Below are 1,153,433 nucleotides of genomic sequence, written 5' to 3'. Positions count from 1 at the left end.
CTGCAACCACACACATGCATCAGCAAAATCCCTTTCCAGCCCTGCTATATGCTCACCGGATAGCCCAGGATTTTGCGCCTTGCTCCTCCTTCTCTTGGAGAACCAGGAAGTTCTGTCAAATATCCCACCACTGCCACCAAATGTCAGCAAGCACCCTCCGTGCTGTCTGCTCTTGCTGCGACACCTCTCTGTGTGGTCTGCGCACCTCTGAGCACCTCTCCGAGCTGTCCTTCTTCGCCCACACAATTGGGGCTAATCCATCTCCTCAACCGAACTGTTCCGGCTCACTTGCAAAAAGCAATTCACAGTACTGTTTATTCTGCAGAGCACTTTATTTCAGAGCCCCACCAGCGGGCACATAGAGTGTGCGCTGTATTCCAGCTGCTGGTCTCTGTACGACTTACTTCCCTTCTTCTTCCCCTCTCCCAACAAGTCTCAACAGTTCCCACAAGTTCAGTCTTGCAACTCCAAACCCACTTGAAATAGACCTTTGAGTCAGTCAATTCCTCTATTCACTTTCTCCTACTGCCTAGGAGATAGAGGCATTTTCTCCTCCCTCGCTTGTCAGACACCAACACTCTGACAACCTCCCACAGAAAATGTCCAGACTGACCTTCTTCATGTAATTACCCTCTGTCCTGAGCAGAAGAACTCCATTTGCTCTTGTTCAGCTTCTTTCATGGCATTTTCACAGTCCTCCTCTAGCTCAACCTCCTCCCACTCCATGGAGTCTTCCCCCACCCTCTCTCCCAGGTGCTGCTCCTCCACTTGATTGTCCTCCATCTCCCAATCACCTGCTGACCTTTCTGCCTGCTGGGAGTGGGAGTGCTGTCCCTCATGTTCCCTCCTCCCTTGCAAGTGCTGCTGGGTTCTGTAGTTCACTTCCTTTCTTGCAAGTCTCCTACCCCCTTTCCCCGGCAGAGAGTGATCTTCCTTTCTAGACCTACTGCCCCTGTCAGCTCTTCTCTGCCTTCCCTCTACCTCCTCCTTACAATATATATATATATATATATATATATATATATATATATATATATATATATATATATATTTACACACACACATGGTTCTTTAACAATTAAAATATAAATACATATACATACACATTTCAATTTCATTTCAGTATTTATATACCACTTAGACCTACGCAGTTTACAGTCACATTTTACAGGTACTGGGTCTGTCCCTAGTGGGCTTATAATCTAAGTAGTACATTGTACTACTACTACTGTTGTACCTGGGGCAACAGAGGGTTAAGGGGCCCTTTTATAAAGCAGTGGTAAGCCCCAATGTGGGCTTACAACTCACTAAAAAGGAGTTACTACCAGGCTACCGCAGTAACCCGGCAGTAGTTCACACCCCCAGCGTGCCATCATATCAGGCGCTACACAAATTACATTATTTTTGTAGCACTGGTATATACTCGGTGGTAATCGGGCAGTGCCAAGCGCTGCCTGGTTGCTGCTCGGTTAGCACAGGAGCCCTTATTGCCACCTCAATAGGTGACAGTAAGGGCTCCCCCTGAAATGGCAGCACACCAAATGCTTCACTTGCCGCATGGCCATTTCCTGAAAAAAAAAAAGACCTACCTTTTACCCACTGTGGTAAAAGGGGGCTTGGTGCGCATCAAACACATGCTCAGATGCCAGCGCAGGCCCCCTTTAGCTGCAGATCGGTAAAAGGGGCCCTAAGTAACTTTCCGTGGTCACATGGAGCTGCAGAAGGAATTGAACCTGGTTCCCCGGGATCTCAACCCACTGCTGACCATCAGGCAGCTCAGGGAATCGAACCCAGTTATCCAGGTATGTTTTTTTATTGAGTCATTACTCATACATCTGTTTGGTGTATTGTCATGTCACTGAAAATACTGCTTGAATTCTAAGGCAGGCGCATGTGGTGCCGAAATGCATTGTCATTCTTACAGTTGATTTTTATTAATGAAAGACAGGAGTTGGAACCACAGTGGTCTACCCCCTTCTTTTTGTTTGTGTGACTTTGATTTGTTGCTAGGAGAGACGCATTTGCTTTTTTTTTTTTTGGACTGGTTTCAATGTGCCAGAAATTCAAAAGCACTAATTCAAATGTTAGACCCTGCTATATGAATAAGTCCTTATCCATGAATTGTCAGTTGCACTATTTATGGAAAGTGCTTCTGAAATTTCTTGCAGATCACTCTGGCACTATTTGGATTGTATCAATTATAATATAAAGGAAAAACTCAATTAGTAGTAAGCAAAACCCCAAAAAAGGGGGGTAGTAGATTCTAGAAAGGAGGAAAAAGCCTCAAGAAGTTCCACTGTGTATACAACATATGCTTTAGGAGCTGGACTTCATCACATGTAATGTAGTATTTAGTTCAATCCTATACTATTTGGATTGTGCCAGAGCTGAGTGAGGGCAAAGCAAGTGCATTATACCTAACTCTACAGGCAGTTGGCAATATTCAGCTGCTCTCCATATAGCTATGAGGTTAAGTTAAATCATCCAAGTGGTTCACCTAAATTAACCACATAGCTTTATGGAGAGTGGCTAAGATCTTGGTTTTTATTTAGACACCACTAATTCTTTTGATGTTCAAGTTAATCATTTGGTACGTTCTACTTTCTTTAAGCTTCATCAGCTTTAATATTTTAGATCTCTGTTTTTGGAAAACATTTTTTCATATTAGTTCAGGCTTTTTTAAAATCTTCATTGCCGGGGGAAACTAAGATGGCTGCCGCACCAGTCGGTGTTTGAGATGCTCAGCGGATATGAGCCAAAAACTTTTCTTCTAATTTACAATGCCTCATACAAAACGAAAGGCAGTGCTGAGAGTAGTGCCTCCACCTACCTCAACCTCCTCTCCGGTTCAAATGCCGATTGAGCGCTTCTTCCCGGGTGTCTCCAGATCTATTCGGGGAGTGGATCCCGCTGCAGGAGTCTCCGGGGAAGCGGAAACCCTGCTGGGAGAGGAAATCTCCCTGTCTCCACCATCGATATCGCTGATTCCTCCTAGCCCGGCATCGCGAGTGACCCTGGAGAGAAACCCCGTCGATCAGGAAGTGACTTCGACGAGGGCGTCTGGTGAGGACCCAGGCAAACAACCGATAATCCGGGGCGTTGCGGGAAGCGTTCCCATTGCAGTGCAGACCTCGGAGGTGTCCCTGGAAACCCTAAAGGCGATGTTAGACCAGATCACAGACACACTTCAGAAGACGTCAGGTGATGTAAAAAACCTTAACACCAAATTTGAAGAAATGAAAAATACTGTAGACTCAGTTAAAAATGATCTAACAATACAAGTTCACTCTATAAAAAAAGAAGTAGATACCTTGAAAGAATTTAAATGTGTGGTTTCTAAAGACTCCTTAGACATCCGACGAAAGATTGAACAAATTGAAAACTTTAACCGGCGTCTCAACCTCCGTCTTTTGAATTTTCCTATAATAGCAGGGGAAACGCTAACGGATACCTTTCATAAATATTTAATGGAAATTCTCCATATTCCTCAGGCGGCAATACCCCCTATAAATAAAATATATTTTATTCCTCAATCTAAAGATGGACAGCAAGACCTCGGAAAAGATACCGCAAATTTACAAAATATTTCAGAAATATTGGAACAATCCTCTGATATAATTATACACAGAGCCACAGTGATTGTTGCAATGGTATTTGAACAAGATTACAATAATATTTTAAGATTATACTTCAAAAATATCAAAGCTCAATTCCATGGTATTAAGGTTTGGATCTATCCTGACGTGACAAAAATGACTCAACAAAAAAGAAAACAATTTCTTGCTTTGAAACAAAAAACTATAGAGATTGGAGCTACTTTTTTTCTAGCATACCCATGCAAGTGTGTAGTGAAATTGGGTCAAACAAAATATAATTTCTTTTCGCCGGAACAACTTAAAGTGTTTCTAGAAGTTAAAACAGTGAAATAAGTTAATTCTGGAATTTACAGCCTGTATTTCATTTAAACATGAGTGCCTATTTAGGTCTAGTTTAATTTGCTCAATGCCTATATAACTTCTCTTACTCTTTTTCCCCCCAAGTAATGATTGGGGTCTAAGAAAGGTTAAATTTACTTGTATCTGTGTTTGTAATTATACTCATTATAATTTTCTTATCTTTTTTTTTTTATTAATGACAGAAATGTAAATTTCTACTTTGAATGAGAATGTTACAAATTCTTAAAATTATATATTTCTTTACCTGTATTGCTTTAACAAGGTTATCCTTGTGAATTATAATTAAAATCATAAATAAAAAAAAAAAAAAATCTTCATTGCCTGTACAGCTCTCTCATGATGAAATCAGTATCCAAACATCATACTCTTCAGAATACAGCTGTAAGGTTGATTTATTGTGCAAACATATTTGATAGAGTGATCACCTCATTGACTGAACTTCATTGGATGCCTTTATATGCCTGTATTATTTATAGTCTTTCAGGCTTGTTATTTAAAATATTTGATGGTTTCACGTCAGAGTATCTATCTAATCTACTGTCATTCCCTCTTTGTCACAGAAGTTCTAGAGCAAATGTTTCTCGTTTGCTCTATATTCTCTCCCCTTTGGGAATTATATATAGGAGGGTACCAGAGGGTTCCTTTCCTTATAACACAGGATATGGCAGTCTCTCCCTACTGATCTGAAACTTTCATCTTCCTACTATTCCTTTAGAAGAAATTTAAAGACGTATCTCTTTATAAAGTTTTTATTGTGATTTTCTGTGAGTCATTCACATTATTTTGTGATCCGCTTTGAACCTTTATTTGGGAGTCAGCGAAATACAAGTACTATATCTATCTATCTATCTATCTATCTATCTATCTATCTATCTATCTATCTATCTATCTATCTATTGCTGACTATCCTTAGAGATGTAGTTGGTCCGTAGTCAATACATACATTCAACACTACTGACTACCTGGATAGGGACATGGAATCTATTTGTTTTTTCCAAGTGCCACAGGAAGAGTTTTACAAACGGTTTGCCATACAAGCTGAATATTGATCCAAATCTGACTGTTTACAAAAGATCAGAGTGGCAGAGAAGACCTCAGACTGGGCTGCTGTTTCATCTGGGGTCTCCAAGGGTTCAATGGTTTCGCTGACTCATTTTATGTCTAACCATTGAAGGAGGTCTTGATGTCTCTTGGTGTGATTGATGACGATGCTGACGAGATTCCGTTCATTTTTACAGTAGATTGCAATCAGGAACATACAGCCACACTGTTAAAATGTTTGATATCTGTAATGGGGTAATACATAATACTTAGCTCTCACTAAATGTTAAAGAAGATATAGCTTTTGAGCATTTGTCAGTAATGAATCCTTACATCCCTTTATGACTGGGCAGATTTCAGGATAAGGTAAAATCTAATGTTTATAACTTGCTGAGTGTTAGTTTCATCTTACATTTCTTTAAAAACACATATAGGACAAGATCCTATAAATGGCCACATCCTTTATAGACAATCAGTTGGACTCAGCCACAATATTTGATATGAATGTTACTTAAATTCTAAAGAATGGCTGTGAATGGTGTGGCTACAACTATCATATATTAGTGGAGGAAAAAGCCTCTGAATTCCCAATCCAGAAAACGTTATATTCTGATTTTACGGGATGGAATCTTCATCGGCTGAAAAATCTCATTGTTATGCAAACTGAGATATAACTTTTAATTTGCTGTATGTATGTCCATATCAGAAAGTGTCTGGCACTTATCTTAGTGTTGTAGTATTGCAGTATGGTTCCACTCCGTTCTACTCTAACGGGTCCCATTTCGCCGTCTTTGGCTTTTTCAAGGAAAAATGACCTCGTACTGCATCTGTTGTTGTCTGTAAGTCAAAACGTAAATCAGCAACTAAAAAATAATAAAATGCCAACCTATGATTTTCACTTATTGAAACTCTATTGTTGCCTAGTACTGCAATTTAGATCTGCATAAACTTACTCTTCATTCAGCATGGTTTCACTTTGTTACGCGGGTTATTACAAAATGGTGCCCACTATATAATGACACTCATTCCTTCCCCTGTCTTGCTATTGGTTAAAGATTTAAAGGGATCTTACTGAAGACGTTCTTTAAAAAGACCTCGTTACAAAAAAGTTGCCCATTGAATCGTAGTATTCAAACCATTAGGTTCTAGTGATTTTAGTCTAAAAATCCATCACTGTTCTGCTTGGAGGAGGTATCTTGCTCTGTTGCCTCCTGTAATGTGAATGTAAATAATGAAACTCATAAATAAATAAAATAAATTTAAAAAAAGGGCATCATTGCGCAGCAAAACAGGCTCCACTAGCTCAATGATAGTATGAGGCATATGAGTGCATCTGTGTGTGGGAAGGTATGGGTCTGTGGGTATGTGTGCGTATCCATCTAAGTGTGTGTATATGTGTGTGTCTTTCCTTATATGGATAAGTGTGTGTATATGTATCCTTATGCCTATGTGTACAGACAGAAAGACAGACAGACAAGTCAATTATCATACGCACTTCAAAACCCTCCTGCTTCATTTCATTCAGGTGTTCAATTATATTTATTATACTTACTCTGACTTCTTCACATGTAACAGCTCACAATAAAGGGGCCGACTAGCTTTAGTTTCATCCTTTTCACACTGTCTGGAGGGTGCAATACGATCTTGTTTTTCATACTTAGGACCCCATTACTGAAACCTTCTCCTAACCCAGGTTAAGGAGAGAATTAAATCATGATAATTTTAAAGCTACACTAAATACTTTATTTAATATGGCATTTGGATCATCAACTTTGCATTGATATTTCAGCTGGGCATGGTTTGCCAGAGGAGCATGTTTTTTTTTTCTTTTTCTGTCATATATTTTTTAATTTGGTTGATACATTTCTTTCCTTACTTTTATATTGTAGTTGTTAATTGTGAACCATGTTGTTGAGCCAAATGGTCTGAAGGGTGGTATATCGAGAAATAAACTTCAGTTAAACTAACTTGAATAGGTAGATGTATGGTACCTCATCAATAGGTGCTATGGGCCAGATTCTATTTATGGCACCTAGAAAATCCATGCGTAAAACATTTCCACCTAAGAGTATTCTATAAGCAGCGCCTATATTTAGGTGCAGTAAATAGAAGACACTTAGTTGATATCTAGCACCTAAAGTTATGTGCCTCCATTTACACCAATGAAAACATGGCATAAATCCCAGCTCATAGATTTAGGCGCAAAGGGTCATATTCTATAACAGCGTGTATAAATTTTGAAATGCCCATGAAACACCCATTTCCCTGCTCATAAAAACACCCCTTTTTGCACATTAAACCTTACTGCATTACAGAATACACTTAGGGAGTTGTGAGTGTAAATTTCTAATTATTGCCAATTAGTGCTCATTATTGCTTGTTACTACTACTACTACTACTTAACATTTACAAAGTGCTACCAGGGTTACGCAGCGCTGTACAATTTAACACAGAGGACAGTCCCTGCTCGAAGGAGCTTACAATCTAAAGGACAAAAAAAGTGCAGTCAATCAAATTGGGGCAGTCTAGATTTCCTGAATAGATGAATAATGGTTAGGTGCAGAAAGCGACGTTGAAGAGGTGGGCTTGAGCAAGGATTTGAAGATGGGCAGGGAGGGGGCTTGCCATATGGGCTCAGGGAATTTATTCCAAGCATAGGGTGAGGCGAGACAGAAAGGGCGAAACCTGGAGTTGGCGATGGTGGAGAAGGGTACTGAGAGGAGGGATTTGTCCTGTGAGCGGAGGTTACGGGTAGGAGCGTAAGGGGAGATGAGGGTAGAGAGGTAATGAGGGGCTGCAGATTGAGTGCATTTGTAGGTTAATAAGAGAAGCTTGAATTGTATGCGGTACCTGATCGGAAGCCAGTGAAAGTGACTTGAGGAGAGGGGTGATATGAGCATATCGGTCTAGGCGGAAGATAAGACGCGCAACAGAGTTCTGAACGGATTGAAGGGGGGATAGATGGTTAAGTGGGAGGCCAGTGAGGAGTAGGTTGCAGTAGTCAAGGCGAGAGGTAATGAGAGAGTGGATGAGAGTACAGGTGGTGTGCTCAGAGAGGAAAGGGCAAATTTTGCTGATGTTATAGAGTAGTAGTAAATTTCTAATTATTGCCAATTAGTGCTAATTATTGCTTGTTAAGTCTGATTGCCTTGTTAAGCAAATTAAGTTACACGCATTGTTACAGAATACGCTTGGATTTCAGCACAGAATGTTAGGCGGGCTATATAGAATCCAAGGATATATCTTGAGCAAAGTACTTCTTGTATGAATGTTTTTTTTATAAGTAGAAATTACAGCCTTGAACATTCAGAGACAATGTTAAAGCTTTTATGGAAATTTTGAAAATATGTTTAATGTTCTTTAACAGTGCTTTATATTTTAAACCACCATGGTGTAGATGTGAAGTGCTTCTGCTAGCCTACCAACTTTCCTAGTTTAAAACAGTTCTTGTAAGAGAATAGACAATTATCTCACTGTAATAATACATTAGCATGTCCCAGAGATTTGAATTTTTCCAGTTCTCTGTTGTACTTTTGATTATTGGCAAAAGAGGGAGAAAATGAGAAAAAATATTCTGGAAATTTGCCAGTCTCATGCCTATTTAATCAAAAGTGTATCTTGGTATATAGCCTATTACTAAGTCATATTTTCATAGCATAATAATTAACTTGCAGTTAAGGAGATCTTTACTGTTGCAATGTCCTTGAACTTTTATTAGATTTTAATAAGGGCTGTTATCCACTAGTAAGGCATTTCTGTAACTTAGAACTCAGAAAGGATAAACTTGAATTAACTAATGAACTTGAAGATTAATTTTAAGCCTTATGTGAAAACAGTACCTATTCATTAATGTTTCTAGGTGTGCTCTCTTCTTATTTTTTTTGGGTTGGTTGGTTTTTAAGCTATAATGGCATTGATCTGGAAACATGTTTTTAATTTGTTCTGATTTAATTGGTTGAAAATACTGAAATAAAACTCTATCCAAGAATGTCAGAATAAAGAGCAGGTCAGAAGAAAAAAAAGGTTTAGTTTATAATAAAACAGAGACAAATGTGATTGGTAATGAGTGTGATCTGAAATATTATATAGCAAGGTTACATCTAGGCTTATGCATATGCCTAAAATTGTACCAGATCAGATTATTTCATTCATCTCACACCATAAATTAAATGCAAAATTGAAATGTGTCCAAGTACAAAAAACTTGCATAATTAAGATTTCTCTTTTTTTCATGTTTCTTCCAATTGAATAATAATGATACAGACAAGATCACACTGGAAAACGATCATTCTGAAGTCAGTTACCACAATCATGACTCCACTTCCAACATTGACCATGTTACTTGTTGTGGTGTCAGGAAAACCAGGAAGACTTTGAAACATAAGAAATGTAAACTTCAAAAAAGATCATCCATTAACTAATCACATCAGGTTTTCTTTTTTTTTTTTAATTTTTTTATTTTAGCATTTTCTTTTACAAGTTGCACTTATAAACCAGAAACATAGCAGGTAATACATTGCATATTAATTAAACAAAAGAAAAAACAGTAATAACTTTCATATGCCTTCTTAGACCACAATCAAATAGTGGGGGACAAGAGATTCATACGAGGAGTATCTTGAGGAAACATAAAGAGAAAAAATAAACAGCAAATTGCCTGGCCTTAACCTGACATTTTAATTCACCGTCATTAATATACAGTCTATTTGGTAATCTTCTTAGCTTCTATAAATGTCCGTAAGTGACTTGGATCATAAAACACATATTTATTACCCTGATATTTCACACAACATTTGCATGGGTAAGCTAGTAGAAATGAGGCCTAACTTCCTCCCTGAAAACCAAAAACTCTGCGTTGTTCTTGAGTAGTCTTTGTAACGTCTGGAAATATCCAAATCTTTTGACCGCAAAAAGTTTTTAAGGAATTCTTAAAATATAATTTCATCAAGGAATTTAGATCTTGTTCAAAGACAAAAGAAACATGTAGAGTTTGACGTTCCTTAACCTCTGATAAAGAATCTTCAAGCAATTCTGAAATATTCAATGTGTCCATATCTTGGTTCTGGTTTTGAGGAATTCTGTCTTCAGTGGTGTTTGGTAAAGGAAGATAATATATTTTATTGACCAGAGGGATTGCAGCTTGCGGGTATTGAAGAATTTCAAGTAGGTATTTTTTAAATAAATCAAGTGCTGATATCCCTCTGGCCAGCGGAAAATTCAACAATCTCACATTCAGACGCCTATTGAAATTTTCAATCTGTTCTATTTTACGAGAAATCGTGATTTTATCCTTGATCAATGTCTCCGTAGTAATTTTCAATGCTTGATGGTCAGCCTGAATTTGAGTTACTCGGGTCAACATATCTTGCTTAACTTCTTCGAGGGCTAGGGTCAGACAGTCTACTTTGTTAACCAGTATTATTGTTTCTTGTGCAGCTTTATGTAGTAGTAAATGTTAAATTTTGTAATACTACCCAAATAGACTGCAAAGTTACCTCCCTGGGAGCTTCTGCTTCCATGTTCATCACTTCTGCATCCTGAGGTGAGGAGCTGCTGCTCAAGGCTAAACAGCTACCGACTTCCGGCGCTAATAGCCATTGTAACTCATCTCTAACAGCCGCAGGACAGGGTGGTAAGACGGAATCCGGTGGAGATAATGATGTTTTTTTCCTAGGTGAGGCTGTCGCTCCTCCGACAGCCGACACAGTGGGACTCAACAGTCTGGTATTTGTCTGAGAGTTAGAGACATAGCGAAGGAGCGTCTGTTGGGCTGGAGAAGAGGTTCTCGCCGGCGGCAGCACGGCTTTCACCACTCCCTTCCTCTTGGTATGTGGCATTAAGCTTTCTTGAAGAAAAACTCAATTTTGCAAAACAAAGGCTCCAGTCCTCACTACCCACTCGCACGCACTCCTACTCAGGTCGCCATCTTAACTCCGCCCCCCCCCCATCACATCAGGTTTTCATTGGGTATTCCCAGTTTTACCTACTGTCATTATCACCTTCATATCTAAGCATCTACAACTTCAGTAAAGAGCTACTTTCTCTGAATCTCCCTCTGTCCAAATCATATCTTAACTCATTGTCCTTGAACAACGTATTTAATTTAAAATCCTAACCTTTTATACGTTGTTGAAGTCTTCTACCTTTTGGATAATTTCTACCCCATCTTCCTTTCCCTTTCTAGATTCCTAGGAATGCAATTTGAATTCATCAACAAATCTTTGTGTAGCATGTATTTCATGCACTACAGTGGTTATTTTAGAAGTTCTATTCTTGATTAGAACGTCTGAAAACTGGAAATTAGACATTCATATTGCATGGATGTCCAAATCCCAATTTTACAAAGGCAGGATATGGACATCTAACACTGCAGCAAAACCATATGTCAAGGGGGCATGGTGTGAGGGAGGGCCAAAAATATGGACATCAAACAATCGAAAAAGAGGAAGGGACATCCAAGTCTAAAAGATGTTGTTATTTAGACTTGGTACTTGTCAAGTCCAGGTTACAGAAGGTGCTCTGATTGAGTAGCTTTCTATTTGAGGGATTATATATGTATTTATTTATTTCTGCATTTGTACCCCACATTTTCTAATCAGGTTGTCAATTCAATGTGGCTTACAATTTCCTTTAATTATGCATGTTACATAGCTATTTAGAAGTTAGCGCTTGCCTTGATCATTTTCCATTAGTGGTCAATATTGTAGTGTGTTGGTTGGTGGTCAGTTTTGCTATGTGGGATCATCGAAGAATTATTTTCTGAAGAAGAGGCTTTCAGGTGTTTTCAGAATGTTACATAGTTGTTTATGCATTTGAGGGCTTTAGGTATTGTGCTCCATATCTTGGGGCAGATGTACGTGAAGTTAGTTGAGCTTGAAGATTTGTAGATCAAGACTTGACATTTGGGAAAGCGTATGGTGAGAAAGGTTCTGGCACCCCTGACTGCGTTGCTTATCAGTAGTTCTATTAGGTTTGTCATGTATTTCGGTGCCAGTTCAAAGATTATTCTGTAGGCAAGAGAGCATATCTTGAAGAATATACGTGCTTTAATGGGTAGCCAGTGTAGGTTTTAGAGTAGTGGTCTTGTGCTTTCAAATCGTTTTTTTTTCTGAAGATAAGTCTTACTGTTGTGTTTTGTACTGTTTGCACGCTCTTTAGTGATTGTTCCCTGCACCGGCATAAATTCCGTTGCAGCAGTCAGCGTGGATGAGGACTATGGATTGGAGTAGTGAGCGGAATACATCTCTTGGGAAGCTGTTGTTTATGCATTTCAGTTTCCACATTTTCTTTGTGGTATTTGAGATTTGTTTGTTGAAATTCAGATTAAGGTCCATGGTGACTCCTAGGATTTTTAGATTGTCACCTATTAGGAGGGATATGACCATGGTGGTGATATCTGGGAAGTGATCAGTATTGTGTGGTGATGTAATTATCAGTAATTGTGTTTTGTCTTTGTTTAGTTTAAATTTGAAAGTTGATATCCAGGATTCCATTATGTTTATACCATCTGTAATCCTGGTCATGATTTTGTGCAGATTCTTTTTAAAAGGGATATAGATTGACACGTTGCCAGTGTATATATGGGGGTTGAATCTTTGTTTGGATAGTGTTAGGGGAAGGGGGGCCATCATTAAGTTGAATAGTATTGGTGAGAGTGGCAAACCCTGTGGGACCCCACATTCAGCTTTCCATGGAGGAGAGAAAGTGGAATTCATCTTCACTTGGTAGGATCTGGTAATTAGGAAAATTCTTTTGAGAATTTGATGGTCGACAATGTCAAATGTGCTTGACATGCCAAATTGAAGTAGAAGAATGTTTTTTTCCAGATGTGATTTCCTTTTTTGAGTTAGCCAGTAGTGTAATCAGCACTGTTTCAGTGCTGTAATGAGGTCTGAAGCCTGATTGAGATTTGTGTAATATGGAGAATGTGTTGATGTAGTCTTTTAGCTCATTGGCCACCATGCCTTCCATTATTTTGGTCATTGGAGGTAAGGATGTCACTGGCCTGTAATTCAAGGTACCCTTTATATTTTTCTTGGCACCTTTTGAGATTGAAGGGAGCAGAATGTTGCCTTTTTTCAGTGGGAATTGGTCTTTCTGGAACATGTAGTTCAGATGGGAGGTGAGGTGGTCTATGATTTAGTCAGGGTCAACATTTAGTATGTGATTGGGGCATGTATCTAATGTAATCAGCCTTGCTCACACTCAGTTAACAGTGTTAGGCTGGAAGTCTGATGGTATTAGTCGTGGCCAACTCCCAGCTTTCACCACACTGAGCGTCAGAAAGTTGCACAGGTCACTAACCCCGCCCTTTACTTCCTAGAATTAAAGGGGGGAAAAAACTAAAAATTGGATTACTCCTGATTCTGAGGAAAACCAGACTAGTTTGTAAGATGTAATAATTTGATATTTATTCAATAACATCAACAGTTTCAGTGCATGAAAATGGTAAACAGTTTTGTAATAATTGAACTATAATTTCTATTATTAGTTTCCTTAGTTGAATCAATACATTTACACAACATTAACCTTTTAACTTTTCCTTTCTTTACAGGTTTCTCAACTTTACCATTGCAGACAAGAACAAATCAGATAAGTACTATAACATTCACCCTACCCCTTTTTAGACAAGAAAATGTATATGTTTAAGAAAAACCCCTATAATCAGTGACCCACCCCTTTTTAGAATTTGATTCTTTGTTATTCTTTTCTTTACAGGTGTCAAGGATCTTCACTCCCGGGAGACTTAAGGTAAGTAATAACTTTTGTCTATTTCTGTTATCTGTATTCTTTAACTCTCTGTGTTATTCAATTGTACTTAGCTGTCGCCAAACTTGTACACAGGATCTTTCTTGCGGTGGGGCCCAACTTCGGATATCCACTCTTTCCATATCATCAAGCTGATCAATCCATAGACTGGTGGGTTGTGTCCATCTACCAGCAGGTGGAGATAGAGAGCAAACTTTTGCCTCCCTATATGTGGTCATGTGCTGCCGGAAACTCCTCAGTATGTTCTCTATCTCAGCAGGTGGTGGTCACACACAGCAGCAGCTCTGGCTAGGCCTCCAAGCCTAATCCTTAGGTTTTGTTGAGGCCTGGGGTTGAGGGCTCTTTTGAGCAAGTGCAAACCTGGTGGTGCCAGGTCCCTCCTTTTCTCCCCCCTCCCGCTGGCTCCGTTTAAAAAAAAAAAAAAAAAAAAATTTTTAAACGTCTTTAAAGGCGTTTAATTCGACGTTTCTTTAAACGTTCATTGCAGCTACTCACTGGGACACCAGTTCGTTACAGCTCGGAGCGGCAAGCAGGTAATTTTACCTTTTTATAGCGGGCAGGGGGTTCCCCGATTCTTCTCCTCGTGGCAATGGCGTCGGAGGGCGAGGGCGCAAAGGGTCGCTCCCCGGATCGCTGGAGCGCTTCTAGAGGGGATGCGGGGGTTTTGCAACCTGATTCGCCCTTGATGGGTGATAGTTTAGTGACCGATGAACGTCCCGGTCGTTCCTCCGGCGTGGCGGTTTTTTCCCGCCATAAACGCCCATCCCCCGCTCCTCGCCTCCGCCATCTTGGCCGGCCACGCGGCTCGGACGGCTTCTTCGGGGCCGCCCTTGAGGTTGGAGACATTAATGCCATGAACGCCCTTAATTTGGGCGACGGCACAAAAGCGGCTAAAGTTAAGCGCCATTCTTCCCGCGCGGCTCCTTCACGGAGTTTCGCGCCGGACGCCATTTTGGATGCGCAGCATGTCTCTCCCCCGCTATTGCGAGCGCCGGTTGAGAGTGCGTCTAGGGCTGTTGCCCAGGCTGCGGAAGTGCACAGTCTGGGGGGTTTCTCCCCCGAGTTTGTTTTGCTGCTGCATCAGGCTTTCCTCATGCAAAACGCTGCCCCTGCTCCCTCTTCTGATAAAGAGGTTGAGGTTCCCAGAGGTAAACGCCCTCGGGTTGATTTCCAGGCCTTGGAGGACTTTTGTCTCCTCCGATGTAGATGAGGGCAGCGTGTCTGAGGTCTCCCAACGATCCTTTGCGGATTCCTTGGAGGAGATAGATCCCCGCTCGGATGGAGCGGATGACCCCTCTGCAGCGCGGCTTTTTAGCCCAGAGGATTTGCCCAACCTGTTGTTACAGGCCATGGACACTTTGAAGATTTCCTCTCCGGAGGACGTCTCTCCCTCAGCCCCTATTGGCTCTGCCATTATGCTGGGGACGAAGCGCCCGCCTAGAACCTTCCACGTGCATGATGCCATGCACACCTTAATTGCGGCTCAATGGGATGTCCCGGAAACGAGCCTTAAAGTGGCTGGGCCATGTCCCGCCTCTATCCTTTGGCTGTGAGTGAACGTGAGGCCTATCTGTGGCCTACCGTGGATTCTTTAATCACTGCGGTGACTAAGAAAACGGCGTTGCCGGTGGAAGGTGGCACGGCCCTAAAGGACGCCCAAGACAGAAGATTGGAGGCGGCCTTAAGGTCGTCCTTTGAGGCAGCTGCTTTAAGTTTGCAGGCCTCAGTTTGCGGCTCCTATGTGGCCAGGGCGTGCCGGACTATGGTGCAGCGGGCTTCCCCCTCGGATCATTCCTTGAGGGCTGATTGGCCGGCCCTGGAATCGGGCTTAGCTTATTTGGCAGACTTGCTGTATGATGTCTGGAGAGCCTCAGCTAAAGGCATGGCTCAGACAGTCTCTGCGCGGCGGTGGCTTTGGCTGAAACATTGGTCTGCTGACCACGCCTCTAAATCCCGCCTGGCTAGATTGCCTTTTAAAGGCAAGCTGCTCTTTGGGGTCGAGCTGGACAAAATCGTGACCGATCTCGGCACGTCTAAGGGCAAGAAATTACCAGAGGTCAGGGCTCGGGTTAGTACTCGTCCCGATACCTCCAGAGGACGGTTGCAGGAAGCCCATCGGTACCGCCCGGGCAAGTCGGGTTCCTCTGCCCCCTCTTCCTTCAAGAGGAATTTCTCCCCCAAGCAGCATTCCTTTCGCAGAGACCGCCGTCCCGGAGGTGCTCCCTCCGGTCCTCCCCCAGGGTCTCGTACCCAATGACGGGGCCTTGGTCCACGCCCCAGTGCAGATTGGAGGACGGCTGTCCTCGTTTCTGGGCGAGTGGACCACTATAACTTCAGACGCGTGGGTGCTGGAAGTCATCAGAGACGGCTACAAGCTAGAGTTCTGCCAACCCTTAAGAGACGGGTTTGTACTCTCTCCCTGCAAGTCTCCGGTCAAGCTGTGGTAGTGCAGCAGACCTTGGACAACCTGATCCGCCTGGGTGCGGTCGTTCCGGTGCCAAAAAATCAGATTGGCAAGGGACGTTACTCCATTTACTTTGTGGTACCAAAGAAAGGAGGTTCTGTCCGGCCTATCCTCGACCTCAAAGGGGTCAATCGGGCCTGGAAAGTGAGGCACTTTCGCATGGAGACTCTCCGCTCTGTTATAGCGGCAGTGAAGGCAGGAGAGTTCTTGGCTTCCTTGGACATCAAGGAAGCGTACCTGCATATTCCCATCTGGCCTCCTCTCCAACGCTTTCTGCGTTTTACAGTCCTGAGACGACACTTCCAGTTCAGAGCCCTCCCTTTCGGGTTGGCTACTGCTCCGCGGACCTTTTCCAAAGTAATGGGGGTCATAGCGGCCTTCCTGCTAAAGGAAGGAGTACAAGTCCATCCTTATCTGGACGACTGGTTGATCCGAGCCCCCTCTTATGCAGAGTGCGGCAAAGCTATGGACCGGGTAGTTGCTCTTTTGAGCTCCCTGGGATGGATCATCAACTGGAAGAAGAGCCAGCTGCGCCCGACTCAGTCCCTGGTGTATCTGGGAGTTCGATTCGACACCCAAGTGGGCAGAGTGTTCCTGCCAGACAATCGGATTGTCAAGCTTCAGGCTCAGGTGGACTAGTTCCTAGTAGCCTCTCCTATTCGGGCTTGGGACTACGTGCAGCTGTTGGGCTCTATGACGGCCACGATGGAAGTAGTGCCCTGGGCCAGGGCTCATATGAGACCACTACAGCTATCTCTGCTGCTGCGCTGGACTCCGATGTCGGAGGATTATGCTGTGCGCCTTCCCGTGGACCCAGCAGTGCGCAAGGCGCTGAGCTGGTGGACGCAGACAGACAAGTTGTCTGCAGGATTGCCTCTGGTGACCCCGGAGTGGATTGTCGTCACGACAGACGCCTCTTTGATGGGCTGGGGAGCCCACTGCTTGGGAAGGACAGCGCAGGGGCTCTAGTCTCCTGCAGAGGCAAGTGGTCTATCAACCTCCTGGAACTCAGAGCCATTCGGTTGGTGTTATTGGAGTTCATCCCGGTACTGGTGTTGAAGCCTGTACGGGTCCTGTCGGACAATGCCACGGCTGTGGCCTATATCAACCGCCAGGGAGGTACCAAGAGCGCCCCTCTAGCCAGGAGGCTATGAGTCTTTGCCAGTGGGCGGAAGCGAACCTGGAGCAGCTTGCAGCGGCCCACATTGCCGGAGTCATGAATGTCAAGGCGGACTTTCTCAGTCGCCATACCTTGGAGCCCGGAGAGTGGCAACTATCTGCTCAGGCGTTCTTGGACATCACGAAGCGCTGGGGCCAGCCGAGCCTAGATCTGATGGCGTCTTCGGCCAATGGCCAAGTGCCGCGCTTTTTCAGCAGAGGACGGGACCCTCGATCCCTGGGAGTAGATGCTCTTCTCCAACAGTGGCCGACACAAGAGCTCCTCTATGTGTTCCCGCCCTGGCCCATGTTGGGCAGGGTGCTAGACCGGGTGGCAAAGCATCCCGGCAGGGTAATCCTGGTGGGTCCGGATTGGCCCAGACGTCCCTGGTATGCGGACTTGTTCAGGCTCTCAGTCGACGATCCTCTGCGGCTGTCAGTGGAGCAGGGCCTGTTGCATCAGGGTCCCGTGGTGATGGAGGATCCCTCTCCCTTTGGTCTTACGGCCTGGCTATTGAGCGGCAGCGTCTGAGGAAGAAGGGCTTCTCAGACAAGGTCATCGCCACTGTGCTGAGAGCGAGGAAGCGCTCTACTTCTACTGCTTACGCCAGGGTTTGGCGTATCTTTGCAGCATGGTGTGAAGCAGGCTCACTTTCTCCCTTCACTGCTCCAATTTCTTCAGTGTTGGCGTTCCTGCAAGAAGGTCTGGAGAAAGGCCTGTCGCTCAGTTCCCTTAAAGTCCAGGTAGCGGCTCTGGCTTGCTTCAGGGACCGCCTGAAGGGTGCTTCCCTGGCTTCGCAGCCAGATGTGGTGCGCTTTCTCAAGGGAGTTAATCACCTGCGCCCTCCTCTGCACTCAGTGGTGCCTGCGTGGAATCTCAACCTGGTGCTAAGAGCATTGCAGAAGCCGCCTTTGGAACCCTTGTCGAGGGCATCTCTGAAAGACCTGACGTTGAAAGCAGTCTTTTTGGTGGCTATCACTTCAGCCAGAAGAGTTTCCGAGCTCCAGGCGCTCTCATGTCGAGAGCCTTTTCTGCAGTTCACTGAGGCAGGAGTGACTATTCGCACAGTGCCTGCCTTCCTGCCCAAGATTGGTTCTCGCTTCCATGTGAATCAGCAGCTCTGTCTCCCTTCCTTTCGTAGGGAGGACTACCCAGAGGAGTACTCCGCTCTTGAATATCTGGATGTGAGACGAGTCATCATCAGATACTTGGAAGTGACCAATGATTTCCGGAAATCGGATCATCTGTTTGTCCTGTTTGCAGGTCCTCGTAAGGGTCTGCAGGCTGCTAAGCCTACAGTGGCAAGATGGGTCAAGGAAGCCATTGCAGCGGCTTATGTGGCCGCGGGGAAGGTGCCGCCTATCCAGCTGAAGGCTCACTCCACGAGAGCTCAGGCGGCCTCGATGGCAGAGGCCGGATCCGTCTCCTTGGAAGAGATATGCAAGGCGGCAACGTGGGCTTCGGCTCATACATTCTCCAAGCATTACCGTTTGACTGTGGCTGCACGGGCGGAGGCCCGGTTTGGAGCTTCAGTGTTGAGGTCAGGGATTTCTATGTCCCGCCCTGGGTGAGTACTGCTTCGGTACATCCCACCAGTCTATGGATTGATCAGCTTGATGATATGGAAGGTAAAATTATGTATAATCATACCTGATAATTTTCTTTCCATTAATCATAGCTGATCAATCCATAGCCCCTCCCAGATATCTGTACTGTTTATATTCTGGTTGAATTTTAGGTTCAAGTTTAGCCTTCAGTTACTTCAGGAGGACTTCGTGTTCAAGTTCTTCTTTCACTTGGATTCTTCAAGAGTTGAGACGAGTTTGTGTTACAGTGAGCTGCTGCATTCCTCTCCCCTCCGTTTTACGGGGCTGGATTGAGACATAAATTCTGCCGGCACTCCCTCCCGCTTTGTACCCCTCCCGCTTCGGCGGTGTTAGGGTCAGTCAGCTCCTCCCGCGGTTGCGGTTGCAGGATAAGCCAGATCCCCCCGCATCGGCGGGTGTGGTGTCCCTCCCCCGCTCCGCGGGGATGAGCTGGACGGATTCCCCTCCCCCACTTGTGTGGGGATGAGCTGGGTTAATTCCCCTCCCCCGTTTCGGCGGTGGTGAGCTGGGCAGAGTGTCCCTTCGTGGGTGTAATTCTCTAAGTGCTGACTCCTGCGGATGGAGCTTTGATATCGACATACTGAGGAGTTTCCGGCAGCACATGACCACATATAGGGAGGCAAAAGTTTGCTCTCTATCTCCACCTGCTGGTAGATGGACACAACCCACCAGTCTATGGATTGATCAGCTATGATTAATGGAAAGAAAATTATCAGGTATGATTATACATAATTTTACCTTCCTTTGTGACGTCTGTGTGCTACACCTCTCTCTTAATAAATAAAATGGGAGCAAAACCCTACCTTCTTATTTTAAATCTTTTAGAATATTCTATTTCTGGGAATTTATAATAGTAAACTGGGCACACTAGCTAAAATTAAACAAAAATTAACTTAAACACCCTTCTATGTCAATTCTAGGCTTTCTTTTATATATGCCCTAGGCTACACAGAGTGTCTGATCACTTGCAGCAGAGCAGTGCAGCTCAACATTCCATGCCAGCCTTACTTCCCAACATTCCGCTCCTTCACCTTCCCTGCACTCATACAGCCTTTCAAGATTCTTTCCTTTACCCTCTCCTAAAACCCCAAAACCCAACCTAACAAATACTTAACTCAACCACTTAACCTCTCCCCCTCACCTTATCTAACCTAACTTTCACTCTCAATCACCTTTTACTCACCCAGGACATTCAAACTCAAAATAACCTTAATAGAACACTTAACACTCTAAATTTTAATCACACATACATACTTCCTAACTACCCTTAATAATTCTGTTACCCTAAAATTATTTGTTCTCCTCTTTTCACTCAAAATCACTTTTCCACACTCACAACACCACAGCGCTTCTTCACTCTCTGAAGGTCAAAACCACTCTGACCAACTGTCCACCAAGCCGTTTCCTAGGAAACGGACACTTCAGCTTGGGGTTCCAAACCCTAGTAGCCAATCCTACGTCCTGCTCAACATTCCGCAGCTGCCTGCTGACAAACGGAATGCTGAGCAGCACAACTAAATCTCCATTTAAAATAAGAAATCCCCATAGAAATCTATGGGAAATTCCTAAATTATTTAAAAATGACAATAAATTGATGTTAAATCACCCCAAATTTACTATGCCCACTAAACTTCCCTTTCCCTACTAAACTGTATTTTTAGAATTTAAATATACCACAATTTAACGTCCGCCCGTCATTATTTCACCTAAACCCCTTCCAAAAATTCCAAACTCAATAAAAACCATTCCAAAAATTCAATAAATACTTCCTTAACCTGCCCTATCGAATTTATCAATTTAACCCTTTCCTAACCCTGTTAAACCCACGCTCGCCCAAAACCCCTATTTAAAAATTAAAAACTGAAAAACTAAATCACCACAAAAATCCTAAAAAATTCCCAGAACCCAAATCTGAAAACTAAATTTAAATAACTTGAAACCCCGAATTTTTAAAAATAAAAAACGCTATTTATGCAAATTTAAAATCAACCGATTAACATTTTTGGTCAAGTGACCCCTTACCTGATCCGGGATTTTCTCCTCACTCGATGGCTTCCCTTGGTTCTGGTCCCGGACGTCCCTACGCGAAAACGGAGCCAAAACAAAAAAAACTCCGAAGCCGACCCAAAATTTAGGCCCCGGCTTCAGCCTAATCGCTAAAACGCGCGCCGCCGATTCGTGCATGAGGCGCGCTGCCTCATGCACATCAGCACAGCTCCTCCCCGACGTCCTCCTTCCCCCGGCAGCCCTCTTCTCTATGCTTCCTCGCACTGCACGGGCCCGCAAAAGACCTTCACTCCCGGGGACGCTCTCCCCTGGACCCCGGAAGTCAAAAAAAATTTCAACCCTGCTTTCCTGGCCACACCGGAGCGCTCGTCCAGCGCTCCGACTCCATTCTGCAGGCCCGGGGACGCTCCCGACCATCCCCGGACCCCGAAACGTGCTGAGCCTCATCCCCAAAACTGGGCCTGCATTCACAGGCCCCAAAATCTCTCGGGAGCGCTACGTGTTTTGGCGTAGTCGGGCAGGATTCGGTCTGATTTGGGAGTACCAAATTTTGGAAACGTGAAAGTTAAGGGAGTAATTGTTGGGGAAAAAAAAAAAAAATTTTGTTAGTGCTGCTAACATTTTCCTTTACAGAATCTCTTCACTGGTGGTGGAGCAGTGTTAATAAAATACTGAAAAGAGTGTGTCTTGAGTCTTTTGGGTTTTCCGGGGGTCTCGGTCTCTTGAGCAGAACCCACTCCTGAAGGAAGAGTTGCAAAGATGGAAGTGGAAGGAAGTCGCACAGTTCCCCCTATCGTGGCACATACTGTGGTCATTCCCCAGGATTGGTCAATCCCTGATTTTCATGGATTTCCCAGGGGACCAGAAGACTTAAACATCGAGGATTGGATTGACAAGGTTAAATCCAGATTGAGAGTACTCCGGGTACCGGCTGAGGACCAGGTGGAGGTGGTTAGAGACCACTTGAAGAGCATTGCATTGGACACAGTAAAGTACTCTCTGCCCAGAGCCTGCACAGTAGAGGCCATATATGACCTTTTGCGTCAGGTTTATGGAGACAAGGTGTCGCTCGGATTGAGAATCCAGGAATTTTATAACCAAAGACAGAGTGAAAGAGAGACCATTCGAACATTCGCCTATAGATTACAAGAGAAACTGGAAACGATCATGAAGAGGGACAGAAGAAGAGTAGGGAACCCTGAAGAAACGCTGAAGGAGCAATTCATCATAGGCTTGAGGGATGAAAGCCTTAAAAGGGAGAAATCCAAAAGGAATGAGGACGCCCCGATGATGCCTTTCTCCGAACTGATGCAATCAGCTATAAAATGGGCTGGAGAAGAGAAAGGTCTGGCCTCTTGGGAGCATCAGCCGAGAAGGATCTTACAACGGGGTAGGGAAGAGTCAGGAGATCATGGTCCTGTTGGTGAATCCGCCACTGTTGCAATGATGCAACAGCTCACGCACATGTTTTCCCGAATGTGTGAGCGACAAGAGCGAGAGTGGGATCGCCAGAGGAGAGAGAGAGATGAGCTGAGATACTCCAACCTGAGAGGAGAACAACCTGGTCCAAGTCGAAGTTGGAGGCCGGCAAGAACCAGCTCTGGCGAAATCATTTGCTATCGCTGCCAGGAGCCGGGGCATATTGCACGGAATTGCCAGAGCGAAAGGGTAGCCCGCTCTGGTCCTGGGCTGAGGAGAGAGGAGGAGGCGGTTCCGAGCTGTAGTGGGACCTGCAAGAAGGGTGGCAGCGTTGGGGTTGAAGGCCCCGAAGTGAAGAAAGGGAGTGATCCCAGACCTCCTGTCCGGATGCAGAAGAGTATTCGGGAGGGAGAAGAGCAGGAGGATAAATTGTTTGGAGAGCGGGCAATTGGTGCAAGTCCTACTTTAAAAGTGAAGATAAATGGGATTGAAATGCTGTGTACAGTAGACACGGGCTCTAGTGTCTCCACTCTTCTTGCCAGCTTTTTCTATCGAAACTTTGATCATACAGAACATCTGCAAGATGCTAGCCAGTTAACCCTAGTGGCGGTCAATGGAACTGATCTCCCGGTGTTAGGATACATCGACGCTGATGTTCAGTGTCTCGGGCAGTTAATTCCAGAGAGATGTATTTTCATTGTTAAGGACAACTTCCAGGGAGGTAAAGTGGAAAGTAATCCAGTACCGGGTATAATAGGGATGAACGTCCTACAACATCTGGAAGGATTGTTCAGGGACTTGTCTTGCTTTACCCTGGAGCCAGTGAAGATGGCTAGGATCCTTTCTAAAGTCTCCCAGAAGCAGTCCAAGCTGCGAGAAAACGACGGCTGGGTGAAGCTGAGGGGAAACGTGGGGCAAGTGGTTCCCGCTATGTCAGAGAAGATCCTGATAGGCAAGTGCCAGTGTGTGCGAAAAGTTTCAGCGGAATTGTTGGTGTCAGCATCCCGGAGAATCAATTTACCCGATAAAATCCTGGTTGCGAATACTCTAGTGAAGCAACATCGGGGAAATGTAGTTGTGAGGATGATCAATGTTGGAGTCCGGGACGTTACTATCAGGGGAAGAACGCAAATTGCAGAAATACATGAAGCCAAAGTGTTGCCTCCTGATGAAGACTTGGAAGTGTCAGAGCCTTTGGTGGATGGCTGGGAGGAAATGCTGCCAAATTTAAAGGTTGAGTGGGACAAGTTGACAAGTGAACAGACACTAAGTTTGAAGAGACTGCTGTGGAGGCACCGTAGAGTCTTTTCAGTGAACGATACGGATATTGGTTACTCTGACATCATCACCCATCGAATAGATACAGGAAGTGCCTGTCCGATAAAACAACCATTCAGACGGGTGTCGCCGCACCTCTTTGATCAGTTCAAGACTCATGTCCATGATCTAGTGCATCAGGGGATTTTACAAAAGAGCCACAGTCCCTGGGCTTCCCCAGCAGTGATCATCAAGAAGAAAGACGGCTCTTTAAGATTTTGTGTGGATTATAGAAAGTTGAATGCAGTGACGGTCCGGGGCGCATTCCCTTTACCCCGCATAGACGAATCCCTGGATGCGTTAGGAACATCTAGGTGGTTTTCGTCCCTGGACATGACCTCGGGGTATTTTCAGCTTGGGATGGATTCACAGGATATGCAGAAAACCGCGGTTACCACTCCCTTTGGCTTGTTTGAATGGACGCGTATGCCATTCGGGCTATGTAACGCGCCGGCTAGTTTCCAACGGCTTATGGAGACAGTCTTGTCAGAGTATGTGTTCCAAATTCTATTGCTATACCTTGATGATATTTTAGTATACGCACCGACTTTTGAGGAACATCTGCGACGTTTGGAGCTGATTTTCCAAAGACTGAAGAGTGTGGGTCTGAAGCTGAAGCCTATAAAATGTAAGCTAATGTATGAAGAGGTGAGGTTTTTGGGTTACATTGTCTCTAATCAGGGAGTTTCAACAGATTCGGAGAAAATCCGAGCGCTGCAGGACTGGAGAACCCCTAGATCCAAAACTGAAGTCAGAAGTTTTCTGGGGTTTGCGAGTTTCTATAGAAGGTTCGTAGAGAACTTTGCACAGATCACGGCACCCTTACACGCTGTCACAGGGAAAATGGTCCCGGAAGAGTCAAAATTCATCTGGAGTGAGGAGTGTCAAACAGCTTTTGAAGTTTTAAAGAGAAAATTGATAGCAGCTTCAGTCCTAGCGTACCCTATATTTTCAGAGCCATTCATTTTAACCACCGACGCTAGTAACAAAGGGCTCGGAGCGATATTGAGTCAAATGCAAGACGGTGAAGAACGAGTGATCGCTTTTGCGAGTAGAGGGCTTCGGAAATCGGAGAGAAATTCGAGCAACTACTCGGCCTTCAAACTAGAGCTGTTAGCCCTTAAGTGGGCAGCAACTGATAAATTTCGGGAGTACTTATTGTACAGAAGATTTCTCGTCCGTACTGATCATAATCCTCTGAAGTATCTTGAGACTGCCAAAGTACAAGCCGTAGAGCAAAGATGGCTTGCTCAGCTAGCGGAGCTTGATTTCGTGGTTGAATACAAGCCAGGCAGGAGCAATGGAGCTGCGGATGTACTTTCCCGATTACCAGAATCAGAAGAACCGGAACCACAGAAAGGATTTCTTGACATTGACTTGTGGTTTAATCACAGTTCAACCAAAGTCAGGAAGAAAGAGAGTCAAGAAAAGTTGTGGAAACTTGGGACCACATGAATCTGAGATTTGGAAGCTACAACACGAGGATGAGACGTTGAAGAAAGTCATCGGTTGGTTGGAAAATAATTATTTACCGGAGTCAGAGGAATTGGATTCTGCTGAGAAGCGGGCATTGTGGAAGCACCGAGCAAGATTACGTGTGCATAAAGGGATTCTTTATCGTGCGTTTGAGGATGGACGTCGGGGAGAGGATGTCCTACAAATAGTGGTTCCTGATGTCCTAAGGGAGGAATTGTTGAAAATGTACCACGATCAACGAGGACATTTTGCGTTGGACACAACATTTAAGAATTTGAGGAAGATGTATTTTTGGTCCCAGATGAGAAAGGACATAGAGAATTGGATACAAAACTGTGAGAGATGTTGCTACTCCAGAGACTTGTTTCCTAAAGAAAGAGCAAAGCTAACCTGTTTCAATGTCATTAGACCACACGAGGTCTTGGCAATAGACTATATGATGCTGGAGAGGGATAGCAGGGGTTTTGAACAGATACTAGTGCTGACAGACTTATTCTCCAGGTTCACCATCGCCGTGCCCACTAGGAACCAGTCCGCAAAAACAACAGCCAGGGAGTTGGTAACCCGGTGGTTTTCTGTGTATGGCCTGCCAGAAAAGTTGCATTCGGATCAGGGAGCAAATTTTGAGTCAAGACTGATCAAGGAGGTGTGCGAATTATATGGGATAAAGAAAACTAGGACCACCCCGTACCATCCACAGGGGAATGGTCGTTGCGAGAGATTCAATCGCACATTCTTGCAGATAGTCAGAGCCTTCCCGGAAGAGAAGAAAAGGTGTTGGTCAAAATATGTCCCGGAAATCAACCAGATTTACAACAGCTCAATACATCAAGCTACTGGATACACGCCAGCCTATTTATTCCTGGGAAGGGAGGATTTGTTGCCTCAGCACATGCTAGTTAGGAGAGAAGAATGGCCGAATGATATGAAGTTTGGAGGAAGTTTAGAAGATTGGTTACGGCAACATCAAGAAAAATTGCAGTTTGCACGAGAGATTGCTAGCAGAACCGCCGAGCGACAGAATAAAAAAATGAGAGAACAATATAATAAACATGCTAGAGCAGAGCCTCTCAATGAAGGGGATTGGGTTCTGCTCAGGAGACGGGGATTTCAGGGACGACATAAGATTCAGGATGTGTGGGAAGCTCAGCCATACCAGATTGTAGAGATTTTTGGGGAAAACTCCAATGTATTAAAGCTTTATAATGAGACAAAAGGTGAACAAATAGTTCATAGGAATCTAGTAAAGAGTTGTCTGTTAAAAAATGTGGGGAATGTGATACCTGAATCCTCATTTGAGGAGAAGGAGGTGAGGTCTGTAACCCCTAAAACAAAGAAGAAATGTGGTTATGTCATTTACACTGAATATAGTGTGGAGCATACTATGGTGCGAGGTGAACCTGAACAGGGAAGTGAGGAAGGTACAAGAAAGTCACACAGGCAGAACAAGGGAACATGTCCCTCTTTTCTAAGAGAAAATTTTATTTTAAATTAAAGATAGATGAAAAGAACTCTATACAAATCATTTTTGAAAGGCTGTGTTCAGAACTAGATTTTTAGTTTTGAGTTAGGATTGGGAGGGACATGGATAAAAATTAGGGTTAGTGATGGAAGAAGGAATGAATGGGAATGTGGTTTGAAATTTGGAAATGGATAGGATAGGTTGTTTGAAGTGTGTGATGGTGAAAGGGGTGGTTTTTGGAAGTGGTCTGAGTTAGAATGTTGGTAGGTGTGAATGGAATATTGAGGACAATATTCGATTTCAAAGCCTGGGTGAATGTAATAGGGGGTTAAAAAATAGGAAAAAAAAAAAATATATATATATCTATTTTTTTTTTATTTCACTCACCTCGGGCTCCGGGATTTGCGGGGGCTGCTCGGGGGCCGATAGTGAGGAGGTGCGCTGCAGGGAGCAGTGTTGAGGTTTTTTTTTAAAAAACCCGGGGACAATTCAGAACGTCCCCGGGTGGAGGAGCGCTGCTGGGGCTGGTTGGGGCCGAAGGAAGAAGTGCAGCGCTTTAGGAGCGCTGCAGGGATGGCGCCGTCAATTTTTTTAGCTCCCGGGGACGTTTGGGCTCGTCCCCGGGTCAGATGGGGTCAGCGGGCTTTTCTTTTCCCGGGGGCGCCGCTGTTCTTCATGGCCGGGAGCGCCGAAGGACGAGGGAGGCCTGTTCCAAGGCCGAAGATGAAAAGAAGATGGCGCGCGTGTGCATGAGGCGGCGAGCCTCATGCACAGATCGGGAACGCACGCCACACCGGAGCTCCGTTTAGGCCCAAGCCGGGGCCTAAATTTTCAGATGGAGCTCCGAGGGTTTTTTCGTTTTTTCATTTTTTGGCTCCGTTTTTGGACTGGGACCAGCGGGACCGGAACCGATGGCAGGCGTTTGGTGAGGGAAAAATCCTGAAAAAGGTAAGGGGTCTTTTGACCCGAAATTTTAATTTATTTAATTTTAAAATGTGTAAATTGCGTTTTTTATTTTTAAAAATTCGGGGTTTTGAGTTTTTTTTATTTGGTTTTCAGTTTTGGGGTCGGGGAATTTTTGGGGATTTTTGTGGCGGGTTAGATTTTGAATTTGAATATTTTTAGTGGGGGTTTTTGGTAGGGTGCTGTTTAAAGGGGTTCTGAAAGAGTTAATTTTTTTTATTCGACGGGGTAGGTTTATAGGGGGGAGTTTGAATTTTGGGGATATTTTTTGAATTTTTTTAGGATTTTTAAAAGGGGTTTTGGGGGAAAATAGTGAGGTATGGGTTAAAAAGGGTTAAATTTAAATTTTGAAATTACAGCTAGATAGGGAATGAAAGGGTTAGTGAATATGGGAATTTTGGGGTAGATTGGAAAATGTTTAATTGGGTTTTTATTTTAATTATTGATTTCCCATTATTTTCTATGGGAAATCAGTAATTAAAATGGAGATTTAGCACTGCTGGCCAAGATTCCGCCGGTCAGCAGTGAAGCTCGGAATGTTGAGGGAGATGGCTGATTGGTTGGGAAAGGCTTGGAATGTCACTGAAAGCTCCGTATCCCTGGTGACGGAGTCATTGGCGGTTGGCAGAAGGAGTTGGGACAGCGAAGAGAGCAGATGTGTGTTGGTGGAGTGGATTTTGTGTGAGGTAGAGGAAAGATAGTTAGAGTAAATTGGATTTGGGAAGGGTGGTGATTAGTAAAAAGGGAGTTCAGTGGAATATTATATTAAGTAAAGGAGTGATTGTGTTATCATTTAATAGTTTAGGGGAATTTTTAGGAAAGTTAGGATTTAAGTTAGAATTGGAAATATAATTGTTGGGGTGGGGATTATTGGGAATTAATTGAATGTGTGATTTAAAGTGTTGGAATTTATATTTTGAATGTTTTGAATGATATGATATAGGTTATGTGTTATCTGATAAGTTTATTAATTAAGAAGTGATTGACTGCATTGAGGTGTGATTGGAAAAAGAATCTATGTTCCTGAAATCTTGCGTCACTCCTTCAGTAGTATAGGACATAAAGAAAAACATAGCATAGGGGATCTAGCATAGGAAAATTTAATTATTTTGATTTTAAAGCTAGTTGGCCCAGTCTTTCTAAATAAAGAGATCCTTTTAGTAAGGAAAAGAAATCCTAAAATATATGTAAGGAGGTAGGGTTTTTCCCCTTTTTAAGTTATTTAAGATAGGTTTAGGAGGAAGATACAGAGGACGCTGCATCATCTAAAGAAAAAAACAACGGGCCCCCACGCAAGAAAGACCTTTGGTGTGAAGCAAGAAGTGAGACTGAGCGACGCACTGAAAGGAAAGTGACTTTCAAAAAGGAAAGAAAGAGGGTAGAGAAAAAAAAGGGATACTTACCTGGATCTGACGGGAGGGTGAAGGGTGATTCTGAAAAACAAAAGGAAGTCAACACAAAGTATCAATTCTTTAAAGCTTAGGGAATTTGAGAAAACATTATTTCACATTTTTTTAGAAAGTAATAGTTGTTCTGAAAATACTTATCTGATATCTTGTAGCTGGGAGGTGAAAGGTTAACCTGTTGACAACAAAAGCACAAGTTAAAATAAACCTGACATTGATGTAGCATAATAGTTGAATATTGTAGCATAAATAAGAGGTCTTAATTTAGGGTTTGAAAGAGTTATATTTCATTGTTTTATTTAACTTTTAACTTGAATAAAACCAATTTATTGTAAACACCGAGGCTTGCTTCTTTCAAATCTGACCGAGCCTAACAAATTAGTTTTTTTCCTCCCATCTCTAGCATAGACTTGGGACGAGGATAGTGAACTGTGTCCTGTCCCTTTGCTCCAGGGTGGGTGACATTCTCCTGGCTCGACTACAGGAACAAGGGGAACTCTGTCACCTGAAAGCTAAAGATCAAGCTTCCCGGAGCCGGGGGTCCGGATTACACTAACATGCAGTAGGCGGAGGATACTTTTCTTGTGTTACTGTCTCATTTGTGTGTAGTGTGAAGGCAGTCCATGTCCTGTCCACTAGGGCTTCTTCTGGAGGGTGGTTGAGATCATCTTTGAGGATTTCAAAGTTTGTGTCATCTTGTGTTAAACTGTTTCTTAGGTTGAGGATCTTTTCTGTGAAGAATCTGGCAAGTTTGTTAGCTGATAGGGATCCTCCTTCATTGTTATCAAAGGCTTCGTGTTTATTAGATTTTTCATAGTTTTGTATAATTTTTTCATGTCTTTATAGTCTGAACCTATACGTTCTTTGTAGTATTTCTGTTTAGCCTGTCTCATTTTGATCTTGTACCTGTTTTTCACTTCCCTCCACACTGTTTTAGTTGTTTCATTTTTGTTTTTCATCCATTCTCATCTGCAGCGGGATTTTAGCTCTTTCAATTCTTTGTCGTACCATGGGGCCGCTTTGTGCCTCCGTCCATGTTTTGTTTTCGCTGTTATGGTCCAATATGTTAATGTTTCTTTTCTCCCTTTCCAGTAGGAATTCTTCCATGTTGGTCATTGGTGACCATTGATCTTCATATATGGTTGTCCAAAATCTGGTTGCATCGTTCTTTCCTTGTGTTTTGTATGGTGTCAGTGTTTGTGTTGATGGGGTCTTGTATTCCCTCCAATAGAGGGTCAGGTTTAGTTTGAAGTGGTCAGACCATGGAGTTTCTGTCCTTCTCAGATTCTGTATTTTGAAGTTGTTTTCCTGTGAGAATCTATAAGCAAGTAGGTCTATGGCATGGCCTTTGACGTGGGTAGTTGTCATTGATGGTGCTGGAAGTCCCACAGTTTGAGGAATTCATCACAATCTTTAGAGCTTTCTGTTTTCTGGTCACTTAAGTGAAGGTTAATATCTTCTATTAACATGGTAATGGGGTGAGCTACACATATGTTTGATATGAACTCCATGAAGTCTGTTTGCATCACTATCCAGTATCCTGAGGGTCTGTAGAGTAAGATGCAACACAATTGATTGAGTAGAGTTTAATTATTGATTTTAATTGCAGTGAATTCCATGTCCGGTGTTATAAATTCCTCTATGGCTTCCACCATTAGAAAGGATCTGTAAATCAGTGCAGTTTCCCCACTATTTTTCCCATTTCTGGTCTAGTGTAAGATTTTATAGCATGGCGGGCATAGATCCAGAATAATATGGTCTTCTTTGTCATGGATCCATGTTTTGTTTATGAAGGCCAGGCTGAGGTCTTCATCGATTACCCAGTCTTTTATTTTGTTTTGTTTACTACTGATCTGGCATTGATGTAACTTACTGGTATTGGTAGGTAATCATCTTCTGGTAGTGTGACTGTGATTATTTTTGATAGTTGATGTTTATTTGGGTTTCTGTGTTTCTTGGTATCCTTTCTGGCCCTCTGTTGTGTTTGGGTATTGGTTGAATGGTTGTAATTTTTTGGAGTACCCCATCCCACTGTTTGGGTTCCGCTTGGGAAGAGGGCAGCTCTTATGCTGGGTGGCGCAGGTTGCATAGTATTTGTATCTTAGGGCATTCATAAGTGTCATTAGCTTTAGGGTTGTTAACCCTATTAGGATTCTTGTGATGTACATTTTGTGAGGGAGGTTGGTGTGCTCCTTGGTCTCATTTTTTTTTTTCTGTATGAGTTTTAGGTAGACTTTAGTGTGTGTGTGTGTGGGGTGGGGGGAGGTTTGGGGTTAGACCCTTGCTTTCTTTTTTCATTATCTGGGATGGTGGTTCCTGAACCAAGGTTTTTTTCCCAGATGCAGGATTCGTTCCAGCCAGCTCTAGTGTTCTTTCATGTTATCGGTGGAAAAGTATCCCTGGTACGGTTTGTCTTGGCTCAGGGTCACGGTGAACAGCACAAAGGGTAGAACATGCAGGCTTTTGAAGAGCTTTGGTCATGTCGGTAGCGATTGTGGAGTCAGATTGCTGTTCCTCAGGAGTTCAGGCCAATGGTTTGCTCAGGTGCCATTTCTCGTTGGTGCCACATGATAGGTGCTGCAGTGGCAGTGTTGGAGGGCTCTTTGGGGTTGTTAATTTGCTCCTTGCCATTCCAAAGAATAGGAGGCTCTGGAGCTGCTTTCAGATCTGGTGCTCATCCTCTGTGTTACCTGCTGGAGGCACAGAGTTTGCTCTGCCTTAGTACCAGTCATGGAGAGGGAAATTTTTGCTGGAGGCAGAGGCAGTTTGTGTGTGTGTGTATGTGTGTGTGTGTGTGTGAGTGAGTTTTAGGTAGGCTTTAATGCATGTGTGTGGGGGAGGTGCTAGAGGCAATGGTGGTCAGGTAGAGGAGGTTGGCACCACAATTGCCACAATAGTTTATACCAGCTATTCTCAACCCAGTCCTTGGGCTACACATAGTCCCATCAAGTTTTCAGGATATCTGCAATGAATATGCATGAGATAAGTTTGCATGCACTGCCTCAATTGCATGCAAATCTAACTCTTTACTATTCATTGTGGATATCCTGAAAAACCCCAATTGGACTAGATGTGCCCTAAGGACTGGGTTGGGAATGGCTGGCTTATATGGAACACTTTTGAGGACCATCCACCACACTTCCGTTGGCGGTATCAGGCTTGTTCCGCCACATGGTTCCAATCGTGAATGGGAATTCTAGCTGAAAGTGGTGGTGGTGAGGCTAAAGAGGTTGGCGCCTCAGTTGCATGAGTGGGAGCACTTCTTGGAGCTGTAGGCCGATTCATTTCCAACCCTGGTGATAGGAGGTGGCAAAGTTACCTGTTGATCCAGTTTTTGTCCTCCATGCTCCTTCTGATGGCACCGGGCACATTCTGCCATGCAGTGCCAGTCACAAGGTGGTAATCCTACAAGAAGTGGTAGGGGGGAGAGAGGTCAATGTCTCCATTGCTGGTGCGATTCAGCATGGCTCTTACTCTACAGGACTCCGAGCGCTTGGCAGCTATCCATAGTTTTGTCCCTTCTGGTTCTCAGAGGTCAATAGGGCAGCGATTAGTGATGCTCCAAGGCAGGGCTGTTTCTACCTCCCTGTGGATCCAGAAAGGCATGACACCTCCTTATTCCCCCAGGGGTTGTTGTCCCTCTCCCTCTCTTCTGAATGTGAAAATAGCAAGGGACACCAGACAATGACAGCTTCAAGTATTAAGGACATTCTTAACAGAGTAGCATGTAGATCTGAGGAGCAGCCTAACAGATTACAATGGACTGAAAACTAAGGGACCCAGGTTCAAATCCTATTATGCCTGAATATAACCCGCAAGCCTGAAGCATATTGAAGTGGTGTACATTCAAGTACAGTAGGTATTTTTCTGTTCCTATTTTATTTGATATTTATTTTAAATTTGTAAATGAATAAAATTAAACAGACAACTAATAATACATAAAGTTGTAACAAAGGATCAAAAAAATGGACTGAAACAGAAATATTTCTATCTCGTAAAGTGAACATGGTACCCATTAGGGATATGCATTCATTAGCACACATTCAGTTTGTTTCTATGCGTCAATACATTTTAGTCATACAAAAATCAATTAACATACATCAAAATACAAATTAATATATGTAAAAATGATTTACATGTGTTAACAATTGTAAACTACATAAAATATTTTTTATTAACAAAACTGTTTGAAATAAGCTGAAAAAACATCTGAAAGTCAGCAAAAAGGTTCAAACATACTCCACCTCAGTGGCTTAGCCACAGGTGGGCCTGGGTGGGCCAGGGCCCACCCACTTAGGGCTCAGGCCCACCCAACAGTAGCACACGTTTGGTGGTAGCTGTTGGGGGTCCCAAGCTCAGCCAGCTGAAGACTTCCCCTTGATGGTAACGAAAACAGTACTCTCCACAATACCGGCACCTGCTCATGTTCAGTTTTCTGCAGATGCCTGCTGCAGACTGAAAAGGTAGAAATTAGCGTTTTCTCACCTGCTGAGATATTTTTTTCGTGGTGGGGGTGGGTGGGGGGGGGGGGGGAGAGAGCACTTGGTGCCCACCCACTTCTTGCCTAGGCCCACCCAAAATCTGTAGTCTGGCTACGCCCCTGCTCCACCTGACATTCAACGTGATTTAACCAGCCAGGAATGGCTCCTTTCTTGTTAAATAGCCTTAAGCTGGCTAAGTACTAATATTCAGCGCAAGATAGCTAGCTATCTCTCGGCTGAATATTAGTACTTACCCCAGATTCTATGTAGCACGCCTAAAGATACACGCTGAAATTTTCTGAAACTTTTGAAGACTCTTTTGTTTCAACAGTACTAAGGTTGATTGCATGATGATGTAGCCACTATATCATTACAATCTTATATAGTGCACTTTCAATTTTATACAGTTTTAGTATGATTATGATGTATGCTGTATATTCACTTTTTTGTTGTAAACTGCTCTGATACTTTAGTATGGAGCAGTATATTAAATCAATAAATTCAATCCAATCAATTCCTTAGCTAAGGTTCACATAGAATTTTTCATACATTGCCACAGCCTCATGAGCTTCATGTGTTTAGGGCTTTAACAACACATGAAAACATAATCAAAAAGGCCCCTTTGCACAGCAGGGTCATTAGGTTAAAGGCTCTCTGGCTCAAATTAAAGGCCTCTTAGACCCCATCCTCTGGGGAGACCTTCAATTCCCAGTGTCCCATTGTGCCTGTTGCCCCTCTTCCGAAGTCCCAGCCCTGACATGGAATGTTTGGAAAGTTCTCCCCCTTTATACCCTGCCCATGCCATAAATGATAGCAGCCCCCCATTCCCTTTCTTCAAACCATTGACCTGAATTAACCCCAAGGGGTCTGTGAGTGATGGGAACAGAACAATCCTTACTCATTTCTGTCCTGGCAGATGTATATTTTTGGGTCAGTAAAAAGGCTCTGGGCAGGGGAAGCAATAGAATTTCTACCACCCTGAAAAGAATTGCATGTTCCGTGTAACTGACTTAATTACTGTGGCCCCATATCTGCTCCGACTGTCTTACACAGGCTGAGAACTAACAAGCTCCATAATCAGTAAGATGCCCAGAATTCAGTGGATATAAGAAAATAGTTTATTAGCATCAGTATCTTACCCAAAGGCAGTACAGTCAATTAGCCATTCATATCTGGAACACAGTAGAGCAGCGCTTCGTGACATACAACAGGTGCAGTCTGTCCTCACTCTTCAGCCTTCTGCCGTCTCTCTGCCCATAACTCAGAATAGTGCCCTTTTTATACACTTATGGCACAATTCATTCCTATGGAACCTCACTTTCTCACCACTTGTCTCTGCATATTATCAGTTGATAATTATATTTCCACTTTCTAAATATCAACATCCCCACTAACAATGCGTTCACATGTCTATAACTTCAACATCTGTGACAATAATGAGCTCACACGTTAATAGCTTCTGGGCATCAACATCCTTTGATTGCACTGAGTTCCCATGTCTCCAAGTCTCCCTTCAGCCCCCACCCCCCCCCCCCCCCCCTGGATGTTCCAGTTTTATGTCAGTCTGACCCATTATGGTCTGCCTAAGCCAAAACATCTTTGGTCCCAACTTTTTATTACCATCCTGTTAATTTCCTTGTGCACCTGCAGTTTTGAGAACAGATTCAGCTTAATTCAGCTGCAGTGACCTAATTCATGTCAGAGATGTTTTTTTTTTTTTTTTTTTTAGAGGTCTAGCTCTTAGCTGTAAGCCTGAGCCCTTGGCCTGTACTTCACTGAAAGCAAGTGACAGCATATTTCTACACAGATCAAAATGGTGCACTTCTAAATAAAGTGTTTTAAAAAATGGTGCAGCTTGACTCCTAGCAGTAGTCTCATTGGAATAATGTTAGTGCTAAGACTGCCAAATCATGGATTGAAGGTCCCCTCAGGGAGAAGATCAGGATTACTTCCAATTTGAGTCAGGGGCCCTTTTACTAAGCCGCGTAAGCGCCTATGCGTGCCCAACGCATGACAATTTGGAACTACTGCCCGGCTACCGCGTGGCCCGGGTGGTAACTTAATTTTTTATGAGTGATGGAAAATATATTTTATTTTCCGGCAAGCGGCACTAACTGGGCGGTAATCGGCATTGTCTGCACACTGACAATTACCACCAGGCTGACGCATGACACCTTACCGCTAAGTGAATGGGCCCAAAATGGACACGTACCAATTTTCATTTTGCCACATGCCCATTTTCAGCCAAAAAAAAAAGGCCTTTTTTTGCAGGCACACTGAAAAATGGACCTGCATGCATCCAATATACGCATCTACAACAGCACAGACCATTTTTCGGTGCACCTTAGTAAAAGGACCCCTCAGTGCTTTCTTTAATTTTTCTGTATCACAGCATGAAAGCACTTCTTTTTGGCAATTTCTAGAAAACTGCTACATCTCTTGAACTATAGTTACTTTTTTGCAGCAAACATGGCCTATGAAGGCTTTTGCAGGCAGTTGTTTACACATTGCTATGTAATAATTAGCTGATTTGCATGATTTTGTATTGTAGGAGCTCATTAATGCCAAATTTATATATATTTTAATGCAAAATGGATATCACATAAAAGTTTATTCTGGCTACAGTACTTTTACAAAATGACTTTGGAAAAGTTCACTATTCAAACATTTTGTGATACTTTTCATGCAAAGTGTACTTTCTATCTTAATCCTCACTAGTTAGTTTTCTCACTTTTGTTCATACATATAATAATGAAGAAAACATGTTGCTTAAATGCTGCTCAAGGCACTAGTCTTCTATCTGTAAATTATAAGAAAAAAATTACCTGTGGGGATTTTGATTGCTCAGAGGGGGTGTGCAGTGGCCAGGATGAGCATCAAGACAGAAAGGAAGGCAGAGGTGTTAGAGGCAGCAGGGCTAGTGGCAGGAAAGATCATGTGATACAGCCTGTTGAGTTCTGATATAAATGCATTACCATGAGGTAGCAAAGCTATGAGTGAGATTGCTATTGCCAAAAAGAGCATCACTGAAACTGCAGGTGAAGGCAATGTCCAGGAGCTGAGCCATGATTTCTTTGGGGGTGGTAGCATTTGAAATCCTAGGAAAAATGGCACCATGCAGACTGCATCCGGAGTAGAACTGCATGGTAGCAGCAGTTTGTGGCCTGCAAAGAAGAGGGTTGGAACATGATAAAGAGCTGTATCAGGCAGGGGCATAGCTATGGGCGGGCCCAGGCCCATCCAATCTCGGCTCAGGCCTGCCCACCCAGTTTTAAGCGCAGTTCACTTAAAGTGCACAGAGTAAAGCTAAAATCCGAAATACATGAAACCAATAATTCATACTATGCAATTCTGGGTGATGAATGCAAAGATCTTTCTAAACGTGAGTTTGTTGCAGTATGTCAGGTACCTACTACCTGTTCCTCTGATCCTATTCCCACCCATCTACTTAACACTATCTCTCCTACTGTCATCCCTTTTATATGTCATATCCTCAATCTTTCACTGTCCACTGCGACTGTTCCTGATGCCTTCAAACATGCCGTAGTCACACCACTCCTTAAAAAACCTTCATTGGACCCTACCTGCCCTTCCAACTATCGCCCCATCTCCCTCCTCCATTTCCTATCCAAGATACTTGTACATGCTGTTCACCGCCGTTGCCTTGATTTTCTTTCATCTGAAGCTATTCTTGATCCACTTCAATCTGGCTTTCGCCCCCTTCATTCAACTGAAACTGCGCTTGCTAAAGTCTCCAATGATCTGTTGCTGGCCAGATCCAAAGGTCTCGATTCTATCCTCATCCTCCTTGATCTATCTGCTGCTTTTGACACTGTTGATCACAGCCTAATCCTTGATACGCTGTCCTCACTTGGATTTCAGGGCTCTGTTCTTTCCTGGTTTTCTTCTTATCTCTGCCAGCATACCTTTAGTGTATACTCTAGTGGATCCTCCTCCACTTCTATCTCACTGTCAGTTGATGTACTTCAGGGATCTGTCCTGGGACCTCTTCTTTTCTCCATCTATACTTCTTCCCTTGGTACTCTGATCTCATCCCATGGTTTTCAGTATCATCTTTACGCTGATGACTCCCAGATCTACTTCTCCACACCAGAAATCTCAGCCAAAATCCAGGCTAAAGTATCAGCCTGCCTGTCTGACATTGCTGCCTGGATGCCTCAGCGCCATCTGAAACTAAACATGACCAAGACTGAGCTTTTCATCTTTCCCCCTAAACCAACCTCTCCTCCTCCCCCATTCTCTATTTCTGTGGATAACACTCTCGTCTTTCCTGTCTCATCAGCTCGTAACCTTGGGGTCATCTTCGACTCCTCTGTCTCCTTCTCTGCACATATTCAGCAGACTGCTAAAGCCTGTCATTTCTTTCTCCATGATATCACCAAAATTCGCCCTTTCCTTTCTGAGCACACTACCAGAACCCTCATCCACACTCTTATCACCTCTCGCTTAGACTATTGCAACTTGCTTCTCACAGGTCTCCCACTTAGCCATCTCTCTCCTCTTCAATCTGTTAAAACTTCTGCTGCACAACTAATATTCCGCCAGCGTCGTTATGCTCATAATTGCCCTCTCCTCTAGTCACTTCACTGGCTTCCTATCTGTGTCCGCATACAGTTCAAACTCCTTCTATTGACCTATAAGTGCATTAACCCTGCAGCTCCTCAGTACCTCTCCACTCTCATCTCTCCCTACATTCCTCCCCGGGAACTCCATTCACTGGGTAAATCTCTTTTATCTGCACCCTTCTCCTCCACTGCTAACTCCAGACTCCGTTCCTTTTATCTTGCTGCACCATATGCCTGGAATAGACTTCCTGAGCCGGTACGTCAAGCTCCATCTCTGGCTGTCTTCAAATCTAAGCTAAAAGCCCACCTTTTTGATGGTGCTTTTAACGCCTAACCCTTATTCACTTGTTCAGAACCCTTATTTTATCATCCTCACTTTAATATTTCCTTATCTCTTGTTTGTCCTGTTTGTCTGTCCTAATTAGATTGTAAGCTCTGTTGAACAGGGACTGTCTCTTCATGTTCAAGTGTACAGCGCTGCATACATCTAGTAGTGCTTTAGAAATGATAAGTAGTAGTACAAAGGGGTAATAAAGGAAAGGGCATTTGGATTTGTTGATACTGCAGACATGACAGCAAATGGGATTTCTGATAAAATCATAAAAGTGCTTGAATTAGATCCAGAGTTTTTATGTGTTGGCTTCAGCTTTGATGGAACATCTGTGATTTCTGGAAACAAAGGAGGTGTTCATGTCATTTTGAAACGCATGTTTCGGCGGGCTGTTTATGTACACTGTAATTCTCATCGCCTCAATCTGGTTCTCTGCACAGCATCTAAAGCATGTCCCTCTGTTAGCACATTTTTTGAAATTCTGAACTCCTTGCAAGGTTTTATGACAGGTACATATAGGCATGCTTATTTTTTGGAAGTACAGAAACAACTCCATCCTGATAGACAATGCCTTGAACTTGAACGATCAACAGACACAAGCAGCAGGGAGGGAACGAGTGGACTCGGCCAACAGGCGCGCGGTACCCCCCCCCCCCAGCAGGTAAAAATGCACCCGGGGGGGGGTGTAATTTCGCCAGGGGGGGCCCATCGGCGATCCGCCCCGGGTGTCAGGCAGCCTAGGAACGCCACTGAATCAAAGTACTAGACAACTGCAATGTGGACATTTTCCCAAATGTCAGTGCCCTTTTAAGAGTACTTATCACTCTGCCGATGTCAACTTGCACTGTGGAATGATTGTTTTCAACTGTAAACAGGATCAAAATGGCATCAAAAGCCTCAGTGCTCACCAGTTGCCTCCATAATCTGTCACTGCTATCATTTGAAAGAGAACTGTATGATTCATTGGACTATGACAGAATTATTGATATATTCAACACCAAAAGACGGCACCTCATTCTTTAGTGAGAATAGTTTTTCAACTTTATTTGCTAGATACTATTACACAGCTTTGGAATTGTACATTAGCACCAAATTCCAATTTATCTAAAGCATCACTAGTGGCTGCCCACGAGGTACTTTTATAAGCCTATATACAGAGAGGCTCTTAGCCTTTGAGAAGGCCGAGCTGACTATAGATGATATACCTTTTGTCAATTCCTATTAGACATGTGCTCCTTATTTAAACTGTATTTGATTTTTTTTCTTTGTCTCACTACACCAAACACATATGTAAAAAATGTGTTTTATCCCACAACACAATATGCATTCCATATTATGCACTTACTATTTTTGTATTAAAGCACACTGCACTGTTCTTTTTAAGTAATGGTTTGGTGATATTTTGGCGGGTGGAGAGTGGAGTGATGGCATTTGTATTGTTTAAAGGCAATACACTATTCCACAAATTCTATAAATGGCACTAAAATTGTGCATGCAAATTCAGGCATGCACACAATTTGAGTGCACAATTTAATTGAATAATGAGCCAATTAGCACCCATAAGTGGGCCCTAACAATCAATTATTGGTGCTAATTGACATAAAACTTTACACATGTAAATTTAGGTAGCCAGATCCATGCATAAAATTTACACACAGATCCAAAAAGACAGCGTAGCCTCATGGGTGGATCAGGAGCGTTCATACAATTTGTGCACACTTTTACAGAATAAAGGGGAGCCACACCTAATTTAGTCATGGAAATTTATACCAGGGTTTTGTTGGTGTAAATGGTGACATCTAAAAGTTGTTGTTGTTCACAGCGCTAAGCGCTATTTTATAAATGGCACATAGCTTTGAGCTCTGTTTATAGAATAGCTCTAAGTGCTATATTTTAGCGCCAATTTTTAGGCACCATTTATTGAATTTGGTCCTATGTGCCTATATGATGTTTTGAGAAAAAACATTGTATTTTAGCCATTTTGCTTGTAGTGAAATTAAAGTACTGTGCAGTATGTGAGGAAACTTGGGAAATGTGTTTCTGAAGTGAATTTAAATAGAAAACATTATAGCTAAGCAAATTTTTTAAGAAAATTTGAACTGGTATTTCTTAAAGCTTGGCAGTTCTGAAACTGTTCTGGCGCACAGCAGAGTATATTGGCTTGGCATGCTATCGCTACAGGAAAAGAAAATTGATTAATAACTACTATCTGCCCAAGAAGGAAAGATTGTGTGATAATCAAATATTCATTACCTAAGCTTACTCAAACAGGGCAGGCGGCACTTGGCACTTTTAATTCATCCCAATGAACTATCGAGGTAGCAACACTTGACAAATTATTTGAGAAAGTGTGGAATTTATTATGGCCACAGCGTTCCAATACTTGCATATGCATATAGCCTTTAGTCACACAGCTCCCACTGTGATTACCTTACTCACCTGTGGCATATACCATAGAAATGCTGAAGCACTATCATCAGGCCCTTGAGGAGGGGTTGCATTAAAAGCCTTCTCCTTCTTAACCATTGACTCTCTCTTTTTTTTTTTTTTTGTTACATTTTGTACCCCGCGCTTTCCCACTCATGGCAGGCTCAATGCGGCTTACATGGGGCAATGGAGGGTTAAGTGACTTGCCCAGAGTCACAAGGAGCTGCCTGTGCCTGAAGTGTGAATCGAACTCAGTTCCTCAGGACCAAAGTCCATCACCCTAACCACTAGGCCACTCCTCCCCATACCATCAATCTATGAGGTAGGCACCACTGACCTTCTGTTGCTCTGGCACTGGGCCCCCTCTGTACAAGAGGGGGACTGCTCCTGTTTCTGACTTCATCCATGCTACTGCTAGCATGTGAAAACACTTCACATGTGACCACTATTGAAGTTTGCTTTGGTCTGAAATATACTACTGTGTGCCCTGTCAGGCTAGTACCCACCGCCAAATGCTATGACATGATGCTTACCTCCCTACAGTTGCGGCGGGTGGGGCAGTTGAACTCCTGGAGCAGTCTGCAAAAGAGGTAAAAATAGAGATTGCAACTGTGCCACCCCTCTCTTCCTGACTCCAGTGGCCAGCCCTTTTTCCGCCTCTCAGCCCTCCCTCTCACTACCTACCTCTACCCCTCCCCTTAACCTTACTACTTCCCCTTTGCTACCCAGATCCCTCCTGCCTACCTCTACCTGCAAGTCCATCCAAGCCTCCCAGCCTCCCTTTCCTCCCCCCCCCTTTCAGAACCCGACCCACATGTTAACTCCTGATTGGATTAACCCTGATAGCTCTGTGGTAATAACCTGATGGAAGGAGGAAGAATTGCTCATAACCATGGTATATTTATTGTTGATGCTAGGAGGTTAATAGTGATAATTGGGCTGTGCTGGAGATTTTTTTTTTTTTTTTTTAGGGGATTGGGGCAGGTGTTGCTTTCAAAAATAATGGTTTGGTAATATTTTGGCTGGTGGAGAATGGAGTGATGGGAATTGTATTGTTTAAAGGCAATGCACCAGCCCCCAAATTCTATAAATGGTACTAAAAATTGCGTATGCAAATTTGGGCATGCACCCAATTTGCGTGCACAATTTAATTTAAGAATGAGCCAATTAGCACCGATAATTTGGTCCTAACAATCAATTATTGGTGCTAATTGACATTAATAAAAATTTACACATGTAAATTTAAGCAGCTGGATCTGTGAATAAAATTTACACAAAGATCCAAAAAGAGAGCACAGTCATAGGAGGTTCATGGGAGGATCAGGAGCGTTTGTACAATTTGTGCATACTGTTACAGAATAAAGGGGAGCCGCACCTAATTTAGGCACGAGAATTTATACCAGGGATTTGTTGGTGTAAATGATCACATCTAAAAGTAGTCCCGGCACTAAGTGCTATTTGATAAATGACACCTAACTTTGAGCTCTATTTATAGAATAGCGCTAAATGCTATTTTTTTGGCAATGATTTTTAGGTGCCCTTTATTGAATTAAGGGGTCCTTTTACAAAGTCGCACTGAAAACTGATTTGCAGTAGTGTAGGCATGGGTTTTGGGCACGCGCCGATCCATTTTTTAGCGTGCCTGTAAAAAAAGCCTCTTTTTTTTGCTGAAAATGGACATATGGCAAAATCAAAATTGCCACGCGTCCATTTTAGGTCTGAGACCTTACCGCCAGCCATTGATCTAACGGTAAAGAATCCAGGCAGTAATGATCTACGCGCGTCAAATGCCACTTGGCGTGCATCCATTATGCGTGCCCAAAAATTAAACAGATTTTTCAGACATGCATATCGGACATGGGCCAAAAATGAAATTACTACAAGAGCCACGCAGTAGTCGGGCGGTAACTCCATTTTGGTGCGTGTAGATGCTTACAAGGCTTAGTAAAAGGGCCTCTTAGTCCTTTCTGTTTACCGTATTTTTCGGACTATAAGACGCACCGGACCATAAGACGCACCTTTCCTTTTTCCCTCCTCTAAAACCTAGGTGCTCCGGTGCGTCTTGTCCGAGTTTTGGACCTCCGTCCCGTACTTACACGATTCCATGTTCCCTGGTGGTCTAGTGACGTCGGGGCAGGAAAGAGCCCCCTCTTTCCTGCCCATCGCGCTGCTCTCCGTGCTCCTCAATGCTTTCTGACGGTCTCGGCGAGATTCAAAATGGCCGAGACCGTCAGAAAGCATTGAGGAGCACGGAGAGCAGCGCGATGGGCAGGAAAGAGGGGGCTCTTTCCTGCCCCAACATCACTAGACCACCAGGGAACATGGAATCGTGTAAGTACGGGACGGAGGTCCAAAAACGCTACCTTCGGACTATAAGACGCACCCCCCATTTTCCTCCCAAATTTTGGGGGAAAAAAGTGCGTCTTATAGTCCGAAAAATACGGTATATTATATTTTGAAAAAAGAATATTTTATTTTAGCTGTTTTGCTTGTGGTAAAATGAAAGTACTGTGTAGTATGTGAGGAAACTTGGGAAGTGTGTTTTTGATGTGAATTTAAATAGAAAACATAGCTAAGCAAACTTTTTAAGAACATTTGAGCTGAAGTATATCTTAAAGTTTGGCAGTTCTGAAACTGTTCTGGAGCACAGCAGAGTATATTGGCTTGGCATGCTATCGCTTCAGTGGAAAAACTACTGGGAAAGGAAAATTGATTAATAACTGCAATCTGCCCAAGAAGGAAAGATTGTGTGATAATCAAATTTTCCTTACCCAAGCTAACATTTTTAAGTGAATTCCAGCAAGAGAAATTTACGTTTTACAGTGATAGTAAATGAATGAAAGGGAGAATGCTTTCTGAAAGTAAGTCTAGAAGGAAGTTGATGGAAAAAAATAGAATAAAATTAAATGCACATATGCTAAAATGAGGACCTACACTGAAAATTGAACTCAGGGCCCTGCTACAAAGGTACAGTGAAATCTGGGCTTAGCATGTTCTAATGTAGGACTTTCCAGTACACTAAGCCCTGATTTACAGTGGCATTAAAGTCAGGTATTTTCTTTCTTTTTTAATTTTTGGAAGTCATGCACTAATGTTCTCATTAAGGTACAGCACCTGCATAAATAAATAAATAACACAGGAGCACGTACCACCATCAATTTAGGAGGAGGAAATTCCTGATTCTTTATGTCGCCAAAGTTGGGCACCCAAATTTGCGCATGGATCCCAGATATATGCATAAAATAATTAGTCAATTAAGTGATAACCATTTATTGGCATTAATTGGGGTTAATTGGCACTAGGCAGTAATTAGATGTTATGCGCATATCTGCCCTATGCCCTATTCTATAACATGCACACCTAAATTTCATACTGCCCAACTGAAAAAAGGGGCATGGTTGTAGGCAGGTATGGGTCATTCCCAGAAATTAAGCACAATGTTATAGAAGACTTGGATTTATGTACCCAACTGCCACCGGTTGGGTGCGGAGATTTACACAATTTTCAGTAGGCGTAAGTCCTCATGCCCAAAGTTTGGTGTGGGGATCTGTGCTAAGTGCTATTCTGTAAAAGGTTGATTAGCACTATGTGACCTTTATAGAGTAGGTGCTTAGCACAGATCTTAACGGCACCTAATTTTGGACACCATTTACCAAATCTGGTCCTAAATGCTCTTGTGTTAATTCCAAATGCCCACTCTCTGCTCATGATACATCCCCTCTGTAAAATATTATTAAACAGTAGTTGAGTGGGAGGAGGAGTGGCCAAGATGGCAACCTGAAGGTTGGGTGATCTGAGTGGTCTTTGCTTTTGCTGCCATAGTATTTGATTTCCTTGGTGCATAATGCCTCATACTAAAAGGAGAGGGATTGTTAAGATCTTGCTGTCACCAGCCAGAATTTCATCCCTGGTTCAGCAAACGCTTGATCACTATTACACTCGGACACAGGGAAAGCTTGGAAAAAAACCTTCTGTGAAGTCAACATGCCAGATGTCGATTGGGATGTCAGAAAAAAGAGATATTGGATTCTCTACAGGAAGAATTGTTTCAGCAAAGGAACCAGCGTGGGTTGGAGCCATCCAGTAAAGGAAGTGGCGCGGGACAGAGCTATCCTAGACCTGGTGCTTACAAATGGGGAAAATGTTTCTGATGTTATGGTGGGAGATCATCTGGCATCTATCTAGTGACCACAGAATGGTGTGGTTCAATATTAAGACAGAGGAGGAGAGGGCTTATTTAAGATTGAAGGGTCTAGATTTCAAAAGAACTAATTTTGATGAGATGGGGGAATTTCTCAGGAAAGAGTTAGTTGGATGGGAACAGCTGTAGAACAGCATTGGGCAAAACTGAAAGGAGCTATTTTAAATGCAACAAACCTTTATGTTAGAAAACTACATAAAAGTAAGAGGAAACGAAGGCCACTCTGGATCTCGAACATAGTAGCTAAAAAGTTAAGGGAAAGAAGGTTAGCCTTCATACATTACAAAATGACTCCGAAAAGAGGAGGGCAGGCAAAAATACCTCAAAAAGCTCAGAGAAGCTGGAAAAGCAGTCAGGAATGCGAGTAAGCAAATGGAAGAAAGGATAGCCAATATAGTAAAATTGAGGGACAAGACATTTTTCAGGTATATAAATGACAGTACAAAGTGCCATAATAGCATTGTGAGACTCAAAGCTGAGGGGGAGCAATATGTAGAAGCTGATAAGGATAAAGCTGAACTGCTTAACAATTATTTCTGTTCTGTGTTCACAGACAAAAGGCCGGGGGTAGGACCGCAGAAAACAAATGCTAAATGGGATAGATGTATGATAGACCAGAAACAAGTTCCAGAAGACTCTGTTCAGGAGGAGCTGGCTAAACTAAAAGTAGACAAAGTGTTGAGGCCTGATGGGATACATCCAAGGGTACTCAGGGAACTCAGAGATGTTCTGGCAGAACCGCTGTCTGACCTCTTCAATGCTTCCTTAGAGTTTGGAATGGTCCCGGAGGACTGGAGAAGGGCAGATGTGATCCCTCTGCACAAAAGCAGAAGTAAGGAGGAGGTTGGGAATTACAGACCTGTCAGTCTGACCACTGTTTTGAGTAAACTAATGGAAATGCTACTAAAATGGAGGATCGTGAGGTTTCTCAAATCAAATGGTCCACAGGACCCAAGGCAGCATGGCTTCACAAGAGGAAGGTTGTATCAGATGAATCTGACTAATTTCATTGACTGGGTAACCAAACGGTTGGACGTGGGAGGGGTTCTAGATGTGGTGTACTTGGATTTTAGCAAAGTCTTTGACATGGTCCTGCACATGCGACTGATAAATATACAGAGTGCCCTCGGTATGGGACCTAAAGTGACTGACTGGGTTAAAAACTGGTTAAGTGGAAGGAGACAGAGGATAATGGTAAATGGAACTTGCTTTGAGCAAAGGGCCTCTTGTGGTGTACTGCAGGGTTCAGTCCTCGGGCCGGCTCTTTTTAACATCTTCGTCAGTGACATTGCAGAAGGACTGTCTGGTAAGGTTTGTTTCTTTGTGGATGATACCAAACTTTGTAATAGGGTAGACACCCCGGATGGTGTGGATGGTATAAAAAAAGATTCTAGTGAAGCTTGAAGAATGGTCCGAAAATTGGCAACTAAGATTTAATGCTAAGAAATCCAGGGTCATGCACTTGGGGTTCAAGAATCCAAGGGAACGGTACATTATAGGGGGTGAAGTGTTTTTTTTTTTTTTTACAGAGATGATTGCACATTAATACAATATAAGAAGAAAACAATCCCAACTAGATATATGGATTATATATAATCTTTCTCTTTCTTAGACCACAAAGTGAAGAAAAATAGGGAGAGTGAAATAAGATAAGGAGATCAATTAAACAGTAAACAGAAAAAAGAAAACATGGTATTAACCTGATTATCCCCAGATATTACTCATCTATTACATTATTCCACATTGATCATCTGGTTGGCTTCCTCAAGACCAAATACGGCATATAGTCAATTCATTTCATTGAGAACATACTTATTGTCCAGTTTTAGTTAGAAATAATACATCTGATTACATTCTCTCTCTTTTAAAAAACAGAAATTATTTAACAATACATATACTCAAGTCTCTAATTCAAATCTCACTGATTAAAGCAATCCCAGTTTTCACAGGCTTCACTCCTTTCGAAGTAATAATTAAGGAAATATTTCTGAGGAAAACTTTAGGAGTCATACCTGGAACTCTGGGAAAAACAATAATCTCGACATTAATCATCCTCAAAAACATCCACCTTATTATTCAAAGTTTCTGGTCCATTATCATTTTCAAGGCATAACCACTTCTTGCTTGTACAGGACTTCATCTGTCATATCAATTTTTTCACTCTCAGAGGGTTCAGTCAAATTGTCCATGCAACTCTTCAATAAGATCATATCTGAAACAAAGCTATTTACTACCCGCCGTTAGGTCCCGAAGCGCCTTCCAGATGATATTTAATATAACCTCCACGGAAACCAAAAACTCCAAGATGATTTCTCTTGAGGTGTTTAGGAGTGGTTCCACCGATTCAGGTTCTGCTGTAAACATCCTCCGTTTCAGCATATGCCTCTAACTCACTCCTCCACTCCTTTGGACATGGTGGTTAAATAATTCGGGAGCGATGGAGTTGTTTTTCCAGGTCCAAAAGCGTCAACGCTCCTTCGCCAGCGCTAATCAAAGGACTCGCTAACCCTTTCATCAGTTCGATGCACAGCGGTCCTTCACTTGCTTAGTTCCCTTCCTCTCAGTGTTACGAAACTCCTAGCCACCCACCTGGGGTTATTCCATGGTCACTTAGAGGGTCTATCCCCAGCACAGCTCAGGTCTTCCTGCACCTGCTGCTTGTGCTCTATACTAGCACCATCCTCCTACGGAATGGGTCACAAGCACCTCTTGGTGAGTCTCCCACTCTCCAATTATCTCCAGTGATTTCTAGGTTACTTGAGCCACAATCCCAGTGGTCCCACAGTTCCCAGAAAGCACTCACAGACCCAACACACAAACCACCAGGATTCCTTATCAGTCCAAGCAGGCAGAACAAACAAATGTGTTTATTCTCAGAACTTGGAACAGTGGACAAAAACAAATGTGCAAATAGCAAACAGTAACAAGTAACTGAAAAATGGTTCAATTAGAAAACTAACTAAATATTTGCATACTTCCTATAAAGTACCTGGGGAAATCAGGACATATATAGCTGTTCACCAGTTATAAAATATAACTGTTTTTTTTACAGGGCTTCAGTAAAGAGCGCTCTCTCTCTCTCTCTCTCTCTCTCTTCTCCCAGGCTGAAACTGAAGCAACAACCAGCATCTGCTGGATAATTTCAAACTCCAGGCCAATCATAGCCCAGAATAGTCAAGTTTCAGATAAAAGCTGGTTACATCACTACAGGCACTTACTATTATCTCTGTGCCAACTAAAAGAAAGAGAAGTCAGTCCTCTATAACATTTTTAAGCATAAACATGTACTATCTGCTAGCCAAAATACAGAAATACTCTTCAGAATTAATTTAGACAGGAAAATAGCCAATACATTTTACAGGCTTAAAACACACTGGGGCCCTTTTACTAAGCCGCATAAGCATCTATGCATGCCCAACATGTGCCAAAATAGAGTTACCCCATGGCTACCATGTGGCCCTTGCAATAATTTCATTTTTGGCGCGCATCTGAAGTGCACCAAGTGGCATTTGGCGTGCGTAGGTCATTACTGCCTGGTTACTGCATGAGTCTTTACCGCTAGGTCAATGGCTGGCAGTAAGGTCTAAGACCCAAAATGGACATGCGGCAATTTTGATTTTGCCACACGTCTATGAAGGCATTTGTTTTACAGATGTGCTGAAAAATAATTCTGCATGCACCCAAAACCCACGTCTACACTACCGCAGGCCATTTTTCAGTGCACCTTTGTAAAAGCACCCCACTGTTTCTTCACAGATGTATGGAATGGACTCCCAGTGGAGGTTGTGGAGATGAGTACTGTGTCAGAATTTAAGAAATGTGGGACAGGCATCTGGGATCCCTTAGGAAAGGAAGAGTTAGTGGTTAGTGAGGATGGCCAGACTGGATGGGCCACTTGGCTCTTATCTGTCATCTTGTTTCTATGTTTCTTTATCAATGCTTTGCTTCTAGCTTGCCAGTGCTTATGTTGCTTCTTATTTCCTTCATTCGCATCCTTTTTCCATTCTTTGAGGGATGTTGCTTGGCTCTAAAAGTCTCTTTCACTTCACTTTCTAACCATGCATATTTCTAAATGATCCTGGTTTTCAGGAAACTATTTAAAAAGCTATTAATGAATACTGCCATTTTAATAACTTAGAAGAAACCTCTATTATAACATGGTGGGATGCCTTTAAAAGCTTACCTTAGATGCACCATTATTAGTTTTAGTGTAACTTGGCAAAAACAACAAAAGGCCTTACTATAAAAACTGGAGAATGGTATTAGAAATCTAGAATTAGTATATGCTAAATCTTCCAGCCATCACATATTCATGGAGACATTGAGGGGCATAATTGAACGTCGCCGGCGAAATAGTTCACCAGCGATCTATTTTGACGGCAGAGCAACAGCTGGCCGGAACTGTATTATCGAAAAAGATGGCCGGCCATCTTTTTTTTCCCGATAATACGGTTTAGCCATGCCAAATGCCAGAGTTCGCTGGGTTTGAGATGGCCGGTTTTGTTTTTCAGCGATAATGGAAAGAAATGCCGGCCATCTCAAACCCGGTGAAATCTGAGGCATTTGGTCATGTGAGGAGCCAGCATTTGTAGTGCACTGGTCCCCCTGACATGCCAGGACACCAACCGGGCACCCTAGGGGCACTTCTAAAAATGTTTAAAAAATACAAAAAAAGCTCCCAGGTGCATAGCTCCCTTACCTTGGGTGCTGAGCCCCCCAAATCCCCCCCAAACCCACTCCCCACAACTCTACACCATTACCATAGCCCTTAAGGGTGAAGGGGGGCACCTACATGTGGGTACAGTGGGTTTGGGGGGGTTTAGAGGGCTTAACATTTACCACCACAAGTGTAACAGGTAGGGGGGGATGGACGTGGGTCTGCCTGCGTGAAGTGCACTGCACCCATTAAAAACTGCTCCAGGGACTTGCATACTGCTGTCAGGGAGCTGGGTATGACATTTGGGGCTGGCATACAGGCTGGTAAAAAATGGTTTTGATTTGTATTTTTTTTAGTGTGGTAGGGGGTTGGTGACCACTGGGGGACTACGGGGAGGTCATCCCCCATTCCCTTCGGTGGTCATCTGGTCAGTTGGGGCACCTTTTTGAGGCTTGGTCGTGACAATAAAAGGACCAAGTAAACCTGGCAAAATACTGATTAACGCCGTTTCCATTATCCGCAAAAGCCGGCCTTCTAGTAGCCACGCCCATGCCCGTCCGTGTCCCGCCTTCGCTACGCCGCCGACACACCCCCTTGAACTTTCGCCGGCAAGGCGACGGGAAAGCGGTGATGCTGTCAAAAAAGCCACTTTCGATTATACCGATTTCGCCGCTTTTGAGAGATCGCCGGCCATTTTCCGATTTATGTCGGGAAATGGCTGGTGATCACTTTCGAAAATAAGCCTGATTGTGAGGGGGCAGGTGAACTCTTAACCTATTGCCATCAGAAAAGATAATAGCTACCTTAGGGGGTCTTTTACTAAAGCTTAGCTCAAGTTATCTGCAGTAGGGCCTACAGGAATAAAATGGGCCCTGCTGCAGATAACTCAAGCTAAACTTTAGTAAAAGACCCCCTTAGCTTCCGGAAGAGACTAAAAACCTTTCTCTTCCCAAATACTGTTTCATAAAAATCCATTATGATTTCTGTCCCCTATTATCATCCATTAGATTTTTCTATAATGTTCTTTTGTCTCATACATATACTTTAACAGTTTCTGCTTCTGTTACACCTCGAATGTAAACTGCACTGAACCCTGGAAAGGGGATATTAGCGGCATATGATTTAAATTGAATTGAATTGAATATTCCAAAATCTGTATAAACTTAGACATGAATATAATTCTATATTTAGTAAACAAACTAAGGGCCCTTTTTACTAAGGCAAGCTATCGGATTTAGGGGCCTTTTTATTAAGCCACAGCAAAGCTACAGTGTGGGCAGTTCGTGCAAAATCAGCAATACCACCGAGGTAGCGCAGGTGCCCGGTGGTAATTCCAAATTTCGGCGTACTATTTCCCGCTATAAAATATAACTTTCTGTTTTCTGCTTCAGGGGGCGTTCCCAGTGGTAATCAGCAGTGCTGCCTGATTACCACACAAGTAGCGAGTGAGCCCTTACCACCAAGAAAATAGGTGGTGGTAAGGGCTCAGGAAATAGCCATGTGCTCTTTTTAATATTAGTGCACAGTCATTTACTGCCCTAATTTTAAAAAGGCCTTATTACCCACTGTGGTAAAAAAAAAAATGGCCTAGCATGCGCTAATTTCATGCACCCACACTAGTGCAGGTCACTAGTGTGGGAGGAGTGGCCTAGTGGTTAGAGCACCTGTCTTGCAATCCAGAGGTAGCTGCTTCAAATCCCACTGCTGCACCTTGTGATCTTGGGCAAATCACTTAACCCTCCATTGCCTCAGGTACAAACTTAGATTGTGAGCCCTCCTGGGACAGAGAAATATCCAGTGTACCTGAATGTAACTCACCTTGAACTACTACTGAAAAAGGTGTGAGCAAAAATCTAAATAAATAAATATATATAATGGGCATCCTAGGGCCCTGTTTATAAGGTGCAGTAGTGTTTTTAGCAAGTGCTAAGAATTAGCACACACTAACGCTAGAGACACCCGGAGGAATATATGAGTATCTCTAACGTTATTGCCTAATTTTTAGCGTGCCTACAGTGTGGCTTAGTAAACAGGGCCCTTAGTGTTTAGGTGTCCTTTTGCTAAGGTGCACTGAAAAATGACATGCACTAGTGTAGGCGCGTGTTCTGGATGTGCATGGGTCCATTTTTCAGTGCGCCTGTAATAAAGGATTTTTTTGGCCGAAAATGGATGTGTGGCAAAATGAAAATTGGTGCACGTCCATTTGGGGCTGAGACCTTACCGCCACCCATTCACTTAACGGTAAGGTCTCACGTGTTAACCGGGCTGTTAATTGTCAGCGAGTGTACAATGCCGATTACTGTCTGGTGAACGCCGCTGGTGAACGTTGTGGATGTGCGTAAAAAATGAAATTACCACCCGGGCCAAGCAGTAGTCGGGCGGTAGTTTCAAATTGGCGCACATTGGGTGTGAATAGGCGTCTACACGGCTTAGTAAAAAGACCCCTTAGTGAATGCTAATTTTTAGCACATGCCAAATCCACTAGTGTGCCATAGTAAAAGGGGCCAAAAAGCACAATTGGCAACCATAGGTGGTAGCTATTACTCTGAACAAAACAAGGCTGGCCAGTTACTAGCTAACTATTTAAAAGGTAAAAGAAACACATTAAAAGCCCTTGTGTTAACAATTTGTAATAATGGTAAATTAGTTACAAAGGATGAAGACATTTTTAGTTCTTACAAAAAATTATATATATCTGAATCCTCTGCCACGCCCTGTGATATAGATAGCTTTCTGAGGGGTATTTTTACTAAGGTGCACTAATGGATTTAGTACGTGTTAATTATTAGCGTGTGCTAAATGATGTCTATTATATTCCTACGGGCGTCTTATCATTTAGCGTGTGCTAATTGTTAGAGCATGATAAATCTGTTAGCATTTCTTAGTTAAAGGACCCCTGAATAAATTATCCCAACTAAAAGTTTTGAAAGCTCAACCTAAAAAAAAATACGAGCTGCCCATCACCACTACAGAAACACTTTCTGCTATTAAATCTTTCCTTTTAAACAAAGCACCTAGTCCAATTAGCTTATGGTTAGCTCAGGAGCCCTTACCACCTAGAAAATAGGTGTTGATAAGGGTTCAAGTGCTAATGGCCACGTGCTATTGGGGGAAATTAGTTTTTAGCCATTAATAGATAAAATGGAAAATGGAGGCATTTTACGGCCATGCTAAAAGTGGCCTCAGTGCGCAGGAAAGCCCCACGCTGGGGGTCCTGTAGGCCATTTTTTAGTGCAGATTAGTAAAATGGCACCTTAATTTCTTATATATAGCCTTCAATCCAGAAAACTATTAAAGTAATATATATTTAGTACACTAGCCTGCTTATTTTCGAAAGAGAAAAACGCCTATAGTGCGACCTAAATCGGGAGACGTTTATCTCGCAAAGGCGCCCAAATCGGTATAATCGAAAGCCGATTTTGGGCGTTTCCAACTGCACTCCATCGCGGAAACGAATAAAGTTGATGGGGGCGTGTCGGAGGCGTGGTGGAGGCGGAACTGGGGCGTGGTTATCAGCCAAGGAGAGATGGGCATCTTTAGCTGATAATCGAAAAAAAAAGGCATTTTGACTGCGATTTTGGGTCACTTTTTTTGGACCCTTTTTTTCACGAACAAGTCCCAAAAAAGTGCCCCAACTGCCCAGATGACCACTGGAGGGAATCGGGGATGACCTCCCCGGACTCCCCCAGTGGTCACTAACCCCTCCCACCAAAAAAAACCCACTTTACAAACTTTTTTTCCAGCCTGTATGCCAGCCTCAAATGCCGTACCCACCGCCATGACAGCAGAATGTGTTCGATCCTGTCACAGCCTTTCCCTGGGTCAGATGTGGCTCTCGGGTGCAGTACAGGATTACATTCTAGGGAAGAACTAAGTTCTCTAACGTGGCTAACACAAGAAAGGGAACTAAAACTGGCTTACAAAAATGGCCACTACCGCATGGACTACAACAGGAAACACAACAGGGCACACTCTTGTTTAGCGAGCGGTAAGCCTGTGATGTGCCCTTAATCCTCTATTGTTTCATGTAGAAAAGTTAGATTGTGAGCCCTCCAGGGACAGAAAATACATGGAGGGGCATAATCGAACAGAAACACCTATCTCCATGGGCGATTATCTCCGAGAACAGGTCCGTGAAGGGGCGGGCCGAACCGTATTTTCGAAAAAATGGACGTTTTTGAGCTGGGCATTTGTTTTTTTAGCGATAATGGAAACTAAAAATGCCTAGCTCAAAAACGTCCTAATCCGAGCCATTTGGTCGTGGGAGGGGCCAGGATTGGTAGTACACTGGCCCCTCTGATATGCCAGGACACCAACTGGGCACCCTAGGTCAGTGCGGTAGACTTCAGAAAAAGCTCCCACATGCATTTATTTATTTATTTATTGCATTTGTATCCCACATTTCCCACCTTTTTGCGGGCTCAGTGTGGCTTACAATACGATATGAATGATGGAAATACAATTTGTTACAACTTGTTATGGTCACATTCAGCTTTCGATTATACCGATTTGGCCAGCCTTAAGAGAAGGCCGGCCATCTCCCGATTTGTGTCGGAAGATGGCCGCCCTTCTCCTTCAAAAATAAGCAGAATAGGTGCTTATAGCCCTTATTTTACAATTCCTTTTCAAATCTGATAAGTGCTTAAACCAGCATTTGAATGTTTACTAATCTGGGATATGCAAATATCAAATTCAAGTTGTGCAAATGGCAAAGGGCCGTGGTCTGATCATTTTCAGGTGGGGAAAGTGTGTGACAAGTTCATAGATGTTTATTTCCCATTTCAGAATGGGACAAACCACTGATATTCAACTGGCCAGACACGGCTGCTGACAGGTCAAATAGCATATTGGCGCCTAACCGCTAATATTCAGTGGGAGATAACCAGTTATTTCTGCAGAATATTACCGCTTATCTCCTAGTGCATTACTGGCTATGTCGCACGATTTATGTTAGGCGCTGATATTCAGCGCTGAACCAGATAGGTTTAGTGATCAAATAGGACCACATAAATATTTCTCTTATCTTTAACCACTGAAAAGGTTTTATGAAATTATATATTTCCCATAATACATCAAAGGAAAATAATAGGAATGACTTATCAAAAAAAATAATAATAATTATATAGCAATCCTCATTATACCCAATGTAGTCCACTTCAAGGGAGAAGAGAAAGATCTCAATTTAACCACTAAAAAGTTAACTGGGTAGCACTGAATATTGACATAACCAGTTAACTGTTTAGAGGCTAAAAAATCCCCTGATATTCAATGTTGGCCACTGGAAATAGCCCAACACTGAATACCTGGGTTTAACGCAGGAGGCAAACAGAAAAAGTGCTGTCCGCCGCTGGCTGAATATCGTGCCCTAAATGTTTAAGTCCTAAAATATTGATGGCAGGAGTTACATCTGCTACCAAGCACAGTTAGGATTTGGTCAACAGCTGGTATTGAAAAGCACTACACTGGAGGGATTAGTGGAGGCATGGGAAATGGGTCTCTCACAACCTCAGGATAATACCCGGTTATGGGGCCCTTTTACTAAGCTGCGGTAGGTTCTACGTGCGTGCAGTGTGCACCCAAATGAGACTACCACCAGTCTAGTGTGCCTTCCTGGTGGTAATTTCAGATTTGGTGCACGCCCATAATGTGTGGATGAATTATTCATTTATTTCCTCCTACGCACGCCAGTTCTGGCAGTAATTGGCATTTGGCACGTGCTGACCGGTCACCGCATGTATAGCGCATGAGCCTTTATAGTTAGATCAATGGGTGACGTTAAAGGCTCAAGCCAGTTTTGGGTGTGTGTTGGTTTCATTCTTACCGCAGGCCTTTTTCCCGTCCCATTAAAAAAAGCCCTGTTTTGTAGATGCAATAAAAACTGGCCTGGCACACACCCAATACACATGCCCATGCTACCACAGGCCACGTTTACCGCAGGCTACTTTTTAACAGATTATTATTATTATTATTACATTTGTATCCCACATTATCCCACCTTTTTGCAGGCTCAATGTGGCTTACAATTCATCGTGGATACTGGAAATAGAAAAGAATGTACATTTGGTTTAACAGCGAGTTTTGGGTACATGATGGTAAAATACATGATAGTGTTAAAGCCATAGACAGTTAGGTGCATGATAGTGTGAAAGCAGAAGACATTAAAGAACATTCCTGGGTAACTTAAAGAAAGTAGAGTTACGCGTGTTGTTCATTATGATATATTTTGTCGAAGAGATAAGTTTTCAGGAGTTTGCTCATTTCTCCTGTATTTTAGAACAGGGTCTATATCAGCAGATTCTGTTCTAAAATACAGAATCTGCCAAAGTAGATTCTGTTCTAAAACACTGATGAAATCTGAGATGCAGTGATCTGCTCATTTCAATTCCTACTTCACAACCTGTCTAAAAAGGAGTTGTATATGTGTTTATAAAATAGGCTAAAAATAAATGCTTAATTTCCCTATAAGTAGTCTGTTATAAAATTAATGTGTGCAAGCATTGGCACTTATATTTGTAGGTTGCCATTTTTGCTACCTATAGATGTAAGTACCAGTGTTAACACATCCATATTCTACAAAATTCTATGCAGAAGAGCAACCAATTTAAAAATGAAGCTCCTTAATGGGTTTTTAAAAAAACATTTACATGTGCCTTGGAGGAGGTGCAAAAACTGATAGAAAAACAAAATTAGGAATAGATGCATATGTTTAATTGGCCAAACCATGCTCTTTATAATCTATTCATCCAATAAGTACATGAATAATAGCAGCATTTATAAGTGAAGATGCAGGAAAACTCCTAAAGCACAGCTCCTCCTCCTGTCGATAACTAAGAGATGCAGGATACAGTACATAGAAATTTCCAGCCTTTGCATAATTTTCCTCTCTCTAGCACTGATCCTTCTCCTCCCCACTTTTGCTGTTCAAATTTGCTTTTCAGTAGGACAACAGACAGTGTTGCCATGGATGACTGCTTTAATGTACTGTGGTTCTCATTCTGCATGCAGTCCCATGGCACTTGGAGCAGCTACTTCTGTGTCTGTGCTGTTGAGCCTGATGCAGATGTATGTCACTTGGAGAGAGATGTGCAGAGCCCTCTGAGGCGTTGTCATTACTGGAGGTCACATACAATAACAAAGAATACCACTATGGTAGAGGGATGGGGAGAAGGAACAGGCAGGCATAGTGTTACCTTTAATGTTTCCAAGCAGTAAATTGAAGATGCCTGGAACCTAGTGACTATGGGCTCCTTTGTTACAAAGCTATGCTACCATTAGCGGTGTGCTAATGCGAAGAAGCATATAGGATTAGAAGGGGCTTCATCGCATTAGAACGCAGCTAGTCAGTAGTGCAGGTTTGTAAAAGGAGCCCTGGATTTCTTGATTGTTGGTGCATATGTATCACTGTGCACCACCCATGCAATGCCCACTGTTTCATGAGCTTCAAATAGCCATAGCCCAAAATTAAGGATAGGGATATGGTTGTTGCACAAAGATAACAAATGTAAGTACTGTCAGGAGTGTTGAACATGCAATCCTAACCTTGATAACTTATTTATTTAAAATTAGGACTTCTATTTAAATGGTCCCATTAAGGGGGTAATTATATAAGTGGGTACCTGCTTTAAGGTGTCCCAATGCCATGCGGTGAAATCCTTTTCTATAATGGCACCTGGATGTCTAGATTTTGCTTACATGCCTGCAGTTACACTAGTCATTGACCTGTTGTAACTACGGATGCTCAAATGCAGTCAAGGCACACATAATTTATGTATGTGGTAGCCTCTCCCTTGTCCTTTCCATGCTCTACCCATGGGGCCCTTTTACTAAAGGGTTGCCGTGCGGCAACCCAGAACTACTGCTGGTCTGACGCGGCTGCCGGCAGTAGTTCTGCCTTGAGTGCACACCATTTCCGGCGCTACAGAAAATTATTCTGTAATTTCTAGACTAGTGCTAACATGGTGGTAAGTGCTGCCTGGTTACTGCTGGGTTACCACGGGAGCCTTTACCACCACTTCAATGGGTGGTGATAATTGCTCCCCCTGCATGACCATGTGGTAAAAATAATCTTACCACATGGCCATGTCTTTTTTAGGGGCTTTTTACCCGCTGTGGTAAAAAGCAGGAATGGCCTAGTGGTTAGGGTGGTGGACTTTGGTCCTGGGGAACTGGGGAACTGAGTTCGATTCCCACTTCAGGCACAGGCAGCTCCTTGTGACTCTGGGCAAGTCATTTAACCCTCCATTGCCCCAGGTACAAATAAGTACCTGTATACAATATGTAAGCCGCATTGAGCCTGCCATGAGTGGAAAAGCGTGGGGTACAAATGTAACAAAAAAACAGCCCCCGTTACCCCGCTACCGTAGGGTCCTTTTTACCACAGCTTGGCCTTAAAGGTTACGGGCCTTATTCTATAAAGCTTATGCTCCTAAATTTACGCTCCTAAAATTTAATTTATGCTCCTAAATTATGAGCATATCTATGCTCCAAAATAGATTAAGCACATAAATTAGGAGTATAAATTTAGGATCATACATTTAGGATCGTAAATTATAGGAGCATAAATTCAGGAGCATAACCTTTATAGAATAAGGCATAAAATCTATGCTCCAAAATAGATTTGGCTCATAATTCATAGCATTAGGTAACTCTGGTTTGGATTACTCTTCCCAAAGTGCATCACTTTGCATTTGTCCACATTAAATTTCATCTGCCCTTTGTTTGCCCACTTTTCCAATTTCCTAAGGTCTTCCTGCAATATTTCACAGTCCACGCCAGGGGCGTATCTGCGTGGGGCCATAGGGGCCTGGGCCCCCGCAGATTTCACCCTGGACCCCCCTACCACAGACCCTCTCCACCTCCCCCTCCCTCCCGCCCGCCACCAACTCGTCGCCGATCTTTGCTGGCGGGGGACCCCAAGCCCCCGCCAGCCGAAGTCCTCTCTTCCATGCAGGATGCAAGTTTCAACGCTTCCTGTTCTTCTGAGTCTGACATCCTGCACGTACAACGTGCAGAACGTCAGACTCAGAATTTGGAATTCAGTCTGACGTCCTGCGCGTTGTACGTGCAGGACATCAGACTCAGAAGAACAGGAAGCGTTGCAACTTGCAGCGGCGCAGCCTGCATGGAAGAGAGGACCTCGGCTGGTGGGGGGTTGGGGTCCCCCACCAGCAAAGGTAAGTGACAGCAGCGGGGGAGGGTGTCATTGGTGGCAAGGGGGGGGTCCGGAAATGGCGGGGGGGGGATCGGTGGCGCCGGGGGGGGGGCTAAAATGTGCCCCCTTCCTCTGGCTCTGGCCCCCCCTACCGCTCGAGTCCAGATACGCCCCTGGTCCACGCATGTTTTTAACAACCTTGAATAGTTTTGTGTCATCTGCAAAATGTAATTACCTAACTCGTCGTTCCGATTTCCATATCATTTATAAATATGTTATATAGCATCAGTCCCAGTACTGATCCCTGTGGCACTCCACTGTTCACCCTCCTCTATTGAGAGAAATGACCACTTAACCCTACCCTCTTTTTTCTGTCCAATAACCAATTCCTAATCCACACCAGAACCTTGCATCCCATCCAATGACTCTTTAATTTTCTCAGGAGTCTCTCATGAGGAACTTTATCAAAAGCTTTCTGAAAATCTACATCAACTGGCTCACCTTTATCCATGTTTATTCACCTCTTCAAAGAAATGAAGCAACCACATCATCACCCTTGATAACCATTTCCAGTACAGGCAGATCTCTTACATCTTCTTCCACAAAGATCGAAGCAAAGAATGCCTATGTATGGTTCATCTATAAAACATTTAAAGCTGTTCCAGTTGGATAAGCAGTGCCTAAAAAGGTGAAGAATAAATATTTTTTAAAAATATATTTGACAGCTTTTTTATTTATTTGAAAGCTTCCTATATGCAGATATATATCATGAAAACAAAATTGAAAATCACAAGAAGAAGAAGAGGGATTAGGAAGAGTTGTTGGCTCGCACACGAATGGTAAAAGAAAAAAGCATTGGGCGAAGCAGAAGTCACAGCTTGCAGGGACCGAGATGGAAGTGAGGATCTGCTGGTGGCCATTATCCCCACTCTTCCTCTGGTGAGTGGTCACACATTCAAGAGTGACATGGCACACAGTGACCCAAGATTCCCCACTCCTCAACGATGTGGTATCAGTGGCATACGGATGGATCAGGAGTGGGCGGCAGGTGCCAGGAGCTGGTGCATGCCCAGTGACTGACTCTCCTTCCCTTGGCCGCTGAAGATGGGACCATCAGAGAGCTTCAGCTGAGAGTGACCACGACTGTTGCTATTGCTGCCACTGCTGCCATCAAGCACTCGTTGATGCCTCTCCATCCTCCTTCATCCAGCGCTGCCATCCCTGCAGCAGCATGACCGGCTTCAAGCACAGCTATGACCTGAACAAGACCCTGGGTAAAGACCACTTCATTTATTCTATTTTGATTCACAGTTCTTTGCTCTTTGATTTATGACATAGTATTTTTGCCCTTTGGATGCAACAGCTGATAGTTTGTTTTGGAAGTACCAAGATTGCAGCTGCCAGGGAAAACTGTCTTCAACCTTGCGATGTCATGCCGTTCCCTGTCATTAAATTTCCTTGAGGTTAATAGTGTCTGTTCAGAACTGATTGGAGTTTAGATTTAGGTTCAGCCAATCAGTTCTGAACAGACAGGGACTGCAGTGAGCGGGAATCTTTCTTTGAACATTCTTTTGCTGAGACCTGATGGGAGAAATGTGTTGCCCTCCCTCCATCCTTATTTTGATTTAACTTTATAGCATTTTGGGTTGGGTTGGGGTGGTTTTATCTTAGCTGGGCAGGGACAGTGCTAGGGGGTGTCAAACAAAGCAATTGCCCTGGGCCCGCATGCCATAGGGGGCCCGAATCCTGCCTCTAGCTAAAGGAGGCATAGGCTTAAGGCCAACGTTTGGGCCCCCTCCATGGTATCTGCCCTGGGCCCCTAAGGGGGAGGTTCTATATATGGCACCTAAAAAATCAGCACTGAAATTAGTGCCATCTAAGTGTATTCTATAATCGGTGCCTAGATTTAGATGTCAATTATAGAATATGCTTAGTTGATATTTCAGCGCCTAAATCTACACGCACCCATTTACACCAACAAAAATATGGCGCATATTCCAGCACATAGATTTAGGCGCACTTGGCCATATTCTATAACTAGGTGCGTAAATTTCAGAATGCCCAATAAATGCCCATTTCCCCTCCTATCGCCATGCCCCTTTTTGCCTGCATGCATTAAAATTTTGCCACACATCATTATAGAATACGTTTAGTGAGTTGGACTCCTAATTCAGTGCCAGTTAGTGCTCATTACTGCTTGTTGTAGGAGTAGTCTAGTGGTTAGTGCAGTGGACTTTGATCCTGGGGAAATGGGTTTGATTCCCACTGCAGATCCTTGTGATTCTGGACGTCACTTAACCCTCCATTGCCCCGGGTACAAATAAGTACCTGTATATACTATGCAAGCCGCTTTGAATGTAGTTGCAAAAACTACAGAAAGACTATATATCAAGTCCCATTCCCCTTCCCCTTATCTGTGCTCATTAGCTTGTTAAATTACTTGCTTTGTTATAGAATCTGCAAGGATCTCGAGGTGTGCTATATAAAATCCTGGGGTAAATACCCCTTTGTTGATTCTGTTACTATTGATTATATTCTTTTGTTACTATGTAAGCCGCATTGAGCCTGCGATGAGCGGGAAAACGTGGGGTACAAATGTAATAAATAAATAAATAAATAAATGTCTAACACCAACCCTGTAGCTGTGGATATTTTAAGAAGTCATTCCATATTTTTTGACCTCAATATGAGAAGATTGGAGCCCATGTGCAACACTATCATGAGTATAAGGGTGGACATCAAATGTCAGGTCTGGTGGGTACCACATTCCTGATAGGTGTGACGATATCCTCAAAGAGGATCTCGGTTTCCTTCGTCACCGACTATCCAGATAATCTATTGTGGATGAGTTTATGGGCCTAAATATGTACAAGCTTGTTAAGCTGGCATTTGCTAAGGTATTTGTACAGGCCAATTTTGGGATGGAAGAATTTTGATAGAATTATTCATGATTTGTTAAAGCTGCGGCTGGTTTATGCAATGATTGTGGAGAGTGAGATGTGTGAATACCAATGTTATAGTTTACTTCCTAAACACAACACTGTTTTTGACAATTTTTAAGATCATGATTGTACTTTTGAAGAATGTAAATTGTAATCATTCGATAATAAACTGTCATGAAACCCTTTCAATCCTGGCTAAATTAGATAATTAAAAAAAATCGCTTGCATAGATTAGCTGTGTTCAAGGAGACAAGACGTTCTCCCGTCTTTGTTCAACCTTCGGTCAATTTTGGTAGGATAAGAGGGAGAGAGGGTTAAGTTCCATATCAATGTAGAAAAATGCATCTCCCCTGCCAAATTGAATTCATAAAATGGCAATCCTTTAAGATCAATCTATAATGAGAAAGTCCTATTGTAACCTAACCAGGTGCCGGGCTCATAATTTCAGTTTCTTAAACTGTCACTTTTACTGAATAAAAAGCAAATGTTGGCACAAGGAACCTGAGACAGATGGATTTTAATTGTTTATAGCAGTTCATTTGGGTTCTGAATGCATACCATTACTGGGATCCTCTTCAATAGCTTTGTCTGTGACGGTTTCACAACTGTTCTCTCATCAGTTTTTATGGAGAAATGGCGTGGAACTGCCCCTGAAATCACTATGGAATAGGGACAATATTGATAAATAATAAATCCTGAAACAGTCACTCAATTTACAGTCTCTATAAATTGCTTCATTAAAGTCACACTTGATAATAATAAAACACAATTCTTAAACATCTAGAGCAGTGAGTCATAGTAGCAAGAAGAAGAAAATTAAATTTTCATTATTGCCAATTTTAATAATTTAGAGTTCCTTTTTTTTTTTTTTTAAAGAAAATGTGAAGTGAAACCAATGATCAAATTCATGACAGTGAATGGACTGCATACTTTAGAAGAGAGAAAAAACCATGGGAAGTACTTTGGGCTAGATTCTATGCATCACGCCTAAAAATCGGTGTTGAAAGAAAATACGCCTAGGTGTATTCTATAAACCGCACCTGAAGTTTATAGAATACTGGGAAAAAAGCCCGTTTCTGTGAGAAATGAAACGGGCACTAGCAAGGTTTCCTCAGAGTGTATGTGTGTGTGAGAGATGGAGTGTGTTTGTCAGAGAGAGAGAGACAGAGTGTTTGTGTGTGTTTGTGTGTGAGAGAGAGAGAGAGTGTGTGTGTGTGTGTCTGTGAGACTGAGCCATGGGGGAGGGGGAAGAGGAAGTCTGCACTTATACCTGAAGCGGGGCAGAAGCAGCTCATCTGAATATGGAAGTAATTGTAAGAAAAGCGTGTGTGGCCATGTGTGTGAGCAAAATGCATTTTTTTATGACTGAGAGAGAATAATTGTATGAATCTGTAAATGTATGGATGGGTGACCGAGCGTATGACTGAATTATTTCAGCAGCTCGACAGGGTGAGGCGCATCCCAATTTCCAGACCGGGCTGACTGCGCATGCACAGCGTCCTGACAGGAAGACGTGAGGCTGAAGCCGGCCACTGGACACTCACTCACCGACACGCAGGGGCTGGAGCTGGTGGTAGGGGTGGGAGATCGCTGCACTGTTACCAGAGCCATCTAGCTGCTTGGCGTCTCGGGACTCGCATTCTCTATTTCCGCTGCCAGTCACGACTCGGAAGCTCCGCGTTCCACCGTTGTTGGCCCCGGTGGCAATGAGGACACTTTCCTCCCTATCCCGCCACCAGCGAGAGATGACATGGGGGAGGGGCGTCAGGGCTTGGGTGATGCGCCATGGGGGAGGGGGGAGGGGTTTGGTTGATGCAGCGAGGGGGGTGGCAGTGAGAGCTGCTTCGTAGGCAGGGGGAGGAGTAGGGAAACACGCTCCCCCTGTAGTGACGTCAGCTGAGGCTTTACTCCTCCCCCTGCAGTGACGTCAGCTGAGGCTTCGGAGACCCAGCAAGTTACGGACACAGGCAGCCAAGTTTTAGAATGTAGAAGGTAAGAATTATTATATAGGATGTCTAAATCTTGTGTAGTTTATAGAATATACTCAACAGTCATTTTCTGTGACTATATTTAGTCACGGCCATTTATGCCAATGAAAACGTAGTTTAAATGCCGACACCTAAATTTAACTCAGAATGAGCATATTCTATAACAGTGCGTGTAAAATCTAGGAATGCCTATGACCTACCCATGCCCCTCCCATGGCCATACATCTTAGAATTTACGTGCATCACTTTATAGAATATGCATAGACAGTTCTGCGCGTAAATTCTAACTAATGCCAGTTAGTGTAAGCCTGTTGGTTGTTAAGTTCAGTTACTGGTGCTGATTGGCTTGTTAAACTAACTAAGTTGTGAATGCAAATCTGGAATACGACCAGATTTCTGTATGCAATCCAAGTCACACTATATAGAATCCAGGGGTTTAAGGGGCAGAAAAAAATTAACCCATCCAAACAAAAAGAAAAAAAAATTCCTGGCTTAGGCTTCTGATAAAAGTAAACAAGAATGAATAAGCTAAAGTTAACAGAATTATACATTCTGGTCCAGATTCCATAAAAGGCATCGACAATTCACGGGTCCTTTTATAAAGGCATTTTTAGTACACAATAATTATTAGCACATGCTAAATGCTAGAGACGCCTATAGAAATGTATAGGTGTCTCTAATTGTTAGCGCATCCTTATTTTTAGCATGCACTAAAATGCTAATACGCCTCTCAGTGCTAATGAAATTTGACACAACACTATTCTACAAAGGGTACTTTGGGATGAGCCGTGGTACTTAACTCTGGCCGCCAAATATGGCACTCAACTTTAGGTGTGAAGAGTTACGCCAGCTGAAACCTTGTACAAATCCTGGTGAACAAAATTGAGTGCAGATCCTCACTATTCTGTAACACTGCATGTATCTTTTGTGAATGACCTCACCCACCCATGCATGCGATCTAGTTTAGGAGCCCATTCTTGCAGAATGGCAAATAAACTAATGCCCAAATCATAATTAGCACCAGTTAGGTGCTTGTTAGCTCCTATAATTAAATCATCTGGGATCCATACCCAATCTTGGGCACCTGAATTTGGGCGATCCTTATAGAATCTAGGGTCTGCCTTTTTGTTCAGCTGATGGTGAATTTTAGCAAGAAATAAGGGGCAATTTGAAAACTGAGCAACATGTTTGCAAGTATATTTTCAAAGGGAAATTCCATCTGGACTTTTCTTTGACAGTGCAGGTGCTGGTTATGCTACAGGTATATTAGTACCCATATTCCCATGGATTCTACATAGCACGCCTAGAGATCCATGTCAAAATCTAAACATATTTCATAACAATGCACATAACATATTTTTCTTAACAAGCCAATCAGCATTATTAACTGCACTTTATAAGCAGTAATGAGCATTAATTGGCAATAATTAGAATTTACACACATAACTTGCTAAACATATTCTGTAATGAACAGTTCCTAAATTGTAAAGCACGCAGTTTAAAAGGGATGTGGCTATGGGCAGGGAAATGGGCGTTTCCCGGGCATTTCCAAATTTACGTGTGCTGTTATAGAATATGGCCCAGTCTGTGTAAATTTACATGCAGGGATTTATGTCAATTTTCATTGGTGTAAATGGAGACTCGCCGTTTTAAGTGCTGGGATATCAACTAAGCGTAGGCGAAAATGATTTCCATGCAGATTTTTAAGGCACTATATATAGAATCTCCCTCATTATCTGCAAGGACAAAGTCCACTGCTTAAAGTGCGTGAAATTCAAGATGAAATGGCAATATGTTGTAGAGATGTTCATAGGCTAGCACACATGGTTTGTTAGTACGCCTTAAAAAATATAGGTGTCATTTTACTAAAAGTTGCACTAAAAAGTGGCCAGTGGTAGTTTTAGCATGTGGGTTTCCCGTGCCTTCCGGCCACTTTTTAGCATGGCCTTAAAATGGCCAAATTTAAATTATTCACATTAATGGCCATGAACTAAATAGGCAGTAGGGGCTCACTTGCTACTCGTACGGTAATTGGGCAGTGCAGAACAATGTACCAGTGCAGCCCAATTACCACCGGGAACACATACTTCCCGCCCCAAGCACTGGAAAATAAAAATTATTTTCTAGCACAGGAGATGAAAATGGTAATGGAATTCAAACATGTATGGGATAAACACAAATGAATCCTGTTTAGAAGGATTGGATTTAAGGAATCTTAGCAGAGATTGAGTGGCAACACCGGTAATTGGGAAGCAAAACCAATACAGGGCAGACTTCTGCGGTCTGTGCCCTGATCGTTACTGAATAGATATGGATGGGCTGGAGTGTAAATTTTAAGGGGTTTCAATGTTGGCTTCAGAACTTTTAGTACAAGAACAGTGGTGGGCAGACTTCTATGGTCTGTGCCCTGAGAATGGCAAGGCCAAATTAAACTCGGGTATACATATAAAATATCACATACCATGTAAAACGAGTTTATCTTGTTGGGCAGACTGGATGGACCGTTCAGGTCTTTATCTGCCGTCATTTACTGTTACCAATGTCACTATGAAATGGTGCATGGCAAATCCAGAACTAGCACAGTGTCCTTTGGTTGCACCAGGTGGTACGCTGTTATGCCACACGCTACCTGTGTGGTAGCCCTGTCTCAGCTTTGTAAAAGGGCCCCTTACTGTGCACAAAATATTTTTAATGCATATTAGCCTACAAATTAATTTGAATAAAATTGATTTATTTATTAAAAATTTGTATTCTTGTAAATAATATTATTAAAATGAATATGTTAAATACACTGAAAACAGTACAATTGTAGGAAATACAGACCAAACAAATAAAAAATGAACCAAAATTTCTTGCTGCTTACCCATTCCAAATATGCTGTCACCTGGTTCCACTCTCCTTACAATTCCAGATCCACCCCTTTTCAGAATGGGTAAAAGTACCAATGAGATGAAATAGCCCAGGTAAAGTTACCTGTTCTGTGAAACTGCATGATTACTTTTCACTGTGAGATGTCTATTTCAGTGTCTGAAAAATATATTTACTTGCTTACAATTTGTCAAAAATATTTTTTTTAAGATTACATGAAAACAATTTCTACAGCAGGCACTAAAACTGCTCAAAATCTATTTTGTAATATAGATTTTCAACATAGTTTTAAAAATATTTACAAAAAAAAAGAGCTAGGGAAATTAAACTGGTAATGCACTGTTAAAAAGAAAAGACAACTTCAAGATGTTACTTTTCAGAAGTATATTTATACAGCTATCCCTTTCCTGTATTACAGTTCTTTTAAATTTTCATTATATTGTGAATTGCTATTGTACACTGTTTAGCAAGTCTTCTTGCAGGCAGTATTAATAACTTGAAACGTATACATAGACAGACAAGCTTAAACCTAAATGGTGTACCACATAATCCCAGCTGTTTACTAAGCCATACTAATTGCTGCCACATGGTAATGCCGAAACAGCCCATTCAAAGTGAATGGACTGTGTCAGCATTAGCACACAGCAGCCACTAGTTTGGCTTAATAAACAGGGAGGAATGCTTGTCAAATGACATCAAAAACCTCATTGCCGCCCTTCTCTTGAAATAGACGACAGTATGCCTTAGTGTAATCAGTCCATTTTCCACATGCATGTGTGTCCAAATGCCCAGAAATATCCAAAGACTCATCACTCCCCAAATATAGAGAGCCCTTTTACTAAGCTGCGGTAAAAGGGGCCTGCGCTAGCAGTGGTGGCCATTCTTGTCACACACCAAGGACCCTTTTACCACAGTGGGCAAAAATAGCCAAAAATGACATGGTCATACGGTAAGTTCACACTTGCCAATTGACTATTTCAGTTGGGAGTACTTACCATCCCTCACTGAGGTGGCGGTAAGGGCTCCCACGCTAACCTGACGGTAACTGGGCAGCGCACAACGCTGCCCTATTACCACTGGGTAACACCCTGCGGAAATATTTTTTCATTATTTCTGCTCACTCCGGAAGTGGCACATGCTGAGGGCGGAACTACCGCCGGCACCCGCGTTTGGCTGGTGGTAGTTCCAGGTTACCATGTGGTAACCCTTTAGTAAAAGGGCACTTTAATATCATTGGTTGAAATTATAACAAGAACTTGTTTAAATAATTATTTTTGTCTGTGGATCTGGTTTACTCCCAGTTGAAGGCAAAGATGTTCAAACTTCTGCTCCATTGTAAGAGGAATACTTCACTGATCCTTAGTATAAGCAAACAATACCTTCACCCCACTTTACACAGATAATCACTTTGTTACCTTGGTAAAACTGTTTGATAAACATTCTACTTGTACTTTAATGGTAAAAGCAAATCTATATTTACTCATATATTGTATTAATTTACTGCAAAATCAAAAGCCAGTTCATGACAATATTTATCCAGTAGAGTTTATTTTTATAAAAAACAGGGAGCAGGGAAGAAGAAGAGTGGCAAAAGTGTAATGTGAGACTAGCTGGTACAAAAAAATCATTAAAAACATATATAAAGAAAAGTCTAGGGTGTTGTTTACTAAAGCTTAGCTCGAGTTATCTGCATCATGGCCCATAGGAATAAAATGAGCTCTGCTGCAGATAACATGAGCTAAGCTTAAGTAAAAAGCCCCATAAACTATAAAAGTTAAAGGTGTTGAAAGGTCCAGTTAAAAATTACCTGACATGGCCAGGTTTTGGCAAATAGTTGCCTGCATAGGGGTATTTTTTTAATATATAAAACAGGTCCATATAAATGCTATCTAAGAACTTGAAATAGCACCACTGCACCCTTGTCAAAATAACAAGCAGCCTCCCTTTAATTCTGAAAAACCAGCACCTTAAATCAATTGAGGGTTACAAGTTCAAAGAGCTGCTAAAACACCACAGATTGATTAACAGGAAGCTGTAAAGCAATACTTGTTTGCTAATTGTTTGTACCAGCTGCTCTCATAGTTGCAATTGCTGTCATTCACATTCTTCTCTTTTGCCCTCTTGCTTGCTGCACTGCAGTTGACCTCTTGCTATGCCTGATTTACATTTATGGACAGTTGGTGAAATTGTTCTGCTGGTAGGCACAAAAAAAAAAAAAAAAACATTCAGTACTTCCATTGTGAATGGGTTGTTTACAATAAGAATTCAGTTTTTAGCCTTTAATGCTAATCAACTTTTCTCTTCAAAAGGACACTGTGTTTTCTCCATCCATGTTTGGATCCTTAACATGGCCATTCACAGAAATTTCATCCCCACCCAAATAGACAACACACACAATATAATGGCAAAACAGTCACAACATTGTTCACCCTAACAATTCTTTACAACTTTACTACTAGTACTACTACTACTTATAATTTCTATAGTGCTACTAGACGTACGCACTGTACACTTGAACATGAAGAGACAGTCCCTGCTCGACAGAGCTTATAATCTTAATTAGGACAAACAGGACAAATAAGGGATACGGAATTTACTAAGGTTGAAATGATGGTTAGGGTGGTGGACTTTGGTCCTGGGGAACTGAGGAACTGAGTTTGATTCCCACTTCAGGCACAGGCAGCTCCTTGCGACCTGTGGGCAAGTCACTGAGCCCTCCATTGCCCCAGGTACAAATAGGTATCTGTATACAATATGTAAGCCGCATTGAGCCTGCCATGAGTGGGAAAGCACGGGGTACAAATGTAACAAAAAATAAAACATGGATGTTGAACAAGTGAGTAAGGGTTAGGAGTTAAAAGCAGCATTAAAAAAGGTGGGCTTTTAGTCTAGGGAGAGATAAGAGTGGAGAGGTACTGAGAAGCTGCAGAGTGAATGCACTTGTAAGTCAAAAAGAAGTGTTTGTACTGTATGTGAAATGGATAGGGAGCGAATGAAGTGACTTGAAGAGAGGGCTAATATAGTGACACTGGCGGAATATTAGTCATGCAGCAGAATTTTGAACAGATTGACGGGAAGAGAGTTGGCTTAGTGGGAGACCTGTGAGAAGCAAGTTGCAATAGTTCAAGTGAGAGGTGACAAGAGTATGAATAAGGGTTCTGGTAGTGTGCTCAGAAAGGAAAGGATGAATTTTGGTGATATTATAGAGAAGAAAATGACATGATTTAGCAGTCTGTTGATTATGTGCAGAGAAGGAGATAGAGGGGTCAAAGATGACCCCAAGGTTACAAGCTGATGAGACAAGGAGAATGAGAATGTTACCCACAGAGACAGAGAATGGGGGAAGAGAAGAGGTTGGTTTAGAGGGAAAGATAAGAAACTCAGTCTTGCTCATGGTTAGTTTCAGATGACGGTGAGACATCCAGGCGGCAATGTCAGACAGGCAGGCTGATACTTTGGCCCAGATTCCTGCTGAAATTTCTGGTGTGGAGAGGTAGATCTGGAGTCATCAGCATAAAGATGATACTGAAAACAATGGGATGATATCAGAGTACCAAAGGAAGAAGTATAGATGGAGAAAAGAAGAGGTTCCAGGACAGATTCCTGAGGTACACCAACTGATAGTGGGATAGAAGTGGAGGAGGAATTAGGGATCCACCAGAGTATACACTAAAAGTACGATGGAAGAGATAAGAAAACCAGGAAAGAACAGAACCTTGAAATCCAAGTGAGGACAGTGTATCAAGGAGTGGGCAGTGATCAACAGTGTCAAAGCAGCAGATAGATCAAGAAGGATGAGGATAGAATAGAGACCTTTGGATCTCACCAGGAACAGGTCATTAGAGACTTTAATAAGTGCTATTTCAGTTGAATGAAGAGGGCGAAAGCCAGATTAAAGTGAATCAAGAATAAGCTTGAGATGAAAGAAAGTCAAGACAATGGCAGTGAACAGGACTTTCAAGTATCTTGGATAGGAAAGGGAAGAGGGAGATGGGGTGATAACTGGAAGGACAGATAAGGTCAAATGAAAGTTTTTTTTGAGGAGTGGTGTGACCGGCATGTTTGAAGGCATTAGGAACAGTCACAGTGGAAAGTGAAAGGTTGAGGATATGACAGATAAAAGGGATGACAGTAAGAAGAGATTGTGCTAAGTAGATGGGTGGGGATAGGATCATAGGAACAGGTAGTTAGTTTCAAGGAGGAAATAAAATGTGCAGTTTCCAGTGATTTCAGAAAAGGAAGAAAAGGAGACAGGGGTTGATGGAGGGTTGAGAGAATGGACTAAGCAAAGGAAAGGTGGAGGTGACTTGGTTGAGAATTCAAGTTTAATCTTGTGAACCTTATTATTAAAATACTAAGCCAGAGTCTGGGGAGAAAGTGAAGGGGGAGTTGGAGGTGAAGGCACCTTGAGGAGAGATTTCAGTGTGCCAAGAGACGTTGAGGGTTTGAGCCAAGTGAAATTGTCAACTGGATGTACGAAGTCAGCATGGACACAAGATTTCAGCAAAAGGCATGCAGCAGAGAAGGCACAAGAACATAGGTAGCGGATTCTAGAGATCAGTCAAGGCTGGGGTTTGGTATACATTACAGAATGGGGAATGGGAGGAGCAAGAATATCCAGAGCAGAGGAAAGAGTAGTATTATAGGAAGAGACACCCTCAATGACAGACTTGGATAACATAGTGGTTGAGAAGAGATGTGAAACACTGGAGGACAAAGTAGAAGGGTCAATAGCCTGAAGATTCCTAAATGTGTTGGTTGAGATTAGACGGGACTGAGGGGGAGGGTGTTTAAGTGTGAAAGTTATCAGATTATGGTCAGAGAGGGGAAGAGCTGAGGCGCAGAAACTGGAGAGTGAGCAGCTGGAGAAGATCAAAGCAGTGGCCATTCTGGTGAGTGGGGGTAGTGGAGCACAGTTGGAGATTGAAAGAGGATGTTAAAGTGAGAAACTGAGAAGCAAAAGAGTCAAAGGAATCATTAGCATGAATGCTAAAATCCCCAAGAATGAGGGAAGGAGATGAAGGTTCAAGAAAGAAGGAAAAGCCAGGAGTCAAAGTCAGTGAGAAAGGAAGAAAAGGTCTTATCAGGGGATCAATAAATTACTGCTACTTGGAGAGGCAGAGGAGTGAATAGACGGATGGAGTGGACTTCAAAGGAAGAAAAGCAGTGAAACTGATGTGGTTGAAATCTACAGGAGGGTGAAAATAGTAGCCCGACACCACCTCCATGGCCAACCGGGCGAGGAGTATGAGAGAAAAGGTAATCTCAATGACACAGATCCGCTGGCTGAAGCAGAGGTCTTCAGGGCAAAGCCAAGTCTCAGTTAGAACAAGCAGATGGAGAGTACAAGAGATAAAGAGGTCATGGATGTATGAAAGTTTGTTGCAGATACAGCTGTCATTCCACAGAGCACATGAGAAAGGCAAGAGAAGAAGTGTGTGGGGGGGGGGGGGGGGGGGGGGGGGGGTGAGTGGAACAAAAATTAGATTGGAGACATCAGTGTGACCTGCATGAATAGGATGAGAGCTGATGTGGAGGACCAGGATTGGGATTGATATCCCCAGCAAAGAGCAGGAGAAGGAGGAGGAAGAGAGTACAGAGAAGAATAAGAGAGGTATGACTACAGTGAAAATGGCAATATTTACTCAGATAGAATGTAGATGGTTGAATGAAAAATAGGAAATGTTAAAGGTTGAGAGCTGTGAAAAAGGGAGAAAATAAAAGGGTGAGATGATGGAAACAGAAGGTGGGCAATGTGTTCATGCAGTATACAGTGGTTTCAGATGGAAAAAGAGATTGGGAAGTGACAGTACCAAGAAGAGAAAGTGTACTGGAGCCATAAGAAGTAACCAGGAGAAAATACAAAGTGTATAGAGAAAATGCTTTGGCGCTTGGCACTTGGAGTGAAGGCCCTGGGAGGATTGGGGTGGATCTGGGAGTCAACCCTGAGAAGGCTGTGAGAATATGCAGATGGGCTGCAAGTCCTCCACAGCACCTGGAAGGCAGCTGATAGGAGCACTGGGCACCTCCACCACTCACCTCCCAGCCAAGAAAAGGCTTACCAAGGATTAGGATGAAATCAGCATTCCTTCCCCCGAGGGTCACCCAATCTTAGCCACAAGACACCAGGAAGCCATGGACACCTGGAGCAAAGGGCCCTGAGAGGATCATGGTGTGAAACTGGGAGTCACCTCGGAGAAGGCTGCAAGGATATGCTGATGTGGTTGCAAGTCCTCCACAGCCCATTAAGGCTCCATTTACAAAGCCGTGGTATGATTTCTGTGTGGCAAACGCGATGAAGCCCATAACCACTGAATGGTCTTGTCACATTTGCTGCACAAGAATTGCTAGTGCAGCTTTGTAAAAGAACCATAAGTATAACAGTAACATAATTGAACAATGAGAATTGGATTGCCCTTCCAGCCTAACCAAAGTTCCAGCACATCCCATTATAACACATATGCGGTTACAATAATTGTCATCTGTAGCATTCAGCCACCAGGCAAGACAGAGACATTCTAGCCAAAATGAATGCATGAATTAACATACCTAAGACTCCAAATCTCCTGTTAAGACAACAGGTTATTTGGGTCAAGGCCCCTCTTATTTGTTACATGGAAGCCCATACAACCCCCAGAAAGGTCTATGGGAGGAGCAGGGGACAGCCCGCTTAGCTATGCAGGCACTGGCCATATTCATCTGTCAGTGATCGCATAGCTGCGTTGGCAGATAGGGCTTCTTTTGTGCAATCCTATCTTTCCTTACTTAGCTGTTTGGTGCCAGTACTGAATGTTGGCCGGCACCAACATAATTTCTTTATTTTATTTATAACAACTTAATTTTACAAGCACTAAAATAACTTGTCAGAAATACAGAGAAAATAACACACAAAAATTATTTCAATCAGGTAATTCTATACTCTTCCTTAGACCACAAAATAGGAAGAGTGAAACAAGAGAAGAAGATCAATTAAACAACAGTAAACAAAGAAAACGTGGTATTAACCTGATTATCCCCAGTTATTATTTATCTGAATCTTTATTCCACATTGATCGTCTGGTTGGCTTCTTCAAACCCAAAACGGTGTATAGTCAATTTATTTCATTGGAAACATACTTATTGTCCAATATTAGTGGAAATAATACACCTGATTTCATTTTTTTTTCTTTTAAAACCAGAAATTATTTAGCAATACAAACACTTGAGTAATCCAATTCCCACTGATTAAGGTAATCCCAGTTTCACAGGCTTCACTCCTTTTGAATTAATATACTAAGAGGAATCATTTCAGAGGAAAAAACTTTAGGAGTCATACCCGGAACTCTGGGAAAACAACAATCTCGATATTAATCATCTGTAATAATATTCATTTTGTTCAAATTTTTCTGGTCTATTATCATTTTCAAAATCTTAACCGTTTCCTACTCCTGTAGAACTTCATTTGCTGTATCAATTTTTCATTCTCAACAGATTCGATTAGATTATCCATGTAGCTCACTAATAAGATTATATCTGAAGCAAAATTATTTACTACCACCGTTAGGTCCTGGAGCGCCTTCCAGATGATATTCAATGTAACCTCCACAGGAGCCAAAAACTCCAAGCTGATAGCTCTTACGGGTTTAGGAGTGGCACCGCCGACACGGGTTCAGCTGTAAACGACTTCCGTTTCAGCATACACTCCTAACTCACTCCTCCACTTCTTTGGACATGGTGGTTAAATGATTCAGGAGCGATTAAGTTATTTCCAGGTCCAAGAGCATCGACGCTCCTTCGCCGGTGCTAATCAAAGGACTCACCAACTCACTTGCTGCACAGGAGACAAAACGCTGGCCATCGGCAGTTGACCTCCCATTGTCCCCTTCCTCTCAGTTAAGGTAACTGCAAATGCAGAGAGGAAATTTCAAGTAAACAAAGACAGAACTTCAGAGGACAGCTGGGCCGTTGAGCGTACGAGCTTCAGGTCGCCATCTTTCCACTCTCCCTAGTTTGGGACACTCTTTGTCTGGTTTCTTCTCAGAGGCCTGTCTGATATGGGTAACCCTTCAGCATAGCCCTCTGAGTCACTGAAACACAGAAGCCCCTCCACCACTACAAGGTGGTGTCCCTTCGGAGGGGACCAGCATAATTTTTGGGTCACCTACTGACCCAAATGTGTATGCTCCTAAAATGTATGCTCATAAATTTGCAATCCTAAATTTATGTTCCTAAATTATGAGTGCAATCTATTGTGGAGCATAGATTATTCTCATAATTTAGAAGCATAAATTTTAGGAGCATAAATTTAGGAGCATAACCTCTATAGAATAAGGTCCTTAATGCCTGTGCTCAGACATGGCCCAGTAGTGAATATCTTGCTTAAATCTGCCTGCAGTTATTGCAGTATTAAATCACTGACTGCACTGGGCTATATCAGCCTGCAAATATTTACCAATAGTATAGAGACATCCTCAAGCTTTTACAAATCTCTAACAGGTTTTCACTCATTTCTGCAGAGATATAAAGCACAATTTTACTGATTCATGTGCTTACTTGAATCTGTGAAAGTTATTGAAAGACTTCAGTTCAACCATCTTCTTCTGATAATAAAGTTGTGGTAGACATTTAAAAAATGACCAGTAAAATATGATGAGGAGGACTACAAGGGCTGCCTTTTTGCTCACATATGACAAGAAAAATCATTACTTATCATATCATTTGTGTTGTTTCCATTAATAATGACACGAGTCTTGTAGCATTTACATTTGAGATGTGCTTAAATCATTTTGGGTCTGAATTCACACCCTTTCCTAATATATGTCAAAGTGATCTAGTTATTTGATGAACCTTCCTTTACAGCAGATTACAACTCTCCTTACATTGTCTCTTTTCCTCTTACTTACATCAGGCTTGCCATCCAGAGCAGGTGGGGGAAGAGGGGTTGGTGGTTGGGAGGTGAGGATAGTGGAGGGGGGACTTATACGGTCTGTGCCAGAGCCAGTGATGGGAGGCGGGACTGGTGGTTGGGAGGCGGGAAATACTGCTGGGCAGACTTGTACGGTCTGTGCCCTGAAAAGGCAGGTACAAATCAAGGTAAGGTATACACATATGAGTTTATCTTGTTGGGCAGACTGGATGGGCCATGCAGGTCTTTTTCTGAAGTCATCTACTATGTTACTATGATCTGACAATGTTATGACAAATATGCTGACTAGAAATACCAGGTATGAAAACTTAGTCTGTGAACCCATTAAGGACAGAAACAGTACCTGCATTATAATAAATATAAGCTGTTTTGGTTGTACTACAGAATGACAGTAAATCAATTCCATGACCTTTTATTCTTAATATCCATAAAGAACTTCCTCCTATTATTGAGTCCCCCATACCATTAAAGACTCTTCACCAAACCCACCCCCCACCCCCAACAATTGCCTCCAAGAGCCCCAGTCTAGACATCCACACCCCTCTCAGTTCAACCATAGTGGTAGTTTCAAGGTAGTGCCACTATGGTTCAAGCTAAAATATAGAGTTCAAACTCACTGCTTCACTACATTTTCACTTACCTGCTTTCACCACTGGACCTTCAGGGTATATGCACTGCCACTACCTCCATTCAGGAGAAGTATTGAAATACGAGGGTCGATATTAAGTCCATAGCAATCTGTTTCTTTCTTTCTTTTCTTTTCTTTTTTTTTTATGCTGACCACTATGGGTTAAAAAATACCACATATTCAGCGGATATTCAAAGGCACTTATCTGGTTAGTAGGTGCTGCAAACTGGAGGGCCTATGTTCAGAGGTTTGCGGTAGAGTCTTCACTCTATGAAGAGTCTTCTCTATGAAGAAAGATTAAGAAGGCTAGGGCTTTTCAGTTTGGAGAAGAGATGGCTGAGGGGAGACATAATAGAGGTATATAAAATAATGAGTGGAGTGGAACAGGTGGATGTGTAGCGTCTGTTCACCGCTTTCCAAAAATACTAGGACTAGGGGGCATGCGATGAAACTACAATGTAGTAAATTTAAAACAAATCAGAGAAAATTTTTCTTCACCCAACGTATTAATTAAACTCTGGTGAAGGCGGTTAGCTTAGCAGAGTTTAAAAAGGGGTTGGACGGTTTCCTAAAGGACAAGTCCATAAACCGCTACTAATGTACTTGGGAAAAATCCACATTCCAGGAATAACATGTATAGAATGTTTGTACGTTGGGAAGCTTGCCAGGTGCCCTTGCCTGGATTGGCCGCTGTCATGGACAGGATGCTGGGCTCGATGGACCCTTGGTCTTTTCCCAGTGTGGCATTACTTATGTACTTATGTACTCCATCACAAAACTAGCACATAAAAATTGCCCTGACATCATCAAAATACAAATTAGTTTTACATTACAATTGTGGCAGTAATCTGCTGCTCAGCAATAACTTCTATCAGTGATTGGCTCAGGCACAGAGAGGAAAGTTGACATGACCCCCCCCCCCCCCAAACATGCATCAGCCCCTTACCCCCTCCACAGCACAACACCTCTTCCTGCTCCCCCCAAACATATCCTTGATGTCTAGTGGCATCTATGCCCTAGTGGTCCAGTGGCCCTCCTCCCCCGCCCTGGTGGTTGGATGGCTGCCCAGCCCCCTCCCCCAAGTTGCAAATGCCCTTGTGGTCCAATGCCCCCTAGCCCCATCCCTCTCCTGCCCAGGTGCAAAAAATGTGCTGGTGATTGGGTGGCCACCAGCTCACCTTCCCCAGTCACAAATGCCTTGGTGGTCTAACGAAAGCCCAAAACCTGAACCCCCCATACCTCGTATGAGGCAGGAGCGATGCCTACTTGCTTCTGGCTCTGGGAACTGCCATCTGCCCTGTGTGGTGCATCCTGTGAATTAACTGGGTGGGGCATCTATCATATAAGGGAGAAATAGAAATGCAGTGTACTGGAATGAATGGGGATTGAAGGACATTGAATTTTATCTGTGGCATAGGTGAGACCAGGCAGGGGAGTACGAGACGGTAGCTATTTTACACTTCCTTGTTGGATGTTTTTGCAGTGCTGATCTTGATTTGCCTGGCTGTGCGGTGCCTTTTCTATTAATTGTGGCACTCTTTTATTGTATGTGTTTGGTAACCCCTTGTTGTAATATAAATGGGTGTGTAGGCAAGAATGAATAAATCAACACATAATGGTAATTGATTGCATCTCAAATGTTGAATGGTGTTATGCTGAATCACATATTAAACTGTGAATAAATAAATAATAAATCACATGCTCTAAAGCATAGATTCTGGAACCTTCCAAAGCAGCAGCAAAAGCCAGTGGCTACCATTCCTGTTGCCATGACACCAGACCTGCTGCAGTGAACCTATATTGCCAGGGTTCACTGTGCAGTGTCACTCTGCTCCTGGACTGCTGTTTTATGTCTCATCCTCATTCATTGAGCCCTAACCATCAAGTTGAGAGTGTTTTTCTTGACCTAATATAGCTACAGGTATATTAGTTGCAAGTGTAGGATCATGAGTGCTGTGGAGCATGAATGTGCTTTGAGATGTATCTTTGCACATCCCTTCATGTGTGGCTGTATATATAGTAAATAAGTAATGCCACACTGGGAAAAGACCAAGGGTCCATCGAGCCCAGCATCCTGCCCACGACATCGGCCAATCCAGGCCAAGGGCACCTGGTGAGCTTCCCAAACGTACAAACATTCTATACATGTTATTCCTCGAATTGTGGATATATTAGGGATGTACATTCATTTCAAACATGGAAAATTGCATTTCATACTGTATTCAACCAAAACAACAGAGAGAAAAAAAAAAAACACCAAAAACCCTGGGGATCAATATGGAAATTGATTTAAACCAATCAGAAACAGCAACCTGGCTGGTTAAAATCATTTGTTGCGTGGCAATCCACAGTTATTAAGCGACACTTAACTGCTTAGTGACACGAATAGCACCACAGACCACTAAAGTTGGCTATTTGGGGATGGTCTGGAGCAGAGTTGGTGCACATGCAGTTAAGTGCTGATATTCAGCACTTAACTGGCCTAAGGGGTCCTTTTACAAGCTATGGTAAAGGATGCCTGTACTGGCATCAGCGCATGTTTCTGATGCATGCTGAGGCCCCTTTTACTGCAGCGGGTAAAAGGCTGTCCTTTGTTGTTAAAGAAGTAGCCGTGTGGCAAAATGAACCACTGGCCACTCAGCCATTTTGGGGAGAGCACTTACTGCCAACCATTGAGGTAGTGGTAAGGGCTCCCACACTACCTGGCGGTAACCAAGCACCACGTGGCAATGCCCGAATATTACCGGGTAAACACCGGAGCTACAAAAATACAAATATTTTTGTAGCGCCAGAAGTAGCACATGCTGGGGGTGGGAACTACCTGCCAGCCTACTGTGGTAGCCTGGCAGTAGTTATAGATTAGCAAGCAGTAAAGCCTGCATTAGGTTTACTGCCACTTCATAAAAGAACCCCTAAGTTAAGAGGCCATATTAGGCCACATAAAATACAGTCCTCTCTTTATGCATTGTCACTGAGAGGGTCTTTTACTTACCGCTCGCTAAACTAGAAGTACCGCCAGGCTACTGCAGCTGCTCGGCAGTAATTACCATCCCCCAGCATGCGCCATTTCTGGTGCTACAAAAATATTTTTATTTTTGTAGTGCTGGTGTTTACCCAACGGTAATCAGGCAGTGCCGTGTGCTGCCCGGTTAAAGCTGGTATAGCACGTGAGCCCTTACCACCACCTTAATGGGTAGTAGTAAGTGTTCCCCCACAAAATGGCTGTGCTTCACTTAACACATGGTCATTTCCTTTTGAAAAAACACAGCTTTTTACACACTGCACTAAAAGGGGGCCTCAGTGTCCGACTTCTTCCCTGTCTCCACTTTTGTGAAAAGGGACTACATCCACTCTTCTCCAATCTCGCAGAACCTCTCCCACCTAGGCGTATTCTCTAAAATACACCTAAATTTTATAGAATAGACTTTAGGCCATGTTTTACTTGATATAAATCCTGATGCCTAAATTAGACACAAAGCAGGTGTATTCTATAATGATGCACATAGATTTTAGAAATGCCCACGCTTCACTCATGGCTATGCCTCCTTTTCAGCTACATGACTTAGAATACATTTAGTGAGTTGTGCACTTAAATCTCAGTGCTAATTAGTGCTACTTGTTTGTTAACATCCAATTAACAGCGCTGATTAGCTAGTTAAAAAATCAAGTTTTGTGCATTGTTATGGAATATGCTTCGGTTTCTCTATGGATTTTCAGGTGCCATATATAGAATCCCTGGGGGTTAGTGTGCAGTATAGATCAATAGCATTTTAAGGGCCTCTTTTACTAAACCACTCTGTGTCGCATTTGCCACATGGGAATCGCTAGAACGGTTTAGTAAAAGAGTTGCAAAATATGCTCAGTAGTGCCCAGTGTTTATTAATAGACACATTATCGAGTAACAGTGACCACTGTCTGAGCAATACGTCATAGCATTAAGCAACTGGATGCACTATTTGAACAATAGGGCACACTGTTACCGACATCGCCCTTAAAATGGAAAAAAAAAAACCCCAAATAAAATCAAAATATCCCATAAATGACATAGGAAACTAACAAAAACATTTTGTGCTATGTACCCCAATAAATTTTATTTATTTATTTTTAATTTTGTTACATTTGTACCCTGCACTTTCCCACTCATGGCAGGCTCAATGCGGCTTACATGGGGCAATGGAGGGTTCAGTGACTTGCCCAGAGTCACAAGGAGCTGCCTGTGCCTGAAGTGGGAATCAAACTCAGTTTCTCAGTCCCCCAGGACCAATGTCAACCACCCTACTACTACTACTACTACTTAACATTTCTAGAGCGCTACTGGGGTTACGCAGCGCTATACAGATTAACAAAAAAGGACAGTCCCTGTTCCAAGGAGCTTACAATCTATGGGTGAAATGTCAAGTAGGGGCACTAGGCCACTAGGCCACTCCTCCACACCCTTGGGGGAGTCCAAGAAAGCAAAAGGTAGACGGTCTGCAAACTCCAAGATGGAAAATGAACAGAGCAGATCGTTAAAAGACAAGCATAATTTATTGTTAAGAACCAATTAAAAAAATAATAATAATAAAAAAATATATATAAACAGCCCGACACAGTTTGACTTCATGTCAGTATTCTGTTTCTGGCATCTCTGACTGCGCTGTTTTTTCAAGTCAAGGTGATCTTTTTTACATTTTACTTCAGCACACTCAATATATATTCATTACACTTGACAGTAAAAGGATTGTTGTGTAGACCCTGAAGCAGCCCTGTTAGGCGAAACATGGCCTGTGTCGGGCTGTTTATGTGCATATATATATTTTTTTTAATTGGTTCTTAACAATAAATTATGTTTGTCTTTTAACAATCTGCTCTGTTCATACCCCAATAAATGGACATGGTTTCTTCAGCAGTTTCCATATACTCTCCCCCCACCCCCCCACCAAATGAATAAATATGCTGCGGTATCAAATAGAATGGATTGGTAAGCATAACACCATTAACCTTTCAAACCAGAATGAAGCAAGAATGGGACTTAACAGAGTTTCAGGAATTAGTAAGAACTAGTGGCATACTGAGGGCAGGGCGGTGGGGGCGGTCTGTCCTGGGTACATGCTGCAGGGGGGTACAGGGAGCAACCATGCAGCTGTCGGCTCTGTCAGTTCCCTCCTCCCTCTGATGATACTTCCTCTACAGGGGTGTGGAGGTGATGCACACAGGGGAGGTGCATAAGCGGCGAACTGCCCTGAGTGGCAGTTAACCTAGGAGTGCCACTAGTAAGAACATAACTTTATACTATTAGCTTTCAGGTCCAAATCTCCTTATTTGATAACATGGGCCATAGAAGACCAATAGATAATACTGGCTTATCAAAATGAGCAGTAAGCAACGTAAGGTTTAACAAAATGACAGAACCTAAGCTGTTAAGAGCTTTACAGGTTAACAGTAAAAGTCTTAAGTCATTGGAGAAAATCAAGAATAGATGTAAGATGTTATCAGGATTATTTTCGAAAGAGAAGGGCGCCCATCTTTCGACACTAATCGGAGATGGGAGTCCTCTCCCAGGGTCGCCCAAATTGGCATAATCGAAGCCGATTTTGGGCGCCCTCACTGCTTTCCATCGCGGTGGGAGCCAAAGTTCCCGGAGGCGTGTCGAAGCATAGCGAAGAGGCGGGACTGGGGCATGCTTAACACATGGGTTAAAGGGTTAATCGTTAAAAAAAGGTTGCAGTTACATTTATGAGATATCCCCAAAAAAGTATGACAGACTGGCTTCTTTTAGCTAAATATAATAAAGATTGACACTGAATAATCATACACAATTTTAGAAAGCATGTTTCCATTACCAAAAGATACAAATGGGATTTTTTTTGTTTACTTATACATGCTATTAACTATATTTTGACTGATAATCCTGTTACTGTTGTAAAATTTATTTTAAAAATGTTTGAAATAAATATTGTAGGCAGATCATTAGTGACAATTGTTGTAGCCAAAGCATCAAATCTATATGCTCTATCTTTTACTTGGAGAACAAGTATTCTGCTGCCTGCCTAACTCATGCTACTATGACTGGGGAGGTACTTTACATAAAATTTCTGCTGCACCCTTTTCTGCTTTTTTGTTGTTAATTACGTAAGTAATCTTCCATTTTAATCCTATAGCTTACATAGGGGTCCTTTTATTAAGGTGCACTAATTTAGTGTGTACTAATAAATTAGTGTGAATTAATGTAACCAAGGGGTAAAGAAAAAGAAGAAAAGGAAAAAATATTTAAATTGGTTTTTTTTTTATTATTTACCTGGGCTCAGGAGGAAGGAGCGCGGCAGCAGCCAGTAGCGCTGTTTCGGGAGGTCCGGGGACGGTCGGACAGCGGTCCGGGAAGGACTGGGGTTTTTGCGGCATTTTTGGGTGTGGCGAGGTGGATCGGGCGCGAGTCCTGCTGGCCGCCAGGTCCGGGGTATTTTTGGGCCTGTTTTGGGCTTGGGGGAGGCAGCGCCAAGATTTTTGATGGTCCAGGAACGAGTGGGCACGTTCCGGGCGTTGTGAGGTGCACCGTATCCTGGGGGGGGGGAGAAGCGCAGCGAAGAAGACGCTGCCGGAGGCCAGCATCGGGGTTTTGTTGGCCCAGGTGAAAGAGCGACGATACTGAGGCGGTGGCCCGGAACACATCCGGGCGTTGGAGAGAAGCCGGAGCTGATGCTGGTGCTGGGGGCCTGCTCTGGCCAGCTGGTTGAGGGGGATACGGCGGCGGAGGTGACCGTGGCTGGTCAGTTCACTTTCGGGCGTCCACCACGATTGTGCGGGGACGCTGAAGATGCAGAACACATGACTGGCAGAAGAAAATTTGGTTTTCAGATTTGGGGTCGAGGAATTTTTCTTGATTTTTCTGGCGGATTGTATTTTGAATTTAAATATTTTTAGGGGGTTTTTGAGGGGGGTTGATTTCAAGGGTTAGTTAAGAGTTAAATTTTTTAGGGTAGGTTCAGAGGGGGGCATTTAATTTTTGAGAAGGGTTTTAATTAAGTTTGGGATTTGTGAAGGGTTTTTTGGGGAAGTATTGGTTGGGGCAGATAGTAAATTAGGTAGTTTTAAAATTTGAAAGCATAACGCAGTAGGGAACTGGGAGATTAATTTTATTGAAATTTTGGGGTAATTTGGCTAAAGTTTAGTTGGGTTTTTATTTAATTATATAATTTTTCCATTGATTTCTATGGAAAAAGGATAATTAAAATGGAGATGGAGCAGTGCTGGCCAACATTCCGTTGGTCAGCAGAAAAAAATTGGAATTTTAAAGGGACATGTAATTGGCTAAGGGAAATTAGAATGGCTAGCCGAAGTTCTGTAACCTGGTCAACGGGGTAGCTGGCAGTTGGCAGAGTGGGGCTGACATCCGAAGAGGGAGGATGTGCTGTGCTGTGTGAGAGTGGTAGTGGTGTGATTTGGTAGTAAAATAAGGGAATTTAGAGGGATTTTAGGCTCAGTCAGTGTACTAAGGTAAGTGTGAGTGAGGAGGTGTAATTGGGAAGGGTTTTCTTTAAATTTATACGGAGTTTGAGAGTTTGGGTATTTTGGTGAGTGGATTTTAGGGAAAGCGGGTTTGAATGAAAGAAAGTAAGTCAGATGTGAGAATGTGAATGTGTTAGGGAGGAAGTTTAGGAAATAAAATACCAGAAAAGGGAAAAAATCCTAGTCAGCTGTGTGAGTGTATGGGGAGTAATGTGGTAGAATGTTGGTGATTGGGTGCTGCTGATGGAATGTTTGAATGATGTGCGTGATGAGTGAGAGGTGGTCAGATACTCTGAACAGCTGAGGGACAGTTAAAATCAAGCTTAGGCGTGGAAAGTAAGGAAAAATTATTTAATTTATTTTGCTAAAGCTATTGGGCCACAGTCTTTGATAAAACTTCCCACTATAAGAGTACCCTAAATGAACAAAGGGAGGCAGGGTTTTGCCTACATTTTATTTCTTTAAGTGGAAGGTTTAGGTGAGAAGCCTGCATCAGATGAAATAACAATTTCCAGCGGACAATCACGGGCCCCAACGCAAGAAAGACTACACGACACACCAGAGAGAAGGAAAATCTTCTGCAGCTAAGTGACTTTGTGTGAAAAAGGGGGAGTCTTGGAAGGGAAGACTATAATGGGACAGGGAATCTTGAGAAAAAGAGGGTACTTACCTCATTCCTCCGGGGTACGTTGGTAAACAGGAGAAGTTATCTGAAAGATAAAAAATCACAAAGACTCAAATTCTTGGGGTTACTGATAAAGAAAAGAAAAGAAATAATTTACATTGGGTTGAGAAATTGGGAAATGAATGTTTAATACTTATCTGATAGTTATTCTGTTAGTTGAAACCGGTACCTGAGGGATAAAAAGGTTAGTTAAATTTACACAAAAAGCATTGCCTTAAGTGAACATAGTTACTAGTTGAGCTTGTGCTTAAAAACTAAAAATACATTAGTTACTTATATAACAACTGAAGTATGTTTCCAAATAAATTTTTTTTCAATTGTCCCAGAAATTCTAATTTGTGAGTTTGTGTTTGTAGTCCTCAAGAGGGGGAAAAACCCAGAAATTAGTTTAAATTTCCTCTCCTATCCTTTGAGGGTAGGAGACGAGGTAGTTTTTGTTGCTTTCTCTCCATTCCTGGGTGTTGGGTTTCCGGAAGCTGTCACGACTACTAACCTCAGGCTAAACCGGAACCCTGCTCCTACCTTACATCACACCCAGGTGTGAGGGTAAAGTCTACATTAAGTACCATGTAACCCATAGGTATACAGTTGCTAGCATGAGCTAAAACTGTTAGCATACCCATTGTCTGCATTTACCCCCCTGTTTACTAAGCCGTGAGCTTATGCCACCACAGCCCATTCATTTTGAATGGGCTATGTTGGCATTGCCAACGGCAGCTGCTAGCACGGCTTAGTCAACAGGGGGTTAGTCTTTGGGGCCCATTTACTGCTCTGAGGAATACATAAGTGTCAGCTACCTGCTTGTTTTGATCTAATCACAAAGGCACACTTTTAATAAAGTTTAGCGCTTACTACCATTAGCTGTGCTAAATGCTAAGAAGTCCTTATAAAATGGGTTTCTTAGCATTTAGCAGGTGCTAATAGAATTAGCACATGATAAACTTTAGTAAAACTGTGCCTTTGTGATTAGGTCCAAATAAGCAGGTGGCTGACACTTATATATTCCTCAGAGCAGGTATCATTTTCAGATAGCGAACTTTTTTAAATGTTATGTGTATTCCCATGGAGATCCCCCTTTTGAATCTGCATACTTCATGGCATGCACATTTCACACATTCCAATGCTGGTATCTATACACAATTGACAGTGCATTTGCTTCTAAAATGACCTCTCTAATATGGTAATGATGGGAGTCATTTTACAAAAAATTATATGTGAAATATATTTTACATGTAGAAAATGGCGTTAAAAGTCCATGGGGATAACATGTACAAGTATGAATGCCAGCAAGAGTACACATGCTTTCATGTGATCTATGTGTAGTTTGGGTGATCTGAGAGTGGAGTTGCTAAAAATACACATTTTTAAAAAGCATAGAATTCAATCACAATTTTATACTTCCTTTGGAGAGCAAGTATGTTTGTGTAAGAATATAAACTTCTTGGGATAATTGTAGGTGCCTATTTTCTAAAAGTTCCCTGTTATAAAATTACCCCTGTTTGCATAGTGCTAAATAAGATCTATTTTGCTTTTCCATTTCTTTACACAAATGAAAGAGTAACTGTCAGGATGCAGTCAGTGTTTTTGTAACACTAGCCACCAGCAGCTGAATTTCTTGAGTACTCACTGACAGTCCCTATCTGGGTACTTGCTAGCCTGCCAAGAGTTAACCAGGTATTGCCAATATTCAGAGATAATACCTGGATAGCTATCCAGCCCCCCCCCCCCCCCCCCCCCACACACACCTTCCCGGTCTGCCCTAGAACTCACCAGATAGTGCCACAATGGTCTGTCTGGATATTTGGTGACTTTTTATCATTTTGAGATTACAACTCGGGCATTCGGCACACCTCAGACGTATCAATCCCCGCCCCCTTCAATACCACACTACAAGCCGTATCTTCGATAGAATTGGATTTATTTGGCTGCAGCCAGGAACATCAAATTGTTACAACTTAAACAAATTACATTACATCGTCTAATAATCATTATGCCAGCATTTGCATTTCTACTCGGGTACACAGCTTCTACACATAGTTGCATATTCTGAGCCATAGGCCAAGCCGTACCAAGCCCCTGTGGCACCCTGTGCTGTTTTCCAAGCACCCGTCACTTGGTATCTCCCGTTGAAGGAGGCACCTACCACATTTACAAAATGACGTTCTAGGCCTCCTGGCCATCGAAGGCAGGAGACAAGCTGTATACATGTTGTTTCCTTATAACAAGGGCTGCTCACTTGCAAGCCTACCATTTGGATCACCTTGATAACTTTCCACACAACTCTTTCTGCAGCAGTAGTTACCCCAACTTGTAACTGTTATGTGTCAAGCTGCTGTGTACCCATTGCTGGCTGTGCGTAGAACATTGTAGTCTAACGCCTCGCTGCGACAAACCTTGCCTCTCAAGTGGGTGGGTTGGGTGGGCGTTGCTCTTCTCCTGCCTCCAAATTCAAAAGGACTTCCTGTGCAGTTTGAATCCTCTCGCCTCCTCCCTTGCTCCTCACCTTCTTTCCTGCCCCCTTCCCTTGCTACCCCTTTTTTTCCCTCCACTATCTACCTCTGCTCTCTAGCTGGCCCTCCCTGACCCTCCCCTGTACCCTCCTGTACCCTCCCACACACGTCTGTCTTCGCTGGCCTTCAGCCCAAGTTGTGGTCGGCCTCCTTTAACAGGTGTGCCTGGTTTCTTTTCAAGGAAAATCGCTTCTTTTCCCAACTAATTTAAGAAGATAATTGTTTTATATGTTGTACATAGTCGAGGATAAGAATTCTAAACCTCTTGATAGTCTTTGGATCATGAGAAGTGACCACAGTAAAGATAACCAAGATTTGAGGTCAATAAAGCTATTTGCATGCTTGAAAATAATGTATTCTGATGCCACAAGAACTAATTAATCACATCTGGAAACAAACAATTACACAAATTTAATTCAGTTCATGAACTTGTGTAATGCATGAAAAAGACACATGACTGAGCTGCAGATTTTGACCTAAGAAAGAGTAACAGCTTTCCCATCCTTGCCTATTCTGTTTTCATCCTGTATACGTCAATGGATACTGTGTAATGTCAAAGCCATGTTTTGTAAATCTGTAGTGCTTTACTTAAAATGACATTGCATCTAGGATTAAGGGGATTATGCCACATAAAAGGTATATGTTTGCATCCTGACAGTTACTCTTTCATTTGTGTAAAAGAAATGGAAAAGCAAAATCTAAATTCAAGGCCATCAATCACATCCCTTGCATCACTGCTGACTCCTCTAGCAAGAAAAAAGAAAATTGTTTTTTTTTTCTTTTCCTGCAGAGGACATACAAGGAATGTTTGTTTAGCTGTATGCAATCTGAATAAAAGATCAAGTTCCAGAGAAATAGCAAGTGGGAATGTTTGTTTTCAATGCAGAATAAATGGTTGCCTGAATTGACCGTGTGTTTTAAACATGCTGTATGTCATCATTTCAAAGCAGAGATATCCAGAGAATGTATGAATGTAAGATAATCTATAGATGTTCTTTCTGCCCTATTGAAAACATATCACTCTTGTCATTAGAGGCTTCCTCACAGCAGTGTCCTCTGGGAATTATACAATTTTCTAGATCTTTAACTATCGATCTTCATAATTTATCTGTGTTTATGAATGCAAGTTACACTGATATTTCAGGTACAGATCAATTGTGCTTATGACAGTACTTAACCAAGACTATGGGGTCCTTTTACTAAGCTGCAGTAAAACGGGGCCTGTGATTGTTTTTGTTGCTCGCTGAGGCCCCCTTTTACCACAGGGGGTAAAAGGCTGTCCATTTTTGGGAAAAAGAAATGGCCGTCCGGGAAGTGAACCACTTACTGCATGACCATTTCGGAGATGGTGGTAAGGGATCCCACGCTAACCTGGCGGTAACTGGGTAGTGTGCGGCGCTGCCCGATTACCGCCAGTTAAGTTCCAGCACTACAAAAATAGGACATATTGTTGTAGCACCAGAAATTGCATATGCTAGGGGTGGGAACTACCATTGGGCTCCAGTGGTAGCCCGGCAGTAGTTCCGGATTGGCATGCGGTAAGCCCACGGTGGTATTACCGCTGCTTAGTAAAAGGGCCCCATATGTGAACAAGAGGCAGTTGGGACCCAGTCTGTGGGAGGAGGGTACTAGCATACAGCATATGCCTAGGTGCAGGCGGACCTGAGCTGTACTGGGGATAGACCCTCTAAGTGGCTGCATATAGTAATTACTTGCATTTACTTAGATACTATACAACACTGCAGGGGAGGGACATGGATAGGACATGGGGGGGGGGGGCTTCCACTTTCACACATAAGGCCAGTTCCATAAATGGCATTCAAAAATGGGAGCCAGAAAATATCGGCACCAAGACCAATTCTATACAGGCCGTATGCCCTTTATAGAATTGCAAGACGCACTGATTCCTGTGCCCTATCTTTGAGCACCAGACTTATACTTGCTAAAACCTGCTGTAAATGCTGGCATCCAAGATGTGTGTGCTGATCCATTATTCTGTAATAGTGCATACAACTTTTTAGAATGCCATTTACATGCCCATGCCCCCTTATGAGTTGCACGCTATAAAAATTAGGTGCTAAGCGTTATAGAAAAACATGAAGCCAAATGCAGGTGAAAATCCTAAATTGTGCCAATTAACATCAATAACTGGTTGTTAGCTGCCAATTATTGCTTATTAACCAATCGTTAACCAATTAAGTTGCACGCGCATCTCAGGATCTCACCCAAATTTAGGCACCCAGATCATAGAATCCAGGGGATAACTTACAGAATAAGTTATGCATATCCCTGCTGCACTTAGGTGCTTGTATTTATGCCATTGCTAGCTTCCTAGAATAGGCTCCTTCCGCTATATGGCCGCTGTGTAATGGTCGCAGGAGCAACTGGCTCCGCTGACCCCCAACAGCCCAGCCCGAAGCAGGCGACGAACTGGTCCATTTCTCGTAGGAGATTGCAGCAGGAGCAACCGCACAGCCGATCCTGATTCCCAACTGCCTGATACCTGATCGGCAACACCAGAGAGAAGCTGGAGGATTGCAAGACCACGTGGCAACCTGCCCTGATCTGAGCAACGGCCTGGTCGCACTTGCCTCCAGCATCACCGATCACCCGTCTGAAGCAGGTCAACCCCATACACTACTGAACCCGATTCCCGATCACCTGATGCCCTGGTGTGGATGAGCAATTCCTGCCCCAACGGTTGCCGCCCCGACGATACCCTCCTCCTGACCAGCTGATGTTCGCTAGCCCGGCTCAGATTCCACCAACCAGGCTGACCAGAATGATTGCTGAGAAAGGACCCAGCTGAAGTGAAAGAGTGGTTCGAGGGAAGGAGCAGGGCGAGACTAGAGTTCGGGAAGGAGTGAGATGGATGGGGAATTTTTGTTCTGTTTGACACTCCTGCATTGGGGAGATGGAGAAAGAGCTGCTGCGATACAGAGATGGCCTACCCTGACCATGCGGCCAACGGAAGGCCCAACAAAGTAACAGCAGAAACCCAAAGGTCACGGAACAACAAAACCGTGAACCAAAGATTGGCCTAGCACAGAAAGGATTGAGACCTACCTTACAACCAGATTGCTCTATCCATCGGGCACCAGTTGAAAGGGACTGGGTGGCTCCGGGGAGCGGCAGAGTAGAGACGGCCTACCCTCCCGACTCGCTCGCCAATCCTGCGAGTAATGCACCGGAATCCTGCAAAAGGAAGGGCATTGAGAAGCGGCGGAGAGCCGACATGGGGCAGACACCCCGCTGCTGAGATCGTGGAGCTGATCTGATCCTCGGAGACCCGCGCGGCGAAATGAGGTAGGCGCTGAGGTCCATCTGGCACCGGTCGATCCGGGGAGCAGCAGAGTTAGAGGCGACATACCCTCCCGATCTGACTCTCGGAGACCCACGCATCGAACAAGTTCGGCGCTGAGGTCCAACAGGCACCGGCTGAGAGTGGAGGGGTAACTCAGAGGAGCAGCAGAGCAGAGACGGCACACCCTCCCAACTCGCTCGCCAGACCTGCAAGAATAGCGCCGGAATCCTGCGTATGGAAGGGAAACGAGGAGCGGTGGAGAACTTGTGTAGAAAGGTAGTTTAATCTCCTCCTTTCAAGATAGTTACACTGCCATAAATGCAAATCAACCTTTCCACTATTTAAAACACCAGAAATAGCAAGGCTAAAGTACATCTGCCTCTAAGCAAAACAGGCAGGCAGGTATAAGGAAGATGCCTTCTCTATTTGTTTGACGGTGAATTAACCCTATAGAGTTAAGGAATCAAGGCTACTGAACCAGACAAGATACATGAGCTGAAGACAACATTAAGCTCACCCGTCACAGACCCCAGAAAACCCCTAAAAAAAAAACTCCCAAAAAGACACAACAAAATGATCTTCACCAATCTAATTCTAATATCCTTCACATTATCCCTAATCCACCAAACATTATCCATCCCCCTCACAAACAACAACATACCCACAATACTCAACATCTTCAGATTACCCAGGCACACCACACCTCACCAGAACAACAATAATCAAAACAATGGATAAACCACCCCACGGGGACAAACATATCACAAAGGAAAGAAAGGACATAACAAACCTACACAACAAGAGAACAGACAACATAAGAAAATTATCACAACCACGAACGTAAAAGACCCCTACCAAACAATTCATGCGGGATACATAAATGCTAGATCAGTAGTAAATAAAACAACAACAATAACTGATTGGATTACGGCAGACAATCTTGACCTATTTCTCATCAGCGAAACATGGATCCACAACCACAAGGACCCCATAATCCTAGAACTTTGCCCCCCATGCTACAAAATCACACACTGGACAAGGAAAGAAAAAGAGGAGGAGGTATAGCACTAATCTATAGATCCCACTTCACCGTAACAACAACAGCTGAGTCTATAACACCAAAACTCGAAATTGCCTCAGTTAGAATCCACCATGCTACCCTGCTCGACCCTCTAAATGTAGTCCTGTTTTATAGACCACCAGGAAACTGGCAAGAATGCCAGTCAGAATTTATGGACTTCATATTGAATACATGTATATCCAGCTCCAATCTACTCCTAATAGGCGACTTAAACCTACACCTGGAAGACCCTAATGCACCTAATACAAGGGATTGCAAAGACTTCCTACAATTATGGGACCTTAACTTGCCTAATATGCAAGCTACACATGTCAAAGGACACACAATTGACCTCATTACCTACAAATTACCCTTAGATACAAACCTTTTAATAACAGATACAAAATGGACGGCCATACCATGGTCAGACCACCACAAATTAAACATAGCCCTTCAATGGCAGAAAAAAAGACACACAACCCAAGCAAGAATGCACAACCTACACCACTAGAGGACAGATTGATCCTGTTACATTCTGGCAACAGATCTACAAAAATGATTGGATAGCACAGACAGACTCCAAACACTATCTTCAAAACTGGGACAACAGATGCAGGAACATACTAGACGAAATTGCCCCAAAACAAACAAGAACCACACGAAGACACAGCTCAATACCTTGGTTCAACGAAGAACTGAAAAAACTAAAAACACAAGTTAGGAGACTCGAGCCAGCATGGCAAAAAATAAAGAATGAACACGCACTCAAAGCCTGGAAACAAATGCAAAGACAATACAAATATACAATAAGAAAAACCAAAAGAGCTTTTTACAAAACTAAAATAGGCCCAGATTATAAAGATGCACATAAACTCTACCAACTCGTGAATAAACGTATAGACACCACACCTGTTACCACAGCCAGCACAGATACCCCATCGGCAGACCAACTTGCCAAGTACTTCAATGAAAAAATTATAAAACTCCGATCCACACTACCACTCAATACCACTGATCACGAAAAATTTATGGATTGCCTGGACCCTATTCCCGAGGAACACCCAGCAGACCGAACCTGGAATGACTTCGATTTGCTAACTGAAGAAACCATCACTCAAGCACTCAACAAATTCTCCAAAACCCACTCCAAACTGGATACCTACCCCAGCAACCTAATAAGGTCTGCCCCCAGATGATTCATAACAGACCTTACGTCACATTTGAATTACATGTTACAACACGGACTTTTCCCCAAGGACAAAGGAAATATTTTACTTACACCCATACCAAAAGACTTAAAGAAAAAATTAAACGATACAACCAACTGTCGACCAGTTGCATCCATCCCTCTGATAGTAAAACTAATGGAAAGTATGGTAACCAAACTACTCACCGATTACCTAAACAAATTCACAATATTACATGAATCGCAATCAGGATTTAGATCCAACCATAGTACCGAAACAGTGATGACCACTCTCATAACCAAATTTAAACACCTTATTGCAACTGGAAATAATGTGCTTCTCCTTCAATTTGATATGTCCAGCGTGTTTGACATGGTCAGCCACCAAATACTCCCGAACATCCTAGACTACTTCGGGATTGGAGGAAATGTACTAGGATTGTTTAAAGGCTTCTTAACAGCTAGATCTTACCAAGTGATCTCAAATTTAAAAACATCAACACCATGGAAACCTGAATGTGGTGTACCACAAGGATCACCGCTCTCACCAACCCTCTTCAACCTAATGATGACACCTTTAGCCAAATCATTGTCCAACCAAGGTCTTAACCCGTACATCTATGCCGATGATGTTACGATATACATCCCATTCAAACAAGACATAACTGAAATCACAAATGAAATCACACAGCCTCCAATTAATGAACTCATGTGTGGACGCATTCCATCTTAAGCTAAACGCAGAAAAAACACAGTATATCATCCTGTCCTCACAATACAACACAAACAAACCCAAGACCATAAACACTCCAGACTACATTCTCTCAGTCTCAGACAGCTTGAAAATTCTGGGAGTCACTACTGACCGAAATCTAACACTTGAAGATCATGCGAAAAACACAGCAAAGAAGATGTTCTACTTAATGTGGAAACTTAAAAGAATCAAACCTTCCTTCCCAAGGGAAGTATTCCGCAGCCTAGTACGATCAATGGTGCTAAGTCATCTAGATTACTGCAATGCCATTTATGCCGGATGCAAAGAACAAATCATCAAGAAGCTGCAAACTGCCCAAAACACAGCAGCCAGACTCATATTCGGGAAAATGAAATATGAAAGCGCCAAACCTCTAAGTGAAAAACTACACTGGCTCCCACTAAAAAAACAAATTGCATTCAAAGTCTGTACCCTGGTCCACAAAATCATCTACAGAGAAGCCCCAACCTACATGTCAGACCTTATAGACTTGCCTATTAGGAACGCAAAAAGATCATCACGCACATTCCTCAATCTCCACTACCCTAACTGTAAAGGGATGAAATACAAATCCATATTCGTCCAACTTCTCATACATCTGCACGTAGCTATGGAACGCACTACCGAAGGTCGTAAACATAACGCAAGACCTAACCATCTTCCGAAGACTTCTGAAAACAGACCTTTTCAAGAAGGCCTACCACAAACATCCAACTTAAATACTAACATTATACACGATCTATACAAATGCAAACTTCTATCACTTGACTGTTCAACCTCTTTGCTATTAATGATCAAACACTACCTCTCTATCCTTATGCTGAACAGAACTTCTCAATAGACGATGAACTAATGTCTGTTACAATCTAACCTATTACTGAGGAACCTTCTTGCACTACCACAATGTATTTTTTACCATGTATGTATTACTCAGGAATCTTCTTGCACTACCACAATTTATTCTCTACCATATAGGTATCACATGGTATATACATATAACCATGCATGTATACACCATGAATGTTACCATGTATGTATGCTCCTTAATACAATACCAATTGTAATTCTGTTAACCGGAAATGACAACCGCCATTACGGCAAATGTAAGCCACATTGAACCTGCAAATAGGTGGGGAAATGTGGGATACAAATGCTACAAATAAATAAATAAATCTTCCAGATCCCTAAATCCAAGGAGGTGTGGTTGGGTCCTAGAGAGTCAACGAATAGACTTGGATGACATGGGGAGCTCTGCAATAGTTGGAGGGATTGAACTTCAGCCAGATGTATATCTTCAGCACTTGTGCTGCAGATTCATGACAGAAAAGAGCATGGTTCAACTGCTGTGATGCTCCCTTCATGATTAGTTTTGGATAAGTCTGTGGTAGATCTAGTAGGCACCCCACAGAATTTGTCATTAGGGCCTTCAGGCTTTGTGACCAGACAAAAATTCCTTATGTATTTGGTAAGGTGGGACCTCCTCCTAAGCCCCCCCCCCCCCCCCATGATCACTAGAGTCAAACTGGACTGTCCTTGTGTAGCTGGATTTAAATGTTACTAGTGTACTTGGAGATATTGCAGTTATGTTTATGTATTTGCAGAGGATTTCTTCATTTCAGGAATCACACTTTACTTCCCAAGAGGAAAGAATTGATAATTTAGAAAAGAATATGGATAAATCAAGTTCTCATTTCTCAAATTGTTAAAGATAAGCCTTACATTGTGGGAGATGGAAAACCTAGATAATCAGACAAAATATCTTAATTTGAGATTATTGAACTCTAAGTTCTCCGCCATGACTCTTGTAAGAAATGACTGAGGAAAATGTGTATAAGGTCAGCAGAGTGAACAGAGCCTAGAAGAATGTCAAAAATCAATCTGGATATTTTGGCACTTCTAGAATCTCTGAGGGGAGAAAAGGAACACAGGACCAGCCTCCTAGTTAGTTGTGTATTTGAGCAGAATTAGAATATTTGAATGTAAATTACATATTTTTGGCTCCTTCAACTTAACTCTTTTTATGGGAGGGGGGGGATATTAGTTATGTAATGATGCATTATTACAAGCTTGACTTCAGACCTTGTTTTTCCCCCTTATTTTTGACTATGGAATGCTATTGAATGTTCTACACTAATTGTGTTTACTAATGTTCAGATGGATCATGTAAGAGCTATTGTTGTTGTTGTTGTTGTTGTTATAGTAATTCCTTAGTTATTATCCATTTGTACTTTATTATTTCTTTGAGTATGGTTACAATAAAAAATAAAAATAAAAATATAATCATACCTGAAGTAGTATAAGTAAATGCCATTTGTTTTTTATTCTTTCAGAGACTACAATGATTAAGGGAACATAATGAAATCAGTATCACATTTCAAACAAATTGGAGAAAATATTTTTCAAGCAATGCATATTTAAGATTTGGATTTTGTTGTCGGTGGCTGTGGTAAAAACAGTTAGCATTGTATTGTACAATGTGATAAACCCAGGCCTGCCCTACCCGGAGGAGGCCGCTAGGGGGCGCTCTCCTACAAGAGATAAGGAAATGCCATTATATGGTCCCTAGAGGGAGCTCCAATTGGGACATCCGGGTAATGACCTGAAGGAGCCAGCAGAGGGAGCTCCAGCTAAGGCCTGAACATGGGGACCAGAGAGTATCTGTAGTAGATGTTCCCTGTTAAGTGAAAGGCGCCCAGAAGGATCTGGACTCTTCCGGAACTGGGAGGAGGGGCCCAAAAGGGGTGTGGTGGGCTATTAGAAGCTCTATATAAACAGTACCTCCCAAGGAGGAAGAGAGGGAAATCTGGTGAGCCTGAGAAGCCTGCTCGAGGAGGAGGAGTACATAGAAGAGGGAAGAGAGAGCGAGAAGGAGACCCTAAAAGTGAAGGTACTTACCAGGCCATGTGGGGGATGGACTTGAGACTTATTTAAAATGAACTAACAGCCGTAGGGTGGAGGATAGGACTGTAAGGTCAATGAGAGTGAAGAAAGTCCTATTCAAGGGTGGTGGCTGTTTTACACTGAGACCCTTGTCTCTCAAACTAAAGGGGCTCAGTGAGTGTATGTGCAATTGAATAACTGGAAAGAAGTTGTTCCCCACAAGACTGAATCCAGGTACCAATAAATTGAATTTGCATTTGAGGACTGCCTAATTTGCATATCGATGAAGGCTGGAGAATCCGAGTTATAGTTCCAGGGAAAGTGCGGTGGGTCACTGTCCGTGAACCAGAGGAGTGACCGGGGCACGGTGGACATAACAGGGAAGAATGTCCAGCAGGAGGAAGGCATGTCAGAGCGGTCACCCTGAGTAAGGAAAGAGCCCAGGATATAGAGGTGGGTGCTTGCCAGTGACTGGGAGAAGGCCAGCTGGAGTCCTGCTCTGGAGTATAGGGCCAGTGAGGCTGGATGGAGAGCAGGAAGTGCACATGTCCTTACAGGCAGTTCCAAAGCCAAGGGCTCAAGAGTCTCAGGAGGGCTGAGCATAAGAGTACCCTGAGGGAGTTATAAAGGAAACCACTTTGACTTCAACTGTTGGCTTCTGTGCTGTTTTTGCTGGAGGTACCAGCAAGGTTGCCAGGTAGGCAGTTTTACCGTCCAGTTGGGCAGGTTTTCACCAGCAGCTACAGCAAAATTTTGGCAGCTGTGGGATGCGGTTTTTTGGGCAGTTTTCCCATCGCCGCTGTGCGAGTTCAGTGTTTTTTTCCAGGGCTTCTATTGGTCCAATTCAGTCCAATAGAAGCTTTTCCAGGGCTTCTATTGGTCCAATTCAGTCCAATAGAAGCTTTTCCAGGGCTTCTATTGGTCCAATTTGGTCCAATAGAAGCCTTTCAGGGGCAGGGTTGACATCAGGGATGACATAGGGGGTGGGGCAAGTGACATGGGAGGCGGGCTTAGTGATGCAGGGCGGGGTTTGGTGACACGTAAGATGGGGATTGGCTACAGGCAGTTTTTGGGCAGGTTTACGGCTGTTTCGGGCTGGGAAAATGTTTCCCAGCTGGCAACCCTGGGTACCAGGGATTTATCACTGGTTGTTTTGAACTACTTTGGTTGGAACTGCCTGTGGCTGAGCAGTTTGCCTGGCCAATTACAATATGTAGCTTGGCTTGGGAGCCAAGGGAACTCCGAGGAGACTGGCAAGTGAGACTCTAGCCAGCAGAGGGCTGCATTGTTGAATCACCTATTGGCCGGGAGCTTTACAACAAACACCATTAGCATCATGTCTATGTTATTTCAATGTTCTAATGTGTGCCTATTAGTTGTTTTTTGATATTATGCTGATATGCTCTTCCATACTGTCTATTATGGTATCCTCTGGCTCCCTAGATGCTATGGAGTTCATGGGGCTTATACCATTTAAGGATAGTATGCCATTCCACAGCCTGATCTGACCAAGCCGTAGTCTCATTTCTCCATGTCACACAGTGACAACTTTGGATTCAATGATCCCCATGGTGGTATGGATACATCTAACCAGACTACTTCTCATGAGCTTACCATGACATGTATAATTTCTGTTATATAATTGTTCTACAGAGTTTTTAAAAGCGTATATTTCTGATGTGGAATCATTTTTCCATTTACAAGTTTACCTCATGGGCTATATTTATGCTTAAATTTAGTCATTTCACTATTGTTATACTGTTATCAAAATAGTACATTTTATGTTAAACTGTACCTGCTGTACACTGCCTTGGGTGAATCTCTTCATAATGGTGTTAAATAAATAGCTGGTGTTAAAAAAAACATTTGGACAATTTTCTGGAGGAAAAGTCCAAAAACAATTGTGTAAACCCCCTGGTGGCAGAGCAAGGTATTAAATGATGGTACCAAATATGTCACAGTGTTTCCCCAAAATGACTCAACACCAACCAGGGAGTTTAACAATAAAAAGAAAATATTTTTTTATTATTTGAATTATATTAAATGTTAATGAAATTTTACCAACTTGCAAATTTAACATATGTATTTCAATTACAGGTTTGCAACACAAATCAGTTTAGAAACATTGGGAGCATTTATAAGTATAAATATTAGGTACATAAATCATTTAAGCCCATTCAATTTTACAAAACACTAGATTCTTTAAACTTTCTTTTCTCCTGTCTTTCAGATTTCCAGAGACCTTCAAGGATCTCAACATGTAAGTTTTCCTCTTATTTTAGTTATCTGTCACTTATTGTTCAGGTTTCCTTTATTATTTTCTCTTATGTGCACTTTTTTAAATAGTTTCAGTCACTTAGCTGCTCTCTTTGCTTTCTCTCTCTGGCTCTCTTGAACGGTGGGCGCCTTTTCTTTCAGGTGATGATCTCCAGCATCAACTTTCTTCCAGTCTTATCCTAGTAACATGTTCTCACCAATACAGCTCCTTCCGAACTGCCAGCCTGAGCTGTTTGTCACTCTCCTGAGAGTTCCATCAGCATGCGGAATACTCAGCTCATGCACACAGACTACTCAGTTTCACTGCACTGCTCACTGTCTCTACACCAGATCTAGAAGGAGCCAGGTAAGCTTTTAAAATTTAACCCATAGGGTTACAATTGTTAAGGTAAATTTGAGGAAACTCATTGCTTATCCCTGTAGTGGGGTGCTGCCAGGTACTTGTGACTTGATTGGCCACTGCTGAAAAAAGAATACTGGACTTCACGGACCTTTGGTCTGACCCAGTGTGAGTTCTTGCGTTCTTATGAATGGCAAAGACATTCTCAGTAACATCCCACAATGTTGTTCATTTTTATTTTGAATGATATTCTTAAATCTTTTTACCTCTACAAATATACTTCCAACTGCAAATAGGATTTTGGACACCAGTTATAATATTGTTTTGATGTTCAAATAGATCACGTACCCCATAATTCCTATTGTAGATGAATGAGATTGAGCTTAAGTATGATCTTAGTGGAAATGATGGCTTTCATTTAGATGGCACCCTTAATATATTTCTGTTAATGATAAGCAGTAAACAGAACTGAGCCATAGAAAATTCATAAGGGCCTATCCAACATATAAAACCTTTTCTCTTCTAGACCCCAACTAAATTATATAGCTGTTTATTTTAAACTAATGACTCTAACAAATAGGCAATCAAGCTGATTCACTCCATTTAACTTGTCATAATGTCTACAACCTTTGGAATGCTTTCTTCATAGAACAATGAGTGATCTTTAACATTTTCTACTGAAGCCACTCCTGTCAGGAAGTGTTATAGAAATGGTTGTGTCAGCTTCTGCTCTATCAGCAATCACTGTGGAGTGTACCTGAAATTTGACCTTCCAATCACCAACCTTTCTGTCTCAGTACACAAGCATAATTATAATAAGGAAGTCCTTTTCAAATAAGACACATTGAAAGCCATTTAATAGTTCTTTATTTCATACACTAATTATTTTATATCCTTCACAGATAAACCCAGATGCAAAAAAGACTGAAAAATAGGTACAAGCTTTGCCTGTGGTAGCTGAGGGAAGCCTCCAAACCATGCTAGCAACTCAGAGTCTTTGAATCTTTCTTCAACTATTTCTGAGGCATCTGACTTTCCCTTACTTGTAAGTTTTATCCTTCCTGATCTGGGCCATGCCTTCTTGCCTAGGCTTCCTAGTCCTTCAAGTACAATAGCAACTCCTTTTCCTCTTACTTGTACTTTCCTAATAAAAACATTTGTTGCCCTTGAAATATGTCCTTTCTATTTTGTCACTGCTTTAATACTTCTTCCATATTTTCCCATCCAGGTAACAACTTACTTAGATAGTCCCCATCTTGACAAAATTAGCCTTCCTGAAATCTTAGACCTGCACTTTTGAATGAACACTCTCAACATGTGTCCTAATTTTGAACCACAACCGCAGCACAACCAAAAATCAGGAAAAGGAACCCCTACGAATGCAACAGACAAGGAGTAGGGGCAGTGGTGTGCTGCTAAATTTTTTAACACAACAGAAAGGGGGGTGGAAAAGAACAAAGTCCAAGAGATCAGTCCAAACACCAGGATAAGATGCTCCAAGTACAATTTTATTTGGAACCTACACGGTCCGTGTTTCGGCTACAAGAGTCTTCTTCAGGGGTCTACAAAATAACATATATAAGAATGACATATATATCAAAATATATCTTAAAATTATATGTAATAAAAACAAACGTAAAATCATTTAAAACTCTCAAGTAATCATAAAAAACTATATGAAAAATGTAAAATCTATACATCATAGTTTATACATCATAGGTTAGACAATCACATTTCATTAATTTAAGTATATTGACAAGAAAAATGAAACATACCTCCAAAAAGATACTGACAATCTTCATTCACATAATGTATAACATTATAGTATTTATATACCTATAAAACGGTTATAAAAACTCATTTTTATAAAAACATTAATATATTTATAAAAATAACCCATATTAAATAAAAATTATAAATGAAACACCCAAGTATACATGAAGAGAAAAACGCCAATAAAAATAATGGTAATGATATATACAACCTTAAATAAAATAGTCTATACATCCAGAGACTTCCTATATAAAAATGAGTACTATTTAAGGCTACCTACATGCTAGTCAAAGTAATTTATGACCTTACTTTGGAGTTGCTAACTGATATGTTCAAAGACTTTCTATTTGGTCACTCTAAATGGCTACAACGATCTTTGGTACTTTGCTCCTCAAGTTCGAGAAGTGTACATTTTAAAAAATATTTTAATTCATTATATTCTTTTGTTATTCCTTTTTGGAATATTTTACCTGCTAGAGTGTGTCTTGACTCTTCTTACATTGTATTCAGAAAGAACTTGAAAACTTTTTAAATTTGATGATTGAGACTCCATTGGTATCATTTTTTAGTTCTATATTTTATATTGTGTTGAATTGATTTATTGTAAACTGTAGTGAACTCTTATTAGGGGATACGGTGGTATAAAAACAATAAATTGATACTGATATTGACTCCAAGTCCTCCCTGCATATGGAAAGTAGAAGAAAAATGTCTGTTGCACTAGCTAACCTGTCAGTCTGTTGCAGTCTTCCTGAACATACCCCTACAGGTGCTCCCATATAACACAGGTGATGAGGACTGCCATTGTCATGCCACTACTACTACTACTATTTAGCATTTCTATAGCGCTACAAGATATACGCAGCGCTGCACAAACATAGAAGAAAGACAGTCCCTGCTCAAAGAGCTTACAATCTAATAGACAAAAAATAAATAAAGTAATCAAATCAATTAATGTGAACGGGAAGGAAGAGAGGAGGGTAGGTGGAGGCGAGTGGTTACAAGTGGTTACGAGTCAAAAGCAATGTTAAAGAGGTGGGCTTTCAGTCTAGATTTAAAGGTGGCCAAGGATGGGGCAAGACGTACATAAGTACATAAGTACATAAGTACATAAGTAGTGCCATACTGGGAAAGACCAAAGGTCCATCTAGCCCAGCATCCTGTCACCGACAGTGGCCAATCCAGGTCAAGGGCACCTGGCACGCTCCCCAAACGTAAAAACATTCCAGACAAGTTATACCTAAAAATGCGGAATTTTTCCAAGTCCATTTAATAGCGGTCTATGGACTTGTCCTTTAGGAATCTATCTAACCCCTTTTTAAACTCCGTCAAGCTAACCGCCCGTACTACGTTCTCCGGCAACGAATTCCAGAGTCTAATTACACGTTGGGTGAAGAAAAATTTTCTCCGATTCGTTTTAAATTTACCACACTGTAGCTTCAACTCATGCCCTCTAGTCCTAGTATTTTTGGATAGCGTGAACAGTCGCTTCACATCCACCCGATCCATTCCACTCATTATTTTATACACTTCTATCATATCTCCCCTCAGCCGTCTCTTCTCCAAGCTGAAAAGCCCTAGCCTTCTCAGCCTCTCTTCATAGGAAAGTCGTCCCATCCCCACTATCATTTTCGTCGCCCTTCGCTGTACCTTTTCCAATTCTACTATATCTTTTTTGAGATACGGAGACCAGTACTGAACACAATACTCCAGGTGCGGTCGCACCATGGAGCGATACAACGGCATTATAACATCCGCACACCTGGACTCCATACCCTTCCTAATAACACCCAACATTCTATTCGCTTTCCTAGCCGCAGCAGCACACTGAGCAGAAGGTTTCAGCGTATCATCGACGACGACACCCAGATCCCTTTCTTGATCCGTAACTCCTAACGCGGAACCTTGCAAGACATAGCTATAATTCGGGTTCCTCTTACCCACATGCATCACTTTGCACTTGTCAACATTGAACTTCATCTGCCACTTGCACGCCCATTCTCCCAGTCTCGCAAGGTCCTCCTGTAATCGTTCACATTCCTCCTGCGACTTGACGACCCTGAATAATTTTGTGTCATCGGTGAATTTAATTACCTCACTAGTTATTCCCATCTCTAGGTCATTTATAAATACATTAAAAAGCAACGGACCCAGCACAGACCCCTGCGGGACCCCACTAACTACCCTCCTCCACTGAGAATACTGGCCACGCAATCCTACTCTCTGCTTCCTATCTTTCAACGTAGGGGCTCAGGAAGTTTATTCCAGGCGTAGGGTGCAGCGAGACAGAAGGCGCGAAGTCTGGAGTTGGCAGTAGTGGAGAAGGGAACAGATAAGAAGGATTTATCCATGGAGCGGAGTGCACGGGAAGGGGTGTAGGGAAGGACGAGTGTGGAGAGATACTGGGGAGCAGCAGAGTGAGTACATTTATAGGTTAGTAGAAGAAGTTTGAACAGGATGCGAAAACGGATAGGGAGCCAGTGAAGGGTCTTGAGGAGAGGGGTAGTATGAGTAAAGCGACCCTGGCGAAAGATGAGACGGGCAGCAGAGTTTTGAATGGACTGGAGAGGGGAGAGGTGACTAAGTGGGAGGCCAGCAAGAAACAGATTGCAGTAGTCTAAACAAGAGGTGACAAGGGTGTGGATGAGGGTTTTGGTAGAGTGCTCGGAAAGAAAGGGGCGGATTTTACGGATGTTGTAAAGAAAGAAACGACAGGTCTTGGCAATGTGCTGGATATGAGCAGAGAAGGAGAGAGAAGAGTCAAAGATGACCCCAAGGTTTCGAGCTGAGGAGACAGGGAGAATGAGAGAGCCATCAACAGAAATAGAAAACGGGGGGAGCGGGGAGGTGGGTTTGGGGGGGAAAATGAGAAGCTCGGTTTTGGTCATATTTAATTTCAGGTGGCGTTGAGACATCCAGACAGCAATGTCAGACAAGCACGCTGAAACTTTGGTTTGGATGCAAGGTGAGATATCAGGGGTAGAAAGGTAGATTTGGGAGTTATCAGCATAGAGATGGTAGGAAAAGCCATGGGCTGAGATTAATGAACCAAGGGAAGAAATGTAGATAGAAAAGAGGAGGGGACCAAGAACAGAACCCTGAGGTACGCTGACAGGCAGAGGGATAGAAGTAGAAGAGGATATGCCTCCACATCCCACACTGCAGGAGCCGAGGGATATGGTGCACTGTGTACCTCAGAAGCCAGGATGCCAGATAACCACATAGTCAGGTGGGTAAAGGAGGAAGAATAGTGGAAGTGGTCTTGAGGGCACAGTGAGAGAGCCACAGATGTCCTAAATGCACAAATACAGAATACCATGAGGCATGCAAAGGAAAGAGAGAAAAGCTGGGCAACATAATGGGGAGCAAATCCAAGAAGACAGGAGGAGCCTCCACGGAAAGTCAAAGCAAAACAGCAAAAGTAGAGGCTGACAAATGCACAAACCAATAGGGAGATAATCTCAAAAAACAGTTTATTCAGAATATTCATATCAATATCAAGGACCCGACACGGTCCGTGTTTCGGCGCCAAAGTGACAAGGTCACATGGTGTTTGCTGATCGGTTGGCTGTTCTTTTGTTCTCTCTGTGGATTAACTTGCATACATAAAGGAATTCAAGCCTATCAGCTTCTTCTCAGAGAAAGTTGATTGTGACCCCTGACACGGACCGTGTCGGGTCCTCAACATAATGGGGAGAAATGCTGCCAATGAGAGAGATGAGAGAAATGCTGGACAATATGAAGAGAGGAGAGGACAGAAATGCTGGACATTATTGGGGAGGGGAAGGAGAGGGAAAGAAAGAAATGCTGGGCACCCTGATCAAGAGTACTGGGCACACTGGGGAGGGAAGAAAATGCTGGATATAATAGTGGGGGAGAACGAAATGTTGGACATCATTGGGGAACAGAGAAATGATGGATGCCAGGGAGGAATGGAGGAAAGAAATTCTGGACACTATGGTGGGGGGGGGGGTGGATTTGAGAGGAAGAGAAGATGGCACTCCTGGACCATCTCCAACATGTTTCTGTTTTGTTGTATGTATAATTATATATTCAGAATTATATGTGTAATGCTGGTTAATTATTTAAAAAAATACTTATGTGTCACTATTCAGATTGTGGTGGTGAACAATTTTTAATGTTTTCTGCTACTTACTAAGTTAGACCCAGATATTCATTGCTAGGCCATGTCCAGGTATGGCACTGAATATTCAGGTAAGTGATGGTACCCAGAAGTTATTTGAGTATGGCTAATATTCACTGTTATATCCACATATTAAACCAAGCAAAGTTAGGACTACTAAGCAGTCCTAGTGGCCCAGTGAGTTACGCAGGTGAATATTGCTAGTGCCTGCATAACTTCTAGGATGGCTTTGACTCTGTTCCTGGAGCACCCCAGTTATGCCCAGACAGTGCTACAGTGGTCAGAGGGGATATTCAGTGGCACTATTCAGTTAAATGCAGCTCAATATACCCTCCTGAGGCTCTCAGCATGATTTAACTGGGCAGAAACATCTCCTACTTGGTTCTGTCCTTTTGAATATTGGGCTATTATATGTTTGGCATCACTGAATTCATAAGTGTTTTTGAATATTGGCTGTCAGTATTTAACTATCACACTAGCATACCAGAGGTTAAATAATTCTATTTGATTCTTACTGCCATTAAAAAGGAAAGAGAGAAAAATTGTCAACATTGGACTTTATCCAGCATTCAGAACTGTCAGCATTGGACTTTATCCAGCAACATGTTTCCATAGGCACAGAATGGAGAGCAGTCTCTTTTGAATAAGGTCCACTGAGTGCTAAATTACTGTTGGCTTTGATTTAATTCAAGATGCAGATTTTGCTCCTTGGCAAATACTGCTGTTATTTGTCAAGGCCAATATCCCCTAAACATCTTTTAGACACAGTAAATACCAGAAATTGATATTTACTGCTGGTTTAGAGCTGTTCTCAGTATGTAGATAACAGCTGTGAGGTTGAAATGCTGACAAAATAGCATGAACCAACTTTATTCTCTCAACCCATAGTGACAAAGAATATACTTTAAAAAACATACTGGTCAGTATTCAAAGCAATGTTATTGCCCACAGACCAATTAAATTGCTTGTTCAGGGCTATCCGCTAATTTTCAGTGGCAGTTAAGCGGTTAGTGCTGATGAAAATTAGCAGTTGGTGCCTAAGTGAAAACTGGCTATTTTGGGGGCATTCTGGGGGCAGAGTCAGCAGTTGGCTAATTAAGTGGCATTATGTAGGGGTAAATCTATAGGAGAATTTTGCAAAAGTACAAAAAACTCCATTGATATAAATAGATCATTTCGACCTCAAAAATGTGGTCATTGTCATTGGTGTGATAAATCCATAGAAGGATCTGATTGGATTCATCTTGGACATACTCAACTTACGAAAGCAAAGAACATTACAACATGTAAATCAGTAAATATAGTGCATAGCATTATTTGTCTGTGTGAAAAAATATATATTGGATGCACATCTAGACCAGTGAAAGTGTGATTAACTGAACACAAATCTCGTATCAATACTAGACAAATATCCACTCCAATTGTGTCCCATTGGCTTCAAATGAATTATTCAATTCAAGGTACTTGTTGGACTATTATTGATTCTATTCAACAAGGGAGGGTGGGTGGTAATTTGAAAAGACTGTGTAATTAAAAGGAGTGACGCTGGATATATGACATTAATACCATAGCCCCCGTAGGCTTAAATGAAGAATTGGATTGGTTCTCTTTGATATGATGTCACTGATAAATGTTGTTATATTAATAGCTATAGATGCCACCATCTTAGATTAAACCTCTGAAGACAGTAGTGATGAATTTGATAAAATCCTTTTAAAAATTTGTGGACTTGACTTTAGTACTATATGGTAATAGATTGTTTGTTTATTCTGGATCTTTTTACTCCTTTCAGAAAGAATTCCCTGAAGCAGCTATTCTAGCATAGCGAAACATAGTGCTTTGTTCGACCTATGATATGAGAGCAAACTATTTGAATTTCATTCGGCAGAAGTAAAGGCAGAATAAGGATTCTGAAGTATATACTCTAGCCCAATGTATTTAAGATAAGTTTTTATCTACTTCAATATTATATATAAGAACAAATGAATTGAAGATTTGCAAAATTAAGGATATATGTGAAACTTTTGCTGAGAATTAATGGAACATTTCAACAGAAATATTTGAAAATGAACCATTGAAGAGTTCAATCTTTTATGAGTTTGGAAAAATAGGACCAATGAGGATTTCAAGTCTGAGGATTAGACTAGTGATTAGTGCAGCGGACTTGAAACCAAGGAATCCAAATTCCAGTTCAACTTTTTTTTTAAATTGTGAGCCCTCCAGGAACAAGAAAATACCTGCTGTATCTAAATAAATAAGATGCCTGCAAGCTACTGAAGTAGTGGTGTACATTCAGGTACAGTGTGCATTTCTCTGTTCCTGGAGGGCTCATGATTACAAAAAGAAACTGTTAAAGTGGGTTTGCAATCTGAGTCCTTTCGTTTTCTGTCCACTGCTCTAAGCACTAGGCTGACCCTCTACTCTGCATGGGATGATCTGTGTGGCCATTTTCCATGAGTGCTGCTATACAGACATCCATGTCTCTTGTTTTTCCTGAATAAATTTCCACCTAAGCGTATTCTGTAAGCAGTGCTTATATTTAGGCACGGTATATAGAATACGCTTAGTTAATATCACAGTACTTAAAGCTATGTGTATCCATTTACACCAAGGGAAATGTGACGTAAATGCCAGCACGTAGATTTAGGCGCGCAGGGTCCTATTCTATAACAGTGCAAGTACATTTTGGAATGCCCATTTTTGGCTGCATGCATTAGAATTTAGGCACAGTGGATTACAGAATACACTGAGGGGCCCTTTTACTAAGCTGCGTAGTCACCTACGTGCGCCCAACTTGCCAATTCGGAACTACTGTCCGGCTACCACGTGGCCTGTTTTCTACATGCGTCTAGTAGGCGTGCTGGAAATTTTCAGGTGCATGGTGCTAACCGGGCAGTAATTGGCACTGACGATTACCGCCCGGTTAATGCGTGAGACCTTACTGCTAAGTGAATGGGTGGTGGTAAGGTCTCGGGCCCAAAATAGACGCATGCCAATTTTCATTTTGCCGCACATTCATTTTCAGCCCCCCCCCCTCCCCAAAAGGCCTTTTTTGCAGGTGTGCTGAAAAATGGACCTGCGCACATCCAATACACGCATCTACAACAGGTCAGGCCATTTTTCAGCCCAGTTTAGCGAGTTGTGCATGTAAATTTTAATTAATGCCAATTAGTGCTCATTATTGCTCATTAAGATATATTATCAATGTTGATTGGCTTGTTAAGCCAACTAAGTTATATGTGCTATTATTGAATACACTTGGATTTCAGCATGGAACACTAGACGTGATTTATATAGAATCCAGTGGCATGTATAAAGTTAGGTGTCCAGCTTTATAGAATTCAGAGGAAATGTTTTTATTTACCTTGGTGGATGCGTTTCCTCAACATAGATACTATTGCAACTGAAACTTGACTAAGTCAGGTGTTCTTAGCATTCACTATAGTTTTTATTGCCAGCTGAAAATGCTATTCAACAATGTTAAGTATTTGACTCTAAAGTGAATGATATAGCGTATGCCATGTCATGTTTTTACAGCACTGAGTGTAAATTTATGGAATGAAGGAGTGAGGAAATGTTTATGCAGTATATTTTTCAAAACAATTCTGAATAATTCATGGTGCACCAGTGGGAACATATATAACAAAGGGGAATATTCCACATTTTGGATTTGTGATTGTAGAACATTGAATTGTCACAAGATGAAAAATAAAAAATATAATAAGGAACTGGGGAGCTGTGATTATATCTTATGCTGTGGTGGTCAAAAAGTGGTTTGAGATTTACAGCATCTTAAATGAGTGATCATTTTAATTTTAAGAAAACATTTTACTATACTGCATTTTACTTAGTGTTACCTATACATTTGTATTTTGCTGATTTTTTTTTCCCTGTATACGTTTGATGTTAAACTTCAAGCACAAGATATGGGAACTGATTTTTTCAGCAGAAGTTACCCTACACTTGTGTTACAAAGAAAATTTTAAAATGTGTTTTTATGTTAATCAAAACTTGGTATTTATTCCTAAATCGTCAGAACCCATGGAATACATAACATGGGTTTTTGCTTTTTTCTATATCCATTAACCAAAAGACACTATTTTACAACACTCATATATTTAAGGGGATTTTCAGGTTTTTCCATCATAGTAGTAAATGACGACAGATAAAGCCTGTACGGTCCATCCAATCTGCCCAACAAGATAAACTCATTTTACATGACATGTGTTACTTTATATGTATACCCAAGTTTGATTTGTCCTTGCCATTCTCAGGGCATAGACTGGAGAAGTCTGCCCAGCACTGTTCTTGTACTAAGTTCTGAAGCTAACGTCAAAGCCCTCTTAAAATTTACACTCCAGCCCATCCCTATCTATTCAGTCACGATCAGGGCGTAGACCGTAGAAATCTGCCCAGCTTCCATTTTGTTTCCCAATTACCAGCGTCGCCACCTAATCTCCACTAAGTTTCCTTAGATCCATTCCTTCTAAACAGGATTCCTTTGTGTTTATCCCACACATGCTTGAATTCCATTACCATTTTCATCTCCACCACCTCCCGCGGGAGGGCTTTCCGCATATCCACCACCCTCTCTGTGAAAAAATACTTCCTGACATTACTCCTGAGTCTGCCTACCTTCAACCTCAATTCATGTCCTCTAGTTCTACCGCCTTCCTGTCTCCGGAAGAGGTTAGTTTGCGGAATAATACCTTTTAAATATTTGAACGTCTGTATCACATCACCCCTGTTTCTCCTTTCCTCCAAGGTATACATGTTCAGGTCAGCAAGTCTCTCCTCATATGGTTTGCAAAGCAAATCTCATACCATTTTCGTAGCTTTTCTTTGCACCGCTTCCAGTCTTTGTACATCTTTTGCAAGATACAGCCTCCAAAACTGAACACAATACTCCAAGTGGGGCCTCACCAACGACTTGTAGAGGGGCATCAACACCTCCTGCTGGTTATGACCTTCTCTATACACTTGTAGAGTGATGCACTTGGGGTGCAGGAACTCAAAAGAGAGATACCGAATAGGAGGGGAGAGATTATAAAGCTCGACTCAGGAGAGAGACCTTGGGGTGTTGGTGTTGGAGGATCTAAAGGTGAAGAAACAATGCAACAAGGTGACAGCCATGGCCAGAAGGATGCTAGGCTGCATAGAGAGGGGCATAACCAGTCAGCTTCCTCTTTTGCCTTAACTCTTTACTGTCCAATGTTCTCGTAATAAGCCATATGGAAACAGATTGATGGAGACATTGGACACTAATTAAAGGAGGTGCCATCTGATGATGTGTTTAAAATCCATTTACTCAAAAAAGGGGGGAGGTATGTGAATTAAATCCTCAAATCACCACAAAATACCTTCATTATATACTATTGTCACTTAAATATCACAGCATATATTAATTGAGGAATGAAAAAAGCCCATGAGTAGCATAGAGCTTTTACTTCTTTAAGGGTGCCTTTTACTAAGCTGTGGTAGCATTTTTAGTTCTTGGTAGAAATTAGCTGGCAGTAAACTGAGACACCCATTATAGTCCTATGGGTGTCTCAGCATTTACCACCAGCTGATTTCTACCGTGAGCTAAAAATGCTACCATGGCTTAGTAAAAAGACCCCCTACGCTCTTCACTTACTCAATATTCTAATCATAAGCAAAAAAAAAAAAACCCCCACAAAAACACCAAACTCCTTAAACAGAGCAAATATACTTTGGTCAGTCCAACTTTTACTTTCTTAAATAAAGCACTTACATTTTGTAGCAATTAAAGTGGTTGGGTAATGTCCAGTAAATTTGTTTCCAATGTTTTGCAGTACAGAATCACTGCTTCAGGAAATTAGAAACCCAGTGCTTCTAATTCTGTGAAATAGCAGAAACTCTATTAGATAACAACAACAAAAAAAAATCTTACTGCTCAAAAACCATATTATATATCTCCATCCTTTAAGACATACCTTGAAACTCTCAGGGCCCATTGCTCAAAGCTTACTGTGCTAGCAACCTCTGATTTAGACTGGTTCTAGTCAGTCTAGCGATCACTTTATTCAGCATGTAATGCACAAAGAAGTTCTGCTTGGTTTTTACCATTTGGGACAGCAGCTAAAGATAATCTTATGCAAATGTATTACAAACAGCTCATTAGTATTAAAATGAGCATTCTGAGCAATGCACAGACATTTCCAAGCAATGTACAGAAAGAAGCACCTACTTCAACGTGCAAAATTTGCAGCGGGTCTGGAACTGCCATTACATGAGGGCAACTTCTCGGTGGAGAGTCTGCTTGTATCTTTTAATAGTACCTGCACGTGTGTGTGAAATGTGAAGAAGCTCTTGCCGGCATTTTTACTTTGCTAGGAGGAGCAAAACAGCTGATCAGTCAGTTCGAGAGCAAAGAACAGCTCAGATCGAAGCAGCCCCATGATGACAGTGAAGTACCTCCCACAAGGGGCGGAGAAACAAATTCAGACAGCCAATCAGCTAGACAAAGCCCCTATGATGTCAGTTGTGTTGAGTGACATTAGTGAGGAGGTGGAATTTAGCCCTGAATTTGCAGAAAAAAACAAGAGGAGAGTTTCAGGAGCTGCAGGAGGAATGTGGAGCCAGCATCAGAGCACTGCAGGGAAAAGGAGAGAGAATGCAGCAGCGGGACAGTGGAGCCTGCAACATAATTAAAATGATGCCCCTTTTTTTCTGGGCATGCACAGAACATTGGAGCTTTCCAAGAGTTTCCTTTGCATATGTGCTAGGCGCTTTCCCTACCGAGCCACTTGCAGAATTTCCATGCATCTAATTAGCATGTGATTTCCTTTGAACATGGGTCGCTATTTAGAAATTGGTAAGTTCAATTGCAGCTATAAATGCACACGGTATTTACCAGCGACTTCTGATCATCTCCCCCTCAGTGCTGTCGTCTGCTTGACAAAAACTAAAATGGCCTCATGGCTCTAAATAAATACCATCAATGCACATACAGCGAATTAGAATCTTTATGCTATTCTGCACCTTTCATTGGTTCAATACCATGTCATTCAAAAACAGCCAATTTTATTGGTTTCTGGTGTTCTATAAGCATACAACCAATTAAAATCTTATGCTATTCTGCACCTTTCATTGGTTCAATACCATGTCATTGAAAACCAGCCAATTTTATTGGTTTCTGGTGTTCTATAAGCATACAACCAATTAAAATCTGATGCTATTCTGCACCTTTCATTGGTTCAACAACATTTCAGTCAAAACAACCAGATTTATTTACAGCTGTGTTGATTTTCTCATTGGTTTAATTGCACATTAATAACCAGATTTTGTTGGTTATCAGTGTCCTGAAATCATACCTACATTAAAAAATGCTGATTTTCAATACTCCAAAAAATATAAATAGTGGATGAATCACATTACAAAAATACTCCAGAATGTAAAACATGTGATATAAACACACAATTCATAGTATTTCTTGAAGATCCTTGTGCTTGATATCGAAAGGCATATATATTGTGTGTATAAGAAATCACTTAGAGGTCCTTTTACAAAGGCGCGCTAAAACATGGCTTGCGGTAGTGTAGGCACGGGTTTTGGGTGCACGCCAATCCACTTTTTAGCGCGCCTATAAAAAAGGCCTTATTAAAATTTTTGTCAAAAATGGATGTGTGGCAAAATGAAAATTGCCACGTGTTCATTTTGGGTCTGAGACCTTACCACCAGCCATTGACCTAGCTGTAAAGACTCACACAGTAACCGGGTGGTAATGACCTATGCGCACCAAATGCCACTTGGTGTACGTCCGTTACATGTGCCAGAAAATAAAAAATATTTTTCAGACGCGCGTAGCGGATGCATGCCAAAATGAAATTACCACAAGAGCCACGTGGTAGTCTGGCGGTAATTTTATTTTGGCGCACGTTGGGTGTACATAGATGCTTACGCAGCTTAGTACAAGGACCCCATATTAATTTGTAGCAGGAGCAGTCCCAACAGGGACCCATTTCACCAAATAGGCTTCCTCAGGGGAATAAGCTCACTGCCAACTTTTCATGCTCTGAAAAAACAAAATAAAATCAAAAAGACTGGAGATACAGCAAACACAGGGGTCCTTTTACTAAGCCGCGTAAGCATCTACGCACACCCAATACACGCTAAAATGGAGTTACTGCCTAACTACCACATGGCTCTTGCAGTCATTTCATTGTTGGCGCACATCCGCTATATGTGTCTGAAAAATATTTTTTATTTAATTTTTACTGCTAGGTCAATAGCTGGCGGTAAGATCTCAGACCCAAAATGGACGCGCGACAATTTTAATTTTGCCGCACCTCCATTTTTGACAAAACTTTAATGGATTGTCACATGCCCCAAACCCATGCCTACACTACCACAAGCCATTTTAGCACACCTTTGTAAAAGGATCCCTCAGGATGTTGTTCTTAAACCATAATAAACAATTTGGAAACAAAAAGAACTTACTTGGTTTCAGCCTGCGTTCCTTAATCCGTGAGCTGCAGCATAATGAAATTAAAAAGGCACCACAGACTGTCAGATTTAAAAGAACGCTCACACATGCGCAAATAGGATATTATGACATCATAGAGTAGGAAAACACATGGTTCAAAAAAATACCACCCATTCAATCATGGCATTCAAGCGGTTAGGTTCTACAGAATGTAGACGGTAGATCCATCGTTGTTCAAGCTGAGAGAGTTTTTTATTAATATTGGCACCTCTGATGTTATGAGAAATTTATCAATTACCCAACACCTGAAATCTTAGAAGGAATGTGATTTAGCTGCAGAGTGAGTCGCAAGTGGTGTTCCTATTTTGTTCTGAGTAACATTATGTCTGTGTTCATTCATATGTATATTTAATTTTCTAATGGTTTTTCCAATGTAAATCATGTTGCATGGACACTGTAAAATATACACCACACATTCGGACTTACAATCAGTACATGTCTTTGAATAAGAAACTTTTTTGTCAACAGGATTGATGCAGGTGTAGATATCTGATCATGATTACCCATAGGTAACATAGGTGGACTCAAGATTTCTTTTATGTTACAACTTCTAGAAAAAGCAACTAAAATTCACCTTTTGGAACTAAAGAATCTAGAGTATAAATGCAATGCTTCTCGTTCTGTACTAGTACTCTATTTTGGTCACCTCTTCTTATAGAAGGAGGAACATAATCAATTATTAAGCATCTTAAATCTTCAAAAGCATGACATGTTACAAAGTTGAAATTTCATTTTTGAATGTATTAGTTAAAAGGACTTTGTTTTTGAGACTACAATGTACAAAAAAACATACCGACATGAATATTTTTTTACATTTTACAAGTGGTCATCTGCTACTTTTAAAAACAAGTCTTCCCTATTCTCAGTTTTTAAGGTATATCAAATTTGTTCTAGAAAAGATGAGTTTAAATGTGAGGCTCAACAACTGGAAACAAGAATACTCAATTGGTGACGAAAGCTTATAAATATGCTTTAAACAATGGTAGATCATTATTGCAGCAAAATAAATACAAGAATGTTGGAAATGATGTTTTTTTGGTGTGTATGATGCAATACTGTAAAGCTTCTGTTCAGATATCATGAAGTATAAACCGTAATTGGATCATGTTAACAGCAGTATCTTGTTTTCAGGCAAAGAAGATTTGAATAGTCTACCACAAAGGGAGAAATCTTAATAATTTCTTAATTTCTTAAAAATAATTTCTTAATAATAAGAAATCTTTTATGTCCAGCAGATTTACCATTAGAAACACTACAACATAAAGCACAGCAGGGACACTTTGTGGCAATTGTCTGGATTGTGAGATCACTTTGGAAAGAGATAAGTTTAATACCATGAATTACAAAAATTATCAATTAAAACATCATACTACATACAATTCTGATCATGCCATCTACTGTTTCATTTGCTCATGTGATATTTTTTATGTAGGTAAAACCACTAAAAAAATTTAAAGTGCGGATGAATGAACACTAAACTCTTTTATAAATCATAGAATGGAGGCTTCTTTAGTACAGCACTGTATTGAGTTTAAACATGCTTTTGAAAATTTAAGATGCTCAATAATTTATTATGTTCCTCTTTCTTTAAAAAGAGATGACCAAAATATTGAACTACTACAGAAGGAGCAGCATTGAATTTATACTCTAGACTCTAGCTCCAAAGGGTTTAAGCAGCAATATTGAATGGCAGCATTTCTTTTTGAATGTGGTATGATTTCAGGACACTGGCAACTAACAAATCTGGTTACTGACATGCTGTGAAACCAATGAGAAAATCAGCAAAGTCAGAGGCGCCCGGTATAAGAGGCTTGGAGAGGCTAAGCCTCCCCCCTGCTGCAGCAGAATGGATCATCTGTGGAGTCCAGCTGCTCTGAGGGGATTAAATTGTTGATTTACCTCCATCCTCACAGCAGGAGCTGCAGTGAAAGCCCTCTAGCAGTTGTAGAAATTGGTTTATGGTTTGTTTACCTTACTGCTGGGAAAGCAGGGGGGGTTGGCTGGAGGTGTCCTGGGTTGCCAGGGAGATATTTAACGAGGATGGCTTCCTGACCTGCACTGAGGACAGATAGCAGCAGAACGGATACTGGGCCATCATGATCAGAAAAAGTCACCAGACAACAAAGGTAGATAATTTTATTTTCATTATAGTGTTTGGAATATGTCCACTTTGAGAATCAGGTGCTCAGCATTAAAAGTTTATATTTATTTACTTATTTATGGCATTTTATCCCACATTAAACATGAATTAGGGTGTTTTGTGGCTCTACATGAGAATTGTGATGATATGATCCCTTGTTTCATATTGTTGACGGTCTGCATTTTCCGTATGGGTGGTATATTGGTGTATTAGGTCTGCCCAGTGTAATATTTATGGTACAGTAAGGTTCTGAGTATGTTTTTGGACAAAGTTGTGCATAGTGTTTTGCAGTTGAACGATTGTGGTTAGAATATGCTTTGAGCACCACTTTATTCTTTGACATATGATACATATCTAATATCTAAATTTAATAAAAGGTATTAATTGTGACTTTTATTTTTATTTTTTTTCTGCATGTTATCAGACAGTTATGGATTTAAGCTCCACCCCTGGCTCCACCCCTAACCCTGTCTCCTTTAGCCTCCCCAAACAGTTGGGCCACCGACCGCCTATGAGCATAGTATAAAGCTTTTGATTGGCTGCATAACTTTAGGTGCTGTCAATAAAACTGTTTGTTTTTTATTGATATGTGATTGAACCAATGAAAGCTGCAGAACAGCATAAGATTTTAACTAGCTGTATGCTTCTAGAATATCAGTAACCAATAAAATTGGCTGTTTTAATGGACATGGTGTTGAACCAATTAAAGGTGTAGAACAGCATACAGATGTGGATTGGCTGTGTGCCTCTGGGACACTGGTAACCAATAAAACCGGCTATTTTTGATTAACATGGTGTTGAACCAATGAAAGATACAGAAAAGCATGAAGATTCTAATTGGCTGTATGTGCATTGATGGCAATTTTTTAGATCCATTGCAGCATTTTAATTTTTGTCACATAGAAGATAGCATTGTGAGTTTAAAGGTGTGCTTTCAAGGCTAGAGTGGTTTTTTTTTTTATGTTTTTTGAACACTAAGAGTTGTTTATCTAGCAGAGGTTTCGCTATTTCACAGAATTAGAAGCACTAGGTTTCTAACATCCTGAAGTAACGGTACCATACTGTGAATTGCATTGGAAATGAATTTATAGAGCATGACCCCACAGCTTTAACTGCTACAAAAGTTAAGAACTTTATTTAAGAAATTAAAAGTTGGACTGACAAGAGTATATTTGCTCTGTTTAAGGAAGGTTTTTTTTTTTTTTTTTTTTTGCCTATGATTAGAATATTGAGTAAATGAAGAACTTAAATAAGTAAAAGCTCTATCCTGCTCACCAAGGCTTTTTTCCCTCCTCAATTAATATATGCTATGATATTTAAGTGACAAAGAATATAGGGAACGTATTTTGTAGTAATTTGAGGTAAATTGTATTTACCAGCCAGGTATTTCAATTTTCATGGCAATGTTCTTGACAGAAATAATAAAGGTTTTTCCTTCTTGCACACTGTGGTAGTGTGACTCATGGCTGGAAGTAAAAAGTACTTTTACGTACAAAAAAGGAAAGTACTTTACATACAAAAAGGCTGTGTAAACACCACAGGTTTAGTCCTTTTAAACACACACACACATACACACACATACACACACACTCTTCATAGGGGCTGCCTCCTAGCCAGGCCCGAACACTTGCAGTCTCAGTTTGGGGCAAACACCAAATGTATACACTTTAGGAACATACTGCAAGGTTCTCTCCTATCCTGGCAATCTTCTGTCCATGTGCAGCAAGTGTTTAACTCACCGCATGGCCATTTCCTTTTTTAAAAGAAATAAAGCCTTTTATCGGCAGCAGTAAAAGAGTGCATTAGTGTGTGGCAAAACCACACACCGATGCCACCGCAGGGTCCATTTTACCACCTTTTGGTAAAAGGGCCCATGAATCTCTACAGTAATTTTTAATACAGAGAATTCTGATATGAACTGCATGTTAGACATGGACTATGTGCAAAAAATGAGAAGTGTAAGAGTGAATAAGAAAATTCAAATGAAAATTACTTAAAGGGAACAAGAATAATCTGTGAGTAGGATAATTAGGGATCCATAATTATTTGTTTATTTTAAGTGGTAAACAGAAATATAAATAGAAGCATTCAGAAGCAGAACACATAAAATGTTTACACTCACTACAAAGTCAGTCTTGCTTTACTACTACTACTTAACATTTCTAAAGCGCTACTAGGGTTACGCAGTGCTGTACAGTTTAGCAACAAAGGACAGTCCATGCTCAAAGGAGCTTACAATCTAATAATAGTCAGGTTAGTAGAGTAAAAAAGAAGAGAAGGTGTTCTTACCTGAGCAGTGTTCTCTAGAAGACCTTCAACAGCAAGAGAATTTTCTTTGAAAAGAAAGACAAAGTGAAGTGTTCAACTTACCGCACAGCCATTTCCTTCCTTAAAAAAAAAAAACTTTTACCGAGCGGCATTAAAAGACAGCCTCAAAGCAAGGCAAACTCACATGCTGATGCCATTGCAGGGCACCTTTTACCACCACTTGGTAAAAAGGACCTTATATTTAGCCCGGCCTGATAAACCTACAAAAGCCATCTAATTCAATAGAGTCAACTAGGTGTCATCCCTTTGGAATATTTTTTTTAATTTATTCAACATTAATGACAATTTCCTAATACTAGTCTTTGAAGAAATGGAGGGGTGGCCCAGTGATTACAGCAGTAGGCTGTGACCCAAGAAAATCAATATGCAAATATTTCTTCTTCCATTAATATTTATAGATTGAATTGTAATCTATACTAGGGATTTATCTTATTTTCTAGTTTTCTACAGCTATTTAAGAATTGTAAATTGTAAATGTCAAAGGTATCCTTAACAAGATAAGTTTTCAAAGCACATAAACAGGATAAATGAAAATACCTGCCGGAGATGTAATGGAAGGTTATTCCACATGGAGAGCCCAATTATGCTAAAAATAGCGTACATGATGGTGTTCAGACAGACTGCTCTAAAGGAGGGTACTACAAGAAGATTCTGGTTAAGGGAACGGAGAGACCTCATAGGTCTGTTGGAATAATGTAATGTGATTAGAAATCTGGAAACCCTGTAATATGTACTTTATCAAGAATAAAGAGGAGAAAACCTTCACAAAAAACAGCCAATGGTCCAGAAAAACAGTGGTAGTGGTCTAGGAAAGGAGGAGAAAACCAAGGGTTCATAAAGGTTTTATTGAGGAATAACCCTGCTCAGCTGAGTTTCGGCAACAGCCTTCCAAGGGGGTCAAAACAGTCTTCAATGTGAACTCAAAAAGACATAAGTCCATGCATAATCTCCATTAAAAACTGCAACAATCCATCTAATAGCTGTGGTATGAAGCCCTGAGCAAGGCTGTTGACGAAACTCAGCCAAGTAGGGTCATTCTTCTATAAAAACGTTTGTGGAGCATTGGCTTTCTCCTCCTTTCTTGGGCCACAACTGCTGTTTTTCTGGACATATGTACTTTATGAACTAAACAAATTTTGAATCTAATCCTTACCAAAATAGGAAGCCAGTGCTCTTTACGAAGCAATGCAGATTTTAAGCTCACTTGAGCATGGGTATAACTTCAGGCTTATTTTCGAAATAGAAGGACGCCCATCTTTCGACACAAATCGGAAGATGGGCATCTTTCTCCCAGGGTTGCCCAAATCGGCATAATCAAAAGCCAATTTTGGGCATCCACAACTGCTTTCCGTCATGGAGATGATCAAAGCTCCCGGGGGCGTGTCAGAAGAGTAGTGAAGGCAGGACTTGGGCATGCCTAACACATGGGCGTCCTTGACCCATAATCGAAAAAAGAAGGGTTTCCCTGACGAGCACTTGGACGACTTTATTTGGTCCTTTTTTTGTTACGACCAAGCCTCAAAAAAGGTGCTCGAACTGACCAGATGACCACTGGAGGGAATCGGGGATGACCTCCCCTTACTCCCCCAGTGGTCACCAACCCCCTCCCACCCTCCAAAAAATTATTTAAAAATATATTGACAGCCTCTATGCCAACCTCAAATGTCATACTCAGGTCCATCACAGCAGTATGCAGGTCCCTGGAGCAGTTTTAGTGAGTGCAGTGCACATCAGACAGGTGGACCCAGGCCCATCCCCCCCTACCTGTTACACTTGTGGTGGTAAATGTGAGCCCTCCAAAACCCACCCACATCTAGGTGCCCCCCTTCACCCATAAGGGCTATGGTAGTGGTGTTGTCACGATGGTGACTGTTTCCTTGTCTGTGCTCACCTCGCCCTCTGGTGGCCAGTACCGATGGCTGCTATGGACTGTCATTCATTCTAGACTTCAGTCCAGTCCGGATCTTCCAGGCTGCCAGACTTGCTTTTCTTGTTTGTGCCTGAACAGCACCCGTAGCTGCCTTGTGATTCCTGCAGCTAAACTTCAGTTGCTGAAAGGCTTTATTAACCACCTGGAGACTTCTGTGTTTGCCTTTGCATCGTCTAAGGTCCCTGGTATGTTGGTGTGCTCTGTTGCACTTCTGGTTATTCTGTTTCTTGTCTGAAATCCTTGCTTGGTTCTAGTCTAGTCTTTGTGTAGTTAGCTTGTACTTTGTTGCTTGTTTTCTAGTCTTGTTTCTTGTTTGTATTTCCTTGTCTGGTCCCTGGTTAGTCTGTGTGTAGATTAGCTGTTCGCTTTTTCTGCTAGTTCCCTCCTTAGTGGCTACCTTGGCAGCTTTCTGTTCTTGTCCTCTTGTCTGTCAGTGTTTTTCCCTAGTGGCTGCTTGGCAGCTTTCAGTCCTTGCTGTTACCTGTCTTTGTACCCGTTTCATTGGCTGCCTGGCAGCTTTCAGTTCTTGTCCTTTAGCCTCTCCACTTCCTACCTAGTGTTGTATTGTCTGTCTGTCTGTAAGTCCTAGACCTGTAATCTGTCTTGCTTCCAATGTATATTCCTTTTCCCTCTGACCCTCAGTCTCTGTTCAGCCTAGTTGGTATTCAGTTCCTGCCCTGTCCTGTAAATCCTGCCGGCCGCCTGCACCCAGCGGCTCAACTCCTGGGGAATGGCGGTCAAGTGCAGGTGAAGTCTAGCTGTTCTTGTCAGAGTTCTGCCTTGTCTCTGGTGTGGGGTGGTTTTGCCTGCCACTGCCACTCCTCGGCAGTGGTCCAAGGGCTCACAAATCCAGTTTCTGCCTGGAAAGCCTAACAGGTGTACAGTAGTGGGTTTTGGGGGGCTCAGCACACACGGTAAGGGAGCTATGCACCACCTAGGAGCAATTTCTGAAGTACACTGCAGTGCCCCCTTGGGTGCCCGGTTGGTGTCCTGGCATGTGAGGGGGACCAGTGCACTACGAATGCTGGCTCCTCCCACAACCAAAGGGCTTGGATTTGGCCATTTCTGAGATGGGCATCCTCAGTTTCCATTATCGCCGAAAATTAGAAACAACCAAGTCTAAGGACGACCATCTCTAAGGTCGACCTAAATTTCCAGATTTGGGCATCCCCGATCTATTATCGAAACGAAATAGGACGTCCTCAGAAAAACTTGGGCATCCCTTTCGATTATGCCCCTCCATGTGTACCTGATTGCAGCTCACTTTGAGCTTCGATTTGGAAAAAGATGAGTAATCAACTCTGAAATATTTTCTTTTGGTTTTGGCAATGGTCAACTGATATAGCTTCTCCTGGGCGTGTTCAGGAATAGGAATGATTGGTTGAGGCAGGAGAGAGATGTGGGTGTCTGCTTAAAGTATTTGGAAACTGAGGCGGCTGCAGAGAAGATAGTCGAGTACGCCATGGACCCTGAAGCAGGACCTGAAACCTTGGCCAAAGATGGCCGTGGACAGCTGAACAGACTGTGTAACTGCAAAGATAAGTTCTGATTAATTGAAAAATAAAAACAGTTTGAGTAGTTCTGATAAGAAAAAAGTAATCAGAAGAATAGTTGGAGGTTTTTATGCCAGTGATGAGTGAGGGGGCTCCTTAAGGTTGAAAAGCTTGTGAGCTGTTGAAAACGGAGTTATCCCATTATCTTTTGAGGCTTTTCCTCCATAGCACCATCATGCTGAGAAGAAATTAAAGGATTTGACATTGTTTATTTAGTAAAAGTAGCCACAGAAAAAAGAAGATGGCTCAAAATTGTGCTCAAAGAGGGATAAGGGCTACATGGAGATCTGAAAGCATTTTGCTGACGTTTAGCGAAATCCACTGTCTTCCAGTAAAATGTTGATTACAATTTAACATGGTAACTCTTTTCCTTCCTGTTGTTTTATAGGCCCAGCCCACCATATTTTAGTTGTCATGTGAAAATCAGGCTACTTATTTCTGCCTGTGAAGGTTTCCTAAGGTTACCTACATGCACAGAGTTTAGATTGTCAAAATATAGGAGGCATGCATTTTAATAGATGGGGGCCTTCTTTGCAGAATACTTTTCAAATGAACTTCATCTTGAGACAGATGACCTAGCCTTTGATGTTATTTTGAAAGTCTGGTTTTTAATCTGGATTTTAAGGCTATATTCTATATATGGCACCAAAAATATCAGTGCTGAAAAAGCAATATTCTATAAAGATAGGCACAGTTTATAGAATACCGTTTATATCTAGAAATCATGCCTAACTTTAGGCATGGCCATTTGTACTAATTGCAATGCATCCCGTTATTCTATAGCACTGTGCATTAATTTTAGAAATGCCCTATTATGACCATGACCCTGCCATTTCCTCACACCCTTTTTCATATCACATGTAAATTTTAGGTGTAGATCCCATGCCAAAATGTATGAGTATAAATGCCAATTAAATTTAATTAGTGCCAATAATTGCTTGTAAAAAAAATTATTGTCGCAAATTAGCTTGTTATTCAACTAAATTATATGCACAAATTCAGCACATGCCCAAATTTGCATGTGCAATTTTTAGAGAATTTTAGATAATTAGGAGGTTAATGTATAAACCCCCTGCTGGTTGGCCAAGATATTATACTTAAGAAAAGTTGGTGTTAAATATATCATGGCTGATGATAATGGGTTTCCCAGTTAAACTCAACAACAGCCAGGGTATTTTACATTTAAAATATAAATGTTATAATAACATTCTTAAGCATTATTAACAGTTTATTTCCTAAATAACAAATGTCAATAACACAGTTAAGCATACAACTTTTTTTCACCAAATTTGCTCTGTTAACAGGTCAATTAATGACTTGACACTTTGTTTCACTTTTTTGTCTTTCAGGTACTATTGAGATTCTGTCCCTATCCACAGAGTTCAAAACAGGTATTTTTTCTTTCTCTCCCCCCCCCCCCCCCCCAACCCTTCTATGTCTATAATATTTTTATCTCTTTTCAGATCCTATATTATCTCAGTGTGCACACGTCAATATTTTAAAATATCTCAGTCACTTAACTTTTTCTTTGTCTTTCTCTTCCAAGAAAAGTCTTTTGGTGTTGAATACCAGCTGAAGATCATCTAGAGAACATTGCTTAGGTAAGAACACCTTCTCTTCTTTCTTCTTTTCTTTTTCTTTTGTGCCCTACTAACCAGACTACACATAAAGAAGTCAAGCCTGACTTTTTAGCAAGTGTAAACATTTTAATGTGTCCTGCTTCTGCATTCTTCTATTTGTATTTCTGTCTACCACTTAAAATAAAGAAATAATTATGGGTCCCTTATTATCCTACTCTCATCTTATTCTTGCTTCCTTTCAGTAACTTTCATTTGAACTTTCTTATTCACTCTGTTACATCTCATTTTCTTGCACACAGTCCATATCTATCATGTAGTTCATGTCAGAATGTTCTGTATCAAAACTTTGCTGTAAAGATTTATTGGCCCTTTTACCAAAAGGTGTTAAAAGGGGCCCTGTGATGGCACTGGTACGTGGGTTTGCTGCACAATAATGCCCCCTTTTACTACCACCGGTAAAAGGCTTTTTCTCTTTTAAAAAAGGCAATGCAGTGAGTTAAACACTTGTTGCGTAGCCATTCCCTGGGGAAGTCCATACCGAGTGCATGCAGTGCTGCCCAATTACCGCCAGGCATGCCCCTGCACTAGAAAATACAAAAGTATTTTCTAGTGCCTTAATCACAGCATGCAAGAGCTAGGAGCCCAGCAGTAGGGACAATTTGGTGTGCAGTGACACGGCGGTATGACTTCTGCTGCTTCATAAAAGAGCCCCTTAGCTTACAGAAATTAATTTCATATACCCATCCATACTTCTTATATTCTTCCTTTGGAATTCAGTCTACAAAAATAATTTGTTATATGCAAGCATCCTTCTAATATATAACTTCCACGTTAACCTTTACCAGCTTTCCTCTTCATACTCAATCATTCATGTAACCTGATCAAAAATTGTCACTGACTGTCAGCATTACCAATAACTTGATGCTCTGTAACAATCACATCCATGAAATATACACCAGTCACGGAACCCACTCTCTTACAGTTTCCCTCCCAGCTTTTATTAATTGATTCATTAATATTCTTCTTTTCTGTGATTGACGCAGGCACACAAGAGCTTTCTAGAGCCCACAAAGCTCTTTTTAGTCACTTTCACTCTCACTTCAACTGTCAACATTTATCATTTCCACAGCAATAAAGGAAACAAACTCTGAATCTCTCACAATATTCTTCCTTGTTATCACCCAGCTAAGAATTATTTTAACCCAAAAGGCTTACAAATTAAACTGATTATTTGAAATTCTGTTTATCGTATATCATTTAACTTTTATTTCTGATTTACTATACCGCCAAAGCTAGGCAGGTTATGACAATTTAATTTCCATTGCTTTGTTTGTGGCTGTTGATGCCCACTATTTTAAACATAATTACTACTAGCTTTATTTATTGTTGTAATTTAATCTAATAGCCATTTTTGCATGACCTCTAGGAAACAAAACAGCAAGCCATATCAAGAAATCATGGCAGGACAATATCTTATCAAAACAAACATTCTTATTCCATGCTTTTCATTTTTTAATGTATTATGGTTACGACTTATTGCTGTCTATATTCTTGTGTTATTTTTTTACTTTGGTGTATACCCCAGAAGCAGTCACACAGTGAAATTTGGCACCATGTCAGGTTATTTTTGCTTTTAACAATAAGGGGCATCAGGTTTGTTAGTGCAGCTTGCTGTTTTGTTTCCTGGATGACTATCACACCTCTGTTTTTGAAATGTTTGACTAGATTCACAGTGTCTGTGTTATAAACAACACTAATAGAGTAATACATTCTTGATGACTTCACCTGTAGGCAGGCAAACTAATGTTTGACAGGTGAACTTTCTGACATTTTCCAGAGAGAGAGTTAGAAACTTAAGGAAACTGGTAGAATAACAGGATTAGGAAGTTCTGGTGGGCAATTGAGTCATCCTCTGGCTATAAAATAGAAACTCTACCTAGAAACTGTCTTACTCTAGGTTTCAGAACCTCTTCAGCCTCTAACATTTACACCCGAAGGCGAGAACTTTAATGAACCCTGATTAATATTACTTAAGGGAAAAGAGTGGGATAGAAGTGTATAGAAACCAGAATCTGCAAAGTTGCTCATCTGTGCTGGATGCATGAGAGTGGATGCACTTTTCTCTTCACAAGAAAGGAGAAGGTTAACATGTTCTATATTTGTGAATAACAGCAAGGCACCCTGGTTACCTCCTTTGTGGTCCAGGTCTCCAGGAACAGCTTAAGGCAGGAGGACTACAGTAATTTAAAGAGAATCCACATACGTGGAGAACTCAGTAGATCCCACGGAGCATAACATGAAAATAAAAAGAGGTGGGAATATGAACCAGGCTATCCAAAAGACTGGAACCAAATCAAATTATACAATAATGTTTAATATTTTTCAAAAGATAAAAACAATGAAACAATTTCACATTAAAAGTGACTCGACACAACGTTGTGTTTCGGCCTGATGGCCTACATCAGGAGCCTATAAACAAAAAATATTAAATAAATAATAAATACATAAATAAAATATCCATAGGAAAGAGAAACATATATTAAAACAATTTCCATGCTATATTACAATAGCGCGCTGTGTAGGCACCCATAGGAATATAGTGGGCACCTACACAGTTAGCGTTTGCTAATTGTTAGCATGTGCTAAAAGCATTAACAAGCCTCTAACGTGGCTTAGTAAACAGGGCCCTTAATATTATTTTACAATCATTGCATCCAGAATGTGGTGATTGGAAGGCATATTAAAACTATAGGATACTTTGCTCTCCATAGGTACCCCACATGTTCCAGGGATGATAAATTAACCCTAGCTTTTTTCTACTTCTTCAGCTATAAGGTGACTTGCATTATTGACCACAAGCTGAGCTGTGAATTTTACATAGTAATGAGGTGTTTTGCATTACTCATTACTATATATCACATAGCATTACTCATTACTATATATCACATAGCCACATAATTATTTCTGCTTATGTCATCGAAACTTGTGTTCTAGCCCTTTAACACACATTAAGGGGCAAATGGGTTATCACTGTATTGCAGCTTGATTAATTACCTTCTGAAAGTTTTTTTTTATTTTGTATGACGCTAATCTTATATATGGTAGATTCTGGTTATAGTCTCCCTTGCCTTTTATTTTGTATATTAACTTGTTTCATTTGTTGAAACATCAATAAAATATTTGAATTAAAAATATACTAAAATGTTTGACAAGCAAGTCACAGTTTCTGAAAATAAGCAAAAAAAAAGTGTTATTTCACCACTGTTTATTTTACAGTCGGTGTAATCCTTCAGCTAGTCCAAATTATATAAGAAAATGATTATGTAATCTCGCCATTGGTATTGGGTGGCAGGTTCTACTGCTTTTCAATCATTGCCAAAAGGATCAGGGTATCACCCTTTGCTCAGATTTTAGATGCTACACTTTAATTTTAGTAACCTACAAACAAAAAATGGAAAAATATTTTGTCTAAGCTTCCATTACTGTTTCCTGGCTCAGTTTTCTAAGGCAAAGTTAACAGCAGTGGTTAGCTTTCCAGATCTCCTTTGTTCTTTTTAGAGAGGAGGAGGTTTAAGTAAAGATTTAAAGCCTATTAGTAATAATTGGTTCCCTACCAAGGCTCAAGACCTGAGATTGTAATTGCTTTGCACGGTGAAATAAAAACTCCTCTTCCATTCCTAATGGGACATTGAAAATTCTAACACTGCTTTTCATATTTCAGTTCTATTTTAGTTCTTTTATGATAACAGATGTTTGTGTTGCTACAGCTGTAAAGTCAAGAAGTTTGGATTTAGAAGGACGCACAGGGGTTTCTCTCTGTTCTGGTTCAATTGTCTGGATAGTTGAATGGGATTACTGTATTCTAGGTTTAAAATAGGTTTAACTGGATTGGTTTCAAAACTGTTTTTCTGCTGGCCATGAAATATAGTACTTCAAACTAGGGATGGGTATCTTGGTTTGATGACAATTGAGATCAGCTTTGAATCAGTTTTTCATTTAATCATCTGGTTATGATTCTGGTGAAGAGATATATACATAGATATAGATAGACCGAAGGTTTGTGTACACATTATGGTGTTTTTGAAATAAGCAAATAACTTCCCACCCATACTTTTCAAGTATTACCAACATGAGCTATCATTAAGACATGGATTACTGTTAAGAAGTGCTATTTTACTACTAACCCATGCTATTTTAGCCCAGGTCCCATTTTGTACAATGAGGCCTAGTTACTAATAATTGGGGCTATCAGGAAAATAGCCAGTTTGGCGGCACTTGTAGCACACAGCAAGCATGAAGCCACTGTTCCAAACTCCAACAAGGTCCAATCCCCTAAAGCGACGGTGAAATGGATGTCATTCAGGTTTCAGAGAGCTGCAGATAAGTGCTAACTCTGCTTTATCTTTGAATTTACTGCTAGTCACTCAGCATAATGTGTATCAAATAATTAAGAACTATTTTTTAAATGTTACATGTCATTTGAATGAAGGTTTTTTTTTTTTGTCAATGATTACATTGAGCACCAAAGGGTTTTCAAATAAAGGCTCCTGAAAGTGATCAGCTGAGTGTGGACCCAGCGATTTACAAGACCTTTTCCCCCATTTTTTCCTTCCACATGTACATTTATTGATTTACTTATTTGCACGATGAACCACTAGTCCACCATTAGTTGATTTTGTTCTGACACAATTTATATCTTTCCATTCATGGCCATGTGGTAATTTTCCAATTAACACGTGGCCATTAGCGTGTCAGCCCCTTACTGCCACCTATTTACTAGGTGGTAAGAGCTCCTGTGGTAATCAAGTAGCATGCAGCAATATTTCATGACTCCAATTAGCCAGGACACTCCTACTCTCCACCTCCAACCCCCCCCCCCCCCCCATGCCAATTCCAGAACTATTACAGGGTGCGTGAGCACATCCAGCAGTAATGCCTTTATTAGTGTGCAGTAAGCACGCCTTAGTTCTTACCGCAACTTAGTAAAAGGGCCCCTAAATAATGGCATTTGGGGGGGGGGGGCTTGACAAGGGAGCATAAATGGAGTCATGAAATATGTACATATTTTATAAAATACACTCAGGGATGAATCCTATAAATAGCACTAAAAAACCCCGCTTAAGCAGTATTCTATAAACTGTGCCTAAAAGTTTATAGAATAACGCTTAAGCGGAGAGGTCACACATAAATTTAGGCACTGTTATTTGCACCAATGAAAACATGCAAATGCCCATGTCTAAATTTATATGCAGAGCACCTGTATTCTATAATTACAAGTGTAACTCAAAACCATGTACCTGATCCACCACAAAACATCCATGACCCTCCCTTTTTCATGCCCACGTTTTTGGGTTGTGCGTAAAATTTAAGAATGGTTCCTTGCCTAAATTTACACGCATAGGTTCCATTTAAATCTAATTAGTGTTAATAGCTGTTTGTTAAAAAAAAAACAATTGACACTAATTAGCTCATTATTTTATTAAATTGTGCTCGTAAATCTTGGACGTGCCTAAATTTGCATGCACAAGTTTTGGTGACTTTTATAGAATCATGGGGTCAGGGTGTTCCTCATGTGCTTACATTTATACCACCTACACACAAGCAGGTGCAAATGTAGACGAGTGCATTTTATCTGTGATTGCTACAAATTTAGTGATTCTATTTCATAAAGACTCAGAGATTTCTATATTACCTTGTAAAAATAACCTCAAATCATTTATTATATGCAACTGCTATATGGAACGTTCTTCCTTCTGAGTTGTATTTACTATGAGATGTGGCAAATGACTTTAGGATGTGTTGTTTCATTTTGGCTTGTAGTTATCTATATGGGCTGCTGTTAAGACATGTTAATATTAACCGGGTCCCATCACATAAAATAGGACCTATGCTAAAATAGCCAAGTTACTGGTAAAATAACATGTTTAATCAGTAGCCCACATTGATAATGTCCTCCCTCTACTTCAACCATTTGCTAACTTCCACCCAGAGTTTTAAAAAGGAAATAAAACTAAATTTGTAATAAAGATTATCCCCAGGATTCTATATATCGCGTCAAGACTTCCATGTGGAAACCAAAGGGTATTCAATGACAATGTGCATAACTTAATTAGTTAACAAGTTAATCAGCACTGATAATCGGATGTTAACAAGTTTCAAGTTTATTGAGCTCATCAAGGAGATATCTGAGCAGCTTACATACTAAAAATACATAAATTATAGAGGGTTACATTTATTCAAAGACAGACGTTGACAGGACAGGACTAAGAAGGAGGGGGAGCAGAACTAGAATTTAGACAGAAAAGTGGGGAGGGAAAAAGGGATGGTAGATATGTCAATACTGTGCTGTCGAGTCAGTACCACTATCAGAAGTCATAAAGGGAGGGATTAGGAATCAGCATATGTGAAAAGAAAAGTCTCAAGGTTTACCTTAAATGTAGAAAGTTGAGTGTGGTTATGAAGGGCTTGTGGTATTTTATTCCATAATTCAGGACTTTGGACAGAGAAGATTGCTTTTCTAGTATGTTCATGCCTTATATCTAGAAGATGTTGGGTAGAGGATCGGAGGGTACGATGATTGGAATATGGGATCATAAATCGTAACAGATATGGTGGCTCACCAGATGAATGAATTTTGTATACTAAGTGAAGTATCTTGTAGATGATACGGTGTGATATTGGGAGCCAGTGAGCATCTTTTAAGAGCAGGGTGACATGGTCAATATTCCTTTTATTAGTAATTAGTTTAATAGCAGTGTTTTGGACTACAATTATCAGCACTAATTGGTATTCATTAGAATTTATATGCACTACTGTCTAAGCGTATTCTGTAACGTGGTGCACGTAAATTCTAAGTCACATAGTTGAAAAGTGGGCGTGGTTTTGTGAGTGGAATGGGCATGTTATAGGCGTTTCTAAAATCTATGCACATTATTAAAGAATACATCCGCTTCACACCTAATTTAGGTGTTGGATTTATACCAGGTTTTAGTTGGAGTAATTGACCGCACCTAAATTTAGTTGCATGGACTGGCACTCAGTGTATACTATATACCGCATGGAATTTTAAGCCTATTCTGTAAAATTTAGGCATAGTTTAGAGAATATGCCTAGGTGCATTTTCTTTCCACCTGGAATTTTCAGGCACCATATATAGAATCTAGCCCTATATGGAAGAGCTGCCCCTTCAAGATGGTACTTAATATGTGTTACAAGAAATTTTATTGCCTGCATTTCAAACTATTTCTTAAGTACAATAGCATCTTTCAGTGCTCCTCGCTGCATGTGAGAAATAAGACATATCTGGTGCTGAGGGCATTTATGGGAATCAAATAGCCAAGTACCCATTTGACAATGCTTGAAAATAATATTTACCCCACAGCAAGCTCTCTGCCAGTACTTGACCTAGGAAGGGTCTTTGCTCTCTCACTTTTCATTTCACTCTACCTTAGAAGATGAATGGGGAAAATATATTTTGAAAATAAGAAATCTCAACATTTTAGTTTAAAAGTAAAATCACCTTTAGAGCTTGGAAATGCTTGTCACCTTTATTTTTTTTAAGTTGACAGGTGCCTTATAGTTTAAAGCTCTCCAGAAACAAATATAATCAGGACTTTCACCCATGACAGAACAGCAAAGCTTACCAGATTCTTCAGAGTTATATTATTTGGCTAAACCCATCCCCGGCCAGCAGTAGTAGTTTGAGAAGGTGGAGGAAGGGGTTTGAGGCACAAGGAAAAAAAAGGAAGAGAATGCTGAGGCAATTTTTATTTTGGAAGACAGATAATGGTGACACATCAGGCAGTAGTAAGGTGAAAGGTTAGACTCAGAGTGGTTTTGAGCCTGCTACTGCCAATTTAAAAAAATTAAGGTTTTCCTTTGTTGTCAGCCACCCAGCTTTTAATTAGGCAGTGTAGTGAATGGTTTTAAAACACATTGGAGAGTTTCTTTCCAGCTTCAGCAGGTTGGGCTCCAGGTGAGAGACCCATTCTGGGCTGAAGGCAGAGCCACTCTGAAGTTTGAGTGGCCTCTACTACTTCTTCTTTTTCTTCTTTTATTCACATTTTTAAGATTTACATAAAAAAAACCCAAATACAGGAAATAGTCGACAATACAAGAGTAAGAGAGAATATAGCAAGGTAATAATAATAATAAATCAAAGGATATTACAATAGCCACAGGATACTTGCCAAACCTTCTAAGATTCCAAAACATTCTAATTTCCCCACCTACAGTATCTTTTGTATCCATAAGAAATCACTCTAATTGAGCAGGATCAAACAATACATAGTTATCACAGGGACAATGTGGCCCTTACTGCATGTGTCCGCACCTTCAGGTTTTTTTAACAATAATTCTATCATTAAATTTAGCATATACAAGCACAATAAAATAAATATTGCCATATCACACTGTTAGTCTATAAAACTAAAACAGGAACAAGCCAAAAAACAGCAATAACAATAACAAAATCCTCTCAGCATAATGGCCATAGTTCCCTAAATGTAGGAGAACAAATTTAGTGGCATAATAGGACCCTCAAAAAAAAAAGGGGGGGGGAGGGACAGGAGGAAGAGGATCTGTCTAATAGAGGCATACAGGCGACCATACAACCATAAAAGAACATCAGCAAATCCAGTTCATGTTAAGTCAATAAGAGTCCCCAAGTAGTACAATCTGAGGCAAGAAATGTAAGCAATGGCGGCCATTGCCTCTCCCATCATTTCAAATGACCCTGTAATAATGATTGAACCTCTCTCCCTCTATAATGTAATGTAGTTTTGCAATCTAATCGAGTACTGTGAGGGGATGTGGTTGCTTCCAGTGCATTTCTATAACCAATCTGGCTGCCAAAAGTAGGAATACGAAAAGATAGTTCTGTCCAGAACCAGAGCTGCGTCAGCAGCTTGTACATGTATCATGGCTAACATACCTCTGGGCATAAGTGTTGGAAGATACACTGTTGCCAGCTGCCCAAACTGCGTCTCATATATGTTGAATCTTATCACAGTCCCGCCACACATGCTTGAACATGCCCAGCACTCTGCACTGCCTCCAGCACAAAGAGTAAGCTCCGGGATTAAACCTCTGCAGCTTGAATGGAGTAAGGTACACTCTGAGGGGCATAATCGAAAGGGGCCACCCATCTCTAAGGGCGGCCATCTCTGTGGATGGATCTGAGAAGGGGCGTTTCCGACCGTATTATCGAAAAAGATGGGTGGCCATCTTTTGTTTCGATAATATGGTTGGGCCCGGACAAATGTCAGAGATGGGCGGGTTTGAGATGGTCGGCATCGGTTTTCAGCAATAATGGAAACCGAAGGTGGCCATCTCAAAAATGAACAACTCCAAGGCATTTGGTCATGGGAGGGGCCAGGATTCATAGTGCACTGGTCCCCCTCACATGCCAGGACACCAACCGGGCACCCTAGGGGGCACTTTTAAAAATTAAAAAAAACAAACATTAAAATACCTCCCAGGTGCATAGCTCCCTTACCTTGGGTGCTGAGCTCCCCAAATCCCCCCCCCCAAAACCCACTCCCCACAACTCTACACCATTACAATAGCCCTTATGGGTGAAGGGGGGCACCTACATATGGGTATAGTGGGTTTTAAGGGGGTTTGGAGGGCTCACATTTACCACCACAAGTGTAACAGGTAGGGGGGCAGGGGCCTGGGTCCACCTGCCTAAAGTGCACTGCACCCACTAAAAACTGCTCCAGGGACGTGCATACTGCTGTCATGGAGCTGGGTATGACATTTGAGGCTGGCTTAAAGGCTGGAAAAAAAGTTTTTAAAGTACTTTTTTTGGTGGGAGGGGGTTAGTGACCACTGGAGGAGTCAGGGGAGGTCATCCCTGATTCCCTCCGGTGGTCATCTGGGCAGTCCGGTCACCTTTTTGGGACTTGGACTTTAAAAAAAAGGGTCCAAAAAAAGCGACCTAAATTCTCGCTACGGCCGCCCTTCTTTTTTCCATTTTGGCCTGAAGCCGGCCATTTGTTAACCACTCCCATGCCCGCCCCTGTCCCGCCTTCGCTACTGTGCCAGCACGCCCCCGTGAACTTTGTTCGTCTCTGTGACGGAGTGCAGTTGAAAGCGCCCAAAATCAGCTTTCGATTATACCGATTTGGGCGCCCTTGGGAGATGGGCACCCTTCTCCTTTCGAAAATAAGTCTGTCTATGTAGCAACTTGTATTGTGAATCTTGATGTGAAACTGCAGTAGCTGTCTTCCTGAAAGCCAACGCAATCTTTTCCCATTGTTCTTCTGAAAAAGAGCGAGCCACCTCAGTCTCCCATTGCTGGTAGAAAGAATCAGGAGGTGTAATTCATCCAATGAGTAACGCTTGGTAAAAATGGGGAATAATACCCTTCGAGTCAGGTGATTTCCATAGGGTAAATTGTATAGGATGCAGTTTCCACGTGGAGGCAGCCCAGTTTGAGTGTAATAAATGAAGAAGCTGGTTAAGGGCAAAGGGGTGCGGAGGCACTGAGCAATAGTCCAGAATTTGAGTCCTTGTGAGTAAAGACCCATCTCGTAGAAAGTGAATCACTCGGGTAAGCCCATTAGCCTGCAGCCAGTCAAACTGGGCACCACAGCTCTGGTTCGGATAAAACATGGAGGAGGTTCGACTATCCATCAAAGGAGAAAGTTCTGGTCGAAATCTGCAATACTTAGTAATCCAATACCAGACCTGCATGGTGGACCCAGGGATAGGATGACTTGAAAGAAGTGGAAGCTTATGGATTGGATCCATGAAAGGGGCAGCACCAATATGTAGTGGTGCCACTGTTAATTGCTCCATGGCTATCCACTGCTGATCTGGTGAAGCAATCTGCCAAAAATAAACAGTACATAAATTTGCTGCCCAGTAATATAATTTCAAGTTTGGTAGGACTAAACCTCCTCTAGCAACAGGCAGCATTAATACTTTGAATGAGATTCGAGGAGCCCTGCCCGCCCATATAAAGTTGGAGATTCCACGGTGCAACTCTTCAAAAAATTGATCAGCTACAGTACATGGAACCGCCATGAACAGATAGAGAAAACGAGATGCCACATTCATCTTAATCATATTTATCTGTGCATTTAGGGATTTAGAGAGATGGCGCCAATGATTAAGGTCTCCTTTAATACAAGCCAGCGCCTTAGGATAGTGTACCTTATAGAGGTGGGAGACATGAGGAGGCAGAGTGACTCCCAGGTAACGCAATCCCTGGAATTGCCAAGCAAAAGGTACCAGGGTTTGTAAATGATGAATGTCTCCATCTTAGAGATTAATTGGCATCAACACAGATTTAGATACATTTAGTTTATACCCAGAGATAGCACTATACTGATAACTTGAAGACATAAAAGAAGGAAGAGAGTTCTGCAAATTAGTCAACATCATCAAGGCATCATCCTCATATAGAGCTATTTTATGACTCTCTGTACCAATAGTGATCCCCTCAATCCCCTCATCGCCCTCCGCAACGTCTGAGCAAATGGCTCAAGGGCCATCGCGAAAAACAGAGATGAAAGAGGGCATCCCTGCCTGGTGTTCCTATGTAGACTGAAACTAGGAGTCAAATTACCATTAATGTGGATGTGGATCTGGATCACTGGGGCAGTGTAAAGACCCTGAATAACTCTAAGAAAGGGCCACATCATAGCTGCTGCAAAACTTGGTGTAAATACCTCCATTCAACCCTATCGAATGCCTTTTCAGCATCTAGTGCTAAAAAGGCCACTGGAATGTGTGTATGAGCATTCATGTAATGTAAGACATTTAACACTCTGCGTATACTATCGATCACAGTGCATCCCCCTATGAACCCCGTTGATGATGTCAGGTTGTCTAACGTCAAGGTGGTCCTCCTGCCACCAAACACTACCTTTCTGATCCAACCTATGGATCAGGGCATAATAACCAATTTCAAACAACATCAGACTCTTGTGCATTATGGATGACCAGCCTGGCAAGGGTAAACGTGCTGTTGAACTGGCTCGTAATTTATCACTGTTGGATTCCCTACATATGCAGAAAGAAGCCTGGAATCATGTTACACAGGCAACCATTGTGAACTGCTACAAGCGGGCAAGCTTTGTTAAGGATGTAGAGAGGGACGAAACAGATGCCACTGTTGCAAATGCGTCAGCTTAGTTAAAGGTCCTCTAAGAGATTTACCAGTGCATCTTTATAGACTAGCGCTTAGCAAGATGAGCGTGTAAATCCAAATTGTTGCAAATTACTGCCAATAATTGATTGCACCCAATTATTGGCTCTAATTGGCTCGTTATTCAATTAAATAGCGTGTGTAAATTGGCCATGTCCTCAAATGCGCACAAGAAATTTTGAGTACCATATGTGTGTGTAGAAAGTCCCACGATAAAATATTGAACTGTTTGTATTGGATTTTCTGATTTCTTTTTTTCTGGTTCACTTTTTATTGTTAAGTTAATGGAAATTACACTTCCATGCTGAGCAACAGCTAAACCAAAATACCTATATAAGATCTAGTTCCTCCCCAGAAATAGAAAGAAATATAAAAACACTAAATAAAAGAAGAAGAAATAAGATAATGACAGGGTTTTTTGAAGTCCAATTAACTCATCTACTTATCAAGCAAAAAGCTTTACAAATGAACGATTTCTGTATCTATATATACTTAACACCTACATGGGAAATGCAGGAAAGAAAACCACCAATAGCAAGAACATGGGCTTTAAGCTGCAAGAACTATTTCCTCCATAACTGAATTACTTAAGATACATTTGAAAAAATGGTTACTTTTTGTCCACAATAAAAAATGTATTTTTTTATTTTAGCAAAATATGATTGACTGCTCCCTATCATCCAAAAGAAGTGAAGTTATTCATATAGGTTACCATTAGGGGAGGAGGAGTTATTAACCTGGACTACAGTTAATTGGGTTATTTTACCACAAATTGTGATATTTTAGCACAGGGGTTCATTGCATAAAATGGGACCCTGTGCTAAAACAGCATGACGTGTGGTAAAATAATCTGTGTTAACAGTAGCCCACATTGATAACTACCGCTCCCCCCCCCACCCCCCACCGGTTGCTTTAGTCAGATCTTGAGAAGTCGTAATGAAATCTGCTAAACTAGAAATAAAAATATCTTCCTCTATGTATCATTTTGGTCACTTACAGGTACAGATATATAGTATAACTTTGAAATAGTTATATTCTCAAAATTAGTAACTTGCAAGACATTTTTAATTGCAAGACCTCTTTAACATATTTTGGGCTTTGTTTACTAAGCCATGCTGTAGAAAGGCTAACTTTTTAGCATGTGCTAAAAATTAGTGCGCCCTAACGATAGAGACACTTTTGTTTTAATATCAAAGGAGCAAGAAGGTGAGTCTTAGGGGAAATTCAACAATCACAGTTCTAGCCTTAAATTCATTTTCCAAGGATTCTAATTGATGGTGCATTCACAATGTATTTTTAATCTTTGCAGCTCCTACCACTTGAACTGCACTGATCTGTGACTTCAATTCTTCCAAACTACCTATTACTTTCTGTAACTATCATGATTCTAAAGTTTTCCAACAGTTTCTTAAACTTGACAGTCTGCTCAATGAATCCCCACAGCAGTGAACTGGTCTTCAATAAGAAACTCCAGATATCTTTCAGGGAAATTTCACCAGGGAAACCCACTAAACAATGGGTTTTGAGAAGGGAATTTCTGGGGTACCATTGTGATATGATACCAGTGCTGAGGGGAATGTCTCAGCAGAAGCGTAACCAGGTTGACGGCGCAGGGGGAGCAAGAGCGGACTTCCACTAGCGCCAGCGCACATTTTCAGTGCTACACAACAAACAAAATAGGCGCCAGCACCAGCAGAACTCCATTTGGGGGAGCAGCCACTCCCCTGGAGCCCCACCTAGCTATGCCACTGTGTCTCAGATGCCACACGTTCCACTGGTTCAAGATTTGAGGGGACTCCTCATGACGAGGTTCAAGGAAGCTCAGAAAAAGAAGATATAGGAAGGGAGGTATTAATCTGAGACTGCCCATTTACTGAAGATTTCACTGTTATGTGATTGTCCATGGGCCTAGAACCTGGAGTCACTAAAGATGAATCAGACTTAATTTTAGCCATCTTCTTAACCATATTGATTGATCAAAGGACCTACAGACCTCCAAAGTTTCCCTGAAGAGGTACCAAAGGAGCATCAAAGGAGTTTATTCCCTTTTGGTCAAGTCCATGAGAAGCTACCCTGGCTGTCCCTTGGGGAGGCTTGTTTTGGTTTTGTTGGTGAGTCATTGATGTCACAGTCAGGGGAGGCGTTTCAACTGGCTCTTTCCTCAGTCAATTGCTCTACTAAATGTCCTTACTGGCTCCCATCTGGCCATGGCTGCACATATAGGACAAAATTCTATATATGGCACTGAAAAATCAGTGCCATTAAAAATAAGCATTATGCGTTATTCTATAATGGTGCTCCAAGTTGGGTGCCATTTATAGAATTGGGCCTAGTGCAAGGATCCACACCTAACTTTTAGGAATGAAGATTTACACCAACTAAAGCCTGGTGCAAATTCCCATACCTAAATTAGGTGGGGATCAGGTGTATTCTGTAACAGTGCATGCAAATTCTTGGAACGCCCATGACCCACCCATACCCCTCCCATGGCCATGTCCCCTTTTCAGAACCACACATTGGAAGTTATGTGCACATCTTTATAGAATACACCTACCAAGATGCATGTGTAAATTCTAATTGTTGCCAATTAGTGCCCAATTATTTGCAACTAATTGGTTTGTTATTCTGTTAAATTGTTTGCAGAAATTGAGCGTGTGCCCAAATTTCCATGCACAATTTTGAGTGCCATATATAGAATCCAGGAGATACTGGGCTCACAGGTCTGTAACTGCCATCTGAAAAGTTGTGGGTTTTTAATGAGTTTTGCCTTTATCATTGCTTTCATTATCAATGTTTTGCATCTGAATTGCCAGTGCTTATGCTGTTTCCTGTTTTGATCAATCAGATCTTTTCTCTATTTTTTGAAGTTATTATTTTGACTATAATAGCCTTTTTTAGCTTACCTTTCGACCATGCCAGTTGTCATTTGGGTTTCCTTCTGCCTTTTTTTTTAATGTATAGGATATATCTGGCTTGGGCTTTCAAGATGGTATTTGTAAACAATACAGAAATATATCAACAGGGCAGTAAACACTGACAAAGCCAATCAAAATATCTATATAATATTTACTTAGAGCTAACTACTAGTGACCCCTACACTAGTATATTATAACAGCATTTAAAAAAGGAAACCTCTAAGCTCCAGGATGTAAATATATAGTGGCTGTCGTGCGGCAATGATGACACAGCCTATTCAAAGTGAATTGTCTTTGCAGGCATTAGCACACCAGTGGCTGTCAGGGGCATAATCGAAAGAGAAGGGTGGCCCTCTTTCGACACAAATCGGGAGATGGGCGTCCTTCTCTCAGGGTTGCCCAAATCGGCATAATCGAAAGCCGATTTTTGGCATCCCCAACTGCTTTCAGTCGCGAGGATGACCAAAGTTCATGGGGGTGTGTCGCGAAGGTGGGACTGGGGCGTGATTAAGAGATGGGCATCCTCGGCCGATAATGGAAAAAAGAAGGGTGTTCCTGACGAGCACTTGGGCGACTACTTGGTCCATTTTTTGTCATGACCAAGTCTCAAGTGCACGAACTGACCAGATGACCACTGGAGGGAATCGGGGATGACCTCTCCTGACTCCCCCCAGTGGTCACTAACCCCCTGCCACCCTCAAAAAACTTTAAAAACTTTTTTGCCAGCCTCTATGCCAGCCTCAAATATCATACTCAGGTCCATCACAGCAGTATGCAAGTCCCTAGAGCAGTTTTAGTGGGTGCAGTGCACCTCAGGCAGGCAGACCCAGGGCCATTCCCCCCCCCACCTGTTACACTTGTGGTGGTAAATGTTGAGCTCTCCAAAACCCACCACAAACCCACCGAACCCACATCTAGGTGCTCCCCTTCACCCATAAGGACTATGGTAGTGGTGTACAGTTGTGGGGAGTAGGGGGCTCAGCACCAAAGGTAAGGGAGCTATGCACTTGGGACCAATTTGTGAAGTCCACTGCAGTGCCCCTAGGGTGCCCGGTTGCTGTCATGGCATGTGAGGGGGACCAGTGCACTATGAATGCTGGCTCCTCCCACGACCAAATGACTTGGATTTGGTCATTTTTGAGATAGGCGTCCTCAGTTTCTATTATGGGTGAAAACCAGGGATGACCATCTCTAAGTTCGCCCATCTCGACATTTAGGTCGACCATCTCTAAAGTCGACCTAAATGTTGAGATTTGGGCATCCCCGACCATATTATCGAAACGAAAGATGGATGCCCATCTTGTTTCGATAATACGAGTTTCCCCACCCCTTCACCAGGACGTCCTTAGAGATGGGCGTCCCCATTCGATTATGCAAGACAATGGTCCCAAAGGTAAATTAAAATCACCCAATACACACAATTTGTTTAAATCAGCTGTATCTTAAGGGCTCACCATTAGAAAATAAAGGAGTTCAAGTGGAATTTGAACATGAGTCCCTTGACTCACATTCCACTGCACTAACCACTGGGCTGCCCTTCTGCTCTGCACAGAAGTCTATGTGGTCATTTTTAAATAATGCTGCCATACATACATCCATATCCCTTGTTACCCCCCTTCCTATTCATTATTTTTTAATACTTTATTTTTATTGAAATGTGAAAATGCAGTCTCAAGCACACAATTGACTTGAACAGAAAGCAGGAAAATGAAAATGAATCTAATACCAGAAATATATATCTACAACACATAATTTAGGAAAATTCCCATAGTCCCCCAAAAAGGGGGAGAAAAGAGAGACTAATCAAGGAAGGATTATTAATATAAGGGCCCTTTTACTAAAGGGTTGCTGTGTGGCAACTTGTAGCAACCTGGAACTACTGCTGGCCCAACACGGCCACCGACAGTAGTTTCACCTCCAGTGTGCATCATTTCAGGCACTGGTGGTTTTAAAACAAAAATACACTGCAATGGATTACCACTGGGGTAGTGTGGGAGCCCTTACCGCCACCTCAGTGGGTGGCGGTAAGTGCTCCTCTCCACGTGGCCATATGGTATGTGCAAGCTTATCACATGGCTATCTGTTTTTTCCGTCTTTTTACCTGCTGTGGTGAAAAGGGCCCTGGCACGTGGCAAAAACGGCCACCGCTGCTACCCAAGGGCCCTTTTTACCGCAACTTGGTAAAAGGGCTCCTCAGTAAACATAATTTCAAGCAAAGATAATCAGTCACGTTCCATCAAACCAGATCAATTAGTGAGCCACCTCAACTTGGCCAGCGGTCTCTGGCTGGAGCAGAAACGTTTAATCTAGAAAGGACTGAAATGTTTAGGGTCATAGAAAATAAATCTTGTACTTTCAAATTGCACTAAACATTTCACAGGAAACTGACCAAAAGTGTTCCTAAGCCCGGCACCAACCAAAGAGCTCCTAAGCCCTCCACTAACAGCAGTGCTCTTAACAGAAACTAACAGGGGTGCCCCTGTTAGTTTCTGTTAAGAGCACTGCTGTTAGTGGAGGGCTTAGGAGCTCTTTGGTTGATGCCGGGCTTAGGAACACTTTTGGTCAGTTTAGGAGTTAGGCGCACTTCAGCTACAGCCTGTTCTAGTCCTGGTCCCTGTGTCGTCCAGTAAGTCCTGCCGGCTACTGAAACCCAGGAGCTCAACTCCTGGGGGGCTTAGTAGCTAAGTGCAGGTGAAGCTGTGTGGACCAGTCCGGTGTGCTCCAGTCCAGTGTCCTCCTGTCCGGGGGATTCCAGTCCAGTGTTCCAGTCCGGGGTTCCAGTCCTGTGTCCTCCAGTCCAGGGAATTCCAGTCCCATGTTCCAGTCCGTGTGTTCCGGCTCGCTGGGTGGTGCCTGCAGTCCCTGCCGGTGTTGGTGTGCTTGCCCAGCGTTGGTTGGTGGGTTTTGCCTGTTGCTGTCACTCCTCGTCAGCAGCCCAAGGGCTCACGTTTGCTCCAGAGCCCGGCCCCGCGGGCTCTGAACCTGAGAACCTGACAGAAAGCAGAAGAAGGGTCAGATTTCTAAGACTATTTTTAATTGGCTCTTAGGTTTCCATGTCTATGCCAGTGTTTTGGGGTCAGAAAAGCGGGCATTGTATCTGGGACTGCTTCATTACTCCAGTCTTACGGTGGCTGGTCATGGTTGAATTACAACGAACAGTTTCGGAAGAGCCTGGCTCGCGATAAGTCCGAGTTATGGGGTGTCTGGGATGTTGACGTGGTTAGCAGAGATGACACCTGGGAGGTCATTGTCCTTTCAGGTCGGGGCTCCCACTTTGGCCTTTCTGGCAGTGGGTAGTGATGGTGGGTTTGCCGCTGGAGTTGGGGGTGGAAGATCAGGGTTGGCAGGGTGCTCTCTTGCAGGAGGGGGTGGGGGTATACCTTTGTCCCAATATGGATCCCCAGCTACTGCCTGTTTTCAATACAATGCAGGCTGGTGTGCTCGGGTCTCTTGCAGATTCGATCATTGCTGCAGTCAATGTGAGGCCAACACCACCTTTCATCACCAGGGCTTTGGGTCGAGCAGTCAGGGGAACTTCCAGCATGACGTGTTGGTGTCCAGAGGAAGGGTTCCTTCACAAGACTCCATCACCCATTAATTTGCTAGCTTTGTATCATTGATTGTCTTCTTACCCAGATAGGGTGGATGCTTACTTGCTTGGGTTTGGTTTTTCTGAATGGTTTCCCATTCCTTTTGAGGGTCCTCCATTGAGGCATCGATAGGGGAATGTGTCCTCAATGGCTGCCTATCCCGATGTCGTGACAAGTTGTGGAGGGAAGGTTGGTTGGGACACATTGCTGGACTGTTCCCTGTTCCCCCTTTAGAGGACTTTGTTGCGTCCCCTTGGGTGTCATTCCAAAGAAGGAACCAAGCTCTTTTTGTTTGATTCACAATTTATCTTACCCAGTTGGGTGTAGTATGAATTCCTTCATTGACCCACAATTTACAGTGCAGTATGCCTCTTTCAATGCACCAGTGGCGGTGGTGTGGCAGATGAGTCCTGGAGTTTTAATGGGGAAAGCAGATGTGGAGGCAGCGTTCCATTTGTTGCCTATCCATTCCACTTCCTTTCATTTGCTCGGTTTTCAGTTTGAGGGGGATTATTATTTTGATAAGTGTTTGCCCATGGGCTGTACAATAACCTGTGCTTACTTTGAGTCTTTTGCGACCTTTGTGTATTGGGTCGTGCAGCAAATGAGTGGCAGGGATTGCATATTCCATTATTTGGATGATTTTTTTCTTTTGTGGCATAGCAGATTCCCCGCGGTATGTGGAGTTGATGGAGGCTTTCCGCTGTGTAGCAGACCAGTTGGAAATACCATTAGCTGCGGAGAAAGCAGCTGGGCCTGCTTCTACATTGACATTTTTAAGCTTCGAATTGGATTCGGTGCGTAGGTATTCCTGGTTGATTTTGGATAAGGTGCAGTTTTTTGGCAGGCAATTTGGCTGGTCATTGCCAATCAAAAGATTAGCTTGCGAGAGATTCAGTCTTTATTGGGTTATTTTAATTTTGTGGCACACATTATTCCAATGTTTTCACGCGGTTGGCCTTATAGACTGTGGGACTGTAGAGGTCCCATCATCTGGTGCACTTGACATGTGCGGTGTGGGAAGACCTACACCTGTGGTATTCCTTTCTGGAACCTTTCAATGGGGTTTGCATTTGGCAGAAGTGCATGATTTTGAATGTTGATTTACAATTGTTCACAGACGCATCTGGGGAGGTCAGATTTGGGGCGTACTATGGTGGTGCATGTGTGCTCAGGTTTGGCCGGATTGGTGGAGAAGTCGCAGCTGGTGCAGGAACATAGCGCTGTTGGAATTATTCCCTGTGTGGGTGACTTTATGGATATGGGGTACTCACCTGCAGAATAGATGGGTGGTGGTGTTTTCAGACAATGAAGCTGTCGTATGGGTGATTAATCATCACTCATCTATATGCCCTGACACGGTGGAGCTCTTGAGATTGATAATACTGCACTGTTTACAATTAAATGTTTGTGTGTCTGCGCGTCATGTGCCTGGAGTGAGTAATGAGTTAGCTGATTTTATTTCTCATTTTCAGTGGGTGATGTTCTGGGCCCTGGCGCAAGCTGCCGACCAGTGTTCAGCGGACATACCGGTGAGTTTATGGACCTGTTTTTGGGACATTGTGGATTCCTGTTGCAGAAGGCTTTAGCGTTGAACACTTGGAAATCATATTGTGCAGGATGGGAGCATTTTCTACAGTATCTTCATGCTAATCAATTGGATTGTGCCTTTCCTATTGTGGAAAAAAGGGTGGCGGGTTTTCTTTTGTTTGCATTGTCTCAGGGTTGGTCCTTGGGGATGGTGAGACAGACTTTGGCATGTGTGAGTTTTGTGGCCAAATGTCAGGGTGAGAGGGATCCTGCGGAGAGTTTTCTCATCCACAAACTCTTATGTGGGTATGCATGGGTGGGGTGTTGCTTTAGGCCCCATTTGGTGCATTTACCCATTCTCTTGGATACCTTGCTGGCTCTTCCTTTTTTGCTTAGCTTTTCCAGTGGCTTATTTTGCTGCCTGTAGGATTGGGGAGCTAGTGGCTTCTTCTAGGCAGGTGATAGGGACCTCAGGAGTGTTGGGGATGGATGTGTTGTTAGAAAGTAGCTCTCTCTTGTTGAGGATTTGTCATTCAAAAATGGATCAGATGGGGAAAGGGTGGTGGGTGAAATTGCGAGGCTGACCTCAAGGGCTTGTGTGTCCGGTGCATTGTGCACATGAGTACCATATGGTTCGGCCTCCTGGTGGCCTTTACTGGTTGCTGCATGCACACGGTGAACCATTGACACATTATCAATTTGTGGTGGTGATGAAGCGGGGTTTGCAGACTGTAGGTTATACTCGTAGCTATTGAAATTTTTGCAAAAATGGTTGTCTTTTTCCTTAACTTTTCTAGTTAATTAAAAAAAAAAATCTTATATGGGGTGATGAGAACTTTAGACTGTATACATGATGTAGTCACAACATGAATCAATAGAGAAACATTACAACATTCTCCATTTTCCTAGCATTCTTACTGCAATTGCGGAATTATTTTTCCCCGTATTATTGCTAAAGGCAGCCTGTTCCATTTTTTTCATTTCTATAGTAATTTCAGTAACCTTTTTTATGCATTTTCTTATAGATGGTGACAAACTCTGGTAATATCCTGCTACTCAATTACATTTCTCAGTACATCAAGTCTGACAAATCTGAAATTAGTCTACACTTGAAAAATTAATGTTAGCTTTAACATGAGAGACCAAATCAAAACATGGACTGCATCCAGGAAAGCTATTCACTGTTTCTATGAACTGAAGATTATTTACTGCTATAACATGAAATATATTAGTGAGCGCAGTAAATCTGCTTATTCAGAAAGAGAGTAATGGATGCTTTGAAACAGAAGTGTTTATGAGACAGTATAATTTGAGTATTGCTTCTGTTTGGAGTTCCCAGGTGAAAAATTACAAAATGAGTATGGCTTACTGAGAAATCAGACTGCTGAAATTGCTTTTATTGAAGCAACGAGAATGAAACACTAGATCCATTGAAACTGTTATAGAATTTTTGCACTGTAGGGTTAATTTTATAAAGCATTTTATGACAGTAGAACTTGTTTAACATTCAGAAAATGGCTGTTATAACTTATGCAGTGATGTGACATAGGCACACTGAAAGCTCCTACTTTTAGTGATCTGTGTGTAGGCATTTCTGGGGACTAGTTTAAGTAAAACTGGGTTGGAGTTGCAATGTACATACACATGTTATACAATATGTTTGCATAGGTGTTGAGTAAATGCACAGATTTACACCTTTGGAGCAAGTATAAATGTTTATAAGAGAATTTGATTATGATTGGGGATAATTCTGGGTGTCTATTTAATAAATATACCAGTTGATATTCAGCCGGCAGCAGTGAGCTCTTTTTAAAATGTTCACCTCTACTGGCCAAATTAGACCTGAATATTTAATGCTAGGCCGTGTTAGGGCACCAGCATTGAGTGAGTGATGATACCAGGAAATTATGCAGCTATAGCTGATATTTAGTTGCAGTGCATGCATAGCTAACCAGGTAAAATAGCTAACCAGGTAAAATAACAATGGCTATTCATGTAGCTATCATTTGTTCAGATAGCTATGCGAGCACCAGCACTAAATATTGCTGGTGTATGCATAGCTTCTGAGACTGCTTTGACTCCACCCCTGGGTTGCCCAAGCTTTGCCTGGTGGCTAGCTTGCTTAGCACAATTTAACCAGACAGGAGCCTGTTCTGTCCAATTAAATTATTTTGATTACCGGGCCCAGGATTTTGTTTTTGGACATTTCTATGTAGGGCTCCTATTATGAAATTATTGCCCTGTGTGTATGAGATTATAGGCTATGCTATTTTTGTCCTTTCCAGCATTAATGGGCCTTTGTTGTATTAAAAGAAAACACCACAAAAATATGGCTACCAAACCCACTCAAGTTCAAAAAGTAAAGAAAAGTATGTGAGTTAACCTCTTTGAGATATATTTTAAAAATATTTACTTGAAGTTCTTCATTGTTCCTCTGAAGCTGTTCTCCCAGTGAATCGAATACAATTGTTGGCTACAAAATATTTCGATGGAGTTTCTATAAGACCCCAGGAAATTTTAGATTTACTGTAAGGTTATCAATAGAAATCAAACAAAATAAAATATGGAAAAGAAAATAAGATGATACCTTTTTTATTGGACATAACTTAATACATTTCTTGATTAGCTTTCGAAGGTTGCCCTTCTTCGTCAGATCGGATAAAATACGCTACCACACTCCTCTACTTAAGATTTACTGTAAGAAATCTAACAGACATATTAGAGAGTACAGCAGTGGAAGAAATTACTAGAGTGACACTTTTGGTTTCGTTTACTCTTCAACAAGACTTAAATGGTGGTTTGAGTCTATATTTTAGGAACTTTCATACACTGTTTATGGGGCAAAAAATATGGGTTTACTCTGATGTCACTAAAGCTACTCAGGAGAGACACAAAGCTTTCCTGTTGATGAGACAAGAGATGAAGGATTTGGGTCCTAGTTTTAAATTAAGATATCCCTTGTAAATTTTGTGTTTGGTATTCTGGTGTTATGTTTTTCTACTTCCAAAACAATTGAGGGTTTTCTGGACTTTAAAAAATGTGTGTGGTCAGTGAGGCTAATCTGGAAAAAGATATAGGCAGGCATTTTCAATATGACGTCTACATCTGATTTTGGACATTTTACTGAAAACATCCAAAAGTCAACTGGCAAATATAGGAGCCCTTTTACAAAGTGGTGGTAAGCCCAATGTGGGTTTACCGCTCGCTAAAAAGGAAGTACCGCTGGGCTACTGCAGCAGCCCGGTAGTATTTCCCACCCCAAGTGCGCCATCAAATCCAGCACTAAAAAGCTTTTTGTAGTACTGGTGTGTACCCAACGGTAATCGGGCAGTGCTGTGTGCTGCCCAGTTACCACTGGGTTAGCGTGGAAGCCCTTACTGCCACCTCAATGGGTAGTGGTAAGAGCTCCCCCCCCGAAATGACCACGCATCAAGTGCTTCACTTGCCACATGGTCATTTCCTCAAGAAAAGAAAGACCTACCTTTTACCCCGCTGCGATAAAAGGGGGCATTGGCACGTATCAAAAACATGTGCTGTTGCCAGCACAGGGCCCCCCTTTTGCTGCAGCTTGGTAAAACAGGCCCTTAGTGATTTTAGAACTAGAAAACATCAATCTTTTTGTTTCAATAGTGGCCATTTTCTAGATGCCTTGTGCTCAGTGCAGCTTTCTTTTGTGACCATTATGAAAAAAAAAATTGTCCAAGAGAAAAACTACAAAAACAAGCCATTGGGATATATGGGGAGGAGGAGGGAGGAGTAGCATTCTTGGCCACATAGTCATCCTGGAAGAGCAGTGGGGCACCCTAGGGAGAACTGCAGTGGAATTCACATAAAAGGTCCCTGGTATCCATCTCACTGTTACCTCTGTATTTTATGGGGAACCCTCCAAAACCCACCAAACATCTACTGTACACCACTACAGTATCACTTATGGCTGCAGGTGTCATCTATCTGTGGGTACAGTAGGAGTTTGGTAAATTTTGGAGGGCTCACATTTTCCACCACAAGTGTACCAGTTAGAGTGGGCTATGGGCCTGGGCCCCCTTCTCTACAGTCTACTGCACTGACTACTAGGCTAGTCCAGAGACCTGCTTGCTGCTCTAATAGGACTGACCATAACGTATGTACTTCTTCTTTCACATCTTTAGGGGCTGGGAGGGGGTCAGTGACCACTGGAGTAGTAAGGGGGGGGGGGGGGTCATGCTTTAATCCCTCCAGTAGTCATCTCATCATTCAGGGCACCATTTTGTGACTTAGACATGCTTGAAAAAGGTCTAGACCAAAATGTCTAATGTTTAAGCCCTGGACATTTTTGCTTTGTTCCTTTATGGCAGAAAAACTTCCAAGTTTTAGGAATACCTCTTTGTGATTTGGACACACTGCAGACAAAATGCATAGAAAAACATCTTAAAAATGCATTTCAAAAATAGGGCTTTTGATGTTTTAGAAAAAAAAAAGTCCATCTGCTGCTTTATGCTGCTTTTTGAACTTATTTCTGTTTCTAAAATGAGCCCCATAGTTAATATGAGTGGTCACACTATTGATCTTTTCTTAAGTATATTTTTTCCTTTTTAGTTTGTTATCTCTTTTTCTGTCTCCTTCCTCCAGTAGCGTACCAAGGATAGGGTGGGGGGGGGGGCAGTCCACCCCGGGTGCACGCAGCAAGGGGATGCACTGAGCAGTTGCACAGCTGTCTGCTCTCCCAGTTCCCTGTCCCCTCTGATGTTACTTCCTATTCCAGGGCAGGGGACTGGCAGAGTCGGCTGCCGTGTGACTGCTTCGTGCACCCCCCCATGTGGTGAGGATGATACACTTTGGGGGGAGATGGGTGATGCGGAGGGGGTGATGTGCCGGGGGCGGCATAGTGATGACCCGCACTGGGTGGCAGCCAACCTAGGTACGCCACTGCCTTCCTCTCTAATTATCTGGTGTTCTAATGTTTAAACACTGAGGGGCCCTTTTACAAAACTGTGGTAAGCACTAATGTGTGTTAATGCAGCTTAAAATGGTGTACCGCAGGGCACACTGCGACATCCCATGGTAATTTTTGAATGTGCGTGCACAAACTATGCACTAAAATATTTAAAACATTTTTTTCACGGAGAGGGTTTTGGGGGTGGAGAGTGGGCACTTCTATACAAATTAGCACATCAGCATTGCCGCATGCTAACCAATTAGCACGGGTTTGGCATGTGAGTCCCTACTGTCTACAACATAGCTGGCATAAGGGGCTCACACACTAATGACTATGCACTAATGTGAAAAATAGCCCATGGCCATTAGAGGGAAAATAGGAAATTTGGCCATTTTACCCCTGTGGTAAAAATGGCCTTAGCACACAGAAAAGACCCATGCGCTAAGGGCCCCTGAGAATTGGTAATATTTCTTCTTTTTTAAGTACTTTTATATTATTCCTTAGTTCTCAGTGTTGTTTATTTTGTGCAATGTTGAATTGTATAAATGCAAAAATGACAATACAAAGAGAACACATAAAATTATGTGGCAGTTCACTAGAAAAAAACTCTTACAGATAAAACATTGTATCTTAAACTTAACTCTCCAGGCGCTGGAAACCAATGGAGAGAGAAAAAAGAACTGGTATAATGTCATCAAATCTGTAAATATCACTTAACAGATGTGCAGCTGAGCTCTGTATATCTTGACAAGCTTGAAGCGCAGCAGCTGGCATCCCTAATAGTAAAGAATTACAATAATCTAATTGAACTAAACTATAGCTTGCAAAACTGTTCTAAAATCAGATTGAGTGAAAAGAGTTTAAACTTCCTGTATAACCACAATCTAAAATAAGAGACTGAAATCATGTTCTTTAAAGGAATGGATTCATTAAAAGAGAAGAGTCTAAAATAACACCAAGACTATCTCATCATGAACTGGAATGCATGTGCATATTTACAGAATAGTGCTCAGGCTGATGTTTGACATTTATGCACACATGTGCACACTCAAATCCAGATTCAGTAAATGATGTTGAAAATGTAGGCATGTCAGAATAACGCATGTAGTGCTATTCTATAATGCGTGTTTACATTAAGGCGTGGTCTATAGAATAGGTCATAGGACTGGGGAATAAATAAATGAATGAATAAATCTACATTTAGGCACAGCCATTTATGCCACTGAAAACTTGGTTTAAATACCTGCGTCTAAATGCAGATGCATTCCCACGAATTCTAGAACAATGCGTGTAAATTTGAGGAATGCCCCCAATGCACCCATAATCCTCCCATGGCCATGCCCCCTTTTCAAATGTGCATGGTAGGATTTATGCACGCCTCTTTTTGAATACAACAAAAAAGTGTGCATAATTTCCAAATATTGCCAATTAGTGATAATTGGTTGTTATCAGCCAATTACCATCACTGATTTGCTCAATTGAGGAACAAGCCAAACATGTAAATTGGCCACGCTCACAATTTAACATGTGCTACTTGCCGTGCCTTATATAAAATCTGCTAAAATATAATAAAAAGCAGTTTTTTGAGCAGGCTATCTCCCATATAAAGTACTGAGCAAGATCATAACTTCATTACTGGCAATCACAGTACATACAAAAAAAAAAAGAGTACCCCATCCACAGGACTACTTTACAATCCCTTGTGTTCTAGTGGTGTAGTCAGGGCAGGAGTGATGCCCCAGTCATGGAAGACATTTTGAGAGTTGATCCTGCCTTAACTACACCTCTAGGCCACCAGGAATTGTAAGATAGGCCCAGGGGGAACTATGGGTGAGGAGGAGATACTCTCAGGGTCCAGAAGGAAGACAAATGGAACAAAGCACACATGTTTAGCTTCCACCCCCCTCCCCCCCCCCCCCCCCCCCCCCATAAAAAGATCACTTTTGGTCAAAACTGAAAATGTGGCCGAAAATTAAAATAACCTTTTGACTGAAATTGAAACCAGACAGAAAAAGGAGTGTGGACCTGTTTTAGCATTGTAACTAAAATGGAGATTCAGTTGGCCTCTAATCCCTCCCCTCTCAGTCTCAAAATCGAATATGTCACAGTCCACTTATAATCCTCAGAGAGCAAGCCCCCTCCTGATCCCTAATCAGAGAGCAAGCCCTGCCCCGTGATATCTAAACCTTGCCCTTCTAGACCTCATCCAACTGTGTCCCTTCTCCAGAACTTACTTGGGGTTCTCATCAGTAGTTTAGGGGGGCCCTTATGGCTGTAGTCACTGCCACTGCTGCCTAGATCGGTGCCTTCATCCAAAATAGCACTGATGACCCCTAATAATAATCTTGCAGTACTACCACTAGGGATCAGTCTTCTCCCTTATGTGTCTACCATGCAGAACCCTCCCCCCCAAAATTGGATACTTAACATAGGGGTCCTTTTACTAAGGCATGCGCTAAATGCTAAGACATCCATTATATTCCTGTGGGTGTCTTAGCATTAAGTGCATGCTAAATCCATTAGTACGTCTTAGTAAAAGGGCTCTATAGCTTCTTAGTAGAAGGGTGTCACGTCGCTGTAAGTGTTCTGGAGTAGTGGGCCCTTGGGCTGCTGCCAGAGACCGGCAACAGCAGGAAGACCACCCAACAGGAAGAGGGGACAAACACCAACAGGCTGGACTGGAACCACAAGCTGGAACGGACTTGGCTTGGCTGGACTGGAACCACAAGCTGGAGCGGAGTTTTCTTGACTAGACTGGAACTACAAGCTGGAGCAGACTTGGCTTGGCTGGACCAGTGGCGTAGCCAAGGATGGGCCCGGGTGCGCCCAGGCCCACCCACTTTGAGCTCAGGCCCACCCAGTAGCAGCACACCTGTGATGTGGCTGGTAGGGATCCCTAAGCCCTACCAGCTGAAAACTCTCAACAACTGTACCTCCTGCATACCTTGTAAATAGCAGATCTTCACCTACAGCGAGCAGCAACTGATGCATACTGTTCGCACCGGCCCCACAGTCTTTCCTCTGATGTATTTCCGCCTATGCGGAAACAAGAAGTTGCATCAGAAGGAAGGCTATGGGGCCAACATGAGCAGTCTGTATTAGTTGCTGCATGCTGCCAGTGAAAATCGGCTATTTAAAAGGTATGTGGGGGAGGGGGTTGTTAGAGAGTCCTTATGGCATGCAGGCGAGAAAGGGAGAGATCAAATCACTTGTGGGACAGGGTAGAATTCTTCTGCCCACCCATCTTGGGCCCAGGCCCACCCAAAATTGGGTGTCTGGCTATGCCCCTGGGCTGGACTGGAACCAGATTGAAGTACTCAGGCAAGGCAGACAAAGCTAAGGACAACCAGGGTGAAAAAAGCAGGCAGGGAACTATAGCAGAAGACAGACAGATCAGGGAAACAATAAGGAACTGGAGCTAGGCAGAGCAGATACAGCAGCAGGGAACTAAAGTTAAAGACACACAGGGCTGAAACAGCAGGAGGGAAACTAGAACTGATAATGAGCAAATCAGCAACAAACAGTAAGGAACTGAAGCTAGGCAGAACAGATACAGCAGCAAGGAACTAAAGTTAAAGACAACCAAGGCAAGAACAAACAGAAGAAACTAAAGCTAAGGACACACAAAGCAGATACTAGCAGAGCTAGAGCAGCAACAAACACTCTCAGACAAAAGCACATCTGAAGACCTCTGTTGCAAAGGCAAAGCCTGAAAGTTCCCAGGTGCTTAATAAGGCAATTACAGATGATGTCACTGGTGAGGCTTGACAGCAGAACCACCTGGGCAAGTCTGGAAAGCTGGAACATCAGGACCGGAATTGAACCTGGAAGACATCTGGGAAACAGGAAAAACAGTCCACAGAAACGACAGGACCCGGTCACCCGGAGGCAAGGTGAATGTAGGCATGGAATAAAGTCACAGTTGTGACAAAGGGTCCCAAAGATGTTACTGGTCTCAACAGACAGATAATCCATTTTTTTAACTAACTGTGAGGGAAAAGTGTATTGATGTTAAGAGATTCCATCGGATTTAGTGGCTATTTTTATTTTTTAACACATTTTTCATTTTTTAAATTTTGACTTAAATAGGCTTTATATGGACAGCTGTTTTTGTCAATTTTGACATACACTCAGAAATGATAGTTAAATGGATAAAACTAAAGTTAAACTTAATGCCAGCACTTAAATTTAAATATTGGTTTGCTCCAGCTGAATACCAGGCCCATTATCGTTATTTTTGTTATTTATATTAATGCGCTTAAGTATTCTGTTAACACTAATGAATGCTTATTATTATTGTTTTGTTTTAGCTAAGAAATGCCAGATTTGAAGTTTGATTTGTTATTGCTTGTATGCACTTTTTATTCTTCTGTGTAACTCTGTTGCTCCTCAGTAAGAAAGGCAACTTTTTAAGGGTGAATAAAAAATAAGTAGGTCCTTATCAAGCAAAACGCGTGGGTCTGTGAAGTCTACAAACAATAAGAAAATCTGAAAAAAAAATTCACAATAAACAGAGAACAAAACTTAAGGGCCATTTTACCAGGCTGTTGTAAAAAGTAGCCTTAGTGCACCCTTATGTGAGATTTTTCTGCACGCTAAGGCCATTTTTACTACAGCAATAAAATGGCCAATTTTCTATTTTTTGAATTAATGGCCATGTGCTAATCTTAATCATTTGAAGAGACATTTGACAAGTATAAGTTAAGTCACATCACTTTTGTTATGCCTATAAGGTTACCATAATCGGAGTACAACAGGAGGTTTTTTAGGTCTATGATGAGCTCAGCCTACAGTGTGCCCTATGACTTATCAATGTGTCTTGGCATCTGGGTTTTTTGAGACCTTTTCCTCCTTAAACAAAAAAAAAAAACTAGAGAATCGAGTAAGGTATTCTTTCAACACATGTGAAAGGTTACTTGCAGTTCTATATTTTGATTTACATCCAGCATTCTGCAAGGGGTTTTTGATACCGTTTCATGTGCTAATCTTGCCACTTCAAAAAAAAAAAAAAAAATTAGTGCTCAACACATACCAACACCTATTTCGTAGGTGAACATGGCTTATATGCTAATTCTGTGCTTATCAATTAGTACACAGTAATGTATATGTGCTAACCGATTAGCATAAGAATGCCCACTCTCAGAGCCTCTTTTTTTTTATCACTCTCCATCCCAGACACACCCCCTTCTGTGAAAAAAATTTAAATATTTTTAGCATGTGGTTTGCATGCACGGATTGGGATTTTACTTCACGACCCTGAGCACATCCCACTGTAAACCCTTTTAAGCTATGGTAAACATGCACTAGCACTTTCTGCAGCTTAGTAAAAGGGCCCCTTAATTTGTAAGCAAAAAACACAAAGGCAAAAAAGCCTCAGAGCGCTTAGGTCTGACCCAGTATGGCTATTCTTATGCTCTTTTGTAGGTGCTACGGAACACGGTTAAAGCCACACAAAACCCCTTTGTGAATTAGACACTACATAACGTTTGCTACAACCGGTCTAAAGCAAACGTTGCAACCATGGTAAGCTTTGAGCATCAGGCCCTAAGCACTTGGATTTACTTCCTTTGGATTATGTATTGAAGTTTTTGGACAAGATAAAACAATGCATCTCAACACTTTCCTAAAGTCATTCCCAGCCAGTCAATGTTCAGGATTACCACAATGAATATGCAAGAGATATAATTACATATAATTGTGACTCACTGCATGCAAATCTATCTCATCTTTACTTATTGTGGTAATTCTGAAAACCCAACTGACTAGATGTGCCTCTACGAGAAAGTTAAGAAGCACTGGGATAAATGATTTTTTTTTAACTATATGGCAGTAAATGATGGGTTAGCTTTTGATTTTGACCTAAGGTGACTAGAGTAGATTGTTTTCCTACTGTGAAATGGACTTTTTAGAAACTAGAAATTTCATGCTTTCTGAAATATTGAAACTCCTGAGGCTGAAATCATCCCTAGCCACTACATTTACTATAAGAAGGGCAGCGAAATGGGCACTGGGGCCCTACCAATATTTTGCCCAACAAAGAATCAGCAATTAGAAATCTTGTGGTGGGGCCAGTTATTGTTTGTCTGGCTGCTCAAACAAAAAGATGTTCCGCTACCCTATATGTTAGTAACAAACAAACAAAAATAAAGGCTTGATTCACTAAGGTTCACTACCATGTTATGGTGAGCTAACACACATGATCACGTTATTTACCAAAGAGCTTTTTTTTTATAACAGAGGTTCTCAACCTAGTCCTCAGAAAACACCCAGCCAGTCAGGTTTTCAAGATACCCACAATGAATATGCGTGAGATAGATCTGTATACAGTGGAGCTTATGGATGCAGATTTATCTCATGCATAATTGTGCATATCCTGAAAACCTGTCTGTCTGGGACTGTGAAAGTGTTTTACATAATGGGGTCTAGTTACTAGTGATGGATTTTAGTGGTATATACACATAGGGGCCCTTTTACTAAGATGCAGTGAAAAATGGCCTGCGCTGGTGTAGACGCATGTATCGGACGCACACAGGTCCGTTTTTCAGCACACCTGCAAAAAAGGCCTTTTTTGACAACAATGGACGTGCGGCAAAATAAAAATCAGTGCGTGTCCATTTTGGGCCTGAGACCTTTGCTGCCACCCATTGACTTACCGGTAAGGTCTCACGCATTAACTGGGTGGTAATCATCAGCACGCATACACTGCCGATTACTGCCCTGTTAGCTCCATGCGGTAAAAAATAGAAATTATTTTCTGCTGCACGTTTTGGACACATGTAGAAATTAGAACTACCGCCAGGGGCACGTGGTAGCCAGGTGGTAGTTCTAATTTCACGCACATTGTATGCGCCTAAGGGCCCCGTAGTAAGGCAGTAGAGTACTTTAGTAAATCCAGTTGAAAAAGGACTAAAGAATAGGGATGGACACCCATGACATGTTTATATTCATGTTTGTTTGTTTTTTTTCATTGTCAAACGAATGCCATTACAAGTGTGCACATATCCCTGGATTCTGTATATGTCACCCAAATTTGGGAGCAAATCCCATGCATAAGCTAATTAGACAATTAGGTGCTAACAATTATTGGAGCTAACAGGCACTTAATTGGCAGTAATTAGGAGTTATACATGGGTCTGCCCTATGCCCTATTCTATAATATGCACCTACATTTCATAATGTGCAACTCAAAAGGGGGTGTGGCCATGGGAGGGGCATAGGTGGGTCAGAACTGTTCCCAGAAATAAGGTGCAATGTTATTGAATACATTAATTTGCCCACCTAACTGCCATCAGATGGGCACGAGCAGTTACACCAGCTTTTGGCAGGCTTAAGTATTCACATCCACCTAGCTACTATTTTTTACAGAATACTATAGTAGCATGGATCTATATTAGCATGGATCATAACAACGCTTAACTTTGGGCAATAATAGTGCAGAAGGTCACAGGATACAGAGGGAGCAACTTTATACAAGGACCTGGCATGGCCCATGTTTCGGTAAATACCTGCATCAAGGGCATAGCTTCATATCATTTATCTGGCTCTACAGGCAGGGAATATTTTGGGAACCATTTACTGAACCTGTACATTTTTCTTAAATAAGGTGCACTATTAGTGTGAAATCTATACAGTGGCGTTCCTAGGGGGGCTGGCACCCGGGGCGGATCGCCGATGGGCCCGGCCCCCCGGGTGCAGTGCCCCCCCCCAATGCAGCACGGCACCCCCCCGGCAAAAGGACACTCCCGCGAAGGAACACCCCCCCCCCCGGCCGGGTGCACGCCATCTGGGGGGGTGCCGCGTGCGCCTGTCCTCCATTGTTCCATGCTTCTTCTCTGCCCCAGAACAGGAAGTAACTTGTTCCAGGGCAGAGAAGAAGCATGGAACAACGGAGGACAGGTGGGCGTGGCACACCCCCGGCAGCGTGCACCTGGGGCGGACCGCACCCACCACCCCCCCTAGGAACGCCACTGAATCTATATATGGGGCCGAAAAAATCAATGCAGAAAAAGTGCTATTCTATAAGCCATGCTTAACGTTAGGCATGGTTTACAGAATAGCGCTTATGCCCAGGACTCATGCCTAACTTTAAGCGCAGTCATTTCCACCAATCAAACATGCTGCAAATGTCCGTGCCTAAATTGGGCATATATCCCCAGAATTCCATAACAACACATGTACATGTTAGGAATGCCCCCATTCCACCCAAGAACCTCCCATTTCCATGCCCCTTTTTTTTTTACTTACGCATAAAATGTAGGTGTGGATCTAATGCCTATATTTGCATGTGTAAATTAACTCTAGTTACTGCTAATAATTTCTTGTTAAAAAGCCAATTAATTGGTGCTAATTAGCTCATTTGTCATTTAAATTGTGCATGCAAATTGAATGCACACCCAAATTTGCACACATAATTTTTAGTGACTTTTATAGAATTAGGAGGATAGTATGCACTTTTTCCCTAGACAGCTCACATGCATGATTGTGAATATGTATTAGTTTGTGCATGCACACACCTTGGGAAACAGTGTACACTATTTCCAGGATTCTATATATAGTAGTCAAAATTGCACCCAGGTTTCAGTTGGTGTAAATCTTCACACCTAAAAGTTAGGTGCAGATCCCAGTGCAAAGTACTGTTCTATAGACAGCGCCCAACTCGGAGCATAGAATAGCGCTTAGTGCTCATTTTTTCAGCGCCTTTTATAGAATTTGGTTCTATTTGCAAATAGTATGCTTTCTTTAAGAAAAGTGCACTTCCCCCTGGAATCTATATATTGTGCCTAGTGTTCCATGCCAAAATCCAAGCATATTCTATAACAATTTGTGTAATTAAATTGGCTAAACAAGCTAATCAGCATTGATTGCAAGTCTTAGGGCCCTGTTTACTAAGGCTCGTTAGCATTTGTAACGCATCTACAACTAGAGCGCGTGCTAACTGTGAAGGTGCCTATAGGGACATTGTAGGCACGTACATGGTTAATGCATGTACATGGTTAACACGAGTTAAAGATGCTAACGCGCCTGTAATGCGGCTTCGTAAATGGGGCCCTTAATGAGCAATAATGAGCACTAATTGGCAATAATTATAATTTACACGCACAACTCGCTAAGCATATTCTGTGAGACACTGCACCTAAGTTGTAATGCCTGCAACCAAAAAGGGATGTGGTTATGAGCATTCCAAAATTTACATGCACTGTTATAGAATATGCCCCTGTATGCCTACATCTACATGTTAGCATTAATGCCACATTTCCCTTGGTGTAAATGGGGGGGTGTAGTTTTAAGTGCTATTATATATATTTTTTATTTTTGTTACATTTGTACCCCGTGCTTTCCCACTCATGGCAGGCTCAATGCGGCTTACATGGGGCAATGGAGGGCTAAGTGCCTTGCCCAGAGTCACAAGGAGCTGCCTGTGGCTGAAGTGGGAATTGAACTCAGTTCCTCAGTTCCCCAGGACCAAAGTCCACCACCTTAACCACTAGGCCACTCCTCTACTCCACAACTAAGCATATTCTATATACTGCAACTAAATATAGGTGCCATTTACAGAATACACTTAGGCAAAAATCTATTCCGCATGGAGTTTTCAGGCACCATTTATAGAATCTGGCTCCTTATGTGCACATACTATGAACTCTTAAATGCCAACAATATTCCCTGCTAAAATCCATGCATGTGGTACATGAACCATTAAGTATTTTACATCTTTTAATAATTTTACCATTACCCAGGAATCATTTTTAGGAGCCTGATTTGTAAACATCTAGTAGGTTTACATTGCAGTAAATGTTATTCATTGGCAATTAAAAGAATAGAAAACAGAACAGTGTGTGTGTGTGGGGGGGGGGGGGGGGGGGGGGGGAAATAAAACGGTGAAAAAAAGGACACCTTCAAGTCAAAGAATGACAAGTGCCAAGTTTACTGTAAAAAAATAACAAAACGCAGAGTCTGCATAAAACAAATCCCCAAAGACAGTGAGAGTTTTTGTATATTGAACATATATTGAACACCCAGTTTTACAAAGCAGGGGTTTATACATGTACATCTGCAATACATGCATATGGCAAGGTGGCAGGGTTTGGGTGGGACTAGGGCAGGAAGAAAAAATACATTTGTACTCCCCATTTCAGAAGGGAGATCAATATTGGAATTTACAGCTGCTCCCAGTCACTTATAGGTTTTGTAAACATGCTCATTCTGGGCAGCACTCTACATTAGTTAATTATATCTTAATTTTTTTTCCAACAGCCCATTATGTTTTATAGCAGACAACTATGGCGACAATAAATAGTGGCATTTAATAAAGCATAACCGACTACACAGTATATTGACTATTCACTATAACATGTTTTTCATATAATAAAAAATAGAGCATTAAGAAATTACATTCTAATTACATGTTATTCAGCAAGCATAATTAATGAATCTAATATTTTATTTATCCATTGATAAAAGTCCTGGGAATCTATTAAGCTACTAATACAAAAGCCAATAGGACTTTGAAGCATATGTCTTAATACATTGTATAACAGAGACCCACGACCTTAAAGCTATGGGCCAATAATCTTGGCTGAGCATCAGCCATAAGCGCGGGGAGTGAATGGGGGGGGGGGGGGGGGTTGGGAATAGGGTGTTTTGAATGAGGAGAAGGACGTAGCTTGGTGGCAACAGACAGTGAAAGGACATGAAAGGGGAGAAGGAGGTAGGTGGGAGAGAGTTATTGGCAGGCAGGGAAAAGGAGAACAGATTGGATGGGAAAAGGGGATTGGCTGTGGAAGAAAAGAGGAGGAGTTGGGGAGGTCGAGAAAAGAAGGTTTTGGTGGGCAGGGACGTTGTTGGGGAGGTGGAAATAGGAGGGGAAGGGTATGGAAGTAGTAAGTGAAGCAATTCTTTTTCTTGAAGTATTTACCATGGGATCCCGTGGTGTTCTGCAGGGAAGTAGAGGCAATAGTGTGCCACACCCCCTCAGCCTTGGGTATGCTGTAATAAGTAAAGGGGTCTCAACAACCGGATGATTGTAGTCGTGACAGCTAAATTGAGATCCCAATCACCAAGGTCAGAGGGTGGGTACAATCACTAACCTCGTCTCCTAATCTCTAAGATCAGGAGAGGAAAATAAACTAAAATTTTAGGATCTTTCCTGCCCAAACTCCCAAAATCAGATAGCAATCAGATGTTTTTTTCATGTAATTAAATAACATTTATTTAAGACTTTTCAATATAATAGTAATCGCAATTCAATAAAAACAATAAATATTTCTTAAACCCCCAAATTTACCTTACATTCTTTTTCTTTTTCTTACAGATCGAATTTCAGTACTGCACCAGCTTATATATCAGATAAGTTCTTTATTTTCTTTTCCTCTTTATTTCCTTAACCTTTCCTAATATTGTTAAGTATTCCCTTAAAAAGTATTTTTCTAGAATGTGATTCTTTGTGTTCACTTTTCTGTTTTACAGAGGACCTCTACACCCAACTTTTCCAGGTACAGGTAAGTATTTTGTTTGATTTGTTTTCTCTTCTTTCTCAGGGTACCTAACCCCACTGTTTTCCCTTTACCCCCAGTCACAGAATTCCCTGTACAGTCACTTAGCTGTAGGCTGTTCCTCTTTCTCCAGTGCGCCGGTGAACCTTTCTTGCGTTGGGGCCCTTGTAATTGTAGTGTCAGCTGTTCCAGAATTCTTTGCAGGTGACGGCTCTTCCTCCTAAACCTCACTCTATAATAAAATAAATGGAAGCAATACCCTCCCTTCGCTGACCAGGTACCAGGATACCTAGTGTCCGTAACAATTTTATACTGGGGCCGTCTAGCTAATAAAATCAAAATAATTAACCAATTCCCTATCCTACAAACTTACACTCTCTAATTAAACTTTTATTTTATCTAACTTTCCTATTAAATATGTTTGGCAGTCTTCATTCAAACATACCTCTCATTCCACTTCTATACTCTTAATTATAATCTTAACATTCCATACTATACCCCTATACCTATCCCCTCTCTATTAACTTAACCTTTAAACTCAGTTAACTCTCCTAGATTCTAATATTAATTCAGACTATTCACTATACCCCAACTTCCCATATACTTTATTCATTATTCCAAACCCCACAACTTTCTAAAAATACCCCAAATTCCCAAATCCCAATAAAAATGAATATTAACTCTAACCTATACTCTACACAACCTATACTCTAACCAATATCCTATTTTTCAATACTTTCCCAATATTTTCTCAAACCTCTACCTCTTCCTTCCCTGAAACCACTCTCACACACTCCCAACACACATCACACCTCCTCTCACCTTGACTCCCAAACACATTCTGACCAACTGCCCAACCACCGTTGCCAAGGAGACCAGCACTGGCTTGCCATTCCGCAGTCAGCTCAGCCAATCACCATCCCTTTTTAAAATTCTAAACTGGCCAAGCTGACCTGCGGAATGTTGACCAGCACTGCTCCAGCCCCATTTTGAATAGAAAAATCCCATAGACTTCAATGGAAAAATATTTCCAAAAATCCTAGCCCCCCTACCGTTTACCCAAATCCCTTAAAATTTGGCCCAAAAATTAAATCCCCCATTCTCTATCCATCCCTGTTTTTCAATTTTAAAAATCCCAAATTCCAATGTCCGCCCTCAAATAAACTGTTCTAAATCCCTCCAAAATCCCTAACTCCGACCAAAAACCATCCCAAAAATTTCCAACTCCCCTCCCGGATCTACCCTATCGAATTAAAAAAATTAACCCTTAATTAACCCCTTAAAACCAGACCCCTCCCAAAAGACCCCTTTAAAATATTAAAATTCAAAATGTAACCCACTGGAAAAATCAGGAAAAATCCCCTAAACTGAAAACCAAATTTAAATTAAACAAATCCCTGATTTTTTAAAAATCAAAAACCCTATTTGTACAATTTAAAAATAAATAAATTAAAATTTCGGGTTAAAAACCCCCTTACCTGATTGTAGATTTTCCCCACATGTGTAGACTTCCCCTTGTTCCGGTCCCGGACGTCCTGGGGCCGAAACAGAATTAAAAATAAAAAAGCTCCGAAACCAGGCCCAAAATTTAGGCCCTAGCTTTGGCCTAAACGCGAAAAACGCGCGCCGCCGATATGTGCATGAGGCGCGCCGCCTCATGCACACTCGCGCAGGACTCCCGATACACCGGCCATCTTTAAAAAAAAAAAAAACAACTCTGGCGCTTCCCCCCAGCCGGAAAACTTCCGCGCTGCCTCCGGCCTCCGGTTCCCCTCTTCAGGTCCGGGAACATGCTCCATTGCTCTCGGACCCCGAAACTCACCGTGTGGCCTCCGAACCCGGCCCAAAATGCCCCGGACCTCCTCTTCACTCCCGGGGATGTGCCCAATCGTCCCCGGGAGCCAAAACATCAGCGCTGCCTCCCTGCAGCGCTTCCAGCCCCACACCGGCCCAAACCAGGGCCCCAAATCCCCGCGAACCACCGGAACCGCCGACGGAGGGGAAAAAAAAACCCCAGCCGAACTCCTCACACCCGGGGACGTCCCCAACTGTCCCCGGGCTTAAAAAAACTTCTCCGCTTCCTGCAGCGCCCCCCCCCCCCCGAAAATCGCTGCTGCCTCTTGCAGCACCTCTCTTCTCTGCCTCTCCTCCTCTGCCTTCCCAACTGACTCCTCGGACCCAGGTAAGTATTTAAAATTTATTTTTTTTCCTTAACCCGACCCTTAACCCCTTGTTACAATAGTTGGTGTTTTCAGAGCTGCGAGGTTGTGCCAGTGTAAGCTGTTGGCAGTGGCCGCATGGTGTGGGGCGGCTGGTGCCTGGATTCCCCTCCAGAGTGGTTTTGTTTTTGCTGTGCTGAACATCCTGGGCACAAGGGGCCAAATTAAACTACAGTCACGGTCGGCGTCATTGGAGGTGAAGCCTGCTTTGTAGGCTTTGAGGTGCAGTGTACTGTGCTAGGTGTTCATCCTGGTTCTGCTGTGCTGTGCAGGGCTCAGCCTGCTCAGTGGAGGTGAGATCTCATGCGGCTCATGCTGCTGCTGTTGCTTCTCAGTCTGTGCGGGGCCTTGCGGTGAGTGGGCCAGGTCTGTTCAGCGAGGGACAGGGAGGAGAGCACAAGGGCAGCAGGGTGGTTTGGGGGTATCGTGGACGAGGGAGGGCACTTTCTGTTCAATAGGGGCAGGTTGTGCAGGGTGGCGCTGTGGCTGGTTTTACTGCCCACAACTCTTACTTTGCCTCAGTTGACTAGGGAGAAGCGCAGTGCGGAGGGCCTTTCTCTTGACAGACCTGCTGGATCTGCTAGTGAGAAAACTGCTGCCAGTGACCAAAGAAGTCTTGCTAGTGAGTTACAGTCTGGGGTGTGGGAGTTATTTGATGCTATGAGATTTCAGGTTGTTGGAGAGGAAGGTAGAGCATGATGGGGGCAGTAGGGGGTGGGGGCATTCTTTGCAGTACAAAAAAGTTTTATATCGGTTACAGCATGTGATGAAGTGGTTGGAGGTTGAAAAGTGTAAACGGCATGTTGTGGACGGGACTCCAGTGCGTGTTTGGGACTCTTCAGACTCTTGGGACTCTCCCGATTCTCTGTCGACTTCCTCCTCTTCTGTAGTGGATGGTGTGGGTGGAGTGCTATCCTCCTTGACTGAGGTGGGTGGAGTTGAGGAGGGTTCCGTGTGGGTGTTTCAAATGGGGCATACTCTGTATGAAATAGTGCTTTTAGACTGTCTGTTGTCTTCCAAATTGTGGCAGCACATTTTGTGGAGTAGATATGTGGATATTTTTACTTTAATAAAGAGGGAAACTGAAGAGAGTGAGTGTAGACGTGCTGCGGATCAGAAGGACGAGGGTAAGAAAAAAGGGGTGTGTCTCTCAGACCATATTTGATTGCATATTGGTGTTTAATGTGTATGCCCATGTTTTAGGTTTGGCTAAACTGGCACTTTATCCTGGGTTGTAGCAGTACATGGATTTAATGGTGCATGCCTATCGCATGTACAAGGGCTGGACTTGGCTATGATGAGTAGTTTCAGAGAAGTCTAGCTAAGGATAGAGTAGAAGCTTGGGGGTATCGAAATGTGGATCTGTGGTTGGCTGAAATGACTGTGGTACAGTTGCCGTTATTTCCAGGGGTCTTCCTCCAGGTTGCCCGGGTCCTTGGGAGGGTGGGATTTCAGGGAGTTGGGTGAGCTTGCTTGCCAGGATCTGGTGGGGCTGGGTCCATTGGATCGCTTGCCTGTTTCTAATTTAATTCCTGCAGGTGTGAGCGTGCCAGTTGTAGATTTCAGCACTGCTGCAGCCAGTGTGGAAGACCTCATGTACTGTTGTGTTGCTCCGTGGAATGGGGGACAGGGCATGAAGTTCCTGCTAGACCAGCCTGGGCTGGAGGGGCTGGGTTGGCTAGGCAGGGCTCCTTTGCCCATTAAGGTTGGGAGATGTTGCCATGGTTGTGTGCTTATCCGCGGTTGCAGGCTGCATTCGCAATTTTCGAGGGATTTTGCTATGGTTTTCTGATTCCCTTTGAGGGCCCCTCTTTGATGCATCTATGTCGGAATACAGTGTCAGTGTTGAAGCAACCAGAGGTGGTGAGTGATAAACTGCATAAAGAGTTACATCTGGGATGTGTTGCCAGGCCGTTTGCGGCTCCACCTTTGCCGGATTTTGTCATTTCTCCATTGGGTTTTATACCCAAGAAAGAACATGGTAAATTTGATTGATTCATAAACTATCCTTTCCAAAGGGTTGTAGCATCAATTTCTTTTATTGATCCAGCATTATGTACAGTCCAATATGCTTCTTTTGATACAGAGTTTGGGGTCTGGGGCAATCTTGGCTAAAAGCAGACATTGAGTCTGCTTTCCATTTACTGCCGGTGAGTCTGCAGGATTTTCACTTGCTAGAGTTCCAATTTGAGAGTGGGTTTTATTTTGATTGGTGCTTGCCCATGGGCTGCTCCATATTCTGTTATTTTTGAGCAGTTTTCTACCTTTATGCATTGGGTTATGGAACAATATGCAGGTTTATCAATTATTGTGCATTATTTAGACAATTTCTTGTTTGGAGGGGCAGGCAGGGACTAGTGAGTGTGAGCAATTAGTTGCAGCCTTTCAGAGTGTGGTTCATGCTTTTGGGATACCTTTAGCTGCAGAAAAGTCGGAGAGGCTGACTACGTTGCTGGTTTTTTGGGGCATCCAGCTGGACTTGTTGGCTACGGAGTCCCGGTTACCTTTGGATAAGATGGGTGCGTTGCGGGATGAGATTGCAGCGGTGTTAATGAAGATGAAGTTGTTGGTGTAGGAGATACAATCTTTGGTGGGTTGTTTTACATTGGCCACTCAAGAAATTTCTATGGGCTACATATTTTGTTGGCGCTCGGCCTTGTTAGAGAAAGGGGTTCGCAAACAGAACTATTGGGTATGGATACCCATTGCAGTGCAGGCAAACTTGGAGTTGTGGAACTCTTTCTTGCGTGACTTTAATGGGGTTCGGGTGTGGCAGTCTTCCCCTGTGTCTTCAGATTTGCAGCTTTTTACTGATGTAGCTGGGAGTTCTGGTTTCGGGGTGTACTTTCACTTGCAGTGGTGTGCGGCACCTTGGCTGGTGTGGTGGCTGGCATTGAGTTGGTGTAACAATGTGGCATTTTTGGAACCATTCCTGTTGTGGATGGCATTGGAGTTATGGGGTTCCTGTTTGGCGAATTGCAGGGTAGTGCTTCAATCTGCTCATTGACCACTTTAGGTGGAAGTGCTTTGGTGGGTGGTTTTGGGTTGTTTTACAGCATAATATCTTCTTTCGGACTAAGTATGTGCCAGGACTGGATAATGTGATTGCTGATTCTCTTTCTCGGTTTCAGTGGACTAGTTTCTGGTCTTTGGCTCCTACATAAGTACATAAGTATTGCCATACTGGGAAAAAACAAAGGTCCATTGAGCCCAGCATTATGTTTCCAACAGTGGCCAATCCAGGTCACAAATATCCGGCAAGATCCCAAAAATGTACAAAACATTTTATACTGCTTATCCCAGAAATAGTGGATTTTCCCCAAGTCCATTTAATAACGGTCTATGGACTTTTCCTTTAGGAAGCCGTCCAAACCTTTTTAAAACTCCGCTAAGCTAACCGCCTTTATCGTATTCTCTGGCAACGAATTCCAGAGTTTAATTACACGTTGAGTGAAGAAAACGTTTCTCCGATTTGTTTTAAATTTACTACATTGTAGCTTCATCGCATACCCCCTAGTCCTAGTATTTTTGCAGAAGATGTGCTTAGTGATGCCTGTAGAGTTGTGGCTCTTGTTCCAGAAGAATTTGAAGACTTGTTGAGGAATTTCTTGGCTGCCAACACATGGTGGTCCTATCTTACGAGTTGGCAGCATTTTGAAGCAGTCCGCGCTAGCTATGGCTGGGGGCCGCTTTTGCCAATTCAGGAGCATTGGGTTCTTCGATTTTTGCTGGCTGCTCAGAAGGAGGGTTTCTCTTTGAGTTCTGTGTCGCAGTCCCTGATGGCCATAGCTTTTGTCTCCAAGATCTGTGGGCTTCCGGATCCTACTAAGTCATTCTTACTTAAGAAGCTGCTGGCGGGTTATGCATGCTGTGGTTGCCTTATTGGTAAGTCAGTACAGTTGCCAATATCTCATGAGCTTTTGGTGTCCTTATTAGGTGCTTTGGAGAGGATGTGTAGCTCTTCATTTAGGTGGTGCTTTTTTCAGTAGCATTCTCGGTGATATTTTGTGGGGCTTTTTAGATTGGAGAACCTGTGCCTCCCTCTAAAGTCAATTTGGGTTCATTGGGTATTTTACTGCAGCATATCACTTTGGGATCACAGGCTTTGGTGATTTATCTACCTCAGTCCAAGTGTGACCAGTTCAGCAAAGATGCCTGGGTAAGGCTGAGGCTTGTTTCTTCCTGGAGACCTGTCGTGTTTATTGGGCTCAAAGATATATGCTCCTCAGACCTTAGGATGGGCTGTTTTGGTTGATTCATACAGATGGCACACCATTAACCCGTTAACAATTTGTGGAACTGCTGAAGCTTTGCTTGCGGTCTTTGGGTTGTGACCCGCAACGGTTTTGCTCTCATTTATTTTGGATTGGGGCAGCCTCTGTGGCAGCTACCTTCCACTAGGTTAATTCAGAGGGTGGGGCATTGGTCTTCACAGACCAATGTTCCTGATCTTCTGCATTAACTCTAGTTTTCTATTTTAGTATCCTCTATTTGAGCCCTTCCTGTGGATATCTGTGTGTGACTCTGCAGGTACTCTTTTATCTTTTGGGCTGGCAAGAGAGCTGCTTGGTCCTGTTGGGAGACAAATTTGGGCCTTGCTTCTCTGGGAGTGTCCACTCACTGGTTGGGTCAGCAGGGAATGCAGTGGAGTCAACTGCTCTTTGACCTTGGATGTTTTTGTTATTCATAACAGGACATCATTCCTATACATTTGGGAGGGAACAATGTGTGCACTGTGAAAGAGATTGATTTAATTTGTCAAATGAAGTGGGATTTATTATCTCTAGTGTGTACCTTGCCCAGTATTAGAGTGGTGTGGTCTATTATTCCTTGGCGTATTTGGCGGGGGGTGGGGGCTGTAAAGGAGATGCCATTGATCTCCTACAGAAGTGGGTGAATGTGTGTGAATGCGGAGGTGTCCAAATTTTTGGCTTCTCTTGGAGGGCCAGTGCTCACAGTTGATTACCCTGGTTTATATTGGGTTGGATATACTGTTAAGCATTATTCAAGACTTGTTGCAGTCAGTTGTAGGTACTTAGTGGCTGCAGCTTTGGGGTGGGGGGAGCGAGGATAAGCAAAGGCTATCCCCACTTTGGTGGGGTAGTTAAACAGTGGACCAGGTGGCCAAAGAGCAGGGTGGGCTGTTGAAAGGCAGGGCTACAGGAATTTACATGTAAGCTTGAACAAGGCAAAGGCTCGAGGGCGATACTGTCTTGAGCCAAGGTGGGCCTTGACAACACCGCAAGTCTTGCTTTCACTGAGCTTTATATTAGTGGGGGTAAAAGATGCATTGTTATTGTTATTTAAGATTATTGAAATAATTGGCTTGTTATAGAAAGATCAATGAAACTGGGTTATTTTGCTCCATATTTTGTGTTTGTGGTTAATGGAGGTTATTGCTGTGTTTTCAGTTGAATGTAATGGATGCAGTGCGAGTGCCAAGGTTATTAAATTTGATAAACCTGTCATTGATTGGTTATCTGAGTAAACTACAATTTGATAGTAAGCAATATTGGTTCTCATTATGTTGAAGTTTTAAGACAAAATAAAAATGAAATTTGCAAATAAGACAAATTAGCCAGGTCTGGTTGGATGCATTTATGCTGCACCTGTGAACTTACTAATTGGAATAATGTCCTTCATGAGTCATTTTGGTCAAAACAAAAGTGCAGTGGCCAGATAACAAGCTGTTCCATCCCATATGCTCACTGAAAACTTGGTAATTCAGTGATCTTGGAAGAAGAAGAACCCCCCCCCCCCCCACACACACACACACACACTAAGATCAATGTAATGTATTTGGAGATTAATTTGAATTCTTAAAGCGTGTTCCCTACCCCTACAGAGTTGCAATGGATGATTACAATATTTTGAGGGTTATGTGCTTTCAACTTCCATTTCAAATTAGGGGACATGAAATGTTAAGTCAACAGAATGACTTAATTGACCCAATGTACTGAAGTGTTTTATAACTGCTGTCATGCACATCTGTTGTACTTACTACCGTCAATATAGTGGGGAAAATCCCTTATGTCTCAATCAAAAGGTTAACAAAAAGTTATTGAAAGTTCAATGCAATAAAAAAGGGCCACATAAATTGATTAAACTGTTCACTTGAAGAATTAAATATTCATAGCAATATGAGCGAAGACCAGCATTATTTCCATTATAGTAATGATATGACATTTTTTACAATGCTTAAATGCCATTCCAAATCACTCTCACCTATATTGCATTAGAGACCAACCTTTCTTTTTTTTTTTCCATGAAACTGGTTTAATGAGGATGTTACTGTATAGTGTAAATATCTCAAAACATGAAAGAAATATAAGTACTATATTGAAATAATTATAGTTAACATAATTAGGACAAAATTATGATTGTGAGTGGCAACAATACAGTTAAAATAGCAATATGAGGTGGATGAGGAATATTGTATTATGACATTTACATTTCTTATTGTATTCAATTACATATGTAAACCCCTTTTTAATAATCTAAAGCAATGAATAGAATGATGCAAATATTGAAACAACAAAGCATATAATACATAAATCAAAATACAACACGTAAGTATATAAAATATATGAAACTAAATCAGAAAACATCATGGGGTCCTTACCACACGCTTACCACAGCTTAAAAGGGTTTATCACGGGGCATGCTGAGGCGTCCCATGGTAAGATTCAAATGTGTGAGTACTACACTTGGGCTGAAAAATATTTTTTATTTTTTTTTGCTAAGGAGGCTTGTCTGGGATGTACAGATTGGACACATCCAAGCAAATCAGTTACCCCTGGATTCTAAATAGTGTGCCTATAGATCTGTGCCAAAATTTTGGGATATTCTGTAACAACACGTGCAATTTAATTGGCTTAACAAGCATTGATAACAGCATTTAACAAGCAATAATGAGCACTAATTGGAAATAATTAGAAATTTAAGTGCACAGATCGCTAAGCGTATTCTGTAATGAATTACACCTAAATTCAAATGCACAAAGTTCAAAAGGGGCATGGCTATGTTTGGGGAAATGGGCATTGTGTGGGTATTCCAAAGTTTATGTGTGCAGTTATAGAATATGGCCCAGTGCTTGTAAATCTATGTGCAGGGATTTAGGCTACATTTCTATTGGCCTAAATGGACGCACGTAATTTTAAGTGCTAGGATTTCCACCTAAGCATATTCTATATACTGCGCCTAAATCTAGGCACCCTTTATGGAATACACTTAGGTGGAAATCTTTACCATGCAGATTTTTTAGGCACCATATATAGAATCTGGCTCTTAGTGCATCGGCATTGCTGCAGGCTAACTGATTAGTGCGGGATTAGCACATGACACTTACTACCTAAAAATGGGTAGTATTAAAGAACCATGTGCTAATGTCCATACGCTAATAGCAAACAAAAAAACAACAAAAGTGGAGAAACTAGATCCGCTACATTTTATTGCTTAGCACCACTACGGTTGATTTCTGTTCCAGTTTTGATTGTTTTTTAAGCTTATGCTTGGCGCATTCATCTATCATTAGCCTTTCTAAAGGCTTGATTTGGCTGCCTTACTCATGGCGTTCCATTCATTGGCTTACACAAAAAAACAGACTCCTTAAGCAGGCGTTTTTTTCACCGAAACAAGGCTCCGTGTCAAGTATTTTTAACTTTCATTAAATAAAGCATTTTTATTACTCGCCTCCACGGTGTCTTGGAAGTGTCGTGTTGATCTTGCTACTTTTTTGCTGTTCATGCGCTAATAGCAACATTATGTATGCCAATTAATTCTGAAAATAGAAAATCAGCATTTTACTGCAGCGCTAAAGATGGCCTTACCATGTGGGAAAGACCTGCCTAGGCTGTGCTAAGGCCACTTTTTAGCACTGTTATGTAAAAAGGCCCCCTTGTGATCATTCTCAATAAAGTTCATTCACATGCAAAATATTGGCAAAACTGTAGAAATGCGCACTGACAGATTTTCTGTTCACTTACAGATTTTTTTTCAATTTTTTTAAATTTATTTATTTTTTTGATTGTTGTTGCTGTTTTTGGTTATTTTTTCCAGTTCGTTTCATATATTCATTTTAATAAAAAAAAAATGGGTAACACATTATAAATGAATTAAACCATGCTAATTTGTAGGTTAATACATTTTAAATGGATGTAGTGCTAGATTCAGTAAAGAGCACAAAATCAATGCAGAATACAATCGGCAGTCAATGCTGTTCTATAATGGGCACTCAAAGATGAGCACCCATTCTAGAATAGCATTGAGTGTGGATTTTAGCACCCAAATTTGGATGCCAGGTGTAAATCCCAGCACCCAATTTGGGTGGACATCACAGGTATTCTGTAACATTGCACACAAATTTTAGGAACGCTGCTGATCTGCCCATGCACTTCTAATGGGGTAGAGTCTCCATGGAGTGGATGAACGCTAAATACCACAGAGTGAAGATCAAAACAAACACAGTGGGAAGTGGACCAATGACTTCAGGACACAGAGACTAAGATGATATTCAGGGAGTAAACTTTATTGTAGACTCAACACAGTACTGTGTTTCGGCCACAGGCCTGCCTCAGGAGTCTTTGATAGTGTGTGTAGGTACTTGAAGAAAGAGGCAACTTGCCGTTACACTAGACTTGGGCTTCACGTTCTGTAAGGTCCGTTTTGAGACCAAAAAGCATTGGAAATTTCTGACTTCTTTGTGCATTATGCAAGATGGACAACCTTTTAAACAACATTCTCACACTGTCAAAGACTCCTGAGGCAGGCCTGTGGCCGAAACACAGTACTGTGTAGTGTCTAAAATAAAGTTTACTCCCTGAATATCATCTTAGTCTCTATGTCCTGAAGTCATTGGTCCACTTCCCATGCACTTCTCATGGCCACACCCCCTTTGGGGTTGCACACTATGAGGCCCTTTTATTAAAATGCAGTAAAAAGTGGCCTGCATTAGTTTGGGTATGTGAAATTGGTGCATGTTAGGCCATTTTATCATCGCGGTGAGTAAAAAGGCCTTTTTTTAAAATGAGCCATCCAGAACCAGATATATATCTACTGTACCTGAATATTAAAGACAACTGCAAGCCTTAGGGCTATTAAGTTGGTGCACATTCAGGTACAGTAGGTATCTCCCTGTCTCTGGAGGAGTCACTGTTTAAAATAACTGAATTGCAGTGGAATATGAAACTGCATGTTCTGGCTTAAAGTCTGCTGCACTGACCACTAGGCTGCCTCTCTGCTTTGCAGGGATGTCTGTGTGGCCATTTTTGTACAAATGCTGCCAGACAGGCATCCTTGCCCCTGTTTTGGGGGGGGCTTCATAATTTGGACATTTTATTTTGGAAAATGGCTGTTCAGTTTGGACATTCTCATGTATTTTCAAACAGGAAACCTTGACATTTGCTCGAAAATAGCTGTAAGATAGCCGTGTTGCCTACACTCCTCACCGGGAATTCCATTCATTGGGTAAATCTCTCTTATCTGTATCCTTTTCCTCCACCGCCAACTCCAAACTCCATTCCTTTTATCTTGCTGTACCATATACCTGGTATAGACTTCCTGAGCTAGCACATCAAGATCCATCTCTGGCCATCTTCAAATGTTGGCTAAAAGCCCACCTTTTTGATGCTGCTTTTAACTCCTAACTCCTATTCATTTGTACAGTACCCATGTCTGTTTTATCATTCCCACCTCAGTAATTTCCTTATCTCTTATTTGTCCTGTTTGTTCTGATTAGATTGTAAGTTCTTTCGAGCAGGGACTGTCTCTTCGTGTTCAAGTGTACAGCACTGTATACATCTAGTAGCACTATAGAAATGATAAGTAGTAGTAGTACTTTATTTTTGAATGTTATGAACAGGACATCCCAATTTTCTGACTTGGACGTTCTTTTGAAAATGCCTCTCCACATGTCACATTGCTTTTATTGTATTTTCATTCTATAGTAATTTGTCAAGCAATGCTTACATGATTTATTTGAAAATGTCATAAATAAAATATTTATTTATGAAATATGGTAAAAGGGGTCCTGTGGTGTCCTCGGCATGTGGATTTGCCGCACGCTGAGGTTCCTTTTAACACAGTGGGGTTTTTGTGAAGAAAAGGAAATGGCTGTGTGGTACGTATATGACTTCAGAGAGTTTAAATGTGTGGTACTACAAGCTGTTGTTTGTTCCCTTAGAGGAGGTGATCATCGTCGCACTTTAATTCAGAGGGAGCAGAAATGGATCCCCATCCTCCATTCCCTTGAACCTTCGGGTCTTAATGCACGCATAGAATGGAGTCAGTTTTTTTTAATCTGAATTGGAACTAAACAGGGATAGGTTAGGGATTTCATGGCGTCTGACATCAGAGGAAGTATTTAGGAGACTGTATGGCAAAGTAATGGTTGTCGTAAATGACGCCGTACAGCAGACATTCAGGTATCATCAAGGGGATTGTGAAGCAGTTAAGAGAGGGTGAGCGTTATAACTTGAGAGCACCGTGTGAAACTCAAAAATTGTACCGTGTATTCTATTTGCAGCATAACCCAAACTCCAAGACCCTGGAGCAGCAGCATGAAACGCTGGCCACCGTTGGCTTGGGGCAGAAGGGGAAAGACTGCGGAAAGTGTTAGCAGTGGAGCTGCTGTGCATAGACTCCATATACGGACACGAGTACAGAAAGAACCGACTGACTCGAATGAAGATGTGTCCTTTAACTGTTTGAGCTCACCTGATGATACCAGTATCTGTATTTAGTCTGTCAAATAATCTAACATGGAGGACTGCAGAAGTAATGAAATGATTAAACGTATATTTTAGAGTGAGCAGTACTCCATTCTTGAAGGTTTTTCATGGCCAATGATGAAGAGAGGATCAATTGGATCTGATTCAGCTCTGTAGCTATTAAATATATCCTTGAGCTCTTTGAGGCCATTTTCCTTCTTTAAAACTAGGAAATTTTTGCAGATAAATTAACAAAGGTTATCATTGATTAATAGGATTTAGTTGATTCTATATGTAATCTAGCGATTTGGTAATCCTACCCTTATATTTATATTTGAGTAAGTATATACTTACCATGCAGCCATTTCCTGGGGGAACCCTTACCACCTCCTACTTAGGAGACGGTAATGGCTCCTGCGTTAACCCTGTAGTATCTAGACACTGCATGGTGATGGCTGATTACCAACAGGTAAGCCCCCAGCAGAAATGGCACAGGGTGGGGTAGCACTACCGACTGCTCCCGCTATGAACCAGCAGTAGTGCCAGATTAGCATGTGACAGAGCGTTGGTAGCTCTACCGCCACTTTGTAAAAGATCCCCTTAGTCTCTGAAAGTTCAAAAATGTGGCATTAGTAACTGTATGCACTGAAGAATTTAAAACATCATTTTATTAATGTTATAAAGGTAGGATTCCAAACCATAACCAGGAGAATGTACCCGATTAAAACATAGAGGACGAGCGCCCTCAGAAACATAAACTTCCATGTGGTAGTCTTTCAAGGCCATTAACGGGTGAAATATTGCACTTCATTCATTGGGTCACTCTGTCCTTATTTCCTCCTCTATGTTTTAATCAGGTGCCTTCTCCTCGTTATGGTTTGGTGTTATCTATTAGTTTACCAGTGAGGAAGGGGATTTTTTTGTTTATATAATAAAAGGTAGAATTGACATCCATTTGCCTTTATAAATAGATCCCCCCCCCCCCCAAAAAAAAAAAATATATATATATATATATATATATATATCCTTAGTAGCACAGAAATGCTCTTACACAAATGTACACCTTCTCCAAGGCAGGTGCAACTATATGTATGTACACTAAGCAAGTACATGTGTATTTCATAAAATGTGAATGTATATCACAACTCCACCCCAGTTCCACCAAATGTGCACTAAGTATGCATTCTGCTGCTCACACTCATTCTTGCAGGTACAAACAGTTTTATAGATCCTATTTGTGAAATGTATAAAAAACAGATGAAAGATGCTTTATGAAATAATCTGTATGAATAAAATCCCTTAAATATAATCCACCCCATTTTGGAGACAAAAGCCTTCAGTTTTCTCAGAGAACATCAGAATCTCAAAGGCACTCTTTGGAATAAGCAAAATAATGTAGTGACCTACTGCAATTAAAATAATGATCACCTAAGTATAGATCTTCTTAACAATATAGAATCATTATGAAGAAATACACTAATTACCAGTTCCAATTATTCATTCTAGCATAATATCACCACGGAGAATAACATTAGCATAAATGATGACTTTTTAATGCTGGAGGCCAAGATATTAATGGGCTTTCAAAACCTCAGTACATACGTCCATATTAGCATTATTTTGCCGTAGAGACACATGTAAAATATGTTTATGTCCCTGCAATTTGAAGTATGAAATTGCAGGATCCAGTTGGACACTTGCTCGTAATCACAGCTCATACTAGTACGTTCCACACAATAAAATAATACAAATACTTGTGAGTTAAGAAATGGACTCAAGTCTTGCTGTCAAGGAGAAACATCTAGCATTGAGAACATTTTCCTAACCAGGCCTCTGTCAAAGTTTTTAACTGTTGAGAAAAAAGACACAGTTGTATCAAAGAGTCTTTCCCTGCAGGGTTTCCAGAAAATGATGGAAAGTAATCATTCAATGCACCTTGATGAATTTGCAAACTGCATAGACATTATAGGGAGAGACTGAAATGAGAGCATATTTTGATTTGAACGGCATCAGAGCACAAATCAGATGTGCAGCATATGGTTGTAAGGTGGAAGTCAAAGCTGTGTTTGCTACCTCTGAAGGGAGAATAGCAGAAGGAAACTCATGCCCTGGATAATTAAAGGAGGAAAAATATTCCTAAATATCTAGAATACAACTGTGAACAAACATATGCCAAAGCCGTTCTGTAATAAATCAACAGTGAAAATGCACACCACACACTGGTGTTTGCTCTGCAGTAGTCAGAAGAGCTCTGGAAGCCTGGCTTTTGATACAGCATCAGCAGAACTTGACGCCAAATTAGGCATATTTGGCATGAGTTCTTTATTTTAACAAACAAAATATGAGGTAAGTACAACTTAGATGTATTTCTGAAGAGGAATACTGCTTTTATAGTATTTGCTGTGCTATTTCTATTTCATTTTTCCATTGAGTGTCACAGTTGTAAATTTTATATATACAGAAAAGAAAGAATAGACTTATTATACTCACTTGACTTTAGTGGATTCAAATGAGGACTGATGAATGATATGGAAGGGAATTTTCGATATGATGACTAAGTCGGACTTTGGATGTTTTGCGCTAAATGTTCCAAATCCATATAGGAAATATAGCCATTTTTGAAAGAGCAAAATGTCTATTAAAAAAAAAAAAAAACATATGTAATATGTTTTGGTGCTCTGTGCATTTATCTTTTTGTTCATTTTTGAACAAAAAATGAAGAAAATCAAGCCATTGCAATGTAGGAGGAGCCAGCTTTTCTTGTAGACTAGCCACACATGCCAGAAGAGCAATGGAGAACCCTAGGGGGCACTGTCATGGGCATAGACTGGGGGGGGGGGCGGAAACAATGACGACGTGAGACTGGCGCCGCTCGTCTCCGTCCGCTTCGCTTCCCTGCTCTCTCTGTCTGCGTCCCGCCTTCCTCTGATGTCATTTCCTTTCAGGCGGGACGCAGACAGAGAGGGCAGGGAAGCGAAGCGGACGGAGACGAGCGTGTCCGTCTACCCCCTCTCTTCCTCCCTCCCTCCGGCGCAGGCAGCAAGCCTGCTTCTTCAGTTTTTCTGTGTTCCTGGCAGCGGTAGCGACCTACACGCTGCCTTCAGCTCTGCCCCGAAGCCTTCTCTTCAAGTTCCTGTTCCCGTATATATGCAAATGAATATGCTAATATGCTCCGCCCATCCTTTGCCCCCCCAAATGAAACAGTCAAACTACGCCTATGTGCACTGTTGTAGACTTCATATAAAAGCTCCCAGATAAAATCTTAGTGTTACTCCCTTATATTGTCTGCTGAGCCCTCCAAAACTCACTACCTCCAACTGTATACCACTACAATAGCCCTTAAGGGTGAAGAGGTTGCATATATGTGGGTACAGTAGGGATTTAGTGAGTTATGGAGGGCTCAAACTTACATAGAGGGGCATAATCGAAAGGGATGCCCAAGTTTTGCTGAGGACATCCTCGCAAAATGTCCCGGTGGAGGGGCATGGAAACCCGTATTATCAAAACAAGATGGATGTCCATCTTTCGTTTCGATAATATGGTAGGGGATGCCCAAATCTTGAAATTTAGGTCATCCTTAGAGACTAGACTTAGTTGTTTCTGATTTTCGGCGATAATGGAAACCAAGGACGCCCATCTCAGAAACGACCAAATGCAAGCCCTTTGGTCATGGGAGGAGCCAGCATTCGCAGTACACTGGTCTCCCCGACATGCCAGGACACCAACTGGGCACCTTAGATGGCACTGCAGTGGACTTCAGAAATTGCTCCCAGGTACACAGCTCCCTTACCTTGTGTTCTGAGCCCCCCCCCCCCCCAAACCCACTACCCACAACTGTATACCACTACCATAGCCCTTAGGGGTGAAGTGGGGCACCTAGATGTGGGTACAGTGGGTTTCTGGTGGGTTTTGGAGGGCAAGTTTCTCTTCGTCTGGTTTGCAACGCAACTCCCATACCATTTAGGAAGGTGGGCATGGCTCAATTATGATGAGAAATTTTGGAAGGGCCTGACAAAAAATAAATATGATTCATGGGGTTTCTGAAATGTGGACATTTGATTGTCAGACATTGGGTGCCTAGGGTGGGGTTTCCTAGTGCTGCATCAGGGCAGCAGGGGACCGTGGTAGGTTCTGTAGCTGGACTGTTGGGTGTGGGGTGTTTTCATCAGCCATTTGGGTCACGTTTAGGACTCACTGGTATTGCTGTGGGAGTGGGGTATGTTGGCCTACTCCCTTATATATGTTTTAATTTCAATGCTGGGCAGTAGTAGTGTGACCACCCAGCCTACCACTTTCGTCACCACTGTTCTGTCTGGGGGGGGGGGGCATCTCACCCAGCATTTCGATGCACAGTGTCAGTGGCAGGGGTTGGCAGAGTCCAGAATATGTGCCCCAGTCCCAGAAATGCAGTTGGAGACCTTTCCCTAATAACTTTGAAGCATTGGATAGATGGGTGCAGTTTTATCCTGACCTGGAGGTGGCATGTTTTCTTAGGGAAGGGTTTCATTTTGTTTTTTCTATTCCTTATTTGGGTCCACCTTTGGTTCATCAGTGTCACAGTGCCCCTTCAGTTTCTAATCATAGGGCAATTGTGTGGGAGAAAATACAAAATAGAATTGTGGTTGGGGAGGTTTGCTTGTCCTTTCGTCATTCATCTGTGGTTACATTTGCTGATTTCACTCCTTGATCTGGTTCCTAAGAAGGAGCTGGGGACTTATTATTTAATTCATAAGTTGTCTTTTCCCTCAGGTTGTGTTAATGATTTCATTCCAGCAGAGGTTCTCTCAGTCCAATATGCAGTGGTGTGCTGGAGCAGGCTCTCACAGGCTCGCAAGAGCTGGTTGTTAAGTTTTTAAGAATTTTGGGAGCCGGTTGTTAAAATAGGGCCCTCCATGGCTACTTTAACAATTGGCTCCCAAAATGTGGGCTTGGGCCCCCTGCTGAATTCTCTTTTACTTTGCTGGTGGAGATGCTGAGCCTTGCCAGCCAAGTAAATAGACTACTGCTGCTCCCCACTCCTTGTTTCCAGCTCTGAGCAGCAGGCTGGGACTTCTCGAGCATGTGAGAGAAGTTCCAGCATGCTGCTCAGAGCAAGACGTTGGGAGTGGTGGCAGTCCATTTATTGGCTGCCAGCAAAGGTATGCCTAGCGTGCCCACACGAAGGAAGGGAGGAGAGAGAGGCAAGTGTTGCTCCCCCCCCCCCCTGCCACCCGTGGCCCTTCCAAATGCAGAGCTGGCTACATCCAGAGAAAGAGCCTGTTAAAAATTTACCAGCACACCCCTGCCACTATGCCTCTTTTGACCAGGCTGTTCACTTGATCCAGTATCTTGGAAAAGAGACTTTGATGGTAAAATCAGACATTGAAACTAATTTTTGCTTGTTACCTATATATCCCAACTCATTTTATCTGATGGGCTTTACATTTCAAGGGTACTGTTATTTTGACCGTTGTATGCCCATGGGCTTTTCCATTGCCTGTGCTTGTTTTGAAGCATTTGCCACCTTCTTGCAATAGATGTTTCAGCATGTTGCAAGTGATGCACATGTGGTTCATTACTTGGATGACTTTCTGTTTGTGGGTCCAGCAAGGTTGGTGAGGTGTGATGAGTTCTGTTGTGTAGCTGGTGATTTGGGGGCTTCTTTGTGTGAGGACAAATTAGAGGGTCCCACTACCAGGTTGACCTTTTAGGATATTGAATTGGACTCCAATGATTTGGAATTGTGCTTACCAAGAGTGAAAGTGGATAAGTTGGTGTAGGCCATTAAGGTAGTGTGTGCAGCAAAAAAACTGACCCTTGAACAAGTCCAGTCTTTAATTGGGCTATTTAACTTTGCATGCTGGATTATTCCCATCGGGACGGTGTTCACTCAGCATTTGGTTTAGCTGACAGCGGGTATGTAAAAGAGACATTATTTTATTTGGGTACTGGTGAAGGTTAAAGAGGATTTGTGGATTTGGCTATCCTTCTTGAGATTTTAATAGGGTTCATATGTGGTCCTTTTCTGCCTTATCATCCTGGGATCCCATCTCATAAGATGTCCATGTGTTGACAGTCAATGATGAATGCAACAAGCTCCTCAGGACTGATGTATGACTGCTCATCCACATAAAGACACCGAAGCTCAAATCTGAGGCCACTGAAAATCGAAAGAGCATCAACAATTCTATTAGTGGAATTGCTGATGCTCTCTCAATTTCAGTGGCCTCAGTTCGAGCTTTGGTGCCTTGTAGATGAGCAGCCATCCAAGATGCCATAGGCGTTTGGAGCATCATTCATCAGTCCTGAGGAGCTTTTTGCATTCATCGTTGACTGTCAACACCTGGACATCTTATGAGATGGGGTGGAGGCGATTTTCTCACTTTTTGGCCATGGCTGGGAATTCATTGCTTTTGCAAGTCATATTGGAATTCTTGACCTTTACACATCAGGTTGGGTGGTCTAGGACAGTAATTTCAACTACACTGTCTAGTGCAGTGGTTCCCAAAGCTGGTTGTGGAGGCACCCCAGCCAGTCAGTTTTTGAGGATATCCACAATGAATATTCAAGAGAGAGATCTACATGCACTACCTCCTTGGTATGGAAATCAATCTCATGAATATTCATTATAGACATCCTGAAAACCTGACTGGCTGGGGTGCCTCCAGGACCAGCTTTGGGAACCACTGGTCTAGTGTGGTTTTTTTCTTCGTAAGCTTCAAGACCAGGCTGATACCACGTCTTTCTTTGTAGTCTAGAAGTTGCTGCAGAGTCTGGTGTGTGCATGGACATATCAAGTACCTCATAAAATATAGTTGCCCATTGTACATGCTAATCTGTCCTGCCTTTTTTTAGCACTGGGGACAGTGTGTTCGTCTGAATATTAAGCAAGTTCGTTCCGAGTGACTTTTTCCTTTTCTTTGGGCTTTGAAAATTGGTGAATTAGTTGTAGTTAACATGGGATAGTGGATCCATGGGTTTGTTGGAGAATAATGTGCACCTTACAGCGGTTCACATGTGTTTGTGGATCCAGCATTTGAAAACAGATCAATCCAAGAGAGAAGTTCAAATGTGTTACCGCACCAGACGCCGAAATTGGCGACTTACCCTTGGCAGTGTGCTAGACTGTTTCTCACCAACTGACAATCTTCTGCTCTGTTTTGGTTGGTTCATAGTGATGGGTTGCCTTTAACTTGGTTCCAATTTGCTGCAGTGTTTGTATTTTGGTGGGGCGGACCCTTGCTCTTACGGAACTCATTCCTTCCGTATTGGGGCAGCAAACTGTGCAACAGCATGGGGCGCATCCGATGCTTTGATTAAGAAAATGGATTGTTGGTGATCTCATAAATCCCAGGGTTATATGTGTGATGTTTCTGTACATGCTATTTGCTAATTTCTCGTTTCTTAATTTCTGTTGCAGACCCTGTTCTTGAGATCTGCATTTGGCTCTATGGCCATTTATTTGTATTCTAGGTGCAGAAGTGAGCTGCTGAAACTCATTGGGGTCCTCATCTGTCTCTGGGTGCATGGGAGTGTGGATTTGCTGGCTTTGTCTGCAGGGAATTCTGTGGGACAAATTGCTTCCATTACTACTGCAGACTTGATGATTTTCTTTCCCAGCTGTGCTGTTGATTCATCTGGGAGGAACTGACTTGTGTTTCATCAATGGATGGTGCTCATCAGACAAATGAAGAGAGCTTTTCTGCTGCCCATAAGACATGCCTAGGCTTGTTTGGAGGGGGACTAACAAGGTACATGTGATTGAGAGGCTTTAGAAGGGAGTAAATGCTGAGGTTTCTCAATTTGTTAGGAAGTTGGGTGGGTTGGTTCTGGTACATGATTTCATTACTGCTGATTGTCCCGGGTTATATTGGATGGATGGTGTCCATCTGTCTGAGATTGGATTGGATATTTTTCTATCAGGTATTCAGGATTTATTTGAAACTTGTGTTCAATTCAACCAGTCTGCAGCCATTTAGGTGGGGCAGTGGTGACAAGCTGAGCTGTCACCGCTAGTGGCAGTTTTTGGTTGGAATTTCCTTGCCACATGTTGAGGTAATTCTGAGGTTCAGTTTGAGAGATGAAGGTGGGAAGGGAGCATTGGAATGGTTCATGTGTGATACTCTGCCATTGACCTGAGGGGTTGGGCATGGTTCTGTAGTACTGTGGACCATGCCAGAGGAACCAGTAATGGTAAATTGTTTATATCTATGGTCAGCACATTACCATCTGACCATGAAGGGTTGGAAGTGGAGATTAATATATTTTTATTTAGTGCTCATTACACGTTGTTGGGGACGGGGTGGGTAATATTTGTTATTAATAAAGCAGCGACCAGTTGAGCCACAGATTGTGTCTGGATATTTATTTATTTAGGTGGGTATGTATGGAAAGGGAATGCAAAAGTCTATCTAAGGGAGCACCCTTGGAATTTACTAGGGGTAACTTGACTTAGCTAGCCAAGGGACTCTTAGTTGATTGAGGGGAAGTTAGGGGTAGTAGCAACAGATAGGATAGCAACCGGAGGGGGGGGGGATTATGGTTGATTGGTTGTCTCAGTGAGGAAAGGTGCCAGTCAGAGTAGGGAGCTGGGAAGTATGAGGTGGTGGATTTTTGGTGGGCTCAGTTATCTTTGAACCCAGGCAGGGAGAGAATGTTTTTACTACTACTACTACTACTTAACATTTCTAGAGCGCTACTAGGGTTACGCAGCGCTGTACAATTTAACAAAGAGAGACAGTCCCTGCTCAAAGAGCTTACAATCTAATAGACAAGTGAACGGTCGGTCCGATAGGGGCAGTCAAATTGGGGCAGTCTGGATTCACTGAACGGTAAGGGTTAGGTGCCGAACGCAGCATTGAAGAGGTGGGCTTTAAGCAAAGACTTGAAGACAGGCAGGGAGGGGGCTTGGCGTAAGGGTTCAGGAAGGTTGTTCCAAGCATAGGGTGAGGCGAGGCAGAATGAGCGGAGCCTGGAGTTGGCGGTGGTGGAGAAGGGTACTGAGAGGAGGGATTTATCCTGTGAACGGAGGTTACGGGCAGGAACGTAAGGGGAGATGAGGGTAGAGAGGTAGTGAGGGGCAGCAGACTGAGTGCATTTGTAGGTAAGAAGGAGAAGCTTGAATTGAATGCGGTATCTGATCGGAAGCCAGTGAAGTGACCTGAGGAGAGGGGTGATATGAGTATATCGGTTCTGGCGGAATATGAGACGTGCAGCAGAGTTCTGAACAGACTGAAGGGGGGATAGATGGCTAAGTGGGAGGCCGGTGAGGAGTAAGTTGCAGTAGTCCAGGCGAGAGGTAATGAGAGCGTGGACGAGAGTTCGGGTGGTGTGTTCAGAGAGGAAAGGGCGAATTTTGCTGATGTTAAAGAGGAAGAAGCGACAGGTCTTGGCTATCTGCTGGATATGCGCAGAGAAGGAGAGAGAGGAGTCAAAGATGACTCCGAGGTTGCGGGCAGATGAGACGGGGAGGATGAGGGTGTTATCAACTGAGATAGAAAGTGGAGGAAGAGGAGAAGTGGGTTTTGGTGGAAAGACGATAAGCTCGGTCTTGGACATGTTCAGTTTCAGGTGGCGGTTGGACATCCAGGCAGCAATGTCGGATAAGCAGGCCGATACCTTTGCCTGGGTCTCCGCGGTGATGTCTGGTGTGGAGAGATACAGTTGGGTGTCATCAGCATAGAGATGATACTGGAAACCATGAGATGAGATCAGGGAACCCAGGGAAGAGGTGTAGATTGAGAAGAGAAGGGGTCCAAGGACCGATCCCTGGGGAACACCAACAGATAAGGGGATGGGGGTGGAGGAAGATCCATGAGAGTGAACTTTGAAGGTGCGGTGGGAGAGATAGGAGGAGAACCAGGAGAGGACAGAGCCCTGGAACCCAAATGAGGACAGTGTGGCAAGAAGTAAGTCATGATTGACAGTGTCAAAAGCGGCGGATAGATCCAGGAGGATGAGGATGGAGTAGTGGCCTCTGGATTTGGCAAGGAACAGGTCATTACAGACTTTAGAAAGTGCTGTTTCTGTCGAGTGAAGAGGGCGAAAACCGGATTGAAGCGGATCAAGGATGGCATGAGAGGAGAGAAAATCAAGGCAGCGGCTGTGGACTGCGCGCTCAAGTGTCTTGGAGAGGAAGGGTAGGAGGGAGATGGGGCGGTAGTTGGAGGGACAGGTAGGGTCTAGTGATGGTTTTTTGAGGAGTGGCGTGACTACAGCATGCTTGAAGGTGTCGGGGACAGTTGCAGTGGAGAGAGAGAGGTTGAGGATATGACAGATGGAGGGGGTGATAGTAGGAGAGATGGTGTTAAGTAAGTTGGTGGGGATGGGATCAGAGGAACAAGTGGTGCATTTTGAGGAGGAAAGAAGGCGGGCGGTTTCCTCCTCAGAGATATCAGGAAAGGAGGAGAAGGAGGTCTGGGTTGGTTGGTTGAGGGAGAGGGTTGAAGGGTGAAGAGGAGGAGGTGGCTTGGTAGTGAACTCAAGGTTGATCTTTTGCACCTTGTCGCGGAAGTAGTCAGCCAGTGATTGAGGAGAGAGTGACGGGGGGGTGGGAGCGGAGGGCACTTTGAGGAGGGAGTTAAGGGTGGCGAAGAGACGACGAGGGTTAGAGCTGAGAGAATTAGTCAATTGGGTGTAATAGTCCTGTTTGGCAAGGAATAGTGAGGACTGGAAGGAGGATAGCATGAATTTGTAGTGAAGGAAATCTGAATGGGTGCGAGATTTCCTCCAGAGGCGTTCAGCAGATCGGGCGCAGGAGCGAAGGTAACGGATGCAAGGGGTCAGCCAGGGCTGGGGATTAGTACGCCTTGTGGGACGGGAGGTGGATGGTGCAAGGGTGTCCAGAGCAGAGGAGAGAGTGGCATTGTAAGCGGAGACAGCCTCGTCAACAGACTCGGAGGACATGATGGAGGGAAGGAGATTAGAAATACTAGATGATAAGGTGGGAGGGTCAATAATCTGGAGATTCCTGGAAGTAGTGGTTAATGTTGGGCGGGGCTGAGAGGGAGGGTGAAGAAGTGTGAAGGTGATCAGGTGATGATCAGAGACAGGAAGAGCTGAGGTGTGGAAATTGGAGGGTGAGCCGGAAGAGGAGAGGACGAGGTCAAGGCAATGGCCATCACGGTGAGTAGGGGTGGTGGAACATAGCTGGAGGTTGAAGGAGGATGTTAGAGTGAGGAACTGAGAAGCGTGAGTTGGACAGGTCATCAACGTGTATGTTGAAGTCTCCGAGAATGAGGGATGGAGATGAGGGTTCAAGAAAAACAGAAAGCCAGGCATCGAAGTCGGTGAGGAAGGAAGGGAGGGATTTATCAGGGGGGCGGTAAATGACTGCCACTCTGAGTGGCAACGGGTAGAATAGACGGATGGAGTGGACTTCAAAGGATGAGAAGCAGTGAGACTGTGGTAGGAGGAGGGGTTGGAAGCTACAGGAGGGCGAGAGTAGTAACCCGACGCCTCCTCCACGGCCAACTAGGCGGGGAGTATGGGAGAAGAGATAGCCTCCATGGCATAGAGCCGCAACTGAGGCAGAGTCGTCAAGGGAGAGCCAGGTTTCAGTTAGGGCAAGCAGGTGAAGGGAATGAGAGATGAAGAGATCGTGGGTGAAGGGAAGTTTGTTGCAGACCGAGTGGGCATTCCACAGTGCACATGAGAAGGGGAGGGAAGAGGGGGGGGAGGAGGGGAATAGATATGAGATTGGAGACATCCCGGAAACGTTTGCATGGATAGGACGAGAACAGGTGTGGGGGACCTGGATTGGGATTGATGTCTCCTGCGGATAGCAGGAGGAGGAGCAAGAGAGTGCGGAGGAGGGTGGGGGAGGTAGGGCGACGAAGGCGACGAAGACGGGATGCGCTTAGGAGGAATGGGGATGGGTTAATGGCAGGAAGGAAGTGTTGAAGGTTGAGAGCTAGGAAGGAGGAGGGGGACAGGAGAGATGGTGAGGGACGGGGGTGAGTAGGGTATTGCAGTAGTGAGCAAGATGGGAGAGGACATGGGTGGGCAGTGAGTTCCAGTGGTAGACAGCGGTAGGGGGAGGGGAAAAAGATTAGGAAGGGACAGGGCAAGGAAGAGAATGTGTAAAAGGGCCATAAGTAGTAACTGAGGTGTTAAGCGATAGATAGAACGGCAGAGCTGGATTAGAGGCTTAAAACTGGAATGGTAGGCAGCAGGCAGGTAGGCACTGCCCAGTAAGAACAAGTCACACCCACTATGTTTGAAAAATGTGGGAGGAAAGGAGATGAAGAGCCTGAACACAGAGACAGAGCAGTTATCTGCAGGCAGATTAGGTTGCTTGGGAGGGTATATAAGAACTATCACCCTAGGGGTGGGTGGGAGGGATCTAAGTCTAAAATGTACAGACAGAGCTGCAGCACAGCCAGTTAATCTGTAAAAAAGGTGGATTTCTCAAGAAAAACTGGTATAGAAGGCTGCCCCTCTAACAGAGAATCAGGTCACACCCACTAAGTTTGAATTTGTGGGGGAGATTCAGAGACAGAGCTGCTAAGTCTAAAATGTACAGACAGAGCTGCAGCACAGCCAGTTAATCTGTAAAAAAGGTGGATTTCTCAAGAAAAACTGGTATAGAAGGCTGCCCCTCTAACAGAGAATCAGGTCACACCCACTAAGTTTGAATTTGTGGGGGAGATTCAGAGACAGAGCTGCTAAGTCTAACCCACCCACCCAACCCACCCATTCACACAGTGTGTGTTTTTGCCTATTGTTGGGGGTTAAAGTGGAGAGTTAATGGAATGCACTTGGGGGGGGGGGGGGGGGTGATGTCACAGCAGTTTGTTGTTGGAATTTCCTTGCTACATGTTGGGGCAATCCTGAGGTTCAGTACGAGAGATGTAGATGGGGAGGGAGCATTGGAATGGTTCATGTGCTATACCGCCATGGACCTGGAGGGTAGGGCATGGTTCTGCTGTACCATGGACCATGCAGGGGGGACCAGTAATGGTTAACTGTTAAGATATATGGTCAGTACATTACTGTCTGACCATGAAAGGGTTGAAAGTGGAATTAATATGTTTTAATTTAGTGTTCATTGCAAGTTGTTGGGGTGGGTAATATTATCAAACATATAAACGGCGAGTGACCGTACTCACTCGCAAATGTGCAGTAGAGACTTCCCTCTCTGCCCCGCCCCCGCTTCAATACGGGGGCGGGACAGAGAGGGAAGTCTCTACTGGCATGCTGCAGACATCAGAACCGCTACCCCTCCCCCGGAGTCACCACCGCCCCTCCATCGGGCCCGAGCACTGTAAACTTAAATCACCATGCAGCAGCAGGCACATCAGCAAAGCTGCCGTCGGGCTTCCTTCTCTGCCTTTGTCCCGCTCTCACCGACATTACGTCACACGAGGGCGGGACACAGGCAGAGAAGGAAGCCCGCCCCGATGGCAGCTTTGCTGATGTGCCTGCTGCTGCACGGTGATGTAAGTTTACAGTGCTGCTCGGGCCGGGTGGAGGGGCGGCGGCGCCTCCGGGGGGGGGGGGCTCGGAACCCCCCCCCCATTCCAAAAGTAGCCCCTTTTTTATGGGCTCAACGGCTAGTTAATAAAGCAGCAACCAGTTGAGCTACAAGTTGTGTCTGGATATTTATTTATTCGGGTGGGTATGTATGTGGAGGAGGTAGAAGGACATGTGAATGCTTATGTTAATTTACTGAGAAACATAAAAAAATGAAATGTACTACTTTAAGCTCCCCTTTAAAAGTTATGCTAATTGCATTAATGTTCAGTGTTTATATACAATTTTACTTCTTGAACATTATTCCTGATACCATCTGTTTGGTAAAGAGCTAACAATATGATATTGTGATGTCAATCCAGTTGTCTATAAAGGGATGGATATCTATCTGTATCAATATGGCTGGTTAATGTGAACCAGCTTGCATATCTGACAGATTAGTTTGCTTTACAAATGTAAATTAGCTGGAAGCTCTATCATTAAAATAAATAAATAAATAAAATAAATAAATATAATAAATTAAAGTTCAAGTAAAAAGAGAAGTTGCTAACCTGCCAAACTGTTTGATGTAGATCATGTTCCATTGAAGAGTTTGAGTTGGTTGCTGTAACTCAAGATTTAAATACATCTGGTTGTTTCCTTTGCAGCTCAGTCTTGTCATTTTGACACATGGTTTCTTGTTTGGAACTGTAAGAAAATGATTACAGCTACTTGACTCCAGCTTAGGAAGCTTGACATTGCTGGGATAGAACTGTAACTCAGTCTGTGAAAAAAAAAAAAAACATGAAAAACAAGTGATGCTGTTCTGTTAGAGGAAGCAAATTCTAATCAGTGGGGGACACTGGGTCTGATATTGAAGTTAAAGTAAAAGAAAATGTCAGACTTCAAGAGCAAGTCAAGTTTATTGCTAATTATTGTTCAAATGTTGGAGGTCCTTCTTGTACTTTGACCTTATGGTCTCTTAGTTTTCGAACAGTAAAAGATATTTGTTAAAAGTGCATTTTTGATGGTTTCTTTTTGTTTCAAACAAGTAGAGTTTGCATTAAAGGGACAAAATCATACCAAACACACATTGTATCTATCAAAATGTGCATCCTATAAGTTTATCTAAAAGGAATGGATCCATTCAACTCTTGTGTTTAATCATTGAGGTGTTGCTGTATGCAAACGGAATATTGCTACTAATTAGGAAATTGTGAAATGGATTATCCACTGTTGGAAGCAGAAAAATGGACTAGATGGACCCAGTATAGCTATTCTTATGTTCTTATCCACTGTTCATTCTGCATCAAGAACTGTTTATGGTTACCTCCTCTATTAAGAAGGGGGCCACCATGTTTGCATAGCAGATCAGGTAGTTTCGAGGTAGCACCGTTAAAATATGTAAAGGTATCTGTTAGCCCTTTGGACTTTCAACTTAATATAATATACATTGAATTTTGAAGAAGGAAATTGGATGCAATGACATTTGAAGACAGAAAAAGATATATGTGTGTTGATTGATTCATTTATAACTTTGATGCTGGAAAGTTTTTGGTTCCAGTAGGAGGTTTTTGAGCCTATGATTTAATAGTGCCAATACAGGCATGAGCCTGAGTGTTCTGAGGCTTTTCCTCTTAAGCATTTGACATTTAGTGAATTTTCTTAGATAGTATTTGTGCTACCCATTATATCTCTCAATATTGTTAATTCCATACGCCCTTTCATGAATCTCCTGTTGATACCTTAGAATATAAGAATATAAGCGTTGCCATACTGGGACAGGCCAAAGGTTCATCAAGCCCGGTGTCCTGTTTCTAACAGTGGCCAATCCAGGTAACAAGTCCCTAGTAAGACCTTAAAAGAATAAAATGGTTTTTATGCTGCATATACTAGAAATAAGCAGTGAATTTTCCCAAGTTCATCTTAATAATGACTTATGGACTTTTCTTTTACGAAATTATCCAAACTTTTTTAAAACCCTGATAACCTAACTGCTTTTAACACATTCTCTGACAATGAATTTCAGAGTTTAATCACACATTATGTGAATATTTTTTTTTCTCCAGTTTGTTTTAAATTTACTACTTAGTGTCCCCTAGTCCTAGTATTTTGGAAAGAGTAAACAAGTGATTCAGTATTTTATAGACCTGTATAATATCTTCCTTCAGCCATCTGTTCTCCAAGCTGAAAAGCCCTAGCCACTTTAGCTTTTTCTTATAGGGAAGTTGTCCCATCCCCTTTATCATTTTTGTCACCCTTCTCTATACCTTTTCCAAATGTGCTATATCTTTTTTGAGATTCAGTGACCAGAACTGAACACAGTATTTGAGGTGCAGTTGCATCATGGAGCAATAGAACAGTATTATAACATTTTTGTTTTCCATTCCTTTCCAAATAATTCCTTGCATTGAATTTGTTTCTGAGTTGCCGCTGTATACTGAGCAGAAGGTTTCAACATATCATCAATGACGACACCTAGATCCTTTTTCTATGCGGTGACTCCTAATGTGGAACCCTGCGTCATGTAGCTATAGTTTGGGTTCCTCTTTCCTACATGCATTACTATGCACTCTCTCAAATTAAACGTTATCTGCCATTTGGATGCCCAGTCTCGTAAGGTCCTCTTGCAGTTTTTACATAAGAACATAAGAGTTGCCATACTGGGACAGACCGAAGATCCAGCAAGTGCAGTATCCTGTTTCCAACAGTGGCCAATCCTACTACTACTACTACTACTACTGGAGAAGGACCGCGATGGACTGGAAATAGTACAAATGAGAATGAAGTGGATAGAGCACCGTTCATGGAAGAAAGTGTGTATCAACAACTTGAAAAGCTAAAGGTGGACAAAGCCATGGGACCGGACAGGATCCACCCCAGGATATTGAGGGAGCTCAGAGGAGGTTTTGGCGGGTCCTCTTAAAGATTTGTTTAATATATCCTTGCAGACGGGAGAGGTTCCGAGGGATTGGAGAATGGCGGAGATGGTCCCTCTTCACAAAAGTGGTGATAGGGAAGCTGGAAACTACAGGCCGGTAAGCCTCACTTCGGTTATTGGAAAAGTAATGGAAGCGATGCTGAAGGAAAGGATAGTGAATTTCCTGGAAGCCAATAACTTGCAAGATCCGAGACAACATGGTTTTACCAAAGGGAAATCGTGCCAAACGAATCTCATTGAGTTCTTTGATTGGGTGACAGGATAATTGAATCAGGGACGAGCTATGGACGTAATCTACTTAGATTTCAGCAAAGCTTTTGACACAGTTCCCCACAGGAGGCTCTTAAATAAACTGGATGGGCTGAAGATAGGACCCGAAGTGGTGAACTGGATTAGGAACTGGTTGACGGACAGAGGCCAGAGGGTGGTGGTGAATGGAATTCGCTCGGAGGAGGGAAAGGTGAGTAGTGGAGTGCCTCAGGGATCGGCGCTGGGGCCGATTCTGTTCAATATATTTGTGAGTGACATTGCCAAAGAGTTAAAAGGTAAAGTTTGCCTATTTGCGGATGATACTAAGATCTGTAACAGAGTGGACACCCGGGAGGGAGTGGAAAACATGAAAAAGGATCTGAGGAAACTAGAAGAATGGTCTAAGGTTTGGCAATTAAAATTCAATGCGAAGAAATGCAAAGTGATGCACTTAGGGAATAGAAATCTACGGGAGACGTACGTGTTAGGCGGGGAGAGTCTGATAGGTACGGACGGAGAGAGGGATCTTGGGATGATAGTATCTGAGGATTTGAAGGCGACGAAACAGTGTGACAAGGCGGTGGCCGTAGCTAGAAGGTTGTTAGACTGTATAGAGAGAGGTGTGACCAGCAGAAGAAAGGGGGTGTTGATGCCCCTGTATAAGTCGTTGATGAGGCCCCACCTGGAGTATTGTGTTCAGTTTTGGAGGCCGTATCTTGTTAAGGATGTAAAAAGAATTGAAGCGGTGCAAGGAAAAGCTATTAGAATGGTATGGGATTTGTGTTACAAGACATATGAGGAGAGACTTTCTGAACTAAACATGTATACTCTGGAGGAAAGGAGAAGCAGGGGTGATATGATACAGACGTTCAAATATTTGAACGGTATTAATCCGCAAACGAACCTTTTCCGGAGATGGGAAGGTGGTAGAACGAGAGGACATGAAATGAGATTGAAGGGGGGCAGACAAGAAAAATGTTAGGAAGTATTTTTTCACGGAGAGAGTAGTGGATGCTTGGAATGCTTTCCCGCGGGAGATGGTGGAAATGAAAATGGTAACGGAATTAAAACATGCGTGGGATAAACATAAAGGAATCCTGTGCAGAAGGAATGGATCCTCAGGAGCTTAGTCAAGATCGGGAGGCGGGGCTGGTGGTTGGGGGGGGGGGGGATAGTGCTGGGCAGACTTGTATGGTCTATGCCAGAGCCGGTGGTGGGAGGCGAGGCTGGTGGTTGGGAGGCGGGGATAGTGCTGGGCAGACTTATACGGTCTGTGCCAGAGCCCGTGGTTGGGAGGCGGGGATAGTGCTGGGCAGACTTATATGGTCTGTGCCCTGAAGAACACAGGTACAAATCAAAGTAGGGTATACACAAAAATTAGCACATATGAGTTATCTTGTTGGGCAGACTGGATGGACCGTGCAGGTCTTTTTCTGCCGTCTACTATGTTACTATGTACTACTACTACTACTACTATTTAGCATTTCTATAGCGCTACAAAGCGTACGCAGCGCTGCACAAACATAGAAGAAAGACAGTCCCTGCTCAAAGAGCTTACAATCTAATAGACAAAAATATCCAGGTCACAAGTACCTGGCAAGATCCCAAAACAGTACAATACACTTTATGCTGCTTATCCTAGAAATACTGTCAAAATTGGTGCAGCAAAAATCTACCAGTACACCTTTAATGCATACAAAACCCACTACTGGTAGAGCATAAGACTCACAGTGCCAGTGATTTTTAGTTAGTATTGGAGAAGTCTCATACGGTCACTTAGGCAAACTTCTTTAGATCACCAATGAGGTGAGCCTATATAGCGTGACAATTTATAATCATCGACCACCTCCAACCTTCCGTGGTATGATGTGATGTGCAACAGTGTCTCATGCTTTTTTTTTTATTATTTTCTTTGATTCTTTTTTCTTCTTTCAGTATTTTTTAATTTTTTTCAATATCTTGCATGTCCTCTATGACTGCTCTAATGTTGTCTTTTTTACTTTTTTTATAATGCCGGAGGCAATTTAGTATAGCTACGGTCCCCACAATAATTTGCACGTCTATATCTCTCTCTCATACATTCAGATGATATGACTGCAATAATGTTTTCATTGGAGACATGGAGATGAGTTCATATTACTTTCATGTATGCGCTCTCAGGTATAGCTGTAGTCCCGACAGACAGATGCCTGTTTCGCATTTGTTGGCACCGACTACAGCACACAGACAAAGGTAACAGGTACTCAACAAACTCTCAGCTTTCTCTCCCAACAACGCTTTTGCCACCCTTCAACTGCACAAAATCACTAATGGGTCTAAAGACGACTTATCCCTTAGCCGGGTCACTTTTATTTCAGGTCTAAGGACGCCCATGTTCCAGCCCATGCAAAACCATTTCGCAAGCCGTTATATGCTGGGGGCGCCCATCTCGTAATGCCGCCCATAACATACCCCTAACATGCCCCCTGTGGGGACGACCATAGATGGGCGTCCTCGCGCTGAGGACGCCCTTACGGCCCAGTTTTGATTATTGGATTTGGGCGACCTTCTTTCACGGGAACGCCCATGTGCCTCTTGTGTCGCTTTTTTGATGCCCTTTTCTTTCAAAAATGCCCCCGTTAGTGTGAGACATCCAAAGTACAACTTAGACATCATATCGAAAATGCCCCTCATTGTTTTTTCTTCCAACACAATCTTTTCAAAGTATCTCTTTGATTTTCTTATCAGCGCTTTGCATTTGACTTGCCATTTCTTATGCTGTTTCTTATTATTTTCATTCAGGTACATTTTTCCATTTTCTGATGAATTTTCTTTTAGCACTTCACTTTTTAACTATGCTGAATTTACCTGGTGTGGATTTCAGCCCAAAGTGGGTGGGCCCACCTTTGGCTACACTTTTGATGCTTTCTGATCCATTCAGCTTTTGTGCGGCACTCTGTGACTGGCCCATTGGGTTTGATGTGGCTGTGGAGACCATCTGTCACACATCCTGCAGAGTGAAGATTCTGGGGTCACATCATAGTGGATTCATGGGGGAGGGGAGGGGAAATGACATGTTGACCTCAGTGGCGTAGCCACAGGTGGGCCTAGGTGGGCTGGGGCCCATCCACTTACGGCTCAGGCCCACCCAACAGTAGCACACGTTTAGCAGTAGCTGGTGGGGATCCCAAGCTCTGCCAGCTAAAGTCTTCCCCCCGATGGTAATGAAAACGCTACTCTCCACCATACTGACATCTGCACATGCTCAGTTTTCATTGCATGCCTGCTGCAGACTGCCAAAGTAGAAAGAAGTTTTTCCCGTCAGCTGAGATATAGTTTTTTTCTTTTGGGGGGGGGGGGGGGGAGGGACACTTGGTGCCCACCCACTTCTTGCCTAGGCCCACCCAAAATCTGTTCTCTGGCTACGCCGCTGGTTGACCTGTTTATTATTGTCATTTCTGGCACAGCAGAGTGGTGCAAGTTCAAGCATTTTACAGGTGTGCTAGGCATGTGGGAGGGGGCAGGGTTGTCTTCTTGCACATGGTAGCTATAGTAGGGAACAGCCAGTCACTTTTATGTGTAATCTTCCACTGTGCTTTTTCCAAAGTTCTGGTCAGCAGGGTACATGTATATTCTCTAGTGGCATTTATGTAGCTTGTGCAATTTTGAGATGGATGTAAGGACTTCTGTCAAGTTCTACTGCTCGCTTTGCCAATGTCACCTGAATCTTCTCCAAAACCCTTCTTGCTGTGGTCAGGGGTACCCTGAACCTGCCTTTATGGAAGAGCCAGTTCTCATTCTGGACCAGAAGGGCAAGGCAGTTGCTTTCCCTATTAGAAAAGTTTCTCTCCCTTCCTGACCTCCATCTTTCATGTTCATGTGAGAGCTTTGTTACATTACATTTTCTGGCAACACAAAGTTATTCAAACAACTTTGAATAACTTTGTGTTGTCAGAAAATTTAATTACCTCACTAGTTACTCCCATCTCTAGATCATTTATAAATATGTTAAAAAGCAGCGGTCCCAGCACAGACTCCTAGGGAACCCCACTATCTACCCTTCTCCATTGAGAATACTGACTATTTAACCCTACTCTCTGTTTTCTATCTTTTAACCAGTTTTTAATCCACAGTAGGACACTACCTCCTATCCCATGACTCTCCATTTGCTTCTGGGTTCTTTCATGAGGTACTTTGTCAAATGACTTTTGAAAATCCAGATACACAATATCAACTGACTCACCTTTATTCACGTTTGTTCATCCCTTTAAAGAAATGTAATAAGATTGGTGAGGCAAGATTTCCCTTCACTAAATCCATGTTGGCTTTGTCTCATTAATCCATGCTTTTGAATATGCTCTGCAATTTTGTTCTTTATAAATAGTCTCTACCATTTTGCCCAGCACCGACGTCAGGCAAACTGGTCTATAATTTCCAGGATCTCCTTTGAAACCTTTTTTAAATATCGGCGTTACATTGACCACTCTCCAATCGTCTGGTGCCATGCTTGATTTTAAAGATGAAAAATGAACTAGTAATATGTAATTTATTTCTATCAGTACTCTGGGATGAATACCATCTAATCCAGGAGATCTGCTACTCTTCAGTTTGTCAAATTGCCCCATTACATCCTCCAGGTTTATAGGGATTTCATTCAGTTTCTCCGACTCGTCAGCTTTCAATACCATTTCAGGCACCGGTATCTCTCCTAAATCTTCCTCGGTGAAGACCGAAGCAAAGAATTCATTTAATCTTTCCGGTATGGCTTTGTCTTCCCTGATTGCCCATTTTATCCCTTGGTCATCTAGCGGTCCAACCAATTCTTTTGCCAGCTTCTTGCTTTTAATATACCTAAAAAAATGTTTACTATGTGTTTTTGCCTCCAACGCAATCTTTCTGTTCAAAGTCCCTTTGCCTTCCTTATCAGCACTTGCATTTGGCTTGACATTCCATATGCTGTTTCTTATTATTTTCAGTCGGTTCCTTCCTCCATTTTCTGAAGGATTTTTTTCAGCTCTAATAGCTTTCTTCACCTCAAATTCTATCCATGCTAGCTGTCGTTTGCTCTTCATCCCTCCTTTTGTAATACATTTAATACATTTTAATCATTCAGAAAAAGATCCAGACCCACATCCAATAAATGAACCCTGTCCCAAGCAAAAAGGCCCAGACACTGGATGTCTACCCAATTGTGATTAATTTTATAGCCCCCCTCGCCATTGCCCACACAGCGACCTGGTGATTGACTTTGTGTAGACCATGTCCCCACATGTGCGCTGGTAAACGAGCCAGCCAGGGGATAATATCTGACCAAGCAAGCTTAGTAACTGGAAACCAAGAGTGTATGACCTGCAGGTCATCCTTGATATTATTAACCAACCTCTTGTTCATCCAGCTGTCCATATCATTCCCGCCCAAATGGATAATTAATGTCTGCTGGTGCGAAGGCTTGCTGTGGAGACAATACAGAATAAGGAGTAGCTACCTCCAGTGCATTCCATGCTCTTCCAGCCAAGAGATGTGAATCCCTCGCTGGGCCAGTCCCAGATGAATTCCTCTAGAATGCCGCTCTGCTCTGCATCCAGCCCAGTGGACAAAAGAGTGTCCAAGAATCCAGATTAACCGCATCGAGCAAACAGCATTAAAAGGCAACCAACAAGTGGGAGAGCGAGGAGGCACAAGACACCCCCCCCTAAGAGAGTAGACAGCCCAGAGGACAGAGGGAAAGGCAATAGTACAGGATCATGAGCCTGGACACCAACTGCACCTAAAGCCAGGACTGCAAGTCATCACCACAGTCTCCCTTTTTAGGAGAGCCTAAAATAACCCTGGAAGGCCTGGGATGACCACCGGCCAATACTCTGGATGGCTGTCACCCCAAGGCCAGCCTGGCATGCACTGGTCCCTGACCCAGTGTGTAAGGAATGAGTGCCAAACATGTCCGGATTTTCCCCTGCACTGAAGAGACATTTTCACAGAACCGCTTCAAATTTGTATTTCATTAAAACCAAGCCATCGGCTTGCACTAACAAGGAGCGAGGACCCAAAGGGTGTAACTCCAAATACACTCCCAACCAGGACACTGGACAAGAGATAATGCCCGGGACCTGCTTTAACACTATGATGAACCCCGTACCCCTCTGGTCGATTATAGAACGCAACAGCTGAATGCGCATGGCGTCACCTGTAGACACACATTCTCCCTCAAGAGTCCTGTAGATAAAGCCACAGTTATGGAGCTATCCATGAGCTCACCCACCCAGAAAGCCCCATAAAAGGCCAACGAGAAGACCGCCTGGAATAGACTTGCCTCATAGGCGGAAAAGTAACCCCTCCCCCATTACTGCCTACAAAAGGCGCACAAGCAAGTCATGAGTAATTGGCTGATGGGCATCAGGCACCAGTGGGGATGATCTGCACCAACCCCTGAAGGAGCTGCACGCTAGGAAACTGGAGCACAGGTGACCCCAGCCAAGAACCTTTCTGAAAAAGGCAAAACTAGCCAAATGCCGCGACATAGCACTCCTAGAACTTCCCCCACCTTGTCGTGTGCAACGTACGCAGGTACCTGCTCATCAGACACCCGCCCTGATGTCCAACCTTCACTCCTGAGAAAGCTGACCACTCTGTCGTAACTAAACATATAAGCTGATCAAGTGAAAGGTGAAACCGAGGCTCTCAACATCTCCCACGCCTCCAGTCTCCTGCCAAAGATGAACCGGCATCGGCTGGCCATCCACATCCGCTACTGGGGCAGGAGCCCGAAAGGTCTGAAATTAGAAATGAGAAAGGGAATCAGCAATCCGATTAGTAACCCCCGGTACGTGCCTAGCACTGAGGTGCACATTCAGCCTGAGGCAACACAGAACCAGCTCCATGATCAAGGAGTTCACCGGCAGGCAGCGCACAACCTGTTTGTTCACCACCTCCACCAACCCCCGATTGTCACACCACAACAAAATATGTTTATTCTGCAGTATCTCTGGCCAAAGCTCACAAGCAACCACAAATAGAAAGAGCTCCAAGAAATGTAATATTCTTCTTAACCCCTGGTGCATTCCAGCTGTCTGGCCATGGGGCAGCACACCAAAAGCCTGCACAGTAAACTCCGAAACTCGAACTCCCCGCCACATCTGTAAACAAGTAAAGGTCCACATTGGTGACTTCCACACTCTGGAGCGCCAACATATCGTTAAAAGATGAGATAAACTCCAGCCACATCTGTAAGTCGAGCCGAACTCCTGCAGACAAACACACATAATGATGCATTTTTTTCACCCCTGATGTTGCGAAAGCCAGGTGCCTAGCAAAAGCACGGTCCATCGTTATGACCCAACACCCAAAATTAGGGCTTTCAACCAGTGACTGCACCAAACGCAAAGAAACCTTGCAGGCCTGTAACATTGCCAGAATCTGAGCCTCCAACTGCACAACCTTCTCCCTAGGCAGGCGAGTAACCATCTGCTGAGTATCAGTTTCAATGCCCAGGAAGGTTAAAACAGAGACTGGCCCCTCCGTTTTATTGCAGTCCAAAGGGATGCCAAAATCACCTGCACATCCATGAAAACCTGCAAAAGCTGGCCACAATCCACACCATCTGACACCCTAATAAAAAGAAAATCGTCCAGATAATGCACTAGACTATCAAGACCAGTGGCGTAGCCAGACAGCCAGTTTTGGGTGGGCCTGAGGCCAAAGTGGGTGGGCACAAAATTTTCTCTGCTCCGCCCTCCCTCCACCACTATACCCACCATTTCTCCCTCCTCTCCATCCCTATGCCTACCATTTCTCCCCCTCCCCACCTATCCCCTCTGTATGCAGCATGTGTCCCTCCCCTCCACCTCATACACAGCCAAGACTTCTCCCTTCCTCAGTCCTCCACCCCTTTGCTGCATCTCTCCCTTTTTCCCCGTGCATCTCCCTCACCCACCAACCAAGACTCATCTTTCCATCTTCCCTCCCCCCTGTGCAGCATCTTTCTTTCCATCTTCCCTTCCCCCTGTGCAGCTGCTGTGTCCCCCGTCTTCCCTCCCCCATGCGACATCTTTCCCCCATCATCCCTTCCCCCCTCCCCATGCAGCTGCAGCATCTCACCCTCCTTGCAGGCCCGCCCAGCAGCAGTGTTCCTGACGGCGATTCTACTCGCAGGCTCCGCTCGCAGTCGCAGCGATTCCCCACATGCTGCCTGCCACTCAACAATCTCCTTGCGCTATTAAGCGCTAACCCGGAAGTCTCTCCTGCAGAGGAGAGACTTCCGGGTTAGCGCTTAGTAGCGCAAGGAGATTGAGCGGCAGCCGGCACTGGCAGGCAGCGTGTGGGAATCACTGCGACTGCGAGCGGAGCCTGCGACTGGAATCGCCATCAAGAACTTTGCTGCTGGGCGGCCAGACCTGAAATTGGGTGGGCCCAGGCCCACCCGGGCCCGCCCGTGGCTACGCCCCCTGATCAAGACCAGACTTCTGGGCCGTCAATGTACAAAAGAGCTGAAGCGCTCAAAATAAGCGCAGGAGATTGAACAGCCCAACAGCATACACCTATCAAAGTAGAAAGATCCTTCAAAATTAAACCTTAACAACGGAAATGAAGAAGAGTGGACCGGCAGGAGCCTAAATGCAGCCTCAATATCCACCTTCGCTAGTTGCGCCCCTACCCCACATTAGCGTATCATACACACCACACTGTCGAAGGAGGCATATTGTATGGAACAAAATTCCTTGGGGATGCCTGCGTTCACTGAGTGACCCTCCGGGTATGAGAGGTTGTGAATGAGGCAGAATTTCCTTGGCACTTTTTTTAGGTATGACTGCCAACGGAGAGAGCATAAGGACTGAAAAAGATAGAGACCTGAAGGGACCTGTAATACAGCCCATCCCAATCTTCTCCTCCAGCTTCTGCTGAGCCATCTCCCGCAGCCGAGTGGTAGACACTGAGTTGCACAACCACCCCTGGAATGGTATAACAAAACCTTGAGTGAATCCCCTCCCCAACATCTCAGCTACATCCCTAACCAAATAACGATCCAGCCAGGGCCGCATAGCTTGTGCCCTCACCGATGTTGGGGTCCAGAGAAACCAATTATGGTTTTCCAATGGATGGCTCCCAGCCCCTTTCTTTGGACATTTAACAGGTGACACAGACGTATTTAAACTTGCAGTCAGTGAAAGGAAAAGATGACTGGTTAAATCTCCATCAGACCTCAGAGGGAGTAGCCGTTCCCGACCCAGGGGCACTTCTTCCCATACCCAAGGAACAAAAGGACTGCATCACCGCCGGGGAAGGTCCCACCTTGCCCACTCCCGCCACTCTGGACTAGGTTGGCCGAGGAGCCATGTGGATTAACCACAAGTTAATATCCTGCGTTCCCCAGGACATATGGAGATTCTTCTCCATCTTGTCCCGAAATACCTCATTGCAAATTAACCAGGACCACCCCCGTACAGCTGAAAGGCATCCAATACCGTGTCCGCATATTTTAACAGAAGGCCATACTGTCCTGGGACCCTGCATCCCCAGATTATAGCCAAGTGCAGAAATGCTCACGTCCAGTTAACTACAATTTTTGCCACCTCTCTCCTTCCCACCCTCAGCAAGCTTCTTATCCTTATTTTTATCTTTCCTACATCTCCTCCCCTCCAGCAAGTGAAATAAAGCAATACATTTCCACCTCCTAATCTTTCTATGCAACGTGCACGGTATCTGCTCCCATAACTCAAAAAGGGCCACCAAGGCAGATGGGCCCCAAACTGCCTCCCCATCGGCTGCTGATGGCTCCAAGGGCATGGAGTCATCCACCAGAGGAGAATCAGAGGAAGATGATATAGAAGAGGAGAAGGAAGAAGCCCTTTGCCTCTTTCCCATCCCCCTTTTTATGCCACACGCCCCGTTCCCACACCCGATGCAGAGAAGATACTTTCCCATGCCTGAAGCTCCAGCACCTGCCATGGAAGTCCCCAGGACGCAGCAGGGCCATCTCCTGATGACTTTTCCGGATGCGCTGTCACCACTGTTCCCAAAGGGGCCAATAGTAAGACTGCCATGGACCCTTAGAACATAGACCCCAACTGGCACGGGACCCACTCGCACTAGTGGGGCAAATACCCCACTGCACCCTCCGGCCTGCCACCAACAGGCACAGTATTGATACCAGGGGGCACCGCAGGACTCCCACCCCCTTGTCCCCAAAGTGTATAAGAAGGCCTGGAAGGCAAACCTGCCTGCACTACATATGCTTCCGCTAAACTGCCAGCAGCCTGCTGCCCTGAGAGAGACTGTAGGAGGAGGGATAGAGCTCTAGAATAGACCCCCCTAACCCCCCTCTCCTGGCCCCCTCCCCATGCCCGCCTCAGCCATGTCAGAAGGCACAGGGAACCCAGTGGGAGACTCCATCAATCCCATTAACCCGCCCCCACCCTCTGTTTACCGTGCCTGGAAGGAGAAGCCTTCACTCTTTGCTTCGTCCCCGAGCCCTGTGCAGCATCAGCTGCAATGAAGGATCTAGCAAACTTAGACCAACAGGCAGCAGGAGGAACCAACTCCAGCACACCCACCTGCTTTGAGCACTCCTCATTATCCAAAGAGTCGCTGGCACAGAGAGAAACATCCACCTGTATTTCCTCCCCTGCAGCTTCTGTGCCTGAATACATGACGACAAAAAAACGCCTGCGAGGATCAGGAATGCCTTGAGGCTCGGAGGGGGCCATCCTTATAAGGGGCCCTAATGTCCCGCCACCAATCATTCTTCCCACCAATCTCCAGCTAGTAGAGTTCCCAGACCGACAGGCATTATTTAAATCTCTTCAGTGCACTGCACTGCCCTGACCTGCCTGACACACACATCTCCTGCCCCCCCCCCCCCCCCCCAGGCTGACTGTCTTCTGCTGGAGCCCACTTTCACAGGCCCAGCCCTTGTTTAACTGGGCCCAGAGACAGCCTCTCAGGCTTGTTCTTTACTTCAGTGTGGTCATGCACTAATTGCTTAACTCACTTTAGTAAATTGGCTCCTTATTGTGTAATTAAATCCATTTAATGCAAAATAACTTACAAATTAATGAACATGTAGAAAATTTGCATGAATTGAACAGAATGTGCCAAACCTGAGAACTGAGGAAGTTTCAACAAATTCCAAAAACTAAAAGGTTTTGGCTGGAAATACCCTTAATAACCTAGTGGACAAGATAGACTTTGAGAACAAGTGAACATTGTAAAATGAGAGTGTAGGGTGACTATGCCCTGTATGATGTAAGCAGGGCCGGTCTTAAGCAGGGGCGAAAGGAGTGGTTGCACAGGGCCTCACGCCTTCAGGGGCCCCACGGATCTTCCTGTCGTTCCTTGCCATTGATCCTCAGCTGCTTTCCTTTCAGCCGCCCTGCATTTAAAAAGTTGGAGCAGCGGCAGCGAAAAAGCAGGCTCTCCTCTAACCTTTAAGCCTTCCCTTCTCTCTCAGCGTGCACTGTGCCACCTTTCTATGATGCAATTTCCTGTTTCTGGTTTCCGCAAAGGCTGCACAGTGCACGCTGAGAGAGAAAAGACTTAAAGGCTAGAGGTGAGCCTGCTTTTTCGCTGCCGCTGCTGCGACTTTTTAAACAGGGTGGCTGGAAGGAAAGCAGCTGAGGAAAACTGAAGGCTGGGGCTGAAAAGGGGTGTAAGTTAAGTTGGGAGCTGGGGTGGGCGAGTCACTGGACATGGAGGGGAGGGCAGAGGAGAATCACTGGACATAGATGGGATGGGAGGGCAGGGGACAGAGGAGAATCACTGGATGTGGATGAGAGGGGAGGGCAGGGGGTAAAGGAGAATCACTGGATATAGATGGGAAGGGAGGGCAGGGGAGAGAGGAAAGCTGTTATGGATGGATGGAGGGGAGGGCAGGAGAAATGCTGGACATGGATGGAAATGAGGAAAGACAGGAATGAGATGCACATGGATAGAGGGGGACACAGATGGAGGAGAGGGGAGAGTTGAAATGCTTGATATGGATGGAGAGGAGGGAAGAGAGAGGATGTGAGATAAAGTGAGATGAACATGGATGGAGAGGAGGAGAGGAGAAATGCTGGACATGGATTGAGGAGAGGGAAGAGAGAGGAAGGAGATGTATATTGATGGAGATGAAAGAAAGGGAAAAGAGGAGAAAAACTGCACATGGCTGGAGAAAATAGGCAAAAGCTGGATCCACTCTATACCTCCTCCAGTCAAGTCCGCGGAGGACCCAGCTTTTACCTATGATGTAGGGCTGAAGAAGAAAGGAGGAAAGTAAAGAAATGGAAAGGAAGCCCTGGAAGTGGAGTTAAGGGAGCAGATAGAGAGCAGCAGAATCAGAGACTGGGACCAACATGATCAGAAAAACAAAGTCACAAGACAACAAAGGTAGAAAAAAAATCATTTTATTTTCATTTTAATGTTTGGAATATGGCCTATTTGAGAATTTACATCTGCTGTCTTATTTTTGCAATGTATAGCAATGTTCTGTTTTTCTGGTATTGTGCTGCATGCAGAGTCTGTATGCTAATTTGGTTTGTGTCATTTTGGGTATTCTGGAGCTGTAACAGCTTACAGAAATTATTTATAATGAAAAAAAAAAAAACAAGTTATTTTTCTTATCCTGTACTGGTGTAATGCTTTCAATGTTTACTGTTTATATGTGCCATGGCTGGTAAAAGGGTGTGGCTAAATGTGCCAGTATTGTCCAGTTCAGCACACTATTAACAGCCAAGCTCATACAAAGTTAATTATGTTCAGTGGAAAATAAATCGGTTGGCTCAGGCTGCTTGCTATCTGAATATTCAATCACTGTTTCAATATTGCTATCAAGTATTACATATTAAGCGGACTCATTTTAATTCATTTATCTAGTGCTTAGGTGCACATGGTTTTACTTTTTAAACCCAAAGGTTTCCTAGTATAGCATTGTTCATGTTTGAATTAGTTTTTGTATACAGGTTTTGCTTGATTTGTCTTTATGTGAAATAAAAGAAAATGTTTAAAACATATCTTGTCATCAAGGGGCGGGGCTGAGCGGGGGGGGGGGGGCAGCGAACTGGTCTGCACAGGGCCCCGCATTAGCTAAGACCTGCCCTGGATGCAAGTATATTTTCAGGACCAATCTTTGAATAACTCTTGGCCCCTTCTGTAAGGTTACAGACTCTCTTGTGTGAATATGTTTGTCTAGGATACACTTAGTGAATGCTCAGACCTCAGGTATTTTGCTCAGTTTGAGGACTGCAAAATGTATCCAAGATCTGAAACCCCCCTAAGGGGGCACTTCAGGTCCTGCCTCTGCTTGTCTGGTCTGGTTCTCACAGGCACAGCTGATTTTGTTCACAAGCTTTTCTTTGTGGTGATGCTTGTAAAATCCATCTAAGGTCTAAAAGCTCCCTAAATCAGCTCCTTAAAAAAATGCCTCAACCCGATTCTTTTTTTTTTTTAATTAGAAGAAGAATTTTATTGAGAGATCAGGCACAGATATCCAATTCTTTTTTAAAATACAACCCAAAATGTCAGATGTTTACTCTTCATAGGCTCAGTGATCACCAGGCTGTTTCCAAACTTGAATTCTCAGGGCTACTTATTTATGGCTGGGTCTGATCCCAGAATAATCCATACCATTTCAAAACAATTCGTTGCTTGCTGAATGTTAAGCTTGGTCTCTCTAAATCTGCAGAAGCACTCCGATACATTATTACCCAAAGCTGTAAATGCCCTCTGTCCATCACCTACACGTTCCTGGCTATTCCCCTTGCCCCACTGGAGTAGAAGGTTCAACACTGTCACCACATTTTGATAAAAAGGGCTACATTTTAAAAGCTCACGGGGGAAAAGAGCTAACCTGGGGAATGGATGCAGGAGTCACACAGCACCTGAAAGCATCCCTAGGAGCCCCCTTTAGGGGGTTTGCGAACTTGGATATATTTTTCAAGCACCATACTAAGGGAAGCTCTGTCGCCAGAGCTGTTCAATCTGTGCTAAGACATGCTGAAGACTTGGAGAAACAGGATACATAAAACATCAGAAAGAATTACATTTTGCAACTGTGGGGTTTGTTTTGATCATAGTTTTGTCGTTTATGTATATCATTTTTTTTAAAATTTGGTCATCTACACATATCCCTATTTATTTTGTAATAGGTTTTAATAGCATTCTCTAATTTAGTGAACATTGCTGTCGTACTTTATGGATAGGATCCAAGCTATAGTTTTAGATTCATGACATTATCATTAGTACCTAACAATAAGCTTTGAATGCCAGTGATCAGGTGTGTGACTGTAAACTGTGTTTTTCTGTGAGGCAGTGTGCTTTCAGATCTTCAGCACAGGAAAATCTCACAAGTATAGGAAACATTTTATTCAAAAATCCAGAGCCCAGCGCTTCGCCTCCTTCCTTGCCTAAGTATTTCTTCAGCGAGAACTGAAGCCTGGACCTGTAGAGCAAAGCAGAACGTACTGCCTTGCGTATCAGAGAATCCTGTCTGCCTGCAAAGACGCAACCTCCCATTCCATATCATTTGCACAAGTGCTGGAGCCCTTTCATTTCTTCCTGCCCGTTTCTGCAGTCCATCTCACGGATCGGCGCCTGCAAATAACTGAAAGAGGAGAATGCATACAACCGGGGGAGGATCTGGCTCCTTTCCCCAGTGAAGTTCTGAAGGCTTCTGGGTGGGGGGAACATCGGATTTGTTGACAGCGATCCAGACATCTGTAGAGGAAGTAGGGGCCCTTGAGCTCCGTGGGGGTCTTCGTAGTTGTCCCCTGCCTCTCCTGTGTCTCCACAGCCTCTTGAACGCTCATTGGATTTTCTCCAGCTCCCCGAATCATTACAGCTGATGTACGTATCTAGTTCTCACTTATCTCCCTGAGCTTAGAAGTATCGTCTCACTTCTCCGTGCAGATTTCTCTGTCATCCCTTCCTGCTCGTCTTTGAATACGGGGGTTGCCCCCCGCCCCGCGCAGTCTTTCTTAGCACTACCCTTCTTTCCTCACTGATTTACCGTCTCCTAATTATTTTGTCATTTTGCCTGAGGATCTTCACCAACCTACCTGTCCTTCATTGTTTTCGTACTTTGTCTCTTTTTTTTTTTTGTGTGACTTTTTTTTTGTTTTTATTTTTTAATATATATATATTTTGTTTGTCATAGTGGTTTTTCTCCTTGCAACCGGGGTGTTGTACTTTGGTGCTGTGCGACAAGGAGTTGCTGATGAATTCTGAAGTCCAGCCATGCCGTTTGCTACTCAGACTTGAAATGTGATGGTCATGAAATTTATAGCGGAATTCTGGATATGTCTTGCAGAGCAGTGACATGACCTCGCTTTCTGAAATTCTAACCGGTAAGTGCTAATTAAAATAATAATAATGATGATAATATTTATAAGGAGGAGACCCTACAGTAAACAACAGTTTCTTTATACTATCTTCAGTAAAGGGGGCTTTTAGATTAGTATAGGAATATACTATATATGTGAGTTTGATCTTATATATGTTTAATTTTTAAATTACTACTGGACCAAGGAGAAGCTGTCCACTTGGCTAAGCCTATTAATATGCCAGTCACAGCTATGGAATCAAGGCTTATCAAGCACTACCATTCTCCCACCACATCCCTGCATATATACACCCATTAATTTATCCATTGGATTTTCTAACCTTTACTATTACATCTTGCCACTAAGGAGATTTTTATTGTATGTGGGGGGAACAGGTGCCACCCACGGGGATCAATAGTCAGACTGCTACAGGCCCAAAGAACATGGACCCCAATCGGCAGGGGACCCACTCCTAGTATTTATTTATTTGGGATTTTGCTCACACCTTTCTCAGTAGTAGCTCAAGGTGAGTTACATTCAGGTACATTGGATATTTTTCTGTCCCAGGAAGGCTCACAATCTATGTTTGTATCTAAGCAATGGAGGGTTGTGACTTGCCCAAGATCACAAGGAGCAGCAGTGGGATTTGAACCGGCCACCTCTGGATTTCAAGACCAGTGCTCTAACCACTAGGCCACTCCTCCTCTTAGGGGACCAACTCGTACTAGTGGGGCAGGGGACTCACTATTGTTATCAGGAGTCACCCCAAAACTCCCCCCCCCCATGCCCAAGCAGTAGCGGAGAGCCTGGAAGGCAAACCTTCCTGTACTACAAGGTGCCAGCAGCCTGCTTCCCCAGGAGAAACTCAGCAGAAGCAGTAGGAGAAGGAATAGAGGTCACCAAAATAGAAGCCCCCTGTACCTGGCCCCTGCTCTGTGCCCACCCCAGCCACATCAGAAGGGACAGTGAACCCAGTGGGAGACCCTCCAGGCTCCATTAACCCTGCCCCCACCCTGTGTTTAGCAAGCCTGGAAGAAGAAACCTTCCCTCTACACTTCCTCCCTGAGCCCAGTTCAGCATCAGCTGCAATGGCAGATATAGCAAACTCCTTAGACCAAGGAGCAACAGAGGAACCTACTCCAGCACACCCACCTGCTCTGAGCAGTCACCATCATTCAAGGAGTCACTGACATAGAGGGAAACATCCACCTGGCATTTCCGCCCCTTCAGCTTCTATTACTGACTCCAGGCCAACAAAAGGCAGCCTCTGAGGATCATGAGCATGGAGGGGGCCATCCATTTAAGGGGGCCCTAATGTCCCGCCTCCAGCCACTCTTCCCACCAATCTCCTGCTAGCTGAGTTCCTGGGCCAGCAGGCATTATTTAATTCATTAACACACTTTAGTAAATAGGCTCCTTATTGTGTATTAAATCCATTAATTAATGAACATGTGGACAATTTGCATGAATTGAACAGAATGTGCCAAACCTGAGAACTGTGGAAATTTCAACAAGTTCCAAAAACCAACAGAAAAGTTTTGGCTGGAAATATCCTTAATGATCTAGTGGATAAGACAGACTTCCAGAACCAGTGAACATTGTAAAATGAGAGTGTAGGGTGACTATGCCCTGTATGATTTAAGCACATTTTTCAGGACCAATCTTTGAATAACTCTTGGCCCCTTCTGTAAGGTTATGGATTCTCTTGTGTGAAAGTAAATATGTTTGTCCAGGATTCACTTAGTGAAAGCTCAGACCTCAGGTGTTTTGCTCAGTGTGCGGACTGCAAAATGTATCCAAGATCTGAAACCCCCCTAAGCGGGCACTTCAGGTCCTGTCTCTGCTTGGTTGGTCTAGTTCTCACAGGCACAGCTGATCTCCTTCACAAGCTTTTGTTTGTGGTGATGCTTGTAAAATCCATCTAAGGTCGAAAAGCTCCCTAAATCAGCTCCTTAAAAAATGCCTCAACCCGATTCTTTTTTTAAATACAACCCAAAATGCCAGATGTTTACCCTTCATAGGCTCAGTGATCACCAGGCTGTTTCCAACCTTGAATTTTCAGGGCTGCTTATTTATGGCTAGGTCCTGATCCCAGAATAATCCATACCATTTCAAAACAATTTGTTGCTTGCTGGACATTAAACTTGGTCTCTCTAACTCTGCAGAAATGCTCAGATACATTATTACCCAAAGCTGTAAATGCCCTCTGCCCATCACCACTACCTTCCTGGCTATTCCCCTTGCCCCACTGGAGCAGAAGGTTCAACACTCTTCTTGAAAAAAAGGGGCTAAGTTTTAAAAGCTCACAGGGAAAAGAGGAAGGCTTGTGAGCCAGGGAATGCAGAAGTCACACAGCACCTGAAAGCATCCATAGGAGCCCCTTTTAGGGGGTTTGCGAACTTGGATATATTTTCCAACCTCCATTCTAAGGGACGCTCCGTCTCCAGAGCTGTTCAATCTGTGCTAAGACTTGCTGAGGACTAAGAGAAACAGGATTCTTAAAACATCAGAAAGAATTACATTTTGCAGCTGTGGGTTTTGTGTTGATTATAATTTCATCGTTTATGCATATGATTTTTTAAATTTGGTCATCCTCACATATCCCTGTTTATTTTGCAATAGGTTTTAATAGCATTCTCTAATTTAGTGACCTCTGTGGGGGGTCTTCGTAGCTGCCCACTGCCTCTCCTGTGTCCCCACAGCCTCTTGAACTCTCATTGGATTTTCTCCAGCTCCCCGAATCATTACAGCTGATGTAGGTAACTACTTCTCACTTTTCTCCCCCAGCTTAGAAGCATTATCTCACTTCTCCCTGCAGATTTCTCTGTCACCCCTTCCTGCTCTTCATTGGAGTCGGGGGTTGGCCCCCGCAGTCTTTCTCAGCACTACCCTTCTTTCCTCACTGCTTTACTGTCTCCTAATTATTTTGTCATTTTGCCTGAGGATCTTCACCAAGCTACTTGTCCTTCATTGTATTCGTACTTTGCCTCTTTTTGTTTTGTTGTATTTTTAAATATATATATATATATAGTTTGTCATAGTGGTTTTTCTCCTTGCAACCGGGGTGTTGTACTTTGGTGCTGTGCGACAAGGAGTTGCTGATGAATTCTGAAGTCCAGCCATGCCGTTTGCAACTCAGGCTTGAAATGTGATGGTCATGAAATTTATAGCGGAATTCTGGATATGTCTTGCAGAGCAGTGACATGACTTCGCTTTCTGAAATTCTAACCGGTAAGTGCTTATTCTGTAGGTGCTAATTATAATAATAATAATATTTATAAGGAGGAGATCCTACAGTAACCAACAGTTTCTTTATACTATCTTCAGTAAAGGGGGCTTTTAGATTAGTATAGGAATATACTATATATGTGAATTTTGATCTTATAGATGTTTAATTTTTAAATTACTACTGAACCAAGGAGAAGCTGTCCACTTAGCTAAACCCATTAATATGCCGGTCACAGCTGTGGAATCAAGGTTTATCAAGCACTACCATTCTCCCACATCCCTGCATATACACTGATTAATTTATCCATTGGATTTTCTAACCTTTACTATTACATCTTGCCACTAAGGAGGTTTCTTTTGTATGGGGGGGGGGGGGGGGGACAAATGGGTTAAGTTTTCCCAATTAAAAAACTGTATTCTTATAACACATGGTCAAATGATTTATGGTCAGTGAATTAAAACGCCTACTGTGGTTTGCTCCCTTGAGATTATTCCAGGTTTAGAAAAGTTCATTAGTGTTTCTTATTCTCTTATTGCTGTTCAGGTCAGGCGTTCTCATATTGTGAACCAATTAATTTTACACTATGTAGGAGAGAAGGGTTGGTATTTGCAAGCTAATTAACGTAGATGTGGGTTAGTCAATCAGCAATTCATAGGGAGCACTAGAATTCTGCAGAAGAATAGGTTTAAATGTGTGTAATTATTTTAAGTTTTCTATGACTTAGTGAGTACATAAACATAGGAAAAGTGGAATAGAATAATCGTGTGTGGTAGACCAGCAGTTTTTCTGCTGGCATTCACTGATAGCAGGGCATGTTCAGATTGAAGACTGGGGTGGGTGAGGGTGTGTCAGAGACAGTACTTTATACTAGCTGTAAGGCAAGGAGGGTGTAGTCAAAATTCTGTTTTCTTAGGTTTCTAATTAAAGTTAAACATATGTCCATTCTTTGGGCAATATAATTCATGCCTATTTTTTCGTTTAGCATGCCAGTCCAGAAGGTTATGTAGGTTCTTCAAGCGCAAAATAATTTTAAAGTGGAAGAGACATTTTTTGCTGGGAAGGGAGGGAGACGGGAGTACAGCTTATTTTAGCTTTTCATATTCTGGAATACCGGATATGTCTGTGTACCTAGGTGTATACCCGTTGCTGAAGAGAGTAGTTGTGTAACTCGTTGCTTTAACTTCACATTCTCATAGCGGTGCGTATGGAATTTAGCAAGAATCAGATTCTAGACAGGATTTCTTCGTCGTACTGGGAGTCCATCCTCTTATTAAGTACTGAGTGATGTGTTATAATTAAAAATTCCCTCCGGCCTGAGTAGCAGGTGCCAAAAAAGTTAGCAGTCTGTCTTCTGCAGCTGGACCTTCTCCAGCTTTACTATCCTTTCAGTCCAAATTCCTGCCTCTTTTTCCTCTGGAGCATTAATTGTGCTTAATCATTAAACTGTTAACCAGCAGGAGCTTTACTCCTTTACATAGCCTACAGGAGCAATGACATCCATACATTACACTCTTGGTGAACAGGTAATTTAACATTCTTTCCAAAACTTCCTGCTCAATAGCACTACACTGAATTAATTTTTGCAATAGTAAGTTACATCAAGCAAATACCTATTCCCTCCATCTAGCAAAAGTAAGTTGTATTGCTTAATGTTCTTGTCTCTTGCTCTTATAGCTCATAGTCTGTCTGCTAGGGAAATCTGTGTTTTGCAGATAAAAGGTTTTCAGAGTGTACTGTATGGTATCTGAGGGCTGCAGCTGTTTTGTAACTTTGTGTTGCTTTGTTTTCTTTGCCAAGTGGAAAAAAAATGTTGCTATTATGTTGGGATTTAACTAACACCCCGACACCAAACAGGGAAATAATCTGTTGCTGTTCTGTGTTTTGAATATTAAAACAATTGTGGATGGTTAATTTATGTTTGGTCCCCTGGCTTTTACAACTTGGCATTGGTGGAGCAAATGTCAGACTGTCTTAGGAATAAAATCAACATTGTTCATAAAGTAGCCTGGTGATCTGAGGATGGAACAACTTAGGTTTCAGTTACTTTGCTGAATTAACATATTGAAGGTAGCTAGATATAGCAGCATGCCAAATAATTTACTGCAGTTAATACTAGCTTAATGGCATGGGAACCCTGCAGTACAGTAGACTCCTGTTATATCTGAAGTTAATTGAGGTATTCACCAGTTAGCAAGCATAGCAAATCCATTCTCAGTGAATGATGTGACTGTTCACAGAGCAGGGAAATAACATCACTGGATTTTGGGGTGACTCCATTTCTAAGTAGACTGAGAACCAGGGAATCCGGAGTTCAAATCTTGCTTCTCGTACTGACACTTCTTGTGACCAAGTCATGTCATCTTTCATTACCTCACACATAACTTGGATTGTAAGTCTACATGGAAAGATACATAACCTGTGTACCTGATTGTAACGGGCCTTGAGCATGAATTTTGAAATGCAACCTAATCAAATCCAAGTATAACTCTTAGATCTTAAGTTCATCTAGATAGAATTCATTTCTTTTTACTGGTTGTTAGTACCATAAATTAAACTCTGGAATTCATTGCCAGAGAATGTGGTAAAGACAGTTAGCTTAGCGGAGTTTAAAAAAGGTTTGGACGGCTTCCTAAAGGAAAAGCCCATAGACTGTTATTAAAATGGACTTGGGGAAAATCCACTGCTTATTTCTGGGATCAGCAGCATAAAATGTTTTGTACTTTTTGGGGATCTTGCCAGGTATTTCTGACCTGGATTGGCCACTGTTGGAAACAGGATGTTGGGCTTGATGGACCTTTGGTCTGTCCCAGTATGGCAATACTTATGTACTTATATGTACTTAGAGATACTGGTGTTAAACTGGGCCATTGTTTCAATATCCGTGAATTTGTACAGTAAGGCTGAAACAGCTTACTAGAAGCTTCCACATGTGAATTGTCATCACCTGATCACTTAAGCCTTTATCATCTTCACATGTTCAAATATAACAGATTAGTTGTGCTCCAAGATGTTTTCTTCTTTTGTTTCAAATTTGACAGTCAGACACCAGTAGGAGGTGCCCCTAAGCACACTCCCATAGGTACTGGACACTGCTGCTGTTACATCCTCTGCTGAGTCTGAGATCCCAATCCCATGCCCTCATTTTCTTGTAATGGACTGTTCTGTAGCTTGCAGTGAGAACACAGGTTGAGACTGGTGCTACATGCATTTACTATGAGAGAGAGAGAGAGAGATATGATCAGAAGGGGTTAACGAATTTGTAACAGGCTGCTTCAGACTCTAGCTTAGACCTCACAAACATAGAAGCCAATCATAACCAACAGAGGTATGAACTATATTCTATGTAGGATAATGTAACACAGCAAAGTGTAGAAAAGGGGGTCTAAACTATTCTTGGAAGTCAGGAATCTCTCTCTCTCTTGAGCTGTTGAAGCCTTAGATATGCTGCATATAAAGAGGTAAGAGCTGACACATGGCTTGCATGTTATTACTTAACTCATTGTCTCTTGCCCCATCCCACTCTTATGATTTCTGTTGCTTTCTCCACTTCGGATACAGAGGCACAGTTCCGTGCCCAGTTTGGTTCATGGACTGGCTGCAAATGTGATTATTAGTTTAGCCAAACAGCAGTGCATGAGATGGATCAGATGCAGTTTTCTTCAGAAGTCTTTTCCTGTTTCAAAAGGGAACTGCAGCACCCTTAAACATACCTGATAGTCCATCAAAATCTACTATGTCATCAGTATTGCAAGCAAATGTTAATACAGGCAGGTCAAAAGAGAATGGCTCCAAAAAAGTGAGACTGTACATGATGATAAATGAGCAAAATTCATTTTTTAACAGTATCTACTGAAATAACTATGTCATTTTGGAAATTACATTGAAAAACATGTTAATCCTTCTAATTGGAGAGCTAACAGTTCTGGACTGAATATATAATCTTTGTCAGATTCCTGGTTCTTGTCCTCAGTATGTGCTCCATAAACACAAAATGCAGGTTTTATATTTAAACATTAGGAAACACATTCTGTGTGAAGAAAAACAAATATAAATACATTATGATCTCTGCCAGTGATGGAATACATCCTTGCAAAACTTTTTACACTGAGGAACTACACCTTTAGGTAAATTTTTGGGAAGGTGATCTGCCTTCGCTATTGATGAGACTCAACACATTGTATATATTACTTTAGTATGCTCCAGAGAGAATCAGTGACTTGAATTACTGCTAATTAAAGGACAAAGGAGGGAGATGAAAAGACTGGAGTTACTTTCCATTGTTGTCACTTCTGATGGCTACTTAAACACTAACCCCCCTATAAAGCACACCTAGACATCTGCGCCAAAATCGGGGTGGATTCTATATCAATGCATGTCACTTAACAAGCTAATGAGCACTAATTGGCACTGATAAGAATTTAGGCGCGCACAACACACTAAGCATATTCTGTAATGCTGTGTACCAAACTTCTAATACGTGTAGGGAAATGGGCGTGATTATGGGCAGGGAAATGGGCATGTCATGGGCATTCCAAAATTTCCGTGCCTAGTTATAGAATATGATCCAGTGTGCGTAATGCTGGGATTTATGCCACATTTTCATTAGTATAAATGGATGCGCATAGTTTTAGGCGCTGAAATATCAACTAAACCTATTCTATATACTGCACCTAAATCTAGGTGCCAATTATAAAACATGTTTAGTCGACACTGATTTTGATACTGATTGTTTAGGTGCCATATATAGAATCTCCCCCTGAAGGTCTTTTTAGAACTGACATTTTTTTGTTCTGTATTTCATTGGGGAGGGGGGGAAGTTCTGTTGGACTTCCTCAAATATTGCCAGCACTTGCTGATGGAGAACCAAGAACAACATTTCCTTCTAAATAAAACTTTTTCAACTAACTCATTCAATGCTTGCTCTGTTTATTGTTACACTGACAAGGACTGATCTAAGTTTTAGATTGTAAGTACCAATTATTTAGTTGAATGATATAGAGGCTTACACAGAAGTCATTGCAAGTGTTAAGGAAATCCAAACTCTGTGGTGCTCTCAGAGCAGTTACCTTCTATCCTAGTTGGGTACTATCCTTCCTCATAATTATTTACGTTTTACCTCACAGATAAATGATGTCCGACTACTTGTTTTTTTAACATAGTTATTTTTTTATTTCTTTTTGAAGCTGGCATATAAATTCAAAAATGGATAAACGATATATTTGCATTAAAGGGGAAAAAAATCAGGAACATACTTCTTGTGTCTAATATCATGTGGTCTGGAATGTCTTAAATGCCTGTACATGGTTTCAAGGCACTCTTCAGGCCAAATGGTATGGTTTTGCTAAAATATAGATTTTTTTAAAAAATGTGAATGAATGAAATCAGAAAGAAAAAGGACTCAGGAAGAGAGAGAAATACAAAGAATGGGGATTCCTACTCTGTGAAAAAAGGGACTCAGTGCAGGTTAGAGGATCTTTCCCCTTAACCTTGAGAAGAGAGAGAATCAGAGGGTGCAGGAGAGAACTAGTTGTTAGCGCAGGACACCGAGAACCACAAAATCCAGATATTGAATTTACTTCTTCCACTGATGCTTCTTGGACAAGTAACTTTGCCCTCTATTGGTATAAGTGCAAATTACATTGACATGTGTAAATGCAAGTTAACACACTTTAATTAATGTGATCACCATTAATCTCAGTGACGCCTATTTACTAAGTCACAGGTGTGTTTACTAAAATGCAGTACATTTTGCAGTTACCATGAAGTGCCAAAATTAGTGTGTGGGAACTTCAAAACCTCTGTGTTAAATGTCAGGTGCAGTCCCAACAATTTCTCAATCAGCACAGAGGAAAGTTCTTTACCATGTATTAAATGCATTGCACATAACATGATGCAGTTAACTACACCTATTAAGGAAGCATTAACTGTACTGTAATGTGTAGTACCTACCTGTGTATTTACTGTAAGGCACAGTCAGTCCCTGCCCATTCTCTTCCTACACCCCATTAGCTGTAATGCAAGAATTATCATATATTAAGTACTAATGTGCATCAGATTAGAACTACCATCCAGCTACCTCGTGCCCAAAGCGGTAATTCTATTTTTGATGCACGTCCAAAACGTGCAGCAGGATATAGGCGCTAACTGGGTGGTAATCAGCAGTGTATGCTTACTGACAATACCACCTGGTTAACGCGTGAAAAATGTCAGGAAGTATTTTATCACGGAGAGAGTGGTAGATACTTGGAATGCCCTCCCGCGGGAGGTGGTGGAGATGAAAACGGTAGCGGAATTCAAGCATGCGTGGGATAAACATAAAGGAATCCTGTGCAGAAGGGATGGATCCTAAGAAGCTTAGCCGAGATTGGGAGGTGGGGCTGGTGTTTGGGTGGTGGGGCTAGATCTGGGCAAGACTTCTACGATCTGTGTCCTGAAAATGGCAGATAAAAATCAAGCTAAGGTATACACAAGAAGTAGCACATATGAGTTTATCTTGTTGGGCAGACTAGATGGACCGTGCAGGTCTTTTTCTGCCATCATCTACTATGTTACTGCTAAGTCAATAGGTGGTGGCAAGGTCTCAGGACCAAAATGGATGTGCGCTCATTTAAATTTTGCCGCAAAATTTTCGGCCACAAAAGAAAGGCTGTTTTGCAGGTGTGCTGAAAAATGGACCTGCTTGTATCCAATACATGTGCCTACACCAGCATAGGCCATATTACGGCGCGCTCTACTAAAAATACCCCTAAATGTTGTGTTATCTATTACTGTGGTACTTTAAGCCCCTAATTCTTTAAAAGGTACAAAAATTGTGCATGCAGTTTAATTGAATAATGGGCCAAATAGCGCCAACAATTAGATTTAATTGGCATTTACGCATGTAAAGTTAGGTGCTGGATCCACGCCTACATGCAATTGGACAAAGGGGTGCAGAAATGGGAGGGGCATGGGCATTACATGGGGAGGGTGTTCTTCAAATTAATGTACATTGTTAGAGAATAATGGGGATATGCACCCGATGTAGGCGCGTTGGTGCAAATGGCTGCACCTAAAGTTAGACACGATTCCTGGGCATAAGCGCTATTCTATAAACCATGCTTAACTTTAAGCATGGATTATAGAATAGTGCTTTTTCAGTGCTGATTTTTTTTGGCACCATTAATAGCTAATGTTGCTTAGTAAATAGTGCTCTGAGCACATAGGAGGCAATTTCATAATAAGGAGGTGGCCTATTAACATGGGTAGTGAGCCTATTCCATAAGGACACTTGGGGGCTCATTTTCGAAAGAGAAAAACATGTAAAAAGTGGCATAAAGCAGCATTTGGATGTTTTCTCACAAAAACGTTCAAATCAGTATTTTCGAAACCTGTTTTTCAGACGTTTTTCTATGCTGTTTGTCTGAAGTGTGTCCAAATCTTAAGGGGTGTGTCAGGGGCACATTAAGGGTGGGATTTGGGCATTCTTAAAACTTGGACATTTTTCAGCCATAATGGAACAAAACTAAACTAAAAACAATGACGTTTTGAGCTAGACCTGTTTTTATAACGAATAACACACAAAAAGGCGCCCTAAATGACCAGATGACCACTAGAGGGAATCGGGGATGAGCCCCCAATACCCCTCCAATGGTCACTGACCCCCTCCCACCCCCTCCAAAATGTAAATAAAAATATGACTTACCAACATCTATGACAGCCTCAGATGCTATAGCCAGGTCTATTAGAGCAGCATGCAGGTCCCTGGAGTAGTGTAGTGGTCAGTGAAGTGCACTATGGAGTGGGGGACTCGGGTCACTACCTCTACATTTGTGGTAGAAACTGTGACCCCTCTCAAAGTCACCAAAATTCTGCTGTACCTACATATAGGTTCCCCCCTCACCCATAAGGGCTATTGTAGTGGTGTACAGTGGGGGACAGTGGGTTTTGGAGGACTCAGGGGTCAAGATAAGGGAGCAAAGGTGAGATGTTTATCTGGGAGCATTTTTATGAAGTGCCCTCTAGAGTGCCCCATTGCTCTCCTGTGATGTCTGGGGGACCAGTCTGCTAAAAGTGCTGGCTCGTCCTACATCCCAATTTTGCATTTATTCCTTTTTTTTTTTTTTTTTCAAAAATGGACCAAAAACCAAAACATCCAAAGCACAAAACCTTGTTCAAAATAGTATTTTGGAAAAAAAAAAAAAACGTTTTTCTTTTTTGAAAATGACCTTCTTTCCTATTCGGGTTTTGTACATTTTATGCAAAACGTCCAAAGTCAGACTTAGATGTCATATTGAAAATGCCCCTTTTGGACACTCGAGTGTCTTTACAGAATATGAGTGTAAACCCAGCATCACATGCTTAAATATAGGTCCAAACATTTATGACATCTATGGTTTGTATAAATGTAAAGGGGAGATTCTATATATAGTGGCTAACAAAATCCATATGGAAAACATTTCCAACTAAGAGTATTATATAAGTGGTGCCTAGATTTTTTTTTTGAATTGTGCTCAAAGAGTCACTAGTGAATTGAGGAGCACACAGCAAAAAGGTTTGTTTCCCCCTGAGGCAGCAGTACGATACTGCGAAACGCCGGCTGACGGTGGAGACATCCAATCTGCTCATAAGCTTAGTACAAATTATTAATGTTAATTGACTCATTAATCAATTAGGTTGTGCATGCATCTCTGCATCGCGGCCTTTATATAATCCGGGCGTTAATGTCTCTCAGATCTACACATACTGTTAAAAAATTTCTCTTGTATGAGTATTAAATGAAGAGCAGAGTTTTGTTCTTGAGAATCTTGTCTCTAAACCTCTTGTTCCAATCGCCAAAAAAAACTCTTCATCACTTAGGAAAGAGCATTGTAATTTATAAGGCAAATGAAATGATTTAAATGTGTTAATCCCTCAGTTGAATTCAAATCTCACCTAATCAGCACTGAAGACGGTCTGATTTATGATTTGCAAGCAAAAAGTATAATGTTTTGCTTAAACAGTTATACAGTACATGACTTATGGAAAGGCTGTGATTTATGTGCCATTTTCATATTGCAAAATTGAAAAAAGTTACAGTATGCTCCATAGACTATATTTTGTGAAAGAGAAAGGTTTCCTTTGCTTCCCTTTGCTAGAGAGGGTTTTATTTCATAATTTGTGAACATAAGAAATGCTAAGCGGGTTAACAGAATCCTAATTCTGGTTCATTCAGACAAATAAAGACAAGAGTTTAATTTTACAGAAGTATAGTCCCTTAACTGAGAAAGGTGGAAGGAGTGAACACAGCATATATAGAAACATGGATGGATAGAGGCATTCCCAATATCTGGAGATACTTGCAAAAGAACCTAAGAAATCTTTCTAGTGAGCAAATTCCTTTAAACCATTCAGCATTTTGAGGGTAATTCTATATGCTATACTATGCTATGGTATTCTGTTTGAATACTGCACAAATTATCCAAGAAAGGGACTTCTAGGCAGTTCACAATAAGAAAAGCTCTTCTCATCAAGAGAGAACAAAACAATTTTATATCATGACAACAATAAAATAGCATTAAAAAATCTTTAAAACTCAAAAACCTAAGAAGACTCAAAGAGGAAAGTTTTCAAAAGTTTCCAAAATTGTACAGGTGACAATTTTTTTTTCAGACTTATTGGTAATAAGTTCCAGAATCTAGTTCCTTGGGCTGAAAATAGCTTATCATGTATAGTTTTATAACGTATTTTCTTAGTGTGTGAAAATCCCAAATATAATGTCCTTGAAAAACATAGATGTCGGCCTTGCAATGAGTCAGCTAATAGATCAGCTACCCCCTCAAAATTTAATCCATATATAGCTATGTAAATCATGTTAATAATTTTAAACTGTATATGCTGTTTAACCATCAACCGATGCAGATCGTGTAAGACTGGAGAGGTTCTATCAAATGTATTCAATCCATAGATAAGTCTAGCTATCGTATTTTGCTATAATAAGTGCTAACGTTTACACACTGATGATATGCGCAAATGAGGAAAATAATGGCATATACGCACATCTGTGTACACTCCTGAAATCTCAACCTCGATCCAGGACAAAATCTCAGCTTGCTTGTCCGACATTGCTGCTTGGATGTCTCAACGCCATCTAAAGCTCAACATGACCAAAACTGAACTTCTCATTTCCCCCCTAAACCCACCTCCCCTCTTCCCCCTTTTTCTATCTCTGTTAATGGCTCTCACATCCTCCCTGTCTCCTGGGCTCATAACCTTGGAGTCATCTTTGATTCCTTTCTCTCCTTCTCTGCGCATATTCAACAGATTGCCAAAACCTGTCGTTTATCTACAATATTAGCAAAATTTGCCCCTTCCTTTCTGAATACGCTACCAGAACCCATATCCACACCCTTGTCACCTCTCGCTTGGACTATTGCAATTTGCTTCTAACCGGTCTTCCGCTCAGCCATCTCTCTCCTCTCCAATCTGTGCAAAATTCTGCGGCACGACTTATTTTCCACCAGAATCATTATACCCACACTAGCCCACTCCTCAAGTCACTTCACTGGCTCCTTTTCCACTTCCACATTCAGTTTAAACTTCTCGTACTGACCTTTAAATGCATCCACTCTGCAGCCCCCCATTACCTCTCCACTCTCATCTCTTCCTACATTCCTCCCCGTGAACTCCGCTCACTGGACAAATCTCTCTTGCCGTCCCCCTTCTCCTCCACTGCTAACTTCAGGCTTCGCGCGACACCTTATGCCTGGAATAGACTTCCTGGACCTATACGTCTAGCTCCATCTCTACATGTTTTCAAATCCATGCTGAAAACCCACCTTTTCACTGCTGTTTTTTAGCTCCTAGCCACTACTCAATTGCCCTTCCCTTGTCCCTTCCTTCCTTCTCACTCATTACTTCCCTCACCCGTAACTGTCTTGTCTGTTTGTATTATTTAGATTGTAAGCTCTTTTGAGCAGGGTCTGTCTCTTTGTATCAGGTGTTCAGTGCTGCGTGCATTTGGTAGCGCTATACAAATGTTAATAATAATAATAATGCTGCCTACGCGCTATTCTTTAAATATACACAAATCGCAAAGAGTGCTGGATTCAGTAAACGGTGTTCAAAATTCATTGCTGAAAAATCAGAGCTGAGTGGTATTCGATAATGGGCACTCCAGGATGGGTTCCCCTTATAGAATATCATGTAGCTCTGTGATCTGCACTCAAATGTGGGCGCCAAACGTTACACCAACTTAAACCATGTGCACATTTAGCACACGAGTTGGAGGCAGACCTGCAGTATTTTATAACACTGCATGCATCTTAAGAGAATGTCCCTGACCTACCCAAGGCCCTCTCATCATTATGCCCCTTTGCAGATCCACACAGAAACAATTAGGTGCCATTCTATAAATGGGCGCAGAAGTGTGATTTTGCACGGATTTGCTGTTTCTGCCCCATTTTGGCACCTTGCATTTGTTAGAACTAGGGCTATACATCAACTAAAACCTTTAATCACATGATTAATCTAGATCAACATTTTTTAATCATGATTAATTACATAAAGCACTCCCTCACATTTCCTCCTGTATAGTGCAATGTATAGACAACAGATGTAAATTCTCAAAACTGAGCTAGCGGAGCTACTGTTAGAGATATGTAATTTATATTTAAAATCAAGCATGGTAAGGAAGATTGGAGGGTGGCCAATGTAATGCCGATATTTTAAAAAGGTTCCAGAGGAGATCCGGGAAATTATAGACTGGTGAGTCTGACGTCGGTGCCAGGCAAAATGGTAGAGACTATTATAAAGAACAAAATTACAGAGCACATTCAAAAGCATGGACTAATGGGACAAAGTCAACATGGATTTAGTGAAGGGAAGTCTTGCCTCACCAATCTGCTACATTTCTTTGACGGGGTGAACAAACATGTGGATAAAGGTGAGCCGGTTGATATTGTGTATCTGGATTTTCAGAAGGCGTTTGACAAAGTACCTCATGAAAGACTCCAGAGGAAATTGGAGAGTCATGGGATAGGAGGTAGGGTTCTATTGTGGATTAAAAATTGGTTAACAGATAGAAAACAGAGAGTAGGGTTAAATGGTCAGTATTCTCAATGGAGAAGGGTAGTTAGTGGAGTTCCCCAGGGGTTTGTGCTGGGACCGCTGCTTTTTAACATATTTACAAATGACCTAGAGATGGGAGTAACTAGTGAGGTAATTAAATTAGATGATGACACAAAGTTATTCAAAGTCGTTAAATTGCGGGAGGATTGTAAAAAATTACAAGAGGACCTTACGAGACTGGGAGACTGGGCGCCTAGATGGCAGATGACATTTAATGTGAGCAAGTGCAAAGTGATGCAAGTGGGAAAGAGGAACCCAAATTATAGCTACGTCATGCAAGGTTCAACATTAAGAGTCACAGACCAAGAAAGGGATCTAGGTGTCGTCGTTGATGATATGTTGAAACCTTCTGCTCAGTGTGCTGCTGCGGCTAAGAAAGCAAATAGAATGTTAAGTATTATTAGGAAAGGAATGGAAAACAAAAATGAGGATGTTATAATGCCTTTGTATCCGCACCTCGAATATTGTGTTCAATTCTGGTCGCCACATCTCAAAAAAGATATAGTGCAATTAGAAAAGGTACAGAGAAGGGCGACGAAAATTATAAAGGGATTGGGACGACTTCCCCATGAGGAAAGGCTAAAGTGGCTAGGGCTCTTCAGCTTGAAGAAAAGGTGGCTGAGGGGAGATATGATAGAAGTCTATAAAATGATGACTGGAGTTGAACGGGTAAATGTGAAGCGTCTGTTTACACTTTCCAAAAATACTAGGACTAGGGAGCATGCAATAAAGCTAAAATGTAGTAAATTTAAAGCGGATCAGAGAAAATGTTTCTTCACTCAACGTGTAATTAAACTCTGGAATTCGTTGCCAGAGAATGTAGTACAGGCGGTTATCTTAGCAGAGTTTAAAAAAGGTTTGGACGACTTCCTAAGGAAAAGTCCATAGACCATTATTAAATGGACTTGGGGAAAAGCCACTATTTCTGGGATAAGCAGTATAAAATGTTTTGTACTATTTTTGGATCTTGCCAGGTATTTGTGACTGTTGGAAACAGGATGCTGGGCTTGATGGACCTTTGGTCTTTCCCAGTATGGCAATACTTATGTACGCCTAGGCGTAGTCTTTTTTTTTTTTTTTTTTTACTTTATTTTTATTGAGTTTCCAACATCAAGAAGTACATTGCAGAACTGCACTGAATTATATAACATATTAATGCATAACTTGCATCATTAACTATCCTCTTAAGCCAAGGTCTGCATGTGAACATGGCAAATGAAAGAAGAAGAAAAGAAAAGTAAAGAAAAAAACCCTGACCCCTCTCCCTCCCATTTCAATCTGTGCATTATAGGAATTACCTAAATATACTTTGTAGTTTAAAATTTAAATTGTAATGTAATATGAGGGTGACTAAGGTACAGATACAAAAAAACAATATACAACCAGTATATCCAAAATATCCCTTTATAACACAACAGCTGAGAGAGTCAAATCAATAAATCTTGTTGATGAGGTTTCATACCAAGTGGGAAAAGGTGTCCAGATCTTCTGAAATGTAGCCAGACGCCTTCATCTCTGTGTAGTTGACTTACTAAGAAAATAAGCAGCCCATAGGGCACTTTTGTAATTGCTTCTGGGTCAGAAGACCTGGTGACTTCCAGCACTTGGTCACCTTCCTTCTGAGAACCACTATACAGGAGAGAAGTACCTTTCTCTCATTTGGGGAAATGGAGGCAAGTGCCACTTGCAGTAAAAAAAGGGCAGGATACGCCACCACTGAGACAGAAAACATTATAGAGAAAACCTGTACCCAATCAGCCCAAAAAGATTTAATATAAGGGCACTCCCACCAAACATGGAAATAAGTTCCCACTTCCCCACACCCCCCCCCCCCCCCAACAATCCCTCAAGCTAGTGGGAACAAATTTAGCTACCCTCACAGGTGCTCTATACCATCTGTACAACAGCTTAACACCATTCTCATGCAAATTTGCTGAGACAGAAACAGGAGACAGGTTGAAGCATACAGTTTCCCACTCCTGTGATGTCAGAGTATGCCCCAGATCAGACTTCCACTGCTTACATATGAAGGTATCCGCTTGGTATCTGGGTGGGACAGGAAATCATAAAGGATGGAGATCATCTTAGGTTGGCGGAGGCCCTTCCCAAGGGACTCCTCAAATGGGGTGGGAGGATTACAAAGTTCTCCACTGTATGGTGTAATATAGAGCAAATGCCTAAGCTGTAAATACATAAAGAAATCTTTAGTATCTATATTAAACATGTGCTGCAGTTCCGAAAAACACAGATGACAACCATCCTTTTGCAAAATCTGACCTATCACCAAACCTTTCTGCTCCCAAAAGTGAAATGCATGTGGAGGCCAGCTCTCTATTAATGGGACTAAAACTGAGATGGGTGCATATCGTGTGATACAATGACCTTTAACTAGCATATGTGTTCCCCGTATCCACAGTGACAGACAGCCCTGAATTATAGGGTTTAAAATGTCCCAGCTGCCATCTGAGACATCCAAAAAAAGCTGTAGAAGACTCCATCCGGACCCCAACAACTCTTGCACAGTGAGCACCCAGGGCATCTCTGGCACCTGTTCCCAGGCCATCACGGTGCGTAACTGCGCCGCCCAATAATATCGTCTCAGATCAGGGATCCTCCAATCCCCCCATATGTCTGTGTCTCATTAGGACCCATTTAGACACCCTTGGAGGCCTTTTCTTCCAGATATATTGGAACAGCTTACGTTGCAGATTCCCCAATACTTGCAAAGGGACAGGGACAAGAAGAGTCTGACACAGGTACAAGAATTGTGGTAATAATATCATCTTACACACAGCCATCCCGCCTAGACATATTCTAAATACAGTGCATAGATTTAAGAGCAGTATTTAGAATACGCTTAGGTGTAATTGCCTAACACACATTCATTTTAGGCGCCATATATAGAATCGGGCCCTATATGGATGCATAGGAAGAGAAATAACCAGTAGGAAAAGGAAGTGAGACCTCAGCTAGAATACTGTGCTCAGTTCTGAATGCCATATTTCAGAAAGTTTAATACACAGGCTAGAGATGGTCCATAGTAAAATTCATATTATACCCGCTATAGTAAAAGGGTGCCTCGGCACATGGTAGATCCATGTGCCGACACCACTAAAGGGCCCGTTTTATCGCAGCTCGGTAAAAGGGGCCCTTATATTTTGACAGTGATATGATGACTGGGAATTTTGGTGACTATTTCTCTGAAAAAGTACAAGGTGTATTAAATCAATTGCCTGTCTTTCCAGTAGTGAGATTAGGACAAGAAATGGATGTTGATGCACCCCTTTGGGAAGTTTTTAAGATGGTTGATACCTCAGAATTCCTCTGTATGATAAAATCTTTGAGACCTGCTTGGGTTTTGATCCATGCTCACCTGTAGTGTTGAAGGATTTGTGTGATAAGATTGTTCCAGTTTTAGATCATATTGTGAACAGATCTTTGATTGAGGGTTGTTTTCCTGAATGTTTGAAAAAGGCTACTGTTAAGTCCATTTTGAAGAAGGATGGTTTGGATCCAACTATACTTGTGAATTATCAGCCACTGTCAGCGTTACCTGTATTGGGAAAAATTGTGGAAAAGGTTGTTTTGAACCAGTTTCTAGATTGTTAGATGTGGAGCAGTATGATTTTAGCAAGGGGCATAATAGTGAAACTTTGCCATTATCAATTTTTGATGTTTTAAGACAGAGCTTAGATTCTGGTTTGACATATTGTTTGGTGTTGTTAGATATTTCATCCGCTTTTGACACTGTTAATCATAATGTCTTCCTTGAGAGGTTATATGCTCTTGGGGTGAGAGGCAGTGCATGATTGGTTTGTGTCCTACCTTTCTGGATGGACTATGCAACTGAGTTGGGAGGATAGAGCATCAGAGGTTTTAGCAGTGGGTATAGGGGTTCCGTAAAGATGTGCTTTATCGGTGTTATTATTTAACTTGCATTTGACGCCACTTTGTGCTCTACTGCATGAGACTCAGGTTGAATTTAAACTGTATGCAGATAATATTCAGTGAGTGTTTCTCTGTTGAGGGCCCTTTTACTAAGTTGTGCAAGTATCTACGCGCCCCAAATGGAGTTACTGCACGTGGTAATTTCATTTTGGCGCGCGTCCGCTACACGTGCCTGGAAAATATTTTTTATTGATGCACACCAAGTGGCATTTGGCATGAGTAGGTCATTACTGTCTGGTTACTGCGTGATATTTTACCGCTACGTCAATGGCTTGTGGTAAGGTCTCAGACCCAAAATGGATGTGCGGCAATTTTGATTTTGCCACATTTTTTATTTTGCCACATGTCCATTTTTTGGCAAAAAATAAAAAAAGAGCTTTTTTACAGGCACGCTGAAAAATGGATTGGCGCGCGCCCAAAACCCACACCTACACTACCGCAAACCATTTTTCAGTGCACCTTAGTAAAAGGACCCCTTGGTCAGGTGGAGCTGGATGAGTATTTAAGAAAGATCAAGCAATGGATGCAAGCAAATTATTTAGATCTGAATTTATTAAATACTGAAGTGATGCTTTTAACTAGGACCTGCTAGTGATATGGATCATAGCCTTGTTGTTTTTGAGGGGATACAGATCCCCATTAAGAATCAGATCATGAGCTTGAGTGTTATTATTGATTCACTGTTGACAATGCAAGCATAAGTTTCTAGACTGGTACAGTCATGCTTTTTTTCAGTTCAAATTTCTGAGCAAGCTGAAATCGTTATTGCCAAAGTATGACTTTCAGATTGTGGTTCGAAGTCTAGTGCTTACAAAAATAGACTATTGTAATAGTCTTTTATTGGGGATTTCAGAAGTTAGAATTTATGTGCTGCAGGCAGTACAGCATGCTACAGTATGCATGATTTGTGGTTTGGACTGTTTTGAGTCTGTTATGGGCATGATGAAAGCTCTCCATTGCTTGACAATCGCTTATAGAGTTCATTTTAAATTGCTATTATTGATTTATAAACCTTTACATGATTCAGTTCCTGCTTATTTTAAGAGGGTGCTTCAGTACTATAAGTCTACATGAGCATTACGTTCTGAGAATATATAGCGATCGATTGTTTATTCGTTGAGGCGCTTGTATTTTTCTGTTACAGTGAAGGCAGCGTTATTTTATGTGGGCCCTGTTGTGTGGAATGAATTACCTTTGAGGCTTTGTTTGTTGCAGAGACATATTTTTTAAGAAACAGTTAAGGAGATTTTTATTTACACAGGCATATTTTGGGATTTAATTAAGTATATACTTTGTATGAGGATGAAGAAACAATACTTATATATGCTGTTTTTTGTGTCTGTATATGATTTGTTTAAGTGTTTGTGTTTGTTTATTTTGTAACCCAGCTAGTTAATATTCGGGCAATAAGAGTTTTAAATAAATAAATGACTCAAGGCCCAACATTCAGAAAATGCTTAGGGCTAGATTCTAAATATGGTACCTGAAAATTCCACATGGAAAAAAATACGCCTAGGTGTATTCAGTAAAGTACGCCATAGGGCCCTGTTTACAAAGGTGCGCTAGCACGCTTTAGCATGCACAAAAAATTAGCACGCGCTAACTGTGTAGGCACCTATAGGAATATTGTGGACATCTGCACAGTTAGCACGCACTAATTTTCAGTGTGCACTAAAGAATGCTAGCACACCTTTATAAATAGAGCCGTAAATTTTATAGAATAGGCTTAAATTTCCGTGCAGTATACAGAATAATGACGAGTGCCTCTCCACATGACAAAATGTAGTCGCAGCCATTTACGCCATATTTTACTTGGTGTAAATCCTGATGACTAAATTAGGTGCAGAGGGGGAGATTCTATATATTGCGCCTAAGAAATTGGTGCTGAAATCGGTGCCGATTACGCGTATTTTCTATAATCAGTGCTTAGATTTAGGTGCCGATTATAGAATATGCTTAGTTGATATTTCAATGCCTAAATCTGCGTACATCCATTAACACCAATGAAAATGTGGCGTAAATCCCAGCACATAGATTTAAGCGCCATATTCTGTAACTAGGCATGTAAATTTTGGAACTCCCACAAAACACCCATTTCCCCACCCATAACCATGCCCCTTTTTATCTGTGCATGTTAGAAGTTTGGCGCACATCATTAACAGAATGTGCTATCCCCTGGATTCTATATAGCGCACCTAGAGATCCACAAAATCTATAACAATGCATGCAACTCCATTGGCTTAATAAGCTAATGCGTGCTGATAACAGCACTTAACAAGCAATAATGAGCACTAATTGGCACTGATTAGAATTTAGGCACACAACTCGTTAAGCATATTCTGTAATGATGTGCACCGAACATCTTAACTCTCGCAAGCAAAAAGGGGTGTGGTTATGGGCAGTTCGTGGGCATTCCAAACTTTATGCGCTTAGTTATAGAATATGGCCCAGTGAGCCTAAATCTACGCACTGGGATTTACGCCACATTTTCATTGGTGTAAATTAATGCATGTAGATTTCGGTACTCAAATATCCACAAAGTTTTGTGCATTGTTATAGAATCCGCACTGATTTCAGCACAGATCTCTAAGTGCGCTATATAGAATCCGGGGAAGAGTGGGTGTATTCTATAACAACACACATAGATTTTCAAAATGCCCATTCGCTGCCCATGGCCACACCTCCTTTTCTACTATGCGTCTTAGAATTTAAACACACCACATTACAGAATATGCTTTGCGAGTTGTGCTCATAAATCTTAATGCCAATTAGTGCTTATAATTGCTTGCTAGCATCCAATTAACATAACTGATTAGCTAGTTAACCAATTAAGTTACATGCATTGTTATAGAATACGCTTCGATTTCTGCATGGAAATTAAGGTGCCATATATAGAATCTCGGGGTTAGCTCCTAAATTTATGCTCCTCCGTTACTCCTAAATTTGTGCTTTTTTTCAACCAAATTTAGGTGTGTAACTTTTCAGCTGAAAATTCATCTTAGTTTAGGAGCTTAAATGTTATATGCTCATAAATTTAGGCCTGCCATTCATTTGCCTAGATTTATGTGCCTAAGTTATGAGTCTAGTGCTGAACATCAGTGCTAAGCTCTTAACTCTTTTCGCTGCCCTAAATCTGCCCCTTTTGCCACTCACTTTTTAGATTCCTAAATTTAAGAGTTTAGTGAAATTTTAAATAAACATTTATGCACTCAGCCCTAGTAAATTTTTAAAGAGACAAATTTATGAGCATAACTCTCAGAGGACCCTGTTTACTATGCCACATTATGGGCGTGCTAACACTAGAGATACCAATAGGAATACATGGGTGTCTCTAGCATTAGCTCGCGCTAAAAAGTTAGTGTGCCTACAGCGCGGCTTAGTAAACAGGGCCCAAAGTTAGTAGTGTAAGTCCTTTGAGTATTGGTCCCCATACCCTAGAACAGAAGCGAGACAGAGGATATGATCTAAATATTTAAATACCTGGAAAGTGAATGACTGTGGTTTTGACTGCTGCAGTTGCATGGACATGTAGGAAAGAAGCCCCAAAGGTACATTAAAATTTCTAACATTTTAACACCCCGTGCAGTTCTGAGTAGCAACCTGCAAATTTGATATTTTTAACCTTTCCAAGGTCACCTATACTCTCACCTTTGAGATGTTAAAGAAATATTCGACTGAAGTCCTAAAAATATCTGTGGACTCTATGCCACCTATTACTAGAGTGTACTATGTTAGAGATTCTGTTCAGGCCCTGAGAGTGGAAGATGGCAACAAAGTTGTGACTCGTCAGAGATATAATTTAACAGAATTCTTGGAGAGTTCCACAGATGTTGTCACCAAAGCCACCTTAATTGTCACTTTTGCCTTGGAACCAGATTGTTTCTGGATACTTCATTTGTATTTCTGCTTTAAGGATCAAAAGTTTCTTGGTCAAAAAATTCATGTATTTCCTAATTTATCCAGGGCCACACAAATGAGGAGAAAGGCCTTTATGGCTCTTAAACCTCAAGTTTTGACCTTGGGAACTATTTATTTCCTACAATTTCTTTGTAAATGTGTTGTAAAATTGGGGGGGGGGGGGGGGGGCTAAGGTTTACCTTTACTGACCCAGGACATTTTTGTGGAGGCTAGAAAACTACTAGCTCCGATTGTAGCATCCTCTCCCATTGTGAATGTGGTGGACACAGAATAGTTAGTCTTCCAACTTACTTTTCAATATCAGAATCTCAACCAGCCAGAAGCAAATGCTTCTCTCTGTATGCTTGTGCTTCTCTCTGTATGCTTGTACTTGCTCACTGAAGAATGTCATTTTAAACTCAAGGTCTGCAGTGTTCTGCATAGTTCCCTTAATCAGCTCTTTGACTTAGCTGAACTCTGCCATAATCAGTTCCAGCAGCTCCTCAGTTATCACAGGGTATCCATCTTTAATGGAGTCAGTAGATTCTGTTTCAGTCATTTTGTTCCAGCAGCTGGAGAAAAATAACTGCATCTATTTTATGTTGCTTCACTATGGACATGTCTCTAGGTCCAGCCACACTGAAGCACACTGAGTCAGAGAGATATGAATTACAAGCAAGATTATAGGAGCCTCAGTTCCAGGCAGCCATGCAGGCAGTGGCATAACCATATAACCACTGGGGGAGGGTCCTCCACTTTGGGTTCAGCCCTCCCCTCCAAAAAAACAAAAACAAAAACAATTTGCAGCACTTTCTGCTGTTATAGCTGGTGCAGATCCCCAAACTCTGGTGAAGAGGTCTTCTATCAGTGGCCTGGCTGTTGTGCCACCCCCATTCCCCTGAGCACAAGGCAAGGATAGTGGTGCCCACTCAACTCATGACTGGCCCAGTGCATAAGGCAGGACATACAATAGATGTGGTTTTCTCAGCTTTCTTCTCTTCTGTACTTCTAAGTAATTTGCATATTCGCCCATTGCCATGGATGGATCACTACTTGATAGAATTATTTTGCACATGTACTCCCACCTCAAAGAAATCTACAGACTTGGAGGCTTACATGAGGGATCATAGGTAAAGTGGTAGGGTAACCATGTTAGTCCACAAGAGATCATAGAAACCTAATCTATGCATCTTTGTACCACATATCTTTCTATCATATGATTCATTCTCAGCATTATCCCTTAAGAACAAGTTGCTAAATTAGACTGCTTTCTTATTATCATCTATAATAAGCTTAATCCAACTAAAACTGTACCTCATTCTCACACAAAGATCACTCCCAGGTTTGATGGAAAACTGTTATTACTGAAAAAATAAAATCCCAACTTTGCCATTGGGAGCATCTCTGCTGTAAGACTATTGATACACAATGATATCTTAAATACATATATTAGGTATAAACTTAAAGGAATGCTATTGCTGGCGACTAAAAAGTCTAAGTACGACCATCTCTAGGGATGACCTAAATGTTAAGATTTGGGCATCCCTGACCGTATTATCGAAATGAAAGATGGACACCCATCTTGTTTCGATAATACGGGTTTCCCCGCCCCTTCGCCGGGACGTCCTGCGAAGATGTCCTTAGGAAAATTTGGGTGCCCCTTTCAATTATGCCCCTCCACGTGTACCCCAGTGTTCTTCGTAACATCATTAAAGTTATTAGGTGTATTTATTGATTCAGATATCTCATTAAAAGGACATATCTCCCTCCTGTCTAGTAAATGCTTTTTCAGATTGAAAACTATTCACTTAATCACCTCACTATTGACTCAAAAGGCACTGTGAAATAATTACAAATAATTAGTAAATACTCAAATACAACAAAAATTTCTAGTCTACTTCAAGGAGAAAGGATTAATAAAGAAGTATATAAACAACAGACTTATCAGCAATGCAAAGTGCAATTCAACTTTATTAGAACCACATACCTGCTAATAAAGAAAGTTTAAAAAACCCATAAGAACCCTCACTTCAGAACATTGAAGTGAGGATTTCTCTGAGGGAAATTTCTCTAAGTGCAAAGGATCCAAAAAGACATAAGAATTCCCATCCTGCATTGCCAAACACTTACAGGGAAACTAAGAAAAAAGTAGTTCCTAGAGATAAAACACGAGGTTTCATCTGGAGGAATATCTTATACTTCAATTGTGTATGTTTGGAAACATCAGAAAACGTCATAATTGGTTGTCCACAGAACAGAACAGACTTCTTAGAAAATTAAGTTTTCAATACCAACATCTTTTGATCTTCACTATGAAAGACCACTAACAAAGTGGCTCTTTTAGAGAAGTGAATTGGGAATCCAAGATGGCTGCTGCCAGTGTGGATGCGTAGGCTTTTGGTTGCTGTGAAGAGGGAAATTTTACCTGGTTGAATTTTTCAGCATTGTTTTTCCTGATGGTTCCAAAGAGGAAAGGGAAGGTTAGGAGCTACCCCTCCGAGCCTCCTCAGCCTTCCGCCTTGAAGCAGTCTTTAATAACCACTTTTGTTCCTTTGGCCCCAAACATGTCTCCAGCAAAAGGGTCACTAGTAGAGGAGATGTTGACCCAACATCAGCTGGAGTGCTCTTTGAGCCCTGACATGTAAAGTCCTCCTTCTCCACCCAACTACAGTCCGGAGGAACCTTAGGATGAGGAAATTGAGTGACGACTTGCAGAATCAGACCTCATTACTATGAGCAGTGGGTGGTGGTAATTCTATTTCGCTGGATTTGAAGGAACTTCCGAAAGAACCAGCAACTGTAGTTTGGGATCATGTTGGAGAGAGATCTTCTGTGCAGATTGAGCAGCAAGGGATTCTGAATTTACCATCTGTGCATCCACGCTCTTTGACCCAAGGGCCTAACCTTCTGGGTTACAGCGGTATACCCGCGCTCTCCCGGTAAAACATTCGGTGTTAACACTTGACTCCATTTGGTCAGCCCTGATGACATTAGAAACTTTAGTTACTAAGAATTCTGAAGAACTTGCTGGAATAGCTAATAGGCTGCAGCTGGATAAGGAGAACAGGAGGAAAAACTGGAACAAGGTACTGTAATCCATAATTTAGTACAAGATAAGATGATGGTACACTGAAAATTAGAGGTGATTGAAAATAAGTTAACATTTTTGAATCTGAGGTTTGTCAACTTCCCTAAGGTCCCTTTTGATCTACCTCAGGACATATTGAAAAACTATTTCACAGAAACGTGATCTTCACTCACTTTTTGCCTTTAAAATCTGGGCAAAGTAGCAATATGAAAACTGATGTATCCAACGACAGTTTGGATGTTTCAGTCATCCTAGAAAGATCAGTGGATGAGCAAATGAATAGGGCCACCTTATTAGTGGTCTTTGTATTTGAGCAAGATAAAGAACATATTTTTTCTCTGTACTGCCATAGCCATTCAGCTTTGTTTCTGGGACAGAAATTGTGGATTTTTCTGGATTTATGTAAAGCAACACAAGATAGAAGGAAGAAATTCCTTCATGCATCCCAGGAGGCTCATACTCTTGGGATGCAAGTGTTTGTTAAATTTCCTTGCAAATGTATTGTAACATGTGATGCACATAGATATGTCATTTTTGAATTTTCACAACTTTTGATTGTTTTGGAGAATAAGAAGAGGTCTGTCTCAACAGTGGAGGCATAAATAGGATTTCTAGTGGACTGCTAATATATCCCACAGAGGTACTTTATAGATGAGTTTGGACTTTTATTTAGAAATGGGGCAGGACCGGCTTTTTCCTTTAGTTTTCTCATGTGAGTTTCCTGGTTAATTGTTCACCTTTCCCATCTTGAATCTTTTTTGAATAAGGATTTGTTTCAGTTCTATTTAGTGTCCTAAGTATTAAATATGTGATATAATTGTGAAATTGTCTTGAAAAATTTCTTTTGATATACTTATTACTGTTCAAGTTTTCATTTCATGTAATGTTTATAAATGTATAAATAAATAAAGGAAAAAAGTAGCTCTTTTAGTTATAGTATACAGAGATGATTAAATAAAATGTGAGATATCCAAACTATCTGGAGTAGTAACACAATCAAAATCACCTTCCTTACCAGTCTTACAAACCCTTTTAGGCAAATAATACAAATTACTAACCATTAATGACTCATAAGACAATTACAAAACCTCTTTAACATACATTTTAAATAATTCAGCTGGAGCTAAATAATGAGTAATAGGAACATTCAAAAGCCACAAATTGTGGACTTTTGAAACATTCTCTATAGACTCCAAGTGCAAATGAATCATTAAATTATCTTTGTTCACTGCTACAATTGCAGACTGAAAGTTGGGAACTTGTTGGTCAAATTTCTCCAAATGTTGTTCCACTTTAAAAAGTCTGTCCTCATGTTCGGCAATTTTTGCTGAAGACTCTTCAGTAAATAGTCTTTGTAAAGAGTTATCAATTCTGGTAACAACCAACCATAAATCCTTAAGTGTAACTTCACCCACATTTGGAGCAACAGTAAAGGGTGGACTCACAGTCTCCCGTAAAAGAGCAGGTTGAATAGGTGGGGTTTGTTTGCCTGATGAAAATGAAATTTCTAGGGAAGGAGCAATCTTTCTCCTTCCCACCTTATACTTCCCCATGAGCAAGAAGCAAGGGTCTGTGCTCCATGCTCCTCAGTTGCTCTGAAGGGACCCCAAAGGGGTGGGTCCTGTCCTTTTGGTCACACCCCTTTGGGCACACATGGCCAGAAGCCCACAGCCATGTAATGCGGTGGTAGTGGCAAGATGTAGGGGTGAGGAAATGTCCTGCCGTTGATGTCACACCAGGGAAAGCGTCCACTGAGTTACCTGCATGAGCTCCTCGGCCTTTGATGTTATCCCAGCACTTCTCAGCTGTGGCGGCAAGATGTAGGGGTGAGGAAAGGTTTCCTGCTGATGTCACACCAGGAAAAGCTGGCCACTGAGGAGCCTGCATGAGCTCATCAGCTGTCAATGTTATTCCAGCACTTCTTGGCTTAGGCAACAAGATGTAGGGGTAGGAAAGGTCCTTTTGCTGATTTCACACCAGGGAAAGCTGGCCATATTTTGTCTAAAAAAATCATTTGATTGACCTGCAATGGATGTATCAATTGGTATAGTGGGAAGGGAGGTAAAAAGTTCACCTGAATTGCTGCAAATACATTTTCTACTTCCATTATCAGAAGATTTTTCACACATAACCTGTCTGGTATAAAGAGGAGCATTATCTATAACTCGAGCCCTAGATCTCGAGTATGATTGTCTAACCAAGGGTAAATAGAAAATTTTCTATAATCATTCATGTCCCTTTGCATCTTATTCAACTTAACTTTCTTGATATGATGCTTAAAAATATCCAAGTGCTTATTAACATTTATTATTACAGTGCCAAACTTTTCATTTTCCTTTCTCAAATTTTCTAACTTTTCTTCAACAATAGGTCTCAATTTTTCATTCCTTTTCTTGGATTTCTGTACAATTAAAATCATTAAAATCCAAATAACATTTATTTAAAATTCAACACCATTGACTGAAAAAGTTGGCATCATCCGTACACAAGTGAGGCTCCTTCAAAATTCTCAAACCCCTAGGAATTTTCTTAGTCCTGCAGTATTGCGAAATTGAAAGATAATGCAATTCATTTTGAATAAAAGGTGTGAATTCTTGTAGAAGTCTCTGTAACTTCTCTTCACTGAACAAAGAATATTGTCCCACTCTCAATAGTCATTCCATGGGTCCCACAGAGAACGAAAAAAAACAGTGGAGGAGACCAAAAGCAGAAGTCTCATGCCAAAGGTGTCAAAATGAAACTTTATTGGACCTTTGCCAAGACTCAAAGCAAATCATGTTTTGGCCTAGTTAGCCTGGAACAGGAGTCTAAAGCAATACAATAAAATACTGAATAAGCACATCAGTGCCAGGTACATATGGCTATTTACTCATTAAAGCACAACCTCTTATATGGAAAAATGTTCAAAAAATCATTTACTGTTTTTTCAAGAGAACAAATAAACTTTGCCGCATTCAAAAAACTAAAATGAAAAAACTAGCTTCAAGAGAGGAACATATACACACTACATTAACTGTGTGAGGTACGTGGGCCAAATCTGTTCTTGTTCCCTGCTGGACTAAATTAGTTTCCAGCAGCTGGCACATTTAGGGTCACATTCAGCAGTTTATTTTATTAATGTAAATGCACTGCCATGAATAAGCTCCAAGGGAATATCCACACAATTAAATCACTTTGTAATTACCCAGGAAAACGTAGTCATTTTTAAAGATCATTTGCTTTCAGAAAGTATAATTTTTCTTATGGTATAAATTGGTTCTATTTTAATAAGGATTTTACTCTGCATGACTCAGGACACTTCTAAAATCAAGACTGTGCCAGTCCTACAATCAGGCAGACTAGGCATCTGCCTAGAGCAGCAGCATTTAGGGATCAGTACTGTGGCAAGAGAGCATCTTCAAATCTCCCCTGCCTTACCCCAATCCCATGTTCAGTATACTCCACCTACTACTACTGCTACTGCACCTCTTCCTAATCACTTTGAAAGTAAGGCATGCCAGCAAGGGTCCTTGCAGTAGAGGGCCACTCTCAAGTCCTGCTGCATCCTGCCCTTCCCCAACAGGAAGTCCTGCAAGCTGCCAGGAAGAGGTAGAACAGCAGGAGCAGCAGCAGCAGCAGCAAAGGGAGCATGCTAGATATGGGACTAGGGTAAAAAAAGGGGAGATGAGATGCTGGGAGGGAGAAGCGAGAGAAAATGCTGGAGAAATGGAGGAGAAGAGAAGCTGAGATGATGAATCCAGAGGAGAGAGAAGGGAGAATGCTGGCCCCAAGGAAGGATAGAGAGAGCAGATGCTTGCTATCTGGTGGGGGGGGGGGGGGGAGGAGGTGTAAGGAGGGGAAGAGGAGATACTAACTGAACTACAGGATAGGGATCTGAGCTGATGGTTGAGGTGGGGGAGGTGCATGTCTGAAGGTTCACCCAGAGCATCAGATACCCTTGGGCCAGCCTAGGTCTCATATATAAAGCGGTGACATCTGCTTGTTTCGTACAAGGTGGAACAAAAAAGTTTTTATCACTGAATCTTTATTTAAGATATTGAAATAAAGTTATTTTCAGTTGAATATTATCATATAGGGTACTGTTTCTTAAAGTGCAGTAGTAAGGTGTTGAAGTTACTGTGTGCTAATTGCCAAAATTAATGCATATTAACTACAAAACCTTTGCATTAAATATTGGGGGCATTTCTAGCATCTTCATATATAGGTAACTTCAAGAAATACACTTATCATGCACTTAAGGCTAGAATCTATATATCACACTTAAAAAATTGGTGCAGAAAAAATACACCTAGGCATAGTCTATAAAGTACAGCAAAATTTAGGTGCAATTTATAGAGTATGCCTAGTGCCAGTCTGTGTGACTAAATTTAGTTGTGGGAAGTTGCTGGTGTAAATGATGACACCTAAATTAGGTGAGGACTGGGTATATTCTATAACAATGTGCATAGTATTTTAGAATCACCCACGATCTGCCTATTCCACACCAATGGCCATGCCCCCTTTTCAGCTATGTACCTTAGAATTTATATACATTACTTTGCAGAATACATTTGGACAGCTGTGCGCGTAAATTCCAGTTAATGTAAATTAGTGTCTATAATTTCTTGTTACTTGTCAATTATCGACATTGGTTTGGTTACCTAATTAAGTTGTGCACACAAATCCAGAATAAAACCCGATTTGCACGCGCAATGTAAGTCACACTATATGGAATCCAGGGGTAAATGGGTCCTTGAGGACTTGTTAGCTGAAGGAGATATTGATTATTATAGGAAGTTTTCCTTCTGTTTTGTGAAGACTTCTTTGCTGACTGTACACCTTGGGTGCCACTTCAGTTGTGCGTATATTGTGAGACTGTTGAGGCAGGCTTTTTAGACAAAACACAGCCTGTGTCAAGACGCCGGATTGTTGTGAAGAAATTTACTAAAGGACATTTATACACCAGTTTTTGTCATCTCTACTGTTTTTTGTACTATATGTATGAGTGTGACATTCCTGCCATATTTAGGTGCTTGCACATATGCCAGCTCTATGGCTGGTATAACTGCATGTACATAATTGTTAGGTGTGCAGATACCGGGTTACACTAGTAATCTATAACAGGACCTGGGCACCCAGTGCCATTATAGAATAAGCTCCTACTGCGCATCCTAGGGGCACCCTAAATGGAGACACCCAGTTGTAGAATCACCCCCTATTTGTATAACAGATATGCATTTAATGCCAGTTCAACAAGTAGTATTTATGCATGGAAACTTACTACACGATAAATGGGGCTGAAAATTTAGCACAAAAAAATCGAGTGCTAAGCCTTGTTCTACAAAGGGAACACATCCATTGTAACGGTATCAGTCTATTACTGAAATATGTAGCATATTTGCTGGATATATATACAGCAATATATTTGTGTATCTTTTAAAAACACTGCAGCAGAGAAAATAGTCTCATTCCAAAAGCCCCCTTCCCTCTCCCTTTGGGGCCTCACCTTGCCTTTTCTCATTTCTCAAAACAAAAGACTTAAGACTGCTTTAAAGTTTTAAATTGACTCTATTCCTCTGTCCTCCCACCTAACAAAAGATGGACTAAGGTGGGCACCTGAATAAAACAAAAGAACTCAGAGGAAGCGTAAACAGGACATTTGCTTGTCAAAGGTATACCTGCCCCTCCCATCAGCTTCCAGACATGTGCAGAAAGGAAGGACTTGTAATGTGTATCTGCCACAGAGACTGAACAGGACATCAAAAGACATTTGCCAGCAAAATCCAGACTAAGTCTTGTGATGTCATAAGACATGAGACCAACTCAGGGGTCGTGTGCAGACATGAGACTACATTAACCATAATGCCTTGCAAAATATCCAAGACATGCACACACCATGCTTCTCTGCTAACATTATAAAAGGCCTGGAAACAGCCCAGCTCGCTCTCTTGGAACCTCCTCCTCTTGGGACCTGCTCCTCTGGAAACCTGCCTCTCTTGGAAACTGCTGCTCTCTTGGGATCTGCTGATGCCTCCTGTCCTCAACATGTGCTCATCAGTCCTGCTGGACCACAGCATGCTTGTAACAAGGACTTGTAAGTTGATCTAGACCTGCTACTTTGTTCTATTTTAAGCACAGATTACCTGTAAAGATTCCTCTTAAAAACCTACCTCTCGTGTGAAATTGTATATTAAATCAATCTTTTTTGAATCTAAAAATACGGTCTCTTTGTGTTCTGAATATATATATACTTAATATATTTAATTTATTGCAATTATCACCTTTGGTGATTGGTGGAGAAATTAATATCCTAAAACTTATAAATACAGCGCTTGCTCTTAAATTATAAACAGTAGCGAGTTGCTCTCGAGCTATTTTCCCCAAAATAACTCATTTCTTCCAACATATTAATTGCTGGAGAAGTGGGTAGAATTTCTTGTAACATATTAATTCGTGGCGAATGTGGGCAGCAAGTCTAACACCATGACAGAATAGCGTTTGGTGGAGATCTGGCACCTAATTTTTGAGTGCCGGAGTTCCGTCTGCTTAAAAGCAGTGTAAATGCTGGCTTATAACTTAAGCGTGATTCAGGTGAATTCTGTAAATCCACACACAACGTTTGATGCCCTTGGCCACGCCCCCTTTTCAGATTCACACGCAATGTCCTTCTGTGGATTCAGAATTGGTTATCGGACAGAGGGTAGAGTTAAATGGCCATTTTTCTTAATGGAGGAGGGTGAATAGTGGAGTGCTGCAGGGATCTGTACTTGGACTGGTGCTATTTTTTAACACATTTTTAAGTGAACTGGAAATGGGAGTGAGGAGTGAGGTGATTAAACCTGCAGGTGACACAAAACTATTCAAAGTTGTCAAAATGCATGCAAACTGTGAAAATTTTGCAGGAAGACCTTAGGAAACAAATGGCAGATGAAATTTAATGTAGACAAACCCAAAGAGATGCACATGGGGAACGAGTCATAGTTGTATGATGTTAGAGTCCACTTTAGGAGTTAGCACTTGAGAAAAAAGACCTAGGTGTCATTGTAGACAATATGCTGGCGGCAGCCAAAAAAGCAAACAGGATGCTAGGAATAATTAGGAGAGGGATGCAACATAAGACCAAAAATATTCTAATTCCTCTGTATCGCTCCATGGTGCAACCTCACCTTGAGTACTGCGTTCAATTCTGGTCGCTGTATCTCAAAAAAGATATAATGGAATTAGAAAAGGTTCAAAGAAGAGCAACCAAAATGATAGAGGAGATAGAATTGCACCCATATGAGGAAAGGCTAAAAAGGCTACGGCTCTTCGGCTTGGAAAAGAGACGGCTGAGAGGGGATATGATTGAGGTCAACAAAATCTTGAGTTGTCTGGAGTGGGTGGAGGTGAATCAATTTTTTACTCATTCAAAAAGTACAAAGACCAGGGAACGCTCAATACAATTGCATGGAAATACTTTTAAAACAATGAGGAGGAAATATTTTTTCACTCAAAGAATGATTAAGCTCTGGAACTCTTTGCTGCAAGATGTGGTAACAGCGGTTATCGAATCTGGGTTTAAAAAAGGTTTGGACAAGTTTCTGGAGGAAAACTCCATAGTCTGTTGTTGAGATGGACATGGGGAAAGCCACTGCTTGTCCTGGGACTGCTAGCATGGAATGTTGCTACTAATTGAGTTTCTGCCTTGGATTGGCCACTGCTGGAAGCATGATATTGGGCTACATGGACCATTGGTCCACCCAGTATAGTTGTTTTTATGTGCCGGTGGTGGGAGGCGGGGATGGTGGTTGGGAGGCGGGGATAGTGCTGGGCAGACTTATATGGAATTCATTGCCAGAGAATATAGTTAACAGGTTTTAAAAAAGGTTTGGATAGCTTTCTAAAAGAAAAGTCCATAAGCCATTATTAAAATGGACTTGTGGAAAAGCCACTGCTTATTTCTAAGGCTAAGCAGCATAAAATGTATTGTACTGTTTTAAGATCTTGCCAGGTACCTGTAACTTGGATTAGCCACAGTTGGAAACAGGATGCTGGGCTTGATGGACCTTCGGTCTGTCCAAGTATGGCAATACTTATGTTCTTATGTAGGTTGCTCTGTCGAATACCACTCTTAACCATTATGGGTCCTTTTTCTTAAACGTGTTAAACTGTTAATGCATGAATAAGGGTGCTTTAACTGCTACTGCAGAAAAACGCTAACAGCTACTGCAGTGGCATGATGATCTGGGTGTTTTAATTCTTATATTAACTGCATATTGTTTTGGGAGCAGGAAGTGAGGGCTCATTGGCAGAGAATGGATTGGACTGCATAATGTGCTGAGCGCATGGTTATTAAAGTGTGCTAACTTTCGTTTGCACAATTAGCGTGGCTTCACATAGCGCTTCCTTAATAGGGGATGCTAAGTGCAGCCACACTAATTGTGACCAGGTTCTATGTGCGCCAATAAATATGGTTCATACATTAATTCCAGAGTACCTGCTGGACAAGCACCTCAAAATTAGCATGCAACATTTGCACTAAATGCAAGCTAATTTCTGCTGTTATGGTGTATTAGGAGCAAAAATGTAATGCACTTTAGTAAAAGACTCTTTTAATGTGCTAATTGCTGCTTTATTCAGTTAGCACACTTCAGTAAGTAGGCTGCATGGTGTTCTATAAAGCTCCAGTTCACTGTACTAGAGCACAACTATCCAGCTATCTTTGCCTTTTTAACTGTGACAGCTTTTCAATTTCAAGTAATAAGCATGAGTAAACCAACACACTTTCACTTATTTTTTTTTCCAGAAGTAAATGGACAGCCATAAAAGAAGAAAAAACATTTTTGGATTATTTATCAATATATATATACCACAAAGTTGTTGTTGTTTTTTAACTAGAGGCATTCAGTGGTCAACTTTCAAAAGCAATTAAACAAGTAAATACTAATTTACTAATTCAATGGGTGATTAAAATTATCCATGCCAAACCCATCTGAAAGTATGTATGTACATATATACTTTAGTATGGGTTAATGAAGGTGTTCCTAGAGGGAGAGGGTGGACATGTGATTTATCTGGTATTAGAAAATTATGCATGCACTATTCTACAGCCAACTTTAGCTTATAGAGAAATCAGATGCAAAGCATACCAGCCAGTATCACCTATGGGCAATAATTGAAAGAGAAAGATTTCCTTTTGCAAACTTGCCTGAAGCTGCAAAATACCTGCAGTTTTTCCAACTTTTTCAATGGGCAATTCTGTATATCTTGCAGTTTTCCAAGTTTACATGCTCACTTTATAAAAACATATTTTGCAGCTGATATTCCAAAGAAAAATGCACCAGTTTTTGAGTTAAAGATGCATACAAGCTGCATGCACTTCAAGTACCCATATAAAATTTCACCTGTTATTTCTCTTGGACGGATGCACAGGGGCAGAACAACATATGCATCTTTGAGAATGTCAATGTACATAACAACTGTTGGCGAAACCTGTTCTTTGACAGCAGTTTGCATGTTTTTTTGGCTATCTGTTAATAGTTAATGAGCTGCTTAGCATGATTTTGCATCATGACAGCTGGTTTGCTTTTAATTGAATAAAATCTAGTATGCCTACATAATAACTTATGAATAGCCATACTGGGTCAGAACAGTAGTCCATCTAGCTCAGTATCCTGCTTTCAATAGTTGCCAATTCAGGTCACAAGTATCTGACATAATCCCAAATAGTCACAAAAATAAAGGGAAAAACTGTCACTCCTCAATCAGAAATTTGAGCAAAAGTGGTGAGAAACATAAAGCCACATAAGCACAAAGCTGTTTAAGCAATATAAGCATAAACTATGTAAGCAAAAAGCCCAACAACACTCAGGGGTCCTTTTACTAAGGTGTGCTGAAAAGTGGCCTGCGTTGGTGTAGGCACATGTATTGGACACGCGCAAGTCCATTTTTCAGCTCACCTGCAAAAAAGGCCTTTCTTAAGCTGAAAATGGACTCATAGCAAAATAAAAATTGGTGTGCATCCATTTTGAGCCTGATACCTTGCCGCCACCCATTGACCTAGTGGTAAAGTCTCATACATTAACCGGGCGGTAATCATTGGTGTGCGTACAATGCTGATTACTGCCCGGTTAGCGCCACGCGCCAGAAATTTTCCAGGGCACATAGTGGGCACACATTGAAAATAAAATTACTGCCCGGGCCACGCGATAGCTGGACATTAGTTCAAAATTGGCATGTGTAGGATGCGTGTACACGCCTACGGGGCTTGGTAAAAAGGCCCCTCAATAAGGAACCAGAAAGGAGGCATCATAAAGCAAATCAAATCGGCTATGTGATCTCCTATAGCACAAAGCTATTCCAGATCTGCAGCACTTCATACATGTTAATCACTTGCCTCCTATACTAGACAAAACCTTTTAATTCTACTTTTATTTAATTTCTAATTTTTAAGTACTTTAAATGTTTTAATAAGAATTTTCAGTAAAACCAAAAAAGACAAAGCTCCTGACGCCCATTATGAGGAGATAGCATGGCTTCTTTTTGCCAGTTGCCGCTTAAGTGTTGCGAATTGCAGTTTGTTCAGTGACTGGTTCAAAATCACCCTGGAAGCAGGTTCTGTAGAACCGAAATGCCATGCTTTCCTCATAGTGGTCCTTGGGAGCTTTGATTTTTTCTCAGAGCTGTTCCTTTGTGTTGACAGTTAAGTACTGGGGTTGCTGTTTTTTTGATTTGCATAATTCTCGTAAGTTCTCTAAGTAGTAGACAAGTATGTCCCTCAGATGGAGATATAAAATGGGGTTTACCTGCTTTTAACCCTATGAAGCAGTTAATTACAAATTTTAGGAATACAATGTATCTACCCTTTGATTGAAGTGTGAGGGATGTGCCTGGGAGACAGAACCAAGGGTTTTTCTGAGAAAATTGAAAACATAATACAAAATGTGACAACTTTTACCTAGCTCTGTTCACTATCTACTAACCCCCAGTCCACAGGTCATTCTCTACTTCCCACTTCTTCCTTTTCTTGTTTTAACCTTCCTTCTCTACCATATCTAATCAAGATAATTAACAACTTGAAACCTTCTCCTATCACAGACCCAATACTTGTCTATTTGTTCAAACACTTTCTGACCCCTCTTTCATCTTTTATTCACTTGGTGCTGATAACTACAGTAGCTTGAACTCTGGCATCTGGAAACAAGCAATAATAAGACCTCACTTCAAGGACCCTAATGCCCCCAACATTTTTATGTTAGCACTAAAATATAGGGGGCTCTTTTACTAAGCTGCCGTTAGCACTATGCTTAACACAGAAAAAAATGGTGTACCATGGGGCGTGCTGGGGTGTCCCACAGTAATTTTGCCATTTGAACACACTACCCACATGATAAAACATAAAATTTCTTTTTTGGCATGGGGGCATCTGGGGGCGGAGAGTGTATATGTCTATGCAAATTGGTTATCACGTTGGAATTGCCATGTACTAACTGTTTAGGTTTAGGGTGTCAATCCCTACCGCCTACAAAACAGGTGGTGGTAGGGTCTCATATGCTAATAGTCAATCACGAAAGGGAAAATTAGCTTCCTTACCTTTCGCAGCAGATGAATTCAGGAACTGGTGGGTTGTGTCCATCTACCAGCAGGTGGAGAAAGATATTACAAAGCTGAAGGCAGTGACATCAGACAGCCATCTCCTCCTTCAGTCATTATATCTCTATCCAGTGGCATACCAAGGGGGGGGCAGAGGGGGCGGTCCACCCCAGGTGCAAGCTGCTGGGGGGGGGGTGCAGATAGCAGCCGCGCGCCTGTCGGCTCTGCTGGTTCCCTGCTCCCTCTGCCCCGGAACAGGTTACTTCCTGTTCCAGGGCAGAGGGAGCAGGGAGCCAGCAGAGCTGAGAGCCGCGCAGCTGCTCCCAGCAGCTAAAAATGCACCCAGGGGGTCATTGCGTCGAGGGTGTGTGTGTCGTGCTGCACCCAAGGGGGGGGGTGCGCACCAGCGATCCGCCCCGGGTGGCAGCCGACCTAGGATCGTCACTGCCAGCAGGTGGTAGACGGCATCTCAACAGCTCCCGGATTTTTCTCCTGGGTCTGCTCCTGGGCCTTTGTGGCCAGTTGAGCCTAGGGGGTGTTTGGTCTTGGAACAATCTTTAGGGGCATACCTGGTGGCCTGGGTCCCTGTCTCACCCTGTGGATTCTGTCCTCCTGCTCTACAGGCTGTTCCTGTGGCCTTCATCATCAAAAAACAAAATATTTTGTGTTCAGCTTTTTTTCCTAGCAAACAAACAAATAAATTAAAAATAAAATATAAGAGGGAAACCAGCACTGTTCGGGAGATAGACACTGAGGTGGCAGGCAGGATAGCGATTGATTTCTTCAGACCCCACTGTCAGCTCTCTGAGAGGGTCGGTTTGTTGGCAGGTTTGACTGGCAGCTCCCGCTGTTCGTGGGTCTTGTGCAGCGTTGCTTTTGATGCATCTTTCTTTTGCTTCTTGACAGTCGTGAGTATGGTGGCTGAGTCCGTCAAACATTCGTGCTGTGGGGCACGCTGGTCCATGGTGGGCTTGTGCCTGGCCAAGTGCACAGAGGTTCTTTCTGTCTCAGGTGACGGTCTTTCCCCAGAGTGGTTGAATTCCTGCGCTGACACATCTGGCACGCGTGCCATTTTTTTGGCACTGGGTGACGCGGTTTTCACTTCACAGCTGTTGGCTACAGTGAAGGTTTTGCGGCCTGCTTTGGGTTCCCCTGTGGTATCTCCAGGGGCTCTTTCTGTCCTTGCTGCAGGTACTCTGATTCGAGAGATTTTTTTCTCACCGGAATTTGTTCTCCTGCTTCATCAAGCATATCTATTGAAGAGGACTTTGCAGGTCCTGAAGTTGCCTGTAGTCCCGTCTTTGGGGGTTCCCTCTCCAGATTCGGAGGTCACCTTAAAGTCTTCCGCTGAGGTCCTAGTCTTCAAGAGGCCTCAGCTCGGGGCTCCTTCGGAGGTGGCATCTTCTAGATTCGACAGAGTGGGAATTGTCTAATGCAGTGTTCTGCCACATTTGCCGCCGGTGGGGAACACCAGAGATGGATTTGATGGTGTCCTGTCTAAACTCCAAAGTGCCCAGGTTCTTCAGCAATCACAGAGAGGTCGGCTCTGTAGGACTGGATACTCTTATTCAGCCTTGGCCGGAGGAGGGCCTTTTTTACGTCTTTCCTCCTTGGCCTCTAATCAGCCGGTTCATGTTCAAGATAGCATGCCACAAGGGCTGTCATTTTGATTGCTCCGGATTGGCTGAGATGCCCCTGGTATACAGACCTCATTTGGCTGCTGGTGGCTCCTCCATTTCTTCTTCCAGTCAAGTCCAACCTTCTCCACCAGGGTTCTGTCCAGATGGACAATCCATCCCGCTTTGGTCTTACGGCCTTGCTCTTGAGTGGTCATGCTTGAGGAAGAAGAGCTATTCAGATGAGGTGATAGCTACTTTGCTGTGGACTCGTAAGTGTTCCATTTCTTCCACGTATGCTTGGGTGTTGAGGATTTTTGAGGTGTGGTGTTCGGCCCATGCCTGGTTGCCCTTGCAAGTGTCTGTTCCTCAAATGTCAAATGGACGGATTGCAGAAGGGTTTGGCCTATAATTCACTTTGAGTGCAGGTGGCCGCTTTGACCTTTTTCCAGGGGCAGATGTCAAGCTCTGCTGTGGCTTCACACCCTGATGTTGTGCGCTTCTTGATGGGAATGTTACACATTTGTCCACCCTGGAATCAAATCCATCCTCCATGCCTTGCAGGGGGATCCTTTTGAGCCGCTGTGGAAGGCTTCAGATATGGATTTGACCCATAAAGCAGTGTTTTTGCTTGCCATTTCTTTGTCGCGCAGGGGTGTTGGAGATTCAGGCTTTGTCTTGCTGAGACACTTTCCTGGAGTTTTTCGAATCTGACATGACTATGCATATGGTTCCTTCGTTCCTCCCTAAAGTGGTTTTGGCTTTTCATCATAACCAACCTCTGTTCCTTCTTTCCATTCGGAAGGAGGATTATTCTGCTGAGTTTGTGGTCCTGTGATTTTTGGATGTTCAGGGGGTTCTTCTCCGTTATTTGCAGATGTCGAATGATTTCAGGTATCCGGATCATCTCTTTGTCCTTCTATCTTGGCCCTGTCGGGATGAGCTGGAGTCTAAAGCAATGATCTCCCAATGGATCAAGGAGGCAATTGTTTCCGCTTACATTTTGAAGGGTCACACCCCTCCAAAGGTGCTGTGGGCACATTCCACAAGGCTGCAGTCGGCTTCGAGGGCGGAAACTGGTGTGTTTTCCCTGGATGAGATTTGTAGGTTGGATGCTTCTTTTGGTGTGGTGGTTCTATCCCAGAGGATGGCGGCTTCTCACCCTCTTTAGGGCTTTTTTTGGTACATCTCACCAGTTCCTGGATTCATCTGCTGCGAAGGCTAAGGAAGGTAAAATTGTGCCTTACATGTTGATAATTTTCTTTCCTTTACTAGCAGCAGATGAATCCAGGATCTCTCCAGTTGTCAGCTGCGGTGGTTGTTTTCTTGGGATATTTTCTCCTGGTATTAAGAAAAGTAAAAGAGGGATCAATGGTTTGATGAACAACTGCTTCTTTCTGATTTAGTAGGGAAAACAGAAGAGAAGGTCCTTTTGGGCCTAGTTGTTCTACGTCATGGAGATGTGTTCTGGTTTTGGTTTGTTGCTCAGGAAGTTTTACAGTTTTTTTGTTACTTGTTGATGCTGCTTTGTGATGAGACATATACTGACTGAAGGAGGAGCTGGCCATCTGATATCACTGCCTTCGGCTTTGTAATCTCTATCTCCACCTGCTGGTAGATGGACACAATTCACCACTTCCTGGATTCATCTGCTGCTAGTAAAGGAAAGAAAATTATCAGCAGGTAAGGCATAATTTTACCATGTGACCATTAATAGAAAATTCTGAAAATCAGCCTTTTTTACTACCGTGGTAAAAATGGCCTTAGTGTATGGGAAATACCCGCATAAGGGTGTGCTACTGCTACTTTTTACCACAGCTTAATAAAAGGGCCCTATACTATTATGTAACTGTAATGCAAAATTAGGGGCTTTTTTCTAATCTATGCTAAAAAGTGGTCAGTGCTATCCCCAGAGCAGGTCTTTCCCACACACTGAGGCCACTTTTAGTGTGGCAGTAAAACAGTCAATTTTCCATAATTCCCATTAATGTCCTGTAACAAAACGCCTGGCAGAACAAACAAACAATTATGTTTATTTTCATAAAAATATTGAACAGTGGACAAAAATGGTGCAAATAGCAAACAGTAACAAGTAACTGAAAAATGGATCAATTAAACAACTAACTAAACATCCATATACTGTCTAAACAGTACCTGGGAAGATCAGGACATATAATTGTTCACAGAGCCTTAGCAAAGAGATCTGTCTCCTTTTTCTTCCAGGCTAAGACTGAAGCAAAAGCCAGCCTAGAACAGTCAAGTTTCAAATAAAAACTGGCTACATTACTACAGGCATTTCCTATTATCTGTGTGCCAAATAAAAGAAAGAGAAGTCAGTCCTCTGGCCAGCAGATGGTGCATGTTTATGCTTAAAGCTGTTACAAACAGGAGAAATACACTTCTGACATATTTAAGACAGGAAAATATCCAATACATTTTACACACTGTTGCTTCACATGGCCATGTGCTAATTTTCCCATTAGTGAATGACCATTAGCATGTTAGCCCCTACCACCACCTATTTTGGGTCCTTACAGACATCTATTTTCTATGCAGAAAGGGCTCACGCACTAACCTGTATGGTGATGTAACTGCGCTAGCCGATTAGCGCAGTATATGCCTACTCTCTATCCCCAGACACACCACTACAACGTTGGTAACATGTGCCAATTCCAAAACTACTGCGGGATGCCTGAGCACGCCCCATGGTACTGGTTTTTATTCTATGGTAAACACACATTAGTGCTTACTACAGCTTCGTAAAAGGGCCCCTTAGATTCTTAGGGGATTACTTACTAACAGCACATGCTTAATGCCCTTAGAGCTCCTTATGTTTCACTGGCCCATTGGAAAAATGGGCAGTGAAGCACAGGTGATGCCAGTAGTGAATGTTAACAAAGCAAACAAATCCCCTCAACAATAATTTTAAAATAAAAAACTACACATAAATTATGTATTATAAACTTTAGTGTTAGTACACATAAAACTGTGATATAAACAGCACTAAATGTGTCAAACATCACATCTCATAAATTTTTTAAAATTATTTTGCTATTTTATATACATTTTGCAATAACAACTGCAAACCTGCACTGAATTCATTAACATTTTATATGTAGAAAGTGACATTAATTTCAAACATTTTTGTTTGGTTTTGTAGACATCCACCTTAATGTTACTGAGATGTCAAATTTTAAATAACACTACACAAAAGTTAGAGTTTCTAACAGTTATCCCCAAATTCTATATAGTGCGCCTAGAGAGCCACGCTGAAATCGGCACAAATTCTATAACAATGCGTGAAGTTTAACAAGCTTAATAAGCTAATGAGCACTGATGATAGCACTTAACAAGCAAGAATGAGCACTAATTGGCACCAATTAGAATTTAGATGCACAACTTGCTAAGTGTATTCTATAACGATGTGCGCCAAAATTCTAATGGGCACAGGCAAAAATGGGTGTAGTTATGGGTGGGGAAATGGGCATTTTATGAGTGTTCTGTAATTTACACGCCTATAGAATATGGGCTAGTGTGCCTAAATCTACGCGCTGGGATTTACATCACATTTTCATTGGTGTAAATGGATACGTGTAGATTTAGGCGCTGAAATATCAACTAAGCATATTCTATAATTGGCACCTAAATCTAGGCACCAATTATAGAATACTCTTAGTCTGTTTACGAAGCTGCGCTAGCGGCTGTCCATGTGCAAGTGCCGACAAAGTGAATGGGCTGTGTCGGCACTAGCACTGCTTAGTAAACTGGAGTGTGAGTGTGTGCAAATTTGATTTAACACATTTTGATCTATTAATTTTCCCCTGTAAATTTTACTTACACCCATTAAAATATTCTAATGCATGTAGAAAAATGATTACAAAAATGTAAGAAATGAACAAGAAAATCTGAAAATTGGAAAACAAGACCAAAATCTTAAAATGAGCCAAAGAGAAAACCTTTCCCTGCCATATCCCTAATAATAGACGACTGGCACATCTGTAGGACTGGTTTTCGGTGTAAGTAAAACAGAAAAATTAATCTGATTATTAGAAGGAACATACAGAAATGATCATTGGAGAAATCCTAAAGATGAACTTGTTCTGAGAGTCAAGGAGTAGAATTCAGAAGCCCAGCATTAACCCCCAGATTCTATATAGCACGTCTAGAGTTACGCGTGATTCCGTGCGTAAATCTAGGTGTATTTTATAACTATGCACGTAGATTAATTGTTTTAACAAGGTGTTAAGAGTTGTTAACAGCTCTTAGCAAGCAATAACAAGCACTAATTGGCAAAAATTAGAATTTACGTGCCTACATTGCTAAGCATATTCCATAATTTACTGCGCCTAAATTCTAATGCACATAGGCAAAACGTTGCATCCATAGGAGTGTAGAATTGGGTGTTTTGTGGGCATTCCAAAATCTATGCGTGTTGTTATAAAATACGGGCCAGTGCATGTAAATCTACGAGCATGGATTTACACCAGCTTTTCATTGGTATAAATGGACACACATAGATTCAGTCGCATGACCTATGTCTTATGCGTTTTCTTTACATGCGATATTTAGAATACACTTATGCGTAATTGCCTAGTACACATTAATTTTAGGTGACATATATAGAATTGGGTCCTAAATTGGCACTCCTTGTTGTGCAATCTAATGTAACTATTCCCGCTTACTCATTGTAGAATTGGGTTATAGCTGGAGCATCTTGGGTATAACAGTGTTCATACACTAGGACACTGACTTTTGTCCTCTGCAGAAGAAGCTCTCGTATTTCAAAACTTGATCAGTTCCATTAGTCTATTACCTAAGGGGTCCCTTTACTAAGCTGCGGCAAAAAGTGGCCTTTGGTAGTATGGGTGCATGTTTTTGGCATGTGCCAGGCCAGTTTTTACCGCGTCTGGGAAAAAGGATTTTTTTTCAATGGCCTAGGACAGGGATAGGCAACTCCGGTCCTCGAGAGCCGCAGGCAGGTCAGGTTTTCAGGATATCCACAATGAATATGAAGGAGATAGATCTGCAAGCACTGCCTCCACGGTATGCAAATCTATCTCCTGCATATTCATTGTGGATATCCTGAAAACCTGACCTGCCTGCGGCTCTCGAGGACCGGAGTTGCCTACCCCTGGCCTAGGAAAAGGGCCTGTGATAAAATTGAAACCAGCACGTACCTATTTACGACCTGAGCCCTTAACACAACCAATTGATCTAGCGGTAAGGGCTCACGCTCTACACACATGGTGACTGGTCGGCGCACACCAACTGCCGATTAATACCGGAAACGCGGTGTTAATTGGCACACGGTAGGCAATAAAAAATAATTTGTCCCGGCGGTATGGATGTGCCTTAAATCCAAAATTACCACCAGGGGGTGCGCTAGCCTGGTGGTAGTTTCATTTTGGTATGTGCTACATGCGTGTAAAGCCTACCACGCCTTTTTAAAAGGGCCCCTAAATGTAAAAGTTTATGTCTTTAAATTGGTAGTTCTGTTGCTACAAGGTTCTATTGACAGAGCATTTTCCCTGCCAGTTTGTTAGGTGACCTTACCCTTGATGCAGGATATCCATTCCAAAACAAAATTTTAAAAGATAAAGCAGTTACCCCTGAGAAGCAGTTAGAAATAGCCCTGTGCTAGCACTGTCTTCAGTTCGTTGTGAAAAAATAATGCCAGGCACTGTCTTTTTTTTATTGGAAAAGGTCTTTCTGTCAGACCTCTAGAATAAAACTGGTGTGTGTGCTTACTGAATCGCTTTGCATTTTGTCTAGGTGCTGAGGGAAAGCTGAGAGAATGAAGGTGCTAAATCCCCACTGGAAGCATGATATGGCGATGCAGTGCGGTTGCTGAACTGCTCTCTCTGATGGCTCTATGGGAGTGGATAGCACTGAGTCTTCATTGCTGGGTTTTAGTGACCGCTGCTGTTTCGGATCAGCATGCCACCAGCCCCTTCGACTGGCTCTTGTCTGATAAAGGACCTTTCCATCGCTCACAGGAATACACGGATTTTGTGGATCGAAGCCGGCAGGGATTTAGTACGAGATACAAGATTTACAGGTAGGAAGTCAAAGGAAAAGCTATCCCAGAGATAAAATCCAATATAACATAGCTTGCTTTGCTGTTTTATTTTTAAAGGATAAGAGGTTATGGGGTTATGAAGGGCATGCAGACAATGTCATTGGTAATTATTCTTAATGTAGTTTTAAGTAAATTTGTATTAGGAATGGGCTTTATTAATGTTTTTTTTTAAACTAGATTTTATTTCTTTTTCTTCTGTTTAGAAGCACAAGGAATACAACTAAGAAAGTTACAAAGAAAGCTAAAAATAAATCCAAAATGACTCAGATCTGAATGTTGTAACTTTTAATCACAAAAAAAAAATAAAAACATCTGAGTCAGGGAGTCGATTGGGCTTCATTCCCTCTCCCCCACACACGCAGGAGCAATATATCTATTGCACATCAATATAGACGACAGCTCAAAATCCAGATCTCTCTTAAAAGAAGTTCTTGATAAAGATATGCAAACTTTAAAAAAAATAGCATTGCAAATTAATTTTAAAAAATCTGCAAAAAGACATGAATTTGTTTTAATATCTTTACAGAGTCTGTTTTAAATAAATGGATCCAAATCTACAGCATATATGTGCAAACATGTCCTAGATACATTAAATTCCACCATAAGTATCTGAAGTCTGACACATTTCGCCGAGAGACACATGAGAGTGTTAGTTGTATTTGTCTATGGATATATGTGAAATCCAATGATTATTTTTTTCTTTTGGAATCTGAAACAGGTTGCAAACTAATTGATATAACCCTAAGGCCCTGTTTACTAAGCCACGCTGTAGATGCGCTAATTGTTTAGCGTTCACTGACACTAGAGACACACATAGGGATCTTGCCAGGTATTTGTGACCTGGATTGGCCACTGTTGGAAACAGGATGCTGGGCTTGATTAACCTTTGGTCTTTCCCAGTATGGCAATACTTATGTAATGAATATAATGAGTGTCTCTATGATTAGCGCACGCTAAAACGTTTGTGCGCCTACAGTGCAACTTAGTAAAGAAGGCACGTGGGGCTCTTTTACAAAGGTGAATAGGTGCCTATGTGCATACAATGTATGTCAAATTGGAACTACCACCCGGCTACTGTGTGTCCCGGGCAATAATTCTATTTTTGATGCATGTCCAAAACAGTGGTGCTTACCTGGCGGTAATCAGCAGTGTATGCGTGCTGACAATTACCGCCCGGTTAAATGTGAGACCTTGCCGCTAAGTCAATGGGTGGCGGTAAGGTCTCATGACAAAAATGGACTCGCGCTGGTTTTAATTTTGTCGCAAGTTCATTTTCAGCCACAAAAAAGGGCCTTTTCTGCAGGCGTGCTGCAAAATGGGCCTGCATTCGTCCAAAACATGCGTCTACACCAGCTCAGGCCATTTTTCGGCGCACCTTAGTAAAAGGGCCCCATGGAGGGGCATTTTCGAATGGGATGTCCAAGTTTTGATTTGGACATCCTCGCAAAATGTCCTGATCCAGGGGCGGGGAAACCCGTATTTTCGAAACAAGATGGACGTCCATCTTTCATTTCGAAAATACCACCAGGGACATCCAAATCCTTAAATTTGGTCATCCCTAGACATGGATTTTTCTGATTTTCAGTGATAATCGAAACCAAGGACGTCCATCTCAGAAACGACCAAATGCAAGCCATTTGGTTGTGTGAGGAGCCAGCATTTGTAGTGCACTGGTCCCTATGACATGCCAGGACACCAACTGAGCACCCTAGGGGCACTGCAGTGGACTTCCTAAATTGCTCCTAGATACATAGCTCCCTTACCTTGTGTGCTGAGCCCCCCAAAACCCACTACCCACAACTGTACACCACTACCATAGCCCTTACGAGTGAGGGGGGCACCTAGATGTAGGTACAGTGGGTTTGTGGTGGGTTTTGGAGGGCTTGCTGTTTCCTCCACAAACGTAACAGGTAGGGGGGATGGGGCTGGGTCCGCCTGTCTGAAGTGCATTGCACCCACTAAAACTGCTACAGGGACCTGCATACTATTGTCACGGATCTGAGTATGACATCTGAGACTGTCATACAGGCTGGCACAAAATATTTTTAATGATGTTTTTTGAGGGTGGCAGGGGCTTAGTGATCACTTGGGGAGTAACGGGAGGTCATCCCCAATTCTCTCCAGTGGTCATCTGGTCATTTCGGGCACCTTTTTGTGCCTTAGTCGTAAGAAAAACAGGTCCTGGTAAAAACATCCAAGTGCTCATCAGGGATGTCCTTGTTTTTTTTTGACTATGGGTCAAGGACATCCAAGTGTTAGGCATGCCCAAGTCCCGCCTTCGCTACGCCTCTGACACGCCCCCTTGAGCTTCGGCCATCCCTGCGACGGAGTGCAGTTGGGGACGTCCAAAATCGGCTTTCGATTATACCGATTTGGACATTTCTGTGAGAAGGACGTCCATCTTCCAATTTGTGTCGAAAGATGGGCGTCCTTCTCTTTCGAAAATGGGCCTGTTAGTCTTTCCAAATGACCAGAGTCACCAGAGCAAACCTGTTATTTCCTTACAGTTCATATATTGAACAGTTTTTAAAAAAAGAAAGTTGTATTTGATTACAAACTACTTATATGGGCACTAGGGCAGTACTCAATCCAGTCCTGAAGGCACACCCAGCCAGTTGGGTTTTCAGAATAACCACACTGAATATGCATGAGATATATTTCTGTGAGGCAATTTATGCAAATTTGTGGCATGCATATTTATTGTGGATATCCTGAAAATCTGACTGGCTGGGTGTGCCCTGAGGACAAGGTTGACATGTACTGAACTAGGGGATACTGTGGGCAGTGCGCTTTTTCTAGCAAAAAAGGTGCCGGTACTCAAATGCTAGGCCACTCTTCATGGGTGGGGTGATCATTGAGGTACCCACTCCACAATAGCCAGGCCCCCTGCAACCAGTCACAGAATCTATGACCAGGCAGAATTGGTGTGTAGAGCCTGAACTCTTTCATTAAAACTTGGGGTCCATGGGTCAATTTTAGCAGATAATGGAAAAGGTGCGATACTGAGTACCCCCTCAAAAAAAGCCCTGACTTTGGGACAGGTCAATGTTCCTCTTTGGATCTCTTAAAGCACAGAACTAAGCCTTCTAACAAGTGAAGAGTCAATCGGGAGAGTCCACTGATGTGTGAGTAGGTAATTGAATAAGATGTCATCTGTCATCTGTCAATGTGAGCTTAGTAACAGGAATCAGCATTAGGTTTAGATAGTCTTCTAACATGGATTGCATATATATATATGGAATGTAAGAAACATTGTTTGAAAGCCTATAGCATGTGACTTCTATCCATAGGTCAGAAAGTGATACAATTCAACTTCTATTTCAAGATTAATGATGGAATAGTAACACTATCACCTAATGGTTTTGCATTCACTAATGACATTCATGCAGGCCAGCTCCATGAGATTGCATATATCTCCCTGAGATTTTATTTAGATTTTAATTTTTAGCAGAAATTCTAGCTCCTGACACCCAGCTTAGTTATTCTTCATCTTCTAGTGAAGTAATCATCTGACTTTTCCTTTCTACTGCAAGGTATTCATTGCTAACCCTGTTATAGTTTTAATTTGGATCCAGCACAGTATTATGGAATCAGTAGACATTTGTAAAGGTGTAAGCAGTTTCACTCCATTGCCTCACCAATTTGCTTCATTTCTTTGAAGGCATGAATAAATATGTAGATTAAGGTGAGCCAGTTGATGTAGTGTATATAGATTTTCAGAAAGCTGTTGACAAAGTTCCTCATGACAGAATTCTGAGAAAATGAAAGAATCATGGGATAGGAGGCAATGCTCTGTTGTGAATTTACATAGTAACATAGTAGATGATGGCAGAGAAAGACCTGTATGGTCAATCCAGTCTGCCCAACAAGATAAACTCATATGTGCTACTTTATGTGTATACCTGAGTTTGATTTGTATCTGCCATTTTCAGGGCACAGACCGTAGAAGTCTACCCCGCCTCCACCCACCGACTCTGCTACCCAATCCCAATTTGGGATTGGTTAATGGACAGAAACAGAGGGTGGGATTAAATGGTCATTTTTCCAAGTGGAGGAGGGTGATTAGTTCGAGTTATCTGCAGCAGGACCCATAGGAGTACAATGGGCTATGCAGCAGATAACACTGTTCTTGTGAATAAAATGTAGATGCACCCATTTAGGCCACCTAAAACCAGGCCTAAATACCTGCGCCTAAGTTAGGTGCAGATCAGGTATATTCCATAATAGTGTGCATAGTTTTTTGAAACACCCACAACCCATCCATTCCACATCCATGGCCATGCCCTCTTTTTGACTACACACCAAGTTGTAGAATAAGCATAGAAAGTTGTGTGCGTAATTCTAATTAAAACTAATTAGTTCTGCTACTTTTTTGTTAAGTACCAATTATCAGCGCAGATTGGCTTGTTAATCAATTAAGTTGTGCTTGCAATTTGACCATGCAGCCAAATTAGCGCATACAAATTAAGAACTTGGGGAGGGGTCAATGTATAGGTAAATGTTAGTGCCCAGTTTATAGAATTACTCTTCAAACGTGGAAGTATTTGAATGGAAAACAATAAATACTGTGCATGTTTTACTAACCCTTCACCTGATGTTGATGGCTCTAGCTCCTTTTTCATAATAAAATTGCCTTTAAAATGCATTCAACCTACATTCAAAAGGGACGCCATTCTGTTCTGAGGCTTGCTAAATTACATAGCTTTGGATCCCAACCTTATGCATAAGTGCTGGGATAAAAGTTGCTTTATTATTCCCAGTCATTTCCACTGCTGTTGTTTTGTTAAATGGAAAGCCTCATGCTGTAACATGGTTCATTGATGCTGCAATTAACCTATACGGCATCTTACAATAACATAAGGTCTCTGCTTAGGGGGTTCTAGCCCACAAATGACCCTATTCTTAGGATTTATGTTGAATCATAGAGGACAACAGACATTATTCTCTCTTACACTGATGTTGTAAAAGTTTGAACAAGGGCAATGATTTGAGAATATTGCTGCCTTCAGGGAAAAGGCAATAATGGGAATCTAAAACCACCAGCAGTGGTAAGAGACATCAAGTTTTGTTGAATTCTGACTGATGGTATTTTTCCATTGTTGGCCCATCCTGTCTTCAATGGTTATCTCCACACACAGAAGAGGCCAGATCTCTGTTTTCATTTAAATCTTTTCATGCTTGGTTTGCATGTGGAAAATTGCTTTCACTTCCAGCCAACAGGCTTCCCAGGTGTACAACTGGGACATATCATGCACAAAAATGTTTGAGCTGTGATGCGCACCAGCCAGCTGCAGTCTAGTAGCAGGCAATACAAATTGAAAACCCACTGGGACAACAGTTGGAAGTGGCTGCTTAGCTGTATCGGAGCAATAAGTGTTATATCTATTTGAACATCTCCAATTCACTGGATGAAGTTTATTACCCTGGACTTTTGCCAAGTTGCTGTGTACTACATCTGCATAACCTTGAAGGGATATTTTTTTTTAAAGTACCTGACATTGCTGCTAGCGATGGTTTTACTGCCCACCAGCTTTGGCTATTTGTAATGGTGGCTTTGTATATTGTGCAGGTTGTGATACAGAATTAGAAAGTGTGCTATAAAGCAGTGGCATAGCAAAGAGGGCTGCCACCTGGGGCGGTTCGCCGTTGCACCCCCCCCCCCCCCCGGGTGCAGCACGATGACACCCCTCCTCAGCACATCAACACCCCCCCGACCCAGTGCCTACCCTCCTCAGCTCCCTCCAACCAGCTGAGCACCCTACCTTTTAAAGAAATTTCGGAAGCCGTGGAAAGGCGAGGTGCAGCGCCTGCAAGTAAAAGAAGCGAGGATCATCATCGGGCCTTCCCTCACGCTGTCTGTCCTGCCCTTGTGAAAATAGGAAGTTGCGTCAGTGGAGAGCGGGACAGACAGCGTGAGGGAAGGCCCGATGACGATCCACACTTCTTTTACTTGCAGGCGTGAGGCGCTGGCGCTGCACCTCGCCTCTCCACGGCTTCCGAAATTTCTTTAAAGGTAGGGTGCTCAGCTGGTTGGAAGGATCTGAGGAGGGTAGGCACTGGGTCGGGGGGGGGGGGGGTCATCGTGCTGCACCCGGGGGGGGGAGCTGGCAGGGAGCACCCCCCCCCCGAGCTGACACCCGGGGCGGACCGCCCCTCCCGCCCCCCTTGCTATGCCACTGCTAGAAAGTACAACTTAACAGCCTTAGAATGTGAAGGGTCATTTGTTACAGAAAAATCCTTCATATGATAGAAAGGAATAGAATTATGCTGAATTCCTGATGAATAGGGTACTAATGAGTCAATGCTGTGACTGGCAAAGGTGAAATTTGGGGGCATATCCAAATAATTTTATCCCTTACAAGATCTTATTATTGGTCAGAAGAAACCATAAAGACAGAAGAATTATTTCCTATTAATGTGTACAATGGGTTTTGAATGTTTGCTGGCTAAATTAGACATGGATATTCAATGTTGGGTCATGTCCAGGTATCAGCATTGAATATCTGGGTCTGACTAGACATGTGCTGTCTCTCAGGACTTATGCAATTCTGATGGGGAGAGTATTTATGCAATGTTTGATATGGATGATCTGTGTGGATTTGCATGCAGTGGAGGCAGTGCATGCAAATCTCTGTCATGAATATTCATTGTGGGTATCTTGAGAACCTGACTGGCTGAGGTGCCTCCAGGGCCAGGTTTACAAATCATTGCATTAATGCTTGGTAGGTTCTCCCACTTTCTAATTGGAGTCTGCACCTGTTTTCTGATTCCCATGATAGCCACAATTTTGGAGTCTTTTTGAAGAGGGAATGGTATGTGCAAGCATGGCCTTAGACTTTGTATGACCAGGGGAGGTATAGGAACATTACTTTTCTGGAATTATTCACAGTCCTAGTAGTTTTTGTAATTTGGGGTGATCAGTTGGCCAATAAGAGAGTGATAATAAGTTCTAACAATATGGCACTAGTGCAAGCAATCAATAGACAATTTATTCATGGCCCAATGACAGCAGAGCATCTTCTTCAAATGGTTGTTTGTGGTGCTGGTATCTGAATATGACCCTTGCAGCAATGCATGTTCCAAGCATTTATAATGAGATTGCTAGTGATCTTTTTCATTTCCAGTGGTCATGTTTTTGAGCCTTGGTCCCCAAACAGATGCCAACCTAACTATAACAACAAAGGAGCTGAAATCTTCAGAAACCTGTTGAGAGGTGTCTTGGGAAAGAGTCCTTGGACTTAGAGCCTAGGTGGAGGAGATTTCAGTCTTACTACAGAAGGATAGGTTCTCGCAAAGTCCTTTTCAAAGGGCCTTGGTGATGAACTTCATTATTTATGTGAAGGCAAGTATGTTAGGTCATGCTATATTCACTTCTTTGGCAATTGTGACATTCTTAATAAGCTTTAGGGTGATCCTGACCCTACAGCTTTGGTTCTAGTATAAACATCTGTTGCACAGATTTGCATGTCTGGATGGGTGCACTGGTCAGAGAATTTCCCAGTTGCCTATTATGCACAATGATTTGTTGGCACTATATGATATGTTGCAGTAGATTTGCTTCTCTGTTTATGAGGTAGCATTATTTCAAGTAACATTTTCCTTTTTTTTTTCACTGCATTGAGCTTCATTGAGCTGATTGTCTTGGCCAAGTCCGTGTTCAGCTTCCAGAGTATGCTAAGTGAGGATGTGTGGGTGGATCAACAGAAGGTGCACTTGTCAATCCATCATTTGAATATAGATCAGATGTTGAAAGAGTTGTGGGTGACATTTTTAATGGTCTCTAGTATGATGACCTGTTCAATGTGCTGTTCTAGGCTGTTTTGGGGATTTTCCCCTTGTGTTGAGTTATACTGGCCCGTACATGTTGATGCCACCCTGTTGACTACATTTCAGTTTTTGCAGTACTGAAAAAGAGTTTGCTGCAGGCTGGGGTTGATTTGGTTCTTACGGGACTCATTCCCATAAGTGTCTTCTTTTGCTAAGCTCGGGGGGGGGGGGGGGGGGGGTTACCAATGTTTATTCAATGTTTGGGGTGCTGGTGTTCTAACAGACACAATGGTTATACTGTTTATGTTAAAGAACATAGAGATCTACTTGGATGTTTATTCTATGATGTGTCAGCTTTTATTCCAGGCTCTGTGTCTCCAGAAATATGTGTATGAATGTGTGAACACTTGCTCATCTTCTGAGTTTAGAAACAGCTTACAGTCTCATCTTGGCATCCATCTTGGCTTATCCTCCTGGGTGTCCAAATACACTCTTCACTGTTGCAAGAAAGCATTTTTTCCCACTCCCATATATACTGCTCATTGGAGGCATTGATTTTTGATTATTAAAAGGGCAGGCATTATTAGGCAAATGAAGAGGGATTTTCTGTTAGTTCATTACTATTTTTCTAATGCAAGGTTAGCATGGTCTTGAATTATCCCTAGATGAATGTGAAGGGATACTAGACTAACAATGTCAAATCAGAAGATAAGTTTCAATGATGGGTGATTGTATAAGTGTCCAAGTTGTAGTTTGTTAAGGAGTTTGATTTTTGTCTGACGAGCTGTTGATTGTGGACTGTCCAGGCTTATATCAGCTTAATGGGATACATCTTTCTGAAATTGGCTTGGCTATCATTTTCAGTATAGTATAGGATTTGTTGGTGGCCTGTCATAATGGCAGAGAGACTGCAGCTGGAGGTGTGCCAATAGCCATGTCAAGCAATTTGGGTCTGCACCACTTGTGGCAGGGAATCTGGACCATTCTCCCCTAAATTTGCCAAAAGGGAAGGATATAGGGCCGAGTACAAAGCTCTGTGAGGTAGTTTAAAGTCCTGTAAGCAACACCACTACAGGCTGAAGAGAGAGGGAACTTACGGCGCTTTTTACAAAGGTGCCCTAGCATTTTTAGCGTGAGCTAAATGCTAGATATGTCATATTCCTATGGGCGTCTCTAGCATTTAGCACATTCTAGTCCTTAGCATGTGCTAAAAACACTAGTGTGCCTTTGTAAAAGACCCCCTTAGTAATTATGATCCAGGCTGACTGAACATAAGGTATGTCTTGGCCTTACTGTATGTTGTGTATGAGCACACCAAATAGATCATTCACAGAATAGACAGTACTCCAATGTAGCTAGATCATCACCAACTAGTTGAATAGCCATGTGTGGTTATGGATTAAGAATGAAAAGAGGTTGGGGGAGTAGACAGGATTATTTAGAGTGAAGATCAATGGAGAAGGTGACAGGATTTTGTGGATCTGATACAGAAGCTGGCTGGGGTTAGTTGTGATAGCAAGTTTTGATATTTAAGTGACTTTTAAACTGAAATTTGAATAAAGCTGACACCAATGTTTTGCCATCACTTGGGCGCTGTTTCTTTTATGTTCTCATTGTTATTGTTGTTGGACTGGTGGAGAACAGGAAGAAGGGGTAGATGAGTATGAAGTCCTATGTTAAAAGCTCACTAAAGATTTTAAGGTATGCCTATGAAACAAATGTGCATTAATGAATGCACATCTATAACTATGTTCTTCTCTGGTACCCAATCACTTTGGGTAGATAAATATATATTTTTCCATAATAAAAGCCAACACCAGTGCTTTCTTGCCCTCTTTCCCCAATATCTTTTACATAACATTTGAAAATGTCACTCTCTGTGCTTGACTTCTTTATTGAAATCCTCTTTTCAGGTAATATTTTAGCTGTGAATTTTTAATTCATATTTTAAATGCATCCTGTTGGTCCAAACAAAAGTTTCATATAGCACCCATAGATGAAATAGCATGTATTTGTATTCAAAATGGTGGGTTTGGCTAGTTCAAAAAATCTTAGGTCTATCCATTGTTATATTTTTGTTAATGTATAGATATCATGATGGGTCACATCAAGGACTATCAAGCCTAGTATACTATTTCCACTAGTGCTGGTCAGTAAAGTATCTGGCACCCAAAATGTAGATCAATTTATTATAGTTCATTTTAAGTGATGGCTTTCCTTGAGTCTGCCTGGTTGGTAATAGCTATGGACTTTTCCTCCAGAAACTTGTAAAAATCTCTTTCATAAGCTGCTAAATTAATTGTTTTGACTGTTTTCCAGCAACTGATTTAAGAGCTTAACTATGTGCTGCTAGTGAACAGATCAGAAATCTGGTACTGAACAAAAAAAAAAGTTGAAATACAAATTAGCTAACTTATAAATTCGTTTTAGAAATGGTTCATTAGAAGTGTTTACCCTGGCAAATTAGTGCCTTTTAATTGAATACTGTGTAACTCAAATTTCTGGTAATAAAATGTCTCTACCATATGCTTCTCTTTCTTAAAAGCATCAGTACTATTTCTGTACTGCACAATATTTGAAAAGTACATATGATTTTGCAATATGCTGCAACAATTTTCCTGAACCTTTGGCTCTGTGTTAAGAAGAATCATGCATTACTTCAAATTATTTTGGAATGGATTGGTCCATATTGGCTGTAACAAATAACATTGCATACGCTTTCTGAGCCAATCTGTTTTCATTCCATGTGAGGTGGAGATGTGCTTTTTTGTTTTGTTATATTTCTGGCTGATATTGAAAAGAAGATATATGTTCATCTTAACTAATGAATGTGACTTGATATAATCCATAGAAGGCTTGCTTTGTGATGGAGAGAAGGTGGCAAAATACCAATTTAGGGGCACTGTGAGACCCCGGGCAAGGGTTATGGGGTGGCCCTCAAAATAACTCAGCCAAAGTACATAAAGGTGAAAGTAATTGGTTTTATTCACTTGAGCCCTGGAACCTGTTACCTCACAGGCCAGGAACATCAGATGCAAAAGTTTATCTTATGTAGTAACAGTCTCGAGTAGACCGCTGGCTACCAGGCCAAGCAATCTGTGGCTGGTGGGGCTACCCACCCCGAATACAGCCTATAGGTTCTCAGGTTTTCTGAAAACCTAGGTCTGGCTCCAGGTAGACCTCAGCAAGGCTTACAAGTCTTAAGAAAAAGCAGAGTTGGTTTACCTTAAGCAGGTAATAGCAGCTAAACACATTCAGTAAAGGCATAGAAATGTGTTTCAGTTCTTCCTTCCCTGGGCCTTCTTAACCTCAGCCTGGCCCTGGCCCTGTCTTTTAAATTCCCAGGTATTGACTCTGCCCCTCCAGGCTCACTTCCTCCAGTGGAGTAAGATGGCCCAGGGTAGTTAGAGATGGACTTTTTTAAAGAATGAAGGGCAATGTTCTATCAACCCCTTCACAGGCATATTCAAGAAAGTATACCAAAAAGTAGGTGTGCAAAATTGGAGCACTAAGCACCAATTCTATAACAGCAATTGCATGTAAAATTTTCATTATAGAATACAGGTTTAGTTGGCATATATGCACCTAACTTTAGGTGCGAGCTCTTACTCCATGTAGATGGTCACACCTAAAGTCGGCAGTTGGGCATGTAAGTGATAGTATTCTATAACTTATGTGTGTAACTGCAAGACACACCCCTGATCTACCTGTGTCCACACCCCCTTTGTAGTTGTGTGCTATAGCATTTAGGTAATGTCCGGCTGATATTCAGCCGACGGTGGTCAGTGCTTTTATGTCCGCTGCTGGCTGTATTCCAAGATATTCAATGCCTGACTACATCTGGGCACTGGAATTGAATATCCGGTTCTAGGTTGGCCGCTAAAGCTTTTAAGTGCAATATTCAGACCTTGACTTTGCAATCTGCACCACTTAAAGGTAGGACTGCAATTTATGTGGTCCAATTTAAGCAATTATCTTATGCAGTCAAGGGCTGAATATCAGCACTTAAATCATTTTGAAAATTGGCTGGCATGCTTAAAGAATAGTTGTCTAAGGGCCCCTTTTACCAAGTTGCGGCAAAAGGGGACCTGCACTGGTGTTGGCATGTGTTTTTGATGCATGCTGAGCCCTCTTTTAACGCAGCTGGTAAAAGGTAGGTCTTTCTTTTTTTTAAGAAGCACTTGCCGCGTGGCCATTTCAGGGGGGAGCCCTTACCACCACCCACTGAGGTGGCGGTAAGGGCTTCTGCGCTAACCCGCTGATAACTCAGCAGCTTGTGACACTTCCCGGTTACCACCAGGTACACACTGGCAGTACACTGGACATGACGGTACGCTGGAGGTGGGAGGTACTGCTGGGCTGCTTGCAGTAGCCTGGTGGTATTTCCTTTTAATGAGCGGTAAGCCCGTGTTGGGTGTACTGCCACTTTGTAAAAGGTGGCCCTAAATGCAGTTACATGCATAACTACAAATTAGTGTGATTTGTAGCAATTAACACCACCTAAGGGCTATTATTGGTACTTAAGACCAACTGGCACCTGATTTAACAATTAATGGGTCCTTTTACTAAAATGTGCTAAATTTAATGTACGCTAAATGAAAAGATGCCCAATCAACTCTTATGTGTATGTGTGTGTATCATCATTCAGAACATGCTAATAGTTAGGGTGTGCTAAATCTGTCAGTGCACCTTAGTAATAGGACTTCTAAGTTAGGTGCACAACTGGCACTATTCTATAACTTGGGCATGCAACTTTATAGAATCCGGGGGTTGGGAGTAATTCTATAAAGGTTGCCTAATGTTAGATGTTAAATGCTGGGCCCTAAGCATGAATTCATGTTGGCAATTATACATGTAATTTTCATTTATAGGATACTAGTATAAGTCTGAATTTTAGTGCCTAACTTTAGCTGCAAGCACTTAAGCCATGTCAAAGGCTGGTGTAAATGCTTGTACATAACCTTAGTGCATAAGTGCTGGGCATGTCCTGCCCCTCCCATGCCCACAACCCCTAGCAGTTGCACTGTAAAGGACTTATGCACTGAGGATATAGAATTATGACTACAAATTAGTGTCATTTAGCACCAATTATCTCCAATTATAAGTTATCATTGATAGTTAATGACAGTTAGCACCTAATTTAACAATCACAGTATGCATGTAACTGCCATTATTCTATAACCTCCATGCATTAAGGGACCAATTCTATATATATGGCGCCTAAAATTAACACGTGGGAGGCAATTATGCCTGTGTATTCTAAATACCGCACGTAAATTAGGTATAGTTTATGCGACTGAATCTATGCGCATCCATTTATGCCAACAAAAAGCTGTTTTAAATCCCTGCACTTAGATATATATGCACCCTAGCCCATATTTTATAACAACATGCATAGATTTTGGAATGCCCATGAACTGCGCATTTCCAGGCCCTTAACCAAGCCCCATTTTTGTCTGTGTGTGTTAGAATTTAGGTGTAGTACATTACAGAATACACTTAGCAATGTACGTGTGTAAATTCTAATTTTTGCCAATTGGTGCTTGTTATTGCTTGTTAAGAGCAGTTAACAATCCTTACCAGCTTGTTAAAACAATCTACGTACGTAGTTATAAAATACACCTAGATTTACACACAGAATCTTGCATAAATCTAGGCACACTATATGGAATCCAGGAGTAAGGGTCTTATTCTGTAATTTAGGAGTGTGAATTTAAGAGCGTAGAATGTTGCCACAATTTGGGTTTCTGTCAGGTACTTGTGACCTGGCTTGGCCGCTTTTGGAAACAGGATACTGGGCTAAATGGACCATTGGTCAGACCCAGTATTGCTACTCTTATGTTCTTAAATTTAGGAACATAATCTTTATAGGATAAGGCCATAACCCCTGAATTTTTTGTATGGTGCTCAAAATTGTGTGCTAAAAGATTTGCGAGTGCATCGATGTAAATATCCGGGGCTATGCACTATTGTATAAATGGTGCCCAACTCGGAGCTCCGTTTATAGAATAGCACTCAATGTACATTTTTCAGTGCTCAAATTTGGGTGCCACTTACTGAATCTAATCCTCAGTGCAAAAATGTGCACGTAAGTTTATAGAATTATGGGGTTAGCTGCTATTTATTCACTAACCCCCGGATTCTATAAATCATGTACAAAATTTCCATTGAGCATATTATACAATAATGTGCATACCTAATTGATTAACTAGTTAATCAGCTCTGATAATTGGATGTTAGCAATTATCAGCATTAAGTGGCATTAATTAGAATTTACACGCACTACTTACTAAGCGTATTCTGTAAAGCAATGCGAACAATTCTAATGCACACTGCCCAAAAGGAGGTATGGCCATGGGTGATTCATAGGTGTACCAAAAATTTACACACAGGATTATAGAATACACCTGCTCCACACCTAACGTAGGCACCAGTATTTACACCAAGTTTTGCCTGGTGTAAATTGACACGCCTGGAGTTAGGTGCAGGCATGGCCACTAGATGCCAGATTCTATATAAGGCGCCTAAAAAAATCTGCGCAGAACTAAGCGTATTCTATCAGATTTAGGTGCTGTGTATAGAATATGCATAGTCGATACCATAGCTCCTAAATCTACGTTCGTCCATTTACACCAATAAAAACCTGATGTAAATCCATATGCGTAGATTTAGGCACACTGATCCATATTCTGTAATTACGCACAGAAACTTTGGAACGCTCAAGAAAAGCCCATATACATGCTCATATACATGCCCCTTTTAAGCTATGCATGTTTATTTTGAACTGTCCGCTTTGCAATTTATGCGCAGTTCTTTAAAGACTATGCTTAGTGACTTCCATGCATAAATTGTAATTATTGCCAATTAGTGGCTGATATTGTTTAAGTGCTGTTAAAAATACTGATTACCTTGTTTTACCAATTAAGTTACGTGCGTATCTTCACGCAGAATCTATGTGCTATATGTAGAATCCGTGGGAAAGGCATATTCTTTTAACCCACCGTGATGCATTCTGTAAACAGCACCTAAATCTAGTTACTGTATGAGCCAGATACGTATGTGCATATTTCTGATTTTATACACACACTCAAAACATCTGGACATCTGCTTATATATCCACTCTGAGGCAGCATAAGTGTCAGCTAATAGTTGTTTGCCCCAGTGCTTGAGTGGGCAGTTCTGTTTACCTCTCTATAGTTATTACATTGGTTCCTTAACTGATTCTACCTGAATGCCTAGTTTTGTTACTTAAATCTGCAACTACTGACACCTAGATTATAAAATTGGCATCTAGATATGCATGATGCTGTTCTTTTTTGAATGTAGGCTACTGCATTATTATTATTTGTTGCATTTGTACCCCACATTTTCCCACCTATTTGCAGGCTGAATATGGCTTACAATGTTCTGTCATGGCATTCGCCATTTCAGAGTAAAAGATACAATTGGTGTTAGAACATGGATGACATAATAGAATTAAGCAAACAGATATATATAGTAATAAAACACAGAATTTAAGGTAAACTTTTCATTTTTTTTTTTGAAGGGGCGTGGTATGATTGGAGAGTGGGCATGGAAGTGATAGCCAGCTAATGCATTACACTGAGGGGCATAATCGAACGTGAACGCCCATTTCCATGGGCGTCTATGTCCGAGAACGGGTACATGAAGGGGCGGGACAGACCATATTTTAAAAACAAAATTGGCGCCCATCTTTTTTTTTCAATAATACGGTTTGTGCCCAGCAAATGCATCGTATTTGTGCGGATTTGAGCTGGGCGGTTTTGTTTTTCAGCGATAATGGAAACCGAAGGCGCCCAGCTCAAAAATGAACAAATCCAAGGCATTGGGTCATGGGATGGGCCAGGATTCGTAGTGCACTGGTCCCCCTCACATGCCAGGACACCAACCGGGCACCCCAGGGGGCACTTCTAAAAAAAAAAAAAAAATTAAAATACCTCCCAAGTCCTTAGCTCCCATCCCTTGGGTGCTGAGCCCCTCAAATCCCCCCCCCCCAAAACCCACTGCCCATAACTCTTCACCATTACCATAGCCCTTATGGGTGAAGGGGGGCACCTACATGTGGGTACAGTGGGTTTTGGGGGCGGTTTGAAGGGCTCCCATTTACCACCACAAGTGTAACAGGTGGGGGGATGGGCCTGGGTCCACCTGCCTGAAGTCCACCTCACCCACTAACAACTGCTCCAGGGACCTGCATACTGCTGTGATGGAGCTGGGTATGACATTTGAGGCTGGCCTACAGGCTGGGAATTTTTTTTTTTTTTTTGGTGGGAGGGGGTTAGTGACCACTGGGGGAGTCAGGGGTGGTCATCCCCGATTCCCTCCGGTGGTCATCTGGTCAATTGGGGCACTTTTTGGGACTTGTTCGTGAAAAAAGGGTCCAAAAATGACCCATATTTGCGCTAATAATGCCTTTCTTTTTTTGATTATCGGCCGAAGGCGCCCATCTCTCCTCGGCCCATAAATACGCCCCAGTCCTGCCTTCATCACACCTCTGACACCCCCCGTCAACTCTGCCCATTTCTGCGACAGATTGCAGTTGAAGACACCCAAAATCGGCTTTCGATTATACCGATTTGGGTGCCTTTGCGAGATGGGTGCCCATCTCCCGATTTGGGTCAAAATATTGGCGCCCAACACTTTCGAAAATAAGGCTGACTATGTGCTAACTGGCTAATGCAGAGTTAAGGCAGGATCAGCTAAGGACCAGATTCTATATATGCCTAAAAATATCTATGCAGAACTAAGTATTCTATAAGATTTCGGTGCGGTTTATAGAATACGCTTAGTCAATACCATAGCACCTAAATCTAAACGTGCCCATTTTCGCCAATAAAAACCTGGTGTAAATCCACACATTGTTGATTTACACCTTATATGTGTGTAAACAAAGAAACTGACACCTATTATAAAGAAGAATAATCAAAATATTTTTATTTTTTCAACTGTCCTCCGGCGGACAGAGGCAGCGTGAGAACGTCACACTGGAAGCAAAGTCTGCTTACAGAATATATTTTTAGCAATAATACAGAGATATATATTTGCTCAGCAGTAATACAGAGATATATGCTTGCTCAGCTTTGCTTTGCTTTGCTTTGCTTAAGATACCTATCTTCTCCTCAGTTTAAATACACTTACATTCATACTGCACCCAGTGCGTGCACGTCAGCAACCCCTTTCTTTGAAGCTTGTTCTCACATTCCTTATCTACAAATGTCTGCAAGCAACATTCCTTCTGCCCCAGCACAGACTGTCTCTGTTTCACACCAGGCTGCCCAGCTCAAGGTTGATTCTATGACTCCCTCATTGTTTTCACAGGTTTGTGACTCATAGGTCTTTTGCCTTAATACTTGCACTTCACTGACCATAGGAACTTTATACTGTTCAACGGTTTCTCATTATATTTATGTAGCATGTTCATTATTATTAACAACATGTAGATTTAGGTGCACTGACCCGTATTCTGTAATTACACGTGGACATTTTGGGACGCCCATAAAATGCCTATAAACATTCCCTGTTTAAACTATGTGAATTTATTTTGAACTGTGCGCTTTACAATTAGGCACAGTTGTTTATAGAATATGCTTAGCAATGTCTATGCTTAAATTGTGACAACTGCCAATTAGTGCTCATTATTGCTTGCTAAGTGCTTTTAAAAACACTGATTTGCTTGTTATGCCAATTAAGTTACGTGCGTATTCCTCTTGGAAATCTAGGCGCCATATATAGAATCTGCTCCTAAGTACTTCTGTGTTAATCTGGAGCATGTACTACATGTTAATCTGAATAATAACACATGACCTGAAATAAAAAATAGTTGGGAACAACCTTTCTTGATGCAGCACTAGATTTGGGCTTGCCGCATGTTAAATTCTGTTATAGTTTGCATTAAACCCAGAACTTAGCACATTTTAGTGGAAGGGCCCTTAGTTTATTATATTAAATATTTAGGGATTTTTTTATTGTATAAGGCAAGGTTCTTCACTACTTTCAAGTGGCAGCCACATTATCAAACAAAAAGACAAAAAATCAATGTTTGAGCCAAGACTATCAGTGGACAAAGTAGTTAGCACTCTTTCAGCCTCTACCATCCTTTTCCCACCTCCATTTCTTCCCCCTGTACTTTTCTCTGGAGGCTTGTTTATGATCCTACCTTTTAAACAGTGATTCTACTTTCTTCAAGCACCACAACCACATAGCTTAGTCTAGTGAGTTTGAACTGCATGCTGCTCTCTCTGTCTTGCAGCTTATAGTTCGAACTCACATGGTACAGATAATGAACAGAATAACTGTTATGGGAGAATACCAGTAGCAATTCTGAAAGAAAAAATGAGGGCAGATTGTATTCTGGGGTCAGAGCCAGGGGGCCTTACCTAGCAGGGTAGTTATTAAGGTGCAGTAAAAGTCGAGTTTATACTTCACTCTAATTTAACATGGGCATAACTAACCTATAGTAGCTCGGTATCTTAGGTTACTTGCTCCTGCCGTTAAAGCAGCCTTGCAACCACAGCTTGTTGCTCCCAGGCACATGTAAAGAGGTCAGCATGTGAAATATGGAGCTGCCTCCCCTCCACTGTTGGCACTGTGAGGGCTAATCACCCCCTCCGATGGTAACCACTTTAAGAGCCCCCCCCCCAATCAAAGAAACTCCTGTCGGTCCACAGTCAAGACCCCTATGCTCCCCTACTCCAGTTGCCCCCCCCCCCAGACCTCACTCTCTCTTTGCCAGAGGGATCTCCTGGGTCTAGTGGGATTAGGGAAGAAGTGACCCCCACACACTTTTTCCCCTTGCTGATGCCATGTTTAAAATAGTACCACCTCTTGCAGTAGTCTTATAGTACAGCTGCTAGGGGATCAAGCTACATATACATTTTTTTTTTTTTTACCACTGGAAGTTATCTGAGTTTGGCTTATATTCAGTGTCAGTACCCAGATAACTAACAGTTAGGATTGCATTTTGTGCAGTTCTTCTTCCCTGATTAGATATCTAATCATTGAGTATCAGTAGTGTTTGGATAGCTTCTGGGTCCATCTGAACTTCACCCCAGGACTGCACCAGCAGAGATCAGAGCAAATATTTGGTGACACTTCTTGTTTGGGTCAGGCAGAGCAATTTAAACTAGCAGGAGTCTCTCCTGTCTGGTTAATTGCTCTGAATATTGATCAGTGTGTATTGTTTTATTTAAGTCCCTAGGTGTCCAGTTTTATTTTTTAGACTTTGTTCATTTGCATACAGACATCTTCTTAGTCCTAATTGCAGCATGTTTATTTTTAGCTGTTGATTCATTGAATTATAATTAGATTCCGATTTGTCTGTGCTGCATTAATATCCACCTGAGCTCCCTTGACTTCTTTCACATTCTATCCATCTGAAAGTTCTACTGTCTTCCTTTTTGATATCTGTTTCAGATACTGTATTCCAAATTATGCAATTTTCAAATGGATATTAGCATTCACCAGTTCCTTTATTAAAAACGGTTCTACCTTCTTTCAAATTTTTGGCATCAGCAGTCAAATTCTGTAGCCCATCCCATCTTTTCAAGGAAGGTTCCCTAATTTCCTAATGAATCTAAACTCCCTTCCTTTCACCATTTATTGAGACTTTGGATCTCAGTCTAACCTCTGGGGCCCTGAGTGTTGTGGAACTGGGAACATTTCTGAGAATACTATCCTGGAGGTTATGGGTATTAATCTATCAAGAAACATTTAACCTCAAGAAGTTCCATTTTATAATTCCTACGACAGTGTTACCCATATACTATATGATAGCAACTTACACTCTAAAATCTTATATATAGATTGTGTGAAGACCGCTACCTTTGCACCAAGAAACAAGTTGTTATGCTATCCTTTCAGTCATCAGCAATCCAGCTGTCTATATTCTTGATCATCAAATTGTCAAAAGCAATGGTCATTTTGTACCCTCCCTCCCCACCACAACCTCTTTAGTCACATTCATGATAGGCCATCATATTACGTGGAAGGCAAATTTTTGTTTTGGGATCACTTTCTAACTTGCTTGTCCAAACTACTAATCATTTCTACTACTAATCATTTCTATAGTGCTACTAGACATACACAGTGCTGAACACATTATATGCAAGTACTTTCTCTGTCCATAGAGGGCTCACAATCTAAGTTTTGTACCTGGGGCAATGGAGGGTAGTGACTTACTCAAGACCACAAGGAGCTGCAGTAGGAATTGAACTCAGGTTGCCAGGATCAAGGCCCGCAGCACTAACCATTAGGCCACTCCTCCCTGAAGAGCACAAGCCCTGACAGGGCGGAGGTAGAATTGCTCAGGATCTATGACCATTGATTTCACGATTCTTCTCTCCAACTGAAAGTGCAACAGTCAGTGCAAAACACTGGATAATCTCTGTTCAGTCGCTGAGCTTTAACTCTACCCTAACCTGCTTGTAAACTAGCCGGTTAGGGGGTGGCCAGTTATTGGTAATATTTAGCAAGTACTTTCTGTTAAGTGCCACTGAATATCTGGTAGCAGACAAAGCAACACAGAAGGAACAATTTCCACAATTGGAACAATAGCAGTCAGACAATGGAGATGACCAAGGACCAGGGCGTGATATCTGGTGCCATTTCACTCAGCGGGGTTTAACTGGACAGGAGTCGCATCCTATTCATTTAAACTCTTTTGAATGTCAGCCCTAAGATAAATACCAATTTAGCTTTAAGTCTAGTAACCTCATTCACCTTTGTAGTGTTGTGGTTGTGAATAATTCTTTGGCTGGGGTTCTTTCCTAGCTGAAATAAATAGTCTAATGTTCCTTTCAATCTTAGATTTTATGCTAAATTGGCAAGCTAGTAAAACATAGAGAGACAGATATCAGCATGTGTTATGGGAATAATGCATGATACTAGCATCTTAAGACATGGTAAATAGCAGTGTCGTATATTACCCTAACGCATGTTAAAGTTATTGTGGAATACATAATAATAAGATGCAAAGTAAGGATGAACAGCCAGAAAATGTTCAGTCTGTGTCATTTTTTTTAGTCATTTTCTTTTGGCTATTTTGTATTTTTATCAGCTGCCAATAATAGTGCATATTATCCCCTGAATTCTAGAAAAAGTGCTAAAACTTGCGGGTGAAAATTTGGGTGTGTCCCTGATTCGCACAAGCAATTTAATTGAATAATGAGTTAATTAACACCGATAACTGGCTTTGTTAACAAGCAATTATTGTCACTAATTAGAATTAATTAAAATGTACATGTATAAATTTAGGGACAGGGTACGCGCCTAAATTTTATGTGTAAGTCAAAAAGAGGGCGTGGAAATGAAAGGGTCATAGGCAGATTGGGGGCATTCCTTTCAGTTACATGAGGAATTATAGAAAAAGATTGTGTGTATGCCATTTTGGTGCGATCATTTGCACCACGTTTCCATTGGTGTAAATGGACATACCTAAATGTAGAACAAGGAACGACCACAGAAGGTGGAGGAACTCGCAATTACTACGTCAAAGTAGTATAGCGAAAAGGAGTAGAATGGTCTGGCCTTTACAATTAACAAGGGAGATGTCTAAAAATTCAGTCTTTATTAGGAAACATCAAATGACTTGACACAGCAGCTGTGTTTCAGTGCCTATGCAACTGTCTTAGGAGTCTTAGGATGTCCCAAAGATGTAAAAAAATGAGCACAAAACTTTTCTATGTGATCAGGCTATTAGATGTCAAATTCAAAATGATGCTAATCTAACAATTTCTTATTCTTCTCCCGCTGACACTGCTGCTGAAGAATGTGAGGCAGGCACATAGGCGCCGAAACACAGCTGCTGTGTCGAGTCATTTGATGTTTCCTAATAAAGACTGAATTTTTAGACGTCTCCCTTGTTTATTGTGAAGGCCAGACCATCCTACTCCTTTTCCCCATACCTAAATATAGTCATGTTTCCTGGACATAAGAACTATTCAATAAACCATGCCTAACTTTAAGAGCGATTTATAGAATAGCACTGAGTGAAGTTTTTTTCGGTGGCAATTTTTTAGGCGCCATATGTAGAATTTAATCCTATTTGGAAAGAGGATGCACTGTTTCAGAAAATGGGCACACTCTTTTCCCAATAAGCCATGCATGTGTACACAGCACGTAGCTTCCTTCCTTCCTGCCATTAACTCATCCCCATTCCTCCTAAGCGCATCCCGTCTTCGTCGCCCTACCTCCCCCACCCTCCTCCGCACTCTCTTGCTCCTTCTCCTGCTATCTGCGGGAGACATCAATCCCAATCCAGGTCCCCCACACCTGTCCTCGTCCTATCCATGTCTCCAATCATCTCTATTCCCCTCCTCCCCCCTCTTCCCTCCCCTTCTCGTATTCCCTGTGGAATGCCTGCTCGGTTTGCAACAAACTTTCCTTCACCCACGATCTCTTCATCTCCTGTTCCCTCCAACTGCTCACCTTAACTGAAACCTGGCTCACCCCCGACGACTCTGCCTCAGTCATGACCCTGTGCCGTGGAGGTTATCTTTTCTCCCACACTCTTCGCCCAGTTGGCCGCGGAGGAGGAGTCTGGTTTCTACTTTCACCCTCCTGTAGTTTTCAACCCCTCCTCCTACCGCAGTCTCACTGCTTCTCATCCTTTGAAGTTCACTCCATCCGTCTATTCTACCCGCTGCCACTCAAAGTTGCAGTCATTTACCGCCCCCCCCCCCCCCCGATAAGTCCCTCCCTTCCTTCCTTACCAACTTCGATGCCTGGCTCTCTGTTTTTCTTGAACCCTCATCTCCATCCCTCATTCTTGGAGACTTTAACATACATGCTGATGACCCATCCGACTCCTACGCTTCTCAGTTCCTCACTCTGACATCCTCCTCCAACCTCCAGCTGAGCTCCACCACCCCTACTCACCAAACTGGCCATTGTCTTGACCTCGTCCTCTCCTCTACCTGCTCACCCTCCAATTTCTGCACCTCTGCTCTTCCTCTCTCAGATCATCACCTGATCACCTTCACACTTCATCACCCTCCCCCTCAGTCCCGCCCAACACTAACCACTACTTTCAGGAATCTCCAGGCTGTCGACCCTCCCACCTTATCCTCTTGTATCTCTAATCTCCTCCCTTCCATCATGTCCTCCGAGTCTGTCGACAAGGCTGTCTCTGCTTACAATGCCACTCTCTCCACTGCTCTGGACACACTTGCACCATCCATCTCCTGTCCCACAAGGCGTACTAATCCCCAGCCCTGGCTGATCCCTTGTATCTGATACCTTCGCTCCTGCGCCCGATCTGTCGAATGCCTCTGGAGGAAATCTCGCACCCATACTGACTTCATTCATTACAAATTCATGCTATCCTCCTTCCAGTCCTCCCTATTCCTTGCCAAACAGGACTATTACACCCAATTGACTAATTCTCTCGGCTCAAACCCTCGTCGTCTCTTTGCCACCCGTAACTCCCTCCACAAAGTGCCCTCTGCTCCCCCCCTCACTCTCTCCTCAATCACTAGCTGACTACTTCCGTGACAAGGTGCAGAAGATCAACCTCGAATTCACTACCAAGCCACCTCCTCCTCTTCACCCTTTAACCCACTCCCTCAACCAACCAACCCAGGCCTCCTTCTCCTCTTTTCCTGATATCACCGAGGAGGAAACCACCCACCTTCTTTCCTCCTCGAAATGCACCACCTGTTCCTCTGATCCCATCCCTAACAATTTACTAAACACCATCTCTCCTACTGTCACCCCCCCCATCTGTCATATTCTCAACCTCTCTCTCTCCATTGCAACTGTCCCTGACACCTTCAAGCATGCTGTAGTCACACCACTTCTCAAAAAAACATCACTAGACCCTACCTGTCCTTCCAACTACCGCTCCATCTCCCTCCTACCCTTTCTCTACAAGATACTTGAACGCGCCATTCACAGCCGCTGCCTTGATTTTCTCTCCTCTCATGCCATCCTCGATCCGCTTCAATCCGATTTTTGCCCTCTACACTCGACAGCAATGGCACTCACTAAAGTCTGTAATGACCTGTTCCTTGCCAGATCCAAAGGTCACTACTCCATCCTCATCCTCCTCGACCTATCCGCCGCTTTTGACACTGTCAATCATAATTTGCTTCTTGCTGCACTATCCTCATTTGGGTTCCAGGGCTCTGTCCTCTCCTGGTTCTCCTCTTATCTCTCCCACCGTACCTTCAGAGTACATTCTCATGGATCTTCCTCCACCCCCATCCCGCTCTCTGTTGAAGTTCCTCAGGGATCTTTCCTTGGACCCATTCTTTTTTCAATCTACACCTCTTCCCTGGGCTCGCTGATCTCATCTCATGGTTTCCAATACCATCTTTATGCTGACGACACCCAGCTTTACCTCTCCAAACCAGAAATCACTGCGGAAACCCAGGCCAAAGTATTAGCCTGCTTATCTGACATTGCTGCCTGGATGTCCAACCGCCACCTGAAACTGAACATGGCCAAGATCGAGCTCATTGTCTTTCCACCCAAACCCACTTCTCTTCTCCCTCCACTCTCTATTTCAGTCGACAACACCCTCATCCTCCCCGTCTCATCTGCCCGCAACCTAGGGGGCATCTTCAACTCCTCCCTCTCCTTCTCTGCCCATATCCAGCAGACAGCCAAGACCTGTCGCTTCTTTCTCTATAACATCAGCAAAATTTGCCACTTCCATTCCGAGCACACCACCCGAACTCTCATCCACTCTCTCATCACCTCTCGCTTTGACTACTGTAACCTACTCCTCACTGGCCTCCCACTTAACCATCTATCCAGGGGTGTGCTGGTAAATTTTTAACAACAGGCTCTTTCTCCGGACGTAGCCAGCTCTGCAGTTGGAAGGGCCAGGGATGGCCGGGGGGGGGGGGGCAACACTTGCCTCTTTCTGCTCCCTCCCTTCGTGCGGGCATGCTAGGCATACCTTTGCTGGCAACCAATAAATGGACTGTCACCACTCCCAATGTCTTGCTCTGAGCAGCATGCTGAAACTTCTCACACATGCTGGAGAATTCCCAGCCTGCAGCTCAGAGCTGGAAACAAGGAGCTGGGAGCAGCAGCAATCTATTTACTTGGCTGGCAGGGCTCAGCATCCCCACCAGCAAAGTAAAAGAGAATTCAGCAGGGGGCCCAAGCCCACATTTTGGGAGCCAGTTGTTAAAGTAGCCATGGAGGGCCCTACTTTAACAACCGGCTCCCAAAATTCTTAAAATTTAACAACCGGCTCATGCGAGCCTGTGAGAGCCTGCTCCAGCACACCACTGCATCTATCCCCCCTTCAATCCTTTCAGAACTCTGCTGCGTGTCTTATCTTCCGCCTGGACCAATATGCTCATATCACCCCTCTCCTCAAATCACTTCACTGGCTTCCGATCAGGCACCTTATACAGTTCAAGCTTCTCCTACAAAAGCACTGAATCTGCAGCCCCTCGTTACCTCTCTACCCTCATCTCCCCTTACGCTTCTACCCGTAACCTTCGCTCACAGGACAAATACCTCCTCTCAGTACCCTTCTCCACTACCGCCAACTCCAGGCTCCACCCTTTCTGCCTCGCCTCACCCTATGCTTGGAATAAACTCCCTGAGCCTATACGCCAAGCCCCCTCCCTGCCCATCTTCAAATCCTTGTTCAAAGCCCACCTCTTCAATGCCACTTTCGGCACCTAACCACTGTACCTCTATCCAGGAAATCTAGACTGCCCCCAATTTGATTGACTGCACTTTTTTGTCCTTTAGATTGTAAGCTCCTTTGAGCAGGGACTGTCCTTCTTTGTTAGATTGTACAGCGCTGCGTAACCCTGGTAGCGCTTTAGAAATGTTAAATAGTAGTAGTAGTAGCTTAAAAAGGGGTATGTTTATGAATGTATTTATGGGAATTTTGTGGGTGTTCCAAAATTTCCACATATAATTACAAAATATGGGTCAGTGCACTTAAATTTACGTGCACGGATGTACACCAGGTTTTTCTTGGCGTAACTGGATGCACGTAGATTTAGGCACTACGGTATCACTAGACGTATTCTATACACTGTGCCTAACTTTTATAGAATATGCTTAGTTCCTTGTGGATTTTTTAGTATCCTTATATAGCATCTGGCCTAATACACACTATTTCCAAAAAGTGTGCACTATTATCATCAAATAGCAAATTGTAAAATGTCATGTTTGTTCTTCTTGTTTTGTTTGTTTTGGTAAGGAGGACATGCAGTGACATAGGATATGTTGATGATATTTCCTAGGCTGTTGTGAAGCATTCAAATAAATGCAGAACACTTCATTGTTATGTAAATAGAATAGCATAGCTTGTGTTCAACTTCAAGAGCTGGGCTATTTCAGTAAAAGTAATGCCGGCTCAAAGTTGGAATTATTTTTCTGTCTGGAAGTATTGGGCCCTAAGTTGTGGTCTGATTCTCTTGGGTACCATTTTTAAGGGGCCATTGCAGTAGAAACATTCAGTCTGTGGATCCCACCCCCAGCAAATACTCCACCAAAGATACTCCCACTATCTTGAAAACACGTTATAGCCTTATTCTAGGCCCCACTCCCACCCTCATTGCCCCCCAGACCCTCAATCATGACCCCATAAAATACTTCCCACTGGACAGCAGCGATCCACAGCTACTCCTGCCCCTGTCAGTGCTAGGTTCAAAATGATGCCCTGTGACCTCTATAATAGTTTTGTAGTAATACCACCAGGGACCAAGATAGGTTTTTACTGTACCTTAATTTGCCCTGAGAATCACTAACCTTTGGTAGCTCAGTACTTCAGGCTAGTGTCGCCTGCGGTTCATGAATAACAATGCTTGAAATCAACATCATAAGCAGTGCTATTTTCTGGGAGCACTGTGCTGCTTACCCTCAAAATGGTCCCAGTGACCCCTAGCAGTAGTATCTCAAAACTATAGCAAGAGTTCAGCGATGCCATTTTGAACACAACACTACAACATATAGGATCAACTGAGGATTGCTCCTACCTGATCCCATTAAATGCCAGGGATTTGTAAAGGTAGGCCTGTGGGAAGGAGCCTAAGGAGCAGGGGTGGGGGGCTTTGGAAGAGAAGGAGTCCTGCATAGGTGTAAAAGAGCCCTGTGGTGGCATCGGCGGGAGGGTCTGATAAAGGGCAGATAAAGACCTGAATGGTCTATCTAGTCTTCCCAACTGTCACACTCATTATCATTGATAATGGTCTTTCTTTAGCTTTTCTGGGACATAAACCATGGAAGTCCATCCTGGCCCTGTTCTTACATTCCAACTACTGGAGTTCCTGTTGAAAACTACTCCAGTCTATCTGTTTTGTCATTTGCAGGTCACAGATTGTAAGTCTGCCCAGCACTGTCCTCAGGTTCCAGCCACTGAAGTTGGTGTCAAAGCCTTTTCCAGCCCATCCTAAACAGAGAGCTACCATTAAGATTTAGTTTAATTTATTTGGTGTTAGATATACCGCCTTTCAGAACAATAAAAGTGGTTTACAACAAAATACTGGGAAGGAGAAATGAACTCTAAAAATTGAGAGGATAGGGGAAAATAAGGGCCTATTTTACTAAGTGGCGGTAAGCCCAATGCGGGTTTAGCACTTGCTATACAGGAAGTACTGCCGGGCTACCACAGCAACCCAGCGGTACTTCCCACCCCATAGCAAACCATAATTTCCGTCGCTACACAAATGTATTTATTTTTGCAGTGCCGGAGTGTACCTGGTGGTAATCAGGCATGTCCACATGCTGCCCAGTTACCGCCAGGCAGCAAATGGCTGAGCAGCAAGTGCTTTACTTGTCGCCTGGCCACTTGCTGTAGAAAAGTGACTTCCCTTTTACCAGGGCCTCGGCACACATGTAGAACACATTCCAATGCCAGCACCAGCCCCCTTTTGCTGCAGCTTGGTAAAAAGAGCCCTAAGGTTGAAGAACCCAGAGAAAGGAAAGGAAACCAAAAGTAGCTAAAATCGTACATAAAAATAGCAGTTTAATAGGCCACCCACCACTGTTGGATCTATGCAAATTCTATCCATTAGGAAAATCCAGAGAAAAAAATGGGTTTTCAGTAAGGTGAGCTATTTTACTACTAACTCATGCTATTTAAAACAGGTTCAGTTTTATGCAATGAGATCTACATGCTTTAAAAAATTCACGTTTGTTAACTCAGAGGTCAGAAGGGGTGGAGGGAGGGTAATAACTGATTAGTCTTGCAAAGTATTTTCTTTTTTGGAGTTCTATTAATGTTTAAAGTTGAATCTCTGTGTGAAAATATTTTGGTTTTGTGTTGTAGAAATTATAATTTAAAAGATTTGTATATTTTTTTTTTTGTGAAATGAACCAGAAAAAGTCTGAAAAACGAAGTCTAAAGATGACCTGAGCACAAATCATAATGTTTTTTTTCCTGCGTACATCTCTATGACTATTGGTTTGGAATAGCAGCTTTTAACACCGCCACAACTGTTGTTGTTTCCTCATCCTAAAATATATTAACACATATTGCAACATGTTTACTAAAGTGTGGTAAGTATTTACCACAGTTTTAACATGTAGCAACTGATGGAACGGGTCTACACTAACAAATACAGCTTAGTAAAAAATTCTCTCGTATGAATAAAGGCTAGAGAGGTTAGGGCTCTTCAGCTTGGAAAAGAGACGGATGACGGGAGATATGATTGTGGTCTACAAAATCCTGAGTATTGTAGAAAGAGCAGAAGTAAATCGATTTTTTTACTCATTCCAAAAGTACAAAGACTAGGGGACACTCGAGGAAGTTACATAGAAATACTTTTAAAACAAATAGGAGGAAATATTTTTTTCAGTCAATGAATAGTTAAGTTCTGGAACTCTTTGCTAGAGGATGTGGTAACAGCGGTTAGTGTATCTAGGTTTAAAAAAGGTTTGGTTCTTGGAGGAAAAGTTAATTGTCTGATATTGAGACAGACATGGGAAGCAACTGCTTGCCCTGGGATTTGTAGTAAGGAGTGTTGCCACGATTTGGATTTCTGCCAGGTACTTGTGACCTGGCTTGGCGACTATTTGGAAAACAGGATACTGGGCTAGATGGACCATTGGTCTGACCCTGTATGGCTACTCTTATGTTCTTATGTATGTCTGCTCTGCGAAGAGCGGCACATTTAAGCCTGATTTACATAGCATTTAGATGTACTTTCATGTGCTTCATATGGAGGTACGGCAGGTACAGCAAACCTTGCTTAAGTGTATGCAGCTGTTCATTTTACCCCATTTCTGAAACTATTGCATATTACTAGGCAAGTTACATGTTTTCTGTATGTGTTTTTGTGCCGCTTATATAAGAACATAAGCTTTGCCATATTAGGTCAGACCGAAGTTCCATCAAGCCCAGCATCCTGTTTCCAACAGTGGTTAGTCCAGGATACAAGTACCTGGCAAGATCCCAAAACATGCTGCTTATCCATGAAATAAGTTTATTTATTTATTTATGGCATTTATACCCCACTCTTTCCCACTCAATAGCAGGTTCAGTGCGGCTTACAAGCATGGATAAAAGGTATTACAAAGATGACACAGTGTATGGTTACAAAGTGTATAGAAAAGTATATAACACAATGTATAGCTACAGGGTATATAACGCAATGTATGGTTACAAAGTGTTACAGAGATAGCAAGTTTTGTGGAGAATGATAAGATGAAGAAATGGGGGAAGGATTGAGGTATACTTAGTATTAGTGGTGTGGATTAGTGATGTGGGTTAGGTTCGTAATTTAAGTTGGGTCGGTCGGATATGCTCGTTTGAAGAGATACGTTTTCAGCAGCTTTTGGAAGGGTAGGAGTTCGTTGGTTGTTCGGATGTATTTTGGTATGGCGTTCCAGAGTTGACTGCCTATAACGGAGAAGTTGGAAGCGTAGTAGTTTTTATATTTGAGGCCTTTGCAATTGGGAAGGTGAAGATTGAGATATGTTCGAGAGGATTTGGATCCATTCCTGTCTGGGAGATCGATTAGTTTGGTCATGCAGCTTGGGGATTCTCCATGAAGGATCTTGTGGATTAGTTTGTGTACTTTGAATTGTATTCGCTCTTTAATAGGGAGCCAGTGTAATTTTTCTCGAAGTGGTGTTGCACTTTCAAATCGTGATTTGCCAAAGATGAGTCTAGCTGCAGTGTTTTGGGGCGGTTTGGAGTTTTTTCAGGATTTGGGCTGTGCAGCCAATGAAGATGCTGTTGCAGTAATCGGCATGGGTGAGTACTGTGGATTGTACCAGATTGCGGTGGATTTTCTCCAAGTCCATCTTAATAATGGTTTATGGACTTTTCTTTCAGGAAATTATCCAAACCTTTTTTTAAATCCCGCTAATCTCATTGCTTTTACCACATTCTCCAGCAATGAATTCCAGAGTTTAATTACACGTTGTGTGAAGAAATATTTTCTCCAATTTGTTTTAAATTTACTGCTTTGTAGCTTTATTGCATTCACCATAGTCCTATTATTTTGGAAAGAGTAAACAATCTCTATTATATCTCCCTTCAGCCGTCTTTTCTCCAAGCAGAAGAGCACTAGCCACTTCAGCCTTTCCTTATAGTGAAGTCGTCCCATCCCCTTAATCATTTTCATTGTCATTCTCTGTACCTTTTCTAAATTCCACTATATCTCTTTTGAGTTGCAGTGACCAGAATTGCACACAGTATTTGAGGAGCGGTCACCCCATGGAGCGATACAAGGGCATTATAACATCCTCATTTTTGTTTTCCATTCCTTTCCTAATAATACTTAACATTCTATTTGCTTTCTTAGCAGCCACTGCACAATGAGCAGAGGGTTTCAATGTATCATCAACGATAACACCTAGATTCCTTTCCTGGTTGGAGACTCCTAATATGGAACCTTGCATCATGTAGCTATAGTTCGGGTTCCTCTTTCCCACATGCATCACTTTGCACTTGCTCACATTCAATGCCTTATGCCATTTGGATGCCCAGTCTCCCAGTCTCGTAAGATCCTCTTTTAATTTTTCACAATCCTCTTGCAATTTAATAACTTTGAATAACTTTGTGTCATCAGCAAATTTAATTACCTCACTAATTACTCCCATCTCAAGATCATTTATAAATGTGTTAAAAAGCAGTGGTCCCAGCACAGACCCCTGCAGAACCCCACTATCTATTCTTTTCCATTGAGAATACTGACCATTTAAGCCTACTCTCTGTTTTCAATCTTTTAATCAGTTTTTTTTATCCACAATAGAATACTACCTCCTATCCCATGACTCGCTATGAGTCTCCAATTTCCTCTGGACTCTTTCTTGAAGTACTTTGTCAAATACCTTTTGGAAATGCAGATACACCATATCAACTGGATCACCTTTATCCACATGTTTGTTCACACCTTCAAGGAAATGTGGTGAGGCAAGATTTCCCTTCTCGAAATCCAGAAAGTGGCCTGCAGTAGTGTGGATGCGTGCATTGGACGTGTGCTGGACCATTTCTCCACCGCATCTGGACATGCAGCAAAATTAAAACCAGTACGTGTCTATGTACAGCCTGAGCCCTTAATGCCACCTATTGACTTAGCGGTAAGGACTCACACATTACCCACGCTGTAACCATCCAGCACATGCCAGCTGGCGATTACCGCTGGGAATGCCACCACGGTAGAAAATATAAAATTATTTTCTACTGTGGGGTTCAGCGCATGCCAAGCTCAGAATTACCTCCAGGTGCAAGTGCTAGCCAGGTGATAGTGCTGATTTGATGTGTACTGCGCATGTATAGGTCCTTACGCGTCTTTGTAAAAGGGCCTCAAAGAGCCTAAATTTGGCTTCCAGAGCCTATAACCTGTGATTTGCTGCAGCTATGTCAACTTTTCATACCATACTAATACATTTTGTAAGGTACCAAGGAGATTAGAATTTGATCTAGAATGAATCTGGATAATTATACATTCTATTGTAGGGTGCATTTATCCCATTATGATGAAGAAAAGGCTTTTGACTACCTAACGCAAGGTTGACATGGGTAACACTTTATCACTGTCTTCTAAAGAGTCCTTTATGCTAAAGGCCAGTATTTGCAGTCATTTGTATTTTCTAGGACATAAGAAGAAATGGGTAGTTGTTCTTGAATGGTTACAATGGTTGAATGGTTGAAAGATGTTAGTTAAGTGCTTTATCCCTTTACCTTTTATCTTACATAGCCCAAAGCTGGTTTCCTTGTATAAATCAGGGGAACTGATAATCTGAAGCTAAAAATCTGTTTGTGAGCAGGACAAACAAGGGGTCCTAGAGGCAAACAACGTATACATTTCAGGCTGTTATCATTCAGTTCCACCTTACTGCTGATTTCATTACAGCAGGTTGCAGGCAGTAACATCAGGTCTTCAGTTCTCTTTGCACATACTAGATTACATTTTTCAACAAACTGCTTTATGCCTATTCATTATCTTTGAGCATCAACACTGGAACCAAAGGATATGGGGGATCATAATTGATAGGCAGAATTTGTTGCATATATAACAACTGAGTTATCCACCGAGGTACTTGTTCATGAGATCAGGTTTCAGGTGTGATTCTTTATTGAAGGACTACACATAGGGTATGAACTACAGGGTGATAAGAACCTAATGGTAGGCAGAAGTTGATGTTATTAGACTAGGACAGAATTCCCCACTGGGTTATGGGCATAAACTGGTTGTCAGTTTGGGGTCTGCATCCAAGGAAAACACCAAGTGTTATTGGATGTACTAATAACTACATCAAGTGTTTACACAGCAGCCAGACTCATATTTGGGAAAACAAAATACGAAAACGCCAAACCCCTAAGATAAAAACTACACTGTCTCCCTTTAAAAGAACAAATTGCGTACAAAGTTTGCACCCTGGTCCACAAAATTGTTCACGGGGAAGCTCCGACCTATATGTCAGACCTCATAGACTTGCCTACTAGGAATGCAAAAAGATAATCACAAACATTCCTTAATCTCCACTACCCCAGTTGTAAAGGACTAAAATATAAATCCACATACGCATCCAGCTTCTCCTACGTATGCACATAACTATGGAATGCATTACCGAAAGCCATAAAATCAACACAAGACCTAACAATCTTCCGTAGACTACTGAAAATGGACCTGTTCAAGAAGGCTTACCATAATGTTCCATCCTATATACAAAATAATTAGACTCTTGCCGCTTGACTGTTTAACCTCAATGCTATTAAAGAAAGCTATACAATACGCACTACCAATCTATTCCCTAAGCTGAAAATGACATCTCTATAGTCGATAACCTAACTTATGTTAAAATTCACTTGATCACTTAGAAACCTCTATGCAATGCCATAATGCATTCCTCTGTACCATGTATATATGCACCTTAATGCAAAACAATTTGAAATCCTGTACCCGGAAGTGGCGCTCGCCATCATGGCATAATGTAAGCCACATTGAGCCTGCAAATAGGTGGGAAAATGTGGGATACAAATGCTACAAATAAATAAATAAAATAAATACCTTCATCTGTACATGGAAGGATTCCAAATTGAAGTGGTTTACTACCTGCAATGGCCTGATCCAAAGGGCTTAAGGAACCACATTGCTATCATAAGTTAATGCATTTATATCGGGATGGAATTCCCCACCGGGTTACTGGAATAGACCAGTTGTCATTGTGATGGATTCCTTTAGAAAATACACATTGAATCAGGGTAGTAGTACTTACATCAGAACAACACTTTTCATTAGCAACACAGCTTTCAATGTTCAGTTTTATCTGTATATTGATGGATTACACCTCAGTTTCTTCATGACATCAGGTTCTAAATCGAGTTTGTATTAGCATATTTGTCCATCAAATTTTCAGTCTGTTATAAACGGTTGTAATCTTTTATCAGGCCCTAATATTCTACAGCATTATTTCCTTGAACATACTTCCTGTCTTGCGATGTTTTTCTTGGCATTTGCTTAGAAACAGTGAATGACCGCCTAGATCCAGTCTAAGGTTTAGGATTTGTGGAGTTTTGTCAGTCTGTCATAATCCAGACAGTTGGTTGTCAGTTGCATTTTTCCACCTCTGCTTTTGGAGTAGGGCAGGATGGGTTTCGGTCTAGTATAAAGCGTGGAAGTTTACTCACACTAGGTTTCTACCTAGATACAGTGTCACTTGATTGATGCCACAAGTCACATATAACTGCTAGGATTCATAAACTATGGTACTTGTGTGGGTTATCATTGATTATATTCCCACTGCATTCATGTGTATCACTCGGCTTGGAGTATTACATGGAAGAAATGCATGATCTGGTAGCTATACCGACTACCTCCAGACTTCAGGTCCTTGGTTATGCATGTAATGTGAGTATCTCTCAGGATATACTTGTCAACTGTACTTTCTGTGTGTCAAAGTCCCATCTGTTACAGTGAGCAGGCCACTAGTGGTTGTATACATAACATAAGTGGCAATTGACGGAGCATACCCAGCTAGTATTGTATGTAATCAGATTATCCCCACTTTGCAGATGTATAATCTTGTTGTCAAGCTGCTCTCAGCATCCAGTGGTTGTCCAAGGGTTCTGGCATTACTACTGAACTATAGAGCACTTACCTGGCTGTATGCCCACTAGATGCACATACCTTGCAACCCCCCCTGCTCCTTCTATTTCAATTTGTCTTATTTGATAATCCATGGAGATGGCTTCTGTCATGCATGGACTGCTGGATCTATCTGTTCTTCACCCTGCTAAGCCAGAACAATGAAGATGGCTTTGGTCACGCATGGTCTGCCAGATCAATGTATTCTTTGCAATTTATCCACTGTCTACAAATCTGCCATTTGAAGAAAAGCTGAGACACAAACTCTGCCAGATAAATCTATTCTTTGCCCTACCAGGCCAGGATAATGAAGATGGCTTCAGACACACATGGTCTGCAAGATCAATCTATTCTTCACATGGCATCTTTTATCCACCGTGATGTTTGAGGTAACAGTTTTAGGTGGTCAGCTCCAACAGCCTTGACTGTGGAAACCACCAACAGCCTCAGACGGAGAAACTGCTGTTTGCATACAAATATGGCCCTTGAAGAAAAGCAGGGTAGCAGTCTTTGTTAATTCGTACTTGTGGCTTTCCAGCCCGGTGTTCCACAATTTTAACAGCCATGTTCCATGTGATCTCCACTGTATGATCATCATTGCTGATTAGTACCTGGAATGGTTATAAGTAATGGCTATGTTCAAGGTTAGGGAGATGGGACCTCTCCTTTAGGCAGAGGACTAATAGGCATAACACCATCATGAATGAATTTGACATAATGGAGTGGACGAGTGGCCTAGTGGTTAGAACACTGGTCTTGCAATCCAGAGGTTGCCGGTTCAAATCTCACTGCTGCTCCTTGTGATCTTGGGCAAGTCACTTAACTCTCCATTGCCTCAGGTACAAACTTAGATTGTGAGTCCTCCTGGGACAGAGAAATATACAGAGTACCTGAATGTAACTCACCTTGAGCTACTACTGAAAAAGGTGTGAGCAAAATCTAAATAAATAAAATAATCAGTTCTACAAGGTGGACTTCCTTATATGTAGATTATATGTGGGCAGAGCATGTAAATGTATACCTGTGGAGTCATGGGCAGAGTATATATATATATATGGGTGAAGTATGTATATGCATACCTACAAATTTAGGATGGTGGGGAGACCACAACAAGCGAGGTGTTGCTGTCTTAGTCTGTTGTGGTGGGTCCTTGCCTGATAGAGTACACAGCAGTAGACCAAATTAAGGTCAAATGTGGTTTGGTCACGCAGTGGCATGGAAGATTTCTAAGACTAGGGGCAGTCCCCCTCTTGTACGGAGGAGGGCTGGTGCAGTAGTACCAGATGATCAGCGGTGCCTACCTCAGACTTGGACGGAATGAGGAGGCTGAAGGTATCAAGAAAGAGTGTCAACAGTTGTGAAGGGGAAGATGCTTTTACCACAACCCCTGATCATAAGCAGTGATGGTTGCATCTAGGCATATCTACAGTATATGCCACAGGCAGAGCAGGAAATCTACCTGATGAGTAAGGCAGAAGTAGAGGGTGCTGTGTGATTCAAAAAGGCAGGACATCCCACCTAAAGGATTGTAGATAGAAGACTGAGACTGAGTCATGTATTTGATTGAAAATTATTATAAACTGCATGAATGATTGTAACTGTACAATATTGAAAATGTATTTGCATATGTAAGATGATTAATGCTGCAGCCACAATAAATTCCAGTCTCCTCAGATGTGTCAAGTGTTGATATGTATAATGTATGGTGTGGGAGCAAAGGAGAGTGCCAAGGTGCCACCTGCCCAGTTTGTGTGATATAATCCATGCATCTCTAATGTACTTTGAGCTGCCGGTATCTTTATATGCTTGGCTATATTTTCTATGGAAGGGACTTTGACTACTATGACCCAATACTTTACACTTTTAGTAGTGAACATCATTATTAAAACTTTAGAGACAACCTATGCCTACTTTCCTTTCTATGTACCAGATTCATTTTTCTCTTATATTTGTAGGTTTTTGTCTATTATTAGCAACACTTACATTACACAGTTTTTCCTTAACATAGTTGTTTTTTTTTTCTTTACAAAGAAGAAAGGAATAGAGAAGCCCTTGTTTCTTGTGCCTGATAATAACCTAACTGTTGTGAGTTTAAATAAACTGCTAATCTGAAAAGATGAACATTTTGATGTGACTAGATTCACTAGATAAAAGAAAATCTATAAAATAAATTTTAAAAAATTCCTGCTGTGAATCTTGTTAAACTGATTCCCCCATCCCCCTTATTTCCTTTAAGATATAATGATCGACTTAGACAAGCTGAAAGAACCCCTAGCAACAACCCAGCTGGATTTTTTTTTTCTGGTGAAAATTTAGCTTCCTGGACTGTGTGCCCCGCTGAAAGGAAAGATCAACTGATTTATCTTTAGAGGCTTGTCAAGGAGTATTATGTTCAGTACTCCAGAGATAAATAACAGTAAACAGGAAATGAATACAGGACACAACAGTCCTTGGAAAAATGCAGTAGCACCAACTTAAAATCCATGGTTAGTACTGCCGTTTATCTATTCATTTGATTGGATTTATTATTCACCATTATGAAGAGATTCATCTAATGTGGTGTATAGCAGGCATAGCTTGGCATACACAACTTACATTGTTTTAGCAGCATAGCAATAGTAAAATGACCAAATATCAACCTAATACATGGTTAGAACAATAAGGTAAACATAGTAAAAGCAGTGATGTGATACTGTCAGAAATATACACATTAAAACAGCACAGTAGAACATTTGTATAACAGAAATATGACAAATGTCAAAAGAATCTCAGACACAAAACCAACAAACAAAATATCAAAATGATAATTCTATGTCAAAAATACCCCTTGTGAATATCAAAAAATATCAAAATATTATAAATAATTGAAGGACCTTCAAAGAAACTTTGCAAATCCCTTTGCAACCATATAAGTTGTTGATTTATTGGGCTACTATTTTCCTACATTTGGACTCTCTAAAGTACACTAAACATTATTAAAAAAAAAAATATATATATATATATATATTTATATAGTGCACTAATACATATAAACCACTAATTACAAATTGTGATATAAAGCCAAACACAAAAGTGAAGTCAACTCAAAATGTATCTACTTGACTGGAAATAAACAAAAATAGAAATGGAGAGGCCCTTTTACTAAGCCACGTAGGCGCCTACATGCACCCAACGTGCGTGAATTTGGAATTATCGCCGGACTACTGCGTGGCCTGGGTGGTAATTTCATTTTTTATGTGCGTCCACTAAATGCACCAGAAAATAATTTTTATTTTCTGGCTTGTCGATGGTAATCGCCATTTGAACACATGTTGACCATTACTGCTCAGTTAATGCGTGAGACCTTACAGCTAAGTGAATGGGTGGCAGTATGGTCTCAGACCCAAAATGGACACACGCCAATCTTCATTTTGCTGCATGTCCATTTTCAGCCCCCCCAAAAGGCATTTTTTACAGGTGCACTAAAAAATTGATCTGCATGCGTTTAAAACACGCACCTATACTAGCGCAGGCCACTTTTCAGTGCACCTTAGTAAAAGGCCCTTCTGAGGAGTGGAGGAGTGGCCTAGTGGTTAGAGCACTAGTCTTGCAATCCAGAGGTGGCCGGTTCAAATCCCACTGCTGCTCCTTGTGATCTTTGTCAAGTCACTTAACCCTCCATTGTCTCAGGTACAAACTTAGACTGTGAGCCCTCCTGGGACAGAGAAATATCCAGTGTACCTGAATGTAACTCACCTTGAACTACCACTGAAAAAGGTGTGAGCAAAATGCAAATAAATAAAAAATCTTTCTGTGCCATTCTATTTTGGGTTATAAAATATAGCATGGAAGTTTGTCTATAGAGCTGAAACTGATTGGATTCATTGCAAAATCCAGTTGCATCACAATCTGATCAGCTTCAGCTATACAACCAATATTTTATGTTGCAACCTGAGTTCTTGAGGCAGGACTTCTAAAAACCTACGTATTGCAGGGTACACAGCTTTGCACAGAAAGAGAAGTACCAGTTTAAGCCACTGCCATTATTTTTAGGATTATCATTTATATACCACTGCCAGATATGCAGCACTTTACAGATATACAATTGACAATCCCTCATCCCTATATAGTAACATAGTAAATGATGGCAGATAAAGACCAGCATAACCCATCCACTTTGTCCAGAAAGGCAGCCAGGGTTGTACCTGCAATTCCATATGGGTTACCTTCCCATTGTCCTTAGGGTTATAACTTATGCCTGGTGCCCTCTATGCTTCTTTTTTTTTAATTGTTTAAAGCAGTAATTTAAGATTTACTGTGAGTGGAAATCCTCTCTACTTTTATTACATCTTCTTGCCATATAGGGAACCTCTGTATATCCTATACCTTTTTGAATTCTGTTACTATTTTTGACCCCACCATTTCCTGAGGAAGAGAATTCCAGGCATCCACCCACCGTCTGCATTAAAAAAATATCTTGATGTTGCTTTTTAAGTTTCTCTTTTCTACATTAATCTTTTTTCAAGTATTTAAATGTAAGAACAGAGATCTGATCATTTGGGGGGGGGGGGGGGGTACAGAATAGAGGGGAGCAATACCAGGTACTGCAGGAGGCAGGATTGTGGATAGAAATGGTGGTAATCAGGGGAGGACAAGGTGAAGGAGAGAAATTGTCATTTTTGAGAGGAGGGCTTGAGGAGAGAATTGGTCAGCACACGGTGGAGGGATGGAGGAGAGAAATGGTCATCACAGGGAGGAGAGCTGGAGGAGAGAAATGGTCATTACGGGGAGGAGGACTGGAGGAGAGAAGTGATCCATTAATAGTCCACCCTAGACTTCAGAAAACACAGAATATTCAGTGGGGGATATCTGGATATCTCTCACTGAATGTTTGTGGCCAGCATATAGTGGCTAACTGGCTAAATCGTACAATATAGCTGGCTAACTGTGAATATTCAATGAATTGCAGGCAAAGTTTGGCAGCCACATCAGGCCACACAAATAGCAGGCCTATCTTTAGCCGCTATAAACTTAACCAGCAAGTGCTGAATATTGGCTTGGTCAGTTAAGTTTAAACCAGCCAAAAATAAACTGGATATTCAATGCCGATCACTGGAAACAGTCCAGCATTAAATATCCAGCCATACCGCTGACCGTAGGAGTTAGCTAGGTTGCCTCCTGTGGTCTGAATATGAGCCCCAAGTGTTTCTAATAATATCTTGGGTGAGTATTAGAGAGAATGTGGTATTTTTTGAAACTCTTTCATTGTACAGTTTAGGAGAAATGTGACAGAATATTTTCAAACCTGAGCTGCCTCTGAACACTCTCTAGGATTTGATTATCAGTCTTGTATAGCAAATGTATCTAGTTACTGTAGTAAAAGTTTTTTCACTTTTACTTGTAAGGACGCACAGGATAATATTTATTACTTTTACATTTACTGAAATAATAATTCCGCCAATTTTTACTACTTTTATTAATTGCAATATAAATGATGATCCTCACTAACCCAAATGAATGCAAAAATAGGAAGAGGATTTGCTATTGCAAACCTCATCCCATAAACAGTGGATCATCTCATCTTAAATTTTGTTGTTCAGTGAATATAGCCTATAAGAACAGCAAAGTTGACTGAGTTTGTTGATCTGGTTTACTGGTCTCCACCCAAACAGAACACTGATGAGTTTGGTCACAGCTGAAGCTGGTAACAATTCTTGGTGAAGATATACATGTCTATCACAATAGACTGCTGGTCATCCCATGGAAGATTTTAAATTTGGGTGACTGTCCACCAGATTGATAGTCTTTAGAGAAGAAGTCAGCTTGTCTGGCCTTAAGACTGAAGGATTCCTATACATTTGATGTTCTTGCATCAGTTCTTGAAGATATTCTAACTCAGTTTGTCATCAGATGAAAAATTGTTAGAACAACAACAGACAATGATTCCAACTTTGCGAAAACCTTATTTGTAATTGGACAGCATGACAATGATAACAAAGATAACGATGAAGATGTAAGTGATGAATTAGACAGCACTACTTCTAATGCAGATGATAATGACAATAATTATGATAAAGTATTCTTTGCTATATGGAAGTCAAATATTTCAGAGATTCCCTTGATCAAAATCTGCAGACCCAGTCAGAAGACGTCAGTAATACTGCAGCCTGGCCTGATTTGAAGGAACTTCTAATCAGACTGAAAAATCCACTTTCTGATAGTGCAGTTTTTGAACACATTTTACCTGTGCTGGATTAACAACTCACAAGCACACTCACATGAGTGACAGTCATTAGTTTTACTAAAAGCAAAGTAGATTGAATTGTAGAGCAATAAAGTTGGGATAAAAACATTAACCATAGTTGCATTCATTGTAGTTGCAGTACTTTTACTCAAAAAGTATTATATTAGGAAATGCATTTTTATTTTCACATAAGTAAATGTTGTAATGTGTTCTTCACTGTACTTTTACTTTTCCTAAAATATTAAAATATACATTTATTTTTACTTAACTACTTTGACCTTTGGAGGAGTAACCTAATAGTGCAATGGGTTGAAAACCCGGTGAACTGGGCTCAAATCCTAATGCTACATAATGATTAGTACAATGGGTTAGGGAACTGGGTTCAATTCTTACAGTAGCCCCTTGTGACCCTGGGCAAGTCACTTAGGGCCTATTTTACTAAATCGCAGTAGCGATTCCCAGTGCATCAATACTGACAAAGCCCATTCACTTTGAATGGGTTTTGTCACCACTGTCGCCTAGGAATCACTAACGCAGTTTAGTAAAAGAGGCATTAACCCTCCATCGCTCCAAGCACAAATAACCTGTGGGTCCCTTTTACTAAGGTGCGCTAAAAAATGGCCTGCTGTAGTGTAGACGCGTATTTTGGGCACGCACAGAATAATTTTTCAGCGCATCTGTAAAAAATGCCTTTTTTAAATTTTTGCTGAAAATAGACGTGCGGCAAAATGAAAATTTCCATGCGTCCATTTTGGGTCTGAGACCTTACCACTATCCATTGATCTAGCAGTAAGGTCTCACACGGTAACCGGGCGGTAATGGTCTACATGTGTAAAATGCCGATTACCGCCCGTGCGCCAGAAAATAAAAATATTTTTCTGCACGCTTATCGGACACGTGTCAAAAATGGAATTACCGCAAGAGCCATGTGGTAACCAGGGGTGTAGCCAGACCTCAGCGGGAGGGGGGGCCAGAGCCTGAGGTGGGGGGCACTGTTGAGCCTCCGCCCCCACCACTTTGGACCCCCCATCGCAACTGCAACCCCGCTTGCCCCGCCGACGCCACATCAGGTACCTTGTTTGCTGGTGGGGGCCCCCAATCCCTGCCAGCCGAAGAATCTTCTTCAGTGCCGGTCGACTCCGGCACCTTTGTTGTGTGATGTTCTGTTTCTGATGCCTTACGTCCTGCATGGTACTACATGCACGGTGCAGGATGTAAGACGTCAGAAACAGATGATCATACAACGAAGGCGCCGGAGTCAACTGGCGCTGAAGAAGACTCTTCTGCTGGCGGGGTTTGGGGATCCCTGCCAGCAAAGAAGGTAACTCATGCGGCAGCGGCGGGGTGTGGGGGTCAAATGTAGAGGGGGCCAGGGCATAATCTGCGGGGGCCCATGCCCCCGTGGCCCCACGTAGCTACGCCCCTGGCGATAACCGAATGGTAACTCAAAATTGATGCACGTTGGGTGCACGTAGGCACCTACGTGGCTTAGTAAAAGGGCCCCTTAGTTTGTAAGCCCATTAGGGACGGAAAAGTGTCTGTAAAAATAGTATATGTAAACTGCTTTTTCGGTATTTACAGAAAGGTGGTATATCATGTGTGGAACAAAGAAAAACATACTTTGAACAACATTGTTGATTATAAAGTATTTGTACCCTCTCTCTTGGAGAATCTTGGCAGTAAACCAGGATGGGTGAAATCTTTCTCTTAGGAGACGGAAGACAGCAGAGACAACAGACTCATTGTTAGTATTTATTAATTTATTCACAGAAAGGATTTACAGCAAGGGCTATAGGAAATCTTAATTTATGTGGGTGCAAAGAGGACTTAAGGAAAACAATGCTGACCAATTACCAGTTTTAGTTGTAGGATTAATGTTTTCATATAAGAATATCTGTCTGGAAATTGGTTTTCATTTTTTCTAATTGGATTACTTCTCAGTTTATACAACATTGGTTTGTAATTTGTTCAGAGCTATTTTCTGGTGTAGATGCTGTTAGGGGAAACAAGGCAAGAAACAGAATTTTAAAAAAAAATAGATATATTTAGCTTCTGACAGATTTGACTTTCTGAAATCTGAGTGTAACCATAAATATTAATGGATGTTTTGCTGTCTGAGAATTGAAAACAGTGAGTGAAAGGACAGCACTCTGAGAATGACATGTGTCAGGCCAAGTTAATGTCAACCTCTCAAATTCTCTTCAGAGTCCGTAAAAAAAAAATAAACCTCTTCAAAACTGAATTGTCAAAAAATATTAGAATGGTGATTTTGTGTACTGCTGTAACCATAATCAGTGCTTACAACAAAAGTGATTGACTGCTTTTGGCAGCTCCAAATTACTTCATGTTCCACTTTCACCAACACTTGGAGGCCCTTTCTTCAATAAACCTATTTCTTATTGTTACTACTCTTGTTCTTTCTCATTTTTGTTGTGAATATAGACTGATTTATACAAGATATATAAAGAAATAAACAAACAACAATATTCCACAACTAATGCCCTTATCTTATAAAATATTTTCTTATTTTACATTTAGTAATAATTTTGCTTGATAATATTTAGAGCTTCTAATTTTTTTGTAGAATTTTTATACCATTATTATAGAAACAAATCCATTGAAAATTGTTTTAAAAAAACATAGAACTATAAAAGTAAGAAACAAGTAAAAGAACAGAAAGATAAAAATACCAATATAAATTAAAAAAACAAGACTGGGCCCTATAGGACTAGTGAAGTAGCAAGGTCTTCAAATTCTTCCTAAAGGACAACAGAGGCTGTTGATCTTTCAGCTCCTGAGGAAGGTAATTCCAGCCCTCCAGACCAATGACTCTAAAAGATCATTTTCTTCATTGAGCATACCTCATTATATTCTGACCAGGGACGTCTAGTAGCAGATCACACATTTCAGCAAGGAAAGTAAGGTACCAAAATGTTATGCTGTTAAAGCATGGTAGATGCACTTTACTAAAAAAGCCCCTTCGAGGGGCATAATCAAAAGGGACGCCCAAGTTTTGCTGAGGACGTCCTCACAAAACGTTCCGGTGGAGGGGCGAAGAAACCCATATTATCAAAACAAGATGGACAACCATCTTTCGTTTCAATAATTTATTTATTTATGAACATATATACCTCACTTTTTTCCACATTAAGCAGACTCAAAGTGGCTTACAATGTACAGGAATCAAATACAATTACGTTAGATAGAGTAAAAGGAACAGGGTAGGGTAGTCATTACTGATTTTCTTTCTCCACAATTTCTGCTTTATAGTTGTTTCTTTCTCCACTAATAGATATTTATATGTGCCTTCCTGTGCGGATTCTTCGGTGCTTTCTGAGGTTTGCCTTCTAACTGAAGCGTTTATTGTACTCATTACATGTAAATGGATTCACGCCTATGTGGCTTCTCTGGCATTTTTTGAGATGTACCTTCTGATTGGAGCTTTTACTACACTCGGAGGAGGTAAATGGTTTCATACCAGTGTGGATTCTCCAGTGTCTTGTGAGAATACGGCCGTGGATGCCCAAATCCTGAAATTTAGGTCGTCCTTAGAGATGGTTGCCCCTAGACTTGGTCATTTCTGATTTTCAGCGATAATGGAAACCAAGGACACCCATCTCAGAAACGACCAAATGCAAGCCCTTTGGTCGTGGGAGGAGCCAGCATTTGTAGTGCACTGGCCCCCTTGACATGCCAGGACACCAACCGGGCACCCTAGGGGGCACTGCAGTGGACTTCATAAATTGTTCCCAGGTACATAGCTCCCTTACCTTGTTTGCTGAGCCCCCCAAATCCCACTACCCAAAACTACACCACTACCATAGCCCTTACAGGTAAAGGGGGCACCTAGATGTGGGTGTAGTGGGTTTGTGGTGGGTTTTGGAGGGTTCACATTTACCTCCACAAGTGTAACAGGTAGGGGGGGAGGGCCTGAGTCCGCCTGCCTGAAGTGCACTGCACCCACTAAAACTGCTCCAGGGACCTGCATACTGCTGTGATGGACCTGAGTATGACATTTGAGGCTGGCAAAAAATATTTTTTAATATGGTTTTTTTTTAGGGTGGGAGGGGGTTAGTGACCACTGGGGGAGTAAGGGGAGATCATCTCTGCAGTGGTCATCTGGTCAGTTCAGGCACCTTTTTGTGCCTTGTTTGTAAAAAAAAAACAAGACCAGGTAAAGTCGTCCAAGTGCTCGTCAGGTATGCCCTTTTTTTCCATTATGGGTTGAAGACGTCCATGTGTTAGACACGCCCAAGTCCCACCTTCTCTATGCCTCCAACACTCCCCCATGAACTTTGGTCGTCCCCGCAACGGACAGCAGTTGGGGACGCCCAAAATCGGCTTTCGATAATATCGATTTGGGCGATCCTGTGAGAAGGACGCCCGTCTTCCAATTTGTGTCGAAAGATGGGTGTCCTTCTCTTTTAAAAATGAGCCTGTTGGTGTCATAAATGACATCACAGTATGAAGAAACTAATCAAATAGCAAAACTGGCAATGACTTTTTTTTAACATTTGTATTAGCTTGCAGGAGTTAAGGAGAATTAGTGATAACTACCCCATAGATTTTAATTTTAATAATTTCCAGGATTAATGAAATGTAGGGTCCCTTTTACTAAAGGGCAGTAGGGCTACCTCCAGCTTGATGCATGATAAATTGGCCCTATTGCCAGTTTCACCTAGGAGCCCATCGGTAGTTCCGAACACGCACCATTTCTGGTGCTAGAAAATACCAGTCACTGATGGAATCCTCACTGCTTCCTAAATAGGGGTGGTAAGGGCTCTGGCAGTAGATGGCCATGCAGAACATTTTAAATTACCGCATGTCCATTTACTGGCCCTTTAAAAAAAGGCCTTTTTACCAGCAGTGATAACAGATGGCCTTGATGCACAGCAATCCCATGAGCCAACATCACTGCAGGCCATCTTTTATTGCCGTTTGGTATAAGGGCCCCTTAAAGGGATGACCGTAGAACATAGAGGCTGATAAGTTACTAAAGAGCCACAGAATCTAAGCCACTGAGAAATGTATTTTCAAAATTCTTGGTAGTTTGACACAGTTTGAAAAGACTCTAGTCCGTCATAGTACATCAGAAGAGCAACAGAGACCCACACTAGCTGGCAGAAAAAAATTTCTGGGATATGTCCACTGGAACATCTGTTTGTTTAGCTTTATTTCTGCTCTACACTTTGAGACTAGCTTTCCTCCATTACTGCCCAAACCTTCATACATGTATAGTTTTCATTTCATCCTCAGACCTGTCAACTCCTGGCACTGGACTCTTTGATTATAAGGATAGATTATTTCCCATCCAGCTTTCCTGACTCCAGTCATCTAACCCTTTGATGTATACCACTTCATTGTATAGTGGTTGTCTTTGCCCTAATGAATCCTGGATATGGATATAAGTGAGAAGCCATGATTGATAGTCTATATTCAAAAATATGATTTGTCTATCACATGGATTTTTTTGATCAGTGTTACAAGCAAGACAAGAATAGCTCACAACATTAAAAACTATGGGGCACTTTTACCAAGCTGTGGGGAAAAGGGCCCTGCGCTAGCAGTGGAGACTGATTTTCCTGTGCACCAGGGCTCTTTTTATCGCAGCAGGTAAAAAAGCCCCCAGCACACATGGCCATGCAGTAAGAGAACTCGTACCACATGGCCATGAGAGGGGAGCCCTTTGTGACACCCAATGAGGTGGGTCCCGGCAATAAGTGGGCAGCATGCGGTGATGCCCAATTACCACCGGGTTACTGCCATGCAAGCCATTTCCAGGGGTTTTCTTTTTCCCCTGGAAATGGCACGCACTCAGGATGGGACTACTGCCGGTGGCTGCGTTGGGCTGGCAGTAGTCCTGAAAGAGTGAGCGGTAAGCCCGCATTGAGCTTATCGCTGCTTTGTAAAAGGGCACCTATGTAATTGAATGAGAAAGACAGAAAATGATTTGCAGTCCATTTTGTAATCCATTCTGAAAATCCATAGGCATTGTAACATGAATGCAGATATTGTATTTTGTAGATATCCACAATGCTTAGGGATCTCCTTACTGTAAAGGGCTACTTGATTATATTGTTGTAGTTCTAGGATTATGACCTATTTCTTTTCTTGAATGTGAGCCGTATTGATGTATGAATGGTTATGTGGCATACAAGTATTAAATGTAATGTAATCTATCAATGAATATTTTGATCATCCTTGATAGAAAATCTATAATAGTTGTAAATTAGATTTTTGGTTGCACCTTTTGTCACGTTCACATAAATTTATCCGTGCTATTTGTTTGAAAGTAATTGTTGAACTTCTAGTTTGCTCTGGGCAATGCAGTCAGGAGACAAACTCTTTTCTTTTTCAAGAAACAGTTTTGTAGCATTCATTTAAGCTAAATTTGGCTGAGTACTCTTTTTTGGTGGGTATGATCTGGATCAATTTGGTTACATATTGCTAGTGGGTTAGATATTCATTCCACAGTGATCATTGTTTTTTAAGCCAATTACAGCTGCGGGCTGAATCAGGGTACGTACGGTCATCCAGAACTTAATCAGGTACCGCAAGATATTCAGACCAATACCTGGTTAGACTGGCAAATAAAGTTAGGACAGCCTTTTTGCTATCCTCTTTATTTGTTTACTCAGCCGGTTATCAGACTGAACATTGCTGCTAACCAATTATGTTCTTGCTCCAGTGGCGTTCCTAGGGGGGCTGACACCCGGGGCGGATCACCGATGTGCCCCACCCCCCGAGTGCAGCACCCCCCCCCCAGAACAGCGCGACGCCCCCCTGGCGAAAGAACCCCCCCGGGTGCACGCCGCTGGGGGGGGGGGTGCCGCGCGCCTGCCGGCTCTTCATTTTCATGCTCCCTCTGCCCCGGAACAGGAAGTAACCTGTTCAGGGCAAAGGGAGCATGAAAACGAAGAGCCGACAGGCACGCAGCACCCCCCCAGCGGCGTGCACCCGGGGCGGACCGCCCCCACCGCCCCCCCCCCTTGATACGCCACTGTCTTGCTCCACACAGGATCTGTTTCTGGACTGCCCTGGCACTAACCAGACAATGCCTGGGTGAACACAGGCAATACTCAGCAGCACTAATTGCTTAAGTGCCTCTGAATATTGCCAGATGACCATGGTAATGGGATTCAACCAGGCAGAAGCCTGTAAATGACTTTGCTCACATCAAACAATCCAGGCTGAGAAGTATAGCAAAACACAAACAAACAGTCCTAAACAACAACACTATTCAGTGGTTAATCCAAGTTGGATGGGTTTTTCCATAATCTGGTGTGTAGCATCGCTTTCCTTTGTTGCTGTTCGTTTTTCCTAGAACCAGTAACAATCTTGGTGCACAACAGTGATTGTGACCCCTGCGGCAGGCAGTTCCATCAGCTGAGACACGGTCCTTTGTCGGGTTCTTTTTGATGGTGTTTGCTCAATAAAACTATAGGGCCATTTTACTAAGGCGTATCAAAAAGTGCCCTGCGCTGGTGTAGGCGTGTGCTTTGGATGCATGCTGGTCCATTTCCTGAGTGCGCCTGGAAAAAGGGATTTTTTTAATGTGCCGGAAAATGGACATGCGGCAAAATGAAAACCAGCATGCATCCATTTTCGGCCTGAGACCTTAACGCCACCCATTGACTTAGCGGTAAGGTCTTACATGCTAACCGGGTGATAACCATGCAGCATGTGCCAATTGCTGATTACCGCCAAGTAACATCCCCACGCTAGAAAATAAAAAGTATTTTCTACTGCTATTTTTAACACTCGCCAAAAATGGAATTACCACCCGGGGCACGTGATAGCCAGGCGGCAGTGCCAATTTCACCCATGTTGGATGCGCATAGGCACCTACGCACCTTTGTAAAAGGGTCCCTATGTTTGTTATCCATCTGTTGGCTGGAAGTCATTTGGAGGCATATTTTCAAAGCACTTAGACTTACAAAGTTGGAACTTTGTAAGTCTAAGTGCTTTGAAAATTAGCTCCTTAGTCATCCCCTGCTTCTTCCCTGTGTGATTTGGTTTGCCTTAGGGGTTTCCTCCTTCTTTTGGCCTGTGTGATGGTCTTTTCTAATTCCATACATCCCCATACATCCCAGCCATTATTTAAGATCAGCACAACTGAAGCATTTGGTTATTCCCTCTCAGTATAAGGTTAGACATGATTCCACACAAGCCTTGACCTTTTGATATTTGGCCCTGTCTCTTTGTAACTCATTGCCTATTCCTTTGTGAATGGAGAGTTTTGGGGGAGAGACCAGTGATGAATAGGAGAGTGGTGGCTTGAACCACAGAATGCCCTGCATCTTCGATTGACTGAGGTCTCCTAAACTCAGTAAAAACAATTGTTGGCATAAGTGTTGTTCTGAAAGGTTTACCTAAGGCATCAGAAACCATTGGTCCAACCCTGAGGCCATGACAGTTGCATGAAGGATGATGCTTTCAACTCATAAACACATGCATACAATATAAAGGTAGCACTGCTCAATATTCTTAGAAAAGAGTTTTTCAACTAAAATTCAAAAATCATAATGCTATAGATATGCAAGTTGGAAAAATACATGTGCAATTTATAGAAAAATGTGTAATTAACTGATAATTTAGAAAAATACTAGCCAAAAATATATATAATTTAGGAAATCAACAGCAAAAGGATTCTGTATATTCTTATATTTTTTAAGTGAATACTTGAATATCTCTATCAAACTCAGACCTGCTTGTCAGAGGGAATGGTATAGTAAATTTCTAAATAAACAAACATATTTTCCCGAATCATGAGTTCTAAACTTTCAATGTAAACGTGCTCGTTATAGAGGTTTGATCATCACTTGGAATTACAAGACCGACAAAGCATTAAATCGTGCTCCTTGAATAAACAATGTCAATTTCTTGATAGAACAAAAAACTAGCATATAAAATCATCATGCTGTGTAATGCCATCATCATGTTCTGGTAATGAGCTACATTACATCTGCCTTGGAAACCTAATAAAAGTAGCACCATCAGAATAATATTTGCATATCTCAGTGCAGTGACACTGGAACCAAAACTTTTGATGACAGCGCTGCAGAATTGAATGAGGAAGAAATCAAACAGCAGTGCCTACAGTATATATTCTATGAACTGTGAAAAGTGGTAATTAATAAGAACATTAATTGTATAATATTTTCATATTGCCTCTTAAATTCATCACTGATTAAGTCTGGCGCTATGGAATTTTCCTATCCTAGGCTTCTTCAAAATTTATTCTTTCTAGAAGAGAAGAGAGTAGCTGTCGACTGCAGGCATCTCACAATTGATAAAGCTGCACAGTATTCAGGCAGCAAAGAGCAGTAGAAGCAGCAGCAATAGAGACAGGGACAGCAGATGTGGGAAGGGAGGAAGGGGCTGAGGAAAGAGAAAAATACCAATGATCCAACAAGAGAGAAAAGACAGGAGGAAGCCAAAACATTTTGGAGAGAGAGAGAGAGAATATAAGAAAAAGGCAGAGTGGGGAGAGATAGAGAGAGGGAAGAGGGATATGACTCATTTGCATTTTTTTCCATGTGTCAGAAGAGGAAGAGTGCAGAGTTCGAGCTTGGGTTTGCTATTATTTTTTTTCTCTTCTGTCTGTGAAACAGAGGGCTGAATAAAGGCATAGGCAAACTAAGCATATGACTAGGGCTCAAAAGATTATAGGAGTCATGTTAGATGTGCTCAGGACTCAAGAGACTAGACTTACCAACTGTCTGAATTTTTTTCATAGTTTGACGATAGACTGCAAAACAGAAGAAACAGTCTCCAGGTAGCAAACAAAGTACAGCGGAGATGACAATGAAAGTGTACAGTTAGTAGTGGTGCTGCAAAAACTTTTATTCAAACAAGGAACAACTCGACACGGGCCTGTGTTTTGACCACCCGGCCTGCATCAGGAGTCTGATGCCGCTAATAATACTGAACTCAAGTTACTACACTGTAAAGCTTTTGCTGGTCAGTATACATTGATAGGAGAGCTAGACTCACTCCCGACTGGGATCAGAACGTTCTGTTGGAGCTCGATGAGCAACTGTGATAGCATGAGTGAGTTTACTGACCAGCAAAGCTTTACAGTATAGTAACCTAAGTTCAGCATTATTCGGACTCCTGATGCAGGCCAGGTGGTCAAAACACAGGCCCGTGTCAAGTCGTGCCTTGTTTTGAATAAAAGTTTGTACAACACCACTACTAATTGTACAGTTTCATTGTCATCTTTGATCCTATTTCCGCAATGAGGGCAGGACCAGAGCTAACAGAGAGAGAAGGGCCGAGGGTGCACACCTTTTAACACTGCTTGGTAAGTGTGAAGATGATTTCACAAATTTGCAGGAAGTGTGGTTGGAACTGGAAGGGAGGGAGGGAGGAAGGGAGGGACAACGACCCAATAACTGGGAGGGAGGGAGGAGGACCCTGAAACTGGGTGGGAGGGAGGGAAACCCCAAAACTAGGAGAGAGAGAGGGAGGGAGACCCCAAAACTAGGAGAGAGAGAGAGAGAGAGGGAGGGAGGAACCTGAAACTTGGGAGGGAGCTGAAACTCGGGAGGGAGGGGAGGACGATCCTGGAACTCGGAGGGAGGGAGGGAGGGAGGGAGGGAGGAAGGACCCTGGAACTCGGAGAGAAACAGGGAGGTAGGGGACGACCCTGGAACTCGGAGGGAAGGGAGGAATGACACAGGAACTCGGAGGGAGGGAGAGGGCCACTCTGGTACTTGGAGGGAGGGAGGGAGGGGCCACCCTGGAACACGGAGGGAGGGAGGGGGGCCCATCGCACACACTCTCATTCTCACACACACACACACACACTCTCTCTCTCACAAACACACTCGCACCCAGTCTCACTCTCTCTCTGTAACACACACACAGTCGCACATTCACTCTCTCTCTCACACACAGTCAGTCTCACAAACACTCTCACAAACATACACACTCCGAGGAAAACCTTGCTAGCGCCCGTTTCATTGTGTTCAGAAACGGGCCTTTTTTCTAGTTGCAAAATAAAATAACAATACTCCATGTCAGAAAACTATAAATAATAACAACAAAAGATTAAACATAATTACATTATTATTATTATTATTTGTTACATTTGTATCCCACATTTTCCCACCTTTTTGCAGGCTCAATGTGGCTTACATATAACCGTTAACGGTGTTAGCCGATTCCTGTCTGAACAAATACATAATATGAATGAATACAAAGTGATATTGTGGTAGAATGAGGTACATGTATGGTAGGTACAATTGAAGGGAACATAGGGAGGGAAAGGGGGAAGAAGAGTCCGGTAATGTCCATTACGGTCTTCGGTTACATTGTGTCGCAAGTGTCCAGGTATTTTTATGTTGGGTCGGTGGGGTATGCTCTTCTGAACAGGTCTGTCTTTAGTTAGATCTTCAAAGCCCTAATCCCAAGCTCCCAATAACCACCCCTACTCACTCTGTAGTAAGTAACATAGAGAAACCCACAACAGCAGCAAATAAAAGGTAAACCATTCTGTTACAGTTTCAGGAACATTCCCACTGGGGCTGTACCACTTTCAGTTACACTTCATGGTCAGCAACATTATAAAGGAGCTGTGTCTGCTTTGTCTGTTTTTTTTTTTTTTTTTTTTTTTGGGGGGGGGGGGGGGGTATCTTACCTCCTCCAACTTCTTGCATATGGCTATGGCACAGACTCTCATGGGGTCTTTTACTAAAGCTTAGCTCGAGTTATCTGCAGCAGGGAAAAATATTTTGTTTTTATGAATATAACAAAATTATCTTGGCTCTTAGCAGTTTGGGAACCAGGGTTGCCGAGAGAGGGGGCAAGGTTCCCCTGGGCTCAGCCTCCAAGGGGGGCCCGGTGCCGGGGTCTGTCCCTCTCCTGCTCCTGATGGGAACCAGGTGATTGTGTTAACGCAATCACTCAGGTCCCAACAGAAGCAGGAGAAAGACAGGCGCTGATCCCCCTTTAGAGGCTGGGGAGGAGCAGAAAGGATTCCAAATTGGATTCAGGGTGCATGACATGAGGGGGAAGCACTGAGCAGGGAAGGCAATGCAGTGGAGAACAGCGCTGGAGGAAAGCTTCTGCTAGTGGGGCTTGGAGACCACTGCCAGACAAGGTATGTGGAGTTGTGACAGGGGGCAGGGAGGTGGGGCAAAATGTGCCCTCCCCCCACTTTTGGCTCCAGCCCACCAATCTTTCAAGTCTGGCTACGCACATGCAGAGGTGGCCAGAACGAGCGAGCAAGGGAAGGACGGCAAGTGAGTCTGCGTCCTGAGTGGAGCGGGGGCGGTTGTGGTGGCGGACCTGCCCCGAGCCTGGCTGTGTCTCGCGACAGCCATGTTGGGAACTATTCCTGTACTCATCTGTACTTGAAAAGAGCTGGGTTTTTCATTTGGGTTTCTATGTTTTGTTCATTCATTCATTTGTTTACTGTACTGTATGGCATTTATTTTATTTATTTATTTATTAGGATTTATTTACCACCCTTTTGAAGAAATCCACCCAAAGTGGTGTAAAGTAAGATCAATCTGGACATAGGTAGTAGTCATTATCATTAGAAAAAATATTCAAATAACTACATATTATGGCATAGTTTGCTACTTAATTCATCCTAAATTGTGAGATGTATCTTAAAGGTTTCTACTAAATATTTACATTTGTATTTAAATAATTATTTGGACACAATAATGAAAAATGTGGAGGAAAAGATTTCAGTTTATCTTCAGTGCCTTCTCTATCAAAAAGACAATACTTTAGGCTCCTGATTTGAATCAGCAGGTGGCATATACAAAAAACAAAAACAAAACCATGATCTGATGAATTGGATCATGTAGCAGTGGCATTTATGCGTAAAGTAAGCCTGATTTATGCTTTTCAGCATACGAAGAATAACGTTTTGCCTGAGGACCATATTTATTGATTTGGATTTTGCTCACACCTTTTTCAGTAGTAGTTCAAGGTGAGTTACATTCAGGTACACTGGATATTTCTCTGTCCCTGGTGGGCTCACAATCTCAAGGCTCCTTTTACTAATCAGCAGTAAGTCCAACGCAGGCTTACCGCTTGCTATAACGGAAGTACCACCAGGCTACCGCAGCAGCCTGGTGGTACTTTCCACCTCCACTGCGCTGTAATTTCCAGCAGAAATCAGGCAGTGCTGCATACTGCCCGATTACCGCTGGGTTAGCGCGGGAGCCCTTACCACTACCTTAATTGGTGGCAGTAAGGGCTCCCCCCCCCCCCGATATGGCTGTGCGGCAAGTGCTTTACTTGCTGCCTTACCATTTCCTTCAGGAAAGCAAGACCTTCCCCTTTACCAGCTGCAGTAAAAGGGGGTCCTTGGCGCGTGTGTAAAACATGCACCGATGCCAGCGCCAGACCCCTTTTGCCATGGCTTGGTAAAAGGGGCTCTATGTTTCTTACCTGAGGTAACGGAGGGTTAAGTGGCTTGCCCAAGATCACGAAGAGTAGCAGTGGGGTTTGAATTGGGCACCTCTGGATATTAAGACTGGTGCTCCAACCACTAGGCCGCTTCTCCACTGCACATATGAAACGATTACTGAATATACTTGTTTGATTATTCAGATGGTGACAACTTAGCACTGTTAAGGATCTTGGCAGCTCCTGAAGAAGCATTACAGTGCAATGGAAAGGCTCTGTAGAACCCTGCTGGTCAAGCTAAGTAACTACTGTGGTTGAGCTATAAGCCAGTCTGAGCTATAAAGTTAGTGCTTGAATGGTTATTGGACAAAAATTGTAATTTCATTATTTTATAAAAAAGGAAATGATAAAAGGCTCCTGAGGAAATTAAAAAGTCATGGGGAAGGAGGTATGTCCTATTGTGGATTAAAAACTGGATAAAAAAATAGAAAGCAGAGAGTAGGGTTAAATGGTCAGTATTCTCAATGGAGAGGAGAAGATAGTGGAGATCCCCAGGTGTGTTTGCTGAGACCACTGTTTTTTAACATATTTATAAATGATCTAGAGATGGGAATAACTAGTGAGGTAATTAAATTTCCTGATGACACGTGGAGGGGCATAATCGAACGGGGCGCCCAAGTTTTCCTGAAGGCGTTCTCGCAGGATGTCCCCTTGAAGGGGTGGGGAAACCCATATTATCGAAACAAGATGGGTTTCCATCTTTTGTTTCAATGATACGGTCGGGGATGCCCAAATCTCAACATTTAGATCGACCTTAGAGATGGTTGTCACCGGTTTTCGGCGGTAATGGAAACCGAGGACGCCCATCTCAGAAATGAACAAATCCAAGCCTTTTGGTCATGGGAGGAGCCAGCATTCCTAGTGCACTGGTCCCCCTCACATTACAGGACACCAACCGGGCACTGCAATGGACTTCAGAAATTGCTCTCAGGTGCATAGCTCCCTTATCTTGTGTGCAGAGCCCTCCAAAACCCACTCTCCACAACTGTACAACACTACCATAGCCCTAAAGGGTGAAGGGGGGCACCTACATGTGGGTACAGTGGGTTTGTGGTGGGTTTTGAAGGGCTCACATTTACCACCACAAGTGTAACAGGTTAGGGGGGATGGGCCTGGGTCCGCCTGCCTGAAGTGCACTGCAGTACCCACTAAAACTGCTCCAGGGATCTGCATACTGCTGTCAGGGAGCTGGGTATGACATTTGAGGCTGGCATAGAGGCTGGCAAAAAATATTTTTTTTAAGTTTTTTTGAGGGTGGGAGGGGGTTAGTCACCACTGGGGAGTAAGGGAAGGTGATCTCCGATTCCCTCCTGTGGTCATCTGGTCAGTTTGGGCACCTTTTTGAGGCTTGGTCGCAAGAAAAATTGGACCAAGTAAAGTCGTTCAAGTGTTCATCAGGGACACCCTTCTTTTTTCCATTATCGGCCAAAGATGCCCATGTATTAGGCACGCCCCAGTTCTGCCTTCGCTACGCTTCTGACACGCCCCCGGGAACTTTGGTCATCCCCGCGATGGAAAGCAGTTGGGGATGCCCAAAATTGGCTTTCGATTATGCCGATTTGGGCGACCCTGGGAGAAGGATGCCCATCTTCCGATTTGTGTCGAAAGATGGGTGTCCTCCTCTTTCGAAAATAAGCCTGAAAGTTATTCAAAGTTGTAAAGTCGCAAGAGGATTGTAAGAAATTGCAAGAGGACATTCTGAAACTGGGCATCCAAATGGCAGATGACGTTTAATGTGAGCAAGTGCAAAGTGATGCATGTGGGAAGGAAGAACCAAAACTATAGCTAAGAAATGCAAGCTTCCATATTAGGAATCACCACCCAGGAAAAGGATCTAGGTGTCATTGTTGATCATAGATTCAAACCCTCTGCTCATTGTGCAGTGGCGGCTAAGAAAACACATAGATTGAATGGAAAAGAAAAATGAGAATGTTATAATGTCTTTGTATCACTCCATGGTGCGACCACATCTTGGGCCCCTTTTACCAAGCTGAGGCAAAAAGGGGCCTGCACTGGTGGCACGTGTTTTTCACGTGAGGCGAGGCCCTCTTTTACCACAGTGGGTATAAGGGAAGTCTCTCTTTCCCACAGGAAATGGCCACCCATTGAGGTGGCGGTAAGGGCTCCCATGCTAACCGGGAAGCACGCGACACTGCCAGATTACTGCTGGGTACACTCGGGCGCTACAAAATAAATATATTTTTGTAGCGCTGGGTATGACGGCATGCTAAGGATGTGAAGTACCACCGGGCTTCTGCAGTAGCCTGGCAGTACTTCCTGTTTAGCGAGCGGTAAGCCCGCGTTGGGCTTACCACTGCTTTGTAAAAGGGGCCACTTGAATATAGTTTATAGGTCTGCTCACTGCAACTCAAAAAAAGACATAGCAGAGTTAGAAAAGGGACAGAGAAGGGTGATGAAAATGATAAAGGGGGATGGAACGATTTCCCTATGAGGAAAGGCTAAAGCGGGTAGGGGGGGTCTTCTGCTTGGAAAAGAGATGGCTGAGGGGAGATATGATAGAAGTCTACAAAATATTGAGTTGAGTGGAATGGGTAGATGTGAATCATTTGTTTATTCTGTCAATAATTACTACTACTAGGGGGTACACAATGAAACTACCAAATAGTAAATTTAAAACAAACTGGAGAAAATATTTCTTCACTCGACGTGTAATTAAACCATAGAATTTTCAGTTAACTTAGCAGGGTGTTTGGTTTTGATAATTTCCTAAAAAAAAAAAAAAGCCCATAAGCCATTATTAAGATGGATTTGGGGAAAATCTACTACTAGCATCATAAAATTTGTTTTACTGTTTTGGGGTCTTGCCAGGTACTTGTAACCTGGATTGGCCACTGCTGGAAACAGGATACTGGGCTTGATGGACCTTCAGTCTGCCCCAGTATGGCAACTCTTATGTTCTTATGAGTTGCACTTGGGGAGCAGGATTAGTCAACATTATCCTTCATTTTAATTTAAGTAACTGTAACATTCTAGCAACATCAATTTCTAGTGTTACAGTGTAAGTTGTTGAAAATATGTAGCTTCTTGTTCCTCTGTCAGTGGTAGAGCTTGGTCCATTGAAAGAAAGTTGAGATGACAATCACATTTTAGAAGTGCTACTGCCACCTTGTAGACCACTCTATTCACATTCTACTAATGGGGCAACTCCATATACTAGAGAGCAACTATCCTTAAGAACAAGCTGCACAAGATTGGAGGAAAATAACAACAGAAAACAAAAGTTCTTTCCCAGAGTGCATAATGTACTTCTCAAACCATCACTAGATTTCTAATCTAATATAGAATAAAATGGCAATGTCCCATCAGTTTGCTTTTCAATAAGACTGACTTTTGATTTACTCCTGTTGAAGCACCGCTGCTTACTTCAGTGAATTTCCTGAGAACACATTTGTATAAAGTGCATTATTTCAGTGACTTTGTTATATCATATGGATCTTAAAGCATTCCTTTTACAGAGGCAATGTTCTGCCTGAAATGAATTTTTATGCATCTAAGCGCTGGAAGTCATTGTTTCATAAAAATTCACTGCACACTGACTCCCCACAGGAGGGATTTGAGTGAACAAAAAAGAAAGACGACTCATCTCCCAGAATACTGAGGACCTTGTTTGATTCTGGAATAATGTGATTTAACATGCAACAATGGCCTACTCAGGTCAGTTTTCTTGTGAAAGATCTAGTTTGTGAGCATACTTACACTTTCGCAAATCAAAATTTAAAAAAAAAATGCCATTTAACAAATTAGCTTTCACATGTTACCCAAATATCACCAACTGTTTATAGAATGTTAAACAATATTTAAGCCAATTTATATTTAATTGCCTTGTAGCAGCTAAATTATACTATCTTGAGGAAGCAAATCTCTGTGGTACCTGGGAATGTTGTTACAAAGTAATGAACAACATAAGACTTTTAAATAAAGTTTGCCATTCTGCTAACACTCTATTGCTGTTTAACCCTAGAACGCATATTGGGGGCCTTTTAGGCCCCCATGCTTACATTTTTGCTATTATCTGCAAAATTACTTTAGTTAGAATTTTCAAACTCAAGGTATTCCTCAAGTATGTCATTGTTGATAATATCCAGTTGTTCATATAATTTTTTTTCATAGGCATTATGGTGTAACAATGCTTGTTTGGTGAAAACTACATCTGTACGAATTGGGGGCCTTTTAGGCCCCCGCTGTTTTTATCATGTTCTCAGAAGTGTTTGTGTCTCAAGTTACTTTATTTGTACTCAGTAATGCTGGTGGAGGGGCCAGGGTGTGGATAATAACATGTGAGGATGTCATGTGATTTTTGGAGGGAGTGATAAGGCCATGACATCACCTCAGGTCCTCTGAACACTGAGGACAGTATACACTGTGAGCTAATTGCTGAAGGACCTGTGATAAGATAAGCTGTTGAGACGAAATCTGTTTCATTTTCTAACATCTAGTCAGCAATGGCACAGTCTTCCTCCAAGTGTCTGACTGACCAAGAGATTGAAGCGATTATGTTTCAAAGCGATGATGAAAGTGAACTATCTTTGTCTGATGAAGAATATCTGCCACCAGCTAATCAAACATCCTCATCCAGTGATTCTTCTGATGATGAAGAAGTGAATCTAGTGGATCCTCAAGAAGTGATAAGTAGAACATCCAAAACGAATGTTTTTTGGGACAGTAATCCTACATTAGTCGGACGTACTCCAATACACAATATTGTGAGACAGGCTCAAGGAGCTGTGGGAAGTCCCAGTTACTTTACCCCTAAAGATGTATTCTGTACTTATTTTTCTGACAATATTGCAGAAGAGGTCCTATTATGTTCAAACCTAGAAGGAAGATGTATCGCTTCAGCAAAAAATAAGTCCTGGAAAAATATCTCAAAAGAGGAACTTTATGCATATATTGGACTTTTCCTGCTGGCAGGGAGTCAAAAATCGTATGATGTCCCAATACGAGAATTATTTCTGGACCCACTTTCTGATCCACACTATAAGGCGACAATGTCAGTGGGCAGATATGAGGAAATTAGAAGGATCATTCGCTTTGATGATAAGCGAACTCGTGCAGCGAGGTTTGAAACAGACAAATTAGCCCCTATCAGTTATATCTGGAACATATTTATCAAAAATTGCACAAAACTTTACAATCCTAGTACTAATGTTACTGTAGATGAGCAACTTGTACCGTTCAGAGGACGCTGCAAATTCATACAATACATGCCCAGCAAGCCAGCCAAGTACGGTATAAAAATCTTCTGGATGTGTGATTCTGCAAATTATTATGGCATAAATGGCGTAATCTACTGTGGCAAAGAGGTTGGTGCACCAGTACAGAAGGATCTGGGGTCTGAAATAGTCAAAACTCTTGCTGTTCCAATATTCAGTTCAGGTAGAAACATCACCATGGACAATTATTTCACCAATGTTGAACTAGGCAATTTTCTGCTTGCAAAAGCTATTACACTTGTTGGTACTATAAAGCAAAACAGATGAGAAATTCCAGCAGCACTCAAACACAATCGTCAGCGAGCACTTTATGAGAGTGTCTTTGGATTCAATAACAAAGCGACTTTGGTATCTTACAAGGCAAAGAAGGAGAAATCTGTAATTTTACTCAGTACCATGCATCACGATTGCAGTGTTGACAGCAATAACCAAAAATTGAAACCAGAAATCATCCTGCATTACAATGCAACAAAAGGAGGTGTAGATAAAATGGATGAGATGGTGGGAGAATATTCGTGTAAGAGGCAAACAAAACGATGGCCTGTAGTACTATTTTCAAATATGCTTGATGCAGCAGCCCTAAATTCATTCATTATTTATACAGAAACTCATCCTGAATTTCATGCACAGAGGAAGGACAGGAGACGCTTATTCTTGAAGGACCTTTGTCATGAACTTGTAATACCTCACATGACAGAGCGAAGCGACTTGAAATGCTTGCCAAAGAAAACTAAAGAAGCAATGAAACGGTGTGGCGTACAGTTTCAGATTACTCCAGAGCCAGGAGAAAGAAAACGAAAGCGTTGTTTCATGTGTCCAAGAAACATAGAGAGGAAAACTGAGCGATATTGTTCCACTTGTAAGGAAACTGTTTGCAAAGAACACTCTTCTGAAAAAATAACATGTCAGAATTGTTTGGAAGACTAATATAATAGAAAAGAAAGTTAGAATAAAAATGTAGCTGCAGCTAGTTTGCTATAGATTTCTATGCATTTTTGTGTGTTTTCATGTCTTTGCGTGAAATTTGGGAAAAAAAGATTTTTTGGTGTTTTCTGTGAAAAATTATAATTAAAATGTTGTCCACTATTCATATTTTATTGAGCAATTTTGAAATAAACTTGTGAAAGTTATTTAAATGTGTTTTTCTACATTATGTGCATGGGGGCCTAAAAGGCCCCCATGACGTTAATATGTATATTTTTAACGTCATGCGTTCTAGGGTTAAGTAACTCTGAATGAGTCATTTTCAAATTAACAATTAGATGTTTGTCTAGAAAACTTTATTTAAACTCCAGCTATAATTCACAAGTTATGAAATAGCATGACTGATGTAGTAAGAATTTGATCAGCAGTGATCATATTTTTTGATGCGCACACATTAGAATATATTTATTTTATTTTTTAAATTTATTGATGCATATAATCTCATAATATCCAAATGATGTTCGGTATTATTTGGCTTACAGTGAAACGATGATTGATTTATGGTAAAATATTATCAATTAGAAACAGACAATCCAGCTTATTTTCGAAACAGAAAAACGCCTATAGTGCAACCTAAATCAGGAGATAGACGTTTATTTCGCAAAGGCGCCCAAATCGGTATAATCAAAAGCCAATTTTGGGCATTTCCAACTGCACTCCGTCGCGGAAACGAATAAAGTTGATGGGGGTGTGTCGGAGGCGTGGTGGAGGCGGAACTGGGTCGTGGTTATCGACCGAGGAGAGATGGGCATCTTTAGCTGATAATCGGGGAAAAAAGGCATTTTTACCACGATTTTGGGTCACTTTTTTTGGACCCTTTTTTTTCACGGACAAGTCCCAAAAAAGTGCCCCAACTGACCAGATGACCACTGGAGGGAATCGGGGATGACCTCCCCAGACTCCCCCAGTGGTCACTAACCCCCTCCCACCAAAAAAAGCCCACTTTACAAACTTTTTTTCCAGCCTCTATGCCAGCCTCAAATGCAGTACCCACCTCCATGACAGCAGAATGTGTTTGATCCTCTCACAGCCTTTCCCTGGGTCAGATGTGGCTCTCGGGTGCACTACAGGGTCACATCAGCATTGCATTGTGGTGGGTGTAGGGTATTGGGCTCCGTGATTTCATTAGCTTGTGTTACAGTCTCACAATGTTGGTAGTTGGTAGGCTCTTCTCCCATGGTGCTTTTCCCCCTGCCTACTGGGTCAGAGTGTGCCCTGTTGTGTTTCCTGTTATAGTCCATGTGGTAGTGGCCATTTTTGTAAGCCAGTTTTTATTCCCTTTCCTGTGTTAGCCACGTTAGAGAACTTAGTTCTTACCTTGAATGTGGCTGAAAGAGGGCATTGTACAGCATTCTGCCAGCTCTGACCTACTGCTAATCTCAGTACCAGGGAGACTCGTTGCCAGTGGGGCACAACCTCTGATCTGCAGTTAATTGTGAGTAAACGCAGTTATTCCAATAAAGGATGTTTTTGGAGAGATTAGTCTTCAGGTGTCAACTGGTGTGCCAATGTTATACAGCAGCAACCAGTCCTAGAGGCCTGCGTGTATGCAGGTCCCTGGAACACTTTTAGTGGGTACCGCAGTGCACTTCAGCCAGGTGGCCCCAGGCCCATCCCCCACACCTGTAACACTTGTGGTGGTAAATGGGAGGCCTCCAAAACCCACTGTACCCACATGTAGGTGCCCCCTTCACCCCTAAGAGCTATGGTAGTGTTGTACATTTGTGGGTAGTGGGTTTTGGGGGAGGGGGGTTGGGAGCTCAGCACCCATGGTAAGGGAGCTATGCATGTGGGAGCTTTCTCTGAAGTCCACTGCACTGACCTAGGGTGCCCAGTTGGTGTCCTGGCATATCAGGGGGGCCAGTGTACTACGAATCCTGGCCCCTCACACGACCAAATGGCTCAGATTAGGACGTTTTTGAGCTGGGCATTTTTTGTTTCCATTATCGCTAAAAAAAACAAACGCCCAGCTCAAAAACGTCCATTTTTTCAAAAATACGGTTCGGCCCGCCCCTTCACGGACTCGTTCTTGGAGATAAACGTTCATGGAGATAGGCGTTTCCGTTCGATTATGCCCCTCCACGGGTGTCTTGATCTTTTAAGAGTGGATAAACATTAGGCTTTACAAGCAGTCATCTGAACAAGTATTTTAAACTATTAAGGATGTATAGATATTAGGAATATACATTTAAATCATGTGAAATGAGTTCTATATTTTTGTGGCCAGATAGGAGAATCCTGTTGAGTAGATGGATTTGAATCAGATTCCGTTGTTGCTGGGGAGATGTAATAGTAAAAATTGTCTTGATGCTATCATAGCATTCTTCAGGAGAAGAATTACAAGGGAGCTCAAGAAGTTTAGGGCTATTCTGTACAGTATTATTACTGAGATTTTAAAATGGACTCTTGCTTTTATAGGGAGCCAGTACAGAATTATCAGTAGAGGGGTTGCTCTTTGGTGCTGGGGCCTCTTGAAAATCAGATGTACAGCTGTATTATGAGCAGTATGTAGTTTCTTTATGCTGGATTCTTTTCACCTGGCATAGATTCCGTTACAGTAGTCAATCTGTGATAAAATAAGGGATAAATTGAGGGATTGAACTAGTATTCAGGATGTTTGTGGCAAAGAAGTTTCTGATTTTTCTTAGTTTCCAAAGAGTTCTAAATACCTTTGAGGTGATTGCTGAAAGTGATTTCAGCTTCCACCAAAGCTTAGTCTAAAATGGAAGCATGGGAGATTCTATTCTAGTGCAAGTTTTATATGGAAAGCCATGTCTCATTTGCAATACAAGTACCAACCTAATACAAAGAGTCATGTATGCTTGAGGATCTAGGGCAAGGATGGTCAACCACAGTCCTCAAGGGCAACAACCCAGTTGAGAATTCAAGATTTTCACAATGACTATGTATAAGACTGTGTATACTGCTTTCCTTATTTTTAATTTTAGTTCAAATAGATCTCATGCATATTCATTGAAGAAATCTTGACAACCCGACTGGGTTGTGACCTTCGAGGATTGTGGTTGCCTACCCCTGCTCTAGGGTATAGGCCAGACCCCAGAATGTAAAACACATATCACTTTTTTTCTTAGGCTTATGAAGCCAATGTTCCTACTTAGAGACTTTACAAGATGTCTTCTACATGCTGCAACTACATACTCTTGTCAGAAGCCTTTTCTCATTAACATAGGGGTTTGGGGGGGAAGTGAGGGGGTTAGGGAAGCTATTAACAGCTGAAATACATGTTATTGAGAATAATGCCATTTTAATTGCCATGCTTCTCATTGTCTTTTCTTATTAACATAGATGGGGGGTTAGGGAGGGGGACCTGTTCTCGCAGGAGGTCACAAAGGGGGATTGGAATTGGCAGGGGGAGTATGAAAATGACAGATCCACTTATGTGGGTCCCAGCCATTATTTAGCCAGGACCCACATAAATGTCTTATGTGAGTCCTGGCTGAATATTTGCTGGGACGTGCATACGTTTGGGTGGCCAGTAGCAGTATAGTCAACCTGGATATTCAATGTCAGTGCCTGGATGTGGCCTGGCATTAAATATCTGGGTCTAACTTACCAGCGATAGCGTTTGAAAAAAACACTGACTGTCACTGACTAAATATTGACTGGTTAGATTTTAACTAGGCACTTCATAGAAATAACACTTGCAATACCTGACTTTATCAGGAAGTTAATAATCTTTTTATTGAAGTCAAAATAGTGCATGTTTGAGGAAAGCATCACAAGTTGGCTGAATGTAGGACAATAAGGACTTTCAGAATATCAAGTGTGCAAACCTTGTACTGCATGGGTGGAGGGCAGCAAGTGCTTCTGTTGTATATATGAGGTGTGGGGGAGAGGATGAGACCAAACATACAACAGTGCAGAGCCACTGCAAGGATATTAGATGCCCTAGGCAAACCTATAATCTTGCTCGCAGCCCTTGCCTTTTCATTTAGCAACAGCTCTGGCCCTAGCTCCAGTCCCCTTTGTAATGTACCTACCTATTGGCTCCCCAAGAGATCCTAACCCAGCACTTCCTCTGACTGCCAAGCCCCTGTAACTGGCAAAAGGAAGGAACTTAATAGTGTACCAGCTTCCTTTGCCATGTGGGGGTCAGTCTTACGGTATGAGCCACAAGGTTATGGGATCCTATGCATATACCACAAGACTGATTTTCACGGAAGAGGAAATCAATATTAAGTGCTGTCCTTCCTGCCAGCAATGGGGCTGAGCCACTACAGTAAGTAAGCTCAGGAGAAGGGCCTCTAGGAGTGTAGGAACAGGAAAAGAGGGAATTTAGAATACCTGCTGTCTGCCTTTTGCACCTCCCTTGAATCCCAGTGCTCTAGGTAACCACCTGGATTTCTTAATGGCAGTGCCAGCCCTGCAGCAATGGTTCACTCCTTCACTAGGGCTGAGTAGGATCCGCAGGCTCAGCAAGGCACTTATCTCCTGTCCATGCTTACTAGAACTGATGGGTTGAAGACAAGGAGTATTACTGACATCAGCCTGTTTGAGAGGTGAGGAAAGTGAGACAAAGGTTGGATTTAAACCTTTGTACTCACAGTCTGAGGGCATTTTATTGATGATCCAACATTTTACTGTCAATAAAAATGTCTAATATCTTCTTTCAGGGGATTAATGATTGAGTAGAGTGGGAAGGATGTTCCAGAGTGTTCTTGGTCTGGCATGCTATATTTAATCTTCCACTGACATGTTGCTCTTACCTCTCTTTTTTCCCCTGACTCTTGCCTGATTTTCCCCAGCATATTCTCCTTCACCTTGCCTTTCTCAGCATATTCTCTTCCCTTGGTGGAAACAGTGTCTAAGCTCCTGATATCATCAGCAGCTTCTTTTCCTGGTTGCCAATAGTAGTGGCAACTGCAGCAGCATCTGGAACCAGGCTCCTGACATCCATGACACTTCGACAGCTTCTTGGCTCAGCTGCATTCAAACTGGAGCTGGTGTTTTCTAGCCCTGTATGTATCATTTTGGCTCCTAGTAATGTTAGAGAGAGCCAAAGGGGATGTTGCCAAACTTATAAACTACCATAAGAAATTTGTGGACATTATGAGTAGATCAATTTTCTTGTACTCTTTATGGGTAGCCCATAAATTTATAGACGATTGATAACACTGAAACAGAAAAAAATATGATGCAGAACATTGGCTTCACATATTTTACCATTTCTCATTTAAAATTCTAGTTCATAAACATCACATTTTCTATTCAGGTATATTCTGTATACAGATATCCTCTGTATACTCCATTAACTCCCCAGATTACTAAGCCACGCTAACAGCTGCCACGCTGCAATGCAAACACAGCCCATTCAAAGTGTTGGCTTTAGTGCATGACAGCTGCTAGCGCGGTTTAGAAAACAGGAAGGTAAGTGCTCTCAGCTCTTCTGAAGAGCATCTACTGTTGATTTCTACTCATTTGCAAGTTTATCTGATGTCTATTAGGAATTTATATTTTAGCTTTTATTAAGCTGCGGTAGTGATTCCCACGTGGCAAAGGTGATGAAGCCCATAGAAATTGAATGAGCTTTGTTGCATTTGCTGCACTGGGAATCACTACCATGGCTTTGTAAAAGGAGCCCTTAGTATTGTAGCCCCTGTTTTTGGAATGCATTTCTTATAAAAATTAATCAGAAAGCCTCCTTCCTAAAATTAAATCCCTACTTAAAACTTGTTACTTCATGCAGGCTTTTCCCACTTAACTTCAAGTTAGTCACAGCCTTTCGTACAGGCCCATATATTGAAATTACCTTACGCAGCATGACTTTCACTGTATAATCTTGTTCTCTTTTCACTTCTTACCTTCCTTTTGTATGACAGAGTAACATCTCCATTCCTTAATTTAATTTTTCACACTTTATAATTGATCTGACTGTAATATAGACTTCCTAGTGTGCTATTCCTTTTCTACCCATTTTCCTTATGATTGTTTTTATTGCAATCCACTTTGATGTTACAAATTATTTGCAGTATATCAAATAATGGTGAAATTTGAAATGTGAAAATGAGTGTGGTAAACAAGAGGAAGGAGTGAAGCAAGGAAGAAAGTATAAAGTGGGGGAAGAGAGCAAAGAATGGGAGGCAGGATGCATGATTTAGGAGTCAAGGAAGAGGTGAATTCCCTCTCCAAGGTGCTGATTCTTGCATTAGATCCATGTGCTATTTCTTAGCTCACAGTTTCCTAAGGCAAATAAAATGCCAAAACTTTGCTCCCCAATGAAGTAACCAAATAGAATGTGACTAGGCTGAGTGAAAAAAAAAAGTAGTAACATAGGAGAGTAACTAGATGCATGTGCACAGTTGTCTGCACTAGCTGAAACTATGTCCTGCATACAAAACATGTTTCGGCACCAGGAGTTGCATGCACATACATCTGTGCATGAGCTGTAATACTGTACTGTGTACAGACATATTGTAATACTAATAGTTACCTACAGAATACCAGGCTGGGATGTAGAATGCTAATGGCCTTTTTATTTATTTATTTATTCTTGTATCCCACAGTTATCCAAAGACATGTTCCAGTTCAATGTGGCTTACATTTTGAAATTAGAAGAGATTACATATAACTATTACTACTACTTTTTATCATTTCTATAGTGCTACAAGGCATACGCAGCGCTGTACACCAGACACAAAAAGACAGTCCCTGTTCAAAGAGCTTACAATCTAGATAAGACAGGCAAACAGACAGAACAGTTAAGGGTAAGGGAAAAATAGGTGAGGATAAAGGACAGGGCAATTGAGTATTGTTTAGGAGGCTAAAGCATTGGTAAAGTGGTTGATGACTGTAATTCATATGATTAATCATAACATTTCTTGAACAGGTATGTTTTTAGTTCTTTTCTGAACTGGACATAGCTTGTGATGCTTCTTATGACTTTGGGAATTCAGTTCCACCATTTGGAACCCAGATAGCTAAAATTGTCATTGTTTCATGTAGTTTTTAGTCCGATAACCCAAAATACCAGGGTCCCCCCCCATTAACAAGAAGAGTATTCACTCTTTGCGATGAGCATACCCTATTAACATATTTGCCCTCCTCCCAAAATGAAAAGCAAAAATTCCAAAAATTAAACTTTAGTTTGCCTCGCATACTCCTAAAAAAAAAAAAGTCAGACTATAAAGTTTTGGCTTATGCAGATCCCTAAGCTTTAGCCATGCCTTAATTCATTTCTAGTAAAGCCAATTTTGGGAGTCTTTATATTTGATCACTGCCCCTGATGTCGTTGTGCTCATCACTGAAATTCTTCCCAGTATATATATTTTTAATTCTTAATCAATTTGTATCACCATTTTCTATTGAATGTTACTAGTCAGAGAAGTCCTGTAACATTTTAAATGATGGCAGATAAAGTCCTGTATGGTGCATCCAGTCTGCCCAACAAGGAGGCCAGAATTGTAACTGTCACTCCATGTAGGTTACACTCCTTCCTGATTAAAAACTAGCATCCAACCTGGGTAATCAGCAAAGTGGTTTTATTATTGTGGCTGCAACTTAGTCACACACATTATCCAACAATCCAACAAAATTGCTAACAATATTTTACTTAATAATTCCAACCACAAGATGTCTTTCCCTTCTCCATTGCTAACATCAAACTACTCTCTAATTTCAATCTTCCCACTAAGACACACAACACCGGTGATCATAGCATACGATATGAATGTGATATAGAATATGCATACTTGATCCTGATTTGTTTTCACCATTTTTGGGACACAGACTGTAGAAGTTCACCTGGTACTGGCCTTACTTTCCAAGTACAGGGTTGCACTGAAGCCCACTCTAGCGCATTATAATATGCCAACAACCATTTAAGTTTTACTTTGAATTGATTCCATCCTCTTTCAATATAGGTTTCCTCTGTGTATATCCTGCACATTTTTGAATTATGTCACTTTTTGTTTCCACTAACTCTCCAGGGAGGGTATTTCAGGCATCCACCCTTTCTTAATGTTATTCCTCGGTCTACCACCCTTCGATCTCAATTCATGCCCTCCAGCTCTACTGTTTCCCTGTCTTTGAAAAAGATTTGTTTGCATATTCCTTTCAAGTATTTAAACCTCTGTATCATATCTCTCTAAGTACATAGCTTTTGATGTCATTAGATATCATGGACATTTAACTAATTAAAAGGAAAAACAATCAAGCAGGACTATATACACAGTAGGAAAAACATATTTCTTATTTTTCAGCATTTATTCAGACCAGTTAAATTCATTTCATTTTGAAATGTATGAAGCTTTTCAGTTCACCTTTACAGCAAGGCAGAAATGGAATTCTGATACATTTTGAAGTTCACCCTCAAATGCATTTGCAAGAAAAAAGGGCTAACAAACAAATTGTAGGTGAAGCCTATTTATTGGACTAGTTTTACAGAGGCATGCACCCTGAATCGGGTCAACACAAAAGTATAATGTTGCCTGAATGTACAAGTAGATTATAGACTGAAAACAAACTATAGTATGGCAGTGGTGGCATTCAAGATTGTAATGAGTTGCAAAATAAATAGGAGATGGGAAAAGAATGTTTTTCCAGAGTGCTAAAAGCAGCGGAAAACAAAAGCAAACAAAAAATAAAGATTACAGACATCAGTTTTCAGTTGAAGGCCTTTGTATTGAATAAAGAAAGCAATATCTATATTAAGTCCTCTTTGAAAATTGCTCCCCCCTCCCTTCATGGGGAAAGGTACGCGTGGTGTCCATAGCATGTGCTATTTTCTCCATTGGAAATGGATGGAACTGAGGCAAGGTTAGTGCTGGTCCTCTCGAAAGTGCATGAAGAGATTTTGTTTTTAAAATGATCTCAGATTCCTTACCTCATGTACTTTGCATCTATAAAGTCTGTGAGGTAAAATCTTGCTGTGGAACTGGTCTTCTGCATTATTTTCAAAGGGAAACTCCTTAATGTGATTCACTTTGAAATTTAGCTTTCAGACCCATGAGTGCAAAATGTAAAGTACATGTGCCAGGAAACACCATGGGGGGGGGGGGGGGGGGGGAGTTAAAAATTGATGTACTCTTCTGCTGTCTGCAGGGGAATGACTTAGTCAATCAAGTCTGTTGTATCTAGATATAGATATGTATAGACACTGTATAGATGGCAAAGTTAACATTAACAAAGAAAACCTAGAATATAGCAATACAAATACAGTGCAATCCGCTTAAGTGCAAGGGTCTGGGACAAAAAAAATACATGCAGTTAACCGGAGCATGCACTTAACCATTGTGACCCAAAGAAGCTTGACATCTAATAAACATATGTACAGTACTGTTTATTATATGTACAGTATACAGTCTCCGTTAACTGACGTTATGCAGTCTTCGTTAACTGACGTTAGGCTTACTTGAAGTAATCAGTCATAGTCCTCTGTACACTCTTGTGTCTGTGAGTTCCATAGACTACGTCTGCCAGACGGTAAAAAACTTCATAGCACGGACATCCAGTGGTCTCCAGATAGGCCCGCACGGTGTTGAGACTCTCCAGCGCTCTTGCAAAAGTGACAGGAGGTTGTTCAATTTTGTCAGCATGTGCCTCGCTGCTCATTTCATCATCTGTTTCGTCATCAGCCGTTGCCTGCGTGTAGGCGAATATCTGGACATCAGTGCTGTCCTCAGCTGTTTGTAGATCGTAATCAACAGCTAAGTAGTGATGAAACTCCTCTTCAGTAACACCGGCTGGGATGTCAATAGCCTGTTCATCTGACGCGTTTGCAACAGCTGCATCTGTTTCGTCCCTCTCCACATCTTTAACAAAGCTTGCCCGCTTGTAGCAGTTCACAATGGTTGCCTGTGTAACATGATTCCAGGCTTCTTTCTGCATATGCAGGGAATCCAACAGTGATAGATTACGAGCCAGTTCAACAGTCTGGTCATCCATAATGCTCATCAGACAACGTAGCACAAGAGCCCAATAATGTTGTTTGAAATTGGCTATTATGCCCTGATCCATAGGTTGGATCAGAGAGGTAGTGTTTGGTGGCAGGAAGACCACCTTGACGTTAGATAGCCTGACATTATCACTGTGTGCAGCACAATTATCACAAAGCAACAAAATCTGACACTTTTGTGCCTGCATTCTAGTGCCTAACTTCTTTAGTCAATGCTTCCAAATTTCCCCAGTCACCCATGAATTTGCATTAGCCTTGTATGACACAGGAAGTCACTTAACTTTCTTGAAGCAACGGGGCTGTTTGCTCTTTCCAATGACGAGTGTTTTCAACTTTTCACTCCCATCCATATTACAGCAAAGGAGGATCGTCAGTCGGTCCTTCGACGTTTTACTTCCTGTAGTTTCAGCTTGTTTTAATGCAAGTGTTCCATCAGGAATCGCTCACCAGTAGAGAATGTTTTTGTCAGCATTGAAAATGTCACGAGGTGCAAACTCATTCAAGATGGTAGGAAGAACTGAAACAACCCAATTTTCAGCACCAAAATCATCAGTGTCTTGTTTTTCACCATGCTGTTTCTTGAATTTTATGTTGTTCCTCTCCTTCCATCTTTCTAACCATCCAACAGTGGCTTTGAATTCAGTTAGTCCAAGACTTTCAGCTAGCTGATTAGCTTTCTCCATAAGCAGTAGACCACAGACAGGAAACTGTCTGCTCCTGACTTGAGAAAACCACCGAAGAAGAGCATCTTCTACATCCTCAGCTTTTCCCACCCGTTTTCGTTTCCTGTGTGGATTTGTATTGTTTCGCCAGTCTTCCAGAAGCTGATCTTTCTGCTTCAAGATACGTGAAAATTGACTGGGATTGACACCATATTCTTTAGCAATAGATGCTTGACTTTGTTTTCTAATTTTTTAAGAACTTCTATTCGTTCAGCCAGTGTTAAAGTCTTACAGTTGCGCGATGACAACGATGACTCCAGTGTACACTCTAACAACTTTCTTTCACTTATTCTGCCTGTAGCAGTTAACCAATGAGATTTCAAATTTATCGCCCCTTTGTCACATGCCAATTGGCTTCCATATTCCATGCGTGCACTTATGCGGAGTCTTTCCTGCAGAGGAGCGGTCTTAAACCATGCATATAAGTGAAGTGGTGCGCTAAACCGAAGTTTATCCCCATAGAAATTGATGGCGCCAAAAACTGGACCGAAGTACAGCATGCAGTTAAACAGAACATGTGCTTATCTGACGTGCACTTAAGTGGAGTGCACTGTACTATCTCAAACCCAAAGCCCCCTATTCCCCAACCCAATAACAAATATAATGATACCAGTGAAATAGAGAAGAACTGTACTCTTATGGATGGGGCATTTTCGATATGATATCTAAGACGGACTTTGAACGTTTTGCGCAAACATTCCAAATCTGAATAACAAATGTAACCAGGTACACAACTCACCATTGCTCCCTTATCTTGTCTGTAAGCCCTCCAAAACTCATCAGAAACCCACTGTACCCACATATATGCGTTCCCTTCACTCATAAGGGCTTTTGTAGTGCTCTTCAGTTGGGGTAGTGAGTTTTGGAGGGTTCACAGTTTCCACCACAAGTGTAACAGGTAAGGAGCGGTATGGGCCTAGGTCCACTTTTCTACAATACACAGCACACACCACTATACTACTCTGGGGACCTGCATACTGCTCTAATGGACCTGGCTATAACATCTGAGGCTGTAATAGAGGCTTGTGAGTACTATTTTTATTCATATATATATTTTTGGCGGGGGTTCTTTGACCACTAGAGGAGTAAGGGAGGGTCATCTCTGAATCCCTCCAGTGGTCATCTAGTCATTTAGGGCACCTTTTTGAAGTTTGTGCCCTAGACATTTTGGTTTTGTTCCATTATGGCTGTAAAAGCCCACCCTAATCCCGCCTTTGAAATGCCCCAACATGCCCCCTTGTGATTTGGACGAACTGCAGATGAAATGCATAGATAGATGTCTGCAAAACAGGTTGAAAAAATACTGGACATTTTGAGAAGAAACCCATCCAAATGGTGCTTTTTGACACTTTTTGGATGTTTTTCTCTTTCGAAAATGAGCCCCATAGTCAACTACCAATCAATGTAAACTATTCAGATTTACAATGATCAAGCACTTAGAAACATAGGCCAATAAAAAGGTGCTACTTAAAACTTATTTTTCAATCTTTGTTTACTCATATCCTAAAGGACTAAGAGGAGAAGTTCTATTTCTTCTGATTTTAATCTCTTCCTAGCCAATCACAACCTTCTCCAACATGTTACAGAAAGTACTCGCTCTGCTGGTTAAACTCGGGATCTTTTAATTACTTGGTCAGATGATTGCTTTCTTAGATTTCACTATTCTCCTCTAATTCAAAGCATTTTAGCTTTACCCAAAACTAAAGCATTTGGGAATGTTCATGATCCTACTTGACTTATTGCTCTCTTGTTATGATTCTTTTCCATCTGATTTTCACTTGCTTCTTGTAGATGATCAGATTGGTATCTGAAATTCCACTATTGCCACTGCTTTTAATAAAGCTGCCCCCAAGAGGAAAACTAACATCACCCATATGTCTTCGCACCCTCTAGTTTCATCAGGGTCTTTAGCAACAAATCCGCCACTGCAAACAGCAGTGGAGAAAACATAAACTTCCACATTATTTGGTACTGTTCAAAAAGAATGTACAATATTCAAAGAGTTCTGTTACATTAGCTAAAAGAAATCTTATTTTTCTTCATTACTTCAAAGGGATTCTAATTTGTCTCAACTTTACAAAATACTCCATGAAGTCACAAATTCTTCTACGTGCTAGCTTGCTCAGGCTTTTCAGATAAAAGTTCTGAATGTCTAATTGAATCCACCACCATTGGCTTTTTATCTCCTATTACCTTCGCACCACATATACCTGATTTGACAAACTTTACTATTCTTTCTCATACAGAATAGTGGAACATTGTAGTTCATTTCAACTCCTCCACTGTCCCTTCTGATCCACCACCCACTTCTTTCTTAAAACAGATTTGTGCCTCTGTTCTTTCACAACTTCACTCTATTATATCATCAAGCCTTAATACTGATACTTTTCCTTCAGTATGGAAAAATGCCATCAATTCCCCACAACAAAAGAATGTTCATGCTGATAGTTCAGACCCTTCCAACTGTTGTCTAGTATCTCAACTTTCTATTTTATCAAAATTAACTGAAAAGGTGGTCTCTTTACAACTTCAGTCTTTCCTAGTCAAAACTGATGCTTTACATTCTTATCAGACCAGATTTAGACAACTTTACAGTACTGATCACTTGATGTTAGCATTAATTAATTCAGTATGTACCTCCTTAGATCAAGGGAATGAAGTTTTTGTGTATCCTTAGACCTGAGTTCCACATTAGATTTGGTTTACCATTCAATCCTTCTTCACCTACTTATGCAACTAGGCATATCTGGGAACATTTTGTCATGGTTGTGCTCATATTTACAAGGCACGACAGTTCAGGTCCAGTGGCTTAATTACCTGTAACATTTGAGTGGACGAGTGGCCTAGTGGTTAGGGTGGTGGACTTTGGTCCTGAGGAACTGAGTTCAATTCCCACCTCAGGCACAGGCAGCTCCTTGTGACTCTGGGCAAGTCACTTAACCCTCCATTGCCCCATGTAAGCCGCATTGAGCCTGCCATGAGTGGAAAAGCACGGGGTACAAATGTAACAAAACAAAAAAAAACTACTGGGGTTCTTCATGACTCATTCTTGGGTCTACTTTTTAGAAACTTCGTTTCACCCTTAGCTCTTTTCATTCAATCACTTGGAATTTCCTTTTTTATGTGTGCTGATGACATTCAGCTAATTATTTCTCTTCAATCCCATTCTCCTCAAATAATTTCTGGTATTTCACAGAAACTTGACCTTATTGCTGAGTCACTTTCATCTAACCAAATGAAACTAAATATTTCTAAAACAGTAGCAGTTTCCTTTCCTTCTGTGCCCTACCACACTACCTTTTCTTCCAATGATTCATAACATCCAGATCCCACTTTAAAGATAAAGTTAAAATCTTTGAAGTTACCTTAGTCATCCTGCATTTATTTCTCATATCTAGTCACTGATACTGAAATCATTTTATACACTCAGACAAATATGTGCAACTTGCTCTTTTTTTGACTTAGTCTCTATTCAATTGCTGATTCATTCTTTAATTTGTCTTGGCTTGACTACTGAAATTCTCTTTTTTTACAGTCTACCCCAGTATCAGCTTTGTGGGTTACAAGTGGTCCAAAATATAGCCGTTAAATTGATTTATGATTCTAAAAACTATGGTAGTGCCTCTGCTCTTCTGATAAAATAACACTGTCTTCCTATCTTTTATAGAATCCAGTTTAAACTCATTACTCTTGCTCATCAAATTCTGTATTCTGAAATCCTTTCTTTGTAGTTTTCTTATACTGCATATCAGCATCTACTGGTGGTTCCTTCTTTTCTGCAACTACACTCACATTCTGCCCGTTCTTCCTGGACCAACTTTATGGAACTTTCTACCTTTAGATCTTTGTTCTGAATTATAATTTTAAAAAATTTAAGGGGCCCTTTTACTAAGGTACATAGGTGTCTATGTGCGTCCAACATGCGTCAAATTAGCACTACTGCCCGGCTACTGTGTGCCCCGGGCAGTAATTCCATTTTTGTTGCACGCTCAAAACACGCGGTAGAAAATATTTTCTATTTTCTACCACGTGGCACTTACCTGGTGGTAATCAGCAGTTTACATGCATTGAACCTTTAGTGCCTGGTTAGCGCATGAAACTGTACTGCTAAGTCAATGGGTGGTGGTAAGGTCTCAGGCCGAACATGGATACGCACTGATTTTAATTTTGCAGCACGTCCATTTTCTGGCACAAAAATATGCCATTTTTCCAGGCATGCTGAGGAACTGAACCAGTGCACATCCAAAATACACGTCTACACCAGCATAGGCCACTTTTAGGTGTGCCTTAGTAAAATGGCCCCTAAGGCTTTATTAAAGATAACCTATTTCACTGTAGCCTATCAATTACCATTATTAGATGTCCCTATTTAATTATAAATGACTTTTTCCTGCTATGGCATCACTTCCTTTCTCCTGTCACCTTTCACTCCCTCCCTTCCTTAGTATGATTACCTAATTTTGACTCCTCATAAAGTTTTTCCCTTCCGGTTTTATTAATAGTTTAATGTAACCTAGGCCTCCCTTTGTTTTGTTTTCCCTCTACTTTCTTTTACCAATTTTAATGTAAACTGCTTAGATATTTACAGGGGTGTGCTGGTAAATATTTAACAACAGGCTCTCTCTCTGGGCATAGCCGGCCCTGAAATTTGGGGGGGGGGGGGGGGGGATACATGCCTCTCTCCCTTGTGCAGGCATGTTAGGCATGATGGGGAGAAATGAAAAAATAGACTTTTACTTCAGCAGATTTAGCCCATACGCAGCAGAGCTTTAGAAGTGTTAACTCCCATTTTTTTATTTATTTGTTCTCTCTCTCTCTCTCTCTCTCTCTCTCTCACAGACTCTTGAATAAAAGATTAAATTACTCTCTCTTCTTTAACTTCCAAACAAAAAATGATGTTTACTTACAGTTTCTTCAGATAACTATTTACATCATACTTGCAGTAGACATGGTAAAACTACTGAATACAAAATTCTGTCAGTTGGTTATCATACAGCTTGAAGAGAGATTGCTAACACCATCTTATGCTGACACAGACTGACTCACTCTCAGAGCAACTAGAGTGACTCAGACACACCCACAAGACATTACACTATATCTAATGACATCATAGCTCATAGAATTGTTGACAGTTAATGCATGCAGCACTTGTCTTTCACATGTTCCTACAAGGCATACCTTTGCCGAGCCCTACCAGCCAATAAATGGACTGCCACCATTCTCTGCTGCTTGTTTCTGGCTCTGAGCAGCATGATGGAACCTTCTCGTGCTTGCATGAAAAGTCCCAGCCTGATGCTCAGAGTCAGAAACAAGGAGCAGGGAGCAGCAGCAGTCTATTTACTTGGCTGGTGGGGCCAGCATCACTGCCAACAAGTAAAAGAGAATTCAGGAGGGGGCCCAAGCCCACATTTTGGGAGTCAGTTGTTAAAGTAGCCATGGGGAGGCCTACTTTAACAACCGGCTCCCAAAATTCTTAAAAACTTAACAAACGGTTCTCGCGAGCCCGCGAGAGCCCGCTCCAGCACACCACTGGATATTTATATTATTTGATGTATAGTAAATAAAGGTGAACTGTGACCTATTGACATGGGCTACCATTAGGATGTTTTATTTCACTTTTAACCCCAGTTATTAGTAATCAGGTCTTATTGCATAAAATGGGACCTGTGCTAAAATAGCTCATGTTGATAACTACAGTCCTAAGAGGATAATCATACTGTTTATATAAATACAACTAGAAGCACACTGTGGGGACATGTTATTTTACTGTAAATCCCCATTGTTAATAAATAGGTCTGATTGCATAAAATGAGAGTTGTGCTAAAATAGGATGAGTTAGTGGTAAATGAAACAATTTTGAAAACAAACTGAAATTTCTTTGTCTGGGCATATCACTAATGCATTGCCAACTCATTTGAGGTAACATCTGCTATGTGTTGTGCTCTGTGATTCACAAACTTGGGCTCTGACCAAGGTTTTTCTCATAATTTGTCAGACTTGTTACTTTTAAGTCCAAAGCTCTCCTATTATGGTGAGAAATATACAATAATATGGAACGAAAGTGTTTAAGAAAACAAAATGCCCCCAAGGTGACTGTTTAAAACGTGCTGTTAACGGGAATGAACTGGATTTTAGGGATATAAATTTAAAGCCGCCTCTGCCTGAGTATATGTATCCTTAGTGGGCAAAGATATTTAGCTTTAAAAACTGGACAAGGGAACTATTAACAGTTAAAATTGATGTTATTGAGAATAATGCCATTTTAATTGCCACACTCTTGTCAGAAGCCTTTTCTTATATAAAAATATAGTTCTGTGTTGTGTAGAAGGATCATTAAGTACTTAGCACTGATGCTACTAGGCAAGTTTGAGCCTCAGGTGTTTAGGGAATATGATATTTTAAGAGTGCACTTGTGAATGAAATGTGCCTTTTTTAATTTACTGTAATAACAAGACCATTTTGTTTAGTGTGTACAGTGCAGGACTTAATTTGTGGGAGAAAGGCCTGGAACACAATTCCACCATTTCTTTTCAAATGTCAAAGCAGCAGAGGTGTTCTGTTCCAGTCTCTTCCTTCCAGACAGCCTGCACAGAAGAAGAGAGAAGGGGGTGTGCCTAGAGCAGAGCAATCACTGTAATCCAGCCTTTCTCAACTGATGTGTCACAAGCACCCAGGAAGTGTGTTGTGGGGCTGGAACATAGTAGTGTTTTTTTTTAAGTGTATGGCATGCCTTTCTCTCCTCTCCTGCCATGCAGACAAGGTTTTGTGTTATTTCACAATGTGGCTGGTAGTGGAGATAATTATTTCCCTATCACTGAGATGATGTGGGAATAATAACATTCAGGAAACATTTTAGTCAAAGAAAACAAATGTTAAAGAAAATGTATGGAGAAAATGCACTGAGGGGGGAAGTTCTTAAGCTTAACTGTAGGAGTTTAGTTAAATGAATAGTGCAAGTTGTGATCAAGCTTGCAAGCTGTGTTTATTCTGCATCCCGGGAGCCTGGGGCAATTAACCTGTGGAAGGATGCTTTTGGGGAGTCTTTGTTAAAAGGGCTGACATTCAACAAATAGAATGCAATTTTTCCCCTTCCCCATTCAAAGACCATACCAGGCTACCCCTTTGAATGTATCCCAAGCTCTTTCTCCCCCCCCCCCCCCCCCCGCCTACCTCAGTCAGTTCCTGGTGGTCTATGGGGTCTGGGGCTGAAATTGTCCACAGTTTTTCCTGCCCCTGCTGGTACGACATACAACATTGTGCAGGTGACTCTTAGCAGTAGACTCAAGATACTACCACTAGGGCTCCAAGCTGCAATATAAGTGCCCTTATATGGTGGTGGAGGAGTGGCCTAGTGGTTAGGGTGGTGGACTTTGGTCCTGAGGAACTGAATTCAATTCCCGGCATAGGCAGCTCCTTGTGACTCTGGGCAAGTCACTTAACCCTACATTGCCCACAGCATTGAGCCTGCCATGAGTGGGAAAGCACAGGGTACAAATGTAACAACAATAGGTGGTTGTTGGCTCCATGTTGAACTTGATAGCAGCAAAGGTAGGAGTAACTGGGAATCACTCCTATTTTGAAATCCCTAGACCACCAGGGATTGCTTTGCATCCCATTATTATGTAGCTCACAGTGACTTACAATAACAACAACTTACATTAAGAGATGAATATGATGCATTATTACTCTATCACATGTTAGTAACTACTGCCCTGATTTTTCTAGTTTGGTTTGTGTTAATGCAAATATTTTAATTCAATCAGTTCAAAAACTAATAAATTTAATATTGCTATTATACCTGTAAAACTTTACACACTTAAACTGGATTATGATAATATAACCATTATTTGTGTCTATTATTACACATTATTTATACTTCAATAATCCCACTTGCCACACACATTTTTCTCTTAAATATTCATGTTTTATTGCACCCTTCTTTTGAAATTGTTCATTTGAATTTTGGCGCTGGTATGACGTTATCCAGGGGATAAAATCAATGTGTTTTTTTTCACAGCCGGTTTTTCGGCTAACCTGATACTATGCTGGTAGTCAGCACTACTAATCAGTAAGAGACATCTGCAAGTGATTCAAGTAGTAGCTGCATATATTATGCACTCAGCAGTTTTTTCAGAGTTGGGCTTTTTTACTTTTTTCCAGGTTAACCATATGCTGTTCTTAATTAGGTATATACAGCTTTTTGTTAGTTTGATTTTCCTTTGCTGTTTCTTTAGTTGTTTAGAACCTACTCTTGCAGTTCATAGCATTTTAGCATCTTCTCTGGCTTTTTATATATATTACTGTACCACATTGAGTAATACTAAAATATACATTCCTGTTTTCTTAGACCATTGCTGCACCACATTGAGCAACACTATAGCATTTTCATAATGTATGTTCTCTCTCTCTCTCTCTTTCTCTCTTTTAAATGTATTTATTTCTCTGGGACCTTTGTTACATCAGCATATATTTTTTTATGTTAGCTAAGAGTATGCTCTACAAAAGTCATGCCTTATTAAATGATTATTTACTACTTGAGTAATCTGTTTATTAACAAATTTGGTTGCTTTACATTTTGAAATTTGCTTTAGAGCACTCTACTATATTATACCGCTTCTACCACTTGTATTCTAGTTTAAATGCTGTCAGATTTTTTTTTTTTTACCAAGAGTATTCATCTACTATCCCATATGTCCATTCAGTATTATTTAGTTTGGCATTTTCTTATTCTTGTTGTGTTATCTACCAGTGCATTCCTTTATGAATATGAATACATATATCTAGTGCAACCATTTGTATTGGTATATATGTTTTCTTTATTTTGTTGTTTTGTTCTTTTCAATACATATTAAGCAAAAAAGTCATGAGAAACATCTTATGTATTGAAAAGAAGATGATTCTCATGACTTTTTTGCTTTAATTTACTTAGGGGCCCTGTAACTAAGCTGCATAAGTGTCTACACACGCCCAAAGTGCGCCAAAATGGAGTTACCGCCCAGCTACCATGTGGCTGTTGCGGAAATTTCAATTTTGGTGCACATCCAATATGTGCACCTGAAACATAATTTTTATTTTCAGATGCACGTATCGGACGCGTGCCAAGTGGCATTTGACACACATAGGTCATTACAGCACGGTTATCGCGTGAGACTTTACTGCTAGGTCAATGGCTGGTAGTAAGATGTCAGATCCCAAATGGACGCATGTCAATTTTGATTTTGCCGCATGTACATTTTTGGCAAACATATTTTAAAAAGACCTTTTTTACAGGTGTGCTGAAAAATGGACCTGCGCACGACCAAAATCCGCGCCTACACTACTGCAGGCCATTTTTTAGCGCACCTTAGTAAAAGGACCCCTTAATTCTTATATCCTTTGTTTATGTTTGATATTGTCAATGTTAACATTTTTAATTTATTTTACTTATATCAACTGTTATGTAAATTTGTGTGAGTTGCTGTTATTAACATTAGCTTTTGGAAGTTTGTACTCTCTACAATTATGCATTTTTATATGTCTCACTGTTATTTATTCATAACATTTGACATACATGTTTTAATGTTCTTAAATAATTATTTTTATGTTCTTTGAATATTCTTGTTACTGATTTTATGTCAAGTCGATGATGCCTGTTATTGATATTAGAATAAATTATTACACTACACCATTCGTTTGGACTTTTGTGTCACCTTTGCTGTTTGTACTTCTGTTTTTTTGTGTGCAAAGGCTTGTTCTTGCCTTTTTTTTTTTGTTTGTTTATGATAATCTAAACCAGAGATTTCAGCTAAACCCCAAGTAGTGTGAACCTTACTTAAACAAGACGTGAATGATTCATATTTATCCAGTATGATTCATGTCTGTCTGAATCTGATTCTGACCCTCTACAAGCTTTGATGGCTTAGAGATTGCTTTTACAACTGTTTGCTTTCTCCTAGAGTAAATCATTCTGAGGGTAGTTATTTAGCCAGCCATATAACTTATAGAAATATAACTATACACCTAAGGATATAGTAAACCCCCTTGAGTTACCATGCAATATCTTAACAGAGGCTGAATCCCTTGATAACAGGGTTCCAAGAGAGGAACAGAGAGTCCTTGATAGGGTTTGGAACAGATTCATTGGTCCTTTGTGAGTCTCAGTGGATCAATGGGTGATGTAGGCATTATGAAGTTTAAATAGGGCTGTGTGTGAGCAGGCGGGAAGGGTCAGTTTTGTGAGGTTAAGGGGGCCAGGTGGTGACCCCAACTTCCCATCCCATTTTTTTCTGGTAGAGTGGGGAGCGATTGCGGGTTGTGTTCTGGGTGTCAGGACTTCTTGCAGTAGCTTGGGGGTATCCATCTCCTGACATGGTCCCTATTTGTAAGTAATTATAACAGAACTGAGTAATGTTGAAGAGATCAAAGCCCACAAGTGTCATCACCATGAGATATGTTATTGGGATGGGAGCTGGGGGGTAAGTATAGTCTAGTGATATCTCTAGCTATGTCCTTTTGGGAAGCCCAACCACAGGGTAAAATTGGGTACCTGAACATGGCTAGTGTGCAGCTCATTAGTCAGGAGATATGTGCAGTACTGGAGCTGAGAAGGAAGGATTGTTGTTAGCATTATTTCCTCTCTGAGTACACCACCCGAACTCTCATCCACTCTCTCATTACCTCTCGCCTTGACTACTGCAACCTACTCCTCACTGGCCTACCACTTAGCCATCTATCCCCACTTCAGTCCATTCAGAACTCGGCTGCACATCTTATCTTCCGCCTGGACCGATATACTCATATCACCCCTCTCCTCAAGTCACTTCACTGGCTTCCGATCAGGTACCGCATACAGTTCAAGCTTCTCCTACTAACCTACAAATGCACTCAATCTGCAGCCCCTCGTTAACTCTCTACCCTCATCTCCCCTTACGTTCCTACCCGTAACCTCCGCTCTCAAGACAAATCCCTCCTCTCAGTACCCTTCTCCACCACTGCCAACTCCAGGCTCCGCCCTTTCTGCCTTGCCTCACCCATGCTTGGAATAATCTCCCTGAGCCCATACGCCAGGCCCCCTCCCTGCCCATCTTCAAATCCTTGCTCAAAGCCCACCTCTTCAATGTCGCCTTCGGCACCTAACCACTACACCTCTATTCAGGAAATCTTGACTGCCCCAACTTGACATTTCGTCCTTTAGATTGTAAGCTCCTTTGAGCAGGGACTGTCCTTCTTTGTTAAACTGTACAGTGCTGCGTAACCCTAGTAGCGCTCTAGAAATGTTAAGTAGTAGTAGTAGTAGTAGTAGGTCATGGTGGGAGATAGATAACGACAAACTTTCTTTCTAATGGTTGATTTTTGAGTTAAGATGTGCTAAAATAAAACAGCTGCCTGGTTTTGCCATCACCTTTGGACCTTTGGGGGAGGGGGAGGAGGGTGGTAGTGGCATGGTGGCAGTGTCAAAAGGTGTAAATTCCTATTAAGGTATTTACAGCTACAATCACACACATGTACACATATAGATAGATAGATAGATAGATAGATAGATAGATAGAGCCCACAAATAACTGTAGAGATAAACAGGGATTTATAGTTGCAGAACTCCTATCTTTGATTTCTCGTCCCCTTAAAATACATCTGAATTAAGACTTTTTATGGTTTCTGAAAACAATTAAAACCTAGGGGGTAAATATTCAATAGGACTTCTCTGGGTAGGAATGGCTGTTACCTGGATAAGTCCCACTGGCTGGGTCTATACCTAGATTTTCAGCAATATTATCCAGATGCCACTGAATATCCAACAAGACTACATTTGGTATAATTCTGGTAGTCCCAGGGTAATCAGGGGACAAACCTGGGAGTTACATGTTTATCAGCAGTATTCAATCCACTAACTTGAAAAAAAAGGCTTTCCTAACTTTATCTGGTTATCATTCTGAATATTGCCAGTACCCAGATGAGTAGTGCCAACCAACCTATATCCGGACATTCAGCTACATTCAGCATCAGCTGGTATCTGAATACCTGCACTGAATATCCATGGATAAAAATCTGTTCACGGGCAACTGGTGAACATATAACTTACTTCTCTGTGAATTTCTGTGTATTGTATTGGAAGCGGCCACTTTTATATCTAAAAGATCCAACATTATCCATATAGCAAAGGAGCATAGGTAGAGTGCAATGAGGGCAATGTCCCTAAATTATCTAGTCTGGATAAACTATCCCCCAATATTAACATATCATATTTCATTTTGGGTTCAATATTGACCACAGCCAGTCAATACCCAGATATCGACATTGAGTATTCGGGTACAAAGCGACCACAAGAATTTATCTGTATACTGCTGATATTCAGTGTTGGAAATTAGGTCAGATAAGTTATATGATCAGTGACTGAATTTCACCATCAAATGTACAACCTTTTCATCTGTTCTTGCTCTCACAAATCACACCATTTTTCCTAATAAGTTTAACTGCTCAATTTAATGGACAACTCTATCCATAGATTCATTACGGAATTTTAAAAACGAAAGTACTTATGCCATGAACTGAATAAATACTTTTGAATATCAGGTTATTTTTTATACTGTAATATAAATGCTTACACTATCTGACTCAGGGTTAACCCACAGTTATGCATTATATAGGCTGTAGGCTAACATCAATATAAGTGCATATGCATCGCTGTAGTTTTCCTCATAGGGGAGTCTTCCCATCCTCTTTATCATTTCAGTTGATCTTTTCTGAACTTTTTATAATTCCACTATATCTTTTTGAGATGTGGTGACCAGAATTGCACACGTACACCCGAATTCTATATAATGTGCCAAGAGAGCCACAACAAACTCTATGCCAAATCCATAACAATGCGCCTGTGAGTTTCATGTGTAACTGCCGCATTTAGGTGAAAGCATTTATACCTATCATTGCGCTAGTGCAAGTGCTCATTTCTAATGTTATGCGCATATGGACTTACATATGTTACAAGGCAGTATCATTTTGGAACTCCTTACCATTAGAACTTCGATTGATAGGAAAGTGTTTATATTTTAGGAAGTCATTTAAGACTTTTTCATTTCAGAAGTATTTCAATGTATAGAAGCTGGTTTTTAGTTGATGTTCATTTACCTTTACTGCACTTATTAGCTGATTAATATGTAACATCTGAACATGTGGTTCATTCCTATTTATTAAGTAACAAGCATGGAACTATTTTTGGTGTTAGCAGGATATGTCCAGTGTAATGCAATATAAATACCATTATAAAATTTGTGCTTAGTGCCTTAAACCAGCTCACCACCACTTTTTTTGGTGCATTGCCACTACTTCTTTCACACTAAGGGAAAAATCTTCATATGGGAGGCTGAAGAGGGGCAAAATTTAGCTTAAATCACACTGCTTCTATGGAGCTAAAACTTCGGGGGTCTATACTCAAGCAGTGGTGTCAGTTCCTCCCATGGGCGCCATATTTCAGCTTGACAGCCTGCATCAGGAGTCAAAATAACAGGATGCTGGGCTAATATTATGTAATAGAACAACAAATGCACCTCAGGATTTTAAAACTAATTCAAAAGTTGCAGCCTAGTGAAGCTGACCTTCAGTTAGACTAACAAAGCTCTAGTAATAACAAGAGGCAATGACAACGTGTCTTGTAATTCTCCCGCCACAAAAATCCAAGTGTAAACATTTCTTATAACACTTGATTTTCATGGTGGAAGAATTACGAGATGCATTGACATGGCCTCTTGTTATTATTAGTGCTTTGTTAGTCTGACTGAAGGTTGGCTTTGCTGTGCTGCGATATTGACTTAGTTTTAAAATCCTGATGTACATTTGTTGCTCTATTACATCATATTAGCCCAGCATCCTGTAATTTTGACTCCTGATGCAGGCTGTCAAGCCAAAAAAAAGCGCCTGTGTCTGGTGCTTTGAATAAAGGTTGCACATCTTCCAGTGCATTTTTGACTCCACTCTGGGTCTTTGTGGATTTGTAAAATGGGACTGACTACACATGTCAGCAGTTACAAGTGCAAAATTTCCACTTCTATATGTAAATGCTGCCATTTACATTTGAAAAATACTGAGGTGATTCTGCTATTTTTTTGCATATATAAATTTGTAAAATGGTTGCTCCCACCGTGCATTTCAGCAAATATGCATGGCAATCCTGCACTTCCTTAGATGTATTTTTCAAAAGGCTCTGCATTCAACAGTCTTTTGTAAAATTCCACTCGAATCAAGCACTTCCTGACCTGGATATCTCAATTCCCATATCAACATTCTATGTAAAATGGAACTTTAAACATCTAGTCTTTTTTCAGTTTAATTTCTTTTATTGATTTTCAATACAATACAAATAGAAGCAAGAGCTCACAACAAAACGCCAAGCAACACTTTACAATTTATGGCAATACTGGAGCTCACACTCAAAAGGCAACTATCCATATCTAGAATCAAATGGAAAAAAAAAAAGAAAAGGAAACTAGTCTTTATCCGTTTCCAGTGTTTAGGGGGCCAGGGCTGGCTCTGCCACTAGGAAGACGACATCTACCTAAGGCAGCAGAGTGTGGAGGCATAGCAGTGTAGCTCTAGATTGGCTCAGAGCCTTCCTTCTAGCCCTGCCTCCCCATACCTCTTCCTGCACTGACCCCAATTGAGAGAAAAGTAAGTGTTGTGCAGGCCATGTAAGCACAGGCCTACAGACAAGTGCTGCTTTGACCTGCCATCCTTTGAAACAGACTTACTGTCAGTGTTGCCAGATTAAACCAGTTGAAACCCGCCCAAAATTTCACACCCCTGCCCCCGACGTCATCAACCCCGCCTCTGCTGTCATCAACCCCACCCCGCCGTCATTAACCCCCCCCCCCCCCCCACGTCACTAACCACGCCCCCTGCTGGGCAAAAAACTGCAGACGGTGGAAAAAAAACCCCGCCCGGCCAAATAAAAGCCACCCAAAAAAACGCAATCTGCAGCAGGCAAAACTTTCCTGCAGCGGGTCGTGGAAAGCCGCCCAATTGAGCGGGAAAACTGCCCATCTGGCAACCTTGCTTACTGTTGGAGGAGAGCAGGATATGGTAGTACTTCAAGATGGGTCTGTACTTACAGGTCCCACACAGCACAGTGTGTGAGGAGGTGAGGGTAGGGCATCAGTGACCTAGAAGCAAGGAGGGTAGAGGGCAGAGTAGGGAAGAGGAGATGAGATGCTAGCAAATTAAGGGGTGTTAAAAGGGAAAGGTAAATGTTGTTAACCTTGCGTGGAGGGGAGGTGAGTAGAAAGGAGAAGAGGAAATGCTGGCCTTGGAGGTGAGTGGAGTAGAAGTAGAGAGAGAGAGAGAGAGAAAAAGAGCAAGAGATTTTGGCCATGGGGGGAAGGCAAGTAGAGAGGGGAAGAGATCGTTGGTGGGTGAGTGGGTGTCACAGTTGAAGATTCACCTAGGCTGTCTGATATCCTTGGGCCAGCCCTATAGGTGACAAGCAAGGTGGACATTGAAACTACCTCTTCAGAAAAAGTTCCCAAAATCTTATTTAAATTCAGACTATCAAAGAAGAGGTAACATGCAGAATTCACAGACCTTTGTACTTCTACCCTTGTAGATATAACTATCTGCCAAACTACCTCTTCTGAGGTAGGATCTCCTCAAAGTGCATCTTTGTTTGTGGTGAAAGTTTGTGTTTTTTTAAATACTTTTCAACCCAGTCAGCCTGAATACAGTGGGGGATGGGGAAATGAGCATGCTCAATTCCTTAAAGGAAGGTTTCTAATCAGTCAGTTACAACTGATCCCAAAATGAAACACACAGAAGGTTGCAACCACTTGTTTGAAAAAAGTTCATTCAGGGTAGAAACTATTTCTGAAGCTTCTTGCTTCTCCTAGTTCAGAGATAGTGAAAGGTTCTGTATATTGATACCTCAGTTTAAACACGGCATGTACCTCTAGGCGCCAGTTTAAAAAATTGCCTTGAAAATGTTTTTTAAAAAGTATTCAGAGAAGGGGTGCGCTTTGTCTGTCATTGTCTGAATTTTGGCGCATATGTTTTTCAGTTGTTTCTCAAGGAGAGCTACATTCAGGTACAATAAACATTTCCCTGTCCCCGGAAGGCTCACAATTTAATTTTGAGGCAATGAAGGATTAAATGATTTGCCCAAGGTCACAAGGAACCATGCTGGGATTTGAACCAGGTTTTGCTGGCTCATGGCCCATCGCTCTAACCTTTTGCTTATGCCTCTGCTCAGGACTTACTCCTGGAAGCTGCAGCTTTGATAGTTTTAATTTAGAATGTGAAACAGTAGCAGGACAGGCAAGAGCACAATAAATGTGATCCCTGTCAGACTTTTCTAGTACATATCTTTAGGAAAGGTACACTGCCTGACAGAGACTGTCTGTGTTTAGTGCATTGTGATATTTTGCTTCCTCTCTCTATCTTTCTTTCCTTCTAAAGGTGACATTGGTGCATGCAGAAAAGCTGTTAAGATTAGACTTTGAGTTAGTCAGTGAATACAGAATCAGCATCAGCAGTGTGTTACTGTTTTATAGTGACAACTGTGACCATGGCGGCAATTTTATAACCTAGGTACCTTGTTGTAGAATTACCCCCATGGGTCTTATTCTATAAAGGTTATGCTCCTAAATTTATGCTCGTAATTTAGGAGAGTAAATTTAGGAGCACAACTTTAGTATAAATTATACTCATAAATTTAGGAGCATAAATTTTAGGACTGTAAATTTAGGATCATAACCTTTATAGAATAAGGCCCATTGTGTGGCAGTACTAACCCCCTAATTCTAGAAAAGTCACCAAATATTCTGTGCACAAATTTGGGCATGTACCTAATTTGTGGGTACAATTTAATTGAATAACAAGCCAATTAGCACCAATAATTGGCTTAACTGTGATTATGGGTACTAATTAGATTTAATTAGCATTTAGGTGCAGGATCTGTGCCTAAAATTTACTTGTGATTGGAAAAAGAGGGTGTGGAAATGGGATGGTCAAGGGTGTAATGAGGCATTCCTAAAATTAATGCATGTTGTTACAAAATAATGGGGATAGGCACCTAATGTAGGCATGTACAATTGCACCACATTTCAGTTGGTGCAAATGGCCACAGTTAGGTGTGAATCCCAGGTATAAGTACTATTCTGTAAACCATACCTAACTTTAAGCGCAGATTATATAATAGCTCATTTTTCAGTGCCGATTTTTTTGGTGCCATATATAGAATGTAGCCCAAAATGCATAAATGCACTAGTTTGAAAATAGTTTATCCTTATATGCATAACTTCTAAGTGCATAACTCACTAACTCCCTCATTCTGTAACAGGGTACCTAAATTTAAGTGCCTTTTCTGTGCTTAAATTTATAGACTACTGCCATTTCTGTGGATAAGTGTACACTTATGTATATTAATGGTAATATCATGCCTAAGCACTATTCTATTACCTATTAAAATGGATTTAGTACATATTGTTAGAGGGGCATTCACAGGGGAATGGCATAGTTCAGGCAAAGGCAGAACCCACATTTACACAGGATATTTACAGAACACTATTGGGCTCATTTTCGAAAGAGAAGGATGCCCATCTATTGACATAAAACGGAAGATGGACGTCCTTCTCCCAGGGTCATCCAAGTCGGTATAATTGAAACTCGATTTTGGACGACCCCAACTGCTTTCCGTCGCAGAGACGGACAAAGTTCAAGGGGGCGTGTCGGAGGCATGTCCCTGATGAACACTTGGACAACTTTACCTGGTCGTGTTTTTCTTACAACCAAGGTACAAAAAGGTGCCTGAAATGACCAGATGACCACCGGAGAGAATCAGGGATGACCTCCCCTTACTCCACCAGTTTTAATGGGTGCAGTGCACTTCAGGCAGGCAGACCCAGGCCCATTCCCCCCCCTTATGTTTGTGGAAGAAACAGCGAGTCCTCCAAAACCCACCACAAACCCACTGTACCCATATCTAGGTGCCCCCTTCCACCCGTAAGAGCTATGGTAGTGGTGTACAGTTGTGGGTAGTGGGTTGGGGGGGGGGGTTGGGGGGCTCAGCACATAATGTAAGGGAGCTATGTACCTGGGAGCATTTTATGAAGTCCACTGCAGTGCCTCTTAAGGTGCCCGGTTGGTGTCCTGGCATGTCACTAGAAATGCTGGCTCCTCCCACGACCAAATGGCTTGCATTTGGTCGTTTCTGAGATGGATGTCCTTGGTTTTGAAAATCGTTGAAAATCAGAAACGTCCATGTCTAGGGATGACTATCTCTAAGGACAACCAAATTTCAGGATTTAGACGTCCCTGACCGTATTATCAAAATGAAAGATGGACGTCTATCTTGTTTCGAAAATACGGGTTTCCTCGCCCCTGGATCAGGACGTTTTGTGAGGACATCCAAATCGAAACATGGATGTCCCTTTTGAAAATGTCCTTCTATAAGTGCCACATGGATCTGTACTGGAACCACTGCTATTTAACATATGTACGTATAAATGATCTGGAAAATAGAACAACGAGCAAGTGGTTAAATTTGCAAATGACACAAAACTATTCAAAGTTGTCAAAAGCGTGCAGATTGTGAAAAATTGCAAGAAGAATTTAGGAAATTGGAAGACTGGACAAATGCAAAGTGATGGACATTGGGAAGAATAATCCGAATCATAGTTACCTGATGCTAGAGTCCACCTTAGGAGTCAGCACCCAAGAAAAAGATCTAGGTGTCATTGTAGACAATATGCTGAAATCTTCTGCCCAGTGTGCGGCAGTGGCAGCCAAAAAAGCAAGCAGGATGCTAGGAATTAGGAAAGGGATGCAAAATAAGACCAAGAATATTATAATGCCTCTGTATCTCTCTATTGTGCGACCTCACCTTGAGTATTGCATTCAATTCTGGTTGCCATATCTCAAAAAAGATATAGTGGAATTAGAAAACGTTCAAAGAAGAGTGACCAAGGAGATGGAACTCCTTCCATATGAGGAGAGGCTAAAAAGGTTAGGGCTCTTCAGCTTGGTAAAGAGATAGCTGAGGTGGGATATGATTGAAGTCTATAAAATCCTGACTGGTATAGAATGGGTAAAAGTGAATCAATTTTTCACTATTTCAAAAAGTACAAAGACCAGGAGAGACTCAATGAATTACATGCCAATACTTCTTAAACAAATAAGAGGAAATATTTTTTTCACTCAAAGAATAGTTAAGCTCTGGAACTGGCTACCAGAAGATGTGGTAACAGCAATTAGTAAGCTGTAGTAAGTACTAACGTGTTCTTACCACAGCAAATAATGCATAGCAAGCGGCATGCTGATGCATGCCATGGTAATTTTGCCATGTGCACATGCTACCCATGCATTAAGAGGTCCTTTTACAAAGCCATGGTGAGAGGTGGCCTGCGTGCTCTGGGCAACTTTTATCACGGCTGGAAAAAAGGCCAATTATAATGGGCTGGGAAATGGGCGTACGTAAAAATTAAAACTAGTGCGTGCCTATTTACGGCCTGAACCCTTACCACCAGTCATTGACTTAGTGGTAAGGGCTTGTGCACTACCTACATGGTAACCATGCAGCGTGCACCAACATAGCTGTACTGCCGATTACCTCTATGAGTGCCCCCCACAGTAGAAAATAGAAAAATATTTTCTACCACGGGATTCAGCGCTCGCCAAACTCAGAATTACTGCCGGACACACGTTCTACCCTGGTAGTAGTACCAATTTGGCACACGCTAACCATGCATTAGCCCTCCTGTTTCTTCCTTCCTTCTGTTATTGATAATTTTTATGTAATAGCTTTTCTATTGTGATGTTTTCTCATAGTTATTTTGTTCTGCATTTAAATATTTGTTCCCCAATACTATTTATGATTTTATGTAAAACCACTAAGATTTTGAATTTGATTTGACGGTTTATCAAGTAAATTTGAACCTTGAACTAAAATAAGTTATCCTCTTATGTCTGCTAAACTATATTTCTTTGAGTTATCCTTCTACTGAAGATCATTTTGTTCCTTTTCTTATATGGAATAAGCTCTGTACTATCCATTTGAGTGCCAAGGGTGACTAGGAGTTCAACTCTATACCTGAATAGCTCTCTGCTGTTTATCACTCTTGATGCGTTTGGTTGATGTCATAAACTAGTGTCATAATTCACGCAGGATCATTCATGTTTACTTCAACCCCTAAAATAATGTATTTGAAGACAGAACTACAGCATTTTCACAGATCATCCATATTGCATAGTAGCCTAGGAAACGAGTGATGAAAATAAATAGAGGCTAGATAAATGTGGCAATCAAAGTGGAATATTAGTCCCTATGGATCATTTTGAAAGAAAAAACATCAAACATTAAGCAACATTCAAGACTTTTTGATGTCTGTGCATGAGCAAATTAAAGCATTTGTGCAGCGAAATAAAGAGATGCTACCACTATGAATTCCCCAGAGTTATACTGGATAAATAAAATGAAAGAGAAATAAGTCAAAGCAGCTGGATACACAGTTTTTCAAGCAGTTAATTAAAATAAATATGAAAAGCAATGCTCCACATTCTTAAAACACAGGACCTTGACCCCATTTTGTGAGGCAAAGTTGGCATTTGTACTTTCTGGTATGTTACAATTTGTTTTGGTTTTTTTTAAATTAGTAATATGTCTTCAGTTTGTACTTAAGAATAGCCACAGTGGATCAGACCAATGATCCTGCTTCCAATAGTGGCCAATCCATAGCTCAGGTCCACCTGCACCTGCTCTGCACTAGCACCCTCTTCCCACCGACTAGGTCACAACTGCCTCTGGGCGAGTCTCCACCTACCAAATTATGCCCAGTGATTTCTAGGTTACTGGAGCCACACTCCCAGTGGTCCCACAGTTCCCAGAAAGCACTCGCAGACCCAACACACAAACCACCAGGATACTTTATCAGTCCAGACAGGCAGAGAGAACAAACAAATGTGTTTATTCTCACACTGGAACCATGAACAAAAAAATGTGCAATTAGCAAACAATAACAGGTAACTGAAATATGGATCAATTATAACACTAACTAAACATCTATATACTGTCTAAACATTACCTGGGAAGGTCAGGCTATAGAACTGTTCACAGAGCCTCTGCAAAGAGATCTGTCTCTCTTTCCTCCTGGGCTGACTGAAGCAACAGCCAGCATCTGCTGGGTAATTTCAAACTCCAGGCCAATCAGAGCCCAGAACAGTCAAGTTTCAAATAAAACTGGTTACATCACTACAAGGCACTTCCTATTATATGTGTGCCAATGAAAAGAAGAAGTCAGTCTTCTGTAACAACTTTAAGCATAACATGCACCATCTGCTGGCCAAATAGGAGAAATACACTTCAGAACATAATGCACAAAAATATCCAATACATTTTACAGGCTTAAAATACACTATTTCTTCACAAGGAGGTCTGGGGAATTTCATGTGGATTTAATTAAGGGTATTGGTAGGAGTGCTGAGAAGGAAAGGATTAATGGAAGTGGGATTGTGATTGGAATTCTGGGAAGGCAGGAAAGAGGAAATGGAACACTGAGGCTGATATTCTGTGGAGAAGGGTTAGGGTGGTGAGTGGTTGGAGCTGGAATGTGGAGGTATTAAATTTGATAATTTTGCTCCTGCCTGGCCCACCCCTATTTTGGGGGTTATTAGTTTTGTATTTGAACTTTGCTGGCGATATGTGGTTTTATCATTCTTACTTTGTGCTGTGCTCTTTGTATTGGTGGGATTGTTTCTTTTGTGTTGCGGTAGGGGGTCGCAGCGGCAGGAAAAGACAATGAAAAATTTGCAAGCGGCCTGCATTTATGATCTGAATTACTATTTTCTTTGTGGTTTGAGATGCTTGTGTGTGAGACTTCCACAAGCCGACATGAGGCCTTGTCGACACTGCAGGTCTCTTTGGAATACATGTGATGAATAGCCAGGGCTTTTTTTGAGGGGGTACTTGGGGGTACTGAGTACCGGCACCTTTTCCATTGTCTGCTAAAATTGACCCATGGTCCCCAAGTTTTAATGAAAGAGCTCAGGCTCTACACACCAATTCTGCCTTGCAATAGATTCTGTGACTGGATGCAGGGGGCCTGGCTATTGTTGGGTGGGTCCCTCAGTGATCATCCCACCCCTGAAGAGTGCCCTGGCATTTGAGTACTGGCACCTTTTTCGCTATAAAAAACATACTGTGAATAGCTAAATATATTTGATGGAATTTGGGCAGCTAGATTAGCACCAACTAGCAACATAGATGGTAAGGTCATTTGAAGGTCACTTGTTACATTCCATCTGTGTTTATCTGTTTGTTTTGCATGCATTTTTGTGTGTGTGCATATCTCTGTTCTGTGTTGTTATGTGTGCTGGTCATGTGTTGTGTCTGTGTAGGAGGTAGAAGAGGATAAAAAGTACTTGTGGAGCGGCACATTTTAAGGGGGTGGTGGCAGTTTGAAGCATATAGGGAGATGCAGGGAGTAGTTTTGGGGATGGGGCAATTAGTTGGAGGATGCAATTGCAGGGGGGTAAGTTTTAGATGTGAGACAGTTGCAAAGGTATTTTTTTGAGGTAGAGCAGTTTGCAGGGTTGTGGGGGCAGTTGCAAAGGCATCGATTTTTGGAATGGAGCAGTTTTTGAGATGGTACTGCAGTTGTGGTAGGGTATGTGTAAGTGGTGGCACACATGTGTAAGACCTGGTGCTTTCCATGTGCATGCTTTTCCATGTGTTGGATTCTAAAATCAATTGTCCCTTGACCCTTAGAAAGCATCTTTACCTACCCATGTAGCACCTCCTTACACGTGGTGAGAATATGTTGAATTTAGATGGACCTTACACATGAAAACCATCCTTTCTAAAATGATGCCAAATAGCCACATGTAGATTTTGGGATGGACAAGCTATCTAAAATGGAGTTGCATATGGAATTCTACTGTGTTTCTTTTTTATAACCTGCTTGCTAGAAGATTCAGGTAATTTGGAATTTCTTTTTCCACATCCTCACCATCAGGTTACCCAAATGTCACTTGTTTGATGGTATCTTGCTTGCATATGTTTCTACAAACCATGCGCTTATGAGCAAAGTTTTGCTTTCCCTCATGTTCACTTCAAAAGCTACCCTATCTGTCTCATTTTAATTGTTAGCACCAGCAGTCAGGTTCTATTTTGCTACCTCATTTCCTACAAACATTTTTTAGTTCACCATAAATCTATAGCAGTCCTCCCAGCACCATTGTCTTATACATGTTTTGAGATTCTAGAACTCAGTCTGCCTCTGAGGTTCTGTGCATGGAACCTGGAGGATTTCTAACAATGTCACCCTGAAGCTTCTGGTGTTTAGTTTTATATCTAACATCCTTAATTTAGCCTCCAGCATCTCCCTCCTACAACTTTATATGTCATCAGTGCCCAAATGGACAGTGTGCTATATTTCAAAATTGTTATATATCATAGGACCCCACAGTTACCCATATTCAATGCAGATAATGTGATGAAAGATGCTACAGTGGTGACATAGGACAGATGTTAATAAGAATAGGCTCATATAGACATGGCAACCACACAACTTTATCCATTTTCTGGAAAGGGTACCTCTTTCCCACTCTACTCTGCCATGAGGAAGGGGAAGTGAGCTCCCAAAAGGTAGTCAAGAATTGTGGTTAGCCAATAAAACTCTATGTCTGATCTTCAAGGCCCTTAGAGGTCATGGCCTATAATACTTGAAGAACAGAATTTCCCTCTACACACCTCCAAGGTTACTAAAGTTCTCCCAAAGAGTATCTCTAAACATATCCCCCCCCCCCCCCCCCCCCCCCCCAATATTCAAAGGTTTTTAATTGGCCAGACACTGTCGCTGACCAGTTAAATAGCATATTGGAACCTAACCATTAATATTCAGCGAGAGATAATCGGTTATCTTCACTAAATATTGCCAACTGCTGCTAACTGGTTATTTCACGTGACATAGCTGGTTAGACACAGATATCCTTTTTTAAATTTTTATTTATGAGTTTAAATCATTATTATACCAAGGATTTACACTTGTTCAGGAAAGTGTTTTAACATTTCAAAAATTTAAAGAAATATAAATAATGCTTATAACATTAGCACTCAAGTCCACATTATAGGATTCCAAGACTAATGTAAAGGAGGAATACAACAGAAGTTTTTTTAAGCATTCTTGCACTTAAGAAGGAGCTGGTATCTTTTCTAATTACTCCCTAGCTCTTGTAGAGGCAACAAAAGATGTTAAGTGAGAAGGATCCATGAATACATAATTAACTGCATTATATTTTACCGTACATTTACATGGAAATCTCAAATAAAATGTTCCCCCTAATTGCAAAACAGCAGGCTTCAAAATCAAAAATTGTTTCCGCTTCCGCTGGTTTCCCTCGAAACGTCAGGAAACAGGAGAATTTTTAACCCCCAAAAGGATTTCTTCTTATTCTTAAAGAACATTCGAAAGAGCCATTGTTTATCAGGTAACAGAGCTACAGTAGCTACTAGTGTTGCTACATTGGCTAATTCAGTCTCCGAGGATTCCAACAAAGCAGAAACATCAATAATATTTGGTTGTTGTTGTTGGGCTACTTCTTTCTTTCATGATATAATATACTTGAGTGAATGGGGGTATATTTTCATCAGGTATTCCCAATATTTCTTTTAAACAACCAAATATATATGACTATCTCAATATTTTACTATCATTTTCACAAAACAATTATACATACACTCAATATATCACATCATATTTATTCCTGCTTAAAAAATACAAACAGATCAACCATACACTTAACTCTATCCACCATTTATAACTAAAACGTGACCTAAACATGAAACAAAGTCACTGATGTCCCATTATATCAGTCCACTTATTGACTGTGGATTCTTCATTCATTAGAGAATCTCCAGACAATGCAGTATTTCATTAGCCATTGTTCATATGAAAATAAATAGCCCAGGAGAATATCCAATTGTAGATGTATTGTAATATATTCCACACTTTTCCAAAATATAAATGGATCCCAGTTGATATCCAATTGTAGGTGTCTGTAATGTATTCCACACTTTTTCAAAACAAATTAATGGATCCCAACACAGGCCGTGTTTCAATCGTTAGCTTCTTCAGGAGATCCTTAACAAACATATATATCAATACATATTAGAAAACCACAATATCATACAAAATTACAAAGAAATCATTAGTTTATAAATCTTCTTACCAGCCGTACTCAAGCATTGAGCACACCATCGGGAATCTCAACCGACCATGACTACGTCATTACAAGCTTGAATGTAACAACTTTATTTAACCGCACATACTTATACTGCCAACAATAAAGCCCAATCTATCTCTTTATTCAATCCCAAAGGTTGAACGGTTTTCCAATTAAAAATAAACCGCTGTTCCCGTCGAACTAATTCTGCCTCAATATTGCCATGCCCCCCTTGCAAACTATTAATGACTACAAATCGCAAGTCATCAACTGTATGACCAAATTGCAACCAGTGACTCACTAAAGGAGTGTCAACTTTTTGCAAATGAATATTGCTTAAATGCTGGGCAATACGTAATTTAACCTTTCGTGTAGTTTCACCGATATACCATAGTTGACAAGGGCAACAAATGGCATATACTACATTAGAAGTATTGCAATCTGTCCGTGCTTTCAAATAAAAATATTTTTGTATGAATGATACCCAAATTCGAACAGTACTCAATGCAAATTTACAATACACGCAGGAATCACATGGCCTGTGACATCCATTTTCCTGATGATCTTCTAGATTTCTATAATGCTTACGGGATAAAATTTCACCCATATTCTTACCGCGATTACATGAAAAACGCGGTTGTGTTATTAAACTCTGATGTATAGATAAAGCACGCCAATGCTTCAAAATGATTTGCTGTATACTCCTTGTATAATTATTATAGGGAAGTATACAATTAACATGTGTATTATTACCTTTCTTTGAAACTTGTTCTCTATTAATCAGCCAACATCTTTGAGCAAATTTAGCTCGCTTTGCCGCAGATTTAACTGCGTACTGGGGATATCAGAAGTTGCCAACCTCATAGATGCATGTTTCAGCACTTTAGAACACTGGGCCAAGGTGTTCAGATTCAGGCTCAACAGGGAAAAAACTCATTGTCTCATCCTCTCGTCCACGTACGCTCATGTATCTGACACAATGCTTCCAGTTCTGGGCTCGGCCCTCCCGATTGCCAACAGCCTGAGACTTTTAGGGGTACATCTGGACTCACATCTCCAGCTGGTTGATCATGTACACTTGGTCACCAAAAAAATGTTCCAGGCAATGTGGAGACTTCGGCGCATCAGATACCTCCTTCCCAGAGACTTGTTTCGTACCCTTGTCCACTGGCTTGTCCTATCCCATCTGGATTATTGTAGTGGTATTTACGTGGGTTGTCAGGCCTCCTTATTGAAAACGTTCCAAACGGCTCAGAACACTGCGGCGAGGCTCATCCTTAGAGTAAGGCGTTTCGAACATGCCGAACCCCTGCGCTTTAAACTTCATTGGCTGCCTGTACATGAGCGCATTGCTTTTAAGATCTGCTCCCTAACACATAAAATCATCTATGGGACTGCACCGGAATACATGCTCCCCTTGATCGACCTTCCGCCTAGAAATGCCAACCCTGCCGCTCGGTCATATCTCCACCTCCATTTTCCGAACTGTAAGGGAGTCAAGTACAAGAAAATCTTCGCCTCGTCCTTCCGTTACTGGAGTCCCAAACACTGGAATACGTTACCTCATCACCTTAAAACTCAAGAGGATCATGCCCTTTTTAAGAAGTTGTTAAAGACATTCCTCTTTGCTAAGACTTACCCCTCATCTTACTATGTTGATTAATGTATCCCTTGTCCCCTACCCTACCTAGTTCACTCTGTTAGATGCTTGCCTAATCTTTAAGTTTGTACTCTTATTTAACTTACTGTAAGCCACATTGAGCCTGCACAAGTGGGAAAATGTGGGATATAAGCAACAAATAAATAAATAAATAAATAAATAACCCCGAGCAAGAAATATTCACTAGTAGGATCTACATCAAGTTGCATATAAAAAGAGTCAGGATGTCCAACAATATGAACAAGAGGCGTTACACCATTTATTAGATGACTCTTTTTATATGCAACTTGATGTAGATCCTACTAGTGAATATTTGAGCCAAGTTTCTGAAGTGTTAACTACTGCGTGTGATAATAAGGTGATTACTTTGAAAGAATTTAAGTATTTGTTGAGGAAAAAACCGAACGTCCCAAATATTTATTTCTTACCGAAGATTCACAAATCTGTAAACAATCCCCCGGGACGTCCAATTGTTTCCTGTGAAGGATCCTTATTTGAACCATTGTCTCAGTTTGTTGAACATCATTTACACTCTCAGGTAGAGAAAATTCCTTCTTACGTTAAAGATTCGGGTGAGATGTTGGAATTTTTAAACTCCACAGAGATTCCTCATGATCAACATGTTGTATTATTCACATTAGATATCGTATCCTTGTATACAAGTATTCCCCAGAGAACTTGCTTAAATTTGATCGATCAGGTGTTACATCAGCAAGAGCTATCAGAGTCTAAAATTCAATTATTGAGACAAATAGCTTCGTTTGTAATTGAGAAAAATTATTTTCAATTTGGTGATCGATTTTTTCTTCAAACTAGAGGGGTTGCGATGGGGGCTACGTTAGCCCCTACAGTAGCCTGTCTCTATATGGTGATGTTTGAATCTGTGCATTTGTATTCTTCCTGTTTTATGGCTACTAATATAATAGTTTGGAAGCGTTATATTGACGATATTTTCGTCATGTGGTCTGGAAGATTGGACGAAATTGATGCTTTTGTGGAATACTTGAATGGATGCGACACTAATATACAGTTCGTTCTGCAATCAAAAGGTACTTGTGTTCATTTTTTGGATATAAATATTGAGCTATCTAATGGTCAGCTATCTATAGGAGTTTTCCGTAAAGAGACAGATAAGAATACTATTTTGCATTTTAGTAGTCATCATCCGCGTAAATTGAAAGAAAGTATTCCTATCGGACAATTTATGCGGATTAAGCGATTATGCTCAAGTCAAGCAGTGTATAAGCAGCAAGCTAATTTAATGTCTAACCGATTTCTTGCTCGGGGTTATCCCCAGTACGCAGTTAAATCTGCGGCAAAGCGAGCTAAATTTGCTCAAAGATGTTGGCTGATTAATAGAGAACAAGTTTCAAAGAAAGGTAATAATACACATGTTAACTGTATACTTCCCTATAATAATTATACAAGAAGTATACAGCAAATCATTTTGAAGCATTGGCGTGCTTTATCTATACATCAGAGTTTAATAACACAACCGCGTTTTTCATGTAATCGCGGTAAGAATATGGGTGAAATTTTATCCCGTAAGCATTATAGAAATCTAGAAGATCATCAGGAAAACGGATGTCACAGGCCATGTGATTCCTGCGTGTATTGTAAATTTGCATTGAGTACTGCTCGAATTTGGGTATCATCCATACAAAAATATTTTTATTTGAAAGCACGGACAGATTGCAATACTTCTAATGTAGTATATACCATTTGTTGCCCTTGTCAACTATGGTATATCGGTGAAACTACACGAAAGGTTAAATTACGTATTGCCCAGCATTTAAGCAATATTCGTTTGCAAAAAGTTGACACTCCTTTAGTGAGTCACTGGTTGCAATTTGGTCATACAGTTGATGACCTGCAATTTGTAGTCATTAATAGTTTGCAAGGGGGGCATGGCAATATTGAGGCAGAATTAGTTCGACAGGAACAGCGGTTTATTTTTAATTGGAAAACCGTTCAGCCTTTGGGATTGAATAAAGAGAGAGATTGGGCTTTATTGTTGGCAGTATAAGTATGTGCGGTTAAATAAAGTTGCTACATTCAAGCTTGTAATGACGTAGTCATGGTCGGTTGAGATTCCCGATGGTGTGCTCAATGCTTGAGTACGGCTGGTAAGAAGATTTATAAACTAATGATTTCTTTGTAATTTTGTATGATATTGTGGTTCTCTAATATGTATTGATATATATGTTTGTTAAGGATCTCCTGAAGAAGCTAACGATTGAAACACGGCCTGTGTTGGGATCCATTAATTTGTTTTGAAAAAGTGTGGAATACATTACAGACACCTACAATTGGATATCGACTGGGATCCATTTATATTTTGGAAAAGTGTGGAATATATTACAATACATCTACAATTGGATATTCTCCTGGGCTATTTATTTTCATATGAACAATGGCTAATGAAATACTGCATTGTCTGGAGAGTCTCTAATGAATGAAGAATCCACAGTCAACAAGTGGACTGATATAATGGGACATCAGTGACTTTGTTTCATGTTTAGGTCACGTTTTAGTTATAAATGGTGGATAGAGTTATGTGTATGGTTGATCTGCTTGTATTTTTTAAGCAGGAATAAATATGATGTGATATATTGAGTGTATGTATAATTGTTTTGTGAAAATGATAGTAAAATCTTGAGATAGTCATATATATTTGGTTGTTTAGCACGATTTGACTAAGGGGAGGAGTGTGTAACCCTTGATTTGGTAGTAACAATATTTCTTTTAGGTAACACTTTAGCATTTCCATTGGTTTGACCATTGTCACCCTTGGGAAGTTAATAAACCTGAGATTGTGATTTCTCATATAATTTTATCAATAGAAATCAAACAAAATAAAACATGGCAAAGAAAATAAGATGATACCTTTTTTATTGGACATAACTTAATACATTTCTTGATTAGCTTTCGAAGGTTGCCCTTCTTCGTCAGATCGGAAATAAGCAAATGTGCTAGCTGACAGTGTATATAAGTGAAAACCTTCAAGCATTACTACGACAGTCTGACAGGGTGGGAGGATGGGGGTGGGTAAGAGGTATGCATGGAGACATCAAAGCATATCATTGATATTCTAACAGGATGGGTGTGGATCATATAATTTTCAAACATTTCTGATTTATATCTTAAATTTCAAATGTCTTTCATCATTGATGTTTGAAAATCCTGCATACTTGTTGAATTCTTTTCAACAATTTCCTGGCGTTCCAATAAAGATTTAATATCCAAATCATTTTTTTCCATTCTCTGTTCAAGCAGTCCAATTTACTTGATACTTTATTAGTTTGAGCAAGAAAAGTTTGTCCAAATTAGGAAACTAAATCCCACAATGAGTCTAACGTTACCTCTGCTGGTTTTGCAAACAGTTCAGGGGGAACAGACGACATTGTTTCTGGAGCCCTCTCTCGTTCTGTGCCTTGTTGACGTACAATCTTCATTTCAGGGAGCTTTCTCTGGGGGATTCCAACAATCCCTCTACCTCCCTTATACTTTGCTGTTGAAGAGCTTCACTTGCTCCTGGGCCCAAACTGCGCCCTGGTGGTGGCCCCGTCAATCCAATGAGGGGGGAGCTAGTCCTCTGTGGTTGCGGAGGCGGAGCTATGTGATCGGGGCTCAGTGTGGTCTCTAGCCCCGGAGATGCCAAAAACTCCTCCAGCATGCCAGCGTCTCCTATGGGACCGCTCATGATCAGCTGGCCAGTTCCCGGAGTCCTCAAAAAATCTGTCCATAGGACCAGCAGGTAATGGGGAAGGCAGCAGGAAAGCTCGTGCCGCTGCTTTACCCCATCTTTTTGGCATTATTAGAGCGTGGTAAAGAGGACTACACTACTCCTAAGTGCGTGCAGCCATCTTGGAACCAGCAGGCTTATCTTTAACCGCTAAAAGGTTAACCAGTTAGTGCTGAATATCGGCATAACTGGTTAACCTTCTAGCAGTTAAAAAATAATTTGAATATTCAATGCCAGTCTCCGGAAACAGCCCGGCATTGAATATCCGGGTTTAACGTCAGAGGTGGACAGCAAAAGTGTTGTTTGCTGCTGGCTGAATATCGAGCCACCTTCTCCAAAAGACATCACACAAGCCTTCTCTGGAGTAGCTCCCATACCCTGGAATGCACTCTCTGAAAGGCTTCGCTTAACACAAGAATTATCTCTACTTCAGGAAGCAGGTGAAAGCCTGGCTCCTCAACCAGGCCTTTAATGGAAGAAGTAACTAACTTGCTAGTCACACACACACACACACACACACACACAAGGAATGATGCCAACTGCACATACTATAGTAGGACATATTTATTTACTTCTACCTTAACTAAGATAATATTCAAGCTCCTTTCTGACCCCCTTATTTTCTTACTCCTATATGTTCCATCTTTGCTTATACCCTATTCTGTCTATTAAAATGTTTTATTGCATATTGTGTTGCGAGGGCGTAGCCAGACACCCAATTTTGGGTGTGCCTGGGCCCAAGATGGGTGGGCCAAAGAATCCCACCCCATCCCAGAGGTGATTTTGTCTCTCCTTCTCTCACCTGCATGCTTTATGGTCTCTCAAAACATCCCCTTTGTCCCGCATACCTTTTAAATAGCAGATTTTCACCGGCAGTGAGCAGCAACTAATACACACTGCTCATGTTGGCCTCACAGCCTTCCCACTGACACAACTTCCTGTTTCCACGTAGGCAGGAATACGTCAGAGGGAAGGCTGTGGGGCTGGTGTAAGTAGTATGTATCAGCCAGTGGCGTACTAAGGGGGGGGCGGTCGGTGCGGCCCGCCCCGGGTGCACGCCGCTGGGGGGGTGACGCGCCGGTCAGCTTCGTTGTTTCCATGCTCCCTCCGCCCCGGAACAGGTTACTTCCTTAGTCACTTAACCCTCCACTGCCTGCCGCATTGAGCCTGCCATGAGTGGGAAAGCGCGGGGTACAAATGTAATAAAAATTATAAAAATTATTATGAAGCCATAAGGGATGGGCAGGAGCAGTTGTATAACTGTACATAATTCTGGATTCAAAGAGAACTATTGAATAGTAAATAAGACTGTACAAAAAAAGGTCTTGGCTGGATTAAAGCCAAAGAAATCTCTTAAACCAAATACTGACTGTACATAAAGAGTTTGAACTTTGGACTTACTGCCATTGCAAAAGTTAGTAAATGTTAGCATAAAAAGACAATTCTTGGGTGTGCTGAGTATCCTTTTGAGAGAGCGAGAGACTGAGTGAAGAGCTGACTCCAGGATTGGTGAGGATACTAAAAATAAAGCCCAGCTTAATATCCTATGGCTGACTAAGTCCAGCCCTGGCCTGTACCCAAGCTCATATGGTTGAGAACTGACACTGAGAGTGATAAAGACAGAAAAACATTTGTGACCCGGGTCTTGGCGGTGAGAGTGAGTTAGATGAAGTGAGACCTGGGTTACACACTTAATTTCAAAATTGTGTTGTTATATGCAGCAGTCAAAACATAATTTTGGATAACTCTGTGTTCTGTGTTCTCATTGCATGCTGGAGATAAGGGACAATATTGAGTTCCAGTCAAAAAAACAATGTTGTACAGGTTTGGCATGTAGAAATCTGCTACTTTTTCTCTCAAAAAACAAACTGATTTTTGTTCAGTTTAGTTCCTTGAAATGGTAGTCCTCTTCTGTACCCAGTCACTTAGGAGTCCTTTTACTGAGGTGCGTTAACAGATTTAGGGGTCCTTTTACTAAGGTGCACTAATGGATTTAGCACGTGCTAATGATTAGCATGGGCTAAATGATAAGACGCCCATTATATTCCTAAGAGTGTCTTATCATTTAGTGCATCGTAAATCTGTTAGTGCGCCTTAGTAAAAGAACCCCTTAGCACGTACTAACAGTCAGCGCACACTAAATGACGCATAGTCCATTATATACCTCGGGGCTGCAGCAAAATAAAAATTGGTGCATGTCCATTTTGGGCCTGAGACCTTACCACCACCCATTGACTTAGTGGTAAGGTATCATGCGTTAACGGGGCAGTAATCTGCCACTTGGGTCGGACGTGCATAAAAGATTGAATTACTGCCTGGGTCATGCGGTAGCTAGGCGGTAGATCCAAACTGACATGCGTTGGATGCATGTAGGCACCTATACACCTTAGTGTAGGCTAAAAAGAATTCTACCTTTAACTCTGACGGTTGAGAAACAGAGATTTAGGGGCAGAAGAACTGAATTATCCCCAGACAGTTTAAATCTAACTATCTTTCTGGAAACATCTCAAGAGGATTTGCAAAATACAACTTTGTTGGTTACATTATTTTTGAGTCTGATACTCTATTTTGAGACTTTACTTTCGGCAATGACAAGTGAAGTTTTTGGGTCAGCCTATATGGATATTTCCTGATATGTCTAAATGAACCTAGGAGAGATATATAAGTCTTTCCTTTTATTATGTCAGGAGATCGGTCCATGGGTGGATAGTTGTTCTTGAAATTTTCTGTAAAATGTATCATTAGTGTTGGTGGTCAAACTTATATATTTTGGGATTCTAGACAATTAAGAGTGTTTCTGGATTCTAAAAAAAAAAAATGTTACTTTACTTGCTCTTGCCACTTACGTTAGAATCACAGAATGTTTCGTTAGCCCTGTTGATGTTTTTCCCTTCTTTTTTTAAAAAAATGTAACGTTAGATAATCTCCTATTATTTCTGGGATCTCTTTCTTATTGGGGGCATGATGATTAAGTTGATTCTTTTTCTTTATACATGTTTTTCCCCTTTTATGTATAACTAGGAAAGAAGGCCCGTTTCTCAGAGCAATGAAACTGGCACTAGCTTTTTTTGGGGGGGCGGGGTGACCCACATTCGGAGAACAGTGGCGTTTTTCCTGGGCCGCCCCGTTGCTCGTCGCGGTTGTAGCTGGTTTGTGCGCCGCCACTGTTAGCGTTGTCGTAGCTCTGTGTGGGTGGCGATTTTCCTGGGCCGCCCTCGACGTCATCACGTTTTGACGTGAGGGCGGAGCACAGGTACAGTAATAAAACTCACCCTCAACGTTTGCTCCGCCCTCGATGTCATGACGTTTGACGCGAGGGCGGGGCCCGGTGGCTTCACCACCACGAACCTTCAAACCTGAAGGAACTGAAGTCAGTGGCTTGGCTTCACTGACGTCAGTGTCCTCAGAACATTGAGGGTGAGTTTTATTATAGTAGATAATTCATCTTACTTCTGGACAAAGTTTTTGCTTTGTGATTATTTGTAAAATTGTGAATTTAAAAATAAAAGAAAGAAAAGTAACCAGACTTGAATTCCTATTTAATATAGCTCATTAAGTGACCCTTTTACTAAGCTGCTCTTGTAAATTGAATTAACACATCCTTACATGGGCATTTCCCATGCTGTAAGCCCATTCCTAGTACAATCATCAAAAAGGGCTTTTTTCTATTTATTACATTTCTGGCCATGTGCTGATGTTAGCATTAGAGCATGGCCATTTAAAACAATGTGAGAGCACTTACCTCCTCCTATTTTGGAGGAGCAAAGGACTGCATCAAAGATGTACTAACCAGTTAGTGTGACAGTAATGTCAGCACGCTAACTGATTGGCACATCCATGCCCATTCTCTGCCCCTGACATGCCTCCTCCCATAAAAAATAATAAGAAGAATAAATACAGCACATTTAGGGCCAAAACACGCACACTTAGTGGTATTTATAGAATTCATATAGCTACAGTTCTGTGGTCAGGTTTTCACACTGTTCTCATCCGGAAAGTCTTTAAGATCTCATTTCACAAAATGTTTGAATCTTTATTTGGTATCTTCTGTGCATTATGCTACTACCAGAGCATCTGCCTTTTCAGCTGCATGAATGCTTATGTGGAATGCTTTGCCTGGTCAGCTGCATATAGCTACTAGTTTTCAGCAGTTTAAGAAAATGTTAAAAACACAGCTTTTTATTCAAGCTTTTTCTGATGGGTAATGTTGAAGAGTTTGTGATGGCAGCACTTAACGTTATGTATATTAATGAAGATGTATTTTTGTTATTTTTATTTTGTATTTTAATATGTATATTTTATGGAAACCGCTTAGTACATAGGTGGGTTATAAGTATTTAAAATAAATAAATAAATAAATATAAATTATAAGTATTTAAAATAAATAAATAAACAAACAAAAATTTGGCACAGCCATTTATGTCAACTTAAACCTGGTGTAAAGGCCTATGTCTTATTTAGATGTGAATCGGGCATATTCTGTTCCAGTGCACGTAATTTTCAGAAATGCACATGCCCCTGCCATGGCCATTCCCCCTTTTGTGATCCGCACATTAGAATTTACATGGACCACTTTACAGAATGTACTTAGAAAGTTGTGTGCATAAATTCTAATTAGTGCCAATGATTGCTTGTTATTGGCTAATTATTGGCACCAATTAGCTTGTTAATTATGATGCATATAAATTGGTTACACATGCAGATTTGTGCATTCAACCAGGGTTGTAGCCAGACCTCAATGGGGGGAGCAGAGCCCAAAGTGGGGGGCACACTTTGGCCTGCCTACCTCCAGCTGCCACCTCCCACTTCCACCCCACCCCCGACATTGCCGAATGATGGTACCTTGGCTGGCAGGGGTCCCTAACCCCCGCCAGCTGAAGCTTTTGTCCCACACTGGTTTCACATTGCCTGCCAGCTCTGTTCTCAGTTGCGCCATGCACGCTCATTTTAATGAAACTGAGGATGCTTGAAGTGTCGCACAAACTCAGTTTCAATAAAACGAGCGTACACGGTGTGATTGAGAAGAGCAGGGTAGGCAATGCGGCGAGACCACTGCAGGACAAACGCTTCAGCTGGCAGGAGATGGTGAACCCTGCCAGTCAAACCAGGGGCCCCAGGCCAATGGGGGGGGGGGGGGGTCCAGGCCCCTATGGTCCCCCTAGATACTCCACTGCATGCAACTGTAGTCACCATTTGTAGAATCTGTGGGTTAGTGCATACAGATAGCAAAACTAATACAGAATATAGCATGTCCTGCATTAGGCCATTTTTCCTGCAAATGGCACGCATTAGCTCCTAACACAGCTTTGTAAAAGGGTCCCTAATTTTGCAATGCAGCTAAAACGGCACTATCAGCGCAGAAGACAGCAGTGCAAGCCTATGTTATTGTCTACTGTGCTAAAACAGGGGACTTTGCAATACAAATGCTGTTTTAGCTGCTTTAACATGGGAGTGGGCTAAGTCTGGGTGTGACAGGGATAGGAGGAGGTGTGGCTGGCTGTGACAGCTAGCGCAAGGGTATTTAACTGTGCACTAGCTGTCCTGACTGACAATTGACCTTACCATGACCTCAAGTGGCAGCACTGGCACAGGAGTTATGTTGGCACTGTTCTCCCCTTCAAAAAAACAAAAGACAAAACAAAAAAAAAACAGATCTCGGATCAGAACAACAAAAAAACAGTGGAGGAGACACACAACACAACCTATGCACTAAAGTGACTCAAAAATCCTTTATTTTTGATGGAGCATGACTCAAAAGGGACTGTGTTTCAGCCTATTGGCCTGCTTCAGGAGTCTGAAAAGATGTATCAAAATGTCGCCTATAAAATCCAATTGGTTAGCAACCCAGGGAATAAACTCCTCCAAAATAATAGGTAGTTCGCAAATATAAACCAGCAATTTTTAACCTTTAACAGATTAAATGGCATCTGAATGGAACACCAAACCTTCCAACTTTGCTGAAACAGTTCTCCCCTTCAACGTCCCTCCCCCGCTCCCCCTTGTCACACCATTACAATAATATCGGACTTCTAGTACCCCAGTCAACATCAACAACCCCCTACACACTCCTGATCAACATCAACATACCCCCCCCCCCCCGCATAATGAATGCAAATCCCTAGTAGTTATGAGATTAGTGGATATAGAAACATTCATGTTTCAGTTATGTACCATTAGATAAGCCTGTTGAGTGCTAGTATTCAGTGTCAAAGCAATAATATGCTCACTATGAAGGCTGCCATTGCGATATTTCCTGCTGTCTGATGCTGGCAGGCTATCTACACAAATTAGTGAAAGAAGAAAAGCTAAAATGGTCTCTCAGTACCAGGAGCCAAGGACTGTGGACTAATCTGAACTTCATAATTCATAATGGCAGCTGATGAATACAGGGTTTCACAAACACAAATTTAACACAAATATGCTTTTCAATGCACAGTGTAGCAGGGAGAAATCACTTTCCTTTTGTGAGAAAAGCATTTCTCTTTCTCAATCATTCAATGGCAAGAAAAAGAAAAAAAGAATTGATGCTTCATAGAAATCAGGCAGCCGTGTTCTAGAAGACATACCGTAAATTACTGGTTTCTAAGGTCAAATCAAATTAGGCAAGTGTCAGTTTTATCTTGGTTAATGAGGGATTGATGAGTTTTTGTTACAATCTATGCCTTGACTATGCCATCGGAAGTCTTCTGAGCTGCAGCGGACTTGTATTTTGACAATTCAAGCAAAAGGAAAAAATATGCATATAAGAAACAGTTATTTGTAAAGTTTTATAGTTGATATCCGGCCAGATGTTATATGGTGGGACATCAGGAAGTCAAAAGCTGGAATAGAGAACAAGGTGGTTGCTCATTTCTCTATCTACTTCAGCTTCAAACTCATTTCCTACCTTCTTGCATGACCTGGAAGAAAAGAAAAAAGTGTAGCACTTCAACTTCAGAAATGCAGAAAAAGTAATTTATTTAAAAATACAGAGCAACGGTGAATGGCCTAATAGCTTAGTGACAGTGGTATAGAATGCCATGGAAAAGGTTCACCATTTGCGCTCTGCATTGGATATTCACCGTGGGTTGGTTGGGAGCTTGAATATGCTGTGGAGGGAAAAGAGAGGGTCATTGCTTAAGGGTGACAGGAAATAATTCTATAAAGAAAGTGCCAAAATTTAGGCATAAATTCCCAGAATACTGTCATATGCATATATGTGTGTATATATGCATGTAAATAGAAATATTCCAGTTATGCACTAATATATAGAATGGTGCCTAAAGCCAAGATGCAACCCAGTTTCAACTTCTATTATTTTATGTTCAATAATACATTTTTATCACATTAAGTATGTATAGTTTTGTTTTTATGAGGAAACTAATTTGTGAATGTAGAGGTCAGTGTTCAAAAGGACTTGCCCAAGTAACTTTGAAAGTTAGCCGGAAAATTCATTTTGTCCAAAAATTGCCCTTCCCATCAGCCCCTGGCCACTAAATAACTTCTGGTTGTACAAATTGATATCTGGCCAGATGCTATATGGTGGGACATCAGGAAGGCAAAAGCTGAAATAGAGAACAGGGTGGCTGCTCATTTCTCTACTTCAGCTTCAAACTCATTTCTTACCTTCCTGCCTGACCTGGAAGAAAAGATGCTGGAGCAGGAAGCAGAAAGCTAGTTTCCGCTAAGCGAAGTTCCTTATTAGTGCCATGCGCCCCTATGTTGCTTTTGAGAGAGCACTGAAGTCAGGGAAGTGAAAATATGGAGTGTGCTACGGACAGTGAAGTGCTGGCAAAGACTTGAGGGTAGAAGGATGAGGTCACCCCTCAAAGTGGGTGGAGGAGTGGCCTAGTGGTTAGAGTGGTGGACTTTGGTCCTGAGAAACTGAGTTCAATTCCCACTTCAGGCACAGGCAGCTCCTTGTGACTTCCTCCATTGCCCCATGTAAGCCGCATTGAGCCTACCATGAGTGGGAAAGCACAGGGTACAAATGTAACAAAACAAAAAAAGTGGAGGAGGGGGATGGAGAAAGAATGTGCCCGAGGTGATTGTGAGATAGTTTTTTGGAGCGTGGAGTGGAAGAGAAAATGTTATGCACCTTCCTTCCCCTCCCCACTTGCTAATCTGTTTTGAATTTCTGGATGATAGAAACATTTAAATACCTCTGCAATATAAATAGACACGATCTGAGTCTCTTCTAATGGAAAGGAATCTTGGGGGAATGAGAGGGTATACGATAAAGGTTGAAGGAGGCAGACTCAGAAGTAATCTAAGGAAATATTCTTTACGGAAGAGGTGATGGATATGCAGAGCGGCCTCCTACTGGAGGTAGTGGAGACCAAATATTCAAAGTCATTTAACTGGGCAGGAACGGCACCTGGCCAGTTAAATGGTACTTACTGGCTATCCGGAGATATTAAGCGGGAGATGGCCAGCTATGTCCTGCTGAATATCTCCAGTTAGTGCTTAACAGGTAGCTGGTTATACTGCACAATATCAACTGGCTATCCACCGATTTTTGGTGCATAGTCAGCTAAGTTTGGTGGACAAATCTGACCACGTCAATAGCAGGCATATCTTTGGCCGGTTACAACATAACCAGCTAGCACTGAATATCAGATTAGCTGGTTAATTTGGAACCGGCCAAAAATAAACTGGATATTCAGTGCCAGTCACCAGAAACAGCCCGGTATCCGGGTTCACCACTGACCGCGGAGCCCAGCTACCTCCGGCGGAATGAATATTAGCCCCCAAGATTGTGTCTTGAATGCAGGAAAGCATGGAATAAACACATATGATCACTAAGAGATAGTAAAATATAGTGGCTTGTATAGCTGGCCAGACTGCATATGCCATATAGTCTTTATATGCTGTAATTTTCTATGTTTCTATATGAGCACTATTCAAAAATTCAGAAGAAAGCTAGTATAGGAGGAGATAGCAGTAAGCAAGAATTGCTGCATCCTTCCTGTTTTAGGGGATGAGAATGGGAGACGAGATGACAAAGGTGATTAATATACTGAGGGAATGAATGGAGTGATGATGGTGCTCAAGCTAGAGGGAGGGGGGTGTTGGAGTGATGTGGTTATTGAAAGGAGATGAGGGAATAAGGAGGATGAGTGATGCAATTATTCTGAGGAGAAGGGGGCAGGAGGGATGGTAGAGGTGATATGATTATGCTAGAGGAAGGAGGAAGATAGGAGGATGTGGGGGAGGATGAAGGGATTATGGTAGAGATAGAAGGGAGATTTGGAGGTGATAAGATTTTGTTGTAAAGGTTAACATACTGGTATTTACATGATAGTAGCAATTTAAAAATGCCAATGTTACAGCTGGTGGGCCTGTGTACATATTTGCCTAGAACTCGCCAAGGGGTTAATCCAAAGATTCTTAGAATGAAGCTATTCCAATATACTTCAGAAGCCAAACTACAGATGCCATTTTTAGCTTCTTCAGAGACTTCATCTCAGTTGGGGGCTGTGGAAATTTGCTCAGCAGTCTTCCAAACCCCAGCTGCTCAGAGTTTACATTAGCTCCAGAATTTAAATCTGTGTCTCCCCCAGCAATTGTTTCAAAGAATAAATACATAATTGAGATTTGAGCACTCTGGTATTTCACACACAAAAAAGTGCTCCAAAGAAGAAGTAAAAAAGAGGAGAGGTAATGTCAGCTTCAGGAATCTCCTTAGAGACAGCAGAATCTGCAGTGTGTGGTAATAAAACCTCCGCAGTGCATGAGGCACACTACAGAGTGATTGATGGATTGAGCTGGACTGGTCATGTCACGCATTGTATTCTCAGCAACCTGCAGGAGATTTCATGTGGTGCCTGCCAGCTGTGCACTCAACGACTCCCACTGACACATGAGGGATATATTTCTGGATAAAACTGAAAGATATTTTTATAGCTTTATCAGAAAATCTGCACTGGACAGGGTTTTTTTTTCTCATTAAAGAATTTTAAACAATTTCTGACTGCAGAAAAGTAATGTATTTAAAAAATACAGAGCAACGGTGAATGGCCCAATAGCTTAGTGACATTGCTATACAATGCCAAGGAAAAGGTTCACCATTTGAGCTCCACATTGCATATTCACTGTGGGTTGGTTGGGACCTTGAAGATGCTGTGGAGGGAAAAGGGAGGTGTCATTGCTTAAGGGTGACAGGAAATAATTCTCTAAAGAAAGTGCCAACTTATAGGCACTAGGAATGTGCATAAATGACCAGAATGCTGTCATATGTATATATGTGTGCACATATGCATGTAAATAGAAATATTTCGGTTATGCACTGATATATAAAATGGTGCCTAAAGCCAATGTGTGTCGTTTGTTGTTCACATGGGCAGGGCATGAGTGTGATGCATAATTGCATGCTTAGATTTTAGAATACAATAGTCTAAGTGCATTCTAGTGGTGCTTTATTCATAAGAATTTATACCAGCACTAAGGCTGGTACAAGTGATTACTTCTTAATTCTAGGCACGTGCTTGACATGTTATGCTGGTATTCTATATAGAAAAGTTTGTGTGTCCTTTTCTTTATAGAATATATTATAAATAGGCATGTTAATGGCACCTAAATGTAAGAACCCCTTTATAGAATTGCCCGCCACATGCTGGATTTGGAACCTATGATTACAGGGTTCTGGAAGCCGCATTGAGCCTGCCATGAGTGGGAAAGCGCGGGGTACAAATGTAACAAAAACAAAAAAAAATCCTGACTCAATGCCCCTGACCCAGAGCTGTTACTGCAGTGACCAGACTGGGTATACTAGGAGGGGAGAGACGCAGAAAGGGAGACAAATGAAGGGACCTGGTGCCAGCTTTACGCTCTGGTTCCAAAACAACTCATAGCTGTAAGTTTCAGAAACAAAAAATAGCTAACCTTAAACTGTTTTTTCTGTTTGCAAACTTTTATTGAATACAGAGACTGATTTAGAGGCAGATGCAGCAACCAAACGTAAAAAAATCTAAATCGTTAAAGTCCCTAACGATTTTAAAATAACGAAAAATGCACCAAAAAAAAAAGTCACACATGCTGAGATCGGTAGTGAAACGTACAATGTATCAAAGAATCACAATACACATCGGTCTGGACCTCTCGTTAGGACAGCTCCGTGGCAGGAAAAAGTGTTAAGTGAAAAAATAAACAAACTTTGAGCCAATCCCAGCGCATTAGCAGAGCTAAAAGCGCTGTGATTGGTCCAAAGGACCTCAGAAAACACATAAAAAAATAAAAATAAAAAAAGGATCGGGAGGGGGCAAGGGCGCTCATCAGGAGCGTCCTGTACGGACGGCCTTGCCCCCCCCCCCCCGCTGCTCCCCACTTTCCGCTGCTCCCCCCACCCCGAAAAAGCAAACTTGTAGAAGCCCCTGCCCCCCTCCCTTCCTCACTACTCTCAGCTCCGCCTCCCGACATCCTCCGTCTGTGCCCCGCCCCCTTTGGGGATCGTCGCCGCCATTCCCCTTCTCCATCGGGCCCCCCTCCCTCTTACCGGGCCCGTGCAGCGCCTCTCTCCTCTGTCCGAAGGCGCTGCACGGGCAAGAAGAACGCAGAATCAGCTGATGCCTGCCTTCGCGATGGCATCGATAGAGCGTCTTTCTCCTCCTGGGCCCGCCCCTGTCTGACGTCAGTAACCTACGTAGGTTACTGACGTCAGACAGGGGCGGGCCCAGGAGGAGAAAGACGCTCTATCGCGAAGGCAGGCATCAGCTGATTCAGCGTTCTTCTTGCCCGTGCAGCGCCTTCGGACAGAGGCGCTGCACGGGCCCGGTAAGAGGGAGGGGGGCCCGATGGAGAAGGGGAATGGCGGCGATGATCCCCAAAGGGGGCGGGGCACAGACGGAGGATGTCGGGAGGCGGAGCTGAGAGTAGTGAGGAAGGGAGGGGGGCAGGGGCTTCTACAAGTTTGCTTTTTCGGGGTGGGGGGAGCAGCGGAAAGTGGGGAGCAGCGGGGGGGGGGGGGCAAGGCCGTCCGTACAGGACGCTCCTGATGAGCGCCCTTGCCCCCTCCCGATCCTTTTTTTATTTTTATTTTTTTATGTGTTTTCTGAGGTCCTTTGGACCAATCACAGTGCTTTTAGCTCTGCTAATGCGCTGGGATTGGCTCAAAGTTTGTTTATTTTTTCACTTAACACTTTTTCCTGCCACGGAGCTGTCCTAACGAGAGGTCCAGACCTCTCGTTAGTTTTCCTGCCTTTTTCCTGCGTAAAGGCAATCGGAAAAGGTTAGTGCATGTCGTTTCAATGGGGTTTTCACACTAATTGCTCATCTCCATTCCGTTTTCGTTAGCTGCTACTACCGTCGAAAAATAGGCTTTAGTGCATGGAAAGGATCGGAAATTCTTCCCCGAGGGCTCATTTAACGATGAAAAACGTTTAGTGCATCTGCCTCTTAGTACAGTCCATACTAATTAGCAGCTGATTCTCTCCTGATGCAGGGCAGGTGAGAAACCATGTGAAATCAGCAGGCTTCTTAGAAATCAGCATCAAGGGACATATTAGCAATTATCACCCTATTTACAAACACTTTATTTTCTAGGCATGTGGTAAATTTAGCACCTACCCCAACTTTAAGCTAAATGTTAGCATGCTAGGGTCCACCTTAGGAGTCAGCAACCAACAAAAAGATTTAGGTGTCATTGTAGGAAATACACTGAAATCTTCTACTACTATTACTACTACTACTATTTATCATTTCTATAGTGCTACAAGGCATACGCCTTCTGCCCAGTGTATGGCGGTGGCCAAAAAAGTGAACAGGATGCTAGGAATTATAAAGAAAGGGATGGTAAATAAGACCAAGAATATTATAATGCCTCTGTATCACTGCATGTTTTGACCTCACCTTGAGTATTGTGTTTAATTCTGGTCACCAGATCTCAAAAAAGATATAACAGAATTAGAAAAGGTTCAAAGACGAGTAACCAAAATGATAAAAGGGGTGGAACTCCTCCCATATGTGGAGTGGTTTAGTGCAATGGACTTTGATTCTTCGGAACTGGGTTCAATTCCCACTGCAGCTCCTTGTGACTCTGAGCAAGTCACTTAACCCTCCATTGCCCCAGGTACAAATAAGTACTTGTATATACTATGTAAACTGATTTGAATGTAGTTGCAAAAACCACAGAAAGTCCCATGTCCCCCATATGAGGAAAGGCTAAAAAGGTTAGGGCTCTTCAGCTTGGAAAAGAGACAGCTGAGAGGGTATAGGATTGAGGTCTGCAAAATCCTGAGTGGTGTAGAATGGGTAAAAATGCTCTTATGTTTTCACTCTTTCAAAAAGTACAAAGACCAGGGGACACTCAACGAAATTACATGGAAATACTTTTAAAACAAATAGGAGGAAATATTTTTTCACTCAAAGAGCAGTTAGGCCCATCTTTCCTTTGGAGGGAGAGGGGATCAGAAGAAGAGGCTGCTTCTCTGCATTCAGGAGGCGGGTGGGACGGAGCTGGAGGACAACATATTTGGGCAGGACCTGGAAGTTAAACAAGCACTAGCTGATATTCAGACTGGTGATTGGTTAACTCTAAGCATAAAGTTAGTACAGCCTTTTTTGGCTAACCATCTAAGCTTCCACTCTACCTTAATTCCGCCAGTTTTGGCATGGGGGTTAGAGGGGATATTCAGTGGCAGTGTCTGGTTAAGTGCCACTGAATATCCTCAGATAGCCCAGAAGGCCTTCCTGGCCATTTAAATCCCTTTGAATATCTACCCCATAGATAGATAGATAGATAGATAGATAGATAGATAGATAGATAGATAGATACACACACACACACACACACACACACACCTTTCAGTCAAAGAAGGTAAGAAAAACCAATGTGCCAAATACTGGGCTTTACCATCATACAAACTATAAGATGTGATATTTAAAAATTTTTAAATTAAATTTGACATCATGAAAAATTTTGAAAATGTCCCAAAATGTAAAGCTGCAGAAATATTTGGCTTTTCATGCTTATTAATGCACAAACACCATTTGCAAAAATAAATATATAAAAAAAGAAACACTCAATTTGCTGCTGCCAATAGTAAAAAATGATGCATAGTTTATTACATATATGCAAAATTAATACAGTTTATGAACTGCTGAATTGCAATGGCATGGAAAAATAATCTAGTAGTTAGAGCAGTTTATACTTTATTAAAATTTGCTATACCTCTGAAACTGAAAAAAAAAACAGAGCAAAGTGGTTTACAGTCTAATATACAGCAGGAAAAGAGCTCCATAAAATTATAGGAAAGTAATACAGACACGACCAAGAGGAAAGTTAATAGGATTAAAAACAAGGAAGGAACAGAGGAGGGAAGAGAAAAGGAAAGACTCCAGAGGAAATTGGAGAGTCATGGCAGTGGCGTACCAAGGGGGGGCGGTGGGGGCGGTCCGCCCCGGGTGCACGCCGCTGGGGGGGTGCCACGGCGCGCGCCTGTCAGCTGAGTTCGCTGACTTTGCTGACTTCGCTGCAGCTCCCTCTTCCCCGGAACAGGTTACTTCCTGTTCCGGCCGGGGCAGAGGGAGCTGCAGCGAACTCAGCTGACAGGCGCGTGCCGTGGCACCCCCCCCCCCCAGCGGCGTGCACCCGGGGGGGTGTCATTTCGCCAGGGGGGGGGCGCATCGGCGCTCCGCCCCGGGTGTCATGCCGGCTAGGATCGCCACTGAGTCATGGGATAGGAGGTAGGGTCCTATTGTGGATTAAAAACTGGTTAAAGAATAGAAAAGAGAAAGTAGGGTTAAATGGTCAGTATTCTCAATAGAGAAGAGTAGATAGTGGGGTTCCTCAGGGGTCTGTGCTGGGACCGCTGCTTTTAACATCTTTATAAATGATTTAGAGATGGGAGTAACTAGTGAGGTAATTAAATTTGCTGATGACATAAAGTTGTTAAAACACGAAAGGATTGTGAAAAATTACAAGAGGACCGTACGAAACTGGGAGACTGGGCGTCTAAATGGCAAATGACGTTTAATATGAGCAAGTGCAAAGTGATGCATGTGGGAAAGAGGAACCCGAACTGTAGTTACGTAATCCAAGGTTCCATATTAGGAGTCACTGACCAAGAAAGGGATCTTGGCGTCGTCGATGATGTGTTGAAATGCTCTGCTCAGTGTGCTGCGGCGGCTAAGAAAGCAAATAGAGTGTTAGGTATTATTAGAAAAGGAATGGAAAACAAAAGTGAAGATGTTATATTGCCTTTGTATTAATAGGTCCATGGTGCAACCACATCTCAAATATTGTGTTCAATTCTGGTCACCACATCTCAAAAAAGATATGGAGGGGCATTTTCAATAAAACATCTAAGTCAGAATTTGGACATTTTACAAAAATGTCCAAATCCTGAACAGGAAAGAAGGTCATTTTCAAAAAATATAGACGTCTATCTTTTGTGTTCGAAAATACTATGGACGTCTTGTGATTTAGACAGGGGGAGGGGGTCCATTTTCGGACAAAAAAGCATCCAAATGCAAAACCTCCAAAACAGAGGAGGAATGGCTTAACGGTTAGTGCAGTGGGCTTTGATCCTGGCAACTCAATCCAACTAGGATACATCAATGCAAGATCAGCAGTAAGCAACGCAGTAGACATACTAGATTGGATCATCACAGACAAATTAGACCTCCTGTTCATCACAGAAACCTGGTTCCATAGCCCCACAGACCCCGCCATCTTAGAAGCATGCCCACCAGAATACAAAATCACGCACTGGACAAGAAATGGAGAAAAAAGAGGAGGCGGAATAGCTATAATATACAAACCTGAATTCACCATCACAATCACAGGTGAATCTACCTCACCACAACTCGAAATTACATCGACAAGAATCAACCATCCAAGCCTAATAGGACACCTCAACACAATCCTATTCTACAGGCCACCAGGAAAATGGCAAGACACCCAAACACAACTCATGGATTTCATCTCGAATACCTGCGTATCAGCCTCAAACATCCTCATACTAGGCGACATCAACTTACACCTTGAAGATGTCACCTTACCAAATACACGAGAATTCAAAGAATTCCTAAAACTCTGGGATCTGCAAACACCTAACATACAACCAACTCACGAAAAAGGACACACACTAGATATCATAACGAATAGATTCGAACCGGACTCAACTATCATACTCGCTAACACAACATGGACACCCACATTATGGTCAGACCACCATAAAGCAAATGTCACTCTTTACTGGCGAAAAACACAACTAAACACAAACACCAAACATAAGCGAACAACCTACACTACGAGAGGAAAAATAGACCCCACAACATTCTGGCAACAGATCTACCAGAATGAATGGACTACAAACGCTGACACCACCCAATTCCTCCAAGAATGGGACGATATAAGCACAAGAACATTAGACAAAATTGCCACAGTCCAAACTAGAACATCACACAGGAAAAATGCAAATCCATGGTTCACCGAAGAGCTGAAAAAACTAAAAACACAAGTCAGGAGACTAGAACGAGCTTGGAACAAAAAAAGAGACGAACAAACACAAAACGACTGGAAACTACTCCGAAGAAAATACAAATATACCATAAAACAGACAAAAAGACTACACTACAAAACATTTATAGGACCAAGCTACAAAGACACACATAAACTCTTCAACCTCGTGAACAAACTGTTAGACACCACACCAGTTACAACCAACGGCAAAGATACACCAAGTGTTGAAACCTTGCGACATACTTCAAGGAGAAAATTATACTACTACGACACAAAATACCCACCAGCCCTACAGAATACACTACTCTTCTAGATTGTCTAGATCCAGAAGAAGGAACACACCCAGCAGACAGAACCTGGACCGAATTTGAACTACTGTCAGAAGACCTCATCTCGATAACTCTCAAAAGATATGCCAAATCCAACTGCAAACTAGACATATGCCCAAATAGCCTCATGAAATCTGCTCCTCAACAATTCATAATAGACCTAACAAACCATATAAACCACATGCTACAAAATGGACTCTTCCCAAAAGAAAAAGGAAAAATCTTACTCACCCCAATTCCTAAAGATACAAAGAAAAACACGAGCGAAATAACCAACTACAGGCCAATAGCATCCATACCACTAATAACCAAGATAACTGAAGGTATGGTAACTAAACAACTCACAAACTATCTAGATAAACATTCAATACTCCATGATGCCCAATCAGGATTCCGTTCGAATCACAGCACAGAAACAGTATTAGTCACCCTTGACCAAATTCAAACAAATAATTGCAACTGGCAACAATATACTCCTCCTACAATTCGACATGTCAAGCGCCTTCGACATGGTTGATCATGGAATCCTACTACACATACTTGAATACTTTGGCATAGGAGGAAATGTCCTGAAATTGTTCAAGGGGTTCTTAACCATGCGTTCGTATCAAGTCACATCAAATTCAACCACGTCCAAAGCATGGACATCTGAATGTGGAGTCCCACAAGGATCACCTCTCTCACCAACTATATTCAACCTAATGATGATCCCTTTAGCAAAACTCCTATCAAACCACAACCTCAACCCATACATATACGCCGACGATGTGACAATATACATCCCATTCAAACAAGATACCAAAGAAATCTCCAACAAAATCAATCAAAGTCTACACATCATGAACACTTGGGCAGATGCATTCCGCCTGAAACTAAACGCAGAAAAAACCCAATGCCTGATACTCACCTCCCAATACAACACAAATGAATTCAATGCAATAAACACACCAACCCTAAACCTCCCAGTCTCAGAAACGCTAAAAATCCTTGGAGTCACCATCGACCGCCACTTAACACTCGAAACCCACGCAAACAACACAACCAAGAAGATGTTCTACTGCATGTGGAAATTGAAAAGGATAAGACCATTCTTCCCAAGATACGTCTTCCGCAGCCTAGTGCAATCCCTCGTCCTCAGCCACCTGGACTACTGCAACTCACTATACGCGGGCTGCAAAGAGCAAATACTGAGGAAACTTCAAACAGCCCAAAACACAGCAGCCAGGCTCATCTTCGGAAAACCAAGATATGAAAGGATAAACCACTACGAGAGAAACTACATGTCTGATCTAATAGACCTACCACCCAGAAACGCTAAAAGATCATCCCGAACACACCTAAACCTCCACTTCCCCACTTGCAAAGGCATGAAATACAAGATGCTGCACACATCAACCTTTTCCCACAAGAGCACGCAGGCTTGGAATACACTACCGCGCAACCTGAGAATGATTGACGATCAAGCTTCCTTCCGTAAACTACTAAAGACTCACCTGTTTGAACAAACTTACGGAAAGAGCCAACTCACATAGAGTCCATACTCACTATTCATCAATGCAATTTACATCTACTTTGATCCCTCATCCCGCACCCCAGTCTATCATGCACTTATCCACAGAACTATGGACACCATATGTCTTTGTCTAACACTACCCTTTAGCTTCCCATTGTCCCCTTCCAATTATTTCTATGTTGATGTCCCATTGTCATATTCCTAATTTGATATTTGAATGTCTCGTATATCTTTGCACAATGTAATCCATAACCAAATTGTAACAAATGTATTTCTATTATTCATATCCTATTGTAAGCCACACTGAGCCCGCAAAAAGGTGGGAAAATGTGGGATACAAATGCAATAAATAAAATAAATAAACATGGGTTCAATTCCCACTGCTGTTCCTTGTGACTTTGGGCAAGTTAAATGCACAAGGGGCATTTTTGGATATTACATTTAAGTCTGAATTTGGACGTTTTTGTAAAACATCCAAAATCAGAACAGGAAAGGTCATTTTCTACAAAAAAAAGTCTTTTCCTTTTGAAAATGCTGTTTGGAAAAACATTTTGTGATTTGGACATTTTATTATTGGGTCCATTTTCAAACAAAAAAATGTTCAAATGCAAAACGTACAAAATACACAAGAAAATCTACAATAGAGTGAAACCATTCGCATGCTCTAAGAGTGGTAAAAGCATTGGTTGGAATGTAAATCTTACAGGGCATCAGAAAGTCCACATGGGAGAGAAACCATTTGCATGTAAAAGCTTTGGTCAGAAGGTAAACCTCATAATGCACCAGAGAATCCACACAAGGATGAAGCCATTTACATGCACCTAGTGGTTAATGCAGCAGACTTTGATCTTGGGGAAGTGGGTTCAATTCCCACTGCAGCTATTTTTTATAAAAACAGGTCTAGCTCAAAACTTCTTAATTTTAGTCCTGGATGTTTTTGTTTTCTTCCATTATGGTTAAAAGCTGTCTAAGTCTTAGGAACACCCAAGTCCTGCCTTGAACACGCCCCTGGCATGCCCCCTTCAGATTTAGACGTCCTTCTGACGGACTTCAGAGAAAAACGTCTGAAAGAGGTTTCAAAAATACTGATTTGGATGTTTTTGTGAGATAAACGTCCAAATGCAGACTTATGTCACTTTTTGGACGTTTTTGTCTTTTAAAAATGAGCCCCATAGTGGAATTAAAAAAAGGTACAGAAAAGGGTGACTAAAATGATAAAGGGGATGGGACAACTTCCCTATGAGGAAAGGCTGAAGCATCTAGGGCTTTTCAGCTTGGAGAAGAGACAGCTGAGGGGAGATATGATAGAGGTCTACAAAATAATGAGTGGAGTGGAACGGGTAGACGTGAATACTAGGACTAGGGGGATGTGATGGAGCTACAAAGTAGTACATTTAATATGAATTGGAGAAAATTTTTCTTCAGTCAACATGTAATTAAACTCTGGAATTTGTTGCCAAAGAATGTGGTAAAGGTGGTTAGCTTAGCTGGATTTAAAAAGGGTCTGGATGGCTTCCTAACGGAAAAGTCCATAGACCATTATTAAATTGACTTGGGAAAATCCACAGCTTATTTCTGGGATAAGCATCATAAAATGTATTAAGCTTTTCTGAGATCTTACCAGGTATTTGTGACCTGGATTGGCCACTGTTAGAAACAGGATACTGGTCTTGATGGACCTTTGGTGTTTCCCAATGTGGCAATACTTATGTACTTACAGTATGTAAAAGATCTGAAGAGTAGGTGTCAGACAGTCCTAAAGGTCAATCAGAAATACCAAATACTTCTTTAAATAAGCACTTACCGCAACCCGGTGTTTACCCAAATTACTGCTGAGTAAACACCGGGGCTACAAAAATAAAAATATTTTTGTAGCACCGGAAATGTCATTTCTGTCTCTGTCTCTGTCTCTATCCACTCCCCACATGTTTCTTAGGCCCCCCTCTCTCTCTCACTCACTTCCCTGGTCCATCCTGTCTCCCCCCCCCCCTGACCCTCATGCTGAAATGATGCCTTACATTCAGCAGCTGCAGCAATTCCAGAGCCTTCCTTTCCCTCCACTGTGTCCCACATGTGCATCAACAGGAAGTTGCATCATAGGAGGCGGGATGCAGCCAAGAGAAAGTAGAGCCCCGGAGTCAGTCAGAAGCTGTCTGCTCTAATCACTGCAGCTGCTGAATGTAAGGCATCATTTCTGCATGGGGGGGGGGGGGGAGGCAGAAATGCTGGATGGACTCGGGGGATGGAGGGAGAGGGACAGCTGCTGGAAGTTCTGGGCCATGGACAAAAAAATGTCTTCTCTATTGTTGGTTTTGCAGTTCTGCCTGGCAGTTGAAATACCATCCAGGCTAGCTGAAAGTCAGCCAGTTGGCAAGCCTGTTAGGTATGTGGTAGTGAGAAGAGGAAAGGAAGGGTATCTAGTGGGAAGGAAAGGTTAAGGAGGAGAATTGAGTGTCTGGAGTGCCTTTGAAGAGGCTGAGAGACAGATAAAGTGCAAATAGGACTGAGAATTAATTGAAAGAGGAATGATAGGAACATGAGCAGGGGATAAGAAAAATAAGAAAGGGCCTAGATGTCAGGAAGCTTGAGTGACAGGGAAGTAACTGGGTCTGGTGAGGGTATGAGTCAGAGGATGGTAGTGAGGGCTTGGGAGATGGTTAGTACACAGAATTGAAATGGAGGATGATAAATTGAGTGAAAGACAGGGATAAATGGCTGTTGGAGGGAAGTGGTGTAGCTGTTACTTAAGAGACAGCAAAATTTAACATTAAACTTTAAGCAATAAATATTGAGCTCATGGCCATTTTGAAAGGTCAGCAATGGGAAGAATCTATACATGCAACACAAAGGATACTACAGTTGCTGTATTTCTAAGACATTCCTGACGAAGCCTTTTGTGAAACAGTGACACACTGTAGAGCGTAGCAGCTCGCATACTCAGATATGTACCCACTACAGCGTGTAAAAATTAAAATTGTTATGAAAAAAATGAATAAATGTATCAATAATTTGAAAGAAGATAAATATTTAAGGAGATTTTAGAACTTTGCTCGGTCATTAGTGCAAAGTTCTACTGAGATGTGACCTGAGCTTCTGTAGTCCTTTTTTCTTCTCTTAATTTTAGCAGAATTTACAGATACTTGCATTATGTGTAAAGCGATTGAATCAATATTGTAAGTAAGTAGCTATCTGAGAAGTCCTTTTACTAAGGTGCACTGAAAAATAAGCTGAGCTGGTGTAGGCGTGTGTTTTGGGCACACAATCCATTTTTCAGCGCACATGTAAAAAGGCCTCTTTAAACTTTTTGCCAAAAATAGATGTGCGGCAAAATAAAAATTGGCACAAGTTCATTTTGGGTCTGAGACCTTACCGCCAGCCATTGACTTAGTGGTAATGTTACAAGAAATTCTACCCACTTCTCCAGCAATTAATATGTTAGAAGAAATGATTTATTTTGGGGAAAATAGCTCGAGAGCAACTCGCTACTGTTTATAATTTAAGAGCAAGCGCTGTATTTATAAGTTTTAGGATATTAATTTCTCCACCAATCACCAAAGGTGACAATTGCAATAAATTAAATATATTAAGTATATATATATTCAATATACTCAGAACACAAAGAGACCGTATTTTTAGCTTCAAAAAGATTGATTTAATATACAATTGCACACGAGAGGTAGGTTTTAAGAGGAATCTTTACAGGTAATCTGTGCGTAAAATAGAACAAAGTAGCAGGTAGATCAAAAGTTATGTTACTTACAAGTCCTTGTTACACAGTATGAACAGCATTAGGTAAGCACATGTTTTAGGAGCAAGGCATCAGCGGACCCCAAGAGAGCAGCAGTTTCCAAGAGAGGCAGGTTTCCAGAGGAGGCAGGTCCCAAGAGGAGGCAGGTCCCAAGAGCGGAGGCAGGTTCCAAGAGAGCGAGCTGGGCTGTTTCCAGGCCTTTTATAATGTTAGCAGAGAAGCATGGTGTGTGCATGTCTTGGATATTTTGCAAGGCATTATGGTTAATGTAGTCTCATGTCTGCACACGACCCCTGAGTTGGTCCCATGTCTTATGACATCACGAGACTTACAGTCTGGAGTTTGCTGGCAAATGTCTTTTGATGTCCTGTTCAGTCTCTGGGGCAGATACACATTACAAGTCCTTCCTTTCTGCACATGTCTGGAAGCTGATGGGAGGGGCAGGTATACCTTTGACAAGCAAATGTCCTGTTTATGCTTCCTCTGAGTCCTTTGTTTTATTCAGGTGCCCACCTTAGTCCATCTTTTGTTAGGTGGGAGGGCAGAGGAAGCTCTTTTGTGTTTAAGTGTGTGTAGTTAAAAAGGAATGGAGAGAGAGAGGCTTGAAATGAAACTATTCTCCAAAAGATGCACAAACATATATCTTCAAAAGATACACAAATATATTGGTGTATATATAATCCAGCAAACATGCTACATATTTCAGTAATAAACTGATACCATTACAGTAAGGTCTCACACGGTAACCGTGCGGTAATCATCAACGCGCGTAGAATGACGATTACCACCCGGTTTCCACCGCGAGCAGGAAAATAAAAATTATTTTCCGGTGAGTGTAGCGGATAGACGTAAAAACTGAAATTACTGCCCAGGCCTCACGGCAGCCAGGCAGTAACTCCAAGCTGACGCGCATCGGGCACACGTAGGCGCCTACATGATTTAGTAAAAGGGCCCCTGAGGTAGTTGTTTGACTATTTGGTTATGTGGCACTGAAAATCCAAGAATCACCTGATCAGTGGGAGATCAGGTGATTCTTGGATTTTCAATGGGAGATAAGTGGGTAAGAGCCTTTCCTATCCAGCTACCCCCACTATATATTAGTCCCTAAATTAATATGATGTTCAAGTATGCTACGTGAGCATTGGCTCCAGGGTTCTGGAGATCCATGATATACCACTGCAGATCAGGTTTTCAGAGTAAGCAAAATGTGTAAATTATCCTGGCTACAAATATATTTCTTAAATACTCAATGCACACAGGCCTACCATGTAGTGGTGCTGAGCAGTAGCAGAAGGTACACAAACAATTCTGCATTAATGCAAAATTGTCTCTGGCTCATGCAATGAACTTGTGTATAACTGGGTGACCCAAGCACATCCACTGATAGGGTTTACCTCATTATCTGGGGAGCAGACATCTCTAGCTATTTCAAGTTGCTTCGGTTTCTGCTTCTTTCCGTTTTGTGACAATATTAAAGTTAATGAATGTTCGTACTGTATATAAATGGTGGGTCTAAGGATTAATGCACTGAATCAACTGTTCTTCCTTTGACACTTCTATATTTAAAAAATGGGAAAAAGCAAAGTTGGTAATACAAGAACATCTCTAGGCAAATAGCAATAGGCAAGGAGAAAACATATTTTCGAAAGTTTAATGGAAAAAGTAGTGTTGTTGCCATGTTAGTCCACTTTAAAGGTTAATAAATAAAAATATAAATAAAACAAAAAGAAAATAAGAGAACTATTTTATTGGACTAACATTTTTTGACTAGCTTTCAAAGGCCAGAACCAGAAATGCATATAAATACATTAAAATTAATTAATTATAGCCATAGCACCCAGTATCCCAGAGCCAGTATTAGAAATACAGTGCCCCAGGGCAGAAATTTAAGAGTGAGCACCAAAACACCTTGGCAGTCTGTTTCCTTTTTATTTGGGGTCCATTTTCCAGATCTACCAATGATATAAAAACACCAGTCCTAATGCAGATAATTGAGTCACTCCACTTTAACTTTTTTTTTCTTTTGGAAAACTGATTATTCATTCTATTCTCTTTTCTCTATCTGTTACAAATATATCTCATAAATACTCATTGCACTTATCTTGTAATTGAGATGGAGTGGAGGGGTAGTCTAATCAGAGCAGACAGCTGAGAACCAAGGAACCCACATAAATCCTGCTGCTGCTCCTTGTAATCTTGGGCAAGTCAGTTAACCCTTCATTGCTTCGGATGCAAACTTAGAGAGCATTTCTATAATTGGGCACCTTGAGCTAGTCATGCCAATGCTGAGCGCCATTTCTATAATGGCATCTGTAAGATGCTATTATAGAATAGTACAGTTATGTCAGGTCAATGGCAGGCATAAAATGTTTGTGCCTAAGTGTTTCATGATATGCATCTAACTTATGTCCTCTTATGTACTGTCCATGTGTATGTTCTACTTGCAGTTTCTAATGCACTTGCTATTCTATAGAAAAGCACATCGGGCAGTGTTTGACACTGTTGATCATGCCTTATTACTTGCTAGGTTGGCAGATATTGATATTTTGGGATCCGTGTTTAATTGGTTCACTGATTTTTTTTTTTGAGGAACCGTAGTTATTGTGTATGCCAGAATAAAGAGTTCTCTAGATACTAGTCACCTGGATGTGGAGTCCCTCAGGGATCAGCTTTATCTCTGGTATTGTTCAGTTTTTTAATGTCATCTTTAGGACAACCTAGGTTAAACACTGGTGAGATGTTATTTTATGCAGAAGATATTTTACTTCTTTTACCAGTTCCTCTTAAAATCTCGGAACTGTCAGATATCATTACGTCGGTAATATCCAGAATTCAGGAATGGGCCTCATTAAACAAGTTAAAATTAAAATCTAATAAGACTAAGATCTTGTGGTTTAAAAGACCAGAAGAAATTATTCCTTCTTCTATCAGACTGGCCGATGATAAGATCTTACCTACTGAAACGGAATATCGGCTATTGGGAGTGATTCTAGATTCCTCATTGTCTTATGGTTCAGAGGTTAACCATTTATGGAAGAAGACTTTCTTTAAGCTGAGGCAATTGAGGTTGATATGAGCTTTTTTCATTAAGGAGGCATTTGCTCTTCTGGTTCAAATAATGATATTACCCCATCTTGATTATTGTAATGTATTTGGGGCTCGATTCTAAATATCTAAAGAAGCTTCAACTAAAAAACTGCTGTGAGATTAATTTTTTATATGAATAGATTTATTAGTGTTTCAAGCTATATGAAGATGTTATATTGGCTGCCGGTAGCTGAGTGTGTTGCATTTAAAACATTTTGTTTATTTCATCAGATTATGTATGGTTCCGTTTGATATTTATTGATTAGTTTGATTTTACAGTCCCTTTTTGGTCACTCTCCTAGGCTACTTAAACAGCTTATTCTATGTCTTCTGTCTTATGGTAAACTACATTATTTTAGGATACTTAATACCATTCTTGCAGTTGTTATTATACCACTATAGAATCCTCTTCCATTAACTATTAGAACTGAGGTGAACTATTTGAAGTTTTGTAGACGGTTGAAAACATATCTTTTTGAATACTGTTATTAATTACTAAGGGTCCTTTTTACTAAGGTGCACTAGTGTTTTTAGCGAACGCTAACGCTAGAGACACCCATAGGAATATATGAGTGTCTCTAGCGTTAGTGCGTGCTCAAAATGCTAGCATGCCTACAATGTGGCTTAGTAAATAGGGCCCTATATTTGTTATTAATCATTTATTATGTCAATTATGCTATGTTTAATTTATGATTATTTGTATTTGTATATCGCGTTGAACCCTTTTTTCAGGGGAAATAGTGATTAATAAGAACAATAATGACATTGGCATTAACATATATGGCACCAAGAAAAGCACTATTCTATAAGCCACACTTAAAGTTAGGGCAGTTTATAGAATAGCACATACATTTGGGAATTGTATGTAACTATAGGTGCAACCATTTGCACCATTATACCCGTGACCATTTCATTTCCATGCACCCTTTTTCAGATTACATGTAAATTTAAGGCATGGATCCTGCACCTAAATTAACGCACGCAAATGCCAATTAAATCTAATTAGTGCAAATCATTGCCTGTTAAAAGGCAATTATTGGCTCTGATAAGCTCATTGTTCAATTAAATTGTGCGTGTACCCAAATTTGCATACACAATTTTTGGCAACTTTTACTCCTCCACCCATCAATACAAGGCTAAATTTAAAACTGTCACTGATCTTCCGGGCCCTTAAAGAAAATGGGCTGGAGTATTTGAAGAACAGGATCCCTGTGTACCTACAAGGTTGTTAAGATCCTTCCAAGCAGTATGTCTAACCACACTCCGCACTCTGAAATTCATTCCCTGAAAGGCTTCACCTAACGCAAGACTATCACTGCTTCAGGAAGTAGGATAAAGTCCCAAGTCCTTGATGACAACTGATTAGACATTTACACACACACGGCCAGATTCATTAATTGGCACTCAAATTTAGACATTGAGAAAAAATCTGCGCTGAGCGACCTTTATAGAATACCAATTAGAATGGATTTCCATGCCCAACTTAGTGTGCAAGGTATGAATCCTAGTGTGCCAGTTGGGTACATAACCCCAGTATTCTGTAACACTGAGTCTAAATATTTGGAATGCTCCTGACCTTCCCATGTTCCTCTCATGGCCACACCTCCTTTTGGGTTGCACGTGAGACACTGGGCATGCAGTGTTAAAGAATAGTGTGTAGGTAAAATGCCCATAAATCCAAATTAGTGCCAATTATCCACTTATTGCCAATACTTGGTTGTTAACACCCAAATGATTAGTTTACATTTGCATCTGAGATCTGTTCCCAAAGTTTGGTGCCCAACTTTGGGTGACCTGTCTATAGAATCAGGGGGACAATGACTAACATCAGCTGCACTTACTGCAGCAGGACTTGCTTATGTGTTTTATGACTCCATGTGCAAATTTTTCCTTAAGTTAATCACTGTTTTTTTTTTCTATCTAAACGTCTGTTACTCTGTCTTATCTGTCTATACATTGCACATCTGCTTACCACTTGTGTGTTTTTAATATGTGTTGTGTTGACATTGGAAATAGCATATTATGTGATAGTGTATAGCACACACAGTAATTTCAAATGTTTTTAATGCTTTAATTTTATATTGCTTATGTCCAGGTTAGTCTTGCTGTACACTGCTTTGGTTGAATTTCTTCACAAAGGCAGTAAATATATTCAAATAAATGAATTAGTTCATATATTAATTTTTTTTTCAGTTTTCCCTCTTCCTTTTTTCCCTCAATTCCACCCTATTTAATAGTTTGGGGGGTCCTTCTACTAAAGTGTTCTGTAAAATGGCCTGCAGTAGTGTAGGTGCATGTTTTGGGCACACACAGATCAATTTTTCAGCGCACCTGCAAAAAAGCCTTTTTAAAATATTTGCCAAAAATGGACGGGCGGCAAAATCAAATTTGGTGCTCGTCCATTTTGGGTCTGAGACCTTACCACAGCAGCCTGACGGTACTTCCCATCCCTAGCGCACCATCATTTTTGGTGCTACAAAAATTTATTTATTTCTGTGGCGCCAGAGTGTACCCGACAGTAATCGGGCAGAGCTATGTGCTGCCCGGTTACCACCAGGTTAACGCAGGAGCCCTTACCACCACCTCAATGGATGGAAGTAAGGGCTCCCCCCAAAATGGCTGAGCGGCAAGTGCTTTACTTGCCACACAACCATTTCCTGCAGGAAGGCAAGACTTCCCTTTTACCAGCTGTGGTAAAAGGGGGCCTCGGCGTGCATGCAAAACATGCGCCGATGCCAGCACCAGCCCTCTTTTGCCATAAATTGGTGAAAGGGGCCCTAAAGGTATTTATTAATAATCAAACAATGTTGTACAGTAACTAAAGTAACTCGAGGCACAACATTGTTTGATTGTTAATAAATACCCTTAGTTGTTTTTTTTTCTCTAGTTTTGGTTGTTCCTTGGGAGACACTGTTGCTGTTTTTATGTTTTTTTACACACTTGCGTTCCATATTACTTTTGCCATCTGCATGCATTATTTATTTTTTTTGTAATTTTTGGAGGCACGAGTCAGGGCAGAGAATGCGTGCACTGACATTACTGCCACGCTGATTAGCACATTCATAATGGGGGAGCCCTTAGTGCCTACTAAATAGGGGGTGGTAACTGCTTCCATGGTAATTTTTTTTAATAGCCATGCTCTTATGCTAACATCACATGGCTATGTATATTAGAAACAGAAAAAAAAGACTGAATTTATGGCTACACTAGAAATCGGCTTAGTACGCAAGAAAATCTCACTTGAGGACTTAGCACAGCTTATTTATTTATTTACACATTTAGAGCCTGCACATCTAAAATCCTGAGCAGGGCTTGTTAATTTTTTATTGATCCATATCAATTAAATATTGTTTTCCACATACATATCTGCTTCATTTGGTGTCCATCTTGGAGTTTGCAGATCGATTACCCTGCTGTTTTCTCAGTGTTAAGACTCTCCAGCGCTCTTGCAAAGTGACAGGAGGTTGTTGAATTTCATCAGCATGTTTGTAGATCGTAATCAACAGCTACATAGTGATGAAACTCCTCTTCAGTAACACCGGCTGGGATGTCAATATCCTGTTCATCTGACGCATTTGCAACAGCTGCATCTGTTTCGTCCCTCTCCACATCCTTGACAAAGCTTGCCTGCTTGTAGCAGTTCACAATGGTTGCCTGTGTAACATGATTCCAGGCTTCTTTCTGCATATGTAGGGAATCCAACAGTGATAGATTACGAGCCAGTTCAACAGCATGTTTATCCTTACCAGTCTGGTCACACATAACGCTCATCAGACAACGTAGCATAAGAGCCCGATAATGTTGTTTGAAATTGGCTATTATGCCCTGATCCATAGGTTGAATCAGAGAGGTAGTATTTGATGGCAGGAAGACCACCTTGACGTTAGACAGCCTGATATCATCACTGTGTGCAGCACAATTATCACAAAGCAACAAAATCTGACACTTTTGTGGCCGCATTCTAGTGCCTAACTTCTTTAGCCACTGCTTCCAAATTTCCTCAGTCATCCATGAATTTGCGTTAGCCTCGTATGACACAATGGGGCTGTTTGCTCTTTCCAATGACGAGTGGTTCCAATTTCTCACTCCCATCCAAACTGCAGCAAAGGAGGATTGTCAGTTGGTCCTTCGATTTTTTACTTCCTGTAGTTTCAGCTTGTTTTAATGCAAGTGTTCCATCAGGAATCGCTCGCCACTAGAGAACATTTTTGTCAGCATTGAAAAATGTCACGAGGTGCAAACTCATTCAAGATGGTAGGAAGAACTGAAACAACCCAATTTTCAGCACCAAAGTCATCAGCGTCTTGTTTTTCTCCATGCTATTTCTTGAATTTTATGTTGTTCCCCTCCTTCCATCTTTCCAACCATCCAGCAGTGGCTTTGAATTCAGTTAGTCCAAGACTTTCAGCTAGCTGATTAGCTTTCTCCATAAGCAGTGGACCACTGACAGGAAACTGTCTGCTCCTGACTTGAGAAAACCACCAAAGAAGAGCATCTTCTACATCCTCAAGTTTTCCCACCCGTTTACGTTTCCTGTGTGGATTTGTATTGTTTTGCCAGTCTTCCAGAAGCTGATCTTTCTGCTTCAAGATAAGTGAAATTTGACTAGGATTGACACCATATTCATTAGCAATAGATGCTTGACTTTGTTTGTTTTCTAATTTTTTAAGAACTTCTATTCATTCAGCCAGTGTTAAAGTCTTACAGTTGCGCAATGACGACTCCGACTCCAGTGTACACTCTAACAACTTTCTTTTGCTTATTCTGCCTGTGGCAGTTAACCAATGAGATTTCAAATTTATCGCCCCTTTGTCACGTGCCAATCAGCTTCCATATTCTGTGCGTGCAGTTATGCGGAGTCTTTCCTGCAGAGGAGCGGTCTTAAACCATGCATATAAGCAAATTTTACACTTATCAGTGGTGTGCTAAACCAAAGTTTGTCCCCATAGAAATTGATGGTGCCAAAAACGGGACTGAAGTACGGCATGCAGTTAAACAGAGCATGAGCTTATCCGACGTGCACTTTAATGGAGTGCACTGTATTATCATTGTACAAAAGCTCCAAGAGGTTTAAGGAATACTCTTAAAAAGGAGTTCCAAAGGCTCTTTGAGAGAGAGAACAATTTTTAGAGCTTTTTTGAATTTGCCTAATTTGCTATTTATTTATTTAATTTAATTTATATCACACATTTTCCCAATCAAATTGAGTTCAATGTGGCAGTAGATTATTATATTAAGAATACAAATCGGGTTCAATATATCTAACATATTAAACTAACCATGCAAATTAGTTAGTGAATACATTGGTATAAAAGACTGGTAGGGTTGAATTAAACAATGATTAAATAAAATGTGATAATTAATTTGAAAGAATAACATTATGAAATGAAAAAGAATGGAAATGTACATTTTGTGTTAGGATTCTTCCTTATAGAGGGTCCATCAGTAAAATAAAATCTTAAAGGTTTTTAAAGATTTCTGTAATTTCAAATAATTATGCTCCTATTTTCCTAGTTTCGGGAGGGAGTTCTACCATTTGGTACATTGATAAGGGAACCCTGCCGTGAAAACTGATTTATATACCACTTTTCTGCAATTAGGCTAATGGAGAGTTAAATAGTCTCTGGAACCAGAAAGAGCATTAAGTCAAGGTAGATTAATTAAAGGTTGTATATAATCTGGGGTTAACACATATAGGGCCCTGTTTACTGAGGCATGTTAGCATTTTTAACGCACCTACACATAGTGCATGCACTAACCATGAGACACCAATACGGATATTATAGGCACGTTTATGGTTAACGTGAATACATGGTTGATGCACGTTAAAAAGGTTAACGCGCCTATAACGCTGCTTAGTAAACAGGGCTCATAGAGTTTTGAAAATGAATGCACAGAGTTTAAAGGCTGTTCTGGATTTTATAGGGAGCCAGTGTGGTTTCCTGAGCAGAGGAAATGCTTTCTCAAAATGCGTGACCTTGTAAACAAGTCTGGCTGCGGTGTTTTGGGCGATCAATTCTTTGCAGCTGGCATAAGGGAAGGGAAATGGAACTTGATATACTCCCTTTCTGAGGTTTTTTGCAACTACATTCAAAGCGGTTTACATATATTCAGGTACTTATTTTGTACCGGGGACAATGGAGGGTTAAGTGATTTGCCCAGAGTCACAAGGAGCTGCAGTGGGAATTGAACTCAGTTCCACAGGATCAAAGTCCACTGCACTAACCACTAGGCTACTAGTGGCATTGCAATAATCAAAGTGTGACAGTATTAATGATTGTACCAAGGTTCTGAGGGTATCAATAGGGAAGAGATATCTGATTCTTTTTAACCTCTACATTACCCTGAATGCTTTTGCTATGACTACTTGAACTTGGGCATCAAAATACATGTAAGAGTCAATTATTACTTCTAATATCTTTAGATGTGACTCTAATGGATAAGTTACTTGATTGTTGGTAAAGCTATAGTAATGAATAGTTTGATAGGGGGTAGATAAGATCAAGAATTTGTTTGTTTCTCTAATTTCAATTTAAAGGTGGAGGCACAATTTTCCATCAGATCAAGATGAAATTTAACATTATTCAGCACATCTTCAATGGTATTGTCAAAAGAGATATAAGTTGTTACATCATCTGCGTAAATTAAATTTTTGTAACCTCGGGCATCCAGAAACTTCCCTAGAGGGGCCATCATGATATTGAACAGGATGGGTGATAGGGAAGAGCCCTGTGGCATGCCACAGTCTGGTGACCATGGGGGAGAAATAGAGCTTTGTGATTTGACCTGATAGGATCTGGATTTTAAAAATCCTTGGAACCAATTAAATACATTCCTGCCTATTCCTAGATTGTCCATTAGTGCTAGTAGGAAATTGTGATGGACCACATCAAATGCACTAGACATATCAAATTGAAGAAGAATGATTTTCCTACCTACGCTGATTTATTTTCTGAAGTTAAAATGAGTGTGGTAAGGACTGTCTCCGTACTATAATTAGATCTAATGCCTGATTGTGAATAGTGTAGGAGGGAACAGGAAGTCAAGTAGTTCATGACTTGGTGAGAGACTATACCCTAATCACCTTAGCCAAAAAGGAGATGGAGATCACAGGTCTATAGTTGTTGATGTCATTTATATTTGTCTGAGGGTTTTTCTGAATAGGGGTTAGCATTATAGACCCTTTATCCACTGGGAAGTGAGCTAGTGAGAACAAACTGGAAAGATGAGATTTAAGAGACTCAATGAAAATATAGGGTTGGCTTTTAATAGATAGCAGGAACACGAATCTAGAATGCAATTAGAGGATGAGTATTTCAATAGCAAAGATTTCACTATTGAAGTAGTAAGGGGAAATAATGATAACCATAGTCTATCAGCTTTAATTCCTATAGATTGGGGTAACAATTCTCTTGTGAATACCTCTGGGTCTCCTTTGAACAGCAGTATGTTGTTTCTAATTTTTAAGATTTTCTGCTCGAACTATGTGGCTAATTGAATTGCAGAAGGAACAGATTCATTAGAGCTGATTATATCCTGAGTATATAATAAATTGTTTAATAGGCTGTAAATACATTTGGTATTGAATAGTTCATTATTTGTTTTCCATAGTAAACAATTTTAGCCTTCTTAAATTTGTATTTATAATCTCTTAGAGCTAATTTCCACTGTAGTTTGTTTTCCTCAGATTTAGATTTAAGCCATTTTCTTTCAAGCTGTTTACATTTTCATTTGATGAGCAAAATGTCCTTATTGAACCAGATAGATTGACTTTTTTAGATTTTAATTTTAATTTTTCTGGAGCAATATCATCTAATACTGTTTTTCTTAGTTTACCCCACTCTTTCATAAGAGTTACAGAATTTGAGATGAGCATGAGTTTTTTTTATCAGGTATATGAGACCAGAAGCCATCTACTTCAGTCTTTCCTTTGGATTTAAAAGATGGAGGATGAACTTCAGAATGTTTGTTTTTTGTTGATTCTAACCATTATAAGGTGAATTTTAGTTTACCGAGATGTAACCAGGGAATTGATTCCCATGTAGTACCAGAGATGTTTTCTAAATTGGTGAATCTATATATGAAAAGTTCAAGTAAATGACCTTTTGAGTGGGAAGAAGAGGTATGTGGCTTAATGAAATCCCATGAGGATAAGAAATTAAGAAAGTCCTTCATTTTAGGGTTAGCTAGATTTTTAGATATAGATTAATATCACCAATTAGGACATTTGGGTGATTAACACAGATACTTGAAATGAAATCTATTAGATCATCCTCAGCCAGCTTCCAATTTCATGGTGAACGGTAAATAGGGTGATCCAAAACACTTCAGATAAAGTAGTATCATTGATATTGCATGCAAGTATTTGAAGGTAGGGGAGGAATAGCTGAAAAGTCGCTCTATAGTAAAGAAGGATTTGTAGATTACTGATAACCCTCCTCTCTTTTATTAGATCTACATAGGGTAGAGATCTTGTAATGTGAGGGAAATATATCTTTTATAATAGGGTCATCTTTGAATCATAGCCAGGTTTCTGTGATCATGACTAGGCCAAATTGTTCCTCTTCTATCCACCCCCCTATACTTTCAGATTTATTTACAACTGATCTTGTGTTTGTATAACCTATAGGTTTAGGTATGAATGAACTAGCATGTTGGGGGTTGTTATATTTTATTTTCATTAATTGGCAATTAGAGGACTGATCCTTTAATGAGTAAAATGGTACTCGGTAAAAGAGTGAGTTAAATTTATTTATTTATTTATTTATTATTTATTTATTGCATTTGTATCCCACATTTTCCCACCTATTTGCAGGATCAATTTGGCTTACAGAGTTTTGTTATGACATAGTCATTACGTGATATCTGATACAATTAGTAATGTACAAAGAATGTACAAAGAATAAGTAAGGGAAGAGAGAAGGAAAGTGTTATGGAGGACGATATAGAAGATGGTTATGGAGGATGGTATAGAAGATGGACTTTAATAACTGGGTGGATTAGTGAGGTGGTTTTCTGAGGCTATGGGTTCTCTTTGTAGGCCTTGTTGAAGAGGTGTGTCTTCACTGATTTGCGGAAGTGTATGAACATAGGTATTAGCATTATTATGGGGTTATCACCGCTATAACTAAAAGCATTTAATTTTAACCATTGTTTAGAGGGTAAGATCACCGATATATTGAGGTTATCCTCAAGAGTAACAGCTTGATAGCTGGAGAACAAGGGAATAAGTAAGAAAATAAACATCCACTTGCCTAGGTTGTTTATTATTATCATTATGTGAAATAACAGTACCTTAAACTGGAGAAAATGGTTTTTTTTAATGTAGAGTCCATGCCCGAAGGTTATAGTTTGAAAGGCCGCTTTCTCCCTCTTCTGCCTGCATGCTGAAAACTGCTCTCCCAGGCCCAGATGATCAATTTCCCTGCTCTGTTCCAAACAGCGCTGTAAAATTAGCACCGGAACTGCGCGGGGAAATAAAGCTCCGATAATCAGAGCTAATAGCATGCAATTTTAAATGCATTATTAGCTCTGATCATTGGGGTACTTCTGCAGGAGGATTGTGCCTGGGCATGCACCCAATGCAAAATCCTCCCGCAGAAGTCGTTTGACAGGTCCAGGCTTAAAAAAAAAAAAGACTAGATCTGTCAAACAGGAGGTCCCATTCCCCCCCCCCCCCTGACAAGTTTCTCTGGTGGTCCAGTGGCCTTTTCCTTCTCCACCACCCCCCAAACATGGTGGGGCTGGAGATTTGGTGGACCTACAGCCCCCCAAACCCCCTGACAGCAAAAAAAAAAAAAAATGTTCCTAACACAAGGGCACCAGGGGGCTGGAGGTCCACCTGACCTCCAGCCCCCCTAGTACCCAACAGCAAAAAAATATCTCTGGTGGCCCAGTGGGCAATCCTACCCCCCCATCCTCACCTGCCCTGGTGACCTAGTGCTCCCCAAATGCCCCCATGTATTTAGAAGGTAGGAGGGAGTACTACTCCCTTCTCCTGGGGTGCCGCCTTCAAAATGGAAGTGCTGTCCCACCCAGTGCATCCTGGGACGGTTTGCGAGGACGTCCTCAGCAAAACTTGGGCGTCCCTTTTGATTATGCCCCTCCAAAGGGCCCATACCAAGGGCACTCAGTTTATTTATTAGTTGTCTAGGCTTTGCTAAAATCTATACACCACATCAGGGGCGTAGCCAGACTTCCGTGGGAGGGGGGTCCAGAGCTCGAGGGAGGAGGCATATTTTAGCCCCCCCCCCGCCTCCACCCCCTCCCGCCACCATTGTCGCCCCCCGTTTCTGCCGACCCCCCTCCCGCCGCGAACCCTCCCCTGCCACCGCCTACCTTCCGTTTTGCTGGCGGGGGACCCCACTCCCCGCCAGCCGAAGTCCTCTCCGACCGTAGAACGCAGCGGCAGCCAGCAGAGAAAAGTCTTCTTCCTTGCATGCTGGTCCTGCACGTTGTACGTGCAGGACGTCAGACTCAGAGAATATATATATATACCAAATTCATAAGAAGCAGGTCTCATGAATAGAAAAGAGACCTAGCACAAGATATCGTGGGATGAGGATGAAAGAGGTAGACTCAGGTATAATCTAAGAGGGTCCACATTTAAAGGTATTTATCCAGTTTACAGCACCTGCTCTCCTAATATGTTCTACTAACTGGGATATTCAGAAGCACTCTCTCAGAGGAATTTCTATAAATGGCACTCAAAAATCGGCACCAGAAAAAATTGGCGCTAAGCATAGTTCAGTAATAGGTGTGCGTTTTTATCGAATTACATTTAGCACTGATTCCTATGCCTACTTTTGGGCACCAGACTTACGCTTGCTGAAATGTGGTAAATGCTGGCACCCAAGTTAGGAGCACTGAGACAATATTCTTTAAGAAAGTGCATAACATTTCAGAACATCCCTGACATGTCCACAGGGCCGGTCTTAGCAAGTGCAGGGCCCTATGCAGACCAATTTGGTGGGGCCCCATCCTAGCCCCGCCCCACAATAGCCCTGCCTCCACCCTAGCTAAACCCCATTGATAAGATTATTCCATTTTTAGAACATTTTTTTATTTATGAAATTTCAAATAAAGACAAATGAAGCTAAACTTGTACAAAAAAACTGATTGAAATAATAAGCATAATGCTATCGTGAAACCTCCCCTCCCCAGAAATTATTCAGTTCAAGTCCACTACAATTAGTAGTTCCAATTCTCATAACAAAGGAGAATAAAGGAAAAATATTAAGAAAAGATTCAGTACTTTCAAATTTCCCTATTACTCTGTAACCCATATATGCAATAAAATAAAAATGAAATGAAAAGATACACAATAAAATAAAGTGATGTGTAAAATATAATCTACAATATAAAAACACTAGTAAAAGAGGCCCGTTTCAGATCAAATGAAACGGGCGCTAGCAAGGTGTTCGTCGCCAACACCCCCCCTCCCTCCCTGGCCAAACTCTTCGTTATTCTTCCACTGCTCCGCCCCCAACGTCATGACGTTTGACGCGAGGGCGGGGCCCGGAGCGATTTCCCACCCCTCCCTGCCAACCCCTTCGTTGTTCTGCCATTGCTCCGCCCTCGAGGGCAGGGCCCGGAGCGATTTCCCACCCCCCACGCCTCCCTGTCTCCCTCCCTGCCAACCCCTTCATTGTTCTGCCGTTGCTCCGCCCTTGAGGGCGGGGCCTGGAGCGATTTTGGTGGCTTCATCACCATGAACCTTCGAACCTTTTTGAAGGAAGTCAGGGCTTGGCTTCACTGATGTCAGTGTCCTCAGAACATTGAGGGTGAGTTTTATTATAGTAGATATAGACCACCAATGTATTAAAATTGTTTTAAAATATATACCACAACTCTCTGACTCAAGAAGACTCCGACTCTGTCTGTCATCCATAATTGTCTGACAACACACAGAAAAAAAATAAGTAAAAATAAAATAGACACCATTAATACCTTATACACCAATATACCAGCCATATGGAAAATGCAGACCGTCAACAATATGAAGCTAGCAAGGGATCATAATATCACAATTCTCATGTAGAGCCACAAAACACCCTTTTAGAGGTAGTGTGTCATGATTTAGGCTCTACACCCTTTCTGATGTTTGGTGCCACCTTAGTAAGGCCAACACACAATCTCTCCACTGCAAAACACTATACACAAACTTGTGCAAAAACACACTCATAACCTTAACAAACCATAAACAGCACTAATTCCAAGGAGAGGACGAGCTACAACCTTATGCGTGGCATGGAAAGGCAACTGTAATTACACCGGGCTCTAAAACACCAGTGCACAACCTAGTGAAAACAAAAAACAAAAAGGGCTGCAAACTATACGCTAGCAGAATACTGCACCTTCCTTGATCACACCTGAAAAACACATGAAGGCAAAATGCTGAACTGGGAAGTTACCTCAAGAAGTCAGACTCAGCATGCAGCAATACTACAAAAATTGAAACTTACATGAAAAATATCACAGATGCACATTTCCAAAAACTGACATATTCCAATTAATAAATCCTGAATAAAATAGTTTTTTCTACCTTTGTTGTCTGGTGACTTTGTTTTTCTGATCATGCTGGTTCACTATCCGATTGTGCTGCTATCTGTCTTCTTAATTCCATTTCCAGGGCTTCCTTTCCATTTATTTCTTTACTTTCCGCCTTTCTTCTTCATTTCTTGCCCTACATCCGTAAGTAAAAGCTGGGTCCTCCGCAGACTTGACTGTCCAGTGGATCCAGCTTCTGCCTATTTTCTATATCCATGTGCACTTTTTCTCCTCTATTCCTTTTCCCTCACCTCATCTCCTTCCTCACTCTTCCCTCGCATCCATCCATGTCCAGCATTTCTTCTCTCTCCTCCATCCACCCATGTCCAATGACGCTCCTGTCCCCCCTGCCATCCACCCATGTCCAGCAACCCTCCTGTCCTCCCTGCCCTCCCCTGCCATCCATCTATGTTCAGAAACCCCCCTCCCCTGCCATCCACCATGTCCAGTGACCCACCTGTTCTCCCTGCTCTCTCCTGCCATCCACCTATGTCCAGAAACCCCCTCCATCCACCCATGTCCAGCAACCCTCCTGTCCTCCCTGCCCTCCCCTGCCATCCACCTATGTCCAAAAAACCCCTCCCCCATCCCCCCTGCCTTCTACCCATGTCCAGCGACTCTCCTCATTCCCCTGCTCCCCCTCCCTCCAGCCACCTGAGCCCCCCTCCCGTCTGAGCCCCCCTCCCCTCCCCGACCCGCCAAACGACCCTCTTCTGCCACCTGACCAGGCTGGCACCTGACCCAGCATTTTAAAAAAATCTACAAGCGGCGGTGCCTCGCGCATCTGAGAGTAAAAGAAGAAAAATTGCTTCATCCGTCGACCGGCCTTCCCTCATGTCCCGCCCTTGCGGAAGTTACATCAGAGGGCAGGACATGAGAGAAGGCCGGACGATGGACGAAGAGATTTTTTTCTTTTATTCTCAGACGCGAGGCACCGCCGCTTGTAGATGTTTTTTTAAAATGCTGGGTCAGGTGCCGGCCGGGTCAGGTGACAGAAGAGGGTCGTTTGGTGGGTCGGGTGGGGGGGGGCTCAGACGGGAGGGGGGCTTAGGTGGCTGGAGGGAGGGGGAGCAGGGGAACGAGGAGAGTCGCATCGCTGGACATGGGTGGAGGGCAGGCGAGCAGCGGCGGTCCGGCGGCGGAAGTCGGGAGAGGCGAGGCAGAGTTGAGGCGTGCCGCGCGGGCCCCCCTTAGGCCTCTGTCTAAGACCAGCCCTGCATGTCCATGCTCCTCCCAAGACCACACCCCCTTTTGAGTTACATGTGGGATTGCTTAGGAATAGGTACAATAGGGAGTTACAGAGGATGGGCACTGGATGGGTCATATGGCCTTTATCTGCCGTCATGTTTCTATGTTTCTATGCTATTATATTTAAGCATCATGCCTTATAGAATAGTGTGTAGCCAGATTGATGCAAATTTTAATGGGTTCTAATTAATGTCAATAATTGGTTGTTAGCACACAATTAGTGACATTAATTGGCTTTACAGCCCATCAACTCTCCCATGCAGGATTCAAGGTGAGGTAACAATTAAAAAAAACAGCTGAACATTCATCAGGAATTACAGTAAACAAATACCATCAAAAGACAAAAACTACAAATACAGTACTAGCAATGATGATGATGAGAGAACAAATGTGTCTTTAGCATCTTCTGAAAAATTAAATAGTCCTTCAAATGACAGATCTGGACAGGAAGACAATTCCAGAGATGAACAACTGAGAAACTGAAAGAATGTGTAAGAACTGATTTGAATCTAACATGCTTAACAGATTTGTGCGTGCATCTCAGGACCATACCCAAATTTTGGTGCACAAGTTTAGAGTTGGGAGTAGTAAAAATTATCTTTAATGCTTGCTCACAGTTACATCTTGTTTTGTTCATTTTACATCAATACTTAAGGGGTTTCACTGATTCCCCATCCAATGGAGGATTAGAGTTAAAGTTTTGATGTTGATTTTTAAGGTTTTGAATAATATTGTTCCAGTTTCTATTTCTAATTCTCTGAGAATTTATTGACCCTCTCGAACCTTGTGTTCATCAGATAAACTTTTACTTGAAATTCTTTCCTTTTACCAAATTAGACTAATTAAAACCATTCTATTTTTTTCACTGAGGATGCAAAACAGTGGAATCTGTTACCTTTTAATTTACAAAGTACAACTTTGCTTCTTCAATTTTGCAAGCATTTATTTTTACTCAAGCTTATGCTGCTGTTTAGAGATGCTGTTTTTAACATGCTGACATTTATTGACTGATACTCATGTACTGGGTAAGAGTCCTTTTGTTGTGTGTAGAGTGTTTGTATGTCCTGTTTCAAGTTTATTAGGATGTTCTATCCTGTCCAACAGCAAGCCATCTGGGTGACATACAATCTAAAATAGGGGAAGGAAAAAGCTGGCATACAATACTGACATGAAACAAAAGGAACCAGAGTAGAAATACAATATAGACAGGAAAGAGGGGTAATGTGGAAAAAACAAAAAGGCAGGGAAGTCTGAATGCCAGGTACCCGTAGTGTTATCAATGGAAGAGTTAGGAGTAGGCATCTTTAAAAAAGAAGGTTTTAAGCTCTTTTTTGAAAAGGGGTAGTGAGGTATATTGTCTTAAATAAGAAGGCAGAGAATTCCATAACTTAGGGCTTTGAAAGGAAAACTTGGAGGGGCATAATCGAACGGGGTGCCCAAGTTTTCCTGAGGACGTCCTCACAGGATGTCCCGGCGAAGGGGCAGGGAAGCCCGTATTTTCGAAACAAGATGGGTGTCCTTCTTTCATTTCGATAATAGGGTTGGGGACGCCCAAATCTCAACATTTAGGTCGACCTTCAACATTTAGGTCGACCTTAAAGATGGTCGCCTCCGGTTTTCGGCGATAATGGAAACCGAGGACGCCCATCTCAGAAACGACCAAATCCAAGTCCTTTGGTCATGGGAGGAGCCAGCATTCATAGTGCACTGGTCCCCCTGACATGCCAGGACACCAACCGGGCACCCTAGGGGGCACTGCAGTGGACTTCATAAATTGCTGCCAGGTACATTGCTCCCTTACCTTGTGTGCTGAGCCCCCCAACCCCCCCCAAAAAAAAACCCACTCCCCACAACTATACACCACTACCATAGCCCTTACGGGTGAAGGGGGCACCTAGATGTGAGTACAGTGGGTTTCTGGTAGGTTTTAGAGGGCTCACATTTACCACCACAAGTATCAGGTGGGGGGGGGGGGGGAGCTGGGTCCACCTGGCTGAAGTGCACTGCACCCACTAAATCTGTTTCAGGGACCTGCATACTGCTGTGATGGACCCGAGTATGACATTTGAGGCTGGAACAAAATATTTTTAAAGATGTTTTTTGAGGATGTGAAGGGGTTAGTGACCACTGGGGGAGTAAAGGGAGGTCATCCCCGATTCCCCCAGTAAAGTAAAGCCAGACAAGTGCTCATCAGGGATGCCCTTCTTTTTTCCATTATCGGTCGAGGAAGCCCATGTGTTAAGAATGCCCCAGTCCCCCCTTCACTATGCTTCCAACACACCCCCAGGAACTTTGGTCGTCCCCACGACCGAAAGCAGTTGAGGATGCCCAAAATCGGCTTTCAATTATGCCAATTTGGGCGACCCTGGGAGAAGGACGCCCATCTCTCGATTTGTGTCGAAAGATAGGCGTCCTTCTCTTTCAAAAATAAGCCTGATAGTGTATCTACTGTGCTCGTGGTAAAGTTCTCGATGTGATGGAATAGCTAGAAGATTAACCAATTTATTTTCAAAGCACTTAGCCTTCCAAAGTTCCATAGAAAACTATGGAACTTTGGAAGGCTAAGTGCTTTGAAAATATGCCTCTTAAGTTATTCTGATCTAAGTGTTCTTGATTGTGTATACAGGGTGAGATATCTTAGGAGGTTCAGAAGCAGCAAGAGTTTTGAATATCAATAGAAGTATTTTACAGGTGATAAGGTGAGAAATAGGGAGCCAATGAGTAGATCTAAGACAGGGAGTGACATGATTGAATTTCTTTAGGTGATGAAGGACTCTGATAGCAGTATTTTGGATTAACTAAATACGATGTTGATCTTTGATTTGAAGACCTAAATAAAACTTGAAACTTAAAGAATTCTGACTTTGACAGCTAAATATTGACCTGTAAGAAATGGTGGTGGGTGCATGGAAGAGTTTTTCAATAGAGATGATGGCAACATGACACTATCAAAAAACAAAAACAAAAGCCTGGGGAAAAAACCCCATAAGATTTAAGAGGAATAGATTGTAAAGCTGAGTATGAGGGTATATATGGGCAGAATGAACATCATGTTCTATGTCAGTGCTTCCCTATGTTTTTGTGGTTGTGACCCCAAAATTACAGCCAAATAAAATTGTGTGACCCCCCCCCCCCTCCCCCTGGAGGTACACAACAATGATACACTTTTGGAGAGTCCATCTTAGTTGAGACCCGAAACATGGGTTTTGTGACCCCCTTTGAGGTTCTGACTCACAGTTTGGGAAGCCCTGTTCTTTTTTTTATATCTATGTGATCGCCCTTCCCCCTTTAACTCCAGAATACATAGATCTAGCTGCATATAATTTTGTATGGTTTTAGGTGCACGAAAAGGCATCACACTTAAATCTCCTCCCTCCCAGTCCCGTCCCGTCCTATCTTATCTAATTTATCTAGGAATCTTCACGATATTGACCCTTCATCTCTATCCTCCCATGTTTCAAACCTCCTCTCTACTGTGGCACCATCCACGTCTGTCAACAATGCTGTTTCTTCTTACAATACTCTATCCTCTGCCTTAGACACACTTACACCTTTGATGACCCGCCCTATAAGGCGTACAAAACCCCAACCTTGGCTGACTTCTAATATCCGCTACCTACATTCCTGTACCCGCTCCGCCGAACGCCTCTGGTGGAAATCTCGGGCCCTTGCTGATTTCTTACACTTTAAGTTCATGCTGACCTCCTTCCAATCTGCTCTTTTACGCGCCAAACAGGATTATTATATCCAACTGACCAACTGTCTTGGCTCTAACCCTCAACTTCTCTTCACCACATTGAACACTCTCCTCAAGGTGCCCCCTCCCCCAACTCCCCCTTCATTATCTCCTCAGACCCTTGCTGAATTCTTTCACGACAAGGTTCAAAAGATAAACCTTGAATTCTCTACCTTGCCACCTCTCCCTCCACTAGTCCATTCCCCTCCCTCTCCTTCCCCTCATTCCTTTTCCTCCTTTCCTGAAGTTACTATAGAGGAAACTACACTTCTCCTTTCTTCCTCAAAATGTACCACCTGTTCCTCTGATCCCATTCCCACCCACCTTCTTAATGCCATCTCACCTGCTCTTATTCCTTTTATCTGTCATATTCTCAACCTCTCACTTTCCACTGCAACTGTCCCTACTGCCTTTAAACATGCTGTGGTCACACCTCTCCTTAAGAAGCCTTCACTCGACCCTACTTGTCCCTCTAATTACCGGCCCATCTCCCTCCTCCCTTTTCTCTCCAAATTACTTGAGCGTGCTGTTCACCACCGCTGCCTTGATTTTCTCTCCTCACATGCTATTCTTGACCCACTACAATCTGGTTTTCGCCCTCTCCACTCAACCGAAACTGCGCTTACTAAAGTCTCCAATGACCTATTACTGGCTAAATCCAGAGGTCAATATTCCATCCTCATTCTTCTTGATCTTTCTGCTGCTTTTGACACTGTTGATCACAGCATACTTCTCGATACCCTGTCCTCACTTGGATTCCAGGGCTCTGTCCTTTCCTGGTTCTCTTCCTACCTCTCCCTCCGCACCTTTAGTGTTCACTCTGGTGGATCCTCTTCTACTTCTATCCCTCTGCCTGTCGGCATACCTCAGGGTTCTGTTCTTGGTCCCCTCCTCTTTTCTATCTACACTTCTTCCCTTGGTTCATTAATCTCATCCCATGGCTTTTCCTACCATCTCTATGCTGATGACTCCAAAATCTACCTTTCTACCCCTGATATCTCACCTTGCATCCAAACCAAAGTTTCAGCATGCTTGTCTGACATTGCTGTCTGGATGTCTCAACGCCACCTGAAATTAAACATGACCAAAACCGAGCTTCTCATTTTCCCCCCCAAACCCACCTCCCCACTCCCCCCATTTTCTATTTCTGTTGATGGTTCTCTCATTCTCCCTGTCTCCTCAGCTCAAAACCTTGGGGTCATCTTTGACTCTTCTCTCTCCTTCTCTGCTCATATCCAGCAGACCACCAAGACCTGTCGTTTCTTTCTTTAGAACATTCGTAAAATCTGCCCCTTTCTTTCCGAGCACTACTACTACTATTTACTATTTAGCATTTCTATAGCGCTACAAGGCGTACGCCGCACTGCACAAGCACTCTACCAAAACCCTCATCCACACTCTTGTCACCTCTCATTTAGATTACTGCAATCTGCTTCTTGCTGGCCTCCCACTTAGTCACCTCTCCCCTCTCCAATCAGTTCAAAACTCTGCTGCCCATCTTGTCTTCCGCCAGGGTCGCTTTACTCATACTACCCCTCTCCTCAAGTCGCTTCACTGGCTCCCTATCCGTTTTCGCATCCTGTTCAAACTTCTTCTACTAACCTATAAATGTACTCACTCTGCTGCTCCCCAGTATCTCTCCACACTCGTCCTTCCCTACACCCCTTCCCGTGCACTCCGCTCCATGAATAAATCCTTCTTATCTGTTCCCTTCTCCACTACTGTCAACTCCAGACTTCGCGCCTTCTGTCTCGCTGCACCCTACGCCTGGAATAAACTTCCTGAGCCCCTACGTCTTGCCCCATCCTTGGCCACCTTTAAATCTAGACTGAAAGCCCACCTCTTTAACATTGCTTTTGACTCGTAACCACTTGTAACCACTCGCCTCCACCTACCCTCCTCTCTTCCTTCCTGTACACATTAATTGATTTGATTTGATTACTTTATTTTTTGTCTATTAGATTGTAAGCTCTTTGAGCAGGGACTGTCTTTCTTCTATGTTTGTGAAGTACTGCGTACGCCTTGTAGCGCTATAGAAATGCTAAATAGTAGTAGTAGTAATCAGACTTAGGGGCCCTTTTACTAAGCTGCGTAGGTGGGTACACGTATCAATTTTGAACTACCACCCAGCTACTGCATTTCAGAGCTAGCTTTCTCAAGAAAGTTTATTTTATTTTTTACACACATTCACTATTTGCGCTGGAAAAGTTTTCGCCTGTGGTTAATGCATGAGACCTTACCGCTAAGTCAATGGGTGGCGGTAAGGTCTCAGGCCTAAAATGGACACGCACCAATTTAAATTTTGCCGCACATACATTTTCAGCCAAAAAAAGGCCTTTCTTTCAGGTGCGCTGAAAAATGGACCTGTGTGCGTCCAATACACATGTTTACACCAGCACAGACCATTTTTTGGTGCACCTTAGTAAAAGGACCTCTTATTTATTTATTGGGATTTATTACTTGCCCTTATGAAAAGATTCACCCAAGGCAGTGCACAACAGGTACAGTTTCACATAAAACTTACAATTTTGTTAACAGCATAACAACTTTTCTACTTTTGAAAATTGAACAGTGTGTGCAGAGGTGCAGGATGAAGGAAAAGATGGCACATTTGCCATTGAATGTATGTAAGGCTACTTGGAATATCACATGTACTACTGGGTTGAAAGAGATTTTTTTTAAAATTCACATCATTTCAGAGCAATCTAACTTCTGAATATTACCACCGGCTTAGTTAATGGAAAATTTAAAAGTCTGGTTTTATATCAAAATAAAATCTTACTGGGAAGTCATTTTACTGACAAAGGCCTCTGCACGTGCGAGGATGTGAATATTGCATAGCTTTGCAGGGTTTGTTTAGCAGTCATAACAGATAGCACTTGTTCATCTGTGCAGTGTGTTCCTTGAATGTAAGGGCTGGAGCAGCTGGCTTTCTCAAGAAAGTCTTTCATTTTCTAATCTGTGCCTAGAATCTCATTCCAGTCACATTTCCCCAGAACTTTCACTGTTAAACCTCTATTGTTCAAGATGATTTGTTTTCATCCTATTTCTGAATAACTGGTCCAAACTGGATATGGTTATCTGAGAAACAGCAGCATGCTTAAAGAGAGGATGGGGGGAACCTCTTTTGCAAAAAACCTGAGTGCTTTGAATATCTTTTAAATGCACATCCACCCGTTTCATTATTATTTCTCTCTTTTATATTCCCCAGGCAAGTTTGGAATGTTTTGTGACTGAGTACTATTAAAATGTGAGTAGCTCAAAGGAATCTCAAGAACAAGATGGGGATTAAATAAAATGAAATTCAGTGGAAGTCCCTATTCATGTTTCTTGTCCCTGCAAAGTTTCCTCTTTCCAGAATGACACCTATTGCTTCTGTACTAAACATTTGCCCCTTTAAGTTCCAGTCCCAACATAAACATGAACCCTGCATTCTCTCTCAAATCCCCTTGTTATCCCCATCAACCCCCCCCCCCCCCCCCCACCACCACCACCATTTTTCTCTTTCTCTGCCTCAGTCTTCTTTCCTTGTCACCACCAGCCTCTCTGTCCTTGTTTCCACCAGTAACTCTTGTAATTTTTCTCTTGCCCCATCACAAATTCTTCTTTCTCTCTCACTCAACATTCTCCTTACCTCTACCTGTCATTCTCTCTGTCTTTCTTGTAGAATGTAGGAATAGGCTAATACTTAGAGCAGCAGACTGAGAAACAGGGAAGCCTGATTTAAATCCCACTGCAGCAATCTGATCTTAATCCTCCACTGCCTCAGGTACAAATATGGATTATGAGACTTCCAGAGACAGAAAAAATATCTACTGTACCTGAAAGTGTACCGCTTCAATAGCTTTTGATTTTGCAGGTGATATATGAGAAATTAATTATGCCAGCACTTTCTCTCTGCTGGACTTTGTATGCAAAACCCTGAGTAGATGCAACTCATAATTTGTACAGGTTTTGGTAAAATGGCTGTTCATGCTGGCTGAGCTGCAAAATAAAAGTTTACTTCAGTGTGTCCTTACATTATTTTCTAAAAAAGGTTCCACATTCTTTTGTACAATACCTATCTATTTCTGAACACCCAACTTGGACTTCCCTTTTCTAACCTAGATATAAGGAGTGCAATTCTATAATTAAAAAAGCTATATTGAGGCACCTGGGTGGTAAATAATACGAGCCTTTTCTAAGAAGGAAAGAAGACCCTACTTTTCTTTACAGTACACTAGTCTTATAGGTCAATATATGCCCATATTATTTAGTCATGATGACTTATCATAGCAATAAAGTTTATCACACCTAATTGAAGAAATACCTCCGAATATATACAACCCCTATCCTGACCTACATGTTCTTTAGAACTAAAACCTGCAGACAAGATCCACTGTTGAACACAGCCACCTGAACAGTTGGTGATGATGTGATCTTAAATGAGATAGTTGAACTATGTGCATCCTATAGCCATTCCTATAACCTGTGGTGTGAAGAAGCTGAATAAGAACATAAGAATAGCCTTACTGGGTCTGATCAATGGTCCATCTAGCCCAGTATCCTGCTTCCAGCAGTGGCTAATCCAGGTCACAAGTACCTGGCAGAAAAACAATTAGTAGCACCATTCCATGCTACCAATCTCAGGGCAAACAGTGGCTTCCCACATATCCATCTCAATAACAGAATATGAACTTTTCCTCCAGAAACTTGTCCAACTCTTTTTTAAACCCAGATACTACTACTACTATTTAGCATTTCTATAGCGCTACAAGGCGTACACAGCGCTGCACAAACGTAGAAGAAAGACAGTCCCTGCTCAAAGAGCTTACAATCTAATAGACTAATCACTGTTACCACATCCTCCGGCAACAAGTTCCAAAGCTTAACTATTCTTTGAGTGAAAAAAATATTTCCTCCGATTTATGTTAAAAGTATTTCCATGCAATTTCATTGTGTGTCCCCAGGTCTTTGTACTTTTTGAATGAGTGAAAAATCGATTCACCTCCATCTGCTCCACACCACTCAGGATTTTGAAGACCTCAATCATACCCCCCCCTTAGCCATCTCTTTTCCGAGCTGAAGAGCCCTAACCTCTTTAGCCTTTCCTCATACAGGAACAGTTCCATCCCCTTTATCATTTTGGTCACTCTTCTTTTAACCTTTTCTAATTCTGTTATATCTTTTTTGAGATACGGTGACCAGAATTGAACATAATACTCAAGGTGAGGTCGCACCATAGAGCAATACAGAGGCATCATAATATTTTTGGACTTATTTTGCATCTCGTTCATAATAATTCCTAACATTCTGTTTGCTTTTTTGGCTGTTGCTGTTGCTGCACACTGGGCAGAAGAGTCCAGAGTATTGTCTAAAATGACACCTAGGTCTTTTTCTTGAATGCTGACTCCTAAAAGTGGACCCTAGAATCAGATACATATGATTTGGATTATTCTTCCCAATGTGCATTACTTTGCACTTGTCTACATGACATTTCATCTGCCATTTGGATGCCCAGTCTTCGAGCTTCCTAAGGTCTTCCTGCAATTTTTCACAATCCACATGCGTTTTGACAACTTTGAATAGTTTCATGTCATCTGCAAATAAAGCATCAGATCCCATGTTGGTTTCACTCATAGAGCCCTGATTCTCCCAGAGCCAGCCCAGAATTACCTTAGTATTTGTCTTTAGGCTGATATCTGAGTGGCTTAAAGCCCTAACTCCTGTAAAACTCTACAATTTATAACCAACACACCAACTCCAATGAATACAAAATTGAGAGAAAGGGTTGAAGCTGCCAGCAGTCAACTAGCTTGGGTCTCTGATCAGCAACTGAACATCTCAACAACCCACTAGCGTGTTCATAGCCGTGAGCTGAACCCTTAGTGACTGAAGTATTGTGGACCCCAACCACATTCTTCCCACCAAACATAAGGAAAATAATCCATCTAAGTAGTTAAGGTGAAACCTTATTTCAGATGCATTCATTCATGAAAAAGGTCCTAAGATGATTGTCTTCAAAATCATCCCAGAATAACCTTGACAGATATCTCTCTGATGATATCTGAGTTGCTAAAAGGCCTAAGTCCCATCAAACATGATGCCAGTGACTCGCCTGTGTTCATTCACTGTCCACTAGCCACAACCTTAGAATTGCCCACAGTAACTCCAAGCTATCCTGAAAGTCACTCAAACAATATTCACCCTGATATTGGATAGGTGAATACAATCAGAACTGTAGAAACCAGGGAAGTCAGCCCTGATCAGTTGATAAACTACTAAATCTCCCAATAGCCTCATACATGTGGACTTTCCCTGAGTAATCCTTCTGAAGATTTTAGCTGTATCTTTGAGATTTTGTTCATTCCTCCATACCTTTCTAGGCAAACTATGGGGGTCCTTTTACCAAGTTGCAGTAAAAAGGGCCCTGCAGTAGCAGCAGAGGCCGTTTTTCCCATGCAACAAGGCCCTTTTTACCACAGCGGATAAAAAGCCCTAAAAAGGTGGTTGGGCGGTGATTACTCTTACTGTAATACGATTACTCTTACCGTATGGCCATGCGGTAGAGAGCAGTTACTGCCACCCATTTAGGTGGCGGTAAGGGCTCCCATGATAACCCAGTGGTTACCAGGCAGTGTGCAGCGCTTCCCAATTACCGCTGGGTTAGGGCCACAGTAAAAATTCCAAAAATATTTTCTGGCTTACCAGAAATGGTGCACACTCGAGCCAGAACTACAGCCAGCGGCCTTGTTGTGCTGGCAGTAGTTCCGGGTTGCCGTGTGGCAACCCTTTCGTAAAGAGGCCCCTAAGAAACTGCAATTCTATAAAGGCACACCTATTTTTAGGTGCCAAGATGGAACCAATCTGGAGCCTATTCTATAAAAGAAAACAGACATCTACTTTCCTTTCTAAAATACTAGTGTAGCAGTGCAATATGTATAATTTAGCCACATCCACTTACACCTGTCACAGAGTTGCTGTAAATGCTATATAATTTATGCTCATAACTGTGTGTTCTGTCAGTGCTCTGCCCAGACCCTGTTCATGTGTACGCTGACCTTTAAATTGCACACCATTGTAGTTAGAATAGCATGTAACTGGAATATTGGCATGTACCCATATATGTGCACACAGAAACACTTATATGCAGGTATTTTGGTCATTTCTTTGGGTTCTTGGTACCTAAATGTTGGCACCCTCTGTAGAATTGCCCTGTATGAGCATTGCAGTTAACACAGACGAACTTAACCTGTTCAGATGGATTTAAGTGAATGTATTATCTGCTTTGGTAACATAGTTGAACAACACAAAACCTTCATAATAACAATAACCATTGACAACTGTGGCCAAACATGACCACAATGTAATGGGTCTACAAGGTCCTATATGATGGCTGATCTATCAAAGGGGCAAATTTTATTGGGAGACCCAACATGGCCCATGTTTCAGCAGGCACCCTGTCAAAAGAAACTGGTCAAAAAAAAAAAAAAACAGACAAAAGAAACCAGAAAAAAAGTTCCAAACAAAAAAAAGTTCCTGACATAAAAGTCCCTGACAAAATAGACTCCTGACAAAAGGGTCTGATGAAATAGATTTACTGAGAAAGTCGACGGCTTGTCACTTGAAAGTCCTGGCACCTGCCTATGGCTTTACTTCACTATCCACACTTGGTATCTAGTGAGAATCATAAATCTGCTTGACAAGATAATTCAGCTTGATTAAGGAGGTTTCCCTGCCCTGTTTTGTGTAGAGTCTATTTTGTCTTAGTTTTTTTTTTTGTCATGGTCTGTTTTGGTTTTACCCTGTTTTGTTGGGGTTTTTTTGTCATGGTTTATTATGTCAGGGTGCCGTTTCAGCATGTTGCCTGTATCAGGGGGTCAAATGGTGGCCTCTGATATATATGGTAGTCTCAGATGTACAAGGCTTCCTTAATCAATTCCACACTTGGGTTGTTGATTCCAAGGGCATTAGAAACACAATTACTGTTTTTTGTGCCATAACATTCCAAATGTGGAATTGATTAAGGAAGCCTTGTACATCTGAGACCACCATTTCACCCTTGATCTAGGTAATATGCCAAAACACGGACTGTGTCAGGTCTCACAATAAAAGTTTCCCTAGACATTGGTCTCCTACTGTGTGTTCCATGGGCCACCTCAGTGCCTTTTGCATATATTGCTGACTTCCTCTGGTTTGCTTGCTTTGTAATCTAGCAAAGGAGTATGCCCAGTTAAATATGTTGTGCTCAAATCTCTTGATGACTGACACTGGGTGGTTTGTGCATTTTGGAAACAATTCTATAAATGTGTGCAAGCAGTTACATGTGTGCATAGGTACCACTCTAATTGGCAGATATGCACTATTTTATAAAGTAGCACATATACACTATGGCACAGAACTGCAAGGGATATGTACACGTAGTTAGGACATTGATGCACCATGGGTTTGGTACCAAGCAACATGAAATGAAGTAGAGGTTGACACAAAAACCAACCAGCACTGGAACTGTTGCTTCTTTGACTGTGTGACCAAAGAACTGGATGAAGGATGTGCACTAGATGTAATCTACTTGGATTTCAGCAAAGCCTTTGATACGGTCCCCCACAGAAGACTCGTGAATAAGCTGAAAGTGTTGAACTTAGGACTGAAAGTGGTGAACTGGATAGGAAACAAGTTGACCGACAGATGGCAGAGGGTGGTGGTAAATGGAATCCGCTCAGATGAAAGGAAGGTGAACAATGGAGTTCCTCAGAGATCGGTGCTGGGGCCTATTCTGTTTAATATATTTTTGTGAGATATTGCTGAAGGGTTGGAAGGAAAGGTTTGCCTTTTTGTGGATGACACGAAAATATCCAATAGAGTGGATATCCTGGAAGGAGTAGAAATGATGAGAAGGGATTACGAACGCGAGAATGGTCGAGGGTCTGGCAGTTAAAATTTAATGCGAACAAGTGTGGAGTGATGCACTTGGGGTGCAGAAACCCAAAAGAGAGATACTGGATAGGAGGGGAGAGATTAGTAAGCTCGACTCAGGGGAGAGAGACCTTGGGATGATGGTGTCTGAGAATCTAAAGGTGAAGAAACAATGCAAAAAAGCGACGGCTATGGCCAGAAGGATGCTAGGCTGCATAGAGAGAGGTATAACCAGCAGAAGAAAGGAGGTTTTGATGCCCCTCTACAAGTTGTTGGTGAGGCCCCAGTTGGAGTATTGTGTTCAGTTTTGGAGGTCGTATCTTGCTAAAGATGTAAAAAGACTGGAAGCGGTGCAAAGAAAAGCCACAAAAATGGTATGGGATTTGCGTTGCAAACCGTACGAGGAGAGACTTGCTGACCTGAACATGTATACCTTAGAGGAAAGGAGAAACAGGGGTGACATGATACCGATGTTCAAATATTTTAAAGGTATTAATCCGCAAATGAACCTTGTCCAGAGACGGGAAGGTGGTAGGACATGAATTGAGGTTGAGGGGGGGGGGGGGGCAGACTCAGGAGTAATGTCAGGAAGTATTTTTTCACAGAGAGGGTGGTGGATATGTGGAATGCCCTCCCGTAGGAGGTGGTGGAGATGAAAACAGTAATGGAATTCAAACAGGCGTGGGATAAACACAAAGGAATCCTGTTTAGAAGTAATGGATACATGGAATCTTAGCGGAGATTAGGTGGTAACGCCGGTAATTGGGAAACAAAACCAGTGCTGGGCAGAATTCTATGGTATATACCCTGATCGTGTCTGAATAGATATGGATTGGCTGGAGTATAAATTTTAAGGGGCTTTGACGTTAGCTTTAGAACTTAGTACAAGAACAGTGCTGGGCAGACTTCTACGGTCTGTGCCCTGAGAATGACAAGGACAAATCAAACTCAGGTATACATATAAAGTATCACATACCATACCATGTAAGATCAGTTTATCTTGTTGGGCAGACTGGGTGGACCATACAGGTCTTTATCTGCTGTCATTTACTATGTTATATGTTACAAGATTGTTCTTATAGCTGGTGCACAAAAGTGGTAAATGCAGCTACAATATCAGAAGATAAAAATGCCAAATGCACGTAAAGTCGATGCACAACCACTTATTCATTTTGGTTTCGACTGGCTTTTCCATAGAGGTTCTTCCCCTGTTCTCTGCTGTTCAGTTTCCACCAACAACATGCTATCAGTTTCATATGATGAATGGCATATGTAGGAGCATCCACTGACACCAGCCATTCTCATGGCATAAGTGAATGTGCCTAAGCTTATGCCAGGTTTATGCTAGTACTCTATAAAGTTGTAGACATGTTTTAGTGCTGTTATAGAAATAGTGCTCATTGTGCCACATTATGGTGCCCCATTTGAGGCATCAGTTTATAGAATTACCTCCTTCATGGTCTTTTTTTTCTTCTGTCCACCTGTTGCATCCATCAAGTAATGGAAATGTATTAATGTGCTCTCTATGCCAAGTATGCCTGCGCATTGATCAGGGTACCTCTTTCTAAAATTGCTTTCAACTAGTGAAGGTATTCATTGGCTGCCAACCTGCTCTTTATGGAGAAAGTGGGCCCTGCAATGGAAGATGCCCTAGATCAGAGGAAACCAAAGTAGAGGAGCTGAAGCGAGATTTGTAGGAGCTAGAAGACTGCCTCCTCTGCTTCCACATCCATTTTTACCTTTGTATCCACCAGGGGTTCTCAACCTACTCCTCAGCCAAACAAGTTTTCAGGATATCTAGAATGAATATCCTTGAGATAAATTTGTATGTACTACCTTCAATGTATATAAATCTATCTAATGCATATTCATTCTGGGTATCCTGAAAACTTGACTGGCTGGATGTACCCTAGGTTCTCATGGACACTCACGTATACTTGCCCTACACATACTCCCATCTCGCTCATGAAAAACTCATCATGGGCATATGCAAGTGCTGTTGTCTGTTCCTGAAGCTGTGCAGCTTGGATGATCAAGATCTCCAGTGTTTACAGCCTGCTTACATTGTGTATACTAGGCTGGAATGCACTGGAGAAGGAACCATCTGGAATGGTAAGGCAAGTTTCTGCCAGAGAGCACTATTTGGTGTTCCCCCATAGTAACTGAGTATATGTTTAAATCTCATTCTAGCACTGTATTATCTTGCAGTGGGCAATTGCTGGAAGCACTGCTAGCACAGGGACTCTGGACAGGGCAGAGTCTGTCAGAATTATGCTACCCTGGTTGTAAGGGAGGGACACCACCTGAAAGCCTGTTATGAGCTTGTATCATTCAGCAAAAGTAGTCCAGTGGGGGGGGGGGGTTGGATCTCACTTGTCCCCTGTGCTGGAGCACCCTGGCCCTTAGCCCTGCACCCACCCTTTCCTCTATGGCTTGTTTGAGTAGTGGGCTCTATTCATGTGCCCTGCCTTGAGGTACCAGTTCCAGAGTCATTCTGACCTTGACTGCACCCATGTGAGCACACCTCCTCTTTCAGTAGGGATGAGAGATGTCCAGTGCTACTTCCTCATTGTTGCCCTCTAACTCCACTCCAAGTAGATGCTTTAGAAGCTTCATGGGCTGCAACAGCTGCAAGGTCCTCTATTACCACAGTGAAGCTTACCTGTGTATCTCTTGCAGCTCTAGCTTTCCCACCATCATATGCAAGACAAGCTCAGTGTGGTGACTTAGACCCATGGGAGAATCCACGTATGTGGAGAACTCAAGTGATCCCACAGAAAGATCAAGAAGAGGAGAAAAGTGGGAACTCAAACCACGGGTTCCAGAGACTGGAGTGCCCAATGTCTTGAGTTTATAACATAGTTTATTTAAAAATCACAAATGACTCAACACAACATTGTGTTTCGGCTGGAAGTTCTGCATCAGGAGTATGACAAATTATGCCTTACAAAAGCACAATGTCTTATCATTTAGCAGCGGAAACATCCAACGGTCTTTTTAAAGACCATCCTGTTTTTCTTCATGATTTTTACCTTTTTGATGATTTTGTTCTGTACTTGTACACAGACTCCTGATGCAGGCCTTCCGGCTGAAACATAACGTTGTGTTGTGTCGACTTACACCCATGGGGCATCATGAACACCGTGCAATAACCAGTACATAGATATGTATATAAGGTGGTTACAAATGAAGAGCCAGAAGGGGATGTGCAACAATTAAAGGCTTACCATATCAGACTTACTTCCTTTGCAGAAGGACAGCAAAGCAAGGAGACGTTAACAGTATGTTTTTGCAGCTTTGGTTTCTTCTGTTTTAAAATCTATCATTCTTTTTAGTGTGCAGAACTTTGTTATATAGGAGTGGCCTAATAGTTAGGGTGGTGGACTTTGATCCTGGGGAACTGAGGAACTGAGTTTGATTCACACTTCAGGCACAGGCAGCTCCTTCTGACTCTGGGCAAGTCACTTAACACTCCATTGCCCCAGGTACAAATAAGTACCTGTATACAATATGTAAGCCACATTGAGCCTGTCATGAGTGGGAAAGTGCGGGGTACAAATGTAACAAAAAATTATATATATATATATATATATATATATATATATATATATATATATATATATATATTACAGTAAGTAAGTTAGAGATAAATACTTCAGGAAAATTGGGGTGGGGTAGGAGATGAAGTCATAATTGCTCAAGAATAAAGGCGAATCAAACAGAAAAAAACGAAGCAACAATTTAACATCATAGGTTTTCTGGACAGGTTCAGTAATGTTCTTTTCTCTTTAAGTAACACTAGAAACACATTCAAAGATGCCCTTCTTGGTTAGGTCATGCTCTGAACATTTTCTCTTCCTTTTATAATGATTAAAGCAACTTGATGGTTGCTGCAAAATAATGTTTCATAGTCTCAGCTTTCATGACTTTCCTAACAAGAAAACACCCCGACATTCTGGAGTATAATTATCTTTTTGTTTAAGGTTCAAAGGGGCTATTATTTCTTCCTGATAGCCCCTTTAAGATAGATTTGAAATGTGAGGATTGATTGATTAATTAAATACCTGAAATTCACAAGAAATATTTTATAGGTTGTGATATGAGCTAGCCTTTCCTTCCTAAATTTGATGATTATGCATGCAAATCTACAAAGGTCCTTAATAATCATTATACAGTGAAACCAGAATCCTTTCTATTTTCTGCCTGGAGCAATGCAGACTAAAGAGAAAGCAAGACTGCCAAGCAAGCAGACAGAATCTAGGAATTATTAGGAAAGAGAAAACAAGACAAAAATGTTATAATGTCTCTGTATTGATCTATGATACAACCTCACCTTGATTATTGTGTCCCATTTTGGTTGCCATATCTCAAAAAAGGTATGGTGGAATTAGAAAAGGGTCAAAGAAAGGCAACCAAAATAATTAAGGGGATGGAACTCCTTTCATATGAGGAAAGGCTTAAGAGATTAAGCCTCTTCAGCTTGGAGAAGAAATGGATGAGGGAGAATATGACAGAGACCTACAGTATCCTGGAGTTGAATGGGTAAACATGAATCCATTGTTTACTCATTCAAAATGTGCAAAGACTAGGGGATACTCCATGAAATTACATGGTAGTGCCTCTCAAATCAATAGGAGAAAATATTTTTTTCACTCAACAAATAGTTAAGATCTGGAACTCTTTACCCAAGGATGTGCTAACAGCAGTTAGCATATCTGGGTTTAAAAAAGGATTGGACAAGTTCCTGGAGGAAAGGTCCATAATCTGCAATGAAGACAGACATGGGGAAAGCCACTAGTTATTCCTGGGATTGGTAGCATGGAATTTTGCTACTCTTTGGGATTCTGCCAGGCATTTGTGACCTGGATTGGCCACTGTTGAAAGTAGGATACTAGGTTGATTGAATTATTAGGGGGATTACACAATATAGTTTCTTACAGATTTACAGCAGTAATATTTACAAATACTAAAACAATAAATTCAGGCCAAAGGTTTTAAGCACAACTTTTGGAAGAGGATGGCCTAGAAAGAATGATGATATATGCTTAAAAGCATATTCAAGGAACCTCTCAATTGGTGGTAGGGAGCCCAACACCCAAGAGTTTACCTGGACCTGGGGCTAGATGTTTCAAACCACAGCACCTCTTGGTTTTAAAGGAAAGTTTTTGGATAGTAAGATGGTCAGGTACACAGCAGTTGCTCTGGTTTGAATTGGATTGCCTTGAAAGAGAATTCTCTCAACTGGATCTGGACAATGGTGGTTGTGAGTAACAGGATTATAGAGTACATCCTCCAGATTGAAAGATGTTTAGAGTTCCTTCTATCTTGTGGAAGTCCAGTGATAACTGCACTTCCAGGGAAAGAAGTACAAGTTCCACATAGGGTACTGGGTATAGGTGTTGGTTTCCTTTCTGTGTAGAACTGAGATATAGACTAGGGAGCCAATCATTTCAGATTTCCTTGTGGAGAAAGGATACAAAACTCTTTGGAATCAATATTAAAAGACACCAAGATAGGAGCATCTCAGACTGGATAAGTGTTGGTTATAGAAATAATTGGTGGCACTAAATGTCAAAATTACAGTCTCCAGTAAGATTCTAGATAAGTCAGTCCAGAGGGTACAGCAAAGACAATCAGAAGGGTAGCGGAGATACTGTTGGAGCTGATAAAGAGTCTTGCTGTAGAGCCAGTTTAGCGCGTGGCTGTACCATGAAATTATCAGTCTTCAATAAATATGACACTCTACAAGTAATCCGTAGCTCATTGTGATATGTCATCCATCCTGTCAGTGCCTGAGCTGCGTTTGTCTTAGGCACTGATTGTCTTAGGCACTGAGTGACGTATAAAACAAATTCTGGAGATCATTGGCCTTATCTCTCTCCATTCCTGCTAGACCCTCCATCCCCATGTTATTTAAAAAAAATCCCCCAGTAGTCTAGTGTCTTTTCCTTCCTTCCTTCACTTCCTAAAAATTCCCCGGTAGTCTAGTAGCCCCCCTCCTGAAATACTCAACTCACTTACCCAAACAATTTCCCTGGTAGTCTAGTAGCCCTCCCCATACCCCCATTGCCCAATTATCAAAAAATAAATCCCTGGTATCTAGAGGCACCTACTTCGCTCCCTGTGACCCCTTGCCCAGGTCCTCAATTTCTATACCTTAAATGAGGCAGGAGCAATTCCTACTTGCACCTGCCTCAGGCATCATCATTTTCAAAATGGTGGTGCCCTATGAATTGCATCCTGGAATGCACTGGGTGGGGCCAGTCTACCATATAAGTAAAAAATATACACATTGACTTGTTTTGTGTATTGACCCTGATATGCTTTTGTAGATGACTAATAAAGCATTATTTAGACTGCTTCATTGGTCCACTATTGTCTATAACCTCTATATTGCTCAGTAGGAGCATGCAATGGAGGGAGGGGGGGGGGAGGGAAGTGATTTCAGTTTGATTCATTTTCAAAACAACTATTTGGTTAATTTTTGAATACTGAATATTTTTTTATTTTGTTTCCAAAAGTCAATGGGACAAAATAATTTAACCTAAAATAATAGGGTTTTAAAAAAATTTTCATTTTCAGTAAATCTTATTCAATTGTGAAGCATAGTTTTTCTAGCAGTGGGATATGAATCAGGGTAGATAGGGTTTGCTTTAAAATTCTGCTGATGCTTTATTGTAGGGTACAAACATATTTTTTTCTCACGTACCAACTTTAAACAAAACACTAATAGATAATTTAATAGAGTCAAGAAATGAGAAACATATAATAAAATAATTCAATAAGAACATGTATAAAAGCACCCTCCCAACCAAATTTAAACCAGCCAACATCCAGGTTTTGACAAATGTAACTCATCATGAACTACTACTAAAAACGTGTGAATTAAATTCAAATTGTTTTAAACTTGCTGGCAGGCATGTGTAACAGAGACAATAGCACTACAAGACATCACAAGCAGAGCTTTTAAGTTACACAGTTCCAGGAGGAAGATTTTAGACCAGACCTGGATTTCTGACAACCCTCTAGTGGTGCATTATGGTGCTAATTTTCAAATCACATAGACTTACAAAGTTATGTGGAGGGGCATTTTCGAAAGGTACGCCCAAGTTGCGATTTGGATGTCCTTGCAAAATGGCGAAATCCAGGGGCGGGAAAAACTGTATTTTTTATACAAGATGGACATCCTTCTTTCTTTTCAAAAATACCATCAGAGACGTCGAGATCCTTAAATTTGGACGTCCCTAGATTTGGTCGTCCCTAGACATGGACATTTCTGACTTTCGGCAATTTTCGAAACCAAAGACGTCCATGTCAAAAACGGCCAAATGCAAGACATTTGGTCATGGAAGGAGCCAGCATTTGTAGTGCAGTGGTCCCCCTGACATGCCAGGACAGCAACTGGGCACCCTAGGGTACACTGCAGTGGACTTCATAAATTGCTCCCAGGAACATAGCTCCCTTACCTTGTGTGCTGAGCCCCCAAAACCCACTACCCACAACTGTACACCACTACCACAGCCCTTACGGGTGAAGGGGGCACCTATATATGGGTACAGTGGGTTTGTGGTGGGTTTTAGAGAGCTCACTGTTCCCTCCACAAATGTAGCAGGTAGGGGGGTATGGGGTTGGGTCCACCTGTCTGAAGTGCACTGCAGTACCCTCTAAAACTGCTCCTGGGACCTGCATGCTGCTGCTGTTATGGACCTGAGTATGAATCTGAGGCTGGTACGACATATATTTAAATATGTTTTTTGAGGGTGGGAGGGGGTTAGTGACCACTGGGGGAGTAACGGGAATTCATCCCTGATTCTCTCCAGTGGCCATCTGGTCATTTCGGGCACCTTTTTCTGCCTTAGTCGTAAGGAAAACAGGTCCGGGTGAAAATGTCCAAGTGTTCATCAGGGACGTCCTTATTTTTTTCGATTATGGGTCAAAGACGTCCAAGTGTTAGGCACGCCCAAGTCCCACCTTCGCTACGTGTCCAACACACCCCCTTGAACTTTGGCCATCCTTGCGATGGAGTGCAGTTGGAGACGTCCTAAATTGGGTTTCGATTATACCGATTTGGACGTCCCTGGGAGAAGGACGTCCATCTTCTGATTTATGTTGAAAGATGGACGTTCTTCTCTTTCAAAAATGAGCCCAAAAGTAACCTATGGAACTTTGTAAATCTATATGCTTTGAAAATGAGCCTCTATCCTGCTTATAATCAAAAGAGAAAAACGCCTGTATTGTAACCCAAATCGGGAGATGGGTGTCTTTCTCCCGTGGGCGCCCAAATCGGTATAATCGAAAGCCGATTTTGGGCGTTTCCAACTGCAATCCGTCGCAGAAACAGGTAAAGTTGATGGGGCATGTCGGAGGTGTGGTGAAGGCAGAACTGGGGCATAGTTATCGGCCGAGGAGATGGGCATCTTTAGTTGATAATCGAAAAAAAAGGCGTTTTTACCGCGATTTTGGGTCACTTTTTGTGGACCCTTTTTTTTTCATGAACAAGTCCCAAAAAAGTGTCCCAACTGACCAGATGACCACTGGAGGGAATCGGGGTTGACCTCTCCGGACTCCCCCAGTGGTCACTAACCCCCTCCCACAAAAAAAAACCCACTTTAAAAACTTTTTTTCCAGCCTCTATGCCAGCCTCAAATGCCGTACCCACCTCCATGACAGCAGAATGTGTTCTATCCTCTGACAGCCTTTCCCTGGTTCTGATGTGGCTCTCGGGTGAGTGTGACACCTTTTCTGTTATGTGCACTGCAGAGTCACATCAGCAATGCATTGTGGTGGGTGTAGGGTATTGGGCTTCGTGATTCCACTAGCTTGTGGCAAATGCTCACGATGTTGGTAGTTGGTAGGCTCTACTCCCATGGTGCTTGTCCCCCTGCTTACTGGGTCAGAGTGTGCCCTGTTTTGTTTCCGGTAGTCCATGAGGTAGTGGCCATTTTTGTCAGCCAGTTTTAGATCCCTTTCATGTGTTAGCCACGTTACAGAACTTAGTTCTTCCCTTGAATGTTGCTGAAAGAGGACATTGTACAGCATTCTGCCAGCTCTGACCTACTGCTAATCTCAGTACCAGGAAGACTCTTTGCCAGTGGGGCACAACCTTTGATCTGCAGTTAACTGTGAGTAAACGTGCTTATTCAAATAAAGGACTTTTTCAAAGAGATTAGTCTTCAGGTGTCAACTGGTGTGCCAAGGTTATTTATTTATTTATTTAATTGCATTTGTATCCCACATTTTCCCACCTATTTGCGGGCTCAGTGTGGCTTACAATACATTGTAAATGATGGAAATATAGTTTGTTACATTATGATTATGGGTTACATTGTGAATAGTTAAGGAAGACAGAGTCAGGTCAATCATCTTTGGGGCCTAGAAACTAAAGGATATGGCGTTGGGGATTATTAGGGTGATCGAATCATAGCAAGAGAGCGAAGGGGTATAACAGTTTTTATCTGTGGGTGGATTATTGAATGGGAGAGAGTGTGGGGAAATGGAGTACGTGAGGTGGTGTCTTGAGTCATTGTTATGGTGTATATGGGATTTATGTGTTTTGGTCCTTGCAGTATGTTTTTCCAAAGAGATAGGTCTTCAATTGTTTGCGGAAGTCGGTTAATTCATAGATCGTTTTCAGGTTGCGTGGAAGTGCGTTCCAGAGTTGCGTGCTCATGTAGGAGAAGGTTGATGCATGTAGTACTTTATACTTTATGCCTTTGCACTTAGGGAAGTGAAGGTTGAGGAAAGTTCTGGATGATTTTTTGGCGTTTCTGGGTGGCAGGTCTATTAAGTCGGACATGTATGCAGGGGCTTCACCGTAAATGATTTTGTGAACTAACGTGCATAATTTAAAGGTGATACGTTCCTTGAGTGGGAGCGAGTGTAGTTTCTCACGTAAGGGTGCTGCGCTTTCGTATTTTGGTTTTCCGAAGGTGAGTCTGGCTGCTGTATTCTGGGCTGTTTGAAGTTTTCTCATTATTTGTTCTTTGCAGCCTGCATATAGTGAGTTGCAGTAGTCCAGATGGCTGAGTACGAGTGATTGTACTAGGTTGCGGAAGACAGATCTTGGAAAGAATGGTTTTATTCTTTTCAGTTTCCACATGGAGAAGAACATCTTTTTTGTTGTGTTGTTCGTGTGAGTCTCAAGTGTAAGGTGGCGGTCGATTGTGACTCCAAGGATTTTTAAATTTTCTGATATTGGCAAGTTTAGTTTAGGTGTGTTGATAGCGGTGAATTTGGTTGTGTTGTATTGGGAGGTTAGTATGAGGCATTGAGTTTTTTCTGCGTTCAATTTCAGCAGCAACAAGTCCTAGAGGCCTGCGTGTATGCAGGAGCACTTTTAGTGAGTACCGCAGTGCACTTCAGGCAGGCGGACCCATGCCCATCCCCCCTACCTGTAACACTTGTGCTGGTAAATGGGAGGCCTCCAAAACCCACTGTACCTTCACCTCTAAGAGCTATGGTAGTGTTGTACATTTGTGGGTAGTGGGTTTTGGGGGAGGGGGGTTGGGGGCTCAGCACCCGTGGTAAGGGAGCTATGCATGTGGGAGCATTGTCTGAAGTCCACCACACTGACCTCTAGGGTGCCCAGTTGGTATCCTGGCATGTCAGGGGGGCGAGTGTACTACGAATCGTGGCCCCTCCCACGACCAAATGGCTCAGATTAGGATGTTTTTGAGTTGGGCATTTTTAGTTTCCATTATCACTAATAAAAACAAACGCCCAGCTGAAAAACATCCATTTTTTCGAAAATACGGTCTGTCCCACCTCTTCACGTACCCGTTTTCGGACATAGACGCCCATGGAGATAGGCGTTCACGTTCGATTATGCCCCTCCACGTGACCTAGATTGGATTGAATCAAGGACTGTGAATACCACACTGGTCCTAGAACTGTGTAACTTGGCAGCTCTGTAAGAGTGGTAGAAAGACCTCATGGAACTAAAAGTGGGGAAAAAGGCAATAGCAGTGACTTGAAGACTCTAAGCCACTCTGTAATGGTCAAACTGGTGAAATGAAGACCCCAAGTTACTCAGAGGGGGATAAATCAGCATTTTTGGCAGGAAAACCCCAAGTCACCAAGACAGAGGCATAGCAGCCAAAAATTATTGACAGAAAGACCTCAAAGTACTGGAACTGGGAAATAGTGGAATCAACATTTTAACTGTATTCTCTATCAAGCTTCTCACTATGGAGTTAGGATTTATGGTGCAGAGCAGACAAGACAGTCAGTGCTTTTTCTCTCTGTACTTGAGCCCTCTGTGTATTGTTTCCTTTTTCTTTGTCTCTAAGTCTGACAATTTTCACCCATTTTCCACTGTTGCCTACAATTTCCCCAACACAAGCTTATCTCCCTCTGAAATCCAAGGGAGAACTAGTGTTGGTCTCCAACTGATGATGATAACATCAGACATGGCAGTGACACAGGCTCTTAACATAGGGCCCTTTTTACAAAGTGGCAGTAAGTCCAGCGTGGCTGGGTTAGCGAGGGAGCGCTTACCGTCACCTCAATGGGTGGCGGTAAGGGCACAAACCCCCGAAATGGCCACATGATGCCCATTTCTATTAACAAAGAAAGACCTACCTTTTACTTGCTGCAGTAAAAGGGGGCCTTGATACGGGTGAAAAACATTTTGCTGCAGCTTGGTAAAAGGGGCCCATAATTGTCTAGCATGAATATTCAAATGACTCCTGCTTCTTCTTTGTCTCTTCTCACTATGGCTGTACTGTGCCTGGCTGTTAGTCTTCCTCATGATTAAAGTGGTGACTCTTAGGAGCAGAGGCTGGAGACTTACAGCTTAAGTTATGGGAGCTATCTAAGCAAGGTAGAAGGCAGTAAATAGTAGGGATGGGCACCCTGAATAGTTTTGTTTCATGTTTATATTTTTTTCACTGGAAATGAATGTTGATAAGAGCATACACTATGCACACATATGCCCCCAAATTCTATAAAATTTGCTAAAAATTGTACGTGCAATTTTGAGCATGCATCCAGTTTGTGCACAATTTAATTGAATAACAAGCTAAGTTGCACCAATAATTGGTTAACTAACAAGTAATTATTGGCACTAGTTAGATTTAATTGAAGTATATACATGTAAATTTAGGCACGGCATCTGCACCTAGATTTTATGCATGAGTTCAAAAAGGGGGGCGTGGAGATGGGAGGGTAAAATGCAGAGTGGGGGCATTCCAATAAATTACGGGCATAGTTATTGAATAAGGGGGAAATGTTCCTAATTTAGGTGCATATATTTGCACTACATTTCAGTTGGTGCAAATGGCTGCACTTAAAGTTAGGTGTGATTTGCAGGTATAAGCACTATTCTATAAACCGTACCTAACTTTAAGCGCAGTTTATAGAATAGCATTTTTTTAGTACCATATATAGAATTCACACTGTGGTGCATTCTCCTTAAAGAGTGCGAGCTGTTTGCACATCAACCCTCGAAATCTATATATGGCATCCAGATTTAAGTGCTGAAATCTGTGTGTGTGCTCAAGATGCACATGCAAATTAATTGAGTAATGAGCTCCTAACTATCAATATTCAGGTGCTAACAATTATTAAAGTTAATTGGCACTCATTGAAATTTGTGCGTGCATCTGGCTGTGTACTATTCTATAAGGCATGTGCCTAACTCTACTAGTTCATAACTCAAAAGGGGGCACAGCCATGAGCTTGTCAGGAAATATGTATGTGTAATTATAGAATACTGCCTCAGCACTCAAACCTGGGTGCCAGCATTTAAACAAGGTTTCAGCAGGCTTAAGTGTGACGCCTAAAGTTAGGCACTGGAATTGGTGCCACATGCTACTCTATAAAGGGGGCATCCCCTTTCTATAATAGTGCTTACCCCCTAATTCCATAAAAGTCACCAAAAATTGCACACACAAATTTGGTCATGCACCCAATATTTGCAAACAATTTAATTGAATAACAAGCTAATTAGCACCAATTATTGACACTAATTGTCATTTACGTGTGTAAATTTAGGCGCATAATCCACACCTAATATGTATGCGCAATCTAAAAAAGGGGGCACAGAAATAGGAGGGTCATGGGCACAGCAAAACAGAAGAACAAATCCTCGCAAACCAACACAGATGATCCAACACAGTAGATAACTGAGGAGAGTGAGCCTATAGCAGGATTGCCATTGTTGATTGACAAATATGGCTAATGGTGCATAGGATATAGGATCCAACAACTATAGTGACATTGAGTATGTAATTTATTTTCTTGGCTCACAAAATCCTTCCTTATGTAATTCTTTAAAAGCTTCTTTAGATTTACTATGTGAGAACACTATGCTTATGTAGATATTATTGTTGATGTGGACTGCTCTGTTCTTTGGAGTTTAGAAACAACTCTATTGGTGTTTGGTTCAGATAAAATGAAATATGTATATCTATATTTTGTTGTTTTAATGTAATCTTTTGGTTTATGTCTTTTAATGTGGAAAATGTAATAATATGTGAACACCAGGTTACCATCTTTCTATCATAATCTTTTAGTGTGCTGATACTTTCCTTTAGTATTGTATAAAACTTAAGTGTCCTCATTAAGTCCTTGAATTCAAAACACATGTTATTTAGCTATAACATGGATATTTTTGTATTAAATGGTATGCTGACTTATTATTTTATCATTATTTGAGTTTAGGTATCATGCATAATATTTCACAAACAATGTTTTCATTTGTTTAATTTATTATGTATACATTTTTTCTTTGTTTTTTTAAGTACTTTATACATGTATTTTAATGCTTTTCAACATATAGATGTTTATGGCACTTTTATTTTTTATAGACTCCTGATGCAGGCTAGGTGGCCGAAACATGGGCCCATGTTGAGTCATGCCTAATTTTGATTGAAGTTATGATAGCACTATTACTGACTTTGGACCCTGTTTACTAAGCCACGCTACAGGCGCGCTAACATTTTTAGTGCATGCTAACACTACAGACACCCATAGGAATATATGTGTCTCTAGCATTAGCATGTGCTAATTTTTATGCACGCTAAAAATGCTAGTGCACCTTAGTAAACAGGGACATTTGTGTGGTTTCATTGTCATCTTCACTGTGTTGATCAGGGTCATGGGCCTAGTAACAGGGGCATTCCTAAAATTAACATGCGTTGTTGTAGAATAATGGGGATATGCACCTAATGTAGGTGCATACATTTGTACCACATTTCAGCTGGTTTAAATGGCTGAGCCTAAATTTAGACTTAATTCTATAAACTATGCTCAATTTAAGCCTGACTTATAGAATAGCACTTTTTTCAATGCTGATTTTTTTGATGCCAGATATAGAATCTAGCCCTTAGCACTTACTTTTGTTTCAGTGCAAGTTTTTGAACGCAGTTTATAGGATTGCTCCCAGTGTGTGCTCCTTCCCAATAGATGTGCATTCTTTTGGAAAATAGCATGAAGTATGTGTACATAGTGCACACTCTTTAAAGAGAACCCCCACTATCTGCACATACCCCCAAATTCTATAAATGGTGCCCAAAGTTCGGTGTGCAATTTGGTGAACAGTTATAGAATAGGGCCAGTTGCATAACATAATTAACTAATTGGTAATACATACTAATAATTGGCATTAACAAGCACTAATTGGCACTGCTTTTCTATTGCACATGTAACAAACTTATACCCATAGTTTATATATGCAAATAAAGGCAGGAAAGTCCTTCCACAGAAGTCAAACAAACAGCTAACATGGTGGAGAAATGTTCCCAAAAAAAAAAAAAAAAAAACTGAACAGAAATCATAAATCTTGCTGAGATGTGTAATGCTTTTGTTGGAATAACAATATTCAATAAAGACTTCTAAAAATTAAAAAAAAGAAATCATAAATCTTCCAAAGGGTTCATTTTCCTTAAAGAGTCATATATGTCATCTGGACCCAACATGGTCTGTGTTTCGGCGATACGACTTCTTCAAGGGTCACAATCCAGCTTATTTTCGAAAGAGACGGACGCCCATCTTTCGACACAAATCAGGAGATGGACGTCCGTCTCAAAAACAGGTATAATCAACTTATAGCAGCAGCTTCAGAGAGCATTCAGCTTCAGAGAGCATTTTCCATCTCACAGATAGGCTGCAGAGAATACCTTCTCCTGCTTCCACCCACCCTACCCCTCTACCCACCCACCCCTAGAGTGACATGTCTTATATAACCTCCCTATCAACCCACTCATTACTTTACCTCACCCATTTCTATTCTTCTATCACCTTCTCCCACTACTCCAACCAGAGTTACACCTAATCACACTGACCACCCTTCAACATCTTCTGTCCTTCTGTGACTGTTCTCTTGTGCTTGACTGCTTAAATATTTTAAATTTAAATGCTTTACTTTTTGTCTATTAGATTGTAAGCTCTTTGAGCAGGGACTGTCTTTCTTCTGTGTTTGTACAGCGCTGCGTACACTTTGTAGCGCTCTAGAAATGTTAAATAGTAGTAGTAGTATAATCAAAAGCTGAATTTGGACGGCCCCAACTGCTTTCCGTCACGGGGACTGGCAAAATTCTCGGGGGCGTGGCCAAACGGTAGCTAAGGTGGGACAGGGGCGTTCCGGGGCATGGTTAACAGATGGACCTCCACGCCTGATAATGGAAAGAAGCAAGACGTCCCCAACGAGCATTTAGTCCACACAAAGTTGGTCCTGTTTTTTTCACGACCAAGCTTCCCAAAAGTGCCCAAACTGACCAGATGACCACCGGAGGGAATCGGGGATGATATCCCCTGTCTCCCCCAGTGGTCACTAACCTCCTCCCACCCTAAAAAACAAACTGTTTAAATATTTTTTCCAGCCTCTATGTCAGCCTCAAATACCATACCTAGCTCCATGACAGCAGTATGCAGGTCCCCCGAGCAATTTTAGTTTAGTTGGTGCTGCGTGGGACCCATGCAGAGAGCAAAAATCGGAAGAAAAAAAAACATGCAAGTGCAGTCAGGGACGTCCAAAAAAAAAACATGCAAGTGCAGTCAGGGACGTCCAAATTAAAACAATAGTAATAGTCAGACTTGAACCAGCCAGCTTCTGATTACAAGACCTGTGCTCTAATCACTGCACCACTTATTCAGTTGTTTAGATGTTCCTTCCCTTTCCATTAAGTCCCTCCAAGTTTCTGTCAGCCAATCACAGCTTATTTACCTGACATTGGTGTCAGCTAAACGAACTGTGATTGGCTGATAGAAACTTGGAGGGACTTAATGGAAAGGTAAGGAGCTCTAAGCAGCTGAATAAGTGGTGTAGTGGTTAGAGTACAGGTCTTGTAATCAGAAGGTGGCTGGTTCAAGTCCAACTATTACTATTGTTTTAATTTGGATGTCCCTGACTGCACTTGCATGTTTTTTTTTTTTTTGGACATCCCTGACTGCATTTGATTGTTTTTTTTTCTTCCGATTTTTGCTCTCTGCATGGGTCCCGCGCAGCACCAACTAAACTAAAATTGCTCTGGTTCAAATCCCCCTATTACTATTGTTTTAATTTGGACGTCCCTGACTGCACTTGCATGGTTTTTTTTTGGACGTCCCTGACTGCACTTTCATGTTTTTTTTTCTTCCGATTTTTGCTCTCTGCATGGGTCCCGCGCAGCACTAACTAAACTAAAATTGCTCCAGGGAACTGCATACTACTGTCATGGAGCTAGGTATGATATTTGAGGCTGGCATAGAAGCATCTCAGGGGGACCAGTGCACTACGAATGCTGGCCCCTCCCACGACCAAATGGCTTGGATTAGGTCCGTTTTTGAGATGGCCGGCAGCGGTTTCGATTATCGCTGAAAACCGCGGACGGCCATCTCTAGGTCCAGCGATCTCACCATTTGTGTCGTCTATCTCTAGAGTCAACACAAATGATGGGATTTCAGCAGGCCGAACCGTATAATCGAAACCGAAGATGGACAGCATCTTGTTTCGATTTTACGGTTCGCTCCGCCTCTTCGCGGAGCCGTCTCCGGAGATGGACGTTTTTACACATGGGCGTTCACGTTCGATTATGCCCCTCAATATGTTACAAGTGTCTCTTTTTATGTGACCTTAAAAGATTTTGAGGAAAATGTCTCATCAGAGTCAAGGGAAAAGTAATCAACAAGACCAGTCTAGGGTTGGGACCAGCTGACATATGTGACTCTTTGAGGAAAATAAACCCTTTGGAAGATTTTTTTTTTGGGGGGGGGAAACATTCCTCCACCTTGTTACCTATTCTGTATACGACACACCTAACTTTTGTCTTGCACAAATGCAAAGGGGGTGATAACATGTGATGGGCATGGGTATGTCAGGGGCATTCTGACAATTCTTGCATATACTTTATAGAATAGACGCATTTACGCGCCCAACTGTTACATTTAGGTGCCACCATTTGTGTCAACTACAGACATAGCATAATTGTTGTGCATACAGTTTGGCATATAACTGAAGACTTAACTAGGCACACAACTCTTCCAATACAGAATACAAGCTTAGCGTCCAGATTTTTGGCATCTAACTTTTAGCGACCTATATTAAATTTACCTAGTGGTGTGTACTCTCTGCAGATGACATTTGTTTCAATTGACAGCCAATCCCTTAGTAAATAGATATTCTCTGGATAGCATAAAGTGAAAGTGAGCTCCTCACACTCTCCTCCTCCCCACCTTCCAAAGAGTCATGCTGGTTCACTGGGCTTCTCCAGGACCTTGTTTTTCTGCTGCCCAAAATATAACTATTTCTGGCTTCTGTCTTGACTATTTGACTTATCTTTCGGTTTGAGCTACAAATCTCTAGTCAGTATGTCAATGTCTATGAGTATGATTTCTGCTGAAAGTCATACTGTTTTCCTGATCCCATTGAAACAGTTGATTTGTTTAGAGCCTTGGAATTCACTCCCAGTCTTTGAGGGTCACCAACAGCTCAGGATTTCTGAATATTCTTAATATCCATGAGACAGATTTACATACTTACTATATCCACTGTATTCAAATCTCTCTTATACGTATTCATTAATCTGCTTCATTGGTGTCCCTTGAGAGCTGATAGTGAATACCACTGGTTTAGAGGCACAGACACCAAAAATAGTCTCATTTTTGGGTTCCCTCATTCATCTGAAAATGGATGTGCATCCTTATTGTTTATTAATTGCACTGAACATTTTTTCTTACATTATAGATTATAGTGTGGTGAATTATTATTTGATCCTCTGTTTTGCCCTATTACTTTCATCATTTCACCCCAAACCTTTTTCCCCCACTGGTTATGATGTTTGTGTTTATTAAAAGTTTGGTATTCTACCTTTCTATCAATCAAGGTAGTTTACATAACAATTAAAATAGGGAAAAAGAAAAGTAAAATAAAAAGATTAAATCAATCAAATATCATGGCTGATGAAGGTGAGCCCTTGGACAATGACGAGGTTGGTTCTACCTGTGTGGCAATATTTGCTGACGGGACCGTCTGGCAGAGTCTGGGAGCTGTAGAAGGTAGTATCTGACTCAGACTGGCTGAAGCATAGCACTAGGCAGTGCCTAGCAGATGACCGGAACACAACAGGAGAAGTCTAGAGGTTGGCTCTTAAAAGAGCCCTTGGGGCTGACTCTTAAGAGTCCTTGGGGGTTGGCCTGATGGAGTCGAGGCCAGGGAGTAGCTGGAACAGCAGGGCTGGAGGACTGAAGTATGCAGGGCTGGAAGACCAGAACAGGCAGGACTTGAACAAGAAGAAGCAGGGCTGGAAGCAGGAACTGACCAGGGAACAGACACTGTGGAAGACTGTTACTGAAGCACTGGAGGAGTGTAGAGCACTTCCTTACATATCCCTAACCAGGAAGTGAGGTGATCTGTCAGCGCTCCATCTAGGGCTATAAAAGAGAAGTGCAGCAACCAGGAAGTAAATATAAGACTATTAGGCACGGCATGCTGCAGGTCTCTATTGGCTTCCTGAACCAGGTGACGGGTGTGACATGTTGTCAGTAAATGTAGACCTTGCAGTATTGACATGTTTTTATTGTCAATGCTGGAGTCTGGGTGGTGGGAGAGATGGCACAGATTAGTGAAGGGTTAGTCCAGATGGAAAAGTGATGTGTAGCAGTGTCTATTCTCTAGTCTATTACATATTTTATTATTTGATTTTAAACAGTTATTCATCAAAGATTTACTTTGAACAGGAATCAATCACCAGTTCACACAATCATAATGAAATTACAATGACATCTATTTAACAATAATAGCCCACATTAAGAACTCAAGAATTCACCATCCTAGGAAAATGGGAACAAAGGAAAAAGGAAAAGAACGGATTACCCTCACTTCAAATCTTCAAGATCTAGGCAGTAGAGTCAATGTGTATATCAGCTTAAGGAACCCCCTTTGTATCTAAAATAGCTCTTAATTGAGAAGGCTATGAAAAAAAAATTGTATCACTTATTTTGAAAACAGATACAGCATTTGAAAGTAAAAATATTTGCAACCATCTGGATACAACAGGACACTGTTTTGTTTGCAACCTGGAAAGGTTATGTCAGCAACTAAAAAGTAAAATCTTATAAACAGCATCTACATCTTGTAAAAACACAAACCAAAAGTATGCTAATAGAGATCTCTGAGTTTGATTTTTTTTTTCCAATATATTAATGAAATCTAAAGTAGCCAAAGGAGCATCCAGGGTTGACATTCCAGTTTGTTACTCAATCTATAACTGTGCTCTAAAAGGCAGATTCTTTAAAAAAGGAGGAAAACCATTTTCAGGATATTTCGGCACTTCTTTAAGAAATCCTTGGAACCAGTTTCACATGAAGTAAATGAAACAACTTTAAATATAGAATCATATTATAGTTTTACAAGTTATCAATCTTCCTACAGAATAATTATCTATCCTGAGGAACAGCTGCTCGGATAGTCTTTAATCTGATAACAGAACATCCATTCAAAAGGCTTAAACAATCAACTTAGTTTTGAACTCTGAAACTTAGTCACGGTATTTAAAGAAACCAACACAAAAAAGGATCAAACCTCATAAAGGTATTCCACAGCAGACCAAATTGATGATTACAGCTGGACAAACAAAACACTGCAGGGGCAGAAATCCTGTCAAGAGTCACTAGTCACTGTTCCCCTACTTCTATCCCTGGACTAGTGCTCATTCCGTGATCCACACCAACTCCAATAACTGCAGTACACACTATTTGAACTGTGAGGTCATGTCACTAGTAGGGCATGTTTTTGCCTTTTCTGCATGCCTAAATGATTGCTTATTGACCCCGCTGTGTCAGTGGTAGGGCACTTTGCTTCTTTGCTTACCCGTTAGTTGGCAATGAAATCTGTGGAGTCAGGTAGGGCACTTTTACTTTGCTGCCTTTTCACCCTCATTATTTGCCTGTCATAACTGTAGGGTCACTATTAGGGCATTTTGCTACTCTGCATCTCTAGTGTGTTTGAAAGAATGTAACAGAAAAAGGGCCATGTTAGCATAAACAAAGAAGGGTAGTGGTGGTAGGGAATAGGCCTTCAGAGTTTCTAAAAATGTGTATTTGCCAGTGTTTTACGGATGAGTTTTGTTGGGGAGGAGATGTGGCCATGCAAGCTTTATGAATCTGCCAGTCTATGTGTCAGTTTTTATCCCCCAGGGAGGACTGTCATTGGAATGCTATTATGTTTCACTTATATAATCTGATATTTGTCATCTTCTGCTCATTTCTGACCCAAAGAGGGTGGTATTGACTTTGAAAGCTAGTCAAATATTATATTGTTAATCCAATAAAAAAAAGTATCACCTTCTTTTTGTTTTTGCTTGTTTTGTTTTATTTCTATTTGTTACATTTAAAAGTGGACTAACACAGCTACCATGCCATTTTTTCTTCTGAAATATAAAAACATTAGATAAGATAGTCCTTCTTGTAAGCTGCTGAATTCATTTCTTTGGGCGAAACTGGTGTTGAGAAAAATATAGGAGTCCTTTTACTAAGCTGTTACATACTAATGTGTACCTAATGTAGCAAATAATAAAGTAACATGGGACACACTAAAGCATCCCACCTTAGTTTTAGAATGTGAACACAGTAACCGCTCGGTAAATATTTTAGTAAATTTTTTAGGGGGCAAAGAGTGAGCATTCCTGTGCTAACCAGTTAGTATATCTACATTACCACAAGTTAACTGAGTAGAGCATGGATAATGCGGGAGCCCTTACTGCCTACAAAATAGGTAGCAGTAAATGCTCTTGCAGGGCTTTTTAAAAATGATTGCACGCTCATGGCAACATTAGTGCATGGCTATTAATGAGAAAAAAAATAGAAGATCAGGATTTTTACTGTGGTGATAAAAATGACCTTAGCACTCAGGAAAGACCCATGCAAGGGCACGCTAAGGCCAATTTTTAACACAGCTTTTTAGAAGAACCCCTTTGTGAGGCAAGGGGCAGAAAGCAAGCATGCAGTAGTGAAAAAGTAATAATAAAACAGGGAGAGAGAGATCAGATATTAAGTGCTGTTTCACTCAGGGAGTGAGTGGCTGGTTTAAGAGAGACAGTCACAGTGCTGTAAGGGAAATGAAGATTTCACTGACAGCTCACTGTGTATGGTGGGCACAGACAGTACCCTAGCCAGAGTAAGATATAAGATTTATATATATATATATATATATATATATATATATATATATATATATATATATATATATATATATATAATATACACACACAATCAGGAACTGTAGTAGTGCAGTGCAAACTAGAGAGAGATATTGAGAGATAGATCAGAACGCTGTATCACGGTGCTGACAATGCTGAATGATTGAGTGACTCTTGGTAGAAGAGACTGTCACAGGTGCTGTGTGGGGATTGAGGGTTTCTCAGACAGCTTACAGCTCCACTCTGTGTGCAAGTATCTGTGGTGGGCAGTGGGCACAAACAGTATTTCCAGGAGCTGAGGCTGTATACAAAGAGGCACTCCAGATACTATAGGAGTGCAAACGGATGGAGACACAGATTGTGTTCAGGTGCTTAAAGAATCAGATACCTAGTTTTGCTACAATGAAAAAGATAGGGGAAACAGAATAGTAGATGTTTTATTTTCAGGAATAGTTGTCTGTGACTGCCTGGGTCTTGTGACAGGCCTCAGCACAAACATTTAGTTGAAATGGATTGCACTGCACTTATCTATTTGCATTTTCTTACCCTTATCCTGAACATTAATGCATTACTGATCATGCTCTTTTCAAGTGGGGAGGGGGAATGTGCACATGAGAGAAAATGAGAGGCAGAGGGAAGAAAACCTACAACAGTACCAGATGGTACAATTAGTACTAGCAGTGGTGCCAATAACAGTCCTTCGACCAAAAGTAAGCATATGTTAATGAGATAGAGAAGTTTCAAGAGGGCTGGTGGTTCAGCCTGGCAGAAGTAAGAACAGAGGAGTGCAAGAACAGCAAAAGAGAAAGCCAGTGCAGTGCTTTCTTTTCTTAGATATACAGTCCATGTTAAAATGTTTGAGTCTAGATGATGATGATATTAAAAGATTAGAAACTGAAATTTCTGATATCTCATCCGTGGTAGCACATTATTATTACTAGTCCAAAGTCTGATAAGGAGGAGACTGAATCCTAGTTATGCAGATACAAATGTTAGCCATGGTACTGTTCATGCTACCATTACTACACCTCTATTTTGCTGACACACCTCACGCCCCACTGATAACAAAAGATTTCAGAGCAGTGTCCAAGTATGTAGGACTAGAAAATCCCTGGAAGATGAACACATTGCCGAATGTCTGCACTGTAAAAACTTATGAGTTGGGGGAAATATAATTTAGAGGCCACCAAAGTTCAATTTCAGTTTTGGCTTCGGTGCTGAACTTGTCCTAAAATTCCGATTTGGCCATGTTTTGGTTTTGGCCAAAACTCCTCCTAAACAAAATTGCTGTCCACTCGCTGCCTCCTGACAAGAATTACTGGTGCCCTCCCACCAGCCCTAGGCCCTCCCCGGGCCTACCTTAAGAGCCATGGTGGTCTGGTGGCCTAACTGGGACAAGAGTGATTCACAGTCTCTCCTGTTTATGACAGCTCCAGTCTCAAAATGCCTGTCATGACCTTCAGCAGCAGTCTTGCAGGACTTTTGCTGAACGTCTCAGCAGACATTTTCACTGGGAAGGCTGAATGTGCCAGTTTGTCTTTACTGTGGTACATTGCCTCAGGTCAGGTGTGCTGTGCTGGTGGTTGGCGAAAGAAAATAAGACCAACCCACTCCTCCCCTCCCACACAGTTTACAAAGGAGATAAAACTTGGGTTGTCAGATGGATTCAAAATTAAATGTTGACATTTCCTATTGCAGCTAAAAGACAACACTTTCTCTAAAATAGGAGATTAAATTTTCATAGATTAAGCTTCAATTGTAGTGATTACAGGTTGAACTTTAGAAGTAATTGATGAGTACCAAAGTGAAATGGTCTTCATCAGAATAATGTCTCTTAAGTACCTATGAAATGTACAAGTTCCTCTTTGGTACCTATAGCTTAATTGTGGGTAAAGGAGAAGAATACAACAGAAATCAGCAGATACTGTTGTAAAGAGCACACTAGTGAAATCAATGATTTCCAACATAAACTTAAATGCACTGTGCTACCACTGATAATATTTATGGCACATGTTTTGATGTGTTTCCAGTATAACAAACTAAGGGGTCCTTTTACTAAGGTGTGCCAAAAAATGGCCTGAACTGGTGTAGACGCGGGTATTGGATGCATGCAGGTCCATTTTTCAGCGCACCTGCAAAAAAGGCCTTTTTTTGACTGAAATTGACATGCGGAAAAATACAAATTGGCGTGCATCCATTTTCGGCCTGAGACCTTACCGCCACCCATTGACCTAACGGTAAAGTCTCATGCATTAACCGGGCAGTAATGGTCTATGTGCGTACAATGCTAATTACCACCCGGTTATCGCTGCATGCCGGATATTTTCCAGAGCGCCTAGTGGTTGCACATAAAAAATGAAAGTAACGCCCGGGCCTCGCGGTAGCCAAGTGGTAGTTCAAAATCAACACGCTTAGGACCTGCATAAGGGCCTATGCAGCTTAGTAAAAGGGTTCCTAATTCTAAGAAATGAAAATGTACCTTTTTAAGGGCAGCAAGCAATAGTACAGCACTTTGTCCACTACTGTCACTTTGGCTCTTTGTATTGCTCTCAGAGAGATTTGATTTTGGAAAAGTAATTTCTCATTTGCAGAAGTATGTAGCATTTGAGCTGCTAATCTGATCTAGGATGCAACAGTGCTTCACAGATGTCATTTTCTATGTTTCTATGTCTAGAGCAGGTAGGAGGAGAGAGCCCTCCATTGTGATTGTTACCATATACTGGAGTAAGACCAGCATGCAGACTACTTATCATTTCTATAGCGCTACTAGACGTACGCAGCACTGTACACTTGAACATAAAGAGACAGTCCCTGCTCGACAGAGCTTACAATCTAATTACAATCTAAATTACAGAAGTGAGCTGCTTCGCTTAACAGGGTTATGAAGCAATGAAATTCCATATAAATGTAGAATATACTGAACATATTTTAGGACTTTTACCTGGGAATGACATAATTAAGCAAAATATTGTCCTCTAAGAATGCTAGGTCCTCTTCATTCTGTGCAATATTTCAAAAGCACACTGGGCATGTAGTAATATTTATTCTGTTCTACTTAAATATTCATACTTTGTATGACATTATTTTTAAAAATTCCTTAAACAGTTCCCTGCAATTCTGTTCATCTCTTAAGTACACTTATGCCAGCAAAGCCATAGGTTACCTCATACTCAATATTAGGGATATACAACCCCATATTTTCATCCTGGTTCTTTTCCCCCATGTCATTTGCAGCATCATTCATATAAAGGGTGATTCTGTAAAGGGTGCCCAAACTCAGAAGCCATTTACACACACTGATTTGTAGAATAGATGCGCGTATGCACGTAAATGATGTCTTTAATTAGCTCCTAGCACCTACACGTATAAATGCCATTCTATGAACAGTCCTCCTGATGTTCAAAATCATTTAACTGGCCAGGAATAGCACCAGGCCAATTAAATGGTACTTAGCCGGCTAAGCACTAATATTTAGTGTGAGATAGCCGGCTATCTCAGCTGAATATTAGTGCTTAGCGGCTAACTGGATGGCCAGTTATGTCCTATGACATAGCTGCCCAGTGTCGATAGTCAGCATCTGACTGGCTATGTTTGTCAGCCAAATATGGCCATGCCAATAGGTGGAATATCTTTTGCCAGTTTGAACTTAACTGGGCAGTGCTGAATATCAGCTTGGCTGGTTAAGTTCTAAAATAAACCAGATATTCAATGTCAGTCACTAGAAATGGCTCCGACATTGACTATCCGGGCTCAGCATCAACTGTGGGACTCAGCCGGGCTAACTCCCACAGCCTGAATATTGGGCCCAGTGTGCCTAAGTCACACAGGTCCAGATTCAGTAAAAAGCACCCAAAGGTAGGAGCGTATGCTTCTCATGGCTGTGTCACCTAGCAACATGCACAATTTATAGAATACTATCAGGTGAGAACATTGCCCAATCAAAAGTGGAGACACATTCTCAAACTGTCTCTTTTTGAAAATTAATCTAGCTGTAGTATTTTGCAGAATTTGAATTTTTTTAAGTAAATCTGTAATTCCACCATATAGAGAATTGCAGTAGGCTAATTGTGATAGAATTGTTGATTGGACCAACCAACAATCAAAATAATTTTTGTGGAAATAAGAGCTAACAGATCTTAGTCATTTCATCTTAAAAAAAATTCTTAACTGAACTATTTATTTGAGATTTAAAAGATAAAGAAGAATCCTATATAACTCCTATCACTTTAGGGGCCCTGTTTACTAAGCTGCGCTATAGGCAGCTAACGTTTTAGTGCGTGCTAAAAATCAGCACACACTAATGCTAGAGACACCTATAGGAATATATGGGTGTCTCTAGCATCAACGTGCACTAAAAATGCTAGCACACCTCAGTTGACAGTGAACTGATCATTGTTTGAACAAACTTCTAAAGGGATAGTTGTATAAGAACTTCGTATTCAGTCAAAAATCCAATATGCTGATAAAAATATTAAATAAAGTGACAGACAAAGACAAATCCTAAGGAACACCACACTCAGTATGCCAAAATTGAGAAAACTTCCCTTACCTTTTACTGTATAAGTTTGATTCACCAAAAACTTTTTAATCCAATGTAAAGCAGTTACTCCTGTCTCAAAATCACTTGGGGCTCCTTTTTCTAAGGTGTGCTAACAGATTTAGCATGCAGTAATGATTAGCCCATTATGATAACCCTGGGTCCTGTACTCCTTTAGCCCTTTGGGCTGCTGTGCACTGCCCCCAACCTTGTAATTACCCCACAAGTTCAGGTCAAGGCCACGTGGAGGGGCATAATCGAATGCGAACACCCATCTCCATGGGCGTCTATGTCCGCGAACGGGTATGTGAAGGGGCAGTTTGAACCGTATTTTCGAAAAAGATGGGCATCCATCCTTCGTTTCGAAAATACAAGTTTTCTACGGACCAAATGCCATGAATTAGGTCCTTTCTGAGATGTGCGTTTTTTTTGTTTTTAGCGATAATGGAAACTAAAAACGCCCAGCTCAGAAATGTCCTAACCTAAGCCATTTGGTCGTGGGAGGGACAACTGTACAACAGTACCATAGCTCTTAGGGGTGAAGGGGCAACTACATGTGGGTACAGTGGGTTTTAGAGGCCTCCCATTTACCACCACAAGTGTTACAGGTGGGGGGGAGGATGGGCCTGGGTCTGCCTGCCTGAAGTGCACTGCAGTACCCACTAAAAGTGCTCCAGGGACAGGACTTGTTGCTGCTGTATAACTTTGGCACAGCAGTTCACACCTGAAGACTAATCTCGCTGAAAACGTCCTTTGTTTGAATAAACATGTTTACTCACAGTTAACTGCAGATCAGAGGTTGTGCCCCACTGGCAAAGAGTCTCCCTGGTACTGAGATTAGCAGTAGGTCAGAGCTGGCAGAATGGTGTACAATGCCCACTTTCAGTAACGTGGGTAACACATGAAAGGGAGCTAAAACTGGTTTACAAAAATGGCCACTACTTCATGGACTACCGGAAACACAACAGGGCACACTCTGACCCAGTAACCAGGGGGAAAAGCACCATGGGAGTAAAGCCTACCAACTACCAACATCGTGAGCATTGAACACAAGCTAGTGGAATCACGGAGCCCACTACCCTACACCCACCACAATGCATTGCTGATGTGACTCTGCAGTGCGCATAACAGAAAAGGTGTCACACTCACCCGAGAGCCACATCAGAACCAGGGAAAGGCTGTTACAGGATAGAACACATTCTGCTGTCATGGAGGTGGGTACGGTATTTGAGGCTGGCATAGAGGCTGGGAAAAAAACTTTGTAAACTGTTTTTTTTTGTGGGAGGGGGTTAGTGACTACTGGGAGAGTCAGGGGTGGTCATCCCCGATTCCCTCCGGTGGTCATCTGGTCATTTAGGGCACCTTTTTGGGACTTGTTCGTGAAAAAACAGGGTCCAACAAAAGTGACCCAAATTCGCGCTAAAAACGCCTTTCTTTTTTCGATTATCGGCCGAGGACGCCCATCTCTCCTCAGCCGATAACCACGCCCAGTCCCGCCTTCACCACCGACACGCCCCCGTCAACTTGTTTCCGCGACAGATTGCAGTTGAAGACGACCAAAATCGACTTTCGATTATACCAATTTGGGCGCCCATGGGAGAAAGACGCCTATCTCCCGATTTGGGTCGAAATATGGGCGTCTTTCACTTTCGATTATAAGGCGGAATGTGATCCAGTCCAGGTTTTCTTCTTTTATTTCAATTTTGCAACATATCCAGCAAACAAAAGAAACAACAATTCCACAGTTCCAATAGAAATCAATATTCAGAATCTTTGAACCTTGCACTGTCCCCATAAGGCTTGCCCATTTACACTTTCAATATTCCAAACAAACTTTTCTTCAGCAGTCTGCCCCTGTCACTATTGAGAAGCTGGCAGCTCAGTTCCCACTGCACAACTCTCTCTCTGAGGTCTCTCATAACTGCTTTTTAAGTACTGTCTATTACCAAGTGGCCTATTCTATCTCAGCACCTTCTGCTGCAGAGCTGGGGGGTCCCTGTTCCAGGCCATCAATGACCTCACTGTCAGGAGGAGCTCCTTTCCCCCTTGCTTAGTCCTCCTTCTTTGCTCAGCTCTGACTGTTTTTCAGCTAGGAAGGTCCTGGCCCCTCCCCCTTAGTTTCCCTCCAGAGGAGGAATCACGTGTTTTTTTTTTTTTAACCCAAGTGAACTGTGCTTCATTTGCAGGTCTCTTTCTGGTGGCCAAATGGGATAACTTTGGTGCTAACCCAGAAGGAATAACCCTATCCCTTCTCCCTGAGGGTGTTCAAGGTATTCCTTCTCTCCCTTAGTACCAAGATGGGCAAATCCTGTACCTAAGAGTTGGTTTACATGGAACTGGCTCATAAATGGGATCTTTGGGGGGGGGGGGGTATTTCCACATCTATCACACTTCTCCCCCCCCCCCCCCACACCAGTCTTAAGGAGATGTTCCTCCTTCCTTTACTAGTCCTATGGACTAAAACTTTCCCATTCAGTGTGCTCTATCAGCTCCTGGATGACTGCAGCCATGGAAACTTCCTTTCCAACCCAGGAGACTCCACTCCCTGTATTCTCCTTTCTCTGAGCTCCAAATTGCCCCTGCACTCCTTATGTATGAATCTGCTGGGAAAAGTGCCATGGGGCACCCGGACCGTGCCTTCCCCATCAGAGCATACTAATTGTTAGCACATGCTAAATCCATTAACACACCTTAGTAAAAAAAAAAAGTGTGGTCAACCATATTGAACACAGTCAATAAATTGAACTGAAGCACAACAGCTTGACTTCCCTAATTAATAATTTCCCTTGCTCTGGTAACCAGAGTAAGCAAAAGAGTTTCAGTAATATGTATTTCTTAAAGCCATGTAGAAAGGAACCTAATACAGAAAATATATCCATAAATTCCATTAGTTGCTATTGAGCTACCAGAGATTTCACAAGTTTGCTAATATTCCACTTTTTACAAATCAGCCTATAACTAGATAATTCTAATTGGGATAAAAACTATTCTGCCAACAGAGGTTGAAAAAAATCCTGCTGGTAACGTACAAGTCAAGAGTATTGTAATTGACTGGATAACTGTTGGTGGAGGCTGCCACAGTAATATCAAGGGGCAACAATAAAAAGACAACATGATTTAGATAATTTTGAAAGAAAAACAACTTAACTCCCCCCCTTTATTAAGATGCGCTAATGGCTTCTGAGGGCTAATGACGACCCATCCCATTCACTTTGAATGGGCTGTGTCGGCATTGCCGCACAACAGCCGCTAGTGTGACTTAGTAACCGGGGGGGGGGGGGGGGAGTTACGATAGCTTCAGTTACTATTTCATCTAAAATGTTTCCAAATTATATTTTTGAATGTTTTGATGGTCTTCGCTGCTCATGAAAAAGCAAATTACTCAACAGAGATACTTTATCATGAAAATAGGTTGCTGAAACTGCCGCATGAGGTTCAGTTGCACAGTGGTGGAGCCATCAAATTCTTCAGCAATTGAACACACACATTCTCTTTTTCAATCGAAGGGTACCACTAAATTAATTATTAAGCTCTAATTTGTAAACGATCAATTATTTGCACAAGATATTATCACTATTCTCTTTGGAATTTTGCCATATTCTTTCTAACCTTTGGCATTCTTGTTTGTTATTATGAGATGAGATAAATACAATGGGTAATTCCTAGATCTAAATGTCTTCATAGTGGGTAATAGGTGCTGTTGTTGCCAATAAGTTTGATACACCATTATCCCAGATACCTAGTACATCTTTTGCTCTTTATCATCAAGAGAGATCAAGATTTGAGCAAAAATATCTTTATCTGTTCTACCTCTAGATTGGAAAGTTATACAACCTGTTTTTCTCCGATGTTTGGTCGTAAGAATTGACCAGAATAATTCACTCATAAAGTGCTCTGACCATGGAATGCATAACCATATGCAATTAGATAGGATTTACATCTGTCAATAAAATAGAGCAAGTTATAATATCAAAAGAATGTCCTTTTTAAAAAGTGATTTCAGCTGGTATCAAAGTGATGTAAAGTGAATGTAAAAATGGGAGAAAGAAAGAGTGTATTCCATATGTAGGTTCAAATCTCTCAATGTTAATAATCTTGAAAATTGGTCTTACTGATACATAATAAATTCAAAAAGAGAGGGGCATTTTCAATATGATGTCTAAATCCAATTTTGGACATTTTGTTGAAAAAGTCCAAAAATCAAATAGCGAACACAAGATTACTTGATTCCTTAAGATTTCTCCTAAATTTTCTGGAAATGGTTCAATGAGAATAAAGATTGAACCCAGTACAACAAAGTTCTACACATAATTGGAGATGAAGACTTCAAATAAGATGGACAATTGTCAAACTGACATTCTGTTTTAGAACATTTTAAGGATAATGAGTTAAATTCCCTCCAATCTATAGGCAGAAAATCAATCCAAATTCTATCCCATGGGATTCCTTCATAATCTATATTACTAACAGCAATGTCAGAGAGGTCAGTCTCGTTGGTTTACTGATACTTTGAAAGAACTGAAAAGATCTTGTAGGTAGATGAAGAGATTATGGAGAAAAATACAGGATAGCCATTTAAGAAAATTGTGGAAGATTAAGGTTAAAAGCTACCAATTGGCTGTTGCAGAGGCAAATAAATTGCATTATATATAAAAAAAATAATAGGAGAGAAAAATTTAGATATGAAAATTCTTTTTAGAATGTTTGACAACCTTACAAATTCATCATCATCATCATCTGTCATGCAATTGAATGATTTATATCAACCTTCGCAGTCACAGAAGAGAGGGTAAAAACAGCATACAAGCATAAACAGAAACAGAAAAAAAGCAACACTGGCCTATCCTATCCTATCTTCAACGGCCTTCAGGATAGAGATAACGGTTGTCCTTTAATCTGAAAATGACCCAACATGGGCCGTGTTTCGGAGTACAAACGTCTGCCTCAACGGGGATCATCAGATTACTTTGATCACCACTACCATCTGGGGAGTTCCCCAGTATTCCATAGGTGACACCCCGTTCTTCATTGATCAACCCGAATATACTGTTCAATATTTTTTTACTATTTGTTTTCTTTTTTATATAGTTTTATATGCAAATCTACTTATATATATGTTGAATCAAACAACTACTATCAAGTTCTATTTAGTATTTAGTACTTAGCTTATATAACTTTCAGCAGCGATATTTTTTCCAGACCAGGCCTGTGTAAATGTGTATGCTGCGATTGATATCATCGTTAAAAGTGAGAAATTACTTAGTGTTTGAGATATGCTTTAGATTTTGTGCATAAATGTAGGCATGTGATCCACTCCTAAATTTTACATGTCCTGGAAAAGGGGGCATGGAAATGGGAAGGTCATGGGCGTGGATTTGAGTTCCACATGCAATTAAAGAATAAGGGGGTTCCGTGAATACATTTAGGTGGAGGCATTTGCACCACCTTTTCCTTGGTACAAATGGATGTGCCTAAATTTACAACATGACCTCTGTGCTTAAGCGCTATTCTATAAACCGTGCCTAACTTTAAGCACAGCTTATAGAATAGTGTTTAAGCGTTTTTTTTCACACTGATTTTTTTTTAGGCACAATTTATAGAATTCATCCCTGTATGGACCTCCATGGACATGGAAAAGATTGATTACTATGCCTTGGAAGGGAAAATTAACATCTTTCATGCATGTTTTTTATGTGGTCAGAATTAACAACTATATATAGCCACCTAGAATTGAAAATCAGTAGTAAGCAGTTAAGACGTTCTTCCCTCAAATCCCAGGAGCCCTCCAGGTTCTCCCACTGTTTCAGCAGCTAAATTTATCCACCTCATAAATGAATGTGTCTACAGTTAACTGCTGAGCTCTGCTAGGTTCTCAAAGGGATCAGTATACAGCCACCTACTCTGAATCAAGTGACTAGATACTCTTTGTATCTTGACTTCTGTGGGGGGGGGGGGGGGGATTTCTATAATTTGGCACCTCAAGTTAGCTGTGCCATGTGCTGAAGGCCAATTCTTTAATGACATCTTTGTGCCAAAATGCCGTTATTGCATACTAATATAAGTTGGAATTGGCATGTCTACATTTAGTTATGCGCGTAGGTGGGAGCTACACCTATGACCCTCCCATGCTCCACCTATGTGTACACCTCCCCTGCAGTTACCCACTAAGGCATGCGTGCTGTACAATATAGAAAGCAAAAGACAACAGCAAAGTGGATGATAAATTGGCAGAAATTCTTTTATTAATAGTTTTTCAGTCTGACTTGACACATGAAAAACCATGATCAAGTAAATAATATCACGTTCATTGATGATTTAAATCTTGAATTGATAATGAACGTGACTGTTGGGCAGAGTGGATGGACCAATCAGATCTTTATGTGCAGTCACTTAATATGTTACTCCTGAACCAGGTTCTGTCCCCAAAACATAGTCCTTGTCGAGCTAGATTGAAGAACTGTTAATAACAGGACTCCTGCCATTTTGTCATCCACTCTGCTATTGTCTTTTGCTTGCTTGTTTTGTGTGGAGTGTAGACTCTCATCTCTTCCCCCCCCCCCCCCCCCTATTTCATAGAATAGCAAATAGTGCAATTACACACACACACACACATGCACATCTATCTATATCTATCTATATCTATATCTATCTATCTATATATATATATATATATATATATATATATATATATATATATATATATATATGTCTATATCTATCTATATATCTCTATATCTATCTATCTATATATATAGATAGATAGATATATAGATATATATAGATATGGATCTCTCTCTCTCTCTCTCTGTATATATACATACTGTATATATATATATATATATATATATATATATATATATATATAGATATAGATATAGATAGATAGATAGATATAGATGTATCTATATCTATCTATATATATCTATATATATCTATCTATCTATATCTATATCTATATATATATATAGAGAGAGAGAGAGAGAGAGATATAGATATCTATCTATCTATATATACAGTATATATATATATATATATATATATATATATATATATATATATATATATATATATATATAGCTGTTGGTAACCCGTTATAGAATTGCCTTGTAGGTGAATAAGACTTTTTTTGGTGCTAGATACTCTTTAAATATCAACTCCCTGGTGAATAAGACATTTTAGGTGCTCAAAAATACATTCGGCAAAGTTATGAATGTCATACTTTTTTAATGTCATATTATTTGTTTTTTTGCTAATTAGATTGTAAGCCCTCTGGAGACAGGAAAATATCTAACATACCTGAATACAATTTGCCTTGAACCACTACTGCAAATGGTTGTACTTAGTCCAAATAAATTACATTTAAGAAAAATAGAAACTTTTATTAGGTCCATGTGAATAAATGCTTTTAATTTCCTGATTATATAAAAACTGATGCAATATTTTTATGAGTCATTTTGCTTTCAATTAATACCTCTTAGATGTAGACATGCCAGTTTTAAAAACAATTGCTGAAATAGTGTGAAACCATAAGAAATTTGCAAGTTCATTGTATACAGCAAACGTTTTCTAAAAGTTTGAAGTGAACCCTTCAAATCAGCAAATTCTTTTCATAGTTTGAGCAAGTCATCTAATTCAAGAGGTTCATAGCAAATACATTTAGACGGTACTTTATAACAGGTCATCTATCAGCTGAGGCAACTCTGGGACACATGTTCTGGTTTTCTCCAGTGGTCTTTCCTTTCTGGAATCAACTGCTTTCTAGTATCTCATCACAATGGATTTGTGGAGTTTGCATGGATCCTCTGCTCCTGTTTGACTGTTGTGCTATTTCAGCTCCTGTACCATGAGGTCTGAAGGACTTCCTATGTTGCACAGTGCTAATGGCAAAAAACTCCATTTTGCTGTGTTGGCTTTCTCTGCAGGCCTCATCATTGCAGTACTGGCATTCTCACTTGATTTCCTTGTTACAGATGGAGCACTTAGTGGTTCAAGATATTATCTCCCTGTCAGGACTTCGATTGCAATGTAATATGATCGGTTTTGGTATTGGCATTGAAGGAAGTAAAACTAGGAAATCAAGTACGCTAGCGTTTAACTATAGAAAAGGTGATTACGACAAAATGAGAAAAATGGTGAAAAAAAAGACTGAAAGGAGCAGCTCGCAGAGTAAAAAACTTGCATCAGGCGTGGATACTGTTTAAAAACACCATCCTGGAGGTTCAGGACAAATATATTCCACGTATTAGAAAAAAGGGAAAAAAGACTAAACATCAGCCGGCGTGGCTAAACAGTAAGATAAAGGAAATCATTAGAGCCAAAAAACAATCCTTCAGAAAGTGGAGAAGAGAACCAACTGAAAGTAACAGGATAGATCATAAGGAATGCCAAGCCAAATGCAAAGCGGAGATAAGGAGGGCAAAAAAGGACTTTGAGAAGAAATTAGCGTTGGAAGCAAAAATACATAGTAAAAATTTTTTTAGATACATTAAAAGCAGGAAACCGGCCAAAGAGTCGGTTGGGCCGCTGGACGAAAATGGTGTTAAAGGGGCGATCAAGGAGGACAAAGCCGTAGCGGAGAAATTAAATGAATTCTTTGCTTCGGTCTTCACCGAGGAGGATTTGGGGGGGACACTGGTGCCGGAAAGAATATTTGAAGCCGGGGAGTCGGAGAAACTAAACAAATTCTCTGTAACCTTGGAGGATGTAATGGGTCAGTTCAGCAAGCTGAAGAGTAGTAAATCACCGGGACCTGATGGTATTCATCCCAGAGTATTAATAGAACTAAAAAATGAACTTGCGGAGCTACTGTTAGAAATATGCAATCTGTCCCTAAAATCGAGTGTAGTACCGGAAGACTGGAGGGTAGCCAATGTTACTCCGATTTTTAAGAAGGGTTCCAGAGGAGATCCGGGAAATTATAGACCGGTGAGTCTGACGTCGGTGCCGGGCAAGATGGTGGAGGCTATTATTAAGAATAAAATTGCAGAGCATATACAAAAACATGGACTGATGAGACAAAGTCAGCACGGATTTAGTGAAGGGAAGTCTTGCCTCACCAATCTAATGCATTTTTTTGAGGGGGTAAGCAAACATGTGGACAATGGGGAGCCGGTTGATATTGTATATCTGGATTTTCAGAAGGCGTTTGACAAAGTGCCGCACGAAAGACTCCTGAAGAAATTGCAGAGTCATGGAATCGGAGGTAGGGTATTATTATGGATTAAGAACTGGTTGAAAGATAGGAAGCAGAGAGTAGGATTGCGTGGCCAGTATTCTCAGTGGAGGAGGGTAGTTAGTGGGGTCCCGCAGGGGTCTGTGCTGGGTCCGTTGCTTTTTAATGTATTTATAAATGACCTAGAGATGGGAATAACTAGTGAGGTAATTAAATTCGCCGATGACACAAAATTATTCAGGGTCGTCAAGTCGCAGGAGGAATGTGAACGATTACAGGAGGACCTTGCGAGACTGGGAGAATGGGCGTGCAAGTGGCAGATGAAGTTCAATGTTGACAAGTGCAAAGTGATGCATGTGGGTAAGAGGAACCCGAATTATAGCTACGTCTTGCAAGGTTCCGCGTTAGGAGTTACGGATCAAGAAAGGGATCTGGGTGTCGTCGTCGATGATACGCTGAAACCTTCTGCTCAGTGTGCTGCTGCGGCTAGGAAAGCGAATAGAATGTTGGGTGTTATTAGGAAGGGTATGGAGTCCAGTGTGCGGATGTTATAATGCCGTTGTATCACTCCATGGTGCGACCGCACCTGGAGTATTGTGTTCAGTACTGGTCTCCGTATCTCAAAAAAGATATAGTAGAATTGGAAAAGGTACAGCGAAGGGCGACGAAAATGATAGTGGGGATGGGACAACTTTCCTATGAAGAGAGGCTGAGAAGGCTAGGGCTTTTCAGCTTGGAGAAGAGACGGCTGAGGGGAGATATGATAGAAGTGTATAAAATAATGAGTGGAATGGATCGGGTGGATGTGAAGCGACTGTTCACGCTATCCAAAAATACTAGGACTAGAGGGCATGAGTTGAAGCTACAGTGTGGTAAATTTAAAACGAATCGGAGAAAATTTTTCTTCACCCAACGTGTAATTAGACTCTGGAATTCGTTGCCGGAGAACGTGGTACGGGCGGTTAGCTTGACGGAGTTTAAAAAGGGGTTAGATAGATTCCTAAAGGACAAGTCCATAGACCGCTATTAAATGGACTTGGAAAAATTCCGCATTTTTAGGTATAACTTGTCTGGAATGTTTTTACATTTGGGGAGCGTGCCAGGTGCCCTTGACCTGGATTGGCCACTGTCGGTGACAGGATGCTGGGCTAGATGGACCTTTGGTCTTTCCCAGTATGGCACTACTTATGTACTTATGTACTTATGTATATGGAACATATTTTGGGACACAATCCAGCTTATTTTCAAAAGAGATCGCCGGCCATCTTCTGACACAAATCGGGAGATGGCCGGCCATCTCCTGAACTTGACCAAATTGGTATAATGGAAAGCCGATTTTGGCCGGCTCCAACTGCTTTCCATCGCAGAGCCAGCCAAAGTTAAAGGGGGCATGTTGGCAGAGTACGGAAGGCGGGACGGGGGTGTGGTTATGAGATGGCCAGCTTCGGCCGATAATGGAAAAAAGCTGGCCGGCTCTGACGTGCATTTTACCAGCATCACTTGGTCCATTTATTTTTAGGACCAAGCCTAAAAAAGTGCCCCAATTGACCAGATGACCACCGGAGGGAATCGGGGATCACCTCCCCTTACTCCCCCAGTGGTCACCAACCCCCTCCCACCCCCCAAAAAATTTAAAAAAACATTTTTTGTCAGCCTCTATACCAGCCTCAAATGTCATACCCAGTTCACTGACAGCAGTATGCAGGTCCCTGGAGCACTTTTTTGTGGGTGCAGTGCACTTTAGGCAGGCGGACCCAGGCCCATCCCCCCCTACCTGTTACACTTGTGGTGGTAAATGGGAGCCCTCCAAATCCCCCCCAAAAAACCCACTGTACCCACATGTAGGTGCCCCCTTTATGCCTTAGGGCTATGGTAGTGGTGTAGAGTTGTGGAGAGTGGGTTTTGGGGGGGATTTGGGGGGGGGGCTCAGCACCCAAGGAAAGTGAGCTATGCACCTGGGACCAATTTTTGAAGTCCACTGCAGTGCCCACTAGGGTGCCGGGTTGGTGTCCTGGCATGTGAGGGGGGCCAATGCACTACAAATGCTGGCTCCTCCCATGACCAAATGCCTTGGATTTGACCGGGTTTGAGATGGCCGGCTTCAGTTTCCATTATGGGTGAAAACTGATGCCAGCCATCTCAATCCCGGCTGTGACATTTGGCCGGCCCCAACTGTATTATCGAAACAAAAGATGGCCTGCCATCTTTTTCAATAATATGGTCAAGGACAGCTCTTTACGGCTGCAGCCACATAGATGGCCGGCTATCTATTTGGCCGGCGCCGTTCGATTATGCCCCTCAATTTCTCCAGCAGCTCATAGTCAATTATTGAACATTTAACACCTCCCCCCTTTATAAAGCCACACTAGCAGCTGCCACCGCATTACCACACCGCCAGCTGCTAACATGGCTTTGTAAAAGGGGGTTTTAGGGTGGAGTACCTGAAAGGGATGGAGTTGGATGGTGGGTGAGGGGTGTTTTTGATATTTCTAAAATTTATTTTTCTTTATTTTTGTTTACTTATGGTTAATAAAAATGATTTACACATAACAGGTCATCTACGTAGAGAAGCTAAATAGGTACCTATTTTGAGATTATTTTGTAAGGACAAAATAAAATGAATCTACAAATATTTACACCTGCTTGGAAAAAAGTATAAATGTACGCAGCCGAGGTATGCATGTAGATGTATATTTTATAACCTAAGCATGCACTTGACTTCATCCATGATCAATCCATGCTCCTCCCCTGAACATACCAACATCACAGTCATTTACAAGCATGTGCCAACTTGTCACAGCATATATTTGTACATGGGGTAACTGTATAAAAATTTGCATATCCATACAAAGTAATTCTTTATAAAATTACTCCTTTTATGCATATTCTCATGAATCTCTAGCTAATTTACACCAGATCTTGTTGTTCCCTTCCGTACAATAATTTGAAGAAAATATAAAAATGTTAAATTTAAACCAAGCTGAAATGTGTCTGGTTGAAGTCTAATCTTTAATTTACCCTCAGTTTCTACTCTTGACCTCATATTTCTTCTTGTCGTTTTCTCACTGTTTTATTCGAAGTTGGGAGCAGGTTGTAATAATACAGAAAGTGACTGATATTGCTTTAGAGTAATAGCCATTGAGGCATTGCCTTTGATTCAAAATACCCTCTGCTGTAGCAGCCTCTAACTTTTGAATTGCCAAGGGAAATAACTGACCACAGCTGCCTTCATTGCCTTCATATTATATAGCAGGCAAGAAAATTCAATTATTGGGAGTAACTGCTTCACTATAGACAGGCTTGCTTACCCTTCAAACATTATTATAATAATATAACAGCTGGTTTGCTGAGGTTGACATAATCATGGCTTGGTAACAACACCGACGCAGCATAAATCATTAATGGGAAATAAAGTACACAAGCTGAATTGAATATCTTTAGAATAACATAATATTATTACAATCAAGAAAATATTTTAAAAAGGGCATATGAAACAAAACAATCTGTTTCACACAGAGTAAACTGGTTTTAGATCATGCCTTTCTCAGTAGTTCAAGGCAAGTTACATTCAAGTACGGTAGATATTTTCTTGGCACAATTCTATAAAGTCATGTCTAAATGTAGGTACAACAAAAGAGGCACTTAGTGCTAATTCTATAATGGAATTAAGGTGCACCTAACTTATTATAGAATAGTAATGCAAAGTCACTTTGATGCACCAAACATTAGGTGCAACAGCTCATGCCAGGTCAATGGCAGTGATAAGCTGGTGCACCTAAGTGCACCTTGCAATGCACTCACGCACTATAATTCTATAAGGTGTGTGCATTGCTAGGTAGAACGCCCATGACATGTCCATGCTCTACCCACTGGTACAGTCCATTGTTATGTGCCATGCAACTAGCACACCAATTTTATGGAGTAGTTCCTAGCACATGTGCACATGAATGCTAATTTGTGATGCCAATTCACATGCGGAAGTGCTCTTAGTCCATGGATCAGTGCATGTAATCAGTGCCTACATTTCGTACCTGAAGCAATGGAAGGTTATGCAATTTGCCGAACATTGAACCCTGATTTTCCTTTTTCTCAGCCTACTGTTCTAACCATTGGTTTACTTTAACCATTAGGACTCTGTTTCCAAAACTTGTACATAGGATGTCTTTCGAACTTAAGACACAAATAGTTCCTGAAAACTATATCTTAAGACAAATGTAATTAAGTAAATTACATAATAGTAACACAGAAACATAGAAAATTATGGCCAAAGACCATATGCCATACCCAGTCTGCCCATCCATACCATCTGTTACACATAAGTACATAAGTATTGTCATACTAGGACAGACCGAAGGTCCATCAAGTCCAGCATCTTGTTTCCAATAGTGGTCAATCCAGGTCACAAGTACCTGGCAAGATCCCAAAACAGTACAATACTGTTTATTCTAGAAATAAGCAGTGGAATTTCCCCAAATCCATTTTAATAATGGTTTATGAACTTTTTCTTTAGGAAGCCATCTAAACTTTTTTAAAACCCTGCTCAGCTAACTGCTTTTACTATATTCTCTGGCAATGAATTCCAGACTTTAATTACACAGTGAGTGAAGAAATATTTTCTCCAATTCATTTACTGACCCCCTACCACCCCCACAAATGTGAATACAAATATGATTTATCAATCTCTACGACAGCTTCAGATGTTAGAGGCAAGTCTATTAGAGCAGCATTCAGGTCCCTGGAATAGTATAGTGGTCAGTGTAGTGCAGTGCAGTGCATCAGGGAGTGGGGGACTGTGGTCCCTATCTCCCTCTACCTGTCACATTTGTGGTGGAAACTGTGAGCCCTCCAAAACTCACCAGAAACCCACTGTACCCATATATAGGTGCCCCCTTCACCCATAAGGGCTATTGTGTACAGCTGTGGGCAGTGGGTTTAGGAGGTTTGGGGGGGGGGGTCATCAGACTAGATAAGGGAGCAATGGTGAGATGTGTACCTGGGAGCATGTTTTTGAAGTCCACCAGGATGCCCCATTTATCTCCTGGGATGTCTGGGAGATCAGTGTACTAAAAATGCTGGCCCCTCCTACATCCCAATGGCTTGATTGTCTACATTTTTCACTTGGACATTTTTGTTTTAAAAATGGACCAAAAAACAAAATGTCAAAACACAAAACCTTGTTAGAAATAGTATTTTCTAAAACAAAAGATAGACATTTTTCTTTGGGAAATGAACTTCTTTCTTATTCAGATTTTGGACGTTTTTTGCAAAACGTCTGAAGTCGGATTAAGATGTCATATCAAAAATGCCCCTCCATGTCTCATTAATCCATGCTTATATATATGCTCTGTAATTTTGTTATTTATAATAGTTTATGCCATTTTGCCCAGCTCCGACGTCAGGCTCACCGGTCTATAATTTCTTGGTTCACTTCTATAACACTTTTAAAAATCTGGTGTTACAGTGGCCACCCTCCAATCTTCTGGTACCATGCTTAATTTTAAAGAAAAATTACATATTACTAACAATAGTTCTTCAATTTAATTTTTCAGTTCTAATAGTACTCTGCCCCATTACATCTTCCAGGTTTATAGATATTTGTTTCAGTTTTTCTGACTCAGCAGCATTGAATACCATTTCTAGCACTGGTATGTCTCCCACTTCTTCCTCAGATTTGTCTTCCCTGAGTGCTCCTTTTTCCCCTCGGTCATCTAGTAGTCCAACTCATTCTTTTGCCAGCTTCTTGCTTCTAATACACCTAAAATAGTTTTTACTATATGTTTTTGCCTCCAAGGCAGTCTTATTTTAAAAATCTCTCGGTGCCTTCCTTATCAGTGCTTTGCATTTGACTTGCCATTACTTATGCTGTTTCCTATTATTTTCAGTCAAATCCTTTTTCCATTTTCTGAAGGATTTTATTTTAGCACTTTTTAACTTGCCTGCTGTCGTTTGGCCTTCCTTCTTCCTTTTTTAATACATAAAATATGTCTGGGCTTCCAGGATGGCATTTTTGAACAGCATCCATGTCTGATGTAATTTTTTTTTACCTTTACAGCTGCTTCTCTAAGTTTTTTAAATTTTATTTTTGACTGTTCTTTTAATTTTATCATAGTCTCCTTTTTGAATATTAAATACTAATGTATTAGATTTCCTGTATGAACTTACTTCAGAGCTTATATCAAATCTGGTCATCTTATAATTACTGTTATCAAGTGGCCCTAGCACCATTACCTCCTATACCAGATCATGTACTCCACTAAGGATAAGGTCTAGAATTGTTCCCCCCCCCCCCCCTTGTTGGTTCTTGAACCAGCTGCTCCATGAAGCAGTCCTTGATTTCATCAAGGAATTTTACCTCCATTGGGTACCCTGATGTTACATTTATCCAGTCAGTATCAGGGTAATTGAAACCACCCATTATTTGAGATCTCTACCTGAGAGCCTAAATTTGTCTTCTAGAACCTCCATCCCATATTTCCGTATGTCATTGGTACCCACATGTACCAAGACAGCAGGCTCCTTCCCACCAATGTCTAAAATCTTATCTAGGTGCTGCAGGAGGTCCACCACCTTCGCACCAGACACAGTTTTTGTCTTCACATCCTCCCATGTAAGGACATTCCAGACATCCACCATCTTTTCTGTGAGAAAGTATTTTCTAACATTGCTGCAAAGTCTCCCGCAACTTCAACTCAGGACCTCTACTTCTACAGCTTCCCAGTCTCTGAAAAAGATTAGTTTGCATATTAACAACATTTAACTATTTAAATATCTGTATCGTATTGTAATCTATATTGTGTTTTTGCTTTGCAGAGAGTTTGGTCGCTGGAAGGTGAATAACTTAGCCATTGAAAGAAGAGATTTTCTTGGCTCTCCCATGCCTCTAGCCCCTGAATTCTTTCGCAACATAAGACTACTTGGACGCAGACCATCACTGCAACAGATCACAGAGAACCTTATCAAGAAGTATGGAACCCACTTCCTATTGTCCGCAACTCTTGGAGGTACAGTGTTAACAAATTTACCTTGCTGTATATGCTATCTGTATAGAAAAATTGATATTTACTGAGCTTTTCATAGAATTGCAAGAGATTTACATATATGTCTAATTAAAACACTGCAAGTGAGATTTGGCTTGTCTTTCAAAACATGGAAAAACATGAAATATCTTTAATTGGGCAGAATAAAGGATAAAGCTATACTGTACATCAAAAAGAGATGAGGGCCCATTATAGAACAGCATTGAGTGCCGATTTTGGCACCCAAATTTGGGCCCCAGGACTTACACCTGCTGAAAAAGCAGGCATAACTCCTGGTGCCCAATTTGGGCACACACCCCTAGTAATTCTAAGAATGTTCTTGACCTGCCTATGTATCTCCCATAGCCATGCCCCCTTATGGTTTTGTGTTGTGGGATTTGGGCATACATAGAATAGTGCATAGCAAGATAGTGACTCAAAACTGTAATTTCAAGCTCACATATCGGTTGCTGTAAGTGTTCCCTCTAAGGAGAGACCTGCTGCTTGCAATTTTTTTTTTTCGAGTGAGTGCTGAAAGTAGCCCGACAGTCAAACAAGAGCACTGTGGAGTCCCTTCCCCCTCCCCCCCCCCCCCCCCCCCGAGCTAAAAGTTGAAAGCTGTTCCAGTTGGATAGGCAGTGTGCCTTAAAAGGTGGATGACAAAATATTTCATTTTTTTACTTATTTTACAGCTTTTTAATTTATTTGAAAGCTTTTCATATGATATAAATATCATGAAATAAAAATTGAATATCACTAAAACAGCTTCAAACAGTAATACATGACCAAATTTTAGTGAGGATATTCTGTGTACTGATGGGTTAATTTTAATCGTTGATGTAATATGCCTTGGGAAGCCTGGTGTTATAAAGATTGGAAGTAAAATTAAACTCTCCTTTCATTGAGGCACATGAAATCACGTCTTGACCTCATCTCTTTTGTACAAATTGATTATTCTGTTTTGAGCATGTTTCAGGGACAAGTGTTTTTCATAAGTCAAAATAATAAAAATAAATATTTTCTTTCATGCAGATCTCTCATTTGTTTAAAAATAACTAAATGGGCTATAAGCCCTAACGCAGTTCACTGGTTTTCTTATATTTTGTTCTTGTGATTATGTATACTGTACCGAAACTGGAAATACAGTGATACAGAATAATAGAATTAAGAAACATCAAAAATGTATTAATTAACATTATAATTGTGTTCACATTTGGGTAATAACTGAGAAAATGCTGGTAAAAATTATATTAGAAAGCATGAAGTCGACTTGCTTAACCTCTTCTATATATCAGCCAGTAGTAATAAACAATATTGAGTGCATTTTTATAATATACCACTGCATTCCACAAATCAAAATGACCAAGTTCCCACAAACCATCTTTCTATTTTAATCTAGGCACAGGAAAAAAAGATTTTAAATGCTCCCAGGTTTCAACCTAATTCATGTCCCTATAACCAGCCCCTCCAAATAACATACTGATTACAATTTATAACAAATTACTACCCTACTTTTGAAGAGTTATTCTATTATACTTTCTGTATGTACATCAGTATGCTGCATAAGCCAGCATGTTTAAAAATATAAGTAATATTAAATAAAAATGCTACCAGCAATAACGAATGACAACATGGATGCAGCAGCCCGTCTCCTGTTTTTATCCCACATCCTTGGGTTCCTGCAGTCGGCAGCAATTCACAGTCAGAGGCCGTCACCATTGCTTTCTTTCTGCAGCATCCAACCCTCTCTACTGCAACTTCTTGTTTTGACAGTAAACAGGAAGTTGCAGTACATGGTGGGATGCCGCAGGAGGAAGGCCACGGAGACAGTTTCTTATTGTGAATCGCTGCCGGCTGCAGGATCCTTTGAGACCTGAAGGGAGGAAAGGATTTATTTTCTTTGGGAACAAATGTTTTTACTGTTCCTGTGGGGCAGTAAAAGGTTTTGTTCCCGCATCCATCTGAAGTGAATGACACTCCTGATTTGTATGAGTGATCACTCACACATTCACCTTAGAGGGAACTCTGATTGCTGTTAGTAAAGTTTTTTTTTTTTAAATTGTGCTTGATTCAATTAATTCAGCATCTCTTGGGGAAATAGGATCTTTGGATTATTATTCATGTACTAGGAATTCACTCCTCTAGATTATTGTAATATGCTTTTTATGGGACTCTGTCAATAAGATATTAAGCAGCGTCATTTAATTCAAAATGTTGAAATGAAATGGCTCTTTGGAGCCCAAAAATACAATCATATCACCCCACTTTTGAAGACTGAGCATTGACTACTAATCAATTACCATATAATTTTTAAAATCTTAGTTCTGGTTAATAAAATCTACCATATGGGTTCTTGATTCCTATCTCATTACTTGATTCATTATACTCACTCACAGATGCTTCAATTTGCTTATCAGAGATAGCTGGTTATTCCATCTTTTCACCAATTCTTTCTGGACATCTTTCGGGACTCCGTGTTTAGACTCCTCTATTTCAGAAAGCATTTGATTCTTAGACTTAGCTTTTCCTTCATATTGTGTGGTATAGAAATGCAGCAGTTGGACAATGTCTTTTATCTATAATTTTCTGTAAGAAATTTTGTTTTATTTTACTCCTTTTGATGGCTGTCCTTAAGTGGACAATCAAATAAAATTAACTTTGAACCTTGAAATGATTAGTGCAGAAATGCCCACTCTCCAACCTCCAACATGTTCTCTCCATGGTAAAAATAAATTCATTTGCACATGGATTGCACACACAAATGTCAAACTTACTGCAGGACGCCTGAACCCATCCCGTGGTTAGCTCTTTTAAGCTATGTTAGGCATGCAATAGTGCCTAACACAGCTTAGTAAAAGGTCCCCTTAGCTGCCAAATATTGATCACCTAAGTTAAGTTGATTTTCAACTAACTTTTCAACTTAAAATCAACCCAAAATGTTTTGAGTTAAAAACTAAACTATTCATTTAGAATTAGGACATTCAGTGTTCAGTACCTAAAGTTGGAGCACAAGCTGGCCAAGTCCTTTCCTACCTAGCACAATCAAATGGAAAGTGTACCATTATTATTATTTATTGCATTTGTATCCCACGTTTTCCCACCTATTTGCAGGCTCAATGTGGATTACAGAGTTTGGTTATGACATAATCATTCCATGATATCAGATACAATTAGTAATGTTCAAAGATTAGGGTAAGGGAAGAGAGAAGGAAGGTGTTAGGCAGGATAGAAGGTGGACTGTAATAACTGTGTGGATTGGTGAGGTAGTTTTGTAAGGCTATGGGTTCTCTTTGTAGGTCTTGTGGAAGAGATGTGTCTTCTCCATCCTGATTTAAAAAAAAAGCAAGGGGAGCCACTGATCCCCACACTAACCATCATTCTCCTTACTTCTTATCAGACTTCAACAATTCATTGGTATGGCTAGCAGCACTTTTGTAGTCAGTTTCTCTCATAGTTACCTATTTGTCAAAGTATAGCACGGTTCACCAAGTCCTTCCCTGTAGTTCCCTTTTTCCTCTGTAGCCTCTATGATACTCTCTGTTAGGCCAGAAGGGCCAGCTAGGTACATAGCATCCTTCTTTTGACCTGTTCATACCCCTGTGATTTTACCTCTAACCATGGCTATTTTTAGGTGCTTATTGAATCACAGAAACCTAAATCTAAGCACAGAATCCTGTAAATTTTAAGAGACCAATATATAGGGGTCCTTTTACTAAGGCATGGCAAAAAGTGGCCTTCGGTAGTATGGCTGCGTGTTTTTGGCACACACTGGACCAGTTTTTACCTCGTCTGGGAAAAAGGGCTTTCCTTAATGGGCCGGGAAAAGGGCCTGCAGTAAAATTGAAACCAGTGCGTGCCTATTTACAGCCTGAGCCCTTAATGCCACCCATTGATATAGCGGTAAGGGCTCATGCCCTACACGCTAGTCAGCACACTCCAAATGCCGATTAACGCCAGAAACACTGCGTGCGGTAGGATATTAAAAAATAATTTGTCCTGGCGTTTTGGGTGCACGCTAAATCTGAAATTACTGTCAGGGGAGCACACTATCCTGGCAGTAGTCTCATTTTGGTGTGCATTGTACATGCAGGACATCAGACTCAGAAACGGAATGAAGGAAGAAGAGGACCTCGGCTGGCAGGGGTTGAGGTCCCCAGCCAGCAAAGGTAGCAGACGGCGACGGCGGGTTGGCGGTGGGAGGGGGTTGAGAGGGTCATCGGCAGGGGGGTCCAGGGCCAAATCTATGGGGGCCCAGGCCCCCATGGCCCCACGTAGCTAAACCCCTGCACTGCACGCAGGTAGAGCCTATCATGACTTTGTAAAAGGGTCCCAAAGTTATTCACCTAATCCTCCCAGTATATAAATGAAATCTGCACAAGTGATTTTTCTCCTCCCAGTATGTAGTCATTCAAACATAGATGAGACAGAACACACTTTCTCCCATGTGAACTGGAGATTATTTCTTGTTTAAATATTTGGTTTAATTCTCAGGACATTTGATACAATCATCTGTAGTAGGTGCTAACATACACCTAACACAGCTTAAAATGGTGTACTGTGAGACCTGCTCAACTGTCCTGTAGTAACTACTAAATCAGCGCATGTAAGCCCCATGCTAAAAAAATGTTTTTCACTGTTTGGGAAGGGGGCATGTCTGGGGGCGGAGAGTGAGCATTCCTACACTAGATGGTTAGCAAAAGAATACTGTGTGAGCCCTTAATGCCTACAAAATGGGTAGTGGTAAGTGCTTATGCTGTAATGTTGTAAAATAGCCACGCACTAATGGCAATATTAGTGCTATTAGTACTAAAAATAGAGAGATGTGGTAGCTGTGTTAGTCCACTTTTAAAGGTAGTCAATAGAAATAGAGTAAAATAAAACAGAGAAAAAAATAAGATGATACCTTTTAAGTTAGTCCAATAAAAAAGGTATCATCTTATTTTCTTTACTATGCTTTATTTTACTCTATTTCTATTGATTACTAAAAATAGAAAATCAGTCATTTTATGGTTCTGGTAAAAATTGCCTTAGTGCGCAGGAAAGACCAGCATAACGGCACATTAAGGCCACATTTTACCAAAGATTTATAAAAGTGTCCCATAGTTAATGAATGTTAGTGAAGCTGTACAGTTGCCTACAGTTGAGTTATATTCTTGTGGGTTCTGTAAAGGGATTAGAAAAGGACTGTGGTTAATGGACCCCTATTCTTCTTTCACCCTGCCTACATAACTATAAGAACCTTTGTTGCAAGCACATTTTTCTTAATATGAAATGAAGAGGCATGTTGAAAAAGACTAAATCAGTCAAACTGATTGGCAGATTCAGTATTTTCCAGCTCATATTTCCTCTCTGAACAAAATATGTGCCACTGGCAAAGATTAATTAATGGTCTATGAAGTTCTCCAGCATGCTCTGAATATAAAATACCATCAATGACTGGCACAGAGAATACCAGCTTTCACAAACTGCATAGATCATGAACTTATCATGGCAGCCTACTGTTGATTTCAATGGATTGCGTCATTATTATTATTGGGTGATTATAGATTGCAAATAGTTCAGAATGATTGGCAATGTGTAATTACTGAACATGGAACATATGGTTATTTTTATATTTAAGAAAATCCTTTAGTCATTCGTTCCAAGTGGTGCAACTGTAATTGTAACCCTCATAGTATTTCATGAAAGGGTTGTCATAAGTGAGCACACTATAATGAAGCTGGATGTCATTGCTTTTACAAAAAGCGATTTGTGGGAAAATACAGGTTAGATCAATGTACTATAACACATGGTAATCTTATGATAAATGAGAATCATTTCTGTGTTTTAATAAAGAAGGTTTAGCTTGTAAAGGGAATTGCTGCATGCGTACACAGAAGTTCTGGTGTAAGATGCTGTTGAGGGGAGCAATTAGAATAGGATAACTGGGGCTGATTTAAGGAACTAGGCTAACAGGAATTCGGGACAGCTATTGTTGACCAATGGCGGTGTTTAACAGTAGGAGTCCTATGTGTGCACTCTTTTGAAAAAAGTGCATGCTTTCTTGAGAGTGTGCATATGAACATGCTATTTGTATATGTGTGATGGTTCGTGCATGTGTACACTATCAGGAAATAGTCTGTGCTTTTCCTGAAAGAGTGTGTACTCTTCACAAAGAGGGCACACTAAACATGAAGAGTGCACACTACTGCTGGTACACAATCCCCCCTCCATGAAATTGTATATTTTTTCTGCTCTTTTTCATTTGCCAATAACCTGATATGACATGGGAAATGTGGTTTCAAACCAGGGGCGTGGCCAGAAGTCTATTTTGGGTGTAGTTCCCAAAGGCGGACTGAGATGGCCCAGTATTATCTCCCCCTTCCCCATCTCCCTCCCTGCAGCCGCTGTCACTGCCACAATAAAATATTACCTTTGCTGTTGGGGATGGTAAGCCCCACCAACTGAAGACCTCACCTGCCTGAGTCATTCCTATACTGAACTAGCAGCACAATTCAGCAGGCATGCTTTGGTTGCTAATGCCGGCTCTCTTGTGCGTGCCACAGTTTCAAATGAATGCATATCTCTATTGGCAAGTTATTTTCTTTTTCATCCAAAACCTTGGGGCACTTATATTAAGCTGCATTAAAAAGTGGCCAGTGCTATCTCCAGCATGGGTTTTTTCTGTTCCCCGGGGCCACTTTTAGCATGGCATATAAAATGGCCCCATTTTCCATTATTCCAATTAATGGCCACACGCTAATTTCCCCATTAGCATGCGGCCATTAACACGTGAGCAGTTACTGACAGCTATTTTCTAGGCAGTAATGGCTCCCACACTAACCGGACAAGCGTTTAGCATATGATGATGTAGCTACACTAACTGATGAGCACGAAACACGCCTATTCTTCGCCCTCAACATGAGTAGCACATGCTTATCCTAAAACTATCACAGGACACCTGAGCATGCCCCATGGTAGTTCTTTTTAACCTGCAGTACGCACATGTTAGTGCTTACCGCAGCTTAGTAAAAGGGCCCCTTTATGTATAATATTTTCTAAAGGTTGATCCCTTTTTTCAAGGCCTGGCTCACTGTTTTTTAAACATGCTTTTTGTGGGTCATTTTTCCTCTAGCAATCTTGTACTTCCACTTTCAATGTGCAAACACTCAACTAAAGCAATTACCATAAAATACTTTCCATTTACAGGACTTCAGAAATGCACAAGCAGGTAGACCACTCAACGCTGATTTCGGTAATGTACTTCTTTCAGATAAAAGAGAAAAGTGGTATAAGTAATAGTAGTGTTTTCAAGTTATTAACACTTACAGCTTCTTAAAGTGAAGAAAAGAAGGAAATAGCTTCCACCAGACCAGATGAATGGATTACTGTTCTCTGGGTAGTAAGCAAACACCATCTTCTAAATCAAAAGAGAGAAAAATCCTTAGCTTCTATTGATGCAGTCTAACAGTGAAAGAAATTAATAGGTACAAAAGTGACTTTGGCAGATCAACCATTAGAACCCAGAGTTGCTAATAATTCCTCTAGTTTTCTATTTTGTGCTCTTAGCATAAGAATACTTGGACACAATGGTTCCCAAATCTGACCCCAGAGTGAATATACATGAGATACATTCATACATACTTTATCCTTGGAATACAAAAGTAACACATGCATACTCATTGTGGATAGTCTGAAAGCCCAACCAAATGGGAATCCCAGAGTACAAGTTTCAGAACCATTAGGTTAAGGATTCCTCTTTCTGCATTAGAGTAGTAATGGAGTATTTTTAATAAAAAGGTTACAAATGTTAAACATCCTAGAAATATATCAACTATTGCAGCTTGTCTCTAGATATAGGCATAAGAATTCAACTTTCTATGAGCATCCCTGACCTTCTGCAGTACATATGTGGGTTATGCATGAGTCTGAACTGACCTTTAAGATAGGCACTTTCATACACCATTAAACTTTAGGAACCATTCATTTCACAGAGAGGAAGCTAAGGTTGATGAAGGGAAGGTAATGAGAAGGGGGAGGAAAGAAAGGTGGAGAAGGAGATGAAATTTGATCATGTAATAAAAGAAAAGCAAATAAAAATAGGTCAAGGTATATCAGGGTAGTGGAAGGACAAGAAAAATAGAGATATAACCTCTTTTTGCCCAGTTAGCACACTTGAGGGCACACGTGGAACAGGTGGAGAAAAGTGATTTCCTATGCATTTTAGCATTCTTCCTGAATGGAGAGAAATGTCATGTTTGCCTACATAGCAGGTGCTTAATTTTATAAAAACCTATTTCTGTGCATATGACATTGTTTTATCCATGAAAATACCTTTTAAAATAGTCTGCTTTTCCTTGTGTGTTTTTGTGCTGAAATTCAGTGTTCGATAAAGGCGCTTATTTCAAGAACTGTGACTGAAACTTCTTCCTAGTGCAGAGTTGACAGAGGTTTAATTTAATCAATTTGGCTACCATTGTACCTGGTCCTAGTAGAGCCTGTTTCTTTAAGGGAGGGGCAGCTTCCTGGAGAGTTAGGAATTCCTGAAAAGCACTGCAAGCCTGAAAGCTAAGCTTTTCTGAATTTATATATTTTCAGAGATTTGTTTTTAGTTTGATGAATAGATTCTATACTGTTCTCTTATCTGTTTGTCTCTCTCTAATTTCTTCCTAGAACATTGTTGACTTGTATCCTATAGAGGAAATAAATAAGGAAAAATGTTCTTTCTTCTCACTTGCTGCTATAATTTGCTATATTTCTGTCCTCCTGCTGAATTTATAGTCCCTCCCACCCACCCACCCTAGGCTAACTCTCCCTATATAGGAAAACTAAAACATAATTTTCTTCATTAAACCCTCTATTGGACAATCTTACTTATTGACATTCCTTAACATAGTACACCTTCTTACACTTATTAACATGACTTTAATTCAATGCAATATTTGTTATGCCTTAGTTCTAAGTTAAACCATCTGGAACCTTACAGCTTGCCCCATCTGTCTCCAAATATCAGCTATGAAAGACAAAATCAACAAACTAAAGAAGGAATTGGCAGCAATTAAGGAAACATCCAGGACTACCAATTCCCAGCCAATTTACCACAAACAATGTCATAAAAAATAAAGCAACAAAAATGATCCCAAGTAGCAAGTACTCTGGTAATTAATAATAATATAAAAATACAAACCAGATGCTATCATAACGTGGAAACAATAAAAGGTGAAAGCTTGACCTCACATTTAACTTAAACACTGTGGAAACCAGTTATCATATATATAATATAATATTTATTTTGGAGAGTTCTCCAACAACAGAGGAATAGTGGGTTACAGTGGCAAAGGTAGACTATGACCAGTATCACACAGGCTATCACAGCCGTGGCTGTGCCCCGCACCCTAGCTTTCCTTCTACTGTTGTACAGCATCGGAGCTGGACTTCTCAGCTTTCCTTGGGACTCCGAGCTACCTCTCTGATGTGTCAGCCTGCCTGTGCTGCTGCCTCTGGCACTCCAAGGTACCCTGCTAGTCATGTAGGGTGTTTTCTCTTCAGTGCCATGGGCTCAGGCTGATGCCAGCTCTCCTAGGTAGGTGTGCACACTCAGGGCCATGATTTAAAGGGCCAGAGGTAGGAAATCATCTTAACAGTTAATGAGCTGGGGCCCTTTTAAGGGATCTTGGGACTTCTCTGCACTTCCTTTGAAATGGACCTCCTAGCTTCCACTTGGTATGAGTTGCTATGTTTGATTCCTGATCCTGTCTGCTGTTCCTGCTCTTGCCCTTATTCCAGTCCATGTCTCCAGTCTGCCTGCTTCCTTCTCTATATTGACTTCTTGGTTTGACATCAGCTTGGATCTTTGTCCTTACTGAACCTCTGCCTGACTGTGCCTTGACCCCTGGAATTGCTTAGACTTTCCTGATCCTCTTCCTTGGCAGAGTTTTTTGGACTTTCTTTGGCCTCTTCAGTACCATCATTAGTATCCGGTCCTGCTCACCTGCTGCTGGTCTCTCTTATAGTACTTTCTACTATCTAAGCTGGGAAACCCAACTGCAACCTGATTCATCCCTGGACCTCATTCAGTGAAACTTACACCATCTCTGGGCTACTCCCAAATCCTCCTTATTCTCCACATCTCCTGCTACCCTTCTGGTGAATCTTTGGACTTGGCCAGCCCTGATCCTAATAACATACTAGAATAGCACACCAACTTCTAGAATCAAAAATTGTGACCTTATTCTAATAACAGACTGTTTCAATAAACCACATTTAAAATAAAATAAAATGTTCCAGTATTTATTGTAATGTTTATAATGATTAACACATCAACATTCTAAACATTATGCAAATGACTTGAGTGATACCATCCCTTTACAATAAACACTTAGTCTAACTTTAACAATATTAAATTAAGTTGAATATCCCCTACTCAGATCAATAGTCACTGATGGATGAAAGCAAAGTCCAGAATTAATTCACAAACTTCAGTTCAGTGGACCTCCTCTTCAACATATGTCCCAAATACCATCACTGATAAACATCAGGTTCAATATTAGGTTCAGTTTTCCACAATGGTCTTTAAATTATCATCCTCTTCAGTGTGTAATGTCTCCTTGATGCGGCTAGTCACACAACATTGCAATGACCACTCGATTTCAAACTGTATCCATATATATTTCTTTTAATTGTTTCCTTATATTTCAAATGGGTTGAAAGCAGTCTAACTAGCTCATTTAAATCATACATTAACATTTCAACGCATTTACCTTACTGTTACGGCCAACCTTCCCAGGCGGACGCCAAGATCAAAATGCTTACCAAACCGGAAGCTTACTCACATTCAAACCGACGTGACACTTATAAGCCAGCACACGGTCATCCGATCTAATTAGTTAATTAATGCCATTCCACCTCCCTGTTAAGACCACCTGGGTGAGTGGTTCCCCGATTATAAATAAACCGCTGTTCTTTATACAATAATCTGTCTGTAAATTGCCCCCCCATATGCGGCAACTGAAGCAATACTATATACTGCGATTCAGATAAATGATAATTGAACTGAATCCAATGAGCCATGAGGGGAGCTTCTCTCTTATTGGTTCTTATATTAGTAATCTATTCTCCAATTCTCAACGTTATTTTTCTTGTTGTTTGCCCAATGTAATATAGTCCACAGGGGCTCTTAATACAATAAACCACCCCCGAAGTATCAGCGGTCCCATGGGTCCACATTACCATGGGCTTTGTGATGGATCTCCCCGTTTCTGAGGGATTCACCACCATATGGGTGATCATGTTCCAAAATGGCTTACTTCATTCCTTTACCCAGTCTACCATCTGCACCAGTCATGGCCTGATATTTTTTTCAAATAAGTTTTCCACCTACATGGACTATCTAAAACCATTGTCCCAGACAAGGGAGTTCAATTCACTTCAAGGTTCTGGCAGAGTTTATGCAGGACCTTGAGAATTAACTTGGACTTCTCATCTGTCAATCATCCTCAAAACAATGGTCAGACTGAAAAAGTCAAACAGAGCCTAAAGACCTTTCTGCCCAGCTTTGTATCCTCCCAACAAAATTACTGGTCACAGCTATTACCCTGGGCTGAATTCAGCTATAGAAATCATGTGAGTGAAGTCTCCATCTCATCTCCATTTCAAATTGTGTTTGAGTGGTATCCAAGAGTACCTTTGTCTGTACCTGATACCACCACTGTACCTGCCACTGAGGCCACAACTATATCTCTTGCTAGTCAATGGAAGAAAACCCAAGAACTTCTGGTCCAGGCTGCTGAAAAATATAAGAGGCAGGCAGAAAAGAAAAGATGTCCTGCTCCCAACTCCAGCCTGGGGATCTGCTCTGGTTATCCACCCAGAGCCTTCAATTCAACCTCACATCTACCATTGGGAACATTGGGGCTGAGCTCCACAGCTTCCCTCTGGATTCTGGGTTGTCTCCCTGATCCGGTGGGCCATCCGCAGTTCTGCCACTGATCATGCAAGGCTCAAGCCAATGACAACTCTCCTAGGCATGTGCATGACCTCAGGGCCATGATTTAAAGGGCCAGCAGTGGGAAATCATCTGGATACCCGATGATGACATCATGGTTTAATGGGACAGAGTCAACATGGGTTCAGCCAAGGGAAATCTTGCCTCACCAATTTGCTTCATTTCTTGGAAGGCATAAATAAGCATGTGGATATAGGTAAGCCATCTGATGTAGTGTACCTAGATTTTCAGAAAGCTTTTGACAAAATTCCTCTTGGGAGACTCCTGAGAAAATTAAAATGTCATTGGATAGGAGGCAATGTCCTTCTGTGAATTAGGAATTGGTTATTGGACATATAGCAGAGGGTAGGGATAAATGGCCATTTTTCTCAATGGAGGAGGGTGAAAGTGGGGTGATGCAGAGATCTGTATGGGGACCAGTGCCATTTAACAGATATATAAATGATCTGGAAATCGGTATGATGAGTGAGGATATTAAATTTGCAGATGATATAAGACTATTCAAAGTTGTCAAAACACATGCAGCTTGTGAAACTTGCAGGAAGTCCTTAGGAAATTGGAAGACTGGGCATCCCAATGGCAGTTGAAATTTAATGTGGACAAATGAAAAGTGATGCACATTGGGAAGAATAATCTGAATTATAGTTATCTGATGCTAGGGTCCAACTTAGAAGTCAGCACTCAAGAAAAAGATCTAGGTGTCATTGTAGACAATGTGCTGAAATATTCTGCTCAGTGTGTGGTGGCAGGTAAAAAAGCAAACAGGGTGCTAGGAACTGCTAGGAAAGGGATGCAAAATAAGTATAAGAATACTATAATGCCTCTGTATCACTCCATGGTACGACCTCATCTTGAGTCTTGCATTCAATTATAGTCACTGTATCTCAAAAAAGATATAGTGAAATTAGAATGGGTTCAAAGAAGAGCAATCAAAATGATAAAAGGGGATAGAACTCCTCCCATATCAGGACAGGCTAAAGTGGTTAGGGCTCTTCAGCTTGGAAAAGAGACAGCTGAGGGGGATATGATTGAGGTCTATAAAATCCTTAGTGGTGCAGAACGGGTAAAAGTTAATCAAATTTTCACTCATTCAAAAAGAACAAAGACCAGGACACACTCAATGAAATTACATGGAAATACTTTTAAAAAAATTAGGAAGAAATATTTTTTCACCCAAGAATACTTAAACTCTGGAACTCACTGCCAGAGGATGTGGTAACAGCAGTTAGTGTATCTAGGTTTAAAAAAGATTTGGACAAGTTCCTGGAAGAAAAGTCCATAGCCTGTTATTGAGATTGACATGGAAGAAGACACTTTTGCCCTGGGACTGGTACCATGAAATGTTGCTACTAATTGGGTTTCTGCCAGGTACTTGTGACCTGGATTGGCCACTGTTGGAAGCAGAATACTGGGCTAGAAGGATCATTGGTCTGACACATTATGGCTCTTCTTGTGTTCTTATGAGCTGGGGCCTTTATAAGGGAGCTTGGGACTTCTCTGCACTGCCTTTGCAATGAGTATCCTAGCTTCTGCTTGGTGTGAGTTGCTACATTTGGTTCCTGACCTTGTCTGCTATTCCTGCTCTTGTCCTTGTTCCAGTCTGTGTCTTCAATCTGCCTGCCCTTGTTCCTTCTCCCTTCCCTGGAATGACTTCTTGGCTTTACCCCGCCTTGGTGCTTCATTCCTCTTGAACCTCTGCCTGCCCTAACTCCTGCTTGCCTGACCATGCCATGTTCACAGCCAGTCTTGACCACTGGAATTGTGTAGACTTTCCTGGTCCTCTTCCCTGGCATTGTTGTTTGGACCTTCTTTGGCCTCTTCAGTACCATAGCTGGTATCCAGTCCTGCTTGCCTAATGTTGGCCTCCCTTAGAATACTTCCTTCTACATATGCTGGGACGTTGGAGCCTCGGTTGACTGCAACCCGATTCATCTCTAGACCTCATTCAGTGAAACTTGCACATGCTCTGGGATACTCCCAGTCTTCCTTATGCTGTAGAGCACCTGCTACTTTTCTGGTAAATTTATGGACTTGTATAGCCCTGATCCTAGCCTGGAGGTGACTCTTCTGCCGCCATTCAGAGCCTACCTAACCTCTGAGTTAGGTAGCATAAACTCGGCTGCAGCCCAAGGGCTTACCCTTCCTACCTTATGACAGAGGCATTCACCCTCCCAACCTTTGCCACTATATAATTCCTTGCATTATGATGATCAGAAAAGAAGTACTGAAATGGAGCCAGTGGCAAGGAATGTAGCTCAGTCAAAAGGATCTCCCCAAAACAACGACAAATCGGCTCAAAGCAGAAAAACGTTTTACTGCTAGGAGACTCCATTTTAAGAGGCATTGATTTAGGAACATAGTTCATGGGTTTCAATCTAGTAAAATGCCTTCCAAGACTTCAAAATCAATGCCACAGGAGAACATTATTTTCGTTCTCGACTATGCAACATCATCTAGTGACTCCCACTTTCAGAGACATTGCCATCTGGCACACTATTTTTTTCTGTAGAAGGGCCTGAGCTTTGGAATAAGCTACCAGAGCACCTCAGACTTCTGCCATCCCTGGAACATTTTAAGGTGGAACATAAAACCTCTTTTAATGGAAGCTTCTCAGTGTCCCCTGCCCCCTACCCAGTAGGCCCTGATGACATGGTCACCTGAAGACATTTCTTTGTCAGCTTATGTGTTCCCCCCTCTATCCTATCATAATTATTGTAATTATTCCCCCTACTCACATTATCATGTCTGTATAGTTTCATTTCCCTCTCTCCTTTCTTCTCCTTTTGTCTGTAAGTCACCCAGCTGGCAATGTTGATGGGTGGGATAGCAAGACCTGAATTTTATTTATTTAGACTTTGCTCACACCTTTTTCAGTAGTAGCACATCACATTCAGGTATACTGGGTATTTCTATGTCCCTGGAGGGCTCACAATCTAAGTTTGTATCTGAGGTAATGGAGGTTTAAGTGACTTGTCCAAAATCACAAGGCGTAGCAATGGGATTTGAACCGGTCACCTCTGGATGTCAAGACTTGAAACAGGATCCTCTGCTACCAGAAATACCTACCAAATATTGAATTTGGTCCGAGAAGAGAGTAAGGATTCTAATACTGATATTGTAATCCACCTGGGGATAAAAGACCTGACTTACAATAGCAAATTTGGAGCACAGAAAGTGTTCTAGAAACATGGGGAGGGACTCAAATCTTTGGTTCAGACTGCAGCGTTTTCTGAAGTTATTCCTACTTATAGAAAGGGAAAGGAAAGAGTACTTAAAAGAAAGGAGTTCAATATGTGACTTGAAGACTGGTGTAAAGAAGGTTGAGGCAGTATGTGGAAAAATAGCAGGCTAAACTGTAATGATGGACTACATCTTTCTGTGACAGGAAAAAGAACCCTTGGGCAGAAATTCAGACAGTATGTTTCTAGACATTTAAAGTATAGGGTGGGGGTGGCAAAAAGGAAGCAAGGAAAGTCAAAGTCAACCCCAGAAAAAACATGGTAGCAGTTAATATGAAAACTACTTAAACTCACATAGCACACGGAAAGCAATGAGCACAAATACTTGTAGCCTAAGTAAAAATGTTCAAGGTTTGCAAGCCGTGATGTTTGAGGAAGACTTGGATATTGTTGCCATTATAGACAAGGTTCAATGCTTCCCATGAATAGGATGCAACCATACCAGGCTATAATATTTTTAAGAAAGAAGACTGCACGGGAGGTATTTTATGCCAATGATCAAATTTAAACCCATCGAAGATCTATAAAAATGTAAAAGAGGTCTGGGTTCACTGAGGCTTTTTCCTCCTTGTGTTTTTCCTCTTAAAATTTTTTTTTAAATTACAATAGAGTATGAAGTTAGTTTGAACCTTTTGTATATTGTACTCCACTACCTTTCATTGGTGTAATACAGAAAATGAAAAATCAGCCATTTTACAGCCACACTAAAAGTGACCTCAGCGTATGGGGAAACCCACGCTCTAGTCATAGTGCAGGCCACCATTTAGTGCAGCTTACTAATGTGAGCATAAAAGAGAGAAAATGAGCCTCTTTATGTAAACCTTAATATAGTAAAAAAAAAAAGCCATAACCATACTATTATACTATTATAGATGAACAAGATGAAAAAAAACACTCAGGTTTAAAAATGTTCGCTTTTAAATAAGAAGAAATGTTTCTTACTAGCTGTGTTATGCAACTGAAATATAGTTGGAGAGAACACTTAAGCATTAGCTAAACTAGAGATATAGTTTAACCACTCTGGGTTATGGGTCTACATAGAATTGAAAAGGATTAACAAAATAAAGTATGAGGGAAAAAAAAAAACATGAGTATTTACAATCTAATCCATACATAGCTGGATCTCCTAGAGACTCACAGTGCAGGTTTTTTTTTTTTTTTCAAACGTTTCAGAAAACATGGGAAAAATAAATTAAACTTTTGCTGTTTAATTTGGACAGATCTGGTATTATTGTACTACATGCTTCCTTCTTAGTTTGATGCTGCCTCCATATAATCCAAAACTTGACAGCAAGAGATTAGCAGAACCTCGGCAGTAATGCTGTTGTGTATTGCCAAAGAGTTACTGCTGCCAACGAGATAGTCATCAGTGTTTTCAGAGATGACCTTCATGCAGTAAATTCTGGCATCCCTGTTAGTCTTGGACCTTTACAGAGCTTTATTTAGTTCATTTACTTTTCACTGAGTTATTGACCCTCTATCCTTGGCGTTCTTTTCACACTTTTTTTAAAACAGTATAACATGTTTTTTTACATTTTTCATTTTTTTCTTAAGATTAAAATGCTGTTCTTTAATGCTATATTTCATTGTTGTTATTGTGAAGCTATTGACTGTACCTAGCATCCTGTATAATTATACATACTCCAGTCTTTATGACTCTTCAAATGATGATGGCTATATATGGAGAGGTACATTTGTCAGCATCCACTAGGTTCATTAATGTGCTTTTAAAAATGTTGGCCATGCTAAATTGATTTGGCCCCCTTTTACCGCAGCGGGTAAAAGGATGTCCATTTTTTGGCAAAAAGAAATGGCTGCACGGTAAGTGAACCACTTACTGCATGATCATTTTGGTGGGGAGCCCTTACTGCCACCCATTGAGATGGCGGTAAGGGTTCCCCACGCTAACCCGGCAGTAACCAGGCAGCAGTGCCCAATTACCGCACGTTAGGTTCTGACGCTACAAAAATCTGAAAACAATTCCTGTAGCGCTGGAAATGGTGCATGGTGGGGGTGGGAACTACCGCCGGCTCCTATGGTAGCCCAGCGATAGTTCCAGATTGGTGTACGGCAAGCCCACTGTGGGCTTGCCATGCATTAGTAAATGGGCCCCTAAACTAATGCACTTTAAGCCAATTTGCAGGTTAATTCTACAAAGAAAGTGCCAGCATTTGAATGCACGTAAATGACTTTAATACAGAATATCTGCGCATATATGTGTGCAAATGCCCATATTCCGGCCACTTGCTATTCTGTAGCCTGGTGCATAGATGCAATTGTGTGTATTTTGCAGGTGGGCAGACATGTAAGTAGGATTCCAATAGGTGCCTTCTAAGTGCCTAAACATATGCACTGCTTTATTGAATTATCCTCCTTGTGCATGTTAAGGGGTCCTTTTACTAAGGTGTGCTAACAGATTTAGCAGGCGCTGATTAGCACGCTCTAATTGGTAAGACATCCATGGGCATCTTAGCATTTAGCATGTTCTAATTGTTAGTGTGCCTTAGTAAAAGGACCCAAATGTTTTAACCCACATTACAATTTTGTTATTAAAATGAATGTCTAAAACAAACCAGCAAATATTACCCACAACTTGAGAAAACACTCCAGTGATCTGAAAATGAACTGAAAGATTTAGCTTCCTGCAAATCTCTACTGCATATTATATTTAGCTTCAGTGTCAAATATATGGAAGATGGTATTCACTGAAAATGAATTAATTATGCAATATGTTAGTATAGAATTTACAATCTCTATCTTTTGTTTTCAAAGTTGATCTCCTCTCTTGAGCTCTATCAGTTTCACAGGCAACAAGTAAAATCTAAGGGTCCTGTTTAATAAGTCACACTGTAGGTACGCTAGCATTTTTAACGCACACTAAAAATTAGCACATGCTAATGCTAGAGACATCTATATATTTCTATGAATGTCTCTAGCGTTAGCGAGCTCTAATTTTTAGTGCACACTAAAAACACTAGCGCACCTTAGTAAACAGGGCCCTAAGACTGAGCCTTGCTCTAAGAATAAAAGCTACACAGTAGCAGAATAAAAAACTCATTCTCGTAAGCCTACCAATAAAGCCAAAATTATTAAGCATCTCTTTACACTGAGAATATTGTAAAACCATAGGTACATTTGGGATTATAGTTTATGGAATATTTGGTGGATTTTGTTGTTATTATTATTATTATACATAGCAGATAACACAAAGCTTTGTCTGGTATCACTGGAGAATTTGAGGTTTATCCAGAAGCTTAAGAATTATCCAGTTATCTTTGTAAAATGTAGCTTGAATCAAGCCAAACTCTTTTCTATAAGTCCGCTGTTGTCAAATCTACAAGTGGTGTGATAGCCATGTTATCTTATCAAGACATTTCCAAGGCAAATACATCCACATCTAACAGAAACTCAGACAAAAGCATCCTACTATGGTCATATTGTACACATTACTTAAAATCCAAAAACATGGAAACCCTGGCAGACAAATCATATCTGGTATAGGCATACTTACAGAGGAAATATCTGGGTTTATAGAAGGGATTCTTAAACCCTTAGTACACAAGACAAGTAGCTTCATACAAGACACCACAGACTTTCTAAACATATTTAAAAAACATCAAGTAGGCACCACCTGGGGCTCTTCTGGCCACAATGGATGTAGAATCACAGCAAAATTCCCCATAGAGATAGCATAGCTGCATATGATAAATTCCTAGACTACCAGTTCACACTGGAAGCTATTAAAAATGAATCAAATTCATTATAACATATTACAATATTTATTTCAATGATGATATCTATCTTCAAATTATGGGCACTGCTATGTGCACCAAGATGGCACCACAATATGCAAACCTTGTCATGACAGAACTGAAAGAAACATTTTTGAATACATATCAGACTAAGGTGGTTATTTAGAAGCTCTGTTCTAGTTTTGGATGTCTGAAAACTGGAATTTAGACATCCATATTGCATGGACGGCCAAATCACAATTTTATAAATGCAGGGTATGGATGTCTAATACTGCAGTACATCCATATGGAAAGGGGGCGTGATTTGGACATGTTTTGGGCAGGACTAGCGAGGCCCCAAAATATAGACTTCCTACTGCCAGCACATGGATGTCCATCGCACATATATTTTAGGACCAAATGTATCCTGTTAAAAATTTCATGTGAGGTGGACATTCATTTGTGATGTACTGAATGGAATGTCCACATTCTGAGTTGGATGTCTTTTCTAAACTATTACTGGTATATTGACATTTTCATGTTTTGGACTAAGAGAGAAGAGAGTCACAAACAATTTCAGTTATTCCAATGAGAACCATCCTTCAATCAAATTCAAAATTGACTACTCAACAGAAAAAAGTCAACTTTCTAGACAGCACAGGAAATCTATGGACAGATGCAGCTACCTACACAATTCCATTATACATAGTCAAGCCACATGATACCATCGTATCTGCTCTGACCCAAGAGACAGAGGTAACACCTCAAAATCCTGATTGTTTCATACAAAAAGATTTCATATAAAATCCTGATTGTTTCATAACTCCCAAAAAAATCTCCCAGAAGAAGCCTCTTCCCTAAAAACAGCCAAACAAAAACCTTTTGCAATATCAAAAAAAGAGAAAACCACAGAGAGAATGCCCTTTGTAGTGACATACAATCCAGAACTGGAAAAACTGAGAAGAATCATAAAAGATCTATAGCCACTACTCCAGGAATTAATGAAATAAACATTCCCAGCTCCATTATTGCTGGTCTTCCAAAAACCACCTAATCTGAAGCAAAAACTTTGAAGAAGGAGGCTATGTTGAAGAGACAAGTCAGATGCTTAAGACAAGAATCAACCTATACAGAAACTATGGGGGTCTTTTTCTAAAGCTTAGCTCGAGTTACCTGCAGCAGGGCCCATAGGAATAAAATGGGCCCTGCTGCAGATAACTTGAGCTAAGCTTTAGTAAAAGCCTCCCTATATTAAACATCATAAAGCTCACCAGAGTGACTCCTCTGTGGGAGAGCACTTTGCAAGACCAGGGCATTGCATAAATGACTGTATGGTGAGAATACTAAATGGACATTTTAAAACAATCCAGGAATGTAAGACCATTGAAGTTAAACTGATGAAATACTTTGACACCCACCAGACAGGACTTAACAATGATATGGGGTTCCTATCACATTGTAAACTATAAAATGACTCTGAGTTATCACCCTCTGATCACACATCCATCTCTCTGTGTTTCTCACCCCCACCTTCCCCTGTTAGACTGTCACTGCAATGTTTTTATATTTACTTATATATTCTGATATTGGCCAACATTTGTTCATTTCTGAAGAAGGTACTGCTTTCAAAAGCTAATAAAACTGTATTAAGTTAGTTTAATAAACAGTATAAGTCATGGCCAAAGGTTTGTGACCAAGCAGTTATCAAATGTACCACACTGGGTTCTTGATTACTAATGTTGTTTTGGGCTACTTTGGGCTATGGTCTTTATTTGTTTTCGGCTATATATGTATTTTTTAAATAGTTTCAGCCATCGATTTGATAAATCTCACTTAGAAGGTAAATGATTGGTGAGGGTTTCATACTTACATGTTGGATTTTGCATTCCTGCATGAAATATTCCTATTTGTATAATTTTTGGTATAATCAAACTTTTGTTGTTTGTTAGTGTAACAGTAGATACCATTCATAGCTATACTGTATATGTAATGAAAATACATTATTTTGTTTATAACGTACAACAAAATGAAACTCTAAGGTGTCTATACAATATCTACTTATAAGATATTGTACATATTTGGTTCTTTGGTTTGATTTGCATCAGGGTTTTGCTTGTATATGGCATCATGGTACATGGGAAAGAGCTTATCCAGAGAAACATATGCAGATCATGATTCTATATAATCAAAAGATACTAATAAGAGTAACTGCAAAGAATGTGAAAGTTGCTCATTCAACTGTCATAGCAATGGTCAGATGAAATGAAGAGCTGAACAGTTATAAGCTCAGGCATGCTTAAGTCGCAAAGAACTATAGATGTAGAAATTGAGAGTGTGATCATAAAGGCAGGTAGATATTCTACAATAGCATCATCAAGTTTATCTGAGACAGAATTTCAGGTAGTCCACTGAAGAAACCTATCGACAGGACAATATGCAGGAGATTATTCGATGCTGAACTTTGATCTTATCGGCTTGCTCCAAAACCAAAGTTGTCTTCCAAAAATATCAAAGATCGGCTTTCTGTCACAAGTACAAGCAGTGGAGAGCTCTGATAAATAGGAGCAAATTATGTTTTCTGATTAAAACACTTTCACTCAGTTATACAGCTTCTATAGACGCTTAAGGAGACCTTTAAATCAGAGACATAACCTGAGTTATGTTATACCTTGCATTGAAAAAGCACCAACAGTTATAGTTTGGAATCCAGTATCAGGATCTGGTAAAGCAGGGCTGTGTATTATGCCAAAGAATCCTACAATCAATGGAACTGTTTATTTGAATATTTTGTAGGAAAACTGCCAAACCTTATGCTAATTCACAACATAATCAATTTCCAACAGGATGATTCACTGTGCCATGGGAAAAATGTTGTTAAGCCAATGCTGGATTGTGAACAGTTACAACTGATGGAACCAAGGCTGGGCTACAGCTCACATTTGAACATTATTGAAAATGTGTGGATTGAGATGAAGCAAAAAGTGGCCGTACAAAATCCAACAGCTGAAGCAGACTGGATCAAAGCTATGTGGACTCAGGCAATAACTCTAGAATTCTGCAGAAAACTAGACAGATGAGTGTCAGAATTCATTCAGGTTATTAAGAATAAAGGGCATCACTGTAAATAGTAATATATAATAGAAAATGTCTGTAGGCAATTACTTTAGATGCTAAATATAACAATTTGTAGTAATAAAATCTGATTTGTTTCATGTGTATGCTCTTAAATATCAATCATAATGAAAATAGTGGTGGTCACAGTAGTGGAACAAGTCCAAAGCATAAAAACACCAAGAGCTTTTAGAAGATGAAACAAATCTTTTTTTTTTTTATCAGTGACCCAACACAGGCCGTGTTTCGGCACGCAGTGCCTAAATCAGAAATCTATATTAAAATAAATTTACATTGATATTTATATAAAATACAAATAACATGACATCAAATATTAGAGAACAAAAATATAAAAATATAAAAATAGAATAGAAAATGGAAACCACTTGAAAAGCAGAGGCAGTGAAAGGTAACGTAAAGTGCTGTTATTACATGTACATTTAAATGCAAAGGATGGTGTTATATTATAAGATTAAACACGTCAATGTGTCAAACATAAATGACCACAATATATAAAACTAATGCACAAAATGAAGTGATTAGAAATAGTGAGACATTCATGAATGTCTGACAAATGTCAGAGGATTGAATTGTGAAAATGTGCTGTGCCTTCCTGGAACCTACCACATAAACAATGTTGTTCCAATCTGAATTAGCCTACCAACAGGCTGCTAATATTGATCATTAATCTTGGAATAAAAACAAATAAAAATAAAATTAAAAAGTCCTGACCAGTGTAACCAATATTGACATGATAATAATTTTGAATTTAGAGTCCTCATCTCATAACAAAGTATCTTAAAAATGTCTAGATTTTGGCCATGACTGTATCATCTTCTTTTGTTTGGTTTTATTTCTGTTTTCTTTCTATTTATTAAGGTTTTGTAGAAATTTGACCACCTTTGGTTTAATGCTACCTAAGGCTCCTACAAAAATAGGGATAATCTTGTAAGGCTTGTTCCAGAGTCTTGCCATTTCTATTGGCAGGTCTTAGTACTTCGTTAATTTTTTTCAATTCTTTGTCTTTAATTCTTTTTCACCTGGTACCACAATGTTTATGAAAATCGCAAGTATTCGTTTTGATTACTGTGATACGTTCCAAATGGTGGTCTGTTTGAATTAAAAAATCTCATAAATTCTTGACTTTTTCATATTCTATGACTTTTTCTACATGGTAGTTATACCAGCATTAATTGAAGCTAAAGTCTTACGTCTTGCACAAGCTCCAGTGGATCATTGTGACTACCTTATCCTGATGCTGTTTGTAGTAAGTTTGGGCAATTTTGCTACATCCACCAAGCAAGTGGTCAATGTTTTCATAGTTCTCATTATATAGAGGGGCATAATCGAACGTGAACACCCATCTCCATGGACGTCTATCTCCAAGAACGGGTACGTGAAGGGGCGGGACAAACCATATTTTAAAAAAAAAATGGGCGTCCATCTTTTTTCCGATAATATGGTTTGCGCCAGCCAAATGCATCGGATTTGTGCGGATTTGAGCTGGGCGGTATCGTTTTTCAGCGATAATGGAAACCGAAGGCTTCCAGCTCAAAAATGAACAAATACAAGGCATTGGGTCATGGGAGGGGCCAGGATTCGTAGTGCACTGGTCCCCCTCACATGCCAGGACACCAATCGGGCACCCTAGGGAGCACTTGTAACAATACAAGAAAGTTAACTACCTCTGAAGTCCATAGCTCCCTTCCTTTGGGTGCTGAGCCCCCCCCCCCCCAATTCCCCCCAAAACCCACTCCTCACAACTCTACACCATTACCATAGCACTTATGGCTGAAGGGGGGCACCTAGATGTGGGTACCCATCTCTCCTCGGCTTATAAACACGCCCCAGTCCCGCCTTCACCATGCCTCCGACATGCCCCCATCAACTTTGGCCATTTCCGTGATAGATTGCAGTTGACGCCCAAAATCGGCTTTCGATTATACTGATTTGGGTGCCCATGGGAGAAAGATGCCCATCTCCCGATTTGGGTCGAAATATGGGCGTCTTTCTCTTTCAAAAATAAGGCGGATAGTCTACAATTGCTATTAGTCGAAATTTGTGTGAATATTAGTTTTCATGCAGTTAGTTTGTAAAGCTTATTCCTGAGCTACAAAACTGATCTTTCCTTCTCCTTCTTGAGGTTACCCAACTACATCCATTGTCACTTCCTGGTGTTGTCCATGCTATCCTCAAGTTCTCTAAGATATTGTCCATGTAAGGCCTTGTATTTCCAGTTGTTCAGTTCTGTACTCATTTTTCTTCGCTTTTACATGATGTTCTACCTGCAAATTTTGATTAACATTTTCTCATTGCTGGCTTATTTTGGAAGGTTAATGTGAGCAAGTGCAAAGTGGTGCATGTGGGAAAGATGAACCTGAACTATAGCTACGAGATGCAAAGTTCCACGTTAGGAGTCACCGACCAGGAAAGTGGTCTAGCAGTCGATACTTTGAAACTCTCTGCTCAGTGTGCTGCAGTAGCAAAGAAAGCAAATAGAATTCTCGGTATTATTAGGAAAGGAATGGAAAATAAAAATGAGGATGTTATACTGCCTTTGTATCACTCCAAGGTGTTACCGCACCTTAAATGCTGTGTGTAATTCTGGTCACCGAATCTCAAAAAAGATATAGTGGAATTTGGAAAGGTACAGAGAAGGGTGACAAAAATGATCAAGGTGGTGTGATGACTTCCCTATGAGGAAAGGCTGAAATGGCTTGGGCTCTTCAGCTTGGAGAAAAGATGGCTGAGGGGAGATATGATATACATATATAAAATAGTGAGTGGAGTGGAACAGGTAGACGTGAATCACTTGTTTACTCTTTCCAAAAATACTAGGACTAGGGGGCATGCAATGAAGCTACAAGGTAGTACATTTAAAACAAATTGGAGAAAATATTTCTTCACTGAATGTGTAATTAAACTCTGGAATTCTTTGCCAGAGATTGTAGTAAAAGCAGTTAGCTTAGTGGGGTTTAAAAAAGGTTTGGATGGCTTCTTAAAGAAAAGTCCATAAGCCTCTTAAAGAAAAGTCCATAAGCCATTATTAAGATGAACTTTGGTACATCAACTGTTTATTTCTAGTAGAAGCAGCATAAAGTGTATTGTACTGTTTTTGGATCTTGTCAGGTACTTGTGACCTGCTTTGGCCACTACTTGAAACAGGATACTGGGCTTGATGGACCTTCGGTCTGACCCAGTATGGCAACACTTGTGTAATTATGTACTTATTTGTGAAATGACCTCGCAGTGGAGGTGGTAGACTCACGGACTGCATTTGAATTCAAGAAAGCATGTGACAAGTACAGAGAATCTCTAAGAGAAAAAAAGAATGGTAGAGCTTAGCAGCTGCTGTAAATGGTCTGTGCCTGCTGTCATCTTCTTAAAATAGAGGTTTTGCACCTAACAAGCCTTATTTTGGTGGTTAACACATGTTAGGTGCAAACTCTTAGTGACATTATTAAATAGTTTCTTCAGTGCACTAACAGTTCTACATAAATACACTTAACAGTGGGAGAGATCATGGTGTCAAAATATACATTATGAGAAAGTGTTATAAACAACAATGTACTATAGAGATATATACAAGCAATAAAGAAGAAAAAAAAACAGTCTTCATTTGTTAATTTTCAGACTTTTTCCTAGTTTTCAGAAATGGTTCAGTTAATTTCAGACATATCTTTTTAAAGACCGTCTTTGGGGATGATGAACAGGTCTAGTTAGAGAGTTCGTATTTGTGGAAAGGAAAGTAGACAGGCTGAATGTTTTGATGTAACAGTATGTCATTTTATGGTGAATTTTTATGTTATCCAGCTTGAGTATGATTTTTCTGGTTCAGGGGTCTTTTATTAAGCTGTGGTTACCATGGCTTAAAATGGCTTACAGCAGGACATGCTCAGGCGTCCTGCAGTAATTTCCTGATCTGCACGCACAAACCACATGTTAAAGATATCTGTATTTTATCATGGAGGGAGTGTGTCTGTGGGCAGAGAGTGAACATTTCTGTGCTAATCAGCACATACCGCATGCTAGCTGATTAGCACAGGATTACTGCTTGAGCCCTTACCGCTTGCTAAATAGATGTCGGTAGGGCTAACTTGGTAATTTTTGTAATGGTTGTACACTAAAGGCAACATTAGCATATGGCCATTAATAGGAAGAATGAAAAAGTGTCTATTTTACTGCTGTGGCACAAATGGCCTTAGCACTTTGAAAAAAAAACCATAAGGGTTTTTTACCCAGTTGGTGAACTCAATACTTTTCGTAACTGGAAAAATCGTGGCACTGCCCAGATTCACCTCCACCCTAATTCTTACCCCCCCCCCCCCCAGGCTGCAATGGCACTAACTCAGTAGTGCTGCAGCAGTTTTACTAGATTTTCAGCACACTGTGGGGTCGATTATCTAAAGGTCGCTGAAATTTAGGTGTAAATTCTATAATGGTAGTTGCGCATGCAAAGGCCATTATAGAATACTAGTGTAAATTTGCATTTACATTCCCATGCCCCTCCCTTGAAGTTATACACTCTGAAATTTGAGTGTGGAACTTATAAAATAGCGACTAAAGACAGTTATGCACATAACTGCTAATGGATGCCAATTAGCACCAATTAAGTCCAATTATAGCCAACAGTTGGCTGTTAACTCCAATTAACTGCCAATTATTGAATTATGTTAAGCACAAGAGACCTTATTCTATTCCTCATGTGCATATGTTTGTGTGTTAGCTGGAAATTTGAGTGCACAAGTTTATAGAAAATGGTTAAGTGCCACTGAAAGTCCAGGGATGTCAAGCTCACGATCAATCAGGCAAGAGCCTCTCCTGCCTGGTGATATCATTCTGAATATCTGACGCTACATTTTTAAGGCATTCTAACAAACCAACCTTCTTTTAACTAAGCCACGCTAGTGGCTGCCGCACGGCAGTGCTGACACAGCCCGTTCAAAGTGAATGGACAGTGTCGGCGTCATCGCACAGCAGCTGCTAACACGGCTTAGTAAACTGGGGGGCAAATTTGCTCTAACGAATGCACATCTTTAGAGTACCCTTATACTCATCCTTATTCTCTCTCCACATTCTCTCTTACCTATCTTTATATTGCTCCAAACTTACCACCCATGATTTCCTCTCTCATTCAACACCTATGTTTTCTCCCCACTCACCCATTCTCCATTCTCACTTTAGGATCTATCTTTCACTCACTGTCCTTCACTCAGCTCTAGTTTTTCTCTCCTTCCAAGTTGCTGCTATTTGCATTGCAGTTTGTGCATTTGGTAAGCGGAGAGAAACTTTATTTGTGTTTGCAGGGTCTTTTACCGGTAGGTCTGAGGATCTCTGTCTGCAGTTTTCCATATGCAATATCTCAGAGGTGATCACAGCTGAATTATCAGACACTCTACAGGAGATTTGAGACATGGGCCCCAAATATACAGGGCTTACAGCACCCCTGAGTACTAGCAGGATAAAAAGAAGTGAATCCTTATAAAGCATCCTCTTTTTAAAAACACAATCCTTATTGTCAACCTGAAAACATAGGGTAACTTTCATTAATTCAGTTAAAATGTTGCCCTTATTGGAGTCATTCCCAGCATATTCACATACAGTTACCATACAGAAAAGCTCTTTGCCATATAGTACATTTACTGACAGTTAGGAATGTGCATTCCTTTGAAATGATGTGGAAAATGTCAAAGGTGTTCCCATTGTATTTTTTCCCTGTGTGATCAATAGTGTGATGCATTGCTCAATGGGGCACACTATTTACGACATTGCCCCAGAACAAAAACAAAACAAAGGACATAACATTAAAAAGAAAACAAACAACATTTTTAAAAATCCCATAAATGATACAAGAAAACAAACAAAATAAAAATATTTGGGCTGCACACTCCTACTGGTATTAAAGATGCACTTACTGCATAAGGTAAGGATAGGATTTGACGGCAACTCCAATAGCTGGAACATAAGGCTAGAGCATGGTGGACTTCTATGGTGTATGTCCTGGAAACAACAAAGAAAGATCATGATCAAGTATGTAATATCACATTCATTGTTCATTTAATCTAGAATTGAGAATGAATGTAACTGTTGGGCAGACTGGTTGCACAATAAAGGTCTTTATCTGCCTCACTTACCATGTTACTAGCAGGCTTATTTTTGAAAGAGAAGGGCGCCCATCTTTCGACACAAATCGGGAGATGGGAGTCCTTCTCCCAGGGTCACCCAAATCAGCATAATCAAAAGCCGATTTTGGGCATTCTCAACTGCTTTCCGTCACGGGGACAACAAAGGTTCACGGGGGCGTGTCGGAAGCATAGTGAAAGCGGGACTGGGGCGTGCCTAACACATGGGCATCCTCGACCAATAATGGAAAAAAAGAAGGGCATCCCTAACGAGCCCTTGGGCGATGTTACTTGGTCCATTTTTTCTTACAACCAAGCCTCAAAAAGGTGCCCAAACTGACCAGATGACCACCTGAGGGAATCAGGGATAACCTCCCCTTACTCCCCCAGTGGTCACTAACCCCCTCCCACCCTAAAAAAAATTTAAATATTTGTTTTGCCAGCCTCAAATGTCATACCCAGCTCCCTGATAGCAGTATGCAGGTCCCTGGAACAGTTTTAGTGGATGCAGTGCACTTCAGGCATGCGGACCCAGGCCCACCCCCCACCTGTTACATTTGTGGTGGTAAATGTGAGCCCTTCAAAACCCACCAGAAACCCACTGTACCCACATCTAGGTGCCCCATTCACCTCTTAGGGCTATGGTAGTGTTGTACAGTTGTGGGGAGTGGAGTTTGGGGGGCTCAGCACACATGGTAATGGAGCTATGTACCTGGGAGCAATTTCTGAAGTCCACTGCAATGTCTCCTAGGGTGCCTGGTTGGTGTCCTGGTATGTCAGGGGGACCAGTGCACTACGAATGCTGGCTCCAACCATGACCAAATGGCTTGACTTTGGCCATTTCTGAGATGGGCGTCCTTGGTTTCCATTATCGCCGAAAATCAGGGATGACCATCTCTAAGGTCGACCTGAATTTCACAATTTGGGCATCCCCGAACATATTATCGAAACAAAAGATGGACACCCATCTTGTTTCGATAATACGGGTTTCCCCGCCCCTTTGCCGGGATGTCCTCCGAGGACGTCCTCAGGAAAACTTGGGCGCCCCTTTCGATTATGCCCCTCCACTCCTCCTAAGTTATCCAGGTTATGTTAATATTCCATAATGGAACCTGGATGCCCAGATGCTATTGGACAATAGATTCTCACCTCACCTCTCACCCTCAAGGCACCTAAATGGAGATGTTTAGTTATAGAATTCCCCCCCCCCCCCCTTAGTGCGTGCCAAATCGATTAGTACTTGTTAAACTATGAATTATCACACATAGGAGGTCTTTTAAGAAGCATCTACATAAGGAAATAGTACCAACCCCTTTATCATTTTGTAGCCGTTTTTTGAAACTTTTCTTATTCCACTATATTTTTCAGATATAGCAACCGGTGGCAGTGTGGGGTAAGTGACCTCGAGCTAACCACAATGCACAGTCTCATGCTTTTCCTATAATCCACCCAGTAACAGAATATACAGTTAGGTGACAATTCTATAAGTGTGTGCCTTCTTATAGGTGCTCTGATGCTGCTCTTCTTCATCTTAGTTCCTATCATGCATCTATGCACATTGGGTAACAAGCTTTTTAAATCTATCTCGATTGGCCACAATGGCTTCCATTTCCTCCCAGGTAATGCCTCCATTGTATAGATAACTCTTCTGAATGTGAGTTTCAGTCTTTCTCTTTTTCGTGATCCACTGGTTGGTCTTCATTTTAGTGCCCCTTTGGGTTGATGATGATTTTGCATGAGTAAAATGTGTCTTGTCAACTGCAATCTGCATTCAGTAACAAGATCCTTAATTCTCTGGAGTTGCTTTTCCTTATTATCTCATTGTTTATGATGTGATCATGGTAAGCCACACCTAAGATTGATCTCAGGCATAGCTGGTGAAATACATCCAGTTTCTTTTTTTATAACTCTATCTGGTCACCCAGATTCCATTATAGAATACTAGTGGAACTTGGCATCAGCATACCTTACACTTAGGCACCTTCAGTTTCACCAACCTTAGAACTTGAGTAATTGAGTGTAACTAAATATGGCAAGGGTATGTATAACTTATAAGATTCTATAAGTTGCTTGCATAACTGAGAGACATCCGGTTATGCATTGTGTCTAGATTTGTTGAAAGCTTTTTACAAAGTCCCTCATGAGAGATTCCTGAGAACATTAAAAAAAAACATGGGATAGGAGGCAATGTTTTGTTGTTTATTAGGAATTGGTTAATGGATAGAAAACAGAGAGTAGGGTTAAATGGCCATTTTTCTCATTTAAATGGCCATTTTTCTCAATGGAGGAGGATGAATTATAGAGTCCCGCTGGGATCTGTACTGGGATCAGTGCTATTTAATATATTTATAAATGATCTGGAAATCGGAAAACAAGTAAAGTGATTAAATTTGCAGATACCACAAAGTTATTCAAAGTTTTTAAAACATGTGGACTGTGAAAAGTTACAGGAAGACCTTAGGAAATTGGAAGACTGGGCATCCAAATGGCAGATGAATTTTAATGTAGACAAATGTAAAGTAATGCACATTGGGAAGAATAATCCAAATAATAGTTACCTGGTACTAGGATCCACCTTGGGAATTATCATCCAAGAAAAAGATCTAGGTGTCATCATAGCATTATGTTTACATCTTCTACCCAGTGTGTGGTGGCAGCCAAAAAAGCAAACAAGATGCTAGGAATTATTAGGAAAGGGATGCAAAATAAAACCAAGAATATTATAATGCCTCTATATCATTCCATGGTGCTACCTCACCTTGAGCATTGTGTGCAATTCTGTCACTGAATTTCAAAGATATAGTGGAATTAGAAAAGGTTCAAAGACGGGCAACCAAAATGATAAAAGGGATGGCAACTTTCTAAAATTAAGAACTGCTAACAGGCAGCCAATGCTTTATATCAGGGGTAATAATAAAATCCACAAACACTTTCTCCACCCGATATGTAATAATGTATGTACAGAAACTCTCTCACTGAACCTCGGTAGTATCACTCATGGTATATACTCAACCAATGAGAGTTACACACTGACTTCTCCATCAGTTCTTTAAATTAAATAATTGTTACAGCTTATTTTTTATATAAGTTTTGATATTTTTAAATAACTCACTCATGTTATAGTAGTTCTTCAACAGTGTCAGCTTGGGGAGAACTCTATTCCAACATGCAGCATATTTTGCTGAATCATTATCAAGGAAACCCCCTTATAAAATTTTTCTCAATGTTAGCTCCTCAAATAGAAAAACAAAATGTTACCTCTCAAACAGCCTGACCCATCTTGCTGACCAGTCATTCAATATCAGTCAAGATGGTGACTCACGCTATTAAACCCCTTCGTATTCTGTCAAGTGACCTCACATCCACCATTCACAGCCACTCCATTCAAACCAAAGTCATCCACTCCATCTCAGCGATCAATCCCCTCAGGGCTACAGATATTAAATTAATTATCCATGTAATATTTAGTAAACATTCTAAATTATCACCCTCCCAAATGAGACACAGTATGTTTTTTTTTTATCCACCCAGTGTTGCACCAAGGGAGCCTGCAAGTTCCCAGTTGTTATCCTTGGTTTGTGTTCATTGAGCCTCAATTGAATAGGTCTACTACTACTCCCCACAATTAACATGGGCATTCAATAACATATTCACACTGTTACATGAGGTTTGGGTCCTAGCTTTTATAACTGTCTTCGTTCAATGGCAATCCAATTTGGACCCGAAATGGTAACCCCACACCATTGACATAAGAAGTCAGTGTATAAATCTCATTGGTTGAGTATATACCATGAGTGACACTACTAACGTTCAGTGAGAGTGTTTGTAACTTTCTATGTCATGTATACATGTAGCCAATGTATTTGTGTATAAGCCACTATTTCCTTATGTAGATACTTCTTAAAAGACCTCCTATGTGTGATAATTCATAGATTATCAAGTATTAATTGATTTGGCTTGCACAAAGGGGGCATTTCTAAAACTGGGCATCTGGTGCCTTGAGGACAAGTGGTGATAGCCTATCGTCCAATGGCATCTGGGCATCCAGGTTCCATTATGGAATACTAGCATAACCTGGATACAGTGCACATTATACAGTATTTATGCACCCCCAGTTACACCAACCATAAAACTGGTATAAATACAGGTGCCTAAATGCGCTGCCCATTACCCATCCATGTACATGCCCCCTTGGATTTACATGCTATGCCACTTATGCATGCCCTTATAGAATAACGCTTAGATGCCCTGCTAGTATTTATATGGCTAAGTGTATGCCTACTTGCAAAAGCTCTAGTATTCAGTATATGAACACACTAAAATGGCATGCAGACTTGGTTTTCACAGTTTTTAAGGTGCAATAACATTTGCCATGTTTACCCATCTTTTTTCTATCAGCCATAAGAGCAATCTTGGCTTAAAAAGAACTTTGGTGACCCCTGATGTAGGCAGTTTGTGTTTGCCGAAACACGGCCCATGTCGGGTCAAGTGTCTGGTGCCTTCAATAAAGTTTCCTAAGCAACACTTCCTGTGTTGGTTTGTTATTGGATCAAGCTCTACTTTACTTTGTTCTGATTGACTTTTCTGTAGAGATCTGTGTCCTGTTTGCTGCTTGTTTTGTTTTTCTTATTTCCATTTTCGGACAATGTCATCAATAGTGCACCCTTTGGCTCAAATAATACTCACTTATGTGCAATACAATACATATTTATAAACAGTGTTCATTGCTGAGCAATAGTACACTATTAGACATTAGCACACTAATGATTAGCATGTGCTAAATTATAAGATACCCCTAGGAATATAACAAGCATATTATCATTTAGTGCATGCTAATCATTAGTGTGTGCTAAATCTGTTTATGTGCCTTAGTAAAAAGACCCCTTTGTTTAAGCAATTGGATTACACCGGAAAAAAAATAGATTTTTTTTCTGTCATTATGGATTTAAAATGCTATGAATCAAACATGGGAAATGTCAACATTTCCCAAGTTGTTTCAAATAAATGCACATCCTTATCCCAAATGTCTTTTGCAGCATGACAAATAATTGTTAAATGCCAAATAGTCTCATTTCTTTGGCCAGTTGTGCAGCTTCAAATTTTTGCTGAACTGAACTCCCAGTGAATAAGAGGAAATGATGTGACTCAGAGCCTATGTTCCAGAGCTTTGTTTTAAGCACTATAAAGTATAATTATCTGAATGATTATTTAATTAGTGACACAGATGGAAGATTATATGTCAACATAACACTGCAGCAGAAATTACTTCTGCAGCATTGAGTGTGCTAGTCGCTTTCAGATGCAGTTCATTTTGTGCCATCTTATGCTAAAGCCAGATTGTTCTCACTGTTAATGCATTATTTTTTTTATTTATTTAGATGTATTTCTTAAATTGCCTTCCCAGTACCAAAATCAAGGCAATTTACAATAAGAACTGGAAAAAACTGTAACAAACTGGGTTGGGATGCAGAACAGAGTGTGTGTGTGTGTGTATATATATATATCTATATATGTATATAGATAGATAGATAGATAGATAGATAGATATATTTTTTTATGGTCATGAAAAAGGGAACAATGGGAATGGTTATTCTGCCTTTCTGTAGTTTTTGCAACTACATTCAAAACAGTTTACATAGTATATACAGGTACTTATTTGTACCAGGGGCAATGGAGGGTTAAGTGACTTGCCCAGAGTCATAAGGAGCTGCAGTTGGAATCAAACCCAGATCGCCAGGATCAAAGTCCGCTACACTAACCACTAGGCTACTCCAAGATACACAAGAACAGACAGCAAAAAAAAAAAAGAAAAAGAAAAAAAGAAGCACAAATAGGTCATCGAGAATGGAAAAATTGAGAGTCCTTTAATTAATAGACCCGAGACAGGCTGTGTTTCAATGTAACTATGCCTACCTCAGGGATCTGACAGAAAACATTAAAATATAATGAAAACAAAATAAAATGAAATACATCAAGATAATTCATATGAGACAAGATATGCTGGTATTTATGTAAACAATAAACTTACATATCATTCTATGCCACAATGATATGAAAAGAAAACATACTCAAAGTACATGCAGGTTGCAATAATGATACGTGGAGGGGCATAATCAAACGGGGATGACCATCATCCAGCACCGAAAATCATGATGAATGAAAGTATATCCAGCACCGAAAATCCTAGTTTGTGAACACCGCGGACCCTGATGCAGGATTCGAAACCTTGGCCAAAGTTGGGCCGTGGTTAGAGATTCAGCAGACTACCGGGTGACTGGAAAGATAAGTCTCTTTTCATATTTAACAGCTGCTTTGAAGAGTTTACGATAGTAAAAACAGGAGGTTTTTCAGCCAGTGATGAATGCGTGGGTCTCCCTAAAGTTGATTAAGTATTAACAACGGAGTGTCCCAACGTTTATTTGAGTGTTAGTTAATAGTCACATATCTCCTTTGTTTCCCTTGTTTGGGGGGGATTAAACAGGGTTGCTCAATTTCTCAATGTTGTTTAATATGGCTTTAGAGCCTCTTGCTATAGCTAATAGAAAAGCTGATAATATTGTAGGGATGAAGTGTTGGGAAGAAAGTTACAAATTGTCTGCCTATGCAGATAACTTGTTGCTCTATATGTGTATGCAATCCTTGACTACTCTGCTTGCCTAGATTGACATATTTTCTAGGATATCTGGTTATAAGATTAACTAGGAAAATTCAGGGGCTATGCCCCTTAATGTGCGTGCCCATAGCATCTTTATGGACTACCTCGTATGTGGGCTCCTCATAAACTGAAATGTTTGGGGTGTGGTATGTTAATTCTGTGGAACATTCTTTACACCTTCATAAAATAATCATTGTGACATTGTATTGAAGTGGTCACTCTTATATCTGTCCTGGTGAGGCATCTGGATGCTATCAACATGGTATTTGTGCCTAAGATAAATTACGTTTTGAGTGTGGTACTTCTTCCATAACCTGACTCTTTTTATAAAATATTAGAAATGAAAATGTTTAGTTTTTTTGTGCAAGTGTAAAACACCAAGAATTGCTTTGAGGAAATTAAAATTAGTCAAAAGTCAAGGGGTGTTAATTTTAGAGATTTTAAGTTACATCGTTATGCTTTTCTGATAGCTGCTACTGTAGCTTGAAGATAAGGCAGATGATAAGTTAAGTAGGTAAGTATTGTCATATTGGGAAAGACCAAAGGTCCATCAAGCCCAGCATCCTGTTTCCAACAGTGGCCAATCCAGGTCACAAATACCTGGCAGATCTAAAAAAAAAGTACAAAACATTTTATAGTGCTTATCCCAGAAATAGTGGATTTTCCCCTATTCCATTTAACCTACTGACCATTTAACCCTACTCTCTGTTTTTTATCTTTTACCCAGTTTTTAATCCACAATAGAACACTACCTCCTATCCCATGGCTCTCCAATTTCCTCTGGAGTCTTTCATGAGGCACTTTGTCAAACGCCTTCTGAAAATCCATACACAATATTAACTGGCTCCCCTTTATCCATCTGTTTGTTCACCCCTTCAAAGAAATGTAGTAGATTGGTGAGGCAATATTTCCCTTCACTAAATCCATGTTGACTTTGTCTTATTAATCCATGCTTTTGAATATGCTCTGTAATTTTGTTCTTAATAATAATCTCTACCATTTTGCCCGGCACCGACGTCAGACTCACCGGCCTATAATTTCCCGGATCTCCTCTGGAACCTTTTTTAAAAATCGGCATTACATTGGCCACCCTCCAATCTTCCAGTACCACGCTCAATTTTAAGGATAAATTATATATTTCTAACAATAGCTCCGCAAGCTCATTTTTCAGTTCTATCAGTACTCTGGGATGAATACCATCCAGTCCAGGAGATTTGCTACTCTTCAGTTTGTAGAACTGCCCCATTATATCCTCCAGGTTTACAGAGAATTCATTAAGTTTCTCCAACTTGTCAGCTTCGAATACCATTTCTGGCACTGGTATCCCACCCAAATCTTCCTCGTTGAAGACTTAAGCAAAGAATTCATTTAATCTCTCTGTTACGGCTTTGTCTTCCATGATTGCCCCTTTTACTCCTCGGCCATCTAGCGGTCCAACTGATTCTTTTGCCGGCTTCTGCTTTTAATATACCTAAAAAAAAGTTTACTATGTGTTTTTGCCTCCAACGCAATCTTTTTTTCGAAGTCCATCTTAGCCTTCCTTATCAGCGCTTTGCATTTGACTTGACATTCCTTATGCTGTTTCTTATTATTTTCAGTCGGTTCCTTCTTCCATTTTCTGAAGGATTTTCTTTTAGCTCTAACGGCTTCCTTCACCTCACTTTTTAACCACGCCAGCTGTCGTTTAGTCTTCCGTCCTCCTTTTTTAATACGCGAAATATATTTGGCCTTAGCTTCCAGGATGGTGTTTTTGAACAGCACCCACATCTGATGTAAATTTTTGACCCTCGCAGTCGCTCCTCTAAGATTTTTTTTCACCGTTCTTTTCATTTTATCATAATCTCTTTTTTTAAAGTTAAACGCTAACATATTTGATTTCCTATATGTATACTTACTTAAAAGCTAATATCAAATCTGATCATATTATGATCACTGAATCCGATCATATTATGAGGGAGGGTGCCTAGGTGGTTACAGTTTGAGAGGGCAATGGTTACTCCATTTCCTCTGAGTAGTTTGGTAAAGGCTCAGGCTCGTTAAATCTCATAATCCAGTGATAATTGCAACATCAGGGTTTATAAAGACTGTGGCCCAGTGTTTGAATCTGTCCTGGCCTGGTTCCAAAGGTTATCTTTCTCTAGTTCAATCCTGAGCTAAGGATACAAGATGAGTGTTTGGATGGCCTGAGTGGCAGGCTAGGGGTATTTGGTTTGTGCATCAACTTTTTCGGGAGGATAAATTTAAGACTTTTGAGTTGAGAGGGAATAACAAACTCTAGAGGTAGGCATCATTATCAATGGATACAGCTAAAGCATTGTTTATAGTGCACTCAGGTAATTGCTCAACTACTTGGTATAGCTTCTGAATTGACTGACTGTTTTTTGTGTGACTCTGGCGGACTCTCTCAAAAGGGCATCAACTATCTACAAGAAGATGAAGTATTTTGTGTGTATGTTGCACTTGAACAAATTTAGGAGTTTAATTTTGGGGAGGGTTTTCCCAAGCCATATTGGGAAGCTTTTTGGAATAAAGTGTGCAGGTCATCACTATCAGCAGTAGTCATTCAGTCTCTGTATTATTTAGTTCATAGAGTCTTATTGACCCCTTCCAAAGTTGCAAAATTGGGGGCTGGTGATTCTAATAAATGCTATTCTTGTGGGCCTGCTTTGGGAACTGTAACTCATATGCTGTTCACCTGTACAAATTTAACACAAATTTGGGTACCAATGTGGGATAGAATTATAAATGTGTTAGGAATTCACACTGAGCTCAATTATAAGATTATTGTGTTGCAATTAGTCGCTTTATCTCATTCATTGAGGGGTCCTGTTACTAAGCAATGGTAGGGCTAATGTGTGGATAGCGCATGCCGAATTGGCACTACCACAGGGGTAGCTCAGGTGCCCTGCTGTTGTTTCAAAGTTGGCACATGCTGTTTCCCACAGAATTTTTTTTTTTATTTTCTACAGTGGGGGGCACAAGTTGCATGTGAGCCCTTACCACTAGGTCAATGGGTGAGGTGTAACGGCTCAGGCAGTAAATGGCTGCATGCTACTTTTAATTTTAGTGCATGGCCATTTACTGCCCCAATTAAAAAAGTCCTTTTTCCCAACCATGGAAAAAATGGCCCAGCATGCTCCAATTTCATGCATCTTCACTACTGCAGGCCACTTTTTTACCGCTGCTTAGTAAAAGGACCCCTAAGTAAGGAGCAGTCTAAGCTATTTGATTTACTTTTAGCATAGCTATATGGTTTATATTGTCTGAGTGGAAAGACAAAAGTCTTGTCAGTGAATATGTGATGGAATACTCTATGTCTCACTAAAAGTATGAAGAAATTGCTGCAGCTAAGAGCTGGAGATTTTCAGTGTTTAGAAAGATCTGGGCTCCATTAATTTGTTTTGTCAACAAGTTGATATCTAAGCAGGATTGAATTTTGGCCCTTGTTAAAAGAGAATATTTGTTAGACCCAGGGCTTGGGGGGGGGGGGGGGGGGTTAGTATGTCATATTGTATTGGTTTTTGGTTTTGGCACCTCTGTTCGTAAAAATAGCAAGTTTAAACAGAAAAACAAAACAAAAAAACCCCAAAAGCTTAGACATAGAAGGGTCAGTCTGTAGACCTAATGGTAGGGCTTTCCAAAGAGAGGGCACTAAGGGGGAATTCATCAAGGTGCATTAGGATTTTAAGTCACATTATTTGCCTCTTAATATCACTGAAAGGTCCCTAATGTAGCCTGACAATTTTCTGAAGTGATATTTATACGGAAACATGATCCCTATTGGTAGTCATGTGAGACTACTTCTAGAGGCGCCATTTTGTGAAAGGTATCGGATTGGGCAGGAGTGACTGGGCTTCACTCCTGCCCAAGGAACCCCCTGGACTACCAATGTTGTTCCAGTATGGGCATAGTTTGGGGGTGAGGGGGGGCATTTCCCTACAAATGATCTGCCCCTATCTGGGTAGGGTTAAGGGCACAGGTGACCAGACACTGACTTCCTCTTGTGCCGCTAATGCCCTCTCTCGCACTTGCTCTCCTCCTCTCTGACCCTTGCAGCAGCAAAACAAAAAACATGAAACCGTGCACGAGGCTGTGGCCCCCTGCACACCGCTACTGGCTCCCTTATTCCTCCCTCTCCAAAACAGGAAGTTACATCATGAGGGTAGGAAAAAGGAAGGGACCTGGCAGCAGTGCGTGCATGGCTATGGCCCCATGCACAGTTTCATTCTATTTCTGGCTTTGCCGCCACGAGGGTAACAGAGGAGAGTGAGCGAGTGCAGCTTGTGGTTCATCTAGGCTGCTGCGAGTGTGAGGGTCATAGAGGAGAGTAAGGGATCATAACTTGTGGTTCATCCAGGCTGCCACAAGCATGATGGTCGCAGAGGAGGGTCAATGAGCACAGCTTGTGGTTTCTTCATGCTGCCGCAGTAGTGGCCCAGGAGGAGGAAGGAAGCTGGCAGCAGCACGAACTGGGCTGCAGCCCAAGGAGGTTAGATTGAGAACAGGAGATGCATGACGTCAAAAAAGTTGAAGCCATGGAGGTTTGTCTCTGTTTCCCTTCCCCTGTGCAGCCGTCATCCCCATACATTCAAAACAAAGCAAACAATCCTTTGAGCTGCTGCATCCATGTTGTCGTTCTTTAATGTTGGTAGCATTTTTATTTAATCTCACTTATATGTTCAAATATGCCAGCTTGTGCAGCATACAGATATATACAGAGGTAATGGAATAACTTTTCATAGATAGAGTAGTAATTTGTTTTATAATTGTAATCAGTGTGTCATTTGGAGAGGCTGGTTATAGGGACAACCTAGCAAGTGCTGTATTTGTGCAGAGATTTTTTTTTATCTCCTGGTAAAGGACTATTAAAACAGAGATCATATTATGAGAATCAGATCCTCAACATCCAGAGTTTCTATCTATCTATTTATTTAATTATTTATTTATGACACTTATATCCCACATTAAACATGAATTAGGTTGAAACCTGGGAGCATTTAAAATCTTTTTTTCCTGTGCCTAGATCAAAAGAGGAAGATGGTTTGTGGGAAAATGCTATTTTTTTGTGGAATGCAAGTATATTATAAAAATGCACTTAATATTGTTTATACTATTTAAAAGAGAGATATCGAATAATGAAGGTAGAGCTACCTTCATGCAGAGCTACCTTCTTGCAGAAATCCAGAGTCAATCTAAATGTGCCAACATTTTGCAGTTCTCTGGTGTGTATATTTATTTATTCAAGTCTGTTTGGTTGTAAAAGACATGCTTTTTTTTTGGGGGGGGGGGGGGTAATTTTTTTGTCTCCTGGCTTTGTGTTTTTATGTATTATTATTATTATTATTATTTATTATTTATTGCATTTGTATCCCACATTTTCCCACCTATTTGTAGGCTCAATGTGGCTTACAGAGTTTTGTTATGACATAGTCATTCCAGGATGTCAGTTACAATTCGTAATGTACAAAGATTAGGAAAGGGTAGAGAGAAGGAGGGTATTAAGCAGGATAGTATAGAAGGTGAACTTTAATAGCTGGGTGAGCTGGTAGGTAATTTTGTAAGGTTATGGGTTCTCTTTGTAGGCCTTGTTGAAGAGATGTGTCTTCAAAGATTTGCGAAAGTTAGTTATTTCGTCAATAGTTTTCAGGGCTGTAGGTAATGCATTCAACAACTGCGTGCTCGTATACGAGAAGCTAGTAGCATGTATCAGCTTGTATTTTAGTCCTTTACAGCTGAGAAAGTGCAGATTGAGAAATTTGCGAGCTGATCTTTTGGAGTTTCTGGGAGGCAGGTCTACAAGGTTTAATGATGGCTAAGGGAAAGCAGCAATAGAACAGTTGAAGCTGAATGATATTTATGTTTTCCGAATGATGATGCATAGCTTGATGGGATGTCCTTGTTGTAAGACCAGTAAATCATTTCTTACCTTGTTTAAAATTAACCAAGGAGGAACAAATCTATTATTCTGTCTCACTGTATTTTCAGTTTTGGTACACTGTAAGTCATCACAAGGACAAAATATAAGAAAACCAATGGACTGCACTAGGGACTTATAGCCCATTTAGTTATGTTTAAAGAAATGAGAGATTTTTGCATGAAAGAAAACCAATGGACTGCATTAGGGGCTTATAGCCCATTTAGTTATGTTTAAAGAAATGAGAGATCTGCATGAAAGAAAATATTTATTTTTATTATTTTGACTTATGAAAACCACTTGTCCCTGAAACATGCTCAAAACAGAATAATCCATTTGTAAAAAAGGGATGAGGTGAAGATGTGATTCTATGTGCCCCAATGAAAGAAGCACGCACCTCAGTAAAACAACCCCTTAATTTGTAATGTAGTATTTGAAATATGTCATGTTTTGAAATTTACACCTGATATCTTTATAGTTTGCACAGTATGAGGGGACACACTACTGTTTGTCTGGTATTCCATATTTGGTGAGGATCTATTTGCATTCTGTGTGTGAAGAAGATACCAGGAGGCGTATTTTCAAAGCACTTACACTTACAAAGTCAGGTGTTCTGTTTGTATTGAATGACTGTACAGGATCAATCTGTACTAATCTGTCTTGTTTAGTTTTCCAATAGGTATATTGATGTTCTTGTGCCCATCACAATGTTTACGGTACAGTCTTTCCTTAGGAAGGCCCTTTATGTGTGACTCTTGGAAATTAGTGCTATTATGGTAGAATTGCTCTATAGTTCCTGAGTGACAATTGTAGAGTTTTTTTATTTAAAATATGCCTGATACTGGATTTTGAATTTGAATTTAGATTACGCCTTCCTCAGCAGTAGCTTAAAGCAAGTTACATTCAGGTACAGTAGATATTTCCTTTTCCAGGAGGGCTTGCAGTCTGTGTGTACAGGCAATGGAGTGTTAGATGACTTGTCCAAGAAATCAAGGAGCCGCAGTTGGATTTGAACCCTGGTTTCACTGGTTGTCAGCCTACTGCTCTATTAGGTACATATAATACAGTCAAATATTTAGACACTTTCAGCTGCCAAACTCATACACCTATGTCAAAAGTGTCTACATTTTTGTCTGTAATAAAATTCAGAGACATTCAAAGAATGAGTATGCTGGTGAATGTATTCGTTGTTGTGCATTTGTCCCCTGATGAAGCCATAAAGCAAAATAGCATGGCCACTGTAGGGATAAGTGATATAAGGGTCTATAACATAGTCATTGTGACATTTTGATAAGTTCCTTGCATACAGCATGTATCACAAATGTGAATATGAACCATAATGAATATGTATGAGATACATATATGTAAATGAATACGCTAATATGTCAGAACCCATCCTTTGGTCCCCCCCCCCCCCCCAAATGGAACAATCAAACTACACATATATGTTACAGGTACCTCCTTTACGAGTATTGGGACATGTGGGGGTTGGGGTGGAGGACTGGGTGCTTTCAGCTTGGTGGGGTGGAGGTGGAGGGAGTTGATGCTTTCAACCAGTTGGGGGTAAGGTGAGGTGGTTCTACTTTTGGGGGTGAGAAGAGTGGGTGTTTCCAACTCGGGGTGTGGAGTAGCTGTTTGTGGGGTAGGGCCCGGGAATATCAGACCATAGCTTTGCAATCTGATGCTCCCAGATTGCAAGAGTAACGTCGCTTTCAAGGTGGCTCAAAACCAGTATTATTTTCAACTCAGGATTCATAATCCTGTCAGAAATCAAGGTATGGTAAAAGGCAATCTTTTACCACACCTTGATGAATTCTCCCCTACATAAGACAAAATGCTGAGTGGTGAGTAACCTCCAGAATTATATTTATTTATTTATTTATTTATTTATTTTTAACATTTGTAACCCATCTAAAACTAAATAGTCCACAGAATAAAACTTACATAAAATGTACAACATACATAAAACAAACTCACACTTAAAACTTATTACACTATTCAGAGTATCTCTACCCATACCGGACTGCTTATTATACAGATATCATCAGCACATAATCAAAAAATCACAGGTAAAGGGATCAAATGAAGATTGGCATTTTGTGAATGAAGAATATGTGCTGAGACCTAACAGTCAGAAAATTAAAGAACTACAACAGAAAAGCTGAATAGAAGTTGCAATGGATTAACAGTAAAGTTTTGAACTTAATTCTATAAGAAATCGGAAACCAATGATCATACATGCAAGCATTATAAAGGAGATTGGCAGTCATGTTCAGTATTAATTGAAGAAACTTTAACAAGGCAGTTTTAATAAACAGAATACAAAGTTACAACAATCGACACAACAGAGGCACTGTTCCCTCTAAGTTGAGTGAGTCTCCTCCATTTACAGTCCTGCCAGTGAGGGGTGCTGTTTCACTATCACATTTTCAGTAGTGAGAGACAGGCAAGTTCTACAGACTCCAGGAAACCTGCTTGTCCCTAAAGATTGAAAATATGACATTGAAGCACCATCCCCTACTGGTAGCAGTGCAGTTGGTGGATACCCGCTCAGCTTAGAGGGAACAGTGGATACAGCCCGACCAAGACACAAAACTGAGGGGCCCTTTTACAAAGGCTTGTAGGTGCCTATGCATGTCCAACATACGTCAAATTGGCACTACCGTCCAGCTACCGTGTGTCCTGGGTGGTCATTTTCTATTTTCTATCATATGGCATTTACCTGACGGTAATCAGCAGTTGACGCGCGCTGGATGCTTGCCACCCGGTTAGCACGCGAGACCTTACTGCTAAGTCAATGGGTGGCGGGAAGGTCTCAGGCCGAAAATGGAGGGGCACTGGTTTTCATTTTGCCATACATTCATTTTCTGGCACATTAAAAAATGCCTTTTTTCTAGGTGCACTGAAGAAATGGACCAGCGCGCATCCAAAACATGTGCCTACAGCAGTGCAGGCCACTTTTAGATGTGCCTTAGTATTGGGCCCCAAATTTTTCCCCCAAGAAAAAGCTTAATGGACTGGATATGTTGCAGGACAAAACATGTTTTAACTACAACAGAAAATTAAAACTAACTGTATACCTATACAATTGAACTGTTACCCGTTTATCTTAGCTGAAAATAATATAGCTCTAAGATAAGCACACACAGATACAATACCTATTTATTTTTATGCCACTGTATTTAGCAATGCTGAGATAAGCAGATATCTTACTGAAAAGTCTCTTAAAATAACCAGATAACTTACCTGGTTATCTTTAAGCATATGACACTCTGCTAAATATTGGCTCCGGATATTTAAATAAAACAAGTTTTCCTTCATATATATTGCACAAGGTTTCTAAGTACTATGGGCTTTATTTACTAAACTGCACTAAGGTTTTGGAGTAACTGTGTAGTAATTTATAAAGTTAACTCACAATAACAACAAACTTCTGCATTAGCTCTCAGGGCCATTCCCAGCATTGTAGCATGCAGCAGTGGCATAGCTACCAAGGGCCTTGGGGGCTTGGGCTCCCTTACTTTAGGCTCAGGCCTCCTCCAAAATTGTGGCAGCCTGCCAATACATGACTAGCAGGGGTGTTCAAGCCCTGCCAGCTGAAGAGCTTGCCTCCAGAGCACTACCTATGCTGCCTGAGCAGCAAGAAGTTGGCAGAATGCTCTAGCTGCCGATGCCGGCACTTCTGCACATGCCTAGTTCATGTATTTGAACTGAGCACACATTAAAGTGCTGGCTATGGTGGCTAGAACAGCCAGCCTACTTTCTCACCTCTCAAACAGCACAGGCAGGGCTCTAGTGGTGAAATTTCAGCTAGGAAGCAACCCTGCCAGCAAAGGTAAGATCTGGTTTGGCAGTGGGTGAATGGGGCTGAGAGGAAATTCTTGACCCCCTCCCGAGTCCACCCTGGGTACCTCCCCCCAAATCAACTTCTGGCTATGCTCCTGCCATGTAGTTAATGCAGAGAAAACTGTATTACTTTACATTATCTCGTGGATTCTATATATGGCACCTCATTTGGGTGCCTAAATTTGTGCACGCATATAAATTAATTGGCTAATGAGCCAATTAACATCAATAATTTGATGCTAACAACCAATTATTGAAGTTAATTAGCACCCATTAAAATTTACACGCACAACTGGCTACATGCTATTCTATCAGGTATGGCGTATAACTCTACTAGCCTGTAATTCAAAAGGGACATGGCCATGGTTGTGCCAGGGCCATTCTGAAAAGTTGCACGAATAGTTACAGAATGCTGACTCAGCACATCTAACTTGGGCAGGTTTTCAGCAGGTGTAAGTCTGGCACACAAAGGTAGGCATGTAAATCAGTGCTAAGCATTATTCTATAAAGGGCACTTTAGTGCTGATTTTCACCGGCACCAAATTTGAGCGCCATTTCTAGAATTCCTCCCTAATTGCATTACCGATATCTCATATATAGTTAGCTACTGCTCGAGGTGGTTTTAATTGCTCTATGTTATTTGCCACATTAACAGTTAATGTATAGCAACTATGCCCAGGACAGCTGTAAAACAAAGTCCCTGCCCATTCCATACTCTTTTATGAGATAGGTGTTTAACACGGAAATTGTATGTGCAGCTAAGACAGTGCTTCTCAACTAGTCCTTAGGGCACACCTAGCCAGTAAAGTTTTCAGAATATCAACAATTCATATGCATGAGAGAGATTGTCATTCTCCCATAAAAATACCTTTTCACTTGCGACACAATGCAACCAAAGACCATAACGAACATTACCTGACTCTTCATCCCCCTTTTCCTCTCTGTTCCCCCCAACTGTACCTACCATACATATGTATCACAATATCACATTCATTCGTACCATGTATTTGTTCAGACCGTAATCGGCTAACGCCATTAACGGTTCTATGTAAGCCACATTGAGCCTGCAAAAGGTGGGAAAATGTGGGATACAAATGTAATACAGCAAAAAATAGCAGGTAGAGTCAAGCAAAATGCATGACAATGGAAAAAATAAAGGAAGGGGGGAAGAGAGACCTCAGACTGGCGGCATGCAGCCAAATTAATGGGATTACTCGTGCGAAAATGCAAATATGCACATATGCACCATCACCATGTTTTAATCACTGGTCCTCGACCCACCACCTCCCTAGATATTAAACAATATTTGCTTTTGTAATCATATTCATACAAAGCGTGCTACATATACCCTCTCAGGACATAAAAAGCAGACATAATAACTTATCTTATAGCAGCTTCAAAATCGGGCCTCCCCTGGCAGCTTCAAAATCGGGCCTGAGAGGGTATATGTAGCACGCTTTGTATAAATATGATTACAAAAACAAATATTGTTTAATATCTAGGGAGGTGGTGGGTCGAGGACCAGTGATTAAAACATGGTGATGGTGCATATGTGCATCTTTGCATTTTCACATGAGTAATCCCATTAATTTGGCTGCATGCCGCCAGTCTGAGGTCTCTCTTCCCCCCCTTCCTTTATTTTTTTCCATTGTCATGCATTTTGTTTGACTCTACCCGCTATGTTTTGCTGTATTACCATAAGTGAAGCGGTGTTTTTCCCTTTTTTGACTGTTACTTGGATACAAATGTAACAAATAATAATAATAATTCTCTGCCTCCTTGGTATGCATATCTTTCTTATGGGTATCCTGAAAACCTGATTGGCTGAGTGTGTCCTGAGGAACTGGTTGAGAACCATTGTGTTAAGGCACTACATAGATGTTAAAGGAGCCCTTTTCCTACTCCGCGTAGGCGCATACATGTGTCCTATGAACGTCAGTTTTGAACTACCATCCAGCTACCTCGTGGCCTGGACAGTAGTTTCATTTTTTACAAGCGTCCACTAAACGCACTGGAAATTTTCCTGCGTGCAGCACTAACCAGGCAGTAGTTAGCATTGTACGTGCATAAACCATTACCACCCGGTTAACGCATGAGACTTTACTTCTAGGTCAATGGATGGTGTTAAGATCTCAGACCCAAAATAGACGCGCACCAATTTAAATTTGCCGCATTTCCATTTTCGGCCAAAAAAGGGTCCTTTTTGCAGGCGTGCTGAAAAATGGACCTGCACACGTCCAATACACACGTCTACACCAGCACAGGCCATTTTTCGGCGCACCTTAGTAAAAGGACCCTACAATGTGGTGACATTGTTAATGTGGGGTAACTCCTCCATTAAAAATCTAACAACTTAGGAAACAGGCTCCTATAATATATTTCAGATACTTCAACATTATTATATTTGCTGTGTTTATGAGTGCTATGAAAGCTGTACTTACATGTTATGAACATATTATTTGTATAGGTGAGGAATCGCTCACAATTTTTGTGGACAAAAGGAAGCTGAGCAAGAAATCAGAAGGAAGCGATCCCAGTGGTAACAGTTCCTCTGTGACTCTGGAGACTCTGCATCAACTGGCTGCCTCTTATTTCATTGATAGGGACAGTACCCTGCGTAGACTCCATCACATTCAAATTGCATCCACAGCCATAAAGGTATGGATCAAGCAATGCCTGTTTATTTCACATTGTCATTTTATTGTGTGAGCAATGTAATTAAGTTGATCTGAAGGAATGTTGGTGATCTTCTAACCTGAAATGCGTTGGAAAAACCCTTTCACCAGATATAATAAAAGGTCCTAGGTTCTATTTCCAATCTCAATATTGTATAGTAGTGGTGCTTACGGTATTTATTTACTAGTTCTTAGAGAAATCTGAAGCACAAGTCTCTAGATAAAGAGAGAGCATACAATAAGAATTAACTAAGCCAGTTCTTTATTACACAGAACATGCTGGAAACCATAGCAAGCAATGGCTAGCCACAGTAAATCCTAATATAAACCATTGTAGCCATGTTCTCTGATATCTGACAGCTTCCACTGTGGTGATTATAGGAATTTTGTTCTGTTTATTAAATCACATCAAGATTTGCAGTGTTAAAGAGAGAATAGAATTTTATTTCACCCAAATCTGGCATTCGTGGACGACTTCTTTTTAGTAATCATTTTGAGAAAATAAATAGTCTTTCCTGAGAAATGTGAAAAAATGGGTTGGCTCTTTTGAAAAGGTAGCTTATGATTTATTATAATTACAGCTATTACAATGAGTGCAATTTGATTTGATGCAAGATCTCTATCTGGGTAGGTTTTTACAAGTTATTGTGGACCTTATATATAAAATATTAGATTTTATTCTATATCCATGAAAAAATGCTCAATGAATGTTGTCTATAATATAATATGGTATAAAGAGGCATATTTTCAAAGCACTTTGGGAGGCTATGTTCCATAGGTTTCTATGGAACTTTGGGAGGCTAAGTGCTTTGTAAATATGCCTCAAGGTCTCTTTATGAAAAGTTCCATATAAATAGATTTTTTTTCATAGTCATCAATAGATTTTTATCTTGCAATTAGCTATTGCAATGTAGGATTTTTGCTATTATTATTCTGGTTCAGTAGGCCTAAATGTCCTTAAATAAATTATTTCCTGCCTGAAACTTTTTTTTCATAAAATATTTATTTATTTATTTATTGCATTTGTATCCCACATTTCCCCACCTATTTGCAGGCTCAATGTGGCTTACAGAGTTTTGTTATGACATAGTCATTCCAGGATAGCAGATACAATAGGTAATGTCCAAAGATTAAGTAAGAAGCGAGAAGGATTTATTACTTGTTCTTCCTAGATGATAAATTAGCTCTCAGTTTCTAGAAAATCATATCTGATCTTTTGCCATGTATCTACACTGTTCCTCTTAGAGCAATCTTTGTAGCTTTCTTAATATGTTAGCCTCATATAAAGTGCTATAGGAAATCAGAACATTGCCACAGCTTTACATCCTAGGTATGTTGGGTAGATTTGGCTCTTCAGTTTATGTAGAATTTTAATCATGACAATTACTTGAAATCTCTGACATCTCTGGACAAATTCAACCTTTGTGGACTCTTAAGAAGGTCAGTCTTGGTACATAGATGGTGGTTAAACTTAACAGCTTGCAGGGGGGAAGTAACAAATCCATATTTTTGAAAGGTCTCAGCATGACCTATCAAATATTGCTATATTTATCTTCATATTTTAGAGGGGAGCAGAGAACAATTCTGTACTGCCAACTTTTCTTATTTCTTGCTTCTTTATTCTGAACTCAGTGGAAAAATGGAGTGGCTGAAAAGAAGGATTAGTAAAAGGAAGAATTGCAAGGAAACAGGCCAGGGTGCACAAGAACTGAATCAAAACTGCCATTGTACATCTGGTACTATTCCCTCCTACTCATCTTTCTAGTCCCATATTTCTGTTCGAGCAGTTGCGTCACCAACCTTTGTTTAGTGTGAATCTCAGAGGGGAAACTACCATAAGATAGGAAATCAAGAAGAAGGGTAGCTGAGTAGGGGAGGGAGATAAAAGAGAATTGCAGGTCAGATTTAGCACATTTGCTCTTACAGCTCTTGAGATAGCTAAATTTTAATTTAGCAGAAGAAGCAGTAGTCTTTCTCAGCTATTGGTAGACTGAGAACACTGCTTTAATCAACATTGGCATTTTGCCATTTTCTTCTCTTTTTGTGGTGGGAAATATTGAAGAGCTAAGATTCATTTTATTTTGTTATTGCACACTCAGACATATTAAACATCCCCTGAGCAGTTAACTCAAGAATCATTCAAGGACTGACATAAATGGAGTGGTCTGGTTCCTGCATATCATAATGTCTTGAGCCAGTCCATGTGGATAGTCACCAGTGGATATGGCAGGGAGTTGTGCAGGTGGCTTATCATTAACCAAGGCTGAGGAGAGATATGAGAGAGGTATATAAAATACTGAGTAGAGTGGAATGGGTAAATGTGAATCACTTGTTTTACTCTTTCCAAAAATGCTAGGACTAGGGGGCATGCAATGAAGCTACAAAGTAGTAAATTTAAAATGAATCAGAGAAAATATTTCTTCACTCAACATATTAAATACTCCCTTCTGTCATCTTCTCCCCCCTTATGTACTCAGTTATCACTCCCTCTCACCAATACTATAAAAACATATTTACCTGCTTCCTGATAAGTCCCTTTCATCCTTTCTCAGTGACTGACGCCTGGCTTGCCTTCTTCCATGATCCTTCCTCCCCCTCTCTCATCCTTGGTGACTTTAATATTCCTGCTAATGATCCTTCCAACTCTTATATTTCCAAGTTACTCGCTTTAACGTCGTCCTTTAATCTCCAACTATGCTCCACCTCCCCCACTCATCAAAATGGTCACTGTCTTGATCTCATCTTCTCCTCCAACTGTTCATCTTCTAGTTACCTTGCCTCTGATCATCCCTCCTCTGATCACCATCTTATAACTTTCACACTTAAATCTCCTCCCTCCCAGTCCCATCCTATCCTATCTAATTTATCTAGGAATCTTCACGATATTGACCCTTCATCTCTATCCTCCCATGTTTCAAACCTCCTCTCTACTGTGGCACCATCCACGTCTGTCAACGAGGCTGTTTCTTCTTACAACAATACTCTATCCTCTGCCTTAGACACTCTTGCACCTTTGATGACTCGCACTGTAAGGCGTACAAAACCCCAACCTTGGCTGACTTCTAATATCCGCTACCTACGTTCCTGTACCCGCTCCGCCGAACGCCTCTGGCGGAAATCTCGGGCCCTTGCTGATTTCTTACACTTTAAGTTCATGCTGACCTCCTTCCAATCTGCTCTTTTACGTGCCAAACAGGATTATTATATCCAACTGACCAACTCTCTTGACTCTAATCCTCGACTTCTCTTCACCACATTGAACTCTCTCCTCAAGGTGCCCCCTCCTCCAACTCCCCCCTCATTATCTCCTCAGACCCTTGCTGAATTCTTTCACAACAAGGTTCAAAAGATAAACCTTGCTTTCTCTACCTCACCAGCCTCTCCCTCCACTAGTCCGTTCCCCTCTCTCTCCTTCCCCTCATTCCCTTTCCTCCTTTCCTGAAGTTACTATTGAGGAAACTACACTTCTCCTTTCTTCCTCAAAATGTACCACCTGTTCCTCTGATCCCATTCCCACCCACCTTCTTAATGCCATCTCTCCTACTCTTATTCCTTTTATCTGTCACATTCTCAACCTCTCACTTTCCACTGCGACTGTCCCTGCTGCCTTTAAACATGCTGTGGTCACACCTCTCCTTAAGAAGCCTTCACTTGACCCTACTTGTCCCTCTAATTACCGACCCATCTCCCTCCTTCCTTTTCTCTCCAAATTACTTGAGCGTGCTGTTCACCGCCGCTGCCTTGATTTTCTCTCCTCACATGCTATTCTTGACCCACTACAATCTGGTTTTCGCCCTCTCCACTCAACCGAAACTGCGCTTACTAAAGTCTCCAATGACCTATTACTGACTAAATCCAGAGGTCAATATTCCATCCTCATTCTTCTTGATCTTTCCGCTGCTTTTGACACTGTCGATCACAGCATACTTCTCGATACCCTGTCCTCACTTGGATTCCAGGGCTCTGTCCTTTCCTGGTTCTCTTCCTACCTCTCCCTCCGCACCTTTAGTGTTCACTCTGGTGGATCCTCTTCTACCTCTATCCCTCTGCCTGTCAGCGTACCTCAGGGTTCTGTTCTTGGTCCCCTCCTCTTTTCTATCTACACTTCATTAATCTCATCCCATGGCTTTTCCTACCACCTCTATGCTGATGACTCCCAAATCTACCTTTCTACCCCTGATATCTCACCTTGCATCCAAACCAAAGTTTCAGCGTGCTTGTCTGACATTGCTGCCTGGATGTCTCAACTCCACCTGAAATTAAATATGACCAAAACCGAGCTTCTCATTTTCCCCCCCCAAACCCACCTCCCCCCCCCCCCCATTTTCTATTTCTGTTGATGGCTCTCTCATTCTCCCTGTCTCCTCAGCTCGAAACCTTGGGGTCATCTTTGACTCTTCTCTCTCCTTCTCTGCTCATATCCAGCAGACCGCCAAGACCTGTCGTTTCTTTCTTTACAACATCCGTAAAATCCGCCCCTTTCTTTCCGAGCACTCTACCAAAACCCTCATCCACACCCTTGTCACCTCTCGTTTAGACTACTGCAATCTGCTTCTTGCTGGCCTCCCACTTAGTCACCTCTCCCCTCTCCAGTCGGTTCAAAACTCTGCTGCCCGTCTCATCTTCCGCCAGGGTTGCTTTACTCATACTACCCCTCTCCTCAAGACCCTTCACTGGCTCCCTATCCATTTTCGCATCCTGTTCAAACTTCTTCTACTAACCTATAAATGTATTCACTCTGCTGCTCCCCAGTATCTCTCCACACTCGTCCTTCCCTACACCCCTTCCTGTGCACTCCGCTCCATGGATAAATCCTTCTTATCTGTTCCCTTCTCCACTACTGCCAACTCCAGACTTTGCGCCTTCTGTCTCGCTGCACCCTACGCCTGGAATAAACTTCCTGAGCCCCTACGTCTTGCCCCATCCTTGGCCACCTTTAAATCTAGACTGAAAGCCCACCTCTTTAACATTGCTTTTGACTCGTAACCACTCGCCTCCACCTACCCTCCTCTCTTCCTTCCCGATCACATTAATTGATTTGATTTGCTTACTTTATTTATTTTTTGTCTATTAGATTGTAAGCTCTTTGAGCAGGGACTGTCTTTCTTCTATGTTTGTACAGCGCTGCGTATGCCTTGTAGCGCTATAGAAATGCTAAATAGTAGTAGTAGTAGTAGTTCCTAAATCAATGCAAATAAAATAAAATTGTGTACAACCTCTTTCCAATAGAAAGAGCTGTCATTAAAAAAACCCTACAAAATAACCAAAGCATTATCATCAGGCCTGTATGCACAAACGTACATAGAAGAAGGGCATAGACAGACCTCAAACAGAACATACTTCAGGAAACTGACAGAAACCCACACAGGAGTATACAAAACAGTTGAAATCAGGATCCAAGATGGCCGCCGAACTAGACGTGTGAGCGTGAGCTCCGAAGTTTTTCAGGTTTGCGGCTGTTTGTCATGGAGCGCTCCCTGGGAGAAATGGGGAATAGAAAAGGAAAAGCGGTGGCTCTTACCTCCTCGAGCGCTGCTGGTAGTCCCGCCATGACACAACCCACACTTGAGACCTTTGGAATCCGCCCACTGGGACCGAGGGATCCTGCTACTGGAATCTCCAAAACGATACGCATGGAGCACAGTGCAGAGGGTGCTACTTTGAGCCCTTTAGCAGGCTTGACCCCACCACAACCTGGAAGGAGTAGCGGAACAGAGGAAGCACTGTTCGAACAGGCGTCCGAAGTGGGCGGACTATCGTCGGCGGTAGGAGGTCCGGTTCTAGCTTCAACTCCAGGTACTGTTACAGTGGGAAGGGGATATTTGCCCCTAACCTTAACCCAAGAAATAGATCTTCTTGGATTAGGAGGTGGTATGGAAAAACCTGCAATAATCACTATGGATGTGATTTGGGAGGCCATTCAAGGGGTGAACGTGAACCTCCAGCGTATCTTTAATTCCTCACAGACTGAAATAAGACAATTAAAGGAGCAATCTAATCAGCTTACCACCATAGTTGAACTACATCAGGAAAAAATTCAGACTTTTGATTCTGAATTGAAATCCATGCCAACTACAGTGGTAGCTGTTATAAAAGATAACAAAATCCAGGCAAAGAAATTGGAATATATGGAAAATCAATCCAGAAGGAATAATCTCAGAGTACTTAATTTTCAGATAGCATCATTTATTCCTCCAGTTGAATTATTGAAAAAGTACTTTCTGGAAGTTCTGGATATTCCTCTTGAAAATCACCCTATGGTGTCTAAAATGCAATACATAAAGAAATCTACACCCATAGACTCAGAGCATCCTCAAGATAATTTGACTGATTTTCTAGAACGTTTTAAGATTTCAGAACGAGCAACTTTACTTGTAACATTTGCTCTGGAGTCAGGTAAGAGTTTAATTCTACGTTCTTATTTCAGAAAAATGAATGTTAATTTTATGGGTGGGGAAATACGTATTTTTCCAGATTTAGCTAGAGAAACCCAGGCCAGGAGAAGGAAGTTGCTGGCATGTAGACCAAGAATCCTTTTCCTAGGAGGAACTTTTACCCTTAGATATCCATCTAGATGTATGATTTCTCTAAATGCGGTAAATTACCTTTTTCTCTGTCCTATTAAATTAAAAGACTTTGTCTTAGCTCAAGAGGTAAAACATGACCCGCCTGTGCTGTCCGTTCCAACATAGCTGTACTGTCTAGGCTGCAGGATCCCAATGTCCTTCTAGTTCAGTTTAGTGATAAATGTCACATTGTGAGTTTTTTTTATTTTTAGAATTTCCTAATCTTGGATCCTCCTTTTGTGGACTAATATGATAAGATTTTGCTTGTATTATAAATACTTGTAGTTATGTTCCAAATCTATACATTCCAATGTATGAACATCGTTATGTAATGAAGTTGAAAATATAAATAAAAAAAAACAGTTGAAAAATCTTATCAAGATATTTATAAAGCAAGTACAGTCATATAAAAAAATAATTAAATTTTAAAAAGCCCTCATTTCATACCAACCCAACCTCCTATAAACATGTTTTACATGTTCCTTAAGCTCTAAAAACCTAAACATGTTGGTCTTCCAATCATATCTGGTATTGGCACCCTCACAGATGAAATATCTGGACTTATAAGAGGAAGCTATCAACATGGGCTACCTTTAAGATGTTGTGGTAACATGAACGAGGGTGGGGCCTGGAGACAAGATAAACCGGATGCATACAGCGAGTTAAAGTGAACAAAATAATATTTATTTCAGGTGTCATATGGGGCCTTGTTCTATTCGCAGGTGAGGGAATAAAAGTAAACATAAAACTAGTCCATATATAGAAGAATGTGCTTTCGTGGCCTGCTCCTGTAGGGCTATGGTGTGCACTATGGTCTCTCAGCAAGGTAGCATATACTGCTGAGTGCTTGTCTGGCTCAGCAGAGTACCAGTGCAATCTCTAGCAGTCAACATAGGCCAGCTTGCATCCGACCTATGTTGAACTTGGCCTACCTGACCATTGCAGTTACAGTTCACAGATACATGGTGGAGACATATGCAGTTGGACACCACTTTTTCCCTGTGGGCCTCCTTAATCTAGCTGTGTCCTAGCTTTTATACTTCCTGGACCATGTCCTCCAGGCTCCACCCCTCCCTCAGAGATGAGTTATTTTACTGTAAACCTTGGATATTAGTAACTAGGTCTCATTGCATAAAATGGGACCTGTGCTAAAAATAGCACAAATTTTGGTAAAATAACCCATCTTAATGGTAGTCCACAATAACACCCCCTCCCCCAGTTTACAAGATAAACAGATGTTCTGAACAAATTTAAAAAATAAGCAGATACCACCTGACACTGTCCAGATGACACTGAATGTAGAATCACTACACAACAACATTTCCCATGTATATGAGATAACTGACAAATTCCTAAACGCATTTACTGTGGATAATCAATACACACCAGAAACTATTACAAAATTAATCAAAACCCACCAATACTTCCACATTAATAATGACATCTATCTACAAGTCATGGTCACTACTATGGGTAACAGGATGGCACCATGATATGCTAATCTTCTCACAGCAGAACTGGAAGTGACATTTTTGAAAATATATTACAGATGGGCAGTTGGAAAATTTTTGTTTTATGTCATTTCCCTTGCCGTTTCTAGAAATGTTTATTTTTTTTCAGGGTTTTTTGACCATTTTGTCATTATTGGAGCAATGTTGTTAAGAGTGCACCCTCTTTGCACACTATTTGCAAAGAAGAAGCACTGTATTGGAAAGAATGTAACTCTTTCTTGATAGTGTGCATATGCATGATGGTTTGATCACACACATGGTTCATGCATATGTGCATTTTTTCCAAAGAATGTGACCTCTTTGTAAATAGTGTTCACTATTTGTAGTACTTTTTTTCTGCTTGTTTTCATTTAATAATATGGCATATGTCATTGCGAATGATAGCTTATCCCTAATACATATCAGACTAAACCTTTTAATGGTGAAAGAAAGCCAGGAGTGTTTAAAGAGAGAGCAGGGTAAAGGATGCACATTATCCCTGTCAACTTCTAAGCAGCTTGTAGTTGCAAGGAAAAACACACTTTGAAGGGTCTGAATACAAATGCAAGAAGCCTAAAAAAGAAGATGGGAGAGAGAGTATATAGTCCTAAATGATAAGTTAGATATAATAGGCATCTCAGAGACCTGGTGGAAGGAGGACAATCAATGGGACACTGTGTTAACTGGGTACACATTATATCACAATGATAGAGTAGATCAAATTAGAGGCAGTGTTGGACTATTTGTTAAAGAGGAAATTTACGAAAAAAAATCTACATGAAACAAATAACAGTATGGAATTATTATGGATAGAAATTCCATGTGTGAAGGGAAGAAACATTCTTGTAGCGCTGTCCTACCATCTGTAAGGACAGAACAAACAGACAAATGATGAAATGTTTACAGAAATTAAACAAGCTGACAAACTGGACAACAGTATAAAATTGGTGATTTCAGTTACCAAAATATCCTACCTAATTCTACTATATGAAACCCTGTATTGCAAGTGTAAATTCACATATATTTATGAAAATATTGTGGAGAAAAAAGACTTCAGAAACCACGGAGAAATCTCTTTAAAGGAACACCTTTCAAAGTTAAGAGAACTCCTCTTCAATCACTAGTCTTCACAAAAAAAACTCCACTCTTCTTATTCATAAAATACTTGTGCACACACCTTTAACAATACAATAAGGTAGAGGCTGATAATTACGCCACAAATGCGGAGAAATACACTTTCAATTATTACTTAGCTTGAATCATCTTAATGTCGACAGTCCATGGTCGCTTCCTCAATGTCCAGTAATCATAAGCCCAACAGGAGAACCCAGTTTCGCCACCACCAGGCTGTTTCAAGGGCCGAAAATACTTCCAAATTCAAAGCTTCTCATTTCACCGCAGTACTGCCTCGTCTTGGCATCTTTGAAACTAGAGCGACTTCTCCTTGATATATATATACGTCATTTCCCATGATGTCACTTCCACAGTGACGTCCACATTCAATGAAGGGCTACAGCAATACCGCAATTGCACTTTAAAAGAATCTCTTCACAAGAAAGCCTTCCACTCTATAGATATATTTAAACCTTTCGGGATTACGGTTTGTAATGCATAAATCCATCGTTGTTCTTTTTGTCTTAATAATTTCCTCACATCTCCTTTACGCTCTGTTATATGAATCTGTTCCAGAACAATACATAGTAACTCTGCAAACTCGTGATGTTTCAGTAAACAGTGAGACACTAGAGGTTCATACATTTTTTTTAGCTTGTATACTATGTCGGTGCTCAATCAGCCTTGTTTTCAACATGCGTGACGTTTGTCCTATGTGATATAAATCACAGGGACATTTCAAGAGATAAATCACATTCATCGATTTACAATTGGTAATAGATTTTAAACTAAAGATATTTCTTGTATGCACATCCACAAATGCATCCGTGGTCACCATGTTAGAACACACTGAACACTGGCCACATGCACTATGATGTCCCTTCTTCTTTTCACTGCTATTTCGCCGATTCCACGTATCAGCTCTACATAATAAATCACTTAAATTACTCTGTCTCTGATATGCAAACATAATCCTTAGATCACGAAAACAAGGATAAATCTTCAACATAGCAGCATGTTTTTTAATTATTTTAACCATCTTGTTCGAATGAGCATTATATTTCATTACAAATGTCACCATTTCTTCTTGTTCATTTCTATGTTCCACAGGATTCAACAGCCATTCTCTATGATTAAAGAAGGCACGCTTTCTTGCTTTTTGTACTAACTTTTTAGGATATCCTCTTTCTTCAAATTTCTGTTGTAAATGAGATGTCTGGTGAAAATATTTGTCATTAGAGGAACAAATTTTGCGATAACGCAAAAATTGAGCAAAGGGAATATTCGTTTTACAGTGACTCGGGTGCATGCTTTGGAAATGCAACGTAGTATTACGGTCAGTTGGTTTTACAAATACAGACATTTCCCATGTATTTTGGATTTTAGTTAATTGCACATCCAAAAAAGAAATAGCTGAATAACTACTATGATATTCAAATTTAATGTTCTTATGACACCCATTCAAATATGTCACAAATTCCTGCAATTCCATAGGTGTACCCTCCCACAACATAAAAATATCATCTATGTATGTCCACCAACTTTTAACCAGACCATTCCATCTTGATTCATAAACCCATTGATTTTCATAGGATTCCATAAATAAATTTGCAATTGTGGGAGAACAAGCTGCTCCCATCGAGACTCCTGTTTTCTGTATATAATATTTTTTATTGAAAGTAAAATAAATTTCTGTTAATGTGATCTTAATTAAATTCAGTACAAAATCAGTAGGAACTAAATGAGGAAGTACCCTACTATCCAAGATCTGTTCTAGCACCTGAATGGCTTCATTCTGAGGGATTGAAGTGTACAACGAGCACGCATCCAAAGTCACTAATAATGTGGTATTGCATATTTCAGCTTTTTTCATTTCAAATAGCCATAGAAAATGAGAACCATCTTGTATGTAAGATTTAATATTCAATAAGAACGGTTGCAACATTTTATCTATGTATTGAGCTGGACGTTCAAGCAACGAGCCCCTAGCCGCTACAATAGGGCGACCTGGAGGGTTCCTTACATTTTTATGAACTTTTGGAAGAGTATAAAATACAGGGATTTACAAGAAATATCTTTAGTTTAAAATCTATTACTAATTGTAAATCGAGGAATGTGATTTATCTCTTGAAATGTCCCTGTGATTTATTTTACATAGGACAAACGTCACGCATGTTGAAAACAAGGCTGATTGAGCACCGACATTGTATACAAGCTAAAAAAAACATATGAACCTCTAGTGTCTCACTGTTTACTGAAACATCACGAGTTTGCAGAGTTACTATGTATTGTTCTAGAACAGATTCATATAACGGAGCGTAAAGGAGATGTGAGGAAATTATTAAGACAAAAAGAACAATGATGGATTTATGCATTACAAACCGTAATCCCGAAAGGTTTAAATATATCTATAGAGTGGAAGGCTTTTTTGTGAAGAGATTCTTTTAAAGTGCAATTGCGGTATTGCTGTAGCCCTTCATTGAATGTGGAAGTCACTGTGGAAATGACATCATGGGAAATGACGTGTATATATATATCAAGGAGAAGTCGCTCTAGTTTCAAAGACGCCAAGACGAGGCAGTACTGCGGTGAAATGAGAAGCTTTGAATTTGGAAGTATTTTCGGCCCTTGAAACAGCCCGGTGGTGGCGAAACAGGGTTTTCCTGTTGGGCTTATGATTACTGGACATTGAGGAAGCGACCATGGACTGTCAACACTAAGATGATTCAAGCTAAGTAATAATTGAAAGTGTATTTCTCCGCATTTGTGGCATAATTATCAGCCTCTACCTTATTGTATTGTTAAAGGTGTGTGCACAAGTATTTTATGAATAAGAAGAGTGGAGTTTTTTTTGTGAAGACTAGTGATTGAAGAGGAGTTCTCTTAACTTTGAAAGGTGTTCCTTTAAAGAGATTTCTCCGTGGTTTCTGAAATCTTTTTTTCTCCACATATTTTCATAAATATATGTGAATTTACACCTGCAATACAGGGTTTCATATAGTAGAATTAGGTAGGATATTTTGATATACATTCTACTAGTCCTTCAACATATATTAGTGATTTCAATTACCCCAATTTTGACCGGATAAATTCTACATCAGGGAGCACTAAGGAGGTAAAAATCTTAGACATAATTAATTACTTTCTTGGAGTAACTGGTCCAGGAACCATCTAGAGGGGGAACCATTTTAGATCTAGTTCCTAGTAGAATGTAGGGCATAATACAAGAGGCAATGGTGTTAGAACTGCTGGAAACCAATGATTATAACATGATTAAATCTGAGCTAATATCTGGAGTGAAGCCGCAATGGAAATGTACTATAGGAACATTTAATTTTCATAAGGGTGACTATGATAAAATGAGTAAAATGGTTAAAAAGAAGGTAAAAGGATCTTCTGCAAAGGTTAATCAAGCATGATCGTTGTTTAAAAATATCATCTTGGAAGCCTAGACCAGATGCATTCCATATCTTTACAAAAGTGGAAAGAAAAGCAAACGAAAGAATGGTTAAAAGATGAAGTGAAAGAGGCTTCTAGAGCCAAAAGAATGTGCTTCAAAGAATAGAAAAGGACCCAAATTAAGCAAATAAGAAGCAACATAAGCACTGGTGAGTTTGATGTAAAGCATTGATAAAGAAGGCTAAAAGAGAATATAAAGAGCAACATGCCGCAGAGACAAAAATTCACAGTAACAACTTTTTCAGGTACATCAGAAGCAGGAAGTCTATGAGGGAGTCCGTGGGAGTGTTAAATCATGAAGGAGCAAAAGAGGCATTCAGGGAGGACAAGGCCATAGTGGAAAGATTGAATGAATCATTTGCTTCGCTCTTTACGGAAGAAGATGTAAGCAATCTACCTACAGAGGAACTGAAAGAAATCTCAGTGAACCTGGAAGACACACTGATCCAAATGAACAAATTAAAGAGCAGTAAATCACCTGGACCAGATGGTATACATCCAAGGGTACCGAAAGAACTAAAAAAATATATATATAGCAGAATTAGAAAAGGTTCAAAGAAGAGCGACCAAAATGATACAGGGGATATGATATTAGGAAAGGCTAAAGAGGTTAGGGCTCTTCAGCTTGGAAAAGAGGCGGCTGAGGAGATGTATGATTAAAGTCTACAAAATTTTAAGTGGTGTAGAACGAGTAGAAGTGAATCGATTTTTTACTCTTGCAAAAAGTACAAAGACTAGGGGAAATACTTTTAAAACAAATAGGAGGAAATATTTTTTCACTCAACGAATAGTTAAGCTCTGGAACTCATTGCCAAAAGTTTTGGTAACAATGGTTAGCATATCTGGGTTTATAAAAAGGTTAGGACAAGTTCCTGAAGGAAAAGCCCATAGTCTGCTATTGAGACAGACATGGGGAATCCACTGTTTTCCCTGAGATGATTTTCTTGCTTTCTTCTCCCTTATATATTAGACTGTAAGCTGCTCTGAAAGTACTCCCAAAGAACGGGGTAGTAAACTTTAATAAACTTGGAAACTTGGATTGATAGCTACTATTTGGGTTTCTACCAGGTTCGTTTGACCTGGATTGACCACTGTTGGGCTAGGTGGACTGTTGGTCTGACTCAGAATTGCTATTCTTATGTTCTTATGTACTGATAAATGAATAACATTTTTATGATTTGTACTAAAGGAGAAGAGGCTCTCAAACTGATAAATGGATAACATTTTTATGATTTGTACTAAAGGAGAAGAGGCTCTCAAACAATTTTGCAATTATTTTAATCCATCCTACCTTGCAATCAGATTCAAAATTGACTATCCCACAGAAAAATTTAACTTTCTAGACACGACAGTTTCTATCAAAAGTGCCTATATATAACCATCTATATATAGGAAACCAGCTGACAGATGCAGCTACCTCCTTGAGACAGAAAGCCTATAACCCCAAAGTTGTCTTCACTTTAAATACACAAGGAAAACCTACTGCAGTACAAAGAAAAGAAAACTTCAGAGGCAGAGTCTACCTTATAGTGACAAACAATCCAGAATTGGAAAAGCTGAAGAAAATCATAAGGTCTGTAGCCACAGCTCCAGGAGGATGAATTACTGAGGGCCTCTTTCACCAAGCTGTGTAAAAATTGGGCCGGTGCTGGCATCAATGCGTGTTTTATATGCATGCCGAGACTCCCTTTTTACCGCAACTGGTAAAAGGGAAGTTTTGCTTTCCTACAGGAAATGGCTGGGTGGCAAGTAAATACCACTCTCTCTGGCTAGTTGTTAATGCATTCACTTATGGGACCTCAAGAATTATAGCTCCGTATATCGTGAGTGGTTCCCACTAACTAGTTCTTATAACCACACATCCTTTTAATGCTCTTTCAGTGTTCTATTTGTCATAGTGACCTCAGTTTTGCACTTTGCCCACTAGGTGTTGTGGCAATGGATCATGCACATAGATCTTCATCGGTTCACTGTATTACCAAATTTTTTATTATAACTCAACGTTAACTTTTTTATTAGATACTCATCTTATTTAGATGTATCGGACCCAGGGGTTGATGTTAATGTCCGACATGCATGTTTCGCCCTTCCCTAGAGCTGTCTCAAGGACTGACCCCCTTTGCCGTCTTAGTGTCAGCTCTGCTTAAATGATTACAGGGTTGAGACAGCTCTAGGGAAGGGCAAAACATGCATGTCGGACATTAACATCAACCCCTGGGTCCGATACATCTAAATAAGATGAGTATCTAATAAAAAAGTTAACATTGAGTTATAATAAAAAATTCGGTAATACCGTGAACCGATGAAGATCTGTGTGCATGATCCATTGCCACAACACTTAGTGGGCAATGTGCACAACTGAGGTCACTAAGACAAATAGAACACTGAAAGAGCATTAAAAGGGTTTCATGAATGGGTGGCAAGTAAAGTACTTGCCACGCGGCCATTTTTTCACCACCCATTGAGGTGGTGGTAAGGGCTCCCGTGTTAACCTGGTGGTAACACTGCTGGGTACACTCCACTGTTACAAAAATAAATACATTTTTGGAGCGCTGGAAATGACGGTGCACTAGGGGTGGGAAGTACCGCTAGGCTGCTGTGGTAGCCCGGCGGTACTTCCTGTATAGCGAGTGGTAAGCCTGTGTTGGACTTACCGCTGCTTAGTAAAAGGAGCCCTTAAAGAGATATTCTTAGCGCCACCTTCTGACAACACCAAATCTGAAAGAAAAATTAATGAAAAGCAAGCTCCCAACAGAAGCTCAAAAAAGAAGAAAATGACATAAATCTCTGAACTGTACAAAACTAAATTGCTCAAGCATGTATTACAGAACCCCACAGTTACTCACAAGAGAAAACATTCAACATAAGGGAATCATATTCATGCTGTTCCTGCAATGTACTATATAGTTGCTTTGTTGGGGAAATGCGCCAAATACTGAAGAGAAGATTCAGTGCTCACAAGCACCACATCAAGACACTGCAAAACAAAACCAAGGTAACATCTCTGTGGATGAGCATTTTTTAGGACCAGGGCCCTGAATCAGTGATCTTATGGTCTGAATAATATAAGCAGACACAAATACAGCAAAGGTGACTAAAACAGATGATGTTCTACGGGTTCTAATATTTATTAACATCCAAGATTCGACATAGGCTGCATTTTCACCTAATGAGCCTGCATCGGGAGAGTCAAGGAGATGTTTATGGATTGATACATCCTGTAACCTTAAAATCCAAGCTTGAAATGACACTGTACACAATAATGAGCTCTGGCAAATGTCAGGTTACTCAAAATAATGGACAGAATGTGGATCTAATAAATTTAACAGCATAAAACTATCTCCATCACCTTCAGTGCAGTAAAATGCTGAATTTGAGATTTTTTTCTATCTATGTCAGAATAATAACAGGACATTTTAAAACAATTCAGGAATATATGGCCTTTGAAATTAAGCTGACATATTTTCACACAAACAAGAAAGAACGTAACAGAGATCTGGGTTTCCTATCATATTAAAAACCATGGGGTCAATATTCAAAGCGATGTAACTGGCCAGGAGAGGCTCCTGGCCTGTTAAATCACTTGTGTGGGACTGTCCGCTTATTTAGTGGCATTTAACTGGTTAGTGCCACTGAAAATCAGTGCTAACCACTAAAGCCATAGCTGTCTGTTTTGTGGTCTGAACTGGGGTAGAATCGGCACTTATGGGTAAGTGCCAATATTTCGCATTTAACCATCTAGGTTAACCAGACAATTTCAGTCCTTTCTTTATCCAGTTTCACATAGGTAGTTATTTGCTGCAGATCACACTTAACCGGGTAAGGGATAGCTGGCTTCAAATCCCAGACATTCAATGCTGGTGCTCAGACATGACCCTGCATTGAATACCTGGGTATAATTCTGGCGGTAGCCAAAAAAAACACTGCCCACCGCCAGCTGAATATTTACCCCATATAATTATACTGCTTTGTCTGCCTCTGACACCCTCCATTCGCTCCTTGTGTGGAAGGATGACCGATAGCTATAGTACCATCCAACCATAGCTGGGGGGGTTATTGCTATCATTTTGACACCTGGAGCCAGACAGTGAAAAGAGACAACTTCCATTCAATCCCACTAGACTAACAAGGTCCAGGTGGGTCAGGGTTGGAAGGAGGATGAGGGTCTGCTTGGGAGAGGGGGGGGGGGAGTAGAGTCTGTTGTGGTTATTAAAAGGGGAATGGGATCTGAAGAGGAGTGTTCTTGTATTTGGGGAGATCAGAAAAGCAATGTTGTTCAAAGTACTAGGTCAAAGTACTTAAGTAAAAATAATTGTAACTTTTAATACTGAAGTAAAAGTACAGTGAAGAACACATTAAAAAAAATTACTTAAGTGAAAGTAAAACAGTTATTGCCTAATATAATACTTGTTTTTTGTTTCATTTGTACCCCACGCTTTCCCACTCATGGCAGGCTCAATGTGGCAATGGAGGGTTAAGTGACTTGCCCAGAGTCACAAGGAGCTGCCTGTGCCTGAAGTGGGAATTGAACTCAGTTCCTTAGGACCAAAGTCCACCACCCTAACCACTAGGCCACAACTACAATGAATGCAACAATTGTTAATGTTTTTATCCCAACAGCTTTATTGCTCTACAATTCAATCCACTTGCTTTTCGTAAAACTACATTTTTTGAAAATGACTCACTCTTGTGAGTGCACTTCTGAATCATTAATCTAGCACAGCTAAAAAGGTGTTCCAACTGCATTGGCAGGAAGTGGATTGACCAGTCTGATAAAAAGTTCCTTCACATCAGGCCAGGCTGTAATATTACTGATGTCTTCTGATTGGGTCTACAGGTTTTGACCAAGGAAATCTTGGAAACAATTGATTTCAGTATAGCAAAAAATACTTTATCATCATTATTGTCATTATGATCTGCATTAGAAGTAGTGCTATTCAATTTATCACTTGAATCTTCATTATCATCATCATGCTGTTCAATTACAAAGAAGGTTTTCCCAAAGCTGGTATGATTGTCAGTAGTTGTACTAACGATTTTTTTGTCTGATGGCAAGATCTGTTTGAATATCTTCGAGAACTCATGCAAAAATGTCAAATGTATGGGAACCCTTCAGTTATAAGGCCAGATAAACAGACTTCCATTCTAAAGACTCTACCAATCCAGTCACCCCTATGTAAAAATTCCCATGGGATGACCAGCAGTCTGTTGTGAGAGAAACATATGTCTTTTCACCAAGACCTGCTATCAGCTTCAGCTTCATCTCCTCTTCAAAGTGACCCAACTCACCACTGTTCTGTTTGGCTAGAGACCAGTAACCAGTTCAACAACCACAGGCAACTCTACTGTTCTCAAAGGCTATATTCACTGAACAGCAAAATTTAAGATGAGATGATCCACTGTTTGCGTGACAATGTTTGCAATAGCAAAATCCTGTTCCTTGCTGGTTCATTTGGTTTACTGAGGAATCATCATTTATATCTCACTTCTGCCTTTTTCATTTTACTTTTAACTGCAATAATCAGATGTAGCTAAGTAAAAGTAGTAAAAATTGGTGAAATTATTATTTCAGTAAAAGTAAGATGTTATCCTGTATTTCTTTGCAAGTAAAAGTGGCAAAACCTTTACTTAAGTACAGTAACTAGTTACCTTTAATTGGTTACTATACAGCACTGCAGAAGAGTGTGCTTGTGCTTTGGGAGATCAGAAGACGTATATACTTGAGTACAGGGGACTTGGAAGGGGAATCAGAAGAAGGGGATGTGCTTGTGTGATAAGAGGAAGGATTGGAAAAAGGATGTTTTTGTGTTCATGAGAATCAAAATGGGGGGGGGGGGGTACCACCTCCACCACTGTGGCATTATGTAAGTTTGAAAGGACAGTGACTGCTTTACCAGACTGAGGTGATGTTAAGTGCAGCTGCATATTGGCAGTTATGACAACATGTAGCATCGACCCACTCGCTAACTGTTCCAGCTGGCCACAGCTCTGCTCCTCCTTCTTTGTCATGCCTGCAACCCACCCCCACTCACTTTTAAGCAGTTAGTGAAGCTTATTTACAGTTCTGAACCCCATTTTACATAGAAAGCAGAGTTCAGAATAGAAACATCCCAGTCTGATTGTGCTCAGCTCTGTAGGTATTTTTAGAAAAGGATCTGTCATCGTGGAGCTTTTTCTAAAATACCTTATAGGAGTGAACATGTATTTGCCATCACAAGTAATGGAAGCATCTAGTTTACAAACATATATGTTGAAAAAAATGAATGCATTAACCCCACAGCTTCCACGTGGAGGTATTGACATTTATTTGTAGGAGTGACAATTTCATAGCTTCTAAGTGTATGTAGTTCCACTTCCATATCTAGCCCCTCCATTTTGCCAGCCTATACGTATAAATGATACAAATCAAGTAGTGAGGCTACAATTTCAACTTGGTTTAATTTTGGAAATAAGATACAAAGGAATGACTCCCTTAGTCCCCCATATAGAGTAAAGCCCTGACCAAAACGAGCACTTGTATTAAACCTTTGCTTGCCTTTGAGTTGGCATAAACCCTGATGAGAGCATATTTCTCCATACACATGTATTTCCTTTATAAAATGGGCAACGCATATTTAGGGACTAATAATCAGCCTGAAGCAGAAAGCCACTGCTTCTGGCCACGGGCTGAACTAACCTGGATATTCAATGCCAGGGCATATGCAGCTCCTGGCATTCAGTATCCAAGTATGGCCATCAATCTGGAAGTGAACTGGGCACCGGCAGATATTTCTTTATTTATTTATTTATTGCATTTGTACCCCACATTTTCCCACCTATTTGCAGGCTCAATGTGGCTTACAGAGTATTGTTATGACATAGACATGAGAGGATACTAGATACATTCAGTGGTAAGCCGAAGATATTAGAAAATACATTCTGTGATAAGCCGAAGATATTAGAAGATAGCGTAGGGGGTGTTAGATAGGGTGGTGAAGGAGGTGTATTTATATGATTGGGTGGGTTGTGTGGTGATTTGTGTCTTTAAGGGTTCTTTTTGTAGTCTCTATTGAAGAGATGTGTCTTCAAAGATTTGTGAAAGTTGCTTAGATTGTCCATAGTTTTTAGGGTTGTGGGTAGCGCATTCCATAGCTGTGTACTTTGTAAGAGAAGGTAGTGGCGTATGCCTGCTTATGTTTAAGTCCTTTGCCTGGTTAATTTGCTGCATAAAGTTAGAACAGCTATTTTTATGTGGTCACATAGGGATCCTTTTACTTAGGAGCAGCAAAAAGTGGCCTTCAGTAGTGTGGGTGCGTGTTTTTGGCACACACCAGGCCAGTTTTTACTGTGTCTGGGGAAAAAGGCCTTTTTTTAATGGGCCGGGAAAAGGACCTGTGGTAAAATTGAAACCAGCACATGCCTATTTACAGCCTGAGCCCTTAATGCCACCCATTGATCTAGTGGTAAGGGCTTACGCACTACATGCACAGTGGCTGGGCGGCATGTGCCAACTGCCGATTAACATCGGAAACACCACATGTGGTAGGAAATAAAAAAATAATTTGTCCCGGTGTTATGGGCACATGCCAAATCCTAATTTACCACCAGGGGGTGTGCTAGCCTGGTGGTAGTCTCATTTTGTTGCACGCTGCATGCGCATAGAGCCTACCGCATCTTTATAAAAGGGCCCCTCAGACGGTTAGAAGACTGAAGTTGCTGCTAACTGAATAAGTTGCTGTTCTGCCTGAACTCCAAACCTGTTAGTGGAAGCTGATTAGTGGTAATCTTTAGAGGCACTAATTGGTTTAGTGCTTCTAAATATCAGCTGCCAACTTGCTCAGTGGGGTTTAACTGGGCAGGAACCTCTTCAGTTACTTTACAGAATTCCTAGTATTGGACTTGAACTCATGTCATGGGTACAATGGGCACACAATCTACCAGTTACAGTGGTGTAGCTACAGGGGCCTTGGGGGCCTGGGCTCCCCCCCAGATTGGATCCGGGGTGCCTGTTTTGGCTGGTTGGGGGTCTCTAACCCCCACCAAATGAAGCCTTTCTCCAGCACTGTTCTCTGCGCATTGCCTGCCCTGCTTCTACTCACATCGCGTGCATGCTTGGTTTTAGTGAAACTGAGCATGAGTGACACTTCAGCTGGTGAGGGTTGCAGCAGGAAGTCAGACCAAATTGTGCCTCCCCACTTTGGACTCCAGACCCCCCAATCATCAAGATCTGGTTATGCCCCTGACTAGTCAATTTTAAATGAAGGTTAGAATATTTTTGAAATATATATAGGCATGGTAATGGGCCAGTTTGTTTACTGTCTTTGATGATGTTTAAGATAGGTGATAATTGCATGGCTGATTTTGATAATCTTTTGTTAATTTTGTTTTAAGGTTTTAATATTGTTTTATTGCAGATTTATTGCTGCAATTTGTGCTTCACATTGAATAGTTGTTTTGACAAGGAAAGTTGTACATAAATGCTTTAAAAAATAAATCTCCGACAAGACTAATTAGGAATAGAATACTTATTAGAAACTGCTTCAGTTTGATAGTCATAAAAATGGTGAATTTAAAGTTATTTAATTTTCACACATATGTAACATTTTACCGGGGTGTTGGAAACAGCATATGTGGAGGGACATTTTAGAAAGGACATCCAACTCAGAATATGGGCATCGAAGTCAGTACGTCACAACTGGATGTCCACCTCATATGAATTTTAGAACAGGATACAGCATATATTTACAAATTGAAATGTCCACATTATGAACAGGGCAAAACAAGGGAAATGGACATCTGTGGCAGCATAGGAACATCCATATTATACAATGGAGGAATAGTCAAATGGCTAAATCAACCAACAGAAATCTAGCAATTGCTGGTTCAAGTCCCATATCAGCTTTTTATAATTTTTGTTTCTTTCATTTTCATTAATTGTGAACACGCCAGGGACAGAAAACAACCTACTGTGACTTCTTTCTCCATTTAGTGGAGAGCTGCTTAATCAGAGCACCTTTTTGTCAACTGGACATGCTAAGTACCAGATCTAAATATGGACATCCATCTTTTTGAACATGGACATCCCTTCTACTGCAATCAAAGCTGGATGCCCATCTTTTGACACATCCTTAGTCTCAGACCACTCCCCCTTGCCATATGGACATACTGCAGTGTTAGGCATCCATATTCGGGTTTAACAACATCTGTGGTTGGACATCCATGCAATATGAATGTCTAAATGCCAGTTTTCAGATGTCCAAAACATGAATAGTTTCTAAAATAAGCGCCTTAGTTTTCTATCTAATATACTAGCACTTATTTCATAGAAACGTGATGGCAGATAAAGGCCAAATGGGCCTTCCAGTCTGCCCATCCTTGGTAACCACTAACTCCTCCTTTTCCTAAGAGATCTCACATGGTTTTGCTTTGCAGTGTCTTGATATGCAGCTTTTGTGCATTGAATCTTGTCTTTAGTATTTGGTGCATTTCCGCAATATAGCAACTATATACTACATTTCAGAAGAGCATGAATAGGATCCCTTTTTGTTGAATGTTTTCCCATGTGAGTAATTGGGGGTTCTGTAATTTGTGCTTCAACAATTTACAGTTTGGTACATTTCAGAGATTTATGCCATTTCTTTTTTTTTTTTTTGAGTTATTTAATTTATGATGCCAAACTTTGTTGCATTGTGTAGCAATGGTGCTGTCTTACTAAAATGTGCTAAAATCTGGGCTTAACACATTGTAATGATGGTTTTTCTGCACACTAAGCCCAGATTTAATGTGGCACCTTTTTGGGTCATTCCCTCTATTTTCTATTGCATGTTATGCACTAATATAACCCTTAGCATGTGCTACCTGCAGGATGTTAACACGGGACAATTTACTGCCTCCTGTTTTGGAAGCACCAAGTGCTCCTGCATTAATTATGCTTTAATCCCAGGAAGCAATTGGACAAACGGTTCACAGGGGCCAGATTGGCAGGAAAAAGTGAGTAGACCAAAAAAAAAAGGGGGGGGGGGTCATTTTTGAAAGCGAAATCCCCTACATTCTATATAGCGTAACCATAATTACTTATGCAAATCCAGTTGCACAACTTGCTAGGCGTATTCTATGAAGTGGTGTGCGTAAATTCTAATGCTTGCTGCCAAAAAGGGGGCACGGCCATGGGTGTGGAATGGGCAGACTTTGAGCATTCTGAAAATCTATGTGTACAGTTATAGAACACACATTTTTTCCTTATATGGTGTTTAGACCCACCTAGTGCATTCCAGAATGCACTGAGCATGGCCTGGGCACCACCATTTTGTTCCAGGCAGGCACTAGGCAGGAGCCATTGCTCCTGCCCTCCTGCCTCCACCTTGTTGTAAAGGTACAGAGAGGTGCAGGGTGGGGATCGGGTATGGGAGGGGGTGTGCACGCGCAGGGGAAGGAGTTTGATCCACTGGACCACAAAGGAAAGTTCTTTTTAAAGGTTTAGCGGTCATGGGGGGGGGGGGGTAGTAATCCGCTGAACCACAAGGGAAAGTTTAAAAAAAAGTTTGGGGGATGGGGGATCAGGGTCCACTGGACCATTAAGGAAATAAAGAAAAGATACAAGGGGGGATGTCATGGTCCATTGGACCACCAGAGAAATTAAAAAAAAAATTCCATGGTGGGGGTGCCAGGAGGTGAGAGGTAGGAAGCACAAGTAGGCAGCCTTTGTGCTTCTCTCCTCTCCAACAGCTCCAGAGCAGCTGTAAAATTTGCTCATTCAATTAGGGGTGCTCTGGAGCTGTACATCTCTGAAATACATATTAGACTACAAATGAGCTCATTAGAATACTAATGAGCTCATTGTAATACATTTGCATGGGGTTCTCAGTGGCTGTTAACGGCACATGTTAGAGCCACGGAAAACCCCTTTGTGCGTTACTAGCTACCTAACTGTTTGCTATAGACTGGCTAGAACCAGTCTAAAGCAAACATTAATAGCACGGTAAGCTTTGTGCATCTGACTCTCAGTGAGATATAGCCACCAAAACTGAACACAATACTTCAAAATAGGCCTCATCAATGCTTTGTATAGGGTTATTATCACCTCTTCATTTTTTGCTTGTTGTGCCATTTTCTATCCTCCTAGCAGTAGTCTTGTGGTATTACTGCTAGAGGTCAGGATTGCCATTTTGCTCCCTAGAGATTGCAATAGTTAAATTAGTATCCAGGACCTTTACAGCAGGAGCACATGGGGATCATTTCTGCTAACCTAGACATGAGAAACCCCTGTAAGCCCAGGGATCTGGATCAGGGGATATAAACAGGATGGAGTCGGTCCAGAGGGCGGCTACGAAATTAGTAAGCGGTGTTGAATGCAAAAATTATAGGGACAGGCTTATGAACATCAACATGTATATGCTGGAAGAGAGGAGGGAGAGAGGAGACATGATACAGACGTTTAAATATCTCAAGGGTATTTATGTACAGGAAGAGAGCCTTTTTCAAATGAAGGAGAGCTCTGGAATGAGGGGGCATATGACAAAGATAAGAGGGAGTAACCTAAGGAAGTATTATTTCACAGAAAGGGTGGTGGAGGCGTGGAATGTCCTCCCAGTGTCCTCCCGGTGGAGGTGGTGGAGTCGAGGTCTGTTCCAGAATTTAAAAAGACATGGGATACGCATGTGGGATCGCTTAGGAACAGGAAGAATTAGGGGTTACAGAGGATGGGCAGACTGGATGGGTCATATGGCCTTTATCTGACATCATGTTTCTATTTTCTAGGGGAGGTCTGGGGGGGGGGGGGGGGTTTGGGAGTGGTTGTTTGCTGCTAGGGAATCAGGTGGGGGTTAACAGCTAAATGTGAGTATACTGTGACTTTTGGTATAACAGGTTCACAGACAAGTTTGACAGGAATAGATTGAAATGGAATTTCTGCTGGCAATATTCTGTAGATCTTAGAATATACTGTAAACTACAGTTGTGTAGCTAAAATGTCTTTTAGATTGTGCATGAATAATTTCAGGCAATCAGGTGGAAATATTTGCAACTTAACATGCCAATAGTGATATTATTATACTTAAGAGCCTTTATTAAAATGTGTTAAGCAGTTAGCAGGTGCATGCAGGCTACAGTAAGAATTACTGCACCAGAATGACACACAGTGAATGCATAGCAAGGAATGGGGTAGTAAATGGGTGAGATATGGGCTGGGAATGGGTGTGAACTCTGCCTTGCAGTTAGCACACAATCACTTACCACATAACTTTACCATGGCAGATAGTATAGATCACTTAACACCCAGATCAGTAGAAGGCAGTATATGCATCCATGTTTGGAGGAAGAGAAATGCTGCCTATGACCCAAAGAACACCGTCCCCACTGTCAAGCATGGAGGTGGAAATGTTATGTTTTGGGGGTGTTTCTCTGCTAAGGGCACAGGACTACTTCACCGCATCAATGGGAGAATGGATGGGGCCATGTACCGTACAATTCTGAGTGACAACCTCCTTCCCTCCGCCAGGGCCTTAAAAATGGGTCGTGGCTGGGTTTTCCAGCACGACAATGACCCAAAACATACAGCCAAGGCAACAAAGGAGTGGCTCAGGAAGAAGCACATTAGGGTCATGGAGTGGCCTAGCCAGTCACCAGACCTTAATCCCATTGAAAACTTATGGAGGGAGCTGAAGCTGCGAGTTGCCAAGCGACAGCCCAGAACTCTTAATGATTTAGAGATGATCTGCAAAGAGGAGTGGACCAAAATTCCTCCTGACATGTGTGCAAACCTCATCATCAACTACAAAAGACGTCTGACCGCTGTGCTTGCCAACAAGGGTTTTGCCACCAAGTATTAGGTCTTGTTTGCCAGAGGGATTAAATACTTATTTCCCTCTGCAGAATGCAAATAAATTCATATACTTTCCACAATGTGATTTTCCGGATTTAATTTGTGATGTGCTATCTCTCACTGTTACCAATAACCTACCCTTCAATTATGGGCTGCTCATGTCTTTGTCAGTGGGCAAACTTACAAAATCAGCAAGGGATCAAATACTTATTTCCACCACTGTATAAATGGCAGGCTTACACATGTAAATCGGGTTATAGGAATATGTAGACTATAGAGAATATGCTGCCTACTCTTATATGTGGCAACACACTGATATTTAAGGAGGTGTGATCCAGGCATGGTATGAGCAGTCCTTAAAAATATAATTGGTGGTGTCTGGCAGTAGTAGTTCGCCACTGCTGAGACCGTCGGTGTCGCAACCAAGAAGAGCTGCGGACGCTGTTCTGTGTGAGGCTGTTCTCCAACCAGCAACTGCGACAGAGATGCCACTTTCAACCTCTTTGAGCCCTCCAGGAGAGAGAGTATCACTTCTTACTTCAGTTGGGGAGGATTAAAAAACCACTCACAGGAAATATCTGGACTCATAGAGGGGATTCTGAAACCTCTCGTGCACAAAACAAATAGCTTCATATAAGACACCACAGACTTTCTGAATAAATTGAAAAATATCAAGCAATTACCACCGAGTACCCTTCTGGTCACTACTACTACTACTACTACTTATCATTTCTATAGCACTACTAGATGTACGCAGAATCACTATACAGCAACATTCCCCATGCGGATGGCATAGCTGCATGTGAGAAGCTCTTAAAAACATCCACACTGGACCATCAATACTCACCAGAAACTATTACAAAATTAATCAAATTTATTTTAACTCACAACTACTTCCGCTTTAACAATGATATCTATCTACAAATAATGGGCACTGCGATGGGCACCAGGACAGCACCCCAATATGCCAACCTCTTTATGGCTGAGCTGGAAGAGACATTTCTGAATACATACCAGACCAAACCCCTAAAATACTACCAGTACATCAATGACATTTTTATGATTTGGACTGAGGGGGAAGAAACTCTGAAATAATTTTACAATTCCTTCAATACATACCATCCTACAATCGGATTCAAAATTGACTACTCCCCAGAAAAAGTCAATTTTTTGGACACCACAATCTCAATCAGCGATGGCTATATATTAACATCCATATACAAGAAACACACAGACAAATACAGCTACTTCCACAACTCCAGCTTCCACCCTTCACATACAAAAAGATCCATTATTTACAGCCAAGCCACAAGGTACCACCTTATATGCTCTGACCTTGAAATCCTGACTGCATCTTTCGAACAGAAAGGCTACAACCCCAAAATAATCTCCAAGAATATTGCCTCCTCCCTCAAACCACCCAGGGAAAATCTGCTACAGTACAAAGAAAAAAAGCCACAGACAGAATCCCCCTTATAGTGATGTACAACCCAGAGCTGGAAAAATTAAGAAAAATCATAAAAGATCTACAGCCTCTTCTCTAGGAGAATGAATTACTGAAAGAGATATTCCCATCCCCACCAGTGCTGGCCTTCCGACAGCCACCCAACTTAAAACACAAGCTAATTAGAAGTAAGCTCCCAGCACAGACTCAAAAAGAAGAGAATAGCACATATCCTTGCAATATATCCAGCTGCAAACTTTACCAAAACATTTCACAGGACCCCACAGTCATTCATAAAGGAAAAATATTCAACATTAAGGAATCTTTCACGTGTTCATCTTCCAATGTGGTATATATCATTCAGTGTAAAAAATGCAACAAAGGCTGCTACATTGGAGAAACAAGTCAGATGCTAAAGAAGAGATTTAATTTACATAGACACCATATGAAAAATGCTAGTACCAATCAGGATGTCACCTCTGTGGGGCAGCACTTTACAAAACCAGAACACTGTACCAGTGATTTCATGGTAAGAATCTTGAAAGGGAACTTTAAAGCAATATAGGAACGTAAGATCTTTGAAGTCAGAATGATTAAATATTTTGACACCCACCAGACAGGACTTAACAAAGATCTGGGTTTTCTAGCCCATTATAAACCATAAAATTGTACTGTTTTGTCACCCTCCTATCTCCATGCATATCTCCCTGTCCCTCATCCACCCGACTCTTCTTGTCTCTCACCTATTCACCCTCATCCTGTTAGACTGTCACTGAAATGCTTTGATGTTTCACTTACATATACTGTCATCTACCAACATTTGCTTATTTCCGATCTGACAAAGAAGGGCAACCTTCGAAAGCTAATCAAGAAATGTATTAAGTTATGTCCAATAAAAAAGGTATCATCTTATTTTCTTTTCCATGTTTTTTTTTTTTTTATTTCTATTAAGAACCACTCGAGAAGCATCAGAGGGTATTTCTTCTGCTTCACAGGTACCGGCACCAAACATTTCCTATTTTCAGTGGGTGTAGCCATCTGAGGTTACCTTAGACCTCTGGACTCTAATTGCAGATTTGGGGAAGGTTTTGTGTCCCCAAATTTCAGCTTTGGAAAAGAAAGTATCTGAGGTTGAATTGAAAGTTGAAAAAAAAAGGGGAAGAATAAAAAAAATTTGTTCACTCAAGTTTTGATGTTGGGAAAAGATCATAATGAGACTTTGAAGACTCAAATTGCTCTGAAGAAAGACCTTGGGAACTTGAAAAGTACCTGCAGGAATGTCCATGGATTTGCTGGCATGTGCAGTGGGAGCAACCATTTTACAAATATATACATTGAGAAAATAAATGACGTACACCGGGCAGAATCTGTGTGGAGGTTTCGGCACTTAAACATGGAAGTGGCAATTTTGCAACTTCTACATATAGCTGCCCCTTTTTAGAAACCTAAATGAGTAAGTGACACCAATTAAATAGCAAGACCACAGTTTTGATTTCATTTCAGAGGCAAAAATATACTACATGGAATGAAGAAGAATGACTCCCTTAATCCTTGACCCAAACAAGCCATTTTTTAGTCAAGGCTTGGAGCTGGTGTAAAATCCAGTGTGGTTTTTTTCTCATACTCTTTGTAAAATGGGGAATACACATACAGATTTTAGTCCAACCAAAGCCACACCCAAACCACACCCCTTGAACTCTCAGCATAGTGTGACCTCCATATATAAATAGCTTGTTGAAATCAGTATTTATATGGGGATGCAATATACATGTTTAAATGTTGCTATTTACATGTGGCTACATTTCTAAAATAATGGCCTATAGGTGCAATTAGATAAAGGGCATGTGAGGGGGTTTATAGAACATTGCCCCTCACTTTAAGAAAAGTCCCTTTTTAACAAGGCTGGGCCAACTTAAAAGCACTGATACCGCCCCAGGAGGAAGTGAGCCAGGAGGGGCGGAGTCAATACCTTGGTGTTTAAAAGTCAGAGCCAGACTGAGATTTAGAGAGCCCATGGAAGGAAGAACGGAAGCACAAGTCTATGCATTTAATGAATGTGTTTAGCTGCTGTGAACTGGCTGAGGTAAGCCAACTCTATTTCTTGTTAAGACTTGCAAGCCTTGCTGGCTGGGGCCAGACATGAGTCTCAGAAGACCTGAGAACCTACAGGCTGTGTTTAGAGCAGGGCAGCCCCACCAACCACAGACTGCTTGGCTTGCTAGCCAAAGGCCTACTTGAGACTGTTACTAAATAAGACCAACTGTTGCATCTGAGGTTCCTGGCCTATGAAGTAACAGGTCCCAGGGCTCAGCTTAAAAAAATTAAAAACTTTTACTTTCACGTTTAAGAACCTTGTCTGGCTGAGTTATTTCCAGGGCCACCCCATAACCCTCACTCGGGGTCTCACAGGGCGCTAAAAATTAGATGCCCAGAATCTGAGTTCTAATATTGTATTATTGGGGTACTCAGATTCTATTACAGAATAGAGCCTAAATTCGCATTTGGGCGTCAACATTTGAGCACCAACATTTCCACCATGTAAAAAAAGGTGTAAATGTTGGCACCTAGGTGTGCAACCTACACTATTCTGTACGTTTGGCACCTAAGTGTGTGACCTGCCCATGTCCTGCCCACATGCATGGTCCCTTTGAAGTTCCACATTAAAGCACTTAAGACCCCTTTTACTAAGCAGTGGTAAAAGGGAGCCTGTGGTGGTGTTGGCATGTGGATTTCCCACGCGCCAAGGCCCACATTTATTGGTTGTTTTCAGCCCCCAAAAAAGAAATGTCTCTGCCCTATTCACAAGGATTGGTATGCGGCCAGTTTCGTGGGGAGACCTTACTGCCACCTATTTAGGTGATGGTAAGGCCTACCACGCTATCCCAGCAGCAACCGGGCAGTAGACAGCGCTGCCCGATTACCTCCGGGTAAGCCCTAGTGCTACAAAAATAAAAAAATATATTTTTGTCACGCTAGAAATGGTGCATGCTGGGGTTTGGAACTACCACTGGGCTCTTGTAGTAGCTCAGCAATAGTCCCTATTTGGCATGGCAGTAGCTCTATTGCCACTTTGTAAAAGGGCCCCTTAGGCATTATAATATAGAATAGTGCAGTGATTTTCAACCATTTTCATCTCTTGGCACGCTTACAAGGCGCAAAAATTGTCAAGGCATACCACTGGAATCTAACCTATACCCGCCCGTTCCCACTAAAACCCATTGCATCGCCACCCATCCCGCAAGTAATCTTCTCCATACCCACTCATAGCTGTAACATTCACAAGTAGTTATTTCATAGTAACATAGTAGATGATGGCACAGAAAGACCTGCATGGTCCATCCAGTCTGCCCAACAAGATACATTCATATGTGCTACTTTTTGTGTATAACTGACCTTGATTTGTATCTGCCATTTTTAGGGCACAGACCGTAGAAGTCTGCCCAGCACTAGCCCCACCTTCCACCACCGGCTCTGCCACCCAATCTCCGCTAAACTTCTGAGGATCCATTTCTTCTGAACAGGATTCCTTTATGTTTATCCCACACATTTTTGAATTCTGTTACCGTTTTCATCTCCACCACTTCCCGCGGGAGGGCATTCCAAGTATCCACCACTCTCTCCATGAAAAAATACTTCCTGACATTTTTCTTGAGTCTGCCCCCCTTCAATCTCATTTCATGTCCTCTAGTTCTACCGCCTTACCATCTACGGAAAAGGTTCGTTTGCAGATTAATAGCGTTCAAATATTTGAACGTCTGTATCATATCACCCCTGTTTCTCCTTTCCTCCAGGGTGTACATGTTCGGGTCAGCAAGTCTCTCCTCATACGTCTTGTAACGCAAATCCCATATCATTCTTGTAGCTTTTCTATGCACTGCTTCAATTATTTTTACATCCTTAGCAAGATATGGCCTCCAAAACTGAACACAATACTCCAGGTGGGGCCTCACCAATGACTTATACAGGGGCATTAAAACCTCTTTTCTTCTGCTGGTCACACCTCTCTCTATACAGCCTAGCAACCTTCTAGCTATGGCCACCGCCTTGTCACACTGTTTCGTCGCCTTCAGATCCTCAGATACTATCACCCCAAGATCCCTCTCCTCGTCCGTACATATCACACTCTCACCGCCTAACACATATGTCTCCCGTGGATTTCTACTCCCTAAGTGCATCACTTTGCATTTCTTTTAATTGCCAAACCTTAGACCATTCTTCTAGCTTCTGCAGATCCTTTTTCATGTTTTCCACTCCCTCCCGTGTGTCCACTCTGTTACAAATCTTAGTATCATCCGCAAAAAGGCGAACTTTACCTTCTAACCCTTTGGCAATGTCACTCACAAATATACTGAACAAAATCAGCCCCAGCACCAATCCCTGAGGCACTCCACTACTCACCTTTCCTTCATCCGAGCAAATTCCATTTACCACCACCCTCTCGCGTCTGTCCGTCAACCAGTTCCTAATCCAGTTCACCATGTCGGCTCCTATCTTCAGCTTGTCAAGTTTATTCAAGAGCCTCCTGTGGGGAACCGTGTCAAAAGCTTTGCTGAAATCTAAGTAGATTACGTCCATAGCATGTCCATGATTCAATTCTCCAGTCACCCAGTCAAAGAATTCAATGAGATTTGTTTGGCACAATTTACCTTTGGTAAAACCATGTTGTCTCTGATCTTGCAACTCATTGGCGTCCAGGAAATTCACTATCCTTTCCTTCAGCATCGCTTCCATTACTTCTCCAATAACCGAAGTGAGGCTTACCGGACTGTAGTTTCCAGCTTCTTCCCTATCACCACTTTTGTGAAGAGGAACCACATCCGCCGTTCTCCAATCCCACTGAACCTCTCACGTCTCCAAGGATTTATTAGACAAATCTTTAAGAGGACCCGCCAGAACCTCTTTGAGCTCCCTCAATATCCTGGGGTGGATCCCGTCCAGTCCCACGGCTTTGTCCACCTTTAGATTTTCAAGTTGTTCATACAAACTCTTTTCCATGAATGGTGCTATATCCACTCCATTCTCATTAGTACTTTTGCCAGTCAATTTCTGTCCTTCTCCAGGATTTTCTTCTGAAAACAGAACAAAAGTATCTATTTAGCAAATTTGCTTTTTCTTCATCATTATCTACATTGAGGTTTGCAGCATCTTTCAGTCTCACAATTTCCTTTTTAGTCTTCCTTCTTTCACTAATATACCTGAAGAAATTTTTGTCACCCCTCCTTACATTTCTAGCCATTTGTTGTTCCGCTTGCGCTTTCACAGACGTATCTCCAGGGGTGTGCTGGTAAAATTTTAACAACGGGCTCTCTCTCTGACCATAACCGGCCCTAAAATTTGGGGGGGGGGGATACATGCCTCTCTCTCCCCTCCCTTGTGCAGGCACGCTAGGCATACCTTTGCCGAGCCCCACCAGCCAATAAATGGACTGCCACCATTCTCTGTTGCTTGTTTCTGGCTCTGAGCAGCATGATGGAACCTTCTTGCTCTTGCATGAAAAGTCCCAGCCTGATGCTTAGAGTCAGAAACAAGTAGCAGGGAACAGCAGCAGCAGTCTATTTACTTGGCTGGTGGGGCCAGCATCACTGCCAGCAAAGTAAAAGAGAATTCAGGAGGGGGCCCAAGCCTACATTTTGGGAGTCAGTTGTTAGAATAGCCATGGGGAGGCCTACTTTAACAACTGGCTCCCAAAATTCTTAAAAACTTAAGAAACGGCTCTCGTGAGCCCGTGAGAGCCCGCTCCAGCACACCACTGCGTATCTCTCTCTTGGCTTCTTTCAGTTTCATCCGGTATTCCTCTCCGTGTTCCTCTTCTTGAGTTTTTCTGTATTTCAGGAACGCCAACTCTTTAGCCCTTATTTTCTCGGCCACTTGTTTGGAGAACCATATTGATTTCCTTTTTCTCTTGCTTTTATTTACTGTCCTTACATAAAGGTTTGTGGCCCTATTTATAGCTTCTTTCAGCCTGCACCACTGTCCTTCCACTTCTCGTTCGTCCTCCCAGCCCATCAGCTCCTTCCTCAGGTATTCCCCCATTTTACTAAAGTCAGCATGCTTGAAATCCTTGACTTTGAGTTTTGAATGGCCATCCTCCACTTCAGCTGTCATATCAAACCAAACTGTTTGATGGTCACTGCCGCCCAGGTGGGCACCCACTCGGACACACTATCCCCATTTGTGAGCACCAGATCCAGAGTCGCTCCCTCCCTCATGGGTTCCGTCACCATTTTCTCTGAGCAGAGCACTTTGAAAAGCATCGACGATCTCTCTACTTCTTTCTGATTTTGCAGATGGAACCGATTTCGCAGATCTACATCCGTCAGATTGAAATCTCCCAGCAACAGCACCTCTCTCTTCTTTCCTAACTTTTGAATATCTGCAATCAGATCTTTATCTAGTTCCTCCAATTCTGTCGGGGGTCTGTAGACAACACCCACGTGGACAGAGGTTCTATAATCTCTTTTTAAGGTGATCCATATTGCTTCTTCCTTTCCCCAGGTCCCTGTCATTTCAGTCGCTGCAATATCATTTCTCACATACAGAGCTACTCCTCCACCTTTAAGACCATCTCTATCCTTCCTAAATAGATTACAGCCTGGTATGTTTGCATCCCATTCATGGGAACCATTGAGCCACGTCTCCGTCATTGCAACAACATCTAAGTCTGCCTCCAACATCAGGGCTTGAAGGTCTTGAACTGTATTGCTTAGACTGAGAGCATTTGTAGTCATCGCTTTCCATCTACATTTCCCAGTATGTGTTTCAACTTTAGTGATTTGGGGGTGTCTTTTCTCTTTGAGTACCTTCATATCTTTTTGTTCCACCTTCATTGCTTTTTCTTTTTCTTCCGCCTCAATTCTACTTTCAGGAACATCACAGTGCTGTAATGGAGCAAACCAAATCTGTAGGAGCAACACTTGTGAGGGCGGATGCTTCTGTGTCACATTTTATTTCATTTAATTGTGGTACTGTAATATATTAGAGCACCAATATACCTGCTACTTGGAAACTGGAACAGATGGACTGTTACAGATTCCAACACAGACACCACATGTCAGTAGAATCCTTCACCTCAGTTGCAGATGCAGAACATGACTTACACCTGATACAAAATAAGGAACCACAAAAGAAACATGCAGACAAAAGCTGAAAGCAGAGATGCAGGACTCTGCATGTTGTGCAACACCAGAGAACTAGAAAGAAATGCATGTCCTCTTATACAGTGCAAAATAAAGCCAGAATATGTAAATACGCAACACTGACATAATTCAATCACTAAACTGAAAATAAATCATTTTTCTTACCTTTGTAATCTGGTGATTTTATTATTCCAATCATCTTGTTCTCAATCTGTGGTTCTGCTTTCTTCTGTCTGTGCTCTTAACGTTTCCAGAGCCTCCTTTCCATTTGCTATTTCTTTTCTGACTTCCTGCCCTATATCTGTTTGACTCTGATCTTTTATGTTCAGTTTTCTTGAATTCATCTGTCTCCTTCTCAAATCTATTTTGTTATCTGTCTCTCTTCCCTTTATGCTCAGCCTTTCTGCCTTCTTTCCTTCCCTTCATTTGCAGCATGTCTCCCCTCTCCCCTTCTCTTTATGCTGAGCCTGTCTGTCCTCTTCTCTTCATGGGTAACCTATCTCCCCTCTTCCCCACCCCGTTCCCTAACTCAGGTCCAGTACCTTTTCCTACCTTCCTCCTCCAACCCTTCAGGCCTCTCTCTCCTCTCTGCTGCGATTCTACAAACTTTGTATTTTTCTATTTTTATTTTAGTCTGCTAACAAAAGCTTCAAATGAAAATGTGCAGCGAATTCCACCTTCTGTGCCTTTATTATTATTATTATTTTTTTTTAGCCATGCAGCACCAACCAAAGAAAACAATGTCTATATATCCCACAGGCAGGCTTTTGATGTTGTCATTTGATAAAACCTTACAATATATCAGGTTGGCAACAGTGAGCTGCACATGGCCAACAAGATTTATCGGGGGGAGGGGGGAGGAGAGGAAAGGAGGAGAGCAAACCAACTGGCATTTTAAAAAGTCACTTGAATTTCAGTCTAAGAGTTTTGCTTGGTATATAATTTAAATTGTCTCTACAAGTTAATAGCATTCAAACATCTTATGGTGCTTAACTAAAAGCCTAATCTCATCTGTCTATATAAACAGATATGCTCAAGCAGATAAAGTTTCTTGGACCCACAAACTATAGGAATGTTAAGGGTAAGTACTAAAAAGAATTCAGAACTTACAAATTTTGTGGTTGTCGGCAACTATTAGAGCACGTCTTCCTCTGGCAGTCTGGAGGTGTTCCCTCTGCTGCACCTCTCCCATGTTGCAAAAGGAAGTTGCGTCAGAAGTAAGGACCCTGGAGCTGGCCAGAGGAAGGCCTGTTCTACTAGCTGCCGGCAACCCTCCAAAATTGTACAGTTGCGGCAGAGAGGACAGAGACCCAAGTTGTGGGAGGAGTGAAGTGAAGTGTGCCAACTGTTGATTCTCATGCAACAGAATCCCCGTAGCACACCTGGAGAACAGCTGTGGCACACTGGTTGAAAAACGCTGGAATAGTGTCTAAGTCATGGTTGTCCAACATGGGTCCTTGAGGGCTGCAATCCAGTCAAATTTTCAGGATTTCCACAATGAATATGCATAAAATATTTATGCTGGGTTAACTCAATACTTAATAACTGTACCTAATATTATTAATATACATATATACACAGTTATTCTTCAATTCTATTTATTTATTTATTTATTTATATACTTCATTACAACCAATATTCCATCCCATTATTGCACTTACCCACATTCATACTATCTAAACATCCACATTTATACCAACTACTCCATAGAGATTGCTATCTAATACAAATTCTGGCTATCTACCACGCCCCAAACCTTATATGCATAGTCCAAATATATCTTCTCAGAGAATACCAGCTCCTCCAGTCAATTATTTAATCATAGTCCATGACTTTCAACAGCGTCGCTGTTAATTCCTGTCGACATTGAACTGTAATTCCAAACCTGGTAATGGGTTCACACTCAGTTCTTAACCAGTCATAGAATAAATCCACAACCACATATTCTTTATATTCAATGCGCTCTAGTAGCGAAACACAGCTTGTGTAGAGCTTGGGATGATTAACAGTGGACGGATTTTGGTTTATGAATTACGTGGAGATTGATGAATGTTTGGTTTGGCGAATCTACCACCAAATTGTGAGCCACGAACACAGCGAAACTATTGGTGGATGCATTGAATATAAAGAATACGTGGCTGTGGATTTATTCTATGACTGGTTAAGAACTGAGTGTGAACCCATTACCAGTTTTGGAATTACAGTTCAATGTCGACAGGAATTAACAGTGACGCTGTTGAAAGTCATGGACTATGATTAAATAATTGACTGGAGGAGCTAGTATTCTTTGAGAAGATATATTTGGACTATGCATATAAGGTTTGGAGTGTGGTAGATAGCCAGAATTTGTATTAGATAGCAATCTCTATGGAGTAGTTGGTATAAATGTGGATGTTTGGATAGTATGAATGTAGGTAAGTGCAATATTAGGATGGAATATTGGTTGTAATGAAGTATATATATAAATAAATAGAAGTGAAGAATAACTGTGTATATATGTATATCAATGAATATGCATGAGATCTATTTGCATGCACTGCCTCCATTGTATGAAATAGATCTCCATGCATATTCATTGGGGAAATCCTGAAAACCCTATCCAACGAGGGCCAAGGTTGGACACCCATGGTTGTATATGTGGATCGATAATAAGACTAATTGCCTTACAGAAGCATATCGATCCACATATACAACCAACAGTCTTTCTAAAGGCCACCTTTCTACTTTTATTGCGAATTTTACGATTTCACCTTTTGATGTATTTCTCTGAAGTTTGCACACAGACTCCTGATGCAGGCCCTCTGGCCGAAACACAATGTTGTGTTGAGTCATTTTTGATTCTCAATAAACCTTGTTTTAATTCAAGATATTTGTGTGCTCCAATCTCTGGAATCCGTTGTCTCTCTTCCCACTTCTCGCTGTGAACTTGTGAGACTGACAGTGGTGAAAGGAACGAGTCTCTAGGGAGAGATAGAGGTCTTGATAAGGTACTTCTGGTGCTACATACTTTCCAGCCAGAGCTCAGTCACTCAGCAACGTATGAGGAGCTGAGGAAGGGGCTTGAGCCTGTGAAACTGGCCATGGTGCAAGGAACAAGAGAGAACTGTGATACTGTTCGCTAAAGTTGAGGGTAGGCCTTCACAACAACACAGCCAGACAAGGTTGTAAACATGAAATAAGTGTTTTATTAACTTTCCAATCATGGTGATTTTCATGCCAATAAGATACCAATGGTGCCTGTAAATTCTCTGTAATAATACAAGATTTGTTCTCATTTAATCAAACTACGTATATAAGTTGACAAGTACATTCAATCATGTATACAATGTTGACAGTATTGCAAGTGGTGTTAAATTTGGACCTAAATGTATGACCTATCTTAGGATCACTCCAAATAGATCCAGTGATAGCCAGAGCACACCATTGGCGTCTCCCACATTGTTTTTGTGCACCCTCTAATTTCAGAGAAGGGACATCTGCATATCGTTGAATAGATAAAATTTTTCCAATGGTTCTTCCTCATTTATAAGATTCCTGGGGTATATGACTCTGACTTCTGGCTCTTATGGAGACACTAAATAAAAATCTGCATTACATCTTTTTATAAAAATCTTGCTTGCAGATTTTGGATGCTGCTTTACTCTGAATCATTGGACTCTTGTTTTCTCAGCATTTTGTGACTTCAGACAGTAACAACTCATCTTAAAGGTCATTTCTGATCTTTGCTCACAATCTTCACCTTCTATCTACATGAAACTCCTTGAAAAATCATAAGCTTGATAAAAGCCTGGCAATTCTAGCCAGATGATGCAGCAAAACCGAACATTTGGAAATTTCTGGAATTGTGGTGATGTATTCTTGACTTTGCACATTTGATAGAGCCCTGAGAATAATTGCTTTGATCAAGGATAAACCTCAACAGTTTGAGTGACATGAGTGACACATCTCCATATCAATAATAATCTTCACTCTGCAGACAGTATTTCATTATATCATCAGTTTTGTGCTGTTGATGTACTTATTGAGCCCTCTTCAAGGCTACTTCTGCAGGCAATTGAGAAATACCACTACCTCATGTTACCTTTATCCATTTTCAAGGATATAGATTTGTAAATGTATTTGCTTTGAAACTGAAACTGATTAGAACAATTTTATCACTACGGATGCAATACTCTTCTCTGCAAAGCTGACTTCATCATATGTTGCTAGCAAAGGTTTATTAATCATCTCATTTTTTTGTTTTTGCATTATTGATAACAACCAGGAAAATATTTCATTTTATTTTATACTGAGACTTCTAAACTTGCACTTCAATGTACTTAAAAGTCTCGTAAATGTATTTTCAGCATGCCACTTTCAGCGCTGCTCTAATACATAATAGGAACTTAGTATTACAAAGTATTTTGGATTTCAGACAGTGTACCTACTATGAAACAATTTAATTCCAAGTTTATTCTTATTCCAATTACCTCCATGTTAAATTATGTTTCAGGGCTTCTTTTACAAAACAGTGCTAGTGATTCTTGCACAGCGATACCAACGAAGCCCATTCAAAGTGAATGGGCTTTCTCAACATTGCCATGCCGGGATCACTAGCATGATTTGGTGAAAGAGGCCCTTGGTTTCATGTTCTAAATTATTGGCTTTATTGCATTGAAAATGTCTATATTTGAATATTATGTGTTTGTTTAACCTTTTTCACAAATAACTTTATTATTTCATATTCTTTTCAAGTTACTTAATACTGGTTATACATTTCAGTGATACCTACAAATGTGGCTTTGGTCTATATGTTAAGGACTTGAGTGAAGTATTAGCTTTATTTGGACAGCCAATGGTTATATTTTCTTTCTGTGATCTCATTCATTTTTTCACTTGATTACTGGCTGTCAGGGATGTATATATCTATTGATATAAGTAAAGTTAACTATATTTTCTTTTACAGGAAAATATAATTCTTGATTTATACAGCATTTAAATTCTTGTCATAATATGGAGTCTCCTTTTATGCCTATCTGTATAATGACTCCCCTGCTCGGTGTGAGTTCATCTAGGAATGGTGTAGGATATGTGGAGGGGCATTTTTGATATAAAGTCTAAATCTGATTGTGGACATTTTGAGAAAAACATCCAAAACTCCAGTAGCGAACATTATCATTTTCAAACTAGAAGAATGTCCAAATTTTTGTTTTGAAAATGGTCATTTACTAGACATTTTTGTATTCAGTGCATCTATCTTTTAGGAACATTTTTGAAAAAAAAAAAAAATCAAAGGGAAAGACACAAAAACAAACCATTGGGATGCATAGGGGGCCAGCATTCTTAGTAGACTGGCCACACAGACATCCCAGTAGAGCAGTGGGACACACTAGGGGGCACTGCAGTGGACCTTACATACAAGCTCCCAGATACACATCTCACTATTACCACCTTATATTGTATAGTGAGTCCTCCAAAATCCACCAAAAAACTACGGCACCCAATTGTATACCACTATAATAACCCTTATGCCTGCAGGTGTCACCTATATGTAGGTATAGTAGGTTTTTGGTGGGGTTTTGAGGGCTCACATTTTCCACCATACCAATTAGAGTGGGATATGGGCCTGGTTTCCCATCTCTACAGTCCACTGCACCAACCACTAGGCTACTCTGGGGACCAGCTTGCTGCTCTAATAGGACAGGCCATAACATCTGAAGCTGTCACAGAAGCTGGTATGTACTGTTTCTTTCACATCTTTGGGGGATGCAAGGAATCATTGACCACTGGGGGAATAAGGGAGGTCATCTTGTCAATTAGGACACCTTTTTGTGAATTAGGCATGACTGAAACAAGTCTAGACCAAACAGTCTAACTTTTAGTTTTGGACATTTTTGCTTTGTTCCATTATGGAAGAAAAATATCCAAGTTTTCAGAATGCCCAAATCCCTCCCCAACATGCCCCCAAACGTACCCTTGCGATTTTGGATGCACCGCAGAGAAAAATGCCTCAATTCCAAGTTTTGAAAACTGTGACATGGAGATTTTGGGAGAAAAATCTTCAAGTGCCACTTTATGCGACTTTCAAGACATTTTTCTCTTTTGAACATGAGCCCAAAGTTTCTTTTTCGTTATTTACTTTATTCCTATTTATCTAAGAATGCAATATATATATATATATATATATATATATATATATATATATATATATATATATTTTTTTTTTTTTTTTTTTTTTTTAATTATTATTTTTTTCTTTTTTTTACTCACTGATGGAACTTTGAAAATGAGGCAAATGCATTCACTTTCTAAAGATTATGGCTAAATTTAAAATTGTATCACTATTGAATCAACCTTTCAATTAAAATGAAAAAATAAATGCACTTATATCAGAAAACAAAAACCTGACATCATGCTACAATAAACACATTTGTCATTCTCTGAATATTCTAAATTAAGTTACAATTGGCTAGCTAACCATATCTTTTAATCTGCCCTACCTAAAAAATCAGGAGTCTCTTTTCTTTTCATAAATCTCTTTCCTTTAAGTTATTTGATCCTACTGGGAGAGGGGCAGTAACAGTTGGCACAATAAAATGAACTAAGTATTTATTCTTGAATGTTTTCGCTTCAAACATTGACCAACCAGAATTCTTTATAGCCCTATCACAAAATATATATAGAACATGATTGTATATGAGTCATAGTGGGTGATTTCAACTTACCTCAAGACTCATTTATGGACAGACAATCCACTGCTAAATTTGTTAACTCACTCCAATTGTCCCAGCTTTAAATGGAGAATTTTAAATCTCACTGGTAAAGAATGCATGTTCTACTCCAGTCCTCATGATATTTATTCTAGGATTGATTATTTTTTGGTTTCCAAGAAATTGATTTCACAAATCCTGAATGCAAATATTCTCCCCATATTGATATCAGACCATGCTGCCATTAGCACTGGTATTCAGTTAGATAATGAAGTAAGAAATAAAACTCAGTGAAGATTTAATAATGAATCTATATCTGATCCATAGTTTATTAACTATTTTGAACTTTTTTAATCAGAATTTTTTCAGCACAACTCGATAGTTGTGATATAGTTCTTTTATTAGAAACCTGTAAAACCACCCTGCATGGTGATAGTCTAAGCTATTCATCTTGGAAAAAGGAAAACGATACACAAAGGGCCCTGTTTAGTAAAGTGTGTTAGTGTTTTTAGCACGCCTACAATTAGTGCGCATGCCAACCATATAGGCACCTATAGGGATAGTGTAGGCATGTACATGGTTAACGTGCGTTAAAAATGTTAATGTGTATATAACGCTGCTTAGTAAACAGGGCCCTAGAAATGAAATAAAAAATAGAAGATAAGATAAAAATATTGGAAATCCAACATCAAATACCTTATCACATTCCTATTTATCTCAGAACTAATTACTGCAAAATATAACTATTATAAATTTGCCAGCAGGATGGCCAGTTCAGATATGTTTATTCAAAATTCTGAGAGATATGTAGGAGATAAGGCTGGTAGGATATTGTCTCAATATTTATTTATTTATTTATTTATTTATTGCATTTGTATCCCATGTTTTCCCACCTCTTTGCAGGCTCAATGTGCAAAGAGGTGGGAAAACGTGGGATACAAATGCAATAAATAAATAAATAAATAAAATGTATTTATAAAAAAACACATACATTATCTCTATTATTGACTGTACAGTGAAAATATGTACCAAACAAGCAGATATTGAAAAAGGTTTTGACCAACTTTTTTGAAAATCTGTTTCAATATAAATTCCACTCAACTTCTGAGGAAATTGATTTCTTAGAAAGTCTTACCCATCCTCAACTAACTGATCAACAAGAATCTTTGCTGTGAGGAAAGATTTGCCAAGAGATTTCCACATCATCACCACCAGAGCTCTTGAGACAGTGCAAAATGGTATGGAGGAGGCCAAATATTTTCTCTGATTATGCTTGGGGGAACATTGTTAGCCCTGGTGTAGCAGCCATGGACTTGCCTAACACCAACACAAGTGGCTGCAGTGCACCTACATACCCTCACATTCATAGACACATTCTTGCAGGGACATTGTTAAATATGTCTTCCAGCAGGCAACAGCACAACTTAACCTATGCAGAGACAAAGGTGTTGCCCAGACTGTTGTCTCAATAAGGACACATTTGGGTTTGTAGTCCATTGCCATAGGAGATCCTGTCTCTGATAAGACAGCATGGGACTGGCTCACTGCATTTTCTCATGCCTCACTCCTGAGAAATGTATTTTGAGTCCTTTTCCCATACCACAAGCTACTGGCACAGCCCAGGCGAGCCTTGACAGCTCTCTAGGAGAGGCCAGTGGGCTCCTCCAATTAACTTCCTCCTCTCCAATACTCAGAGCAGGACCTCAATAGAAGATAATATGAATATTGGGTTGGCAAACAGCAAAACCACCAAGTAAACAAATCACAGAGGAGCAAAAGCACACTGTCTAGAGTGCTAAAGACAAATTGGTGTCTGCCTGAGCATTATTTATAGCAACTGGGTAATGCCTAAGCACTAATTAAAGCAGCTGTGTAATCGGCACCAAAATAAAAATGGTGACGCCCATATGGGTGCAGCAATTATACATCAGTACGGTTACAGCAATCAGAGTGGAAACTGTGTGCAGAGTAAAAAAAAAAATTACCATTTTTTATGTGGTACTTGAGAACAGATTATCTGTTGTGGAAGTTGAACTTGCAAGTCTTTCCATCATGAGACAAGTGGTCTAACTATTACACTTATCTAGTGGCATGGGGCATCAGTCACTAGGTTTATTTTGCAATGAAACAGGATATTGATACCAAACTACTGATGTTTGCTATTTTGTCTGTCTCTCTGTTCCTGTAGTGCATGTTTTGCATTGTGAAACATTTCTTTGACTGGCAGGTGGAAGTGTCTAGTAGGGAGAGATATCGCAAAGCAATAGGATGCAGCATATCACACTTATATGAGGGACCTTCAACCGAGTCTGACCCCCTTCCTATTACTATCTCCTTTCACAGAGATTCTAAGTTAGTCATTTCCAGGCAGGGGATTTGGGGCCATTCCTAGATTTCTAACCACCCCATCCTGGTGCATTATGGAACTTATAGCACTCATTTCGATGGACAGGGTCAGGCATTGTTAATCCCACACTGCTTGGAATGTAAGTCAAAAACCAGGAGTGGCCCAAAATCTCCAGTCTGCAACTGTGTAACTTGGCATCTCTGGTGCCCATGTCCTCTCAGGAATACCATTAGAGTAAACACGTGATACACAAGTACAAACAGCACCAACCTGAGATCATGACTGCTCTTTCTTAAAGCATAGAACAAAAGCACAAGAAGCCTTCAAGCCCTGGGTCTATCCAATAACTTTGATTTGACGTCCCCTCTCTTGAAGGCTCCTTGTGCTTTTGTTCTTTGCTCCAGTGGGAGTGTACTTCGGTTTCTCTGTCACGTCTTTTATTAAAGCATGACATGCCACTTGTCCTAACCTTTACTCTCCCTCATCTACTATGTAACCTTTACTGTGTTTGTCATCTGAAGATATATTGTCAGGTGCAGGGTTACCATATTGCTCCAGAAAAAGGAGAACACATTTATCCAGTCCGGGTTTTGCTCCATTGAAAACAATGGAAGTAAAACCCAGACTGGCTCAATCTGTCCTCCTCCTTTTTCTGGACCCATATGGTAGCCCTAGGCAGGTGCAGAGGTGTCCATCTCAGTGTCTGTCTAACACTGTCTGGGTCTGTTTTGTCAAATCAAAGTTCCCTCTCTCTCCATGATTTATGGTAGCTAACTTGGTTTACATGTGTTTTCTGCTTAGGTCCTACAAGTAGACTTGAACCCTAGTTAGTGGCATCAGAAAGCAGTGTATTAGCTATAAGACCACAGTACAGAGACAGTTTGTGAATATGTTAGATGGCAGTTCACCTCCCTGCATTTGTCATCAAGTAACACCAATGTATATGTGGCAGAGTTGGAAAACTTTCAAAGGTATATTGGCTGTATTAGAAGATAAGTAAGGACTTCTGTATAGAAACATTACGAATGTTGTTTAGTAGTTTTGTAGAGAAAAATAATTCATAGAACCTACTGAGTTTCAGGGATAAATCTTTTCAAACTTAAGCTTTATGTGAAGTGTGTTCTTATATAATAGTACTGCTAAAATCTTGCATGTGATTAATCAATTTGCTGATGTTTTGCGGCTGGACACTTCTTGCTTGAGCTCCTTACTCTTGAGGTAAGAGTTGCACTTGGCTAACTGTTACAAAAGGTAAGGTAAAGAGTGAAGAGAACTCTGGCACAGATGTGTTACAGTTCTGGTTACAGGTTAGTATGACAGAAGTGGAAAATCTTGAAAGAGATACGATCTAAATGTAAAATGTTATAAGTAAAATATATGTACATGCTGGATAAGCGCCGTAAAGAACAGTGCGGTTATTTACACCAAACAAAACTCAGTGTAAATATGAACACCCATATCAACGCGGGATGCAACAAATTCTATAACTATGTGAACAATTTCTAGGAACACCCACTTTTTTTAGCGGAACGCTCCTATCTTAGATGTGTGCATTGCAATCTAGTTGTATTCTATAAAGTGATGTGCGCAGATATTTCTGCACATAAATTCCGATTAGTGTTCATTATTGCTTGCTGAGTCATTAAATTGGGTGTACTGTTTGGTGTTATACGTAGAGTTCTGCATGTAAAGTTTGGCGTGATATATAGAATTCAGCAGTTAATGTCTCAGATGTTTTGGATCCCTGATGCAGGTCTTTAGGCCAAAGCATGGCCCGTGCCGGTTCCTCAGTTATTGGAATAAAGAAACTTTTTAATACAAGTGCATACTGCCTTGTGTGGGGTCATGCGTGTAGGCTGCAAAGGGAAGTTACATTATAGGGAGCAAAGTACTTTTATGCACTAAAGAAAATAGGATCCAGGTAGATAATATGAAGGCAAAAGCTAGGATATTTGTGTGCACAGAGAGAGAGAGAGGAATGACCACAAGTAAAAATGAGTTGAAGGTATTCCTTCATAAGTCTCTGATGAGACCTCATTTGGCGTACTATCCAGCTGATAATCGAAAGAGAAAAACGCCTATATTTCGACCCAAATCGGGAGATGGGCGTGTTTCTCGCAAAGGCACCCAAATCGGTATAATCGAAAGCCGATTTTGGGCGTTTCCAACTGCACTCCGTCACGGAAACGAATAAAGTTGACAAGGGTGTGTCGGAGGCGTGGTGGAGGCAGGACTGGGGCATGGCTATCAGCCAAGGAGAGATGGGCGTCTTTAGCTGATAATTAAAAAAAAAGGCATTTTTACAGCGATTTTGGGTCACTTTTTTTGGACCCTTTTTTCATGAACTAAATCCCAAAAAAGTGCCCCAACTGCCCAGATGACCACTGGAGGGAATTGGGGATGACCTCCCCGGACTCCCCCAATGGTCACTAACCCATTCCCACCAAAAAAAACCCACTTTACAAACTTTTTTTCCAGCCTGTATGCCAGCCTCAAATGCCGTACCCACCTCCATGACAGCAGAAAGTGTTCTATCCTCTGACAGCCTTTCCCTGGTTCTGATGTGGCTCTCAGGTGCACTACAGGGTCACATCAGCATTGCATTGTGGTGGGTGTAGGGTATTGGGCTCCGTGATTTCATTAGCTTATGTTACAGTCTCACGATGTTGGTAGTTGGTAGGCTGTTCTCCCATGGTGCTTTTCCCCCTGCCTACTGGGTCAGAGTGTGTCCAGTTTTGTTTCCGGTAGTCCATGAGGTAGTGGCCATTTTTGTAAGCCAGTTTTAGATCCCTTTCATGTGTTACCCACGTTAGAGAAATTAGTTCTTACTTTGAATGTGGCTGAAAGAGGGCATTGTACAGCATTCTGCTAGCTCGGACCTACTGCTAATCTCAGTACCAGGGAGACTCGTTGCCAGTGGGGCACAACTTCTGATCTGCAGTTAACTGTGAGTAAAGGTGCTTATTCCAATAAAGGAAGTTTTCGGAGAGATTAGTCTTCAGGTGTAAACTGGTGTGCCAATGTTATAAAGCAGCAACAAGTCCTAGATGCCTGCGTGTATGCAGGTCCTTGGAGCACTTTTAGTGGGTACCACAGTGCACTTCAGCCAGGTGGACCCAGGCCCATCCCCCCCTACCTGTAACATTTGTGCTGGTAAATGGGAGGTCTCCAAAACCCACTGTACCCACATGTAGGTGCCCCCTTCACCCCTAAGAGCTATGGTAGTGTTGTACATTTGTGGGTAGTGGGTTTTGCGGGAGGGGTGTTGGGTGCTCAGCACCCGTGGTAAGGGAGCTATGCATGTGGGAGCTTTTTCTGAAGTCCACCGCACTGACCTAGGGTGCCCAGTTGGTGTCCTGGCATATCAGGGGGGCCAGTGTACTATGAATCCTGGCCCCTCCCACGACCAAATGGCTTGGATTAGGACGTTTTTGAGCTGGGTGTTTTTTGTTTCCATTATCGCTAAAAAAAAACAAATGCCCAGCTCAAAAACGTCCATTTTTTTGAAAATACGGTTCGGTCCACCCCTTCACGGACCCATTCGCAGAGATAAACGCCCATGGAGATAGGCGTTTACGTTTGATTATGCCCCTCTATGTACAATTCTGAAGGCCATACCATCAAATTAATATAAACAGGATGGAGTTGGTTCAGAGGATGGCTACTAAAATAGTTGATGGGTTTTCATCATAAAGAAAGGACCATGGAGGTGCTAAAAGGAAGCAATATTTATTGAAAAGTAATGCGACTCGACACAACGTTGTGTTTCAGCCGGAAGACCTACATCAGGAGTCTATAAATTAAAATAAAAAAATAAAAATAAAAATCAAACAAAATGGAAAAAACAACAAGGAAAAAGCAACAACAAATATCTTTTAGACATATACAATGCAAGTATACACATTATACATTGTGTAATATATTTCTAACACAAAGATATATATCAATAGGAAAACCATAGATACATAACAAAAAAAGAATGATGTTATTAATGAGTATTAAAATATATTAAAATGATGTAAGGTAACCAAAGATATTACACAGTAATGCAACATATGAAGGGACACCAATATGATTAAAAAATAATAAATGAATTTTTAACATAAAAATGATCATGGAATATGTAAACTAATCACTAGTGTTAAAACAAAGTACCTACATGTGAAAGTACAATGAAATTAACATCGCTGTGATCATGATTGTCTATTTGAGAAATTGAAGACAATGATTTTACCATGGGAATGATGAAATGTGTAATGTAACAGAAAGTGTTAAACCATAATTGTACATGTGAGCGGACCCCCTAATGATAAATAAATCAATTTAACCTCAAGAGAATTATAAAATGTGATCTTATTTGCTTGTGTATGGGACATAAGTGGTAACATAGTTGTGTGAGAGACAGAACAAACAGAACTGAAAGGACTTCTACTGATTTGTAGACTCATTGAAAAAACTTTGAGTCCGGGAGTAACGTAGATGAATTATTATGGTCTGTAAAATTGAAAGTACGTAAATTCTAATGTGTCTACTGAAATATATGGAATTGAGGAGATGGGCACAAAACAGTAGAACCTGCGGAAGGAGGCAACAGATAAGTAGAAAACGGGCCAGGGGAACTATTGAAAAGAAAGAAACGCACTAGCAAACAGAAAAAGATGATAGAAAATATGCATTACACATATATAAAAAGAGGAACAAAAAAAGAAAAAAAGGGGAGAAAAAAAGGCAGAGCTATCAACGCTTGTGAAAATTGAAAGCCCAAGTTAAACATGAAAAAGAAAAAGAAAAAGAAGAAGAGCCATGGTGCTGGAAAAGAAAATTAAATGATATTATCTGATGTTATCTGTGTGGCAGCTTAGATACAATAAAGAAATTAGACAAGAATGTAACGGAGAGAGAGAATGGAGACAAACTAAATGAAATTGTGATCGTGTGTGTAAAAGTAAAACCTTACCTTTAGAAAGACCGTTGGCGTAAATTGATAACAAGATCATGAGCTGAAACGCTGTAGTTAAAGTGCTGAAAACAGCTAATGGAAAAAAGACAATTTTTAAACAGAAAAATGGGGACAAGTATTAACCAAGGAGATACGAAGGAACGTTGTAAATAATGACGTAGAACCTATATGTGACGTAGGACCAAATGAATAAGTGATGGGACATAAATAAATAAATAACTAAATAAATAAATTAATAAATAAATGAGTATGTGATGCTATAAACGAGATGGAGCGAAAAGTGGATATCTAAAATGCCACATAAAAGTAATATGATTCAAAGACGTGTATATTTATAAAACATTATTCAGATTGCATCGTGAAAAAATATGTATATGTATATGACAATGGATGATACTATGTAAAAAGTTACTGATATAAATAAGGCATATAGAGGATGTGACATGAAAAGTAAATTATGCATAGGAAAAGGGAACAATTAAGACTGAAAGACCATGTAATGTACATTGTAGCGAAATCATGTGTCTTATGTCAAAGCAACTGGAGACAGATTGATATTGAAACTGTTAGAGTGTGTGGAGTGTAGAATTGAGCGTGAAATACTGAAAAAATAAAAAGTAAGAGTGTAATGATGCATGAAGTACTGAGATTAAAACCATATGGTAAAAAAAATTATATGTAAAGGGATGCTAATGATAAAAAAACATATTCATAAAATAGTATAATACATCAAACTTGCTGCAAAAACAATGTCCAATAGGATCTAAAACAGAATAATAATCAAATACTTTAAATCTGGAGCTCTGTAAAATAATAAATATAGTAAGATAAACAATATAGATAAAATATATCTGCCAATAACATACAATAAAAGCTTGGATCGTATATAAACCATCGAAGATGGTGGAAATTACATGTGCAGATTAAATATACTTATGTGCATAAAGGAGAATATAATGTATTGGAAAATGCATAAACTATATACCTTAAAGTAAAAGACTATTACATAAATTATGTATTATAAAATTGCAAATCAAATGATTAAAAATGCCATAAGTGTGTATACATCAGAGTAAAATGCATCGGAAAATGCATAAAGTATATACATCAAAATAAAAATAAAAACCTATTGCATAAATTATTTGCTATAAAATTGCAAAACATACGGTAAAAATTTGCCAAAAGTGCATGCACGTCAGAGTCAAATCCTATGTAAGGACAATATGTTCAATGAGTAGGTGTCATAAAAAGTTTAATTTAAAAAAAATCAAATTGAAAATTAATAGAAACACAATTATACAATATTATAAAAATGGACGGAAATCAATCTCATTGTTAAGGCCATGGGGACTCAGTGTATTTAAATCAAAGATAAGTTTCTGTTCTTCTTGGAGTAAGAGATTATCACATTTTCCTCCATTTTTTGGTAAAAGTTTTGAACCGTAAATCTAATTGGAGTGGAGGAGTGGCCTAGTGGTTAGGGTGGTGGACTTTGGTCTTGGGGGACTGAGGAACTGAGTTCAATTCCCAGCACAGGCAGCTCCTTGTGACTCTGGGCAAGTCACTTAACTCTCCATTGCTCCACCTAAGCTACATTGAGCCTGCCATGAGTGGGAAAGTGCAGGGTACAAATGTAATAAAAAAATAAAATAAATCTGATATAGCATGATTAGCTGTATACCAGTGTTGAACCAAGGGTGCAGATTCAATTTTCCTATTGATACAGCTCCTGTGTTCTATGATGCGTATCTGGATGGCTCTAATGGTTTTATCCACATATAGAAGAGGAAATTGGCACTGAATGATGTAGAGAACAGAGGCAGTGTTGTAGTCAGATGTATGATTTAAAGCATAGGTTTTACTCGTGATGGGGTGAGTAAAAGAAGCAGTCTCGAGACACAGATTATATACACTGCAGTGTCCACACTTCCTATGTCTTAAATTTGGGATACATGGAGTTATGCTAATATCTGGAAGAGTGGAAGGTACCAAATATTCTCTCAAATTTCTATTCCTAGAATATGCAATGACCAATTCTTTATTCTTAAAACACTCCAGTCCTTCTAATAGGTGCCAATGTCTTCGGATAGACCGTGAAAAGTGTTTAGGCAAAAACGAATATTTGAGTGTACAAGTAATGTTGGGGGTCCTCTTTTTTTGGTTGGATTGCAGTAGGCTTTGAATAAGGCTGCCCAAAGGAGATGTGTAGATATCACCCAAATCACTCCTAATGTGTTTATGTCTGTGATCGGTAGGAAGATGCTCAGTAGAGGGTTGTTGAAAAGTTTCTTTGGAGGGAATGTGTTTGATATTAGAATGATGAGTGTAGGTTTTTTTGTTATTTGTAAAGTATGGCTTTGCTTTGGAAAATGAATAGATCGAGCCCCTCCTGTAATCAGCCTCGTCTCTTTTGAATTTGCCATTTTTGGTTTCCTTTCAGGCTTATTTTCAAAAGAGAAGGACGCCCATCTTTCAACACAAATCGGTAGATTGGCGTCCTTCTCCCAGGGTCACCCAAATCGGCATAATCGAAAGCTGATTTTGGTCGTCCCCAACTACTTTCCGTCGTGGGGATGACCAAAGTTCCCGGGCGCGTGTTGGAGCTGTAGTGAAGGCGGGACTTGGGTGTGCATAACACATGGGTGTCCTCGACCCATAATCGAAAAAAAGGGCGTCCCTGACAAGCATTTGGATGACTTTACTTGGTCCTTTTTTGTTACGACCAAGCCACGAAAAGGTGCTCGAACTGACCAGATGACTACCGGAGGGAATCGAGGATGACCTCCCCTTACTCCCCCAGTGGTCACTAACCCCCTCCCACCCTCAAAAAAATAGTTTAAAAATATTTTGTGCCAGCCTCAAATGTCATACTCAGGTCCATCGCAGCAGTATGCATGTCCCTGGAGCAGTTTTAGTGGGTGCAGTGCACTTCAGGCAGGGGGGCCCAGGCCCATCCTCCCCTACCTGTTACACTTGTGGTGGTAAATCTGAGCCCTCCAAAACCCACCAGAAACCCACTGTACCCACATCTAGGTGCCCCCTTCACCCGTAAGGGCTATGGTAGTTGTGTACAGTTGTGGGGAGTGGGTTATGGGGGGGGGGGGTTGGGGGCTCAACACCCAAGGTAAGGGAGCTATGCACCTGGGAGCAATTTGTGAAGTCCACTGCAGTGCCCCCTAGGGTGCCTGGTTAGTGTCCTGGCACGTCAGGGGGACCAGTGCACTATGAATGCTGGCTCTTCCCACGACCAAAGGGCTTGGATTTGGTTGTTTCTGAGATGGATATCCTCGGTTTCCATTATTGCCGAAAATCAGAAATGACCAAGTCTAAGGACGACCATCTCTAGGGATGACCTAAATGTCAAGATTTGGGCGTCCCTGACCATATTATCGAAAAGAAAGATGGACGCCCATCTTGTTTCGATAATACGGGTTTCCTCGCCCCTTCGCCGGGATGTCCTGCGAGGACATCCTCAGGAAAAATTGAGCACCCCTTTCAATTATGCCCCTCCACGTGTCCCTTCTAAATTTAGCTATTTTAATGTCAGTATCTTTTAGTACGGTATCATAGTGAGGATCTTGGTTGTGTAGAGATGTAAGTTTGGAATCTAATGTTTTCTATAATGCTTTGCTTTTTGATTGAGATGTTTCTGCTATCAGAATCATTAGGTCAAGGCTACATTTATTCAGAATGGCACACCATTTATCCAAAAATGTCTGATTGTCCAGGAACATGGGTTTTTTAGCATTAGCGAGTGCTAATTTTTATTGTGAGGTAAAATGTTAGCACACCTACAGAGTGGCTTAGTAAACAGAGCCCTAAAACAAGGTGAAATTTCCGTTTGTAAATTTAGTCACGGATTCTCTAACTATGCACGTAAGTTAAAGGAACCCATCCCATTTCCACACCCTTTTTTTTGATTTGTGCATAAAATTTACATGTGGATCCCACACCTAAATTTATGCACATACATTTTAATTAAATCTAATTAGTGCCAGTAATTGCTTGTTAAAGCCAATTGGCACTAATTAGCTCATTATTCAATTAAATTGCATGTGCAAATTGGGCATGCGCCCAAACTTGTGCACGCAATTTTTAGTGACTTTTATAGCATTATGGGGTATTTGTAGGTTGCAAGGGGGCATGGTTTGGGCTGGGCTTGGATGGAAGTAAAATATACGTGTGCACTCCACACTTCAGAAAGGGAATGTACACTTGTGTCTTAATATATCGGTGCTGGGATTTATAGCTGCTTCCTTGCATGTGTAAATTTGTAAAAAGTGTTCATTTGGAGGGATGAAGGAAATTCTCCCCTTTAATTCCTTGTTGCTTATTTTCCCTTCCAAAATAAAAATTAATCAGGATTAAGGCCTCCATTGCTAACTTTTTAAGTTGCTGAGTGATCCTGTTCAATTTTCCAATATGTATCTTTGTAAATGGCTGATCTCATGGCACAAGCAGGCCAATACACGAGCACTCTTCAATTTATTTGAGAAAAGACCCTAGATCGGCAGATACTTTTCTAAAATAGTACCAGAATTGTATGCTTCCCAACCACAATTGTATCGATTCTGATTTCTAAGTTCTATCTAAAATGGTCCACAAATGCACAAAGAGACATTTGCCCAGCTCTTATACATAACCCTCCCAGATTCTATATATGGCACTTTGAGTTGCACGTGCAAATCTGGACACACATCTAATTTGCACAAGCAACTTAATTGATTAACGAGCCAATCAGCACTGATAATTTGACAATAACAAGCCATTATTGGCACTAATTGGCAATAATTAGAATTTAAGTGGGCATCTTTTTAGGAGTATTCTATAAAGAGATGCACGTAAATTCTAGTGTTTAGATCTGAAAATGGGACATGGCCATGGGAGCAGCATGGGTGGGTCAGGGACATTCTAAAATTTGTGCGCATTGTTATAGAATTAGCAGGATCCGTACCTAATTTATGAGTGGTGATTTACACTAGGTTTTCAATGGCGTAAATGGTTGTGCCTAAATATAGTTGTGTTTTCCGGCGCTTTCTATAAACAGCACCTATTTTAGCACTAAGTGATTTTTTTTGGCACTGATTTTTTGGATGCCATTTATAGAATCCAGTCCATAATTGACAGCTCTTATAATTGGAAATACTAAAAACAAGTACTTCCACACTTATATGTGTAACATCTCAAGCAATTTTGCTTTTTTTTTTGCATGTGTAGGTTTATGAAATCGATGTCCCTGCTGTGTGTTGACAAATATTTACTGTCACCCTTAAATGTATTTTACAAGAGCCTCAAAATTCACCGGACTTTTGAGAAATATTGTGGAAATTGTGAATGGCCCAACCTGGACACCCTAATTCCTAACTTCATGTCCTATACAAAATGAGTCTTCACACACATAAGTTAGGACTGCTAATTGTGTGATTTTGTTGAATAGATAAAAACATTTTGATAGTGGCTGTATAATGCCATTATGTACCTAATATTTGGCCTCACCCCCAGAATTCCCCTAGAACTTCTTTCTCTTAAAAAAAAGACAAGTTTTCTCCTAAAAATTATGTGTTAGCTAGCAATGAATTAAAATAAAGTAGGGTGAGGGGCCAAGATGGCGGCCAGGCATATTTCAGCACGGAACACTCTCACTAGCTGTTGGCATTTTGTTCAAATACATTTTTTCCTTGCAAATATGAACCATACAAAGAGGAAGGGGCCAATCTAGGCCATGCCGCTGCCAGCTTCGGTATCTTCCCCATTCCAGCAAACCCTCCAGCAAACCTTTTAGCACCATGTTGTTCACTACCAGCAAGAAGGCCGGGGTAAGGGCCCTATGTTGAGGCCAGGTGGAGGACAGTCAGTCTCTTTGGGGCACAATGTTTTGTTGTCCTCCCCGGATGCCGAACACCTACCTTGTCCAGCGGCAGCCAGGATCGAGTCTATGATGGATGTTTCTGCAGAAGGTGCTGCTCAGCAGAGTGAAGACTGCACAGGACACAGCAAATCTTGCAAGTAAGGCTGGTGTTTTGTCACACTCTTTAGAGAAAATCTGACAGGAGAGCTCTAAGCAAATATCTCAGATTAACCCATTAGTGCCCAATGTTCCCATATGGGCACTTATTATGGGAACATTGGGCGCTAATGGGTTAAGGCAGAAGTTAATAATCTTAAAGAATTTTTTTTCACAATGATTAAATATCAGAAAAATGCCCATAAGAGAATTGAGCAATAGGAAAATTTTGCCAGGAGACTGAACTTGAGAATTTTAAATTTTCTCAGAGCATTGGGTGTGACCCCAGTAGGTATGTTTAAGAAGTTTTTTGTTAAACATTTGAAAAATCCTTCTGTGGGTATTTGTCCCTTGAATAAAGTGTACTATTTGCCAAATAGCACCTAAAAAGGTGCCCTGGGAGTCAACCCTTGGAAGATTGGACTTTGGTAGATACTTTTCCATCTGGAACTCCAGTTTAGTCTCAATTGGATATGCACAAATTAAATAATCTCTGCTTTTCAGAAAAATTCACTCTCTGAAGTTCATGAAAGAGCAACTTTGATTGTGAACTTTATTTTTCAACAGGACTTCAATTCAGTAAAGCAATTGTATTTTAGAAATTACGATTCTCAATTTTGTGGTCAATGGTTTTGGTTGTATCTGGATGTAGCAAAAGCTACTCAGGAACGACAGACGTTACTTTTGGTTAAGAGAGAAGAAACGAAGAAATTAGGAGCTGCATCCTTGCTTGCATATCTATGCAAAAGTGTTGTAAAGTATTTGGGTTTGAAATATCTTTTTTGTACCTAATCGTCTGAGAGCTTTTTTGGACCTAAAGAAGTTATCCAATGATGTAACATCTTGATTCAGATTTTGGACATTTAATAGCTGGCTGTAGTCCTGGTTAAATCACTCCTTTAAGTGTTACTTTATCTTGATTTCCTTATTTATGGTGATCCAATTCCCCCCTTTATGGTGGTCTGAGGAAGTAGTTATAGCTTCTTTATTGTAATATTTCTTCTTTAGTTACGTAATTAAGCAAATTGTTTGTTTCAGTACAGAATGATATAATTTCTTTAAGAGTCTTTCACAGTTTTTTTTTTGTGTAAGTGGTCTGCTTGTAATGATTGTTTAAAATGTTTTAATAAAATAATTTATAAAAAGTATGCATTTAGAACCTAATGCTAACTGCATAAGTCCTTGTGGATATCAACTCCTGAATATTTTAAGAAAAATTTCTGTTTTATTTATTAGATTTCACATAAAATCCAGTCATACTTCATCCCCTGATATGCTGTAAATTATATTATGATCATAGGGACTAGCATTCAAAAATGGAAAGAGAATGGGACTTGATATACTGCCTTTCTCTGGTTACAATCAAAGCAGTTTATATATTATATACAGGTACTTATTTTCTATCCAGGACAATGGAGGGTTAAGTGACTTGTCCAGAGTCACAAGAGGCTATAGTGGGAATTGAACCCAGTACCCCCTCATTCTCAGACTCCTGCACTAACCACAAGGCTACTCCTCCACGCAAAAAAAAAAAGCTGAGCTCCTAAGTTTAGGCACTTAGGTTAGTTGCCTAAATTTACTCTCCTATTCTCAGTGAAAATTAGGATCTTATACTATGATATTACTTATCAAAATGTGTATTCTTTTATAAACTTAGTGCCCTGTTTACTAAGCCATGCTGTAGATGAGCTAACTTTTTAGCGCACACTAAAAATTAGCACGTGCTAATGCTAGAGACACCCATAGGAATATAAGGATATCTCTAGCATTAGCACATCTTTTGACTAATGATAACAGTTCTAAGAATTTAACAACTGCTTTCTAAATATAAGCAAAACAAATTTATTCAATTGTTCAACTTTAAATCAAGTGCATAATACTAGTAACCATACTATCATTCACTCACATATTACTCTCTATATCAGTACACAACGGTGCTTGCTGAAAAAGACATTAAACATGCATAATGACCTAAACTAATACACATGCAAAACTGCCTCTGAATAAACTCTGCACATGCTAACTTTTAGTGTTCACTAAAAAGTTAACGCACCTACAGCATGGCTTAGTAAACCGAGCCCTTAAGAGGTTATGGCACAACATAGGTTACTTTATTATAATAGCTTTCATGTTTTAGTCATATTACTCAGTAAAATACATATAAATAACAAATATGTAGGACAATTTGTTATGTACTGTTTCATAAAATAAGTGTCTGGAAATAGCTTTTATCCTCCCTTGATTTCAGGTAACAGAAACTCGGACTGGTCCTCTTGGCTGCAGTAACTATGACAATCTGGATTCTGTCAGTTCCGTCTTGGTTCAAAGTCCAGAGAATAAGATTCAACTGCAAGGTATGTGAGCACAATTTTTCAGTCTTTGTTTTTATAATTTTACCTTGGAGTGCGGGTTGACCTTCATCTCAAGGTAGTACATTTGGTGGATCTCACCTCAAGCATTCTCAGAATAGTTATATCTTCCAGTCCTTTTGTATGACAATATCATAGAAATTTAGGGCAACAGAGCATTACTTCATTTCAAAAGTACAAGCATTTATAAGTCATATTTGCCCCCCCCCCCCCCCCCCCATTTACTAAGCAGTAAACAGCTTAGTAAAAGTGAATGGGCTGTGTTGGCATTAGTGCAAGGCAGCCAGTAGCACAGCTTAGTAAACAGGGGGTTCCTAAGGCACCTTCAAAATATTAGTATCCATAAAAGTTCTAATATATGCTTAAACATTTTTATTAATATGAATGTGTGAAATGAACTGAAAAAAATCTGGGAATAAATCCACATTTTCACCCACCCTCCACACACACAATTTTGCCTATACTTACCCCTATCCGTTCATTTGCATACTGTAAAACAATCCTATACCAATTTATAAAACAACAGTGAAAATATTTTGTGAAACTTTGATTTTTTGTTACATTTGTACCCCATGCTTTCCCACTCATGGCAGGCTCATTGTGGCTTACATGGGGCAATGGAGGGTTAAGTGACTTGCCCAAAGTCACAATAAGCTGCCTCTGCCTGAAGTGGGAATTGAACTCAGTTCCTCAGTTCCCCAGGACCAAAGTCCACCACCCTAACCACTAGGCCACTCCTCCTCAATACTGCAATAGCTTATGGAATCTTGGGCCTCTGATTTTAAATTGAAACTTAATAAAGATAAAACAAAATTTCTAATATTAACTAACAACATTCCATCCAATTCCTCAAAACAACTTTATTACTGATGACAAATCTTACTCTCTTGACCAAACATTGAAGATCTTGGGTACCACTATAAACCAATGTTTATATTTTGAACCACATACAGTGGTGGAAATAAGTATTTGATCCCTTGCTGATTTTGTAAGTTTGCCCACTGACAAAGACATGAGCAGCCCATAATTGAAGGGTAGGTTATTGGTAACAGTGAGAGATAGCACATCACAAATTAAATCCGGAAAATCACATTGTGGAAAGTATATGAATTTATTTGCATTCTGCAGAGGGAAATAAGTATTTAATCCCTCTGGCAAACAAGACCTAATACTTGGTGGCAAAACCCTTGTTGGCAAGCACAGCGGTCAGACGTCTTCTGTAGTTGATGATGAGGTTTGCACACATGTCAGGAGGAATTTTGGTCCACTCCTCTTTGCAGATCATCTCTAAATCATTAAGAGTTCTGGGCTGTCGCTTGGCAACTCGCAGCTTCAGCTCCCTCCATAAGTTTTCAATGGATTAAGGTCTGGTGACTGGCTAGGCCACTCCATGACCCTAATGTGCTTCTTCCTGAGCCACTCCTTTGTTGCCTTGGCTGTATGTTTTGGGTCATTGTCGTGCTGGAAGACCCAGCCACGACCCATTTTTAAGGCTCTGGCGGAGGGAAGGAGGTTGTCACTCAGAATTGTACGGTACATGGCCCCATCCATTCTCCCATTGATGCGGTGAAGTAGTCCTGTGCCCTTAGCAGAGAAACACCCCCAAAACATAACATTTCCACCTCCATGCTTGACAGTGGGGACGGTGTTCTTTGGGTCATAGGCAGCATTTCTCTTCCTCCAAACACGGCGAGTTGAGTTCATGCCAAAGAGCTCAATTTTTGTCTCATCTGACCACAGCACCTTCTCCCAATCACTCTCGGCATCATCCAGGTGTTCACTGGCAAACTTCAGACGGGCCGTCACATGTGCCTTCCGGAGCAGGGGGACCTTGCGGGCACTGCAGGATTGCAATCCGTTATGTCGTAATGTGTTACCAATGGTTTCGTGGTGACAGTGGTCCCAGCTGCCTTGAGATCATTGACAAGTTCCCCCCTTGTAGTTGTAGGCTGATTTCTAACCTTCCTCATGATCAAGGATACCCCACGAGGTGAGATTTTGCGTGGAGCCCCAGATCTTTGTCGATTGACAGTCATTTTGTACTTCTTCCATTTTCTTACTATGGCACCAACAGTTGTCTCCTTCTCGCCCAGCGTCTTACTGATGGTTTTGTAGCCCATTCCAGCCTTGTGCAGGTGTATGATCTTGTCCCTGACATCCTTAGACAGCTCCTTGCTCTTGGCCATTTTGTAGAGGTTAGAGTCTGACTGATTCACTGAGTCTGTGGACAGGTGTCTTTCATACAGGTGACCATTGCCGACAGCTGTCTGTCATGCAGGTAACGAGTTGATTTGGAGCATCTACCTGGTCTGTAGGGGCCAGATCTCTTACTGGTTGGTGGGGGATCAAATACTTATTTCCCTCTGCAGAATGCAAATAAATTCATATACTTTCCACAATGTGATTTTCCGGATTTAATTTGTGATGTGCTATCTCTCACTGTTACCAATAACCTACCCTTCAATTATGGGCTGCTCATGTCTTTGTCAGTGGGCAAACTTACAAATTCAGCAAGGGATCAAATACTTATTTCCACCACTGTATCTCAAAGATGATATCAAGCATTTTCCACACACTGTGGAAATTGTAGAGATAAATACCTCTCTTCTTCAGTTCAGTCTTCCACACTATTACCCAACCCAATTGTCCAAGTTCAATTACTGCAATACAATCTATGCAGGAAGCAAGACCATGCTTCTTAGAAAGCTACAAACTGCCCAAAACAGCACAGCTCAGCATCTAATTGAATTGCCTTCACTCAATGCATTACCAGCCTCCAGAGATTATCTCACACTCCACTATCCAAGTTGTAAAAATGTACGATGCAACTCTATTTACAATGCAGGCTTTTTATACCAAAGTACTAAGCGATGGAACTCAATACTGAAACAGTTGAGATCTACAAGTAATTACTTGCGCTTTTGCAAACTTTTGAAACCGTTCTTGTTAAGTTTCTCCCTCGATAAAGAACATAATTGACCACAGCTCTATCTTGTGATCCCCAGTTCTCTCTTGTTATATTCTATCTTCACATCAATTACTCTTCAATTCTATGCTCAATGCACTAATAGATTCTTACTTGTATAATTCATTTCCTTTATATAAACTATTGTACTGCTTTATTGCATTAATATTAGTTACATATGAGCCACACTGAACTCATTTTTGTATGGGATTGTGATACCCTGAGTGAGGATTGGGGGTAGGCCTCTGGAATAATACAGCCAGACAAAGGGCTATAAATTAAAATAAGTGTTTATTTAATTGGATCCTGATGCATGTTAACATCACAGGGCTAGGAATACAAGGAAAAACACCTTTACTATTCAATAAGTTGTGTTAAGCAGGCCTCAGGTTGGCAAGGCCTGAACACATTCTGTGACTGGTAGGGTAGCCCTGCCCCAAACACAGCCTGAGAGCAGCTGAGTTGACAACAAACCCAAAGAAATGCTTCCTGGGAGGACAGGATATCCAGGTGAGGTCCAGAAGGTGGAAGAGATCATCCAAGTGTCTGTACCTCAGCCAAAAAACAAGTTTGGGCATTCCTGTGTCTAACAGTTTATTACCGGTGGTTTATCCCAGGTTTTGCTGAGAAGGCTGAGAGTTTAATTATACGTTGCATGACAAAATATTTTCTCCAATTTGTTTTAAATTTACTACTTAGTAGCTTCATTGCGTGTTCCCTAGTCTTTGTATTTTTGGAAAGAGTAAATAAGCGATTCCGAAAAGAATGTGTTATTGAGCATAGAGGCTACTTTAATTTGGAATGGCACAAGAGATCAAGTTGACCTTAACACATTATCTATATAACAAGTAGAATAGAGGGGCAGAAGGGGGGCAGATGGCTGAAGGGAAAGGTATGTGAGTAACGCTGGTCTTGTTCAAGGGATTAAGCAGGGAGCAGAGATCTCCAGTCAATTTAGGGGTCCTTTTACAAAGGAACATGAGGGCCTCTGTGCATCCAGTGTGCAACTAATCGGCATCACCACCTGCCTACTGTGTGCCCTGGGTGATAATTCTAAATTTGGAGCTCCAAAAACCATGTGGCGCTTACCCAGCAGTAAACGGCTTTGTGAGCGAGCTGCATGCCTACTGCCTGGGTAGCATGTGACACCTTAACACTAGGTCAATGGGTGGCAGTAAGTTTTCAGCCAAAAATGGACACGCGCCGCTTTTCTTTTGCTTCATGTCCATTTTCTGGCCCCTTTAAAAAAGGCCTTTTTCCCAGGATGCAGCAAAAAATGGCCCAGCATGTGCCGAAAAGACGAGCTTGCACTGCCGCAGGCCACTTTTTGCCGCGGCTTAGTAAAAGAGCTCCTTAAAGAGCAAAATTGAGAGGGCTGCCCCCTATTACTATGCCTAATTATTTGACACCTACTCCAGATTTGGGGTTACCCCAAAAATCTTAATTTATTTCTTCTAGCTAAAGAGACACGTTTGTAAAGCAGCTTTCTTGTGGCAGAAAACATTTTAAATATCAGATTTTAAAATATAGTAAGCAATAGCAGATGCTACAAAGCACAATTAAATAGCCTAGTGGCCTAGTGGTTAGGGTGGTGGACTTTCGTCCTGGGGAACTGAGGAACTGAGTTTGATTCCCACTTCAGGCACAGGCAGCTCCTTGTGACTCTGGGCAAGTCACTTAACCCTCCATTGCCCCAGGTACAAATAAGTACCTGTATACAATATGTAAGCCGCACTGAGTCTGCCATGAGTGGGAAAGCGCGGGGTACAAATGTAACAAAAATAAAAAATAAATCAACCCTCGTATCTGCAAGTATTGTAATAGGGATCAGATCTGGGTTATAAGGCTGTTTAACAACACGTTTTAATTTTGTAAATAATAATTCTTTCTTATCATTTAGTCATTTTCAGTCTAATTTTTTTGGTTGTAGTTGCCAGTGATGATCCAGAGATACTAATTGGAATAGATACAATACCTAGATAGAAATGACATTAACATGTGTTCTACTTCAAAAATCTAATGTGTAGCTTAACCTTCAACTAGGACTTGATCCACTTTTCTGCCATTGATTCTGTTCCCTGTTCAGCTTCTCATTTTAGCTTTATATTAAGGAGAAAGACTCATTTCTTTAGAAATGCACTGACTAAACAATCATTGGCTTGGATGTAAAAAGTTGCTGTACCCTGGCTGTACCTCTAACAATTCAGAGGGAAGTAAGCTCTTGGAATCGTGGTAGTTAGAGTAGTGCTTGGCCAGTGCTTTAAGTCTATTATTCTGCAGTAACTATCATAGCAAAAATCTATGAAAATAGAGACTGGAAACCTTCAAGTAGGTACAAGTAAAGAGCCTCTCAATGTTACCTCCACACTGCCCATGGGGATCAGATGATGCTGAGAAATATGCTTGAGATACACTATGCTGTGTTTGTTCAGACTGAGTTTACAGTCTTAGAATGTGAAATATGGTTGAAAAATGAAATTGGTATACTCTCCAATCTGAACTCTGTTCTCTTGTTTCTCTGCTACCAGTGTAGAAATGTTGTTCAGATGATAAACAAAGGTTTCTGTGCTCTATAAGCAGATGGATTTATTTAGTGCAAATTTCCAGCTCAGATTGCAGCACTTAGGGAAAAATCAGAAATTAAGTTTTCAATCACTCCACCATTACTGATGTGCATGGGCAAAGTCTTTTATTGCAAGCTTTTATTTTTTAATGTTTCCATTTGTATGCATCTGCTAGTAGTGGCTTGTGGATCTCTTACATGCAAGTTTCAATATGTAATTTTATAGGTGAATTATTATTAATTAACAAGGTGACAACGGTCTTGATTTGTCTTATTTGGTATCCCCACTTTGTCTTCATGAGATGCCACTGAGACAACACTCTAGTACACTCAATATATTAAGCGAGTTATCACATCATGCGTTTGCTCTCATTCCAACAGAGGTTTTATATTTCCAGTGGGATTTACACTTCCATTGTGCCAGTATAGAAATAATTTCTTTTAGAAGCAATTCCAGTAGAACCTGCTTAGGATATTTGGCAGTAGCATTGTTAGGGAAATTGCTATTATGTCAGTTTACAACACATTGTTTGATGTCTGTTGCTTCATTTCCATTGAAATTGTTAGAGAGCTGGAGCTGCTTAAAGCAGATCAGACTGAATGGAGGCATGATGGGCAAGTATGAGTTTTACTAAGTTAGTTTGTTCTTTTCCTTCTGAGCCTTCCATGGTTCCTGAAGGATGTCAATACATTTGAAACTGTGCATAAATCAGCATTAAATGCCACGTGTTTGACAAGCTGTTTCTACCATTGCCTTTGTTGTTCTTATGATATAGGATTCATTCGTGTGACTTTCTGCTGGAGAATTTTAAAGTATATGTTTGGTAAACTTTTAAAAGATGATTTTCAGAACCATTCATGTGTGTGAACATCTATGCACCATGTATAGAGAGTTATTTTTGAAGCAACTGTTTTTGTAAATAGCAGCTTTTTCACATGTGGGGCAATTCTATAATTGACACATAAGAATAGCCATACTGGGTCAGACCAATGATCCATCTAGCCCAGTATCCTGTTTCCAACAGTAGCCAATGCAGGTCACAAGTACGTGGCAAAACCCCAAATAATAGCAACCTTCCATGCTACCAATCCCAGGGCAAGCAGTGGCTTCCCCATGTCTGTCTCAATAGCAGACTATGGACTTTTCCTCCAAGAACTTGTCAAAACCTTTTTTAAACCCAAATATGCTAACCACTGTCACTACATCCTCTAGGAACTAGTTCCAGAGCCTAACTATTCGTTGAGTGAAAAAATATTTCCTCCTATTTGTTTTAAAAGTATTTCCATGTAACTTCCTTGAGTGTCCCCTAGTATTTGTACTTTTGGAACAGTAAAACATTGATTCACTACTATGAGTTCTACACCACTCAGGATTTTGTAGACACCAAGATGTAGACATGATCAGTTCCAGTTCTATAATGGTTTCTAGATGCATCTAAGCCATTATAGAATATAGAACAAAGCCACTGAAGTGTGCTGAAAGTTTGGCACATCAACATTATTTTTATGCCAATGCCTGGTGTAAGTTGGCGTGCTATGTGCACTATGCAATGTGTGCAACTGATAGCATTCTATAAGTTACGTGTGTTGCTTACCGACACACTCATGACATGCCCATGAACTGCCCACATCTGTGCCTCCCCTTGTAGTTGCATGCTAAGCAACTTATGTGCACTGATTAAAGAATAGCACCTAGCACTTATGCACGTAGATTTCAAATATTGGTTCCAATCTAACACATATATGCCCTATTGCCACTAGATTTCATATATGATACTTGGAGTTGAGCATGCAAATGTGGATGCCCATCTAATTTGTGTGCACAACTTAATTGACTAACGAGCCAGTCAGCGCTGATAATTGGGCAGTAACAAGCAATTGTTGGCAATAATTAGAACTTATGTGCACATCTTTTTAGGCATATTTTATAAAGAAGTGTGCATAGATTCAAGTGCATGGATCCAAAAAAGGGGCATGGCCATGGGATAGGCATGGGTGGGTCATGGGCATTCTTACATTTTATACATGCTCTTATAGAATTAGCAGGATCCATGCCTAATTTACATTTGGGAATTTACACCATGTTTTTATTGGTATAAATGGTCACGCCTAAATGTATACACTCTATATGTTTTACTGGTGTGGTATTTAATCGGAAGAAAAAGCCTCAAATACGGATAGATACTCCTTTGTTGGGGTTCAATTGATCGTTGGAGATTTTACACTCTATCAGCTCTGATTATATATATAAAATTCACACCTAAATATAGTCATAGTTCCCAGCACTAAGCACTATTCTATAAACCATACCTAACTGTAAGCATGGTTTATATAATAGTGCTAAGTGCTATATTTTTTGGCATCAATTTTTTAGGTGCCATTTATTGAATCTAGCTCTTGATGCCTAAACTTAGGCATCAGCTTATAGAATTACCTTTATTGAGATCAGCCTCCTTTGGAACTAGTCTAGGGTTTAGACTGAAGAGGAGCCAAGGCCAGTCCACCACTACATAAGTACATAAGTATTGCCACACTGGGACAGACCAACGGTCCATAAAGCCCAGCATCCTGTTTCCATCAGCAGCCAATCCTGGTCACAAATACCTGGCAAGATCCCAAAAACGTTCAATAATTTTATGCTGCTTATCCCAGAAATAAGCAGTGGATTTTCCCCAAGTCATTTTAATAATGGTCTATGGACATCTTTTGCTGGCAGAGTAAGAGGTGGCTAAACAATAGAAAGCTAGCTTTGCATTTTACCTGACGGTAAAGAATTCTATCTGAGGAGTGCCTCAGTTTTGAAACTAGATCTGTAGGAGTCTCTTGGAAGGCTGAAGAACTCTGTCCAATCTGTCTGTCAGTTGTTTTTGATATCTCAGTAGGCAAGTGGCTTGAATGGCTATCTGAATGAGAACCACAAAGTCCCAAATCTGTGCTGCGTTTCAGCATGACTTTTGTGGGGTCCTGGTTTAATATGGTTTGGCATTATTAGGCAGTGTGAATGTAGAGTGGATCAAATCCAAATTAGTAAGTGGGGTGTGGGAGGGGAGAGATAAATGATCCAGTTAGTTTCACCCATTTTTATGCATCTGCCCTATATCTTCTTGTTTGTTGATATACGTCATTGCCATTTGGGTTTCTCTTTGGATTTACACTAAGTGATCATGGACAAGAGGGGGCAAATAATTTAAGGAAGCAAATTACTGCTTTCAACTCCAGGTGATTGATGTGAAGTAGTTTTGTGGCTTTTTACTAGGTATTGTGAGTGATTTGAGTGCAAATGTGTGCTCCCTAGTCCATGTTGGAAGCATCCATGGTAAGTATACATGATGTTCCTCAGGCACAAAGCAAAACTCTCTGAGAAGGTTGATCTTTGGAGTTGAGACTTGTTCCAGTGGAATCAGTGGATCTAGTCTTTTAAACAAAATTAGTTTACAAGGTCATGACAATCACAGGAACTGAGGTGTTTGTGACTTCCTTCATTGAAACTTGCCAACAATATTAGGAACCACATTTGTACTTTATCTTTTGCAGAAATCATATTTGGAATGCCCTGCCAGTTGAGATTCAAAAGTTATCATATGTTTGATTTTAGCAGAAAATTGAAGGACTTTTTCTTTTAAAAGACTTCTTTGAAAGTACATAATTCTGAAAAAATGTTGACAGTTTTGAATTTGCAAATTTAATTTTGAGGGAAGTGCCTAGACTATTGCTCATTGATAGACTATGAGTACTGAGGTTTAAGCTAATTGTATGAATTGTTTGCTATTATATTAATCTCATCCGAATGCTAAATGTCATGTTTATTGTAACATCATGCCTATGCTGATTGTGTATAGTTTATTGAAATCCCTGAGGACTTTGGACTTGAAGATTATTATTGTATATTAAATAAATCCATTAAAGTATAAAATTAACTGGTCATGTTAAAATAGTGATAGCATCTGTCACAAAACAACTGTGCCTCAGTCGCAGCCCTTTCCCACGGAGGCTACCTTTTCTCCCATTCGCCCTGCACAGCTAGCCGTGGTGGCGGCGTTGGCCTACTACTTTCGCCCTCCTGCAGTTTTCAACCACTCCTCCTACCACAGTCTCACTGCTTCTCATCCTTTGAAGTCCATTCCATCCGTCTATTCTACCCACTGCCACTCTGAGTTGCAGTCATCTACCGCCCCCCTGATAAGTCCCTCCCTTCCTTCCTTACTGACTTCGATGCCTGGCTCTCCGTTTTTCTTGAGCCCTCATCCCCATCCCTCATTCTTGGTGACTTCAACATACACACTGATAACCCATCCGACTCATACGCTTCTCAATTCCTCACCCTAACTACCTCCTTCAACCTCCAACTGAGCTCTACCACCCCTACTCACAAATCTGGTCACTGTCTTGATCTCGTCCTCTCTTTTACCTGCTCGCCCTCTAATCTCTGTGTCTCTGCTCTTCCCATTTCTGACCATCACCTGATCACTTTCACACTTCATCACCCTCCCCCTCAGTCCCGCCCAACACTAACCACTACCTCCAGGAATCTCCAGGCTGTTGACCCCCCCACTTTATCCGCTAGTATCTCCAATCTCCTCCCGTCCATCACGTCCTCCGAGTCCGTCGACAAGGCTGTTTCCAGGTACAATGCCACTCTCTCCTCCGCCCTAGACACCCTTGCACCGTCTGTTTCCCGTCCCACAAGGCACACTAATCCCCAGCCCTGGCTTAACCCTTGCACCCGTTACCTTCGCTCCTGCTCCCGATCGGCTGAACGCCTATGGAGGAAATCTCACACCCATACTGACTTCATTCACTACAAATTCATGCTATCCTCCTTCCAGTCCTTCCTATTCCTCGCCAAACAGGACTACTACACTCACTTGACTAATTCCCTCAGCTCTAACCCTCGTCGTCTCTTCGCCACCCTCAACTCCCTCCTCAAAGTGCCCTCCGCTCCCACCCCCTCCTCACTCTCTCCTCAATCACTGGCTGACTACTTCCGCGACAAGGTCCAGAAGATCAACCTCAAATTCATCACTAAACCTTCTCCTCCTCTTCATCCTATCACTCACTCCCTCAACCAATCAACCCAGGCCTCCTTCTCCTCTTTTCCTGATATCACCGAAGAGGAAACCACCCATCTTCTCTCCTCCTCGAAATGCACCACCTGTTCCTCAGACCCCATCCCCACCAACTTACTTATCATCATCTCTCCTACTATCACCCCTCCCATCTGTCATATCCTTAACCTCTCTCTCTCCACCGCAACTGTCCCTGACACCTTCAAGCATGCTGTTGTCACACCTCTCCTCAAAAACCCTTCACTTGACCCCCACCTATCCCTCCAACTACCGCCCCATCTCCCTCCTACCCTTCCTCTCCAAAATACTTGAACGCGCCGTTCACAGCCGTTGCATTGATTTTCTCGCCTCTCATACCATCCTCGATCCGCTTCAATCTGGCTTTCACCCACTTCACTCGACAGAAACGACATTAGCCAAAGTCTGTAATGACCTGTTCCTCGCCAAATCCAAAGGTCATTACTCCATCCTTATTCTCCTCGACCTATCCGCCGCTTTTGACACTGTCAATCACAACTTACTTCTCGACACACTGTCCTCTTTTGGGTTCCAGGGCTCTGTCCTCTCCTGGTTCTCCTCTTATCTCTCCCATCGTACCTTCAGAGTACACTCTCATGGCTCTTCCTCCACCCCTATCCCGCTCTCTGTTGGAGTCCCTCAGGGTTCTGTCCTTGGACCCCTTCTTTTCTCTATCTACACCTCTTCCCTGGGCTCCCTGATCTCGTCTCATGGCTTCCAGTATCATCTTTATGCTGATGACACACAACTTTATCTCTCCACACCTAACATCACTGCGGAAACCCAGGCCAAAGTATCGGCCTGCTTATCTGACATTGCTGCCTGGATGTCCAACCGCCACCTGAAACTGAACATGGCCAAGACTGAACTTCTTGTCTTCCCACCCAAACCCACTTCTCCTCTACCTCCACTCTCTATCTCAGTTGATAACACCCTCATCGTCCCCGTCTCATCTGCCCGCAAACTCGGTGTCATCTTCGACTCCTCCCTCTCCTTCTCTGCACACATCCAGCAGATAGCCAAGACCTGTTGCTTCTTCCTCTATAACATTAGCAAAATCCGCCCTTTCCTCTCTGAGCACACCACCCGAACTCTCATCCACTCTCTCGTTACCTCTCGCCTTGACTACTGCAACCTACTCCTCACTGGTCTCCCACTTAGCCATCTATCCCCCCTTCAGTCCGTTCAGAACTCTGCTGCACGTCTTATCTTCCGCCTGAACCGATACACTCATATCACCCCTCTCCTCAAGTCACTTCATTGGCTTCCGATCAGGTACCGCATTCAATTCAAGCTTCTGCTACTAACCTACAAATGTACTCGATCTGCAGCCCCTCCTTACCTCTCAACCCTCATCTCCCCTTACGTTCCTACCCGTAACCTCCGCTCTCAAGACAAATCCCTCCTTTCAGTACCCTTCTCCACCACCGCCAACTCCAGGCTCCGCCCTTTCTGCCTCGCCTCACCCCATGCGTGGAACAAACTCCCCGAGCCCATACGTAAGGCCCCCTCCCTGCCCATCTTCAAATCTTTGCTTAAAGCCCACCTCTTCAATGTCGCCTTTGGCACCTAACCTCTACCCAGGAAATCTAGACTGCCCAACTTGACATTTCGTTCTTTAGATTGTAAGCTCATTTTAGCAGGGACCATCCTTCTTTGTTTATTTTGTACAGCACTGCGTAACCCTAGTAGCGCTCTAGAAATGTTAAGTAGTAGTAGTAGTAGTAAAACGCCTAGCCACCTGTCAGGGACTAACCCCGTGGCCACTTAGAGGGTCTATCCCCAGTGCAGCTCAGGTCTGCCTGCACCTGCCACTTGTGCTCTACACTAGCACCCTCCTCCGACCGACTGGGTCACAACTGCCTCTTGGCGAGTCTCCCACTCTCAAAGTATCCTCAGTGATTTCTAGGTTACTAGGGCCACACTCCCAATGGTCCCACATTTCCTAGGAAGCACTCACAGACCCAACACACAACCTACCAGTATTCTTAGTCAGTCCAGACAAGCTGAGGCAATAAACTAAAAATGTTTATTGTCATGAAAAATTAGATCAATGAACAGAAAATGTGCAATTATAAAACTATCTAAACATTTGTTTACTATCTAAATAGTACCTGGGAGGTTCAGGACATATAGCTGCTCACAGGTTATCAAATATAACTGTTCTCATGGCCTCAACAAAGTGAACTTTCTCTCTCTTCTCCCTGGCTACAAGTGGGGCAAAAGCCAGTATATCCTAGAAGAATTGAACTCCTGGGCCAATCAGAGCCCAGAACAACAAGATTTCAAAAGTAAACTGTATCTTCTTTCTTTAGTCTGGAACAGATAGGAAGTAACAGCCATTCCTCTGTAACAGCTTTAAACATAAACATTCACCACTTGCTGGCCAAGCTAGAGAAATACACCAAGAAATAATCAATACAGTTTACATTCTTAAAAACAACTGTTTTGTCACAGCATCTAAAGTGAATTATATTTTAGGAGTAATTTCTTTCTTTTCCAGACACTTTCTATAAAACACTCAGGGGTCAATATTTAATTAGGTCTAAGTGGACAGGAGAGGCTTAAACCCGACTCAGCAGGCCATCCCTATATATCATAGCTCATAGAACTATTTGTATAACATCAAGAGTGACTAGTATAGATAATTTAAAAGACAATAAGTAGGGTAGTCACTAATGTTTAATAAGAGAATAATACAAGTTGGCCAAATAATTTGTGTTAAATAGCAAAACCATGCATCATTTGCCTAAGTGGTTCCAATAAACCAACACAATCAACATAGGCATAAAATTGCAATAACATGACATAATCTGGCATTATCTCGCCAGAGGCACTGATCCACCAGCACATGACCTAATACTCCCAGGGAACCTCTTAAAGGGACTGGTGCCTGCATTTCAAACTTGTTCCACAATACTCCTATCCACCCCAACACCAAATCTCCACACGACCTACCCTGACACCATTAACACTCCCCAAATCTCAATTATCATCATCCTACTTGTCACCCTTAAATACTCCTCTGGGACCTACCAAGGAGTTCCCTGGTGGCTCATGGAGAGCAGCAGAATCAATCCACAGGTACACACCTTTATTTGGTAGCTTTATTCTCCATAGTAATTCCATGAGACTACAACTAAAAGTTGGTATGCACCATTTTGAGGCCACCAACCAACAAGGCAGGAGTGACAGAGACTACTTCTGCTGCCTAGGGAAGTTCTGGTAGGTGTCAGAGTTGTGAGAGTTGGGAGGTATGGGGGTAAGGGATGGGGTATGGCATTTGATTGTCAGGGAGGTGGTTCATTGGTAGATAATGACATTTGGCAATCATGGTTTATGTGTATTTGACACCAGCCACTTTAAAGTAAAATCTATAGCCTAGGCACCTGCATTTGAATGTGTCTTGCACCATAAATGTATAGAATACTATATGCAAGTATCTGTACATTTGTCCATGGAAGTGCTAGCAAGGCACCTAAGTGCTTACTTTCTGTGTATGAGGGGGTATATAGAACACTGTCCCTCACCCTTAAGAATGATCCCTCAGTATTTCAAGCCACATTAGAACTATAAAAGGCAGGGCCATAATGGGGTTAAGAGGGCCCATATCGAAGGAGTGAAGACCTACTACATACACCTTCACCACATTCTTGTGAACTGGAACCAGAACAGCCAGGTAGGCCAAGTTTAACTTGGACCTTGCAACTTTGCATGTTGGATCCAGTCTGAAGTAGGTTGGCTGGTGAAGTACTAAAAACTGTACTGTTAACTCTGGGAACCAGACCAGAGTCAAGAGAAAGTATTGCCTTACCAAGAGATTGTAGTACATGCAGCGGTCCTGCAGGAGCAGGCCATGGAGGACATTCTTATATTCAAAGACTAGTTTTGCACTTCATTTCTCCTTCCCCTGTGAATTGAACAGGACCCACTTTTGCTCATTCTTACCTGCTATATGGTATCTCTTTATCCGGGCCCCCCGCTCACCCTTGCTCACAGTATCATAATGTGGTTTTCACATCAACAAATAAATTAGCAGTTGTACCAAAATTTGTGTGTGTGTGTGTGTGTGTGGGGGGGGGGGGGGGGGTTGTTTAACTGAAAAAGTGGTTGTAAGAAATTTCAGAGTTTGGAGAAATAATCAGTTGGAATCTAGGAATCAGATTTCTTCTGTGATTAGAGCACTGTTTGCTAATTTGAGATTGATCAGACATCTTGGAATGTAAAGATTTGGAAACCTTGATTCATTCGTTTGTTACAGCTGTAAGTTCATGCATCCTTGCTGCGTTTAGGTGTCTGCACTTATATCAGGTCTATGGCTGGTGTAACTGCAGGCATATAAATGTTGTGCATGTTGATACTGGGTTACAGTAATATTCTATAATGGAACTTGGGTGCCCAGATGCTGTTATAGAATAGGCTCCTAGCAGGCATCCTCAGTGTACTTAAATGGAGGTACCCAGTTTTATACTTCCCCTTTTTAAAAAATAGTGAGCCCTACTTAGGGCCTGTAATTTTTACATTACTTCAGCCAAGAATAAACAATTGGATGTTCAGCGTGCGGTAGTGCATAAGTACATAAGTATTGCCATACTGGGAAAGACCAAAGGTCCATCAAGCCCAGCATCCTGTTTCCAACAGTGGCCAATCCAGGTCACAAATACCTAGCAAGATCCCCCCAAAATACAAAATATTTTATACTGCTTATGCCAGAAATAGTGGATTTTCCCCCAAGTTCATTTAATAATGGTCTATGGAATTTTCCTTTAGGAAGCTGTCTAAACCTTTTTTAAACTCCGCTAAGCTAACCGCCTTTACCACATTCTCTGGCAACGAATTCCAGAGAGTGAGTGACTTACAAGCTGCTTCCAGCCTCTGTGAAGGGGAGCAGAGCCCAAGTCCATAAGGAGCCTGTCATAATGTTAGAAGGTCTTAATAAGATTTGGAGAAGCAGTTCTGACATTTAGATTACCCTCTGTGTGTATGTTGAAGGGTCCAAGGTAGCTCAGGTATAGTGAAGAGAAGAGATCTGTACTCTCCTTAGATAAGTTTCTTTAAAGGAAGGGGGATGAAAGAAAGGGATGAGAACTCTTGGAGTAGGCTACCAGAGTTTAATTAAGGATAATCCTCAATTCCATGATTATTGTGCATTACTGTATAACTGAACTATAGTGGCCAGAGATAAAACAATCACTGACCACTACAACTGAATACCAGGCTAAATATTTTTCACTTAATTTAAAACACAATTGGCTTCTTTTACAAAGCCATGCTACCGATTCCCGCACGGCAAATGAGAGGAAGCCCATAGGAATTGAATGGGCTTCCTCTCATTTGCCACACTGGGAATCAGTAACATATTAACATAGTAGATGACAGCAGAAAAAGACCTGCATGGTCCATCCAGTCTGCCCCACAAGATAAACTCATATGTGCTACTTTTTGTGTATACCTTACCTTGATTTGTACCTGTCCTTTTCAGGGCACAGACCGTATAAGTCTGCCCAGCACTATCCCCGCCTCCCAACCACCAGTCTCGCCTCCCACCACCAGCTCTGGCACAGACCGTATAAGTCTGTCCAGCACCATCCCCGCCTCCCGGCACCGGCTCTGCCACACACTGGGAATCGGTAGCGCGGCTTTGTAAAAGAAGCCCAATGTACCCAATTTGTATTACCTAAAGAACAAATTGGAAAATAGTAGTCATTACAGTACATACAATAAGTTTTTTGTTTGTTTGGCTACACCACTGTAAAATGAGACTTTTTCATACAATAAGTGATCAGTATATATTTTCTTCAGCTGTTTTCTTCCATTTCCCTCCCAGCTGCTGTCCATTATAATTGGTTTCTCTCTATTTCTGCATTGGAAATTGACACTAACAGCTAGAGGCAAAATTGCAAGTCCAGAGTTTGCTTCCCTACTGCACAGCTCTCGCAGACTGAACTATATATTCAACAGCACTCCAAACTGTAAGACCGATGCAGTCCCTTCCCTGCCAGAAGGCAACCACTTCTGTAAACCCTCAATCTAGAGAACATTGTTAGTTACGAGTGTTAAGATTCTGAGTGCAACTGGGAATGCAGAGAATTCAAACTTTAGATTCCTATAGCTGAATTTGTATACTAATCCCTTCTAACTTTCTAAGGCAATCACAGTCAGCTTTGAATGAAGATTTAAATGTATTATTATTTTTTATTACCAGAACAATTTTCATGCTCTCTCTTTTCTGCAGGGCTTCAAGTAATTCTGCCTGATTACCTGCAGGGGCGTTTTGTTCAAGCAGCCCTGAGTTATATTGCCTGCAATTCTGAAGGGGATTTTATCTGCAAAGAGAATGACTGTTGGTGCCAGTGTGGCCCTAAATTCCCAGAATGCAACTGTCCATATGTAGACATCCAAGCCATGGAAGATAATCTTCTTCGCATTACTGAGACTTGGTCCATTTATAACAAGGAGTTTGAAGAATCAGGTTTGACTTTTTTTAAAATTTAAATTGTAAAATAAAGCAGATTTTGCATAAGAATACGTCTAGTTAAAGATTCTATACTTATGCAAGTGTTGCTATGGAATTTGGAGTTTCAAATTCCTTTTCCTGGTACTAGGCTTGAACAGTTTTTGTATTACTATATGTGTTGCCAACTCTGAGGCGATTTTGGAAGATCTACTTATGTAAAAATGTACCACATAAAAATAGAAATCATAATACATGTTTGAGGATCTGTTTTGAAGAGGTGCTGCTTATATGTATGTGCATCTAGCATTCATAGATTTGAAGATGGTGTGCTCTGCACACGGTTTGGGGCTACCTTAAATTATACTTGCATTTCTCAATATGCAATTGAAATTCATATATATTGCAAAAAGTTTCATATCCGCATTTGCACCTGCTCCTAGGCATGCATAACTTTCAGCTAACTTCTTGGACCTAGGATTTAGAGGAGTCATTCAAGGTAAGGGGGTGAATTGTGCTTGGCTTGCCTCTCTGCTGTTCAAAATTACCTCAAACAGCAAATAAAAAATGAGTTTTAGAACTTGGATCCTTAATTGGCTCCCTTTGGATGTGCAGTTTTGTCAAATTTACTATTTATATGTAGGTTCTAAAACTGCCACTTACATGTGTGACAGCCTTGATACATACAAAGCCCCATGGGAGGCCATCCCTTTTTTGATGGCTCTTTTTATAAAATAACAAAAAGGAGGTTTCTCACAAATAATTTGAAAGTGTTAAACCTAGTCTTATAATACAAAAATGTTATTATCAAAGGTCAAAATATCCTCTTCAATCCAAACTATACAACAAATGTGTCTATTGTTTAGAGTTGATCAGGTTATTTGAAAATTCATCCAGTAACTTAGTCTGATGTGAAAGCTCTACTTTGTGTTTAAAGTTCCATTCTTATTATAAGTTTGGACTGAAGAGGATATTTTGAACTTTGATAATAAAACTTTTGTATTACAAGACTAGTTTTAACACATTTGGACTATTTGTGAGAAATCTCCTTTTCGTTATTGTCTTTTTATAAAATGACTAGCCGTTAAGCCCGTTAAAACGGGTGAGTATTGGTATGGGGGTTTTCCAGGACCCCTCCCCCCGCCGATGCAGGGCCTCCTTCCCCCACCTCGCCGCTGCAAGGCCCCCTGCTCTCCCTCCTTCCCTACCAGCTCCAAGGCCCCCCTCTGTCCCTCCCTCCCAGCGCCAAGGCCCCAGTCGCCCCCCCCAGCTCCAAGGCCCGCTGCCCTCCCTCCCAGTTCCAAGGCCCCATTCCCTCCCAGCTCCAAAGGCCTCCCTCCGTTCCTTCCCCCCATCCCAGCTCCAAGGGCCCCCCTCCGTCCCTCCCCCCTCCCAGTTCCAAGGCCCCCTGCCTGCCCTCCCAGTTCCAAGGCCCCATGCTGTCCCAGCTCCAAGGGCGCCCCTCCGTCCCTCCCTCCCAGCCAGCTCGAAGGTCCCCTTCTGTCCCTCCCTCCCAGTTCCAAGGCCCCCCTCCTTCTGATACCTCCCATGTCCAGCATTTCTCCTCCCCCCCAAGGTCGCTGTCGCCGCCCCTCCCCCCCGAGGTCGCCGTCGCCGCTACCAGTTCCCCCCCCCCCCCCGGGAGTCACCGTCGCCCCGCTCCCTCCACCCGGCCCTGGCCCTCTCTTCGCTATTGAACTTACATCGCCGAAAACGTAGCAGGGCAGATCAGCTGAGCCGCCGTCGGCCTTCCTTCTCTGCCTGTGTCCCGCCCTCGTGTGATGTAACGTCGGCGAGGGCAGGACACGGGAGGGAAGGAAGGCCGACGGGAGCTCAGCTGATCTTCCCTGCTGCATTTTCGGCGATGTAAGTTCAATAGCGAAGAAAGGGCCCGGGCCAGGTGGAGGGGGGGTGGCGGCGGCCACTCCGGGTGGGGGGAGCGGTAGCGGCGACCTCGGGGGGGGGGGGGGGAGCGGTTCCCTCCCTCCCCTTCGCGCAGTTTCCCTCTCTGTCCCGCCCTCATCATCACGTATTGACGTGGGGGCGGGACAAAGAGGGAAGTCTCTACTGCGCATTTGCGGGTGAGTACGGTCACTCGCACTTTATATGTTTGATTGTTACCACAATAAATGCCATGAAATAAAATGTAAAGTATGCATGCATTTTCTCCTGCATCCTGATAGATATATTTTTTGAAAATAAATAAAAGGTTCCACATTCAGTACACATTTTGTAAAATATACAATGAATTGTGAATGCCAACTTAGACATCCCTTTTTCAACCTCGACGATCTATAGATCATTAGGTGGCTTTCCATCTTATAATTAATTCTGCCCATTTTTCATGAGAATGTATTTTTTAAAGGAAAATTAGCATTTTATCTCCAAGCTCTTTGCAGAAATAGATAAGAACTTTTTTCTATTATGTTTGCATTTTAAATGCCAGTGATACAAAATAATTTATTTATTTATTTATTTGTTGAATTTGTATCCCACATTTTCCCACCTATTTGCAGGCTTAATGTGGCTTACAATGTTCCATCATGGCATTCACCATTCCAGATTAAAAGATACAATTGGTATTACATAAAGAACATGGATAACATAATAGAATTAAGCAGTCAGTTATAGAAAGAAAACATTCAGAGTAACAGGAAAGTGAAGATGCAATACAGATCTTATTGTGGATCATTATGGTATGCTTTGTTGAAGAGAAGTCTTCAGTGATTTACGAAAGTTGATTAGGTCGTAAATTGTTTTCAGGATAATGCATCTAGATTTTAAAAAAGTGTACAATATTTCAGTTCATTTTAGTAGACTTATATGAAGCATTTTTACCTCTAAAGGGAGAAGTTATCAACATGGGCTATCATTAAGCTTTGTTATTTTACTATTAACCTCAGTTATAAGTATTTAGGTTTCATTGTATAAAATGGGACCTATGCTAAAACAGCTCGAGTCAGTGGTAAAATAACCTGTCTTAATTGTAACTCACATTATTATACCGCTAAACAGCAGGTTTCCACATAAAGGGAACAATTCTATAACTATGCACTTGCATTTAGGTGCTTAAAGGGTGCACTGTAAAATACTTCTATGAAGGAACCTAAGCACCTAGGTTCCATTAAAAAATACTAGTGTAACCTAGTATCAATATACCTAACATTTAGATGCCTACACTTATGGCAGCCGTAGAGCTGGCATAAGTATGAGTGCCTACACGTGGAAGGTCCCATATAACTTAAAGTATTTTGTAAGTTATGCACTTTAAGTTGGAGGCCCATATACTGTATGATCTGCCCTGTTTACACCCCCTGTGCAAATTTGCGCTATGTAAGTTAAACATTTATGTGCAGAATAGCGTTTAGGCAGAATTTTTGCATGTACATGAATATGCTATTATTCTAAACATTTGCATACGTAATGCATATGCAGAGTTGTCAAGTTATCCAGTTCCAGCGGAACTTGAGTGGAGGAGTAGCCTAATGGTTTGTGTAGTGGGCTTTGATCTTGGTGACTTAGGTCCAAGTCACTTAACTGTCCACTACCCCAGGTACAAAAACTTTAGATTGTAAGCCCTCTAGGGACAGATAAAGTACCTTCATATAATGTGTACAGCGCTGTGTGTGTCTAGTAGCGCTAGAGAAATGGTTAGTAGTAGTTTCAGGCTTGAGATTTTAGGCCAGTCCTGGATTTCTGACCACCCCAACCTACTGCATTATAGAACTTGCAACACTGATTTCAATGGGCAGAATCAGACACTACAAATCTCACACTGCTTTTGGCTTATAAGTTCAAAACTAGGACTGTGCCAAAATCTCCAGCCTGGAACTGGGTAATTTGGCATATTGCTGCCTAGGTTATAAAATTGCCCTTAAATGGAGCCAGAATTAATTCTCCTTCTCATAGCCGCCCTCACAATAGGGCTCTCTTCGGATCTGTGCAGTGTGACCCTCATGCGGTTCTGTTTATCTACCAGGCCCTAGACTTGCACATCTTGAATCCACCAGGCACTGCACTTTCTTTTTTCTTCTCCCCCTTTCTATTAAAACCTTTAAATCAAACCTGAAGTCCTTTGGAGAGATGGAGTGACTAGAAGTAGCAGCTACAGTTTGCAGTGCTGTGTTTTCATCCCTTTCTCCCCTTTAGTGTTGCATTTTTCTTCCCCGTTACTCTTTTTGTTTGACTTCTTCCTCTTTGAGTGAATGCCTTCTTTCCTATTCTAATGGAATTTCTTTTCTTTTCCTATTATATGTTTTTAGCCTGTACACCGCTCTGCACTGCTCAAGAAGTTAGGGTGGTCTAGCAACTCACAATAAACTCTAAAACATCTACTATAATAATTTGCACCTCCAACATTCTAAAGCTGACTGCCAGGAAGTTGAAGCCTGGTTCGTAATGTTTGAAGCCTTCCGGTGACGTCACCGTGTTGCTTGGGAAACTGCGATGCGTCTCAAGCACGGACGGACCCCTGAATAGAGCGCAGGGCCACTTTCAACACCTTATCCAGCGAGGGAGCGAGCAATGACCTCCCACCCGCTTCCACTCAAGCGTGCTGGGACCAGCCTGTGTGGGTTCAACAGAGAGGGATCGGGACAGGACGAAGGGATCTGTCAGCCAGGGGAGGCGAGCGAGAGAAGGGGGGTAGTGTGCTGCAGATGCAGTCATTTGACCCTCCCCCAGCGGCTTCAGTCCTCTCATCTCCCGAGGGAAAGTTGAGCAGGAGAATCTCTGGAGAGGCAGCGGGGGAGGAATCACCCGAAAACAGCAGCCGAGGCGGAGCCCGATGAACTGACAGGATCCAGCGCTGTTCCCAGAGGCCCCGGCCCAGTGCGAGTCTGCCCCTCACGGGCACGCGTCGGCTCTGTACCTGGTATCGCCGGCGCAAGGCGCTCAGTCTGATCCGGGGGGGGTACAGTTGCAGGCACGTGCGTGCTCGGTGGTGGGCTCTCGCCGGGCCAGGGCCTCTGGGAACAGCGCTGGATCCTGTCAGTTCATCGGGCTGCACCTCAGCTGCTGGTTTTGGGTGATTCCTCCCCCGCTGCCTCTCCAGAGATTCTCATGCTCAACTTTCCCTCGGGAGATGAGAGGACTGAAGCCGCTGGGGGGTCAAATGACTGCGTCTGCAGCACACTACCGCCCTTCTTTCATTCGCCTCCCTGGGCTTGACAGATCCCTTCGTCCTGTCCCGATCCCTCTCTGTGTAGGAGAGAAGGACTTAAACTGCCCTGACCACTCCTCACCTCGGAGACTGACAGCCTCTGAGGAGGGGGGAGGAGGAGGGGCAACGGAGGGAGGAAGAGGGGGAGGGGAGGAGGAGGGTCAGACCTGGAACTCAAAGGGGAGAGGTGCCTGGAACTCGGAGGAGAGGGAGGGAGGCAGGTAGTGGGGGCATGGAACTCGTAGGGGAGGGGGCCTGGAACTCGGAGGAGGGAGGGAGGAAGGGAGGGGGCCCTGGAACTTTGCTAGTACCCGTTTCCTTTCTGTTGGAAACGGGCCTCTTTTACTAGTAAACTATAATATGCTGGAGTAGGAACCAGTCAGAGTGCAGCAGGAGTGAAAGTGATTTAAGTGAATACTGTTAGTTTGCATTATCATTTTAGACACTATGATCTATCTATATAATTCACAACCCCAATGTTCTAAATGAAGCCACCACCGGAAGTTGAAGCGTCGAGATCAGCTTTCTCCACCGGAAGTTGAGGCATCGAGATAGCCGCTTTCCCCATCAGTGTGTGCCCCGCCCTCTCGTCACTACGTGATGACGACGAGGGCGGAGCACTGAGACTAGACGAAACGGAGTGCCAGCAGCAATGAAGACATAACCGCTCACTTACACTGCAGCACCGACAACACGAACAGCATTGACAGAAGAAATCCATTTGGATGGCCATGCTACTGCTCTCCGTATGTGAGTCACCCCCCCATCCAAAACAAGCTAGCGCCCATTTCATTGCTCTGAGAAATGGGCCTTCTTTACTAGTTTTTTTATAAATTAAAATCAGAATATGCATGATACTTTAAATTATTACAATTTAGAAAGTAATATTTTGAACCGGTTAATATGATTTTTATACAACTGGTTACATATCATCACCAACCCTAGGCAATTGGGCAGCGATTTAGCCTTATTTTGCTTTTAGGCACATCTGCATTTACATATGCAAGGAAATCTTCCACAGTAGAATAAAAACTGAAACCAGACTTAGAGGACAAAAGCAGGGCAAGAGGCAAAGGACATATATGAAAAGAACACCATATTGGTTGTCCTGCTAACAGACTTAAAAATCACACCAGGAAACCGGCTTTTTGTAAGGATTAGACAGCAGGTACCAGATGCTGTTAGCAATTCCAATATCATAAAATTTGATGGATTGAGAAATACTTCCCAGGCATGGTTAATGCTGTCTGAAATCACCAATGCATGCACGCTTCTGTAACACATTAGAGCATAAAAGTTATTGTTTGTTTGGGGAGCTCAATGCCCATTTGAAACCTTGCCCCAGCTTTGTTCATTGTCCTCTTTGATAGAATAAGTCTATTGTTGAGGCTGAGTGGAGCTGAAAAATCCAGCATCTCTCCCTTTAAATTTGCCTCATTCCCAATGCTGGCACGATTAAGGCACACTACTGTGGCTGGCTTTGGGGCTTTAGAGGATCCAGGAGGGAGGGAGAGATGCTGGATTCGAGGTGGGGAGAAGGGAAAGAAATGTTGGACTAATTGAGGGGAGGGAGGGAGATGGAGATATGCTGGACTATGGTGGTATAGGGAATGAAAGATGGAGATGTGCTAAACCTGGGGGAGGGGCAACTGGAAGGAGATGGATATGGTGATATGCTGGGCTGAAGGGGGGGGGGGGGCTGGAGGGAGATAGAAATGTGCTGGGCCGGGGAGGCTGGAAGGCAATGGAGATGTGCTGGGCCTAGGGAGTGGGGGCTGGAGAGAGATGGAGATATGCTAGGCCACAAAGATGAGGCTAGAAGAAGATAGAGTTGTGCTGGGCTGGGGAGGGGGGGGGGGATTGGAGGGAAATGGAGATGTGTTAGCGGCCAGGGTGGGGCCTGGAGGGAGATGGAGATGTGCTGGGCTGAGGGGGAGATGGAGAGAGATGGAAATGTGCTGGACCAGGAGGGGGAGCAGGAGGGAAATGGAGGGTTGAAGGGAGATGGAGATGAAGATGTTCTAGACCTGTCAGGAAGGGGAGAGTGAGAGAGACCAGACTGGGGGAGGGAAGAGACAGACACTGGATTGCGGGAGTGAAACAGAGGAGGAGGAGAGATACTGGACCCACAGACGAAGAGAAGGAGTTATGCCAGACCATGGGAGGGTAGGGGTTAGAGATGGAGAAATGTTGGACCTAGGATGTGGGAGGAAGAGAAGAAAGAGGAAAGGGACAGCTCACCAGAGCTGCCAAGGGGGCCCAATCTTTGAGAGGTAAATTTAAGCCACACTTTAAGCTCTGCTCCACTGTGCCCAGCCACACCCCAAATAACACCCTATCACACACCCTAGACCCACCCACTTCACCTCGTGGCATGACTCTGACAAATCTTGGCCACAACACCAGCAAGGAGATGATGTCTTATTAATGTCATCTCCCTCTGCCAATGAAAGGGGATGCCATTTAGAACAGTGGTGCATCTAGAATACAGTGAACCCCCAGGAGAAAAAACTAAAATGGGTCCCCTGTAAAATGGGTTCCCAAAATACTAGGGATGGGGGAGGGGACCCTTTAAGAGTAAAAAAAAAAAAAAAAAAACCTGCCAAAAGCAAGCATATTCCTAGACCTATGCAGAAAATCTAACATAGCAAACAAATTTAGAAACTGAAATGCAAGATATCAGATATGCACATTTCCCAAAGCTGACACCTTACAATTAATAAATTTTGAAAACAAAAATAATATTTCTATGTTTGTTGTCCCAACATTGCCTTGGTCCAGGTGTCTCTTTTCTGCTTTTCTATTTTTTCTTAACTCTCTTTTCAATGTCTCTGCCATTTTGACATTTCTTCTCTATATCCACCATCCATCTTTCCTCTGCATCCTTTCTCCATTCTATCCATTATCTCCCCTCTGTGTCTCCCTTCCTATTCTCCTCCTGTGTCCAGCATTGCCATTCTCTGTCCCTCTCCCTATCCCTATGCTCCTTCGATGCCCAACATCTATTCTCTGAGTCTCTGTCCCTGTCCTTACCCATATCCAGCTTCTTCCTTCTCTCCCTTTCCTTCTGCACCCCCCTACCCAGCATAATCATTTCTCCCCCTCTCTGTCCTGCAGCCTCCTCAACCATGGAGCCAATGTTTCTCCCACTATCTCCCCTGCTACACCTGCCCCCAACTACCTACCTACCCAGCCTCCCACCCAAGCACCATGGGGCTAGCATCTCTCACTCTTGCACCCTGAATCCCCTCCCCATCCCCTGCTGTCTTGTGTCTATCTCTCTATTGGCCAAGAATCTCTCCCCCTTTCCACCTCCCTTTCTGATCTTTGTCAGTCCAGCATCCCTCTTCTTATCCCTCCCTTCACCCCACCCCATTGTGAGTCCAGCATCTGTGTCCCCCTCCTCTCCCTCCCCTTCCTTCCTCTCTGCAACCCTCCCAAACAAGCATCAGCAGCAGCTGTGGCTGGCCAGCAGAGGCAGCACTGTAAACAGGCTGCCTTTGGCCACCCCCGCTAGGGAATTTCCTCTGTTGTGCCGCATCTGCCTACAGAAAGTGTCATCACAGGAGGTGGACGCAGCAGAAGAAAAGCCCTGGCAGAGCCACCCAAAGGCAGCCTCTTTACTGCACTGTCTCTGCCAGCTAGCCACTGCTACTGCTTTGGGAGGGCTACGGCAGGCAGGGAATGATATTCTGCACCTGAAGAAGGAGAGTAGAGGGCAGCCCGTGACTCAGCAGGAGATTTTTCCTCCCCAGTAGAGTGTGGGAGATGACCCGCAAATGATGATCCTGTTGAATGTGGGAGACTTAGCAGGTCTGGAGCATAGACGAGAGATTTTGGGTATAGAGTAAGAAGGACACAGGGCAATGATGGAAAAGGGGTAGATATGGACACTAAGAGGGCAGATGTTGAACAGGGAAACAAAGGAGAGATGCTGGAAAAGACAGATGGGGATGCAGAGAGATGATGGATGGCAGACAAGGAGAGAGAAGAAATGTCAATGGACAGGAGACCCAGGAAAAGCAGGAGAGACATGGACCAAATCAAATGAAAAAATAAAATGCTCAGACTGCAAAGGTAGCATCATAGAGCACCTAGCACCCACCTAGGGTTGACCCTTCAGCCGCCTGGAGGGTCTGTCCCAAGCACTGCTCAAGCCCACCTGCACCTGAGCACTTGCTCTATACTAGCACCCTCTTCCCACCAACTGGGTCCCACTTGCCTCTGGGCAACTCTGCCACTCTCATGTTATTCCACGGTGATTTCTAGGACACTGGGGCCACACTCCCAGGGGTCCCACAGTTCCTAGAAAGCACACACCACACAGACCCCAAATACAAGCCCCCAGGATTCTAAGTCAGTCCAGGACAAACAGAGCTAATAAATGAATTGATTTATTATCATGAAAAATTTGAATAGTGAACAATATAAAACAGATGGAAAAGCAACAAGCAATGACAGGTAACTGAATAAGGATCAATGTTAAAACTAGCTAAACACATCTTACTACCTTGGTAGCACATGGGGAGTTTCAGGAAATTAACTGCTCACAAGTCTTGATCAGAGTCTCAGGACAGAGATCTTTATTGGTACCCCGAAGATGAGACTAAAGAAAATCCAGTACCTCCTGGCTAGATTTGAACTCCAGGGCCAATCAGAGCCCAGGGCCCCAACTTTGAAAGTATCTGGCCAATGGTACTGGAGATTTCCTATCACCAAGCTTAATCTGGAAAATAAAGTATTTTTCTGCAACAGCTTTAAAACACAAAACAAGCACCATCTGCTGGACAATTAGGAGAAATACACTTCATGAAATTAAATACAGTTCACAGGCTTGGAAATCCACTATTTCATCACACATTCACCCCCCCCCCCCCCCCCCCCTTTAAGAGAGACCTCGCACTGCAGCCTCTTCAGTCCGCTGGTCGCGTCTTGACAGTCCAATTTCAGGGTGGTTCTGGCTCTTGATTCATCCAGCACTGTGAGGTTCCAGGAGCATTTTTCATTCCAAAAGGCATCACAGTAAAGTCATAAAGGCCAAATTAGGTAATGAATTTTGATCGCTCCTGAGCAGCAGCTGTTAGGGGAATCTGCCAGTACCCTCGACTAAGGTCCATTGTGGTCAGGTACTGGGCCCCACCTAAATGGTCTAGCAACTCATCCTTCTGCGGCATCTGATAGGCATCAGATACAGTACATTTATTTAAGCCTCCTGTAGTCCACAAAGAAATGGGTTATGCCATCTTCCTTAGGAACAAGAACTACAGGAGAAGCCCAGGGACTATGAGAGTTCTTTATAACACCTATGGCTAGCATCTCATCAATTTCCTGCTTCATGTGCTTCTCCACCTCAGCAGATATTCAGTAAGTACTCTGCTTCAGTGTTTTATGGTCACCAGTGTCTACATTGTGATTAGCCAAATGAGTAATTCCTGATTTAGTAGAAAACTCATCAGCATATGTTTGCAATACTGCTTCTAGCTGCTGTTTCTGAGTGGGGGTTAACTGTTCTCATACTACAACTTCTTGTGTAGATCCCTCTGGTAATGTCTCTGTTTTGAGGTCAGGTATGGGTTCACTATCCTTTCACTCTTTTGATGGGCTGCACACAGCTAGCATCATAGCTTTGCGGTCTGCATAGGCCTTTAACGCATTCACATGAAAAGTATGTGCTTCTTTCTATATTGAGAGCCCATAGATATAACATAGTTTGTATCATTCAGGCACCGTATGACCTTGTAAGTTCCCGCCCAATTAGCCTGAAGTTTATTCTGACATACTGGGACTAAAACAAGTACCTGCCAGACCTCATAGAGCTCTCTGTTGTGGGCTTTGCGATCATACCAGGGTCTTTTATTTAGTTTGGGCTGCCTGCAAGTTATCTCAGACAAAGCCCACAAGGTCTTCTAATCTCTACTGCATGTTAACTACATGTTCAATTACAGGAGTGTCAAAGGTGTCAAATTTCTCCTCCCAGTGTTCTCTTATTAGATTAAGGGGCCCTCTCACTCATCGCAATACATGCAACTTCCTGTTTCAGCCTGGGAGGAACGCGACAGAGAAACAGCGCTGGGGCAGGCGCAGGCAATGTATAAGAATTGCTGCCGCCATTGCCTACCCACCCCCTTCAACAAAAATGCAATGTAAGGAAGACATGGAAGGGAGACGGTGGTCAGATAGGGGTGGTAAGAATGGGAAGAGGTGGCAGACCGTGGGGGGCCTCCTGCAGCTGTGGGGCCCAAGGCAACTGTCCTGTTTGCTCACCCTAGTGCTGGCCCTGCATGAGGAAGGGACCTTATTACTGCTGCACTTGTTCACTATGTTCTGTGACTGGAGGTTACAGGTTAAAAAAAAAAGTCTGAATCACTCAGTGGATGGTGACCTTCACCCCACACACTGAGCCTGATAAATCCCATCACGGTGCCACGAAAAAAAGAAAAAGGGTCTGTCATTAAACGTCTAGCACCTGCCTAGGGTTAACCCTTTGACCACCTGGAGGGTCTGTCCCCAACACTGCTCAGGCCCGCCTGCACCTGGGCAACCTCCTCCCACCAACTGGGTCCCACTTGCCTCTGGACGAGAAATAATACCGTTTGCAGGCTTAAAAACCCATTGTTTTGTCAAAGGTAGAAAAACGTTTATTTTGAATTTATCATTTGGAACATGTCAGCTTTGGGAACTATGCATATCCGATATCCTGCATTTCCATTTCTGTTTCTCTGGTATTGATGTAGATGCAGAGTCTGACTCCCTGAGGTTTCCAGTTCAATTTTTTTGTTTTTTTTGCCTTCATAGCTCTAGTACTGTCCTTGTTTCATATTTGTTGATGGTCTGTCTGTGTTTGCATGTGCAAGCAATATGCATTATTCTGCTAGCATTTATTTTCTATATAGAGATCTGTAGCAGTCTCATTTGTTCTGTTTTCTCACTAGATAGTGAATTGGGGGGTTAGGTCTTGTGTAATATTTACAGTGCTGTCTTTTTCACAGATAAGGTTGTATCTTTTTGAGTTCTGGGAGTTAGTGCTGTTATGGTACAGTAAGGTTCTGCGTGTGTTTTTTGAACAAGTTTGTGCTTAGTTTTTGCAGTGGAGAGATTGTGTGTTGGCCAAAACTTTAATTTAATTTGTTTGTCATAACATCAGACAGGGTTTGTCAAATAATCTGTTACTGTTACAAATTATTTCTATTCTGCAATAAGTTATTTAGTTCAGTGCAGATTACAATTTTAAGAGATTGAACACAATACATCCAAGAATTATATTAGCAGATAAAGGGGGGGGGGGGGAAGCTATATATAAAAGGTATTTGATTAAAAAACAAGTTTTACGATGGTGACAAAAAATCATGTTGTTTGTGGTTGTTAGAATATATACTGGCAGCTAGTTCCAATCATCGAATGTACATACATGTGTCATTTTTTTCTTCTGAGATGGCAACCCTAGTGAGGACATTTGGTTGTAGAGGGGCAGGGTGATGGAAGGGTATAACATGAGGTGTGGCAAGAGACTTAGGTGGGGCATTGGGTGGAGCAAGGGAGGGGCATGGAACAAGATAGGCATCTGTTTTTTCTCTGTCAAAACGTTGGCAACCCTACCTGCTGAGGTTTTCTAGATACATTTTGGCTTGATATAGTTGATTTAGAGAAATTTTTGTTACCCATAAATGTACTATGATTTTTGTCTTTAGTGAAATATATCTTTTGGGGATCCTATCCACTTGACATCTTTTTTTAACTACTGGTGTTGCCTCTTCATATTGCTGGGTTAGAGTAATGGGGGAATTTTAAAGTATTCTACCCATATAACTGGAATTGCAGTGCACTTGAACTGAATAATTTTGCTTATTTGAATCAGTTTTTCTGCTCAAGATTTGATTGAAATTTCATAAATAAAAATATTTTAAAAACATCTTGTCAACAAGGGGTGGGGCTAGGCAGGGGCAGGGCTAGACAGGGGATGAGGGGCCCAACCAAAGTGGTCTGCACAGGGCTCACAATTACTAAGACTGGCCATAGCAAACATTGAACATTGCATTCCAAAATGTTGATTTTTAACAATGTTGTCCCCAATTTCCATGAATATCAATAAAGTAATAATCATGACCACAACTTATATCATCCTAAACTAGCATTTCTGAGTCAGTAAAACACTAACCATGGCCACTTCAACGAGCATCTTGTTAACAACTCCTACTTAGCATGATTTGCGGTAATGCCAATCGATGAAAACAGAAGAACAAATTCCCTCGCACATATCAAGCAGGCAAAGCACAGTGAAGGTGACACCAAAAAATCAGGAGCTAGATGATGTGTATCTCATATAAAAGTTTTATTCAAACATCCAACAGACTTGACACGAATTGCGTTTCGGCCACAAAGGCCTGCCTCAGGAGCCTCTGCAAAATGGATGTGTTAAACACTCTAGCTCTTATATAGTATCAAATGTCAATATATCTTTACACATGCAATCTAACTGATGGAGCTATCAAAGTCACTGGTTCATGTGTGAAGCAGCAAGGCTTCCCCTCAGGAAAAAAATGACTATCTGCTAAAATCCATGCACTCATACCTGATCCCCCAGTCTTTGATGGCCGACATACCTCGGGCACCAGTCAATAAATTCCAGCTACCTTGCTAATAAATCTCTTGCCCCTAGAAACTCTATCTCAGTTCCCTCACCACATTCAGAAAGGATATCCATTGGACCATTGGTTTGGGGAGAAGTGGCCAGGCAAGGGTTCCTTTGTTGAAAAGGAAGGGGAGGAGGGCACCTCAGCCTTCTTATGGACACCCCCCCCCCCAATTACTCATGGGGGCACCTTGCCATGTCTGCTTTCCAGAGAACTATTTTATAAGGGCACACATGCAAATATATGGGCTTTATAAAAGAGAAACAACATATGCTGTTATGTGCCTTAACAGCTTAGGCACTCCATTATAATATTCTCTTCCTTAGACAGGTTGCACAATAAACCGTATAGCTAAGTTCTTCCTAAATTTTAGGATACAGTTAAAATAATAGCAGAATGGCAGCGAACAAGCAAAATTGTAAGAAACAGCTAAGCAGCACACTTCTGTACATAAATTGTGATTTTTCAGAGATTCTGAATCTCACAATATTAAGCCTGCTGCACGGTTTAAGTGTGGCCTTATGTATGCCTTTTAATGGGCGAGAATATCAGCTGGAATACTGCTTTGGCAGTGGTGTGGGTAATTATCTAACTCCCTGAGAAGAAATATCGCTTAGACAAGCTAGGTTCTGCTTTTTAGTATGATGTACTAGTAGCTTAGAAACTGCACCACTAATTAAGCTTTTTGCCAATTTGCTTCTGCAATAAAACTCAATAAGTTAGAGAGGAACCATACACAGTATAATTCTCTATTATTTTTCTACTGTATCACTGTCAAAAATAGTATCACAAGAACACGGTGGGCCAAAATGTTACGTTATCATTGGCCTGGGTCATTCTGCAGAAATGTCAGTCTGTTCTAGACCTAGACTGATAATTTTCAAAAGGATCAACTGCAGACAACATCAATTTTACAGTCACTCATATGCCTTGTATTTTGTAGCACAGACATTTGGAATATATTCACACAGAGAGAATGTATGCTTAATTCATGGGGAAAAATGAACCCTGAAAGGGGTACAGAGCAAAACAAAAGTGAACGCAAATTTTCAAGTACCCAAGGTCCTGCATAGTTCCCTTTTCATTCAGAGTAGACATCAATATTTATATATTGTGACATATTGTCATCTGAAGGGTCAATGGCTAGCCTTTAGACTTAAAAAAAATGCCAATAAATGTCATAAGGAGTATTTGTAAATATGTTCTGTTTGATGTTTCAAGAATTTGTGTTCATTTTATGGCATGTAGTGGAGCCATTTTAAAATGATGCGTAAAGTGTTGCTAGTCCACTGTTATGTACTGAAACATCTACATAAATGTTTTAAAGTTAAAGGGGTTGTAGTTGGCCACATCATTACTGTACAAGACCGTGAACTGCATGGCTGTCTTTAGCATCTGCTTCCTCACAGCTGTATAAAAGTGCTGCAAGCTAGCCCTGCAGTACCCTATATAGTCTAAGTATGGTAATTTTTTAAATACAGAATATACAGTAATATTCTGATTGTTTCTCTCCATCTAACATCTGAGGGTTAATCCTGGATACACACGTTTCATCTTGAAACTGAATGGTGGGTGGGAGTGGTTGTTTGTTAGGCCAGTTGTGGGATGAAGATGGAATTACACTTTTCAATGAGCTGCCCAGGGAATACAGTTTAAGCTATGTTAATTCATCAATTAATATTCATTAAGGAGGTATTTCTATAACAGGGCTCCAATATTTTTATGCCATATTTGCATGGGCAGAGAGCCTCTTCTATAAGAAAACGTATGTTTATAACTGTTCATAGAATACTAACATAAATTGGCAGGGGTGGCCCGACCATTAGGCCACCTGAGGCGGGGTCCTCAGGCGGCACTCTTTAGGAGTGGCATCTTGGGGGGGGTGGTGGCTTTGGGGCATATTATCTGGTCATGGTGACTTTCCAAACCCTGGCAGTGGCAGTGATTCCTATACACTGCCTTGCCGCTGCCGGCACCTGCCTCTTCCCTTTACTGCGGCTGCCTGAAGTAACTTCCTGTTTTGTTCAGGCAGCTGCAGTAAAGGGAAGAGACGGGTGGCAGCAGCGACAGGGCAACATTTGGGAATCGCTGCTGCTGCCGGGTTTGCAAAGTCATCGTGACCAGGTAAAGCGCCGGGGGGGGGGGGGGGGGGCATGCAAGCTCCACCTCAGGCAGCATCTTGCCTTGGGCCGGCCCTGTAAATTAGCACTGGCATACTAGGTTTATGGCTGTGTAAATGCGCACACCTAAATGTGACATTTATATGTGTCACTTACAGTATTCTGCAAGTAGCCTGCACAAATGTCAGCATAGCCTATGACACACCCATACTCTCCCCTGTGAATGTCCCTTTAGCACAATAAGGGGCTCATTTTTAAAACAGAAAAACATCCACAAAGCGGCAGATGGATGGGTTTTTGTTTTTTGTCAAAACATCCAAATTGTATTTTTGAAACCCACTTTTAACACCATTTTCCATGAAATTCATATGCAATGCATCCAAATCACAAGGTGGCACGTTGAGGGTGGGATTTTGGTGTTCCCAAAACTTGGACATTTTTCTGCCATAATGGAAAAAAAACAAAAACGCCCGGGGCTAAAAGTTAGTCATTTTGGTCTAGACCTGTTTCAGTCATGACTAAGTTACAAAAAGGTGCCTTAAATCAGTGTTTCCCAAGTCCAGTCTTGGAGTACCCCTTACCAATCAGGTTTGCAGGATATCTATAATGAATAGACATGAACTTGATTTGTATATACTGCCTCCATTACATGAAAATCTCTTTTGTGCATATTAAATGTGAATATCCTGAAAACCTAACTGATAAGGGGTACTCCAGGACTGGACTTGGGAAACACTGTCCCAAATGACATCTAGAGGGATTAAGGTATGACACTCCTTTCTCCCCCAGTGGTCAGTGACCCCCTCCCATCCCTCAAAAATGTGAAGGAAACAGCCTCTATGACAGATGCTATGGCCCAGTCCTATTAGAGCAGCAAGCAGGACCCTGGAGTAACCTAGTGGTCTGTGCAGTGGACTGTAGAGCTCTAACTGGTACTTTTGTGGTGGAAGGTGCGAGCTCTCAAAAACCCACCAAAAACCTACTGTAACCACATATAGGTGACTCCAGCAGACATAAGGGCTATTGTTTGTACCTGAGGCAATGGAGGGTTAAGTGATTTGCCCAAGATCACAAGGAGCAGCAGCGGGATTTGAACTGGCCACCTCTGGATTGCTCTAACCACTAGGCCACTCCTCCTCTCTACTCTAGTGCTATCATTAGTTATACTGCATCCTTGTATAAAGCCCACAAAGTCAAATTAAATAATATGAAAATAGATATCAGAACGTTAGAACTATTATTTGCAAAATCAACCAACAAACATATCAGAGAGCTCTGCAATCTTCATCACAAATATAACTCTCTATATAATAAATTGGCCAAACATCAAATAGTAAGCCTCGGAGTAATATATATTACTCACAAAATAATAAGGCTGGGTGACTTTTGGTGATTTACCTCAAAGGGAAAATACAAAAGATGAAAGTTATTTCTCCTAAAGATTCTACTCATGGCAAACCCATATTTTAAGATGTGGACATTCTAAAATCATTTCAACAAATTTATAAACAATTATACTCCTTGGAATCCTCAGTTTCCACTCAGGTTATAAACATTTTTTTATATTCTCTTTCACATCCTACTGTATCTGAAATACAAGCTAAACAATTAGTGATCCCTATTGCAGAAATTCAATCTGCCATAAAATCATTCCCATTTATTTATTTGGATCACACCTTTTTCAATAAGGGAAATTAGACTTGATATACTGCCTTTCTGAGGTTTTTGCAACTACATTCAAAGCGGTTTACATATATTCAGGTGCTTATTTTGTACGAGGGGCAATGGAAGGTTAAGTGACTTGCCCAGAGTCACAAGGAACTGCAGTGGGAATCAAACTCAGTCCCCCAGGACCAAAGTCCACTGCACTAACCACTAGGCTACTCTCAGTAGTAGCTCAAAGTGAGTTACATTCAGGTGCACTGGATATTTCTCTGTCTCTGGAGGACTCACAATCTAAGTTTGTACCTGAGGCAATGGAAGGTTAAGTGACTTGCCCAAGATCACAAGGAGCAGCAGTGGGATTTGAACTGGCCACCTCTTGATTTCAAGATAGGTGCTCTAACCACTAGACCACTCTTCCACTCTGTTTAACAAAGCACCAGGGACAGATGGCTGTAGTACTGAATATTACAAAGGTTTCTTAACTGAGCTATGACCTCTCCTACTCACTCTTTTTTTCACATTTGATTACAACACAAAAAGTAGAAAGGACATCCCCCTTGGCTCAAATTATAGTTCTTACTAAACCAGGTAGGGATCTCTCTCCTGTAGCAAACTATAGACCCAATTCCTTAATTAATCTTGACAGGAAAATATACAAAACATTCTGGCAATTAGATTAGTTAACGTTTTACCTAACATAATACATCCTGATTAGAATGGTTTTATGCCAAAAAGAACCACTTCAAATAATGCCTGTTTATTCTGTAACATCTTGTCTGTCCAAAACAAATTCCCCAATGAGCTGGTTGCACTTTCTCTGGACACAGAGAAATTGGAATGTTCATATCTTTTTGAAGTCCTAAAATAGTTTGGTTTTGGATCATTTTTGTTGATATGATTAGAGTACAGTACTTAAATCCATTGTCATGATATTTGTCAATGACCAACTCTCCTCCCCTCTCTCCATGTCCAGAAAAAGCAGACAAGGTTACCCCTTATATCCACTTCTATTTAATTTGGCAATTGAACCCTTAGCAATAGCCTTATGATCTAATTCTAACATAAATGGTTTTAAATTGAATAATATAGAAGTCAAATTATCACTTTAAGCAGATGATCTTATGATCTATACAGCCATCCCCTCCATTACCCATGTACTCTCAGTGATCAATTCTTTTTTCCATATATCCAGATACAAAATAAATTGTGATAAGAAGGAATGCCTACCCCTTCACGATAACATCAATATACAAGATTTACATCAATTCTCCTTCAAAATACAGCAATCCTATGTTAAATACTTAGGCATTTTATTTTGTCATTCACTCCAGGAATCAATAGATAACAATACTGAAATTCTACACCACTCTTTAAAAACTTCCGTATCTCAATGGCTCCCTCTATATTTTAACTGGTGGGGAAGATTGCAGACGCTTAAAATGACATTGCCCCCCAGGGTAAACTACATTTTGAATATGCTTTCAATCTCCTTTCCACCCTACATTTTGAAAACATAAACCATCTAAAATTGCAGCCAAAATTCTGAAACTTCCAAACAACCACAGTTGGTTGGAGTTAATTTCCCTGATTTAATAACTACCATACTATATTCATCCTTAATCAAAGCACCGGTGGTTTCTCAATACAAATTATTTTTCAATCCCCATCTGGTTAAGGCTTGAAGCAGCCGTATCTTCAAATATTCCTTTGAATATATTGGCTAACAACATGTTTTATATCCATCCTAATTTCTCTTCAGTTTTAAAATCAACATTGCACTCCTTCCAAACTATTTATAGAATTCTACCTAAAAAATCATATGATACTGTCATATGGAATAATCCTAATGTTTTAATAGGCAATTCTCCCATTAACCTTTATTAACAAGATTCTTCACTGCTCCTATTGTGCTTCAATATTGTATAAAACATTTCTACTCCATAAAAGAAATTGTAACTGTGGCACACAGAAAGTCTGGTCCAAAGGCCCAAGGGTATCAATGTCTACCTTCATCACCCAATGTCTCTATTTTATTTAACACTAGTAAAAAAAGGCCCGTTTCTGACACAAATGAAACGGGCGCTAGCAAGGGTTTCCTCGGAGTGTGTATGTTTGGGAGAGTGTATGTGAGAGTGACTGTTTGAGAGTCAGAGTGAAAGTGTGAGTGTGTGTGTGTGAGAGAGAGAGTGAGTCTGGGTGTGAGTGTGTTTGTGAGAGAGTGTGTGTGTGAGAATGTGAGTGTGTGCAAGTGTGTATGTTAGACACAGTGTGAGAGAGAGTGTGTGTGTGTGGGCGAGAGAGAGAGTGTGTGTATGAGACCAAGCGAGTGTGTGAGTGACTGTGTGGCACATAGAGTGTGAATGTGATACAGTGTGAGACAGAGTGTGTGAGAGTGAGAGTCAGAAAGACATTGTATATGAGAGAGTGAGCCCTGCCCTCCCAATCCATGCCCATCCATGCTCCTCTGTCCCCTGCCCCCTCCATTCATCCCTTTCCAGCAATTTCCCTCTCTCCCTGAGCCCTGCCCTCCCAATCCATGCCCATCCATGCTCCTCTGTCACCTGTTCCCTCCAGAGGAGAGTGAGTGTATGAGACCAAGCGAGTGTGTGAGTGACTGTGTGGCACATAGAGTGTGAATGTGATACAGTGTGAGACAGAGTGTGTGAGAGTGAGAGTCAGAAAGACATTGTATATGAGAGAGTGAGCCCTGCCCTCCCAATCCATGCCCATCTGTCACCTGTCCCCTCCATTCATCCCTATCCAGCAATTCCCCTCTCTCTCCCTGAGGCCTGCCCTGTAATCCATATCCATCCATCCCCTCCATTCATCCCTATCCAGCAATTCCCCTCTCTCCCTGAGCCCTGCCCTGCAATCCATATCCATCCATGCCCATCTGTCCCCTCCATTCATCCCTATCCAGCAATTCCTCTCTCTCCCTGAGCCCTGCCCTCCCAATCCATGCCCATCCATGCTCCTCTGTCCCCTGCCCCCTCCATTCATCCCTTTCCAGCAATTTCCCTCTCTCCCTGAGCCCTGCCCTCCCAATCCATGCCCATCCATGCTCCTCTGTCACCTGTTCCCTCCATTCATCCCTATCCAGCAATTCCCCTCTCTCCCTGAGCCCTGCCCTGCAATCCATATCCATCCATGGCCATCTGTCCCCTCCATTCATCCCTATCCAGCAATTCCCCTCTCTCCCTGAGCCCTGCCTTCCCAATCCATGCCCATCCATGCTCCTCTGCCCCCTCCATTCATCCCTTTCCAGCAATTCCCCTCTCTCCCTGAGCCCTGCCCTCCCAATCCATGCCCATCCATTCTCCTCTGTCCCCTGCCGCCTCCATTCATCCTTTTCCAGCAAGTCCCCTCTCTCCCTTCCATGACCCCCCCTCGCATCCATGCTCCTCTCTCTCCCATATCCCAGCCTGGCCCGCCCTCTTCTCCCCCCCCTCGCATCCATGCTGTCGTTTCTCCCCTGCCCTCCCGCTCCCATTGTTCAACTTTACTGCCCAAGTGCCCATTCTCTTCTCTCTCCCCTATTTCTATTTTTTTTCTTCTTCTTTTTAAATTTACCTCCGTGGCGGTTCTGGCAGCGCAGCGTCAGGGAAGGAGGCGGCGCTCCCGACGTCTCCAGCCTTTCCTTCGCTGTGTTCCGCCTTCTTCTGACGTCAAGGATGACGTCAGAAGAAGGCGGAACACAGCGAAGGGAAGGCTGGAGACGTCGGGAGCGCCGCCTCCTTCCCTGACGCTGCGCTGCCGGATTTGTTTGTTTTTGTTTCCGCCCTCGACGTCATGACGTTTGACGCGAGGGCGGGGCAGAGACAGCTGGGTGGCTTCACACCACGAACGCCACGAACCCTACAGCCAGGGAGTGACGTCAGATGGCTTCAGAACGTTGTCCTCATTAGAACGTTCACGGTGCGTTTTATTATATTAGATTGTTCACTCTGGACTTCCAGGAAAGCAAAAGCAAGTGGTCAATCGGCATCAGACTGTTCATGTCACAGAGCGATTGGTACCCTTACTCACATGTTATTTGAATGCTGTAAGCTTTGGCTCTCCAGGTTTGAGGTTTAGAATAAAATATAAGATGTCTTTCACCTAAAATCAACATAGCATACAAAAACAATCCTTGAGGAATCATACTACTCCGTACATCACCCAAACGCTCTAAAACACTTCGACACGACCTTACCCACTACCTTCTAACTAACTCCTCTTTTACTTCCAACTTTATTACCGACTGTATCTAATACTATGTAATGATCATACCAAATTAACACCCTGTAAGCCACATTGAGCCTGCAAAAAGGTGGGATAATGTGGGGTACAAATGCAATAAATAATAATAATATCTCAATTGAATACACCATATGGAAATCTTTATCTCTCCCCAACTAAATTGAAGACTATGATAAGTATCTATTTTATTTTTTGATTACCGTTTCCCGTAAACTTATCATTAATTATTGGAAAGATGATTCACAACTTTCTTCCTACATTTGGTAGAATTAGGTTATTCTCTAGAAAACCTATGAAAATGCTTCAGACTCTCACTAAGGAAAGCCGTCAGCTTTTGAAATGGAAAACTCTAGATGTGTCTCCCTCAAACTGATTCAATTATTATTGCTTCTTTTGCTTAAGAAAAAAAATGCATGCAGTTTGCATCACATACAGTGGAAATAGCAATTTTAGAAAGACACACATTCCAATGAAAGACTAACATCATGTCCCATACTGGGACAGACCGAAGATCCATCAAGCCCAGTATCCTGTTTCCAACAGTGGCCAAGCCAGGTCACAAGTACCTTTCTAGATCCCCAAACAGTACAATACATTTTATGCTTCTTATCCCAGAAATAAGCAGTGGATTTTCCCAAGTCCATTTTAATAAAGAAAACCCATAAGATCAATTATGGGTGGATAATATTGGCATTGCTGCAGTAGTGCCTGTATATATTTCATTATGGTGAAGGGATAAAAGAAAAATGGATGGTGGCAGGGGAGATATATACTTGATAAGAAGATAATTTAATTATTTTGCAATGAGAATCTTATAAAGACTTAGGAATTAAAAATAATAAAATTTTGATGTAATTAAATAAATTAACAAATTAATTAGCAAAAAGGGATAAACAAAATAAGAAGGGATTACCGGGAAAAAATGTTGAGGTTTAGTTAGGCATCCAAATTAGAGCAGAAAGAATGGTGACTTCAAAGGGTATGTAATTTTTTTTTTTTTTTTTTTAAGGTTGGGATGGAGCAAAAGAGCACAAGAACGTCAGGAAAATTGGTGGGCTCAGGGCTGAGGAGAACTGATGGGCAGCAAGGAGGAAAGCTAATTGAGGGAACTGAAGCAAGAAATTTCATCCCACCCAATCCCTCCCAAAATTTACAGGTAGGCTCTCTGGGCCTACCTGTATCATTGGTGGCCCAACGGTGGTTGTTGGAGGCAGCAGTGCATCCCCCTCGCTCTTGCCCCTTAGGGTGCCCTTCCAAAATGGTAATGGTGACCTCTCGAGGTAGCTTGCCTTTGTGTAGTACCATGAGCTGCCATGTCATGGCAGACATTTTAGAAGGGCACTGCCAGGGGCAGGAGTGAGGGGGCTATGGGACACAAGTAGGCTCTGGGAAGCTACTTGGATGGCTGAGGGGGGGGGGGGGTTGGGGGTATGGTTCGGGGGAGAGGGGACTAGTTTCTTGCCAAAGGCTGGGGTATGGATGAAGGGAAGGAGAGGACTTTGTTGGAGGGTGGGAGGAGGTTCAGGGAACCAGACTTAAAAAAAGGTTATGTAGATGTCGGCCCGATATTCAACCAGGGCCTGCATAACTGTCTTATACAGGCCACAGCTGAATATTGGCTGGGCCTGCATAAGCTCCGGGTGGCTAGACCACCTGAAATTAGCCCCTCATATTCAGTGCTATTGACTGGACATGGCCCGTACTGAATATCAGGAGATAATTTTGCTGGCAACAATCAGCATTTAAAAAACCGCTGACCGTTGCCAGCTGAATATCGGGTGGTATGTGTGTCTACTACTACTACTACTACTACTACTACTACTATTTAGCATTTCTATAGCGCTACAAGGCGTACACAATGCCATATAAGCAATGCCATCATCACCAGCCTTCAAGGATGTCATAAAAAGAAAGATAAATCTGATTCTGAATTCAGTCCATTAGGTGATACAGTACTGAACTTGAATATAAATTTCTATTCCTCTTGTAACAATATCTTATCTATATTCCCTGCTCTCTATGAAAGGGCAGGTTTGCATATTGCCACAAACTGAAATTGATCACATGTATGTCCTTGAGCAATAGAGTGTTCCACCAAGGGTTTTTCTGTCACCTTATGATTTATTGCACTCCTATATTCTATAGTTTGCACTTTGAGCTGTCTCTTTGCCTTACCCACATACAGAATTTGGCAAGGACAAATTGCTATGTAGATCACTCCTTCTGTTTTGCAGTTTGAGTAGTGCCTCATCTCACTATTGGGCCCTATGATTGGGTGTATAAAAATCTTTGGGGCCCTTTTACGTATCTGTGGTAAATGCTAAGACATGCTTACTCCAGCTTAAAATAGCATAGCGCGGGGTACGCTGAGGTTTGCTGCAGTACTTTTGACATGTGTGCGTGCTACCAGTGCACCAAAAAAAAATAACATTTCTTTTTTCACTGCAGTGGTGTGTCTAGTGGGTGGACAGTGAGCGTGTCTGTGCTAATCAGTGAGTGCAGTGACATTACCACACACTAACTGATCAGAGCAGGATTAGCACATGAGCCCTTACTGCCTACAAAATAGGTGCTGGTAAGGGCTCTTGCACTAATTTTTGTTAAACGCCGCACACCAATGGCAAAATTAGTGCATGAAGAAGAAAGAAAAGATTCTCTATTAACAAAATCAGGAGCAGTGGGCTACTTATAAACAAAAAAAAATTAAAATTAAGGAGGAAAAAACTTCAAGAAGCTCCCAGCCTAAAGCTGCAAGAGCAGGATTTCATCATCGGCAAAAAACCTCCTTAAGAAACAATAGCAACAAAATAACTGTACTCAGTGGCGTAGGAAGGGGGGGGGGTGGTGGGGTGGTCCGCCCGGGGTGCACGCCGCTGGGGGATGTCGGCGCCTCATTGGTTCCTTGCTCTCTCTGCCCCGGAACAGGTTACTTCCTGTTCCGGGGCAGAGAGAGCAAGGAACCAGCGAGGCGCCGACACCCCCCAGCGGCGTGCACTCGGTGGATTGGCCCTCCCACCCGCCCCTCACCGCCTTCCAGGTATGTTCTTGCGGGGGGGGTTGCGCTACGGAGGGTGCGTCGCGCTGCACCCGGGTGGGGGTGCGCAGCGGCGACCCGCCCCGGGTGTCAGCTGCCCTTGCGACGCCACTGACTGTACTAAAACAAACATTAAAAAAAATATATATCTATATATAGATGGACATATAGATATAGATAATCAGCTATCGATACTTAGCTGTGGAGTCTCTTCGTTCTATAGCAAATGGTGGCCAGCATTTCGTCAAGCTGCATCAGGGTCTAACGGTCAAAAAAATCTGCAGAAATGACAAGAAAAGTCATAGACAAAAAGTCTCGCTAGCTCGATTAAATTCTTCACTAACCCATCAAGGCTCACTTGAACTCCGTTTCTCTGAAGACGGAACTAAAGAGACACACTCCTGGAAAAAATGGCAACCCTTATAAAAAAGCATGACGTTAGATGCCAAAACCAGATACAGCCAATCCTCTTTAGTATCATTTTAAAAAACCCACAAAAAGATCAAAAACAAAATAAAAAAAAAGTAAAAAAAAGTGACACCATTCAAGTTTGGTGTTAAGTCCCTGCGGAAATAATGTGTTCAATCTGAAGATCCACTGTTGCTCTTTCTGCAGCAAGATACAGCGTCTGTCTCCAGCACTCTTAGACGCAGTGATCTGTTGTAATACTAAACAGCGCAGAGCCACGAACGGGTGCTGGTAGGTTACACAGTGATGAAGTCAAGGGTGATGAAGTCTTTTGAGTGTTAATAGCACTCTTGTGTTCACCAAACACGTATACAACTGACGAGATGGCTGTCCCACATATAGCTTCTCACATAGGCAAATGTTACAGTAAATGACATGGTCTGATCTGCAGGTGGTATTAACAGACAAGGTATATTGATTCTTTTGATCGTTATACCCTGATGCAGCTTGACGAAACGCTGGCCACTGCTGGTCGTGGTCTGCTTTGCTATAGAAGGAAGTTTGCTTTAGCACAGTTATTTTGTTGCTGTTGTTTCTAAAGGAGGTTTTTTGCCGATGATGAAGAAATCCTGCTCTTGCAGCTTTAGGCTGGTAGCTTCTTGAGGCTTTTTCATCCTTATTTTTGATTTTTTGTTTATAAGTAGCCCACTGCACCTGATTTTGTTAATAGAGGATCTTTCTTTTTGGTTGATTTCTGTGATTCTCTTCTTCAAATATATTATAGAAAATTAGTGCATGGCCATTAAATCAGAAATGGAAAATTAGCCATTTTCCAGCCATGGTAAAAAGTGACCTCAGCACATGGAGAAAACGCATGTAATGGCACGCTAATGCCACTTTTTGCTGCAGCTTAGTAAAAGGATTCCTATGTTTTTAAATTCACACGACATGTGGAACACTGACTGCAAGGGAAATGTCCTATTATGATATTTTTATTGCTATGGCTACCTGGCAGAGTTGATAGTGCCAAAAGTCTCTCAGACTACTGTGTCTTTTGTATACAATCATGAAGTTCTTATCTGAAAATTTATCTTCCTGTGTAGGACAGATGCATTTTGCTCTCAAAACTTGATTGTACAGGAAGTATCCTTTGAGGGACTGACTGTGAGAGCTTATGTAATGCAACAATTTGTTAACATCTGTATTTTTACGGTAGAGGCTAGTACTAAACTTACTGTCATACATTATGCAGATCTCAAGAAAAGGTATCTTTTTGCTATTAAAATTCATTTTGAATTCAAGTTTCAGGTTTCATTTTATTTGTTATACTGCTCAAGGGAAACCATCCAAGTGGTTTACAGCATAAAATACATTATTATAGCATAAAGCCAGAAACAGAAATACAAGAATAAAATGACAGAGAGAAAGAAATGCAAAAGCAAAAACCTATGTTACAGCTGAGCTTTAGCACACTATATTGCCGCACTGTTGATCCCAGGACTGAAGGGTAACTAAGGTGAAGGAATCAACCACAATAAGCTTCACAGTAAAGGTGAGATTTTTTGTGCTTCCTAAAAGGTTTCAAGGAAGGCTCTAAACGAAGATTCAAAGGCAGTTTATTCCAGCTGCCAAAAACATACAGTCTATAAATTTATTGTGAACAATCTGCCAGAAAGAAGAAATACAGAGCAAATTATGTAGCAAACAACAGAGGGGACGGGTAGTAAGAACATAAGCATTGGGACAGCCCAAAGGTGCATCAAGCCCAGCACCCTTTCTCCACCAGTGACCAATCCAAGTACCTGGTAAGATCCCAAAACAGTACAATTCATTTTATGCTGCTTATTCTAGAAATAAGCAGTGGATGTTCCCCAAGTCCATCTTAATAATGGCTTATGGACTTTTAGGAAGTTATCCAAACCTTTTTTAAACCCCGCTAAGCTAGCTGCTTTTTTCACATTCTGTGGAACAAATTCCAGGGTTTAATTACACATTGAATGAAGAAATATTTTCTCCAATTTGCTTTAAATTGTGTGTCCCCTTGTCCTAGTATTTTTGGAAAGAGTAAACAAGTGATTCACGTCTACCCATTCAAATCCACTCATTATTTTATAGACCTCTAACATATCTCAGCCATTTTTTTTCTCAAAGCAGTAGTGTACGGTAGCAACAAATGAGCTAGAAAAGTTGGTGTACCATAAAATTTTATAGTGTAAATGTAAATAATTTGTACTGTATGTGAAAATGAATAGGCAGCCAATGCTCAGCCTTCAGCAATGGCATGGCATGGTCAAACCTGCTCACACCCGAGATTAGTGTCTTTGTTGTTAAGCCACTCATGATAGGACAAGAGCTCATCCTCAATGCCAAGCCATATCATAAAGATATCATCTATGTACCTACACCACAGTGCTATCAAATGTCCATAATTATGTTCATTAAGATATTTTTCTCCAAATCAGCAACATAGAGGTTTATAATTGATGATGCCATATTGACTCCCATTGCTGTGCCTTTGATCTGTTTATAATAAATGAATTGAAAAAAGAAATAATTTTTGCATAAAGTGATACTAGCAAGTTCCACTAAAAAATTGATAGGAATCTGTAAGCAATTGTTTCTGTATTGTAAAACATCTCTAACAATTTGAAATGCTTCTTTTTGGAGTATATTCATATAAAGAACATAAGTGCTGTCATACTGGGACAGACTGAAGGTCCATCAAGTCTAACATCCTGTTTTCAACAGTGACTAATCCAGGTTTCAAGTACATGGCAAGATCTCAAAACAGTACAATTCATTTTATGCTGCTTATCCTAGAAATGCAATGCAAAAATAATAGAATCTTTGGCCGGAATATCCACTGTCTTACAGGATAAGTCTTTGTGTTGTTATAATATAGAGGGAGAGCCTCGTACAGTCACTGGTGCAATTTCTATGACACCTAACAAGGTGGTCCCCTTTTGCGTGATACTTTTAATCATTGACTGACCCCCTCCTATCCTTGTTTAACTTCTTTTTCCATCTTTTTTTTGTTTCCCGACTTATTTTTCTATTTTTGTATACAGATATTCTTGATTTCTGTATCATGTCAGGGGCGTATCTGCGTGGGGCCACAGGGGCCTGGGCCCACGCAGATTTCACCCTGGACCCCCCTACCGCCGCCAACACTCCCCCGCCATTGCCGTGGGTACCTTTGCTGGTGGGGGACCCCATCCCCCGCCCGCAGAGGTCCGCTTCCTCCTGCCGCTTTTAAGTTCTTCTTCGTTCTAGGCTCCGTCACTCCGTGCTGTTCAAAGAAGCTGGCGCTGCTACCTCAATGCACTTTCGGAGTCTGAGGTCCTGCACGTACAACCTTAGCACCTGGACACACAAGATAAGTGACAATTTATTGGAGGTCGTGTTATAACAAGCACAGTTTGGAGACCTTTTGATACTGTTAGACACATTATTCAAGTTGGAATTCGATGTCTCAGAACTAAGCAGTAAACAATAAGTATGAAGATACAGAAATCAAGAATATCTGTATACAATAATAGAAAAATAAGTCAGGAAAACAAAAGGAAAAAAAGGTGGAAAAAGAAATTAAACAAGGGTAGGAGGGAGTCAGTCAATGATTGAAAGTGTCACGCAACAGGGAACCACCTTGTTAGGTGTCATAGAAATTGCCCCAGTGACTGTATGAGACTCTCCCTCTATATTATAACAACACAAAGACTTATCCTGTAAGACATTAGATATTCCGGCCAAAGATTATACTATTTTTGCATTGTATGTTAAAACCGAGACTAGTAGATAATCACCACAATTAATTGACAGTATTCTAGAAATAAGCAGTGGATTTTCCCCAAGTCCATTTTAATAATGGTTTATGGACTTTTCCTTTAGGAAGTTAACCAAAACTTTTTTAAACCCCACTAAGCTAACTGCTTTTACCACATTCCATGGCAACAAATTCCAGAGTTTAATTACACGTTGAGTGAAGAAATAATTTATCCGATTTGTTTTAAAGTTACTATTTTGTATCTTCATTGTCTGTTCCCTAGTCCTAGTATTTTTAGAAAGAGTAAACTAGAGATTCATGTCTATCCATTCCACACCGCTCATTTTTTCATAGAGCTCTGTCATATCTCCCCTTAGCCATCTTTTCTCCAAGCTGAATAGCTCTAGCCGCCTTAGCCTTTCCTCATAGGGAAGTCATCCCATCTCCTTTATCATTTCTGTTGCCCTTTTCAGTACCTTTTCAAATTCCACTATATCTTTTTGGAGATGCAGTGACCAAAACTGCACACAGTATCGAGGTGCGGTCGCACAATGGAATGATACAAAGGTATTATAACGTCCTTATATTTGTTTTCCATTCCTTTCCTAATAAAGCCTAACATTCTATTTGCTTTCTTAGTCTCAGCTGCACACTGAGCAAAGGGTTTCAATGTATCTTTAACAATGACACCTAAATCCCTTTCCTAGTCAGTGACTCCTAATGTGGAACCTTTCATCATGTAGCTATAGTTCGAGTTCCTCTTTCCCACATACATCACTTTGCACTTGCTCACAATATCATCTGCCATTTAGATGCCCAGTCTTCCAGTCTTGTAATATCCTCTTATAATTTTTCACAATCCTCTTGCGATTTAACAACTTTGACCAACTTTCAGGCTCATTTTCAAAAGGGAAAAAGTGACGTAAGTCTGCATTTTCACATTTATCTCACAAAAATGTCCAAACCAGTATTTCTGAAATTTCTTTTTAGACTTTTTTCTCAGAAGTCCATCAGAAGGACATCTAAATCTCAAGAGGGTGTGCCAGAGGGTCATGTTCAAGGCAGGACTTGGGCATTCGTAAGACTTAGACATCTTTCAGCCATAATAGAACAAAACAAAAATGTCCAAGACTAAAGCTTAGATGTTTTGAGCTAGACCTGTTTTTTTTTATAACAAATAGCTGTAGTGGAAATTGAACCCACTTCCCCATGATCAAGGTCTGCTGCACCAACCACTAGGCTATTCCTCTACTTCACACAAGAGGTGCCCCAAGTGACCAGGTGACCTCTGGAGGGAATCAGGGATCACCTTCCCTTACTCCCCCAGTGGTCACTATCCCCCTCCCACCCAAATCAATATGTGATTAAATATATTACTTGGCAGCCTCTATGCCAGCCTCAGATGTTATACTCAGGTCCACTAGAATAGCATGCAGGTCCCTGGAGCAGTCTAGTAGTGGTGCAGTGCACTGCAGACAGGTTGACCCAGGCTTCTACCTCCCCCTACTTGTTACACTTGTAGAGGAAACTGTGAACCCTCCAAATCCCACCAGAAACCCACTGTACCCATATATTGGTGCTCCCTTCACCTGTAAGGGCTATGGTAGTACTACTACTACTACTACTATTTAGCATTTCTATAGCTCTACAAGGCATATGCAGCGCTGCACAAACATAGAAGAAAGACAGTCCCTGCTCAAAGAGCTTACAATCTAATAGGGTAGTGGGTTTTGGGGGGGCTCAGCATACAAGGTAAGGGAGCAATGGTGAGATGTATAATCGGGAGCATTTTGTAAAGTCCACTGCAGTGCCCCCAAGGATTGTCTTCCTGAGATGTCACTTTTCCACTATTCTACCTTGATGCCAAGCTTTCTATATGTTATAACATCTGAGCCTTGTTTATCATTAGATTTGGGTTTGAATTCAGATCTATAGATAAAAAGGAGGTATCATTACATATATCTAAATACCAGAGTGCTATTTTTCCATACTTCATAGCAAGAGTGTACATTCCCTAATTACCTGTCCCAATGCAACTGAAGCTTTTACCTTCTCAGTGCATGTAAATGGTTTTATCCCTGTGTGGATTCTCTGATGCCATGTGAGGCTTTCTTGCCAACCAAAGCTTTTACCACACTCAGGACATGTAAATGGTCTCACTCCTGTGTGTCTTCTCTAGTGCATTGTGAGATTTACCTTTTGACCAAAGCTTTTACCAGACTCTATACATACAAATGGTTTCTCTCCCGTGTGGACTTTCTGATGCACTTTGAGGTTTACATTACAACCAAAGCTTTTACCACACTTATAACATGTTAATAGTTTCACTTTATTGTGGATTTTCTTGTGTATTTTGTACGTTTTGCATTTGGATGTATTTGTTTGAAAATGGACCAAAAAATAAAATATCCAAATCACAAAATGTTTTTCCAAATAGCATTTTCAAACGGAAAAGATAGACTTGTTTTTTGTAGAAACTTACCTTTCCTGTTCTGATTTTTTTTACAAAAAACATCCAAATTCAGACTTAGATGTCATATCCAAAAATGCCCTCTTGCACTGGTCTGTCCAAACTATGCGCACTACTGCATCCAACTCACTCCTTGCCCCCTGTTAGGCTGCTGCAATGTGACTCTCTTGCAGCTCGTTATGACTGCCAACACAGGTAATGTTACAACTGACAAACAACTGGCACCACACCTCACCAGTGGGCCTTTCTGTGCCCCAAACCAATCAGTGGTAATAATTGGTGTGCATTTCTGTGGCCCAAACCAAACAGTTTTAATTCACACTTGCCTCCATCCCCATGTCTCTCTCCCACTCGTACACAGGCACAGAAGAGAGGGTTTTGTAGCATACAAACATACAATACACTCAAAAAAGCAACACTGGGACTTCAAGAGAGAGATAACAGCCGTCCTTTATTATTACAAAGACCCGACACGGGCCGTGTTTCGGCGCATAAGCGCCTGCCTCAGGGGTCAGCTAAGGTCTTCGTATTGTATAAGAAGCAGTAATCAGACAAATGTATGAAGTTGTCTGGTTCCAAATAGAGTAGTTAGCTCATATCAGACGTGCATTCAATCAAACTGGACGCTGTCTTGAAAAATCGCCCAAAAATACGTTAGGATGCCATTGGGACCCAACTTGCACTGTCCAGAACAATAGGATAGTAGTTTTGCTACCCGTGTCTTATTATATACTCACCCAACCAAGAATACGTGGATGGAATTACTATACCCACCATTGCCTGGAGAAGAAATTCTGTGTGTAATCCCTCCACGTGTGCCTTATACTTGCTCCACTGATAGCCTATGACAAAAGGAAGGCACAATGCAAAAAATGCTATAGCCTGATGGGACCATAAACTGAGCCATCACTGTCATATTGGCTCATGAGAAACAGGCAAAGGGGTCATGCCACTACCTTTCCTATGACCTTCGATTGACACACTGAAGTGCATCTAAGTAAGTCGCTTGGGGCCTATGGAGAGTGCAATATCAACTGCACATGCAAGCAACCCGCTGATCATAGGTTATGTGTAATCTACAGTGTTGGTATAATAACCTTATCTAGCATCAATTATGTGCCTAATGATGACCTCCTTTGCTGGTGACAGTACTCGGTGTAGCAGCAACGTATATTTTCAGTATAAGGAACCAAACTAAAAAGTGAGAACTATTGCCATGATTGCTACTTCAGATATTCCGTGAGTGGAGGCATACCTGCAAAACCATACTGAAGAGGATGCAAATTAGTGAGTGTAATACTCTCAATCATGTTAACAGGTAGCCTCTACCCTCAGCACCAACACAGATATTCTAAAAGTTCTAAGTTCAGTGCCAGGAGGGCAAATTTAGTGAAGAAGGGAATGGATATTGTGTTTTAACCCTAACCGGTATCCTGTTTATTGCTATATACGCCTGTCCTTGGGATTACCTCTTCACTAAGCAATATGTCGCGGGAAGTGTAGCACAGGTATTGGATAACTTTAAACTTACCATAGGGTTACCAATCACACCGTGATGCACCTGAATGGACATAATGCACATAAAATTGCATTGAACAAACTTTGAGCTAACAGTTACCCCTTCATAATGAAACAACAGGGAGCAGTATGATATATTTATTTGTTGCATTTGTATCCCACATTTTCCCACCTATTTGCAGGCTCAATGTGGCTTACATAGTACCATAAAGGCATTCGCCAAGTACGGTAGATAGACAAATACAAGGTGATATTGTGGTCGAATAAGGCATTCGCCAAGTCCGGAAGAGAAACAAATACAAGGTGAGATTGCGGTCGAATAAGGTATATGTGTGTCAGGCACAATGGGGGTTGAAGGCAACAAAGGTTATATAGTGTCCATTTTGATCTTTGGTTTTGCTGTGTTGCCAAGTGTAGGTATCTATGTTGGGTCGGTGGGGTATGCCTGTTTGAATAGGTAGGTTTTTAGTGATTTCCTGAACTTTAGGTGGTCATAGGTTGTTTTCAGTGCTTTTGGCAATGCATTCCATAGTTGTGTGCTTATATAGGAGAAGCTGGATGCATAGGTTGCTTTGTATTTGAGTCCTTTGCAGCTTGGGTAGTGGAGGTTTAGGTATTTTTGAGATGTATTGGTTATGTTTCTGATTGGTAGGTCGATGAGGTTTGTCATGTATCCTGGGACTTGGCCATAGATAATTTTGTGGACCAAGGTGCAGATTTTGAAGATGATACGTTCTTTGATTGGAAGCCAGTGCATTTTTTCTCAAAGGGGTTTGGCACTTTCGAATCGCGGTTTACCAAATATCAGCCTAGCTGCTGTGTTCTGAGCGGTCTGAAGTTTCTTTGTAAGTTGTTCTTTGTATCCCGCATAGATTCTGTTGCAGTAGTCTGCATGGCTTAGTACCATTGATTGTACAAAGTTGTAAAATATTTCCCTCCGGAAGAAAGGTTTTATGCTTTTGAGTTTCCACATTGAGTGGAACATTTTCTTAGTTGTAAGGTTCACTTGGCTCTCAAATGTGAGGTTGCGGTCGATAGTAACGCTGAGTATTTTCAGACTGTCTGATATAGGGAGGGTGTGTTCTGGGGTGATTAAGGTAGTGGGTTTGTTTGTATGTATTGTGTTGAGATGAGAGGATGAGACAGTGTGTTTTTTCAGTGTTCAGTTTGAGTTGATAAGAATTTACCCAGGAGTCCATGATGTTCAAACCGATTTTGATTTCTTTGGTGAGTTCTGTTAGGTCATGTCTTAAGGGAATGTATATTGTGACATCATCTGCGTAGATAAACGGGTTGATAAGGCCTTGGCCAGTGGTATCATCATTATTTTGAAGAGTGTAGGTGAAAGTGGTGATCCTTGAGGTACTCCACAGTCTGCTTTCCAAGGAGGTGATATGTTTAATTTTGATTTCACTTGGTATGTTCTGGTGGTAAGAAAGCCCTTGATCCAGCTAAGTATATTTCCACCAATCCCGAAGTAGTCTAAGAGTCTTAGTAGTATGTTGTGGTTTACCATGTCGAATACACTCCACATATCGAATTGGAGGAGAAGTATGCTCTTGCCTGTAGCTATTTCTTGCTTCAATTTGGCCATGAGAGTGATTAACACAGTTTCGGTACTATGGAGGGGAAAAATCCCAATTGTGATTCATGTAATAATGAGAACTTGTCCATGTAGTCAGTAATCTGTTTGGTCACCATGCTCTCCAACAGTTTAACTGCTAGTGGGATAGATGCAACTGGGCGATAATTGGCGAGTTCGGTTGTTTTTTTCTTGGGATCTTTTGGGATTGGGGTGAGGAGGATGTTGCCATATTCCTCAGGGAAAAGGCCTTGTTGGAGCAAGTAGTTTAGGTGGGATGTAAGGTCTGTTATGAAGTGGTCAGGGGTGAATTTTAGCAGGTGGCTGGGGCAGGTATCCAGTTTGCAGTGGGTGCTGGAGAACCTTTTGATCACCTGGGTGACTGTTTCGACAGTGAGGATCGTGAAGTTTGGCCAGGTTCGGTCAGCTGGGTATTCTCCAGGGTTTGGGTCCAAGCTACCGATGAAGTTTTCAATATCAGTATTGTCCTGAGGTAGTGTTTTGCGTAAGCTTGTGATTTTTTCATTGAAGTATTTAGCAAGTTTTTCTGCAGATGGAGTGTCTGTATTGGTTGTAGTAACCGCTGTGGTGTCTAGTAATTTGCTCACAAGTTGGTATAGTTTCTTTGTGTTTTTGAAGTCAGGCCCTATTTTAGTTTTATAGTATGTCTTTTTGGTTTGTCTTATTGCGTATTTGTATTTTCTGTGTATCTGTTTCCATGCATTAAGTGTGTGTTCATCTTTTATTTGTTTTCTATGCTCGTTCAAGTTTCCTGGATTGTGTTTTTAGTTTTTTTAGTTCATTGTTGAACCATGGTATAGAGTTATGCCTATGTGAGATTCTTGCTCGTAAGGGTGCTATTTCGTCTAGTATGCTTCTGCATCTCTTGTCCCATTCTGTGAGATAATGTGTGGAATCCATTTGTGCTGGACATTCGTCATTGTATATTTGTAACCAGAAGGTTTCCGGGTCTATTTGACCTCTGGTGCTATAGGCTGTGAGATCTTGTGTGCAGTGTGAACATTTCTTCCGCCATTTTAGAGATAGGTTTAGTTTGTAATGATCTCATCTTCTCCTCCAACTGTTCACCTTCTAGTTTCCTTGCCTCTGATCTTCCCTCCTCTGATCACCATCTTATAACTTTCACACTTAAATCTCCCCCCTCCCAGTCCCGTCGTATCTTATCTAATTTATCTAGGAATCTTCACGATATTGACCCTTCATCTCTATCCTCCCATGTTTCAAACCTCCTCTCTACTGTGGCACCATCCACGTCTGTCAACGAGGCTGTTTCTTCTTACAACAATACTCTATCCTCTGCCTTAGACACTCTTGCACCTTTGATGACCCGCCCTGTAAGGCGTACAAAACCCCAACCTTGGCTGACTTCTAATATCCGCTACCTACGTTCCTGTACCCGCTCCGCCGAACGCCTATGGCGGAAATCTCGGGCCCTTGCTGATTTCTTACACTTTAAGTTCATGCTGACCTCCTTCCAATCTGCTCTTTTACGTGCCAAACAGGACTATTATATCCAACTGACCAACTCTCTTGGCTCTAATCCTGGACTTCTCTTCACCACATTGAACTCTCTCCTCAAGGTGCCCCCTCCCCCAACTCCCCCTTCATTATCTCCTCAGACCCTTGCTGAATTCTTTCACAACAAGGTTCAAAAGATAAACCTTGCTTTCTCTACCTCACCACCTCTCCCTCCACTAGTCCGTTCCCCTCTCTCTCCTTCCCCTCATTCCCTTTCCTCCTTTCCTGAAGTTACTATTGAGGAAACTACACTTCTCCTTTCTTCCTCAAAATGTACCACCTGTTCCTCTGATCCCATTCCCACCCACCTTCTTAATGCCATCTCTCCTGCTTTTATTCCTTTTATCTGTCACATTCTCAACCTCTCACTTTCCACTGCGACTGTCCCTGCTGCCTTTAAACATGATGTGGTCACACCTCTCCTTAAGAAGCCTTCACTCGACCCTACTTGTCCCTCTAATTACCGACCCATCTCCCTCCTTCCTTTTCTCTCCAAATTACTTGAGCGTGCTGTTCACCGCCGCTGCCTTGAGTTTCTCTCCTCACATGCTATTCTTGACCCACTACAATCTGGTTTTTGCCCTCTCCACTCAACCGAAACTGCGCTTACTAAAGTCTCCAATGACCTATTACTGGCTAAATCCAGAGGTCAATATTCCATCCTCATTGTTCTTGATCTTTCCGCTGCTTTTGACACTGTTGATCACAGCATACTTCTCGATACCCTGTCCTCACTTGGATTCCAGGGCTCTGTCCTCTCCTGGTTCTCTTCCTACCTCTCCCTCCGCACCTTTAGTGTTCACTCTGGTGGATCCTCTTCTACTTCTATCCCTCTGCCTGTCGGCGTACCTCAGGGTTCTGTTCTTGGTCCCCTCCTCTTTTCTATCTACACTTCTTCCCTTGGTTCATTAATCTCATCCCATGGCTTTTCCTACCATCTCTATGCTGATGACTCCCAAATCTACCTTTCTACCCCTGATATCTCACCTTGCATCCAAACCAAAGTTTCAGCGTGCTTGTCTGACATTGCTGTCTGGATGTCTCAACGCCATCTGAAATTAAATATGACCAAAACCGAGCTTCTCATTTTCCCCCCCAAACCCACCTCCCCGCTCCCCCCCCCCCACCCCCGTTTTCTACTTCTGTTGATGGCTCTCTCATTCTCCCTGTCTCCTCAGCTCGAAACCTTGGGGTCATCTTTGACTCTTCTCTCTCCTTCTCTGCTCATATCCAGCAGATTGCCAAGACCTGTCGTTTCTTTCTTTACAACATCCGTAAAATCCGCCCCTTTCTTTCCGAGCACTCTACCAAAACCCTCATCCACACCCTTGTCACCTCTCGTTTAGACTACTGCAATCTGCTTCTTGCTGGCCTCCCACTTAGTCACCTCTCCCCTCTCCAGTCGGTTCAAAACTCTGCTGCCCGTCTCATCTTCCGCCAGGGTCGCTTTACTCATACTACCCCTCTCCTCAAGACCCTTCACTGGCTCCCTATCCGTTTTCGCATCCTGTTCAAACTTCTTCTACTAACCTATAAATGTACTCACTCTGCTGCTCCCCAGTATCTCTCCACACTCGTCCTTCCCTACACCCCTTCCCGTGCACTCCGCTCCATGGATAAATCCTTCTTATCTGTTCCCTTCTCCACTACTGCCAACTCCAGACTTCGCGCCTTCTGTCTCGCTGCACCCTACACCTGGAATAAACTTCCTGAGCCCCTACGTCTTGCCCCATCCTTGGCCACCTTTAAATCTAGACTGAAAGCCCACCTCTTTAACATTGCTTTTGACTCGTAACCACTTGTAACCACTCGCCTCCACCTACCCTCCTCTCTTCCTTTCCGTTCACATTAATTGATTTGATTTGCTTACTTTATTTATTTTTTGTCTATTAGATTGTAAGCTCTTTGAGCAGGGACTGTCTTTCTTCTATGTTTGTGCAGCGCTGTGTATGCCTTGTAGTGCTATAGAAATGCTAAATACTAGTAGTAGTAGTAGTAATCGGTCCATGGTGTTTCTGTCCATTTGATATCTTTTATTATTAGGTTCTGGTCTGTTGGGAGCTTGTGTGAGATGAAGTCCAGTGTATGCCCTTTGACATGTATGGCCATGTGAGGTCCCATGAATGGAGGAATTCCTTACACTTATATCCATTGAACTGCATAAATTCCATAGGCATAGATATTGTATGATGTCAGCTTGACCTTAATGTGCCTTCTAATGAGCAGTCCTTTGTAACCTTACAATAATATAATTCCTTGGCAGTGTTTTGCTTGGGTGGTGTAGCTTGGCCACCTGTAGGCTCCCTGTGTTTGCTTGCAGTGCATATCTCATTGCAGCCCTGGTTTTGTCCTTTAGTATGTCTTTCAATTTATAGTAATAGAATAAGGCCTCTATAAAGTTGCTGGATGTTCTAAAGCCTATGTATAGACAGAGAGACTACTATATATATGGGAAACATGTTTATCCAATGTATCTTTCATAGCATAAGACATAAGAACCTAAGAGTAGCCATACTGGGTCAGACCAATGGTCCATCTAACCCTTTATCCTATTTTCCAAACAGTGGCCAAGACAGGTCACAAGTACCTGGCAGAAACCCAGGTTGTGGAATCATTCCATACTACAGATCCCAGGGCAAGCAGTTGCTTCCCATGTCTGTCTTAATACCAGACTATGGACTTTTCCTCCAGGAATTTGTCCAAACCTTTTTTAAACCCAGATACGCTAACTATTGTTACCACCTCCTCCGGCAAAGAGTTCCAGAGCTTAACTATTTATTGAGTGAAAAATACTTCCTCTTATTTGTTTTAAAAGTATTTCATGTAACTTCCTCAAATGTCCCCTAGTTTTTGTACTTTTGGATGAGTAAAAATTGATTTACTTCTACTCGTTCTACACTACTCAGGATTTTGTAGAGCTCAATCATATCTCCCCTCATCTGTCTCTTTTCCAAGCTGAAGAGCCTTAACCTTTTTAGCCTTTCTTCATACATTATTGATTTGTAACACTTTTAAGTACAAACAACTTGCTGGCGGATGGATTTGAAAAGGAGTTCTTTCCTGTTATGCTATAGGTGGAATGAGTATTTTTGGGGGGGAGGGGGACATAGGGGGTACATAAAATAGCCACCTGCTCACTGAATAGTGTCCTAAGACCTCACCAGTATGGCTGCCACAGTAACTGAATTGTGCAGTATATAAACCCCTCCTAAGATGACCGCCAGGTGCTGTAGTGATTCACCTGGAACCCCCTCTCTGCTGCCCGGCTTGCACAGAATGGCCCTATATGCAGCGACTCACAATCAACCCACAGACTGATCAGGGGCACTATAAGCTCTCACATGTTCCCCACCTTGACACTGTGATTTGTGTATCGAAGCAGGAAAACACACCTGCCTATTCAAGAGGACCACGGCACAACTTGAAGGCCTAAAAATAGTCCACATTCCCAGATGCGACCATGCACAACGCATGCCCTTTCATGGTCACCAACCCATGACCTGATGGTTCACAGAGAAGGGGGCATCCCTTATCCAGATGCTGCCCGACGCCCAGGGGTCAAACTGAACCCTAAATTATATAGTAAACCCAGGCCACTGGCACAAACACTTTTTTAAATTGAAATTTGCCTGTGTGATCAAGATGCAGTATTCTGCTAGTGTGTAGTATTTGCAGCCCTTTTTGTTTTGTTTTGTTTTTTTGTTTCACTAGGTTGTGTACAGGTGTTTTAGAGCCTGGTGTAATTATAGTGCTGCCTTTCCACGCATTATGTTGTAGCTCGTCCTGTCCTTGGAATTAGTGCTGTTATGGTTTGGTAAGGTTATGAGTGTGTTTTTGCACAAGTTTGTGTATAGTGTTTTGCAGTGGAGAAAATGTGTGTTGGTCTTACTGAGGTGGCACCAAAACATCAGAAAGGGTGTAGAACCTAAATCATGACACACTACCTCTTGAAGGGTCTGCATATGGTCGTTAAAAGGAGCTTATTGTGAACACTATCCACCCTAAAAGGGTGTGTTGGTCTTACTGAGGTGGCACCAAAACATCAGAAAGGGTGTAGAACCTAAATCATGACACACTACCTCTTGAAGGTTCTGCATATGATCGTTAAAAGGAGCTTATTGTGAACACTATCCACCCTAAAAGGGTGTTTTGTGGCTCTACATGAGAATTATGATATTATGATCCCTTGTTTCATATTGTTGATGGTCTGCATTTTCCGTATGGGTGTATTAGGGTCTCCCAAGTGTAATATTTATGGTACAGTAAGATTCTGAGTGTGTTTTTGCACAAAGTTGTGCATAGTGTTTTGCAGTTGAGCGATTGTGGTTAGTATATGCTTTGAGCAACCACTTTATTCTTTGACATATGATACATATCTAATATCTAAATTTAATAAAAGGTATTAATTGTGACTATTTTATTTTTACTTATATTTTTTTCTGTATGGTCAGACAATTATGGAGGTAAATTCCGCCCCTGGCCCCACCCCTAACCCTGCTCCCTTTAGCCTCCCCAAACAATTGGGCCAGCGACCACCTATGCAGACAAGAGCATTTTCTGGCCGGTTAAATAGTGCTGAATATTAGCCAGTGGCGTTCCTAGCGTGGATGGCACCCAGGGCGGATTGCCGATGCGCCCCCCCTGGGTGCAGTGCCCCCCCGCCTGCGAAATGACACCCCCCCCCCCCGGCGAAATGACTCCCCCAATGGGTGCACGCCGCTGGGGGGGGGGTGCCGCGGCGTGCACCTGTGGGCTCCGACTTCGCGAACTTCGCTCGCTCGCTGCAGCTCCCTCTGCCCCGGAACAGGAAGTAACCTGTTCCGGGGCAGAGGGAGCTGCAGTGAATAAGCGAAGTTCACGAAGTCGGAGCCCACAGGTGCGCGCCGAAGCACCCCCCAGCGGCGTGCACCCAGGGCGGACCGCCCCCACCGCCCCCCCCCCCCACCTTGGTACGCCACTGATATTAGCTGGACATTCTTCAAGCTATTGATCTCAGTGATATAGTCGCATCTGTTCATAAGCACCACAGCACCACCTTTATCTGCCTGTTTAATGACAATATTGGGTTCTTTTGCCAGAGGGAATCAAATGCTAGTTTTTCACTTCTTGTGAGATTGAAAAGGGGTTTCTTACCTTGAACTTCTAATTCACTGATATCTTTAAGTACCAGAGTTTCATAAGTGTATATCAACTGATTAATGACAGCAGGAAAATTCTATGTACTATTATTTCTGATAATCGACATGTATTATGAATGCTTTTAGTGGAAAAATAGTCCATTACCTTAGGCTTTCTTGTAAATTTAAGTCAATTCTGGTACTGAATGCATTATAATGTGGTATAAGAACATTGAAATATCTTTATAATAATACAGATATTTAATCTTTGTTCAATTTTCTATTAGAGAGATTCACTACCTTACCTAATATGCTTCTTGTTTTTGCTGGGGATACTTTTTCCAATATTTGTCCTCTCTCCTGTTTGGGACTCTTGACATCGGTCTCCTTCCTCTCCCCCTCTTCTCTCTCCATGAACGCAGGATACATTTCTGTGAGATATCTTGTTTGAATCAGAGTCTCTGTAGCTGAGATGTTTGGTTAATGTTGTATCTTGGTGGGGTTGATGGATCGAAGACCTCATCTGAGTCATTACGAATTCTCTTATTCTTACGTTCTGGTTGAGGGCTTCTTATAAAATTGTGTTTAACTGGCTCCTACTGAAATTGTGCTTTGGCTGTATTGAAGGTTACATGTTTTGGGGACCTTGCCAGGTATGTGTGACCTGGATTAGCCACTGTTGGAAACAGGATGCTGGACTTGATGGATCCTTGGTATTTCCTAGTATGGCAATACTTATGTACTTATGTTTATTTGAATATCAGGCCATAATATTTATTGAGTATGAGAGAGAAAGACCAAATTAGTCCATCCAGTGTGCCTATGAATGTCCTTTGCTTAGACACATACAAATTTGCACACCTGGATACACACATCCCTTTTCCCTATGGGGTCCTTTTAGAAAGCTGTGATAGAAAGTGGCCTATAAATCTTATAAGGTGCTGTAGTTATGGTGTTGTGCTGTAGCACTGCCTGGTAGGGAAATTTACACTCGGCAGCATTGAGATAAGTGTTTAACTTTATAAGATTTATTGCATATAAGCTTGAATGCTTCTATTCTTATTCTGAATGCTGGATGTTTCACAGTGTGTTTATAAAGAAGTATTATTATCAGTGTGTTCTTAAGAAGATATATCATTAGGAAGATAGGATTTGTAAAACATTTTGAGTAAGATACCGTTGTTTATTGGTTATAATACAGTAGTTTGTGTCACACTGGCAATCGAGTCATGTGAGTGATCATGACAGAGTGGGAGGTCCAGTGAATAAGAAACTTGTCCACCTTCTATATCAATTCCAGAAGTTTTGTAATGCTGTATGGGTGAGTAATACTTCTGAGTTCTATCTACCTTATATACACACTGTGCTATGTATTCCCCCCACTATTCACTGCTATTTAACTGGCCAGAATGGCTACTGACCTGTTAAATAGCGCTTAACCAGCAGATGATGTTTAATGTGAGCAAGTGCAAAGTGATGCATGTGGGAAAGAGGAACCCGAATTATAGCTACATCATGCAAGGTTCCACGATAGGAGTCACGGACCAAGAAAGGGATCTAGGTGTCATCGTTGATGATACGTTGAAACCTTCTGCTCAGTGTGCTGCTGCGGCTAAGAACGCAAATAGAATGTTAGGTATTATTAGGAAAGGAATGGAAAACAAAAATGAGGATGTTATAATGCCTTTGTATCGCACCATGGTGCGACTGCACCTCGAATATTGTGTTCAATTCTAGTCGCCGCATCTCAAAAAAGATATAGTAGAATTAGAAAAGGTGCAGAGAAGAGCGGCAAAAGTGTTAAAGGGGATGGGACGACTTCCCTATGAGGAAAGGCTTAAGCAGCTAGGGCTCTTCAGCTTGGAGAAAAGGTGGCTGAGGGGAGATATGATAGAGGTCTATAAAATAATGAGTGGAGTTGAACGGGTAGATGTGAAGCATCTGTTTATGCTTTCCAAAAATATTAGGACTAGGGTGCATGCGATGAAGCTACAATTTTGTAAATTTAAAATGAATCGGAGAAAAATTTGTCTTCACTCAACATATAATTAAACTCTGGAATTCGTTGCCAGAGAATGTGGTAAAGGTGGTTAGCTTAGCGGAGTTTAAAAAAGGAAAAGTCCATATACCATTATTAAATTGACTTAGGGAAAATCCACTATTTCTAGGATAAGCAGTATAAAATGTTTTGTACTTTTTTGGGATCTTGGCAGATATTTGTGACCTGGATTTGTGGCTTGGCCACTGTTAGAAACAGGATGCTGGACTTGATGGACCTTTGGTCTTTCCCAGTATGGCAATACTTATGTACTTATATACTCATATGTACCCGCCGATATTCAGTGGGGGATAACCGGCTATCCCCCACTGAATATTCCTGGTTAGCGGGTAGCAGATAACCAGTTATAACCGGCTATCTGTCTATTTTTAAAGCCAGCTTAGTGGCCATATTTGGCCGTGTGAAAAGGTGGGATATCTTTAGCCAGTTTAAAGATCACTGGCTAAGGTCCCTGTTTACTAAGCCACATTATAGGCACATTAACATTATTAAAGCGCGTTAACCATGTACGTGCATTAACTGTGTATGCGCCTACAATATCCCTATAGGCGCTTACATGGTTAGCGTGCACGCTAATTGTAGGTGTATTAAAAATGCTAACTCACCTTAGTAAATAGGGCCTTAAGTTTGAATATTGACTTAGCCGATTTTCTTTAATCTGTAAAAATAAACCAGATATTCCATGTCAGTCACCAGAAACGGCCCAGCATTGAATATCCGGGCTTAGCACCAACCATGGGAGTTAGCCGGTCTAACTCCTGCAGTCTGAATATCGACTCCCATTATATTTAATAAGAAAAAATAATATAAATTAAAAAAAAAATTGTATAAATGAAAAATTGAGTTTTGACTGTTGTACACACTGGTGGGTTATTTGGGGGGATTTTGAGATACGGTTTCATGCACTAATGTTTCCATTAGTGTGTGGCCACTAACAAAAATTAGTGTGTGAGCCCTTGCCGCAACCTATTTTGAAGGCAGTAAGAGCTCACGTGCTAATTCTACACTAATCAGTTGGGGGTTCTTTTACTAAGGTGCGCTATCATTTTTAGCTCACACTAAAAATCAGCTGCTGCTAAACGCTAAGATGCCCATTATATTCCTATGCGCGTCTCAGGATTTAGTGCCAACAGATTTTGAGCACAAGCTAAAAAACGCTAGCTCACCTTAGTAAAAGACACCCTTAGTGTGTAGCTAGCTGATTAGTTCAGAAACTCCCACTCTCCTCCCCAGTCATGCCCCCTCTTCCAAAAAATAAAAAATATTGTTTAGCATGTGGATAGTGTGTAGTTTTGAAACTTGACACGGGACACCTCAGCATGCCCCACTCACTGTAAGACCTTTTAAATTGCAATAATCGGATATTAGTGCTTACCGCAGCTTAGTAAAAGGATTCCGATGTCTGTCACACAATTTCACAATGTTATAGCATTACATTTTAGGATTGTAATTTTTTTTTGTTACATTTGTACCCCGTGCTTTCCCACTCATGGCAGGCTCAATGCTGCTTACATATTGTATACAGGTACTTATTTGTACCTGGGGCAATGGAGGGTTAAGTGACTTGCCCAGAGTCACAAGGAGCTGCCTGTGCCTGAAGTGGGAATTGAACTCAGTTCTTCAGTTCCCCAGAACCAGAATCCACCATCCTAACCACTAGGCCACTCCTCCAGGTTTTTCAAGGCATTCTTGTAGATCTGATGCAACTATATCACTGTAGGTTTTATCCACTGCTTTATATTTATTTATTTATTTGTTACATTTGTATCCCACATTTTCCCACCCATTTGCAGGCTCAATGTGGCTTACATAGTACCGTAAAGGCGTTCACCAAGTTCAGTAAAGAAACAAATACAGGTGGTATTGTGGTTGAATAGGTACATGTGTTTCAGTAGATACAGACTACTCTGTTAGAATTACAATGCTGTTTAAGGCTGTAACTGCCACTCTGCACACATTACTTCACTGCTTTGCTACAATCAGTAAAGATTGTAATGTGCAGCATTGAAGTATTATACAGAACTTACAAACTCTATTTCAGTAGAAAAAAAAAGAAAGGAGAAAAACACCAAAATGTGTACAAATAACAAGTTGTTCTTGATGCGTTCCCAGACTAGAAAATTAATTAAGGATCCCTGAAACAACACTGTAGTTCTCGCTGGGAAGACTTGAAAAAATGTTGTTGTTGTTGTTGTTGTTTTTTAAAGCCCTTTTGCGTCCTGTCTACCATCTGTAGCCCTATCCCTATCCTTCCTCAAGTTTCAGTATCTGCCCTCAAAGTGATCCGATCCAGCCCTTAAATTCAGCACTTTCCCCTCCAGCTATATCCAGCATTTCTCCTCTCTCCCTTCCCCTCCATCCATGTGCATCTCCTTTGTCTTTCCTTCCCTCTATCCTTGTCCAACATTTCTCCTCTCTTCCCTCCCCTCCATCCATGTGCATCTCCTTCCTGACTTCCCTCCATCCATCCATCCATGTCCAGCAACTCCCCTGCCCCCTCCAGCCATCCATCCATGTCCAGCAATTCTCCTTTCTCCCCTGCCCTCCATCCATGTGCATCTCCTTCCTCTTCCCTCCCCTCCATTCATGTCCAGCAACTCTCCTCTCTCCCCTGCCCTCACCCACCATCTATCCATATCCAGCAAATTTCCTCTCTCCCCTGTCCCCTCCATCCATGTCCAGCAATTATCCTCTCTCCCCCCTGCCCTCCCCTCCTCTCCATGTTCAGCAATTTCTCTTCTCTCCCCTCCCCTCCCTGTCCAGCGATTCTCCTCTGCCCTCCCCCTATGTCCAACAATTCTCCTTTGACCCCACCCTCCCCCATTCATGTCCAGTGACTTCCTCAGCTCCCCCTTTTCAGTCCTGAGTTCTAGTTCCCTCCTCTCCATCAATGTCCAGCAACTCTCTATTCTCCCCTGCCCTCTCCTCCATCCATATCCATCAAGTGTCCTCTCCCCCTGCCCCCTCCATTCCATCCGTCCAGCAATTCTCCTTACTCCTCTGCCTTCCCCTCCATGTTCAGCAATTTCTGTCCCCTTTCCTTTCCTTCCAGCAATTCTCCTCTGTCCCTTCCCTCCCCTCCATGTCCAGTGATTTTGCCTCTCTCCCCAGAAGCCCTCCTCTGCCTCTCCATTCCTTCCTGCCCACCCTTGTGCGTTTAAACCTTTTATTTTCAGCAGCGATGACAGTGAAGAGCAGAACAGCAAGCAGGCTGCCTCCAGCCTTTCCCTTCCCTCACAGACAGTGTCCCGCCTTCCTTGATGACTTAGAGGGGCATAATCGAACGTCGCTGGCCAAATAGATCGCCGGCGATCTATGTTGGCGGCAGCGCTACAGCTGGCCAGAACCGTATTATCGAAAAAGATGGCCGGCCATCTTTTTTTTTCGATAATACGGTTTAGCCCGGCCAAATGCTGTGGAGTTCGCCGGGTTTGAGATGGCCGGGTTTGTTTTTCAGCGATAATGGAAAGTTATGTCGGCCATCTCAAACCCCGGCCAAATTCAAGGCATTTGGCCATGGGAGGAGCCAGAATTTTTAGTGCACTGGCCCCCCTGACATGCCAGGACACCAACCAGCCACCCTAGGGATCACTGCGTTGGACTTCAGAAAAGCTCCCACGTGCATAGCTCCCTTACTTTGGGAGCTGAGCCCCCCAAACCCACTACCCACAAATGTACTGCACCCACTAAAATTGCTCCAGGGACCTGCATACAGCCTCTAGGACTTATTGCTGCTGTATAACTTTAGCACACCAGTTCACACCTGAAGACTAATCTCTCTGAAAAAGTATTTTCTTTAAATAAGCACATTTACTCACAGTTAACTGCAGATCAGAGGTTGTGCCCCACTGGCAGAGTCCCCTGGTACTAAGATTAGCAGTAGGTCAGAACTGGCACAATGGTGTACAATGCCCTCTTTCAGCACCATTCAAGGTAAGAACTACCTTCTCTAACATGGGTAACACAGGAAAGGGAACTAAAACTGGCTTACAAAAATGGCCACTACCGCATGGACTACAACAGGAAACAAAACAGGGCACACTCTGACCCAGTTAGCAGGGGGGAAAAGCGCCATGGGAGTAGAGCCCAGTACCCTACACCCACCACAATGCATTGCTAATGTGACTCTGCAGGGCACCTAACAGAAAAGGTGTCACACTCACCCGAGAGCCACATCGCAACCAGGGAAAGGCTGTCGGAGGATACAACACATTCTGCTGTCATGGAGTTGGGTACGGCATTTGAGGCTGGCATACAGGCTGGAAAAAAGGTATTTCGTTTTATTTTTTTAGTTTGGAAGGGAATTGGTGACCACTGGGGGGGTATGGGGTGGTCATCCCCCATTCCCTCCAGTGGTCATCTGGTTAGTTGGGGCACCTTTTTGAGGCTTGGTCGTGAAAATAAAAGGACCAAGTAAAGCCAGCGAAATACTGCTTAACACCACTTTTTTCTTTCCATTATCGGCGAAAGCCGGCCATCTGGTAGCCACGCCCATGCCCGCCCATGTCCCGCCTTCGCTAATCTACCGACACGCCCCCTTGAATTTTCGCTGGCGAAGTGACGGGAAAGCGGCAATGCTGTCACAAATGCCGCTTTCGATTATACTGATTTCGCCGCTTTTAAGAAATCGCCGGCCATCTCCCGATTTATGTCGGAAGATGGCCGGCGATCACTTTCGATTATAAGCTGGTTATTTCCTGTTTCCGCAAGGGCAGGACACTGACTGTGAGGGAAAGGAAAACCTGGAGGCGAGCCTGCTTGCTGTTCTGCTCTTCACTGTCGTCGCTGCTGAAAATAAAAGATTTAAACGCGCGGGGGAGGCAGGAAGGAACGGAGAAGAGGGCTGTCGGGGAGAGAAGGGCGGAAAGTAGGGACCGAGAGCACATTGTACCAGTCCTGTGTTTGGGGGGGCAATGCCCCCTCGCCCCCCCCAAACTATGCCCATGTCCAAACCATAGTTACCTAATGTTAGGGTTCACCCTGGGAGTCGGCACACAAAATAAAGATCTAAATGTTGTTTTAGACAATATGCTGAAATCTTCTGTCCAGTTTGTGGCGGTGGCCAAAAAAGCAAACAGGATCCTAGGAATTATTAAGATAGGGATAGTAAATAAGATCAAGAATACTATAATGCCTCTCGTTCGCTCCATGGTGCAACCTCACCACGAGTATTACGTTCAGTTCTGATCACCGCATCTCAAAAATGATATAACAGAATTTTTAAAGGATCAAAGAAGAGCAACCAAAAGATAAAAGGGATGAAACTCCTCTCGTATGAGGAAAGACTAAAGAGGTTAGGGTTCATCAACTTGCAAAAGAGACAGTTGAGGGGAGATATGATTGAGGTCTACAAAATCCAGTGTGGTTTAGAACAAATAGATGTTAATCAATTTTTTACTCTTTGAAAAAGTACAAAGACTAGGGGACACTCAGGGGCCCTTTTACAAAGGCAAATTAGGTGCTACTCATGTGCTTAAATGAGTCTTCCGCCAGGATACCACACCCCCTGGCACAAATTTCATATCTGACTTGCGCTCATAATGCCTGAATGATTTATTTATTTATTTTCCCCCACGCGTGTAGTTTCCGGTGGTAATTGGCAGTTGTCGCGCACTGACCGGTCACTGCGCGTGTAGTGCGTGAGCCCTTACTGCTAGATCAAAGGATGGCATTAAGAACTCAGGTCAGTTTTGGACGTGCGCTGGTTTCAGTTTTATCACATTGCCCTTTTCCCGTCCCATTAAAAAAAGCCCTTCTTAAAAAAAAAAAAAAAACACTTTTTTGCAGATGCAGTAAAAACTGGCCTGGTGCGTGCCCAATACATGCACCTATACTACCGCAGGCCACTTTTTACTGTGGCTTAGTAAAAGGACCCATCTTGAAGTTATTTTGTTTGCATTCAAATATAAAAATTACAAGTATCCACTTGAATAAAGAAAAACACTATTCAACTTGTGGTAGCTAAAGGAAATATCTGGATGCGATGGCATTTTTCTGGAAATTCCCCTTCAATATCAAACTAGTTGCCTTAGGAGCCGTTTTACTAAGCCATGTAAGCACCTACACAAACCCAAAATGTGCCAGTTCTGAGTTACCGCCCAGCTACCGCATGGCCCATGTAGTAATGTACACTCAAGAACAGACAGATACTTTGTCGTATGCCAAATTGTCTCATCATCACTTTTGCTACATTTGCACTTACACGAAACTACTTTGCATTCCAGAAGACTTTTTACCAATAGATTTGAGGATCAGCATTGACTCCAGACATAACAAAACTGTACATAGCACAGTTTGAAGAAACATGTTTGAAAAATCACCCTTACCAAAGTGAAATAGTGTTTTACAAAAGATATATTGATGACGTGTTCCTCCTTTGGAAAGGAAGTGAATTCTATAATTGATTGAACACCTGTGATCCTAATTTACATTTCAAAATCCAAACTGATCATCATCAGATATCCTTTTTGGATATACTCATTACAAAAACAGATCATAAAATTATTACAAGGATATACTGAAAACCAACAGATTAGAAACACATATCTACATTCTGAGAGTTTCCATAAGTGCAGTTTGAAGAATAACTTGCCATATTCTCAATTTCTCCATTTACGCCGGTTATGCACAAACTATGAAGACTTTGAGCTACAGGCATAATCTCTGACACAACGTTTTAGAAGAAGGGGATATCTAGAAGATTGCATCAGAAAAGGCCTGAGCAAAGCAAAAGTACAGGACAGACAAGCATTGTTAACACAACAAAATGAAAATGCCCCTCCTAATAACCTTCCACTCAATCAGTTCCTAACCCAGTCACTTTAGGACCCATACCAACAGCACATATTAATGGGACTCATAAACTATTTATACATTTTCTATATGAGTTGTGTCAAAGGCTTTGCTAAAATCTAAATACACTAGATCTAATGCTTCCCTTGATCCAACTCTCTGGTCACTCTGTCACAAAAATTGATCAGATTTGTCTGACAAGAGACCCGCCTCTAATGAAACCATGTTGCCTTAGGCCCTGGAATCCATTGAATTTCAGAAATCATACTGTTCTCTGTTTTAGAAGTGTTTCCATTAATTTATTTACCAGAAAAGTCAGACTAACTGTCCTGTAGTTCCCAAACTCCTCCTTACTTCCATTATTTGTGGAGAGGGACCACATTTGTTCTTCTTCAGTCCTCTGGGATCTCTCCCTACTTTAGAAAAGCATTGAAAAGATCAGACAGTGACACTTCTAGAAGTTCCTTAAGTTCTTTTATTGCCCTCACCCATCACTATGTTCAATTTTAGGTAGCTCCTCACAAACATAGTCCTCTGGAAATCACCTATGAAATATAATTAATCACATCCCATAAGGTTTTGGGGATATTTTTAAAATCCTGATGTGCAAAACATGTTTCAGATGGATAAAATCGGTCCCTACTTATAAGGCTCATTGTTTTTCCAAATCAGGATCATAAGTATTCCTGGTTATCACACCATCACCAAATTCTTAAGAAATGTGGTATGCTTTTCAAGAAGAAAATGCCACATTGTGACTTTCTAAGAAAAGCTTTGAAATATTTCAAATAACTTGAGAAATGTAACTAGTAATAATTTAAACTACATTTCTGAAAGTCAATAAACCAAAACAGTTTAGTCCATATCCCTTCATTAGGTTTGTTAGATCAGGTAGACATTGACCTGAGAAATATAAATTTGGATACAAAGCACTAAGTTGCAGACAATTTGCTTGACTTCTGATAGCTTTCTTTTTTGTATTAGGGTGCAATGCATATTAATCTCTAGTTGGTTAATAGTATTCTACTTCTTTGTTTCGCTAAGAGGATTGCACAAGATATTGTGGGGGGGGGGGGGGGGGGAGTGGAGGTAGCTATTACAAAAGCACATTAAGCAGTTAATACCCACACAGTAAATGAAAAATTTCACTGCATTTTATTAGTAGATTCCACTAAAAGCCTCCCTAGATATAGACAACATCTATGGGATTATCCCATAAAATGCCACATCATGGCTAAGCTGACCCTTCCTCATATTCCTGACATCATGATGGGAGAGAGGGGTAGGCTCAGAACCTTAGGCTGAAGAGAGAGACAGAGAGTTGATTGGTACAAGAAGTTATTCATGCACCAATCAGGAGAAAAGGCGCTCTAGGTTTAAATGGGCAGAATCTTTTGTGAAGGCCTGGGTAGAAGGAGCTTTTGTGACCCACACCCTCCCAAAAAGGGGGTTTGGAGGTAGTAGAAAAGATATTTAATGGATATGTTAGGGATTCACTCATTTATGAGTACATTTTTTGCTAGGTTTGGGATATTGGGGTCTTGTCACAGCAATCTGGTTTGGGTCATTCCTCTTTTGAATGGTACCTGATGAGCATTCTAAATGAAAACATTCACAGGGGGACAAAGAAAGGGGTGAGAAGGGGTCCATATGTGATGCTGTCATGGGCCAAAGATCGGGGAGAAACAAGGTCTTGTGTTACCGCAGGCCATGTTATGTGGGGTATTTTGTGCAAGGTATTTGTTAAGAGCACTGGTTACAGAGAGGGACATAATCGAACGGCGCCGGCCAAATAGATGGCCGGCCACCTATTTGGCCAGCGCCGCAAAGAGCAGTCCCGAACCGTATTATCGAAAAAGATGGCCGGCCATCTTTCATTTCGATAATACGGTTCGAGCTGGCCAAATGTCAGAGATGGCCAGGTTTGAGATGGCCGCATCAGTTTTCGCCGATAGTGGCAACTAATGCCGGCGATCTGAAACCCAGCCAAATTCAAGGCATTTGGTCATGGGAGGAGCCAGCATTTGTAGTGCACTGGTCCCCCTGACATCCCAGGACACCAACCGGGCACCCTAGGGGGCACTGCAGTGGACTTCAAAAATAGCTCCTTGGTGCATAGCTCCCTTACCTTGGGTGCTGAGCCCCCCAAAACCCACTCCCCACAACTGTACACCACTACCATAGCCCTTAGGGATGAAGGGGGGCACTTACATGTGGGTACAGTGGGTTTTTTTGGGGGGGGGGGGGAGTTGGAGGGCTTAACATTTACCACCACAAGTGTAACAGGTAGGGGGGATGGGTCTAGGTCCACCTGCCTGAAGTGCACTGCACCCACTAAATACTGCTCCAGGGACCTGCATACTGTTTCAGGGAGCTGGTTATGACATTTCAAGCTGGCATAGAGGCTGGCAAAAAAAATATTTTTTTTTTGGGTGGGAGAGGGTTGGTGACCAAAGGGGAGGTGATCCCCGATTCCCTCTGGTGGTCATTTGGTCAGTTGGGGCACCTTTTTGAAGCTTGGTAAAAAAATGGACCAAGTGAAGCCAGCGAAATGCTCGTCAGGGCCGGCTTTCTTTTTTCCATTATTGGGCGAAGCCGGCCATCTCGTGAGCACGCCCCCATCCCGCCCCGTCCCATCTTCGCTACCCTACTGACACGCCCTCTGCGACAGAAAGCAGATGGCGCCGGCCAAAATTGGCTTTCGATTATACCAATTTGGCCGGGTTGAGGAGATCGCCGGCCATCTCCCGATTTGTGTCGGAAGAGGGCCGGTGATCGCCTTCGAAAATAAGCTGGAGAGTAACATAGTAAATGATGGCAGATAAAGACTTGTACGGTCCATCCAGTCTGCCCAACAAGATAAACTCATTTTACATGGTATGTGATACTTTATATGTATACCCGAGTTTGATTTGTCCTTTCTCAGGGCACAGACCATTGAAGTCTGCCTAGTACTGTTCTGAAGCTAACATCAAAGCCCCTTAAAATTTACACTCCAGCCCATCCCTATCTATTCAGTCACGAACAGGGTAGAAGTCTGCCTAGCTCCCGTTTTGTTTCCAATTACCGGCGTCGCCACCCAATCTCCGCTAAGATTCCACGGAACCATTCCTTCTAAACAGGATTCTTTTGTGTTTATCCCACGCATGTTTGAATTCCATTTTCATCTCCACCACCTCCCGCGGGAGGGCATTCCACATATCCACCACCCTCTCCGTGAAAAAATACTTCCTGGTTAGTTTGTTACCAACTAATCAGGAAATAACAATTGGAGTTTATATTATAGAGACTTTATTGCATCTTGATTTCTTATATGGGGGACGGTTTGATGACTTGGGAGTCCTTTTACTAAAGTTTAGTGCACGCTAATGAAATTAGTGCATGCTAAATGCTAAGATGCCCATTTTATACCTAGGAGCATCATGGCATTTAGCGCACACTAAGCTTTACTAAAAGGGCCCTTAACATTAGAGTGGAGGAGTGGCCTAGTGGTTAGGGTGGTGGACTTTGGTCCTGAGGAACTGAGTTCAATTCCCCCTTCAGGCACAGGCAGTTCCTTGTGACTCTGGGCAAGTCACTTAACCCTCCATTGCCCCATGTAAGCCGCATTGAGCCTGCCATGAGTGGGAAAGCGCGGGGTACAAATGTAATAAAAAAACATGTTCTCCTGGTCACACCAAATCTCATGGACATTATTGACCTTCTACTATCCTTTATTATCTTGTTGTTTCATATGTTATCTATATGTTTCTATCCTATTTTTACACTGTTTAATTGTATTTTTAATGAACTGCAATATGCCCTATGGAACTTGTAAGCCACATTGAGCCTGCAACTAGTGGGAAAATGTGGGATATAAATGTGTTAAACAAACAAACAAACAATGTTAATTTCTGTAATAAAGCTGCAGCCAGTTATTGCCACATGCAAGGTATTTTGCTGTATTTTGGATGGTATGCCCCATCCTTGGCCACCTTTAAATCTAGACTGAAAGCCCACCTTTTTAACATTGCTTTTGACTCGTAACCACTTGTAACCACTCGCCTCCACCTACCCTCCTCTCTTCCTTCCCGTACACATTAATTGGTTTGATTTGCTTACTTTATTTTTTTGTCTATTAGATTGTAAGCTCTTTGAGCAGGGACTGTCTTTCTTCTATGTTTGTGCAGCGCTGCGTACGCATTGTAGCGCTATAGAAATGCTAAATAGTAGTAGTAGTAGTAGTAATTGGACGTGTGAATGTCTATATTAAAATACAGTTCTAAATGTGGAGGGATATGCAGGGAAACTGCATATAACAAAACTCTTGGAAATACAGTGATGGGTGTTCAGCCACCAATGTTTTTATATATAAAACATGATTATTAGTTTAATCGTCAATTTTTTATATGAGCCTGTGTGCAGAGTAATAAATAACATTGCTGTATTATTTATTAGTGATAAGCAAACAAACAATGCACCTGCACACACTCAAACCCACTGTACATCTGCTGAACATACAAATGTTTATACAAATCAATAGAAGAAAACTAGTGTTTCCTATTACAGCTTTACTGAGAAGTAGATGAGCACTGCTGTGCAAGTAAAACAAAAATATTGATTTTTTTTTTTCAGATGAATTCAAGTTTTTTATGAAAAGACTGCCCATGAATTATTTCCTCAACGTATCTACCATAATGCATTTATGGACTCTGGATTCCAATTTCCAGCGTCGCTATGAGCAACTGGAAAGTGCTATGAAGCAACTTTTCCTGAAGGCACAGAAAATTGTCCACAAACTCTTTAGCCTTAGCAAAAGGTGCCATAAACAGCCACTGATCAGCTGGCCAAAGCAAAGGTAAGAACTTCTGGGACCAATGGAGAGATTGACAGGACATTGCTTTATGGATGACATATTGAGAGAAAGAATATTAAAGCAGATACAGAAGTTGTACCTTTAGTAACAAAACTGTCAATAATGCATTTTCCATCTTTCAAGTATTTTTCCCAGTGCTTTCCTGTGCAGAATATGTGGACTAATATTGTGATTTTACTTACCATAAATAGTGTATTACACATCTTAACACAAAACTGCACAAAATTTGAAAGTTAAATACATTTTTTTAATGGAACGAAGATTAGCTATATAAAAACTGATTTTACAAAATGCTTTAGAGATAATGGACTAGATTCTATATATCGCACCCAAAAATTTGGCGCCAAAATGAAATTTGCTTAGGCGTATTCTATAAAATATGCTTTAATTTAGGCGTACTTTATAGAATAAGCCTAAATTTCTATCTGGTTTATAGAATAAGCTTAGCCTTGGTCCACAAAACTAAACTTAGTTGCAGTCAATTACACCAAGTAAAACCTAGTGTAAATCCCAACGCCTAAATTAAATTTTAGAAATGCCCACGGCCCGCCTATTCCATGCCCACGTTTCAACTATGCAACTTATATTTACGTGCACCACATTGCAGGATACGCTTAGCAAATAGTACATGTAAATTGTGATTAAAACCAATTAGTGCTGATAATTGGTTGTTAACATCCAATTATCAGCACTGATTAGCTTGTTAACTAACTAAGGGGTCCTTTTACAAAGCGGCCCAGCGGTAGTTCCCACCCCCAGCATGCGTCATATCCAGTGCTACAAAAAAATGTTTATTTTTGTAGTGCCGGTATGTGCCTGGCAGTAATCGGGCAGTGCCATGTGCTGCACAGTTACAGCCAGATTAGCATGGGAGCCCTTACTGCCACCTCAATGGCAGTAAGTGCTTCCCCCTGAAATGGCCACGCTGCAATTGCTTTACTTGCCGCATGGCCATTTCCTGAAAAAACCAAAGACCTGCCCTTTACCCGCTGCGGTAAAAGGAGGCCTCGGCGCACATCAAAAACATGTGCCAATGCTAGCACAGGCCCCCTTTTGCTGTAGCTTCATAAAAAGGGCCCAAAGTTATGTGCATTGTTATAGAATTGTTATAGAATACTCCTCGATTTCCACACAGAAATCTCAGCGCGATATTTAGAATCCCGCGAATGTGTCTCATGATTCGTTACAATTGATAACACAGCTTTATATTGTCTTTCATAAATACAGCACCCCTTTAGTTCTAACAGCCTCTGCACTTTGGGGGTCTTTTACCAAGCCACAGTAGCGTTTTTAGCTCGTGGTAGAAATCAGATGGCGGTATCCACCAAGATGCCCATAGGAATATCATTGGTGTCTCAGCATTTACCGCATGCTGATTTCTATCGTGTTAAAAACACTACCGCAGCTTAGTAAAAGCCCTCCATTGTTAGCCTGCTCAAGCCTAACAGGAATTAAAAATAAATGCATTTGCTATTATCCCCAATTAAGCATGAGATCATCATATATGCTCACAGCAACTATAGTCCAGCAAAACTACTGATTGCATAGAGTGGAGTGAGATATGAGTTACATACTGTTATGAGATATTTTGTGATGCAAATACAGAAGCATGTCCCTAATATATTAGAAAAGCTATAGGTATCTTGGTGTTTGTGCAAGCATGATATCTACTATAATAAAACGCACCCTCAACTTTCTGAAGTCACTCCAGTCCGTGAAGGGTTTGACAGTTCCACTCACCATGTCTTTCTGCCCCGCCCTCGCGTCAAACGTAATGACGTTGAGGACGGAAAAATGACAGTGAAAGGATCGCTGAACGAACATAATCCAAGTCACCATGAGGCATATTTTCAAAGAAACCTATGGAACTTTGGAAGGCTAAGTGCTTTGAAAATATGCCTCTAGGTCTCTCTGGCCCGCCCTCGCATCAAACATGATGACGTCGAAGGCGGACCAATGACAGTTAAGGGATCGCAGAACGCACTGAACGCAGAACCCAGGCAACGGAACAACACGTAAGACGCATGATGGACCAATCAGACTACTGAACTGTTGCCAGACAACGGAAAGACACATAAGACGCATGACAAACCAATCAGATCAAACTATATGGCAAGAAGGGAGGAGCATTCAAAAGCAGAAGGGGTCATTATCTGTGCAGCATGGAGCAGAGGACCACCGCAGAAACAAGAGAAGAACAATCCTGCTGTGGGTATGCCCAATAATAGACCTGGGGGGGACCTACTGTAGCTGGATGGATTTAAACTGCCTACTGCAGGAACTGAAGAGTGCTGGAGGGGTAAAGCGCTGACTACATTGATGTTCGCTTGACGAGTTTTCCCTACCTGCTGCCGGTAATGAACTCCGGAGCAGGGAGTATAGTTTACAATATATTGGTGTCATTCACATTCTCAACAGGTTCAAATAAACATTTTTAAGCCATTACGAATTGCACAGGCGAACCACTGGGACCACTGGGGGGGGGGGGGGGGGGGGGGGCTGGGGAACAAAAACAACAATGGCAGTACTGTTTTCATACTACGGATTGACCTAGCACCATCAAACACAGACCTACCATTTATACTATCTAGAAGGCAATTCCCTGTCAAATTGGCCTTTGCAACGACTATTAACAAGTCACAAGGACAAACTTTTGACAAAGTTGGGATTTTCTTTCCAGAACCGGTATTTACACATGGACAACTGTATGTTGCCTTTTCAAGAGTAAAAAACTCTTCTGATGCAATTGTAAAACTGATTGAGGGACCTCAACAAGGACACATTTTACCTAATTGTAACAAAATTTATACAAAAAATATTGTTTACAAGGAAATGTTACAAATGTAAGAATTATACAAACATTTTAGAAAGTGGGGATGTTCCTTAAAGAACTGATATTTACACATGGACATCTGTATGTTGCCTTTTCAACAGTAAATAACTCTTCTGATGCATTTGTAAAACAGATTGATGGACCTAAACAAGGACACCTTTTACCTGATTGTAAAAAAATTAATATAATATATATTGTTTACAAGGAAATTTTACAAATGTAAGAAAAAACTACAATACAAATAGAACTTTAAAAAAAACTTTGGCTTTTAAAAAACAAACAAACATTTATAACCATTAAAATCAAACAGAAAAACAAAAACAAAAATAAAAAAACACATGCTAGCGCCCGTTTCATTTGTTTCAGAAACGGGCCTTTTTTACTAGTATCTTAATAATTTAGCATGTAGATGTGTTGTTGTGGTACTAGCTGTTCAATAGAAAATGCCCATAATCATACGAACAAATATACTGGTATGTGGTTATTTTTACCTATGGATTTTGCAGTGATTCTGAAAATAAAAGAGATATATAGAAGTGTGTATTCATTAGTGCACATTTATTAGCGTGCCTTTTTTAAAAATAGAATTCCTCAACAGGATTAAAAAAATGACAATATGGCAAGACAAAAAAAAAGATTTAGCTATCTAGAACTGGTCCCTAAAAAAAATAAAAAATAGAGCTATTATTTATGAAATTACATCCTGGTGGTATCTGCATTAATATAAACCTAGTACCCTCTTTCCTTTATATCCTTTAAATTTCTTATCCTTCCAAATTCTTTGAAGGGCATAAACATAATTCAAACTAGAATCTACAAATCACTGCCACTCCCCCTTCCATTTTCCTTACCTTAGAGACATAACAGAACAGGAAAAGGCCATCTGATTTGGTGAACACACACACACAAATCATGGGATCCTTTTACTAAGGTGCGATGAAAAATGACCTGCGCTAGTGTAGACGCGTGTTTTGGACGTGTGCAGATCTATTATTCAGCGCACCTGTAAAAAATGCCTTTTTGAAATTTTGGACAAAAATAGACGTGTGACAAAATGAAAATTGGGTCACGTCTATTTTGGGTCTGAGACCTTACCACCACCCATTGACTTAGCGGTAATGTCTCATGTTTTAACTGGGCAGTAATGGTCTATGCACATAGAATGCCTTTTACTGCCCCGTTAGCACCAGTGGACGCAAGTAAAAAATGAAATTACTGCCCGGGCCACACGACAGATGGGAGTAATTCCAAACTGAAGTGCATTGGGCTTGCATAGCCACCTACGTGGCTTAGTAAAAGGACCCCCCCATGTCTCTTACTGATGCTCATTGTGACTTTGAGCAGATCATTTAATTCTGCAGAGCCTCAGGCACAAACAGGATTATATTTACTAAAAGGCACTAATGAGAGTTGTTTTCCAAAGGTACTGTACTATTTTATGCAGTGGGACCAATTAACTAAGAAGAGTCACTAATAGTAGTAGCACACATTAATAAATCAAACCCTCGAAGTTTAAGCCCTCTTAGGCAAGAAACTAAGAGGCCCTTTTACAAAAGCACAGCAATTTGGCTCTACTGCCGGACTCCCACAGGAGCCTGGTGGTAGTTCTGATCGCCATTCCTGTGCTAGAAAATATTTTTGTGTTTTCTAGCACAACGGCATGCCTGGTAGTAATCATGCAGCTCCGTGCACTGCCCAGTTACTGCCAGGCTACCACAGGAGCTCTTATCATCTTTTAAACAGGAGACGACAAGGGTTCCCCCAGGAAATGGCCACTCTAATTCTCAGCGCATGACCATTACCGCAGGAGCCCTTACCGACACCTATTTAGGAGGCAGTCAGTACTCCCACAGTTCTCCTGTGCTAATCAGGTAGCATAGCTAATCGGGTAGCAATTAGCACAGGAATGCCTACTCTCCACCAATGGACATGCCTCCTGCACTGAAAAATAAAAAAAATATTAGTGTACGCTAAGTGGAAACCTACTACCTCAGCGCGTCCCGTGGTAGTGCTCTTATAGTGCACAGCGAGCCCACATTAGGCCTATTGCGCCTTAGTTAAAGGGCCCCTTAGGGGGTCTTTTACTAAAGTGCGTTAGCATTTTTATCTCATGTTAAAAATCAGCTGGCGCTAAACACTGAGACACCCATAGAACTATAATGGGCATCTGAACGTTTAGCTCCAGGTGATTTTTAACATGAGATAAAAATTTCTAGTGCACCTTAGTAAAAGAGCCCCTGAGTGACTAGGATATCTCACTATAATGCCGTTGTATCGCTCCATGGTGCGACTGCACCTCGAGTATTGTGTTCAATTCTGGTCGCCACATCTCAAAAAAGATATAAAGGAATTAGAAAAGGTGCAGAGAAGGGCGACGAAAATGATAAAGGGAATGGAACAACTTCCCTATGAGGAAAGGCTGAGAAGGTTAGGGCTCTTTAGCTTGGAGAAAAGGCGGCTGAGGGGTGATATGATAGAAGTCTACAAGATAATGTGCGGATTAGAGCGGACAGATGTGAAGCGTTTGTTTACACTTTCAAACAACAACAAAACCAGGGGACACAAGATGAAGCTAGAATATGGTAGATTTAAAACAAATAGGAGAAAGTTTTTCTTTACTCAGCGTGTAGTTAGACTCTGGAACTCGTTGCTGGAGAATTTAGTGACAGCAGCTGGCCTTACGGAATTTAAAGGGGGTTTGGACAGATTCCTGAGGGAAAAGTCCATTGAACATTATTATTATTATTATTATTATTTTTTTTTTTGGGGGGGGGGGATTGCCGGGTTTTTGAAGCCTGGATTGGCCACTGTTGGAGACAGGATGCTGGGCTTGATGGACCCTTGGTTTTTCCCAGTATGGTGGTGCTTATGTCTTATGGTCTAGATTTATGTGCTACTGTGTTTTGCATGCTCCATTGTGGTTACACACTTTATTAATTGTACAGCTATATTTAGCCAGCTAACTCTAGGATAATTTAAAGCCACATCTAGATTGCGGTTGAAATTTACCTTAAATCAATGTAGCAAGCTGGCTGCTGAGCAAGTCAGTAAAATTGTTCTTTTAATTATCTAGCTACTCATAGTAGATGACGGCAGAAAAAGATCTGCACGGTCCAGCCAGTCTGCCCAACAAGATAACTCATATTTGCTGCTTTTTGTGTATACCCTACTTTGATTTGTACCTGTGCTCTTCAGGGCACAGACCGTATGTCTGCCCAGCACTATCCCCGCCTCCCAACCACCAGCCCTGCCTCCCAACCACGGCTCTGGCACAGACCGTATAAGTCTGCCCAGCACTATCCCCGCCTCCCAACCACCAGTCCTGCTGCCCACCACCGGCTCTGGCACAGACCGTATAAGTCTGCCCAGCACTATCCCCGCCTCCCAACCACCAGCCCCGCCTCCCGATCTTGACTAAGCTCCTGAGGATCCATTCCTTCGGCACAGGATTCCTTTATGCTTATCCCACGCATGTTTGAATTCCGTTACCATTTTCATTTCCACCACCTCCCGCGGGAGGGCATTCCAAGCATCCACTACTCTCTCCGTGAAAAAATACTTCCAGACATTTTTCTTGAGTCTGCCCCCCTTCAATCTCATTTCATGTCCTCTCGTTCTACCACCTTCCCATCTCCGGAAAAGGTTCGTTTGCGGATTAATACCTTTCAAATATTTGAACGTCTGTATCATATCACCCCTGTTTCTCCTTTCCTCCAGAGTATACATGTTTAGTTCAGCAAGTCTCTCCTCATACGTCTTGTAACGCAAATCCCATACCATTCTCATAGCTTTTCTTTGCACCGCTTCAATTCTTTTTACATCCTTAACAAGATACAGCCTCCAAAACTGAACACAATACTCCAGGTGGGGCCTCACCAACGACTTATACAGGGGCATCAACACCCCCCTTTCTTCTGCTGGTCACACCTCTCTCTATATATAGCCTAACAACCTTCTAGCTACGGCCACCGCCTTGTCACACTGTTTCGTCGCCTTCAAATCCTCAGATACTATCACCCCAAGATCCCTCTCTCCGCCCGTACCTATCAGACTCTCCCCGCCTAACACACACGTCTCCCGTGGATTTCTAATCCCTAAGTGCATCACTTTGCATTTCTTGGCATTGAATTTTAATTGCCAAACCTTAGACCATTCTTCTAGCTTCCTCAGATCCTTTTTCATGTTTTCCACTCCCTCCCGGGTGTCCACTCTGTTACAGATCTTAGTATCATCCGCAAATAGGCAAACTTTACCTTCTAACCCTTCGGCAATGTCACTCACAAATATATTGAACAGAATCGGCCCCAGCACCGATCCCTGAGGCACTCCACTACTCACCTTTTCTTCCTCCGAGCGAATTCCATTCACCACCACCCTCTGGCGTCTGTCCGTCAACCAGTTCCTAATCCAGTTCACCACTTCAGGTCCTATCTTCAGCCCCTCCAGTTTATTTAATGCTATAATACAAAGTTCAAGTTTTAGAACTTGGGGTAATAGTATGGAGACTAGTTGATAAAGTTTGCTTTTTTAATATTTTTATTCTGCCTATCATTAACCTACAATTCCTCTTTTAAACCCCAATATTTAAGTTCCCAAAGCACAGAGCAAAATAATGTTCACAACTTAAGGTAAAATATTAGATCATCCCCCATTCTATGAGCCAAGATACCTAGCACACCTTTCTACCCCCATGCCAGTGGTACAATGAAAAAAAAGAATTCTGAAGTTGCTAATTTTTCCCCACTTCAGACTTCTCTCACCTTAGAATGTGTGGGAAATATTCCTGAGGAATGTGATCTTGCATGGTGAGACCTTAGGGGTTTCCAAAATGTTCAATGTTTCAAGAGGCAGTTAGAAAGAGGAGGAACAGGAAGGAGCCTTGGATGAAGTAATTTCATCTTTTTTTTTTCCTGGGGGCTATCCCTCTCTCTCTGCATCCAAACATCCTGTTTAACTACTACTATAAGGTCATAAGATATGATCATTCCCTTGTCCTGTGCACTAAAGAACTTCACCCTGTAGGCTATTCCATGCCTTTAGATTTTTCACATCCTAAATTCATGACCCAGATTTTAGGATAGTGGTTCTCAGCCCAGTCCTTGGGCCACACCCAATCAGGTTTCAGGATACGCACAATGAACATGCATGAAATAAATTTGCATACAATGGTGTGCTTGCAAATTTATCTCATGCTTATTTATTATGGATATCCTGAAAACCTAACTGGCTGGATGTGTACTGAGAATTAGGTGGTTCTAGGCCATTTGTCATGCTTTAGCAGATCTCTCTTCATGTGTCTACCATATTACAGATTTTGGTATTTTCTGCAAAAATATAAAAAATAACGTTTCCACAATATCACTTATAAAAATGTTGAAAAGAACCACATTGAAGACTGATCCCTTCAGCACACTATAGGTAAAAGCTCTTTCTTCATGTAAACAGAATTAAAAAATAATTAAATTGGTACCTGGAGGGGTTTTGGAGGTGGTCCGGGACTCCTCTGACCTGAGTCTGGGGTTAATACGGGGCTGCCCTGGAGGTGCTGACCCATTTTGGGTCATTTTTGCCCATTTTAGTTTCTTTTATAAGTTTGTTGGGGTCCATTTGTAGGGTCCATATTTCAGTTACCTGTTATTTTTTGCTGATTGCACTTTTTCTGTTCATTGTTCAATATTTTTAAGACAATAAACAATTTTCAGTTTATTGCCTCTGCTGTCTGGACTGACAAAGAATCTTGGTGGTTTGTGTAATGGGTCTGTAAGTGCTTTTTGGGAACTGTAGGACCACTGGGAGTGTGGCCTCCACTAACCTAGAAATCACTGGGGATAATTTGAGAGCAAGAGACTCACCCAGAGGCGGTTGAGATCCAGTTGGTGGGAGGAGGGTGCTAGTGTAGAGCACAAGCAGCAGGTGCAGGTGGACCTGAGCTGTGCTGGGGATAGTCTCTCTGAGTGGCTGTGGAGTAATCCCAGGTGGTGGCTAGGTGTTTTGTGACACAATCTGATTACTGAGATAGCTTGAAAGGCTCTGTTTGAAGTGGTCCCCTTAGATTCAAAACTATATAAAGAGAAAAGGTCCCACTTAACTTTCTTTCTGAGAAGTTCTGAGAGAAGAGGACATTTATCTCGTTTGTGAACATTATTTTGCTCTGTGCTTTGGAAACTTAAATATTGGGGTTTAAAAGAGGAATTGTAGGTTAGTGATAGGCAGAATAAAAATATTAAAAAAGCAAACTTTATCAACTAGCCTCCATACTCTTACCCCAAGTTCTAAACCTGGAACTTTGTATTACAGCATTAACAGCATCTAGCAGACACAGCAGGACCTAATTTAGTCATGGGGGGGGGGGGGGGAGAGAGAAAACCAAGCAATATTAACTATTTTCAATAGTGTGCAACCCTTTTCCCATAGTTTTAAACTGAAATTTTCTCTAGAGGTAGAAACTTAACTGCCAAAGAACATTAAAAAGGATTGTAGCAAGGCTCACATTTTGTTCTAAAATACAGTTATGTTCTGTTCTTTTGGCTGCTGGTGAGGTAACACTGCTACTGCCCTAATGCCTAGATTATCAAAAGCCCTGTGCTTTTCCAAACAACAGTCTAAAAACTCTAAACGTAGCACTGAGACAGCACAGGGCTTTACCACCCCTATGATCAGAGATAATAGCATAAAAATGTATGCATTATTATCTCTGATCATAGAGTAAAAGTGTGGGAGGATTGTGACAGTCCTTCCGCCCTTATTTAACAGGTCTGGACTGTCAAAAGCCCAGACCTGTCAAACACAGAGGCTGGAGGTCCATGGGACCACCAGATCCCCTTAAACAGCAAGGCCCTGGGAGCCTAGTGCCCCCACCGAACCCCTACTCCAAGCCAGTGACTTAGGGGGACTGGAGACCTGGTGGATCTCCAGCTCCTTAACTCCCCTCGCACCCCCCCAAAAAAAGCCCTGATGGACCAGTGGGCCACAAACCAAGCCCCCGCAACCTGGTGGTCTAGCGGCCCTCTTCCCTGCACCCCCCCCATACCTTTGTTGGAGGATGGAGTAGTACACTCCCTCCTTTTCCAGCACCGCCTTGACAATGACGGCATCCTGCCCAGTGCATTCTGGAATGCGCCGGGGGGGGGGAGGGGGTGCTTCACCACCATATAATGGAGTTTCTAAACATATTCCTCCCCAATGATCTGCAGGCAGCGTGCCAAACATTGGCGCATTGTCCATGGCAAACCCTACGCCAGCTCAGAGCTGGCTTTAGGGTTTGCAGACCATTGGGGGGGGGGATATTGAGCCCTGTCCAGCATGCATTTGAATGCTAGCAGGCCCCCATTCCCCCAATATAAACCTCCCCAGGAGCCCCCCTCAGGAACCCTGACCCCCTACCCCAAGCCAGCGACACAGGGGCTGGAGGTCCGGTGATCATCCAGTCCCCCTGACCCCCCCCCAACACAAGTTTAGGGGAAGCTGGAGATCCACTGGATCTCCAGCTCCCTAACCCCCCCCCCCCCCCCCTTGCACCCTCCAAAAAAAATCCTGGTGGCAAAGTGGACTGCTAACCAATCCCCCTCAGCATGAGGGTCTAGTGGCCCTCTTCCCCACCCCGTATCTCCCTTATAGGGTGTGAAGCCCTGCCCAGCACCTCCATTATATATGTATAAGCTATCAGAAACCTAGGATTTGTGTAACACTGCAGCTAGGCTGTGCACACTGTGACTTTAAAGCTTGTCAGCAACAGGCCTGTATAAAGATTGCCCATAAAACAACAAAAGAGAGGGTTCAAAGCACAGAGCAAAGTCCAAAAAGCAAAAAAGTACTAGGAGCCCATCTGAGGTGTACGTGAACCATCTTGTCACAAGTGAAACATTAGGAACTTAAGTGTAAAATAATGAAAAGGTGGTATTGGTTTGACTACAAACTGTTCTTATATACATCAGGCATTGAGTGAAGGTTTGTGAAACTGTATATAGTAAATATAAAGAATAAATAATAATGTCTTGATAAAAAGGTACCATGACAAAAAACTGTCAAATGGTGGAAAAAAGACAGCCGTTGTGTTGTGCCTACTGTGATGCAAATGAGACATATTTTTGAATCCTTATGTTAAAAAGTGCCAAAATTAAGGTTGGATGGCAAAGAGCTAAAGAAACTCACCATTCAATTTTTATTTAGAATAAAGAATCCAGCTGAAATTTGAATGCATATAAATGTGACTTTGGTCCGCTGGAAAAATAACCATGTGAAAAGATAAAAAAGTAACATTAAAAGGCAATTATTCATATAAAATACAAAATTTTAATTTGTCATCATTAAAATAGTTTAACTTAAAATCTTACTTAAAATGTGGTCTTTAAACTTTCCCGATATCAACAGTTAAAAACCATAAAGCATGAAGTGTTAGCTTGCAATACATCCCGAGTGCAAGTTCATATCCAATCATTAACAAACTCTGTTTTTATTTCCATTTCCAAAGTATTAGTAAATGTTAGAAGGACATTCAACTTTACTCATACTTAAAAACAGATTTGTTGATATGAAAAGATGTTAAAAGTAAACTTATTAGTGATGTGAAAATATAGTGCCAAAACCTTACTATAAGTGATGCACCTTATATTGCGTTTAACTGTGGAGATTGCATAAACCAAGGGGTCCTTTTACAAATGTGTGCTGAAAAATGGCCTGTGCTGGTGTAGGTATGTGTTTTGGATGTTTGCAGATCCATTTTTCAGCACAACTATAAAAAATCGCTTCTTAATTTTGGCCAAAAATGGACATGTGGCAAAATGAAAATCGATATACGTCCATTTTGGGTCTAAGACCTTACCACCCCCCATTGACTTAGCAGTAAGGTCCCACGCGTTAACTGGGCAATAATGGTCTAAATGCATAGAAAGCCTTTTACCGCCTGGTTAGCTCCATGTGCTGAAAAATAACAATTATTTTCCAGTACGCATAGTGGACGTGCGTAAAAGATGAAATTACTACCCGGGCCACACGGTAGCTGGGTTGTAATTCTAAACTGACACGTGTTGGGCACACGTAGTCGCCAATGTGGCTTAATAAAAGGGCCCCTAAAACCAATCATTTAACATTAAAAGTAGCGAAATCCATTTTCCTGCGCTCAGTAACTGTCATTAATATATATTAGCCTCAAAACCTCACTATGAGCGACACAGCTTATATTTATTTTTATTTTTGTTACATTTGTACCCTGCACTTTCCCACTCATGGCAGGCTCAATGTGGCTTACATATTGTATACAACCACCACCCTAACCACTAGGCCACTCCTCCAACTCCTTATATGGTGTCTGATTGTTAAAAATACATAAATTAAAAGTCAACTTAAAAACATGCAACTTAGAAAGATACATACAAGCAGTGGATTCCATTCTTCTAAACTCAGTGGTTATCTTAAATGCTTACTTTGATGAATAGCCAATAAAAATAATATGGTTCACGTATACCTCAGATAGTTCCACATGCATTGTCACATAATATATGTGTATTGCTTATTTTAAGTTTCCTTTTGTGATGTCAGCCCTTTCATTGTATTTGGTTTACAGTGTATGTTTTTTTTATTATATTTATGTTTAATATAGACCCCTGATGCAGGCGCTTTGTGCTGAAACACAGCCCGTGTTGGGTCAATGGTACAAGATTGATGTACAAGACACATGTTGTGTAATTAAAGGATTTGTCCCGCTTGTGAAGGCTCCTTATACTTTTTTGTTTTGTTTTTTGGTCTGTATAAAGATTGCACCTGAATCCCAAGAGACTTTGGTTCTAATTTACTGTACCTGTGAAGTAACATGCTTCAGCATATTTTGTGTTAATAAAGAGTCTTATTTTTCTTTTATCCTTTTCTGAATGTATCTGTGAAGAACCAGACTCAGTCCTTGCTCATGCTATCACACAGGCCTTCAACCGTAGAAATTGCTAAATAATGCCATCTTTTCAGTGACTGTTCCAAGTCACTGGATTTTACTTCAAAGTGATATTAGATTTGTTACTGAACTCAATAGTTTTCATAAGAAAATAAAACATTGTTGCTTACTCAGGTATTTGGTATAAAGTTTTAAAGTTTAGTTATTTTTATATAAAGTTTTGTGAATTTAGTGGGTTAGTTCATGATGTTTTGTTATCTGTTAAAAATGGTAAGACAGGATATTAAAAAATATTAAATCCAGGTAAAATGTTTTCACAAGTTAAAAAGGATGAAGAAGTCCAATTGTCAGCATGGCTTAAAGAAGTTTGTCTGGTGTCTCTTTGGCAGTATTGTTCACTGCTATGTGGAATGTTCAATTTGATCTCCAAACCTGATGTTCCACTCTCCAAGTTGATTGGAATTGGTTAGGCTACAGATGCAGAATTGAGACCTGTGTGTGTGTGGGGGGGGGGGGGGGGGGGGGGGGGGTTGTACTCTTTGCTTAAATGTGATGACTAATGAACAGATTCAGCATCTATGATAGCTGGGTTCCGCATTCAGGATCTACGATTGCCGGGTTACAGAAAGAGCCCTAGTGCATGGCCCCTGACCCAAGACTATCACTGTAATAGCAATCTCAAGTATTAACATATGTTAATGTGTGTTAATATGTTTTAACAAATCTTAACTCAAGCCCTTTCTCAGTGGGATTTATTTACTAACTATGTACTTAGGGGATAATTCTATAAGTGGCAGAAAGGTACATAAATGGTGGGATTCTAGTCATGTATGCAGGTAAATGACCTCTTATGTAACAAAATAAATAAATAACAATTAGCCAAAAGGTATGCACCATGATTTGAGGGCATGAACTTCTCTGGTGAGTGTGCATGTGGGAAGTAATGGTGAGATGTGTACCTGGGAACTTTTATGTGAAGTCCACTGCAGTTCCCCACTGCTCTGCTGGTATGTCTGTGTGACCAGTCTACTAAGAATACTGGCTCTTCATACATCCCAATGGGTTGATTTTGTGCGCTTTTTACTTGGAAGTTTTTTTTTTTTAATGGCCCAAAAAGTAAATGCACAGAGCACAAAAATATCTCAGAAGTGGCCATTTAAAAAAAAAAAAAAGATAGACAATTTGCTGTGTCAAAAATCGCTATTTTCGCCATTCGGATTTTGGACATTTGGAGCAAAATGTCCAAAGTCAAACTTAGACATCATATTGAAAATGACCCTCTATGGGGTCCTTTTACTAAAGTGTGTCCATTTTTCAGTGCACCTGCAAAAAAGGCCTTTGTTTGGCTGAAAATGGACGTGTAGCAAAATAAAAATTGGCGTGCATCCATTTTGGGCCTGAGACCTTACTGCCCACATGTTAACCCTGAAGTAATCATCTGCACGTGTACACTGCCGATTACTACTTGGTTAGTGCGACACAGCACTAAACGTGCATAAAAAATGGAATTACGGCACGGGGCTTGCAGTAGCTGTGTGATAGTTCCAAATTGACACACATTGGACGTGTGTAGGTGCCTATGCGCCTTAATAAAAGGGTGCCTAGCACTGAATCCTGTAAATGATGTGGAGAGGGTTACCACTAGGGACCATATAGATCAATCCTGTTGATCTATATGGTCCCTAGTGGTAACCCTCTCCACATCATTTTCAGTGCCACTTTCTATCCGAATAGTAATACTGAATATATGTATTTTTTTGGAATACACCAGCCAACATTTAATAAATATGTTTGTCATGTGGGCTGAATATCAGCACAAATAATATTATTATCCAATTTCAGACATAAGGGCTTCTTTTACAAAGCTGTGCTAGCGATTCCCATGCGGCGATTGAGAGGAAGCCCTAAGTATCAAAGAGATAGGAGGGTGCCTTACCTGAGTGTGAGAGTAGAATTTTAACTTTCACCATGTGTGCTATGGTTACTTTGATTTAATTGCAAGGAAAGATCATGGTATGTTACGATAATCAACTATACCATTGCTTAAGTTAATACTGTGGGAATAACAGTTATTACCAGTATGCTAGCTGCTATATTGCTGAAACATATTTGTATTTTAGCACTATCATAAAATGGATAGCTGTTAGAATAAATTGCAGCATGAAAGTGTGTCACTTGGGGTAATGTAAATTATACTATAAAAGTGGTTGTCCATTAAAAAGAAAACTATTACAAATTCAAGTTTTATTTAGACTATTATAATGTTTAATTATGATATAGAATAGGTATTGTACTGTGTAATCTTATCAGAGTTGCTATGATGGTTTAAAATGTGTGTTTTTACCTTGATTAAAAGTCTTGAGAACCATTTCACATGGCCAAGCTCATTTTTTTAAAACTGGTAAGAGCAAAAGAAAGACTATGCATTTTTTGTTCATTATGTTATACTAGATGGGCTTTGCTCATAGAAAGATGGTGTGGTCACTATAGGGCCTTTTTACTAAGCTGTGGTAAGCACTTGTGTGTGCTTACCTCATCTTAAAATGGTCTACTGGGGGGCACGTTCAGGCATCCGTAGTATGTTTTACATTTATTTATTTGTTACATTTGTATCCCACATTTTCTCACCTATTTGCAGGCTCAATGTGGCTTACATAATACCGAGAAGGTGTGCCAGGTCCAGTAAAAGAAACAAATACAAGGTGATATTGTGGACGAGTAAGATACATGTGTTTCAGATACAGATACATTTGTGCACACTGCCCATGTGCTAAAAAATAAAATTTATTAGCTTTGGGGACATGTTTGGGGACGGAGCGGTTAGCATGTGGGCATTGTTGTGCACTGATTAGCGCAGGATTAGCGCTTGAGCTCTTGCCACCTACAAAATAGGTGTCAGTAAATACTCATGCATTAATGGCCAGGTGCCAATTGAAAAATTAGCACATGGCTATTATAGCAGAAATGTCAAATTTGGTGGAAAAGCTCTGCAATCCACTTTTAGTGCTGTTTAGTAAAGGACTCTTATATTTCTTACAATGTAGCTTTTTACTAAACAGATCCAACCCAATATTCAAAGCCACTTATCCAAGTAGAGGTGTGGATACGTTGATAAGGGACACTGACTGGAACCACCCCTTCATTTTCAGCTGCATTATCCTGAAAATCATTTCAGGCCATTCTGACACTATCTGGATGGTGCCAAGGGAGCCCGTGAGCAGAGTGAGGGCAGAATCTGGAGTGTTAGCAGTGATATTCAGGATAATTATCTGGATAAAATTAAGACACTAAAAAAGTTGTGCTAACTTTATATATTTAGCTATTGGTATAGGGGGCTGAATATTGCAGCTATCTGGATAAATCTAGCAGTCATGGCTAAATCCAGATATTCAGCACTGGCCACTATTAGCATATTAGGACTAAATAACTGGATTTATTTCAGCTATGGCAGCCACCTACTTTCCTTTATAGAATACTAGGGTAACTGGGCATTTACAGTCTGATATTTAGGAGCTGGTGTAAGTGCAGCAGGGATGTGTACATCTTACAGTTTTCTGTAAGTTACATACATAAATGGGAGCCTGGTCTATGTCCCAACTATGCTCTGCCCTTGTTTACGACCTCTATCAAATACATGCTATGTAAGTTCTGGCCCACTCACACTACCTGGAGATTGCATGGAAACATGTGAGAATGAGTATTTTTGGGGGGAAGGGAAGGGGTAGTTTTGGGTGATGTCACAGCAGAGTTGCAGTAGCTATCCCCATTTTATAGATGATATTTGATAGGGGTTTCGAAGTGAACAGTTTAAATGGGGGGGGGGGGGGGGGGGTCAAGAATAGGGAAGATGTGGATCCATGTTCAATACTGTCTTGGGCCCCAGAGGAAAGGGGAAGCTTTTGCATTACCATGGAACACATCATGTAGGATTTGTGCAGGGTGCTTGTTTAAGTGCCATTGGTTAGTTAGCTACCAACTAACCAGGAACTGCCAATTGAATGTAATAATATTGTTAAGATTACATGCTGTTTTTGTAGTTAAGAGGATAGTATGGAGAATTAAAGGTTTAACTGTGTTTAATTCATGTTTAAAGTTGTGGCCAATTTATTGCCACATGCAAGTTTTTTTTTATGTATTTTGGGGGCATTTAGGGAGAGGTGGGGAAGGGGCATGTGAATGCCTATGTTAAGAATTACCCTCCTCATGGATACTTCTTTGGGATATTTATATAAGCTCCCTGTTGTGAAAGTACCCTCCTTAAAGGGATGTGCTTGTAAACTAATTAGTCAATTGGGTACAAACAACCAATTATTAACATTAAAGTTAATTGGTACTAATTTGGATTTACACACATCTACCTATGCATTATTCTGTAATGGTGCATGCCTAAATTGTCTCACATGCATCCCAAAAAAGGGCGTAGTCATGGGAGGGACATGGCAAGTCAGGGCCATTCCAAATAATTAAGTGAGCCAAGATTTGCACCAGGTTTCAGCTGGCATAAGTCCTCATTCCCAAAGTTGGGTGTAGGAGAGTGGAGGAGTGGCCTAGTGGTTAGGGTGGTGGACTTTGGTCCTGAAGAACTGAGTTCAATTCCCAGCACAGGCAGCTCCTTGTGACTCCGGGCAAGTCACTTAACCCTTCATTGCCTGCCACATTGAGCCTGCCATGAGTGGGAAAGCATGGGGTACAAATGTAACAAAAATAAATAAATAAAATAAAATCCTAAGTGCTAGTATATAAAGGCCGCCAGAAATGTCTTTTATAGAATAGCGCTTAATGTTTTTTTTTTTCCCAGTGCCTACTTTTGAACCCCATTTACTGAATCTGACTCTAAGCAATAAAGGTTCCTTTTACAAAGCAGCAGTAAGCCCAACGTGGACTTACTGCTTGCTAAAAGGGAAGTACTGCCGAGCTACCGCAGCAGCTGGGCGGTAGTTCCCATCCCCAGTGCACCGTCATATCCAGCACTACAAATATATATTTATTTTTGTAGTATCAGTGTGTACCAAGTGGTAATAGGACAGTGCCGCGTGCTACCTGGTTACTGCTGGGTTAGCATGGGAGACCTTACTGCCACCTCAATGGGTGGCAGTAAGGGCTTCCCCCCTCCCCCCAAAATGAATACACAGCAAGTGCTTCACTTACCACATAGCCATTTTCTAAAAAAAAAAGAAAGACCTACCTTTTACCCACTGTGGTAAGAGGGGGCCTCAACGCAAGTCAAAAACACGCACTGACGCCAGCCCGCCCCCTTTTGCCGCAGCTTCGTAAAAGTGGCCATAAAAGTGCTACCATGTTAGCACACACTAACATACTTTAACACATGTTCATGTTATGGATGCAACTTACGCACTTTAGTAAACATAGGGGTCCTTTTACTAAGCACGTAAGCATCTAAGTGCGCCCAATGTGCACCAAAATGGAGTTACTGCACGACTACCGCGTGGCTCTTGCTTTAATTTCATTTTTTGTACGCGTCCGATACGTGTGTCTGAAAAATAGTTTTTTATTTTTGGGTGTGCGTAACAGAAGGGTGTCAAGTGGCATTTGGCGTGCGTAGGTCATTACCACTCGGTTACCGCATGAGCCTTTACCACTCGGTCAATGGCTGGTGGTAAGGTCTCAGACCCAAAATGGACACGCGACAATTTTCATTTTGCCGCACCTCCATTTTACAGACACGCTAAAAAATGCATCGGCGTGCGCCCAAAACTCGTGCCTACACTACCACAAGCCATTTTTCAGCACGCCTTTGTAAAAGAACCCTGTAGTCCAAAAGTCGGGTGAGTCAAATGTATGTGAGAGCTATATTGTTTATAAAATATAGCTCTCTTTGCCTCTGAAAATGTGTGCAAAATGGTGGTGGAAAGTGTCAGCCCCCCTTTGTAAGCACCTAAATCCGTGCTTGTAAGTTTCCCAAATGGGTGGTAATTCTATAAGGAGCAGCCAAACGTTAGGCTTGTAGCACTATAGAAATGCTAAATAGTAGTAGTAGTAGTAGTAGGCTGATGAAGAGTAAAACTGTGTTGCTGACAGCACGTTCATTTGGATATTGTACAAGACATCTTTTAAAAGTCTTTATAAAGACCTGCTTAATTCAGCCTATTTTGGTACACCAAACCTTACACACTCAATGTCTGCAAGACACTTTTAGCATTAGACTCCTGAGGCAGGCAGGATACAGATACAGGATAAAGGCCGCCAGAAATGTCTTTTATAGAATAGCGCTTAATTTTTTTTTTCCCATTGCCTACTTTTGAACCCCATTTACTGACTCTGACTCTAAGCAATAAAGGTTCCTTTTACAAAGCAGCAGTTAGGGTGCCATGTCAAGACTTTACTACCAATGAAGAGTGTTTTTTTCAATGCTTGGGTGTTCCTTGGTTTATCTGTGAAGAGCCGTTATCCAGCTCCCACTGTACCTTTCCTTGTATTTCATCTGTAGGACTCTTTGGTTCCTTCATCTTTGTGGATTTATGTTATCCTGTAAATATGCACATACCTTTGATAGTGCATACTTTGCAGAAGGGTGTTCACATAGGCTGAGTCCAGGTGAAACATGGGCGAGGTTTACATACACATATATACCTGGTTATGCTAGTATTCTATAAAGAAAAGTAAGTGCTTACTTTCCTTTATTGAATGGGCTCCCATAAGGCACAATCCAGGCACTGTTCCCATTAAGCTGAGTGGGAGTCCTCTATCTACAGTCCTGCCAGTGGAGGGTGATATTTCATTATTAAATTTTCAATAGTGAGGGACAGGCAAGCTCTGCAGGACTCTGGGGAATCAGCGTATCCCTAGCAATTGAAAACATAATATTGAAGAGGGCGGAGCCTGCTTGCTCAGAAACGGCTGCCTAGAATCGAAGCTCTCTTTCATTCATGTTTCTTTTTGCCTCTACACTTGTGAAAGTTTGTCCAATTCAATGGTATATGTTGCAAAATGTCCTCTGGGAAACAAAGTAAGCTATGGCTTTCCTTTCACACATTGTTTTAAGTGGCTACAATTGTGGCATGCACTCATGTAGCGATGTGGCACGGCTACAAACTGAATCTACCATGGACTTGTTATGCAGTCAGATCTATGCTATTGGACATGAGGCTTCTTGCTTGTACAACATTATCTCTGATAAGACTGTCAGTTGCCTTAGCTTGAATAGCCTCAGAAAAATATGGTCATGAGAAATCCAGATGGACATCACTGACTGTCATTGGAACTGGTTTTGGCAATACAGGGTTAACTGCTTAACCTCTGCATCAAATCAACAGTCTTTATACTTTTTGGTCTGGAGAACGACATGGACGCCTGTACAACTGAAAACCAGATGATACTGTTTCTGGAAAATGTTGAACCTGTGCAACACAAGTGGGCATGTTGGATCGCATTCTGTTCCATTGCTCGGTGATACAGATGTTCTGGCAACAGATATGGAAACTGATATAGGTCATTCTTCATTTTCAGATTCTACTGACATACAGCACACTTCTTTTCAATATTTTCAAACCAAAATGGAATATTACAGAAGATCTGGCTGTGCTTATAACGAAAACAACAGTGATTGCTTTATAAGAAATACTGTACTCATGGAAAGACAAAAATTGAATACCCGTTTCTGGTGGAATACCCTATCAGGCTTATTTTCAAAAGAGGACGACGCCCATCTTTCGACACAAATCGATTTTGGGCATCCTCAACTGGTTTCCGTCGCGGGGATGACCAAAGTTCGGGGGGGGGGGGGGGTGTCGGAGGCGTAGTGAAGGCAGGACTGGGGCATGCCTAAAACATGGGCATCCTTGACCCATAATGAAAAAAAGAAGGGCATCCCTGAAGAACACTTAGACAACTTTACTTGGTCCTTTTTTTCTTATGACCAAGCCACAAAAATGTGCCCAAAATGACCAGATGACCACCGGAGGGAATGGGGGATGACCTTCCCTTACTCCACTAACCCCTCCCATCCTCAAATAAATTTAAAAAAATATTTTTCCAGCCTCAAATATCATACCCAGCTCCATGACAGCAGTATGCAGGTCCCTGGAGCAGTTTTTAGTGGGTGCAGTGCACTTCAGACAGGTGGACCACGGCCCATCCCCCCCACCTGTTACACTTGTGGTGGTAAATGTGAGCCCTTCAAAACCCACGAAAAACCCACTGTACCTACATGTAGGTGCCCTCCTTCACCCCTTAGGGCTATGGTAGTGGTGGGGAGTGGGTTTTGGGGGGGGGGGGTTGGGGCTCAGCACACAAGCTAAGGAAAACTTGGACGCCCCTTTTGATTATGCCCCTTCACGTCAGACAGCTAGATAAAAGCAAATATTATTGAGTGCAAAGGACTCCAATCTAAATGCAAACATGAACATGATCATATCTGGAGGCCTCTTGAATGCTACAGTATGTTCGGCAGCAAGATCAATAAGAATGCTCTATAGCTATATATACATATAGCTGATAGTGTTGAATTGATGTGGATTAGTGCATACTATTATTACATTAGGGACTGTTTTACTTATAGCTCACACCTTGTTTCTACTTGGTTGTAGGTTGGGATGGGATGGGTATGTTGTAGGATACTTGTGGTGGAATCACCACTCACTTTGTTGAGAACCTTTAGGTTTGTATTTGTTTTGCTTCTTTAAAATGTTAATAAACTTAAAAAAGTACATTTTATTGAAGTACCTCCCCCCCCCCCCCCCACACACACACACTGGCAGCATTTCAGTTGGAGGTCTCCAATTCAGCTTAGAGGGAACAGTGCCTTCATGATATTTTAAAGGATAGATGTTCACATGGGCAGAGTCTGGTTGGAGCATGGGCGAGGTTCACATATAGACCTAATTATGCTAGGATTCTTTAAAGGAAACTATGCACCTATTTTCCTGTATATTATAGGCTCCAAACATGCAACCTCTAGACACTTAAATTAAGATGTCCCTTTATTGAATGGTGCTCCTAAAGGGCAATTCTATAACTTTGCCCCTATATTTAGGCACTTAGAGGATACCTAAGTAGAGCCTATTCTATAAAGGAAAGTAGGCACTTATTTTCATTTATAGAATACTAGCATAACCAAGTATATATCCTATTAGGTATGAGCATTTATGCCAGGCATAGATCTAGTGTAAATGTTCATGCTTAAATTCCAGAGATGCATGCATAAATTATGGTACTGTATAAGTTATGCACATAGCCAAGATTCCCTTGGTGAAGATTATGCATATAGCCAAGTGGCATTCTAGAGCATTTAGGGTGGCGGAACCAGAAGCATGGAACAGTCTTTCAGATTACATTCAAGAGTCATTTAGGAAGATGTTAGGGGCATTGTTATATTGCTGATGAGAAGGGAGTGGCAATTGAAGCATAGGAAAGGGGAGATAAAGAAAGGGAGTTTTCAATTTGTTATATTCTATTTATTACATGTGCTGTGATGAAACTATAATCCATTTTGAATGAATATTCCAGAAGATGACATGGCAGCAATATGGCTGGCTTCATTTTGTGAATTTATATAACATACGTGGGTTAAAAATGACCACATGCATTGTGAATTTTTTTTAAATAACAATGTACGTATTTGTGAAAATGTCCTGTATGTCCTCTGTTTATTCTTCTTACCTAAGTACGCCTCTGGGAATGCTTCCTCATAACCCTATAAAAAGTACACATGCCTCTGAGAATGCTTCCTCACAACCCTGCATAAAGTCGGACAAGGTCAATTTTTAGACAAGTCATTTTGTTTGAACAAATTGCTATTTACCCCAGTAAATGGCTTTGAACATTGTCCTTAGAATGACTCTGAAAGAGAAACAGAAAAGCAAAGCAAGGGACATTTTAAGACCTTGCATTCTATCATTAACTTCAAATTAACAGATTCATCCGATCGTTGTGATCTGCTCTCCAAAAAAGAATACTCTTAGAACCTTAAATCCTGAAGGCTTCACTAGTGAGGTTGTGCTATACAGTTGGAAATACAACTTTATAAGCATCAGCACAATGAAGGCATAACTTAGATGCACATACAAAAGAAATCAATGGTGGAATGCCTTCACTTTAATAAAGGATCATTCTCATTCTTTATAATACCATTGTGTGATCTTCTATGGAGCTGCAGGCTAGCTTATCATGAATTATACAAGCTACTGCATTTTATTGTAGTTGGCGACAAAGCAATAACTTGAGCAAATTCCAGTAATCTGATTTATAGTGGCATGCTGCTCTGTGCCACTGTCTTCAAGGAACAGTAAAAATTACATTTGGTTTTCTCATGTGGTCAACATTGTCACCTTTGCCTAAGTGAACACTGGATATTGTAGGTCCTTAATACTGTAGAATGGCAACTGCAATCTGGTTGACAGATATGGCTATCTTGTGGCATCATATAACCAAGCAAAAATTCTAGAGAGATATCATAAATATATAAATGTTACATTTAATTAAAATGATCATGTATAACAGTACTGCTAGGACATTGCAGTTTTCATTTTACAGTGATTCTCAAGTGCTTTAGGCATTAGGCTGTTAACCTCTTACAATAATTTATAATGTAGCAGAAAAGTAATTGAAAATGGACAGGTGAAGGCTTTCTTATCCCTACCAGTACCTAAAGATAATTAAATTATTTGTTTCTCTGAGCAAGAAACATTCTTCTGTGCTATGGTTTTGTTGTTAAGCATTAGAATACTACAGAGAACTGAATCCAAGCGTGGGAAGTCTTGTGGATGAATGGGCAGAAATGGATCAGCCCCAATAAGTATATCACTTTAAATCAAGCCATGACAAAGTTTATTTGAATGAATCATGATATAGAGCATCTGGAACTTTATAGGCAGAATGTGAGAGTATCATGAGTAAAGGTGCCAGAAATATGAAAAGGAATCCTAATTCGTAACAAATCCACACATTGTTTCTCTTTTCAAATTAACATGAATAATCAGTAACCAATCTCCTAAATTAAAACGCAGTTAAATACGCTTGGCTGTTAAAAGCGTCTAAAGCAATTTAAATCTTAGTAAAGTTAGAAACACTGGGGCTGATATTCAGACTGCGAGAGTTAGCCCTGCCTATTCCCGAGGTCACTGCTAAACCCGGATATTCAATGTTAGGCCTTTTCTGATGACTGGCATTGAATATTCAGTTTATTTTTGGCCAGTTAGAAGATTAACCAGCTATATTTCAGATGTAGCTGGTTATCTTCTAACTGGCCAAAGATATTACATATATTCACGCAGCCAAATATATTAATGTGTTTATTTAACAAAATTTATAGCCTGCCCATCCAAACATCTGAGCGGGTTACAATAAAACAAACAAACGAACAACGTCATATAATAACAGCGAAACACATATTCTTCATACCCTAAAAATGACCCAACCCTTAGACAGACCCACCAAAGGCTCTACAAAACAAAAGTACATAAATATCGCCACACTGGGACAGACCAAAGGTCCATCAAGTACAGCATTCTGTTTCTAGCAGTGGCCAATCCAGGCCACAAATACCTGGCAAAATCCCCAAAAAATTGAATACATTTCATGCTGCTTACCCCGGAAATAAGCAGTGTATTTTCCCCAAGTCAATTTTATAATGGTCCAGACCTTTTTTAAACCCCGCTAAGCTAACAGCCTTTACAACATTCTCTGGCAACAAATTCCAGAGTTTAATTGCACGCTGAGTGAAGAAAAATCTTATCTGATTTGTATTAAATTTACTACTTTGTAGCTTCATCGCATGCCCCCTAGTCCTAGTATTTTTGGAAAGAGTAAACAAATGATTCACGTCTATCCGTTCCACTCCACTCATTATTTTATAGATTTCTATCATATCTCCCCTCAGCTGTCTTTTCTCCAAGCTGAAGAGCCCTTGCCACTTCAGCCTTTTCTCATAGGGAAGTTGCCCCATTCCCTTTATCATTTTCGTCGGCCTTCTCTGTATCTTTTCTAATTCCACTATATCTTTTTAATTTAATTGCTTTCTAAACAAAATTCAGGAAGAAGCCTGTTGTAAATAAAGAGGAAGAGCATTCAGTAAACAGGGAACATACAACTTTTGAAGTATACACCTCCTTCCTGCCATGAACCCTTCCCCTTTCTTCCTAAGCGCATCCCGTCTCTACTCTCATCTCCCCTTATGTCCCCACCCGTAACCTCCGCTCTCTTGACAAATCCCTCCTTTCAGTACCCTTCTCCACCACCGCCAACTCTAGGCTTCGCCCTTTCTGCCTCGCTTCACCCCAGGCTTGGAACAAACTCCCTGAGCCCATACGCCGGGCCCCCTCCCTACCCATCTTCAAATCATTGCTCAAAGCCCACCTCTTCAATGTCGCCTTCGGCACCTAATCACTACACCTTTTCTCAGGAAATCTAAACTACCCCAACTTGACATTTCGTCCTTTAGATTGTAAGCTCTTCTGAGCAGGGACTGTCCTTATTTGTTAATTTGTACAGCGCTGCGTAACCCTAGTAGCACTCTAGAAATGTTAAGTAGTAGTAGTAGTACATTGAATTGCACATTATCACCTAATTCTATTTACACACACATCTTTAGGCCCTGGGATCTGCATTGAAATTGTACATGTGGATCAGAAAAGGGAGTGTGGCCATGGGAGAGGCATGAGCAAATCAGGGACATTCCTGGAATTTGTATGCACTAATACAGAATAAGGGAGATCCGCTTCTGATTTAGGCACAAGAATTTACACAGGTTTCAGTTGGTGTAAATCCTCACGCCCAAAATAGGGTGAAAATCCCAATGCCAACTGCTATTCTATCAACAGTGCCCAACTTTGAGCGCCGTTTATAGAATAACGCTTAAGAATAATTTTTATTGGTACCCAAATTAGGGCACCATTTATAGAATTGTGTCCTTTATATTTTATGATTTCATTTAGATTTCTTTTAAGCTGAGGACTTTAGCCATCACCGTCTCTTCCTAGGTGGACTTCTGAGCACTGTAGGTGACAATTGTAGACTTCTGAGCTGGAGAATGGCCTTTTCTGATTCATACAATATATTGCTAAATTACCAGTTGGGACTGTTGCTGTATTTACAGCAATCTTCCCTCTCTGCCAGGTCTGTGCATACCAGTACTTTGGAACTCTCAGATCTAAATATATTTACTCCTGGTGGTGGGTGTCATTTTAGTCAATTGGACTGTTTTGAAACATTTTTTGAATTTTCCTCTGGGAAAAAAAATGAGAACGGCACCTTCCACAGCAAAAGCCATTAATGCAATTGAAAGGATCCAGAGCTATTTGAACATGTAGGAGCAATCCAGAAACACACCACCTCCTATAGGACAGTGTAAGTAGGGATGTACAGACTATATTATGGTAGTACTCTGGAAAATTAGGATTTCAGTGTCACATCCCATGACTAAGCAAATCTGAGTCCTTAGCTCCTGGATGCACTGACAAAGTCCCAAATGGTAAAATTAAAACATTTATTTACAAGCAAGCAAAACAACCAAAATTGAAAATAGAAATAATTAGAATGTAAGAGTTATATACAAATGATAGGTAGCTCAGAAAGAGGTAACAGAAAAATGTTCTTTAAAGGTTGTCTTGTGAACACTTATCAGAAATGATTCAGAGTAAACTCACTCCCTAGGCCCACAGATTGGACCATTTGCTTATTACTAGCACAACAGAGCTTGTTTATAAATCCTGATGGTGAAGCAAGCCTCTGCTACCTTGGAATTGAGATGCAGGTCAGAAGGTGGTCACGCTAGCCCGGCATGCTCTGAAGTGTTCTAACAATGAAGAGAGGAGTAGAGGAATTCATTGGCGTTCACGAGCTGATGAGACCAGGAGACACTGACATCTCGGGATCTGATGATAGCACCAGATAACTCTTGACCCCCAGAAATGCCCTTTATATTGTTCTGATAGAGACACATGGTTCCTGAAATAACATTTTCTATTTCACACTGTATTTCTGCATTTTCTGCTTCTTTTTCCTTATATGTTGACCTAATTCTTTAAAGAGTTTATTTTACTCTAAAAATTATTTTTTTGTCTTTCCCTACATATGCTGTTTCCCTATATATGTTGGAGGATTCTTATGCATTCCTTTTATTTATCAGAAATTGCGTTCAAATTTAAGAATAGAACATATTCTAGACTTTTGCCTTTGTACTTCAATACTTTTTGCATATTTGAATCAGTTGGCGCTGTTAATTGTACTTGGAGGCCTATGATTGCTGATCCGTATGTATAATCTCAGGGGTAGATATTCAGAATGATTTAACAAAGCAGGAGAAGCTCCTGTTTGGCTAAATCAATGTGAGCTAGTCATCCCTGGATTTTTAGCAACACTTAATGGATACATTTCCACGTTTATTAAGGACTTGCTATAATGCACATCAAGCAATAATATCTATATGGCTTACAATTCAAAAAAAAAAGAGGAGAAAGAGAGGAGAGAGTATAAGAGCAGGGAAGAGCAGTATAGGGAGGGAGGAAAGAGAACTACATCAATTAATAGGAAAGATGGGATAAAAGTAAATGGAAGAGGGGGAAGGAAGTAGGCCCCAACCCAGTGGCAGCTTTAGGAGAGTATAAAAGCATCAAAAAGGAATGTTTGAGCTTCTCCTTAAACTGTGTTAGGGAAGTCTGTGACCTGAGGTGGAGGGGCAGGGCATTCTGTAAATAGGGTATGACCAGTAAGTGTTGCTGGGATGAGTGAAGGGCACAAGTGGAATGCTAGGATTAGATGATATGCCAGGAAGGGAGGGGAAACTGAATCTTTAATTTTGAAAACCAGGTGATTCTGTGCACTACAGGTAACCAGTGTCCATTTTTAAGAAGTGGGATGACATTGTCAAATTTCTTTGAACCTGAAATTAGTTTAATGGAAGTATTGTGAATTAATTGAATATGATATAAATCTTTTCATCTTATACCTTTATATATGGAACAACAGTAATCCAACTGTGAGAGCACAAGGGAATATATATATATATATTTTTTTTTATGTTGCTCACACCTTTTTCAGTAGTAGCTCAAGGTGAGTTACATTCAGGTACTCTGGATATTTCTCTGTCCCAGGAGAGCTCACAATCTAAGTTTGTACCTGAGGCAATGGAGGGTTAAGTGACTTGCCCAAGATCACAAGGAGCAGCAGTGGGATTTGAACTGGCCACCTCTGGATTGCAAGACCGGTACTCTAACCACTAGGCCACTCCACTCCACTCTGAGGGATAGAGGACTATTTTGATAGAGTGGATCAAGCAGAGTGACCACTACCGCACTATCAGATTAGTGCCAGGGTGGTTCAAAGGCAGAGTAAGGGCAATGATGGATTGTACCTGGTTTGCAGAGATATTCAGCCAAAAGGCTGTCCTAGCTTAATTTGGGCACATACCTAGCTAGCAGTCTGAATACTGTTGGTACCTAGATACATTTTGGCAGCCAGCCACAACCTGGATATTTAATGCCAGTGCTCAGAATAGGCCTGTCATTAAATATCTGTATTAATTTTGCCAGTGATGGCCAGCAGCTCAATCTTGGCCCATATTTCTGTAAGACCAATTCTTCTTATGGCTTTAGGGATGTACAGTCTTGGTCTGCACTAATTCCTACAGATTACCTTGTATGAACAAAGGAGGTTTCAGACCTTTATGGGATCAGACTAACTTTCCAAATGTTCGTGAGAATATAGGTACTGCAAACTTATAGATGGCTTTTTATCTTGTTCCTTGCTGTTAAAGCTCTTTTCAATGTAGGTTTTAGTCTCCTCTAATACTGTTTGCTGAACTGTCTTTTCAGTAATTTGAGATGGATTGTTGTCCCTTCCTCCAATTATTTATATTCACCTTCCTGCTCAAGTTATTTTATGTCAGACCCTTCAGTGAGAGAGAGATTTCTAGTTTTACTCAGTTTTCCTTTAATGAAGATTTCTGTAGTCCTTCTCTTCAGACAAAAAGTTATCTTGATATTCTTTTATAGTTGTTCTGTTATGTGATAGTCACAGGAACTATGAAGCTTCAAACATCTACAACAGTAGGTGCAATGTTAAGACTAAATTCATGGAGATAGTACAATTCCAAACAAGACTGGTGACTGGAGATCTCGCTGAAATATTCCTTGCTGCATCAGGATATTAGGAATGAAAAATTGTTTAGCAGCATATTTCAGATGGATTATATGTACTCAACAAATCCAAGATTAAGGTAGTGCGTTTTTCAAAAATGTCAGATGATATTGAAAGCTTTCTTGTATTCAAGATGTGCTATATTGATATACTGTTAGAGATCGCAGCAGCCATCTTGGCAGTGGAGCCACTAGGGGCAAGTGTGAGAAAGGTTCGCTCCTGCCCTGGTCACCCACTGGATGACCAGAAATAGTCAGGCAGGTCCAAATACAGCAGTGCTGGCATCAGTCATCAGAGCAGCCTGATGACTTTCTGCTGCTCAGGAAGCATGGACTTTGCTCTGGCAGGGAAACTCTTCAGCTGGTGGGGCTTGAGCACCCCCGCCAGCCATATATTGGCTCCCACAATGATGGAGGGGGTCTGAGTCAGAAGCGTGGGGTGCAGCCCCCCCCCCCCCATGGGTATGTCACTGGATTAGACATGGCCTAGCATAGAAGCCAGTGGCAGACTGTCTTTGGGCAAGTGGGATGAGAGCGAGAGAGAGAGAGACTGTGGGCAAGTGAAATGTGTGTAAGTGTATGTGTGTGAGAAAGAAAGAGGCAGACAGGCTGCAGGCCTTATATCTATCTATCTATCTATCTATCTATCTATCTATCTATCTATCTATCTATCTATCTATCTATCTATCTATCTATCTATCTCTCTATCTATCTCTCTCTCTGTATATATATATATATATATATAACTTGTGACTATTTTACTTTATTTTTCTTCATGTTGTCAGACAATTATGAATGTAAGTCCCACCCCTGGCACCACCCATGACCCTGCCACCGACCACCTATGGTACTGGAATTGCATTCCACTCTTTAGGTGTTGTTGCTACTGCTATTCGCATTATCCATGTTATTATTATGTAATAGAGGACCCAAGTCCTTAGTTTGGCCATTTTAAAATTTGCTTGAGTCTCAGGGTGGAGTTTATTTTTAAAATATTGATATTAGGTTTGAAAGGTGTGAGCCAAATCCGGAGGATTCTGCAGAGTTTATTTGTTTTCCTTGGTTGCTATTCTTCTGTAAGTAATCATGCAGCCCGATAAGTGTCTTTGGTGGGTGATCTGACAAGCTTCCTATAGTGGAGTTTTCATTGAGTTAATTGCCGGTCAATTCTCCTGTTTTGTGCATTTACCTGTTTCCCTACTGCCTCTGTTGGAAAGGAGTGCACAAATCTTTGCCTCAGAGTCTCTTTTTTTGGGACGTGTTGGCCAGCCTTATTGAGATCGCCTGTGGTTGAGGTGTATTTTGTGAGTCAGTTTTGTGTGGTCATGTTATATGTCTCGTAGGAATCACTGTTGTCCGAGCATAGTTTAGTGAGTGGATGGGCTGCTGTGTGGTGAGGCAGGCACTGCCCTTATTTGTGCGAGGTTCACACTCACCATTGAGGTGTTTGGATGCCGGAGGTCTCAGTCTCATTGCCCTCTAGCTAGGGGTCAGCTGCTGAATCACTGGCTCCATGTGGCTGGCATGTTGGTTGTTGGCTTGGGCTCCAAGTCTGGGGTTGGTCGGGGTGTCCGTAGTCATTCCAAGTCCTGATTCAAGGATCTCCTGCAGTGCTCTACAGTTCTTCTTCCTCTTGGATGGGAGTCCCTGCTTCGTCAGATTTGAAGAAGCTTGGATAGGAGGTCTGTTAGCCTTGTTCTGCTTCAGACCTTCCTGGTCTCCCAGGGTCAGGAGGGCACCCTCGGCAGAACCTCCCGGCTGGTCACCTCCTTTCCTAGTGCCTCTGAGGACGTTTTTTAGGTATGTTCTGCTTTTTCGTTGTTTGACTAAGCTCCAAGTGGGGCAGTGTTTGGCCCTGCTGGCTCCCTAGTGATTCGTGTTTGAGGGGTTCTAGATTGTGTTTTGCGCCCCGGCTGTTCCTGTGCGGTGATGTTGCCACTGGCGGCCATGTACTTCGGTAACAACTTGTTGTTGGTCTCTCGCGGTAGGGTGCTTGGTCCGGTTCTTGTTTGCATCCCCCATGGATGCCCTCGATCAGAGTGTCCAAACCGCGGCCAGGCTTTTCGAATCCAGCCAGAGGTAATGGGAGCTTGCTTCAGGTGTGTTCACCTATGCGGCTATCTTGGTGTGTTTAAAATAAATTATATAGAAAAATAGAGAAAGGCTCACCTGGGAATGGAGGTACAATAGAAGACAGCTGCAGCTATCTGGAATTGGCCCCGAGTGAAGTTTAGTTGCTTTTGTGCCACAATCTCACAGATTAGCTTCTGTTTCCATGGTGATCTGCTTCTTCCTTGCCTTGAATTTCACTGGCCCTCCCATGCCACATGTGTCTGTGACTCAGGACAGTCCTGCCATGAGACACAAGCCAATACTCTGGCCCTCTGCCTGTCTGGGCTCCTCCTACCAGGCCAAATTCTGCCTTGTTCTGAGATCTGGATGGCGCCAGGCCAGGATTTGTGTAATACTGCAGCTGGGATGTGCACACTAACTTTGCGGCCTGTCAGCAACAGGACTGTAGTAGTAAAAAGAGAGGGTTCAAAAATTCAGACAAACACAACACAGAAAAAAAAAGCACAAAAGGGCCTTCAGGAATGGAACAATCAAGAATCCTTTAATCAAAAGACCCAGCACAGGCTGTGTTTTGGCGCTCATGCGCCTGTGTCGGAGATCAAACAGAGAGACTCCCTCAAACAGATCTGTAAATAGAATAGCTTAGATGCTATCAAGAAAAAATAAAAAAACGTGTCTGAAACAAACGCATCATTGGTATTCAATATTAAGCAAAACCACACCTTTTCATTAAAGGACTCTTGATTATTTCATTCCTGAAGGCCCTTTTGTGCTTTGTTTCAGCAGAAGGACTATTCAATGGATATGAGTAGCTGTACATCATTGGCATAGATATAAAATTTTGGGTTCATAAATCAAAACAGCTTATTTAGAAGTTTGAGGTAGATATTAAATAAAATTTGTGACAGTATAGATTCCTATGGAACTGTGCAGTTCATTGCTAAAGGTGATTATTTGATCTTGCTGAATAGAAATTTTGTGTGTTTGAACCACATGGGTACTATATACCACTGATACCTGATTCCACCAGCCATGCGGGCATAAAATTGTGCTCCACAGTATCAAAGGCTATTGAAAAATCCAGCCACACTGATATTGAGGCAGATGTCTGTCATGATTTCAGGGGAGATTGTCTCTATTTCATATGCAAGTCTGAGGCCAGTGGGTCTGACCAGTTTCTTTCATGTATCCATTTGTTGAGTTGAATACAGACTGTCTATTCTACAAGTTTTCCAAGAAAAGGGATTTTAAATACTGGCTGATAGTTTTCCAGCTTTCCCTGTTTAAGGGAACTCTTTTTCAATAGAAGGCACACCATAGTATATTTTTAGTGCTGTTGTCAGCTGTCCTTCAACAAGAGAGAAGTTAACAATTTTAGTGGCCCCTTCAGTGAGGCTTCTGTTTGCCAGCTATACCATCTTTACTGGGCAAGGGACATGGATGCAGAATATTGGTCATAAGCTTTTCAATATTTTTTGAAAGCCTGCTCTGTAACTTGTTTAAATGAGTCCCAAATGGGTGTAAATGAGAGGGAAAAGAATGAGAAAGTGTTCTTCTAGTTATATGATGGGAAGCTTGATGAAGAGACCCTTAATTTTGCCTGGCTAAGTATGTGGCAAAGTCATTAATGATCCGTTATGACTAGGAAGGCTGATTCTATTGTGGGGTTTACACAGTTGACTGTTTACTATTATCAATAGCTGCCTGATTGAGGGGTCCATTTACTAAGGTGCGCTGGAAAATGGTTTGCAGTAGTGTAGGCGTGGGTTTTGGGTGTGCGCCAATCCATTATTCAGCGCACCTGTAAAAAAGCCCTTTTTTATTTTTGCCAAAAATAGACATGCAGCAAAATCAAAATTGCTGCACGTCCATTTTGAGTCTGAGAGCTTACCGCCAGCCATTGATCTAGAGGTAAAGTCTCATGTGGTAACCGGGTGGTAATGACCTTCGCGCGCCAAATGCCCTACACACGCCAGAAAATAAAAAATATTTTTCGGGCGTGCGTAGCAGATGTGCGCCAAAAATGAAATTACCGCAAGAGCCATGCAATAGCCAGGCGGTAATTCCATTTTGGCGCATGTTGGGTGCGCGTAGATGCTTACAAGGCTTAGTAAAAGGGCCCCTGAATTTTGCAGCCTGTTCAATGTTTGAGAGAAATATTGTTTTATGCCTACTGTTAAGGCTTTACTGTACAGTTGAGCCTGTTCTAGTGTAGGAGAATTTTACATAATTTCCTTTTAAGTTTAGGTCTTTGACACTTAAGGACCCATACTTTTGGGGAGAAATAAGGGGATCATTTGTGCACAGAGCATAGGACCCTCTTTGTAGGGCTGTTTTTTCTAATGCCATAGTTCACTATGCATTCCAGATGTCAATTTGCTCTGACACTCTGATCATTTTCTTATCCACAAAGAGGTAGGACAAGGCTTCCAGGAAACTTCTAAAAATCAAATTTCTCATGTTTCAGATTGCCTTCCAAACTCTGGTAAGGTTCTTCTGTTTTAGGTTGTGCATTATAGAAAATGTTACTAGAAAATGATTTTTCCTTGATAGGGGAGTTATCTATATGCTACCATTCCTATGTTCAAGAATGTCTCCCTCTATTCAAAACAGCACGTCTAGCGTGCATATCTTTTCATGGGCTGGAGATTTAATAATCTGTGTGAGTCCTAGTGCTGCCATTATATCAAGGGAAACAGTTGTGCTGGTGTTTGGAGTTTCAATATGTAAGTTACAGGAAGCTGGTTCACTAACACTGCTTTTACAAGTTTGAAACTAGAGGCCAGATGTACGGCTCGTTACGTCTTTCTCAAGTGAGCCAACTATAATACAATATTTTTTATCAGCAAATACCTAAATAAAAAAAAAAAATAAATCCACTTGGTAAACATTTCCTCCTAAGTGTATTCTATAAGCGACACCTAGATTTAGGTGCGGTATATGAAATACGCTTAGTTGATATCCCAGCGCCTAAAATATTGTCAGCATAAATGTAAAACTTGATAGTCGATTGAATCAAGAAGGCTGTTTATAAAGAGCTCATGTAGTGACTTATTATCCTTTTATATGACAGTAGGCATTCATGAAAAGCCAATATCCAGCACTATCCACATCCTGGAGGTGAGAATAGTGAGGCATTGATCTAAATATAACTAATCAAAATCATACATGTGTTAATTTCTCATATTCTAATTTGATTAGCAGCTGCTGCACTGTCAGAGCTTCATGCACATAGAAGCATATGTTTATACTTATAGAGTATTTGTTATACCACCCTCCAATAATATATCAGAGCAGTTTACAATAAATCATAATGGGGAAAGAAAAACGGAACACAAAGAGAAAAGGAAAAATACATCAACTGAACAAAGGTAAAAGACAGGAGAAAAGAAAGAAATTAAAGAAAAAAACAGAACCTCACAATGGAGCAGTTAGTAAGGAAAGTAAGAAAAATATCAGCTATAAATAGCAATTATCATTACTAGCCCACACTAGCAATCCAAAACACAAGGATGAAACAGTAAGCTTTGAGACCAGATTTAGACTTACTGTGAGAACTTTCCAAACAAAGGGACCCTTTTACTAAAATGTAGTGCATACTAACAGAATTAATGTGTGCTAAATGCTAAGAAGCCCATTTTATACCTATGAGCTTCTTAACATTTAGCACATGCTACTTCTGTTAATATGCACTACGCTTTAGTAAAAGAGCCCCAGAGATCTTGAGGGATGGTACATAAGTATATAAGTAATGCCACACTGGGAAAAGACCAAGGGTCCATCGAGCCCAGCATCCTGTCCACTACATCAGCAATCTGATAGTCAAAGCTGAGTTAAGAGTCCAGAATAAAGCTTAACAATTTCAAAGAGTAACAGTTCTTCTCCCTTCAATAAAGGAGCCAGAGTAAGAGGGGCCCACCATCCTACAAGTCACATAGCTGAAGATGTATTGGGATTCAATTGCAACTCATTGACTGCAACCCACTGAAAAACTTTAGATATGCAATCATTCAATGGAGTAAGGATCAGCTGCTTGGGAATTGATATAGTGCAATAAATAAACATCATCTGCAAAAAAATAACAGATAATACCCTTGGATTAGCAACAGGACACCACAGATCATGTGATGACATTATGATATCTCTGCGTTGAAGCACACCAGGAAGGATTGAGAAGACAGGAAAAACTGGAACCATTTATGTATAGCACCAAGCAATCCCAGATCATACAGATTGGACAGGAGAAAATTGTGGGCAATAAGATCAAATGCTGCTGTCAGGTTAGGAGATACTAAGGGCCCTCTTTACTAAGGTGTGCTAGCGTTTTTAGTGCACGCTAAAAATTAGTATGCACTAATGCTAGTGACACCCATAGGAATATATGGGTGTCATTAGCATTAGTGCACTAAAAATGCTAGCATGCCTACAATGCAGCTTAGTAAACAGGGTCCTAAGAATTCTACTTTGCCTGAATCCAATTGCTCTCTAACCTCACTGACCAGGGATATGAGGCAGGTTTTTGTGCTGTGATGCTCTATGACAAGGATTCAAGAAATTTGTTCTCAAGGTGTTGGGAGCTGGGTGAAAATAGCCTTCTCTAGTATTAACTCTCACCTTTCTGGTGGTAATTCAAGGAAAATTACAATGGATGGTAATTTACTGGATGTGCTGGATGAAGAAAGATTTTTATTTTTTAGAACTTAGAAAATGTCAGTAGAAAGGAATCATTTTGTTCACCCAGGTTGCTCATCTATCAGGCTTATTTTCGAAAGAGAAAGACGCCCATATTTCGACCCAAATCAGGAGATGGGCGCCTTTCTCCTGTGGGCACCCAAATCGGTATAATCGAAAGCCGATTTTGGGCGTCTCCAACTGCAATCTGTCATGGGAACAGACAAAGTTGACGGGGGCATGTCGGAGGTGTGGTGAAGGCAGGACTGGGGCGTATTTATCGGCCGAGGAGAGATGGGTGCCCTCAGCCGATAATCAAAAAAAGAAGGGCGCCAGAAGCGAGAATTTGGGTCACTTTTTCTGGACCCTTTTTTCTCACAAACAAGTCCTCAAAACATGCCCCAACTGCCCAGATGACCACTGGAGGGAATCGGGGATGACCTCCCCTGACTCCCCCAGTGGTCACTAACCCCCTCCCACCCAAAAAAAAGAACTTAAAAAAACTTTTTTTCAGCTTGTATGCCAGCCTCAAATGTCATACCCAGCTCCATGACAGCAGTATGCAGGTCCCTGGAGCAGTTGTTAGTGGGTGCAGTGGACTTCAGCCAGGTGGACCCAGGCCCATCCCCCCTACCTGTTACACTTGTGGTGGTTAATGGGAGCCCTCCAAACCTCCCCCAAAACCCACTGTACCCACATCTAGGTGCCCCCCCTTCAGTCATAAGTGCTATGGTAATGGTATAGAGCTGTGGGCAGTGAGTTTGGGGGGGGGGGATTGGGGGGGGGGGGGGCTCAGCACCCAAGGGAAGGGAGCTATGGACTTGGGAGCTATTTAGGTTTTTTTTTATTGTTACAAGTGCCCCCTAGGGTGCCCAGCTGGTGTCCTGGCATGTGAGGGGGACCAGTGCACTAAGAATCCTGGCCCCTCCCATAACCAAATGCCTTGGATTTGTTCGTTTTTGAGCTGGGTGCCTTCGGTTTCCATTATCTCTGAAAAACGATCCCGTCCAGCTCAAATCCACCCAAATCCGATGCATTTGCCCGGCACAAACCGTATTATCGAAAAAAAAGATGGACGCCCATCTTTTTCGAAAATACAGTCTGGCCCGCCCCTTCACGTGCCCGTCCTCGGAGATAGACGCCCATGCAGATGGGCGTTCGCGTTCAATTATGCCCCTCTATGTCACCTATAGAATTGTAATGACTCTTAATTGATCTGTTCTCGTTTTTCTACCACTAAGCTGCGCTAAAAGGTGACCTGCACTATGACAAGTGTGTGTGGGTTTCCCCGTAATCTGAGGCTACCTTTAGCACACTTGTAAAACAGCCAAGTTTTCATTTCCAAATAATTGCCATTCACTAATTTCCCAATTAGCACATGTCCATTAACATGTGAGCCCTTACCAACACCTATTCAGTAGGTAGAAAGGGCTCATGTGCTAACCATGTGCTAATTCGTAGGTACACAGTAATGTATCTGAGCTAACCAATTAGCATTGGGCATGCTTATTCTCTGCACCCAAACAAGTCACCAGTGCTAAAAAATAAAAAATATTTTGTAGCATCTGGGAAGTGTGCGCAGATGCCTACACTACCGCGGGATTCCTGAGTGTGCCCTGTGGTAATGCATTTTCCCACACGGTAAGCACATATTAGTGCTTACCGCAGCTTAGCAAAAGGACCCCTAAGTTTGCTTTTCCATCTATCTCTTGCAAGTTTGAGTTCTACCACTGTGTTATCTCCTATAGCCTCTCATGGAAGTCTGTTCCAGGTGTTCATCACACTCAATTGAAAAAAAAAATCTCACAATTCTTTTTTGCGCTCTTCTCTTCAGTTTTATATGATTAGACTTGGTTGTGAGGTTTTCATTTTATGTAATTTTCTGGTACTTCATTGATACCTCAACGATAGTTGAATGAATATATCATGAAAACTTGAGAAAAGCCATATGGAATCAGATTAAGGCCTACTGAGCCCAATATCCTGTCTCTGACAGTGGCCATTCTGGGTTACAAGTACCTGGCAGATTTCAAAAAGTAGATCTACTGTATTTCCCATAGTTCATTTTCAGGGATAACCAATGGCTTTCATAAGTCTGCCTGACTAATAATTTTTTATGGATTGTTAAGAACTTATTCAAACCTGTTTTTAACCCCACTATAGGGCCCTTTTACAAAAGGACGGTAGGGGTAGCACCAGCTTGGTGTAGGGCGATTCAGCCCTACTGCCATGGTCCCAGGGTAGCCTGGAAGTAGTTCCTACTTTCACCGTATGCCAATTCTGGTGCTGGAAAATATTTTCAATTTTCTAGCATCTGGGGGGGGGGGGGATGTCTGGCGGTTATCGGGCAGCACCATGCACTGCCCAGTTACCACTGGGCTACCGCCAGTGCCTCTACTGGCTCGGTTAAGGGCTCCCCCAAGAAATTGCCACATAGCCACAACTCGGGCACTCAGCACACGCTCTGACACTCTCCTCCATCCCTTACACATCACACTGACAGTGAATTTAGCAGAAAGTTGGATTTATTTGGCCGCAGCCAGGAACGTTTTACATTACAAATCGCAAATATTATAACATACATAACATCCTTATTGTTACAAAACATCCTATCGCCTGTTAACACAGCGGGTACACAGCTTCCCATCTTACACATGCGTAGTCTGCCCCACAGGTTGCCGTCTGAGCAGCCTGTGTGTCGCCTGTGGCAATTTCAAGCCGCGTTGAGTCCTGGTGCATCCCGTTTGAGGATGCCCGCCTATACTACTAAAACCTGCGTTCTGGTCCCCCGGCCGCTTAAGCCAGGAGACACGCTGTGTCCACAATTTCTTTTACTCGGCTGCCAACATGCAGCCCCAACTGTTGCTTATGCATAACTGTCATAGCGTTATTAACACATCAGTTAGTACTGTCACTGCTATGTTGCTGTGTACCCCTTGGCGTCATTGTGTAAACCTTGCCTCTTAATGCCACTGACCACTGCAACGACCCCTCGAGCCATTTCCTTCCTTAAAAGAAAAAAAGCTTTTAACTGGTGGCGGTAAAACAGGGCCTCAGCATACAGCAAACCCATGCACCAACACCACCACAGGGCCTCTTTTACCTCTGTTTAGTAAAAGGGGGCCTTATGTTAGTCACCTTGACCATGACTTCCACCAACAGGTTCCACAGCTTAATTATGTGGTACATGAAAGTAAATCTTTCTATGTTTTGTTTTTATCCTGTTGGTTTTTAGTTTCTTGGTAAATGTTCTTCTTTTAGTGTTCTGTGAAAGATTAAACAACATTCCTTATTTAGTTATTTCACCCCCATCTCAGATTTTATAAACTTCTATCATATCCTGCAAGCTGAAGAGCACTAACGTGATTAATCTTTCTTCATAAGGGAGTTGTTCCATCCCATTTATCATATCTCTCGTGTTCCTATTCTCTTCTAGAGAGTACAGCTTTAGCTTGTTCAGTTTTTCTATGAATATATTACAGCAGGTGTTGTCCTAGTGAACTTATAGTCAGTCATCTGCTCAAGATAACTATAACAAATATACCAGGGATGGATCCTCCCAAGGGGCACCATCATTAGATTGAACAACATAGGTGAAATAGGAGAACCCTTAGAGACCCCACAACATGGGATTCATGCAGCTGACATCTCACCTTTTATTTTCACCTTATAATATCTGCTTGGTAGAAAATGCTTAAACCATTCCAAGACAGCTCCTCCAATGCCATAAGAGTCCAGAATAAATAACAAAACCTCATTTTCCACCAAATCAAATGAACTGGACATATCAAACTGCATTAGAAAGACCCTTTTTCCTATACTAATCTTCTGAGTAACCTCAGCTGTTAATGATGTAACTACTGTCTCTGTGCTGTAACGATTTCTAAATCCTGACTCATTTAAAATATTATGCTGGGCCAGACAGCTATTCAGTTACAATACCTTCCATAACCTTTACTAACAAAGGTATGGATGCCACTGGTCTATAGTCTGACACCATACTCAGTTGCAGTGAGGAGTTCTTTGGTACAGGGGTATTATATTCCCTTTCTCAAAAGGAAATTTTCCCTTATCTTATATCCTTGTGATTCCTTGGTGCAGAAACAACAAAATCTCATGAGTCACTTTTAATACCAAATGTGCAGGATAGCTATCCAATAAAGAAGTGTGACTTAGCATAAACAATAAACATGCATAATTGATGCCAATGACTGGCAGTTATCTCCTGGATTCTATATAGCACGACTGAAATTGCACATGCAAATCTGGTCAAATTCTAGATTTGTGCACACAATTTAATTACTTTTTCACAAGCCATTCAGCGCTGTTAATTTCCACAACAAACAATTATTGACACTGTTGGGCATTAATTAGAATTTTTATGCACAAGTTGCTAAGCATATTCTGTAAAGTGGTGTGCGTAAATTCTAATGCCTGTTGCCAAAAATGGGGTGTTGCCATGGGCATGGAATAGATGGGCCATGGGCATTCTGAAAAATCTATGCACAGGGTTACAGAATGCACCTGCTCTGTGCCTAGCATAGGCACCAGTATTTGCACCAAGTTTTACTTGGCATACATGGCTGTGCCTAGAGTTAGGCATGGCTGTTAGGTGTATTCTATAAGGCTGCTAGGCATATTCTATTAACTTGCTAGGCACATTCTACAAGTGATGCCTAAATCTAGGCACAGTTTACAGAATATACCTAGGCAGAAATATGTTTGGCTCCAATTTTTCAGGGTGCCATATGTAGAATCTAGTTGTACGTGTGTAAATGCTAGGCACTGTTCTTGAAACAGTGGGCTGGATTCAGTAATAGATGCTAAACGTTTAGTGCTGAAAAAAATGAATGCTTAATGGTATTCTATAGTGGGCTATCCAGGATGTGCCCCCTTTATAGAATAGCATGTAGCACTGGGATCCACGCTTAACTTTGGTTATAACGCTGCGTACATCTTAAGGGAACGCTCCTGACCCACCTATGTCCCTCTCATCATTATGCCTCCTTTGCAGATCTGTACTTCGGTGCTATTCTATAAATGGACATGTAAATGTGTTTTTTCGCACAGATCTGCCATTTCTGCCCCATTTTGGCACCTTGCATCTGTTATAATACGTTCCATGCCAAAAACCCTGTGTGAAAATAGCACCTAATAATGGTAGGTGAGTAAACTGAAGGGTTGGTATCTGCTGTGGATTTTCAGACACTCATGCAGAGTCTGGTTTCAAAGAGAATAGTTTATTGCAATTTGTCATACTTAAGAATGTTAGCTACAAGTCCAGGCTCTGCAGGTGATCCAGAATGCAGCAGCACATTTGATCATGGGAGTTGAGAGGTCTGTCCATATTACCCCAATTTTGAAAGAACTGCACTGGTTGCCAGTGAAATATAGAGTTATACTTAAGGTGTTATCTCTGATCCATCAGTGAATTTATGCTACTGTACCTGTGTATTTTTTAAATGCTTTGACTATATATCAACCCAGGCGAGCTTGATGCTCTGAAATGGCAAACAGCTATGTATTCCGGCTAGTACAACATTTCATTTTGCAGAAACTGCTACATGTGCCCTTTCGATTGCTGGGCCTATTATGTTGAATAAGCTTCCAGGACATTTGAAATGTAGTGCAAATAGACAACAGTTTAAGAAATATCTGAAAATTTTCCTGGAAGGAAAGCGTCACACTGCACTCAAGTAGTTATTTTGTAAGATTAATTCAAATTAGTTTTGAGAATTGTTGAAGGAGTGATTGATATGATGTATTTTTTTAAATTATGATAGAAATTGGTGTTTGAGTGTGTGTGTATATATATATATATATAATCTAAAAAAATCAGCACCAAAGTAAAACACGCTTAGGCGTATCCTGTAAACTGTGCCTAAAGTTAAGCGCAGTTTACAAATACTTCTAAATCCATCCACATGATTAGAATTTAGGTGCAGCTATTTATGACAATGAAAACCTTATATAAATGCCCATGCCTACCTTTAGGCACGGAGGGGGGGATTTTATATATGGTGCCTAGAAAATCTGCAGGGACATCATTTTTGCCTATGTGTGTATTATGTAAGATTTAGGCGTGGTATATAGAATATGCTTACTTGATATCCCAGTGCCTAAAACTATGTGCATCCATTTACACCAATGATAACGTGGCAAAAATCCCTGCATGTAGATTTATGTGGACTGGGCCATATTCTATAACAATATGCCTAAATTTGTGAAATGCCCTCAAAATGCTCATTTCCCCACCCATAGCCATGCCCCTTTTGAACTGTACGCTTAAGAATTTAGGTGCAGTTCACTACAGTATATGCTTAGGAAGTTATACACATAAATTCTCATTATTGCCAATTAGTGCTCATTATTGCTTGTTAAGTGCTGTTAACAAAGCTGATTGACTTGTTAAGCCAATTAACTTACGTGCATTGTTATGGAATACGCTTAGATTTAGGTGTGGAATGCTAGGTGCGAAATATATAATCTGGCAGAGATTGGGTTATTCTATATAACACTGTGTGTACATTTTTGGAGCGCTCACGACTCACCCAAGCTCCTCCCATAGCCACACCCCCTTTTGGGATCTCCATGGTAGAATTTACATGGAATACATTATAGAATACATTTAGCGAGAAGTACACATAGGTTCTAATTATTGCTAATTAGTGCTGATAGTTGCTTGTTAGCATCCAAGTATTGGTGCTGATTGGCTCATTATAAAATTAAGTTACGCACACAAATCAGACTATGCCCAGATTTGTATGCGTAGCTCAAGGTGCCGTATATAAAATCCAGGGGATTGTGTTGAATTCGCTTAGCACACAACTACAAGGGGAGGGGGGGTGTTACAATGGGCAAAGCATAGGCATATCATAGACTTGTCACCAAGTGACATATACAACTTATAGAATACCAGCAGTTGGGTGTGTTGATTGGCGCACTTAGGAAGTTCAAATTACACAGCCATTGACATGAAACAAGTTGGTGTGTCTAATTTTTGATGCGCCAAAGCAGCTTTGCACTACCATTCTGTAATAGTTTATGTGGGCCATGAGACTGTTCCAGAATTCACACTATCCTGCTTATAATTAAAAGAGAAAAACGCCTATATTGCGACCCAAATCGGGAGATGGGCGTCTCTCTCCCGTGGGCGCCCAAATCGGTATAATCGAAAGCCGATTTTGGGCGTTTCCAACTGCAATCCGTAGCGGAAACGGGTAAAGTTGATGGGGGCGTGTCGGAGGCGTGGTGAAGGCGGAACTGGGGCGTGGTTATCGGCCGAGGAGAGATGAGCGTCTTTAGCTGATAATCGAAAAAAAAGGCGTTTTTACCGCGATTTTGGGTCACTTTTTTTGGACCCTTTGTTTCACAAAAAGGTCCCAAAAAAGTGCCCCAACTGACCAGATGACCACTGGAGGGAATCAAGGATGACCTCCCCGGACTCCCCCAGTGGTCACTAACCCCCCTCCCACCAAAAACTTTTTTTCCAGCCTGTATGCCAGCCTCAAATGCTGTACCCACCTCCATGACAGCAGAATGTGTTCTATCCTGTGACAGCCTTTCCCTGGTTCTGATGTGGCTCTTGGGTGAGTGTGACACCTTTTCTGTTATGCGCACTGCAGAGTCACATCAGCAATGCATTGTGGTGGGTGTAGGGTATTGGGCTCCGTGATTCCACTAGCTTGTGGCAAATGCTCACGATGTTGGTAGTTGGTAGGCTCTACTCCCATGGTGCTTTTCCCCCTGCTTACTGGGTCAGAGTGTGCCCTGTTTTGTTTCCGTAGTCCATGAGGTAGTGGCCATTTTTGTAAGCCAGTTTTAGATCCCTTTCACGTGTCAGCCACGTTACAGAACTTAGTTCTTACCTTGAATGTGGCTGAAAGAGGGCATTGTACACCATTCTGCCAGCTGTGAACTACTGCTAATCTCAGTACCAGGGAGACTCGTTGCCAGTGGGCACAACCTCTGATCTGCAGTTAACTGTGAGTAAGCGTGCTTATTCCAATAAAGGACATTTTCGGAGAGATTAGTCTTCAGGTGTCAACTGGTGTACCAATGTTATATAGCAGCAACAAGTCCTAGAGGCCTGCGTGTATGCAGGTCCCTGGAGCACTTTTAGTGGGTACCGCAGTGCACTTCAGCCAGGTGGACCCAGGCCCATCCCCCCTAGCTGTAACACTTGTGCTGGTAAATGGGAGGCCTCCAAAACCCACTGTACTCACATGTAGGCGCCCCCTTTACCCCTAAGAGCTATGGTAGTGTTGTACATTTGTGGGTAGTGGGTTTTGGGGGAGGGGGGTTGGGTGTTCAGCACCCTTGGTAAGGGAGCTATGCATGTGGGAGCTTTTTCTTAAGTCCACCGCACTGACCTAGGGTGCCCAGTTGGTGTCCTGGCATATCAGGGGGGCGAGTGTACTATGAATTGTGGCCCCTCCCACGACCAAATGGCTCGGATTAGGACGTTTTTGAGCTGGGCGTTTTTAGTTTCCATTATCACTAAAAAAAAAACAAACGCCCAGCTGAAAAACGTCCATTTTTTCGAAAATACGGTCTGTCCCGCCTCTTCACGTACCCGTTTTCGGACATAGACGCCCATGGAGATAGGCGTTCACAATCGATTATGCCCTCCACGTCTATGTTTATCTTTATTAGGTTATTTAGGGGTCCTTTTACGAAGCTGCGGCAAATTGGGGTCTGCACTGGCGTCAAGGCCCCCTTTTACGCAATGGTAGAAGGCAGGTTTCCCTTTTCTTAAAGAAATGGCCATGCGGCAGTGAACCACTTGCCATGCGGCCATTTCTGGAGGAGCACTTACAGTCAACCATTGAGGTGGCAGTAAGGGCTCCCATGCTAATCCGGCGGTAACTGGGCAGCTTGCAGCACTTCCCAATTATTGCCAGGTACAAATTTGCAGTACAAAAATTGAAATATTTTTGCAGCACTGGAAATAGAGCGCACTGGGGGAGGGAACCACCACCGGGCTGCTGCAGTAGCCCGGCAATACTTCCCTTTTAGCAACCAGTAAGCTTGCGTTGGGCTTTTTGCCGCTTCATAAAAGGGCCCCTTAATATACTGCATTTCTATCAAGACAATCAAAAAGTTTTATATAACTACTGTGTAAGGAGATACAAGAAAAGAAATACAATTATCTATAGGATAGCATTTTATCCTAAGGCTGCTAAAATTAATAAACTCTTGGTGCCAAGTTATAAAATTCCTCCCTGTTACATCCCCACTAGAAAATTTTAGTAAACTTTCAAACATAGTGAACTATGACTGAAAGTTTACTACTTCTAGGGAGGCATTTTTTGATTTTTTTTTTCACAAATGGTCCCTATGTATATAAAAACCTGAAAAATCCTCAAATGCTAGTATTTTTCCTTGTTTTAGGGGGTGGGGTGGAAGGGAATGGGACTTGACATACTGCCTTTCTGTGGTTTTTGCAACAACATTTAAAGTGGTTTATATAGTATATAGAGGTATTTATTTGTACCTGGAGCAATAGAGGGTTAAGTGACTTGCCCAGAGCCACAAGAAGCTGCAGTCGGAATCAAACCCAGTTCCCCAGGATCAAAGTCTGCTGCGCTAACCACTAAGCTACTATTTATTTTGGGCCAAATTTTATAAATGGCACCTTAAAATTGGTGCCGAAAAACCATGTGCTTAATGTGATTCTATAAACTATGCCTAAAGTTAGACAGAATTTAAAGAATATGCTCACATGCCGTTCTTTCAACTAAAATTTAGACGCAGCCCTTTTTAGCCACCTAAAACCAGACCTAAATACCTGTGCCTAACTTAGGCACAGATCGGGTGTATTCCATAATACTGCATATAATTTTTTGAAACACCCACAACCCGCCCATTCCATATCCTAGGCCACGCCCCCTTTTCAGCAACACATTGTAGAATATGCCTAGAAAGTTGTATGCATAAATTCATATTAACGCCAATTAGTACCACTAATTGATTAAGTACCAATTATTGGCACTGATAGGCTTGTTAATCAATTAAAGTTGTGCACTCAGGAGTCCTTTTACCAAGCTGCAGTAAAAATGGCCCAGTGGTAGCGGCAGGGGTTATTTTTCCTGTGCACCAGAACCCTTTTTCCCACAGCAGGTTAACCTCCCAAAAAATCAATGGCCATGTAACAAGATTACTCTTACTGTGTGGCTATACGGCATGGAGTGCTTACCACCAACCATTGAGGTGACGGTAAGGGCTTCTGCGGTAACCTGGTGGTAACAATTAGGTTAGCGCCGCAGTAAAAATTCCAAAAATATTTGTTGTTGCTCTGGAAATGGCGGATGTTTGAGGTGGAACTACCACTGTAGGCCGCATTGGGCTAGTATTAGTTCCGGGTTGCCGTGCAGCAACCCTTTAGTAAAAGGGCCTCTCAATTTGACCATGTGGCCAAATTAGCGTACAGAACTTAAGGCGCCCTTTATAGAAGTGATAGTAGTAGTATAGAATTTGTGGGTTTGATCATTTTAATCAGTGGCGTAGGTAGGTGGGGCCATGAGGGCCCGCCCCCCCCCCCCAAATTTGCTCTGGGCCCCTGGTTGGCTGGCTGGTGGGGATCCCCAACCCCTGCCATTTGAAGACTTCATCCAGCGCTGATCTCTGGCGCTGCCGCCGCATTGCCTGCCCTGTTCTCTCTTCCCCTCACGTCAGGCACTTTCCTTTTAGTGAAAATGAGCATGCTCAGTTTCACTAAAAGGAGCGTGCCGGACTTGAGGGGAAGAGAGAGCAGGGCAGGCAATGTGGTGGCGCCGGAGACCAGTGCTGGATGAAGTCTTCAGTTGGCGGGGGTTGTGGACCCCAGCCAGCCAAGGTATTTGCGGTGACAGTGCTTCAGCTGGCAGGGGTTGGGAACCCCCACCAGCCAAGATGTTACAGCTGTGGCAGTGGGCAGCAGAGGGGGGGGGGCAGCAGCGGAGGGGGGTAGCAGCAGGACGGTGACCAAAATGTGCCCCCCACCTTGGGCTCTGGCCCCTTCCCACCTCGAGGTCTGGCTATGCCCCTGATTTCAATATATATGTTACCATCTGTGGGGGAAAAAAAGGTTTTTTTTTTTTAACAGATTGGGGTAATAGTTGAACACATATATGTTGCAGATTTCTAGTATCCTTGATTTCCACAGACACACCCAGATTTTCCTAAAACTCCTGACATTAAATTAAATGGACATTTCCCTGAGAGCTCAGGGGAAAGCAATAGCTTTTTTTGAAATTCTAAACAGGCTGAAATTAAACTGTTTGCACATCCTTCCTACAGATTACTGGGACATACCACAACAATTCCCCGCTAAAATTTCTGCAGGTGTTTGCAACACAACTCAATTCCTGCTGGAGATTTGAGCTGGAATAGGAGCTGACATTGTTTCATGGTTTAACATATTATTGACGTTTGTACATGCAGAATGCAGTCCCTGGATTTGCCTGATACATTTCTCTCAGGCTTGTTCAAAGACTGGCACACTGATTTAATTCTGAAACTCTTCCCAGAGACTATAATAAATAAATCTGTTGGGGAAAATGTAGCAGGAACAGTTAATTTAATTTTCATTCAATGGTCAGCTGTTTCCTAGGGTGCTTGTTTTATTTTACAGATAAATATCACATAAAAAGGCAAACAAATCACTTCCCACTTTCTTCATCCAGGCATTTTCAGTGGCACAAATAATTCCATTGCAAATCTGATGTAAAGAGAAAAGGGGAAAAGATTTCTGTTCAGGTTAAATCCAATGCAAAGAGATATAACTGCATGAAAGTTCAAATATGGCAATAACACCTGCCTGAATATCATAACTTATCTGTCCCAGGGTTAAAATAAGATCTTCCAGCTATGCCCAGTTCAATCTGCTAAATCTAGCAACTTGTCCCAGTGGACCAAATCTGATTTTTCCCTTTATCCCAAGGAAACATGGGTGTAAAAGATTCTGTTCATCTAATAATTGGATTCAGTTTACTAAACCCATCAGGTGCCTGGTTTACTAGTTGGTAGCAATAAAATTCACCCTTCATGGTTCCTTAAACTTGACTTTTTCAGGAAATTGGTTCCAGTGGCTAGCTTTTGTCAAAGAGAGAGAGAATGAGAGAGAGTTTTTTTTTTTTTTTACTAAATAACTAATTTTAGGTAAAAGTAGGATCCAACACAAAATTTGTGCATAAACAGCAGATTGTGTTGTCCTTAGTAGTACAAAATGTTGTTTGGGGGTCTTTTACTGAAGCTTAGCTTGAGTTATCTGCAGCAGGGCCCATAGGAATAAAATGTGCCCTGCTTGAGCTAAGCTTAAGTAAAAAACCCCCTAAGGGGTGTAGCCAGATAGCTAATTTTGAGTGGGCCTGAACCCAAGGTGGGTGGGCATGGAATACCCCCCTCCCCCGGCCACCCTCCAGTTTGCTCCTCTCTCCACTCCTTCCTGCCCACAAACCCCAAATATTAAATACATGAGCTGGCGGGGATCCTCAAACCCGGCAGCACTTGCCTCAAACTGATGCTGTTGCCAGCAGGCCATGCATGCTCAGTGCTTTAGCATGTGTGAAAACTGAGCATGTGCAGAAGGGCCAGTCTCAGCATCGGCTCAAGGCAAGTGCTGCTGGCTGACATTTGGAAGAGCGCTGGCTGCCCAAGGAGAGAAAACCTTCAGCTGGCAAGGTTTGGGGATCCCCACCAGCCACAGCAAGAGTGTCATAATTTTGGGTGGGCCTGAGTGCAAAGTGTGTGGACCCCGGCCCACCCAGGCCCACCTGTGGCTACGCCACTGCCCCCTATGATAACTAAATAAATAGATAACATCTCACTGAAATTCAAAGCGGTTGCTGAGAAAATGGCAAAAAACTCTAGGGGGTTTCCTTTGTCTCACCATGCATTTGCCTAATGTTTAGCTATGAGCACTTCTTATACCAGCCATAAAACTGGTGTTAAGTATTAGTGTCAAGTGCTGCAGATATCCACCAAATTTACAGTATGCTATAAGTTTGAACCTAACCCTTGCTGATGTGAACACCCCCTTCAATTATTAGTTATTTGGATTTTGCTCACACCTTTTTTAGAAGTAGCTCAAGGTGAGTTACATTCAGGTACACTGGATATTTATTTTTCCCTGGAGAGCTCATAATCTAATTTTGTACCTGAGGAAATGGAGGATTAAGTGACTTGCCCAAGATCACACCTAGCAGCAAGGGGATTTGAACTGGCCACCTCTGGATGTCAAGACTGGTGCTCTAATCACAATGTTACTCCTCCACTATAAAAGTAATATGGGTAGTTTTAAGGTACTTAGGCAGAATTTTGGCATTTACATATGTATGTTCTACTACTACTTAACATTTCTAGAGCGCTACTAGGGTTTCGCCCTTACTGCCACCTCAATGTACACACGTGAAATTGTAAATGCCACTATTCTAAACATTTACACATGTAAGAGGTGAATAAATGGTAGCACATATGTTATACAATTGCCCTCTGTAGGATAATTTGTACATTTCAGTGTTTGTTTATTTATTTATTTATGCATTTATACCAGTGGCGTATCTATGTGGGGCCTAGGCCCCAGTAGATATCGTCCTGGACCCCCCTCCCGTCGACCCTCTCGACTCCCCCCGCGAACTCTCCCCCGCTGCCGCCTACCTTCACTTTTACTGGTGGGGGACCCCAATCCCCGCCAGCCGACCTCCTCTTTGTCCTGCAGTCAGTGCAAAAAAGTCTTTGTTCTGTTGCATGCTGACATCCTGCACGTTGTACATGCAGAACTTCAGCATGCAACAGAACGAAGACTTTTTTGCACTGACTGCAGGATGAAGAGGACGTCAGCTGGCGGGGATTGGGGTCCCCCGCCAGCAAAAGCGAAGGTAGGCGGCGGTGGAAGGGGGTTCGAGAGGGTGGGAGGTTGTGAAAGGTGGTGGCGGGTCAGCAATGGGGGGGGGGGGGTCAGCAATGGCGGGTGGGTCAGCGTCGCCGGGGGGGGGGGCAAAATGTGCCCCCTCACCTTGGGCTCTGGACCCCCATCCCACCGAAATCTGGCTACACCCCTGATGTATACCCCGCATTTTCCCACCTACTGGTAGGTTCAATGTGGCTTACATGTGTCAAGGGAAATGTTACACTTTGTTGTTTAAAGGGTTTATGGGTGTCTTGCATAATGGACACCTAGTTCAGTTCTACCCGTTATTGTGTTTATGTAGTGTTTTCCGGTGATCTGCTTGACTGGGTTGGGTCAGCGAGAAGGAGTGTTCTGAATAGACAGGTTTTCAAGTGTTTTCGGAAGGTTAGGTAATCATTCATAAATTGTAGGTCTATCAGAAGTGTGTTCTAGAGTTTGGTGCACACGTATGAGAATCCGGAAGTGTAAGTTGATTTGTATTTAATACCTTGTCATCTAGTGAAGTGGAGGGTATTCACCGCTCTTTGGTGCTGTTGAGAGACACGCTTCGGCAGTGGGGTGCAGTGAATCTTTTCCTGGTCCTTTCCCTTCCTGTGTTGATATTCAAAGCTATATAAGTGGCCAGGAGAGGCTCCTGGCTGGTTAAATCACTTGTGCAGGGCTATCCACTGATATCAGCACTTAACCGGTTAGTACCACTGAATATCAGCACTGACCACTAAACTGAAAACTGGCTGGTTTGTGGGTGGTCCAGGGGTGGAGTCCGAACTTATATGGTTAAGTGACGATATGTAGCACTTAACCACCTAAGAGTCCCTTTTACGAAAGGATTTCCACACGGCAACAGGCTTGCCATATGGCAACCCGGAACTACCGCCGGCGCTATGGAAATGGCGCATGCTGGGGCAGAACTGGCACGGTGGCAGTTCTGCCCCATCACGCGCCATTTCCATTGAAAAAAAATATTTACACATGGGGTTACCTGATGGTAATCGGACAGCATCACGTGCTGCCTGGTTACCACTGGATTAGCATGGGAGCCCTTACTGCCACCTCAATGGATGGTGGAAAGGGCTGCCTCTCCCTCCCCCCCCCCCCCAAATAAATGGCCACGTGTCATGTGAAATTACCACATGGCCATTTCATATTTGGCTTTTTTTCACCTGCTGTGGTCGAAGGGGCCCTGGCACACGGCAAAAACAGCTTCTGCCTCTAGCACATGGCCCCTTTTACTGCAGCTTAGCAAAAGGGCCCCTACGTTAAGTGGCCCAAGTTTATTAGCTTAGTTTATTCTGATTTGTTATACTGCCTTTACTAACTGACAGATCAAAGCAGTTTACAGTTTAAAAACAGAAAACATTTAAAGAAAAAAAATTGCAAAATTTTGATAGGAAAGTGTGATTCCGGTTATACAACGCTAGATTAGTCCAAGAGTAAGTAGCAAGGAGAACAAGAAGAAATGGAATACAGAAAGTAAGGTATAGAAGAGGGAAGAGATGAAGGGGAGGAAAAATAATAAGAAAGGAGCAGAATACCCAGCAGTAACTGAACAGTAGGGATCACTCCCAACCTAAGGAGGAGAGAAAGCTTGATAAAAGAGCCAGATTTTTAAAGCAGATTTGAAATTGTTAAAGGAAGGTTCAGTTCAAATGTAGAGCAGAAGAGATTTCCATAGAAATGGAGCCGCATAAAAAAAGGCCCCACATCTGGGGGAATCTAGATGGACCAGTTTAGGACATGGAAATACTAGGCAATGGTCATTTAAAGAACGAAGCAAACAGGCTGGAGAGTATGGAATTTTAAGCATTGAGAGATATAGAGGAAGACCTGACTTGAGTGCCTTGAAAGTGAGCATGAGAGTTTTGAATATGATACATTGTTCAACCGGTAACCAATGATGATTCTGAAGCAGAGGAGAGACATCATCAAATCATCAGGCATGACAAACTGGAGCGCATAAAGCACAGACCTATCTTTAAGTAGTGTTGCTTAGGTAGTTAAGAGCTAAATATTGCACTTAACTGCATAAGACATAGCTGACCGCATAAACACGGATATTCAATGCCAGTGCCCGGACATGGCCCAGCATTGAATATTGAGGCATAAAGCTAGTAGCAGCTGAACAAACACTCACTGCTACCAACTAAATATTTACCCCTTAGTTTAGGCCTGTACCATAGCAGATAGTGGAGACAAGAGTCAGCAGACAATACTGACTGTGGTACTTATTTTAGAAATGGTGTTTGGGTATTTGGGTATTAGGCATGCATAAACTGGGATTTTGATGTTTATCCTATATAATAATTTGCACCTCCAACGTTCTATGTCTGGATGCCTGGGTTAGTAACATCCATAACCACTCATTGTCCCGCCCTCGCGTGAAAATTAAATGACGTCCGAGGGCGGAACAGTGAGAGGGAAGGGATGCCAGCGCCAGCCAGCCAGAGAATGTTCAGGTACAAATCGAGGGGAGGAGAGAATCGCGGGAGAATCCCCCCTCCCTCCCCCCTCTTCTCCCCCCCTCCTCTGAGTTCCAGGCCCCCTCCCTCCCTCTCCTCCGAGTGCTAGTCTAACCTGCTCTGCCCACCCTCTTCTTCTAGTCGTTTGCCTGCTCCGAGTTTCTGGCCCCTCTCTCCTCCGAGTTCCAGCCTGGCCCCCTCCCTCCCCCCTCATCCGAGTTCCAGGCCCCCTCCCTCTCCTCCGAGTTCCAGGCCCCCCTCCCTCCCTCTCCTCCGAGTGCTAGCCCGACCTGCGCTGGCCGCCCTCTTCTCCAAGTCCTCCGCCTGCCCGTTGCCTTCCTGTGTGCCACCCAGAATTTAAAAGTTCTTTTCTCAGGGTCCAGCGGCAGAAGTGAAAGGCGAGCAGGCACTGCGCTTCAGCCTGCCTTCCCTTCTCTCTCAGCTCTGCCTCTGGTTCCATTCTCATTTCCTGTTTCCGCAAGGGCGGGACCAGAGGCAGAGCTGAGAGAGAAGGGAAGGCAGGCTGAAATGCCGAACCTGCTCGCCTTTCACTGCTGCCGCCAGACCCCGAGGTAACAACTTTTAAATTCTGGGCAGCACGCAGGAAGGCAACGGGTAGGCGGAGGACTGGGAGAAGAGGGCGGCCAGTGCAAGTCGGGCTAGCACTCGGAAGAGAGGGAGAGAGGGGGGCCTGGAACTCGGAGGAGAGGGAGAGAGAGAGGGGGGCCTGGAACTTGGAGGAGAAGGAGGGGGCCTGGAACTCGGAGGAGAGGGAGGCCTGGAACTCAGAGAAGAGGGAGGGGGGCCTGGAACTCAGGTGAGAGGGGGGAGGGAGGGAGCCAGGCTGGAACTTGGAGCAGGGGGGGCCAGAAACTCAGAGGAAGGAAGAGGGAGAGGGGGAGGGAGGGAGGAGGACTGGAACTTGGATGAGAGAGAGGGAGGGAGGCCTGGAACTCGGAGGATGGGGGCCTGAACTCAGATGAGAGGGGGGAGGGAGGGGGCCAGGCTGGAACTCAGAGCAAAGAGGGGCCAGAAACTCGGAGGGAGGGGGAGGGGGAGGGGGACTGGAACTCGGATGAGAGAGAGAGGGAGGGAGGGGGTCAGGACCTCGGAGGGAGGGAGGGGGCCTGGAACTCGAAGGAGAGGGGGGAGGGAGGGGGCCAAGCTAGAACTCGGAGGATAACCTTGCTAGTGCCCATTTCATTTGTGTGAGAAACGGGCCTTTTTTTTACTAGTATTGCATACATGTCTAAATCAGTTTTTACTAAGCCAAGACATAACATGTCTAAAACTGAAAAAAAGTATGTCTGGCAGGATGGAGTGGTCTGGTTGTCTTTGAGATGGGATTAAGGCAGGCCAAACAATACTATATTTCCCATTTCAGTGAAATAAAAAACTCTATCTAAAAAGAATGATATCAAGATTTACTTGAAAGGTTTAGGTTTCAAAACAGTGCTGGTTTAGGATCCCTCTGTTCTTTCCAATTACCTTCCCATTTCCAATCTTTCCTTTGTTTCCAAAGTAATTGACAATACAGTCTTCCCACAGCTTCAGTCTTATCTTGAATCTATGTTTGCATACCATTCATGCCAGTTTGGCTTTAGACAAGGATACAGCACTGACTGTCCTGACTGCTTTATTGAGTGAAATCTATAGTAAACTCAAAAACGTGTACATTGCATTGGCCGTTTCCTTAGACCTCTCAGTGGACTTTGTCATCATTTGTCTTTCTCACCTAGGAATTGTTGGCACTGTTTACAAATGGTTCTCTTCTTTTCTTCAAAATCAATCATTTTCTGTTGTCACTCCTGATGGTACCTCTGATTCATACCCATTTTCCTGTGGAGTTTCACAGGTTTCAATCCTGTCTTCTTTTATTGGTTCAGGCATTCAGAATTAGTGGATACTAGTACGCCGACTATATCTTCCTCATACATTAAAATACTACTCAAAATCCTGATATGTGTCCCCTACAGCTATGCCTCCAGTCAGTTGCTGCTTGGCTGAAAGAACACCAATTGGTCCTTAACCTGGAAATAAACAATAACGTGCTGACTGACAGGCCGTATTACCCCATTCACTATTCCTCTTTCTTTTGGATGTCCACTCCTCTCCAGTTGATAAAATTCAAGTATCTGGGTGTCTGATTAGACCAAACTTACTTTCTCCTCACAAATGCAATCAATAGTTAGATCTGGGGGAGGGGGGGGGCTGGGTGGTTGGCACTCTGGAAACTTAGATCTATCTGTAGTTATCTCAGCTTTAATTATCTCCATAGTTTATATCATGCTTTCCTAGGTTCACGTATCGATTACTATAATATTGTTTACTCCAGAATTGCTAAGACTGAACTTAAGTGGTTACAAACACTACAGAACACCACGGTTAGGATACTTATGTCTCACCACTTCTTATCAGACTTCATTAATTGTCCATAAAATTTGAGTGAAGTTTAAATTGTTGTCATTAGCATTTAAAGCTCTTCACACTGGAGCTCCAGATTACCTGGCTGTGTTAACTATACTATATATAGTAACATAGTAGATGACGGCAGAAAAAGACCTGCACGGTCCATCCAGTCTGCCCAAGAAGATAAATTCATATTTGCTACTTTTTTTTATTTTTACTGTCCTCTTCAGTGCACAGACCGTATAAGTCTGGCCAGCCCTATCCCTGCCTCCCAACCACCAACCCCGCCTCCCAACCACCAGCTCTGGCACAGACCTTATAAGTCTGCCCAGCACTATCCCTGCCACCCACCACCGGCTCTGGCACAGACCTTATAAGTCTGCCCAGCACTATCCCCGCCTCTCAACCACCAGCCCCGGCACAGACCGTATGCCTACATGTGTCCTCTGCTCACTTAATGATTAGTGAATGGTCTTACCAGGCCCTTCAAAAGCTCATCTGGAGTCAACTCGACACAGTGCCTTTTATTTAATGCTCCATTTATGTGGAATTCCGTACCACTTTCCATTAGAAAAGTAACCTAATCCTTCTTAATTTCCATGGGGTGTGGAAAACTTTCGTTATCACTGATTTATAGAATACACTAAGCGCCCATCCACACAACTAAATTTAGTTGCAGGCAGTTACACTAAGTAAAACTTGGTATAAATGCTGATGCCTAAATTAGACGTGAACCGAGTATATTCTATAACAATGCACGTAGATTTAGAAATACCCATGATCATGCCCCCTTTTCAACTATGGGACTTAGAACTTATGCGCATCACATTATAAAATACAGTTAGACATTTCTGCGTGTAAATTCTAAATAATGCCAATTAGTGTAAATAGTTGCTTGTTAAGTGGTAATTATCAGTGCTGATTGGCTTGTTAAGTTGCATGTGCAAATCCAGAATTTGACTTAAGTCACACTATATAGAACCCAAGTGTATAAGTCTATTATATGAGACTTCGGCAAGACTTGATTTGGTATTCTTCGGTTTCAGAGAAAGGAGAATTTGTCTTGCTTCAATAGGAAAATGGCCTAAGTGCAAACTGTAATGCAGGCAAAACACATAATTTTTGAATTGTAAGGAATTATGATTCAATACAAAAAATTAGGACAATGGTCCAAGGCAAAATATGAGGAGGACTGAGTTTTCGTAAAAGACTCAAGAGAAGACAGTTTAAGAGTTTTACATGAACTCCTCTCAGCTATAATTCACTCTCATTCACTCTAAATATTGTCTAAAAGATCTGGATCTATGATCTTTCCCTGTTATAATGAAAGCCTAATTTTTCCACTTTAGATTTGAAAAAGAAAGCCAATTAATCATCTGATGGAGTTAAATTATTAAATTCTATATATTGCAAGGTGGTTAGTAATAATTTTTAGAGTCAATCTGATTTGACCCAATTATTGAGCTAAAATGAGTTTGCTATGAGTTCTTTATACACAATTTATAAGTTCCTAAACATCCAACTGCCCTTACTCACTATTCTAGAAGTTGAACATGCATATTCTATTGCATACAACTTCTAAGGGGCGTGGACATGGGAGATGTATGAGCGGGTCAGGGGTATACCTAAGAATTTGCTTGCGCCTATAGTTAGGTGCAAAACTGCGGACTTCTATAAAGACAGTTCCACATGGAACTAACATTATAGAATTTGCACTTATTGTCCATCATCCCGGTGCCTACATTTTGGCTGTCTTTCTTGAATCTACCCTTATGTTTCTACAATTGACACTCCTGTTGTACATAACAGCAGCATAAACATCTATTTCTACTTATATTTTAGAACAGGCTCTACATTCGCTGAACATCTCAATTCCCATTTGTATATCCTTTCTAAAATGATGCTCCACATGTATAGTGGCACTAAATATACGTACTTAAATACCACAGCTGGTGTTTAAGTTAAAATGCTGACTGCCGCTGTTGAATGCCGCCCCCGTTATTTCTTAAAAGTATATACCAGCCATGTAAAACAGAAATAATGAGCCTGGTATTCACATGATTTATGCTCTTAATTTTGAGCATTATGCCTTAAATTGGCCTCTTTGAATGTTTACTAGGTTTGTACCTAAATTTATATTCACAGTTTCACTAAACTCATAAATTTAGGAGCATAAAATATAGGTAGAGAAACAAAAGTAGGAGTTGAGCTCATAAATTAGGATCATAAATCTAGGCAAATGAATGGCAGGCCTTAATTTATAAGCAAAACTTTTAAGCTCCAAAATTAAGATTAATTTTCAACTGAAAATGTAGTTCCTTATTTTAGATGCTCCATTTGTGTTTTGAACATCTGAAAACCCAAATTTAAGTATCCACAGAGCATGAACATTTAAATCCCAATATTATAAAGTCAGGATATGGATATATAAGACTGTTGTACATCCATACTGCAAGGGAGCGTGGTCTGGGCATGTTATTTGTAGGACTAAAGGGGGGGCTAAAATATTCATGTCCAGCCCCAATTGCAGAAAAGGAAGGGACATTCAAGTAAAAAAAGATGGCCATCTATATTTAGACCTGGTACTTGGGTCCAGGTGACTCATGTGACTTTGTAAGGAGAATAAACACGTTTGGAAGATATTTCATTTCTGTTTGGTCTTTGGAACATTCCTCCACCCTGTTTGCTGCCTGTTTAATTGCTGTGGAAGGACTTTCCCACTCCTTTTGCGTTTACTTGGCACATCTAGGTAACAGGTGCTCCAATTGAGTAATTCTGCAATGGATGGCGTAAAGAAAGTCATGGTATGTATTTTTATGTCCCTGGAGGACATACAATTTTTTAAAAAAGACAAAACAAAAAAATTACAATCAGTAGCAGCAAATCTTCAACCTGTGAGTGCTGGAGCGCTGCTCTGTGTTCTAGCTATCTGCTGTAGCCATTAGGATACTCCTCCATGTAAACCATAGTGTGACCATTCATCATATGAATGTTCCTGTGCTGCCACAAAGACACACATGTCCATTGTTTTGCCCCGTTCATGGTTTAGAAGTTTCAGTTTATAAAATAGATGTTCATACTGGATAAAGCCAGCACTTTGACATCCATTTTTCATCTGTTTTAGAATACACTGTATGTCAGATCCTGTTCTAAAATACATGAGAAAATGGAAGTTTGCATCTGATATACAGACTTGGCTGTTCATATTCTGAGCTGGACATCCTTTCTAAAATTCCACTGTTAGGCTCCTAAGATTGGCTGAAAATAAGGCAAAATTTATAAACCTAAATTTTGAAGCTCAGTTTTGTCTTTTTTTTTTTATATCAGACCCAATGTAGTTTTCCAACCACTGGTGTCTCCTATTTTACTAAAGCATACAAAAACAAGGAACTATTAGAGCTCATAAACAAGCTACACCTTCCTGATACACACCAGTGGTGACGGTAATAAGGAAATTCTTATGTTTTTGGAGTGAATTTTGATTGAGAGTTAACGTGAAAGTGGGTGAGAGAAATAAATAAAAATAATGCTATAGAAATAATAAGGAATACAAGTTGTAATAATTATAGTATGGCTTTTGTTTCTCTAATTGAATAATTGGAACTGAAATATGTAACAACTCTGGGGGTGATACTCAGCCCACGGTTCAGGATCATCTGATTTTTAGGAAGTCACTTAAGCCCTGCTTATTTGAGCAAGTGTACCCCGCAGATACTGGCCAAACTCACTGATCTCAGGACACTGCCCTTATGGACTAACCCATTTCTTTCTCCTTGCCTCTTTGCCCTTGCCTATCCCTTACCATTTATTGTGCTCACCTATTTGTAATTTAAATGTTGTAAGCCACATTGAGCCTGCCAGCGGTAGGAAATTGTGGGATATAAGTGCTGTAAAATAAATAAATAAATAAATAAGCAGCTAGCAAGCCACTTCCAGCTGCAGGCTGAACTAAACCCAGATAGTCAAGGGCAGAGCATGCATGGCTCCTGGAATTGAGGGGGAATTCATCAATTTGCACCTTAAGTTGTGTTATTTGGCTCTTAATGTGACTTAAATTGCCATAATGCTGCTTGACTAAAAATACCACAATGGTGTTTAAGTCACCACAGGTTACACAGTAATGAGATGCAAAACATGCTAATGTTTATTTTGCATCTTGTGGTAATACAGTGCAAGTTGTGTTAGGGCCCTAAAATCATGGTAAAATAACCCCCATTTTTTGTTGCAGTAATTTTATTGTCCAGGAGCATCAGGCTGCAAAACTACAGCCCAATGCTCCAGGGCCAGCAGAGCAGGGTCGACTTGGCATAAGATTTATTTGGCACTTCTCCCCCCCCCCCCCAGCAAAGATCCCATTTACCCCCACTTCCCAAGATTCCAGGTCCCCACTCCACTCACATCTCATATAGGCTACTTTTGAAGGCATTCATGGTCTGAAGGGGAGGTATCTTTGGGCAGGATCAAAGCCCAGTTGCTTCTGCCCAGTCCAGTGCCTTCAGTAAAATGGTGCTCCTTGTGGTAGTCTTGTGAGACAGTTGGTTGCTGGGGAATGGACCATCTTCCTCCTGCAATATCTTTGCCTCTTCTTCTTGGAATCCTGGTTAGATTGATGCCTGAATTCAAGAACCTTGGGATTCATGTTGACAGCAACTAACCTTTGAGTCATAAGTGACTACCCTTGTGAAGAAATGTTGCACAATGAGATAATTTAATGTAGTTCATTATTTTCTTGATGACACCTCACAGACTACTCTTCTTCTTGCATTAGTCATCTCTCAGTTGGATTACTGCAGTGGTGTCTATGTTGGGCTTCCTCATGTCTTCCTATGCCCCTATGCCACCTGCAATCTGTTCAGAACATAGCCATCAGGTTTCTTTGCTGAGCTGAAATTTCAACCATGTAACATCATGACTTTTTAGCATCACTGGCTCTGATTATATCCAGAATTCAAATTACAATTCTCAGTTTAACCCACAAAGAATTGCACTCTGGTGTACCACCTTAGTCTTTCCTCCCTTATAATTCCATATACTCCTTGTACCTTTTAGTTGCTTGAGAATCATTGTTTGTGCTTTCTTTCTGTTTCTCGTGCTCACTTAGAATCAACTTGTTCCTCTTCCCTATTCTATCTCACACCTTTCCTTTGGAACTCTCTCACTAAGCAATTGCAACTGGAACTTTCCTTCCCTAAATTTAAAGCAGAGCTCAAAACTCATCTGTTCTTAATAGCATTTGGTACATGATCACACCGAGCATCACTTTCCTCAGACCCCTGTTATATGATGGTATGGGCCAACAGCATTCTGTGTTGGATCTTCTTATTCTATATCTATCCCGTTTCTACCTCCCTGTCATTCATTACCTGCTATCCCCCTTTGTGTTTTACTTTCCTGTCAAAATTTGTAGATCCTTTCAATTTCTGTTTTATTATATCAGTTACTGTGAACTGCTTTGCTATTGTCCAAAGAAAGGCAGTATATTAAAACTAATAAAATCATATACTATTGACTATGTAAAGGGGGATATATGGGGAGAATATTCAAGAAGGTGCTGAGTATGAGTTAGTGCATCTACATTAACATGTCTTAACTGGTTAGCATATGGATTATGAAGGAGACCTTACCACCTACAAAATAGGTGTCAGGAAGTGCTTCTGCAGTCTTTTTCAAAAATGACTGTGCGTTAATGATAACATTAGCACCAGTGGCGTACCAAGGGTGGGGGCGGTCTGCCATGGGTGCACGCCGCTAGGGGGGGTGCCGCGCACTGGTCAGCTTTGTTTGTTTCCATGCTCCCTCTGCCCCAGAACAGGAAGTAACCTGTTCTGGGGCAGAGGGAGCATGGAAACGAACGAAGCTGACCGGCGCGCGGCACCCCCGAGCGGCGTGCACCCGGGGGGTTCTTTCGCTGGGGTGGGGGTGTCCTTTCACCGGGGGAGGGGGGGTCACGCTGCACCAGAGGGGGCGCTGAACCTGGGGGGTGGGGCACATTGACGATCTCCCCGGGTGTCAGCTCCTCTAGGAACGCCACTGATTAGCACATGACCATTAATGGAAAAAAAATAGAAAATCATATTAAAAGAATCCTTATATAATCTATCTGATTTTTAACAAAATTATTTCTTCTGCAAAATCAGAATGAAGACAGTTCATATATCCTTCATTTTCTAGTAGTAGGCAGGCAAGGCTGGCTTATTGGTGTCTGTTTATCAGCCAGGTGTAAATCTTGCTGTCCTATAGATGATTGCCACTATTGTTTCCACAAGCTCTTTACTTCATCGTTGTTCAGCCTGGGGGGGGGGGGGAGGAAATTGTATCAACATTTGAAAGAACACAAATATTTTTTACATATGTATCTCGTATGGTCCCATTTACTGTATTAACAAAAAAAAAAAAACAATGCAAGCTCCAAATAATTGCTTTTTTTCTTAGTTTGACTGTGGCCTAGAAAGCACATTGCAGAGGTATCCATGATATTGATAACATGGAAATACACAGGAAAAACATATATCCAGCCAGAGTAGAGCTGTTATCTGGAAGTCAACTTATATAGCCCCTTTATGTTATATATAGAGAGAGAAATAAATAAATAGAGATATAGGGTCAAATATGGGTAAATATTCAATTCCTAAGAGCATAATTTACACAGAGGAATATTAGTGGTGCCCATTTTGATTCATTTTTAATGAGTTAATTTCTATTACTTGTTCATTCCATTTATTATTTTTATGGATGGTTTTATAATATATCTAAAGCGATGAATATAATGCACAAAGATAAATAAAACAACTCACCATTCTCCAAATAATGGTGGTAATTTAATAAACTATTTACACATATAAAACTGTGGTTTATGCCTGAAAACAGCTTGTTATAAAAATGTCATGACTGTATAGGGTAAAAGTGTGCATGTAGGGAGTTTTTCTATAAGGAGGCATATAAATTAAGAATGCATAAGTATTTTGGAGGGGCATAATCGAACGTCGCCAGTGAAATAGGTCGCCGGCGATCTAGTTTGGCGGTGGCACAACAGCTGGCCGGAACTGTATTTTCGAAAAAGATGGTCGGCCATCTTTTTTTCGATAATACGGTTTAGCCATGCCAAATGCCAGAGTTTGCCGGGTTTGAGATTGCCGGTTTTGTTTTTCAGCGATAATGGAAAAAAAATGCCGGCCATCTGAAACCTGGCAAAATCCAAGGCATTTGGTCGTGGGAGGAGCTAGCATTTGTAGTGCACTGGTCCCCCTGACATGCCAGGACACCAACTGGGCACCGTAGGGGGCACTTCTAAAAATGTTTAAAAAATACACAAATTGCTCCCAGGTGCATAGCTCCCTTACTTTGGGTGCTGAGACCCCCAAATCCCCCCAAACCCACTCCCCACAACTCTACACCACTACCATAGCCCTTATGGGTGAAGGGGGCACCTACTTGTGGGTACAATGGGTTTGGGGGGGTTTGGAGGGCTCAACACTTAGCACCACAAGTGTAAAAGGTAGGGGGGGATGGACCTGGGTCTGCCTGCCTGAAGTGCACTGCACCCGTTAAAAACTGCTCCAGGGACTTGCATACTGCTGTCAGGGAGCTGGGTATGACATTTGAGGCTGGCATAGAGGCAGGCAAAAAAAGTGTTTTATTTTTATTTTTTTAGTGTGGGAGGGGGTTGGTGACCACTGGGAGAGTATGGGAGGTCATCCCCCAATCCCTCTGGTGGTCATCTGGTCAATTGGGGCACCTTTTTGAGGCTTGGTCGTGAAAATTAAAGGACTTTTTTTTCCATTATCCGCAAAAGCCGGCCATCTGGTAGCCACGCACATGCCTGCCCATGTCCCGCCTTCGCTTCGCCGCCAACACGCCACCTTGAACTTTCGTCGGCATGGCGATGATAAAGCAGCGATAGTGTCAAAAACGCCGCTTTCGATTATACCGATTTGGCCGCTTTTGCGAGATCACCGGCCATCTCCCGATTTATGTCGGAAGATCGCCGGCAATCACTTTTGAAAATAAGCCTGATAGTCATTTCACATATGTTATGTACACCTCTATCTTTGATGGTGTATACTTTATGGGGCAGATTTTTTGTGGAATGTGGATGGGGAACACACTTACATGCGTAAATTATAGCATACTGTAATATGTGTGTGTATCTCCCCGATCTAGTTTAGAGTACTTACACCAGCTCTATGTCTGGTGTAAATGCTCATGCTTAAAAAGATACATTCATATACACCCAGTTATATTAATATTCTATTTAAAAAAGGCACCTACTTTTCTGTATAGAATAGGACCCAAGAAGATGTCTTCTTGATACCTTGAAATTGGCACCCGTTACAGAGTTGCCCTCGTAATGCTGATTTGCACAACCCTATGTAATCAGCCACACAGGTCTTGGACTCTCTTTTCTTTCCTCTCCTAAACCCTGCTCCCACGTTGCCCATGTTTCTTTTTTTTTTATATATATAAAGCTGTAATGTTGTATATTTTGTATTTCTTCTACTCTGTAAACCACCTAGGACCATTTGCTTGGCTTAAGTGGAATAGAAACTTAAGAAATACAACCTAGAGACTCTCAATGTAGATAATCACATGGCTGATTGAGGGCTGTCCAAAAAAGCCTCACAGAAACAGTCAGACAAGGTATAAAAGTAAACAGAAAATTCTTTGTTAAAGACTCAGATATCCAGAAGTTTGTTGCTTCACAGGCTTAGTGTTATGCCAATAATGTCTCTTGCAAATTAGAGGACACAAATCTTACCAGGACTGGCTTCTGTCCAAGCCCATACACAATGTGCAGCAGTTTCAGAACAGTCACAGACAAACCCAGGTTTGGCTTCAGCCTGGACACACAGGATACAGATCTTCAGAATGAGTCAAGAAAGGAGCTTATTACCTTGGCAGTCTTTTGCTCATAGATTGTGGAGGCATAAACTTGAGGGCTGTTCTCTATCTTGGAGCATCCCTAAACTTTTTTCTAGGCTGAGTTTTTATCTGTCCTGGTTGAACCCTGCCCCTCTCTATTGGGTACTGGGGAACCTGGCTCCATAAGATGGCCTGGGAAGGAGTTTCTCTTAGGAAGACCAACAGTCTCCTGTGTGTTCCCTCACAAGATAAAGGTATAGTAAAATCAGAATGGACATCCAATCCTCACTACTGGCTCTGGTTTGAGATCCCCCTCTTCTAGTAGTTGCAGCCATGCCCTTGTAAAGTGCCTGACAATTGTCTCTCAAATTTTAGCATAGGGGTATTTTGAAATTGGTCCTTTATAATGAATGTACTGAGTGATGCATAGTGTATTAAGAAACCTCTGTTCAGTTCTAGTAATTTTGATATCCATGGTGTTAGCTTTGTCTTTGTCCATCCAATGACTCTACCATTTCTTGTCCTTTGCCATACTAGCTACAAGATGGTATGTGGTCAACCAACTCTAGCCTGCTGGAGTAGCTCCAATGGCCATGCAGCAAGTACTTTACTTGCCGCACAGCCATTTCCTGCAGGAAAGAGAGACTTCCCTTTTACTTGTTGTGGTAAAAGGCGGCCTTGGTGCATGTGGAAAACGCATGCCAGCGCAGGCCCCCTTTTGCTGTAGCTTGATAAAAGGGGCCCAAAGTTAGGGAAGCAAAACAGCTGTCCTAACTTTATGTGGCAAGTTAACCAGGCACTGGTCTGAATATTGACCAGTGCCTGGTTAACTTCCTGGTTGGCAGACATACCTGAATATTTAATGCCAGGAGTCACATGTGCCCAGCATTGAATTTACCAGGTTAGTTCAACAGTATGGAATACTTGCAGAATTCATCATATTCAAGCCAAAAAGCATGAAATGACTTCTTCAAATATCCCCAGCAGTGACAAAACCACCGCAACCCAACCCAAAATGCTATAAAATTAGTCAAGAAAGAATCAAATTCCTGGGTCTTCACTTCCCAAGCTGTAAAGGTCTAAAATACAAACTAATACATGCGTCCAGCTTTTCCTACATAGGCACGCAGCTGTGGAATGCATTGCCACTTGACCTGAAAACTATTCACGACCTAATCAACTTCTGAAAATCACTAAAGACTTTTCATTTTAACAAGGCATACCATAATAATCAATAATAGAATTTCTAACTTATCACTACTTACTTGATATTCTGACTGTTTTCTTATATACTGAATTGCTTATATCTATTATGTTACACTTGTTCTTTTTGTAATATCAATTGTTTCTTTACTTTTGAATGGCGCTTGCCATGATGGAATATTGTAAGCCACATTGAGCCTGCAAATAGGTGGGAAAACGTGGGATACAAATGCAACAAATAAATAACAGTGGGACACAGAATGTGAACGGATGGTGGTTTGACTCCTGATAAAGCGAGCCATGACACAGAGGTGCTCTGTCAAGATAAGTGTCCTTGAGCTTTAGTGTTCCTAATATGGATGATATTTGAAATATTACTTTATTAAGAAAAGAAAGAAAATAAGAAAAACAATGTAATACATAATTAACAAAATTAACTCAACAAAGGTTTTTAAGACTGATGTGGAAGTTTGCAGGACAGTTACAGCTGAAAGTATACATCAGTAAGCAGAGCATTTGAAGTCTCCTCCATTCAATTTGATAAGTAAGTTAAGTGAGACTTTTCATACTTGCTGTAGTTAGGAATTATAAAATTCAACCAAAATTAGGAGAGAGTGAAAGTAGCGTGTTCCTCCCGTCAGAGCTCAGCAGCAGAAAGAATGTTCAAAGAAAGATTCCTGCTCACCATAGTCTCTGTCTGTTCAGGACTGATTGGCTGAACCTAACTCTAAACACCAGTCAGTTCTGAACAGAAACTATTAGCCTAGCAATTAGTTGTAAAAGAGTTAGACTTCTCACACAATCTTAACCCTGCTGACCATGTCCATAAAGGGTGAATTATTGGCTTGGTCATTTTAATAAACCCTCCCGGTAACTTCAGGGTGCTATTTACTACTACTACTACTACTATGTATCACTTCTAAAGCGCTACTAAACGTATGCAGCACTGTACACTTGAACATGAAGACAGTCCCTGCTCGACAGAGCTTACAATCTAATTAGGAAAGACAAGCAAGAGATAAGGGAATATTAAAGTGAGGATGATAAAATAAGGGTTCTGAACAAGTGAATAAGGCTTAGGAGTTAAAAGCTGCATCAAAAAGGTGGGCTTTTAGCTTAGATTTGAAGACGGCCAGAGATGGAGCTTGACGTACCGGCTCAGGAAGTCTATTCCAGGCATATGGTGCAGCAAGATAAAAGGAACGGAGTCTGGAGTAGAGACTTGCACGGGAACGGGGTTCGCGGGAATCCTGCGGAACCCATGGGATTCCCGCAGGGACGGAAGCAGTTCTGCAGGGATCCCGCGGAAACGGAAGCAGTTCCTGTGGGGTTCCCGTGGGGATGGAAGCAATTCCTGTGGGGTTCCCGTGGAAGTGTATGTTGCACTTGCGCCAGCCTCTCACCTACCGAGTACCAAGTTCTTTGAGTGCTGTCTCCTCCTCCTCTTTGCTTTAACAGCACAGATGTGGAAAGCCGCCACTAAGGAGGTGGTAGAGATAAAAATGGTGACAAAATTCAAAAAGGCATGGGATGAACACAGAGGATCTCTATTTAGAAAATGGAATTTATAAAAAAAACCTACACTTAAATGGCTGCATGTGTGTGGATGTGTTGCGTGACACTTACATGGTGACTCTGGCTGTGATGAACTAGGGCCGATACCGGGAGACCTGTGTGGTCTGTATCTCATATATGGCAATCTGGTTTTGGATGGACTGGAAAGGGTTTAGACAGCAACTTTAGTGGCTGGAACATGAGGACAGTTCTGGACAGACTTTTACGGTCTGTGTCCCGCAAATGAGAAGATGAATAGGTTGGAGTGGGCTTTGAGGGTCACTCCAGCAGTTGGAACATAAGGATAGGACCAGGCGGACTTCTATAGTCTATGTCCCAGAAATGCCACAGAAAGACCATAAACAAGTATATAATATCATATTCATTGTTTTAATCATGAATTAATAATTATTGTGACTATTGGGCAGACTGGATGGACTGATCCAGTTTTTATCTGCTGTCATTTACTATTACTATTAATCCTCTCTGCTTCTGGGCTGATGCGCAGACCTCAGCTCTGACATAAGCATGAGCATCAGATGTCACCTGGCCTACTGGCGCGTGCATGTGGTGATCTCTTAGCACACAGCGCCAGTGAATCAGAGAAGTCTTATATGTGTGCACCAGAGTGTTCCAACTTCTGTTCCTTCCTTGCCTGCAGTGCTGCAGCTCAAACCCAGAGACAGAGAACTGACAGGAATTTTTTTTTAATGTATCATTAAATTCTTGTGGGTGAGGACAGGTTAAATTCTTGCGGGGATGGGTGGGGACGGGTAAGATTCCCCGTGGGGACGGGCGGGGATGGGTTAGATTCCCCATGGGGATGGGCGGGGATGGGTTAGATTCCCTACAGGGATGAATGTGGATGGGTTGGATTCCAGTGGGGGCGGGTTGGATTTCTGTCCCCATGTGCAACTCTCTAGTCTGGAGTTAGCAGTGGAGGAGAAGGGTGCAGATAAGAGAGATTTACCCAGTGAACGGAGTTCCCAGGGAGGAATGTAGGGAGAGATGAGAGTGGAGAGGTACTGAGGAGCTGCAGAGTTAATGCACTTATAGGTCAATAAGAGGAGTTTGAACTGTATGGGGAAATGGATAGGAAGCCAGTAAAGTGACTTGAGGAGAGGGCTAATATGAGCATAACGACACTGGCGGAATATTAGTTGTGCAGCAGAATTTTGAACAGATTGAAGAGGAGAGAGATGGCTAAATGGGAGACCTGTGAGAAGCAAGTTGCAGTAGTCTAAGGGAGAGGTGATAAGAGTGTGGATGAGTGTTCTGGTAGTGTGCTCAGAAAGGAAAGGGCGAATTTTGCTGATATTATAGAGAAAAAAATGACAGGTTTTAGCAGTCTGCTGAATATATGCAGAGAAGGAGATGGAGGAGTCGAAAATGACCCCAAGGTTACGAGCTGATGAGTCAGGAAGGATGAGAGTGTTATCCACAGAAATAGAGAATGGGGGAGGAGGGGAGGTTGGTTTAGGGGAAAAGATGAGAAGCTCAGTCTTGGTCATGTTTGGTTTCAGATGGCGCTGAGACATCCAGGCAGCAATGTCAGACAGGCAGGCTGATACTTTGGCCTGGATTTCTGCTGAGATTTCTGGTGTGGAGAGGTAGATCTGGGAGTCATCAGTGTAAAGATGATACTGAAAACCATGGGATGAGATCAGAGTACCAAGGGAAGAAGTATAGTTGGAGAAAAGAAGAGGTCCCAGGACGGATCCCTGAGGTACACCAACTGATAGGGGGATAGAAGTAGAGGAGGATCCACTCGAGTATACACTAAAGGTACACTGGGAGAGATAACAAGAAAACCAGGAAAGAACAGAGTGTACTGTGTAGTGCATGTCTATTAGCACTTACGAAATTCTAAGTAGTGGTAGTACTGATTGGCTAAATTTAGGCACTTAGAACTAGGCACTAGAACTGCTGGATTAAATCTAAGTGGTCAAATATTAGCCAGCTAGATTTTACTGGATTTCCACTTAAATTTTCTCTGGAAAGGTCCACTTGAAAACGTTACCAGACTGGTACTTGATTATTTCTCACCCAGTGGCTTTTTGAAATTGAACCTATGTACTTTGGGAAAAGAGAATTGTACAACATATTAAAAGTGAGCAGAACTCCATGCTTTGAAAGCAATATGGTATCTACTACTACTACTGCTACTATTTAGCATTTCTATAGCGCTACAAGGCATACGCAGCGCTGTACAAACATAGAAGAAAGACAGTCCCTGCTCAAAGAGCTTACAATCTAATAGAGAAATAGAGGTATCTGAGAAAATTGCATAAATGTTCATATCATTACTTAGAAATCTTAATTCATCTACGTAGGCATTTCATGAATAGAAGAATTGCTTTATGAATACTTATATTTCTTTCAAAATGTTCTTCCAATGCTTTTATATATATTGGTTGATTTGATCATTTAAGTAGCTCTCATTTTACACCTACAAATCCTGTTCTAAGCTATTCTTACTAGCTTGTGAGAAGCCTTCACAAAAGAGACAGATTGAAGTATTTGAATCTATTGAAGGTTAGCATATCACATTAAAAGTATTAAAAAATTTTTTTTAATAAAAAGCTGTCAGACTCTCACAGCTGACTTTAAGGGCTTGAAATTTGAAAAAAAAATTGTAGCTCCTAAATTTAGGATCATATGGGGGTCTTTTATTAATCCGCAATAGCATTTTTAGCTCATAGTAGAAATCAGCTGGTGGTAAACGCTGAGTCGCCCATTATATTCGTATGGGCATCTCGGCGTTTACCACCAGCTGATTTCTACCATGAGCTAAAAATTGTACAGCAGATTAGTAAAAGACCCCTTATGTTAGGTACCTAAATTTATCCCCTATTTTCAATCAAATATTGAAGTTTCTTTTTCTAAAGTGAGGTAGAATTTTGTGCTTACTGCACAGTGAAAGGGCAATTGGATAAGACAGATGCTCACATTTGTGCAATTATTACGTGTATATGTTTAGAATACTAACATTACTTGCAAATGTACATACTTACAGTATGCATATAAATGCTAGTATGGGACTAGATTCTATATATGGTACTTAAAAAAACTGGTGTCGAAAAAATACCAATGTAGGATATATTCTATAAGTTGCACCTAAATTTCATTGCAGTTTATAGAATAAACACTTAAGTAGAGAGGTTGCATGGTTGTGCAAATGCCCAGGCCTAACTTTATGCATGAAGCACTCATGTTCTGTAATTATATGAGGAACTGAAAACCATGTCCCGATTCTGCCCCAATGCCCATAACCGTCCCATTTCTGTGCCCCCTTTTTTGGACCATGTGTAAGCTTTAGGTGCCGATCCCATGCCCAACTTTACGCGGGTAAGTCACGGTTCAATCTTCTTAGTATTAATAATTGCTTGTTAAAAAGCCAATTACTGGCACTAATGTGTTCATTATTCTATTAAGTTGGATGTGCAGATCGGGAATGCACCTAAATTTGTGCGCTCAATATTTGGCAACCTTTATAAAATTAAAAGGTTGGAGTTTAAGCATGTATTTGCAAGAGGGAGACACACAGAATAGAGCATGAGCACTTTATGGCTGGCATAAGTATGAGCTGGTTATGTTAGCATTCTATAATGGAACCTAGAATAGAATTCTACCGAGCACCTTCTGGTCAATTCTATAACAAGTTACAGAAGGGTGTGTATCCCTTTGCATGCGTATATGCAGAAAGAATTAGCACCTATGAATGTAAGCACTAAGCGTTATATCCCCTAATTGTATATAGTGCACCACAGGTTAGGAACCAACTTGACATGCAACTTTTGGTAATTTAAGTGCTAAAATGGAAGGGAGGGGTAAATGGCATTACATGTGTAACTATTATAAAGATCAAAATTATAGGGCATATTCCAAAGCATGGATTAATGAGACAGTCATCATGGATTTAATGAAGGGAAATCTTGCCTCACCAATCTACTAAATTTCGTTGAAGGGTTGAACAAGCACGTAGATAAAGGTGAGCCGGTTGATATTGTGTATCTGGATTTTCAGAAGGTATTTGACAAAGTACCTCATGAAAGACTCCAGAGGAAATTGGAGAGTCATGGGATAGGAGGTAGTGTTATATTGTGGATTAAAAACTGATTAAAAGATATAAATCAGAGAGTAGGTTTAAATGATCAGTATTCTCAATGGAGAAAGGTAGTTATTGGGGTACCCAGGGCTCTATACTGGGACCGCTGCCTTTAACATATTTATAAATGACCTAGAGATGGGAGTAACTAGTGAGGAAATTAGATTTGCTGATGACACAAAGTTATTCAAAGTCATTAAATCGCGGGAGGATTGTGAAAAATTACAAGAGGACCTTATGAGACTGGGAGACTGGGCGTCTAAATGGCAGATGACGTTTAATGTGAGCAAGTGCAAAGTGATGCATGTGGGAAAGAGGAACCCGAATTATAGCTACGTCATGCAAGATTCCACGTTAGGAGTCACAGACCAAGAAAGGAATCTAGGTGTCGTCATTGATGATACCTTGAAACCTTCTGCTCATTGTGCTGCTGCGGTGGCTAAGAAAGCAAATAGAATGTTAGGTATTATTAGGAAAGGAATGGAAAACAAAAATGAGGATGTTATAATGCCTTTGTATCGCACCATGGTGTGACCGCACCTCGAACATTGTGTTCAATTCTGGTCCCCGTGTCTCAAAAAAGATATAGTGGAATTAGAAAAGGTGCAGAGAAGGGCAACAAAAATGATAAAGGGGATGGGATGACTTCCCTATGAGGAAAGGCTAAAGTGGCTAGGGCTCTTCAGCTTGGAGAGAAGGCAGCCAAGGGGAGATATGATAGAAGTCTATAAAATAATGAGTGGAGTGGAATGGGTAGATATGAAGCGTCTGTTTACGCTTTCCAAAAATACTAGGACTAGGGGGCATGCGATGAAGCTACAATGTAGTAAATTTAAATGAATCATAGAAAATATTTCTTCACTCAACGTGTAATTAAACTCTGGAATTTGTTGCCAGAGAATGTGGTAAAGGTAGTTAGCTTAGTGGAGTTTAAAAAAGGTTTGGACGACTTCCTAAAGAAAAAGTCCATAGACCATTATTAAATGGACTTGGGGAGAATCCACTATTTCTGGGATTAGCAGTATAGAATGTTTTGTACTTTTGGGGGATCTTGCCAGGTATTTGTGACCTGGATTGGCCACTGTTGGAAACAGGATGCTGGGCTTGATGAACCTTTGGTCTTTCCCAGTATGGCAATACGTATGTACTGAGATGTGTGCATAAGTGCCAATATTTAGGTGCTAACATTTATCTGCATTTTACGTGTTGTGATAACATCTACATTTTTGTGTGCAAATGTTGACATGCTCTATTCTATAATGGAATCTGGGACTCCTTTGTCCCCAACATTGCCCCTGTCTGTCTCTCTCTGCCCTTTGCATATGGCATTGCCTGTTCTCTGTCCCCATGCACCATTCAACATTACCCTGTCTCCTTCTCTCCCCATGCATATTTGCTCCTGTCTTTCTCTTACCTCATGCCATATTGCCTCTCTCTCCCCCTCCCCTGCTATCCAGCATCTTCTCTCTATCACTCTTCCCTCCCCTTTTCATCCAGCACTGCCTGTCTGTTTTTCTCTCTTGCTATGACATATTGCACAGCCCTTGTCTGTCTCTCCTCTCCCCCAATTCAGGATTGCTCCTCTTTATCTCTCGTTCCCCTTCATATGCAGTATTTCCCCTGTCTGCTGTCTCTCACTCCAGCTCATCCATCATTGCCTGTCTCTCTGCCTGCTCCCATTCAGTATAGTCATGTCTCATTTCACAGCTTCCCAAGCCCTGATAAGCCTGTTTGACTTGGGAATCACTTCTAGATCTTTTGTCTATCAGGACACTATTGCCACTGTGCCATTAAGTTGTCACCTGATCCAATTCAACTGTGATATCATGATCCAGTACTAGTTTTATGGTCTTGTAGTATGTAGCAAGTCTCTTGAAGTTGACCTGACTCCAGTGAAACCATAAATATGTGATACTTAATAATTGAATAGTTTCTGGAGTAGGTCAAATGTATCATTTAGGTGGACAAAAGATACAAGTGATGTTAATCATCACCCATAAGATCTTTCATTCCATCTTCCCACTTTAACTTTCATCACCAGTAATTCCCTGTACCCGTGTCCATGCCCTTCGTTCCCTTGATTCTGATTTCCCATCACCTAGTCTTACCTTTCCCTAGACTATGAATCCACTCAATACACCAAATTTTTTCTAGCATCAAAACTTTGGAGTGACCCCCCCCCCCCCCCGCTTTAAGGTTTGAACTTTCCTTTCCATGATTTAAATCACTTTTTAAAACTTTTTTTTTTTTACATTTGCCTTTGTATCATCACAGATTTGAGCAATAAAAGAAAGAAAGTGAGGTCATATTTAGATTCTAACCACATCCACTTAAAATTTGAGAATGGTTCTGGATCGTTTTGCCATGTCCAGTCCTGGTCCTGAATCTAATCACTTTTCTCTGTCTTGCCCTGGCCATATGTTTTTACTTTCTCTTGTTGTTTGGTTCCAGTTCCACTCAGCTCTGTCTCTCTTCACCCACTCCTATCCATCTTCAATTGTTCCTAAATCTTTACTCCTAGCTTCCTGCTCTGTGCTCCTTCTAAATCTTCTCTCTACTTTCTTTTCCCAACTCTATATCCTCATACTTCCATCCCCAGGTAACAATCTCAAACCTAGAATCATTCTCTCTTTCTCTCTTACTTTCCAACCTATAGCAAGATCCTTAGATATTTTGGGTATAGCAAAATCACCAAGTGCACTTTGAGCTAATTAAGTGAATGAATAGGGTGTCAAGTCATTTGTCTTTATTTTATTTAATACAAGCCAATTCAATTTTATTTCTAAGTGCATACAATTACATTTTGTTTAGTCATTATCAAATAATTGCATATATGCTATTGTCCTAATAAAAGAAGGCATTATGAAAAAAATCCCTTTGTATAGCAGAGTGGAATTGTTAATTGATATTCATCTATTCAATACACATGTTAAATATAGAGGTAGGGAGTATGCTTGCCAAATTAATGGTTTGATTGAACCAACTCACCTTTATTATCAGCACAAGTAATATTCTCTGCTCTCATTGTTCTATTAGTTTTGTAAAAGATTTAAAACTTCAGGTTCACACTCCCTCAGGATAATAAAAGAATGAGAGAATTTTATATATACAGAGAGAGAGAGAGAGAGAGAGAGAGAGAGAGAGAGAGAGAGGTGAAATAGTAATTGATTATTTGAATGACCAAAATAAATGGAAAATCTATATGGACAACATTGTGAAAAAATCTGGTGCAGTTTAGTTCAGGACTTTGCCCTCATTTTCAAAAGTAAGCACTTTCACTTTAGAACTTGCTGTTGGTGCAACAGTACCTTCAAACATTTGCTCCACCTAGTAATACCTGTAGCTAGAGTTTCTTTAGAAAATAATATATGCATAACCAAACATTTATGTTTATTTGTATTTTGTTTTCATTTTGGGGAATTTATAGTCCACTAGTCTACAGACATCTTGTAAATTACAATATATAACATTAAAGTACAATCATAACAGACAATAAGCTGCCTAACACAGCTTGCTGTAAAGATAAAAATAAAATAAAAATGATATATTACTGGACTAAAAAATCCTTACCAAATTCTTAAGAAACACCTCTGTAAAGAAGACAGCTTCAGTTTCTTACTGAAGGAAAAATAATTGTTTTCTAAATGAAGAACCTTAGGCAGTGAATTCCAAAGTCTTGTTTCAGTCAACCAACATGTCTCTATTTAAGATACTCATAACAACACAGTCTGTAATCAAAGGGGTCCCTCCCACACATAACCTTGAAGACCAATGAGAGGACATCAAACCTCATTCTCCAAATTATTGTAATGACTTCGATTTAAAGGTAGCATAATTTGTGGTACTTAGTGCTGATAATATACCAGTGGGAGACATGTAAATCAAATATCTAAGATAAAACAATGCAAAATGCAATATGCAATTAAAAAAATAACAAAAATAGAAAATATCTCGAAGTATTGTGAAAGACAAAATCTCATCAATCAGTTGGTAAAATGCATTCAAAGTTTTGAATGTAAAATATATGTTATTTACTCACAATTGCTTCTGGTGGCCAGTCGAAAATGACTGCAATCAGGAAACAGTTTGATAGCCAAAACCATAAAGATCTTAATTAGCTCAAGATAATCAAGAACTGGTTGTTGTTTTGAATAGTATCATGTAATGTTCATCTATACCAGAGTCCTAGATGCCACATTACATATTCATCTTTCCAAAATCGTAATTCTAGAGGTCTGACTGAAAGGTACAATCCCTTAGAAGGAGACATTCAATCTGGACTCAACAGTTTGGGAAATTTATCTATTAATGTTAACAACAAAGGTATTGATACACTGTATTAAAAACTACAAATCGGACATTCAGCACACACTCAGCTCGAGCTCTGTAATTCTACTAATGCACTGGAGTCAGTTTTTATAGAAAGTGGAATTTTATTAAGGGTGCAGCCAGGAACATAAACACAATATTTAAGTAAACAATGTAACCATTCCATAACTTACAACATTTTTTATATCAGACTCCTGCCTAGGGTACACAGCCTTCATTATCTGAAATAGCCTATCACCTTACAGGTGTTGCCGACTAAGCACCCTGTCTCTGTTTTATCACAGTCACTCTGATGACACGTCCCTTCGGCGTATCCCGTTGAAGGATGTGCCTACACCATTTTTTCACAGCTTCTGATGTCACAGGCCTCCCAACCATCCAAGTCAGCAGACATAACTGTCCCAATATTCCTTTCTCTCAGATATCTGCTAACCTGTGGCCATACCTTCTCTTTCATCAATTTCAAATTAACCAGCATAGCTTATGTACTGCTATGGATTTACAGCCTGTCTCACTGACACAGACTACTCAATAATTACCGTGGATTCTTTTGGATTTGTATTAGATAAGTGAAACCTTTATTAGAGGTGCTAAAATCTACAATGATTAAGATATATACAATGGTTAGCTATATACACACAATGATTAGCTATATAAACAATCATTACATCACTGGTCTCTACATCTAAGGAATGCTGAGAGTTCTTAGACCAGGAAAAGAAGCAATAATACACTATACATACAACGTCACTGTCCCGTTCCGGGCCCTTACCTGGCGCCCCGCGGGCCGGAGCGGGAGGTTGGGGCGCCCGGGGAATGCGGTCCGACGGGGGAGGGCTGCCACGGGGATCGCCGCGACTGCGAGTTGCTCCGAGGCCGGCGATCCAGAAGAACTAATGCCGGCCTCGGAGAAGGAGATCTGCCGGCCAAGATGGCGTCGGCGGCGTCGGCGTTCCCCTCGCTGCAGCAGGACCAGCGAGGAGGCTCTGCCCACTCGCGCCGGATTGGCGCATCCTCATAGGAATTCCGCCCATCGGACGGAGGGACCAATCCGGGCCCCGCTGCCGGCCGGGACGGAGAGGATTGGTCCCAGCTGTTCTCCAGCCAGGACGAGCGGGGGATTTAAACGGAAGCACGGAGGGGACCCAGTGCTTCCGTTTTCTTGTTTGAAGCCATCCTGCTAAGCGATTTCCAAGTCGGTGTTTGTTCCTCGTGACTGCTAGCCGTCCGGCTAGTTATTTCCAAGTCTGTGTTTGTGCCTCGTGACTGCTAGCCGTCCTGCTAGCTATTTCCAAGACTGTGTTTGTTCCTCATGCCAGCTAGCCGTCCTGCTAGCTATTTCCAAGACTGTGTTTGTTCCTCATGCCAGCTAGCCGTTCTGCTAGCTATTTCCAAGACTGTGTTTGTTCCTCATGCCAGCTAGCCGTCCTGCTAGCTATTTCCAAGACTGTGTTTGTTCCTCATGCCAGCTAGCCGTTCTGCTAGCTATTTCCAAGACTGTGTTTGTTCCTCATGCCAGCTAGCCGTCCTGCTAGCTATTTCCAAGACTGTGTTTGTTCCTCATGCCAGCTAGCCGTCCTGCTAGCTATTTCCAAGACTGTGTTTGTTCCTCATGCCAGCTAGCCGTCCTGCTAGCTATTTCCAAGACTGTGTTTGTTCCTCATGCCAGCTAGCCGTTCTGCTAGCTATTTCCAAGACTGTGTTTGTTCTTCAGGCCAGCTAGCCGTTCGCTAGCTATTTCCAAGACTGTGTTTGTTCCTCAAGCCAGCTAGCCGTCCTGCTAGCCATTTCCTAGACTGAGCCTGTTCCTCAGAACAACTAGCCGTCCTGCTAGTAATTGCCAAGTCAGCGTACGTCCCTGTTGTCAGCTAGCCGCCCGGCTAAGCCACGTTACCAAGGACTCTGTACCCGCATCCAGCCAGGCCAGCCGTCACCCCGTGGTTCCAGCAGTCCTGCTGGCCGCCCGCAGCTGAGGGCTCAACCCTCGGTGAACGGCGGTCGCCGCGGGTGAAGATTCGGGGTGCTCGGTTATTTCCTGGGCCTAGTGGAGCTCGGGAAAACTCGAGAGCTCACCTACACCAGAGTGACATCAGAGCCGCGACAGTCACTGGTCCCCTTACATCATCCAGGCTCTTATCATCAGCTGGGGGGGCCCGTTATAGAGAAAGCCAGGAGCTTTTCAGACCAGGAACAAGTCCTCTGTGCAGTACGTACATACATACTCACAGATGAGCTCCCAATTTCACTTGAAGAAACTCCCCTTTTTATTAGGCTCAGAACTCATGTTCAGAGCTAAGGAAAATTACAGAATGCTTCTCTGTCTAGATAAACAAGCCATACTATGGGAACGTGGTCACATGTTTTCCAAGTCCAGGTGGCCAGGCTAAAATTCTGAAAACAAGCACCATCCTCCCCTTTGCATACCAAATTAATTAGAGCTGTGTCTTATCTTCTGCAACTTGTTTTTGTATTTACAAGAAAAGTTACTTTCGGTCAAAGACAGAAGATTTCAGAGTTCATTATTGATCAAAGCAGGATTGAAAAGCAATCCTTTAAATCTTTCATTACAGCTTAACACTTCACTGTCAAACTATCAAGGTGCTGTGTACCAGACCCCGACAGACATCACATACTGCCCCTAGCTGCGAGTAAAAGTGAAGAGGGTGGGTGGGTAGGGAAACGCTGCCCTGCCTTGTCCTTTCGAATTCTGATTTCCCTACTTTCCCTATTCCTTAAACCTTTTTCCCCTCCCCTTGCTCCTCCTTTCATCATTTCTCCTTGCTTTTCTTTTAAACCTTTCCTTCCCATCTGTTACTCTTCCTTATCATTCAGCCGGTTTGTGGCCGGCCCCCACCTATAGTGGTTGCCTTGTTCTTTATCACAGCAAGCAAAAAGAGGCTTTTGTTGTCCACAACAAATCACAAGGAATGAGCAAAGCAGACAGGAAAAAAATTCAAAATAATCTTTATTGCAGAAGTCCCTTAAATTTAATATTTTCATCCTGTATATTAAACCGTCTGTGAAACCTCCACTCATCTTTTATTCCTTTCCATATCATAAAAACGCCATCTATGCATCTTTTCCAAAAGAGTAATTGTTGATTAAATGGATGATCTGTCAAAAAATTCCTTTCAAAATTGGCATATTTAAGTTGGCACTAGATGGTGCCATCATGCAACCCATGGCCATGCCTTTAACTTGTAAATAAAACTTCCTATTAAAACAAAAATAATTTTGTTTCAGTACAATTTCTACTGGAGAAACTAGGAATTTGATTGATATCTTTTTGAAATGTTTGTTAAGAAGTAAGTCGTCCCGGATAATGTTGAGGGCTGCATCTTATTTATTTATTTATTTGTACCCCACATTTTCCCACCTATTTGCAGGCTCAATGTGGCTTACATAGTACCGTAAAGGCGTTCGCCAAGTCCGGTTGAGAAACAAATACAAGGTTATGTTGTGATCGAATGAGGAAGATGTGTATCAGGTATCATGAGGGTCGAAATGTTGATATATAAAGAGTCCACACCAAATGTGACCAAATAATATTCTTCATCTATCCAATATTGATTAAGAAAGTTGATCATATCTGTTGAGTCCTTAATGTAAGATAGAATAAGAGGGACTAATGGCCTTAAAAACATATCTATAAAATATACCCACACACTCCAAGCTTTTATATCCTTCCAAAAATACACAAATGCCTACATAATCCACTTGGCAGACGAATAGTCTGAGAAAATGAGTCCATCTTGGAACTGTTATCATTTTTGGGGGCAGGAGGAAGTACATTGTTTACATATACTGTTACAACTGGGTGTGTACATAATATACAAATCATCTAAATGTCTTACTAAACCCAAACCATTCACATATTTTACATAAATAAGGCCATTAAGACTACTGAATACCTCTTCAGTATCCATAGCAATTGCTACTAATTGCTGGTCCTGAATGGCAGCTAAATGTGTAATATTACAAAATAAATTTGCATTATCTGATGACATTCTCCTTTGTTGGAATGCATATTGATCCTGATGAATAATATTATCCAGAATAGTACCTAACCTAGATATCAATATTTTGTCATAAGTTTAACTTCCACATTAATGAGTGAAATAAGTAGGTTGGTAATTTACTCTGGGCCATTACATGGATTTGGAACTACTACAATCTTGGTTTCCATAAAGAAAAGCCGTTAGCAGCAGCAATCCCCTAAAATGATTTGAAAATAAGAGACAACATTGGAATAAATTCTGTAGAAATATTTCTATAAAATTATATGGCCCAGGCAACGTATTTATAGATAGGGATTACAATGCTGACTTAATTATATTCAGAATTTCACCAATAAAAAGCTAATTAAACATATAAGCCTCTGTAATTTCCACCTCAAGGTGTTCCCTTTGTTAAAGGGTTAAATGTGGTGGTGCATATTACTTTAAAAACTTGCTAAATCAGTTGACATCAAAGAGAATGCTGACGTATATAAGGATTCATAATAATTTTAGAACTGGGCTAAAACTTCAGAATTGAATGTTACTCTCATCCCAGAAGTTGTAAGCAGGGATGTAACTTGGATCCTTTTCCTTCTCCTTTTCAAACAATCTGCAAGGGATAAACCACTTTTATTATTTTCAGCATAGTAACAGACTCCTTATGTTGTTTGTATAGTGACAGCTTCTTTACTTAGGAGCAAATTAAAATTATATATAAGCTTATGTAATGCACCACATATTCTCTGTGAAACCATTTTATCTGTTCTTCCATCAGTTGCATTTTTCCCTGTGTTTTCTTTCTAGTCAACCACACATTATTTTGGGGCTTTTAGAGCATCCTGAAGAACAGAGCAATGACAACCAAGAGAGGGCCACTAATAATGCAAATCTTCCAACAAGGATAATTTTATTGAATCCAGTCGTTACATGGACTTCGTTGTGTATAAAATTGACCCAGTGTGGCCATATTTTGGCTAAACAGCTTGCCTCAGGGATCAAAAACTGATTGTGTTCAGCTAGTGAGACAAAACATTTTGTTTTCAGCAAGTAACTGTCAGCATCACTGAAGCACTATTGGTGTTACACGTCCTTAATTGATCCTCAGTCTACTATTGAGTCCATAAAGCCTATATCAAATCATCTAAGAAAGATATTTTTTGTCTCACTGACTGAACATAATCAGGCCTGAGACAGGTTATTTAGCTGAAATGTGGTCACTTCAGGTTAACCAATATGAGTTCCCTGCTTCCCATGTAAATATTCAGTTTAACCCACCTACCATCAAAATCTAATTATTTGGAAATTATGGTATATGATATTGCAAAGTGAACTAAAATAGCTACTCCATTCTTTTTTTAATAGCAGAGGAGAAGGACACTAGCTCATAATCTTTGTTCTGCAAAAATTGAATAGGTTTACAGTTAAGGTGCAGTTCCTGAATTAAAGCACAATCCAGATTCTGCTGCTCCAGATATAACCATAATACTTGTCTTTTTACATAATTGCTCAGTCCTCTTATGTATAGAGATAGAAAGGAAGTTATAAAATCACTTTCTATCATGAGAACATGTTTGATATAATTTTCACCTCAGTGGAGTACTATTGGTTTCAGCATATCTGGCGAGAAGCTGATTCTAGGTACATACAGTGGGGGAAATAAGTATTTGATCCCTTGCTGATTTTGTAAGTTTGCCCACTGACAAAGACATGAGCAGCCCATAATTGAAGGGTAGGTTATTGGTAACAGTGAGAGATAGCACATCACAAATTAAATCCGGAAAATCACATTGTGGAAAGTATATGAATTTATTTGCATTCTGCAGAGGGAAATAAGTATTTGATCCCTCTGGCAAACAAGACCTAATACTTGGTGGCAAAACCCTTGTTGGCAAGCACAGCGGTCAGACGTCTTCTGTAGTTGATGATGAGGTTTGCACACATGTCAGGAGGAATTTTGGTCCACTCCTCTTTGCAGATCATCTCTAAATCATTAAGAGTTCTGGGCTGTCGCTTGGCAACTCGCAGCTTCAGCTCCCTCCATAAGTTTTCAATGGGATTAAGGTCTGGTGACTGGCTAGGCCACTCCATGACCCTAATGTGCTTCTTCCTGAGCCACTCCTTTGTTGCCTTGGCTGTATGTTTTGGGTCATTGTCGTGCTGGAAGACCCAGCCACGACCCATTTTTAAGGCCCTGGCGGAGGGAAGGAGGTTGTCACTCAGAATTGTACGGTACATGGCCCCATCCATTCTCCCATTGATGCGGTGAAGTAGTCCTGTGCCCTTAGCAGAGAAACACCCCCAAAACATAACATTTCCACCTCCATGCTTGACAGTGGGGACGGTGTTCTTTGGGTCATAGGCAGCATTTCTCTTCCTCCAAACACGGCGAGTTGAGTTCATGCCAAAGAGCTCAATTTTTGTCTCATCTGACCACAGCACCTTCTCCCAATCACTCTCGGCATCATCCAGGTGTTCACTGGCAAACTTCAGACGGGCCGTCACATGTGCCTTCTGGAGCAGGGGGACCTTGCGGGCACTGCAGGATTGCAATCCGTTATGTCGTAATGTGTTACCAATGGTTTTCGTGGTGACAGTGGTCCCAGCTGCCTTGAGATCATTGACAAGTTCCCCCCTTATAGTTGTAGGCTGATTTCTAACCTTCCTCATGATCAAGGATACCCCACGAGGTGAGATTTTGCGTGGAGCCCCAGATCTTTGTCGATTGACAGTCATTTTGTACTTCTTCCATTTTCTTACTATGGCACCAACAGTTGTCTCCTTCTCGCCCAGCGTCTTACTGATGGTTTTGTAGCCCATTCCAGCCTTGTGCAGGTGTATGATCTTGTCCCTGACATCCTTAGACAGCTCCTTGCTCTTGGCCATTTTGTAGAGGTTAGAGTCTGACTGATTCACTGAGTCTGTGGACAGGTGTCTTTCATACAGGTGACCATTGCCGACAGCTGTCTGTCATGCAGGTAACGAGTTGATTTGGAGCATCTACCTGGTCTGTAGGGGCCAGATCTCTTACTGGTTGGTGGGGGATCAAATACTTATTTCCCTCTGCAGAATGCAAATAAATTCATATACTTTCCACAATGTGATTTTCCGGATTTAATTTGTGATGTGCTATCTCTCACTGTTACCAATAACCTACCCTTCAATTATGGGCTGCTCATGTCTTTGTCAGTGGGCAAACTTACAAAATCAGCAAGGGATCAAATACTTATTTCCCCCACTGTATGTGACCAAGTTATATAGCCATTTAGATCTATAGCATTCTAGATAACAGAAAATTTGATACAAATAAGTGGTTATTGTAGAAGCTCTGTTTTTGTTTTGGGCATCTTGAAACTGGCATTTAGATGTCCATATTGCATGGATGTCCATATCCCAATTATATAAAGCCAAGATATGGAAGTCTAACACTGCAGTATATCCATATGGCAAGGGGACATGGTGTAGGTATGTTTGGGGTAAGACTAGGGAGGGACCAAAATATGGATATCCAACTCCAGTCACAGAGGGGAAGGGACGTCCATGTCTAAAAAGATGGATGTTGTTATTTAGACCTGGTACTTGGCATGTTCAGGTTATAGAAAAGTGCTCTGATCAGGCGACCCTCAGGGGGAGGAATGCTGGCTTCGGCCTAACCCCTGGTAAGCCTTTCCTCAGCTGAGAGGTGCCCACCTCTACCACCGGCTGCCTTTCAGGTGCTGTGGAGGACTTGCAGCTCATCTGCATATCCTTACAGCCTTCTCCGGGGTGACACCCAGGTCCACCCTGATCCACTCAGGGCCTCCGCTCTAGGTGCCGCGCGCCGGGCATTTTTCTCTTTGTATCTAATCTTTTTCCAGTTGCTAAAGTACCTTAATCGTTTATGGCCCCTATTCACATTCTCTTCCTAGCTCTGTCCCTTCCTAATCTTTTCCCTCACCCCCTACCTCTCTCCGCTACAGGAACTCACTTCCTGGATGCATTGACTTCATCACCTCACCTTCTCTCCTACCCTCTTCCTCTCTCTTGGCTTTTAATCTCCGTCTCTTTCTTCCCTCCATTTTGCCTTCCCCATTCCACCTAAATACCTCTCGCCTTCAACGCCTTCGTGGCCACACCTCTCCTACTCTCCTCCGCTCTCTTTTACTCCTTCTCTTACTCTCAGCTGGTGACATCAATCCCAATCCTGGCCCTCCTCGCCAACTATTATCCAAACTCTACAGATCTCACCGTGACCTCTCTAACCTCATCTCTATTCCTCTACTCCCCTCCTCTTCTCTGCCCTTCTCTTGCGCCCTATGGAATGCCCGCTCTATCTGTAACAAACTCCCCTATATCCAGGACCTCTTTATCTCGCGTCACCTCCATCTGCTCGCCATAACAGAAACCTGGCTCTGCCCTGATGACTCTGCTTCAGTCGCAGCCCTGTGCCATGGCGGTTATCTATTTTCACATATTCCTTGCCCTGCTGGCCGTGGGGGCGGTGTTGGACTACTTCTCTCTCCCTCCTCCAGATTTCAACCCCTTCTTCCACCTCAATCTCACTGTTTTTCCTCCTTTGAAGTCCACTCTATCCGCCTTTTCTCTCCTCTGTCTCTTCGAATAGCGGTCATTTATCGTCCCCCTGATAAGTCCCTTTCATCCTTTCTCAGTGACTTTGACGCCTGGCTTGCCTTCTTCCATGATCCTTCCTCCCCCTCTCTCATCCTTGGTGACTTTAATATTCCTGCTAATGATCCTTCCAACTCTTATATTTCCAAGTTACTCGCTTTAACGTCCTCCTTTAATCTCCAACTATGCTCCACCTCCCCCACTCATCAAAATGGTCACTGTCTTGATCTCATCTTCTCCTCCAACTGTTCACCTTCTAGTTTCCTTGTCTCTGATCATCCCTCCTCTGATCACCATCTTATAACTTTCACACTTAAATCTCCTCCCTCCCAGTCCCGTCCTATCCTATCTAATTTATCTAGGAATCTTCACGATATTGACCCTTCATCTCTATCCTCCCATGTTTCAAACCTCCTCTCTACTGTGGCACCATCCACGTCTGTCAACGAGGCTGTTTCTTCTTACAACAATACTCTATCCTCTGCCTTAGACACTCTTGCACCTTTGATGACCCGCCCTGTAAGGCGTACAAAACCCCAACCTTGGCTGACTTCTAATATCCGCTACCTACGTTCCTGTACCCGCTGCGCCGAACGCCTCTGGCGGAAATCTCGGGCCCTTGCTGATTTCTTACACTTTAAATTCATGCTGACCTCCTTCCAATCTGCTCTTTTATGTGCCAAACAGGATTATTATATCCAACTGACCAACTCTCTTGGCTCTAATCCTCGACTTCTCTTCACCACATTGAACTCTCTCCTCAAGGTGCCCCCTCCCCCAACTCCCCCTTCATTATCTCCTCAGACCCTTGCTGAATTCTTTCACAACAAGGTTCAAAAGATAATCCTTGCTTTCTCTACCTCACCACCTCTCCCTCCACTAGTCCGTTCCCCTCTCTCTCCTTCCCCTCATTCCCTTTCCTCCTTTCCTGAAGTTACTATTGAGGAAACTACACTTCTCCTTCCTTCCTCAAAATGTACCACCTGTTCCTCTGATCCCATTCCCACCCACCTTCTTAATGCCATCTCTCCTACTCTTATTCCTTTTATCTGTCACATTCTCAACCTCTCACTTTCCACTGCGACTGTCCCTGCTGCCTTTAAACATGCTGTGGTCACACCTCTCCTTAAGAAGCCTTTACTTGACCCTACTTGTCCCTCTAATTACCGACCCATCTCCCTCCTTCCTTTTCTCTCCAAATTACTTGAGCATGCTGTTCACCGCCGCTGCCTTGATTTTCTCTCCTCACATGCTATTCTTGACCCATTACAATCTGGTTTTCGCCCTCTCCACTCAACCGAAACTGCGCTTACTAAAGTCTCCAATGACCTATTACTGGCTAAATCCAGAGGTCAATATTCCATCCTCATTCTTCTTGATCTTTCCGCTGCTTTTGACACTGTCGATCACAGCATACTTCTCGATACCCTGTCCTCACTTGGATTCCAGGGCTCTGTCCTTTCCTGGTTCTCTTCCTACCTCTCCCTCCGCACCTTTAGTGTTCACTCTGGTGGATCCTCTTCTACTTCTATCCCTCTGCCTGTCGGCGTACCTCAGGGTTCTGTTCTTGGTCCCCTCCTCTTTTCTATCTACACTTCTTCCCTTGGTTCATTAATCTCATCCCATGGCTTTTCCTACCATCTCTATGCTGATGACTCCCAAATCTACCTTTCTACCCCTGATATCTCACCTTGCATCCAAACCAAAGTTTCAGCGTGCTTGTCTGACATTGCTGCCTGGATGTCTCAACGCCACCTGAAATTAAATATGACCAAAACCGAGCTTCTCATTTTCCCCCCCAAACCCACCTCCCCGCTCCCCCCATTTTCTATTTCTGTTGATGGCTGTCTCATTCTCCCTGTCTCCTCAGCTCGAAACCTTGGGGTCATCTTTAACTCTTCTCTCTCCTTCTCTGCTCATATCCAGCAGACCGCCAAGACCTGACATTTCTTTCTTTACAACATCCGTAAAATCCGCCCCTTTCTTTCCGAGCACTCTACCAAAACCCTCATCCACACCCTTGTCACCTCTCGTTTAGACTACTGCAATCTGCTTCTTGCTGGCCTCCCACTTAGTCACCTCTCCCCTCTCCAGTCGGTTCAAAACTCTGCTGCCCGTCTCATCTTCCGCCAGGGTCGCTTTACTCATACTACCCCTCTCCTCAAGACCCTTCACTGGCTCCCTATCCGTTTTCGCATCCTGTTCAAACTTCTTCTACTAACCTATAAATGTATTCACTCTGCTGCTCCCCAGTATTTCTCCACACTCGTCCTTCCCTACACCCCTTCCCGTGCACTCCGCTCCATGGATAAATCCTTCTTATCTGTTCCCTTCTCCACTACTGCCAACTCCAGACTTTGCGCCTTCTGTCTCGCTGCACCCTACGCCTGGAATAAACTTCCTGAGCCCCTACGTCTTGCCCCATCCTTGGCCACCTTTAAATCTAGACTGAAAGCCCACCTCTTTAACATTGCTTTTGACTCGTAACCACTTGTAACCACTCGCCTCCACCTACCCTCCTCTCTTCCTTCCCGTTCACATTAATTGATTTGATTTGCTTACTTTATTTATTTTTGTCTATTAGATTGTAAGCTCTTTGAGCAGGGACTGTCTTTCTTCTATGTTTGTGCAGCGCTGCGTATGCCTTGTAGCGCTATAGAAATGCTAAATAGTAGTAGTAGTAGTAGTAGTAGTAGTACTCTGATTGAGCAGCTGTCCACTAGAGGATTAAGGCATGATACCTCCTTAACCCCCAGTGGTTGCTGTCGTCCTTCCTATTCCCTGAATGTGAAATGTGAAACTGTAAATGACAACGGATACTAGGCTCTATGACAGCTTCAGGTACTATAAACATTCTTAACAGAGCAGCATACAGATCTGAAGGGCAGTGGTTCCCAAACCTGGTCCTGGAGGTACCCCAGCCAGTCAGGTTTTCAGGATATACTGAAGAAAAAACAACCTTTGCACAGAGCAAATCAAAAGACAAACAGCAAAGGTGACAATCAGTGGTACAGTGCAGATTTTTATTAAATGTCAATGACTCAACATAAGCCATGTTTCGGCAGTAAGGCCTGTCTCAAGAGTCTACAAGAAAATTAACAATAATAATGTATATAAACACCAAATACAATATATGGCCTGTCATATACACTGATTTTGACATATGCTTTTCGTACCCTATTATAGATATGGTGACAAAAATATAATCATTCTTCTCAACAATAAGTTGATGTTGTGCTATGGGGCTCAATTTCAAAGCACTTAAACTTACAAAGTTCCATAGGTTATGATTGTAACTTTGTAATTCTAAGTGCTTTGAAAATGCACCTCTCAACCCAGATTCTATTAAGGTTGCCCAAATTTGGGCACGGATCCCAGATCAGCACCTAAAATAATGAGTTAATGGGCTCCAGTGATTTAATTATTTGAGCTAACAAGCACTAATTTACACTAATTATGATTTGGGTGCAGATCTGGCTACACACTATTCTGTGACAATGAGCACCTAAATCGCTTGTAACTCAGAATTGGGCATGGTCATGTGAGGAGCTTGGGTGGGTCAGGGGAATTCACAAAAGAATAACAGAGTTCCACTCCCAGATTTACACCAGGTTTCAGTTGACATAAGTCCTTGTACTGAAAGTTGAGTTCTGAATTTGGCTTCCAAAATTGAGCATTGAATTAGACATTCAATACTAGAGAACTCATCCCGAACTGCCCTTTATAGAATAGTGTTGAGTGTCAAATTTTATCAGTGCCACATTTTTGCCATCATTTATACAATCTGGCCCTATATGTGTAATGGACTAGATTCTATATATGGTACCTGAAATATTGGTGCCAAAAATATTTCTGCCTAGGCATATTCTGTAAACTGTGCCTAAAATTAGGTGTGGTTTATAGCATAAGCTTAGCCAGTTTATAGAATATGCCTAGAGGCCATGCCTGCGCCTACCACTAGGTATGTCCATTTATGCCAAGTAAAACTTGGTGTAAATACCGGTGTCTAAGGACCCCTTTTACTAAGGCGCGTAGGCACCTTTGCAATTTCAACTCGCATCAAATTGGAACTACTGCCCAGCTACCGCGTGCCCTGGGAGGTAATTCTATTTTTGATGCACATCCAAATCATGCAGTAGAAACTTTCTGCCATGTGGAGCTCACCTGGCAGTATTCGGCAGTGTACATGTGCTGATAATTTAACGCATGAGACCTTACTGCTAAGTCAATGGGTGGTGGTAAGGTCTCAGGCTGAAAATGGACGCGCACTGGTTTTAGTTTTGCCACATGTCCATTACCTCCCCCCCTCAAAAGACCTGTTTTGCAAGCATGCTGAGAAATGGACCTGTGCGCATCTAAAACATGCACCTACAACAGCGCAGGCCATTTTTCGGTGCGCCTTAGTAAAAGGGCCCCTAAGTTAGGTGCAGAACAGGTGTATTCTATAACCGTGCACATAGATTTTTGGTACGCCCACAGTCTGCCCATTCCACGCCATGGCCACACTCCCTTTTTGACAGCTTGTATTAGAATTTACATGCACCACTTTACAGAATGTGACTAGCAAGTAGTGCGGGCAAATTCTGATTGATGCCAATTATTATCAATAATTGTTTGTTAAGTAGAAATTATCGCCAATTGGCTAAATTGCAAGTTCAAATCCAGAATATGACCAGATTTGCACAAGCAATTTCAGACATGCTATATAGAATCCAGGGGAATGTGAGTTATTTTTTGATCCTACCCCAAATGCATGTACAATAGTGCCTTCCTTAAATGCACTCAAGTAAATCCATACGTTTAATCATATTGAGGGAGGATCTAGTCCGCATGTGTACATTGCTACTTATATGCATAAACTGCTTGAAAATGGTCTTTCAGTACCAGGTGATTATGGGGCTAACACACACATAATGCAGCAAAAATGGCATAATGCGGGATGTGCTAAAGTGTTCCGCATTCGTTTTTCTATGTGTTTGTGCATGCACTAACCAATTAGAACATAGTAATGTAGATGCACTAACTGGTTAGCAAAGGAATGCCCACTGTCTGCCCCTGACATGTCCCCTAAAAAAAATATATATATATATATTGTAGAATGTCTCTTGCTGGTCCCGGCGGTGGAGCCCTGCCCCCACCAGCTAAGAGCTCCTGTTCTTCCTTTTTTTTCTTTCTTCAGCAGGTTTTTTTCCTACAGCTCACTAGAGCCAGGGCTGTGTAAACACAGGTTAATTTACAGCCAGGCCTTTCTCATACCTCTCACTAGAGCCAGGCTGTTTTAAACACAGTCTCAAAATATAGCCAGGCTTTTCAAACACAGTCTCCAAAATGTAGCCAGGCTTTTCAAACACAGTCCCCAAAATATAGCCAGGCTTTTCAAACACAGTCTCTCAAAATATAGCCAGGCTTTGCAAACCCAGTCCCCCAAAATATAGCAAGGCTTTTCAAACACAGTCTCCCAAAATGTAGCTCGGCTTTTCAAACACAGGCCCAAAATATAGCCAGGCTTTTCAAACACAGTCCCCAAAATATAGCCAGGCTTTTCAAACACAGTCCCCAAAATATAGCCAGGCTTTTCAAACACAGTCTCCCAAAATGTAGCCAGGCTTTTCAAACACAGTCTCAAAATATAGCCAGGCTTTTCAAACACAGTCCCCAAAATATAGCCAGGCTTTTCAAACACAGCCCTACTTGCAGTAAGGCTCTTTTAAACACAGTCCCAATTGCAGCACTGCTTTGTGCGGGGTCAAAGCCTCGGGTCCCACCCTCTTGGTCAGCCTTATTCTCCTGACCTCCTCCTGCTTGACCCGGGCAGCCCACTATACCTCATGCTCTGACTGAGTCAGAGCCAACAGTTCCATGGGTTCCTCTGGTACATCCTCTGGTTCTCCTTGTTCCATCTCCTCTGGCTCATCTCCCCCCCCCCTCCTCAGGAGCCCAGTCCATTTTCTCCTCTCCCCACCCCTCTTGCAGCTGATTCCCTTTTTCCTCATTAACCGGGCTCTGGGGCTTTTCTTTCCCCGCCCACTTATTCCACCACCTTTTCCACCAAGGTGGAGCCTCAGCTTTCTCCCTTTTTGGTTGGCCCCCTTCTGGAGCTTCTGGGATGTGCACCCTATTTCTCCTCTTTACTAGGTGCTCTCCTGGGGCTTTCTGGGACTTGTAGTTTTCTACCCTTATGTCCCTCTTGGGCAGGATCGGACCCTCCCCAGTATCTTCTTTCCTTTTTTGGTAGCTGGGGTTCCTCCCCAGCCTATTTCTTCCTGCATGCTCCTTACCATACTCCTTACAATATATATATATATTTTTTTTTTTGAGGGGACATGTCAGGGGCAGAGAGTGGGCATTCCTTTGCTAACCAGTTAGTGCATCTACATTACTATGTTCTAATTGGTTAGTGCATGGATAACACAGGAGCCCTTACCACCTACAAAATTTGAGGCAGTAAATGCTCCCATGGTAATTTTTGAAATGGACTGCGTGCTAATGGCAGCATTAGAGCAGGGCTATTATTGGGAAAAAATACAAAATCAGGATTTCTACGGCCACTGTAAAAATGACCTTATTGAATAGGAAAGATCCGCATAAGGGCACACTATGGCTAATTTCTACTACAGCTTAGTAAAAGGACCCCATATTAAGCTTGTTTTATTTTAATTTATGAATCCCTACAGCTACCATTCTCTTCTTAACAGTTCTATAGCATCTCCTCCTATTAATGGCTTCTGTAAAGAAATTAAATGCCATTTGTGTTTTTTATTTGATTCTAGAACAGGTACTTTTGATGTTACTGCGATTAAAATATATTTTCTATAGATGCCTACATTCAACTTTTGCTTTCTTATTTTTACAGATCTTTAGCCTACTGGCTGAACCGCATCCAATCCTTTTTGTACTGTAATGAAAATGGCCTTCTGGGGAGTTTTTCGGAAGAAACTCATTCTTGCACTTGTTCCGGTGACCAGTTAGTCTGCCAGAGTTCTCTCCCTTGCATTGTAGGAGATGGAACAGCATGTTTGACCTGTGCATCTGACAACCGTACCCGCTGTGGAAATTGTAACACTGGATATATGCTCATCCAAGGCCTTTGCAAACCTGAAGTGTCTGATTCCACTGACAACTACATTAGATTTGAGACAGATATGCAGGATATTGAGATGAAATATATGCTGCAGAAAATGGATCGGAGAATTGAAGTCCATGCCATCTTCATCAGCAATGACATGCGTCTCAACAGCTGGTTTGATCCTTCCTGGCGCAAACGTATGCTTCTTACTTTGAAGAGCAACAAGTATAAGTCCAACATGGTTCATATAATTTTGGGACTTTCTCTTCAGATTTGTTTAACAAAGAACAGCACCTTGGAACCCGTTTTAGCAGTTTACGTCAACCCATTTGGAGGCAGCCACTCTGAGAGTTGGTTTATGCCTGTGAATGAAAATAGTTTCCCAGACTGGGAACGGACTAAACTGGACTTACCTTTGCAGTGCTATAACTGGACGCTGACTCTAGGCAACAAATGGAAGACTTTTTTTGAAACAGTCCATATTTATCTGAGGAGTCGTATAAAGTCAAGTGGTCCAAATGGCAATGAAAGCATTTACTATGAACCCTTGGAATTTATCGACCCTTCACGGAACCTAGGCTACATGAAGATCAACAGCATTCAGGTGTTTGGCTATAGCATGCACTTTGACCCAGAAGCTATTCGAGACTTGATTTTGCAATTGGACTACCCCTATACTCAGGGATCACAGGATTCAGCCCTGTTGCAATTGCTAGAGATTCGGGACCGTGTAAATAAACTTTCCCCACCTGGCCAGCGTTTATTGGACCTTTTCTCCTGCCTTCTCCGACATAGACTCAAGCTGTCTACCACTGAGGTAGTGAGGATCCTTTCTGCCTTGCAGGTCTTTAATGCCAAATTGCCAAACACAGTGGAATATGAAACAACCAAATTATGTAGCTAACCATAAAAGTCAAGCACAATGCAACATGTTGAAAGAGTTTTTACAGTGCTTTTGTGGAACAGTTTGTTGGAAGAGTATACATTTAAATTGTCTTTTCGATAAATGTCTTATATCAATCAATAACACTGGATGGCAGTTTAGAACACCAACTTGATGACAATTAATATACAGTATTATACCCACAGTTTTTGGTTTATGAAATAAATAAATATGATCACCAGTCTAGAAGACATTCTACTTTTTACAGCAGTTTCATTTGTAATTTTATATGTTCCATGGCAGTGCCTTTGTGCACTACACCCTCTAGGGGGAACATACAAGGATGCCAATAAAATTTTGTAGCTGAACAGTTATAAAAAAAGAAATGCTGTGGGATTCTTTCTTTTTTGTCAAGTAATTTATCGAATGCAGGGTTGCCAGCTAGATCCAGATTCACCTCACAGTGTTGATCCAGTCCTGGGCTTACCCCAAGCATGCAGGGACTTGTAGCCTGGCTTTTCTTAGGGAATGGGGAAATCAGAACCACAAGTCCATGCGTGCAATGGGGTAAGCCCAGGTCTGGATCAACCATGTTGGGCGAATCTGGATCTAGTTGGCAACCCTAATTGAATTGTATACATTTATTAAAGGTGTGATATTTTCAGTGCTTTAACATAAACATCAGAAAACATTTAAAATACTATTGTGAGAGACTTACATTCCAGTGGTTAAACACAGTACTGCTACTCACATTTCTCATCAAATTTGAGTGGAAGATGTCATGTTGAAGGCTCTGATACCTTTTTTGAACCAAAGCAAGAATTACCCAAGGTAATGCTGCAATAATATTAGATCAATCTTTATCTTTTGATCTCCATGTTAGCAATTTATGCAAGAAAGTGTTTTTATCTCTTAAACAGCTAAGAGATATTAGATCATGTTTCTTTATTATTTCAACAATTAGTTCTGTCAAATGCTCTGCATTCTGGTTTAGCTGCCAAAAATTGGAGAATGCTCCAATTGTTACAGAACAAGGCAGCAAGATTGATCTTTAGGCAGTTGAAATTTGCTTATGTCACTTGTTTGTTGACAATGCTTCATTGATGGACTGATAAGACCCAAGTTGACTTTAAAGTGGCCTGTTTATCTATAGATGCTGTCTGGCCTTTTACCTATTTTATTATTAAATCTAATTTCTCTTCTTACAACAAATCAAACCTTTAGATCTACAGATAATTTTCTACTAACATATCCTTCCATTAAAGGCCTATCCTTAAAAAAAAAATAGACGTATGAATCCTTTTTTATTTTTTTCTCTGTACAGATCTGGAATGGCCTTCTTCCTTCTTTAAAACTTCAAGTAGCCTACTTATTATTTAGAATACACTTGAAAACATTGAGATATAATTACCTTAAACTGATAGTCTGTTACTTTTCTTTTTTGCCTTTTTGTTGAGCCACCTAGAAACTTTTCAGGGATCTAGCAGATTACAAGACCTCAGATTAGTGAATGATATTCGGAGACTACAAGGTTATTCTTTAGAAATTATTTAGCTATATGAAAATAGGGACTTAATAGGCTTAAAAACTGCTGTACAAGTACATTTTTGCCAAATATTGATCTTGATCTGGAAAAAGGTATCAGAACCTGTAATTAGTCTAAGAGAGTCTTACCGAAATATGCAAAGTTTTCTGGTTACTGCACAGTAATTACCCAGAATTACCATGCAATAACTGCAGAGCCTCTGTGTTAACTGTTAGGGGCATCTCAGTATCTGTCTCTGCAGTGAACACATAGAAAATGCACTTAGCACATGCAAATTGCTTAACTTTGCTTACTGAAATGTGTTAACTGCTTTGCGTTATCTGCTGCCTTAATAGTTAACATTCCACATGTCAAGCATAAGGTATTGTTCCTGTCCAATCTCTACCTATTCAACATTCTATATATAATGCAGGAATTAGTGAATGCTAAGTGTCATACCTCTGCATTCACTGTTATTGCAGGTGTGTGCTAATAGTGAACATGCGCTAATTCCAGCTGTAAATGCATGCATTTATATATTTAACAAACTTCTATATGCATTATCTATGCGTCTAAGCAGATAACAACCAATATATTCAATTAAAAACATCATAAAACAATGTTACCATATTAAAATCAAAAACATAAAAAAAATACAGAATCCACCTGCCATCCTACCATACAATAAATATTGAAAGTCAGCGCTCAGGGTAATCTTGCTGGTTTAGTAAAATGACTTCTATTTGTGCATTGCCAACATATTGTAGATACTAGTACATTGTACTACAATTCTAGCTTGCTTTAAGTGAGTTAAAAAAAAGCAGGCCAAAATATATATAGATTTAATACACAAATAAGACCTATTTTTGATGATCCAGTTTAAAGATTCTTGCCAATGAACTTTCTACATTTTTCCAATTTGCAGCCTCACTTTTCTAGTTTTATTATGCAATACAAGGACCCTGTGACTAAAACAAGCACGAGGAAAGAAGTCTTAGGCAGAAATGGAGGGCCTCATTTGCTAATGTGCATTAACATGCTAAAGTATATTAGTATGTTTTTGCACATTAAGGGGTGAATTCTATATATGGCACCCAAAACAAATTGGCATTGAAAAAAGCACTGTTCTATAAGCTGTGCTTAAAGTTAGGCATGGTTTATAGAATAGCACTTAGGTGCTGGGTTCTTACGTAAATTTAGGTGCCACCATTTGTACCAATGAAAACATGGTGCAAATAATTTTGTCTAAATTTATGTATGATGCCCCAAGTATGTGCATAACTCAAAATCATGCCAACTCTCGGCCCTGAAATGCCCATAAGCCTCCCATTCCGTGCCTCCTGATCCCATGCCTAAATTTACGCATATAAAAAACTTTTAAATCTAATTAGTGCCAATAATTGCTTGTTCAAAAGACAGATAATCAGCACTAATTGGCTCATTATTCACTTAGGGATATGTTTACTAAGGCGCGTTAGCATTTTTAAAGCGTCTTTAAAGTTAAGGCACATTAAACACAAATGAACCTAAACATTCCTATGGGTGCATTCGTGTTTAATGCACGTTAACCATTAATACACATTAAAAATGCTACCGCACCTATAGCGTGCCTTAGTAAATGTACCCCTTAAACTGCATGCACAAATTTGTGTACACAATTTTGGTGACTTTAAGTTGGACCTTTTAGCATTTTTAGCACACTAAACATAAGTGTGTGCTAACCACTAGAAATGCCTATATATTCCTATGGGCATCTCAAGCATTTAGCACACGCTAAAAACACTACCTTGCCTTTGTAAAAGACCCCAGAATTAGGGGGTAAATAGCAAAAGTCCCAGTGTTCCCAATGTGGTCTATATATTAATTATGCACTTAACTTAAAATAATGCATGTTAACTGATTAATGCATTAGTAAATTAAGCCCTGAGAATGAAAGATGGTAAAACACCTTAGGCAGATAAGAAAAATAAAAATGCTGTAAATTAAGAAATGGGAATAAAATGATATTTTTAAATTTGCTTTTTAAGAATGAATACTTTATGCTAAATGAAGCTGCTAAAAGTGGTTTATAGGTCTACACAGCCAAATAGGTTTGGCAAATTCTGCTAAAACGTTATTCTTTAAATAACTTCAAAATATTAGCTCTGTGCTTCTGTGTGAAGACTCTAATTGAGAGGAAAGGGCTTTCATCAAGTGTATTACTTTTTTATAATTCTTTGCAACTTTTGCTATCTTTTACTTGGGAAACATAAAGACTGTACAAACAGTCACACACAAAATTTTAAATCTATACTGTATGATGGAAAAAAATACTTGTAATGTTACAGCTCTAACAATGAATATTCTACATCAATTTGAGAAGACAATTATGTGCAGCAATGAAACATAAAAGAAAGCAGTCATGCTCATTGTGAAAGTGATTAGTAAACATTCAGATTTAGGGGCCCTTTTACTAAGCCACGCAAGCGTCTACGCACGCAAAATGTATGCCAAAATGGAGTTACCACACGGCTGTCGCCGTGGCCTTACAGTAATTTCATTTTTGGCTTGTGTCCGCTATGCATCCGAAAAAATTTGTATTTTTCTGGCGCGCATCAGCTATGAGCGCCAAGTGGCATTTGGCACGCGTAGGTCATTACCACCCGGTTACCGCGTGAGACTTTACGCTTCAGCAAAAATTTTAAGATGCCATTTTTTGCAGGTGCGTTGAAAAATGGTTATGTGTGCGCTCAAAACATGAGTGTGCACTACCGCAGGCCATTTTTTTTAGCGCATTTTAGTAAAAGGACCCGTTAAAATGAATATGGGAATCATTAGGTAGCCAGATCTAAAGCACTACTTGTCCACAATAGAAAAGTAGGATGGCCTCACAAACAGCTTTAGTTGATGACTGAAAAATGGTCAGGGGGAAGTTTTGTGTACATTGTTGTTCGGAGATATACCTGGAAGGATAATGATTTATACAAATAGAACAGTTTGTGTGCATCCAAGAAGAACATAGCAACATAAGATGTGCCACACATTGAGCCTAACATTCAGCTTTCAATAGTGGCCAAGCAAGGTCACAGGTACCCAGTGAGATCCCAAGGAGTAGATCCATAACTTGTTCTTTATTTTCAAGGATCAGCAGTAACGTTCCCAAGTCAACATGGCTACTAATAGTTTATGGAGGTTTTCTCCTGTAACTTGTCTAACCCCTTTTTTGAACACAATTATTCTTCACCTTTCGTCAGGCAACAAGTTCCATCTTCTAGCAGCAAGTTCCAAACTTACTGAGGCCCTGTTTCTAAGCAGCGTTATAGGCGCATTAACATTTTCAACGCACATTAACCATATACGTGCCTACAATATCCCTATAGGTGCCCACATGGTTAGTGCCTGTGCTAAGTGTAGATTCGCTAAAAACACTAACGCATCTTAATAAACAGGGCCCTTAATGTCTCATTGGGTAAAAATAAAAATAGCTTCTCTGCTTAATTTTAAATGGGCAAGTTATTAGTTTTATGGAGTGACCCCTAGCCTTAGTACTGTTTCAAAGGTTAAACAACTGTTCTCTATTACTCCATTCCATTTCTCTCATGATTTTAAAGACCTCTATCATATCTGTTCTTTGCATTGTTGAACCCTAAACTCTTTAGCCTTTCTGCTTAAGAGAGACGTTCCATCCTCGTTATGGCTTATTAGACTTACGCTCTGGTTTACTAAGCAGCGTTAGTGGATGTCGGCACTAGCGCATGGACAGCTGCTAGTGCTGCTTTGTAAACAGACCTCTTAGGGAGGAATTTATCAATGTGGGCTACCATTAAGATGTGTTTTTTTTAACAAGTCAGGTTATTTTACCACATTGGGTTATTTTAGGACAAGGTCCCATTTTATACAATTAAATCCTGTGCTAAAATAGCCCAACTTATGGTAAAATAACTTGACTTAACAGTAGCCCACATTGATAACTTCCCCTTTCAATATACCACCATTCCCTAAGTTATAGGAAAGCGGTGAACAATCTGAATTACATGGCAAAAGAATACTAATCCTTAGAGAGGAAAGAGGACATACAGACAGACCTCACCAGACATAGACAAGAACTTATATAATTAAACATGGAAACAGAGGCAGTATCATTTTGATTGCCCTTCTGTATACATTTTCTGGTTATGCATTCAACTACGGATGGGCAGTCATTTCAAATGACATAGGAAAATGTCATTGCATATCATTACCAAATGAAATCAAGCAGAAAAAGCACATTTTTTTGTCATTCACTGATAATAGTGTGCACCGTTTGGAAATAGTGCACACTATGGGTAAAATTGTATAAATGGTGCTCAAAATTCAATGCCAAAAAAAAATCAGCACTGAACAATATTCTATAAGGGGTGTTCTGGGATTGGCATCCTTTGTAGAATAGCACAAAGTTACACCATCTGAATTCAGATGTAAATCCTGGGGTACAACTTGGGCGCAGATCCCCTGAATTCTACAACACTGCGTGCATGTTAAGAGAATACCCCATGGTTCATTTATGCCCCTCCCATGACCATGCCCCCTTGGCAGATCTGCATGGAAACACGTGCTATTCTATAAATTGGCACATGTGTTTTCATGTGGGTCTGCCATTTTTGCCCCATATTGACACCATTAGAATGCTTTTTTTGCACCAAACATTCAGTGTGGAAGTAGCGCCTAATGCTCAGTGCCAAATATAGAATTCCCCCCTATGTGGAAAGAGGACATGGTTTGAGAAAGACTGTGCACATTTTCCCAATAGTGGAACTACAATGAATGCACAAACCATTGTGCATGTGCAAACTTGTGCATGTGTGCACTATCAAGAAATTAGTGTACCCTCTTTTTCCAAATAATGTGCCCTATTGTCAGGAAATGGCCAGAAAGCCTGAATAAAATGAACATTCCTGTAAATGACACAGGAAACGACATGACAGAAACAATTTTGTCTGCCTATCCCTACACCGAGCCATATTGGACATAGAATGTGAAGATCATAATTGGTCCAGGTCAGAACATGCTCAGTTCAGGTGATATTTTAGAAAAGGATCTGCCAACACTTGCCTTCAAGAGCAGCCATTTTCCAAAGATACATATTGAGAAAATGAATAGCAGAGACCTGGTAGTTTCCATTTGGACATATTGGTCCTTACACAGAGAGGAGGTTTTACGACTTTCATGTGTACTGACCCTTCTATGAGTAGTTGCCCCAGTTTGCAAAGTTATGTAAGTGTCATCAAATAAGACATGAGCTGCAGTTTTAACTTGGTTTAATTTCAGAGATGAATAGAAATTACATGGGACTAGGCAAAATAACTCCCATAATTCCTCATGCAAAGCCCTGACTGAAACAAGATTTTTTTAAAAATCCTATTCGTGCTGCTGAGCAGATGTAAAAAGCCAATGTGGAACTTTAGCCTCATACATGTGCATTTTGTCAGTGGTTATCCCAATTCTATGGAATAAGGTTCTGATTGTAATCCCTGGGAGACACCAATGCTGCCTTATGTGTGACCCTCCCCATCTTTCCTATCTGGAATTGTAGTTCTACCTTATGTTCCTACACTGTCATGTTTTGTCTAAGCCACTCTTCCCATTTTCTTTTAGCCTAAAACTGCCGAGATAGCACATCTGTAGAGCAGATTAGAAAGTATTAAACGAACCTGAAACTTGATAAGTTGAGATATGAGGTAAAATGCAGAGCATTTCATAAAAAATTAGAGACAGTGAGGTACCTCTTCTTTTGGTTAGAAAGGGCTTTGGGCCAGATTCTATATATGGCACCTAAAAAATCCGTGCTGTAAAGATTTCCGGCTAAGTGTATTCTATAAATGGTGCCTAAATTCAAGCGCAGTACATAGACTACGCTTAGGCAGAAGTCCTAGCACCTAAAACTACGCCTGTCCATGTAGGCCAATGAAAACGTGGCCTAGAACCCCTGCGCATAGATTTACATGTATTGGGGCACATAGGCGCCGACTCCGTGGGTGCTGTGGGTGCTCAAGCACCCCCAATATTTTCAAATCTGCACTCCTTGCTTTCCTGCCGCTCAGCCAGTGCTTAAAACTAATTTTACGTGACTGAACGGCAGTGAAAGAACCAGAGTACAGGCTCCGTCTTCACCTTTCTTCTTCACTCTCAGCTGTGCTCCTGCCCTTGTGTACTCTGCTTCTTTCGTTCAGTCAGGTAAAATTAGTTTTAAGAGGTAGGGCAGGGAAGAAATTGCTGAACATTGATGCTGGGCAGGTGGCAGGGGGGAGAGGAGAGCTGCTGAACATGGATACAGGGGAGGGCAGGGGACAGGGGAGAGAGGAGAGTTGCTGAACATGGGTACAGGGGCGGGTAGGGGAGAGAGGATAGTTGCTGAACATGAGGGCAGGGGAGAGAGGAGAGTTGCTGAACAAGGATACAGGGGAGGACAGGGGAGAGAGGAGAGTTGCTGAACATGGATACAGGGAGGGCAGGGGACAGGGGAGAGAGAAGAGTTGCTGAACATGGATACAGGGGAGGGAAGGGGAGAGAGAGGAGAGTTGCTGAACATGGATACAGGGGAGGGCAGGGGAGTTGCTGGACATGGATGCAGGAGAGGGCAGGGGAAAGAGGAGAGTTGCTGGAAATAGATGCAGGGGAGAGAGGAGAGTTGCTGAACATGGATACAGGGCAGGACAGGGGAGAGAGGAGAGTTGCTGAACATGGATACAGGGGGGGGGGCAGGGGACAGGGGAGAGAGGAGAGTTGCTGAACATGGATACAGGGGAGGACAGGGGTGAGAGGAGAGTTGTTGAACATGAGGGCAGGGGAGAGAGGAGAGTTACTGAACATGGATACAGGGGAGGGCAGGGGAGAGAGGAGAGTTACTGAACATGGATACAGGGGAGGGCAGGGGACAGGGGAGAGAGAAGAGTTGCTGAACATGGATACAGGGGAGGGCAGGGGGAAGGGGAGAGAGGAGAGTTGCTGGAAATAGATGCAGGGGAGAGAAGAGAGTTGCTGAACATGGATGCAGGGGAGGGCAGGGGAGAGATGAGAGTTGCTGTACATGGATGCAGGGGAGGGCAGGAGAAATGCTGGACATGGATGGCGGGGAGGGAAGAGAGGAAGTGAGATGAACGTGGATGGAGGGGCGGAGAGAGGAAAAATGGTGGACATGGATGGAGGAGAGGGAAGAAAAAGGAAGGAGATGCATACTGACAGATGAGGGAAAGGGAAAAGAGGAGAAAAACTACACATGGATGGAGAAAATAGACGCGGGATGGAAAGAGGGAAGAGAGGGGGCAGATGCTGAATGGAAAGGAGAGAGAGAGGGGGCAGATGCTGGATGGAAAGGAGAGAGAGAGGGGGCAGATGCTGGAAGGAAAAGGGGGAGAGAGGGGGTAGACGCTGAATGGAAAGGGGGGAAAGTTAAAGATGGAGGAAAGAATAAACAAGAGACTGGGACCAACACAATTAGAAACAGTAAACGGCCAGACCACAAAGGTAGGAAAAAATGAATTTTATTTTTAGTTTAGGATAAAGTAGTGTGGTAGCTGTGTTAATAAATACAGAAAATGGAAGTAATGTTTACTGGACTAATTTTAATACATTTTTGACTAATGTTTGGAGGCCAAACCCTCCTTTCTTGTGTCAACAGAATACCATAACAGCAGTATACTGTCCTGACCTGAGGAAAGAGGTTTTGGCCTCTGAAAGCTAATTAAAAAATGTATTTAGTCCAATAAAAATGATATTATCATATTTTCCATTTTTTGTTTTATTTGTATTTGTTAACCTATAGTATAGTGATTGAAATTTGCATCTCTTTATATTTGCACAGTACAGGGGGATTGAGGGGTGAGACTGTTCAGGGAAGAAATCCTGGTGCAGGTTGCAGGCAGCCTATGAGTGGTGCTGCCACTGCCCAGGTGAAGACTGCAGTAGATACATTTTAAGGTATGGGGGGGGGGACACAGTGCCTGTAAAAAAAAAAATGTCAGCACCCCCAATCATTTTGAAAAGTTGGCTCCTATGTTGGGGCATATTCTATAACTACAAATGTAAATTTTGGAATGCCCACAAAATGCCCATTTCCCCATCCATAGCCAACCTTTTACAAGTGTCAGCATCTTAAATATCAATAGGATCAACATCAACTTACACAGATCAATATTTCAGAACACACACATATAAGTGTCGACACATAGAAGTGTATGTGTTCCATTTTAGAAACTTAAAGGCCCCTTTTCTAAGCTGTGGCAAAAAAAGTGGTCTTAGTGCACCCTTTCATGGGTCTTTCCCGTGTGCTAAGGCCATTTTTTCAGAGGTAAAATGGTCAATTTTCAGAATTTTCTATTAATGGCTGCATGCTAATTTTCCCATTAGTACATGACCATTAGCTTGTGAGCTCATACACCATCTATTTTGCAGGCACTAGGGACTCGCGTGCTAAACCTGTGCTAATTGGTTAGCTTACAGCAATGCCAATGCGCTATCTGATTTGCATAGATGCACCCACTCTCCACTCCCAGACATGCCCCCTGAACCATAAAATACATTTTGGGCCCTGTTTACTAAGCCACACTAGAGATGCATTAGCGTTTTCAGCACACACTAAACATTACTGTGTGCTAGCCATTGGGGGAAAGTGTGTGTTGGCTGGGTTTTGGAGGGCTCAGGGGACAAGATAAGGGAGCAAAGGTGAGATGTGTACCTGGGAGCATTTTCATGAAGTGCCTTCTAGGGTGCCCCATCGCTCTCCTGGGATGTCTGGGGGACCAGTCTACTAAAAATGCTGACTCCTTCTACATGTCAATCGCATGAGTCTGTACGTTTTGCAGTTATTTGCTTGTTTGTTTTTCTTGAGGGGGGGGGGGGTCAAAAATGGGCAAAAAAAAAAAAAGTCCAAGCATAAAACCATGTTCAATAAAGTATTTTTGAAAAAATAAAAAAGATAAGACATTTTTCTTTTTCAAAAATGACCCTTCCTATTTGGATTTTGGATGTTTTGTCCACCATATCGAAAATGCCCCTCCACATGTACTTAATTTAAAACCCTCAATCATTCAACGGGAGTGGGAGGAGGGGGGGCGGGGATTCAGGAAGTAACCTCTCCTGATCTCCTCTTTATTGGACTACCCAAAACAAGCACTTAAAAAAAAAAAAACTAGAAATCCCTGGGAGCAGCTTTAAATCCCTACATTCAGAACTATGAAAATAGAAGTGCATTCCCCTTCTGAACTGGGAAATACATGTGTATGTTTTGGCACTGTTTGTGTGTGATCAGTGCACTTGCATGATTTATTTGACAACTTGAGTGTTGTTCGTTTGATTTATTTTATCATTTTTTGAAACAACAGATATTGCTCAGATACTTTGAATCCTGAAGCAGGCATATTGTTGCCAAAACACGGACAGTGTTGAGTCCATGGTATCTGGTTTCTCAATAAATGTTTTTCTCCTACAATGAACCTTTGGAGTTGTTTCTGGTTTGGTTGTCCTATGTCCCTCCCCTACTACTTCAGCTGATTTGATTTCTTTGTAGGGAATCTTTCTTTGATTCGTCAGATGGTAGTCCCATCCTAACCAGATGATGCAAGCAGCGATGTTCTGAAGAGTTTGTAGTCGCTTTAAATTTATCTTATTAATACCTGCTCAAATAGTGCTGCAGTAATCAAATCAAGTACTGATATATGCATAAGATAAGGAGCACAAATATTCAAAATCAACCAAATTCCTAATGGATCAGAGCTGACATATTTTACAGGATACACATAGGTGGAATCTGGCCAACGCATGGGTGAGATTCACAGAATACTGTAAAAAGTGCCAGGGTTTCTGGCACCTTCCTGCAACCTATCAGTTGTTGCTCCCATTCGTCCGCTCTCTCTTCCCTTCTCCAATACCCTCCCCCCTCATCTAGCACCTCTATTCCCTCCTGTCCCTGGAGCAGCAGAGCACATTTTGTTTATGGGGAGCCAAGTTCCTCTCCCAGCTCCACCTACAGGTCCCAAGTCCCCATACCAATTTACATTTAGTCAAATTTTGGTAAATCATATACCCCGTAATTCTAAAAACAGGCACCATTTATGCACATATGTTATATAATACTAGCACTTACAGGCATGATAAAGCAATATTCTATAATTTATATGCACAAGTCACATGAAGGGGTAAATTCTATATATGGTGCTGAAAAAAGAACTATTCTATAAGCCATGTTTAAAGTTGGGCTCGGTTTATAGAATAGCACTTATACCCGGGAATAGTGCCTAACTGTAGGCATGGCCATTTACACCAACCGATACTCTGATTATGTACGTTTCCCCCATATTCTATAACAAAGCATGTTAATTCTAGGAACACCCCCATTCCACCCATGACCCTCCTATTTCCGTGTCCCCTTATTGAACTCGTGCGCACAGGATCCAATTAAATCTAATTAGCACCAATAATTTCTTTCAAACAAGCCGCTAATTAGCTCATTAATCAATTAAATTACACATGCAAATTGAGCAGATCCCCAAATTTGCATGTGCAAATTGTAGCAACATTTATAGAATTAGGGGGTTAGTGCATAAATGCAAAGGGTGTACACGTAACTGTAAGTTACTTGCTCAAGTGCTACATTTCGCCGTGAAAAGTTTTTCCTGCCATAACTGTTCATTCTTTCATTTAGGTATGTCAATGATGACTTAGGCTAGTATTCTTTAACGGCATCTTGGCACACAGATGTCATTTAGATTTGGTGCTCAGCAGGAGACATCAGCATGCCTAAATTGTGGCACCCAGCTATAGAATTCCCCCCTAGAGTATAATTTTTCATTCACATGGAACATTCCCAAATCAATCGATAAAAAGAGCAACACAGACTCCCTCTACTACCAGATACTGAGAAGTAACACAAATAGGCACTCAAACTGCACTAACCCTACCTATGAAAATCAACACTGCGAATATTCTACAACACCAGTACACCTCCAGCTGGAGAAAGAGAACAAGAGTACACAGAGTCTACATGTTAAAAGAATCTTCCTCTGTAGTTATGAAATGAAAACATAATCACCTAGTTTAAAAAAAAAGGAGGCTACAGATTAGAAACAAATATATAGTCAAAAAAGGAAATTGAAAATCCAAGAAACCAGATTGTGAGCTGCAGAACACTGAAAAAAAAAGAAAAAGAAACAGAAAGACACTTCCTCCTGTATAAAACAAAATATAAGAAATCCATAGGTCAATATTAAGCTCGCGGCACTCAGCATTTTGATGAGTGCTACCGGCATTATACCCAGAAATTCTTTGCCATAATATTTATTTACGGTATCTTTCCTCCACCTTAACCCCAGTGCCCATCTTCATCCTCCCCTTCATATGATCTTGCTTATCTCCCTCCCTACACAGTATCTATCTTTCTTGACCTTCTCCCAGTCCCTGCAACATCCCCCAAACCCTATATCCCATCTGCCCCTTGTCAGACCCCAGACTCATGGCTAGCATTAGATCCCTTCTATAATCCCCAATCCCAACCCCAACTCCATTCTGATAGCTCTGAGTCCCTTTTTATCAGCCCCAGCCTTGGCATCAGCCCAAAACATCAGACCATTTCTATCGCTCTTATCATTTGCCAGCATAAGCCCTCTTTTGCTTTCCATAATTCATTTAATCTCTCTGCTACAGCTTTGTCTTCCCTGATCACCCCTTTTACTTCTCGGTCATCTAGCGGTCCAACCGATTCTTTTGCCGGCTTCCTGCTTTTAATATACCAAAAAAAAATGTTACTATGTTTTTGCCTCCAACACAATCTTTTTTTCAAAGTCCCTCTTAGCTTTCCTTATCAGGGCTTTGCATTTGACTTGACATTCCTGACTCCCCCAGTGGTCACTAACCCCCTCCCACCAAAAAAAACCCACTTGCAAACACCTTATTTCCTAGCCTCTATGCCACCCTCAAATTCCGTACCCACCTCCATGACAGCAGAATGTGTTCGATCCTCTCACAGCCTTTCCCTGGGTCAGATGTGGCTCTCAGGTGCACTGTAGGGTCACATCAGCATTGCATTGTGGTGGGTGTAGGGTATTGGGCTCCGTGATTTCACTAGCTTGTGTTGGTAGTTGGTAGGCTCTTCTCCCATGGTGCTTTTCCCTCTGCTTACTGGGTCAGAGTGTGCCCTGTTTTGTTTCTGGTAGTCCACAAGGTAGTGGCCATTTTTGTAAGTCTGTTTTAGATCCCTTTCGTGTGTTAGCCACGTTACAGAACTTAGTTCTTACCTTGAATTCTGCCAGCTCTGAGCTACTGCTAATCTTAGTACCAGGGAGACTCGTTGCCAGTGGGGCACAACCTCTGATCTGCAGTTAACTGTGTGTAAACCTGGTTATTGAAATAAATGACATTTTCAGCTAGATTAGTCTTACGGTGTGAACTGCTGTGCCAAGGTTATACAGCAGCAACAAGTCCTGTCCCTGGAGCACTTTTAGTGGGTAATGCAGTGCACTTCAGGCAGGTGGACCCAGGCCCATTCCCCCCTACCTGTACCAGTTGTGGTGGTAAATGGGAGCCCTCTAACCCCCCCCCCCAAAACCCACTGTACCCACATGTAGGTGCCCCCCTTCACAATTAAGTGCTATGGTAATGGTGTAGAGTTGTGGGGAGTGGGTTTTGGGGGGGGATTTGGGGGTCTCAGCACCCAAGGTAAAGGAGCTATGCACCTGGGAGGTAATTTAATGTTTTTTCCTATTTTTTAAAAGTGCCCTCTAGGTGCCCGGTTGGTGTCCTGGCATGTGAGGAGGACCAGTGCACTATGAATCCTGGTCCCTCCCATGACCCAAAGCCTTGGATTTGGTCGTTTTTAAGCTGGGATGCTTCGGTTTCGATTATCGCTGAAAACGAAAACGCCCAGCTCAAACAAATGCCCACATCTCAAAAACGCCCACATCCAATGCATTTGCCTGGTACAAACCGTATTTGCGAAACTAAAGATAAACGTCCATCTTTTTCAAAAATACGATTCAGGACATTACTGAATGGTTAGAAGGAAAATTTTGCCTTTTTTTTGGATGACATGAAGTTCACCAACAGAGTGAATACCCTAGAGGGAGTAGAAACCATGAAACAAGACCTCCAAAAATTCTAAAAACAGTCAAAAGTCTGGCAGGAAAATTTAATGTGAAGAAGTGCAGGAGATGAGAGGTTGATGCGCACATCTTGGAAGGGAGACTTTGCGGTGATGGTTTCTGAGGGTCTCAAGGTGATGAAACAATGTGACAAGGCAGTGGCCATGGCCAGAAGGATGCTGGGCTGCATAGAGAGGGACATAACCAGCAGAAGAAAGGAGATATTGCTGTCCCTGTACAAGTTGTTGGTGAGGCCCCACTTGGAATACTGTGTTCAGTTCTGGAGGCTGTATTTTGCTAAGGATGTAAAAAGACTTGAATAGGTTCAGAGAAAAGTGATGAAAATAGTATGGGGTTTTCACCACAAGACATATAAGGAGAGACTTGATGACATGAAGATGTATACTCTGGAGGAAAGGAGAGACAGTGGTGATACAATATAGATACTCAAATATTTGAAAGATATTATTTTACAAACAAACTTTTCCAGAGGAGGGAAGGTGGTAGAACTAAAGGACATGAATTGAGGTTTCAGGGGGGCAAACTCAGGAATAATGTCAGGAAGTACTTTTTCAAAGAGAGGGTGGTAGATACCTGGAATGCCCTCCTGTGGGAGATGGTGGAGATGAAAACGATTACGGAATGCAAAAATGTGTGGGATAAACATAAAAGAATCCTGTATAGAAGGTGTGGAACCAAGCAATCTTAGCAGTGCTTGGATGGCAACTCCAGTAATTGGGAAGCAAAGCCAGTGCAGGGCAGACTTCTTCGGTCTGTGACCTAATCATGGCTAGATATATTTGGATGGACTGGAGCAGGGTTTCAATGACAGCTCCAATTGTTGGATAACAAGGCCAGTGCTGGGCAGACTTCTACTGTCTTTGTCCTGAAAATAGCAAGGACAAATCAAGATCAAATATGCTATGATCTGATCTTGTTGGACAGACTGAATGGGCTGTGCAGGTCTTTATCTGTCATCATCTACTATTTTACTATGTAAATCAATTTAAATAACATAAAACAAACAAAAAGAAACTCCATTTTTACAGGAAAACCTATCTCACTCACAAGAACATGCACACTACCTCTTCTTTAATTCAGTCTATCTTATGTTGCAGCCATTATAGATTTCACACTTAGGACCAGATTCTATATAAGACGCGGTGAGTAGTGCATATTAAATTATGCGTGCAGACAATTTACGCATGGTACCCAATTGAGTAATGAGCCACTTAGTGATGATTATTGGCCAATGACAACCAATTATCATCATTATTTGGCAATAATTGGAATTGGAATTTATTTGTGCTTTTTCAGCGTATTCTAAAAAGTGACACAAGTAAATTCCAATGCACAAAGCTGAAAAGAGCACGCAGCCATGGGAGGTGTGTATGCATGTTGGGGCATCAATCAAATTTCCATGCATTGTTATAGAACTTGGGGGAACGTGTTTACATTTAGGTGTGGGTATTTACACCAGATTTTTAAGGGCATAAATGGCCACATCTAAATATAGATGTATTCCCCCGGCCTGTGCACTATTCCATAAACTACATCTTACTGTAGACGTGGTTTTAGAATAGCACTATGTACGTTATTCCAACGCACCTACATTTTAGACACCATTTAGAGAATTTGGTCCTTAGCATGCATCACCCAGTGCCTAAATTTTGATGATCTTTCTTGAATCTTCCCCTTAATGTGCACAGCAAAGTCTTACTGCACACAAGAAGGCCTTCTATTATATAACAGGCCCTCCTGAAACACGTAACTAACAAATCAGGTGGCCTATGCCATAAACTTTAGTATGCAAGCTAAGGCCTTAGCTTACAAACTAAAGTTTATGGCATAGGCCACCTGATTCGTTAGTTACGTGTTTCAGGAGGGCCTATTATATAATAATCTATCATGGCTTCCACTTCCTAGTAGCATCCTTTATACTTTCCTTTTTAGTCTCATGCATTACACCAATGGTCTCTAAAGTGTCTCATACCTCACACTAACACTATCTGCTTTTGTCTCACCTACAATATAAACCGCACTGAACCCTGGAAAGGGGATATTAGCGGTATACAAGAATTGAATTAATTTGAACTAGACTATCATCCCTAAGAACTGAGAAACCTTAATTTGCTTCTGTGTGTACTACATAGAGAACTTTAGATATATAATATTTATGTTTCACAGTTATCACTCCTTTATAGCTTGACAAATTAAATTATATGAATGCTAAAAAGTACCAAATTATAACCTGAGATGAAGAAATAGAGTAATAAGGAGCCAGGATACTCCAGCAGAAAGTAGCCAATATGTTTTTTCACCTACAGCATGTTCAATCAAGCATCCAGGGTGCTTTGCATTGTTTCTCACAGTACTGCAACTCTTTGCTCCAATAATAATAGTAATAATACTTTTCTACCATATGGTGTGTGTGGTTCATAGATGTAGAATGTACATTTCTTCTAGAGTTTGCACACAAGGGATACAGTTCAATAACATTAGCATAAGCTGCAAAAACAAATCAGTAGATTCAAATCAAGCTCAAATGTTCACAGTAATGAGCTGATGTGCTGTTACTGGGGTGATGATATGGTCTATGCATGCCTTTGAAATAAATTTGGCCTCTGTTCTCTTAATGATTTTTTTTTTCTGTATGAGAGATTCTTACAGCTTTCCAGTGCATGGGATACCTACCTACATAGTAATTAAACCAGAATAATCTTAAGTATTGCTGTGTGGAATATTTCAACAAGTACAAGCTGACAAGGTGTCAGAATAGCTGCTGATTTGGGGCAAGAAAGGCTATGGAGAGAGTGGGAACACGTGTGGGGTGATTCTGGAGTGATGTACTTCTTAGCTCCGGGCTGGTAGCTAAGAGAATTAGAAAGCAGAGGAGCAGTTGGTGACACAGTTGGTGGTGCTACATGATTATCTTTATTGGATTCTCTTTTCTGACATTTTTTAAACAGTCTCGCTCTACTTGAGAGAGAATGGGCTTGATATCCAGGTCTGACTGCCCACAAGTTGCATTTGGGAGCTGGTGGAAGAGGTAGGTTTTAAGTGCTGTGGTCCTGGGGATGGTTGTGGGGTCAGGCACTTTGAGACAAGGGGGAGGGGCTTCATAAGCTGTCAGATAAGATTGGCTATGACAGCTATGGTGCAGTTTTCTTGGGCAGCCAGTCTGTATCTGTGGGATATTTACAAGCAATGTGTTTTATGCTGCTTGAAGAAGTAGTGCTTGTTGTTGTGGGGAGGGGCTGTACAGTTGGTTTCTGGATTGGAGCAGGTAGAATGATTTTTTTTGTTTTACCTGGTGTGTATATTGTGTGTGTGTGTGTGTGTGTGTGTGTGTGTGTGTGTGTTGGGGAGGGGGAGGGGATGAGTAAGACTGGTGGAATATATATTTTTTTCTTCCCAGTGGCACGAGGACACCCAAAAAAGGTCAAAATGCTAAGGAAATGGCTGGCCATTCAGCCAGAGAACCTGGGAAGAAGATATTGAAGAAATCTGTCTAATTCGAATAGGTTCCCAACATGTGGTGTAAGTACCCCAAGATACATGCAAGACATCAGCACAGGGTACACACAGCCTGGTAAGATAGAAAACTGGACAATATAAGTGTTGGTTTTCTGCCACTGCTGATCACTCTCAGGTCACTCCCTGCTCCTCCCTCCCATATTTTGTCTTCATTGGCACCCTGTATAAGAGAGTCTTAGGGAAGCTAAGAAATCCCCATCCCAGACTATGAACTTGTCTCTCCCACTGCTTTCCCAAGTTTGGGGCAACAGCAAAATAACATGGAGATGCAGAGAAGTGGTCCTCCACATTTTCTCATTGATTTTACTACAGATACTGCCACTGGTCTGCTGCTGACCTAAGAAGGCTACAAGAAGTTGAGTGGGAGGGAAAGAGAAGAGAGGGAAACAATGGGAAGCAGGTGAGTTGATTGGGGGGGAGAGAAGAGGGAAACAATGGGAAGCAGAATGGGAGAAACTGACACAGAGAGATATGGGCTGATGGCTTGGAGGAGGAGAGAGAGATAGCTGATGCTGGATGGTGGAAGAGAGAGAGAGAAAAATATGGGATGATGCTGGATGGGAGGTAGAAGCAGAGAGAAATGGGCAAAGGTTGGATGCGAGGAAAGAAACTAGGTGAAGCTGGCTGAAGAGGGAGAGAGAGAGAGAGAGAGAGAGAGGATATGGCTGCATGGTGAAGAGAGAGAGAGAGAGAGGGGGGAGAGAGAGAAAGAGAAATGGTTGCATAGTAGTAGTAGGAGGAGGAGGAGGAGGAGGTTCAAGAGAGAGAGAGAGAGAGAGAGAGAAAAATTGAAGATATGGCTGCATGGCAGGGAGAGAGAGAGAGAAAGAAAACTCTGCCTGGTTACCACCAGGTTAGCATGGGAGCCCTTACTGCCAACCCAATGGGTGATAAGTGCTCCCCCCTAAAATGGCCGCTCAAGTGCGAACTTACCACACAATTATTTCTTTTTTCAGCCTTTTTACCTGCTGTGGTTAAAAGGGCCCTGGCAAGCGACAAAAATGGCTGCCACTGCTAGCACAGGCCCCCTTTTACTGTAGCTTAGTAAAAGGACCCCTAAGTCAATATTCAGCACTTAAGCAGCCATGGGGTAGAGCATAAAGATAGGACAGACTTTTATGCAGTCCCATTTATGTGTTAAACCTGATTACTTAAGGGCTGAATATCAGCACTTAAATGGCCAAGTGTTGACCCTGCCCCTGGAACACCCCAACATAACCAACTTTGAGTTAAGCACTAACCCCTGGATTCTATATAGTGTGACTTAAGTTGCACGTACAAATCCTGTTCTATTCTGGATTTGCACGCACAATTTAATTAGTTAAGAAGCCAATCAGTGCCAATAATTACCAATTAAGAAGCAGCACTAACTGGTTAACTTTTTAGCAGTCAAAGATAGACCTGCTATTTATATGGCTTAATTTGACCTATCAACATAACCGGTTTGTCGCTGAGTATCTGCGCCTAACTGGCTATGTTGTATGATGTAGCTGGTTAGTGGCTAGCTGCTTACAGGGATATTCATTAAGAGATAACTGGTTATGTTCTACTGAATATCCACGGTTTGATGTTTAAGGTATCTTTTACAAAGGCACGTGAGCGTTGTTACTTCTCGCTAATGATTAGAGCATGCTAAATGCTAGAGACGCCCATAGGAATATATGGGTGTCTCTAATGTTTAGCATGTGCTAAAAATGCTAATGCACCTTTGAAAAGGGACCCCTTAAATGCTATTTAACCAGCCAGGAGCCGTTCCTGGTCGGTTAAATAGTTTTGAATATCTGGTGGTATGTTTCTAGAAAGGATAACATAACTGTTTATGCTCTGCTATATACACATGTACATTGGCATTTCAAAACATTATGTACCCATTTTGGTCCCATTTATATTTTAGACATTTATGGTTCTAAATATATATAATCCTGTCATATGAAAACAATGTATAAACATCCATTTCTCCATTAATTTTAGAATATGCTCAATGTTGGCAGATATTCTTCTAAATACTAGCAGAACTTAAGACATCCCAACCTGGACCATTCAGTTCTGATCTGTATGTCCTTTCTAAATTGCCACTCTAAATCAATCAACAAAAGGATCCTGATACGTCAAAAACTAGTAATAATACATAGAATATCTAATAGAAACAAAGGTGTTTACATAGGTGAGTCTCCAGACTACATAGGGACTGTCATGACCGTAAATACTATCCAGTCCAGGCAATTTGTTAATCTTCAATTTGTCAAATTGTGAAATTATCCACCTTATAATTGAAAGAGAAAAACGCCTAGATTTCGACCCAAATCGAGAGATAGACGTTTATCTCACAAAAACGAATAAATCGGTATAATGGAAAGCCGATTTTGGACGTTTTCAACTGCACTCCATCGCGGAAGCGTACAAAGTTGACGGGGGTGTGTCGGAGGCGTGGCGAAGGTGGAACTGGGGCGTGGTTATCGGCCGAGGAGAGATGGGCGCCTTTCGCCGATAATGGAAAAAAAGTATGCGTTTGTAGCTAGAATTTAGGGCACTTTTCCTGGACCCTGTTTTTTCACGAATAAGGCCCCAAAAAGTGCCCTAAATGACCAGATTATCCCCAGAGGGAATTGGGGTTGACCTCCCCTGACTCCCCCAGTGGTCACTAACCCCCTCCCACCACAAAAAAATGATGTTTCACAACTTTTTATTTTCACCCTCAAATGTCATACCCACCTCCCTGGCAACAGTATGCAGGTCCCTGGAGCAGTTGTTAGGGGGTGCAGTAGACTTCAGGCAGGTGGACCCAGGCCCATCCCCCCCTACCTGTTACAATTGTGCTGCTTAATGCTTAGTCATCCAACCCTCCCAAACCCACTGTACCCACATGTAGGTGCCCCCCTTCACCCCTTAGGGCTATAGTAATGGTGTAGACTTGTGGGCAGTGGGTTTTGAGGGGGATTTGGGGGGCTCAACACACAAGGGAAGGGTGCTATGCACCTGGGAGCTCTTTTACCTTTTTTTTTGTTTTTGTAAAAGTGCCCCCTAGGGTGCCCGGTTGGTGTCCTGGCATGTGAGGGGGACCAGTGCACTACGAATCCTGGCCCCTCCCACGAACAAATGCCTTGGATTTATTCATTTTTGAGCTGGGCGCTTTCATTTTCCATTATCGCTGAAAAACAAAAACGCCCAGCTCACAAATTGTCGAATACAACATGGACGTCTATTTTTTTCGAAAATACGGTTCGGTCCGCCCCTTCACGGACCCGTTCTCGGAGATAAATGCCCATGGAGATAGACGTTTTCATTCAATTATGCCCCTCTTTATCTTCCAGATTTATAGAGATTTCTTTCAGTTACTCTGACTCGTCAGCTTTAAACACCATTTCTAGCACCAGTATCTCTCCCAAATCTTTCTTAGTGAAGTCTGAAGCAAGGAATACATTTAATGTCTCTGCTATGGCTTTGTCTTCATTAAGTGCCCCTTTTACCCCTCCCTCACCTAGCAGTCCAACTGAATCTTTTGCGGGCTTCTTGCTTTTAATATACAGTGGTGGAAATAAGTATTTGATCCCTTGCTGATTTTGTAAGTTTGCCCACTGACAAAGACATGAGCAGCCCATAATTGAAGGGTAGGTTATTGGTAACAGTGAGAGATAGCACATCACAAATTAAATCCGGAAAATCACATTGTGGAAAGTATATGAATTTATTTGCATTCTGCAGAGGGAAATAAGTATTTAATCCCTCTGGCAAACAAGACCTAATACTTGGTGGCAAAACCCTTGTTGGCAAGCACAGCGGTCAGACGTCTTCTGTAGTTGATGATGAGGTTTGCACACATGTCAGGAGGAATTTTGGTCCACTCCTCTTTGCAGATCATCTCTAAATCATTAAGAGTTCTGGGCTGTCGCTTGGCAACTCGCAGCTTCAGCTCCCTCCATAAGTTTTCAATGGGATTAAGGTCTGGTGACTGGCTAGGCCACTCCATGACCCTAATGTGCTTCTTCCTGAGCCACTCCTTTGTTGCCTTGGCTGTATGTTTTGGGTCATTGTCGTGCTGGAAGACCCAGCCACGACCCATTTTTAAGGCCCTGGCGGAGGGAAGGAGGTTGTCACTCAGAATTGTACGGTACATGGCCCCATCCATTCTCCCATTGATGCGGTGAAGTAGTCCTGTGCCCTTAGCAGAGAAACACCCCCAAAACATAACATTTCCACCTCCATGCTTGACAGTGGGGACGGTGTTCTTTGGGTCATAGGCAGCATTTCTCTTCCTCCAAACACGGCGAGTTGAGTTCATGCCAAAGAGCTCAATTTTTGTCTCATCTGACCACAGCACCTTCTCCCAATCACTCTCGGCATCATCCAGGTGTTCACTGGCAAACTTCAGACGGGCCGTCACATGTGCCTTCCGGAGCAGGGGGACCTTGCGGGCACTGCAGGATTGCAATCCGTTATGTCGTAATGTGTTACCAATGGTTTTCGTGGTGACAGTGGTCCCAGCTGCCTTGAGATCATTGACAAGTTCCCCCCTTGTAGTTGTAGGCTGATTTCTAACCTTCCTCATGATCAAGGATACCCCACGAGGTGAGATTTTGCGTGGAGCCCCAGATCTTTGTCGATTGACAGTCATTTTGTACTTCTTCCATTTTCTTACTATGGCACCAACAGTTGTCTCCTTCTCGCCCAGCGTCTTACTGATGGTTTTGTAGCCCATTCCAGCCTTGTGCAGGTGTATGATCTTGTCCCTGACATCCTTAGACAGCTCCTTGCTCTTGGCCATTTTGTAGAGGTTAGAGTCTGACTGATTCACTGAGTCTGTGGACAGGTGTCTTTCATACAGGTGACCATTGCCGACAGCTGTCTGTCATGCAGGTAACGAGTTGATTTGGAGCATCTACCTGGTCTGTAGGGGCCAGATCTCTTACTGGTTGGTGGGGGATCAAATACTTATTTCCCTCTGCAGAATGCAAATAAATTCATATACTTTCCACAATGTGATTTTCCGGATTTAATTTGTGATGTGCTATCTCTCACTGTTACCAATAACCTACCCTTCAATTATGGGCTGCTCATGTCTTTGTCAGTGGGCAAACTTACAAAATCAGCAAGGGATCAAATACTTATTTCCACCACTGTACCTAAAAAATGTTTTTACAATGTGTGCTTGCCTCCAACACAATCTTTTTTTCAAATCAAAGTCCCTCTTTGCTTTCCTTATCAGTGCTTTGCATTTTTCTTGCCATTCCTTATGCTGTTTCTTGGATTTTCTTTTAGCTCTAATAGCTTCCTTCCTTCACTTTTTAACCATGCTGGCTGTCCTTGGCCTTCTTTCCTCCTTTTTTTAATACATGGATTATAACTGGCCTGGTCTTCCAGGATGGTATTTTTGAACAGCATCCATGCCTGATACAAATCTTTGACCTTCGCAGCTGCTCCTTTAAGTTTTTTTTTCCACCGTTCTTCTCATTTTATCATAGTCTCCTTTTTGAAAGTTAAATGCTAATGTATTGGATTTCCTGTGTGTACTTACTCCAGAGCTTATATCAAATCTAATCATATTATGATCCCTGTTATCATGCGGCTCCAGCAACATTATCTCCTGCACCAGATCATGCACTCTACTAAGGACTGCGTCTAGAATTTTTTCTCCTCTTGCTGGCTCCTATACGAGCTACTCCATAAAGCAGGCTTTGATTTTGTCAAGGAATTTTACCTTCCTAGCATGCCCTGATGTTATATTTACCCAGTCAATATCAGGGTAATTGAAATCACCCATTATTATTGTGTTCCCCAGTTTGTTAATTTCCCTAATTTCTGATAATATTTCTACATCTATCAGTTCATCCTGGCCAAATGGACAGTAGTACACTCCTATCACTATCCTTTCCCCCTTTACACATGAAATTTCAATCCATAGAGATTCTAAGATGTTTTTTGTGTCCTGCAGAATTTTCAATCTATTTGATTCAAGGCCCTCCTTAACATACAATGCTACCCCTCCTCCAATTCGATCCACCATATCACTATAATATAATTTGTACCCTGGTATGACAGTGTCCCACAAGTTATTCTCTTTCTATCAGGTCTCAGATATACCTATTGTGATGAAACAGTAGGTTCTTAAGCCTGTGAAATGTATTATTTCATGAAGTATATTACCCCTAATTGGTCAGCAGATGGCGTTTTTTGTGTGTTTTGAAGCTGTTGCAGAAAAAAAGACTTTCTTTTCCAGATTAAGCTTGGTGAAATGCATTGGCCAGATACTTTCAAAGCTGGTGCCCTAGACTCTGATTGGCCCCGGAGTTCAAATCTAGCCAGGGGGTACTGGATTTTCCACAGTTTCAGTTTAGGAGTACAGAGGAGAAACATCTCTGTCCTGAGAACCTGTTCAAAACTTGAACCTGTTCAAGACTTGTGAGCAGTTAATTTCCTGAAACTCCCCAGGTGCTAACCAGATAGTAACAAGTGTTAGTTTTTTAATATTGATCTTTATTCAGTTACCTGTTGTTGCTCGTTGTTTTTCCGCCTGTTTCTCAAGCATTCATTGCTCTATTGTGACAATAAACCTGTTAGTTTATTGGCTTTGTTGTCCTGGACTGACTAAGAATCCTGGTGGTTTGTGTGCTGGATATGTGGGTGTTTTCCAGGAACTGTGGAACCCCTGAGAGCGTAGCAGCAGTAACCTTGAAATCACTGGGAAATAACCAGAGGCGAGTGGGACCCAGTCGGTGGGAGGAGTGTGCTAGTGTAGAGCACAAGCGGCAGGTGCAGGTGGACCGGAGCAGTGCTGTGAGCAGACCCTCTAAGTGGCTGTAGGGATAGCCCCAGATGGGTGCTAGGTGTTCTGTGACAGACTTTAGTCTTACTTTTTTTGTGGCAGCATGGTGGGATTGTCAAGCTCAGTGTGTGGAGTGAGGGTCACCATCTACTGGGTGGTTCAGAGTTGTTTTTTTTTTTTAAATCTGTAACCTCCAGACACAAAGCACAGTGAACAAGTGCAGTAGTAACAGGGTCTCATCCCCATTCAGATTTTTTGGTAGTGTTAGATTAGCAGCATGCTGATGGCAACTGGTAGCAGCCCTCAGACACCGGATATGACTGACCTAACACAAAAGTGACCAGATGACCTTGGTGAGAAGGAGTGTCAGGATCTGCCTGTGCAGACTTCTCCTGGGGAGTGAGCAGATCCCTTGTGGGCAGAGGCCCATGAGTTGGAAGGGCTAGGTGGCATACCAACTGAGATCTGGCAGATCTACATGCTAGAGTAACAGTGGCTAGACCAATAGCATTTGTGGCAAGAGGACCAGGAACAGCAGCATGAGGAGCGGGAGTTCCAGCTGCAGAAACTGAAGTTGGAGATGGAAATTGTTAGTATCCAAATCTCCTACCCAACCCCTGTGCCAAGTCCAAAGGTAGGATCCATAGTCCGGATCGGGCCCAACCTGTTTGCGCAGTTTGATGATACCCAAATCTAACTGCCTTTGGAAATATGTGCCACCTCAATGAGATTCCTCAGAAAGACTGGGTGCGCTATCTGGGAGGAAAGCTCACTGGTAGAGTACTTGAGGCATTCCAAGGACTGTCCATGGAGATGTGTTCCTAGTTTGAGGAGATGGCCAAAGTTGTGTTGAACCATTATGTTATTACCCCCAAGACCTGTAGACTAAAGTTCCAGACTTTGCAAAAGTGGTCAGATGATACGAGTTTTTGATCCTGCTAAGATACCAGCATCAGTGGTGGTTTAGTGAAGCTGAGGTTAAGACCCTGAAGGACTGCCAAAATTTGATGGTCCTTGAGCAGTATCTTTAGTGTTGTCATCCAGAGTTGAAGGAACTTGTTCAAGATCACCAGCCCTGTACTCCGGAGAAGGCGGCTGAGTTTGCAGACATCTTTGTGGCTAATCATCCATGGTTGGCAAAGAGAAGCAGTCTGTATCCGCAGCAGCTGTGATCTAAGGGAAGCCAGGAGCCTAAGTCAAATATCCCTGAAACCTCAGATACTGTCAGCAAACCCTCCTGTGTTCCCCCCAAACCTAAAGACATGAGGCATGAGCGTCCTTGTTACCAGTGTGGTTGTACAGGACTTTTCAAAATGGATTACCCAGATAATCCCAAGCCTGCACTGAAGAGCACTAACGCTTATGGCTTTCTTGGGTGGCTCCAGTTCTACAAAGTAAGCCCACACAGTTGCCGCAGCACAGAAAATTACTGGTCATTCATCAAACAAGGAAGCAGATGGGTTTCCACAACACTACAGCATCCCAGTAACTGTGAATCAGACCCAGATGACTGGGCATGTGGACACTGGCTCTAGCATGACTTTATTACAACCAGGGCTAGTGCTGGAAGATGCTTTTTTACCAGGGCACACTGCAAAGGAAGTGTTAGCCAATGGATCCAGAGAGACTACCCATGTGTAGAAAGGTGTATTGGTGATAAGTGGTGGCAGGAGGAAGGTGCTAGAGGAAGCTTTTAAATAACTTCAGCAGGGACAGCTTGTGGAGAAGGAAGCAGATACTTTTTCCATTTGTTTTTTAAGTCCCTTTTATATATTTTTCCACTGATTTATTTTACATTTCAGAGGGCTGTATTTACTAAGGTTCACTATAAGCGCGTTAGCATTTTTAATGGGTGTTAATGGAGAAAACGCTTTATGTTAATGTTCCCATAGGAATGTTTTGGCACGTTAGTGTTTAATGCACCTTAACTTTAAAAGTGTGTTAAAAATACTAACATGCCTTATTAAAACATACTCCAGAATCAAATGAAAACATATTTAGCCTAAACAGGTACAATCATTCAAGCTTTGCAACTGCACTAATTGTCCAAACTGGATGATCACTTGGAGGAAAAGAGTTCATGTGGACTCCCATTAAGACATGTAATTTCACTGTTAACTCCAGTTATTAGTAACTAGGAGGCAGGGGCGTATCTGGAATCCGGCGGTAGGGGGGGGGCAGAGCCAGAGAGGGGGGGCACATTTTTGCCTGCCTCCCTCCCCCCCCCCCCCCGCCGCCGCCTCTCTCCACCCCCTCCCCGCCGTCAACCCTCCCCCGTTGCTTACTTTTGCTGGCGGGGGGCCCCAACCTCCGCCAGCCGAGGTCCCGACCCGCAATCTCCATATTTCGTCTTCCTCCGTGGCCATGTGCTTCAAGGAAGTAACGCTGCAGTGCTGATTCATTGAATCCAGTTCGGCGTCTGACGTGCTGCGACGTCAGAGGCCGAACTGGATTCAACGAATCAGCACTGCAGCGTTACTTCCTTGAAGCACATGGCCACGGAGGAAGACGAAATATGGAGATTGCGGGTCGGACCTCGGCTGGCGGGGGTTGGGGCCCCCCGCCAGCAAAAGTAAGCAGTGGGGGAGGGTTGACGGCGGGGAGGGGGGCCAGGGCGAAATCTGCGGGGGCCCAGGCCCCTGTGGCCCCACGCAGATACGCCCCTGCTAGGAGGGGCATTTTCGAAAGGGACGTCCAAGTTTTGATGAGGACGTCCTCTACTACTACTACTACTACTTAACATTTCTAAAGCGCTACTAGGGTTACGCAGCGCTGTACAATTTAACATAGAGGGACAGTCCCTGCTCAAGGAGCTTACAATCTAAAAGACAAGTGAACAGTCAGTCCGAAAGGGGCAGTCAAATTGGGGCAGTCTGGATTACTGAACGGTAAGAGTTAGGTGCCGAACGCAGCATTGAAGAGGTTGGCTTTAAGCAAAGACTTGAAGACGGGCAGGGAGGGGGCTTGGCGTAAGGGCTCAGGAAGGTTGTTCCAAGCATAGGGTGAGGTGAGGCAGAATGAGCGGAACCTGGAGTTGGCGGTGCTGGAGAAGGGTACTGAGAGGAGGGATTTGTCCTGTGAACGGAGATTTCGGGTGGGAACGTATAGGGAGATGAGGGTAGAAAGGTAGTGAGGGGAACAGAGTGCATTTGTAGGTAAGAAGGAGAAGCTTGAATTGAATGCGGTATCTGATTGGAAGCCAGTGAAGTGACCTGAGGAGAGGGGTGATATGAGTATATTGGTTCTGGCGGAATATAAGACGTGCAGCAGAGTTCTGAACAGATTGAAGTGGGGATAGATGGCTAAGTGGGAGGCCAGTGAGGAGTAAGTTGCAGTAGTCAAGGCGAGAGGTAATGAGAGCGTGGACGAGAGTTCGGGTGGTGTGTTCAAAGAGGAAAGGGCGAATGTTCCTGATGTTAAAGAGGAAGAAGCGACAGGACTTGGCTATCTGCTGGATATGCGCAGAGAAGGAGAGGGAGGAGTCAAAGATGACTCCGAGGTTGCGGGCAGATGAGACGGGGAGGATGAGGGTGTTATCAACTGAGATAGAAAGTGGAGGAAGAGGAGAAGTGGGTTTTGGTGGAAAGATGATGAGTTCGGTCTTGTACATGTTCAGTTTCAGGTGGTGGTTGGACATCCAGGCAGCAATGTCTGATAAGCAGGCTGATACCTTTGCCTGGGTCTCCGCTGTGATGTCTGATTTGGAGAGATACAGCTGGGTGTCATCAGCATAGAGATGATACTGGAAACCATGAGATGAGATCAGGGAGCCCAGGGAAGAGGTGTAGATTGAGAAGAGAAGGGGCCCAAGAACAGATCCCTGGGGAACACCAACAGATAGCGGGATGGGGGTGGAGGAAGATCCATGAGAGTGAACTCTGAAGGTGTGGTGGGAGAGATAGGAGGAGAACCAGGAGAGGACAGAGCCCTGGAACCCAAATGAGGACAGTGTGGCAAGAAGTAAGTCATGATTGACCGTGTCAAAAGCGGCAGATAGATCGAGGAAGATGAGGATGGAGTAGTGGCCTCTGGATTTGGCAAGGAACAGATCATTACAGACTTTAGAGAGTGCTTGCAAATCGTCCCCATCCAGGAGCGTGGAAACCGGTATTTTTGAAACAAGATGGACGTCCATCTTTCATTTCAATATTACAGTCAGGGACGCCCAAATCCTTAGACTTGGTTGTTTCTGATTTTCGGCAATAATGGAAACCAAGGATGTCCATCTCAGAAATGACCAAATGCAAGCCGTTTGATTTGTGGTAAGAGCCAGCATTTGTACTGCAGTGGACTTTATAAATTGCTCCCAGGTACATAGCTCCCTTACCTTGTGTGCTGAGCCCCCCCAAAAAAAAACCCCTAAAGCCCACTACCCCCAACTGTACACCACTACCATAGCCCTTATAGGTGAAGGGAGCACCTAGATGTGGGTACAGTGGGTTTCTGGTGGGTTTTGGAGGGCTCGATGTTTCCTCCAGAAATGTAATAGATAGGGGGGATATAGGCCTGTGTCCGCCTGCCTGACGTGCACTGCACCCACTAAAACTGCTCCAGGGACCTGCATACTGCTGTGATGGAGCTGAGTATGACATCTGAGGCTGGCAATCAATATTTTTAAAGATGTTTTTGAGGGTGGGAGGGGGTTAGTGACCACTGGGGGAGTAAGGGGAGGTCATCCCCGATTCTCTCCAGTAATCATCTGGTCATTTCGGGCACCTTTTTGTGCATTGGTGTTCGTAAGAAAAATACGACCAGGTAAAGTCATCCAAGTGTTCATCAGGGACATTCTTGTTTCTTTCAATTATGGGTTGAGGACATCCTAGTGTTAGGCACGCCCAAGTCCCGCCTTTGCTATGCCTCCAATATGCCCCCTTGAACTTTAGCTGTCCCTGCAACGGAAAGCAGTTGGGGACTTCCAAAATCGGCTTTCGATTATATCGATTTGGACAACCCTGTGAGAAGGACGCCCATCTTCTGATTTATGTCAAAAGATGGGCATCCTTCTCTTTCGAAAATGAGCCCATAGGTCTCATTCTATAAAATGGGACCTATGCTAAAATAGCACAAATTAATTGTATAATATCACAGTAGGCCATGTTGATAACTTCCCTCCTCAGTCTTTTTCTGCCATCTTCTGTTATGTTACTATTAATTCATATGAGTAAGATCATTAGTGCATATCCACACAAGACTGGATTCAGTAAGTGGACCCCATATTTGGGCTCTGGAGAAAATCAGCATGGAGCACTATTCTATGAAGGGAGCTTCGAATTGAGCATTCTTTACAGAATAGTGCTTAGAGCCCATTCCCAAATCAAATTTGGCCAGTATTTATACCTGCTGAAACCTGATGTAATTGCTGGCACCCATGTCTTGGGTGCAGGAGCGGTACTATTCTATAACTCCACATGCAAATTTTTGAAATGCCCCTGCTCCAACCCTAGCCATGCTCCCTTTTGAGTTGCACACTAGGGTATTTAGGTGCCCAGGGATACAGAATAGTGTCCAGAAAGACATGGATGCAAATATTTTATAATGTCAATTAACTGCAATAATTGTTTACCTCGATGTATTGTAATTAATTGACTTGTAAGCCACTCCCCCCATTTACTAAACTGTGCAGCAATGCCGACACAGCCCACTCAAAAGGAATGGGTTGTATCGGTATTATTGCACGGCAGCCGCTAACATAGCTTAGTAAACAGAGAGGTTAATTTGAACATGCATCTTTGATTGACACCCAATTTGGGCCCCATATATAGAATCCTGGAGACAACATTTAAACATCCTAGTTTTTCAACTGCAAATGGCAAGCATTCTGGGAAATGTAGCCTCTGTTTATTGTTTCCAGAATTCAAAGCAGTGTTTTAAAAAATTAAGACAGGCCCTGAATCAATAAACATTTTCTTTTCCATAGGCACAAAATGGAATAAAATTCCTAATGAATCAGGCCCTAGCTCTATGATGGATTGGTATTCATTGAAGGGTTGGATGTGTTCCCTCTGTAGGAACATGAACATCAGTACATTTTTGTTGTTGTTGTTAAACAGAGTTCATTTGTTTCCATCTCTTATGCTTATTACATACCCTGATGGCTCAATTTCATTTCTTTTATAAAGTACTGCTGTAAATTGCTATGAATAAATGGTTCATCTCTGTATAATTCTGGATATACTTTTCTATTACAGAAGTAAATTAAATTAGTAAAACCACTAGAACAGCATTCTCATGCTTCATGTTACACAAACATCATTTTCTTAAATGGACTGTTGTTGATACTTAGAATAACCTTCACTGATTATGACTTGAAAATGGAATTCTCTGAATGTAATGGATTACAGTAGAGAATATATCATGCAATTAAGTCTTTCCTAGTTGATCATGTACAAGTGTGTTTTATAAAACTTTTATGTTATTTTTACAAAACTAAAAGATGAAAACCTTCACCCTGGGAGCCCACTATATATATACATTTTTCTTGTCGAGAAGCACTGATCCAATGCTTTAACTAAAAACTTTATTCAGAAAAGTCAGCATGCAAAGCAATTTTTCTGACATTCAACAAAATTGTACAATCTTTAATCAATGAGGATATGACTCATAGTAATTTTACTTGCAATGATTTTTTTTTATGTGAGTGTATTAAAAAAAAGTCAATGATTCTTCTAAAAACAAATTGCACCAATGTTATAGGCAAGCTGCAAGCACATTTTGGTAGGATATAAACATATGACATACTGCAAATTGGAATAAGAACATAAATATATATTAGGTGCTCAAAGAATTTGATTTTCTGTGCTGGGTTACTATACGTTTTCCATTCTCTGTGGCCCATTATTGATTTCTTTCCAATTTTCTTATGACAGCTAATCACCTAGGGACCTAAAAATTAAACAGTTTAATCAGGACTGTGCTGAACTACCCACACCCTCAAACATATGGAGAGCATTTCTATAAACTAAGGGCTCACAATTAAAAAAAAAAAAAAAAAGCAAAAACAGCTGAAGTGGAATTTGATCCTGTGCCCCCTCATTCTTAGCCCACTGCTCTAACCATTAGGCTACCCCCTCATCTCCGTGAACTTCTGTGTGGCCATCCCTTTTCTGCCACACAGATATCCATAAGCCTTGTTTCACCCCCCCTTTATGATTTGGTCATTTCAGTTTGTAAAATGGATGTTTATGCTGGATATTTCCAGCACATGGACTTCCATCTCTCGTGTATTTTAGAACAGGCTGTATCCTGTTCTAAAACACAGGTGAGATAGATGCCCATTTGTAATGTTGTGACTTGGAAGTCCATATTTTTAGTTGGATGTCCTTTCTAGCATGCCATTCATGGAGATGTATTTTCAAAGTGGCTAGACTTACAAAGTTACTTAATAACCTATGGAAATTGGTAGGTCTAAGTGTTTTCAAAATGAGCCCCTATTTATGTTGAAAGATGGACATCCTTCTCTTTTTCAAAAGAGAAGGACGTCCATCTATCGACATAAATCAGAAGATGGACATCCTTCTCCCAGGGACGTCTAAATCGGTATAACCGAAACCCTATTTAGAACGTCTCCAACTGCACTCCATCGCAAGGACAGCCAAAGTTCAAGGCGGGCATGTCGGAGGCGTAGCGAAGGCGGGACTTTGGCGTGCCTAACTCTTGGACATCCTTGCCCCTTAATCGAAAAAAACAAGGACATCCCTGACAAATTTGGACGTTTTCACCCGGACCTGTTTTTCTTACAACTATGGCACAAAAAGGTGCCCGAAATGACCAGATGACCACTGGAGAGAATCAGGGATGACCTACCGTTACTCCCCCAGTGGTCACTAATCCCTTTCCACCCTCAAAAAACATCTTTAAATATATGTCGTGCCAGCCTCAGATGTCATACTCAGATCTATGACAGCAGCAGCATGCAGGTTCCAGGAGCAGTTTTAGTGGGTACTGCAGTGCACTTCAGACAGGCGGACCCAGGCCCATACCCCCCTTACCTGTTACATTTGTGGAGGAAACAGCGAGCCCTCCAAAACCCACCAGAAACCCACTGTATCCACATCTAGGTGCCCCCTTCACCCATAAGGGCTATGGTAGTGGTGTACAGTTGGGGGTAGTGGGTTTTTGGGGGTTGGAGGGGCTCTGTACACAAGGTAAGGGAGCTATGGTTGGTGTCCTGGCATGTCAGAAGGAGCAGTGCACTACAAATGTTGGCTTCTCCCACTTCCAAATGGCTTGCGTTAGGACGTTTTTGACATGGACGTCTTTGGTTTTGAAAATTGCCAAAAGTCGGAAACGTCCATATCTAGGGATGTACAAATCTAGGGACGTACAAATTTAAGGATTTGGCAGTCTCTGATAGTATTTTCGAAATGAAAGATGGACATCCATTTTGTTTCGAAAATACAGGTTTCTCCCCCCCTGGATTTTGCCGTTTTGCAAGGACGTCCAAATCGCTACTTGGACGTCCCTTTCGAAAATGCACCTCTATGTGACGTGCTATTATAACATAGGCTAAAAATAGATGCTTATTTGACCTCCACACATAGAGCAGCAGATGAGCAACACTGAGTTATATGGGTAAGTTCTCTGCATAACTATGGGCCCTGTTTACTAAGGTGCGTTAGTGTTTTTTACATGCCTACAATTAGCATGCACGCTAACCATGTAGGCGCTTATAGGGATATTGTAGGCGCATACATGGTTAACGTGCATACATGGTTAACGCACGTACATGGTTAATGCCCATTAAAGACACTAACACGCCTATAATGTGGCTTAGTAAACAGGGCCCTTTATTTGCTTCCCATGATCTTTTTAAAGTCAATCACAAAAATATATAGATAAGGTTGTACCAATAATTTAACAATTATTCTAAGCAGCAATAAGCATGCTAAAAGGCAAAAATACATACAAGATCTTGTATGTATTTTTGAAATTTCATAAATAAAAATAAATAAAAGGCACTACCATGGGATGTGCTCAGGTGTTCCACAGTAGTTCTGGGATCAGCATGTGCCAATCCCATACTAAAAAATATAAAAAATATTTTAATACAGAGGGTGTGTTTAGGAGCAGAGAGTAGGCATGCCCTGCACCAGTGGTGTGCTGGTAAATGTTTAACAACAGGCTCTCTCCCCGGTCCACCTCTGCGCTCTTCCATCCACCTCTACACCCCCCCAAAAAAAATTGCAGAGCTGGCTATAGCCGGGGAGAGAGAGCCTGGGGGGGGGGGGGCAATGCATTACTCTCTCCAGGAAAAAAAATAAATAAATGCTCCTAGTTTCCAATCTAATTCATGTTTAATGTGGGATAAAATGCCATAAATAAGTAAGAACCTGATTCTCATAACATGATGTCTGTTTTAGAAGCCCTTTACCAGGAAAAAAAATCTCTGCAGTATACCCAAAATAACACAAATCAAATTAGCATACTGTAGAAAAATGGTGCAGCCTGAGGCCTTTTGGAAAAAGATAGGTCAAGCAGACTTGATGGGCCTAGGAATTGTAATCAAAGGGCCTGTCTGTATCTAAAGATAACTAGAATTCAGTGACACTTGTTTGTGCCAGTTTGGCAGTTGCCAGATGTCGAAACTGAGTTCTGACAAAAATAACGGTACAGAATTTAATAAACACCAGCTGCAGGGCGAAAACGAGAAGTTGTGGTTAAAAGTCCAGTATAGACCAGGTGTGGAAAGAAGGGGCTATTTCCTGGGACAGTTATGAAAATCTGCGGTGAGGGGTGTGATAACGGCTATCTGGAAAATTAAGCGTAAACATGTTTATTAGTTTTTGAGGCTAATTGAAATTAATGTTGGCCAAAAGGGTATTTAAGAAACTGACAGCTCATATGCAAATGGAGCAGTCCAGGACATGTCAGACCCCGGTCACTCAGTCCCATGTATCTCCCTAAGAATATGTCCATATTCTTATAATCCAATTGTATGGCTTGCTTTTGGTAAGTAATAAACTTTAGAAGAAAAACCTATCTCTCATTCTCTTTATGTATCCTTATCTAGTTCCCTAATTAGTTAGGTTTAGTCCACAACTCTACTGGGTAAAGGAGTCAGTGTAGAATAACTTGCAGCCTGGCACTTCCTTGTCTTTGCTCACAGAGGTCACTCCTCTGTGGTTAATGGCTTGGAAGTAGCCGAAAAATATACAGTACACACCAGGAATTAGGAGAACAGACAGTCTTGCCAACTCTGAAAAACAATGTGTTATCAAAATCTCAGAACCTAACAAACAGATCCCTATTCAGACACTTGGCCTTGCAGTCATACATACAGAACAGAGATATCCCCTATTCAAATTCTTCAAAAATTAACCTGAAATCCTAAGAAGTTAGACTCTGCATGCAGCACAATACCAGAAAAACAGAAAGAAAAACATTGCTATATATTGCAAAATATGATAGCAGTTGTAAATTCTCAAAGTGGACATATTCCAAACATAAAAATGAAAATAAAATAATTTTTCTACCTTTGTTGTCTGGTGACTTTGTTTTTCTGATCATGCTGGCCCAGTATCTGATTCTGATGCTGTCTATCTGTTACCTTGACTCTGTTTCCAGGGCTTCCTTTCCATTTATTTATTTTCTCTCCTCCTTTCTTCTTCATTTCTGGTCCTCTGCAGACTTGACTGTCCAGTGGATCCAGTTTCTGCCTATTTTCTCCATCCATGTGCACTTTTTCTCCTCTCTTCCTTTTCCCCTTGTCTCATCTCCTTCTTCTCTCTTCCCTCCATGTCCAGCATTTCTTCTCTCTCCCTTCCCTCTCCTCCATGTCCAGCATTTCTCCTTTCTCCCCTCCATTCATGTTCATCCCACTTCCTCTCTCTCCCTTCTCTTCCATCCATGTGCATCTCCATTCTGCCTTCCCTCCCTTTCATCCATGTCCAGAATTTCTCCTGCCCTCCCCTCCATCCATGTCCTCAAACTCTCCTCTCTCCCCTTCTCTCCCCTCCATCCATCCATGTCCAGCAACCCTCCTCTCTCCCCTGCCCACCCCTCCATCGACCCATGTCCAGCAACCCTCCTCTCTCCCCTGCCCTCCCCTCCATCTATCCATGTCCAGCAACTCTCCTCTCCCTTGCCCTCCATCCATCTATCCATCCATATCCAGCAATTCTCCTCTCTCCCCTGCCCCCCTTCATCCATCCATATCCAGCAATTCTCCTCTCTCCCCTGCCCTCCCCTCCCCTCCATGTCCAGCAATTTCTCCTCTCTCCCTGGGCCCTGCCCTCCCATCCATGTCCATCAATGGCTTTGATGCTTCTCTCTCCCCTGCCCTCCTATTCCCATGTCCACCTGCCCACCCTCTTCTCCCCCCAACATCCCTCTTTTTGCTCCTGGCGCCCTGGGGGGTTTAAATCTTTGATTTACCTCCATCACAGCAGCTGCAGTGAAAGCCCGTCTCTAGCCTTCTCTTCATTTTCTGTCAGTGTCCCGCCCTTATGGAAAGAGGAAATGACATCAAAAGAAGGCGGGACACTGACGGCAACAAAGGGAAGACTAGAGATGGGCCTTCACTGTGGCTACTGCGACGGAGGTAAATCAAAGATTTAAACCCCCCAGGGTGGCGGGAGGTAAGCATGACTTGTGGCACCCTCCTGCCATGCTTACCTTGCTTACAGCCGGGTTGCGCTGCCCCTAGGAGCTGGCTCGCCTGCCAGAACAACTGGCTTGCAAGAGCTTTAAAAATTTAACAACCGGATCTTGCAAGCCAGTGCGAGCTGGCTCCAGCACACCACTGCCCTGCGCTAATCACTTAGAGCAGAAAAAATTGCCTTGCATTGCTGATTAGTGCAGGGTTAGCATGTGAGCCCTTATGGCTTACAAAATTGGTGGCAGTAAGGGCTTACATGGTCTTCAAGTCTTTGCTTAAAGCCCACCTCTTCAATGCTGCATTCGGCACCTAACCCTTACCATTCAGTGAATCCAGACTGCCCCAATTTGACTGCCCCTATCGGACCGACCGTTCACTTGTCTATTAGATTGTAAGCTCTTTGAGCAGGGACTGTCTCTCTTTGTTAAATTGTACAGCGCTGCATAACCCTAGTAGCGCTCTAGAAATGTTAAGTAGTAGTAGTAATGGCCATATGCTAATTGGGAAATTAGTGCATGGCAAAAAAAAAAGAAATTTTTGCCATTTTATAGCTGCGCTAAAAGTGCCCTCAATATGGGGGAAACCAACACACTATAATGCCTATGTTTACTAAGCGGCGCTATGGGCGCGTTAGCATTTTTAATGCACGTAAATGGTTTACATTCGTTAAACACTAATGCACCCATAGAAATTGTGAAGAGTAAGGGGCTGTCCTGTCCTGGGTAGGCCACTAGATGGCGCTGTTCCCATAGAAAGGGGGGGGGGGGGGAAATGTCCAGGTCATGTTATTACTGAGGAGTCACTAGAGGGAGCCAGTAGGGGAATGTGCAGATGGAGGTTGCTAGGACCAAGGAGAGTCCTGGGCTAGAAACAGGTGTAAGTTGTTATGGGCTGGGTTCTGCCTGGAATTAGGGGGAAGAGCCTGAAGGGGTGGAGAAGCTAATTAACCACCTTATACCTGCCTGAGTAGTGAAAGGGAAGAGAGAGAAGCTGGGACCTGGCAGCTTGAGAAAGAAGATCCCCTTGAAGGTGCTGGCTGAACTCTGTGGACTTTTTGAAACTATCTGCTGAAAAGGTGACAGCTGCACTACCAGCTGAGAAGGTCTTTAAATGAACAATAAATGCTTTGGTTTGGCTGTTTGAACTGTGAAAGTTTGAGGCACTGCTTTGAGTATGGAAAGGGTTTAATTAGAAGACTCCGAGTAACTGCCTTTTTGCTATGTTTAAGTTGAAGAAGGAATGTTTGAATGAAAGCAGAGATAAGCCATGAAGATGATGCTAAATGGCAACTAATAAAACCTTTGCTTATAAGAAGCCTGGTGTTGGTGGACATTTGTGAAGGAAGCTAAGCAGGGTCAGCCCTGTCCGGGTCTTGGAAGGGTGACGAGTTCACAAAATGTATAGGCACATTAGTGTTTAATGCACCATAAATTTACAGGCCTGTTAAAAACGCTAACGCACCTTAGTAAAAATACTCCTAAAGAGTAGCATAGGCCATTTTTTAGCACAGCTTTGTAAAAGGGCCCAAATGTTATTAATGTAATTTATATGGTCAGATTTAACGGGCTTATAGCAGCACTCCTTTATGTGACGTCAATAAAGTGCCACTTTTAAGTCTATTTTATACAGGCAACATGGAGGGGCATTTTCAGAAGCACATCTAAGTCAGAATTGGGACATCCTGCTCCTAGTGACCCCAAACAAAGCTGTCTATCTCACTGTCATTTTTGAACATGAAATATGTCAGGGGTTCCTGTTTAAAAATATGTGAGAATATCCAAAATGAGCAGCCATTTGATAAACTGAAATGTCCAAATTATGACCACCAAAAAACCAAGGAGAAGGATATCAAAAAATGGCTATGCAGACATCCTTGCAGAGCATAGGGGAAACCTAGTGTCAGTGCAGTGGACTGCAAACCAGGGCACCCAGGTTCATATCCACCTACAACTCTTTTATTTTAAACTAGCCGTTAAGCCCATTAAAACGGGCAAGATTTTTGTTTTTAACAATGTAGTGGAACAGCCGAAGAAAAGTGAGAGTTGGATGTCCAGCATTTCTTCTCTCTCCCTTCCCATCCATTCATGTGCATCTCCTTCCTCTGTGTTCCCTCCCCTTCATCCATGTCCAGAATTTCTTCTGTCTCCCCTCCATCCATGTGCATCTCCTTTCTGTCTTTCCTTCTCTCCCCTCCATCCATAGTCAACAATTCTCCTCTCTCCCTGCCCTCCCCTCCATCCATCCATCCATCCATGTGCAACAACCCTCTATTCTCCCCTGACCTCCCCTCCCCTCCATTCATCCATATCCAGCAACTCTCTTGTCTCCCCTGGCCTCCCCTCCACCCACCCATGTCCACCAACCCTCCTCTCTCCCCTACCCTCCCCCCATGTCCAGCAACCATCCTCTCTCCCCTGCCCTCCCCTCCATCCACCCATGCCCAGCAACCCTCCTCTCTCCCCTGCCCTCCCCCATGTCCAGCAACTCTCCTCTGCTTTTGTTACCTCCTGTGAGTCCTCTCGTCAGCTCGCCTGCAGCGCAGTGTTCCTTTCCCTCCTGTGAGTCCTCTCATCAGCTCGCCTCCAGCGCAGCATTTCTTTCCCTCTCTGTTCCATTCTCAGACATCATCACATCTTGACGCAGGGGCGGGACAGAGAGGGAAGTCTCTACTGCGCATTTGTGGGTAAGTCGGTCACCTCTCATTTATATAGTTAGATACCTACTGTACCTGACTGTACACCACCTCAATAGCCTTCAGACTTGCAAGTGTCATAAATATTTAGATACAGTAAATAAGACCAGAAGTTCCTTTAAACAGATTTTTTAAACTACAAAACCCAGAAGGCTATGAGGGTTGGGCTGGACTTAGAGGAATCAGGGAAAGGTGTTGAGTTATCATTAGTTTTAGATAGTAAGGAATTCAAAAGGAGGGGTCTTAGCTTTACATAAGTACATAAGTATTGCCATACTAGGACAGACCAAAGGTCCATCAAGCCTAGGGTTACCATATGTCCGGATTTACCCGGACATGTCCTCTTTTTGAGGACATGTTCGGGCGTCCGGACAGGTTTTACCAGTCTGCCCATTTGTCCGGATTTCTGGACAAACGGGCGGGCGGCGGGCCTATCCTAGCCTCCCCTTCCCTTACTTACTGCCCTGGTAGTCTAGTGACCTCTTTGGGGCAGGAAAGAGCCCCCTCCTGCATCCTGTTGCTGTGATGCTGTGCTTGGTGGCCATTTTGAATCCCGAGACTGTCACAGCAACAGGATGCAGGGCAAGGACAGAGCTCCGGGCAGGAAAGAAGGGGCTCTTTCCTGCCCCGAAGAGGTCACTAGACCACCAGGGCAGTAGATAAAAAGTAAGGGGAGGGGACGGGGAGGTGACCCTGGCGAGGGGAGGTGGCGGGGGGCAGGGGAGGGGAATATGTGACCCGGGGGGAGGGGAATATGTGACCCGGGGCGGGACGAGGATGCAAAAGGGGGGGGTGTGTGGGTGGGGCATGGGGCATGGGGCGGGACATGTGTCTTCTTTTTGACAGGAGAAAATATGGTAACCCTAATCGATCTCAGCATCCTGTTTCCAACAGTGGCCAATCCAGGTTACATGTACCTGGCAAGATCCCAAACAGTACAATACATTTTATGCTGCTTATCCTAGAAATGAGCTGTGGATTTTCCACCGAGTCCATTTTATTAATGACTTATGGACTTTTCTTGTAGGAAGCTAGCCAAACCTCTTTTAAACCCTCTAAGCTAACTACTTTTACTACATTCTCTGGCAACGAAGAAATATTTTTTCTGATTCATTTTAAATTTACTACTTAAGAGCTTCATTGTGTGCTCTCTAGTCCTAGTATATTTGGAAAGAGTAAACAAGCAATCCATGTCTACCCGTTCCACTCCACTCATTATTATCTTCTTTGTTAAACTGTACAGTGCTGCGTAACCCTAGTAGCGCTCTAGAAATGTTAAGTAGTAGTAGTAGTAGTATTTTATAGACCTCTAACATATCTCCCCTCAGCCATTTTTTTCTCCAGTAGGTATATGTCTGTTTCTGGAGGGCTCACAATTTAAATAAGAAAAAGAATGTTCATAATACCTGATGCTATCATGGAGCCTGATATTCCATTTGGTTTCATTTTCAGAGGAGAGGGAGGGGGGATATGCCTTAATCCCTCCAGTGGTCAGCTGATTAATCAGAGCCCTTTTTGTACTTTGGATGTGAGTGAAACCGGTCTAAATAAAAACACCATTCTTTTTAGACTTAGACATTTCTTCCCATTCGATTATCACTGTTGGATGTCCTAATGTTGGGCCCTCCCTAGTCCTTCCCAAAAGATGCTCACAACACTCCCTTTGCAATTTAGATGAACTGCAGTGTAGGACATTCAAATTCTGCCATTACAAAATCACAATTTGGACATTTTTGGCAGGTGGATGGTTTTTTTTTGGCTGTTTTGAGACATCTATGTGCTTTGAAAATGACCCCCCTTGAGCACCTACCCACCTTCATAAAATAGAATACCGCTGTACAGGCACATAGCACTTACACACGTGAATGTCACATTCACGTGTGTAAGTGCTAGCCTACTATAATCTTAGTTTGCAAATCACCATTAATTTTAGAAGCTAAGACTACAGAATTAAGGGATTAACATACCTGTATATTTTATAAAATACACAGATACATCACAACTCCACCTTCACTCACCAAATGCTCCCAGGAACACCTACATGGAGCATACCTATAAGTAAATGTTATCTTGAAAATATGCACATTTATGCATGTGTATACTATGGGTTATTTTATAAAAGGAATCTTCTAAGTAAAAAACAGGCTTTATGTGTTGAAAATTTTTTATAAATCCCCCCCCCCACCACCACCACCACCACACACACACACACCTGTCAACATTGAGCTGGTGGTGGTCAGCATTTTTTTTTAAGTGCTGACAATGGCCGCCTACAATAGCCCTGGATATTCTATGCTGAGTCATGTCTGGGCATCAGCATTGAATGTCTGGCTTTCATCAAAGTGCTTCTGGCAGCACAAACTTATGTAGGTCCCAGCCAATATTTAGCTGGGACCCATATAAGGCACTTATGTAGGTCACAGCTGAATACTGTCCAGGATCCACATAAAGGAAGTTTACATTTTTCTCCTCCTGCTACCCCCAATGAAACTCAATATACTTTCAGGCAGTCTAAGCCTCCAGTCCTGCTCCTGGCCCTCTAAGAAGTTTCTGATCCTACTTTCTAGCCCTTGACAAGCCTGCAATGCTCCTCCTGCCTCCTCCCCACACCTATTAGGCCACAGTAGGTCTAACCGTAACTGATTCGGTCAATGGGAGCAGGAGCAAACCCACTCACTCCTACCTCTTGTGGCTCATGGTTGAAAATGGTCACAATCTTTAGCAGTACTACCGTGTACCGAGAGACTATGGCTAGAGGTCACAGTGGCAAGTGTGGTTCAATCCTGCTCCTATTGACCACCGGGACAGTTAAGGTAGGTCCAAAGGGGCCTGCTGGATCTTGGGAGGAGGAGGAAAGAGGGGTATCAGAAACAATACTGCAAAATAATTGCTTAGGATTTTTAGGTCTAATGATGTTCCCTTGAAGAATGAATGACATAACACTTTTAAAGAATTATATACTTTTGCTTCTGCTAAAAAGGCATATTCTACTACATCTAATCCATCTCCCTTAACTAATGATGAAGGATATCGCTCTACCAGGCAGATAGTTAAACTAATGTCAGTTAAAATATTTTCATCCTCTTCTATAATGTAAAGGTGTGAAAATCAAACAGAACTGGGTGGAAGTAATGGAAAACTTTCTAACAAGACCTCGTTAAGACTATCTATAATCTTTCAAATTTGAGAAATTGTAGCATAAATTGAGAGACATTGTTGAACTGTGCATAATGTCTAGGTAGAAAGGAGATCCCAATTAACTGTCTGGGAAAGTTCTTCAGTAGAACTTTTTTAAAAACTGAAGTAGCCAATATTGAGCCCACTATGTTAGCAATTACAAAGGTGCTGATCAATGCAGACAGAAAATGGCCTGGATGTTCAATTCTGGGCCTCATCTGGGCACTGGCATTGGTGGTGGTGGTGGTGGGGGTAGGGTTCAAGAAAGGGAACCAAATGTTAGGCTCAAAAAATTGACCGCTAAGCAAATATTCTATAATGGCAAAGTTGGGTGCTGAGGTAATCACAGAATGCTAGCATAAGGCAATATTTAAGTGCCTAACAGACACATAACACAAAAATATCCTAACAGCAATAACTATTTTACTTTCCTGATTTCTGAAAGGGAAATTGCATTATATGTCTTAGACCTCTACCCTGAAGAAGTAATCAAAACCTGGCTATGTTGGCAGAGGCTCTTTTTTTTGTTTTAAAAGCTAAGTAGCTTTGATACTTTTTCATAAAATTCTAATACATCAAAAAGTACTAAAATGTTTAAAAGTGGTTAAATTTGAATCAATGATGATTGGGAAGTACTGCATAAAAAGTTTTTGAAAAGCAATATACTCACTGTGACATCTGAAGATCCTTCTACATAAAAACTGAGGGCCCTCTTTTACTGCAGCAGGTAAAAGGGTAGATCTATCTTTTTGGCAGGAAATGGACATGCGGCAAGTAAAGCACTTGCCACATGGCTATTTCGGGGACAGCCCTTACCGCCACCCATTGAGGGCCCTGCCTGATTACCATTGGGTACACACTGGCACTCCAAAGATAAATGTATTTTTGTAGCACCGGATATGACGGTGCGCTGGGGGTGGGATATACCATTGGGCTGCTACAGAAACCCAGCATTACTTCCTGTTTAGCGAGTGATAAGCCTGCATTGGGCTTACCACTGCTTTGTAAAAAGGGCCCTGAAATAATTAAGATGAATGTGTTTTGCTAGTTGTGACCAGTAAAATAGTTATGATTGCTAGGAAATTTTGTGGTAAGATTAGTGATCCCTGCACATTGAGTTTTCTTGTCCTATCTATTGGATTAACCTTAGACACAAGCATTCATGCCATGTCAAAGACTGGTGTAAAAGCTCGCATTTAAATATCATTTGTGTGTACACCTGACAGTATTTTATAAGCTTAGCACGTATGTGCCTGACATGCTCCTCCCATGTTAATGCCCTCTTTGCAGTTATGCGTTATAGAACTTAGGCATTCAGGGAGAGATATTCATCTGACAGCGCTGAGAATTTTGCTAATCATGACTGGCATTATTCCTGGAAATTCAGTGCCGGGTCACGTCTGGGCACAGGCGTTGAATTTTCAGGTATACACAGGTGATGAAAATATAGCCAGTTAAGGAGCCCTTTTACTAAGGCATGCCGAAAAGTGGCCTGCGCTGGTGTAGGCGCATGTTTTGGACAAGTGCAGGTCCATTTTTCAGCACATCTGGAAAAAAGGCCTTTTTTATGGCCAAAAATGGACATGCGGCAAAATTAAAACCAGCACATGTCCATTTCGGCCTGATACATTACCGCCACCCATTGTCTTATTGGTAAGGTCTCACACGCTAACCTGGCAGTAAGCGTCACCACACATAAACTGCCAATTACCACCGGGTAAGCACCAAGTGGTACAAAATAGAAAATATTTTCTACCACGTGTTTTGGACACGCGTCAAAAATGGAATTACCACCAGGGGTCAGTAGCCAGGCGGTAGCTCCAATCTGACGCCCATTAGACTCGCGTACGCATCTATGTGCCTTAGTAAAATGGCCCCTAAGTGTGATATTCAGCTCTTAAGTGGCTATGATGAACTGCATAAAGATAGGACTGTTTATGCAGTTATCCTAGCTGTTAACAGTTGTCGTCACCCCAAGAACAACTACAAATAAGCCAATTCCAGCTTAGGTGCTAACTGGACATTTTCAGTGCTGCTGAATGTGCCTGGTTAGCATGGACAAGAGATTTAAATTGCTAGAAGCCATTTCTGGCCATTTAAGTAATTCTGAATATTCACCCCAAAGTTTATACAATAGCGTCTAAGAGCAGTTATAAACATAACTGCAAACTGGAGCCAGTTAGTGACAGTTAATGCCACTTAAGGGTCATTATTGGCAGTTAAAGCCATTTAGCATCTACTTAAACAAGGTAGGCACACAATTTTGTGTTCTAGTTGCAAAATTGTGTGTCAGAAATTTATAGAATAAGTTGAAGTAAAATAGAAATTACCCAATCTCTTGTCCGTTGAGGCAAGGATAATGCCACTTCTATAGTTAGCAATGGGCTGGAATACTCCTAACCTTCTCCCATCCTCAGAGCCTCATGTCTTCTGGACTGCACCAAAGGAAGAAGAGGCTATGAGCCCCCCTAAAGGACCAAGGCCCCACTACAGTCATCTTGAACAACCACTGATCAACATCATTCATGTCCTAAGCATCTGACATCCTTCATCTAGTACCTCTGAAACTGATAATTATAATTTAACCTGTCCCATCCCCTACAGGTCTCATAAACCCAAAGAATCATATCAGATCACTGCAATAAACTCGGGTACAATGTTGTTCATGCTTCACCCAGAATACTAGGAAAAATACAGAAGGTTAGCATCCATTTATAAATAGTCTGAAGCACCTGAGACTATGGGGCTCATTTTGAAAGCACTCAGGTGTCCTTTTACTAAGGTGCACTGAAAAATGGATAGGCGGCACAATGAAAAATTGCCGTGCGTCCATTTTGGGTCTGAGACCTTACTGTCAGCCATTGACCTAGCGGTAAAGTCTCATGTGGTAACTGGGCAGTAATGACCTACGCACATCAAATGCCACATGGCGCGTGTTCGATAAAAATTATTTTTCAGATGTGCATGTCGGATGCATGCCAAAAATGAAATTACCGCAAGAGCCACATGGGTGGTAACTCCATTTTGGCACACGTTGGGCTTAGTAAAAGGGTCCCTTAGACTTACAAAGTTCCACTTTGTAAATCTAAGTAGTTTGACAATATGCCTCTTTATTCACTTGCCTTCCTCCTTAACTCTTTTTGGTCTTTTTCTCCTCAACATCCTGATCCCATACTAGCAAAAAAAATAAATCTATATATCTAATCTCAAAATCTTCCACCTAAGCTTCAAAGGAATATGACTGCCAAAAAGCCTATACTACAGAATGTATGCCCCTTATTAGTGGTATGCTGAACTCTGCTAAGCCTAGACACCCTAGGCAATTCAGTTGTACCTGCCCTCCCCTAGTTTGCTGATCATCTTCCACCTCCACTCCACTTCAAACTCTGAATCAGATGAGGAATTGGATTCAGAGGAATTCACTGACTCCAACAATTCTCACATTTGCTCTGAAGATACATTATCTATCCAGAGCATGCATTTTACCTGATCTAATCACTTAGTGCAATAGGAGCCAACTTTTCAAAATGATTGGGGTGCTGATTTTTTTTTAACAAGTGGTGAATTCCCCTCCCCCTCCTCTCCTCCTCCCCCCTCCTCCCCCTCCTCTCCCCTCCCTCTCCTCTGAGTTCCAGGTCCCCCTCCCTCTCCTTCTTCCGAGTTCCAGGCCTCCCTCCCTCTCCTCCGAGTTCCAGGCTCCCCTCCCTCTCCTCCGAGTTCCAGTCCCAACCCCAGCCCAACCTCTTCTCCCACAACAGTCCTCTGCCCTCGCCTTCCTGTGTGCTGCCCAGAATTTAAAACTCATCTTACCTCGGGGTCCCGGCGGCAGCAGTGAAAGGCGAGCAGGCTCGGCGCTTCAGCCTTCCCTTCTCTCTCAGCTCTGGTCCCACCCTCATTTCCTGTTTCCGCAAGGGCGGGACCAGAGCTGAGAGAGAAGGGAAGCCTGAATTGCCAAGCCTGCTCGCCTTTCACTGCTGCCACCGGGACCCCGAGATAAGATGAGTTTTAAATTCTGGGCAGCACACATGAAGGCAAGGGCGGAGGACTGTTGAGGGAGAAGAGGGCGGGCAGGTCGGGCTGGCTGGGAAATTCCGGTGGGTCAAAATATTGGGGGTGCTCAAGCACCCACAGAGTCGGCGCCTATGCTTAGTGCCCTTTTAGTAAGAGGCGGTAAGCCCAACACAGTCTTACTGCTCGTTAAACAGGAAGTACCACCGAGCTACCATAGCAGCTGGGCTGTACTTCCCATCCCTAGTGCGCTGTCATATCCAGTGCTACAAAAATATATATATTTTTGTAGAGACAGAGTGTACCCGGTGGTAATCAGGCAGTGCCGCACGCTGCCCGGTTAATGCCGGGTTGGTGCAGGAGCCTTTACCACCATCTCAGTGGGTGGCGGTAAGGGCTCCCCCCAAAATGGCCACGCAGCAAGTGCTTTACTTGCCGCATGACCATTTCCATAACTACTGTTATGGGTTAATGTGCCTAATTCCCTGTGTTCCCTATGCTGAGAAGTCACAGACTCCTCAGAATGTTATCAGATAGTGCTTTACCAATCCAAGTCAGTCATCTTGGCAGCCATACTTCTCAGTACAGATGCTGCCAAGGATGACCTTTTATGTATTAAAAAAATCTAATAAGTTTAATTGTCGCATATGTATGCAATAAAATATTGATGACTGAAATAAATGAAAATGTGTTATGTCACTTATTTAAATAAACATGGTATATAAAACAGGAAGAACTAACCTGGCAGATGTTAAATATTAGTGCAAGCGTATAATCCTAAAGTTATATTTATGACAAAATTGAAAGAAAATGTGCAGTGTATATGTGGCTTGCATCACTTGTATAAATAAGCATAAAACATATATAAAATAAGGACTAACCTGGCAAATGTTGAATATTGGTACAAGCATACAATCCTGGAGCAATAGCATATATAAATGTTGTCTGTAAAAAAATAGAAATAAAAATAAAAGCCATATCAGAAGTGTGAAATGATACACCTAAAACACGGAAGACAAATAAAAATCTAGTGTATGCATGATAATTTAAAAACCTGCTGCAATGTCTTGCACCATAAAACAGGTACAAAAGTGTAAGTAGTATCATAACAAGTGAAGAGAGTAAGGGCCCCTTTTACTACGCCACTTAGGTGCCTCACATGTGCCCAATGCGTGCCAAATTGGAGTTACCGCCCAGTTACCTTGTGGCCCTTGCGGTAATTTCTATTTCGGCACGCATCCGCTACGCGCGTCTGAAAAATACTTTTTATTTTCTGGCACACGTAGTGGATGCACACCAAGTGGCATCTGATGTGCGTAGGTCATTACCGCCCAAATTCTTTACTTCTAGGTGTATGGCTGGCGGTAAGGTCTGAAACACAAAATGGATGCGCGACAATTTTGATTTTGCCGCACGTCCATCTTTGGGGAAAGAAAGAGACCTTTTTTACAGGTGCACTAAAAAATGATTCTGCATGTGCCCAAAACCCATGCCTACACTACCACAAGCCATTTTTCAGTGTGCCTTTGTAAAAGGACCCCTAAGGGCTTTGTAGGTAAAACCATACTTTACTACCAGAGAGTGCATTGAAAGAAAACACAAAGGACCATGGCAATGCATAACATTGAGAACTACATAGAGGTAGACTGAGCTCATTATCCTTTCTCTCATTCTGTGGCTATAGCAAATTCCTTGACAAACAGTACAATAGCAAGAGATTATGGGCAAATGAGGTCAGATAGTCACATGATAGGTATATGCATAAAAAAAATCTGCTAATTTTTGGATTTTGCCACAATTTGGGAGGTTCCCCCTCTAGTTCATTTCAGACCTTCATTTTAATGTGCACACGCATGCACGCTAGAAAATGTTAAGACCCACAAATCAATTTATATTAATTAATAGGTTTAGGCACATACAATTGCATTTGCACACACTAAATTTTTAGGCACCTAAACAAACCAAATGCATGGTAACAAATGTACAACCCTATTGCATGAGCACAGCAGCCCATGGTAAACTGTGTGATCTTTAAAGCTTGCTTTTCATATATATTTCTTTGTTTTTAATTTTATATTTATAGACTATAAAATAACATTACAAGCCAAACTTGCATCAAGAAATAGAGGAAACAAAAAACAAGAAGGGAAAGAGAAATGGGACTTGATATACCACCTTTTGGGGGTATTTTGCAACTACATTCAAAGTGGTTTACATATATACAGGTACTTATTTTGTACCTGGGGCAATGGAGGGTTAAGTGACTTGCCCACAGTCACAAGGAGCTGCACTGGGAATTGAACCCAGTTTCCCAGGATCAAAGTCTGCTGCACTATCCATTAGGCTACTCCTCCAAGTTGAGCTCCTCCCACTCTTCCTTAGACCTTAAATATTAGCGGGGGGTATACATAGATGAGGAAGAAAAGGCAATAACCTGATTACCCCACATTACTCCATAAATTAGCCGTTAACTAGATGTTACTCTATTTCCAGTGGAAAATATCTTCATGCCTATAAAAGCTCTCAATAGATTCAGAGTTAAAAACAACAACACATATTTACTACTCAAATACCGAACTAAATATTTGCATGGATAGGCTAACAAGAAAGACGCCCCATGAGCATGCATCTCCTCTCTTAGGACTTAAATCTACTTGCTCCTATCTTGTGTAGTCTTTGTAACATCTGGATCCATCCATATTTTTGACCACAAAAAAGTATTTGAGAGTTCCTAAAATACAGTTTTATAACTGCATTAAGATCTTGTTCAAATACAAATGTAACAAGAAGAGTGCCTCAAATCCTCAAGTATAGCAGTCAAATCTTGTATCCATTTTGAATACTTTGTGCTTGAATTTGAACACCAGCCCTCATGGGCACAGTCCCGACTTGAAGTGAAACAGTAAGATAGTAAATCTTATTAATGGGATGAATAGCCGATGAAGAAATTTTAGATCCTCAATCAAATACTTCTTGAAAAAATCAATAGGGGACATACCTATAGCCCTGGGAAAATTCAGGACATGTAAATTCAAATGTCTATTAAAATTCTCAATCTGCTGTATTCTCCCATGAGTTAAGATCTTATCTTTTACCAGAGCATCAACAGTTCCTTTCACATCATTAACTTCTATTTGCGTCTGGCTAGACTGAAGAGCAAAATCTTGCTTAACATTTTCCACAGATCTAAATAAAGTATCCACTGTACTTACAAGAAGAGAAATTTCTTGATCTGAGTTAGTTACAGTTAGGCTTAACTCTTGTACTGCTTTCCAAATTGCTTCCAGTGTAGCCGCCATGGGAGCTTCTGTCTTTAAACTGAGCCCCTCAATCACACTCTCTGCAGGCAATCCTTCAGGTCTGGCACCACCGGCTCAGGTCTTGACACCAATGTCTCCCACCTTCAAAGAGTTCTCTGCCAGATACCTGATGTCTTCAGGACACAATGGTGGGTTTGGCTCTGGGGGCAATAGAGATGTTTCCAGCCCCAAAAGACCCAATGCTACTCCACCAAGAATTTCAGCGGCGCTTGCTTCTCCAGTTCCCATCTGTGGGAGTCTCATAGTAAACCAGTGCAGCATCTGCTGGATCAGGGAAGAAGTTCTGGCCAGCGGCGGAAGGCCTTTCACTATCCCCTTATATTTAGTATGAGGCATTGTTCAAAAGAGGTAAAAGGAAACAAGAAACGGCAGAAGACACTAGGCTCCAGTAAACACCACCAAAGACTCAGGATGCCATCTTACCGTGCTCCGCTTGTAACAGTGCTTTTAACCTCAAAATGAAAACATTTTGTTTCCTCAAGCAGAGAAGGGCAACAAAAATAATAAAGGGGATGGGACGACTTCCCTACGAGGAAAGACTAAAGCAGCTAGGGCTCTTCAGCTTGGAGAAGAGATGGCTGAGGGGAGATATGATAGAGGTCTATAAAATAATGAGTGGAGTTGAACGGGTAGACATGAAGCATTTGTTTACGCTTTCCAAAAATACTATGACTAGGGGGCATGCGATGAAGCTACAATGTAGTAAATTTAAAATGAATGGGAGAAAATATTTCTTCACTCAATGTGTAATTAAACTCTGGAATGTGTTGCCAGAGAATGTGGTAAAGGCAGTTAGCTTAGCAGAGCTTTAAAAAGATTTGGACGGCTTCCTAAAGGTAAAATCCATAGACCATTATTAAATTGGACTTGGGAAAATCCACTGTTTTTAGGATAAGGAGTATAAAATATGTTGTACTTTTGGGGGTTCTAGCCAGGTATTTGTGACCTGAATTGGCCACTGTTGGAAACAGGATGTTGGGCTTGATGGACCTTTGGTCTGTCCCAGTATGACAATACTTATGTACTTATGTACTAATAGCAAACTAATTAGCCCCTTTGCATTTATGCACTACCTGCTGGATTCTATAAAGTGCATCCCCAAATCCAGGCATATTCAAAAACAATGCACATAACTTAATTTAAGTGGAGAAGTAGCCTAGTGGATAGTACAGCGGACTTTGATCCTGGGGAACTGGGTTTGATTCCCACTGCAGCCCTTTATGATTCTGGGCAAGTCACTTAACCCTGCATTGACCCAGGTATAAAATAAAAACCTCTATATAATATGTAAACAGCTTTGATTGTAACCATAGAAAGGCAATATATCAAGTCCCATTCCATTTCTCCTTAATTGGCATAACAAGCTAATCAGCACTGATAACAGCACTTAAACAATAATGAGCAATAATTATAATTTACGTGAACTTCCTAAATGTATTCTAATGTGAGAAGTTCAAAAGGGGCATGGAAATGGGAATTCTGTGGATGTTTCCAAATTTACATGCGTAGTTATAGAATACAGCCCACTGTGCGTAAATCAACATGCAGGGATTTATGCCACATTTTTGTTGGCCTAAATGGAGGTGCATAGTTTTAGGCACTGGAATTTCAACTAAGCATATTCTATATATGCACCTAAATCTAGGCACCGCTTATAGAATATGCTTAGGTGGAAATTTTTAGCATGTGGATTGTTTAGGCGCCTTATATAGAATCTGGCCCTGTATAGGTTAGGCATGCTATACAGGCATGCTGTTATAACAGCATGTCTAACCTATACAGGGCCTATACAGAATATGCTTAGTTGAAATTCCAGTGCCTAAAACTACGCATCTCCATTTAGGGAGGGTAGCCTAATGGTTAGTGCCACTGGCAACTGGAGTTCATTTCCCACTGCAGCTCCTTGTAAGTACATAAGTACTTAAGCATCGCCATGCTGGGACAGACCAAGGGTCCATCGAGCCCAGCACCCTGTCACCGACAGCAGCCAAAAGAACAAGCAATTTGTTTCCCCATCCTAGAAATACTGTATTCCCTCGGCCATTCAATAACATTATATGGGTTTTTACCCCAGGAAGCTGTCCAACCCTTTTTTGTGATCTTGGGCAAGTCACTAAGGGGTCCTTTTACTAAGGTGTGCCGAAAAATGGCCTGTGCTGGTGTAGGCACATGTATTGTATGCACACAGGTCCATTTTTCAGTGCGCCTGCAAAAAAGGCCTTCTTTTTGGTGGGGACGAAAATGGACGTGCAGCAAAATAAAAATTGGCGCGCATCCATTTTGGGCCTGAGATCTTACCGCCAACCATTGACTTAGCGGTAAGGTCTTATGCGTTAACCAGGCGGTAATCGTCAGCGCACTTACATTGCCAATTACCGCCCGGTTAGCGCCACGTGGTATAAAATAAAAAAATATTTTCTGCCATGCGTATTGGACACGTAAAAATGGAATTACTGCCCGGGGCACGCAGCAGCCGGATGGTAGTTCCAAATTGACACACATTAGATGCGCGTAGGTGCCCACATGCCTTAGTTAAAGGGCCCCTTAACCCTCCATTGCTCCAGATTGTGAGCCCTCTGGGGACAAAGAAAGTACCAGCATATAATGTGTACAGCACTGCATACATCTAGTAGCACTATAGAAATGATTAGTAGTAGCAGGGGCGCGGGAGGGGGGTCCAGAGCCCGAGGTGGGGGGCACAGTTTAGTCCGCCTCCCCCAGCCACCAATCCCCCGCCACTTTTGACCCCCCTGCTGCCGCCGACCCCCCCCCCCCCCCCCCCGCCACTTTCGACTCCCCCTCCCGCCGCTGACCCTCCCCCGTCGCCGCCGGTGTCTGGCAGCGTCACTGATCTGTTTCTGACTCCTGACGTTCTACATGCACATCCTGCACAGAAATACATACAGGACATGAACGCAGGACGTCTGGAGTCAGGAGTGACAGAAACAGATCAGTGAAGGCGCCGGACACCAGTGCTGAAGAAGACTTCGGCTGGCGGGGGTTGGGGACCTCTGCCAACAAAGGTACCTGGCAGCGGTGGGGGAGGGTCAGCGGTAGTGGAAGGAGGCTCGAAAGTGGTGGGGGGGGGGTCGAAAGTAGAAGGGGCCAGGGCTAAATCTATGGGGGCCCATGCCTCCATGGCCCCACTTAGCTACGTCCCTGAGTAGTAGTAGTAGAGCACTGGTGTATTCAGATTTTACAACCTATACATAAGTTCATAGCTGCCGAGAGGGGGGGGGGCAGGGGGGACAAAATTCCTCCCGGGCCTTCAAGGGGGGCCCAGAGCCACAGTCTCACCCGCCCTCCGTCGTTGACCGTCTACCCCCTGCATTGAAATCGCAGTCTCATCTCTGTGAAAGCAGCGCTGCAGGCAGCAGAACGCCTCCCTTCGTGCCTCCTTCCCTCCCTGTGTCCCGCCCTCATCTGACGTAACTTCCGCGAGGGCGGGACACAAGGAGGGAAGGAGGGCCGAAGGGAGGCATTCTGCTGCCTGCAGCGCTGCTTTCACAGAGGTGAGACTGCGATTTCAATGCAAGGGGCCCGGCCCAGTGGTGGACGGAGGGGGGAAGCGGCGGCGGCGGCGATGTCGGGGGGGGGTGGAGGGGAGAGCAGTGGCTGCAGCGAATTCAGGGGGGGTGGCAACTTTGGGGGGGTAGAGGGGGAGCGGCGGCGGCCTCGGGGGTGGCCTTGCCCAGGGCCCGGCCCAGTCTCTCGGCGGCCCTGCATAAGTTGCAGATACAAAACAGTCATTCACAAAAAGCCAATTAAAGCACCAAGAAAAACAACATTTTTATTTTTAAAGTACTTTAAAGATCAATTAAAAAACCTCAATCACTGGTGCAAATCCCAGGTCCAAACAAGCAGTTAACTGGCAGACCTTTCTTGGAGGAGGTGTAAACACCAACACTTTTTATGTTTTCAATACTGTTAAAAAATTGAAAATATACATCTACTTTTCTAGCCCACCCAAAACATACCTACTTTGAAATAGTGTATGCGGTATGTATCTATATGTATAAATAGCAGCTTTCTATAATCAACATTTTCATGCAGAGGACAGCAATATATGTAAGGATTGTTATTTACACATGTAAATGCCACAGAGTTCTTGTTAAATGACCTCCAATGTTTTAAATTGTCCAGGCAAATCCTGTTTAGTTATGGGGCATAAGACGATTTTGAAAATTGCCCAAATTAAAAGTAAACTTTAGAATCTGTGCCTGCTTTTTCTCTGGATATTTATTTCTGGCCAAAACAATGTGTGTAGTTTTCTTATTCAAATATTTTTATTGAATGTTCAATACACAGGCAAATAATACCAACAGACTATAACAGCAGCAAATAGCAGATTAATTAACAAGATACATATTACATAAATACTTAGCCAAAGTTTTCTACCAGTCCAGACGATGTGTGTAGTTTTGAAAACATAAAACTGTATGCAATATTTCCTCTTTCCTTCTGGGTCTAACCCCTCCATGGGAATACTCTTGCAAAAATCCAGGAAAAGTGCACATCTCCTAGTACAACAAACAGAGGGTTCATTTTACAAAGACACACTGAAAAATGGCCTGTGGTAGTGTATATGCAGGTTTTTGGGCGTGCACAGAATCATTTTTCAGCGCACCTACAAAAAAAATGCCGTTTTACAATTTTTGCCGAAAATGGACATGCGGAAAATGAAAATTGTCACGTGTCCATTTTGGGTCTTAGACCTTACAGCCAGCCATTGACCTAGCGGTAAAGTCTCATGTGGTAACTGGGCAGTAATGACCTACGTACACCAAATGCCACTTGGCGTGTGTCCAATATGCGCGGCTGAATATTTTTCAGACACGCGTATCGGATGCATGCCAAACTATTCAAAACACAGCAGCCAGGCTTATATTCGGAAAACCGAGATTCAAAAGCGCCAAACCCCTTCAAGAAAAACTGCATTGGCTTCCAATCAAAGAACGTATTGCATGTAAAATCTGCACCCTGGTCCATAAAATTATATACTGCGAAGCCCCAAGTTACATGACAGACCTTATAGACATACCAACCAGAAACACAACAAGAACCGCACAAACATACCTAAATCTCCACCACCCAAGCTGCAAAGGTTTCAGATACAAATCAACCTATGCATCCAGTTTCTCCTAGCTTCTTGATGGATTTTAGAGGGAAACCTTCTGATGCTGCGCATATGGCGGCCCCTATCCTAAATGAATGTGTCCCAAAATTATCTGGGTTGTATCCCTCTTTCAGCAAGCATCTCCGCAATACTGCCGTGAATTGGAACTGGGTGAGAGAGAGGGGAGCCGTCTTGGTTTACTAAGAAAGACACGCCCCCATTGGGCCTCCCTGCGAGGTAGCCCCTGATGTTCATTATCGGGTATGTCGGTAGCAACTCCACCCGTATTAGGGTGATCACCTGTCCTTTGCCCATCTGATCTGTCTTAGATCTATGGATTACAAGCCGGAGGGAATTTCCGGTCAGCGTAACTCGACTGTGCAGGAGACCATATCCCTTCCCCGACTTCTTGGCGGGGACTACTAATTCACATATCCTAAGGGCCCCAAAAAATGCTAAAGAGAAGGCTGCTTGGAATAATTTGACCTCATACTGCGAACTGCACACATTTGTTAGCGCGTGCCACCTTCCTAGTAACAGTTTGTGTGTAATGAGGAATATCTTGTCTGGCCTGACCCCTTGCTCACATTTCCATCAGCTTTCTGACCAGAAAACATTTCTTTGTGTCTCCCCAACCTGCTAGTTTCGTAAAAAATGAGAAGGCGGTTAAGTGATTGGCAAACAACGCCTGTGACCATATATAAGCTCACAATTATGGAACGCATTACTGACCGCCGTGAAAACAACGTATGACCACCTAAGCTTCCGGAAATTACTGAAAACCAACCTGTTCAAAAAGGCATACCCTAACGATCCAACTTAAATGCCAGAACCCTGCAACATAATGAAACAAAAGCTCATACTGGACATAACTTAACCTCCTCCTTGTGATTCCCCAATGTGTCTGTCACACATGAACTTTTACTTCACTACTATATCACCTTGTATTTGTTCTACCAAAACTGGCGATCGCCACTAAGGTACTATGTAAGCCACATTGAGCCTGCAAATAGGTGGGAAAATGTGGGATACAAATGTAATAAATAAATAAATAAATTGCTGCAAGAGCCACGCGGTAGCCAAAGGGTAACTCCATTTCGGCATGTGTTGGGCAAGCGTAGACGCTTACGTGGCTTAGTAAAAGGGCCCTGTAGTTTTACTCTAGTAGAGGGAGAGCAATTTTTAAAAGCCTTTTCATATTGGTATTATGTGTTTAAATAGTTTTTATTCTCGTGTCTATATCCTCTGCTTTTTAATGAGAAAGGTTACACAAAAATGTTGCTGCAAATTCTTTCATATATACTAGCAAACATTATGCATGCAGAAATGATTATAATATTTGAAACTGTAGAAGGCAGTTTGTTATGCAAGCAACTGCAATTTGCTCATTATGCTCTACAATAGGCATTTTGTGGGGCCATTTAGTTTCAAGAGGGAGTTCAAGTGTACCCCAGTTGAGATTATCTTAGCCAACATTGTATTTCTGCTGAAAAGGTTCACTTCTTTCATCAGCTTGCTTTCTCTCTTTCTGCTTACATCAGCACCTGCAGTGCTAATGTGATGCTTTCTGTGCTGCTAAGATAATTGATCTGTGTATTTTTCCACTGTTTATTGCAATTTGAACTAATCAATTAGAAGATAAGGACATAAGAAATATCATAATGGGTCAGACCAAAGATTCATCAGGCTCAGTATCCTGTTTCAAACAGTAGCCAATTCAGATCACAAGTACCTGGCAGCAAAAGCATAGTTAGGAAAGCTCAGGGGGAGCGGACGCTCTCCCTAATAGATTTTGAAGGAAACAGCATCTATATGGACTGGCCCTTCAGCCTCGCACCCGTTTTACAAAAGGTTTGCTCCCCCTGATGTCAAAACCTGGCTACACTTCTGCAAGCCAGGATCCCCAAAATAACTAGATTCCATGCTACTTACTCCCAGAGATAAGCAGTGGCTTTTCCCAGGTCTGCCTGGAAATTTATTATTTATTTATTTAAAAAGTGCTATTCCACTTACAACTAAGTGGAGTACATAAAAACATACCTAATAAAATCCACAATACAAGAGAAAACTGCTCAAACTTTAGTCCATAACAGCAGTATCAACCCTGTATAAATAGAAGCTTTCTACAATCAACATTTACATGCAGAGGACAGCAATATATGTAAGGGTTGCTATTTACACATGTAAATGCCACAGAGTTCTTGTTAAATGACCTCCAATGTCATTGGAGATCATTTAACAAGTGTGTTTTCAGAACTTTTCGAAACTGTTCCATACTCTTACATAGCCTTAAATATCCAGGCAAATCATTCCATATCTGGCAATCTGCAATTGAAAAAGCTGCAGCTCATGTTGCAGCATATTTCAAAGCATTCATTTTGTCATTTACAAGCTACATAGAGGTTTCTGAGCGCAAAGACCTGTTTAAAATACCATAGAATAGATACAGAATACAAAACAGAACACAACAAAAAAGATGTTTTACTCCATGTGGAAACTCAAACGAATAAAACCTTTCTTCCCAAGATCCATCTTCTGTACCCTGGTACAGTCAATGGTGCTAAGTCATCTGGACTACTGCAACACACTATACACTGGCTGCAAAGAACAGGCTATCAAGAAACTTCAAACAACGCAGAATACCGCAGTCAGACTCATATTTGGAAAAACAAAATATGAAAGTGCAAAAAAACCCTACGAAAAAAAACTTCACTGGCTCCCACTCAAAGAGCGTATCACGTTCAAGATCTGCACGATTGTTCACAAAATCATCCACGGAGATGCCCCAAGCTACATGCTAGACCTCGTGGACCTGCCTCCCAGAAATGCTAAAAGATCAGCCCGCAAATTCCTTAATCTACATTTCCCCAACTGCAAAGGACTAAAATACAAGCTAACACATGCGACCAGCTTCTCCTACATGAGCATACAGCTATGGAATTCACTACCAACTGACTTGAAAACAATCAACAACATAACTAACTTTTGTACATCTCAGAAAACCTATTTCTTCAACAAGGCCTACAATTGGAACCCATAGCTTAATTATAACACTTCACCACTTCACCCTATTCCGATACCTATCTTTCTACAACTCTACTTAGGCCTTTCCTTTCCTCAACCATGATCTTGTTGTAACACCAATTGTATCTATCTCCTGGAATGGCGATGCCATAACAGGTGTCTGTAAGCCACATTGAGCCTGCAAATAGGTGGGAAAATGTGGGATACAAATGCAATAAATAAATAAATAAAACATGATGAATTAACTGTGCAGTCTTATATTGCACATGAGATTCAATTGGCAACCAGTGCATTGATTGGAGTATTGGTGACACATGATCAAACCGTGACAGTTTATGAACTTTTCCCCCAGGAACTTATCCAACTCTTTTCTAAACCTAGCTAAGGGACCCTTTAACTAATGTGTGATTAATGCGGGAAAAAAGTGCTAAAGTGTTTTGTGATAATTTGCCTGACAGTGTATGTTGATCAGACCCTGTTTGTTTATTTATTTGTATGTGGGGGTATGTCATGGGTATGGATCAGTGGCGTAGCTATGGGTGGACCTAGGTGGACACAGGCCCACCCATTCTTGGCTCAGGCCCACCCAGTGGCAGCACCCCACATCAACATCTCTCCTCCTTCACGGTGTTCCAGCATCTGCCTGCCTGTTGCTGAACCCCGTCCCTCCCTGGTGTATCCTACAGGCATCCCTGGCACCTGCAGTGATTCAATTCTTGCTGCCTGTGGCGGCCCTGCTAGCTTCCATCGGCCAGGTCCTGTCAGACAGGAAATGATGAATGCGAGGGCGGAACCTGGCCAATGAATGTTAGAATGATTTATGAGGTCTCCTAGTTGTTGTTCTTTTCAACCTCAATCATTATTTTCCCTTACAAAACCATAATAATCTATGAGGTCCACTTACTGTGTTCTTGATCCTAGTCCATCTGCCTGGATTAAGTGACAAAACTTAGGCTGGTTTCCTTTTTTGTTAGCCATGGTTAATCAGAGTCTTCCTCTTGGATGTGTCCATGCCCAATGGAAAAATAAAAATTTTTGAAGGCTACCCTTAAAAAGTCTACTTTAGACCTGTCTTTTCCAACCCACTATCAACCAGTATCAAACCTTTGTCTTATGTCGAAAGTTGTTGAAAGAGCTGTATTTATACAATTTCAATAATTTGTAGAGCAGGTCCTAGCTTTCCATCCATGGCAATCAGATTTTATACCACATTGTAGCACAGAGACAGTTATTAGATCTGTCCTGAGCAAAGCATATTATAATCTGGATAAGAGTCTAATTAATCTTGCAGTCTCCTTGGATTTGTCAGCTGTTTTGACCTGGTTAATTATTCTCTTCTTCTATCTCAATTACACTTGTTAGGTTTAGCTGGTACTGGTTTAAATTGGTTTTAATCCTTTCTGTTTGATAGGTCCTTTCAGGTTATTAGTTCTTTCAATGTGTCCGAATCAAAACCTCTTGTCTTTGGAATATTTCAGGGGGTCCATTCTCTTATTTAATCTATTATAATTTATTAAAAAGACGTTCTGTACCGCCTTTCCTAAGCAGGTCAGTACTTCTTATACAGGAATCAGGTATTTCATTTCACTTTTATGTAGATGATATCATGCTTCTCCATCACATGGACCCTATGAATCCTGACTTAGCACAACTCCAGCTTTGCCTTGATGCTATACTCACATGTATCACTGACCACCATCTTGTTTTGAATTGTGACAAAAAGGTAGTCTGTTGGCTTTCTGGACCCTATACATGTCCAACCTTCCCTCTTTTTATTTTTTGGTACTATGATTGTCCCGGTAGATAACTTCCATTATTTAGGATTCATTCTAGATTCCAAGTTATCTTTTGTTCCTAAGGTTTCCTCTCTTTGTAGAGCAGGGGTTTTATTTTTTTCATTTTACAACAATTACGTTCTTATTCACTCTTATTTGATAATGACTCATTTCATTCGCTCCTGCTGGTCCTTTTGATGAGTAGGATTGACTATTGTAACATCATTTATTATGGTATATCTGAAACAACTATTAGAAATATTTAGTCCTTACAAAATACAGCTGTTCATTTATTATGTCATTCATGAAAAATGGAACATGTGACCCCTCTACTCAAAAGTCACCACTGGCTAAATGTAGAATATTGAGTCCAGTTTAAGATTTTACTCCTCACCTTTCAAGCCTTTAGGATAGGGGCTCCAGTATATCTCTCTACCTTGACTACAACCTATACACCAGCCCAAGTTCTTAGATCTTTTAATGCTGCCTGGACCTCTCAACATGAATATATGAGGCATTCTGCTTTTTATTTCACTGCCTGTGCCCTCTGGAATTTATTTCCATTAACAATACTTGGAGATCTATCTTTAGTGCATTTTAAAACAGCTATTAAGACCTGGCTTTTCCAGCAGACATATGGAACCTGAGCAGAAGTGAGTTGGGCCGCATTGCAAACCCTGTTGTTAATTTAGTCTTGTAGAGTTGTTCCTTAGTGTTTGGATGCATGTTTATCTTCCTATTAATTTAACGTAGTTCCTTTTCATTTATGTTATTAATTTTTAATCTGTAAACTGCTTAGTCCTGTTTGCCAACCTAAAGGTATAGTAAGTCCTAACAAATAAATAAAATAAATACATTTGTTGTTTAGCTATCCCATCAAATAAATGGATAATTAGTTTCCCCCCCCCCCCCTTCCTAGCTATCCTACCCAACTATTTATTGTCCAAAGAGATTCTTTATAATTCAACAGGCTTATTCTGTCAAACTCATCTGCTTTTTCTTTTTTTCATTTCACACAACTTCACCTCTGTGACAAGAGCTGTTATTCAATTATTACTCTCAAGTCAATTTACAGCTATTTAAATATAGCTGCCTCAGCACTCTACCTGGCCAGCATTCAGATGTAATGGACTTTCCATTATTTCTCTTTCTCCACTTCATCTTTATAGCTCTGCTTTGCTTTTGGCCCAGCAACCTTTTTACATCTAATAGTTCTAAGATATATTGTAAAAATTATTTCAAAGAGGGTCAGTTTTTCTGCAGTTCTAATGCCAGAATCTCTGTCACACATTTGACTTGCTTTTATTTTCCTCTCACATGGTAATTAATTCAGGAGTAATTTACCTTGAGTTACTCCCTCTCCTTATCTCTTCAAACCATCAGTTAAATTAAGAGCATCATATTTTCCATGACAGCTCCCACTCGCTATTGATTATGAGTTGTAATTATTCATACAATTACCAGCTCTAAGATGTATGTAATACAAATATACATCCCTTTTACCAGATCACAGCAAAGATATCACAACCTTTCATGATTCTCAATTGAGATTCTGCTGCTTGAATGTAGAGAGGTAATTCAAGTTTCCACTATTACATATGTTTAAAGTAGGCTTGCTTTTCTGAAGTAGGCTATGAAAACTGTAAGACTGTTTACAGCTATTCTGTATGCTGTTTTAGAATCTTTAATTTGTAATTTTTCAAGTTGTATTTTGTATTTCTTATCGTTCATTATTTTCTATTCTTTAAATTTTTTTAGAGCTGCATTTGATTAAAGTTTGTGATCATGATTAATCACGTTATCAAAGGTATGGGTTTTTTACTCACTGAAGCTCCTTGTGACTCTGGGCAATGGAGTGTTAAGTGACTTACCCAGAGTCACAAAGAGCGTCAGTGGAAAAAAAAAACATTCCCTTAATTGTGCGATTAATCAAGACTACAATTTAAATCAAAATGCAGCCCTAATTTAAAGAAAAATTGGGTTTTGAAATAAAATATTTTTGTATTCAAATTTAGATGGACAAAACCAGAAAGATTTTATAAAAACATAAGTGTTGCCACATTGTGGCAGACCAATGGTTCATCAAACCCAGTATCCTTTTTCCAACAGTGGTCAATCCAGGTCACAAGTACCTGATAAAATCCCAAAATAGTAAAATATAATTTATGTTGCTTATCCTTGAAAAAAAAGCAGTAGATTTTCCCAAGTCCGTCTTAACAATGGCTTATGGTCTTTTCTTTTAGGAAATTATCCATACCTTTTTAAAACCCTGCTAAGCTAACTGCTTTTACCACATTCTCTGGCAACAAATTTCAGAGTGAAGAAATATTTTCTCCAATTTGTTTTAAATTTACTACTTAATATCTTCATTGCATGCCCCCAAATCCTAGTATTTTGGAAACAGTAATGCGATTCATGTCTACCCATTCCACTCCACTTGCTTTTATGCCAATCACAGAGCAATGCCTGAGCACTTGGCATTCCTTTTTTTTTTTGAAAAATATTTTTTATTAATTAATAAACAGTTTTTCAATACAAACCTTAGCTCAGGCTAACAGTACACTCTAGTCTTTTTTGCATTAAAGATCCAACAAACCTCCCCCCTCCCACCCCCCTCAGGATATCTCAGACAAGAAAACACACACTGTCATCGCTGTAAAAGTCACCAAGTACAGACATCAGCCTGTAAGACCCCCCCATTCCACATAGGAAGACCAGGTTTTTAAAAATCTCACCATTCCTCCTCGTCGCAGGGCAGTTAGTTTATCCATTAAACAGCAGTAGTCCACTTTGGCGAGCACTTGATCCACAGTGGGTAGCACTTGTTGTTTCCAGTATTTTGCAATTAAAGTCCTGGCTGCTGTAACGATATAACTTAAAAGTACAGACCAGGAGCCACGGCTCTCTCTTAAAACTATGTTCAGCAAGCACAAGCCAGGATCAAACACTATCACAAGCCCCATCCCGCTCTGCAGTCTGGTCTGTAAGTCCTGCCAAAACTGCTTTATCATTGGACAATCCCACCATATATGCCAAAATGTACCCTCTGCCCTGCACTTATGCCAGCAAGCTGCCGATCCGCTATTGAAAATGCGGATAAGCTGGCTAAGGGTCAAATACCATTGATACAACATTTTATATCCATTTTCCAGCAAAGGGGTAGCCACTGAGAATGCCAATAATCGTTTAAATGTTCTTTTCCAAACCATTGGGTCATATGTGATACCCAGTAAAGTCTCCCATTTCTTAAGGCATTTGTCCAATGGTTGGGTCTTATGTAACAGAGCTCTGTAAATGCAAAATATCTCCCCTTTACCTTCCCCAGATCTCATAGCTAGTTCAAGCTCTGTGGCTGCAAGGGATAAGTCCTCTCTCGCTTTTCTCTGGATAAAATCCCTGATCTGCAAATAGAAGAAGTGGTCTCTGTCCCTTAATCCAAATTCCTCTTGGAGTGTGTTAATCGAATGGCACTTCCCATCTTCCCATATTTAGCCCAACAAGCGCAGAGAGGCCGCTGACCACTGTCCATATACCCCTACTACCCAACCCGGCGTAAAGTCGGTTGCATAAATGATAGGGGTCATCATATGATATTTATGTCCAGGAAACCAGGCTGCTCTACACCTAGCCCACTCCCCCAGAATCACCCTCATCTGACCCCTCAGTCCAGATATGAGGCTTCGCAGTAGCGGCAGGGGGAGCCATGCCAAGGCCCATAATGGCACTCCTTTTAAGCCCCACTGTGCTGAATAGGTCCATAGCTTAGTCGGGCCTCTCTGTACCGTGGACAGCATCTGGAAGAGGGCAGCTCTGTAATATAGGCTAAAATTAGGAACCCCCATGCCCCCGTCTTTCCGAAGTTGAAAGAGGACATTACGAGCCACACGAGGTGGTCTTTTATGCCAGATAAAGGCAAACATTTTCTTATTAAGTGTGCAAAAAAAATGTATGTGGTATATGAACTGGCACCGCCATGAAAAGATACAGCAGCTTGGGCAGCAGAGTCATCTTAACCGCTGCTATTCTGCCCATCCATGACATGTGCAGCCCTCCCCATCTTTCCGATTCTTGCAGAAGCTCGCGTAATTTGGGGATAAAGTTTTCCCGAAATAGGTCCCCAGTGTCTGGTGTCAAATTAACCCCCAGATATCTAATGTACCTAGGGGACCAAAGAAAATGGAAGGAGGCTTGTAGTTGCTCCTGTAGCTCATTCGAGCATTGTATAGGCATAATCTCAGACTTTTGCATATTAATTTTGAGACCGGCTACCTGACCATATCCCTGGAGTATCTGCATCACAGCTTGCAAAGAGCTCTCAGGCTGCGACAGCATCAGCAAGATATTGTCTGCATAAAGCAGTAGCTTTGTTTCATGTCTCCCTATTCTAATACCTTGTACTGTAGGGTCTGCTCGAATCAGAATTGCTAGTGGCTCCATAACTAGTGCCAACAATAATGGGGAAAGGGCACAACCCTGTCTAATGCCTCTAAACAATTCAAAAGGCTCTGTAGTCGTGCCATTAATCCGCAGCTGACTCATAGGCTGTTGGTAGAGCACTGCGACCCAACTTGGATATTGACCACTGATTCCAACTCTCCGTAGCAATTCAAACAGAAAGGGCCACAGCACTCTATCAAATGCCTTTTCGGAGTCCAATGACACAAAAACTGCAGGGTATCCCATTTGTTTGATTCTATCCAATAGGTATTGCGCCCGTCTGGTGTTATCAAAGGTCTGCCCAGGGGCGTATCTGCGTGGGGCCACAGGGGCCTGGGCCCCCGCAGATTTCGCCCTGGCCCCCCTCCCCGCCGTCAACCCTCCCCCGCTGCTTACTTTTGAAGGCGCCGAGGTCCGACCCGCAATCTCCGTTTTTCGTCTTCCTCCGTGGCCATGCTTCCAGGAAGTAACGCTGCAGTGCTGATTCGTTGAATCCAGTTCGGCGTCTGACGTCAGACGTCGAACTGGAGTCAACGAATCAGCACTGCAGCGTTACTTCCTGGAAGCATGGCCACGGAGGAAGACGAAAAACGGAGATTGCGGGTCGGGACCTCGGCGCCAGCAAAAGTAAGCAGCGGGGGAGGGTTGACGGCGGGGAGGGGGTGGAGAGAGGCGGCGGCGGCGGCGGGGGGGGGGGAGGGAGGCAAAAATGTGCCCCCCCTCTCTGGCTCTGGCCCCCCCTACCGCCGGATTCCAGATACGCCCCTGGGTCTGCCTATTTGCTATAAACCCGGACTGGTCTTCGTGAACCAGGTAGGGCAGCACCTTCTGCAGCCGAGCGGCCAAGATGGTGGTTAAAATTTTATAATCGGTCCCCAACAGAGAGATTGGCCAGTACGAACCGCAGCTCTGTGGATCTTTATGCGGTTTAAGTATTAAGACCACCTGCGCTAGGCGCCAGGATTGCGGGAGCCCGGAGTCAGCCTGAATAGCATTAAACACTCGAAGTAAAATTGGTGCTAAGAGAGAGTTAAAACATTTGTAGAATCGATTACTGTATCCATCTGCTCCCGGGGCTTTTTCACTAGGCAGACCTTTGATTGCCGAGGTCACCTCCTCCAGCTCTATGGGTGCAGAAAGCATCTCATGATCATTCCCCCTCAAACTCGGTATATTTATGTTATTCAAATAGGTCTGAAGAACTTCCTCAGCCACACACCCCCCCCCCCCCCCCCCCCGTCTGGTCGATAGAGCCTCTGATAGTAATCAGCAAAGAGTCTCTTAACATCTGCTGGTTGATCCCATGTCCGCCCATCTTCCGTTCTCACTCGACTGATGACATTCCTATGCCTTAGCTGTCTCAATTTATATGCTAATATTTTACTCGCTTTGTTGCGTCCGCTGCATCTTCTCTTTAATAATCTTGAGGTCCAGGTCTAATAGTTGCACCCTAGATCTATGCAATTCCGCATGCTGACTAGGCGTAGCCTGATTCTGTTTGGCCAGTGATTCTAACTGTTGTATTGTTTGCATCAGAACTGTTTCTTTTTCCCTGTGATCTTTCTGTAAAAAAGCTTGCAATGATATCAGAGTCCCCCTGATCACTACCTTCAGGCTTTCCCATAAAGTCTCTGGTGCTATTCCCGGGATATCATTGAACTTCAAGAACTCCCTTATCTCTCCTGCAATTTTTTGAACATTTTTAGGATCATCTAACACTCTATTGAGGAACTGCCACCTCATCTGTCTATCCCGCACCGGGAATCCCCGGAGAGTTATAGAAAGGGGGGCATGATCTGACCAGGATCTTGTATGTATTTCCGAAGACTCCACCTGCAGAGTCACACTCGCACTTCCCATCCACATATTTATTCTCGAATAGGAATCATGTGGAGCCGAGAAGCAAGTGCAGTCCCTCTCGCCCCTATGCAGCACCCTCCAAATATCTACCAGGCCCCATTGATTCAAGAACTGGAGCAGTTTATCTCAGTCTGGTTGCGCATAGCTCGCCATCCCTTTCGAGTTATCTAAAGCAGGGTCCATCGTCAGATTAAAGTCCCCGCCAAGCAGAAGCTCCCCTTGCACATAGCGCGAGAGTTGAATGCTAAGTGAGTCATAAAATGCTCCCTGGGAGTGATTGGGGGCACAGATATTAACAAATGTATAAGTGTGATTCCCGAGAGTCCCTACCACAATCACATACCTGCCCCCCGTGTCTTTCTTAACCTTTTGTATTTCCCAATTTCTCCCTTGTTTAAATAGTATCCCCACTCCCGCTGTCTTTGCTGGTTGCCAATTGAATGCCAAATACTGATGCGGGTATCTAGAATGCTGCATCAAATGTTCATGTCGGGGTAACAGGTGTGTCTCTTGTATAAAGAGAACATCAGCATTTACCCTCAGCGCCCCTCGAAAGAGCCTCCTACATTTTAGAGGGGAATTAAGACCTTGTGCGTTGAGAGATAAACATTTAAGCCCTGTCATGGTGGTTCATTATAAGTGACTCTAGCAACCTTCCCCAGGGTCCAGCTCAACTTATCACGGCAGTGTGTAATGCTATCTTTTTCCTGAGAAATCCCCTGATCCCACCCCACCCCTCCCCCCATCCCCTATCCTTATCCAACCGGTGGGTAAGCTGTATCCCACCTCAGAATTATGAGAACAGTGACTACCCACATGCCAGTAAATGCCCCCAACTTTCCCATACATTTGTATATAACCACAATATTATTGCTTTTACTTTCCCCCAATATACAAACCCGTGAGCACACAAACCACATCAAACGAGTACTGAGTAGCAATGTTCAAGTCACAGCAGTCAAGTTATATTGGAGTGTGGTGGTGGCAGGTGCTTGTCAGAGTGCTGTCTGGTGAGGCGACCCTTGCCTCTCGCCACTCGCGTCCAGCGTTGTCTCATCGGGCGTGCGGTCCCTTCCACTCTGGCCTGCTCCTCCGGGTCACTCTGAGGTGCCTCTACCTCTGACCACCTTTCACGAGCTTCCTCCACAGTAGCAACCAGATTCCATGTTCCATCTTGATTGTATGCCAAAGCAAAAGGGTGCTGCCACTTGTAGAGTATTCCTTTATCTCGCAGATATCTGGTAAAGTTCCGCAGCTCCACTCGTCTTTTTAACGTGGCGGGGGCTAGATCTTGGTAGATTTCAATCGGGAAGGAATCCCATTGCACCACTTCCAGTTTTCGTGCCTTACGGAGGATCGCTTCCTTGATTTTATAATCCGAGAAGCAGGCAATAATGACCCGAGGCACATTAGCTTTCATTCGCGCCAACACTTTGTGCGCTCTGTCTATTTTGATCATTGTAGGGGCCACTTCCTGCCCTTCTTCAATTCAAATATTCAGCTTGCTCCGGGATGCCTCTAATGTGGAGATTAGATCTCCTTCCCCGATTTTCCAGATCTTCCACTTTTTTGCTCAGAGACCTACACAGGGCCTGTTGCGCCTTCAAAGTAGTGTCGACGGAGCTCAGGGTTTCCTGCTGATTCTCCACTTGATCATCTAGCTCCTCCACTCGGCGCCCCATCTCTGAGATTTCGCCACAGATGTCTGCTGCTAGGGTCGCAAAATCTTCGCGAACCCCTTTAATATCTGACCGGATCACCTCAAGCAGCGCCCAAAAATCTTTTGCTGAGAGTTCCCCTTCCATCTTGTCCGCCGTCTGGTGTGGCTGATAGGAGAAATCTTTTAGTGATTTGCGGGGTCCCGCAGCCTCTTTTCCTGCCATCCCCATGCTCCGCAGCTCCTCCAGCACTCGCAGGGTAAGTCCGTGCGCTCCGAGATCGCTAAAGTCGGCTATAAATTACCGATCTTCAATACTGGCGTGTGGAGCTGTTCTCTCACACTGCCATTGCTCAGCGTGATGTCACCAGCCAGCCGAACACTTGGCATTCCTAAATGGGTTCTTATGCTTTTCTTTCTGGAATAGAAAAGTAACTGTTTCTGTTACACTATATCCACACTATCCAACAAAATGGACAAGTTTGCTACGTAAACCAAATGCAAAAAAGTTCAAAAAGTAGGTAACGGACATTGGCAAACCAGGAAAACGATGTAGTCCAGAGGTAAACTGCAACCATTTTATTAGACAGATATCAAGGACAATACAGACTCGACATGGAATCATGTTTCAGCGACAAGACGCCTGCCTCAGTAGTCAATGTATCTGATGTGAGATATCTGTATGGATCAATAATAAGAGTTTTAAGCAGAAATCAAATTAAAACTTTTTCATGAGCCGAGAATATTGTCATAAAATGAGCACTCAAAACCACGCTGAGCTATCTAGATCAGTGGGGTTCCTTGGTCGGCTGCCACCAGGGGCGGATCACCACTGTGCAACCCCAGGTGCAGTGTGCCCTACCCTGTTGCATCACCTCCCCCCTCCCCGGCGCATCACCTCTGACCCCCCCCCCCCCCAGCACTTAACTGAGTAGTACAGCTGAATATCACTGCTAACTTGCCATCCCCTAATCAGCTAGGTTAGGGGACAGCTGGAGGTAGTTAGGGCAGAGCAGCAACTTAGTTAGTTAGCGACAATATTCTGTCCCATAATCAGCTAAGTAATGGAATAAAATTAGACAACAAAATAGCTGTCCTAACTTTATGCTCCGAGTTAACCGGGCACTGGTCTGAATATTGGTAGGTGCCCGGTTAACTTCCAAGTCTGCGAACATACCCTGATATTCAATGATGGGATCTGTGTATGCTCTGGCTTTAAATATATGGGATTAGGTCAGCCTGTGGCTGGAAGTGCCCAATGTTCCCATAATAAGCTACCATGTGGGAACATTGGGCACTAATGGGTTAATGTTTTTCTTAGTCAATTCACTATATTATTTAAGCTTTTGAAATCAACACATTTTTTATGCTGCTAATATTCTCCTAGTGGTGTATACCTCTGCCATTAATCCTGCTTTATCGAATGGAGTTGAGAGGACTAGCCTAGTGATTAGACCAGCAGACAGCAAACCAGAAAGACAAGGGTTCAGATTCAATTTATTCTTCTTGTGGACTTGGGCAAGTCATTTAACTTTGATTTTCTAAGATAGAAATTTACCCCCCCCCCCCCCCCCCCCGTTTACTAAGCCATGCTAGCGGCTGCTGTGCGCTAAAGCCGAAACAGCCCATTCACTTTGAATGGGTTGTGTCGGCATTGTCACACAGCAGCTGCTAGTGCAGCTTAGTAAACAGGGGGGGTTAGATTGTAAGCCCTCTGGGGACAGAGAAAAGAACCTACTGTTTCTAAATTTAACTCACCTTTACCTACTACTGGAAAATTGTGAGCTAAATACTAGAGTAGAAAAGAGAATTTCAAATCTGCAGTGTTTTCTTGAGACTGTGGCTCACTGGCTTGCTATACATCAGTTCATGCTTAATATAGAAAAGACAACTATTTATTGGATCACAGGCCATCCTTTTCACCACCAGAACTTGTGAAGGTACTTGATTTTCTTTGATACTTGGGAGTGGGAACTGATTACCAGCTTTCTTTTACAGAGCACATTTCTTGTGTGGTTAAAATGGGAATTTTGTTCTACACCAACTACGCTAAATTTGCTACTATTTTGATATGACTTTGCATTCTCCTATTCATGCATTATTGATTTCATATATTGACTATTGTAATGTGGTGTATGCAGGCATCACTCAATCTAATTTATGACACCTGCAGACCGTTTACAATTCAGTGCTGTTCTTTCTGAGTCTGTAGATTTGATCATGTAGCCATGTTATTTTTCCGCAGTTATCTTTAATTACAGAATTGAGTTTAAGGTCCTGGTCCTTGTTTATAAAGCAGTTCAGGAGAGAAATCTGTCCTATTTGGCTTGTTTGTTTCTTATTCTCCAACTCATCACTTGGACCTGTGATGGATCATAGGTTAGTCATATGTAATCCATCAAATACAAGATTGGAGTCTATACGTTGAAGTGATTTATTTTTCTTTTTGTCTAGCTCCTGTGCTTTGCGATAAGCTTCCTAGATCACTCTGTACAGGTAATGTTTAGGCTAAGCTTAAATATCCACCTTTTACTTCTGCATTTGATGGTCTGACTCTGGGAGATGCTGGAGACTGACTGGGGCTTACCTGTTTGCTTGCTTGACTGCTTACTTACATATATGCTCTGATCCTTGTGTCTAGAAGAACTGCATGAATTGTTTGCTTTCCTTTTATTAAAATAGAGTTCCATTTCTTATGTTTGTTTTATTTTTTTATGCAAACTGCCATGACCTGTTTCTCAGATTTAGCAGTATTGGAAACATAATTAAATGATAAATGAAAAACGATTGTGATCTCATGCCAAACTGGTAGGAAAAAGAAAGGAATCTACAACTAGGACTGAAGTGATTTACATGATTGAAGAATAATATTTAGGGATACCTTAGAAAAAGCATAACTAATTGAATAAAAATATTAAGAGCCAGCTGGTCAGGTAGATCAGCGAAGTTTCCACATAAACTAAAGGGAAGGCATGACGTTAGGGGCAAGAACCCATAAGCTCAGTATGAATGATAGAAACATGTAGCTGGAAAGAAAACCTGTTAATGACCAAAATATTGGAGATGTGTAGATAGGAAAAACGTTTCTTCCTCTGATGTGTGGATAGTATAATCCATTTTTTGGAAACTATTTTTCTTTCTTTTTTTTTTTAAGCACCGAGTTCAAGTGAACAACATTGTAGAAGACAGTGTTACAGAAGAACATTTCATACGTTTGCATTAGAAATGAACCAAGATGAAGCGATTGAATAATGATCTGAACTGTGTAATATTCAGAGGTGAAAAAGAAGTCATTATGTCTGCTTTTGTTTTGTGCATGTTAATTGTACTATTATCATAATGGGTATACTGAAAGTGATGGCAAAAATTACAACCTACTAGGTCTGATAGAAAATTAAGAGAACAGAAGTAATGAAGCTTAGTTGAACGATTTTATTTAGTACACACAAGATGGATTTGCTCAACAGACATTAACATTCCAACAGAAAAATCAAACTTAAGTTGACCTATCTGTACTAGTCACTGGTAGTACTATACTATACTGTACTATACTATCGACATTTTATATACTGCTAATTTTCCTAAAGGATTCACAGCGGTTTACAATGTAAAAAAAAGCTCCAATAGTAAGGAAGAATTAACAAATTCTATTAAAATATAATTAAAAACCCCACAAAATTAACATTAAAAACAATTTGAACCAAGCTATTAAGTAGGAAGAGAAAAACATCAAATGCATATCAGCTACAGATAGCAGTATTTCTTTAACAGAAAAGCAACAACAGGGAATAGTACATCAACTGCCTGAACAGGCATAGTATGTAAGACTATGACCCAGATCTCTGACAGCAAACAAGTCACCATACTACTGTTTAAGAAGAAGAATTGTTCTTGTAATTATCAATCATGTCTTGCAAAAAGAGATAAATCAGCAAATTTTCCACTGGATGATTTGCGCATGGAAACTTCTGATGGCTGTGCAGAGGAGGAAAGAAAGGCTTCATCCAGCCGTTGTGCAGTGGAAGACCATGGGGACTTTAGACAGAAGAAAGCCCCTGCACAATGGACTGTCAATATGCAATCCTGGCAGGATTGAGGATGTGGCTCAGACTAGATGGAAGCCTCTGCTGTCCATGGGCAAGGTCACTACACCAAGAGATCATGAAGAATTTGTGCAGAGAGAGCTGCTGTTGAAACCCTGCATCAGCTCGAGAAAGAGAAGCTGCAGTTGAGCTGAGAACATCCAAATAGAGCAAGAAGATAACTCCATTAACTGCTCCTCTGCATCCAGACCTCTTGGGCCTCGGTGAAGATGGGAGATATTAGTCCAGATGCTGGATTCCACGCTAGGTGTCAGCACCCAAGAAATAGAAAAAAGAATAGAAAATAAGGGGTTCTTTTACTAAAGCTTAGCTCAAATTATCTGCAGCAGGGCCCATTTTATTCCTATGGGCCCTGCTGCAGATAACTCAAGCTAAGCTTTAGTAAAAGACCCCCTAAGGCAAAGAAGATTATAATGCCTCTATATCACTCCATGATGTGACCACACCTTGAGAATTGTGTGCAGCTCTGGTCATAGCATCCTAAAAAAATATATAGCACAATTAGAAATGTTTCAAAGAAGGGTGATCTAAATGGTTAAGCAGATGGAACTCCTCTCATATTAGGAAAATATTTCTTCACTCAATATGTAATTAAACTCTAAATTTGTTACCAGAGATGTGGTAAAAACAGTTAGCTTAGTGGGGTTTAAAAAAGGTTTAGATAGCTATCTAAAATAAAAGTCCATAAGACATTATTAAGATGGACTTGGGGAAAATCCACTGCTTATTTCTAGGATAAGCAGCATAAAATGTATTGCACTGTTTTGGGATCTTGGCAGGTACTTGTAACCTGGATTGGCCATGTTTGGAAACAGGATGCTGGGCTTGAGGGCCCTTTGGTCTGTCCCAGTATGGCAACATTTATGTACGTAGGTTAGGACTCTTCAGCCTAGAAAAGAGATGGCTGAGGTGCGATATGATTGTGGTCTACAAAATACTGAGTAGTGTAGAATGAGTAAACGTAAATCAATTTTTTACTCTTTCAAAAAGTACAAAGACTAGAGGGACACTCAAGGAAGTTACATGGTACTGCTTTTAAAATGAACAGGAGGAAATATCTTTCCACTCAACAATTAGTTAAGTTCTGGAACTCGTTGCCAGAGGATGTGGTATCAGAGGTTAGTGTATCTAGGTTTAAAAAAGGTTTGGTTCTTGGAGGAAAAGTTCATTGTCTGATATTGAGACAGGCATGGGGAAAACCACTGCTTGTCTCTGGGATCAGTAGCATGAATCCTGCTACTATTTGGGATTCTGTCAGTCACTTGCGACTTGAATTGGCCACTGTTGGAAGCAGGATACTGGGCTAGATGGACCATTGGTCTGACCCAATATGGCTATTCTTATGTTCATATGACTCAATCATGTTGATGGAAAACTTATATTACAGGAAACACTAATACATCATCAACTTATCATTACTATGCATGCGAGCTTTGTAATGCAATATTCTTTCCCCAAAACGTTATAAAGCCCAATAAAGTTGCATACCGATCTAAAATTAATACAAGTGTTGGTTAAACAACCATGGAAGGGATAATTTTATATATCTTGCTGGAAAATATATAAGTCCACCAATACAAAACCATGCACACATTTTACAGAAAACTCATCACAAAATCACTCAAGATTAGAACATATGAACAGTCATACTGGGTCAGACCAAAGGTCCATCCAGCCCAGTATCCTGCTTCCAGCAGTGGCCAATCCGGGTTACAAGTACCTGGCAGAAACACAATTAGTAGCACCATTACATGCTGCCAATCCCAGGGCAAGCTGTGGCTTACCATATGTCCATCTCAATAACGGTCTATGGACTTTTCCTCCAGGAACTTGTCCAAACCTTTTTAAAAAACAAATACTCTAACTGTCATTACCACATCCTCCATTCCCATGGTCTTTGTACTTTTTGAATGAGATAAAAACTGATTCCCCTCCACCCATTCCACTCCATTCAAGATTTTGTAGCGGTTGTCAACCCAGTTACTACTACTACTACTACTTAACATTTCTAGAGCGCTACTATGGTTACGCAGCGCTGTACAGTTTAACAAAGAAGGACAGTCCCTGCTCAAAGGAGCTTACAATCTAAAGGACAAAATGTCAAGTTGGGGCAGTCTAGATTTCCTGAATAGAGGTCTGGTGTTTAGGTGCTGAAGGCGACATTGAAGAGGTGGGCTTTGAGCAAGGATTTGAAGATGGGCAGGGAAGGGGCCTGGCGAATGGGCTCAGGGAGTTTATTCCAAGCATGGGGTGAGGCAGAAAGGGCGGAGCCTGAGTTGGCGGTGGTGGAGAAGGTTACTGAAAGGAGGGATTTGTCTTGAGAGCGGAGGTTATGGGTAGGAACGTAGGGGGAGATGAGAGTAGAGAGGTAGGGAGGGGCTGCAGATCGAATGCATTTGTAGGTTAGTAGGAGAAGCTTGAACTGTATACGGTGCCTAATCAGAAGCCAGTGAAGTGACTTGAGGAGGGGGTGATATGAGTATATCGGTCCAGGCGGAAGATAAGACGTGCAGCCGAGTTCTGAACGGACTGACGGGGGGGATAGATGGCTAAGTGGGAGGCCAGTGAGGAGTAGGTTGCAGTAGTCAAGGCGAGAGGTAATGAGAGAGTGGATGAGAGTTCGGGTGGTGTGCTCAGAGAGGAAAGGGCGAATTTTGCTAATGTTATAGAGGAAGAAGCGACAGGTCTTGGCTATCTGCTGGATATGGCCAGAGAAGGAGAGGGAGGAGTCAAAGATGACTCCGAGGTTGCGGACAGATGAGACGGGGAGGATGAGGGTGTTATCAACTGAGATAGAGAGTGGAGGGAGAGGAGAAGTGGGTTTGGGTGGGAAGACAATAAACTCGGTCTTGGCCATATTCAGTTTCAGGTGGCGGTTGGACATCCAGGCAGCAATGTCGGATAAGCAGGCCGATACCTTGGCCTGGGTTTCCGCAGTGATGTCTGGTGTGGAGAGATAAAGTTGGGTGTCGTCGGCATAAAGATGATATTGGAAACCGTGAGATGAAATCAGGGAGCCCAGGGAAGAGGTGTAGATTGAAAAAAGAAGGAGACCAAGGACAGATCCCTGAGGTGCTCCAACGGAGAGCGGGATGGGGGTGGAGGAAGAACCATGAGAATGTACTCTGAAGGTACAGTGGGAGAGATAAGAGGAGAACCAGGAGAGGACAGAGCCCTGGAACCCAAATGAGGACAGTGTGGCAAGAAGTAAATTGTGATTGACAGTGTCAAAAGCGGCGGATAGATCAAGGAGGATGAGGATGGAATAGTGGCCTTTGGATTTGGCAAGGAACAGATCATTGCAGACTTTAGATAGTGCCGTTTCTGTTGAGTGTGGGGGCGAAAGCCAGATTGAAGCGGATCGAGGATGGCATGAGAGGAGAGAAAATCAAGGCAACGGCGCATTCAAGTATCTTGGAGAGGAAGGGTAGGAGGGAAATTGGGCGGTATTTGGAGGGACAGGTAGGGTCAAGTGATGGTTTTTTGAGGAGTGGTGTGACCACAGCATGCTTGAAGGTGTCAGGGATAGTTGCAGTGGAGAGAGAGAGGTTGAGGATATGACAGATGGAGAGATAGTGTTGAGTAAATTGGTGGGGATGGGATCAGAGGAACAAGTGGTGCATTTCGAGGAGGAAAGAAGGTGGGCGGTTTCCTCTTCGGTGAAATCAGGAAAAGAGGAGAAGGAGGCCTGGGTTGGTTGGTTGAGGGAGTGGGTTAAAGGGTGAAGAGGAGGAGATGGTTTGGTGGTGAATTCGAGGTTGATCTTCTGCACCTTGTCACGGAAGTAATCAGCCAGTGATTGAGGAGAGAGTGGGGGGGGGGGGGGGCGGAGGGCACTTTGAGGAGGGAGTTAAGGGTGGCGAAGAGATGACGAGGGTTAGAGCTGAGGGAATTAGTCAATTGGGTGTAATAGTCCTGTTTGGCGAGGAATAGGGAGGACTGGAAGGAGGATAGCATGAATTTGTAATGAATGAAATCAGTATGGTTGTGAGATTTCCTCCAGAGGCGTTCAGCCGATTGGGCGCAGGAGCGAAGGTAACGGGTGCAGGGGGTCAGCCAGGGCTGGGGGTTGGTAGGCCTTGTGGGACGGGAGATGGATGGTGCAAGGGTGTCCAGTGCAGAGGAGAGGGTGGCATTGTAAGTGGAGACAGCCTTGTCAACAGACTCGGAGGACATAATGGAAGGGAGGAGATTAGAGATACTAGAGGATAAGGTGGGAGGGTCGACAGCCTGGAGATTCCTGGAAGTAGTGGTTAGTGTTGGATGAGACTGAGGGAGAGGGTGATGAAGTGTGAAGGTGATCAGGTGATGGTCAGAGAGAGGAAGAGCTGAGGCGCAGAAATTGGAGGGTGAGCAGGTAGAGGAGAGGACGAGGTCAAGACAGTGGCCAGATTGGCGAGTAGGGGTGGTGGAGCTCAGTCCGAGGTTGAAGGAGGAGGTTAGAATGAGGAACTGAGAAGCGTAAGAGTCGGATGGGTCATCAGTGTGTATGTTAATGTTCTTGAGATGTACCTAGCCTAGCAGGTTTCTAGTATATCTATGATGAATAGACATGAGACTCATTTACATAGATTGAAAGCAGTGCATGTAAATCAGTCCTATTGTGTATTCAATGTGGATTTCCTAAAAACCTGACTAGCTTGGTGTGTCTCAAGGACTGGGCTAAGCACCAGTGTTCTAGATGCAGTGCTTTTTTTGTGCCGGTACGCAACGGTACGGCGTACCGGCACCTTTTTTTTTTGCTCCCCACGCCCCGTGAGTCCATGTCCCGCACGCAGTGCCAGCCCCCATTTCCAGCCGCTGCTGCTTCTGTTGAGCAGCAGCGGCCGCTACACAAAGAAAAAGATTTTTAAAAAAACTTCAAACCTGGCTGAAACGCGGCACCCCGGCACTGTAGACAGCCATTAGGCATTGGCTGTTGCCCCGCAGCTGCTCCTCCTCTTGCCTCTACGTCACTGCGCTCCTCCAGGGTCTTCCTCCAGGGGCAGTGATGTAGAGGCAAGAGGAGGAGCGGCTGCGGGGCAACAGCCAATGCCTAATGGCTGTCTACAGTGCCGGGATGCCGCGTTTCAGCCAGGTTTGAAGTTTTTTTAAAAATCTGTTTCTTTGTGTAGCGGCTGCTGCTGCTCAACAGAAGCAGCAGCGGCCGGAAATAGGGGCTGGTGCCGCGTGCGTCGCGACTTCGCGCCGTTCGCGGGAAACTTGGCAGGGAGAGGGAAAACAACAGAGGGAAGGATTGGGGAGAGAGAGAAAGAGGGAAACCAACAGAGGGAAGGATTGGGGAGAGAGGGAAAGAGGGAAACCAACAGAGGGAAGGATTGGGGAGAGAGAGAAAGAGGGAAACCGACAAAGGGAAGGATTGGGGAGAGAGGGAAAGAGGGAAACCAACAGAGGGAAGGATTGGGGAGAGAGAGAAAGAGGGAAACCAACAGATGGAAGGATGGGGAGAGAGAGGGAAAAACACAGATGGAAGGATTGGGGAGAGAGGGGAAAACAGATGGAAGGATGGGGAAAGAGAGAGGGAAAACAGATGGAAGGATGGGGAGAGAGAGGGGGAAAAACAGATGGAAGGATGGGGAGAAAGAGAGAGGGAAAACAGATGGAAGGATGGGGAGAGAGAGAGGGAAAACAGAAGGATAGGGAGAGAAAGAGGGAAGACGCTGGATGGAAGAATGCAGAAAGAAATAGGGGAGACACTGGAAGGATGGGGAGAGAAAGCAGAGCTACTGGATGGAAAAGGGGAATAGAGAAAGACTGGAGAATAAGAGGAAGGGGCATGGGGAGAACAAGGGTGAGGAAAAGATGAAAAGCCACAGGTAGATGAAGGAAATTAAAGAATGGGTAGTAAGAATGAATTAAATCTGGACAGAGAGAGAGCCTGAAAAATATTGAAGAAAGCAAAGAAAAAGGAGACAAAAATGACAAATGGCACAGAAGAGTTAAGCGACAACAAAGGAAAGGAGAATCACAGACTGGGACCAATATGGAAAGAAAAACAGTCACCAGACAACAAAGGTAGAAAAAAATCATTTTATTTTCATTTTAGTGTTTGTAATATGTCCAATTTGAGAATTTACATTGGCTGTCTTATTTTGCACTGGGTATACTGGAGCTGTAAGAGCTTACAGAGATTATTTATAATGAAAAAAAAAATCACGTTATTTTTTTCTCCTATAGTACTGTAATATTTTCAGTGATGTCTGTTTATATGCACCATGGCTGGTATAGGGGGTGTGGTTAATGTGGGTGTGGCTATCATAGGGGTGGAGCCATATGTGGTGACCCCACCCATAATGAGTACCGGCACCTTTTTTTCTACAAAAAAAGCACTGTCTAGATGTAAACAAATCACCTAAGTAAAACTCATATCCCTTGGTTAAAGCTAACAACTTAGCTTTAACCAAGGGATATGAATTTTACTTAGGTGACTTTCCAGCTTATTTTCGAAGGAGAAGGCCGGCTATCTTCCGACTCAAATTGGGAGATGGGCGTCCATCTCCTAAGGGCACACAAATCGGCATAATCGATTTGTCGATTTTGGGCATCCTCAACTGCTTTCCGTCACAGGGACGACCAATGTTCAAGGGGGCGTGTTGGCAGTGTACCGAAGGTGGGATGGGGCGTGATTAAGAGATGGGCGTCCTCGGCCAATAATGGAAAAAAGAAGGCCGGCCCTGACGAGCATTTGGCTGACTTTACTTGTTCCTTTTTATACACAACCAAGCCTCGAAAAGGTGCCCGAATTGACCAGATGACCACCGGAGGGAATTGGGGATGACCTCCCCTTACTCCCCCAGTGATCACCAACCCCCTCCCACCCAAAAAAAAAATTAAAAAACATTTTTTCCAGCTCCATCACAGCAGTATGCAGGTCGCTGGAACAGTTTTTGGTGGGTACTACAGTGCACTTCAGGCAGGCGGACCCAGGCCCATCCCCCCCTACCTTTTACACTTGGGGTGGTAAATGGGAGCCCTCCAAAACACACCCGAAACCCACTGTACCCACATCTAGGTGCCCCCCATAACCCTTTAAGTTCTATGTTAATGTTCTACAGTTGTGGGTAGTGGGTGTTGGGGGGCTCAGCACCCAAGGTAAGGGAGCTATGCACCTGGGATCAATTTGTGAAGTCCACTGCAGTGCCCAATAGGGTGCCCGGTTGGTGTCCTGGCATGTGAGAGGGGACCAGTGCACTAGGAATACTGGCTCCTCCCACAACTAAATGGCTTGGATTTGTTCGTTTTTGAGATGGCCGTCCTCGGTTCCCATTATCAGCTAAAACCGAGGTCGGCCATCTCTAAGGTCAACCTAAATGTCAAGATGGTTGACCTAAATGTTGAGATTTGGGTGTCCCCGAGCGTATTATCGAAAAAAAAGATGGACACCCATCTTGTTTCGATAATACGGGATGCCCCGCCCCTTCTCCGGGCTGTCCTTAGAGATGGGTGCCCTTAAAGATGGGCGCCCAGTTCAATTATGTACCTCTTTGTTACCTCCCTATCTCCTTTAAACTTGCTTCCTCATTCACCAAAGTTAAAAGAAAACATGATTTATGCTATAAACTATGAGGCTTTATACACTAACAGCATCTCAAACTAATGTCCTTTGAGTCCACATGGCTTCCTATTATGACTTATTTGCTCTGAACCACTGGTCACTAGGTTTAAAGCTGGTGATCACATTAATTACTGCTCATCAGCATTAATCATCATGACAGCTCCTGTTAGCCTTGCCTTTTATCTTGTGTCACCTTTTCAGCTCTGTTGTCAAATAAAGACTTTTATTGTTCTCTAGGGAGCAATCTTTCCCTATGACCAGCTGCAGGAGGAACATGCTACTCCTCTAATGACTTGAAACTAGATTTGTTCTTTGCATGCTGAATAATATGACATAAAATCTACAATTAATATTCTTCCTTTAACTGTTTAAATTTGCTTAAGGAGCCCAATACAGAAATTCTAGACTTCTCAGTTCAGTTTCAAATTTGACTTGAATGTAATTAACATTTGGATCACTATTCTGTTCTGGCAGTATGGGGGCAATTCTATAATTTGGTACCTTCAGTTAGGTGTTTATATTTATGCTTATTAGACTCTCAATATACCACTATGCACCAATGCCATATGCTGAGCACCAATTCTGTAACGGTATCTGTGCACCAATATGCCATTATAGAAAACGAGTATAAATCCAAATTGGCACACCTAAATTTAGGTATGACCATTTACACCAGCTCAATGGTGTACATAACTGCATGTACCCAGTTATAGAATTTTCTTTAATATGTATTTTTTTTTAAACACTAGTATATGTATATTCAGCACTGCTATTCCTATAGGCAGCTGATCTCAATATATATAGAAAGCACTTATGATTGACAACTGTGCCCTTCTAGAAAGGGCACCTAGAAAAGTGATGATGCTCCTATGGATTGTATGAATGGTATGCTCCATGGTGCTCCCATTATGCAATATGCAGGGACATTTTGCTGCCCAACTGATGAGGGTGCCCAGTGTTCCAAGTATCCAATTGAATTTGTGCACCAACATGCACATTCCACACTTGATGACATCACATGTGCAGGATAGTGAGGAAAATGGCATCCCTAATTCTGCAGCCCAACGTTAGTGTTCAGGATATTCTCTTACTGGTCTGGCTTTTGTTACCAAGACTGAAGAAGCTGTTTAAAGAGCCTGCCCACAAATGGGCCGCCTAGCCTCACATGTAGTCTGTGTCTGTGCCTATGTTTGGATGCAAGTGATGAGATGTCTGTGAGTGATGACCTGTTGTTTGTCAGTGTCTGTGCTGAGACACTGTGTCTTAGTCTGGGTGGTGGTGGTGGTGGTGGGAAGTACTCTGGTTATTGCTGGTGGGAGCTGTACATCATGACCTACAAGAATATCTGGGCTGTTCTGGCCTCTCTGCATGAGACATACTGGGAAGAGAGGAGAGCCAAGAGGCCACATCCTTATCACAGGGTATACAGGTCCAGGATACAGTTTTGTGACCTCACTGAAGAGTGCTTCTGCTTTGACAAGCAAGCCATTCACCATCCCTGCCAACAGTTGGAGCCCCTCCTCCATACCACCACTCAGAGGGGACAATCTGTGCCAGTACACCTCAAGTTCATCTCTGCAATAGCCTTTCTCACCTCAGGCAGTTTCCAGTCAGCTATCTCCCAGTACATCACACAGTTCCTTATGAACCTACTCACACACACACCACTGACTACATTAATTTCTCCCAGATCCAGCAACAGAGACAATATACAATAACCTAGTTCTATGAGGCTGTCCAGTTCACCTCTGTCCTCAGTGTCACAAACTGCACTTATGTGGTCCTCAGACCTCCCCCCCCCCCCACGCACACAACAGAGAAAACCCACCTACCACAACAGAAAGGCCTTCCACTCTCACAATATGCAATTAGTGTGCAACACACAGGGAGGAATAATGATGCCTTCCCATGATCCCACATATCCTGTCACAACTTCTATATCCTGGCCCTCTCAGTGATTCATGACCACTTCCAGAGAAGAGAAATCACCAGTGGTTGGCTTATAGGTAAGAAATGAACATACTGATACCACCGCAACCCAGAATGTCCTTGTCCACAGGGAGATGGGGCTTTATCCCACCACATGGTCCAGCTTTCATACTCACCTCATCTCTATTCTGTCACTCTACCCATCTCACACAGGTGATTGCAGCTACCCAGAGAGGAGATGGCTCAAGACCCCATAATAAGTCCCTGCAATGAGGTTGGAGTGCTACAACATCATACATCGGGACATCAGGGCGATCATCAAATACACCTTTGGACTGCTTAAAGTGCCTAGATTGATCTAGATGGTCTTCGAGATCTTCATGACCTGGAGTATCCTGAACAACCTGGTACTGCAACATAGAATGTCACTAACTGAGGGACTGCAACCACAGGATGGGGACACAGAGGAGGAGGAGGAACAGGCACCAAAAGCATGCTCATCCACAGCGGCGTGGCTTTGTTGCAAGGAATGAATGCATGCACCAAGCATGTCTATGAAGGTATATTTGCCATCTTATATTCTAAGAGTATCCTACATGAGATAGGCCCTTCCCATTTCCCATTCTATCTGTGCTTGTCCCATCCCTGTGAGAAAACAATGACCCCACTACCATCATCTGATTTCTCCTCCTCCCCACCATATATACTCCCCCAATTTCACATGCAAATTAGAACATATCCCTCCCAAATCCCTTTACCCTTTTATCTTCACCCTCCACCTCTACAAGCACATCCTCCACCCCCATCTGCACAAAAATCCCACACTCATCCCAAAATTCAACCTCTAAAACCCAAACACCATTCCTTCAACTTCACCTTAGAACATAAGAACAACCGTACTGGGTCAGACCAATAGTCCATCTAGCCCAGTATCCTGTTTCCAACAGTGGTCAATCCAAATCACAAGTACCTGGCAGAAATGTTGACACTTTTTCCATCAATGTTCCAATGTTTCTCAAAGATAAGGAATGAATTTAACAAAACCATTAATACTTTAATCTCCTCCTTTAGTGCTAAAAATTGTGTTCCCAAATGGATCTATGCAACCACAGAACATCTGTCTTTGCTTGAGTGGGTTTTAAATTATACTCCCTCAGGAGGCCCTCTACATTTCTGTTTTTTTTATTTGTTTTATTTCAGACGTTTTACAAAATACATCCAAAGCACTGTTACAAGAAACCAAGACAACAGCCCACATCAGAGAAAAAAAAGAGGAACAATTAAATCAGAAATCAAAGACTATTAGTCATTACTTACCTGCAGAAAATGATTTAAGATGTTATTATACTTAATCACACACATGATGTTATCATTTAACTTCCCTATCAAATAACAGTCTTTCAAACTGATCTAGTTCAAAGAAGACGTAATTAACTCCAAATAAAGTAATGCCCTCCACCTTTCTTCACTTATAATTCACTCTTTCACTTTAGTTTTATCTGTTGACCACAAAGAATACAATTGAATGTCACTATAATCTTCTGATATTGTTATCTTCTATATTTTCTGGTCCCAGGTTCATCTCTCAGAGGCACTGGGGTGTAGCAAAATAATACACAGACAGGTGTTAACAGGGAGAAAAGTATTTTATCTAGAAAATAAGCTAGCAACAAAGATACAACATTTGATGCAATGCTTGTGACTCTGTCTCTGCCTTTTCTGTGTAACTGAGAAGATGTATGTTTGTATATGTGCGTGAATATTTATAATTGTCCTCATGACCTTGTCTCTTTGAGTCTTTTTATGCATGAAGCAATTACAATTTTTCCCCATCATCTTCCTGTTTCCACAGTATGGTCTGTTTAGGGTTTTTGGTCTGACATCTCTTTATTTGCCTGTAGGTGTGAATTCCTTTGAAGGTACAATACTCAGGAGCCTATATGACTGGGTCTTTTTGTTATTCAGAGAGATTGTTTCCAGGATGTGAATGACCACCCAGAAGATTGTAGCTGTGTAAATCATAAGGCACAGGCTTTGGAGACCTATACTGACCCCATCAGGAATCAGACTAGGTCTAATTTCTACCTGTAATACCTCCAAGAGGCCTTTGCCAGGCCACCTTTTTGGGTAGGCCCTTAACAGCACAGGTTCACATTGACAGTGTTCAGCATACATATTTATTAGACAAGTTTAATTTCCCAAGTAAATATCAAACAAGACAAGGGATAGTCTATAGCCTTGAGGAAAGCGGGCATCCAGATGACCCTGTTGTAACCATCCTATCAAAATCAATCTGCATTGTTCCCAACTTTTTCAAAATGATATAACAAAATCTCATGAACTACCATGTCAAAAGCAGCTTGAAGATTCAGTGAAATAATCAGTTCTTCCCAAACAGTCCAGACATCTCCACAATTCATCTACCAATCCTAAGAGGGTTGCTTTCACCCTACATACTACATGCAAACCAACTTGCTCTGGTGCTAAACCCTTTACTAATTCCAAATGAATATTCAGTTGAGAGAGAACCATGTGTTCAAAGTTCTTAGTGATAAAAGAAAGTTGTCTAATCTGTCAAAAATGTTCCACCTTAAAAAAAAAATCTGTTGAACCTCTTTAGGTTAGGCATACCCACCATTCTCTTTAAGGCAGTAGGAAAAATACAGTCTGAAAAACAATAATAAATAAAATTCATTAATACTGGCATATATCATTCCTTTGCCTCCTTTATCAACCATGCTGATATAATATCTAATAGTGAACCTTTAGATTTCATTCTACCAAAAATACACATCAAATCCTTTCTCCTTATTTCTTTAAAAAAAAAAAAAAATATATATATATATATATATATATATATATATATATATATATATATATATATATATATATATATATATATATATATATATATCCAAACAGCTAATTTCTCAGGGAAACCCATCACTTTTTGATTCCTCACTAACATTTTCAAAGTTTGTAAATAACCTGGCTACTAGTAGAGGAGTAGCCTAGTGGTTAGAGCACTGGACTCTCCGAAGGGTATCAAGTTCAAATCCCACTGCTGATCTTGGATAAGTTACTTAACCTCTATTTGATTGTGAGCTATCAATGGAGTACCTGTATGTAGCTCACCATAAACAAAATCCAAATATAAAAAGTTCCAAGAGTTTGACTTCTCTCCCTCTATTGAGATTCTGAGCCACCAATATGAGCACCTTCTTACTGAGGGCATAGTAAGAAAGCCTTACAAATAAAAATTCTTCAATAGGTTCAAATATACCAAAGCTCTTATCAACAATAAGTTGAATGGATGCCTGAGTTCTCTAATCAGCTCACAACTTTAAGGAGTGCATAGGCAGAGATTACTGCCATCTTTTCCTTGAGTTTTATTTTCTTCCATTTTTGTTATATGATACTTTGTTTTGACTTTCTTTTGTTTTAGCCTACAGTATTTCATTTTTGTGTGCACTAAAATGGTATAGCATTCACTGAACCTATTCGAGACCAGTTAAGACCAGAGTGTTAGACATTTGGGATTTGGATACTTTAGTCTCCAATGACCACAGTTCTCAAGGGGCAACTTTCAAAGTGGATATGTGTAGAATCTATGGGTATATGTTAATCACAGCCATTATATCAGTGCTCAAGAGAAACACACTCTGCCCCAAACCTTCCCCATACCCAGGTTTATGCAGAAATGCAAATATGCATGTGTACTGGGTAATTTTCAAAAGCCTCATTACAACATGTAAACATGGCAATTCTATGAATTAGTTGCTAACATTTATATGTGTGTTACTCATGTACATGCTTATAGGAACATATGTGCACACTTATGCACCTTTATGCCAGTATGATATCTAAGCACTATTCTGAAAATAGCCACTTAACTTATATAGGGCTAGATTATATAGGGCTAGCACTGAACAATACCCTCTTAAACAGTATTCCATAAACCATGCCTAAAGTTCAGTGTGGTTTATAAAATACAAGCTTAAGTTGAGAGTAGCATGTAAATTTAGGCACAGCCATTTTTGCCTAAATTTACGTGCAGAGCACCATTATTCTATAATTATAAACATAACTCAAAACCACACTCCCTTTCTGTCCCAAAATGCCCATTTTTGCACCCCCTTTTTGGACCGTATGTAAATTTTAGGTGCGGATCCCATGCCTAACTTTATGCATGTTGGTACCAATTAAATCTATTTAGCATCAATAATTGCTTATTAAAAGGCCAATTATTGGCTCATTATTCAATTAAATTGTGAACGCAAATTGTGAACATGCCTATATTTGAATGCACAATTTATGACATGTTTATAGAATCAGGGGGATAATGTGCATTTGCAAGGGGACATACATAGGAACGGAGTATGAGAGAGACATAGGTGGGGCTCCAAATTATTCGTGTACAATAATTTACAGAGTACTGTGTAACCAGGTACCTCTTGGTGCAGCCAAGGATAGAACAATCTCCTCTAGCCACAGGCTCCTGGTACCATCAAGAAATAAATGTCCACCCGCAACTTCAATTTTAAATACTTTATTCCATGCAGGTTTCTAGCAGACCTGATACACAGTTCCAACAGCAGCATTCACCTTCAATCTTAAGCACATATAAGCCACCTAAAAGTGTGTGGCAAATAGTCCCCTTTAAGCAGTAGGCTATCAGCACATACCAGGATTCAATACAGGCTCACAGTCAGCTCCAGTCTGGGCTCTTTATCCAGTGCACAATAAACAGTAGTTCAATTCCAAATAGAAGCAGTTCTTTCAGTTCATCATCACAGTTAAATCATAAAGCAGCAGTTTCTGCCTTCTACTCTCTTTACCTTCAGGAGAGTTCAATACTTTTGGGACTCCTCATACCCAAAGGATTTCACCCTGCATCAGCTTCACTGGTAAATTCAATACTTTAAGGACCTCCCTTACCCAAGGATTTTCAGCCTGCAAATACTTTTGGGACTTCCTCACACCCAAGGGATTTCAGCCTGCTTCAGTACTTTAGGGACCTCTTTTACCCAAGGGTTTTCAGCCTGCAACTGCTTCTCTCCTTCTGCTTCTCTCCTCCCTGGGACTCCTTCCCACCTGCCTAATCAATCCCTGGCTTCTGCTACCAAAACCAATCATTCTCCTTCCATTAGCTTCCCCCACACCCATACCAGCTGAGTTAAGCATTAGACTAATGATGAGCTCCTGCACACAGGGTTTCCTATCTATCTTTCCCCCTAGTGGCATCTGTTTCCCCCTATGTTGCTAAACCACTTTTTCCTGTTTCTTTTCATACTTCTTCTTTTCTCATGCCTGCTTGCACGCAAGGATGTCTTGTCAGATCATGAGTTTCTGAGTCACACAGACTAGTTAGCCTTTGCTCTTTAGGCCTTGATCCAAGGCTCATGGCCGTGCCCATATTCTACAACATGGTTCATGCGCATACATGGTTAACACGTTAAAAATGTTAACGCGCCTATAACACTGCTTAGTAAACAGAGCCCTAGAATGTAATGCCAATATGTTCCAATGTTTCAAAATAAGCGACCATACTGCACTTGCTCCAGGAGAATATGGCAATACACATCACTCGTTCTGTACTTCATGAGATGATGGGAAGAGAAGATGCTCATGGGCAGCCTATCTAGCTCACTTAGCATATGCTCTTTTCACTATTTTTGGCAGATACCCACATTGAATAAATCTTTGAGACATATCTTTGGCTTGCCTTTTAAATTTAGCAGTAGAAGAACAAAGCCACTTAAGTCTTAAAATTTGGCCTGCCGGGATACACTCATGGAGCTTACGTGGATGCGCACTTTGAAAATGAAGGAAGCATTCCTATTAATGGTTTGTGGTAAACTGTATAAGCAAAACCCCTCGAGTCTATTATTTTGGATGGCATTTGCCACCGATACAACTTTCATCTAAGCGACAGTTTGAAGTCCCCAGAAGCAAATCTTTTGATTGAAACACTATTTCACATGAGCGTCAGCATCGGGTGTTAGAATTCCTTGACCAGCACTGAGCCTGCAAATGCAGGATAAGTAGTCGCTTATTTTCTTCTTATTTTCTTACTGCAATTTTGTTTAGTAAGGGTCTGCTTTAATGCCTTAGTGCAGTGATTTTAGAAGCTTCTTGTGTACTTTGTTTTTGCATTAATACTCTTTATTTGACTATATTTACATTTAAATGTCTGTATAATAGCTGTTTAAATAAAAGAATTGATGAATAAAACAAAGGTTTTGGTCCCTGGAGGCAAATGATTGATTACATGCAGTAGGCTCAAGGGTTTGGAATAGCTTTCGCTATAGGAGACCTAATAGCCTTGCCACTGAGAGATATCTGATGCCGCTGGGTCCCTTTTTCCTCTTTTTTATACTTTTTTTTCTTTTTGTGTATTTATATCACAGTATTCTTTGTTCCCTTTGGGTATACAGTACTTACTGTGGCTGGCATAATATTAGGCATGTTAATACCCAGTTATGCTATTATTCTATAAAGGAAAGTAGGTGCCTATATTCCTTTATAGAATAGGCTCTTATCTTGTGCCCTCCAGATGCCAAATTTTAGACCATCTGTTTTAGTATTGTCTCTCCACACCCTGTTTTGTGTGCAGAAATGTTTTAAAAATACCATCTTAATCCTTTATATCATCATAAACAATTTTAGGGACCCTTTTACAAAGGCGCTCTGAAAAATGGCCTGCGGTAGTATAGACACATGTTTTGGGCGCGTGCAGAATCATTTTTCAGCACACCTGTAAAAAATGCCTTTTTTAAATTTTAGCTGAAAATGGACGTGCGGCAAAATGAAAATTGCCGCGTATCCATTTTGGGTCTGAGACCTTACCGCCAGCCATTGACCTAGCGGTAAGGTCTCACACAGTAACCGGGTGGTAATGGTCTATGCACGTAGAATGACGATTACCATCCAATTACCGCCCACGTGTCAAAAATGAAATTACCACAAGGGTCACGCAGTAGCCGGGCAGGAACTCAAAATTGACGCGTGTTGGACACATGTCGGTGCCTATGCAGCTTAGTAAAAGGGCCCCTTAGTTATTTGATGCAAACTACGCTATCATGTTTATCTCCCCTTGAAAGTTTTACTTTAGAGCTTGTACACATATCCTATATAATAATTTGCACCTCCAACGTTCCATCGCTATCTGGCTGCCTGGGTTCGTAACATCTCATGACGTCAGTCAGCCTCCAGCATTCCATTCTCCCTCACTGCCCCGCCCTTGCATCAAAACCTAATGACATCAGAGGGTGAAACAGTAAGAGGGAAGGGAATGCTGGAGGCGAGCTGACGTCAGGATGTTACCAACGGAAGGGAAGCCAGCCAGGCCAGGCAGAAAACGATGAGGTACAAAGGAAGAGAGAATCACGGCACATCCAGGGGAGGACAGGGCAGAGCAGATCAGAGCAGAATCGATGGACATGGATGGGATGGGATGGGAGGAGAGGACAGGAGAGAAGAGAATCGCGGGGCACGGATGGGAGGGCAGGGAAGAGGAGACTCGCTGGACATGGATGGGAGTGGAGGGCAGGGGACAGACAAAAAATTGTTACAAGAGAGCCTTTCTAAGGCCCGTTTCATTGTTGAGGAAACAGGCTGGGTTCCACTAGTGTGAATTAAAGGATACTCAAATGAGCAAGACTGAGTCTTGAAATGGAGTCAAGATTTTTTTAATATCTTTCTCCGAGTTATAGCTGATGTCAGACCATGTGCATATGCTATGCACTTCCTCTACATGTCCTAGTTGCCGCAGATATTAGTAGAGTGACTTTGCATGTCTGCAAAGGGATAATAAGCCTCATACGTATTGAAATGAGGCTGATAAGCTTATTGCATGCAAGAGTGATGGAGACATCCCAAAATAACACAAGAGTTTATCTGGCTTTTCTAATGTTTACTTGGCCTCTTAGCAGGCTGGTGAGAAAATAAAGCACAAATAACTTTTAATCATCCAAGAATGAAAAAAAAATCTATTCACCATATATATTTTTGTCTAAATGCAATGAAGGAGTGAGTTAAGGTAGCTCAAATTTTAAAGTTAAAGTTAAAATTTTTTGCTATTTTTTTAAATATGGTATTTACTAGCACCTATCTACCAACAGGTGGATACATTTAAGCAGCCTTTCCATTTTACTGCTAACAAATATCCTAATGATGACAATGAATATACATTAAGAATAGTTTTCTACTGTACATATTTGTAGAAAAGTAGATAATTTATTTAGGGGTCCTTTTACAAAGCTGTGGTATAACAGGGACTTAGTGCACCCTTACACAGGCTTTCCCACGTACTAAGGCTATTTTTACTGCAGCAGTAACATGGCAGATTTTCTATTTTTCCTATTAATGGTAATGTGCTAATGTTGCTATTAGCGTGTGACTATTTAAAAAAAAATTGGCATGTGAGCACTTACCGACACACTCAGATATGTCTCCTGCAATAAAATTTAAAATATTTTATAGCATACAATTTGTACATGCAAATCAGACATTACCGCAGGATGCCTGAGCACGTTCAACAATAAGTTCTTTTAAGCTATGGTAAGCACACATTAGCACTTACCACAGCTTAGTAAAAGGACCCCTTAGAGAATATGAGAAAATCTTTGATTCTTGCTAAAAACAAAACAAAACAAAACAGCATGGCTGCTTCAGAATACTTTATTGTATGTACTGAGAGCATATTTGTAAAGATAAATTGATTCATACAAATTGCTTTTCTCTATATGTCATAGGTAATAAACTTGAATAGGTGTATATTGAGTCTGGACACCACTCACAAACATCTACATATGATGTTTTTAATAGGTTTGGAAATAAGGACTCACCACATTGTGAGCACTCTGGAGTGCTGTTGCGGGGAAAAGGGGATAGGGGTTCTTTCAGCCATCAGCATCCCTGGTCATTTAGCCCAGCTAGGAGAGTGGTGCGCCCTCTAGGGGCTAAACTGACAGAGAAAGCTTTAGTTCAGGAGAGAAACTACACTCCCCAGAAGCCAGTGCAGGGTCAGCTGAACTCCCAGGAGGGGGAGGGAGGAATGACTGATTGGGAGATGAGGTCTGATCCTGGAGATGGGGAACAGCTGGTGGAGCTTGGGGAGGAGGAGGAGATGGATTGGAATAAAGAGGAGGTGGAAGGAGAAAGAGGAGAGGAGTGTATGGAAGTGGCAGGTTTGGCTCAGACTCGAGGAGAAAAGGTAAAAGCTTTAGTGGCCTCGGTACTGGCAAGACTGTGGATATTGGGGGAGGCTAAAGTGAGCCAGTGGAGAGGAGGCTGGTGGAAACAACTAACCCAGAAACTGTCTGCTTATAAAAGATAGTGCTGTGGGGTTAGCAAAGTCAGCAACTGTCATGTGGAAAATAGGAATGAACTTTGTTGGAAATAATGACTGTTAAGGAGAAGCTGAACTATCTGTGCTGAAGGAGGGATGGAACTATGTGACAATAATGACTGTTAATAATAAGCTGAACTATTCATGCTGGGGGAACTGATGCAAGTCACAGCTAATACTGTGTTTAAAGAGCTTGAACAATAAAGCCTTGGATTTTTATAAGAGCTTTGAGTGTGTTAAAGTCTCTGGAAGCGGGTGGAGAAAGAAACTAAGGGCTATACTGACCCTCACCAACGGAGGGAGAGACTGAGTGAGAGGAAGCCAGAAATTTGGAAGAAATATGATACAGAACTGAGGATATTAATTTGACTTGATTAAGTAATTCCTCAAATGCAATGTTACTTAAAGAATTATTAACAAACAAATACTAAAAGCTAAGTTCTAAGTAATGTGGAGGGGCATAATCGAACGTTGCCAGCCAAATAGATCGCCAGCGATCTATGTTGGCGGCGGCGCTACAGCTGGCCGGAACCGTATTATTGAAAAAGATGGCCGGCCATCTTTTTTTTCGATAATACGGTTTAGCCCGGCCAAATGCTGTGGAGTTCGCCGGGTTTGAGATGGCCGGGTTTGTTTTTCAGCGATAATGGAAAGTTATGTCGGCCATCTCAAACCCCGGCCAAATTCAAGGCATTTGGCCATGGGAGGAGCCAGAATTTTTAGTGCACTGGCCCCCCTGACATGCCAGGACACCAACCAGCCACCCTAGGGATCACTGCGTTGGACTTCAGAAAAGCTCCCACGTGCATAGCTCCCTTACTTTGGGAGCTGAGCCCCCCAAACCCACTACCCACAAATGTACTGCACCCACTAAAATTGCTCCAGGGACCTGCATACAGCCTCTAGGACTTATTGCTGCTGTATAACTTTGACACACCAGTTCACACCTGAAGACTAATCTCTCTGAAAAAGTCCTTTTTTGAAATAACCACGTTTACTCACAGTTAACTGCAGATCAGAGGTTGTGCCCCACTGGGAAAGAGTTCCCTGGTACTAAGATAAGCAGTAGGTCAGAGCTGGCACAATGGTGTACAATGCCCTCTTTCAGCACCATTCAAGGTAACAACTACGTTCTCTAACGTGGGTAACACAGGAAAGGGAACTAAAACTGGCTTACAAAAATGGCCACTACCACATAGACTACAACAGGAAACAAAACAGGGCACACTCTGACCCAGTTAGCAGGGGGGAAAAGCACCATGGGAGTAGAGCCCAGTACCCTACACCCACCACAATGCATTGCTAATGTGACTCTGCAGGGCACCCAACAGAAAAGGTGTCACACTCACCCGAGAGCCACATCGCAACCAGGGAAAGGCTGTCGGAGGATACAACACATTCTGCTGTCATGGAGGTGTGTACGGCATTTGAGGCTGGCACACAGGCTGGCAAAAAAGGTTTTTAGTTTTATTTTTTTTAGTTTGGAAGGGGATTGGTGACCACTGGGGGAGTATGGGGAGGTCATCCCCCATTCCGTCCAGTGGTCATCTGGTCAGTTGGGGCACCTTTTTGAGGCTTGATCGTGAAAATAAAAGGACCAAGTAAAGCCGGCGAAAAACTGCTTAACGCCGCTTTTTTTCCATTATTGGCGAAAGCCGGCAATCTGGTAGCCACGCCCATGCCCGCCCATGTCCCACCTTCGCTAATCTACCGACACGCCCCCTTGAACTTTCACCAGCGAAGCGACGGGAAAGCGGCAATGCTGTCAAAAATGCCGCTTTCGATTATACTGATTTCGCCACTTTTAAGAAATCGCCGGCCATCTCCCAATTTGTGTCGAAAGATGGCCAGCGATCACTTTCGATTATAAGCTGGTTAGTTATTTCAATGAGTAATGCATAAATATTATTGAACTGAATTATGCCCCTACGCCAAGCCCCCTCCCTACCCATCTTCAAATCCTTGCTCAAAGCCCACCTCTTCAATGTTGCCTTCAGCACCTAACCTTTATACCTTTCAGGAAATCTAGACTGCCCCGATTTGACTGCCCTACTTGACTGTACATTTGTCCTTTAGATCGTAAGTTGTTTGAGCAGGGACTGTCCTTCTATGTTAAATTGTACAGCGCTGCGTAACCCTAGTAGCGCTCTAGAAATGTTAAATAGTAGTAGTAGTTGTAGTAGTAGTAATTATGGGGAGATTCTATATATATGGTGCTTAAAAAATCATCTCTGAAATCAGTGATGACTAAGTGTATTGTATAATCAGTGCCCAGATTTAGGCGTCAATTATAGAATACACTTAGTTGATATTTTCAATGCCAATGAAAATATGATGTAAGTCCCAGTGCATAGATTTAGGTGCACTGGGCCATATTCTATAACTAGGCATGTAAATTATAGAACGTCCACAAAATGCCTATTTCCACACCTATAATCACACCCCTTTTTGCTTGCACATGTTAGTTCAGTGCACATCGTTACAGAATACACTTAGCAAGCTGTATGCATTAATTCTAATTAGTGCTAATTAGAGTTCATTATTGCATGTTAAGTACTGTAATCAGCACTCACTAACTTGTTAAATTATGTGCATTGTTATAGAATCTGCCTTATGAAATGGATTTTGCTAGCATCATTTGTTCTTTTAGGGGTCCTTTTACTAAAGTGCGCTGAAAAATGGCCTGTGGTAGTGTAGATGCGTGTTTTGGGCATGTGCAGAATTATTTTTCAGCGCACCTACAAAAATGCCTTTTTAAAATGAAAATTGCCGCACCTCCATTTTGGGTCTGAGACCTTACCACCAGCCATTTACCTAGCGGTAAAGTCTGAACCGATAACCGGGCAGTAATTACGCATGTCAAATGCTGCTTGGTGCGCGTCTGATATGTGCACCCGAAAATAAAATTTTTCGGAAGCACGTATCAGACGTGCGCCAAAAATGAAATTACCACAAGAACCGTGCAGTAGCCGGGCAGTAACTCCATTTTGACATGCATTGGGCATGAGTAGGCATTTACGCGGCTAAGTAAAAGGGCCCCTTGGTCTGTTGGACTGGACCAGGAATACTGAAGCAACTCTTGTTAGCAGTTCTGATGTAAAACACTGTGAAAAAATTAAGCAGGCAGCTTTAAACCTTATTTTTTTCTAATATGAGAAGTGTAGTTGAATAAGGTATCTATTCAGTCTGAATGTTAGTCTGGCAGCTGTGTTCTGAATGATCTGCAGCAATTTCTTGTAAAGGATTCCTTGCAGCAGGACTCTTGGATTCTTCGCACTTAAGAGTAGTCCTAAATATAACTTATATTATTCTTAATTTTTTAAATTTTTATTTGTAGTGTTCAGTGTAATGCTGTAGTGCCTTTAACCATATGTTATGGAGTAGGTTTACAGCTGCCCAACATCACAGCACTAGCCCTCCCTTCCTATCCTTTCTGTCAACGTTGTTTAAGTTTAATGCTGACTGTTGTGTTGATATTATAAAAACTACTTCCACTTATCTTTAGCTGGTTAGACAAGTGTGCGGTCTGTTGCTACTCCATGTCACCCGTGTTCAGTGCATGGAGTACAAGTTTTAACCACCATGCACTGAACACGGGTTATATTTAGGACTAACTCTGCCGTTACAGATACAATTAATCTAATTACCAACGCTAGTTCACATACATTAGATCCCTAATTGGCATATCCTATATAAAGAGTGCCAGGGTGGATTTAGGCTGGAGTGAGGATAGAACAATTGTTCATGTATATAGCTGCAATATTCAGACACTATCCACATATCTAAGTGCTTTACTTTAGACCTGTTATAAAGCATTCCTAAAGTAAATCACTTAGCTATAAGTATAGTAGCTAAATATCACTGAAGTATGTATACCTTGAGTGTCATTGCCTATTCCTATAGCAGCACTGAATACATATATTTTTAAAGTATTAGAGAGCGATTAAAACTTGTGATTAACATCAAAGCTGAGTATTAATACATTTATTTTTAAAGATAACAAAGAAATGTCAGCATATTTCCTAATTAATTGTAGGTTTACTATTTAGCATGCGTAATGTATTCAGATGTAGATGTCTGCATTATTTCATCTTTTTCTCACCTTATTAGGCTTAAGTGACAATTTAGACTACAAGTGTCTCATCTAAATCAATGATTGCATAATTACTATTGCAGTAACTAACCCCAGTTTCCCTTTTCAGTGGTTATCCTTGATTTACTGCACCATTACATGATATTCAGGAAGAAAGACAAATGATAAAATCTATAGAGGGATAGTACTATAATGTCCATTCCAATTTATTCAGGCATCAATTTTCTTTTCAATATACCAATACTTCTTTCAGTGACAGCTCTGGTGAGTTTATGTCTTTTATTACAAATTGACTCTGCTGGAGAATGAACATTAGGAATTGGAGCCATTAACAATTTTTTTTTCCATGAAGGAAAAAAAAATCTTTAATTAAATAAGGTAATACATTCAGTACTTCATGTGAATAAAATTTCATATAGCCTACATTGTTTTTTTCCATTGGCATATATTTAACAAGAGGGGGGGAGCTATCAATGTGGGTTACTGTTATGGCAGGTTATTTTACACAAGTCGTGCTATTTTAAGCCCAGGATTTCATTTCCTAAAATGGGAGCCTGTGCTAAAAAAGCATGACTTGTGGCAAAATAACCCATCTTAATGGTAACCTACATTTATAACCTCCCCCAACATCTAGATCATTGTAGATATCTTATTTTGTACTTGGTACCATATACCACATCTTTAGCTTGATTTATAGTTTTCTCAGGGGTCCTTTTACTAAGGTGTGCTGACAAATGGCTTGCGGTAGTGTAGGCGTGGGTTTTGGGTGCGCGCCAATCCATTTTTCAGCGCAACTGTAAAAAAGGCCTTTTAAAAATTTTGCCAAAAATGGACATGCGGCAAAATCAAAATCGCCACACATCCATTTGGGGTTGGAGACCTTACCGCCAGACGTTGACCTAGCGGTAAAGATTCATATGGTAACCGGGTGGTAATAACCTATGTGCGTCAAATTCCACTTGGCACTTGTCCAATATGTGTGTCCGAAAATAAAAATTCTTTTTCAGACGCGCGCCAAAAATGAAATTACCGCAGGAGCCACACGGTAGCCGGGTGATAATTCCATTTTGGTGCACGTTGGCACGTGTAGATGTTTATGTGGCTTAGTAAAAGGGCCCCTATCTTAAGAGTCCATTCACTAAGCTGCATTAAGCGCTACCATGTGCTTGCTGCAGTTTAAAAGTGCTTACCATAGGTCATACTGAGGTATACCACAGTAAATTTGTACTCTGCGTGGACACACCATGCACTAAAAATAATCTTTATTTTTTTTACAGAGGGGGTATTTCTGGGGATTGAAAGTGGGCCTTCTATGCTAATCAGTTAGCATATCGGCAATGCCAATGTGCTACCTGATTAGCGTGTGATTAGAAAATAGTTGGAGGTAAGTGCTCATGCGAAGGAAGAGTATAAGCCCAACATATGCCGCTACAGCCTATGTCTAATGATCGTGACCTAACTGAGGACACCACCATGTGAAACAGGGCATGTGTGAACTTGTGGCCATGCACCAGTGCTGCAACAAGAACTGGATTGAGGAGAGGTTACAAATGGTGAAGTGCTCTTGTTTTCCGTGACAGGTTGCTGGCACAACAAGGGCTCAGCCCTCCTGTGTGTAAGACCCCTGATGCAGGCTGTTTAGGTCAAAACACGAGTCATGTCGGTTCTCCCCTTATGTTTTAGAAAAACCTTTAATAAAGACTATTTTGAACACCATCTGTGAGAAGATCTTTTCCTTTGCTCTACTGTTTCACGCTTGGAACATTAGTGTGTGGTCATTAATATACCACAGAGAGGGTCCAAAGTACGAAACAAGTCCAAGTGTCAAATAGAAGCACCAGGAGTCTTCAAAATCGGGGAACAACACTTCAAACATCAATTTCTTCCTTAATGACCCAACACAGGCCGTGATTCAGTGCACAGCACCTACGTCAGAAGTCAATGGGGTACTAGTTTAACAGAGCAACTAAAACTTTCTTCTTCAATGATAACAACATGGATGATTGTCCCACTTCTTACAAAATGAGTGCACTGAATTGTTTGATAAAGCCAGAACCACAACTGCCCCTTCTTCGCAAGCAGATCAATGAATTTAAAAAAAATGGCAGAAAGTGGAAATTGAAACAAAAAAAACAGCACCATGGGCCTTTAAAAATGGAACACAGTTCTTTAATGAATGAGCCTTGACAAAAAGACCCGACATGGGCCGTGTTTCGGTGACTAGCACCTGCGTCAGGGGTCACAGTGATGACGTGGAAAACTTGGGGAATAACTCGAATATATTCCTCTACAATATATTATTCCTTACCCCACGTCTCATGTAGTAAAAGCTACAAAGCACCAAGGCACTTTCACTTTCTGTATCAAAATGGATGAAATAGAAAGTGGAAATTGGACATATTCTGGCTGTGGAAGAAAATGGCCTTAGCATGCGGGAGAGACCCGCGTAAAAGCAAACTAAGGTCACTTCTTCCTGCACCTTTATAAAAAGGACCCCTTATTTATTTTTATAAGGTCTAGGCATATTTTGGGTTTGGCTAGGGTGGCGCTAAAAATTAAACATATGCTATCCATTTCAGTAGAGGAATGCACACTTATATCCAAACAGATTGATGTCAGAATTTACACCTACTACCTGGGTTATCTAGGTTTCAGAAAAGTGCTCTTATTGAGCAGTGCTCCACTGAAAGTATTAGTGGAGGTCACTCCCTTAATCCTCCAGTGGTTATGCCCCTCCCCCCCCAAAAAAAGCAAACCTGGCAAGGGATACATGGATCTTCAGAAAAAAAAATCTATATTTCTAAAATGACTGATATAAATGTATAGGTGGCTATTTCAGAACATACATACATATGGGCCGACAAATACATATTTATATGGCCATGTTCACATTTTAGAATTTTATGGTTATAAAATGGATTCTCAGCCATGCTTAACCAGCACATAAACCTAAATGCATTTTACAAAAAGGTTCTGTGTCAGCAGATCCTATTCTAAAATATTAGCAGAACTTGAGACATCCAGACGTAGATGTTTCAATTCCAGTCTGTACCTCCTTTCTAAAATCTACCTCTATGTGATATTCCTGTGCACAGGAATTAGGGCTGCATTTTAATCACAGTTAACGCTGCAATTAATGCATTAATCATTAATTGTGATTTTAAAAAATAATCTCTCCTAATCTCTTCCACTACCGACCCCTGTCCTTGGCGCAATTTGACATCTTACCCCCACTTGTGTTTCAACATCACTCATCCCTGCACCAGTCTACCTTAAAGGATGTCTTCCGTTGATCCTTGCCAGTGTCAGCATTGCACATTTTCTGCTTGCTTTCTGGTTTAAAGCTCTCCCTCTGCCCCATCCCACCCATGCAGAAGAAACAAAAGTGATGTCAGAGGAGGCAGGACAGGCCAGAGGGAAAGCTTTGGGGCAGGCCACAGGCAGCATATGTGCAATGCTGCCATTTCCAGGGGCCAACAGAAGACCACCTTTAAGGTAGACAGGCAGAGGGGATTGAGAAGGGGAAAGATGCTGAACCCTGGATGGGGGGAGGGGAATGATCTGCAGACCCATGAGCAGAACTGAAAGGGCCACTGATGGAAGCTATGGCCAAGGTAGTGAGCTCCAGCAGCCACAAGAAGAGCTTGGTGCTGCTCGCCATTGTTTGTGTCACTGCTCATGGAGGTGGAGGGGAGGGAGGCAGAGATGATGGACAATTGGAGAGAGAAAAGAAAGGAAGAGAAAGAGAGAGCGAATGGACCCCAGGAAAGAGAGATAATGGATCTCAGAACAAAGGAGAGGAAGAGGGAGGGAAGTAAGCGAAAGGGAGAGATGTAGGATTGGGGGTGGGAAGGAGGGAGATTATTGGTCCTTTAGGGAAGGAAAGGGGGATGAGATTTGATATACCACCTTTCTGTGGCTACCATCAAAGCAGTTTACATATTATATACAGATGGTTATTTTATACCTAGGGCAATAGAAGGTTAAGTGACTTGCCAGAGTCACAAGCAGCTGCTGTGGGAAATAAATAAATAAGTAAATACAATTCCTTTAATTTGAGATTAATCATGATTAAAATTGTTATTGCGTGATTAATCACGATTAAACATTTTATTCAAATTACAGCCCTAACAGGAACAGGTACAATTAAAAAAAAATCCCAATGGACTTTTGCACCTCCTCCAAGTCATACATAAGTATTAAATAACTGTTCATTTCAACTTCGGCTTCAGGATGTAATTGGTCTTAACCCTCCAGAATTGGATTTGCTAAGTAGGTTATAAATTTAAACAATGGATTTGCTAAGTAGGTTATAAATTTCACAAACAAATAAATATATAATAATAAATACCATTTTAAATTACCTTAAAATGTACACATTTCACTTTAGGAGTGTGGTTCTTAGGAGCATACTTATCAACATGGGCTAAAGTTAAGATGTATTATTTTACCACTAACATATTATATTAGCACAGGTTCCATTTTATGCAATGAGACCCAGTTACTACTAATTGGAGTTAACAGTAAAATAACACATCTTAATGACAGCCCACATTGATAGCTTTTCCCCCTTTATTGACTACTGTTACACATGTGGTAAGATTTTGTACTTAATGCACATTAAAGTAAAATTAAATATGTGGTAAGTGTGAAAACCATGTGGTATATACAGGGGACATACCAAGCATCTGCTCTTTGTTTACCACAGAGAGTGGAGCCATACTGCACAGCAATGCATCACATGTAGTGCCAGATAGTTTGCACTGCAGATAGCACAGAGTGGACTTAAATGATATTAATAAACATACAGCCAACTTCCATGGTGGTGCTCTCCACACACACATTTCCCCTGAAACCTATCTATAAACTGGGTTGTGCTAGAAGATAACTTTTGTGTTAACCAGACTGATGTTTTGAACTGTGATTTTTTTTTTTTTTAATCTTATCAGTGTTTTGATGATGATGTATGTGTGTGACTAGAGCAGGCGAAAAGAATCCAAGGAGTAAGGTAGACTGGCCCTCCAAATAACCACAAGGGAGACGCTTGCTCGGAAATGTATGTGATCTTTATTGAAAATCACCGACCAACTCAACACAGTGTTTCAGTGCCTAAGCACCTGCCTCAGGAGTCTATAAAACATATAAATACTATTATAAAGTTATAAATCACTGACAATAATCTGAAAATTCTAGATATAATTATAGATAAACATTTAACTTTTGATACTCAAGTTTCCTCAGTAATCACAAAAATCTTTCAGGTCTCTTTGAAAACTAAAAAGGATCAGACCCTATTTCTCATCAGAAACATTCAGACTATTGGTACAATCATTAACATTATTCCAGTTTGATTATTGTAATGCCATATATGCTGGCTGTAAGGAGTACCTGTTGAAAAAAACTCCAAACAGCTCAAAACACCGTAGCCAGGTTCATATATAAACTCTCTCGTTTTGAAAGTGCCTCCCCTTTATTAATCAAATTACACTGGCTTCCCATTAAAGTGAGAATTACCTTCAAATTATGTACCTTTATCTTTCAAATCCTAAATGGCACTAGGAGTGGCCTAGTAGTTAGGGTGGTGGACTTTGGTCCTGGGGAACTGAGGAACTGAGTTCAATTCCCACTTCAGGCACAGGCAGCTCCTTGTGACTCTGGGCAAGTCACTTAACCCTCCATTGCCCCATGTAAGCTGCATTGAGCCTGCCACGAGTGGGAAAGTGCGGGTACAAATGTAGCAAAATAAAATAAACTTACCTCAAAGAAACACTAAATATGAGGCAAGAAACTATCTCAGACTACACCTCCCAAATTGCAAAAAGGTGATCTACAAAACTGGCACTCTGTAGACTCCACTTACCTAGGAACAAAATGGTAGAACTCCTTACCACCCAAAATGAAATATACAGGAATTTACTAGATTCCGCAAAATCCTCAAATTGTTCCTAGTCAAACAAACCTTCACAAGGAACAACCATATCTCAAACAACTAATTATTAACTGAATTGGTTATTACTCTATTTACCATTAGCTTTCTCTTTGCTTCATGTACAATTTCTCATTTATAATAGATTTTCTAAATGTTAAACATCCATAGTTATCCCAGTATGCTTATGATATTGTATGGTAAAATTGTATTCTTACAACAAATTGCTTTCTTATGCATTATTCTTTGTTATGTATTCTATACTATTTATTGTAAGCCACAATGAACTCAAACTTGTTTTGGGATAATGTGGGATATAAATATCACAAATAAATAAGTAAATAAATACAGAAACATAATGTTAAAGGTCTAAAAACAAAGAGATAAGCTACAATACATATAAACCATAGTACAAAAACATAACATTCAAAATCTAAAAACAATGAAACAAAAAACAATACAATACAAAGAGCTTGTAATAAGACAAAGGATGTTTAAATAATAAAGTGTATACAAAATCTTAACTGAAATGTGCTTAGATCACCATGCAAATAATAAAATGAGAACATATAAACAAATGCTGAATACTAATAAATCCATGAATAAATTGCTGTCAGACAGTGTATCAATTTTCTTTCTTCATGACAACATGTGCTATGGGGAAGGTAGAGGAGCTTTCTCAGAAAGGAAACTATCTGTTTGTGTTTCACTGTTGAGAGGGTGTTCTGTGTAAATCTGTCAGTTAAGATAGAACACAGATGAGAGGTGTGAGAATTTTTAAGAATGTTGAATTCACTTAGGTTTTGTGGTAGTTCCTGAGGGAAAGGGAGAGAAATCTCACCTATTAATATCCTTTCTTCTTAGGTGGAGGCACAAGGTGCCATATATAAGGGGATCAGCAGAACTTGCCCTAGGTGCTCCTATCAGGCAGGGACATTCCTGAGGGAGCATTGCATAAATTTATAGAGGAACTGCTGGGATTATAATAAACTTCCTGAGCTATGGACTCCCAGCTCGTATATACTCAGATTAATAGAGTGATTTTGAAAACAGATTTATTAAGGAAATGTTATAGGTGGCTGGCATCAGAAAATTTCACATAACACGTTATAATTTGCAGGGAGATCTGCAACCAGAGAGATTTAACAGAACACTGCTAAAATTGTTGAGGACTTTAAAACCAGTTCAAAAGAAGCACTGGAGTCAGTGCATATATTATTTAGTACATGCTTATAATTACACATATAGGGGTCCTTTTACAAAGGTGTGCTGAAAAATGGCCTGCGCTAGTGTGGACATGTGTTATGACCACGCGCAGATCCACTTTTCAGCAGACCTGTAAAAATGCCTTTTTTAATTTAAGACCGAAAATGGACATGCGGCAAAATAAAAATTGACGCACATCAATTTTGGGTCTGTGACCCTACCACCAGCCATTGACTTAGCTGTAAGGTCTCATGTGTTAACTGGGCGTAAGGGTCTGTGTGTGTCAAATGCCTTTTCCTGCCCGGTAGCGTTGCATGCCACAATATAAAAATTATTTTCTGATTTGCATAGGGGACACGTGCCAAAAAAGAAATTACCACCCGCACACATGGTAGACGGGCGGTAACTCGGAATTGGCATGTGTTGGGCACAAGTAGGCCCTAACGCAGCTTAATAAAAGGACCCCATAATGATGCTATTGGATGTTTGGGTACAGATGGGACATTGCCCCAAATTTTAAAGGTGTATGTCAACCAACTGAAGGAACAGTTGGGGAAGGCATATAAACTGGCTATAGAAACTACTTATAAATTGAGTCAGTGTAACAAGTACAGGTGTGATCAGAGGGTAAACCAGAATGATTTGATGTAAGGGGACCATGTTTTGTTAGAAAATTGGGATTAATAGGGAAACATAAGATTTCAACAGGTGGCATTCCACGCCTTATATTGTGGAAGAAAAATTGAATAATCTACCAGTTTACAGATTTGGACCAGAGTACGTAGAAACAATCTTTTACCTATTAGGCAGCTGATATTTCCCATTGAGGAGAATCAAATTCTGAAGCTTATCCTCCACAGACAAGAAGGAGGAGGGTAATAGATAGATGTAGAATATTGTGTCCTTGGGATGATGGGGGAACAAATGAGAATCCTGAGTACAAGCAATGGGAGCCACAGGGTGGTGTGATAAAGTTACATCCAGGATAGTTGGGTTAAGGCAGGGTCAGTTTGAAATACAAGTCCCAGAAAGCATTGCAGGCAAGGAGCCAGGGGGTGAGATGAGGAACCTGGACTGGACTCCTAGCTGCAATGGGAGAAGACATGGGTGTAAGCTGGCAGGATGTGTAGATTGGCTGCCACTAGGGGGAAAGAGAGATAGGAAACCCTGTGTGCAGGAGCTCATCATTAGTCTAATGCTTAACTCATCTGTGATGGGTGTGGGGGAAGCTAATGGAAGGAGAATGATTGGTTGTGAGAGCAGAAGCCATGGATTGATTATGCAGGTGGGAAGGAGTCCCAGGAGGAGTTCGGTTCAGGAGGAGAGAAGCAGCTGCAGGCTGAAATTCCTTGGGCAAGAGAGGTCCCTAAAGTACTGAAGCAGGCTGAAATCCCTTGGGTGTGAGGAAGTCCCTAAAGTATTGAAACCTCCTGAAAGTAAAGGCTGCTTTGTGATTGAACTAGGATGATGAACTGATTGAACTGTTTGTCTTGGGAATTGAACTACTGTTTATTGTGCACTGGCTAAAGAGCCCAGACTGAAGCTGACTGTGAGCCTGTATTGAATCCTGGTAGGTGCTGGTAGCTTACTGCCTAAAGGGGACTATTTGCCACACACTTTCAGGTGGCTTACATGTACTTAAGATTAAAGGTGAATGCTGCTGTTGGAACCGTTTATCAGGTCTACTAGAAACCTGCATGGAATAAAGCCTTGAAGTTGCTGGTGGACATTTGTTTTCTTGACTGTACCAGGAGCCTGTGGCTGAAGGAGATTGTTCTATCCTTGGCTGCACCTAGAGGTACTTGGTTACAGTGGGTATGAGAGTAGTAAAAGGACAAAGATTTGGAACTGGAATGTGAAGAAATGAATGAGTCATAGTGGGAAAGATTGTATGAAATTCTTGGGGTAAAGAAAATAGTGTATATAAGTTTGATGTCTTGTTATAGAAAAACAAGAGATTTAGGAGAGGAGAGTGAAACCCTCTATAAACTGGGTTTTGATAGAATATAATTTTTGTGTTAATCAGTCTGGCATTTTGATCTGTGAGTTCCTTCCTTTGTGATGATGACATGTGTGTGACTAGAGCAGACTGTCGGACAATGCATCAAGTTTCTTTCTCTATAACAACCAGGGCTATGGATAAGGTAGATGAGCTTTCTAAGTAGGAAAATATCTACATGTATTTCTCTGCTGAAAGGGGGTTCTGAGGAAAATGGAAATCCTACCCATTAATACAATTTCAGCTTAAGTGGACACCCCAGGTGATAGATAGATAGATAGATAGATAGATAGATAGATAGATAGATAGATAGATAGATAGATAGACTTCAAGGTCCACACATTAATCCACAAGATTATTCACGGCAAATCCCCAGACTATATGCTCAATCTGATTGACCTCCCCACCAGAAACAAATCTGAAACTTTGTGAACTTACCTAGACCTATACTACCCCAATTGGAAAGGACTCAAGTACAAAACCTATCATGGATCCAACTTCTCCTTTCTAGGCAGCCAACTCTGGAATGCCCTCCCCAGACCTATCCATTCAATCACTGAATATCTCCCCTTCCGGAAATCACTAAAAACCCACCTGTTCAAACAAGCCTACCCAACTTCTAACCCTATGAACCCATCTTCCTAACACATATCCAGGAGACAAAAACAAGGAACCAGACTACACCTTCCACCAAAATTCCCCATGTCTATCCCATATCCCATCTCCCTTCTCTCTCATTATTCTAATATACTTCACGTATATTTTCTCTAGCAACACTCTGTAACCCCTATTACTATGTAAGCCGCATTGAGCCTGCTTTGAGTGGGAAAGCGTGGGGTACAAATGTAATAAATAAATAAATAGATATTCAGCTGGTGGCTGGCAGTTTGTTTGCTGTCTGTGCCAACGTTAAACCCCAAAATCCAGATATTCAATGCTGGGACATTTCTGGCAACCAGCTTTGAATATCCAAGTTTATTTTGGCCACCAAAACGTTAACTGGCTATGCTGATATTCAGCGCTAACTAGTTACATTTTTATCAGTCAAAGATAGGCCTGCTATTTAAGCACCCTATTTGGCTGCTCAACATAGCCAGTTTGGAGCTGAATATCCATGCCTAACAGTGCATATGTAGGTATTTTTTTCTATATTAATTCAAAATGATGATTAGTTACTGCCCATATAAAAAATTGTTTTATTTTTGATTGGTTATTTAGTTCTTATTATTTTATGTCGATTGCATATTTATTAGTTCTAAATTGATTCATCTACGTACTATAGATTGTTCATAGTGTTGGATAAATATATATCTTTCTATGTATAGGTAATAGAATACAGTATATTTTAAATATTTCAAATATTTTTGTCCTGCCATTTATCTATTATTTCTATATCATGGACTCTGTTAGAAACATCACCCTTTGTGATAGGTAATAGGTTATTTTAGTCGATATGTGTTCATTGTTTATGGGTTTTTATGCTTATTTGATAATGGCCGATGCTTGTAATATATTTTATAACAGTATCATGTATCTTTATTTTACTTTATGTCGTTTATTGATTTTATATAATGGATGTGTTTTTGTTTATATAGACTCCTGACGCAGGCATGTATGACCGAAACACAGCTGTGTCGAATCCTTTTCTCCCTGCTATTTTATGACTAATAAAGCTCATTTTTTAATTTTTACAGCCAAAGTGTCGTCTTTTTAATGTATTTATATTTTTAAATACATATTTTGTGATTATTTTCACATTTTGATTATTATTTATTTATTTATTTGCACCATTTTGTTCTTTTTTTGTTTGTTTTTGTGAGTCATCTTCGCTGTTTTTGTTTTACTTCAAGTCCAATACAGCAGCATGCAGGTTCCTTGAGTAGTCTAGTAGTGGGTGCAGTGCCCATACCTCCCCGTAACTGTTACACTTGTAGTGGAAACTGTGAGCCCTCCAAAACTAACCAGAAACCCACTTTACCCACATATATGTGCCCCTTTTCCCATAAGGGCTATTATAGTGGTGTACAGTTGGGGGTAGTGGGTTTTGGATGAGTTTTGGGAGGCTCAGCAAACATGATAAGAGAGAAACAGTGAGATGTGTACCTGGGAGCATTTATTTGAAGTCCACTGCAGTGCTCCCTAGAGTCCCCCATTGCTCTCCTGAGATGTCTGTGTGGCCAGTCTACTAAGGGAAACATTTTGCAAATTGATACAATCAATGGTACTAAGCCATGTAGACTACTGCAACGGAATTTATGCGGGATGCAAAGAACAAATTATAAAGAAACTTCAGACCGCTCAAAACATGGCAGCCAGGCTTATATTTGGAAAAACGCGATTTGAAAGCACCAAACCCCTCCGAGAAAAACTGCACTGGCTCCCAATCAAAGAACGTATTGCTTTCAAAATCTGCACCCTGGTCCATACAATTATCTACGGCGAAGCCCCGGGATACATGACAGACCTCATAGACTTACCAACCAGAAACACAACAGGATCAACACGAACATACCTAAATCTCCACTACCCAAGCTGCAAAGGACTCAAATACAAACCAACTTATGCATCCAGCTTTTCCTACATAAGCACACAACTATGAAACACAACCAGAAACACAACAGGATCAACACGAACATACCTAAATCTCCACTACCCAAGCTGCAAAGGACTCAAATACAAATCAACCTATGCATCCAGCTTTTCCTACATAAGCACACAACTATGGAACACATCACCTAAACTTCCAGAAATCATTAACCTGTTCAAAAAGGCATACCCTACCGACCCAACTTAAATGTCTGTACCCTGCAACACAATGAAACCAATGCTTGTAATGGTCATATAATAACTCTTCCACTCTACGATTCCCTTAAGTGTCTGTACACACGAACCTTATTCTACCACAACATTACTGTATTTGTTCATACCGGAATTGGTGAACGCCTTTACGGTACCATGTAAACCACATTGAGCCTGCAAATAGGTGGGAAAATGTGGGATACAAATGTAACAAATAAATACATAATAAATAAATAAATAAATACATAAAGAATGCTGGCTCCTCCTATATCCCAATGTCTTGATTTTGTGTATTTTTTTTTCACTTGGACTTCCTTTTTTTAAAAAATAAAACAAAAAGATAAATGTGCAGGGCACAAAAACATCTAACAATTAGACATTTTTGAAAAAAAAAAAGATAGACATTTTTCTGTTTTGAAAATGACTATCCTGCTTATAATCGAACGAAAAAAACGCCCAAGAGCCGACCTAAATCGGGAGATGGACGTTAATCTCACAAAAACGAGTAAATCCATATAATCGAAAGCAATGTTTCAGTGCGTCCGTGTCGCTCGTACGTGGACGTAAAAACGCCCAAATAAGAGGCGTGTCGGGGGCGTGTTAGGGGCGGTGATACGACGTGGACGGGTACAACGTATAACGAATAGCGAAATGGCTCTGGTTGAGCGGGAAGATGGGCGTAATATGATGGACCCGAAATAAAAGCGACCAGAGCAAGGGGGAAAGCGTCTTGAGACCCATTAGCGATTGTGTGTAGTTGGAGAGTGGCGATATTGTTGGTGGAAGAGCTGAAGTGGTGGTTGCAGAGAGAAAGCCGAGCGTGTTGAGTACCTGTGACCGTCGTCTGTGTGCCCTGCCTCTTTTTGTGTCATACCCTTTCACCGTTCCTTACTCCTACTCCTTTGCTCCATCGCCCCCTTCCCCTCCCCCTATCCCTCCCCATTCACTCTTCCCACGTGTATACTCTATTCCCTGACCTCCGTTTGTCTCTGTGTTCCTGTACTGTTTGACGAGTGAGTGGCCAGAGGGCGTGGTGGCTGGAAGTGACAGATCTGTGTGTGTTGCTGTTTGTTTGACTACTAGTCCTAATACTTGCACTGGTGGTGGGGATATGGATGCACTTAATGCACTTGTGGCATGCATGCTACACGAAGAGGCCACCCACCGCAGGAGGTATTCACGGCCCCGAGTGTTTAGGCCCCGCACCACCTTCCTACAACTCACTGACCAGCAGTGTCTAACAAGGTTCAGGTTTGATAGGGCCACCATTCATCAGCTGTGTGAGCAGCTGACACCCCTCCTTCAGCCCCAGACACGTAGGAATAACCCCATCCCTGCCCACCTCAAAATCACTTCCGCTCTCTCTGTCCTGGCCACTGGCAGTTTTCAATCCGTATTAGCTGCTAACATAGGCCTCACCCAGGCTTCTATTTCACACTGTCTCACCCAGTTCCTGGATGCCTTCATAACTCACACCTCACACTACATCACTTTCCCCACCACCCCCCAGGCCCTGCACAACAACATGGCCGCCTTCTATGCTGTTGCTAGATTCCCCTCGGTCATCGGTGTGATAGACTGCACACACGTAGCCCTCAGACCCCCCCGGGCACACGAAGCCACCTACAGAAATAGGAAGGCATTTCATTCTATGAACATGCAAGTTGTATGTGATGCCCAGGGGGAGATATTAGACGTGTGTGCCAGGTACCCCGGCTCCAGCCACGATGCCTACATCCTACAGCACTCGGGCATCTTCTGCAGGTTCGAGCAAGGGGAGTTCATTGGTGGATGGCTACTAGGTAAGTGCAACATGCATGTACCACCCATACTAGACCTCCTCCACTGGGCAACCCTCCGCCCTGGCTTCCTCCACCACAACCCACTATCCAAATCCCCCCGCCCCCCCTGTACCTGCTCCAAGCGATACACACTCATCTATCTCATTCTGCTTTTCTGCAAAGGTGACCGAGGCTACCCGCAGAGGACATGGCTCATGACCCCCCTGATCCACCCACAACCAGGGGCAGAAGAAACCTACAACAGGAAACATCGCAGCACCCGGGGGATCATTGAGCGCACCTTTGGTTTATTGAAAAAACGCTTCCGCTGTCTGGACCGGTCTGGAGGAGAGCTGCTCTACAGTCCAGAAAAGGTGGCCAAGATCTTTGTGGCGTGCTGTATGTTACACAATTTGGCCCAGCGCAGAGGACAGCCTCTCCCAGAGGAGCCACAGCCACCACCAGAAGAGGCCCCAGATGAGCTGGAAGAGGAGCCCCCTCCACCCCCAGCCCACAGAGCAGAGCTCAATGCCTACCAGCTTGGCGTAAGAGCAAGACAAAGACTCATTGAAACAAGTTTTAGGTGAATGTAAGTGAACATTTATTTTGTACATACAGTGCATATGTGTTTGGTCAACCCCACCACCACCACCACCACCACCCCCCTCCCACACCCACCCCCCTCCCACCAACCCTCACCCTACAGCATGTCCCATCATTTTCCCCTTCCCTTCCCCCGTCCCCTCCTACCCCTCCCACGCCCTTCCTTTGCAGCTGGTGCTGCATGGGAAGTCTCTTCTGAGCTGCTGCTCCCAGTGTCCTCCTCCCTATCCCCACGGCAGCCTGCGGCTTCGGCTGCACCGTGGAAATCGGGCCACCTTCTTGCTTCTAGTGGTCTGGCCACAGGACCCAGAATGGGAGCAGAATTCGCGGGTGCTGCAGGAGTGGGTGCGGAGGCTGAGGAGCGCAATGCCCACCTCTTAGCTGGTGGTTGCTGGTGGTCAGTGGAGGAGGATGTTGATGGCAGGGGCTGCTCCAGCAGCACGGGGGCTGGAGTAGGCGCGGTGCCCTGAGGGCGCAGGTGTTGGATGCTCTGCTCCAGCCGTCTCAGTTGCTGGAGCACCTCCTGGCGGCCTTCACGGTGCGCCTGGAGGAGTTCCTGGTGTGCTCGCTGCTGTGCCTCCAGTGCTTGGCGCTGCAGCTCCAGTTTCTGCTGGCGGTACTCCTCCAAGCGCACGTTGTGGCGGAGTAGCTCCGTGGCCAGCCGCAGGAGTTGCCTCCTTTGGCCGGATGGCCTCTGGCGGGGAGCTGGGCCCTCCTCCTCCTCAACAAAGTCCTCCGGTGCTGGAGGTGCGGCCTCTGCTGGTGCAGGTGGTGGTGGTGGTGGCAGAGGCTGGACAGCTGGTGCAGGTGGTGGTGGTGGTGGCAGAGGCTGGACAGCTGGTGGTGGTAGAGGCTGGACAGCTGGTGCAGGTGGTGGTGGACGCGGAGGATGCACAGCTGGTGCAGGTGGTAGAGGCTGGACAGCTGGTGCAGGTGGTGGTGGATGCGGAGGATGCACAGCTGGTGCAGGTGGTGGAGGCTGGACTGCTGGTGCTGCAGGCTGTGGAGGTTCAGGCTGGACGGATGGTGTAGGGCGTTGGCCTTGCAGGCCACTAGGGCCAGCCTCCTCTGAGTCTTCACCTGTATAGCACAAGAGTGAGGAATAGTGTTGGTGCAAATAACCCACTTTTGTCTTTCAGCATTCATATACATTGGTATGTCCCCCAACCTGATGACCCAGCAAAGAGATGGTGAGGAGTGAATGGAATTGACACGGGTACGAAAGAGAGAGGCCCGCAGGCAGCTGGGTAGAGGTGGTGGATGAGCAGCCAAGAGAAGGACACCACTCACAACGTTGTGCACAAGCTGTTAGTTGTATAATTGTTAAATTGAACAACATTGCAGCATGTGTTGTGTTACTACTGACTTGCTAAACTGCATAGAACTGCTTTATGACCCCCATTACAGGCTCCTTCAGTTGAATGCATGTGGCCCACACTCAGTAGAGCACAGAGGTCACAGGAGGAACTAGGCACAGTTTGGTAATGGGAAAATAGGAGGGAGTAGTAGGGAAGGACGGCCCCCAGAGTTCTGCCACAGTAGTAACCTACACACACCCATAGGAGCCAACTGGAAAGTAGTATTGGGGGTGCTAAGCCCAGTGACCAACACTCCTCCCTGCACAGCTACATGATCTTTCCTCAATATTGGGGGTGCTCACACACACACACAGCACCCACCCTGTCTGCTTGCTCCTATAACACACATGACCACTACCACTACTCAAATAGAGCTTACAATTAATTCTATAAATATGGGCATACAGGACAAGTAAGAGGAAACCCAATGACAATGGTAGGGATAGGGAGTAAGGGTAGAGAGCTAGTGAGTAGGGGTTACCAGGTCAAAACAGCATCATAAAGGTGGCCTGTTAATATACATAAAGACAGCCAGAGATACTCCCCCCCCCCCCACCTATCTCCCTCCCTCCTCCTGCCCCCCACTCCTCACCTCCCTCCCCCTGACCCCAACTTCTATAACACAAGTGTACTGCAGCACAACAGATACCCCAACTGCATAATGAAACACCTACCTGAGTCCTCAGCCTGGCCCGAGGTGTCCATGGAGCCAATCCCGTGGATGCCCTCCTGGGGTAGGAGGGAGTACACCATCAGCTCCATGGGTGTAAGGTTGGCAGTGTCATTGCCTGGGGGATTGGCCCCCGCCTTCCTCCGAACATCCCTCCTCAGCTTCCGCCACTTCCTCTTGCAGTCCTCCACGTCTCTCCCAGCATGGAAGACAGCATTCAGGCTGTCCCGTACTGCCTCCCATTCCCGCTGCTTTACTGTTGCTGCCAGCCTCTGCCCTGTGGGAGCAAACAGACTCCGGTGCCGCTGTACAATTTCTTGCACCAGGAGCTCCACCTCTGCCTCGAGAAAATTACCCTTCCGGGTCGGCGGCATGCGTGGTGGCATTGTACCAATGGGATTTTCGAAAATACGGAGTGGGCGTTTATATGGGCGCCAAGAACGCCCATTGAGACGGGGGAATAGGCGATTCTGATATGGGCGTTTCTTTTTCCATTATACACATAATTCCTAAGCGTGCCCAGCTCAGATAGCGATTAGGAACACATGGTTTCGATTATGAGTAGTAAAGTATGGGCGTCTCCACCTGCCTTCCCTTTCTTCATTGCCATTTTACCTGCCATTTCCTGCACTGAGACCTTGCCGGTTGTTCGTAATAATCATTTACAGGGTTTTACCCTCACTTAGCATGCTTGGGTACACCTGTGTATTTAGGGGGGGGGAGGGAATTATTGTTGGCCCTCAGCCACCACGCCTTCCGTTTCCTCTCTTCCACATCGCCTGATGCTCCCTTCCTTTCTCCCATTCTCTCTGCCTGGTTGTAGCAGGCAGTGTGTGGGGGCCACGAATTTGCTACACTCACCCCAAATCATGCACCCCTCGGTAACGGTCATTTCAATCAGGGAGATGTGCAGCTAATGTTCCAGAAGATAAAAGGCGCACTACACAGTCTTGAAACAGACGTTCATGGTAAGCTCTCATTTGTCTGCCACCTCTTCTCTTTGTGCTCATAGTCAAGGAGTGTGCATTCACTGTATGTATGTAGTCTGGAGTCAGATGTTAGGTAGCTCTCTTTTCACCAGGTTCCTGTGCACTGTACTGTGGGGTTGGCAGGTCCTCAGTGGTGTGGGCCAGCTGTTGGAGGTGCTGTATTGGTTCCCGGTAGGTTCCATCTTCCTTGTTTATGTGGTGTACCCCAGTCCCCATTTATGAAGTGGCCACCCATTCTCAAGGTCCATAGGCGGGGGAGGGGAGAATGATTAATGCAATGGATGTGTATAGCACATTATGGAACACCTTCCTAAATTGCTCCATAGGTAGTAGGGTAGGGAACATGCACATTACATTGTTTTTAATCGGTAGCCTGGACAAAATGATCGAGGTGGCTACAGGTAGTGCCACTGAGGCCTATGACGTGGTGGTGAGGGAGAGGGGTGTGTGTACAGGTACCAACCCAAAGTAACTGGTGGTGGCTAAAGCCTGGTGGCTGCTGTGGCCTAGTGGTTAGAGCACCAGCCTTATAATCATAAGGTTGCTGGTTCAAATCCCACCTAACGCAAGTCACTTCAGGGACAAAGTTTGACACAAACCCAGAATACTTGAATGTAACACACCTTGATCAACTACTGGAGAAAGTGTGATCACACCTGCAAATAATGAGCACCATTTTTATTTGTGCCCTTCCCTAACACAAGTATTACATTGCAACTGTGATGAAGTAACCATCCATCTATTGGGTTTCCCATTGTTTCCCTTTTGCTCCTCAGCATTATATACCATAGCTGATGTATTCAATGTGAAAATATGAGCCAGCTGTTTGTAGGTCCTTCTTGGCCCCCCCCCCCCCCACCCCACCAATGTGGCTTGTGGGTAAGGATATGTGTCCATCAGACAGCAAACACTGTGTATGTGGTACCTGGAGTTATGTGGAAGTGTGTACCTGGCAGATCACACGTGGTACAATATTCATCTCTTATTGATGGCACTCTGTATTGTGGGTCAGTATGGTGGAGGGGAGGGAGGAAGGGAGAGAGAGATGCTGGCTGGCCATTTTTATTCATGAACACAAATATCCAGCCAGCCTCCCCGGCCCAACCCCCCTGCACATATATAGCCATGCAGGTTGGAATGAACAGGTGGCGTTCTGTCTGGCCAACATTCTCAGACATACATCACCTTCTCATTCACACAGCACATTTAATGCTATGCATATTGCTGCCTCCTTCCTCTCAACTCAACAGCACCATTTGGTGATATGTAATGCACAAGGGAGACAAACACACACACACACACACCCTGATAGTTATATTATAACAAACATTTATTTCCCCCCCCACCCCCACCCCTACAAAATAACCCCAACAATGCCCTCCTCCCCCCCACAACTCCCCACACACCCCAACAATTCCCTCCCCCACCCCCCACAGAACCCCAACATTTCCCTCCCTCCCCCCACACACACAACCCCAACAATTCCCTCCCTCCCCCCACACACACAACCCCAACATTTCCCTCCCCCCACACACACAACCCCAACAATTCCCTCCCTCCCCCCACACACACAACCCCAACATTTCCCTCCCTCCCCCCACACACACAACCCCAACAGGCCCCCCCTATTTAAATTAAGGGCGGCCACGCCCTCTTAGTAAGGCCCTCTGTAGCAGGGCAATGAGCAGCCCCAGCAGTACCCTTAGTGGGCCCTGGAGCTGCTCATTGCCCTGCCGTAGGGCTGTCACCTCCTGCAGCAGCTGTTGCTGGCCAACTAGAAGTTGCTGCTGGCCAACTAGAAGTTGGTGCTGGCCATCTACCAGCTGCTGCAGGAGGCGCACTACCGTAGCCGGGCCAAAGGCTGGAGGTGGGCCAGGGGACACAGAAGCTGGCCCAGGGGATGGAGGTGGGCCAGGCGATGGCGCTGCAGGTGGGGAGGGAGAGCCCTCATAAGGAGCTGCAGGTGGGGAGGGGTCCTCAGGAATGTCTATGATGAGGACTCCCTCCTCCGAGTCCTCCTCCTCCTCTTCTCCCTGGTGGCCCGCCTCCTGGCCTGGCTGCTGCTCCTCCTCCTCCTCCATGTGCCCCTCCTCCTGCTCCTCCTCCTGCTCCTCCTCCTCCTCCTCCTCCTCCTGGAGGTGGTGGCCCTCCTCATCCTGCCGCTCAACTTCCTGCTGGTGGAGCCCTGTGTATGTAAAAGGAGTGTGATTGAGATCAGTGCATACACCATGGCTTGCATAGTGCAGTAGCTGGGTGGCATGAGGCAGGGGATGGGGCAGGGTGTGGTAAGGCGTAGCCTATGCCCACGGGGAATGAGCTGCATCAGATGACATGAAACAGAACCCTGGACCCTCCTCTGACACACACCACGCAGGACATGTGGGCATACCAAATTCATTGCTGACCAGCATGTTTGCATTGTGAGATGCAACGAGGGGTTGATGGGCAGTTGTTGTAGGAGTTATTGGGGGGGGGGCAGTGGGAAGGGTGTTGAGCACAATTCTTTTATGTGATTTAGGCCATAACATGCAGTAAAAGTAGGGCCTCAGGCACCTGTACCAGGACACAGTAATCAGCCACCACAATAAGGGGAATAGTAAAGTGTGGCATATCATCTCATTCATCTCGGGGGGATGGTCGGACGTTGCAAGCACGCTCATGGGAGAACCCCTGCAACCTGCATCCTTGATCTGGGATAGATATGGTATTACTAGGTGGCTATTAGGCACATGGGAAGTGATATTGTACAACACATTTGCTTTATTCATTAAATGTATGTAGTAATCTGTACAGGTGTCCTGTTTTTGAATACTTACGGTGAGCCCTGAGGTGCCTTCGCACCGCCCGGATGAGGTCGGGCCTCTCCCGCCTTACCCGGCGGAACCGCCTCCTTAGGGACTCGAGGTCCCGGTGGACTCCAAAGCGTCTGTAAGATATAAGTTTGTAGAGCAGGGGTCAGGGGTGTTGGTCCTTTTTGTCCTCTGCACACATTCATTTGCTATTCACATACCAGAGAGAGAGGGTCTACAGTGTTGGGGGGGGGGGGCACCTCCATTGGTAGTGAATCATAGGAGCCACCTTTTTACCATTTTGGGGGGTGGAACCCCCAGTGGAGATGACCCCTCCCTCCATACATATTTGATATTGGGGGTGGGGTGGTGAAGCACCCACAGCAGCCACCGAGTTGGTTCCTATGCAGATGATGCCAGAGAGGTGGGCATGAGGCCAGACAGTACCGTTTGTATACATTATAATGTATGCTTGTTAAACTACTTTATATGTGTTATCATGACCATGTTATAAAGTATGGTATAGGTTTCATTGGTCTCATGCTTGCACTATTTGGAGGCGTTGTAACCCACTGGCTGCAAAGAGGGGTTGGAAAATGTGGCCTTCACATAACTAACGAAATTTTCACATAACACTAATAGCATAGTCACGATACTAACCTAACGAAATACATTCTTGTAGGGATGTGGGAATGGTGGTCGTTTAAATAACATACAAATTATTAGTGATTGTGCATGTTCCTATATTACTCATGATCCTTGCATGGACACTCCAGTTACTGGTGGTAACATTGATGACGGAGCTGTTATATGTGTAGGTACAGGAGGGGAGGGGGGTTGGGCCATAACCTTACCTTTCTAATCGTTCCCGGATGCGGGACCAGGCTCGCTTGGCCTGCAGCCTGGGGGGCAGGTGATGGTGCTGAATGAATAGGGTGTGCCGGTGCCTTAGGCACAGCCTGACGAGGAGCAAACTCTCCTCCTCGCCAAAATTGGGCTCTCGCCTTTGTGCCATTTTTCCACGTGTTGGAAAAGAAGTGCCTTATATAGACGACCTTGCGTGAGGGACGTCGTTTCATGCACAGCTCCATATATAGATGACCATTCCATATATGGCCCCTATCAGCACGTGGACGCCCTCGTAAGCATAGACGTCTTTGACGTGCACATGCCTGCAGGAGTGTGAAACGTGCCTTATATAGATGAGTATGACGCACCCCACCCGACCCTTTTCACATATACACAATATGCATTTACTGCATGTTCAGTAGGTGTACAGTGCATGCAGATCCGGACATTCAGATGGGCACATATGATGAAAGTATGGGTGGAGCAGCATGATATGTCTGTAGTTGACACATATATGCGTTCCTCATATATTTCCGTACCCGGATGGCCTGAACAACATGTACTGTACTTGCGATACACCTTTGTACATTATTTTACACACCACGTGATTTGGTCATTTGCACCTGCAATAATCGACCATCTTAGGGCGCCCAATTTAGTCACGCTTCTGCGTTCGTCATTTGATTGTTTTCTTACAGGGATAATCGATTATCGAAAAACGCCCACACTATTTTTCCATTATACAGGTCTATTTTTGGACGTTATCGTAAGAACGCCCTAATTCGTACTTGGACGATCTTTCCATTTTGCCCCTCTATATTACTTACTTGAATTTTGGACGTTTTTAGCAAAACGTGCAAAATTGGACTTAGACGTCATATCAAAAATGCCCCTCCACATCACGCAATATAGCTGGATAGCAGCTAGCCACTAACTTGGATATTCAGCAGAAGATAATTGATTATCTTTTGCTGAATATCCCTGGTTAGGAGTTTAAATGCTATTTAACTGGCTAGGAGCCGTTCCTGGCTGGTTAAATAGTTTTGAATATCGGGTGTAGATATATATGTAATGATCACCTCTGGGTAAGGTATGGGACTGATGGTAGAACTTGTGTAGGGCGGGTGAGGATTCATAATGCTACCTTTATGTGGGGCTTTAAGTCAGGGGAAAGGCCTGGATCAACAAAGCTGGTCTGGGGCTCCTGTCAGGCTGTTTTCTTATATCCAGGGATGCTCCTGAGGGGGTATTACATTCCATATCCATTTACCCACCTCAACACTCTGTCAATTAAATTTCCCTCAACCCCCAGTGCACCAATATTTATATAGGAATGGATATTGATATCTATCTATCTATCTATCTATCTATCTATCTATCTATCTATCTATCTATCTATCTATCTATCTATCTATCTATCTATCTATCTATCTATCTATCTATCTAAATGAATGCATCAACAAAGCTGGTCTTGGGCTCCTGTCAGGATGTGTTCTCCTATCCAGGGATTCTCTTGAGGGGGTGTTATGTTCCATATCCATTTACCTACCTCAATACTCTGCCAATTAAATTTCCTAATCCCTCAAATTCCAATGCACCAATCCCCCAATTATAATATTCAACACCCCTCTGAATGCATACCCCTCCGATTCTCCTAACCTCACCTACCAAAAACACAACTCAACAGACCTTTCCTATGACTTAAAACACCACCTACACGTAGCCTTATGAATCCTCACCCACCCTACACAGATTCCACATCAGTCCTAGACCTCCTCCCCTCCCCTCCCCCTTTCCCTCTCCAACTCACCTTCTGCAGAGTTGCCTGACTGGCAGCAGACTAGAACTGTCAGCTAATGTGAAGACCGTGGGACCAGTTTCCTGTGAATCACTAGCTCTGTTGGTGACACCCCCTCTGATGCAGAAAATTTGTATTGGAGGAGGTCAGACTGTCAGAGCTAGCAGTGGTGCATGCTGGAAACTGGTCCCATGCAAAGTTGCTAGATAGGTCGGTTTCCCACCCAATTGGGCTGGTTTTTAAGCGAGGATGTGGGAAATTTTTGAAGGCTGCGGGCTGCAGGAAATTGGGCTTCTTTTTCGCTGCAGCTGTGCGGGTTTGGACGCTTTTTCTGGGGCTTCTATTGGTCCAATTTGGTCCAATAGAAGCTTTTCTGGGGCTGGGTTGACATTGGGGGTGGGGTTAATTACGTCAGAGGTGACGTCAGGGGCAGGGTTGATGACGTTGGAGGCGGGGTTGATGACGTTGGAGGCGGGGTTGATGATGTTGGAGGCGGGGTTTGACTTTGGGCGGGTTTTGGGCGGGTTTAGGGCTAATTTTGGGTGGGGAAATTTTTTCCCATCTGGCAACCCCCATGGTTTTCACATTGCTTAGTGCTGCAGCCTGCTGCCCACCTCGGAAAACAATGGTCCTTTTAATAGTTGGGGCTTGGTGGGAAAATATGACACTGCACCCCTGAGAGTTTGCTGCAGCACATAGTTTGGGAACCACTGACTTAAATTGTCCCACTTTCACCAGCAGATGTGAGATCCTTCCTGCTGGTACCACAGTTCATTACTGAATGCTTTGGAAGTGTATGTTAAAGTGGCAGCAGGAAACACCTTTCCAAAATGAAACTGAGTGTAAAAAGGAGGGTTTCATATCCATTCTGCTGGTAAAGAGGGAGCTGGAAAGGAGGGGTTTTTTGCTTTGGTAGAGATTGGGTGGAATAGAAAAAGGAATTTGTTGAAAGAATCTACTCACCTGAAATGAGAAATTAGATAGGTAGATTCTTGATTGGCAGGGTGTGGGGGAGGGTGGTTTAGGCTAAAATTAGCTACCTATTTCACCCACTGGCTTATTGGAAATTGTCTCCCTAAAAAGGTGAATAAACTGGGTCAGATAATGACTCACATATATATGGCAATTATCTGCATTGATTCAAGATTCAAGTTAATTGACCATCAGAATGTCATCTGAGTGGTTTACATTTAAAAAATATTGAAATAAGAAAGATTAGAGAAAGAAAAGAAAAGAAAGATATACATGTACTTTCTATAGTAAAGCATAGTTAGAACAGCAACCACTCTAGGGGCCGTGAGCTTTGTAAAATAGGTTTTAAATTGGTCTTGAATCTGAGAAACTAAGCAGTGGCATAGCCACAGGTGGGCCTGGGTAGGCACAGGCCTACCCACTTTAGATTCAGGCCCACCCAGCAGCAGCACAGCAGTGATCTGGCTGGTGGGGACAAAGGAAGTTGCATCAAAGGGAAGGCTCCTAGTTAGAGTGAGCAGAGGGGATGAATTTCTGCTCACTGCCAGTGAAGACCTAAAGGATTTAAAGCTACTGGGTGGGGGATTGGAGGAGTGGAGTTAAGTAACCCCCCACCCAGTAGCTTTAAATCCTTTAGGTCTTCACTGGCAGTGAGCAGAAATTCATCCCCTCTGCTCACTCTAACTAGGAGCCTTCCCTTTGATGCAACTTCCTGGTCCCCACCAGCCAGATCACTGCTGTGCCGCTGCTGGGTGGCGAGAGGGAGAGGTGCTGGGGCTGGGGGGCAGGGTTATAGTTGTCATGCCTACCCACTTTGGGCTCAGGTCTGCCCAAAATTGGGTGTCTGCTCCTGTTTCTAAGCATTACAGGTAGTCTGTTCCACTGAGATGGTGCAATACCACCATATATTTGAGTAATGCTGTCCAGTCAAATATGACTGCTAGCGAATGTTGATGAGTCAAGTAGAGCCTTAAGAGAAGTACAGGGAGTACAATAGAAGTGTAGAGAGTCCAATGAGAAAAAGGCAATCACAGAAAAGAAATAAAGATGTTCCTGAGTGAAACATTTTGAAAACCATAGTAATAATTTTACTATTATTTCTATGTTATAAACTAGCAATGCTGGGACCTTTTATGCCACCATTCCATCATCTGTGAAGGGAGGTCAAAGAAGGAAGATGAGGGGGAGGGGGAATAAAAAGACAGGATCAAAATATGATGACCAACCCAGGATATCAGCACTTATTAAGTGGTCTCTAAATCTTGGGCATCATAACTTCTGGATAATTCTTATGTTGGTTCAGTAAGTGGTATCATAACCTGCAAAGCATAATTTTTTTTTTCAAATCAAGCAACCTAAAGCAGATGTTTTGACCCAGGTCTCTTTATAGCTTGCTTGATTGCACTCTTCAAGTGTGATGACAGGATCTACAGCACAATTTATTGATGTTAAAATGCAAAAAACAAGCCCATTTCTGGTCATGACAAAAATATACTGAAATCTGTATCAATTGCTTCATAGCCTCTAGGAATCTTCCCTGAAGAAATACGTTCCCATGAAATGATCACTGAGGCTTGTGTTTAGGAAATGACTGGATCTAGTGACTGTTCTTGCATATTTCAGTGCTATGGTTCCATTTATTTCTCAAGTCCTCCATCAATAGTGCAGTCAGCAATTGATTGTTGTGAATGGAGTAGGCTCCTTGGGAATTTTTTTTAACCAAGGTAAGAGTTGTAAATGCGTAGATTGTATCGACAAATGGTGTCTTATTAACTAGTGAGTGCTTGATCAATGCTGTTTATGTAGCCACCTATCACCACATTAATCACCTGAAAAACCTCTACCACTCAGTTTGATAAATCAAGTCAAACAGTTTTTAGAAAATGAAATCCTGATATCTACTGACATGAAAATAATACATAGTGTCCTTTTGAAGTTACAGGGAGTTCAATTTAGGATAACCTTTTCTTGAATAATTTAGGGGCCCTTTTATTAAACTGTGGTAAAAAGTGGCCTTAGCAAGTACTTATACAGCTCTTTCCTGCACACTAAAGTCATTTTTACCACAGCAGTAAAATAGTTAATTTTCGGTTAATTAAATTAATGACCATGCGCTAATGTTGCCATTAGCACACAACCATTAAAAAAATTAACATGCGAGCACTTACTGCTACCCATTTTGTAGGCAGTAAGGGCTCACATGCTAATCCTGTCCTATTCATTTAGGGGTCCTTTTACTAAGCCGCGGTAAAAAGTGCCCTGTGGTAGTGTGAGCACTTCTTTTGGATGTGCACCGGGCCATTTTTTTACCATATCTAGGAAAAAGGGCCTTTTTTTAAGGGGCCAGAAAATGGACATGTGCTAAAATTGAAACCACATCCATTTTCAGCCTGGGACCTTACCGCCACCCATTGACCTAATGGTAAGGTATCACATACTACCTGTACGGTAAGCATGCTGCACGTGCCAACTGTTATTTATTGCTGGGTTAGTGGCATGTGGTAGAAAATAGAAAATTATTTTCTACTGCAGGATTTGGCATGTGCCAAATTCAGAATTACCACCCAGCTCACGTGCTAGCTGGGCAGCTGTGCCAATTTGGCCCCTTAGTGCACAGTAATGTAGATGTGCTAACTGATTAGCTCAGAAAGGCCTACTCTCTGCCCTCCAATACACCCCCTGCACAGAAAAAAACTTTTGCTCATGGCTTGCACCAAAGGAACTCTGCACACATTTGTGCCTAACAAAGCTTAGTAAAAGGACCTCTTAGTGACTAGACCTGAAAATCAATGTCCTCAAATACAAATCAACTTACGCATCCAGCTTTTTCTACATAAGCACACACCTCTATATTTTAAAAGATTTATCTGAGCAGGAAAGGTTTCTGCCCAGTTAAATTGTGGTGAGCAGGCCATCCCCAGAATATTAACCACACGGAAATCCAGTGGGACTGAGGGCGGTCTGTAAGTGATCCAGGGACAGAGTTGGGGCAACATTGGAATTTATTTGGTTAGTGGAGATATTTAAAGAAGCATTTTTGATATGACGTCTAAATCTGACTTTTGGCTGAAAACATCCAAAAATCAAGTGGTGAACATGGCCATTTTCAAACCTGAAAAGGTCTATCTTTTTGTTTCAAAAATGACCATTTCCTAGATGCTTTCTAGGTGTTTTATGCTTAGTGAGTCTATCTTTTTGGACCATTTTTGAAAAAAAAAAAAAAAAAAGTCCAAGTGACAAACACATAAAATCAAGCCATTGGATGTAGGATGATCCAGCATTTTGTGTAGACTGGCCACACAGACATCCTAGTAGGGCTGTGGGGCACCCTAGGGGGCACTGAAATGGACCTCATATAAAAGGTCCTAAATACACATCTCTACACTTTATATTGTATGGTGAACCCTCCAAAACCTACCAAAAACTTACTGTATCCAATTATACATCACTATAATAGCCCTTATGGCTGCAGGTGTAGGTATAGTAGGTTTTGGGGACTGACAGTTTCCACCACAAGTGTATCAGTTAGAGTGATTTATGGGACTGAGTCCTCTTCTCTACTCCAGGGACCTGCTTGCTGATCTAATTGGATTGGTCATAATATCTGAAGCTGCTATAGAAGCTGCCATGTACTGTTTCATTCACTTCTTTTGGGGTTGGTAGGGGGTCAGTGACCATTGGAGGAGTAAGGCAGTGTCATTCTGTTTTTTCTCCAGTGATCATTTAGGGCACTTTTTTATAGGTTAATTGTGATATAAAACAGGTCTAGAGCAAAACGTCCAAGTTTTAGGAGCACCCAAATCCCAACCTTAACATGCACCTGACATGCCCCCTTGTTATTTGTATGCACTGCAGACAAACAGCATAGAAAAACGTCTAAAAAGTGGGGTTTCAAAAATAAGGATTTGGATGTTTTTGCAAGAAAAATCTTCCATATGCCATTTTATGCCACTTTTTGGACATGAGCCCCTCCGTCTGCTAAGCACCTGGAAAAAGTTAGTGCAGCACAAAGGCTCTCCTAATTTTATCTGAGCAGTTATTGGGGAACGAGCAACCAGATAACTTCCTGCAGTTGTCCAGACTGGGATATACAATTGCAGTGCTAAGTTACAAAAAAAATTTTTTTCGCATTCATAGATTGATCTAGGTTATCAATAGAAATCAAACAAAATAAAACATGGATAAGATGATACCTTTTTTATTGGACATAACTTAATACATTTCTTGATTAGCTTTCGAAGGTTGCCCTTCTTCGTCAGATCGGAAATAAGCAAATGTGCTAGCTGACAGTGTATATAAGTGAAAACATTCAAGCATTACTATGACAGTCTGACAGGGTGGGAGGATAGGGGTGGGTCGGAGGTATGCATGGGGACATCAAAGCATATCATTGATATTCTAACAGGATGGGTGTGGGTAGGTGAGGGGAGGGTGATCAACAGAGACATACAGTTTTATGGTTTATAATGGGCTAGGAACCCCAGGTCCTTGTTAAGTCCTTTCTGTTGGGTGTTAAAATATTCAATCATTCTGACGTCAAAGGTCTTATGTTCTTGTATGGTTTTAAAGTTACCTTTCAGTATTCTCACTGTGAAATCACTTGTACAGTGTCCTGGTTCTGTGAAGTGCTGTCCCACCGGGGTGGGGGCCCTACTGGCTGTATTGTTCATGTGATGTCTATGTAAATTGAATCTTGTCTTAAGCATCTGGCCTGTTTCTCCAATATAGCATCCTTCGTTACATTTTTTACACTGAATAATATATACTGATATATACATCCAATATGATGTATATGATATATACACCCATCCTGTTAGAATATCAATGATATGCTTTGATGTCCTCATGCATACCTCCGACCCACCCCCATCCTCCCACCCTGTCAGACTGTCATAGTAATGCTTGAATGTTTTCACTTATATACACTGTCAGCTAGCACATTTGCTTATTTACGATCTGACGAAGAAGGGCAACCTTCGAAAGCTAATCAAGAAATGTATTAAGTTATGTCCAATAAAAAAGGTATCATCTTAACCATGTTTTATTTTGTTTGATTTCTATTGATAACCTTAAGAGTGGACTAACACGGCTACCACACTCCTCTACTTATAGATTGATCTAAAAATACTGATTTTGATACATTAAAAATGTAAAAAAAATATATTTTTGAGGAGGTTTTTGGCCAATGATGATTAATAGCCCAGTGAGTGCTTTGAAGATGTCAGTGACAAGTTCGCTGCAGCACTCGGGTTGTTCGAGGCCTTTTCCTCCTTTTTTGGTATTTTTATTTTAAATCATTTAGCAACAGTGAATATACTCTACAGTGTATTTTTGAAGGCAATTTTGAGATTCTATAGAAGAGTTTGTATATTTGGAAGTGCTTGGCTTAGGCCTGGCATTGAATATATAGGCCTTTTGCTGCCATAGTGGGCAGTGTCTTTAAATTCACCGACTACCGTGGCCTTATTTCAGATGATTAGCTGTCTAAATACACTGCCATTCAGATATTTTTGATTCCAGAGTTTCTATAACCTTAGCATGCACTAGAGAGCATAGCTTTGTGTTTAGGATGCATTTTCATACTTGGCAAAATCATTTCATAATATTGGTCCACATATGCTGGCTCTGAAATTATAATCTATTTTTTTCTATATATTATGGCATTGCCCTTGCATGATTCATTTTAGATGGAAGTAGTTGATTGACTACATTACTCTTAATAGGTTAGAAATGCTGTATTAAAATGAAAGTAATATATTGCCAATATAATTGGATAATCATTACTACAATTTATCATTACTAAATGCCAGCAATATAACAAATTATGTTTTACTTTAGTTAAAAAATGATCTGAATAAATATAGTATAAATTATATTTTAAAGTAAAATAAATATTGAAAAAAAGAAAATGATATTAAATATTCATGTTGCTTTTGCTAGTGTCTTTATACTGAGGACATTGCATAGTTAGTCTGAGGCAAGTCTGATGAAATAATGTAGCAGGAGGATTTGTCTTTTAAAAAATGTACTGACATGGATAGTACCATGAGGCTGTTGTGAGCGGTTGTGGCAGCCATTTTGTACAAGTAGCCACTAGGGGCAGGAGCATGTGGGGTTTTCTCCTGCCCTCACTGGACCACCAGGGACTTTAGGTAGGCCTAAAAGACCTAATCTGAGTTTGTAGGAGGTATGGACCTGGGTGGGTGGTGGCTAGGATTGGGGTCTTGGTTTATCATGGTTGTGTGGGAGGGGGATGTCTTATCGGATGGCTGGGAGGGTAGGCTTATCAAGGGTGGAAGAAGGATTTTCCCTTGTTGGGGGGTATAGATTCCATCGGGGGAGGTGGGGTGGGAGGGAGAGATCGGAGGGAAAAGGCACCTCTTCCATGTGGGCATAACTGTCTTATGACTCCCAGCTGAATATCGGCTAGGATCTGCATAAGCTCCAACACACCTACAACTATCCCCGGATATTCAGTATTGATGCACAGACATAGCTCTGCACTGAATAGGTGCTAATTCTGCCTGCAGTGGTCTGCGTTGAAAAAAAAAAATGCTGACCGTCACTAGCTGAATATCTACCTCATAGATTATTTATTTATTATCATGAAACAGCTTGATAAAGGTGATTGAATGTTACAATTTCAATCATTCAAGGTATAAGTGACTGTAATCTGAAATTACCTTTCTAGAATTATTAAAATAAAAGTAAAATAATAATAATAAAAGCAACAAATGAAAACTCAGTATTCTGTTTTTGAAAGTTTTTCTGAGTTAAGCTAGAAGCAGTCCCAAAGCTAGACTTGTAAGGGTATTATATTTAAAAATAAATATATATATATATATATAAAGGTTTGTTTGTCCCTCAGATATCATGAGCACAATGTTTTCTGCTTCAGGATTTAGCCTTCTTAGGAAGCTTATTTGTAAACAAACAAAGAGCCGAGTCCTCTCTATTCAACTACTTCTCCAAGATTAGAATAGGATGTAATTACAATTATTGATCTCAAGTGCGCCTCTATTACTAAAGTAGGATATTAATTTAATACACAGTTTCCAATATATAGCCTTAGGATAGATAGCCCTAGCTTATTACTCTTATCAACTCAGAGCTGTTTGACCTTAACCCTAGAATGCAGCAATTGGATTGGATTTAATTGGTAATACCTCTTTTTTCATATATATATATATATATACCACAAAAGTAAACATAATCAGATTTATAATTACCACTCCTAGTTCCCTGCTGACACTCAGGGTAGGCTCTGTAGTACGAATTAAAATGTTTTGCTGCAAGGTTTCTGAAATTCTATAGCAATTCACTGATGCTTTTGCATTAGTTCAAAATACAACAATGTCAATTTATATTTCATTTATAACTGTTTCGGACTTTTTTTTTTGTGTCCAGGTAATTTTGGGGGGAGGGGATAGAAGATACAAAGGACAAAGGTTAAGTGGGAAAGGGAATTTGGAACAGAGGGAGGAGAGAGATGAGGGTAAGAAGAAAAAAGTGATTGATTAAGCAAGAAAATAAGGAGCAGATTAGGAAAGAAAGCGTTAAAGCACTTGCTGCGTGGCCATTTTGTGGGGCAGCCCTAACCACCACCCACTGAGCTGGCAGTAAGGGCTTCTACACTAACCCGGCGGTTTTATATTTTTGTAGCACCAGATATGATTACGCACTATGGGTGGGAAGTACCGCCAGGCTGCTACTGAAAATGTCCAAAAATCAAGTGACGAATATGCCCATTTCCTAGATGTTTTGTAGACACTTTGGGCTAGATTGGTACCTCTATATATGGTACCTCAAAATTCCATGTGGAAAACAAGTATGCGTAGGCGTATTCTCTAAAGCATGCCTATATTTAATAGAATAAGTTTAAATTTCTGCACGGTATATAGAATGAGAAGAGCACCTCTCCAAGGGGCCCTTTTACTAAGCCATGTAAGCGTCTATGCTCACCTAATGTACGCCAAAATGGAGTTACCACCTGGCTACCATGTGGCTCTTGTGGTAATTTCATTTTTGGCATGCATCTGATACGCGCATCCGAAAATAATTTTTATTTTCGGACGTGCGTATTGGATGCGTGCCAAGTGGCACTTGACGTGCATAGGTCATTACTTTACCACTAGTCAATTGCTGGTGGTAAGGTCTCAGACCCAAAATGGACACGCAGCAATTTTCATTTTGCCGCATGCCATTTTTGGCAAATATTTTTAAAAAGGCATTTTTTACAGGTGTGCATACCCAAAACCCATGCCTACACCACCGCAGGCCATTTTTGAGTACCTTAGTGAAAGGATCCCCAAGTGACCAAATGTAGTCGCGGCCATTTACGCGTAAATTAGGCACAGAGTAGGTGTATTTTATAACAAAGTGCATAGATTTTGGAAACATCCATGCCCCACCCATGTTCCCTTTTCAACTGTGCAACTTAGAATTTAAGCATACCACATTATAGAAAACACTTAGCGAGTTGTGCATGTAAATCTTACTTAATGGCAACTAGAGCTGATAATTGCTTGTTAATATCCAATTGACAGTGATGATTAGCTAGTTAACCAATTAAGTTATGCACAATGTTATAGAATATTCTTCAATTTCTGCACAGAAATTAAGATGCCATATATAGAATCCTAGGGTTTGTGCTCAGTGCATTTTACTTTTATGTTCATTAAAAAAAAGTCCAACGGAAAAACACACACAACCCTCCCCCCCCCCCAAAAAAAGCCATTGGGACTTCTGGGGGGCCAGCATTCTTAGTAGACTAGTACCACAGACATCCCAGCAGAGCAGTGGGGTACCCTAGGGGCACTACAGTGGACTTCGCATAAATGATCCCAGGTATAAATCTCACTATTACCCTTATATTGTATAATGAGCCCACCAAAAGCCTTCTGTACCAAACTGTACACCACTACAACAGCCCTTATGTCTGTAGGTGTCACCTCTATGTGGGCAGTAGACTTTGGTGGGTTTTGGAGGGCTCACAATTTCCACTACCAGTGTAACAGTTAGAATGGGATATGAGCCGGTGTCCCCTTCTCTACAGTGACCTGCACCAACCACTAGACTACGCCAGGGACCTGTTTGTTGCTCTAATAGGACTGGTCATAACATCTGAAGCTGTCACATAGACTGGTATTTACTGTTTCATTCACATCTTTGAGGGGTGGGATGCATTCAGTGACCACTGGGGTAGTAAGGGGGGATCATCTGCTCATTTAGGGCACCTTTTTGTGACTTAGCCATGACTGAAACAGGTCTAAACCAAAACGTCTAACTTTCAGCCCTGAACGTTTTTGCTTTGTTCCATTATGGCATAAAAACGTCCAAGTTTTGGGAATGTCCAAATCCTGCCCCTGACATGCCCTCTTGTGATTTGGACTTACTGCAGATGAACTGTATAGAAAAAAAACAGCTTAAAATGGGTTTTGAAAATAGCAATTTGGAAATTTAGGACAACAAAAACTTTCCATCTGCCGTTTTATGCTGCTTGTTGGACATTTTCTGTTTAGAAAATGACCCCCCTATTAAGTTAGGCACAAAACTGATCTTATTCTATAAACAGCACACACAAATTTGCACACTAGTTCCAAATTTGGGCAATCAATTTCATAGAATTAGGGGGAGAATATGCACTTTTAAAAATAAGGGTGCACTATTATTAATATTTATTGGAAACAAAATTCCAAATTAAAATGACACAGAACTTTTCTGGGCTCCCAATCCTTGTATTTTGTGCCACCTGTACTATCCCTATATATAGAGCAATACAATAGTCCAATTGAGCTAATGACCATTTGTTCTAGCACTGTTCTGAAAATACCCTCATCAAAATAAGGATGTAGTTTCCTTTCCACTTTCAATTTAAATTAAATCTATTGTAATACCAGAGAAATCTGTTTATGACCAATTCCACTTTCTTCTAACTAACACCTAATGCTTTAAGGGTATCCATCCGTGGTAGAGAACTCTTCCTAACTAGTTTTTCAGAGATTTGCCATTCATTATCACCAAAACATAATACAGCTGACTTGTTAATATTCCAAATTAACTTACTCTAAAGCAGATGCTCAAAACTCTGACATTATACAAAACAGCACCAGAAAATATCACTATGATACTGCCAAAAAAGAACTTCCCAATGTACAGAGCTAATGGTGTGCATCTGTTAACTCTGAGCATTGGGAAATAAGGAGGGGGGAACGTGCCCAGCACATCCACACAAGACCTTTGTATCGGCATTCATGGTACTCCGCTGGGCAGAAGGAAGAGACATCTCGGGCATCAGCAGTTTGGGGCAGGGAGGGTGGGACTCAGCAGCCCCACAGATGGAGCCAGGCTGCTTAAACAGGTACTGCTAGCGAACATTAGAGGTTTTGCTAGGAACATGCTATGAAAGAGAAAAAGATGTGTCTTCATATATAAATATCTCAGGTCACATCACTGTGCATTAGCACGAGCCCTCATGCAAGTCCCCTATGTATTCTTTTTATCCCATGCTGCTGCTTCTCAATGGTTCCAAAGGGAAATGGTTGGGGACTTGCTAACTTTTAGCCTGCTTTCTTTCCTGCCCTAATGTGAGTTTGGGGCTGATGTAGGATTTAAGGCAGTAGGGCACCCTTGTTCAGCGCACTATATTTCTGAGCATGGGGCGGTAATGAAAAAGAGCACTAATGCATACATTAACATACATTAGCATGCTACTTGCATTGATCAGCTGCTTGCTCATTCATTCCGGTGCTCTGGGTCTCTGAATATTAAGTGCAGTAAATGCAGGTGCTAATCTGGCACTAATGATCTCTAGCAACATACTTTCCATACAAGCAGAGATAACACCTTGCTGCTGAGATCCATCCTCACACAGTGGCATAATTAATTGGATATCAGCATGCACATAAAATTAAAACCTGAGCCAGGCGAAATTCAGCACTAATTAACCAGCCAGGAATAGCTCCTGGGTGGTTAAATAGCATTTAACCTGCTAAAGTGCTATCATTCAATGTGCAATAGCTGCTTATCTCCACTGAATATTTGCGCTTAGCGCATAGGGCTAGATTCTATATATTATGCCTAAAAAAACTGGTGCCAAAAATACACCTAGGTGTATTTTATAAAGTATGCCTACATTTAGACATACTTTATAGAATATTTCTAAATGTTTGCGCAGTTTATAGAATATACCTAGCGCCCGTCTGCATGACTAAATGTAGTCGTGGGCAGTTTTGTCAAGTAAAACTTGGTGTAAATGCCGACGCCTTAATTACATACAGACCACGTGTATTCTATAAGAAAGTGCATAGATTTTAGAAATGCCCATGACCCACCCATTCCATGCCCATGACCACAAACCCTTTTCAGCTATGTGCCTTAGAATTTACATATGTAATGTTACAGAACACGCTTAGACAGTTGTGCATATAAGTTTTAATTAATGTCAAGCGGTGTCAATAATTGCTTGTTAATTGGCAATTATTGACACTGATTGGCTTATTAACTAATTAAGTTGTGCGTGCATATCCAGAATATGATTACATTTGTGCATTCAATTTAAGTTGCACTATTTAGAATCTGGGCAATAGTGACTAACCTGCTATACTGCACAATATAACTAGCTAGCTGCGAATATTCAGTGCTTTGCTGGTTAAGTTTATTGGACCACCTAAATAGCAGTCCTATCTTTGACTGCTATAAACTTAACTGGCAAGTGCTTAATATTAACTTTGGCTGATTAAATTTAAGCTGACCAAAACCCCTCAGATATTCAATGCCGGTCACAGGAAACGGCTTGACATTGAAAATCCAGGCGCTCCATGAATCGCGGCACTTAGCCGGTGTGCCTCCCATAGGCTGAATATCAGCCAGATTGTTACTAACTAGTGCACCAAATGGGCATATTGATGTTAAATAGCAAAAACGATAAAGGTGAACCCTGAGGAACACTCCATTTTAGATGCTTACTTACTGACCACACCCCATTAAACCTGACTTTATTGCTTCTCCATCTAAGATGGAGTGAAGTCATTGAATAAAAAATCTAACCAGATGACAGCATCTTTATAACATGATCTGAGGTTAAACTGTGTCAAACACTGCGTTAAGGTCAATGGAATTTATCAATGGCTTTAGACCCTTATTCCTCCAGTAGTAGATTTCATCTGTCCTGTTTCTGCTATAGGTGAGCCCTTAGGTTCCCTGAGGCCCCACAAGACCTCAGAGGACAGCCGCGCACCCCGAATCTTCACCCGCGGCGACCGCCGTTCACCAAGGGTTGAGCCCCCAGCTGCAGGCGGCCAGCAGGACTGCTGGAACCGCGGGGTGACGGCTGGCCTGGCTGGTAGTCAGCAACTCAGTCTCTGAAGGACAGCTAGCGAGGACGGCTAGCACTGAAGAGGGACACAGTCTCTGAAGACAGCTAGCAAGGACGGCCAGCACTGAAGAGGAACACAGTCTCTGAAGACAGCTAGCAAGGACGGCTAGCACTGAAGAGGAACACAGTCTCTGAAGACAGCTAGCAAGGACGGCTAGCCCTGAAGAGGGACACAGTCTTTGAAGACAGCTAGCAGGGACGGCTAGCACTGAAGAGGGACACAGTCTCTGAAGACAGCTAGCAAGGACGGCTAGCACTGAAGAGGGACACAGTCTCTGAAGACAGCTAGCAGGGACGGCTAGCACTGAAGAGGGACACAGTCTCTGAAGACAGCTAGCAAGGACGGCTAGCACTGAAGATGGACCCAGTCTCTGAAGGCAGCTAGTAAGGACGGCTAGCACTGAAGATGGACCCAGTCTCTGAAGGCAGCTAGCAAGGACGGCTAGCACTGAAGGTGGACCCAGTCTCTGAAGGCAGCTAGCAAGGACGGCTAGCACTGAAGATGGACCCAGTCTCTGAAGGCAGCTAGCAGGGACGGCTAGCACTGAAGATGGACCCAGTCTCTGAAGGCAGCTAGCAGGGACGGCTAGCACTGAAGATGGACCCAGTCTCTGAAGGCAGCTAGCAGGGACGGCTAGCACTGAAGATGGACCCAGTCTCTGAAGGCAGCTAGCAGGGACGGCTAGCACTGAAGGTGAACACAGTCTCTGAAGAGCAGCACTCCGAGATCCACTGTGTCGGCTTCTGACATCTGAAACGGAAGCACTGGACCCCTCCAGTTCCGTTGTTTAAATCTCCCGCCAGTCCACCCCTTCCCCGGAAGAGGAGCCAATCCCCCCGGCCCTGGCAGGCAAGGAGCGCCTGGATTGGCCGGCCTGCCTTGCAGGCGGAGTCTCAGTTTCGGCGCGCCAATCCGGCGCGAGTAGGCGGAGCTTCCTCGCTGGTCCGCTCCGGGCCAAGGAGACATAGACGCCGGCGCCGCCATCTTGGCTGGTGTGCTCCCTTCTCCGAGGCCGGCGTTCGCTCCAGCGGGTCGCCAGCCTCGGTCCGACCCGCGGTAGCGTCGGCTCCGTCGGCGGTCTGTCTCTGCCGCCCTGGACACCGCGAGGCCCGACGACCATCGCTCCCCCCCCCGCGGGAGCACAGGTAGGGGCCTGGGACAGGACACATCCAACAGAATGACTAACATAGAGACTGCTCAATAATCTTTTTTAAAACCCACCAACCATGATTTAATAAGTCATATTCTTCTACAAAGCTACTAATCTGAGAGATATCTTTCTCCAGCAGCTTCACCATCATAGGCAGATTTGAACTGGCCTAAAATTCTTACACAAATCTGCATTGGAACACTCCTTCTTAATACTAGGAGTGACAACTGCTTCTTTTAACTGATGGGAAAGAATTCACAAAATCAACAATCTCATGCTACCCAGATTTAGAGCACTTCTTGAACAGAAAAACTGGTACAGAATCCAATGGTTTGTGAGTTGACTTCAGTGATAATATTAATTTCCAAACTCTATCTACTGAAATCTTATAGAAAGAGTCTAGGACAACCTCATGCTTAAAATCTGAGGAAACACTACCAATTGCAGACAGAAGTGGAGTTTTGAAATCACTAATATCAATCTACAAAAATCAGTCAACAGATCTCTATATATAAAAGGCACCACCAACGTTCTAATGAAGCCTCCAGCCGGAAGTGTGAAGCACCAGAGATATCCGGTTTCCCCATGAGTGAAGGAAAACAGCACAGCACAAAATCTCTGTAACAGTGAATGACTCAGAAGGGGGAGGGGAGAGAGACGCCCTCACTCTCTCTGTAACACAAACACAGCACAGCAGGAAACTTAACACTGAAAGACTGGACTCGGAGGGGGGGGGAGGGGACAGACAGCACAGGGGAAGGGAGAGAGGGCAGAGGGCAAGGACACACACACTCCCACATGCACACTCTGAAGAAAACCTTGCTAGCCCCCGTTTCATTTGCATCAGAAACGGGGCTTTTTTACTAGTTTTTCATATTACACGAATCACTTTTCTTTTCTGGGTCATCTTATTAATGCCATTGAACATGTATTTAAGTAATTTCAAATAGCAATGTAACCCAGGGAATTCTAATTATCATAGAAGTAGACTATGCTTCTGATCAAGACCATGGACTTTACAGTGCCAATTAATTCCTTATTGTGAACAGCACAAATAATTCAACATTTGTGCATAGGTTTATCCACTTCCTGCACTCCTACTAAGCAAGAGGTGGTCAGTTGAGATGTGCACAGGCAAAACATTTTTGACTCAATTTTGTAATTTTTGATTTTTTTTCCCAAATTGTAGGAGGGTTTAAAATTTTATTGTACAAAGTACATACCAGCTTCTATGACAGCTTCAGATTTTATGGCCTGTCTTATTAGACCAGCAAGCAGTTCCCTAGAGTAACCTAGTGATTGGTGCAGTGCACTGTACAGAAGTTGCACCAGCCACATATCCCACTCTAACTGTTACACTTGTGGTTGAAAATGTGAGCCCTTCAGAATACACCAAAAACCTACTGTACCCACATATAGGTGGCTCTTCAGCCATAAGGGCTATTGTACTGATGTACAGTTGGGTAAATTAGGTTTTTGGTGGGGTTTGGAGGGCTCACCATACAATATAAGTGGGTAATAGTGAAATCTGTGCCTGGAACCTTTTATGTGAACTGTACTACAGTACCCCGTAGGGTGCCCCACTGCTGTATTGGGATGTCTGTGCCCCCCCCCCCCCCCCCCCCCATACATCACAATTGCTTGTTTTTATGCATTTTTCCTTTGGACTTTTTTTTTTTCACAAATGGTCCAAAAATAAAATAAATAAAAAAGGCACTGAGCACAACAACATCCAGCAAATAGCTATTTTCAAAACAAAAAGATAAATGTTTTTCTGGTTCAAAAATGGCTATGTTAGCCACTTCAAATTTGGACAAAATTAAGATTTGCATGTCATATCGAAAATGCCTCTCTTTATCAGTTAAAAGTTTGAAGACCAATAGTAAGATCTTTTAATGGATTTTATATTTAACAGGTAACAATGCAAATGAATCAAATCCAGAAAAACACGATCAAACCTTGATAGGCCATACAATGCATTTTCTGCTAATTGAAAAGATCTCAAATTTGTTGGGTTTTTTTTGGCAATCCAGTAGTTATATTCAAAATGAGGAATAACAGTGCTTTATATTATCATCCTTAAATTTCCAGGCAAATAATTTTTTTAAAAGTCTGATCACTTTTACGAACCCCTTTATCAAGTGGTGGAAGGACTTCTGTGTGGGTAGTGCACAGGAAATCAGCATTACCACTGGATGTGTACAGGCACTCTGCAGTATTTCTGATTTGGTTGATCTCCATTTCCTGTGCCACAAAATAATTTTTGTGTGGAGTAGGCTTTCCCGGTGGTAATGAGGCAGCACATGGCCATTGTTCCACACTGCCCCATTACCACCGGATTAGTGCATGAGCCCTTACTGCCTTCTAAATGGGTGGTGGTAAAGGCTTAGGCAGTAAATGGCCATGCACCAATTGTAATATTAGCGCCCGGCCATTAATGGAAGAAATAGGAAAATAGGGTTTTTATGTATGCGATGTACAGCAATTCCATGGACCCACGCTACCACCTTTTCTTACATGGTCTCATATGGTCAGTGCAGTGTTAATATAACCCCTATTGATTGAATCTTCTGAACCAAAACTGATTTCAAAGCCAGCAGTCTTACAGGATTTAGGAAATACAGGAACCAGATAACTAGACGGTAACATCATTGTGTTTTAGCCATGTTTAATCTCAGATGATTAGCCTTCATCCATTGATTAATAGTCTTAAAAAAATAGACACAGGCGATCAATAGACTCCAAGAACGACTATTGTCCAATTAGCCCTACTGTCTATTTTGTTTAATTATTATTTTTATTTGCAACTGTAACAATAAGGACATAGGCAGTACTTCTATCCCATAGCTATATAATTTCCTCAGAAGTCTCTCATGAGCTACTTTGTCAAATATTTCTGAAAATCCAGATACACAATGGCTGCCATTTTAAAAGTGCTATTTGTGTTTTTGACATGGATATCCCAGCACCATATAGCCTAATATCCACTCTCACTTTCTTCATAGGGGGTGGGAGGGGATCAGTAACCACTGGAAGATGAAGGATAGGTCATGTTTTCATCCCTCAAGTGGTCAGTTGCTCAATCAGGGCATCCAGGGCGGAAAGTAAGCATGCCGGCACTACTCTGGGTATGATTGAAACAGGTCTAGATAAAAATGTCCTTCTATTTTGCCTTGAATGTTTCTGAAAGATGTCTTAATTTTGGGCCAAGAACCACCCAAAACATGCCTTCAATATGACCCCTTGCTATTTGGACAAACAATAGTGTAAAACAACTAAATTATTCCTTTCAAACATTATGATTTGGATGTTTTTGGCAAATTGACTTTTTTTGACCATTTTGAGACATTCATCTGCTTTGAAAATGACGTGGAGGGGCATAATCAAATGGCGCCGGCCATCTACATGGGCGACCATCTATATGGCTGGCGCTGCAAACAGCTGTCCTGAACCGTATTATCGAAAAAGATGGCCGGCCATCTTTCATTTCGATAATATGGTTGGGGCCGGCCAAATGTCAGAGATGGCCAGCATTGGTTTTCGCCGATAATGGAAACCAATGCCGGCCATCTCAAACCCAGCCAAATCCAAGGCATTTGGCCGTGGAAGGGGGCCAGCATTTGTAGTGCACTGGTCCCCCTCACATGCCAGGACACCAACCAGGCACCCTAGGGGGCACTGCAGTGGACTTCAAAAATTGCTCCCAGTTGCATACCTCCCTTACCTTGTGTACTGAGCGCCCCAAATCCCCCCCAAAACCCACTTCCCACAACTGTACACCACTACCATAGCCCTTTGGGATGAAGGGGGGCACCTACATGTTTTTGGGTTTTTTTTGGGGGGTTTGGAGGGCTCCTATTTACCACCACAAGTGTAACAGGTAGGAGGGGGAGGGGGGATGGGCCTGGGTCCACCTGCCTGAAGTGCACTGCACCCACTAGAAACTGCTCCAGGGACCTGCATACTGCTGTGATGGAGCTGGGTATGACATTTGAGGCTGGCATAGAGGCTGGCAAAGCATGTTTTTTTTTGGGGGGGGGGGGGGGTGGGAGGGGGTTGGTGACCACTGGGGGGTAAGGGGATGTCATCCTCCATTCCCTCCGGTGGTCATCTGGTCAGTTGGGGCACTTTTTTGAGTCTTGGCCGAGAACAAAAATGGACCAAGTAAAGTCGGCCAAATGCTCGTCAGGGCCGGCTTTCTTTTTTCCATTATTGGGCGAAGCCGACCATCTCTTAAGCACGCCCCCATCCCACCTTCTGTACCCTGCCAACATGCCCCCTTGAAGTTTGGCCGGCTCCGCGATGGACTGCAGTTGAGGCCAGGGGCATAGCCAGACACCCAATTTTGGGTGGGCCTGGGCCCAAGATGGGTGGGCAGAAGAACTCCGATTGTCCCACAAGTGATTTGGTCTCTCCCTCTCTGGCCTGCATACCATATGGTCTCTCAAACATCCCCCCCCCCCCTCCACCGCATACCTTTTAAATAGATTTTCACTGGCAGCGAGCAGCAACTAATACACACTGCTCATGTTGGCCCTACAGCATGTATCAGTTGCTACTTGCTGCAGATGAAGATCTATTTACAAGGTATGCAGGAGGGACAGTTGTTGGGAGTTTTCGGCTGGTGGGGCTTGGGAAGAATGCCTGCCAGCCACATCGTAGGTGTACTGCTACTGGATGGGCCTGAACCCAAAGTGGGTGGGCCTGGGCCCACCCTTGGCTATGCCACTGGTTGAGGCTGGCCAAAATCGGCTTTCGATTATGCCGATTTTGCCGGACTTCAGAGATGGCCGGCCATCTCCCGATTTGTGTCGGAAGATGGCCAGCATTCCCTTTCGAAAATAAGCAGGATAGGTATCTATCTACAATATAATACAATATTATATAATATAATATGTTATAAAACTTTTCCCCCTATAAGAAAGTAACTTGGAGCTGCCTTAATAAAATGTGTTTATTGCAGTGATAAAACACTCACCTTAAATATCCTACAGAAAGAACACTATTTCCCAGTAGTAGATATAACTTTTGCATTTTCATGTCATGAAGAAGTGTATCTTAATTATTATAGTATTCCCAGATGGAATTTATAAAGAAAAGAGAAAGTAACATACAGTTGGTACAGGCTACATATTGAAGGCTAGTACCACACAGAGAGAATATTTTCAAATGAATTTACCATGTTAAATAGGTACATACGCAGAGAAAAATTCAGAATCTATACATATATAGATTCTATACATTTTCATCCAGAAAAATGTCATGGACTAATTATTGAGCTAAAATATCTATGCTTCTCCAAGCTAGAGGTGTCAAATTCGCTGTGTCTCTTTCTCTCTCCCTATCTGAGAAGCACACCTTCTTTGAGCCTGGTATTTCTGAATTGTATCAGTGCTGGATTACAGGGGTGCAAAATTTGATCCTGGTGCCATCCCAGCCAGCAGCACAGGAGGACTGCTGTGATCTGGGACCACTGGGATGGATGGAAGGAGGGAGGTGGGAGGGATGGTTTAGGGTAAGACTTGAAGTCAGTGCACTTTGGGGAGGGGTGGGTTTGGTGTTCAGGGATCAGGATTACAAGGGGATAGGAGGGGGATCAGAACCAATGGGAAGTTGGGTGACAGCTTGGGGCATTATGAATGTCTATGTTGTTATTTCACAACATAGACGTTCTTTGTGGCTACGTTATGGACATTAAGGGCTCCTTTTACAAAGAGGCGGAAAGACCAATGAGGGCTTACTGCTCACTATACAGGAAGTACTGCCGGGCTAGCGCAGCAGCCTGATGGTACTTCCCACCCCTAGCACGCCGTCATTGCCAGCACTGGTCCACTTTTTCCGCAGCTTGGTAAAAGGAGCCCTAAGGGATCTTTTTACTAAGCTGTGGGATAAAGGTCCCTGTGGTAGTGGCGGGGGCTGTTTTTCCTGTGCGCCAGGGCCCCTTTTATCACAGAGGGTAAAAACCCCAAAATAAAATGGCCATGCAGTGGGAAGCACTTACCGCCAGCCATTGAGGTGGCGGTCAGGGCTTCCGTGGTAACCAGAAATGGCACACGGTCAAGCCAGAACTATCACCGGTGGCCGCGTTGGGCCGGCAGTAGTTCCGATTTAGCATGTGATAAGCCCATGTTGGACTTACCACTGCTTTGTAAAAGAACCCCTAACATTGCCATAGATATTTTGTAGCATGGATCTTGCTGATGTTATGATAATACATCATTCAGTAACTCTCTTATTTATCTTAATAACAAGTTAAGGGGCCATTTTACTAAAGGAGTTAAGCCCTTAACATGCAGTTAGTGCACGCCAACAGGCTACAGCAAAATGTGTTAAAACATTTTATGGTATTTTGACTGTTAGCGCCCATTATCCCACAAGGGAGCATATCGTGGGCAGAGAGTGGGCATTACCATGTTATTGAGCTTACACATTAGAATTAGCACATGCTAGCTGGATAATGCAAGGTTAACTCTGGAGCACTCAATGCTGGATTCTATATGGCATGCATGGAGATCTGTGCCAAAATCCAGGTGTATTCTATAAAAATGCTTATAACTTAATTGGCTTAATGAGCTAATCAACATTGATAAGAGCACTTAAACATAATGAACACTAATTGGGCGTTCCCAAATTTACACGCATAGTTATGGAATATGGCCTAGTATGAGTAAATCTATGTGCAGTGAATTGTGTCACATTTTCATTGGTGTAAATGGAGGTGCGTAGTTTTAGGTGCTGGGATATCAACTAAGCATAATCTATATATCATGGCTAAATCTAAGAGCTGCTTGTAGAATACACTTTGGTGGAATTGTTTACTGCTTGTAGTTTTTAGGCACCTTTTATAGAATCTGACCCTTAGTGCCTTCTATAGGAGACAGTAAGTGCTCTCATGCTAATGTTTTGCAGGTACTGTGTGATAAGGACAACATTAGTGCACAACCTGCAAATAAATAAATAAAATGTCCTGCAAAGTGCTGCATGAAATCCAGGCTAAGCCTGCAGGAAACTCCCACATTAGAATGCACTAATCCTACTTTCTTTAAAACTGTGCACAATTTAATTGAATAACAAACTAATTAGTGCTAATAATTGGCTTTTTAACAAGCAGTTATTGGTACTAATTAGATGCAAATTTAGGTGTGAGATCTGCACATAAATGTTACGTGTGCCCAAAAAAGGGAGGCACTGAAATGGGAGAGCTATGGGCCTTTTGGGGTGGATCGGGGGCATGGTTTTCAATTACATGCGTAATTATAGAATATGGAGGCTATTCGCATAAATATTGGAGCGGGCATTTTTTCCACATTTTCATTGGTGCAAATGGCAGCACCTAAATTTATGCACAAGCCATGCATGTAAGAGCAATTCTACAAACCATGCCTAAATTTAAGCTTGGTTTATAGAATAACACTTTTTTCAGCACCAATTTTATGGGTGACACAAATAGAATTCACCCCTAAGCCCAGATTTTAGCACATTTTAGTAAAAGGGACCCTAAAATTGATATTTATATGTTCCATTATTTGCTTCTAACACAGTTTCAAAGTAAAAAATTGCTTGCTTAACCCAAGATTGTCATTCGCACAGTTCGTTTCACACAACAAACATTCAATAAGCAGGGATATAACAAATTTCACAGCCGCATTGAGCCTGCCATGTGTGGGAAAGCGCGGGGTACAAATGTAATAATAATAATAATAACTCCAAATATTAAATGGAATAATACATATTGGCCACAGCTTAATTTTAATGGAACAATTAAAATGTTATCAAATCGCAATCAAACAAAGGTTGTAAACTCAAATGCATTTTCAATCACATACAGCTATTCGGTAGCAAAACTAGCTCACTAACAGGCTTATTTTTGAAAGTGATCGCCGGCGATCTTCCAACATAAATCAGGAGATGGCCAGCTATCCCTCAAAAGCAGCGAAATCGGTATAATCGAACGCGGCTTTTTTGACACCAGAACCGCTTTCCCATTGCTGCGCCGGCGAAAGTTCAAGGGGGTGTGTCGGTGGCGTAGCAAAGGCAGGACATGGGCGGGCATGGGGCTTGGCTACCAGATGGCCGGCTGGTGTCCTGGCATGTCAGGGGGACCAGTGCACTACAAATGCTGGCTCCTCCCATGACCAAATGCCTTGGATTTTGCTGGGTTTGAGGTCGTCGGCATTTTTTCCCATTATCGCTGAGAAACAAAACTGGCGATCTCAAACCAGGCGAACTCGGGCATTTGGCCGGGCTAAACCGTATTATCGAAAACAAAAGATGGCCAGCCATCTTTTTCGATAATATGGTTCCGGACAGCTGTTGCGTCGCCACCAAAATAGATCGCTGGCGATCTATTTCGCCGGCAACGTTTGATTATGCCCCTCTAAAGGCCCTTTTACAAAGTCATGCTGAAAAATGGCCTGCAGTAGTGTAGATGTGTGTTGTGGGTGTGTACAGAATCATTTTTCAGCACACCTGTAAAAAATGCCTTTTTAAAATTTTTGCCGAAAATGGACGTGCATCAAAATGAAAATTGCTGCGCGTCCATTTTGGGTCTGAGATCTTACCGCCAGCCATTGACCTAGCGGTAAAGTCTCACGTGGTTACTGGGCAGTAATGACCTACGCGCATAAAATGCCACTTGGTACACGCCCAATATGTGTGCCCCAAAATAAAAATTATTTTTTAGATGCGTGTATCGGTCGCACACAAAAAATGAAATTACCATGAGAGCCATGTTGTAGTTGGGTGGTAACTCCATTTTGACATGCATTGGGCATATGTAGGTGCTCACGTGGCTTAGTGAAAGGGCCCCTAAGGTAATACACATTTGCTTGACCCATGGTGTTTTAGATTCAAGCCTCAACTCATGATGTTACTGTCCATGAGTGTTCATGATATTTTTAATCATCTTCTCCAAGTTCAATCTCTTGTTTGCAGTTGGGCCACAATAGCTCACTTCCGCTGCCCCACTATGAAAGCTGTGACCTCCTAACACCCCAGCCCAAACCCACTAAAAATTCCCCATCACTAAACTCACAGTGCCAATTATTACAAATAAAATCTACGTGCCCTCAAGCTGTAAGGGTGGGGGGAAGGGCAAAATTCTCCTTATGTAACCTAAAGCCACTGCACTATTCTATCCTTCTCCCTCCCAACTCAAATGTCAATAACACACCAAAAATTGATGTCATCATTCTTCACCATTCTCCCCTTTATTTTTTTTCTTTTAAGCCAATCAATTCTCCATTATCTTTCAACTACCAAACAAACCGCCCCAACTAATCTGACCAATCAACAGCACTCTACTTTCCTATAATTCCCCATCAGACCTCAGACTCCTTCACCCAAAATTAACTCCTTCTTAACCTTTCTGTGGGTACTGTCTCAGACATTGAAGACCCTATCAGATTAATCTGAGAGGGTTCTCATATCATGTAGTGGCAAAGATGAATTAGATAGCTCCTCGTAAGCATGGATTCTGAAAACTGTTCAAGGCTTGCCACACTTCCATTCTTATTTGTGCTTATCTTTTGCAGTCCTACTCCTAGCCCTTCATCTGTGAACACAGAACAGAAATATTTGATAAATAATTCTGCCTCATCTTTATCTGCTTCTATTCATCTTCGCCACCTGTGAACCTCATAATGACAGTTTTGCACTTCCTCCAATAACTAACATATTTTAAAAAATGTCTTGACCTTCATTTTACCTTATTTTCTATATTTTCTTCCATTTACCTCTGCTTTTCTGACTACTTAGCCAGCTTCTTTTAGCTTTTCCAGGTATTGTTGTTTGTCTTCTTCTGTCTGTGATATCTAGTTGTATATGAAGGCTATCCTATTTTTCTATATCTTCTCAGTTATTTGTTTTTGAGAATCAAAGTGGTCTTCATTTTGTCTTGCTTTTATCCACTTTCCTAATAAAAAGGTTTGTTGCCTCTAATATAGTTCCTTTCAGTTCTGCCCACTATATTTCTACTTCTTCAAGACATTCCCATCCAGCAAACTCATTGAGGTATTCCTCATCTTCATGCACCATGTATAGGGCTAGATTCTATATATGGCACCTAAAAAAAAGCACTATTCTATAAATTGCACTTAAAGTTAGGCGTGGTTTATAGAATAGTGCTTATGCCCAGGAATCGTGCCTAACTTTAGGAGCAGTCATTCAATTTGTACCAAATGAAATGTGATGTAAATGCTCAGGCATAAATTAGGCATGGATCTAACATTATTCTATAATTCATTCATTTCAGTATTTATATACTGCTTAGACCTAAGCAGTTTAAAATTTCATTTTACAGGTACTGGGTCTGTCCCTAGTGGGCTAACAATATAAGTAGTATATTGTACTACTGTTGTACCTGGGGCAACAGAAGGTTAAGTGACTTGCCCAGGGTCACACAGAGCTGCAGAGGGAATTGAACCTGATTATCCAGTATCTAAACCCACTGCTGACCATAGGGGGCAGCAGGAATTGAACCCAATTATCCAGGTTTGCAATCTGTTGCACTAACCATTAGGCCACTGCTCCACTCCAATAACAGGCAAAACGTGAATGAATGCCCCCAATCCACCCGTGACCTGCCCATTTCCTTGCCCTCTTTTTGGAGTCGTTCCAAAATTTATGCATATATATTCCAATTAATTCTAATTAGTGCCAATAATTGCTTGATAAGCCAATTATTGGAGCTAATTAGCTTATTCAATTAAATTGCATGCATAATTTTTATAGAACTTGAGGACAGCCTACAGCATAAAAATATATACAATTACCCTCATGGCAGTAAGTAATATAAGTGACAGACATGTAAAATAGCATTTTACATAGCTAAACTAGGTGCTTTTAAAATTGTCTAAGGGTATATTCACATAAAAGGAGCTGCTCAGAAAGCATGGAGCCTACCTTTATGTGATAAATGGATTTGGGTTTTCAGGGGTGCAGAATAGGTGAAGCAGGTTTCGAATTGGCATTTCCAGGGAAGATATTTTATAAGTTATTTAGGCATCTATGTTGCTTTTATAAAATAGGCTTGCAATAGGTGCCTTTCTGAACTTCCATATAAGTGTCCTGTTATAAAGTGACCCCTGACAGTGTGACATATGACTTCTGTGTAGCATGATATATTAGTGATGAGCAGCCAAAAATGTTTTGTTTCGTGTCATTTCCTGTATTGTCTATGGGAATTTTTGTTTTTGTTGGATTTTTCTGGCCATTTTGTCAGTTTCTGATATTACTGTGCACTATTTGTAAACCATGTGCACTGTGTTGAAAGAGCGCACACTGTTTTAGAAAGAGGACACACTATTCTGAATAGGTGCACACAAGTTTGTATATTCACAATAGTTTGAATACGCGTAATGGTTCATACATGCACGTTGATTTAATTATCAGGAAAGAGTGCAGTCTTTCTGAAATAGTGTACCCTCTTTCCAAATGATGCTCACTATTTCCATATAAAGGGGGGAAATTATCTGTATGTCGTCCAAAAACAAGCCACCGAAAAAAGCACCATTCTGTAAAATGTGCTTAAATTTTGGCTTGGTTTATAGAATAACACTTATATGAAAGGGTTGTGTGTAAATTTAGGCACCACCATTTGCACAAAAATATGATGCAAATGCCAATGCCTAAAGTTATGCATGAAGCCCCCATATTCTATAATTACATGTGTAACTCATTACCATGTACTAGATCCTCTCCGAAATGCCCATGACCCTCCAATTTCCGTGCTTCCTTTTTGGGCCATGTGTAAAATTTAGGTGCATATCCCACACCTAAATTTACATGTGCCGATGTCAATTAACTCTAATTAGTGCCAATCATCGCTTGTTAAAATGCCAATTATTGTTGCTAATTAACTTGTTACTTAATTAACTTGTGCATGAAACTTGGGTGTGCACCCAAATTTGCATGCAGAATTTTTTAGCACTTTTTATAGAATTAGGGGAAGTATGTAATATTTTCAAATATTGCACACTATTATTGTCAAACAAAATAAGAATTTTTTTCCTGCTCATTTTGATTGGTAATGATATGTAAGCACATAGGATACAATTGTTGACTTTCCTATATTGTTGCAAATGACAGCCCACCCCATGGAATTTCAGCATGATCAAAAGAGCCTTTATGTGAATAATACCCTTTGTTGAATAGGCCCCTATTTGTTAAGTATGGATAATGACTAGTATAAAAAAAAGTCCTATCACTAAAAACATTGACACACCATTTTGGAAGAGCAGTGCCGAGTTGAAGGATCTTTTACAAAGTAAAGAGTGTTGTCTGTGACCTCTAGCCCTTGAGCAGTTTCCTAAAGAAATCCATGGCATCTGGCATTTATGAAGTAGGAGGCAGACAACTTAGTCATTTGAAAAGTAGGAAGCTGAGAATCGGATGCTTGTTTGCAGCAGCAAATTTTGATTCTTGTGAGCAGTGGCAATTTTGGATACAAGATTTGGCATGCATAAATCTCAGATAAGTGCTTCGCTCTATTTGAATTGAATTTTGTTTAGCACTGGCAGTAGATGCACGTATATTCATTAGTACAACACTAAAGTTTGTCACTCAGTGCAGGTTGTGCACTTTTGCTATTAACGGAGGTGCCATATGAATGAAAAAGGAGATACACCCTAGACGTTTTATACAAAGGTGGACACTCAGGGCTGAATTCTATAAATGGTGCCTAAAATATTGATGCCAAAAAAATGCTTAAGTGCAGCTCTATAAGCTGCGCCTAACGTTAGTTGGTTTATAGCAAAGCAATGAAATGCAAAGGCTGTGCACAAATGTAGGTACGTCCATTTGCCCCAAAGAAAACGTGGTACGGATGCCCACACCTTAACTTTCATGCAGTGCCCCAATTGCACACATAAATTAAATTCACATGGACTATCTTCCCAGAAATGCCCATGACCCTCCCATTCCCATGCCCCCTTTTCCAGGACACATGTTAATTTTAGGCGTGGATCGCATGCCTAAAGTTATACACGCATACATTAATTGAATCCAATTAGCGGCAATACTTGCTTGATAAAAAGCCAGTTATTGGCACTAATTGCCTCATTATTCAATTAAGATGCATCCAAATTTGCATGTGCATCTCAAGGCACATTTTATAGAATTAGAAGGTAAGGGAAAAATTCTATAAATTGCACTCAAAATTCAGCACTGTAAAAAATCAGCACTAAGCACCATTTTGGGTGATTCTTTTAATAAAGACAGTTAATAAAACCCAATGAATCCAAATCCTATATAATAAAAAGCACCTCCAACGTTCTGAAGCTGACTCTGTGGCACTTAAACTTTGAGGCATTCGTGCTCTCCAACTCATGAATTGACATCAGTACTTCCTGGTACGTCACCAGCGACACTGACCAACCACATGAAAGCAGCACGAGGCACACCAACGGACTGAAAAAACAGCCCAAACAGCGTACACGGACATGGACGATACGCTCTGCCCTCCCACCCCTTTCGCTTCGCCTTGGAGCCCTGCTGATATGAAAAAACAGCCACATGGCTCAGTTCCTCGTGCCGTGTCCCGCCCTCCCGCACCTCTCGCTCTGCCCTCCCATCCTCGGAGCCCTGCTGATCTGAACACACAGCCACCTGGATCAGTTCCTTATGCCATGTCCCACCCTCCCACCCCTCTCACTCCGCCCTCCTGCCCTCGGAGCACTGCTGATCTCCAGCTGAAAAGACACTGGCCGTCGCTACAGCAGCACACCTCCTGACTGAAGAAAACATGTCCCATGTGCTGCAGGCATTGATACTGCCTGCTCTGCCTCGCCTGTATTCATCTTGGACCCCCTACACTACTGCAGGCTCCATCACTGTGCCTACCTGCTGTCGAGGTAAAAGAAATCCAAACTACAAAAACAACTTTTGGATCAGGAGGTGATAAGGTGCAGGGCTGGGCTGCGGTGGTGTGGGGACTAGCCAGAGTTGATTTCATGTCACTCTCTCTAGGGGGGGGGGGGGGGCTGGAACTCAGGGGAGGGGGGCCTGGAACTCGGGGGAAGGAGGGGAGTGTCTGGAACTCAGTGGTGGAGAGGGGTTTGGAATTCGGGGGAGGGGATGAGAGGGGAGGAGGGGGGACGATGACCCTGGAACACGGAGGAAGGAGTGATACTGGAACTGGGAGAGGGGCCCCTGGCACACACTCTCACTCTCACACACACTCTCTCTCTCTCTCACAGACACACTCGCATCCAGTCTCAATCTCTCTCTGTCACATACACACACTCGCACATTCATTCTCTCTCTCACACAGTCACTCTCACACATACTCTCTCAAACATACACACTCCAAGGAAAACCTTGCTAGCGCCCGTTTCATTTGTGTCAGAAATGGACCTGTTTTACTAGTAAATAAATCAATCAATCCTATAAAGGGCACACACCCTTTACAGAGTAGCACTTAGAGTGGATTTCCATACCCGACTCTGGGCACAAGATTTACTCCTGCTGGAACCTGGTATAAACCTTGGTGCTCAAATTGGGCATAGATCCCCCATATTCTATAACACTGCATCTGACTTTTTGGAATGCTCCGACCCTTCCATACCCCTCCCATGGCCACACCCCTTTTTGGGTTGCACACTCTGGGGCACTTTCACAAAGTGGCGGTGAGTAACAGTAGTTCCAGTTCCAGTGTGCACATTTCCCACACCAGCGAAAATATTTTAAAAATATTTCTGCAGACGCTAAGCCGGCAGTAATCAGGCAGCACAAGAATGCTTAATGCCACCTGAATGGGTGGCATTAAGTGCTCCCCACTCCATGAACATGCGGTAAGAGCAAGATTACCGCATGACCATGCTTTCTTTCAGCCTTTTTCCCTGCTGTTCTAGAAAGGGCCTCAGCACATGACAATCCCTATGGGATTTTGGCACCCAGTGTTTTAGAACAGCATGCAGCCAGAAGTGCGTACAAATCCTAATTGGTGTCAATTAATGCCAGTAATTGGTTGTTAGCGTCCAATTACTGCTTGTTAATGGCTCATTATCCAATTAAGTTGATGTACATCATGGATTGGCATCCAAATTTGTCTGTCATATATAGAATCCAGGGGGTTGTGGGTGAGTAGTATTTCAGAAGGCACCCTCCTTATTCACACTAAGGGGCCCTTTTACAGAGCAGCGTTAAGCCCAACGCAGGCTTGCTGCTCACTATTTTGGGACTACCGCCGGCCCAATGTACCGCCGGCTCAATGTGACCACTGGTGGTAGCTCTGTCCTGAGCATGTGCCATTTCTGGTGGAAAAAGAAAACCCCTGAAAATGGCTTGCGCAGCGATAACCTGGCAGTAATTGGGCATCGCTCTGCCACCCAGTTACCACCAGGTTAGTGTGGGAGCCCTTATCATCACCTCAGTGGATGGCAATAAAGACTTCCCATCGCATGGCCATGCGGTAAGAGTTCTCTTACCGCATGGCTATGTGTGCCTGGGGTCTTTTACCTGCTGCAGTAAAAAGGGCCCTAGTGCACGAGAAAAATGGCCGCCGCCACCAGCATAGGGCCCTTTTTCTTCCTGCTTGGTAAAAGGACCCCCTAAGGTCCCTGTTTACTAAGCTGTACTATAGGCATGCAAATGTTTTAGCACGTGCTGAAAATTAGTGCACGCTAATGATAGAGGCACCCATAGGAATATAATGGGTGTCTCTATCAGTGCACACTAATTTTTAGAATGTGCTAAAAAGTTAGCATGCCTACGGCACAGCTTAGTAAACAGAGTCCTAAGATACATATACAGTCATATATATTTAAAAATTTTCTAGCGCTTTATCATTGCGATTGGCTTCTTCATTGTCCTTCCCTTTTTTGATGATATGTGGATAATGCCTAGAACATTCAGCATGATGTTTTTAAACAGTTAAGCTTTTGAATGAAAACTAAAGCAACAATAATTGCATGTCACAAAGCTACCCAATCATTTTACAACTGGAAATCATGGTAAAATTAAGGTGGATAGAACGGGTCACTGAGCACTGCGATCTGCCACACATTTAATTAATAGTTCTTCTTATACCTTTAACTGTTAGCAGAGGCAATTATTACAATAATGCTTCTTAGGTCAGACTATTTAGCAAAGTCATAATTTGTAAAGTCAATACCTCTCCCTAGAGACAAATTTATAGTGGAGTAATTTTGTACTGGAAAATTGTTTGTATAGAACATTTTACATTTCAATTGGTTGCTATACTCTGTGGTGTGATGCCAAACACAAATTTTAGGTCTTATAGTAACTGAGCATGATGGATGCACTGCATTTTTCATTACCATATTTTTTTAATGTCCACAACCTACAGTTTATTAAACCGCATGAACAATGTAAACAACAGGGAGGACTTCACAAAATTGTATTTTTGTTTTATTGATCCTCAGAGGAACTTTATACCTGTCTGTGTCCTAGCAAAAAGCTTACAAAGCATTCATCTTTGTAAAATCACAGAGGGCACTACTCATCATTTTTTTTTTTTTTTGGAACAGTTCAGAACCTAAAATGCCTACCTAAGACAGTTTGCAACCTTTAATATTGTTCTTATCTTGACGGAACCTAAGAGAGTTTGTAATCTTTAATATTGTTCTTATCTTGAAGGAGATTTTTTTTTAATGCTTGTGTTTCTCAGGCTGCTGTTACAAGTGGAAGAATAACACCATGTGAAGTAGATGTATGGTGATCTGGCAATATCAGTATTCTAAATTCTGTGTAAGATTAGACGCTATCACAAACATTATTGGTATAGCACAGGGTTATTCTGACATTTCGTTACCGTTAGAGATGTGTCAATCCAATTCTTTATTGCATTCTTGAAAATCAGTAAGGAAATAGGTGGGAAATGCATCTTAAAAACATAACAATTGCCATACTGCACTAAACATTGCCCTAAGTGAAATGAATCTGAATATCATCTTCATAAAAGTAAACACTAATCCAACAATTCTGAATGAAAATGGCAAGAAGTGTGATGAAAATATTAAACAGAGATGGAGTAAGAACTGCCCTTTGAGGTACATTGAACAAAGGATAAGATGCAGATAGAGAATCATTTTAGTATACCTAAAGAACACATCAAGACAGGTAAGGTCAGAACCATTTAAGAACTCTTCCAGCAATATTAGTTTCCTCTAAATGAGTCAATACTTCCCCTAAGGGTTCTTTTATCTTACTTAAGAACTTTATGATTTACAATCGGATGCATCTGTAATGTTATCTGAACTGATTGTAGCTGAGGACTTTAATGTTGCCTGGAATAAAGTAACACAAGGAGTGACTGGTTGATGGAGGTGAGCAAAGTGTTGGACTGGATACAATCAGTATAAGAGATGACAATATAATAATATACAATATTTTGTTTATATACCACAATTACTATTTGGCTCATTATGGATAACAATAAGAAAAAAGACATTTCTGGGATGTCAAAATGATATTTGGAAAATAAAAAAAAAGTGTTTTATTTCTGACAAAAAACTCATGAACAGAGATTGATCTAGGGGCTCCTTTTCAAAAAAGAAAAATGTCCAAAATGTCCAAATCACTAGTTCAAAACACATTTTTAGGACAGTTTTCTATGCAGTTCACATGCAGTGCATCCAAATCACACAGAGGTGTGTTGGGGTTGAGATTTGGGCGTTCCCAAAACTTGGATGTTTTTCTGCCATAATAGAACAAAGCAAAAACATGCAGGGCTAAAAGTTAGTTGGTTTTGTCTAGACCTTTTTCAATCATGACTAAGTCACAGAAAGGTGCCCTAAATGACCAGATAACTACTGGAAGGATTGAGGCATGACCCCCTTATTCCCTCAGTGGTCACTTACCTCCTCCCACCACTCCAAAGATGTGAAAGAAGCAGTACATGCCAGTCTCTATGACAGCTTCAGATATTATGAGCAGTCCTATTAGAGCAGCAAGCTGGTCCCTGGAGTAGCCTACAGGTTCGTGCAGTGCACTGTAGAGAAGGTGTTCTAGACCCATATTCCACACTGTTACCTTGTGGTGGAAAGTGTAAACCCTCCAAAACCCACCAAAAAACCTACTGTACCACATATAGGTGATACCTGCAGATATAAGAGCTATTGTAGTATAGGAGTAGCCTAATGGTTAGTGCAGTGGGTTTCGATCCTGATAACCTGGGTTCAAGTCCCACTGCAGCTCCTTGTGACCTTGGGCAAGTCACTTAACCCTCCATTGCCCCAGGTACAAACAAAAACTTAAGAGTGTGAGCCTGCTAGGTACAGAGAAAGTACCTGTATATTATGAGGGGCATTTTCAAATGGGGACGACCATCTCTAAGGGCACCCAACTCTAAGGACAATGCCGTGAAGGGGCGGGCCAATGCATATTATCAAAACAAGATGGATGTCCATCTTTCGTTTCGATAATACGGTCGGGGACGCCCAAATCTTGACATTTAGGTTGACCTTAGAGATGGTCGTCCTCGGTTCTCGGCGATAATGGAAACCAAAGACATCTGTCTCAAAAACGTCCAAATCCAAGTCCTTTGGTCATGGGAGAAGCCAGCATTTGTAGTGCACTGGTCCCCCTCACATGCCAGGACACCAACCAGGCACCCTAGGGGGCACTGCAGTGAACTTCAGAAATTGCTCCCAGGTGCATAGCCCCCCCCCCCCCAGGTCCGCCTGCCTGAAGTACACTGCACCCACTACAACTGTTCCAGGGACCTGTATACTGCTGTGATGGACCTGAGTATGCCATTTGAGGCTGGTATAAAGGCTGGCAAAAAAGTATTTTAAAACTTGTTTTTTTTAATGGTGGGATGGGGCTTAGTGACCACTGGGGGAGTAAGGGGAGGTCATCCCCAATTCCCTCCGGTGGTCATCTGGTCAGTTGGGCACCTTTTTGAGGCTTGGTTGTGAAAAAATATGGACCAAGAAAAGTCTGCCTTCTCTTTCGAAAATAAGCGTTATGTGTACAGCACTGTGTATGTCTAGTAGTGCTGTAGAAATGATTAGTAGTAGTAGTAGTAGTGGTGTAGAGTTGAGTACAGTAGATTTTTAGTGGGTTTTGGTGGACTTACCATATAATATAAAGGAGTAATGGTTAGATGTGTACCTGAAACCTTTTTATGTGAAATCTACTACAATGACCCCTAGGGTGCCCCACTGCTGTGCTGGGATTGTTGGCCTCCATACATAATTTCCTTGAAGCAACCAATTTGACGAAACATGAATTCATGTTGGGTTCCTGTTCCCTGTCACAGCTTCCACTGAGTTTGAATCTCTGCATAAGGTAAGTTAAACTATTTTTGGAATAATGAATGTTTAAAATGTAAAAGAAGAATCAATGAAGAATATTATTGTCAATGCTTTTGAGGAGAAAGCTTTGAAAAGCTATGACTCTGATTATTCTAAAATATCTATCTATCTATCTATCTATCTATCTATCTATCTATCTATCTATCTATCTATCTATCTTATTAGCTTGAAGTGGAATGTGGGTATAGATATTAATAGTGGACATTCTGAGATTATGATCTTGCCAATGTGATTACTTTATAACCTATGCATGTACTTTGTGACTTCATCCTCAACATGTCTACATGTGGGTCAAACACAAATCCATGTGTTTTTTTTATCATTGTGATTGCCTGTATCAATGGCATAGCCTGGAGGTGTGTGTGTAGGGGGGGGGGGACTTGGTTGCCTGGCTCCCCTATTTGGGCACAGGCTCCCTCCAAAACTGCAGTACCCATTCAATGGCTAGTGGGGATGCTTTAACCTCACCAGTCAAAGAGGTCTGCTGCCCGTCGCCCCTCCCCCTTGTGCTGCTTCAGGAGTGAGGAAGTCACCAGCATGCCTCCAGTCACCAATGCTGGCGTTCCTCATACATGCTCAGTTCATGTATGAACTGGGCATGCTCAGGAAGTGCTGGCACTTGTGCAGGTAAGTGTACACTTCTGCACTTAAATGCTAGGCGAGCATTCAGTACTAATCTATAAATGATACACCAAAATCATTAGGGGTGTTTTACTAAAGATTAACGCATGTTATCTGCCACAAGACATATTTTATTCCTATGAGCCAAGCTGTAGATAACACGTACCAATCTTTAGTAAAAGACTCTGTAAGTGCATAAATGTAAGTGAGGCGTTCGCAGGGGAGGAGCGTGGGTAAGACGTGGGTGGGATCAATATCTATGCATATACTGTAAGTTACATGCTAAAGTGCCACATTTAGGCATGTGCATTTATGCCTGCTGTTTGACATTGCATAATTGGGCATACCTAAATGGAGGCATGTTGATGCCTATTTATACTAATATTCTATAATGGAATCTTAGTGTCCAACTCAGATGAACTAGCACTCAATATGCTGCATCTAAGTGCCTAAGTTATGGTGCTCAGAAATAGTATTGCTCCCGTATACATACAGTGGTGGAAATAAGTATTTGATCCCTTGCTGATTTTGTAAGTTTGCCCACTGACAAAGACATGAGCAGCCCATAATTGAAGGGTAGGTTATTGGTAACAGTGAGAGATAGCACATCACAAATTAAATCCGGAAAATCACATTGTGGAAAGTATATGAATTTATTTGCATTCTGCAGAGGGAAATAAGTATTTGATCCCCCACCAACCAGTAAGAGATCTGGCCCCTACAGACCAGGTAGATGCTCCAAATCAACTCGTTACCTGCATGACAGACAGCTGTCGGCAATGGTCACCTGTATGAAAGACACCTGTCCACAGACTCAGTGAATCAGTCAGACTCTAACCTCTACAAAATGGCCAAGAGCAAGGAGCTGTCTAAGGATGTCAGGGACAAGATCATACACCTGCACAAGGCTGGAATGGGCTACAAAACCATCAGTAAGACGCTGGGCGAGAAGGAGACAACTGTTGGTGCCATAGTAAGAAAATGGAAGAAGTACAAAATGACTGTCAATCGACAAAGATCTGGGGCTCCACGCAAAATCTCACCTCGTGGGGTATCCTTGATCATGAGGAAGGTTAGAAATCAGCCTACAACTACAAGGGGGGAACTTGTCAATGATCTCAAGGCAGCTGGGACCACTGTCACCACGAAAACCATTGGTAACACATTACGACATAACGGATTGCAATCCTGCAGTGCCCGCAAGGTCCCCCTGCTCCGGAAGGCACATGTGACGGCCCGTCTGAAGTTTGCCAGTGAACACCTGGATGATGCCGAGAGTGATTGGGAGAAGGTGCTGTGGTCAGATGAGACAAAAATTGAGCTCTTTGGCATGAACTCAACTCGCCGTGTTTGGAGGAAGAGAAATGCTGCCTATGACCCAAAGAACACCGTCCCCACTGTCAAGCATGGAGGTGGAAATGTTATGTTTTGGGGGTGTTTCTCTACTAAGGGCACAGGACTACTTCACCGCATCAATGGGAGAATGGATGGGGCCATGTACCGTACAATTCTGAGTGACAACCTCCTTCCCTCCGCCAGGGCCTTAAAAATGGGTCGTGGCTGGGTCTTCCAGCACAACAATGACCCAAAACATACAGCCAAGGCAACAAAGGAGTGGCTCAGGAAGAAGCACATTAGGGTCATGGAGTGGCCTAGCCAGTCACCAGACCTTAATCCCATTGAAAACTTATGGAGGGAGCTGAAGCTGCGAGTTGCCAAGCGACAGCCCAGAACTCTTAATGATTTAGAGATGATCTGCAAAGAGGAGTGGACCAAAATTCCTCCTGCCATGTGTGCAAACCTCATCATCAACTACAGAAGACGTCTGACCGCTGTGCTTGCCAACAAGGGTTTTGCCACCAAGTATTAGGTCTTGTTTGCCAGAGGGATTAAATACTTATTTCCCTCTGCAGAATGCAAATAAATTCATATACTTTCCACAATGTGATTTTCCGGATTTAATTTGTGATGTGCTATCTCTCACTGTTACCAATAACCTACCCTTCAATTATGGGCTGCTCATGTCTTTGTCAGTGGGCAAACTTACAAAATCAGCAAGGGATCAAATACTTATTTCCACCACTGTACATGTCTAGAATACTAGCATTATCCAAGTGTGCACCTATGTGTGTAAACAGGGGTGGCCCAAGACAGTCTGCCACTTGAGGTGAGGGAATAGTCTGCTGCCCCGACTCAGCTCTGCTCCACTCCACCCCCCCCCCCTCCCCACAGTCTAACATCTTCCCTCCTTCCCTGAATTTATCTTCTTTTCTGGCTTTCCAAAAGTCTGGGTGACAGCGGTTCCCATACGCTGCCTTGCCACCAGCCCAGTCTTTCTATGGCCCGTCCCACCTCTGGAAACAGGAAGTACATTAGGGAAGCAAGCCGTAAGAGAGAAGGTGACGGCGGCAGGGCAGTGTATGTGAACCAGTGCCTCCCTGACTTTTGTAAAGCCAGAAAAGAAGGTAAATTCGGGGAAGGAAGGGTGGGGGCAATACAAGAGCATACCGGGTGTGGGGGTGGATGCTGCTTCAAAAGAGTGAAACCTGAGGTCCCCGCCTCAGGTGGCCTAATGGTAGGGCTGCCACCATGTGTAAATGATAGCATGACACCTAAGTGCTATTCTTTAAATACCAACTTAACTTCCATAGTATATATTTGCAAAAGGGAGTACACAGGGGTGAAGCTTGGATGGGAGATAGGCTATATAATTTAAGCTAGACACATCCCTGCCACACTTAGATATGTGCATTTACACCAGTTCTATGGTTGGCATAATTGTGAACACTTCAATGTTGGGTGTGTTAATACTCCTTCACACTAGCAGTCTATAATGGAAAGTAGACATCTATTTTTCATTGTAGAATAGTCTCCAACCGCATGTTCTTTGAGTGCCTAATTGAAGGCACCTGGTTACAGAATCACCTCCATAGTGACTAAATATTACCACTATCCGGTCCATATTCAAAACAATTTAACTGGCCACTGAATAGTTAAATTGCTTGTTTGTGGCTATCGGCTAATTTTCAGTGGCACTTAACTGGTTATTACTGATGAAAATTAGCGGTTAGTGCCTAAGTGAAAACCAGCTATTTGGGGGTATGCTGGGGGCAGAGTCAGTACTTAATCATTCAGGGTAACTTCATAAATGGAACTGCATAAATCACAGTCCTATTTTTTTTCGGTAACCCATAGCCACTTAAGTTCTGAATATTGATTTTACTGGCGATGAATTAGCCAGCTCTACATAAACTGGTTATTCAGTGCTGAAAACCGGACATACCCAGCATTGAATATCTAAGAATAATGCCGGCAACAGTCAGCAAAATGCTCAGAGCTGCTGGCTGAATATTTTTTTTGTTACATTTGTATCCCGTGCTTTCCCACTCATGGCAGGCTCAATGTGGCTTACATATTATATACAGGTACTTATTTGTACCTGGGGCAATGGAGAGTTAAGTGACTTGCCCAGAGTCATAAGGAGCTGCCTGTGCCTGAGGTGGGAATTGAACTCAGTTCCTCAGGACCAGAGTCCACCATCCTTAGGCCACTCCTCCACTGACCCCTATATTTATAGTTTGTGGCGACTATCGTATTTTACATATATTAAGCAAAAATTTATAACTGTGCAGTAATTATGAATATACATATTGTTTAAATGCTGCAGCAGACATTAAAATATTGTACCCAGAAATTCTAGAACAGTCTGAAATACACCATAACCATTAAAGATGTGAAACATTCATATAACAGTTTATCGTGGAGGGTCACATTTCTGTAAAATGATTATGGGTGAATCTTTTAATATGTGACAATGACAATTAGAGTATGAAGGTTTCAAGCATTGTTCCACAGAGGTAGGGAAATGAGTATTATATAATATATTTCCATGGAAATAATATTTTTCATCATGAATAAATTAGATTTCAGAATCAACAATAACAATAAAACCCTTGCAAAACAAGCAGAGCTGAATGGATTTGAGCTTGTATTTTTATTTTTATAAGATAAAATAATAACATAAATGAATACATGGAATCTATCAGCAAAATATAGAGGTGAGAGAAATAATGAAAAAGTGTTTCTTATAAAACATATAAATATATCATTGATGTCTTATAGCTATAATGGTCCTAGATATTCTATGCTTTGTTTAGCTAAGAAGGTCCATACCTTGAAGCCCTAACAATTAAGCCTAAAGGCACCAGCAGATGAGTGATGAGCCTTCTAGCCATTGAAAAACTGTGCTCTGTCCCAGTTCTTCAGGTGGAAGCTGATGAGTCTGTGTCTCTTTTAATCTACTTTCCAGCTCTGTGGTTATTGGCTAATGCTACAACAGCCACTAGGAGGATAATGCAGGACAATCGACTATCAGATTTTCCTGGATTTTTAGGTTGTTTCACTACGGTGCTTAGTTTAAAAGGTGTATTTGTGTTTGGGACATCTGAAAACCAGCATTTAGACATCCATATTGCATAGACTTTGAAATACTGATTTTATAAAACAAGAATATGAACATCTAACACTACAGTATGTCCATATGCCAAGGGGGAGTGGTCTGAGTATGTTTTGGGTGGGACTAGGGAGGGGTTAAAAGATGGACCTCAAGCTCTGATTGCAGAAGGAGAAGGGGCGTCCATGTTCAGAAAAGATGGATGTCTGTATTCACACCTGGTACTTGGTAAATCCAGATTACAGAAGAGTGTGCTGACTGAGCAGTTCTCCACTGAATGGAAATACAGGAAGGCACAGTAGGTATTTTTCTGTCCCTAGAGTGCTCACAATTTATAAAAAAAAAAAAAAAGGAAACAAAAAGCTGCAGTGGGACCTCAGGATCTTTACTCTGGCTTTCTACTGACTGCTTTATCCATTATTCTATTCCTCCACATGGATGTCTGAGTGGCCATTTTATAATATTGTTGTTCCTCTGCTGCTACAGAGACATTCATATCCCCCGTTTTGCCCCATTCATAATTTGAACATTTCAGTTTGTAAAATGGATGTTCATGCTGGACATTTCTAACTGATGGATGTCTATCTCACATGTATTTTAGAACAGGTATCCTGTTCTAAAATACATGCAAGATGGACATCCATTTGTGACATACTGATTGGGATGTCCACATTCTGATTTGGATGTCCTTTCTAAAATCTCCCCCATATGTACTACATGCAGGACTGAATAACTGGGTGAAAGGAGTTTAATAGGAAATCCTTTCTGCTATATGCTGTTGTAAATAAACCTTTGTCTATCATAGTCCTCTTCTAGTCTGGCAGTTTTATTTATCAGTAGATAATGAGTTTGTGAACTCAGGGATCTATTTTTGGTATGTATGATCTATTGTATCTTGAGAAGTCTCTGACATAGAACAGGCTTTGAAACATGATACCACATTTGACACTGGAGAACAAAGTGAAGATATGTTTTTCATGAATTATAACAGAAGGGTGTTTGGAATATCACATGGATTTTTCAGATTGGATTAGTTGACATTATTGCTTCAGATGTATAACTAAGAATGAGCATGTTTAACAGGACCAATGATTATAATTTATAGATTATGGTGATCTGTTGATCTGAGTCCTCCATCATGTAGAATGGTCCACTTACAGGTTAATATGAGTTTGATGTATTAGAGACTTTAGGACCGGCTTTGTGTACATTTTATAAAAGGAAAATACCCACAGAAATATCTCCTAATGTACAAATTTGTTCCTGTTTTCAGTTGGTATGAATATGTACTAGTAGTCTGTACGCAGTGGTATGCTGGAGCTGGCTCGCATCGGCTCCCCAGAGCTGTTTGTTACTTTTTTTTAAAGAATTTTGGGAGCCGGTTGTTAAACTTTAACAACCGGCTCACAAAATTTGGGCTGTTGTAACTCAGGTCCTCTCCTGGTGTTGTCAGCCTCCAGCTGCCCTGTGGCTTGGGTAACTCACTTGCTCTCCTCCTCTCTGATCCAATACATACTGTGATGCTGTATGAGCAGTGCTAGTCAGAGACTGCATAAAAAATCCATCAAGTTTCACAGAAACACAGTAAAATCAGGTTCTTGGTTCAGACCATGTGGAGTTACTGTATTAAACTTATATATAAATCTTTGTTCCGTCTATAATAAAAGCTTGTCCAAATCACCCCCCCCCCCTCCATGAGGGGTGTGGCATACAAAGTACAAAAAAGTGAAAATCTTCAAATACATGACTCTTTTCTACACAATCCTAGGTCGGCTGCCACCCGGGGCGGATCGCCACTGTGCACCCCCCTTCGGATGCAGCGGCATCCATCCCTCCAGGGTGCAGCATGACACCCCCTGGCACAATGACACCCCCTCCCTGACGCATCCAGCCCCCCCCCCAGCGCAATGACACCCTCCTCCCCGGCGCATCAAGCCCCCCCAGTGCATTCTTGGCTGCTGGAGGGTGCAGAGAGCAGCCCGTGCCTGTCGGCTCCACTGGCTCCCTGCTCCCTCTGCCCTGGAACAGGAAGTAACCTGTTCCGGGGCAGAAGGAGCAGGGAACCAGCGGAGCCGACAGGCATGGCTGCTCTCTGCATCCTCCAGCAGCGTGCACCCCGGGCGGACCGCCCCACCGCCCCTCCCTTGGTACGCCACTGCTGCACCGAGTATAGAATACACTTAGTTGGCACTGATTTCAGTGCTGATTTTTAGGCGCTCTATATTGAATCTCCCCCTGTATGCCAATGTGAATGCTTCAATGGTATATCAAATGCATTAAATAAATAAATAGTAACCTCTTGACTAGTAATAGGATGAAAAACAGACCAACTTCTATAAGCTAATACACATTTTAAAGAATCTGGATCAAAAGACCTCTTACCAGGATATAAATAATGTGCCAAATTACTATCAAAAAGTTTAAATATAGTATTAATTTTACATTAAAAATACACCGCAAGATCACCTGCTGAAGGTTGTATCAACTCAGAACCAGTACTGTCAGGGAAACTTCAAAAAAGATGCATCTCAGAAAATATTTATTCTCATGTTTAGAAAAAGTTTTATCCCATGATGAATAAACATCCTGAGTAGCTAATCCTTGTTTGATACTAAAGCAAAAGTCACTAACGTGGAGGGGCATAATCGAACGGCGCCTGCCAAATAGCTGGCCGACCATCTTCGGGGCCGGCACCACAAGGGGCAGAGCCAACCGTATTTTTGAAATACGGTTGGGGCAGACTAAATCGATCGCCGGGTGTAGAGGAGATGGCCGGCTTTGGTTTTCAGCCATAATGGAAACCGGGCCCGGCCATCTCAGACCTGGCGAAATGCAAAGCATTTGGTCATGGGAGGAGCCAGTATTTGTAGTGTACTGGCCCCCCTCACATGCCAGGACACCAACTGGGCACCCTAGGGGGCACTTCTAAAAAAAAAACAAAAAACAATAGCTCCCAGGTACATAGCTCCCTTACCTTGTGTGTTGAGCCCCCAAATCCCCCCCAAACCCACTACCCACAACTGTACAACACTACCATAGCCCTAAGGGGTGAAGAGGGCACCTACATGTGGGTACAGTGGGTTTTGGGGGTGGTTTGGAGGGCTTCCATTTACCACCACCAGTGTAACAGGTAGGAGGAGATGGGCCTGGGTCCGCCTGGCTAAAGTGCACTGCACCCACTAACTACTGCTCCAGGGACTTACATACTGCTGTGATGGAGCTGGGTATGACATTTGAGGCTGGCATACAGGCTGGAAAAAAAGTTTTTTTTGGGGGGGACTTGTTCGTGAGAAAAAAGGGTCCAGAAAAAGTGACCCAAATTCTCGCTTCTGGCGCCCTTCTTTTTTCGATTATCGGCCGAGGGCGCCCATCTCTCCTCAGCCAATAAACACGCCCCAGTCCCGCCTTCACCACGCCTCCGACACGCCCCCATCAACTTTGTCTGTTCCCGCGACAGATTGCAGTTGGAGACGCCCAAAATCAGCTTTCGATTATACCGATGTGGGTGTCTTTCTCTTTCGAAAATAAGCTGGATAGTAAACTTGTTTTTTAGGTATATTAAAAGCAAGAAGCCGGCAAAAGAATCAGTTGGACCGCTAGATGACCGAGGGGTAAAAGGGGCAATCAGGCAAAGCCGTAGTGAAGAGGTTAAATGAATTCTTTGCCTCAATCTTCACTGAGAAAAATTTGGGAGAGATACCAATGCCAGAAATTGTATTCAATGCTATAAATCTAGAGGATGTAATGGGGCAATTTGACAAATTGAAGAGTAGCAAATCTCCTGTATTGGGTGGTATTCATCCCAGAGTACTGATAGAATTGAAGCATTATAGGTTACAGTTAATTACAGTTATAGGTGCTGCAAGGGAGCTGGGTGTGTTTGGTTCCCTATGGCTATGATGTTTACAGCTGACTATGAGGTGACAAGAGGCCCTATTTGACCTCCTCTGTCTTCTAGCCACCTCTGCAGAACCCTCCATGATATAGTCAGTATACTGCCCATGAGGTGAAGGACATATTGGTGGGTGGTGTCATGGAGCTGGGTATGATATTTGAGGCTGGCATAGAGGCTGGCAAAAAATATTTTTAAAAATTTTTTTCAGGGTGAGAGGGGGTTAGTAACCACTGGGGGAGTAAGGGGAAGTCATCCCCGAATTCCCTCCGGTGGTCATCTGGTCAGTTCGGACACCTCTTTGTGGCTTGGTCGTAAGAAAAAAAGGACCAGGTAAAGTCGTCCAAGTGTTCGTCAGGGATTCCCTTTTTTTTTCCATTATGGGTCGAGGACGCCCATGTGTTAGGCACGCCCAAGTCCCGCCTTCACTATGCCTCCAACACGCCCCCGGTAACTTTGGTCGTCCCTGCAATGGAAAGCAGTTAGGGACGCCCAAAATCAGCTTTTGATTATACCGATTTGGGCAACCCTGTGATAAGAATGCCCATCTTGTGTCGAAAGATGGGCGTCCTTCTCTTTCGAAAATAAGCCTGCAAGGGGACCTGTTGGGGGGGGGGGGGAGATAAACTGGCTGGGTAGATGTTTCATGGTCCCAACTGTGGTGTAGCTTGAGGTTTCACTGGATGGCACACATCACTTTGGACTTCATAATGACATGTACATTTTGTGTGGGTCCTGGTGCCTGAGGGCCTGCTGTGTGAGTGGCACCTTGTGCTGTGAGTTCTTCCTGTGGCCACTCTGCTGTCTTCCCTGAACATTGCTTTGTCTGGTGTGTGTAAGGTATACCATACTGTGTAAGGCTGTGGGTTCTGTATACAGAGGATGGGGACTTGATTCCCACTGCACCCCCTTCTGATTGCTATCTCTTTTTTTGCCATCATACTTGCTGCAATGTGCTAGGTAGTTGTATGTGACATGATGGGCACCTTTTTTGCTCACAGAAGGGTGCTGTGCCCACAACTTTCTTTCCTCTCCCTTCTTTGCCAAGTTGACTGCAACAACGTATTGTGCATATGGGAGTTCTGGGCACACAGTATTGAGGGTTACTGCATACTCAGGCATTTCTGCAGGATATGGCTGTTATGGGGGCGCTATATTGTTGGTTTCTATTTTGGACTCTGAGGTGCTCCCTCATGCACTGGATCAGCGCTGAATCTGCCCTCCTGATCCACCGGTACTGGTGCCAGAGTGCCTCCAGGTCCCGGTGGATACAAACACAGCACTTGTAACACACAAATTGGTAAAGACAGGGTTCAGGTGGTGGGCCTTTGTAGCTTCACATGTTTTTTTAATGGCCTCTCAATCAGCATGTGACAGTTGAGGGGAGCCAGATTGGGGACTTGGGAGGGGATGTGCAATTCCTGCATGGCTAGAGGTGCTGCCTGGCATTAGGTAACCAGAGGAATGGTGAATGGTTTGGGGACACTTTTTTGGTGACATCTACACTTGGGCAGGGGAGTGATGATGGCCAGTCAGGCATGGTAGGTCAGACTTAGGGGTGCAAAGTCTGCATTAGTGAGCTGCTGGCACTGTTCATATATATATAAAGATATAGAGCAGCAGCCCTGAGCTAAGGTGGATAAGTGACAGAGATGTGCAGCCCCTTATTTCAGCCTTGCATGGAGGAGAGGCCTATGAACATGGGGTACATGTCCTGGCCTTTTCAATATTTCTGGCCCATGGGGACTGGGGAGGAGGTCTGATGGCCTTCCCACTGATTCAGTGCATATGATTCTAACAAGGTGTGGTGCTTTCAGATGGCTGATGCTGGGTTTCTAGCATCACTGCAAAAAGTGTACCATGCCAGGGTCCTCCTAATGAGCCTTCAGGCCCTCATGGAGACATTGTGGTATGGTAGGTGGTGGTACCTCTTGAAATTATCTCTCCTGTGCCTCAGGCACAGGAGATCAAGGAGCTGACACTCCTCAGCTCAGAAATTTGACTTTCTCCTGAGAGACATGTTGAGCTAGAATGGACCCCCCCCCTTCCACATGCAGCACCATATATAAACATGGTACATGTGGAGGAGACATCCTGACATTGGCAGATAACGTTTCATCACCGTGGACCCACTTCTGCATGTAGATGTTTTCTGAGGGTTATTTTCTATTGACAGACATGACTATCTAATGGTGTCTATTTCAGACTGTGGTACATATAAATTGTGGATGGTTTTAGGGTGTATTTTCAAACATTAAAAAATGTCTATCTTAACGATCTGTGCTTTTCTGGGCTTTTAGAGATAGGTGGGTTTTTTAAAAAACTTGAGCGTCTTATTGAAAATGCTCCTCCACGTGTAATTTATTTGTTCACAGAAAATGCACTCTCTTTTGTGCACCAAATTTGACTCAGAAATAGCATGCATGTATATAAAAATAAAAGGGTAGGCAATCCACCTTAACCTGGCTAAAAAATATGTAAGTTGTTTTGTACCATTATCTAACAATTTTAAAGGGTAAGGTATCATGGTAATAATTTGGTCTGATGATCTTATAGCTCTGTTAATGTTTTAATGAGTACATAAGCTCTTTATCCAGTCAGATTTATGTATTTTTACTTCAGTTATAATAGTATTTATCCCTAGCTTTATTATTCCTTTATACTCAGTCATTAATGTCTCTGGTCATTGCTCAGCATTATTAATTAGAAAAGGCAGCAAAGTATCAGTGCTATAATTTTGTTGGTGTGAAGCACCAGAAAGGCCTCGAGCAAGGTCAGGGAGCTGTAGAATATGCAGTATCTAAACACTTTTATTATAGATGTACATAAATCATTTTACAGTTATTTCATAGTTTGATATACTGCCATTTATAAGTTTCAGTATAATGGTTTTACAATATTCAAGTGTGCATTAAAAAAGATAGAAAAATGGGAAAAGGAAATACAATCTATATTCAGAACAGATCGGAAATAGCTGTTTTCATGTCTCATCAGTCCCCCACTTCTTCTACGTCTCACTTGTCTCATAAGTGTCCCTAAATAGGAATTCATTAAGTTTCTAAAAAACCTTTTAATAGGATGATTCCATGCGTAGATGTTGCGGCAACTTATTCCATACAGGCAGACTCACTACATTAAAAGTAGAACTATAGATGGTGTTCAAATGAATTCCCTGAAAAGTAGGTATATTTAGAACATTTTCTTGTGTAGAATGTAAGGTTCATGATGTTGAGTATGGTATGATGTAATGGCGCTAATGAAAATGGCAGACCTGAATGATAAATTTTGTATACCAGTATCAAATCTTGAAGGTGATCCTTTAATTTACTGGACGCCAATGTTTTTCCTTCAAAAACTGCATAACATGATCCCACTCTGTACATTCATGATCAGTTTCACAGTGGTACATTGAAGAATTTGAAGTCCTCAAAGCTCAGCTGAGCAGATACCTTTAAGAAGAGAATTGTGGTAATCTATACTGCTTATAAGGGTGGAGTGAATGAATGTTCTGAAAACTTGATCGATAAAAATTTGACTGAATGTATCATATGGAGTTTAATTTTTTTTAAAGATATGGACAACATATGATCTTTAAATGATAATTTATCATCCAACACCACTTCCAGCATTATCCAGCATTCAATTGGAGAACCAGCTATGAGAAACAGGGAATTAGGAGTGAGCTCATAACTTATGATATTCTTACTGATTGTTCCACATAACAGTGGCAAGCAAAGATTCCAAACTAGCTGAATGGTAGTCAGCTTTATACTAAACTAGCATTTAGGCAGTGGCGTTCTGTGGTTCACTGCCACTCAGGGTGGATCGCTGCTACGCGCACCCCCCCCCCCCTCGGCTGCAGGGCAACACGGCACCCCCGGCGTGACACGGTGGCAATAGCGACCCCCCCTACCCAGTCCCCACCTGTCTACCAGCTTCGTCCACCCAGCGCCTCGTGTGACTCTGCACTGCTGTAAAAGAAGAAAATTACCACGTCGACCCTTCCCTCACTGTGTCCCGCCCTCTGATGTAACATCCTATTTCCTCGAGGGCGGGACAGAGTGAGGGAAGGGCCGACGAGGCGATTTTCTTCTCTTACAGCAGCGCAGACATGAGGCGCTGCACCACACAGCTGCCGGGTGGGTGGAGCTGGTAGGGATTCGCTAGCAGAGCACCCCCTACCCGTTGACACCTGGGGCGGACTGCCCCCACCGTCCCGCCCTTGCTGTGCCACTGCATTCAGGGTTAGATTTCATTACAGAATGCCTATGTGAGAAGTTGAAAAAGGCATCTATTTTACCAAGGCAATATAGGCATCTAAGTACCATTTACAAAATAGGCACCTTGAATCAAACTCTACAGTGTCCAAACTTAGGAGTCCTTTTACTAAGGTATGCTAATGGATTTAGAGTGCACTTAAGATTTGTGTGCACTAAATGATAATATGCCCATTATGGGGGAGATTCACATATATCAGGCCTAGAAAATCCACATGGAACTCATTTTCACCTAAGTGTATGTAGAATATGCTTAGTTGATCTCCCGGCACCAAAACTGCACACCTCCATTTACTCCAATGAAAATGTGGTGTAAATCCCAGGTGTAGATTTACGTGGACTGAGCCATATTCTGTCACATCACGTGTACACTTGGGAATGCCAATTTCCCCACCCATAGCCATGCTCCTTTTGAACTGCTCACTTTAGAATTTAGGCACAGTTCATTACAGCATACGCTTAGTGAGTTATGCACATAAATTCTATTTATTTCCAATTAGTGCTCATTGTTGCTTGTTAAGTGCTGTTAATGATGATTGGCTTGTTAAGCCAATTAAGTTACATGCATTGTTATGGAATACGCTTATATTTAGGCACGAAATGCTTCACGCAATATATAGAATCTGGTAGCATATTCCTATGGGTGTCTTAGCATTTAGCGTGTGCTAAACACAATTTTATAAGCAGGCCTTTTCTGCATGTACAACAGACTCATCTTATCTGTTCTTGAACTGCATTACTGTTTGGACCTTCCCAATTCTCTTTGTGAAAATCATCAATATCATATATTTACAATGCACGTTTTCCATTTCACAATTTTGTTTCCAATGTGCTTTTTTGTGCATTTTATTTATAAAATTTGAAATATTTAACAAGCATATAATCAAAAAGAAATACAGGAAAAGTAGAAGAAATCATACAAGGGAATATAGTACAAAAAAGAAAACAGAAGGCTGTCATCCTGTATATTAAAGTCCACAACCATTGGGTGGAGAAATTAATTAAAAACCATAATTTACAGTTAGAAAAGAAAAGATCACAGTCAGATAGGCAAACTGCATAATCATGGCAGCCACAAAACCTTCTTTCTGGGGTAAAACAAAGGGGCCCTTTTACTAAGGTGTATAGGCACCTGCGTACATCCAATGTGCGTCAATTTGGAAATATTGCCCAGCTACCACGAGCCCCGAGTGGGAGTTCCATTTTTTATGCATGTCCAATATGCAAGGCAGAAAATATTTTTCATTTTCTACTGCGTGGTGCTAACCAGGCGGTAATTGGCAGTGCACGTGCGCTGACGATTACTGCCCAGTTAATACATGAGATCTTACTGCTAAGTCAACGGGTGGCGATAAGGTCTCAGGCCCAAAATGGACACATGCCAATTTTTATTTTGCAGCATGTCCATTTTCAGCCAAAAAAATTGCTTTTTTGCAGGTGCACTGAAAAATGGACCTGTGCGCGTCCAGTACATGTGACTACAACAGTGCAGACCATATTTCAGCACATCTTAGTAAAAGGACCCAAAATTAGTAGAGATATATCCAAACTAGCTATTGAAATTACTTGAGTAGTCTTGAGTAGTTCCACAGTCCCAATCTCACTGTAATTTGATAGAACATAATACATAACCACAAAAGAGGACAAAACAGTTATAGCTAATTTCAAAATCTGCACCATAAGTACTACTACAACTACTACTACTACTTAACATTTCTAAAGCGCTACTAGGGTACTTAAGTATTGCCATACTGGGAAAGACCAAAGGTCCATCAAGCCCAACATCCTGTTTCCAACAGTGGCCAATCCAAGTCACAAATACCTGGCAAGATCCCAAAAAAGTACAAAACATTTTATACTGCTTATCCCATAAATAGTGAATTTTCCCCAAGTCCAATTTAATAATGGTCTATGGACTTTTCCTTTAGGAAGCCGTCCAAACCTTTAAACTCTGCAAAGCTAACCGCCTTTACCACATTCTCCGGCAACGAATTCCAGAGTTTAATTACATGTTGAGTGAAGAAATATTTTCTCAGATTCATTTTAAATTTACTACTTTGAAGCTTCTTTGCATGCCCCCTAGTCCTGGTATTTTTGGAAAGCATAAACAGACGCCTCACATCTACATGTTCAACTCCACTCATTATTTTATCATATCTCCCCTCAGCCCCATTTTCTCCAAGCTTAGAAGCCCTAGCAGCTTTAGCCTTTCCTCATAGGGAAGTTGTCCTATCCCCTTTATCATTTTCATCACCCTTCTCTGCACCTTTTCTAATTCCACTATATCTTTTTTGAGATGTGGTGACCAGAATTGAACACAATATTCGAGGTGCAGTCGCACCGGATCAATACAAAGGCATTATTACATCCTCATTTTTGTTTTCCATTCCTTTCTTAATAATACCTAACATTCTATTTGCTTTCCTAGCCACAGCAGCACACTGAGCAGAGGGTTTCAACGTATCATCAACGACGACACCTAGATCCCTTTCTTGGTCTGTGACTCCTAATGTGGTACCTTGAGGACAAGCCTAGCTGCTGTATTTTGGGCCATTTGCAGCCATTTTAGCACCCTCTTTACATCCAGCATAGATTGAATTGCAGTCATTGAATTGAACTAAAACCAATAATTGAACTAGCAGCCTAAAGATGTCAGGTGAGAATATGATTTGATTCTCCTCAGCTTCCAAAGAGACCTAATGGATTTTTCACTACTGCCCCTGTATGTTTATTTTAGGCCTAATCTAAATTTATAGTGCAGGCACAGTCATTGAACTATCTGTATATTAGTAACATTACTTATAGCAGATATCAGTGCTGAATATATGGCTTAAGTTAAACCCTGGTTCTGGTACTTAACGTAAACCAGTGATGTCTCCTACTGAAAACTGGGCTGCAGAGATGTTTAATGATTTGTGGGATCGTTTTACCTATTATATAGTTGAATGTAAGAACATATGAAAATCCATGCTGAATCAGAATAAAGACTATAATGTCTAGCATCCTTTCTCTCGGTGCTAGTCTGGGTCACAAGATCTCCAAAACTATATTCACTTTATTATAATTAATTTCAAGTAATGAGAAATTACTTTTCAAAGCTTTCCTCGCTAATAATTTTTTTATGGACTTTTCTTCCAGGGACTTGTCCTTGCTAATACTTTTTTATGGACATTTCCTCCAGAAACTTATTCAACCCTTTTTTGAACCACTCTATGTTATCTGCCTCGATCACATCCTCTAGCAACAGATTCCACAACTTATTTATTTATTTACACTTAATATACCTCACTGCTGCTTTGAAGTGGTTTACAATTCAGGGTGTGTGGCTGATGATGAAGACAGTGCTAACATAAAATCCATGGGTAGCAACAACAGGAAAGGATGAATAACACAATAAAACAGCTCAAACTATTAAATATATAATTTCAAAACAAAAGGTATATCAGGATAAAAAGATTGGAGAGAAGTTAGGGGGAAGACCCTGCTAATATCATAGATGTAGTTGAAGGCTTGTATGAAAAGCAAATCTTTAGAGTACACTTTCATTTTTGCTCAGAGGGTTCAGGGACACTTTTACTAAGCTGTGTAGGCACCTCCGCAGGTTCTAAGCATGTCAATTTTGAACTATCGCCCAGCTACTGCATAGCCCAGGTTGCAATTTTATTTTTTACACATGTAGTCCACTAATAGCACTAGAAAATATATTTTATTTTCCGGTGTGCGGTGCTAACCATGGTATTGTACACATGTAGACCATTACCGCCCGGTCAATGCGTGAGACCTTACCATTAGGTCAATGGTGGCGGTAAGGTCTCAGGCCCAAAATGGACACGCACATCCATTTTCAGACAGAAAAAAAGGCTTTTTTTGCAGGTGCGCTGAAAAATGGACCTGAGTGCGTCCAATACATGCGTCTACACCAGTGCAGGCCACTTTTCAGTGCACCTTAGTAAAAGGACCCCTCAGATTGGAGGGTTATTCGCGGAGAATCTGATAAGGTAGGAGCAATGCAAGAGAAATATGTAGCACAAGAATTGTACAACTTAATTATGCTTTGCATGAAAAAAATACTTTCTTTGATTTGTTTAAAACTGCTGGTTGTTAGTTTCATGGGGTGCCCTTCTTTTTCCTGTCTTTATTTGAAGGGAGGTAACAATAACCTAAACTAAACTGTATTTCATTGTTGGTATTATGGAGTTATGAATCCTAACTGACTAGGTATAATGAAGCAAAGAATTCCATAGGAAAGATGGGGTACTAGACTGTTGGAAGTCATGATACAAACAGGAAAAATTGCAATGGTTTTAGGAGAAAGATTTACAGGGATAGTTGGCTGTAAAGGTAATCAGGATATGATGTTAGCAGGAAATAAAATGTCTTTAGTAGATGGAGTAAGGAAACAGAGGATCAAGAAACAACCAGAAGAGAGAAGAACCAAAGGCCATCAGAATAGCCACAGAGTGAAAGCAGGGGCTGGCCAAAGGGAGAGTATGGTAGACTTAATGCTGCCATTCCAGTTCAAGGTAAAACCTGTTCAAGGCCCTGCAATAAAACCTGGAGATGTGCATTCATTTGAGATGGCATAGGACATTTCAATGACATTTTTCTTGTAATTTCATGTCACTGGAAATGAAAAATGAACAGAAAAACATGCTGGTCAACATTCAACTATTTTTAAAAGCTGAGTACCATGGGCAGAATTAGCTCTGGATATTTAATGTTGGGTCATACCCAGGCACCGTCACTGGATATCCAGGGCTAATTCACACTGCATCAGCTGATATTCAGCTGGGACTCACATAAGACACTTATGCAGGTTCTGGTTGAATATGGGCTGGAACCCACATAAATATATCCATGTACCTCTGTTCCTCTGATACCCCGTCCCCTGGTCCAATGTCATCTCCTTTCCCCCCCAAAGATGAATTAAGCCCATGCTGAGCCTCTCCACCTCCTACTCCTGTAGATGCTCTAGACCTATCTTGAAATCCCTTTGTGGTCTAGGAAGGAAGGGTGATATTGGCAAGTGATTCCCACTCACTCCTGCCTATTGTGGGTACAGTCACAAAATGGCTGCTGTGGTACCCTAGTGGCAGCCTTTGAGGTGGCCATTTTGTAGATGAATCCACAATGGGCAGGAGCAAATGAGCATTGCTCCTGCCTGTATGACCCCCCGTAGATCACCTGTTCCTTACAGTTTCTGCCCAAGCTGAATCCATGGACCATCCCAGCATTAACCAAAGAATGGAAAGATGATTAGTAGTGATATTCAGTAGCACTGTCCAGTTATGTGCCACTGAATATTATCAGTTAGGCAGCCAGATATGATTTAACCAGGCAGGAACCTCACTTGCCTAGCTAAGTAAATGTCAAGTAGATGAAATGTTGTGGTTCTTTGTGTGCTGTCAATAGTGTGGACCATTACAAAATTGTGCATACTCTTTCAAAAGAGTGCATACTGTTCACTTTCAGAAAAGCACGTATTGTTTTTGAAAAGTATGTATTGTTCTTGACTTTGCTCTTATGAAGACCTAATGAAAAAGAAAAAGGAAAAACAAATTCCCCAAATGATATGGGAAACAACAAGATACGAAAATCTTTTGACTACACACCCAAAAAAGCAAGGATTGGTTAGATGCAGATTGTGAAAGGTCAAATACTATTTCTTTAGCTCAAGAAGTTAAACACAACAAACCTTTTTGCTAGGGGTCTAATACTGTGCTAATGTAGAACTCAAAAGGGTTTTTTGATTGTTGTATTGTATTTAATTAGACAGTTGTATTTGATTGGATTGCTCTGGTGTCATAAAGAGAAGACTGCTGTTATGATTATGAAGTAACAGACTTGACTAAGAAATGAACATTTATGGCTAGAGTTACTGTATCAAGTGCATTCCCACCATAGAGCAGTTGCTGTATAGATTTTCCCTTTTTCATGTCATGCTTTAATGGTATGATATTAGTAAATACAGCAAATCAGTGATAGAAATTCTCTGAACTTTATAACAGCAATTTCTCAGAATTGTGACTATATTCAATACAATACAATACAATACAATGCAGATTCTTATATTCCATGTCTGATCAATGATGGTTCACGAATAGCCATTTCTAGAACTACATATACAATACAAATAGCATACGTTTTCAAAAGAGTGCATCAAAAGTGGGTGCTATTTGCAAATGGAACACATTTTATTTTAAAGCAGGGGTTGTTTTCCACCCAGTCTTCAAGACATACCAAGCCAGTCTGGTTTTCAGGACACCCACAATAAATATGTATGAGATTAATTTGCATACAGTGGTGACAGTGCATGCAAAATTATCTCATGGATATTCATCGTGGGTATCTTGAAACCAGACTGGTTTGGTGTGTCCCAAGGACTGGGTTGAAAACCCTTGTTTTAAATCAGTTATAAGTAAATGGAATTAATTATTACAAGGTTACATAAACAATGATTCCATCTTTTTTACCACCTTGAAAGCTTAATTGTCTCACAATGCATATAATATTAAAAATTCTACATAAAACAGACAGCAATGTGGAATCCTTATGGATAGAAACTCGATATGTGAAAAGGAAGAATATACACATAGGGCTATACTGCTGTCTGCCAGGCCAGAATGATCAGACAGATGAAGATATGTTAACAGAAATTAGAAAAGCTAGCAAATTTGGCAAAATAATGGGTGATTTCAATTACCAATAATATAAAGTTACTTCTACATGTACTTAACTTAGTATCTGAAGATAAGTCTTGTATATTTCAATGAAAAAATGGTGGAGAAAAAAAGACTTCAGTACCATCGGAGGTACCTCAGTTTGAAAGATACACCTTCATAAATAAAGAGGACTCCTTTTAGTCATGTCTACAAAAAACTCCACTTTCAAGTACATAGTCATGAAACAAAACATAAGACCACCTTTCAAGAATACAATAAAGAAGATACTCAATTTTATAGCAAGTATCTTGAAAAGGTTGTTACTTATCTTGGATGGCAGAAATATTCCTTGTCATTTGCCTTATTCTTTGTTGTAATAATCCACAATCATCCCAACACGGGAGCCCTGTTTTGCCTTTATCAGGCTGCTTCAGGGGATAAACTTCTTCAATTAATAAACATCCAAGATTACATATATTCTCACCCAACAAGTCTCTTGCGGCACTTCACAAAATGAGACTTGAGGGGGGAGAATACCATTTTGGAAGCCCAGACCAGATGTATCTAACATATTAATAAAGGTGGAATGAAGGGCAAATAATAGCCAGCATGGTTAAAGGAAGACGTGAAAGAGACCACTAGAGCCAAAAAAATAAAACAAAACACATTTTTCAGAATACTGAAAAAAGATCCAAATGAAAAAAACCCAAGAAGCAGCATAAGCACGTTAGATACAAACCATTGATAAAGAAGGCCAAAGGGGAACAAAGAGAAACTTACTTCTGAGGCAAAAACTCATAGTAAAAACTTTTTTCAGTATATCAGAAACAGAAACCCTGCAAGGGAATCTGTGGGCGGCACTCATGGTGGACAGGATCACATCAGAGAGGCTGAATTAATTCTTTGCCTCAGACTTTACTGATGAAGATGTAAGAGATCTACCTGTACCAAAGTAGTTTACATTTATTATATGCAGGTTCTTTCTCTGTCCCTAAGTTTTTATACCTGAGGAAATAGAGTGTTAAGTGACTTGCCAGGGTCACAAAGAACTGCAATGGGAATTGACTTGCCCAGGGTTACAAAGAACTGTCCACTGTACTAACCCGTAGGCTACTCTTCCACTCTGTCATCTCTTCTATCTTTACCACACTCTCTCTAAATCTTTCCCTAACATATTGATCTTTCCCTTTTAGCTGTTTCTTCCCTTTCTTACTTTTCTGTGTCTATCCACTCAAATATCACATTATTTCTCACCCTCCAATTCACCATCTCCTTTTAATTTTCACCTATCAACTTCCCAGTGCCTTCTCTTATTCTCTAGCTCTCCCTTTTCTGCTATCTTACTGCTTCCTCAGCCTTCTATCTCTTTCTTTATTTTATTCACTTCCCATTATCACATTTCTACCCTCTGTACTCACTATTATCCTCTCACTTATCTCTTTGAAAATCTCCATGGCCTCTCCCCCATGATTACACCATTCCCAGCATCTCCCTTCATCTTCCTCTTCCCATCTTGCAGCCCAGCATCTCCTTTCCCCCATCTATCTCTTTTTCTCTCCCCACCATTGTAACCCAACATCTCACTGTACCCTCCTCTTCCTCTCCCACTACAGTGCAGCATCTCCCCTCTCCCATTAATGCAGATTCTCCCCTCTTCCCTTTCCTAACAGAGCAGCATTTCCCCTTCCTTCCTCCCTCCCTCCCTCATACAGCGGAGCATCTCCCCTCTCTCTCCTGACTATTATAAAGTACAGCAACTTCCTACCTCCTCTACACTACCACATCTCACCTTTCCTCTTACAGCACTGCATTTTGCTTTGCCCCTCCTCTCCACTGCAATGCACCTCTCATGTCCTCCCCTTCACTCCTTTCTGGTCAGCCTATTTTCTACTCCATTCCTCCCTCTTACAACACTGCATCTTCCCTCTCCCCATCCTCCCTATGTGCAACATCTAAATTTCCCCATCCTTTACAGGTCAGCATCTCATTTCCTATCCCCTCCCTTATGGTGTAGAACCTACCCTCTCCCTTCCCAACTGACAGTCTGGTCTATTGCTGAGCAGTGGCTCTGAGGGGTGGCAGCAAATGCAGGAAGTACAAGGGCAGAAGACAAGGCCATATAAGCCCCAGCATTCTGCTTTGATTTATTGAGAGTGATGCTCCTTTCCTACACTGTAACTACAAGCAGTGCTTAATATGATTTCACTTCTGGTATGCTCTGCACACTGTAACTTAAACTAATTAAGTGCCAAACATAGTTGTGATATGGGGAATGAATACCATCACTGTTCCCTCTGCACTGAGTCCTTCACCTACACTCCTGCCAGTGAGGGGTGCTGTTTCACTATCACATTTTCAATAGTGAGGGACAGGGAAGCTCTGCAGGACTCCATGGAACCTGCCTGTCCTAGCAATTGAAAGCACAGTATTGAAGCACTGCCCCCTACTGGCTGCAACACAGTTGGAGGACTCCCACTCTGCTTATAGGGAACAGTGAATGCCATCTCAAGAAATCAAGACAGAACGCTGAAACGTACACAGCTTTATCTTCTGCTCTTGTACTTCCTGAAGCCACTGTCACCACCTCAGAGTCACTGCCCTGTGACACACCTCCTAGGTCCATGCAACACATCCAAGTTGAGAATCACTGATATATGCAAAATATCCTACTTACCATCTCCTCTTGTGTGTGTGTGTGTGTGTGTGTGTGTGTGTATATATATATATATATATATATATATATATATATATATATATATACATACACACACACACACTCACACTTTATAAAACAGAAACAAATATATTTTAATAATGCTAAGAAAAATTATATTCAAATCTTCTAGAAATAGAACACGCAAAACAAATTATAGCAGAATATAATAAACCTTTTGTAAAATGTTGTGAACAGCTTTTATTCTTGTCTTCCTACAACTAAAATTGTTAAATATAAGTTTCTTAACAGCCTCCATAGGAAAGATGATATTTTTATACAATACCCTACACCTTTTTTATACATCTTGAAAAATGCCTTTTGTTGTGGAATAGGCAAACACAGTTTAGTTTCCAAAGGGAAAACAGTTTTCAGTTTCCCATAAAATAATTCAAATTAATTACGCTTTTATTTTCCTATTAGCCATTCTTTCTGAATATTAATAGCAAATTAGCCTTTTTGATTTCTTTTCTTAATAAAACATCCCACACATGGAGATTATCTATGGCGATGCCCCGAGTTATATGGCTGATCTCGTAGACCTACCAACTTGAAAACACAATTAGAACATCACAAACATACCTAAATCTTCACTACCCTAGCTGCAAGGGACTCAAGTACAAATCAATTTACGGATCCTGCTTCTCCTATATAAGCACACAACTATGGAACGCATTACCGAAAGCCATAAAGACAATGCAGGATCACCTCAATTTCTGGAAATCACTAAAGACCGATCTGTTCAAAAAGGCATACACTACTGATCCAACTTAAGTAACTAAACTCAGCAACACAACGAAGCCATAACCTGCAATGAACAATATATCACTTTTCTTCTCTTGATTCTCTAATGTTCTGTAACAACATCACTCTGTATTTGTTTCATCACCGGAGGTGGCTAACACCTCACAGTACTATGTAAGCCACATTGAGCCTGCAAAGAGGTGGGAAAATGTGGGGTACAAATGCAACAAACAAATAAATAAATATAAATAAATAAATAAATACAAGAATATAAATATAAGAACAAATACAATCAAATCAATATTCAAGGAGGTGGCTAGCATTTTTTAAAGATCATCTATGGGGAAAAAATCTTATCTATCTATCTAGCATCAGATAGGCAGTGGTGCTGAATATGTATATTGTGGATTTAAAGAACAATTTATGCTACAATAAGGTACAATGTGCTACCAAAGGAGCCCCTGTTTTCAAATGTGAAACATAAGATTTGTGCTCCAACAAACGTTTATGCAATTTTCGTATAGTCTTTCCTAAATATAATTTGTTGCAAGGGCACTGTAGAACATATATCGCATAGTTCAAAGCACAATCTGTTGTAGTGCAGATTTGATAACATTTATTATCTGCAGGATTTACAAATTCTTTACATTCTTTCATCATATCACAAGTACTGCAGCTTCCACACTTAAAATGTCCCCGTTCCAGTGTACTCCCCTCATCTTCACATTGTTGTGGCAATTGAGCAGGACATAATAACTCATTCGGATTGCATTCCCTAGAGAACGCAATTTGCAACTGACTGTGTTGAAACAATGGATGTGTTTGGACAAAAACCTAATTTTTCTTTATTATTGTTGCCACTTCTTCCCCATCCATGGCAAATCTTAACACAAATGTCTCTTTATGTTCTTCTGTGAGAATAATCTAGCCAAAAAAAACTCCACAGTTTGAAAATAATAATAATAGAGAACTGTTGGTGAATATTCAACTTTTACCATTATAAGTAAAGATTGAATGTTCACCAACAGTTCTCTATTATTCTCATTTTCAATAAGTGGAGTTTTTTTTATATAGTTTATTCTCGCAAAAGCATGATTCCACACCCATTTCTCTAGTCTTTATGTTCTTCCTCCACAATTGATCTATTATCATCTAATAAGAGCAAATCTCTGTCATTATATTTGGCTCCGGTGTAGGCTCAATCACCTTGAAGGATACTCATAAAATGATAAATTGCCAGCTAACTTCTTGGCTTGAATCTTGAAATGCTCTGTGACAGTTCAAATTCTCCTAAATCTTAAAAATTGTGAATATGGTAACCTGTCTTTCAAAACCAGGTGGTGACATATTTTATAATGCAAGGAAGTATTCTTACCTGTCCTCTCAGTGAGATAAGAATGGGAAGCTTTGCTTGTGAAATTGAAAGCCACTATAAAGATGAAACTAAAAGTACAGCTCTTGAATACTGTAAATTAGAGCGCATTCCTTGTGGTATGCAGATTATTGAAATTCCTCAGATTTTTAAAGACAACAAAGAATTTGTAGATAGATGGAATATGATCCTGAATCAATGTTAATTAGATTTAATGCTTCTTATTGTAAAGAGAAGCTAATAGTTATTTGAGAAAGAAAAAGTAAGTTTGAATGAGGATATGAAGATGCTTAGAGAATTTGAAAAAGAACATGATTGGGAGAAGTTTGAAAGAGATGAGAAAGATTATTTGAATAAGCATGTATATCCCTGGATGGATAATAATTCTGAGAAGACTGAATTTGTTACCACTTGACATAGTGGATTTTCCGATTCCTCTTCTAGCAGTGGTTCTCTGATGGGTAGTGATGTGGGAAAAGCTTTTTTAGAAGGCAGACCTTTCAGAAGAGAAAGAAGATGAAGCTATTGAAGGAATCAAGGCAAGAGTGTCAACAGGACCTGTCCTCAGACACGATCTCAAAATGAATCTGTGTTAATCAATCTCTCTAGACAAGATTTTATTTCTTCAGATTGTTCGTTGTTGTCAAAAGGATTGTCATTTGTACCCACACAAAGTTTTGATGTCTTCCAGTTTAATATTGACATGGAAAGGTTTATTTGTTGTTTACAGCTACAGATCTATTTTGATAAAAAAAGAGAAATAGTTTATGATCATTTAAGAGTCTATCCCAAATCAGTTTGGGGTGCATCCTATTCCATTAGGCCCTATCGTAAAAATCTTTAAGGAAGTGGTCACACGAGAGATGTTGTTGGCAAATTTGAATCACAAATTTTCTGATAATCTGTCTAGAGAAGAAAGAAAAATTTTATAATCATTAAGAAAGAACAATAAAATTGTTATCAAAAGAGATGACAAGAGAAGCAATTATAATACAAGACCAGTTAGATTACATTCAGGAAGTGGAATCTCAATTGGGAACTGTGGGTGTGTTAGTTTGGTAATATCCTAAGAGAGGTGAATTTGGGGTTATTGGTGAGCTGGGGGCTCTGAGATTGACTAAGAGGTCAAGCTGTGATCTGTTCAGTGGTAAGGCCATATTGAGAAATAGGAAATATTTACATATGATTGAAATGGGGAAAGAAGTGTCCAGCTTATGTCCAGCTGTGTGAGTTGGTTTATTAATTGGTTGTCTTAAGTTGAGATTAGAGATAAGTGAGATAAGTTCTGTAGAAAATTGTGAAATTTGGTTATCTAGGTGGATATTAAAATCACCGAGGATGATAGGGTTGGGAAGGTACAGGCAGTGATCCATAAGTAGGTGTCATATAAGTTGTACTGAATGGGCAGACGGTAGACGGGGATGGTAAAGAAGGAGAAAGTCTAAAGATGGAGAAGTCTGGATGTGGAAGGTAAATGTTCTTAAGGAGGAGGAGGGTATGTGGGTAGATAACAATTTGAATTTAAGATGGTGGAATAAATAAAAGTAAGGCCTCTGCTTTTGTGGTCTGTATGGTTGTGTAAAATAAAATAGTAGCCAGGGGGGGTGAGGATTGAATTACATAAGCGATTTCCCCCATCAGTGAGCCAAATTTCAACTAGACAAAGAATATAGAGGCCCTTACTGAAGAAGGGTTTGCTATGAAGTGATGTTAAGAAATCCGAGTTTTAGTTGTAGGAGATTGGTGTGGTTAAGGAAGAGGTTAGCATTAGAAAGATGGATTGTAGGTATATTTCTTGGGGACAAACAGGAAGCTGGGGTTTGGTCCGAGGCTGATGGCCCCAGAACCAAGATAGCAAAGATTAGAAGTATGTCCAAGATAGCAAAGATTAGAAGTAATTTCATAGGAAAGTTGCATAAGAAGTGAAGAAACATATTTATTAATGGGTGTGCACGAAGGAGTGCACATAGAAGCCTGACCTGCTCCTTGTGTGCACTCTTTCAGCACTATTGTAAGAAGAGAATGAGGAAGAGAAAGATCAGTCTCTTTGACTGGAGTAAGAGCAGATGATATCCCAAATAAGATGGTCTCTGATATGGGGGCTATCAAGGAGTGCATGGCCAAGTAGTTTGAACTGCAACATGAGAAGATGGAGGTGCAGTAAGGACATGGTGAGCTGCAGGGGGAATACCTAGCATTTCAGTGTGAAATACTGGATCTGCAGGGGGGAAAACTGACTCTCTGCATCTTGTACTCACGACCATACCTGAGGCTGGCCATGGGGGAAGTTGTCATGACCTTGTGACTGCTTCTCAGGCTGTTGTGCCCCTGTGTGGATATTCATCAAGGAGGGGAGATGATGAGCATGGATAAGAAGGGAGCACCAGAGTGGACACTGCACCACTAAGAAGAGGTGCACACATTTGAGCCGACTCTGTGGGTGCTGTGGGTGCTTGAGCACCCCCAATACTGAGAAAATTCCTAGTATGTGTCCAGGGAGGGGTAATTTCCATTGGGCTTAGCACCCCCAATAATTTTGAAAAGTTGGCTCCTATGGCTTGCACATGTGGGAAACAGCTGTGCAGAGTGGGGGAGGGGACTAGGAAAGTGTCAATTAATTCTCATTATCTGCACCTTTAGAAGAACAAACTTTATTTCCACATATAATAAATTTCACCTTTGCACTTTTAAAAGCCTGTTGTATCAATCTATTTCTGGCAGCTGTAGCAGCAGCAGTTGGTGCCTGCCTGAGGTAGGGAGGAGCATTATCTACTGAGGCAAACTCTGTCTGTGTCTTCAGTGATGTCCCCTCAAGATGAGTGAGCCTTCTTTGGGTGGCAATGTTGTGTAGAATGCAGCATGCAGCATGCTGTAAATATGCCACACACCTTCTGAGGGCTATATTGGAGCTTGTCTTCAATTCTATTGAACACTTGAAGCAACCCTTCAGGATGCCAATGGTGTGATCAATTATGTACCTGGTCAACTGCTGAGTTTAGGCTGCCTGCTTCACTGGTCTCACAAGCCAGGTCTAAAGTATTTTACATCACATTCATTGTTGATTTAATCATGAATTGATAATGACAGTTGAACAGACTGAATGGACTGTTCAGGTCTTTATCTGCTATCACTTACTATGTTGCGATATCACCTAGAATAGGAAAAAATGTACACTAGGGCATTGTAAGGGAATAATGTATCTTCACATAGTACAGTTTTACTAGCATGGCTGCAAATATACTATGGTAGCACTCCTGCAACCATGCCTATGTGGTGAAGCATGGTACAGCATATGAAGCCAGTGTACCAATTGTCTGTTTCTCCTATCCCTATGTGCCAAGCACTGGATCAAATTGTTGAAGTGGAGAATTAAAGGGGCAGTTAGAGAGAAGAAGCATAGGGAGGAGGCATACATTAAGACAGTCAGGCAATATAGGAGCTATAGTGACGCTATGGGATAGATGGAGAAAGGAGTAAATATCACTGCTAGGCCTTACTGAACAGCCAATCATCCCCGAGTAGTCCAGTGTCACAGTCCTGATCCAGTCTTGACTTTGACAGCATAAAGATATCATGGCAGAACCCAGGGAATCTCAAATCCCATGCACACATCTGTGATGAGAACCCTTGCATGGCACACCTCCAGCATATTCATGGAGGGGTAGATCTTGTGCCCACTGCCCAGATGGTCTTAGGATGACATGTATACAGTCTATGGCATCCAACAAAAAGGAAACTCAGCTATGCCATGAAAGTCCCTTATTGTTTGCTTTTTCTGCTCTTGGGGGCAATTTCTCCAAGTGAGTTAGTTTTACGCATACCATAACAGAAATGAACCTCACTCCTATGTTAGGGCATGTGGAGTGTGATCTCAGTTCATAAGATGTAACAGGTATAGGCAACTTATCCAGGTGTACATGGAAGTTCGTTTTGAACAAGTCTGTGGCACCCGTATCAATAGGAAATACTTCTGTATCTTTATGCCACATTTTATTAGTCTTGTACTGCATTTCTTGGTACTTGAGGAACTTCCTTCTCCTCATACCATTCACCTAGTACTCACTTGGGACCGACAACACTATAATCAATGCCATTCTGATGGTTTTTTTTTTTCTCTTTTACCACTATATCTGGTTTTCTGGCATCCAGCTTTTTATCAGTTAGGATGGGCATGTCCAGGTGATCATAACCTCTTCATTTTCCATAGTTCTCTTAAGGTCATGATCCCAATGCTTTTCCAGTACACAGAGTTTCCAATGAATGAGATGTGCCACCTTGTTCTGCCTTTCTGTATAATTGTTTTCCACCATCAGCACTTCACAGCCAGCCATGAGATGAGTAAATGTTTCTAGTTCTTTCTTACTTAATCTACAGATGTCTGTTGCTCACCAGTTTTTTGGCTGTGGGAAGGGTAATATAATCCTGCTGCCTTCTAAGCACAGCTTGCAGGAAAAAAAATCTATGCAATAACAGGTGGAAGATTGTGTGATGTCAATGGTTGTCCCAATGGCATGCTGGAAACTGTACCTTCACATGTACAGGCAAGACATAATTCCTTTGGGGATGGACCTTAAGATTATCTTTTAGCAGCTCACAGCAGTTGACAATGGTGGTTTTATTAAAGTGGTACTTCTGGAACATCTTCTTCCTCTGTGAGCAACTCAATCTTAGCCTATAGACTCTGAGTCTTATTTCAACGTCTCCTGTGCTTAGCCAGGAGCTGTGGCTGGCCTTGCTGCTATATTCTCTGCCTTCTCCTCAGCAGTCTCCTTCTCCGCAGAATGTTCATGTAGAGTCATGACATTACTTTGCTGCAGATGAGACAGAGCTCGTGTGAGCACAATGAGATACACCAAAAAATGCTGTCCTACATTTAACTGTTTATTCATCATCAGTTGTCTGCCTTTGCAGCGCTGAATATCAACATTATCTAGGAACATTTAGTCACTCTCCTGGAATGGCCCAAAACTCTTCATGGTTGCTTTGTTATCTATTGGCAGTTAGTGCTAAAATTTGGTAATCTAGCTGAATATTGCCTATTAGCAGATATACTCTATATAAGCAGTTAAGTTCTGTTTATACCCACATAACTGCTGCCTAAGTTCCTCAAGATAAACTCTAAAGTCTGATCTGTTTATATTGGCCTATCCATACTAGCTTTAAGTTTTAAAAATGTCTTTTTGTATAGTTTAAAATATTTTGCATCCCCTCCGAAGGGACACCACCTTGTAAGTGGTGGAGGGGCTTCCGTGTTTCAATGACTCAGAGGGCTATGCTGTAGGTTTACCCATATCAGACAGGCCTCTGAGGAGAAACCAGACAGAGTGTCCCAACCTGGAGGATCCAAGATGGCGTCGAGGGAGGACGTACGCTAGTTGAGTTCCCGTTTTACACCAGAATAACTGAAGAAGAAGGCACGCTCCCCAGAGAATGGGGAAGAGAAAAGGCAAAGCCGTGGTGCTGTCCTTCTCGAACACGGCTGTGGTTCCCACCACTTCTCAGTCTATTTTGGAGATATTCAGGGTCATAACGTCGGAGATATCGGTTCTTGCTTCGGGGAACTGCAAGGCTTTATTGCCGAATCTCAGTGGAGGGAGTGACTTTGAGTCCCTCTGTTGGCACGACCCCTCCAAGACCCGGAAATAGTAATGCTTCGCTATGGAGGTCAATAATGGAAACGCCCGACGGGGGTTAGGATTTTCATGTGACCCGAGGAGGTCCTCGCACAGCATCGACTCCAGATAATAAACCAACTGGGGGATTGGAGAGTGAGCTCTTCCCCCTGAAGATATCTGGAGCGGTTTCTGTGGAGAAATTCATGCTATCCTCCTTCCAGTCCTCACTATTCCTTGCCAAACAGGACTATTACACCCAATTGACTAATTCTCTCAGCTCTAACCCTCGTCGTCTCTTCACCACCCTTAACTCCCTCCTCAAAGTGCCCTCCACTCCCACACCCCCCTCGCTCTCTCCTCAATCACTGGCTGACTACTTCCGCGACAAGGTGCAAAAGATCAACCTTGAGTTCACTACCAAGCCACCTCCTCCTCTTCACCCTTCAACCCTCTCCCTCAACCAACCAACACAGACCTCTTTCTCCTTTTTTCCTGATATCTCTGAGGAGGAAACCGCCCGCCTTCTTTCCTCCTCAAAATGCACCACTTGTTCCTCTGATCCTTTCCCCACCAACTTACTTAACACCATCTCTCCTACTATCACCCCCTCCATCTGTCATATCCTCAACCTCTCTCTCTCCACTGCAACTGTCCCCGACACCTTCAAGCATGCCGTAGTCACGCCACTCCTCAAAAAACCATCACTAGACCCTACCTGTCCCTCCAACTATCGCCCCATCTCCCTCCTACCCTTCCTCTCCAAGATACTTGAGCGCGCAGTCCACAGCCGCTGCCTTGATTTTCTCTCCTCTCATGCCATCCTCGATACGCTTCAATCCGGTTTTCGCCCTCTTCACTCGACAGAAACAGCACTCTCTAAAGTCTGTAATGACCTGTTCCTTGCCAAATCCAGAGGCCACTACTCCATCCTCATCCTCCTCGATCTATCCGCCGCTTTTGCCACGGTTAATTATGACTTACTTCTTGCCACACTGTCCTCATTTGGGTTCCAGGGCTCTGTCCTCTCCTGGTTCTCCTCCTATCTCTCCCACCGCACCTTCAAAGTTCACTCTCATGGATCTTCCTCCACCCCCATCCCCTTATCTGTTGGTGTTCCCCAGGGATCTGTCCTTGGACCCCTTCTCTTCTCAATCTACACCTCTTCCCTGGGCTCCCTGATCTCATCTCATGGTTTCCAGTATCATCTCTATGCTGACGACATCCAACTATATCTCTCCACACCAGACATCATCGTGGAGACCCAGGCAAAGGTATCGGCCTGCTTATCCAACATTGCTGCCTGGATGTCCAACCGCCACCTGAAACTGAACATGTCCAAGACCGAGCTTATCGTCTTTCCACCAAAACCCACTTCTCCTCTTCCTCCACTTTCTATCTCAGTTGATAACACCCTCATCCTCCCCGTCTCATCTGCCCGCAACCTCGGAGTCATCTTTGACTCCTCTCTCTCCTTCTCTGCGCATATCCAGCAGATAGCCAAGACATGTCGCTTCTTCCTCTTTAACATCAGCAAAATTTGCCCTTTCCTCTCTGAACACACCACCCGAACTCTCGTCCACGCTCTCATTACCTCTCGCCTGGACTACTGCAACTTACTCCTCACCAGCCTCCCACTTAGCCATCTATCCCCCCTTCAATCTGTTCAGAACTCTGCTTCACGTCTCATATTCCGCCAGAACCGATATACTCATATCACCCCTCTCCTCAAGTCACTTCACTGGCTTCCAATCAGATACCGCATTCAATTCAAGCTTCTCCTTCTTACCTACAAATGCACTCAATCTGCTGCCCCTCACTATCTTTCTACCCTCATCTCCCCTTACGTTCCCGCCTGTAACCTCCGTTCACAGGATAAATCCCTCCTCTCGGTACCCTTCTCCACCACGCCAACTCCAGGCTCCGCTCATTCTGCCTCACCTCACCCTATGCTTGGAACAACCTTCCTGAGCCCTTATGCCAAGCCCCCTCCCTGCCCATCTTCAAGTCTTTGCTTAAAGCCCACCTCTTCAATGCTGCGTTCGGCACCTAACCCTTACCGTTCAGTGAATCCAGACTGCCCCAATTTGACTGCCCCTATCGGACCGACCGTTCACTTGTCTATTAGATTGTAAGCTCTTTGAGCAGGGACTGTCTCTCTTTGTTAAATTGTACAGCGCTGCATAACCCTAGTAGCACTCTAGAAATGTTAAGTAGTAGTAGTAGTAAATTGGACTTGGTGAAGCCAATAATGTCATAATGGACGTACTATAGGAACTGCAGCAGAATGTGAATAACTCTCTTCTTCAGATGTTTACATTTTTTCGCTATGTGAGTTAAAGAATTTATATTAATACTTATCTAACAAAGTGGAAGTCCAAGATATAAAAATAGAGACTTTGATTACGGAAATGGTTTCTCTATGAAAATCAGATAATTTGGAAATGAAGAATAGTTATCTTTCTTGTAAAAATTGGAATTTCTGGAGAACCAATTAAGGGAAAAGAACTTGAGAATGATAAATTTACCTATAATATCCTATGTATCAGCTACTGAATTCTTGAAGAAATATTTCTCTGATACTTTGCTAATACCTTCTGATAGCCACCTTTTGGTGACTAAAATTATATTTCCTTTAAAATCTTCTTTATCAGAGAAAAGAGATGTAAGTTTAAATGACATTTTGGAAAATTCAGAAGTTATAGATAGAGTTATATTATTAGTGACTTTCGTCTTTGATTTAGATAGGAACATGTTTTGAAATTGTATTTTCGATACATGGTTGATAGTTTTTTGGGTTTAAAGATGAATATATTTCCTTGACACATCAAGGGAATCGCAGACTGGGAGGTGTGAAGTCTTGGCTTTTAAGCCAGGAATCATTGCCCTAGGTGGGACCTTCCTAGCACAATTCCCTTGTAAGTGTTTTATTTCCTTATTACTTATTTGTTTGAACCTAAGAAATTATAAGAGTTTGTGGAAACAGATGAAGAATTCTCTGCAGCAACTTCCTTTAGTTACCACTGTACCGGCTGCAATAACCGATTAACCTTCCTCCCTCAGAAAATGTGAAGTGTAAGATCAACCATTTTGAGTTTTTCTTATTTTCTTTAAGATAGTTTTCCTAATCGTGGCCCTTCCAATTGTGGACAATTATGTAAATATATATTGTTGACAGAAAATGTTTTCTTTTTTATATAAATTTCTGTATTTCCTTACATTTATGTGATAAATGTGAATGTAATTAAGTAAAATGATAAATAAAAATACATTAATGCAAAAAAATATATATTTTGCATGATTCTGTTCTGGGCAAGTCACTTAACCCTCCATTACCCCAGGAACTAAATATGTACCTATATATAATATGTAAACCACTTTGATTGTAATCACAGAAAGGCAGTATATCAAATCCTGTCCCCTTTCCCTTTCACTTTCCCCTTTATCTGCTTTGGACAAATATGTACAGTATTTGGAATAACATAATATTAAATTTTCAAAATAATAACATATATAAAAGAAGGCCTGGCCAGTAAATTTCAGGAGTCTGACATTTAAGCCTCACCAATTACACATGTTCTGGCTCTGGCCAGCATATACTGTATGTTTAGCCAATTTGAAACGAAGCAAGGCCAAATGAATGGCTAGGTTGGGGGAGACATTTTAGCCAACAGTACTGACTTCCAATACTAATCACTTTCATTAACCAGTTAACAGTGATTGGAAAAACTGCAGAACTCACTCTAGCCTGGCAAACTGACTGGATTTAAGAAAAAAGTTCAGATGAACACCTAACCAGTTAAAGCTGTCTTAAAATGTGGCTAAATTTAATTAGGTAAAATCATGCCATCTGATACTGAAAATGGTTAAAGTGGGCAGGAGAAGCTCCTGCCCACTTAAATCACTTGTCTGTGACTAACCGCTGATATTCAGTTGCACTTAACCGGTTAGTACTACTGAATATTTGCAGTTAGTGCCTGTGCCAAAACTAGCTAATTTGTGGGCTTTCTGGGAATGATGTTGGCACTTATGCAGTTAAGTGCCGATATTCAGCTCTTGACCGCATAAAATAACTGATTAAATTGGACCAACTAAATAGCAGTCCTATCTTTAAATGGTTCAACTTATGTGGTCAAGGGCTGAATATTGCACTTAACCGAATAAGCTTTAGCAGCTAACCTAAAATCAGATATTAAGTGGAAGTGCCCAGACATAGCACGAGATTGAATATCCAGGAATACAGCTGGCTGAATATTAGATGGATAAGTTTTAAGCATTCCCAGAGGCATAGTTTGGATAGAGGTGGGGTGAAGTCATGATGTATATGTGCACCTTATAAAATATACATGCATATACTTAAAGAGTAATTCTATAAAGTGGGTGGCACCTTTAGGTACCAACTATACATATAAATGACCAGAATACTGGCATATACACTCATATAAATCCCATATACACCATAACAAAGCCTCAAGATATTAACCCCATGTACTCCACTTCCCCGTACTCTCCCCCATTCAACAATCTACCCACAGATAAAAAAATGTCTATCCCATCGCCCTCTTGCTATTACTCGATAAGCGTAGTAATTCCCCAACGTCATATCCTTAAGCTTCTACGCCCCAAAGGTAATTGATCTGACTCTGTCTTCCTTAACTATTCACAATGTAAACCATAATCGTAATGTAACAAATTGTACTTCCATCATTTACAATGTATTGTAAGCCACACTGAGCCCGCAAATAGGTGGGAAAATGTGGGATACAAATGCAATTAAATAAATAAATAAATAAATATAATACTACTTGCACTGTGGATGGCTGGGTTCACATAAGGCTCTGCAACTTAGATTAAATAATTATATTTTCTGCCTATTTACAATCCAAACTTTTATTGACTGCTGCTCAGTCTGTCTTCAGGCACCAGTCCTCAATCTTACTTTGAACTTCTTCCATTTATTTTGAATGACTGAAAGGAAATTTTATCTTCTCTTCACATTGCAAATAACTCTTCTCATACCCTGTGATTGGAACTGGATCCTTATTTACATCTAACCCTCCTGGACAACAAAGAAAAAGCCTACAGCGATCTGCATTAATTGGACCATCAACTGGACCATCCAAGGATATCAGAACCAGAAACTCTAAAATTCATACCTGAACTTTATTTTAATTGTATAATCTATTTCTAAAATTCTGAATCTGTTAGATTCCTTAAAACTAAAGGCAGATATCATCAATCACCTCTACAAAGCAATTCACATTGAAGTGCTAAGTGTGCAGCCATTTGCTCTCCTCTGTTGCTAGAAGCCTTTGATATCACAGGCCTGGTCTGAATATTTAAAGCCTTAACCCTGCATTTGCCAACTGGTAAGATTGTAAACTCCACAGAGTGGACAGTAGTGCCATCCAGTGAAATTTTGCCTAATTAGTTTCTGATACAAAAAATGTACATTGGGCCCAAACATCATGCAAGCATCCCAGTGGTGTGTGGGAGAGGAAACCATAACCCTCATAAACCAAATAGAAGGCAAAAGTGCAAGAGGTCAAACACCTACATAACAGTACTTAAAATATCACCTCATTGTCATACCAAACCTACCCCCAGACCACCCTTGGGAACTATAGGACTGGTGAATGCCAGATCAGCTACAAAGAAATCCTCGGTGATCCATGATGCCATAAATGAACAGCATCTTGACATCCTAGGAATAAGTGAAACCTGGCTAGATGAAAGTGGGGGTTTACCACAGGCTGAACTATGCCCAACAGGTTTCAACATCCAACATCAACCAAGGCCAGGAAGACAGGGTGGAGGGGTAGCAGTCTTGGTTCGGGATACAATCAAACTGCACAGAATATCTATCACCCAGCTAAATGAATCAGAAACTCTTTTAATAGAACTTGAAGAGGAGAAACCAATCTGGCTGCTCATGGTTTACAGAGCACCTTGTAACAACACATTATCTGTGCAAGAACTCCTAGACCTGATTACTCAAGTGACCCTGAATTACCCTAGGCTGGTGATCATGAGAGACTTCAATTCTGGGATAACAGCATTGAAATAACACCCCTATCATGGTCAGACTATTTTCTAATTAAATTCTCTTTAAGTGACCACCTAAAACAAATGGCACACCCAGAGTTTGGAAGGAGATCAGAAACAAAAAAAAAGCTGACCGCTGAGAATTTCCTAGAGGCCTTGGACTATCCACATGTGGATGAAAAGACAACAACAGTGTCAGAACAAGTTGACATCTGGAATACACACTTAGCCAAGACCTTAGAGAAAACAGCACCACTAAAAAAGGTCTTATGCCCCACTCACAAACACTCACCTTGGTTTTCTGCAGAACTTCAGATCCTTAAACGTGAAGGACGAAAACTGGAAAGGAGATGGCGCAAATCTCGCCTGGATGAAGACAGACTAAACTGTAGGAAGCACATGGCAAAGTACCGCCAACCCTTAACAGCAACCAAAAAACAGTATTTCTCTCAATGCATTGCATAGGCTGCCAATTCAACCAAGCAGTTGTTCAGTATAGTAAACAGCCTACTGCAGCCCCCACAACAGAACCAGCCCGTCCAGTCTAAACTGAATTGCAATGATTTTGCTGCATACTTTGCCAAAAAAATTAAAAGTCTCTGCCAGAATTCATAGGCAATCCCACCCAGTCCCCAACCAGTCAACCAGGGGTGCACAAACTCGCCCCCTCCTGACAGAGATGAATGGGACACTTTTAACCTAAGAGACCTTTGACTAACTACCTGCTTCCTCGATCCCTGCCCATCAAAGAAAGTGCAGCAGGCAAGTATGGGCCTCATAGAAGGTGCCACAAAAATTGTGAACACCTCTGTTTCTAATGGGCAGCTACCAACAGCATTAAAAAGGGCAGCGGTCCGCCCTCTGCTGAAGAAAAACAACCTTGATCAGGACAAACTTGAAAATTACAGGCCAGTATCCAACATCCCATTTCTAGGGAAACTCATAGAACAAACAATCTGTGTTCAACTTAATGACAAGTTAGAAAAGAGAAACTGGCTAGATCCATGTCAATCTGGATTCAGACCTGGTTATGGTACAGAAACGGTCCTACTAGATGATCTTCACAGAAACCGAGACAAGGGATTTGTCTCGATGTTAGTACTGCTTGACTTCTCAGCAGCTTTTGACACCATGGATTATGATATCATGCTAGCACGACTAGAAGAAACAGGTACCATAGGAACAGTACTTACTTGGTTCAGATCCTACCTATTAGACTGGCAACAATCCATAATGTTTGGCAGCAACTCATCACCACCATGGACACTGACCTGCGGGGTACCACAAGGATCGATACTTCACCTATTTTGTTCAATATCTACCTCAAACCACTAGCTGAGCTGATTCGGTCAATGGACACTCAGTTCTACATCTATTGGATGAAGTGCAGCTACTCATACCCATTGAACCTGACTTACCTACAGCCTTGAATAAACCGATTACCTGTCTAACATCAATTCAAGAATGGACTAAACACAACAAACTTTGCCTGAACCCAAGTAAAACCAAGCTTCTCTGGGTCCCTAACACAAGTGGATACATACCTGACATCAAAATCCCTTTTGGGAAGTATGAATTCCCCCTCAAATCACAAGTCAGGAACCTTGGAATACAGTTAGATTCAACACTTACTCGGATTCCTCAAATCCAAGCAACCTTCAAGAACTGCTTCTACTATTTGCGACAGCTATGCTGCCTCTCTCCTTACATTGAGAAGGTAAATCTTATCCCAGTTGTACATGCCATGATAACATCAAGACTGGATTACTGCAATGCACTATACAGTGGTCTGACTATAAAGGGCCTGCACCAGCTCCAGTTGATTCAGAATGCAGCAGCAAGGTTCATAGAAGGTTGCAAGCAACGTGACCATATCACACCATTTTTGCAAAAACTTCATTGGCTACCAGTACAATACAGGGCTAAATTTAAAACTCTATGTCTGATCTTCAAGGCCCTGAAAGGAAATAACCCTGAGTACCTGAAAAATAGGATGATCCACCACACACCACCAAGGACACTAAGGTTCTCCCAAGAACTTTCACTAACCACACCCTCTCCAAAAGACATTACATGATGTGATACCCGCAAGCGAGCCTTCTCTGGAGTAGTGGCAGATAATTTGAAGGTGGATGTACATATAAACAGAGTTTGGACAAAGCATGGGTAGTTATACACATAGGGCTAGATTATACATATGGTGCCTAAAATATCTACACAGTAAAAAAAATACACCTATGCATATTCTCTAAGGTACACCTACATTTTATAGAATCGGCTCACATTTCCACGTGGTTTATAGAATACGCCGAGCAGCTCTCCACATGACCAAATTTGATCACCTTCATTTAGGCCATGTTTTACTTGTCCTAAATCCCGATGCCTAAATTAGGCTTAGATCAGGTGTATTCTATAATGTACATAGATTTTGAAATGCCCACCATAACCAGCCCATTCCACGCTCATAACCATGCCCCTTTTTAAGAATGTGACTTGGAATTTATGCACATCACGTTAAAGAATACACTTAGGGGCCCTTTTACTAAGATGAGTAGGCACCTATGTGCGTCCAACACTCATCAATTTAGAGTTACCACATGCCGTGGGTGGTAATTCCATTTTTTACGTGTGTCTGATATGTGCGACAGAAAATATTTTTTTATGTTCTACCGTGTGGTGCTGTCGGTAATCAGCAATGTATACTCACTGATGATTACCGCCCAGTTAACGCATGGGACCTTACCGCTAAGTCAATGGGTGGCAGTAAGGTCTCAGGACCAAAATGGAAGCGCACTAATTTTTATTTTGCCGCACAACCATTTGCAGCAAAAAATGCCTTTTTTACAGGTGCGATGAAAAATGGACCTGCGTGCGTTCAATACACATGTCTACACCAGTGCAGGCCATTTTTCAGTGCACCTTAGTAAAAGGTCCCCTTAGCGAGATGTGCACATTAATCTTAATGCCAATTAGTGCTGATATTTGCTTGTTAACATACAATTAGTATCACTGATTAGCTAGTTAACCAATTAAGTTATGTGCATTGTTGTAGAATATGCTTTGATATCCACGCAGAAATTAAGGCGGTATATAGAATTTGGGGGAATAAGTTATAGAGCAAATTTCCCAAGGAAAAAAGAACTTCCTGGCAGCATTTTAATTAAACGTGTTGTAGAATGCTTATGCCTTATTAAAATACCCACCTAGAATCTTATGTAGGGCTGTAATTGGAAAATTTCCATAACTGTATTTCCAGAAATGCTTTTGTCTAAATAAAAGGAAGCCTTATTTGCCAAGTTTAAATTTCTGCCTTGTCTATAAGCAATTTGTTGCAGGAACTGTGACAAAATACATTTCTTAATGACATATCAACCTGAGATAAAAAGAAAAGCAACTGTGGATTATTTAAATAAAGAATTATATTTAGTAACAAATGAAAATCCATTTGGTTATTCAAGAAGATTGACCTAATGCACTTGTTTAAGCTGAATGGGAAGAAAATAATTAGATTTTAACAATAGTATTTACACATCAATAAGCAGCCAGAATCTATATTACTTTTGTAGAAGTAACATTGACATATCTTTCTATTACTTAAACATCTCATTATTTTTACCATTTTATAGCTTTTAAACAAAATGAGCTGACATTGCACAGTGTTGAAAATGTTTCCAATGGAAAGCAACTCACAACAAATATTTTCCTATCAAATTTTATTCATTTGTATGATGTTGACAAATCAGTTTGACACACATTTCAAACTCACAAAGACCTTTTTTTAAACATTTTATTTCTGTAATCATATGTATACAATATTACTTGTAGATTGTGTAAGAAACACAAGTGAAACCAGCAGGGTGAAGAAATATATATAAAACCATTTGATTAGTTCACAAAAATATAATGGTCTTCCTTGCTTACAATGGGGCACTTTTACTAAGCTGTGGTAAAAAAATGGCCATAGCACACCCTTACACAGGTCTTTCCTGCATGCTAAGGACTTTTTTTTTTTTACTACAGCCATAAAAATAGTTTTTTTATATGAATAGCCATGCCCTAATGTTGTCATTAGCATGTGGCTATTAAAAAAATTACCACTTGAACACTTACCACCTGTGCCACTCCAGAATACCACCACCCATTTTGTAAACAGTAAGAGCTGTTGTGCTCTCTGTGTGCTAACCAGTTATCACGTGGAAATGTAGCTGCACTAACCCCCCCCCCCCCCTGTTTATTAAGCCGTGTTAGTACCTGCCGTGCACTAATGCCAACACAGCCCATTCACTTTGAAAGGGCTGTGCCAACATTGCTACACGGCAGCTGCTAGCACAGCTTAGTAAACAGGGGGATAACTGATTAGCACAGGAATGCCCACTGTCTGTCCCCCTGGCATGCCCCCTCAAAATATTTTAATACTTTTTTTTAGCATGCAGTTAACACTCACACACTTACCAATTACTACAGGATACCGGAGCACGTTCCATGGTACACCATTTTAAGCTACATTAGGCATGCATTAGCACCTAACAAAGCCTAGTAAAAGGATCCCAATATCAAATGTTGCTAATTGCGTATTAATCTGAATTTGACATATATAGAAATAAAACACAGGTGAGCCTTTTATTAGGGTGACCAGTGATGAACTTGCTTTTACCCTTTCCTACCCAGTGGTAAGAATACGTGAGTTTTCTGAACATGTGTCTTGGGTCAGCATTGAAAAAGAAATATCAGACTACCCCCCCCCCCCCCCACCACCACCACCACCCGTTTACAAAGTTGTGTAGCAATGCCAACACACCCCATATCAGGGCCCCTATAGCTGATCATGGTATATTGACAAAATTATTTCTCTGTAAGACCAATTACTGTTGTAGGTTCCTTTACCCCTATGTTGGTGTCTTGGAATGTCAGTTAATACCAGTGTTCCAGGTGCAATTATTGTCTGATACTACTATTGTCAATCCAGCTTGACGATATTTAGTCTTCATTGGAGTATACCACCCATTTTATACTGTATTCCCAGACAACTAAATTATGAGGAAGCCTGATCCACTGAACCATGAGCCACTACCTGCTTAATATCATATAAGATTTGAGCATTAGTCTGAAGGACGAGTTCTGGAATGTTATTGAGGAGGCAATCTTCAGTTTGCTACATTTACTGCACCCACCACAAGGAAGAGAAATTGATGCTGTGCTTACTCATTTCCTGGGGTGGGTGGAGGGGAGGGGAGGAGAGGATTAAAGCGGAGAGTGCCAGCTGGAGTGGTTCATGTACAGGCAGTACGTTATTGAAAATACTGTAGCATGGAATGCATTGTTTATAATGAACTGCAGCAGCCCCATTGTTATGTTCATTGCTTTGACTTCCTACCAGTGATCATTTTAAATTCATACTCCTGTCATTGATTGATAGTGCTTTGAGGGAAATGTAGGTGTCAAGAGTTGGAAGCATAATATATACATACTGTACATGATGGAGTGCATGAAGTAAGCCTAGATTTCTTTAACTGCACTCCCTCACTGGGCTACATTAAGGGAAGTACAACTAGCTTGCCTAGCCAAAATGGCAGGGCTCAAGCAGATAGGAAGTTAAAACCCAGCATGGGAATTAAAGGGGGAGGCTCCAGAAAGAAAGAAGCAGCCTTCAAGCTTATGCCTTCACAACGACTACCAAAGTAGGAAGCTCTTTTCTTGAATCCTTCTGAAGATTCTGATACTGTGTGTCCAGGCTGGAGTCAGGCCGGGTTTTGTCTATGACTGTTTTGGAACTGCTGTACACTGTGTTTAGGCCTGTCCAGAAGCCAGCCCCGCTAGACTTTTCCTCTTGATTTGCGTCGCTCATGCTACTACATATGGTTCTGGCAGTAGAATATGTGCTTTCTGTTTTAAAAAAAGGGAAATATCCACTAATCTCCAAGTCTTTGGGCCTAGTGTAGAGACTTGCATGTGGACTAAAAGAAGTAACTCTGGAGAGGGATCTCAAGAAGTATAGTCAGAGCCGAACAGCTAGGAATTTTGTTCATTTGTTGTGCAATGTGTGAAGGAGAGGACCTGGGGGTAGATAAGATGGAAGTGGAAGAGGAAGAAGGGGGGAGGCTCACGAGCAGATGTAGGCAGAACAGAGCCTTGCCTCCATTCCATCCCCAGAGAGCGAGAAAAGTAGTAATGCCCCCTAGAAAAGGGTGGAGAGAAAAGGACTACATTACCCAGCATTCCCCGAGAGGGAGCAGAGAAAGGGTCGTGACCCCTGTAAAATGGAGGAGAGGAAGAGACTACATTTCCCAGCAACCTCGGGGCAAAGCCTGGAACAGAGATTACCTTCCCCAGCAGGAACAGGGGGAGAACTCTAACAAGGAAAGGGTGGTGCCCCTGCAGGGTAATCAAGGGAAAGAGGAACAGCTGCAAAGTGGGTGGGACGGGGAGCCCATGGAGTATCAAGAAGCTGGGCAGGGAGAAAGGGAGGAGAGCGAGGAAGAGCCTATGGACCTCTCAGCCTGGGCTCACTCATTAGTTAACAAAATAAGGGACCAGGTAACTTCATGGTATGATAACTGGGCTAAGAGAGGAAAGAGGAAAGGTCATGTGGGAGGATGGGTCAGTGCTTAGAGAGAGTGACCCAGATGGGTGGGGCCTTTTCATTTTCCAGAGCTCAGGCTGTGATTGAACTGTGAGTTTAAAGAGTTCTGGTTGAAGAGGGATGAGAGATTTTCTCGGAGTGGGCTGAGCCCAGCAGGAAGAAGGTGGAGTGTGAACTGTGGCTAAAAAGCCTAAAAGAAGCTGAGGGGTTTGAGCTGTGTGCTGAAGCCTCAAGAACTGTGTTTGTTTTTTTTTGTTGGAACTGCTTGCAGTGTGTTGCCCCCTTCCAAGGGAGAGGGGGGGGGGGGGGGGGAGAAAGAAGACCCAGGGCTATAAAACTGTCTGAAAGGAACCCAGCTGGGTGCTGGAAGCCTGGGAGTTAAAAGTTGTTTTTTTTTTCTTGCTGTGTTTGTACCCCTGAGAGGAGCAACAGGGGGAATTGTGGGGTTTTTTGTTGATTCAAGTATTGTGTCTTTTTGCACTGCTGGACTGTTGGATCCCAAGCAAAATAAAGAACTTGTTAGTTTTGCTTTGAAGTTGATTTCTTTGAGCCCTGCCCTGTGGACTGCAGTGAACCAGGAGGTTGGGCAGCAAGGGTGAAGGGGAGATCCCGAGGACCCTCAGGCGGAGGGGAGGATCTTTACAAATGCTGGTAGTTCAAATTCCACTTCAGCAGTCTGTGTTTTTTTTCTATTCAATTATGAATGACCCATGTACAGAAAAATACTTACTCTACCTGATTGTACAATGCTTCAATAACCTTCAGGCTTACAGGTTTCTTATATATTCTCAGCCAGCTGAACAAACCATTAGGTTACTCCTCAACTCTGTATAGTGGTTTATTAATAGCACCATGAATATCTATACTTTCAAAAACTGTTATCAAGCTCCATGTCCCTTGCTGGTTTCACATTTGGAGGAAGGAGGGGGATAGCAACCATTGGGGGATTAAGGAGGTGATGTTTGTGCAGCGCTGCGTACGCCTTGTAGCGCTATAGAAATGCTAAATAGTAGTAGTAGTAGTAGTAGTAGATTTCCCTTAATCTCTCCAGTGGACATATACTCAGTTAGAGCACCTTTCTGTAACCTGAATGTGCCAAGTACCAGATCTAAATAAAAAATGTCTATAGTTTTGGACATGGATGTCCCTTCCCTTTCTGAAATCAGAGCTGGAAGTCCATATTTTGGCCCCTGCCTAGTTCTGCTCAAAACATACATACTACACCTCCTTGCCATAAGAACGTACTGCAGTTTTAGTCATCCAAATCCCAACTTCATAAAATTGGGAGTTGGACATCCATACAATATGGATGTCTACATATGAGTTTTCAGACATCCAAATCATGATTAGAACTTCTTAATAAGAGTCATTAATAGTAGGTGATTAGGAAACTTCAATTACATGAATAGTAAAATCATCTACTTCACACAACCTACAAATGTCAACATCTAATAAAACAAAGGATTCTTCCAATAAAAAAACATATCAATCCTATAATGTCTAAAAGGATGCAAACTATAATGATTGCCTATGATTGTACAATACTCAACAACAATGCACATCTATCCATCTGAATTGCACACTTTTCTTAGAGATTATTAATACCCTTACCCTAGATCCCTCATATCTGAAAGGTATAACGATCTGGACATGATTGGTTAAGAATAACTACATAATGTCTGTCAGTGATAACTATCCAGCTTATTTTCGAAAGAGATCGCCGGCCATCTTCTGACACAAATCAGGAGATGGCTGGCCATCTCCTGAACCCAGCCAAATCGGTATAATTGAAAGCCAATTTTGGCTGGCTTCAACTGTGTTCCATCGCAGAGCTAGCCAAACTTCAAGGGGGCGTTTTGGCAGGGTAGCGAAGGTGGGATGGGGCGGGATAGGGTGTGGTTTCGAGATGGCCGGCTTTACCTGATAATGGAAAAAAGAAGGCCGGCTCTGAGGAGCATTTCGCCGGCTTCACTTGCTCCATTTATTTTTAGTACCAAGTCTCAAAAAGTGCCCCAATTGACCAGGTGACCACCGGAGGGAATCGGGGATCACCTCCCCTTACTCCCCCAGTGGTCACCAACCCCCTCCCACCCAAAAAAAACCAAACTTTTTTGCCAGCCTCTATGCCAGCCTGAAATGTCATACCCAGCTCCCTGACAGCAGTATGCAAGTCCCTGGAGCAGTTTTTAGTGGGTGCTGTGCACTTCAGGCAGGTGGACCCAGGCCCATCCCCCACTCCCTGTTACACTTGTGGTGGTAAATGGGAGCCCTCCAACCCTCCCCCCCAAAACCCACTGTACCCATATCTAGGTGCCTCCCTTCACCCATAAGGGCTATGGTAATGGGGTAGAGTTGTGGGGAGTGGGATTTGGGGGGGATTTGGTGGGCTCAGCGCCCAAGGTAAGGGAGCTATGCACCTGGGAGCTATTTTAATTTTTAGAAGTGCCCCCTAGGGTGCCCGGTTGGTGTCCTGGCAAGTGAGGGGGACTAGTGCACTATAAATGCTGGCTCCTTCCACGACCAAATGCCTTGGATTTGGCCGGGTTTGAGATCGCTGGCATTAGTTTCCATTATGGGCGAAAACCGATGCTGGCCATCTCAAACCCAGCCATCTTTGACATTTGGCCAGCCCCAACCATATTATTGAAATGATAGATGGCCGGACATCTTTATCGATAATACGGTTCAGGACCGCTTTGTGCGGCACCGGCCATCTAGATGGGTGGCCATCCAGGTGGGCAGAGCCGTTCGATTATGCCCCTCCACGTCTTCATGATACATACAAAATGGAGAACATAGTTTCATGGATATCAAAATCCCAATTTAACAGCTGATTAGCAGGTCAGTTAAAATTATCACCTCATCCCTTACTGATCAAAATATGGAATATTTATAGTAATGACAAACTATCCTAAAAAGTTTGAATAAATATTTTGTTTCTTAATCCACCCATATCCTTACAATTTCAAGAAGGAAATATCTTAGTTAGATTTAAACAATTTCCTTGTTGAAATTGTGAGGATACGGGTGGATGAGATATAAACTATTTATTCAAACTTTTTAGGATAGTTTGTCATTTTTGAGTAAGTTTGAATTCCCTGTGGTGATATAGAGGTTTTCTAAAAATATTTATAGTAATGGCATAGATCAGTCTCAACAGAAAATAAGGAGAAAATGGAACTAGAAAAAACACACTGTGGGGCCCTTTTACAGAGCGACAGTAAGCCCATTTCAGGCTTACCGCTCACTCTTTCCGGACTACCACTGACCCAACGCGGCCATTGGTGGTTATCCTACACTGAATGTGTGCCATTTCCTGAGGGATGGCAGGACCCTTTTTCCTACATCTTAGTAAAAGGACCAATGTCTTTCTTATTAAGTTTGTGCTGGAGGCTAACATAGCCATAATAGGAGGACTGTGCTGATACACTACATTATCAACCTTGCTAAACACATGAGAAAATGGGAAATGTGTGGAGGAGTAGCCTAGTGGTTAGGGTGGTGGACTTTTGTCCTGGAGAACTGAGGAACTGAGTTCAATTCCCACTTCAGGCACAGGCATTTCCTTGTGACTCTGGGCAAGTCACTTAACACTTCATTGCCCCATGTAAGCCACATTGAGCCTGCCATGAGTGGGAAAATGTGGGGTACAAATGTAACAAAAATAAATTGTTTATGACAAAGAGCAGGTGTGAATTTGTGTATGTACATTCCAGAGAGTAATTTTCAAAAGGAAAGTATTTATTATTATTAGGATTTATTTACCACCTTTTTGAAGGAATTCACTCAAGGCGGTGTACAGCAAGAATAAGTCAAACATAAACAATAGACAATTACAGCAGTAAAAGTATTCAAATAGCAATACAACGTATGGCATAGTAGACTACTTCCAATTTTAATAGACAGCGTAGGGTATAAGCAAAGATTGAACATATAGATAGGTAAAAGAATAAGAAGAGTTAGAAAATAAGGTGATTAATTTAAAGAAAGTTGCACATGAGATCAGAGAAGTGATGAAATATTATCTCAGCTAGGATAGGAGTGGATAAACATGTCCTACTACAGTATGTGCAGCCGGTGCCATTCCTTGTGTGTGTTGTGTGTGTGGGAGACTAGTAAGTTAGGGGCCCTTTTACAAAGGTGCGATAGGTTCTATGGGTGCGCAGTGTGCACCAAAATGAGACTACCACCAGACCAGCACACCCCTCTGGTGATAATTTCAGATTTGGTGCATGACCATAAAGCATACTTCCCAATTGAAATTTGATTGAACATATGCACATACCTGCCTCACAAGTTACACAGCCCATTATAAAATTAACTTCTTAAAATGAATGGTTTGATTGTTGTGAAATGCAGAGGAAGTCAAAGTAGCCTCAGAATTTCAAACATGGGGGAGAGTCAGTAGAGTTCAAACCTATGTGACAGCCAACAGATGTGACTAAATACTTTATAAGAGTCATCTGGTAAGTAGAGGTACTGTCATGTAGCATAAAATGATGCCAAACTCTTGAAACAATATAGCTGAAATATGTTTTGTATTTTAAAAAGGAGAAAGATGCTAATTATGTGGCAAGTTTAAAATGATTTTTAGCATGTACACCTGCTTTTATTTATTTATTTATTTATTTGTTGTATTTGTACCCCACATTTCCCACCTCTTTGCAGGCTTTATACAATTTGGGCTAGATTCTATATATGACACCTAAAAAATATATGCCTAAGTGTATTCTATAAACTACGCCTAAAGTTATGCATGGTTTATAGAATACGCCCAGCGCCTGTCCCTGCGACTAAATATAGTCATGGCCATTTATGCTAAGAAAACCTTTGTGTAAATTCCCATTCCTAACTGTGCATAAATGTTAGGAATGCCCATGACCCGCTCATGCTCCTCCTATAGCCACGCCCATTTTGAGATCCACGTGGTAGAATTTACGCACATCAATTTATAGAAAATGCTTAGCAAGTAGTGCACGTATATTCTAATTATTGCCAATTAGTGTCATGAATTGCTTGTTAGGGTTCAATTATTGGCACTGATTGGCTCATTAATCAATTAAGTTTCTGTGCAATTTGGCTGCACAGACAGAATTGTACACGTAACTTAAGTTGCCATATACAGAATTTGCTGGTTTATATGTAGGCAGTCGTGGGAAAATAGTTTTGGAGGAATGGAGGCAGAGTTGTGATGTATAAAATACATGAATACCTGCATAGAATACACACACACACACACACACACACATTTACACCAAGTTAATTGGAGATATAAAGGTGTGTGCTAACATTTGTACACTAATGAGACTGAGTCATGGGGGTGCCTACTTTGCCTTTATAAAATAAGCACTTTCCCCTGGATTCTATATATCACACCTAGTGTTTCACGCCAAAATCCAAGTGTATTCTATAACAATATGTGTAACTTAATTGGCTTAACTTAATCAACATTGATAAAAGCACATAACAAGCAATAATGAACACTAATTGGCAATAATTAGAATTTACACGCACAGCTCGCTAAGCGTATTCTATAATGAATTGCGCCTAGATACTAATGTGCAAAGTTCAAAAAGGCTATTGGCAGGAAAATGGGTGTTTCATAAGCATTCCAAAATGAATGACTGTAGTTATAGAATATGGCCCAGTATGTGTAAATCTACCTGCAGGGATTTACACCATATTTTTGTTGGTATAAATGAAAATGCATAATTTTAGACACTGGGATATCAACTAAGTGTATTGTATATACCATGCCTAAATCTAGGCATCGCTTATAGAATATGCTTAGTCGGAAATGTTTACTGTGTGGATTTTTTTGATGCCTTATATAGAATCTTGCACTTTATGGGGTATTGTTATAAAATCATGTACTGGGTATGCTCTTATGGCTAGTCGTACACTGTTTTAGAAAATTTGCTTGCATTGCATCAAGTAGTTGCCTCAAAAGGCTTGGGCCAACTGCATACAATGCTATTTGCATTCATAACCAGAGCTCCAGAATCTCAGTATTTTAAGATAAGGAAAGCTTGCTTACATATGTAGGCATTATATATCTGTGAAAGGTTAGATGGTGCTAGATGAGAAATGTTTTTATTTGAGTAACCTTTTATAATTATCATAGTGTCATTCCTAGTGTTATAGTGGTCGATGACAAAGGAGACGAAATCAAAGAAACTGTTAAATATTTGAAACAAATCAATAGGTGCATCAATTATTTACAGGATAGTGGATATATTCTCTCTAATTTTAGAAGGATACATTGCTCAGTAGATGAAATCAATGTGCTTTAGTCAAAGGGAAAATTTGCTGGCTGAATATTTATGTTGTCACACAGAAAGACTGGATATTAGTTGTCGAAACTGATCTAGAAGCTGGGCTGGTGTTAAGGCATGTACAAGCAAGGTAATTGCCCTGGGGACCCCAAATTTTCCAAAGTAGAAGAAAGCAGTTTTTTTTTAAAGGTGTTGACAAGCAAATGGATATCAATGAGCTGGCTGCTGTAATATAAGGTTTTAGACAAAGTTCTTTCTGAGAGGTTCTTATAAAAGAGTAATTGTATAGAAAACAATACCCTTCTGTGAATTAGAAACTGGCTAAAGGAAAGGAAGCAGAATGTAGGACTAAATGGTCAGTTATCCACTAGTAAAAGAGTCACTAGTGAAGTACCCCAAAGATGTGTACTGGGATCTATACTGCTCAACATATTCATAAATGATCTGGAGATAGGAGTGATGAGTGAGGTGATCAAATCTGCAGATGACACACAATCATAGGTGTTCGAATGGGGAGGAGGCCATGGGTGCCATGGCACCCCCCTCCCCAAGTTTACAAAGCAATCATTGCTCCTTCTAGCTCTAACAATCAGAAGGTAGGAGGAAGTTATATGATGTATAACTGCCGACCAACTTCTTATTGCCCTGTGCACTGTCTGCTCCCATGGTTTTCAGTATCATCTTTATGCTAATGACTCACAGATCTACCTCTCCACACCAGAAATCTCAGTAGAATCCAGGCCAAAGTATCAGCCTGCCTGTCTTACATTGCCACCTGGATGTCTCACCACCATCTGAAACTAAATATGACCAAGACTGAGCTTCTTATCTTTGCCCCTAAACCGACCTCTACTCTTCCCGCATTCTCTATTTCTGTGGATAACACTCTCATCCTCCCTGTCTCATCAGCTCGTAACCTTGGGGTCATTTTCAACTCCTCTCTAGCCTTCTCTGCACATATTCAGCAGACTGCTAAGACCTGTCATTTTTTTCTCTATAATATCACCAAAATTTGCCCTTTCCTTTCTGAGCACACTATCAGAATCCTTCATTTTGTTCCCATATATGTCTGCTTTCTGCAGTTCTGCTCCCAGTTCTTTCTATGTGAACACAAACAGAAATATTTCTAAATAAATTCTGCTGTTCTCTCATGAAACTAACAGTAGATTTATAACAAATGGTAGAAAGTGTTTTTTTTTCACTCTGTGAACAATCCAGCTATGGAATTTATTGCCAGAGTATATGGTCAAGACACCTAGCATGGATTTAAAAGGGGGTTGAACAAATTCCTAGAAGAAAAGTCCATAAATAACTCTTAGCCCAATAGATCTTGGAATGCTACTGCTTCAAGAAATAGATATGTTCTTTGAGATCTGCTAGGCATGTCTTAGTGACTTGGATTGACCACATTATCAGGGACAGGATGTTGGGTTTAACGAACCTTTGGTCTGATCCCGAATGGCATTTCTTATATTGTTATACAGGAACACACAGAATAAATCTCAAGTTTGTCCATGAGATGATTACTGGTAAGGAAATAATTTGAAATCTAGGGTCTCTATGGAACCTGCAGAACTCAAACATCTAATTTAATCTACAGATAAACTAGGAATGGTGCCGCTTATGAAAATATCTCCTTGTATAAATAAAACAGATTTGTTCTGGGGATGAACGGATTTATTGCCTGGTCTTAGCACAGTGTGATGGAGTGGGAATTCCATCAGGATTAGAGACTAACTTATTTTAAATATTTTAATATGATATTGAGGTAATCATAAATCGTAACAGCGTTCAAGGTGGCATGGAGAAAATGTAAAGGATCCAAGACTTCCACACCAACGTTCATATTCTCAGTTGGTGTTTTCTTTTTCCAATAGCATTGTCAAAAAGCATTTAAATTGTGCTCTTGTATATGTTAAATCAATTTAGCTGAAATAGATTTTTTTTTAAGATATTCAGTATACTGACTGGCACTGAATATATGAAAATGAGCACTGACCTGTGGTGCTATCTAATTGACGGCATTATTCAGACTGCTGATCAAACAGCAAACTGGATAAAGTTAGGGCAGCCTTTTTTGTTATCTGGTTTGCTATCCGGTTAGCAATCTGAATATTACTGCTTACTGGGTAACATCTAGCTCAGCCCATGGACTGCCTTGGTAGTGTTTGGATAGTTATAATACCTCTGGGGTAATGTGAAGGGCCATAATCGAACGGGGTCAGCCATCTATAAGGGCGGCCATCTCTAACGCTGGCCCTGTCAAGCGGCGTACCCGACTGTATTATCGAAACAAGATGGCAGGCCATCTTTTGTTTCGATAATGCGGTTGGGGCCGGCCAAATCTCTTAGAGATCGCTGGCGTTAGAGATGGCCGCCATTGGTTTTCACCGATAATGGAAACTAATGGCGGCCATCTCAAACCCGGCCAAATCCAAGTCCTTTGGTCATGGGAGGAGCCAGCATTTGTAGTGCACTGGTCCCCCTCACATGCCAGGACACCAACCGAGCACCCTAGGGGGCACTGCAGTGGACTTCACAAAATGATCCCAGGTACATAGCTCCCTTATTGTGTGCTGAGTCTCCCCAAATCCCCCCAAAACCCACTCCCCACAACTGTACAACACTACCATAGCCCTTAGGGATAAAGGGGGCACCTACATGTGGGTACAGTGGGTTTTGGGGGGGTTTTGGAGGGTTCCCATTTACCACCACAAGTGTAACAGGTAGGGGGGATGGGCCTGGGTCCACCTGCCTGAAGTGCACTGCACCCACTAAAAACTGCTCCAGGGACCTGCATACTGCTGTCATGGAGCTGGGTATGACATGTGAGGCTGGCATAGAGGCTGGCAAAAAATGATTTTTTTTGTGTGGGAGGGGGTTGGTGACCACTGGGGGAGTAAGGAGAGGTGATCCTCCATTCCCTCCGGTGGTCATCTGGTCAGTTGGGGCACCTTTTTATGGCTTGGTCGTGAAGAAAAAGGGACCAAGTAAAGTCAGCCAAATGCTCATCAAGGCCGTCTTTCTTTTTTCCATTATAGGCCAAAGCTAGCCATCTGTTAACCACGCCCCGTCCCGCCTTCGGTACCCTGCCGACACGCCCCCTTGAACTTTGGCCGGCCTTGCGATGGAAAGCAGTTGAAGCCGGCCAAAATCAGTTTTCGATTATACCGATTTGGCCGGCTTTAGGAGATGGCCGGCCATCTCCTGATTTGTGTCGGAAGATGGCCGGCCTTCTTGTTCGAAAATAAGCAGGTTAATGTCCTGGTTTCAATATTACGCTATCATATATGACTTTTTGAAACCGTTGTTTAAATACCTTATTCTTTTTTTTAAATCTTTTTTGTATGCTGTGATATATGTGCAAATAAGTGATAATATTCAAATTATATTTTGTAAATGCTCAGTAAAATACATGTTGCTCTGGCTGGACTACTGAAAGTGTTGGTTAGTGCCAAGGTGGGCAAAGGGAATATTCAGAAGCATTATCTGGTTAATGCTGCTGAATATTTCCCTAGCTGGCAAATATCCATTTAGTAATACCTGCTAACTATGTGGTGCCTTTCATTTAAGCCTGAATATATATTTTGATCAAGCAATATGACCTCGCCATCACCTTTGTAATCAAAGCGAAATGCTACATACCTGTAGAAGGTATTCTCCGAGGACAGCAGGCTGATTGTTCTCACTGATGGGTGACGTCCACGGCAGCCCCTCCAATCGGAACACTTTTCTAGCAAAGTCCTTTGCTAGTCCTCGCGCGCCCATGCGCACCGCGCATGCGCGGCCGTCTTCCCGCCCGAACCGGCTCGTGTTCGTCAGTCCCATATGTAGCAAACAAAGCAAGAGAAGACACAACTCCAAAGGGGAGGCGGGCGGGTTTGTGAGAACAATCAGCCTGCTGTCCTCGGAGAATACCTTCTACAGGTATGTAGCATTCGCTTTCTCCGAGGACAAGCAGGCTGCTTGTTCTCACTGATGGGGTATCCCTAGCCCCCAGGCTCACTCAAAACAACAACAATGGTCAATTGGGCCTTGCAACGGCGAGGACATAACTGAGATTGACCTAACAACTTATTCAACTAACTGAGAGTGCAGCCTGGAACAGAATAAATATGGGCCTAGGGGGGTGGAGTTGGATTCTAAACCCCGAACAGATTCTGAAGCACTGACTGCCCGAACCGACTGTCGCGTCGGGTATCCTGCTGCAGGCAGTAATGAGATGTGAATGTGTGGACAGATGACCACGTCGCAGCTTTGCAAATCTCTTCAATAGTGGCTGACTTCAAGTGGGCTACCGACGCTGCCATGGCTCTAACATTATGAGCCGTGATATGACCCTCAAGAGCCAGCCCAGCCTGGGCGTAAGTGAAGGAAATGCAATCTGCTAGCCAATTGGATATGGTGTGTTTCCCTACAGCCACTCCCCTCCTGTTGGGATCAAAAGAAACAATCAATTGGGCAGACTGTCTGTTGGGCTGTGTCCGCTCCAGATAGAAGGCCAATGCTCTCTTGCAGTCCAATGTGTGCAGCTGACGTTCAGCAGGGCAGGAATGAGGACGGGGAAAGAATGTTGGCAAGACAATTGACTGGTTCAGATAGAACTCCGACACAACCTTCGGCAAGAACTTAGGGTGAGTGCGGAGGACTACTCTGTTATGATGAAATTTGGTGTAAGGAGCCTGGGCTACCAGGGCCTGAAGCTCACTGACTCTATGAGCTGAAGTAACTGCCACCAAGAAAATGACCTTCCAGGTCAAGTACTTCAGATGGCAGGAGTTCAGTGGCTCAAAAGGAGGTTTCATCAGCTGGGTGAGAATGACATTGAGATCCCATGACACTGTAGGAGGTTTGACGGGGGGCTTTGACAAAAGCAAACCTCTCATGAAGCGAACAACTAAAGGCTGTCCTGAGATCGGCCTACCTTCCACACGGTAATGGTATGCACTAATTGCGCTAAGGTGAACCCTTACAGAGTTGGTCTTGAGACCAGACTCAGACAAGTGCAGAAGGTATTCAAGCAGGATCTGTGTAGGACAAGAGCGAGGATCTAGGGCCTTGCTGTCACACCAGACGGCAAACCTCCTCCATAGAAAGACATAACTCCTCTTAGTGGAATCTTTCCTGGACGCAAGCAAGATGCGGGAGACACCCTCTGACAGACCCAAAGAGGCAAAGTCTACGCTCTCAACATCCAGGCCGTGAGAGCCAGAGACTGGAGGTTGGGATGCAGAAGCGCCCCTTCGTCCTGTGTGATGAGGGTCGGAAAACACTCCAATCTCCACGGATCTTCGGAGGATAACTCCAGAAGAAGAGGGAACCAGATCTGACGCGGCCAAAAAGGAGCGATCAGAATCATGGTGCCTCGGTCTTGCTTGAGTTTCAACAAAGTCTTCCCCACCAGAGGTATGGGAGGATAAGCATACAGCAGACCTTCCCCCCAGTCCAGGAGGAAGGCATCCGATGCCAGTCTGCCGTGGGCCTGAAGCCTGGAACAGAACTGAGGGACTTTGTGGTTGGCTCGAGATGCGAAGAGATCCACCAAGGGGGTGCCCCACACCTGGAAGATCTGTCGCACTACCCTGGAATTGAGCGACCACTCGTGAGGTTGCATAATCCTGCTCAACCTGTCGGCCAGACTGTTGTTTACGCCTGCCAGATATGTGGCTTGGAGCACCATGCCGTGACGGTGAGCCCAGAGCCACATGCCGACGGCTTCCTGACACAGGGGGCGAGATCCGGTGCCCCCCTGCTTGTTGATGTAATACATGACAACCTGGTTGTCTGTCTAAATTTGGATAATTTGGTGGGACAGCCGATCTCTGAAAACCTTCAGAGCGTTCCAGACCGCTCGCAACTCCAGGAGATTGATCTGCAGATCACATTCCTGGAGGGACCAGCTTCCTTGGGTGTGAAGCCCATCGACATGAGCTCCCCACCCCAGGAGGGACGCATCCGTAGTCAGCACTTTTTGCGGCTGAGGAATTTGGAAAGGACGTCCCAGAGTCAAATTGGACCAAATCGTCCACCAATACAGGGATTTGAGAAAACTCGTGGACAGGTGGATCACGTCTTCTAGATCCCCAGCAGCCTGAAACCACTGGGAAGCTAGGGTCCATTGAGCAGATCTCATGTGAAGGCGGGCCATAGGAGTCACATGAACTGTGGAGGCCATGTGGCCCAGCAATCTCAACATCTGCCGAGCTGTGACCTGCTGGGACGCTCGCACCCGCGAGACGAGGGACAACAAGTTGTTGGCTCTCGCCTCTGGGAGATAGGCACGAGCCGTCCGAGAATCCAGCAGAGCTCCTATGAATTCGAGTTTCTGCACTGGGAGAAGGTGGGACTTTGGATAATTTATCACAAACCCCAGTAGCTCCAGGAGGCGAATAGTCATCTGCATGGACTGTAGAGCTCCTGCCTCGGATGTGTTCTTCACCAGCCAATCGTCGAGATATGGGAACACGTGTACCCCCAGCCTGCGAAGTGCCGCTGCTACTACAGCCAAGCACTTTGTGAACACTCTGGGCGCAGAGGCGAGCCCAAAGGGTAGCGCACACAGTACTGGAAGTGACGTGTGCCCAGCTGAAATCGCAGATACTGTCTGTGAGCTGGCAGTATCGGGATGTGAGTGTAGGCGTCCTTCAAGTCCAGAGAGCATAGCCAATCGTTTTCCTGAATCATGAGAAGAAGGGTGCCCAGGGAAAGCATCCTGAACTTTTCCTTGACCGGATATTTGTTCAGGGCCCTTAGGTCTAGGATGGGACGCATCCCCCCGTTTTCTTTTCCACAAGGAAGTACCTGGAATAGAATCCCAGCCCTTCCTGCCAGGATGGCACGGGCTCGACCGCATTGGCGCTGAGAAGGGCGGAGAGTTCCTCTGCAAGTACCTGCTTGTGTTGGAAGCTGTAAGACTGAGCTCCCGGTGGACAATTTGGAGGTTTTGAGGCCAAATTGAGGGTGTATCCTTGCCAGACTATTTGGAGAACCCACTGATCGGAGGTTATGAGAGGCCACCTTTGGTGAAAAACTTTCAACCTCCCTCCGACCGGCAGGTCGCCTGGCACTGACACTTGGATGTCGGCTATGCTCTGCTGGAGCCAGTCAAAAACTCGTCCCTTGCTTTTGCTGGGGAGCCGAGGGGCCTTGATGAGGCGAACGCTGCTGACGAGAGCGAGCGCTCTGGGGCTTAGCCTGGGCCGCAGGCTGTCGAAAAGGAGGATTGTACCTACGCTTACCAGAAGAGTAGGGAACAGTCTTCCTTCCCCCAAAAAATCGTCTACCTGAAGAGGTAGAAGCTGAAGGCTGCCGGCGGGAGAACTTGTCGAAAGCAGTATCCCGCTGGTAGATCTGCTCTACCACCTGTTCGACTTTCTCTCCAAAAATGTTATCCGCACGGCAAGGCGAGTCCGCAATCCGCTGCTGGATCCTATTCTCCAGGTCGGAGGCACGCAGCCATGAGAGTCTGCGCATCACCACACCCTGAGCAGCGGCCCTGGACGCAACATCAAAGGTGTCATACACCCCTCTGGCCAGGAATTTTCTGCACGCCTTCAGCTGCCTGACCACCTCCTGAAATGGCTTGGCTTGCTCAGGAGGGAGCTTATCCACCAAGCCCGCCAACTGCCGCACATTGTTCCGCATGTGTATGCTCATGTAGAGCTGGTAAGACTGGATTTTGGCCATGAGCATAGAGGAATGGTAGGCCTTCCTCCCGAAGGAGTATAAGGTTCTAGAGTCTTTGCCCGGGGGCGCCGAAGCATGCTCCCTAGAACTCTTAGCCTTCTTTAGGGCCAAATCCACAACTCCAGAGTCGTGAGGCAATTGAGTGCGCATCAGCTCTGGGTCCCCATGGATCCGGTACTGGGACTCGATCTTCTTGGGAATGTGGGGATTACTTAATGGCTTGGTCCAGTTCGCCAGCAATGTCTTTTTCAGGACATGATGCATGGGTATTGTGGACGCTTCCTTAGGTGGAGAAGGATAGTCCAGGAGCTCAAACATTTCAGCCCTGGGCTCGTCCTCCACAACCACCGGGAAGGGGATGGCCGTAGACATCTCCCGGACAAAGGCCGCAAAAGACAGACTCTCGGGAGGAGAAAGCTGCCTTTCAGGGGAGGGAGTGGGATCAGAAGGCAGGCCATCAGACTCCTCGTCAGAGAAATATCTTATGTCCTCCTCCTCCTCCCACGAGGCCTCACCATCAGTATCAGACACAAGTTCACGGACCTGTGTCTGAAGCCGTGCCCGGCTCGACTCCGTGGAACCACGGCCACGGTGTGAACGTCGAGAGGTAGACTCCCTCGCCCGCACCGGCGAAGCTCCCTCTGCCGACGTCGTCGGGGAGCCTTCCTGGGAGGTGAACGCAGTCGGTACCGCAAGCGGCACCGATGTCGGAGACCTCACCCCGGGCAAGGGGCCAGCCAGCGCCTCACTCGACGGTACCGGTGGCGCAAGCACCCCCGGTACCTGAGGGGAAGGGTGCAACAGCTCTCCCAGGATCTCTGGGAGGACAGCCCAGAGACTCTCGTGCAGAGCGGCTGTAGAGAAAGACATGGAAGCCGATGCAGGTGTCGATGTCAGAGTCTGTTCCGGGCGTGGAGGCTGTTCCGGGCTGTCCAAAGTGGAGCGCATCGACACCTCCTGAACAGAGGGTGAGCGGTCCTCTCGGTGCCGATGCCTACTGAGTGCCGACTCCCTCGGCGACCCAGAGCTCTCGGTACCGACATGGGAAGGAGACCGGTGTCGATGCTTCTTTGACTTCTTCAAACGAAGCATGTCACCGGAGCTTCCTGGCACCAACGAGGAGGACGTAGAATCCAGCCGTCGCTTCCTCGGGGCCGAGGCTGAAGAAGGTCGGTCTCGGGGGGGGGGCTGTACCGCAGGAGCCCTCAGGGTAGGGGGAGACCCACCCGAAGGCTCACCGCCACCAGCAGGGGAATGGACAGCCCTCACCTGCACTCCAGTCGAAGCACCACCGTCCGATGACATCAGCAGAAGTGGAGGTCCCGGTACCACCGACGCCGACGCAGCCTTCCGATGTCTCGGCCCCCGATGCAGAGGGTCGATGCCTCGATGCACTCGATGCAGTCGCGGCCGAGGACGGAGGTCTTGACGCTGCCGATGTCGATGCACTCGATACTCCCGGTGCCAATGCCGACAAAGAGCCCGAGAACAAAACGTTCCACTGGGCCAATCTCGCTACCTGAGTCCTTTTTTGTAAAAGGGTGCAAAGACTACAGGCCTGCGGGCGGTGCCCAGCCCCCAGACACTGAAGACACGATGCGTGCCTGTCAGTGAGCGAGATTACCCGGGCGCACTGGGTGCACTTCTTGAAGCCGCTGGGAGACTTCGACGTAATTGCGGTAAGGCACCAAAAAAGAGGGGAAGAAAAAATTCGACCCAAGGCCTCAAAAGGGCCTATCCCGAAATCGAAAAGAAACTTAACGGGGCAAAAACTGGAAATACCGGAAGGGGAAAAAGACCGAAAAGGCCTTCTTCCGAAATCCTTTTCCTTTTTTTTTTTTTTTTTTTAGCGAAAGAGCCAAAAAGACGCGCGAGGTCGACTTAAGGGGCGCGAATGGCGTAACACGACTGTACCGAGCGCGGACAAAAGAAGACTGACGAACACGAGCCGGTTTGGGCGGGAAGACGGCCGCGCATGCGCGGTGCGCATGGGCGCGCGAGGACTAGCAAAGGACTTTGCTAGAAAAGTGTTCCGATTGGAGGGGCTGCTGTGGACGTCACCCATCAGTGAGAACAAGCAGCCTGCTTGTCCTCGGAGAAACTATTTATAAAGCATAATAAAAAAAGGCAAGGATGATAAAACCTATGGCATAAATGCTACAATGGCACTTACAATTAAGACTGTAGTCATTAGTATGCACTACTGATTAATGCACTTGTGGTCCCTTTTACAAAAGGGTGTTAAGCCCTTAATGCACAGTTAGTCCACACGAACAGGCTATTGTTAAAATGTGATAAAGCGGGTTGCAGTATGTTGCCTGATTGCATGTGCTAACCTTCATATTACTGATTTTTTTTTAAATATTTTTTTTTCAGAAGCAATGTGTCTATTTTACCACAGCACTCATTTTCAAAGCACATAGATGCCTCAAAGTGGTGAAAAAAGTCCATCTGCTGAAAATGTGTAAATCATGATTTTCGAAATTCGAAATCGGGACGCATTTCACTGCAGTTTGTCCAACCAGTGAAGAGACATTTTGGAGGTGTGTTCTGGGTGGAAAGGGTGGTCCCAAGGTTAGGACATCTTCCAGCGATAATGGAACAAGAAGGAGGAGTGGCCTAGTGGTTAGGGTGGTGGACTTTGGTCCTGGGGAACTGAGGAACTGAGTTCAATTTCCGGCACAGGCAGCTCCTTGTGACTCTGGGCAAGTCACTTAACCCTCCATTGCCCCCCGCATTGAGCCTGCCATGAGTGGGAAAGTGTGGGGTACAAATGTAACTAAAAATAAATGTCCAAGGCAAAAAAGAAGGACATGTTTATCTAGACCTGTTTCAATCATATCTGAATTACAAAAATATGCTCTGACTGACCAGCTGATTGACCTTTCCTTAATTCCCCAGTGAATGCTGTCCTCCTCCCACTGTCCAAAGGAAAATACGAAGTAACCTCTAGGAGAGTCCAAAGAGACCAGAGGATAAACCACTGACTTCTACACAGAAAGTGTCATAAAAAGTTTTCTTAATTAAGGCACCAGAAGAGACCCAACATGGGGCAGTGTTTTGGAACTGCTGAGGTGGCAATTTTGGCGCCACAGTGTCCATTTGAACACTGCTATGGTTTGGGTTATCCTTAACTGCTCACATTTAGAGCCATTTATCAAGCACTGTTTGTAACACCTTCCAACTTTAAGTACTCTTGTATTTGACCCCTGAGACAGGGAAGTTTCCACCAAAACAGCTGTTTATCCTCTACTCTTCTGGTTTCTTTGGTCCCCCTTTCACTCCCATAAGAAGTGAAACTGAAAGGGAATACCAGTCTGTATAACAGCTGCAGTAATGGTGTACAACTAGGTACAGTATATTTTATTCTGTGCCTCGAGAGCTCATAATACAAAATAAAGGAATTATGGTGGGAATTGTACCTGGGTACTATTGCTTAAAGTCCACTGCATTGACCACTAGGCTGCCCCTCTGATCTGAAGGGATGTCTGTGTGTTCATTTCTCTCAAAATCATGCCAGACAGATGTTCTAGTCCCTATAAAATAATGAGTGGAGTGGAATGGTTAGACATGAATCGTTTGTTTACTCTTTCCAAAAATACCAGGACCCGGGAGCATGCAATGAAGCTACAAAGTAGTTCATTTAAAATGAATCAGAGAAAATATTTCTGCACTCAACATGTAATTAAACTCTGGAATTTGCTGCCAGAGAATGTGGTAAAAGCAGTTAACTTAATGGGGTTTAAAAAAGGTTTAGACATCTTCTTAAAAGTCCATAAGCCATTATTAAAATTCTCAGGATTATCTCATGGAGAACTTTGTCAAAACATTTCTGAAAATCTAGATACACTAATAGGCTCATTTTCAAAAGAGATAGATATCCAAAAAGTCAGCATTTGGATGTTTATCTCACAGAATCGTCCAAATCAATATTATCGAAACATCTTTTTGGACGTCTTTCTCTGAAGTCCGTCAGAAGGACGTCCAAATCTCAAGGGAGCATGCCAGAGGCGTGTTCAAGGCAGGACTTGGGTGTTCCTGTCTTTCAGCAATAATGGAATAAAGATGTCCAAGATTAAAACTTAGATGTTTTGAGCTAGACTTGTTTTTTTTTTTAGGGAATAGCTGCAGTGGAAATGGAACCCACTTCCCCATCACCAAAGTCTGTTGCACAAACCACTAGACTACTCCTCTACTCCACACAAGAGCTGCCCCAAATGACCAGATGACCACTGGAGGGACTCAGGGATCACCTCCCCATACTAACCTAGTGGTCACTATTCCCCTCCCACCCCCAAAAATGTGATTAAAAATATTACTTGCCAGCCTCTATGCCAGCCTCAGATGTTATACTCAGGTCCATTAGAATAGCATACAGGTCCCTGGAGTAGTCTAGTAGTGGTGCAGTGCACTGCAGACAGATGGACCCAGGCTTCTACCTCCCCCTACTTGTTACACTTGTGGAGGAAACTGTGAGCCCTCCAAAACCCACTGTGCCCACATATTGGTGCTCGCTTCACCTGTAAGGGCTATGTTAGTGGTATACAGTTGGAAGTAGTGGGTTTTGGGGGACTCAGCAGACAAGGTAAGGGAGCAATAGTGAGATGTGTACCTGGGAGCGTTTTATAAAGTCCACTGCAGAGCCCCCAAGGAGGCACTATTGCTTTCCTGGGATGTCACTTTTCCACTATTCTACCTGATGCAAAACATTCTATATTTTTTTATAACGTCTGAGCCTTGTGTCTATTGTTTATCAGTAGATTTGGGTTTGAATTCAGATCTATAGATGAAAAGGAGGTCTCATTACATACATCTAAATACCAGAGTGCTATTTTTCCATACTTCATAGCAAGAGTGTACATTCCCTAATAACCTGTCCCAATGCAACTAAAGCTTTTACCTCCTCAGTGCATACAAATGGTTTCATCCCCGTGTGTATTCTCTGGTGCATTGTGAGGTTTACCTTCTGACCAAAGCTTTTACCAGACTCTATACATGCAAATAGTTTCTCTCCCGTGTGGACTTTCTGATGCTTTTGAGATTTACATTACAACCAAAGCTTTTCCCACACTTAGATCATGTGAATGGTTTCACTTTATTGTGGATTTTCTTGTGTATTTTGTACGTTCTGCATTTGTATGTATTTGTTTGAAAATGGACCAAAAAATAAAACATCCAAATCACAAAACATTTTTCCAAACAGCATTTTCCAAAGGAAAGGAGACTTTTTTTTAATAGAAAATGACCTTTCCTGTTTTGATTTTGGACGTTTTATTTAAAAAAAAATGTCCAAATTCAGACTTAGATGTCATATCCAAAAATGCCCCTGGTGCATTTGACTTTCCCAAAGTCACAAGGAGCAGCAATGGGAATTGAACCCATGTTGCCAGGATCAAAGCCTGTTGCACTAACCATTAAGCCACTCTTCCTCTGTTTTGGATGTCTGGCATTTGGACATTTTTTGATCGAAACTGGACCAAAAAAAAAAAGGACATCCAAATCACAAAAGGTTCAAAATCACAGGACGTCCATAGTATTTACGAACACATAGATGTCCATCTTTTTTGAAAATGACCTTTTCTGTTAGGAATTTGGACATCTTTGTAAAACATTCTGCTTAGATGTTTCTTTCGAAAATGCCCCTCCACATCAACCAGCTCACCTTTACCCACATGTTTATTCATGCTTTCAAAGAAATGAAGCAAATTGGTGAGGAAAGACTTCCCTTGGCTAAACCCATACTGACTCTGTCCCATTAAACCATGTTTCTCTATGTGTTCTATCATTTAATTCTTTTTAATAGTTTCCACTATTTTCCCCGGTATTGAAGTCAGGCTTACTGGTCTGTAATTTCCAGGATCACCCCGGAAGCCTTTTTAAAAATCAGCGTTTCATTGGCCACCCTTCAATCTTCAGGTACTACAAACAATTTTTATTTACAGGTTGCAGATCACTAACAACAGATTAACAATTTCATGTTCGAGTTCTTTCAGTACCCTGGGGTGTATACCATAAAGTCCTGGTGATTTATCACTCTTTATTTTGTCTATTTGGCTCAGTACCTCTTCCAGGTTCACAGATATTTGTTTTCAGTTCCTCCATATCTTCACCTTTGACAACCACGTCTGGTACAGGTAGATCTCTTAAATCTTCTTCTGTAAAGACTGAAGCAAAAAATTCATTCAATCTCTCTGCTATGGCCTTGTCCTCCCTGAGTACCCTTTTTGCTCTTTCATGATCTAACATCCCACAAATTCCCTCACAGGCGTTTTGCTTCTGATGTATTTGATAAAGGTGTTAACATGAGTTTTTGTCTCTGCAGCAAGTTTTTCTTCATATTCTCTTATAGCCTTCATGATCAATACTTTGCATCTAGATTGACAGTGTTTATCTTAATTCTTATTTTCTTCATTCAGATCTTTTTCCATTCTTTGAAGGATGCTCTTTTGGCTCTAATAGCTTTCACTTCACCTGGCTGTTATTTGCCCTTCTTTCTACCTTTGCCAATTTGTAGAATATATCTTTTCTGGGCTTCCACAATAGTATTTTTAAACAACGTCTATGCCTGATTTAAAGTCTTAACCTTTGCGGCCAACCTTTTAGCTTCTTTTTAACCATTTTGTCATAGTCACCCTTTCAAAAATTAAATGCAGCTACAGTAAATTTCTTTAGTGACTTCACTTCAGATATCAGCTTAAATTTGATCAACTATCACGCTTATTTTCGAAAGAGAAGGATGCTCATCTTTCGACACAAATTGGGAGATAGGTATCCTTCTTGCAAGGTCGTCCAAATCGGCATAATCAGATTTTTGGACACCGTCGACTGCTTTCCGTCGCGGGGACAACCAAAGTTCATGGGGGCGTGTCAGCAGGGTAGCGAAGGCGGGACTGGGGCGTGATTAGGAGATGGTCGTCCTCGGCCGATAATAGAAAAAAGAAGGCCGTACCTGACGAGCACTTTGCCGACTTTACTTGGTCCATTTTGTTTTCATGATCAAGCCTCAAAAAGGTGCCTGAACTGACCAGATGACCACCGGAGGGAATCAGGGATGACCTCCCCTTACTCCCCCAGTGGTCACTAACCCCCTCCCACCATAAAAAAGTTTTTTAATACTTTTTTGCCAGCCTCTATGCCAGCCTCAAATGCCATACTCATGTCCATCGCAGCAGTATACAGGTACCTGGAGTAGTTGTAGTGGGTGCAGTGTACTTCAGGGAAGCTGACCTGGGGGGTTGGGGGGCTCAGCACCCAAGGTAAGGGAGCTATGCACCTGGGATCAATTTGTGACGTCCACTGCAGTGCCCCCTAGGGTGCCCGGTTGGTGTCCTGGCATGTGAGGGGGAGCAATGCACTACAAATACTGGCTTCTCCCACGACCAAAGGGCTTGAATTTGGACGTTTTTGAGATAGATGTCTTTGGTTTCCATTATCACTGAAAACCGAGGATGACCATCTCAAAAATGATCTAAGGATGACCATCTCTAAGGTCGACCTAAATGTCAAGATTTGGGCATCCCCGACCATATTATTGAAACGAAAGATGGACGTCCATCTTGTTTAGATAATATGGGTTGCCCCGCCCCTTTGCGGTACCGTCCTTAGAGATGGGCGCCCTTGGAGATGGTCGTCCCTGTTCGAAAATGCCCCTCCACATCTCATTGCACGAAATGGGATGGACACTAAAATAACTCATGTAAATTGCGTTAAAGTACTGATCAGTAATGCAGATTAGTAACTGCAGTCCTTATTCTGTTAGCATACAGAAGGTACAATATCTAACAGAAAATAAATTACGTTCTGCTGATTAATTGGGATTCCAGGTATCTTGTGCTTGCTTCTTCTAAACACTGCAGGTGATACATTTAAAAAGATATTACAAACCATTTAAAACTATGTTTCCCTGTCTTGTTAGCTCTTGAAGTCTTTGAAACCCTATCAGCTGTGCTCTTCCTTCAGCTCTCAGGGCTTAGGAAACTCATTCAGCTTTGATTGTCAGTTGCCCATCCAAGCAGGGTACAGAATTTTGGAAGAGTTCATTTGAAATCTATCTTTGCCTTGGTAAGAAGATTTTTTTCTTCTCCATATAAAACAGTTTTGTTTGATTTTCATCTTTACTTCGCTAAATATATTTCATCATCATGCGTCATGCCACAGTAACTGCATACTTGGACTATTGCAATCTCCCTTCTCTAGACTTGTCCAAAAAATTAACGAAGACATTAAAATTAGGTCAGAATGCAGCACATTCTTTGCACTCATAGCATGAAGTTATGTTATGTGTTCTTTATAGATTGCCAGGCTAACCTTTGTAAGGACATGGGAACTAAGGTATTATTTTACTAAACTGCAGCAAAATCTGGGCTTAATTTGGGTTAATGTGATACTTTCCTGTGTGCTAAACCCAGATTGGATGCAGCATTTTTCAGGGCTTTTTCTTTTGTTCTTTTTTTTTTTTTTAGTTCAAAATCTGATTAACATTTTTTAACAATAACAAATATCCAAAAGGCAATACTATGAAATCAATAAGAACAGTGAGAGAACCCAAGTTCTACCCTAGTCACAAAACAATAAAAGTTACAGTTTGAAACTTAAACAGAAAATCCTACGTATTGGCGTAAAGGAGACCTTGTATCTTTAAACTGCTTAACACATCCGAATTGTTCAGCGGCTATAGCCTCATATCTCGTATGACCTGCTGGTGAGATTAAATGTTGGATCCATGTAGATCTAGCACTTCTGTTTGGAATAAGTGCTGGGTCAGTGTAGATCTAGCCCTCCTGGTGAGAATGAGTGTTGGATCCATGTAGGTCCAGTTTTCCTGGTGGGAATAAGTGCTAGATCCAGCACTTGCTGGGTCCATTTATATCCTGCCCTTCTGATGAAAGTAATGCTGTATCCAGGTAGATCTAGCAATTCTGGTGCGATACACACTGGATATAGGTGGATTCAGCCCTTCTGATAGGAAATGAATACTGAGTTCAGGTGTATCCAGCCCTTCTGGTGGGAGTGAGTGCTGTATATATATAGATATAACCCTTCTGGTGGAAATGAGTACTGGATCAGGATGAATCCAGACCTTCTGGACAGAATGAGTATTGGAAATGGGTGCACCACCCTTTATGTTGTGAATGATTGCTAGATCTGGGTGGATCCAGCCCTTATGGTGGGAATAAGTGATGGATACCTATGGATCAAGTCCTTCCATGTGAATGAGTGCTAGATCCAAGGTGATCCAGCCCTTATAATGGAAATGAGAGTTGTACCTGGGTGTATTACAGCCCTTCTGGTGGGAATCAGTGATGGACCTGGGTACATACAGATCTGGTGGGAAGGAATGCAGGATTAAGATGGATCTTCCCTCTGATGGGAAATGTACCTAGATCTGGATCTGGATGGATCCAGCCTTTCTGGTGGAAATTAGGGCTGGTCCAGGTGGATAAAACCCTTTTGTAGAAATAAATGCTGGATCCAGGTAGAGCCAGACCTTTTGGTGTTATCTTGTGCTTGATCCAACTAGATCTAAACCTGTTGTTGGGGGTGGAAAATAAAGGGAATAAGGGCCACTGGTGTGTGAGTCACCAACACACTGCAGATTCCAGTGTGTATTTTAGATACTTCAGATACGTTTTATCAAAATGGAGATTGAAGTATCTACATATAAACTAACCTCGCCTATCTCAGAGGTAAGTAGTATATTTCAAAATTTGAAATTCATTTTCATATGTAAACCTTTGATATAAATTATCTTTCTATGAATTTGTCAATTTCCTCTCACAGATCACCCAGAAATCATTCAAGTGAGATCTCACTGGGATATTCCTATACAACTAATAAAATTTCAGTCAGATAAGTATATTCACCTTATTAGCATGAATATTTAAATAACCTAAACTTAGACAAGTTATTATTTACACCCAAAATTTGATGTTTTGTGTCTACTTTTGTCATATAGGATTCTTATGATACAGCTCTGGTATTTATTTTGTTCTCTCTAAATTTATTAATCTGTTTTCTTCCTTTCTTTTCCTTTTTAGTAGATATTGAGGGGCATAATCGACCAGAAACGCCTATCTCCATGGGCGTTAATCTCCGAGAACGGGTCCGTGAAGGGGCGGAGTGTACCGTATTTTTTAAAAAAAATAGACGCCCATGTTTTATTCGCCAAGGTGTGAGCTGGGCGTTTTTGCTTTTCACCGATAATGGAAAATGAAATCGCCCAGCTCAAAAACGAATAAATGCAAGGCATTTGTTCGTGGGAGGGGCCAGGATTCATAGTGCACTGGTCCCCCTCACATGCCAGGACACCAACCGGGCACCCTAGGGGGCACTTTTACAAAAACAAAAAAAAAGGTAAAAGAGCTCCCAGGTGCATATCACCCTTCCCTTGGGTGTTGAGCCCCCCAAATCCCCCTCAAAACCCACTGCCCACAAGTCTACACCATTACTATAGCCCTAAGAGGTGAAGGGGGGCACCTACATGTGGGTACAGTGGGTTTGGGGGGGTTGGACGACTAGTAGCATTAAGCAGCACAATTGTAACAGGTACGGGGGGGGGATGGGCCTGGGTCCACCTGCCTGACGTCCACTGCACCCCCTAACAACTGCTCCAGGGACCTGCATACTGCTGCTTGGGAGGAGGATATGACATTTGAGGGTGAAAGTAAAAAGTTGTGAAACATCATTTGTTGTGGTGGGAGGGGGTTAGTGACCACTGGGGGAGTCAGGGGAGGTCATCCCCGACTCCCTCTGGGGGTCATCTGGTCATTTAGGGCACTTTTTGGGGCCTTATTCGTCAAAAAACAGGGTCCAGGAAAAGTGCCCTAAATTCTAGCTACAAACGCATCCATTATCGGCGAAGGGCGCCCATCTCTGTTCGGGTGATAACCACGCCCCAGTTCCGCCTTCACCACGCCTCCGACACTCCCCCGTCAACTTTGTCCGCATCCGCGACGGAGTGCAGTTGAAAGCGTCCAAAGTTCGGCTTTCGATTATGCCGCTTTATTTGTTTTTGTGAGAAGAACGCCCATCTCCCGATTTAGGTCGGAACTTGGGCGTTATTCTCGTTCGATTATAAGCTGGATTGTTCACTTAGCTAGACTTCAATCTTTCTTTAATAAATCTTCTATCTTCTTTCTTTCATTGGGTACCTTACTTCAGGTAGAGATAAGCAGGAACCAGGTCCAGAAAATACCTACTACAGTATCTGTAGAAAGCTCAAAGGAAAAAAAAAAAACTATTTCCTGTCTAATAATCATAAAACTCAGGTATAAATGTACTGAGTTAAATTTTTTTTTTAATAAAATTTCCTGTCAACTTTTCTGTCTAGCTGCCGAAAAAGAAATTATAATTTAGCCCTTTCCCAACAAAATCTAAAAAGGGAATTGTAATCTCATTCATCACTCTCATAGCTGTTTCTCTTTTATTATGAATTTGCCACTATACAGCTGTTTCATTTTCAGAAAGCTTCAAAATACTCAAATTACTATGAGACCCACTTCAGAATCCTTATTTTCCAGGTCTTTATGCCATAAGTTTCAATCTTCAGAATAGTACTATAATAATTTACACAGCTATTTTTCCAAAACAGAAATAGCTATCAAATGCCAAGAACAGTAAAACAAGTTTTCAAACTTTTTGAGAAACTGTTTGCATTAAAGTACCTTTTAAACTTTATTTGCACAATCTTTGGCAAGTACTGTACTAATATTATTTCTTTTATAACTGGCTTAAAGCCACCAAAATATTAATTAACCTTTGCTGTCACAGACTGTACCCGTCTGTTCTCAGACAAGCTTTCACATCTTGGAAACTGAAGGTTATTAATTTAAAATAAAAACACCTTCATTTCTTATCCAAAGTACATTGAATGCTAAGGTTTTTATATTTCTTTAAACCTTACAGCATTTTAGTTTCACACAACCACATAAATCCTTGAGCCAAAAATAACCATGGGCTTAATTAATCACTTCTCACTCATACTTAAAACCAAACCATTAAATTAAGAGTTGTTTCCCTTTTTAAATGTTTGGCATGGACAGCACCTCAGTGCACGTCCTTATGACACCAAAACTCCCTACCAACCATCAACTGACAAGTTTAGAACCTTCATTAATCTCCCAGCGCTCTCGAGCCCAGAGTCTCAAGACCTCTGCAAGAGCAGCTCAAAAGAACAATAACGCAGCATTTTATACATCTGCAAAAACTTTTACAATGTAAATAAAAACTATTTACATAATTTTTGATTTACATACCTTTATCCCTTCTCTGAAAATGTTTTATTCTTAAACTTTCATGTCAGCGTGCGCCCACTTCATGGCTTTGCAACTAGCCGATGTCTAGCTCACTCCTCCCGCTTTCATTTCATGTATGCTTGCACACTCAGCAAAACATGTCCGGGCACTATCACTACCCAAAATTCTCTATCCAGACTCCCAGTTGCTGCTGCACTGTCCCCAGTTGTCCTAATCTTTTCCCCAGCTCTCTGGATCCAGTACTATATCCCAACATCGCTCCGGTGCTTCTCTGGCAAACACCTTCGGCCTCCAGCACTTCTGCACATGTGCAGGCTCAAGTGATGTCACCCGCACACCAATGTGGTGACATCATTTGCTGGTGTGAAACAGGAAAGCCCAGGACACCTCTTCAATTTCCGCTCCTCTCTCATCACTACCCGGTTTCCCCAGTACCCGTAAGCCATTCTCCAGCGCTGCCCTCACACAACTCCACTACATCTACATGATTCAATCATGTCTCCTCCCAGCGCTGCAGAAGACTGAGCGGATCTCAGCCCCAATAAAAATTCTGCACCTCCCACTCTAACAAAAAAAAAAAAATCCCAACAAAGCCCACCATCCACCTTGAATCCTGCAGCCAGTGCAGCTCCGACACTGCTCTCTAAGGATTGCTGCTGCAGGGCATAGGTACTCTTTTTTTTTTTTAATTTAACCCCTCAGGATTACATTGTGCTTGATCCAACTAGATGTAAGCCTGTTGTTGGGGGTAGAAAATAAGGGGAACAAGGGAACAAGGGCCATAGGCATGTGAGTCACCAACACACTGCAGGTTCCAGTGTGTATGGAGATCCTTAGCCTCTTGCTTTTTGTCCTTGTATTTGGAATATGTAGATTTTTGACCAGAGATATCTGAAATGCTTTTAATTTAAGGGGGCACAAACTCCTCTCAGATCTCACACCCACCTTCAAACCAGCCATGCTCCTATACCATGCATCTTCCTGTTCTTCACTACCGTTCTATTGTTCAGTATCTGTCCCCTGTGTCCCACACCTTTCCATGGCATCCAGCATCTTTCTCATGCCATACCTCTCAGGCTTCCACTGTATTGTACAGCATTTGTATTTTTTCTCCCTTGCCCCCTCCATGATGACCAGCATTTCACTCTTATTTTCACCCTCAAAACTCCTGCATCATTCACTTTTTTTGTCCTCCCATGCTCAGGGAGTCCTGGAGTCAGTGCTGGAGGCATGTCTCCATTAAAGAAGCATAGCAAGGAGGAGGGGAGAAGCTGGGGAACTGTATTTCTTTGGTCAGGCCTCAGCATCCCCACCAGCAAAGGTATGTTGAATGCGCATGTGGAATGGGGGAGAGGCAAGAGAGGAATGTGTTGACTCCCTGGGTGCCACCAAAATTGGTCTGGCTTCTTCCCTGGTCTCCTTCCTTCTCTCCTAACATTATTTCCATCATGGCTCTTTTTCCTTCTCCCCTCCCATTATTTCCAGCTTCTCTCTTCTTACTTCTCTCACCCCCCCAAAAAAAAAAAAAATATCCAGCATCTTCCTTCTTTTATTCCCCAAACAATATCTCCAGTATGTCTATTCTTCATTCCCTTCTCACTTAATTTCCAGCATGTCTCTTCTTCCTGTCCTGTCCCCTTGGTCTAAATAATATGTCTCATCCCTTCCCCCATTGTCTACAGCATCTCTCTTCTTCCACTGCCCCCTCACACTCCCCCCTCCCCTCTAGTATGTGTATATTTCCTCCTTCTTGGATAATAATCATCCAACTTTGTCCCGCTCTTTCTAATCACTGGAGATTTATTACCACTATGCAGGGGATTGACGGTCAATGAGTGAGGTTTTTATCATGGGCCCCAGCCATGTCTAAAACCAGATCTGGCAGAAGCACATTCCAAAAACTGACATATTCTAATCAATAAATAGAAAATAAAATAATTATTTTTCCACCTTTGAGTTTGGTCATTTTATTGTTCTTATTATGTAGATCCCAATCTCTGCTTTCCTCTTTCTTCTCTTAACTGTCTTGCCAGATTCTCCTTGTCTATTTGGCACTTCTTTTCTCTTCATGTCCACCATACATCTTCTCTCTGCATCCCTATCTATCTGACTCAGTATCATCCCTCTTTTCCTGCCATGTCAAGCATCTCCCGTGTCTCTTTTCTTTCCCTATCCAACATAACTCTTCTGAGTCCCTATGCCCTCCTGTCTTGTGCCATCATCTCTCCCTTCTCTTCACTCCCTCTTCCCCCCCCCCCCCCAGGGTTCAGCAAGTGTTCTCTCTTTTCTGATCCTGTTCTGTCTCCCCCTTTGCAGGACCAGCACCTCTCTCTCTCTCTTCCTTCTTCCCCTACAGATCTTGGCATCTCTCTCCTTTCTTGTCCTCCCCCCTCAAGTCCAACATCTCTTCCTCTCTGCATCCCCTCTCTTCCTTATCCCCCCTCATTGAATCTCTCTTCCCTACCTGACAGCCCTATCCACCACCTCTTTTCTTCTCTCCCCCCGATGCAGCGTCTCTCTCCCTTGATGCCCACCTCTGATTCAGCATCTTTCTCCTTCCTTTCCCCTCCCTGATGCAGCACCTCTCTCCCTCCTTGTCCCCCATCCCACAATGCACAACCTCTCTGCCTCTTTGTCGCTAACCCCCCCCCCCCCCCCCTCCCACAATCTGGTATCTCTCTTTCCTTGCCACAATTCATCGTCCTGCTCACTGCCAGCACCCTCAATAATAGCAGGCTGCTTCAACTACATGTCCAAATGATTGTCACATGCCAAATATGTGTGACTTGGCTTGTCTGGTACAATACAGCAGCCAACACTACAGGCCAAGAAAGCTATTTTATCTTCTATTTATGCCCTCATTTTGGAGGTGTCAACTGTATTCACATGTCATGTCATTTTATTTATTAGCATTTACACACTGCCCATTTCCAGAGTAGTATACAAATTAACCCTTTAGTGTTCAATGTCCCCATCAATCTGTTCCCATACTGCTTATTACGGGAACATTGGACACTAAAGGGATTATTAAAGATACATAATAAAAGCATTACAAAACAAAACTCATCAAATACAAAACAAGCACATTTATCACTGTACTGTGTCTAACAGCTGACAAAGTCACTATTTAGCCTGCAGCAACAAATGCTATCTCAGCAGTCCCTTAAACTATCCTGAGTTCTTCTGAGTCCTGAGGGCTCCAGGGAATTTATTCCACTCTGTTGGAAACTTATGGAAGAGGTTTTAAGCATACAGATGATGGTCCTGCCCAGCACACACTCACTCTCTGCCCTCAATATGCAACTTTTCAGGGCATATAAATGTACCCACGTATATTTATGCAACAAAATGTTGTTTTTTTTCATTGCCAAAATAATGCGAATAAGGGGACATGAAACTAGATCCAATCATTTGGGCCTAAGTTTAGGAATTCAAGTATTCCACTATTTTATGTCATTGATATTCCATTTCCATATTTCATTAATCTGTTGTTGTTACATAAATAGTTTATGATTATTACATGTTAATCTATTTCTAATTTCAACAGATTTTATGTTTTTTTCTGTATTTAATTTGTCGTGCATACTATTTTGAGATTATGATTATAAAATGTAATAAATAACGAATCCTTCCACTGTTCAGTTTGCAGGGTAATGAGAATTCTGCCAGCCCTGTTGTTCTTCTTTTCTTTAAATTCTTATTTATTGCCAGACTTGGGAGCAGTGGTGTTCCTAGGGGCGCTGGCACCCGGGGCGGAACGCCGATGCGCCCTGCCCCCCGCCCCCCGGCAAAAGGACCCCCCCGTGAAGGACCCCCCCCCACTGGTTGCATGCCGCCGGGGGGGGGGGTGCCGCGCGCGCCTGTCCTCCGTTGTTCCATGCTTCTTCTCTGCCCCGGAACAGGAAGTAACCTGTTCCGGGGCAGAGAAGAAGCATGGAACAACGGAAGACAGGCGGGCGCGGCACCCCCCGGCGGCGTGCACCCGGGGCGGACCGCACCCCCCCCCCCCTAGGAACGCCACTGCTTGGGAGGATGTGTAACCAGGGCTCCTAATGTTAACGATTTGTACGTTGCTCACATTTCACATTTTTCTTCCATGTTTGGCTTCTTGATTTTGATATTTTTATATAATAAACAATACTTATGCTTTCTAAAAATGAGGTTCAGCGGTGAAAAAAAGTATTTTAAAAGTCATTTTGTCTTGCAGAGGTACAATACATGCTCCCCGTAACTACCCCTTTCAGCTGCACTCATGCACAGATATTTTCCAGAGAGAAAATAGAGGAACAGTTGAAACTTCAGTCACAACTATATTTATTTGAATTTATCCATAAAGCAGAAAGCTGTGGAGCTCAAATTATGATTGCCTGGAGTGTTCTGGACTTTTATGATTTTGTCATTTAGGTTCAGTCTCTTTGAAATTGTGCACTAGAGCTAACTGTGCATCAGTATACTGGAGAAATATGCATAATCCCCATCGCCTCTCTAGCTAAATTTAAGACACTTTTTGCCTTTGCTTATATAGTTTTAAATGGACTTAACTCATCTTACCTTAGTAAACAATTAATTTGTATACAGTTGGAAATGTTCCTGTGGTTTGCCTTCATGCTACTTGTAAAAATCCTTGCAATTTGATTAAAAACCAATTAAAGCAAGTTTAATGATATGCTGTTCCCAAACTATAATACATATATGCATGCTTCATTTACATATTTTCTGTCCAGTTAAAGATGTGTGATTTATGGACTATAAAGCACTCTTTGGAAATCATAATTATATGTTTGCCTTCTGCTGCAAGTGTTTTTAGTTTGCCAAAATGTTCCTTTTTGAAAAAAGAAATAATGAGACAAATACAAGCGGTCTAGCAATAGCACAACAGTGTTGCTGCACTAAATTGTAAAACTTGTAATTTTTTAAAAGATTTTTAAAGCCAGTTATAAAATTCAAGCCCTCAGGTCACTAAAGAGTGATCCAGTCTAGTTGTGTGAGGTACTAGAACAACTACTCCAACCTGTGATTCTTATTTATTTATTTCTGTCTTCATTCTTGTATCCCACTATTATCCAAAATCAGGTTTCAGTTCAAGTGGCTTACAGTTAACAGGTGGAATTACAGTGATTCATTACAGTTACAATGTAGTAAAGAGCATCATTGGCGCGTATTAGCCATAGAATTTCTTGAAACGGTAGGTCTTCAGTTCCAAAAGGTTTATACAGCTTGGAAACAACTTGCATTTTTATGAGCATTTGCATAAGTAAGGTTGCTCACACTTTGCAGTTCTTTTTGTACATTCACAACAACTGGGTGGATTGAGATGACGTCAACATGCCCTTGTATAGGATTGGACCTTTCTTTAAAGGCGTCCCTTTAAAAAGTGGGCGCCATTTTGAGAACACACGCTGTGAAAACATTTTAAGAATTCGAATACAAGAGGTGGGTGTTTTCTTAGAAGTTTTTTCCTTTTGTTTCTATTTTCTCTCATTTTGGTTTCACACAAATTCATTCATTTGAATTACAGATTGTCAAGTAAGGTGAGGTCTCCGGAAGAAGCCATAGTGAAATGGGTCCCCGTTGGGACCCCTACAAAGCAATTAACAGCGTCGGACATGGTCTTACAGAAAAAAACCATTAGACGATCACTTAGAGCTGTTTAAGAGCAAGGCTCCTCAAGCTAAGTAACATTTTTTATACATACGTTTGTTGAACTAAAGTTATTGTGAATAAAGTAGATTTATTTTTGTTTGTTCAACAACGGCCAACAGTAGATTTTTTTACACCAATGATGACTTGTTTAAGCAACCCCTTATACAGGAAACAATCCAGCTTATTTTTGAAAGAGAAAGTCGCCCATATTTCGACCCAAATCGGGAGATGGGCACCTTTCTCCCGTGGGGCGCCCAAATCGGTATAATTGAAAGCTGATTTTCGGTGCCTCCAACTGCAGTCTGTTGTGGGAATGAACAAAGTTGACAGGGGCATGTCGGAGGCATGGTGAAGGCGGGACTGGGGCGTGTTTATCGGCCAAGGAGAGATGGGCGCGCTCGGCTGATAATGGAAAAAAGAAGGGCGGCAGAAGCGAGAATTTGGGCCACTTTTTTTGGACCCTTTTTTTTTCACGAACAAGTCCCCAAAAAGTGCCCCAACTGCCCAGATGACCACCGGAGAGAATCGGGGATCACCTCCCCTGACTACCCCAGTGGTCACTAACCCCCTCCCACCAAAAAAAAAGAACTTAAAAAGTTTTTTTCCAGCCTGTATGCCAGCCTCAAATGTCATACCCAGCTCCATGACAGCAGTATGCAGGTCCCTGGAGCAGTTGTTAGTGGGTGCAGTGCACTTCAGGCAGATGGACCCAGGCCCCCTCCCCCACCTGTTACACTTGTGGTGGTAAATGGGAGCACTCCAACCCCCCCCCCCCAAAAAAAAAAACACTGTACCCACATGTAGGTGTACTTGATACTTCCTGCCCAGCCGCCAAGATTTATGTTGTGAAACCCATTGGGAGATTTCATCACAGTTACCCATGGAGACCTAAATTTTCTTTGGAGACCTGGAACTCCCATGGGGACACGGGGGCCTTGAGGGGGAGGTGCTGTTATGATCGTGGTCAGAACCCCTCTCAAACTTACCTTTTTCCTGGGGGTCAGCTTCTTAGCTGGCTTCTGTTTCTGTTGTCTGTCCTTTCTGAGCTAGCTCTCTCTCTCTATGCTGGTAGCTTCCAGCAGCATGACTCTAATTGTTTCACTTTACTACAGCTGTGTGTGTGGACTGAGTTAGCTCTACCTCTCTTTGGGTGTACTGGCTTCAAGTGCTTCACGGTGCTGCATTGGTGTGGTTTGGGCCTCTATGGGTTTCAGTGTGCTCTCTGTGTTTCAGTGTGCTGCCTGGGTCTAGGGAGTGTGACATCATCAGGGAGGGCCTTGATAAGGAAGTGGTGTTCTTTCCTTCAGAGCCTTTGCAACGGTTGTGTTTGCTTTAGGTAGGGTGGTGCAGTGTGCACTTCTGACTTTGTGTCTAGTTTCCCTGCTTGCTTTTGCTAAGGTCCAGGTTAGTGTTAGTGCAGTGTGCACTGGTGTCTGTGTGTTTAGCTTTCCTGCTTTTCCCTTGTGGTTCCCCTGCTTTTCCCTCTTGGTTTTGGAAGCATTGCTGTGTGTAGGGCTTTGGAAGCTCTGTTGCTGTTAGAAGTACTTTAGGGTTTGGTGTTGTTAGGAACACTACAGATTTTGCTGTTAGAAGTACTTCTGGTGTTTGTGCTATTGAGAGCATTGCAGTCTTTGCTGTTTGTGTTTGATGCTTTAGAAGCACGGTTGGGTCTGGTGCTTTGGAAGCACTTTTGGCTTATATGTTAGCTTCCCTGCTTTTTCCTTGTGGCTCCCCTGTCTTCCCTTTTAGTGCTAGGAGCTCTTCTGGTTGTTTGGTGCATAGGAGCACCTTATTTAGTTAGAGTTGTAGAGCACTGCTTGTAGCTTGGTGCTTAGGAGCACCTGTGTTAGCTTTGTGTTTAGTTCCCTGCTCTGTTAGTTTAGGGCTTAGGAAGTCCCTTTGTAGTGCAGGGCTTAGGAGCTCCTGTTTAGTATAGGGCTTAGGAAGTCCTTTTGTCAGTTTACTGTTAGGAACACTTCTGCTGGTTTAGGGCTTAGGAGCACTTAGGTCAGTTTAGGATTTAGGAGTACTTCTGTTTCCAGTCCTGGTCCCTGTGTCATCCGGTATCCGGTAAGTCCTGCCGGCCACTCGAACCCAAGGGCTCAACCCTTGGGGGGGGGGGAGGTAGTGGCCAAGCGCATACGGACCAGTCCAGTGTGCTCCAGTCCAGTGTGTTCCGGTCCGGTGTGTGTTCCAGTCCTGTGTCCTCCAGTCCGGGGGATTGCAGTCCAGTATTCTAGTCCTGTCCTCCAGTCCGGGGGATTCCAGTCCATGTGTTCTGGCTCGCTGGGCAGTGCCTGCAGTCCCTGTCGGTGCCGGTGTGCTTGCCCAGCGTTGGTTGGTGGGTTTTCCTGCTGCTGTCGCTCCTCATCAGCAGCCCAAGGGCTCACGTTTGCTCCAGAGCCCGGCCCCGCGGGCTCTGAACCTGAGAACCTGACAAAGGCCCCTGTTTACTAAGATGCAGTAGCATTTTTAGCACATACTAAAAATTAGCACCTGTGTAAATGTCCATAGGAATATTGTGGGCATCTACACGGTTAGCACTCACTAATGCTTAGCGTGTGCTAAAAACATTAATGCACCTCTAGCGCTGCTTAGTAAACAGGGCCCCAACATTTTTCTACTGCTTCTGTAGATAAACATTTACAGTCTGTGAAACAATACAATTACTTTTCAGTTGCATAAAATGAGTGATTTTTAGACAGACCTTTTATCCAGGGGCTTTTGATAGTTGTTCACAGACTACTTAACATGTGATGGCCAAAGGAATCAATTTTCAGAAGTCTAATCCATGGGTATTTTTATAGTCGGAGCCTCCTGTTGGGCACAGACATTTCTTTCAAAAATGTGGATAACAAAAAGAGAGAGAGAGAGAGAAAAAAGCACGTGCTGAGATTTAAAAAAATCAATTTTGCATGTGTATTTTACTTTTCTCAAAAATATGCCTTTATAAGGTACCTAAAGGTGTACATTCTCTTCTTTGATTTTTGTTGGCTTTTCTGAGGCGTGCACTTTTCAGACAGACCAATTTACCCACATAAACCACTATTTTCCCAATTAACTGGATTTGGAAATTGTCCTCTGTCTGATGTAAGCTTTGGGGGAGGGAAGAGGAAAATTCTACCATTTGTACCCGTGCGGTATTTAAGTGTATGATCCCCCTTCCCACAATTAAACTGAGCAGGTGTGTCCTGCAGCTGATAGACTGAGAACATGAACCTAATCCAGTGGCCTCACTGCTGTGATCACTTTTATTCCCAGAATGCCACTTGAAAGCTTATATGGTGCATAGTTTCTTTATGAAGTTTTATCACTTCAGACTTGCTGCATTTTAACAACCCATTTGCAGTACTTGTCATTATCACCTATCATGTTTTACCTTTGTAAATCACTGTTTTTACGACACACTAAATCAGGAGGTGAAGTTATGGTTTCCAGTTCTGCATAACAGTATTACTGTACTCTAGTAGATAATTGAGACAAGCTCTGAAAGACTGTGTAATGTCTAAACCAGAGGATTAATTTATCTCAAGTAATGGCTATTTCATGTGGCTCCAACATGTGAGTTCCCAGAAAGTTGTTCAGCCACTGGAACTCTTTAATTCACTTTTTCAGTCTAATCCTGGTGTTTTATCCAAACTTTCCTTTTCCATATAAAGGATTCTGAGCTGGAATAATGTATAAACTAGAGAATCCAGTGCAATGATAAACAGCAACTTCTACAATGTAGGTCACGTGGAGGACAGTTAAATACATGTATTTATATGTATGGGCAGGGTGTTTTTTGACCTGTACATGCTGGTATGCTGTAATGCCATCTTCCACTATATATTTTTTACTGCTGCTGGCCGGCCGGCTAGGTTAGCAGGTGACCCTCTGATCAAAAGCTCCCTCCCTCACCCATAGGTCCTCTCCAGACCTACCTTAAAAGCCCTGGTGGTGTAGTGGCCTTTTGGGGGCTGGAGTGAACCCCATTCACTCCTGTCCATGCAATCAAAAGGACTACCACGATTTCCAGTAGCAGCTCATGAGAGTGCTGCATGAGGTTGTGGAAGCCATTTTGAGATTGGAACTGGCACCTTTTCTCCTAGAAAAGAAAAAGCACTGTGTACAGATAAATGTTTGGGTTCTTGCTTCAGTTCCATTGAACTCCTCTTATATTGTAAATGTATTCATGGAAATATTGGGACATAGGTGGGTAGTGCACAGTAAAAACATTTTGAATTCTGTAATTGGAATGTGAACTTCTGCACATGTAAGAATATTAGATCAAATGAAGTACCAAGTAGTGATTTGTGATTTCAAAGGCCTTCCTTTGTTCATGGCCATTAGAACATAATGAATCATATTTAAAGTGGTTCATCTCACAATTTAGTTATCATGTTATGACATCTATACACTTTTGAAACAATATAAGGGGACCTAGACCTATAACTCAGCAGTGGTGCCCTTGTTGGAAACCAGAAGTTGCATATTCAAACGCTGAGAACTCAGGCCCAGAGGCACTAAACAATCGTTAGAGCCCTTCCCTTACCGATTCCCTTAGCAAATCGGTAAGGAATAGGCATGCATTAAGGAAAGCGAATGCAAATGAGCTGCTCGTTGTAGCTCACTTGCATTCTCTATTCCATCGTTAAACAGTCCGCCAATCGGCCGGTCGAGCATGCGCAGAGCAGCCAAGTGATATGCTGGCTGCTCTGCGCATGCCAAATGCGCCTCCCTGTGCCGCCCAAAGATGCCACGCTGATCATCCCTTCCCATGAGGCTCGATCCAGAGAACAGTGCAGTTGAGGATGCCCATCCAAAAAAAAAACGTCCATTTTGGCCGTCATTTCCACCCTGCAATAATAAAAATGTCTTTTTTTACAGTACTTCACTCAGCTGAGAGACCGGAAAGTCTCTGAGCCAATCACAACGCGTTTAGCTGAGCTAAACGCGCTGTGATTGGCTCAGGGACTTCCAGGTCTCTCAGCTGAGTGAAGCACTGTCAAAAAAGACATTTTTATTATTGCAGGGGGAGAATGACGGCCAAAATGGATGTTTTTTTTGGATGGGCATCCTCAACTGCACTGTCCTCTGGATCGAGCCGCATCAGAAGGGGTGAGCGGCGCGGCGTCTTGGGGGGGGGGGACAACGACCAAAATAGACGTCTTTTTTAAAGCGGAGCGCTATTTTTCTTTTGTTACTTTTGTAGCAGTTTTTCAATCCCGTGCAGCCCCAATGAGAGGTACAGACCTATCGTTAGATTTTCCAGCGTTAAGGCAATCGGAAAAGGTTAGTGCATCTCATTACAATAGGGTTTCTACACAATTTGCTCATCTGCATTCCGTTTTCGTTAGCTGCTACCGTCATCAGAAAAAAGTCTTTAGTGCGTGCCAGGGTTTACTACTTGCTCGTTAATGGCTCATTAAGTTTAGTGCATCTGGCCCTCAGATTGGAAAAACAGTAGGGGTGTGCCCAGGCATAAAAAATTCTGTTAACATTAATTTTTTCATTACTATTTCTCAGTTTTCTAGTAATTGTTCAGTTAATTTCACATACTTGTTTTAATAAACAGTGTTTACTGTACAATAAGGGGCTTAGAGGGCTTTTCTACTAGAGGAGGGTCTTTTACAAAGGTGCACTAGTGTTTTTAGCACGTGCTAAATGCTAAAGAGGGGCATAATCAAACATTGATCTATTTTGGCGGCGGCGCTACAGCTGGCCGGAACCGTATTATCGAAAAAGATGGCCGGCCATCTTTTTTTTCGATAATACAGTTTAGCCCGGCCAAATGCCAGAGTTCGCAGGGTTTGAGATGGCCGGTCTTGTTTTTCAGCGATAATGGAAAAAATGCCAGCGATCTCCAACCCAGGCGACCCTCAGGGGGAGGAATGCTGGCTTCGGCCTAACCCCTGGTAAGCCTTTCCTCAGCTGAGAGGTGCCCAGCTCTACCACCGGCTGCCTTTCAGGTGCTGTGAAGGACTTGCAGCTCATCTGCATATCCTTACAGCCTTCTCCGGGGTGACACCCAGGTCCACTCCGATCCACTCAGGGTCTCCGCTCTAGGTGCTGCGCGCCATTAGGCATTTTTCTCTTTACATCTAATCTTGCTAAAGTACCGCAGTCATTTATGGCCCCTATTCATATTCTCTTCCTAGCCCTGTCCCTTCCTAATCTTTTCCCTCACCCCCTACCTCTCTCCACTACAGGAACTCACTGCCCATCCATCGACTTCATCATCTCACCTTCTCTCCTACCCTCTTCCTCCCTCTTGGCTTTTAATCTCCGCCTCTTTCTTCCGTCCATTTTGCCTTCCCCATTCCACCTAAATACCTCTCGCCTTCGACGCCTTCGTGGCCACACCTCTCCTACTCTCCTCCGCTCTCTTTTACTGCTTCTCTTACTCTCAGCCGGTGACATCAATCCCAATCCTGGCCCCCCTCACCAACTATTATCCCAACCCTACAGATCTCACCACGACCTCTCTAACCTCATCTCTATTTCTCTACTCCCCTCCTCTTCTCTGCCCTTCTCTTGCGCCCTATGGAATGCCCGCTCTATCTGTAACAAACTCGCCTATATCCATGACCTCTTTATCTCGTGTCACCTCCATCTGCTCGCCATAACAGAAACCTGGCTCTGCTCTGATGACTCTGCTTCAGTCACAGCCCTGTGCCATGGCGGTTATCTATTTTCACATACTCCTCGCCCTGCTGGCCGTGGGGGCGGTGTTGGACTACTTCTCTCTCCCTCCTCCAGATTTCAACCCCTTCTTCCACCTCAATCTCACTGTTTTTCCTCCTTTGAAGTCCACTCTATCCGCCTTTTCTCTCCTCTGCCTCTTCGAATAGCGGTCATTTATCGTCCCCCTGATAAGTCCCTTTCATCCTTTCTCAGTGACTTTGATGCCTGGCTTGCCTTCTTCCATGATCCTTCCTCCCCCTCTCTCATCCTTGGTGACTTTAATATTCCTGCTAATGATCCTTCCAACTCTTATATTTCCAAGTTACTCACTTTAACGTCCTCCTTTAATCTCCAACTATGCTCCACCTCCCCCACTCATCAAAATGGTCACTGCCTTGATCTCATCTTCTCCTCCAATTGTTCACCCTCTAGTTTCCTTGCTTCTGATCTTCCCTCCTCTGATCACCATCTTATAACTTTCACACTTAAATCTCCTCCCTCCCAGTCCCGTCCTATCTTATCTAATTTATCTAGGAATCTTCACGATATTGACCCTTCATCTCTATCCTCCCATGTTTCAAACCTCCTCTCTACTGTGGCACCATCCACATCTGTCAACGAGGCTGTTTCTTCTTACAACAATACTCTATCCTCTGCCTTAGACACTCTTGCACCTTTGATGACCCGCCCTGTAAGGCGTACAAAACCCCAACCTTGGCTGACTTCTAATATCCGCTACCTACATTCCTGTACCCGCTCCGCCGAACGCCTCTGGTGGAAATCTCGGGCCCTTGCTGATTTCTTACACTTTAAGTTCATGCTGACCTCCTTCCAATCTGCTCTTTTACGTGCCAAACAGGATTATTATATCCAACTGACCAACTCTCTTGGCTCTAATCCTTGACTTCTCTTCACCACATTGAACTCTCTCCTCAAGGTGCCCCCTCCCCCAACTCCCCCTTCATTATCTCCTCAGACCCTTGCTGAATTCTTTCACAACAAGGTTGAAAAGATAAACCTTGCTTTCTCTACCTCACCACCTCTCCCTCCACTAGTCCGTTCCCCTCTCTCTCCTTTCCCTCATTCCCTTTCCTCCTTTCCTGAAGTTACTATTGAGGAAACTACACTTCTCCTTTCTTCCTCAAAATGTACAACCTGTTCCTCTGATCCCATTCCCACCCACCTTCTTAATGCCATCTTTCCTGCTCTTATTCCTTTTATCTGTCACATTCTCAACCTCTCACTTTCCACTGCGACTGTCCCTGCTGCCTTTAAACATGCTGTGGTCACACCTCTCCTTAAGAAGCCTTCACTCGACCCTACTTGTCCCTCTAATTACCGACCCATCTCCCTCCTTCCTTTTCTCTCCAAATTACTTGAGCGTGCTGTTCACCGCTGCTGCCTTGATTTTTTCTCCTCACATGCTATTCTTGACCCACTACAATCTGGTTTTCGCCCTCTCCACTCAACCAAAACTGCGCTTACTAAAGTCTCCAATGACCTATTACTGGCTAAATCCAGAGGTCAATATTCCATCCTCATTTTTCTTGATCTTTCCGCTGCTTTTGACACTGTCGATCACAGCATACTTCTCGATACCCTGTCCTCACTTGGATTCCAGGGCTCTGTCCTTTCCTGGTTCTCTTCCTACCTCTCCCTCCGCACCTTTAGTGTTCACTCTGGTGGATCCTCTTCTACTTCTATCCCGCTGCCTGTCGGCATACCTCAGGGTTCTGTTCTTGGTTCCCTCCTCTTTTCTATTTACACTTCTTCCCTTGGTTCATTAATCTCATCCCATGGCTTTTCCTACCATCTCTATGCTGATGACTCCCAAATCTACCTTTCTACCCCTGATATCTCACCTTGCAACCAAACCAAAGTTTCAGCGTGCTTGTCTGACATTGCTGTCTGGATGTCTCAACGCCACCTGAAATTAAATATGACCAAAACCGAGCTTCTCATTTTCCCCCCCAAACCCATCTCCCCGCTCCCCCCGTTTTCTATTTCTGTTGATGGCTCTCTCATTCTCCCTGTCTCCTCAGCTCGAAACCTTGGGGTCATCTTTGACTCTTCTCTCTCCTTCTCTGCTCATATCCAGCAGATTGCCAAGACCTGTCGTTTCTTTCTTTACAACATCCGTAAAATCCGCCCCTTTCTTTCCGAGCACTCTACCAAAACCCTCATCCACACCCTTGTCACCTCTCGTTTAGACTACTGCAATCTGCTTTTTGCTGGCCTCCTACTTAGTCACCTCTCCCCTCTCCAGTCGGTTCAAAACTCTGCTGCCCATCTCATCTTCCGCCAGGGTCGCTTTACTCATACTACCCCTCTCCTCAAGACCCTTCACTGGCTCCCTATCCGTTTTTGCATCCTGTTCAAACTTCTTCTACTAACCTATAAATGTACTCACTCTGCTGCTCCCCAGTATCTCTCCACACTCGTCCTTCCCTACACCCCTTCCCGTGCACTCCGCTCTATGGATAAATCTTTCTTATCTGTTCCCTTCTCCACTACTGCCAACTCCAGACTTCGCGCCTTCTGTCTCGCTGCACCCTACGCCTGGAATAAACTTCCTGAGCCCCTACGTCTTGCCCCATCCTTGGCCACCTTTAAATCTAGACTGAAAGCCCACCTCTTTAACATTGCTTTTGACTCGTAACCACTTGTAACCACTCGCCTCCACCTACCCTCCTCTCTTCCTTCCCATTCACATTAATTGATTTGATTTGCTTACTTTATTTATTTTTTGTCTATTAGATTGTAAGCTCTTTGAGCAGGTACTGTTTTTCTTCTATGTTTATGCAGCGCTGCGTATGCCTTGGAGCGCTATAGAAATGCTAAATAGTAGTAGTAGTAGGTATCCAAGGCATTTGGTCATGGGAGGAGCCAGCATTCGTAGTGCACTGGCCCCCCTCACATGCCAGGACACCAACTGGGCACCCTAGGGGTCAGTGCGGTGGACTTCAAAAAACGCTCCCACATGCATAGCTCCCTTACTTTGGGTACTGAGCCCACCAACCCCCCCCCCCCCCAAACCCACTACCCACAAATGTACACCACTACAGTAGCTCTTAGGGGTGAAGGGGACAACTACATGTGGGTACAGTGGGTTGTGGAGGGCTCCCATTTACCAGCACAAGTGTTACAGGTAGGGGGGGATGGGCCTGGGTCCACCTGCCTTAAGTGCACTGCGGTACCCGCTAAAGGTGCTCCAGGGACCTGAATACATGCAGGCCTCTAGGACTTGTTGCTGCTGTATAACCTTGGCACACCAGTTGACACCTGAAGACTAATCTCTTTGAAAAAGTCCTTTATTTGAATAAGCACGTTTACTCACAGTTAACTGCAGATCAGAGGTTGTGCCCCATTGGCAAAGAGTCTCCCTGGTACTAAGATTAGCAGTAGGTCAGAGCTGGAAGAATGCCCTCTTTCAGCAGCATTCAAGGTAATAACTAAATTCTCTAACATGGGTAACACATGAAAGGGATCTAAAAGTGGCTGACAAAAATGGCCACTATCTCATGGACTACCGGAAACAAAACTGGACACACTCTTTCCCAGTTAGCAGGGGGAAAAGCACCATGGGAGTAGAGCCCACTACCCTACACCCACCACAATGCATTGCTGATGTGACTCTGCAGTGCACCTAACAGAAAAGGTGTCACAGTCACCCGAGAGCCACATCACAACCAGGGAAAGGCTGTCAGAGGATAGAACATATTCTGCTGTCATGGAGGTGGGTACGGCATTTGAGGCTGGCATACAGGCTGGCAAAAAAGGTTTTTAGTTTTATTGTTTTAGTGTGGGAGGGGGTTGGTGACCACTGGGGGAGTACAGGGAGGTCATCCCCGATTCCTTCCGGTGGTCATCTGGTCAGTTGGGGCACCTTTTTTAGGCTTGGTCATGAAAATAAAAGGACCAAGTAAACCCGGCAAAATACTGCTGAACGCCGCTTTTTTTTTTCCATTATCCGTGAAAGCTGGCCATCTGGTAGCCACGCCCATGCCCGCCCATGTCCCACCTTCGCTTCACCGCCAACACGCCCCCTTGAACTTTCGCCAGCGAGGCGACGGGAAAGCGGCGATGTTGTCAAAAAAGCCACTTTCGATTATACCGATTTGGCCGCTTTTGCGAGATCGCCGGCCATCACCCGATGTATGTCGGAAGATGGCCGGCGATCACTTTCGAAAATAAGCTGGATAGACACCCATAGGATTATATAGGTGTTTCTAACACTTGGATGTTTTTCAGACATAATGGAATAAAACAAAACTGTCCAGGACTAAAACTAAGATGTTTTGAGCTAGACCTGTTTTTATAAGGAATAAGGCACAAAGACCACAAATGACCAGATGATCACTGGAAGGAATCAGGGATGACCTCCCTTTACTCCTCCAGTGGTCAATGTGTTGTACATTTTTATTTATGTATTTAATCACACATGTACATTATGTTTGTTAAAGACTCCTGGCAAAGGCATAGGCTGAAACATAGATATGTAGCATCCATACTCCAGTGTAAGTCTGTTTTGATTGTGCTGACTTCAAGCGAATATATACAATAAAGACTTATCAACCTTTCATGACTCATCACCTTGGTCATTCCTACCCCTTGACTTTCTAATATCAAATATCAAATCATAATTTTAGAACATAAGCATTGCAATACTGGGTCAGACCGAAAATATATCAAGACTAGTATCCTCAACAGTGGCCAAATCAGGCCACAAGCAGAAACAGAAACATGAAAGCAGATAAGGGTCAAATGGCCCTTTCAGTCTGCCCATCCTCAGCAACCACTATCTCCCTCTTTCCATAACAGATCCCATTTGCCTGTCCCATGACGGTGCACTGGGGGTGGGAACTACTGCCGGGCTGCTGCGGTAGCCCGGAGGTAGTTCCTGTTTAGCAAGTGGTAAGCTTGTGTTGGGCTTACCATTGCTTTGTAAAAGGGGCCCTGAGTGATGTAGAATGGGTAGACATGAATCATTTGTTTACTCTTTCCAAAAATACTAGGACTAGGGGGGCACAGAATGAAGCTACTAAGTAGTACATTTAAAACAACCTGGAGAAAATATTTCTTCACTCACTGTGTAATTAAACTCTTGGATTCATTGCCAGAGAGTGTGATAAAAGCAGTTAGCTTAGCAGGCTTTAAAAAAGTCCATAAGTCATTATTAAGATGGACTTGGGAAAATCCACTGCTTATTTCTAGGATAAGCAGCATAAAATCTGTTTTATACAGTTTTGTGATCCTGCCAGGTACTTGTGACCTGGATTGGCCATTGTTGGAAGCAGGATACTGTCCTTGATGGACCTTCTGTCTGTTCCAGTATGGCAACACTTAGGTTCTTTTGTTCTTAATTCCTGACAATGCATAGCTCTTCAGGCTGAAAGTTGTACTGAAAATATAAGTGAGATCTAACTCATAATTCTCAGAAGGCTGTCAGGTGCAAATATTTTAAGAAAATGGCATGTCTACCTTGCTTTGTTTCAAATGCAAAGTAATGCAAACCATATTTGATTCTTCAGTCGATTTTCCAGAGATCTTCCATAGATGCTTTTACCAGGATCCTAATTCACATTGAACACAGGGGTTAGAATATTTTAGCAAAATTTATGCTCATCTTTTAACATTTTTCATTCCCAGAGTTTTGACTCATGCATACAAATTTCAAGAGCACATACAAATTATACCTTCACCTGTAGGCTTTTCTTTTAAAAGAAAATAAAACATGAGTACCATCTCTAGATAAAATCTTCTAACACAAATTAAACTTTAGCCCCTGCAAGTAATGCACAGTAATGCCTTATCTGTGCTACACTGAGTACATTGTAACTGAAATTGCTTGTTGCTTCCAGAACATTATCTCCATTTAGTGACATGATGTGCTATCAGCAGCATCTAAGCATTAATTATATATCCATTAAATCTGACAGAATTCATTATTATCAAATGGCATATCATTAGGATGGGCCACAAATCCTATCAAAGTAGCAATTTCACACTTGGAGACTAAAGCATAGTATTCAAAAGTCCTGGCTTTTAGATTTCTTAAGCTATTTATGCTATATATGCATAATACTCACAGCTAAGATTATCTATCATAAAAAAAGAGAATGATGACAGAAAGAAAATAATAGTCTGCCCATTCACACTAACTACTAAACTCTACTATCCCTTAGGAACATGAGATCATAAGGCATGTCATATTGGGTCAGACAAAAGATCCATCCTGCCAAGTATCCTGTTTCTAACAGTAGCCAATCCAGGTCACAAGTTCCTGGCAAATTAATCAAAATAGCAGGATTCTATGCTACTTACCCAGATCTACTTTAATAATGGTTTATGGATTTTACCTCCAAGAATTTGTTCAAACTTTTTAAAATGCAGCTACTATTTTTACCACATCGTCCAACAGCAAGTTCCAGAGCTTAGATATACATTGAGTGAACAATATTTCTCCAATATGTTTTAAAAACTACTGGTATTTAACTTTGTGGTGTTTTCCTAGCGTTTGTACTTTTTATGAGACAGTGCCCCTCACACCCTGAATAATGAAACATTATTGCACTAATCATCAGCAGTATTCAATCCAAGGTACCCTGAATGTGTTTTGAAAGAAGACCAATACAGTGTATTATCAGATAAAAACAGATGAAATTGAGGTGTAAACCAATTTGATTGTAACCACAGAAAGGTGGTATATCAAGTCCCATCCCCTTTCTCTTTAACTTCACAAGTATGTAAAGCCTGATTCCTTCACAGACTGGATAAACTAAGAACAAAAGTATCTTTAAGTTCATGTAGCATTCTTCCTATAGCCCACAGTATGCACTAGTTCTTTCTTGAAGTGTAATCAAAACCAGGCTTTGCTCTGGCCTGGCCTCAAGGGTTCCAAGGTAAAACTTGGCCTACTTAAATTAAGCTTCTGCTGCTTACAGATGTGTGGTGGAAACATCTGCTAAAAGGCTGCTCTTGTCTTCCCTGGGTCTCTCTGACTTTGTTGTGCTCATGGGGTTTTATCCTACTTGGGCCATGGCCTCCCTGCTCTGCCTCACTGAGCCATACAAAGTTTGCTCTATATTGCAGGTTTTAATATGGCTCTGTGAGGGAGTGTTATTAAAGGGGATGGGTAACTTCCTATATACTCCTTCACAAAGCCTTATTTGTGATTTGGATTTAAAGAAACTAGCATTTAGACATATATATCACATACATATCTAAATTACTGATTTTAGAAAGCCAGTATGTATATGTCCAACCATGAATACATACAGCATCTAAAGTCTTCAAAGACATGACGAGTTTCCTTACAGTGTTGAACTAAAGGAGCTCCTAACTTTTGGGTGGATATACATGACTTGTGTTCTATTAGCCGGACATATAAAGTCCTGCTCGTTTTGCCTACGTATATTTTATTGCATGGGAATCGCAAGACATATACTACGTGTGTTGATTGACAATTTGCATTTGTAGATGATACTATATGCTCCACATTTCATATGTTTCTTTCTTTCTGTTGTATGATCTCGCTTAGCTGGCAGGTCTGATGGGCTCAAAATTTCCTTCAGATTCCAAATCCTAGAGAAAGCTATATGAAGTCTATGTTCATTAAAATATTTGCCACCTCTTCCTCTCCTTTAGTTCAACACTGTAAGGAAACTCGTCATGTCTTTAAAGACTTTAGATGCTGCTTTATAAAGCAGGTGGCACCTCCCTCTCGGGGAGGCGATCATGACAGAAAACTGACTCAATGTGAAAAATGATGGATACATGCCCTACAATCAATAGCACCTAACGGGCTGAATTCCACTATTGAGTGGACTGCATTCCTTTAAGGTTCTCTTGAGACTCTTTTGAGTGATTCTGAGATATATCTTTGTGAGATTTTGTTTTGCCAATGGATTAAGCACACAAGTATGTCCTTTCAGGGACACCATAACTAGCCTCAACCAGCTGACTAAAACACACCCTAGTTTCCATGGTATTTAAATGAGAAGCCATTTTGTAGGAACTGTTGGTCCTGCTGTACAGAGACACTCTAGTAAGAGTGTTGGAGAGTCTATTATGACATTAAAGTAGTAAGGTCAGATTTTGGGCTTTGACTTACTTTGTTTTTTAGGCATGTCTATATCCGTCCCTTGAGAAAGCGGTGGAGCGAAACAGGTCCCCGTCGGGAGACAAGAGTAAAGACGTGAGACCATCCAGCATTTAAAGCTAAGTCAAAGGAAGTTTTCTCTTTGTGAAAAGTTACCTGAATAAAATTTGAAGGAGGTTTTTTGAGCTTGATGATGATTTTAGCCTGAGATATGCCTTATGATTTATTCATGTATATGGGCAAGCTGGCATTTTACTACTACTACTACTACTATTTAGCATTTCTATAGCGCTACAAAGCATACGCAGCGCTGCACAAACATAGAAGAAAGACAGTCCATGCTCAAAGAGCTTACAATCAATTTGAGACCTTTTTCCTCCATAATTAAGTGAATCTCTTAACACATATGTCAATATATATAATTGCAGTCTATTCTATAAATACAAATACACATATAGAAAAGCATCATATGTGAAGCTGTCATAGAGCCTGGTATATACTATCACTGACACATCTTAGGCGGCTGGAATGGGGTCAGTGAGCACTGGGGTAGTAAAGGGGGGGGGGGTATGTCTGAATCCCTCCTTAGTTATTTGGTCATTTTGGCACCTATTGGTCACTAAGTTGTAAGTGAAACAGGTGTAGCTTGATATATTTACCTTTCTTTTTATTTGTTGGTCTTATTGGCTCCCTAGATGTGGACTAAAAAATAAGATCTTTTTTCTATTTGGCTTATTTTTTCCTTAATGTATATTCTGATTATTTGCTTGATTTTGTTTATTACATACATATATACTGCAAATTAATTAAAAAAAACAGGTGTAGCAAAAAAGTCTTAATTTTGGCCCTAGACATTTTCATTTTGTTTCATTATTGCATAAAAATACCTATCTTTTCAGGATGCCATGCCCAGCCCAGAACATGCCCCATCATATTCTCTTGAAATTTAGATGAACTGTGGAGCAAAATGTCGAAAACCTGGGTGTCAAAAATTGCAAACTTGGATGTTTTTGAAAGAAAAACGTCCTTCTGCCACCTTATGACTTATTTATTTATTTATTTTAATGGGCCCATGGGTATCTACAGTATATTGGCATTATAAAATAAGTTGCAAATAAATGCTCTGTTGGACTTCTCATTTAGGTGTCCTTTTATAAAATTATACTCTAAGGGTCCCTTTTACAAAGCAGAGGTAAGCTCAATGTGGGCTTACTGCATGCCAATATTGAGCTATGCCGGCCCAACGCAAGCACTGGTGGTAGTTCTAGCCATTTCCCATTCTACGGAAAATAGGGCACTATTTTCTAGCATGATAGCCACCAGGTGGAAATGAGGATGTGCGCTTGCTCCCCAGTTACCACCAAGTTAATGTGGGAGCCCTTACTGCCACCTCAGTGGCTAGTGGTAGGTTCTTCCCCTCGCAAACTTACCACATGGTTGTGGCTATTTTCAGCCTTTTTACTCGGTGCTAGTGCATGGCCCTTTTTACTGCAGCGCAGTAAAAGGCTCCTTAATGATTAAGTACTCTCTCAGGGGTCTTTTTACAAAGGCTCGCTGAAAAATGGCTTGCAGTAGTGTAGGCGTGGGTTTTGGGCGCGCCGATCCATTTTTTAGCGTGCCTGTAAAAAAGACATTTTTTGCTGAAAATGTATGTGCAGCAAAATCAAAATTGCCACACCTCTATTTTGGGTCTGAGACCTTACTGCTAGCCATTGACCTAGCGGTAAAGAATCCGGGTGGTAATGACCAATGTGCATCAAATGCCACTTGGCACGCGTCCATTATACACGCCCGAAAATAACAAAATATTTTTCAGATGCGCATATTGGACGCATGCCAAAAATGAAATTACTTCAAGAGCCACTCGATAGGCGGTAGTAGTTGCATTTTGGCGCATGTTGGGTGCGTATAGACGCTTATGCGGCTTAGTAAAAGGGCCCATCAATGATAGAATCAAAGTAATGTTTGAGTAACTGTGTTTATATGTAAAATCAGGGCTTTTTTGAGGCGGTACTTGGGGGTACTGAGTACTAGCACCTTTTCCATTGTCTGCTAAAATTGACCCATGGACCCCACATTTTAATGAACGAGCTCAGACTCTACACACCAATTCTGTCTTGTCATAGATTCTGTGACTGGTTGCAGGTGCCTGGCTATTGTGGGATGAGTCTCTCAGTGATCACCCTACACCTGAAGGGTGGCCTATTATTTGAGTACCGGCACCTTTTTTGCTAAAAAAAATGCACTGTGTAAAATAAATGTTTAATGGAATTTACCTTCTCGTTCAATGGATTCTTCTGAAAGGGAAAGGGAATGGGATTTGATATACCGCCTTTCTGTGGTTTTTTACTACTACATTCAAAGCTGTTTACATATTATGTACAGTCAACACTAAGGTATTTGTGATACAAAAGGCATAGAAGAAAAAAAGAGAATACAACTTCCTTATCTCAAGATATTATCATCTTTACTGAAAACTTGTCTGTCTCCAATACCAACAATAATCTTTTCATCTGAATTCCTTACACATTCCTAACAAATCAATGTAACAAAGGCTGTGCTTTTGCATACAGAAGGCTTTTCAGTAGAGCATAGCTGTTTCATATAAGTATGCCCTAATTATCTTTATTTCTAATTTATTTTTGGATTAGTATTATGACTGGCTGAATCCTGCAATCAATTATCAACTTTGGTTCGTGCACTGGACCATGCGACTTAATTTATCTTATAAATTATTTCAAACTTACTCATTTATGCTGCTGTCAATGGCAAATTATTAATATTTTATGTGTTGCTTAAAACAAATTTATATAGCTAAGTATAATGCTTGGGGAAACAGTTTTTAAAGAGAAATGCGCACGGAAATGGCAAGCGTGGGAGGAAATAAATAAATAATTCGTCCAGGCACTATATCGTGCATCAAATCTGCATGTAGAGCCTACTGTGGCTTAGTAAAAGGGCACCTATGTGCTACAGTACTATGATTTTTAGGGCCCTGTTTACTAAGGTGCACTAATGTTTTCAGCGCTTGCTAACCATCTCAAAAAAGATATAGTGGAATTAGAAAAGGTGCAGAGAAGGGCCACAAAAATGATAAAGGGGATGGGACGACTTCCCTATGAGGAAAGGCTAAAGCGGCTAGGGCTTTTCAGCCTGGAGAAAAGGCGGCTGAGGGGAGGTATGATGGAGGTCGATAAAATAATGAGTGGAGTAGAACGGGTAGACGTGAAGCGTCTGTTCACGCTTTCCAAAAATACTAGGACTAGGGGGCATGAGATGAAGCTACTATGTAGTAAATTTAAAACAAATCTGAGAAAATGTTTCTTCACTCAACGTGTAATTAAACTCTGGAATTTGTTGCCAGAGAATGTGGTAAAGGCGATTAGCTTAGCGGAGTTTTAAAAAGGTTTGGACGGCTTCCTAAAGGAAAAGTCCATATACCGTTATTAAATGGACTTGGGGAAAATCCACTATTTCTGGGATAAGCAGTATAAAATGTTTTGTACATTTTTGGGATCTTGCCGGGTATTTGTGACCTGGATTGGCCACTGTTGGAAACAGGATGCTGGGCTTGATGGACCTTTGGTCTTTCCCGAGTATGGCAATACTTATGTACTTATGTAGATGCCCATAGATACATTGTGGGCATCTACACAGTTAGTGCATGCTAATCATTAGCACACACTAAAAACGCTAATGTGCCTCTAGCACGGTTTAGTAAACAGGGCCTTTAGTGTCTCCTGCCACTGATGACAAATTTGATTATATTGTGATCACTATTACCTAGTGGCCCCGCCACAATTACCCCTTATACTAGGTCCTACATATGAACAATCTAATCAGGACAGAGAAACAGGACAAATAAGGGATAAGAGAATTCCAAAGGTGAGAATGATAACATCAGACATGGGTACTGTACAAGTGAATTGGGCTTAGAAGTTAAAAGCAGCATCAAAAAGGTGGGCTTTTAGCCTAGATTTGAATAAAATCAGACAATTGAATGATGAATTAGCAATGAGCGATGACAGGAAAAACTTAAATTTATTGAGAGGGATGATAGAAATGTTAGGGCAACATCCCGCATATATATCATATTACATGCAGATGGAAGAGAAAGGTGTGTGTACAGTGATAATATTCAGCTCTATCTGGTTAAATGTATTAATTTTGAATTATCTATATGTAGACATAGAGGAATTTACATATGCAGAGTGCAAAATGTGTAACTGGCTGCACGGAGTGGCCTAGTGGTTAGAGCACTGGTCTTGCAATCCAGAGGTGGACAGTTCAAACCTCACTAATGTTCCTTGTGATCTTGGGCAAGTCACTTAACCCTTTATTGTTTAAGGTACAAGCTTAGACTGAGTCCTCCTTGAACAGAGAAATATCCAGTGTACCTGAATGTAACTCACCTTGGGCTACTACTGAAAAAGGTATGAGCAAAATCTAAATAAATAGAAAGACACCACATACAAGCATAGATGGGTATCTCACAGAAATTTCAAAAGGGTGTGGTTTGGACAGGCCAAAAACAAATATTTCTGAACTTCCCATTTTACAGTGTATGTTACATGTACTTATTTTCTTACGATATCCTTGTAAGTGTATAGTATACCATCAAGCGGTTAAATATGTGTTTTTTGAATCAGTTCAACTTTCTGAATTTATTACAGCCAGAACTCCTTAGAGGTTAGCTCTGAATGGACTATAGACACAGATATAAGACCGGTTTAATTTTCCTTTGAATTTATTCAATTTAATTCTCCAAATAGTTAATCTTGGATCTACAATTGTGGACTTGAGTGTACCTAGTCAAGCAAATGTTTCTTTATTATTGTTATTAAGATGTTATTGATGAAGGTACCTTTTCTTGTTTCAAATATGATTGTTATAAATATTTGAAATTAATAAACAAATTTAAATATAAACAGGGCCCTTACTGTTTTCCTCCTAGCGATAACAAATTTGATTATATTGTGATCACTATTACTTAGTGGCACCATCACAATTACCCTTTATACGAGGTCCTACATATGAGTAAAGACTACTGTAGATATAAAGTACTTTTTCCTCTGGTTAGTTCCTAGACCAACTGCTCCATAGAACAATCATTTATGGCATCTAGAAACTTTACTTCCTTTGCATGTCCAGGTGAGATATATGCCCAATCAAATTAGGGGTAATTGAAATCCCCAAACATAAAGTGGAATAGCTGCTGAAAAACAAACAAACAAAAAATGCTGCTATATAACTCCTGGGGGGTGAGCATTTTATACTCTAATGAATTTTAACTACAAAAAAAAATCTAAAGGGTCTCCCAGCATACAAAATCACACTTGAATTCTCTTAGAGTGACAGAGAGCAAAACAATCATTGAGGGAAGGCCATCTAGAAGAGAGCTTTGTTATCATGCAGGCATTTTTGTGGATGCCTAGTCTGCCAGTGAAGCCTGAGCAAGGTCCCCTTCCATCTACATATGCACATCCTTACTGTGCTGTCTTCAAAAAGCCATTTGGGAGACAGCTTTGGTATCCTGAAGGCATTGCTGTGGACACCTAGCCCACTGGTGATGCCCAAGTGAGGGCCTCTTCCATCTGCATAAGTGTGTCATTTCTATGCTTTCTCCAAAGGTCATCTGGGAGAGAGCTTTGGTATCCTGCAGGCCTTGCTGTGGATGCCTAGCCCACTGATGAAGCCTGAATGAGAGCTCCTTCCATCTATATAAGGCATGTGGTAGTGGATGTGTTCCAAAAAAGGCATGACCAAAAGAGCAGGTCCCAACCCTTCAGAGCAACTGAGGAGCAAGGAGTGAAAGACTCTACTCCACTCTAATGGAGAAATGGAAAGGAGAAAAGAAGAAGTTGGTACCGCCTACTGTGGTCATGGGGCCTATGACTATGAATGCCCATTTACAATCATTGAAAGCACGACTTCCTATATCTAACTTGAGTGGTTCCTCTCTGGATGTTTTCTTTTTCAAGAGAGGCCATACTCTGCCTCCACAACCTTAGTGAGCTGGTTAATGCTCCTGTACAAAGGAATGCTACTAACCTCCAAGGGACTTCTCAGGAGAGTCTCACTCTCAATTCCTTGAGTATGGGCTCCAAAGGATCCTCACAAGTAAAGGTACCTTTATCTGTTTTGTTTTCATATAAGATTTTGAATGATACTTTGCTGAATATAGAGAGGAGATTTCCTTAAAAAGATGTATTTGAATTGCTTATTAGAAAGGATAAGAACCTTCAAGAAACTTTCTAAATTCAGTGAATTCATTGATGTGTCAGCAATGAAATCTGAACAAGATAAGAAGATTATTCAGGTTGAAAATAAGACTCTCAGGTTGCAGTTTGTAAATCAGTACTTGCAGTTGTGAATAAAGACAGTTTGTCTAGTCATCTTAAAATGGAAGCATTAAAAAAATGCTGCAAGAGCTTGCAAACTGAGGCTTTTGGATTTTCACTTCACTAATTTTCTGTCTCCCCTTGAATTTCTTAAAATGTGTTTTAAGGAGGCTTTGAAGTTAAATTTTGAGCATCCACATTAAATATAGCAGCTACAGAAGTGTCCTACTGCTGACATCTGAGGCAGCAGCCACTAGGCCTCAACCATGGTTATGGTTTATTAGATGTGATATACCACCCCTTGCAAGGGAAACATTGGTGTAGTTCACAATATAAGATGAATCACACAGACAAGAAGAGAACTCCATTTAATTAAAGAACAGAAAAAATAGTAAAAAATCAAGGGATAATGGAGGAGGGGTATATAGGCAGGAATCAGCGAAGGGAGAGGGGATATGCACTGTTGCAGAAACAACCTACAAAGCTGTAATCAGTGTAGGGTTAACTCACCAAAATTCTGTTTGAATAAAATAAATAAGTCTTGATGGCAGCTCTAAATTTCGGTAGAGAAAATTCAGTACAAAGAGATGGTGGAAGTGAGTTCTATAACAGTGAGACAGCACAATAAAAGACACTAATATAGGTTGAATGTTTTAGCACAAGAAGCAGGGGGCATCTGAGTGCAGGGCTCTAACTGGTGTGTAAGTGTGAAAGTCACTGCCTATCCAAGCATATGTCAAGTCTCCAATAGCCATTCTTCTCTGCAATTTGTTGGCCAGTGATCTAGCCAGAAAAGGTTACCCTGTGATAATCCTCAACAACAACAACCACCACACCAAAAGACCGCTCAACTTCCACAGAGAAAGAGATCAGTTTTTCTTTTCCTGAACACTTCCGTTGTTGGGTCTTGATCAGGATCCCACTCTTGCCTCAGGGTGAGTCCAAGACCCTCTTACTCCTCCCTCCCTGGAGTTCTATATCATCCAGAGGATATTAGTATTCCTCTCCTGCCCTGCCTAGGGCTCTCAGGGTCCTGATTCCCCCTCCCCCATGGACCTTGTGAACAATCCAAAGTTCCTTGTTGTCCACCTATATAAATCAGATGCAAATAAGTAAAACAGCTCAAGTTCTGGGTGTTCTCTCCCTCTTTCTTTACACTCAAGAAACAGTTCAAATAACTCCCGGATGGGTTAGTCCCTCACAGCCACCTACCATGCATGCTAAAATTTATAACTACAGCAGAGCAAATATAAATAATTTCTGTCACTGTACCCCATGTATTTTAAAAAGACACAATGCTTATATGTCATTATAAAAGAGGTCTCTCTACTCAACCGGAAGAAAAAACATATAGACTACCCAAGTCCTCAAATATAAATATTCCACCAAAAAATACTTGGGAAAAATTAAACTAAATAACCATTCATACATATAATCGTTAATATAATTATTTAAATATTAGATTGTGCTCAGTCCATATCCATTACACCCATAGCGTTCCCAGGGAAAGCATGTGGTAGTATTTAGATGGAACCATCATAGCACAGCCTGTGTTCCACCTCCTCAAAATGTATGCGCACACACCTACTGTTACTTGTAATGCAACTTGCAGTTAATGATGTTTCAAATTTTTAAGACAGATCTCATTAAATCAACTATACAATCAAACCATATAACAGTTAGTTCTTATTATACCCCACAACAAGTAACTGCAGTTACAATATAAATCCTAATTATAAGTAACACTCACTTGTGAATCACATACAGCTAATAGTAACCATTAAATTCTACACATACCACAAACACATACTCAAAAAACCTGAATATGTAAAAAAGAAAAACAAAAAATAACTTCCCTTAGGAACCCAGTGTGCTCGTGCAGGTGATTTAAAATTTCATCAAAGGTTCATTTGTGCTCTTCAACACCATCTCACTTTTCCCTTTAACTCAAGCTGAGTTTCAAATATCTTCCTCAGAAAGGGAACTACAAACATAAATTTACATTAATAATCTAAACAATATTTAGATGTGCTATGATGGTTCCATCTAAATACTACCACATGCTTTCCCTGGGAACGCTATGGGTGTAATGGATATGGACTGAGCACAATCTAATATTTAAATAATTATATTAACGATTATATGTATGAATGGTTATTTAGTTTAATTTTTCCCAAGTATTTTTGGTGGAATATTATAAAAGAGGTGCCTGTTTATCCTCCAAATCCTGGTGGCCTGTAATAACATGTCCCTCCACTTGTGTGCATGCATATTTTATAAAACTTTAAACAAAAAATTCTACCACCTCAGAGAGTATTATGAACTAACTGTACAAGAAAATCACCCATATGGATTATCTATTTAAAGAACCAACATCACCTTTTTTCTAACAAACATGAGAACATAAGAACAGCCATAATGGGTCATACCAACGGTCTATCAAGCCCAGTATCCTCCTTCCAGCAGTGGCCAATCCAGGTCACAAGTACCTGGCAGAAACACATTTAGTAGCGCCATTCCACACTACCACTCCAGGGGAAGTAGTGGCTTCCCCCATGTCCATCACAATAGCAGGCTATGGACTTACCGACGCTTTGTAAAAGAGGCCCTTGGTGCATAGGGTTTAACCCAGGGGAATTTCATCTGACATAGAATATGTTTCGCTAGTAAGAGGCAATCCCCTAAACCATCGGACATCAAAAAGCCTCCACGCCAGGGGATTGACTTGATACAGCTCTTAGTAGCAAAACATAGTCTATGTCGGATGAAATTCCCCTGGGTTAAATCCTATGCACCAAGTTTGCAAAGATGAGTATATTTTCCTAATTTGTTATGATATACTGAAATTGCAAGACTCAGATAAATAAAGTTGAAGAATGAGTATATTATTGATATAGAAAATATGAGAAAACAATTTATACCTAAATGACCGATGACGAGGTTGGGGCATAAGACTCGGCAATTGAGAAATTTTGAGATATTGCCGAGCTGCACCGCTGAGGTCTGAGGTGAAGTTTTCAATAGAGAAAACATCATTGAATTCTGTAAATATGTACATATCTTATGCAGCATATATTTTACAAGGAGGAATGCACATAGGTGGTAACACGGTAGAGCATGGGTACAACTCATATGTGTGTAGCATATAGAATTCCATATGTTCCATGCATTTCACTGGCATTTAGGCCGGAAAACTTACACCAGCTTTATGGTTAGTGTAAGTGCTCATGCCTAAATTATAAGGATGGGCTGTCCAAAAAGTTTCATTTTGTTTTGCTTCCCATGTTATTTGCAATATTGTTTCATCTTGGTTAATCTTCACTTTCATTCTTGGAGACAATGAGGCATATTTTCAAAGCACTTTGGGAGGCTAAGTTCCATAGGTTTCTATGGAACTTTGGGAGGCTAAGTGCTTTGATAATGAGCTTGATTTAATGTCATTCAGGATGCATACTCTTTAGAAGAATGTGCCCTCTTGGCAAACAGTGCACAGTTTTCCCCAAATAATCACACATTCACAATGGTTCATGCTTGTGTGGACTATTTGTAAAGAGTGCACTGCCCGTTATTATCGATGAATGAAAAACATGTGGTTTTTTTTCTGCTCATTTTCATTTAACGACATTCAACTAAATGTCATTGCAAATGACAGCCCATCCCAACTAGATTGTAGTGCCTTTTATTGCTGTTATACTTGCTTTCTATCAAGGAAAGTAGGCATTTACAGTCCTTTATAGAATAGTCTTCTACAGTTACAGAATTACCTCTTTTGTGTTTAGGAGAATATGCTTAGCACTTCCAGTCTACCATGAGTAACTAGCTGGCTTCTATTCTCCTGACTGAAAGGCAATCAGCACTGAAATGGAGAAAATGTGGTAGATGTTTTTAAATTTTTGTTCCTGTTGCTTTAGATGTCTTGTTAATAACTGTTTTGACTGATTTTCTATCAGTTAAAAGAAGATTTCAGTGCCTTAGTTCAAAACGACTTTTAAAGTCAAATTAACCTTGATTTGGACTTAAAGACAAGATAAACAATTTGTTGAAGGATAAACAATCATGTTGAAGTTGCATTATCTTATTGATCTTCTGATCAGTAAGCCTGTTCTGATTCAATCCATGAAAGCCTTGATGTTGCTATAAAATTTAGAAAGAAGCAGATTTACTGCAATCCAGCACAAGATATATATAAAATGAATTGGCACTAGAGAAATGAAGACTGATCTTTTTTTTCACATTTTTTAGATTCTTGATAGACTGCCTTTAATCCCATTTTCTTCTATTCTCTTAGGTATTAGATTATAAAATCATTTTCTATATTACAGCCATTCACAAAAAGAAATAAAATAAAACACATGACAATTGCATTCCACAAATACAGTAGCTGAATGTTAAGGGCCCTGTTTACTAAGCAGTGTTAAGGGTGCACTAACATTTTTAGCGTATGCTAAACATTAGTGCATGCTAAACGCTAATATTCCATGGGAATATATAGATGTCTCTAACGTTTAGAGCGTGCTAATTATAGGCACACGCTAAAAACGCTAGCACGTCTTAGTAAACAGGGCCCTAAGCATGCAAATTAGTCATGGTCATTGTTTTGTATTACATAAGTGCCAAAGCAAATACATATTAAACATTAAGGTTTATTAAAAAAGATAGACATTTGGTCAAAAACTCCATCAATGATTATAGGGGGGGGGGGGGGGGGGGTCATTGATTGGTAACTTTGGATTTATTTACTCACCTTTTCCAGATCTGAATGGTAAGTTACACATTCAAGTATATGAGCTATTTTCCTGTCCAAGTGGGCTCACAGTCTAGTTTTACCTGTGGCAATAGAGGGTGAAATGATTTGCCCATGGTAACAAAGTTTGTCTGGCTTCTTTGTTTTACAACCTGCTTTCTAAATGCTAGGCTATTCCTCCAGTCCAGTCAATTTTCAAAAAATACTAATCATAAATCTTTAATAACTAATCTTTAGTGGAGTTTTACTAAACTGTGGCTTTGCAATTACTGCATGCTAGTTGCAAAACTGATGAATGGTAACTGCAAAGCTTGTGTTGTAACAGTTTATAGAATCTGGGGGTAAGTGCATTGCCAAATAGCACAGTTGTATCTGTGCCATCAGCAATGCAGTCACTTCAAATGGTTGGCGTAACATAATAGATGGGGGCAGTTAAAGACCAGTACAATACATCATATGTATACCTGATCTTGATTTATCCTTGCTTTCTCTAGGGCATAGACTGTAGAAGTCTGCCTGACACTGGTCTTGTTCTAAAATTTCTGAAGTTGTTGTCAGAGCCCCTGAAAACTCCACTCCAGTCCATTCAGATCTGATCAGAGCACAGACCATAGTAGTCTGCCCAGATCCCCACCCAGACACCCATGGACATACAACAGAAGACCCCCCCACCACCATTTCTCTCCTCCAGATATGAGAGACCCTGAACACTGTAGGCATGTCAGTTCCCAGGTTCAAAATGAAGCCTTTGACTGCTAGTGATCAGAAGTGTCATTTTGATCCCAAGTGCTGATGGGGCAGGAGTACAGGAGTATCTGGAGATTGTATTTGCCCCCCACCCCCCGCACCACCACCATTAGCCACAATGGAATGGGGGTATTGAGGGAAGGGGTTATTTTGTCTAATGTTGGGGAAATATCAGGGGTTGTGGTCTTTTGCCTTTTGTTGGAGAGCTATTGAGGTGGAGTGATCTTTTTACCTCAACTGGTCACAGTAACTGCCATTTCCTCTTCAGTAGGTGGTATGTGCATCTGTGCTATGTACAGCAGTGGTAGCACACTGTAACTTACCTTCTGCTAAGGCACAATAGATGCTGTAACCAACTTATTCTTTACTGATTTTCCATCCCTTTCCATGGTAAGCACTTAGCACATGAACTAAGTGTCACAGCCATGTGCTAACAGTTACCAACCACATGCTAATTGACCTGGTAACTCCTTATTGCACTTTACTAAGCAGATTTCTAAATGTTACAAGGGCATGGGCATGATGCATGTTGTTGCATTGTATGTACAGCACTGAAATTTTTTGTTTTGAATCTTTAATGTCACAAGCTTCAAATGGATTACTTTGCCTTTTTTCTAGGTGACAGCTGGTTCTACCCTGTGAAGAAGCATTGGCAAAATGGATGCATATCGGGTTGGAATATTTCCATATAAGTGTCACTGCAACATTATTTTTATTTTTTATTTATTTTTTTATTTTTTTTTGCCATTTTAAAATGTGAAGATGACCAGAAGCATTAGTTTGTTTTTTGAAGGCTAAAGTTTATAGTCTGATTTTTGAAGTTTCAAATTGTTTGAATTCATTGATTACAAAAAGTTTAAAAAATGACAAAAAATGAATAAGAAGGCAGGAGGCTTTTGGTCAATGATTGATATCAATCACCATCTTGGTTGGTGCTCTAACCCAGAAGAATTGACTGGGCAGCCCTTGGGTGATATCTGAGACCTTTTCCTCCTGTTATAGAGAACTGACAGTCCAGTCTTGTTTTAGATTTATTTGTTTGACTTTTGTGGACTCATTTAGCCTATTTTTTGCAATAAGGGTTCTTACTTCTGTATTCCAACATGGTATTCTGATCAGTAGGCTTTTTAAATACTTTTGTTACAAATGTTTTTTCTCTGTTCAATCAAAACATGTAAAAAGTGGATAGATTCATATGATTCTTGTGTAAAAAATAAAGCTGGCTTTTGACTAACCACTCTATAAACTCTTGTAATTCAAATGTTGAACCCCTCCACAAAAGAAAAACATCATTTATGAAAAATTGTCATAGACTAATCTACTCTGAAAAAGGGGAATTAATATTCTATTCATCTTCAAGTTTCATTATGAACAAATTGGCCACACTTGGTGCAAAAGTTGCTCTTATTGCCACTCCTGACATTTGCAAATACAAAGTATCTTAAAAAGAAAAAACATTTTCTTTTAATGCCATCCTCACTAACTTTACCAGAAAATCTGTGGGGACATCTTAGGTCTTCTCTCAAGGGCTTCTTCCACCACCATCATCACCTCATTTTGTGATATAGAGGTATATAACAACCTGATGTCCAATGTCACCATCAAAAACATTTCCCATTTGTTACATTCTGCTTCTTGCAAAAGCAATAAAAATGTGTATTATCAATATAAGAAATGGCTTCCTGAACTATATAGACAGGGGCTCCAATTAGTAACCTCTTGATGAAAAATTAAAACATCCTGGTGGATTTCTCACATCCTTATGTACTTTTAGTAAAGCATAAAATACTGGGATCATCAGATGTGTAATATCCAAACATTTCACTTCCTTGGCTGTCAGAAAACCTTGCTGATAACCATCTTTGGTCAATTCCTGTATGGTTTGTTGTATTCTCACTGTTGGATTCTCATTTAACCATTGATAAACTTCTTCAATACTCATCTGTGAAGATATTTCTTGAACACTGTTGGTATTATGACCGCTCCACTTTTGTCAGCTCTTTTAACCAACTCACTCAACTTCTTCAAATACATTCTCTCTTGCTTTGTCAAATTATCCATAAATATCTTCTTATGCCTAACTGACCATGATGTAACCTCATGGATCACCAGTTCTTTGAACACCTTCACTACTGGGTCAATCAAAATTGGTGGAATCCACATTGATCGAGTGGTCAATATTCTTTTAATTGTAATTGCACAATATGCACATGCCCTGGCATTCTTTAAAAATAGTGGAGCCATTTTAGATTTTAAAGAATAGGACATGAATTGAAGAATGAAATGAATTTGGTAGTCGTAATTCTGAGACAAAATTTAAAAGTATTAAAAGGTGTATAACCCAGATGAAAAGTATGTGGATTGAAGATGTATTTGTGATTTATGTTCCAGACAGTAAGGCACCAGAGGATATCCCATGAAGAAGCGAGGGTGAAACGGGTCCCTGTTGGGACTGTCCACTAAAAGAGATAAGTGCTTCTTATCTTTCCCGCATTTAGATTGGTACTGGGGTTGAGTTCATTTAGGAATCTGCAGAAGTTGATTGAGATTAAGTAATAAATATCATGATGAAAAAGTAAAAAAAAAAAAGAAAAAAGTAAAACATTGTTCGTAGAATATTGTTCATTAAGGAATGACATTCAGGGGTTTTTTTTGAGCCAATGATTGAAAAAGGCTGGAAGGAGTGAAGTGTGGTCACTGCTCCCATGAAAGAATTTGCCCAGCAGTGACTGAGGCTCTTTTTCCTCTGACTCAATGAATTCCTGAATGATAGGTCTGTGTTTTCCACTATTGATGATACTGAGTGAAGACTACTGTTTAGTGGATTGTATTCTCCATTTGATTGGATATATTTAAGCAATTAGTGCCACTGAAAATAACCAGTTAGTGCAAATTGAAGACCTGCTATTTTGGGGGCATTCTGGGGTGGAGTTGGCACTTGGCCAGGTAAATGCTGATATTATTCAGTACTTAACTGGCCAGGTTAACTGCATAGAAGTCATGTGGTAACCCATAGCCAGTTAAGGGCTAAAAATATCACATTTAACTAGCTATGTGTTAGCAGGCTTCGGAAACTCAGAAATTCAATACCAGTGCCTAGACATGGCCTAGAATTAAATTTTCAGGTTTAACACCAGTGACAGCAAAATGCTGATCACCGCCAGTTGACAATTGGGCCCTACAGTTATAGAATGAGTGAGTTTGTGTATTTGGAAAACTAGAACTGTTTATTGCCTTGTCTATACTTTTATCAGTTTTAGCCTTTTTTCTAAGCATTGAAGCATTACTTTGTCATACGTGAATTTCTTTTAATATTGCCCTTTCCTATTTAACAGTCTCCTTCTAGTCCCTCAACAACCCCCTTTTACAAAGCTGCACGTCAATGCCGACACAGCTTATTCACATTGAATGGGCCGTGTTGGTATTACCACACCAGTACAGCTAGTGTGTCTTTGTAAAAAGGGGGGGGGGGGTGGAATCTGAATCCTCCATTCACATTCCACTGCACTTAGGGTTAGGGATCAGGATTGAGGCTCCAACCCACATCTTCTGTTTCTTCATAAAACATGGCAACTAGGCTCTCAGTATCACTTTGGATAAATTTTTTAAGAACAGTAAGGCCTTCTTCCCTATTTCACTCAAAAGAAAACTGGACATCTTTTTCAAAGCTACAGCTTTTAGATTGGATCATCAAAGTATATTCTAATAATTATTTACTTCATGGTTTTATATCCTACAACTTCAGAAAATAGCTTAGTTGTTGCTAGGTAACAGCTATCTCATAAAAGAACATTTAGCTAAAATGGATAGATCTGTTTTACAGAGGCTTCATTTATTTAATGGGTGTGTTTTTAAAAAATATATTGAATATCTAACTTAGAATACTATGGTTTCGTTGTCTTTTAAATTCATTGACAGAATCTAATTAAATTACAGTTTATGTATAATTATTCTGTATCTATATGCAGCACAGCTGTTCAAGATTCCCTAGTACAATCCCTTGCATATTCAGTCATGAGTGCAGGTGCACAAGGATAGGGAGTCCTATTGAATCTACTGTTCAGACTTCTATTGTGCATGCAGTAAGCAAGTACTTTTTACAGAAGATGAAATATATATAAAAGTGCCAAACTCATAAACCTTAGTGAGTCTGTGATCCTGTTAAAACCAGCAAGCACATTTGCATGATAGCCCACCAATCAAGTCAATTGTGGGTGGCCATGGCAACCTCTGGGAAATTTACAAGATGCTGCACACTGCCAGCACCACAGTTGGCACTGTATAAGAAAGGTTTTGTTCTACCCATTAATATATTTTTTTCTACTAGACACAAACTACACTGAACTGGACTTTAGGACACTATATTCTTTGTCAAGCAGATGCTAGCAATGCAGTTATCCAGCAAACTAGAATTCCAACTGATTTGTAAAGGAAAGCAGCAAGGCAAACATCTAGCTTCCAACAGAGTCATGCTTCACCTGCCTGTTTGAGAGTATAAACTTTGTCTTGCATAATGTGTATCAACTATCATGGAAGCTGTACACATCACAAAGGTATCTCATGCTACTTTAAGGGAGCGGTAGGGTTCAGAGGTACACAGACTGGTTGTGCTGTCTGGAGAACCTAGGACAACATGTCTTCAAGACGTAAATTCTGCTGGGCCTATTGGTATCTTGAGCAGCTGTATCTAATCAAGCTTAAGTTTCAAGTTTACTTAGTACTTGATATACTGTTCATTGAAAAACACATCAAAGCATTTTACAGTCCCTAATTAATTTTAAAAAAGAAGAAATAAAAATAATGCTGCCAAATAGAGATGTCTAGAGTTTCATCTCCTGCAGCAGTTGGGAACGTTAACAGAGACATATTACATTGTTTTTCACCTATAATGCAGCCTGTGTAAACAATGTTGTTGTTCTGCTATGCATTGCAGATCGCCTGCTCCATGTCAGTCAGAAATCCATACTGTACAATTGCCTTCTTTATCATTGTTTGTCATTCCTTTCACATGACAACTAAATTTTGAATGCATACTTAACTCTGTGCCAATAAAAATGCTTGCACAATTTGAACAACTGTCTGATTATTCTCTGGGGTTGCATGGGCTGCATTTTTCCTATTTAATTACTGGCTCTACTCATTTCACCAACTGTATTTTTTTTTTTTTTTTGGGGGGGGGGGGGGGGTCATAAATTCCCTGTGTTCATTCATAACTCTCTTTCTCCTGTTAGTATAAAGTGATGTTACCACTACAACCGGGATACCTGTATTTTATTCTAGACCAGTGGCTCTCAATAAAGTCCTTGGAACACACAGAGTCAGTCAGATTTTTAGGGTACCCACAATGAATGTGCATACAAGAGATTTGCATGCACTATTTCCTTTGTATGCAAATATATTCCATGCACAGTCTTTCTGGATATCTTGAAAACCTGACTGACTGGGTGTGTCCTGGGGACTAGGTTGAGAATCCTTGTCCTAGACAGAAGAGCTCATTTTCCTGAGGAGTCATGTGATGACCACGTAGCGAGCGGACTCTGCTTGCAGCAACTCATCTCCCACTTGTAAAACCCATTGGAAAATCAATTGGTGGAACGGTTTCTCTTTGTGTGTTTGATTGCTGGTGATGGCTGGAGTACCCATTGGAGTTTCTATGAGTGTAAAAATGAGGCGGCTGGTCTTGGAGCCTGGAAAGCTGACCCCAACCAAGATGGCAGAAGGTGCAAACCAGCCAGTTAATATTGTGTTGGACGAAGTGGTGAAACAGCTCACACAGGAACTGAAGGATTGCTTGGCTACACAGGCCACTATGATTACTGATAATACACATCGCATTGACGTACAGGAAATGGCTACTGATCAATTTTGAGGACAGTTGGCACAAATGCAACGATGTAATGCTGAATTGTCGATTACATTGATGAGCAAGAGAATCGTAGTCAGAGGAATAATCTTTGGCTCACTGGCCTTCCTTAATCTGTGCCAGATAAGAACCTTATGGCTTTGTGTGAGTGGGAACTGCCTAGGCCAGTAATTTTTTGGGTTCTGAATTAAGCTGACAAGATGGTGATTCTACAAGTTTATCATGCATGGAAGGGCCTTGAACTATGCAACTCTAAGGTATTCTGTTTGGGAACTTCTCTGCAACAATTGCAGCTTAGAAGAGGGAATTTGCTCCTTATTGCTTCATTAACCGCAGGGTGCAGTGTACCCTGCAGTATCTCGCCGAAGTTCAAGTGTTCCATCAAGGGGTGGTGAAGTCTTATTCCACCATGGCTGACTTGAAGTCCTAGAAAGCACAAAGGCAGACGGTCTGCAAGCTCCAAGATGGAAAATGCACAAAGCAGATCGTTAAGAACGTAATTTATTAACACAATTCAGATAAAAAATTATATACAGTATATATATATATATATATATATATATATATATATATATATATATATATATATATACATACACATATAAATAGCCTGACACAGGCCGTGTTTCGCCAGGAGGGCTGCTTCAGGGGCTACACAAAAATCCTCTATTATCACATATGAAAAATTGTATTGGATAATTTCAGAATTATAATATGCAAACGATCACCGTTGGAAAAAACAGCTCTCCAAGAGGGGCCAAAAGGACATGACATTCCGTCTATCTAGCGTCTCTTGTCTCTGGAAAAGCTGAAAAACCGGCGACCGGAGTAACAGATGTGAGAGGGTAGGTGAAAGGGGATCCGGGAAGGCACACAGAAGGGGGGTGCAGGCAGCCGGGGAACCCCAACGGGGCAGACTTCATGTGCACAACACCCACATTCAGAAAGCTATGCTACCGGAGGCAGAGAGGTTGGCCGGGTTAAGGAAGAAGAGGAGGAACTACTAGTCCCAGAATCCCTCTCTTCCCCACCCGGCTGTGCAAGAATTAGGGGAGGAGATAGAAGATTGGGAAATGGTCTCTGAGGAAGGTGATGAGGGCCAGCTAGAGAGGTTGGGGGTGGGGGAAGTTGAAGAGGAGGATAAAATGGAGGTTACTGAAGGACTAGAGGGGGAACAGATGGAGATTGGAGCTCTGGCTCAAACCCGAAAAGCTGCTGTAAGAGGGTGGCTAGCTGTGCCTTGGAGAGACTGGTGGAAGACCAGAGGAGAGAGACTGAGGCGCTGGGGGAGATCTCTACTAAAGAGGAAACAGGTGCAGCCCCTGGGAGAGAAAGAGGGCTGGGCACAATTGAAACCCCAGTCTGAACCAGGTGGGACCAAAGCTGTGTAGCTGTGCTGTAAGAAAGACTGTGTAAACTGTTTCATACTGGAAAGGGCTGGGCCTGCAACCTACCAAGCTATTGTGTTTTCTTTCTGATAATGTACTGTTCCCTAAAAGAAGTAATTTTGGCTAAAGTGAAGTTATATGGACTGTTTAAACCCTGAATGAGACTTTGGCAGCAAACCTTAACAACCTGGGAGTAAGGTGTTTTCCTTTTGTGTCTATGCTGAATGGAAGCAAGAAAATAAAGTTTTTTTTTCTATAAACGTTTTGCCTTGATTGAGCCTCTGTGGAAACAATAGAGAGAGGAGGAAGTCCTGCAAGCTCTCAAGTGGGTCTGGCGCTGAGTTCCCAGAACAGGCCAAGGTGGTGTGGAGCGAGGCAACAGTCAGAGGAAGGAGGAAGCTAAGCAGGGTCGAGCCTGGCTGTGTCCTGGAAGGGGGACCCAGCTACAAAGGAGAACCAACCAAACAGGGAACGAGGCTGAAAACAGACAGGGCTGGTACAAGCAGGACTGGAACAACAGGACTGGAGATGAAGCTATAGGTCGGCAGGGCTGGAAGGGAAGCTGAAAGCAGACAGGTAAAGGATAAGCAGAGTTAGAACTGAAGCTGAAGACTTGCAGGGCTGGAACAAGCAGGGTTGGAAGAGAAGTTGAAGACTGGCAGGACAAGAACTAGCAGGGTTGGAACTGCAACAAACACACACAGACTAAACTCATCTGAAGACCTCTGTTGCAAAGGCAAAGCCGGGAAGTTCCCAGGTGCTTAATAAAGGCATCCACTGATGATGTCACAAGTAAGAGTGAGGCTTGGCAGCAGGAACACCAAAGCAACTGTGGAACGCTGGAACATCAGAACAAGACCAGAACAATCCCTGGAACACACCCCTGAAACAGGAAGGAGGCAGTCCACAGCAGCCATAGGGCCTGGTCACCAAGAGGAGAGGTGAGTGTAGGCATGGGATACAGCCACAACCGTAACAAGTCCTTTCTCGACACCTTGGACAGTCTCAAAGACACTGCATTAGCCATGTTTTCCGCTTCCCCTTTTGGGGGTGAACTGTATCAATTGTTGCCGGGTTGCTGTCTTCTTTTGGATCCCCTTTGAAGGGGAGTTGTCTCCTGCTAGAGAAGGGCCTTCATTGTACTGATCTGGCACTAACCCCTTTTGGGGACTGCTGAACCTGCACGTTGTGAGCCCTCTTTCATCTGATACCCTTGTTGTGTTCCTAGTGCAAGTTGTGCGGAACCTGACTGGCATCTGATGTTGGGCTTTGTTTCACCCGACTTGGTTCTTTGGGTTGTTTTTTTTTGAGATTCTTATTTTGTTTGTGTGAAGGAGTGGGGGGATGGGGAGTTGCCTGGGCCTTAGGGTTATGGGGAATGCACTGGGGATTTGCTGCCTATGGGGAGGAAGGGAGGGGAGGGGAGGGGAGGGAGGGTGGGTGGGGGATGGGTGTGGATGTGGAAGTAGGGAGTGAATGGTGTGTGAGTATGGGATGACTGGTATGGTGTGCTTGGACTGTGATTGATGTGTTGGGGGTGAGGGCAGGGGTATTGGTGAGCAAGGCCTTGGGGATGTGTTAGTGTGACTTGTTATAGGTGGTAGAAGGGTTTGGGCTGGGACCCTCCTACTGTTTTTTCTTTTTTCCTATGTGAGTAGTATTGTATATTGACCTATTGTTATGGGCTCTGAAAGTTTTATCTTTGAATGTAGATGGGTTCCATTCTCCTTAAAAAGAAGCAGGTGGAGGTTGCTTTTCTTCAGAAAACCCACCTATCTGATTTGGAACACAAAACATTACATAGGGATTGGATGGGGGAGATTTGGGCCTCTGCCTTTAATGGAAGACAACAAAGGGGGGGGGGGGTGTTATCTTATTATGGAAGGGGTTGATTTTGTGGCATATAAGGTTATGCTGGATGCTCAGGGCCAATATGTAATTGTGGAAGGGGAGGTTGCAAGAGTTAAATTGTAGCTCATTAATATTTATGCTCCTAATGTGTATGACCACTCTTTATTTTCTAAGTTGTTAGGGCTCCTAGGTCAGTTTGAGGGTTTTTTTTTTTGTTGTTGTTGCTAGGTGGGGACTTCAATGTCATGGTGAACCCCTTAGTGGATTGTTGACTGTATTGTCCACCTTCTTCTGCTTATTTTAGTAAGGGAGTCAATTTTATGCTTTCACACCTGAACCTATTGGATGCTTGGAGTGTCCTGCATTACCAGGACTCTGATTTTACCTTTTAGTCTCAGGTCCATAATGTGTACACTAGAATTATTACAATTATTTTTTTGTCTCCGACTCTCTTTTTTCATTTTTGGCCTTGGCCGACATTGTTCCTACGGTTCTATTGAACCACTACTACTACTACTACTACTTGACATTTCTAAAGCGCTACTAGGGTTATGCAGCGCTGTACAGTTTAACATAGAAGGACAGTCCCTGCTCAAGGAGCTTACAATCTAAAGGACAAATGTACAGTCAGTCAAATAGGGGCAATCAAATTGGGGCAGTCTAGATTTCATGAAAAGGTATAAAGGTTAGGTGCCGAAGGCAACATTGAAGAGGTGGGCTTTGAGCAAGGATTTGAAGATGGGTAGGGAGGGGGCTTGGCGCAAGGGCTCAGGAAGTTTATTCCAAGCATAGGGTGAGGCGAGGCAGAAAGGGCAGAGCCTGGAGTTGGCGGTGGTGGAGAAGGGTACTGAGAGGAGGGATTTGTCCTGTGAGCGGAGGTTTCAGGTGGGAACGTAAGGGGAGATGAGGGTAGAGAGGTAATGAGGGGCTGCAGACTGAGTGCATTTGTAGGTAAGAAAGAGAAGCTTGAACTGTATGTGGTATCTGATTGGAAGCCAGTGAAATGACTTGAGGAGAGGGTTGATATGAGCATATCGGTCTAGGTGGAATATAAGACATGCAGCAGAGTTCTGAACGGATCGAAGGGGGGGATAGATGGTTAAGTGGGAGGCCAGTGAGGAGTAGGTTGCAGTAGTCAAGGCGAGAGGTAATGAGAGAGTGGATGAGAGTTCGGGTGGTGTGCTCAGAGAGGAAAGGGCAAATTTTGCTGATGTTAAAGAGAAAGAAGCGACAGGTCTTGGCTATCTGATGGATATGCGCAGAGAAGGAGAGGGAGGAGTTGAAGATGACACTGAGGTTGTGGGCAGATGAGACGGGGAGGATGAGGGTGTTATCGACTGAGATAGAGAGTGGGGGAAGAGGAGAAGTGGGTTTAGGTGGAAAGACGATAAGCTCGGTCTTGGCCATGTTCAGTTTCAGGTGGCGGTTGGACATCCAGGCAGCAATGTCAGATAAGCAGGCTGATGAGATGAGATCAGCAAGCCCAGGGAAGAGATGTAGATTGAAAAAAGAAGGGGTCCAAGGACAGATCCCTGGGGAACTCCAACAGAGAGCGGGATGGGGGTGGAGGCTCTAACCCTCGACTTCTCTTCACCACATTGAACTCTCTCCTGAAGGTGCCCCCTCCCCCAACTCCCCCTTCATTATCTCCTCAGACCCTTGCTGAATTCTTTCACGACAAGGTTCAAAAGATAAACCTTGAATTCTCTACCTCGCCACCTCTCCCTCCACTAGTCCATTTCCCTCTCTCTCCTTCCCCTCATTCCTTTTCCTCCTTTACTGAAGTTACTATAGAGGAAACTACACTTCTCCTTTCTTCCTCAAAATGTACCACCTGTTCTTCTGATCCCATTCCCACCCACCTTCTTAATGCCATCTCACCTGCTCTTATTCCGTTTATCTTTCACATTCTGAACCTCTCACTTTCCACTGCAACTGTCCCTACTGCCTTTAAACATGCTGTGGTCACACCTCTTCTTAAGAAGCCTTCACTCGACCCTACTTGTCCCTCTAATTACCGACCCATCTCCCTCCTCCCTTTTCTCTCCAAATTATTTGAGCTTGAGTTCAAAACGCTGCCTTGATTTTATCTCCTCACATGCTATTCTTGACCCACTACAATCTGGTCTTCGCCCTCTCCACTCAACCGAAACTGCGCTTACTAAAGTCTCCAATGACCTATTACTGGCTAAATCCAGAGGTCTCTATTCCATCCTCATTCTTCTTGATCTTTCCGCTGCTTTTGACACTGTCAATCACAACATACTCCTCAATACCCTGTCCTCACTTGGATTCCAGGGCTCTGTCCTTTCCTGGTTCTCTTCCTACCTCTCCCTCCGCACCTTCAGTGTACACTCTGGTGGATCCTCTTCTACTTCTATCCCTCTGCCTGTCGGCGTACCTCAGGGTTCTGTTCTTGGTCCCCTCCTCTTTTCTATCTACACTTCTTCACTTGGTTCATTAATCTCATCCCATGGCTTTTCCTACCATCTCTATGCTGATGACTCCCAAATCTACCTTTCTACCCCTGATATCTCACCTTGCAACCAAACCAAAGTTTCAGCGTGCTTGTCTGACATTGCTGTCTGGATGTCTCAATGCCACCTGAAATTAAACAAGACCAAAACCGAGCTTCTCATTTTTCCCCCCAAACCCACCTCCCCACTCCCACCGTTTTCTATTTCTGTTGATGGCTCTCTCATTCTCCCTGTCTCCTCAGCTCGAAACCTTGGGGTTATCTTTGACTCTTCTCTCTCCTACTCTGCTCATATCCAGCAGACCGCCAAGACTTGTCGTTTCTTTCTTTACAACATCCGTAAAATCCACCCCTTTCTTTCTGAGCACTCTACCAAAACCCTCATCCACACCGTTGTCACCTCTCGTTTAGACTACTGCAATCTGCTTCTTGCTGGCCTCCCACTTAATCACCTCTCCCCTCTCCAATCGGTTCAAAACTCTGCTGCCCGTCTCGTCTTCCGCCAGGGTCACTTTACTCATACTACCCCTCTCCTCAAGTCGCTTCACTGGCTCCCTATCCATTTTCGCATCCTGTTCAAACTTCTTCTACTAACCTATAAATGTACTCACTCTGCTGCTCCCTATTATCTCTCCACACTCGTACTTCCCTACACCCCTTCCCGTGCACTCTGCTCCATAAATAAATCCTTCTTATCTGTTCCCTTCTCCACTACTGCCAACTCCAGACTTCGCGCCTTCTGTCTCGCTGCACCCTACGCCTGGAATAAACTTCCTGAGCCCCTACATCTTGCCCTATCCTTGGCCACCTTTAAATCTAGACTGAAAGCCCACCTATTTAACATTGCTTTTGACACGTAACCACTTGTAACTACTCGCCTCCACCTACCCTCCTCTCCTCCTTCCTGTACACATTAATTGATTTGATTTGCTTACTTTTTTTTGTCTATTAGATTGTAAGCTCTTTGAGCAGGGACTGTCTTCTATGTTTGTGCAGCGCTGCGTACGCCTTGTAGCGCTATAGAAATGCTAAATAGTAGTAATAGTAGTAGTAGTAGAATGTACTCTGAAGGTACAGTGGGAGAGATAAGAGGAGAACCAGGAAAGGACAGAGCCCTGGAACCCAAAAGAGGACAGTGTGGCAAGAAGTAAATCATGATTAACAGTGTCAAAAGCGGCGGATAGGTCGAGGAGGATGAGGATGGAGCAGTGATCTTTGGATTTGGCAAGGAACAGGTCATTACAGACTCTAGAGAGCCCAGATTCTGTCGAGTGTAGAGGGCGAAAACCGGATTGAAGCGGATCGAGGATGGCATGAGAGGAGAGAAAATCAAGGCAGCGGCTGTGAACGGAGAGGAAGGGTAGGAGGGAGATGGGGCGGTAGTTGGAGGGACAAGTAGGGTCTAGTGATGTTTTTTTGAGGAGTGGTGTGACTACGGCGTGCTTGAAGGTGTCAGGGACAGTTGCAGTGGAGAGAGAGAGGTTGAGGATATGACAGATGGGGGCGGGGGGTGACAGTAGGAGAGATGGTGTTAAGTAAATTGATGGGGATGGGATCAGAGGAACAAGTGGTGCATTTCGAGGAGGAAAGAAGGTGGGCGGTTTCCTCTTCGGTGATATCAGGAAAAGAGGAGAAGGAGGCCTGGGTTGGTTGGTTGAGGGAGTGGGTTGAAGGGTGAAGAGGAGGAGGTGGCTTGGTAGTGAACTCAAGGTTGATCTTATACACATACGGGTTTACTCAGCCGCAGAACCAGATGTTACCAGCCTAACCATCTCAAGACCAGCCACTTCCTTCAGCAGGCCAGCCTGAAAACCCAGATCTCCGTCCAGATTCTTCAGCGCTTCCACCGCCTCAACCATGATCGATGAAAGAGGATTAAGAACTGATACTTAATTTGAGATTTACTGTTGCTGTTTAAGGACATTATAGATTCATATTTTGTTTTATTTTTAGTTTAGCAGTAATCCTGTCTATATATTGAAAAGGTTTTATTTTTATTTTTCTATTCTTTCCTTTATTGTTCTAAATGTTTTTCTAAGAGTGTCCCCGTTATTTCTGTTTATGTAATTTAAATTGAAGTTGATATTGCTCAGATACAAGGGTAACATCAAACCCTAATACTGGCTATGATATCATAATGAAGGTGTAAACCCTGTTAGTATCAACTAGTTATGCAATTGTTTAACTTTGGTGTAGGCTTATTTAAGCTGCATGTCTTTCTGTAGGTTTGACTGAGCTCCAAGTGGGGTAACGGATATATAAAATGCTTCCCATACTTCCAGGTCATTATGCATATGTCACGATCCATGCATGACCTTTGTTAATATAAATTTTCCTAGGATTGACCATTTTTTTCCTGTATGAGGCAACCTCATACTTGCTATCCACTTTTTAGTGCTCATTATTGGATGCTAATGATGAGTAATAGTAAGGTCCAGGAATTCCGACCTGTTTAAGGATTCTGAATACCTACAACCTAAAACAGCTTGCAATCTGAGTACTAACCATATATTTGTTGAGCCACCATAACAATGCTTAATCAAAACCACTATTCCTTCCGAGGACCACTGAGACAGATACATTAGATTATCTCCCCATGCACTATGAAGCAGATACAATAGAAGCCATAGAAAGACCTGAAAGTGTTTATTAGTATGATCCACCCGAAATTGCTAGTACCCGCATACCTATACTTCATGGGATTTTGTAGATGAACTCATGGATTTGTCCCATTCATAAAACCTCAAGAGAGATGACATCAGGATTAAGCCCAAGGGATTGGGTAATATAAAGGGAATTCCATATGCCCAAATAATATATCACCTGAGAATGAAGTTTCCTGTCTTGCACCATACCTTCCAGCAATTTTTAAGACCAAAACTCCCCCTCTAATTTGATAGCTTGCCACCTTCTGGAATAGATTGTGACAAACTAGTTTTGTGTCACCCCTCCTCAGAGGGGGTGACAAGTGGGGAATGTATAATTATACTACAGCAAGAGGCCCTCACTGGATGCCCACCGGAAGGGTGGAAGGCCAGATTTTAGGACTCAGGCTGTAAAAATACCAGCTAGGTTTAAAAATCAATGACTGGCTGAGCAAGGACTTGCTTTTCCTGCAAATTAATATGTGTTCTAGCTAAAGACCTATCCACTGGAATAGTGGTGGGCCAAGCTACATAGCTTTGTACAGCTGAAAAGCACTGACTAGGCCTGATAACCTACTAATGGCCTTATAGATGAGTCTTAACAAAATCAGGTACAAATTGAATGTAGTACTTATTAAAATGGAGTTTGTCTTTCTATAAGATGGCACACAGATCATAAGATGTTATGAAAGGTATTACAAAAAGAGGAAGTGAAACTGATATGCTAAAAATAAGATGTTCTGGCAGAAGAGAAAACATGTTGACAAAAGAGGAAATTGCACAATAACTGGCAATAGCTAGAACGGAAGCACCTGGCCGGATAGGAAAATATGATCTCAGAGATTGTGCAATATTTAGAAAAAAAGTGTTTTACCATAGACTTCTATTGAGATCTGTGGCTATAAAAGAGGGGAGAATTTGGCAGATTTTTGGAGGTTCTCCCCAACGCATCTAGGACGCAGAGCTCCGGTCAGTTGAATCCAGAAATTGTCTGATGAACGTATCTGATTAAAGTCTGATTTGGTAAGAATAAAAAGACTATTTCTTTAACTACACTGTTTCTGTCCTTCCTTCAATTTATTCTCTATCGTCTATCTACTTTGCAAACTAAAACACACACACACAAGTAAGATTTCTCACTGAACATAAATAACCAAAGATTTATTTAGATCCGAAGAGACAGAAAGCTGTGGTCATGGGAATAGGATGTGAACTGAGCCTTCTGATGCCTCCCCAGCACCAATACCCATGGGAAGGGGTGTCATTGGAATTCTGTACACCTCCGTGTGGAAGGATCCCACGGGGGTCTGTAGAGGGGTAGCATAAACAGTAGTCAGCCAGTGACTGAGGAGAGAGTGAGGGGGGGTGGGAGCAGAGGGCACTTTGAGGAGTGAGTTAAGAGTGGCGAAGAGACGACGAGGGTTGGAGCTGAAAGAATTAGTCAATTTGGTGTAATAGTCCTGTTTGGCAAGGAATAGGGAGGACTGGAAGGAGGATAGCATGAATTTGTAATAAAGGAAATCGGTATGGGTGCGAGATTTCCTTCAGAGGTGTTCAGCAGATCGGGTGCAGGAGCGAAGGTATCGGATGCAAGGGGTCAGCCAGGGCTGGGGATTAGTACGCCTTGTGGGACGGGGGATGGATGGTGCGAGGGTGTCCAGAGCAGAGAGTGGCATTGTAAGCGGAGACAGCTTTGTCGACAGTCTTGGAGGACATGATGGAGGGGAGGAGATTAGAAATACTGGAGGATAAGGTGGGAGGGTCAATAGCCTGGAGGTTCCTGGAAGTCGTGGTTAATGCTGGGCAGGGCTGAGGGGGGGTGATGAAGTGTGAAAGTGATCAGGTGATGATCAGAGAGAGGAAGAGCTGAGGCATAGAAATTGGAGGGTGAGCAGGTAGAGGAGAGGACGAGGTCGAGACAATGGCCATTTTGGTGAGTAGAGGTGGTGGAGCACAGCTGGAGGTTGAAGGAGGATGTCAGAGTGAGGAACTGAGAAGCGTGCGAGTCGGATGGGTCATCAGCGTGTATGTTAAAGTCTCCAAGAATGAGGGACTGAGATGAGGGTTCAAGAAAAATGGAAAGACAGGCATCGAAGTCGGTGAGGAAGGAAGAGAGAGATTTATCAGGGGGGCGGTAAATGACTGCCACTCTGAGTGACAGCCGGTAAAATAGACGGATGGAGTGGACTTCAAAGGATGAGAAGCAGTGAGACTGCGGTAGGAGGAGGGGTTGGAAACTACAGGAGGGCGAGAAAAGTAACCAGACGCCTCCTCCGCGGTCAACTGGGCGGGGAGTATGGGAGAAAATATAACCTCCATGGCATAGAGCCGCGACTGAGGCAGAGTCATCAGGGGTGAGCCAGGTCTCAGTTAGGGCAAGCAGTTGAAGAGAACGAGAGATGAAGAGATCGTGGGTGAAGGAAAGTTTGTTGCAGACCCAGCACTCTGCTTTGTAGCTGGTTTATCATTTTAGTGATGCCTGGGCAACCCATATCTGATGCTTGTTGTAGCTCCTCTGGGAACTGGTTCCCACAGTCAGCATACTCCTGAGAAAACTTGCTGGTAGATGCCAAAAACCATGTGATTCTGTTTGATGAGGATACAGTTAGAGATCCTCATTGGGAAGACCTTAGAGGACTAAAAGGCTAATTTATTCTTTAGGGACTCTGTGAAAGTCCATTCCTGATTTTCCAGCTGATCCTTACTCTGTATACATAATCTCAGAGATACAGCCCTTATGTTATGCTGATAACCTTCAAATGCTCTGTGTCATGTTGGATACTCTGTTATGAAATTATGCTTTTGGAAATAAAGTAATAAAACTAAAACACTTACAAAACCAATGCAATCTTCTGTCACAATGATTAGAAAAGTTCATAAGACAACAGAGAAAACCCACCTTCGGGTTAGCTATAGCTCAGCGGTTACTTCATTGCATTGCAAATGTTGGCTACACCAACAGGTGTTCGAGACCCGCGGGTGCTATCTGACCTTTTATATTTTCTTTTGAAATGTCACAAATAATTAATATAATAATTATTCTACGTAGTTCATTATCTAAAATAAATGTAATCCGAACAGTTTTATTTTTTTTTTTTTAAAGCATCTGTCTACTTATTATATAAATTTAGATCTGGGAACCTAATCACTTCTCTTTTTCACTTCACTTGTGTGAGTGTGTTTGTTTTTTTTTCTTGAGACGTCGAGGCTTACATGAATTACCTTTCACACAACGTTTTCTACTAATCAGGCTTCTGAAACTGTGGCTCGGGAACTGCAGTTCACAATTGCTATTGGGGCATATTAATAAAAGCGATTGTCCCTCAGACAGTCTCGATTCGGCATCTCTCTTCTCCGTGGCTTTGAAAGCAAGTTTAGCATGATTAATATATTATATCCGAATTAATATTGCGTTTCTAAAGGGCAGTGCAGTACTACAGGTAGGAATCAAGCCAAGGAGGTTGAAGAAAACAGGCAACTGCCCGGGTGTTTCTATCTAGTTTAGTTCTCACCCAAAACAATGGCAGAAGCTATTGAAAACACTAGCCAAATATTATTAGAAATAAGGGACTGTCTATGCGTGGTCCTTCTGTATAAAAGCTGTTTCAGTTGGATAGGAGGTACCTTAAATGGTGGAGCACAAATTATTTTTTTTAATTTAACTTGACTGCTTTTTAATTTATTTGAAAGTTTCCCATATCTAGATATAAATATCATGAAATAAAAATGGAATATCACAAAAACAGCTGGCCTACTAACTGGGGACCGAATTACTTCTTAAACCCATGATTATCTTTTGTCTTCTTTAATCTGTGCCAGATAAGGACCTTATGGCTTTGTGTGAGTGGGAACTGCCTAGGCCAGTAATATTTTGGGTCCTGAATTAAGCTGACAAGATGGTGATTCTACAAGTTTATCATGCATGGGAGGGCCATGAACTATGCAACTCTAAGGTATTCTGTTTGGGAACTTCTCTGCAACAACTGCAGCTCAGTGGAGGGAATTTGCTCCTTATTGATTCATTAACCACAGGGTACAGTGTACCCTGCAGTATCCCGCCCAAGTTCAAGTGTTCCATCAAGGGGTGGTGAAGTCTTATTCCACCATGGCTGACATGAAGTCCTGTTATGGAGTCAGGAGTAGTGAGCCCTTGAGCCACTGCCGGCAACCGGAGCAACAGGCGAACCACCCAAACAGGGAACAAGGCTGAAAACAGGGCTGGAACAAGCAGGATTGGAACTGAAGCTGTAGGTAGGCAGGCTGTAATAAACAGAACTGGAACAATAGGACTGGAGCTGAAGCTGTAGATAGGCAGGGCTGGAACAAGCAGGACTGGAACAACAGGACTGGGGCTGAAGCTATAGCCGGCAGGGCTGGAAGGAAAGCTGAAAGCAGACAGGTAAGGGATAAGCAGAGTTAGAACTGAAGCTGAAGACTTGCAGGGCTGGAACAAGCAAGGTTGGAATAGAAGTTGAAGACTGGCAGGACAAGCACTAGCAGGGTTGGAACTGCAACAAACACACAGGCATTCACTGATGATTTCACAAGTAAGAGTGAGGCTTGGCAGCAGGAACACCAATGCAAGTCTGGAACGCTGGAACATCAGAACAGGACCAGAACAATCCCTGGAACACGCCCCTGAAACAGGAAGGAGGCAGTCCACAGCAGCCATAGGGCCTGGTCACCAAGAGGTGAGTGTGGGCATGGAATACAGCCACAACCGTAAAAAGTCCTTTCTCGACACCTTGGACAGTCTCAAAGACCCTGCATTAGCCATGTTTTCCGCTTCCCCTTTGGGGGTGAACTGTATCAATTGTTGCCGGGTTGCTGTCTTCTTTTGGATCCCCTTTGAAGGGGAGTTGTCTCTTGCTAGAGAGGGGCCTTCATTGTACTGATCTGGCACTAACCCCTTTTGGGGACTGCTGAACCTGCACGTTGTGAGCCCTCTTTCATCTGATACCCTTGTTGAGTTCCTAGTGCGAGTTGTGCGGAACCTGACTGGCACCTAATATTGGACTTTGTTTCACCCGACTTGGTTCTTTGGGTTGTTTTTTGAGATTCTTATTTTGTTTGTGTGAAGGAGTGGGGGGATGGGGAATTGCCTGGGCCTTAGGTTTATGGGGAAGGCACTGGAGATTTGCTGCCTAAGGGGAGGGTGGGTGGGGGATGGGTGTGGTTGTGGAAGTAGGGAGTGAATGGTGTGTGAGTATGAGATGACTGGTTTGGTGTGCTTGGACTGTGGGTGATTGATGTGTTGGAGGTGAGGCAGGGATATTGGTGAGCAAGGCCTTGGGAATGTGTTAGTGTGGCTTGGTATGGGTGGTAGAAGGGTTTGGTCTGGGACCCTCCTACCCTTGGGGATGTGTTAGTGTGACTTGGTATAGGTGGTAGAAGGGTTTGGGCTGGGATCCTCCTACTGTTTTTTCTTTTTTTCTATGTGAGTACTATTGTATATTGACCTGTTGTTATGGGCTCTGAAAGTTTTATCTTTGAATGTAGATGGGATCCATTCTCCTGTCAAACAACCTAAAATACATTCCTAAAAAAAAGAAGCAGGTGGAGGTTGCTTTTCTTCAGAAAACCCACCTATCTGATTTGGAACACAAAGCATTACATAGGGATTGGATGGGGGAGATTTGGGCCTCTGCCTTTAATGGAAGACAACAAAAGTGTGTGTGTGTGGGGGGGGGGGTGTTATCTTATTATGTAAGGGGGTTGATTTTGTGGCCTATAAGGTTATGCTGGATGCTCAGGGCCACTATATAATTGTGGAAGGGGAGGTTACAGGAGTTAAATTGTAGTTCACTAATATTTATGCTCCTAATTTGTATGACCACTCTTTATTTTCTAAGTTGTTAGGGCTGCTAGGTCATTTTGAGGGTTATTTTTTTGTTGCTAGGTGGGGACTTCAATGTCAAGGTGAACCCCTTGGTGAATTGTCAACTGTATCGCCTACCTTCTTCTGCTTATTTTAGTAAGGGAGTCAACAATTGTATGCTTTCACACCTGAACCTATTGGATGCTTGGAGTGTCCTGCATTTCCAGGACTCTGATTTTACCTTTTATTCTCAGGTCCATAATGTGTATTATTTTTTGGTCTCTGACTTTCTTTTTTCATTTTTGGCCTTGGCTGACTACGGTTCTATTGAACCACTCTGCTTTGTAGCTGGTTTTTCATTTTAGTGATGGGGCAACCCGTATGTATCTGGCGCTTGTTGTAGATTCTCTGGGAACTGGTTCCCAGTTGGGATACTACTACTACTACTACTACTACTTAACATTTCTAGAGCGCTACTAGGGTTACGCAGCGCTGTACAATTTAACAAAGAGAGACAGTCCCTGCTCAAAGAGCTTACAATCTAATAGACAAGTGAACGGTTGGGTCCGATAGGGGCAGTCAAATTGGGGCATTCTGGATTCACTGAACGGTAAGGGTTAGGTGCCGAACGCAGCATTGAAGAGGTGGGCTTTAAGCAAAGACTTGAAGACGGGCAGGGAGGGGGCTTGGCGTAAGGGTTCAGGAAGGTTGTTCCAAGCATAGGGTGAGGCGAGGCAGAATGAGCGGAGCCTGGAGTTGGCGGTGGTGGAGAAGGGTACTGAGAGGAGGGATTTATCCTGTGAACGGAGGTTACGGGCGGGAACGTAAGGGGAGATGAGGGTAGAGAGGTAGTGAGGGGCAGCAGACTGAGTGCATTTGTAGGTAAGAAGGAGAAGCTTGAATTGAATGCGGTATCTGATCGGAAGCCAGTGAAGTGACCTGAGGAGAGGGGTGATATGAGTATATCGGTTCTGGCGGAATATGAGACGTGCAGCAGAGTTCTGAACAGACTGAAGGGGGGATAGATGGCTAAGTGGGAGGCCGGTGAGGAGTAAGTTGCAGTAGTCCAGGCGAGAAGTAATGAGAGCGTGGACGAGAGTTCGGGTGGTGTGTTCAGAGAGGAAAGGGCGAATTTTGCTGATGTTAAAGAGGAAGAAGCGACAGGTCTTGGCTATCTGCTGGATATGCGCAGAGAAGGAGAGAGAGGAGTCAAAGATGACTCCGAGGTTGCGGGCAGATGAGACGGGGAGGATGAGGGTGTTATCAACTGAGATAGAAAGTGGAGGAAGAGGAGAAGTGGGTTTTGGTGGAAAGACGATAAGCTCGGTCTTGGACATGTTCAGTTTCAGGTGGCGGTTGGACATCCAGGCAGCAATGTCGGATAAGCAGGCCGATACCTTTGCCTGGGTCTCCGCGGTGATGTCTGGTGTGGAGAGATACAGTTGGGTGTCATCAGCATAGAGATGATACTGGAAACCATGAGATGAGATCAGGGAGCCCAGGGAAGAGGTGTAGATTGAGAAGAGAAGGGGTCCAAGGACCGATCCCTGGGGAACACCAACAGATAAGGGGATGGGGGTGGAGGAAGATCCATGAGAGTGAACTTTGAAGGTGCGGTGGGAGAGATAGGAGGAGAACCAGGAGAGGACAGAGCCCTGGAACCCAAATGAGGACAGTGTGGCAAGAAGTAAGTCATGATTGACAGTGTCAAAAGCGGCGGATAGATCCAGGAGGATGAGGATGGAGTAGTGGCCTCTGGATTTGGCAAGGAACAGGTCATTACAGACTTTAGAAAGTGCTGTTTCTGTCGAGTGAAGAGGGCGAAAACCGGATTGAAGCGGATCAAGGATGGCATGAGAGGAGAGAAAATCAAGGCAGCGGCTGTGGACTGCGCGCTCAAGTGTCTTGGAGAGGAAGGGTAGAAGGGAGATGGGGCGGTAGTTGGAGGGACAGGTAGGGTCTAGTGATGGTTTTTTGAGGAGTGGCGTGACTACAGCATGCTTGAAGGTGTTGGGGACAGTTGCAGTGGAGAGAGAGAGGTTGAGGATATGACAGATGGAGGGGGTGATAGTAGGAGAGATGGTGTTAAGTAAGTTGGTGGGGATGGGATCAGAGGAACAAGTGGTGCATTTTGAGGAGGAAAGAAGGCGGGCGGTTTCCTCCTCGGAGATATCAGGAAAGGAGGAGAAGGAGGTCTGGGTTGGTTGGTTGAGGGAGAGAGTTGAAGGGTGAAGAGGAGGAGGTGGCTTGGTAGTGAACTCAAGGTTGATACTCCTGAAAAGACTTGCTGGTAGATGCCAAAAACAATGTGATTCTGTTTGATGAGTTTAGAGAGTTAGAGATCCTCATTGGGAAGACCTTTAGGGAATTAAGAGGCAGATGCACTAAAGCTAAATGAGCCTTTAATGACCCTCCAACGAGGAAAATTTGATCCGTTGCATGCATCAAAGGGCTTTTACCGAGGAAGCCAGCAGCTAACGAAAACGGAATGGAAATGAGCAATTAGTGTGAAAACCCCATTGAAACGACATGCACTAACCTTTTCCGATTGCCTTTACGCAGGAAAAAGGCAGGAAATCTAACGAGAGGTCTGGACCTCTCGTTAGGACAGCTCTGTGCCAGGAAAAATCATTAAGTGAAAAAATAAACAAACTTTGAGCCAATCCCAGCGCATTAGCAGAGCTAAAAGCGCTGTGATTGGTCCAAAGGACGTCAGAAAACACATAAAAAAAAAATAATAAAAAAAGGATCGGGAGGGGGCAAGGGCACTCATCAGGAGCGTCCTGTATGGACGGCCTTGCCCCCCCCCCCCCCGCTGCTCCCTACTTTCCGCCGCTCCCCCCCCCCCCCCGAAAAAGCAAAATGCTAGCTGCCCCGGTCCCCCTCCCTTCCTGTTCCTGTGTTCTGCAGAGCTAACTCCGCCTCCCGTCATTCTTTCGCCCCGTGCCCCGCCCCCGCTGCCCCCCCTGAGGTCGACTACGCCGCTCCCCCCCTCCACCGAGACCCCCTCCCTATTAACGACCCGAGCAGCGCCTCTCACCTCTTTCTGAAGCGCTGCACGGGCGGGCAGGAAGATCTATTGTGTTGGTTGTAGAGTCTCCATGACGTCTCTTCTTCCCTGGCCTAGGCCTCGCCTCCTTCTGACATACCGATCTGAGCATGTGTGACTTTTTTTTTTGGTGCATTCTTCGTTTTTTAAAAATCGTTAGGGACTTTAACGATTTTGATTTTTTTACGTTTGGTTGCTGCATCTGCCTCTAAAAGGCTAATTTATTCTTTATGGTCTCTGTGAAAGTCCATTCCTGATTTTCCAGCTGATCCTTACACTGTATACATAATCTCAGAGATACAGTCCTTATGTTATGCTGATAACCTTCAAATGCTCTGTTTCATGTTGGATACTGTGTTATGAAATTACTCCTTTGCAATTATAGTAAGAAAACTGTTTGAAATGGTGAAGCACTTAGAAAGTAATGCAATCTTCTGTCAAAATGATTAGAAAAGTTCATAAGACAACAGAGAACATTTGCTTCCGGGTTAGCTATAGCTCAGCGGTTATATCATTGCATTGCAAGTATTGGTTGCACCGAACAGATGTTCGAGACCCGTGGGCACTATCTAATTTTTAATGTTTTCTTTTCAAATGTCACAAATAATATAATTATTCTAAAGTAAATGTAATCTGAAGATAGTTTTATTTTTTTAAATCATCTGTCAACTTATTATGTAAATTTAGATCTGGAAACCTAATCACTTCTCTTTTTTCATTTCACTTCTGTGTGTGTGTGTGTGTTTTTTTTTTAGACGTCGGTTTACATGAATTACCTTTCAGTGAAGTAGAGGAGTGTGGTAGCCGTGTTTGATTTCTATTGATAACCTTTCAGTGAAGGAAAGGCTTTCACACAGCGTTTTCTACTAATCAGGCTTCTGAAACTGTGGCTCGGGAACTGCAATTCACTAATTGCTATTGGGGCATAGTAATAAAAGCGATTGTTTCTCAGACAGTCTCGATTCGGCACCTCTCGCCTCCGTGGCTTTGAAAGCAAGTTTAGCATGATTAATATATTATATCCGAATTAATATTGCGTTTCTAAAGGGCAGTGCAGTACTACAGGTAAAAATCAAGCCAAGGAGGTTGAATAAAACAGGAGACTGCTCGGGTGTTCCTATCAAGTTTAGTTCACTCAAAACAATAGCAGAAGCTATTGAAAACACTAGCCAAAGATTATTAGAAATAAGGGACTGTCTATGCTGGTCCATCTGTATAAATGCTGTTTCTGTTGGATAGGAGGTGCCTTAAATGGAAGAGGACAAAATAATTTTTTTTAATTTAATTTGATTGCTTTTTAATTTATTTGAAAGTTTCCCATATCTAGATATAAATATCATGAAATAAATATGGAATATCACTAAAACAGCTTCAAAAATTATTGTAGCTGGTAGAAACAGCACTTAAATTCTGTATTTTGTGCTCATTTTTCTATGATGTTCTGTACAATACAGACGGCAAAATTTCAGTGAGGATATTCATCTTAACTGTTGTAATCTGCCTTGGGAAGATAAAGATGGAATAGACTGAAATTAAATGGAAGTAAACAGAGAATCACATCTGCACCTCATCTCTTTTGTAGAAATTTTCATTTTAGATACACAAATGGATTATTCTGTTGTCAAAGCATGTTTCAGGGACAAGAGGTTTTATAAGTCAAAATAATAAAAATAAATATATTGTTTCATACATATCTCTCATTTGTTGAAACATAACTAAGTGGGCTTTAAGCCCCTAATGCAGTCCATTGCAGTTCTTCTTGTGATGGCTTATACTGTGCCAAAACTTGAAATACAGTGAGACAGAATAATAGCATTCAGTAACATCCAAATCATATTTGTATTTCAAAACCTGCACAATTATTTTCAAAATACGCCACAATTCTGCTCCCGAATATTTATTTATTTATTTGTTACATTTGTACCCCACATTTCCCCACCTATTTGCAGGCTCAATGTGGCTTACATAGTACCATAGAGGCGTTTGCCAATTCGGTTGATAGCAGACACAAAGTTATATTGTGGTCAGATGAGGTAGGTGTGGATCAGGCATCATGGAGTTGAAGGAAATGAAGATTATAAATTGTCCAGTACGATCATTAGTTATGGTGTGTTGCTGGGTGTGGGGATTTATGTTGGATTGATGGGATAGGCCTTTTTGAAGTGGTGAGTTTTGAGTGATTTCCTGAAGTTTAAGTGGTCACAGATTGTTCTCACAGCATTTGGGAGTCCGTTCCATAGTTGTGTGCTTATGTAGGAGAAGCTGGATGTGTAAGTTGTTTGCATCTTAGTCCTTTACAGTTTGGATAATGTAGGGTTAGGTATGATCGTGATGATCTGATTCTGTTTCTGGTTGGTGGATCTATTAGGTCTGTCATGTATCCTGGGACTACGCCGTAGATAATTTTGTGGACCAAAGTGCAGATTTTGAAGATGATCCGTTCTTTGATTGGGAGCCAGTGCAACTATTCTCGTAGGAGTTTAGCACTTTCGAATCGTGCTTTACCATATATCAATCTGGCTGCTGTGTTTTGGGCGGTCTGGAGTTTTTTTGTGAGTAGTACTTTACATCTCGAATAGATTCTGTTACAGTAATCTGCATGGTTTAGGACCATTGATTGTATTAGGTTTCGGTACTTGTTTTTCCTTGTCAATATAAGTTTATGTTATTGCAAAATACATTGCTTCTACACCTTCCATCTGCTAGATCTGTTAGGTATAAAACATTATTTCAGTCATCATTCTGTTTTATGGGACTTAAGTTTTGGAATGATCTTCCCACAATTGTTAGTTCTATTGATAATCTACCTCCATTTAGAAAAATACTGAAATCCTGGTTGTTTGAGAAATATCTAAACTGATATTTCAACGTATGTCTGTTTTTAATAGTTTTTCTGTCAATTGAATTGACTGTATGTTCCTAGGTATGCCTGGTATCTTTTATTTGTAAACTGCACAGAACTGTTATGGTTGTTGCAGTATAGAAATATTAAATTAGATGAGACTAGATTACAATTTGAAGCATTTAATCAGAAACTCTTCTGATATATTGGTGAGGATCCCTCACCCAGGAATGAAATGTAGACGCCATTGTGAAAATGTATCATAATGCCTATGGTATTACTCCATGGGGCAACCTCACCTTGAATTTTGTGTGCAATTCTGGTCGCTGAATTAGAAAAGGTACGGAGAAAGGCAACCAAAATGCTCGTATCCTTTTAAAGAGGCTAGGGCTCTTCAGCTTGAACAAGAGATGGCTGAGGGGGAGATAAAGATAGAGGTCTACAAAAGCCTGAGTAGAGTGGAATGGGTAAAATTAGGGGTGATGCCATGGAGTTATATTGTAATACTTTTACAACAAATCATAGAAAATATTTTTTGCATGCAGTGCATGGTTATGCTCTGGAATTTGTTGCCATAGTTTGTGGTAAGAGCAGTTAGTGTAGCTGAGCCCTGAAAAAAAAAAAAAAAAGGTTTTGAGACGTTCCTACAGAAAAAGTTAATAGACTGATATTAGAGTAGACCTTGGGAAAGCCACTGCCTTATCCCTGGGGGTTGGTAATGTGGAATCTAGCTACTTCCTGGGACTCTACCATATTCAAATATGATGCAGACGTTCAAATATTTGAAAGATATTAATCTGCAAACGAACCTTTTCTGGAGATGGGAAGGCGGTAGAACTAGAGGACATGAAATGAGGTTGAAGGGGGGCAGACTCAAGAAAAATGTCAGGAAGTATTTTTTCACGGAGGGAGTGGTGGATACTTGGAATGCCCTCCCGCGGGAGGTGGTGGAGATGAAAATGGTAACAGAATTCAAAAATGTGTGGGATAAGCATAAATGAATCCTGTTCAGAAGGAATGGATCCTCAGAAGCTTAGCCGAGATTGGGTGGCAGAGCCATGGGGGGGGGGGGGGGGGGGGCTGGTGGTTGGGAGGTGGGGCTAGTGCTGGGCAGACTTCTACGGTCTGTGCCCTGAAAATGGCACATACAAATCAAGGTTAGGTATACACAAAAAGTAGCACATATGAGTTTATCTTGTTGGGCAGACTGGATGGACCGTGCAGGTCTTTTTCTGCCATCATCTACTATGTGTGCAGATAAAGGAGGAGCTACAGTTATTCAGACACTTGAATTATATGAAAAAAAACCTGTTATCGACAGTTGTCTGATGTGAGTGTATATTGCAAGCTGGAAATGGATCCTGGTATAGTTTTACAATGGAGGATCCGGGAAATGGTTCAAGAAGCTTTAAAAAGAGGGATGCTGACATAAAAAGAATCACAGTTTTTGATAGATCATCCGAAGACTCCAAGAATGTACTTTCTACCAAACACTCATAAGCAGTGGTTTTAGTGCCACCAATTTTTGGGAAGCGGGCAAGGCTGTAATGAGAGGTCAGATTATTTCTTATCTTAGCCATGTTCTGAAGAATAGGGATGATCAGTTGCTCACTCTTACTATCCTCTATCAACCATTGCATAAGAGGCATATTGTCATGCTTTTTTTTTTTTTAATTATTTTATTTATTACATTTCAATTTCGCAAGTACACAAAATTGATAAGAAAAATCAGTAAATGAGGTTACAATATCAAGCAAAATCTATTATCCATCTACTTCCTCAAAACCAATATAAGTCCACATTTAGGAGTTCAAAATATAAATGATAGTTGAAGGACTTAAGGAAATAAACAAAATAAATCACAAATGGTAGATAGGCGTGATTTGGACAATCTTTTCATTTTTCAAACACTATTTATAGTTGGTGAAGTTACTCCAACTGTCCTTCTAGATGTTATAAATGCTTCTAGTTGGGAGGGATCGTAAAACACAAATTTTTCAGACCGGTAGGTGACCAAACATTTGCACGGAAATTTTAAAAAGAAAGTTGCTCCCATTTGTAACGTTTCCTGCTTCTTCTGAATAAATTTTTTCCTGCACACTTGTGTTTCTCTCGACACATCAGGATAGGCATTAATCTTAAGTCCCTTGAAAATCTTATCAAGATTTTTATAAAATAGTTTTAATATCCAAAATTTGTCCGAAGGAAAAGCTACTATTGCTACCAAAGTAGCAGGTGTTGCTTGATCTGTTATAGAAGATTCTAACAAATCTGTTACATCAAGGGGTTGATTTTCCAAAACTTGTTGGTTCCTGGGAGGGAGATAAAATGCTTGTGCAAACAGAGGAATATTCTCTTCTTTTATTTGAAAAATTTCCTGGAAATACAATTTTAACATCTCCCTAGGGGATATCTCTTTCAGATGAGGAAAATTTATAAAGCGTAAATTATTACTTCTAGTGAAATTTTCCAAAGTCTCTATTTTCCTTCTTGAGTTTGTTAAATCCCTTAACATAGTCTGCTGCACTTCTTGTAATTATTTTATTTCTTTCTCTTGTTTTTCCACTTGGATATTCGTTTGTTTTACTTGTTCTTCCACCCTTTCAACATCTTGTTTTACTTTTTGTACTTGGGGAATTAGTGCTTTGCCTAAGTCTACTATTAAAGTCCAAAGGCAGTCTAACGTGACTTCAGGAGGTTTAATTTGTAATTGTGCAAAGGAAAAAGCTCCTACCTCCGTCTGTTGTTGCAGCGGGAAAATTCCTGCCATACTAGGAACACTTTGATCCTCCCTGGTTGTCTCAGCCATCGTTGTAAGCTCTGCTCTTTGATCTTTACTTGCCCCCTTTCTGCCTGATTCCTTCTCCACTTCCGGGACTGGAATCGAAGACGCTACCAATAGAGCACCGAACTCACGAGGCACAGGAGGAAGAGGTGGTGTTCGAGCATCGGGGCTAAGAGAAATTTCCAGCTCTAGGGATTCCCGCGCACCTTCAACATGCGCAGGAGTCAACAGCGAGCTGCTCACCGGTGTACTAGTGTCCAAGACCCGCTGGAGAAACAAATCAATCGGTCCTCTTTGAGTCGGGGTTTCAAGTTGTTGGGAGGCTGCAGCAGCGGCTTTCCCCCTTCTCTTGGGCATTCTGAGGAGTGTTTGCAATGTAAAAAGGTAAATTCGCCAGGAGCTCAAAAATCACGTCCTATCTACTCGGCAGCCATTTTGAACTGCATATTGTCATGCTTAATGCTTTGGAGAGGGAGGAGCTGATCTCAGTGCTGAAGGAACTGGTCTCTTTGTTGGCTTAGAAAGCTAAGTATAACATCCTCCTCTAAGAATAAATTATATAAATGGGGGGTCACAATGGAAAATTGTTGGCCAATTTGGTTTGGATGAGTAGAGTGCAGAAATTTGTCACTGAAATTTGGACTAGAGGGACCATTTTAATGGGTCAAGTCCCCATTACGCAGGCCTTTTTGGATTTTTACCAGTGTTTGTATAGCTGTGAGACCTCTAACAATGCTGCTAGGGAGGAGTTATTCACAGACCTAACTCCCCACAATTGTCCTCAGCTGAGAGGCTCCATTAAGACCTCCCCATTACAATTATGGAAATAAGGCAAGCTATCAGCCATCTGAAGGCTAATAAGTCTCCAGGCCATGATGGGTTCGGGGGCAACTATTATGAGATGATTGCAGATTTGGTGGTGGAGCTCTTGCAAGCTATGTGTCAAGAGTTTGTTGTGCTGGGCTCTTTGGGGCTCCGTCAGAACAGTGCTCATGTTGTCTTGCTTCCCAAACCAGGTAAAGATCCTGAGTAGGTGGGATCTTTTCATCCCCTCTTCCTTATTAATTAGGACCTTAAATTGTTGGCATCTGTGTTGGTGTCCAAGCTGAATGAGACACTTCCTATGTTGATTCGTACAGATCAATCTGGGTTTGTCCTGGGGTGTTATGTCTCCAATAATGTTCTCTGCGCCTTGTTGGCATGAAGGGAATGACTGTTGAGGGGATGGAGGTCTCTGATCAGCTTAGACACTGAAAAGGCCTTTGATAGGGTTGCATATGTATTTGGTATTGGAGAGATATGGGCTTGGAAGGACCTTTTTGCAATGGATTCAGGCATTGTACACAGGTCCTATAGCAGTGATGGCGAACCTTTCAGAGACCGAGTGCCCAAACAGCAACCCAAAATCTAATTATTTATCGCAAAGTGCCGGTACTCATTATGGGCGGGGTCACCACATATGACTCCACCCCTATGATAGCCGCACCCCCTTACACCAGCCATGGCGCATATAAACAGACATCATTGAAAATATTATACTAGTATAGGAGAAAAAATAACATTATTTTCTTTCATTATCAATCATTTCTGTAAGTTGTTACAGCTCCAGTTACCCAGTGCAAAATAAGACAGCAGATGTAAATTTTCAAATTGGACATATTCCAAACACTAAAATGAAAATAAAATGTTTTTTTCTACCTTTGTTGTCTGGTGCTTTTGTTTTTCTATCCATATTGGTCCTAGTCACTGATTCTGCTGCTCTCTATCTTTTCTCTTAACTCCGTTTCCAGGGCTTCCTTTCCATTTATTTCTTTACTTTTCTCCTTTCTTCTTCATTTCTTGCCCTCCATCCATGTCCAGCAACCATCCTGTCCCCTCCAGCCACAAATGTCCAGCCACCCTCCTCTCTCCCCTGCCCTCCAGCCACCCTCCTACTACTACTACTTAACATTTCTAAAGCACTACTAGGGTTACACAGCGCTGTACAGTTTAACATAGAAGGACAGTCCCTGCTCAAGGAGCTTACAATCTAATGGACAAATGTACAGTCAGTCAAATAGGGGCAATCAAATTGGGGCAGTCTAGATTTCCTGAATAGGTTAGGTGCCGAAGGCGACATTGAAGAGGTGGGCTTTGAGCAAGGATTTGAAGATGGCAGGGAGGGGGCTTGGCGAAAGGGCTCAGGAAGTTTATTCTAAGCATAGGGTGAGGCTGTTGGAATGTATTGTATTTTACATGCATTGCCTGTCACCAATTTTTTCTCTGTGATTACTCTGTGACCTCTGATGTGAATTACTTAGAGAGGTCACACACTATGCAACTTCCTGTGGGGGTTAGGCACAGCACATGGTGCTCATGGTCTCTCCTAAGCTGAGAGGATCCATGGTGTGAGCATCCATTACCATCTAAGCACATGGAAAGAGCTGATAATCCAAATGTATAATATTATGTATATATAAGCCTGTCTGAATATAATCTAACTACCCCCATCCCCTTATCTGTTGGTGTTCCCCAGGGATCGGTCCTTGGACCCCTTCTCTTCTCAATCTACACCTCTTCCCTGGGCTCCCTGATCTCATCTCATGGTTTCCAGTATCATCTCTATGCTGATGACACCCAACTGTATCTCTCCACACCAGACATCACCGCGGAGACCCAGGCAAAGGTATCGGCCTGCTTATCCGACATTGCTGCCTGGATGTCCAACCGCCACCTGAAACTGAACATGTCCAAGACCGAGCTTATCGTCTTTCCACCAAAACCCACTTCTCCTCTTCCTCCACTTTCTATCTCAGTTGATAACACCCTCATCCTCCCCGTCTCATCTGCCCGCAACCTCGGAGTCATCTTTGACTCATCTCTTTCCTTCTCTGCGCATATCCAGCAGATAGCCAAGACCTGTCGCTTCTTCCTCTTTAACATCAGCAAAATTCGCCCTTTCCTCTCTGAACACACCACCCGAACTCTCGTCCACGCTCTCATTACCTCTCGCCTGGACTACTGCAACTTACTCCTCACCGGCCTCCCACTTAGCCATCTATCCCCCCTTCAGTCTGTTCAGAACTCTGCTGCACGTCTCATATTCCGCCAGAACCGATATACTCATATCACCCCTCTCCTCAGGTCACTTCACTGGCTTCCGATCAGATACCGCATTCAATTCAAGCTTCTCCTTCTTACCTACAAATGCACTCAGTCTGCTGCCCCTCACTACCTCTCTACCCTCATCTCCCCTTACGTTCCCGCCCGTAACCTCCGTTCACAGGATAAATCCCTCCTCTCAGTACCCTTCTCCACCACCGCCAACTCCAGGCTCCGCTCATTCTGCCTCGCCTCACCCTATGCTTGGAACAACCTTCCTGAACCCTTACGCCAAGCCCCCTCCCTGCCCATCTTCAAGTCTTTGCTTAAAGCCCACCTCTTCAATGCTGCGTTCGGCACCTAACCCTTACCGTTCAGTGAATCCAGACTGCCCCAATTTGACTGCCCCGATCGGACCGACCGTTCACTTGTCTATTAGATTGTAAGCTCTTTGAGCAGGGACTGTCTCTCTTTGTTAAATTGTACAGCGCTGCGTAACCCTAGTAGCGCTCTAGAAATGTTAAGTAGTAGTAGTAGTAGTAGTAACTACAAACTGTGAGTAAACAGATGTTTTGTTACTTCAACTTTAAAGTGACTCAGCAGTGAATTATTCTGGGGTGTATGAGAGAGATGAAGAAAAGAAATTAACATTTCTAAAGCTGAAGCTGTGTGTATAAAATCTGCTAATTATTTACTACAAATAATCCAACAAAAGGGTTATGGGCCCAGGAATTGAAAAAGAAGAGAAATATTACCAGGCAGTAAAAAAGCCACATTTTTCTCTTAAGTTTTAAAAGAAAGATTCAGTCTGTCTCTCTCTCCCCCCACACACCAAACAGAAGGCTAAGAAAATGGCTGAGGGAGGAAATTCACCATTTTTCTACTCTCTCAAGGTGCCTAAATTAACTGAATTTAATTATCAGCAGTGGGAACTAAAATTCATATGTCTCCTTCAAGCAAAGAAATTAAGTATATGCTTAGACCAAAACAGAACAGATGAAAATATGGCTGAATGGGACAATGCAAACTATTATGTGAAGTGCATGTTTTTGGAAGCTCTCTCAGAGAAACAAGCCATATTAGTGGAGGAAAAAGATACAGCAAACAACATTTTATATAAACTGAGAACTATGTATGCAACTACATATGCAAAACAGCAACCAATTTGGTTGGCAGAGTTGAATGAAACCAAATTAAGGGATAAAAGTAAATGTAATGATCACATTATGCATCTTATGTCTTCATTTCAAAAGCTAGAACTTTCTGGAATTCCCATGTGTGATGCATTGAAAAGAGCATTTCTTTTTACCTCACTATCAAAGAAGTTTGATGTTTTTAGGTCTGTAAATGAAGCCATTGAAGGGCAATCTTTTGAACAGGCAGCAAAACTGAGGCAGGAATGCATAATTAATGATTCTGAGGAGATGTGTTCTCAAAGCAAGTCAGAGAGAAATGAAACAAATTTCTTGGCAAAGAACAGAGGAAGGCGGAGCTATGAGAAAACTCCACCCAAGGGCAAGCTGATTTGCTATTCATGTGGAAAGGAGGGACATGTATCTAAATGGTGTAAGGAAACACAAAACACTCCCTCTAGCTCACCTAAGCCAATGGAACAAAAGAATTCTCCAACCAGGAAATGTATGAAAGACAATAATAAACATAAGAGCTTTCTAATGGTAGAAAAATCTTTGACTATGGTAAATAATAATTCAAATGAAAGTACTTGGATTTTGGATTCGGGGAGCACATGCCATGTAACCAATTGTAAGGATTTCTTTCAGGAAATGTGTCCAGAAGAAGGTATTCTTAATACTGCAAACGCAGGGACTGCTAAGATCCAAGCAAAAGGCATTGGATTCTTAAAATGCAAAGTGTCTAATGAAGTTAAAGAAATTCCTGTAAGTGATGTCTTGTATATTCCCCAAGCAGTTTGCAATATGCTTAGTGTATCTACATTAGATAAGAAGGGATTTGCGATTCATTTTGAAAACAGTAAGTGCACAATCTCTAAAAATGATGAAGTGTATGCTGAAGCTTTTATGCATAATGATATTTATAAACTGAGCATTTCAGGTGAAGCCTCACATATGGCGCAAGTAAGGAAGAATGATGGTAAATGTAGTCTGGAAATCTGGCATCGCCGCCTGGGACATCGTGATTTTAAGGTGATCCAGGATCTTTACAGTAGGCAACTAGCCACAGGCATTCAAATCAGTGCAGGTACTGGTAAAATGGAGAAATGCATAGACTGTGTTACTCAAAAAGGTGTGAGACCCTCATTTCCTGCATACACAGGAAATAGGAGTAATAAAGTACTGGACTTAATACACAGTGACTTATGTGGACCGTTTAATATCCCATCATTGAGAAATAACAGATTTGTGCTAATATTCTTGGATGATTTCTCTAGATATTGTGTGGCCTATTTGCTGAAAGAAAAAAGTCAAGTCACAGACATGCTGAAGAATACGTAGCCATGGTGAGCAATAAATTTGAAAGAAACCAAAGGTTCTTCAGACCGACAATGGTGGTGAGTTCACTTCACAAAGCATGCGCACATTTCTAGAACAAGAAGGCATTCAGCATATCACAACAGTAGCTTATACACCAGAGCAAAATTCTGTTGCAGAGAGAAAATTTAGGTCACTTGTGGAAATGACCAGATGTATGCTGTCAGATAGCAATCTCCCTAAAAGACTATGGGGGGAAGCCATTCTCACAGCAGTGTACCTACAAAACAGAATGCCAACTAAAGGCGCTGAGCGCACACCACATGAGACATGGCATGGTAGGAAGCCAAACCTGTCACACATAAGAACATTTGGAAGTACAGCATATGCTCATATACCAAAGCAAAGAAGGCATAAGCTGGATTCCACAACAGAAAGGGGCATTTTAGTTGGCTATGCTCCAGGACACAAAGGATATAGAATTTTGAATCTGAAAACTGGCATTGTTGGCATAAGACATGTTACATATTTTGATGAAAACAAAAGGGTTGATAAAGGCTGGATTATCCCAGATGAGCCTTATCATCCAGAATATGAAACTAGAACCATAATAGACATGCCAGTGTATATAAATGCCATACCAAGGCAGATGTCTGAAAGCAACTCATCTGTATCTAACGAGGAACAGGCAGAGGAAGCAGACACAGAAAGGATCATCACAGGAGACAGTACAGTTGGAGAAGGGGAATCAATTGGAGAAGGACTCTCAGATTTAGAGGATGCAGAAAGGTCGGACCAACCTGTTGTCAGACGCTCATCCAGGGAAAACAAAGGTGTTCCACCCCCAAGACTGTCTTACCTAACAAAGTCAGCAGAAGCTCAAGAGCCCTTAACATGGGATGAGATTGAGAAAATGCCAGCAGAAGAAGCTGCTGAATGGCGTAAAGCTGCACAAGAAGAAATTGATGCATTGCATAAAAATAAGACTTGGATTCTTACAAAATTACCTCCTGGCAAGAAAGCTATAGGATGCAAATGGGTATTCAAGTTAAAAAGGAATGCACAAGGAAAAGTGGAAAGGTATAAAGCCAGATTAGTCGCAAAGGGATATCTTCAAAATATGGAGAAGATTTTGATGAAGTGTTTGCACCTGTAGTGAAACACACGACAATTAGAACACTTCTGAGCATTGCAGTCTCAAAAGGCATGCAAGTCAACCACATTGATGTGAAAACAGCATTTCTTCATGGAGATATAACTGAAGACGTGCAAGTGGCAGATGAAGTTCAATGTTGACAAGTGCAAAGTGATGCATGTGGGTAAGAGGAACCCGAATTATAGCTACGTCTTGCAAGGTTCCGCGTTAGGAGTTACGGATCAAGAAAGGGATCTGGGTGTCGTCGTCGATGATGCGCTGAAACCTTCTGCTCAGTGTGCTGCTGCGGCTAGGAAAGCGAATAGAATGTTGGGTGTTATTAAGAAGGGTATGGAGTCCAGGTGTGCGGATGTTATAATGCCGTTGTATCGCTCCATGGTGCGACCGCACCTGGAGTATTGTGTTCAGTACTGGTCTCCGTATCTCAAAAAAGATATAGTAGAATTGGAAAAGGTACAGCGAAGGGCGACGAAAATGATAGTGGGGATGGGACGACTTTCCTATGAAGAGAGGCTGAGAAGGCTAGGGCTTTTCAGCTTGGAGAAGAGACGGCTGAGGGGAGATATGATAGAAGTGTATAAAATAATGAGTGGAATGGATCGGGTGGATGTGAAGCGACTGTTCACGCTATCCAAAAATACTAGGACTAGAGGGCATGAGTTGAAGCTACAGTGTGGTAAATTTAAAACGAATCGGAGAAAATTTTTCTTCACCCAACGTGTAATTAGACTCTGGAATTCATTGCCGGAGAACGTGGTACGGGCGGTTAGCTTGACGGAGTTTAAAAAGGGGTTAGATAGATTCCTAAAGGACAAGTCCATAGACCGCTATTAAATGGACTGGAAAAATTCCTCATTTTTAGGTACAACTTGTCTGGAATGTTTTTACGTTTGGGGAGCGTGCCAGGTGCCCTTGACCTGGATTGGCCACTGTCGGTGACAGGATGCTGGGCTAGATGGACCTTTGGTCTTTCCCAGTATGGCACTACTTATGTACTTATGTACATGGAACAGCCAACAGGTTTCATAAATACAAAACAAAGACAGCTAGTGTGTAAATTAAACAAAGGTCTTTATGGATTAAAGCAAAGTGCAAAATGTTGGAATGACAAATTGCATGAAATATTGACAAATTTAGGATTTAAGCAAGGTGAAGCAGATAAATGCTTGTACACTAGGTGCAGAAATGGACAATATGCATACATTTTAGCTTTTGTTGATGATCTGCTCATTGCAAGCGAAAGTGAGCAAGAGTACAAGGACATTGTAAAATATTTAAACCTGAATGTTGAGATAAAAGAACTTGGTAATGTGTCATACTATCTTGGTATAGAAATTGAGAAACAAAATGATGGTTCTTATCTTCTAAGCCAGAAGCAGAAAATAAATGAGCTTATTGAAAGTTTAGGTATGCAAGATGCCCAAGTTGTAAGCACTCCCATGATCACTGATTTTCTGAAGGATGAAACAGTAAGAGAACCTTTACCAGATAACATCCAATATAGATCAGCCATAGGTAAGCTTTTATATCTGACTACCACATACAGGGCTGATATAGCAAATGCAGTAGGAATTTTGAGCAGAAGGGTCAGCTCACCTACCAAATCAGATTGGACTGCAGTTAAAAGGATGGTAAGGTATTTAAAAGGTACCATTGATTGTAAATTAAAGATTTCAGCCAATAGTAATCCAAAACTAATATGTTACTGTGATTCAGATTGGGCAGGGGATCATTCTGATTATAAATCCACAAGTGGATATGTGTTTATGTATGGAAATGTACAAATTTCTTGGGCCAGTCATAAACAAAGTATTGTGAGTCTGTCTTCTACAGAAGCTGAATATGTGGCTGTATCAGAAGCATGCAGAGAACTGATGTGGATTGAAAAACTTTTGCTGGATTTTGGAATAGCTGAACAGAGACCAATCCAGATAATGGAAGATAATCAGAGCTGCATCCGACTGTCACAGAATGACAAGGTTCAGTCACGCACCAAGCACATCGCAACGAAATACCACAACGTGCGAGAGTTGGCGAAAGAAGGGGTCATCAGTCTACACTATTGTCACACCAGTGAGATGACAGCTGACATCATGACCAAACCGTTACCCAGAGAACGTTTTGAGAATCTGCGTATAAAGCTTGGACTTTGTGTGAATTAATAATTGCATGACAGTTATGCATGAGAAGGGTTTGTTGGAATGTATTGTATTTTACATGCATTGCCTGTCACCAATTTTTTCTCTGTGATTACTCTGTGACCTCTGATGTGAATTACTTAGAGAGGTCACACACTATGCAACTTCCTGTGGGGGTTAGGCACAGCACATGGTGCTCATGGTCTCTCCTAAGCTGAGAGGATCCATGGTGTGAGCATCCATTACCATCTAAGCACATGGAAAGAGCTGATAATCCAAATGTATAGTATTATGTATATATAAGCCTGTCTGAATATAATCTAACTACAAACTGTGAGTAAACAGATGTTTTGTTACTTCAACTTTAAAGTGACTCAGCAGTGAATTATTCTGGGGTGTATGAGAGAGATGAAGAAAAGAAATTAACATTTCTAAAGCTGAAGCTGTGTGTATAAAATCTGCTAATTATTTACTACAAATAATCCAACAGAGGCGAGGCAGGAAGGGCGGAGCCTGGAGTTGGCGGTGGTGGAGAAGGGTACTGAGAGGAGGGATTTGTCCTGTGAGCGGAGGTTTCAGATGGGAACGTAAGGGGAGATGAAGGTAGAGAGGTAATGAGGGGCTGCAGACTGAGTGCATTTGTAGGTAAGAAGGAGAAGCTTGAACTGTATGTGGTACCTGATCGGAAGCCAGTGAAGTGTCTTGAGGAGAGGGGTGATATGAGCATATCGGTCCAGGCGGAATATAAGACGTGCTGTAGAGTTCTGAACAGATTGAAGGGGGGATAGATGGTTAAGTGGGAGGCCAGTGAGGAGTAGGTTGCAGTAGTCGAGGCGAGAGGTAATGAGAGAGTGGACGAGAGTTCGGGTGGTGTGCTCAGAGAGGAAAGGGCGAATTTTGCTGATATTAAAGAGAAAGAAGCGACAGGTCTTGGCTATCTGCTGGATATGCGCAGAGAAGGAGAGGGAGGAGTCGAAGATGACTCCGAGGTTGCGGGCAGATGAGACGGGGAGGATGAGGGTGTTATCAACTGATAAAGAGAGTGGAGGAAGAGGAGAAGTGGGTTTTGGTGGGAAGATGATAAGCTCGGTCTTGGCCATGTTCAGTTTCAGGTGGCGGTTGGACATCCAGGCAGCAATGTTGGATAAGCAGGCCAATACTTTGGCCTGGATTTCTGCAGTGATGTCTGGTGTGGAGAGATAGAGCTGGGTGTCGTCAGCATAAAGATGATATTGGAAACCATGAGATGAAATCAGCAAGCCCAGGGAAGAAGTGTAGATTGAACAAAGAAGGGGTCCAAGGACAGATCCCTGGGGAACTCCAACAGAGAGCGGGATGGGGGTGGAGGAAGATCCATGAGAATGTACTCTGAAGGTACGGTGGAAGAGATAAGAGGAGAACCAGGAGAGGACAGAGCCCTGGAACCCAAATGAGGACAGTGTGGTAAGAAGTAAATCATGATTGACAATGTCAAAAGCGGCAGATAGGTTGAGGAGGATGAGGATGGAGTAGTGACCTTTGGATTTGGCAAGGAACAGGTCATTACAGACTTTAGCGAGTGCCGTTTCTGACGAGTGTAGAGGGCGAAAACCGGATAGAAGCGGATCGAGGATGGCATGAGAGGAGAGAAAATCAAGGCAACAGCTGTGAACGGCACATTCAAGTAACTTGGAGAGGAAGGGTAGGAGGGAGATGGGGCGGTAGTTGGAGGGACAGGTAGGGTCAAGTGATTTTTTTTGAGAAGTGGTGTGACTAAGGCGTGCTTGAAGGTGTCAGGGACAGTTGCACTGGAGAGAGAGAGAGAGGTTGAGGATATGACAGATGGGGGGGGGGTGACAGTAGGAGAGATGGTGTTAAGTAAGTTGGTGGGGATGAGATCAGAGGAACAAGTGGTGCATTTCGAGGAGGAAAGAAGGTGGGCGGTTTCCTCTTCAGTGATATCAGGAAAAGAGGAGAAGGAGGCCTGGGTTGGTTGGTTGAGGGAGTGGGTTGAAGGGTGAAGAGGAGGAGGAGGAGGCTTGGTAGTGAACTGAAGGTTGATCTTCTGCACCTTTTCACGGAAGTAGTCAGCCAGTGATTAAGGAGAGAGTGAGGGGGGGGGTGTGTGCGAGTGGAGGGTACTTTGAGGAGGGAGTTAAGGGTGGCAAAGAGACGACGAGGGTTGGAGCTGAAAGAATTAGTCAATTAGGTGTAATAGTCCTGTTTGGCAAGGAATAGGGAGGACTGGAAGGAGGACAGCATGAAGTTGTAATGAAGGAAATCGTTAAGGGTGCGAAATTTCCTCCAGAGGCGTTCAGCAGATCGGGCGCAGGAGCGAAGGTATCGGATGCAAGGGGTCAGCTAGGGCTGGGGATTAGTACGCCTTGTGGGACGAGGGATGGATGGTGCGAGGGTGTCTAGAGCAGAGGAGAGAGTGGCATTGTAAGCGAGACAGCCTTGTCGACAGACTTGGAGGACATGATGGAGGGGAGGAGATTAAAAATACTAGAGGATAGGGTGGGAGGGTCGATAGCCTGGAGATTCCTGGAGCACTCTACCAAAACCCTCATCCACACCCTTGTCACCTCTCGTTTAGACTACTGCAATCTGCTTCTTGCTGGCCTCCCACTTAGTCACCTCTCCCCTCTCCAGTCGGTTCAAAACTCTGCTGCCCGTCTCATCTTCCGCCAGGGTCGCTTTACTCATACTACCCCTCTCCTCAAGACCCTTCACTGGCTCCCTATCCGTTTTCGCATCCTGTTCAAACTTCTTCTACTAACCTATAAATGTACTCACTCTGCTGCTCCCCAGTATCTCTCCACACTCGTCCTTCCCTACACCCCTTCCCGTGCACTCGCTCCATGGATAAATCCTTCTTATCTGTTCCCTTCTCCACTACAGCCAACTCCAGACTTCGCGCTTTCTGTCTCGCTGCACCCTACGCCTGGAATAAACTTCCTGAGCCCCTACGTCTTGCCCCATCCTTGGGCACCTTTAAATCTAGACTGAAAGCCCACCTCTTTAACATTGCTTTTGACTCGTAACCACTTGTAACCACTCGCCTCCACCTACCCTCCTCTCTTCCTTCCCGTTCACATTAATTGATTTGATTTGCTTACTTTATTTATTTTTTGTCTATTAGATTGTAAGCTCTTTGAGCAGGGACTGTCTTTCTTCTATGTTTGTGCAGCGCTGCATACGCCTTGTAGCACTATAGAAATGCTAAATAGTAGTAGTAGTAGTAGTAGTAGAAGTAGTGGTTAATGTTGGGCGGGGCTGAGGGGGGTGATGCAGTGTGAAGGTGATCAGGTGATGATCAGAGAGAGGGAGAGCTGAGGCGTAGAAATTGGAGGGTGAGCAGGTAGTGGAGAGGGCGAGGTCAAGACAATGGCCAGTTTGGTGAGTAGGGGTGGTGGAGCAGAGCTGGAGGTTGAAGGAGGATGTCAGAGTGAGGAACTGAGAGGCGTGAGAGTCGGATGGGTCTTCAGCGTGTATGTTAAAGTGCCCAAGAATGAGGGACGGAGATGAGGGCTCAAGAAAACGGAAAGCCAGGCATCGAAGTTGGTGAGGAAGGAAGAGAGGGATTTTATCAGGGGAGCAGTAAATGACTGCAACTCTGAGTGGCCGCGGGTAAATAGACAGATGGAGTGGACTTCAAAGGATGAGAAGCAGTGAGACTGCGGAAGGAGGAGGGGTTGGAAAACTACAGGAGGGCGAGACAAGTAACCCGACGCCTCCTCCTCGGCCAACTGGGCGGGGAGTGTGGGAGAAAAGATAACCTCCATGGCATAGGGCCGCGACTGAGGCAGAGTCATCAGGGGTGATCCAGGTTTCGGTTAGGGCGAGCAGTTGAAGGGAGCGAGAGATGAAGAGATCGTGGATGAAGGAACGTTCATTGCAGGCCGAGCGGGCATTCCACAGGGCATATGAAAAGGGGAGGGAAGGGGGGGGAGGAGCGGAATAGAGATGAGATTGGAGACATCCCGGAATCATTTGCATGGATAGGACAAGGACAGGTGTGGGGGACCTGGATTGGGATTGATATCCTCCCGCGGATAGCAGGAGAAGGAGCAAGAGAGTGCGGAGGAGGGTGGGAGAGGTAGGGCGATGAAGGAGACGAAGACTGGGTGCGCATAGGAGGAATTGGGATGGGTTAATGGCAGGAAGGAAGTGTTGAAGGTTGAGAGCTGGGAGGGAGGGGGGGACAGGAGAGGTGGTGAGGGGGGGGGGGGGGGTTAGGGTATTGCAGTAGTGAGCAGGACGGGAGAGGACATGGATGGGCAGGTGAGTTCCAGCGGTAGACAGCGGTAGGGGGAGGGGAAAAAGATTAGGAAGGGACAGGGCAATGAGAGAATGTGTAAAGGGGCCATAAGTAGGCTGGGGAGGCAGGTAGGTAGATGTGTTGTTTGAAGGCAGGGAGGTAGTTGATGGCCTGACAAGCAGGCTGGTTGGCTGATGGGCTAGCAGGCAGGCTGGCAGGGAGGCAGTATAAGCAGTAGTATAGGTGTGATATAATTAGTGTGATAGTGTTGTTAGGAAGGCCACACAGACACTATTTAAGAGGTGCCAACCCTGGGGTGGGTGGGTTGAGGGGCAGGAGGGTGGACCTAAACTCAAAACCTGTGGACTGTGTTTTCTGTAAAATCTATCTGTAGAATTTATCCCAAGCTTTATCCAAAAAACCAAATAAAGCACCAGGAAATGCCCAAGAGCAGTGCCACAAAACAATTACTGCTAAGGCAGACTTATCTCTCCCCTGCCCTCCCCTCCAGCCTCCCTCCCACCAGCACCAGGCAGGCAGGCCTCCCTCCCACCCAGCACCAGGCCTCCCTTCCACCCAGCACCAGGCCACCCAGCACCAAGCCTCCCTCCCTCCCACCCAGCACCAGGCCACCCACCCACCAGGTCTGCCACCCAGCACCAAGCACCAGGCCTGCCACCAACCCAACACCCACCACCCAGCACCAGGCCTCCCACCCAGCACCAGGCACCAGGCCGGCCACCCACCCAGCACCAAGCCTCCCTCCCCCCCACCCAGCACCAGACCACCCACCCAGGCCTTGCCACCCAGCACCAAGCACCAGGCCTCCCACCCAGCACCAGGCACCAGGCCTGCCTGCCTCCCTCCCACCCAGCACCAGGCCACCCACCCACCCAGCACTCCCACCCAAGCACCAGGCCACACTCCCACCCAAGCACCAGGCCTCCCTCCCAAGCACCAGGCCTGCTTCCCTCCCTCACACCCAAGCACCAGGCCTCCCTCGCACACAAGCACCAGGCCACCCATCCAGGCCTCCCTCCCACCCGGCAGCAGGCACCGGCAGCAGGCCTCCCTCTCTCCATCCCACCCACCCGGCAGCAGGCACCAGGCCACCCACCCACCCGGCGTCAAGCATTCCTCCCTCCCTCCCAACCGGCACCAGCCCGCCCAGCCTCCATCCCTCCCTCCCTCCGAGCACGAAATTTAAGTCTTCCCTTGTCCGAGTTAAGGCGGCGGTCAGCAGCAGCAGCGAAAGCGTGCTGCTGGTTCGGCGCGCCTTCAGCCTTCCGTCTCTCAAACTTTGTTCCCGCCCTCATTTCCTGTTAGAGCGGGACCAGAGTTTGAGAGACGGAAGGCTGAAGGCGCGCCGAACCAGCAGCACGCTTTTCGCTGCTGCTGCTGATGCCGCCTTACTCGGACAAGGGAAGACTTTAAATTTCGTGCTCGGAGGGAGGGAGGGATGGAGGCCGGGCGGGCTGGTGCCGGGTGGGAGGGAGGGAGGAAGGAATGCTTGGCGCCGGGTGGGTGGGAGGGACGACGGAGGGCTGGAACGGGCTGAGGCGACCGGCGGCGCGCGTGCCAACAGAGAGGGCTCACGCGTGCCATAGGTCCGCCATCACTGTCCTATAGAGTGATTGCTGGTAAATGAAACCCTTACGGAGCCTTTTTTGTTGTGTTGGACTACTCTACAGGGATGCCTTTTGTCCCTCCTCCTTTTTATTTTGACTTTGGGGCCCCAGGCAATCAAATTGTGTGCGGATGCTGCTATTTCTGGCATATCTCTGGGTGATGCAGAGCAAAAAAGTCATTGTTTTGCTGATGACTGATTTTTCTGTGTGACCCTGTCCGTGACTTGAAAGTGGTGATGCAAACTGCAGATCATCTTGGTATGTTTTCTGATCTCAAAATAAATTATGATGTCAGAAATTGTATGTAATAGCTCTTTCGATAAAGACGGTTGCCAATGGTGTTACGATGGGCCCGGTGGTTATTAAATATTAAGGGATTTATTTTGTGCTGATGCGAAGTACTTGGATAAGATTAAGATCCTCTGTGACCATTGGAAAGATCTTCCTTTGTCCCTCTTAGGCTGTAGTGCTTTTATTCAAGATGGTGGCATTGCCTAAGCTCCTTTACCTACTTCAGATGTTTCCTTTCTGACTTACCTGCAAGGATGAGAGCTGGTTTTAAGAGTATATTGCCACAATTTCTGTGGCAGGGGTAAAGAAGCTCAGATTAGTCCTTGCTAAATAAGCACTTCTTCAAGACAAGGGGAGTTTGGAAACCCTGATTTTGTTTGTATAATGTAGCCACACTCATGCGCTGGGTCCACGAGTTATATAGTGGCAATCAGAAGTTTTCCCCCTCTAATATTCACAGTATCTTGACTAATGGATGTGACCTCCTGACCTTGCTTTATAGCAGTGGTAAGGGTGGTTGGTGCTGGGTGTTTCTTTCGTTGTCATTCCTCTTCATAAGGCGTGGAACTGGTGGTGGTGTTTTTTGGTGCGGCTCCCCAAATTGTCCCACTTTTCAGTCCTTACTTCGAACCCCAGTTTTCAGTCAAGTCTTGGTCCAGGAGGGTTTCAGGTTTGGAAGTCACACAGATGTACTCGGCTAGGTGATCTCTCCAGTTAGAAAATGGCATCTTCCTAAGACACATTTTTTCTTATACTTGCAGGTGTATCACTATTTCCTTTAACTTGCGGGGTAAGCAGGAGAAGGTGGACGACCTCTGAGTCACGGAGGAGGATGAGGACTTTCAGGCCTTGCCTTGGCATTTAATGCAGTTTCTTGGTGGTATGGGGAGGGGGCAATTTTATAAATCAGACCCCTTTTGGATGGGGCAGCTGCAGGAGTGGTCTGAGGACCTGGCCTTGGACATTAAAGGGCCTGAATTGGGTAAAGTGTGGGTGACAGGTTTTAAACTACTTGCTAATGCTTCTTTTCAAGATACACTCTAAGGTTATTCATAGAGCTATATTACCAAAGTGCATGGCTGCCTAAGCAATTGAGGAACGGATGAGTGTTGTCTGTGGTATAAGATAAGGAGGGGAACTTGGATTCATACCTTCTTGGAGTGCTCTCACCTTTATGAGCTTTAGCAGAATGATTTTTTTCTTTTGGGCAATTAGTTGGTGCTTGTATGCACTGGACTTATGATTTGTTGATGTTGGGCAGTTGGGAGGATCATTCTTGGGTGACTTACCAGCCTCTATGACATCTTCAGATGTTATGGCCAGGTCTCTGGAGTAGTCTAGTGGTCAGTGCAGTGCACTGTAGACAGGTGGCCCTAGGCCCATACCTCCCATTACCTGTTACACTTGTGGTAGAAACTGTGAGCCCTCCCAAACTCAGCAGAAACTTACTGTGCCCACATATAGGTGCCCCCTTCAACCATAAGAGATATTGTAGTGGTATACAGTTGGGGGCAGTAGGTTTTTGGTGGGTTTTGGAGGGCTCAGCAGGCAAGATAAGGGAGCAACGGTGAGATGCATAACTGGGAGCATTTATATGATGTCCAATGCAGTACCCCCTAGGGCGCCCCACTGTTCTTTTGGGATGTCTGGGGGACCAGTCTACTAAAAATGCTGGCCCCTCCTACATCCCATGGTTTGATTTTTCTCTGTTTTCACTTGGATTTTTTTTTTTTTTAATGGACCAAAAAGATAAACATTTTGAGCACAAAACATCTCGATAATAGCCATTTTTGAAAAACAAAAATTGACATTTCTCTATTTCAAAAATGGCTGTTACTCTCCACTTGAACTGTGGACATTTTGAGCAAAATGCCCAAGAGTTGGAATTAGGTGTCATATAAAAAATGCCCCTCTATGTATTCTCCTGCCCACCTTACCTGTAAACCATTCCCATCTGTTACACAAGTACCATACTAATCCCCCACCATAGCAACAGCTTCAGTGACTAATTCATTCACTTGTCCTTACAACTAAGCTCCCAACCCTCATTCCTTGTTCCGCAACCTCTCCTATTTCCTTAATGTTGCACTACTGCAGGCTGCTCTACGCTATTAGCCACAGTCTAACTGTGGGCCACCTTTAAAATGGCAGAGGACTTCAAGAATGTGAAGAAAGATTTTGTGAGGCTAAGAGACTGGGTGCCTAGATGGCAGCTGAAATTTAAGTGGAGAAATGCAAAGTGATGAACATAAGTAACAAAACAAAAAAAATAAGGAAAAATAATCACAAATCCAGGTTTCTGGATGGTGACTAATGAGTCATCACCAAAGAAAAATATGTTATTAAAGAAATAATTTATACTTCATAGTTGATAGATGGAAACTAGAAATACAGGGGGAAAATAAACAAGGAATTAAACTTATAAAGCAAACTCCTGTGTGAAAACTGCTGTCAGTGAACATAAAAATCCCACACTACACTGAGTCCATCAACCATGTTCATAAACCCTCAGACTCAAGATGTTCAAATCTCGTGAGGGCAATTCTACAGTTAGATGCCTCTTATTAGGCACCACAATGCCATGCAGTGAAAACCTATTCTATAAGGGCATCTAGGAGCCCAGATTCCATTATAGAATAGACCAGTATCGATGCATTTTACATTTATGCATCTGAAGTTACATCATCCATAGACCTGGTGAACAGTGGTTGCACAAACCAAAACGTAGGGTAGGTAGGCTCATCCAAAAAAAAGTAAGGGTAAAGCAGAAGTTCTTATACATGAGATTTATTGAAAATACTCCAAAGGGCTCAACCCAGAGATCATGTTTTGGTGCTTAGGCACGTGCCTCAGGAGTCTGAAAAGTTGATGTACACTATTTGTTACTGTCCATCCAATTGTATATGCAGAACAATGGAAAAAGTTGCAAGGAAACCATATGCTAAGACAACTTCAATTCCAAAGATAATTGCAGAAAATTGGCCACTCGACTATGTCGGGAGGTCAAACGTTTGACTTCTTCCATTGCCCTGCATATAGAATTGGAAGGACAGTAAGAGTGTACACCAACTTTTCTGTAGGAATTGAGCGTTACTCCACATCCAGTGGTTGATCTCTCCTGACCAGTGGTTGCAAAAATGAGGCAAGGGCATACATAACTTACTGTATTCTGTAAGTTGCATGCATAAGGGGCAGCAATGCCCATGACCCTCCCATGCTCCACCCAAGTGAACAGCCCTTGCAGTTACATGTTATCCCCATGATTCTATAAAAACTGTCAAACATTCTGTGTGCAAATTTAGGCGCATGCCTAATTTGTGTGTGGAATTTAATTGAAAAATGAGTCAATTACTGCCAATACTAATTAGTGCCAATTTAATTAGTGCCAATGCAATTAGTGGCTATAATTGCTTGATAAAAAGACAATACTTGTCTTTTTATCAAGCAGTTATAGGCACTAATTAGATTTAATTGGAACTTACCCACGTACATGTAGGCATGGGATCCATGCCTAAAATTCATGTGTGACCCGAAAAAGGGGACACAGAAATGGGAGGGTCATGGGCATTTCAGGGCATTTCAGAGGTACAGTTTTGAATTATATGCAAAATAACAGAATAATGGTGCGCCACATGTAAATTTTGGTGTAAGTATTTGCACCACATTTTCATTGATGCAAATGGCTGCGCCTAAGTTTATACATAACCTATACACTTAAACAGTATTTTGTAAACTGCGCCAAACTTTAGCTATGGCTTAGAATACCGCTTAAATATGTTTTTTTATGTGCTTATTTTTTTAGGCCCGTATATAGAATCCACCCTATACCACTTACAGGTTGCCTTTCAGAATACTGCTTAGCGACTTTGCTCTCACATATGTAAGTGTACACTTGCATGTAAAAGTTCAGATATTCTGTACTTTTATGATGCATAATAGAATTGTGCTCTTTAAGATCTAAAGTTAGACACAGCACTTAACAATGACTTAAAACATTGTGATATTTCAATTTCTACCCATATACAAGTGCTGAATATCCATATTTAAGGCAGTCACAGGGTACTGCTGAAATTCAGCTCCAGTACCCAGATATCTATCTGGATATGTTAGGAAAGCAATATAGCTGAATATTGCCGGTACCCAGTTAGCTTTCTGATCTACATTAGTTCTGCCCCAACAGAGTGATCAGGCATTATTTGAAAATCAGTGGATGACCCTAATGAGTAACCCAAACTCTAAACACACACAAAAAAAGATCCCATCAATTCACTGGTAAATGACAAATATAACAATCAAAACTTGTGGCTTGCAATAGATGCGGCAACAGACGCAGCAAGATTTTTTGAGCAGGTAAGTGACCTTTTTTATTTTTAATATTGCTGGCTTACTAGTGTCTATTCCAGATTGAAAATGTTTGAACATCGTTACTGACATACTGTATAATGATATAAAAGCATTGGACTTAGAATTTAGAATTACAGTAATAACACATTAATTGCATTTAATTGCACTTATATTGCTTTCTCCACATATAAGAAGACTGATGAATGAAGTGCAATAAATTCACCCTCTTAACTGTCAGTTACATTGTGACAAGGATGTGTTAAACATCTGAGGGCTTCCCTCCTTTTAATTAATTGGTGTCTTTCATTCCTGGGTTTTTTTTTTATTGTTATGACCCTAATGAGTGCCACTTATCCTGGTAGGAGTCAGTCCTACTTGGATAATCACTGCTGAGTACTGACCCCATACTTAATATCAGATTCAGCTGCAAATCTTTACAAGAAAACATAATGGACTCCTAATCCCACAGCCTCTTATTTCATGGCCAAAAGCTTCTTCGAGTTGTCCTGTATAACACTGCACAGGTCATGAAAAATCTATATCTTCAATTCCATGAAAACAGAGGTTTAAAAAAAATGAAAATACAAGTGAAGAATGTTCACCTTATATTGCAAAAGGATGACACTTGAAGAGTTGGCTAACAGAGAAACCTTCCCATTGGAGGCAAATCCTCCTCAGGGATAGGATACCAAAACTCCTTCCACTCTGTATTTGCTGAAGATGGGGCAAACTCTTCTCAAGCTTAGCCACAGACTGAGGCTGCAGGTGTCTATGCCTAGTGCTCCTTTGCGTGCATACTTGAATGTATTAGAGATATGCAGCCACAACTACCACTGAGGTCTTTTTCCTCCTTTGCTATTGAAGTTTGCAGACTATTATTTTGTATTGTTCATTATAGTGATATGTTTAATAATAGTTGTTTGTGAGCAAGTTTTTCATCTTGTATGTGGTGGTATTTTAACCGGATTAGTACAACACTGTTGTAAGTGTGTCTTCTGTGTCTAAAAGGCTGGAGGCATCTTGCTGGAGGGCTCTCCCTGTTATATGGGTCAGGGCCCGAGAGGCTGAAACCAACAAACAAAATTCAAAGTTAGGAGCTCCCATATATATTTTTTCTAACTTTCCTTCCAGGATTGAAACTTATCTAGCTTTCTAATTTTCACCAATTAGGGCTTAGGCACACCCATTTCTTCTGGTTACTGACACAATGTCACAGCTCATCGAAAAGTACATCTCTGCATGGCAACTAGTGGCATCAGCAACTTCTCTTTTATACTTTTCATTGGAGGAACATGGTGGAATTTTCTATGCACAAATTTTGTGCAAAACCCCATAGGTGTGTGTCAGTCAGTATTCAGTGCCAGCACCCAAACAGCTAACCGGGAAAAGTTTGGACTGCTATTTATGTGGTCCTACATGCCTGGTTAGCTATGCATATGCCAGCACTGAATACAGCCATCACCTGCTTAACTCTCAACACTGCCCCTGTAATGCCCCCTCTCTTGCACGGTTTTTAGATGGCCATTTAGTGCTGGTATTCAGTGACAGTGCCTGGTTAAGTACATCAAAAATGGACCAATGTTATTTCATACAGTATTTTGTCACTTGTTGAGGTGATTCCACTTACATCACCATTTAGCGTGGGAAATTGCACAGTTTGGGCTAACCCTCCTTTGCATTTATGCCCCCTTTTTTTGCTTCCCTTCCTGGAGTAAGTTGCCTATCTATTATGGTGCCTGACAAGGTTGCTCAGAATTACTGTTTCTTCTTTTCACCAGCCACTGGCCCAACATCAGCCTGGTGAGGAGGAAGGTGTCCCAGGGACCAAAGTTGGGCTTTCCTGCAGTCATTTTGTGAATGTACCTATATCTGCCACATCAGCACCCAATAAATGTGCACACAAACGCAGAAGTACACTTTCACATTCACATGTACGTCTAGTAGCACTATAGAAATGATAAGTAGTGGTAGCAGTAGTAGTAGAGAAGTGATGTTATCACAGCATCTTTTTGGGTGAATTCTATATATGGCACCAAAATAAATTGGCACTGAGAAAAGCACTATTCTATAAACCACTGTTAAAGTTAAGCGTGGTTTACAGAATAGAGCTTATGGCCGGGAATCGTGCCTAAACCATTTGTACCAACTGAAACATGATGCAAATCATCATTCCTAAATTAAGCATGTATCCTCAATATTCTATAACCATGCTTGTAAAATTTAGGAATGCTCCGTTCCACCCATGACCGTCCCATTTCCGTATGCCCTTTTTGAACTTGCATATAAAATTTAGGCACAAATCTTGCACTTAAATTTACCAATGTAATTTTTAATTAATCTTATTAGTGTCAATTGCTTGTTAACAAGCCAATTATCAGTGCTAATTAGGTTATTATTCAATTAAATTACATGTGCAGATTGGGTGCATGCCCAAATTTGCACATGCAGTTTTTAGTAACTTTTATAGAAATTGTGAGTTCATGATAGCAGGAAATGTTTCAATGTAAAGTAATAGATTGAGGAGATCACAGATGAAAGTGAAACCTGCAGGGTTGATAGAGATGAGCAGCTGGGTGGGACCGGAATCAAAAGAATATATAGTGAGTTTGTGGGAAAAGAGAAGATGCACTGTTTCCTCCTCTGTGATTTTAGAAAAATAAAAAGGTAGCAAGGGGTAAAGAATGGTGTAGGCAGTGGTGTGCTGAAGCTGGCTTGCACCGGCTCGCAAGAGCCAGTTGTTAAATTGTTTGGCATCTTGCAAGCCGTTTTTTCTCCAAGTGCGAGCTGGCTTGCCTCTCCTCCCCCCACCCCACTAGCTGCAGGGTCACAGACTCCTAGCGCTGGCTCACCTGCCCGACCTCAGCTCCCCAATAGCTTTCCTTTCCTTCCTGCCGCCGCCCTGCCTTTAAATATTTTATTTTAGCTCAAGTCATGTGGCGGCACTGAAAGCAGCAGGCTCGGCTCACCTCCAGCCTTCCCTTCCCTCTCAGTGTCCTATCTTCTTCGTTCTGATGTGTTTCCTGTTTCCGCAAGGGCGAGACATTGAGATGGAAGGGAAGACTGGAGGCGAGCCGAGTCTGGTGCTTTCAGTGCTGCCGCGTGACTTAAGCTAAAATAAAATATTTAAAGGCAGGGTGGTGGCAGGAAGGAAAGGAAGGCTATCGGGGAGCTGAGGGCGGGCAGGTGAGCCGGTGCTGGGTATTGGACCTGGAACTCGGGGGCTGAAAAGAGGGGCAGGTGGAGGCTGGTGCGAGTCACTGCACATGGATGGGAGGGGAGGATAGGGGGCAAAGGAGAATTGTTGGACATGGAAGGGAGGGTAGGAGGGTAGGGGAGAGGAGAAATTGCTGGAAATGAATGGTTAGGGGAGGGCAGAGGAGAATCGCTGGACATGGATGGGAGAAGAGGGCAGGGGAGAGAGGAGAATCACTGGACATGGATGGGAGGGGAGGATGGGGGAGAGAGGAGAGTTGCTGGACATGGATGGGTGGAGGGGACGGCAGGAGAAATGCTGGACCTGGATGGGGGAGAGGGAAGACAGGAAGGAGATACACATGGATGGAGGGGAAGGGAGAGAGGAGAAATGCTGCACATGGATGGAGTGGAGGGAAGGGAAGAGAGGAGAAATGTTGGAGGGAAGGAAAGACAGAGGAAGGAGATGCACACAGATGGAGGGGAAGGGAGAGAGGAGAAATGCTGGACATGGATGGAGGGGAGGGAAGACAGAGGAAGTAGGAAGGCTGGACATGAATGGAGGGGAGGGAAGAGAGGAGGAGATGCACATGGATTTAGGGAAGAGGAGAGACGTTCTGGACATGGATGGAGGGGAGGGCAGACAGATGAAGGAGATGCACATGGATGGAGAGGAGGGGAGAGAGTTGAAATGCTGGAAATGGATGGACACGGGAATTTCACTGTATCTTTAGATCTCTGGTTCATAAAGACTCAGCTACCCAAAACCATGCTAACCTTCCCTCATCAAATTCTATGGCTGACTTCTTTAATGATAAGATTCAACAATTGCGTGGCTCTTTCCCTGCTCCTTCTTTTCTCCGATATCAAATGCAGAATAACCCTAGTGAACATGTGTCAGTCCCTGGTTTAGGATCACAGTGGGACACATTTCAATCACAAACACAATTTTCTTTTGGTAAAGTATTCATCTCTGCGAGAACCACCTCCTGTACATTGGATCCATGTCCCTTGGCTTGGATAAAATTGCCAAATTTGTGTCTTTTTTTTCTCTCCTCTGTTATCTATTAGAAATTCTAGTCTAAAATATGGTGTCGTTTCTTCTGACTGGAAATAGCATCAGTAAGACCCATTTTGAAAAAACTCCACTTTGGATCCCTCTCTACCTGCTAATTATAGGCTGGTTTGTAACTTGTGCTTTCTTTCTTAGTTGAGAAGGTTGTTCTTCTGCAACTAAATCAATTTGTTGAAAAAACACGTTTTGCATTCCTATCAATTGGGCTTTAGGATTGCCTGTAGTACAGAGACAATTCTAGCTTCTATTTTAAGTGAAGTACGGTCTGACCTTGATAATCATTATTTCACTTTAGCTGTTTCTCATGACCTCTCTGCAGCTTTCAACCTAGTGGATCATTCTTTGTTGCTCTCACAACTTTCATCACTGGGGATCACTGGCACTGTCTTTCAATGGTTCCAGTCTTTTCTCACAGGTCATTCCTTTCATGTCACTGTTGATCAGTCCACCTCTTTGGCTAAATCTCTAACATGCAGTGTCCCACAGGGGTCAATTTTTTCACCCCTTGTTTTTAATATTATCATTAGCCCACTTGCAACCCTTATTCAAGAATCATGTATCTCCTTTCATATCTATGCAGATGATATTCTTTTACTTTTTAAAGTTCACCTCTCAACCATGAATTTGTTATGTCTTCAACAATGCTTGCATGTTGTTGCACAGTGGCTTGCAGATCACCGCCTTGTGTTAAATAATAGCAAAACAGTTGCCTGATGGTTAACTTGTCATTATACTACCCCTACTGCTCCAGTTCTGCTATTTGGTACCCATATTTCTCCAGTTCATAGTTTCAAGTATTTAGGAGTTCTTTTGGACTCCACTTTCTCTTTCAAACCACAGGTTTGAACAGTCCAAAACTCTGCTCCACGACTCATTTTCAGCCAGAATTGCTATGCTCACATTAGCCCTCTCCTCAAGTCACTTCACTGGCTCCCTATCCATTTCCACATTCAATTCAAACTTCTCTTACTGACCTATAAGTACATTCACTGTACCACTCCCCAGTACCTCTCCACTCTTGTCTCTCCCTATGCCCCCCTCAAGTACTCTGTTCTGTGGATAAATGTCTCTTGTCTGTCCCCTTCTCCTCTACTGCTAATTCCAGACTCTGTTCCTTTTATGTCGCTGCACCTCACGCCTGGAATAGACTTCCCGAGCTTGTACGTATAGCTCCGTCTTTGGCCGTTTTCAAATCCAGGCTAAAAGCCCACCTCTTTAACGCTGCTTTTAACTTGTCCTGTACGCTTTTATCCCCACCTCTTCAATTCCCTTACCTCTTAGTTGTTCTGTCTGTTTGTCTGTACTATTTAGATTATGAGCTCTTTGAGCAGGGAAATCTTGCCTGACCAATTTACTTCAATTCTTTGAAGGAGTAAACAAACATGTGGACAAAGGGGAGCCGGTTGATATTCTGGATTTTCAAAAGGCGTTTGACAAGGCACCTCATGAAAGGGAACAGAGGAAATTGGAGGGTCATGGGATAGGAGAAAATGTCCTATTGTGGATTAAAAACTGGTTGAAGGATAGGAAACGGAGAGTGGGGTTAAATGGGCAGTATTCACAATGGAGAAGGGTAGTTAGTGGGGTTCCTCAGGGGTCTGTGCTAGGACTACTACTTTTTAATATATTTATAAATGATTTAGAGATGGGAGTAACTAGCGAGGTAATTAAATTTGCTGATGACACAAGGTTATTCAAAGTCGTTAACTCGCGACAGGATTGTGAAAAATTACAAGAGGACCTTACGAGACTGGGAGACTGGGCGGCTAAATGGCAGATGTTGTTTAATGTGAGCAAGTGCAAGGTGATGCATGTGGGAAAAAAGAACCTGAATTATAGCTACATCATGCAAGGTTCCACGTTAGGAGTTACGGACCAAGAAAGGGATCTGGGTGTCGTCGTCGATAATACACTGAAACCTTCTGCTCAGTGTGCTACTGCGGCTAGGAAAGCGAACAGAATGTTGGGTATTATTAGGAAAGGTATGGAAAACAGGTGTGAGGATGTTATAATGCCATTGTATCGCTCATGGTGCGACCGTACCTTGAGTATTGTGTTCAATTCTGGTCGCCGCATCTCAAGAAAGATATAGTAGAATTGGAAAAGGTGCAGGGAAGGGCGACTAAAATGATAGCGGGGATGGGACGACTTCCCTATGAAGAAAGACTAAGGAGGCTAGGGCTTTTCAGCTTGGAGAAGAGACGGCTGAGGGGAGACATGATAGAGGTATATAAAATAATGAGTGGAATGGAACAGGTGGATGTGAAGCGTCTGTTCACGCTTTCCAAAAATACTAGGACTAGGGGGCATGCGACAAAACTACAGTGTAGTAAATTTAAAACAAATCGGAGAAAATATTTCTTCACCCAACGCATAATTAAACTCTGAAATTTGTTGCCAGAGAACGTGGTGGAGGCAATTAGCTTAGCAGAGTTTAAAAAGGGGTTGGACGGTTTCCTAAAGGACAAGTCCATAAACCGCTACTAAATGGATTTGGGAAAAATCCACAATTCCAGGAATAACATGTATAGAATGTTTGTACGTTTGGGAAGCTTGCCAGGTGCCCTTGGCCTGGATTGACCGCTGTCGTGGACAGGATGCTGGGCTCGATGGACCCTTGGTCTTTCCCAGTGTGGCATTACTTATGTACTTATGACTCTTTTCATGTATGGTGTACAGTGCTGCATATGCTTTGTAGCACTATAGAAGTGATAAGTAGTAGTAGTAATAGTAGGTTGCTGCTCTATGCAAATCCCAATTCTTTGTGCTATGCTAACTGAGATCGGTTTGCCTGTTTTTTTTTAACCTTGATACATTCCATTCACTTATTTTGTCCCTTTTTATGACTTGCATGGACTACTGTAACATTATCTTTTTAGGGATTACTAAAATTCTGCTTGCTAGGTATCAGACACTTCAAAACACAGCTATCCGTTTACTTTGCAATTTACGTAAATTTGATCATATTACGCCTGCTTTATAAGAGCATCACTGGTTGCCTATTCAATATTGTATCCAGTTAAAAGCTTTATTATTAGGTTTCAAGGCTTTCCAGCAAGGTACTCCTCTATACCTGGCCTCTTTGACTATTCCACATTCTTCACCTCAAGTGTTACGCTCTATAAATGACTTTAGCAGGGCCTCGTTTTGCACAATTAGAGACAACTCATTGTTGTGCATTCTTTTTTATTGCAGTCCCTTATCTTTGGAATTCTATGCCTTTACCTGTACACAGTGAACTAAATATAAAAAAATTGAAGGTGATGCTTAATACCTGGCCATTTGAGCAACCCTACTCTGGTTGATTGGAATGGCTTGCAGGGTACCAGTACCTGAGAGAGAGAGAGAGAGAAATTGTATGTCTACTTTTAATAAAATGTTAATCTCTACTTGTGGGCTTGCTTACCTTTCCTGTCACAGTATTGTATTTCTTTGCCTTATGTTTTGTTATTATTTTTGTAAACCACCTTGCTCTGTCTGGCAGTTAAAGGTGGTATTTCAAGTCTCGAATAAATAAATAAATAAATCTGCAGACTTCATCTTCATCTGCCTTTTGCCATTTGCAGGGCACAGACCATAGAGATCCATTCGGGATTGACCTTAGTTCCCTAATACTGGAGTTGCTGAATCTACATCTGTCTTTTGCCGTTTGCAGGCATTGACTGTACACGTCTGTTCAGCATTGGCCTAACAATGCTGTCTTTTCTCTTAATACTATTGAATCTATGGGTTTGAATATGGCTGTGGAGTGGCAAGCTTTCTATTGAACATTACTATCTTAAGAATTGACTTGTCTGTGATTGGCTATTCCTGTGAGTGTTTGGTGTAAAAGCTGGCGGCAATTTTGGACAATCTTTTAAGCTCTGGTTCCACCTCCTGAAACAGCGGGTTCATGAAACAAGTGGCCCTTTTCAGGCTTTTGGACAGCTGGAATTTGTTTGTGTTCTGCAGCTCTTGAAGAGAGTTCATTTATGCAGTGGAATAGTAGCAATTTGAGAGGCTGATATTGGGAAAGGAAACCTCTTCAGTCAAGCTAAATACTTGTGGGACTTTAGTTTGATAGAAGTCATGAACTACCAGTGGTATGTGTTAGACTTGGGGGGATTTGATGTGGATATTTTTGTTTTTTGATGACTAAAACAGACTGTGTTAGTTTTGGCTATTTTTCTCTGCTTTTTTTAGTTAGCAACTTTTCATTTCTGTAGGTTTTGCTGCTGTTGTTGTTGTTGTTATTGTTGTTGCTCTCTTTTTTTCTGGAGACAGATAATTTAGTGGGGCCAATGATAATATCTGGGAACCCCTTTAGGGATAGTGTGACACATTTGATCAGACCATTACTCTTTGAGTGTTGAGGCCTCATGTGTTTACATTTTGAGATCTTTCATAGCTCCCCACAGTCTGGGTTAGCCATATTGTTAGCAAACTGCATGTTTCATGCTCTTTTTGGTGTATCATATTTGTGTCATATGGACATAGTACTCTTGCCTGGAGGGGTGCAATACTGGAAGGAGGTCAGCATGAATTTAAAATGATGAAGTTGGTATGAACATGTGATTTTAGCCATAAAACCTCTGCAGACTGGGCATAGGAATGTAAGGGAAAAAAATCTACAGGTGAATCACATCTGGGGTTTGATATGCCCTTTAGAATATGGGAGGAGAGGAGCAAGAATGTCTAAAGCAGAGGAGAGTATATAGTTATAAAAACAGATTGTATCATGGACAGATTCAGATAATTTATTTATTTTATTTATTTTTATTTTTGTTACATTTGTACCCCGCGCTTTCCCACTCATGGCAGGCTCAATGCGGCAATGTAGTAGATGGGAAATGATATTCTATTTCTGTATATATTTATTTATGCAACATATATGTGATAGTCATAAAGAGAGTGCAAGTTTCAACAGCCTGGCAATTCCTAAATGCGTTGGTGGTGACTGGATAAGAATATGGGGAGTAATGATTAAGTGTGAAAGTTATTGGTGATCCAAGAGGAGAAGAACTACTGCTCTGGTTTACTAAGCTGCTAGATAGTGCCGACACAGCCTGTTTACTTTGAATGGGCTGTGTCGGCAATGCAGCATGGAAGCCACTAACATGGCTTAGTAAACAGAGCCCTAAGGTAGAGAAGTATGAAAGAGAACAGTAGGACAAAAGGACTAGATCAGGGCAGTGCATGTAAATAACTTTGAGACATAAGAGGGACCATCAGCATAAAATTAAAAAAAAATCCACCTGAAAGAGGGAAATGGAAGATGGTTCAAGAAAGAAGGAAAGCTATCCAGAGAAACAGTGGAGTGAATGGGCAGATACAATGTACCACATAAGAAGAAAAGGAGTATGACAGAGGTGGAAGAAAAGATTGAAACCTACAGGGAAGGGAATATGTCAGCCAGACATCACCATGGAGATAGCTGAATGAAAGGAAAATTTTGAGTCTCATGAGCAGAGGGCAGGGTAAATGACAAAATAGCTGGTGAGGTGAAGAAGGTGGAGAATGGGTAGTATTGTCCAATCTTAACACTCATCTGAACTGCTCACCTTCAGCTGCCATCTCTCCATTTTCATCTTTGACAACTGTGATGTCAAAAAATGATTTCATTGATCTTGACATTCATCTAAAGGCACAGGAGTGAAACAGTGTGAGGAAGACTGTACTATTAAATGTATACTCTGGTTCTTATGGGGCTACATGGAACAGCTTGTTTCTAGAAATATTTGACTGGCAAATTGATGTGATTTATTATATTTTCTATCATTTACATACTGTTGTGCAAAAACAAATAATCATTATAGATATATACAAGTTCTATGCTTTGCATTACGATTTCAACATAAATATCTTTGGATAATTAAGTCAAGAATGACTATATTGATACTGACTGTTGTTTAACTTTGTTACTAAAGGCAGATACTTTGAACAATTCAGCTTGGTTCCTATAGGGAAAAAAATCTATTGCTTGATTGCCCTCGCCTACTAGATGCAACTTATCATACACTGTCCATTTTCAAGTCTGTTCCCACTGAAAATGTAACTCATCTTGTGTCATGAATGCTGCATCAATCAGTATCCCACGTAACAACCTCTTGAATTGACTGAATATCTTTTTAGTGCATCGGAGTATAGTATGTTTTTTTTTTCTTTCATTGCACAGTTTCCACATAGCAGTCTTTCAGAGGGAATTATTGCCGAATACAAAATGTTCCTGCATCCTAATTATCTGCTAGTTTTATCCTGAAGTAGCAGAAAATTACCTGATGCATGCAAGTTAATTCCAGACATGATAATTACTTTTAAAAAATAGTGGTTTCTTAACGCCTGATCCAAATCTTTTCATGATCACTTTCTGGTTTGTAAGGCTTGTCTCTATAATTGCCTTTAAAATTAACTTTACAGTTCACTCGATGATTGGTATCAATTAAGAATACTTTTTTTTTTAAGTTCTTCATGAGATATTTAATGTACTCTGAATATCGAGCTGTGCCTCTACCTTATATTAAGAAAGCAGAAAAATCATTGCAGGATCAGTTTTCCAATACATTCTCAGTGCTGAAGTTACTTGCATTTGCTTAAAATGAGAACATTAATAATAAATAATCATAATTTATATTGATGGACACAATATATTTGACTTATGCCAAAATATCTGGAAATATTTTGAACAATTTAACTCCTAGGGTGGCGGCTTTGATTGTAGCTATTATGCAGTCTTTGTGATGTTACATGACATCAGGTGCAATTAATTGCTCAGACAGAATTGAGAAAACAAATTGCATATTACCTTTTCTTTGGTCTGCTTTTTTTCTATTTTTTTTTATTTGAACTAATGTCAAATGTGCCAGAGGCTATATATTGGCATGCTAATTAGGAATGTGTAAATGAGTTATGATTGTGCACACCTCCAATCAAACTGATTTCAATTGGGATTTTAATGGACTGTGTTTCATCAGTATTTAATTTTGTAATTCCACTTGGATTTTCCCAGCTTTCTTTGATGCTAATATTCTTTTAGAGTTAGCTCAGAATTTGCCTGACATGCCAGATGAGAGATAAACAGGAAGATTTGTCATGGTATTTCAAAGTCATTGGAGGCCTTTTAATAGCACTCTAATACTTGATTTTATTAGAATCTGAATTGTGAGTCATCTTTGTGATAACCTGGAAAAAATAACAAGACAATATTCTTGAGTAGACATAGGGGGTTATTTTAGGAGCCCTATTCATGATTTCCATATGAAAGTATTAGTATTTACACATGAATAAAGTATACAAATGTGAAGACTGATTTCAGAAAGCTGCTTTTTTCGCATGGAACACTCTTTGAAGGGATTTCAAGGAGGGATTGTTTGTGTGTGGCTTGGGTGGGAATAAAATAAAATCTGCATGCACATTTCTCATTCTACAAAGGGAATATACACGTATGGAGAAGAAGTTCAAGTCGGACTTTACACCTGCTCAACGTCATGTATAAGCAGTGCTTTTTTTGTGGCGGTACGCAACGGTACGGCGTACTGGCACTTTTTTTTGTCCCCCGGCGACCCTTCCAGCGAGTCCTGCACTTATTTTAAAAAAGACTCAGAGGCGCGAACGATGCAGGCAGCAATTGAAAGAGGCTGTCTGCGTCGGAGCTTCCCTCTGCGAGTCCCGCCTACGTTGTTACAACTTCCTGTTTCTACATAGGCGGGATTCGCAGAAGGAAGCTCCGATGCAGACAGCCTCTTTCAATCGCTGCCTGCATCGTTCACACTGCTGAGTCCGAGAATTGCTGGACATGGGAGAGGGGAGGACAGGGAACAGAGAATTGCTGGACATCGCTGGGAGGGGAGGGGAGAGCAGAGAACGGAGAATTGCTGGACATTGCTGGGAGGGGAGGGAACAAAGAATTGCTGGACATCGCTGGGAGGGGAGGGAACAAAGAATTGCTGGACATCACTGGGAGGGGAGATCAGGGAACAGAGAATTACTGGGCATGGGAGGGCAGGGAAGGAAAGAGAGAATTGCTGGATATGGGAGGGGAGGGGAGGGAAGGGAAGAGAGAATTGCTGGACATGGGAGGGGAGGACACGGAAGAGAGAACTGCTAGACATCTATGGGAAGGAAGGGCAGGGATGAGAAGAGAGAATTGCTGGACATGGAGGGGAGGGCAGGGATGAGAGAGTCGCTGGACGTGGATGGGAGGGGAGGGCATGGATGAGAGAATTGCTGGATGTGGATGGAAGGGCAGGGATGAGAGAATCGCTGGACATGGATGGGAGGGGAGGGCAGGGATGAGAGAATCGCTGGACGTGGATGGGAGGGGAGGGCATGGATGAGAGAATTGCTGGATGTGGATGGAAGGGCAGGGATGAGAGAATCGCTGGACATGGATGGGAGGGGAGGGCAGGGAAGAGAGAATCATTGGACATGGATCGCAGGGGGCAGAGAAGAATCGCTGGGCATGGATGGCAGGGGAGGACGGGACAGAGGAGAATCGCTGGACATGGGAGGGCAGGGGAGAGAGAAGACATGCTGAACATGGATGGAGGGGAGGGAAAAGAGGAAGGAGATGCACATGGATGGGAGAGCAGGGAAGAGAGAAGAAATGTAGGAAGTGGATGGAGAGGGAGAGCAGGAGATAGAGGAGAATTGCTGGACATGGATGGATGGAGGGGCTGGTGAGGAGAGGAGAAATGCTGGACCTGGATGGAGGAGAGGTGAGGGAGAATTATTGCTTTATATGGATACAGGGGAGGGAAGAGAGAGAAGTGCTGGACATGGATGGAGGGAAGGAAAGAAAAAAGAAGAAGATGCACATGGATGGAGATGAAGGAAAGGGAAGAGGAGAAAAAATGCACATGGATGGAGAAAATAGGCAAAAACTGGATCCGCGTTATACCTCCTCCAGTCAATTCCATGGAGGAGGACCCAGCTTTTACTTATGGATGCAGGGCAAGAAATGAAGAAGAAAGGAGGAAAGTAAAGAAATAAATGGAAAGGAAGCCCTGGAAACGGAGTTAAGAGAACAGATAAAGAGCAGCACAATCAGAGACTGGGACCAATATGGATAGAAAAACAAAGTCACCAGACAACAAAGGTAGAAAAAAATCATTTTATTTTCATTTTAGCCAGTGGCGTAGCCAGACAGCCAATTTTGGGTGGGCCTGAGCACAATGTGGGTGGGCACAAAATTTCCTCTCTCCCCCCCCCTCCCAGCCAAGCCTCTGTTCCCTCTTTCTACCCTCCTCACCCTCATAGCCTATTTCCCTATACCTTTTACATCTTCCTGTTCCATCTCTCTCCCCTCCCCCATTGTCCAGCATTTTCCCTTTCTCTTCCCTACCATCCATTGTCTATCTTCTCTTCCTGGATCCATCTTCCCTCTTTCTCCCCTCCCCCGCTTGTGCATCTCTCCTTTCCTCTCCTCTTCTCCACCTTCTTCATGTCCAACTTTTCTCCCGCTCCCTGCCTTGAGCCCCTGGTTTAACATCTCTCTCCCCCTCCCACCATCTCTCCATCCTTCCTTTCCCTCACCTCAATGCCATGTTCAACATTTCCCCTCTCATCTCTCCCTCCCTTCCACTTTCATGTCCAACACGTTTTTTTCTCTCATGCCCTTTCCCTCCCTCTCCCCATCCCACCCATATCCAACCATTCTCCCTCTCTTTTCCCTTGCAGCATCTCTCCGTCCCTCCCCCTATCTGTCTCAGTCCCTCATCCCAACAGTGCTCCTGTCTCTCCCTGCCCCCCCCCCACCAGCACACACACATACATACACACACACACACAACAAACCTACCACCCGCCAGCATGCTGCAGGTTTTTTTTCCCTCCCTTTCCCCAAACACCACTCACTGACATGCATGCTGCAGGCCTTCTTTCCCTCGGGCCCTCCCTCCCCTTCGGGCAGCGCCGCAGTCTACCTGAACAGGAAAGCTGCATGGCACCGTGTCGTCCTGCCGCTATGCTGCTGTTCTCCGCTCCAGTCATCATCTTTCTGGCACAGAGTTCTTCTGCTGCTTATCTGCAGCGGATCCGCGCGCTGCCAGGGATATATGCTGCTGCGACTGCTTCCTCTGCGCTGGCCCCGCCTTCTTGAATTAGGAGAGTTGGCATTACTGGACTTTAAGGTTTACTATATTGTAAACCCACAAAGGTGCTCTCAGGGGTGCAGTGGCCCTCTAATGGCTCCTGCCTGTACCTGGCCAGTCCTTTGATTCAGAACACCACCTTGAAACCAGACTTCTCTGTGTATTCGTTGACTCGGGCCTCTATGTTAGGTCCTCCCTTTTCCCTCAGGGTGACCTCTGCATTAACCTTCAGTCCTGGCCCGGCCTCCCCGCTGTATCTCCTGGTAACCAACCCACCTTTACCAGTTCTTCTGGTGGGCCCCCTGGTCCCTCTCCTCTGGAAGATAGCGTGGATCCCTTTGCTCACAGAAATATGCAAATTAAGCTGATCATATGTAATTTCAGTTTATTAGAGCTAGATTACAGTCTTTTGGGAACCTGGCTTTCCAACTCTTCTTTGATTGCGATTCACCCCCCTGAGACCATTTACTGGGGGACATCTGGGTCTCAGGGTATAACAGCCACCTCCCCTGGATAGGACACACTTTAGTCACCTTAACCTTACGGTCCTATCCTCCACCCCACGGCTGTTTGTTCTTTTTAAACACTTCACAGTTCCAACCACAATATTTTGGGGACTTCTAACCCCAGACTTTGCAGCCTGCTTTACCTCCTCGGACACATAGTCCTTCCTCCACAGCACCGGGACACACAGTTCCAGCCTCCAGGCTCCCATCTCCTCTCCCTTGGGCAAAACTCCTTTCGGGCAAAAAACCTCTCTTTCGGGCATACCTTCTTCCTCTGCTGAGAGGAAGCTATTTATGAGGTGTCCAATAAACCTCCCCCACCTCTTGAGACCTCGCCCCTCTGGTTCCAGAAAGATCTGGCCTAGAAGTCTCTTCTCAATCCCCCAGCTATCTCTCTGGAGCTCCCCCTACTGGCCCATACATGCCAATACTCAGCTCGATCCCCGGAGCTCCCAGTTTTCCATGGGAGAGCGCCCTCTGGCGGCCTCCTCAAATAAGGGCAGACACTGTGGTTTATCACAATATATGGTTGCCCAAATCAGGAGGGTTCTAGAAGGTCCACAATTTGCATAATTTCGCAGTAAGGGGGTCTTTTAGTAAAGCTTAGCTCGCGTTATCTGCAGCAGTGCCCATAGGAATAAAATGGGCCCTGCTACAGATAACTTGAGCTAAGCTTTAGTAAAAGACTCCCTATGTGCTATGGTTGTCAAAATTTGGGAAATGGAGTGGCAATTCCTTTATCTCTCTGACATTTAGAATTTAAAGGAGGTGCTGTTGGGATTAGTTTGTGTTGAAATAACTTTTGAAGACCCATTACCTTTCTCAGGCATTTAGACATTAATGCTAGATAATTTTTCTTGTCACCACATTTGTCTGTCTCTATTGTATATAGTGTTTATCTCTTTTGGTACATTTGTTTCCTTGTTGCAGATGTGACTATTTTGAAGAGAATTCAAAAATGTGTGGGAAACGACAAAGATGGCATGGAACCAAAGAAGCTTAGAAGTGATTAAACACCAGAAATCAGGAAACAATGCTAGTGCCAGGCAGACTTCTAGAGTCTGTGCCCTGATAGTGGCTGGACCATTGGACATTTTATGCTGCTTATCCTAGAAATACAACATTACAAAAAATGGCGTCACTTAATCTTGAAAAGACTTTGTATGGCTACACAACAAAAATCAGATTAAGGTCTATTGCAATAAGGAACTAATTGGCTGTAGAGGTTATCTCATAGTATCTTAGACGTCCATATATACCATTGGTTGGTTTGGTTTTAGGGACTATATATGTTTCTAATCATTGATAGCCTCCAGCCAACCAGTAGTACAAAAGAGTATTTATGTACGTATATAAGCTTCAATGTTGATTGAAGCTCATACATTGAAGCTTATATACGTACATAAATACTCTTTTGTACTACTGGTTGGCTGGAGGCTATCAATGATTAGAAACATATATAGTCCCTAAAACCAAACCAACCAATGGTATATATGGACGTCTAAGATACTATGAGATAACCTCTACAGCCAATTAGTTCCTTATTGCAATAGACCTTAATCTGATTTTTGTTGTGTATCCTAGAAATAAGCAGTGGATTTTCCCCAAGTCCATTTTAATAATGGTCTATGGACTTTTCCGTTAGGAAGCCAGCCAAACCTTTTTTAAACCCCGCTAAGCTAACTGCTTTTACAAAGCTCTTTGTGTTTATCCGATGCATGTTTGAATAAACACAAAGGAATCCTGTTTAGAAGGAATGGATCCATGAAATCTTAGTGGAGATTAGGTGGTGGCACTGGTAATTGGGAAGCAAAACTGATGCTAGCCAGACTTCTACGGTCTATGCCCTGTTTGTGACTGAATAGATATGGATGGGCTGGAGTGTAAATTTTAATGGGTTTTGATGTTAGCTTCAGAACTTAGTACAAGAACAGGGCTGGGCAGACTTCTATGGTCTGTGCCCTGAGAATGGCAAGGACAAATCAAACTCTGTTACAAAATATCACATACCATGTAAAATGAATTTATCTTGTTGGGCAGACTGGATGGACCATACCGGTCTTTACCATCTGTTAAGTTTACTTCTTCTACTTCTAATCATTTCTATAGCACTACTAGACACACACACTGCTGTACTCACTATATGCAAGTACTTTCTCTGTCCCTAGAGGGCTCACAATCTAAGTCTTTGTACCTGGGGCAATGGAGGGTTAAGGGCCCCTTTTACTAACCCGTGTAGGCGCCTCTGCACAAATTGGAGTTACTGCCCAGTTACCCCGTGACCCTTGTGGTAATTTCAATTTTGGCGCACGTCCACTATGCGCATCTGAAAAATATTTTTTATTTTCTGGAGTGTGTAACGGACGTGCGCCAAGTGGCATTTGATGCACATAAGTCATTACCACCCAGATTCTTAACCGCTAGGTCTATGGCTGGCTGTAAGGTCTCAGACTCAAAATGGATGCACAACAATTTTGATTTTGCTGCATGTCCATTTTCGGCAAAGAAAAAAAAAGAGGCCTTTTTTACAGGCGCACTAAAAAAATGGATCGGCGGGCACCCAAAACCCGCACCTACACTACTGCAAGCCATGTTTCAGTGTGCATTTGTAAAAGGACCCCTAAGTGACTTGCCCAAGGTCACAAGGAGCTGCAGTGGGAATTGATCCCCAGTTATGAGGATCAAAGCCTGCTACACTAACCATTAGGCTACTCCTCCACTGGCTTACAATTCAAATATAGGAAAAAAGGAAAGGAACTCCATTATGTGATAAGAGAGCGAGAGAGAAAGATTAAGAAAAATACCATCACACAAAGAGAGATAAGCAGGAGAAAACAAAGAACATGCATCTGGGACAGCTAGCCCTGGAATCCCCGATGCCTCAGTGGCTATCCTCAAAGGCAAACTTAAAAAAATAAGTGAATTTTTAAGGCTGGTTTAAATTTAGGGTAGGATAATTCAAGATGTAAACAGGAAGGCAGCACATTCACAGTGATGAAGCAGTGAAATAAAAGGCAGAACTTCAGAAGAAGGCAGACCCCTTTTAAGGGAATGCCGTACACAAACGGGTGGAAGGCCAGGGGAACAGAGGAAGGAAGGGGAGGGGCAGAAGAAAGAAGGGATAGAGTCAGGGAAGAGGCAGGTAAAAGGAAGGAAAGGGTTAAGAAGGTGAGGGACAGGGACGAAGAGGAAGGGCGGGAAGGGTATAAAGGGCACAGCAGGGAACAGGCAGCCCCCTTTCAGCCAGCCAACACAGGAAGCAACACTGACCCAACCCACCCACCCAGCATGGGGGTCGATGTCGCAGCTAGGCAGGCGTAAAGTTACAGCAGTGATATGGTCACAGCGATGGGTACACAGCTGACGGACAGACAAAACGATCTGAAATGTGATACCGTTAAGTGAAACAGCCTAGTGTAAAGTAAAAATGTAAACAAGAGGCATATGCCGCATGGTAGCTGAGTCACAGCTTGTCTTCTGGCTCGGACGGCCAGGAGGCCCACATCAGATCAAGAGAGAGAGAGGTCGGGATGCTTCCTTCAACGGGATGCGCCGAAAAAAAGGATTGTGGGTGTGTCCTCTAACGGGATACACCTGAGAGACAATTAGTGCCGCAAGAGGCACTGCAGCGGGAGAACAGGCTGCTCTAATGGCACAACCTGTCGGACAAAGGAAGCTGTGTACACATACATACATGTATATGTAATGTTACGAGTTATAATGTTAAGTATTAGAAATGATATGTGTTATGTGTTAGATTAAGATTGTAAATGTTAATGCACCTGGCTGCGGCCAAATAAACTCCAAATGATATCTGAAATGGACTCCAGTATATGTATATGTGATTAGTTGATAAGAAGTATGTATGAATATGTGCCGAGTGCCTGCATTGTTGTGGAATCTAATCTAGCCACATAAAACAGAAGGTAAATGTAGTCAACGGTCATTCAAAGACCATAATAGTCTTGGAGCAGTGCATGGAGTAATTGAAGATAGTAAGTAAGTAAGAGATCCCTTTATGTAGTTCTCTGGTTGTCAGTTCAATTTAGGATACTGTTAAAGATTCTGTCATTGACACCACTGTTCCCTCTAAGCTGAGTGGCAATGCAGTTGGAGAACCCCCCACTCAGCTTAAAGGGAACAGTGGTGATTGACAGGTAACATTATTTTTATTTATTTATTTATTGGGTTGTATTAACCGCCTTTATAAAGAGATTCACCCAAGGTAGTGCATTCTCACCTGCATTTTAAACTTCGCTTATCATGCCACACTATCCAATACATTCCCTTCACTCTGCCTTTGAATCGTGCCTATCAATCCCTTCTGTCTATCATGCTCCAGAGCTGCCGAGAGAGAACCAAACCCGCGGCAGGGCCGCTGCTGCCACCATCCCCCCTCACTTGGGCTGTTATCCCTACTGAAGCCACCACCTCTCCATTTGGGCTACCACCGCCACCTCCCCCACTTGGGCCGCCACTGCTCCCTGCCCCTTTACCTTCCTGTATCTGCTCTTCCCTCAGTCTGTCACTCTCCAGCTCCTGTGTGCCGGGACCCAGGTTATCATGTTAACACAGTCATCCTGGTTCCGACACACAGGAGCAGGAGACAGACTAAGGGAGCAGAACCTTCTGCCTGCCTCCAGAAGCCTTGCTGGCACCAGGCCCCTCTTGGAGGCCAGGCCCAGGGAATCTTGCTCCTGGCCCCCCCCCCCCCCCCCACCTCGGTGGCCCTATCATGCTCAATTTGAAAGTACTAGATATTCAGCCCTTTTTTTTGTAGCTCCTTCCCTTTGGAACACTGTCCCTACCTCATTGCATCCTGAACCTTCCTATTTATGGTTTACAGCAGCCTTGAAGACTTTCCTATTTCAGAAAGCTTTTGAGTAACTGATTTCAGAGCCTTCAGCATGGGTGGTTCGGTCATTGGGTTTGTAGTCTGTAACCTGATTCTTTTTTCTTTTTCTTTTTTTCCCCTCTTCTCTTTCCTGGTCTGTTATTGATGGCATTCCTTTCCTTTCCTTTTTAGTTTGTAAACCGCATTGTGCACCCCCTCATTAAGTGGTATATTAAGGAATTTTAAAATAATAAACAATAACGATTAGTGAATGGTAATGCAGTAGCACACACTGGTAATGTTAACTTCATCTCTGACTACACGTTGTATTATTTGAGATTAAATTTGGATCAATTAACCAATATCTGCACCGAATCCAGTAAACTAGCCAGTTGCTGTCTGCTCTTCTCATACGCCAGGAGCAAAAACAGCTCTGTTATTAGTTTTTGTTTTTGTTCTTTCTTTCTTTTTTTTTCTTTATTTAAAGCTCTATTTGTGTCTTTTTTATAATCTGGAAAGAATCTCAAGATTATTATTCTGGACATCCTCAAATGTCATCTGGAAATGTATTAAACTTATTGCACTAAGAGCAGAGAAAATGACAAGGCACTCTAATGATAGAGCACCTTTTCATATTATTGTTAATACCAGGTTCTGGCAGAGCTGGCAGAGATGAACTGAGCTTGGTTTGATGATTTCAGTATATATTTTATCACACTTGTGTTCCAGGTTATAGTAAGGAAGGAATCTATGGTTTCTTTAGTAAAATACTAAACAGCACAGACAGAGGAACAGAGTGGTCTGATTCTACATAACCTTTACTTGTCTGTTCTGTTGATTTTATTTATTTATTTATTAGGATTTATTTACTGCCTTTTTGAAGGAATTCACTCAAAGCGGTATACAGTAAGAATAGATCAAACATGAGCAATAGGCAATTACAACAGTAAAAATATTCAAATAGCAATACAATATGTTGCTTTTTAAGATGTATTTTCCTAAACATATGTGAAACATCCCCATAAAATTTAATTCAGTTGGTCTGATGTGCACTGAAGTAACATTGCATTCTTTTTTTTGTCTTCAGAACATCAATTGATAAAACTGTTTGCAAACAGTGGGACTGTTTTCATACTGACCACATTTTTTATGACGTTCTTTGAAACAATCACAATGGGCAGAGTGGTTCAATTTGCTGTACCCTTACCTGTGGCAAAAGGGGACCTGCACTGGCATGGGCATGTGTTTTACCCACAGTGGGTAAAGGGCAAGTCTCTCTTTCCTACAGGAAATGGCCATGCGGGAAGTAAAGCAGTTGCCGCGAGGCCATTTCTAGGAGGATCCTTTACTGCCACCCAATGAGGTGGCAGTAAGGGCTTCCATGCTAACTTGGCGGTAACCAGGCAGCACGCAGCACTGCCTGATTACCGCCGGGTACACTCCGGCGCTACAAAAATATATTTATTTTTGTAGCACCGGATATGACGGCATTCTAGGGGTGGGAAGCACCAATGGGCTGCTGTGGTAGCCTGGCGGTACTTCCTGTTTAGCGAGTGGTAAGCCTGCAAGGGGCCTACTGTGCACTATTTGCAAACAGTGTACACTATTATCAGAACACAAAAAAATACAAGGGATCCGATAGTTAAAGCCATTTAACCAGGTTGGAGAGGATCCTTCCTGGTTAGATGGTGCTCAGTGCCCTGGACTCAACGGTACTTAATTGGGCAGTGCTGCTTAAGTTTAGTTTACTTTTTTAGCATTTGCTATACTGCCTTTGCTAACTTAGCAGATCAAAGCGGTTTACATAAATTAAAACCAAAAGAACTGGAAAGGAACTACAATATTCATATAGGAAAGAATAGAAATGCCAACCGTACCCACTGAATTCAGAAGTAGAGACAGGAATATATGCATGGGAAAGGGGGTGGGGGGGAGGAAGGGAGCAGAAAGGGGTAGGGTAAGGTACTCCTGAAATGAGGAAGGTCCAAAAGGCACCCACTTAGATAAAGCCAAAAGCTAATGTAAAAAAGGCAAGTCTTTTAGGCTGACAGTCCCAGCACTAACTAAACAGTGCCGTGGCAGTCAGAGGCAATATTCAGCAGCAGTGCCTGATTAAGTGCCACTGAGTATCACTGTCCAGGGCATTATTCTGATTTGATTCCATCCTCTTTCTACATAGGGATCCTCTGAGTTTATGCAAGACATCTTTGAATTCCATCACGGTTTATGTCTCCAGCACCTCCACTGGGAGGCTATTCCAGGCATCCACTTCCCTATCCATGAAAATATATTTCCTGATGTTACTCCTAGGTTTACTACCCTGCAATCTGAATGCCTGCTAAAATATGACAAGGAAACCCATTTGACCATACTCATCCAGCAAGGTATCCAAAGGTGCTGGAAACCCACTGCTTACCCATGGGATTATGTAGCATGGAATCTTGACACTTTTTGGGACTCTTTGTTTGTTCCATTATCGGAGTAGGGAACTCCATTCTATTTGCATTGTGCAGGAAAGGCGGCATCTCCACTATACATAGGAAGCAATCACTGGCCCCTGACTCAGGCACTGTGCACTGAAACACAACCCATGTTGAGTCATTAACACAAAATTGGTATTCAAGTTATACAATTAGAAGGCTTTTGGGCTCATTTTCGAAAGAGAAGGACGTCCATCTTTCGACATAAATCAAAACATGGACGTCCATCTCTCAGAGACGTCCAAATCGGTATAATCGATACCTGATTTTGGACGTCTCCAACTGCAGTCTGTCGCAAGGACGTCCAAATTTCAAGGGTGCGTGTCGGAGGCAGGACTTGGGAGTGTCTAAGACTTGGACACCTTTGAGCCATAATTGAAAAAAGCAAGGATGCCCTAAAGTAAAACTTGGACGTTTTCACCCGGATGTGTTTTTTTTTACAAATAAGGCACAAAAAGGTGCCCAAAATGACCAGATGACCACTGGAGGGAATCGGGGCTGACCTCCCCTTACTCCCCAAGTGGTCACTAACCCCCTCCCACCCTCAAAAACATCTTTAAAAATATATTTTGCCATCATTTGCTCATTTTCGAAAGAGGAGGACGCCCACCTTTCAACAAAAATTGAAAGATAGGCGTCCTTCTCACATGGTCGCCCAAATTGGTATAATCAAAACCCGATTTTGGGCGTCCCCAACTGCTTTCCTTCGCGGGGACAACCAAAGTTCATGGGGGCATGTTGGAGGCGTAGCGAAGGCGGGACTTGGGCGTGCCTAACACATGGACATCCTCAACCCTTAATGGAAAAAAAGGGCGTCCCTGACGAGCACTTGGATGACTTTACCTGGTCCTGTTTTTTTTACGACCAAGGCACAAAAAGGTACCCGAACTGACCAGATGACCACCGGAGAGAATCGGGGGTGACCTCCCCTTACTCCCCCAGTGGTCACTAACCCCCTCCCACTCTAAAAAAACATCTTTAAAAACATTTTTTGACAGCCTCTGTGCCAACCTTAGATATCATACTCAGGCCCATGACAGTGCATACAGGTCCCTGGAGCAGTTTTAGTGGGTTATATTTGTGGAAGAAACAGCGAGCCCTCCAAAACCCACCACAAACCCTCTGTACCCCACATATAGGTGCCCCCTTCACCGCAAGGGCTATGGTAGTGGTGTACAGTTAGGGGTAGTGGGTTTTGGAGGGGGGTTGGGGGGCTCAGCACACAAGGTAAGGGAGCTATGTACCTGGGAGCATTTTATGAGGTCCACTGCAATACCCCTAGGGTGCCCGGTTGGTGTCCTGGCATGTCAGGGTGCTGGCTTCTCCCACATCCAAATGGCTTGCATTTGGACGTTTTTGACTTGGACGTCTTTGGTTTCGAAAATCGTCGAAAGTCAAAAACGTCCAAATCCAAGGACGCCCAAATCTAGGGATGTCCAAATTAAGGAAGTCCTTGGATTTGGACGTCTTTGACGGTATTAGATGCTGGAACATAGGCATAGCACAAAACGCATTAAAGCATTTTGCAGTAATTTGCCTGTCAGTATGCATTAATTCTGTGTGTGAGTGTTGTTTTTTTTTAGTAATTTTTTTCAGAAGGGAGTGTGTCGTGGGCAATGAATGAGCATGAAAGCATTATCCAGCTTGTGCATTCATGTATTAAGTGACTAAATATGACAGAATACACATTCCCTCTTGTTATTTTTGCAGATCTAATGCATTAATGAAAAAATTAGCACAGGACTTGTAAAAATAAAATATTTTAAAAACCTCTGTTTTAGGGACAGATTAGAAATGGGCTTAGTGAGCGAGAAAGAACCACATTAAAATGTGTCTATTTCTTAGCACATCTTAGTAAAAAGACCCCTTTCAGAGTTATGCTCATAAATTTGCATCTTAGAAATAGGCGCACCCGTTAAGGGGGCCGCACACAACCCAGCTGAAGGCCGGCGAAGACAGAGGAGAAAGGGAGGGTACAGGGTGGGCCAGCAAGTGAGTTGGAGTATGGGCAGGATGGGCTTGTCTCCCTCTTGCACACTTATAGAATGCTTTAAGTTGCACATACTGCTTGCTGTACTTAAGCACACCAATTTATACCTGACATTGGCCTGGTGTAAGTGGGTATCAGGTTTACACTAATTCTATAATGAAATGTGGGTGTCTAGATGCAGTTTCAGACTAGGCACTCTCTACACTGCCTTGGTTCATTTGTATCTAAGCACCCCTTTATAGAATTGCCACTATTGGGCCAGATTCTACATTTCTGACTAAGATTTAGGCACAGTATATAGAATATTCTTAGTTGATAACCCAGCGCTTAAAACTACTTGCTTCTATTTACACCAATGAAAATGTGGTGTAAATCCCTATGTGTAAAATTACACGCACTGGGCCATATTCTATAGCAACTCGTGTAAACTTTGGAATGTCGACAAAATGCCTATTTCCCATGCCTTTTGAACTGCACACTTTGGACACAGTTCATTACATAATCCGCTTAACAAGTTATGTGTGTAAATTCTAATTATTGCCAATTACTGCTCATTATTGCTTGTTAAGTACTGTTAAATACACTGATTAGCTTGTTAAGCCAATTAAGGGGGTATTTTTCTAAAGATTAGTTTGAGCTGTCTACAGCAGGACCCATAAGAATAAAATCAGACCTGCTGCAGATATCTCGAGCTAACCTTTAGTAAAATATCCCCTTAGTTATGTGCGCTATTATAGAATATGCCTGGATTTCATCTCAAATTACTAGGTGTACTATGTAGAATCCAGCAGATTATGCTTTCTCCCACATTTCCTCAGTTAGCTGAAACTTTTGAGTGCTTTGTAGTGTATAATTTGTAGAAGAAGCCGGGCAATTGCTGGAGTTGAAGTAATAGGGAATATTTCATTCAGTGAAAGGGACATTTAGAATTAACAGAGAAAGGATTGTTTGTGGTTTTTAAGTCTGAAGTGGCATCCTCAGCAAAACTTAAAGTAGCAATCAAGCAAACTATAGAAAAAAATATGATGAAAGAGGATATTCAGAAGAAAAATATATGAAAGGAACAGAATTACACAACAAAACTAGATTAGGAAAAGTGGATGTCCTAAATTCTGAATGCTACTGTATAGCACAAACTAAAGACCCATCAAGCCCCCATAATTATAAAGTCTAAAATTTATATCAGCACAAAGTGAAACCCAAAACTACGTGCAAGTGGTTACTAAAGTTTGATTAGGTGGTAAATTAACTCAGCTGAGTACAGCGACCATATGAAGAAATTAACTTCAACCCATAAAACAAGTTGATAGATCCGAAAGATAATACAATGTTTTTGTGTAGTTCAGTATTTAGCTTGTCCTTTCAAAAAGCATAAGACAGGTTACAATAAAACCTAATGTTATAAATTAAGGAATCTAAAAACCATGTTTACGAAGGCACACTAGCGTTTTTAGTGCATGTTAAAAATTGGCACGTGCTAACCATGTAGACACCCATAGGAACCTTGGGGAAGATTCTAGATATGGCGCCTAAACAATTGGCACTGAAATCAGTGCTGACACAGTATATTCTCTAAAAGGCACCTAGATGTAGGCATGATATATAGAATACACTTAGTTGACATTTCTGTGCCTAAATCTATGCGCACCCATTTACACCAACTAAAACTTGGTGTAAATCCCTGTGTGCAGATTTATAAGCACTGGGCCATATTCTATAACTATGCACGCACATTTGGAAATGCCCATGAAATGCCCATTTCCCTGCCCATAACCATGTCCCTTTTACCTGCACATGTTAGAAATTAGGTGCACTGTGTTATAGAATACGCTGAGTGAGTTGTGCATGTAAATTCTAATTAGTACCAATATTGCTTGTTAAGTACTGATATCAGTGCTGATTAGCTTGTTAAACAAATTAAGTTACATGTGGTATTATAGAATCTACTTGGACTTTGGTGCAGATCTCTAGGTGTGCTATATAGAATCAGGGGGATTATTTATTTATTTATTTATTTATTACATTTGTACCCTGCACTTTCCCACATGTTGCATATATACATATACTAGTAAAAAAGGCCCATTTCTGACACGAATGAAACGGGCGCTAGCAAGGTTTTCCTCAGAGTGTGTATGTTTGAGAGAGTGTATGTGAAAGTGACTGTGTGAGAGAGAGAGAGTGAATGTGCAAGTGTGTGTGTGTGTGTGTGACAGAGAGAGAGTGAGACTGGGTGCGAGTGTATCTGTGAGAGAGAGAGTGTGTGTGTGTGAGCATGAGCGTGTGTGCCAGGACCCCCCCTCCCTCCCGGTTCCAGGATCCCCCCTCCCTCCCGCCCTCTGAGTTCCAGGGTCGTCCCCCCCTCCCTCCCTCCCTCCCTCCGAGTTCCAGGGTCCCCTCCCCCCCTGCATTATGCTCTCTCCCCTACATTCATCCATATGCAGGCAACGTCCTCTGTGCCCTGTCCCCTCCATCCATCCATGTGCAGCATCTCTCCCTGCCCCCTCCACCTCCCTCTGAGTTCCAGGCCCACCTCCGAGTTCCAGTGTCCCCCTCCCTCTCTCCCATTTCCAGGGTCCCCCTCCCTCTGTCCCTTCATCCCTCCTCCCAGTTCCAGGGTCCCATGGAACTGGGAGGGAGGGGGGACGGAGAACGTTGGAGGAGTGACGTCAGCAGGTGGTTACATAGTAACATAGTAACATAGTAGATGACGGCAGAAAAAGACCTGCACGGTCCATCTAGTCTGCCCACGATAAACTCATATGTGTATACCTTACCCTGATTTGTACCTGTCTTTTCCAGGGCACAGCCGTATAAATCTGTGCAGCAGTATTTCCCATCTCCCAACCACCAGTCCCTCCTCCCATCACCGGCTCCGGCACAGACCCCGTATAAAAAGTCTGCCCTCCCCCATCCTAGCCTCTCAACCACCAACCCCTCTTCCCCCTGCCACCCAATTTCAGTTAAGCTTCTGTGGATCCATTCCTTCTGCACAGGATTCCTTTATGCCTGTCCCACGCATGCTTGAATTCCGTTACCGTTTTCATCTCCACCACCTCCCGCGGGAGGGCATTCCAAGCGTTCACCACCCTCTCCGTGAAGAAATACTTCCTGACATCTTTCCTGAGTCTGCCCCCCTTCAATCTCATTTCATGTCCTCTCGTTCTACCGCCTTCCCATCTCCGGAAAAGATTAGTTTGCGGATTAATACCTTTCAAATATTTGAACGTCTGTATCATATCACCCCTGTTCCTCCTTTCCTCCAGAGTATACATGTTCAGGTCAGCAAGCCTCTCTTCATACGTCTTGGAACGCAACTCCCATACCATCCTCGTAGCTTTTCTTTGCACCGCTTCCATTTTTTTAACATCCTTCGCAAGGTACGGCCTCCAAAACTGAACACAATACTCCAGGTGGGGCCTCACCAACGTCTTATACAGGGGCATTAAAACCTCCTTTTTTCTGCTGGTCACACCTCTCTCTATACAGCCTAGCAACCTTCTCGCTACGGCCACCGCCTTGTCGCACTGTTTCATCGCCTTCAGGTCCTCAGATACTATCACCCCAAGATCCCTCTCCCCGTCCGTGTCTATCAGGCTCTCCCCACCTAACACATACGCCTCCCTTGGATTTCTACTCCCTAAGTGCATCACTTTGCATTTCTTCGCATTGAATTTTAATTGCCAAACGTTAGACCATTTTTCCAGCTTCTTCAGATCTTTTTTCATGTTTTCCACTCCCTCCGGGGTGTCCACTCTGTTGCAAATCTTGGTGTCATCCGCAAAAAGGCAAACTTTACCTTGTAACTCTTCGGCAATGTCACTCACAAATATATTGAACAGAATGGGCCCCAGCACCGATCCCTGAGGCACTCCACTACTCACCTTTCCCTCCTCCGAGCGAACTCCATTTACCACCACCCTCTGGCGTCTGCCCGTCAACCAGTTCCTAATCCAGTTTACCACTTCGGGTCCTATCTTCAGCCCTTCTAGTTTATTCAAGAGCCTCCTGTGGGGAACCGTGTCAAAAGCCTTGCTGAAATCTAAGTAGATGACGTCCATAGCCCGTCCTTGATTTAATTCTCCCGTCACCCAGTCAAAGAATTCAATGAGATTCGTTTGGCACGACTTCCCTTTGGTGAAACCATGTTGTCTTGGATCTTGCAACTTATTGGCTTCCAGGAAATTCACTATCCTTTCCTTCAGCATGGCTTCCATTACTTTTCCAATAACCGAAGTGAGGCTTACCGGCCTGTAGTTTCCAGCTTCTTCCCTATCCCCACTTTTGTGAAGAGGGACCACCTCCGCCGTTCTCCAATCCCTCGGAACCTCTCCCGTCTCCAAGGATTTATTAAACAAATCTTTAAGAGGACCCGCCAGAACCTCTCTGAGTTCCCTCAGTATTCTGGGGTGGATCCTGTCCGGCCCCATGGCTTTGTCCACATTTACAATCCCAGTGACACACATTAGAACATTGGAGGAGAACGTTGGAGGAAAATGTTGGAGGAGTGATGTCAGCAGGTGGTTACGATCCCAGTGAGACACATTGGAAAGTTGGAGGAGCAAATTATTATATTAGACATGGTTAGCATGCGCTAAAAATGCTAGCACACCTATGTAAATAGGGTCCTAAGTCTCAATATATTTAGGGCTGTGTCTGTTAAAGGGCATAACGTCCTAACGCATGTTTAACATGTCTAAAATTAGATAACACAAGATGCAGTAAAGCATTCTGTGGTATTCTCACCATTAGTGTGCACTAAGCACACACTGCCTGGTATTCAGTGCTATTTAACCAGCCAGGATCAGCTACTGGCCAGTTAAATAGCCTTAAGCTGGCTAAGTGCTAATATTCAGCAAAAAGCACCAGGAGCCTTTAGAAACAGGACACAATTCCTTTAATGATAAAAATCAATTTTCTAATGTGGACCCAACACAGGCCGTGTTTCGGCGCACAGCGCCTGCGTCAGGGGTCAAATATGATCTAATATGAAATGAATGCTGAGTGCCGCAACCAAATTTCTTCCCATTCACTCTTTGAAGTACTTGTGTCACGCATTTGTTTGCTCTCAATGCGTTATACAACTACGCGCCTCCATTGATACCAACAAAAATGTGGGTGTAAATTCCTGCGTATAGATTTACATGCACTGGGTCAAATTCTATAACTATGCACGCAAATTTCAGAACATCTACAAAATGCCCATTTCCTGCCCACACCCACACCCCTTTTGAACTATGCACATTAAAACTTAGGCACAGTTTATTACAGAATACGCTTAGCGAGTTGTGCACATAAATTATAATTATTGCCAATTAATGCTCATTATTACTTGTTAAGTGCTGTTAGCAACGTTTATTGGCTTGTTAAGCCAATTAAGTTACATGAGTTGTTACAGAATTCACCTTGATTTCAACTCATATCTCTAAGCGTGCTATATAGAATGCAACAGCATATATAAAATTATCCTGTATCTGATTAGCATATCTATAATGCAGGAACCCTTAGCAGTTCATAAATAGGAGGTGGTAAGGGCTCCCATGTTAATTTTTTCAGGTAACATGCATTAACACTAACAGTAGCGCACAACCTGAAAAAATAAATACTTGAAAATGTCCTATTTATTGGGAAAGTCTCTTATTAGCGAGCAATAAGCCCATTTCTTGGCACACTTTAGAAGACATACATATCCCTTAGTGTTCATTGGATTTTAAAAAATACATTGAATCATCAGGTCTTGATTCCAATCAGCAGTATGAACTGGAATGGTTGTTACACTTATGGGGAGTATTTTGCAGTTAGAGTTCCTGTATTGTAGAATTTGCTTCTGTGAGAGTTGCATATTTATTATTTATTATCTCATTTATACCCCACATTTTCCAACTGTGTCAGGCCCAATGTGGCTTACATCACACTGCAAAGGCGGACGCCAATGCAGTAAATTAAGCTAATACATCATGAAACCTACATAAGAAATAAAGGAGAGAATGGGGAAGAAATGAAAGGAACAGGGAAATCAGGGGAGAGAAGGGAAGGATGGATGTGTCCAAAATTGTCATTATATTGTTATGAATCAAGTAGTGGAGACACATGTTGAGTCCTTGGGGTAAGCTTTTCAAATAACAAGTCTTTAGAGATTTTCTGAAATTTAGATGGTTGTGAATGATTTTTATAGCTTTTATAGCTTTTGGCAAGGAATTCCATGATTGTGAGCTGATGAAGGAGAAGGATGAAGCATATGTGGATTTATACTTAAGCCCGTTGCAGGTTGGATAATGAAGGTAAAGGTATGAATGGGATAGTCTTAATGCATTCCTTGGTGGCAGGCTGATTAGGTCAATCATGTAGTCAGGGACTTCACCGTAGAGAATTTTGTGTACTAGGGAGAAGATTTTAAATGTGATGCGATCTTTGACAGGAAGCCAATGCATTTTCTCTCGGAGCGGTTTAGCACTCTTAAATTTTACAGGGAACATTGAAATTTCAGAGACGTTTAGGGGAAAAGTTATCAACGTGGACTACCATTAAGACAGGTTATTTTATCATAAGTCCTATTTTAGAACAGGGTGGGACCTTGTGCTTAGCCAAATTGTGGTAAAATAGCCCATCTCAATGGTAGCCCAATTGATAACTTCCCTCATATAATACTTTTTTATTTAGTCTTTGTTATGATTATTGTGTTATGGATTTGGACATCTGTGAACCGTTTCTTTGCTGATGTACCTGGAAGTATTACTGTTTGTTGATAATTATATATGTTTTGTGCTACATTAACATTGTCCAAAATGCCTGCAAATGTCCTCCTTTCAGTAACTGGACACCAGCTCTAGAATGAGGAATGGTAATAGATAGGTACCTTTCTTTATAGCCTCTAAAATATTCTGTCTTCAATATAGGCACATTTGTCTCCTGTTTTGCCATAGAGACTACACTGAGAAGCTAATCTTTTAATTGAGGTCTGAAGGTAAAGTCTGAACAATACCACATTAAAGCATAAGGTGTTACAGGGTTACAATCACAAAATTTAAAACATTTGTTAATGTGCATTTTGTGTTGAAGGTATCTAAATGAGCTTTAATTTGTTAGGCATAATTTTATATAGATGCAATTTTGAATTTTTTATGACTATCCTACTCTGAAATAATTGGGCCTGACAAACAGTCCCAAGGATGATAATGTAAACAAGTTTCTTTGCAATATAAAAAGTTTCATGGTAATTGGAGGAGAAGTAGGACACTGTTAATTTAATTGCCTGGAGACAAGTGATCAAGCTGGTAGAATGTGAACTATGCTCATGAATGCAAGTAGCTTCATTTAGACTTTCAGTTGAACAATAAATAAGAAAGCATATTCATTATAGATGAATAAATTATTAATACCTGATTGATAATGTGTCTTCCATTGTCGTCTTTCCATAATTCATTTTTTGGGGGATGTCTCCCATACAGTAAGACTGTGGTCTACCAGACTACGAAATGAGAAAGATGCAACTAAGATAATCACATTGCTTTCTTTAATTCTGTTGCCTGCTTAACTGAGACATCAGTATGCAAGAATCCAGTGCTGACAAGAAAGTCAGTTTAATCAGGTCCCCTGGGAATAGTTTTCTGTCCAACATTATGCCAAGAAATCTAAACATTTCGAAACTCAGCCTTTTTAGAAGTACTAGAGTAAATCTCTTACTGTCCTTTAGAGACAAGGCAAAGAAACGTTGGTATTTTTCTGCCCCAGGGTGCAGAGTTACTAAATAAAGTGGTAGCTATTAATGCAAGGTGTTTTGGATAGATGGCTCCTATGATAAATACATCTCATAAAGTTCATTTGCTATGTTATTTTAACAATTTACTGGTCACTAATCCACACACACTTCAGCTCAATTACAGTACAAAAATGATCTATTATGTTTGAGGCACTATGCAGACATTCTTGCTTCATTCAATCTATAGTAAATGTAATTGTAAAAGATTTATATGCTAAAAGTAATGTTTTTCTTATGCAGGCACCTCATTTATGTCCCATGACATCAAGTGAAACAAAGCAGCACAATATGTAAAGTAAATAAATTAAAAGGAAATGAAATTGATGGTTATGAAAAGAATATTAGAATAAATGTTTAATCATTAATTACAGATTCAAATATGCCTTTTGCCCTCTATCCTGTCAGATTCCAAGAGATGTTGATTCAGATTTGGTGGCTTGCAATTTTTTTAAGTAATTTCTCTGCGAACTTTGTATGGTTCAAGGACAGCTGTCACCTCATAAAAGGTCTACAATCAAAATTCTGATAACAGACCCATTGCTATAATATGTCTCATTCTTTTTATAAACCAGAATAGGCTATTTTAAATTACTTTATGTTCCCTTGCTGTTATGGCATTGATGTAAGTGTTTGTTAAGGGGCCCTTTTACTAAGCAGTGGTAGGGCTAATGTGAGGGTAGTGTGCACCAAATCAATACTACCGTTGAGGTAGTGCGGGCACCCTGCAGTAATTTCAAAGTTGGAGTGCGCTGTTTCCCAAAGTAGAAAATATTTTTCTCTTTTCTACCACAGGGCGTTCCCACCGGTAAACTGCAGCGCAGCCACATTGGTGCACTCTGACTGATTACCACACGAGTATTGTGTGAGCCCTACTCCAGACTTCGCGCCTTCTGTCTCGCTGCACCCTACGCCTGGAATAAACTTCCTGAGCCCCTACGTCTTGCCCCATCCTTGGCCACCTTTAAATCTAGACTGAAAGCCCACCTCTTTAACATTGCGTTTGACTCGTAACCACTCGCCTCCACCTACCCTCCTCTCTTCCTTCCCGTTCAAATTAATTGATTTGATTTGCTTACTTTATTTTTTGTCTATTAGATTGTAAGCTCTTTGAGCAGGGACTGTCTTTCTTCTATGTTTGTGCAGCGCTGCGTACGCCTTGTAGCGCTATAGAAATGCTAAATAGTAGTAGTAGCCCTAACTGCTAGGTGAATGGGTGGTGGTTAGGGCTCAGGCAATAAATAGCCATACACTACTTTTAATTTTAGTGCATGGCAATTCACTGCCCCATTAAAGAAAAGCACTTTTCCCAGCTATGGTAAAAAATGTCCCAGTGCATGCCAATTTCACATGTCCAAACTACCACAGGCCACTTTTTACCACTGCCTAGTAAAAGGGGCCCCTAAGTAAGGTATTCACGACAGTTGGGACTAGTCCCATAGGATTAATATGTTAGAGGAATTTTATGGGGATCTTGAGGGAATTATTTTGGTCACATTAGATATACATTGTACACAAACATTCCCCAGTTGGAAGAATGAATCATTATTGAAAATGTCCTGAGAATGAAAATAACACCACAGCATACTCATGATCATTTCATAATAGCATTGGCCACATTAGTGCTCACCCAAAAGTACTTCTATTTTCAGAATACGTATTTTCAACAAATCAGAGAAACAACCATGGGTCAGCAATGGCACCCGATATTGCCAATCTATGGGGCCCTTTTACTATGGCACAGGAGCAGTGGTGTAGCTATGGGTGGGCCTGGGTGGGCACAGGCCCACCTGATCTTGGGTTAGGCCCACCCAGCTGCTGTGCCACACTGCTCTCTTCCCCCCCTCCTCCGCGGCATCTGCATTTTGGTCTCCGAACCCCTTCCCTCCCTGGTGTCAGTACAGGTGTCCTCGGCGCCTTCAGCAATTCATTCTCGCTGCTTGCGCCGGTCACACAGGCTTCCATCTGCCGTGTTCTGCCAGACAGGAAACAGGCAATGACGTCAGTGAGGGTGGGACATGGCAAATGAAAGCCTGCGGGGCCAGTGCAAGCAGCAAGAATGAATCACTGCAGGTGCCGAGGACTCCTTTTACTGACATCTTAAAAAATATCTCCGGGAAGATATTGATGGTGTGTGGTTGGGGAGGGGGTACATGCGCATGGAAGGGCCCATCCAATTTACCTCTGGGCCCATCCAAAATACAGATTCTGCTAGGCCTCTGCACAGGAGGGCTAACGAATGGGTAGCACGTGCCAAATTGGCACTACTGCCGGGCTAGTATGCACTCCCAAAAGTAATTCTGAGTTTTGCATGTGCCAAATCCTGAGGTAGAAAATCATTTTCTCTTTTCTACTGTGGCGGTGTTCCCAGCAGTAATCAGTAGTTGGCACATGCTGCATTGTTACCATAAGGATAGCACATAAGCCCTTACCACTAGATCAATGGGTGAAAGTAAGGGCTCAGGCTGTAAATAGGCGCACTCCAGATTACATTTCATCATACGCCTATTTCCTGGCCCATTAAAAAAAGCCTTTTTTCCAAGTCGCAGTAACAAACTGGCCTAGCACATGCACAAAACACACACTCACACTACCACAAGCCACTTTTTTACTGTGGCTTAGTAAAAGGAAACCTATATATCTCTAAATTTGAGCAAGGTTTTTTGAAAAATCACCCCTATGACAAAGAAGTTGTACAGTACGTTAATGATATATTTTTGTTATGGAGAGCAGACAAAATGAGTCTGGCAGAATTTTTTTATTGGCTTAATACATGTGATGATAACTTACATTTCAAGATACACTATCATACATAAAAGATTCCCTATTGAGATATTCTTATAAAGAAGTCTAGTTATAAAAATCCTAAAACTTATTTACATTTCACAAGTTTCCATATCATAAGTCTTACAGTCAATTTACCATTTTCACAATTTCTTAGAGTACGTAGATTGTGTACTGATGTTGAGGAATTTGAGAACCAAGCAAAAGCACTGTCAGAACACATTTTTGCAGAGAGGTTATCCTAGAAAATGTATTAGTGAGAGTCTCAACAAGGCAAGAATGAAAAACAGAGAGTCTCTTCTTCAAAACCAGCTTGATAGATCCAGACCAGAATTGGTATGCACTTTGGAATTTTCTCAATATGCAAGCAATATTCAAAGATTTATCAAAAATTCCTGGTACATTTTAGAGACCATCCTTGGTTCAAGAGTAGAAAACCTGCCATGGCTTACTCCCATAATTGTAATCTCAAGGAACATCTTGTACCTTTGGTACTACCAGAATTGAAAAACAGTGATATAAAATACACTGGCTGTCATAAAATGCCTAGCCACCCCCCTGGGGTTACCAGACAGCCATTTAGAGGGTCTATTCCCAGAACAACTCAGGTCAGCCTGCACCTGCTGCTTGTGATCTATGCTAGCATCCTCCTCACATCAACTGGGTCACAACTGCCTCTGGGCAAGTCTCCCACTCTCAGATTATCCACAGTGATTTCTAGGTTACTGGGGTCACACTCTCAGTAGTCCCACAGTTCTCAGAAAGCACTTACAGACATAACACACAAACCACCAGGATTCTTTATCAGTCCAGACAAGCAGAGTCAACAAACTAAGCAGGCTTATTGTCAAACTTGAACAATGAACAAAAGAAAGTGCAATCAGCAAACAATAACAGGTAATTAAAATATAGATCAATTATAATGCTAACTAAACATTTGGTTACTTCCTAAAAAGTACCGGGAGAGATCAGGACATATATAGCTCTTCACTAATTATCAAATATAATTGTTTTTTACAAGGCTTCAGCAAAGATCTCTCTCTCTCTCTCTTCTCCTGGGCTGCACTGAAACAAAAGCCAGTAGAATTGAAATGAAAAAAAAAAACAAAAAACCAAACAAACAAAAAAGCTCCTTGGCCAATCAGGGTCCAGTCAACAAAAACATTTTTAAAAAGCTGGTTACATCACATATGCATTTCTAAAGAATGAATCATTCACTTATCTGTAACAGCTTTAGGTATAAACATGCACAACCTGCTGGCCAAACTAAAGAAATACACTTCAGAATCAATAAAGGCAATTTTACAGACTCTGCTCTGTCACACTGGCCATTCAAAATGTGGGAGATGTTTGGTTTATAGGCACTGTCCCCCGGATTCTATATACCACACCTAGAGATCTGCGCCAAATTGGTGCAGATTCTATAACAATGTGTGTAACAACAAGCTTAACAAGCTAATGAGCGATGATAGCAACATGTAACAAGCAATAATGAGCACTAATTGGCACTGATTAGAATTTAGGCACACAAGTTGCTAAGTGTATTCTGTAATGATGTGTGCTAAACGTCTAGCATGCACAGGCAAAAAGTAGTGTGATTATGGGCAGGGAAATGGGCATTTCATGAGTGTTATAAAATTTACATACCTAGTTATAGAATATGGCCCTGCCCTACTATGCCTAAATCTAGGCCACATTTTTGTTTGTGTAAATCAATGCCTATGGACTTATTTATTTAGATTTTGTTCACACCTTTTTCAGTAGTAGCTCAAGGTGAGTTTCATTCAGGTACAATGGATATTTCTCTGTCCCAGGAGGGCTCACAATCTAAGTTTGCACCTGAAGCAATGGAGAGTTAAGTGACTTGCCCAAGACCACAAGGAGCAGCAGTGGGATTTGAACCGACCACCTCTGGATTGCCAGACCGCTGCTGTAACCACTAGGCCACTCCTCCACTGAAATATCAACTATGCGTATTCTATTATCAGTACCTAAATCTGTGCACCGATTATAAAATATGCTTAGTCGGCACTGATTTCAGAGCCGATTTTTTAGGCACCATAAATAGAATGTCCCTCTAAATGTGGGAAAATCAAAGGAGCCCTTTTATTAACCTGCAGTAAAACGTCACTTGCACTAGTTTGGATGCGTGAAATTGGCGAATGCTGGACCATTTTTTACAGTGGTGTTTAAAAAGGCCTTTATAAAATGGGGCTGTGTGCTAATATTAAAAGTAGCGCTCAGCTATTTACTGCCTGAGCCCTTACTACCACCTATTTACTTGGCAGTAAGGGTTCACGTGCTACTCATGTAGTAATCAGTAGTGCGACGCAATGTGGCCGCGCTGCCGATTGCTGCCAGAAATGCCCCCCATGATAGAAAAAAGAAAATTATTTTCTACTGTGAGAAACAGTACATACCAACTTCAGAATTGCTTGTGCTACCATGGCGGTAGTGTCAAATTGACACTCGCTACCCACACATTAGCCCTATCGCAGCTTAGTGAAAAGACCCCAACTATAAAAACCAGAATTATTGAACACAGAAGTTGCATTAGCAGGAATATACAAAGCAATCCTATAATTGAACATTGGTGTTCAGCAAACCATTCAATTGAAATGAATAATTTTTTGTGATCTAAAAGACAGATTTAAATTGGTGTGGTGGTGATGCTGATACTAGATTGTTATGTGAGGAGCAGTATCTGATTTTTAGTCTTAATACATTAATACCCCATGGCTTGAATTTCAAACTGAATTTGAAACCATTCGTATAGTTTTACTAGGGGTACTGGATAAACCCCACATATCTTTTCAGTTTAAGGCCCTGTTTACTAAGCAGCGCTAAGGGTACGATAGCATTTTTAGCATGTGCTGAACATTAGCACACACTAAACGCTAAAGACACCCATATAAATATATGGGTGTCTCTAGCGTTTAGAATGTGCTAATTTTAGGTGTGCACTAAAATGATGATTAATTATTTTGATATTCTTAAACATTTTATTTATTTATTTATTTATTTATTTATTTATTTATTTATCTGTTTCATTTTTGTTAAATGCCATTTAGTTTAATATATATTTTATCATTATATATGTATGATTTAATTATACATTGATTTATTTCATGTGCCCATATATATTTATTGGTTATATTATTTAATAACTTTTTAACAATATATTTTATGTGAGATAGTGATTTGTATTCTTTGCACACAGTTTATGTGGTAATCTCAGGATGAGATTGATTTCCTTCTTTGAACTGAGTATAAATATCAGTTCTAGGCTCTGTTTTTCCATATCCCTTTGAGAGTGACAGTATTACTGTACATGTTTTTCTTTCATATTTTCACATTCTCTTCAGTTATATTTCACATATGAGCACTTATTATTAATTTTGATGTGCACAACTCATGTAACATACCTCTCTTATGTTATCTTATGTTTTATAGGGATTGTGCAACAGAATTGCTATCCTATATAATAATTCTCACCTCCAACGTTCTAATGGGCCTGCCTGTGTCCATGGCTCCTTTGGAGTTACTGAGCTAAGCTCCGAAGCCAGGCTGACGTCACCAGAAAGGAGACACCAGATTGGCTGCAACATAAGGAGCAGAAGCAGGAGCAGGAGCCCCCCCCCCACATCGCACATCACCAAAGCCCCCCACCCCCTCGGCATACCAATGCCCCCTCCTCGGTGTACCAACGCCCCCTCCCTCCCTTCCATTTCAAGTCCCCCTCACGCCCCTCCCACCGAGTTACAGACTCCTCCTCCCTCAGATTTCAACACCCCCCGCCACATTACTGACCCCTGGACCCCCCTTCCGCGACCCTCTTGACCCCCCTTCCCGCCGAAAACCCTCACCCGCTGCCGTCGCGTACCTGTGCTGACGGGGGACCCCAACCCCCGACAGCCAAAGTCCTCTTCTCGGCTGCCGCGGCGTTGCTTGCTGAATGATCTGATCAAATTTCTGTGCGTGCGTCTGAGGAAAAGAAATATAACAAGTGATAGAAAAGGAAAAGAGGGGAATAGAGTGAAGAGAGGAAAGGCTTATTGCATCCCAGATCCAAATACAGCATCCATGTAACCCATTTGCCAAGAAAGCCAGGAAACTAAGCAAAGTTTGACTCAAATGTGCCTGAATAAACAGGTTTTCAATCCGATTTTAAAATTTTCAAGAGCATGATGCATGTGAAGATGTAAAGGTAATGAGTTTCAGAGTGAAGGCCCATTTACACTGAAAATATAATCCAGGGGACATTGTTTATGCTGATGTCTGTTCTGAACTTGTTTTTTTCACCCCGAGTGTGAAAGGAACCCATAACAAGGACCCTGATGAGGAGGCAGCAAGGTTAGCAATATAGATCTTTGTGTTTGTGGAGGACATGCCTGTGGGAAGGAGAATTTTCTACCTGTTATGGAGTGCTGTGGCTTGCTATTGGAATATTGAGTGGACTTTGCAAGTGTGTGTGGACCTCTTTTTGCAGACAGAAGATCACCTCCTTGTACAGTTTTCACTACTGTTATATTTGCTACTTATTTATGTTGCTTTGTATTACTTATGCTTGGGTTTTTATGTGAATGTGTATGTAATGCATTACCTTTATTGCTAATTGATGAAACATTTCAATTAAAAATGTAAACATAAAATGTTAGAATAAGCTGCAGAGATTGCACCTACCTTGCAGGCATGGACAGTTGCACCTGCTTTTGAGCTGATGTAAATATTTGCAGCTTTATTATTCATATATGTTTATAGAGTAATATATATTATAATCTATATGTGTACCTGTGAATTCCACCCACTGTCTGACCAAACTCTTTCCCTTTACATACCTACTGGCAAAGTACACATTATCATGTCAGGGGGCATACTAATATACTGATTAGTATTTTATAAGAGGTTAGTACCCCAAAATAACTTTATAAAACTAGCAGATTTTACTCCAAACAAAAATAGAGAGTGAATGCCATTGTAAATCTTGCTGAAGTAGTTTTTCACAGGAGTGGACATGAGCAGATGCGATCCCTGAAGCAGACTCCAAAACAAGGGACCTTGTTAGGCCTTGGCACATTACAGGCCGCTCTTTGTACTTAATGCAAAGTGGTTGCATTTTTTTAGAGTGTTGATATCTTTAATGGTTTGACGCATTCATACACATGTTTGGGGGCACACACCTATGGACACAAATATGGTCACTGAGTGGCATGCATGTTTTTAGATATAGGAGATTGATGATGTGCAAAATAAACACTGTCAGGAGCCATGGTTGAGCAACTTTGTGGTAAATATTTCTGCCAAGTGTCTCAATTCATACCAGCATGAAGTGTTAGATAAGGGATTGTCCGTTGTACCTACTACTTTCCATGAATCATTTGCTACTGACAGAGACATAGCTTGAATCATCAGGAGTCTTCACGCTAAATTGTATTTTCATCCTAATCCATCTCTTTCAGATCAGTCTATAATGAGAGCTCCTTCTTGATGGGTTCCCCCTGGATGTATGGATTCTCATATTGCCATCTTCAAAGAATTAGTGTTGAGAGATCTTTATGATTTGGAACATAGGTTTTGCCACTTTGGTCTCCCAATTTATCTAAAGAACAATTTCAGGCACTTACATCTTTGCAACATGATTCAGAATTGGTTATTAGGCCGGCAGATATAGGGTATGTTACTACAGTATGGCCCAAAGATCAATATATACAAGAAGCCAATTTTCAATTACAAGATTTTAGATATTATTGACCTTTATCTATGGATCCCACTGAAAGTTTAAAATCTGAAATCATAAAAATTATACAAGAAGGTTTTGCCAAGGTATTCTTATGAAGGCTGAGACCAGGTTTCTGACTCAACAACATGTAAATTACCTGTATCTAATTTAGTACCAAAAATTCATAAATCTACATCTTAGCCACCTAGTCAATCCACTGTTTCTTTGAATGATGCCATTTTGGAACCTTTATCTAAGTTTGATGATTATTTTTTGAAACACTGTTTGCCAAGCAAGATCTTATTTAGAAGAAACACTACACATTGTCTCACTAAATTGTATCGTGTCTTCTGTTGTTACCACTGATCTTTTAGTTATATTGGATCTTAAAGTGTTGTACACCAATATTCCTCAAGAAATGACCACACAGATTGCGAGGACAACTTTAGATAAGCATGTGGACCCTACATGTTTACCAACTGAATTTTCGGTTAAACTTAAAACTTAGGAGCTCTTTTACTAAGCAGCATCACAAAGTGGCCTGCGCTATCCCCAGCGTGGGTCTTTCCCATGCACTGAAGTCACTTTTAGTGTTACCAGTAAATGACCAATTTTCCTATTTCTGAAATAATGGCCATACACTAATTTTCCCATTACTGCATGACCTTTACCATGTGAGCACTTTCCAACACCTATTTTGTAGGTGGTAAGGGCTTACATGCTAATCATTTAGTGCATAGCAATGCCCATACACTAATCAATTAGGATAGCTATGCCAACTCTCCACCTCCAAACAAGTCCCAAAGCTAAAACATAAATTTTGGGCCAGATATTCAAAGCAATTTAACCAGCTAACCGCTAATATACAGCGGCACATAACCGGCTAAATTCCACTGAATATCTTGGTTAGCATCAAGGACAAATCCAGCTATGTTGGGGGTGTTCCATGGGCTGAGTCAGCATTTGACCACTTAAGTGCTGCTATTTGACTCTTAAGGGCCTTATTCTATAAACATAGTAACATAGTAAGTGATGGCAGATAAAGACCTAAATGGTCCATCCATTCAGCCCAACAGTCACATTCATTATCAATTCAAGATTTAAATCAACAATGAACATGATATTATTTACTTGATCATGGTCTTTCTTTGGTGTTTCTGGGACATAGACTGTAGAAGTCAACCTGGTTCTGTCCTTACATAATAACTACTGGCGTTGTCAACAAAGCCCACTCCAGCCTATATAAATATGTCTTGTCATTTGCGGTACAAAGACCATAAAGGTCTGCCCAGACCTGTCCTCACGTACCAAACCACTGGAGTTTCCGCCAGTCCACTCTAAACCGGATCGCCATATGTGGGATTTCAGTAAAGACCGAGGCAAAGAATTCATTCAGTTTCTCTGCTATGGCCTTGTCCTCCCTGAGTGCCTCTTTTACTCCTTGATGATCTAACAGTTCCATGGATTTTTTCACAAGATTTCTGCTTCAGATGTACCTGAAAAAAATATTACTATGATTTTTTGCCTCTAAGGCAAATTTCTCATCGTATTCTCTTTTGGCCCTTTATCAATGCTTTGGATCTGTGCTGCCAAATATATTCCGCATATTAAAATAGGAGGACGGAAGACCAAACGACAGCTGGCATGGTTAAAAAGTGAGGTGAAGGAAGCTATTAGAGCTAAAAAAAAACCCGACTGAAAATAATAAGAAACAGCATAAGGAATGTCAAGTCAAATGCAAAGCGCTGATAAAGAAGGCTTAAGAGGGACTTAAAAAAAAAAGATTGCGTTAGAAGCAAAAACATAGTAAAACTTTTTTTGATATATTAAAAGTAGGACGCTGTCAAAAGAATCAGTTGGACCACTAGATGACCGAGGGGTAAAAGGGGCTATTGGGGAAGACAAAGCCATAGCGGAGAGATTACATGAATTCTTTGCTTCGGTCTTCACCGAGGAAGATTTAGGAGAGATACCTGTGCCAGAAATGGCATTTGAAGCTGATGAGTCAGAGAAACTGAATGAATTCTCTATAAACCTGGAGGATGTAATGGGGCAGTTCTACAAATTGAAGAGTAGCAAATCTCCTGGACCAGATGGTATTCATCCCAGAGTACTGATAGAACTGAAAAATGAACTTACGGAGCTATTGTTAGTAATATGTAATTAATCCTTAAAATCAAGCATGGTACCGGAAGATTGGAGGGTGGCCAATGTCACGACAATTTTAAAAAAAAGGTTCCAGAGGAGATCTGGGAAATTATAGACCAGTAAGTCTGACGTCGGTGCAGGGCAAAATGGTAGAGCATATTCAAAAGCATGGATTAATGAGACAAAGCCAACATGGATTTAGTGAAGGGAAATCTTGCCTCACCAATCTATTTCATTTCTTTGAAGGGGTGAACAAACATGTGGCTAAAGGTGAGCCGGTCGATATTATGTATCTGGATTTTCAGAAAATGTTTGACAAAGTACCTCATGAAAGACTCCAGAGAAATAGGAGAGTCATGGGATATGAGATACTGTCCTATTGTGAATTAAAAACTGGTTAAAAGATAGAAAACAAAGAGTAGGGTTAAATGGCCAGTATTCTCAATGGAGAAGGGTAGTTAGTGGAGTTCCCCAGGGGACCACTGCTTTTTAACATATTTATAAATGACCTAGAGATGGGAGTAACTAGTGAGGTAATTAAATTTGCTGATGACACAAAGTTATTCGAAGTCGTTAAATCGCAGGAGGATTGTGAAAAATAACAAGAGGACCTTACAAGACTGGGAGACTGGGCGTCTAAATGGCAGATGATGTTTAATGTGAGCAAGTGCAAAGTGATGCATGTGGGAAAGAGGAACCCGAATTATAGCTACGTCATGCAAGGTTCCACGTTAGGAGTCACAGACCAAGAAAGGGATCTAGGTGACGTTGTTGATGATACGTTGAAACCTTCTGCTCAGTGTGCTGCTGCGGCTAAGAAAGCAAATAGAATGCTAGGTATTATTAGGAAAGGAGTGAAAAACAAAAATGCAGAGTTATAATGCCTTTGTATCACTCCAAGGTGCGTCCACACCTAGAATATTGTGTTCAATTCTGGTCACCACATCTCAAAAAAAGATGTGGAGGGGCATAATCGAACGGGGCGCCCACGTTTTCCTGGGATCATCCTTGCAGGACGTCCCTGTGAAGGGGCGATGAAAATCATATTATCGAAACAAGATAGGCGGCCATCTTTCGTTTCGATAATGTGATCGGGGATGGTCAAATCTCCACATTTAGGTCGACCTTAGAGATGGTCGTCCCCGATTTTCAGCGATAATGGAAACTGAGGATGCCCAACTCAGAAAAGACCAAATCCAAGCCATTTGGTCATGGGAGGAGCCAGCATTCGTAGTGCACTGGTCCCCCTCATATGCCAGGACACCAACCGGGCACCCTAGAGGGCACTGCAGTGGACTTCAGAAATTGCTCCCAGGTGCATAGCTCCCTTACCTTGGATGATGAGCCCCCCAACCCCCCCAAAAAAACCCACTCCTCACAACTGTACACCATTACCATAGCCCTAAGGGGTGAAGGGGGCAGCAATAATGAATCACTGCAGGCGCTGGGGATGCCTGTAAGAAAGACCAGGGAGGGATTGGGTTCTGCAACGAGCTGACAGATAGTGCCATTGAGAAGAGATGTTGATGTGAGGTTTCACCGCTGAATATTACCTGGCTACCACATGTCCTGGGTAGTAATTCTGAATTTGGCGTGTGCATAAAACAAGTGTTAGAAAATATTTTCTATTGCATAGCGCTTACCCAGTGGTAAATAGCAGTGCGTGTGTGCTACATGCCTACTGCCCGTGTGGTGCATGAGACCTTGCCACTAGTTCAGTTGGAAGCGGTAAGGTCTCCTTAAAATTAATTAGCACTGGTTTTTATTTTGCTGCACGTCCATTTACGGCCCATTAAGAAAAGGGATTTTTTTCCAGGACACAGTAAAAACTGGCCTTGTGCATGCTGTAAAGAGTATGTAGGACAGGCCCCAAAGGAACCCTGGGATAGGCCAGAATACCCCCGTTATAGGCAGGCATTCCCCAGAAAAAAACTAGAAATAAAGAACTACAACTCCCAGCATGCCCCAAGGGAGCCTGGGGATAAGAGAAACGATGTGCATTCCCAGGAGTCGCCAGAGGAGGGCCGCAGGGGAAGGAGTAAGGCTGATTCTCCAACCTGGTGGAAGAGGTGGGGGAACAGGTGGGTGGAGAAAGAAGAGACACCAAAGAGCTTTAAAGAAAGAAAGGGTGAGCAGCTGGGAGAAGGGCGGGGCGAGGAGAATATGGATTGGGCTTCTGAGGAGAGAGAGGTAGAGAGTGAGCCTTGCCCTATGGAGTTGACTGAACTGGAGAACACCCTGGAAGAGCCAATGGACTTTTCAGCTCTGGCTCAGCAAAAGCCAAGGAAGTAGCGGGGCCAAGCCGGGTCAAGCGGGAGGAGGTCAGGTAGGAGTATGACTGACCAAGAGGGTGGGACCCTAGGCTTTGAGCCCGCGCAAAGCCATTACTGGATGTTTTTGAAGCTTGGCTAGAACTGAACTGTGTTTTGAAAGCCTGGCTAAACTGAGCTGTGTTTTGAAGCTTGGCTAAAATTGAACTGTGTTTTGAAAGCCTAGCTGGACTGAGCTATGTTTTTTTGAAGCTTGGCTAGGACTGAACTGTGTTTGGAATGCCTGGCTAAACTGAGCTGTGTTTTGCAAGCTTGGCTAGAACTGAACTGGGTTTTGAAAGCCTGGCTAAACTGAGCAGTGGGGTAAAGCTTGGCTAAAAGTGAACTGTGTTTTGGAAAACCCCGCTACACTGAACAGGGTATTTTTTTTTTTTTTTTGCTGCAACTCTCCCCCAGGAGGGAGGGAGAGGAAGCAGCTGTGGAAGCCTGGACTGGGCAACTAACCGGCTTGAAAAAGGTGAACGATAACTGTGCTTTGTTTTGTGTTTTGGTGCCACAACTGAGGGAAGGAGGGAAGCCCTCCTAGGCAATAAAAAGCTTCATTGTTCTGAGGGAAAAAGGAGCAGTACTGGAAGGTGTTCTTCAGGCTGTGGAGAGCTGCAACCGCTGAGAAAAGAGGATCCACTTTACAATGCCCAAAATAATATGCTTGCGCTGCCACAGGCCACTTTTTGATGCAGCTTAGTAAAAGGGCCCCTTTATGCCAGAGTTAATGGTAAAAGATATTTCTATTTTTTCCTGTTTGTCCTGAGGCATCTCACACTGAAATTAAATTGCATTCCACAGGATTTGGACAATAGAAAAGTGCTGAATATCAGAGTAAGTCCCACGAAACCCATCCTTTACATCTCCATTCAGTAGGGCTCTCAAGTGTTCCCTCTCAAAACAATAACCTATTTTAATGACTGTCTGCTTTGATAACTTTCTCCCTAAATGGACCATTGGTCAAACCCAATATGTGTATTGTTACGTTCCTATGTTCGAAAAAGAAAGTGAGCCAGTGGTGAGGAAAAAAAGAGAGGAAGTGGGGGAAGGGGAGAGATAGAGTGTTTGGTCCCTGTTTGGTTAGGGTCTAACCTGGTGCAAGAAGAGGTTACAAATATTTAGGACAGAGATTATGGGTCAGATAGAGAGAAGTGAGATTATGAACAAGGAGAGTCACTAGACATCTCTGAATTCAATGGGTATCACCTAGCTAAGCTTCTAAATTTGTGTCTGAGGTCCACTTGATATCATACAGGCTAATGAATATTTTCAAGCAAAGCATTATTGAGCTGTATTAAATAGAATTAATTTCACAAGGATTAAAGAACATTTTATCAAAAGAACTGACCAAGAGGCAAGATTAGAAGGGAAATTTATGGAATTTCAAGGACTATATTCAACATGTATGCCAGTTCCAGCAGGTTATTAAACCAAAGCTGCATCACCATAGGGCAAACATTCAAAACCTGTTTCATGCCTTAAGCCCTTTTGTCTATGATACTATAACCACAATTGAAGTGAAGCATGGCAGGCAACACATTTGGTTGCTTCCCTATAGTCCTATCAATTGGTTTTACATCGCTTTGATTCAGTTACCCGCTGGAAGTAGAATATATCCTTAGGCTAGTCTCCTGGCTTCTTTGAAATACAGAAGTATTATGTAGACCACCATGAGTGATGACAAATGCCTTATTTTTGCCTTTGCTGCTTTGGGATAAAAATGTGGCAATGTTTTTTGTTGAATTTTGCATTCAGGTTATGCATACTGCATTATTTCTAACTAATCGGTTTCTTAGTGGGACACAGTTTTAAAATGTCTTTGTTTCCCATTTACAGAATGAATCATATGTGCAGTTATAGTTTTACTGGCTGATATTCAAAGGGGCTTATGTGGTTTCCAGGTGCTACTAATTGGATAAGTGCCAGTGAGTGGGATAATTCAGTGGCAGCTGAATACTCCCTCTGACCACCTCACAACTACCCAGACATGGATGGAGCGTGGGTGGAATTGGAGATTATATTTAATGGAGATACTGTTTATGTTCACATGAAATTTAATATACCGCCTTTAATGCAAAAGCAGGTCAAAATTCTTCACAAAAAATTTAATACTCCAAAAAAGCAACAGAACTCCATAATTCAATAGGAAAGGAATTGAATCAACTAGGGAAAACAGGAAGAAAGGAGCAGATAAACAATCCCAAGGCAGCCACCACCCTGGGCTTCTAGAAAATTCCAAACTCTTGGATAAAAAGATGGGCTTTCAAAGTTGATTTAAATTTAGTATAAAAATGCAAATGAAGCTAACAGAAAAAAATATTTAATAATGACCATGGAAGCTAACTCCATGTAGTATCAACAAATAACATCAAAAAGAATAAATGTGTAGGAGAAGCATCAGCCTTTAATTTTACAGTATAGCATCATTAGACTTGCCCACTAAAAACTAATGTTAGACTGAGGACATCATATGGTTTTATACCCCCAACCTATATGCGTGAAAAAAATGTCACTGGGTGTGAAAATCAATTTATAACATGTCTAATTCCCAAAGTATGTAAACTCTTAGGGTCCTATTTACCAGTGCTTTTTTTGTAGGAAAAAGGTACTGGTACTCATTATGGGTGGGGCCATCACCTATGGCTCCACCCCTTTGATAGTCATACCCATGTTAGCCACACCCCTTATACCAACCATGGCGCATATAAGCAGGCATCATTGAAAATGATGACCTGTGGGCTGAACAGAGGATTTCTGAGCTGGTTTGGTTTGTTGGCAGAAGCTGCTAGTGATCTAAAATTTTTTCTGAATCTATAATTCATCTATCTAAACTTACACACATACACACACACACACTGTTTTACTAGGGTGTGTCCTCTTTAAACCTTTCTGTCTGTTATCCTATTGCCTAAAAACTGCAACTTGTGCTCTATTTTTGCTGGGTACTTTTTCTTTTTCTCTGAAACTGTGATTCCTGTGTTTGGGGGCTGGGCTACCTGGAAGGAGTTCTCTGGGGCTGGGTTTAGTTCCTGAGACGAGTGTGCTGAGTAACTTACCTTAACAGATAGGATTCCAGCAGGTGACTTGCCTGCCTGGTGCGAAGGTGGCAGACCTCACGCGGCACCTAGACAAGGTTTTAGATAGTGCTGGGGAGGAGCCAGCCATCTTGCTACACATGGGTACCAACGGTATAGGGAAATGTGGGAGAGAGGTTCTGGAAGCTAAATTTAGGCTTTTAGGAAGGAAGCTCAAATCCAGATCCTCTAGGGTAGCATTTTCTGAAATACTACCTGTTCCATGTGCAGGGCCCAAGCGACAGGCAGAGATTCGGAGTCTCAATGCGTGGATGAGACGATGGTGCGGGGATGAGGGTTTTTGATTTGTCAGGAACTGGGCTGCATTCTGGGGAAGGGAGAGCCTATTCCAATCTGATGGGCTTCATCTTACCCACGGTGGGACCAGGCTGCTGGCATCAACATTTAAAAAGGAACTAGAACAGCTTTTAAACTAGAAATGGGGGGAAGGCCGACAGTCGCTCAAAAGCGCATGGTTCAGGATAAGGTATCTTTTGAGGATATCACCCAAACAGGGAAGGAAAGGTTCCATGTAAGTAAGGATGTCAAAGAGACCGTAGTGGATCAGATGGCCTTAAGTAAAATTAATAATAACCAGACAGAAGATAACATATTAATAATGCCATATATTAAACGTGATATAAAACTGAGCAACAAGCATGCATTGAAATGTCTATACGCAAATGCCTGAGACATAAGATGGGAGAGCTGGAATACATTGTACACAAGGAAAAATTGGATATTATAGGCATCTCTGAGACCTGGTGGAAAGAAGATAACCAGTGGAACACAGTCATACCGGGCTACACATTATATCGTAGTGATAGGATAGATAGGATTGGAGGAGGGGTAGCACTGTATATCAATGAGAACCTTGATTCAGATAGGCTGCAAATATTGCAGGGTACAAAACCCCTATTGGAATCTTTGTGGATTGAAATTTCACGTGAAAAGGAGAAAAAAATGGTGATAGGAGTGCACTACCATCCGCCTGGCCAGGACGAGCAGACGGATGCAGCAATGTCAAAGGAAATTAGGGAAGGAAATAAAATGGGCAATGTAATAATAATGGGTGATTTCAATTATCCAGGAATAGACTGGGTTAATGTAACATCGGTACACGCTAGGGAGATAAAATTTCTTGATGAAATCAAGGACAGTTTCATGGAATATCTGGTTCAGGAGCCGACAAGAGAAGGAAAAATACTAGACTTAGTCCTTAGTGGAGCTCATGATCTGGTGTGGGGGGTAACGTTGCGAGGGCCACTTGATAACAGTGATCATAATATGATCAGTTTTGATATTGGCATTGAAGTAAGTGAACTTAGGAAATCAAATACACTAGCGTTTAACTTTAGAAAAGGAGATTATGATAAAATGAGAAAAACAGTGAAAAAAAAAAGACTAAAAGGAGCAGCTCACAGGGTAAAAAACTTGCATCAGGCATGGATGCTGTTCAAAAACACCATCCTAGAGATACAGGACAAATATATTCCGTGTATTAGAAAAAGAGGAAAAAAGACCAAATGTCAGCCGGCGTGGCTAAACAGTAAGGTAAAGGAAGCCATTAGAGCAAAAAAGCAATCCTTCAGAAAATGGAGAAGAGAACCAACTGAAAATAATAAGATAAAACATGTCAAGCCAAATGCAAAACGGAGATAAGGAGGGCGAAAAAGGACTTTGAAAAAAGTTAGAGTTAGAAGCAAAAACACGTAGTAAAAAATTTTTAGATACATCAAAATCAGGAAGCCGGCCAAATAATCAGTTGGGCCGCTGGGCGACGGTAGTGTTAAAGGGGCAACCAGGGAAGACAAAACCGTAGTGGAGAAGTTAAATGAATTCTTTCCTTCGGTCTTCACTGAGGAGGATTTGGGAGGGACACCGGTGCCAGAAAGGATATTTGAAGCAGGCGAGTTAGAGAATCAAATCTCAAGAGGTATTCAAAGGTAACTGATATATTAATAATACAGTAAATATCTAGACCTAAACAGGAAATTTAAATTATTATACTCCAGTTGTATTTTTGGAGGCTATGAAAGATGTTAATTAAATTATGTTGAATAACACATTTACAGGGGAATCTCAAATAAAATACTCCTCCTAATTGGAGAACAGCCGGTTTTAACAAAAGTCCAAAATTTGATGCTCATTTAGTAAAAGGCCCCTAAATGTTTTAGGTTTGCACAAACCACTCCTTAACCTACCTCTATCAAACTTCCTGCCAAAGAAATTTGGCAAGCATTACCACATGAGAAGAGCCTCCATTCTAAATAGCCTTTAAGAGTGCATGCCAATCTAGACATAAGTGGTGAAAATAGGATAGGGCAGGAGAGCGAAAGTATCCACTCAGATTTCATTTAAAAAGCTCTGGGGAGAATATTCAGCCATCAGTGGTCAGGAATTTTTGACTGTCATTGGCGTTATCCATGAATATTCAATGCTGAGTCTTGTCCAGGCACTGGCAATGAATATCCTGACATACCTAGTTGGCTAACACTTATGCTGTTAATTTCAATATTATACTATCCTATTTATGCAGCTACCTTACCTTATGTGGTTAAGCATTGAATATCAGCACTAAACTGCCTAATTGTTGATTCCACCCCTGGACTGTCCACAAATTAGCCAGTTTCAGCTTATTCTTTTCAGAATTTATATACTGCGTACACTTAAGCTGTTTACAGTTTCATTTTTATAGGTACTGTGTGTCTGTCCCTAGTAGGCTCACAATCTAAGTAGTACATTGTACTACTGTTGTACCTAGGACAACAGAGGGTTAAGTGACTTGCCCAGGGTCACACAGAGGTGTAGATGGAATTGAACCTAGTTCCCCAGGATCTCAATTTACTGCCAACCATCAGGCAGCAGCAGAAATTGAACCTAGTTCCCTAAGTCTGCAACCCACTGCACTAACCACAAACAGGGCAGGCAGCACCTTGGCACTCTCCTTTCACTCCAAACATTATGTATCACACTTGACAAGTTATCCGAGAAAGAGTGGAAATTATTATGACCACAGCATTCATTTACATATGCATAAACAACTGCAGTATCATGTAATTATCATTCATACAAACAGCTAAACAGTTTACAATTTCTAGAACTTACATACATTCATCATCTTCTATCTAGAGCCTTTGGGCAGAGTGTATAGCCTATAGAGTCACACAGCTCCAACCATTTTCACCTTTACTCACGAAACCCATGGATACACTGCCTGCGGCATATACCGTAGAAATACCGAGGCACTATCATCACTTCCTTGAGGAAGGAATGCCGTAAAAGCATTTCCCTCTTAACCATTGACTCTTCCTTGATGTCTTCAGCCTCCCCATACCATCCAAGTTTGAGGTAGGCACCACCGACCTTCTGTTACTCTGCACTGGCCCCCCCTCAGTACAAGAGGGGGACTGCCCCTGATTTTGGCATCACCCATGCCATTGCTAGCATGTGACAAAAACACTTCTCATTTCACAATCGTTGAAGCTTGATTTGGTCTGAAATATACTGCTGTGTGCTCTATCAGGCTAAGACCCACTGCTGTATGCTGAGACAGGACCCTTATGTCCCCTAATTTGGGGCAGGTATGGTGGTTGAGCCGTTGTGGCAGTCTTCAAACAGCAATAAAAATGGCGATTGCAGTTCTGTACTACTTCTCTTACTGATTCCAGTGGCCTGCCCTTTGTCTTCCCTCTAAGACCTCCCGTATTGTTGTTCCCTATATCCCTCTCCCCCTTACTAGCCTTCACTACTTCCCCTTCTTGCTGTCCCTACCTACAGTACCTGCAAGCCCTAATTAATCTCCCTAGCCCCCCCCCCCACCCCGGTACCTCCCCCTTTAGATGTGCTGGGCCACTGCCCATTTGTTAGTTTGGCTGACTAAATGTCTGGGTCAGCTTCCTTTAGCCACTCCTTAACTGCTAATATTCAGACCAATCTGAGACTTCATAAAATAGCCTCCAACCATCCAGAAGTAGTGAGGGCATTTCCTGCAGAGGATTATGCCAAAGATTTAAAAGATCTAGATCTAAGAGTAGACATCCCCCTACCCTGCTTCAAAGAAGCCTTGGATTACTTTGGGATCTAAAAAGAGACATTTTTACCTTTCAAGTCTGTACTCAAGAGAAACCATATACACACGGAGGTGTCTTGTCCGCATTCAATAGTCTGTACAACCCACTGGGGTTTGTGGCTCCAGTCATCATTCAAGGAAGATCCCTATTGAGATAACTTTCCCAAAGTACAGATCAATGGGATGTTCCATTGCCACCAGAAATGCAACAAGAATGGGTGAAATGGAAAGATCTCTAAAGACTTTAGAACTACACATCCCACACACTTACATCCCTGTGGCACTCAGTACTGCCTCTCACAAAGAAATTTCCACCTTCTCAGATGTTTCCGAAAAGGCCATAGCAGCAGTGACCTACTTGAAAGCTACAGACACAGAGATACATCCAGAGATGACCATTCTTGCCACCATTTTAATCTCACCAAACAGCTGATGAAAGACCAGACACCTACCACCAAAGTGCCATCAGAGATACAGAACTATGGATCATCAGTAACAGCTTGGCACCACCTGGGAACATCGACACATGACTTCCCTGGAAGAGAAAGAACTTCTGCAGTAGAGTAATCACTGAGCCAGTGATCCATACCACAATGAGATAAGGACAACAAGGACCATAGTGCACTCCAGAGACTTTTTCTCTCTTTCTTTTTTGTTGTTTGTTTCTTTGTGTTGTCTGTCTCGCATTCCAGCTTTTGTGAGACTGCAAGAGAGAAGTCTCCAGAGCAACTGTGAACCAGAGACAAGCAAGAAGTTGCCAAATTTTAAGATCTAGCTTTATTTATAGATGTTGCATGGACTCTGGTATTTATAAGTTGAGAATTTAAATAGTGGTATCTACTGATACCAGTCGAGAAGTGTCTGCCACCATATTCATGGAGGCAGGTTGTTTACTTTTTAAATGTATATGTTGGACATTGTTTTGTCAGATTGCAATGCCTGTAACAGGTAACGTTGTTTGTGACTTTAAGAAAGGCTGGAAGTGCCTTTGGACTACATATATTAGTCTACTACTACTACTACTATTTAGCATTTCTATAGCGCTACAAGGCATACGCAGCGCTGCACAAACATAGAAGAAAGACAGTCCCTGCTCAAAGAGCTTACAATCTAATAGACAAAAAATAAATAAAGTAGCAAATCAAATCAATTAATGTGAACGGGAAGGAAGAGAGGAGGGTAGGTGGAGGCGAGTGGTTACAAGTGATTACGAGTCAAAAGCAATGTCAAAGAGGTGGGCTTTCTGTCCAGACCTAAAGGTGGCCAAGGATGGGGCAAGACGTAGGGGCTCAGTTCCCTATGACTTGTGGGACTTTTTCTATTGGCTGGTTTCTTGTCTGTGTATGATGGGATGTAACCTGTACATTCTCTCTCTCCATCGATTAACAGGAATCTGTCTGCAGCATACTTGTTATGGACTGAATATAACACTGTGCTTGCTGCTTTAAGCCTTTCAAGAGCCTTGTAACATCATCAAAATTTCACCATTTAAAGTATTGACAGCATTACTCATCAGCCAGTGCTGAGATTTCCTGGCTTCCCTTGTTACAGGGTAAGCTGGTAGAGAACAGACTCCCAGTTCTGCAAGGCAGAGACTCTTGTGCATCTCTACAAACTGTGAGTCATATTTTATTTGATTGATTTGCATTATAGAAGCTTGATTAAAGAGTTCTGAGTCTTCACAGTGAGATTTTATACTATGGTTTAGCTGACAGTATGAAACAGCACTTCTGCAAAGACTATACACTGCACTAGTTGAAAAATTGTTCTCTTTCTTTGTAATCTTCAAATCTCACTCATTATAATTCAAGTTTTGCAATATATGTAAGCCTCATTGAACAGAAATTGTTTTTTTATTTGATAATGTGGGATATAAGAACCAATACATTAAAAAATATTTGTGTCACAGTCAAAAGCTGAGCATATCTCTGGAAGCAGGAGAAGATAATATTCACATATTGGGGCTATCTTGTATCGAGCACAGTATACTTATTCCTCTAGCAACAGATCATCAAATCCCAGTAGACTTTTCAGCAAAATTTCAAATAAAATTGTATCCAATTCAGCCGATGAGCTGTAAAGTTCTTAGCGAGGTTACTGTCACTATAAGGGGCCCCTTTAACTGAAAATTAGCATGCACTAATGACATTAGCATTCGCACTACACCCACTAAAACTGCTCCAGGCACCTGCATACTGCTGCGATGTACCTGAGTATGACATTTGAGGCTGGCATAAAGGCTGCCACAAAGTTTGTTTTTAAGCTATTTTTTGAGGGTGGGAGGGGTTAGTGACCACTGGGGGAGTAAGGGGAGGTCATCCTCGATTCCCTCCGGTGGTCATCTGGTCAGTTCGGGCACCTTTTTGAGGCTTGGTCGTAAGAGAAAATGGACCAAGTAAAGTTGCCCAAGTGCTTGTCAGGGACGCCCTTCTTTTTCCATTATCTGTCGAGGACGCCCATGTGTTAGGTACCCCCCAATCCCGCCTTCACTATGCTTCCGACACGCCCCCATGAACTTTGGTCGTCCACGCGATGGAAAGCAGTTGAGGACGCCCAAAATCGGCTTTTGATTATGCCGATTTGGGCGACCCTGGGATGACACCCATCTTCCAATTTGTGTCAAAAGATGGGCGCCCTTCTCTTTCGAAAATAAGCCTGTAAGCATGCATGTTAACCATGTAGGCACCTATAGGAATATTGTGGGCATGTACATGATTAACGCACGTACATGGTTAAAAATGTTAACGCGTCTATAACACTGCTTAGTAAACAGGGCCCTAAATTTGCTTTCTTAGCCACTGCTGCTCACTGTACAGAGGGTTTCAATGTATTATCAATGATGACTCCTAGATCTGTTTCCTTGGAATGACTCTTAATTTGGAAGTTTTCATCATGTAGCTTTAGTTTGGGTTTCTCTTTCCTACAGGCATCACTTTGCACTTGCACACATTGTCATCTTGCAGTTGGATGCCCTCTCTCCCAGTCTTGTGAGGTGTTTTTGCAATTTTTCACAATCCTCTTATGATTGAACAGCATTGAATAACTTTGTGTTGTCAGCTGAAAGCGATGGACAATATACTTTTTTCATTTCCCCTTTATATCCTGGACATTTCATTCAAGTCTTAAACATCACAGAACCTGCTGTTCTAGCTACTGCTGACTAATGAAATAGAATCCTGTATACATCAAAATAGTTTGTTTATGTAGCTTTAGTTCTAAAAAAAAAGCTATTCTTCTAGCCACCTTCTCAGATGTTTCCGAAAAGGCCATAGCAGCAGTGACCTACTTGAAAGCTACAGACACAGAGATACATCCAGAGATGACCATTCTTGCCACCATTTTAATCTCACCAAACAGCTGATGAAAGACCAGACACCTACCACCAAAGTGCCATCAGAGATACAGAACTATGGATCATCAGTAACAGCTTGGCACCACCTGGGAACATCGACACATGACTTCCCTGGAAGAGAAAGAACTTCTGCAGTAGAGTAATCACTGAGCCAGTGATCCATACCACAATGAGATAAGGACAACAAGGACCATAGTGCACTCCAGAGACTTTTTCTCTCTTTCTTTTTTGTTGTTTGTTTCTTTGTGTTGTCTGTCTCGCATTCCAGCTTTTGTGAGACTGCAAGAGAGAAGTCTCCAGAGCAACTGTGAACCAGAGACAAGCAAGAAGTTGCCAAATTTTAAGATCTAGCTTTATTTATAGATGTTGCATGGACTCTGGTATTTATAAGTTGAGAATTTAAATAGTGGTATCTACTGATACCAGTCGAGAAGTGTCTGCCACCATATTCATGGAGGCAGGTTGTTTACTTTTTAAATGTATATGTTGGACATTGTTTTGTCAGATTGCAATGCCTGTAACAGGTAACGTTGTTTGTGACTCCTAGATCTGTTTCCTTGGAATGACTCTTAATTTGGAAGTTTTCATCATGTAGCTTTAGTTTGGGTTTCTCTTTCCTACAGGCATCACTTTGCACTTGCACACATTGTCATCTTGCAGTTGGATGCCCTCTCTCCCAGTCTTGTGAGGTGTTTTTGCAATTTTTCACAATCCTCTTATGATTGAACAGCATTGAATAACTTTGTGTTGTCAGCTGAAAGCGATGGACAATATACTTTTTTCATTTCCCCTTTATATCCTGGACATTTCATTCAAGTCTTAAACATCACAGAACCTGCTGTTCTAGCTACTGCTGACTAATGAAATAGAATCCTGTATACATCAAAATAGTTTGTTTATGTAGCTTTAGTTCTAAAAAAAAAGCTATTCTTCTAGCCACTGCTGGTTAAGAAAAATAAATCAAAGGAAAATTTCTGTTGCAGTTCTGTCACAATAACTGGGGATTCCATCAGCAAAATGTGTAAAAAATTATTCTCTGAGGACAAGCAGGCTGGATTATTCTCACAACTGGGTCATCGTCCGTGATGGCCCAGGAGACCGGGAAAAGGTTTTGGAGCAAAAACAAAGAATCTTCCAGAACGCTGCGTCGCACGGGCGGAACAATCCACGCATGCATAAACGGCTTCCCGCCCACGACGTGAGTACGCCCTTCCTCAGTTTCTTTGATCCGCGTTTGAAGTGACATGATTTTTCTCTATCTTGCTTCTTTTCGACTCAGGAGACCCTTCTTCAGCGTTTACCACTCCCCTTTTCATTTTTTTTTCAACTTCACGTTGTAGTCTTTTACAAATATTTTTTAAAAAGTAGTGTTTTCCTTATTTTTATTAGTTTTCTTCAATTTGTTTAAATTTCCTTTCTTTTTCGTTGCGGCCGTCCTTTAGGCTGCTCGGCCGGGTCCCTTTTTTCTTTTTTGTGCCTTTTTATTTGGCACTATCGAGTCTTTTAATTTCACCGCCGCTGTTTTTCCATCCATGTCATCGAGGACTCCCAGCGGCTTCAAGCGTTGTACTTGCTGCAACCGGACCATCTTGGGAACCGACCCCCAGGCATGGTGTCTCCAGTGCCTTGGGCACGACCATCTGCCAGCTACCTGTAAGCTGTGTCTTTTGATGAAGAAACAGACCCAAATGGCTCAGGAGGCTCAACGTGAGAAACTTTTTTCTGACCGGTCCGGTCCTTCGACGTCGGCGTCAGCATCAGTACCGAGGTCGGCGGCATCGACGTCGAGGGAAGCAGCGACATCGAGAGCTCAGGTAATGGCTGCCGAACGACCGCATCACGCTGGGAGCAGCGAGGCATCGAGTGGGTCTCCACCTGTCTCAAAGCCTACTGCTATGCAGGCCCCCCGGGACCGAGCTTCGTCGGTTCCAGCCCCGAGGAGGCGTGAGGATTCCACGTCCTCCTCTTTGGTACCGAGGAGTCTCGATGACGGGCGTTGAGCGAAGGCTAAGAAGCACCATCATTGATCTCCTTCCATGCTCGGTACCGAGAGCTCCGGGGAGCCGATAGAGTCGGCACCCGAGAAGCGTCAGAGCCAGGAGGATCGCTCACCCTCCATACAGGAGGTGCCGATGCATCGGTCATCTGGCAGTCTGGTACCGGCTTTCGAGCCCCCTCAGATTCTACCACTGACTCCTGCACCGGCCCCCCAGCCTTTTCTGATGGAAGCTCCTCACGAGCGCATCAGGGCCCTTCTTCCAGAGTTTCTGGAAGGGTTGCTGCGCCAGTCTGCTTCGGTGCCGGGGGTGTTTGCGCCTTCTGTACCGACTGTGGAAGCAGCATCTGGGCAATCACCTGTGGTGAGGTCCCCGTCCTCGGTATTGCTTGCTGTATCGGCATCGGCCACCACCCGAGTCGACTCCCCCTTGATGTCGGTGGAGGAAGCTTCTCCAGAGTCCAGGCAGGAGTCGACTTCTTGACACCCCCCACGAGGTCATCGATCCTCGATGTCGAGACAGGCTCATGTTCGGTCTGCTTTCCGATACCGATGATGAGCGCTCGTGGGAAGAGGAGGAAGACCCCAGATACTTTTCAGAGGAAGAGTCATGTGGGGTTCCCTCTGATCCTACGCCACCAATTGAAAGAAGAATGTCTCCACCTGAGAGTCTTTCTTTCTCATCTTTTGTTCGGGAAATGTCTAAGGACATTCTATTCCCGACACACGAATCAAGATGGCGTCAGTAGCGGATGTGTGCTCCCAAAGCTCCTGAGACACATCGTTGTTTTTTTCGAGAGAAGTTCTTTTCCCCGATTCCAAAATGGGGAAAAGAAAGGGGAAGACGGCGGTTCCTACCTCCGTGGTTCCGCCGACGACGCCAATCTTCCGACAAACAACTTTGGAGATCTTCGGAATTGGGAGCCATGGTGAACAGTTGACTGCTTCGACGGGTTCGGCTGTTTTAGAAGCGGACCGCAGCATTGAAGGAGCAACGTTGAGCCCTCCTTCTTACACCGCTCCTCCACAACCCGGAAGCGAAAGACTTGCAGTTGGAAACGCTATTTGCAACGCCGTTGGGAGGAGGACCTTCAGGCACTTCAACCCCGGGAAAGGAGATAACAACGCAGGAGCAATTGCTGGTCAATGCCCCTGCTCCCCGAGGTTTCGCCGCCGAGAGTAATGGAGGAATACAGAGACCTTCAGTGGTGACTATGAATTCATTATGGGACGCAATTCAAGGGGTTAATAGTACATTACTCCAGATGAATATTACTATTAATGGTGAAATTAAGGAAATTAAACAGACTAGTGAAAATCTGTCCAAAAATTTTCAGGAACAGAAAGAAAAAGTTTTGAAGATGGAAGCTGAAGTTGGAAAACTTCAAAATCTAACGTTTTCCTTAATTAAAGAAAGAGAAATACAGGAAAAGAAACTAGAAAATCTGGAAAATAATGCCCGAAGGAACAATCTAAGGCTAATTAATTTTCCAAAATCACCCCTTGTTACTGCTATAGATATGCTTAAGAGATATTTTACTCAAATACTGGGAATCTCAATGGAGGGTTATCCCCCTATAACGAGAACCCAGTATATTACGGGTGTTTCTAAAATCCCAAAGGAGCAATTATTAGCTGCTCCAGATTTAAACCTGACAGAATTTCTAGAGAACTCTCTGGAAGTAGTTACAGAGAGAACGACACTTATTGTGACTTTCGCACTGGAAATGGACAGAAACAATATTCTGAGACTTTATTTTCGCCATTTAAATGAAATCTTCTTGGGTCAAAAAATACAAATTTTTCCGGATTTGGCAAGGAGTACGCAAAAAAGAAGAAAAGACTTTTTGATATATAAAACTAGAGTCTTAAAGCTGGGTGCTACATTTTTGCTTAAATTTCCTTGCAAATGTTATATTACCTGTGAATCAGTTAATTACATATTTTTTACTCCCTCGAAGTTATTAGATTTTATTGTTTCCAAGGAGAGTGCTGGTATACCTGGTGTCTTGCCTCCCTAATTAGAAATGCTGTTTAGTTGGCTGCAGAAATCTGTTTTGACCCCTCCGTTTAAACAATTTAGTTTATATTAATAATTTCTTGTATAATATTTCCTAGTATCTTGATTCAAACTTATTGAGGACAAATTTGAAATATTATTTTCTATAAGTAATGATAAATGTATATTTCCTTATTTAATTTTCTGATATTGCTGAACTTTATATTTTGATGTAAATGGAAAATTCATAAATAAAGAGTTAAAGGACATTCTATTCCCTATGGAGGTTGTGGATGAGCCCAGGGCCGAGATGCTTGAGGTCTTGGACTATCCTTCTCTGCCCACATAGGTTGCCATGGCCCCTTTGCATAACACACTCAGGGAAGTTCTTATGTGAAACTGGTCATTCCCTCTATCTAATCCAGTAGTCCCCAAAAAATCTGAGCCCCAGTACAGAGTCCATGGAGAGCCTGTAATGGTGAAGGCCCAACTCCCTCACAATTCCATGGTGGTGGACTCTGCTATCAGAAGAGCCAAGAGTACTAGAGACTATGCCTCGGCGCCCCCAGGCAGAGAGTCTAGGACCTTGGATTATTTTGGGAGGAAAATGTATCAGGCCACAATGCTCGCCGCCAAGATCCAAACTTACCAGCTCTAAAAGAGCATCCACTTACAGAACTCGGAGAGGCAACTGTCCAGCTTGGTTGAAGCACTTCCTCTGGAGCCTGCCGAACCTTTTCACCAGGTGGTCAGGCAGCAGAAGGCGTGTCACAAATTCCTGGCCTGGGGGTCTTACGACAGTTTTGATGTGGCATCCTGAGTAGCTGCTCAAGGTATAGTGATGCGCAGACTCTCATGGCTGCGTGTCTCTGACCTGGCTCAAGACCCAGCAGTGAATGGCAGATGTTCCTTGCTGGGGGGATAATCTCTTTGCAGAAAAAGTAGAGAACATGGTCGATCAGATCAAAGAGCACCATGATGCTATGGATTCTCTCTCCCGCCGGGCGACTTCTGCTACCACCTCCTTATCTAGGATGTTTTTTGGAGGGAGGAGGAGGAGTGCTCCTTATTCCTACAATAGGTGTAGGTACACTACTGCTTCTCAGCAGCCTGTCTAGGCTCAGTCCCAGCATGCCCGTTCTCAACGGTGTGCGCCTAAGGCCCCTAGGGCTCCCCAGCAAAAGCAAGGGACGGGTTTTTGACTGTCTCCAGTGCAGCATAGCCTCAGAAAAAGTGTTCATGCCGGATGGCTTGCCGGTCGGAGGGAGGTGGTTATTTTTTCACCAAAGGTGGCCTCTTATAACCTCCGACAGGTGGGTTCTTCAAATAGTCCAGTTGGGATACACTCTCAATCTGAAATCCAGGCCTCCAAATTGCCCACCGGGAGCTCAGTCCTTCAGGTCCCAGCACAAGCAGGTACTTGCAGTGGAACTCTCCGCCCTTCTGAAGGCCAATGCGGTCGAACCCGTTCCACCAGGGGAAGAAGGGCTGGGATTCTATTCCAGGTACTTCCTTGTACAAAAGAAAACAAGGGGGGGGGGGGGGTGCTTCCCATCCTAGACCTAAGGGCCCGGAAGAAATTCCTAGTCCAAGAAAAGTTCAGGATGGTTTCCCTGGGCACCTTTCTTCCCATGATTCAGGAAAACAATTGGCTATGCTCTCTGGATTTAAAGGATGTTTTTACTCACATCTCGATACTTCCAGCTCACAGGAAGTATCTTCGGTTTCGGTTGGGAACTCAGCACTTTCAGTACTGTGTACTGCCCTTTGGTCTCGCATCTGCGCCCAGGGTTTTCACAAAGTGCCTGGCTGTTGTCGCAGCATCGCTATGCAGACTGGGAGTACATGTGTTCCATTATCTTGATGATTGACTGGTGAAGAGCACCTCAGAGGCAGGCGCTCTACAGTCCATGTGTATGACTATTCGACTGCTAGAGCTACTCGGGTTTGTAATCAATTATCTTCCCCAGGCAAGGGCGGACAATCTTCTCACCCTAGTGTCCTTGGCTCGAGCGTCTCAACAGATCAAAGCTCGGCAGATGTTGAGACTTTTAGGGCACATGGCTTCCACTGTTCATGTAACTCCCATGGCACGTCTACATATGAGATCAGCTCAATGGACCCTAGCTTCCCAGTGGTATCAAGCTGTGGGGGATCTAGAGGATGTGATCCAACTGTCCACCGACTTTCGGAAATCCATTCAGTGGGGACGATTCGATCCAATTTGACCTTGGGACATCCATTCCAAATTCCTCAGCCACAAAAATTGCTGACGACGGATGCATCCCTCCTGGGGTGGGGAGCTCATGTAGATGGACTTCACACTCAAGGAGCTTGGTCCTTTCTGGAAAAGGATCTTCAGATCAACCTCCTGGAATTGCGAGCGATCTGGAACGCTCTCGAGGCTTTCAGAGATCGGCTGTCCAATCAAATTATTTTAATTCAGACAGACAATCAGGTTGCAATGTATTATACCAACAAGCAGGGGGGCACCGGATCACACCCTCTGTGTCAGGAAGCTGTCCAGATGTGGCTTTGGGCCCACCACCACGGCATATTTCTCCAGGCCACATATCTGGCAGGCGTAAACAGCAGTCTGGCAGACAGGTTGAGCAGGCTCATGCAACCTCACGAGTGGTCACTGAACATGGGAGTAACCCGCAAGATCTTCCGAGCATGGGGCACCCCCTTGGTGGATCTTTTTGCCACTCAGACCAATCACAAAGTCCCTAAATTCTGTTCCAGACTTCAGGCCCAGGTCAGACTAGCGTCAGATGTCTTTCTCCTTCATATCTCTAGTAGGGAAGACTTTGCTGAAACTCAAGCAAGACTGGGGAACTATGATCCTGATTGCTTCTTTCTGGCCTCGTCAGATCTGGTTCCCTCATCTTCTGGAGTTGTCCTCTGAAGAACTGTGGAGATTGGAGTGTTTTCCGACCCTCATCACTCAGAACGACGGGTCGCTTCTGCATCCCAACCTACAGACTCTAGCTCTCACGGCCTGGATGTTGAGAGCCTAGAAGTTGGCTCTTTAGGTCTCTCAGAGGGTGTCTCCTGAGTCTTGCTTGCTTCCAGGAAAGATTCCACGAAGAGGTGTTATTCTTTCAAATGGAGGAGGTTTGCCATCTGGTGTGACAGCAAGGCCATAGATCCTTTTTCTTGTCTTACACGGACCCTGCTTGAATACCTTTTGCACTTGTCAGAGTCTGGTCTCAAGACCAACTCAGTAAGGGTTCACCTTAGTGCAATCAGTGCTTACCATCAGCGTGTAGAAGGTCAGCCTATCTCTGGACAGCCTTTAGTTGTTCGTTTCATGAGAGGTTTGTTTTTGTCAAAGCCCCCTGTCAAACCTACACCAGTGTCATGGGATCTCAATGTCATTCTCACCCAGCTGATGAAAGCTCCTTTTGAGCCACTGAATTCCTACCATCTGAAGTACTTGACCTGGAAGGTCATTTTCTTGGTGGCTGTTACTCAGTGAGCTCCAAGCCTTGGTAGTGCATGCACCTTATATCTAGTTTCATCATAACAGAGTAGTCCTCCGCACTCACCCTAAGTTCTTGTCAAAGGTGGTGTCAGAGTTCCATCTGAACCAGTCAATTGTCTTGCCAATATTTTTTCCCCGTCCACATACCCACCCTGGTGAGGACAAGTTGCACACCTTGGGCTATAAGAGAGCATTGGCCTGTTACGTGGAGCGGACAAAGCCCTATAGATAGTCCACCCAATTGTTTCTTTTGACCCTAACAGGAGGGGAGCCGCCATCAGAAAACACACAATCTTCAATTGGCTAGCAGATTGCATTTCCTTCACTTATGCCCAATCTGGGCTGACTCTAGAAGGCCATGTCACGGCTCATAATGTTAGAGCCATGGCTGCGTCGGTGGCTCACTTAAAGTCAGCCTCCATTGAAGAGATTTGCAAGGCTACAACGTGGTCATCAGTCCACACATTCACATCTCACTACTGCCTTCAGCAGGATACCCGATGCGACGGTCGGTTTGGGCAGTCGGTGCTGCAGAATCTGTTTGGGGTTTAGAATCCAACTCCACCCTCCTAGGGCCATTTTTGTTCTGTTCCAGGCTGCACTCTCACATAGTTCTGTTTCTTTTTAGTTCAATCTATGTTATGTCCTCGCCGTTGCAAGGTCCAATTGACCAATGTTCTTTGTTTTGAGTGAGCCTGGGGGCTAGGGATACCCCAGTTGTAAGAATAATCCAGCCTGCTTGTCCTTGGAGAAAATGAAGATACATACTTGTAGCAGGTATTCTCCGAGGACAGCAGGCTGATTATTCTCACAAACCCACCCTCCTCCCCTTTGGAGTTGTTTTCAGTTCTCTATTTTGCTTTTTATTTAACTGAGGAAGGGCACACTCGCGTAGCGGGCGGGAAGCCATTTGCGCATGCGTGGATTGTTCTGCCCGCGCGACACAGCATTCTGGAAGATTCTCTGTTTTTGCTCTAAATATTTTTCCCGATCTGGGTCACCGCGGACGACGACCCAGTTGGGAGAATAATCAGCCTGCTGTCCTCGGGAAAATACCTGCTACAGGTATGTATCTTCATTTGATGTACAATGAAGCAAATACAATCACAGAATGAACCACAATATAAATACTACACTGCACAGAAGACGTCCAAATTCTGACTTTCCAAATTCAAGATTTGGACATTTTTAGCAGATAGATGTTTTTTAGTATTTCATAAAGACAAATAGAAGCCTATTGGGCTCATTTTCGAAAGAGAAGGACGCCCATCTTTCAACATAAATTGGAAGATGGACGTCTTTCTCACAGAAACGTCCAAATTGGTATAATTGAAAGCCGATTTTGGACGACCCCAACTGCAAGTTCAAGGGGGCGTGTCAGAGGCGGGACTTAGGCGTACCTAACACTTGGATGTCCTTGACCCATAATCGAAAATAAAAAAATACAAGGACGTCCCTGATGAGCACTTGGATGTTTTCACCTGGACCTGTTTTTCTTATGATTAAGGCACAAAAAGGTGCCCAAAATGACCAGATGACCACTGGAGAGAATCAGGGATGACTTCCTGTTACTCTCCCAGTGGTCACTAACCCCCTCTCACCCTCAAAAAACATCTGTAAAAATATGTCGTGCCAACCTCTATGCCAGCCTCAGATGTCATACTCAGTTCCATGACAGCAGTATGCAGGTCCCTGGAGCAGTTTTAGAGGGTGAGTGCACTTCAGACAGGCGGACCCAGCACCATCCCCCCCACCTGTTATGTTTGTGGAGGAAACAGCGAGCCCTCCAAAACCCACCACAAACCCACTCTACCCACATCTAGGTGCCCCCCTTTACCCATAAGGGATATGGTAGTAGTGTACAGTTGGGGGTTGGGGGTTTTTTTTTTGGGGGGGGGATTGAGGGACTCAGCACACAAGGTAAGGGAGCTATGTTCTTGGGAGCAATTTATGAAGTCCACTGCAGAGCCCTCTAGGGTGTCTGGTTGGTGTTCTAGCATGTCAGGGGAACCAGTGCACTAGAAATGCTGGCTCCTCCCACGACCAAATGGCTTGCATTTTGGTCGTTTCTGACATGGACGTCTTTGGTTTTAAAAATTGCTGAAAATCAAAAATGTCCATCTCTAAGGATGACCACATTTTTGGATATGGACGTCCCTGACAGTATTTTCAAAACGAAAGATGAACGTCCATCTTGTTTTGAAAATACGGGTTTCCCCGCCCCTGGATCGGGGCGTTTTGTAAGGATGTTCAAATCGAAACTTGGACGTCCCTTTCAAAAATGCCCCTCCACATGTCTTATAGAAAGGGGTGCTAAATAGGAGTCTTTCAGGTCACTGAACCTAGGCACCCTATTATAAAATTACCCTAATGCTGTTAGTTATGGGAAGGAGACAGGTGCAAGCATAAAGACAGAAATTATCTAGCAGTGCTACTGTACAAGACTGCTAGTGATTCACTGACTTTTCTAAAATGTCTCTTTAAGATCCAATTTATAAAATAAGCATCTCCATTATTTCCCCTTTTCATAATGCAGTACTATGTAAAATACTTAGTGTACAGTAAATTTTTAAAATGTGTAAAAACTAGCTGCTAGTAAGATTTAAAAAAAAAATACATTACATCTCGAGGCTCCTTTTGATGGATGAACTTTCCATTAATATAATGGTTTGTGTAATTAAAGCTGGGCCACTGTGACTTTCTAAAAAAAAAAGGGATAATAATTTGTAATTGTTTATTGTTTAAAACTACCTGAGGGTCCAAGTTTGCTATAATTACTGAGACTTTTAACAAGGGCCTCATCTAAGCAAAATTAGCTGCATCTGAAATCACATGAAGGAGAGAATTAAACAAAGCAAACTACTATTCTTAAACACTGCTACTGTTCTGATACCTAATTTTTTTTCTAAGTAAAGTAGGGACAGATTGAATTTTTTTTTCTGGTTGTAAATTTAAAGATGTGCATTCCATAAGTCATTGAAAATCTGTTGTAAATTATTAGAGGTTACATTTTATTATGTTCACTTTTGCAGCAGGAACAAATTTAGGGGACATTTTACTAAGCTGTATTTGGCACTAATCCATGCCTAACAGTTTAAAACGGTGTCCCTCGGGATGCATAAAGGTAAGCTGTGGTAATTGCTAATGTGCGCTCAGTAACTGGTTGCTACAAATGTATTTTTTGAGGGGGCATGTCAGTGGGTGGAGAGTGGGTGTTCCTTTGCTAACCAGGAAATGTGTCTTTTTCGTTGCAGGACTGAGAATGGGTTAATGACGGCAGAGGCGGGGTTAATGATGTCAGAGGTGGGCCAATTACATCAGAGGCGGGGTCATAGGTGGGGTTAATGACATTCGAGGCGGGGTTGATGATGTTGGAGGCGGGGTTAATGATGTCAGGGTGGGGTTAATGACATCGGGGGTGGGGTTTGCCTTTGTGCGGTTTGGGGCTGGTTTTGGTCGGGGAAATTTTTTTAAACCTGTCAACTCTAAGAATGAGGGTTTTTTTTTTTTTTTTTTTTACTAAAGTTTAGCTCGAGTTATCTGCAGCAGGGCCCATAGGAATAAAATGGGTCTGTTGAAGATATCTTTAGCTAAGCTTTAGTAAAAGACCCCTTCAGAGATCAAAAAGACTCCACTTCTTTTAGGAGACATTTAAAAAAACATTTATTTAGGCAGGCATATGGGGTTCTTTCAGTAACTGGTCTTTGCAAGAATTTCTAACTTTTAATTTTATTGTACATTGTGGTGATTATATGTCTTTCTGCGTGATGCATTTTATGATTATGTATGTTTTTCTGACTTGGAAAAAGGCAAAATATAAATAATAAACCATAAACCATAAGTGGCATAAAACATGCTTAGATTTAAGGTGCAATCATTTACACCAGTCCTATAACTAGTATAAATGACTGTGCCTAGACGTTAGCCAAAATGTTGATAAATTATAACATTATATATTTTCCATGTATATCTGTGTACTCTTGTTTTTATGCACACCCTTAAGCAAAGTATCCACCATCAATGCATGACACGTGCTTTTGTGCTAGTTAGTATTCTATAAGAGATTATTTATGTACTTAAGAGGCTACTTATACACGTAAATAAACTAGAATACCACCAGTTGCACACTTTCCTGCCATTGTTCCTTCTAAGCTGAGCACAAGTCCTCCAGCTACAGTCCTGTCAGTGTGTGTGGGGGGGTGGGGGGGGGGTACTGGTTCTGTATCACATTTTCAATAATAAGGGGCAGGCACATTCTGCAGGACTACAGGGAACAAGCCTATCCATAGAGATTGAAATCACATTATTGAAGCACTGCCCCCTACTGGTAACAATACATTTGGAGGACACCCACTCAGCTTACAGGGAACAGTGAATTCTGTTGTTTAAAACTAAGCAGCTCCTTATAAAATTACCCACGTAGTTGGTAATTCTAAGTAGTAAGCACCAATATTTAACATGTCAGTTACATATATAAATGATTAGAATAATGGCATATATGTACCTATATGCCAAACTTCCACCTAAGCTCCATACTGCAAATATGTGAGTGTTATATAGTGTAGATTACACAGGTAGGTGTACATTTAGGTGGAGTCTGGGTGGAGCATGAGCAGGATTCACACTTACATTGTGACAAAGCTAGCACTCAGGGCCCCACAGAGAAGCAGCTAATCCCTGAACTACGGTTCCCAGAAGCCCTTGAAGCAGGAGAGAAGAGGGTAGCTCCAAAAGGGTGGAATGAATTTCTAACCCCAGCAGGGGGAGCAGTAGCTCAGTGCTAGGGGACCCAGTTACTCCCTTCCCCACTAGAGGGAGAAGGGGAGGTGAAGCTCAGTCTCTTATCTGCATTGCCAGTATAGAATTCCCTCCAGCTGTGAGAGTGGGAGAGATTTCCGGGTGGGTCCCAGCCACCAGGAGGGTGAGGAAACTGAGTCAGAAAGAAGCTGCAATGGAGTAGGTGGAGGACGAAAAGGGCCTGCCACTGGAGCTTCCCTGGGAGGGGGGGGGGGGGAAGAGTAAGCTGCCATGGAGTGTGAGAATGTAAATGTAGCCCTGTCTAGCACATGAAGGCAGTGTGAGAGGCCACAGGGGTGTGGCGCTGTGAGGTAGGAGGAAAGCTGCCAGCCCTGTTTGGTACAGGGTCCTCCGGGATGCTGTGAAGAGGACAGGGACATTAAGTAGTGGTTTCCTTTGAAGAGATTGTTTGTGAAAGGGTTGAATTATTGGGGTGTATAGAACAGCAGGCTGGACTTTGACTGAGCCCTTCTGAGGGAGAGGGGAGGTAGTGCAAAGGAAGTGGGCCTGAACTGTTAAGGAACTGAATGTTGGCTGGAGTTTGGAACCTGGTCTGATCCCTGTTTGTGAACTGCATTTCAATTTTGAGAGTGGAACTGAATTGAAAATAAAACACTTTGGTTTTAAGTCAATATGGCAGTCTGGTTCTTTGCTGGAAACCTGTGAGCCTAACAGGGCTGCCGGCCCCAACCCAGAGTGGAGGAAGCGGACCCCTTTACAACATGGCTTTGCATTCTCTGTCATGTTCCATTACTTTATTTTTACATATGATTATATCTCCTTTTTTTAATGTGTGTGTGTGGTGTGTGTGTGTGTGTGTGTATGTATATATATATAATTATTATTTTTTTCATATGATTTTTTTCATATAATTGTGTATATTTTTATATGATTGTATAATTTTCCACATTCTTAAATTGTTAGAAATAATCAATACAATACAAATTGTTTTTATTTGTTGTGTTGTAGACTCCTAATGCAGGCACTTTGCCAAAACACGGTGATATGTCAAGTCTTTTTTAATATCGATTAAACATTTTTACTTCATCATTATGTCTCCTGAGATTCTTGGAAGAATCTTCTTGATCACGCTACTCACCCCCTTTTTTGACTTTGCCCTGTCCGAAGCAGATCTTGTTTCTCCACCTTGGTGATTTTTTCATGTATGTATCTCTGACATTTAGGCACAAGCACATAAATCAGTTCTATGGCTCGAGTAAGCTGCCATGCTTAAATTCTATCTGGCTAGTATTCAGCGCTATTTAACCAGCCAGGTACTACTTCTGATCAGTTAAATAGCATATAGATGGCTGAGTACTAATATTTAGCGTGAGATAGCTGGTTATCTTGGCTGAATATTAACGCTTAACATATACCCCCAAATTCTATATATTGCGCTTTACTTTTCATGTGGAAATAAAAATGTATTGTAAAACAATGTGTGTAACTGAATTGGTTAGCTAATCAGTGCTGTTAATTGGATGTTAAACAATTAGCACTAATTGGCAATTATTAAGATTTACACACATATCTCGCTAAGTGTATTCTGTAACGTGGTGTGCATAAATTCCAAGTCGCTTAGTTGAAAAGGGTGTGTGGTTATGGATGTGGAATGGGTGGATTATGGGCATTTCTATAATGTATGTGTATTATTATAGGAATACACCCACTCTGCATCTAATTTAGGCATCTGGATTTACGCCTAGTAAAACATGGCCTAAATGGATGCAACCAAATTTGATCGCATGGAGAGGCACTATATAGTGCATAGAAATTTGTCTATTCTATAAAATTTAGACATACTTTAGAGAATAAGCCCAGGTGTATTGTTTTACCACATAGATTTTTCAGGCACCATATATAGAATCTAGCTCATAGCGACTAACTGGCTTTACCAGGTGATATAACCTGCTAGCCGTGAATATTCAATGCTTCGCCAACTAAATTTAGTGGCCAAATCAGACCGCCTCAATAGCAGTCCTTTGGCTGTTATAAATTTAACCGGCATACTCTGAATATTAACTTGGCCAGTTAAGTTTAATCTGCCCTCTACCCACCAAAAAGTGGATAGTCAATGCCAGTCACTGGAAATGATCTGGAATTGAATATCCAGGCTCAGTGCCGATCACAGTACTTAGCCAACCTACCTCCCAATGGGCTGAATATCAGCAGTATGTATTGCATCTGAACAGTTATCCGAAAAGTAGGTGGTTACTGTCCTTTACATAATAGGTGCTTAAATATGGGTGGGTGTGTCATAGTGGATAATTTGTAGTGGATAATTTCTAGTGATGTGCACTGTCCAAACATTCATTATCAGGTCATTTGACTTTTTCACTATTTCTATACTTTTTTTGTTTATTTTAATGACTATGCTTATTTTCTGTAATTTGTAGGTTAATTATGTTGTGAACTTCCTTAATGTCCAGTAATGAAGGCTGGAACATCACATGTATCACATAAATAAAATACATACATTGTGAACTAACACAGTTCTTATAAATGTAACGCCAAAAGATTAATGAGTTTGTTTTCTCACACAATGTGAAGTGTTAACATGCAAAAAACATTAGCTGAGACATTTTTCACATTTAATTTCAATGGTCTCAAGGGCTTATGTCACCACATGCCTTGTTAGAGATTGATTCCTACTGAACTGGAAGCTCAGAGGTGATGCAGGAAACTGCAGGGCATAATAACAGTAAAACCTGGTGATACTTTGCATTATCTCTTATTATTTTTGTCTCTGTAGCTTATCTCATGTGCCCTTTGTTTTATCTGTTCTGCACATTTATAAATATATCTACTGTGATAGGGGTCATTTTACTAAGCTGCACTAATAAGTAGACTTAGCACACCCTTACATGGGTCTTTCCCATGCGTTAAGCCCTTTTTTACAGCAGAGGTAAAATAGCCGTTTTTGTTATTGTTGAATTTTTGACCATGCGCTAATGTCAGCATTAGAGCACAAATGTTGAAGAGTCCAGTGTTTGATGCAAGATATATATTACTAATCTTACTAACACAAGCAAAAGACCTCAGTACACCAGAAGTCAGCATTCGGGTGTATTGAGGTCTTTTCCTCGTGTTAATAAGATTAGTAATATATATCTTGCACCAACACTGGACTCTTCAACATTTTTGTCTAATTTGATTTTTTAGTGCCACAGTTATTTTTCTCTCTGTTTGTGTTACTGAGCATTAGAGCACAGCCATTTCAAAAAATTATCACGGAAGCATTTACCACCTCCTGTTTTGGAAGCAATAAGGGCTCCTGCATTAACCCCAGGATTCAATATATCGCACCTTAATTTTCGCACAGAAATCGAAGCATATTCTATAAAAATGCACATAACTTAATTGGTTAACTAGCTATTCTGTGCTGTTAATTGGATGCTAACAAGCAATTATCAGCACTAATTGGCATTACTTATGATTTACATGCAGAATTATCTAAAGTATGCTGTAACGTGGTGTGTATAAATTCCAAGTTGCACAGTTGGAAAAGGGGGCGTGGTTATGGGCTGATCATGGGCTTTTTGAAAATCTATGTGCATTATTATAGAATACACCTCTCTGCATCTAATTTAGGTGTCAGGATTTATGTCAACTAAAACATGGCCTAAATGGATGCAACCAAATTTGGTCATGTGGAGAGGTGCTCAGCATTATTTAATATACCGCGTGGAACTTTAAACCTATTAGTTAACATTTAGTCCTACTTTAGAGAATACGCCTAGGTGTATTTTTTTTACTACACAAATTTTTCAGGCACCATATATAGAATCTAGCCCTTAATCTGCAATATTCAGTTAATGCACTCTAATGTGAGCCTGCTAACTGAATAGTGCCCCCCTCTAAAAATGTATTTTAAAAATAATTGCCACATGGTTAGTAAGTGCAGAGGGCAAAACTATCATGGAATGCTTTCTTGCATCCTGTGTTAGACCATTTTTGCTGTGTTAGTTATGCATTAGCATTGAACACAGCTTAATAAAAGAGTCCCATAGTATTTGGTACAGATTTTGTGTAGGTTTTGACTCAGTTTAAGTGGAGTAATTTCCAAGAAGTTTAATAAATTACTGAGGATTTTTGCATTAAAAGCAGGTATGATGTGTTTCATGATGCAAGTTTGTTGTCTTGTAAAACTTAAGAAGGTAATAAAACAGAGATGATGAATACTCACTCCTGATAGGTAGATAATGAAGCTAAAAAAAATCCTTTGCTATGACATAGACTGCCTTTGACGAAGGTGCAGTGGGGCTACCACGCAGGTAGCGTGTGGCAAAACAGCAGTACTACTGCCAGGGGAGTTCTGCCTTTGCCGTATGCCATTTCCCGCTCTAGAAAATAATTTTTATTTTGTAGCACGGGGAGCGGGAAGTAGGTGTTCCTGATGGTAATCAGGTAGTGCGGGCATGTTGCTGTGTGCTGCCCGATTATTGCACAAGTAGAATTTCAGCCATTTTAGAGCCACACTAAAATATGGTATGGGAAACCCATGCTCTAAAACTACCTCCAGACACTTTTTAGCAGCTTAGTAAACAGACCGCTGAATTTCACATCAATGTGCAGCCTTAATTTTTCTATCTTCTTACTATTGGGATGATTCATTGGGGGCTGTGATACCTTATATTGTAATAAAGAAAGAATAATACAGACATATTTATTATGGTGTAGATACTGAAAGCCAGTGAACAGGGTAAGAGAGCCTTTTGCATGGTTAACTGGTGCTGAGTAGGACCTGAGGGAATATTCAGCGGCATTTACCTGTAATGCGGCTGAATATTTCCTGTAACTCATGACAGGTACCTAAGGAACAGGGCTGGTCCTAGGGTCTCTGGTGCCCCCCTGCAGACTATCAGTTGGCGCCACCCCCTGCGCATTACCTGGCTTAAAGAACTTGATTGAGAAGATTCTTCTTCTCTTCTGCTTTGCCGAGCGAGTCCCAACTGGTGGCGTGGCGAGTCCCGTGGATGGCAGGGGTGGATGAGGAGTGCACTAGCCAGTGCAGGAAAGGCCAGGGCAGGGGCGGAAGCTTAGGCAGTGAGTCAGGCAGTCAGCTGGGAGCCTCAGCGCCTGGGACGGAGGAGCGAGCCAGCCGGAGGAGGACATGAGACGCTTAGGCAGCTAGGGTACTCACTTGCCGCAACCGCAAGGCGCACTGGCGCACATGCAGGGTGCCGCAGGGGGAGGAGGCGTCATCTCATGACGTCGAGAGGGGAGGAGCCACTGGCCAGGCTGTAAGGAGACAAGCAGCGCCACAGAGGTGTAAAGCGCATGCGCTGCCGCGTGCAGCGTTATGGTGAGAACTGGAAGCGGGAAGGCCGTCTAACCACTGGGCGGGCTGCAGGAGCTGGCGCCCTTGAAGGCAGGCGCCCTCCTGCGGTGCTTACCCTGCTTACCGGGTTGGACCGGCCCTGCTAAGGAAATTTGAAAAGTCATGGGATAGAAGGGAAATTATTATTAGCTTTTTTTTTTGGGGGGGGGGGGGTGGATTGGGAACTGGATAAAAGGGAAAAAAAGAATGTAGGGTTAAATAATCAATTGTCTCAAAGGAGAAAGGTGAATAGTGGGGCCCAGAGATCTCTACTGGGACTGGAACTTTTTTAACATTTACAAACAATCTGGAAAAGAGAACGAGTGAGGTGATTAAATTAGCAGATTACTCAAAATGATCTAAAGTTGTGAAATCATAAGAAGATTGTAAGAAATGTTTTTTTTTTTAAAAGACCTTGTAAGAATGGGAGAAAGAGCATCCAAATGGTAGATGAAATGTAAAGTGAGTATCTGCAAAATGCTGCTAGTAGGGCAGCTAACGAAATTACAGCTACACAATGCAAAGTTCAAAATTAAGGGTCCCTTTTACTAAGCTGTGGTATAGAGTGGCCTTAGTGTGCTTACGTGTGTCATTCCCGTGAGTACAATGACCAATTTTTCCATTTTTAGAATTAATGACCACGCGCTAATTTTCCCATTAGTGAGTGGCCATTAGCGTGTGAGCACTTAACTATACTTATTTTAGAAGCAGTAAGGGCTTGCACACTAATCAGTTAGCACACATCAATGTAGCTGTGCTAATTGATTATCACAGAACACCCCTACTCTCTGCCCTAACCGCCCCCTGTGCAATAAAACAAAATGTATTTTTTTGCAAAGGATGCCTCAGTGCACCCTGCAGTAAGCACTTTTTTTGCTGCAGTAAGTATGCATTAGTGCTTACCACAACTTAGTAAAAAGGCCCCCAATGATGTACATCAAACACTTCTATTATAACAGCATTTGGGATCCCTGATTCTATTACATTGTAAACCTACATTGGTGCATCTAAATTTAGGTGCAAGCATTTACACCAAGTTACCCAGTTCCAGGCTGGAGATTTTGGGTCAGTCCTTGTTTTGAACTTCCATTCCAAAGCAGGATGGGATTTGTAGTGCCTGATCTTGCCCATTGAAATCAGTCGCTGCAAGTTCCATAATGCACCAGGATGCAGTGGTTGGAAATCCAGGACTGGCCCAAAATTTCCAGCCTGGAACTGGGTAATTTGGCATCTTTGCTAAATGCACTATGCAACATATATAACTTATTGCAATCTATATGTTGTGGACTAGATTTAGTTCTGAAAAATTTAAGTGCTGAGGACTAGTCTATAAAGGATCTGCACTCTTTATACAATTACAGTTAAGCACATAAAAGGTGCCTAACTCAAGGCACTGGCAAATATGCCTGCTGAAAAACTAGGTGCCAATCAGGTCTATTCTGAAACAATGCATATAAAATGTGGGAACGCCCCCAAAAGCCCTGGCCATACCCCCTTCGTTTTGTGCACTATACAATTTCAATGTGCACCATTATAGAATACAATGCACATGTAAATCCCAATTAATACAAATAATTGGTTGTTAGCAGCCAATTATTGGCACTGATTAGCTTATTAATTGATTAATTTGCACGTGAAATTGTTGATTTATGTGCACAAATTAAGGGGCACTTTCACTGAGGCACATAGGCACCTGCATGCATACAACGTGCATCAAATTAGAACTACCACAGTTACCGCATGCCCCAGGCGGTAATTCTAATTTTGATGCATGTCCAAAACACGCAACAGAAAATAATTTCTATTTTTTACTGCATGGTGTTAACTGGGCGGTAATCGGCAGTGTACGCATGCTGATGATTATTGCTCAGTTAATGTGTGAGACCTTACTGCTAAGTCAATAGGTGGCGGTAAGGACTCAGGCCCAAAATGGATGCGCGTAAATTTTTAATTAGCCACACGTCTATTTTTGGCCAAAAAAGGCCTTTTTTGCAGGTGCGCTGAAAAATGGACCTGTGCATGTCTAATACATGCGCCTACATCAGCGCAGGCCATTTTTTGGTGCACCTTAGTAAAAGGATTCCTTAATCACCATATATAAAATCAGGTGTGTGTCTGTGTGTGTGTGCATGTGTGTGTGTGTATATATATGCCCCTCCCATACTCTGCTAAAATGTATATCCCCCCTCTTGAAGTTATGCACTATAATAATTATGCAGTACCTCATAGAATAACTCTGGTGTAAAGTGGAATGAGTAAGCACAAATCAGTTGTTCAAAAAGTGAAAAGACATAGTGATATGCAATGATATTACTAATTAGTACATTTAAGACAAATCAGAGAAAATATTTTTTCACTCAACGCATATTTAAGCTCTGGAATTCATTGGCAGAGAATGTAGTGAAAGCTGTTAGTGTAAATTTGGCCAAGCTCCTGGAGAAGAAGCCATAAATGATTATTTACAGGGACTTGGGGGAAATCCACTGCTTACCTCTAGAATTAGTAACATTGTGCCTGATATGCAAAGGCATTTATCCAGCTGTAATATAGATAAATGCCATAGCAGCAGTTTTCTGTGTATACACAGAAGCACTATCCAGATAGTGCCACTGGATATTCTTATAGGCCACCTTGACACTATCCACCTCATTCTATAACAGGTTGCTTACATTAATAAAATACTGTCATTTACGCATATAACCCACCTAACCACTATTTTGTAATTAGGCACTAAAATGACTTAGCATATAATTTTAAGGGAGGGGGGGTGGAATATGAGCATGTCATAGGCATGGATGGCATTAATGCACAACAGTTTTCAGAATAATGTAATTAATGCATATAAATGGCACAGTTATACATGCCCATTTATGCCAGCCAGTGGGACCGATATTCAGACCACGGGAGGAAGCCAGGTTGCATCCCGCGGTCGGCAGTCAGCCCTGATATTAAATGCTGGGCTGTTTCCGGTGACTGGTATTGAATATCCAGGTGTTTTTTGTTGGTTTCAGGTGTCATTTAGCCAAGGTCCTCCTAAACTACTCATTGTAATCGAGTCATTGCCAACCTCCTTGCATACGATAAGCTTGCACCACCAAATTCATATATCACTATAACCCAGGGTACAAGGTAGGCTTAGCAGAACCTAACACACAAACAAACACATTGAAAGCCAAAATCCAGTTAAAGATGTTTTGAGAAATATGCCCTTTTTTATTCTCCCTTGTTCTTCTGCTCCTCACCTCTCTTATAGTCAACACTTTACGACTCACGCTCCAGTAATGAAAAAATATCCATATACTGACCTCACGGAATTTTCTGCTGCAACCATTTAGACAACTGACAGTCTCTAAAGGATCAATTTCACACAGCATATTTCCCTTCTGAGAAACCTGCAGTGAACTCCCCGCAGACCTAACAATAGCCGGCAACATGGACTCTGCAACTCCCTCCAACTCCTCATCTGAAGAAGAGGATGAATCAGATCCCAAAGAATCCCAGGAGTCAGACAATTCCCATACCTGCTCCGGGATCCCAGATGGTACGTGTTACCTGCGCTTATCCATTTCCAGCTGCCACTCCACATGCTGCAGGCAATGCAAAAACATTTTGTCCAGCAAGTAACGCCCAATCATCTGACTCCTCTGCAGCCACCCCACAGCACATTCTATCTCCCATCCACTGCACCCGAAATCCTCACAGTACCCAAAAATTCCTGAATACCCATCTCCAACTCAGCAGCTGGACAACTGCCACTCGCAACTGAACTCTGCTGGGGCTGTTCCTGCTCTTGGGACTGCTGCTGGCAAACTGGCAACTTCTGAGGAGCAGCTCCACTCTCAGCTATCAGGTGGACCCCCACAGCACCTCAAGATCCCCCTCTCCCCCCCCCCCCATGCAGAAGCACCACCCTACGTCCACTCTACTACTACTACTACTATTTAACATTTCTACGTCCACTCCTCAACTGACATCCATCCCTACCACTATGCCCCACTGCACTGGACTGCAGATGAGCTGGACCTCTACCTGATAGTCCCACCACTCCAGGAGGGGCTTAGCCCTGATCTGAGGCCCTCCTGCAGTGGCCCACGCTGGACCTGCAGTATGGTGCCTCTTACACCTAGCCCACTTTGGCGCCATGACACCCACGTCCCACAGCCTGACAAACCTCTACCTGCACACTCTGATCACTCTCATAAGAACTCCCTTGCAAGCTAAAATGGCAGCACCTTGAACTCGCTCTCCCAAGACACCTCAAAGAAGATCCCCTCCCCCACCATCTGTTTACTTCTGCACACACGATGCAGCACCAAGAGTTCCAGACACCGCTCCACCACACAGAGCCCAGCAGCCACTGCTCCTGACACCACAGCTGGGCCTGATGAGTCACATACTCTGCATCATGCGTCTCCATGCTCTGATCTTCAGGTGCCACTCCTGATACAGCCTTACTACAATGTGGTACCTCCACTACCACTGCTGAGGCAAGACAAAAAAAGAAAAAAACTGATAAAACAATGAACAACTGCTCAGTGGCGTACCTAGGGTAGTTGACACCCGGGGCCGGTCTTTTTTTAACACCCCCCCCCCCCCCAAATCCAGTACTAGGCATGCCGAGAATACAAAACACTCAGGACCTATAGAGCAATTCTACCATACCATAAGCAGTCATTTCTATGAGTCACACAAGGAAAAGGAAAGCATCTTAAACACTACAGTGAGCACTAGAACATCAATTCACCTATTGTAAAATGAAACCAGACAGAATAGTACAGATCGTAGATCCTGCACAGTCAATGCTAACTGAAAGCCATGTCTTTTTCACAAACACAGATACACCCTAATCCACTATAGAATAAGTAATCATAAACTTTCTATTTAGACAAAAATTAAACTGAACCCCCAATGCCAGACTCTGCATACAATGCAGCACCACAGAAACAGAAACTGTCCCCTAGTACTGTGCAAAATATAAAGACAGCAGATGTAAATTTGAAAAAAACTAACAAGTACCAATCACCACTTTACAAATTAACAAATAGAAATAAAACAAATATAGAAAGTAAAATAATACCATTTTATTGGACTAATACATTTAGCTTTCAGAGGCCAAAACCTCTGTCCTCGGGTCAGTACAGTATAGTGCTGTTACAGTATCCTATCCTGACCTGAGGAAGGGGGTTTTGTTCTCCGAAAGTTAGTCAAAATGTATTAAAATTAGTCCAATAAAAAGATTACCTTATTTACATGTTCTATTATAAACATTTAACACATCTACAATACTTTATCCTAAAGCAAAACAAATAAAAAAATATATTTTATTTACAGTTTGTTGTCTCTGGTTTCTACTTTCCTCATCTTCCTTTCACCGTCTTCCTTCCATCCAGCATCTGTCTTCACTCTCTCTCTCTCTCTGCCATCCAGTGTCTGCCCTCTCTGCTGTCCCTTCCATCCACTGCCTGCCCTTTCTCTCTGCCCCTTCAATCCACCATTTGCCCTCCCTCTCCCATCCATCCAGGGTCTGCCCTCCCTCTCGCTCCCCCTTCCATCTAGGATCTGTCCCCTCTGCCATCTAGGATCTGCCCCTTTTTTCAGCCCCCAGTTCCAGCCCCCTTCTCCCCTCTGAACACCCCCACCCCAGTCCCCTTCTCCCCTCCCCTTCTCCTGTCTGAGACCCCCACCACAGTCCCCTTCTCCCCTCCCCTGTCTGAGACCCCCACCCGTCCCCTTCTCTCCTCTGAACACACCCACCCCAGTCCCCTTCTCCCCTCTGAGATCCCCACCCCAGACCCCTTCTCCCCTCCCCTTTTCCCCTCTGAACACCCCCACCCCAGTCCCCTTCTCCCCTCCCCTTCCCTTCTCCCCTCTGAGATCCCCACCCCAGTCCCCTTCTCCCCTCCCCTGTCTGAGACCCCCACCCCATTCCCCTTCTCCCCTCTGAACACCCCCACACGAGTCCCTTTCGCCCCTCTCCTTCCCCACCTCAGTCCCGTTAAAACCGGCGAAGCAGCGTCGCAGGCAGCGCCTCGTGCCCTGCTTGTAAAAAAAAAAAATCAAATCTCCTTCCTTCTCCTCCTCGTCTTGACGTTGACTCGGGCCTTCCAATCAAATTGATTGGAAGGCCCGAGTCGATGTCAAGACGTCAAGACGAGGAGGAGAAGGAAGGAGATTTGATTTTTTTATTTTTACAAGCAGGGCACGAGGCGCTGCCTGCGACGCTGCTTTGCCGGTTTTTTTTAATGTGCGGCGCCACGGGAACGGCCACGGGAGGCGGCGGGAACGGAGCACCCCCCACCCACTGGAACCCGGGGCGGACCGCCCCCACTGCCCCCCCCCTTGGTACGCCACTGCAACTGCTCCTCACCACGTTCCCAAATGTTCACATTCTTCCCAAGCTAACCTATCAAAAATGCACTAACCTTACCTTACCTTACCCCAGCCCCTCTCTCATTGCTTCCCTCCCCTCTCTCCTGCCTTCCAACAATGTCTACCTATCCTAGTGCTAACCACACACCTACCCCCTTTCCATTAATTAATCTCAACACCTATTTCCATTAATTAATCTCACCACCTACTACCCCCCTTCATCCTCCCCAACCACCTCCCAATACCTTTACCCCCTCTTCTGGATGCCACTCTGCCAAGGTTACCTGCCCACTGCCTTAAAGCACTGGGCTTCTAATAACAGTTTGGAAAAAAAAGGACAACAAAATGCAATCATAGCTTTATATGGATAGTTACCAAGATAGCAGACTTAGGGATCCTTTTACTAAGTAATGCCAAAAAGTGGCCAGTGCTCTTGTTAGCGCATGGATTTCCTGCATGATGCAGCCACTTTTAGTGCAGTGGTAAAATGGCTGTATCTGTATATTTTTTTCTGTAATGGCACTGATTTCTCAATTAATGTGTGGCCCTTATCACAGGAGCATTTATCACCACCTATTTTGTAGGTGCTAAGGTCTCCCATGCTAACCCTGTTCTAATCGGGCAGCGATATGACTGCGCTACCCAATTAGCGCAAGGTATGCCTAATATCCGCTCATTGACATGCCTTCCACATAAAAAACTAGCTTTTACTGTGGGATTAGCGCGTGCTGAGCACAACCACGCCTCAGCGTATCCCATGGCAGTGCCTTTTGGTGCACAGTAGGCAAACGGTACTGTCAACCACGGCTTAGCAAAAGGGCTACTTAATATTGCCATTATCTGGATAGCTCTGAAGCTGAATGCTCAATTTAGATTTCAGTATTGCCTGCAATCCAGATAACAGTGCTGAACATTCATATTTTATTTAAATGCCACAGCCTGTTTCTTGAAAACAGCACTGACTGCAGCAGCTGCATATTGACCAAATGGAATCTATTTACTTTTTGGGATCATGACGGAAACTTGTGGTATGCACTGACCACTGTAGGCAGCCGGATACTAGGCTTGATGGATTGTTGGTCTGAACCAGTATGGCAATTTGTTATGTACCTCTTCAGGAGGCATGAATTATACCTACACTAACTGCACAATCAGCAACACATGCTAACTACCATGTGGTAACTGCAATGAGTAGTTCATGTCATACCTCACCCATGCTAACTATTTAGTGCAATTTAGAAAACATGTGTCATAGTGTGGGTGTTATTAAATAAAACCATTGTTAATTAGGTACTCATACAATATTGTGTGCATCTACCAGCAGGCATGATTTTTGTTAACTTCTGTTTTTCTGATCCTTTTCTAAAATCTTTAAAAATAGACTTAAATTCTATTAGAATAATGCATCACTTTGCACTTGCTCACATTAAATGTCATCTGCCTTTTAGACACCCAGAGAGGCATAATCGAATGGGGATGACCATCTCTAAGGGCGTTCATCTGTAAGGACGTCCCAGCGAAGGGGCGGGGAAACCTGTATTATGGAAACAAGATTGGTGTCCATCTTTCATTTCGATAATACTGTCGGGGACGCCCAAATCTCAACATTTAGGTCGACCTTAGAGATGGTCAACCTAAATGTTGAGATGGTCGACCTTAGAGATGGTCATCCCCGGTTTTCGGCGATAATGGGCCTGGGTCTGCCTACCTGAAGTGCACTGCACCCACTAAAACTGCTCCAGGGACCTGCATACTGCTGTCATGGAGCTGGGTATGACATTTAAGGCTGGCATAGAGGCTGGCAAAAATACTTTTAACATTTTTTTTAGGGTGGGAGGGGGTTTGTGACCACTGGGGGATTAAGGGGATGTCATCCCTGATTCCCTCCGGTGGTCATCTGGACAGTTTGGGCACCTTTTTGAGGCTTGGTCATGAAAAAAAAAGGACCAAGTAAAGTCGACCAAATGCTCGTCAGGGACGCCCTTCTTTTTCCCATTATCGTCGAGGACGCCCATCTGTTAAGCATGCCCCAGTCCCACCTTCGCTACACCTCCGACATGCCGCCGTGAACTTTGGTTCTCCCCACGACGGACTGCAGTTGAGGGTGCCCAAAATTGGTTTTCGATTATGCCGATTTGGGCGACCCTGAGAGAAGGATTTGTGTCGGAAGATGGGCGCCCTTCTCTTTCGAAAATACCCCTACCAGTCTCCCAATTTCTTAAGGTCCTCTTGTATGTTTACAGATGCTGGTTTCGTAATTTATTTCAATGCAGTGTGGATAGCGTTAGTTCTTTGGAGTGAGTCTTTCAAGAATCATGGGGTAGTTTTTCATTCTAATAATGCTGAGGTAATGGCAGTATGCACATTGCCTTTTGTTAGTGGAGGTGCTGTGATTGATTGTGTTAAAATGCATTGAGTTGAATATTATGATTTCTGCTTCTTATGTTCCTGGTGTGCATAATGGTATTGCAGATTATTTTTCTCATTTCCAGTGTGCACATTTCAGAGCATTAGCTCCAGCAGCAGATGGGGCAGCGACAGATATGCCAGAAGAGTTATGTAGCAGTTTCCTAGAGTTTTTGGTGATTTGTTGAATAATTAATTGGCGCAAATACATGGAAAACTTATAAAAGTGGATCGAATCAATTTATTCTGTATTTGGATGATCAGAATCTAAGGGTTCAGTTCCCTATTCTAGAATCCTGGATTATAGACATTTTAATGTTTGCCAAGATGAGACAGTGGTCTTATGGTTTAGTGCAACAGTCTTTAGCAAGTGTAGCTTTCACTTCTTAGATGCAGGGTGCTGATTCCTTATCTAAAAATTTCATAATCCAAAAATTGTGGCAGGGCTATGCACATTGCAGAAAGTCTGATGTGCTTAGAGTAATTAGATGGTCAATAAGTTATGAGTTCTTAATTGATATTATTGGGACACTGGGAAAGGTGTGTTTTTTGCTTTTTGAAACTTGTTTATTTAGATTGGCTTTCTCAGTGGTGTGCTTTGGTGCCCTTCATGTAGGAGAGTTAGTCGCTGCTAATAAAGTAGCCATGGAAGATCTGGGTTTCCTACTTGATGATGTATATTTGGGAAAGCATGAGCTTCATTTTCTGAGTCATTGATCAAAGACTGATCAATGCGGGAAAGGGTTTTGGGTAGGGTTACGAGAGGCAGGAACAGTGCTTGTTTATGCTTTTCGATTAGCAAAAAATTAGATGTGGTTGTGACCCATAGGGGGATTGTTTTGGTTAATTCACAATGATTTTTCCCCTTTAACATGATTTCAGTTTTCAGAAGTGTTAAAGAAATGTTTATATTCTATAGGAAGAGATCCTGAGGTTTATAGGGCCCATTTTTTCATATTGGGGAAGCTTCAGTAGTAGCTTAATGTGGAGGGGGGGTACGCTGCTAATGTGAAGAAATTGGGTAACTGGAAGTCTAATTGCTTTGAGGGATATGTGAGAGTAAACGAGTTGGAAGCAGGCTACTAATTTTTTACTTTACAGTTTCTACTTCATACACATTGCCTGTTGATCATTGTGTTAGGCTATGCAGGGACTCTTATATCCACTGGGTGGACAAGAGATCGAGAGAGTCAAAATTTGGATCTAAATTGGGATTGTTTACTTAGGGTTCGAATTCAATAGTTGTAAATTTGCGGCATGGTAGGGAACAACTCTTGCCACTATTTTGGCAAGCAAGGTGTTTCTCTTTCCCTGAAATAATAGTAATTCATGCTGGGGGTGATGATTTGTGTTCCATTAAAGGAGTGGAGTTGATTTGAGTGATTAAGAGGACATTATTTGTTGTAACTTGTTATTTTCAATGTTTATTTGGTCTAATATTGTTACTAGATTGGTTTGGAAGGGAGTACAAAAAATTAAGGCAATGGAGTATTTAAGGAAAAAGCCAATGTAGAAGTGGTTCATTTTCTTATTGCTCTATGGGGGATTAGGTTATCTCGTGATTTATTTTAAAGTGATTGTCCAGGGCTATTTAGCCCAGATGGGGTAAACTTGTCTAATATAGAACTGGATGTATTCTTGAGTGAAGTTCAGTATCTCTTGGAGGCTTATTTTAAAGGCAGACAAGCCACAGTTGTGGGGGGAGTGATGACAAGGTAAGGCTGACATCACTTTTGGTGGGGTATTAAGTATGTTTCTGTAATTTTGGGGCAGAAATTCAAACATAGTGCCCAACTTTGGCCTAGAAATTTTGGTCTCATGTGCATCGCCACTGGGATGGGGCACAACCATGTAGTAACATGGGTTGTGGGGTGGGTAATGTTAAAAGTTATGATGGCCAGGAGGTGAATGGTGAACCTAGTATGTTACCTTCTAGCTGCATGTGGGGTAGGGGAAGTTTTATGATGATATGTTTGTTTAAGATTAAATTTTTATAAGTTGATGTTTAATAATAAAGCTGCTACCAAAGTCTTGCCAATTTAGAAACTTAATAGCCTCATGTGTCATTGGATTGAGTATGGAATTGATATGACAAATGAGAGTTTGCAAATTCCAATGTTAAAAGACCCTCCACTTTAAGGTGAATGATATAACAGTGAATGAGCATCATGGAGCCAAAAATATAGGAGGGGAGAGGGTGCTTAATGGTAAGGATGATAGGGAATTCTTAGGGTTAATTGGGGTTAAAATAAATAGATTTATTTTAGTCTGTGAAAGAAGGGAGAGTATGTGAAAAAGGAGTTAATTGGTGGGGGAAAATGAATGAGAAGCAAGTATTGGATTAAAGGTGTTGTGGAGGCAGGGCTTGGCAAAGCAGGAACAGAAAGACGCTGGGAAGGAAGCAGAGTTGTTTGAAGCTCACCTGGCCCACCGTTGTGAAGGACTTTTTGTGGGAGGCTTGAGAATTGGGGAGGGAGCAGGGGTCACAGCATGTTTGCGGGGTATTAAATATTGTTTCTATAAATTTGGGGCAGAACTTCAAACATAGGGCTCAAGTTAGGCCTAGCAATTTTGGCCTCATGTGCATCACCAACATGGGATGGGGCATGACCCTGTGGTACCATGGGTTGTAGGGTGGGTAATGGGGGGGAAGTTGTTAGGGCCAGGAGGTAAATGTTGAAGCTAGTACATTACCGTCTAGATTTTATGATGATATAAGTCATGGGATAGGAGACATAGAGGGGCATTTTCAATATGATGTCTAAGTCTGAATTTGGACGTTTTGCAAAAAACGTCCAAAATCCAAATAGGGAAGAAGGTCATTTTCAAAAAAGGAAAACATCTATCTTTTTTTTCAAAAATATTATGGACATTTTGTGTTTTGGATGTTTTTTTTTTTTTGGCCCATTTTCGCAAAAAAAAACATCCAAGTGCAAAACGCACAAAATCAAGCCATTGGGATGCAGGAGGAGCCAGCATTTTTAGTACACTGGTCCCCCTGACATCCCAGGACAGCAATAGAGCACCCTAGGGGGCACTGCAGTGGACTTCATAAAATACCCCCAGGTACACATCTCACCATTGCTCCCTTACCTTGTGTGCTGAGACCCCCAAAACCCACCCAAAACCTGCTATCTGACTATACACCACTACCATAGCCCTTATGGGTGAAGGGGGCACCTATATGTAGGTACAGTGGGTTTCTGGTGAATTTTAAAGGGTTCACAGTTTCCTCCACAAGTGTAACAGGTAGGGGGAGGTAGGAGCCTGGGTCCACCTGTCTGTAGTCCACTACACCCAACACTAGACTACTCCAGGGACCTGCATGCTGTTCTAATGGACCTGAGTATAACACCTGAGGCTGGCATAGAGGTTGGTAAGTAATGTTTGTCATCACATTTTTGGGGAGTGGGAGGGGGTTGGTGATCACTGGGGGAATAAGGAGAGCTCATTCCTGATTCCCTCCAGTACTCATCTGGTTATTTAGGGCACTTATTTGTGCCTTATTCATAATAAAAACAGGTCTAGCTCAAAATGTCTAAGTTTTGAGCTAGAACTGTTTTTATTATGAATAAGGCACAAATAAGAATCCGCCCTGAACATGCTCCTGGAATTCCTCCCAGAGATTTGGATGCACCTCTGAAGGACTTCAGAAAAAAATGTCTAAAATAGGTTTTGAAAATACTGATTTGGATGTTTTTGTGAGAAAAACGTTCAAATGCAGACTTATGCCACTTTTTGGACGTTTTTCGCTTTCGAAAATGAGCCTGAATGTCATACTGTCGATTAAGAATTGGTTATTGGACAGGAAACAGAGAGTAGGGTTAAATGGCCATGTTTCTCACTGGAGGAGGGTGAATAATGGAATGCCACAGGGATCTAGAACCAGTGCTATTTATACATTTATAAATGATCTAGAAATTGGAACGATGAGCGAGGTGATTAAATTTGCAGAAGACACATGCAAATTGTAAAAAATTGTAGGAAGATCTTAAGAAACTGGGAGACTGGGCATCCAAATGGCAGATGAAATTTAATGTAAACAAATTCAACTTGATATTGAGAAGGATAATCCAAATCAGAGTTACCTGATACTATGGTCCACCTTAGGAGTCAGCACCCAAGAAAAAGATCTAGGTATCATTGTAGACAATGGACTGAAATTTTCTGCCCAATGTGTGACAGTGGCCAGAAAAGCAAACAGGATACTAGGAATTATTAGGAAATAGATGGTAAATAAGACCAAGAATATTATAATGTGTCTGTATTGCTCCATGGTGCAACCTTACCTTGAGGATTGCATTCAATTCTGTTCGCCGTGTCTTAAAAAAAGACATCCAAAGTATATATTGAACAAGGAATAATAATAATAATATTGTATCTTCTCATTAACAATGCTGATATTAAAAAAATAAAGAGATTAAATGTATATAAATCAAAAATGAAAGTAAACCTAAATAAATATTAATTGCAATTGAGTGCACAGTTAGCCATTGAAGCTCTTGGAGCTGTTTCAGCTGAGACCACTATTGGATAATGAGCACCATATTTAAATTAAATTATGTATTTTGAGGTTTATTTAATATTTATTTAGGTTTTGTTTCATTTTTGATTTACATACATTTAATCTCTTCATTTAAAAAAAAAAACTATAGCAGAATTAAGAAAGGTTCAAAAAAGAGGAGTCTAAACTATAAAGGGGATGGAACTCCTCTAATATAAGGAAAGACTATAGAGGTTAGGGCTCTTCAACTTGGAAAATAGACGACTGGGGGGGGGGGGGGGATATGATTGAGGTCTGTAAAATTATGAGTGGTGTAGAACAGGTAGAAGTGAATCAATTTTTCACTCATTCAAAAAGTACAAAGACCAGGGGACACTCAATGAAATCATATGGAAATACTTTCAAAACAAATAGGAGGAAATATTTGTTCACTCAAAGAATAGTTAAGCTCTGGAACTTGCTGCTGGAGTATGTGGTAACAGGGTTATTGTATCTGGGTTTAATAAAGGTTTGGACAAGTTCCTGGAAGGAAAGTCCATAGTTTGTTATTGATATGGACATGGGACAAGCTACTGCTTGAACTGGGATTAGTAGCATGGAATGTTGCTACTATTTGGGTTTCTGCCAGGTACTTGTGACTTGGATTGGCCACTGCTGGAAGCAGGATACTGGGCTAGATGGACCATTGGTCTAACCCAGTATGGCTACGCTTATGTTCTTATATACGTAAAGATTACATTTTTGTAAGTTGATGTTCAGTAATAAAGCTGCAGTCAATGTCCTTCCAATTTAGAAAACTAATAGCCTCATGTGTGTCATTAGGTTGAGTATGGAATTGATGTAGCGAATGAGAGCTTCTGAATGCCAATGTTATGGCATTGTTGGTGAAAATTGCAACATCTTGTAAATGACGTAGAGACTGCCAAAAAGCTAAGGAAAAACATTAACATCTCAGCATCCAAAGTTGCAGATATACATGTGTATGTAGCGTCTTTCCTAAATTCTTTCTTTACATGTGTATGCCCATTTATATATGTAAATCAGTTTTTTTTCTAAATTGCACTGAATCCTTCTTATTTCACCTTTTTAAGTAGTTAAATCACACAGGTCTGCAGGGGACATACATTTTGAAATTGAACATTTGTCAAGGTAACCTCTATGTAGAAGAATTTGTTAGAATGAAAGAACATAAGTGTTGTTATACTGGGACAGATCAAAGGTCCATCAAGTCCAGCATCCTGTTTCCAATAATGCCCAATCCAGTTTACATGTATCTGGCAAGATCTCAAAACACTACAATACATTTAAGCTTCTTATCCTAGAAATAAGCAGTGAATTTTCCCAAGTACATTTTAATACTATCTTACGGACTTTTCTTTTAGGAAGCTATCCAAACCTTTTTTTTAAACTTTGCTAATCTAATTGCTTTTACTATATTATCTGGCAGTGAATTCCAGAGTTTAATAACACTTTGAGTGAAGAAATATTTTCTCTGATTTGTTTTAAATTTACTACTTTGTAGCTTCATCACATGCTCCCTAGACCTAGTATTTTTGGAAAGAGTAAGCAAACAATTCTCGTCTATCCATTCGACTCCTCTTATTTTTTTTATAGACTTCTCTAATATCTCTCCTGATACATTTTTTCTCCAAGCTGAAGAGCCCTAGCCCCATTTAACCTTTCATCATAGGGAAGTCATCCCATCCTCTTTATCATTTTTGTTATCAGTGAAGGATGTTTAGTTTATTTGTGGAATTTTGGCTCTTTCACTTGATTTCTGATGTTTTCTTTGATTTGGTTTGCATATTTGTTTTATGAAAACTTCAGTGCACATTACAACTTTGTAAAGCATGTAAAGTGTGGCCGATATTAAAAAGTGAGCTAACCATCCAGGAATGACCATTGACTGGTTAACTCACTTATTGGTGGCTATCCAGTTATTTTCAGCTGAAAATGACTGGTTAGCACTGACGTGTAAACTGGCTAGGTTGGAGGTGTTTCAGGGGTGGAGTCCGATTAGCACCCGATATTCAGAGCTCACCAGCCAGTGTTAGTGCACAAATAGTACTGCATAAAAAGACTGTCCTATCTTTATGCATTAAGGAATGGCCGGTGAGCTCTGAATATCAAGTTAACCGGGCATGTGCTACCCAGCTTTGAAAAAAAAGGCCATTCAATGTTGGCGACCAATTATGGCTCGACATTGAATATTCGGGTTCAACGCCGGCAGCGGACGTTAACAGTGATGCCCACCTCCAGCTGAATATCAGGCGGGTGGGATTAAATATAGGCAGATTATAGTCTAGTGCCCATTAAATTGATTTTATGAATATAAACTACCTGATATTCAACTGTAACAGTCAGAAGTTGTTTTGAACGCCAGTCACATTGGTCAGCTTATAGCCAGATATTTAACACCAATATCCTGGTGTTTGCTGATGCTGAATATTTAGATATAACAGGCAGTGCCAAGGGTTACCCAGATAATGACAATATTCAACACCATTACCTCGATAACCATGTGGATAACATGACAACTATTTTGCTCTCCTAACTTATCTAGATGATTATCCAGATACTGGCACTGACTATCACCAGTCTCTTGGTAACTCCAGCTCTGCCTCAAACCAGCCTGCTCTGGATAGCACCAGGGTAATCTGTTAAGATTTGCAGTGCTATTGTCTGAATAATGCATTGAGGGGCCCTTTTACTAAGCCGTGTAGGCACCTATGCGCACCCAACATGCATCAATTCAGAGTTACCCCTCGACTACCTCGTGACCCAGGTGGTAATTTTGTTTTTTGCACGTGTCTGCTACACGTGCCGGAAACTGGGCAGTAATCATCGTTGTACGTGAGTAGATGATTACCGCATGGTTAACGCGTGAGACCTTACCGCTATGTCAATGGGTGGTGGTAAGGTCTCAAAGTAAAAATGAATGCACGCCTATTTATATTTTGCCACACATCCATTTTCGACAAAAATAAGAAAAGGCCTTTTTTGCAGGTGTGCTAAAAAATGAATCTGCACGTGCCCAAGACACGCGCCTACACTAGCGTATACCATTTTCTGCGCACTTTAGTAAAAGAACCCCTGAAATTCCAGCTATGGCCCTGGTTAGTGTTGCTTGTACAGGCAACAGCACCTACTACATGGCTAAGTAACACTAAACATTGGCCATACATTTTTAAAAGTGCACTAATGAAGCAGACACATGCTATTGAATGCACAATCCCTACTCCTGAAATTATCAAGGCAAGTTGTTTGAATAGCAACCCTATTTATATATTAATAGCCAAGTGACCATCTGAAAGTCAGCCTTACTATATTTCCTGGAAGAAGATCATGTGGGCAATTTTTTACAATATATTCATTACCACAACGGCAATCAGAACATAAGTTTCCTTTGATGTAAAAGATAATCACATCATCATTGTCCAATTCAACACTGGCCATATGTGTGTTATTACCTGTAGGTACTACTGTGCATGTAGGTGCATTATTGCAGTTATCTATTAACAGAGCATGTTAATGGTATTAGTGGGTGCTATTGCCGAAAAAAAAAAAAAACTACTAATGCTGTTAGCTAATGACTTCCTTTTGAATTTTGTTGTTTCATTTATGGGCCTTTTTACTAAGCCACGTAGGCGTCTATGTGTGCTGAACGTGCACCAAATTTGAGCTACCGCCCGACTACCTAGTGGCCCTTGAGGTAATTTCAATTTTGGCGCGCGTCCGCTATGTGTTTCTGAAAAATATTTTTTTCTGGCACGCATAATGGACACACGCCAAGTGGCATTTGATGCATGTAGGTCATTACCGTCCAGATTCTTTACCACTAGGTCAATGGCTGGCGGTAAGGTCTCAGACCCAAAATGGACACGCGGCAATTTTGATTTTGCCGCACGTCCATTTTCGGCAAAAAAAGAGGCCTTTTTTTTACAGGCGCACTAAAAAATGGATCGGCACACGCCCAGAACCCGCACCTACACTACCGCAAGCCATTTTCAGCGCGCCTTTGTAAAAGGATCCCTTATTGATTCTACTAATTTTCACTTAACTACAGCTGTCTTAAATAATTTTTTGCTTATACCATGACACACATTTTTCTATGTGTGTGGGGTTTTTTTTTTTAATTTTGGCTTATTCCTATACCTGTTTTATTTTTAACTCAAAACTGATGTCATATTTTTGTATGAATTAAATAAGAGAACACTGATGCAGGCATAGCACAAGTTTAGAGAAAAATTTATATTGCAGTCTAACCCTAGATGTATAAACTTTCTGCCAACATTGTCTGATAATAAGCTGTGAATTTTAATATTGGTTTCATGCTGGGGATGTCTAAGCAAAAGGAACTTGTAAACACTTGAGGCCTTTATTGTACTTATTAATGAGATGCAAACATGAGAAAAGCAGAATGTCAGTAGTTCCCCTGCCAACAAAATAATGATTAAAATATGCACCCTGGCAATGCTTCTTTAAATATAAAAGTTTTTACTTTGTCTGACATGAGGAGAAACACATTTTCAATCCTATTCTGTGCTTTTCAGAATTTTTATTTTTACAGTGATTTATTTTATTAATTTACATTCATTTAGAAGTTTATGCAGTACACCTTAATGGATACATTAAGGGGAAAGGGAAATGGGACTTGATAAACCACCTTTCTGACGTTTTTGCAACTACATTCAAAGCGGTCTACATATATTCAGGTACTTATTTTGTACCAGGGGCAATGGAGGGTTAAGTGACTTGCCCAGAGTCACAAGGAGTTGTACACTGAAAATAAAATGAATGTGGGACTCATATTCATGGATGTGCATTCATTAGCACACATTTGCTTTGATGTACACATTGAAAAATTGAGTGCACTAAAAAAGCAGATAACTGGTCTTCCATAGTTCCATTAAAAGTTGTAACTGTTGGTACTCTCCTCTGAAAAAAATCTCTGTTCAGCTATGCAGGGTGGACTACAGAAGATTAGAGACCCGTTTTTTGTTATTTTCACTAGTGTTGCTAATAGCCTAGGAAAATCTCGCTTGAGCTACAACTGAAAAAGGTGAATGCAAATTCCAAAATCCTTTCCCTATATTTCTATGGAATATCATCCGACTCCTTTCCAAACATGGAATTGGTTATAGACTCAGAAAAGGGGACGATACCAGCATATATCTTGCAGCTGACAACACAAAGGGACCCTTTTACAAAGGCATGGTAGGCTCTATGTGTGCGCAGCATGCGCTAAAATGAGACAACACCGGGCTAGTGCAACCGCTATCATTAATTAATGTTTTGGTGCTTGCCCATAATGCCTGGACAAATAAGATTTTTATTTCCTACTGTGTGCTGAGTTTCTGGTGTTAATCAACAGTTGGCACACGCAGACAGGTCATCACGAGTGTAACGCGTAAGCCTTTACTGCTAGGTCAATGAGTGGTGGTAAGGCCTCAAGCTGAAAATGGTCATGTGCTGGTTTCGATTATAGAACACATCCATTTTCCAGCTCCTTAAGAAAGACCCTTTTTCCTAAACATGGTAAAAAATGCCCCAGTGTATGCCCAAAAGACGTGCTCGCACTACCACAGGCCACTTTTTACTGGTGCTTAGTGAAAGGACCCCAAAGCTATTTAAATTTGTTAAATCACAAGAAAATTGTTTGCAAAAGGACCTTACAAGGTTGGGAGACTGGGAATCCATATGGCAAATTAAATTTAATGTGAACAAGTACAAAGTGATGCATGTAGAGAAGAGAAACCTAGACTATAGCTATAAGATGAAAGATTCCACATTAGGAGTCACCACCCAGGAAAAAGCTTTAGGTGTCATTGATGAAGATGTATTAAAGCCCCCTGCTCAGTGTACAGCCTATGCTAAGGAAACAAATAGAATATTAGAAATATTAGGAAAGAAAGGGAGAATAATACAATGGTTTTTTTTGGGTCAACCATACATCGAATATTGTGTGCAACGTTGGTCACCGCATCTCAAAAAAGATATAGCAAAATTAGAAAAGGTACAGAGAAGGGTGATGAAAATGATAAAAGGGATGGGATGACTTCCGTATGAGGAATGGTAAAGGAGCTAGGGCTCTTCAGCTTGGAGAAGAGATGGCTAAGGAGAGATATGATAGACATCTATAAAACATTGAGTGGAATGGAATGGGTAGACCTGAATTGCTTGTTTACCCTTTCCAAAAAATACAAGGAATAAGGGGCATGCAATGAAGCTGCTAAGTAGTAAATTTAAAACAAAACAGAGAAAATTATTTCTTAATTCAACAAGTAATTAAATTCTGGAATTTGTTGCCAGAGAATGTGGTAAAAGCAGTTAGCTTAGTAGGGTTTACAAAACATAAGCCATTATTAAGATGGATTTGGGAAAATCTACTGCTTGATTCTGGAATAAGCAGCATAAAAGTTGTCACACTCTTTTGGGATCTTGCCAGGAACTTGTGACCTAGATTGTCGCTGTTAGAAATTGGGCTTAATGGATCTTCGATCTGTCCTAGTATGACGATGCTTATTTACTAATATACTTAGGGGCACTTTTACCAAGAAGCGGGAAAGAGGGCCCTGCACTAGCAATGGGTGCTGTTTTTTCCCTGTGCTAAGGCCTTTTTTACTGTAGCACATAAAAAGCCCCCAGTCAAACATGTCCTTGCGTGGTCATGTGATGGGGAGCCCTTATCGCCACTCTTTGAAATGACAATAAGAGCTCTCTCGGTAACCCAGTGGTAACCGGGAAGCACGTGGCTATGCCCGATTACCGCAGGATTACTGCAGCACAACCCATTTTCATGGGTTTTATTTTCCCCCTGGAAATGGTGCATGCTCAGGGCAGAACTACCACTGGCGGCCACGTTGGGTCAGCGGTAGTCAGGATTTAGTGTTCGATAATCCCGTGTTGGGTTTACCGACGCTTTGTAAAAGACCCCCTTAGTTAGCATGGCCACTTATACAAGGTGCAGCAAAATACATTTTCGAAGCCAGTGTTCACAGACAACAATATTAATTAAAATCTGTTTTATGACCATTCCTATAGACATAACAATGGTGAAGACACATGTCTCTCAAATAAAGGGTCATCACACAACTCAAAAAGAATGAAGAGCCAATAAACAGTTCACAGCTTGTGTTCACCTTACAGTCTAAAAGACAAGTATTGAATGGAAAGATCTGGAAGTCAATTATCATCCTCAGAAAATATGGCAGCCATGAAGTGGTCCTAACCTTTAGGAATGAGGGTGGAAGTAGAAGGGGAGAAAGCAGTTTTTGTCTCTTTTAATTTATGTGTACACTCATGTTTTTTAGTTAACACTAAATGTTTTTAGTGAGCAAAATAAAAAGTAACATGCATTAAAATGAATTAGCATTCAATTAGCAATCACTGAACAATTTAATGCTTGCAAAAACAAACCAATATAGAAATAAATAAAAACAAAATGAATCAATATACATTTTTTGCAATACCCCTCTAGAAGATGGTATTTTGGTCCCAACAGTGATGGACATATTGAACCTAAATACTTCTGAAATGAGATCAAATATGCTAGATGCTATGCCATTACTTGAAGTGAGCAGATGAAGAACAGGAGGTAATAGATTCACTAACATGGTGCTGTCTTAGGGGGTCTTTTACTAAGCGGAAGTAAGCCCAACATGAGCTTACTAATCGCTAAATTGGAAGTACTGCCAGGCTACTGCAACAGCCTGGCGGTAGATCCCACCCCCAGCACACTCATGTCCGGTGCAACAGAAATATTTTAATTTTGGTAGTGCTGGTGTTTACCCGTCGGTAATCGGGCACTGCTGCTTGTTGCCTGATTCCTGCTGGGTTAGTGTGGGAGCCCTTACCGCCACCTGAATGGGTGTGGTAGTAAGTGCTCCCCCCCAAAAAAAACATGACTACGCGGCAAGTGCTTCACTTGCCACATGACCATTTCTTTAAACAAAAACAACAACCTTTTACCCACTGCAGTAAAAGGGGGCCTCAGTCAGTGCCATAGGTAGGGTGGGTGCCAGGGGAGCGGCCGCTCCCCTAAACGGAGTTCTACCAGTACCGGCGCCTATTTTTTTCTCAACGTGTTCCATTGAAAATATGCAACGGTACCGCCGGAAGTCCGCTCTCGCGCCACTTTTGCTCCCACTGCGCAGTCAACCTGGCTCCGCTTCTGGCCTCAGTGCATGTCTAAAACACTCACCGACACTTACTTCCATAAGAATCTCTTCCTAGAGTAATATTTCTTGTAAAATTATACCTTAAAGTTATTAGGCCAAATTTCTTGTATCAAGCATGTCTTCTATTTTTTTTAAAAATCCTATTCTCATTAAAATGCAATAAAGAGCAATGTATTTACATGTTACCAAGACTACCCTATTTTTCCAACCTAACTTCATCATAACTAATGAACGTTTGCAATGAATTATTAATTCTGCTCCAGCAAAATATGTCTTGCTTAGAAATGATCTGAGAATATAAATAATGGAAATATGTACAGAGAAATAGTGTACTGTCAGACACAGTTGTCAGTTTGCCTATTTTTATAGAGGAAAAAAAACTATGGATAATAAAACAAATTTCTGCTGTTTTTCTCTCAAATCTTGGCAGCTCCAAGCAGAGCTGGCACCTGCTGTTTCTACTGCAAGGACTAGATGGCTCATTTAATAAGGATTACTGAAAATGCCAAATTAGCTTTTTAGAGACTAATAGGAAATTTTGCTTGCATATTGTGCTTTTACAAGGGCAGGAGGCATAATTAAATTGCCTTATATAGAAATAATCCTTTTCAAATTGTATCATGTGCTGTAGTATAGGCCAGTATTTCAAAAAGATGCAGAGCAAACATTAATCGGCATCTCTACACATATGAAGCTTCCTGTCCAAGTTATTTTTAGACATGTTTACCTGTAATTCATAGAAACTCCATGGAGAAGCCATCAAATGAACATAGAAAAGAGCAAGTATAAAAAATGGGAAAATTGGATAAGCTAATTTGTATACTTCTGTATTAAAATGTCTCAGTGCAGATTTTAAGTTCAGTATATCAGCACTGACATATCTTGGCCGTACATGAATTGTTTCCAGAAGCATCATTTATAACCTATCAAGATCTGGTGAGCTGGTTGCTCAAGAATACATTGCTATAGAAAGGCTGGAGTAAGATATTCTGCTTGAGACATTGTGCTTAGAGACAATTCATTTTAGAAGGTGCCAACTGGATGCATCCAGTGGATATGATTTTAGGCCCTGTAAAATCTGTGTTTCTGATTTTGTTCTATTTTTCATTTGCTTCTGCTTATTACTATATGCAGGGAGGATATGGTTAGACTATGGCTGAATTGACATGGCAGTAAAATTAATACCAAGAATATGTTGCCCCACTAGTGAATGTATACACATATATTTTTTGCAGAAACAGCATAAAATTGAGGAGCTGAAATGGAGAATATTTGTGTGGATCAAGATGGGCATGGTAGGGACTGGAAGCACCAATTAAAATACAGAAAACAATTCTGGGTGTTTTCTTTGAAAATTGTTGATCTGATATTGTTAGTTCTTTTGAGTTATATGATTGGACAAGAAGTATCATTGATTATATTAAATGGATTCTGATGTCAAGATATTTTCATCTAAAGGAGAAGAATCCAAAGATTGTTCAACTGTAACCTCAGAGTATATAGTTGCTAGAAAGAGTATGTTTCCCTGAAGCATACCTAGCTCAAAACAAGATGTCATATCAAAGTTTGATTTGGAAGCAGGTAAGTGATCATTTTGAAATAAGAAATGATAGTTTGGAATGAATTTGTAATAACGTTTTGAAGAAATTTCTCATATATTTATTTTCATGAATAATGGTGTTACATGAAGAAATTAAGCGTGAAATCAGCACTGCAATATTGTAAATCAGCATAAAATGTATTCTAAAACATGAGGATTCACTATTGTGGAGATTTCCATTAAGTATTCTCCATTTTTGACAGCCTTCTCTCAGTATTATATATTTTTCAGTATAAAAAAGTAGAATATACCACATGCTTAACCTGAATGTCAAAAGATAATGGTATCTAAGTAAAAATTAAGAACATTAGAGGATTTCTCAACATGTAGAGGGAAATTATATAAATGGTGCCTAAAAAATCATCGCTGAAAAAAGCACATAGCGGTATTCTATAAACCGTGCCTAAAGACATGGCCTTTGAAATAGGCTTTTGGAGTAAAAGACTGAGAGGGGCCACCAGCTAACCCTTCTCTGTAGTATTTCAAGGTTTTATATTTCCCCTTCCCCGTTGTCCTTTCCTTCCTTAGGGGATCTTTTAATAAGCCGCAGTAGTGTTTTTAGGGCCCTGTTTATAATAGTGCACTAGTAAGCGCACGCTAACCATGAAGATGCCAATAATATTCCTATGGGTGTCTACACAGATAGCATGTGCTAAACTCACTAGTACACCTTTGTAAACAGGGCCCTTAGCTCATGGTAGAAATCAGCTGGCGGTAAACACTGAGGGGTAGGTGCACTAACAAAAACGTTGAAGCCCTTCCCTTACTGATTCCTTAGTGAATCGGTAAGAAACAGGCATGCATCAAGGAAATCTCATGCAAATGAGCTGCTCGCTGCTAGCTCATTTGCATGCGATTTCCTTCCAAGCCAGTCGGCCAGCTGAGCATGCGCAGAGCAGCCAAGCGTTATGCTGGTTGCTCTGCGCATGCCAAGGACGTCCTTTATGGATGTCCTTCACTCAAAAAGCAACAAGAAGTGCCGAGTGGATCACTTCACTGTGGTTTCTGCCAAGCATGGCTGCTGCAAAGACCAGTGTCAGCAAAGCTTCCCGGAGAAGATGCTCCCTCCTCCCTCCCTCCCTCCCTCCACACCCACACCCTGCTGCTCCCTGTTTGCACTTTCCATGCCCCCTGATCAGCGAATGGATGCGTTTTCCCAAGCTGACCCTCCAGACTTGAGATCTGTGCTCCGAATGCGCTTCCCCCGGGCAGCGCGAGAGCAAAGCTTCATGGAGAAGCCACGCTCTCTCCTCCCTCCCTCCCTCCCTCCACACCCACACCCGGCATGCAGCTCGGGGGAGGCTGTGCAGAGGAAAGTTTGCCAAGCATCGGTTAGTTTTGAATTTGTTTAAAGATCCAGGTTGGCTTCCAAGAATGGGAGACGGGCGAACAGTTCCTCCCCTGCAGTGGCTGCAAGCTCAGAAGCAGAAGAGATTGAGATGTTGGAGTTGGTGGATATGTTGCTCATGGCCCCCGAGGACATAAGTTGACTTGTTGATTTATTTATCGATCTATTTCTAAGTGTAGCTTGTTTGCCACCCAGGGAAAATATTGATGATTTTGAATGTATAAGTAACAGCGATCTGCCAGTCCAGCCAACATTTTGTTGAGTATGCCGATTTGGGATTCCTTAGGCTCAAATGCTGACGTATATGGTAGATTTTGTGCTTCTTGCTTTCACTGGCTGCGAGTCAGCAGGACTGTCAGAGTAGAGAGCAGAGAGAGCAGACCGAGCAGGAGGGTTTTTCTTTTTTTTTTTCCTTCCGATTCCCTCACAGCAACCCCACCGAGAGGTGCAGACCTCCCATTAGGCTTTCCACGGTGAGAGGATCGGAAAACGGTAGTGCATCTCATTGTAATACGAATTATGCACATTATAATACTAATTTGCACATCTGCATTCCGTTTCCGTTAGCTGCTACCGTGACAGGACAATGCCCTTTTGTGCATGTCCTGGTTTACTACTTGCATGTTAAACTGGCTAGAGCCAGTTTAAAACCCACATTACTGGCTCGTTTATTTTAGTGCATCTAGCCCTGAGACACCTATAGAAAATTAATGGGCATCTTGGTGTTTACTGCCAGCTGATTTCTACTGTGGGCAAAAAATGCTACTGCGGCTTAGTAAAAGACCCCCTTAGTTCTCTTTCCTTAATTCTCTTGTTTGACTGTATTGTTTTCCTATTTTAATTGGAGGTTCTTTTCTTTTTCTGATTTTTGTAGCATGTACACTGCTCAACTCTGCTTAGTCAGTTAAACTGGTATAGTAAGTAATGATAAACTACAAACTATAAAGTTAGGCATGGTTTATAGAATAGTGCCTAAGCCCAGGGATCATGCCTACATTTAGGCACAGCCATTTGCACCAATGAAAACGTGGTGCAAATGCCATACAGAGTACATTATTCCATAATTACACGTGTAACTAAAAGTCTGGTCCCCAATCTGCCCCAATCCACCCATGGCCCTCCCATTTCTGTGTTCCCTTTTCCGACTCACATGTAAAATTTAAGCATGGATCCTGCACCTAAATTTTTGCACGTAAATGTTAATTAGATCTAATTAGTGCCAATAATTACTTGTTAAAAACCTATTGGTGCTAATTGGCTCATTATTCAATTGCAATGCATGCACAAATTAGGCACACACCCAAATTTGTGCACACGTTTTTTTTTTAGCAATTTTATAGAATTAGGAGGTTAATGTCAGACCATCTAGTAAAGTTAAGTGTTCAAAAGGTATGACTAGGTCATTCTGTAACCATAGTAATTTAGTCTTATCTTTGTTCAAAGTTTGAAACCATATATGCAGCTGAGCTCTTCAACAGTGTTAATACAAGTAGAAAGCCTAAAAAGAGTAATGCTGAAATACAGATCAACAGGGTCCAGAGAAAGTGTATCATCAGCATAAGAATAAAACTTGGCATTCAAAGTTGTAAAGCCAGATTCCACTAAGGTCTTTGGTACCTTATGGATATTAAAGTGAACAAGATCCTGCTTTCCAATGGAAATCTTCCAATCCTTGGTTCAAACCATGATGCTTTCTCAGATTGACTACCGTTATGCTATATATGCAGGGAGCAAAGACAGGTGCTTAAAGAAACTGAAAGAAAATCCAAAACACTACTGCATGACTGATATTAAAAGTTTCTTGATATGAGAGGTCTTCTCCCTTCTTGACTACACTGCACTTTTTACCAAGAAAAGCCGTCTCACTCTTCATTTTCCAAGTTGCAAGAAAATGAAATACAAATCCATTCTTAGAACGGAAATTATGTACCTAGGTACCAAATGGTGGAACTTACTTCCAAAGGATATAAGATATACAAACAATTATGTATCTTTTCATAAATCATTAAAAGTCTTTCATTACAAAAAAAATTCCTTCCTCAGAATCCTTAATATTCTCTCAACTGTAATATTAATACATTGTTATTGCAGCTCTTTACTCCATTATCATCGACATTCCTATTATGCCTATAAGTTCCTGAATTCTTTATCTTTATTACTTTAAACAATTTAATCTATTTCATAAATTATATGTAAGCTACAGTGAACTGAAGATGTTTTGGAAAATGGGATATAAGTGCCAGCTTCTCATACCTAAGCACCCAACTATGGAATGCACTACCAAATGCCATAAAAACAATACACGACCCAACAAACTTCAGAAAATCACTAAAAACCAACCTGTTCAAAAAGGCATACCACAATGACCCAACCTAAATACCAAACAATGAAACGTATATCAGAAATGGACAAAGCCGAACTCTCTACACTTGACTGCTTCATTCATTCCGTCACCAAGGATCATGAACGCAATTCCACTTTAGTTCTCATTCTGGAAATGAACTCTTTATACTTGAATGCTTAATCTACTGTCCAGCTTATAATTGAAAAAGAAAAACGCCTATATTGCGACCCAAATCGGGAGATAGACGTTTATCTCACAAAAACGAATAAAGCGGTATAATCGAAAGCCGAATTTGGAACTTTTCAACCACACTCCATCGCGGATGCGGACAAAGTTGATGGGGGCGTGTCAAAGGCGTGGTGAAGGTGGAACTGGGGCGTGGTTATCGGCCGATCAGAGATAGGCGCCTTTCGCCAATAATGGAAAAAAAATATGCATTTTTAGAGAGAATTTAGGGCACTTTTCCTGGACCCTGTTTTTCCACGAATAGGGCCCCAAAAAGTGCCCTAAATGACCAGATGACCACTGGAGGGAGTTGAGGATGACCTCCCCTGACTCCCCCAGTGGTCACAAACCCCCTTCCACCACAAAAATATGCCGTTTCACAACTTTTTATGTTCACCCTCAAATGTCATACCCACCTCCCTGGCAGCAGTATGCAGGTCACTGGAGCAGTTATTAGGGGGTGCAGTGGACGTCAGGCAGGTAGACCCAGGCCCATCCCCCCCACCTGTTACACTTGTGCTGGTAAATGGGAGACCTCCACACCGCCCCCCAAACCCACTGTACCCACATGTAGGTGCCCCCCCCTTCACCCCTTAGGGCTATAGTAATGGTGTAGACTTGTGGGCGGTGGGTTTTGAGGGGGATTTGGGGGGCTCAACACCCAAGGGAAGGGTGCTATGCACCTGAGAGCTCTTTTACCTTTTTTTTTTTTTTTTGTAAAAGTGCCCCCTAGGGTGCCCGGTTGGTGTCCTGGCATGTGCACTATGACTCCTGGCCCCTCCCACGAACAAATGCCTTGGATTTATTCGTTTTTGAGCTGGGCGCTTTCATTTTCCATTATCACTGAAAAACAAAAATGCCCAGCTCACAAATTGTCGAATAAAACATGGACGTCTATTTTTTTCAAAAATATGGTTCGGTCCGCCCCTTCACGGACCCGTTCTCGGAGATAAACGCCCATGGATATAGACATTTTTGTTCAATTATTCCCCTCTGTGTCACTTATGAACTTTAATGCAATACCACTTTGTATTTCTCACCCCGGAAATGGTGATCGCCATTACGGCATAATGTAAGCCACATTGAGCCTGCAAATAGGTGGGAAAATGTGGGGTACAAATGCAACAAATAAAAGAAAACATGTATATATTATAAAGTATAAGGGACAGTGGAAAGCTCTGAGGGAGTCCACAAGGAGAAGTCCAGCTCACTTGGATGCTTCTCAGGCTTGCCAACCCCTTACTCAGCTCCTCTACATGAGGGATTCAACCTGCAGGTATCTTGCACACAGAAAAAGCCCTTCACCTTAGATCAGGCTAAACATCTAGACAGAGGAAGAAGCTATTAAAGGGGTAACTGCTTTGACAACATATTTCCTAGTCATACTTCAGCTGTAGTAATGTTGGCAGCTCAGTTACCCAAAATGTTGGTAGCTCAGACTGATTCTGTTGTTCGTTCATCATTCTTTGCTCTTCACACTTATCCCCTCCATTCGCCCTTTCCTCTCTTCTCAGTCCATTCACACTCTTGTCTTGGCCTTGGTAATCACTTATATTGACAACTGCAATTTCCTCTATGCTTCCCTCTCTCTCTGCAATTAAACATCTCCAGTTAAGCTTATACATTGTGCACATTGCTTTAGTTGTATCACTCCCATTCTCCTTCTTGAACACTGGCTTCCTGTCTTTGCCCAAATCCACTTTAAACTTCTTATGTTAGTCTTTCAGTGCCACTTTCTTTATGCACCAGTGTACCTGAATATACTGCTTATTTCTTCTCTCCCTTTCGTAGACTACGCTTTTCCTCTGATAACCTTTTCTATGTCCCCTCACCCACAGCTTTGCATCTCTCTCCCACAACACTGAATTATGCTATTTAGGCCCTAAACTCTGGAACTGTCTCCCCTTCACCCTCAGAGCACCCATGCCTTTACTGTCTTTCAAAGGGCTCTTGAAATCACACTGTTCTCGTATTCCTTTGAATCTGCTACTTCATAAGCTCTCTTTCTCTGTCCTCTATCTGTTTTCCCCCTCTTTCTCTTATTCCCCTTTGTTTTCCCATCTTTCATTCCCTCTCTGTCTCTTCCCTTCCCCCTTCCCACCCTCCCTTATTCCTCCCATTCATCAGCATTGCTGACATTTTATTTGGTGTTGTAAACCAATTAGTCGCCTGCCAAAGATCCATTTTATGGTATATCAAATGTACAAATATAATAAAAATACATTTTGCAATGTTTGGGATTTTCCTGGTACTTGTGAACTGGACTGGCCACTGTCAGAGACAGGAAGCTGGTCTTGACAGACTTTGGTCTAGCTCAGCATGCTTTTGTATGTTCTTGCGTGTCTTCATAAAGTATTAGCAAAAATCTTGCAGAAAATGGTTGGATTAAAATTGAAGACATTTATGCCTTCAGAGGAACAGACATAAATGTTAACACGGAAAGTACATGGTCAAATTGGAATTCCATTTGTGACCTGCCCATACACCTCCCCTGAATACATCTACTCTAAAGTCACATGTAAGTACATACTTAATTGCACCATGTGTAACTTGTACATGAGGTAATTATATAAGAGCTCTTTATATGTGTGTGTTGGCGTTCATGCAAGAAATGACCTTTATAAATTTATCCCTTTCATACCCAACTATAATGTCTTATTTTTTTGTGGGGGGGGGGGGGTAACTGTTATCAAAACCCCATTTTCCATTAATTAATTGAAGGAATGCAAGAATTAGTAAGGACATTGGGCATCGTGAAACCAACAAAGAGTGTCAGAATGTTAATATTGCTTGTCTTCAAGTTTGCCCCATAGTATGTTCTAAGCATTCATCATTGGCATGCCCTTTGTCAGATTAGAAATGTGTAAGTTTTTTGTTGTTAAAACCTGCCGTTCTCCAACTTGGAGGAGTATTTTATCTAAGATTTCCCTGTAAATGCATCATATGATTTAATTCACTGAAGTATGTCTTTATGGATCCTTAACATTTAATGTCGTTCATTACCTCTAAAAGATCTGAAGGAGTTTAATTTAATGTTAATTTTCTGCTCTGTTCTAGGTGCTGATTAACTTTTGTAAATTGTTTTTTTTCCTTATTCCTCCTGAATTTTGTTTCTTGGAACCCCATGTATGTGGACTTGAATGTTAGCAACTAGTATATTATAATATATTATTTGAGAATTGTGAACTATATATCACTTTACCAGATCAAGTGTACCTTGAAATATGATTTAAAATGTAAACATTAAAATAAAAAAAAGAAATGTGTAAGTTTGACATTAATGAAACAAGCTTATTTATGTTCTCTTTTAGAATATTGTAATGTTGTTGAATAGATATCGTACACAACATGCCCACTTATATTTTTTCGTGTTACCTTGACTGGCAGTAATATTCTGTTTGTGTTTTATTGCTTGGCACTAGAACAGTGCTCCTTTTCACCTAAGTCTGACTCAATATGATCAAGTTGAAAGGAAAGAAAGGTTATTACTCTATAACCATACACAGCTAAGAAAAAACCTTAATATAATAAAGGAACTCTGGGATCTTGACGCCCATCTGGGTGGAATCAACAATAATATTGTTTAGAGTCCTTAATGACCATGAAAGCTTCAAGTGATGGGTCAGGTAAATGCAGAGAAGTTTTAATCCCCCCTCCCCAAGATGAGTCATTTACAAAAAGCATCCCCACTAAGTTGATATTAAGACCTTCTGGTAACAGTGTGGTTCCTTTAAGATGTTCCCTGCTCGAGTCCCCTGAGAAAGCAGCAGCGAAACAAGCATTTGTCGGGACCTGTTCAGCCAGGAAGATAAGTTGAACACTAACAGATGAGAGCTTACTGAACCGATAGTTGTTTGATAATAACGATTGTTGTTAAATAAGTGAATTTAGTTTAAATTGATAAAAATACAAAAGAAGGAAAATAACAAAAAACGGTAGGAGGAGGTTTGAGGTCTATGATTACTCACAATCACGCAGAAGGGATTAACATTGAATGCTGGAATCGCTATTCAGCGACAGATCCCCGTGATTTAGATAGTCTATTAGATTGTAAGCTCTTTGAGCAGGGGCTGTCTTTCTTCTATGTTCGTGCAGCGCTGCGTACGCCTTGTAGCGCTATAGAAATGCTAAATAGTAGTAGTAGTAGTAGTAGTAATTTATGAGAACTCATTTCCCTCTATAAAAATATACACATTTAGGAGGAAGACGTAAGAGACATGCTGGTCTACTTGTTTTGATGTATATTTAGGACACAGCTTAGACTTATATTAAGCCAGTAGAGTTTGTAAATCTGACTTTGGACATTTTGCAGAAAATGTCCAAAAATCCAGTAGTGAACATAACCATTTTCAAACCTGAAAAGCATCTTTTTATTTTCTGAAAATGGCCATTTGCTAGACGTTATTATGCTCTGTGCAACTATCTTTTTGGACCATTTTCAAAAATAAAACGTCCACGTGAAAAACGCAGAAAATCAATTCATTGGGATGTAGGAGAAGCCAACATTCTTAGTAGACTGGCCACACAAACATCCCAGCAGAGCTGTGGGGCATCCAAGGAGGCACTGCAGTGGATTTCACATAAAAGGTCCCAGGGACACATCTCACCATTTCCCCCTTATATTGTATAGTGAGCCCTCCAAATCAGTGCTGAAAGAAAATATGCTTAGGCATATTCTATAAACTATGTCTAAAGTTAGGCATGGTTTATCAAATATGCCTAGCACCCATTCGTGCAACTAAATTTAGTAACAGGCATTTACACCAAGTAGATATAAATGCCTACGCTTAAATTAGGTATGGAGCGGGTGTATTCTGTAACAGTGCACTTAGTTTTTAGAAATGTCCACAACCCGCCCATTCCACACACACATGGCCATTCCCCCTTTTCTAATCTGTGTCTTAGAATTGACGCATATCACTTTACACAATATGCTTAGAAAGTTGTGCTCGTAAATTCTAATTAATGCCAATTAATGTCAATAATTGCTTGTTAAATGGCAATTATCATTGCTGATTGGCTTGTTAAGATTATTAAGTTGCACAAACTAATAAGAATACAACTTGATTTGCAAAAGCAACTCAGGTCGCATTATATAGAATCTGGGAGTATGCCTGTGTCACCTATATGTAGGTTTTTGGTGGTTTCTGGAGGCCTCACACTTTCCACCACAAGCATAACAGCTAGAGTGGGTTATGGACCAGGGTCCCCTTCTCTACAGTGCACTGCACCAACCATTAGGCTACTCCATGGACCTCCTTGCTGCTCTAATAGAACTGACCATAACAACTGAAGATCCTGGTATGTACTGTTTCTATTACATTTTTGGGGAGTGGGAAGGAGGGTTAGTGACCATTGGTGGAGTAAGGGAGGGTCATGCCTTAATCCCTCCAGTGGTTATTTGGGGCTAACACACTTAATTTCTATGGGCGTGTTAGTGTTTAACGCGTGTAAACCATTTACACACGTTAAAAATGCTAACGTGCCCATAGCGCACCTTAGTAAACATAGGTGTTTAATCATTATTAAAACAGGTCTATCCCAAAATGTCTAGATTTTAGCCCTGAACATTTTTGGTTTGTTCTATTATGGCAGAAAATCATCCAAGTGTTAGGAACATCCAAATCCTGCCCTCAACACGCTCCTGACATGCTACCTTGTGATTTGGAAGTATTTCAGACAAATTGCATAGAAAAACATCTTAAAATGGGTTTCAAAAATAGCAGTTTTTACCTTTTTTGGACACAAAGTCCAAATGCCACTTTGTGCTGCTTTTTGGATGTTTTTTTTGTTTTGAAAATGAGCCCCATAGGCCCATATTCAAAAGACTTATGCTCCTAACTTTGAGAGTTATACTTTAAATTGGCCTCTTTGAAAGTTTGCTAGGGTTGAGAACATATTTTCTTATTCAAAATTTCACTAAAGTCTTTTTTTATTTTAATTAAAAAAATTGTTAAACTCTTTAATTTAGGAGCATAAAAAGTGGGTGATAACAGGGAAAATACGTTAGGAGCTTAGCACTAATAAATTAGGTTCATAAATCTAGGCAAATGAATGGCAGACCTAAATTCATGATCCTAACTTTTAGGCTCCTAAATTTAAAAGAATTTAGTTAAGGTCCTGTTTGCTGAAAATAGGGCACAAATTTAGGAGGAGTATAAATTTAAAAGCTCAGCATTTTCTGAATATTGGGCCCTATGTTTAGAAAACAAGGTCTAGAACCATGCTAATTTCTTTTGGTGATGTTCAATAAATAAAGAGCATTTTGTAGAGAATAATCTGGCTGTCTACTATGACATACAGAGTAGGTTTCCGGGGACTAGATAAATTGGGAAGAAAGGCCTATAATGAAACAGGAGACCTCCGATCTGCAGACAGAAATGTCATGGCAGCTGTTCTCTCAAACTGAGGGCGTCTTTTACTAAGGCGCGCTCACGTTTTTAGTGCACACTAAAATTGTGCGCATGCTAAACGTTAGAGACGCCCATAGGAATGCATGCACTAAAAATGTGAGTGCACCTTAGTACAAGATGCCATGAGCTCATTCTCAATCAAAGAGATAACACCCAGACCAACAGTGTGTGCATGCGTGTTTGTGGGGGGGTGGGGGGACTGTCTTTGTTACAAAAGGCATGAATGTTTCAATGTGAGAAACCAGGTGCATCTGAATTTTAATTTGACTGTTTTTCACTATAATGTATCAACATGCCAGATGTAAAAAAAAAACACAACAACAACAATACCAATAGTTGGATGACTAGTTTATCGTACCTTCAGATGTGCAGGGCAAGCATTCACTCTATAGCACTATATGCTTTTAAAATGCATTTTAATGTGGACTGCAGTAAGGGTTTTCACACATGTTAACATCCATGCTGAAATGCTTTCTGCATTGCTATCTCACACTAAAACTGTATAATGCTGGCATTAATTGCACGACAAGTTTTCTGCATGGGCCAAAGAGTATGATAGAAAGGACAAAAAAGAGGGATGTAGTCAGAAGCAACCTGATAAACTGGGACTGTCAAATGATCCTTATCATCCACCCACTATCTTGTGGTTTAAAAATGGTGGACTGAAAAGGTAACTGATGCAGATTGGACCATATTTGTATGCTATTGTTTAAAATACGGTGCAAGAGGATCTACTACTACTACTACTTGACATTTCTAATAGTAGTAGATCCTCTTGCACCGTAGTTTTGCGCTTACCTCTTATGTTCTTATTATTGATGTTCTGTTTTATAAATTTCTCTTTAACTTCCAAATGTCACAGTCAATCCTCAAACTGTTATACGAACTGTGTGCCAATCTGGAACTGAAACTCTTACCATACCGAAGTGGTGGCGGCTAAGAAAGCAAATAGAATGTTAGGTATTATTGGGAAAGGAATGGAAAACAAAAATGAGGATGTTATACTGCCTTTGTATCACACCATGGTGCGACTGCACCTTGAATACTGGTTACCACATCTCAAAAAAGATATAGTGGAATTAGAAAAGGTACAGAGAAAAGTGATGAAAATGATAAAGAGGATGGGACGGTTTCCCTATGAGGAAAGGCTAAAGCAGCTAGGGCTCTTCAGCTTGGAGAAAAGATGGCTGAGGGGAGATATGATAGAGGTCTAAAAAATAAAGAGTGGAGTGGAATGGGTAGATGTGAATCACTTGTTTACTCTTTCCAAAAAATACTAGGACTAGGGGGCATGCAATGAAACTACAGAGCAGTAAATTTAAAATAAATCAGAGAAAATATGTCTTCATTCAGGAGCCCTTTTACTAAGCTATGTAAGCATCTATGTACGCCCAATGTGCGCCAAAATGGAGTTACCGCCTGAGTACAGCGTGGCTGTTGCAGTAATTTCATTTTTGGCGTGTGTCCAATACACGTGTCTGAAAAATATTTTTATTTTCGGACACGTGTAACAGACTTGCGCCAAGTGGCATTTGATGCACATATGTCATTACCGCCCGGTTTCCTTACCGCTCGGTCAATCGCTGGCGGTAAGGTCTCAGACCCAAAATAGGCATGCAGCAATTTTGATTTTCCTGCACATCCATTTTAGGCAAAAAAAAAGGCCTTTTTCACAGGCACGCTGAAAAATGGATTGGTGCATGCCTAAAACCCGAGCCTACACTAACACAAACCATTTTTCAGTGTGCCTTTATAATAGGACCCCTCAATGTGTAATTAAACTCTGGAATTCATTGCCAGAGAATGTAGTAAAAGCAGTTATCTTAGCAGGGTTTTTAAAAAAGTTTTGGATGGCTTCCGAGAGGAAAAGTCTATAGACCATTATTAAAATGGACTTGGGGAAAATCCACTTCTTATTTTTAGAATAAGCAGCATAAAATGTACTGTTTTGGGAACTTACCAGGTACTTGTGACCTGGATTGGACACTGTTGGAAACAGGATGCTGGGCTTGATAGACCTTTGGTCTGTCCCAGTATGGCAATAGTTATGTACTTATGATGTATGTACTCGATGAGGGTAATTTTCTATCTGCTCAAAAAATGGGGAAGGAGATGGAGTTCAAAACATACAAATCAAATGCTATCAATGCCTCACATCAGAAAATAAAGACATGTAAGAGGAAAAATCAACTTAGATAATCATATGGAGGAAAGAGCCTCAGCAAACCCAGACCAGTATTGTAGGCTATGGTTTTAAGGGTTACTAATCATTGGCATAAAAAAAAACTCTGGTGATGACTTTTATTATCAAACTAGTAAAAAAGGCCAGTTTCTGTTTGAAAGGAAATGGGCGCTAGCAAGGTTTTCCTCTGAGTGTGTATGTTTGAGAGAGTGTATGTGAGAGTGACTATGTGAGAGAGGCTTCTGTTCCTGCTGCTGTGCATTCCCCGTGTTGTGCTGATTCGCTGCTCCCTGTATCGTGGCTCTGCCCCGCTCCCTTCTACTGGCCAATCTGGTGTGGGTTGTGTGACATCACTATTATCTACTCCAACATGTTGGAGGCAGCCTCAGAATGTTGGAGGTGAGAATTATTATATAGGATATCTTATAAAAGCTCCTTGCCGAATTCCTTGAAAAAAAGTGGGATCTGACACAAGGGCTATGTTTAAAAGCTAAGTATTTGTGCTTTTTTTCAAAGACTTTGGCAAGGCGAAGCCAACATGTCCATAATTTATACCTATTTTCATAAAGAAAGTCAACATGTATGTTGTCTTGGAAAATGATCCCATTGAAAACACATATATATTTACCAAAATCTTATGAACATACGTTTTTGAAAATTGGAAAGCTATGAACTCCATCTCTGGGAATGCTTCTGCTCCCTGTTGAGAAAAGTGTATAGTCAATGATATGATGAACATATTTTTACCTGCATGTAGTCCAGATACTTTTAATATAAACCTTTTTCGGTACATGGATCACACATTTATACTTGCAAATAACTTTTAACATTACTGTCATAAGACTACATAGGACAATATACCCTACTTATGTTCTGGAGATATAAGCTTAGTTTTGATCATAGTTCAGGAAATAGAAACAATGAAAAATTTAAGCAGAAAAAAACCATTTGGGTTCATTTTCGAAAGAGAAGGATGCCCATCTTTCGACACAAATTGGAAGATGGACGTCCTTCTCACAGGGTCATCCAAATCGGTATAATCGAAAGCCGATTTTGGACATCCCCAACTGCTTTCCATCAAAGGGACGGCCAAAGTTCAAAGGGGTGTGTTGGAGGCTTAACGAAAGCGGGATTTGGGCATGCCTAACACATGGACGTCCTCGACCCATAATGGAAAAAAAAGGGCGTCCCTGACGCGCATTTGGACGACTTTACCTGGTCCTGTTTTTCTTATGACCAAGGCACAAAAGGTGCCTGAAATGACCAGATGGCCACCGGAGAGAATCGGGGATGACCTCGTGTTACTCCCCCAGTGGTCACCAACCCCCTCCCACCCTAGTGGGTTTCCGGCAGGGGGGGGTTGGGGGGGTTCAGCATACAAGGTAAGGGAGCTGCAAAACATACAAACACACTGCAGTGCCCCATAGAGTGCCCGGCTGGTGCCCTGGCATGTCAGGGGGACCAGTACACTACAAATGCTGGGCACTTTTTTGGGACTTGTTCCTGAAAAAAAGGTCCAAAAAAGTGACTCAAATTCGTGCTAAAACCGCCTTTCTTTTTTCGATTATCGGCCGAGGACGCCCATCTCTCCTCGGCTGATAAACACACCCCAGTCCCGCCTTCACCACGCCTTCGACATGCCCCTGACAACTTTGGCCGTTTCTGCGACAGATTGCAGTTGAAGACGCCCAAAATCGGCTTTCGATTATACCGATTTGGGCGCCCACGGGAGAAAGATGCCCATCTCCCGATTTGGGTCGAAATATGGGGATCTTTCTATTTCAAAAATAAGGCGGATAGTAACATAGTAAATGATGGCAGATAAAGACCTGAATGGTCCATCCAGTCTGCCCAACAAGATAAACTCATTTTACATGGTATGTAATACTTTATATGTATACCCGAGTTTGATTGGTCCCTGCCTTTCTCAGGGCACAGTCCGTAAAAGTTCTGAAGATAACGTTGAAGCCCCTTAAAATTTACACTCCATATCCCTGCACTGGTTTTATTCTCCAAATACTGGTGTCACCACCCAATCTCAGCTAAGATTCCATAGATCCATTCCTTCTAAACAGGATTCCTTTGTGTTTATCCCACGCATGTTTGAATTCCATTACAGTTTTCATCTCTACCACCTCCCACGGGAGGGCATTCCACTTATCTACCACCCTCTCCGTGAAAAAATACTTCCTGAGACTGCCCTCCTTCAACCTCAATTCATGTCCTCTAGTTCTACCGCCTTCCTGTCTCTGGAAAAGATTTGTTTGCGGATTAATACCTTTCAAATACTTGAAGTCTGTATCATGTCACCCCTGTTTCTCCTTTCCTCCAAGGTATACATGTCCAGGTCGGCAAGTCTCTACTCATACGGTTTGCAACGCAAATCCCATATCATTTTTGTAGCTTTTCTTTGCACCACTTCCAGTCTTTTTATATTTTTAACAAGATAGGGCCTCCAAAACTGAACACAATACTCCAAGTGGGGCCTCACTAACGACTTGTAGAGGGGCATCAACACCTCCTTTCTTCGGCTGGTTATACCCCTCTCTATGCAGCCTTCTGGCCACGGCCGTAGCCTTGTCACATTGTTTCTTCACATTCATATCCTCCGACACCAATACCCCAAGGTCTCTTTCCTGAGTCGAGCTTACTAATCTCTCCCCTCCTATTCAGTATCTCTCTTTTGGGTTTCTACACCCCAAATGCATCACTCTGCACTTCTTGGCATTAAAGTTGAGGGGAGGAGCTTGACAGACTCCTCAGGGTCGACCGAGCGAAGAAAGTTGATCAAAGAAATAAGAATATGTTCTCCTGAAGACACCAGCAAGGTGAAACGTGGCACCGCGTAGAGAACAGCTGATATTGAGAACTTATCAGAAGACATTTTAATGCACAGATAGCAGCACAGATAAAGAATTCAAGCACTCATGGACCAGCAAAGTACCTCTATGCCTTTACTAAGAAGTGAACTGTGGTTTAAATCATAGATTAGTAATTCAAAGTACCGGACTTTACCATCTTAGAAACTGATACAAGGGTCAGCATAAAGGAAGGCAGGTAGGGTCCAGTGCAATGATGGGTATCATATGTAATGCTATATGCTGGTTCTGTGGAACATTATAGTTTGGCACTTCAACATGCTGAGCACTGCAAATCTTAAAAAGAAAAAAATATGAATAACTAATATGAATGGATAAACTGGTATAAAATATAAGAGAAATTAAATTTTAACTGCCAGATCCTTGACCATTCTTCTAACTTTTGGAGATCCCTTCTCATCGTTTCTACTCCCTCTAGGGTATCCACTCTATTGGCTATCTTCATGTCATCCGCAAAAAGACAAACCTTTCCTTCCGACCCTTCAGCAATATCTCTCACAAATATATTAAACAAAATGGGTCCCAGCACCGACCCCTGAGGAACCCCACTGTTCACCATGCTTTCCTCTGAGCGGATTCCATTTACCACCATCTGCATGACTTTTTTAAGCTTATTGCCAGTCACTTAGCACAATGGTATTTGGTTAAAACAATCACTGATCATTTTAATAGTAGTTTTAATAGTTGTTACAAATCATATGGATGGAGGGAGGGTTTGTCAATGATTATGACAATCACAAAAGGGTTATATTAAACAGATCACCCTGGAGAGATTAGTGGGGTGATAAATGAGACTTTTTCCCCATCCATCCATCCATCCATCCATCCACCCATCCATCAATATGTTTATTTCAATAGTGAACCACTAGTCCATTACTTGTTGCATTGTTAACCTGAGATGAATGGACTGTATTGAGAGCCTTTTGATAGATTAAAACCATGGTGGACATTTTTATTTTTATAATATAGTACTATAATACAGTACTAACCGTTATTCACTTGTTCAGAACCCTTATTTTATCATCCTCACTTTAATATTCCCTTATCTCTTGTTTGTCCTGTTTGTCCTAATTAGATTGTAAGCTCTGTTGAGCACGGACTGTCTCTTCATGTTCAAGTGTACAGCGCTGCGTACATCTAGTAGCGCTATAGAAATGATAAGTAGTAGTAGTAGTAATACTTGCTTCATTTTTATCTGTTGGACCAGCCAAGGTGATGTCTGTAGCTTTACACTAGCTGGGTAAGCCTCTCCCCATCTTTCTTGTAGTGGTTTTTATATTTGTATTTTCAGTTTTGTGTACTTTTTAGTTATCATCAAGTATGTATGAGCTTTAATTTTGATATAGATGTTGAATACTTTTAGTCATTTCATTTTAAAATGTATTTATTGTTATATGTAGCTCTTATATGAAGGAGTTCCTATTTTGACATTATTTACATGTTTTTTAAATGATATCTGAATGTTTTTATGTTTGTCTTTCTAGTAATCTTGCTTCTGATACAGCAGGTATCTCAGGTAAAACATGGCCATGGCATAAGTACATAAGTATTGCCACACTGGGACAGATCAAAGGTCCATCAAGCCCAGCATCCTTCCAACAGTGGCCAATCCAGGTCAGAAATAGCTGGCAAGATCCCAAAATAGTTCAATACATTTTATGCTGCTTATCCAGAAATAGCAGGGGATTTTCCCCAAGTCAATTTAATAATGGTCTACGGACAGATGTTTGAATTCCTGGGAGCTTTTAGTTAACAAATACAGACTGTGTTTTTTTCTCACAAGATCTACCTCTTTGTTTTACTTTCCAGTATGGTAAAAATTCCATGCTAGCTGCTTAATGTGGGTAGGAGTGGGTCATTTGAATGACATGGAAAAAGATAGGGTATGGTTGCCATTGACAGCTAGTGTGTGGATCAGTGCTGTGCATTAGCTGTCAAAATTACATATAGTGCAACAGTATTTAACAGTGTTGAGTGCAGTTGTGCTGTCAGCAGCCTGGTAGTATAATAGCAGCCATGCTGTGCTACCAGCAGCCCATGATCTATGTCATCCTTGATCTGATTCGCATACACATAACCTTCCCAGAGAATAACAAGATTTTGTCCCTTTTAATATACATATAAGTGCTGAAAATCCATAGAGAAGGAAATCCACATGTTTATCGGCCACCTGTGAACGTGTAGCATCTTATGAAGCCTGAAAGTTGATAATTCATTGCTCAAGATCCTTCTATATGTTACAGAAGAATTGGCCTTTAGTCTTTTTTCAATAAACTAATTTTTTTCAAGTTTCTTTGGCTAGTTTAATTTGTATTCCAACTGGTGTTCAAATATACTAATGTGTATGCACACACTGAGCTTCTTAAAATAAAGTGACTTGCACACCATTTGGATAAATAATTTCAACATTTCACAAAGCCTTCGAAGAAAAAAAAACAATTACCAACTGAGAAACTGCATGCTGCATTCGACGTTGGAACAAACATTTCATTAGACTTTGGGCTAACATGAAGAGCATCATGTCTGCTGTTTGTTCTACGGCACAGTGTGAAGTCGAGTTAATCAGAAAGAGAGTAAAGCATCTCAAGTTGAAGAAGTATTGACTTCACCTTATGTCCTCTAATTACAACTATATCAGGAAAAGGCTGAGTGATCACTAAACCACTTTGGATTGTAAAACAGTACAGAAGCAGCATGTTGGCTTCTACTGAGTATCTAACTCAGTGGTTAATAATGGCCCTAAAGACAATCAGCAGTATTAAGGAGATGAACTGAGAACACTTCTCAAAAGAACAATAATCAAAATGAAAACATGAAATTTAATACGTTTTCATGTTTGCAAAAGGAGCGTGCACACCAATTTTGTTTTACATTTTATATTTCAGGAGATTTCCAGGTTTTACAGCTTCATATTTCAGGGTTGTTTATTTTTTTCTTTTTCTTTTCAGTTTCAGCATTTTGGTATTTGCAAATAACAATTGCAATCTGTAAATACCACGCACAATTTACATATAGCATTTGTTAAGAATTAAAGTAAAATTAACAAAAATTAATTTGAAAGGTTCCATTTACTAAGCTGTGGTAAGAATTGGCCTTAGCACTTCTTTACATGTGTCTTTCCCATGCACTAAGTCCATTTTTATCACAGCTGTCAAAAACCTGTTTTACCTATTTATTTCATTTATGGCCACGTGCTAATGTTACCATTAGGAGGTGGTAAGGACTCCCACGTTAACTGTATGCTAACTGCTTAGCAAGTGGTAATGTAAATGCGCCAACTGGTTAGCATAGGAACACACACTCTCTGCCCCTGACACACCTCATCAAACATAAAAAATAAGCATATTGTTATCATGTGCACATCTCCAAACTAACACTGAACTCATTAGTGCATCCCATGTTAAGCTTTTTTTTTTGGTGTGTATGTGCTATATTAGTTACATATTAATACCTAACCCAGGGCCCCTTTTAGTAAGTGGCGGTAAGCCCAATGCGGGCTTACTGCTCGCTAAACAGGAAGTACCACTGGCTATCCTTAGCATGCCATCATATCGAACGCTACAAAAATATATTTATTTTTGTAGCACCAGAGTGAACCTGGCGGTAATGCCGTGTGCTGCCCAATTACCACCAGGTTAGCACAGGAGCTCTTACCGCCACTTTAATGGGTGGTGGTAAGGACTCCCCCCAAAAGAGCCACATGGCAAGTGCTTTACTTGCCACATGGCCATTTCCTGCAGGAGAAAGAGACTTCCCTTTTCTCGCTGTGGTAAAAGGGGGCCTTGGCATGCGTGAAAAACACGCACCAATGCCAGTGCAGGCCCCCTTTTGCCGTAGCTTGGTAAAAGGGGACCCCAGCTTATTAAAAGGGCCCTAAAATGAATAAATAGCTGTTTTGTTTTTCTGTTCATTTCAAAATAAAAGCAAGTTCCTTTTCTAAAGTAGTAATATTCTGTTGCATCTGCTGAGTGGATGGATTCATCTAGTGCTTAGAGCATTGGACTATTACATAGATATAATATTTGTACTGCATGTTCAAGACCTCCCTTGGTCACTGACTCTGTAAGACCAAAAAGAAGTCACTTTATCTCCCTGTCTGTCTGGGAATTACATTGGTGACTATACATAATATAGTCAAAAGAGCCTAAGGGCATCTTTTACTAAGGCACGCTCACATTTTTAGTGTGCACTAAAATTGTGGATGTGCTAAACATTAGAGTCACCAATGCATTCCTATGGGCATCTCAAATGTTTAGCGCGCCCACAATTTTACACACGCAAAACACATGATCTCGCCTTAGTAAACGATGCCCTAAAAAAGCTTAATTCTAATAGAAGTATAAATACAAAGATTAATTAGGGAAAGAATGTTTTTTAAAAGATGCACCTTAATATAAGATAATAAATAGAAATAAAACAAAACAAAACAGAGAAAAGAAAATATAAGGGAAATCACAAGATTTATATATTCACCAGTGATATTCAACATAGAATTAAATCATTGTTCCAAAATTCCATTTTATCTGCTTAATTATTTCTTTAGGGGCTCTTTTACTGAACTGTGCTAGTGATTCCTGGTGTGGCAAATATGCTGGAGCCCATGTGTTGCATTTGCCGCGTGGAAATCACTAGCACAGTTTAGTAAAAGAGGCCTTTATTTATGTATTTTGATATCATAAGAATTGTTTGTTGATTGGATAAAATTTTCTGACTATAAGAACATAAGTATTGCCATACTAAGACAGACCGAAGGTCCATCAAGCCCTGCATCCTGTTTCTAACAGTGGCCAATCCAGGTCACAAGTACCTGGCAAGATCCCAAAATAGCACAATATATTTTATGCTGCTTATTCTAGAAATAAGCAGTAGATTTTCCCCAAGTCCATTTTAATAATGGCCATTGAACTTTTCCTTTAGGAAGCCATCCAAACCTTTTTAAACCCCACTAAGCTAACCACTTTTACTATATTCTCTGGCAACGAATTCCAGAGTTCAATCACATGTTGAGTGAAGAAGTATTTTCTCTGATTTATTTTAAAATTACTACTTTGTAGCTTCATTGTGTGACCCCCCTAGTCCTAGTATTTTTGGAAAGAGTAAACAAGCTATTCACTTCTACTCATTCTACTCCACTCATTATTTTATAGACTTCTATCATATCTCCCCTCAGCCATCTTTTCTCCAAGCTGAAGAGCCCTAGCTGCTTTAGCCTTTTCTCATAGAGAAGTCGTTCCATCCCCTTTATCATTTTTGTTGCCCTTCTCTGTACCTTTTCTAATTCCACTATATCTATTTTGAGATGCAGTGACCAGAATTGCACAAAGATTGGGGATCATAAGGCTGCATAAATAATGGATGTCATTTCCTTTCATTTTGATGTAATCATGACAAGCAGTTTAGAGGACTTTGATGATTGCTTCTCTGAAGCAGAGCAGTACTGAATTCATGTCCAGACTATTGTATATCTTAAGATAAGTAAAATATTTTTTGTTATTTTTATAATTTGAAGAGCTATAAAACTATTAAATGAAATGGACTTCGAAGAAAGCACATGAAAGAAAAAAAGTAAATAAGCAGATAAACTGGACTTTTGGACCAATGATTACATCTTATAGTGAATATCACTGTTGAATATGGTCTTTCATTTAAAAAAAACAAAAAATTTTTACTATTTTATATTGCAATTAGCTCTTTAAGTTTCTTTTGATTACATGGTTTTGGTCATTAGCTTTTGATAGTGGGATATTTTTATATGTTTTGTATCATACTAGAAATTATTTAGAGAGGCTTTCGTAAAACATGTGGACAGTCATTTTTTAAAGCATTTTACGAGAGTAAGGTATATTTTACACATTAAAAATATTTGCTATTAAATTGTGTGAGCCTACATACATATATATTTGCTTTATATGCCCACAGGCATGTAGGGCAAATATCAGTTTAATTAGACAGTCTAGGGTACGACTTGCCCCTGTCTCTCAAAGGTTTGGATACTGTTGCTGACAATAGAAAGGAATAGACAAGTTCTGGAAATTCTATCTTATATGTTGATCTGATAAATATGGAAGGCAAAGCATAAGACAATGGGGCCCTTTTACAGAGCGGTGGTAAGCCCCAATGTGGGCTTACCGCTCGCTTTTTCAGGACTACAGCTGGCGGTAGTCCCGTCCTGAGCACGCACCATTTCCAGGGGATAAGGAAATCCCTCAGAAATGGCTAGCATAGTGGTCACCAGGCGGTAATTGGACATCACCGCATACTGCCCGATTACCGCTATGTTAGCGCTGGAGCCCTTATCGCCACCTCAATGGGTGGTGGTAAGGGCTTCCTGCCTTATGACCACATAGTAAGAGTTTGGAAGGAAATCTAAGACATGAGAAATCTGACTACTGAAAACTTTCTAGAAGCCTTGTCCTAACCCCATGTGAATGAAAAGATTATGACAGTGTCAGACCAGGTTGATATCTGGATTGAATGCTTAGCAATGGCATTGGAAAAATGGCCCCTTTAAAGAAGTTCCTATGCTCTACAAACAAACGTTCCCTGTGGTTCTCCCCAGAACTGTGGATCCTTAAGTAATTACTGGCACTAATTGGGACTAATTAGGATGTATGCACATAACTCAGTAAGCATATTCTATACAGTGATGTACGTAAATCGAACCATGTAGATCTCAAAAGGGGGCATTAGACATGGGAGGAGGATGGATGGGTCATGGACGTTCTGAAAATTTATGCACACTGTTACAGAATATACTTGACCAATGCCTAAATAAGACACAAGCATTTACATCAGGTTTTAGTTGGTGTAAATGCCTACACGTAAATTTTAGCCATACGACAGCCGTTATGCGTTTTCTGTAAATCATACCTAACATTCAGTGAGGTTAATAGAATAGTGCTGTGTGTTTTTTTTTTCAGCACAATGTTTTATGTGCCATATATAGAATCTAGCCCTAAGAAGGCAGTTCTATAAGTGGGCACCTCCATTTAGATGTCCCAATAAATGCACAGAGTGAGCCTATTCTATAATGCATCTGGGTGCCAGATTCCATTATAGAATACTAGTAAAAAAGGCCCGTTTCTGACACAAATGAAACGGGCGCTAGCAAGGTTTTCCTTGGAGTGTGTATGTTTGGGAGAGTGTATGTGAGAGTGACTGTTTGAGAGTCAGAGTGAAAGTGTGTGTGTGTAAGAGAGAGAGTGAGTCTGGGTGTGAGTGTGTTTGTGAGAGAGTGTGTGTGTGAGAATGAGAGTGTGTGCAAGTGTGTATGTGAGACACAGTGTGAGAGAGAGTGTGTGTGTGTGGGCGAGAGAGAGAGTGTGTGTGAGACACAGATTCTCTGTGAGAGTGAGTGTATGATACCAAGCGAGTGTGTGAGTGACTGTGTGGCACATAGAGAGTGAATGTGATACAGTGTGAGACAGAGTGTGTGAGAGTGAGAGTCAGAAAGACATTGTATATGAGAGAGAGAGTGTGAGCCCTGGCCTCCCAATCCATGCCCATCTGTCCCCTGCCCCCTCCATTCATCCTTTTCCAGCAATTCCCCTCTCTCCCTGAGCCCTGCCCTCCCAATCCATGCCCATCCATGCTCCTCTGTCACCTGTCCCCTCCATTCATCCCTATCCAGCAATTCCCCTCTCTCCCTGAGCCCTGACCTGCAATCCATATCCATCCATGCCCATCTGTCCCCTCCATTCATCCCTATCCAGCAATTCCCCTCTCCCTGAGCCCTGCCCTCCCAATCCATGCCCATCCATGCTCCTCTGTCACCTGTCCCCTCTATTCATCCCTATCCAGCAATTCCCCTCTCTCCCTGAGCGCTGCCCTGCAATCCATATCCATCCATGCCCATCTGTCCCCTCCATTCATCCCTATCCAGCAGTCCCCCTCTCTCCCTGAGCCCTGCCCTCCCAATCCATGCCCATCCATGCTCCTCTGCCCCCTGCCCCCTCCATTCATCCCTTTCCAGCAATTCCCCTCTCTCCCTGAGCCCTGCCCTCCCAATCCATGCCCATCCATGCTCCTCTGTCAGCTGCCCCCTCCATTCATCCCTATCCAGCAATTCCCCTCTCTCCCTGAGCCCTGCCCTGCAATCCATATCCATCCATCCATGCCCATCTGTCCCCTCCATTCATCCCTATCCAGCAATTCCCCTCTCCCTGAGCCCTGCCCTCCCAATCCATGCCCATCCATGCTCCTCTGTCACCTGCCCCCTCCATTCATCCCTATCCAGCAATTCCCCTCTCTCCCTGAGCCCTGCCCTGCAATCCATATCCATCCATGCCCATCTGTCCCCTCCATTCATCCCTTTCCAGCAATTCCCCTCTCTCCCTGAGCCCTGCCCTCCCAATCCATGCCCATCCATGCTCCTCTGTCCCCTGCCGCCTCCATTCAACCTTTTCCAGCAAGTCCCCTCTCTCCCTTCCATGACCCCCTCGCATCCATGCTCCTCTCTCTCCCATGTCCCCGCCTGGCCCGCCCTCTTCCCCCCCCCCCTTCGCATCCATGCCCCCCCTTCGCATCCATGCTGTCGTTTCTCCCCCGCCCTCCCGCTCCCATTGTTCAACTTTACTGGCCACCCTCTTCTCTCCCCCCAACTTCTTATTTTTTTTTTCTTCTTTTTAAATTTACCTCCGTGGCGGTTCCGGCAGCGAAGTGTCAGAGTAGGAGGCGACGCTCCCGACGTCTAGCCTTCTCTTCGCTGTGTTCCGCCTTCTTCTGACGTCATCCTTGACGTCAGAAGAAGGCGGAACACAGCGAAGGGAAGGCTAGAGACGTCGGGAGCGCCGCCTCCTTCCCTGATGCTGCGCTGCCGGAATTGTTTGGGGTTTTTTTTCCGCCCTCGACGTCATGACGTTTGATGCGAGGGCGGGGCAGAGACGGCTGGCTGGCTTGAAGGCTTCACACCATGAATCCACGAATCCTTCAGCCTGGGAGTGACGTCAGATGGCTTCAGAATGTTGTCCTCAGAACGTTGAGGGTGCGTTTTATTATATTAGATTAGCATAACCCTGTATTGGTGCACCTTATATTTATGCACTTGTATTACACAGACATAGACATGGCATTACTGCAGGCACATGATGCGGCAGGGCTGAGCATAACTTACAGTATTAAGTAGGTCAAATGTATAAGTGGGAGCCTCACCCAAGTATACCCCCCCCCCCCCCACAGTGCATTTACATGCTATGAATACCACTTAGGCATCCTACTAGTATTTTTAAGTGTACAGTTGTGCACACAAGTGCTAGTATTCTAAACTTTTACACAAGTGGAGGAGTAGCCTAATGGTTAGTACAACAGCCTGAGAACCTGGGGAACTGGGTTCAATTCATAATGCAGCTTCTTCTGACTCTGGGCAGTCACTTAACCCTCCATGGCCCCAGATATCAAATAAGCACCTGTATATAATATGTAGACTGCTTTGATTGTAACCACAGAAAGAAAGCATATCAAATCCCTTCCCCTTTGCATCAAAAGAGGCAGGTGAATTGCTCTAAAGACGGGTTATTTTTTAATGGACATTTTACAAAGGTGCGCTGTTATGAAATTACCCTGCAATAGGGACCTAAAATTAAGCATATAAAGGAACATAGATACCTACGTAAGTACATAAGTGTTGCCATACTGGGACAGACCAAAGTCCATCAATCCCAGTATCCTGTTTCCAACAGTAGCCAATCCAGGTCACCAGTACCTGGCAAGATCCCAAAAAAGTGCAATACATTTTATGCTGCTTATCTCAGAAATAAGCAGTAGATTTTCCCAAGTCCATTTTAATAATGGCTTATGGACTTTTCTTATAGGAAGCTATCCAAACCTTTTTTAAACCCTGCTAAGCTAACTGTGATGAAGAGAACTTGTTTGGGGATGGACCTTGACACAGCCTACGGCAAAACATGGATTCATGTTGGCTTGATATGTCTCCTTAATGATTATGGAGTGTATTATTGGAAAACTCCTAATGAAAATTATATTAAGCTAAGTACTTTTTATACATATCTATTTGGGAAATTGGTAACAATAATATAAATGAACAGTAAAGAAAAAAGCACACAAAAATATAAAATGTAATACCTGATTGATGATGATTACATGCCCACCCTGATCAATGTTTTGGCTTAAGTGAATTAATGTGGTGGTAGCATGCACAGCTGGCAAATCCAATAGTATTATTTTATTAGGGGTTTTTGAAAAGAAGAGATGATGATGTGAGCTGGGTGTTTCTATTGAAATATACTTTACCCCCTCCTTTAAGAGATCATTTTGGTGCCGAAGATATTGAGCTTATTTTATAAACATCACAAATGTACCTATGAGCCTTAGGGATGTGTTTAAACAAAATTTAAGTTTTTGATTTTTATGGTAAAATTATGAAAGCTAAGAATCTTCAGAATAGGTTGAGTTCATTATTCCCAGGAATGGCAGCTAAGATCTAGTGCATGAGTTAATTCCTATTCAACCATATGGGTGGTAAGAAACAGAGCTTTTCACAAGAGGTGCCAACCCCCTAGAATTCAGTGCAAGATGAAATAAAGCTGTAGATGAATTATCTTTGCTTTATACTGTTGAAGAAAGAGAAAGCTCCATTTTCCCTTGTAGGTGAAATGGTGTACAGTTATGGGTACTGAGAGAGTATTTCATTGCAAGATGTTTGTGTAGGGGCTAAGGCTAAATGTAGTGAGCAAAGTTCCTAGAAATATAGGGTAAATGGGAATGCTGGCCTTGATGTTTCTGTGATTTGCTGATTGTGTGTTGTGTTTGTGGTTTGTTTTTATATATTTATACCTATTTTATGAATAAACTGCCTTCAGTAATTTTTAAGAAGAAAGATAATATTGGTCTATAAAAATGTTAAATAGATAAATATTCTTTTGATAAAAGAAAATACAAAGGGTCTTTTGTTATTTTTGTTCCAAGAGTTATTACTTAGATCATTGTATAATTATAGTGTTACTGTAGAATTATTCTTAGTCTATACAAAATTCCTGGGATGTAAAGGAATGCAACAGGAGACTTTGTGTTAAAAGCATTTATTAACACACCAGGCATCAAACAGCATTTCAGACAAGAGTGCGGCATATCTCTCATTTCAAAGTCTAGTGGGAATTAATTCATGCCTGCAGAATTCTTGAAGACCTAGTGGCATATCAAATTCTTAAATACATGCACAGAGAGAGACATGTTTAATAGCTGTCATTCATTGTGATAGATTTAGCCCTCATGCCCACTTGAAATATAGACAACAATGTTTTCATACTCTAAAATTGTAATATATGGAGGACATTAAGAAACATGTGGGTCAACCTCATGGTACAGTGTTAATGCTGTGCAATGCCATGCAGAAGGATCCTGGTACAATTCTTGAGATGGGCCTTTTCCTCTCTGGAACAGCTATTCTAGTGATGCTGTGGAGGCAGAATCCATATAGCCAGTGATGGGATAGGGTAGGGTGGCGGTGAGGGAGTCAAACGTGTGCTTAAGGAACACATATAGAAAGTAATTTTATAATACAGGTTCTGTTCTAAAACATATTTTATATGCAAAAAATGGCTATACACCACTGAATACCTGTATATAAGTACACACTTTAACAAAATCATATGTATGTATTTATTTATTTATTTATTTATTCATGCTTATATCCAGTGGTTTTTTTGTAGGAAAAAAGGTACCAGTACTCATTATGGATAACCTTAGGGGGTGGGGTCGCTATCTGACTCCGCCCCTTCAGTAGCCACACCCACAGTAGCCACACGTCTGTTTATATGTACCATGGCTAGTAAAAGAGATCAGTGAAAACATTACACCAGTATAGGAGAAGAAAAATAACTTCTCATTTTTTCCATTATAAATCATTTCTATAAGCTGGTACAGCTCCAGTATACTCAAAATGACACAAACCAAATTAGTACACAGATCAGGAATTAGGAGAACAGTCTTGCCAAATATGAAACACAATATATTATCAAAATCTCAGAACCTAACAAACAGATCCCTATTCAGACACTTGGCCTTGCTGTCACACATGCAGGACAGATATCCCCTCTTCATATACAGGCATGCTTTTCTCTCCATCCATGTCCAGCAATTCTCCTCTCTCCCTTCCCTCCATCCATGTTCAGCGATTCTCCTCTCTCCCCTGCTGTCCTCTCCATCCATGTTCAGCAATTCTCCTCTCTCCCTTTCCTCTTCTCAATCCATGTCCAGCAATTCTCCTCTCTCCCTTGCTCTCCCCTCCATTCATATCCTGCAATTCTTCTCTCTCCCCTGCTTTCCTCTCAATTCATGTCCAGGTGAAGATGTGATTCCATGCGCCCCAATAATTATAATACCAGGCTTCCCAAGGCAGATTACAACAACAGTTAAGATGAACCCATCAAGAAACAGGTTAGTCTCACTGAAATTTTGCCATCTGTATTGTATAGGACAGTGTAGAAAAATGAACACAAAATACTGAGTTTTTAGCTGCTGTTTCTTTATATCTACATATGGGAAGCTTTCAAATAAATTAAAAAGCTGTCCAATAAGTTAAAAAAATCTTTTCTCCTCCACCTTTGAAGGCACTGTCTATCCAATTGGAGCAGCTTTAGGACAGCTTTAAACTTTTTACAGGCATAGGCAGTCCCTTATTTCTAATTATCTTTTGCTATTGTTTTGCGTGAACCAGTGTGATAGGCTCACCTCGTAGGCCGTCTCCCGCTTTTTCTAACTTCCACTCCAGAGTCCAGCATGTCTCTCTCCTGTGCCCCCACCCCCTGTGTCCGGGTCAGGTGAAAATTTCCTCCCTCCCCATGTCTCTCACCTGCACCCCGCCCCTCCCCTGCCAGCATTGCTAAACATTTCCCCACGCATCCCTCCCTCCCATGTACATTTTGAAATGATTTTCCCTTTCTGATTACTAACAGAAGCAGCTTTCCACATTCAGCTGCCTGCCTTGCGTCAGTTCAACAGTCCTTCTTTCTCTCTGCTGTGCCCTGCCCCCTTTGCTGTAACTTCCTGTTTCCGCAGGGGTGCGGCAGAGAGAAACAAGGACTCGTGAGCCGACACAGGGCAGGCAGTTGAATGTGGAATGCTGCCACCCTTTAGTGCTCCAAAGGGAAAATAAACCATGTTGGAACAGGTTTGGGGGAGGGAGAATAGCTCAGGACATCTACCATTGGTGGCAGAGGCAGTGGCGAGAGAGAAAGCGAGCACAAGAGCACAGCTCAAAGGGCAGGTGAAAAAAGGTGCTTGTATGCCGTACCATTGCGTACCAGCACAAAAAGCCTGCTTATATCTCACAATTATTAAAAAACGAGTTCCAGTTCAATGTGGTTTATATTTAACAGTTGCTAGAGATTACATTGACATTTACAGTGATTGGCAAGACATTATGAGGCATTTAATACTTCTATTGGCATAAGTAAACAGAAGATTGACTTTTCTCAATTGAAAGAAAGCTCTGAAACAATGAAGCATAGGAAGGTGGAACGTGATAGACAGGAAATATTTATTGATGGAAAGAATGGTAGATGTATGGAATGGCATCACAGTGAAGATAGTTGAGATGAAGATTGTATGTGAGTTCAAGAAACTATTGTACACCAGAGGATCTCTTAAATGAAAGTATTGTAGAAATTATTACCTCCCTATTTACTAAGCCACACTAGTGGCTGCTGCGTGGCAATGCCGACATAGCCCATTCAAAATGGCTTAGTAAACAGAGGGGTTAATTGGTATGGCTAGGCAGACTAGATTGGTCATTTTCTCTGTTTCTGTGTTTCAGTGATTCACCTCATTCAAATTTTAATGGAAACCATGAAGGAAGGGACATTATTAGACTTGATATTTATAAATGGAGGAATAACATAACATAACATAACATAACATAAAATATCAAATCTTATATATCGTAACACACCCACAAGCTCATAACAGTTTACAGTATGAAAAACAACATAAACAAATAAAAGAAAGCCACCATTTATAAAATACAACTTTAGTAATATTGTGTATATAACCAAGTTTTAAGTAATTTCTGATACCTCAAATAATTAATTTCAGTATGAACTTAAAAGGCAAAGCATTCCAAATAGGAATGGCTGCATGTGTAAACAGTCTCCTAGAAGTTGTAGTTATCTAGGTTCAAAATAAAAAGGAATTTGTAACTTATTAACATGCAAAGGCCTAGTTGTACTCTTATGAAGTTTAATAATAATATGGGAAGAAAGGTAAACTGGGTAAAAACCATTCATGACCTTTAAAGACCGAACAAAGAACCTTAAAGTGAATTCTGGCCTTCACTGGTAACCAATGTAAAATATGAAACAATGGTGTTACATGGTCATATTTAATTCTATAGAATAATAGATTTACAACAGTGTTCTGAAGTAGTTGAATTTTAGTCAAAGATTTGGCTGTCAAGCCAGATAAAGGGAGTTGAAATAATCAATTCTAGAAAAAAATCAAAGCTTGAACCAATTTTTGCAATTCATCTAATGAATGCTAAGGTTGGTGCCCACATAAGAGCCATGATCATACGATAGTTCATTTAATAAGCAAGGTGGAGAGATGTTTTCTGATTTCCATAATGTTTCATTAATAAAGTTACCTTTCAACTATTATCCAGACCAAAAACCATCTAAGAAACTCAGCAGCAATATGGCTTTAAACCATCTATAAACAGTATGGACCCTGTTTATTAAGTTGTGTTTTAGACACGTTAACATTTTTAATGCGCGTTAACTGTGTAGGCGCCTATAATATCCCTATAGGTGCCTACACAGTTAGTATGCACACTAATTGTAGGCACGTTAAAAACACTAGTGTGCCTTAGTAAACAGGGCCCTATGTGTTATATTAGCTAGGTGTCCTAATCACCTCTGTGATTTAAAGTTAAATCCATAGCTAAACAAGTTCATAAGAGTGCTCATTTAATATAGTCACTTGTATGTGTCTGGCTTTTGTTGAGCCCGTGTAGCTGTGACAAAATGTAATCATAGACTGCCCCTAACCACCTGTGATGCACGGGAATTGCGTTCTAAGTGAATGTGCTTTAATGTCTTATTGTGATCGTCACTCTTTTTTTAGTGTGATTTTTTCTCCAGTGCATACATGGGGTTTAGAGTCTTTACTTAAAAAAAACTTTTTATGCTGTTGTAGTCAAACAAAGCAATATGGAAAAGATAAGTATATATTTTGACTTATCTCATTTTCTTTAGAAGCTGCGGGTTGCTTTGTTGCTTTCAATCCAGCGATTGTTGTAGATTTTGTCACAGCTACACGGGCTCAACAAAAGCCAGACACATACAAGTGTCCATGTGACTGTATGAGACGCTCCTTATATCTATACACATATTGGTATTTCCAATATATTTCTGTTGTGTCAAGTAGCTCTCCTTTTTCAATTTGTGTATGCTACAACTATATCAAGGTAGAGTTCAGCCATTAATTTCCTTCTTTTTTTGTATGTTCATTTAATATAGTGCCAGACAGAGCAAGAGTGGTGACAAGGAATCATCCTGAAATATTACTCAATGGATCTTGATGTGGGGAGGATTGTTTCTGTTATTTAAGGATTGTGCATGTCTACACCTCACCACAGCAATGTTTTTTTTTTTCTGGTTATACAGATTATTAGGGGACAGGAAGCAGAGATCAGTGGAGTATTTGCATTTCCATAGATAGGCACCTCACAGCAAAATTGCTTTCTTTTGTGCTGTGATCAGTAGGACTCCCCACAATTATGCTAATTGGCTTGCATTCTGAAGGAAGAATAAACTGGTACAGGCATAATAGCACTTAAAAGAGAAGTTGGCTGAAAGTCACCATCCCATGAAAGAAAGGAGAAGCAGTTAAAGGGTGCTAATAAACTACAGGAAGAACAGAATGAGCCAACAGAGGTGTAATCAGTCCAGTTTGCTAAAGAAAAGGAATGTTGGAGGAAGCACCATCATTAGTTCATTTTCTTCTGTCTGCAAGGCTAGCCCCCTGATTCTATAAAGGCTGCCAAAAATTGTGCGCACAAATTTAGGCGCAATTCTGATTTATGTGTTCAACTTAATTGAATAGTGAGTCAATTAGTGCCAATAAATGTTTTTTAACAAACAATTATTGGCACTAATTAGATTTAATTGGGTGTTACGCACATGAAGTTAGGTGCAGGATCCACACCTAAAATTTATGTCTGGCCTGAAAAAGAGGGAGCTGAAAGGGGACAGTCATGGGTGTTTTGGGGCAGAACAGGGTGTGGTTTTTAATTACACATATAATTACAGAATAACGGTGCTCCGTATGTAAATTTAGGCATGGGCATTTACATCACATTTTCTTTGGTGCAAATGGTCACGCCTAAATTTACACACAGCTATAATGCTTAAGTGCTATTTTATAAACCACACCAAATTTTAAGTGTGGCTTAGAGAATACCGCTTAAGCGGGGTTTTTTTTAGTGCCGAGATTTTACGCTCCATTTACTGGATCTAGCCCTATGTGAAGAAGAATAATGGACTGGAAATGAGAAGGGGAGAGTTGATAGAGATACTTTGATGAAACAGGGCAAAAGACTGAGTTAATGGGAGAGGCTGTTGGGGACATGGTAAGAAATGGAGATTGAGATGCAAAGGAACTAGTGAGACATGGTGGAGGTTAAGAGAGAGAAAGAGAGAGAGAGTGCGAGAGTGAGAGACCAATGGGGGCAGAATAATAGATAATATGGGAAACAAAGAGAACAAGAAATTAGTGGGAACAATGTAGAAGGCTGAGAAGCAGAAATACAGAATGGTGGGGTCAAGATGGAAGCTTGGATGAACAGTTTACCATTTGTATTTCTTGTGGGCATATTGCAGTGTCTCTTAATTATTGTTGATGCTTATACAGTAGCATTAGCTCAGATGATTATATGTAATGCTAATGAAAACGTCGAAGTGAAGAGATGTGATATGGAAATAATCCATTTAGGCATTTGTTTTCAGGGGATGCAATCCAGGCAGTCATCTGGTTATCAAAGGTGTTTGGACAAGGGAAGCATCATAAGCATTTTTTTAATCAGGTTGACTTGGAGAACACCATTGCTCACTCCTAGGAATGGATCTGCTCTTTGGCATCTGCTAGGTTAGGAGTGTCCAACCTTTGCCCTTGCCAGGTCTGGTTTTCAGGATTTCCTCAATATATATTAAATACTGCAGGGAACTACTAAACGTTTTCATCAATTCATTGTTTATTCTTCAAACCTTTATTCAATATGTCTTCAACAACAAATGTGCAATATATTCTTTAAAATCATCTCTCATCCCTCATTCATTTTCATTCAACTCACTCACACCAAACACTCTCAACCAAGATATATTCCCATATACTATACTTTTCATCTTAAAAAACTCTATCAAGTTTCTAAATACAAATATCTGCTTTCCCTCAATCCAAAAATACATTAAATTATTATCCATCATATTTGTCACAATTATTACTTCAAACAAAAAACCATTGTCCCAAAGCATTAATATGCATTCAAATAGTCCATGACATTTCTCTAAACTGAGTCTCTGCCCACTGTATAGACTACATCAAAATGTTCCAATGTATATCATGGTGTTTCATCTCAGTCGTTCTACTATCTTGCAAGCAACTGAAGCATCATACTCTTTAACCACAAATAGCGCTAGATTTTCAACGATTTCTTCTTGCTTAGTGAACTTTATCCTTTTCAATGTTTAATTTCTTTCACAAGTTTGTCAAAACCCAACACAATGAATATGTATGAGATTATTTGCATACAATAGAAGCAGTGCATGTGGATAGATCTCAGCATTTTCATTGGGGAAATCCTGAAAACCCAACTGGATTGCAGCCCTCGAGGACTGAAGTTGGACAACCCTGTGCTAGGTACTTGCAGATTGAACACTATCATTGGGTGCTGGGCTCATTGAATCTGCAGTGTGATCCAGCATTTCACATCCCAGGTTCTTATATTCAAAGTTTGAAATCATGATGAACAATTATTGTGCAGTAAGTTGGTCCATATATTTTTTAGACATATTTGATATTATTTTAGTATTGTACATATTAATAGCAATTGTCTTCATCAGCTTACCTAATGGTTAGTACATTGGGCTGAAAACCAGGGGAACCAGGTTTGATTCCCACTAGGTCAGCTTGTGTCCCTAGGCAAATCACTTAACCTGTGCATAATTTGTACAACAGAAAGGCAGCATATCAAATGCATGACCCATGATCTAAGGTATGACCATGTTATTCTGTTATTTCTGTTTGAACACTGGCTTCCTTTTAAATATCTTTCTATTGTCTATCATGTTTTTCACTCGAGTCTTCTGTGCCACCATTCTTATCCCTTATACTGCAATAAGAACCCTCCGTTCATCTAAACAGCTACTCTTTACAATACCATCTCATTGTCATATTTGGCTCAATAGCATTTGGACAACTTGATTCAGTGTTATCATTCCCTGGGTCAATCTTCTGCTTTCTATTAGAAATTAATCATCTTCTTCAAATTGAAAAATATTTATTTTCTCAAGCATTTTCCTCAGTCAATTCTTGTTAATGTTTCATCAGTGACTTCATTACACCTTATATTCTTAACTCCTCATCTCATCCCTCTTATGATTTTATTGTAACCTTTACCAATTAGTTTTCCCACTTGTTTATTTTTCATTATTTTGTCTTATGTACTAGTTTTTATCTCCCGCTTAGACATTTTTGCACTGATTAATATACATCACAGTTATGGAGATTGGGCAAACTAAGACACTCAAATAAATTAAGATGAAACTGGATTGTGATACTGCAACAAGTTAATCTTGTAGAAAAATTAAAACTGAGATGTTGAGAGCTCCTGAAGTAGTTGTTTGCTGACCAAAACGCAAGTCAAGTGGGCAACTGACAGCGTTTAATCCTTGTAGCTGGCATTGTGTGGCACATTTTGTGACACATCGACTAAAAAGTAAAAGAAAAACAGTTATTGAGAAATTCTGGTTTTATATGTTGGACTTAAATTGAACAACATAAGATACACATGTCCGATTGAATACTAGAGTGGTCTGAAGACTGGAACACATTCGGGTTTTACAAAACCAAGAGCAGTATTGGGATTGATACTGTACAGCACTTCTGTTGAAAAGCTAAGTATAAGGATTTTTTGTTCCCGGTTTGCGATTTTCCTGACACTCTGGTCTTTTAAGTAGTTTTTCAATTTTACATTTAAGACTTAGAGTAAAATAATCAAGGTTATTGTTTGTGCACCTAAATCAAAAATTGATCACATTTATAAATCCCCCCTTCCGTTTTTTACTGCAGACTTTTTCTCCCATTATTATAACTTTGGGGAATTTTTACTCTGCAGGTGTTTTCGGAAGGTGGAGGAGCCAATGATGTTAGCCGTTTCAGTGGTGTCCTAAATACTATGGTACCCTGGGCTTATGAGGCTACATTAATTAGAAACAAAGTGATCCTAGATATAGGTGCCAAATTAGTAACCTATATTCAGAGCATATGATGACATTAGTTTCTAATTTAAATTGCTCTGTGCAGTATTATTTGAATTTTGGACATTTTGATTTATTTAAGTTTAACTTCTATTGTTGATTTTAAGTGTTTTGAGAATATATTTTTGAAAAACATAGACAGTTTTGATGCAATATTTTAAGTACAATAGATTGGTGATTAAAGTAAGGAACCTGATAAACAGTTTTATTTGTGCATGTTCATTCCACATTCTGAGGTCCACTTATGTTATTTTGCATAAAGTGAAGTGTTATTTCTGTCATTTGTAGGAAGCATATAGTTTACATTTTTGTTTCATTTTATTTCATAGCATCTTATGAAAAGTATGCTCATTCCAATAGCATTGTCCAAACAACAAAATCAATGTTAACAGTCTGCAATATTTTATTTATTTTACACATTTGATCCACATGCCCTATGTTTCTTTCAAGTTCCCAAGGCTAATTGTAATATCCCTTCCAAAATGTTCTAATCAAATGCATTAACTTTGTTTTCCCGTGACAACTGGCGCTCTGGAAAAAGATTGTCCTATTGTTTTGTGGCAATACTGAGATTTTAGCAATGCTATTAAAGAAAAAAAAAGGCTCTGTCAGTCAGTGATTGACAGTGTCAAGAAAGACTATGATGTGTTACCTAAAGTGTTATCATTCTACACCACCTCTTCAAGTTCTACTCAAGCATGCCAACAGCCGAAACGCTAAATGAATTTGTGATATGGCATTTCCTGACAGATACCTCTTTAAGTTTGCCTTGACTAATAACAATGAAAAAGAATGGTATCTTATCTCTTTGCTTCAAAGGAAATGTAATATCCTGTATACTTTTCATGCTGTTGAATTCAGGATATATGGGCTTGTGGCTTGATTTTTGAGATAGCAAAGGTTTTAGAAACAATACCACTCTAGTTTTTTAGTTGTCCTGTGCTGTACTATGCTTCTGCTCTTATATTGTGCTGATCTGCTTTGGGCTGCAATGCATTTCTTTATTTGTATTTATAAGACATCTGTTTTAAACAAGGACCCAAAGTGTGTGGTACGATATTGCTCTTGATGCAGTTGGATGAATGTGCTTTAGGAGCTGTAGAAAACTTATAGGCACCTGTTTAATACAGTGAGGCAAAGTTTTTGCATGTGTTGCACATTGAATGCAAAAAATTAATGCAGTATTAATTGAAAGGACTGTGTGCTAATGGCTGAGGGAATTATCCAAATACATATATCACTTTTTCTTAAAACGAGGGAAAGACCTCAATACACCCAAACGCTTACTTAGATTTTAGCGTCTTTAACTGGGGTTGTAGTGTTCATCATCGGTCTAAAAACTTTGTGATATTTCTCTTATTTTTTTCAAATTGATTTTCATTTATTAATTCTTAATCCTTAATTTAAAACATGTATTCTTCCTCTTTCTTTTCTTCTTGGTTTTTCTCGCGGTCATCTTGTTTGCTTATGCGCAAGTTCTTTTATAAAGGTCTTTTTAAAGACCCACTCCACACATTATCACATTAAGAGTTTTCCAACACGCATCAGCTGATTTATGACGTCTCAGACCCACTATACGGAACACGTCGAGTGAGACTCCTGATGCAGGCCTATCGGCCAAAACACAACGGTTGTGTCGAGTCTTTTTTTCATCAATAAATAAGTATTTTTAAGATCCATTTCTCCAGGTCTTGTATTTCCGTGGTCAAACATCCCACTTTCTTCCATACCTGTGTTCTCCCGTGGGGCGTTCGAGTTATTCGCTGAACAGCGGATTTTTTTGAACATTTTTCACAGAAGACAACATTCCACTATTACTCATTTAGTAATGGCTGTGCATTAAGTTTATTTAATAATGACAAAAGGCGAGCACTTAGCTAACACCCGACGGTGACCAGTCCCGTTTCCCTCCAACGGCTTCTTCAGGGGCTGTGCATCAACATGTATAGATTTCAAAGGATGGTGTCATTCATTTCAGTGATCCCATTGCATCCTGGAGTTGAGTGCAACATACAGGATGCAATGTTATAACTTTGCCTTACCCTTCACTGCCAATTATAATGTTCTATTACGTATTGTGTTGTCATTGCAAGTAGTATACCATGCCATACTTTGTATTGTTACTTGAATATTTTTACTGCTGTAATTGCCTATTGCTCATGTTTGATCTATTCTTACTGTACACCGCCTTGAGTGAATTCCTTCAAAAAGGCGGTAAATAAATCCTAATAAATAAAATAAATAAACATACAGGATGCAATGTGATCATTGAAATGAATGACACCATCCTTTGAAATCTATACATGTCGATGCACAGCCCCTGAAGAAGCCATTGGAGTGAAACGAGACTGGCAACCAAGAATTGCAACCATCTCAGCTTCATCTCCGCTTCAGAGTGACCCAACTCATCACTGTTCTGTTTGGCTGGAGACCAGTAATCAGTTCAACATAAGCAACTCCACTGTTCTCATAGGCTATATTCACTGAACAGCAAAATTTAAGGTGAGATGATCCACTGCTTGTGCGATAAGATTTGGCATAGCAAAATCCTGATCCAGGTTTTGCCCTTTCAAGTGGTTTACTGAGAAATCATCATGTGCGTTTTGCTTCCACTTTTACTTTTTACTTTTAACTGCAAGCATCAGATGTAACTGAGTAAAAGTAGCAAACATTGGTGAAATTATTACTTCAGTAAAAAGAACAAATGTTACCTGTACTTCTTTACAAGTAAAAGTAACAATACTTTACAGTAACTAATTACATTTACTTAGTTACTATAGAACATTGATTGTATGACTCCCTCTATGCCTGCCCCTCCCATGTTATACAAGTCCCTCTCAGCTGTTCCCAACCCAGCCCCCCCCCACTCCCCAGACCCTCCATCCACCTCAGGCCTGATGATCCAGAGGCCCCTGCTTTGTCTGGCACTGGGTTCAAGATAGTGTCACTGATCCCTAGTGGCATTTTATTTATTTATTTTAAATGTTTGATAGATCACCACTTATATAAACCTTTATGACAGTTTACAATCTGGAAAAATCATATAGCAAGTCAAATAAAAAGCAGGGGACAAAGGACACACAGATAACACACAAGAACCATAAAGGGAAGAGCATGAAAAGAATGACAGCATCCACTGGATTAAACAAGCCTCAAATAGAACACAACAGGGAACAGGGGAAAAAGGAGATATGGAACTGTAAGCATATCAAATGAACTAACAAACCAATTAAGGAAATGTCTTGGTCAGGAGGTAAGCATGCAAGGCAGCCTTAAATCTTTTCAGTGATGAGTTAATTCTATTGGCAGTGCATTCCATAAAACAGGAGCAACACAACAAAAAGCAGTGGCTGATAAAGGAGGGAACCTCCCTCCCTACCCAATTAGAATTGGATGAACGGAGAGAATGAGAAGGTCCATAAGGTATAACAGATTAAAGAAATATAATGGCTGACTGGTGAAATAAGCCCTATGTGTTCATATCAGAATTTTATAGTGTATCCTATAAGCATCCGGGATCCAGCACTGCACAGATAAGAGGGGAGTAACATGATTTCTTTATTTAACATAGTAATTTGACAGCAGTATGTTGAATATGTTGCAAATGTCTAGTCATGTACACAGTGGCGTAGCAAGGGCGGGGCGGTGGGGGCGGTCCGCCCCGGGTGTCAACGGGTGGGGGGGTGCATTTGTCTATCCCCCCAACCCCCGGCGCAGCGCCTCCCCCCCCGACACGGTCCCCACCTGTCTACGAGCTCCATCCATCTGCAGCGCTGCTGTAAAAATCACTTTGTCAGCCCTTCCCTCACTCACTGTGTCCCGCCCTTGAGGAAATAGGAAGTTATGTCAGAGGGCAGGACACAGTGAGTGAGGGAAGGGCCGACGAAGTGATTTTTACAGCAGCGCTGCAGATGGATGGAGCTCCTAGACAGGTGGGGACCGTGTTGGGGTGGTGCTATGCTGGTGGGGGGGGGGGGGTCCATGCCGGTGGGGGGTGTCGTGTTGGTCTGCACCTGGGGGGTGCAGCGGCTATCCACTCCGGGTGGCAGCCGCCCCCGCTACACCACTGCATGTACAGGGGAACCCCATCTTAAGAGAGTTATACTAATCCAACCAATGCAGAACAAAAGTGTGAAGCAGGTCTATTAATGTACTCCTATTCATGAAAGGCCTAAGAAACCTTATTTTCCACAGCTCCCAGAATGGCATCTGAACCACCCAATAGATATGAGGACCAAACAAAGTGACTTATCTATAAGAACTCCTAAATACAAAATAGAATCCCTAACTGGAACAAGCATGGCTGAATTGGGACACAGGTGCCATTATGGAGTGGAGGAGTAGCCTAGCGGTTAGTGCAGCGGACTTTGGTCATGGGGAACTGAGATCGATTCCCGCTGCAGCTCCTTGTGACTCTGGGTAAAGTCACTTAACCCTCTGTTACCCCAGATAGATTGCTTTGGATGTGGTTGCAAAAACTGTAGAAAAGTGGTCTATTCAGTCCCATTATGGGGAACCAAAGTGCCTCAGATTTAGCAGCATTAAGCAAAAGCTTATGTCCATAAGCTAAAATAATCTAAGAAGAAATAGCAATCTTGCAGAACTATTGCTAGGGTTCAATGATGCCATTTTGAGCACAGCGCCACATCATACAGGAGCAGAGGGGTACCACTCCCACTCATTGGACTGAATCAACAAACCTTGAATCAAGATAAGTCCCAAAGGAGGATGGGGGTCCTGGGGTATGAGGAGGGTTTGGTTAGTGGCAGGTCAGAGGAGCTTGGCAGAGGTATAATGGGGTGGGGGAGAGTTCAGGAGATGGAGCTGAATGAGTGGTGATCTGGGAAGGGGCCTAGGAAAGGATAATACTGACATGGATATCTGTACTGCTGGATGTAAACGCATGTTACAAGCTCGGGTACCATGTAACACAGTGACCATGCGTTATGCAGGGCATTCCCTCTGCATTTATCACACAGGCACTGCACTTACTGCTCATTAATTTTGCTGTTAATGTGCTATAAGTGCTAATCCTACTGCATTTTAGGAAAAGAGCTCCTAAGATTAGTGTTAAATGCTGGCAATTTGCTGAGCATTGGCAAAATAGGGGGGGTAAATAATATCACTAACCTCTCATTTGCATGAGATGAGCCATTATTTAATTAAGCAGGAGAGGTTCCTGCTTGGTTAATTGTACTGGCTGGCCCATTACTAATATTCAGTGGCATTTAATCAGATAGCGCCACTGAATATTATATAGTAACATAATGGATGATGGCAGATAAAGAGCTGTATGGTCCATCCAATCTGCCAGAAATGTATGCCACAGCACTAAACAGTTAGTGGCAGGGCAAACCTGGAAGTTATCTGGGCACTGCAAATATTCAATGCTAATGTCTAGATAGCTAACTGGATAAATTAGACCATATGTAATGCAAACCTAACCCTGCCTGGTTAGCTATATAGGTACCACACTGAATATCTAATCTAATCTGTGGTTTGTATACCGCTCATATCCCAGGGAGAGGTCAATTTATAGAAGCATTGTGAGAAGAGTTGGGACAGCAGTTCAGGTGAGTTCCTGTGCAGTGGCGTTCCTAGGGGGGGCGGTGGGGGCGGTCCACCCCGGGTGCATGCCGCTAGGGGGGTGCCGCGCGCGCCTGTCCTCCGTTGGTCCATGCTTCTTCTCTGCCCCGGAACAGGTTACTTCCTGTTCCGGGGCAGAGAAGAAGCATGGAACAGCGGAGGGCAGGCGCGCGCGGCACCCCCCCCCAGCGGCGTGCACCCGGCGGGGGGGGGGGTACCGCACTGCATCGGGGGGGGGGGGGGCGCTGCACCCGGGGGGTGGGGCGCATCAGCGATCCGCCCCGGGTGCCAGCCCCCCAGGAACGCCACTGTTCCTGTGTAAAACTTGGAAGACTAGACAAGTGGATTTGATGGTGATTCGAGCTCAGATGTATAGACAGTGCAAACTTTTGAAATGTCCAGTGACACTTTCAAATTTTCTTAGGAAAAAGATCATTCTCACTGCTGTGTTCTGTATGAGCTATAGTTTAGTGAGCAATCTGTTGTTTAGGCCAATGAATAGGGAGTTCAAGTAATCTAAATTGGAAACTGCAGTTACCTTAATAGGGGACCCCGTGGAACACCACATGTGGGTACCCAGCTTTTTGATAGTATTCCATCTTTCCAGACCTTGTAGGATCTGTTTTTCAGGAAGTCATTGAACCAGGTATTTTGGGTTTCTGCCACGTACTTGTGACCTCGCTTGGCCACTGTTGGAAACAGGAGTCTTGGCTCGATGGACCATTGGTCTGACCCAGTATGGCTACTCTTATGTTCTTAAGTTCAGCTTAGAACAAGACTGGATAGTTTGTGGTCTACAGAGTTGAAGGATGTAGAAATCATCTATACCTTGCTATCAAATGCCTGATAATAAACAACTGGGCTTAAATTCAAAAGGAGTTATACATTATCAAGGAACTGTATGGATAGTACCAATAAAAATCTCTGTAACTGCTTCAGTGTTATCAATAAGGGGGGTAATTTTATAAAGTCACTCTCATACAGACGTGGTACATTGATATGATAGAGTGTACTTTGCAGTAGGCATATATGGGTGGATTTTGGTGCAGTACAGGTGGAATTCACATTTACACAGAGTGTTAAATATATAAATAAAACTCCATGCCTGCAATTTAGGCATGATTTCTGCCACTAAAGCAAGTTTTTTTATAAAGACATATGAGTGCCTATTTGTCTTTAAAACATAGAATCTAAAGGGTTGATATTCAGCTGGTGATGCTCAGCGTTTTGCTGACTGCAGCAGTCATTATACTTGGAAATTCCATGCTAGGCCATGTCCGGGCTCTGGCATTGAATAACAAGATTTATAGAGCTGGCGAAACCAGAGCCGGTTAAGTGTGATATTCAGCACTTAACCAGCTATGGCGAACTACATAAAGATAGGACTTACTTCTATGCGATATGCAGTTATCTTGGCTGGTTAAGTGCTGAATATTGGCACTTATCTGGCCAAGTGTTGACTCCACCCCTGGAACTCCCCTAAAATAGCTGGTTTTGAGTTTGATGCTAACCAGAAATTTTCATTGGCAGTAACTGGTTAAGTACTGCTGAACATGACCAGTCAATGTCAAACATGTGATGTAACTAGCCAGGAGCCATTTCTAGCTGGTTAAATCACTTTCAATATTGACCCCTTAGTAGGTGCCTACTTACCCTATTATACTAGATGCCCCCTTCTAGAATTGCCTTCAGATGGGGCAATTCTATAAAGGGCACCAAAAGTCAGATGCCAAGATGCAACATACTTGAAAATGAATTTTAAAATAAGGTATTCCTTGGCAACCAGATTCCATAATTGAATACTAGCATAAGTCAGCATTTATAGAATGTCAATAGCAGGGGTAGATGTTTGCATCTAAATGTGGCTCTTTAGTATGTAACATACAGTACACTTTAAGTTAAGCATGTAATTGTGGGGCATGCCCCCCGTGAATGCCCATTTGCTAAATGGGCTGCACACTTTATAGAATACCAGTTAGTGCCCAACTAGTACCTATGCACATAAATGTAATAGTCACATATGTAAGTTCCATTATTGCATTACTTATGCATGCAAATTGGTGCCTAATGTTTATCTATCTGTTATAGAATGTGTATTGCGTGCCTGTATTATGGAATACAAAACTAAGCATGTGACTAGCACTTATGAGCTTAACATAAGAACATAAGCATTGTCATAATGGGACAGAACGAAGGTCCATCAAACCCAGCGTCCTGTTTTCCAACAGTGGCCGATCCAAGACACAAGTACCATGCAAGATCCCAAAACAATACAATACATTTTATGCTGCTTATCCTAGAAATAAGTGGTGGATTTCCCCCCAAATCCATCTTAATAATGTCTTATGGACTTTTCTTTTAGGAATATGTTAAAATAACAGTGGTCCCTGCACTGACCATTGAGGAACCCCACTATCTAACCTTCTCTATTGAGAATACTGACCATTTAACCCTACTCTCTGTTTTCTATCTTTTAACCAATTTTTAATTCACAATAGAACACTACCTCCTATCCCATCACTCTCCAATTTCCTCTGGAGTGGTTCATGAGTGTCAAATGCCTTTTGAAAATCCAGACACACAATATCAGCTAGCTCACCTTTATCTACATGTTTGTTCACCCTTCAAATAAATGTAGTAGATTGGTGAGGCAAGATTTCCCTTCACTAAATCCATGTTGGCTTTCCAGCTCATTTTCGAAAGTGATCGCCGGCCATCTTCCGACACAAATCGGGAGATGGCTGGCGATCTCCTGAACCCGGCAAAATTGGTATAATCTAAAGCCGATTTTGGCCGGGTTCAACTGCTTTCCCTCGCGGAGCCGGTGAAACATCAAGAGGGCGTGTCAGTAGGGTAGTGTAGGCGGGACGGGGGTATGCTCATGAGATGGCCGGGTTCGCCTGATAATGGAAAAAAAAGCTAGGCTTGAGGAGCATTTTGCCGGCTTTACTTGGTCCCTTTTTTCACAAACAAGCTTCAAAAAGGGGCCCCAACTGACCAAATGACCACTGAAGGGAATCGGGGATCACCTCTCCTTACTCCTCCAGTGGTCACCAAGCCCCTCCCACACAAAAAAAAAACTTTTTTGCCAGCCTCTATGCCAGCCTCAAATGTCATACCCAGCTTCCTGATAGCAGTATGCAAGTCCCTGGAGCAGTTTTTAGTGGGTGCAGTGCACTTCAGACAGGTGGACCCAGGCCCATCCCCCCCTACCTATTCCACTTGTGGTGGTAAATGGGAGCCCTCCAAAACCCACCCAAAACCCACTGTGCCCACATGTAGGTGCCCCCCTTCACCCCTTAGGGCTATGGTAATGGTGTAGAGTTGTTGGGAGTTGGTTTTGGGGGGATTTGTGGGGCTAAACAACCAAGGGAAGGGAGGTATGCACCTGGGAGCTATTTTTATTATTATTTTTTTTTATTTTTAGAAGTACCCCCTAGGGTGCCCTGTTGGTGTCCTGGCATGTCAGGGGGGCAGTGCACTATAAATGCTGGCTCCTCCCACTACCAAATGCCTTGGATTTTGCCGGGTTTGAGATCGCCGGCATTTTTTTCCATTATGGCCGAAAACCGAGGCCGGCCATCTGAACCCCGGCAAACTCTGACATTTGGCCGAGCCCAACCGTAATAGCAAAGAAAAAGATGGACAGCCATCTTTTTCAAAAATATGGTTGGCTCCGTCCGCTTGCAGTGCCGGCGCCGGAAATGGCCGGCCAGCTATTTGGCCGGCGCCTTTTGATTATGCCCTTCCACATCTCATTAATCCATTAATAGACTCTACCATTTTGCCTGGCACTGACATCAGGCTCACCAGTCTATAATTTCCCGGATCACCCCTGGAACATTTTTTAAAAATCATCATTAAATTGGTCACCCTATAATCTTCTGGTACCATGCTTGATTTTAAAGATAAATTAGATATTACTAACAATAGTTCTGCAAGTTCATTTTTCAGTTCTATTAGTACTCTGGATTGAATACCAATCAGTCCAGGCAATTTGCTACTCTTCAATTTGTCAAATTGCGCCATTACATCTTCCAGGTTTACAAATATTTCATTCAGTTTCTCTGACTCGTCAGCTTTGAATACCATTTCTGGCACCAGTATCTTTCTCAATTCTTCCTTGGTGAAGACCGAAGGAAAGAATCTCTCCGCTATGGCTTTGTCTTCCCTGAGTGCCCCTTTTACCCCTCGGTCATCTAGCAGTCCAACTGATTCTTTCACCAGTTAATTGCTTCTAATATACCTAAAAAGTTTTTAGTATGTTTTTTTTTTTGCCTCTAACGCAATACTAGCAATCACAAACGTAAGTGCTAGTATTCAATAACTTACATGCATATTCGGTGTTTAACTTTAGGCAACCTGTTGTACAATGAGGGGAAAGTGTTTGGGTAGTGTTAGTGTTACACGCCCTCCCTGGTAAGGCATGCAATGTCAGCTGTAGTTTCTCTGAGAGTTAGTTGGCCGTAGTCGTGACTCACCCTCAGGAACTCTCTGCCAACCGGAAGGGGGTACAAATCAACTAACCTCGTCTCCCGTCCTCAAAGGGCGGGAGAGGAACAAAAAACTAAATTTAGGATAGACTCTGAAGTTGAAGGAGACCAATTCAAATAATTACTATTATTATACCTTTTAAACAACAAAACTTTGTATCTAACTTAGCTCTAAACATTTAAACAACATTTCAATTGCTTCACTTCAACATCATAACAATGGTTTTTTTTATTCTCCCTTTTCCAGACAGACTAATCTGGACTCTATGTATCACCAGTGAATGGAGTTCGCTCAGAGGAGGGAAAGGTGAGTAGTGGAGTGCCTCAGGGATCGGTGCTGGGGCCGATTCTGTTCAATATATTTGTGAGTGACATTGCCGAAGGGTTACAAGGTAAAGTTTGCCTTTTTGCGGATGACACCAAGATT

The 1,153,433-nt window shown here is 41.9% G+C and overlaps 1 protein-coding gene across 1 annotated transcript; it reads left to right on the top strand.

Moving 5' to 3' along the window:
* Positions 1-206,743: 206,743 nt before the first annotated feature.
* Positions 206,744-711,752, top strand: BRINP3 (BMP/retinoic acid inducible neural specific 3). The gene is made up of 9 exons (XM_030207490.1): positions 206,744-206,815; positions 207,153-207,291; positions 249,245-249,530; positions 444,620-444,810; positions 491,894-492,084; positions 548,357-548,462; positions 565,325-565,561; positions 620,255-620,477; positions 710,315-711,752. The coding sequence occupies exons 3-9, from the start codon at positions 249,295-249,297 to the stop codon at positions 711,429-711,431; spliced, it is 2,301 nt and encodes a 766-aa protein (XP_030063350.1). The 5' UTR covers positions 206,744-206,815; positions 207,153-207,291; positions 249,245-249,294; the 3' UTR covers positions 711,432-711,752.
* The last annotated feature ends 441,681 nt before the right edge of the window (positions 711,753-1,153,433 follow it).

The sequence above is a fragment of the Microcaecilia unicolor genome, chromosome 6 (assembly GCF_901765095.1).
Source record: "Microcaecilia unicolor chromosome 6, aMicUni1.1, whole genome shotgun sequence".
NCBI lineage: Eukaryota > Metazoa > Chordata > Amphibia > Gymnophiona > Siphonopidae > Microcaecilia > Microcaecilia unicolor.
This window is presented reverse-complemented; position numbering and strand designations above follow the sequence as displayed.

Coding starts and splice junctions, on each gene's coding strand:
- BRINP3 (XM_030207490.1), top strand. CDS start 249,295: ATGATATGGCGATGCAGTGCGGTTGCTGAACTGCTCTCTCTGATGGCT. Junction 565,562..620,254: donor CAAGGAGTTTGAAGAATCAG/GTTTGACTTTTT, acceptor TTTTTTTTTCAG/ATGAATTCAAGTTTTTTATG. Junction 620,478..710,314: donor ATCAGCTGGCCAAAGCAAAG/GTAAGAACTTCT, acceptor TTATTTTTACAG/ATCTTTAGCCTACTGGCTGA.